Source organism: Lissotriton vulgaris, chromosome 10 (assembly GCF_964263255.1).
Source record: "Lissotriton vulgaris chromosome 10, aLisVul1.2, whole genome shotgun sequence".
Taxonomy (NCBI): domain Eukaryota; kingdom Metazoa; phylum Chordata; class Amphibia; order Caudata; family Salamandridae; genus Lissotriton; species Lissotriton vulgaris.
Window position 1 is genome coordinate 251,692,319 of NC_141698.1, and position 1,103,103 is coordinate 252,795,421.

Sequence of the window (1,103,103 nt, forward strand, 5' to 3'; positions counted from 1 at the left end):
ATTTATGGGCGCAAGGCCCAACTGATGTATGCACATTACACCGTATCGAGTCACACTCAAGCCAGGTGTCGTTTTACCACGAATTCGACAATACAAGTTACCCCCCGATGCTGTAGTGGCTTTACTGAAAATCATTGAAGAGCTCATTGCACAAGGAGTGGTTGTAGAAACCAACTCGAATTTATGTAATTCTCCTATCATTCCAATTCTTAAACATACAGATCCCAATGCACCACCAGTTTACCGATTGGTTATTGATTTGCGCGAATTGAATAAATGCATTGTACCACAGTACCCTGTGGTCCCAGATATCTCATCTCTATTGACAGCCATTGATTCTGAGGCAGCGTTCTTTACTGTTATTGATCTTAAGAACGCTTTCTTTAGCGTCCCCATTGATCCGGAAAGCCAATACCTTTTCGGATTCTGTCTAAATGGACGAAGCTTCAAATTTGCACGCGCACCTCAAGGATTCACAGAAAGCCCCAGCATCTATAGTCAAGCACTGAAAAGACAACTAGATAGTATACACATGCCTGACAACACTGCTCTGTTACAGTATGTCGATGATCTACTGATCACCGCCCGCAGCGGACCCGAATGTGAGCAAGCGTCACTGACGGTTTTGCATTTCCTGGCTGACAAGGGACACAAGGTGTCCCCTTCGAAGCTACAATTCTGTGTTCAGCAAGTTGTTTACCTTGGGCACTTGCTGACCAAAGAGGGGAGACAGCTAACACCTGACCACATTCAGTTAATTGTAAACATGTCACAACCCAAGACACAAAAGGAGGTACGGGCCTTTATAGGCCTCACTTCGTACTGTAGACAATGGATCCCTCAGTATGCATTTTTAGCGAAACCTCTCATACAGTTGACAACCCAGGAGGCAGCGACATCGACTGTCCTCCCTTGGACTCAGGAACATACCCAAGCTTTTGAGGACTTAAAGAAAGCCTTATGTCAAGCACCAGTTTTAGCGACACCATGTTACAGTAAGCCTTTTACACTTTTTGTCACAGAACGTGAAGGTACTGCATTATCGGTACTCACGCAGGATCAAGCAGGTTCATACAAACCGTGTGCTTATTTTTCTAGTACATTGGATCCAGTAGCCCAGGCTCTGCCTGCGTGCTTGAAATCAGTTGCAGCAACAGCTCTAGCAATCAGACAAAGTGATTCAATAGTGTTAGGACATCCATTGACAGTACAAGTTCCACACTCCGTGGAAGTTCTTTTAAATCGAACACAGACTCAACACTTGACTATAGCGAGATTGACAGGTTATGAATTGACATTATTTCAGCCACACATAGAAATTAGACGTTGCAACACATTGAACCCTGCTACGCTTTTGCCATTAAGTGAGACAGACCCATTGGCACATGATTGTATTGAGGTCATTACCATTACGACGAAACCCAGACAAGACTTGACAGACACCGCATTACCAGATCCAGACCTGACACTTTATGTGGATGGTTCATGCATGAGAACAAGTGCAGGGGACTTAGTGGCAGCCTACGCAGTCACAACAGAAACTGAAGTCATAGAAACAAATCGTATTGACATCCTGTCAGCACAAGCAGCAGAGCTCATTGCTCTGACCCAAGCCTGTATTCTAGCCAAGAATAAGAAAGTTAACATATACACAGATTCCCGTTATGCATTCGGAGTTGTACACGACTTTGGTGTCCTGTGGCGAGAGAGAGGTTTTTTGACTTCTCACGGTGCCAAAATTCAACACGGTCCCCTCATTCAAACTCTGTTAGATGCAATACATCTGCCTACAGCAATATCCATCATGAAGTGTAAGGCATATACAAAGGTTACAGATACTGTTTCCCAGGGTAACGACCTGGCAGACCGAACCGCAAAACATACAGCTCAGAATCAGATTCATGCCACTGACCTGACAAAGACAATAGTCTCGACACCGACACATTGCATGACAGTTAAGGATCCCGCCCTAGATGTAATTGACATACAGACACATGCTACACCAGATGAAATCAAGAAATGGATTGAACTAGGAGGGACCCAGACAGAACAAGGATGGATGACGAAGGGAAAGTCAATATGGTTTCTCCCCGACTCTATGGTTCAAGTCATTATTAATACAGTACACAGTCCAGCACATTTAGGAGAAAAAGCCATGTTAGACAGTATTCAACATCTCTGGTTCAATAAACACTTACGAGCAGCAGCCAAACAGAAAGTGCGTACTTGCATGATTTGTTGTCAGTTCAACCCAGGTAAAAGCATTCCCGTAGAGCAAGGTGGATTTCATCCTCCCGATCACCCTTTTGAAGTCCTCCAGATGGATTATATTCAGATGGAACGATGTCGAGGTTTCAAATATGTCCTCGTAGTTGTATGTGCACTTTCCCGTTGGACAGAAGCATATCCAGTCCCAGATTACACTGCTCCGACCACTGCCAAGCAGCTGGTTCGTGAATTCTTCCCTCGATATGGTTTGCCCCGTGTCGTATACTCAGACAACGGTCAGCCATTCTCCGCCGAGCTTATGAAGCAGGTATCACTCCTGCTAGGCTACCAATGGAAGTTCCACTGTGTCCGACATCCTGAAGCAGCAGGTCTCGTAGAGAGACACAATCAAACCCTGAAAACTCGTCTAGCAAAAATCTGTAAGGAGAAGGGTGTCGACTGGATCGTAGCTTTGCCAGTCGCCCTTTTTTACATGAGGATGGTAGCCCATTCCAGAACAGGGCTATCCCCGTATGAGGTGGTCTTCGGTAGGCCACCGAATATGTGGGGGACGCCTTTGCCCAGAAAAATTACCGATGTCGTTTGTAATATGTTGACAGATTACCTTGCCTCCTTGATGTCTGCACTACAATCATGTCGTTCACAGGTCGCTGCAGCCTTTCCCGATACCACCGAGGTGAAACCGCACAACGTCGTTCCAGGAGATACTGTGCTTATAAGAAATTTCGACAGGAAAAGTCCGCTGGAGCCCAGGTGGCTGGCGCCGGAGTTGGTACTTCTCACCACGAGGGCTGCAATCAAGGTCGAGGGCCGCAAAGGGTGGCTGCACTCCAGTCACGTGAAGGAATTTCGTGCATTGCCAGAGACTGACTCCCCCTCCCCCTCTAAGGACTGTCCAGATTCTAGTGACTCTAAACTTCCCCTGATAGAGAAAACTCCACAACAGGAATATAAAATGAAATTGAGGTCTAGCAAGTCAGACAGTTTAATTGTTTAAGTCCTCCCCTAGGTGAATCGGTTGAACGTGTTTTCTGATATGTATCCCCAAGACCCCGACAGAGAGAGAGATAGACAGAAACAGCTCAAGAAACATGAATATTGCAAATCTCTTCGCAGCCATTGCATTGTGACTTTATTGGTTATGTTTTTTCTGAGCCTTCTAATTATTGCTGCAAGTGTGCTCCTACACATATACTATCCTATATTCAAACGTGCAAATTCTTCCTTCAACGTCACTGCTGAGCATTCTTTTAGCGAACTGCCCCCTCATGAACTCTCTTACCGACTCGCGCTGCGCAACAATACATTCATTAGCATGTTACATCATTCTCATCAGACCAGCAATGCTACTAATTGTTGGATATGTGGCCGACTCCCTCCCTATCAGAAATACAAAGGAGTTCTGCCTCTTTTTCCGTACCCGTTCACACATAATGGGTCCTGTGGTGCATGGTTTAGTTTGATTAATTCCTTGGATTTAGACTCCGTAGTCTACCAGGGTAACTGGGTATGGGGAAACCTGAACACTGTTTTGCATAAAGTATGTTTCCCTGACAAGGAGGGTCTCCCCAAAAGGACAGGAACTGATCTAGAAAATGAAGTATATGGATTAGGTAACTTTACACTTAACCTCATGATTCTCAGTGTTGAATCCGAAGTAGAACCAGTCTTGCCCGCCATGTCCGTACTACCAGTTAAAGGTGAATTATGTGTCAGAAAGAATGGTTCAGTACACCTGGGTCATAGTAAATGTACTACTGTGATCAAATTCAGTGATAAGGGCAAGTCCACATTTAAAGCTTCACGTCATTCCTACTTCGTTTGTGGTCATACCGCATATATACGTTTACGTCTAGATTGGGATGGCACCTGCTACATTGCATTCCTTCTGCCACCCGTTTTCCTAGCCCCTCCTGATTATCATAGAGACATCCATCTAGTACATAATAGACCACAGAGAGATCTCCTGATTGTCGACTATACTGAAACGGCATGGGAGCAGTATACAGATTTCAATAAAGGTTTCTTTCCCTACTTAGGTACTGTCTTTAATAGTAAACTGATACGAAAATTAACTAGAACCCTTGAAGCAGTAGTGAATGAAACTACATCCGCCCTAGGTAACTTAACAGAGGAGCAGTCTGCTATGCGGATTGTTGTTCTTCAAAATCGTCTCGTCCTTGACGTCATCCTGGCCGATAGGGGCGGAGCCTGTAGAGTCATCGGATCGAGCTGCTGTGTTTTCATTCCACAAAACGCACCTTCAGTATATAAAGCTATTACCCGTCTACATAAAATTGCAAGTCTGATACATCAGAATCCAGGCACCTGGACTTGGTCCGGTTGGTTCTGGACAACGTTGTCAACCTGGGGATGGAAAGTCCTATCCTTCCTAGGTCTTGGCCTTCTCATAGTATTCAGTTGTTGCCTATGTTTGCAATGTGGGCCAGCGATTTGCGGCTTGTGCGCCACATCATGTATTCCTCATTCGAGTCCTCATTCGAAACGCCATAAGAAGAAAGAAGAGCAAATGATGTTACACAAACAGATTGATAGATTAATGAGGATTGATATATCATGAAGGGTCCGTAGGGGACAAGGAGGGAATGAGGTAATATAAATGTTATGGTCAATTGTGTCCCCTATCGTAGACCCCAACGGCTCCATGTACATGCTTCTAGTACATGTAAGTTCCCTCCACAACCAGTTATGAAGACGCAAATACATTTGCGTCCAACGTTAACATGTCCTCTTTCAGATGCATCATGAATGGGTTCGATATTCAGTTCCTAAGTGTGCCTTGCCAACGTCTTTATGTGGTACACTTTCATGATTTCTAGCTCTGGCGAGTTAGGCCCTGATTTCTGCCATCGAGCCTTTTTTCTCCCTTCTGCCTCTGAGAGCCGCAGCCTGCTGCTTCCTGACCCTTGACTTACTCCCTGTGTGACGAGCGGTGCCTAGCTCGGCCTGCCTTGCCTGCCAAGACTGTATTCAACCTTCAAGTTATCTGCTCCGCTCCTCGAAAATACATTCCTGTCTAGCAGTTTAGGAAAACATCCTTCCCAGCTGCAGAGCAAAGGGCCCGGCCTCACTGTCTCCATGCAAGTAATTCATAGCTCCCGTTACCATGGTAGGCCCATGCCCCTTGCCTTTCACGTAGACAGGTAGTTGCATATGCACGCGCTAGCAGTCAGTATAGAATAGCCTCTGCCCAAGAGACCTTTCCTTCTAGATAATACAGTTCCTTAAACACATCCAGGCCATCTTCAAGGCGGTGAAAGATCTTATGTCTAAGCGGTCTATCTCTACGGCTGAGAGCTCTGTTACACACTGTGAGTCACTCGCTTCCTATTTCTTGGGTAAAGTCCAGTCTATATATCGGACCTTCCCGAGTACGGGTACAGCGTTGGGTAGCCCTAAGGAGACACCCCACCAGCCCGCTCTCCTCACTCTTCCCCCTCTCACCCTGGAAGGGTTTGACAAACTTGCTACGCAAGTTAAATCTGGGTCTCCATCCGATCCAGTGAGGCCTGCGCTCTTTCGAGATCAGACCTTTGTGGGGCGTGTGGCTATACGCTCTCTTGTCAATCTCTCTCTAGAGACTGGGGTAGTTCCCATCAGCTGGAAGCAGGCGGTGGTGTCTCCGATTATTAAAAAGCCATCTCTTGACCCGTCTAAGCCGGAAAGCTACCGTCCCATTTCGCTGCTGCCCTGGCCAGCTAAGTTGACAGAGGCCCATGTCAATCTGGCCCTGTCTGAACACTTAGCCCGATCCAATGCCCTCGATCCCACACAGAATGGATTCCGTGCTGGTCACAGCACGGAGACTGCCCTTCTGGTGATGGTGGAACATCTCCGTGCAAGGCTGGATGCTGGACAGACGTCGGCGCTGATCTTGTTAGATCTCAGCGCCGCATTCGATACTGTGTCGCACAGCATCCTCCTTGGGCGGCTCGAGGAGATTGGTATCGGCGGCCAGGCGCTACAGTGGTTCCGCTCCTTCCTAGACAACCGCTCCTTCTGTGTTGCCATCCCTCCCTTCAAGTCCGGGTTCCAGCCTCTGGCCATGGGGGTTCCGCAGGGTTCCTCGCTGAGTCCCACGTTGTTCAATCTCTACGTGAGACCGCTGGCTGATGTCGCTAGGCAGTGGGGCCTAACCATGGTCTCATATGCCGACGACACACAGCTGGCGGTTACTCTCAGCGGGGATGCGGAACAGGATGCCCCCAGGTTTCAGTCCGGCTTGAAGGCGGTGGCCAGCTGGTTGACAGGTAACTGTCTCCAGCTTAATGCCACTAAAACAGAGGTGATGGTTGTCGGGAAGGGAGTGGAGCTTTGGGGCGATCAGTGGTGGCCCTCGGAGCTTGGCCCCACTCCGACCCCAGTGTCGGAGGTGAAGAATCTCGGGGTCTGGCTAGACGCTGGCCTCACGTTCATAGGGCACACCAAAAAGGTCGCAGCCTGTTGCTTCGGTCTCTTAAGAGGGCTTAGGCCGGTGCTTAAGTATTTCGACGCCCCAACCAGACAGCTTGTGGTCCAGGCAACTATCATCTCACGCCTGGACTACGCCAGCTCTTTGCTGGCGGGGGCTAACCAGGCCGAGCTAACTCGTCTGCAGCGGCTGCAGAACGCCACGGCGAGAGCGATTGTTGGACTTCCTAAGTTCTCCCCGGTGTCTCATGTCATCCGCTCCCTGCACTGGCTCCCGGTCAGGAAGCGTATTCTCTTCAAGGTCCTGTGTCTGACCTTTAAAATCCTTAGAGGCATAGGCCCTGAGATCCTGGCCGACTCTATCTCCTTCTATGTTCCTACCCGCAACCTTCGATCGCAAGGTCAGGCCCTTGCTGTTGTCCCCAGATTTAGACTCAGCAGGATGGGTGGCCGTTCCTTCAGGGTGAGAGCTGCGTTAATCTGGAACACCCTCCCTGTTGAAATTCGGCAGATAGAGGACTTGCTGCCGTTTCGCAGAGCCATAAAAACCTTTCTATTTTAGCTCCCCTGGTTCAGCACTTTGCTGCTTTCACCTTGTTGTGTTATGTTTGCTCCGTGTCTCTGCGCCAGGATGCTCCTTCGCTGGAGTCGCTGTGCGCATAATAAATTGTTATAACATAACATAACATAACAAGATATAGATATGATTTGGGTTTAGGTTGTTCTGACACTCCAGACTTCTGTCTCCTTATGAAGGGCAAAATGTCAAGTCCCCTTCACCCTCCAGTTTCACGTCAATCATACGTCATGCTGCTGCGCGCGCATCCCTGCCACATGTTTTGCTGACTCTGCAGGATCCCTCTAGGGATCCACCCACTTGTGACACCTTTATGTGACGTTTCCAGCACACACCTCCGTGTACGCCCTAGTGCACGCCTTCTGTTACGTATTTCTGTTCTTATCTCGTTTCTCTCAGCTGTTACGCCTTCTGCATTCAATGCTACTGTATGAAATGACTATATATATGATTCCATGTTAATAAATCATTGTACATGTCCATTGCAATTCCCACCCTGAACCCTCGTGGCGATGGGTCATGCTACCATTGGCTCGAGCCAATTCCTTTGTTAAGGAATAAAACCCCATTTTAAACCTCAAATACCACGGATTCTGCCTTCTTACTTTGGCTGAGTTATTCTTATTGAACTTTACCGCATAAATTAAGTATAGGTAATTAAAATTTACCACAGTGTGCGCCAGGGTTGGCGTCCTTGCCCCCACCCTGTTCTCATTATTCATCGACAGGGTGGCATAGTATTATTCCACATGCCCTACCGATGCTCCAGCTTTGGGGGGCCTTAAAACACCCCTGCTCATGTTCGTAGATGACACCTTGATTTTATCCAAGACCCAATCTGGTCTACAGTCTGCGCTGTCCAGATTCGAGGAGTTCTGCCGCAATTAGTGAAGCGGAGTAGTGGTGGGCCTTCCAACTCACCGGTAAATTTTGTCCCGCCGGATCAGTGGGCTGAATATTTTAAGGTACAATTCTTGGGTTGGCCGTCAACGTGGACAAAACAAAGTTTATGGTGCTCCACTCTCAAAAGGCTAAATGGGGCAAGGTCCATATGAATAATGTCCTTTTAGAGCAGACTGAGATATTTACCTACCTGGGGGTTACTTTAAGTAGTAATTTGCACTGGAAGTCTCAAATCGATGTGCTTGCTCTGAAACATGCGCAGCTGGCAGGCGCCCTTCTAAAAGATCACAGGCTTTCATTCACTAAACCCCTAGCTCCCGCACTAAAAATATATAACAAGGTAGTGGCGCAGAATTGTGGGCCCATGAAGATATTACACCCATAAACACAGCCCAAAATAAATGTATGCGGGCACTGACAGGTCTGTCCCAATCCACTCCTTTGCTGACCCTGTTTATAGACTTAAGATGTATTAGTATTGAGGATCTGGCCCGATTCAGGCCAATAGCACTGTGGAGAAGGCAGTGGGCCACACCTGAGCTGTCCTTGTATGTTAAATGCCTATTGGATTTTAGGGGAGTTGGATGCCTAACTAAGATCAAGTGGCTTCACCATCAAAAAATACTCTGATAGATATGGGGATGGGTACACTGTGGGAGAATCCATAAATGTCCCCCTTCCCATCAAAAAAAGAACTTAAAGCAGCTTATATGGACATGGTGAAGTCCAAAAGGTTTTCCTCTAATACCAGGCCTACCTTGACAAGGGATTTCCTATCATTGAAACAAGAGGCTGGGTTTGAACCGTATTGGGACATCATCCTAAAACCTCTGGACAGGAAGCTTTACCAAAAGTTCCGGATAGGTTCCCTTCCTACCAGAGCTTTTTCTGGGAAATGGCTTAAACTAATGTCCAATTTATGCCCGCTGTGTTTATGTTATGTTATGTTATGTTATGGAATATTTGTATAGCGCCTATCACCGCCTGTCTCTAAGCGCTTAACAGAAGAACATAACACACTGATGCCCAAAGAAACCTACAGCTGTTTTACCGCCTAAACCATCCTAAAAGCCTTTCTGAAAAGATGAGTTTTTAGTTTCTTTCTGAAGGGTAGAAGCTGTGATTCTTCCTTCAAGGTGGGCGGAAGCTCATTCCACAATTGTGGGAGAAGCACAGACAGGGCCCTGCCTCCTTTAGTCTTTAGTTTGAACCTAGGTTGAATCAGATTAGAGGTTGTTCCTGATCCCAAGGATCTTCCGGGAACATACCTCTTCAAACGTTGTTTGATGTACTCTGGGGCATTCCCAAAGAGTGCCTTATGAGCCATGCAGAGACACTTAAACTGGACTCTGAATTTCATTGGGAGCCAATGTAGCTTCTGAAGCAGGGGAGTTGCGTGCGAGTTTCTGGGCAGAGAGTGGATCAGCCTGGCTGCATCGTTCTGTATTACCTGCAGCTTCCTGAAAAACTTCTGTGGCAGGCCAAGATATAGGGCTTTGACATAGTCAAGTCTCGAAATAACTGTGTCGGATACGATCGATTGCAGGGTGGAGTCAGATAAGATGGGGACTAGCTTACGTAGCTGCCTCAACACACCAATGCAAGATGCGACGACAGCAGAGACTTGAGGGCCCATCGAGAGATCTACGTCGATCTTTAGCCCTAGGCTTTTTACTACAGCACCAGGAGACGGGGTAGTTCCCAACTCAGGGGGCCAGCACAGATCACTCCAGGGATCCTCTTTGTTGCTGATCACCAGCACCTCTGTTTTATCAGCATTCACTTTCAGCAGATTGTTAGTCATCCAGTTGACAGTGAAGCTGAGCAGATTACTCACTGATTCCTGGGCCTCTTTGGTGTCATCCAGCCAGACTAGTAGCTGGGTGTCGTCTACGTAGTTAAAAATTTCGCAGTTCATCCGCATAAGCTCCTCCACTAGTGGTTGTAGATAGATATTGAAAAGCAGGGGGGATAAAGCCGAGCCCTGGGGCACCCCCCAGGTCACCTCGGTGATCCCAGACAGTTGATCTCCTAGTTGCACTCTCTGGGTTCGACCAGCTAGAATCGATTGTCCATATCCTATTTGTATAAGCAGCCTATAGGCCACCGGGGCTGAAATGGCTTCCAACCTAGGAACAAGAGATTATGTAGTTTCTATAAGTATCGTACAGACTTGCACACATGAACCCATCGTGATTGCTGAGGCAAAATTATGGAGTTGGGTGTGGGTGATTCGGGCAAGCAAAATTATGGACTTACCATCCTAATTTGTCCACTTGGTTTTATTCTTCCTGTATTCTTAATGAAGTTGCAACGGGTCGAGATTTTATTCAATAATATTAATTTACGTTTATAACAGTCATCAGTGCTGCGATTTAATGGTTTAATACTTTTTTTAGGTAATTTATTGTGTTGACTTGGTTTTGTGTGATTTTATTATTGGTAATATTTATGTAACTATGGATTGTATTTGCTTATCCATTTTGATAGTATGTCTTTTCTGGTTTTATAATCGAAATAAATACTGATGAAACTGAATGGGTAGGATCAAAGTCCCTTTTAAGATTTTATTTTTAATTCACGAGATTTTGCAAGCACTGTGCAGGCAAAACTGAAAAAGGAGAAGACAGCATGAAAGATGAATGATTGTAGCCTGGCCTCTCATTACAAGTCTAATTGAGAATGGTTAAAGGTTGAAGGCTATCAGGGCTGATCCTGAGATCAGCCTTATGAGCGGTCCTTGAGATATCTACTCTGTCTTCCACTACCCATTCTGCTGTTGCTCTCCATTAAGTATTTTTTTAATTATTAGGTTCATGTTTCTGTCAGATTTATATCACTTTACCCCGAGGCATCTTTTTAGTATCACCCTGTTGTCTCATTGTATGCACTGCTGTATTTAGGTTTGCTTGATATGGGGGGGAAACAGCCCTTACCACAAAGTTTTTTTAACGAACTACAGTTACAACTCATTATTTACACTGTCCATCCCGTTTCTATGTAGGTCATTGCGACACAAGTTTTTACCATGCAAATCCACATCTACTGTAGGCCTTTAAAGCTTGTTGCAATATCATGGTATTGCATGCATGGTAAGCAAGCATTTGGAATGCAATAGGTCTTGCATTCACACGAGTTTAAGCTATTGGCATTGTAAATGAAAATGCCTATTTTTTTTTATCATAAATAAATGGCATTGTCCTTTAACTTGCATGTAAGAAAAGGGAAGGTTAGAACCTGGCAAGTTGGGCATCATTTAAATATCACTTTGCCAGGTGCCTTTGGGGCAACACACAGCCAACCTTTGCAATGGTGTACTGTACAGCAGAACAGACAGTAAACATTGGTCAGTGCTACGTGTAATTTCAACCCCGCATTACAGAAGGTGCTTGGGGATTGTTCAACAAGGAATATTATGGTAAATGCTGCATTTTACGAGTGAATGTTGTACAATCACAGAAAAGAATGTATTTTATACTATTCACAAGTCTCTAATTTGCTGTATGAGGAACCCTGTGTTACATCAAACAAATGGTGGACGGAATGCTGACAATTCAAACATTCTCCCCCAGTCATAAGATCTGGGTTAAATCCATTGTTCTTTTGCCCACTACACCACCCCAGTTTGGACCCAGACATATGCAAATCAGTCTTGATCCAGTGCCCCATGGGAACAGTCCAGACCGAACTGCAGGCCAGGTCCTCCCTGGACCGGAAACAAGCATCCTGGGACCGGTTTCAGGGTATGTCACCCTTCTTCAGCCAGGCAAGCTTGAATCCAGTGGCACAGTGAGCAAGGGACCCACGTCTGGGCATACCCATCACACTTAGGGTGAAAAGTGTTACAGCAAACAAACGATGGATGGAATTCTGACAATGCAAACATTCTCCCCCAGTCCTAAGATCTGGGTTAAATCCATTGTTCTTTTGCCCACTACACCACCCCATTTTGGACCCAGCCATATGCAAATCAGTCTTGACCCTGTGCCCCATGGAAACAGTCCAGACCAAACTGCAGGCCAGGTCCTACCTGGACTGGAAACAAGCATCCTGGGACCGGTTTCAGGGTATGTCACCATTCTGGAGCCAGGCTAGCTTGAATCCAGTGGCACAGTGGGCAAGAAACCCACGTCTGGGCATACCCAACCCACTTTGGGCGAAAAGTGTTGCAGCCAACAAATGATGGACGGAATGCTAACAATGCAAACATTCTCCTTCAGTCATAAGATCTGGGTTAAACCCATCGTTCTTTTGCCCACTACTGTGAGGAACCCCAGCATGCTGCATTTGGTGTTGAAAATACAAGCACCTACCGGGCCAACAAACCTTAAAAGGCCCAGAGACTAAAGTTTTCTGCATCCGATCTGTCGGCAGCACAGACTCCAGGATGGGTATTGTGATCAGCCATCAAATAGTTCATGGCCAATAATTGACGTATTACACGGATCACTGAAATAATATCGAGGGACAAAATATCGACTTGCCAAAATATCGTGGACAAAATATCGACAGTCAAAATATCGAGTTTGTATCTACAAACAGGTAAGTACAAAAATATCGAGTACAAAATATCGTTAACAATAATATAGATGTAAAAAATATCGACTTTATTAAAAACAGTGTTAAATTAAATTAATATTAAATTTTAATTACTAAAATATACTTAAAAATACTTAAATTAAATTATAATAATTAAATAATAAATGAAAATAATAAAAATATTTTTTACAATCTTATTTGTTGACCCTGAACCCTAAAATATACCCCTTTACCCAAAAACCCAAAACTGACCCTGAACCCTAAAAATACCCCTTTACCCAAAAACTAAAAACTGACCCTGAACCCTAAAAATGCCCCTTTACCCAAAAACTGAAAACTGACCCTGAACCCTAAAAATGCCCCTTTACCCAAAAACTGAAAACTGACCCTGAACCCTAAAAATACCCCTTTACCCAAAAACTGAAAACTGACCCTGAACCCTAAAAATGCCCCTTTACCCAAAAACTTAAAACTGACCCTGAACCCTAAAAATGCTCCTTTACCCAAAAACTGAAAACTGACCCTGAACCCTAAAAATACCCCTAAAAATACCCCTTTACCCAAAAACAGAAAACTGACCCTGAACCCTAAAAATGCCCCTTTACCCAAAAAAATAAAAACTGACCCTGAACCCTAAAAATATCCCTTTACCCTAAAACTGAAAACTGACCCAAAACCCTAAAAATGCCCCTTTACCCAAAAACTGAAAACTGACCCTGAACCCTAAAAATACCCCTTTACCCAAAATTTATCAATATTATTTAATTACCAAATAATTATTAATTAACAATAACAATAAAGTAAATATATTAGCACATTAGCTGTAATTATTTTAATAATTAATATTATTTTTTCCCAATTAATTACTTAACAATAACACAAAATTATATATATTAAAATGTACTCTAATTAATGTAATTAACTAATTACAATTAATTAATTACCAATTAATTACTAATACAAAATATGTACACAATTATATTAATGAATTAACTAATTATTAATAATTAATTATCAATCAATTATTAATTATAAATATTTACAAACATATATTAATTAATTAATTATTATTAAATTACTTCCCACCCTATTCCCCTATAAACCCACAAACCGCTACAGAATTACATTACGCAATTATTATAAAAACAAAATTCATTTAATAAAATATTTTATGACATTAATACACACTTTTCACACATATTATTACATAAAAATACACTATAAAATATTATATATTATTAAAAATTCGATATTTTTGCTATCTATATTTTATACAGTCGATATTACTTCACTTACCTGAAAAACGATATTTTTGTAGTCGATATTATGTCCAGTCGATATTTTGTCCAGTCTATATTTCAAACTCGATATTATGTCCAGTCGATATTTTGGAGTCGATATTTTGTCTGTGCACCGTATTACACACATTTTTAGGCATACTGTGGGGCTGGAAACGAGACACCAGACTTTCATTTCAAACACACCGCACAATGCAGGAACGAGACAAAAACATGCATGCAAATCCATCAACGAGATGACCAGGCGTTCCTAGATTGCAAAAAGAGAAGCGCATTTTAATAGCACATAAACAATGTATGTATATTTATTTTGCATGCGCTTCTTCCTTGGCAATCATGCTAAGGGTCTGTAATAACACGCCCACCTTCATGTTTGCCTAATGATATTTTATCTCACTGTATGAAGTTACCCCTTGTTATTTCCTAAAGCTAGAGGCCATCCAACACCACAGCATGTGTTTTAAATGCGTATAAGACTTTAAAATGCAGGCATTTTTCATCTTTTTTGTGTATATCTCAGGAACTGTAATGGGCTGACTGTCGCCATGAACATTAACACCCTGGACAGCGTACAGGAACCCAGGAATGAGCAAGAGACTGAGCTATGTGGCCCATGGAAACACAAATAAAAAATATTACACAAACAGGAACCTGACGAGAACACAATAAGGAGAAACTTTCTTGTGCATCTTGATCCTCTCACTTCTTGTTTCCTGATCGTGGGCGCTGACAATAACTGAAGGGGAATCAGAGGGAGACTCTCGGAGAGTGGTGGAGTGCCTGGGAGACACTCAATAGTTTCCAAGGCACTGAAGTTGCCAGAAGTACAATTGACAGCAGGGGCCTCCAGAGCTTACCCCACTCATGATCCAGACACTCCAGCTATACCGTTGGGAGACTAGAGGCAGGAGATTAACATCACAATACACAACGCAGAGGAGCTTAGCGCGCATCCAAGATGGTCGCGTGAGCTGTGAGCTCCCGAAACCCTCGCCGCCTCCACCGTCTATCCTGGCATAAATCCTGTTTCTGACGACGGGTTCTAATAGCTACGACTCTCCTGATCTGAAAGGCCTTTTTCAGATTTTGAATCGGATGCCGGACGCCCGAATGACTCTTTCCTGAAGCCTGGAGGCCTACACCGTGGCTCATTCCGGGACTTGGGCATCTGGAGCACCCCAAAAGTAATTGAGCAACAATGGCCTGTGGTAGGGGACGGCTGCTGGGGGTCTACTTTCGGTTTCATTTTCTTTGGCTACGAAGATTGGAGGTGGCTGCCTAGTGACCAAGCTGGCCTATGAGCGCCATCGCTTGACGGATCTTCGCCGACGCCCTGCATTTCAGTCTCTCGTGGTTCTTCCTTGTGGGTAGCCATTTACCACAGGTCCCAAAAGCCCCTGAGGGGCGTGCAACCCACCATGGCGGCCAAGTCAAATAGTGAAAAGCGGTCCCTCAAGAATGCGACTCGCGGTGGTGGGACTCAGACCTCCATTATGGACATATTTGCGCGCAATAAAGGCTCGCCCAGCGGGACTGGTAAAACCTCGGAGGACCTTGGCGGTGGCCCCCCTGAGTCAGAGGACCCAACTCTTCGAGACGTGATGGGCGCCATCGCTAGCATACAATCGTCGATGGGCCAACAGTACGAAACCTTGGCGGCCAAGATCGACACAGTGGCGGTGGATGTGGGCCTGATCAGGGCGGACTTGGCCAAGACCAACGAAAGAGTCAAATCTTTGGATGTCAAGACAGCCAGTCTCACCACAGATGTCTCTGAACTCCAGACTGAGCTCCGGACTCTTCGGACCTCGAGTGACCAGTTTGCTCGCCGGCTTGAGGACTTTTAAAGTCGCGCTAGGTGCAATAATGTTCGCAGAGTCGGTGTTCCGGAGTCCTCAGCCGATCAATCGACAGACTTACTTGTTGAAGATTTGATCGTCAACCACCTCGCCCCTAAGGGCCTGAGTAATCTATTTTCGGTGGAGCGTGCTCACAGAATTCCGGGCATAAGACGCAAGCAGGGGACTGCCCGGCGACCCATCATTGCGCGGATCTTTAACTTCAGGGACAGGGACGCCATTTTGCAGGCTTCGAGGACTAGAGGCCCAATTAAGTTCGAAAATGCGTCCATTAACTTTTATCCGGATTTCACCCCTTCGGTGCAGAAGCAGAGATTGGGATTTTCTGGGCATGAAGTATGCTATGCTTTTCCCCGCCCGATTGCGCATCGAACATAATGAGCGGGTGCTCTTCTTTGATATGCCAGAGGGGGTCAGTGACTGGTTGGAAACACTACCTATGCCACGAGACAATGCGGAACAATCTAGAGGTGCTGAGGGTGGCCAACTGGACCAGGAGGAGTAAGGGCACCGGTGTGTGCTACCTTCGTATTGTACTGCGGTGGATTGTAATCCTTTCTTGGGTCGATGACTTTTGTACAGACATGCCTTGGGGCGGCGGGGAATTCGGGACTTTTCCTCCTCCAGGGGTGTTTCCTTTTCTACTTGTAGTTTAGTTTTCTGGGGAAGGGTGACAGGTACACTGCTCAATGGGGTGTTTTTTGGTTTCATTACAGGGGTGCAGTGTGGGGGGTTGTTGTTTTGGTATCTTGGGGGGGCTTCTTTTTTCTTGTTTGTACTGTTCTTGAGGCTACGTATTGTTGCATGGCTTATTGCGTGTTTCCTTCATGGGGTTTGGGGGACCCAACTACTCATTTTCGGGGTAGGGGGTTGAGAGTCTTGAGATGGAATGTCAACGGCTTGCGGGACAAAATTAAACGGGGAATTGTACTCCAATATGTGAAGCGCCACTCTCCCGACATTGTCCTACTGCAAGAAATGCATCTGGTGGGGAATTCGTTCCATGCAATGAACCGGCGGGGCTACCGGCTGGTGGCTCACTCGGGATTCACTTCGGGCTCTAGAGGGGCTGGTGTTATGATCCGTAGTTCCCTTCCCTTGGAGATTGATGAAACAATTTTAGACGACAGGGGAAGGTATGCAGCGATTGTTAGTAGGTGGGAGGGGAGAACGGTTGCCATCCTCTCGATATATGTCCCCCCGGGTTTGGAGGCCACTACTTTTGTCGACTTGGGGAAATTGGTACTGAGGCTTCCGGAGGGGCTCCTGGTGGTTGGAGGGGACTTCAACTTAGTGGTTGATGGTCTGGAAGATCGACATCCTCCCAGGACTCTTACACGGTCGCAGTCCTGCCTAAGTGGTTTCTTGGAAACGTTTGGCATGGTGGATTGTTGGCGGATGCTTCACCCAGGTCAGGCCCAATATACTTTCCACTCCGTGGCCCATGGGAGCTTAGCCAGACTTGGCTATATTCTAGTGCCCGCTGCTCAGGCCACGACGGTGCGAGAGGCCCGACATATGCCCAGAGGCATCTCGGACCACTCCCCGCTATGGATCCATATAGATCTCCATTTAGATGCAGGAGGACGGGTCGCCCCAATTAATCCTTGGTTTCTCCGTGTTCCAGAGACGAGGGCTGGGATACTTAAAGCTATAGACCAATACTTCGCTGAGAATGTGGGTTCGGTGTCCTTGTCTGTGTACCTATGGGAGGCCTTTAAAACTGTGATACGGGGTCAGACTTTGTCGCTGGTTGCCAGCTCTAAGAAACGTCATAATGAGGAGGTTGAACAACTGGAGTCCGATATAGCGGCTTTGGAGGAGGATCTTGAGTGTGGGGTAACGCGTGAAAAAGTGCATGTTTTGCAACTGAAGCAGTCTGATTATAGAGCCTTGGTTACGAATGCTGCGAAAGCTATGAGTCGCGAACAACAGGGTTGTTTGTATGATGTGGGCGATAAGGCCAGGAAGTTGATAGCTTGATTGGACAAGAGGGAGAGATTGAATCGTGTTGTTCCTGTGGTTGAGCGAGTGGATGGTGTACGTGTGACTGATCCGTTGGAGATTGTGGAGGAGTTTGCTTCCCACTTTCGTAAGGTGTACGCACCGGTCTCGGATCGGCCGGAGGAGGACTCCCATCTTCTGCTTAGGGATATCGCTTTGCCTTGCCTGTCCAACTCTGGTAGAGAGCTAATGGAAGCGGACTTCTCCATTGATGAAGTAGCGCTCGCTATTCACTCCATCCGCTCTGGAAAAGCCACGGGCCCAAACGGCATTCCCATCGAGCTGTACAAGTTGTGTCCGAACAAAATGGCGTCATATCTTCGCTCGATGTTCTTGGAGTCCAGGGAAATGGGTTTGCTTCCCTATGACCAGCGCTTAGCTTCTATCGTGGTGATGCCTAAGGAAGGAAAACCCAGTGAATTCTGTACCTCCTATAGGCCTATTTCACTCCTGAATGCGGAACCTAAAGTTTTGGCGAAAATATTAGCTAACCGTCTGATTAAAGTGATTGGAGATTTGGTGCATCCAGATCAGTCTGGCTTTATTCCTGCTCGTAATACCGCGCTGAATTTACGGCGTCTTCATGGCGTGCTGGCGAGGGCGGAAACGCTGTGTGAACCGGCCATTTTTGTTTCTTTAGATGCCACTATGGCGTTTGATACAGTGGAGTGGCCATATCTATGGGCGGCTCTGGCGAAGTTCGGCTTCGGACCGGTGTTCATCGGGTGGGCCCGCTTACTTTATGAGGGGCCTCTGGCCCAGGTTGTCGTTAATGGTCGAGTTTCAGTTCCCTTTGTTCTGGGGAGGGGTACGCGGCAAGGAGGCCCTCTCTCTCCGTTGCTTTTTGCCTTGGCTCTGGAGCCCTTGGTCGCTTGGTTGCGATGGGAGCCTCCCTCAAGGGTATCAGGTGGGCCCCCGGTTTTGAAGATCGCATCTCACTTCATGCAGACGATGTTCTCCTTTACCTCACCTCCCCTCGGAAATCACTGGGGGTATTGTTCGACGTCCTTAATTCCTTTGGGAGGAACTCTGGGCTGGTTATCAATTGGGGCAAGTCTTATGTGTATTCGCTCATGGACGATACTCCACTCATACCACGCAACTGTCCAATACAAATTTCGTCCTCCGGGTTTAAATATCTAGGTATTTACGTTTCACGTGATTCGGCTGTCAGATATCAGCACAACCTACTCCCCCCGCTTATTCGCTTAAAAGCAGATGTGAAAGCCTGGTGCAGGCTGCCGCTATCCCTGGTGGGCAGGGCAGCCCTATTCAAAATGATGTCCCTTCCCAGATTTCTGTATGCGCTTCAGAATACATTGGATCTAGTGCCTTCCAGCTATTTCCATGAGATCGAGTGCCTACAAAGGAAACTGCTGTGGGCCGGACGTCCCCGGATTGCCTTGGCCAAGCATACGCTGCCTTGGTATGATGGAGGTATTGCGTTGCCGGATATACAACAATATTACTGGGCCTCACAACTGAGCTCAATTAATCATGTGATGTATGGTCCAGCTCCTAACCCGGCTTTTGCTATGGACAAATGGCTGCTGCCGGGCGGAGACTATAACAGGGCGCTTTATTCCAAACGGTCAGATGTGGCTTTGACCGGGCCTACCAGAGTTGCGGTACGAGTCTGGTACAACGCTAATGCCGCTATGGGCTGGTCGGATACTCTTACTCGAGCGACTCCACTTTACGCGGCTGAGAGGTTGGGCAATCTGAGGACTACCAAGGGTTTTGATAAATGGGACCTTATTGGAATTATTAAGGTGGGGGACCTTTGGCGGAAAGATAAGATAAAGTCTTTTGAAGAGTTGCAATTAGAATTCAAACTCAGTCATCGAGAATACTTTCGGTACCTACAGGTCCGGCACGCCCTTTCCTCTGTTTTTCCGGCTGGCACGCCTGTTCCAGAATCCTCACCCCTGGAGGATAGAGTACTCGATGGACACGTCCCGGACAGTACAATCTCCCTTATATACAAAAAGCTGATAAACGATCGAGCGGACCTTCTTCTACAGCTCTGTACGACTTGGACCAGCGATGGACTGGAACTTGATGATGAGGACTGGCAGGCGGCGATATCCTCCCCGAAGGAGGTAGCAATCTCGGCCCGTCTGGGATTGGTGCAGTTAAAAATCCTACACTGAGTGTATATGACGGGTCCTTGCTTGTTGCGTATGGGACATGTCTCGGATGATTTGTGTAAGAGTGGGTGTGGCATGATGGGTACATTCCTTCATATTTTGTGGGAATGTCCTGCGGTAGCGTCCTTTAGGAATTGTGTGCATGGTGTTATGACTGAGGTGACTGGTGTTTCGCTTTTGCCCGAGGCCCGAAGGTGTCTATTGAATGTGAGGGAGCCTAATGATTATAATGTGGCACAGACGCAGAGGGACTCCTGGGGAAATATGATCGCTAAGCGCGATATTGCGCAACTGTGGGGATCATCTAGGGCTCCCAGCCTGTCGGCCTGGTCTAGAAACATGAACTGGTGCATGTTTTGTGAAAAACAGTTTATATCGCCCGAGGCAGGCCCAAGAAATGGGGGAGGGTATGGAATCAGTGGAACCAATACCGCAGCGAAATTTGTACCCCTCCATTTGAGCCTCCACCGGAAGTGCTGCTCTCCCCCTAGCGTGATGTTCCTTCTCGTTTGGATTTGTCTATCTATCGCAGGCTATTTCTCTTTCCCCTCCCCCCCTCCCATCTGCTCTTCCTATAGACTATGAAACAGTTGTGGATGTGGTACTCCCTCCCCAGAAGGATCACTTTTGTCTCTGTCTTCAGTTTAGCCTCTGCAGTTATTTTCTTATTTTTTGGTTGGTGTGTTTTTTTTCTAAAAAACAAAAAAACAAAAACCTGATTCCTCCTGTGATGTAATGTATGACACGACATGATTGTTTGAGTGCCGCCGGGCCCTATGGTTATCGGCTGAAGGGCTGTGTATTTATTCATCCTGGTATGTTTTTTGGAACTGTTGCCAACCGACCCGACATGGCTGTAAGAAGATTGCTATTGTATCTTCATGTTCCTCAATAAAGGTTTTAAAAAAAAAAAAACAATACACAACGCAGGCGATAAGAGCATAGAGCAGACAGCCCGAAGGAACAGGAGGAGTTGAGCAGATACGGTTAGTGGTTACTGGAACCCAACCAATGAAACAAAGTTTCACTCCTGACGACTGCACCTGCAAAATACCACCACACAAGAGACCATCCTGCGAAGAGGACACCACCTAGAGCAGCATGCTCACCACATAGCATTGAGCACAAGGTACTGATAACGGCCCCAAGCTGTCAGATATGATCAAGCACTCTTACCTGAGCCGAGCTCCAGCCTTACCTGTAAGGTGCTTGGTCGGTTTTGCAGAGACGCTATGAACCAATCCCCCAAAACCCTACCTTTTCAGCCAGTGACTCTTATCAATACACTAGGATGTTGGGTAGCAGTCAGGGAGAGAGGCCGGATCTGACGCTACTTGTTGATTAGTAGTCGACCTGAAAATATACCAAAAGGTTGTCTTTAACAGATGTTCTATTTCTTCTAACCTCTTATCCCACTTCTCTAACTCATTTTCTAGGCTTTTCGTGAGCAGTCTCCTACCTGCGAACTACTCGATAGGTCTTCGCGTCCAGGAAGTCGTCGTCGTGATGTGTGTTCAAGGGTTGGATGTTTTGCGCAGTTGAAGGTGGTTGACTTGTCCGCCCCCAGACTGGTTTTCAAGATTCTAAGGAGGAAACAACACTCTTATTTGCACTTTTCTTTAAAAACTCTTTCCCTGTAAAATAACCTTGAATTAATCCTACTCACTTCTTTTCCAGCTTGTAGATTAAATCACGACTTCTCCTGTAAGATTTAGCAGTTTCAGTTCACTACTAAAGCTTTGCTTTCCCGGCTGAAACCTTAGAAAATTCTGTGAAGACTTAAACACTTTCTATACATCAAAGTAAAATATTTCTATACAATTCAAAACATTAAAAATCACTCATGTCTGAATTAGTCTTTGAATTGGTTCTACAAGGGTACACAAGGGTTAACCAGAAATTCCCATCGAGTGTCTTTTAACCAAATGTCCAAGAAAAAGTCCTGAAGATGCTAGCGATGGGCGCCTTGACGAGAAATGAGAAATGTACTTAGCTTTGAGTTGTCCGATGCAATCCGATGACAGATAACAGATGGCTGACTCAGTCCGTGGGCCTTGGCGAAGTACGCGAGCTCTTCAATGAAGGTGCTGCTTCCAGGATGCTCCGAAGACCAAGCGCCTTCTGGAAATCTGGGCGCGGCTTTTATAACCTAGCCACACCCTAGGACGTCGGATGTCAGTTGCGTGCCACACCCAAATCCGGCGAGCGCTCCGAGAACGGAGCATGCATAATCATTACTGCGCACCAAAAAGATGCGTGCTGATTTCAAAGCGCGTCTTTTTTCCTTTGCACCAAAAGGATGCGTGCAGATTTAAAAGCGCGTCTTTTCGCCTACACAGAATACCATTTAGACAGTTCTAACCGATCACCAAACATAAGAAGCACACAACAGTTTCAGAACCGATTATACACATGAGATCCTTAGTTAGATTAAACAACCATTGTTAAATTCACAGTTTCTTTGACTTTACTAATCCCTTCTTTCCTTTCTAGGTACAGGAGTGCTGGATGCACGGGACAGGGGTGGGTTTCCTGAAAGGGTGTTCTGAGCTTATCATGGACTTGGGAATCACAGTGTCATGACAGTACCCTCCCCGTAGAATCCCCCCTAAAACCATTGGAATTGGCTTTGGTTTGTTTGGGAATCGATTATGAAATGTTTTCAAGATTTTGGGAGAGTTTTTTAAGTTTTCTAAGGGCTCCCAAGAGCGCTCTTCAGGACCGTAGCCCTTCCAGTCCACCAAGTAATACAATTTGCCTTTTTTCCTTTTGGAGTCTAAAACTGCTTTTACCTCGTACTCCAAATCACCCTCTACCTCAATTGCAGGAGGATGGACAAGATTTCGAGTGTCAGGATCACAAGGTTTCAGTAAAGAAACATGAAAGACTGGATGGATACGATATGAACTAGGTAGTTTCAGCTTCATACTAACTGGATTGACAATTCTTTCTATTTGGAAAGGACCAATGAATCGAGGACGGAATGTCTTATGATCTTTTAGTCTTAGGTTCTTTGTGGCTAACCAAACACTGTCACCCACTGAATATTCAGGCTGTTTGGTCCTATGCTTATCAGCAAATTTCTTTTGAACTTCTTTTGCATGCACTAAATGCTGTTGAGCTTCTTGTTGGATAGAAACCAGATTATCTACAAAATCTATGACTGCTGGTGTATCAGAGATCTTTCTATCTATGCCTAGCATATCTTTTGGGTGGAAACCATGAGCGCAGAAAAAGGGTGACATACCGGTTGAAGAATGGTTTGCATTGTTATAAGCGAATTCGGCGGCCCAAATGATATCTGACCATTCCTGATCATGAGTGGTTAGTAAACACCGCAGGAACTGTTCCACTGTCTGATTTGTGCGTTCAGTTAGACCATCAGTTTGCGGATGGTAACTGGATGACATGCGTATTTCCATTTTCAGAGATTTCCCCAGGCCTTGCCAAAAATGTGACACAAACTGTGAACCTCTATCAGATAACACCACAGATGGAATTCCATGTAACCTTACAATATGTGTAACAAAAATGTGTGCTAATTCCCAAGCAGTAGGAAGTTTCTTTAATGGGATAAAATGAGCATATCTAGAGAAGTGATCTACTACTGTGAGAATGGTGGTAAACCCAGAAGTGGTGCGAGGCAATTCTACAATGAAATCTAACGACACAGTATGCCAAGGCTGGGGAGGAACTGGCAAAGGCATAAGCAATCCAGATGGGGATTTATGAACCGCTTTGTTCCTGCTACAAACTGCGCATGTTTGCACATATCTCTGAATGTCCACTAACATGTTCTGCCACCAAAAGTATCTTTTTATGAGCTGATACATCTTAGTAACCCCTGGGTGAATCGTTAACATTGAATCATGATAATTCTGCATTACTTTTTCCTGTAATATTTCATTGGGAACAAACACTTGGTCATTCATAAATAGCATATTATTTTTCCATTGCAACAAAGGGTAAAGCTTATTCCAATCTTCTTTAGTGTGACTTTGTAAAGCTTTCTCAATGTCAGGCAGAACATCAGAGTTGACAAGACCAATCAGAAATTTATCCTCAGAAATTATTGGATGTAGCTTTTCTTTTTGTATGTTTAGATCATCACTTACACCTATTCTAGACAAGGCATCAGCCTTGTTATTCTCTTTACCTGGTCGATAAGTTATGATGAAATCATAATCATTAAAAAACAATGTCCAACGTAGCTGGCGAGGAGTCAAGGCTTTAGCGGATCTAAGTGTCTGTAGGTTCCTGTGATCTGTGTATATGGTTACCGGATGTCGAGCCCCTAGCAAGTAGTGTCGCCATTCTTTGAATACAGCTTTTATGGCCAATAGTTCTCGGTCTGCAATTGCATAGTTCTGTTCAGGAGGGGTTAGTTTTCTGGAATAGTAAGCAATGGGGTGTAACTGCCCAGTCTTTGTACTTCTCTGAGACAGGATCCCTCCAATTGCAAATTGTGAAGCATCAGCTTCTACTATAAATGGCTGAGAAGGGTCAGGATGTTTTAGAACTGGGGCTGTCACAAACTGTTCTTTCAAATCCTGAAAAGCTTGTTCACTTTCTGAAGTCCATTCAAATTTCGTATTCTTGCGTAGCAATTTTGTGATAGGCGTAACCTTTAGGGAAAAGTCCTTAATAAAACGCCTATAAAAATTCGCAAAACCTAGAAAACTCTGTATTTGCTTTACAGAAGAGGGGCTAGGCCATTCGATTATTGCCGTAACCTTTTTTGGGTCCATTTCTATTCCAGCCGGACTAAGAATGTAACCCAAGAAGTCTACTGTGGTCACATGGAACAAACTTTTTTCAAGTTTGACAAACAAGGAATTTTGTAAAAGCTGTTGAAGAATGGCTCGTACTTGCTTTACATGCTCAGAATGATTTTTTGAGTAAATTAGGATGTCATCAATGTATACAATACAACAAATATCCAAGAAATCTCTCAAGACTTCATTTATAAAAAACTGGAATGCTGCTGGAGCATTGCAGAGTCCGAAGGGCATCACCTGGTATTCATATAAACCGAATTTAGTTCTAAAGGCCGTTTTCCATTCGTCGCCCTCTCGAACTCGCACCAAATGGTATGCTCCTCGTAGATCCAGTTTAGTATAAATGGTGGCATCTTTGATTTGATCGAGTAAAGTCGGAATCAAGGGTAAAGGATATCGATTCTTAACTGTAACATTGTTAATGGCACGATAGTCGATGCAGGTTCGCAATTCTCCTCCCTTCTTCGGGATAAAGAAGAGAGGAGAAGAGACTGGAGACTTAGAATGTCGGATAAACCCATTTGCCAAGTATTCATCCAGATAATTGCGTAGATGTTCATTTTCTTTTTCTGTTAAAGCGTAAATCCGACTACAGGGCAAGGAAGCCCCGGGGACTAAATCTATCTGACAATCAAAGTCCCTGTGCGGAGGTAAGGTTTCTGCCTTTTTTTTGTCAAAAACATCCACTAAATCCTGATATTGTTCTGGGACCCCCGCAAGTACTAGAACACTTTTGGATTTTTTAGGAAAGTCATATCCTTGGATTAACAACTCTGAACCTGGGAATTGTTTGAAACACTTAGCATGACAGTAATCAGATTTAAATAAAATGCTCCGGTTTGTCCAATCTATATATGGGTTGTGTAAAACTAACCAGGGTATCCCCAAAATCAACCCAAATTGAGGAGCATCAATTATGTCGAAAGTTATTTCTTCTATGTGTTTCTCTGCACAAGTCATTTTTAAAATCTCGGTATGGTACTGTATGAGCCCTGAAGTGAGTTCCTTTCCGTCCACTGCCCTGACTATTTCTGGTGAGTCCTTGACTATTTGTTCTAGGCCTAACTTCTGAAACAATTTTGTGTCAATAAAATTTCCAGTCGCCCCGGAATCAATTAAGGCGTCTATGGACCAGGATCGTTCTTTATTCAGTTGGGACTGCAGAAGAATACGCATACTGAGATGGCAATGAGAAGCAGTTGGAGTTAAGGAGGCCAAGGTGATGGGTGAACTCGATAGATCGATACAGAGAGAGCTAGTTTTCCGACTGTTGTATGGTAGCAACCTCAGAATTTTTGGTTTTAGGCCTTACCGGACGTGTTGGACAATCTTTTATAAAATGCCCGGTTTTTCCACAGTACATACATTGGTTCAGTTTTCGGCGCTTCTCTCTCTCATCTTTAGTGAGAGGTCCTCTAATCGTGCCTATCTGCATTGGCTCTACTGGATCGAGTTTAGAGGGAGAAGATTCGGTTCTTACATTCCCTTTTTCTTTGAAGACCATCATCCTGAAATCTGATTTCCCCCTCTCACCCTTTCTTTCTGAAATTCTGTGATTTAATTTTACAACCAGATCTATGAACTCCTCACAATCTGTAGGTGGATCTAAAATTTGTGTTACCATATCTTTTAAATCATCGCGCAAACCACGATAAAATAGTGATACTCTTTTCTCCTCTGGCCACTCTGCTTCTATAACCAGCCGGTTAAAGATTGAGATATAATGCAGTAAGTCTGAAGACCCTTGCCTCAAGTTTAGCAACTCATGATCCGCGGATTGCACAAAAACATGTTTGGCAAACAATTTCTTCATTGCCCTTTTGAATCTCCTAAAATCGGTTAACATTGGATCATTCCTTTCTACATAGGGTACAGACCATAAGGCTGCATCTCCACCCAGATATGACAAGACAAATGCCACTTTAGAAGAGTCATCGGGAAATGCTGTGGGTTTAGCTACAAAATGCAATTGACACTGATTTAAAAAGATAGTGAATTTGTTGCTATCCCCATAAAACCTCTCGGGTGGAGCTAAAGGTACTGACACAGGGGTAACCACCTGAATTTGAGAACCACCTGACGTGGCAGAAGTAGTATCTCCACTATACAGCGTATGCATAGTGGGCTGAAAGGTTGGTGGTTTTAAAAAAGATTTTTTGTCTGAAGTAAAAGTCCAGGTCTGAGGACTCGGTGCCTGTAACCTATTCTGAACTGCTGTTAAATCTTTCCTTAATTCTGCGTTTTCTGTCCTCATTTCTAATAGAACAGCAGCTAAATCCTGCAACGTGAATTGGTGGGATTCATCCATAGCGTCTGGGCAAAACTTCTCCGTGGGCTTGGTCTTCTGTCAGATATGATCAAGCACTCTTACCTGAGCCGAGCTCCAGCCTTACCTGTAAGGTGCTTGGTCGGTTTTGCAGAGACGCTATGAACCAATCCCCCAAAACCCTACCTTTTCAGCCAGTGACTCTTATCAATACACTAGGATGTTGGGTAGCAGTCAGGGAGAGAGGCCGGATCTGACGCTACTTGTTGATTAGTAGTCGACCTGAAAATATACCAAAAGGTTGTCTTTAACAGATGTTCTATTTCTTCTAACCTCTTATCCCACTTCTCTAACTCATTTTCTAGGCTTTTCGTGAGCAGTCTCCTACCTGCGAACTACTCGATAGGTCTTCGCGTCCAGGAAGTCGTCGTCGTGATGTGTGTTCAAGGGTTGGATGTTTTGCGCAGTTGAAGGTGGTTGACTTGTCCGCCCCCAGACTGGTTTTCAAGATTCTAAGGAGGAAACAACACTCTTATTTGCACTTTTCTTTAAAAACTCTTTCCCTGTAAAATAACCTTGAATTAATCCTACTCACTTCTTTTCCAGCTTGTAGATTAAATCACGACTTCTCCTGTAAGATTTAGCAGTTTCAGTTCACTACTAAAGCTTTGCTTTCCCGGCTGAAACCTTAGAAAATTCTGTGAAGACTTAAACACTTTCTATACATCAAAGTAAAATATTTCTATACAATTCAAAACATTAAAAATCACTCATGTCTGAATTAGTCTTTGAATTGGTTCTACAAGGGTACACAAGGGTTAACCAGAAATTCCCATCGAGTGTCTTTTAACCAAATGTCCAAGAAAAAGTCCTGAAGATGCTAGCGATGGGCGCCTTGACGAGAAATGAGAAATGTACTTAGCTTTGAGTTGTCCGATGCAATCCGATGACAGATAACAGATGGCTGACTCAGTCCGTGGGCCTTGGCGAAGTACGCGAGCTCTTCAATGAAGGTGCTGCTTCCAGGATGCTCCGAAGACCAAGCGCCTTCTGGAAATCTGGGCGCGGCTTTTATAACCTAGCCACACCCTAGGACGTCGGATGTCAGTTGCGTGCCACACCCAAATCCGGCGAGCGCTCCGAGAACGGAGCATGCATAATCATTACTGCGCACCAAAAAGATGCGTGCTGATTTCAAAGCGCGTCTTTTTTCCTTTGCACCAAAAGGATGCGTGCAGATTTAAAAGCGCGTCTTTTCGCCTACACAGAATACCATTTAGACAGTTCTAACCGATCACCAAACATAAGAAGCACACAACAGTTTCAGAACCGATTATACACATGAGATCCTTAGTTAGATTAAACAACCATTGTTAAATTCACAGTTTCTTTGACTTTACTAATCCCTTCTTTCCTTTCTAGGTACAGGAGTGCTGGATGCACGGGACAGGGGTGGGTTTCCTGAAAGGGTGTTCTGAGCTTATCATGGACTTGGGAATCACAGTGTCATGACACAAGCCAACAGGACTACTAGTTGCTTGTGACCTGACCCTTTCCCGTCTCTCCTCTTACTGCACCACAATGGTTGGAGAAGTGCCCTGGCAGCGGCAGCTTTAGATAAGCAATACATGATGGTGAAACCAAAGCCAGACAATGTCTCTGCACCACAGGAAGACCAACAACTCACCCCAATGATGTCAATATTGCAGATAAAACCCTGGCGGGCACACTAATAGGGAACTCAGGCATATTTGAGGTCCTTCTCACAGCCGTAATGGACATTAAGTTGACACTGGAACCAAAACTTGATGCGATTTGCATTGAAATGGGTATTCTCTGAAAAAACCATCAGAAGGTAAAAGAATGGATGGAGGAGTCGGAATCTACTCTAGCAGCTCTACGCCCGACGGTGAAGGAATCTGAACAACGTATCCGAACACTACATGTAGAGGTGGCCCACCTGCGGGACTACGTTGAAGATTATGAAGGGTGATCCCGGCACAACAATGTACGCATAGTTGGCCTTCCTGAACGGACGGAAGGCTACATCATGGAGCTCATTTTAGAAGCCTGGTTTGTTGGAACAATACTGCAGGGTAAGCAATCTATATCCTTCTTGGTAGACAGAGCACATAGGTTCCCAGATGGACCACCCTGTCCAGGTGCTACACCATGGACTGTGATGGCACACCTGTTTAACTATAAAGACAGAGACCATATCCTTCAAGTGTCGAGGTCAAGAGGCCCGTGGACTGTTGAAAATGCTAAAGTACAAATTTACCTTGACAACACTCTTGATGTCTAGAAAAGCAGATCTTCCTTTATAGCATTGAAAAAGTTACTGCGTGAGCACAAAATAAAATACGCACTGCAGTTCCCAGCCACTCCTCGAATCCAACATGATGACATAACACAATTCTGGAAGACTCCAGAGGCAGCTTGGGATTAGTTAGAACAGAAGGGTCTAGCACCAGCACGAAGAGGGTGAGTCAAACCCTAAGCAACCATGGCAAACACAACAGAACCGGAAGAAACATACAAAGCATCAATCGAAAGGCCCCACTGAACAACAGGCAGCAAAAGAGAGGGCTAAAGTGGTACAGGGTGTGGAGAAACATTGGCTTAAAGATCTGCGAAGAGCCTTAATGGCTGAGTTAGTCATCATACATGGATAACAACTAGAACCACCAAGAACAACTAGTCACCCTGATTGGAGGGCATAACTTAAAGTAATTGAAGCTCAGATAGCATGCAAAGAATCGGAAGCCACATGAGATGTGGGTATGCGCCACACAGATACTACTGTGACAGGAACCCACCACATACAGACTGGGATCAGTAGCAGGACTGCTCCCCGTGATACAAATTGCATACCTTAGCCCCCAATACTGGACATCATATACTCTCTTGAAAGCTAATGTGACTATACATGGTACATATGGTCCCTTACTATGCAAACACCATCAATAATCTGACAAGGATCTGTGATCTAAATACTTGACAACCAGTGCATGTAAAATGAAACTGTAGACACTCCACGCATACTGTTGTTTCTTATTGTATACTATAGTTAAAGTAATATTAATATTGTTTTTTTTTAAATGATTTTTATCTATATGCTATAAATTGGGTATTTCCTCATGAAAAGGGCATGGGGCAACTCCTGCCCCCTATTTAAAAACTGTTAATCAAAAGCTACATGGGCAGCGATACTTGTGATATAGGTATAGCAAAATTTGTATTGCATTCATTTATGTCAACAAATCGAATGAAAACAGGTTATTGCAAAAAAATGTTGCAGGCAAGTATATTGAACTTACTGTGGAATATAACATGTTAATAAAGAAATATCTTTTAAAGTCTCAGTTCTTTCTCTCCTCTGCCCCATTTCCCTTCTGATGATAGGGGAAGGAGTACTGCACAGTAACACAACATTTTCCAATGGTGTCTCAGTAAGCCTTGGAAAAGAAAGCCAGACTCTGGACTGAATGAAATGTGGCATATGTTCTGATGAAGACTTGTGGGTATTTTATAACAGTTCAGTGCCAGCCCCATAGAACTCGAGAGCAGGATTCCACTGCTACCATGATGTATTTATAAGACCGACCTAAATGTAAGGATCTGCATTAGTCCAAATAAATACAAGTCAGAGGATTTTGTTTGGGTGGGAGGGTTTGTCTTCATTCACCTCAGAAGGGTCCAATGGCCAAATTTTCAGCCCTTTACATGAGAGAGATGCTGACCACTGTCGGGCTTACTACAATGGGCATATTCCTTCTTGCAGCTATATCTCTCACTCGGTGTGAAACATACACCGGCACTGCTTTAGGACTCAGAATGTAGGGAGGAAACTCTTTAGCAGTCCACAGTAAAAAATGCCGGTGTAATCATTGGACATAGTTACGTTCTTATATCTCCAATACCCTTCGGACTTTTCCCCAACCTTTCTGGGTTCTCCATCCATGCCAACAACAGATTCCAGAAATCTTTCTTCTTAGACTTTTTTCCTAATAAATCCATTCTGGACATATAGACAAGGGATTCCAGCGATTCAGAGTGCTGCGGCGGTGTATTGCTCACCCATTTATGACAAATCTCCCTTCTTGCGAGTAACATTGCAGAAAACAGCAAGTTTCTTGTGTAGCCTGTAAAATCATCCCCCACTTCAAAGATGACCAAAGACAGGCTTACCTTTATTTGCTGACTCAAGATACCTGTCATTGATGATTCCACTTTATCCCAAAAACCTCTGATCGCGGGACACAGATAAAACATGTGCACATCCGACGCCTTTTCTAAACCACATTTACCGCCGATGGTTCAACTCCTGTTCCCCATCTTTGATAGCTTTTCGGGTGATATATAAGCCCTGTGGAGTGCAAAAAGGTGGTTCCTTCTTAAAAAAAGGAGGTTTGACAGTGAGGTAAAGTGTGCACATAGATACTTACCAAATACTCTGCAGTTACTACCTCGGCAAGTACATTCCCCACAGTTCCTCGGCCAGCATAAACTCTCCGTCCATAGTCTCCATAAGGTGCCAGTACCAGATTGCTACTTCCTTGTTTCCAGTGGGTTTTGTTACCAGTTGCTCCTTTAATATGTTGCCAACACCAAGTGTCCCAGCTTTTTAATTGTATATATTTAAACTTTTACAGTGCACCTTTCGTCAGCCCATTAAGATCTTGCCAGGGTAGCATATTTCCATCCCTGGTCAGATCCCCCCATATTTTTACGTTACAGTTTATAATTGGCACCGCCAGTTTATCGTCTAGGCACTCTGGAGTCCCTGGTGAGTCCCAAACTGGAGTAAAGTAAGAGTAATAATCCAATTTTGAGAGGCGTCTAATGTGATACCACATTTTCTCATCGATTGTAGCACCTTTAGTTTGCTCTTTTTAAAGAATTTGGGGTCAACACATTTCAAAAGTAAGCTGTCTGTATTTACTCTGAATGATTTTTACATTGCTAAAAACATTGAACCTATTATAGAGCCATCTGGTGTCTTTGTGAGCATTCTAGAATTTTATTAATTGGAAGGCTCATGCATAGTATTGTATATCAGGCAATGTTAAGCTTCCCTTCTACCTCTTCCTCCACAACTTCTTCCAGGAACTCCTTATCCCTTTGTTAACCCAAATAAATGAATTTATAGCCTGCTGAATCTTGTGTATAGTAATGTTGTCAAAGTGCAATGGTATGAAATTGAATATAAACGTAATCCAAGGCAATATAGTCATCTTAACCAAACTAACTCTTCCTAAGATCGTTAACGGAAGGTGAACCCAGCTCTTCATTAGTTGAATGATCTCCTTAAAGACCCTCCTCAGATTGAGCTCTGCAATTTCATTTATATATTGAACTATCCTTAACCCAAGATATCGCATTTCCCTTTTAATCTGGGGGTTGGCGCTTACTTGAGTCCATATCATGATTTCTGTTTTATGCTCATTCACTGAGTACCCGGACACCTCTCCAAATTCTGAGGCTATTCTTAAGATGGTAGGTAAGGCAATGCTCAGATCAGATAAGTACACAATTACATTGTCGGCATATAGTGCAACCTTTCTAACCCAGTCTCCCTGTTGAAAGGGGGGATATCACTTGCACTTCTAAGTCTAAATGCAAAAGGCTCCATATAAAAATTAAAGATGAGCAGGGAGAGAGGGCAGCCCTGTCTAGTGCCCCTAAGTATCCTAAAAGGAGAGGATAATTTCCTATTCACTAAAACCCTTGCTATGAGTTCCTGATATATAAGCTGTATAGCTCTACAGAATTTGTTGCCAAAGTTGTGTCTTTTTAATACAGCGAATAAATAAAATCATCTCATCTTATCGAAAGCTTTTGAAGCATCCACTGTTGTTATTGCTAAAGTAATATTGAAGGATGTCGCTAGATCAATAGCCCCAATTAATTCATAAGTGAGTTTATGCAAATACCTCCCCTTCACAAACTCTCTCTGATCTTCATGTATTGAGTGGCCCGCAACTTTGGCTAGTCTACTAGCCAAGAATTTTGGGAAGATTTTATAGTCTGAATTTAAAAGTGATATCGGTCTATACGACTCTCAAACAGCCGGATCTTCCACCTGAGTAATCGCTTGATTTAAAAAATATTGTTGGTTAAGATCTATGGGTTGGACTGATTCCATTAGCCAGCCCTCTATCTCTGTATCTTTCTCTTCTGTATATAGGATACGAAAAAACTCTTCAAAGGCTTCTTTAATCTCAGCTTTCCTATTTAAAATAATATTGGAGTGATCTTCCATGATCTCCTTAATCCTGTTCTTATTCAAATCTGTCTTGACCTTCAAGGCTAGGAGTTTACTTGCTCCCTCTCCAGATTCAAAGTGGGCTAGTTTATTAGAATCCCACCTATTTGTAACCCTTACTTGGAGAATCTCTGATAGTTGTTTTTTCAGTAACAGCTGCATCTTTTGTAGTTCTACTTTTCGCTCCTCTGAGACTGGTCCTTTAAACTCAATATTCAATTGCTCCATTTATTCCTCTAACCCTGTAATTTTCCTTTTATACTGCTTATTTCTATGGTAGGTTGCACTGGTGATCTTTCCTCTTAATAAAGATTTTAGGGTATCCCAAACTATTGCGTTTGCAGCTGAGCCACTATTAATTACAATAAACTCCTGAACCTCCTCTTTCAAATTACCCATTATCTCGCTATCAGCCAGTACTATACGATCAACGTTGCATCTCCTGGTGATATTTTTTAATGTTAATAAGACTGACGAGTGATCTGAAAGGTGGGCTGGCTTATAATCGATATTTTAAATATCTTCCCTAAGGCTCCAATCTACTAAGAAGAAATCTATTCTAGACATACTTTGATATTTTTTCTTATAAAAAGATACACCCGGTTGATTACCTACTCTTTCCCTCCAAAAATCACAGACGGTGTACTGCGTCATCATGGTTTTTAGGAGTGTTCGCTCGTGAGTTAGATGTCGGTGTTGCCCTTGCCCTACTTGACTTATCTAGTTTTAAGTCTAAAACCACATTAAAATCTCCTCCCAATATAATTGGGGCAAGGAATTCCAACAGGTTGGTAAAGAGATTTTTTAATGGTTCACAATCATCCTGGTTCGGACCATAATAGCCTACTAGTGTTAGTGGCTTATCATCGACTTTTACATCTGCAATAATCCACCTTCCTGTTTTATCCACCCTCGATTTAGACACCCATATTTTCGCTTGTTTTTTCACAATTAGGGCAACTCCTCTAATGTTCTCACTCTGATCTGTTCATAGCACTTGATGTACCCATCTTTGTTTTTTAAAAAGATAAACACATCTTTTTTTATTAAATGTGTCTCCTGTAGGATGAGGATTTGTGCAGGGGAGTCTCTAAGAAATTTTAATATCCTATCCTTGCGACCCTATACATGAAGCCCATTGACATTCCAGGTCAAAATTTGAATGGACTTATCCTTACTATATCAGTACCATTTACTCTTTCCAAGGTGTTTCACTTCTGATGATAGAGGGAGGAGTACTGGACAGTTACACCAAATTTTCCCATGTTGTCTCAGTAAGCCTTGGAGGAGAAAGCCAGACTCTGGTCTGAATGGAATGTGGCATATGTCCTGATGAAGACTTCCAGGTATTTTATAACAGTTCAGCGCCAGCCCCATAGGAATCAAGAGCAGGATTCCACTGCTACCATGATGTATTTATAAGACCCATCTAAATGTGAGGATCTGCATTGGCCCAAATAAATACAAGCCAGAGGCTTGCCTGAGATCAATAGAGGTGTCTGCAGTGGTCGAGCTATAGTGGATACTTCAATCTGCTGGCAGGTGTCACATTTAAGGACAAAGTCCTTGGTCTGATTATATAGACCTAGCTACCAATAGTGTTGCTGTAATAATGAAATTATAGCCGCCACCCCTGCATAAGCAGAAGCTAGACCCTCATTTGCTTTCATAAGATTTGACCTAGGCCAGATTGTCATGAAGCCAACCGACAAAAGCAATCAGACTCTCAATTGTAGTTTCACTAATAATCCCTGGACCTCTTTCAAGAGAGTTCTACCCCTGATATGTACAGATCATAGTACAATGTTCTTTGAGTTAAACACCCCAGGTGAGACCTCTAAAGCACAGCCTAGGGAGAATGTGGTCACAGTATGCCCTTGGCGAACGATGAATACACCCGATCTTGGCACAGCCATAAACTCTCATATGTCATACCACAACACGAATACTGACTTGGCAGCCCTCAATTTTGCCAGTTTGATCAATTCGGTGATTGCCAAGCTTGCTCCTAAAAAACATATATATTATCGTAGGATTCAACCATCAGCTCTGTGGTTCACAGCTGAGCTGAAGGATCTCAAAAAAAGTGTAGGGCGCGAGAATGAAAATACAGGAAAGATTACTCCTCAGAAGAAAAAAATACTTACAAGAGAATTATCGAAGAATACAAACAGGCAATCATTCTAGCAAAATCACACTTTTTTACCAAACAAATTAGTTCAGCAAAAAACTCAGCTAGAGAACTTTACAAAACAGTTAGCGCATTACCAAACTTAGACGAAAGCAAACAGTTTACCCCTGACTTAGCTTTCCGTAATAAACTGGCAGATTTCCTTTACAACAAAGTAAACACTGTATATATGAAATTCTCAAACCATCATAATGATTCTGGCTAAGATGAGCAAGCATGCCTGGAGTACAATTCTAAAACCACACAGGTTTGTTTAGAAAAGTTAAATTAGTTGAAACTTGAAAGAATAGAGAGGCTCATACTATCAAGGAAATCTGGACCCCCATCGAACCCTTGTCCTGCATCGGTACTTCACTTGGTGCCTACCACCATTGCAAGCCAACTCGCACCACTCCTAAATAATATCCTTGTCTCAGGGTTTTTCCCTGACAGCTGGAAAAAAACACTAGTGCGCTCTATTCTAACAAAACATCTTGCACTTGCAGGACCTTATGGAGGCCAAAAACTACTGGAAAATCTCCTGTCTCCTGTTTCCACCCAGAGTCTTAGAAAACCCCCTAAACTGAGACCTGGTATATTTTCTAGAGTCAAATCATAAACAGGACTCCTCACAATACGGCTTTCAGCCTTGACATTGTACAGTCAGCATTAATTGCAGCCACTGAGGAGATACACATTTTAGCAGTCAGTGGCAGGAAAGCAATACGTATTTTGCTAGACCGCTCAGCCGCATTTGACACGGTGAACCATCAAGTACTCATGCAGCAATTAATTGAAATGAGGATTACAGGTGGGGCTTAGAACATTTTCAGCTCCTTCCTAGAAAACAGAGAGCAAACTCTAATGCTTGGAGGACATAAATCACATTCCTTCAGGTGCAATTTTGGGTGCCCCAGGGATGCTCACTATCCCCCAACCTTCTTCAACATTTACATAGCCCCACTGGCTAAACTCATCCTTTCATATGGATTCATTTTGATCTGTTATGCGGATGATGGACAATAAGTGGTGTCACTAACATCAGAGCCAGACAACAGGGCAAAGAGTTTTAATAGCTGCATGGCCCTCATCATTAGATGGATGTGAGACAACTGCTTAAAACTAAATACAGAAAAAACTGAGGTACTAGTATTTGGTAAAAATACCACATTCTGGAATGATGCTTGGTGGCCAGATGTTGCTGGACAATGTCCATCTCCAGTGAGAAAGGTAGAGAGTCTGGAAGTCATGTTAAATGATCAACTAACTTTCACAGATCGGGCCAATCTCGCCACATCATCTTGCTTCCATACTGTGCAGATTATAAAAAAGGTCTTCCCGTTCATCATGATGGAACTACAGAAAAAAAATATTGTAGCCTTAACACCATCAAGGATAGACTACTGTAATGCCCTCTACCTGGGAGCAAAAAAGGCATTTTACTGAAGCTACAGTCATTTCAAAATGCAGCAGCACGCTTACTGCTTAAAATTCCTAAGTTCAGTCCAGTGTCAAAAGCTATTCAAGATTTGCATCGGCTGCCTGTTCAGGAGAGGGTTCAATTCAAGTCTTTGTGCATTGTCCACAAGACAATCCACCGGGTCGGCCCTGCTCACTTTAACATATTTATCAGAAGGTACACCCCACAACATAGCCTTAGATCATATTCTGCTTCCCTTCTGGACTTCCCCAGGGTACAAACTGTAAAATGCAGGGGGCAGAAGTTTCTTTAATCTTGCCTGTAAATTATGGAACACGTTACCTCTTACTTTGAGATCCCAAACCAATAGACAGACGTTCAGAAAATCCCTAAAAAAAAGGCCATCCTCCCCAGGTTTTACACCAGTGCCTACTCTCACTGTACGATCATATTGGCAATTTCAACACTAAGGGAGTGATTACAGTCCACCCGCCACCGTAGCGGTGATTGGGACCACCCGCCAGACATGCAGCGGTCCCACCGCTGGATTAGGATGCACCCACCATACTGGCGGGCGCATCATGGCCCTTAAACATTGCGGGCGGTGCTTCTGGCTGCTTTTCCATCTGCAATATTAAAGGTACTTGCACCGCATTTCCCTGCACCACATGGGTAGCACCACACAGTGCCTGCCACTTGGTGCATGGAATTGCAGGGGAAACATGGTACTCCCCCAGTGCACCCCACACATGCAGAGGGGGCCCGTACAGGGCACCCAATGCCAGTCTCTGCTTGTCTTTTTATGGCAGGATATCCATCGCAAAAAGACAGGCAGAAAGGGATAAGGTAATCCCTACGGTGGTGCCTGCACGGCACCACCACAATGATGCCCTGGTTCCGGGTTCCACAAGGGGGGGGGACGGACTTTCTGTCTGCCGCAAAAACACTGGGATTCCCACCACCATCCTAATTTGGCAGTGGAATTTTCTGTATGATGGCGGAAGGACCACCTTCTCTGTCCCGGCAGTGGCGGTCCTTCTGCCATCAAAATAAGCCCCTAAGACTCTCAAGCATTCATTATATAAAACTATTCATTCATTCATTCATTCATTCATGTGTTGCTAGGATGAACCCTAACCAGCGATCTAAATTAGGAATGACTCTAGTCCCCACTCCGTGAATTTGAGACAACTGAGTCTTTTGTGAAGTTAACTGGTACGAGTATTTAGTTGGAAAGCCTTTTGGCAAGAGGGTACCATCACATACAACTTTGACAGCCATCATGATGTCTCTACCTATGATCGTACTAGAATGAGTAATTGTAGCAACAGCAGCAGTTTGCACTACTGCCTTTGCGGCTTTGTCCGCCATTCCCCACAACAGGTATTCGTACAAGCTGATGACTCAGTGTGTGAATCACATAAGTCAGTGGCAAACATGCTTTTAGTTTGGCCACTTATCCTCAAAGCATCTTATGCTTTGTTTTACACTTTGGAATCTCTAAATCCATTCTGGCTCATAGTGTAAGTATTAATTGTAAGACCGGACACAATATTGCAAATCACACACTATTAGTGTGAGGAATCTGGGGTCCATATTCTCAAGTGCCAGAATTAGAGCTTTCAGTTCAGTCAAGTGCACTGTGTAATTACCAAGTGAATGCATATGGGTTTTATGAGGGTGGAATTCTTGATCCTTCGTTCTACCCTTTCCAGTTGCACATGTGGAAGAGTATTGGTGCTTTTTCCCTATGGCAGGCTGAGCACAACCGTCGGTAAACACTGTGCAATGATACTGATCTAAAGGCATGACTTCATTAGGCAGCTGATATTCATGTTCATATTGGAGATTTGTTTGTGTTTGTAGTGTAGAGTCAAATATTTTGTCTACATCTATCGCTGTTGGCGAGTTGGTTCATTGTATCCAGCCTAGATATAAAGCCTTCGCATTTGACATACTGGCCTTTTGTCAAAGCCTCCTAGATTGGGACGGGAGTCACAATAATTATTTGTTTTCTTTGAGCCGAAGATCTTTGTTTAACTACAACAGTCTATACTGCCAACAGGATGTTTTCTGTTGGTGCAAAACGCATTTCTACATGTGTATATAAATGCAATTTTTATGCAATAGGTAGTGTCTCCTTCATTGAATGTGACATATGTGTTCCTGGATATACCCACAATGATACGGATCACCAGGTTTATGGTGTTAACCAATGTGTGTAAATGTTTTGAAGCTAGCATTTCAGTTTGTATTGAATATAGAATATGTGTGTGTTCCGGGTTTCCAATGTGAACTTGAAAGGTCTGGACAAATCAACTCATAGAATGGTCTTACCCATTCTGCAAAGTCTAGTATGCAAATTCTGCCAAAATTCACGAAACTCAATATTGATTGGAGTTTCTTCAATGTATTTTGGTGGTTGTAGAAGTGCATACTTCTCTAACAAATATGTTGCAAGGCTTCTGCCTACACTTGACAGCTCATCTTCCCAAAACAGGACACTGACTTCTTCAAATTAAATTTGCAGCCCTTGTGAGCAAATCCCAAAACTATGCGATCTACTCTAGCCAAAATGAGTTCTTAGGTTTTCATCTATCAAGAATATGTCATCGACATAGGACAAAGCCTGGTCGTCAAAATCTTGAAAAAGTTCTGTTGCATGGGCTGTAAACAGCCCAGGGCTATTCTTATTCTCCTAGGAAAATCAACAAAATTGTTTCTGAGAACTTAGGGCACTGAATACAGTCAAGTACATGCTTTCAGGTGCTATAGTTTGGCAGACTAATCCATTTAAAGGTGTAATGTATTTTTTTATTTTTTACATACTATATTATTCAGTAGTGCTGCACGATGCAAGTTTTGTACAACAAATGTGCGTGTAGCGGTGTTCAAGTGTCTGTAATCTAACACTAAATGATATAAATGGTCTGGTTTCACTACTGAAAACAAAGGATAATTCATGGGGGAAGATCAGTTTTCTATTACACCTTGGATTTCAAGTTGAGTGAGTATTTCTCTAACTTGTTTTTTAGCCTCATGTTTAAAGGGGTATTGTGTTTGTGGGGTGGACCTCACAGTTATGAAGTTTTAAGGGGATCCATCATTTGAATTGATTTGATTCAATATACTTTATTCAGTTTGTTGAAACAACCATAAAAGCATTTACAGAATTAAAAGTATACTTTAAAAAAACATTAACACAGTATAAGGACATGTTCAATGATCATGAAGAACAATGATGATAAAGTGTTTTTTTCAAAAACAATAACGCAACATAGCATATCCCAAAACCATTTAAGAACTAGCGCAGATCATACCGATATTGTACATTCTCGCATTATATCTATTCCTTAATTAATTAACAGGGACAATACCTTTCCTCACATTAATTGCTTTTTAAATAAATGATGCTACATAAAAGCATATTCCCGGATTATTCAGTGCAAGGAGTAAGTTCATAGCAGCAGGATATGATTTCACATTATTTTTTATAAAAAGCGGTTTCTGATAAAAACTTCTAAAATGCAAGTAAAAATTACAGAACAGCACAAAGTGCACTGTGCTATGTTTGGAAAGCTTGTTGGAAGGGCAAAATGTAGAATCCAAGGGCATGTTTTCATAACTGGAAAAGCGACTAGATGATGCACTATTCCTAATCTCAAACTTTAGACTTCACCCTCGTGTTTTATTGATAGGGAGGAGCTACTTACCTGCTGAGCCGCCGAGCTGCCGACTGCCGACTTGCCGAGCTGTTGCCGAGCTGCTGCCTGCTACCTTCTGCGGCTGCTGCCGTTTGGATTGCTGGACTGTCGGGCCGATTCGAACTTCAGATCCGGTCTTCATTGCTGACGCTGACGCTGTCTGCCTCCAGACAGCTGCTGGTTTTTGGTCCTGCTACCTGGCCTTGCTGTCAGGTACACCACGCCACGCCACGCCACGATGCCCTACTACTCTACTCTGGTGCTGGCATTCTCAGCGCTTCTGGCGTTTCTGGCGTCCGGTTGCATGCTGTTTTGCAGGACCTGAGACGGACTGGCTGGGAGCAGGACGGCGCTGCTGCCCCCGGGGTTTGTGTGCCTGTGCCTGTGTGGGCAGCAGTTGATTTTCCAAAGGGGCGGTGCGGCGAAGGCAGAGGTGGAGAAGAGCCCACGACCCAGCAGTGAGAAGTAAGTCAGTGGAGATCAGTGCAAATGGTGTGGATTTTTCGGGGCATTCCGGGTCATTGATTAAACACGGCCTGAACCCAAAATAAGCCAAACAAAAACTAAATTGAAAAGCTTAAGTGAAACCGAAATAAACTGAAATAGACTCAGCTACTCAGATACTCGTAGTATTAGCAGTACTAGCAGTATTAGCAAAGCAAGCAAGCAAGCAAGGGAAACAAAGCACATATAAGCAAATATACTCTCGTACTCTCGTACTCTATGAAAAATCTGGCACATTTACGGCTGCTTGTGACAAAGCTCAGAGTGAGCAGTTTCCATTCCAATTCAATTCTGTTCGCCAAGACGCCAAGAGAGACGCCAAGAGAGATACTCAGCTCTTCAAGACCCGGAGCGGAGCGGTGCGGAGCCGAGCAGGAGCCATTAACCCCTACATACCAGCCACCAGCTACCATGAGATCGGGCAAAGAAAGACGGAGCCTTTCTACAGTATTGAACAACCGGAAGAAGAAAAACAAGATACTCAAGGTGCCCTCCGACAGCCAGGAGAAATTAACAAGGTTAACAAGACCTGGCATAATTCCTGAGGAAGACACTCTAGTTACTCTGGCCAGGGACACCGAAGCAGAGGGTTCAGTGCTGGATCAAACCGTCCCACAAACTCATAACCCTCAAAAACTAAAAAAAACTTTCGTCCAACCGAAAATTTACTCCAAATTTGCCTTCGTAAAAGATGCTGGAGCAGTTCTAAATTACATGAGCATAACGCAGAAGAGCCTTCCCTCCCCTCTGCTCCCGGAAATAATCGTCTTAACAAAACATGATGGTGCAGATCCGGCATGAGCCTCATCACCGGTATCACCTGTATCACCGGTATCGGCATTGGCGAGTCATCTGGACAATGAAAGCCCACCAAAGCCTCACTGGGACTCTACGCCCAACCTTTCTACAGCAGCAAACAGCCCTCAAGGCACCGAAAAAGATGGAAACAATCCCAGGCGGCAAATCAAAAGCTCAGAGGCCAACAAGGATGTGAGTGTAAAAAGAGGTCCAGGAGCAGGCGAGTACGACAAGCAAGGCAAAGAGATATCCCTCTACGAGCACCTAGAACATCTATCACCTCAAAATCATTCACTCCACTCTACTTCAGTCAAAAAAACAGTGTTGGTGTCTCTTGATCCGGCTCCAGAGCTAAACACTTTACCTCAATCCAGCCATCTTGCCACAATCATGACCCAGCACGCTTCACTAACAACCGCAAACAGTGCTGCTTTGGAGTCAAACATCTTAACTCAAGCCAGACCTTCAGACTTAATCACAATCCAGCACTCGGGTCCGACAGCTGTAAATAGCACAGCTTCAATCTGCCACCTCCCTACATGAAGACAGGACGGCCACAACACAATCAACAAACAGGAAAAAGGAGTGGGTTGGACCCAACATCTATCCACAGATCAAACCTCAATAACTAACACAAACGTTAACTGGGCACAAACCAAAATTACTTCTTCAGAAAATAATTTCACTAACAAATTGCAGGCTCGGTCCCCGGAGACAGTTGGAGCCAACTCATTCTCCCTGACAACTGAAGAATGGGAGAAAATGGTGGATACATATTCCCAGGGAAAAGGTGCTATGTCGCTTCAAGACATAGAAAGTAAAATTGAAGATTCCCCAAAGGCTCAAAACACAGTAGAGAGTGGTCTTTGGGCATCACTTTTAAACACCATGAACCTCGTGTCAAAAGCAATGGAATACCATTCCGATAAGATGGACATCCAACTAAACCTGCTAACTCGCTTAACCACTCATGTCATTAACATCGACACTAAGTTACTAGATTTGAATGAGCTGATCAAAAGAGTTCAATCAAAAACTACAATCAATCCGCCAAGCTGCACATGTTACTCAATCATCGATAAATTAACCACCTTACCAGACGTAATGAGTGAGCTCTTAACAGACATACAGTCTGTAAATAACTCCCAAAGAGAAGCATGGGCAGCCGCAAGCTACAAGAGAAAAAACCCAGACTATGAAGCGAAGGAAAAAACCGAGGTCGTGACTACTCGCAACGTTATCACGATTTAAATAATTTAAATGACCACCCTAAGGAATTGAACAAACCGAGATTACAACAAACGGGCTGCCCTGCCGCGCTCCGGCAAGAAGAGCAGCAGCAGGGCAAGACCAGAAAGCCGCCAGTTATTGTCGATAGCGAGGAACAATCGTGTAACAGACCACAGACAGCAAAACAAAGAAGGAAAATGAAGAGAAAAGGGAGAAATAAGATAGGCTCTATCAAAACCTACTTCCTACAAGCAAATAAATCGGTGACAGAACCAGAGAAGGATCAAGGAAGCACAAAGGACAAAACAAGCGCTAGGGAGAGCATCTCACCCGCCCTTGCTTTTAAGGGTCCAGAGACAACTTCTTCCAAGAATAAACATACAGAAGCCCAAATCATAAAGGGATCAGAAGAATAAGGTCAAAAACGAGACGATTTGGGGGCGATAAACAAAAGTGTAAAAAAACCCTTATGTCCCCAGACAGCGAGGCCACAAGCAACGTATAACTTGTTCGATCAACCAACTGGAGGCACTAACCCTTGGGATCCTGCCATCTGTATGTCTTCAACAGCAAAGAAAAAAGAAACCAATGTAATGTTTGCCACGGAATCATTGATCCGGAGAGAGCAAGCCCCTGGATCATCCCAAAGTATAGTTCTCGAATAAAATCCTAGACAAACCCAGGAGAACAACAAGCATGAACCCCGTGAGCCAACAGCCAACTCAGGTCCACCGACCCATAGAGATCAAGGTCCACAAGCCTACAGCATATGCCAAAGTATGGAACGGGTCGTAGTCGTCCTGTGGATCTTTTGCCTCCCGCTTTGAAAATCACCATCCTTTGGAGAACTTGCCTGCGACCTGGGAGCCCGTGTGCTCGGTCTTCACCTGCACTGCGGAAACAGAGCCCTGATACCGGGAGCGGGACTGCGAGGACCAGGAGCGCTTGCGTAAGATCATCCCGCGCACCTGGTGCCTCTTCCCGCCCCCTCCTCCCTCTGAGTACAAAACGACTCGCGGCCCCCGCTTCGCGGGAGCCGCTCGTAGTCGTCCTGTGGACCTTTTGCCTCCCGCTTTGAAAATCACCATCCTTTGGAGAACTTGCCTGTGACCTGGGAGCCCGTGTGCTTGGTCGTCACCTGCACTGCGGAAACAGAGCCCTGATACTGGGAGCGGGACTGCGAGGACCAGGAGCGCTTGCGTAAGATCATTCCTCGCACCTGGTGCCTCTTCCCGCCCCCTCCTCCCTCTGAGTACAAAACGACTCGCGGCCCCCGCTTCGCGGGAGCCGCTCGTAATCGTCCTGTGGACCTTTTGCCTCCCGCTTTGAAAATCACCATCCTTTGGAGAACTTGCCTGGGACCTGGGAGCCCGTGTGCTCGGTCGTCACCTGCACTGCGGAAACAGAGCCCTGATACCGGGAGTAAGACTGCGAGGACCAGGAGCGCTTGCGTAAGATCATCCCGCGCACCTGGTGCCTCTTCCCGCCCCCTCCTCCCTCTGAGTACAAAACGACTCGCGGCCCCCGCTTCGCGGGAGCCGCTTGTAGTCGTCCAGTGGACCTTTTGTCTCCCGCTTTGAAAATCACCATCCTTTGGAGAACTTGCCTGTGACCTGGGAGCCTGTGTGCTCGGTCGTCACCTGCACTGCGGAAACAGAGCCCTGATACCGGGAGCGGGACTGCGAGGACCAGGAGCGCTTGCGTAAGATCATCCCGCGCACCTGGTGCCTCTTCCCACCCCCTCCTCCCTCTGAGTACAAAACGACTCGCGCCCCCCGCTTCGCGGGAGCCGCTCGTAGTCGTCCAGTGGACCTTTTGCCTCCCGCTTTGAAAATCACCATCCTTTGGAGAACTTGCCTGCGACCTGGGAGCCCGTGTGCTCGGTCGTCACCTGCACTGCGGAAACAGAGCCCTGATACCGGGAGCGGGACTGCGAGGACCAGGAGCGCTTGCGTAAGATCATCCCGCGCACCTGGTGCCTCTTCCCGCCCCCCTCCTCCTATTTAGCTTAGTCTCCCGACGCGAACGCGGGACGCGCGCGGACAGAAGAGCAGGCGAAGACCGGGCAAAGAGCGGGCCGTTTGAGGCCGTTAGAGGCTGGGAGAGACTGGACTGGGCCATTCTCTTTGGCCTTAACCCTCTGTAATATTCGCATTGTAAGTTGAACACCCTGACCAAACACTATGTCAACCAGTGAGTACAGAAACAGGGCAGCTAAGACCAAGCTGAAAAATGGTACACTAGATGACTTTATCACCAGGACCCACACAGCCATTGACACGGAGATTGCCAAAATGCAACATAGAGTATCCATTGAACTGGATGCAGCGAGGAGGCTATCACAGGAGCTTGCTGCGGCCAAAAAATCCTCCCTAGGGCCTAGTGCTTTTGCTAAAACACCTGATCGCCCAACTGGTCCTGCTCCTACCTTGATTGTAACACAGGCAGACATCCACCAGCCACTAGCACTCAGGCTATCTTCACCTAAGGGGGGTCTCCACTTGCATCCACTAATTCCTTAAGATTTCCACTGGGAGGGGCAGCCGGGCCGGAGATGGAGGGCGAGGGGGCCCCTCCAGAAACTGCGCCAATCCCTAAATCCATGGAACCGGGCGGGGGGAATTCTCATACCCCACAAAAAGGGCTATATAACAAAAGGAAGCGTAACAACACATCGGCATACTCAAGAAAAAAAGCCAAGATAGCGAAGGCTCAGTTACCCACTAAGGCACCATTCCAGGCACCCCCAGATCCCTTTCCAGAGAGTAGTACATACCCACCTGAACCTAGATTAGAATCCAGCTCTGTACAATCGGCAGGTACACATGAAAATGATAATCTGGTAATAGAAAGTGAAACTAGTGGGGTTCCACTATGTACTATAAAAGGGAAGGATGTGGAATTTTTAACAATTATGTGGGAAACACTAAAAAAACTGCTAACCCCCCTCGAAGTGAGACTTTCACGCATAGAAACTCAGCTGCTGGAGACGGAAAAAAGTATTTTGAACCTAGCAACCGCTAGCATGTATGATAATAAACCAACTTGTTTACAGGGAACCATTAACACCACATCATTACCTGTTATTAAAACATCAGTTGCTGCTATCTCCTCTGTTGCCCCGAAGGTTAAACCTCCGGGAACTACTAACACCACATCATTACCTGTTGCTAAAACACCGGCTGCTGCTACCCCTACTATTGCCCCAAATGTTAAACCAATCCCAAAACCTCGGCATAAGGCTACTACACATACTCCTGCCAACAGGGCAACGGTGGCTACAAATCAGCCGGCGGTTGATAATTTACCACCCCCGCCAGCCACGGCAGGCCGACCGGTATCACCTCTGATAGAATCGGCTACCCCGAGGGCTACTGGTAATAACAACAACTATCCTACCACCCAGAGAGTAAACACTAACAAAAATCGCCACAGGGGTTATGTCGATCTTCCCCCTGAGGTAAGACCCTATGTAGTTGTGCTGACAGGGGTGCCGGAACTGACTTACCACCAGCAGGAAGACTTTGGTTCACTAAAGAACAAAGTAATCCACTGGCTTAATGTCAACAGGCCAATACCGAACCACCTGAGGAGTAAAATCCTCATGGTGCGCAGGGTCCCATGGGTAGGCACCTCACATAAGTCCATTAGTGGCGATTGCATAATTGTCTCATTTGAGAACCCAAACACTGCGCATTTCATATATTCCTGGAATTACATTAGTGCAAATTCACCTATAGCATCTAGACCCCTTACCTATTTCTACCCACCTCATTCATATCCGAATTTAGTAGGGAATTGGAGCTGGATCCCGGAGAGAAAAGGTGGCCGGGGAGGGTTACCTAATTATTGCTCAGACACACATGGTGGGTGGACCGGGGCACCGACTTTTAACAGATATGGGTGCCTCGAGGAAGTGGATTGACTTCCACATAGGCCCACTACCACTCCACCAGTACCCGACCTATCCAGTCGTCCCATCTGTCACTTGGGCCGACCAGCCTTTATTACACTAAAATCCCAATTGGGCCGATTTGTTTCTCCTCCACTGCAACATCAGCTGGGAAACTATAACCAAACTGCAGGGGAAGGCAGGCATAAGGGTAGGGCATCCATAGCATTCAAGCCAACCAAGGATAAAACCAACAACTCGGATAAGTTTAAACTAGATCCGAGTGATAAGGACATCCTCTCCTCTGAGGTTATGCCGGAAACAAAGTTAGTGCCACCAGTCATACCCCCCCCCACCCAGCAAGGCGAATCCGGCTTAAGTAAGTGCTCTCTGACGCTAGCTACCACTGACACGTCGGAGGTTCCTGGAGTAATATCCATACTCTCCTGGAATGTCGCCGGGTTGGCTAACAAACTAGATTCTCCTGAGTGGGGGGAACCTATTGAAGGGCATGACATATGACTATTTCAAGAAACGTGGGCCAGGGAAAAATACCCCCGTGCAGGATATGCTTCCTTTGAGATTCAGGCAAAATGGGGTGGAAAGGGTCGACCATCAGGGGGCCTTTTGATTTGGGTGGGTTCCCATCTCGGTTGTAGGGCTACATACCTGGAATCTAATTCACCAGATTTCCAGTGTGTATCTTTGGAATGGCCGTGTGGTGCAAAAGTAACACTGATCAATGTATATTCAAGAGCGGTTGGAATAGCAGCCACCTCGGGAACAATCGAGGATCTAGCGTTGTTCCTAGACTCCACTACTCTCTGCTCTTCTGTAATTGTTGCCGGAGACTTCAATACCCAGTACAAACCTCTCCCGGACCATCTGGCAGGCATAACAAGTGAAGAGGATGAACTTTGGGACATCCCCACTTTGGTGGGCCCCCCCATAAAGACTTGGACACCACTCACCACCCAAATAACATCTCTCACGTTCTGCCACTCGTTGAGGGCTTGGAATGGGCGAATCAAAGGGGACATCCCACCAAAATACACCTTCAACAGACCTGGATATGAGTCACGTATTGACTACATCCTGGTCTCAGTGAGGGATTGGGATAAAGTGAGGGACTTTGGAATAATTCCCAGGTCCGACAGTGATCATAATCTACTTTCATTGAGATTTGAGATCCAGGGGTCACACACGGCCCTGGCAGAAGAAAATTTAGCACATCAGGCAGATTTAGCACTATCCAGCAATAGACGTAGAATTAAATGGGCAAAACTGCTGGAAAACCTGTCTAACGTTCAAAGGCTGTATGCGCTAGTCGCCCCTACCCTAGAAAAGGTTGAGGTTTGCATGCACCACCCTGTCGATGACACGGAGTCCTCCGCTTTAGAAAAAGCCGAGATATCTACTCCTTTGCTTCCTAATTCCGCACAATTCAATGTGCTTGGTGCTATTCACTCAGACCTATGCACCAACCTGGCAGAAGTACTGAACCCTGTGGCTAGGCCGAAGAAGCCTAAGCAGAAAAGAGTCACATGGTTCAACGCTTCCTGCAGGAGAGCAAAAGCCACATTACTAGAGTCCCTTAAAATACGAGACACCCCAAGTAAGATCAGGGAAAAGCGATTGGCTTATAAGTCAACCCTTCGCAGTGCCAAAATAGAATGGGATGAGGGAAACTGGTCCGAAATGACTGCCGCCCTTGCATCACGAGATGCCCAAACTTTCTGGCAAATCGTTAAGCACGACTCAGCTGAACCTTTAGCGGCAGTAGAAGCAAACATAACACCCTCTGTATGGGAGGAACATTTTAAAAATGTATATAAAACACATAACAGGGACCAACTGGTGTCCCCATCAGAAGACATAATGCACCAACCCATCGAAAGCGTAGCTCCCATGGATGGATTCACTGTGGTGGAAGTTAGTATGGCAATTACGGCCTTGGCTGCTGGAAAGGCTCCAGGTCTTGATAGACTGCCTGGGGACCTATACAAACACGAAGTCAAAATTTGGGCCCCGTACCTTAGGGTGCTGTTTAATTCAATCGTGAATGGCATGCCAATCCCTTCAACTTGGTTGGGGGCAGAGATAGTCCCAATCTTTAAGAAGGGATCACCTCCCAGCCAACTATAGGCCAATAAGCCTGATAGACGTTTCACAAAAACTGTATGCCAGGCTGTTGCTGAACCGCCTGCTGGATTGGATGAGGGAATGTGATATCCTGAGTCCCTTCCAAGCTGGCTTTAGGGAGAAGGTCTCAACCATAGATCAGGTCTTCCGGCTTGTCCTCATTTTTTGGAAAACGGTGCAGCTGGAGGGTGGCAGCCTCTACACTGTATTCGAGGACCTGAGGGTGGCCTTCGACCTGGTCCCCCGAAAAAAGCTTTGGGAGGTGCTGGCCAAATTGGGTGTCCCTGGGGGTTTGTTGGAGATGATTTTTGGTCTCCACAGTGCCAACTTTGCACAGGTGAGGTGTGGCAAGATGGGGGCACTGTCTAATAGGTTCACCATTGACAGAGGGGTAAGACAGGGTTGTGTGCTTGCACCAACCCTGTTTTGCCTCTACGTCAACGGGGTTATTTCCCACCTCAATGGGGTCGTTAATTCTGACGCTCCCAAACTAGCTGGTGTCAGGGTGCCGGCTGTCATGTTTGCCGTTGACACCCCGCTGCTTTCAAAGTCTGCAACGGGCATCCAGCGTGTCCTTGATGGCTTTGCGGACTTCTGTGAGGACCATGGTCTAGAAATTAACACCTTAAAGACCAAATTCATGGTCTTCAACCCCCCACCGAAATTCCGCTCCAGCCGCAAAATCGGACAGAGCAGACTTGAGAGGGTGAAAACTTTTGAGTACCTTGGTGTCATGTTAAATGATAGATTGTCGTGGAACACGCATCAGGAGAAAGCACTCCTTAAATTGATCCAATACTCGGGGGGCATCATGAATCTTCTGGAGAATAACAAATCATCGATCAGGCCCATAGGCCCACCGATACAGATCTACAAGATACATGCAAGGGGGGCTGCCATGTACGGGTGTGAACTTTGGGGTCATGTAGGAACATTAGATCTGGTGAAAGAGGAGAACAAATTTATTCGAAGGCTTGTAGGACTCCCCTCTAGCGCGCCCTTTGTCCCTCTGAGGTTGGACCTGGGGCTGCGACCACTAGACGAAGAACTGGCCTTTCGCCCTCTGGCTTACTGGCGTAGGCTGTGGGCAACCCCAGAATTGACCAGCTACAGACAGGGACTACAGGAGGTGCTCGCTATGCCCAATGCTGGGAAAATTAAGTGGCTTAAATGTATTAAATCAGAACTGGAGGGTCTGGGACTTTCGAAGATGTGGTCTGATCCTTTAGCTACTTGCCCACTTATTCCCAAAAAGAAATTAGCTAAGGCATATCATGACAGTAAATTAATGGAACTTTTAAACCACCAAAATCCTGGTTCACTGACTGATACCTTTATACGCTCTAAGGATACCTACAATTTTTGAACCAACTTTAGACAAACTGTATCCTCCTTCGCTCAGGAAACTATATTTGCACTGGAGGCATGGGTCTCTCCCTATTCGAGCATTCACAAGCAAATGGAGCGAACAATCAGCCAGTATCTGCCCAGCATGTAGAACGTCCGACGAATCTGAACTCCACATACTCTTCTTTTGCCCGGCTTACCGAGAGATTCGTAAGAAATGGATAGTTCCCCAATGCAGAAATCTGGGATTTGTGGAGTGTTTGGCTGCCTTCAGAGTTCTGAAATCTAACCTGACGGACTGTATTGTTTTTGCAGTGGCCAAATACCTGGGTCCTATCTGGTGTCTGAGAAGAAAATGTCTCAGGGCTGGCAACTGACCTTAATGCACCAAGGACATGATATTGTAACAAGGAACTCTGTTTTTTAACGATAATGTTGATTTTATACTGTATAAATTCCCATTTTTAAAAAACTTTTTTTTTTTAATTAATGTTCTAAACGTCTTTTTTTTTAAATGAACGGTGATTTTATTCTCAGCACAACTTTCACGTAAATTATATAGGATAGTCACACTTTCTGAAGCGGCTGGTTCTCCAGTTATTTTCTTGGCGTGCCAAGCAAAACTTTACATGACTCTTCACATGGGTGTTGCGTGTTTAATCACCTCACCCACCCTCCAAGAACTTTGAAAATCTGAAGAACATCACATTTTAAGCACGATCTCCTTTAAAATTGGCAAATACTATCTAGGTTTTACAATCAGTTCTAAAAATCTGGGCATTCAAGTTCACAGCACCTATTGTTTTTGGAAAGTCGCAATAGATTTTTCCTCCGATCTAGTTTCCACTTCTTTTCTTTTTTCTGTCAATCCCCTTTTTAAGTCAATTTCCAGTTATGCCATATGATATGACTGGGAACCAAAAATAACCCTGGTAAAAATGTTCAGTCTGGTTCCACTCCCTTGTCGCAGCCCCCCCCCCTCACCCTCCTACTCTCTTCCCCTGACACACTTTCTCTTTGCCTCCATCCATTTTTTTTTTTTTTTTTTTTTAGCGTTAGGCATTTCTTTTACTTCCATATAACCTACAAAACATAACAAAAAATTTGTTAAACCAGTTATGGCTTTCATTTAGCCTTTCTTTCCATCGATGAACTGGTTCCCATATTTGCCTTCCCAGCCTCCTTGCCCTTTTACCTTTCCTAGCATAAATGCCCTTTTCAAGATTGAACGTCCCCAATAACAAAGCAATCCATTGTTGTGTTACTGGAGGTAGTATATCCAGCCAGGCTCTGGCAATCAGCAATCGATACACCGCCATTGCTACAAATAAAAATTCACAATATTCACCATCAAATCCCCTAACACCTAACATAATTACAGTTGGTGTTAAAATCACATTCAATCCAAGTGTACAATCCATAAATTCTTCGATACCTTTCAACAGTTTTATTAATTGAGGACATAACGCAAAAATGTGAATACTATCCGCTGCCGGAGTATTGCAGCGAGGACAAGTAGTCCCTGTAATACCACCCCACTGTGCAATACGATCCGGTGTATGGTAGAGTTGGTATAAAGTTTTGTAATGTTGGGATTGGAGCGAGGCAGAACAGAAAACAGAGCATCCTAGTTCCAATGAGTCCAAGAAAAATTGGCTCTGTATCCCTAATTTCCCAGCCCATTTATTTCCATATTTTTCAATATCGTCCTGCTTCAATTCTACCAAATTAGCATAAAAATGACGAATAGAACACATCCCTCCTTGTTCTATGGCTTCCATAATATTATTTTTTACAAATCCTGCCTCGCCTCCTTTTTTCCTATTGAGGAAGCTCCTGATCTGCAGATACTTAAAGAAGCTCTGTCTAGCAATATTGAATTTTGCCATCAAATCGGAGAATTGCAGTATCTTTTCATCTGGGCCTAGCAAATCTCCTATTTTTGTAATTCCATTTCTAGACCATTCTGCCATAGTAGCATCAGCAAAAATTAAGGGTGGGAGAGTCTTGTTCCTGTATAGTCTGGTGTATCTGTTGTATCTTCCCAACCCACATTTTTTTGCTACAACTGACCAGATGCTATGCGCTGCTAGAACTGTCTTAAAACGAGTGCGCTTATAGTAAGAAAAGTCGGCGCAGTTTAGAAAAGCATTTGCAGTATCAAAGCCCAGTAAAATAGAGTATATCATAGTCGAAAAGGCATTAACATTCAGATCCGCTCCACTAGCTCCAATCAGACCCTGAGTGTATTGAAGAGCCGAAGCCCAATAATATAATCTAAAATCTGGAACCCCCCATCCTCCCCTAGCCCTTGGTAGAGTCATAAATTTGTAAGCCCACCTGGTCTTCCCATAAGACCAGATACATTTATTCAAAATTGACTCAAGCTTATTAAACCAAGAGGACTCAAACAATAGGGGTATTGTTCGGAAAAAATAAAGAAACTTGGGGAGAATAAGCATTTTGATGACATTGGTTCGGCCCGCCAGTGTGAGTCTAAGGTTGTTTATCCTGACCAATTCTAAGCTTACTTTCCTCATTAAGGGGGAAATGTTCCGTTCTACCACTGTCTCTAAGTTAGGCAAAATTTCAACACCTAAATAGACTGCTGCAGAAACCACGTGTGAATCGTTACAGCATACCATTGCATTCTTGATAATCTGCGTTTTTGCACTATTAAGCCTATAGCCAGAGATTATGTCAAATTTAAGGGCCTCTTGCTCGATTTCCCCAATTGCCATAGATGGATCCGGGGTAATTATAGCGACGTCATCTGCATACGCCAGCACATTGACTTCTATCCCGTTCGAGCAAAGGGGGGGAATACTAGGATTAAGATTGAGATAACGTAAATAAGGATCCATATAAAGTGCAAAGAGGAGTGGGGAACTCGGACAACCTTGCCTTGTCCCTCTTTTTATCTGTACCGCAGCCGTTAGTTCCCGATTAATTTTAATTCTAGCCGTTGGTTCCTTATATAAAACCTGAATTGCACGAATATATCTTTCACCAAAACCATAATGTCTCATTAACTCCCACAAATACTCCCATGCGACCCTGTCAAAAGCCTTCTCGGCATCAAGAAATAAAGCTGCGACAGGGCCGCCTGCAACCTCCATAGCATCGAAGCAGGTAATCACCGTCCGAACATGTTCCGTAGTACCCTTCCCTGGGATAAAACCATGTTGGGCTGGGGAAACTAATTTCTCTATAACAGTAGTCAGCCTTGTTGCCAAAATTTTCGAATACAACTTCACATCCGCATTCATTAGAGCAATAGGTCTATACGACCCAGGGGCTGTGGGAGGTTTACCTTTTTTCAAGATGACTATGATTTCAGTGCCACCCCATGAGTTTGGAATTGAAGCTTCACTCTGAGCTTGAATGAGCGTATCCAGTAACTCCGACCTGAGGGCCGCAAGAAATGTTTTATAGAATTCCACCGGAATCATATCTGGTCCTGCAGACTTGGATGACGGAAGATCTGATAGGGCTAATGTCAATTCTTCTATAGTTATAGCAGAGTCTAGTTTTTCCTTTTCCTCTACCTCTAACTCGTTAAGTTGGATGTTTCCTAAATAGTCTTTGATTTTATCCCTACACACCTCAGCTTCCACATCGTATAATTCTGAATAATATCTCCAAAACTCGTTTCTTATATCTGCAGGGTCAGAAATCAAATTGCCTGAGCCATCTATCATATTCTTAATATCATCTGCCGTAATGTTCTGTCTCGTTCTCACGGCTAGAATATGCCCCACTCTCTCACTAAACTCGCAAGCTTGTTCTTTCTTTGCCAAGTAGTTTGCTGATGTTTTATTAGCAATACTTTCAGCTATTTAAGCCTTTAACACCATAATTTCCAACATTTGTTGATCCAAGGGGCTTCCACTCGCAATTAACCTACCCAGCTCCGCCTCTGCAGTCAGGAGAGAATTAACTTGTTGTTCTACCCTTTCTCTTTCCGTTTTCTGTCTAAAGGTTGTAAAGCTAATCGTCTCCCCCCTTATTCCTGCTTTAAAAGCATCCCAAGTATTGCCACTACTAGTACTCCCCTTATTAATATGCCAAAAATCTCTAACCCATCATTCCATATGTTTACAGTATCCCTCATCCTTTAACAAAGCTCTCTCGAATGTCCACTTGTATATCTTTCTTACTATCCCATTTAAACTAACTGTCAAGATTAGGGGATTATGGTCTGAAACCAAGCGGGGTAACTTCCTAATCTGTGTATTAGAGAGCAAAGAGTTGGAGATTAGAAAATAATCCAACCTTACCATTATTCTATGAGGGGCAGAGAAAAAGGTATCACCATCTGTCTGTGGATGAAGATAAGCCCAGACATCCGATAGAGCGTTGTGTGCGGCCATGTCTACTATTGCCCTATGCACTCTCTTCTTACGCCCAACATATCGATGCCCCAATTGCAGCTCGACACTAGAAGGACGGTTGATGTTAAAATCCCCACAGCAGATAATGGGTTCCAACCAGGTTGATAGCTCTTGATCCAGAAAGCGAAATATATCAGGATCATCACCCGTTGAGCCATAAACAGAAACCAATGTAAACCTAGCTCCTCTAAAGCCTACTTCTACAATAACCCACCTCCCCCATATGTCTTCTTTACTCCTAAAAACTATACATTCCGTACCTCTCCCTAATATAGCTACCCCGCGTGTTTTTGAGCCTTGTTTTGTAAGTGCTAATACTTTAAAACCCAGTTGTTCTAACAAATATCCCTTACCTCCCTCCACGTGAGTTTCCTGCAGGCAGATCAAATCTGGATACATTGACTTACAAAACGCTGAAACTCGTAATTTTTTCTGAAGATCGTTAAGGCCACAGACATTTATTGACATAATACGGCAAGCCATTAAAAAAATCCAGAATTGGTACCAACTCCCTATTCCATTTCTCAATCTCTCCCCTTACTTCCCCCTTCCACCATATGTGTAAGATCTGTAACTGTCTCAACATGTATCTCTGTGTGTGCAATGTGTGCCATTTTCTTCCCCCCTTCTCCCGCCCTCCCCCTCCCCAAACCCCCCACACACTACCCCACCCCCACCCTCCCCTACAGGCAAATAGGTCAGTCATGACCTATGTGTGGACGTCAGGGAAGCAGCAGTCGCCACTCCTCCCCACTGCCGTTCCAACTTCCAAGAGACCCTTTAATTTATTTCTCCTTGTACCCCAAAACTTCCATCATATATGCCTTCGCTTTAATTTCAGAAAAAAAAAATTTGAACTGGCCTTTGGTCACTATTTTCAATTTAGCGGGGTACAACAAATAAGCCTCTGAACCCAAGGCCTGAATATGCAGTATCAACTGCCTCAGCCTCTATCTGCGCTCAACTGTAGCGTGGCAGAATTCCGGCCTTGCAAAGAAAGTGACATTATTAAATGTACGTCTAGACTCTGGCTTAGCCTTATCCAATATCAACTGTCGCAGAAGAAAATTCCCCACATAAATTAACAGTGCCCTCGGGCGCCCTTCCTGAGCTCCCGCTTGACCCCTTTTGAGTGAGAATGGGAAACAGTGGGCTCTTTGGATTTCAGTTTCCCACTGCCAAGTTGTTAATTCGGGAAAAGCCCCCTTTAGAAGGTTCACAACAAACATTCTGGGATCCTCCCCTTCGAGACCTTCTTCCACGCCTAACAGTCTGATATTATTGCGGCGCTGTCTATTCTCATAGTCCTCCAATTTCCAATTGACGTCTTCTGCCACCTTTTGATGCTCTTGTTTATACATTTTTAAATCTCTCAGCTCATCCTCTACTTTGCCAGTTCTTTCCTCCACGTGGGTGACTCTCTCCACCATCTCGTCCTGCCTTTTGCTTATATTTCTAAGTTTGTTCTGAATCTTCCTTGACTCTTGTCTTGCCCTCCTACTTTCACCCCTAGCCTCGGATTGCATTAGTTTCAGTGTATTAAATAGTAGATCGAGTCTAACCGGAGGTTGAGGCGGCTGTGCGGAACCTTGATCGCCAATCAACGTAGCAGGACTGTCTTGTTCGAAAAAGGAAAAGGTGGTAGTAGAGTAGTCCCAAGCTAGCTTTTTAGTAGGGTCGGTGGTGCTACTTGCTGTAGAGGGCTTTCTTTTAGAAAGACGTTTCTTCTGCGTGTTTCTCTGAGCTGGAGAACTGCTGCCAGTATCTATACCAGTAGACTCATCTGTACTAATTTCATCTGAAGGCAAGGACTGCGATTGAGATTGAGAGTCTTCATCGACGGAATAAATTTATCTGTTGAGGCAGTTCCATTACCAATACCCATTTCAGCAGAGGCAGAGGCAGAGGACTCGCCTCCTAATTTAATAAATCCGCTTTCCATATCTAAGTCCATGACTTCTGCCCAATCTGAGGTACTAGGTTCAGCACTTAACAAACCAACACCTTCATTATCAGTCAATTGTAAATGAGGTTGATGCACGTCTTTTATGGTAAAATTTTTACCGAAATAAAGATTTTTGAAATGAAATGGAACGGGTAACAAACCCCGAACAACGGCAGGAGGCTGCCATCGACGACGAGTACAAAACAATACTCTTTATCCCTGACTATAGATCTAAAGGCGGTGAGGACATTTTAAATCAAAGCAACATCCTATGAGTCTTGAACTCGATTACATCCCTAAGTATGCTAACTACCCAAAACTTGGAGGCTGTTGAATTTATCACGATCAAACATCTAGGAACAGGAAATAACAAAAACAATTTGGAACTCAGGAGAATCGGCAAAAAAAATCTTAAGTGAAGAAAATCAACTAAAAGCATGGGGGATTTGAATCAAACCGTACCAATCCCGGCTATCCTGTACCATTACTCCGCAATCTCCAAGAAAACGTTAACTCGACCCTGAGCAAACGCCACCCTGACATTCTCAAAAAACCTATACTGAGAGGAGCACGCGGAAGTTCAGCCGAACGAAAGGCTGGAGCATCACCCCTGCAAAAAAACAATGGTCTCCTGACCCCAAACCATGAATGGGACTGGATCGCAAAAACAATTAATATCAGACAGTCCGGCCAATGACAATCTGAAGAGCGAATCAGTAGCTACCCAAATACAAAGCTGCCGCTAAAACTGTGTTCCTGGAACATAAATGGACTAGGAGCTAAAACCACCAATAAAGATCTATTGTTATACTTTCAGCAGTATGACTTAATCTTGTTACAAGAAACCTGGTTAGCAGAACCGTTCCATCTTCAGGGCTTCAAAACATTCCACCTCCCAGCAAAGAGAACCTCTAAATTTGGAAACGAGAAAGGTGGTTTAACCACATACACCTCGATACAAACAATAAATTATGCAAAAGAACTGTTAAATAAAAACACTTCGGGAACGGAAAACGGGATCATTGCAGTTCAGCTGGAAATATCAACATCTGGAACCATCAGGCAAGAACTAATCCTGGTCAACACCTATCTGCACCCAAAAGGTAAAAAAAACAGCGCTAAATCCCTGGTGTCAGAACTGACCAAACTAATAACAGAAGCGGAAACTTCGAACCTTGTTGTCTCAGGAGACTTTAACATGTTCCTTTCGAAGTCGCCAAGAAAGAATCATCCTATGGAAGACCATTTGCATGCTAGGGGGATCCCCCCACTGGAAGTGTGTCCATGGGGTAAACTAACAAACCTATCAAAAAGCTTAATAGAAGACTTACCAAACCTGGGCCTGATTTCAATAAATGGCCGATCGCCGGGGGAACGACCCCAAGCAGCAACTTTCCACAACTCTATCCCCAGCTCGGCGACCGACTACACCTTCCTATCTTTTTCACTGTTCACATTAGTACAAGTCTTTAAAATTGGCACATCCGACTGCAGTGACCACCTCCATCAAGAATTGACACTGAGGGCACAAGGGACAGCTCTAACATATCCAACTAATGGCCCAAAGCTATCGACCTCAGCAAAATGCAAAAGAATCAAGAGCAACATTAGTGACCCTGAACAATTAGCGAAAGAAGCGAAGACGTGCTGGGAAAGGATTGCAGCGCTGAACGATAATATTATAATTGCCTGGGAGTCCTTTCTGAAAACCTTCGGCCTATTGAATACCAAGTCCAACTTTGCTCAAGAAACCGATGCACGGACAAGCCAAAAAATATCCACACGGGCTATTAGTAACTCAAAAAACATCCTCAGACTCCTCTAACTTCTAATTTAAGGGCAATAAAAACGGCCATTAACAGAACACTTCGCGAGCTGCAGAAAGATGTGAGTAACAACAACTCAGTGACCAATCCTAGATCCCTAAAGTGCAAAAAGAATAAAATCCTGTGGCGAATCAAGCAGGAATCCGACGAAAAAACTTGGGCGAAACTGCTCTACGACTCAAAAAGTATTAACAGTGCAAGATTCTGGAAAACTGTTAATAAAATAGAGAATCCAAACGCCCAGGGAGTGTACTCCCACATCACTGAGGTCACCTGGACAAACCATCTAGTCAAACACTTTAATGACGAAGTGCCAGGCAAAGACCACCGAAGACCAGAGTTTTGCCAGGCGAACCCGACGGCCCTAAAGCCTCTGGTCGAGGAGTCCAACTTGCCAGGCTCGATTGTGTAGTTGAAGGGACGAATTGCAAAAGGTCGGAAGGAGGGAGCACCAGGCCTAAATGGAATCCCTCCTATCCTCTACAAGCAAGATCCAACTTACTGGGCCGAACAACTGCTCCCGCTCTTTGTAGAAACCTGGAAGGCCAAACAATTTCCGTCCTCCTGGAAGGGTTCAATAATTGCACCAATCTACAAAAAAGGTAACAAGAACAAGGCAAAGAACTACAGGCTCATAGCCCTTATAGACATAGACGCCAAATATTATTCGGGGCTTCTCTTAGAAGAACTCACTGCCTGGGCGTTAAACAAAAAATGAATCCCTATTAATCAGACTGGATTTCAAAAAAATCTAGGGACCACGACAAATATCTTAGCCCTCTCCCTGATGATAGATGCTACAATCAAACATAAAAAACCATTATATGTGTGCTACATCGACTTCTCAGCCGCATTTGACAGCATTGACAAAGAAAAATTGTGGGCAAAGCTTTCAAGGTGGGAGGTTGATCCTAAATTGCTGAATCTATTGATTTTATTGCATACAGATACCTTGATCCAAATAAAACTGGGGGCCGGCAACTGTCTGTCAAAAGAAATACCGACTACAAAAGGGTTGAAACAGGGGTGCGTCCTCGCACCGACCCTGTTCAACCTTTTTATGTCTGACCTCTCCAAAGATCTGGTTAACTGCAATCACCATGCCCCAAAGTTAGGGGGTTTTACGCTGTCAAACTTACTATATGCGGACGATTTGATACTAATCAGTCAAACCCCAGTAGGCCTGCAACACCTCATCAACACTACAAGCAAATTTTCCGAAAAGAATGGGCTAAGTGTAAATACAGAAAAATCAAAGGTGATGGTATTAAATCAAAAATCAAAAAAGCAAGTATTTCAATGGTCCCTTCATGCCATAAAATGGAAACAGTCCAAGAATATAACACCTGGGGATAATTTTTGACTCAAAAGGCTCCTTCCAGCGACAAGAAACATCAATAAGGAACAGAGGGATTTCACTGGCCATCACATTAAAAAGCATTAAAAACAAAATAGCGGGCCCAAACCTAATCCCCTTGCTAGACATACTTCGTGCAAAACTGCTGCCGTCGATAACATACGGCAGTGAATGCATGAGAGGGAGAGATGAGGTCACCTTAGACAATGTGGTAAGCAAAGCATTGCGAATACGTTTCATGCTTCCACCGTATACCTCTCCAGCACAATTAAGGCTTGAGTTCGGCCTACAGAAGCAGCAAATTGCACGTAAGGGTGCATATGCAAAAAGTTGGCATAAAGTAAAGAAAGCTGAAATAGACCTCTCTGAATGTCCATCTTTGGAAAGAGCTGGAAACAAACAAGGTCTCCTCTGCAATGGGCTACCTCCAACCAGCTATAAACTCCCTTGTGCTAAAAGACCTTTGGGACTCGAGTTGTTCACACAATTCCTTTAAGCGCCTTGTCAACAAATCTGTGAAAATAATTTCCTTGGAATAAGACAAAGCAGCACTAACCAGGAGGTCCCATGGGTGGTTCGTGATCCAAGGCTACACCAGCCCCTCACCACAGACATACCTCGGCACCGGCTTCTCAAGGAAGGCGAAGGAAGACTTTCTGCGGTTGAGGATGGGGGTAATTTCATCAAAAATACATCTCCCCCCGTGGAAACGCCTGGAGTGCAACCCTAAATGTAGGCTCTGTGATAACCCAAAGGAGGACGTTCTGCACTTGTTATGTAGCTGTAAAGCTCTAGATAGAGTCCGAAGGAGCCAATTAACACAGCTTTGTAACCAAAGTTGTGTGCAAACTCGCAGACAAGCCCTGCTGATTAGCTTCAAGGGAGAAGACATCCAACTAGCCTGTAGACTAGTGCGCTTCATGAAAATAGTTAACACGGCCCTAAATCCAGCGGCTAGTGATTGAACTTGACTTATCGAGATCTACTTTCGCACTTTAGGACAATTCTCTTTTGATAACTAAAGACACAGCAAATCATGAATGGCCTTTTTATATAAAGGCACAGTATTATACTAGTCTGCACGTTTTTTTGTTTTTTTTTCTCTTTTTCTTTTTTTAACTTTTTTACCGCTTTTATCTGCTTTGTAAAACGCTTTGATTATGTATCTTATTCTTTTTTATAGAGTAATTGCAAAGATTTTAATTAATCGAGCAATAAAGATTATTATTATTATTATTAATATTATTATTAATAATCTCAAACTAGTGAGTACATAACGATACAAAGATTTGGTCACTGTGATCAGGTGGCCTTGGACTCCTCTTCTAGATTCAATTGATTGATAACATTGAAGACTTGATTGTTTCTCTATGGCAGTCCTGTGGGTTTTTCTTTTGCATGGCAAGTAAAAATCCTTGATTTATCTTTTGTTTAAAGAGGCCACCTGTCCCGGGTTATCAAAATTCTTTATATCAAATAACTTATTATAAATATCCCTAAAATATTTTAACCATCGGATGTGTGATTTTTTCATGAGGATTAAGCAATCTTTGATGATAGATTTAGTAAAGGCTGTCTCTTCTTTAACCAATATTGATCTCAATACCAGCAGTGGCCTTGCAGAGGCCAAGTCTGCTAGGTATGTCAGATCCACCTCCTGATGTATTAGCTCAGTAGATGCTGAAGGTGGCATGCTTAAAAGTTGTTTCAAAAAAGCATTTCTTCTTGTTGCAGGACCTGGCAACAGTGATGGCCCCATGCCCCTGCACCATATAAGGCTGTAGTGACACATTTCGCCTTACATATTGTTAACACTTCTATTACAGGGTGGATACCTAATTTAGCTGCAAATCTAAAAACCCTGTGTGCATTCCTAGTCTTCTTAGTATGATCATTGGAGGATTTCCGATTCCATTTCCCATTGCCCGAATAAGTTACCCCTAGACAGCAAAACAAATTGACAGTTTGGACTGGGGTACTATCAAGAAAAAAGGTTTTACATTTCCTCGGTTTAGTGCCACATACCATTGTAAACATTTTTGTTTTGTTAATTATCAGTTTTCGTTCAGTATAAGCTTGCAAAATGTATCCATGAGTCTTTGTAGGCCAACAGGGATCCTAGAGAGTAGACCCTATCATCTGCTTGTAATAAAATAGGTATGGGATAGCCCGACATTAACGGGGCTTCTACCTTCTCCAACTGCAACACTTTATCGATCTCATTAATGAATAGCGAAAAAGTAATGGGGAAGGTCAGAACCTTGGTTAATGCCACGTTTTACATCTAAAATAGGAGTGCACTCGCCCCCTTGTCCATATGTCACTTTGCAGGATAACATTTCATAAAGCCTCGCAAGAAAAAAAATAATACCTTTGGGTGCATCAAGATTAAGTAAGTAAGTAAATTCTTTATTGTTCGGTTAATTAAAACCATTACAATGTATAGCATTCTGTAACATTTAAAACAAACTTTTAGGGCTGTGATAAGGAAATAAATAAGAAAAGGGGAAGGGAAAAAAATATAAAAGGAAAAGTGTAAGGACTATGTAGCAAAGAGTCTATCACCAGTTTCAGTAAACTTTTCCAGAGCACAGATTTGTCTTTCAAACAATGTTATTAAGTCTCAGTGAGGATCCGGCATGTGGCAGCGTGCCTCGTTTTTTTCACGAAACTGTCCAGGAATTTTACTGATCTGCAGATGAGTTGGGCATCCGCTGAACATAAAATCTGGACTATTGCGGATCCACAGGTGCGGACTCCTAGCTTGTTGAGTTTATTCTTAAGCCAGTGCCGCCGACCTTGATACATAGCTGGACAGATGCAAACTATTTGTATAAAGTCTTGTTAACCTGCACCGCAAAGGTCACATTCCCTTGTTTCTTGTGGTCTCCATCTGGGTTGATCTAGTCTTGTGGGCAAAGTGCCCAGCCTTAAATGGAGAAATTTGCGTTTGAGGGTCAACGAGAATGCCGTGTCTAAATAAAGTGCTGGGGCCGGCCTTGTATACGATTCAATAGTCATCCAAGCGTGGGTACGGGTACTAAACATTATTTTGTCATTGAGGAACGAGTTTTTCTTAGCAATCCTTTTGAGCACCTGGTTAAATGAAGGAACTAGCAGTTTTGTTTCCCACAATGGTCCCAGCTCAGTTGCCTCTAGTGAGAACTTTAGGTATTTTGAATACTCAGAGTTCGGGCTTGTCTGGATCGCTTCCCAGAGTGCACTGTTCATTTTATTCTCCTTGTTCCTCCAGATATTGTACCAGAATTTGATGGCCTCTTATTTTTTCAGTAAAAATTGAGATTGTAATCCGAACTCAAGTCTAACTTGCGCTGGAGAAGAATTGTTCGGTAACAAGAAGACCCGTTTGCAGACTTTAGTTTGTATTTTATCCAGGAGGGTGGCGCTTTTCCCGTGGTGCAAAACACTCCCGTATGCTATTGTAGGCAATAATTTTGCTTTCATTGCGGTTAGCAGAGGGGAGACAAGAGGGCCCTTTAGCTCGACTGCCAGGCTGTCGAAGGCATGCAGTAAGGTGGCCCCCTTTCTTTCTATGTCTTTGAAGTACACTAGGAAGTTTAAGCGCTTGTCTAGGTGTACCCCCAAATATTTATAGTTGTTTACGAATTCCAGCTGATCGTTATTTATTCGGAGGGTTGGCGGGTTTTTGCGTCGTCGTGATATGAGCATTGTCTTTGTTTTCCTGATGTTTATTGTTAACAGGTTCCTTTTTGTGTAGCTGGACAGGTCGTCTAGCAGGTGTTGAAGGCTGATTCTTGTCTGGCTCAACAGTACCACATCGTCGGCATACGATAAGTGCGTTAGACGAAGGGTACCTAACCTGGGCGGATGTGCGTTGACCTTGTCTGGGCTTTCTGCCAGGTCACTCATAAATAAATTAAATAGATGTGGAGCCAGGACACATCCTTGCTTTAGTCCGTCAACTGTGTAGATCTTCCTGGTCAGGCGACGCCCATTGTCGATTTTTACCTGCATCCAGGTTTTGGTGTAGAGGTTAATGATGGGCAAGAGAATTGAGTCTGGTAGGCCCTGGTGTTTTAATTTTGCCCGTAACATGTGCCTGTTGACACGGTCAAATGCCGCCTTGAAGTCTACAAAACAGGTGTGAAGCTCCTGGGAATTCTGTAGACTTTTCTCGGCAATAAGGCATAGGGCCATGGCATTTGTCATTGTTCCCATGCTGTGGCAAAATCCAGTGGTATTTTACTGTTCGTTTCTGATCATTCAGCCAGGTCTGCTAATATCAATGAAGCGTAGTATTTTGATTCGGCGTCAATAAGGGCGATCAGGCGGTAGTTGTTCGGATCTTTGCGCTCTCCACCTTTGTAGATTGGGGTTATGAACACACCCCTCCAGCTCTCGGGAATGCCGCCTGTGTTGGTTACCGTTCGAAACAGTAAGTTACATTTACTAGCCCAATACTGTGGGTCCTCCTTGTAGATGGCTGGTGGAACGCCGTTTGGACCTGGGGCGCTGTCTTGCCTGCTTTTTCCAATTATTTTTAAGATGCTTTGTTCGCCGTCTTGCCTGGGGCGTAATGCCATTGTTCCATGAACTTTTGCGCTGTTCCCTTGGTGAACTGGGGCGATGACTTCCCGCTCTGGGTTATCTGTTGCTTCGAAAGCCAATGTTGTAGCTGTGCTCAAATTATTGATTGAGAATATGTCCATTAAGTGTTGAGACCATTCCGACTCAGTTATACAGGCCATGCTTATTGGTTGGGCTGTCCAGTTTACGGAGTTAACTTGTAGCCAGAAAGCCCGCAAGTCCGTTCTCTTAATGTTGTGCAGTAATTTGGACCAGAACTCATTTTGGAGATTTTGTTTTTCGGTCCATATTAGTTTCTTGTATTGAGTCCTGACCTTGCGTACTGCTGCCCAGACACTGGCGTTTTTGGTATGTCCACATGCTTGATGTGTACGTTTTTTCAAGTGCCTCTTTAATGGTAATACTGATCTATTAAATACGATGTTACATTTAAAAGAGGTTCTTGTTTTGTTACTTGAATTGGTCCTAGGAAGCTGCTTCAAGTAATTATTCCAAGTGTCTGGGCTCAGGGCGTTCTCTGTCAGGAACTCTTCTAATACATTTTTGGCGTCGTTGGCTATCTGTGGGAGGGATTCACTTGTCCACTTGAGCCGCTTCAGGTAAATGGTCGTGACATTGCCTGGTAACATGGGGGCTGGTGCGAGTTTAGGTATATCCGTTGTGATCTCAAAGTGTTGTTTAGAGTGGTCACTGTCCAGGGAACAAATGATGTGGAAGTCTTGTATTTGACTAAGCAGCGGTAGTGTGACGAATGTGTAGTCCAGTATGGAACAGGAGTTATGGCATATATAGGTCATTGAAGGAGGGTTGTCTTGATTAGTTCTTCCGTTTAATGCTCTAAGACCGAGGTTTTCAAGGTCCCACATGAGTTGTTTGCCCTCCTTGTTGTTCTTCCTTGCCTGAGGGACCACCTGCGGCAAGACGTTCCAGATTTCATTTGCAGCATTAATGTTGGCTTCGTCCTCCGGTTCTTGTAGAACGTTTAAATTGAAATCGCCCGTGAGACTTATCTCCCAGTCTGAGTTTTCCAAAAGCATATTAGTGACCACCGAGGTGATACGTTGGAATAATGTTTTTTTGAGAGATTTTTTGGGGTTTGCGTATATGTTTATTAAGATTAAGGTTCTGGTTGTGGCCATTGTTGTACTCTCTAGTTTTAAGATTTGCATGTCCGCAGTTGAGTCAGGCAATTGTGTTGTTCTGATCTTTAAAGATATTAATATATAGACGGAAAGGCCCCCACAGGCTCGCCCAAAGCGCTGTTCGCGAGTCGCACTTACGTGGTAACCCAAACATCCAGGTATGTCAATTGGATCGGTTTGCCACGTTTCCTGTAAGGCTATTATTGCGTATGGGTCCCAAGTGGCGGCTTTGCCGTTTTTATTCATGTCTTTAGCACCCGGAAAGTTCCAGGAGAGAACTTTTATGGCGTGGCTTACAGTGTTAGTTGGCTTACCGGGCGTTCAATTTGGGAATGACAATTGCGGCTGTAGATGCTCATGGTCTGCTACTTTGGCTCCCCTTGCTCCTTGGAGGACCGAGCGTGTTGGTCGATTCCTCGGTGCTAGATTTGCACTCTTGGTCTTCCTTCTTAGGAGCGGGGATGGATACGCTGCCTTGACCATTTCCTTCAAAAGAATTTCCCACTCCTTAAATTTGGCCGTTTCAGAGAGAATGTGGGTCACTATTCCAACTTCCTTCCATGTCGTGACTGTACACTCTTTTTTTGACTCGTCGTTTGATGTTATAAACTCAAACGACAGGAGGTCTGCTGAAGTAAGGTGACCAAGACTGGGGATAGCTGATATTAAGCGAAGTATGTTCCCACGGTTTAAGTGATCTTGCAAGCCTTGCTGCTCGAATTCGGGAATGAAAAGAAGCTTCCCTGCGTTGGGAGCTTCCTCCTTTGACGTTAGTGGGTTGTCACAGGTTTTGACAATTTGGCGATGGTGCATTTGGTTGTGGCTCCCAGAGACTTTCACGTTATCGGAGTGGCAGTTTTCAAGAAGGAAATGAACACTGTTCAGGGGTCGCTTCTGTGAAATGCTTAATGTCTTCTCTTCATATGCTGTACTTGTTACGTGCCTCATTGCTGTTGAGCACTCATTTGCGTCAACCAAGTTCTCCGAGCGGCGTCTGCCCCCTGCTTTCCTACTGATTTCAGAGTTAACACTCTTTCTGTCAGTTGGGAAGGTTACTTTGATGAGGTCAAGATTTTCCCTGGTCACATTTGTTGCCAAGCGTCTGTCAGATTCTGTGACCACACTGAAAATAGTGATTAGAAATGGAGATACTATGTCATTGATAGCTGTCTTTTCAGCAACCTGACTGTTGAGCCTGTCTTTTCCAGACTTATCATTGGTTGGTTCTATCTCAGTTGTTATGAGCTGCTTGTTCCTGTTCTGCGAGCTTGGGATCTGTTTAAGGGGAGGTTTTGGATTTTCCCGATGTGAATTGATTATTTGCTAATGGCTTATTTGACTGACCATCGATGGTGTCTTCTTGATCAGTAGAAGCATTTGATCCCGTTAGGTCGCAGAGCTCTGTGCCCGTAGAGTTCCCTATGCCCAAAGCTTTTGTAGGGGTAGCCTCTGCTGGGTACGGTGTTTTGTTTGGTGAAATTTTCTGTTGTCGCTTATTGGAGGGATCTGTTCTCACGACTTGTGCCTCAGTTGTTACTGGCCTCCTCTTACCCTTGGTTTTTTTGTCTTTTGGTGCCGTCGTCTGAGATGTGTTGTTAGTTGTAACGCTCTTGCTTTTTGCTTTGGCTTGTTCAAAAATAGGGAAGATTGATGTTGTCTGCTTGTACTCAGGTTCGCTTCTAGGACGTTGATTTCTATTTTTTCTAGCCCTTTTTTCCTGACGTTTGGTGAGTTGTGTTCCACTGTCAGCTTCTGGTGGTTGGTTCATAATGACAGGTTTAGTGCTACTCTGTTGGTTGATCGAGGCGATGTCAGATTTGAAGTTTAACTTTTCTGGTCTGTTGGTTACGGTAATGCTCGGGTTGTTATATTTGTCGTTTCCTTCTTTAGGCCACAAATTTGTATGATTAACTAGATATAACTACTAAGATCTGCAAAGCATAGGAAGAGCCCAAGCATGGGTGGAAAATATGTTCCGCTCGCGGATTTTGCGGATTTTTGGTAAATTCGCAATTCGTGAACTCTTGCGAATTTACCGAAAATCCGCAAATTCGCACGCAGCGGATTTTTTTCTTGGTGATACAATGTTGCGGTTTGGCGACGCATCCCAACAGTTCGCAATTGCGAACATGTAGGTGCGGCGGGCAGCAACAATCTCGCACTCGCGAAATTACAAAATTTGCAATTCTGCACAAGAAATCCACTAGCAAGCAGCATAGACCTTCTGAAAATGATGATTTTTATCAGAATAACTCCTCAGGTTGACATTTGCCTGCACTTTTTTGGATTTGAGGCCTTTTGGATTTCTTTGGATCACTTTTGGATTTGAAATCAACTTTCACAAGTAAGTTTGTTTGGGGCATTACAGTTGCTGTTCTGCAGAAAAATGAGTTTTGCAGAACTGAAAGCACTCAGCAGGTGCAAAAGTTCACTCATCATTAGTAACCATTCCCTGTAGTACTTCCTGAGGGGCCCCTCCAGAGTTCAGTTGCCTATGTTTGTTTGGGGCATTACAGTTGCTGTTCTGCAGAAAAACGAGTTTTGCAAAACTGAAAGCACTCAGCAGGTGCAAAAGGTCAAACTCATTATTAGTAACCATTCCCTGTAGTGCTTCCTGACTGGGGCCCCTCCAGAGTTCAGTTGCTAGTTGCAACAATTCTATGACCCTGCTCTGACCCTCACAGCAGGCTCATAGAATAGCTACAAGTAGGCCACAAAGGTCCTGGAAAAAAAATTTGCACTGCAACAGAAAGCAAATTACAGATAAGGAAGCAGGTGCCAGACTGGAATTTTAAAAAGAGTGACACATTAATAAATCAACCCCAAATTAATTCATGTCAGTTGAAGCAGGGCAGGTGTGCTTGCTTTTCCCCCCCATAATCTACAGTGATGAACCAGAGGGTGGCATTGATGTACCAGAGGGTGGCATGGGTGAAACAGGGTGGCAGTGGTGAAACAGAGGGTGCTGTGAACCTGTGATGATGAACCAGACGTAGAAACAACATAGTCGCGACCGTTGCGAACCGACAAGTAAGTTCGCAATTGCGAACTGGTACAAAACCCTTGCGAACTGGCAGAAACCCTTGCGAACACAAAAAAAATAAATCCGCAAATTTGCGAGAATTCGCGGATTTTGCGGATTGCGAGTTCGCAAATACGAAATTCGCGAACGCCAGATTCGCAAAATTCGCCCATGCTTAGTAGAGCCTCCCTTCTTTAGCACATGTATGTTTACCTATTAGCAGCTCTAAGTTAACACTTAGTTCTGTAGTCCCCAATCCTCTCATAAAACCATATTGCACTGGGGAAAGTATATCATTATCATTTCCCCATTTCCCCAGCTGCATTATTAAAACTTTACTCATTACTTTTACGGACGAGTCTAAAAGTGATATGGGGCGATAATTTTTGGCTTCTGACTTATCTCCTTTTTTATGAATAGGGATAATAACTGACTGACCCCACGAGGGCGAATGCACTCTGTCACTGCCGGATTAAAAACTCTTGTAAGGATTGGCCCCCATAGATCAAGCTCAGCTTTATACATCTACTGGAACTACGTCCGGGCCCGGGGCTTTACCTCCCCTGCTTCCCTTCAATCCTTCCTGTAATTCCAGTGTGAGATTTAATGGTAGGACATGCCACTTCCTCTGTATGACATTTTGTGCCACGCATACCTCAGGTCCTGTCGGATTAAAAATAGCCATACAATGGGATACCCAGGCTACGCATGTGACATGGAATAACACTTCTGGGAATTAATAATGCTTTAAAAGTGGCATATTTACAGTATTCCAGAATAGCTTGTTATTGTCCCTATTTGCTACCAAGGAAAGTTGATCCCATGCTCACTGTGTTGTCACAGTCAAGACATCCATGACCTAATTATGGATCATGACCTTGACTTTCTCTTTATAACAGAGACGTGGCTTAACGACTCTTCCAATCCTGATTTGGTCACTGCGCTCCCACCTGATTTCACCATTTTCAGGCAGAACAGACCAATCGGACGCGGAGGGGGAGTTGCACTTATCATAAAAGAGTCCTTCCCATGCCACACGTTTGACCTGGGCATACATAAGGGAGGCGAGAGCATCGGATTCTCGATCAAGCTTAATGCCTCTACCTCTTTCTCGGGGGGCTTAATATACCGCCCACCAGGCAACGCCACCCCCTTCCTAGACTCCCTGGGTGACATCCTAGGGCCACTCATGTTACGTTATCCCCACTTTACTTTGATGGGTGACATGAACCTGCAATTGGAGTCGCCCGATGACCCACATGCCATCTGCTTTCAGCACACCCTGAACATCTTCGGCCTGAAACAATTGGTGACTGCCCCTACCCATCAAGCCGGCCACACGCTTGATGGCATTTGCTCCAATTTAGGCACTATGACCACGTCTGCACCCATTCCCCAAATTTGGACAGATCATAGTTTTATCCCCTTTGAAATCCACCAACGAGAGCAAACACCTCCAACAAAAAAGCGATCTTCACCAACTTTCGCGGTAAATTGGAAAAAGGTAACTGATTGCATTAAATTGGACTCTCAGCTATTGGCGCAGGCACCAAAGCCGGTGGGGAATGAGTCTGAAGACTCACGCAATTTCCATGACTGGATGGATCAAATCATCCTAGAAAACTCAAATCCTAAAAGTAGCCATGCTCAGTCCTCCAGAAGGAAACTGAGTGCTCCGTGGTATACACAGGCTTTAACAGAGAGCCACCTGCTTTGCAGAATAAAAGAAAGGAAATGGAGGAAAACATATGATGAGGCATCTAAAATCATCTATATCCACCAGAGAAAATTATATCTCTCAAGTATAAAAGCAGCCAAGAAAGACTACTATATCAAAGTCATTAATGACGCACATCCGAAGCAAAGTACGTTTTTCTCTATCGTAAAATCATTCACCCACCCCAAGGCCCTCCAACCCGAAATTCCTCCGTCCGAAACTCTATGCAACCAAATTGCAGATTTTTTCGAGGAAAAGATCACAATCATCCAAAAGGATTTCCTTCCACCCTCAACAACTTTGATCTTAGAACCACTCAATCAGGACGTTAATACTCAACACACACTGGGCTGTTTCCAACCTGTCTCTCTCCAACAGACCCGTAAAGCCATCCTGGCTTGTAAATCCGGGGCACCTACGGACTCATGTCCTCCCCGTATACTGCATCATTTAATTGGCGCAGTCAACCCCAACATCAATGCGATCATAAACGCGTCTCTAAACACAGGGGAAGTTCCAAATGAATGGAAAAAAGCCATTGTGAAGCCCCTGATGAAGAAACCCAACAAAGCAACAACGGACTTGTCGAGCATGCGCCCAATATCACTCCTGCCAGTGTTGGGAAAGATCACGGAACAGATCGTGTATCATGAGTTAAAAGCCTTTGTGGACGAACACAACATCCTCCACCCACAACAGTCAGGTTTTCGTCCCAGACATTCCACCGAAACTGCCCTGATTGAACTCACTGACTCCATCAAGTTCCTACAGGATGAGGGCAGGAAAGCTGTCCTCATCCTGCTTGATCTAACAGCAGCGTTCGACACCATCTCTCATGTCATCCTGATTGATAGGATGAGAGAGATCGGCGTGACAGATACAGCGTTGGCTTGGATAATATCCTTCCTGACTAATAGGTCCCAATCTGTATCTTTGGGTCCCCATCTATCCAGCGAGAAAACCATCTCATCCGGCGTGCCGCAGGGGTCCATTTTAAGCCCATTGCTTTTTAACATCTATATGGCACCCCTCCTAGCTGTGATAGAGTCGCATGGGAACTTAGTCACGTCATACGCGGACGACACCCAACTTGTCGTCTCGATCGACAAAAATTGTACGGACGTAGAACAGAGGTTCCAGAATTGCCTCAAGGAGGTGTTTCAATGGTTAAGGAAGAACCATCTGAAATGCAATAGTGGAAAAACGGAAATCCTCCCACTAGGCAAAGACCATCTCTTCTGCCCTAAGGACTGGTGGCCAAAGGATTCAGCGGCCCCACCTAGCTCAGTGGTCTCTGCGCGAAACATGGGAGTCCAATTTGATATGGCCCTCTCTTTTGATGAGCATGTTAGAACCACAGCTGGTCGTTGCTTCAGCCTCATCAAATCCCTTAAGAAATTCTTCAATTGTGATCACCCAGTGATAGTTAGATGACCAGCGGGGTGTCACACATGTGGGTAGCACTAGACGAAACTAGGACATGGTCAATGATCAATGTAGCATTCCTACCAATGAAAGGTACCATCAGTATCACAAGCACACTGCAGCAATTCAAGATCATATTTGACAATCATTGTGTGGAAAATGTATACAATTGTCCCCTTTGTCATTCTTAATCCCACAAACTTGGGTAACAGCCAGAGGACATTTGGGTGTTAAAGAAGATTTTGATATCTGAGTACTCATATCATTTGATGTCTGTACCTAGATGGGTTACAACAAGGTTTGCTATAAGGGGCGGATTGATAAGTTAAAAAAGTTCTTGGGTAGCTTTCTAGAGCCCATATTATCATGTCCAAGAATATCATATTGGAAAGAGACTGAACATCCACTAAGATAACATGGTGTTCATCAGGGCTTACAGTCTTGAATAAGGACATACTAGTGAATAAGGATAGGACATCTAAATATTGTCAATCCAAAATTTGAAAATCCTGTGTCAACATCTATCTCTGAAAGAGATCTCATTGGTAGTTAGGTTATACCCATTCCTATGGGTACAGCGGATATCTATACATAACAACAATCTACCTATTAATGATGAAGTATATAAGGAGAACTTACATTCAATTCTCTGGTAGTTGATAGTTCTAAAAAGGACCTGAAGATGGAGGTCTAATGATAAAAGAATGGTGGGTAGTCTGTTCCTAAAATAAGGGGACAAAAACATAATTATAGACTATATATATGGTCTTCTCAACTTGTGTCTAGTCTCTTAATCTCTAATGTGTTCATAACTACTTTAGTGTCCTCTTATCTTTATAATATATTAGTTAAATAACCATACAAGAAGGTACCTCAAAAAGAACCCGAGCATAGCAAACCTTGTTTTAACCCATCTAGGTACAGCCATCAAATGATATGAGTACTCAGATATCAGAATCTTCTGTAAAGGAAACTTGATTTAGTACTAAAAGAATAGCATGGAATAAAGACTATGATTTCTTTAACAAATAGATGTGATATGTAACCAATGTAGTACTGCTTTATGCAAGAATAATAATTAAGAAAAAGATGATTAGATGTAAAAATATATACGTCACAAAAATGTAGTAATATTTACTACATTTTTGTCACGTATATATATATTTTTTTTTTGTAAAATTTTTATTTTGCAAGTTATATCATAGAAGAAGAAAAGAGAGGAAAAACAGAGGAAGAGTGAGCAAGAGAAATAGGAAGGAACAGGCGACATTCCGCCATGTATCCCCACACAGGGGGTGCTTTAGAACATGTTCTCAAGAACCTCGAGCGACGGCTTAAGCAACGCCAAAGTCTTATGTTGTAACCTCCAGCGGTGGCGAGGCACGCTCACTGTGCCGTAGTGAGTCCCAAATCTCAAAGAGGAGGAGCGACTCAGTCTCGGTCACAGACCAAAGATAGGCCAAATCGTATGCCCATGTAAGCAAAACCTGTCGCAATAAAGAGATAAACATTCCCAACATAACAACCCACCCCCCCCCCCCACCCCCCACCCTCAACCCTGGTGGTGGCGACCAACATTCATTCAAATCATCACAACATACTCAGGTGGCTAAAATTGGAAGAGGTGGAGCGCACGAAGCGCCGAGGGACACACTGCTGATGGCAATCCACGGGACAGAAAACGGACCAGAGGCCCCCTGGTGAACATGAAGTTTTTAAAGTTCCCTCGAAAGATATCTGAAAGCCTCTCCATGCTCAAGAGTCGCCACAGTCGGGCATGCCACAAGGAGATAGCCGGAGTCGCCGGACTCTTCCAGGCAGCCGCCAGGGTCAGTTTAGCCGCTCCAAGGCACAGCCATAGAATGCGTTTATCCGCCCTTGTCTGATATTGGAGCAATGGATCCCTCAGCCCCAGCAGGACAAAGTCCAATGAGTCCGGGATCGGATAGCCCACTACCTCCCTGATGTGCGAGAGAATCTCAGACCAGAACGGTCGGATAGATGGGCAATCCCACCAAATGTGGCGAAAGTCCCCCAGCTCCCCACATCCCCGCCAACATCTATCAGAGGAAGCTGGGAAAATCCTATGTAGTTTAGATGGATATAAATACCAATCGAAGATGAGCTTCATGTGTGCCTCCCTAAGATCAGTGGAATGGTTATGTGTCGTCACATCCCTCCATAGAGTCCTCCACTCAACGTCAGTTATGTCCCGTCCTAGCGTAGTCTCCCAATGTTCCATATACCGAGGCCGGGGGGACACCGTGGTATCAAGGAGCATCTTGTACAAAAAAGAGATCGTCCCCTTCATGGTGGAGGTGTGGAGGATAACGTTTTCAAACTTCGTCAACGGTCTCGTGGCCGCACCCACCACCCCAGGCGAAGTCGCCCAGTGGAGAAGTTGAAGATGACGAAAGCGTTCAGTAGGTAAGACACCGTAATCCCTCATGCAGTTATGGAACGTAAGAGGCGTCACACCATGGAATAGGTGGGTGAGAGACCTGCATCCACCCTCTCTCCAAGGCCCAAAGGGTCCATCCGTCAGAGCTGGTGGGAAGGCTGGATTGAAGTGGATAGGAGTGAATGGGGACGGGAACGTTGTCCACCGGTCATCGCCACTAATAGCGTCCCAGACTTTCAGCACCGTGCTAGTGGGGGTGCAGATGTATGCATTCCTGGGTCGGTCCGCCCTGGGCTTCCAGGCCAGGTCCCAAATGGACCGTCCCACTACACTCCGCTCCATGTGGAGCCAATGCTTTTCGGACAGCTGCTGGGACCACTCCACCAGGACCCTCAATTGGGCTGCCTTATAATATAAGTGCATATCTGGAAATCCCACCCCTCCCTCCGCCCGTGTACGCCGTAGTACCGCATAGGAAAGCCGTGCCCGACCACCTTGCCAGACAAATTTCAGCATGAGGGTTTTGAGTCGACGGAAGTAATCCACCCCTATCGGGATGGGCAGTGCCTGAAAGAGATATAGGAGTTTGGGGAGATGCACCATCTTAAGGGCATGAACCCTACCCAGCCATGAGATAAATTTGGGTTTCCACCTCTCCAGCTCCGCCCGGATCACAGCCAGCATTGGCGGGAAGTTCGCCTGGAACAGCGCGCCCAAGGTAGAGGTCAGTCGCACCCCCAGATACAACAGGGAGGAGGTCGCCCACGGGAGTGGGGTAAGCAAGCTAACCCGTTGAACCTCCGGGGGCGGAAGGGTCAGGTTCAGAATGGACGATTTGTTGAGGTTCACTCTGAAACCAGCCACGGCTTCGAAGTCCGAGAGTTCCGTGTGGACGTGTGGGAGCGACAGCGCCGGGTCTCGGATAGAGAGCAACACGTCGTCTGCGAAGAGCGAAATCTTGTGCTGTTCCCCCGTGAAGGGGAGTCCCAGGATCCGTTCATTCTCCCGAATCGCCAAGGCCAGCGGCTCAATGCTGAGGGCGAAAAGAAGCGGCGACAGCGGGCAACCCTGGCGTGTGCCGCGGGAGTGTGAGAACGGCCCAGATCTACAGCCATTGACCAGCACCCGTGAGGTAGGGCTATGGTAATTGGCTTCAAGCATTCTAATAAAGAGAGGAGCAAATATGAAAAGACATCTTTATTATCATTAATTGTGAGGCTCCGTCGCCCAGCCACTCTTAAAGCAACTGGATGAGAGAGTCTGCTGCATGGCCTTCGCACAGGCCTTTTATACAGAAAATTGTGCTCTAGGCACACACATTCCTTATTATTATTAGTCACTCCCAGGACGTGCACACAAAGCACCACTTTCAGGATAAGTCCAGGCTAAGAAAAGAATTGCACACATGCTTGGTTTCCTGTTCCATCAGGCCGGACAAACCCACCATAAAACCTTCAACCAGATCGATGAACATGTCTTTAAAGGAAAGGCAGCAACAGATGGGACGGAGATATAAGTGGTGGGAATGGTGCCATAAAAGATCGGACATGTCCTGCTCTTTGAACTTTATTGCGCCAGCTGCTGAACAAGGAACTGGCTTGGGAGGTTAGCCTCAAGCAACAGGGTCAGCTGTCGTCAGGTCATGCAGAAGTCAGCACAAACCCATGCTAAGGTTATGTCCTTTAAATGCTTACTCTGCCATGGGGAGAGCCTACTGTAAGGGCAACGAATAACATGGCTGCTATTTACAAGATGAAACCCAAGTGTTCAATGCAAAACCTTCAAATGCACAGTGAATCCATTGGTGTAACATGACGAAAATACTCATGAATAACGCATTCATTATTTGCGGTTCACTGATACCAAATTCATAACAGAATCATGACATTTAAAACACAGGTTCAGAACGCCAAGAACCACAGAGCATCCTTTTGCCCTTACATAGGCAATAACCTATACATGGCTATATTCATCACTAGCTGGTGTTGATGTAAATACTGTACCAAAAGGAATTATCAGTAAACTCTGACCTAACCAGTTCATGTTCAGGTAAAATATGAAACTCATGTGAAGAAAAAGAAAGAGTATGTTGGGAAGTTGGTGCAGACGTCAATAGTGTAGGGGGAAACATACCAAAATATAGTAGCCAATAAAATACATTAAAGTATTAAAATAGATAGAGCTATACTGCACTTAAAGAACAATATTCTGTAATGTCTGTTTTTCATCTCCTGCTTTTTATCGTAATACAATTCAGCAAGGGAAAAAGAACAACAAAAGGTCAAATGCGTAATACTTGCACAGTCCTAAGCAGACAGCAAATCCTAGAATTATCTAATAACGTTTTATATAGCTTCCTATGCATTTCAGTAATTCATTATATGTTTAAGTGAAACAATGGTGTTCCTGATCAATGCTCTCAGATGAAAAAGGGATACTCTTCCACAGAGAGTGGACTTTATTCTGCTCTTACTAAACAGAAATACTTTAAAACAATGCCAGCAAAGCAGCAAAAATTATTTTCCAAACTTCAAGTCTATATAAGCTCACAAAAAATACCCAAAGTCCATCAGATCCGCTTCCAGTGTTTTCTTCGCGTTGGGCCTCTTCAAGTCAGGCCTTTCATGAGGAGACAATACTGTTTAGTTGGAGTGCCGTGCGGGGAAAACACTCACAGCTCACTCGAAAGTTTCAATGTTTCAAAACAATGCACCAGTGTCTCTTCTTGGTGGCAGACACTACAAATGATGTGCTGTTTATTGATCAAGGGCACAAAGCATCTCGTGCAGATCCAAGCACTGTCAAGAAAACTCCTTCAGCAAAGCAGCAGCACTTTCAAACTCCAACACTCATCATTTAGTGTCAGAGGACGCTCAAGCTGCTCTCTCCTGGGCACCAGAATGTAGTGCCTTTTTCCAAACGTGGATCCTTGGGTGCACTGCCTTTCCACTGGTGCAAAGCAAAAGTGTGAAGGTGGCCAAAACTCGGGCCAATGGCTCAAGGGAATGTACACTGACAGAGGTTTACCAGCACATAACAGGTACAGAGCCCAAACAACAAATAAACAAATCAGCTCCTCCTTTCTTCTGCAACGCCTTTCGCAAATCAACTGCCTTGCTTTGGAGGTACCACTGATGTCGCGCTGATGATCGTTGTCCCGCTTCGCGACTTCCTTGTTTGCAAGAAGTGTAGAGCCAGGACATCTGTTCATCTTAGAGCGGTCACTGATGGGGTGTGAGCTTAGTGTTGATCACAGGTCTGCAGGGAATCACTCTTCCTTTAACTCTGAAAGATCTTAGCAGGACCCTAGTGATGCAGGATATGTAACACAATTGTTAGTTTCCTTCAAATCAAGCACGAAAAGCAGTTCATGTGTTTTAACAAAAGGACTGGCAAGCAGGTGACCTACAATCTGCATGGGAGTGACAATGTGCCATGAGCATAAAATACAAGAGCAAAGGCAAAAGGGCAAAACAGTATCTTTAGAATCTTCAGGTATGTTCTTTTCATTATTCTCTGTCATCTATAGCTACACAGGAATTCTATCAAAATGAATTTCCTCACATAGTGGCATTGTCTAATGGGGTAAATACATGTGTTCCCTCAATGACTAAGCCTAGGTGTTCCTAAATTCCTTATCTAGAACATCTCGAATAGAAAGATAACATCATTCACATTATCAAAGACATGAAGAAAAGTCCCTTTAAAAATGTGCATTAAATGCACTATGCAATATAAAAGGCTAATGATCAAATGTGAAGACAAAGAACAAACACTAGAAAGTCCTGGTATTTGCATGTTTAGAACACATCTAATCCCACCAAAAATTAAAGCAGCAGGAACACAAGAAAGCTGAAAAATTAAAAATAGACATTGGAACCAGCCTATCACTACCTTGACAGTCAGTCTGAAAAAAACATTTTACATAACATGGGGGGAAAAAAACATTTTACATAACATGGGGGTCCCTAATACATAACTACGGTCTAGAAGTGTACACATAAACAATACACCCATAATGATAAATGGGCTGACTGGTGAAAGGAATATGGGAAAAGGGGAAATGGAATTAGGACACAACTAAAATGCCTAATAACTAAGCATAATGCGACATTGGTCAGGGGCATTGGTCAGGGGCGGAACAACAAAAGAAAAATCTATAGGAAGAACAAGAGTGTGCTTGGGTGCCTCAGGCATGTAACACAGCACCAAGAGAACGGGGAATACACAAAAGACCAAAGTTACACAAATTCTAATTCTATGTTCCTGTTCTCTCTTCAGGGAGAGGAAAAAAAAATTAAACCTGGCTTCCTTTCAAGGGGACAAAGCCATATGCTATTTGGGAAACAAAACATAATCAAATAACGCAATATAAAAATTAGATCACCGTGAGTCACAGATCTATAATTCTATCCTTAGGTCCAATCAAGGATACATAACAATTTAGGGCTGCCTATTCCTTTAAGGGAATGTGCAGTACGTAACATCAGGTGATACACTTTGAACCTGTTATATTTGTTTAGTTATTTATTTTCAATACAGCCAAATGTATAGCCAAAGGTAGGCATGCACTGGTAAAAGTGCTGCCATCCTTCCTCACAGTATGCAAACCATATCTGTGAAATTTATCATTATACCAAATTCATCCAATACAGGAGAACTTGTGATGGTAACAACATGAACAAACATACAAAAATGCAGCACCATGGCATGTGTATTTTATGCACTTTAAACCTGCAGTCAAAAACCCAATATTTGGGCCTGTCTAAATTGTCAGGTCCAAACTCCATACAAACTCTACACCCTCATTTTGACATTGAGCACAACGCAGTTGTCGGTCTATTGTCAAATATAATATGTCATGACAGCTGTAAATACCTCAAACAGAAACATGTAAATTTTTTTTTCTGTTAAAGAAATGACGCAAAAACACATCTTTTGTCAATTAGCCAAACTCACGTGTCTTCCCTTCTTAAGAACAATCCATGAAAAATCTGTTGGCAAAAACAGAAAAATACACAACACAAAAACATTGTACCATACACAAAAAATAACTGTTTATTACTTAACTGTTAATGAGCAAATCTGTATTGAACGTAAGCCTGTAACCTATAACCTTCAAAATTGTGTGAAAAAGGCTGCATGTTATTTTTATCTAACACTGGATGCATCATTTCGTTTTCTGTAAAATAAAACACAGCTAGCAAACATTGTAGCAGTCCTGCCAAGCATTTAACACGATGTTTAAAGAAACCCCTTTTCATCTCCCCGTTTAAATCAAGGTCTTTCATGTTACCACGGTGAAACCAGAAACCAGAAACCTCACCCTTAGCAGCCCGTGCAGAGAGGTCATTCTGCATTCCTCGGAAACAAAGGCCTAATTAAAAAGGCTGTAAATGGCAACACTTGAGGGGCCTTCTCCATAATTTATGGGGAAACACTTAAAAGAGAACATCTCAGCGAGCGCGCTGAGCCAGCTGTTGCAGATTCTCCCAGCCCCCAGCTTCTGCCACAGTGGAGCTGACAAAGCCAGTAGGCTGGATCTAATCAACAATAATTCAAGCTATTTTAAAAAAAAAAAATTCTCTTTTTAGGCGCTAAAATGATCACTATTCCCATATTATTAGACTACATTCACTGTCAATTTGTCTCAAAAGCTAAAGACACACAGACCAGTTTTTTTAGAGTAATTTACTTGTTGCAATCCTATGGCACACACTTCATCAGTGTTAAATAAGCAAACTTTCCATAAGCCTAGCTTGAAAGTAGAACCTCCAATCCTGATATTAAAACAAGCCTGTGTACTGGCACATTAACCCACTGAATCACAAGAAAGCACAACCTTATGTCAAAACCTAAATGCATGCATTTGCTTAAGACTGAGACACTTTTAGGAAAGCAAAAATGCAGTTTAAACAGTGAATTTACTCAAAATCGACTTTCTTATTTTGGGCATTACAAAATAAATATTTTACAATTTTCTTGCAGAATATGGATTACTAGAAAGTCTATTACATAATCCAAGAGTCAGGTATCTGAAAATAATAATTTATATGTTATAAAAATGAGCTTGCCTGCGCCTATGGCAAGCGAATTTATACAAATGAATTCTTGTCATTTGAGTGATGCAACATAACGCAAATCACATTTTAATGCTAAGAGGTCATAGCATGAGTGTTACGCTTTATGAATATTAAAAAACGATTTTGGTAGCACTAATTTTTATGAATTAGTTTTTCATAATTAATAATTTTTGTCTCCTAATAAAACCCAATTATTTCTGTTTGTGATTGTTTTTACATATAAGAGCCCGCTACATCCCTTGCCTCTTATTGAGATGCATTAACTCACAAACCTGAGCGCATATGCCTAATTTAAAAAAGCGTCAAATTCTGCGTCACTTTCTGCGTCACTTTCTAGGGCCTCTTTAATGTAAAAGGGCCATCATGCAAAATTCCACCCGTGTTTAACTACAAAAAATGCTGGCTGAAAAAACATTCCTATCAAATATATTGCAGCTAAAAACGTTTTGCCTGTGAACATTTAATACAGTGCATTTAAGTGAAAACGCTGTAAATGCATTTATTTCTGCAAAAACATGTAACTTCGTTTTTGGCTGGGGCCTTATCTAAATCCATTAAATGTGAACCACACACATTGAGCACATTTCAGACATAAACAGAAAGTGCTGAAAACATTTAGGACACACAATGCAGCGCTCTCCAACCATTTCTTGTAAATCGCGTCGTCGCAATGTACAACAAAACTCACAAACAAAATAGACATGTAAACACACATTTTAACCACGCATTCAAACATACATTTAAACCCACAAATCAACACTCAGGACAAAAACAGGACAGTCCGGACTATACGTAGCTGTAAGTCATATTTACAAGAAACACTGCTCAACAGTGTAAAAACCAAAAATACACTCAATTCACTAGCTGCAGCTGGCAGAACACCAAAAATCGTTCTGCATATCCATTCATAAAATTATACAGAGTAAAGCATCCTTATTATGTATTATTACATATTTTAATTCCCTGCGAATACAAAATCACCAAGGAAGAAATATGTTTGTAAATCTAACCTATTTAGATAAACCGGCTAATTCAAGCGCATACAAAGTTGGCCAATACAAAGCTTCAAATTCGCTAAGATCAGGCATCTTATAGCTCACTTAATCCAGCATCAAACTTCAAGGGTTACGGGATTTACCAAGTCCCTGCAAAGAACAAATACCCTCGGTTTTTGGCGTCTGCAGGCGTCAAATAACACAACAAAGAATCAAGTACTAAGAACCACAAATGCAATGGAACCATGCAACAACAAAAACGCTAGCAAAGTGTCACCGACAAAAACACTAGCAAAGCGTCAACAACAAAAACACTCGCAAAGGTGCATACGACAAAAGCACCAGCAAAGTGTCAACTACTAAGGACTATGGGAGCGACCCACATATACTTATCACAGCTGTACCAAAGAAATAGATGTCCAAATTCTAACTGCCAATTTCTAACTGCACTAACAGTCTCTTTAAAAAAACTTGCGCCAAAAAGGGTTGCTCAGTCAGGAGTGACATCTTTTGGAGAGTCTTAAGTCAGAAAAATCAAAAATATGCCAGGCCGCAAAGACAGAGAATCCCCCAGAACCTCCGTGCACAGAGTACCTCTTTTAGTAGATTCCTGTCTTGCCTTCCCCAGCACAGTTCTTTTCTCTGAAAAACTCTCCTCCAGGTATTCACTTCCATGATGATGCCCCACGTTGGGCGCCAACTGAAGAACCAAATATTTACAATACTCCTTCTCAGGGGTCTTACCAATAAGTAGTCCATTCAAGAGTGGCAAAGAAATCAACACAGAATCTGAAATATGAAAAGACATCTTTATTATCATTAATTGTGAGGCTCCGTCGCCCAGCCACTCTTAAAGCAACTGGATGAGAGAGTCTGCTGCATGGCCTTCGCACAGGCCTTTTATACAGAAAATTGTGCTCTAGGCACACACATTCCTTATTATTATTAGTCACTCCCAGGACGTGCACACAAAGCACCACTTTCAGGATAAGTCCAGGCTAAGAAAAGAATTGCACACATGCTTGGTTTCCTGTTCCATCAGGCCGGACAAACCCACCATAAAACCTTCAACCAGATCGATGAACATGTCTTTAAAGGAAAGGCAGCAACAGATGGGACGGAGATATAAGTGGTGGGAATGGTGCCATAAAAGATCGGACATGTCCTGCTCTTTGAACTTTATTGCGCCAGCTGCTGAACAAGGAACTGGCTTGGGAGGTTAGCCTCAAGCAACAGGGTCAGCTGTCGTCAGGTCATGCAGAAGTCAGCACAAACCCATGCTAAGGTTATGTCCTTTAAATGCTTACTCTGCCATGGGGAGAGCCTACTGTAAGGGCAACGAATAACATGGCTGCTATTTACAAGATGAAACCCAAGTGTTCAATGCAAAACCTTCAAATGCACAGTGAATCCATTGGTGTAACATGACGAAAATACTCATGAATAACGCATTCATTATTTGCGGTTCACTGATACCAAATTCATAACAGAATCATGACATTTAAAACACAGGTTCAGAACGCCAAGAACCACAGCCTCCAATGTACGGTGTAGAAAGCCCCAGTCCACGCGGTCAAACGCTTTTTCGGCGTCGAGTCCTATCAGCACAGCGGGGATGTGAAAACGCTCCGCCTTTTCAATCAGATGAAGCACACGGCGTAGATTGTCATGGGTCTGGCGTCCCTTGATAAACCCAGACTGGTCCGGGTGGATCAGGGCCGGCATCAAATCCTTCAGTCGACCAGCAAGGATAGCCGAATACAGCTTAGCATCCAGATTAAGGAGCGCTATCGGCCGATAGGAGGCACATTCGGAGAGGTCCTTCCCCGATTTAGGGAGAATGGTAATCAGAGCCTCCGCCATAGACTCCGAGGTTCGCCCTTCGGATGCCATCGCGTTGAAGAGGGAGACCAAGAAATCGCATATGTCCGAGGCAAAAGTTTTATAGAACTGGGCTGTGTAACCGTCGGGGCCGGGTGCCTTGTGGAGCTTCAGGCCCTTGATGGCGTCTAACACTTCCTCCCTGGAGATGGGGGAAGTGAGCAAGTCGTTCCATTCCTTGGAGACCTGTGGAATAGGAAGACCCCCCAGGTATGCCTCTTGGGTTGCGGGGTCCAAGGCATCCGCCGAATAGAGGTTCGCGTAGAAGCGGCCAAAAACGGCCGCCTTGTCCGCGTCCCTATGCCGAATAGCTCCCGTGTGGTCACGTATGCCCCCAATGTAATCCTTCTCACGCTTATCCCGGAGTTGCCGGGCCAGGTGACGCCCCACCTTGTTCCCCTGGGAGTAAGAAATCCGTCTGAGACGCAAGAGGGTATATTCAGCCCGGTTGTTATAGTGCGCCCTCAGTTTCCCCCGCACCGCCGTGAGGGGTCGGAGGGTCAATCTAGAGGGGTTCGACTTATGCGCCTGTTCCAATGTAGCCAACTCCGCCTCCAGGGCCTCCCTTTCAGCGCGCCTGAGCTTATTAAGATTCGCGTTAAGAGCGAGACACGTACCTCATATAGAGGCCTTGCACGCGTCCCACGTGGTGTATACCGACGTGTCGGAGGGTGGGTTGAGAGTAAAGAAGTCTGCGAGTGCCCGTCGTAACGCGGTGCAAGAGACCTCATCCCGCACCAACGCCGCAGGGAAGTACCACTTCCGCCAGCCGTCCCCCCCCATCGCCCAGTGTAGCCCAAGTACCACTAAACTATGGTCAGATAACGACAGTGGGAAAATACCAGCTAGAGTGATGTCCCCCCTGAGAGCCTGATTGACGAAGATGTAATCTATGCGGGAATATGTATGATGTACATGAGAGAAGAACGTGTAATCCCGCGTGTGAGGGTGCATGAAACGCCAGCTATCCACTAAACCCAGGTCGCTTACTTGCTGTTGTGTAACCCCTGAGAAGACCCCAGTGTCTGCCCTGCGTGCACCCGAGCCATCCAAATCCCTGTCCCATAACATGTTGAAATCCCCCAATAGTATCAAGTGCCCTTCCACAAAGTCTCCCATTTTGTCCATCAGTCCTTGTAAAAACCCATTCTGACCAGAATTCGGAGCATACACAGCCACAAACGTACACAGGCGATCATACAACAAGCCTTTCACCATGAGCCAGCGGCCCTCCCTATCACTGCTCACTCCCAGTGGCTGGAACTGGAGAGAAGCCCTAAACATAAGGGCCACCCCCCTATGTTTAGTGGACGCCGAAGCCCTGTAGAGAAGGGGAAACTGTCTATGTCGAAGCCTCAGCTCATCTTTCCTGGCCAGATGAGTCTCCTGTAGAGCAACTATATCTAGATGGTGGTCCAGCAAGTACTTCCAGAGTTTCTGGCGTTTCTGCGGGGAGTTAAGGCCCTTCACGTTCCAGCTACCTATACTAACAGGCATAAGGACAGTAGAGGAATCCGCTCAGCACCTGCAGGAGGGACAGTCAGGGCGTGGAACCGGAACTTCACCCCATACTCACCCACTACACCCCTCAGCAATTCAACAGCCAGACAGCCCCCTTCACCCCCTAGGTCATTCCGCCGGGCCAGCCAGACCCCGCCTCCAGACTGCCAAGAGCCCCGTGGGCAAGAAGACATAGGAAGATCAGCAATCCCAGGACATTTAGACAATGGACTCGGGCTCAGTATCCCGGACAACCCCCTCCCGCTTGGAATCCCACTCCCCTCCCCCCGAGGGATCAACCAGCATGACCTGACAAGGTAAACAGAGAGTGGACAAGTCCCAACCCAGCTCCTGATATAGGAAGCGGCATAGACCATTACAAGCATCAACCACACCCAGCAGTGACTTACCAGGGTCGCCACCACACCCCCCCCACACCCCAACCCCAGCACCAACCATCCCCCCTCAACCCAAACCCCCATAACTCCCCAGAACCAGAGCCCCCCCCGCTCCCCCCCCCTGCAAAAAAAGACAACAGCAAAAGATTTAAGACATAGGACCTGAGTCTAACAGCCATCAGGTCCAGTAGATCACGATCCGAGGAACGCCTTCCGGATCGATCAGGGGAAGAGGGCACCAGGTCAGTAGCCCCCTGGACCACGGCCCGGTGTGTCTTCTCCAAAGTACAATAGTACTCCCGGGCCTCGGGGTCAGAGCCCCTCCGACGCCATCAGCGGAAGAGGGGGTCACGCAGCTCCAGAGCTCGTTTGAGAATCAGCCAAAGTGGCGGAGGCCACCGACGCAACCGCAGCATCCCTTTCTTGCACGCTAGTCGTGCGATCCGGCCGTCTCCGCTCCGGAGAGGGACCGACTCTATGCCAGGAAGAAGAGCGCCGTCGTCTCCTGGACGGCGAAGAGCGGCTCCCCTGAGAAGGCGCCACGTCCTCCAGGCCCAGCAAATCAATCGCCACCTGCAACGTGTTTATCTGCACCAGCCGGTTCTGCCAGCGGAAGATGATCCGGAAGGGATGCCCCCACGAGTAAGAGATGTTCTGCTCCCTCAGGAAGGTGGTCACCGGACGGAACTCCCTCCGCTTCCGAAGGGTCGAGGCAGCCAGGTCCTGGTACAGCTGTGGATGGTGGTCTCGAAACTGCAGAGAGGAGATGGTCCTAGCTTGGCGCAGGATACGTTCCTTCAGTTGAAAATCGTGCACACAGACGAGGATATCGGGAGGAGGGCCCCCTCCCCGTCTGGGCAGCCCCACTCTGTGCACCCTGTCCATCCGTATGTCCTGCACGCTCTCATCGCCCAAGATTTGCAAGAATAGGGCCTGAACATATTCACGGAGGTCCCCGGCTTCTCCTTGCCACAGCACAGCCTTGATGCGAATGTTATTCCGCCTGGAGCGGTTCTCCAAATCCTCCGTGTGGGTTTGCAAATCTAAATTTTGTTCCGTGAGACGGATAATGTCCTGCTGTAGCTGATGTACATCATTCGCCAAGCTGAGGTCGTGATCCTCCAGCGTCGCCACACGCTCGCCGATCCCATCCACATCTCTCCTCACCTCCCGCAGGTCCGATGCCAACTGCGATCTGAGTTCCGAGATGTCCTCCCTGATGGAGGAAAAGAGCTCTGTCATGAAGGCTTTAGTGGCAGGCGCCTCATCGTCAGATTGCCTCGAGGAGCCACTAGCTCCCGGTGATGCCGGCTGCTGAGAATTCTTGGGGGCACCATCCTTCCCCGGCCTCCCCTTGCGCAGTGAGGTGGTCATCCTGAGGGTCCGCCCCAGCTCTCAGCGTGGTGGGCCTCCCGCTCCCGGAAGTCCCTGCAGCGGTGGGAGGTTGGGCCCGCAAGCGGTGAAGAGCACTCCCTCAGGCAATCCGTGCAAGGGCACGGCCCTCCTCCGCCAGCAACTGGTACCACCCCGGTAATGCAACAGTCAGTAAGCGCGGTCCACAGGGCAGGGTGGGCTGCCGCACCGGGGAATGATGCTATGGGCACCAGGCAAAGGCAGTGTCACCACACGAGGCCCCCAGTACTATGATACCCCAGCGCCCTCCACGGAGTCTTCAGAATGGCGCCGCTGTTTCCACCGCCGAAACGGCCCCTCCGTGGCCAGGTGGCAAGTGTCCCGATCTCCTGGGCCGTTCTATGCGCTCCCGCGCTGAAGTTCCAGCGCCACTCACGGGGAACCAACCCCGGTCGCAGAATGCGAAGAGGCCGAGAGAGCTCCCCGACGACGCCGGCCAGGCCACTGCTCAACCAGGCCAAGATGCCGCTCCCCCACAAAGTCAGTGGCCAGCTCGCAGGATGTGCTCAAGGGCCTCAGGCCAGGGCCACCCCCAGCAGCTTACTCCAGGGCTAATTAGGGTCGGACCGCAGAGCTCCACGAAGAAGTCTCCCCCAAAATGGCGCCACAGATGTAGCTGGCGGTCGCGCCTCTCTCTCCAGCAGCTGCCACGTCCACCCCAGGTATCCAAGCCTCCGAGTCTCCCTTGTGCCAATCCGCCTCCACACAGATGCCAATGTCCGGGTCCAGAGAGGCAGGGCAACCCACAAAGTCCCCCGGGAGGCGCAGGCCAGCCCTGCAGCAAACTCTAGGGCAGGTCCGCCCCTAGGACAGGCCAGCACAGGCAGCGGCCCACATTACCGCCACTGCAGGGTTCACTCTCTCCCCCACCGTTCTGGCACACTCTGCGTTCGGCAGCTCGGAAACTGTGGAACTGTGCCCCCACGGGCTCCCAGTCACTGTGGCCCTGCTAGGTCCGGGCCTCTGGGCCTCCCCGCCGTCTCCTCCTCGCAGGCCAGCTGCTCCAGTCGTCACCCCTCGATGGCCGATCGTCCTGGAAACCGGACCCGGCTCCAAACAGTCAGGGTTCCCGCCATCTAGGCCCTGCCCAGCTCTGCTCCGATCGACTCTGGGGGCCCCCAATTCCCCCTGACCTGCGTTGCCGATGTCTCCTCCTGAGCGCTCCGATGAGGCCCGCCCCCTGCCTTCGCGGGGCGCAGTGCATGGACCCAGGCACTATCGATCTCCACCGGGACCGGAGGCCGCCCCGTCTCGGACGGGCTCCGCAGGTACGCAACTCCGCGGCTGCACAGGCCGCGACTCGGCTCCACTGTACCGGCCTCCCCAGACGTCGGAGCACTCCGCTAATGGCACCGGAGCAGTCCGCCTGACATCTGCGGTTTCCGCCGTCGGTGAAACTCCGGGCAGCACCCCCGGGACCCCCGCTATCCGTTGCTTTGTTGGTCAGGCGTCGGAGAGGCTCGAAGAAGCGTCCTACTCCGACGCCATCTTGGCCACGCCCCCCGTATATATTTTTTTAGATCAATACTGGCAAGATGGCGGTCTTGCTGTAGACCCTGCTGCAACACTACGCCTGAGCTCCGCTTCGCTACTAACAGAGGGGGGTAATGGCCCAACACGCTTGCTCCTCGCTCCTTGTATGTTGATCGAAAGGAAGGAAACTACTTTTATATACAACAGCGAGAACGGGCGAGAACATTAAACTACTGAAATGTTATTGCAAATACTGAAATACTGAGAATGCTACGGAACTCGAGTGACTAGCCCTCTCCAGAAGTGCTTCCTCTGACCGCGCTCTACACGCTGCTTGGCTGGGCAGCGTTCAGAATCGCATCCGTTCCTTCAAGGTGCTCCTGGTGTTCCCGCCAAACGCTCCAGCCGCGGATACAGTGCAGCGGCTCCAGCACGGCTCCTGAAGCGGTATCCGAATCGGCACATTAAAAAACCTCTCTCGCCGTAACTGCTGTCCCCTTAGAGCCCTCTGTCATGCCTCCTAAGACAGCATCTGCAGCGGCTCGTTTCGAGGTTAGCGAAAGCCGCTAGATCCCTCCACTAGGTAGCGGAGCGACAGCAGCGGATTGAATCGCGGAATGGAGGCGGGCCAGGCAGCGTCTCCTCTCCCTCGGGAAAGACCAAAGAAAAGAAGCAGCAAACATCAGCAATGGAGTGTTCCAGGCAGGAGGTGCTGGCCTCTAGAAGAAAACTGAATAAAGACAATGCACAACTAATGGCCACCCCTGGTAGCACTGTGATGGACATGCTTCTGAAAAAGCAAGGGGTTCAGAGTAAAACACAATCATCATCCTTGAACTCGCAGCCCCAGCCCCAGAATGCAGAAAATACGGAGAGCGCTGCAAGTGTAATTAATTCAGGTAGCGGAGCCGAGTTGTCAGAGCAACACTTGATTAGCCCCGGAGCCCTGCGGAAGGGCTTGTAATGGAAATATCGGACTCCAGATCTGTCCAGCCTGCTCTCCCTATGAGAACTGTAAGTACTCTCATTCTTGGGGAGACTAATGAGACTAATGAGCCCAATGTATCTGAGGAAACTGCAGTTCCTGCAGTTACGGCTGTTAACGACGAGCAAGACTTAGCAGGGCACTGTATGCCCTTTTCTGGGGCGGGCGGAAATATTCTGGGGGTGCAAGAGGAACTAATCAACGAGGTTAATGCCCTTAGTCAGGAGCTAACCCAAATTGCACCCACTGTTCTATGTGTTCCACTATTATGTGCTCCTCCATTATTAACTGTTCCTGATCTGGCAATGAGCGTGTTCCCGACCCTGGTCTTCCCTGAGATGATTAACAGCTCTATGGTATTGAATAAAGCTACGCACGACCTAAGACCCACGACTTCAATTCGTGATTTACTACCTGAGGGGGATAAGGAACTAAGCAAATTCTACTCCTTCTCAGATGATACCGGTGCAGAGGCAGAGGCAGATGCTCAGTGGTCAGAAGAGTCTGATGAGGATTCTGAATTTATGTCTAGTACCTCTGAGGGGGGTAGTGCTGAAGAGAACTTGAAAACTAATACTATAAGATCTAAACCAAATCCAGCATCCAGATATAAACAGCGAGGGCTAGCTGAGGGCCACCCCACATCCAGCCATTCCTTGAATAGTCGAGGACCCGACAATTCAAATACATTTGAGCTACCCCCCACTGCTGTTGAGACTATCCTCCAGGCTATTGCTGCTCATAGGGAAGAGACAGCCCTTGACAGTAAGAGATCGCGAGCAGCTCTTCGCAAAGTGCAAGGGGTGGTCAGGAAACTTTCTAAGACTTGTAACTTATTTGGGGAAAGTGTCAGGAACTGCCAAGGCGCCTGCCTAAAATGTAAAAACGACATCTCCCAGAAGTCCTGGAGGGGGGGCGTGGTCCTATAAAGGCTGGGTGGGCCCATTCCACTTTGTTCGTGATTTTGTTACTAACAGTGCTTTTGGTTTCCAGTCGCTGGTTTCTGTCATTCGTCTTCTCCCTGGTTCCAGCAGAGAGAAGCCTTTACTTCGATCATTTTGTTACCACCGGCATGTGTAAGAGGAGACGCGCTTTTGTGTACTGCCTGTTGACTCGGGTTTTTCCGAGTAGCGCGTGTGTTTTGGATTCTAGCTGCAATGTCATAGCGTTCCTGTTAGAGGCTTCATACCGGCGTGAGGAGGAGCTGAGATCTAGCAGAGGAAGAGCGGACCCTTGCAGCTCTTTCAAGTACTGTGAGTTTAAGAAGCAGCGCGTGGCGTTCAACGCGTTACTTGTGTTCAATTGATTTGCTTTTGTCTGTGAGCAAGAGAAAGGCTCCGGATTGAGAGACAGGCACGGCAGTGCCCTGCATTGGTGTTTATTTTTGATAAAGAGAGAGCGGAGTGTATTGGAGATATATTTTCTGCTCACTACCGCTACGAAGAAAGGCACTAGTGTCTAGAGGGTCAAGTGCCAAAGCGGAAGGTTGTGGGGTTCTACACCTTGCCGTGTTTGGAGCAGTCTTCATTGAGGATACGGTGGATTATCATATTGGAGAGCGGAAGACAGTAGTAGGATGCTACGTCTTGCCGTGTCTACTTAGGATCCTAATTGTACATATTCTAAGGAATACTTTTGTCTTTCAAGTAACAGACCTCTTGATTGGATTCACTTGGGATTGTGGTCTGATACACATTTATCTTAGGACATCAAACTAACACAAGGCGGGGTACGTTACAAACAGAAAATGAGAAATTCTTACATGTGTTCTCTGTGGTATATGAGTTTAACTGATATTTGTGTTCCTTAGGGACTAGAGGTTCTGTTATTCGACACTTGATACAACAGGGAGGAGGTGGAGTACACTTTCTTCAAAAAAGTGAATCGTTTGATATACTTGGCGAGAATGAAATGAGTGTAGGGTTTACCTGTGAACATTTGTAACCTGTGTACTTGCTTTCTTGTCTTTCAGCCATCCCTTCCCTGCAGTCCCCTTCCGTCCCCTCCTTGTTCTGTTTCTTTTTTCCCTCGCCCTATCCCTCGAACACACTGTGTTTTATGTAACAGTGTGTTGGTGAGGTCGGGAGGTGGAGTTTTTTGTGGAACAACCGGATCCTGCAGCGTGGAGTCTGACAGAAAGAGTTACTGAGATTGAGGCAAGGGTGCTCTCTAATGAAAATTAGGCTACGGCAAATACTGAAAAGATCAAGCTGCAAAAAGCAGAACAAACTGATATCAAATGGAAACTCGAAGACTTCGAGAATCGGCAATGGCGCAACAATTTACGTATACTAGGAATTCCCGAGAAAGTGGAGGGGGAAAATGTACGTGCTTTTGTGGTGAAACTATTTAAGGAGTCAATGTCTGAAATGACTAATTGGAACTGGGATGCTGAAGTTCAATGTGCCCATCGGATGCCGTTTAATCCACCGCCCAAACCTGGAGTCTATCCGCGAGCAATCTTAGTTTATTTCGGAAATTTTTTGCTAAGGTAGACAGTTGCAGAGAAAGCTGGGCCTGATCACAAATTGATGTTTAACGACCTTTCGTACTTTACAAGACCAGACTTTTGCCATGCAACGGTCGAGAGACGTTGGCGACTACATTCATTAGTCAAGCCTTTTCAGGACAAGGGAGCCCAGGCTTATTTGAATAATCCTGCAAGGCTTAAAGTGGTTCGAGGTGGTTAGACAAAATTATTTTTGTCTGAGATTAAAGCGAAAGCCTTTTTGGACGAGATACATTAAAAGGGGGTGGAGTAGATCATTTGCTAAGCTAGCAACCTGTTTGAATTTAAAATCCACAAAGTATTCTTTTTGCACTATAAGGAGAGTGAAATCATGGCCATCGGTTAATATTTAGTAGCGTTCTGGTTGGTCCCCTCTGTTCTGTTCCGTTTGGTTTTTTCTTTATCTACACATTCTAAGGTGGTAGCTCAGGTGTCGCACTGCATTTCATCACCCAGACTCTGATGGAGTCTGAATGCCTATGTTTGGGGGAGGGAGGTCACTGGGGTATTCTGGGGTGGGTGAGCTAGTTGGGGGGTGGGGAGGGGAGGGGAAAACAAAAATCTTAGAAAAGAACCAGGTCTACTAGCAAAAGTCATATTGTTCACTATTTTCTGTTCTGATTGTTGTATTCTTTCAACTAAAACAAAGGTAAAGAGAAACAAGTCAATGCACTGTATTAAACAGCATATTGGGAAGATTAATCGGTTAATTGGTCTTATAAAGCAATGGCTAGGTTGAATATCCAAACCTTGAATGTAGGGGGCCTACTGACTGTTGATAAACGACGTCGACTGGATGAACTAATTTGCCTAAAACCTGTTGATATACTATGTCTCCAAGAGACACACGTGCCTAGGGTTAAAAGATCATTATTGAGACTAAAAGGTTATAATCTATTAGTAACATCGACACAAACATTGAACATAAGACGGGTGGCGATCCTAGCTAAAACATATCTCGGAGAGGCATTACGCCACCTCTCAGATCCCCATGGTAGATGGGCGATTGTGAAACTTGCTGTGGGTATCACTATTAGTACTATCTATGGGTCCAATCAAGATGATCCCGCAGTCCTCAAGTATTTTGAATTTGAGCTTGCTACATGGCAGGCCCCACTTATTATCTGCGGCGATTTTAATATTTCACTTAAATTACAGTCAACTAAATACCTTTCGCAACAGAAATATGTTGGCCGCAAGCCGCGGGTTTACAAAGCTGTTAATAGACTGGTAGACAGCTTTGGTTTAATTGATCTATGGGATCACACGAACCATCTAGATCCGGGGTACACCTATTTTTCGCATCCACATCAGAAGCATGTTCGGATAGATTATATGTTTGTCTCTAACGATCTAGCCCCACAATCCTCAATAAGTAAATGTCCTAAAATCATTTCAGATCATAATGCACTTATTCTTACGACTACAGTTGGAGCCTCATTTAAACAACATAGGCCATGGACATTCAACCGTAAACTTCTGTCGAATAATGACTACATTAATTTTATTAAAAAACTGACAGAAGAATTTTTTAACATCAATCGGTTTAGTGCCCCAAGAAATCTGGTCTGGGACTGCTTTAAATCGGCGCTTAGGGGGAAAACCATTAGTTTTCAAAGTCGGGCAAGAAAGCAATCAAGCAATGAATATAATGTAAAGATATTAGCCTTTGCAAAAGCTGAAGAAGAACACACTATACAAATCTCACAGTGGCTATGTATCAAGTAGCAGTGTTGAAATCAGAACTCAACTCTAGCCTTAGTCATAAAGTGGCTCAAACGTATAGGGCCCACAGGAAGGATGTACATGAGAGCGGTGAAAGGGTTGGTAGACAGCTGGCACTGTGCAGACGGCAGAAGAATGTATTTAAGAACATTAGTTCTATACAGGACAGGGGGCATACCTACACACAAACCTCAGATATTATTTATTTGTTTCAACAATACTATCAGAAACTTTATCCTGAGGATGTGGCCACGACTGAAAGCGAATCATATGTATATCTTAATAATCTTCTTAATAACCCAGAGGCTGTGATACTTTTAGACGACTTCTCCCCGGAAGATTTAGAAAAAGAAATTACATTGGCCGAGGTGCTGGCTGCCCTGTCGTCACTCTCATCGGGCAAAGCCGCCAGTCCTTATAAATTACCGATTGACCTTTACAAAATATTAAGTCACCAACTTGGACCTCTCCTTCATGATTTATTCTTAGGGATACAATGGAATGGGGTTCCCCCCGAGTCATGGAACGAGGCTAATATAATTGTCTCCCTAAAAAAGGTAAACCCCCCAAGCTACTAACTTCTTATCGCCCCCTTTCGTTAATTAATTCGGACTCCAAATTATATGCTTAAGTGATGGCCGCCAGGCTCAGTGGGGTCATTGAACACCTGGGCTCCCCGTGGCAGCATGGTTTTGTCCCGGGCAGGGGGACTACTGATCATACGTGCAGGCCTATTGCCCTATTTGATGCCATGTCTGTTACGGGGTGTGTCGGTTGTCAATGATCCTACTGGACGCCGAAAAGGCCTTCGATCGCGTCTCATGGAACTTCCTTTGGGCGGTCATGTCGCAAAACAATTTCAGCCCCAATTTGTGAAATCTATTAAATCCATATATCTATCCCCCAAGGCAAAGCTGCAGATCTTCGGTTTGGAATCTGGTCACATCAACATTTCCAGGGGCACCAGGCAGGGGTGCCCATGTTCGCCCCTATTATTTGCACTTTATATCAATCCCTTAATTTTGAAATTTCTTGAGAATCAGGCAATTAAACCTGTTGTTTGTGGCCAATTTGAGATGAAAGTATTGGCATATGCCGATGACATCGCTGTAATTACACCTGACCCGATGGAGGCTATGAAGGAAATTGAGTATGTGACTATTGAATATGGCAATCAATCAGGATATTTGCTTAATAAGGGGAAGACAGTTATATTCTGCACTGACAACATTGTCTGCCCTGATCTAAGGAGAGCCAATAAAGCCACTTACTTGGGAATTATCAGCTCTAATATTAAACATATACCAAATCTTAACTTTGATCCTCTCTTTAATAAGATAAAAAAAGATCTGGATCGGGTAAACAGTCTCCACTTATCAGTTATAGGTAGCTACCCAGATGCTTATACCTTTTTCGAGCAATCCCCCTTGCCATCGAAGATAAGACACTAAAAACACTTAATTCTCTTATGTCTAAATTCGTATGGCAGCAAGGCAAGATTAGGAGTTCCCACAAACTTCTTTCACTACCATTTGATAGAGGTGGGCTCCCTATACCAAATATCATCTTATATTATTGGGCGACATTTCTTCAACAAATCGCCCCGTTGGTCAGCCTCTCTACCGTTGAAACTAATATGGATGCTAGCTTAATACCGTCAATATACGAGCTTGTACTTGGGCACAAAGCAAAGGGTCTTTTTACACAGCAAACCGACTGAATTTTTTATAAAAAGAACTATACATTTGTAATTATAACTAGCGCCTAGAGGGTATGGGACAAAGTTACTAGGCATATGCACATCGGGAAAATCAATAGGTATTCACCTCTGTGGCACTCAAATGTTACAACAGGTCTGGAATTTGATGCTATAGCTAGGAAATGGAAAAGGATCGGAATAAGAACAGTCAACGATTTTTTGTTAAGAGATTTTGAAACTACCTTCTTAGATTTAAAATTGAAGTATCGTTTGTCCAATGGAGATTATCTAAAATTTGCACAGGTGTTTGCCAAGCTTAAAGCAAAAGAATCAACCATCTGTTTGTTAAGAATCGAAATTATTGATGCAATGAATAGATCAAATACTAGAATTGGAACATTCTATGATATTCTTCTGACTAGAATTCAAGACGATCTTGAAAAAACTGTAGTAAAGTGGGCGGCTAAATTAAGTAACCCTGATGTCGATATCGACAGAGTGTTGGAATTGACCCGTCACCTTCTTATGTCCAGTAATCTTAAAGCACAGCTCTTTAAAACTATATACAGTCTCTATTACACTCCGGCCAAGTTACGTGCTTGGGGTAAAAGGGAGAATGATTTGTGTCCTAGATGCTCACAAGGACCAGTGACCTTAATTCATATGTTTAGTAATTGTTGTGAGCTTGCTGTAATTAAAAGTATGATATCAGACTTCTGGGAAGAACTGTTTGGGCATAAACTCCCTGATTCTGATACATTGTATGTACTAGGATATGATACCTCACTAAGTCTATCAAGAAGCGAAGAAAGACTGCTATTTATAGGTACTGCGTTATTAAGAATTATCTTGTCCGCATGATGGAAAGAGGCTGACCCACCCAGTTTCCAGATGTGGTTAGCCCGCTTTCTCGCGGTTTTTAGTTATGAAACTGCCATATATGCCACAAGGGGTTGCAAGGCAAAGAAACTGGGGGAGGCAATATGGCTCCCTGTCACTAACTGGAAAGCTGGTATAAGGCCGACTCTTAGTGATACCAATCACTGCTGAAGCAATATACTGTTGACAACATAAGGGCTGGATGAAACCATGAATGTATTGTCTAATTAATTTTAAGCCGGGTGCTTTCTTTGTAATAGTTTCCTTTTTTTCAGCTTTTCAGCTTGCCTGCCTCTTTATTATCATCCATATGCAGCATCTACTTATTATGTTTTGAATTATTGTTAATGTATGTTTTTGTTTTTGACTCTTGTTTTTCCCTGGTTCAATAAAAAAAATACAAAAATGTAGTAATATTTAAATGTAACATTTGAATGTATATTTATGATTATTTTCAGGTAAATGTGTGGCTTCTGAGGAAGGAGTTGTATACGCCGAAACGTGCGTCGAATTTTGTGCCACTAATTGTATTGATTTTCTTCCCATTTTTTTAATGCGCATTTTATACGTGATTTATTTTTAAATGTATAACTGTATGTATTGTGTCACAAAACTCATTAATATTAAATAATTTTTAATTGATGTCATTAAAATGAATGTTTTTTTTATATACTCTGCTTCCTGCTTGTTCTCTTATTGACTTGTTTCCTTTGATCAATTGCCTAGGAAGCTTTTTACTTGAAAGGGCTCTTCTATCCTCAATTGAGTCGACCTTAAATGCTTATAGAAGAAGCCAAGGGGTAAGAGGGATATATTCTGGTTTTATTGCCTAGATGAGTCTACTCTGTCTAAAGTATTTCTTGTAAAAACAATGGTTTAAAAAGGACAGAACAAACATGGTTTAAAAAACGGTGTGCAACCCGTTTTTCTTATGTGATATTATCGAATGTAGCCCCCACGGGGTTAGCACCCAGCGAACAATTGTACTTTCTAGATAAGAAGCAAGAGGAAACATTGAGCACTTTAAGTGAGGCGGAACATCTCGGTTCACCTAGCAAGTCTGTTCTGAATACGAGTCAGTGGAAGATGAGAAACATTTAACCATGGACACTTGATCAACTAATTGCGAACATTTTTAGCTTTCACTGTTTCAAACGAGACATTTTGAGCTGCAGAGGTGCGGTTATGTTACAGCAGTGCGAATTTCATATTGATGTCATATGTCATCACAGGGGATTATGGGAAATGTAGTTGCGCTTAAGAGTGTTTGTTTATTTAGGTGTACATTGTGGGTTGAAACAAAAGGGGCGGGTCCTAGCTACGAAGGCGGGAGCTTGGTGTTTAAAATGACGGAGAGTAACGTAGCAGCGAGAGCTTTTATTCCTTCAGAGGAGAGGGAGATCATGTCAGCCAAGCAGGTATGGTGAAAGTGAAGTACGGAGAGATTATGACGACGGTGGCTAACGAGAAGGAGTGAACTAGAAACGTGACGGTAGATGGTGGGAAATGGAAGGTCTTGCTGATAGGTGAAATAAAAACTGTGGGAGGACGAGAGTGCTGGAGAACAATCACGGAAGCAGTGTAGAGAGGACACTGCGCAGACCCGAAGGGAGAGTGAAGGAGTTTATTTTTTTGTAAACACCTAAAGGGAGAGATGTTAAATAGAGGAATTAGACAACAAGAGGGTATTTGAAAAAAGCGTAACATAAGGGTTACATTTAAATAATACTTATGGTTTACACATAGTATAATATGATAATGTATTAGAAGGATTGAAGTCCATGGTTTAAAAAGTGGGTTGTTAACATATGTTTCATTGCTATTTTCAGTATGTTCCCTGACGAAGGACCCTAAGGGTCCGAAATGCATTGGATTAATAAACAAACTGCTTGAATGGACCTATGCATCAGTACGTGTTTTTGGTAGAGAGGTTCGGATGGCCCGCCATTACATGAGAAACTTGGGAAATCTGCATTTGCCTTGCATAAAGAGGAGTTCAAGAAAAATGACCAAAAGCAATATGATCGCGCAGCGTATATACATAAGGATTAAGAAATGAAGAGAGAAAAAGTTTAATACGAAATAATGGTAGCATTTGCATCTTTAAAAATAAGGCTGTCGCCGCTGCAGTGGGGTCAAAGAAAGACCTCACGATGTTTGTGGTAAAGTATTTCTTGCCCATCTTGGGTTTTTAAAATGAATATTAATACAATCCCCTTTATGAGTCTTACGTAGGGGGTCTATCCAGTTCACTCATTGTGTTAGGAGTCTTTGGTCAGCTCCTGCCACTGGGTATCCACCGCTCTTATTTAGCCAGTGCACTACTCTGTTCTTTAGACTATCATGAGTCTTCTTTAGTCCTGGCTGCAGTGGAGAAACATTAACCATAACTGGCACATAGGGGCAGCATTCCAGTGGTGGTCACATGGATACATCTACTCCACCCCCAGCGGTCCTCATCCATCTCAATGTTTATAGTAAGGGGCTGTTCCAGGTCGGGCCTATACATTTGGGCTTGCTCTACACAGGCTTTCTCTACTCAGTTATCCGTTGCCAGCTGTCTTTGGCTGGGGTTATGTATTAGTATCAGTCTCCTGTTGATTCCACTTGAGCTTGATGGAATGTTTGGGCCTCTTGGTACTTCTCTTTCCATGCCATCACTAGGTACCTTGTTTGAGGAGCTAGTTGTTTGTAGTAATGATCCAGTTACCCCTCCCCTTGTTTTACCCTTCTCCTTCTCTTTGTTAGTACTTATGTTCTTGAGTGTCAGGCTGATCTTAGAGACTTTGATAGTTTATTTATTACGTTTATCACTAATCGGGATTAGCACTTCATCTATTTTACTTAGAATGATTGCTGTCATTTGTACATATGCAAACTTATCTTGTTCAGTTGTACTCTTTCAAGCTGGGGCAGGGGGCCTTGGGCCATTTCACTAGGTGGAACCCTTCATACTTTTGTTACCACCCACCATTACTTTATTCCCCCCTTTCTTTCTCTTTGGGTTAGATGTACCATTTGGTATGTGGACACAATGGGGGTCAGGTTGTGCTTCTTGCTCTGGTTCTAATACTCTTGCGCCTCAATGGTTCCTTGGCTCCCCATAGGGGTCAGTTCCACCGGGATGACCCCACTTTCTATGAGTGACCCACTACCATATCCTGGTTGCCCTCCTCCACCATACCAAACCCAATAGAAAGTCAATGCTCAGTCCTATCTATTTCATCAGATATTGCACTAACCGCACATACCAGGAATGAGTCAATAGTTGCACAAGGGGTATTAGTTTCAGTGTTTTAGCTGTTGTCTTCTTCTTTCCCATCTTGAGACCTCATAATAAATCTATTCAAGGATGATTAGTAGAGTGCAAGTGCGAGTGCAGAAGAGGAAGTCTATTCTATTAAAAATTACATAATACACAATAAAACGATCCAATTAAAGTGGCTCGCGTAATTACTGTAAAAGAATTATAATATTAAAACAGGTAAAAAACTGGTCAGATTATTGCAGGATAAAAGTAGAGATTTCCTTTGCATTATTGTCCCAATGTCTTGTTCCCATCTAAGTGGAACTCAAGTATCTAAACAACAAGGGTTGACAATTCTACTCAGCCCAAGTGCTTGGGTTGTAGCCAGTCTTTGTGGCGCTGATAGTTTGACAGTGTTAGGCAACTGCAACAGGCAAATCACACATCAGCAGGATATATATTGCCACCACATAGCAAATTGTCATTAGAAAGCAATACCTTGTATCCGGCAGAAGTGCCCCAGTAATATAACAATGAGCCCGGGTGCCTTGGACTTGTGCAACAAATGTATCCGAGGCGAAAAAACCAAGGGGTCGGCCCAGTCCAGCCTCGGTCGGCTGTGGACAGGCGGGTGCCCAAATCTGCTTTTATGGACCACCTGGTGCAGGAAAGTGCGTCGGCACCTCCTGGCGCAAAGAAGCCTGGGGATGAAGTCCCTGGTGATGGCAGGCAAGGGTGGCGAAACTGTGGCAGGCTCCCAGGCTGCGGGATCCCGGATCCGGTTTTACACGCCTCATGCCACAAGAAAGTGCATCAGCACCTCCTGGTGCGAAAAAAAATCTTGGGGGATAGAGTCCCTGGTGAAGACAGGCAAGGGTGGCGAAACAGTGGTGAGCTCCCGCACCACAGGTGCCCGGATCTGGATTTACGCACCTCTTGGAACGGGAAAGTGCATTGGCGCCTCCTGGCGCGAAGAAGCCTGGGTGATGGAGTCCCTTGTAATGGCAGGCAAGGGCGGCGAAACAGTGCGTGTCTCCCGTGCTGCGGGTTCCCGGATTCGGTTCTACAAAACTCCTGGCAAAGGAAAATGCGTCGGAGACTCCTGGCACGAAGAAGCCAGGGGGATGGAGTCCCCGGTGAGGGCAGGCAAGGGTGGCAAAACAGTGGAGGACTCCCATTTTTTTTTATAAATCTGTTTATTGTTTTCCATGCACAAACAATATACATAATGACCAATCGTTCGACATCTGGTTATAGCCTTGCGTAATAAGTGTCAAAAACATTCGACATGTGGATATACAGTCAGGGCAAAATATCTGAATAAATGAGATCAGTTGTTAACTAATGACTAAATAGCCAATAATTGCATAATAATACTACAGCATCTTGCTTCAAACACAGTATACATATGCTGCAAAGCCATTATAAATAGATCAAACAGTCCCGTTATCCCTCAGCCCTCCCACATCCCACCCACTCTCTCCGGCGTATAATTTACAACGGGGGAACCTAATACAATAATAAATCAAAACAAACTGAAATATATGTGGTACCATACATATAGCAATATCTAGAAGCATGACTACAGGAGGACGGGGGTGGAAACACACTCGCACGTTTCCATATCTTGCATTAGTATAGTCGCATTACGAGCCTTTATTTCCAGTATTTTCACTTGATTCCGAGCCAGAGTCCTCATCTACGGTCTTCAGTTCTGTGACAAGGGCCTCCCATGCCCGGGCCGCCTCCAGTGCATTATCATAGTGGGATCTCTGGGCCTGCTGCAGGCAAATTATGTTCTCACTCCCCGCCCAAGTAAGTAGCGCAGCCTTCCATCTGGCATAACTGGGCCCTCCCGCAGCCTTCCAGTGGATCGTAATCTCCCTTTTGGCAAGCACCAGCCCCAAATCCAGGAATTTACTTGTTATCTTATTCTTGCTAGTGTGGGGAAACCAATGCAGTAGACAGGTTCCCTTGTCTGGAGTGATCTGTTGCTCCGTTATACAGCGTGGTAATGCTATTATGTCCTCCCAGTATGTACACAGTTGCGGGCAATCCCATAACATATGCAGAAGGCCCACATTTACTAGCTTACAGCGTGGACACCGGACTGTGTCCACGTGGAAGTATTGGTTTATCTTCGCCGGGGTAAGGTATGCCCTGTGCAGTATAAAATAATTAACCAACTGGAATCTGGCATTTCTAGTGCTCTTCCATGCCCTCTTAATTATTTGCGACCAGGCTAAGTCTGATATGTCTTCACCAATATCCATCACGCAACTTCTGCAGAGGTGATAAGCCCTCCTCAAGCATACGTTTATATAAGCAGGTGACAGCCTTATAAGTGCCCGCCGCCATCACCACATACTGGCACGCTGCACTCACCGGTGGTTCCGATAGTCCCTTACCCCAGTACTTTTGGATGGCAGCTATTAAGGCTGTATGGATTAAATAGTGCCTCTGTGGGAGCCCAAAGCTCTCCTGCAGTTCACTAAAGGGTAATAAAACGCCATCTCCATACAGGTCTCCCACAACCTGCAGTCCTGGCGACTCCCAGTCTGCAAGGGCCGACCAATCCCCACCATGCGGAAGGTCTGTACACATACCCAAAAGTATCTCTGGGGCATAAGGGCGCTGCATCCGAACTCTGTTGTGGTATCTTTTCCAACAAAGCCTCAGAGTGCGTTCCTCAATGGATAACAAGGCTTCATGTAATTTTTGCTGGAATATAACGGGCGACAGCACATACCGAGGTATATCCCGTTCAAATTCTCGCTCGGGCCACATAAACTCCAGCGCCATCGCTTGGGTGAGTCCCTGGAACTGTGCAGCCAGGTAGTACAGCTCAAAATCCGGAACTGCAAGCCCCCACCTCCGCTCTCGGATGCATCAATGTGTCCAGCCCTACCCTTCGCCTCCCGTTTTCCCATATGAAGCTGCCAACCACTGATCGGAGCTGCGGAAAAAAGGTGCTAGGTATCCATATCGGCAATGCACTGAAATAATAAAGCAGCCGGGGAAATGCCACCATTTTCAGCAGGACCACGCGACCCGCTACCGACAAAGGCAAAGTTCCCCAAAATTGCATGCTACTCTTAAGATTATTCATTCCCCTGCCGATGTTACCATCAAACAAATCCTCTTGGGCATGGTAAACATGCGTACCCAAATTCGAAAGGCAATGGGGTTCCCACTTGATGTCCTGAATGGGCGCAGGCGGATCGCATGCCAGAACAACTGGGAAATTCACAAGTCTTCCCCCAGTTTACTCTCAAACCTGAGATTTCTCTGAACCTGTGAAGAAGCACCCGCGCTCCCTCCAATGCATCCCAGGTGTCATTCAAGAACATCAATAAATCGTCTGCATATAATGAGATAAAATGCATCGGACCACGGAGTCGTAGGCCCTGAAATGCCCTCCCCAATCTGGCATTAGCTGCTAGTGGTTCTATGGCTAGGGCAAATAATAATGGAGAAAGCGGGCATCCCTGTTGAGTACCACGCCCCACTGGATACGAGGTGGAGATGACTGCTCCTACTCTCACTCTGGTGCTCGCCGATGAGTACAATTTTTCAGTCCAGTGGACATATCCCTCCCCGAGTCCAAAGGCTCTCATAATAAAAAACAAATAGGGCCATTCTAAGTTATCAAATGCTTTGGCAAAGTCCACTGAGAGGACTACCGCTCGGTCAGCGTAGTCCCCACCTAGTACGCGTATCAATCGGCGTATGCTGCCGGCGGTGTTGCGAGTAGGAATGAAGCCGTCTTGATCAGGGTGAACCAAATGCACCATATGTGGGAGGAGTCGAATGGCCAGAATACGACTCAGAGTTTTATAGTCAGTGGTGAGCATGGATAATGGTCGATACTCAGAAGGGTCAATAGGGGCCTTCCCCGGTTTAAGTAGAGGGATGATGACAGCTTCCCTAGTTGAGGAGGGCAACACACCCAACTGTTTGGCTGCTCCGAAAACCGACAGTTATCTAGGGGCAAGAACATCTACGTAGGCCGAGTAAAACTCGATGGGCAGGCCATCAATTCCCGATGGTTTGTTACGCGCCAGCTGTTTGATAGCGCATCGGATTTCAGAGAGCGTAATATCTTGGCCGAGGGAGTCCGCCTGCTCCTCATCTATAGAGGGCAGTTCTAGATCTTCCAGAAAAACATGCATGTCAGCTTCACTGGCCTGCAACTGACTATGATACAAGTCTGCGTAATAGTTACGGATTCTAATATTAATCTGAAGCTGAGTGTACTTCATCTGTCCCACCGGGGAGGCCAGCACCAAAATAGGAGCGCATCTCAGGAGGGGGTTGGCCACCCATGCCAATAAGGTGCCCACCTTGTCCCTTTCAGCGTGCGCCCGGGCCAAATAAGCCTTATGATCTAAGCACATGAGGTGCTCTACGACTACCGCCACAGCCTCCTTAGCACTCAGAACCAGTTCCCGCGCCCCAGGGTTCACTGAGTGGGCTCGCTCGGCTTCCCTAAGGTTCCCCTCTGCAGTGTCTATTTCTCGTAATAGCAGCTCCCGCACTCCCACCCATTTAGTTATACAGAAACCGCAGATCACCACTTTGAAGGCGTCCAACTCTAGTGCGGTCGTTGTAGCTGTACCTTCGTTCTCGCTAAAGTACTGTTCTATCCCCGTCTCCAGCTCAGCGCGGCAGACCGAGTCTTCCAGTAGCTCTGGCCGCAATCGCCAGGACGGTTCAGATGGGCGCTCCAGGGTACAGCAGAAACTCACCAGCAATGGATTATGATCTGAGATGGTGTGTGATAAGTATTCACTACAAGCTACCATAGAAGCAAGACCAGCACTACACAGAACCACATCAAGCCTCACATGTAAGTCATGCAAGGCCGAAAAATAGGAGTAATCGCGTTCTACAGGGTGTTGCGCGCGCCATACATCTACAAGTCCCCAGCCATCTTGCCACTGGGTTCTAATCTTCGATAACTTATGAATAGGGGCATCAGGTAACGGGGATGGGATCTATCCATGGTGATATCAGCTATGGAATTAAAGTCCCCCCCCCTAATAGAACCGGGTTCGTGAAATAACCAGACAGGGTGTCAGACATACGAGCAAAGAAAGTCGCCTGTTCCACGTTAGGGGCATAAATACTGCAGAGCGTCACATCCCACCCGTGAAGGCGTCCCATAACCGCTACATAGTGGCCCTCAAGGTCAATCAGCTGGTTCGTCATCTGGAAAGGGACCACGGTCCTGACCCAAATCAACACCCCTCTCGCAAAAGCTGAATAGGTAGTATAATAAAGCTGCCCCCGCCATCTGCGCTGCAAAGCCATCCCTTCAGCCATGGTTAGGTGTGTTTCCTGTAGGAAAACTATCTGTGCGCCCCTGCATACTAGATATGAATGGACTTTGTATCATCGTTGCCCCCGCACGTTCCAAGTCATACATTTTACATCAGGTAATGGACCCATATTCCAATTGTAAGAAACACAAAAAATATCCGCTCCCTCTTATACACGTCGGTGAGTACCATTCCCCAATCCAAATTCCCCACATCCCCAAAAAACCCATCCCGTCCTCAACATTGCCCTCCCTCCCCAGAACAGGCACTAACATAGTGAATCCCATCCAAACTAACCTTGACAAATGCCCCAAAAGGCATAAAAGACATACTAACTGTGAACCATCCGGTGGGGGGGTGGGATAGGACCTAGCAATCCAGAAACCACTAGCCAATGCATCCAGCAACAACCCCCCAGTAGTGACTGAGCGCTCATTAATGAAGAGGATAGCACCCCCATCCAATAAGATAGAGTCGTTCCAGCAAATAGGTGCCCCCACCAGCCACCCAGGCATCCCTGCCTTCCCAGACCTAATCAGCCCCCCACATTGAAACCCATAGAGTGCGGGTCTGCATCACTTACAAGAGTCACAGTATCCACCTTGCCTATCATGGAGTGTCCACCATGTCATCCGCTGTGCCCAGAGTCACCTTGGGCAGAATCTGGCTGCCAGATTCGGAGATCTCGGCCTCAGTATCCTCAGCTTCTTTTTCTGAGCCCGTGGACGCACCCTGCAAGGACGCCTCAGACCCAGCAATCTGTGCAACAGCCTGCAGCGCCATCAAGCATTCCGCCTCCGTCTGGGATATCATTGGGCCCCCAGGTATCGACCGCCGGCTCCTACTGCGGCGGGGCCGACAAAGTCTCTGTTCCATCGCAGGTCGTTGCGGGGCCAGGCCAGCCGCCCCCTTGCTGGCTTGGTATTCCTCCAACCACGGCCAGGCCTCGTCAGGGCTATTGAAAAAATGCGTCTTGCCGTCCAGTGCAATCCGTAAGTGTGCTGGAAACATCAAAGAATATTGTAAGCCTTCATCGCGAAGCGCACGTTTGACCGCCAGAAAGGATGCCCTTGCTCGTTGTACTTCCAGCGTATAATCTGGGAACAGCGTGACATTGCTATTGTCCACAGTGTAGGGGGCCGGGGTCCTGGTGTTACGAAGAAGCAGGTCTCTGTCCCTATAGTGTAATACACGCGCTACCACTGGTCGTGGCGGGCGTCCCGGATCCGGTGGGCGCGCAGGCACTCTATGGGCTCTTTCCAGTGTATAGAACTGCGACAGGCCTTCCGGTGCAATCACATCCCAAAATCAGCTTTCTAGATAGGCCACCATGTTAGATCCCCTGATTCATTCCGGCAGGCCCACCACGCAGACATTATTTCTTCTATTGCGGCCTTCCGCATCGTCAGCACGCTTCTCCAGGGCCTGCAGCCGCTCCCATTTGAGCTACCAACTTACGCTGTCCAGGCCCTATTTCTTCCAATGTAGTTTCAGTCTGTCGCACCCTGTCAGATAATTTAGCATGATCAGCCCTCAAGAGGCCCAACCCAGTTGCTACTTGCGCAATATCTTGTTGAAAGGCCGTTGTAAAGTCCACAATGGCCTGTAGGATTTGTTCCACTTGATGTTGCGGGAGTAGTCCAGGAGCATTAGGCGCCGGGTCTTGCGGTCCCAACTCCGCTTCGGATTCCACGCTGTCCAAGGCTGGACCCGTTTGTTTTCCCCGGAGTTTCCCCATGATCAAACTCTGCAGGCACTGATCTGATCCACGTCGGAGGGGCACCTCCCCCCAGCCACCTCCAAACCAGCTGTCGATAGAGCGCCTCGCCATTTGGGACTGGTATTGAGCGAGCACGGCAGCAACTCCCCAGCACCACCAGGCAGGAAGAGCAAAGTTCGGGCAGGGCCCACCGGATATATTAATGAAGGCAAGGTTCTCCGAGCCTAAAGACTCCCGGGGCCACCAACATAAGCAATGGTTCCGCGAACCAGTACAGCAGGGTCAGCAGTTACACAGGGAAGCACTCATAGCAATGGGGGCTCTTTATTTTCTAGCTTCACCCCTCCCACGCAGCAGCGACGGAGTGTGTATGTGGCACCAGCCGCTACATCCGCGCCACAGGCGAGCGAGTGCCCACCCGGGAAATCTTATAGTCAGATCAGGTATAATCGCCAAGCTGCGCCCTCCATCGCCGATGCCGCCGCCGCAGCCCACTCAGCGACACTCCAAGGGGGGCACCAGGAAATCCCATCTGTTGAGCTTCACTGATAATCACGCCAGTGGCCTGCTAGCTTCCTCCACAGGCCCTTGCAGTAAGCCCCACAGCGTGGACCAGAGCAGGGGGGAGGGGGGGCAGCTGGCACGGCCAGCAGTGCCGCACTCATGAGCCCCCCATCGCAGCTCACCTCAAGGGAAGAGTCCAGGCTGCTTCACACAGGTCGTCCGAGGTCCCTCGTTGGCTCTATGTAAATCAGCCCCTGGGGGCAGCAGTCAGATCCACCCCCACCTGCTCCTCGCCGCTGTCCAAGCCTGCAGGTCCTGGAGTAGTCCGCCCGTCAGCCTCTGCAGCTCCCGTGGCCTATCTCACCTCACCGCTAGGCGGAGGGGGGGAGAAACCAAGAGCCAAGTCACTCGGCCGACAGCTCCGTCCACCCACAGCCCCCTCACCAAGGTCCGTCGCGGTCCGCCATTTCACTGCTCGCAGCAGCAGTTCGCAGCGCCCAGATCCTCGTCTCTCCCCCAGCGAGGGGCACTTCACAGCCAGCAGTCCAAAGCTCCCTGCCCCAGCCTCCAGCCAGGTCCAGCCTCGGCGCTCCACCGCAGCTTGCTCCACCCAAGTCAGTTCACGGGGGGTCTCCGTACAGTCTTCGGCACCGACAGGTCAAGCGCAACGCTGCCCAGACCACCAGGCAGGCCGTTCAATGCTTTGCAAGGGTCTGCCGATCAGGCAGTAACATTAACATTGACGCAACCATTTTGTCGGGTCCGGGACCGGGCACTTTAACCTTTAAAAGGACACCATTCATTTCAGGGTGTAGGTGCTCTGCTGTCGCTGTGTTGCCACCCGGATAGGAGAAACACGGGGCCCAAAGCAGCCCCCAGGACAGGATAAAGTGCAGGGTTGGTGCAGAGCTACAGGCTCACGCTCCCTCTGCCATCAGCTCCTAAGCCACGCCCCCAACAGTGGAGGGCTCCCATGCTGTGGGTGCCCGGATCCAGTTTTACGAGCCTACTGGTGCAGGAAAGTGCATCAGTGCCTCCTGGCGTGAAGAATTCAGGGGGATGGAGTCCCCAGTGATGGCAGGCAAGGGCAGCGAAACAGTGGGATCCATTATTCAAACCCACATGGTTGTGGTATAATTCTGGAGCTTGCCCTAAGGCCCACTCCTTGACGTATGGATGTTTAACTAATTTTGGAACAAGGCTGGGAAAGGCAGTTACAAGTTCCTTTTCCCATTTGGGTAATCCATAACAAACTTCAATGACCAATCCTTTATGGCCAAGAGAATGTCATAGCCAAAAGAAAAGTTATCCCAAAAGAGAACATGTATTTGATGTGGGATATACCCCTCCTTCTAGAATTGCAATTCATATAATTGACTAGGGACAATCAGGGCCTGATTATGATGTCGGTCGGAGTTGCCTCAGACCCACGTCTATCCGATTTCACAGCTGACCAACCTAGGGTCGGTGGTCTGACAATCTCAGATCTCCCTATAGGAGCTTGTGAGGCAGTCGGAAACCAGACGCAGCATAAGCTCCCATGGAGAAATGGGAGTTACTGTAAATACCTACACCCTGTGGCAGGCATCCCATGGTGCCTGCCACACGGTGCAGAGATTTACAGGGGATCACCTTATCCCTCAACCGCAGGCTGTGAAGAGAAGGGGGCCCTGCTAGGGACCCCTACAGTTGCTTTCCCACAGGCTTTTCAAGTCTGAAAGCCCGACATGGAAAGCCTGTCGGAAACTGGCATCATAATCATGATCATGGAAACGCAGTCCATAAGTGATTATGATCGGTTTCCGACTGGCTGATGGGCTACTTTAGCCCATCAGAAGCGAGTCTGACCGGCTGGTTTAAACTCCAACCACCTTCTTTGAAATAAGGCAGTCAGATTTTAAACCATGGATTTCAGTGGAAAGCCTACATCAGAGGCTTTCTGACCGAAATCCAAATGAGGCCCTGAGTCTCCTGTCAGTGTTTCCACCTGGATGTAGTCACCCGTTGCTACTGCCGCCAGACACTCCATAAGATTCCAGCAAACTATTGAGACTTCTGCCGCGCTGTCCAGCATGGTCAGTGCCCACTCTCCATTCAGAAGCAGTGTACTCAATATCTTGTGACATGCTTGAGTTTATGGCTAGCTACCTTCTTTTTGAATTGAAGCTCGGACTGTTTAGGTTTGTCTTCCTTTTTTTATTATGATGTCCGTAAAGTGTTGTGAGTCCTTTGGTTTCACGTGCTCCTCTGATCTGCGCTCTGATCATCCTCCTCTCTCCAAGCGTTTGTAGGATGACTCCTGTAAGAAATGAGAGGAATGTGTATCAGTATCTTGAAATCTATCAGGCATTTTAATGGTATCATGGTTAAAGAGCTTATAGCATTTTTCAGTAGACTCCTGTCGAGGAGATCCACACCGTGTTTAAGTCTTTTCTTTTTAGGTCGAGCATCAGCATGCATGCGCTGACTGCATGACCTGTTGTAGTCAGTATACTGTGTGAAGTCCTAGCTGCTGCTTACCGTAGGCTAACTCCTGCTTTAGTCTTATTTGCTGGCTTCTTATTGGTCGGCGCTCCTGATACATCAGTTCTGTTGTATGCAGGGAGCACCAACCAACTACTGTTTTGTTTTGCTGTAGGCTTTTATTTGTTCTGTTTAGGGACTACTTTTATTTTGCATTGTGGCACCATGGTGTCCAGTTTCACCATGGAGGTGCATCACCATGCACATACATTAAATATGCACGGGCGCGTGGCGCCTGCTTATTTAATTTTCATTGTTTCCTCCCTGGTGCTGTGCTTTAAATGTAGCACGACACGTGCTTTGATTGTTTACTGCCTCGTGCCCAGTTTCTCCATGGCAGTGCATCACCATGTACATACGTTAAATATGCATGGGTGGCTGCCTATTTAATTTTAATTGTTTCCTCCCTGGCGCTGCGCTTTAAATTTAGCTCAGCGCATGCTTTGATTTTTTCCTGTCTCGCGCCCAGTTTCACCAAGGTTGTGCATCACTATGCACATAAGTTAAACATCCATGGGTGCGCCCCGTCCGCTTATTTTATTTTACATGTTTCCTCACTCTAGGTTTTTTCTTTGTTTTATATTAGCATGGCACAAGCGCTGCGCTTTAAATTTACCCTGGCACCTGCTTCGATTGTTTCCTGCCTCGCCCTCGGCTCCTGTGTTCATGGCGACTGCATCCTCAACCTTTTCCCGTAGACGACTCTCCAACAGATCTCGCAACTCAGGAAATGCGAGACCTAGTGCATCACAAATGCTTATTTCTTCAGCTGTGGCAGCATGAGCACCTTGATATTGCTTCACTAACAATTCCTGAAACACATGTTTCTTGAGACGCGCCTGGTGCCACGCCAGGCTGGAGTGTGCCCTCCATACGGTATCTTCAATTAAGGGGCCTCTGGGAATCAGCAGTCCCAACTGTTCGGAGGCTGGAATACATCACTTTAATGGGGGAGGTGGCCAAGCAGCAAGGCTTAATGTTTCTCACTTTCTCGCTCCGGGTCACGGTCGGATTGGTAACACGGGCACTAGGGAAATGCCATGGGGCTGATGGCCGGTTCCGTCTGTGGGCTGCTTTCTTGAGCAGTCTGGGGACCGATTCGGGTGGTTTCTGCATTGTTCAGATGCCACCAGCGGCCCAGTGGGTGACTGAGTGGCTTTTCTGGAGGCAGATGGGCGTCCATTACCTCCCTTTTATCAACGGGCAGAGGTGTAACTCCTTATCTCTTGCTGGGCCAGCCCATTAATGTATGCATATTTAGCAGGGACAGTGGCCTCTCTTGTTTTCAGGTGTGTTTCACCAGTGTAAACTAACCCATGACCGCCCCCTTTTTTTAATAAGATTTTGCCGAAGCAGTGTTTTGCGGAAAGACAATATGCAAATCTGGGCCACTTTTTTTAGCGTGCCCGGGTCGATTTTTAATCCTAATCCAACCCTGCTCCAGGTCAAAGTCTGATGAGGTCCACAAAAATGAGTCCTCGTGGCCCCAAGTGAAACTACTAGCTTAAAGTAAGTAATGCTCAAACTCAACTCAAACTCAAACACATGGGTGGAAAATATAAAACAATGAGGGCCCGATGTAGGTAAATCAGATTTACCGCTTCATAAATACCGAATTTTACCGATTCGGTATTCATGAATCGGTAAATCTGATGTAGGTATTCATTCAGTAAAAAATACCGAATCGGTATGATTTGGTATTTACCGATTTTGTAATTACAGAATCTGTATTTGCCATTGATTCCTATGGGCCTTGAAGCCCATAGGAATCAATGGCAAATACCGATTCGGTAATTACAGAATCGGTAAAAATACCGAATTGCCAAGGGGGACAGGGTGTCACTTTGGCACCATGTAGCACACCATTTTTTGGCTTGTGTGCAATGTGACACACATACATGCACTTAGGGCATGTATGTGTGCCACAGTGCATGTACACATAAATTCGTAATTTACCATGCAACAGTATTACATGGTAAATAACGAATTTCTAAGGGCCTGTGGCACTGTAAACTGTGCCACCTACATTTGGAATTACAGAATCAGTATATTTACCGATTCGGTAATTTTACTGATTGGTGAATATACCGATTCTGTAATTTTCAGCCCCCTACATAACAAAACCCAAATACCGATCGGGCTCCTACATCTGGCCCTAAATTACATTATTTATTTATTTTTGAGTTTTATAAAGCGCATGGCATTACGCACACCGGCGTGTCCCCGCGCTAAGAGAGAGAGTGAAGAGACACGACGGGGAGGCTACATCAAAACTGAGCGAAAAAGATGTGTTTTTAGAGCTCTACGGAATTTTGCTTCAGAAGGTTCGAGACGTAGCTCCCTCAGAAGCGTGTTCCAGCTCTTCGCCGTCAGTAGCCTAAAGGATCTGCCACCCATTCGGGTTTTATGAATTTCTTACGTAGTTGTTTTCAAAGGATTGGACATGTTTTGACTTTTTCCAAAATTATGTATTCTTTTTTTTATCATTTTGTATGCAGTGCTATCAAGTGCTTCATTCAGCTGCATTTGTTTATATTGTATAGCAAATACAGGTCCCACCCAATACCAATTTGCCTGCGACTGGGTATGAGGAATTCCCGCCACCGTCAGGCTCTGTGAGGCGAACACGATCAAATACATTAGCCGTTTCATAAAATGCCTGTGGTCCTTGCATTGTGTGAAGACGGCAATTATGATAAGAACACTATTAAAATTATCACATGCTACTTTATTGCTATAAGAAAACTAAACTCCAATCCTAAATTATGAAAAGTTATTTCATCCTGCTCTCTGCCAATCACAATTCTGACAATTAAGGATAATACGTCCAAGGCCCTATTTCTTCCTTCTCCAAAAATGCGAGAACCTCTGTATTTATAAAGGCAAACCTAAAAAGAGTGAAAATTAACAGGAAAGATAAATTGTAAATTGAGAAAAAATGTAGGCCAACCTACTTCTTACAGTGAAAAAATTGGGTTTTTTCTCTTGCCATCAAACAATGGAAAACCAGGGAGCAACCGTTAAGCATTCAAAAGTAATATGGAAATTAATAATGCAGCAATGACACTTGCTAGGAGACACACTCTGCAAAGCTAATACTCTTTTCAAGTTTAAGTGACAAGTATTACTAGAAAAGCAACTCAACTATTATCGACCTCTCAATCATAAATGGGTGAGCTGACTCTCTGAGATACAACTTGGACCCTCCAATGACCCCGATATTTTGTTCCACTCCTCACCACAAGGGTCTTTTTTGTACAGAAAAATAGATTGTCCTTACCTCGCTTTGCCATCACACTGGGGCATACCCAACAAATTGCGCTTTCATGTACACTAAGGTGACCGCAATGCTATTGTGCACACTGTGCACTGCAAGCTGCTGCCTCAGGCTTTCTTGGAGAGAAAAATCTAAGGCAAGCACTGCAAAGCCGCAATAGGGGAAATGCACCCAGTTGAAATTTCGGCAATGCTGCAGAAATAAACACACAGACACTGAGAGAAGGCGTGCATGGACAGGTCCTCACCAGTACCGAGTTATTAAATACACAGACAGTTGGGCAATGTATACATCAATTGTAATTCACAAAAAGACTAAGGAAACACGTCAATGGCCCCTGCATCTCATGCTTTGGTCACACAGTTATTTTTTGTGTTTCTGGTGAGCAATCGAGTATCCAGAAAATTAAAATACCCCCCAATTTGAAACAAACCTCTAATGACAATGAGTACAAAGAAAGTACGCCTTCCTATGATAGTATCCTTCTCCCTTGCATCCACTCATTTGCCTGTCCACCCATCCATAATCCTTTAACATTCCCATCCATAGTTTCATTATTATAACCAGCTACTAAAAAGACATCCTTTCATCTGTTCACATATTGATCAATCATGGTACCCATCCATTCACCGACTTGTCTTTCCGTCTGTCCATCCATCGACCATTCACTTGACATTTAGATCTATCATCCTTTTGCTCTTCCAGCCATGGATGTTTTCACTCTTCTGTCCGTCTTTCTATTCACTTCTCTATTCCTCCATCAATAATAAATAAATAAAAGGCACTGTCATTTACAATGCCAATAGCTCAAACTCTTGCAAGTGCGAGACCTATTGCTGAGGTGGCAGAGTCTGACATCATTTGTTATTTGCAGTAGAGCACCCTCAAACCAATTTTGGTATTCTTGAAATGTTAATGTCAGTCATGTTATATCTAGTGCTTCCCAAGCTGTATAGTTCTTAGGAGCTGCACCTATAGTGTAAAAGTGAAAATGTCTTGATTGTGCATTCACGGCTGGGAATGTAACCCATGAATAGGATACCCTTGTCCTTCTTTCTTCATGGGCCTCAACCACAAAGGTGACTCCTCCTCCTGTAAGGGGGAGCCCATGTTGTTGTAATATCTTTATGACTATGGGGCTAATGCATCAAAGTAGCGTTTGTGAGTCCTTCATTGCGATTATTAAGGAATCGCAATTAGGGACTCTCAAAAGCCTATGCATGTGGAAATCGCTATTAAAAAAGCAATTTCTAAACATTCCTTAATTGTGACTTGCAAATTGTGAGTCACAATCAAGGATTGCCTTCCCATTTATTCCATTGGGCCTACAGGCCCATAGCAATGAATGGGAAATTGCATGCGCAATTTGTGAGTACCAATAGGTACTCACAAATTGCGCATACAGTTTCAAGGGTGCAAAGGTGTCAAAATGACACCCTGTTGCACCCCTGAAATTGTGATGTGCACCCATGTTGCGCACACACGTGTGTGTGTAACCTCAAACCTTGAAAAGTGCACTTTAGTGCATTTTTCAAGTCTTTTGCAAAATACAGACCAGAGTAATTTCTCTGTATTTTCGCGGCCCCCAAATAGCGAATTTGATATTTCGAAGGGGTACATGCATTTAAGGATTTGCAAATGGCTGATTTCTGCAAATCACACCGTTTGCGCCCGCAAAACATATTGATACATGTGCCTGTACATGTCTGTAGTTCACCGGTATGTGAACTGGTGCTGCATTAGACATTTGAATGTGTAGAATTCGCAGTGCCAGCGAAATGCTCCTCTATTTAAACAATGGAGTGATGTTGCTTACATGATAAACTTCACCCTTGTTGCCATGCCGAAGTCCCACTAAGGCTGCCATTATTGATTCTACCCTAGCAAAGCTGTCACCGAGCGAAAAATAAAAAATAAACATTATGTGCAGTGAACTTTATCTCTCATACAGAGCGTTCAAGGCTCTGATAATGTACGAAGAAGTGCAAATGTAAGCAAAGCTATTTCATGGAACTATTATGTGGGAATCTAGGACCCTAGTGAAATTATCCCGATTCATGCCCACATATAGATATATTTCACCCATTCCTTATATAGGCATAAGGAATCATTACCTTATTTAGTCATAGCCTGTGCAGCCCAAATATGGCATGGCTACTTCCACTAAACTCCGAGAATCCACAACGATTTCTTGGAAAAACCAGCCCTCAGCAGTCAGGGACTTCCCCCTGCTTAAATACTAATTTATCCAAGAACTCCTGGAGTTTTCAAGGAACTGAGGCACTCGTGACAATATTATGTCCAATCTTACGTCAAACTCGGCACCTTCAAAGTATAAATATGCCTACATTTGCCCAGGCAAACACACAGTGGTTTAGGAGCAGATCGACTAACTACTTGCCCGACGCCCTGCTGCTGCAAGTGCCGAAGGAAGCCGATCCTCCAACTGACGCACTGAGAAGACGCTGTCTTTTCTCTTGCCGAGAAATCCTGCTCCGGTGTTTCCAGGCTACCCTTGCGGGTTGCTGGGAGATCGAGTCCTGAGAGAGAGATACAAGACCTCTATCATTCCAAAACCAAGGTACTGAGCTGATTAGACCCTTAGGGAATTCTTGGAACAGATTCTTGGCAAAAATTACTAGACTTAAGCTACGCCACCCTTACTCCTCCCTCGTACTAGACTTAGGTTAGGTACACCGGGGTAGGCGAATTTTAGAAGCACCAGTTGAGTACTTTTAGCCACTATTTTTATCACTGTATTTATTTTATGTATTCTATGTTCATGGCTTAGAAACCATATCATGCTTTTACAGTACTATTTTATAATACTATTCGTATTATATGCCTCGTACTTCTTAACTAGCATTTCAATTGTCGCAGTGCATTCCTTATGCTTAAGAAATAAGACTGTTCAATAAATACTATTATTGAAAACACCGAGTCTCTATTTCTAAGCAACTCTGGTGAAACGAAGCATGCACGATTGACTGAGTAAAAAAGTTATCTATTGTTTCCGCAACTCTAGAGATACGTTTCATTCTGGGGAAACAAAGTTGTCATGTTATATGGTTGTCAGAGACTAATCCCTTCTTGTTTATTCGAGAAAGTTTCTAGTGACCTCTGAGCTAGCTGGGACTCACAATTAAGTCTAATATATACGATAGAGACCTAGTCGATTTCAGTCCTACGTCTAACCTACAGTATATGTTATTCCAATGCGCAGAGCCTATTTGGAATATAGGAACTACACTGCAGAACATTGTCCATACAAGCATGCAAGCTGAAAGTGTGTCATGTGTAAGTATGGGTGGAAAATTCGTCCTGCTCTCGGAATTGACAGATTATCCGCGATTTCGCGATCCGTGAATCGCGTAAAATCGCGGCAAAATCCGCTTATCCGCGAGCGGGGCAAATTTTGCTCAGGAAGCACTTACAGGGTTACAGCAGGTGCCCAAGTTGAAGCTAATTTCTTTGTAACCATTTACAAAATGGTCACAAAGAAATTAACTTTAACTTGGGCACCTGCTGTAACCCTGTAAGTGCTTCCTGAGCGGCGCCTCCTTGCCTACTTGCAACTATTCTCTGACCCTGCTCTGACCCTCGAAGCAGGGTCAGAGAATAGTTACAAGTAGACAACGAGGCTCCTGTCACAAAAATTAAACGTGAACAGGAAGCACTTACAGATATAGATAAAGCAGGTGCCCGAGTTGAAGGTCAAATTCAGTAACTCCTTAATCAGCCCCAAAAAATTGTGCGCTTTGTAGAGGCTGGGCAGGTGTGCTTTCTCCCCATATCTACAGTCGAAAATTAGCTATGATGCTTGATGGAGGCCTTTGCATCCTTGACTTTCAAGGGTGCAATCCCCGTGCAGTTCCTGTGACCAGGAGCTTCTTTCTCCCCATCTGCTGTTCTGATCGGTGCCTGACCTTTTAAGAACCCCCCCGTTTGTCCCCCCCACACACTACCGGTGTGCACCGTCTTCCAGCCCTTTACCCACTATGATGGGCAGCTCACTCGAGGGACCCCGGCGCCCTTCGGCGCAATGGCAAAGATAATCAGCCCAAAACAAATGTGCGTTTTGTCGAGGCTGGGCAGTTGTGCTTTCTCCCCATATCTACTGTCGAAAATTAGCTTTGATGCTTGATGGAGGCCTTTGCATCCTTGACTTTCACGAGTGCAATCCCCGTGCAGTTCCTGTGACCAGGAGCTTTCTTTCTCCCCATCTGCTCTGATTGATCGGTTCCTGACCTTTTATACACACAAGAGGCATGTGAACTCACAAAGAAGCCCCCCCCCGTTTGGCCCCCCCACACACACTAGCTGTGTGCACCGTCTTCCCGCCCTTTACCCACTATGATGGGCAGCTCACTTGAGGGACCCCGGCGCCCTTCAGCGAGATGCAAAAGTTAATCAGCCCAAAACAAATGTGCGTTTTGTCGAGGCTGGGCAGGTGTGCTTTCTCCCCATATTTGCAGTCGAAAATTATCTATGATGCTTGATGGAGGCCTTTGCATCCTTGACTTTCACGAGTGCAATCCCCGTGCAGTTCCTGTAACCAGTAGCTTCTTTCTCCTCATCTGATGCTCTGGTCTGTGCCTGACCTTTTATACATACAAGAGACATGTGAACTCGCAAAGAAGTCCCCCCCACACACTAGCGGTGTGCACCGTCTTCCTGCCCTTTACCCACTATGATGGACAACTCACTCGAGGGACCCCGGCGCCCTTCAGCGCAATGGCAAAGTTAATCAGCCCAAAACAAATGTGCTTTTTGTCGAGGCTGGGCAGGTGTGCTTTGCTTTCTCCCCATATCTACCGTCGAAAATTAGCTATGATGCTTGATGGAGGCCTTTGCATCCTTGACTTTCACGAGTGCAATCCCCGTGCAGTTCCTGTAACCAGTAGCTTCTTTCTCCTCATCTGCTGCTCTGATCTGTGCCTGACCTTTTATACACACAAGAGGCATGTGAACTCGCAAAGAAGCCCCCCCGTTTGCACCCACCCACACACTAGCGGTGTACACCATCTTCCCGCCCTTTACACACTATGATGGAAATCTCACTCGAGGGACCCCGGCGCCCTTCGGTGCGATGGCAAAGTTACACACACATGGTCACTGGAGGCAACTCTTCTGGCCCTACGCAGCTGTAGTGCAGAAAAAGCACTATACATTTACCCAACGAGGTAGCACTTACTGATTAGCCAGTAGAAAGTACTCCAGTTAAGTATGACTTTGCCGACTTTTTTGCAGTTTCGCGCAAATTCGCGGACCGCTGATTCAGAAAATTCGCCCATACTTAGTCACGTGTCAACATTCTAGAAAAGACATCAAGTTAAAAAGTGAGAATGTAAAATGGTGGTGTTTCTCTCCTGGCTTAAATGTGACCACATGATAGCTTGCTGCCTAGAACAATTGACTCATCATGTAACTGAGTAGATATGTTTACTAATATTGTTTCTGTTAATGTTTACATGCATGCCTCATAGAGGTGATTATGACATGAACCAGGCATGCAACTGATTATTCCTCATTCCTACTACCTTTCTAGAGGCTACGATCTGAAAGACAGATTCTATATCCAGCCCTATAGGCGTTTCATTTGACAGAGGTGCTGCCATGACAACTGATTGAATTGACACTTGATTAGAAAATCTCTTAGAGACATTAGCTTGTCATTTTATCTTTGAGACAGAACAGGAAAGGCCTTATTTCGCTGTCGGTCGGAAAGCCTACGACCAATGGTTGGACACTTTCCCGACCGACATCGTAGGTTTGAACTCTGACTACCATATTACAATGATACTGTAGAACAATAAAGGTTTTGGATCCAACAACTGTCCAACCCGGATCTCAACAATAGGGAAAACAGAAAAAGGTGGCTGGACAGGAAAATTATCAAAAATCAATTTAAGTCACGTAGTCAAGATATACCACGTGACCACCGGGTAGGAATCCCAAATTAAATTTATTTTCTTTAAACTCAAATTGTTAGGAATTCAAATGCACGGACACAGACAAAACAACTGTTACAACAGTGAGTTCTGTGATAACACTATATACAAATATACAAGTTTTACAAATTTACAACACTTGCAAAGATAAATCAAACAGGGCAAATGAGCAGGACACACCAAAACAATACAGAATTCAGTGAACAACATCAATTGTCATTATATACAGTGCAAAAACTTCCAAGTGTGAAACCAGTCCATAAGAGTGTGAGACCATGGGGAAGATGGAATACAGAGCCTGCCTGTCAACCAAACCAGTGGCTAGTTGTTTATAACGGATTTGCCCAGCTAGGATCCACAGTGATTAAGAGCACAGCCAAGCTCAGCCAAAAAGTTCAGTTCAAAGGCTCGTGGATTCGGTCATTTCATTCAGGCCAGAGTTAGATGTGTCAAATTTTAGGATGAGGTAGGCCTCTTTTTGTGATAGACGGGCGTCAGGGTCGCCACTGCCACCCTTGATGACCGCTAGCACTGTCCATCTCATATCATGACTGGAATGTTTCTGTTGTACGAAATGAGAGACCATGGGGGCCGTCAGGATCCTGACGGCCCCCATGGTCTCTCATTTCGTACAACAGAAACATTCCAGTCATGATATGAGATGGACAGTGCTCTTCTTTCTTCTTTCTTTCTCTACATTTTCCTAATTGTTAACTGTGTTTGTTTGCACTAATTCTCCGTCTTAGCGCGTCGAGGCAACTGGGTGTGGGTTACAAAGGTCTGCAATGAGTCCTATGGTTAGGTGCCTCAGACTCTTGTCTTTTGATCGAACTGTTAATCACGTCAGATGCATCACCAAGGTCAGTTGATCGTTTACAGGATATCCTGTTTTTTATGAGATCTGTTTCAAAGAACGTTCAAACCTTACTGTTGAGCTCCTTGGGGTCTATGTGCAGGTCGCTGACTGTTGATGATATTAGACATCGTTTGTGTTTACATTATTATCATCATTATGGCACTGTTGATGATATTAGACATCGTGTGTGTTTACATTATGATCATCACTATGGCACTGTTGCAATATGTATATGGATTCGCTGTCACACTGCTTTACTCGCTATGTTTCTCAATTTTGTGGGAATCCTCCGCATTCATGTAAAAAGTTACTGGGCCAATGTCAGTGTAAAAGAACGTTCAAACTTTACTGTTGAGCCCCTCGGGGTCTATGTGCAGACCGCTGACTGTCGATGATATCAGACATCCTCTATGTTCACATTATGATTGTCATTATAGCACTATTTGTAATATGTACATGGAATGGCGGTTACACTGTTTTACTTGCTATGTTTTTTAATATTGCGGGATTCTTCCGCATTCATGTAAAAATTGTCTGGGTCAATATCCCATCAACTTTGCCTGTATCCGTCCCGCCTGTTGCCACATGCCCCAACAAGCATTAGCTTGTGCAGAACCAGCACACTGACCACAGGCTAGTAGCCAGAACTACACGAACCAGCATTCTCCAGTAGTTCCGCCCTCCACGCCACACCCACTGGCCGCCCGACCGGGCGTCCTTTTCAGTATCGCGTTTGAGCGCGGCGTTTCTCCCATTGACAGCGTTGCTGCGTGGTACGGCGGAATCAACCCCCTGTTTTGAAGTAAGTGCCCCGCGCCCCTGGGACGCTTCTTACCGCTATTATAACTATGCGCCTCGCACTCGAGCCTGTCAATAACTGAAGCTCGCGCTTTTTTTGACAGACAGGAACCGAAAGCATTCATTGCTTGCTGGCGCTGAATAGGCTTCATTGCTTGGTGGGACTTCAGGTATGTGGTTCCCTTTTGAGGTTATTTGAGTAACGTTTGATAGCAGGCATCAGTGCCATTTTTACTTTGGACAATATATATGTTTTCTTATTATCCCGCAGTTCCTACATAGAAACGCCACATCATGTGAACTGTCTCCGACCTCATTCGTGCACCGCCCCACGGGCTCTCTACCTCCAGTCCCCTGTTGGTAGAAGCACAGGTAGGAACCTATGCAACTCAACAATCGGCCACCCTTGCATCCCCCCCGTTCTAGCCACCGCTCTAAGCCCCCCTTTTATTTGTTGTTTCAGAAACCTCCCCTGGTTGAGGCTTACCGACACTACGGCTATTGTGCCTCCGTGCAGGTAATTTTCCTTATTCACCCCGGAGTCAGAGCAATTTGTGATTCCACTACGACAGATTTACCTGACACCCACTCTATATTTTTCACAGAATCACAGCTCCCAGTCCCCGTCCTGAAGAGAACCTGTAATCACGCCGGTTCGAAACGCGTCGACATTCCCTCCCTGTGGCAAACCCGAAGGATGCCCCTAGGATAGAATTTTATTAATCACTGTGGATCCTAGCTGGGCAAATCCGTTATAAACAACTAGCCACTGGTTTGGTTGACAGGCAGGCTCTGTATTCCATCTTCCCCGCCTGTCCCATGGTCTCACACTCTTATGGACTGGTTTCACACTTGGAAGTTTTTGCACTGTATATAATGACAATTGATGTTGTTCACTGAATTCTGTATTGTTTTGGTGTGTCCTGCTCATTTGCCCTGTTTGATTTATCTTTGCAAGTGTTGTAAATTTGTAAAACTTGTATATTTGTATATAGTGTTATCACAGAACTCACTGTTGTAACAGTTGTTTTGTCTGTGTCCGTGCATTTGAATTCCTAACAATTTGAGTTTAAAGAAAATAAATTTAATTTGGGATTCCTACCAGGTGGTCACGTGGTATATCTTGACTACGTGACTTAAATTGATTTTTGATAATTTTCATGTCCAGCCACCTTTTTCTGTTTTCCATATTACAATGATGGCAGTCGGAGTCTAAACTGGTTGGTGAATCAGACTTGGTTCCAATGGGCTCAAGGGGCCAGTCGGAAGGGCCTCATAATCCCAAAAGAACGGTGTTTCCGCTGTAATAATGATGATGGTACTTCACAACAGCAGTTCAATGTAGGCCTTTCCAACATGGAACTGCTGGTGTAAAGTTTTTTTGGGGGCCCCTAGCAGGGCCCCATTCCCCCGGCTCTCCATTTGTGGCCCTGGGGCCACAAATGGATTCTCAGGTGGGCACCATTGAAAACCCCTGCACCGTGTGGCAGGCACTGTGAGGTGCCTGCCCCACAGTGCAGGGATTCACACAAACTCCCATTTCTCTATGGGAGCGTGTACTGCAGGTGGTTTTTGTCTGCTGCATAAGCTGCCATGGAGAAATTCGACTTTGTGACCCCACCATGTACAGTTACATCCTGATGAGGTGTGCAGAACCGCCGACCTATGGTGGTTTGGAGGCATCTCTGACCTCTTAAAAAGAAAGAGGGACCCTTTGACACCCAAAGGACTAGGGTTCAAACCAGAATTCTTAAGTGAGCGTCCTCTGGGAATTTCAGAAAATCCTAGCACAATCATAAATCCCAAATGCAACTACCATTCATCCAAAGGAATATCCTTCTCCATTCAATCTGAGTGATCACTCTGACTTACCATAGACCTGAGTGTTGGCACAGAAACTTGCAGTAAATGTATCGATATATTGATTTTATCAAAATAATGCTACAAGGTTAAAACCATTTCATCAAAAACACAAAACAAAATACCTAACACAAATAATAACACAATTAATACTTCAAAAATTAGTCCGAGAGATACAACCAGACATTACAATTTTTTGTCATTGGTTTCCACAACCGCTATCAAAAGACTATACACAAACCACCCAATCTATCAGAATTCATTAGTATTTGGGATAAGTTGGGGAGCGTTGGGTTTGTGGCACACTGCCGTTGATGTGTTTCAATGGTGCGGTATTGTTTAAACCTCCATTATCAAGACTACACTTGATTATGCCCTCGGGCATAAAACATCTTAAAAATAATAAATTTATATATAAGCAAAACAAATCCATATAAACTACCAACACATTACTACAGCTTTAACATTTCATTAAATAAAACAACAAACTCTATAATAAAGACTTCACAAAGGATTCTTAGCCTTAATAGATATATATAGCATATCATTATCAATACTTCTTTTGCAAAAATCAACATCATTCTTAATGAAAACAGCATGTCACATTTTATTGATGCCCTTTTGGAGAAAACACCTGAACAGTCTTTTCAGCTTGTAATACCAACACATAAGTCCCTTAGAAAAGCCAACCAGACCGTCCTCCCATTCATTACTTTATAAACATGCTGCTACTGTCACTCAGAACTGTCGGCTCTTACCTATCGTTCTCGATTCTTTATAGTTTGGGCACAGGTTGACCACTATTGTATTGGTTCAGCTGTTTCTTAGGCACGCCCTGAGATATATCACATGCCCTGAACCACATGAAAACCAACAATAAGATACATTTGAGTTTGGTACTACCTTAATTTTAATAAAGCATGGTTACGTGGCTACAGATCCTACTTACTAGAGTATTTTAATAAATGGAAGCTCTATTGTGTCTTTTGGCGGTATCTTCTCCTGCCAATTATTGGATTCCACTTGATCTAACTTTCAGTGCTTACAACATAAAGCTTTTGTTATTATCCGTCAAATGATTTCACTATATATTTCAAGCTCATTGTTCAATTTAGAGTACAAAATTCCAACTCCCTTCCTGCGTGGTGTTCTCCTGTCCAAAATAAAACAGTAAAATCTACCTGGTTTAAAAAGAGACAAATAACCATTCCTTATATTCAGCTCAATTTGTGACCTCATTCTTAAACCTAAATAACTAGTTACTTATATTTTTACTCTTTTTATCCTGGGGTCCTCACTTCACTTTGGGCCCTCCAGAAGCTATAAATAAAAAATGAAATCATAAATAAAGTGTGTTTACGCACCCTCCACACTGCCCCTTCATGATTCGAGGCTAAGTCTTGTGTGGCCACTACCTTTTCTTCCCCTCATTCCTTAAAACCCTATATCACACAGTGCTTATGCCCGACTATACTGATCCCTAACTTCTCTGTTGAGAAATAGTGTCAGTCTTGCCGGTTTATAATACTTGCAAACTCTCCCATATTGTTTGTTCCGGCCCGTGGTTTCAACGTTTGGCTTTTATAAACTGATGCCATACTGCGTCCTGCTTTTTTACATCCCCGTTTGCTGCTAGCAGTCCTGATGGTAACCCAAGCCCCATTCCTTAACCGACTCACCTCATGCAAAGAGTCGGCGTGCCTGGATTTCTTCCGTTGTGCGGCGTCTTGTTGAAAACACCGCTCGACTCGAGTAGGGTGTTTAAAAAGCCGCTCGCGTCTAAAGAAATTGACGTTGCGTGTGGGCTAACACGTGACCCACATATACACGTTCTCTTTCAACTCCGACCGGCATCTAAATAAGGCCCTAAATCTCTTTCGCAAGACATACGGCTGTTTCTGCCCCACCAATAACAGCCTTTCAGAGGCATACCTGCTAATTCTACACTTCAAAGCTAACTGAAATTCATCAACATATGCGGCTGAACGATGCCACCGCAGGACGCCACTAAAGAGGGCAGCCTTCTAGTGGCATCCGGCACCCCACCCCCCCCTCCTCCTGAGGGGGCAGGGGCTCTGGCCGAGTCCCCTTCCTGGGCACAGGCGTTGCCGCGTCATGTCCGGTGTGCGAGGCGGGTGAGGGGTTTATAGGTCTCCCTCACCATGCTGATGGCCTCTTTGTCGCACCGGACACGCCGCGGTTGCTGCCTCGCTGGACACGCCGTCCAAGGGGTTGTGTTGAGTTGCTGCGGTGGATCACTTCTCCGAGTTCCTTGTTCGGGCAGAGGGCAAGTTGAGGTGAGCGCCTATGCCCAACACCTCTATTCGTCACCCCCCCATCCGGGTCTCACCATGCTGCCTTGAGCAGTGTGTGACCCGACCCCGGTGGCACGTCCCGGGCCGTGGCCTGTTGGGGGCTGCTGTAGTCGGCATTTGGGACGGCGGGGGATCAATATCCCAGCCGCACACTGCGGCAGCATACCTGGTGCACAGATGCCTGTGGCCCGTATAGGGGGGCATTCTGTGGGCTGCATGGGCGCTGCAGCGGGGGGTGTGGCCACGGCTCCCATTGAGGGGCCCGAGGGGGAAGCCGTCGGAGCCCCAGCCATTTGTCAGAGTCCCGGGTCTTGTTCACTCTGGCCCAGAGGATGGAGTGGTGATCGCGACCCTCCAGCCTCCCTAGAGTGGCATATGAGAGCCCCCCAATCCGTGGTGCTAATAAGGGCCGGTGAGGTCACCGATGACTGTGCGCCTCTCTCGCCCTGCTCGCAGGCTCTGTGGTTGGGGGTGGGGTAGGCGAGGCACACAGGTGTCTCCCGGTGCTCTTCCCCCTCCCCTCGGTTATGGGTTGAAGTTGTAGGCAGCACGGTTGGGCCGGGAATGGTTCTTGCTAGAGGCTGTAGTTGCAGCACCTGGGGAGGGGGGGTGGTCCAACGCCGGCCCCATACCACGGCAACGTGCCCATTCCCACAGCAGGTAGTAGCGCATGGCGGCTACTTTCTAGTACCCCATATGTTTCTGACTGCTCTGTGGGAACGGCGGGCATGATTAACCATTCCTGTTGTTCATCATACTCATTTGATGTGTGGCCATCTGCGGCGAGCAGAAGCGGTGCCAAGATGCTGTGGTGCGGAGCGGACGATCATGCATGGCCATTCGTGTCCATGTACACAGGTAATGTGCCCGTGTCCTCATCCACAGAAAGGGGCACAATTCATTGGTAGCCCCCTCCCGCGTTGGAGGGTGGAGACTGCCACATCTGAGTGGCAGCAGTTGCGGGCCGGGAACTGCGTCCGCCGGAGTGTGTTGTGTCCCGGGCGTGGGGGCAAGAGAGCTGAATGTCAGGACCCGTGACCTAGTTACGCTCGGGCACAACGGGTTCTGAAATGTCTTGGGCGACTGCCGATACGGGTCGATTCGGGCTTGTGGTTGTGGATCGGGGCGCAGGAGGCCTGCACAGGCCCACATTGTTTCTGTTGGTATCTAAGAATATTGTACATGCGCACGCGAATCGATGTTATTAGGGGAGCTCATGCAATTCATGCTTGTGTGCTCCTAGCCTCTGCCCTGTACCCCTTGAGGTCCCCTTGTACATGGTCACAGGGGTGATTGGAGGTTTGTTGGGTCACTGGGGTTGGCCCTGTTTCCGGGGCATTATGCGCTGTGTCTGTCTTGTTGTGGATGGAGTTGGTACGCCAATCAGCACGCTGGGTGTTTAGATACCCACATACTTCAATTGGGCTTTTGCCTTAGTGGTGACCGGGTAGTGGGGTTTCCTAGTGTCTGGCTCAGAAAGAGTTGCAGGACCGCCCTGAACCCAGGCCCTAGAGTCACCACTGATGCTGGTGAGGATGCTAATGCCCACGTGGGCTCGGGGTGAGGGCAGGAGGTATTACCAAGCCTCGTGGTGCCCCCCATGAATCGCCGGGCGGTAGGTCAGAGCATATAAAATAAATAAAAATAAGAGCACGACCGAGGAACTGGTGCCCCTACCTCCTTGCTGTGACGCTCAGTGGGGCCCGCCTCGCGGTTCCGCATCGTGCAGGCCATGGATGCCCAGGGTGAGGGCACCGAGCGATGCGCTCCAGCCCCTTGTCCTACTCAGCTCGCCCGCTGGTATGCCCCAGACGAATGGAAGCTCCACCCACTGCTTGCGTCGGAGCATTATGGATGCAGGTGGGGTGCAAACTAGCCAGGGGTTCTCACGGGGGTAGAGCCAGGTGGCTTGAGGGTGCCCCTGGGGTCATGCATCACCATTATCTCTCTGTGTTTTCCCCAATATTTCCATCCCAGATGGCCACAACTATGATTCAGGCTGCCCGTGGTGTGGAGTTGCTTCCTTCACCTTCCTCTCCAACTTTAAGTTGGGCTGCATACTGAACATCAGTAGTGTGTAGTGTGCAGTCTGCTGAGAGGGCTGTGGAGCTGCCTCAGGAAATCGTTTTTTGTGATACGATGGCTGTTTTCAGGGTTGCGTAGGGCTTCTAAAAGCCTTCTCGGGGTGAGTGTGTACAGTGAGAGGTGGGCCCTCATTCCAAGATCAGGGCACAGCGAGGCATCAGATCATATATAAATTACCGTAAGGGGCCTCTATGACCTCAATACGCTGGAGCACCATCACCTTACAGGCAGTGTGTGGGCTCAGTGAACCTTGCACCATTTGTCTAAGTGCACCTTTCATGCTGGTAATTTCAAGGCCCATGGCAAGGATGCAACCTATTGAACGAAAGTTAGTTGGCAGGGACCGGAACTTTTGGGCGGGGTGTGCCAGTTTGTGTTGTGGGGGTGGCGCGGCCGAGCCTCAGCCATCCACGCACACAAGACTTTCTCTTGGGTGGGAACGAGCTGCACACTGAGGTGGGGTCAGACTAACACCAAGCCAAGGTCTGAGCAGGTAATGGTCCATTGGCTAAACTGCCGACTCTGGTTCAGGAAACCAAGGTTCGAGTCTCGAGGACGCATCCACATTCTGTGATTCTGGGCCAATCACTTAATCTCACTGTGCCTGAATGTGTAATGTAGATACGGTGTAGATGTGTAATGAAATCTGGATACGGTGCTCATGTGAAACGCTTCAAAATCTTCGGGTCGAGTTCGTGCTGTATATAAAAAAACAAATATATATATATATATATATATATATATATATATATATATATAAAATAAAAAATAAAAAATAAACAGTCACAGGCTGAAGATGTCTATATTGTTGATGCTCTCTTTTCTTGCAGCTCCGATGTAAAAAAAAAAAGTTGGCTCAGTGGTTTTGGGATGGCTCCTACGTTTCGGGTCCATCCCGATTTCGCGAGCGACTCTGGGACTCGGGTGTAAGAGGTGCCACATTTCAGGTAAAGTGAGTTGTGTTATCCCCTTCTTTGGCTTAAGTGTCAGGCCACTAGGTGGCACGGCTCTACTGTCTCTCAACCGGTCCGAATTAACCTGGTCTCCATGTCCAAATGCTGGGGGTATAACGCTCGCTGCACAGCTTTTCAGTGCAGCTGCTCCAAAGAGGAGGGGGATTGTAGCAACAGAAGGCTTGGTGGCTGTAGCTATGGGTGTCCACCGTGGCTCGTGTTTTGGGTGCGCGATCTGGAGTAACGCGGCGAATAAGGTAATTTGGTAGACCGTTTTGCTGGTGATAGTGACTTCAATGGTGTCTGAGCATGAGGTTGCACAGCCTTAGCATTTCAAAAGTGAAGCAGGGTCTACATCCAAAAGCCACTCAAATTGTTGGGGTCATGCTTTTGGTTGGGTCCCAGAGAGCTTTGTTGCCCTATGCTCCTACAGGTAATTAAGACCTGAGCCATGTTCTTGCTTTGGTTGGCTACGTGGTAATGCAGTGAAGTCAGCTTTACATTTACTCCTGTATCCACCTTCGGGAATAAACGTTCAATCCCCCTCCAACTACCAGCATGCACCCAATAAACTGTGTGGGACTGGAACCTGGCATAATGAAATATGGATTCCATGTCAGCCTGCTTTACGCGGGAGAGATGGCTTTGCGGTTACTGACACTGAGGGGATCTTGATGTTTAGTTGGATCACAGACATAATATAGACTACAAAAATTTTGGCATTTAAAATATTGACTCCAAAATATTGTCTACAAAAATATCAAAGTCCTATCTACAAACAGGTAAGTACAAAAATATTGAATCAAAAATATTGTTTAACCGCATGCGCGCTAGCGGGTTTTCCCGCTGCACGCTGAAATTTCAAAAAACCCACGTTACGTGACAAAGACAGCTCGTCATGCGCGCAGCGCAGGTAACGCCCATGACGAGCTGGCTTTGTCACCAGCATCGAAGGGGTTAAAAATATGTACTTTGTAAAAATATCGAATTTATTAAAATTCAAGTAAAATTAAAAAAATATTAAACATAAATAACTAAAATATACTTAAAAATACTTAAATAACCTTAAAATTATTAAATAATTAATTTAAGTTATAAAAAATAATACAATTTTATTTGTTAAAACATATATATATATTAACATAATATTATTAAAAAATATATAATATTATTACCGTAGCATAGCAAGAGTGTTTAAATTACTATTCCCACTCCAATGAGTACAACAGTAGGGAAAGCGTTGGATAGCGTAGCGGTAAAAATTACTATTCCGACTCCAAAGAGTTCAACAGTAGGGAAAGCGTTGGATAGCGTAGGGGTGAAAATTACTATTCCCACTCCAAAGAGTGCAACAGTAGGGAAAGCGTTAGATGGCGTAGGGGTAAAAATTACTATTCCCACTCCAGTGTGTGCAACAGTAGGGAAAGCGTTGGATAGCGTAGGGGTAAAAATTACTATTCCCACTCCAGTGAGTGCAACAGTAGGGAAAGCGTTGGATAGCGTAGGGGTAAAAATTACTATTCCCACTCCAGTGAGTGCAACAGTAGGGAAAGCGTTGGATAGCGTAGTGGTAAAAATTACTCTTCCCACTCCAAAGAGTGCAACAGTAGGGAAAGCGTTGGATAGCGTAGGGGTACAAATTACTATTCACACTCCAGTGAGTAAAACAGTAGGGAAAACGTTGGATAGCATAGGGGTAAAAATTACTATTCCCACTCCAGTGGGTGCAACAGTAGGGAAAGCGTTGGATAGCGTAGGGGTAAAAATTACTATTCCAACTCCAAAGAGTGCAACAGTAGGGAAAGCGTTGGATAGCGTAGGGGTAAAAATTACTATTCCCACTCCAAAGAGTACAACAGTAGGGAAAGCGTTGGATAGCGTAGGGATTAAAATTACTATTCCCACTCCAAAGAGTGCAACAGTAGGGAAAGCGTTGGATAGCATAGGGGTAAAAATTACTATTCCCACTCCAGTGGGTGCAACAGTAAGGAAAGCGTTGGTTAGCGTAGGGGTAAAAATTACTATTCCCACTCCAGTGGGTGCAACAGTAGGGAAAGCGTTGGATAGCGTAGGGGTAAAAATTACTATTCCCATTCCAGTGAGTGCAACAGTAGGGAAAGCGTTGGATAGCGTAGGGGTAAAAATTACTATTCCCACTCGAAAGAGTGCAACAGTAGGGAAAGCGTTGAATAGCGTAGGGGTTAAAATTACTATTCCCACTCCAAAGAGTGCAACAGTAGGGAAAGCATTGGATAGCGTAGGGGTTAAAATTACTATTCCCACTCCAAAGAGTGCAACAGTAGGAAAAGCGTTGGATGCGTAGGGGTAAAAATTACTATTCCCACTCCAGAGAGTGCTACAGTAGGGAAAGTAAATACTTCATATATTATTTAAAACAATAGAAATTAATATCTATCAAAAATTAATTAAGAGTAATTACCAATTTAATATAACATAATAATTAATCAATTAAAATGACAAATTAAAATTAATTATTACGATTAGTTACCTATTAAAACAAATTAATTACAAATTAACAATTAATTAATTAACACTTAAAAATTAATTAGCAATTAATTCAAATTAAATACAACAAAATAAATTGAATTATTTAATTAATTATAAATAAATTACTTCCCACCCTATTCCCCTATAAACCCACAATCCACTACAGAAAATAAATTAGTAAAATTAACATAATTAGCAATTAATCAATTAAATAAAATGAATTGGCAATTAAAATTTAATTAATTACCTATAAAAAATTAATTAACAATTAATTCTAAATAAATACCAATAAATAATTTTACATATTTAATTAATTATAAATAAATTACTTCCCACCCAATCCCCCTATAAACCCACAACCCGCTACAGAAAATAAATTAGTAAAATGAACATAATTAGCAATTAATCAATTACATAAAATTAATTGGCAATTAAAATGTAATTAATTCCCATAAAAAATTAATTAACAATTAATTCTAAATAAATGCCAATAAATAACTTTACATATTTAATTAATTATAAATAAATTACTTCCCACCCAATTCCCCTATAAACCCACAACCCGCTACAGAAAATACATTAGTAAAATTAACATAATTAGCAATTAATCAATTAATTAAAATTAATTGCCAATTAAATTTTAATTAATTACCAAATATAAATTAATTAACAATTAATTAAAAATGAATACCAATAAATACATTTACATATTTAATTAATTATAATTAAATTACTTCCCGCCCTATTCCCCTATAAACCCACAACCCGCTACAGAATTAAATTACGCAAAAAATAAAAAAACAAAATTCATTAATTAAAATAAATTATGACATAAATACACACTTTTCACAAATATAATAACATAAAAACACTATAAAAAATTCGATATCATTAAAAATTCGATAATTTTAATAACCTATATTATATACTTCAATATTTTAACGTCTCTCTGTGGGCAATGCACATCCTTCTGAAGGATGTGTGGGGGGGGGGCTCTGCCGCTTTGAACACAGCATTTGGAAGATTTGAGGTCAGGAGTGCATACTCGTGCATCAACAGTAAGTATGGGCGAATTTTGCGAATCTCGCGTTCGCGAATTTTGCGGATTTGCGAACTCGCAATCCGCAAAATCCGCGAATTTGAGGATTTTTTTTGTGTGTTCGCAAGCGTTTCTGCCAGTTCGCGAGGATTTGGTACTAGTTCGCAATTGCGAACTTACTTGTCGGCTCGCAACGGTCGCGACTATGTTGTTTCTACGTCTGGTTCATCATCACAGCCTCCCAGCACCCTCTGTTTTACCACTGCCACCCTCTCTTTGACCCATGCCACCCTCTGTTACATCAATGCCACCCTCTTGTTCATCATCACTGTAGAAGATGGGGGGGGAAAGCAAGCCCACCTGCCCTGCTTGAACTGACATGAATTAATTTGGGGTTAGTTTATTAACAACACCTGCCCTGCCCCAACTGACAATAATGAATTAGGGGCTAATTAATGTGTCACTGAATTTGAAGTTCCAGCCTGGCACCTGCTTGTCTGCTCCCTTAGCTGTAAATCAGGACCTTTGTGGCATACAGTTAAGGTCAGAGCAGGGTCACACAATAGTTGCAAGCAGGCAACCGAATTCTGGAGGGCCCCCTCAGGAAGCACTACAGGGAATCGTTACAAATCATGAGGTTGACCTTTTGCACCTGCTCATTGCTTTTGCTTTTGCAAAAATCGTTTTTCGGTTTTTTCGCGCTATTCGCGGGGCGCTGCGTCGTGCGAAACCGACCGCGGAAGCCGCCAATTATTGCGAATGAGCTTTATATTTTTTGGCGGCTTGTTGTTTCGCGAGTTTTTTTGCAGTATTCGCGAGCCGCTTGCAGCGCAACACGCGAATTTACCCCAAGGTTGAGTACGGGCGCGACCATTTTGTTTGCGTGACGTATTTCCGTTTCCGCCCGCTATGTATAATCTCGCGCAGTAAGCGCATTGCGAGTATAAGTTCGCACGAGATCGTGAGGAAAATCTCGTGCGAACTTACTTTCGCGCTCGTGAACGGGCGACCATCTTGTTTTTCATTCATTTCCTGTGTCTGGGCATGGTGTTTAATCCTCTTGCTATCTTTGCCATCCTTTTCTTGTTTTCAGTTTTTTTTTAACGATTTTGCTTCTTATCTATCCCTCTCTTTTCCTAGCTGTATATTTTTGTCTTTTCTGCTATTTTTCTTTACTTTTAAACTACTTTTTTAAACTCTTTTCTTTTCTTCTTCCCTATCCTATTCCTTCTTAATTTTCTACTTCCTACCTTACCTGCCCAGACCATGGTGAAGCCAGGCGCCGTGAAGCTGCCCAGGCACTTGAGGGCCGCAGAGGCGGCGGGGAGGAGGAGTCCTGGACCCCGTGCCAGGACAGCATGCGGTCGATTGAGGGGGGAGCAGGTGACGCGACGGGAGATCTTCAGCCCGGAGGAAGTGGGCGCGCTGGTCTACTTCGTCCAGCGCCGCCTGCCCAGGACCATCGCGGGAGGCAGCAGGATCGCGGCCGGCGGCTACAACATCCGGGAGCGCCGGAAGCGGTGGGAGAAGGTGTGCTGAGCCATGTCCCACCTCTACGGGGTCGAGCGCACCTACAGCCAGGTCACCCACCGCTGGACGGACCTCCTGGACCGGGAGCGCGACCTGCTGGACCAGCTCGGCTTGGAGATCCCCGGGCTTGGTGAGTAGTACTAGCTATTTCATCACTCACTACTATGATGTTTTCTCCTGCTCTGTGTTGTTGTATTGCAAATATTTGTTTTTTACATGGAGCAAGCCAATAATGCCGCTGATGACGATTACATTGTAGTTAAATTATATTTCAAAATCTTCTGTGCATTTCAGGTGCACTGCTCTCCTTCTCAGTGGCGTTGCTACTATGTTTATTTGTTTTCTATTTTGTGGTCTCATTGGCCTGAGTAACTATTATGTATGAGTGTACTTTACAGAACTGCGTAATGCTAGACACTAGGGGGCACATTACATTTACAAGCCCCTTGCGCCACGTTTACGTTGCCTTGCGTGACGCAACAGCGGCGTAAACGTGGCGCATCCCTGCAAGTCATTTACAGCATGACGCATCTAGGGAGATGCGTCACGTTATAAAGCCATGTGCCTGCACCACAATGGGTGCGTTCCTAGTACGCAGGGTGGGTGGTCCGGCGGCTGTGCGCCTCGCAAAAGTGCCTGCGTGAAATCTACAAGATTTAACGCAGGCACTTCTGCGACGCTGCTACGTCAATTCAATTCCTTATGCCTGCTTCAAGCAGGCGTAAGGACTGACACAGCATGTTAAGTATTGGGTGGCCCTTTGCATTACTGGAGTTGCATTGCGTTGGCGACGTGACTCCAGCGATGCGCCGCTCTTACGTGACGAGATGCGTCACGCAAGTGCCTACCCTTGCACCAGGGAGCGCCGCATTGTAAATGAGGCGCATCTGCCGTGTCGCAAGGGTAGCTTTCCGTGACGCATTTGATCTGGCGCATCTCTGGAGATGCACCAGAACGCGTAAGTAAGTATGCCCCTAAGAGGCAGATTTGCAATTACCGTCGCATCCCTGCAAAGTAGCAGGGATGCGCCATTAATTGTGCGGCCCGCTACCACCACCAAACATGGTGCATCGTATTTGCAATGCGGCGCACCATGGGCCCAAAACGTCACCGAAGCTTTACTGCTGGAGTTGCGTCGCAATGATGGTGCAGCTCCAGCAATGCTCTGGGGTACCCTATCTCCCCAATGCTGGGTCAAGCCGTACGTCTGCTTCAAGCAGGTGCAGGGTTTGTGTGACGCATCATTGTCCTAAAGGTGACTGATTGAAATTTTGTAGATTTCCCTCAGCCACTTTTAGGATGTGTTCCAGTGCAGGAATGCCCTCCCTTGCGCCGGAACGCCCCCTGATGGCGCAGGGCTTTATAACGGGATGCATCTCCCAAATGCGTCACGTTGTTATAATATTATACGCCGCACAATGGCGCCTCTTTTGTTTAGCTGCTGCGTCACAAAAGTCACGCAAGAACGGAGCAAAAGAGCCGCATGGGGCTTAAATCTGCCCCTTCCTTTGTACCCCTGACAATAAGAAAAATAGTGGCGGTGGATTGATAGTTTGACTATTTAAATGACTGGTAATGTAGCAGGCAACTGTTAGTGTTGTCACTGATCTGACTGAAATCACAATGGAGTTTGTCTGTCACTTTGCGTCTTGCCTGCGGACAGCTGCCTGCCAGTCCTAGGTGAACCTTTCAGTACTTTGTTTAGTGAGTTACGTGACTTTCGAAGTCACAGGTCCGCAAATCAATGAAAACTAACCCTAATCAATATAATTTCGTGGAAATATTTAGTTATTGTTGTTTTGAAATGTTTGATTTGGTTGACATTGACAAGCAACAATCATCCATGTTTTCTGTTCTTTCTTTCATGTTGTACGTCAGCTCCCCCCAGGGGCGAGGGGAGGACACAGGAGCAGCAGGCGGCGGATGCTGTTGAACAGGGCCAGGATCGGGCAGGCGAGGGCTCCTTTGCTGGCCCCAGTAAGTTTTCATTTTAGACTAGTACCTATTTTTCCTAGCGTTCCTCATTTGATTTTTTCAAAATCATCTTTGATCTTTTTGTAGACTGTATCTAAATTCTTATCCTGCCTCTACTATGACTCCCTGTGGTATTACTAGATTATTCTTATTAGTCTGTCTGTGTAGCTAACTAAGATTGCACGGTTGGCGAAACTCCCATTCTAGTCAGCAATAGCTCTATCAAATTAGTGCAGTCCCCTGGTATTGTCCATAATGTCTTTTGAAGTGTTCTATCTGCTTTGAAAATTCCCAACTATAAAATGTGAATGACCACCAAGAAAGAATAAGATACTACCTTTTGGTTTGGATAGGAGGACAATCCATACCACTACAGTGGCGCGGAAAATTCTTCTGCAGAAACAGAACTATGGACAATAAATAGTGCATTGCTTATCAATTATAATAGGCGCTGTTAGAGTTTCCACATACCTCTGTGATAACAGACTTTGAACCCCCAATGTCCTTACTGACTGACTAGACTACATAGTGTGGCACAGTCATTTACCTCCCGAATTCATCGCTGATTGATCCCCAATGATCCAACGTAGCTGAAGAGTACGGAGTCAGAGTCAAGAAGTGTCAGAGGCACGGACTCATGCTTGCAAAAATTGCAAAACCTTTCGCTCAGTCACTCAAGTCTGGACCAAAAAACACAGAGTCTCTCTAAGTTTAAAAGCTTTATTAAAAGTAAACACATTTATTAAAATGAAGTCATAATAAAAAAACGAAACGTTTAACTGAGAATGGAAAAGTGGTTAGTGCTGACGATTAATTGAAGACATTTCTTGTGGTCGAGCCGAGCTCTCACCTTGTTTCAACTTGATCTTGTTGTTAGAAGTCCATCTTCTGTCTGTGTGGAAAAAAATGGTGCGTGTTAAAAAGCCAGCCCTCATCAGTTGTGCCAAAAAGTGCTGCATTACATTGTTTTCACATGTCTTCATTCCTAGACCAAATACTAGTGAGTGGTTTATTCTAACATTCTTAAATGTACTTTGTAGGTGGAACATCTGGTGACGGGGCCAACGCGGAGGTGGTGGTGCTCGACACGGAGGCGGAGGGCAATTCCTCAGGGGAGGATGCGGCGGTTCCAGTGCCGGCTGTGAGAGTTCAGACGGTGGTGGTGGCGGGCAGAGGTAAGCTCTTATATATTCCTTACTTATTGAGATTGAAGACGTGGCTGGGAAGGAAAGAATATGAGATGCATGGCTGGGTGAATGATGAAGCAATGATTGGTGGAAGGACAGCAGCCTGGGTGGGTGACACAGAAACTGTATGTGTCCATATACCTGGATCATGCTACTATCTGACTCTTAGATAGCATATGTGTATCTAGAGCAGGGGTACTCATAGTACGGCCCGCGGGCCGGTGGCGGCCCGGCAAGCCCTCCTTGGCGGTGCGCAGACCTTGCAGACAATCACTGCTCCCCCGGCCCCCACAGAGCAGAGTGGAGATGCAGGGCCACAAAGAGGTGAAATAGAACAAAGCCTCTGCTCTGTGGGGCCGGGCAAGCAGTGATTGTCGGGGTGTAGATGCAGGGGCGCTACAACAAACAAAGCCTCAATAATATGTTAATGGTCTTTTAAAGACCTGTTAAGTACTTTGGTGTGGCTGTCTGTGTGTGCGCGTTGAGGAAGCTGTCTCAGCCGGGCTGAAGGCTGACACAGACAGACACACATACAGTGAGATGACAGAGGGGGAGGGAGAGGGAGGGCAGGAGGGAGAGAGAGATGGAGAGGGAGGGCAGGAGGTAGAGCATGAGGGAGAGAGATGTATGTAAATGCTGGGTCTGGTGGCTCAGTGGATGAAGGCATCTGCTGCAGGGACCTGTGTGCAACCTCATGGTCACAAGTTTTCGTTTTGCTTTAGCCCCGCCCCCTCTGACTCCGCCCCCACCAGTGCAGCCCTCGGCTACAAACTACACTGTAAATTTAGCCCCTGAGAGAAAGTTTGTGAGTACCCATGATCTAGAGAGAGTAGACGGTCAGTGGATGAACTAAGTGTAACTTTGAAGAGCATGTAACACTGCACCCGCACGTCCATTCCAGTGTAGGAAAGGCAAGGAAAAGAAGTTTTAATTTTGTCCAAATACTACCATCAATAGTAGCAGTAGTTTGTATTGCAAGCACAGCATAGATCCGGTTATTATGGTGGCCACTCCCTACCTCTCTTAATAAGTTTAGTAGTACTCAGTCATTCATGTGTGGATGTATCACTGGTCACTCAATAAAAAGCAAAGCACCTAAAGTCATCCCATATATAAGCAAAAACATCCCATGTGAAGTGATAGATAAACAGATTATTTATCTTCTTCAATTTTCCATTTCTAGTACTCATTTGCACTGTAGGGTGAAAGTTAAATTAATTAAGCAGTAGCCCTTGTAACAGAGTATTCTCAGTGCCACCCGTAATAGAAAAGTAAGAGCTTCACCACCTGCATGTACTGGACCGGTACAGTAACGCAAGTCTGTCTCACTCACCATGGTGTGCGTCTGTTTTTCTCGGGTGCAAGTTCACTGCGCTGGCATTATGCCGGCTTGCAGAAGATAACGTACCAATTTTCCTAAACAAGAGACAAGAAGAAGAATAAGACTGGTGTACTTTCATAGTCGACTCCAATGGAAGTCCATAGTGCTCGTAGAATTTGTTCCTTAAACTCCCACTAATGTTAGAGCAAGGATGAAGAAGTGGGAGGTTAGATAGCTACTGGCCTCAATAGTTATGTAATGTGCTTGCAAGTTGCTAGTTGTACTGCAACACAAATTTCTGCTGAATGATTGAGTTAATCTTAAAGAGCATTGGTTACAGACTATGTCTTTCTTTCTTCATATAGATGCTCCTTCCAAACCAACAAGGAGGAAGGAGCTGGCTAGAGCGGCCCGGCAACGGAGGATCGATGCTACTGTTGCGGAATATCGGCGGCTGGTGGCCCTGGAGGACGAAGAAAGTGTGCAGTCGACCACAACAACAACGTCGTCTGCATCGGCCTCCGTGCCCCCACGGGCTGCCACCCAGCACAGTGGTCCACACAGACTGAGCCGGGCTGCCAAAGCCAAACGCCACCGCCGAGCAGCAAGGACAACAGCTGCCTCTCACAGCCATTGCACCTGCAAGGCAGTCAAGGCACGCCTGCGCCGCAGTACCCTGATGGTGTCCCGCCTTCAGCAGTAGCTCCACCACTTCACAAACGTGTTGGAGGGGCTCCGCTTAGAGCACGCCTTGCTCCGCGAGGAGCATGATGCCCTGGCCCAAAAAGTAAACAGCATCCACCCATAGTGTCCCTTGCCCCTTTTTTAGAGACTTTTGGGGGGTGGGAATTGGGAGTTGGGTTTTTGGGGACTTTTGAAGGACAATCGTTGGGGTTAGGGAGGGTCTTGCGGGAGATTATTTTGTTAGGGATATAAATATACTTTTTCAAACTTTATCTGAGCATACCTGTTTTTTACTGCTTGCCTGGTGGGTGGGGGTTTAACAGTGACTTTGTTTTCCTGAAAGTTTAGTTCCATTTTCTTCCTTTAAGTGTAAATGCCCAAATGTTTTCAACACTAAGTGCCTCTCACAGAGTAAGTGAAGTGAATTCAAGAGTCCTAGGACTTTAGTAGTACTACCGTCAGTCTCTTGTCTCTCCTAATACTCCATTTTACCCCCAAACCACCAAACGCTTATCTTACCTGTAATTTGTGTTTGAAAGTAGGGCTAGACCCAGGGCTGGCTCCACGGGAAACAGCGAATAAGGTTGGCAATCCTGGGCGGATAAAATTTCCGCATAGCGGTGGTACTAGTGGTGTGACACAGTGGCAGTTGCATGCCTATGAAAAAAAAGAAAATTAAATCTGGTTTGTCCTCCTGAGCAATTCAACGGTACAATAGAGAATATAGCAGGTGACAGAAGTACACTAGAACAGTGCCACATTGTAGCCTGACAAATGGTAAAGTATAACTACTAATTCGGTTGAAGTTCTTTGACATTAGCCATGGGTCTTTGTCAAGCAGAGTAAGAATATATCCTCGGATTTCTTCACCAGCCTGTTGCTATCACCTTATCCTCCCCAGCAAGTGTGTGGATTTATTGCTGTAATTTAGTCACACATCAGTCAAAACCACACAGCCCGGGGGAAGAGGGTTAGTGTTTGAAAAATGGATGGGTACGGGGGGTTTTGGGAAAGGTTTTGAGAGACAAGAAAAAATAGCACAGCATGGACAAACAATTGTGAACATAAACAAATCTTTGGGTACAAACCTATCCATCAATCTTTGAAAGTGCATGCACTACTGCATGCACGTCAGTGAAAAGTAAGTAGTACTTTCGACAATGTGGAAGAAATAATGCGACAGTACAGGGCGTGTGTGGAATTATTGATAACTATATTCAACATAAGGTCTCTGTTGCCAGATACCTGAGAGCCTTGCTGGTCACTATAAATCCATTCACAACACTCAATGGGGTTGGTCTGGAAGGTATAGTAGATAGAAAAGGAGAAATTGCTCTTTTTCTAGGAGTCCCCTCACTCACCATGGTTGCCCCTTGGTGACATGCTTCATCATTGGGGCCATCCCAGTCCTCTACGGGCTGGGGCGTGCTGCGACTTGCGAATTACGTAGGAGCACTTACAAATGACTATGTGTGGTGCAGATGTGATAGTGGAGTGGACTAAGTGATGTGTTAAGGGATCAATTTAGAAGCAGAGAGAGATCCAAGAAATGCAGTCACAGTCAGAGAAAAAGACAAAGGATACTGTATCTGTATGTTGTTGTAGTTGTCCTGTTGAATTTGGTAAGTAAGTTGCCTTCAGAAAAAAAATCCTCTTATTAGTGGCACTCCTCAATTGCAGCCGACTCTTCGTCCATCGATGTTGGTCACCACCAGAAGACACCCTGTAAAAAAAGCACAGCATGGACAAACAATTGAACATAAACAAATCTTTGGGTACAAACCTATCCATCAATCTTTGAAAGTGCATGCACTACTGGATGCATGTCAGTGAAAAGTAAGTAGTACTTTCGACAACTGTGGAAGAAAGAATGCGACAGTACAGGGCGTGTGTGGAATTATTGATAACTATATTCAACATAAGGTCTCTGTTGCCAGATACCTGAGAGCCTTGCTGGTCACTATAAATCCATTCACAACACTCAATGGGGTTGGTATGGAAGGTATAGTAGATAGAAAAGGAGAAATTGCACTTTTTCTAGGTGTCCCCTCACTCACCAGGGTTGCCCCTTGGTGACATGCTTCATCATTGGGGCCATCCCAGTCCTATACGGGCTGGGGCGTGCTGCGACTTGCGAATTACGTAGGAGCACTTACAAATGACTATGTGTGGTGCAGATGTGATAGTGGAGTGGACTAAGTGATGTGTTAAGGGATCAAAAAAGTCAAAAAGTTTTATTTGTATTGGTCCTCGACAGAGGACCACAAATATACAGTTTACAGAAATAAAAGATAAGTTCACATTTAATCAATACAATGGTAAAAAAGATTTTAAAAATTTATAGAAATTGTAGCAAACAAATTCATTTGGTGGCTGTTTACACAACTCTAATAGTTCACTCACTCGTATAATTCTGCAAGTGCGATAAATAGGGGCAAGGTATCTTGTACGTGCTATAGTTACTTTTGAACTAGGACACACGAACAGCAAGTGCTCAATGTTTTGGTCACCCCCTTCACACGAGGGGCATAGCGACGATCCTCCTGGCAACCATCTTGCTGTATAGGTTAATACGGGTAAGATACCCAATCTTAACATAGTGATTGACCTCCTTGCGCCATGAGTCAAGGAAAACCCAATGTATGGGTGAGTATGATGGTATTCCAGAGAGTCTACGTAGGATTTATATGTTGACAATTTTTTACAATGTTCGTAGTCTAGTTCATAGCTTAACTTCGGGGTGAAGCATTTTAAAAAGAGTTTCATTTGGGCTGCTGACCAGCTGAGCAAGATTTCCGGGCTAATTTTTGCCATTTGAAATATAGCTGTCATATTGTTTATAAAAGTCTGATTTTTTGCTTCTTTATTTTTATTTTTATTTATTTATTTATAGAGTTTTGTATAGCGCGGACAAGACCCCTGGGTATCAGAGCGCTTAACAAGGAAAGAATAACATGTAGACATTATGGTAGCAGTAAATCACAAAAAAAAAAAACATAATTATGAGGTAGAAGGTAATGTACTGTATAGACATGTTAGATATATACTTCCTAATGTCTATGCAATTAGCAATTGGTGACGAACTAGGCTTAGCTTGTGTCATGGTAATGGTACAAGCATGGAGAGGTAGAGTTATAAGGTAATTCAGTGCATATAAGGATAATATGGTTAAATAAATATAGTGAGGTAGCAGTTATATAGATTATGACTATGAGATAGAGTATAAGTTCCCAGGTATGAGAGGAAAACAGTAACATGACAATCCTCGACTTGACCATGCAAAGCAGACAGTTGTCAGCCCTCAATTTTCCAAATTTTCCAAATTTTCGATGAGGGCCACCCTCTGGTAGCGTAAATGATCATCCCAGTAAACAGACGGATTCTCTATGTAGGGAATTTACTCATCAAGTGAGACTTAAGTTCCCGTTTGAATGTTACTGTGTTTTGAATTTTCCTGATGTTTGGAGGTAGTGAGTTCCAGATTCTGGGGGCAGCTCCGGAGAATGCTCTGTTGTAGGTCTTTATCTTGTGGAAAAAGGCTGGTCGCAATAGGAAGTCTTTTGTGCTTCTAGTTGGTCTGTTGCCTCCTGAAGGCATAAGTTTCTTGTCAAGGTATCTAGGCATGTTGTAGTGAACAGCTTTATGTGTAATACAGGCCATCTTCATTTGAATTCTGGCCTCGTAAGGCAGCCAGTTTAGAGCTTTCAGGTGAGGAGATATGTGATCGAATTTCTTCGTTCCAGAGATGAGTCTAGCCGCAGCGTTGAGGCAGGCTTTTAATGGAGCTGTGGAAGTTTTCGGTAGGCCAGCTAATGTGGTGCATCCGTATTCGATCCTCGAGATAACTAGAGATTGGATGGCCAGTTTTAGATCTGTTGCTGAGATAAAGGGTTTCATTTTTCTTAAGTAATTTAAGTGGAAGCAGGCGCTCTTGGCCATTGAGTTGATGTGTTCTTTCATGTTGAGGTTTTCATCTAGCGTGATTCCTAGTGATTTAGCTGAGTTAACTAGGGTCGGGTGCAATTTAGCGCCGTCACCAGTTTAGTCCATTCCTTAACTTCAGATTGGCTCTTAGTCGGAGAGATTAGCAGGAATTCTGTTTTCTGGGCGTTCAGTTTCAGATGGTTCGTTGTTAACCATCGCAAGGCTTCCATTAGAGTATGGTTTATTCTGTCGATGTCCTCCAGAGAGCTGATCTTCATGTAAATTTGCGTGTCATCTGCATACATATGATAGGATATCTGTGATTTTTGAAGGATCTCAGTGAGAGGTTCTACATACAAGTTGAATAGATCCGGGGATAACGTTGAGCCTTGTGGGACCCCGATTGTATTGGGGCTTGGGGAAGAGATTGCTTGATTAACCTGGAATCGCTGGGTCCTGTTCTTTAGAAAAGAGCTGAACCATTTCAGTACGTTTCCGGATACTCCCATCCTGTCTTGTAGCCTGGTCATTAGTACTTCGTGCTTTACCGTGTCAAATGCTGCTGACAGGTCGAGAAGAATCAGTAGGCATGTTTGATTTCGGTCTAGGGCCTGTAGGGCGTCATCGACAATATGCAGAATCGCAGTTTCAGTACTGTGCCCTGTTCTGAAACCTGATTGGCAGTCATCAAGTAGGGAGAACTTAGCGATGTGTTGGCTTAATTGGCCCTGTACACATTTCTCAATGAGTTTGGCCAGTAGAGGGATGTTAGTCACTGGTCGATAGTTATTTGGGTCTGTTGCATCGGCTGTTGGTTTTTTGATGATGGGCACTACCTGACCTGTTTTTAGACAGTCAGGGAGGATCCCTTGAGCCAGAGAGGCATTTACTATCTCAGTCCAGATTGGAATTAGAGTGTGGCTGATCTCTCTTACACACTTTTCCGGTAGAGGGTCTTGATAATGGTTGTTTGGGCTGAGTTCCAACAGCGTGTTGGTGATCTTTTCTTGGTCGTATAGTTCAAATGTGTCCCAGTTTGCCTTGTTTTTTGTTTGGAGACCTTCAGTTGACATATTGGCCTCTTTTTTCGGTGGGGGACGGGTCATAAGGTTTGCTGCTGCCTTTGTGAGTTCAACATCTAGCATTTTCGATTTTTCCGAGAAAAATGAGGAGAATTCTTCGCAACTTATGGGAGTATTTGTATTCTCTTGAACTGTTTTGGCTAGTTTATTTGACTGTTGTTTTAAGATCTGGAAGAGTTTTCGGGGTCTGTTTCTGGCATTGTCCAGTTCAGCTCTGAAAAATTCTTTTTTGGAGTCGATTATCTTTTTGTTATATTCTTTCCTTGTTTTTCTGAGGGCTTTCAGCTCAGGGGAAGAAGGATGTTGTCTCCATTTTCTTTCAGCCATTCTCAGTTTGCGCCTGTCCTCGTTGAGTGACTCGTTAAACCAAGGATTTTTTGGCTTCTCTGAGAATTTTTCATTTTTTGGGGCATGATGTCATTAACGATATTACCGATCGAGGTTATGTAGTGATCAGTCAGCTCATTGACATTTTGCTTATTGTTGGGAGGCTTCAGGACATTCTCACACCTTTCAACCAGAAGTTCCATATTGGCTTCTTTTGTGTCTCGTATCAATTTCTTGAGCTTGCGTGGTTGCACGGTCTTTCCCTTTTTCATTGTCGGTATCATGAATGTTATGATGTGATGGTCCGACCAATCACATGGGTCTATAGCGAGGATTGATGTCTCTGTATTTCTTGAGATAATCCAGTCTAGGGTCGCTCCTTGTGTGTGCCGTGGGTTGGTTGCATACTTGTGTAAGTTTTAGCTCATTAAGGAAGTCTTTAAGCGAGTTAACCAGTTTGTCATTGCCGTCATCCCAGTGGAGGTTTAAGTCGCCTAGAAAAATATGTTAATAGCGTCAGAATTAGAGTTAGTTGTTATGATCTCTGTCAGTTGCTCTGTGAATTTTGCGTTCTCTCCTGGTGGGTGGTAGAATGCATGCAAGTTGCAGCTTTGATTATTTGGTGTTCTCACATTAACACCAAGGTATTCACAGGATTCTAGGGGGTCAGATTGGAATTGGCAGACCTCAATCTCTGAGCGGTGAATGCAAGCTATGCCTCCACCCACATTCCTTGGTCTGTCTAACCTGACGATGTTATATTGCGGTGGTATTAAAAGATCCATGGTAAGCGACGATGATTCATTGAGCCATGTTTCGGTGAGGATGGCCAAGTCAATTTCCTTGTTAATGATGAGAGCGGCTATGTCTGATGCATGTTTAGTTGCAGACCGACAGTTAAGAAGTAGGCACTTCAAGGGATTCTGTGATTTAACGAGTTTTCCATTATCAGATTCGGCTGATGTTAGCTGAATGTGTTGTAGGTTTTGGTGAATTGCTTTCCTGTTATTCTTTCTGGTCGTTCTATTAGGGTCGATAGGTACTGTTTTGATATTCTCCTCCCTGCTAGGGGCAGTTTGTTCATAGGATCGGAGTAAGGCCAGAGTTTCTTTATTTGACAGGGGCTTGGTCCTATTAGGTCTGTTAGGTCTGAGTACCAGATTCTGGATGTGTGAAACCTTGGAGTGCGTACTTGTCGTCATCTCCCAGATTTTACCAATTGTCTGAGATATTTTCATCGAGTTTTGTGCCAGGTTTCCTACGAGTTTCTGAAGCTCCTTGACTTCTTTCTGTGCTCGGGGTGATTTCCTGTGTAAGATAGATCTGGCTGGAAGTGTATTGGAGTTTGCTCTACTCCGTGAAAAGCCTGTTTTCGTTCCCATAAATCTTTTCTTAGTATCCTTGATTTGGTTGAGCTTTCTGGCTCTATTTAAGGAATCCCTGTTACTTCCTATGTTATGGAATGTAGGGGGCGTTTTTGTGCGTAGGGCTCTATGGGATTCAAGTCTCGCCTCCGAGTGAGGATGAGGAGGGACGATATCATTTACCTTTTTTATACCGTTATCTTCCTGAAGGGACTCTATTAGAGCTGGGGTGCCCTCTTCAGGCACGGTGGAATTGTGCGTTAGCGTCCGCTGCATTTTCTTTGGTGCCTGGTTATTCTCTTTGATTCCAAGGATATTAGATATCTCTATCGTATCTATTTCATAATCTGGTGTTACAATCGTGTTTTCGGTTAAATCTCCAATGTTAGATGTTTCATTGCTGGGGCCGCCGGTTTGACTGGTGTCTCTAGTATTGGAGTCAATGTTTTCAAGCGTGACATCTAGTGGTGTCATGTTTTGTTGGGAGCTTGTTTCTTCTATGTGTTTCTTTAAGATTTGGAAAGTTGTCTCAAATTTCACGAGTTCGCTGTTAGTCGCTTGTATCAGTACTATTCCCGTTTTATACATGGTAATGCATAATTCAGTCTTACTTCTTTTAGTTAATGAAGTTGTTATTTTTGTGCCATATGGTATGTTTTTTATGGTTTTAGTAAACAGCATGTTTGACAGGGTGTTGCGCCATTTAGCTGTTTTGTCTGTGTAGAATATAAGGTCATTTATCATGATGCCTTTAAATGTATCAAAGTATGGGTCAGCGAACAGCGTGCCGGGTTTTTTCTCAGAGTATTGTGTTTAAATTTTTTGGCAGCATTCTTGGATAAAATTGAAGGATATTCTATGCTTTTTGCATTGAGCCCTGTCGATCCTAGGTTTCTTCCGTCCATTTCCGCTTCACGTTGAGGGTCAGTATTATGGTTTTGAGGTGGTAGGTATAGTTTCCTTTGTGATTATTTGGATTGCTCTTATTAATAATAGCAATGTAAACGCAGATGTAGACAGTGACTTCCAGACTACAGTTTCAAATAGAATCTTCTCATTAAATGTTCTATAATCTTATTCTCATCAGACCTAGTACTTATGTTGTCCTCAATAGTATTTAATTAAATTAATTGACTAACCCTAGATTGTGAGCTCGATTTATCTGTAGATAGTAACCAGTGTAATGTCAGTGCAGAACTGAACAGTTCAAAATGTCAGCCCGCTTTGTCCAAGGCGATCTCCTGAACAGCCTTTCTCTCATTCTCTTTCAGCATTAGCTGTTTGGTCCCTTTTCACTGTTCATCAATTAATCTTGCTTTCAAACCTGGACTTGTTAGTCCCTTTTCACTGTTCATCAATTAATCTTGACTTGCAAACCTGGACTTGTTAGTCCCTTTTCACTTGTAATCGTCGGTTGGGGGGGGGGGGAGGGTGTCTGGTGAGTCTTCCTTCCTTCTTCCGCCAGTCATTCCTTCGCTGACTATGCCCCCGTGTTATAGAGTGGCAACATCTAATGGCAGAGAATGTCTAGCGCGGCCGCCATATTAAGGTCAGGCGCGCCGCTTTACATTGCCTCCGTCTCTGCGGTTGCTCGTTTTTCTCCGTTTTTAGGCTGGTGGGGGCGCGTTGAGGGTAAGGATGGGCATACCTCTCTCGACGGTGGCCGAAGGTCCCTCAGCCCTGCCTCTCCAAGACGACCCGTCTGTGTCCGCAATTACCGATGTTCCCGCCACTAAGCCCTCCGAGTCTCCCGGTCCGTTGGCTCGTCTGCGGCAGATAGCGTCGGCTGTGGGACATTCACTGTTGCTCCGTAACCAGCTGCAAACATCACTGGGGTCCGCCGTCCGAGGTGTTCGCGGAGCGCAATCAGCCCTGATTACCGATCAGGTCCAGGTATAGATTCTCCTTCGGCGTCCTGTGTTTCCCGTGGTCTATAGGCTTTCTGCATCAGCCTAACTACCCAATGGCTACAGTTTGTTCCGAGTAGCCCTGGGTCGACCTTTGGGGCTTTTTAGGGATTTAATCCAATTTGGCGATCCCTAGCCCCGGAGCTCCTCACTAGGGCTCCCTCTTAGCGGTCATCGTCAAAGGTTTCTTTTTTCAGTAAGTATCTTAAGGTGCCCTCCTTTGCATGGAGAAGATTGTAGGTCCACCTAATTACATTGGCTACCGCTGTGGCGTAGGAACTTGTAATGGAGAATTCCAATCGCAGAGCTTGAACTGGTATGGAATCAGATACCTTCATTATTCTTTTTAAAATTTTCCCCTCTTTACGATCCATATAGGTCCACTGTTTTATTGGAATATACTCTGTTGCGTATGATAGCACAGGAGGAATTTTTACTTTATATATTTTTATCAGAGAAGAAAAGTGCCGGTTCCCAGTAGAACGATAAAGTCTTAAGAGGGCCTCAGCGTGTACTTCAGATTTCCTCATTAAGTTTTCAATCTGTTTTACATTTGATATGTTCTTGGATAGAATCCTGCCTAGATAAGGATATTAAGGGATCAATTTAGAAGCAGAGAGAGATCCAAGAAATGCAGTCACAGTCAGAGAAAAAGACAAAGGATACTGTATCTGTATGTTGTTGTAGTTGTCCTGTTGAATTTGGTAAGTAAGTTGCCTGCAAAAAAAAAATCCTCTTATTAGCGGCACTCCTCCATTGCAGCTGACGCTTCGTCCATCGATGTTGGTGACCAGAAGACACCCTGTCCACTGCCTGCCTGATGCTGAATTGTGGCTCGCTAATGTGAAGCCTGACTCCATCCTTTTTTCCCCATTGCACAGACTGAAACCCGGCCTGTAATTATTCAACGAAAAACAGGAAGTGATATAATATTACAACACCACTGATAAATAAATATAAGGTATGTAGGCTGTGGAGTGCAAAAAGTCACACTTTGATTTTCCTAGTAGACAGTACAATATTTTTGAAAGTGCGTACTCTGTCAGAGTCACCTTTTGAAGGATAAATAAGTATGGGCAAATTAATGTAGCGGATCTTTCCCCTCAAGCTAGGTGTCCTGTAAACTGTGTTTTAGAACAAAATTAGATCTTCCCAGCAGTGCTCCCACCCAGACCCTTACTAAAGCCAGTCGCAAAAATGTAGAAGACCCCCAATCAAATCTCAAAAAACTAGGCCTAGCAGAAAACTGGTGACAAAACGTACTTTGAAAGTAAAAGTAGGCCCAAGTACCCCCTTACCCACCGTGGATTGCATTCAAACCACTTGCAAGCAACCAAGCAAAAGTATCCATAGCCAGCATCGCTCCAAGACTCGAAAACCCCCCCACCCAAACACCTGCAATAGAAATACTGCTAACCCTAACGAACCCTAAGTCAAGAATAGTGGCAAAGGCTTTCTTTAACTATGCCAAATCCCCCCTTTCCCACCATGGATTTTCTTCAAATGACTTGCAACCAAAATTACACATTCTCACGAGTGCTCTAAGACCCCAGAACTCAGTTGCAAAAATCTAGAACACCCCGAAACACATGCAATCCTGCTGCTAGGGCTAACCCTAAGTTACAAAAAGTGCCAAAAGGCTTTTCCGCGAGGATTTTGTCCCAACCACTTCTACCCGGTATTAGACCTTCCCAGGAATGCCCCAAGACCCGCCAACCCACCCGCCAAGAAGCATAACACCCCCAAACAGGCCAAAAGCAAAATCTCATACTTGCAATATTTCTCGGCCTTCGGTCCAAACGCGCTGCGCAGCTAGGCCATAAGTCGGGGTTGCCACCACGGATTTCCTGAAAAGCAAATGCAATCAAGATTAGAGTGTCCCAGCAGTGCTCCCAGACCCCGAAACTCACCCACAAACACCAGGAAGCCCCACAAACAGGCCCCCGAAAACTCTACATTGAGCAAAATGTCAGAAATAGCACACAAAAAAATCAACGTGGATTTTGTCCCAACCACTTTTATCCGGTATTAGAGCTTCCCAGCAATGGCCCCAGAGCCGTCAACCCAGGAGAAAATGAGTAGAAGACCCCCAAACAGCCAAAGAGCAAAAGTACAAAAATGGGGACTTTGTCATTTTTTTCCAAATTTCCCAAATCACTCCGCGCGCGCTCTGCAGCTAGGCCCTAACTCCCCTCTGCCACCATGGATTTGCTTCAAACCTCTTGCAAAGTAAAGTATATATAGCCAGCAGTGCGCCCAGACCCCGAAACCCACCCACAAACCCCAGGAAGCCCCCCAAACAGGCCCCCGAAAACGCTACATTGAGCAAAATGTCAGAAATAGCAACAAAAAAAATCGGCCTGGATTTTGTCCCAACCACTTCTACCCGGTATTAGACCTTCCCAGGAATGCCCCAAGACCCGCCAACCCACCCGCCAAGAAGCATAACACCCCCAAACAGGCCAAAAGCAAAATCTCATACTTGCAATATTTCTCGGCCTTCGGTCCAAACGCGCTGCGTAGCTAGGCCATAAGTCGGGGTTGCCACCACGGATTTCCTGACAAGCAAATGCAATCAAGATTAGAGTGTCCCAGCAGTGCTCCCAGACCCCGAAACTCACCCACAAACACCAGGAAGCCCCCCAAACAGGCCCCCGAAAACGCTACATTGAGCAAAATGTCAGAAATAGCAACAAAAAAAATCGGCCTGGATTTTGTCCCAACCACTTCTACCCGGTATTAGACCTTCCCAGGAATGCCCCAAGACCCGCCAACCCACCCGCCAAGAAGCATAACACCCCCAAACAGGCCAAAAGCAAAATCTCATACTTGCAATATTTCTCGGCCTTCGGTCCAAACGCGCTGCATAGCTAGGCCATAAGTCGGGGTTGCCACCACGGATTTCCTGAAAAGCAAATGCAATCAAGATTAGAGTGTCCCAGCACTGCTCCCAGACCCCGAAACTCACCCACAAACACCAGGAAGCCCCCAAACAGGCCCCCGAAAACGCTACATTGAGCAAAATGTCAGAAATAGCAAAAAAAAAATCGGCCTGGATTTTGTCCCAACCACTTCTACCCGGTATTAGACCTTCCCAGGAATGCCCCAAGACCCGCCAACCCACCCGCCAAGAAGCATAACACCCCCAAACAGGCCAAAAGCAAAATCTCATACTTGCAATATTTCTCGGCCTTCGGTCCAAACGCGCTGCGTAGCTAGGCCATAAGTCGGGGTTGCCATCACGGATTTCCTGAAAAGCAAATGCAATCAAGATTAGAGTGTCCCAGCAGTGCTCCCAGACCCCAAAACTCACCCACAAACAGACGAGCACCTCAAAGGCAAGCAAGTCAGCAAAAACACTAAAAAATTTGCGCCTCCGATTTGGTCCAAACCACTTTTATACGGTATTAGAGCTTCCCAACAATGGTCCCAGAGCCGTCAACTCACCTGCAAAGAGGTAGAACAACACCCCCACAAGTGCTGAGTCTTTCTTCATTGGGCGTAAACCAGCCCTCTGGTTTGATGGAAATAGGAGTCTGGAGGAGGAGGATAGAGGAGCATGTTCTTCTGAACTTGTGAACCTGAGGAATGCAGACTGCGGCAACTTCAAATCAATTAGCAAACCAGTGAAGACAGTTCTGCTGATGGGCTTGTTTTTGTGATTATCTGATTAAAGTTTGAAATATATTAACTGTGCACAACAAAGAAAGACAGACACACAGGAATAAAAGTGAATAAGGACGAAAAAGAAAGTTATTGATTTGTTGTCTCATTTTCAGGGCTCGGTATCACGGTCCAGGAATGAGAATAAGGCTTCGTCATCATACTCTGCGAATTCAGGCAGGGTGAGCTCAGTGTCACCTGACAGAGTAGAAATTCCCTCATCTATGTTGCTGGCCACCTCGTCTTCATCCGGCGCGCTTTCTCGTACTCTGAAATCTGGTGGTATGAGGTGCTGATTCATCTTGATCATTGTTAACCTCTCCACATTTTTGGGCGAGAGGCGGCTCCGTTTGGGAGTTACAATGCCACCAGCAGCACTGAAAACACGTTCAGAAGACACGCTTGCGAATGGGCAAGACAAGTAGTTTAAAGCCAGGTTGGTGAGCTGTGGCCACAATTCTTTTTTCCCATGCCAATACGCCAATGGGTCAGAATTAACATAGACCTCTGTTGAGTCATTCAGATAGTCCTTCACCATCGACTTAAGGTCCTCATCCAAGGTTCCTCCACTTTGCTTAGCTCTTGCTGTGCCTCTGACCTTTTGAGAACCAAACCCACGCAGAGCAAGCCAATCCTCTTCAGCCTCCAATGTTTCTGTTGTGTCTGGTGCAGATGATCCGGTTGCCGGTGTCTTTAACGGCTGAGAGGTCACTTGTGCCACAGCCACAGGTGCAGAAGTGGATTGTTTTGACTGGGGATGGCCTGCTGATGTACTGCCATTTCCTTCAATTTTCAGCCGTTCTCTTTCAAACCTCTTGGCTGACAAGGCTAGCCAATGTTTGTACTTTGGAACATGTTCATCATCAAAAGGAAAGAATGCTTGGCCTGCCAGCGCCTTTTTGTAGCGTGGATCCAGAATAGTAGCACAAATGTAATGCTCTTCTGAGTGGATCATTTTAAGACGTTCATCACCTTGTAGGAGCTCTAATAATTTCTCAGCCAGAACAAAAGAGTCTTGGTTTTTTACATCTTTTTCAAACACAGAACACACCTCCTTCAGTTGGTCCTCCAGCATGTACAACAATGGGATAGCTTTTCCCAAATTACAGTCCTCCTTGCTGACTGCACGCGTGAAGAACTCAAAAGGACGAAGCATGCGTGTCAGGCTTTGAACTATGTTCCATTGCGCCGCACCCATCCTCAGGTTATCCTGAGCTGTACCCTCTGTTAAGAAATATTGATCGAGTACCGTATACTGCTCATACAGACGCTCAAGCATGTAGAAGGTTGAGTTCCAACGTGTTACCACCTCCTGGATGAGTGCTTTCACTGACATTTGACGTTGATATAGCAGGCTCCTCAGCTGCTTCCGGGCCTTAAAAGAATGGCTGAAATGGTTGCACATTTTTCGGCAGGTGTCCAATACTCTGTACGCTGCACTGCCTTTATTACCCAAGAATTTTTGGACAACCAGGTTTATACAGTGCGCCAAACACGGCACTCTGAAATAGTTACCCTGCCTCATGGCCTTAACTATATTGGCGCCATTGTCCGTGGAAACATAACCAACCTGGCGTTTTAGTGGGGACAGCCAGTTAAGGACCTTTGTGTTAAAGACATCCAAAATGTTTTCTGCTGTGTGACGTTTCTCCAAACCAAACATGGCTAGTGTTGCATGTTTCCGAGCAGCTTTAAAAACAATGTCCGTGTCAACACCTGTGTTTAGCTTTGCTTTAGCCCCTGAAAAAGAGACCCAGTGTGCAGTGATGCACATGTAATCAGCGCCTGCGCCACTGGTCCACAGGTCTGTTGACAGATGTATAGTGTGAACAGCACTCTTCTGCAAAGCTGCCCCAATCACCTTCAGAACATCTTCATGTAGTGCTGGAACCGCAACTCGGGCAAAATAGAACCGGCTAGGAACCTTCCATTTAGGGCAGAGCGCTGCCACTAATTCTAGAAAACCAACCCCTTCTACAAAAGAAAAAGGGAGAAGGTCCAGAGCTAGCATTTTAGCCAGCTTAGTGTTATACAGACGCGTCAGTGGGTGGTTGCGTTCATATTGCGCTTCTGTAAACAACATCTTTTTAATGTTGCCCTGGACCAAGGATTTACGGGATGATGATGATATCTTCGACCCAGTTACGCTCGCTGATGAACTTTTCCGCATTGATGTCTCACTTCTTCCCACACTCTTAGTGTGCCTCACATGGGGTGTGCTGCTGACAGGGGTACTGGGTGTAAGTGAAGTGTTTGAATCGTCTTCTTCCTCCTCGTCATCATCAGATGAAAAATCAACGTTTTCATTACGTGCAATTCGGGCTTCCTTGACCGCCTCTAGGTGCGCAAACCATTGGACAGGGTGCGCTCTCTTAAGATGACCTCTCTGGCCTCCGGTACCATAGTTGGTACCAAACTTACCACGACTAACTCGAAACTTACACATGCTACAAATGGCTACGTTTTCCATTCTTGGGCAAACACTAAAGAAGTCCCAAACTGGAGACTTGAAATGTCTTTGGGGGCCGGAGGAGGCGGCGATACTGGTGGTGGTGGTCCTGCTGCTAATGCCAGATGAAGTGGAGGATGTGGATTGCCGAACTTCAGTACGTTTTGCACTTTCACCACCACAAATTGAGGTCGAGGTGGATGGAGGTCCCTTCTTGCGAGGAAGAAATATGGAAGCGGTAGGTGTTGGTGTACTAGTTAACTCCAAATCTAATGATTGTTGTGTTTCCATTTCCATTGCCTCCTCGTCAACATCATCATCACGCTCAGCAGCTTCTCGGGATAGGGTCAAAATGTCTCTTTGCTGCATGCCCGCTGGGGCTGCAGTGACCTTTATGATGACTGGCTCGTCGTCATCATGAGAGGCTTCACCAGCAGCAGTATGCGTCACTTCTTGTTGTGCCTCATCACACTCCATAGCTATGAGTTTTTCGACGACCTTCCTTTTACGCTTAGGTATCTTTGTCAGATCATGGTGTGCCTCACTCTCAGGCTGCCGTGGTGGTACCCATTCGTCATCCAGATCATCAGAAGGCGGTGGGCTTGAAGAAGATGCAGACACCAACCTTGATCTTTTCCTTGCTAGGGATGGGGAAGACAATGAATAATCATCAGGAGGAGTGGCTTCCAATGATACCTCGGCTTGATTGTCGATTTCCTGATGTGCCCCTACTTCGGGAGCGACAACTATTGTGGGAACTTGTTGTGACCCTCCATGCACCTCTGCTTGCGCATCTCCTTGCGCTGCCTCTCCTTCCACATGTACCTGGGCTTGTACTACTTGCACATGTTGTTGTTGCGGCTGTGGTTGTTTAACACTTGTCAGATGAGTTACAACAACCTGTGTTGATTCAGGGACATTGCTGCTACTTTCTTGCGATGAGCCAACATCACTGGTCGATGGTGATTGGAGAAGTACACTGACTGCCTCTGAAGCACTCAAGGGCTTTGACTTAAGTTGGCGTGGTGGTGGAGGCACTGAACCCAATGGAGCGGGGGTGCTGCTCCCAGCTTGGTCCCCAGCAGATCCTGCTGCTGCAGGCGTACTTTTTTTTTTGCTCCCAAAAAACGTGGCGGTTGGCACACCAGCCTCCTTGGTAACTTGCTTCTTCTGCTCCTTACTAGCAACTTTCTTGCTAGAGGAGCTACGGAGACCTTTTTTGGGGGCCATCTTCTTCAGAGCAGGTCAGACAGCAGGCCGCAGTTGCACGAATTGTAGAGTTGTCTGAGGCCAGACGTGACGTCGCGTGACGTTATGCTACACACACACACCGCTGCAGGACTTCTTCCTGGCACTGGTGGTTCTCTTGAGTCTTGTGCACCTAAAAACAATGGAAGACAGAGGAACATCAGTTCAGTTATACACCTCAAAAAATCGAAAAAAACCCTGAAAAATAAGCACAATCCCATTCCATCCATGCCCTCCATGATGTTTAAGTTCAAGACACCCCACAGAAAGACTAGGCACATGCAAGACTCAATACCCCTGGTGAAAAGGCCACAAGTACAGCCCCAAAAAACGAAAATCACTGAAAAATCAGCACAATCCCATTTCATCCATGCCCCCCATGATGTTTAAGTTCAAGACACCCCACAGAAAGACTAGGCCTATGCAAGACTCAATACCCCTGGTGAAAAGGCCACAAGTACAGCCCCAAAAAACGAAAATCACTGAAAAATCAGCACAATCCCATTCCATCCATGCCCTCCATGATGTTTAAATTCAAGACAACCCACAGAAAGACTAGGCCCATGCAAGACTCACTACCCCTGGGCATAAAGGTTGAAAAGTAGGCAAAATGGTTGCAGGCCTAACAACAATGCCTACATTCAAAATGGCCACTTGCCTCCCAGCACATGGCCAGGGCCTGTAGCAGCACTCAAAATGGCCCCCAGCCACATAGCCTGTCCCTCCCCATGAACACCCCCAAAAATCGAAAAACACTGCAAAATCAGCACAATCCCATTCCATCCATGCCCTCCATGATGTTTAAGTTCAAGACACCCCACAGAAAGACTAGGCCCATGCAAGACTCAATACCCCTGGTGAAAAGGCCACAAGTACAGCCCCAAAAAACGAAAATCACTGAAAATCAGCACAATCCCATTCCATCCATGCCCTCCATGATGTTTAAATTCAAGACACCCCACAGAAAGACTAGGCCCATGCAAGACTCAAATACCCCTGGTGAAAAGGCCACAAGTACAGCCCCAAAAAACGAAAATCACTGAAAAATCAGCACAATCCCATTCCATCCATGCCCTCCATGATGTTTAAGTTCAAGACACCCCACAGAAAGACTAGGCCCATGCTAGACTCAAATACCCCTGGTGAAAAGGCCACAAGTACAGCCCCAAAAAACGAAAATCACTGAAAAATCAGCACAATCCCATTCCATCCATGCCCTCCATGATGTTTAAGTTCAAGACACCCCACAGAAAGACTAGGCCCATGCTAGACTCAGATACCCCTGGTGAAAAGGCCACAAGTACAGCCCCCAAAAACGAAAATCACTGAAAAATCAGCACAATCCCATTCCATCCATGCCCTCCATGATGTTTAAATTCAAGACAACCCACAGAAAGACTAGGCCCATGCAAGACTCACTACCCCTGGGCATAAAGGTTGAAAAGTAGGCAAAATGGTTGCAGGCCTAACAACAATGTCTGCATTCAAAATGGCCACTTGCCTCCCAGCACATGGCCAGGGCCTGTAGCAGCACACAAAATGGCCCCCAGCCACATGGCCTGTCCCTCCCCATTAACACCCCCAAAAATCGAAAAACACTGCAAAATCAGCACAATCCCATTCCATCCATGCCCTCCATGATGTTTAAGTTCAAGACACCCCACAGAAAGACTAGGCCCATGCAAGACTCAAATACCCCTGGTGAAAAGGCCACAAGTACAGCCCCAAAAAATGAAAATCACTGAAAAATCAGCACAATCCCATTTCATCCATGCCCTCCATGATGTTTAAGTTCAAGACATTCCACAGAAAGACTAGGCCCATGCTAGACTCAAATACCCCTGGTGAAAAGGCCACAAGTACAGCCCCAAAAAACGAAAATCACTGAAAAATCAGCACAATCCCATTCCATCCATGCCCTCCATGATGTTTAAATTCAAGACAACCCACAGAAAGACTAGGCCCATGCAAGACTCACTACCCCTGGGCATAAAGGTTGAAAAGTAGGCAAAATGGTTGCAGGCCTAACAACAATGCCTACATTCAAAATGGCCACTTGCCTCCCTGCACATGGCCAGGGCCTGTAGCAGCACTCAAAATGGCCCCCAGCCACATGGCCTGTCCCTCCCCATGAACACCCCCAAAAATCGAAAATCACTGAAAAATCAGCACAATCCCATTCCATCCATGCCCTCCATGATGTTTAAGTTCAAGACACCCCACAAAAACACTAGGCCCATGCTAGACTCAATACCCCTGGTAAAAAGGCCACAAGTACAGCCCCAAAAAACGAAAATCACTGAAAAATCAGCGCAATCCCATTCCATCCATGCCCTCCATGATGTTTAAGTTCAAGACACCCCACAGAAAGACTAGGCCCATGCTAGACTCACATACCCCTGGTGAAAAGGCCACAAGTACAGCCCCAAAAAACGAAAATCACTGAAAAATCAGCACAATCCCAATCTATCCATGCCCTCCATGATGTTTAAGTTCAAGACAACCCACAGAATGACTCAGTCAACCCACCACTGAGTACCCCTGGGCAAAAGGCCCCAAAACAGCCCAAAAATCGAAAATTCCAAAATTGTAGTTGCAGCAACTGTAATGCCCCAAACAAACTTACTTGTAAAATTTCTAATCCAACAGTGATCCAAAGAAAGTCAAAAAGGACTCAAATCCAAATATCCAGCAGCATCCACAAAATGTAATCCTTCCAGCTCCAGATCCAAATGAAAAGTGACCAGGAGATGGACAAAGCACTGGGAGGAGCCTGCTGGACAGGAACAGGAAGTTGAAGACTGTGGGGCACTTCCTTCCTAAAATCCCCTCCCTCCCTCCCCAAAATGGACTCCTCGCTAAAAAAGTGCAGGCAAATGTCAACCTAAGGAGTTATTCAGATATAAATCATCATTTCAAGAAGGTTTATGCTGCTTGCTGGTGAATTTCTTGTGCAGAATTGCAAATTTTATATTTTCGCTTGTGCGAGATTGTTGCTGCTCGCCGCATCTCAAATCTCGCAATTGCGAAGTACCGCGAGACGTGATCTCGCTGTACTCGCGTTGACAAACTCTCGCTGTGCAAGTTGGCAAGCCGCGATGACGTAATCGCGCTCGCCAAATTCCCGCTGGATCACACAGCAAGATCCAAAATGGCGCAGCACTCGCAAAATAACGAGAAAAACAACTCGGCAAACGATGATAAACGCCGCGCGCCGCACAAATTGTATCACCAACGCCGCGCGCCGTAAAAAAAAAAAATCCGCTTCGTGCGAATTTGCGGATTTTGCGGGAAATTCGCAAATCTCGCGGATTGCGAATTTACCAAAAATCCGCAAAATCCGCGAGCGTAACGGATTTTCCGCCCATACTTAATCAACAGCACATGCAGTAGTACTAGCAGCTGACCTTGGTAGAAACGTATTTGGAAGCCCCTGTTTGGAGCAGGTTTGAATTTGATCCAGTCCAGCTCTGTCATGCCCACTTTAGGGAAATTTGCTGTCAGTGCTTGGACACCCTCTTCCAATTTATGAATGTGTTCGCATACAATATTCGGAGATGGTGATGTGTTTTCAATATGGTAACACAGCAACAGCTCACTAATACTGAAAATAATAGTGACGAGGTTCTGTCTCTATCTAAAAGAAACCTTTGAGTTATGATGTAAATATGGAACACATGGGCAAGCAGCGCATGGTGAAGCTTTGCAGGGAGGCATACCGGGGTCAGTAGTGCGACTGTGGTGTTTTTAATTTTGCTCTCACAGTTTGAGACGAATAAAAAGAAACTTGTACTTGGTCAGCGCCAAGTTGACAGGGACTGTGTTCTTCGCAAACACATGGGTGGCGCTGTGAGTAATCTGTTTCGTATTACTGCATTGAGCATAGATTTCACGGCTTGGCCTACAAGGTCCTTGTGACACCAGGAATTATGCATGTGGCCCTTCTCAATGTCGTGGTGATGAATGTGCTACTGAAGACTAATGGTAAAATTGTTGTTGGTTCTGGCCGGGGCGCGGCGAGCATGCTTTAATTCTCTCACCTAATACTTGTGCATTATCGGCCATGAAGCCAAGAATACTTCACAGGCTCTGCTCACACCAAAGTGGGCCAGGATCACACAAAGCACAGGTTGAGAGTGCGGTGTCAGTCGTATGGGGCGATTTAGGAGAAATATGCCAGAGGTAGCAAATATGACATCACAGACTTGATCCGTGATAATATCATGGTTCATCTTTTGTCCCAATATAGACAAAAGTTCGGACAGGCTCTGTTTTGCAAAGAATAGTGAGTTGTCTCCGCATGTGTCTCTTTCGCAGTACAACAAGGTAAATGTGGTCTCCAACACAGGGATTGTCACCGCGATTCTGTTTCCAAAGGGCTCTCGCTTTCTGCTTTCGGCACCTACCTTACGTGCAGGTGACCTGTCTGGCTGTTGCTGAAGTGGATTAGTGTAATGGTCCCAATTGTGGTCGAGCTTGCTACTCCGGGAAGGGAGACACTTAATGCAATGTTCAAAACATGAAGGTTATAGTCCCACCAGTGATGAACGGATGCATTTTTATTATGTTACAGAGTGAAGCCAGAATGGTGGATTCAGTTAATTTATGCAATTAACAAGCATTGTTAAAGCCAATGGTGCTGGTGTGTTGTACTGTCACTATGGTATTGCAGTGCATATCCATAGGTATTGTCATAAGCCACAAATTAACAGTCTGCCAGTGACACCGGTTACCAGCCCAATGGTGGGAAAGTATAATCTCACACATATTCAGGTAGTTTCAACACAAAGAGAAGCACTGCGAAATACTGAGACCACATTGTGCAATTGGCTACGAGGGCCCACGTGGAAAACACCTGCGGGCACCATATAGTATCAGGTACCAGGTACACTGTGTTGACATTCTTCTGCAGCCAAGGGCAGGTATAAGGTCACTTCAATTAAGAAACATTCACCCGCACTTTAACCATGGCAGTAGGCGGGCTGTGGTAGTTGTCATCATACAAGTGTGCGATGGCGCAGAGAAGTTTGTAAACACTGCTTTAGAGCCTAATGGCGACAAGATATTATAGACCTTTTGGCGTCCCGATATTCAGGAAAAGGGCATGTTTTTGCATGTAATATTCCCCTGATTCCCACAGACTTGTCTGCTCCCTGGTTATCCCTCTAGGGGCTAAAACCCGAGACGGGAAGGGGCATCTTCTGCCACCAGTGTCCCTAATTCATTGATAGTCAATGCTGGGGTTCAGGTACCTTGAAGGGCATGATAACTCCTAGGCCTGTCCCAAATTTTGGGGCCAAACGAGGTTAGAGTATTAAGTCCACAGTCCTTAGGAATCACCCAGCATTCCTTCAATTCATACAAGGGCAGTTAGTGCTACATCTGCAAGTGGGTGCCCTAGACCAGTTATCAGCATCAGCATGCCCCAGGGACACGCATGCTCCACAAAATACAAAGCTGTAACCAGTAGGGTAATACATTTCTTTCTGGCCTTACAGCTGTTTGGAGCCGATCTCCTTGAAGGGTACGCCCAGGTGATAAGTGTGTGCTTCTTAGGTTCTCATGAACATTACGGTTTGTGATAGCCCACCAAGCTGATTGTTTAAGGTCATCCTGTGCTGCCGTCCCAGGAAATGGGGGAACACGGTGTCAAGGGCAAGAGTCTATGGAATAGAGCATTTGGCACGTCCAGTGTTCAACAAAAATTTAATTTAGCAGGGCAGGTTATTTTCCATCCCTGGGCCTGCTCAGTGTGGGCAGTGTGATGCCCCCACCCCCCATTCGTGAATATGCTAGGGTGGTGGAAATTAGGATGTAGTCAATCCTTAATTTTAGGCTCCATATGACCGGCAGTGGGCACTGTATAAAATCGGACATGCAGGTAGGCCTATGGGGGTTTCACCATGGAGGGAGCTGAGCTGGCGTTCTCCATCAGGACCAAGAGATGCCAGGCAAGGGCAGGAGGGCCTCCATTGCTTACTGTCACATACTCCTATTTATGGACACTCAGGTACGTCCGGATTTAGAAAGCAAAAGGATTGTGCAAAGGCTCAAGTATATCTTACTTGCCCTTTAGCCCAAAGTATTCAGGTGGGGCACAGGTGTGCAGGACACACAGTGCTAAACTCAGGGGGCTTTGGAGCCATAGTGTCTGAATCCGCCCCGCCCAGAGCTGGCACGGTGCAGAGTCATGTGGAGCAGTTGAACCTTCTCATATGAGGATTAGTTCTCAGCCCAAGCTCACAGGCCAGAAGGCCTTTTGGTTTCATTAAACAATAGTGGTCTAACGTCAAGGGATATTGGGATATAGATGGGTTCATCTATAACCAGTAAGGAGGGATCCACTCTCGTGGATTGGCAGGGGGCCTGTAAATGGGAAGTTGCAGGTGAGAAAGGAGCAGTTTTGGTGGGGGGCTCTGTCGGCGACGGTGCCCGCCGCCAGAGCTGTGGTGGAGTTACAGAGCGATCTGGAAGCGAATGGGTACTTCTGCACTGCACATAGATGTGCCGGAGCCCAGGAGCCTCGTGGGATGTTTCTGGAAACCGTGTTGGCGCCCCGTTACTCCTTCCGGCGGTTGTGGGCCTGAACAACCGGGAGCTTGACTTGCTACGCTCCGCCCTGAAAGGGGCATGAGTAATAAGGGACCAGGTGTCACGTGATCCGAGAGGAGGATCACCAGAAGGGGCAGCACAGATGGGGTTCGCCCCAGTGCTGCTCGGCTCGGGGAACATCCTTTACAACGCAACTTTTACAACGCACTACCATTACAACGCAACTTTTACAACGCAAGTGCTTTGACAACGCATGTATTTACAACGCATGCTATTACAACGCAGATGTCATTACAACGCATGCTATTACATCGTAAGTAGGTTTTTAGTATTGTTTATTTTTTTTAATATTAAATTATTTAAAAAAAAAAGTTAATTAATTTTAAGTATTAAATACATTTTTTATATATATTTAAAGTTTTAATATATTATTAAAAAAAATAATAATACTCAAGTATTAAATTGAAAATTAGTAATTTTTTTTAATTTGTCATATTTATTTGTTTTTAATTTGTAATATTAATTTGTTAATTAATTTTACTAATTGAATGTATTTATATATGTATTTAAAGTTTTTATATATTATTAACAAATGCAAATAATACTCAAGTATTTATTTGAAAATTAGTACTTTAATGTTAATTAGTAATATTTTTTAATTAATACTAGAGTATTAAATATGAAATGTTTAATTTTGTTTTAATGTAACTAAAATAGTTATTTTATAAAAAGATTATTACTCTAGTATTTATTCATAAAAGTTAAATTTCTTTTATAAGTTTAATTTAATTATTAATATTTGAAAATAAGTAATACTCATGTAAAAGTGTATGTTTTTTGAAATGTTTTTTATTACAAATTAATTCACTAGTTTTTAATTTTAAAAGAGTAATGTGAATAATGATTATAAATATGTAAGTATTAAAAATAAAAAATAAAAAGTATTTAAAGACTGTTAAATTATAAGATTTTAATATTAGAATTATTAATTTATTTGAATTTTTTTTAAACTATTGTTATTTTTAAAAATATGTATTGAATGATAAATTAATAAATACATATTTAAATATAATTTGAAATGATATTAGTAATATTAATTTATTTTAATTATTTTTTTCATAAAACTATTGTTATATTAAAAAATAGGTATGGAATGAAAAATTAATAAATATATATTTAAATATATTTAAAAATGATATTACTATTATTAATTAATTTATTTATGTATTTTCAAAAAACTATTGTTATTGAAAAAATAGGTTTGGAATGAAAAATTCATAAATATATAATAAAATATATATTTTTAATGTACTTAAAAATATGTTTTATTTAATAAATTAATAAATATTAAATTTAAAAAATGTTTATTTACATTTTTTTCTAAAAAAAGTTGCATTAATAAAATTAAAAAATTAAACATTTTAAAGATATTTATTATTGTTTACAAATATTTTTATTATTTATAACATTTTTAAAGTAAAAGAATTATATGCTTGAGTATTATTTTTAGAAAATTCCCCACGCTTTTACATTGTATTCAATGGAGACTCTTGTCCTTTATTTATTTCCATACTTGTAGATTAGAGTCCCGCGGAACTACTTTGCAAGCTGAAAAAACGGTACTTGGGACAAGTTTTTCCTGGATTTGGCATCAGTGTAGAGGTAAGTAACATTTTTAAATATTTACAAAGTTATTATATTTAATATAAATATACACTAGCAAGAAATACATTAATGAAAACAATTACTCAATATTATTATAATATTTTTTTATTGAAAAAATCGTGAAAAAATAAAATCATTTTTATTTGTAATTATCATATTTTGTATAAAAAATTATAATGTAAACAAAGATTATAAAAATAAAGTATATTATTAATACAAAAAATAAATACAAATAGTCCTTTCTTTATCTTTGTAGCTGGTGATGACATTGACGCGTAAACGTATATTCAAGCGGCCATTTTGAAGAGCGTCGAAGCTGGAAGCAGCAGGAAGCCGATCTGTGCTCAGGTAGGAAACTTTAAATACTTAGGGGCCCATTAGGATGTCGGGCGGATTGCCTCCGCCAGGCTGGCGGTGGCCACCGCCGGCCTGGTGAAGGCAATCCACCCGACATGCATGTCCTGATTCCCCCCCCGCCAGATTAGGATGGCGGAGGGGACAGCGGCGGACGGAAAGACCGTCCGCCGCTTTACCGCCACGGTCGCCCTGCGACCGCGGCAGTGATAGAACAATATGGTGGCGGTGTCCAATGGACACTGCCAGCCATATTATGATGGCTAAATTCAGGGGCCTTTCCCCGGCGGCAATGCCGCCACAGAAAGGCAGGCGGTGATTGCTGTGGGCCCCCCCCGCGGGGCCCCCAGATGATGCCAGTGTTGGGGGTGCACATGGGGGGTACCTAAGGTACCCCCCCACATTTGCATATGCAAAGCGGCAGGCACAGCGGGGTGCCTGCCGCTTTGCATATGCAAATGCGTGCGGAAATGTTTATCATTGTGGCGGGCGGTGCTGAGTGCACCGCCCGCCACAATGATAAACATGTAGGATGTGCCCACCACTGTGGCGGGCACATCCTAATTCCATCTACGGGACCCCTGCCCTTATGGCGGCCGGTCCCGTTCTCCGTTAGGTTTGCGGGCGGACAAAGTCCGCCCGCAATCCTAATGTGCCCATTAATATATTACAATTTAATGTAATTTAGGATATATATATTGTAAAGAAAGGATAAGGAGAGGTTGCAAATGTAATTGTTTTGTATATAATGTTATTTCAGCATGTCGCCGATCATGTTACTGTAGTATGTCTTTGTCGGGTTGCTTAAAATAATAGGGAAATGTAAATAAAGATGATATTAGTTCATGGGAGAATTTTTATTGCTACAAAAAAGTAATAATCTGAAATGCATTGAAATTTATAATCGCAAAGTGCCGGAAATTTATATAATGTGAAAACGTAAAGATCGATAAACGATTTTTGATGGTTTGGTTGTTTTGTGATTACTTTGGTCTGTTGCTACGTAAATACCGAATTGTTTACAGGATGCAGTGGGGAAAGTTATGGATTTATGATTAGATTGTGTGATTTTCACATGTTTATTTTTTGGTTGATGGATTTCTTTCAGCATGTTTACGTTCTTTGATAAACATATGCTGCATGGTGTTTGAATGTAAAGGTTTTTAGAGGATTTTCTATTACTATCAGGATGATTATGGACGAAAAAAAATCGTACATGTCTCATTTTGATAAAAAAAAGGATTTGGAGGAGTTCGGGTTTTTTTTCAAAAGGAAATGGATGAAAGAAACCTTTAATGAAGGTTTTGTATACAGTTTGGATTTTGGGGAGTTTGGATGGTATTCAACATGTACATGGTTGTTGTAATTCTTTAAAAAATGGTTTTGGAAACAACCTGCATTTCAAAGCATTTTGATTGTTAATAGAATGTACTAGAAATTTAAAAACCTTTTCAGACGGATTTAGGGGAAAAAAGAATTTCTGGGAGTATGGATGATTTTTAGGATGAATTTAGATTTTTTAGATCAGACCACATTGTTTACCATCAAACGTGCTTTTCGTTGATTTTCGATTACTTAGGATGGTGTTATTTAATTTTTTTTTCCGTGCACTTTGGATTTCTAAAGATAATGCATCTGTATTTTTAAAAATGCTCATATTTGATTATTGTCAAAATAGGTTTATTTGCTATGTGGATTTCTGCTTTTTTGGCATTGTATATTTGTTTCTTTCTCTCTAATGGATTAATATTGGAGAAAGAAGAGGAATTAAAAAAAAGAAAACAACTAAAGGTAAGCTGACCCGACTTTTAATTTTTAAAAATAATTTAGTAAAAAAAGATGGCAATTGAATTGATAGTTTTTTTAATTTAGGTAGGAGCAGGAAAGTAAGGTGTAGATTAAACTTAGAAATTTAGTATGTTAGCAACATTATCTAGGTAGTCTAAAGCCACACACAACGTAAACTGTTGTAATATTGCCAATAGTCTCTCAGACATTTCCTTTGATTTTTTTGAAATGCGTGGGTTTAGACTGCCAGTTAATGTTTGAGAGATTCTCATTTCCTGAAAACTTTGCTCCTTCTTCAAAGTTTCCAAAAATGAGTAGAAGTTAGGGTGTGGTTTGCCAATTGTATGGTTGAAGGAGTTATGCCATCCCTCTATGGCATTGTTTGTTTTGCCTTCTCCTTCTAAGCAGCTTGTGTAGCAGTTCCACCACTCCACATGGAAATGTGGCTTCCTCCTGTGACCCGATCTACTTAGATGTCCAATCCATGTGTCTTCAAAATAATTTAGTAAGGGTGCCACTTTGTCTTCATTTTCATTGAAATAATCAGATTCTGTAATAGCTGTGTAGTACTCGTCTACACTGTCAGGGGGGCCAAAACAAGTGTGGTAAGTTTTTTTAATTCAAATTGTAGTTTGCTATCAGATGAGTATTCAGCAACCAGGGATGTTTTTTGTAATTTACGCCAGAATGCCTGGGAAAAATGGAAAAAACATCCTTGAATTTGGGTATCCATGTACGTTTTAGTGATCACATTGATCATAGCCAATTCAAAATCAATTATTATCTTCCTAGGACTTTTGTTGGATGTTTTGCTTTTAATCACTGATAAAAACTCAGTGTAGGTTGCTGATTGCTTATCTGGTAGCAAGCGATATACTAATGGAATTACATTATGGTTAATCTTTGCGTGAATAGTGTAAATTTGGGTGAAAGGATGGGGTGTACTTTTAAACGTCCCATCCATCATCCAAATTTCACTATTTTCTAACTTAACAAGGTTGCGGGGTGTACTAAAGATAAGAATACGTTTTTGAGGGTTTTGGTTGTCGTGCAGGAGGAAAGGTTCGTTAGAAAAAGAAAGTGAGTTCATTTTGGATTTTAATGTCAGAAAAAGTGTGAGAAGTTGAAGTTTGAGTATTACTTGCCTGCTTTTGTCTTTGTATAATTCTTCTCAAATTGGGGATAATAGGCATACTACTAGCAACATGACTAGGAACATGCTGTGCAACCTCTCGTAATATTGAACCAGTAGTGTCATTGGAGGTGCTTGCAATGTCTTTCATTTCATTTAAGGTTTCCCTTACTTCAATCTCCATTGCAGAGGCAGAGTGGTTATGTTCTGTTGTTTTAATAATGATATCATCAAGGGTAACCGCTCTGCCGCTGCAATGGGATGAGTAGTATTACACGCACCTCCAATGTCTACGTGGTTCACTTATCCTTTTTTTACAATAGATATATCCAGAATGTTTCAATAAACGGTTTCCTTTTCTAGATTTTATGTATGTTGCTGTTTCCTGAGTTGACATTTTCTGTGAAAAAAAGGCTTATTTTAGAATGTATATTCTATACAGTTAATAAGTAAGTACACTATTCCATACTTTTCCTACTGCTGTAGATTTCTGGAGTTAGAATAGTAAATCCTGCTCCTACAGTATCCCACACTTTCCCTACTGCTTTAACTTTCTGGAATTTGAATAGTAAATCATGCCCCTACACTATCCCACACTTTCCCTACTACTGCACCTTCATGGAGTTAGAATAGTAAATCCTGCCCCTACACTATCCCACACTTTCCTATACTGCTGCACCTTCCTGGAGTTAGAATAGTAAATATTGCCCCTACACTATCCATCACTTTCACTACTACTGCACCTTCATGGAGTTAGAATAGTAAATCCTGCCCCTACACTATCCCACACTTTCCCTAGTGCTGCACCTTCATGGAGTTAGAATAGTACATGTTGCTCCTACAATAACCATCTATTTCCCTACTGCTGCAACTTTCTGGAGTTAGAATAGTAAATCTTGCTCCTACACTATCCCACATTTTCCCTACTACTGCACCTTCATGGAGTTAGAATAGTACATATTGCCCCTACAATTTCCATCTCTTTCCCTACTGTTGCAATTTGCTGGAGTTCGAATAATTATTCCTGCCCCTACACTATCTCACACTTTCACTACTACTGCACCTTCCTGAAGTTAGAATAGTAAATTTTGCTCAAACACTAACCATGATTTTCCCTACTGCTGCACCTTATTGGAGTTAGAATAGATAACCATGCCCCTTTACTATTCCACATTTTACCTACTTCTACAAATTCATGGAGTAAGATTAGTATATGTTGCTTTCACACTATCCTTCATTTTCAATACGGCAGCATCTTTTAAAAGTATTAATACTCAAGTACTGCCATTAATGTATGTCTCTTTGCTAGGAATGTTCATTTGAATTACCCTCTTTGACTTGTTTTTTTTTCCTTGTTCGGTTTGTTGATGTTTTGGGTTTTGACTTTGCTTCGGATTTTCTTAGAGTTGTTTCTGAATCTGAAAGTAGAAAAAAGTGTGTTATTATTTATTGTTTAAATGTTTTTAAAACAATGAAAAATGTCTGCAGTTCTGTGCTAATACTTAATTTTGCTTTGCAGTAAATATACATTTTCTCATACTTTACCTACTGCTACACCTTTCTGGAGTTAGAATAGTAAATCCTGCCCCTACAGTATCCCACACTTTCCCTACTGCTGCACCTTCATGGAGTTAGAATATAAATCCTGCCTCTACACTATCTCACACTTTTCCTAATGCTGCACCTTCCTGGAGTTAGAATAGTGAATCTTGCCTCTATACTATCCCACACTTTCCTATTCTGCTGCACCTTCCTGGAGTTAGAATAGTAAATCCAGACCTTTGACTATCCCACACTTTTCTTACTGCTGCACCTTCCTGGAGTTAGAATAGTACATTTTGCCCCTATACTATCCCACACTTTGCTATACTGCTGCACCTTCCTGGAGTTAGAATAGTAAATATTGCCCCTACACTTTCCCACACTTTCCCTACTACTGCACCTTCATGGAGTTAGAATAGTAAATCCTGCCCCTACACTATCCCACACGTTCCCTACTGCTGCAACTTTCTGGAGTTGGAATAGTAAATCCTGCCCCTACACTATCCCACACTTTCCCTACTACTGCACCTTATTGTAGTTAGGATTGGTAATCCTGCCCCATTTCTATCCCATATTTTACTTACTTTTTTTTTTTTTAAGTAGTTTTTATTTGCATCAAATGGGCACACAAGAAAAATCAAACATAAAACATTTCGATTTACAAGAGATATAAAACAATTTTCAATAACTACAGTAAGCAATTAGAAAACATTGCATAGACCATAGCAAATAAAAAGGTCATACAAACATAATTATTAAGAAGAAAATTATTAAGACATAAATAAACCCCAAATTCTATCAATTTTTCGTTTGGCCTGTAGACCCCTTGAATCCGCAATAGCAGTCTCCATATTATATGTTTCCTTAACTAGGCTCCACCATTCCAGAACTATTGGTGGGTTTTTTTGAATCAGGCTCTAGCAATAGTTAATCTTGCACATGTAATTAGAATATTCAACAGATCCCTGAACACACTATTACCCCCATTGATGCCCACCAAAACATCAGTATATGAAAATGAAATGGGTTGCTCAAGTCTATCAGCAATCACCTTAATTATTCCTTCCCAATATTCACTAAGACGTGGGCCAGAAAAAAACATGTGGGTAATATCCGCGCCACTCAGGTCACATTTAGGGCATTTCGTGCGATCAGAATAATTATTATTCGTTGCCCATTTAAGGATCCTCTCAGGAGTATGGTATAATTGACAAACAGTTTTAAACATTTGCAGTTTTAGACTAGAAGATTGAACAGATAAATTTAGACTTTTAAGAGATGTAGTAATTAGATCAGTTGGTACAGTCAAAGCCAATTTTCTATTCCATTTCTCTGTTAAATTAATGACATCGCTAATCCTGAGGTCAGAAAGAAGCTTGTATCCTAAGCTAATCATGGATTTATCTACATCTCTATAAATACAATCCCATAACTCAGAGTCTAATACCATAGTGAGTTCTAGTTTCTTCACCAAAAAGTCTTTAATCTGATAGCATTTAAACCTTGCCAGTTCGGATAAATTATAACAGTGTTTCATTTTATCAAATGCCATAAAACCCTGATGGTCATATAAGTCTCCCAAAAATCTAATACTAGAATTTAAAAACAATCGACAGGTTGGATCATGAAATATTAAAGGAAAACCAGGATTGCCCCATAGAGGTGTTTTACAGTGTAAAGGAGAAGTATTGCATTTAGCCATAATAGATCGTCAAATACTCACGGTATCACGTATAGTCTTAAATTTAACCCTTTTGAAGTAATTGGGGTCATTCAGCCTATAAAGAAACATATTAGCATCCGGTCCTAGTAGGAACCTATGAAAATACAAGCATTTATCAATGACTGTCAAGCTACGTAGCCGAATCAGAAACGCTGACCAATAATAGAATTTGAAGTCCGGGAGCGCCAGTCCCCCTTGACTAAAGGGGAGTTTAAGTGATGATACGGCGCGTCGGGCTTTTTTATATCCCCATACAAAACTGCCAATGATACCTTCTAATCTAAGGAAAAAATAATTATTAATCCGTAAGGGAATCGCTCGGAACAAATATAAAAACTTAGGCAAAATTTTCATTTTAATTAAATTTATTCGGCCAATCATGCTAATTGGCAATTTATGCCATTTCTTAAGTTGCATAGCGGTCTCTTTTAATAAAGGTTCGTAGTTTAATGCTATAATAGAGTCAATATCAGAAGAGATTTTAACGCCTAGATAGGTTGCAGCGCAACACGTTCCAGAAATAGGGGCAGCTGACTGATAATTCATAACAACTTGAGTTTTTGTAGTATTAAGTCTGTAACCAGAAACAGAGCCGTATATACCTGCTTCTATTATAATGCCTTTCATGGTTTTAGAAACATCTGGGGAAAAAACTGCAATGTCGTCAGCGTATACAGTAATATCTAATTTATTTGAGCCATTAATAAAAGGACAAATTAAAGCTTGGCGTTGAAGTGCGATTAAAAAAGGTTCTATCCCTAAAGCAAAAAGCAGGGGTGATAAAGGGCACCCCTGTCTTGTCCCCCTTTTAATAGGAAGCATAGTAGAGCATTTCCCCATATACGAGATCTTACCCATGGGGTTATCGTATATTGATTGAATCCATCGTAAAAGTTGACCATTGATACCAAATGCCTGTAAAGCTGCCCACAAGAAGCCCCACCCCACCCGGTCAAATGCTTTTTCTGCATCTAATAAGATCATACCGAGTGGGGCGGGTTTAGTCCGTGCGGCATCAAAGGCAGATATGGCCATATTGATATGCGCTGTAGTATCTCGCTTTGGAATAAAACCGTGTTGTTGGGGAGAAACAAGTTGGGACATGAATGGCGCTAACCTAGTAGCCAATATTTTGGCAAAGATTTTTGCATCACTATTGATAAGTGAGATTGGCCTGTATGATCCTCTCTCTTGGGGTACCTTACCTTTTTTTAAAAAGAAAATAATTTGTGTTAAATTCCAAGATCTGGGTGCTTGTTGCCCTTTACCTATAGCACAAATCACATCAGTAAATAATGGTATCAGTTCCTCAATACAGTGTTTATAAAGTTCCAAAGGAATAAGATCTTCCCCTACAGCTTTGCCCATCGCTAAAGATTTGATAGCATCCCTAATTTCAATTGCTGTAATGTCGGCCGCTAATTGAGCAGATTGTTCTGGCTTTAAGTTTTTGACTTTGTTTAGGTTTATATAATTGTTAATGCTATCATCTGAGATAGCAGCTTCTGGTGTATATAAAACTTGATAGAAGGAAGCAAATTGTTGTAATATCGATTTTGAGTCACAAAATAATTGATTATTATCCCCTTTAATTTCTTTAACCATATTTTGAGATCGATCTTCAGCCACTTTGTAAGCCAGTAGTTTACCACTCTTATCATCATTTTCATACTGATCTAGTTGATATTTTTTTAATTTGTTAATACTTTTACCCCTAAGAAGGTCTTTTAATGCAGCTTTAAGCTCAATTAGTTTGAAATTTAGTTCATCTAAGTTTAAAGCGCCATTACAGATAGCATCAGATATTTGAAGTTCAATATCACGGATTTCAGTAAGCCTTCCCTCATTTAAATTTCGAAGTTCTTTATTTTGTCGCCAGATGTATTGTTGGGTGAATCCACGTATGCTTGCTTTGCAAGAATCCCATACTATCCAGGGTAAGCTGGATTGTATGTTTATATCAATGAACTCTTTTATATGCTCTTTAAGTTGAGTTACAAACACCATGTCAGAAAACAAATATCGAGGAAATGAGAAGAAACGAGGGGCAAACTCTTCAGTTGCTAGTGCAAATGTTAAAGAAATCGGGTTATGGTCCGAGGTTACCCTTGGGTGTATAGCCATTGAACAATTACCAAGAATCAAGTCTGAAGCCCATATCATATCTATGCGTGAGCATACCTTATGCGCGGCAGAGTAAAATGTGTAGCCAGCTATTTCAGGATTTAGACATCTCCATACATCTTTTAGGAGGTGTATAGCTGCTAAATACAAAATTGCAACTCTGGTTTTCCTCATTCTCTGAAAAGAGTTTTTCCTAGTAATGTCCAAGTTGTAGTTCATTATACAATTAAAATCACCCAACACAATATATTCCCCCTCCCAACCAAGTAATTCCATATTGATCTGATCAAAAGTTATAGGCTCATCTTGATTTGATGCATAAACTCCGCATATTGTATATTTACGGTTTTCTAGCTTTATCTGTGCTATCGCCCATCTGCCAGCTTTATCAGTTAATGTCTTGATTATCTCACATTTTAATCCTTTATGTTTTAAAATTGCTACCCCCCGAATTGAAGCATTAAATTCAGTGCAAACTAAAGTATCATATCCTAGCTGTTTAAGCAAGTGTTTATCTTTATAAGCAATATGAGTTTCAGTAAGAACCACTATTTGAGGGTTATACATCCTAAGCTCCTCATATACAAGACGCCGCTTTATTTTATTATTTAAACCTGACACGTTCCAGGTTAAGCATTTTATTAGATGCATTTCAAATTATGTATATCGCTATCTATCTGACCTCTATAATAAATCATAGCAGCCTTATACTTCCTCTTAGTTTTTTTATCATTGTTGTGTCCTTTGATGCATTTTTTACCCCAAACCATTTCTCCCCCTTGCCCACCCCACACTCTGCTCCACCCTCCCCCCACCCCAGAATTACCTGCAGGTCCCCCCGTTCTGTTGACTGCCGTTCCCCTGGCAGTTGGTGAGCGGATAGAGCGCTAGTAGGGACCAGGTATTCAATACTAATCATTGCAACACAATAAAAAGAGAAAACCCGTGCTACACAATGCTCTTTATCTCGACTATAACCTAGCGATAGGAGCAATCACCTAAATACCGCACAAAATTTAAAGCTAACAAGAGTATAACCAGAAAAACCAGAAGAAACCACAAAGCCATATATGCTGAGCATTAGTCATTAACTTAATCATTTCCCCAGTCGCCAGGAGGCAATAGCATTTTCAACCTCATTTACTTCCAAAAAGAAATAGGATCGGCCGTTTTTAATCACTTTCAGTTTTGCAGGTTCCTGCAAATAAACTTGATATCCAAGTTCTTTAATCGGATCTATGAATTGCTTCAATCTCCATCGTCTTTCTAGCGAGAGTTTGCTTAGATCCGATCTCACGAAAAAAGTAATAGAATCAATGGTGACTGGAGTGTTAGGCCGTGCTTTTAAAGAGATAGCTTGTCGGAGCAAGTAGTTACCTATGTAAATCAAAATTGGTCGTGGGAATTTACCACTCTTATCCTTTTGGACTAGGGGTAATCGATGAGCTCGCTGAATCTGAGAGTCCCAATCCCAATCTGAGAGGTCGGGAAAGGCCTTTTTGAATAATTGAGTGATATATGCTCTCGGGTCTGCCCCCTCCGCTCCTTCAGCAATACCAAAAACGCGGAGATTCTGTCTCCTTTGTCTATTTTCTAAATCTTCCAGCTTAGCTTGCATCTGAAGTAGTTGAGAGGCATGTTTATTCACTGCTATTTCAGAGCGTTGTGATTTCTCCTCTGTTACCACCACTCTTTGCTGCAGTTCCTCTATGTCTTGAGACACCGCCCCCAGTTTGCACGCCATCTCTTGCAAAGAAGTTTGAGTTCTATTATTGTCTTCCCTCATTTGCTGGTAATGATTTTTAGCTTCTTGTTTCTGTTCATTTAGGAGATGTAAAATTGTCTGAAAAGAAGCAGACACATCCCCTTGCGGAATCCATTCTGTTGGCCCGTTAGATAAAGAAGAAACAATATTTTCCGGATGTATTTCTTGTATAGTCTCTTCTATCAGAGTCATTGCTACATCGCCTATAGACGCCATTGGAGTATTAGACAAATCCTGGGTTATACTGCCACTGCTGTTATTACTGCTACTGCTACTGCAGCAGCTAATTGACAAAGAAGCGGAGTTATCTACCATAAGTATCGGAGTAGGTACAGAAGGGTGTGGATGGCCCAATAAACTTTCCCCAAAAGACTTTGTAGGTTCCTTAATCAGGCCAGATTTATCAAGACTATCGGTCTTCGCCTTTGCCTTTGTCATATTAGAAATAGTAGACTGAGTGGGGCTGAGTGGTACATTGATCTGTTTTAAGTCTTTGGAAATAATGTTTTGATCATTGGGGCTATTACCAGACAGTCTCAGCGCCATTGATTTTACGCCACCCTTAGCCTGTACCCATTGTCTGATTGGACTGTTCTCAGCAATCGCCTTCAAAACACTTGTTTTAGATTTGCTTGTGATTTTAGCAACCTTGTTCTTATTTTTACCCTTCGATTTTTTGGTGTTGAAAGCTTTATTTTTGTCTTTGATCGCTTTTAAAGGCGTATTACTCCCTTGATCATTAAGATCCACATATTCTTCATCTGTCTCAGCAATGTCTGTGTTGTCAGTATTTTCACCTCCCTCACCTTCTTCCACGCCCTCAGCATTCCCCTTGTCTGAAGGCATGCTAGTCGTGCTAGTCAATTCAATGTGAGGGGCTTTCACGTTAGTATCGGTATTGATCACCTTTTACTTACTGATGTACTTTATTGGAGTTGGATTAATAAATATTGCCTATATATTATCCTACACTTTCTCTACTGCTGCGTCTTTTTTTAATTTTTTTTAAATTGACAATTAATTTTTGTTTCATTTATTTACCTCTTTAAGAAGTCGTCCTTCTTTCTTCCACAGAAAAATATTTCTGGTCATTTTCGTACTTTATTTTTTCCTGTCACAATGATAATAAATGTGTGTGTATTAGAAGTACTTCTCGTAGTGTTGGCAACTTTTGAACTGCCTTGAAAAATATTTATGGACAGTACCTTTTATTTTAGTTGGAAAGGAGTGTTGTACTTTTTGAAAATGCAATTTCGAATTATATTCTCCGTATATCTATCAGTGGTGCTGTTAAAAAAAAACATTATACTTATTAAATTACAAATAATATATTTCTATTGGTTTACTTTGCACTCTTTTCATTTAAATTTTATAATATCAGAAAAAAGTTGCAGGGTATTATATTTTGTGGCTTTTTAAAGGTTTACTTTATGTAACGTTTATTTTTCTAAAAGTATTATGTCGCACATTTTTTAAAGGTCTAAATAATTACTTACATATATATATATGTCCTTACATATTTTATGTGAGCTGCTTAGCACGTATAAAATCGATTGTTTATTCTTGACAGTTTGAAAATCCTCTAAATTATTTTATTAAAAATATTACTAATAATTCTCATTATTATTCTTTACAACTAAAAAATGTACTTATTATTTTTTACACTTACTTGAGTGTTTGATTATATTTGTTTTCAATCTATTCCTGTCGTACTTTGTTCTATAGGTAAGAGGGTCAGTGTAGTAATCCAGAGAAACTTGTAATTTGAAGAAGGTTTATTGAACAGCACAGCATCCAGTCCTGATACAGCAGCATCCAGGTTACAACTGACAAGCAGTACAGAATGGTGTATGAGCAAAGCTCTGTTGAGAATATAGAATATAAAAAGAAACACAACATGGCACATGCAATTAAAGAGGCAGTATTACAAGTTACCTAACAACTTAACTATGTAGAATGTAACACACCTCCCTCTTTAAATAAATGAACGAAACATTATATTATACAAAATCTTGTAAAGCAGTAGGTCTTCTTCTGACACGCATATCATCTTTGATTCTTGATGCTACTGAGTCAGAAAAAGAACCTGAATCAATTCCACAATTGGAACTGTAGCCTTGGCCGAAATTACCATGAGACTGGAACTGTACAACATCTTGTGTTGGACATTTAGCAACCTTGCTCAAATACCAGACTTTGCCATCTTGGGTAATGACCGAAATACTGAACACTCTTTTAATTTGTAATTGGTCTACAATACTTACTCATACCTTTGCTAACCATGAAAGGTTTCAGAATCCTGACCCAATCACCAACATGCAAATTATGCTCTTTTGTCTTCCACTTCTTGTTGTACCACACTGCTGACTTACTTTGTTTGCAACTAACTCTGTTTGCAACTTCTTTAATATCAACCACATCCTCTCCAAAACCTTTACATTTTTCCTTAAACCACCAAGGACATATGTCTGACGCAGGATCTCTTCCTTTAAGTAATTTGAACGGGCTAACCTCCGTGGTGGTATGAGGAGTTATGCGATAGGTCCAAAGTTTCTGTCTAAGTACATTCAACCAATTGCCTTTCTCCTTGATAGCATCAGCAAAAAAACCCTTCAAAACTCGGTTAAACCACTCAACTTGTCCGTTCTCATGTGGTTCATAAAGAGATGTACAGATATGTTTAATATTGCAAGACTGTAAAAACGATTGCATCTCAGAGGAAACCAACTGCACGCCATTATAAGACACTAACACAGAAGGGCAACCTTCTCTTGCAAAAACCTCCTTGAAAAAGGATATGACAACCTCAGAAGTGATTTTAGCTACAAATTTCACCTCTGGCCATTTAGAATGATAATTTATAATAACCAATGCAAAACGTGAAGCCTCCGGTAATACCTGGAAAGGGCCCGAAATATCAAAAGCTATTTCCTAAAAAGTTTGCATTTATGTGCCTTGAGGGTAAGACCATACTTCTCTAGTCTACTACATACATCACTTAAGTGTGACACATGTTCTACCTCGTTTTTTGAGAAAATCAAGATATCATCTTGGAAACACTTAACAAATTTATCAAGATCTCTAAAAATTTGGAACATAACCCGTTGGAAAACAGAGGCGGCTGATGCCCACCCAAAAGGCATCCTTCTGTATTGCAAAAGTCCCATAGGAGTAATGAAGGCTGTATATTTTTTGGAATCTTCAGTAAGCTCAATTTGATGGTACGCAGATCTAAGATCCAAAGTGGAGAAAATTTGCGCACCATCAAAAAGAGAAACAACCTCATTAATGTTGGGAAGGGGATGACAATCTATAATAATATTGGAGTTAAGTGCTCTCAAATCAATGCAGACCCTTAATTTCTGGTCAGGCTTACGCACCAAAACGATGGGCGAAACCCATCCTGACGACTCAATGGGCTCTATAATGTTGTCGTTCAGCAAATCATTCAACATTTCCTTTAATTCATCTCTAACATTTAGAGGAACTTCTCTTAGCTTTTGTTTAACCGGAAATGCTCCTTCCTTCAACACAATCTTATGTGCAAAGTTTTTCAATTTACCCAACTGGTCAGAGAAAGCTTTGTCAAACTTATTGCTCCAAAATGAGATGTCATTTTTCCCTTCATCACTATAACAAATAGAATTGATCATTTCTTGCTCACTACACAAAGAGATGGGATCCTTGGCACATGGATTTAATGTGAAACCAAGTTCCCATTGGTCATGCCAACCAAGTACGTTGACTCCTTTCACAGCAATGTATAATTTGATCTGAGCTGACCTTCCTCTAAAACATAAAGGAACACTAAAAAATCCTTCAATATCAATCTTATTTCCATTGAATCCTTCTGCTAATATATCCGAAGGTTGTAAGTTAGACATATTACACACACTTAGTAATTTTTCATTAAAGTATTCCTTGGTAATTATTGTCCATGGGGACCCAGAATCTACCATAAGCTCAACAGCAAAAGATAAAACATGAAAACCACATTTGGGAGATTTCTTACTGGTTAACCCCACACGCTCACTTTGAACAATAGAAACTACATATCCGCGATCAAATTCCTGTTTAACTTCATCAGCAATACCAATTGAAGATATTTTTGTAGGAGTAGAAGTGTTTGTGGGCATAAGTGATCGTCCTGACCGTAACTGAGAATTATAGCGTCTTTCTCTACAAACATTATTGAAATGTCCCAACTTACCACAAATATTACATGTTTTGTTCATAGCAGGACAACCCTGGAAAGAAGCAATGTGTGATCTACTAACACACCTATAACATGATACAGAAGTATTATTAAAATCTGTCCTTCTGCTATTGACACTAAAAGAATTTTTAGTTCTTGCTTGTGTAGGGATAAAAGTTTTTTCATCGGTCTTTGTCTTAACAATACATACTTCTTCTTCCGTATTGGTTTTACTAGAATTAGAAGTTTGTTTAACTACTATATCCATCCATTTTTCTGACGTTTCTGTGGATTTAGCGATGGCAATAATTTCTTCCAGATTAGGGTCACCTATACACCATAATTTATCTTGAACATTTTTGTTCTTAATATGAAAAATGATCTGATCACAGATCATTTCATCAGACATGGCACCAAAATTACAATGCAAGGTTAGGGCTCTTAAAGCAGTGAGAAAATCATCAAAGATTCCTCCTGTTTTTGTGCTCTAGTGTAAAATTTAAAACGATTTAAAGCAATATTAGCTGTAGGCTTGAATCTTTTCTCTAACCTACCAAGAGCCTCAGTATAAACATTCACAGTATCACCACTACCACAGGAACAGAAAAATGAGGTAAGGTTCTAAAAATCTCTTGACCCTCAGAGCCTAAACAATGTAAACAAATATGTTTTTTTTCTTTATGCCCCCATAGGCTCTCCATCAATAGCTTTCATATAGTTGAAAAATTCTTCCTTCCATCTTGACCAAGGCATGGGAGGATCACCCTTGATCTGTAAAAATTTAGCAGGAGGATCAAACTGCATTGCTATAATGTGCAATAAATTAAAGGAAGATTTAAAAATAAGTAAATAAATAAATAAATAAAAGCAAAATTATAATATGAAACAGAACAAGAGTTCTGAATTGTGCAATTTGAGGAGAAGGATCCGCGTTGTCTGTTGTGCCTCAGTCAGACTGTTATGAAGCAAATGCTTTTCCAGGCTTCTGTTATGAAGCAAATGCTATTCCAGGCTTCAGTCAGGCTGTAGTGAACAGAATGCTCCAACAGTTCCAAAAAGCATAGACAAACGATAAACATGATGAGAAATGCAAGCGCCAATGTCTGGAAACAAAATAATGAAATGCCGAAAATAACAAACGTTCGCGTTAAAGCGAAGTGACTTCCGTGTAGAGGTTGCTAAGCAACACAGGAAACAAAATGGAGGCACGTTGTGTGAGATACGTAACGTGCGTGATGACGTTTCAATGACGCTCTAGACACTGCGTGGTGACGTATACTGTTTTCCGACTTCGAAAGAAGAATGTTGTTGGTTGCTTAGTAACAAGTATCGGCGTCGTTTTGTACAAAGACGTAGTCCGTTTCCAAGGAGAAGACGCAGTCAGAATCCAGGCAGCTTGTGGTGCGCGGTGTTACCAAGGAGCGAGAATCGTTGACAGCTCGTTGCAGGTATCGCACTGCAGGTAACAACCAAGTTGAAAGATGCACACAAATGTAATAAAGTGAAATGAAATGAAAATACTTTTCTGAAGCCAGTAAAGCAGAAATTCTTCATGGAAATAAATTCTTGTAGGAAAAGGTGGATAAACGAATTCCTTTCAAAGTAAGCAGTCAATAAAATTCGAAGAAAAGTCTAAATAATTCCAAAATAGCAAAAATGGGTTCAAACTCCGCTCCTGTGCTGTAGATGGCTGGAGTAAAGTTGTCCTTGTCGCCAAATTTTGTAGTAATCCAGAGAAACTTGTAATTTGAAGAAGGTTTATTGAACAGCACAGCATCCAGTCCTGATACAGCAGCATCCAGGTTACAACTGACAAGCAGTACACAATGCTGTATGAGCAAAGCTCTGTTGAGAATATAGAATGTAAAAAGAAACATAACATGGTACATGCAATTAAAGAGGCAGTATTACAAGTTACCTAACAACTTAACTATGTAGAATGTAACAGTCAGGTTTCGGCGTCTGCTCACTCTGGGAGTTGATAATCAACTGGTTTCAAAATGGTGTCTTGCTCGTATTTATAACTTTTTAATAGTGTTATTATAATTAGTGAGACATACAGCGTTTTAATGTGCTTGTAAAATCGTTTCATTTTCTGTGGAAACTTACAATTTAAAATGATGTTTTATTAAAGTGTTGTTTTAAGTTTCACGTTCCGTTTGGCATCCATTTTGAAAATCCTGTTGTGGTTTTATTTTCATGAAAACAGTAGTAGGACAAAAAAAAGAATGTTGTCTTTCTAAAATGGCGAGTTTTCGAATGATAAATATTTGATATTTGCAATTTTAATTTTATTAATCTGATTTAAGCATTGTTTTTGTTTTTTAAGGATACATTAATAATTAGTATAGAAATTTCACTTTTTAGAAATTTAGCTAGTACTTTATTTAATGCTCGAGTATTAATTTTAATACTCGAGTATTAATTTTAAAAAAAAGGTTGGTATTTCGTAACATCTTCGTTCAGTTTTTCACCACATTTTAAAGGTATGCGTTGTAAGTGATTTCGTTGTAATGGTACTTTTACATTACTTTTACTATTTTGTGTTGTAAAAGTATGCATTGTAAAGTCATGTGTTGTAAAGGTACTTGCATTGTAAAAATGCGTTGTAAAAGCATGCGTTGTAATAGTATGCATTGTAACGTCATACATCCGCTTGGCTTATCAGGCGGGAAGGTGGCGACAATGCTGCTGCCCTTGGATCACCCGTAAGGTAACCCACCGTATTACATAACGTTGTCTGTAATAAACCTGCAGCATTTTTCCCAATACAAAATCTGTGTGGTGTGTACTTATTGGCATGCATGCTATGTGTTTGGGGGTGGGGAGTGTTGCCATGATGGTACTAATGATGGTACTATGCGGCTGCCCGAGACCACCGCAGGAGGCCACTTAAGAAGGCAACCCTCTAGTGACATCGGGCACCCCACACCCCCCTCCTCCTGAGAGGGCAGGGGCTCTGGCGGAGTCCCCTTCCTGGGCACGGCCATTGCTGCGTCATGTCCGGTGCGCTAGGCAGGGTGAGGGGTATATAGGTCCCCTTCACCACACTGATGACCTCTTTGTCGCACCGGACATGCCGCGATTGCTGCCTTGCTGAACACGCCGTCTCCCACCCTACCGCTTACCTGGCGTGGCTGGTGGTAGGAAGTATGGTGAGAATGTTGTTATCGTGTACTTTTTTCGCTGCAGGCAGAGTTATAGGGCGATCTGGAAGCAAATGGGTATGGAAGAGTACCTCTGCACGGCACATAGGGGTGCCAGAGCCCAGGAGCCTCATGGGAGGTTCCTGGAAACCGTGTCCGTGCCCTGTTAGTCCTTTGAGCGGTTGTGGGCCTGAACAACCGGGGGCCTGCCTTGCTACGCTCTGCCCTGAAAGGGGCGTGAGTAATAAGGGACCAGGTGTCACGTGATCAGGGAGGAGGATCACCAGAAGGGGAAGCACAGATGGGGTTCACCCCAGTGCTGCTCCGCTCATCAGGCAGGCAGGTGGCGAGAATGCTGCCTGCCCTTGGATCGCCCGTAAGATAACCCACCACATTACATAACGTTGTATGTAATAAACCTGCAGCATTTTTCCCAATACAAAATCTGTGTGGTGTGTACTTATTGGTATGCATGCTATGTGTTTGGGAGTGGGGAGTGTTGCCATGATGGTACTAGTAGTAGGGTGTGGGAAAACATATAGAGACTTGCCTGCAAAGCGTTCTGCCAGTTTCTTTCTAATCGTAGTTTGTTAGCCTAATTAAGAACTGTGACTGAAAAGAGAAAATAAAATCAGAATGACTCCCTTGTTTCTGGTTAAATGCAGTTGTTTATAGCTATTGTTATGCATGGCTGCATTGAGAGGCATTAGTGTAAACAACTGGACTCGAAATCCAAAAATCCACTTCTATAGCATAACAGCAGTGTTGTATTTGGACAAAATATTGAGTTGTGAAAATATGGAGACAGAAATATAGAAAAAGAATATTGGGATGCAAAATTATCATGATGTAGAAATATCCTTGGTCAAGAATATAATTTTTTAAGGTTAGCAATATTGTTAAGAATATCGTTGTTTATATTATTTTCAATAATATATTGTAAAGAATATCGTTTTTTAATTAATTTATCATGTTGTAATGTATATTTTCATTTTATGTGTTGCATGTTTTGTGCCATTGTTATCACTTTTTTTTAACATAGTTTGTAATTTTAAGTGATTTAGAGTTTATTTAATTATTAATAGTCATTTATAGTGTCCTAATGGGTTGTTGGGCTTGTAGGGGAATAGGGTGGGAAGTTAATTAAGTAATAATTGATTATTGAATATTTATAATTTATAATTAAGTATGTGATTAATATTCAATTAATATTCATTGTGTCTGTTACACAATATTGATTTATTATACTTATATTTTAGATGTGGGTTGCTGTATTTGTAGGGGTATAGGGTGGGAAATTAATTAGGTACTAATTATTAACAATATATTTATATTTTATTTGTAGTTATTTAATTGATTATTAATTATGTAAATTGTGTAATAATCATATATTTTATTTATGTTTTAGCATTGTGCTGCTCGGTTTGTAGGGGGTAGGGTGGAAAGTTAATTAATAATTAATTTACAATTCATAAATAAAGTATTATTAATTATCGAATGTATTATTAATGATGTATATTATGGTATATTGATTGATTTATTTTAATTATATTTTAGTTGCAGTTTACTATGTTTGTAGGAGTATATAGTGGGAAGTTAAATAATAATTGAAAAATATTAACTATTAATATACAATTAACATTCTAATGTATTAATAATTATGTACATCGTGTAATAATGATATATGCTAGTCATATTTTATTGTCAGCTGCTGGGTTACAAGGATTATAGGTTGGGAAGTTAAGTAATAATTGGTTTCCAATTAAGTATTAATTGTTAATTAGTTATGTAATTGTTTATAAATTATGTAAATTGTGTTAAATGTATTTATTTTCATAGTATTTTTGGTGTAGGTTGCTAGGTTTGTTGGGGTATAGGGTGGAAAGTTAATTAGGCGATAAATAAATAAGCATTATTTTTATTTGAAAATGAATTATTGGATTGTTTGTGAATTGAATAATTGGTGTTTCATTTTTTTAAATTCTTATATATATATTTTATATCATTAAAATAATGAATATATTTAGAGTTTTGCATTTTTTCAAAATTAATAGGGTTATTCAAGTATGTAATGTGTTTGAACTGAAGTAGTTGACCTACTGTTGCTTAGACTGAAGTAGGAATAGTAAATCTTATCCCTCCAAAGTCCAATGCTTTCCCAACTGTTCCCCATACTGGAGTGGGAATAGTAAATATTACTCTTCTGAAATCCAATGCTTTCCCTAGGTGTTGCTTAGACTGGAGTGGGAGTAGTAAATTGAACCCCTCCAAACTCCAACGCTTTCCCTAATATTGCACAAACTGGAGTGGGAATAGTATCTCTTGGGGTCAGAGCAAGATTGAGGCTGCTTGAGGATGGCTGTTTTTTGTCCTCCCATTTGCTTGACCTAGTAAGCCCAAATACTGTCCCCAGCCAGCAGAAACGAGGAATGCAATATGATAAGAAACCCCCTAGACTCTTGTTGGGGCGTTGGTACTCTGTTGTCAGACATGGGACAGTGGGGTACTGTATCTGGAGAGATCTCGACAGGCAGGTGATCAACTACGCTGCTGCTACAGCCGCTGTGGTCAGATCTGAGCAGTCAGGCGGGCTGATGATGACTCCACCGAAGATAGCAGGAGGATCGAATATCCGCAGTAATAACACCTTGCGAGGAGAGATGGACTCTGCTCGATCGTAAATTCCACCAACTATGAAGCTCACAAAAAAGAGGAGCTTGAACCACAGCGCGGCGGAAGTTGCCACAAGTGAGATGGCTGCCGGAGCAGAAGGACCCTGGGCAACTTTGTTTAAAAAGCTCCCTTGGGTAATGGTGACTAAAGGAGGCGGCTCAGACGCTGTATGTCCTGCAGTGGCAGGACTGATAGTATTGGATCCGGGTTATGTGTGCAGAGGTGAAAATGGAGAAATATCAAATAGCGCTCAGAGCAACAACCAGATCATCAACCTGAATACAACTGAGTCACCATCCTCCAGGACACAAGTAGTACTGTGAGCAATATGTAGGAAATAAAAAAGAGTTTAGCTGCTAAAAGCTTGTTATGTCGACTTGAGTCTGGGGGGCCTGGTGACTTGGCTGTGGAGGGGAGGACCCCGGGCCAATATATGGGGCAGGGCTGTCTCTAACTGAAATGCACAATCTGGTTCAGGCAACACAAAGGGAACGAGGCCCTGCGATTACTGCTGAGACTGTTACTAAATGGGAGCTAGATGTGGTTTCTGGAGATAATTTCTTCTCACTATCAGGTATATCCTATTGGTCGGAAGAAGAGAGTCAAAGTCTAGAAAGTGATCCAAGCACTGAAGAGGAGAAACAAGAAGAGGTCTCTAATGATGTTGCCACAGTCAGAAAGAAAAAAGCAACATCTTGGGCATGATCAAATACAATTGTAGCAAAGGCAAGGGGGATCCTTTGGGATTGTTATGTTTCTCCAGCATTGGAAGGCGACGGTTTAATAAACAGAAACTGCACAGGGGGCCCCCTCAACTGCTTGACTAGAATCAATCTATCAAAGCATTATGGCCCATAGGCAGGAGACATGCTCAGACAGCCACAGAATGCAGACAGCCTGTCAAAAATGCAGGGGACCATCCGCAAAGTTACCATAACATGTACTGAGTTTACAGAAAGAATGGAGGAAGCTGAGAAGAGGACTGAATCCCTTGAGTGTGAAGTAGCAACACACCGAAAAATGACAGAATCCTTGGAAAACCAAATGACTAATACCCAATGGGATGTAATATTCTTAGAATCTTGGGTATTTCTGTGGGTGTGGAGGGTGTTTCTACATGCAAATTTGTAGTGAAGCTTTTTAAGGGTGCCTTCCCCAAATTGGTGAATTGGGATTGGGATCAGATGACTAAACGGGCTCACAGATTCCTGATCAGGCAGAGAGCATCTACATCTCAGGAAGGGGGAAAACCTAGAGCAAATCTGATCCATGTTGGGAATTTTTTGTTGCACCAGGCAATTTCCAATCTGGCTTGACCAGACTGGCAGCGCTCTTTCAATGGCTGCACATTTTTTGTTAGGCTTGATTTTTGTCATTCTGCGGTAGAGCACCTCTGGTGCCTACGACTGTTGCTACAACTGTTTAAAGGCAAAGGAGCCCAATCATTTTTTATGAACTCCACTTAGCTGAAAGTAGTTGGTGTGATAAATAAAAAAAATTCTCATCAGACAATAAGGGTAAATAAATCCTGCAAACTCTTGATTAATGGTAATATAACTTAGTCATAGTAAATGCAGGCGTGATATAGCTCTGACATTTTCACAAGTATAGTGGTGGGGGTCTCTTTTGTTATCATTAATAGGGGATTAGATTAGAAAACATTTTTGACTAAGGTTTGGCATTCGGGGGGGAGACAACATTCCATCACTGGACCTGGTTGGTCCAATTGTTTTTGTGAGGGGGTTAGGGGGTTAAAGGGATGGTATGTGGGAGGACAGGGGGTGGAAGTAGAAAAAAATGCATTTTATGTGCTAAATGTTGCAGGAGTCAAGTTTTGGGCTGGAGTGTATAGGTCATTATGATATCATAGTGAGTATCAAGTCAATCTGCAGCAGTGGGAAAGGATGGTTATTTGACTTCGGAATTTATGGCAGGAAGTAACATTCAGATCTGTTCTATTAATATCTGTGGTCTTAAAGATAAAAATAAAAGGGATACAGGAGCTAGGAATTTACAATGTATGAAAGTATATTTGGTGTGTCTTCAAGAGACTCATACATCCTGAGATAAGCAGGGGTGGTTCAAAGACTGGGGTTATACCATACAGGCCTGATCTCGCCAAGGGACAACATCAAGTGGGGTGGCAATTTTAGAGAATAAGGTGATTTTTCCTGGTAAACGAGTTAAAGAAAATACATTTGGGCGATAGGTTATTATGGAGTGTAACGCAGGAGATGAGGGTGCTTGCTTCAAACTTTGCTCTATATACGGCTCTAATATAGATGGGGCTGAGGTGTTGGTTTTCCTGAATATTGAGCTAGCTATGTGGCTGCACTCTCTATTCCTTTGTGGGAATTTAAATATTTATATAGATATTCAGGATGATCTTAGTGGAAACCAATCTTATCTAGGACAGAGACCTGGGGCTCAATTCCGATCCGGAAAAAAAATCCACCGTACGATTCGTATTCGTAGCCCTTTCCGTACGAATCGTACCCGTCCATCCGAGTCACGTAGTACGATCCGCATTCTGTGAATCCGTCCGAATCGTCGCGATCCGTACGTATTGCAAGGCTGAGACTGTGAACCGTACGACCCGTACACAGGCCCTACGACCCTACGAGTACGATCCGGACCCGGGAATCAGGACGCGATTCGTACGGTCCACGTCAGGTAAGGGCGATTCGTACGGAAAAGCGGACGATTACATACATCCCGTACAGCGCGTACCCCCCCATGATTGCAGGGGTACAGCACGTACCCCAGCGATCATGGGGTGTACGAGCCGTACCCCCATTGTACGATTGGTGTACGAGCCGTACCCCATGTACGATCGGTGTACGAACCGTACCCCATGTAGGATCGTTGTACGAGCCGTACCCCCATTGTACGATCGGTGTACGAGCCGTACCCCATGTACGATCGGTGTACGAGCCCATTGTACGATCGGTGTACGAGCCGTACCCCCATCGTACATGGGGTACGGCTCATACACCAATCGTACATGGGGTACGGCTCGTACACCGATCGTACACCGATCGTACAATGGGGGTACGGCTCGTACACCGATCGTACAATGGGGGTACGGCTCGTACACCGATCGTACACCGATCGTACAATGGGGGTATGGCTTGTACACCGATTGTACATGGGGTACGGCTCGTACACCCCATGATCACAGGGGTACGGTGCATACCCCTGCGATCATGGGGGGTACGCACCGTACCCGGGGGGCTGTTCCATACCTGTTTCGGCACGAACTCTGCTTTTACGGCTGTTTTCAGCTCCCGTAGAAAAAGGCTCGTACGGTGCGTACCCGACACGTATCGTACTTGCTGGGTCGTAAAAACCAGCCGCGAACCGTACAGATGTCTCGTACAGCAGGTTCCGAGGGAGAATCGTACGGAGATTAGAGTCGTACGGTGTCTTGTACGATTCGTACGGAGTATGGCTCCTGGTTAGGCGTGGGCGGAAAATCCGTTCCGCTCGCGGATTTTGCGGATTTTCGGGAAATCCGCAATCCGCGAGATTTGCGAATTTCCCGCAAAATCCGCAAATCCGCGAGCAGCGGATTTTGCTCGCACTGCTCGCACTGTTCGCGTGAGTTCGCGCCCCGCGAATAAGTGCAAAATTGCAGAAATACGATCTTAGCAAAACTGAAAGTAACTACTTACCAGGTTCAAAAGTTCAGGCTCATCATTAGTAGCCATTTCCTGGAGTGCTTCCTGAGGGGCCCCTCCAGAGTTCAGTTGCCAGTTGAAACTATTATGTGACCCTGCTCTGAACCTCAGAATAGTTACACATATGCCACAAAGGTCCTGAATTACAGCTAAGGGAGACAAGCAGGAGCCAGGCTGGAAGTTAAAATCCATTAATCAGCCCCTAATTCATTATTGTCAGTTGGGGCAGGGCAGGTGTTGTAACTAATTTTGCAACAATGAAAGCACTTAGCAAGTGCAAAAGATCACTAATCAGGGCGCACTAAGGAAGCAGGTGCCAGCTAAAAAAATATTCTGTGACACATGAATCAGCCCCAAATTAATTCAGGTCACTTGAGGCAGGGAAGGTGTGCTTTGCTTTGCCGAAAATAATGTACACTGGACAACCAGAGGGTGTGGTGATGAAACAGAGGGTGGCATGGGTGGGCCAGAGGGTGGCATGAGTAGTCAGAGAGTGGCAGTGGTGACAGAGAGTGGCAGTGATGAAGAAGAGTGTCCCAAACAGGCTGGACACGTAGAAACAACAAGTTCGCGAAACTTGCGAACCGACAGGTAAGTTCGCAATTTGCGAAAGTGTACAAAACCCTCGCGAACTGGCAGAAACACGGGCGAACACAAAAAAAAAAAAAATCCGCAAATTCGCGGGAATTCGCGGATTTTGCGGATTGCGAATCCGCAAATCCGCAAAATTCGCGAACGCGAGATCCGCAAAATTCGCTCATGCTTACTCCTGGTTCGAATCGTACTTCGTCGTACGTACGGGGGACGTTGCAGGGTACGATTCATATGGGAAAAACGCTCCGAACGGCTATTCGGAGCGGTTTTTCCCGAATCGGAATCGACCCCCTGGTGTTCACAAGGCAATTCAGTGTCTGGTGATGGACCACGGATTGGTACATGTTTGGGCTAAGTACAAGGCACACAACCTAGGGTTTACGTTTCACTTTGCTCTGCATCATAAGCTGGTATGGCTTGACTATTTTTTTTATCACAACTACTCTGGTGGGACAGGTGAGGGTTGAGAGCCTCCCAAGGGTAATGTTGGACCATAATACCCTAGTGTTTGAATTTTTAGTCACAGGGTTGTTAGGAATCTATCATCCTGGACATTTGAGAGAAAGCTTTTACTTGATCAGTCAAATAGGGACCACGTGTCTAAGTGGATTCCCAAAACTTTTGAGTTCAATAGGGGGTCAGCGATGGTCAGCACAATTTGGGATGCCTTCAAGACTGTGCTTAGAGGAGAAACCTTGAGCTTCTCTCTCCATCTGCAAAAGGTGAAGGAGGCTGAGATTCGCAGTTGGTGTAAGCAGTTGAGGGTGGTTGAAATAGAACTCATGAGTAAGGTGTATAGGGGGTTGGATATCCAGGAGAATCAACAGGGAATAGCATTCTTGAAATATAAAATCAATCAGCACTTTAGCATTGATGTTGCAGTAAAATTCATGCACCAGAACACAGAATCTTATGAGCTAGGTGAAACTACAGGATGGCTGGTAGCTGAAGGCATTCGGCAGAAGGAAGTGAAAAATCTTGATGATTACAGATCAGGCAGGACAAGTACATGAAACTACATCAGATGTCCTTAGGGTATTTAAGGATTTTTAGAAGCAACTTTACACTGAAGAAACACCCTACCTGGTTGATGAATATAAGATTTTTTTCATGGATTTGGTTACGGCTAAGGTTACAAAGGAACACAATGTGAAGCTAGCTGCCCCATTAACTTTGGAAGAGGTAGAAACAGTGGTACATTCATTAGCCAGGGGCAAGGCCTCTGAACCTGTTGGCAGCCCATTGGAGTTTTTCAGTTGTTGCCACAGGATATGTTGCAAACCTTCCTACGAGCTCAAGTGGGAGATTCCTACTTCTTGGCAAATGAATATGATTGTTTTGTTGAAGAAAGGAAAGTTATAAATGTTGTCTGGTTCATACAGATCAACCGCTTATCAATTGTGACGGTAAAATCTATTCTAAAATACTTGCTAGTTGGTTGGGGGATGTTATTGTTCCCCTAGTGTCAACCCACCAACATGTCTTTACCCCAGGGAGAAGCTCAACAGATCATGTTTGTTGGGTTATTCCATTATTTTACTGGGCACAAGCTACAAGATTTTTATTTTTTTGTCCTCATATTGCGATTATATGTGTAAGGAGTTTGTCGGGAGCCCGTTCCTTTTAACTATTGCACCTTCACTGCCCCTTGTTAGCCGTCCTGAGGTGGGGAGTTTCCCTTTAGCGGATGTTATTAGTTGGGGGTCTCCTGTGTCCTTTATCATAATCAATAATTCAGTTTTTTGTGGGGTGAGCTAGCCATCCTGGCTACTCGACGGGAATCTTTCCAGTCTGAATTATTGTCACCGCTTTAATCATTGGACTTTGTTTCCCGGGGCCATATTAGTGCAGTTAGGTGTCTGATTCATAGTAATTTTCCCAGATTTCCCAAAATTTAAACTTTTTACTGGGTTTCCCTTTTCTATCGCTTCTGTTTATTTTTATTATAGAGTTTAGCCATTCCCCATGTAAAGGAGGTGTTGGCTTGACCCAGTTTATGCATATCTCTCTCCTAGCTAGTAATACCAATACAAACAGCAGGTTTTCTTGTTTTTTTGTTAACTTCCCCCAACCAATATTGGAGCCGATCCCAAAGATAATAAAAGTTATACTTACTTCCAACTGTTTTCCCAATACTAGACTCATCGTCTTACCGACTTCCTGCCAGAAGGAGTCAAGGAGGGGGCACTCTTTGAACATATGGAGATCATTCGCCCTTTGCAAACCACATTTAGGGCAGGTCTTTATGCTGGCCCCCTTGAATTTTGATAGTCTTTTCGGTGTCCAATAGGCCCTGTGTATGGTAAATAGGTGGTTTCTCTTCAAGTTGGCCGGTTTTATGGTCGTCCAACATTTTTCCAGTGATCTTTGCCAGATATTTTGTAAGTCTAGTTCTGGTATGTCTTCCCTCCAGACTGTTTCTAACTACAGCAGGAGAAGAAGATTATCTAATCACAAGCTACAAGATTGAAGTTGTTGGTAGTTTTATTAAGATGCAGAAAAAGTGTTTGACTGTGTTTTGTGGTAGTTTTTGTAGTAAGTTTTACAGTGGAAAGGTTTGTTAATAATTTTATCGGGGCAGTCAGGGTGCCTTATCATGCACCTAGGGCTGCTAATCGAATAATGGGATAAGACTTAGAGGAATTTGATATTACACGGGGCATTGGACAAGGGTACCCTTGCCCCCCCATTATTATTTGCCTCATATATTAACCCTTTTCTAGAAAAACTTGCAAAGAGCATCATTATTAAGCTTGTGGTAATTAACATGGTGGAGTCTAGGGCTCTGGCATTTGCTGACGATATAGCGGTGGTTACTAGAGATCCGGCCACTATACTCCCTGAGATTGAGGCCCTAGCCAGGCAGCTTGGGGCTTGGTCAGGATATAAATTGAATGAAAATAAGATGCAGATTTTCTTGCACAGAAAGATCGCAATGTAGAGGCCCACTGCTAGTTTCCGAGGTTGTCTATCTCAAGGTAAAAATCACAGCTGCCCTGGATTAAATTGTTGGTCTGAACATGGCTCCGATACTAGATAATACTAGAAGGGAGCTGGAAAGAATGGATCAATTGCATCTTTCACTGTTTGGGAGGAGCAAAGTGCTGAAAATTTCCATTTAACCCAAAGTGTATGTTTTTAGAAAAATTTCATTAGATATCAATTTGGACAGGATTTGTTTTAGATTTTTATGGGGGTTATCATAAACCTAGGGGGCATCAAATTGGATGATCCTGCCAAGACAGCATGGTCGATGAGAAATTCCCAGCTTCTCTCCCAATCATTGGGTATGTATGTTACAACACATGGGTATCCTCATCTCAGATAGCCCTGAGAAGGTAAATGAAGCAGAGAAGCCAATTATTTATGAGTTAGTATGGGAAAGTGAGGTTAGAGGCTGTCTGGTCAAGATGTTAAAGCCCAGCTACTATATGAAGACAAGATTCAAAATACTAAAAGAGGCATAGAGGGTCTGGATACAGGTGAGATGGCAACTTGGATTTCCCAAACAAAATATCTATACACCAATGATGGCACCAATAACTCTTCCTTTAATATTTCAGGATCAAGTAACATTCAGTTGAGGGATTGTTGACTAGAATCCCTTGGAGTTATGTGTAGAGATGGCCAGCTTTGCTTCTTTTTAGAATTACAGGAGTCATATGGATTAGCAAGGGAAGATTTTTTTTAACATCTACAGTTACAGTGTTTCCTCGCCAGAAATTTAAACTATACAGAATCAATGATGAAATTACCATTAGGCGAAGCAATGAAAAATATGGTATGGATAGGTAAGCTTTATGAAATATTGTTTCAAGGATTTCCCAGGTATGTTGAGGTACAAAACTCAAAATGGGAAACTAGATTAGGAATAAAGGGGTCTTATATTGAAGAGTTACTGGAATTGTCAAATAAGGCAGGCGGCTTGAAGAGTCAAAATGTCATGTCATTTTTTATTTTGTACCATTGTACATTTGCAAAGGTTTCAAAGTGGGGCAGCAGGTTTGGGTGTAAATGTGGTCGATGTGGCATACAATTTGCTGACAGCCTGCATATGTTTTTTTCTTGCCCCAGTTGGGATATTTTTCTCCAGGATATTAGCATAGTTCTGGGGATGACTATAGGTGTACCAGTTCTAATTACTCCCACACCAATGATTCTGGCGGTCATTGACAGCACCGAACAGATTGATGTGGTAATGGGAGAGTCATATTTTCTATTTCAAGCAATGGTAATAGCTTATGTATTACTTCGCAATGGATAAGTCCTGATCCTCCAACATTAGCAAGCTGGAGAGCAAGGCTGTTGTTTATTCATAATATGGGCACTCCTTTGTATAACCCTCAATAAAAGCGTACCTAAATCAAAAAAACATTTTTTTTAGAAGTGAACACGAAAATACAAAGAACAGCCCAAGAAAACTCTTCCATATACTAAAAGATCAATCGAACAGAATGATGTGGTAATGGGGGAGTAATATTTTATATTTCGAGCAATGGCAATAGCTTGATTATGTATTACTTTGCAATGGTTAAGTCCTGATCCTCCAACATTAGCAAGCTGGAGAGCAAGGCTGTTGTTTATTCAAAATATGGGTACTCCTTTGTATTACCTACAATAAATACATACTTAAATCAAAAAAATAATTTTTTAGAAGTGAACTCGAAATTACAAAGAACAGACGGAGGAAACTCTTCAATCTACTAAAAGATCAATCGAACAAACTAGCCAAATCTTCCCTACTAACATCTAAATCAGACTTGAACTGTGAAGATTTCTCATCATTCTTTACTGATAAAGCCAGCTCTTTCGAGAGAGAGCTCAAGAATTATGCTGAAAAAGCATCAAACATAAGGAGTGAACGAGGGAGGAACCAGGCCCTAACTACTCTAGTAATGCCCAAAAATAATGCCCATTGGTCAACCTTCAATTTATATGATCAACATGACATTACCAAAATATTACTTTACCTGAAACCAAATAATCATTACAATGACCCGCTGCCTTCTAAATGCTGGCCCCCCCTGCAACCACATGGTCATTGCCTACTGGACTAAGATAATTAATGAATCGCTTGCCCAAGGATCAATTCCAGACTGCCTAAAAGGCAGGTTGTCCCTCTCCTAAAGAAACCTACGGAGAACCCATCAGACCCTAACAACTTTCGTCCTCCGGTAACAACCATTCCCCTACTAGCCAAAGTACTCAAAAAATGTGCGCACAATCAGTTAAGTCAACACATTACTGAATTTGAGCTTCTTAATGACTGCCAATCAGGGTTCAGTCCAAACCACAGTACAGAAACAGAAATCCTACACATAGTAGATGACGCTTTGCTAGCTCTCGATCGTAATGAAACCTGTCTCTTGATCCTTCTAGACCTATCCTCTGCATTTGACAAGGTAACCATCCCAAATTATTAGAGCGCCAGGAAAATAGGATGAGAATATCAGGAACTGTACTGAAATGGTTACACTTCTTCCTAGAGAACAGATCACAAAGATTCCTGGTAGACAACAAACTATCCACACCATCTCCAATTCAAATTGCAGCCTCACAAGGATCAACTCTATCCCCTTCACTATTTAACCTATACATGTACCCATTAACTGGAGTACTGCATAATGCTATGTCCTCGTGTCCCTTCCCGGGTGTGGTCTGTTGCCCAACCCCCACCCCCTCTTCTTTTATTGATACGCAGGAGTCTGGGGGTCAGGATGGGGATGATCCTTTATTTTGGCTGTTCAGATTCGTGTGCCCAGGGCTTTCCAGGCTTCTTTTCATTAAGTCAATGGTTTGGTGGGGGGGGGGGAGAAGGGTGTAGGATGCAAAGATAAATAAATGAGGTGTGCTTCCTTATGTCCCTGGTCGGGAGGGTCCTCCTGATGGCTGGGGTGGTCCACGTCTGGTCAGCTTTATGAGGGTGCCCGTCTCCTTGAATGGGGAACCAGAAAACAAAAAAAAGAACAACGCAAATGGCAGGTCTCTCTTCCAAGGAGTTTAACAGATTGAGGGCTATTGTGCTGCTGCCACCTGTCCTTAACTGTGAGGTGCCTATGTGAGGGAAGGGTTTAGGTGTCCGAGCGTCTTGTGCCCTGTATTCCCGCCCACCAGACCCGTAATAAAAGAGACCCCGGCACTTACCTGAACCCACGACCCACCTGGGCCATGGGGAGGGGAGTCGCAGCCTACGCTTCCCCTGCTGGAGTACCGGACTCGAGGGTGCTGCTCCCAGAGCGGTTATCCTCATCTTTCGTCTCCTTGGGTTGGGGCTGGTCTTCTCGACGTGCTGCTGCCTCTGCCCTTGTACATTGGACCTCCGGGTTTTCCTCCTCGCGTTCTGGCTCCATCTTGTCCATCGTCTCTCCTGCCTCTGCTTTCATGTTGACGACCCCATTCAACAACAAGCTGGCATTTTTAGTCTCTCCCTCAGAACATGTCACTTCCGTTCCAGGAGTTGCAGATTGAGCATGTAGACCGCTCATCCCACTTCCTGCTTGGAGCTAAGTGGCCGCCATGTTGGAGGGATGCGTATCGCCTGGCAGGATGGGAAATCATCACATTGCCTTCCATCCAGGAATGGACGTGTGGGCCATTCTGTCACGGGGTATCTGGAGAGGAAGTCCACGTTTGCCTGTAGTTTCCTGGGGACATGTAAGGTACAAAAAGAAAAGGGTTGCAATGCAAGAAACCCCCAGAGTACTTTTGGGTTTGAGTCTTTATGCATGGAGAGCCATGTCAAGGGGGAAGAAATCGCCTACCAAGGAGATAGTATTGCAGAGCTTCAACCACTCACTTGATGGCCAAGTACTCCTTTTCTATGGTGGCATATCATGTTTCCCTAGGGAAGAGTTTCCTACTTAGGAAAAGAATAGGATGTAGTCCCCCCTGTTCATCAGGTTGGGATAGGACCGCCCCAAGCCCCCTACCCAAACTTCAGTCTGAAGGAAAAACGTCTTGGTGTGGTCAGGACACGTAAGGACCGGGGCTTGGCATAACATGGTCTTCAGAAGGGTGAAACTGCTTTCCTGAGGTTGGGACCATAGGAAGGGTTTCCCTGTTGTGGATTTAGTTAAGAGGTCAGTAAGGGGGGAGGCTATGTCTGAGAAGCAGGTAATAAACCTCTGGTAATAACCCAGTAGCCCCAGGAATGAACATTAATCCTTTCTATTGGTTGAACGAGGAATGAGAGTTATGGCTTCAAGTTTATTTAGCTGGGGTCTGATCTTTCCTGCCTGTATATTTTACCCAAGGTGTTGGCTATGATCAGTTCCAAATGTTTTTTTGGGGGGGTTAACAGTGAGGCCAGCTTCCCTCAGGGTGTCTAACACTGCCTGTAGATGTGTAAGGTGGGTTTCCAAATCAGGACTGTGGACAACAATATCGTCCAGATAGGCCACAGTGTAGGTATGGTGTTTTTTTAGAAGAACATCCATTAACCTTTGAAAGGTGGCAGGTGCACAATGAAGGCCAAAGGGAAGAACCTTGAAATGGTAAAGGCCTGGAGGTGTTGAGAAGGCCGTTTTTTCTCTGCCTTGTTTGGCGAGGGGTATTTGCCAATATCCCTTCGTGAGATCAATCGTAGACATAATCCTTGCTTTCCCCAGTCGTTCGATCAGCTAGTCGATCCGGGGCATAGGGTAAGCATCAAACTTGGACCTAGAGTTTAATCGGCTGAAATCAATGCAGAATTGAATGCTCCCGTCTGGTTTGGGCACAAGAACGACCGGCGTAGACCAAGGACTGTGCAAGGGTACAATGATGTCTGCCTGCAGCATATCCTTTATCTCTTGGTCCATGGCTTACCTTCGTTCAGCCATGGTATTATTGTCATATGCCGAAGAAAAGCCTGGGAAGCTAGCACTGGCTAAGTTGGCATTGAATCAACCAACTTGTGTTCAGTTAAGCTTTCCTGGACTGCCTCCCAACACAAGATCTACAAATTAGGTGACAAGGCCCAGTGTTGCTATACTGGTTATCAAATTATGATGTATAAGCTAGAACAGTCACTGCCATTAGTGACCTTCATCATAAATTATACAAAAGATAGGCAGTTCCCAAGCTGGAGTGAACACACTGTTCTCAGATACTTCATGATACAAATGTTATTCCAGTGCAGGCTTGAATTAAACACCCTAATTTTTATAGTGGGAGTTTGGGATACACTTACTGCCATGCCAGCTGGCAAAACACTTTGCCCTATCAGTTTTTTCATCACTTAAAAAAAAAACTTTGCTTGTATCTCTCATCCTTTGGGCACTGGAAATTCAAGGTGCCGTGAAAACAGTTATTCCAAAAAGCTGGTAAACACACAAGTGAATTCTCCTTGTATCACAAAATTGCATGAATTAATATTGAATATAAAATCATGGCAACATTTTCTTGCCAAAAGTATTAGTCAAGGTGGTATGGATGTGGTTCATGCATATCAAAATGCTTTCACGCTGTGCCAAATTTCTGTCCACTGTATACTTCCTCATCGTACAGCTATAGCTAAGGCTTGGACCAATGCCAACAAACTGGCTGAAACTTCTGCTTTGGTCATTTGTTGATTTTGAAAAGATGTTTGAATCTGTCACCGGACTTTTGTGATCTGAGCCTTCTCTAAAATGATTGTTGGCACAATGTTCCTAAACAACATCCACTTTTTTAGTAGGACCTGTGGCCGCAAGTCATGGCTATTGAGGTGCTGTTCCTCCCACTTTCCAATTGAGCGAGATGCCTGTTAGCAATGCCGGTGGCATTCGGATCAAGAGTGTTACTGTACACAGATGACATACTGTTACACGTACAGTGGCCTGAGTGCTTGACCCCTAGATTAATGGACATTTTGTGAATTTATGGCAGTGCATCTAGTCTGAATTGGTCAAAGTCCATAAATGTACTAATCAGCGGGAGGTATGTGGACTTCCTGGCACGAGCTATGCTGAGTCCTGGAAATTCAACTCTCTGACTGGTCATCCCAACCTCTCACTGTTAATGACTGCATTTTTTGTAGACCGAGGGGACCCAGCCTTCAGGTTGAAGATTGACCTCCTTCAAGACTTGAACCTGAGGTGTTGAAGTACGGCGTTTCAGTACCACGGAGTCTCGTAAAATTAACTATCAATCCATTTTGAAGCCAGTGCCAGGCCCTAAAACATTACATGGGAATAAGACTCACTAATAAAACCCTACTGCTGCATGGCACCTGGCTTTCACAGCGTGTCAGTCTCAACATATTTGTATGTGGATTTATTAAGCGCGACTGATGCCCGGGGGCGTCCAAGTGCTGAGGGACCGACAGATGTATAGGCAGAGGCGGGGGTAGTTAGCAGAATTATTGTGGAGAGTTGAAAAGGAGAGTCTTGAGCTGTTTCCGGAATGAGGTAAGATTGGAATTGGCTCTCAGCTGAAGGGGAAGGGCGTTCCATAGCTTGGAAGCGTTATGGGTGAAGGTCCTACCGCCTGCTCTGGCTCTTTTTATTCTGGGTTCGGTGGCCAAAAAAGTCTGGTTTGACCGTAGGTTTCTGCTTGGATGGTAGTGAGAGATTAGGTCCCGGGTGATGATTGGGCCTTTGTCCCAGAAAGCCAAGTGGGCAATACACAAGGCTTTGAAGTGGATTCTTTGGCAGACTGGCAGCCAGTGTAGACTGGACAGACTAGCTCTGACGGATTGTCGGCGTGGGAGCTGGAGCAGTGTCCGAGCTGCACAGTTCTGCACTGTTTGAAGTCTCCGCAATGTGTAGTCTGATGCAGCGAGGTATAGGACGTTATTGAAGTCCAGGCGGGACCGGATCAGACCCTGGATGGCCACTTGTTTTGCCTCCATAGGTAAAAGATGAAGAATTTTTTTGAGCATTTTAAGAAGGCCAAAACAGGTGGCAGACAGTTTGGTGGATTGTGTGTCGAATGACAGGGATTTATCGAGCCACACCCCAAGACTCTTGATGTTGTCCTTGGGTGTTGGGGGGGTGCCCAGACAGGGTGGCCACAGGGAATTGAAGGAGCTAGGATTCGCGGGACCTAGAAGCATCAGCTCCCTCTTGTCCCCGTTTAGCTTGACTGATGAGGAGGACATCCAGCTTTTTACTTCCTCAAGGCATTTACAGAGTCCCCCGCTAATGGGGATGTTGGCCTCATGTGCCAGTGAGACCACCAGCTGGGTGTTGTCAGCATAGGAGATGATCTTCACTCCATACGGACGAACAACTTCAGCCAGTGGCCTCATATAAATGTTAAATAGCGACGGGCTTAAAGCGGAGCCTTGTGGGACTCCGCACCTTAAAGGTCTGCTGGTAGATACTGATTCACCGTCGAAAACCTGAAAGGATCTGTCTTTCAGGAATGACTCGAACCATAGCCAAGCCTGGTGCTTGACGCCTACATTAGACAGACGGTTAAGCAGGATGTCGTGGCTGACCGTGTCAAAGGCCGCGCTGAGTTCAAGGAGGAGCACTGCCACTGATTCTCCTTGGTCCAAGATTTTTCTGGATTCTTCGGTGACCTTGAGGAGGGCGGTCTCGGTTCCGTGCTTGGGTCGGAAGCCTGTCTGGGTGGGGTCTAGCAGTTGGTTGGTTTCTAGGAAGGTGACCAGAAGGCTGTTGATGTATTTCTCCAACACCTTGCTCAGCCAGGGAAGCAGGGAGATTGGCCGATAGTTGCTGAAGTCTAGTGGGTCCAAACTGGGTTTCTTCAGCAGTGCTTTAACCATGGCCCTTTTCAATCCAGGCGGGACCGTGCCGGAGGAGATAGAGGCATTCAGGAGGTCCATTATGATGGGCACGGTGACCTGAGATGCCGACATTATAATGTCTGGTTGGGCTGGGTTGTTGGGGGAGCCAGATTTGACTTTCCAGGCTACAGTTTCCAGAGATGCCAGATCTAGAAGGGGGAGGGGAGCTAGAGTAGTGGGGGTCTGAGAGGTAGGGTTTGCCAAGACTGAGTTAGTCGAGGCTGGGGCGGAGGTGGCCAGGGGGAGAAAGGAGGCGTAGATTTTGTCAATTTTTTGATGGAAAAATGCTGCCACATTGTTGCAGTGCTCTATGGATGTGGTAACAGGTAAGCTGGGTGGTAGCTTGGTGAGATTTTTTACTATTAGGAAAATCTCCCTAGGTATTGATTTGGCTGATATGATTTTGTTAGAGAAATATGCCGCTTGAGTGGCTTTGATTTCTTCTTTGTACTCTTTAAGTAGCGTTCGATATTGGGTTTTTTCTATTGGAGAGAAGTTCAGACGCCATTTCCTTTCAGCTTTCCTGCATAGGCGTTTCTTTGCCCTAAGGGCCTCTGAGTACCATGGTGCCGATTTATGGGAACGTTTTAGAGTGGTTTTTCTTTTGGGGAGAGTGTTGTCAAGGGATTGGGTGATCCAGTCTTCATAGGTCTGGTTAGCTAGGCATGGATCCTTGTTATGGAGAGGAGGGTTGCTAGTGAGTTTGCTCATCCATTTGTCAACTGGAAGGCGGGACCAGGCTCTGGCTATTCGTACTGTGGGTTTAGTGGTTGGGGGTTTGAGTGTGGTCCAGGTGAAGGGGACTAGTAAATGGTCAGTCCATGGAAGGGGGATGGTTGGGATAGATGTAAGATCTGCACAATTGCTGAACACAGGGTCCAGCAAATGGCCTTTGATGTGAGTGGGGGACCTAACGATTTGAGTTAGCTGCAGCGCTGCTAGGTCATTTATCATCATGGTAGCTATGTGATCGGTTGTGGAGTCAAAGTGGCAGTTAAGATCCCCTAACAGGGTGAAGTTCGAGGAAGTGCTGACACGTTCCGCCACAATCGAGGCGAGAAGGTTGTGGAATTGTTTGGGAGGGCCTGGAGGGCGGTAAATTAGAGTACCTGTGAAGCAGGTGTTAGGGGAGAGTTCGAGGCAGAAGGCTAGGCTCTCGCAGTCAGGTATGGTCTCCGGAATAACTCAACAGAGGAATTGGTCTTTGTAAATAATAGCTAGACCTCCTCCTCTGCCCTCAGGGCGGTCCAGCCGAGTGATTTGGAAGCCGGGAGGGAGAGCTGTGATTACCGCGGGGTCCGAATCTGTGGCCAGCCATGTTTCTGTTAGGAAAACTATGTCTGGCATACGTTCTTCCAGCAATAATGCAAACTCTGCCCTGTGTTTGGGCAGGGATCTGCAGTTGAGCAAGAACATGCGGTACTCATGTGAATGGTCTTGCGCCGGCTTAGGTTTCAGGGTTGATTGGCAGGAGGGGCAGGTATGTGGGATGTTTTCTGCATGAAACTGGGACTGAAGACAGTCCTTGCCGGTGGGTCTTAATCCCATGAGAGTTTCCGAGCTGTAATGTCTGAGTTTTGTAGCCGGGGATGTAGGGGGGGTAGCCCTAGGCCCGGTCTCGGCACGGACGAGCACAGACGAGCTTGCCTTATGCGCGCCTTCGGCGCGCATTTGTCGCGCCCGCTGCGCTCGTCCGCTGCGCTTCCGGTACATGCACATGTTTTGAAGGGAGGGGATAGGTGGAGGCGTGGCCTCTATTGGGCGTGTCCCACTCAGGGCGAGGGGAGACAATTAGGCTGGAAATGCGGCGATTTAGCCCTTACCAGCGCTCGTTTTCAGCGTGGAAAGGTGCCTGCACACAGATGTGTCCCAGGAGGGGTGAGTGAGTTAAATTCAAGTGCCAAAAATTCAGTATTTAAGTTTTAAAACAGTGAATAATTCAATCTCTTTCTACTCCCGGCTGCGCCTCAGGAGGGTCCAAGTTATCTGACTCGCTTGTAGTTTCACAGCGTGTCAGATGTTTGCACAAGTAGTCCCATCAAATCCAATGATCAGACATCGGCGAGTATACCGTGCATAAGTACCAAGTGTATCTGCATACTTTGCAAAGATCAGCTTGCAGCAGTCTCAGAATGGATGATAAAGAGTAGGTTGAAGCAAAGATGGCCATGACATGCTTGATGATCTCCTCCCAAGTCCGATTGATGCAATTTGAGCACTGTCACAGAACATATTGTGTCGCTGTAAAATTGGTACCAAATCAGGACGAGGAATAATCCATCTTGCCCATGTTGCCAGGCGGATGAGGGACATTATCTTCATGGGAATGGGCAGCTGGGAGTCCTTATTGGCACTCATCACATGAAACATTACGGGAGATACTAGGTCAATAAATTGTGCGCCAGCCCAAGCAGTGGAGTGACGACCAGCTCACCTCCTCACTCGGCAACTCCACCCCAACCACCGCGGAAGATGACCCCAACACCGCAACCCAAACTCTGCACAGATGGATCTCCGACAGTGCCAACACCATATACCCCCTCAAGAAGAACAACAACATACACGCCAAGAAAGCCAGATGGTTTACTACCAAACTTCTAGAGTCCAGACACACATGCCGCCACCTCGAAAAGGCCTGGAGGAACTACAAATCCACAGAAGCCCACAACACTTTCAGAGCCTCCACCAAAGCCCACCACCAACTTATCAGAAATACGGGAAAAATAGAAATCGAAGACAGATTTACCACACACGCGCACAACAGCAAAGAACTCTTCAGCATCATCAAGGAGTTCGCCCAACCCACCAGCAAGGCTACTGGCATTCCTCCCTCACAATAACTCTGCAACAAACTCAGCACCATCTTCCAGCATAAAATCAAGAACATTTAAGACAATTTCGACGAAGACAGCCAACACTCTGAACCCTCACCTGCCACCTCGACACCCTGAAGCCAACAATTGACAAATGGACAGCCCTCACCACTGAAGGCACACTGAAGACGATGAAGACAATCCTCTCCGGGGCCCCCACGGACCCCTGCCCCCACCACATCTTCAACAGAGCCGCCGACACCATCGCACCAATACTTTGCCACACCGCCAACCGCTCCCTGGCAAACGCCTTCTTCCCCAATGGCTGGAAGCACACTGAGATCAACCTCCTCCTGAAGAAGTCCTCGGCAGACCCCACCAACTTCGAAAACTACAGACCCATCTCCCTGCTCCCATTCCCAGCAAAAGTCATAGAGAAAGCTGTCAACAGCCAACTCGCCACCTTCATCGAAGAGCACAACATCCTCAACTCCTCCCAATCTGGCTTTAAAAACAAAACACAGCACAGAAACCGCCCTCCTCACCACAACAGACCACATCCGCTCCCAGCTGGACAGAAGAGAAACAGTAGCCCTCATCCTCGTCGACCTCTCAGCGGCCTTCGAAACAGTCTCCTGGTGCACCCAACACGCAGACTCTACGACGCAGGGATCCGGGACAATGCCCTCGACTGGATCCACTCTTTCCTCTCTGGCAGAACGCAGCAGGTCATCCTCCTTCCTTTCCTCTCGGACCCTACACAAAACACATGCGGAGTCCCCCAGGGGTTCTCCCTCAGCCCCACGCTCTTCAATGTCTACATGGCCCGCTCGCCCCATCATCAGAACCCATAAACTCAACATTGTTTCAAACACATACGACACCCAACTCATCCTCTCCCAATCCAATGAATCCAACGCAGCTAAAGACAACTTTCAAGAAGGCTTTGAAGCTGTCCCCAGATGGATGAAAAACAGCTGCCTACAACTCAACACTGGGAAAACAGAAGTACTCATCATGGGCCCACACCCCCGATGCCTGGAACAACACCTGGTGGCCCCCGCCTTCGGACGCGCACCCACCCCCATGGACCACACACGCAACCTTGGAATCATTCTGGACTCCAAGCTCAAAATGGACTGCCAGATCAACTCCGTTTCATCCTCCTGCTTTCAAACCCTCCGCCTCCTACGTAAGACCTTCAAATGGATCCCCCTCGAGCACAGAAAGACTGTCACTCACGCCCTCGTCACCAGCAGACTCGACTACTGCAACGCACTCTACGCCAGAATAAACAAAAACCTCACCCGCAAGCTACAAAACATACAGAACACCGCTGCAAGGTTGGCCCTCAACCTGCCAAGACACTGCCATATCTCCTGGCACCTGCGCACACTCCACTGGCTCCCCATCGAGGCTAGAATCACCTTCAAGATTCTCACCCATGCACACAAAGCCCGGACCAGCATACCTAAACAGCAGACTCAAATTCCAAGTGCCCAAAAGGACCCTACAATCAGCCCAGCTCTCCTACGCTGGGGTCCCCCGCACCAGGAAGACCAGATCGGGAGGCGGCTCCTTCTTCCTCGTGGCCAGAGCCTAGAACACCCTACCACTCCACCTCAGACAGACAACATCACTCCCCATCTTCACTAGAAACCTCAAAACTTAGCTCTTCGACAGACCCCCTCCTTGATGGACAGAAACCAGCACCTCCCCTCCTCCCCAGCGCCTTTTGACCTTTACGGGTGAGTAGTCGTGCTTAACAAACACATGATTGATTGGGTGTTAAAGGGGAGTGCAAGGGTCCCCTGAGGCATGATCCTTAGCAATAGGACCGATTGTGAAGAAGCAGTACATTGCATGGTACTGGAATGGCACAGAGGTCCCTCTATTGGGAGAGTGGTCAAGAGTCAAGGACTTCTGTGCCGCAGCTGAAGAAACCGTGTACTGGACAAGAGGATCAGAGAAGGAAAACCAAACGTTATGGGGCCGACTTCCAATATGTACTGCTGAACATATGAGGGTTTTTTGGGTGATTAAATGTGCCAGTGCAAATATTGTACCTTGTAGGATGTAAGATGCAGACATAGCAGTTTATTTGTTGTTGCTGATATACTGTAAAACAATAAAAGATTCATGAAAAAGAAAATTGGAACCCTCAGCAAATGTAGTGTGGGTAAGTGACTGAAAAAGCTAAGCAAACAAGTTGCATCGGTTATGAAAACGAGTGACATTCCACAGGTTTTCAAGTATTATGCGCACATATATGGAAACAATGTAGCATGTTACTTTCTGATGGGAACGACTATATTGTATTGTTCTTTGTATGGCGTGCGTTTGGTGGATAAGGATCTTTCAGTAATTTAAAATTCAGTATTTATTACAGAATATTCTTTCCACTAACTGTTACAAAAATGTATAAATGGGAATTTATAAAAATAAACATATATGTGCTCTCTTGGCACATGGCATTCGCTTTCAGATCCTAATAAGCCTAGGTTGTGTAATGTTCTGGAGCATACGCTGTCCGCTTTCCTAACTTGGGTAAATTTGACTTTGTGGCAATGCCTGACATAAAAGATTAATTTGAAGGACACCTGTGTATATGGCAAGGGAACTCATAAATAGGTTCCTGGGGGGCCACAAACTACAGTCTGGGCCACATTGATGCTGGGCCATCCCCAGGAGACAGGGAGTGATGGGACATTATCAGGGCCGTTAAAACAAGCATTTGCAATGCAATAGTTCTCGCATTACTGAACATTTGAGCTATTGGCTTTGCTAATAAAATGCAATAGCTCAAACTTTCAGTAATGCAAATTATTACAAAGTACACTTGTAGATTAGGATAAATAATGTATTTATTTAGGTTACATGGAGCAACCCCATGGCATGTCTGCATCTGCATCAACTGCCTTCATTCAGTGTGCAGCTTCTCATAACATTCTAAGTTAGCATGGTAACCATCACTAGGCTACATCCACAACAAGGTTGCTGGGATACAATACAACTTAACAAATGATTTACAAGGAAAATTACACTTGTGTTTCAAAGATAACATTATGACTAATGAAGATACACATTTTTTAACAGTAAACATTGTAACATATTGAACATCTATCTATATATATATTCACTGAAAAAACCATAGGTTTTAGGCCATATATAGTTAGGGATTAGCATTTACAAAGCCTTAATTTACTCGCACAAAACCATAGAAATTTGCATATATAGTTAGATGCAATAACTATATATCGCGCATCCGCAATCCACTGCTGATGATGTCACATATTACATCATTCATGACATGGTCAGTGACATCACTGATGACATCACTGATGACATCTCAAATGACATCACTGATGACATCATCCAGTGACTGTGTGTTAAAATATGTCTTACATATTTTAGAATGAGTGGATGTATAAGTGTCTGGATGAAGGATTTAGTAGGTGCATGACTGACTGTATGAGTGAGTGATTAAATGTGTCTCACTGAGTGCATGGGTAAGTGACTAAACTGTCTTAATTTGTGCATCATTATGTCTGTTGTTCTGTAAACTGCTGCATGTGTTAATCAGTAGCTATATGAGTAACTAAAAGGGTTATTGATTGTTTGCCCAAGTATTTGTATGGGAGACTGAGTGTGTGTGTGGGTGGCGGCGAGGTGTATGACTCTGTGCATAGATGTGTGAGTAGTTGATTCACTAGATGTATGGGTTCAAAAGTGCATGTGGAAACAGCTGTATGGGCGGTTGACTGTCTGCATAAGTGTATTGGTGATTGAATGGATTTCTCAGTGCTACATGTCAAAGTAAGTACATATGTAAAACACAGTACATGTGAGAGTTGACATATATAAATAACTGTGCATAAGAGCCAGTGAATGTGTGAGTGGCTGTATGGATCATTGTGAACATGTATCAGGGATTGTATAAGAGAGCAAATATGTGTTAGTATATGTTTGATTAAGTAAGGTGTATATAACTGTATAGTTGAGAAAATGGAGGTGTGATTGATTCTTTGCATGACTGACTAGGTGTGTGAGTAACTCCATGGATAAGTGACAGTCTGTGAGTGTCTGTTTACACTGATTGTATCTAAGGTTATATTAGAGTCTGAAGATGTTCATAGTATTATCACATAAATGATATCATCAGTGATGTGATCAGTAATGTCAAATGAGATGTCATCAGTGATGTCATCAGTGATATCATTTGAGATGTCATCAGTGATGTCATCAGTGATGTCATTTGAGATGTCATCAGTGATGTCATCAGTGATGTCACTGACCATGTCATGAATGATGTAATATGTGACATCATCAGCAGTGGATTGCGGGTGCGCGATATATAGTTATTGCATCTAACTATATATGCGAATTTCTATGGTTTTGTGTGAGTAAATTAAGGTTTTGTAAATGCTAATCCCTAACTATATATGGCCTAAAACCTATGGTTTTTTCAGTGAATTTCAATGGTTTTTTAATAGCAAATACCAAAAGCTGTCAAATGTGAAGTACGTGATAGGTAAAAACATTTTCGTATTTATGCACGCTGATGTACTTTGAACGTTCCCCCCCCCCCATCCCCCCCCTCTCTTTTCTCTTAGCAGTACTCTCTCTTTGCAGATAGTGAAGGGTAGTTAACGCAGGCCTTTGCCCCCGTTCTAATCCGTCGTGTCTGCTTCTCTCTCCATTTGATTGATTGTTATCCAAGCATTTACTGTTTTAGAATTGGTTCTCTTTGGTTCATTCTCTATTTACAAACAAGCACAGAGTCACAATACTCTGTTTAGTCTTTGCAGATAGTGAAAAATCGTTTTAAAAAACAAAAGGAATCGAGCAAAATCAGTAGGCCACTAATGGGATCTCTTTTCGACCTAGCTAAAATAGAAACATTAAGAACAACCCCTCATGAGAAATACGAAACTAGTGAGATGAACTGAGCTCCACACGATGATGGCTGCAAGACAGCTCGGCTCCGCCACCCACCCCACCCAAAATAACGACAAACCCTATGCAAATATTATAAATATATACAACACACCAGCAAAGTAACAGGGTAAAACATTTTATTAAATAACTATTTACATAACTATTTTATACTTTTAGTTTCCCGATCCGGCTAGCTCAATCGATCGAGCATGAGACTCATGCACTCTGATCTCCTTGGCCTCAGTCAAGCATCAATAGTAAAATTTTAATACATGAGTGTTCGTTCATGGTTTTGGTCCCTGAGTTGCTTCGATGTCACTGCCTTGCACAAATGGCATAAGTCCTGGATGTTGGGTGCCATACTTCAGAGTTCTGAGCAGCGCTTGTAACACTGTCTAAACCTTATTTGCACCTGCTGCAGCTTCACTATTCTCAAAGTAAGTGGGGGCCGTTTGTGGACCTGACTGCATTTGAAAACAATGTGATACGGTACCTCCCTAAACCGCTTGACGGAGGCCCCCGAGGGGCGGTGTGATGGCACCGACTCGGAGAAGACGCTTGGCTCCGACCCCCTCCCCAAGTCTTATAGCCCTGGTGTAGCCTGAGATCGCACCCGACATAGGCGGCCGGCTCCCGGGGTCAAGCTGTCTTTGACGTTTTGTAGCCTTTCGAATTCTATCCTTAGACGGCATTGCCTAATTCCCAAATAATCTGCAGTTGAATCTGTGGTGAAATATAATAAAAAATGTTATTAACCACTTTTACCAAACAGTAAATCAATAACAGTAAGAACTAGATTCGACAATGCTATAAAAAAAAAAAAAAGTATGCCCAAGGGTGCAGGGGGTATCACTTTGACACCCTCTGACACCCTCAAAACAGGCACAGGTGCCATGTGGCAAGCAAACCAGCCCTAAGGGCAGGTCTGCCTTTCACATGACATAGGTGTGCGAGCACACATGTGCATGCACACCGGAATCGGTATTTTACCATGAAGTTTGATTTCATGCTAAAATACCGATTCGTTAAGGCCTTTGGGACTCAGAAGACTCCCCCCTACATAACAAATTAACAGAATCGGTAAAATTACCGATTCGGTATTTTACCGAACAAATAATTTTTCCGATTCTGTAAATGTAGATTTACCTACACGTGGCCTTGGATTTAAGCCCCTACATACCGATTTGCCATTTAACGATCGGAAACGGCCAAAAACGGCCGTAACCGGTCGGTAAACGGCCTGAAACGACCACCTACATCTGGCCCTAAGTGTGCATGCATTTGATTTCAAACAAAGTTTTAAAACATTTTATGTAAAACAATAATACACCTAGGGCCAGATGTAGGTAAATCACATTTACCGATTTTGAAATACCGAATATTACCGAATTTTACCGATTCGGTATTTCAAAATCGGTAAATAGGATGTAAGTACCAACATCTGATTTATTACCGATTCCTTAAAAATTCGGTATTTACCGATTCGGTAAATACCGAATCGGTATTTGCTATTGAATCCTATGGGCCTTGAAGCCCATAGGATTCAATTCAAATACCGATTCAGTATTTACCGAATCGGTAAATACCGAATTTGTCAAGGGTGCAGGGGGTATCACTTTGACACCATCTAGCACCCCCAAAACGGGCATGTGTGCAATGTGGCACACAGACATGCCCTAAGGACACGTCTGTCTGTCACATGGCATATGTGTACATGCACAGATGTGCATGTACACAGGAATCAGTATTTTACCATGGATTTGTATTCCATGGTAAAATACCGATTCTGTAAGCCATGTGCCAATGGAAAATTGGCTACCCACATTTCAATCTTGCATTTTCGGTAAAATTACTGAATCAGTAAAATTACCGATTAGGTAAAATTACCGAAAACGCAACATTTAAGGGCAAATTAATTAATTTTACACATGGGGGCGTATTTACAAGGGCCTTACACTACAAGGAAAATGACTTCAAATGACCAGACACACATGGGGACGTATTTACAAGGCCCTTGAACCCGGCGGAAGTGACTTGAAATTGCTAAGCACACATAGGAGAGTATCTACAATGCCCGTGCAACACTTATGCATCATTTTTTACATGTACACCGTAATATTAACAACACAATTACATCATATATCTGTTCCGCAAAAGCGACACATTGCAGGAGTCACATCATTTTACCATCAAAAACAATTTCACCAATACCTTAAGAAACATGGAAGTGGTGAAAAAAGCCAAGCTTGACGTTACGACAGCCACGAGGTAGCTAGGCTCCGCCACCCCCCCCACTGCTCCAAGCATGTCTGTCCCACCGCCCGCCACGCCCATTAACGGTAACATGAAATAGATACAAATCAGCAGATACCTACCCCCATTCCGGAAACTCCCGAAGTGCAACAGGACCACGGTTATGCCCATCCGGAAGATGAGGCCTCGACACGTGCAGGGCGGGGCCCAGCTAACCGCCATCAGCCGTGGGGTGGATGGCCCAAAATGTACTGGTCTCCCGATTCCCTTCTTCTGCTGCCTTGCAGGCCACGGGGGGGGATGTCTTGCCTCTGCCTCCGACCCCCCCCCTCTTATCGCCTGGTCCGGACATCACGGATATCAACGCCAGGTGTCGGCACGTTTGCTGAATACTGTAAAGGTTTTCCTACACTTGGCGACGTGCTCGCTGCCTTGAATTCCTGGCGTGAGTCCATGAAGTTTCAGTCAACAAGGCCGGAGGGTGTTCTTCTAGACTGGCTCGCTGACCCGCTTCCCACGTGGGCTTGATATGAGCTCCCCGTTCGGGCCTGAAGCGACGCCCTGCAGGCCACGGGGGGGAATGTCTTGCCTCTGCCTCCGACCCCCCCCCTCTTATCGCCTGGTCCGGACATCACGGATATCAACGCCAGGTGTCGGCGTGGGGTGCGCTGGGAGGGAGAGGCGGCGCGAACGAGCCTCTCCCACCCCCACAGGTGGGGGCCCCTCAGCTGCACCCCCAATGCTCCACTCACCCAACAAAAGGGTTCCTCCACTCTTGCGATGCAGCGGCGCTGCACTCACCCAACAAAAGGTCTCGTCCACTATTGCGAGGCAATGATGCTCCGCTCACCCAGCGGGGGTCTCGTTCACTGTTGCTGTGCTATATATATATATACATATATTCACTGAAAAAACCATAGGTTATAGACCATATATTACAAAGCCTTATTTTACTCACACAAAACCATTGAAATTCGCATATATAGTTAGTTGCACTAACTATATATCGCGCACCCGCAATCCACTGCTGATGATGTCACATAATACATCATTCATGACATGGTCAGTGACATCACTGATGACATCACTGATGGCATCTCAAATGACATCACTGATGACATCACTGATGACATCTCAAATGACATCACTGATGACAACATCCAGTGACTGTATGTTTCTGTAAAGTTAAAATATGTCTTACATATTGAAGAATGAGTGGATGTATAAGTGTCTGGATGAAGGATTTAGTAGGTGCATGACTGACTGTATGAGTGAGCGATTAAATGTGTCTCACTGAGTGCATGAGTTAGTGACTAAACTGTCTTAATTTGTGCATCATTATGTCTGTTGTTCTGTAAACTGCTGCATGTGTTGATCAGTAGCTATATGAGTAACTATATGGATTATTGATTGGTTGCCCAAGTATTTGTATGGGAGACTGAGTGTGTGTGTGGGTGGCTGGGAGGTGTATGACTCTGTGCATAGATGTGTGAGCAGTTGATTCACTAGATGTATGGGTTCAAAAGTGCATGTGGAAACAGCTGTATGGGCGGTTGACTGTGTGCACGAGTGTATTGGTGAGTGAATGGATATCTCAGTGCTGCATGTCAAAGTAAGTACATATGTAAAACACAGTACATGTGAGAGTTGACATATATAAATAACTGTGCATAAGAGCCAGTGAATGTGTGAGTGGCTGTATGGATCATTATGAACTTGTATCAGGGATTGTATAAGAGAGTAAATATGTGTTAGTATATGTTTGAATAAGTAAGGTGTGTATAACTGTATAGTTGAGGAAATGGAGGTGTGATTGATTCTTTGCATGACTGACTAGGTGTGTGAGCAACTCCATGGATGAGTGACAGTCTGTGAGTGTCTGTTTACACTGATTGTATCTAAGGTTATATTAGAGTCTGAAGAGGTTCATCGTATTATCACATGAATGATATAATCAGTGATGTGATCAGTAATGTCAAATGAGATGTCATCAGTGATGTCATTTGAGATGTCATCAGTGATGTCATCAGTGATGTCATTTGAGATGTCATCAGTGATGTCATCAGTGATGTCACTGACCATGTCATGAATGATGTAATATGTGACATCATCAGCAGTGGATTGCGGGTGCGCGATATATAGTTAGTGCAACTAACTATATATGCGAATTTCAATGGTTTTGTGTGAGTAAAATAAGGTTTTGTAAATGCTAATTCCTAACTATATATGCTCTATAACCTATGGTTTTTTCAGTGAATTTTCAAGGTTTTGTAAATGCTAATTCCTAACTATATATGGTCTATAACCTATGGTTTTTTCAGTGAATTTCAATGGTTTTTTAATTGCAAATATCAAAAGCTGTAAAATGCATTCTTCTTTTAAAGGAAAAATATATTTTTTATGTATTTAATATAATTTTTTTATGTATATAATTTTTTTTTTTTTGCTACCGTTCCGCGCACCGGGTAGCTTCCCGTTAGCTCAATTTGGTGCCGTGACCCGATCCGCGCACCGGGAAACGTTCCGTTAGCGCAACTGCCGCATTCGAGAACAACATCGTGACGCGTCACGTAAGCGCGACGTATCGCGTTGCCACGTAATGCGTCTTATGACGCGCTGCGTTAGCGCACTCGGAAGTGCTCCGGAGCGCGACCCGAGGCGCGAAGCGCAGCACCCCAGAAGCGCTCCGGGCGTGGAGTGGGACACGTAACATAAGCGTAACAGGTCATGTGACCTGAAAATAACACTTTTCATTGGTTTAGAAATTTTTTGTTCCCAAATGATGAAAGCCCCCACCTTTTTTCCTCACTCTGACTTCCATCTTTGTGAGAGGAAGACCTGTTTCTGCTTGTTCAGTCATGGCATCTGTAGTAGCTGCAGCTGGTAGACCCCCACCACCACCACAACCACCTAGGAAGGAAGGACCACCTGCAAAGTTCCTTCCAAACCCAGAGGAAGAGGAAGAAGAAGAGGAAGAGGAGGTAGAGCCGAGGCAGTTCTTGCGTGAAGAGACCCAGCAATCCCACCGCTTAGACCATTTTATATGGCAATTTTTTTCTTACCCTCGAGGGCAAAAAAAGGTCAATGCCCGGCTGGTGACATGCCTCATTGCGATGCAGTTCTGTCCCGAGGCACAGACAAAAGTATAGTTTTGGAAACTATACTATGCACCGCCACATGCAGAGGTGGCATCCAATCAATTATAGCGTTGCTGAGGTGCGTCACCTCCAGGATAACCCACCAATATTATTTTACTGTTTCCCTTGGTTTTCCCCTTGTTACGCTTTCCGGAACGCTACCCGGTGCGCGGACCGGGCGCTAACCATGCAAAAATGTGAAAAAAGGCAGTTTTTTTTACATATATGGGCCTCCTCAGCCACCCTCAGAAAACCTAGGGGGTAAGGATATGTCTCCCGTGCCCCCTTATACCCATTCCCAACATTTTTATCCTCCGTCTTCTGACTAAATTCGTCCGAAACACAAGATGGCGCACTCCCGTTACGCTACCGGTGAGCTACCCGGTTTGCGTACCGGGTAGCGCTTCCACCGTGAAAAATCGAAATTTTTTAATTTTTAATTTTTTTGCCCCGCGGGGCCCTTTAATAGCCCCCACATCAATCCTAGGGGGTCAGGAGGGGTCTACCTTGCCCCCTTTCATTCATTTCCCCCTTTGTTTATTTCCACCTCTTGTCTCTCGATCCTACTGAGAGACAAGATGGTGGCCGCTCCGGACTGTATAGAATGTTGACAGTCACCGGAGAGCCAATCCGCTTCTCCTCGCGAAGTTCCGTTACGCGTCTGGTACGCGAACCTGGGCGCTAACTAGGACGCTGTCACAGATATATATATTTTTTTGAACGTTAATTTCTCAAAATCTACTGGAGCACATATCTTGAGACCTAGCAAAGGCATATCGGGCAAACAGTCTCTACAATTTTGCCAAGTTTCATAGAAATCCATTCAGCCGTTCGAGCTAAAAGTGAGTCCAACCGCCCTATGGAAAACTCAATGTTAAAAACACGTTTTGGGACCCCCCTTTTTTCTCGGCCCCCGCTTGACGAAACCCCCCCCCCCAAACTGTGAGGGGACGCTCAGAAACAAAAGGTGCCATTTTCCTGAAAATTTCAGCCAATTCCGTCCATCAACGCCAAAGTTATTCAACATAGAATTTTCAGAAATCCCTATTAAAAAAAATCCTAACTATATATACCTACTGGTGACCGCCAGTAGGTAATATCTATATATATATATATAAATTCAGTAAGTTTCGCCAACTTTGGATGAGCTCACAACAGGTAAACATTGCTGATCCTATTTATTAAAGGTTGCCGTGTACAGGAATAGTGAAGTAACGCCTGCTATAATTGCACAAAAGTCAGTCCGACGCGTTTCATGCTCTGCGGCATTTCATCAGGGACTCTGGTTCTTGAACTGTCTGAAAACATTACGTTTTTAAGCACCTGCATTCAATCACAAGTCCCCGCCTCAGTGGGCGTATCCACACAGTGAATCATGGTACTTGCAGTGCTTTACTTCTACAGTGGGCTGTTTGCTTTCAATCGTTCCTTTCCACGATGTATTACCCCAGTGGGTTGAGGCATGTACTCTTCCCTGATACCGGCATCTTAGTACCTTTAATGCAGCTCCTGTTCCTCTCGCCGCTACACCATCTGGCGCTGCAGCAGGTCCGTTGTTCAAAACAGTGGGGCTCCTCCGCGACCCGGGCGTGGCCGCTAACATAAATTCAGTAAGTTTCGCCAACTTTGGATGAGCCCACAACAGGTAAACATTGCTGATCCTATTTATTAAAGGTTGCCGTGTACAGGAATAGTGAAGTAACGCCTGCTATAATTAACAAAAGTCAGTCCGACGCGTTTCATGCTCTGCGGCATTTCATCAGGGACCCTGGTTCTTGAACTGTCTGAAAGCATTACGTTTTTAAGCACCTGCATTCAATCACAAGTCCCCGCCTCAGTGACCCAGGCGTTTCTGCATAAGTACCGCCCCTAAACCATACGCACTTGCATCCACTACAACAATACTTGGATCCAATGGGTTAATTGTTTCAAATGCTTTCTGACACTCATCCGTCCATGCAAATGTATTACCCTTTTTCATTAACATTCTCAGGGCATGCACCTTATCAGCATCTTATCAGCAAAATAGCAAACAAATTTTGAATAAAATTCTGCCAACCCAAGAAATGACCGTAATTGTTCCTTGTCTTGGGAAGACGGTGCATCAGCAATGGCATTCAACAGTTTTTTCTTTGGTTTAACTTCTGTTTTTGAAAATGTGTGTCCCAGATATTCTATTTCTTCAACTCCAAACTGGCACTTGTCCATCCCTACAGTTAGGCCTGCACTCTGCAATTTGTTAAGAGTTTGATCTTAAATCATATCATGTTTCTCCTTGTTCTCGCCCCACACCAACACATCATCTTGAAATACTAAGACTTTATGTGAATTCTCCAATATTTTGGACATTACTCTCTGAAATACAGCGGAGGCAGATGCCAGTTCGAATTACATCCGCACAAATCTAAATGCCCCCTCTGGTGTTATGAATGATGTGAGGTGCTTCGATGCAGGGTGTAATCGCACTTGGTGATATGCACTTGAGAGATCAATTAAAAAAAATAAGCTGCATTGGTAACTGAGGACACCATCTCATTAATATGTGGCAATGGATAGCGATCAACTAAAATGTTGAGATTGAGGTCTCTTAAGTCGATGCACATGCGTAAATTCCCATTAGATTTGCGTGTTAAAACCGTAGGTCTAAGCCACTCTGATGACTCGATTGGTTCAATCACTTGTGCATCGCACAACCTTTGCAGTTTCTTCTTTAATTTTTCTCTTAGTGCAAACGGAACATTCCTCGCCTTGTGTACACATGGAATGTAATTCGGTTTAAGAACACTGCGATGCTCAAATTTGGTTAAGCACCCTAGTTAACTTCTAAATAACTTAGGATATTTTAGACTCCACTTGTTCTTCTCCGAATTCTCTGTTACTAGCACTTGGTCCGGATGGTTTGGATCCAATTTGATCCCTAACGTCTTTTGTTCACACCATCCTAACAAGGTTTTCCCTTTTTCTACTACATACACTTTGCTAGTTGTTTCCTTATCCTTGTGAGATAGTTTACAATTAAAACACCCTATCAAAGGTACCTTGACCCCACAATAACCCACAGGTTCAATGTCCAGGGAATTCAACTTGCATTTATCAATTCTTATCCATGCATACTTGTCTATGATCGTACAGGGAGAGCACGAATTTCCCCACACTAGGATTTTGGTACCATTGATGCCAAGCACACACTTAGGAGGGTTGTACCCTTCACGAATTTCATTAATTATGTCATCATAGATCACACACACTTCCACTGTTTCTCTTTCATCAGAGGACTCCTCTTCACTGTCCTCATGTATGGCATGTACTGTACGCCTCCACTTTTTGGAGGTACTGGTTTTGCACATTCAAGCAAAATGCCCAATTCCTTTACATTTGTAACACTTCTCCTTGATTGCTCTACACTTACCAGAATCAGCTGTATGTCAAGTGCTGCCACACCTATAACATGCAAGACTATATTTAAGTTGAGAATTCTTATTAATTTGAGGCGCACTTTGAACAAACTTGTCACTTGTTTGCTTGCTATCCTTTTTCTTTTCAATTGTATACACTTTCGTATGATCCCCTTGTCTTTACCTTGATTTGAATTCCCCCTCATCTTTAACTTGATTTGAATTGAGTTCCTTAATGTACTTAGATGTGTTTTCCAGGCGTCTTGCTACCTCTATGGATTTTTTTAAAGAGGGGTCTTTTAAGTCTAACAGTTTTTCTTGTATTTTGATATTATTTGTTCTATTAATAAATTTGCTTCTTACTATTTCTTCTGTTAGATCTTTAAATGTGCATGTTGATGCAAGTGTTCTAAGTACTGAAATACACTGCTCAATTGATTCTCCAGACTGTTGTGCTCTAGAGAAAAACTTGTGTCTTTCAACTACAATGTTGATTTTTTACCAAAATTCTCTTCTAGAGCTTTCACTATCTCTACATACTCATCAAAATTGCTAGTTTCTGTTTCCTCACCTTCGTTAGATTCTTCCTCTGCTTGGTTAGTAGAATCTACCCTAACGCGGACAGGTAGTGTTTTTAACACTTTTCTGCCTTCAATCCCCAAGTTGTGCTTTAACAATGCTACTTTGCGGGATGATACGAAATCTTAGCTGCCTATTGCCTCTAAATAGGTCTCAAAAGACTCAATCCAATCCTCCCAGGGCATTATGGGTTCCCCTGGATTTTGTAAAAATGTTGGTGGGGCTACCACAGATGATAAATCCATGCTGGCAGGCACACAAACTGTTAATGTTTGGTTAATAAGTTAGAGGTTCTAATTATTTTATAATACCTGCTTGATATATATATTATTATTTATATATCACTGTCAACACACATAAATATTGATTACAAGATTGTTCAAATAAACACAAGAAATTAAAACAATTAAAGTAGTCACCGTTGTCTTATTGAATAACAGTTCCTTCAAATAGTTGTTGAATATTGTTGGTTTCTGTTGTGTGGTGTACTGTTCCTTTAAACTGTTAAACCATGTTGTTTTAATAATCGCAGTTTCCTGTTGGCTCCGAGATCTCACTGACGCTACTCACATGCGAGATCTCATCAGTGCGTCATCCTCTCCCAATGCTCTTCCAGTCAAGCATTCACTGTGCAGTCGCATGTAGGATCGGTAAATACTCCCTTGCGCTTGATTTATTATGACTGTTCAAAGTGTTCACTATCAAAACAAGAAGAGAATGCACGGTTCCCCTGAATACAAAACCTTGGAAAAGACAGTTGACAACTAAAAAGTGAGTGAAGGCACACCGGAGGGGGATCCTCCTTTTCGGAATTAAAGGCCTCACACACCCAGCAAGCTAAGGTGTCAAGCTTCATCATATGGCCTTGCCCCTCGTTGGGTCGGCGGTGCAATACCCTATGGGCACCCATAAAGCGGCTCTTTGACGTTGATCTTTTATTCCTGCCATATGGTGTAGTGGGGGTGAGGCCCCTAGGAGGTGGAAGTGAGTGGTGTAGACGTACTAAAGTGATGTTAAAACAGGTTGGGTAGTTCACAAAAAACATTTAATGAAGTGGTAACCCGCCTATGTTAAAAACAAAGAAAGAGAGTGGCTGCTTAGTACGGCTCTAGGGTCCGTTGAAGCACTAACCTACTCTACTGAATGGTCGACATGTTTCATGCTCTTTGAGTTCAAATCGATACTCCGCAATTCCTCAGGACCAAAGATGGGGAAAACTATCTACACTACTAGAAGTCCAAAAGTTAATCTAGTACAGATATGCGCCTAGTTCCGCCATGTGGAAACCCGCCTAATCTTGGAGCGAGTCCTGTCACCATTGCCCTCGGCGATAAGACACCATGTTCCTGATGTCCTCTTTGCTACATGAGCCGCGCCAACCTCCTAGTTGTTCTCCCGCCGGGGATTCGGGTCAAAGTGTTCCCTCGCGCTTGATTATTTGTTTAGCTTTCAGTACTTGCTCTCAACACACGCTTTGTTTACTTCCAAAAAGCTTCTTCGAAGCTTCTTTCACACGCGCCTCACAGCAGGCGTCTAATCTTCCTTGCACTTAAGTGCAGATGCGCAGCAGGATGATTCAATTAGCCACAGCAGGTATTCGATCCTTGCTCGTGCTGGCTCATAGACTTTGTTTACAGATAAAATAAAACGTCCACAGCGCTCCTGTTCGCGCTCGCTCATTGACTTTGTTTTCATACAAATCAAAAGATCCACAGCACTTTTCACGCTAGTCCTCAGGTGCTCATTTGATTATTTTTAAACTGACCCTTTCCTAGAATTCGCGCTGAGTTAAGCAGAAATTTCTAGGGGTGGGCGTAGTTCGCGAAGTACCGCTACGCGAAGCTACGCGAAGCTACGCGAAGTGCACTTCGCACTACGCGAACTTCACGCCACACTACGCGAGCTGCATAGTAGCATGTTCGCACTGTGCAAGATGCGTTTTCAATGATTGCATAGTGCGGCCAAGAATCCAGCACTGTGCAATCATTGAAAACGGCATCTTGCACAGTGCGAGCTGTAGTTTTCTGCTGCTCGAGTAGATTATTACTCGAGCGGCAGCTTTCTCAACGCGAACTGGTAGTTTCTCATTGAGAGTGGTTGCGAGCATGCGCAACCACTCACAATGAGAAACCTGACCTCCCCGCGTTGGGAATCTCGCCGGAATGTCATTTTGCTTGCCCGCATTCGCGAACATGACGTTGAGGACCGCGAACAAGCAAAAAATGCCCGCTGCACTATGCTACGCTGCAATGCGCGTGTTCGCACTGTGCTACGTGCAGCTCGCATAGTGCGAAGTTGCGCAAACTTTGCAAACTCCGCGAGCGCAGCGAAGTGCTTCGCCCAGGGTTAGAAATTTCCTTCGCAGTTAAGTTTATTTTAACAACAATGCGATGCGACATTTCCTTTGCAGATAAGTTTGTTGAAGTACTGAAACATTCACAGCCAGCGTTTAATCTTCCTCTTGCTTTTGTGAGCACACAGCAGGAAAATCTCTTTTCAGCACGTATAATTCATTTACACAGTGGAAGTTTATCTTTATTAGTGCTCCACTGGCAATCGTGCAAGACACTTCACTTTATTTTAACACAGTAGATGTTCAATCTCTCCTTCGAGCGTTACTGGTAATCATGCAAGACGATCTAATTAAACATAATCCTTCTTCAATGGCAGATTCATATTTTCTTATATAAACACGATGGCAGCCACTGTGCCTTCACTTCACTTCCACTCAAGAAAACTGCCGCTGGTGCTATCAAGGCACACTCATCAAACACACTTGTCACTAACCTCAAATCTACTTCTTTATATCAGGTTTCCAGGTAATTTCCACAAACCAGCAACTTCAAGCACTATACACAAGTGCTTCTGGATTTGAATTCTTAATTCGCCAGGGGTTGTCTAACTTAATATACTAGTGGTTACAATTCTCTCCTCTTCTTCAGCATCCCATCCTTGTCGCCAATATTACAAAGTACACTTGTAGATTATGATAAATAATGTTTAAGTAACATGGAGCAACCCCTTTGCATGTCTGCATCTGCATCAACTGCCTTCCTCCAGTGTGCAGCTCCTCATAACATTCTATGTTAGCATGGTAACCATCACTAGCCTACATCCACAACAAGGTTGCTGGGATACAACTCAAAAGCTATTGCATTACAAGTGTTTTTCTTTTCAACTTATTTTTAAGCAATTGCCGCACCTGTGCTTATTGCTTAAAAAAGACTCGGGTGTGTTAAGAGAACTCTGGCAAAGAAGAGCAAACCAAACAAGGTAACAGTGCTGTGCAAAACAGAAGTTAGGATACCAATCATCCTAAACTTGGGGCTGGCTATTGGCTGTTATTACACTTAACGCCACTGTAAACATTGTACAACTTACTGCCTCACCCTTTCACTTTCATGACCTGTTGCCTGTTGTTTTAGGATGCAGCTGACACATTTATTTAAATTATTTTAGTGTTTTGTAAAGCACTAAATGTCTTTTTCCAAGTCCCTGGCCTCAACGTGTTAGATCATTGATGCTGGTTCTGCTGGTAGCAGTGAGAATGCTAGCCTTTTTGGTGCTCATGACGAGCTCAGCTCGTCATGAGGCACAGTGCTCAGGTGCTTATGACGAGCTCAGCTCGCCATGGTCAGTGGAATGCTCACACGCGGGGATAATTCCCCTGCTGTGCTGAGCGTTACATGGGAACGGGTGTGGCCGTGACGAGCTGAGCTTGTCATGAGCACCGTGCCTCATGACGAGCTGAGCTCGTCATGAGCATGGGGGCGCTGTGCGCACCCCCCTGTCCCCCAGCACAGCGTGGGGAATTACCCCCGCTGCGAAGGAGTTAAACGTGTTTAGCAGCTTACATCTGAATTTTGCGATTTTGTTTTTTTAGTACAATCTCAATATTCATGAGCCTATATTTTTCTAATGATTAGAAACAAACTTAAGCATAAGTCACCTGTGTTTAACCCCTTCCATGCTCATGACGAGCTCAGCTCGTCATGAGGCACAGTGGAGCTGTGCTGATGACGAGCTGAGCTCGTCATGAAACATGGAGTAAATGAAAAGTCAGCACAGTGGGGGAAAATGCACAGCAGCGATGTGGGTAATGACCACAGTTTGCACTGCTGATCTCATCCTTCACATGTGAACAACTCAGGACCCTCTAAGATGCACACTTCATAGTGGGGTGGACTCTGTGTGAGTGTCATGATTTATTGATTGCATCGTTTGCAAGTGGGTGATGCACATAGTTACAATGAACGAAATAAAATATGCACAACCCTGTGAACTGATGTAAAAGAGTAAACAGTCTGAAAAAAAGAGGGAGAAACAGATGGAGTGAGAGAGAGAGATAGTGATTGATTGTTTACTATATAAAGGAGAATAAGAGAGTTGGAGAGAAGGGGAAAATGAGCCCCTTGGTAGATCGCCGGATGTTGCCTAATGGCTAGAGATTACCAAGCACGCATACACGAAGGGAGTGGGAGAGAAGGGGAAAATGAGCCCCCAGGTAGATCGCTGGACGTTGCTTAACTGTTAGAGCGTTCGAGTCTCGGCAGAGACACTAGAGACTCAGCGCGCATGACGAACATCAGACGACGAGTGGGCGGGGCCTAAGTGAGAGAGTAATTGATTGCTTACACTATAAAGGAGAATAAGAGAAAGTATTTACCCACCTCTGTTTTGCCCAAATCTGCTTGTTCCAAACAAACTCTTGCCTCTGAGCCTCCCACTGGCTCGCTGTCTCACAAAAATCAAAGCGCCGAAGCTATGCACTTAAGAAGGACCACGAGTGTGGCATATTTGGAGGTGTTGGTATTTAAAACATAGTGATCGGATCCCTGGACAGCGGAGTCACTGTCCTGCGCACCCCTAGGTGAGTGATTGACCTGGCCCATGACAAGACTGGCAGCCGCATACGAAGGGAGTGGGAGAGAAGGGGAAAATCAGCCCCTAGGTAGATCGCCTGATGTTGGCTATCGGCTAGAGCGTTCAGGTCTTGGCTGGGATGCTAGAGACGCAGCGCGCATTGACGAGCAACAGATGACGGGTGGGCTGGACCTAAGGGAGACAGGGCGTGCACCAACCCGACTTCCAAAGAAGCCCGACAGAAAACCAACGACAACAGAGCTCGCATTGCTCGAGCAGTGCATGCGCTGCAATGCAGGCGAGACCTAAAAAACACCCTTTCAAAACTGAAAAATGGACGATTAAGAAAAAAACAACTGGGGAATGTATCTTCCTCATTGGCTTATGTTGAAACCGATTGCACTTTAGGTGGAAGACTCCTAATATAAAGCCGTTTCTAGCTTTAAAAATCTGAAGCCTTCCACCTGATTCGGATCTATAGAAAAAAAGCCTGGAGCTTCAAAACAAAGTTGCTAAAAATGACAGCAAAAAAAGGAGCGCGGGCAGATTTAATTTCTCTGCTGCTCTTTCCCGGAATGTCTGCGGGCCACAAGGAGAGGTCTTCCGGGCCGTACTGTGAGTATCACTGGTATATAGTGACCAGGAATGTACCATGGGTAATCTTTTTCAGGTCCTTCCACCTATGGCTATAACATATGATTTCATTAGCTTAACCCATTCGTTTATGGTAGGTTTGGCTCTCGTGCATTGTTCAAAAATGGTGCAGATTGTTCCATGCTTGCTGCTGCCAGGGTAATAGTAGGAGAGCATGCTGGTACTAATATTCAACTGATATAAAAGGTGACAAGAATAGACCAGAATTTCATCAGGGTTCTTTTGCTAAAAATAAAGGAAGGCAATGTGTGGCAATAAGAGTGTACTCTGCAAGTTGTCATAGTAAATGCTTCAATTGATTTCTGACACATAAGTCCTAGCAGTATTTTCACACTTCGTGAGGACATGTTCATCTTTCTTCTGTATTCACCTCTATGAATCAAGTATCCTGTAGGTTGTGATGGGGAGGGCCTACTGGTGACTGAGGGAACATGTCGGGGAGCACTTCAATCTGCTCGGCCAATGTCAAGACAAGAGTTGCTGCCTATCAAGGGCTGAGCAATACAGGTTCTGGAGGGAAAACATGACTAAATTGCATTACCATGCTCATGGAAAGTTCTGAGGCCTCCCATACAACACTCAGCTTGAACTATGCTCCACAGGGGCCCCAAGGCTTCCTCACAGGATGGTGAAGAGTGAAAGCACACCTAACAGCCAGTGTTGATCGATTTCACAATTAGAAGTTCAATTTTGGTATTGTATTGTAGTGTAATTGCATTTATATAACGCTTACTACCCCTGATGAGGCATAGAACAAACCACAGTCCCTTTTTGGAACACACAATCTCTTCACAGATGTGAGACAATAACACACTCCACAGTCAGCTTGAACTGCCGCTCTGAGATGCAATGAACATATATTCCAGTGGGGCTCACGGTTCGATCACTGGTGGCAGGTCAGCCCAGCACCACGTGACTCTGGGCAATAGCTCGTTTAATCTTCCCGATGGCCCCAGGCGCCTGGATGCCTCCGGGTAGCTGTGCGCTTTACAAATACTGGATTTACATGTTTTTACATTTACTATAGAGAATGATTTGACTTAGGCGCAACAGTTCATAGTTGAATGGGTACTGCACTCAGCGCGTAGCAAAATGTCATATGTGCTGTAGAAACTGTTAGAGGATAGCTTCTTGAGGTTCTGCCTCGCTTGCTGGTTAGCTGTTGATAAAAAAGGGGATGATTGAGAGCTGTGAACTTCACAACTCATCTGTGTTAGAGAAAACATAGGAAACATGACTAACAACTTATTTATTCCCTCATAACATCACCATCTCCAGGCACTAGATCAACTGCGTTGGATTCTCAGTATAGGCAATCAACATCCAACCATACATTATATGGAGTTCAGCTGAGAGTGATGGAACCATGTAGGACAGCTTTAGTGGGAGGAGAAGAAACCGAGAAGGGGGTTGTTCCAAGAGGCATTTTAAGAAGAGAATTAGCACCTAATAGCAGTCTGAACTGTTATAATGAAACCAGACTTTAGGACAATCCATGTTACCCCTTTACAAGCAGAAAAGAACTATTGGCCAGGTTAAATGAGTTAGTATATGAGGAATACAGTATATACAACAGTATAGTAAATTGATCACTCTAGAGCCATGGTCTTCAAAGTTTGTAATGCTGTGCTCCCTTGGAAAAAAAAAATCCTCGGGTCCCCCTTTAATGTTTTCACTAATATTGTGAAAATTTGGCAATGTCTAAATATGTATAAACGTATTCAAACATTGAGTTAAGATCTGTCACCCCTTTTTAGCTCTGCAGCATGCTGTTTTGGAGTATGGAATAGAAGTCCCGCCCACTATCCGCCCATATTTGTCATTGATTTGTGTCATTGCCCTTCGTAAATGCTGGCTTCTGATTCATTAATAGGTTTGTTAGTCCCTCCTTAGTACCGCCTTTTCTTCATTTGTAACCTCCCATGAGGACTGACTTTTACTTCTGTTGTTACATGGTATGTCTTATTTAGTCTAGAAGCACTTTTTTCTACAATGAGTTTCTCCTACTGCAGACACGACATGCTTTCCTGCAACATTCAGTGCACCATGCATGCTTTCACTTTCCGAGCAGCCTGGGACAATGGTGGTTGCTTCCTTGAATAGGTCTCGCATTTACAAGAATGGGAGCTATTGGCATTGTAAATGACAATGCCTATCATTTATGTAATAATAAGGAAAATAGATAAATAAAATGCCTTGCCATTTACAATGCCAATAGCTTAAACTCTCGCAAATGCTTGTTACACATACTCCTAGTCAGGCTATAGATGTCAAAAGTTGTTAGTGAAGGCCCATTACAAGGTGGCTTACTGCCGCTCATGTTTTTAACACCTAAAACAAAGCATGTTTCTTCTCTTGGCCATAGACTGGCACCCCCCAGTTTGAAGACCTCTGCTCTTGAGAGAGAACACCTTGTTGATACAACTTCCTTTCAATATGTGCAGCTACAGTCAATATTTCATTGTATAGCATATGGAATTAAGACACCAGGTTGTTGTATTGAGGATTTACTCACTTCAGGAGTGGCTCTGAGTAATTGTGTTTCACAGTACTATTGATTGTGTGGGACACAGACGAAACAAGGATCCTGATACTTGAAAGTCATGAACCTTTGGTTGAATCTGATAGTAATGACTATTCGAAAGCATTATTATATTTGCATGAGGATATTAAAGCACCCATTATTCAACACAATCGGCTTTACACTAGGTTTGGCTGTACACTATGAAAATGATGGTATATAGCTGAGCCCTTAAAGAGAACTGTACTGGATGTTTAATTGATCGAGATTGCTTTACTTGAATGTTGATTAACTGCTAGAAACTACAAGACCAGTGGGCAATTTTAGATTCAGTATTATTAACCATATCCTATCTCCCATAGAAATCCAGCTGTAGTCCAACATTAGTCTGTTTCAATGCTAAGAAACGCCAAAACTGAACTCAGTCGCAAAGAGAAATCTTTGGCCGACTTATTGCATCCAGACAAGAGACCGTAAACAACTGAACCTCCAACAACATATGAAGAGTTGAGAATTCCTCGCTGCAAATTACACTAAATTTCACAAAAAATTCTGGGCCAATTCCACTTGCGTCCACAAGGTGAGGCTAAATGAATATAATGAGGAAGGTTACTGGATACTATTAAAAGTAGCAAATCAGAGTGAACGATTGTGATTAAAACGCGTACAATTTTATGAGTAAATACTTAAAAAATTGTGTGTTGTTAACAGAAGCATCCCTACAACAGAAGCTGCTCAGTGATCTCATTAGAGACGTAGGATACTGTGTGACGTTTGGATGAGATTGTCTATATGGACTGCCACTGGCTGAGAGAAGACAATCTGAGAGATTTTGTCAGGAAATGAAAGAGAGAGGGTATCCTAAGAAACTACTGAAGCACTCTCTCAAAAGAGCGCGCTTCACCCCCGAGAAACCCTCTTACAAGTACGACCTAAACCTGTACTTGAAAGACTAGTCTGCGTTACCACTTTTGGACTGGACACTCATAAATTGAGGAAAGCTGTGTTGAGCAATTGGCATTTGTTAGACAACCTCGAATGCTCATTCCCACGTCCGTTGTTCGCATACAAGAAAAATCAAAATTTAGGGCAACAAATCATGAGGGCAGATGTATCCTTACCTAAAAATAAAAACGACTTATTGACTCAATGGAATCTTAAACCAATCACAGGGCACCACAAATGTGGCACCTGCGTCGTGTGTCCTAATACTATCGAAGGAGATGAGTTCCAACATGGGGGGACCAGATGGAAACACACTGAATTTTCCAACTGTAAGACCAAAAATGTGGTCTATCTGGTCCAATGTCCCTGCGATAAAATCTATATTGGTAAAACAAGACAACAAGTCAATACCCGCATTTGCCAGCATAGGTCACGGATAAAAAATAAAATCCTGAATGCCCCAATGGTTGAACATTTCTTGACGGCCAAATATGATGAAAATGATCTGAAGTGGACGGTGCTACATACACTTCGATCTTTACATCGCAACGCAGACATGGACAGAATGCTTCTTAAAAAGGAAGCATATCTTATCCTTAAGTTCGATAGTGCGCAGAAAAGTCTCAATAGCTTATCTGAGATTGCAAGATTATAATGCTATATTGCTTTGGCGCCATGTAATGGCCTTGGCTGCTCTGCCTGTCTCATTCCTCCTTCTGATATTTGATTAGTCTATTCCTTCAAAACCAAAATTCACGGGGCGCCACTCACATCACCGTCACGTATATTGTTCTTACAATTGTTGCGATCCATCTCGCTTCCATTGTAATCGAACTTCTGTTTTTGGGCACAGAACTACGTTTCCCACAAAGCACAGCTCTCTAGTTGAGGGCTATAACCAGGTACACACACCTAGCATCCATCTTGGATTTACTGCAGAACGCCGTAGACAAGGACAAGGGTGGACACAGGTACGCCACACTCGTGCGCTCTTCACTTTCTTAAAATATATTCTCGGCATCCAGAATATTTTAATTAATTTGTTCCGCTATTCCCACAGCGGATGCCTCCACGACCCTGGTTACACTCGGAGTCACAAGGCAAATAAAAGAATAGAAAAGAAAATACGAAGCTTCAAAGTACTGTAGTCGCCAATTGAAGGTATGTTTCCATGCCATACCTGCCGATAATAGACCGGTTTCATCTAAGATTATTATACTTATTTGTCCCCCTTTCCTCCTCAGCGCGAACGCCCACCTGCTTAACTGATACCCGTCGGGCACACAACGCCAATACAGCAGCAGCCGTCAGCTCCCTTTAATGCACCAGCTGACGGTATGTCGCTTTTCTTTTCATTTATTTCAACTATGTATAGATAAATGAAGGCAGTTTCACAACGGTCGATTCAGTTTTAAGTGGCTCCCTGCCCTTACCTTGATTGCACAACGAGAAGTTCAATTCTGCACTTTTAGACTCTGCGTGCTCTTTCCCATGAATTCGCATCTTCCTTAAACTGGTAGGTTCATTCCATTTTTCTGAGTGCCACACAATAGGGAATCGAGTCTACAGTTGTTTAGACTAAAATTCGCTACCCTTTCCTTCTCCCAACAGACAGAATCATTGCGCCCTGATGAGATTCCAGGAAATTACTACCTGGATTTGAAACGCGTCGGCCAGTTAGAAAGGATTAATTGTGATCCATTCCTCTATACCAGCAATTGCTGGTGGCAAAAAGATTTACAAATTGATTTTGTTCCTTTTCTACCTTTCCTTTCCTTTTTTCAAAATGCTTTGCACTTTATTCATTTTTCTCATTTGTAGAAAATGTATAGTCCTTTGTTGCACATGTATAAATTGTTCTGTTTGTTTCAGATTTACTTCCTTACAACCGTAGAGAGGAGATGGCGTTGCGGCAGATGATTTCTCCATTTTTAAAAAAAGGCTGCAAGGTCTACCTGATGAACCCTGCCAGGTTGAAAGTTATCCATCAGGGGAAAATCCGGGTCTTCACATCGGAAAATCAAGCGTCAAGCTATCTAAAGGAATTAACAGATAGTTAAATGGGCATCTGCTTGGCTTGAGATTTGCGCAGCTTGTCATATGTATTTGCCCAGGAATCCATATTTTATTCTATTCATTTATATTCATTATTTTTTTTTTGTTATTTCCTCTCTGTGTGGGCATATTTTGGGTCAGGAAATTGATTAAGGAGGCTGATGATTTAGTGAACTATACACAGGCTCTTAGGGGTAGAGCTACTTGGCTTTCCTTCTAGAGTCTAATCTTTGTGGTCTGGAAATTAGGTGAAGTCTCCTCCTCTCTCTATTCTCTCTCTGCTATTTTCTGATGGATTTGGCAGACCAGGGGGTGACCGGGTGGCACCCTAGCACGTGGGAGGCATCGCAAGGGTCTGAGGACCTTTTTTGCCTGGTTGATATGGGCAGGAGGGTGGGTAGGGTGGGGGGCAGGGGTGGGCGGTTCGTGTCTGGGAGGGGGGAGGATGTGGGCCAAAAGTAGTTGGATGCAGGGAAGAGGATTGTTTTTGTTAGATGATTATTGTCTTTTAGTGATGTTGGTGGCAAATCTGGTACAATTATTAATTTGGGATGGCTAATATTAGGATTGCTTCTATAAATATTTGCGGGCTTAATGACTCAGGCAAACGCCGCCGGTTTAGAGAAGACATCCGCTATCTGCGGCCAGATATCATCTGTCTTCAAGAGACACATATCGAAGCTACTCGTCATAAACTGTTAGAGATTGAGGGATTTCAATTGGTGGTATGGACCAAACTCGAAGCCAAAACTAAAGGGGTTGCAATACTGGCCCGCCGGGGATTGATAAATGTAACCTGCTCTTCGGCGGATATATTATCGGTGGGTCATTATTCAGGGTAATATTCAGGATAGATCTTTTACACTGTGTTCAGTTTATGGCCCAGTTTTAGATGATCCTGAACTATATAATTGGCTTAGTTTAGAGTTGGTTGGCTGGCCTGCCCCACTCATAATATGTGGGGACTTCAATATTATTATAGGCTGTGAGCTTGCTAGGAGCCCCGATGCAGAATACTGTGGACGGAAACCAAAAGACTATAGGTCCTTAATGCAAATGCTAGAGCTGCATGGTCTGATGGATACATAGGCTTTTTTTAGAAGGGACGATCCTGGCTTTACTTTATTTTTGGCGCCTCATAAAATTCATTCCAGATTAGATTATTTTTTATTTCTTCAAGCCTGATGCAAGGATCCAACATAATTAGATTTCCGAATGTGATGCCGGATCATAATTTGTTTGTCCTAGAGGTCAAAATTCACCACAGGGTTAAGAAATCAGACACCTGGACTTTTAATAGAGGTTTGTTATGGGATAGGGGGTATATTGATTGTATGGCCATAGGGATTACGAGGTTCATAACTGAGAATATAGGGAGTACTAATATACAAAATGTTTGGGATTCACTGAAAGCTGGCATAAGGGGTGAGACCACACGCTATGGATGGGAGAGCCAGAGAAGGGAAAAACAAAAGCTACAGGAGCTCTATGGGGAACTTGAAAGGGCTGAGATATCCCTTGCCAGGATTCTATCGGGTGGTGGGAATGGGGACATAGCACAAACACAAATTATCATTACTAAAGCAGAAATAATAGAAATCTCTCCGATGAAAGAGGCAGCTAAATTTGTGGCTTTGCGCTCGAAAATATATGACAATAATGAAAGAGTTGGACAACTGTTAGCAGTCAGAACTAGAGAAAAAGAAGTGCTCCACGTATTAAAGAGATTCTAGATCCGGACGTTGGGTTAGGTTCAGGTGAAGCGGCTATAGCTCTAGCTTTTCAGAAGTTTTATCAAAAACTATATGACGAGGAGATTAGGGATAACGGGGAGCTTCAGTCAGGAATTCAAAGTTATCTTAATGAAATTGAGGTGGGGTCCTTAACACCTGAAGAAGCAGCAATGCTAGATGCTGAAATTAAAATTAAAGAACTGGGGGTGGCTATAAATTCCATTCCCAGTGGTAAGGCTGTCGGACCAGATTTTTTACCTGGAGAATTCTATAGGATATTTCGGGCACAACTTGTGACTTTTTAATAAAAAAGGGAAGACACCTTCTGACACTGGCTCTTATCGACCTATTACTTTGATTAATAGTGACATCAAAATTTGTTCCAAAATGTTGGCTAACCGGCTTGCAAGTCTGATCAAAAAACTGGTCTCCCCTCAACAACACAGCTTTGTTCCAGGTCGAGAAAACGATCGAACATATACACCGTACAATTGCGTTGTTCGATTATCCCAAGGTTAGAGGAGACCCTATGGCTGTAATTCTGCTGGACGCGGAGAAAGCTATAAAAAAAAAAAAAAAAAGCAGACAGGGAATTCAATGTGAAGAATGGTGAAAGTTGAAAACTAAGCCTGGTGGGTTCATCTGTGACCCGAGCTTTCATTTGACCACCTACACAGTGGTCGAAGTGGACTTTTTAAATTTAATAGAATCCGTTCCCCTACCTTTTTTATTTAAAAAATGCTTCCCAGGATGGCAGAAATAGCCAAGGCCTGTAGATAAGGCGCAGTCGTTCGGAGACGGGTGGGCAGAGAATGAAAAGGATTTGGTCTTTTCCTTCTTGCCCAGAGAAGACATGGATGATGTCCGCTTCTCCTTCTCTGCCGCCGGCAGATGCCCCACTCTCTCTTTTTTCCTCTTATTCCCTCTCTTTCTGTCGGTCTTGTCCCTCCTCACTTGCTGAAATCAGTTACTTCAAGAAACGGTTCTTACCCCTCTTTCCTCTCCTTTCCTTCCCCTGTGAAATGGATCCAAAAAAGAACGAAATACTTTTGCTGGAAATGCCCTGTTCTGACATTTTTTATTCCAAATTGCAGCCTCAGGATGGAGAGAAAAAAGATTAAAAATATGAAAAATAAATGACTAAATAAAGCAAGACAGAGTAGTCGCAATGTGACCAGATTGGTTTTATTCACACCCAAACACATTAGCGCCACTTTACAGAGTTTGCCAGTAAAGCACTACTTTCCTTTTCTCTTTTCTTGTGATTGAATAGGATTTTTTTTTCTCTGGGAAAATCCTGGAGGTACAGCAATACCTGGTTGATGCATGGAGTGGAAAATGTGTAATGTGGCCTTAACAGCCGTTTTCCGTATTTTCATTTATAAAGTTTGTATATGTTCAGGGATGTAGTCTTTTTAAACCATTCTGCTTACATTTTGTAGGGATATACACAATGGACATTGAAATGGGTCCCTTCATGGCCCTGTAGTCATGTCCTTAATTTTTCAGGGAAAAACATTGATTTCGGAACAATGAATGTAAAAATATTAAGGACCATGTTGTACCTGCTTACATTTCACATGCTTTACTTAATCTTGCATTCCCTATGAATATTTGATCTTTCTAGGATGTTGTTACTTTTTTTTAGGCAGCTTATTGCTCTCGCCTAGTGCATAATTTGAATTGAGTCGCATCCAGGTGTCTACAGAGGGGCCCAATTGGGTTGTAGCTGAAGGCAGTGCAAGTTTCTCTCAGTGGGGTTGTATAATGTTTAGTGGGGAGAGGATTTGGCACTATGGACAGGGCTGATGAATTTGGAACTGGGGAACCAGGTTCAGCGTTCATGACTAGACCACTCTCCTGAGTGAGCACATTCCCATGCTAAACCGTAGATGGCCCTGCGGCTCTAAGAAGCCTTGGTGTCTTAGCACTAGCAGGTGAACACTAGCAGTGGCAAGTGTGGGTTGAGCTTGAAGTCCTTTCCACCACCACCCATACTGAATTCCACATCCAGTCTTGCAGGAAGGCCTACACAGCAACACATCCCAGAGTGACAGTAACTCTGTCACTGAGGTAATTGGACCCATTGGTACCTGGACTTGTTTTAGCAGCTCACAAGGGATCAGAAATGCAGGATTTGCGCTTAAACCAAACTAAGTTTGCAAACTTCATGGTCTCTATGATTCATGCATAAGCACTTTTAACATGTGCTGCCTGTTTTGGGGCCACTGGAAATATGCAGCACTGGAGGACAACATTATGTTGCAGTGTTGACCAAATTATGCAGCAAAAAAAGGCTGCAGCATAATGTGGTATATTTTCTACTACTTTATTATTTTGACATTTTTACACATACTAACATTGTCTCCAAAGATCTTTCCTCATTAGTCCCAGTGTAACATTCAAGTGCAGCAGTGAGAAAGGTGATCAATCTGTGCAAAGTGTCCTCCACTTCGCAGCAACACAAGTCACAATTTTTAGCAACTTTTGATCCATTTGAACCACAATTTTTTGTTAAAATAGTCAGATTATGCAGCAGATGATGTGTTATGCGGCTAATATGGCAGAGCCATAAATATATAGAAAACATTTGCAAGCTAGGATATTTTGCCATTCATGTTTGAGCTGCTCTTGTGGAAAAAGGGAGAAGTGCTGATGACAGAAACTATATGGCTCGGAGACAAATGGCTTGTACTTCCACTTTTAAGCTTATTTGGGACATTCTTTATTGGGAACGTATCCCACTTTGTGAATGTAATTTAATGTCAATAACTCATATTAAACCTTAAGTAAACATGTGTATCCATTGGTTGAATTAAATAACATTATAATCTGTACCTAGTAATAATGGATACCTTGCTAAATTTATTTGGATACTATGGTCCCAACCATAATGACCCATCTAGTCTAAAGTCTATTTTCTCACATCTACTTGACTTCCTGGAACCGATGGTCCTGGCGGGCGACTTTAATATCGTCTTGAACCCCGCATTGAATAAATCTCCAACCAACAGAGCTGTAGTATTCTCTAAATCTCTGGAGTATTTGCTTCGGGCATTGAGACCATTTACCCTATCCAATATCTGGAGGGATAGATCAGGGCAGCAGTTAGGGGTGTCATATTGAAATTATAAATATCAGCACCAGTCAAGAATCAACTTTGTTCTGGTCATCTACTCATTAAGGAGCCAGGTTAAGAACATCTCATACATGGCACCCTATCTCTCAGATCATTCTGGGGTTCTCCTGGTTCTGGAATGCCCAGTTTCTAATTCAATCAGGATTTGGTGCTTCAATCGAGCTATACTTTTGGAGGAGGAGGAAGTCTCCTTTCTCTCACATTAGGTGGAATGGTTCTTGGAGGTGAACTCTGGTACAGCTCCAAAAACTTCAGTTTGGACTCTTTAAAAGCCTTTCCTCGAGTCCAAATCACCAGTAGGTCTTGTTATAGAAATAAAAAGTATAAAGAAGAGATCACAGATATTCAAAACAGGCTGAAAGACGCAGAGGTAGATCTCTCAAGCCCAGTATCCCCTGAAATTTTGCAAGAGAAACAAGATAAGGTCAGTAGATTAAAAGCCCAGCTTGAAAATATTTTGAACACCAGGCTTACTCGAAGATGGGAACCCAGCAAGATCTCCCACTTCGAGTAAGGAGAAGGAGCGGGCAAACTCCTTGTATGGAAGAGTAATTTGGACAGAGCGAGGAACTATATTAAGGAAATAAAAAATGATAATGGCACTCTAGCTACTGACGAGGAAATCTGTGATGTCTTTCTGGCCTTTTTTCAATCTATCAGGAGGATGGTAGCATAGATAGCTATAGTGCACAGAGGTCGTTTGGAGACATGCCTCTCCACTCCCTCAATTTAGAACAGCAGCAAAATCTAGACAGGGCCTTTTCCTATGCTGAGGTAAAGGATGCTATCTGTGACAGCAAAAACGGAAAGGCTGCGGGTACGGATGGGCTTTCAGCCGAGATCTACACAGCAATAGGTGACCGGGTCGTTCCCATTATGATGAACCTTTTTAACCAGATTTTGCAAGAAGGACTAAATCCACCAGATTCATGGAACAATGTTACTATAGTCCTGATCCTGAAACCAGGGAAAGCAGTATCTAATTGTGGGTCTCCTGAATGCTGACTATAACATTTTCACCTCTATATTGGCAGCAAGATTGGGTATAGTGGCAGGAGACATTTTGCATTCAGACCAGAAGGGTTTTGTTAAGGGTCGCCATCTTTGGCACCTCACATACAGCTTAATTGGAGCGATTGATATTGCCTCTACATACTCTATCCCCTTAGCAGCTATGACCTTGGATACCATCAAGGTCTTCGACAGGGTGAATTGGATATACCTGTTGGCGGTCTTGGAAAAATGTAATCTTGGCGAGAAATTCCGCCGTACAATACAGTCTATCTACCGGAGACCAATGGCTAGACTTCTTGTAAACGGCAATATCACCAGTCCTTTTAACATATGGAGGAGAAGTAGACAGGGCTGCCCACTCTCCCCTCTCCTTTTTGATTTATATATCGCGCCATTCGCTCAGCGGCTCAGAGAGGACTCAAACATCCAGTCTTTCAAATATGGGGAGTGGGAAAGGAAAGTAGCCCTCTACGCTGACAATAAATTCATTTTTAAAGCCAATCTTGTCCCAGCATTTCCAGCAGTTATCAGCCAAGCTCAGGAGTTTGGACTAGTCTCAGGCTACAAAATCAATGCCGCAAAGACAGAGGTTAGAGCTGGAATCAGGAGTCAAATCACGATCAGCACCAGATAAGCCCTAGAATGAGACACTCGGGAGTAAATATCCTGCAAGACATAACTAAGATAGCTGAAACTAATCTGACCATGGTGGCAAAAGAGTGTGTGAAGTTAATGAAATCTTGGGCTTCGCTCCCTCTTTCTATTATTGGCAGAGTCAACTTAGTTAAAATGTCAATACTCCCGAAAATTACCTTTTTTTCAATAGTATTCCCCTCCATTTTGAGAAATCACAAATTGATAAAATTCAGAGGGATATCAACTCGTTTGCTTAGGGATACAAATTCCTCAGGATAGCTTGTAAAAAGTTAAGACGCAGGAGGGAGAAGGGAGGTCTTGCTTTGCCAGATATCCAGCTTTATGCTTGGGCCTTCCAACTCTCTCATGCATACATGCTTTTGAAAATGCAGGTTAATACCGGAGCAGGAGAGATGTTTTAAGCTATACTTCAGGGTGCACACTTATCGGTGGAGGGTTTTCTGTTAAAAGTTGGTGATTCAAAGTTTTAAAAAAAATTAGGCTTGAGGTTTTGCTGGGCCTTGGTAAAACCTGGGCAGAATTGAGGAGGTCAGTCACTCTCGGATAGTTCTCTAGCTTGGCTCCCCCATGGGATTCCCCCGGCAGTCCAGAATGTTTGAGGGACAGATTGGCAACCCCTTTGAGGGAAGCCGGTCTCGTAGTTTGGGGGGACCTGATCTCAGATGGCACCCTAGTTACATGGGAACAACTTAGGGATAGGATTGGTGTTGGCCTCTCCAAATTTAAATATCTCCAGCTGGCCAGTTGGGTCCAGTCACGCCTAAAAACAACTAATGGAAGCTTATCAGGTGGAGGCAATCACCTGGAACATCAGCTTGTGACTAGACCCCAAGGGAGGAAGGAAGTCTCCTTCTGGTACCAGGCAATCTTGGAGGAAGTGGGAGGTAACTTCAAACTTGCCGAGGAATTGTGTGGACGTTTTTTACCTGATCAAGACTGTGATACATTGTGGCAGAGTTCGTTTAAAATCTATTACGAAATTGTAAAACAAGCATGGTTAAAAAGGAACAATCTGTTCACTATTCACAGGGCTTACTTCACCCAATTGAGACTCTTGAAAATCAATAAAGAGTTGCCTGTATGTTGTAAGAAATATGGATTGGCTTTGGCCTCCGACATCCATATGTTTAAAGAGTGTCCAGTTCTGGTCTCTTTTTGGGACAGTATTGGAAATTTTTTGTCTGATACATTAGGAAGCATTGACTTACCTTTGATCATTTTTGGCTTGAAGGATAATGTCAGCGGTCCTGTAAGATCGCTACTTTTTTATGCCATGCTCCTTGCCAGGAAACAAATTTGTATAAAATGGACAGACCCTATCCCTCCATCCTTTTTAGACTGGCAGTCCTCAGTCTTGGCAATTTCCAAGTTAGATTTAACGAGATCTGGCAGCAAAAAGAAGAGAGCATTTTGGAACATATTGAAATCAAGATGGGACCCAGAGTTGACTGTATAGGGTTTTCCCCCACCACTTTTTTTGGGGGGTCCTAAGATTATGCTGCCTCAATACTCTATGGGCCATGTCGGACACTTTCAGTCTAGGACTGGAAGTTTTAAGACGAAGGCCATCTAGCTCCTGGAGCTTGTTAACAGTTATCTCAGTTGGTGTCTTCATTAGCACACAAGCAAGTCCATGTACCAGTAGGCAGGTCTCTCCATCCTTAGACGCTTACGCCTCTCAGCTTGGTGTGTGTGTGTTCGGACTACTTGAGTGTTTATTTGAAGCGAGATTGGTGGCGAATGGGGAAAAAAAAAATAAGCTGTAGCTAGTCGTTGAGATGGCAAACAAATACAAAAAAATGGGATGTTTTGCTCTTTCTGGACACACCTTTGACTCCGCCCACTGACCATATCCTTGGGTCATTCCTGAATGCTGATTCTCAGCCATCAGTTCCCCTACTTTTTTTTCCCCACTTCGACCACTGCACCCACATCCTTTAGGTGCCAGCTGGTCTACATGGCTTTCACAGCCTTGCAGCCCACCCGGTCTGTGTTGTTTGGAAACTCGCTCTCCCCACGTCACCCCAGGAAAGGCTCAAACAAAAGTAGCAGCCAAGGCTGATGTGCACAGTACCAAGGCTTCATCTGATTTACATCTGTGGCCTACATGGACCAGCCAAACGTAAACAAGTGGGGAGTCTGTAAACACATAGCAGAACAAGTACCCACAGTGCCATGAAAACAGTGCTTGCAACTCGCACATCTTTATATTGCTGAAATCCAGACATTAAAAGTGATTTGTTCTATGAGAGTTCCACTGACCGGATTTATGGTCTGTACTAATCTACTTCTACAATTGGTTCATTTACCAATTCTTTTAATTATTTTCTTTGTGTGAAGACCAGATGGTAGGGCTCTGGGAAACATTGGCACTTTCGGAGTGAAAGAAACTCCATTATTATGTTTACTACTGTTGTAATCCTGTGCAGTGTGAGGCATTCAGCAGATTGTATTTTTTTGTGTTGTCTTTATACATGCAGCCCATACATACCTCACTCTGGTGCAACAGAGCACTGCAGGTCAGTGGGGGTTCAGGAGACCATTCAAGATCAATTACATCAGTTGGAGACTTATTTATTTGCATTACACAATTACATCACACAGTTTCAGTTTTGTGACATGAGGTTACGTAATTTGCCTAGAATCACATAATGCTTTGGCAAATACAGAAGCAGGGATTAGATACTGGCTGTCCAAGTTCCAAAGACAGCATGCTGCCGCTACACTGCACCTCCTCCTGATGTGACACCACATTTTCCTTGTCACACTGTGTAAAATCCTTTGTCTTATTGTGCGACAAAAATATTGTATCCTAAATATTGTTCACAAAAATAGATCCCCAATGCAGTTAGTAGAAGAAATTCTCCACCCAGGGGACAATAGTGTTGTGAACAATATTTAGACATAATATTTATTTCAGGCGATATTTCTATGTACGATATTCAACCCTCCAGGTAAAAACTGATATGTCACTTAGTGTGTACAGGTGTAATACATACCGATATGTTTGGGTGTCTATATTGTGCTATTATGGCCTATATTGGCAGAATAAACAGCTATTGACTGACTGATATGTCAGTTTATTACATGAACAAATAGCAAAGTAATTCAGACCTTCCCCTCAGGGCCATTCTCGTGCTCAGTAACTGTGTGTCTTCAGCCCCTAAGAACACTTGTTGCTATCCCAGTGCTCTGTTTGCCTAGTCACCCATATTTTCTCGAATCTTCTCTCTTGAGAATTGCACACAGTGTAAACGTATACTTTGAAATAATTTCGAAAGATTACATTCCGAAAATACTTTAGCTACTGAAATGTGAAACAAATCTGAGAGATGTGCCTAGGTTCAGAACTTAGGTTTAGTATTGGATGGGCATATGTAGTACATTTTACAGTTAACATCGGGGTGAGGGCTAGGTATAGGGTTGCCGTTAGGCCTAGGCTTTGAAGATGATTAGACACACGGTTGGCTTTGTCATAGTTTCAGGCCTTAGAGTTATCATTCCTTAGAGGATCGCATTACAAGTTGGCCATCATTCAATTCATCTTTTCCCTCCACCAGAATTACAGAAGCCTTTGGTTTCAGTCATTCATAATAAAAGTACCTCTTATTACATAGTATTCACAAACAACGTGGGGAATCTGCGTTTCTAAACCAATGTTTCATTTTAGTACAGAGTTCGACCCAGGCACTTTGTTTGCTTTCATTGGGTGAAGTTTCTTGGTGAAAAACTATTTTGTAATGGCGTCCTCTGGGAGATCTTTAATCATTGACCTCAGTTTCTAATCACTCTTCCACTTTTAGTCCTCCTTTTGCATACTGATTCATACCAATATCATTTAAATCTTAAAATCCCCCAAATATTGGCACAGGTCAGAATTTTGGTTGTGTTCGATTGTGGCACCTAAAGACAAAGGATATTGTCTGTATATACTCTTGTGCAATAGATTTTTAGGTCTCGCTGAGCCAGCCCATGCGCGGCAAGGAGAGATATTTAGTAGGTGCGTTTTCAAAGTGCTACTGGCTGGCCTAGCGCTTGCGTTCACGCGATCGTGCACGCGCGCAGCCGCCATCTGTCTCCTCTGTCACAGGGCTTTAAGTTGCTTGTTTTTATTTCCTGTGCTTTCCCTTCTGCCTCCATCCCATCACTTTCAGTTTTGTTTGAATCCAAATGTAAATTTCCATGGCGTGCAAACTTTTTCGAGCTGCATCAAAATAGTCTTATTCTTATTAGTCAAATTTTGTAGTCTCTTCCGTGCACGACCACATATTTACTCTGCTCATCAATGCCTACCAACTATACAAATTGGTATTGGGCCTAATTTAATTGCTCCCAACACGAAACTTGCATGGATTACAGTACGCACAATCACACAACCACACACACACACAACCACACCCACAAACACAACCACGCACACACCCAGACACACACCCAGACACACACCCAGACACACAACCACCCACAACCACACACACACAGTCACACACACAACCACACACACACAACCACACACTCAACTACACACACACACACAACCACACACACAAACAACCACACACACAACCACACACAACAACACACACACAACCACACACACAAACACACATACACACAACCACAACCACACACACCCACACACACACAACCACACACTTCCACACACACACACAACCACACACACAACCACACACACGCACAATCACACACACACAACCACACACACACAACCACACACACAACTACACAAAACCACACACATCTGCAACCACACACACCCGCAACCACACACAACCATACACAATCACACACACAACTACACACACAACCACACCCACCCACAACCATACACAACCACACATACATACAACCACACACACAACCAAAACCACACACACAACCACACACACACATAACCACACACACAACCACACACAACCAACCACAACCACGCCCATCTACACCCAACCACACACACAACCACAACCACACCCAACCACACCACACAACCATGCCCAACCACACACACACACAACCACACACAACCACTCACACACACAACCACACACACACAACTGCAGACAACCACCCCCACCCTCACACACAACCACAACCACACACACCCACACATACAACCACAACCACACACACAACCACACACACACAACCACCACAAACACACACATCCACACACACACACACACATATCCACACACCCACACACACACACATGATACTTTTATAGTAGTTAATTTAAAGAATTAAAGAAAAAAAATTATATAATGTAAAATATATATTTTAAATTTTTTTTCAATATATATGCATATATACATATATATAAAAATACATATATATTATGTGTGTGTTTTTATACATATACATATTAGTGAGATTTATTTAATTTCCATTATATTAATGGTATATATTAAAATGAATGGTATATATTAAAATATTTAAGATTTGCTATGGTAAATTATAAATATATAGTTTAAGAAACAATATGTTTGTATGTTTTCAACACATTTTAGTGTGAAACAATATTTATTCCAATCATTTTTTACTTACCATGATTAGGATAGGAAATCAATATTTTTGCGAATGATATTTTTGCACATGATATTTCTGTTACACAATTTTTTTTTATTTCAATATTATGTCTGTTATCCCAGCAATCGGTAGCATAACTTATTAACCAATGGTATTAAATCATAAAGGAATTCCAGGCTGTTTTAATGGAATTCCTTACAACACCAGAGGCTAGAATTATGGATTAACTTCTTACAATGCCACTCTTACAACAGTTTCAAACAATTACACACCCTCACCATAATAACCAAACTAGAAATATAACACTAGCATTCACTATGAACTACCATGCCCGAGAATTCTCTCCCTATTTTAAATGTTGCTCCTGCTAGCTAGGTATTCTTTTCATCATTAAGGGTACTAGTATGCATCTGTAATTATTCTTATGGAAGTGTTTGGGCACTTCTAATTTATAGAAGCATTGTGTAATGTGGAGTGCCTTTTAGTCCATTTAATTTGTATTGAACATTTTTATTGTTATTTCGTTAGAAGAATTTTATTATTCTGAGGATTGTGTATATTGCTTTACTACTCATATTGAAGTGACACCATTTACCAAAGTTTGAGGATCTTGAGACTGGGATTTGGGCATTTTGTGATCAAATTCCTCGTCTACAGTTTATAGCTTCTTGTTCTGGGATTTGGCCCATTTCAGTGATTGAGCTCCTTGTTGATATGGTCCTTCCTTACTAGATTTGTAGCGTATCTTCGCACATGAAATTACGGGATTTGGTGGCCATTTTACTTTGGGCAGTTTTATATTATGAAAAGAGGAAAGTGTGTTAATGTGATCAGAATGAACATTAGGCTAGTGGTCTTTTCTTTGATGTTGTTTATGCATCGTTTGACATTTGGACGAGTATAATCTGTGCAGGGTGAATTTTGGATGTTTGGAATATATTACAATAGATCGTAAATGTTGAACTAGGAATATATTTACTGAGAAGAAATTAGAGCTACAGGTTGACAAGTGGGCCAAAAGATTTATTGGGGGAGATACCATAGGGATTTACTAAGCAGGAGATCTTAAGAAAATTAATACAAAATTAAATTAATATTACCATGAAGGAACGTTATCAATTAAATATTAAAGAAAAGAAGGAAACAAAAGATGTTGGGTCAGGTGATAAATGTTGCCCCTAATCAGTGGAGGAGAATATCAGAAAGGGAAAATGCCTCTGAAAGGCTAAATATTTGGAAATGAAGCCAAGGAGCAAGGCACATATAGTTCATTTTATGGTCAATAGAGAGTAACGTGTTCAAGGCAAGGCACAAGAGAAAGATGTCCATTGTGGCACAAAGAGAAATATTGATGAAAGAAGAGTACTTAAGGAGTTTGGCTGTTGTTATAGAATCGAAGATGAACAGGTTTTTGATAACTATGGCCCCCATTAGGATGGCCCGCCCGCCATCCTCGCGGAAAACGGGACCACCTGCAATCTGAGCGGGGGTCCCCATGCCCATTATGATGCGCCCGCCACACTGGCGGGCGCATCATGGATTCATAACACTGCGGCGGGTGGTGTTCACACCAGCACCTGCTGCAATGTTATGAATGCATTGAATGCATTTGCATACACAAAGAGGGAGGCACCGCGCGGTACCCGCCGCATTGTGTATGCAAATGCAGGGGGGGTACCACAGGTACCCCCTCTGTGCACCCCCACCTCGCCTTCACCATGGTGGCCCGCAGGGGGCCCCCAAAGTTAAGACCGCAATGCCGCCATGGAAAGGCATCTGATTTAGCCCATCATAATATGGCTGGCGGTGTCTGATTGACACCACCACAATATGAACCCATTTCCGCCCCGGTCGCAAGGTAGATTGGTTGTTATGGTGATGTTATGTAATTCTATGATGCTGCTGCAAGTGCGCCATTACAGAAAGTAAATGCATTATGCAAGTAGCTTTGTCTGATAAAAACCAGACTCTCTCTTCATATTAAATGGAGAATCGAAATTCGCTGAGAGCTTGTCTGAGCAGTGCTGGAAAGCATTAAGCACAGCTTCTGAAGCAGCGGGAAGGAAGTGAGAGAGTTGTGTGTATGTGACATGAGAAATGAAATGAAATGAAAAATTGCCTTTGTATAGCGCATAACCGCCCTGGGGCCTCGCAGCGCTTGAAGATAAAATGGTTTTAGCGCAGGCTCGGGGCAGATCAGAGAGATTTAGCAAACAAATGCGTTTTTAGGGCCTTTCTGAACGAGAGGAGGTTGCTGTTACCCCGGATGGCAAAGGGGAGGGCATTCCAGAGTCTGGTCGCCGAATGAGAAAAAGAGCGGCCACCCCAACGTGCTTTGTTAATTTTAGAGGAGGTGGCCAGCTGCAGGGTACCAGACCGAAGGGGGCGTGTTGGAACATAAGGCATAACCAGCGGGTGCAGATTCGCTGGGCCTACACGGTGGAAGGATTTGTGCATAATGCACAAAGCTTTGAACTGCACTCTGGCAGCCATTGGGAGCCAATGAAGGTCCTTCAGGGCATGAATATATTTTTAACGGGACTGGGAGATCCACAATTACCCCTCTGAATAGAAGTTGAAAGCTCTTGTTGTCTATTTGATATCACTCAGAACCTCACAGTGAAAAACAACCTTTTAATTCACTGTTACCCATCTATAATTCTATATATTATATATGGCGTCTGATAGAAAGCCTCGATGATGACTAACCAAGTTCTAAACCAGGTTATTCACATCTATGCTGCAGCAAAAGTGGTAGACAAAAGTTGTTTCCCACTGTGGCTTCATCATAATGGAATTACAGTCTGCTTGGACAGGAACCTTTGAGTTCCAGTCAACACCACTCTGCTCAGATGGACATGAGAGGGCACAGCTTCAGGTGGTAAGGAGGAGAGAATTCACATTTTTAACTTTGTAGAGACCATGTTATATATGACTTCTCCTTTATCGCTCTGCTCCACGTAGATGTTAAAAGCAGGGAAAGCAGGGGAAGATGATTTGGAGGACTTTACATAACATAGAAATATAGATGGGTAAAAAGTGAATAATGGTGATGTTGTTCACCTCATGGTTCTTAGACGCATCATAGACAACTCAAGCTTCGCTTTCATTGACTGTTTGATGTCATTCATAAACCATTTCTTCCTGCACACATCTGTCACCACAGGCAACTTCAGTGAGAACAGCCTGGAAAGACTCAGCGCACACAGCCTTTATATTATGTTTGTGTGTGAGAGAGAGCATGCAGTGTGGCAGTTTGTGCTGATTGTACTTGGTGTACATGAGGGAGGCTTGCACCGATGTTGCCTGTGCTACACCTGGAGTATGTGTGCATGGTTACCTTGTTCTGCCCATGCAGAACCTGTTACATTTGTGTAAGAAACATGGACTGCTGCTGGCCATGCATTAACGTTTCTGTGTGTGAGAAGGAAGCATGCACTGCTAATGCATTTGGTGCATTCATTTGTATATCTTTTCAACGACTGGGAACATATTTGTCCCCTCAAATCGTTAAATTGAGTTTTTGTCACAATACAAGAGAGCCTTTGTACAGCTTGTGTAATGTGAATAATATAAAACCAAATAACAACTCCCCCTCCACCCCCTTACCTGTTTAGAATTGCATGAAAGAAATCCCAACATGGGGAAATGTTGTTGCTGTGTCTTAGCAACTGGTTGCCATCTTCACTGGATTCTAGACTGTGGATTCCAGTGGAGGAGGTTACTGAAGAGTGAGGACATCACAGACGTTGTTGCTCTGTACTTAATAAACCTGTTAATCTATACCCCTTTGTCCTGGCGTCTTAAAAGTGGCAATGAGGGTGGGATGCTAATTCAGGACACTGCACTGGCAGAAAGGTTTGGAGTAAGTTTGTGGTTGAATTACAGTGAATGGAAACAACCCCTGGTACTCCATTTGACTGTGAGGAAGCTGAAAGGAACTGACAGGATCTAGTAACACTGTAGATCTGTCTTAGTGAGTTTGCCCATTTTTAATGGATTGTGGGCAAGTTTGTAAGGTTGCACCGGTACCGATTTGCACAAGAGCACATACATGAATTTGTGTAAGTGATATGCTTGTGTTGCTGTGTTGATTTTCTATGGCTGTTGCACTCACTCACCAGGAGGCAGGTATCAAACCTCTGTGGCGCAGGGAAGGAGTTTGAGCTGTTTTGTTTATTTTCAAATTGTTGCTCCTGCATCACGAACTGGAGACAGGCATCAAGCCTCGCTGGCAAAGGGAAGGAGAACTGTGATGTCAATGTGGCAACCAGTGGAACACGGCACCGAAGAGCACTGTAACTCTGCTGGCTGGAGAATAAGGTGATGTCAAGTGTACTGTCTTACGTGATCATGTTCCGCGTTGTGTGTCAGAGGCATCTCTGGGCATACCGCATTGTTATGGTGACCAGTGTGGCACGTACTGTTAATTGTGGAATTGGCTAAGCATGTTGCTTTGGTGTACAGCTCGTTGAGGTTTTCATAGTTTCCTGTGGAGCACGTCATGTACTGCTAGTGGTGAGACTGAGGATCAAGTTCTTGGGCAATCAGGAAGGCGATCACAAGTGATTTCCTGGAAATCGGATTTCAGATTACTTAGGGCCAGATGTAGGTAATTTCATTTTACCGATTCTAAAATACCGACTCATACCGAATTGGTATTTCAGAATCGGAAATTGTGATGTAGGTAAAAAATCAGTAAAAAATTACCGATTCGGAGTCACTCGGAATCTGAAATCTGTATTTACAGAATCAATAATTTCCGAATCGGTAAATTCCGAATCGGTAAAACCCATTCATTCCAATGGGCAATGGGCCTCCTGGCCCATAGGAATGAAGGGGTTTTTCCGATTCTGAATTTACTGATTCGGTAAATACCGAATCGGAAATTTGAAACTGACAAACATGTGAGCCTGTGAACCAATCAGTAACACCAACCACACCCAAAATCAAAGCTACAGTGGAATCAACCAATCAGAATCAAGCACCCCTCCCCAGTACCTGGGAGTGGCCACACCCATGCAGGTGCAGAAACCAACTGTCAGGAGAGCAGGAGGACAGACAGAGGAGCAGGCTTCCCTGAGCTTACCTGAACAGCACCATGGAGACCCAGGTTGGACAGAGGGACGCAGCAGAGCCCAGGAGAAAACTGAAATTCAGCCGTGAAGAACTGCAGTTGCTGGTTGCAGAGGTAGTGAAACACTACAGCAAAATCTTCGGAAAACAGTCTCTGCATGTTGCAGAGTCCATAAAGCACACTACCTGGATTGATATCCAAGCAAAGGTAAATGCCATTGGGGTCACCCACCGTGATATTGACGATTTTTAAAAAAAGATGGTATGACCTTCGCATTATTACCAAAAAAAACTAGCTGCCCACAGAAAAGAAGCTGCAGCAGCAGGAGGAGGCAGAAACAGAGCATCACGACTCACCGACATCGAGGAGCTTGTGGAATCCACCCTAGAGCCGGAATGCATCCATGGCATTGGAAACGCTGACAGCTCCGCCAGAGCTGCAAAGAAACAAGGTAAGATGCATGTACATCATCATTAACCTGTTCCCCTTCCCGACTCTGTGTGCCTACATCACACTCCAGAACAGGTTTTAATAATGCCCAGCAATGCAACATGGGAGACGTAGTCATAGGTAGATAAATCTCTGCAGTCAGCATACCATACAGCAAGGGATGCAACACACTACTAGCATAAGCAAATGAGGAGCAGGCAAATGTGTGATAGTAGTCTGATTTAATCAAGACACACAGGTGAACTACTCCACTGACACAATGTCCATGTCTGTCCACAGGAGAGTCATCGCACAGCACAGCAATGGATAGGGAGAAGAGGAGAGAATAAGCTGGTCCCAGCACAGTATCAGGAGGGAAGGACACAGAGTACACAGCCAAGACACCTGACGAGACAACCACAACACAGCCTCAGTCTCCTCTTTTGTTTGGGACACAGGAGTCAGGAGCAGCTGCACAGTCCCCAACACCAACAACTCCGTCACCTGTGCAGGAAAGGGCAAGGCGGCTTGATGTGCCCCCTTCCTCACATACTAGAAACATCTGAGGAGGAAGAGTAGGAGGGTGACATGGCAAGCAATCCACCAGAGTCAGCCAACGCTGAGCAGTAGCCTACTCCAAGAGCCGTGTGGGCCAGTGTCCGAGGACGAAGGTCACGGGAGAGAGCTGAAGGGCAGTACGGTCAGGGGGTCTTCTGCGGTCTGGAGGCCACCATGGTCAAGGTCCAGCGCCTGCAGGCAAAGGCAATGATGGGTGTTCAGAGGCAGGCGCGCAGCATTAAAAACAAGCTGGATAACATTGACAAGGGCATAGGAAACATTTCGGACAGCATGCAGTCGCTGGCAAATGGCATGACAGACATGACCCAGTGCATGACTGTCCTGTGCGACAAATTGGACAGGGACCACTTGGAGAGGCGCAAGGCTCGTGTGGATGTGCGCCAGCAGACAAAAGCATTAAACCGCTTTGCAACTGCAACCTCCCTGCTGTGCAGACGGTCAGTAGTGCTGCAGGATGCTATTGTGCAGTGCTGCACCAATTTATCTGTGAGGATGGGCAGAGTGACCTCTGCCATGGAGCTGATGCTCACACAACAGACAGCCACTCGAGGCGACACATGTGTGGCTGAAAGTGAGGAATCCACCAGCAGGAGTAGCGCAAGCACTCCTGTCCTCGAAATACGCAGGAGCGGCAGGCGTCCTTCCACAGAGACAGGCCCCACCGAAAGCCATGACACACAGACACATCAGTCCCACCCTGAAATCCGTGGACGGAAACATTGACTATGCCCTCCACCCAATGGACAGGTCACGGTGGTGTTAACTGTGACCACCCAGTCATGGACATTGATATTTTGTGTAACCACTGTGTGGTATCATTGCAATGGCGTAGTGAAAATTAAACTACGTACATCATAATCTTAGCCTGTCTTAGCCTGTCTCATTACTCACTCAGAAATATTGCTGTGTGATGTCTTCCCGTCTTAGTCTCCCATCTGTAGCTGGTGCTGCTACTGTAGCATAGGCCTCTGCCTGTTCTGTGTCATCATCAATGTCCTCATGATGTGTGATCTCCACCTCTGTGCCTTCTTTGGTGGCGAGATTGTGTAACATGGCACAGGTCGCAATGAATTTGCAGCACAGGATTGGAGTGTACTGGCGTGCACCTCCACTCTTGTGGAGGCAGCAAAACCTGCTCTCGAGGAGTCTAAATGTGCACTCCACAACTTTGCGTGTAGATCTGTGAGCCACATTGTAACGCCTTTAACTCCTGGTGGATGGGTTGAGGTAGGGTGTGAGCACAAAGAATCGCAGGGCATATGCACTGTCACCTAGTGGGGAGAAAGATTGCCATTAGTTGCATAACCATGATACATTCATCTACTGTGAGTGTCAGGGTGTGTCAATGTCATTTACCTAGCAGGTATCCATTCCCAAAATCTCCGGCAACTAGGCGTGTGTATATCCCACTATTCTGGAATATGTACGAATCATGGGTACTCCCAGGGAAGTTCGCTACGATGTCTGTGATGATGTTGCCTGCGTTGCATATGACCTGCACCTTGATTGAGTGTGTCGACTTCCGGTTCCTGCATATGTGTTCTGTGGCTGCAGGTGGACAGAGTGGTACGCGGGTGCCATCTATGCAGCTTATCACGTGAGGGAACTGTGCCAGTTGATAGAAATCAGTCTTGGTCTTTGTAAGTTCCGCAGGTGTGTCAGGGAATGAAATATAATGCTCCATCCTCTGCATCATGGCGTCAAGGAACCGCCGGAAGAAACGGGACAGGCAGCTCTGGGACACACCACCTACTGCAGCTATCACACTTAGATAACTCCCAGAGGCAAGCAGGTGTAGGCTGCACAGCACCTGCACATGGGGTGGGATGGCGTGCACCCTTGGTGTTGTGTGCTCCAGGAGTGGGTGTGGGTCCTTGATCAGGTTCAGGATGGTTTGGGGATGTAGCCTGTACCTTTGGAGTATTTCTGGCTCTGTCAGTTGGAAAAGTGTTATCCTCTGCCTGTACACTTGCTCCTCCCTTAGCCATTCCCTCTCTCCTGCTGCCTGTAGCCTTTGCCGCCTTGCAATGACGTAGAAAGCCGCCATTCTGGTTACACGGTTGCATTTTGGGACTCTTTTTATAGCTTTCACCTGGTTACCACCTGCATTCAATCCATGGTAAATACCGACTCCTAAATACCGAATTTCCGTAAATTTGGTATTTTTCGGCTTTCCTACATCTCCATGGCCATTATTTTACCATTTCTTATTTACCGATTCGGTAATTAGGAATTCGGTACATGTGATTCGGAAAATTTCACATCGTCAAAATACCGACTCATATTTACCAATTCGGAATTATACCGACTCATATTTACCGATTCGGAATTATACCGACTCATCTTTACCGATTCGGAATATTACTGACTCATATTTACTGATTCGGTAACAATTAGACTCCTACATCTCATTTCATGGATACCGGTCGGTAACGGCTGAAATTACCGAATTTTGGCCGTTACCGACCGGTATTAGGCGACCTACATCTGGCCCTTAGTGATTCAACATAAAGAGCACCTGGGGTACTACGGTGACTACTTTATTTGTATTCATTTCATTGTTTTAAATTGTGTGAAAGGTTTTGAAGCACTCCAGAGACAACAGTGACTACTTTACTTATTTTGGTTCATTGTTTTATATGCTGTAAAAGGTTTTGTTTCTAATGTTGCGCGTCTGATAGCATTTATCACACACATTTACATTAGACACATTAGTCATTGAAGTGGTTAACTGCAGGGTAACATACCTATCTGATACATATAATGGAGGAACATGGATGCTTCATCAATAGTTGCTCCTTTCAAATTGGGAGACTGGTGCGAGTCTTTCGAAAGGTACCTAGACACAGTTGGGGGGAAACGTTTGTGGCATCATGCAAAGCGGCATTGTTAAAACCCAATTTTTGGTGTTGAGGGTAAAAGCTTTTAAAGACCCTACCAACATGTGCTACTTCAACTGACGAAGAGGGTGAAGGTGAAGAAGGGCCAGAATTAGAGGAAGTAACCTCGACTGGATATGTTGAGGTCATAAAAACCTTGTAGGACAATTATGGGAAGAAAATTACAATAGTGGGGGAATGGCACATCTTTGTTTCCGGAGCTCAATTGCCAAAGAAGAGGGTGGAACAATATTGTATTGTATTGTATTGTAATTGCATTTATATAGCGCTTACTACCCCGGACAAGGCATCAAATCACTTTTTCCGCGGGTAGCACGTTACTCCGGGACCCATAGAGGATTAGTGTTCAATTAGTATAGTGAAACATGCAAGTACCTTTTAAGTGGTGGATAGGTTAGTCAGTTATTTGGATTTGGAATGATAGCAGTAGGATAGAGGAGGAAGAAAAGGTTTGTATTCATATAGAGCTTGTTACCCCTGATGGGGTGTTGAAACATGCTATTCAGGAAGCCCATAAAGGATTAGTGGTGAATTAATATGGTAAAATATGAAAGTAATTTCAGTGGTGGATATTAGTCAGTTATTTGGAGTGAGAAGGATAGCGGAGGGATGATAGGGGAAGAAAGGTTTGCATTCATAAAGCACTTGTTACCCCTGATGGATGTTGCACTTTTTACCCCTGATGGATGTTGAAGCGCTTTGCTGGCGAGTAGCAGGCCACTCTGAAACTCATAAAGGATTAGTGTTGAAAATTAGTATAGTAAAATATGAATTAATTTGAGTACTGGATATGTTATTCAGTTATTTGGGTAGAGAAGGGTAGTGAAGGGAAAGAGGTTTGTATTTATATAGCGCTTGCTACCCCTGATCAGACCCTCCAGGATTTTGCTGTTTGCTGCGAAATCAGCACTTTTGTAAAAATGCCGCGATTTTTACAAAAGTGCCTACGAAATCGGAAGGTGATGAAGCTAATTATGCTGGGGGGTGGGAGCCATTCTACAACTAAACGCAGGAATGAACTGGAATACATGTATTTAATTATCTTTGAATGTGCATAAGATAGGCTTTGAAATTTGTTCGAGTGGTACAGTTGGGGTGCTGAAGGATAGCCAGTGTTCTTCATGTACACAGAGGTGGGGGGTCCTTAGTCGCATGGAGAGATTTTCCTTCAATAAAACAAAAAGCGTTGCCGGAGGCATAGAGATGAGCATTCTGATTTGGGCTGCTAGGGCACAGGGGAAGATTTTCTTTTAGTTAAACACGCTGCTACGGAGAAAAAAAAAGTGAGCGGATATGTTGGACTTCGTGATTTTTGCTATCATGTTCCTTCTGATCTTGGTGGGAGTTGTGCTGTACCTCTACCCTGCCTCCAGGCCGTCTTCAGGTATTCCCAGCCTGACACCAACAGATGAGAAAGATGGAAACCTGCAGGACATAGTGAGCTGCGGCAGCCTGCATGAATTCCTTGTGAACCTGCATGAAAAGTTTGGGCCTGTGGCTGACCTGGCTCTTCGATCAGTAGCTGCACCCCCCTCCCCCCAGCGCCTTGAGACCCTCAAGGGTATGTAGTACACTTTATAAATGTCTTGATTGATTGATTGATTGATTGATATAGAACCTGAGGGGTAGTGCGGTATGAAGCTTCCGCTGATAGGATATTTCAATTGTAAATTATCTTGAAAGGATAGAAAAATGAATGGAAGAGTGTATGTGATGGAAAAGGGGAAAGCCCTTTTTTGGGGTGGAGAGAGCAAAAAGCATTGTTAGGCATTATCCTGGATCTCAGAGATTGAAGTGGAGTAATAAGTATTGCAAGTTATTTGCAAGCCAACTTGGATATTTGGATAAATTTGAACAACACATAGTTTTGAAGGGAGGGAACGTACCGACTCTCGACTGTCCTTCTACACCCCCTCCCGCCAACTCCGCTCTTCCAGCCAAGCCTTCGCCACTGTACCTCGCATCAACAAGACCACCATGGGAGGCAGATCCTTCTCATACCTGGCTGCCAAAACATGGAACTCACTCCCCGCTTACCTTCGCCTCACCCAGAATCACCTAGCGTTCAGAAAGCAGCTTAAAACGTGGATATTTGACAAATAATCCACCTCCCCTTCCTAAGCGCCTTGAAACCCTCTGGGTATGTAGTGCGCTATATAAATGTTTTGACTTGACTGACTTGACTTGACTATGAAAAGAGAAATGTACCTTTTGCCTTGAGAGCGTAACTTAAAGGAGGAAATAAATAGGTTGTTTGAGGCAAGAGTTGTAGAGCCAATAAAGTCTTCTGAATGGCTCAGTCGCATCATTTTTAGTATGCAAACGAAAAGGTAAACTGCGCATGTGCGTTGATTTGAGAGACCTCATCATCACAATATTTGGGCCAACCGTCACCCATTGCCTCATATAAATGATAGGACTTCCAGTATAAAGAATGGCAAATACTTTTCAGTAATAGATTCATCCAATGATTACCACCAGGTCCATTTACATCCTAAATCTAAACACCTCACGTAATTCATAACACCTGAAGGCATGTTTCAATTTCTACGTATGCCTTTTGGTTTGACATCTGCACATGTAGTTTATCAAATTCTTATAAGTAGCATTTTAAAGAAAATTTCAAATGCAGTGGTTTTCAGGATGATATTTTGGTTTGAGGTGCAGATATTGAAGGTCATGATTGAATTCTAAACGAGGTACTGAAGAAACTGCAAGAAGTGGGATTAACACTTAGCGTGGATAAATGAAAATTTGGGTTGATGCAAGTAGATTAACTGGGTCATACATTGTCTGGGGAGGGTGTGAAGACTAAAAAGAAACTACTTGAAGCTGTAGAGTGTGCACCATCACTAGCTTATAAGAGCCAATTGTGCGCTTTTCTTGGTCTTGACAAGTATCACTCTAAGTTTGTGTAGCATTTTTCCAATAAGGTACATGTTTTAAGAATATTGATGAAGAAAGGAGTGACATTTGAATGGACTGGGGAAGGTGCGCAAGCTTTTGAAGGGATAAAACTGGAGATTATGAATGCTGTAGCCCTGAAGCCATTTGATCCACGTGATAGAATAATGGTGGTAGTGGATGCAAGTTCCCATGGTTTTGGGCCTGTATTTATGCAGAGGTGGACAAGGGAGTGTGGTTGTGTTTGCCTCGTAAACTCTTAAGGAGGCCAGAACTGCATATTCAGTCATTGAGAGGGAGGCACTTGCAGGCTGGTTGGGTGTCAGGTATTTCAAAACATATGTACTGGGGGAAATTTTAGTTGAGAATCAATTATAACCTGTTGATTTACTTGTTCACTGTTAAAGGTGCAGTTAGGGCAATGCCAAGAATTGCAACTTGTTTAAACCGGTTGCAAAAGTATTATTTTATACTGAAGTATGTTCCAGGAAGTAGGAACATAAATGCTGACTGTTTATCCTGATTACCATTGCAGAAACAGGACGTGGATGATGAGGGTGGAGAAGAGTGGTTAGTGGCCAGTGTGGATAAATTTAAAGGTGGGGCCATAAGAGAGGAGGAATGGAAGCGAGCAATTTGGAGGATGAAATTCTGAAGCAATAATTGACATGCGTTTCAATTCTGCTATAGTCAGGTGGAGTGTTCAAGAAAAGTATATAGAGAGTATAGGATGGTCTGGTTTGATTTGTTGGTTGCAGATGGGATTGCAAATAGAGATGGTAGGTTGCTGGTGCCCTTGGTATTGCAAGCCAGGATACTGCATGAAGGACATAGCGGCATGTCAGGCATAAAGAGGAGAGCTCGTATTAACTTTTGGTAACCAGGCATAGATAAGGAGGTGCACTCGAAATTATGTCGCATGGTTGTAGCGACGAGTTCCATCAGTCCGAGGAGTCTCCCATCATGTCCACTTGGCTGCCAGAAAAACAATTGCAGAAGGTGGTGATGGGCATTTGTGGTTAATTTAGCACCAGAGTAATAGAACATTATTATGCCATAGTATTTGTGGATTACTTTTCCAAAGGGCCAGAAACAGCTTTTGTAAAGGAGATAAAGGAATCCAACATTATAGATTTTTCTGAACACGTGTTCAGTATGGAGGGATACCCTGAATGTGTACAAAGGTAATGGGCCTCAATTAACAGCAGAAGAACGTCAGATGTATGGGGGAGAGATTGGGGCATCACACCACATAATGGCCATTTATCATCCCAGAAAACATGGTCTAGGTGAGAGATGTAATCACGTTGAAAGAGTGTGTGCAACTGGGCGATGAGGGTAGAAAAGGATGTAAGAATGTGGATAAGGAAATGTGGAGTTATCGCAACACGCCTCATACAGCCACAATGGAAACCCCATTTAGCCTTCTTAAGGGTAAGCAAGCTAGCACCAAGGTGGCACCTGCATGGATAAACAGATCAAAAACACGAAATGTGTTTTAAAAGGGGATCTGGAACAGAAGGTAAAAGAGTATCAAGAAATGTATTTGAGTAGACACAATGACTGATGAGGAATAATACTCACAATTTTGTGTGCTGGGATTGGGTAAGAACATTTCTAACAGGTGTTCAAAGAGCTGGTTTGTCATAGTGGTCCAAGCCCAAGCTGGTCAAGAGAGTAGTTGGAACCATTGTGTGGTTGGACAATGGTAGGAGGTGGAATACTTAAAGGGAACTTGGTGTAATGATCTAGAATGCCGTGTTTGGTTAAAGGACATTGGTGGAATTGTTTCAGGAACTGATCTTGCACCAGAGGCAGTAAATTTGAATGGATCAAGTCAAAACCATTTTGGCAGAAGGACTATATTTGCTCATGAAAAATGTATTGTGCTTATTGAAGTATTGCAAATGCAAGTAAACTATGTTATTGTATTATGTTCTTTGGATAGGTATTTTGCATTCTGATGGTTAGCAACTTAGAGTTAAGGTGTGTTATATTGTTTTTTGAAGAGAGAGAAGCCAATAGCATTACGGTGCTTCTGAGAGGTGCAGGGAGTTTAAGGGGAGAGGAAGGGGGATGTTAAGTGCCTTATTTTCTGGTATTAGGACAATACTCTGGGAGGTTTCCAAAGTTGCAGGGCCCTGTAACTCTGTGGTGAGAGGTTTTTGTATTCACCCACAACATGTAATCTGTAAATGGTGTTTAAAGTCAGGTGAGCTTCTTGACCATATTAGCTAGACTGCTTTATATGCTCCATAGTGAGGACCTGCCACCTCTTATAGAACCATATAGAGCAAGGAGGGGGTTACTTTTCCTTACAGTAAAGGGCAATCGGCTGCTTGATCACTCCATGATGCAGAAGTACCCAATCAGATCCTGTCATGCCCGCTATCTTGGTCAGTCTCACCCCCAAAAAATGACTGCCAAGATTAGCTGGTATAGGTTAACCTTGAGTTTCCTGACATGTCCCAGGATCTCCTTCCAAAATATTTGGATGAGTGCCCAATCCCACCACATGTGCATAAATCTGCCCAGCTCTTGGTTGTACCAACAAGAGAGGGCAGAGGTGGTGTGATATATGCAGTGCAGCCTAATTTGGGCGAAGTACCATTGGAACATCACTTTGTATGCTGATTCCCTCTGGAGCATACTTTGGAGGGGTTTCGGTTAGGCTGAACTCGCTGAGTTTCACTCAGTGGAATTCTACAGAGTTACATAAAAACTCAGCATGACTATGCAAAGTTTCAGCCAATGGGCATAAAATATACACATCACGCTGCTTGCTCTGCAATTGAGTATGGGTAGCGCAATCAGAGCTGAAAAATCAGTGCAAACCACACCACGAGGAGCACAAAAGCGTGCGTCCATTCAAGTTGATTTTGCTGCTGCTCAAGTCGAAAATCTACTCAAGCAGCAGCAAATCTACTCAAGAAGCAGTTCTCTCAATGAAACTGCGTGCATAGAAAATCATGCTAGCATTTATGAAGCCTCAAAGGAAAAAAATCTGCCACACGGCAATTGGCAAAATTTGGCCAGGACTAGCCAAATTATGCAGGGGGAATGACACATTCCACTCACTCCCAGTTTTAGTATATCCCTCCACAGGAGATTCCAGTCCTATGGGGATATGTTGTTCCCTAAGTCTGCTGTCCATCTTGTTTCATATGCATGGGGAGTCCGGGGTTTGGAATCCTGAATAGTGTGGTACATTTAGGAGATCAGTCTCCTCGTTCCCGCGAATGTCTTCACCAATTCCTTAAAGTTGATAAGCAGTCTGATCGCTGTCCCGATATTGGTTGGATGTAGTGCCAAATGTCTGAACTTGGAGTACTGAAGTTGCGCTTTCCCTGAAATTTGAAAGTCTTCTTTGAAATGCTCAAATGACCTAATTTTGTCTCCCAGGAATAGGTCACACAGAGTTCTAAAGTCTCCCCTTTCCCATTCCCGGAATTCTGTGGGGCTTAGAATGTTAATGTAGATGTTAAGTCTGGATCCCTGACAATGGGTGAATTGGGGGATTTGAAGGTTGTGAGACCCTTTCTGTGAGCTATCTGATCCCATATATCTAGGATTGTCCTAGTTGGAGGTGATATAGGCATGTTTGGGTCATGCAAGCCTAGATAACCCCGATCCATGTGTAGTCAGTGTTTTTCTGTATCACGCACCACCCACTCTGATATGTAGCAGAGATGGGCTGGTCATTAGTACTCCAGGAGGCTGGGGCATACAGGACCTCCACTGTCCCTTAGGTGCCGGGTTTCATCCAAGCCCACATGAGTGCACATATGCTATTCTGCAATTGAGTTATTTACTTGGTGGGTAGGGAGCTAGAAGAGTTTGAAATAGATATAGATCTTTGGGGAGAATGTTCATTTTTATGACATAGATTCACTCCAGCCTCAACTTATACACACCGATGCAGGGTGTCATGTATATTTATGTGGAGTAATACACAGTTGGTCTTCGGCCATTCCTTAAGTTATCGGATAGAGGTTTTAGCCCAGTGGAAGAGAGTCACATTAAGGAGGTGAAGGGAGGTCGGCGGGTGGTACTGTAATGTTGTGTATTTGAAATTAGCCATCAATGACTTTAAAGCTTGATACTGTCTAAAATTATTCTAAGATTGGGAATAAGGAGGCAAGAGATTCTGCTGGGTTGGTTAGTGTAAAGCGGACGTTGTCAGAAAAGAGGTTAATTTTGGGAATTTGGCCTCCAAAAGGGATGCCTGCTACTGTATGTTCCCTGTCACATCTTTATGTCCATGAGTTTGAACGCAAGGGTGAAGAGAAGGGGTGACGGGGACCCCCTGTCTCGTTCACCATGCCAGGATGATAGGATCTGTGTGTTGCCGGTTCACCCTAATCACTGCCGTTGGGTTGGTATAAGCTCCACCATCACAGCTGAAGTCTATGGAGTACCGCTGATGGGAAGGCCCAGCTCGTGGGATCAAGAGCTTTATCCCCATTGAGCTAGAGGATTTAATGTCAGTATGTCACGTTTATGTGTTTTTTCAATCAGACGAACTAGATGGTGGATATTATCAGCTCCCTGTAGGTTGTGAACAAGTCCTACCTGATCCGGGTCTTGTTGACCCAGAATAAGTGGGGGTAAGTGCATAGCCTATATTTTCTTTTAAGCTTTTGTGTCTGCGTATAGGAGGGTGATAGGTCTGTATGATGCACATCCAGTTGGGTCTTTGTCTGGCTTTGGGATCAAGGTGATTTCCGATTCATGAATAGAAGATGTTAGGCCAGTGCTTAGGGAGAAGGAGTTATAAAGCAAGAGCAGGGTGACTTGTATGGGCGCTAGAAATGCTTTGCAGAACTCCAATAGAAGGCGATCTGGGCATAGAGTTTTGCAAGCTGGCATAGCTTTAATTGCTTGTAGCAGCTTTGCTGCCCCGATAGAGCTTCATGAGGATCCTTATGATTGTGTGGAATGGGCACCCAATTACAGTAATAAGGTCTTCTGTGTCTTGTGTGCAAAGGGTCTGGCAGAATGTTCTGAAGGGCTCCTGCTTGTCTTTCCCATTAAGTTTCCAAACATCTGTCACTGTTTTGAAACAGAGAATGTGACTTTTTGCTAATTATACTCTGAGTTTGTAAGAAAATAAAGTGCCCACTTTGTCCCACCTATCATAAAAGCTCTGGCCTATTGCTAGTAGGGTACGTTCTGCAGTGTTGGTTCTGTGAAGTTTTAACTGGCCTCTCACAACTGCTAGCTTTTCCTTAATGCACCTGGAAGGTTTTTGTTTATCTAGGGTATATGATTCTTTAGTCTCCGTTAATGGTCTGATAATATTTCTAGTCTGCTTCAAAATGTAGGAGTTCCATTCAGGGCAGGCTTTAGCACTGGTGGCACTCTGTGCTGGTGTAAGGTGTCAGAGCACTTTACATAACACACATTGCACAGAGACAATACTATGGCCTAGATGTAGGTAGAAAAGATTTACCGAATTTAAATTACCGAATTTTACCGATTCAGTAATTTAAATTCGGTAAATCTATGGGTCCGATATGTAGGTATTCCAGATGTGCTGGAATACCGAATCGGATGAATTCGGTATTTACCGATTCGGTAAATACCGAATCGGTAATGCCCATTCATTCCTATGGGCTTTGAAGCCCATAGGAATGAATGGGCATTACCGATTCGGTATTTACCGAATCGGTAAATACCGAATTCACAAGGGTGCAGGGGGTGTCACTTTGACACCCCCTGGCACCCCCAAAACAGGCTTGGGTGCCATGTGGCAGGCATACATGCCCTAAGGGCAGGTCTGCCTGTCACATGGCTAGGTGTGCATGCACACATGTGCATGCACACCTGAAATCGGTATTTTACCACACAATAGGATTGTGTGGTAAAATACCGATTTTGTAGGTCCTTTGGGACTCAGAAGAGTCCCACCTACATGTGAAATTTACCGAATCGGTAAAAATACCGACTCGGTACTTTACAGATTCGGTAACTTTACCGATTCGGTAAAGTTACCGAATCTGTAAAATACTGCCCCTACATGCCAATTCATGTATACCGGTCGGTAACGGCCGAAAATACCGATTTTCGGCCGTTACCGACCGACCTACATCTAGCCCTAGGTGTGTAAATCAGTGCATTGTATGGGAAATGTTACATCAGACAGGCCTACAAGTTATAGTCTTGGAGTAACATGTCATTGATACTAGTAGGCAATATAGTTTAAGGGTCCATATTCTGTAAAAGCACAAATTTAGAATGTAAAACGTAACACCATAGTTAGGGTTCTCTTTAATAATAAGAATAGTTTTCTACCCAAAGTCTCTGTGCAATGTGTGTGTGATGTAAAGTGCTCTGACACCTTACACTGGTATGAGTGGTGCTATAAAACTACATGAATCTGAGAGACAGTAGTTTTGGAGACATGGGGGCACTGTTAAAGGGTGCTAGTGAGGGAATTCATGGCAGAGGTAGTCCCTGGGGGGCGCCAACAAACATTGTCGCACAGGGCGCCACCAGTGCTAAAGCCGGTCCTGTTTCTATCTATGGATTGCATAGAAGCTCAGGGGACGAATTATAAGTCTGGTCTAAAAATCTGAAATGCTTTGGATTCCAAACACAGACCCGAAAAGGACCATCTCACTTTGTGAAAGAGCGAAGCACTGCGCTATTCCATATGACCGTCAAATAAATGTTGACACTAACAACAACTGGAATCATTTCTGCCACGTTTGATACTTGATGGTACTGTTTTATGACTTGTACTCTGACACCGAAATTGTATATATATTTCGTTGTTAAGTGCTGTGAACGCAGCATTAAATCTTATCGGCCTCTCCAGTCTGGAGAACCATGAGATATCTCTAGTGAGATACTGGTTCTGGGAATATGAACACATCCCAAACAACAACCTATTTTAGCCAAACACTTCCTTGATAGTTGCGTAGTGCAGGCAAACAAGGTAAACATATTGCAACAGTAAAGTCCTTGCCCATGTCATTTACGCTGAAGGACATATCATTTACCTGTAACTAACTAATTTTGAAGTCCTTTGCAAATGAAGTAGTTACGGTTCAGGGGTAGAAATACCTAAGTGGTTAGCCTAGTAAGCATGTATTCTAGAAAGTGAAACTGAAAAAACTCCTGCATTTGTAAATCTCCTAACACATACTAAAATATAAAAGAAATAAAATTGATATAAAAAGTTTATATTACTTTAGACATTTCAGACACCTCTATGAACCACACTGAGAACATATTTAGAAAATACACTATAATAAAATAAATATAGTAATGTTAAAAATAGCCTTACAACTGTAGCATACCTATTCAAATCACAATGTAAAATGTAAACATAGAAGATGCAAATGCTTACAAAATTAACAATATGTACATTATTAATTACATTTTTTTATTACTCATCTCACATGTAGCACAACTGTACCCAGACTTAATCACCCTTTATATCACATTTCATGTCTCATATCAAGCAGAATAAGGTGGAGAGAGCAGGCTCAGCTTCTTGGCTATGTTTATAGGTTACCATGTGTAATCAGCTTTAGGGTTTTGTCATTTTTCTGAGGTAATACCTGTTTACCTAGTCCTTTAAATCAGTAGTTCTACATAATGTAGGATGACATCTCCACCCACCATTATGGTTGTACTTTGTTTGGTACAAGCATGCACTCTAATATGTAAACGAGTGGGGTCACATTCTCCTACTACAATGTATTTCAACCCACAATTCGTGAATTGCATCCAGGCAGACATTTACACCCATGTGAAGGTGTAAATATAAATGAGCTGAGATCACTGCTCATAGATTGTGTTTGTGACTTGGGCCCCGAGTAAGGAGACCAACTGGAATAGGTGCAAATTCAGGACAGTGAGAGTAAAAATTCAAGACAAAGGGTCAAAATTCAGGACAAATATTCAGGACAGAAGGTGAAAATTTGTGACAAAAATTTGTGACAAAGGGTACCTTTTACAGACACTTCAGAGGAAGTCGCACAATGGTACATGAGTAGGTAAATAGACAACCAACATCAGGTAAACATCAAAAGAAGTTTATATTCGGTTGGGACGATGGTGCTCTTCTCTTTCTGGCGCTGCTTTTGGCTACTTTGGTACCAATTATCCCCCTACCCACAGCAGCATCGCAGTGATTATTCTGCTGTGTTTATTTGTAAATCTGTCTTATGCTGACCTGAGAGCCACAGATTAAAGTCAGAACGGACCAAGAAACACTTTTATCTGACCCTGTGACAATCCCACTTAAACAGATATAGTGGGTGCTTCACTACGTCTTTGGGCCATTGTCATTCTTTATGTGATAATCATCCACAGTCAGAATGACATGGCCTGTCCACCGACTGAGCGAGGTCAGGGAGGGGCTGCTACAGCCTCTAGAGTTTAAAAGAGAAGTGCAAGCAGGGGAACAGCTTGTTGCAGTCCCCAAAATTATGGACAAAAGACATACATGAGAGAAATCCTCACTGACAAGGGACAAGAGGCCCAAATAATGGGCAGTCTGTGAAATTTACGGACGGTTGGTCACCCTAGCCCCGAGTGTCTTGCCAAGTGAGACTATCCCTATCGAGGGTACCATTGCATAAAATGTGAAGCTTTGCTCACAGGTCATCACTAACTGCTCAGGGCTTGATTCTGAGCAAGGCAGTGGTCGTGTAACCACAAAAAAGAGATTAGGCTTAACCCCACCAGTATTGAACGAAATTCATCAATGATGACAAATGGTGGAAACCCCTGTAAAAGCAACGTCTCCATCTGTCCATCCATTCCATCAAGTTGACCAGGCACAAGACCCAGAGGTACTGTATTAATCACCATTCTAAAGTAACCAATATCTTACCATGCCCGGTGGTTTCACCTCTATGAAAGTCCGCTAAGAAAATGATGATATGCTTTCATTAAAAAAATATATATAAATAGTGTTTGTAAGATTACAGGAAAGCGTTCCCACCGCCATTTTGTTGGCAGACTAGGCATGTAGCTACTGGCAGTGTGCCGCACTATAGCTGGATATTTCTAGTGATCAAAAATACTAGCGGAGGGGGGGGCGTGGCTAGCAGCCGAAGATGGCGGCAGCATAGAAGGCGAGCTCCACGGTTGAAGCGGCCTCCTCGACGATCCGACCACTGATCCGTCACACAAATATCTCCTACGGGAAAGGATCGACGCCCAGGACCGGGCTGCACAAACCGAAACGATCGGAACGAAAATCTGACATCGGGAAGTACAGTTCCGAGAGACGCCCGTGCGGGCAGCAGAGCAGGCCTACAGCCGGGCCGCAGACTGAAGCGGCGAGCCAACAGGAAGTGCTACAATCAGGGCGAGATAACACCGGAAGCGCCCGCTCGTGGACGAGCTAGTGCCGAAGGAAGGAACAGCGGAACAGCACCATCGCCGAACTTGAGGGGCTGTGGTCCGGAGGACCAAACATCCTGTTCCGTGGTGGTTTAGAAGCTCCCAGCGAACATACGGAAGCAAAGAATCCCTGCGACCTCCGGGCCGAGGCCACCATCTTGGTCACGGAGCACGGGTGAGCCCGGGGTGCGAAACAGCGAAAAGACCGCGCTGACCTCCCCGAGAGCCGACAGTTTTGGTGGACAACAGAACTCATCCTACAGACCACTGGCTGCCCGGTGAAAAAGGGTGCAAAATCCATCGCATAGTGGCGCGACCGGAGGCGGAGGCAAGCAGGCGCATAGCCGGACTTAACCACCACGATATAGGTGCAGGCCCCAGGGCACGGACTCAACCTCTCGGGGCCCCATACCCCTCATGCAACGATATGCTCGAGATAATCGGTCCGTAGAGGACCTACATACGGAGATTGAGCGGCGACTTGTGTTTAGCAGGAAGTGCGGGCCGCTTCCGCGACAGATTTGGAGGCACGGAGGGGAGCAACCCCCATCAGTCAGTGGCCCTTGAGACCGATCGGCCCAATTCCGGTGAGCGAGAAGTGATCAGAAGGCCTCCGCAGGGGTTTCATCTTAACGGTCACAACATCATTCAGGAACTGATTTCATAACGAGCGACCACTGCGGACCGCGGCAGAAGGGACCACCAGGATGGCCCGTAAAGGGCCGAAAAGCGGAGCGGCGCAAGCCCGACTTGAAAGATATGCCTACGATAAGCCTACCTCCTCCCCGCCAGATGCGAAACAGCAGGCGGGCAAAACCGCGGACACAGCGGGGGGCAAGAAAGCGACCTTGGACGACGTGATGCGGGCCCTCACCCAGGTACAGGCAACAGTGGGATCGATCTCAGCAGAAATAACTCTCATACGTGCAGACTTCCATAAAATGACAGAAAAAGTGAACGCAATGGAAGTAGTGACCAAATCGTTGGTGGAAGATGTCTCCGAACTGCAGATAAGTGTGGAGCAGATCACAAAAGAAAACAAGGAGCTGCGGGACAAGCTGGATGACCAGGAAGGGCGCTCGAGACGGAACAACATTCGTATTATAGGGGTTCCGGAATCGGAGGACACAAGGGTGATGGACCTGTATGTGGAAGATCTGATCAAGCAAAGCCTTCAACCCAAGGGTCTCTCCGCTTTCTTTACAGTTGAAAGAGCACACCGAGTTCCCGGGGACGCCCGAAAACCGGGGCTAACCCAAGGCCGATCATTGCTCGGCTCTTCAATTTCAGAGACAGGGATGCGATCCTACAGGCAGCGAGAACTTCACCCCCCATCAGAATACAAAACTCCACTCTGGCATTCTTCCCTGACTATACGGCGGAAGTCGCACGTAGAAGAAGAACTTTTTTCGAAGTCAAAAAAGAACTTAGGGCGAGGGAGATTCCCTACTCGATGCTTTTTCCAGTCAGACTGAGGATAGTGGCGGACAATAAAACATGGTTTTTCGACACTCCAGAGGCAGCTCGGGATTGGCTGGAGGGATGGAGACCATCAGGCCTGCCTCGCCGCTCCAACAGATCGAACAAACATCGCAATAACGGACCCCGAACGGGATCCCAGTCATCTGGGGGAGAAGCAGACTCACACTCACCTCTGAACGACGTACCAGAAACAGAAGACAATGAGGACCAATGACTTCCCGATGCGGCCTACCTAGGCCAATGGTGTCGCTGACCGGGGGTGCTGCCATGGACACTGGGCAGAGATCCTCCTTGGTCCAGGAGGGGGGCCGCCGACTCCGGAGAGTCCTTCACCCCAGCGAGCAAGTACTGTGTTTTGGGTTGGGATCAGGCACTCTGCTGAGTTGGGGGGGTGGGCAGTTTTAGGTCCGTTTAGCAGGGGGGCAGGGTGGGGGGCTGTTGGGGGGCGGGAGGTTTTGCATTGTTTAAATTGTTCTACCGGTCAAGATTGGAACTATATGGTACACACCAACCTAAAGGCGACACATTGGAAATGCGCTCGCACACAATCACCACGACACACTAAGGTCGGCCACCATAGATATTATGGCACACACCACGCGGGTTGACGTAGAAAGGGAGGTAGCCAGGACGGGGCAGGTGACACCACTGTGCCTTATGACATGGAATGTTAGGGGTCTGGGGGATAAAGTTAAAAGAGGCTTGGTGTTACAGAGCATAAAACGACTAAACCCAGCCCTGGTCCTACTCCAGGAAACACACTTAACAGGCACAGCAACCAAAGCACTTGATAGGAAGGGCTACAGTATGATCGTACACTCAGAGTTCACTAGGGGGTCCCGTGGTACAGGGATTCTGATGCACCGCTCATCGAGATTCATACTCCAATCCACGAAATCAGACACACAGGGACGTTTTGCGGCGGCACACGGGCAGTGGGAAGGAAGACCGCTCAATGTGGTCTCGGTCTATATCCCGCCGGCACTGCATGCTGTCGCACTACCAGAATTGGGGAAATTCCTGCTAGACCTTCCAGAGGGAGATCTCACTGTGGGTGGGGACTTCAACGCAGTAGCACACAACACACAAGACAGATTCCCGGTGAGAACTCAGTCTCCCGGGCCCTCCCGACTAAATGATTTTATGGAAGCACAGGGCTTGGTGGACCTCTGGCGGCGATTCCACCCAGACGGCCAACAATACACATTCCATTCAGCGGTCCATGATAGTTTGTCACGGATCGACTATTTCCTCACACTGGGACACGGCACCCTCACTATAGAAGACGTACAAATCAAACCAAGGGGTGTTTTGGATCACTCTCCCCTGACACTGAGTCTCTCCAACCCTGGACAGACCCGGACACGCATTTACCCGATCTACCCGGTATACCTTAAAGTACCATTAGTAGCAGAAGCACTAAAGAAAGAGACAAGGACATACTTCGCTGAGAACGTAGGGTCCGTTAAGTCCCCCATTATCCTATGGGAAGCCTACAAAACGGTTCTCAGGGGACAGGCTATTTCCACTATCACGAGATACAAACGAACGCAAAAATAAGAGCTCCTAGACCTAGAAGAAGGGCTCGCCAGGGCCAACAGAGAGCATGAGACCGACCCGACGAGGGACACGCTGCACAGACTTCGACTGTGTCAGCAGCGTCATACCGACCACATACGCCGCAAGGTAGTGGACAATATAGCGACGACAGCACACAGAATCTACGATGTAGGTGACAAAGCTGGTAGGCTCATTGCCTGGTTAGAGAAAAAACAGGAGGGGCAGAGGGCTATCCTACACTTGAGAGATCCTGCAGGGGTACTACAAACCCGTCCCTCACTGATAGTAGAACTCCTGGCTGACCACTTCCAAACAGTATATTCCCCTGAATTCGATGTTACCCGAGAGATGGTGGAGGCATCTCTCGCAGGAGTACCCACTCGCACCTTGTCACAGGACAATAAAGACGAGTTGGAAATTGACCTGACTGCTGAGGAGTTACAGATAGCCATCACTGCATTACACTCAGGAAAAGCGTTAGGTCCCAATTGGATACCGATTGAATGGTTTAAAACCATGTCTGAAACGCTTGCGACCCCCCTACTAGATATGTTTAAGGCCAGTCTGGAACAGGGACAGTTGCCGCCCGATCAACGCGCAGCAACTATAATAGCAATACCAAAACCCGGCAAGCCACCTGAGGACTGCGGGTCATACCGCCCAATATCTCTACTTAATGCCGAGAGTAAGATCTTAGCGAAACTACTAGCCAACAGACTGTTACCTCATCTGGTGCATCTAATACATCCTGATCAATCCGGATTCATGCCGCATAGGAGTACGGCGATGAATCTCAGGCGCCTACACGACGTGATGGCACGGGTTCCAATACTGTCAGAACCAGCAGCTATGCTGTCACTTGACGCCAAAATGGCGTTTGACCTGGTGGAATGGCGCTACCTCTTTGCGGTTCTGGAGCATATGGGTTTTGACCCAAAATTTGTAGCGTGGATTAGACTTTTGTATAAAAGCCCAGTAGCCCGAGTGACAGCAAATGGCCATATCTCGAGAGAAATGCCACTAGCGAGGGGAACGAGACAGGGGTGCCCACTCTCGCCGCTCCTGTTCGCACTGGTCCTGGAACCCTTAGCCACCATCATCAGGACCACCCAGTTATTGAAGGGCATACGGTGGGGAGGCGACTGGGAAGACAGGGTGTCACTATATGCCGATGACATGTTGATCTACCTAACAGACTTAGCAACTGGTATTCTGGTACTGCTGGCCTTGTGTGAGAGGCACGGCACAGACTCGGGATACAAAATAAATTGGACGAAATCTGTGCTCTATATGCTTCACGGCACGCCGCCGACCCTAAGTGCGGACTGCCCATTATTATTAAAATCCACCTCCTTTAAATATCTAGGGATCCAAATCACACGAGAGCATGCGACCTTTCAGGACTTAAATCTCAGGCCACTGCTCGACAGTCTAAAATCAGACGTACGTCATTGGAAAACCCTCCCATTAACACTGTTGGGTAGAGCCGCACTTTTCAAGATGATGGCGCTACCCCGTTTCCTATACATCCTGGAAACTACGCCAGAGTTGGTCCCATCATCGTTCTTCCGACTAATATCGACGCAACTGTCCAGTTTATTGTGGGGAAACAGACCGGCCAGGGTGGCGCATGTGAAATTGATTCGAGACTGGTATAGTGGAGGGATAGCACTCCCAAATTTGGAACTATATTACTGGGCAGCCCACCTCAAAGTGCTTAACCAGTGGATACACAGGCCGCAGGACGATCCGGCATATATGGCGGATAGGAGGCAGCTAGGGACAAACACGCTTCTGGCCCCACTCTACAATAAAGGATTGATGGCAAAACTCAGCGGCCCAACTAAACACACTGTGACGCTATGGCATAAAGCCCAAACCCGACTAAAATGGGAGGGAGTAGTTACACGACTTACACCCCTGTGGGACTCCAGAATTTTGGGGAATCTGAGACACAGTAAAGGCATCGAACAGTGGGACAATATCGGGATTTCCACGGTGGGTGATATGTGGATGAAGGATGGAGTGGTTCCGTTTGAGACCCTGAGGGAACAGTACGAATTGGGCATTACTGAAACATACCGTTACATACAGATTCGTCACGCATTACTGTCAGCAATAGAACCAGGCACTAATGTCCCAGAATCGGCCCCGTTGGAGGACCGACTACTTACAGATTACATGGAGGCCAGTGCTACTTCCCTCACTTACCGTAAACTCATAAACAACTTACCTGACCCTTTGCAGAAATTGAAAGAAAAATGGGAGGGGGAAATAGGAGAACTAGATGAGACAGACTGGAATGCAGCGCTGGCATCGCCTAAAGAAGCTGGCATCTCGTCAAGATTTAGGTTGGTGCAATTCAAAATATTGCACCGAGTATACTATACACGCACCGCTCTGCACAAAATCCAAAGAGCGGATCACCCCCACTGCCTGAGGCATTGCGGAGAGGAGGGCACATTGTACCACACCCTATGGTCCTGTCCCAGCATGGTGGACTATTGGCGGAGAGTAACACGCACGATGGCCCAAACCTTACAAATCCCGATTACACCTGACCCCCGAGTTTGTCTGTTGAATGTGTGGGGCCCAAACAACTTAACATCATATGGAAGGCAATGGGTGGTCATTGGAACGATGTTAGCAAAGCGAGATATAGCGCAGAAATGGGGATCATCCGAGACGCCGACCCTGGCACAGTGGTGCCGGAATATGGACATGCTTATGGTGGTGGAACGGGCAGTGTACCAACAAAGAGCCAACCCACGTAAATGGAACAAAATATGGACACCTTGGAACACCTATAGGGGGGAGCTGTGTGAGCCACTGCCGGAAGAGGAAGACATGGATAGCTCAGGGGATGAGGAGGAAACTGAGTAGGGGAGAACGGAATGTGGTGAGGGGTTCAGACAGGGTAGCCCCAGAGTGTGCCGGGCTTGTAGGGTTGGCATAATAGATCTGCAAATTGTGGTATTAAAGGCTTTGCCCATTGTGATGGTTGATTTGAATGCTCTAATAATCTATCTGAAATGTACCAACTATCCAATCGATGACCTTAAAGTTAAGAGTTGTTTAATAAAAAAGAAAAAGTTGCGCTATTGGTTGACTGCAGCAGAATGTTGACGCTGCAACCAACGGAAAAATATGACTGTGATTATTGCTGTAGCGATCGCTACCATCGACAAGGTACAAGGTAAAGGATTTCGTATATCCAGTCCATGGCGGAAACACTACAAGTCCCAGAAGGCCATCCGGCGCTGGGGGTTGGCTCAGTGGGAGGACATTATATAAGCTCCACCTCCGGAACACAACGGGGCTTGTCAATCGTGTTCTGTACTCGCTCATTGTAGATGAGCCTTCCTTTTGCTTCAAGTAAAGATCCTGGAGAACAGCGCCGATCAAAAGCCTGCGTGGTCAGTTATCCTAGTCTGCACGACGCCGAGCAACAGCCAGCGTGGTCAGAGATCCTAGATTGCACGACGCCGAGCAACAGCCAGCGTGGTCAGATATCTTGGTGGAGAACCTTTGGTCCACAGCCATTTCCAGTCGTGCAAGTACCAAGAGGAGTGCGGGCTCGCCTCCTCTTTATTTTGTGTATTGTTACTATTTCAAACGGCGTCTCTGCCGCCGCCATTTCTTGTTTACATTCCGGGGAAAACCTTGGTGCTTGTTGTCAGTGGCTACTGACAATTTCTGATAATGTTATATTTGTAACCACAAGGAAACAGTGGGTTTATTGCGTGGTGGTTCCACGTTTCGATAGTGCGTGTTTCAAAGGTTTATTTGAGATTACGAACTGTGAGATAGTGGAGTGACGTTAACTCCTCTGTACTTCTGGTCACCTATTTTCTAGGGTTCTATGTTGAGGATTCCTTTAAGGATACATGGGGTGGAGAAACTGGTGAGTAGAGATAAGAGGGAAGGGATCCTGGGTTCCTGTAAGTCTTACTGCGGAAATAATCCTTTGTTCTCTGTCTCCCCTGCCTGCAGTGTCCCGGTACCAGTCACCTCATGGTAACAGACCAGACGATACCTGACGTGCCATTCACCGATGTCAATCTACCTCCCGGCCCCTATTCGTACAGACTCAAACAGTGGGTATATTCCATTGTAGGGGTTTGTGCGGAGCGGAGTTGGAAGGACTATCGTCTATCGTCTCTGCTGGCCATCAGAGTAAGGTTAGTGGCGCTTGCGTACTTTTGCGCTACTCTCAATCCTGACAGATTGACAAGCCCAAGAATACAGCCCAGCCTAGACGATGGATACGAATGCCACTCTCACCGCCCTGTTGGAGAGCTTTACAAGCCTTCAACAGGAAGTCCAGAATTCCCGGTTAGAGAACCAGGCCTTATATAAAGAGATCTCTGATCTACGTAAAGACGTATCAGATCTAGCCATGAGAGAGCCGGTGGCGAAACCATTGATTCGGCCGGCCACTCTGCAGCCTCCCCCTTCCTTCCAACCCGGGGGTTCACTAGCAGCCCCTTCCACTTCTGCGGAGGCCACACCGACTGTACATATCATCCAAAATCATGGTATACCCCTGGCTCCTCCCGAAAGGTTTTATGGGGACCCAAGAAAATTTGAAACCTTTTTGAACCAATGCCGTCTGCATTTTTTATGCAAACCTATGGTCTTCCAGGACGAAGCATCCAAAACGGCTTTTCTGATGTCCTATATGGGGGGGAACGCGTCCAGCTGGACTATCCCTTTATTGGAAAAAGACGATCCTGTTTTACATGATTTTGCTGCCTTTTGCGTAGAACTCAGGAAATTGTTTGACAGGAAGTCTCACATGTTGTCCTTGGATCATGAATTAATGACCTTGAGACAAGGGTCCCAAGATCTGTTGTCGTACATCACGACCTTTAACCGTCTCATCGTAGAGACGGACTGGCCGGCCCAGAAACGGATCTCCTTGTTCTACCAAGGACTCCGGGGTGAACTAAAAGATGTCTTAGCTCAGGTGGTACAATTACCTACTACCTGTGAGGAGTTAATAGACCTGACAGTCCAACTAGATCACCGGCTGTTGGAACGAAAGGGGGATAGAAGAGGGGGGGGGAGGAGCCTAGCCTGCAGCCGAGATGGCCGCCTAGCCCCTCGGCTCCGTCGGCCCTGGCGCCCTTCGCCGAGATCCTGCTCGAAATCCTGTGCCTCCTGGCATCACGCTTCCCGGCGCTGCACTCCTGACCACGTTGCAGTGTCCCCGGTCGGAAACGGAGCTGCCACGGCGGAGTTAAGCCCCGGTCACCATTCCGGCCTTCTGCAGAGGGAGCAGCCGGGCCATTGTTGGAGGGGACGGCCGGAGGCGACTACGACAGCGGCGGCCGCTGCGGAGAGGGAGGAGCCGGGGCACCGGACTTGGAGCTCGGCGCTGGTGGATCTCTCACAGCAGCCTTCTCCTTGACAGCAGCCCAACGCGACTCGATCGCAACATTGTTTCCGGCTCCTGCTTCATGTATCCCGGCCCGGCTGAAGGGGTCCGGGATTGTTTCTTTGTTGCAGTTTGTAGCAGCGGTCGCCATCTTCTGCAACGGACGCCCTGATCCTGCCGGTGGGTCTCCCTGCGCTACAGTTGCTCCTAGCCTTACAGCCTCTTCACGTTCGGCTGCCTTCACGTTTCCTGCACCATCGGGGCCTCACAGAGGTTTCATTGTTTGCCTGATGTCGATGGCTGGTGCCGGGGGCTTGATTCCTTGGGCGCTCAATGGCAGTTTACCTAAGATGGCGGACGCAGCAGCACCCTCCATCCTCGATCCACCGCTGAGGCTCTGCGACATCCTGGCGGCACTGGGGGACCTGCGTTTGGCCTTCCGCGATTTTGCTACCGAATTGGGGGCCCGGCTCGATGGGGCCCTGTTGGCTGGCCAGGATGACTCTCCAGTGCGGCGCGTTAAGCCATACCCTAAGCCGACTGTCGGTGGATTACCCGAATTGGGGTGCGGAACGGTGGCGGAGGGACGTGTCCCAGGACCCGCTGCGGTACTCCTCGGTCCTTTTCTGGAGGAGTCTGACGATATTGCCTCTTTGGTGCGGCCGGGGCTCGGGTCCCCGTCGCCGCCTCGCCCATCTCCTTTGTTCTTGGGTGCCATGTTGCCGAGCGCCCTCCTGGACTTGCTCTCTGTGCACCGGCCGGCTGCTATTTTGGAACCTATACACCGTTCTGCTCCCTGTAGCTCTAGCCGTGGATTAGCGATGGTACGTCCTCTGGCTCTTTACAGTCAAGCAACGATCCAGTTTGCCTTGTCTCCTGCACCCCAACTTTTACGGTGGTCTCCAAGGTGGTCCATTTCGTCCACACTGGCTGCGCTGCGACTGGTTTCGATTGGACTGCGGATTCGAAGGGGACAAGGCTGAGGATGGGGACTTTCTTGCTGCATACTGGAACATATAAGACTGGGACTGGGACTTGTGATTGTTGGAGGTACAAGTTGCCTGGGTGTTAGGTTGGAGCCTGGGGCTGGGTGACCGCGGGTATCGATTTTGTTTGCTTACATAAATCCTTGGCCCTCCCCCGATCAACCGTGACATTCTATTCTTTCTTTAGCTTTCTCTTTATCTTCATCTATATTTCGGGTACTCTTCTGGGGCGACAGACACTCTGCTAGGGGGGGGGTAGGCCGTAGCCTCTGCATGTGTGTAGGGTGGGGGGTATATTTTCTTGTCGGTTTTTTCTTTCTATGGGCCTCATTTTTCTTTCTTCTTTCTTCCTTCCTCTCTTTTCTCTTCCTACACTTATTCTTCTGGCTAGCTCTTTCATCACTTCTTTCTTGGGTCTGTGGGGAGAGTGGGTGCTTATGGGTAGCGTTTGGGGATCGCCATTTGATATGCTTTTTAACGATCCTGGTTACATTGAGTGCGATCGCTTGCCTCTCGGATAATGCTTGCTACTCCTCCTTGTGATCGCTGCCCAGTATAAGTCCTAACTGCATTGCTCTGATTCATCTCCTTCCGGACCTGTTGCTATGGACTCATTTTAGAACTTTATTTTAAAAATTAAACCTCATCATCCTGTCGCCTAGCGGCATGATTGTGTTTAACGTAACCTGGCATATATGTGGATCTATTGCTTTGTCGCTGAGAGGTGTCATTACTTGCTGATGTGACCATTATTGTCGAGGCCGGCCTGAGGGTTGTAGGCCCGTAATTGTCTGCACATACTGTTCAATAAAGGTTTTCCAAAAAAAAAAAAAAAAAAAAAAGAAGAGGGGGGGATTACCGCTACTCCTATCCTTTATTTAAATCCCGACAGGGGGTAGATGACAAGGCTAAAACACCAGAAGGACCGGAACCCATGCAAATAGGGGGAATACGTGGGCCCCTTTCCCGGGAGGAAAGAGACAGGAGAAGGAGGCTGAAACTCTGCCTCTACTGTGGTAAAGGGGGGCATTTCATCAATGACTGTAGGGCAAGGAATTATGTCCCTGGAAAAAATCCCCTTCCCCGAGGGCAGGCTGTTCTTAGTTCTGATGAACCGGCGGAAAACTGTCGGTCTTGAATCAGGTAGAGACCCCTGGTTTGAGACGACCTCATGATCCGGTCTCTCCTTTTGTAGCCAATACTTTACACCCTGCAGTCGCCCATATGAATGTGAATGTCGCTCTATGGGTTGCCAACCAGAAACCTATAAAGGTAGATGCCTTGTTGGATTCGGGGGCGACAGGAAATTATATCGACCAGACCTATGCCTTTCGTATGGGTATCCCCTGTGAGAAGAAGTCGATACCTGAAACCGTTAAGACAGTGGATGGTACCGTACTAACGTCAGGCCCAGTTACTTACCATACGTTGGCCCTCTTGATGAGATTCGGTGAAGATCACTGTGAATATATTCAGTTTGACTTGATCGATGCCCCTCAGTTCCGGCTCATTCTAGGCATGCCCTGGTTGACACTACATGATCCGGTGGTGAGTTGGGCTTCCCGTACAGTGAACATGACCTCCGAGTATTGTAAGGAACATTGTCAAGAAGGAATGCATCACGACTTTCCCCTTGTTCCTTCGATCGCGACCTTCTTGGCTCATGAATGTGTGGTAGATGCCTATTGTTGTGCCAGCACTCTTCCTGAAGAGTACATATCCTTTCAGGCCTTGTTCGATAAACAGACCGCTACCCAATTACCTCCACATCGTACATACGATTGTCGGATTGATCTTGTTCCAGGCGCAGATATCCCCTGTAGTAGGGTGTACGCCCTTACGGAAAAAGAAACATTGTACCTCAAAAAATATCTGGAGGACAATATTGCATCTGGGTTCATTAGACACTCTACCTCCCCGGCCTCGTCTCCCATGTTCTTCATACCAAAGAAGGATTGCGAGGAATTGAGACCATGTATAGACTACCGCGCCATTAACAGGGTGACCATCAAGAATCGCTATCCACTCCCCTTAATTCCGGTATTGATGGATCAGCTGAAAGGGGCGCGCTACTTTACAAAACTTGATCTCCGCGGGGCTTATCATCTGGTCCGCGTGATGAAAGGAGACGAGTGGAAGACTGCGTTTCGAACAAAGTTCGGTCTCTACGAATACCGCGTGATGCCCTTTGGCCTCTGCAACGCCCCCGCCGCCTTCCAGTTTTTTATGGATGAAGTGTTAAGGGGGTGTTTGGAAACATTTTGTGTGGTCTATATAGACGACATTTTGATCTATTTCGTGTCTCTAGTTGATCACATCACCCATGTGAAAATCGTACTGGAAAGGCTCCAACAGAACTCCTTGTACGCCAAACTGGAGAAATGCCTTTTTCATGTCCAACAAGTAGCCTTCTTGGGGTATGTTATTGACGCTTATGGATTTCGTATGGACATGAGTAAGGTGGATGCCATCATTACATGGAAAACGCCACGGAACGTTAAATCTGTGCAAAGCTTTCTCGGATTTGCCAATTACTATCGGCGTTTCATACAAGATTTCTCCAGAATCATCCATCCCATCACAGCCCTCTTGCGAAAGAATGTTCCTTTCAAATGGGGAGAGGAAGCCGATTCCTCCTTCCAACTCCTCAAAGAGAAGTTCACGCAAGCCCCCATCCTTCGACATCCAGACCCCACGATTCCGTTTGTCCTGGAAACTGATGCTTCTCAGTTTGCTCTAGGGGGAGTCCTTTCTCAACGCCATCCTACCTCTGGTCAACTCCACCCGGTGGCTTACTACTCCAAGAAACTCTCTCCGTGTGAAATAAACTACTCAATCACCGACAAAGAGCTTTTGGCCATCAAAAGAGCATGCGAAGAATGGAGACATTACCTTTTGGGAGCGTTACATACGGTGGAAATCATCACTGATCACCGTAATCTTCTGTTCCTAAAGACGGCTAAGGCCTTGACTCCTCGACAATTGAGGTGGACTCTCTTCTTTTCGGATTTTGATTTTGTGATCAAATATAGACCGGGAACTCGTAACGGGAAAGCAGATGCGCTATCCAGGTTGGGTGAGGAAGAAACAACTACCTATACGGACCCCCCTTTTATATTGAAAGGAGCCGACTCCTCGGAAAGAGCTATCGCCTTGATCACCTCCGAAGATTTCCTGGACGACGTTCGGGTTGCCCTAACGGACCAGGATATTACTGCTTGGGTACAGAAAGAGCCCGAAAATCGATGTGAAAAAGATCAATTGGCCTATCATTTCCATGCCTTATTTGTCCCCAACCCTGCATTACAACGCAAAGTCCTGGAATGGTCTCACGATTCTGTTCTAGGGGGACACATGGGCATCTTTAAGACTATCGCTAATGTGGAACGCTCCTTCTGGTGGCCTGGTGTCAGAATGGATACCAAGGAATACGTAAAGAACTGTGCAATCTGTGCCCAGGGGAAATCCAGTCACATCAAACCACCGGGACTGCTACAACCGTTGCCAATTCCACCCAAACCTTGGCACACGTTGTCCATGGACTTTATCGTAGAGATGCCCCCGTGTGAGAAACAAACGGTGATACTGGTAGTAGTGGACCACCTCACGAAAATGGGACACTTCATTCCCTTGCCTGGATTACCTTCCTCCAGTGAACTAGCCAAAGTCTTCCTCCAACACATCGTCCGTCCACATGGCTTACCGAGGGTTCTGATCACGGATAGAGGGACACAATTCACTTCCCGTTTCTGGAAGGCTCTATGTGCCATATTACAGATTGATGCGCGGCTCTCGACGAGCTTTCATCCGCAAACAGATGGCAAAACGGAACTCTGAATCAGACGTTGGAGCAATACCTTCGGTGTTTCTCGCTACAGAATGCCACAGATTGGACCATTCTCTTGTGGTTGGCAGAGTTCGCCTATAATAACGCGGTACATACCACCTTGGGATGTTCCCCATTCTTTTGCCTCTATGGATTCCATCCTAACATGTTCCCTTTTGAATGGCCTGCTGAATCCTTGGTCCCTGCCATTCATGAACACCATGCTCATCTTCGAGCTATACTGATTGAGGCACGAAACAATCTCGAACATGCCCAAGAATCCCAGAAAGCCTACGCAGATAGGAGGCGTACTCCTGAGCCTGAATATAAGGTGGGGGACAAGGTATGGCTTTCTACGCGTAATCTCCATATCAAGGGACTTACGAAACTGAAACCAAAGTATGTGGGTCCCTATGGCATTTGTGAGAGGATAAACGCTGTGGCCATGAAACTCTCATTGCCTGCATCCTGGACGATTCATCCTGTTTTTCATGTGTCACTCCTGCGTCCGTGCCTTCCGAGTGTGAGATTGCCCGATCGTCCCCTTCCAGTGGAAGTTGAGGGCCACGAAGAGTATGAAGTGAGTTCTGTTCTGGACTCTCGCTTGGTCCGAGGTCGCATACAGTACCTGGTGGATTGGAAAGGGTTTGGTCCCGAGGACAGAACCTGGGAACCCTTGGACCATCTGCATTGTCCCGAGTTGGTGGAACAATTCCATGAGCGATATCCAGGGAAGCCGGGACGTCCGCCGGGACGGCGGTCCACGAGAGGGGGTTCTGTAGCGATCGCTACCATCGACAAGGTACAAGGTAAAGGATTTCGTATATCCAGTCCATGGCGGAAACACTACAAGTCCCAGAAGGCCATCCGGCGCTGGGGGTTGGCTCAGTGGGAGGACATTATATAAGCTCCACCTCCGGAACACAACGGGGCTTGTCAATCGTGTTCTGTACTCGCTCATTGTAGATGAGCCTTCCTTTTGCTTCAAGTAAAGATCCTGGAGAACAGCGCCGATCAAAAGCCTGCGTGGTCAGTTATCCTAGTCTGCACGACGCCGAGCAACAGCCAGCGTGGTCAGAGATCCTAGATTGCACGACGCCGAGCAACAGCCAGCGTGGTCAGATATCTTGGTGGAGAACCTTTGGTCCACAGCCATTTCCAGTCGTGCAAGTACCAAGAGGAGTGCGGGCTCGCCTCCTCTTTATTTTGTGTATTGTTACTATTTCAAACGGCGTCTCTGCCGCCGCCATTTCTTGTTTACATTCCGGGGAAAACCTTGGTGCTTGTTGTCAGTGGCTACTGACAATTTCTGATAATGTTATATTTGTAACCACAAGGAAACAGTGGGTTTATTGCGTGGTGGTTCCACGTTTCGATAGTGCGTTTTTCAAAGGTTTATTTGAGATTACGAACTGTGAGATAGTGGAGTGACGTTAACTCCTCTGTACTTCTGGTCACCTATTTTCTAGGGTTCTATGTTGAGGATTCCTTTAAGGATACATGGGGTGGAGAAACTGGTGAGTAGAGATAAGAGGGAAGGGATCCTGGGTTCCTGTAAGTCTTACTGCGGAAATAATCCTTTGTTCTCTGTCTCCCCTGCCTGCAGTGTCCCGGTACCAGTCACCTCATGGTAACAGACCAGACGATACCTGACGTGCCATTCCCCGATGTCAATCTTCCTCCCGGCCCCTATTCGTACAGACTCAAACAGTGGGTATATTCCATTGTAGGGGTTTGTGCGGAGCGGAGTTGGAAGGACTATCGTCTATCGTCTCTGCTGGCCATCAGAGTAAGGTTAGTGGCGCTTGCGTACTCTTGCGCTACTCTCAATCCTGACAATTGCTATGTGATGCAACAATAAAAACAAATTTAAAAAAATAAAATAAAATACTAGTGGAAACCAGGATCACATTGGCTCTTGGATGCATGAAACTAGTGGATCACAAGTATATCATGTTTTTCTATGCCCGATATGAACAGCTTCTTGAAAACCAGCAGTGCTGAAAATGAAGTCCTGGAATGGTAAACTGTAGTTATCATTGCATAAACAAGACCAATGATTGGACAGTTAAAGGGAAAATCTAGCTTGATATTCATCAAAGTATTAAGGGACGGTTCCTTACCATTTTATGATATGGATAGACTGGGACCCAGAACACTAGGGGCCCCATGTAGGTAAATCTAATTTACCACTTCTAAAATACAGAATCATACCAATTCGGTATTTAAGAAGTGGTAAATTAGAGGGGGGGAAATGTAGGTAAATCAGAATCGGTAAATACCGAATCGGTAAGATTCGGTATTTATTGATTCTGTAAATACCGAATCGGTATCCCCCATTGATTCCTATGGGCCTTGAAGCCCATAGGAATCAATGTGGAATACCGAATCGGTATTTACCGATTCGGTAAATTCCGATTGTTGCAAGGGTGCAGTGGGGGTCACTTTGAAACCCTCTAGCACCCCAATTCCTGACTTGTGTGCCATGTGGCACACAGACATGCCCTAAGGGCATGTCTGTGTGTCACATTGCACAGATTGCACACCTGTATACAGTATTTTACCACCCAATTGGATTGGGTGGTAAAATACCGATGCTTCAAGCCCTGTGGCACTCTGACATGTGCCAGCTACATCTGCATTTACAGAATCGGTCTTTTACCGATTCGGTAATTTTACCGAATCGGTAAAATACAGAATCGGTAAAATACTGATTCTGTAAATGCATGCCCTACATCTGAAAACCGTAATACCGGTCGGAAACGGCCGAATTCGGCAGTTTCCGACCGGTATTAGGGCACCTACATCGGGCCCTAAACCCTGTAATTGGGATTAACGCCACTGCTAATTTTTATAGAATGAGCAAGTTTAGTGATAAGGCCTAATGCTCCTAAAGGGGAACTAGGGAATAGGATCTCTCCCTCTGGTAAATGGAGTAATGGGGCAAATGGTAATTTATGTTGTACAATTTTCTAAGTACTTTAAATGAAAAGTTTCATTTTATAAACTTTATTTCGATTTAAAAGTAATCAAAAAAAGTTATCACAATCCAAGGGTAAAAAACCGGGTTAACCATAGCAATACTCATGGGTCGAAAGACTTGATTGTACGGGGACATGACACTGTCAGTTTTAAGATAATAAATAATACAGTAAGAGACTCCAATTTCATTTAGAATTCATCAAGAGTAACACAACATGCAATGATGAAAAGAAATAAAACATACATGTACAGGGGATATCATTACCTAAACCTTCCCCCGGACCACCGAATCACCCACACCTGCCCTAGGAACTTGGCCGTTGCTATCATAATTGGGCCATCTAGTGCACTTTTTAGTATTCTATACACTTCTCTGTAGTCTCTAATTCCCAGAGCTAGACAGGTTGGTTTCAACCAGCGTCGCCTCGGTGCACTATACGCCAGGCTTGCAAAGAAAATGTGTGGTATAGATTCAACCCTGTCTGGGCAATATGGGCACCTGCTGGTTGTTGCCTCAGAATTTGACCGCCACCTCACAATAAAGGCCTTAGTTGGTAGGGAGCCTACACTGAACTGCTGGAACAATTTCCTATCACGCGGAGAAGTGATTATGTCCCAATACAGTTCAAAATTGGGCTCTTGCTTATTCTCAAGAAATGTGCTAGTCAGGGTCAGACCCGTGGAGACTGTAAACCGTCTAAGGTTTATCATATGCCAGTAAGCTGCTTTTAATTCAGCTTTACTGGGAAAGGGCCTTGCAAAAGGCGAGATCCACAAATGACTCCACCCTATCTCACAAAAAATGTTCCTTACACAGTTAAACCATGGAAGTTTCTTGTTGACATCTTACTTCCTGACTCCATCCAGAGCCAAAGCGTAATTGGCCAGCTCGGGTGTCACCCAGAGTCTCCTCCAATATACTACAAGCCTATATAATGCAACATCTTTGATGGAGCAGCACCCCAGAATTAAATATAAGGGAACCAGGGGGGTGGATTGCGGTAGCCCAACCACAGATCTTAAAAATGTGTTTTGGCTCACCGCTAGTGGTTCGAGGTTTACAATTCCCCACAGCTCAACACCATAAAAGATAGATGCGCTAATTTTGGCTTTGTAGATCTGCAGTACAGGAGCTACGGGCTTAGTGTAGGAGCATTTTTGTTCCTTGTGTTAAACCCCGGAAAGTTGGGCATGCCTCACAGTCAAGCTGGCTATTTGCGGTTTCCAGCTAAGTTTTTTATCAATCGTGACCCCCAAGTAGGAAAAAGTCTCAGCTTGTTCTAAGATACCCTCCTGCATTCTGACTTCATCAATAGATTTGCCACTGTTCTGTAGGACCATGAACTTGGTTTTGTCTACATTGACAACCAAGTTGTGGTCCCCACAGAATGCCTCAAATCTTGAAAGGGCGCGTTGGAGTCCCTGTCTAGTTTTTGATAGGATCAGGGTGTCGTCTGCAAACATCAGGAGGGGTACCCGTTTTCCTGCAAAACACGGGGCGTCAGTGGGATAGTTGTCAAGATAATCTAGAACCCCATTTATATAAATAGAGGATAAGATGGGTGATAATACGCACCCCTGCCTGACTCCCTTCTCCACCGGAAAATTGGCTGTGGTGTTACCTGCCATGTCCCATCTTACTTGGGCATAATTATCCGCATGTAGTTTGATTAAAAGGCCAGTATTTCCAAAGGCATGCCTAGTTTAGAGAGGGTTAACCACAACTTTGGATGAGGAACTAGGTCAAAAGCGGACCAGAGGTCCACAAAGGCAGCATATATTGAGCCTTTGCCCAAAGTGACGGTTCGCAAGTATTTAAGAACAAACCTTAGAACCTGGTCCACAGTACTGATACCCTGCCGGAACCCGGCTTGTAAATCAGAAAGAATATGAAAGTTCTCCAGCCAGGCCTGCATTCTACCTAAAATGACCCTGGCCACGACCTTCTGGATGCAGTCGATCAGGCTTATAGGCCTGTAGTTTCCCGGTTTGGAGCGGTCCCCCTTAAAAATGGGAAGGATCACTGCACCAACCCAGGTTTTAGGAATCTCAGCACCCTTATCGATAGCATTCATTAGAATTTGTATGTACGTAGCCCAGGAGTCCAGGTCCTGAAGAAACAAGTCTGCTGGGATACAGTCAAGTCCGGGGGCCCTACCCTTTGGGACCTGGTGGAGTGCAAGTTCCAACTCCCTCTTAGTAATACAGAGGGCGGGCGGGGAAGATGGCGTTGCAAAGATAACCTGGGGAATCAGGTCCCCTGCAAACTGACCACTAAAATGGTGGACCCACTGATCCGGTTCCACATTATTAGTTGGCACCCTGCACGAGTTGCCACTCCCCCACTTGACCAGGTGCCAAAATTCGGACATATCTTTCCCAGAACAGGCTCTAAACAAATCTGCCCAGTGCGCTTCGTCCCAATCTCTTTTGGCCCGGATTTGAGCAACCTTGTATTCCTTCCTTTTCTCCTTTATGGCATCCATATCTTGACTCCTGATGGCCCCTTCCAGGTATCTATAAGCTGAGCGGCAGTGTGAGTTATACCAGACCGCTGCCTTGTGGGCGGGTGATACATGTTCTTTTTTTGTTTATAGTTATAAAAAAACCTCTAAGTTGGTTAAAAAGGGTCTCGTGAAGGTGACCAACTCTAACTCCATCTACCGTATCTGTCAGTAGTACTGCTAAGGTATTTGCTACTAGGTCACTCATAGCTAGGAGGGTTTCCTGTTTTTGCACTACCTTTGCCCAATTAAGGCGTCTCGTATCATTGGACATGTGACCTTGAACAAAATCCTCCTGGGAACGCAACCCATCGGCAGGCTTGATCTCGGGAAGCCGCAAGCTAACCAAAAGTGGGTTATGATCGCTTTCGGGTCGAACTTCTACCACCATATCTACCAGATGAGACCAAAACTCCTTATTTATGATAAAATAGTCAATTTGACTAGAACGGAGCCCACTAGTATAGGTTGACGACCTAAGTCTATCTGATACCGTGCAACCATTTACTGCCCTCAGCCCGTGTTCCAAACAGAATACTTTCAATTGGAGTGCTGCACTGGTCCACTTTTTTATAGGCTGCAATTACAACCGCGGAATTAGCCACTGCTCATATTCCTCGTTACTAAAATTCATGTCCTCACAATCAAGAGGTTCGTAGGTACAGTTAAAATCCCTGGCTATAACTATGTTCGTGTGACCTCTATGATTCAGTAAAAAGCCATCCAAATTGGCAATAGTATCAGAGGCCTTCCCACCTGGAAGACCCCTAGAGTAAATATTAATTATCAGGATTTCCATGGAGTTACCCAATTTTAGCTTAACAATGAGGATGTCCTGCGAATCAATGACAATCTCCTCTATCTTAATGATCTGTGTTTGTCTAACCCACACTGTCAGGCCCCCCATCGGCCTGCCCCGTTGACCCTGAACGGCCGGTTTTGATATATTGATGTATCCCTCACAAAATACCCTATCCACTGCCCAGGTGTCTTGAAAACACATTATGTCATATTTCTCAATGAAGGCGGACCATTCAGTAGATACAACTTTTCTAGCTAGTCCCGCAATGTTCCAAGAGACAAACTTTGTGTCAGAGCTGGGTGCAGTAAATACTCGACTGGCTCTTGGGGTTCCTAGGACTGGGTGCAACATACTAGGTGCAAGGACCTTATCCTTAGTGTTTGACATAAGTGATATGCCCTTGGTCCGTACCCCACCCATCACCAGGGGAGCCAGGCTGGAAGTCTGGGGAAGACACTGGGGAACATTTAAAGGGTCTTCACTTCTGCAACTGTGGCCCACTTCATAAAAGTCCCCACAAGGTGCCCCCGATACAGGTGTAAGGCTTACATCGGGAGTTATATAATAGAGTCAATCAATAACCTCCAGATTCGCAAAACAATCAAACCTATTGAGGGTTGGAACAGAAAATGTGTATGTTCCCTGTGTGTGTGTCAGTAGATTGCCGCCAGCCCCACCCCTTTGTGACTGAGGGGAATTTTGATTAAAAAAACCCTAGAGGCATGATGCTGATGCCTTCCCTCTTGGTGAACCTTGATCCAGTTCTATCTAGGATAGTTTTAACAAGTGAAGGGGTCCCAAAATTTACCACCACGCAGTCTCCGTTACTAGATTTCCTAGATTTACCAATCCAAGAGACTCTGCCTGCCATTTTGAAACCCCTAAAAAGATGGACCCCCAACCCGGTTTTGGTATTTATGAGGTGGAGGGCCTTGTTCCTAAGCGAGACCCAATTCTCTACACCCGGTTCAAGGGGGGGGGGACATTTGTGAGTATCATGGTGTAGGGTGTAGCCTCTGGGTGTAGGTTAAGACTATCTGTACGGGTTTGCTTAGCCCATGAACCCTGCACCAACCTCACACGGGAAGCCCCTGTTCGATTTGGCCTAGACTGGGCTATCACTTCATTAGCTGGTACATTACTCGGTCTTAAAGGTGGAACAGAGGAGGAGCTTGAGGCAGCCACACAGGTCTCCATGGGGGGAGGGTATGACTGGTTAGGGGCTGGTACATCCTTGCCGTTGGATGCGGCTACGCCACTTGACATACCATTGGCTGCACTACATGTTAGCCGAGTTAGGTGGTGCTCGATATTGCTCAGTCTTAGGGTAATAGCTTTGTGTTGCAAGGCTATGGGTTCCAGTGCCACTAGTAATTTAGCCTCAAATTTTATAATAAGCCTGTCCTCAGAGTCAGTAGACAGCTGGTTAAAACTAACCTGTGGACAACTTGTTGCAGAGTTAGAAGTCTTGGCAATACTGCCCTCGATGGAACCCCCTTTCTTACCCCGTGCAGCCCCTCTCGTTTTGGCCACTTTACTAGCCTGATGTGCAGTGAGTGGAATACCCCCTGCCTTTCTTTTCTTGGTGGAAACTGTGGGCGCGACCCCCCCCCTTGCTTACCTGTATTTGACTCTGTTGGCAAGTAAGTACTTTCACAGGTGACTGGATGGTAACTACTGAATCTATAGCTGAGGGGGAAAGAGCCAAAACAGATGTCACAAGGGAGCCAGAAACAGATTGCGACAGCGGGTCGACAGAATTGGACAAGGTTAGTTGGAAGCAGGTTGCAGGGACTCCTATAGAGACTCTACGGGGCTCTAGGGACAGCCTCCTTTGGGTGAGCGTGATCTCATGCAATAAGACTGATTCCGCTCTAACTAAAAAAGCGTCAAGTGTGCCGGCTTTCCCGGATCCCCCAAACCCCTTGAAATTAGTCTTGCTCATTGTAAACTGTCGATCACAAGACTCTATCAATGGAATATGTTCAAGAATCCAGAGATGCACAACTTTACAAAGAATAACTAAATAAAACAGTCACTAGCCAAGTCCTTGATGAACAGAATGCAGAACAATGTCAGACATTCGGCCCAGTACAGAGATCTGGGCCTAAATCCATCATTTTTTTGCTTGCTATTCCAGTTTGGAAACATCCATATGCAAATCAGTCTTGTCCTTGCGCCCAATGGGAACATTCCAGCCTGAACTGCCTGGCCCGGTCCTCCCTGGACTGGAAACAAGCATCCTAGGTCCAGTGTCGTCGGGCTTTGAGCCCTCATCAGCCAGGATAGCTTGACTCCAGTGGCATGGAGAGCACGGAACCCACGCCTGGGCATACCCGTCCTACAGGGGTAACAAATGCAAAAAGAACAATGACAGACAGAATGCAGAACAGTGTCATACATTCACCACAGTACAGAGATCATGGGCCTAAATCTATCGTTTTTTTTACTCATTATGCCAATCTAGTTTGGACCCAGCCACATGCAAATCAGTCTTGATCTTCCGCTCAATGGGAACAGTCCTGCTCGAATGCCAGGCCAGTTCCTCCCTGGACAGGAAGCAAGCATCCTAGGAGCGGGTTTGGGCAAATGCAAATGAGTCTTGACCTTCTGGCCAAAGGGAAGAGTCCAGCCCAAACGGCCAGGCCAGGTCCTCCCTGGATTGGAAACAAGCTTACTAGGACCGATTTTGGACGTTCAGCCAGGATAGCTTGACTCCTGTTGCATGGAGGGCACATGACTGACAAATGCAAAAAGAAGAAATGATGGCCAGAATGCAGAACAATGGCATACATTCACCCCAGTACAGAGATTCTGGCCCAAATCCATCGTTATTTTTGCTCACCATGTCATTCCAGTTTGGACCTAGCCATATGAAAACCATTCTTTACCCTGCGCCCAATGGGAATGGTCTAGCCCAAACTCCCAGGCCAGGTCCTACCTGGACTGGAAACAAGCATCCTAGGACCGGTTTCAGCCTTTCATCCATCATCAGCCAGGATAGCTTGACTCCAGTGGCATGGAGAGCACGGGACCCACGTCTGGGCATACACGTACCACTCAGGGTGGCAAATGCAAAAAGCACACTTGATGGACAGAATGCAGAACACTGTTGTACATTTACCCCAGTACAGAGATCTGAGCCCAAATCCATTGGTTGTTTTGCTCACCATGCCATTCCATTTTTTACCCAGCCATATGCAAATCAGTTTTGACCTTGTGCCCAATGGGAACAGTCTAGCCCGAACTGCCAGGGGAGATCCTCCCTGGTCTGGAAACAAGTAACCTAGGAACGGTTTCAGGTTTTCAGCCCTCATCAGCCATGATTGCTTGTCTCCAGTGGCATGGAGAGCATGGGACCTACGTCTGGGCATACGCGTCCCACTCACCCGTCCCACTCGGTGTGGCAAATGCAAAAAGAGCAATTGATGGACAGAATGCAGAACAATGTCATACATTGACCCCAGTACTGAGATCTGGCCCTAAATCCATCGTTGTTTTGCTCACCATGCCTTTCCAGTTCGAACCCAGCCATATGCAAATCAGTCATGACCAGGCGCCCAAAAATTGAGTAGTATTAAAGTGGGTGAGCGTAGCAAATATTATTTGCAGCACAAACCAGTAGTGTAAATCACCCAACGTTATTATTATGCGAGACAGCTTAGGAGCATACACAATTATATAAGGTAAACAAGCATTAATTCTATATTTCTCAGCAGCTGCCCTTCAGCCTGTTCTTCAGTTGTACACCTTTTGTAAATGTAGGCCAGCTTATATATTTATGGCCATCGTACTATATAGCAACCCAGCTCCTTTAGAAAAGTATTGCAAATAGTTCGGTAATGCAAATCGAAAAACAATTCATTATCTGCTTACAGTGTAGGATTTATACGTTGAATTATGTCAGCTTTAGGTCGTTAACCTAATTATCAGTTGCACATTGGACTCATGCTTAGAATTATGCTGTATGAAGTTCCTTGAAGTGCAAAAATATTTCGGGGCGCTTTGATAAGGGATGATCCAAAGTTCTCCTGGTGAATTAGCTGACACAGCGACAGTAGGCAGGGAATCCCCTTCCTGCAGTGTCCTCACCTTTGTACATCTGACGCATCTCCTCTGTCAGGGCAGCGCTGCTTACTATTTGTCTGTGTGGCTATTTTATCACCAGGAGCGGAGTAGAGTGATTTACAACCCTACGAGGCGCAGCAGCAGACTCCAGCAAGCTGACTCGCCATTGCAGGTACCGACTGATACTCATGTTGGGGTTCGTTAATCTAGGGTGGGTTTTCTTTTAGCACCCATGCAGTGAGCGGAATGAACCCACGGCCGAGGCGGTCGCTAGCATGCGATGGACGTCTCCACCGGGACAAACAGCCAACCCCAAGCAAAGGAGCTCTTATTCGCGCAGAACTGCATGATTGATGCGGATTTTATTTAGACATGTTTAATTGGCAGCACCACCGGTGTTTTTTTGAGTTGTGTGTTTATTTTACTAATCTGTTGAACAGAATGTCCTGGGTAGGCTGTGTTGAATCACTGCTCTCCTCTTCAGGGTCCTGCCATGTCCTAAAGCCCGAAACCTCTGCCACACAGCCCTGAAGGCGACAGCATATTGTCTCTCTCGCTAATTCAACTTGCCGGTGCTTTGCATCACCCTCAACCTTGTGACCTGTCTGATTTTGGAGCGCAGCCATCTTGGACTGTTGCTTCAAAGGCCGAGGCAGTGCTTCACTGGGTGACAGTGCATGTTTCTTGTCTTCATATGTCACCCATTTGCTTCTCGGGTGACCTCCAACTCCTCACAAGTGTTGTCATATTTGTTCACACGTTTTTAGCATTAACTGTAATGAATTGATGCTTACCATGGCTATTGCATTGTGTTTTTGCATACTTTGGATTGTTCTCTTGCCTCTTCACCCTACATCTTGTTGACCAAGTCCATATCTCCTTGGTCTTTCCATGCCTCATCGCCCAGCTGAACAGCACTGAGAACTACAGCGAGTCCTTTCTCTTAGTAGCTCAGCTTCTGAGGCTGCTGGCCTGACTTTGTGACTCTCTCCCTTTGGAATCACTTACATGAGCTGCAAAGAGGCCACCCATGTGGGTGTGATGCTGTGATGTCTTAGGCGATGCTCCTGAGGGACGCTCGTGCATGTTTCCCATTCCACTATCCACCATTGCCCGCATGAGTGGCCTCCAACTCCTGCCAAGGGAGCTCCTATCAGTGAATTGCCGCCTTCTTTAATGCACCACCTGCATATTGATTTAGGCATGCATTGACTGTATTGTAAGCTGCTTAGCGGGATCTGGTGCCTTTCCCCTCCGTGACCACTGTCTCTCTTCCTTACCATATCTATACGTGCCTAGGTCCATCTCTCCTAGTCCCCGCTATGTGGCAGAGCCTAGCCACATAGACCCAAAAACCTCAGGGAATCCTATTTCTCAGTAGTTCCGATTCCAAAGTGAACTACCACCCTTAGGGTACAGTAGAAACCTCTCGACCTGCCTTACCCTCTTCACATGATGTACAGCCCAAAACCCAACTAAAAGGTGGAGAGGTTAAAGGGCACTTCATGTGGCGTCTTTCATGTTGGGAATCTCTCTACTATTGGTCACCTTCTCAAACCTACGTTCTCTCTAACCCCCCTTTGTCTAGCACGCCCACTCATCCAACCTAAGCTAACTACATGATTTTCAAAAAGTGTTGCTATTATTTAAAGACCGTTGACAGTTCTAAATGTTGTGCTTTCCTGCTTGGTGGCACACTGCAGCTGTGTTTGGACTCTTTGAACCGATTTTCTCTTGTATGAACTTCACTTCATTTGTCTTGCTAGTTTTGGGAGCTAAGCTTTGCTATACATTTACATGTTTCTTATTGTTGCACGATATAGACTCATTTAGTTTAGGTGGATATTATTGGCTGTGACTTCCTCTGAGTTGCACCATGCTACTTAAAAGTGTACTCCATAGACTCTTTCACTCTTGGCAGTGGTGTAACAAAACTTGAGGGGGCCCCCCCTGCAAAGTACATGGAGGGGCCAGCGATCCGCCATCCTGCAAGGGCTCACCCCGGCCATAAAAAATGAATCTGGTTTCTCCATTGGTCACACCCGCCCTTACATCAGGCAATTTACATATATCAGTAAATACTGCTGCTGCGCCCTCCAGCAAAGTTACATAACACTGCCTCCAGCCGGCCCACCAAACACATCCTCCAACTTGATGACCGACCTTCAAGCGAAGCCTGCTCAGTTAACCACCTCCAAACACAGACCACTGCCTTCATGCCTGCTACTAATGCATCCATTAACCCTACTCTCACCCCTACAGAACCCGCAGTCATGCTTTTCCCCACCTTTAAAACCACCCCTCGTATGTCACTGCAATCCCGTTATCACCGCCCTCTGCTCCCATGTCCACCACCGACAGAAAGACTGATGGCCGGTCCCCATCTAACCACTGCCTACTAGTAAAGACAGAACCTTTGAGCTGCTGCCCTCCCAATGTCTCTGTAGTAGTTTAAAACATGTTAAACAATCTCTTCAACTGACCACCCCAAAACAGTTCTTCCTGGTAGCCTCTACGGCATCAAAGCCGTTCCTGATACTTTTCATACTCTGCATGGTGCACACAATAATCTTAAATGTACAAAGGGGATGAGTTTTTGTTTCCTCACACCAACATTAATTTACACTATGCACCCCACTTAACCATAGCTCCTGTCAAAGGCAAACCTGATCCCATGTGTAGCACCAGTCAGCAAGTACCCCAAAGCCACCGCCAGAGAGAATGCGTAATTCATGTAATTAAACCTATAGTAACAACGTAGCATTTCCCCACCCACTGTCAGCCCAGCAAAGTCTGTAAGCGCACAGTAGCCATCAATACCTGCAACATCTAAAGCACATTTCCACTTCCTTTCAATGGCAGCTCCTGATACATATACCTATAACTTCTGGGCGGCATCTACCACAGACCACAGCATTCTTTTTCTCCATAAGGCTAACTGAATGCTGACAGTGAATGCTTCTCTTCCTCCTTCCTTTCTAATAACTAATGGAGGATAATGATAAAAATATAGCATTTTCCTATGCAAATAGTATATCAAGCACTTGCTGCCCACAGTCCTCACCAGATCAACACGTATCAATATTCTGCTATCACACCTTCCTGTCAACCCTATTATTAACTGGAGATGATTTTTATCCTTTCCGTGAACTGGGAAAAGCAAAAACTTGCACGAAAACAAGTCCCTTTAAAACCTTTGCTACTTATACAGGCTCACAAAGCACTTACTTGTTTTACTAACTGTCATTGTAAAGCAAACAGGTAACTCATTCTAGGATTGGAATTACTGCTTAGAAGTGTTGAAGTTAATACTGAGATGTAGGATGATTTTTTGCATTTATGCCAGACACTTGTTCTTCCCAGCATGCGCACAATGCAACAATACAATTTAGCTTAACAAATTGTCCAGAAATGTACTGGAAGGTAAAGAAACAGCCCATATTATTTTTACAAAGAAAAATAGACAAACGTCCACTTTATACCCCATGACATAAAAGCCTTAGCATGCACAGCTTGTCCATTTCCACACCACCTAATTCAGCCCTGGCAAGTACCACGCATTAGCCATTAGACTAACGCATTTAAGTGTGGTGATCCACATCACCGCACTGAAATGCAAAATCACGCATAACAGGCATCAAGCCTCCTCGGGTACCAGTGCTGCTAATTAATGCTAGTGTAGTATTATTTCCATGAGCCAATGTCTGTTTTCTGGTGCTTCCTGTAGGAAACTGGCTCAATATATATATACTACACCAAAATGAGGTATAGTGTGTATAGAGTCCAGGTGACCCCAGAGGTAGGCAGAGGTTAAAGTTAGATAGAACCTTACTCTCTATTTGTGGTAGAGTGGTCGAGCAGTAAGGCAGTATCAGAGGACAGTGTTAAGCATTTGATGTACACACTCAGTCAGCAAATTAATTCACACACTCATGAACTGAACTCTAGGCCAATTGTTTTTGTATAAAAATATATACTTATGGCTCACCGATTAGAGCGGCAGACCCTGAGGAAGAGGTTTGGCCCGGGACCAAGGTTCAATTCCTGACGCGGCAGGGTCTTGGGCTCAATGTCCACGGACTCGATAATTCTCGCCTAGGTGTCCACTCTAATCAAGGGTTTCACTCTGCAACTCTGGGCAATAGCTTGCTTAATCTCCACAACGGCCCCGAAAGCGCTAGGATGCCTGGCCTCACCTTGGAGGTGCCCAGTAAGGGGGCATCTCACAGGGAAAGCCAGGAAGGGTTCCACAGCGGTGTACAGCACCAAGATACCTTTCAGGTGATAGTGCGCTTTACAAGTATACACACATTTATATACTGTTGTTTTTTTTCAGAACCAAGCAAGTCTGGCACAGGTAAGCATTAAATACTTTAGAGTAATACGTTGCTGATTGTAGAACAGTTTGAAAATGCAATAGGAATTGTACTTTGTTTGATTTACAGGGGATGCAGTAGGTTCAACTACACATAATTCCACTTCAACCTACATAATTATAGTTCCCACAACATATTTACACTCACTCCAAAACACATGATTACCCTCCGCAAAATATAAATCTGCAACATGCTGCATAATTCCACTCCACACAATTATACACCATACCATGCCACATAATTCCACATGTCACACAATTCCACAATTCATTCCCAAACAATTCATCAAACAACATAATTACACTCCACATAATACCACTCAGCACCACATAATTTACCGCCACATAATTATGCTCTACTCCACATTGCATAAATACACTCCACATAAATCCAGTCTATGCCACGTAGCAACATTCAACATAACTACACTTCACACCATGCCTCATAATACCACTCAACATAATTTTCACTCAGCAGTGCACACTTCCACATCACACAAATTAAACTCTACACATTCCACACCACATAATTCAACAACAAACTACATAATTCAAACCAACAACACAATTGCACAACGCACCAGATACAACCAATCTACACCACATAATTCCGCACATGCTGCAATATTGGACAGCACACCACATAAGTAAACTCCACTACATACCACTCCACAACACAAAATACCATTCCAGATAATCTCTCTCGAAGACACACAATCCCACTCCATGACACACAATCCCACTCCATATAATTCCAGTACACTCAATACCACACAATTACTATCCACATAATTACACTGCACACCATGCTACATTATTTCAATACACAGATCCAATCCACACAACACAATTCCACAACTAACAATTGCAATCCAAACCATATATGACTTGCATATATGCAAATGCATATATTGCAAAGCCATATATTGCAAATGCTTGTTTACCTTCCAATGCGTCCCAGCAGATCCTTGTAGGAAGTTCTTTCCAAAATAAATCCAAGGAAATTCCAAATTTTTCAGGAAAGAAAAGAAGATTTATTTCCATACATAGGACCCATGACCAATCCAGTCAATTAGCAGGTAGCAATCTAAAAGATGCACATTTAACATTCCAGAATACAGAATGCACAGTAATAATACATTCTATTAAAGGTGTATTCACAAATAACCCACTCTCTACACACCCCCATCCTATAACACAATAAAAAAAAGAAAAACATTAAAACTATATACGTAGTTTCTAAATACAAGTAAGAAAACCATTTCAATAATAAACAAAATCAACAGAATGAAAAGGAGTCCTGATGCGAGAACTACACCTGATAGGTGCATTATCACCAGAACAACAGGCATTATCTTGGACATTTTCCATAGATCTTTGAACCATGGGAACAATATTCTCAGATTCACCATTGCCACCACTTTCACAAGAAAGTGAAGAAGAGTGATTATTAATGTCATTCTTTTGAACAAGTTCACCAAAGTCAAACCAACTTGCGTCTGTTTGAGTTTTGAATCTTTTACAAATTATTTTAGCTTGTTCCTCTGTAACTTTAGTCACTGCATTTCGATTCCACCATCCGCGATCTTGTAGTATTACAGCCATTTTTGATACCCTAATAACTTTTGCAGGTTCAGAGAACTTTGATTCTCCTTTGCTTACCTTAATAGGTTTCTTTATAAGCACCCAGTCACCAGGAGACAAAGAAATCACTTTGACATGTTTTCTCAAAGAACAATTTATTTTGTATGTTGTTTGTTTTTGTTTTACATGTTCTCTGACATTGCGTAAATCAATTTTTGAATCACTGTCCCCGAATTTACCTCTCAACCATGATGGATTAAGTAAAGAAATAGGTTTTCTACCCCTTAGGAAAACATAAGGAGAAACATCAGTGGTTGAATGGGGTGTTGTGTTGTAACTTCAGACCTTATCACACAGATACTTACAAACGTCAAGATTGTTAGCCACAGCTGTTTGCACACCTTCTTTCAATAAGCTGTTTGCCCTTTCTACAAGGCCATTAGAAGCTGGGCTATACCAAGGAACTAACACATGCTTACCCGATATTTCACTTAGAAAATTTTCAAACACATTAGAGACAAAATGAGTCCCGTTGCCGGTCACAATTTCAGCAGGAAGACCTTCTATCATAAATAAACATTGTAAAAATGTAACCACAGAATTTAAATCATCCCTTTTAACAAAAGAAAAGTATATCCACTTAGAAAAATAATCAATTATTACAATCAAAAATCTATTATCACATCCAAGGGAATTGAACGGACCCGAAAAATCCATTCCCAACCGTTGCCAAGGACCTTTAGACCACTCTACAGGGCATAAAGGAGAAGCGGATAAACGCCAATGCTTATCTGAACAAAGGCATTCAGGACACTTATCCACACATTTTTTAACTTGACCTTCGATACCTGGCCACCAATACATCTCCTTAATCTTCCTGACAGTGCTAGATGTACCTAAGTGTCCCTCATGGGCAAGATAAATGATTTTAGACCTTATGCCTTCATGTGGTAATACTTTGTCCTCTCTGACTAAAACATCATTCACAATGGATAATTCTGCCGCAGCCTGCAAGTAGCATTTGTCTTGCATAGATAAACTCCTATCACAAGGCCAACCTTGGACTAAACATTTTTTAACTCTGTCAAGACAGAGATCACCCTTCTCACAAGTGATCCACTCTTCCTCGAATAATTTACTACACTGTGTTAAATTGCTGATGGTGAAAACCACATCAGATTCATTCTCCTTGACAACTAAATCCAAATCAGCATTATCCAATGGAATGCGTGACAAACAATCAGCCCTGACATTCTTCGCTCCTGGTATGTATTTAATTTCGAAATTAAATTCCTGCAATCTAGCCAACAGTCTGACCAACCTAGAAGAAGCTCTGTTAGAGCAGCTATCCCCAAGCATGTATATCAAAGGTTTGTGGTCTGTAAGAAGTTGGAACCTAGAACCCCAAATATACATTCAGAACTTTTCAATGGCACAACAGCACGCCAAAGCCACCCTTTCAATTGTGATATAATAGGATTCTGCCCCACTTAGAACTCTGGAAGCAAAGGCTATTGTATACTCTTGACCATTGATCATTTGGCTCAACACAGCTCCTAAACCTTTTGAGCTAGCATCTACTGTCACAATAGTAGGTTGCCCATGAGAAAATGCTCTAAAAGCTGGTGCTTCCAAAATTAATTTCTTAACTGATTCAAGCACCGCTTGTGTTTCCTCAGACCATATATATTTTGCATTTTTCTTCAATACATTTCTGAGAGGTTGAACAATTATGGCATATCTTTGAACAAAACGAGCATAGTACTCGCTAAGACCTAAAAATGCTCTCAAAGCATCTTTATCTTGTGGTCTTGGAGCATCTTTTATAGCATTAATTAATGATAACTTTGGTTTTATTCCACTAGCAGAAATGTTGTGACCTAAATAATCTACGTCTTTGGTGATAAATTTGCACTTGTTTCTACTAATAGTCATACCTACACTTTCCAACTTTTGCAAAACAGTTTCAATCAGACTGTGATGTGATTCCAATGTCACTGAGTGAATTAAAATATTTTCTTGGAACGCTTGAATACCCTCAATATGTGACAATAACTGATCCATAAGACGTTGAAAACCCTAGCTGCGGACGCTAGTCCAAAAGGTAAACGTTTGTACATATAAACTCCAAAATGAGTTTAAAAAGTTGTCAAAGGCTGGGATTCTTTTGAGAGTGGAATCTGGTGGTAGGCAGATTTTAAATCTATTGTTGTAAAATGCCTACTACCACCCAGATTGTCTAACATTTTCTGATTTCTGGGTAAGGGATGACAGTCAATGAGAATATTGCGGTTCAGGGCTCTCAAATCCGCACATAGACGAACCTCGCCAGAGCTTTTGCGAGCGACGACACTGGCTGAAACCCACTCAGAAGATTCAACAGGTGTGATAATATCCTGAGTACATAAATCATGTAGCATTTATTTTTAAATCTTCCCTGGCCGATAATGGAATGGGTCTGCATTTTTGAACCACTGGAATTGCATTTTTTTTAAGTACGATGTTATGTTGGAAACATTTGACTAAGCCAACTTTTTCAGAGAATACATTGGCATATTTAGTAAGTAAATTCGTTAAGACTAGATCATCAGACATAAGGATAGTATCATCTGCTACTGATAAATTAGGTAAATCACCTAAACCAACAGGTTCAGGATGTCAGGGGTTTAAAACAATTCCTAACTTTGCTTGATCTTGCCAGCCTAAGATGTCATGACCATTCACAGCAACATAGATCTTAGTATAATTTTCTCTTCCTTTAAAATTGATGGAATCAGAAAAGTATCCACAGATAGTAATATCAAACTCCTCAAAAGCCTTGGGATTGACATCAGTAGGTTTCAGTAAAATTTTGGACCAAACTTTTTCAAAGGTTTTAACATCTAAAAAAGTGATTGGGGACCATGAATCAGTCATAACACTGATGTCAATAACTCCTATTAACATGTTGCACAAGGGGCCTTTACATTTTTTTATATTCCCATTCAAAGTGTTAATTTCAATAGTAGATAGAGTGTTACTCATAGTATGGCATAGTTCGTCCTCAACAACATCAAGAGCATTAACTTTCTTTTTAAGTTTAGCTGATCTACACACAGTAATAAAATTCCCAATTTTCTTACAAATGTTGCATCTTTTACGAAGTGCGGGACAACTTAAATTGTTGCCCATGTGGTTCTTCAAACCACATCTATAACAAGCATTTCCGTTATCAACATGAAGATTTGCATTTTTGGACTTAGTGGAAACCAGACTCACGACATGTTCATTACTCTTTATACTTGAAGAAGTTGATGCGTTGACACGTTTTCCACCAGAATCTTGAGTCAGAATTTTTGAAGAAATAACAGATTGTTCAATGCTTCTAGCAATGTCCATCACCTAATCAAGTGACAGATTTTTGCAAATTAAAATACGTTCTTATAGTTTTTTATTGAAACAATTGAAAACTAACTGATCTCGCAACGCTGTGTCCAAATATGAACCAAATTGACACTTCGCTTCAAAGACACGCAAAACAGCTAAGTAATCGTCAGTTGATTCATCCTGTATTTGTTTTCTTTTAAAAAAGCATGCCTTTCCACCATAACAGATGGTTCATCAACATAGTTTTTACCAAGTCTAGCTAGAGCCTCAGCATATACATTCCGTGCATCATCACCAGATGGTTCTGTAACCAAAGGTAAATTATCAAACACATCCTGACCAGCACTCCCTAAATGATTGAATAAAAGTGCTTTTTTTCTTGAAGCAGAATATTCTGTGGCATATATGGCTTCTAAATAGTTATCAAAAATTCTAAACCATTTGTGCCACGCAGTGGCGTAACGAACCTTGAGGGGGCCCCCCTGCAGGGTACTTGAAGGGGCCCCCTCCGGACTCAATCTAGAGCTCCCCGCGGGGGCTGCAGAGGCTGTGTTACACCCCTGCCGAACGACCTTTGAGTTGTACAGATTTCATTTTGGAACTCTCAAATTTGGAATACCACTTCCTCCCTATTTCAATATTACTGGTCTCTGTCAGCCAAAGGGAAGTGAAACTGCACTCTAAGGCAGTCTCCCCCATAGGTGTTTGATGGAGTGTCACTGCATACAAGACAGTAAACTACACTGACTTTCCCGATTAGTATACACTAACATTATGAGGCCTACTCCAGGTCAATATTCAATTCTGCAGCGTACCCTCTGCGCCAGGCTTTCTGTGCGCAGTTACCGAACTGCGCATTACAAGAATCTCACACATCCAGCCTTCACTTGTATGCAATCATGTGTGTACAAGTGTTCACATATAACTAGCCAAGTGCCCCCTTGCCTTGCTGCATTGCAGCAGCCTTATCTTAGAGGGCAGGCACTGGCTGTAAACACGTGCATTCCAATTACTGTGTGTTTAACATGGGTGGGTCACTAGTTATGAGGCTAACCCATAGTAAAAGTTAAAAAAACAGGTGATCAATAAGTAAAAAATCCAGGCTGATTTGATGGGCAGAACTTATCGCCTTAAAGTACTGACCAGGCTATTACAACTTAATCTATTCGGAACCTTTGAATGTAAATGAAAATATTGCAGAAACCAAATCAAACCTCAAAGGTGTTAATGCTCAAAGGTTAACAAACAAGACTATATAGAACCAGTCTTGAGGTGTGTCGATTGGCTGCTAAGGGCACACCAGATAAAGTTTAAAACATGATCAAACAAAGCAAACTAATGAGGGAACCAGGGAATATACTAAATCCAGAATGACTGTATCCTGACAACCTGCAGCAGTCAACGTAGGCAAGGTATATAAAAATGGCATGGGTGAAGATCATGATCAATACAAGGTCATCGACTTCACCATCAAGGTCATTACTTCGACTCACACAACTCTGATTACTGTTACCTTGACTCTTTCACTTTCACATGACCAGAAGATGGATCGACATGGCTCTTGCCCTGATGTCGCTGGAACTGGAGTTAGAATTACAAATCTATGGGGGCGCTAGGTGGTGCACTAGCGAATGGTGTCCTTCGTGTAAGGCTCCCGCCGCCCAGCGTACATTATCCTAAATAAAATCCTTTAATAGGCACTTTTGGGGGATTGTTCCTGCAGGCTTGTGTAACACAGATCCTCCGGTGCACCCTGGCCAAGTGAGGACTGGAAAGACGCGAGCTGGAGAACACGAGCTGCCAGTTAAGATTTCCCGAGCCGACCCTGTGGAGAGACTTTTAACGGAGGCCGGCGGCATCAACTAGGCGAGGCAGCGGCTGCCTGCGCAGCCCTGGGCCATCAACGACGAACATCCGACAGCAGCGAGAAGGGCCGGCGGCCGGGTCCGAGGATTGCCTATGAGGAGACCGCTGTGAGTCACATTCATCCCCCTCTCCACCCCCCTTGGAGGGAACGGCCGACCATCTTACAGCTGAACAGGGGGTCTGCTGGGAGGTCCGGAGAAGGGCCTGGCCAAGCGGTTCTCCTCCCGGGTGCGGTGTGCCCCCCTCCTCCCACCCCCCCAGCCACTCCACCGATATCGAGGGGGCATCGGCCCGATTACCTGTCCTAGAGGGTCCCGGGAACATACAGGACCAATTACGACATTGAGAGGGTGCATTTGGAGGCAGACTATTTTACGGATCGGAGGGAGGAAACTAACGTCGGGACAGACCCGTGTTGCGGAACTACGAAGCTTTAAGCTAGTGGAACCTCTGTCCTGTGTGACGAAGTGGACAGTGGAGAGAGGTGTCAGGGGGAACCTCAGGAGACGCACTGTGGTCTGGTGATAGCTGCAGTGGAGGGGCGGGCACGGGGCACTCGCCACTTAGCCATACCTGCTGGTGGAGGAGAGCGGCTGGAGGTGCTTGTGTGCCGCTGTCCTACTGACCCCAACTGAGGGGGGTGCCAGAACGAACTGCAGTGTGGACAAAGTTATTGAGCCCTGACCCACCCGAGTATTGAACAGCATCTCCCACTTCCCCCCACCTGTTTCTCTGCTGCCTACTGACTTGCTTCTACATATCTTGGAATTTGACACAGGCTGTGCCCATCAGAGTGGAACCAGAGACTGGGTGAGGACTGCGATAGAGCGATTGTCCATCCTTCTGTCCGTTGACTCTACCGGATTGGCTGGAGGTCACCTGGTGATGTTGGTGGTGTTCTGTCCTACGAAAGGGGCACGGGGACCCCCCCCCCCCGGGACACAGTCAGAGTCCTGGTGCGGACCTAGTTCATGCTCCCTCATTTCCCTGACGCCCCCCTCTACTTCTTCAGTTAATCTGCGACCTCAGCTGTGGAGCCTGATCTCTAGGTCTCTACGAAAATCGGCTGGCACACACAGATTGTTGCGACCATAGGCAAGCCGGACGCTAAACAGCCAAAACTCACGTTTGAGGCTGCAAAGAGGGGGACCCGCGCGAGTCAGGACCAGCAGAGTCTTGCAAGGACCAGCGGAGCCACTGGTGGGTCCACTGAACCTGCAACTGATCTACAAGATGTCCTTCGTGAAGTCCGCCAGGGGTTTGCCATGATTGCGGATAAGGTAGACAGGATATCCTCCTGTATGGAAGGAGTCGTTCAAAAGCTGGATGTTCATGAAGAGCGACTTAAAGAAGCACAACAACGCATATCGGATACAGATGATACCACGGCACAGCATACCTCAAAGCTCTCCAGGATGGACAACCTGCTGCATATAATTGCCGCTAAGAACGAGGACTTGGAAGCGAGGAGCAGACACAACAATGTCCGTATTTTAGGTATTCCGGAGTCAACAAACACGGGCAGGATGGAGGAATATGTTGAAAAACTTCTGCTAGCGGCGGTTGGCTCGGTAGCCTTCTCTCACCAGTTTATAGTGGAGAGGGCGCATCGCTCGCTGGGTCCCAGGCCTAAACCTGGCACTCCTCCCAGACCCATCACTGCCCGATTATTGAACTACAGGGACAGAGATGTGGCCTTGCGGGCAGCCCGCTGCTCGAAATCACTCATGTTTGATGGCAATTCTTTTACCATATATACTGACTTCACCCCTATGGTCCAGGAGGAGCGGAAGAAGTTCCTGGATGTTAAAGCTAAGCTCCGTAAACTGCAAGTTGACTATGCTCTCCTGTATCCGGTGCGCTTGCGGATCACTCACCAGGGGCGACAGACCTTCTTCACGAAACCGCAACAAGTTGAAGACTTCATTAAACACCTTAAGCGCTCCAACAGATCTTGTGAGGAGCGGGCGGGATCTCCGGACCCCCCGCGGGAGGACTTGGAAGAAGATGAACAATGAACTTTCCTACAGTGACCGATTGTCCTTGACCTGGCCACCTCCCATGTGAGTAAACAAGATGTGAGAGTATCGAGATCTAAATGCTGTTGTCACACTAACGAATGGCTTGATGTGTTGTGCAATCCCCAGGGTGCTTGTTATCGTATTGCTGGGCACCCCTCTATGCACCTACAGGGGGTAGGGCCGGCGCTGTGGCTGCGGTGCGTGTGAGGGGTTGTTGTGTTGCCACCTGGATATGGCCCGCAGCGGGAAATACCCTATGGCTCTTTGCCGTTTATCTACAGGAAGGGCGATACTTGGCCCTTGGTTTATGTTTGGTTTGGGGAGGGATGGGGGGATGTAATACTGGCTGGTTGGGGATGCCTCAGTGGGTGGAGGGAGGGATGTGGGGGAATGGGTGGGGGTTGAATGGTTTGACTTTGGTAGGACGACATGGCCTAACTCCCAAATTGCTTCTTTGGCTACTGAATGTGATGGACTTGGTAACACAGCAAAGGATAACAGTATAAAGTATAGCTTGTGAGGCGGCGGAATGGGTGAAGCCGCATGACATGGGGATATACAGCTGTCTGTATGGCGCAGGACACTAGGTTAACCCTGAATATACTTACCTGGAATGTGCGGGGCCTAGGGAACCCTAGGAAACGGCGACAAATCCTTGCATATTTAGACAGGCAAAATGTTCACATAGCTATGCTGCAGGAGACCCACTTTGCCCCCAGACAGTCCAAAATCTTTGCATCACGCTGGGCTGAACACAGGGATTTCTCCTCTTACTCTAGCTATTCGAGGGGGACGACAATTTTGATTAAGAAACGGGTGCCCTTTTCCCTGGTGGGACCCGGCTCTGATGACGAAGGTAGATATAACATATTATGGGGCAGGTTGGGCACCGAATCAGTTACGCTAGTGTGCTGCTATGGGCCGAACGTGGACGACCCTAATTTTTTCAGTTCTTTGTGGGAAGAAGTGCAAAAGATAGATTCGACTCAAGTCATCTGGGGCGGGGATTTTAATGTTACATATGCACCCACTGCGGACAGATCACACCCGAACCCACATCACCACACCAAAACATGTATACTGCTTAGAGACATCATTACAGAGTATGGCCTCATAGACGCATGGAGACACATATACCCGGCAAAGAGAGAAGGCACACACTTCACTGCACACGCCTCGTCCTGGGTGCGGCTCGACTATTGGCTTGTCACCTGGGGACTTGGGCCTGCAATAAGCAATGTTAAACATCTAGCCCGCACTTATTATGACCAAGCACTGGTCATACTTGAGCTGTCTTCAGAAGCCCTCAGTCCACCACGTGATGCATGGCGATTGAACCCCAAAATGCTCATGGACGCAGTCTTCCAGGAAGAACTGCGAGTCGAGATCTTAGATTTCTTTGAGCGCAGCAAAGGCACGGTGCAGGCTGTGGAAACCATCTGGGAGGCTTTTAAGGTTACACTTAGGGGATACTGCATTTCCAAGGGGGCGGGGGTGCTCTGAGATATTACTACTAGGCTCAGGACACTAGAGCGAGACCTAAAAATTATGGAGGAAAACTTACAGAGGGCCCCAGATGGCGCCACAATGGAGAAATTTAGAACGACACTCACAGAATACACGGAAGAGGCGCAAAGGGAAATCCATTTCAGGGGCAAGCACTGGCAGGCTCGTCAATACGGGGAGGGAGAACGCCTCCGGTAAAGCGCTCGCTGATTTTATCCGTAAGCCCCGATATTCTAATTATGTGCTGGAACTGGAGACATCCGATGGCACGCGATGCTGTGACACGGAAGGTATTCTGTCAGAATTTCTCACACACTACGAGGAATTATGCACTACCTCCGGCGCCCCATGCGTCAGTCTGGACGACTATTTGGGGGATGTAGCCCTTGGATGGCTCAGTGACGCAGATCGCAGGTTTCTGAGCGCACCTTTTGAGCTGGATGAAGTGCGAGATGCCATTATGGGTTTACAGTCAGGTAAAGCCTCTGGGATGGATGGCATCCCAGTTGAATTTTATAAAACATATGTGGATATTATGGCACCAGTTCTTCGCGAGGTCTATGTGGAATCGCTAGAAGTGGACTCTCTCCCTCCATCCATGAGGGAAGCCCTCATCTTATCCTTGCTGAAGCTGGACAAATCACCACATCTATGCGGCTCTTATCGACTGCTTTCTTTACTTAACTGTGATGCAAAGATTCAGTGAAGCTCGTTGCTAACCAACTGGCATTGCTCTTGGAAAACCTTGTTCTCCTGGACCAATCTGGGTTTGTTCCGGGGAGAGCGACCTCCCATAACCTTAGAACCCTTTTCACGATTATGAATAACGTTACCCCCGAATTGCCGCTGGCTGCGGTCTTCTTAGATGCGACCAAGGCCTTTGACTCTGTTGAATGGCACTATATATTCGCGATTATGGCTTGCATGGGTTTTCCCCCGCTTTTCTCTCCTGGATCCGACTTTTGTATCATCAGACGGGCGATAAGATACTTATCAATGGCCAGATATCACAAAGGTTTCCAGTCACTAGAGGGACACGACAAGGTTGCCCCCTGTCCCCATTACTGTTTGCCCTAGCCACAGAACCCTTGGCGGCCCGATTGCGGCAACACCATAATGCTATAGCTCTGCAATGCAACATGCAACAGATCCTTGTCTCCATGTACGCGGACGACATCACTCTTTATGTACGTGATCCGCAGACCAACTTGAACACTCTATTGTGGGAGTTTATAGTGTTTGGGCAACTATCTGGCGTTCATATTAATTGGGAGAAATCATGCCTCTTCCCCCTGACGGATGTAGTGACTCGGTTCCCACTGGACTTCCCGCTAGAGTGGTGTACGGATGACCTCCGCTATTTGGGGATTGGCATTACTAGGAACAAGGAAGATTTGATGAAACTTAATTATGGTGTGGCACTTACTCGCATCACTGACAGGGTTTCCAGGTGGATTTGACTCCCACTGTCAATGGCAGGGAGGGCGTCGCTGATCAAGATGGTAATCCTGCCCCAGCTGCTGTACTTATTTTTAAATATCCCTTTTTTTCCGGGTGTTATTTCTTTAAGGCCCTCAGGTCGGAAATGATCCGGCTGGTGTGGGGAGGCAAACAGGCTCGGCTGCAGTGGACAATGCTGATCAGACCCTACGCGGCCGGGGGATTCGATGTACCCGATTTTGTGAGTTATTATACTTGCGCTCAGGCCCATTACTTATACTTTTGGGTGAATCAGCGCAGATACATGCCGCAATTGGCAGCGGAGCATTGGCTGGCCCACCCCATACCTATTGAGGGTGCTGTGTATATGGACATAAATGCTAGGGAACGAGCACAAACGACAGTAAATGCCACGGTCCCGGCATGGCGAAGCATTGCAGAGCGCTTGGACATTCCAGTGCTATATGCTCCCCGTTTGCCTCTGGTGTACCACCCTGCGATGCCGCTCTTACAGGCAACTATCTTTCATAAGCTATTGCAACGCACGTCCGTTAGGACTTGGGGAGACTTGTATGAAGATGGGGTGTTCCGTACTTCTGATAGCATGTTCCAAGGAACCCAGAGCACGCCAATGGATGTTTTTTTGTACATCCATCTTAAGCAAAGGGTGCGCTCTCTACATCCAGATTTCCCAGCTGAACCTCCGCATATTACCCCCCTGCAGATACTACTGCAACAGGCATCGCCGAGACGATTAATATCTCTACTCTATAGCACAGTGCGCAACCAGTGTAATTTCGATGACGCGCCATCCCGCTCCAAGTGGGAAACTGAACTAGGCGCTCCTATGACAGACAAGCAATGGGAATATTGCTGCTTGCAGACCGAGAGGATCTCGGCCAGCAGCAGATTGAGGATCTTACATTTCAAATACCTTCATAGGCTATATCACACCCCGGTCAGTATGCATAGATTCCATCTCCGGAACAATGACAAGTGCGATCGTTGTCGCACCTCACAGGCTGATTTTTTGCATTTGGCCTGGACTTTCCCAGCCGTACAGGATTACTGGGACCAAGTTTTTGTGGCCCTGCGACGAATGACTGGTGTACATATAGAGTACTCGCCGTTGGTCGCTTTGCTGAGTAATGTAGCACATATACCGATTGCCAGTAGAAAATACACTGCCCTAACCTTGCTGATCGCAAAAAGACGTGTGACTTGTAGGTGGGGCAGGGAAAGGGCGCCGAAGTTCAAGGAATGGCTTGATGATTTAACATACTGCCAAGACCAATCTGCACTGCATGCAGAGCTATTTCCTGTCTCCTCCAGACCGCAAGACATTTGGGCGCAACTAGTTACTTATTTACAGTCCATAGCTCAGGAGACGGGCGAGTGATACATATGAGCGCACAGCTGTATGATCCCTAGATAGGATCGGTCTGCTGCATAGGTAAGACTGGTGTGCACGGATGAGACTGTCTGCTTTGAATCCTGGGACGTATCTGAAACTGCCTGCTATGATACAACGGAGATACCTTGATATGCATCACTCCTCTCCTTACATTGTATTCCCTGTATACAACTGTACTGAATCTGAAATAACGCGGCTGGCCCAAAATGGTTGTAGGCGACTTGCTGTGTTGTCATGTAACTGAGTCCATCACTGCTGTCATATAATATGTCTACTTATTGAAGCCGCTGGCCACAGATTGGTTGTAAGCAAATGGCTGTGTATAGGTCCAACAACCAATAAAGGTTTTTTTTTAAATTAAAAAAAAGAATTACAAATCCATCCTCTCAAAGTAATGAAGATTATTTTCATATTAAAGTTTTCACCTCATTATCATATTCATCTTTATTGATCTCAGTTTGTTCTTAAGCGGCATATTGTCTTTACGTAAAGAGATACAGATTCATTGGAATTCCAAAAGTGACCATACTGTCTGTCCACATCCTTGAATTGTTTGCAGGAAGGCCAGGTTCCTGGAGTGGTATCAAGCAGTAGCACTTCCACATTCTGATAAAGGATCAGTCGGGACTTCTCTTTTCTTTGATGACCCCCACTTTTTGGGCTCGAGAGAGGGGTTCTAATGAAGGATGTACCCTGCACCAGTAGTGCTCAGACAGGAAGAAACTAGGAGGAAGCATACTAAGGAATGGAGTGAGTTCAGTATTTGAGAAAAACACTGGGCGTCCTGCTGATCACCCATAAACTACTGTTGGCATGCTACAACCCAGAGAAGCGAGATCATGGGATACAGCCTAGTGACTGCAGCTCGTCCACGCAGGTCTTTAAGACATTCCCAACAGGAAGTCTGATTTTAGATAAAGAGCCTTTTTGATGTTACTACTTTCAGTATGTTCAACACAATAGGGTGACCCTATAACTCCCCGAAGCCTGGGTGTTTAGTAAATACAACAGAACCGTGTCCCAGTGGAGTCCGTGCAACGTGATATATATAATAAATAACAACTGAAGTTAGATGTTATGTATTATGTTGTATGACTTCGAACTGACTTTGCTAGGGCACACTTCTGTTTTATTAGTTTCAATTTGCCATTTCTTGGACAAACCATCATCATTATTTACTTTAAAAAAAAAAAGAAAAAACAAGCCAACTTTCAAGTTCTGAAACTGCAGAAGTAGGCTGTAAGCCCCTACAAACGACACCTACATGAGACTTCAACTAGGGCACCACAATTCAATGAGACAAGACGATCCCCATCACCGCCTGCCCAAGAGCACCATGAGGTCGGGCACAAGCTGCAGCAACGATCAAGCACAGACTCGCCATGCCTAAATCTCCTTTCACACACGGCCTGCCCTGGTTAGGGCTTGGGAGCAGATACGACGTTTTCCACTCAGATGGACGTTTGGAGTAGGACAAAGCAACAAACATGAAGTGAGTGTGCTGTGCAGCTTGACTCAAAACCACAAAATCAGTAATGCAAGGCGGTCTGGCACTACAGCTGCCCTACCTGCTGTCTTAAGCACGCTTACCCTGATGCACAAGAGTTACCTACGCTCTGATGCTCAGGGGTAGAAGGCAATCTACAAATGTAGTCGCGGCAAGCCTGTTATTACAGCGGGGTCTACCTTCCCTCGGGAACACAAGCCCATCCTCGGCAGACCCCACACAAGTCACTTCGGCCGTTATCCACCGCGTCCGCAGATAGCGCCTTACCTCCAGATGTTGCAGTTGCAGACGGACCCCCACGTGAGCTGCGCCTCATCCCACACACTACATGATGCTACTGCGGTACACGTAGGTTCCTCCCCCCCCCCATCATCTCATCGACATCCGATCCAGCCCTGCCAGTGCTAAAAGGAATATTTCCTTAACGGTTCCCGCCATCTCCCTTCTGCCATCTGCGCCCCTCTCTTTACCAATGCCGGCAGGCTTCATAATCATCAGATCCGAGTCCTGAGCAGGCACGACATAGCCATGCACGCTCGTCGCTCACCTTAGGCCTGGCTAGCCTGCAGCTTTGAAGGCGAGCGCCGGGGTGGGTAGCAGAAGACAGGGCGATTGACTGGGCAAGGCCAGACAGGAGCTAGTACTGTGTCAGTACCAGGGCGGCCGCACCCTTCTGGCTTCTTCTAAGTCAGTACTAACTAAAGAATCACGCGCTCTTTTACAATGCGCATGGCAAAAATGTCATGAGTCATGAGCCCCGCCCCCACCCTTAAGACCGCGGCACCGCGGCGGGCAGACGCATAGACAATTACTGCGCGCCGCCATGCCCATGGACCATTTTAAGCATAGAAAAAGTAAGAGCATGACCGAGCCGTACTGCGCACTAACTGTTTAATTGATTTAAAAAGGCACAGGCAGGCCCGGCCGGCAGGGCGTGTGTACGCACAGCACCATCATTAAAGTTTAAAAAAGTGAAGAGGCTGAGGCACGTCACCTGCGTGCGCACTATTTATAGGCTTGCACTGCCTTGTCTTGCTTACAGTAGCGTCTGCTGTCTTCCTTCCTCTGGTGAGAGTGAGGGGGCCCCTGGCTGGAGCATGGGACCCCCCTGCGGGGGCCTGTGTTAATACGCCCGTCGCCCCTATAATTAATGGTTACAAATGCAATACATTGAGGCTGTGACGGTCACCCTCCGTCCGTGGTGTGCGGCCCGCGCACTGTTTATAGGCTCGCTAGCAGCCGTTTTCCAGAGAGTCACAGTGAATGCGGGGGGCCCGCAGTGTGGGGGGACCCCGGGGGCTTGATGCCCCACGGGGCCCCCCCTGGGGCCCTGGGGGCATTGGGACCCTGGGGTCCCCCCGCACCGCGGGGGCTGGGGGGGCCTGTGTTACGCCCCTGGTGCCACGGCACTAAAGGCTTACCTGGGTTTTGCAAGAATGGTGGAGGTTGCATGACATTGTTTGACGAAGAAGACATAATTCAAAATATAGTATAGCAAATCTAGACTTGGCAAACTATCAGCACAGGTAATGCTACTGGAAGTGTATATAATAAGTCAAACTCACCAAATAATGAACCAAGTAATGGCCTAAAACATTAATTTAGCTGCAGTGAATGTAATACAAATAAATAAATATATAACAAGTAAATAAATGAATATATAATGCCACTCTAAATGAGAATCAAGAATCAAAGATCAGTGTTGTGTGCTCATCACGGAAGAAAAGCACAAAGAACGAAGGATGAAGCAGACTGAGACGTTTTAATGTGCAGAAATGCGTCCGATGAATGTGTTGAATCATTCCGATGACAGCAGATTCATCTGAAGAGATGTCCGGTGAAATCAAGATGACCGCCAAAGCGTGAATAGCGTCCTGACGCAGCATGAACAGTGTCCTGACGCTGCGTGAATAGCATCCTCAAAGTGAAGAAGCTGACGTTCCTCATGTAGTGACACTCAGAAAATATGCGTCACAAAGGTTCCTGTCGTCAAGAAGAAACGAACCTCGAGGAGCAAAGCGCGAAGACATAGATGACGTCTGGCTCCTGTGGCAGGGGAGCCAGACCCATCTGGTGGCGTTCCACGAATGGCTGAATAATAGGCATGAAGATATTAAATTCTCCATCGCACACAGCAATGAAAGGATGACATTCCTTGATGTTGAAATAACATGCATCAATGGTGAACTCAAATCATCCCTTTACAGAAAGGACACGGACAGAAATACTATTTTGCACCACAAGAGTGCTCATCCCCGGAACTTAAAATCGAACCTCCCTCATGGGCAGCTATTGTGCATTAGGAGAAACTGCTCGCACTTGGAAGACTTCTCGTCCCACGCTGAGAGATTTTGTCAAGAAATGAAAGAAAGAGGGTATCCCAAGAAACTATTGAAGCACTCTCTCAAAAGAGCGCGCCTCACCCCCCGAGAAACCCTCTTACAAGTGCGTCCAAAACCCGCACTTGACAGACTAGTCTGCGTTACCACTTTTGGACCAGACACTCATAAATTGAGGAAAACTGTGTTGAGTAATTGGCATCTGTTGGACAACCTAGAATGTTCATTCCCACGTCCGTTGTTCGCATACAGGAAGAATCAAAACCTGGGACAACAAATTATGAGGACAGATGTTTCATTACCCAAAAAGAAAAATGACTTATTGACCCAATGGAACCTTAAACCAATCACAGGGCACCACAAGTGTGGCACTTGCGTTGTGTGCCCCAATACCATTGAAGGCAACGAGTTCCAATATGGGGGACCAGATGGAAACATACTGAATTCTCCAACTGTAAGACCGACCAAGAATGTGGTCTATCTGGTCTTATGTCCCTGCGACAAAATTTATATAGGGAAAACAAGACAACAAGTCAACACTCGCATCTGCCAGCATAGGCCCGGATTAAAAATAAAATCCTGAATGCCCCGATGGTGGAACACTTCTTGGAAACCAAACATGAGGAAAATGATCTCAAATGGACGGTGTTACACACACTCCGATCCCTACATCGCAACGCAGACGTGGATAGAATGCTTCTCAAAAAGGAAGCATATCTTATCCTTAAATTCAACAGTGTGCAGAAGGGCCTTAACAGCCTATCTGAAATCGCAAGACTTTAATACCATAGTGCCTTGGCGCCATGTAGCAGCCTCAACTGTTCAGCTTGCCTCGTTCCTCCTCAGTAAATCTATCATTTTCATAACACTTTTAAATACGGGGCGCCACCCCTTCCATCTCGATGCAAATTAATTTTTTATAATTGCAGTGAATTGGTTCTAAATTAATCCTCTTTGTGCTCTTGTGCACAAAACTACGTGTCCCATAAGGCTTAGCTCTCTACCTAAGGGCTTGTATTAGGTAAACACACCCACCTTCCATCTTGAAATCACTGCAGAACGCCGTCTTCTAGGACTGGGGCAGACACAGGTATGCTACGCTCGTGCACTACCTAATTCTTTCACTTAGACTTTCGGCATTGTTCATTTTTTTTTTTTTTTTAATCAATTCATTCCGCTATTTTTGCAGCGGATGCCGTTAAAACCCCGATCTGATAAATAGAAGAATAAACAGGAAAATACAAAGCCATTCGGTACCGGGACTGTTAATCTCAGGTACGTTTTCAGGGGAGCTTTGCCGAGCACGATCGGGATACATCTAAGCATGTTCCTGATCCAATTGTCCTCTTGTCCTCACAACGCTCGACCCTCACGGCGTTTCTTAATTCCGTTATGGAAAACTATGTCAACACATCGCCAGCCGCCAGCTCTCCTTAAGTGCACCAGCTGACGGTAGGTCGTTTCACTTCTTTTTCATTCATCGACTGGCCACAGTAATTTGGAGCCAGTTTTCTAATGGTTCATTTGTTTTGTAGGTGGCCCCCGCCCTCACTTTGATCATACAACGACAAGTCTATTCCTGCACTACTAGACTCAACGTGCTCTTTTTCTTGAATTTGCTTCAACCCCTACACTGGTAGGTTCATGTCAATACTGGAGTGTCACATAAATAGGGTTTAGTGTTCACGATTACAAAAATTAAATTTCGTTACCCTCACCCTTTACCCCACAGACAGATTAATTGCGCCCTGATGAGATTCCAGGAAACCACTACCTGGATTCGAAACGCGTCGGCCAGTTAGCAAGGATTAATTGTGATCCATTCCCTCATACCAGCTCTTGCTGGTTGTAAAAAGAGTTATAAAGTGTATTTGCTTCTTTGCTTCTTTGCTATTTTCTTTCCCTTTTTCCGAATTTTTTTGGGTACTTAACTTATTCTCTATATTTGTGGGAAATTCACTGTTTTACGTTGCACATGCTTAAACTGTTCTGTTTGTTTGTTTTTGAATTATCTTGTCATTTATGCTTGAACGTCTTTTTCTCAGTTTGTAATACATTTGTATGGCGATCAGGCGATCTGCCCATCAATTTTGGTGTAAGTATGCATTGTTGATAACTGTCTTTGTGTGTCTTCTCATTCATGATTTTTGGCAAACTTTGTTTAACTGAAAAAATGTGTTGGTATAAATAAAAAATACCTAGGTGATTACGACATTCAGCGTGTTCAACTTTCCCCAAGTGTGGATTCAAATGTAGGTGGAGAGGCAATCTTTTGGTGTGTTTGTTTCATCACGGAAGAAAAGCACAAAGAACGAAGGATGAAGCAGACTTAATTAATTAATGTGCAGAAATGCGTTCGATGAATGTGCTGAATCATTCCGATGACAGCAGATTCATCTGAAGAGATGTCCGGTGAAATCAAGATGGCCGCCAAAGCGTGAATAGCGTCCTGACGCAGCATGAACAGTGTCCTGACGCTGCGTGAATAGCATCCTCAAAGTGAAGAAGCTGACGTTCCTCATGTAGTGACACTCAGAAAATACGCGTCACAAAGGTTCCTGTCGTCAAGAAGAAACAAACCTTGAGGAGCAAAGCGCGAAGATGCCAGATTTAAAAAAAATTCAGCAGCGCAACGGTGAGTACTTGAAAGTAAACAATTTAGATAAGACGGGGTATAGCCAATGTTTTAAGCCAATGTTTCACTCTAGCACACACAAATAGGAAGGATTTGTGCGAGCGTCAGAGTCTACGATGCAAGTAATTGCAGATCGGCTATAAAATAAAAGCACAGTACCTTTTCATTTGTTTCTCTTCCAATCCTTTGTGGTCAAAACAAAGTCGACAATAGCAAAAACAGCAAGTGATGGACCAAATGTGGATCAATGTCACACATTCCCCCAGTCAAAAGATCGCCATTGTCTAACCCAGGGTGGTGTGGAGTGCAAAAAAACGATGGATTTGGGCCCAGATCTTTTGACTGGGGGAATGTGTGACATTGATCCACATTCAGTCCATCACTTGTTGTTTTTGCAAAACAAAGTCGAGACAACAAACTTAACTTCCAATGCTACAAAGATCACCAATTGACCTCGAAGTGAAGATAATCAATAAGTGATGTATTTTTCACTGGCAATCCATGGAAGAGACAAATATTTCCGGAAATAATAATTAATTGTTGAGATTTAAGTCGGTGGGTCTTGAGTAAATCGTCACCATAAATTGTAGGAAGATCTTTCCAAAATAAATCCAAGGAAATTCCAAAGTTTTCAGGAAAGAAAAGAATATTTATTTCCATACATAGGACCCACAACCAATCCAGTCAATTAGCAGGTAGCAATCTAAAAGATGCACATTAAATATTCCAGAATACAGAATGCACATTAATAATACATTCTATTAAAGGTGTATTCACAAATAACCCACTCTCTACAATCCTGTTCCTTGAGGGAGCTGCAATCCTTTTCCTGCACCTGTCAGCTCTACTCTGTGCTGCTGCCTTCTGCTCTCTGGGGCCCCCACCCTTGTTCCGGGCCTGTCTCGTGGCTCTGACTGAAGAGAAACAATGGGCCTCATTTATGAAAAGTGACGCATCGCTGCGTGAAAACAGCGATGCGTCACTTTTCTCTGCGCACTCCTTGCGACACCAATGATGCGTCATATTTAATGTATGACGCATCATGTCGCAAGGACTTACAGATACGTCAGTATTTCTGACGCATCTGTAAGCGCAAAAGTGACGCATTGCTGGAGTGTGTCACAAAAGTGACGCATCTCCAGCAATGCGTCCTTTCTCATGGGGAAAGCCCCATGTGAAAGGGCTTGCGTCAGTCTTACGCCTGCTGTGAGGCAGGCGCAAGATTTTGACGCAACAGCATCCTAAAAGTGACGCAGTGAAATCTCATAGATTTCACTGCGTCACTATTACGAGGCTTTTTGCGGGGGAACGCCCCCTCTGCATACATTACACCTGACGCAGGTATAATGTGGCTCAGGGGTTTAAAAAGTGACGTATCTACCTAGATGCGTCACTTTTTAAATATGGCGCAACAAGGCGCATGTTTTACGCCGCCGATGCGTCACAAAAAGTGACGCATCCGCACCGCAAAACTGACGCAGGGCCTCATAAATGAGGCCCAATGTACCTTGTTACTTTGTTTCTCTTCAGCACTGGGTCACCGGGAGCAGCTCAGTGCAGACTGCTTTAGAGGCTGCTTTAGAGACAGAGAGGCTTGCTTCCGAGCAAGCCTCTCTATCACAGCTCTGACCACAGAGCTGAGGGGGCCCCCTTCATTTACTGAAGAGTGGGAACCCCTGCACATCGGGGGCTGCAGGGGAGTTTGTTACGCCCCTGACTCTTGGGTTCTCCCTACCTGAAGCCCGGTTAATAGTGACATGTGCTCTAACTGCGGATACTGCACATATCACAATTCTGAGTTGTATGCTAAATATTGACTGGTCAAACCTGCAGATATATGTCGAAGGAAATGTCTGTGTGTTACCAGGACATGGAGATTTTACTGCTGTAAGCAGTACAATATGCATTTGTTCCCCAAAACTCCTTATTGGGTGATGCAGGAAAGTGGATTAATATTCAGGGAGGAATTGTTCACCTCAAAGAGCAAGGTTACACAAATGAAATGAAATAAACCTGTACTCATTCCCTGCTAACATGACACAAAACATTCAGTGATAGATCAAACGCAGTATGCAAAGTATTAATGCGGAACATAAGCAATAGAAAAAATCACCTAAAATGCTATAAAAAAACCATAACAAATTTTAAAATAAAGAGGGAACTGTTATAAGTAAGACAAGACCAAAACAACAAAAAAACAAAAAGGGAAACCAGAGCTAGGATTAAAAAAAAAAATTTAAGTGAAAAAGCACAAAGAAAAATATAGGGGGCCATATGTATGAAGCTCAAATGGGTTCGCAACATTTCGGCATTTGAGAACTCATTTCCGCTAATGTATGTAGCAAAATTGAGTGCAAAATAAGGAATCGCAAAATTTGCGATTACTTATTTTGCAATTGCATTTAAGGAATCGCAAATTTTGCGATTCCTTAAATGCAATGTAAGAAGCATTAAAAAAATGCAAATTGGCCTTAAGGAATCGCAAATTAACTTCAAGTTGGTGGTAATTTGCTAATTCCTTGAAAAATGCACTTTTTTTTCATTTTTCAAAGTGCAATGTGCACCCATGCTAATTTCAGGGGTGCAACAGGGTGTCCTTTGAACTTCCCTGCACCCTTGGAATTATTCTCAATTTGTGATTCTCAAATTGTGAATCGCAAATCAAGAATACCTTCCCATTCATTCCTATGGGCCTCCTGGCCCATAGAAATGAATTGGAAATTATTCCTTAATTGCGATTCACAAATTGTGAATCGCAATTAAGGAATTTTAAGAAATCGCAAAAAAAAATGCGATAATCGCAAAAAAAATTCGATTTTCTACATACATACCAATTTGCAAATCTCAAATAGCGATTTCTAAAAAATCGCTATTTGAGATTCGCAAATCTGGATGTTGATACATATGGCCCATAGAGCCCAAAGTAGTTCAATAGTTATGTTTGACTAGTGAATTGGTCTCAGTGAAAGTTTGGAAGTCAAATATTTTGAAAAGTATCACTTCACAGAGGGACCCTTTTCTACCTCTTGAATCTACTCCCAATGTCTTCTATCTCCCAGTTCAGAATGGTACTTTATCACTTTTTGAGAGGGAAAATGCTCTCTGCACAGGGCGGCACTTATGATGTAATTGCCACAGTGGAACAGATACCTGAAGCAGCTTGGTCCTACTGGCACTTGGGAACTTTCGAGATTTCTGGCTGAAAATTCAGGACTCAGAATGGAACTTTTCAATATTATCTAAGGTGAGAAGTTGGCCTGGCATATGCTGTCCACTTGTTATAGTTGGCACCTTGCACCAGTCCAAAGAACCCTTATTGATAATTGGTTTAAGACAACCTTTATTGAAAGCTATCCTAGTGGTAACTATGGAGAGCGGCCTTCAGGCTAAGCCTTGAAAGAGTGTAAAGCAGATTGGTTTATCAGATTATAACCTCTTGAAAGACCAAATCAAAGGAGAACCGCACAAGTTATATACAAAATATATGTATTTATCACTAAACACTCTAGACTAACTTCTTTATGAGATTAGATACACAATATCAACATGATAGAACTTCAGTAAATAGCACAATATGCAATGGGCCCCAGGGGTAGACCAAACCATATATTAAAAAAGTGTTATAAGATCCACGACTTGACTAGACACAGTCCCTAGAGTACGTAGAATCGCTGGAACCCCAAGGAACCACCCAAGGTAGTGACACAGGAGACCCACGGGGGACGTGTGCAGTGTGAGAACACAAGCGCGATCTTCGTTAGCTTCTATGGGGAAAGTCACAGTTGGAATTTTAGGGGGCAGATACACAAGAAACTGACGCATCTATATAGATGCGTCAGTTTCCCTGCGCCTGCACCAAAAACCCTTGCGCCACCATAGATGCGCCGTATTTACAATACAGCGGACTATGGCGCAAGAATTGACAGATGCGTCAGAAATTCGGATGCATCTGTTGGTGGAAAAGTCACTAATTGCTGGAGTCGTGTCGCAAGCATGACGCAACTCCAGCAATGCGTGTTGCGTCCTGTATCCACTACACTGCGTCACTCCTTGTGCCTGCTTCAAGCAGGCGTTAGGTTTTGACGCAGTGGTGTCCTAAAAGTCACACCGGCAAATCTTTTGGATTGCACTGTGTCACTTTTACGAGGCTTTCCTGCGTGGTAACGCCTACCCTGCAGGCATTATTCCTGATGCAGGTATAATGTCAGGCAGGGCTTTACAACGTGAAGCCTCTCCCTAGAAGCGTCACATTGTAAATTGGATGCATTTCTTACGCCGCCGTAAAGTGACGCAATGACAGCGTAAAAGTGACACATGGGGCTTGTAAATCTGCCCCTTAAAGTTTAAGAACACTTAGGAGAGGACTTTGAGCAAACCCCTTCAGACTTAGGGGGGTCGTTTTCAATGGGGAACTGCTGCAAAGTGCTGCTGCCGGGAAGAAAGAAAGTGGAGGAGGGATCCAAGCCTGGATCGAAGATGTGAAGAACCTGAAAGCAGAGGGGATAGGGTCTGGGTCACTTGCCAGTGACCAGGGGCACGATAGACGAGTGCCCACCGATGTCGGGTGCTTCAGGTGCAAAGAGGTGAAGCTTGACTCTGTAGTCACAAGGTCCAGGAGGCGTCAATGACAACCAGGAGCTAGATTCGAGCTGTACCATAAAGGATATTGAGTGCTGTGGTGTCGGTGCTCGGATTGCACACAACAAGCCTTGGCAACAACAACCGATGTGGGAAGAGAAAAGATGCTTCGGTGCAGACCAGAAAGGTCCTGGTGACTCCCCAAGTGAAGGAGAGTCAGGGCCCATCTAGAGCAACCAGGTAATCTTCAGTGGAAACGCTGCTCGGGGATTGGACTACAAGTACCCTAAAGCACAGCTTCAAGGATTGCCAAGAAGCATATGCACTTGCAAATGTGCAGGGTGTCCAGGGGTTCCGGTTCCATTGTCCTCACAAGGGCTACGGGTCTCAGCTTTGCTTGGAGCTCGGATCGGCCTCTGGGAAGTCTGGGAACCCACCTCCTGTTTTGCAAATTCTTCCGGTTCCGGTGGGAGCTTTCAGAGATGCAAACGAGTCAGATGTGTCTTAGGTGCCTGTCAAGCAGGGGAGTAACTACTTTACTCCAAGGGGGATTCTTCAGTTATCTAGCGCCTTGTAGATTGTTGAAGTTCCAGGATTATGTATCCGAGTTTAATCCAGGTAAATTTTAAGTCCTGTAGTCAGGGGTTCCTACTTTATACCCAAGGAAGGGGTGGGATAAACTCTGGGGATCCACCAATGGGAGGGTCAGGATAGAGGAGTGGTTACACCCATATCCTTTGTCCAGTTTTGCGCCAGAGCAGGGGCTGGTAGCCCTTGCAACCGGTTTGAGCTGGACTATGCACAGGGACACCAAATGTGCCCTCAGTTCAGACACTAAAGCACTATTGGAGTTCACACAGCCAGCCCCAATATACTAAAGCCTGTCTGAGAGGTGGTTACACCTCCCTGTGACACGAAGCCTATTGTCCAGTCTCTCCTGCCGGAGTTTTATCCAGCAGCAGGAGGCCACACTCGTGTCTGTGGGTGCAGCATCTAATTTTGTGATGCCAGGTTTCTGTTAAGCTGGTACCGGGTGTACCGGTGTAGTCATGTTTCTCCCTCTAGGAGAATGGAATCATACCTCCACCGCAAGGACTGGTGGGGTGGTATGATTCCAAGGTGTTTGACACCAAACCTGACATGTTTCCTAGCAGCCATTCCCAAGTTAGCATTTACTGTAATGTTATAATGCACTTAAGAGTATTTGGTCTGGCTGCATCACAGAACAACCGCGGATAATAGATTCCGAAGGCTGCAGAGAGGCCCTGCTCATGCATGGGCACCCTCTCACACAAAACCCAGCATCCTGCTTTCAGGATTGATAAGGCCTTCCATAGGGGGGACTGATAGGTTTATATGTGTGGTGATATAAGGTAGATAAAGGGAACCTATATCTAAGTAAGGAGTGCATATACCACCTTACACAGGGTGCTGTAGTAGACCTCTGGTGTCCTTTTGAGTGGTTTCTCAGGGGTGGCCTACTACAGGCTGCAGCCCCTGAGAGGCCTCTGGGGTACCTATTCCCTGGGTACATAGGATACCATATACTAGGGATTTATAAGGGTAGCCCAGAATCCAATCTGTAGTGTACCTAAAGTAAATGGAAGCAGCAAGGCTGGGGTCCTGGATAGCAGGCCCTAGCCAGACTAAAGTAAATAAAACACAGTGAAACATCAGCAAAAAGTGGGGGTAACTATAAGAAGCAGTCCCTACTCTCCTACATAACCCCCACAAACATAAGGACATTAGAATAACCTTGACCATTTGAGTCTTCATGTTCTAAGTGGAAATATCTGGAGAGTCCATCTGCATTGGCATGGTTACTCCCAGGTCTATGTTCCGCTGTATAGTCCATCCCCTGTAGGGAAATGGACCACCTCAAAAGTTTAAAACCTTCATCTGTTTTAGCCATAAGAGGGACTTATGGTCTGTCTGAACAGTGAAGTGAGTGCCAAACAAGTATGGCCTCAGCTTCTTCAGAATCCAAACCACAGCAAAGGTCTCCCTCTCAATCGCTGACCAGCGTTTCTCTCTGGGGGTCAGCCCTCTGATAATGAAAGCTACTGGCTGATCCTGACCATCTTCATTCAATTGTGATAACACATCCCATACCCCCAGCTCAGATGCATTTGTTTGGACAATGAATTCTTTGGAGTAGTTAGGACTTTGCAGAATAGGGAGCAGTGAACGTGGCCTGCTTCAGGTCATCAAATGCCTTCTGACAGCTAACTGTTCACTGAACTTTCTTTGGCATTCTTTTAGAAGTTAAGTCAATCAAAGGGGTCACTATGGATCCATAAACTTTGACACATCTTTATAGTACCCAGTCAGGTCCAAGAAAGCTCCGACCTGAGTCTGGGTGGTTGGAGCAACCCAGTCCATGATGGTCTGGATTTTGCTCTCAATGGTTGAACCTGGCCTCCACCCACAAGGTGGTCCAGGTACACAACCTAACTCTGCCCTATCTGGCACTTGGTGGCCTTGATAGTTAGGCCTACTTTCTGCAGGGCCTCCAAAACATTTCCTCAGGTGGACCAGGTGATCCTCCCAGGTGGAGCTAAAGACAGCAATATCATCTAGATATGCTGCACTATAGTCTTACAGGCCTGTAAGGAATTTGTGCCCCAACCTTTGAAAAGTGGCAGGTGCATTCTTCAAACCAAAGAGCATCAACACAAACTGGTAATGCCCACTGGGGGTAGAAAATGCTCTTTTTGACTTCGCATTATCAGCTAATCTGATCTGCCAGTAGCCTGCTGTCAAGTCAAATGTACTCAGAAACTCGGCTGAGGCCAAAGTATCTATAAGCTCATCTGCCCTTGGAAATAGATAAACATTTAGATTAGATTAGGTTTATGAAGCGCCTGGTTACAACAGCTGGTGTGTCCCCGCGCTCTATCCATTCCAACTGAGTAACTTCAGGAGCCATTTATATGCTATTAATGTAGACTTCAGTCTAACTGTGTGAACAGCCATGTTTTGAATTTCTTGCGGAAAACTGTGTGTACTTGTTCTGCTCGCAGAGAAATGGGGAGCTCGTTCCAACTCTTTGCTGTCAGATATCTAAATGAGTGTACACCCATGCGGGCTCTTCTTATCTTTGGGACAGCTACTTGGTGTGTCCCTGTTGATCTTAACTGTCGTACCGTTTTATAAGGTAGGAGCAGATCATGTAGATAGGCAGGGCCTTTCCCTTGCAAAATGCGATGCCTAAAACAGAGTGCTTTAAATGTAATCAGTTTCTGCACAGGCAACCAATGCAATCTTCTCATTGCATTTTTAGAAGGTGCCTTTCTTGGTAGGTTCCGGGCTAAACGGGCGGCTGAATTCTGTATAAATTGCAACTTTTGAAGACCCTTTTTTGTTGCACCCAGAAGCAGCACATTCTTGTAGTCCATTCTTGATGTAACAAGGGCATGGATTAGGGTTTTTCTGGCAGTCATAGGGAGGATGCCCAGGGTTTTCCTGATAATCTTCATAATGCTGAAGCATTTACCTCTTGTTCTGTTAATTTGGGCATCAAAGGCCAGTTTTGAGTCCATCCATATTCCGAGGTTTTTCACCTCGGTCTTAGGGATGGGAGTAGGTCCTAGCATAGTTGGCCACCATAGCGGTGACCATATAGATGGGGAGCTTCCCACTACAAGCACCTCTGTCTTACTGACATTTAGGCTCAGACATTTATCTGCCATCCATCCTGCCAAATCCTTCAAACAGGCTGCAAAGTTATTTACTGACTGGGGTGAGTTAGGTGCTAGAGTTACAATTAACTGAGTATCGTCTGCGTACGACACAATTGAAACTCCATGTTTTTCTACTATGTCTGCTAGGGGTGCAATATATAAATTAAAAAGAGTTGGGCTCAATATAGAACCCTGTGGCACCCCCTGTACCAGATTGATGGGTTTAGATGTGTACGCAGATTGTATCACCTGAAAGCTGCGGTTCTGCAGAAAGGATAAAATCTAGTCCATCGCAGTCCCAGTCACACCCCCTCTTCTTAGGCGGTGGATGAGCAGCTTATGAGACACGATATCAAATGCCGCGCTCAGGTCTAATAAGACTAGCGCAGTTGTTAGCCCTTCATCTACTCTCTTCCGTATTGTTTCAGTCGCAAAAAGCAAGGCTGTCTCAGTTGAATAGGTTGGCCTAAAGCCAGATTGTGTGGGGTGTAGTAGATGATTCTCCTTTATATGCAGTTCGAGCTGTTTATTAACCACTTTCTCAGCTATTTTTGAGAAGTATGGTAGCAGTGAGACTGGTCCTAGATTTGTAGGTACATTCCCATCTGCTATGGGTTTTTTCTTAATTGGACAAACCATAGCACATTTCCATCTATCAGGTAGCTGTCCTTCTCGAAAGGAGGCGTCTAACAATTGTCGGATATAGGGGAGTATTACCTCTAGGCCTGTACCAATTACCTTGGGCGTAGCTGGATCAGTGGGAGAATCTGATCTTATACTACTAGCTATCTTTTTTAGGTCCTCTAGAGGGGGCATAGAAATAGTTGAATACTGTTCTTGCCCCAGTCTTGATTTGGCTCTTTGTGTTGTATATATCCATTCCGAGCATCGTCTGTAAAGGAATCATAGATCGTAGATACTTTTTCAGCAAAAAACTCCGCAATTGCATTGCATGCCTTTATTGCACCTAAGATTGGGGTTATTGTTCTCTCTAATAAGGATATCTCTTTAAAGATTTTAAACAGTTCCTTTGATGAATTGTCAGCTATCTTAATTCTTTCCGAATAGTAAGTCGCACATGTTTTCTTTATAAGTTTATGATATTGTCTAAGCTTGATTTTATATAACACTTTCTCTGAGTCTAAGAAGTTTTCTCTCCATTTTCGTTCTTGCTTTTTGCATGTCTTTCTGGTCAACCGTAAAGTCTCATTGAACCATGGCGCACTCTTTGTCTGTCTTTGTGGGGTATTGTTGGTCCTTGGCGCTGCCACATCTAACGCATCCGTAGTCCATTTATCTATCCCTAGGCTTGCTTCATTACTGTTGTTTCCCATAATAGGATGGTTCGCTAATAGGGCCTGTGTAAAATTGCTCTCACTAAATTTAGCCCATTTCCAACGCTTATTGTGGATCAGTAAACCTCCTTTTGTTGGTGGTCTTAGTATTGGGATGGAGAATGTTACCAAGGGATGTTCTGACCATGGCACCGCCAACAGATGTTCTACCAATAGCCCTTTACAATTTGAAAAAATGGGGTCTAGTAGATGTCCTAATTGATGAGTGGCAGGTGGAGACTTCAGTTCTAATTGGAGCCCCGCCGTCTCCTGGCTCAGCGATTGTGTTTCTTTACACATTTTGTCATCCAAATGCAAATTTAAGTCTCCCAGAACAATCAGATTATTATGGTACAGTGCTGGTTGGATTAGTTTTTCCAAAAGATTCATATTAAAAGCTGTCCATGGGGGTCTATAAATCAAATAACCATTTATAGTTTGTTTATCATTAGGTTTTATTGTAAATGTTGCCGCTTCACATTCTTCTATGATTGTCTCCACCAATGTACATCTGAGTTTCAATTTATGAATTATAGCTAAACCTCCTCTCGTCTTCTTGGTACGATCTACTCTAAAGATTCCATAATCAGAAGGGAGTGCTTGTAAGATGTCAGGCGCAGAAGATTCCTGTAGCCAAGTCTCCGTAAGAAACAAGACATCTGGATCTTTCTCCAAAATGCAATCTTGGATTTCAGTTAAGCATGGGCGAATTTTGCGAATTCACGATCCTCGAATTTGCGGATTTGCGAATTCGCAATCCGCAAAATTTGCGAATTCGCGCAAATTTGCGGATTTTTTATTGTTGCGTGTTCTCGGGTGTTCGCGGGGAACTTTACGTATTCGCTATGCGCTTTGCGTGTTCGCGTTTTTTTTTTTGCCTGGTTCATCACTGCCACCCTCTCGTTTTTTATGCCCATCTGGCCTCTGTACCACTTGTTTTTGTGCCTTTCTGCCCTCTGTCCCACTCTTGTTTGTGCCCTTTTGCCCTCTGCCCCACTGGTTTCTGTGCCCTTCTGCCCTCTGCCTAACTCATGCCCTCTGTCCCACTTTGTTCCCTTCTGCCCTCAGCCATAAGTCAGCTTCAACAGGAAGCACTAATAGATAAAGTATAGCAGGTGCTTTAGTTGAAGGTCAAATTAAGTTACACAGTCATTAATCACCCCAAGTTTGCAGTGATTAATGATTGTGTAACTGAATTTGAAATTCAACTCTAGCACCTGCTTTACTTTATCTATTAGTGCTTCCTGTTGAAGCTGACTTTTTGTAACTATTTTAGAGGCTCTGGCAGCTTGTCCGCGCCATTCTAAAATAGTTACAAAAAGTCAGCTTGAACTTTTGACCCAATCCTTTCCGCTCGCAGATTTTGCGGGAAATTCACGAATCTCGCGGATTGCGAATTTACCAAAAATCCGCAAAATCCACGAGCGGAATGAATTTTCCGCCCATGCTTAATTTCAGTTTTATGTTTACACAATGATCTACAGTTAGTGAGAAGGCATCTCAGAAAGTAAGTTGTTTGTCCTAGTGACTGCATTGTGAGCCCTGTAGTCAACACAAAACCTGATTTCTCTCTTGCCACCATGGGTGTGAGGTTGGGGGACTAAGACTACTGGACTAGCCCAAGGGCTATCTGAAGGTTCAATAACTCCCAATTCTAAAATCTTCTGGACTTCAGTCCTGATACAGTCCCTGGCATGATCAGGTTGCCTGTAAATCTTATTTTTAACAGGCAGACTGTCCCCAGTGTCCACTTCATGAGTGCACCAGGTCGTCTGACTTGGAGTCAGTGAGAACATATGTCTGAACTGTTGTAAAACTTTTCTACAATCAGTTTGCTGGTGTTCAGTGAGGCTGCCAAGGCTACACCATCTACTGAACCATCATCAAGGTTCTGTGAGAGCAGGTCAGTGAGTGGACCAGTCTCTTCCTCCTGTCCCTCATCAGTAGCCATGAGCAAACCCATGTCTGCCCTGTCAACATATGGTTTGAGCTTGTTGACATGGAGCACCCTATGGGGGCTCCTGGGAGTTCCTAGGTCCACCAGGTGGGTAACTTCTCCCTTTTGCTCAATTATAGTATGAGGGCCACTCCACTTGTCTTGGAGGGCTGCTGGGTCCACAGGCTCCAACACCCATACGTTCTGCCCTGGCAAGTAAACAGTAAGCACAGCCTTTTGGTCATGCCAGGCTTTCTGTAATTCTTTAATACCTGGCTAGCCTCAAGGTTTTTAGTTGCCTTCTTCGTGTACTCAGCCATCCTGTAGCAGAGACCAAGTACATAGTCCACAATATACTGTTTAGGGGTTTGAGAGATAACTCCCATCCCTTCTTCACTAGACACAATGGACCCCTAATTGGATGTCCAAACAGAAGTTCAAATGGGCTGTAACCAACCCCCTTTCTGTGGATCCTCTCTGTAGGCAAATAGAAGGCTGGGCAAAAGTGTGTCCCATCTTCGCCTAAGCTTTTCTGGGAGACCTTTAATCATGCCCTTGAGGGTTTTGTTGAATCTCTGAACTAAACCATTGCATTGTGGGTGATAAGGAGAGGTAAATTTATCATTTACACCACACTCCTTCCACATAGCAGTCTGGGGACTCTGGACTCCGGGCCACTATGGACCACGGATCAAACCCGTAATCTGTGAATTGAGATCCAAGACCCGACATGCATCCGAAGTTAACAATGACGCCCGAGGTTGACGGCTACCTCTGTCATGACGCCGGTGCCAGGCAGCCTGTGGTAAGGAGCGAGCAGGCCCCGTTAGGAGCCAGGCGGGGTGACAGAAGGGGCAGGAGAGCACCCTCCGCTATCAGAGGCTGTAGAGTGTTGTGCCCGAGTGCGCCGCGGAAGCAGCCCAAACAGGTTGGGTGTGGCTGTGGCGCCCCAGTGTGCTCTGCTTCTGATTCCTTTTTCGCCATCTCCTCGTCCCCCCTCCCCGTAATCAATGGGAAATACCTACCTGCTGCCTTACTTCCACATCTTCACCACCAGATACCGGGCCGCTGACAAAGGCCATTGGCGCCATCAGAGGGGATCAGATGTCCCAGCCAGCACTATCATCTGGCGCCGCTTCCACCGATAGCCACCAACATCACTGGAGACAACAAGTCCTTTCAAGTTCACCAAACCCTGTTAAAGAGAACTAAAGAGAACTAACTGCTTTGTGACTGGCCATTAGCGATTTTCACCCAAAATGCCAGGGCCCGCCGTCTTGTCTTGCCTGCACTATAAATTAGAGGATATATTGGTGAAAAGCCATCTCTGGTATAGCTACAAGCCAACTTGCTTATGGAAATGGTGGCAAATGACAAAAGGCAAAACCAACATCAGGATGGGCAAGCCAACCAGCACACTATCTGGCACAGGCACTAGAACTAAGCCACCGACAAGGAGCCAAGTGCTGCTGGAGTCCACCCCTACTTCGCAATCATCATTTTTAAAGTCAAACTTAAATCTTAAATTAACAGCAAGACAATCTGTAAATATTTCATGTCAATAATGCCTGGTCAAAAAACACTGGGAACAAGTGAGACCTACGGTAGTGTATTAATACACTCAACCCAACATGTCAACAAGGGACCGAGTCATATCCAAGGCCCGAGCGGGGAGATTGGAATACCAGAAAGAGGGTCACACCCGCCCCAAGGGAATGGCAGAGAAATGGTTAAAGAGGGGAAAGGGCAGGGAGACTTGGAAGCGGTTGAAATACCAAGACAGACCGAGCACCCAGCACTGCAGGAGGAAAGGCAGAAGAGGGGGCAGGAAACCCCTGGCCTCCTTCAATCCCTGGAAAAAAGGCAAGTTACACCATTGCAAGAACTCCCAGAAGTCTTGGAAATTTCATCAACATTAGAGTGCTCAGACTCCAAGGGCATAAGGATTGACGAAATGTGCCAGGGACTGGAAGCTCTGGAAATTTCATCAACACTGGAATTGCTAAGATAAAAGATTTAAGCAAACCATCCATACCTAAGGCCACACCTGATAGTAATTTAACTTCAGATGAGGAGGTAGAAGTAAATTATATTTTATAACAGAAGAGAACAAATCCTGAATTAAAAAAATTGTTAATCTGGCCCACAGACACGAATACCTGTCAAGATAGATTCCTGAACAAGACACAAGGGTTCACAGTAACTCGGCCAGATGCAAAATATATCCAAAGACAACATCCAGGGATAATAACAACTTATGGTGTAGGAGAACTATGCCTTCAGTGGCTACAGAGATCCCACACTTCCAGACATAAAACAACACTTATCTTTGCTTTAAGTTGCCGTTGATTTAGGAGAATTCTTACTTGGACCTGGTAATCCACGTCATAAACGTTTCATATACGCCGGTATATTCGCTGCTTACAATGAAGCTTGGAAAGTCACACAAATGGAAACAGCTGAAAGAATACGAGAAATTGATTGTATTAACCTAGAGAATTCACTCTCTGTAGTTGACAATGGGTTAACTACTCTGTCATCCAGAATTTATTCTTTGGACAGCATTGTATCATCTGCCATAGATATAATGGAACAGGACTTGCTAATACTACAACATGGCCAGTCTCAATTACCTTCTATAATGCTATTAGGCTGGACGTTGCAAAACCTTCGTTCAGACTATGTGCATGGGCGTCTAATCAACACTATGTCACTGTTTACTGTATTTAACCTTACAGATAAACAAATCTCGTTGGCACAGAGGGGAGCAGACTATACGGTGCTGAGCATTGAAAAACTGGAGAGATTTTTATGGGCCGTTTCTGACAAAACATCAGTTGAATGGATAATACATGGCATCATCACGATACCAGTGACGACTTTCCAGTTTCAGTATTGCTTAAAACACATACCAGCAGGCCTGTATGAAAGTTTGGGTAAAGAATACATTATTTCGACCTGGGATTTACCATACACACACAAATGTTGGAGTGGCGGAAAGGAAGTATTTCTTAGTGGTAAAAATTGTGAAAGCTCAGTAAGCGGTACACTATTGTGTCAAGGTATTAATTTACATGGAGCCTGCGAGTGTTCTTCCAATAACCTTTCATGCCACCTGCAGGGTTCGCCCACAGCGGTGATAGATCCAATTTTCAGGCAGCTTTCCAATGGTAGCTACATTATGTTAAATGATCACAGCTGTTGTGGAATGATGCCAGGAATAAGCTATCTCGTTACTGTGTCAGCCAGGGCCACTTGCTGTATGCAAGTATTGTTTCCTTAAACTAAGACAGATGGGGAGTCGCCACTATGGCCTTCACTGAACATCTCTTCTATACGAATTGATACTTTAAGCAGAATGAAAGCCATTCTTTTGCAAAAAATTGTGTCACTGACCTTGTCTAGAGAGACGTATGATCTGCAAGTTGCAAGGTCCTCTGCAGAAATACATGCATTATTATTAACAAACTGCCCAGTACATTTCGCAGAAATGTTATGTTGTATCTTTAACATGTCTGATACCAGCGGTATTGCACATGTATTTAAGACAAATTTTTCTGGACTGTTAGCACCCTTTGAAGCAGTCCTGGGCATTTTTCCTAACTTCGTCCACTCTGTGTTTGGCAGCCTGCCTCTCATTTTGGGACTCGTAGCAGGGATCTTATTTTTATTCCTACTGCTCCGTTATGGCAAATCCAGCCACAAGCAATACCCAAGTCAGCATTGAAAATGTGCTCCAGGCGATGAGGTACCGTGAGAGAATAACACAGATCCTTGGCTTGGCTCGTTTGAGAGATCTGAATACCACATGGTTCCTGTCATTCAGACCTATCTGGCAAGATTGCATCTTACCTGTTCTACGATGCCTGCTTTGTAGAGAGGAATGCTTGTTAGATGTTTGTCTAACACTACCATTGTTTATGCCAACGGATGCTGACGCATTACTGGATCCGGTAATGAATCATGTGTTGTGTTGCCCCCAACGGCTACCAATCCTGATGACGGCATTCATTGAGATCTCACCGGGAAATCCAACTGGAGGTGAGATACGCGGACCAACAGGCACAGAGGTACCATCTGATATGAACATTACTAATGCCGCAACCGACGCTGACGGCAATGCTTCACATATGTGCACAATTGACCTTCTTAATGAAGTAGTCGAACTTTCCTATACTGTGGTAGACGATTTCTTTGCCAGCCTTGATGACTTAATGTTTTCTCCTGACACCGAGAATAACTTTTGAAACTAGCACACAGCCTTCTTTCAAACTCTGAAATTCGACCTTCACGTTTTTCAAAACAAAAACTACCAAGTTTGAGACTCTATTTTTTCGACAGATTTATTTGACTTTTTCAAAAAACAAAATGAACATTTGCACAAAAAGTAATCTGCTTAAAGTAGAACTATTCTTAGAGAACAAGAATTCCTTGAACACTTCCTAGAAACAATATTAGAGCCATTTCATAAATGTAATTTTCCTGATTCATTTGGTTAGCATTGCTCATATCATATCATATGCTTTTCTTTAAATGGGTACTATACAAAATGCAACCATTTCAAAATGCATTTTATATGATTTTTTGGGGATTGTAAGCACATGCCCTAGATTATATGTTTTAATATTTACTCTTAGATGAACATAATAGCGTGTAGTGGGTTTTATGTATAATTTTAGGACCTTATTGTAAGTTTCCCGATGCATGCCCTTCTATAGGTATAAATCACCATATCCTTATATAGGCATAGAAATCCTAACCATATTAGGCATAACTCATGCAGTCCAAATACGTCAGGGCTACTTCCACTAGTTCCGAAAATCCACAACGATTTATTGGAAAAACCCGCCTTAAGCAGTCAGGGACTTCCCCTTACTTGAGTATTGATTTATACAAGAACTCATGGAGTTTTCAAAGAACTGAGACTCTTTGATGATGTTATTATGTCCAACTGTACGTCAAAGTCAGCACCTTCAAGGTATAAATATGCCCACACTCGCCCAAGTAAACACACGGTGGTTTGGAGCAGTTCGACTATCTACTTGCCCGACGCGCCCTGCTACAGCAAGTGCCGAAGGAAGCCAACCGTCCAGCAGATGCACTGAGAGAGATGCTGTCTTTTCTCCTGCCGAGAAATCAAGCTCCAGTGTTTGTTTCCAAGCTACCCTTGCGAGCCCCGATAACAGCTTTCTCCATTCTAAACTAAGGTACGGAGCTTATTAGTCCCTTAGAGAAATCTTGAGCAGATTCTTGGCAAAAGAATACCACATTTATGCTACACCTCACTTACTTCCTCTCTTGTACTAAGCTTAGGTTAGGTACACCAGGGTAGGTTTATTTTAGAAGCACCAGTTGAGTACATTTAGCCTCTGTTATTTATGTATGTATATATATATGGTTTAGGAACCATACAATGCTCTTACAGTATTATTTTATTCTACTATTTATACTGTACGAATTATATTTTACAAACAGTTTTACTATTGTAGCAGTTCATTTCTTATGCTTGAGAAAGAAGACGGTTCAATAAAACCTTTTATTGAAAGCGCCCATCTTTCTACTTTCTCTGCACCGCTAGTGAAACGAAGCATGCACGATTGACTGAGTGAAATATCTATCTATTGTTTCCATGACTCTGAAGATACGTTTTATCTTGGGGAAACAAAGTTTTCATGTTTTCATGTTTATGCCGTTGTCACAGACTAATCCCTTCTTGTGAATTCGAGAATGTTTCTAGTGACCTCTGAGCTAGCTGGCACACACAATTAAGTCTAGTATACTCAATAGAAACCTAGTCACCCTTAGTCCTACGTCTAATCTATAGGATATATTATTCCAATGCGCAGAGACTATTGGGAATATAGGAACTAGACTGCAATCCCACCAAAACAGTTTTTTACAGTTGGCCAGTGTTTGAAATATTCCTTGGTGCCCAGCTAAAGGAGAATCATGCACTCACCCTAATAGCTGTTCTCCTAACTCCTTGCTTGTCAAAAAGCGACAGGAGTTTTGATACAAAAGACCATTTTGTATAGTATTGTTACAGTCACAAAGCCATTCTTCAATATTTATGTCTTGACTTTGAGACAAAAGAATGGTGGAAAAATCATTATCGCCTTGGATACAGGCTATCACGTTCTCAGGCATAATAATGTTAGAGGGAATTCCTTTAGTTTTATCAGAAGAGTATCCAAATCATGATAACACATCCGATTGGACCTTTTTGGTTCCAGGATGATAGGTGGTTATAAAGTCAAAATCACTAAAGAAATTAAGCCATCTCATTTGTCGGGTGTCAAGGCTTTCACTATCCCAAAAACCTGTACATTTTTGTGGTCTTTGTAGATAGTTATTGGATGCTTAGCTCCTTTTAGATAATGTCTCCATTCTTCAAATGCTAATTTGATGGCAAGAAGTTCACTCTCTGCTATGGTGTAATCTGGTTTGGCTGGAAGCATCTTTTTGGACTGGAAGGCTAGGGGGTGCAATTGACCATATTTTAAGTGTTTTTGAAGCAAAACACCTCCAACTGCGACTTGTGAAGCATCTGCTTCAACAAAAAATGGTTGATCTGGGTCAGGATGTGTTAAAATTGGGGCTGAAGTAAACCATTTTTTTAAGTTTGAAAAGCTTATGAAGCGCCTTTGGACCATTTGTAATTATGTCCTTTTCGTAACAAACTTGTGATTGGGCGACAATTTCAGAAAAGTGTTGAATAAAACGCTTATAGAAATTTGTGAATCCTAGGACTCGTATGTCTTTTGCACGAGATGGTTCTGGCCAGTTCAAGACAGCTTCCACTTTGGCAGAATCCATAGAAATGCTAGTTGGACATTGATGATATCTTAGGGAAGTCTACAGTGTGTGTAAGAAATTTAAATTTTTCCAATTTGGCAAAAAAATATTTTTCTCGCAGTCGTTGTAAGGCCGCCCTTACTTGGTGTACATGCTCAGTGTCATACTTTGAATAAATCAGAATGTCGTAAATATAGACAACCACACAGATGTCCAAACCTTTTCTTACAGCACTTCATTATTGACATGGTGTAATGCTACTGGGGCATTGCACAAGCCAAAGGGCATAACGGTGTACTCAAAAAGACCAAATTGAATTCTAAATGCCATCTTCCACTAGTCACCCTCTGGGAATCAAGTAAGATGATATGCTTCCCGGGGGTCCAATTTTTTGAAGACTGTTGAATGTCTGCGTTGATCCAGTAAAACTGGGATCAATGGTAAGGGATATTTATTTTTAGCTGAGGCTATATTAAGAATGCAATAATCCATGCATGCTCTTAATTCTCCAACGCATTTTGGGACGAGGTAGAGCAGAGAGGATACTGGCGAAGTAGAGTGTCTTGTAAATCTGTTTTCTAGTAATTTGTCCAAATATTGTCGTAAATACTGAGTTTTTATTTCAATAAGAGCATAAATTCTGCTACAAGGCAGAGTGTCCCCAGTAATAAGGTCTAATTGACAACCATAGGTTCTGGTGGTGTTAAGTACGTGGCCTTTACTGGATCAAATACATCTTTAAAATCTGAATACTGTGAGGGAATATCCGATGCAGTGTTTGAAGTGCCTGCACAATGTAAGGGAGCAACACAGTTTTCGGAGTCATGATAACAGTAAATCCAACAGTGAACCCCATTAAGTGTCACAGTTCTAGTCTCCAAATCTATTTAAGGAGTATGTGTTGTTAACCAAGGCACTATTAATATTACTCTAAAAGTTAGGGTATCAATAGGATGAAAAGCTAGACTTTCAGTATGTTCATTGGAACATACTAGAGTGAGAGGAATTGTCTGAAATTTGATCAGGCCTGAAGATAATGCAAAGCCATCAACAGTTCATACCGGCTCAGGCTCATCGTTTAAAATGTTAGGAATTCCCAGTGTAATAGCTAAACTAATATAAAAAAAATTACCAGTAGCACCAGCATCGATTAGCATTGGCAACACATATCTTTGTTGTGTAGTTAATATAAGAGTCACTTGGATGGTAAAATGTCTTTGGATTCTAGAAACAGTGTTTGCTAAAAATTGGGAGATCTTGGCGGTGACCTCTCTCAACTCAACGACCTCCGTTCTAGCCATGAGTTCTAGTTTTCTGAAGAGGGCTCTACTCTGTTAGTGGCTGTCACTGTCTTTTTGGGTTTGAGCTTAGTTGGACATACTTTCCCAATTTGGTCTGATTTCCCACAATATAAGCATAACTGTAACTTTCATCTTTGCTCTTTTTCTTCAGCTGTTAGTGGCCCTTTTAGTTGCCTTTTATTCCACCTTTTTGCATAGGTTCCACTTCAGAGTACTTAGTATCTGAATCTCATCCATATGTTCTCAGTGAAAATGGCTTTTCTCCCTCCTGCTCACCTAAACTATGATCTAATCTTATTTCTAGATCTACAAACTCAGAATAATCCTCTGGTAAATCAACTATGTGTGATAGGGTATCCTTCAGAATGTCATGTAACCCCTGATAAAGGAAAAAAGTTATTTTGTCTTCGGGTCATTGTGTTTCAGTGAGGAGTCTATTAAAAGTAATAAAATATGGTAATAAATCTTTATTTCCCTGTTTGAGATTTAATAAATAGTTATCACTAGCTTGCCTCAAAACAGGCATAGCAAATAAACAGGCCATGGCAGTCTGAAGGCGTGCCAGTTATAAAGGATTGGGTCATTTTTGTCCATGAGGGGTATAGACCAATTTGCTGCAACCCCACCTAGGTAGGATAGTACAAACAAAACCTTTGCTGAATCTGTGGGAAAAGATTGTGGTTTGCACATAAACTGCAACTGCCACTGTCTAAGTAATATAGCAAACTTAGAGCTATCCCTCAGGAAACATTCAGGCACGGCTAGGGGTACTGAAGTGGGAATTGTTACAGTTACCTGTAATGGTTTGGAAGGGTCGCTACTGCCTGAGGGAGGAAACATGTTTGGACGAGTACTAAAGTCCAAGGATTCTTTCTCAGTTTTAGGAAGTGGAATATCCCATGGTTCACCTCTGGGTTTAAATCGTATGAATTCTCTACATAATTAGTCCTTTTCTGCTTGTAAATTGCACATTTCTAGTTGTAATGATTGTATTATGTGAGTTATATCTTATCTTGATTGTAAGCTAGATCTGCTGGTAGAGCTTGGGTCATATCCTGAATATTAATACACTCGGAATCGTGATCCATATCTCTGGAAGGAAAGAGCTTTTGGGGCTTGGACTTCTGTCAAGACCACATACCTGATGATCCAGTTCTTCCCTAAGGGAGATTCTAGAACCCAATACCTCCTAGAACCCTTCCCGGCTACAATGTTAAAAAAATAGACACTGAGCAGTGAAGTGGTACCATGGGGAAGGGAGTTTGAATGAGAAAAAAAAGCACTAACACTAGAGTGCAGGAAAGCCTTGTAGTGACTGGTTCTTGGGTATGGAACCGGGGCTGCATTCCACAACATGGATTTCCAGTGTAAAGCTAGGTGTGATGGGTTTTATAGGAAATACATGAAGTAGTCACCTAATGCTTAACTATGGTAGCATAAAACAATACTAACACATTTTTAGAATAATTAGTACATACCTAATATAATGTGTGATTTACTTTTTTTAAAGTGTTAAAAAGGTAAGTGGAGAACCATGTTTCCCTGTTGAATATTTTGTTGAGTAATTTCTGCTGCTGGAAAACAATAAGAGGTGTTATACAACTGAGCACCTCTAACAATAATAATACTGAGCAATAATACCTATTCTGTCACTTATACATATTGAAAGTATGATTTACATTACAATGAAATGAATCAACACTTTATTGTTTAAGTTAGTAAAAACCATAACAAAGTTATGATAGGATGCGGAGTTCAACAATTTACAAATGTAAAAATGATTTAAAATATAGAAAAATAGCATGTTACTCATTTTACACTAAAAGTTAAAGACAGTATCCTGATTCTGTATCATAGAATTGTTGACAGAATTGGTGTTTCATCAGATATTGACAATAAAAACATTTAGCATTTAAAACTTACAGTCAGGTTGCTAGACATTACTTAGTTGGATGTGTCTGATTCCTTCGGCCATTTGTTTTTTTTCATAAAGTAATACAAATTTCAAAATTTAACAGGTCAACTGAGGGTCTGTTGTACCAAGTCCTTTGATGATGGCCGATCTGCAAGTTTGAATGCCCCTATCATTAAAAGCTTTTTTTTAGAAACAATACTCATTTCGATTTTAATATGGGGCAGACACAGATGAGATGAATGAAATCTTACCATGCTGCACCACATAAGCTACATATTCTGACGCCATGCAGGTTGATCGACCAAGCCAGGGGAGATTGTAACACGTAGTGTTCAAACAATTAAGGCTTAGTTATTTCAAGAAAGTCACCAAAATCAAGAATAACACCTAAAGGGTTTTTATGTCCAGTTTTGTAGATACTTAAATAAAATCAGCAATGCAAATAAGGAGATCCGTCTCTCTTAAAGTTAGTTTTTTTTAGAGATCGTCCCACTAATAACACACAATGTTCTTTGTTAGTCGAGAGTCTTTTCAGAGAATCCATGAAAAATAAATCAAACTAAAAATGTACTTTTGTTTTTCCTGCTTCTTCATTTGGGAAGCAATAATACTCTTTGACTCACGGTTTGTTGTTCTTTCTTTAAATTCTAGGTCCAAAAATGGAAAGAGGGAAGTGGAAGGGAGCAGAGAGCCCAGCAGGGAGCAGCTCTGGAAGTCAGACAGCAGCAGGAGGAGAGTCATCACTGGATCCCAGGGAGCCAGAGCAGATACGTCACTGGATCTCAGGTAAGCGGTATACTGAAGAGGCCAAGCGCTGCTCTTAGGGAGGGACGTTTATTTATAGTTAGCTGCAACTGCTACTCCACATGTATGCAAAAAATACACGCAATGGTTGGTTCGTTGACAGTTTGCTCGTGTTTGTGCTGACTCATGACTAACACGAGTAATGGGAGGTCCCCTGAGATCCAACTTGCGCCTTGGGAACTGTTTACTCACTTGTTAAAACATGTGCTCAGTGTTTCTGCACACTACAGGATGTTAATATTAAATAAAAAAAGCAAGAAAATGAAAGTTAAAAAAAAACTAAAGGTTCCTTTCCCTCCTATAAGTCTCATGATATATTCCAATCCATTCTGAATGTAAATGACTGAGGGCTGGGAGTTCTGAATGTAAATCACTCAGGGCTGGGAGTACTGGAGATCATAACATTAGCTGACAATGGATATAAAGTGTCCTTGACCAAATTTTAGTTCTGTAAGAAAGAAGTCCTGTTTTTAGGACATCACATTGAGAACGGGGCAAGAAGATGCCTCAAGAGAAAATTTTGGTGATTCTGAAAGTGAATCTGCCAACAAAGCTAAATAAGTAAGAATGTTTTTTGTGAATGGTGGGCTGCTGCCCACAGTGGACTCCCAGCTTTTACCTAATGGCCAATCTTTTTCAGAGGCTGACACATAAAGACATGTCATATTCAGGACCATGGGATGACAACTGCATGCTTCCCTTCTCAGAGCTGAGAGAATATCTCTACCGTTCCCAGGCCCTGGGAATGCCTGATAATGATAAATGTTTTGCTTTGATTTGCAAAAAGAGAGAGGGCTGTACTCTCTCAGTGTTAACGCGGAGGCACATCAATGTCCACAGACCAGTGGCTTATTTTTCTGCCACACTTGATCCCCCTCAGTTGCTTCTTTGCCTGGATGTCGTAAAGCTGTTTCCTCCTCTAGTGTTAGCATTGAGCAGAATAAGAGCATTGTTATGGGAAACCTTATGATTGCTTTTGTACACCATTCAGTGGAGTTGTTGTAAACCTGTACTATAATGAAGCACCTTATCAATAGTCAGCTTACCGAGTATGAGCAGGTCATACTTGAAGTTGAAAATGTTACCCAGGATGTACTGCATTGAATTCTGCCACTCTGTTGCCTTTTCAGGAAATGAGGTAGTTGAAGGTGAAGTTGAGCATGGATGTCTGTACTGTCTCAAGTGTAGTGAATGCCTCCTGGCTTTAAGGAGTGGCTGAATTGATTGCTCTTTCTAGTGCATGCAGTGTTTTAGACCAGCTAAAAGTGACAATTTTTACTGATAATCAGTACAGCTTTGGTGTTGTGTGCGACTTTGAGCAGTTAGGGTCACAAGATGGCTTTATGACTTCCCCAGGTTTGCCCATAAGAAATGGTCAGAGGATGAGAAATTTGTTATAAGCTTTGCAATTACCTGTCCAAATTGCTGTGGTAAAGTGTACTGCCCATTGACAGGACATAGATTATGTGACAGTGGGTAATAAGTATACCGATGAGGCAGTAAAGTACTACTAATAATAATAATAATAATTTTATTGTATGATTAATTAAAATCTTACAATTCAAGAGTCACCAATACTCAATCACTAAAACATAGCTACACAAGAGAGTTCATAAAATACATTAAATACGCAAATTCATTTAATCAATATTATGATTCATTATTAATAATATTAAAATAGCAATTATTTACAGTTATAAGTTCTTTATTTTGTGCAATATCTCATATGCAAATGTTGCTCTAACTGTTAACAACTTCCAATCCTAATATGCTTGAATCATTAACTTCCAATTTTTTCTTACAAGGGTCATACATTTAGTAAAGTTTGCAATCATTAGTATATCCATTGGGTTAAAACAAGCTAACAGAGCAACGATAGCCAGCCCTTATCTAACTGGAGCTGGCTCTCAAGGATCATAAACGCAAAAGAGTCAAATCAATGACAAAACAATACAAAATTAACGAATTTCACCAGTACACTTAGCTTATGCTCATGGAACATCAACGGCCTAAGCGACAAGCTCTCAGACTCGGACTTAAAATCCTACTTGACAAAATTTACTATTATCTCTCTGCAAGAAACTTGGTCCGAGTCTCCACCAGCGCTATCAGGATACAATCTGATCTTTCAACCACCTACTCAGAGCTCAGCGTTCGGCCACAAGAAAGGTGGTCTCGCCATATACAGCGCGCTTTCAGTGATAACGAAGGCCGCCCCACTAGACTACAACATAGCCGCCCCAAATGCACTGCAAGCGATACGACTGTCACTCCGCGGGCAAGACACAAACGAGGACATCATCTTAGTAAACCTCTACTTGCACCCCAGGGAGAAAAAGAAGGGAGCACAACAACTGAAGGAAGAACTCGTAAAACTATTGAAAACCGAGAACACAAATAGCCTAATTATCACAGGGGACTTAAATCTAAATATGCTTAGCACCTTGGATCCTGAAACCAAAGACGACGAGGACCCGTTCGCCTGGGAGTACAACCACCAAGACTGCACCTCGGGAGGCAGAACTACAAAAACATCAAGGAGCCTGCTGGCCAAACTAGAAGAGCTGGGCCTTAGGGCACTCAATGGTAGATTTTCAGGCGATCGACCGCAGTCTGCAACATTCCACAGTACACTGGCAAGCTCTACAATTGACTTTACCTTCCTTTCTCGCAGCCTGTACTACAGGGTAAGAGATTTCCACATCAGCCCAATGGATTACAGTGACCACCTGCCCCAGGAAACAACGATAATCACACCAACAGTACCAAACCCGCCAGGCGCCAACAACCTGGGTACGGACTTTACAACAAACGAAAAACGGGTAAAATGTAAAGTTACCGACCCACAAAACCTTTTAGAGCAAGCGAAGCACGCTCTCCACGAAGCGCAGTTCGAATCATCAAACCTGATAATACGCTGGGAGGTATTCACAAAAAAAATGAAAGACATCGCTGAAAGAAAAGTGCACACAAAGCGAGTAGGCAAGACCAGCGATGCGATACACAAGAACCACTATAACTTCCGAAATGATACCAATCTAAAAAGACTGAAGACACAAATTAATCACACTCTGCGAAGAGCAAAAACAGATCCCTCCGCCTACCAGGCTTTAAGACAGTTAAAAGGCGACCGAAGGAAATTAATATGGCAACTAAAAAAGGACGCAGATGAGACATTCTGGGGAAAACTCCTATACGACGCCAAGACAAACAACAGCGCACAGTTCTGGCAAAAGATTAACAGCCTGATTAACCAGCAAAGCCAGGCGATGGAATCCCATGTGACGGAAGATGCCTGGACAACCCATATTAGCACACACTTCTGCGACACCAACGAAACACGGAAAGAAACTGGCAAAACCAACATCAGGAGCAAAGAATACTTGCCTCCACTAAAAGAATCCTTGACATCCAACGAAGCACTATCAATTACGGCTCTACAAATAACTAATAGGATTTCCAAAGGGAGAACAGAGGGAGCTCCAGGCCCCAACGGAATACCCCCAATAATATTCAAGCAGGCACCAGAATACTGGGTACCTACTCTAAAACCAATGTTTGAAAAAATATGGCAGACTGCGACAATTCCACGATCATGGAGGGGAGCAATAATCTCACCAATATATAAAAAAGGTGACAGGAAAGATCCAAGAAGCTATCGGTTAATTGCCTTATTAGACAACGAAGCAAAATACTACGCTGGCCTCTTACTTCAGGAACTGACATTATGGGCAGAAGAAACCACAGCAATTCCATTCAATCAAACAGGCTTCAGAAAAAACATGGGGACGACCACAAACATCCTTGCCTTGTCACTCCTGATCGACTCAGCTCTAGAAGGAAAACAACCCTTGTACCTGTGTTTTATTGACTACAGCTCTGCCTTCGACCGCGTAAACAGAAACCTGCTGTGGCAAAAACTGGAGAGAATGAAAATTCCAGCAACACTACTGAACCAACTAATCCTCCTGCACAGCGACACTTGGGTCCAGGTTAAACTAGGTACCGGCGACTTTTTAACTAAGAAAATTCCAACTAACACAGGAGTAAAGCAAGGATGTGTGCTAGCGCCAACTTTATTTAATCTCTTTATGGCCGACCTATCTACCACACTAAACGAAAACAACTCTCATGCGCCTAAACTGGGGGGTACTCAATTGTGTAACTTATTTTATGCTGATGACTTGGTGCTAATTAGCCGGACCCCGATCGGCCTACAGCGGCTTCTCGACATCACCGCACAACACTCCAAAACAAATAAACTCAGTATTAATTATTGTAAAACAAAAGTAATGCGCCTCAACTATTGCAAGAAGAAACCAACATTCAGTTGGAACCTGGATAAAAATAAACTGGAAGTCACAAATAAATATCGTTACTTGGGAGTGACTATTGATCATAGGGGGAGCTTCAAACCGCAAGGCGAGGAGATAAAAAAGAGAGGCTTAATGATAGCTGTATCTCTAAGGAACTTGAAAAATAAGATCATCGGCCCAAGCTTCACCCCACTCCTAAAACTGATACAAGCCAAACTGATACCATCCATTACATACGGTAGCGAAGCATTGAGAGGCAGAGATACCGGAACCTTAGAAGGAGTAATTACGAGAGCAATGCGGATGATGTTTGGCCTCCCAAGATACACTTCTCCGGCGCAGATCCGACTCGAATTTGGGCAAGTTAAGGAAGAGCTTGCTCGCAAGGGAGCATACCTTAAGACCTGGCACAAAATTAGCAGAGGGGAAGCAAACACCCTCAACGCACTCCTCTGGAAGGATCTACAAAGCAAAGACAACTGCCCAGCAAGACTCTTTCTAGAGGATGCAATTAAACAGCTGGGGGCAAGCCAACTATGGGATCTGCAAGGGAGCCTGGCAGGTTTTAAAAAAGCCGTAAACAATACAGTTAGGAAAGAATCCCTCCTACAAGACAAAGCATCACTAACGGAGAGAGCACATGGCTGGCTGACAGTACAAACCTACAATAAACTCACACCACAGGCATACCTTCTGACCAGCTTCACTAAAAAAAACAAAAGAAACATTCCTAAAATTACGATTAGGAGTATTACCCTCAGCTGACCACATGGCCCCTTGGCTGCGGCCCCCAAAACCGTCAAACTGTCGCCTGTGTGGAACTCATGAGGAAAATATAGTACATCTCATTACCATCTGCAAAGAGCTGCATCAAGATCGCAGGAACCTACTGAGACCACTATTCATAAAAAAAGGAATCAGGACGTGCAGACAAGCAACTCTGGCTTGCTTCAGAGGCGATGAAGTGCAAATGGCTTGCCGACTGGTAAAATACCTCGGAGCTGTAGAAAGCAGAATCAACACAAAGAAAGAACAAACGGATATAATGCCTTAGCCCTAAATTCTTCTTTTTTCTGCATTTTCTCAGTCCAGATTAGTTTTCTTACTACTGCATTTATTTTCTTTAATTTATCCCCATAGATTTGGTTCCCTGGGTGTTTCTTAACCAGTCTCAGGATTTTATTATGCTCTTTTTTTAATGGGTGACTTTCTGAAGACAATTTGACCAGCGCCATTGATTTTATGCCCTTCTGATCTATCTTATTAACTTTTTATTTCTGGCTTTAGAGTAATTTATTTGTGAAGAGGGACCATCTTTCAATAGCGTTCAGACCATCATCATCAAAAAATGTTTCAACCAATACTTTCGATGTTGCTGTGATCGATTCCTTGGTGCTTTCACTCCAATAAAGTTTCTTATAATTTAACGTGTTCATATCTCCCAGAAGCGTCACGTATTCTCTGTGCCTAACACAGTTCAGTTGTAACTCTATTATCTGTTTATTATTGTCACTTCCGTTTGCTTCAACGATCTGGTAGGTTGAATTCTTTTTAAATAAGTTTAATGACGCTATTGTGTAATCTATTGGCAATTTATTACCCATGGCTTGATAAGTCCAGGCGGGTGATATATCTTGCGGCAAACGTCCGTTTAACACCCTTAAACCAAAAGATTGTAGATCTTTTAGAAAATTCCTCCCAAATTTCCCTTTCCTCTCTTCCCTAGTATCCGATGTAAGGCAGGGAATTGCCCATAAATAGTTCTGTTCTTGTATTTCTTCATCTCTCACGTAAAACCATAACATGTTTATATTAAAGTCACCCGTGATGATGACCTCAGATTGCGTCTCCCTCTCCAGTTGCTGAAGTATTATAGTTGACAAACTGCTAACCATTGCTTTTCTTGAATTACCATCAGTATGTATATAAACATTTATTAGTAGGAGTGTTTTATTTTCCCATTTATCTTTATATTATAGTTTTACAATCAAACAGTCGGTCATATTTTGTATTTCCTCTTCACTTTTCATTTTTATTTCTGTTGAAATAAAAGTTGCCAGGCCCCCGCAAGATCTGCCGAATTTGCTCGTTTTAGTGGCGGACATATAGTATCCCTTAAAGTCTTCTAATACAAAAGGATAATTTGCCCAGGTCTCTTGTAGGCAGATAATTTGAAAAATTTCTGACCTTTGGGTCAGTTGTTCATTTTGTAATTTAGATTGAATTTCTTTTATATTCCAGGAGCATAGTCATATTGTGTCACTTACATTTGTTACTTCCTTCTTGAGAACATCATTTGTAAGTCTTCAATCCTCCCTTGTTCCGTGGAGTGCTGTTGTTAACCAACCCAGTTGCAACTCCTCCATTGGTTCTCTTTTGATCGCAGTAAAGAGTTTTGATGTTTTCCCCATGTTTTGTCCTATTGTATTTTTTAATATTGAGTATGCCTGGTTGTTCTCCGACCCCGCCCGATATTGAGTTGCTTACTTTCTAAGGCATTCAGTTTTTTATTATACACCGGGTCTTTGATGGTTTTATTCATTACGTCTGGCAATTTTTTATTGAACAAAGGATAGATGGATTTTGTTACTTCTATATCTTTGTCTACTTGTTTCAAAGTTACATGTGTTGGTCATTTTGAGTTCCATAGGCTGTTCCCTGCATTTATTAACTCAGTCTCAGGGGAAGAGATCATTTTTGAAGCTTTTGTAACTTTGTTCCTTGGTCCGCGGTCACCAATATTATCTCTAAGCTCAAACCCTCCTCTCACACTAAAGATCCTCTTCCCGCAAACCTGGTCCAAAAACTTAAACATGTAATTTCACCAGTCTGGACCAACATCATCAATTCCTCTCTTTCCAAGGGCTGTGTTCCCGCCTCCCTTCAGCTAGGCCAAATCTCCCCCATCGTCAAAAACACCTCCTCTGACCCTAACGACCTTAACAACCTACGTGTTCTGACCCAATTAGATAACCATATCACCTCATTCAATCTCCTAGACATATTCTAATCTGGTTTCAGAAAAGGATGCAGTACTGAAACGGCCATGCTCAATATTACAAATGACATCCATCGCTCCTTAGACAAAGGTGAATACTCTCTACTAATCCTCCTTGACCTCTCGACTGCCTTTGATACTGTCCATCATCTCACCCTTCTTAACACCCTCGAAGTTCGCTTCGGTCTTGAGGGCTCCGTTCTCAAATGGTTCTCCTCATTACTTCAAAACAGATCCCAACAAATTAAGCTCAGCCACTGCCTCTCCAAGCCCCAACCTGTCTCACTTGGTGTTCCGCAAGGCTCCTTCCTCTCCCCTACCTTATTTAACCTATTCTTGGAACCTCTCACTCTCATCCTTGAATAAGCTAAAATATGCTACCACCTCTATGCGGATGACACCCAGCTATACTACAGAATTAAATCTCACAATGACATCCTTCACCTCAATGAGACCCTGATTAAAATCCAAGCCTGGTTTCATCTTAAACATCTCGAACTAAACCCCCAAAAAACTGAAATCATCCTTTTCACTCCTAAAAAAAACTCCCTCCCCATTCACCTCTGGATCAAGGATATTACAGCTCTTAAATGCCCCCTCTCCCCATCGAATACTGTCAAATCCCTAGGCATCAGCATAGACCATAACATGAATCTCATACCACACATCAAAAATGCTGCCAAGGGTGCCCTCTTCACCCTCCACCACCTCAAAAAACTCAAACCTTTCATACCAGCAGACGACTTTAAAACCAATGTCCAATCGCTTGTCCTTTCCCGTATTGATTATGGTAACTCCACACTCGCTGGCACCCCCAAAGCCCACCTAGCACCGCTCAAATCTGTCCTCAACCTTGGCGCCAGACTTATCTCCGATGGTAAAAAAATTCGACCACGAATCACTGACAGATTATCGATTTCTAAAAAATCGACCTACTATAACATCGAGTCTCTAATATCGATAGCACTAATATCGACACCCTATGCTTAACATGTAAACTACAAAAATATCGAGCAAACTATATCGATGCACAAAAATATCGTCTACAGAAATATCGTTAGCATTATTTTCGAATACCATAATATCGACACTCAATACTACATATACCACACTACAATAATATCGAATACAAAAATTTCGATAGCACTATTTTCGTCAATATCAAAATATCGATAGCTAAATTATACTCCATTTTTTATATATAACACCAATAAATCTATTCTCTAAGTAATACACACATTTCTAATGACTTCACTAATGTATTTTCAAATTATTAAGTAACATTTAGTGTACAATATTGTGTTTTCGCAAACTGACGAAATTTGTATATAAACTCTTTGTAAACATACTTATTTAATACTTAGTACTCATTTTACATAAACTTTATTTATTACAAGACTTTTATTTTACATAAATATATCATTTCAATTCCTCAACATAAACTATATAAGAAGATATATCTTAAATGTTTTACTTAAAAAAAATTCAAACTAACCAATAGTAACTCGTCTTTCATATCTGACCAATCAGATGGCAAACTTAATTACACATAGACTATATAAACCAATCACAAACAGCCATACAAGTTGCAGGAAATATTCTTCGTGACCACATACTGCCAATTTTGGGAGCACCATCTATATTCTTCTCTTCAAGAAAATTCGTCCAGAAACTACAAGTAAGTAATCATATAGCTCTGTTAATAAATTCTATTTTTTTTGTCTATTAATTATAGACCAAGATTTGTAACCTAATTTTTTATTTCTTTATGTACTTTACCTTTAAACAGACTCTACAAACAAATCAAGTTATACTTCAACTTCAAGATACAGGACACTTTACATTTACAAAAGGTATCTACATATGTTTAACATTTACTTAACGTTCTTTGCCAATTATTGGCCTAATTTAAAACTCTATACTTTGTTTCTTAGCCTGTAAATCTTAATACATATTGTGCAGCCAGAATTTTTTTAGGAAAAAAAGTTACAATGCTGTGTAAAAAATATTTTCTTCCTGTTCTTAAATATGTTTTAATGTGCTTTTACTCATAATACATGTGTCATCCTCGGTTCTTTTTAGCAATTAAGTAACAATGCTTTATAACAAATGTGTATTATTTATATAACATATAAACGCATTAGTAATTTTCATCAACTTTCTCTCTAAACAGAACACAAAGGTACAGAAAACAGATAATTCACATCAAAGAACAAACATTCTGCTACTACTATAATTCTCTTGGTAAGATCATAAATAAAACATAACTAGTCTTTATAAACTCTATGGAATGTACTAGAAATAAAATGCCTCTTGTTATGCATCTGTTAGTATAATCTTCCTGTTCTTAAATATGTTTTTTTGTGCTTTTACTCATAATACATGTATCATCCCCGGTTCTTTTTAGCAATTAAGTAACAATGCTTTATAACAAATGTGTATTATTTATATAACATATAAACGCATTAGTAATTTTCATCAACTTTCTCTCTAAACAGAACTCAAAGGTACAGAAAACAGATAATTCACATCAAAGAACAAACATTCTGCTACTACTATAATTCTCTTGGTAAGTTCATAAATAAAACATAACTAGTCTTTATAAAGTCTATATAATGTACTAGAAATAAAAATGACTCTTTTTATGCATCTGTTAGTATAATCTTGGAAATTTCTCTTTTTACATTCAATAAACAAAACTATTTTTAGAGACGTTATAACGTAAAACAAAAGTTACCAAGAAAAAAATTGTAACTTTTCCTATAACATACTTAATTATTTCTCAACAGACCGTGGCAATACAAGAACAACATCTAACTGAACAAGCATCTACTTTCGATAAATAGAACATTACTGGTGGTAAGTAAATTACTAGAAGAATACTAGCTTTATTTAAAATCTTTTATACATTTCAGATTGTATTAATATTTGTATATTAACTTTTCTAGATACCAGAAGTAAAGAATGACTGATGATGCAAGATTTATTACATCTCAGAAAGGGAAATTTTTGTTATGCTATATGGGCTACATTTATACTCAAGAGAAACAAAAAGACCTTAAAGTGAATTGGAAGTGTACAAAATATTACTCCAATAAATGCTATGGCCGTGCTACAACAAGGGAAACTAGTGTTATAAATACCACTGAACATAATCACCCACCAAACATCTCGGAAATAGAAGTGAGATCCACTCTTGAAAATATACCAGATCAGAATTACCTACCAACGTAATTCTTAAAGAATTACTACCTAAAGTTCCCAAAGAAGCAAGAGGTCAGCTACCATCTATTGCTACCATTAAAAGAACAATAGCAAGAACAAAAAAAGCAAGTAGACCCAATATACCAACTCCTAAAACTTTTGAAGAAGTCATAATTCCGCCAGAGCTTGTAATTACTCATAATGACGAGCCATTTATATTTTATGATAATCATAGCAAGGACAAAAGAATAATCATGTTTGCAACTAATAACAATATAAAAAAATTAACTGAAAGTACTACTTGGATGATGGATGGTACTTTTTCTATATGCCCAAAACCTTTCTACCAGTTATACACAATTCATGGGCAATATCATAATACCTGTATCCCCTTCATATATTGTTTATTACCAAACAAACAAGCCACTACTTACTCAGAAATCTTACAAAAAATAAAGGAACAAAGTTCTGACTACTTCCCAATGAAAATCATCATAGACTTCGAGCAAGCTATGATTAATTCTATTTTGAAAACTTACCCACACACATCCATTCAAGGATGTTATTTTCATTTCAATCAATGTCTCTGGATACAATTACAAAAATCTGCCCTTAGTGTTGAGTATGCAACAAATATAAATTTTGCATACCAGATCAAACATCTCATTGCTCTGGCATATGTACCAGTAACTGATGTGGCCGAACATTACAATTTGTTAATTGAAAGTCCTTTCTACACCCAAAATGAGCAAAGACTCGCCCTACTTTTAGATTACTTTGAGGACAACTGGGTAGGAAGACTACATAGGTCAGGCCACAGACGCCAGCCAAAATTTGCAATTCCCTGGTGGAATGTCTATCTATCAACACTCAACCAAGAAGCAAAAACGAACAATGCTGTTGAAGGTTGGCACAATGCCTTCCTCTCTTCTACTGGACGTACAACACCCACAACTTGCCGGGAAGGGTTTGGCGCGCGGACCGTGGACACGCCAACTGGGGGAATAATACGACCCCTTAAGGCAACTACCTTCATTTGAATACATATTTGGAGCCAACTATGGACTGCAGGAATTGAAAAACTTGACGGTGCAAACAAAGTGCACGTCACACCACTTGAAGGCCAATACTTGGGCCCAGTGGAGCGCGTAATACGCTGAAAAATGTATATGATGCAAATCGAGCGTCCCCTTTTAGAATTACTTCCCTTGAATATATAAGGCAACCTTAGGTGAAGATTTTGTTTGAAATACTGTCGGAACTCAACACGGCCCATTAGATATCTACATTGAAGGATTTGGCTCCTTGTTTCAATACAGATACTTTGAATCGGAATATATCCCCGTCTTCTTGTACACCATTGCGCCCTGAAGAAGTTCTGCTTGACAGAACGAAACGCGTTGGCTGGTTTTTCTTGGCATATTAAAAGAACTCTTTTGCAACCACGGATTCAGCATTTTTCATCTGGAACTACTATCTGCTTATGAACCTTACCAATCAAGCCTAGTGGCAATTTACTTCATTTGGGTGGTGCATTTCAAAACTTGTTTGAAAACACCCACATTACACAAGCTAGTCTCAGCTATACAAAAAGAGCAAAGCTTTCAGGAACTACGTATGCAGCAATCAGTCATACAACTGAAACCAAAACTCTCTAGACAAACTGCTCAAATGTATTTATATCTTCAACAGCAAGTCCAACTATATCCTACAACAAGAGGACTGGAATATTTAAAAATGATAGCCAAAACATTGAACTAATTGCTATAACTAAATTAATTGATAGAGATCAAACAATATCCTTAATTTAAAAAAACACATATTTTAATATAATAAAAAAATATTTATTTAGTCTAATTTATTTTTTAACACTATTCTAAAAAGACTAAATAAAAATATTATTATATCACAATATTTGTTTTAAAAAACTGCTTCCATCCAAATAAAATAACATAATTTTCTAACTTACCTTTAAATAGAACATCATAAAGATAATCCTTTACCGACAATACAATGTGTAAATATCAAACACTTAATCCAACCAATCATTAATTATGTTTTCTTTAACTCTGCAAAAACTATCCATCATCCAAATTAAACGACTATTTAAATGCCATTTAAAATAACGACTGTTATCTTAAAGTGTGATAAATATATCACAGAACTCAAAATATAAAGGAAGAATGTAAATCATCTCCGTTCTAACAACTGAAACACACTTCCTTTCACTTAAAAAAAAATTATCGGAAACGGAAATAGCTGTTTCAAAATACGAGAAAAAAAAACAGCTAAACAATCCCACCGACATAACACTAACGAATATCCCAGAATATATAAACATAACATTCCTATTTATTTATAATTTCATTAAATTATACCACATACTCATTAACTCCAACTATTTTAAATGGCTCAAAAATTCGTGACCGAAAATACGTATTGATTCCACTCCATTATATGTAAATAGTCATACTTTAATTCTCAACCCCAAAATACCAAAATATAACCTTTAATTATAATTTACAATACTTTAACAATATAAAAGTAGATTCGTACCTACTCAAAAGTGAACCTGCTTCCAACCGCGACTTTCCCTTTACCAAAATAATGCAAAAAGACAAAGAGTGGTTACAAAAGAAACGATCCAAATTATATGTAACTGTGAAAAGAACTACTATAAATGTCGATTATTGTTATATATATGGCTCGAAATTATGTGTAATGTTAAAAAAATTGTATAGTATATTGTGAATAGAAAATGTTTTTGCCTGTATATTAATTATATATTACATACTTTTAATATTTATTACATTAAGTATAAAAATATAAAAATATTTAATGTAATATTTATTAAAATTATTATATAACTAAATGTGTAATATTGTTTTTGTTTATCAGATTTAATTGTTTACAATATGACTAATATGTGAAAATTGTTATTATTAAAACGTATTTATTAATAATAATAATCATACATAAGAATATTGTAATGTTAAAAGAATCATTGATGATGATGTACATGTTCTAATTAGGATATTTATATTATATTATACTTTTAAAAGTGTTCATATGTTAATATCATCATCAGTATATCACTATATGTATTACAAATGTGTGACTTATGTTTTTCATTACACATGTTGATGTTTTATTAAGAAACAATAATAGTATTATGTATGTATAATATCATACATTGCATTATGTGAACTAACCATTTTTTCTCTACAAATTAAAAGTACTTGTCAAGAAAATTACTGTAAAATGTGATTATTAAAAGGACATTGTCCTCCATTTTTGTTTATATGTATACCAAAGATAGCTTAATAAAATGTATATATGTTCGTATATTTCAAGTGTTGAATAAAAAAATTTACTGGAAAGAAAACTGGTGTCATTATTTTGTATTACCTATGACAAAATCATTTTTATGTATTTTTGCAAATGTATTATAACTGTAATGTTCTATCTATTTCTATATACCACATGTAAATAAATAACATACTATACACTGAAGTTATAAAAATTATTATTCATACACCCATATACATATACTATCAATATTTGAAATACACATAATTAAATTTTTAAATATTCCGACTCCAATAACCATTTACTTTAGGTAATTGCTTCTCAAAAACAGTAATTAATTTACAATTAGAAATGCAATCACCATTTAATTAGAGTAAGTGCAGGACACAGAACATATTAAATTTACTCTTCCAACTCCAATTAACAATTAATTTAAGTAACTTCAGTACATTAAATAATAATTAATTACTATAAAAAATGAAATGTAAAAAAATTAATAATGTAATAGCATTAAATTTAATTTAATATAATAATTTTAATTTAAATAGAATCTTAATTTATGTTTTCCCTGTACCCCTATAATAAAAAACTGACCCTGAAACCTAAAAATACCCCTTCACCCACAAACTAAAAACTGACCCTGAAACCTCACAAAACCCCTTTACCCACAAACTAAAAACTGACCCTGAAACCTAAAAATACCCCTTTACCCACAAACTAAAAACTGACCCTGAAACCTTACAAAACACCTTTACCCACAAACTAAAAACTGACCCTGAAACCTAAAAATACCCCTTTACCCACAAACTAAAAACTGACCCTGAAACCTGACAAAACCCCTTCACCAACAAACTAAAAACTGACCCTGAAACCTAAAAATACCCCTTTACCCACAAACTAAAAACTGACCCTGAAACCAGACAAAACCCCTTCACCAACAAACTAAAAACTGACCCAGAAACCAAAAAATACCCCTTTAACCACTAACTGAAAACTGACTCTGAAACCTCACAAAACTCCTTTACCCACAAACTAAAAACTGACCCAGAAACCTAAAAATACCCCTTTACCCACAAACTGAAAACTGACCCTGAAACCTTACAAAACACCTTTACCCACAAACTAAAAACTGACCCTGAAACCTAAAAATACCCCTTTACCCACAAACTAAAAACTGACCCTGAAACCTCACAAAACCCCTTTACCCACAAACTAAAAACTGACCCTGAAACCTTACAAAACACCTTTACCCACAAACTAAAAACTGACCCTGAAACCTAAAAATACCCCTTTACCCACAAACTAAAAACTGACCCTGAAACCTGACAAAACCCCTTCACCAACAAACTAAAAACTGACCCTGAAACCTAAAAATACCCCTTTATCCACAAAACTAAAAACTGACCCTGAAACCTGACATAACCCCTTCACCAACAAACTAAAAACTGACCCAGAAACCTAAAAATACCCCTTTACCCACAAACTGAAAACTGACTCTGAAACCTCACAAAACTCCTTTACCCACAAACTAAAAACTGACCCTGAAACCTAAAAATACCCCTTTACCCACAAACTGAAAACTGACTCTGAAACCTCACAAAACCCCTTTACCCACAAACTAAAAACTGACCCTGAAACCTGACAAAACACCTTTACCCACAAACTAAAAACTGAGCCTGAAACCTAAAAATACCCCTTTACACACAAACCAAAAACTGACCCTGAAACCTAAAAATACCCCTTTACCCACAAACTAAAAACTGACCCAAAAACATAAAAATACCCCTTTACCCACAAACCAAAAACTGACCCTGAACACTTAAAATACCCCTTCGCACATACACAAAAAACAGACCCTAAACGCACAAAATGTACCTTATATAAAACTACCCACCCTGATCTACTATAAACTCTACATCCCACTCCTCAAAAAATGATACATTTATTTATTTAATATCTACTACATTACATATTTTTGATTCTTTTTACTACATACACAAAATACCTCAACTTAGAACAACAACCTAATAGTGTTCATAATTTCGTATTTAAATAATATTTATATAAAATTTCGATTCGAAACTAAAATGAAATACAAGGCGAAATTTTTACTTCTATGATTAGAGTATACTTTGTTTATACACTACCCACCCTTATCCCCTTGAAAATATACATTCCACTCATAACATAATTAGACAAATATTTTTAGAAAATATATGAAAATAGTATAATTACAAATATATTTTAGTACATAGACAACAGCAAACTTAAAAAATAAATACTATATTCGAATAAAATCGATATCATTTCGCTAATATCGAAATATTAATTTCAATTTTAGAAATTTCGCAAATTTATATGAAATTGCGAAAATTTTATTTATATAATTACCCTATATATTTTTAAAACACTACCCACCCTTATCCCCTATAAACTCTACATCCCGCTCCTAAATTTATAGTAAAAATATTATAAATATTTAATGTAATATTTTAATATTTATAATTATTTTTTGTACATACACAAAAATTATTCATAATGTTTAATGTACTCCCTAAATTTCGATCAAATTTCGACTACTCCCAAACAATTTTGATAAATATCGAAATTTTGAAATTTAAAGGAAATGCGAAATTTAAAATTTTACAATTTCACTATACTTTTTTAAAACACTACCCACCCTTATCCCCTATAAACTCTACATCCCGCTCCTAACATTAATATACAATTATTTAGTAAATAATTAATATTTTGATATATTTACACAATTTAATAATATATATCCAAAATCAAAGAACAAATAATTTAACAATACTCAATAATTTTATATAAAATTTCGCATTTGTAAATATTTTGAATAAAATTTCGCAAATTTATAAATTTACTTCAAATGCGAAATTTATAATTCCATATTTACACTATACTTTTTTAATACACTACCCACCCTTATCCCCTATAAACTCTACATCCCGCTCCTAGACTTCTAACTAAAAATAATAAAATTAAATGTAAAAATTATCTTATATATAAACAACATTTAAATAAATCATTACTTAACATACTTTAAAACATCACTTTTACATATCGATATTTTTGACAATCGATATTTTCACCATCGATATTACTGATTTCGAAATTCATGTCTTCGATATTTTTGACACACACATAAATCGATATTTTCTACGACGATATTTTTGTTTTCGACATTTCGTACCATCGATATTTTGGACTCGATATTATGGTACATCGACATTAACAACTCGATATTTTGACTGTCTACCTCGACCACATCTCTCCGGTCCTAAAAAAACTCAATTGGCTCCCAATAGAAGGTAGATCCAGCTACAAGATTGCATGTATCACGCACAAAGCCCTTCACCTAAGCGCACTCTCCTACCTGGCTTAGAAACTGTCACGATTCGCTCCCTGTGTTCTCATGTCCACCACCAGGGGGCTGAACTGTGGGACTCTCCAGTGTTCTTATATGCTTCCTGACACTCCCCTGCATGCATAATTATTATTATTATTGCATTTATTGAGCGCACAGCTACCCGGAGGTTTCCCGGCGCTTGCCTTGGGAACCCGTCCTGGCTTTTCCCTGTGAGATAGCTCCTACAGGGCATCCCCAAGGTGAAAGCCAGGCATCCCGCCGCAGAGGGGCCGTTGTGGAGATTAAGCAAGCTTAATGCCCAGAGTTGCAGAGTGAGAACCCATGATTAGAGAAGGCACCGAAGGGAGAATTATCGAGTCCGTGGACATTTGAGCTCAAAACCCTGCCGCGTCGGGAATTGAACCCTGGTCCCGGGTCTGACCTCAGCTTCCGGGTCTGCCTGCTCTACACCGTGAGCCACACTTCTCCACATGCATATCTTGACTTCCAGCCATTTGGACACTATTTGGGTATTGCCATCCATTCCCAATCCATGCCGGGTTTTGTGAAAGCCAGCCTGCTTAGACTTAAAGCCAGCCTACTCATGCCTGAAACTCTATTACCCAGAATTCCCTGCTCACTGCTTTGTCTCCACCCCTGCAGGCCAAGGATGGGTGGAGGAATTCAGCTCACCTGTGGCTGGCTGCTGCTAGCCTGCTCACAACAGCTGCATGTGATTAGTGTGAGCTCTTTTAAGCTCCAGCTCCCTTCAGGCAAAGGTTGGTTATTGTAGCTGTTTACCGGTGAAACCAATCCTTGTTTCCAGAGTTCCCTGAGCTTTTACCATTCTTGTTTCCAGTGTTTCCTGAGCTTTAATTATGCCTTGTTCCTGACCTGCTGCTGTTTTCCCTGTTCCTGAATTAGCACTGCCTGCAGTGCTACCCTGACCCCATAGCCTTAGTATTCCTTGTTCCAAAACTGCAGCAGTTTCCCTTCTCCTGAATTAGCACTGCTTGCATTGCTACCTTGTTTCCTGAGTTCCTGGACTATAGTTATTCTTTGTTCCTGGGCTTAACTATTTCTTGTTCCTGATTTGCACTGCTTGCAGTGCTCTCTTGACTACTTGTTTCCTGAGCAGTAGCTATGTCCTGTTTCCTTGAACCAGTATTGCCTGCAGTGCTACCTTGACTCCTAAAGCTTTGGTAGTTCCCTGTTCCTGAACCAGCACTGTCTGCCGTGCTTCCATGACTCCTGAGCCTTAGCTCACTTCTTGTTCCTGCCCCAGCACTGCCTTCTATGCTACTTTGTTTTGTTGATTCCTTAACCTTCACTATTCTAGTATACCATTGTAGCCTCCCCTTCTGTATATCTGTTTCCAGTCCCTGCCTTGCTTCCCATTTTCTTGGTTCCAGTTCTAGTTTGCTGCCTTTCTATTCTGCTGTCTTACTTCTGTTACCTTGTATGTTTGTTACCTGCTTTCTGCCAAGTGTGCCCTGTCATTTCCTTCCTTTCCTGTTAAGCACTCCTCCTTGCTAGCTCCTTGTCTATTGTGCTTGTGTTTAGTTCTACCCCTTTGCTGTTACTGCCTTGCGCGTTCCTGTTTGATCGCCAGGATCCGTGGGCTCAGCTGAATTACCTAGGTGGTGTTTCTTGTTCACTGTGAGTTTTATCTTTGAGTTACATTTATAACATCACTATAGGTATAAGCTCCACAGACCCTGCCTATGCATGCATATCCTACATATCCTACATGTGGGACTGCGATTAGCCCTGCTGGCGCCGCAATTCATGAGTGCTTGATCGTTTTTAAACTCTGTTTATATTTTAACTAGTGCTGTTTTAATCATTATTGTGTGACATGGGGCACTTTGCATTGAATTTTGCTCAGATCACAGCTAAAAGGGAGATTAAGGAAACTTTACTCTTTGCGGGGCATTTTAAAATGTACCCATACTGTTCAGTGCCTTTCATCTGCAACTGACCCCGGTCCGCCACGGCTGCCGTGCCATTTGTGCGGAGGGCGGTTGACTTGACTTCATTATCCTTCGCAATTCCGACTTCCGGCAGGACGCAGTCTAGTCGTCCGCCAGAAGGAAAGGTATTTAGGTAAACGTGTAGCGGGCGCGCAGTGGACTGCGAGTAGCCCTTCTGGCGCCGCAATTCTTGTGTGCTTGATCATTTTTAAACTCTGTTTATATTTTAAATAGTGCTGTTTTAATCAATATTGTGGGGCATTTTGCATTGGATTTTGCTCAGATCACAGCTAAAAGGGAGATTAAGAAAACATTACTCTTTGCGGGGCATTTTAAAACTTACCCATACTGTTCAGTGCCTTTCATCTGCAACTGACCCCGGTCCGCCGCGGCTGCCGTGCCGTTTGTGCGGAGAACGGTTGACTTGACTTCATTTTCCGATACAATTCCGACTTCCGGCAGGACGCAGTCTAGTCGTCCACCGGAAGGAAAGGTATTTAGGTAAACGTGTAGCAGGCGCGCAGTGGACTGCGAATAGCCATGCTGGCACCGCAATTATTGTGTGCTTGATCGTTTTTAAACTCTGTTTATATTTTAACTAGTGCTGTTTTAATCATTATTGTGTGACATGTGGCATTTTGCATTGAATTTTGCTCAGATCACAGCTAAAAGGGAGATTAAGGAAACATTACTCTTTGCGGGGCTTTTTAAAATTTACCCATACTGTTCAGTGCTTTTTCATCTGCAACTGACCCCGGTCCGCCGCGGCTGCCGTGCCGTTTGTGCGGAGGGCGGTTGACTTGACTTCATTATCCGACACAATTTCGACTTCCGGAAGGACGCGGTCTAGTCGTCCGCCGGAAGGAAAGGTATTTAGCCACACATGTATCGGACGCGCAACGGATGTACGCCGCGGGCACGCCGCGGGCGCGCTGAAGGCAAGCCTGTCTGCGCCCATCCGCACACGGGCGCAGAACCCCTGCTCAAAGCATAGTCAATCCTGGGAACATCCTAACATATTCTAGATCAACTTTGATCAACCTAAATACACATATCCATCAAAATCATGCAGATTGTATCAAGGCTTCACCCGAATTTACAGAAGGGCCATTCACTTGTTTAAAATGCAAATGGAATAGCCTAACGACTACTGAACTTGCCCACTACATAGGGAACAAGGGCGCAAGAATTAAATGTCTATATTTCGATGCCAGATCAGTGCCGAAGCACTCACAGGAGATCTGGGACTCTATTAACGAACTGAACCCTGACTTAGTTTTCGTTACAGAAACCCATCCCACCATCCCCCAGGTTACAAAATGACATGCCAGGATAGACAAGGGAAGAGAGGAGGGGGACTCGCCATCATATTCAGGGATAATCTCACTTGTCTCCCTATAACAACTGCTTTGTATGATGAACATGAACTACTAGCTTTTCAGATATCTAAAGACAATCATATCCTACTAGGAGGAGCTGTAGTCTATAACCCTCTGGGACATTACACAGACTTCAGTGCAAGGCTACTCTCACAAATCTTTTCGCTTGTCTCAAATATAAAAACTTCATGATAATTGGGGATTTTAATATTCATTTTGAAAAAACTGACAGTCATGCCGCCACACACCTAAGCAATGACATGTCTATACTCCAACTTAAACAGTGGATTCAAGGACCTACACACAGCGCAGGCCACACATTGGACCTGCTGTTTGCTAACATAGATAGCACCCTGATCGAGGAGATCAAACCAGTAACATGGACAGATCATTTTTTTATTTCCTTTTCGTTTGATCATGCTATGTCAGCCGCTAGGCCATCTTTATCAATGCCTGAATTCTACAGACCTTGGAAACGTGTCACCCCTGAAGGTTTCGAATCTCACTGGCCTGCTAACATCATTCTGGACCCTCTTGGTACTCCATGCACGAATACTACTGCCCAGAACTTGGAAACTGGGATTAGCAACACGCTGGACCTATGTACCCCCAAAATTAAATCGAAAAAATCGAAAAGAGTTACTTCCCAGAAATGGTATAGTACAGAAATTAAAATGCTAAAAAGAAACTGCCAAAATAAGGAGCACATATGGCGAATGTCTTGCTTAGACATTGACAAACTTACCTATAAGAATGAGCTCAGAGCGTACTACTTAGCCATAAAAAGTGCAAAAAAACAACATTACACACAAAGAATAAATGAAAATGGTAATTCTGCCAAAGAATTATATAAAACCATAAATGAATTATGCAAACCCAACTGCCTGTCCCAAGCATTATATCCTTCAATCGGGAACTGTGAAATGATTAGTAATTATTTTACAGATAAAATAGAGGAAATATATGCTACATTCAATACTAGTGACAGCATGAAAGTATCCACTTGCTCTCCTGAAAATCCTATTAACTTAAACAGCTTCACACCAATAACAGAAGATGAAGTGGCTAGTACCATGTTAGAAATTAAATCTGGCTCGCCCCTTGATCCCTGCCATCACTTTATTTTTAGACAGCTTATATCGATTTTAAATACTGCCATCACAAAACTTTTTAACAAATCTTTGGAAACAGCTGTGTTTCCAGAGATATGGAAACAAGCTATAGTTATTCCACTGCTAAAAAAATCGGGTTCAAATGCAACAAACCCAGCTAACTATAGACCTATATCCCCTATCTCTCGAAAGTGCTGGAGAAACTAATAAATAGACAATTGTCTAAATACTTAGAGGATAAAAACCTACTAGACCCAACTCAGACAGGGTTCAGAGCTATTAACAGCACAGAAGCCACTCTACTGGCTGTTACGGACAGCATTGAAAATTCTCTAGACCAGGGCGAAGCTGTGGCCCTGATCTTGTTAGACCTGTCGGCGGCGTTCGACACGGTCTCCCATCATCTTCTACTAGAGAACTTGCTAGAGAAAGGAGTAAATGGGAAAGAGCTTGAACGGATTGGCTCCTTTTTGCAGAACAGAACGCAAATGGTACAATTAGAAGCCTTCCTATCCAAACCCAAGCAACTCAAATGCGGCGTTCCACAGGGAGCATCCCTCAGCCTCACATTGTTCAATGCCTATGTATCACCTTTGGCACAAATTGGAGCACAGTGGGGTCTGGGGGTATGCTCCTATGCGGATGATACGCAACTTATAATTAGGCTGGGGAAGGGGCAAGCAGACAGCAAACTGAGGCTCAATAATTGCCTAACGGAAATGGCCACATGGATGGCAGAGCATTGCCTCAAACTAAATGCGGACAAAACCGAGATTTTATTGTTCGGTGAGGCAAGACACATATGGGACAACTCTTGGTGGCCTGCCACACTGGGAGATGCCCGGTCACCTAAGCATTCAGCCAAAAATGTAGGCATCACAATTGAGGACACACTATCCATCCAGGCCCATATTCGAGCCCTGTGTGGGAAAGGTTTTGCCACTCTAAAACTCCTAAGAAGACTCGTAAGAAGTCAGTCACACAGGCCCTATTAGTCAGCAGGCTGGACTATGGGAACGCACTTTTTGTAGGCCTGCCAGACTACCTATTTCAACGACTTCAGGTAGTGCAGAAAGCTGCAGCTAAACTAGTATGCAGAAAAGGCAAATACAGCTCCGCCAAATAATGCTTGAAACAACTTCACTGGCTGCCCATGCGCCAAAGAGCCTGCTTCAAGCTTATGGGTCATGCCCATAAGACACTCAATAGTAAAGGACCCACTATCCTTCAGAATAAGTTACACTTCTACCTTTCTGCCAGACCTTTAAGATCACAACATCTTGCTCTTGCCATAACAAAGAAAATAAAAAAGAATAAAGCCGGAGGACGCACCTTCTCTTATCTGGCTGCACGACATTGGAATGAACTTCCAGTGGAACTTAGGTTAATTACCAATTATAACATCTTCAGGAAAAAACATAAAACACACCTTTTCCCTAAAGACTGACCCACGACAATTGGCTAATCCAGCTTTCATCTGTTACTAGAGTCCTCAGCGCCGTGACATCCTTTGGGATAAATGATGCGCTTTATAAATAAATAAATAAATAAATAAATAAAAATAAATAAATGTGGGTATTTGCAGTCAGTATCTGTAACAGCAATTGCGGGTAAGAAACTTACTGAGCTTCAGTCTTACCATGTGGAGCTCCCGAGTGCTTTACCCCACCCCCCCTTTATTGTTAATGTTGTATTATATATATGTCTTGCACGTCCGTCCTGGGTGTAGTTAGTCTGAATGCTAAATTGCCTTGCGGGTGCCCTTCCTTTCTGAGTCTTACCCCTCTTGGGCACTTGTACAGGCTTTCCCTTTGGATCCCTTTTTCTCCTCTGACTCCCTGTATGATCCTGGGCAGCACTGTACTCCTCCTTTCTGTGTACGTCTTCTACCCAGTTCCCAGTCCTTGTCCAAGTCCCTGACTATGTTCCCCACATAGTCCCGGACAGTCCCTGACAGAATGACCAACCCACATTCCCAGGGTCACTTCTGAGGTTTCTTTGCATTCAGTTAGCTACCTCATTTTATTTCTCAGAGCTCTCCCAGCCAGTTCTTGCCAAGATGCTTAGTGTCAGATCCAGAAAGTCTGCACATGTTGGCAGACCTCCATTACCAAATCACTGTTCTATACAACCTAGTAGAAAGTCCTTAGACTCAAGAGATCGATTCATTGAACAAAACAGACTCTTGCGTGCTGAATATTGTTCCCTGTGGTTGGCTGATCCTTCTATGTTAGATTTTCATTCCATCTGTAACCCTGATCCTCACCTGATATCAGCCTGTGACCTACAGGATGAAAACACATTTCTGCAAACCTTGTTAGCAGCAGAAAGACAAAATAGTAATTTAGAGACTGGTACTATTAGGGGACATTTTCCTGATGTTTGCAACTCAGAGACCCCCTGTCAAGACGATGTTTTCTTTGAAGATAATTTCCAGACACTGTATTTATCAGCATCTTACCAAACTGGTAGTTCAATGACCCCAGTTAAGGCATGTTTAACCACACAGCAGCCAAGGAAAGAGCAGATTCATTTCATAACCTCTGTTTTCCATTCAGATGATGTTACCCAGTCTGTTAGTCCAGTACAGATCACAACACCGAATACTAGAGGACCCTTGTTAAATACTACTTTCAAAGTAAACTGTGATCAGTTTGTCAAAAGAGAGAGAAGACCTATTAAAACACAGACTACTAGTAGCAAGTTTAAACAAAATCCAAGGTTTCGTACTGTTGATTGTTGTGAAGTTTCAAAGTCTACCTCTGTCCTTGTAGAAAAAGATCTTCAATCTTCACAGGATATATTTGAAGCGAAGATTTTGGAATTACAAATGGAGAATAAAATGTTTCAGACTCTGTTAAAGAATTATAACCCAGAGTTCAAGTGGGAATCTAAAACCCTGGTACAAGACTACTGTTCAGCTTCTATGTTAGCCTCCTTAGAAATGGAGAATGAAACCTTGCACGCTTTTTTGCGGTCTCCTCAGAGCTGGTCTAGTAATTGTGTAAATAATCCTGTGGGTAATCACTCAGATTCCACTCAGGACAGCAACAGTAACATGTCTCAAAGTGCAGTTAAGGAAAGTATTTGTTTGAATCCTGAATTTTCTAACTACTCTGTTTTGTCTTCTAGTGCTAAATTACATCTAGGTGCTACATCTGAGATGTGTCTCTCCAGTTTTGAGGAACCACAAATTTCAGGCAAGACCCAAAACATCCCCTTGCTTTATTTTTTCTAGTAAGGCCAGTTCAATCTCAGAGATAACCCATAGACAGGCCAGTAACATATAGACAAAGCATGAACCAGTGCCCCACATAATCCCTGATGTGACAATGTCCTGTGACTCAGACCATGCTCTTGATTTTACGGCTGTGATAGAAGTCAACCTCCTTGCTGAAAAGTAACAAAATCCTGACCCCTTCTTTGCTGTTTTGCCTTCAATCACACCACATATTGAAAAGTCAGGAAATGATAGTACTGTATGCTCCGATGCACCTGTAACACCTTCTAATGCAGAAGAAAATGAGAACATCTCCAAAGACCAAGTGATCTCTTACTTGTTTCCTTTGACTAAGACATGTGAACTGCCAAATGGTAAAGGGAGTCTGATCATCACAGACGCTAAGACAAGCACTATTCTGAGCCATCCCGAAGAAAGAAGTTCAGCGTGTTTTAATGTGCAAAGCAACTGTGAATATTTCACTACAGACAACAAGGAAGCTACTGTTCAAGGGCTACCGCCTTTTCCAGAATTTAAAGCCTATTATCCTTGTGCCCCTATGCCATCAGCTTGTCGTCTTTCAGAGTCTCCAGAATCCTCAGTTTGCTTGGCATCTGATCCCAAGCCTGCAGCCTACCTGCTATCTGAGCCAGAACCTGCAGCCTTCCTGCCATCAGTAACGGGGCCTCCAAACTACCTTCCTCCAGAGCCCGAGTCCTCATCCGGCCTGCTGCCTCCAGAGCCCGAGTCCTCAGCCGGCCTGCTGCCTCCAGCACCAGAACCTGCAGGCCTGCTACCTCCTGCACCAGAGCTTTCAGGCTCCCTGCCTCCTGCACCAGAGCTTCCAGGCTCCCTGCCTTCTGCAGCAGAGCTTCCAGGCTCCCTGCCTGCTGCACCAGAGCTTCCAGGCTCCCTGCCTGCTGCACCAGAGCTTCCAGGCTCCCTGCCTTCTGCATCAGAGCTTCCAGGCTCCCTGCCTTCTGCACCAGAGCTTCCTGGCTCACTGCCTTCTGCAGCAGAGCTTCCAGGCTCCCTGCCTTCTGGACTTGAGCCTCTACTGTGCCAACATTTTGACCCTGTGCTTCCAGATTCCAATCCTTCAGAGGTCTCAATACATATGCATTCAGAGACTGAACCTCCAGCACCAGAGACAAAACTCTCAACATGTAAGCCTCCAGGGCCTGGGTCTTCTGAATACCTGCCTCCTAAGTCTCCTGCATGTGTATCTTTAGTATGTTTTCTTCCGGGGCCAGAACTTCAGGTCTGCTTCCTATCACCTACTTCATTTTCAGCCAGTTTGTCTTTGACCTCTGTGCCTCCTGCCAATCCGTTATCTGCTTTTGACCCTACAGTCAATCGGCCTTTGTTTTCAGAGTGCTACTCTAGCCTGTCATCATCAGGACTTCAAACACATTTAATGCAGGCTTCTAAGCCCTTGTCACTGGATTTGGACTCTTCAAGTTCTACCTTCAATACTGCTGTTAATTTACAGAGTATTATCCAACTCTCCAGAACATCACAATTTACCTTCAGTCCTTTGATAGCGTGCACTGAATCTTTGATTGGAATTGACTTAATTTTTAGGAGCAAAGGCTTTAGATCCAGTTCCAGACTCCGGGAGACGGTCTTTGGAGGGGGAGTACTGTCATGATTCGCTCCCTGCATTCTCGTGTCCACCACCAGGGGGCTGAACTGTGGGACTCTCCAGTGTTCTAATATGCTTCCAGACACTCCCCTGCATGCATATACTGACTTCCAGCCATTTGGACATTATTTGGGAATTGCCATCCATTCCCAATCCATGCCGGGTTTTGTGAATGCCAGCCTGCCTAGACTTAAAGCCAGTCTACTCATGCCTGATGCTCCATTACCCAGAATTCCCTGCTCACTGCTTTGTCTCCACCCGTGCAGGCCAAGGATGGGTGGAGGGATTCAGCTCACCTGTGGCTGGCTGCTGCTAGCCTGCTCACACCAGCTGCATGTGATAACTGTGAGCTCTTTTAAGCCCCAGTCCCTTCAGGCAAAGGTTGGTCATTGTAGCTGTGAGACCAATCCTTGTTTCCAGTATTCTTGTATCCTTGTTACCTGAGCTTTTGCTATTATTGTTTCTAGTGTTTCCTGAGCTTTAATTATGCCTTCTACCTGACCTGCTGCTGTTTTCCCTGTTCCTGAATTTGCAGTGCCTGCATTGCTACCCTGACCCCATAGCCTTAGTATTCCTTGTTCCTAAACTGCAGCAGTTTCTCTTCTCCTGAATTAGCACTGCTTGCAGTGCTACCTTGTTTCCCGAGTTCCTGAGCTATAGCTATTCCCTGTACCTGAATTAGCACTGCCTGCAGTGCTACCTTGTTTCCTGAGTTCCTGAGCTATAGTTATTCTTTGTTCCTGGGTTTAACTATTTCTTGTTCCAAATTTGCACTGCTTGCAGTGCTCTCTTGAGTCCTTGTTTCCTGAGCAGTAGCTATGTCCTGTTTCCTTGAACCAGTATTGCTTGCAGTGCTACCTTGACTCCTGAAGCTTTGGTTGTTCCCTGTTCCTGAACCAGCACTGTCTGCAGTGCTGCCTTGACTCCTGAGCCTTAGCTCACTTCTTGTTCCTGCCCCCGCACTGCCTTCTATGCTACTTTGTTTTGTTGACTCCTTAACCTTCACTATTCTAGTATACCCTTGTAGCCTCCCCTTCTGTATATCCGTTTCCAGTCCCTGCCTTGCTTCCCATTTCCTTGGTTCCAGTTCTAGTTTGTTGCCTTTCTATTCTGCTGTCTTACTTCTGTTGCCTTGTATGTTTGTTACCTGCTTTCTGGCAAGTGTGCCCTGTCATTTCCTTCCTTTCCTGTTAAGCACTCCTCCTTGCTAATTCCTTGTCTATTGTGCTTGTGTTTAGTTCTACCCCTTTGCTGTTACTGCCTTGCGCGTTCCTGTTTGTTCGCCAGGATCTGTGGGCTCAGCTGACTACCTAGGTGGTGTTCCTTGTTCACTGTGAGTTTTGTCTTTGAGTTACATTTATAACATCACTATAGGTATAAGCTCCACAGACCCTGCCTTTGGATGCATATCCTACATGTGGGTATTTGCAGTCAGTATCTGTAACAGCAATTGCGGGTAAGAAACTTACTGAGCTTCAGTCTTACCATGTGGAGCTCCTGAGTGCTTTACCCCACACCCCCCTTAATTGTTAATGTTGTATTATATATATATGTCTTGCACGTCCGTCCTGGGTGTAGTTAGTCTGAATGCTAAATTGCCTTGTGAGTGCCCTTCCTTTCTGAGTCTTACCCCTCTTGTTCACTTGTACAGGCTTCCCCTTTGGATCCCTTTTTCTCCTCTGACTCCCTGTATGATCCTGGGCAGCACTGTACTCCTCCTTTCCGTGTACATCTTCTACCCAGTTCCCAGTCCTTGTCCAAGTCCCTGACTATGTTCCCCACATAGTCCCGGACAGTCCCTGACAGAAACTGCAAAAAGCTGGATGCTCCAGGTCCATAAGGAGCACCAACTCCCTTGTCCTAATCCCTCCCAGACTCAAGCACAAAAAAAACCAATCTTGTGCTTTTTCTGGGAATGCCCCACGACCTGGAACTCTCTCCTCAAAGATCTTCGATGCTACCCCTCCTACCCTCTCTTCAAAAAAAGACTGAAAATACTCCTTCAAAACAAATATTGGGGAACCTAACGGCACTGATGTCTGACTCTCTACACTTCTTGCTCCCTGATTCTCGCCTCCAACTCAACCCCTTCCCCGCCTCTCATTCTGCCTCTCCTCTTTTCTTCTCTCCCTTCTCCCTCTGAACTTCGACACCCCATCCCCTATTGATCTCCTTCGTCCCTAAACACCCAGCACATTCTATTACATAAAATAGGGTAGCTCATGTTTTAATGCACATTGTTTTACTTTATTGTAATTGTTTACCTATCTTGTAAAGCGCTCGGATACCTCCGGGTCCAGTAGCGCTATATAAAACCTTGGAAATAAATAAATAAATACATACATTTCCGTAGCTTTTTTCTCCGTCTTTTGGATAATTGGTCTTTCTGTAGTGTTTCCGATTCTATTATTTGGGAGGCAAATTAAATTCTTCCTGCTTGGGTTTCATTTTTTCCTCAATCAAATCCTTACTACCTTCATCTTTTTCCGCTTTGTTAATCACAATTTTTTCAGTTGCTCTCCCATTTTTGTATTCGGGGTAAGTAAGTTTCCTTTTAGGTCTTCAATTATTGTATTTAATACTTCCAGAATTGTGGCCATTCTGTGTATGAGGGTATTGGTTGTGACTGAGCTCTTATTACCAGGTTATTTAGCGTGTCTATCTTGTGATCAATTCCCTCTACTGATGTTGCCATGGTGCTAAGCAGGTCTACCTGCACCTCCATTTTATTTGACTGATAAGTCAGGGCTTCTAGTATTAATTGTGAGGTTCTAAAGAACAGATCCCATATTGATCCTGAGTCCCAGTTGACCAGACAATGTTTATCCTGAATTTGACTGTTTACAGAAGAGTATTTGTTATTCGATTCCTTGTCTTTATTTCCTACTTCGATAAATTCTAGCTTTTTATTACATTCATCTTTTTGATAAGGTGTGCTCCATCGCTGCAGATTATCCGACTTTGTAATGTAACTGTCCATATTATTTTGAAAGATATTAGTCTGCTTGATATTCTCCTGACCCGCATTTTGCTCTACATCCTTTGACGTTGACATAATGTCGGTTTGAAGGGGATTCGATAAATTCACATTGGCCTTTGTTGTTACTTTTCGGCTTCCATCCCCTTTTTTTAAATTGTCTTGTTGACATTGGTTAGGCTGCGCGTGATTCTTTGGGTCACCTGTTATAGTAGCTTTTTTTCATATTTATCTGCACTTCAATTGGTAATGGTGCCCTTGTTACTAAGAGATGTTCGAATTCTCTGTCCTGTGTTCTCATATCGATTGGGTCATTTTGCTGCATGTGACTTGTTAGAGGTATTGTTAACATCTCCATATCATTTATTTGGCCCCATTGAGTCAGATTCCTCATTTATTTTTATAGTTCGCTCCGAACTCAACTGATCAATCTCCAAAATATCTTGTTTTTGGGATATCCCAGTTGATTCATTCACTGGTTTGATTGGTGCTTGCAGTCCTCTTGAGTCCGTTTGTAATGTTAGCATTGCTCCCGTTGGATCCGTGATAAAATCAAATTTTCTCCGGAGCGTTGTTGTTTTCCCAAATATATGAACCATAGCTGGGGTTTCCCCTGTTTCTTTTATTTTTGTTTTGTTTAAAATTGCTGTTGATTGTAATTTTGTTTCCCTTCTAATGGGGGGAATGGTGGTCGCTCCTTTCCTGACCTCATACCTCCCACTTAGTTGTACAGATATAGAAACTACTTTGTATAACCAGGGCAAAGCAGAGCAACCACAGCTTGCAACAACAGCTTGCAAGATCACACACTTCTCAATGACCTCACCTCTCACCTCTCACAGTTGCAGTTTGCAGTTATAGCTGTTCCTCGATGACTGTAGATATATGTATTCACTGTGCTCACTGTGAATGACCCTGTAGTCACTATAAATTTCACGAGGGCCACAAAAACATCAAAATTGTATTGCAAGTTGTATCACACCACAGAGAGCTGGCTCCAGGAGCAGGGAAAACCAGGAGCAACCGAGAGACTCAACTCCGGCTCTGCTCCACTCTCCACGTCTGACTCCAAGGCTTGAGGACAGGACGTAGGCAGCGTTTGAGGGACTATTGATGGACTGTTGATGGGCACTTGCAGATCCCTTGGAGTGCCAAATTGTGAGCCAATAGGGGCCAATGAGGACCAAGCGGGGCCAGCGGGGGGAACAGGCTGATTAATTGCGGTCGCCTGCGTTACCTCGCCCGTGTTGCCTCACTGCTGCCGTCATACTTCACCACCTCACCGTGGTTCAAAAGACAGTGCTTCTGTGAGATGTCAATGCCTTTTGAGGCAATGGCACTCTCAGCGGTACTCACTGTGGTCACGGCACGCTTCGCCACCCCCCCTGGCCCGTGTTGGGATGGAAAAGCGTGGAAAAAATACAGGTGAAAATGCGGGGGTGAAGCGGATGCCTGCAATCGGCTGGAAGAAGCCTCCCGGCTTCCTCACTTGCTCACGTTCACCATCCCCCTAGCTGTTACCCAGGAAATCCGAAAGACTGCTGGAACCTGGTCTCAGCAGCACCCAGCCGCACTTGGCTCCACCGGCTCCGCTTCCCCCCACCAGGGTTTGCGGTCTGATTTAGTCAGGAATGGAACGTGGCGTTTCTTCGGCGTTTCCCTCAACGTTTCCCTCAGCGCTCTCGGCAGCGGGACCGCGACCGTAACAGCGCCTCTCCACCTCCCGCTCACCCGGCACTGCGGCGGAATGGCAAACGTGGGGCAGAATCCGTAATTCTGCATTCTGCACCTTTAATGGGGGGTACCCCAATGACAATCTGAATGAGACAAATTGCAATATGTTGTTAACTACAGTTGATACTTGGGTGGATGTCACAGAAAGAAGTGTCAGAGGCAAAACAGCAAGGTTGGTCAGAGCAGGTTGTGTCAAAAGAGCTGAGGATGACATTTGGATTTCAGGAGATGAAAGACTTATGTTGGCAGATAGCTTGGTACCTCCAATGGCGAGACATTATGGCCCTTCACATGAAGGGAGAGATGCCATGGTGCACCTGATTAGGCACACATGGTTTAACCCTAGATTCATATTGATGGCTAAACGTTCGTGTCACAGATGTGTTGTGTGCCAATAGCAGAATTTAAGCAGAAGAGCAGCAGTAACACTGAGTCACATAGGGAGATAAGGAGGTCCCTTCAACAGGATGTAACTAGACTTCATTGAGATGCCCATTTGCAATGGGTTGAGATATGTCTTAGTTATTGTGTGCCTCTTTTCATGGTTGGTTGAAGCTTACGTGATTGGGAGAAATGATAGTATCACAGTTGCCAAATTGTTGTTGAGAGAATTAATACTACGTTTCGGCTTCATGACTTCTTTGAAGTAAGACTGAGGAACTCATTTCACTAATGAGGTCCTGAAGATGGTATGTGAAACATTACAAGTCAAAAAGAGGCTCCACCGCAGTCACCGACCCGAGGCTTCTGGAATTGTGGCGCAAGTCGATGACACTTTGAAATTGAGATTGGCTAAAGTTTGTTTCACCATCTCTGAAATGTCATGGCACTTTGCCTCTTGTACTTATGAGTCTACGGGTACTCCAAGTAGGAGAACAGGATTGTTGCACTGTGTCTCACCAGGTTGGAGAGGCTATGGTTCTGCCTCAACAGGAGCCATGACCTAAGTCCCTGAAACTGGGTTGTGGTGAAAAAGCATTTGCTCAAGTTGTGCTTGGACGTGGCGTGGCCGCTACCAGGTAATTCTGGCCACCACAACAGTTGATAAGTGTGGAGGTCTCCTTGACTGGATACATGTTGCCCATATTCACAGAGTCCCGTGTCCCCTTGATTATATAACAGCACCTGTTCCTGATGTGCCGGTGGTTACAATGAGACAGAGGGAGCAGGTTAGTCAAGCTGTAAGGGATTAGAAGGAAGCTGGGAAAGCACTTGTTCAGGCTGAGGTGAGTTTGAGAGAGTCAACAGTTGAAGTAGGTACAGAAGGGTCCCATCATATAGTTTTGACTGCACCAGATTCAGACCCTGGTGAAGGGCCTTAGACAATAGTAAGGCAAGTTGTACCTGGAGACCTGTGGCCAAGAAGACAGGGGAAAGGAAGAAGCTGTCTGTCTGAAGAACATTTATTTATTTATTTCTAGAGTTTTTAATAGCGCGGGCTAGACCCGGAAGTATCAGAGCACTTTTCATGAGGATCAGCGGGTTACAGGTTACAAAAATTATATCAGTTACAGGAGCCAAATATAGGCATAGGAGGAAAACATGATATGACTCAATAATATAAGTTATTAGCGAGTAGCATAGCCAAGACACACATCTATATGGGGAATGGAAAGTAGAAGGAGAAAGGTAAACAGGGGAAAGGAATGCGGATAGAGGCAGGCAGACCGGGAGGGGAGAAAGAACTTCAAGGGAAACAAATCAGAAACGAAGAGGTCAAAGTGAAGGTCAAACAAAACCATGCAAACACGTGAAAAACAATGTCTGATGTCCGGATGGGTAGATAACGGCCGAGGGGGTGAACCAGAGCCAAACTCCTCTACAGATGCTGAGGACAGCTCCACCTGGCATCTGCCAAGGGTACTCGAGCTCCACAGTAAGCACAAACAGTTATAGTTTCAGCCAGTGGGCAAGATTTGTCATAGTTCCATCAAGGCATCGGTCCCGATGTTACTGAGAGGCTCCATCGGCCTTGTCCTCTAGCTCACCCCCAGGTCAGAGGACGTAGGGAGAGATCGCTGGTGACGTCAAAGGAAAAGATTTCCTAGCGGTGGATTTAGTGGAATCATCTCGGTCAGAGAGGGGTTTTGTGTGCAGAGGGTCGGTGAGCAGCTGCTGCCAATGACTACAATCTGGTGCAGCTACAGGCATTAAGGACACAGGCATTAGATGGGACGCTGGGTTAGTTGCATTGGATTCCGCTGACACAATGAATAAAATGCCGTTGGAAAGATTATCGAAGGTAAAGTAAGACCTCAACATGTGTTGTACGCCATCTTGTCCGCAGAGCACTCGACTGCCTCAACAAACGCAGACCAAAGAGAGCAATTGAGAAGTTGCAACAGATCAAGGGGCCACAAATGAAGAAGCACTGGCAATTAGAGCTCAGTATACATAGGAATCAAGATACTTTCAGCAAGATAAGTGCAGACGAGGTTCGAATGGGAAAATTGTGCCCACCATTTTAGAGTCAGGCAGGCACAGGCAGCATCTCGGGACCGATCGCCGTGAATTGCGAGTACAATGCAACAGTCCACAAACAAATGGTACCTTGAGCAGAGGAATACAGATGGCTTTCCTCACAAGAAGCAGCTGCTCGGTGAAGGAAACAGATACATTACTGGGCTGGAGGCGCTGCGATTGGATGCGTCAGTCATTTGGTGGTTGATGCGGTATTACACTATGATGAACTCCCCAGGGGGGTCAGCCGGCAAGCCGATGTTTCAAGATGTGGGCTGAGGGGTGGGGGCGCTGTTTGCTGTAAAAACAGAGGTTGGCAGCAACGCGGTACACTTCTTTCGTCACCGGGCGCGTTCTCACAGGTCCCCATCATGGCGTATTCATTGGTAGATACGCTGCGGCTCATTTCTCAGTAATGCAAGGTCTGAGAAGGGTGATATTGACCCTCAGGTGATCTGAATGCATTCCGTTTGAGGAATCATTGTATTAGTGGCAGAAAGTCGATTAGAAAGCTGGTAAGAGGGATCACCATGGACCATCAGCTACGAACGGCCATGTTGGGGATAGGCTCCTCCCTTTATCCATTCATATACCACACACTATCCCAGAACACGCTGACGGATCCCGCATGAGTGGCAGTGATGAAAAAAGGGCAACAGTAAAGAGATCAAAGAGATCTAGAGTGTCCTGTCTGAGGTACTACCCTCCTTAATAAACTTACCTAGAAGTCAATGACTGGGAGAGAGCGTTTTTCAACTTTCACTATAACAATTTGCATCCAGTTGAGCCTTCTTGAACTGAAGTATGTGACTGAACTGAGTATGTCATTACTTTGCCACTAAACAGACTGAGCCAAATTATCCTGGAAGTGATTATTATTGAGTTCAAATAGTGCCTTTATTAGAGAAAGAACTTAATAGATTTTTCCACACTGCAATAAAGAGTACCAAAGCCCGAGTTGGAGAAGGAGCATAAGGTTGTCCTGTAGAGGAACACAGAGTAGGGCTAAGGAAGTCTCACAAAGATCATTGTACATATACTTACAGGACAACACATTTGATCTTTGCTTTGCTATTTGCACAAATGGAAAGTGATTGAAAAAGACTAGTGCAATCTTCTAAATACATGGTCTGTCATTAAATAACTAATGGAGCCTAATGCACATACTAATAAATGTAGACATATATGTGTGGGAGTATTTGTTGTCACTTTAGTCCTAATTGCTTTACTTGTAATTCTGAGTGTACCCCATCTCTCACAAGTAGAGGAACTTAGGGGCATATTATCAAGCCTGTGCACTAAAATTATCGCCGCTTTATCGGCCGAAAGCGGCCGATAAAGCGGCGATAATGGGCTTGATAATATGCTCTATGGAATTCCAATCGAAGCACATGTTAGATGTGAAGACATCTAACATGGGCTTCGATTGGAATTCCACAGAGCATATTATCAAGCCCATTATCGCCGCTTTATCGGCCGTTTTCAGCCGATAAAGCAGCGATAATTTTAGCGCACAGGCTTGATAATATGCCCCTTAGATCTATACATGCCGCTGAAACACCACTTCCTACTGGCAATAGTTTACCTGCAATAGATGAGAAAGACTTACACTTAGATGCTTCTAAAGAAGATTATTCATTGAATGTTAGTCAAAATTGCTTCATGAATATGTTGCACTCTAGATGCTAGGGATTGCTATGTTTGTATGCAATTACCTGCATCAGTTGATGATGTAATTACCTGTCACCATCACCCCTTGACATATGGAGGTATCTGTAGCTTATTGCTGATTTGATTATATGGAAAGGGTATGTTTTTACTTATATTACTCAAATGTTGGCTTAGTTTTCTCCCAAAGTTCCTGTACTGAGGTACTTGAATTTAGAGCCTGATGCTAAAACACTGAGACAGTGGGTCATTTTGTTAGACCCACCATGACACTGGACACTGCTAATGCACATAGACCAAACATAACTTATTTACTAACACATAGAACAAAAATTCATAGATTCAGTAGAAGAGAGACATCTTAGCTGAAGCAACAAATCATTCAAAAGTAACAAAATGGGCTAGAGACGAAAGTGAACATAGATTAGTGGGAAACGTGGCAGCATTAACTTTAGATTGGCAACATAAAGGGCAATTCTGCATTTTCATTAGAAAATCCACAACTGATGCAAATTTCATAGGACTAATGAATGTGACATACCTTTGAAGGTATATGAAATTGGGGATTCCATTTAGATGGAGCAGGTCCAGTTTTTCCTGGAGTCTATTGCATTTGTGGGAATAATTAATTTTACAGGTAACTCAAGAGATGGTGTGGAACATGTTACATGGGGATAGTTATTCTAATGCTTTATCAGGTGGGACAAATTGATGATTCAACAAGGGAACAACATGTAAGAACAAAGAATGGTGCTAGTGAAATTGTAGAAGACTTCTTTGGCGCTTTGATACCATCTGGAGGAGTGATACTCAACTCATACAAGATTATAAAGCTCACTACTATGGTTGACAGGCTGTCTACAAATACAGCTTTAGGCCTTGTGGTGATAGATACAGAAATGGTTGTTATCAGATCCATGATTTTACAAAATCGACTTGCATTAGATGCCCTTCTTGCAAAAGAGGCCTGAGTCTGCTGGATGTTTATATTATTGACTTAAAAAAAGATATGAAAGAGTTAACAGCAACAGGTGCTTGGGAAGCAATAGGGAATGTATTTTCTGCTATAGGCAGATGGTTTGGAAACCTAGGTGGTGGAATTGTTGGAAGCATTTTGAAACCCTTAGTGATAATACTTCTTTGTCGATTATTTCTGTTTGTAACTTATAAGGTATACAAACATGCTTAAGTGAAAAAGGTAGTGAAGAGGTAGAGAGCAGACATGGAACTGGTGGTTAGACAGTGTGAATACTATGATGACATGACATTTCTGGAGTATTCCAGAAGAAATATGAGGAAAAGAACCAGTTTTAGATTTGTCCATCTGTTAAGGCATTGCTATGATGGCTTGATTAGCCATCAGAGTGCAGGTTGGTGCAGTGTAAAGTTGATCACTCTTTACAGCTCACAGAATACGTCACAAATATGTTAACAGATACATGATCAAGAGAAAATTTTGCATCCAATATTGCTTTTAGTGCATTCATTTTAGAGTTAGAGACGTTACTCAAAGTATGTGTGTTTTTACGCTAGCGTATGAAGTCCTACTCAATTAAACCGTTCCTCTTTTTGACTTTCATAAATGTGTGCTATAATAATGGAATAACATTTAATGACATGAAACCTAGATAAAACATCCTCATATTTGTAGAATGCGATTCTGTTTAAAACAATAATGTTTATGTAATATGTGCACTAATATTACACGTATATCCATTTAAATTTAGTTCATTCATTTGAAGATTTACTATATGCCACATGTAATACAAATTCAATACAAGGTACTAAAAACTTACATTCATTTGTGCTTAAAAGTGCACATGCATATTAAATGTGCACCATTGAGTTAATACTTTAGCTTGCCCTGAAAACGTAGGCCTATATTTCACCACGCTGGATTTTATAAACTACTGTTTTCCATTTTCTACAAACATGATATTTCTTGCAGGTATTCACATGCATTGTTGGTTTAGAATAGGTACAGTACTGTATTAGAGACAGAGGAGAGAGCCTGAGAAGAAAAACCCCTAAAAAAGTACAGAGGAAACTAGACCGCTACCTAAAAGGCCTATTCAGCAATATATGTCAAGACTGCCATGAACATAAGAAAGGGATGTTTTTACCATATTCAAAGTGTGATTTTCTCTGGATGTTGCTCTCTGCAACGTGAGAAATGGACAAGAACAATGAACTCCAGATGATGAGGCATACAAGGGGTGTTTCTTAAAGACTTTGTGTAATTTGGCATAATGTTCACCCCAGTTGAGGTTCAGACTTGTTTCATACTCTTTCTTGGAGCCTTTCAGTTCCCCTTCAGTTCTCTTTAGAACTCTACAGAGCCTTCCCTGACTTCAGAACTGCTCTGCTGAACCCTTCTGCAGGCTTTATGTAGATCTCTCACATGGATTCCTTGCAGACACCTTCCCTGATTCCCTTCTACCTGAATGGACTTTGAGAGGTTTAGACCTGAATGTTTTCCTTTGATTCTCTCCCAATTGTGACTTAAGCTAACACTTGTTGGTGATTCCTTGAAGACTCTTGACAGCACTTCTGAAATGGTAGCACCTTCCCACTTGATTTCCCTTGTCTTGTCATAATTTCCTACTTGGATATTCCCTGATTTTGATAATTTTAGGCTACCAAATTATCCCTTTCACCTGGACTGGATTTAGGAGATCTAGATCACTGATGTACAGGAGAGAGAGTCCTAGAACATTTCCTGAGAATCAAGTATTGGTGCTGCTCTTTTGTATTTGTCTGATACTAGTCCACCTCAATTTCTGTAGTAGGGTAGGCCTTCCCATTGCTATTCTGTACCTTTATAGCATGGTCTTAAGAGTTGTGTATTTGAACTTAATTATTAATTTGTAATACATCTTCTTAACCTTGGCTACTCGTTCCTGGTCCTCATTGTGTAGCCAAGTGGGTTGCACTGTTAATTGAAATTTGATTGAATGTAAATGCTTACTTCCATCACCTCTCAGTTGGGTTAAAACATTTCTTCAAAGGACCAATGGGAAGCAAGTGGGCCCAGAATATTCTGTATCATAAGTTACTTGATTCATGTGTACCAACCACCATTCAGATGCTGTAGCACATGTTTTTATAATGCATGACTCCCTCTGACCCTAATGATTTCATTCGGCAATGGGTACCAGGCATGCCTGGTGTTCATAACAGAGCTTTTGAAGCATTGAGAGACAGTACAGATATTTTATCTCCGAAGATTTCTGTGAAGTATATATGGTTGAGGCATGAAAGAGCAATAAATTGTGTTCCTTTATTTTTGTTTTGTTTTGTTTCCTCACAAAAGCAAGAAGCCACTGATCATAATCTTTACCATGCACTTCAAAATAAGTATGCAAGATTGACGCATTCAGCTGCTCTCTTCATTTAGAATTTAGCGCAAATATTTCAAGAGGGGGTACACTTGTTTGGCATAATGGTAAAGTATTGATTCTCATGTTCTGTCCCATAGAAAAGTTTGATCTCCTCCTAAGCAAAGAATGCTTACTGGAAATGCCCAAAACATGGCGTGCAGGATCTACTTTACTTAGAATGGAATCTTCATGCAGCTGTTTGTTAATCAGTTCAGTAATTTTGAAATAATTGTGTTACAAAAATGGGGAAGTCAAGGCTTTTACGGTTCATCTGTTGTAGGTTGGACGGTTACTTCACAAAGTGTCCACAAATCTGGGTATGATGGTAATCAGTTCAAAAATACTAAAATCTCATTGGAAGAGGCACCAGTTTTTGCTGTTAGCCATTTCATCTAGCTTTGGAGACCTGAGTTATGTGATTGGCTGAATGTATATGCATATGTTATTGCACTTACCAGTGTGCAAGGAGAGTGACTAGTGCCTAATCCTGGGTCCTGTGTCACAGAAGAAAAATTGGGAGGCCTAGAAAGACAGGACCCAAACTTAATGCGGATTTAGGGTGATTCACGCATCCAAAGAAAAAATTCATAGTTTGTTGTGAGTGCTATAGACCTAAAAATAATTGCAGATTTGGGAAGACTGAATAAAATTTGTGACGGCATGCCAGGGCCCTGAGTCATAAAAACTCAAAGCTGCAGAGCAGATACTCCTTCCTTACATATCATGTGCCCTGTGGGATGCTAGAGCAGAGCTGTAGAGTCAGTAAATATGTGTTGCTGCCAAGGAATCAAGGTGACCACTATCTTGGTTCACAGAGCTCGTATTAAAACTTAGGAGTTAAAAAAATTACATAGCTCACTCTGATAAAAAATGATACAGGCCATAGTGCTGAAAGAGGCTCTCAAGTCAGATGCTTAAAATTTTTGCTCATATTGAAACAAATGATAGTAAGAAGTTGAAGTGGCAGCTTGAACTGAACTGATTTGCTTGCACTAAGGTCAAAAGACATTTGAACACATTGTGTGACATAATACACTAAATTAATTTTTTTAAGCCATTGCATCTAAATACACTAGTGTTAAAGTGTTTGAAAAGTTCATATGCACACGTCAAGTTAAAGCGTTCTTCTGTAAGAACTGTACAATATCGCTCCGAATATACCATAAATGAGATACTAGAAATCCAACGAGATGTGCAAGAAGATTTATAGTTCGTATTGATCAGTACATAAAGAACAACTTGAGCCGACAAGTGTTTCGTCATATCGTGTGAAGATGAGACTCTTCAGGGCTGTGTTCTTAAACGGAGGGTCGGAAACGCAGTAGCGGCAGGGGAGAGGCCGTCTGCGACCGGTAGCAAAAGGGCGGGGCGGTTGGCCCTGTCCGGCGTGTAAGCCTAGACTGAAGCCTCAGGACGAGTTTATCCGGTGGCTGAAAGCTCAGGTGGAGATGTCGAGTCCAGCGATGTCGGGTCTCTCTGATCCAGGTAGCGTATCTTCACACGATGTGACGAAACACGTCAAGTTGTTCTTTATGTACAGATCGATACGAACTATAAATCTTCTTGCACATCTCGTTGGATTTCCAGTATCTCATTTATGGTATAATCTGAGCGATACTGCACAGGTCCCCTGGGGTGCAGATTTTTGTGTGCATGTGCGGAAATATATGTGAATGATATTGAGGAGCCCAGCAGTGCCAGTATTACAACGGGTGAGTATATTGATATTTGTAAATTGCGTGCAGCACACATGTGCATTACTGCTGAATACTGCATAACTTGTGCTTTGTTTAATTTCGGTTATTTTTTCTGCCTTTTAGACCAGCCTTTGTCTTTTAAAGAAACAATAGAAGAACTTCGGTCGCAGCTACATACATTTTGTAAGACATTTTTTTACCTTCATTTTAAGTAGGCATTAACTATTATTTGTGAAATACTCTTGACCCTTAGGAACTTGTTCACAAAGAATAATTGGTATATTTTTAATATAGCTATGCTAAGGAGTCATGGGCTGGATGTATCATTATACTAGTCGCAAAATCGGGTTGCAATTTACATCCAGTGTTTTCGTCACATGTTTTTAATTTTGTAACTGATCTGTAAACTAAAGGTCTGTAAAATGTCAAAGTGAAGTGGATGGCAATCCAACATTTGTGATTACTATTCATTAGTGAAGTCACAAATTGTGATTCACTGTGGATACAATCATAAGGATGATGCCCTGCATGGGTTAGCAGGCCACTATATCTGCAATTGTATTTAAATAAAGAATACTTTTTATTTTAAAGGAAACATGCTACTTGTAAAATAATCCTTTAAAAAAAAGTTTCTTTCAAAGTTGGCATTGGTCCCTTGGAGCACTACCCTTTCTCACCCAAACTTTTACCCACATTTTTTTTAATTGGAAGGAGTCCAAGGGGGACGCTTTCCCTTTTGCCAATTGGTTACCACTGGACTTGGGTGTAATAATTTTTCAATGCTTTCTGACCTTAATTTGCTTTGCAAACCATTGATACAGGTCCTTTCAATTCAGTATTTTGAAGGGATGTCCAATTTTGTCCATAACATTCCTGTTCCAAATGCTGAATCAGTATCAGCCAGCAATTCCATATTAGGAGTTAGTAAAAAAGTACTGACCTGAAAATGAATTTATACATATGAAAAGCTTTGACTGTGGTCACAAACTCTGATTCAGAGCGTTTGTAATTGTAAACACGGTTAGTACATCTGGCCCCTCGTTAGCTGCAATAGAGAGCGAGAGAGAGAGTCAAAAACTTTAATTTTCAGTAACTGCTTTCAAATACATAGGTGTCTCATAGGGATTGAAAATGTTATTTTCCAACTAAGAACGACTTATCAAATTTGACATGGTATATTGTTTGTACACAATTTGCATTTATCTGTATTCAAGAAAGAAAAATTCACAAGAAGCACTCTACAGAGGGAAAGGGAAGCTACCCCACATTATGCATGATTATTATTGGTGAATACTGTGACAATACAATGACAGCACACAACAATTGCTCCATTCGATTATGTACTGTCCCAGGCTTCTTAAAGCAAGCAAGGGTGATTTCAATATTGAAAAAGATAACCTCTCTGAATCATCTTAACTGCAGTAATCTTAGTACCATTGGAACGTTTGAAGTTTTTCCAGAGGTAAGAAACCTTACTGGAGCATGACAGCCATGTTCAGACTTATTAGTGAAACATATAAACATCCTTCTGCCGATGTTTCTGGATTTGGGGTTGGCTTCTGTCACTACTACCATGCCTCTTGCTATCTAGATCTAGAACCTTTTCCTTTCCTTTCTGTGGAGCTGAGGAACTGAGAGTATATGTGGATAAATTATAGATGCCTATCAGGGAATAACCAATCATAAATACAATTTGAGGGTCAGAGCACATGCACTGGAGTCCTGGTCAGCAGGGACAAGTGCACTTCAAAGCCAAAAAACCAGAAGAATCTGTCAACACATTGTGGGGCTGTTCATACCAAAAGAGGTACTTTCTTACACAGGTCAAAATGTATTCAACGTCGACAATGTTAAATGCAGGCAGGAAACACTGCCTTACATAACCAAAGTTACAATACTTGTATGCCAGTGGTATATACTTCAGGTTACATGCCAGTATTCTTTGTAACACTAAAGCTTTGTGAGTGATAAAGGAAAATATGTCCTTTAGGAAACGTGTGAACAGTTTCTTTTTTAAAAAAAACTCTTTTTATTAATAAACAATACAACAAAAGAAAATAACTCTCAGGCGAAGGCAGCCAGTTACATCACATAGGTCCATGTGGCACAATACAGGATAAAACAATCAAAGATTAACACTAGGGTCAAGGGGATTCCTGCGCTAATAAGTCTGGCCCGTGCGTAGGCTGTTCGCAGAGTTCCCGCGATGATTATTCCATGCTCACCATATTTTCCCCCACTTCCGCGGGCAACCCCTAGCCACATACACTGCCCGTTCTCTGAACATGCAACAATCAAGGTCCTCCACCTATTTATTGACTTTGGGTGGCTGACGAGCACCCCATAGTTGTGCAATATTGCATTTGGCCACCATACATGCTAACTAACCCACTGCTTCTAGTAGTCATTCAAGTCAGTCGGCTCCCACACGTTCAACAAACATCTCCGGGCCTCCAGTCGCATGTGAACAGTTTCTTGTTTCTCATTTCTCACTTATAAATTAGTCTTTGAGGGCTTAGGTGTCCAATGGTGATGTGCACTTTAAACAAGCATTGGCAATGTCAGTGAGTCTAGTGTTGCATGCCAATCTTTGGCTTTGTCAATGTCTGTTTCATTTTGGTTTGTCCTAGATTTTTCAAATGTAATTGTTTGGTAAGATGTGCATTTAAAAACAATGTCTAAAAGCAATATTATTTTTTGGTAGCAACATTGCCTCAGTTGTCCCTGGTACAAAAGGGGAACTATTTTGTGTGCGAGTGTGCTTATTGTGAAAGGGCAGAATACTGTCACTCACAAAGAAATGTATCAAAAACTGAAGTGGGCTGACTAATTTCCTCATGCTGTATGCTGTAGTGGTAGAAAGAACAATGTGACAGACAAAATAACAGACTAATGGACGAAAAGGTCTAGATGAAAGCCCCTATAACTACGTATATTAAACATATCATTTTAGTAAAATTTAAAAATCTTGGCTAGTGTAAGACCTAAAAAAATATAACTGTAAATGATGAGGGTCAATGGATGGGGTTATGGGTTGGAGATAAGATTTGGGGTACGGGATTAGAGTTAATGTTAGATGTAGGTTTTAGTAGTAGTGTTTGAGGTTGAGGTAAGGATTAGGCATTGAGGTTAGGCTTAGGACACAATGTCATGGCTAAAGCTAGGGGTGAAATTTAGGAATGAGGTTGAGTTAAGGTAAAAATTCACTTTTATTGTTGAGGAATTGTGTAGGGTTAGTATTAGTGTTGGAACTCGCTCTCGGGTTTGGTTTAGGGGAGTTTACCATGTACCAGTATTGATAGTCTGTAATGTACATTGTATAGTGATGAAGTTCTAAGTTTATCTGGCAGTGTAAACATTGACTGTATAGTGGTTGTAGACGTTGTGATATGGGTTATACCGGAGTGCCATCCCCATGAAAAGGAGAGCTTCAGGGATTCAGTGATGGGATTGATCTCACCAGTGCTGCAAATTGGCTTCTGGGAACAACTTAGAGCTACATAAAACATTTAAATAATAAATAATGAATAAAAAATCCAAATAGTAAAATTGCTCTCATTTATGGACTGCTTCTCATCTTGTATTAAAATTAATCTCCAGATGATATGATGTTTGATGTTGGCAACTACTATGACATAGGTACATGATCCATTAATTGATATATTAGTGCTGGTCTCATGTCCAGGGAGCAGTTAGGTGCTGCAGGAAGGTTTTTTTGCATTAGCTCCCACCCAGTGCTGGTGTGTGTAGGAGGTCTGCATGCACCATGAGTTGTCCATCTGCTGCAAGTGTTTTGCAGCTGTGTGGTGTGTTTCACACAGTAAATATAAACTGACTTAGCGCATGTAGGTGAGGCGGGTAAGCATGCCAGGAAACTGCATGTTTCCCTATAGACTCAGTTTTCCATTAATTTTTCGCACTGTCATTGACTGCTCCTGCAGAATACTTAACTATGCGGTCATTGAGCAAAAAAAGATTGTAATATGAGTATAAATGGGCATCTCCACTGGGGTAGTGCATGCTTCTTCCTTTGCATGGGTAATCTCATCATTAAATGATATTTCCTCTTGAGAATAATGCCATGAAAGATTCCTGTCAGGCATAATATTTTAATGTCTGCTCCGAGGTGGCAGTTTTAATGACAGATAAGAATACTGCCAGAGCACTGAGCCAAATGTCCAAATGTTCCCTGCGATAGACCTCTTAGATGCTTGGGAAATAAAGAGGAGCTAACAACTTCCAAAAGTTGAATTTACAGTGTATCCATTTGGCTACACAGGGAGGATCCAAATGTCAATAAATGGGATTAAATTGAGATTTTTTACAAATTCAAAGCCAGACTGATGTATATAAGTCTCAAGAATATATTGTTAAAATACAGAATCACTACTGGCAGACCAAATTGTCCGACAAAGTTTAACCTCAGTAACATGAAGCATACAAGGAATTGAGTAACAACAATACAGAAAATAAGGAACAGAATCTGATGATCAGTATGTGATTTCTGGTTCTCCTGCCTATACTTCAGAAAATCATTTTTTTCCAAACTAAGCCTAAACTAAATAGCACTAATTGGAGACACCCTAAGTAGATCCGGTAAGGCAGGATAGAGTCAGCATTGTAGAACTTCTGTAAAAGTTCTCCAAATTCAGAGTATTGTATGCATAAAGCCATACAACAGCAATATAGCAGAGGGGTCTGTATCCTTCAGGATCTCAGGGAATCTGCCTAAAGCTTAAATATGACCACTAATTAAAACTTCACAGAATATTTAAGAATTTCACATCAATTGTCTCAGTACTTTTCCACCTTCTCACAGTAAAACTTGGTTGTTTCATCTCAAAATCAGAAAGTCCTTGGATACATCCACTCTCCATAATCAGGGTCCTCATTTTGTTCATTTGTCAAAAGAATTCCTCCCAACCCTCACTATCTCTCATACTTAATGTGTCTTTCTCTAACTATTAGATCATGTGAACGCCCCTGCAGAGACGAGAAACATTGCAACCAAGCAAACTTTAACTTTGAAGGTTAAACTTTAAAGTCGATATGCTTAAGGCATTTGGGCAACTAAACATAGCAAGCATTTCAATGCATTTTTAATGCAGGGTTATGGATATGTATACAGTTAAAATAATGCTTGATACTATTCAAATAAATATGTGAATATATGTAATGTCAACAAAATTACTCAAACTACATCAACGCAGATATATGTGCAGACTGCAATTAGGTATTACTATAAGCAAAACATTGTATGCACACTGTGAAAAATGTCTATATTATGCAGTGACTGCACCTTCAGTATTTGAGACAGGTGCAACTCTTTACATTCATGTCAAATACACAAATCTATAATACTACATGCGTGTATATATGGCATATTCATGATGTGAAAGGTTAGAGCTAAAATTATGCTGGTGCAATCCCTTCTCTCATGGTGGATCACGCCATCACAACTCAAAATTGTAATCTTGTGAGATGAACGAACTAAAGCCTTGCAGTTTTTAACATCTTCTTTTTAGATTCTTCCAGATGTTTCATGTTGTCATAGTTTTTACTCTGACTCTCTTCTAGCTCCACATCTGTTCTCTTTCTCTTCACTTCCTGGTTTACTTCCAGGCAATTATATCCCTTAAAGATCACAATTAGGAATATTACACAGGGAATTTATTGACAGAGGTTTCAAAATAGCACCCAAAATTCCACTCCCTAGGTTTCCAAACCATTTCCCTACTGAAGAAAATCTACTTCCAATGGATTCACAAACATCTGCTGCATCCAACTCCTGCATCTCCCTACGTAGGTCAGAAATATTCTTGATACATTTCTTAAAAACCTTACTTTTGTCAGGAATGTAGGTGCAGCATTGCTGAACCTTTAACATTTGACAGACTTCACCCTCCTTTGTGAGCAGGATGTCTAATGCAAGCCGCGTTGCCAGACCATAGACCTAATAGCTACCATTTCCGTATCTATTACTAATAATGCGCCTGTTGTAATAGTAGCCAACTTATCCACTACCGTGGACTACTTTCTAATCTTGATGTAATTCAAAATCACACACCCAGATGGGATAATCACACCAAAAATTTCTCCTCCTACTTCTCCATCCCTTACTCTTCACTTAGACCTGGATTTTGTTTCTCATTCAGGGTCATTCAGATGTTCCACACAATAACACTTTTGAAAAACTACACATAGGTAGCATGTACCATACCAGCCTCTGAGCAACATAAAATGGCATGTCAGCCACAAATACAAGAAACTCCAGGAAAAACAGGATCATCACCCATCAAAAATAAATTCCAATTTCCCCTAACTTTGAATATATAGTTCCACTGACTCTTTCCCACAAAGTGATTGTCTTTTGATTATCTCTCCACATATATACACAATTTTCCTTTATGTTTCCAATCTACTTGATTTACTGCTACTAGATGCTCTATCTCTTCCTTAGTCCCCTTTCATTCATTCCTAATGTTCCTGTCTATTTTTCATCTAGATTCTATACATCTCCTGTCTTCAACTGAACATAGAAATTCATTTTCAACCTCTGTTAGAAGGCAAGACAAAATTGTGTCTGGATGCCTAGGCATTGTATATCGGCATGATGGGTTTAAAGATCCTTTTATTAATTCCAGGAAACTTAGCATTGGGGTCAATGCAATGACTAAGGTGCTCAAGTATGGAGACTTCTGAAAAGACTAAATCCTGATTTGAAAAATAATATTCAAAATGTTCCCTTTCATACATAAGGCTCATCGAAATACTACAGGTAACACCATAAATCAAAGGGATGTGGAGATAAGTGATGTCCTCTGCAGCTGATACAGGCAATTGTTTACAAATGTGGAAATCCCTGGCATCCATTATGTCAATATACTCATAAAAAAGTTTAAAATAGGCCTTTGCCTTTAATCAACTCTAGATGTATCAACATGCAATTCAGATTCATCTAATGGATACAAGCAATTACCTCTAGGGAGTGAGGGTTTGGGATTCTTGGACAACAAAGGGCCTCATACGATGTCAGGCAGAAAGCTCCGACCAGCGGTCCGTGGCTTTCTGTCTGACATGGTAAGTTTACAGTTTGATGGCTGTATTAGGATGATGGAGTTCATTGTTAAACCTGCGGAGGGATTCCAACGTAGTTCCGGTGGGTGCATCTGAAAGACAGCATAATCCCTTATTGACACCACTTCTGCCGTCAGGATTATGAAGTCAATTTCCGATATTCCATGTTGGCCTTTCCACAATGGGGCCTGGGGGGCACGATAGTTCCCCTCTAAACATACCTGCACCGTGTGGCAGGCATCGCAGGGTGCTGTCCGTCGGTACAGGGATGTTCACAAACATCCATTTGTCAATGGAAGTAAGTGTTGTGGGCCTTTCCTGCCGACCAACAGATAAGAATCTTTTCGAAAATTGATGTTTGCAACTGCCCTATGGACGGTCGTGTCACAATCCTGTGGTTGGAACCACTAACCTGAGATCAGGCAGTTCCAAACCGGATTGGTGTTGGCAGATGAAAATCCGCCTAAACTCATAATAAGGTCCATAGTCTCTACCGAACTGGATGTCGATGGATATAACCCTACAAGCAAAATGGTCAGTACTACAACTACAGCTAATAGTGTGCCTATTATTATGTACCTATGTCTACTAATATTAGGACTGACTTCCATTAGTTATCTAAAACCCAGACCGTTGTGTGGAACTGAGCAGGAGCAGAGTCTTCTCTGTCAATTTCCAACTGTGAAAATGTCAAAACCAAAGTCCAAGTAATATGCAAGAATATTATCTACAAAGATCTATGTGATTCTTCCTTAGCTCTTTTTGTGTACTTTTCAAGGACAATCTTACACCTCTTCAGCTGCCTCAGGCCTCAATCAATCAATCAGGATTTATAAAGTACATCTAATTACCCAATATGGTATTCAGGCGCTTGCCGCCCCTTGAGGCTTATTCGAACAGCCAGGTTAATGGGCCAAGTGGAATTCCCGGAAGTGAGGTGATAGTCAGAAGATGAATGGGGAGGCCATTCTAGGTTTTTGCTGTGATGTGGGAGAAAAAGCATCCTCCACTTCTGCTTCAGTAGATGCAGGGATTATGGGCAAGTGAAAGGGAGGTGGAGCGTAGCCTTGTTGATGGTTGGTGGAAGTTTAGGCAGTGGTTAATTGTGGGCTAGGGGTTTGGGCGGACCGGAATAACAGGCGTGGAGGCCGGATGTAGTGAGCTATGTCTTAGCTTTCTTTATTGTCAAACACAAAGTCAGGGTTGTGGAAGGTAGAGAAACAGAGGGAAGTGATGGAGGAAGATTTCTTGGATGCAGTCGTCGGATGAGGGAAGGTCCGGGAAGGGTTCTGGCTGTACGTCTCTGGAGGTCTCCTTCTTCTGTGTTGTTGGTCCGGTGGCCCTCGGAGTTAAAGGGAGAGAGAACAGGGCGATCAGTCCTCTACGCCGGACTCTTTGAATACTGTCACCAACACCCGGTTTGTGTTTGGGGAAAGTGAGAGTGAGGAAGGTAGGGATCCTGCAAGGCTTTTGGTCAGTTACAGCACTGGGTGCACTGCCTGTTTATATGCACAAATGTTACAAACTCAAGATTTCTAAGGTGCAAACCGGCGAGTGGAAGAGCCTTAGAACCACTCAGATTGAGTAGAAAAACTACCAATTAACTAACAGACTGGGTTGCCGATGCACTCAAAACAGTATACAGATTGTTATGTAACAATACAACATTTAGTACAGAAATCAAAATGACAAAAGTCTTTTCCAGAAACTCCAGTAGAAGGGTAGTTCATGGAGTCCTTTAATGAAGTATACAGCCAGCTGTATTGTTACATAACAATCTGTATACTGTTTTGAGTGCATCGGCAACCCAGTCCGAGAGTGAGGAAGGGATCGGAAGGGGTGGAGATGGGAAAGAGTACGAGCAGGAAGGAAGAGGGTGTACTTGGTGAGGGTTCCGGTGCAGGGTTCTCTACTTTAGGTGTCTCGGGTCGTGGTCTATGGTATTTACATATATACAGTGCTCTTAGGAGTGCTATACGATGAGGGGATGTTCTATATACACAAATATACAGGTCCACCTGGGAGCCAGGAGACGGGGTACTCACATGCCCCACCGCAACTCTCCTCAGAGTTGCGGCCGCTCTCCAGCCACCTCCTGGGGACTCCACCAGTCCTCGCTCCAGATCTCCTCGTCTTCGCCTCCGGTCTTCTCTTCTCCTGTGCCTCCGCTCTCTCCGTCCTCCATCTCTGGTTCTCTGTATGCTGTCTCCTGCCACGAGTCCGCCGTCAGGAACGCTCTTCCTTCGCCGCTGTCGCCATTTCCGGGTTCCAGGCCGGGATCGTGGGTGGGACTTCCGGGGTCAGCGTAAGGTCCTTCCGGTCTTCCGTCTATCGCGATTGGCTCCTGCACAGGAAGAGAAAGGGGAGGAGACTGTGTTGCCAGGGACGCTGTAGGATCGCAATCGGAGCCCAGAGAGTTTGTGCTGAGCCATCGCCCAAGGGAGGTAGGGGACGGTTCCGTTCCACATCCCCTTCCCCTAGCAATCTTTCTACTAGGGTTTGTTGGGGGAGGGTATCGGGATAGGTAGTCTGCGTTTCCCTGATCCACCCCTTTTCGATGCAGGGTTTTAAACCTATAGGGTTGTAGGGTAAGGAACCATCGTAGGACACGATCATTGTGTCCGTTGTTTCTGGCCATCCATTCTAATGGTGCATGGTCCGTATACAAGATGAATTCGCATCCATCCAGATAATATGGTAGGCTTTCCACTGCCCACTTAATAGCCAATGCCTCTTTTTCGATCACCGCATAGTTCATCTCCCTGGGAAAGAGTTTCCTGCTAAGGTAGAGGATTGGTTTTTCGTCCCCATTTATATCTTTCTGGGATAGTACTGCCCCTAGACCCTGATCCGAGGCATCAGTTTGGAGGATGAATGGTCGGGTGTAGTCGGGGCTAACAAGGATCCGTTCAGAAACAAGGGACTGCTTAAGTTTGGTGAAAGCTTGTAACAACACTGGTGTAGGATGTCCTAAGGCCTCTTCGGTCTTTGTGGCCTTTTTGAGGAGGTCAGTTAAGGGAGCGGCGGTCTGGGAGAAGTTGGGGATGAACCTCCTGTAGTAGCCCAGGAGGCCCAGAAAAGCCTGTAGTTCTTTGCGTGTCTGTGGAAAGGGGATGGACTGTATGGCAGTTATTTTTTTTTTCTGTGGCCTGATGACTCCCTCCCCTAGTAAGAATCCTACATATTTCACTGTCTGGGCGGCCAGGGTGGTCTTGGAAGGATTTATGGTGAACCCATGGGCCCCAAGAGAGGAAATGACCTTCTGTAAATGTTGCAGGTGTTGCTCCCAGTCGTCGCTGTAGATGATAATGTCATCTAGGTAGGCTCCTGTGTATTGGGAATGGGGTTGTAGGACCTGATTCATGGCCCTCTGGAAGGTGGCCGGAGCCCCGTGAAGCCCGAAGGGCATTACCTTAAACTGAAACAGGCCATCGGGTGTAGAAAAGGCGGTTTTCTTTTTATCCTCCGTTCTGAGGGGGATTTGCCAATAACCCTTGCATAGGTCAAGGGTACTGATGTACTTGGCCTTGCCTATGCGTTCCACCATTTCATCCACTCGGGGTAACGGGTAGGTGTCAAAACATGAGATTTTGTTGACCTCCCTGAAGTCTATACAAAATCTTACGGAGCCATCCGGCTTCGGCACCAAAACAATAGGGGAATTCCAACTGCTAATGGACATCTCTATGATGCCCATTCTCAGCATCAGGTCAGTTTCCTCCTTAATAACCGCCCTGCGAGCCTCCGGGACCCGATAGGGACGTGTCTCACGGTTTTTCAAGGGATCGGTTAGGATAGCATGCTCTATGACAGCGGTATGACCCGGTAGGGAGGAAAACACCTGTTGTAGGGAGGTCAAGGTCATTCGAAGGTCTTCTCTGTGTGGTTCCCGTAGATCGGTATCAAAACAGACCTCGTAAGGGAGAGGTTACTGAGTGGTGACACTGGACAGAACGGGTCGGGGTCCTTCCCATTTTTTTAAGAGATTTACATGGTAAATCTGGGTGACACCTCGTTTAGGGTCTAGTTCCACTTCGTAGGTCACTGGAGTTACCTGTCATAGGACGACAAATGGGCCCTGCCACTGACCCAGTAGTTTGTGGTCTGAAGAAGGTAGGAGGAGGAGCACGAGATCACCAGGGACGAAGGAACGGGGCTTAGTTCCTTTGTCATACTGACGTTTTTGGGAGGTTTGAGCCGTCAGTAGGTTTTGTCGCACGATTTCCCTTATCTGTCCTAAGTGTGTTTTTAGATTATCAACATATTCTGGGAGGGGTTTGGTGCGGTCGGGCTTGGCCTCCCAGGCTTCTCGTGCCATGTCCAACAGAGTTCGGGGAGCCCGCCCATATAACAGTTCGTAGGGGGAGAAACCAGTGCTGCTTTGGACCTTGCAGCGGATTGCAAACAGGGCTAGGGGTAACATCTCTTCCCATCTTTTGCTCTCTAAGGCTAACAATTTCTTTAGGGTGGTCTTTAGTGTGGCATTGTAGCGCTCGACTAGTCCGTCGGTCTGGGGGTGGTAAGCAGAGGTCCTTATTTGTTTGATGCCAAGGTGGGAACATACTTGTTTCATGAGGGAGGAGACAAAGGGTGTCCCTTGATCAGTTAGGATCTCTCTAGGGAAACCTACACGGGAAAAGATCGAGATAAGGGCTTTGGCAATGTTCTGGGTGGTGGGCTGGCGCATGGGGACTGCCTCAGGGAAACGGGTAGCATAATCGACCAAGACGAGTGCGTACCGACACCCACTTCTAGAGGGAAGCAGGGGGCCTATTAGGTCCATGCGACTCGGCTGAAGGGAACGTCGATGAGGGGCATGGGTTGGAGGGGTACTCGAGAAGGGCGATACCGGCTGTTCTTCTGGCAGACGGGACACTCTCTGCAGTATCGTTTTATCTACTGATACACCCCCGGCCAATAGAATCGTTCGAGGATGGATTGTCCTGTTTTTACATCGCCAAAGTGTCCCCCTAACAAGTGGCTGTGGGCCAGGAACAGCACCTTGTCCTGAAATGGGCCAGGGATTAACAACTGTGAGGCCTACTGAGGCCCGCCCTTTCTATATAATAGTCCATTCCGTTTAAAGAAATATGGACCTACTTGAAGAGGGTCTTCGTTATCCAGGGCCCGGCTCCATGCGTTCTGTAATGTTGGGTCTTCCTGTTGAGCCGCGCGGAATTCCCTATCGGTCTCCCAGGGATGTTCATTCAGCTGTATTGGATATGCGGTAGCGTGGCTTTGTTTTTCCTTCTTTTTCTGATTCTTGGTTTTGTGGGGCTTGGTAGGCATCTCCGGGCTTGTACTGGTCCGGGGAAATGGCGCTTCTGCCCACCATTTTTCCAGTGAGTCGGTCGTTTTCTGGAGGAGGTGAGGGAGTCCGCTGTAATCACTACCCAGGATTACTTGTTCCGGCAAAGTGGGTACCAGACCTACGGTCAGTAGGCTTCCTTGATCTGTAGGGTGTTGGACCCGTACTCTGGCAGTGGGATAGCTCTTGTTGTCGCCGTGTACACATTGGATGGCAACCGTACCGGTCACCGGTCCTATGCTGGTCGGAATCTCCTGTGGGCGTAATACACATTGTCGGCACCCTGAATCGGCAAGAGCTCTTAGTGGTTGTCCGTCAATCCTCACCGGACAGTGAAATCGAGGAGGATCCATCTCTGAAGTATCACAAACAAGGTTGCGAACCAGTCCCACCTCCATGGGTTCCGCTTTCTGCGGGCATACCCGGGCAATATGACCATAACCCCCACAATGATAGCACTGAGGTCCGGGGGGGCGGTTGTCTGGGTAGGACCGGATAGGGAAAAAGGGGGACGGGGTCTGGTTTTCTGGGTAGGGGCGGCCTTTGGGGTCGGATGTGGTTGGCATGATGACCTCGGGGTAGGTGTTCTTCTTTTATCTTCTGGTTATCCTGGGCACGACTGAAAGCACTGGCAATTTCCACGGCCGTTTCCAGTGTCAGGCGTGCGTGTTGGCGTACCCACTTCTGGGTGGATGGGTGTAAGGAAGCCAGAAATTGCTCTAAATAAATTTTCGCCAGGATTCTTCTTTGGAGGAGGTGGCGGGCTTCAGCCAACGATTAGCCAGATCCTGGATACGAAATGAGAGAGCCCTGGGATTCTCCTGTGGCCCTTCCTTTGCTTGTCAGAGATGAATCCTGTATGTTTTCTCGTCGATCCCCAGACGCTCCAGAATACAGGTCTTTATCTCATTATACGGGGTTTGTCCCTGTATGTTTGCTTGCTGGTAGGCCGCCTGTAGTTCACTGGTCAGCAGGGGACCTAGATAGTGGCCCCAACGGTCAAGTGGCCACGCAGCGGCTTGGGCCAGGCGCTCGAAATTTGTAAAGAAGAAGTCCGGGTCTTCCCCCGGGACATACTTCTGCAGGACCACCGACGGAAGGGAGGTGACCGGTCTCTGCTGTCCCAACACATCGGTCAGTTTTCCCCAGGCCTGGTCCTGTGCTGTGCCTTGGCCTTTCAGGACGTCATGTAACTGCCCCCGATCCTCCTCGGCAGTCTTAAGGAATTGTTCCATTAACTTCCCCATCTGCTCCTGGGATTCAGCCAGCTTTTTTACTGCCGCCTCCATGATTCCGATATATCCCACTTCTGACACCAACTGTGGGCTAGGGGTTTGGGCGGACCGGAATAACAGGCGTGGAGGCCGGATGTAGTGAGCTATGTCTTAGCTTTCTTTATTGTCAAACACAAAGTCAGGGTTGTGGAAGGTAGAGAAACAGAGGGTAGTGATGGAGGAAGAGTTCTTGGATGCAGTCGTCGAATGAGGGAAGGTCCGGGAAGGGTTCTGGCTGTACGTCTCTGGAGGTCTCCTTCTTCTGTGTTGTTGGTCCGGTGGCCCTCGGAGTTAAAGGGAGAGAGAACAGGGCGATTAGTGCTCTACGCCGGACTCTTTGAATACTGTCACCAACACCCGGTTTGTGTTTGGGGAAAGCGAGAGTGAGGAAGGGGTCGGAAGGGGTGGAGATGGGAAAGAGTACGAGCGGGAAGGAAGAGGGTGTACTTGGTGAGGGTTCCGGTGCAGGGTTCTCAACTTTAGGTGTCTCGGGGCGTGGTCTATGGTATTTACATATATACAGTGCTCTTAGGAGTGCTATACAGTGAGGGGATGTTCTATATACACAAATATACAGGACCACCTGGGAGCCAGGAGACAGGGTACTCACATGCCCCACCGCAACTCTCCTCAGAGTTGCGGCCGCTCTCCAGCCACCCCCTGGGGACTCCACCAGTCCTCGCTCCAGATCTCCTCATCTTCGCCTCCGGTCTTCTCTTCTCCTGTGCCTCCGCTCTCTCCGTCCTCCGCCTCCGGTTCTCTGTATGCTGTCTCCTGCCACAAGTCCGCCGTCAGGAACGCTCTTCCTTCGCCGCTGTCGCCTTTTCCGGGTTCCGGGCCGGGATCGTGGGTGGGACTTCCGGGGTCAGCGTAAGGTCCTTCCGGTCTTCCGTCTATCACGATTGGCTCCTGCACAGGAAGAGAAAGGGGAGGAGACCGTGTTGCCAGGGATGCTGTAGGATCGCTATCGGAGCCCAGAGAGTTCGTGCTGAGCCATCGCCCAAGGGAGGTAGGGGACGTTTCCGTTCCACATTAATGTAGGAGGGTCCTTGCTTGTATAGGTCCTTGTGTGTGTGGAACAGCCACTTGAATTGGCATCTCCACTGTACGGGGAGCGAGTGGAGTTCCCTGAGGTGGGGTTTTAATGTGGGTTCACCAGCGAAGGCGAGGTTGAGTCTCGCTGCAGCGTTCTGTATGGTCTGAAGTCTCTGTAGAAGGTGTGCAAAGATTCCTTTATAGAGGGTATTGCCGTCGTCCAGTCGACTTGTGATGAGGGCTTGTGTCATGGTGCGTCTCAACGTTTAGGGGTAGCTGCATAAAGAGCTTATGTAGCATGCACAGAGTAAGGAAGCAGGTGGAGGAGACTGAGTTGATCTGTGATTTCACGGTGAGCTTGTTGTCAATGATGATTCCAAGGTTTCTGGCTTGGTTGTAGGGAGTAGGTGCAAGTCCTAGATCTGATGGCCACCAGAAGTTGTTCCATGTGGTTCTGCTGTCGCTAAAGATCAGTACTTCCATCTTGTCTGTGTTCAGATACAGGTAATTGTTCTGCATCCAGTCAGTTAAGTTTGTAATGAATATGTGGAAGTTGGTTACGGTGGGGCTGGGGTCGTTGGTGAGTGAGAGGATGAAATGGGTTGAGACCTTGGGATCTGACGTTCTTGACCAGCAGGGTCATAAATGCATTGAAGAACTTTGGGCTGAGGGATGAGTCCTGGGGATCACTGCAGGTGATCTTATTGGTATGAGAGGTAAAAGGTGGGCGTGGATCCTCTTGGTTTCTCTGGTGAGGAAGGAGGTGATCAATCTGAGTGTGTCCCCTTGGATGCCGATGTGGTGGAGTCTTTGAATCAGTGTGTGGTAGGATACAGTGTTGAAGACTGCAGAGAAGTTGAGGAGGATTAAAGCTCCTGTTTCTCCTTGGTCGACGAGGGTTCAGATGTCATCAGTGGCTTCAATCAGGGTGGTTCAGTGCTGTTATTACTGCTGAAGCCGGATTTGGAGGAGTCTACTAGCTGGTTCTGCTCCAGGTTTGTAATGAGTTGATTGTTGATGATCCTTTCAAGTACCTTTGCTTGGAATGGGAGAAGGGAGATTGACTGGTAGTTTTTGCGTTGGCTGGGATTGGCAAAGGGTTTTTTGAGCAGGGGCCTGACTTTGGCATGTTTCCAGGCATTAGGAAATGTGCAGTGGTGATAGTGGTGTTGAGTAGGTTAGTGAGGCCCTGGCCGATCCTTTTGTTGAAGATGCGGTGTGGGCATGGGTCTGTGGAACCTCCTGAGTGGCTGTAGTTCATGGTGGCGGTGTTGTCCTCAGCAGAAAGGGTGTTCTAGGTGGTCAATGTCTGGTTTGTGTCAGTTGCAGTGGTGGTGTATCTGTCCAGGAAGTCCATAGGTGTGGGTTGGGGTTCAAAGTTTCTGTATATCGTTGTGATCTTGTTGTTGAAGAAGCGGGCAAGGTTGCAGGCAGCTCCTGTGAGGGTGTGATGTTGTTTTTGCTGGCAGCTGGTGTAGGAAGGTGGATATCCGACTATATGGCTACCCCCACTTTTTGCCTGGTGTTTTGCTGGTATTCAACTTAGTTGGGCTGGGACCCTGCTATTCAGGGGCCCACTCTTTCTGCTTTCTCTATACAATGGACTCCATGTACTTTAGGTACATACCAGATTGGTTACTGGGTCACCCTTGTGAGCCCCTGTATAGTGTACCGTAGGTACCCAGGGCATAGGTGCACCCTAGGTCTACCAGGGGCTGCAGCATGTATTGTGCCAACCCTGGTTAGCCTTCCAAACTGACACCACATGTCTGTCCTTACAGCCTGGGTAAGGTGGTGTAATCACCCCTTACTTAGATATAGTATACCTATATCTATATATACATATAGACACATATAAACCTATAAGTCACTCCTATGGCAGGCCTTGACAATCCTGGAGGCAGAGTGATTGATTTTATGTGAGAGGGTGCCCTAGCATGAGCTGAGCCCCTCTGCAGCTTTCGGAACCATCTCCTTATAGCTGTACTATGATATAGCCATACCATATACTCTTAAGTGCATTATAATCCTCACAGTTAATGCTAACTTTGGTTTGCCTTTATTGAAACATGTTGTGTAAGGTGTCAAACACTTTGGATTACTACCCCCCTGCCAGTCCTGGTGGCGGTGGTAGCATTCCTACGCTGCGCTGGGATGCCCAAGGGCAGCCATGCGCTCTATAAATCCTTCATTCATTCATTCATTCATTCATTCACTCATTCATTCATTCATTCATTCATTCATTCATTCATTCATTCATTCATTCCACCCTTCTAGAGGGAGGAGACATGTAGTTACTGATTTACTCAGTGAAAGTTAAACAGAGCCTCAGCATCACAAAATGGGTGCTGCTGCCACAGACACGAGTCTGCCCTCCTGCTGCTGGATGAAACTCCAGCAGGGGAGGCCTGGACAATAGGTTTCCTGTCCAGGGAGGTGCTGGCACCTCCCCAGACATGTTCTTAGTGTATTGGGGCAGGCAGGGCTGCATTCAGTGAATGCTTTCCAGACACTGCCTGGGGCACACAAGGTGCTCCATGCATTTCCCAGTTTAAACTGCTTGCTGGGGCACTCAGCCTAAGCTTTGGCGTGAAACTGGACAAAGGGGAAGTGGTGTAACCACCCTACCCCAGGTCCACCCTTTGGAGGGACCTTAGAGTTAGTCCAACCCCTAAACTTACTATAAGTATAGAACCTCAGTCCCTAGGACTTTAGATTACCCTGGACGAAACTCTGCAACATATATCCTGGACCTTCAAAATTCCATTTCAAAGATGGAAGAAATCTCCCTTGTGGTCAAGGAGTGACCACCCTGTTCAAACAGGCACCAACAGCATCTTTGTGGGTCTGCATTTTTGAGCCTCCCACCGGACCCTGAAGAATCTGTGACACAGGACATAGACTTTCAAACATCTCTGACCCCAACCTTCCCTCCCAGCAAAGCTGAGACCCGTGGCGGACACGAGAGAGAGGGACCGGAACTCCTGGACATCCTGCATTTTCTACCTGCATGAATTTCCTGAGGTATCCCAAAGTTGTGCATTGGGGTGCTTGAAGCCCCAGCCCGAGCTCCTTTTGCACTGAAGCTAAGAGGCCCACACTCGACGAGTTCCATGTGGGCCCGCTTTGTGCATTTCAGCTCAATGCGTCTTTGCAATGCCTAGTCCATTGGCTAGTGAGCCCTCAGGAAGACAAATCTTGAAACTACTTTGCTTTCCTGATTGCTCCAGGATTGCTCCAGCTTCCCTGCAAAGGAGAAGTGTCCCAGGCCTTTCTGGTTTGCACCGAAGCCAATCTTGACATCCTGCATGGACTACGTTTGCAAAGGCTTGTTGGCTCCAATCCGGATACCAACACCGCAGTCAACTAGATCCTTTGTGGGACAGCTAGAATCCAGCTCCTGGTTGTCGTCGACGCCTCCTGGTCCTCGTGGCGGAAGAGACAAACTTTACCTTTTCACCTGGTATCACCTGACATCTGGTGGCATCTTTCTACCGCCGCCCTGGTCGCTGGCTAGTGGCCCAGACTCTGTCTCCTCTGCTTTCAGGTTCTTCACATCTCTGATCCACCCTTGGATCCACCCGGACACTTTTCCTCTGGTCACCTGCAGCACTTTTTCGCAGCTCTCCATTGGAATCGATGACAAAACCTGACACAAAAAGACACCTATGCACCCGGCTTCCCTGGGTGAGGTAACACGAGTACTCCAGTGCTCCCATGAGTATTGACTCGCCAAGTGTCCTAGTCTAAAAGAGTTCCATTGCAGTTCACCTCCTCGTACCTTTAATCTTTAAAATTATAACTTGTTCGTTCTCCATGGAAAGTCAATGGTAACCCGTGACTGTGTTTAGACACTGCACGCATCTCCCTTGGGCCTCCTACATCCTAACCTTTGGTTGTTCTGAGTAGCCCCAGCGGCTCCACATGCCCTAGGCCTGCTTTCTATTCCTCACGTGGTTCTTATACCACTATTTTAGTATATGGTTTGTGAGACCCCTAGGGAAAAGCATATACTGTGCAACTTATGGTATGCTAATTAAGTTCCTTGTATTGTACTTTTACCTCTGACCTCATAAAGAGTCCAGAGCGGTTGTGTTTAGAATAAATACATATATATTTGATATATACCTTGTGTGGTGTGCTTTCATTTGGTACTCAAGAAATTATAAATGGTAAAACAACTTGCTTAACTCATTTCCAAGTCTTAGCCTGAAGGCTGCTCTCAACTGCTACCCATAGGATAGCTTTCTATAAGGTTGACTTTATAACCTACCATCAATAAGGGTCGATTGGACTGGTGTAAGGTTCCCACTAGAATAGTGGACATCATATACCAGGCCAACTTCTCACAGCTGGGTTGGAGAATTCCTTAGTGATGTTAAAAAGTTCCTTGTTGTTGTTGGCACTGCTTTGATGAATGTGGTAATGGTTGTCTCCTTTGTTGCCCGCAGCAGATGGTATTCTTCTTTCTTCTCCCATCAATCTATGTAAATGTCTCCAATAAAACCAGTTCAAAGTCACTGCTAGTCACACCCAGAATAAAATGTCTCAGCCTTTTGATGATACTGTAAATCCAAACAAAGTGTTCAGTTCAAAGTGGTTCAGATGAATCTGCACTGTTCTTCCATTATTCCCAGAGCTCTCTCTTGGCAAAGTAAGTCCATTCAGGGGACAAGTAACTCCTACAGGTAGCTAGTTTGTTTTGATCTTCTCAGAACAATCCCTTTCCCTCTTTTGTCACTAAGATCAGTATCTTCCGGAATAGTCTTGAGCCTACCTTTTCCTTGCGGATTCAGCCTTCATCTCTTTTGCATTCTCCGCCAACCTTCTCCAGCTACCACTTGTGGTTTTACAGCACTAGGCCCTTCATTAGGGTCTGAGTCTATCTCTTTCATCAGTATGGGACAAAACTCTAGCTCCTCCCTCCAAGCTATGTACTCCTCAGTATCCCCCCAGGTCAAAAAAGCTCTGCTTTAGGCTCTTGCTGGGCCCTCACCACTTGACTAACCTGCTCCTGTCATCTCTCAACCAACACGAGCACTTTTGGGCGAGGTGCTGTTACATCCTCAAGGGGACACAGAACTTGACTAGTGTGAGCAGCATATACCCAGTTATGGAGGCTTCCACACTTCACAGGAGTTGTTGTGACCAAAATCACCTGGAAAGGACCATGCCAGCTGGGCTCCAGACAACTCTTTCATACTTGCTTTTTTCCTAGCTCCCACTCAACATCAGACGCGCCCCCTCCCTGAACATGTTCAGGAAGATGCTCAAGGCCTGGCTCCCTGGCTACCTGGCTCCCTGGCTCTATGTCCACTGCTGAGGTAGGTTCTGGTTTGGATAAACCCAGAACTAGAATAAATTGATTCATTATCAGGGATTATTTGTCTTTGTATTTGGTTAATTCTATTGTGTGGCTAAATTACATTAAATCCACTGCAGTTAAGCTGGGTAGGCCATAGTTATTTAGTGTATCAGAGGAGATAAGAAAGGAGGATTTACGCTGGATCAAAAAACATTTTCTCTTTGTGGTGCAAGCTGAGGGAGAAGCATAAGAGTTCAGCAAACCTTTAGAATGCGCCTACATTTTATTAAAGACATGTCCCTCAACAGAACCCTACTTAACTTTGGTCACAAAGCCTCAGCATTGCTTTTGATAACAAGAATTTGAGTAAATCTAGTGCACTGCCTATTTTCTGAAATACAAGGGTGGAATAAAGTTAATAACATGGGCCTGCGTAGTTGTGACTGCTTTTCGGAGAAAGATTATATGCACTTTATAATGTTTTGTGATCAATATAGAGACCTACAAAATCGATTGTATCACTGCTGTTTACAAGGAAACAATTTGCACAAGTAAGATCAGCTTTTTATATTTGAAAATGTTGCATAGCATTCAAATCTATTTTAATGTGGCTCGCTTTTTAATAAGGGCTGTAGGAAGCACAATACTACAACATGAATTGGCATGGGGGTGGTGGGACACCAACACTAGTTATAATGATTTTACCATATTTCAAAGAGATTACGGTTGTGTTGCTTTAAGGTGTAATGTTTTAATGAATTTATGTATTTTTATTGTGTCTGTAGCTTTTATGGTCTTAATAACTGAATTAAGCTTTCTTGGATTGACTTGACTGATTTGTTCCTTGCTCAATTCTGAGCTTCCACTCTCATTCAAAGTAGCATTAACATCCTTCAACCATTCATCTAGTTTTTGATCACCAAAGCTAGACTGCAAATCCAGGACTCTAGGTACTGCCCTCTCTTTAAGCGTTCTACTATGTGCCTTTAGGGGTGGCTTCCAGTTAAGTGTAGCCAAGTCTGGAAAATCTTGGAATTACCTTAAATGTCAAAATCTTGTCAGGCTGATCATGGGGTTTGCACTCACACCACACAGAGAACTCACTTTCATTGGAATTAAAGGAATGAATCCTCCTGCGTTCAAACTTGTCGGAGCATTCTCCGTGTGCTTCCACTTGGCTGGTACAGAAAAATTCTGTTTTTCATTTCATGCGGAACCAGGGTTAGATATAGAAATCACACGACCAATGGTAACTGGGACTGTGGAAGCATCTGGTGCATTAAGAGCTGTGGAGGTACCAGGGGCACAAATCCCTGAATTCCTTCCCAGTGGATTTTAAATGATATTCACAGATTCGCTCCATTGGCATTGGGGTGCACATTTACTGTGCAGTTATCCCTCCAGAATTTCTAGTTGCATTAGAGGTTCCCCTTCCTATCAATTGGGTCTCATTGCATGAGGAGGGTGCTGTGACAACAACACATTTAGAAGACTACTGCTACAATCACTATCACTGTTTTTGCTTCTCTCATCCAGTTCCTTTGACTTGACATTTTTCCCTTTCCTTTTCCTCTCCATCCCTTTCCTAAATTCTTCACTTGTTAATGCGGGTACAATTTGGCTCCCTCTATAATATCAGTTATCCACTTCCTCTGTTCTGCATCCCACCTTACCTTAGGGTAAGTGAGCACTGCCTTTATAGCTCTTCCCTGATACCTTTCATTCTCTCTGGCACAAATGCATTCTCAGCAGTATGCATGCAAGAAAATGCAAAGCAATTGCAGCAAATATCTTTAATTGCTCTTCTAAAGAAATCAACAGTATGCAATCATACAAGAAATGGTTCAGAACAATACTTTCTCACCTACTCAGACACACTCAAGTGAGACCTTAACCTGCAGGGACTAATCCTGAATAGTTCAGCTTCTCCTTGCGCACCGGGTCCACCAAACCAATCGCACCTAGGTTTCACACACAAAATGAAAAGTCCCTTTCTCAATGTTGCTGTTGGAGACATCTCGTGACAAGCACCATAAACCTTTAGCAGACAATTACAATACCGTGTCTTCTCCACTTTTTAAAATCATCCCAGGACCTTAGGCCACATAGGACCTGATTACAACTTCAAATTCTCAATGTTAAGTGCCACATTCACATTTCCCCCAAACATCACACAATCTCCAGTAATACATCAAGCTAAATGTAAGCCATTGGAATGCACAACCCTATTAATACTTACACCTCCACTGTTACAATTATTTCTCAAACTGCCTAGACTCTGCCAATTCTCCGAACCGCAAACATGAGCACTAATGCTTAGATTGCATCTGGACTGCTCTAACAAAGTATCCTAACTCCCCTATTCTAGGACCTAACCATCCTTGCTTCGCTACCATCAGGCAGAGCACTGAGAAAAATATCCAAATTTACCTGCAATAGACCTTTTTAGATGTCCGGGAAATAAAGCAGATTTATCGATATCCAAAAGTTTAATTACAGTGTAACACATGTGGGAATGCAGTGAGGACCCAAAAGTCGATAAGTGGAATTAAATGTAGATTTATTACAAATTCCAAGCAAGACTGATGAATACAAGTCTCAAGAATACATTGTACAATTCCGGAATCACTACTGGCAGATCAAATCGTCAGACAAAGTTTAACTTAAATGTCAAGAACCTGGCCATCATACTTAACTCTTCACTCACCATGAACCGACAGGTCAACGCCGTCACATCCAGCTGCTTCAACATCCTCTGCATACTTCAAATGGATCCCCCCTGTGTCAAGGAGACAGTCACCTATGCACTCATCACCAATAGACTGGATTATGGAACACACTGTACGCTGGCATCAAGAAGTCCCTACTCCGCAAACTCCAGACCATACAGAACACCCCCGCCAGACTCATCCTCTGCATCCCCTGGCAAGTACACATCAGTCAACACCTACAAATGTAATGTAATGTAAAAATTACTTATAAAGCGCGGCATTCACCGGACGGTTTCTTGGCGCTACAAAAACTCCACTGACTTCCTGTAGAGAAAAGAGTCACCTTCAAAATCCCCACCCACACTTAGAAATGCCTGCACAACAACTGACCCAAATACCTCAACTGCAGAATCAACTTCCACATACCCAAAAGAAACCTCCAATCTTCCAACCTCGTACTGGCCGAAACCCTGTGCATCCACAGAGCCAGAGCAGGCGGAAGATCCTTCTCTCACAATGCAGCCAAGACCTGGAATGAGTTACTGGCAGACATCAAACGCGCCCCCTCCCTGAACACCTTCAGGAAGACTCTCAAGACCTGGCTCTTCAGCTAAATAGACCTGCGCCCCCCTTCCTCAGCACCTTAAGACCCTCACCGGTGATTAGCACGCTTACAATTTCCCTGGTTGATGGATTGATTGTCATGAAGCATATAAGGAATTAATTAATAGTAATACCTAAAATAAGGAACAGAATCTGATGATCATTATACGATGACCGGTCCTCTTGTTGATACCATGAGTGAATCTAAATTTCCCAAACTAAGCTTGGGTAAACCCTGATTAGATCTGGTAAAGCAGGAAGGTGTCAGCATTGTAGAACTTCTGGAAAAGTTCTCCAAATTGGGAATATTGTACAGCATAAAGCCATAGAACAGAAATATAACTAAAAGGTCTTTACTACTCTAAGGGGCAGAATTCGATGCCGGATGGACCTGAGTCCGTCTGACATTGATCTGGAACTGGGACTGACCGAACTCCTGTCGGCGGTCTCAAACCAGCATTTAGGATTTGACCGAACACTGTTCGGTCGCAGTCCTATTCTTCTACAATTGGAGCATGCATTCCGGTTGGAATGCATGCTCTCATTGTAAAGCGCTGAGGTGCAATTCATCCCTGTACCCCGTGGTAGGCCCCTCAAGGTGCCTGTCACTAGGTGCAGAGATCAACAAAGTGCCCCTTTGGCAGCCATCCGGAGGCTTTGCATCCATTGGGCCATGCTGGGGGCCCCCAAAGTCGATTTCCCACATCCTTTCTGTGTATGAAAGGCCGGCACAGAAAGACTGTCGGAATCCGACACTGTAATCTCTTAGGCAGAAAGAGACGTACTTGAGATTACGGGAGGCTTTCTGAATGGCAGATGGGCTCTCTGAGCCCATTGTAAGCCATTCAGAAATCCTGTTTAGATTTATTTCCGACCGACTCCATCAAAATGGGTTGGTCGGAAATGAATCCAAACAACAGATTACAATGCCGTAGAAATGGCTCCGACCGATGGTCGCAGCCATTTCCTACGGCATTGTAATTAGCTTCTAAGTCTCAAGGGGATTTGCCTAGAGCTAAAATTGGACCACTAAATAAAACTTCACAGAACTTTTGAGAATCCCACAACATGTGCCTCACTAGTTTTCCACCTTCTCACAATAAAGCTTGGCTGTTTCATCCAATACTTCCTTCTCTTAGGCTGATCATTAGAACGTCCTTGGATTCCTCCCATCTCCATAAAGCAGGGTCCTCCCATTGTTCATTTGCTAAATAATGTCCTCGTAAGCCTCAGAATCTCTCATACACAATGGGCCTTTTTTCCAAGCATGAGATCATGTGAACGCACCGAGAAAAAGAGAAAAATACCAACCAAGCAAACTTCCCCATTGAAGGCAAAACATTAAAGTCAAAATGGTTAAGGCCTTTGGTTAACTTAATATAACAAACATTTCTATGCATGTTTAAATGCAGTGTTAAAACAATACATGATACTATTCAAATGAGTACGTGATTGTTGGACTTGGCCCTTCTGGCAGGTTCACCCCTGAACTTTTTGCTTTTTAATTGTGACCTGGTGTTAGAGATTTTTGGTTTCTGCTCACTATACCACTGTGTCCCAGGGTAAAGTGCGTGCGTGTAGTGAGGTTGGCCTGCCCTCCCATGGGGAATGTATGTGTGCATGTTAGTTACTGATGCGTGGGGAGTGCAAGCTCGAGTTTGGTATGTGCGGACTCGTGTGATTAAATGCTGGGCGATGATGTGTGTGGCGTGAATGTGTCTAGTGTGGAAGTGCCACATCTAGAAGTTGGTGTGCCTGTGCAGTGAATGTGCTGGCTTGTGATTGGCTGGAGCTGGTTGGTGAGCCTGGCTCCAGGAGTCAGGATGGGTCTGCCCCAGGGGTGAATGGGAGATCTGCATGTTAATGGCCGGGGAGGAGTGCACCTGAGACCTGAATAGGGCTGGGCTTTCCCCACACAATGCTGGCTCCGCCCCCTGTGGTGCGTCTAATGTCCCGAGCCTGGCCAGTGAATGAAAAGATGGGCTGAGCACATCAGAGTGCTCCAAAACCAGCTGTTACTGGTTTTTACCCCACCCTGCACCTAACGACAAAGAGATTTGGTGTATAAAAAGGGGCTGTGACCCCTTGAAAAAAGGTTCTCTTGCCTGATCCTAAATTGGAGGGGGCCTGCTGCTGCTGGGCAACAGGAGAGACCGCCACTGGGACTGCCTCCCTGCCTGCAGGGCCCTGTGAGCTGGCCCCTGGGCCCAGCCCTTTGCCCCCCCCCACACCTCCTGAAGGACTTTTTGCTGTGCTTGTCCCTGGACTTTGGTGACATTAGCGCTTGGGGGCGCTTTTGTGGTGCTGGGGAGCGCCAAGTTTTCCTGTGCAGTACTCCTCATCTTGACCAGCAGCCCGGAGCTGTGATTTCGGCCCTGAGGGATTCCCCCGGCTTGGGAATCCCCTTACGCTTCGCTCCTCGGCACGGGTGCCCACCCCGCATTTTGCGTGAGGAAGAGCAGGCGCCCACCCTGCATTTGACCCACGACTTTACCCCTGACGGGTGCCCACCCCGCCAGGGACCGTGTCTCCAAGCCGGGAGCCTACCCCGGATTGCCCCAAAAGAGTCACTGCCGCCGCCCGGCTAACACGGAAGTCAGGCAGCCTCTGGTGAGGGGGGCGGGGCTTAGGAGCAATCCGGAAGCTGCGCGGGCCACCCAATCCCAGCGCGGCCGGCGGAGGAGACGAGGAAGTAGGGCTCCCGCACCAGCGGTGTGAGCCCTGCGTGCGTCCCCCAGAGGAGAGCCCCGTGCACGGCTTCCCCAGCCGCTGCCAGATCAGAAGCTCCCCGGCGTGGAGAAGCGCTCCGCAGTGACCGCTGCCCGACGGAGGAGGGAGAGTGGGAACGTGTCTGGAGAGCCGGTGAGTGGGGCCCGCGTTCATTGTTGTAGAGGGGGGCCTCGGGGCACATTGTCGGTGCTCCCCCAGGGTGCTCTCTCCATCCAGGGGCATTTCTTCAAGAGTCCACAAGAAACTCCAACTTTGGGGGACATTGTTATTGAAAGCCCATGAGGGCTCTAGGGGGCACAATGGGGCATTGTGTGTATTTCGAGCCTGTCGAGGCTCAACGACCCTGGGGGCAGTTTTGTACTACGAGTACCCAGGAGGGGGACTCCAACTTTGGGGCAGCATTCTTGTTCAGAGCCCACACAAGGCTCAAGGGGCATTTGGCGACCTAGAGTCCCCCGAGCAGGACTCCAACGACCAAGGGGACACTCCAGAGGGTGGAGCGGCCCCGGTTGGCAGCGGGCCGCTCCCCCAGTTCAGAGGGCACATTTTTGTATTCGAGCCCGAGAGGCTCCAACGAAGGGGCCATTGTTTCAGAGCCTAGAGGAGTTCTACAGCTGCCCAGCACTTAGTAGGAAGCTGCTTCATTGAGGCTTCCCCCCTTGCGCAATCTTCCTTGGCTGCCTACGCAGCCTACCCTGACTCTGCTGGACACAGGGCGTTTCAGCCCCTGAGAGGCAAGTTGGGAAGGGGACAATTAATGTGTTTATGCCCTATGTAATCTTTTGCGCAATTGTGAGTACCTGCCTAATGTCATTTCTGCATCATGTGTAATGTCTTTGTGCCTATACCTCTGAATGTATGTGATGCTTAGAGGGTTGTCTTTCCTAGTATAGTTATGCTAGTGAGCTCATGATTCCCTGCATGATATTTTCCTAAGGTGGTTAGGGTTGCGTAGGTGGTACTTACCTATTACCAGTGATTACTGGTTGTGCGCTACATTTTCTATTTTGTGCTACAGTTATTAATATTCTAGGTTCTAAGCGCTATTCCTACAATTATTATTATTCCTACAAAGTGCTAATTCTCCTAAGTGCTAATTCTAAAAGTGCTTATTCCTGATGGTGGTCCATGTGGCCCTGTCCCATGTATGTAATCCTCTGTAAATTCTGCCCGTGCCTCTGGCACATTGTAAAGTGTGTTTATTATCTAATATGTTTGGTATAATACAAAGGCTATTTTTATATATAACCTTGTGTGGAGTTTCCTTTGTGGTGGGCCTTGAGTGTTGTTGCTGGGAGCATGCGCAAACACTTAACCTACATTGCCCCCGAGATTAGCCTTGCTGCTCGCGTCACGTTACCTAGAGGGTGAGCAGGGGTTATCTTTGGCGTGTAACTCCCTTGCCCTGACTAGAGTGATGGTTTCTGCCTGGCTTTGGCGCAAGCCTTAGCCAACCGGAAATCCCATTTCTAACAGTGATGATATGTAATGTCAACAAAATCATTTACATTACATACATGCAAATATAAATGCAAACTGCATTTGGGTTTTGCTATAAGAAAAACATTTGTACGCACACTCATGTAATTGTTTGTACAGCGAATGCACCTTCCATTTTTCGGTCAGGTGTACCACTCATGTTGCAGTAAATAATAGTAGAGTTTCAGCCCCCAAGTGCTTCCACTGTTTTCTCCATTGTCACCCAGGCTTTTGATCCACCCAAAGCCGCCCTGGTATGAAGAAGGGAATCCTCGCTGATACACCTCTAAAGAGGGGCAAAGCTGTAAAAAGGTTTAAAAATATAAAATGTCGTAGAGTTTCAGTGAGGTAATTTTAGCCCATGTGGGCCTTTCAGATCTGAGGGTACAGGTGCAATGCAGTGAGTAGCAGTTCAAGGCTGTAGGGGCCATTACATCACGGAGGAGTTAAAACATCTGTTTTTCATTTCATTACTTTTACTTTCAACTTTTTGACTATCAATCAATAAATCAATCAATGACATTTATATAGCGCGCTACTCACCCGGAGGGTCTCAAGGTGCTTGGGGAGGGGGGGGGGGGGGTCCGCCACTGCTCGAACAGCCAGGTCTTGTGCTGCTTCCTGAAGGCGAGGTGGTCTTGGGTCAGGCGGAGGTGGGTCGGAAGGGAGTTCCAGGTCTTGGGGGCCAGGTAGGAGAAGGACCTTCCTCCCGTGGTGGCTCTTCGGATGCGGGGGATGGCGGCGAGGGCGTGGCTGGTCGATCGAAGCTGGCGAGTGGGAGTGTAGAAGTTGAGGCGGCTGTTGAGGTATCTTGGGCCTTGGTTGTGTAGGGCTTTGTGTGCGTGGGTGAGGAGATAGAAGGTGATTCTCTTGTTGACCGGGAGCCAGTGCAGGTCTCTCAGGTGTCTGGAGATGTGGCTGCGTCGGGGGATGTCGAGGATGAATCTTGCTGAGGCGTTCTGGATTCGCTGGAGTCTCTTCTGGAGCTTGGCGGTGGTTCTGGCATAGAGGGCGTTGCCGTAGTCCAGACGGCTGGTGACAAGGGCCTGGGTGACCGTCTTCCTGGTCTCGGTGGGGATCCACCGGAAGATCTTGCGTAGCATGCGCAGGATGTTGAAGCAGGACGAGGAGACGGCGTTGACTTGTCTGGTCATGGAGAGGGAGGAGTCCAGGATGAAGCCCAGGTTGCGTGCGTGGTCTGTTGGTTTGGGAGCACTGCCCAGGGCGGGGGGCCACCAGGAGTCGTCCAAGGCGGATGGGGAGGAGCCCAAGATGAGAACTTCCGTCTTGTCTGAGTTCAGTTTCAGGCAGCTGGTCATCATCCACTCGGCTACGTCTTTCATCCCTTCGTGTAGGTTGGCTCTGGCGGTGGCGGGGTTGTTGGTGAGGGAGAGGATCAGCTGGGTGTCGTCGGCGTAGGAGATGATGTTGAGGTTGTGTTGACGTGCGATGGCCACGAGGGGGCTCATGTAGACATTGAAGAGGGTGGGGCTGAGCGAGGAGCCTTGAGGGACACCGCAGATGACTTCGGAGGCTTCTGATCTGAACGGGGGTAGACGGACTCTCTGAGTCCTTCCGGCGAGGAAGGAGATGATCCATTCTAGTGCCTTCTCCTGGATTCTGACATTGCTGAGGCGCTGCGCTAGGGTGCGGTGGCAGACAGTGTCGAATGCCGCGGAGAGGTCTAGGAGGATGAGGGCCGCTGTTTCTCCGTTGTCGAGCAGGGCTCGGGTGTCATCGGTGGCTGCGATGAGGGCGGTCTCGGTGCTGTGTTTGGCCCGGAAGCCAGACTGCGAGATGTCGAGGGATCCGTTTGCCTCGAGAAAGGCGTCCAGCTGTTTGTTGGCGGTCTTCTCGATGACTTTGGCCAGAAACGGGAGGAGCGAGATGGGGCGGTAGTTTTTGAGTTCGGTGGGGTCCACTGATGGTTTCTTCAGTAGAGCGCTGAGTTCGGCGTGCTTCCAGCTCTCCGGGAAGGAAGCGGTGTCGAAGGAGGTGTTGATGATGTCCCGCAGGTGGGGTGCGATGACAGCGTCGGCCTTGTTGAAGACGTGGTGAGGGCAGGGGTCGGTTGGAGATCCGGATTGAATAGAGTTCATCGTGCAGATGGTGTCTTCGGTGTTGATCGGGGTCCAGGTGCGGAGGGTGGTGGTGGGGGGTGTCGGTGCGGTCGTAGGGTGCGTTGGTTGTGTGGTGAAGCTGTTATGTATGTCTGCGATCTTGTTGTGGAAGTAGGAAGCGAGGGAGTTGCAGAGGTCTTGAGATGCGGTGATGTCGTTGTTTCCGGCGTTGGAGTTGGAGAGCTCTTTGACGATGTTGAAGAGTTCCTTGCTGTTGAGTGCGTTGTTGTCCAGTCGTGTCTTGAATGCAGTTTTCTTGGTGGCGTGGATCAGTTGATGGTGTTTTCGAGTTGCGAGCTTGAGGGTGGTCATGTTGTCTGTAGTTGGATCTCTGCGCCAGGCTTTCTCGAGGGCCCGGCAGTTCTTCTTGGAGCTCTTGAGTTCGTCGGTGAACTAGGATGCTTTCTTGCTGCTGGGTCTGCTAGGTGGGGTCCTTAGTGGGGCGAGGTCGTCTGCACAGTTGCTGATCCACTTCGTGAGGTTGTTGGCGGCCTGGCTGGGGTTTGCTGGGCTCATTGGTGGGTGTTGGTTCAGGGATGCGGCGAGCTGGTCGGCTGTGATCTTGTTGCAGATTCTGCGTGCAACCTGTTGCTGGTGGTGGTGGATCGTGGTTCTTCTGAAGCTGAAGTGGACGCAGCTGTGGTCCGTCCAGTGGAGTTCGGTGGCGTGGCTGAAGACGATGTCCTTGCTGGATGAGAAGACGGGGTCGAGTGTGTGTCCGGCGTAATGGGTGGGGGCAGTCACCAGCTGCTTGAGACCGAGGTGGGCGAGGTTGTCCAGCAGGGTGGTGGTGTTGCGGTCGTTGTTGTTCTCCAGGTGGAAGTTGAGGTCCCCGAGGAGGATGTAGTCCGTGGAGGGGAGGGCGTGCGGGCTGATGAAGTCGGCGATGTCTTCGCTGAATTGTGTGCGTGGTCCCGGGGGTCTGTAGATGAGGGTGCCTCTGAGGGTGGTCTTGGGGTGGGTGTGGATCTGGAAATGCATGTGTTCGGTGGTTGTCAGGGCGTCGTCGGTGTTGGTTGTGATGCGGATGGTGTTCCTGTGGACGATGGCGATGCCTCCTCCCGTCTGGTTGCCTCGGTCCCTCCAGGTGATCTTGTATCTGTCCGGGATGGCGATGGCGATGGCGATGTCGGGCACTGAGGAGGCGTTCATCCAGGTTTCCGTGAGGAAGGCGACGTCTGGAGACGTGGTGTCGAGGAGGTTCCAGAGTTCGATGGCGTGTCTGTGGACGGAGCGGGTGTTGAGCAGGATGCACTTCAGGTGGTTGCTGCTGGTGCTCGGCTTGGTGGGTGCTGGTGTAGTGCAGGGCCGGATGCAGGTGAACTTGCAGGAGTGGCAGCTGAAGGGTCCGTGGGTGCGTCTCGGGGTGGCTCGGTAGCAGCCGGGGGATCGGCCGGCGTTGAGTGCGATGAGTGTGGCGGCGTCGTAGGTCTGTCGGGTCGTCTTGCCTCGGTGGGGGCCAGGGGTCCTGGCGCTGGGCACGGTCCAGGCACGGACGGGCACAGACGGGCTTGCCTTTGGCGCGCCTTCAGCACACAATCGGCGCGCCCGATGCGCATCAACGCTGCGCGTATGCCCGGTCGCCATTTATGGCGAAGTGGGAGGGAGGGAGGAGCAGCTGGGAGGCGGGAGCGGGGAGGGTACAGAAGAAAAAGGGGGCGTGGCCGCGATCACGGCGGCAGGAAGTGGGGAGCGAGGGGCACAAGGGGCACAAGGTAAAACTATACAACACGGATGGGACAAAGGACAAAATCGCAGTTGGCACGAGGGGAGACAAAAACAGTTAAAGACAAGGGTGGAGACAAAATGAGGAAAAATAAGAGTTAGCACGAGGGGAGAGACAAAGCAAAACAGTCAATGTACAAAAACAGTTAAATACAAGGGTGGAGACAAAATGAGGAAAAATAAGAGTTAGCACGAGGGGAGAGACAAAGCAATACAGTCAATGCACGAGAGCCCGCTAGAGCAGCGGGGGGCGGGGTCGTGGCGGCAGGCTCAGCGAGGCTGAGTGCAGCAGCGAGGCGGAGGGGCACACGCTACAGCTGGTGGCCGTGCGGTGCGGGGGTGTCCTGAGAACAGGACACCCCCGCCACTGGGGCGTTGGTTTGGATGGAGGCTGGAGTTCGAGGTGAAGAGTAGGACTTGCTGGGTAGCATGATACCACCCATGCCAATCTGGTATTTCAGACATTTGCCTGAACCTGTGTAATTTGAGGAGTATGACCAGGTATGGGGGTAGTGGGTAAGGGCACTGGAAGTGACAGTGTAAGGTCTGATCTTGAAACCGTTTCCTAGCCAAGGGGTTACACACTGTGAGAGAGATCTGATGGAAACTACAAGACTCATGTGCAGGCTCTACAAATGCACCTCAACTGCTCCCTACCAGAGTTCTCCACACTTCTAAAGGAGGTACAACTCTTCCTGCTGTAAGTACTGAGACCCATGCTACTCTGTCAAAGCGTCTAATTGGGATCGGTTGACACTCTTCTGTCACTGTATTGAAAATCATGTCAGATCTGCCAATGTACCTTACTCCTAACTAGCAACACTTAATGCTATTCCAATACGAGCTCTACCAGCACTTTGATTTGTCATCTCACATAAGCCTGTTCTACAGTTTCTGAATCCCTGCACCACTCTTCCAAAGTCCGTCGCTGTGCCTCTGAAATCCACTCACAGCTCTGCCAAACAACTCAATGTAAATTTTGAGGGCCAGATGTAGGTGGCCCAATTCCGGTCGGTAACTGCCGAAATTACAGAATTTCGAATGTTACCGACCGGTATTGGGCATTTTGAGATGTAAGGGCCTCATATCAGTATTCGGTAATTTACTGAATCAGTAATTTAAGGAATCGGTATATTACAGAATTCTTAGAATACCGATTCGGTAAATTACCGAATCTGTAATGTAGGGAGCACTCAAGTGAGTGCTTTTTACATTTAAGGATTCGTTATTTACCATCAACTATAAGTTGGTGGTAAATTCCTAAAAAATTTTAATAAGCAATTTTTTGCCTTTTTTTCATTGCCATGTGGCAGACATACATGCCCTTAGGGCATGTATGTGTGCCACATGTGCACCCATGCACTATTCAGGGGTGCAACAGGGTGTTAATGTGACACCCTGCCACCCCGTGAATGTGTTCGCCATTTTACCGAATCAGTATTTACCGATTCGGTTATTCCCATTCATTCCTATGGGCCTTTAAGCCCATAGGAATGAATAGGAATTACCAAATCGGTAAATACCTATTCAGTAAATACCGAATCGTACCGATTCGGTAATACTTACCACATTTTTTTCTACAAAGCATTTACCGATTCTAAAATACTGAATCGGTAAAAATCGGTATTTTAGAATCTGTAAATTTGGATTACCTACATCTGGCCCTGAGTGAGGTTGCTGCAATAAAATGAAAACGCATTTGTAATGCAACAGGTCTCGCATGTGCCCGACTGTGAGATTTTGGCATTGTAAATGACAATTCCTTTTATTTATATTTTTAAAACATAAGTAAAATACATTTCAATTTTCAATACTAGCAGCTTAAACTCTCAAAATGCCAGACCTATTGCATTGCAAATGCTTGTTTACATTTATAACCCCGCACTCCATTACAGTCAACACTGTCTTCTAGGAGATGGCTTGACAGATCAAACCATATTGTCGTCAGGGTACTATTTTCCAAGGCCTGGACTTTCATGTAACTATTTTACCTAGGGGGGGGGGGAAGAGGAATGATGCCTGGCTGTACCCTCCTTGCGATGCATTTCAACATTTTAATGTCCAGTTGGTAGTTTTATGCCTTATCAGTTTTATTACTTTCTGATGCCCCCATATCTGCAGTATGGCCCTCCATTCACGGTAACTGTTTGCCCTTCAAGTCTTGGTTTCTTTCACAATGCAGCATCTTCTCCACAAGCTGTACTTCTTCTTGACACGGTGCATGTCACAGAGGGCTAGCAGCTACTGCACTAAACTGCACCGCGAAGCAAAGCCTCTACACGGCCGCAGTAGTAGTGGACAATGGATATGGAAGAAAAGTAGAAACAGGGAAAGGAGGAGGAAGAAAAAAGAGATATAGCCAAAGAACAGAGTTAAGGGAAATAATTTTTTTTTGATTTCAAGAAGATTTTATTAAGAGAGATAATGATAGCAATAATAAAACCAAATACAATATAAGTGATACATTTTGACACAAGAGAAAAATACAAACATGTACTCGACCATTAGCATTCGCTAAACAAATGTATCACCTTCTGATTTAAGGATGGGGACAAGGGAGGTAGCAGAAGAAAAGAAAGAAAGGAGGAAAGAAGAGAAAGAAGCAAAAGAAAGACGAAAGGGAAGAGAGGACAGGAAAGAGGAAATAAGAAGAAGAAGAAGGATTCCCACAGGACTGGCCCAGTGTAGAACAAGAAAAAATAGACAACAATTAGACAGACAAATCAAAAGGGAACTGAGGGACCAACCCTTTCGAGGACAACTCCATATAATCGTCCAAGGCTGTCCAGACCCCTTTAGAAATGGAAGGCGAAAGGTGTGCTTGATCAACCGAGGTGTGAGCACTGCGTAAAAAGGAAACCCACGCCCACCACGTATGATAAGAGACAGACGCAAAGGATTTCCATTCCATAAGAATGATTTTTACCGCTACAGTCAAGAGAAGATCTAGTAACTGTAATTCCAACGGGTCTAAAGGGAGAGGAATAGGAGCAGCCAAGGGACCTAGTAAAATTAAAGGAAAGGAAAGTTGGAGGTCAATGTTAAAAATAAGAGATAAGTGTTTCTGAATGAGGTCCCAAAAAGATTTAAGTAAGGAGCAATGATAAAACATATGAGGAAAATCACCCGCCACCAAACCGCAGCTCCAACAGAGATCATCATCTTTAAGGTTGAGCGAATGAAGACGCACAGGCGTCCAATGGAGGAGATTGATCGAGAAAAACTTAGATTGCATTAAGGAAGGAGCTATTTTATTACGGAGAGCTAATTTACCAATAGATTGCCAAGCTTCGGACGAAATTTGGTCCGTGATGTTGTGATCAAAATGGCGTGACCATTTTTGTTGCGCAACCGTCTGTGCGGGAAGCGAGGCAGATGACAGAAATTTATATATTTTGGAGGCAACATGACCAGATTTGAGCCAAATGTGGAAAAGAGAGATGGTGGAGGAGGAGGGGTGAAGACGGACTTTAGAAACAGCTACTTTGATTTTAAGAAAGGTATAAAAGTCAAGATTTGTTAAAGAGTGTTTGAGAGCCAAGGAAGAGAAAGGTAATGGATCACCGGAGTCACTGTACAGATGCTGAACAAGAGAGATTCCCTTTTCCGCCCAGTATGACATGAGATTGGGAGAAATATTAAGCTTAATTTTGGAGTTTCTCCAAATAGATGACCACCTAGTTTTATGTAGGGGAATAGCCACCTTCCTATCTAATTTCTTGATCGCAGTAATGGTATCAATAATGATAGAACGGGAAAACAGAATATGTAACGTAGATGTAGTACAGAAAGAGGCAATAGGTAGAGGAGAAGCCAATTCCTGTTCAATGAGTAGCCAAGAGGGAACATGACGAGTTGGAGGAGAAAACCAAAAAGCTCCCTGAGAGGCCAAGAAGGCAATTTGGTATTTCTCCCAATCAGGAAAGTTACACCCTCCCATATCAGGAGGTCGACGCAAGAATTTATACGCTAATCGAGCTCGTTTGTTATTCCACAGGAATTTAGAAGTCAGACCATCAATTTCTCGAAAAAAGGAATCAGATAATTTAAGCGGAAGCATGGAGGAAACAAAGTTAATAATCGGCGTGATCATCATTTTTAGAGTTTGTAAGCGACCCCACCAAGAAATATGTTTTGGAGACCACGAATCCAAAAGACGACGCACTTTGAGGAGAGTCTGAGATTCATTATAAGTGACGGTGGCATGAAGAGTAGAACAGAAATAAATTCCAAGGTACTTCAGATGATTAGACTGCCACTTAAAGCCAGCCGAGCCCATATGAGCAGGAAAACAATAGGCATTCAGAGGAAACATCTCCGTCTTATCTTTATTTAGGGTATAGCCCGAGACCGTTGAAAACAAGGAAATGGTGTCGGAAATAGCAGGGATGGCCAAGGCGATATCATCCGAGAAAATAAGAACATCGTCCGCGTATGCGGCAGTTTTGAGACAGTGAGAACCAAAAGAAAAACCTTTAATATTAGTGTGTAGGTCAATCAAACGAAGAAGAGGATCAATAGATAATAGAAATAAGAGTGGGGATAAGGGACAGCCCTGTCTCGTGCCTTGGCGAAGATCAAAAAACGAAGACGTAGCACCATTGACTCTAATGTTAGCTTTAGGTTGGGAATATAAAGACATAACCATATTAATGAAAGAGTCTCCGAGGTTATGCGCGTATAAGACAGCGCGAAGGAAAGGCCAAGAGACCTTGTCGAAGGCCTTTTCCGCATCAAGGGCCAAGGCCGCTGCAGGAAGCTGAGACCTTTTGGCAGCACCAATAATATGGCAGAATGTGCGTATATTGTCCCTTGCAAGACGTCCTTTTACAAAACCTGTTTGGGAGGGATGTACAAGATGGGGAATAAAGGATTCTAATCTTTTAGCCAGGATTTTAGCAAAAATCTTTGCTTCCATGTTAAGGAGAGAAATAGGTCGGAAGTTTTTAGGGTCCGAATGATCTTTTCCCTCTTTCGGGAGTACAACTATGGTGGCTTCAGCAGCCGTGCCAGAGACAGATCCATCTTTAACAAAAGAATCAAAGACCGATTGTAACTTAGGGACTAGCGAAGGGAGAAAAGTTTTATAGAATAATATTGGATAGCCATCAGGGCCCGGAGCCTTCCCAGAACGAGTAGCCTTAATCGCAGACACTATTTCTTCGGGGAAAATAGGTTTATTTAGAAAGGAACGATCCTCCTCAGAGACCGATTGAAGCGGAATCGATTTTAAAAAATCACGACAGTGGTCAAAAGAGGATTGGTTAGAAGGGGTATATAATTTATTATAAAAGTCACGAAACACTTCAAGTATTTCCCCTGTTTGGAATCGTTTAGAGCCGGTGTGGTCCGTAATAGAAGAGATCTGCGAAGACTTAAACGAGAAATCTTGAAATTTTAATGTAGCCGCTAGAAGTTTGCCAGCCCGATTCTTTAATAGCAACTTCTTGGACTTTTGTGCTTGGATACCAATATGAGCCCTCTTGGTGACAATGGTATTGTATTTGTATTTTAGTAGTTTAATTTGTTGTAAGCAGATCGGATCCTTAGAATGCCTGAAGGAAGCTTCCAGAGTTTTGATTTCAGTTGACAGATCTGTGAGCTCCTTCTTAATAGCTGAATTACGTCTAGACATACATTTAATGACCTGACCCCGGAAAGTACATTTAAAGGAGTCCCACAAGACGATTGGGGAAGAGACAGATCCCTCGTTTTCACGGAAAAAAGTATCTATAGCCTTAGAAAATTCAGCAACCTGAGGAGGGTCATACAAGACTTCAGTGTTCAACCTCCATGAACGCGCGCGTGATTTAGGGGCAAAGGATGAAAGCGTAAAAGTGACCGCAGCATGATCAGAGACCAAAATAGGGTGAATAAGCGGAGAGGTAGACGATGAAACAAGAGAAGAATGAACGAGGAGATAATCAATACGAGAAAAGGAGGAGTGAGGCGAAGAGAAGAAAGAAAAATCACAGCCAGTGGGATTATGGAGACGCCAGATATCGTGAAGATGAGAGATGGAACACATGTTAAGCATTTGTTTGTGGGATTTAGGAGGGCGAAACTGAAACGAGGAATTTCTGTCTAAGAGAGGGTCCATTGGTAAATTAAAATCGCCACCAACAATAAGATTACCAGCGTGTGGAGTGTCATGTAATTTTTTGGTAACGGATTTCCAAAAAGCCGGATCATCTACATTCGGGGCATAGATATTCATAACATATAAATCGTGCTGACCATCCGATAATTTAGATAACAACCACCGACCATCAGAATCATGATCGGAAGAGAGTATTGATAAGCCAGATTTTCTCGAAACTAAAGTGACAACCCCATTCCGTTTGCCAGAGGCATCAGAACAGGAAACATCCGAAACCCAATCTTTCTTCAAAAACAACGCTTCTCTATTAGCGACCTTGGACTCTTGAAAAAGAACCAAATCTGCAGAGAGAGACTTACAGTAATCCAAAATCTTCGACCTCTTCACCGGGTGATTCAAGCCCTTAACATTAAGGGATAACACATTTAAACCCGACATGTATAAGAAGAGGGATAAAGAGAAGACGAGACTGATAGTAGAAAAAGAACCAACGTCAGAAATACAAGGGAACAACCATTAAGGAAAAGAAACACTGGGGGAGCATCCATGTGGGAGGACCAAGAGAAAGGAAGAGAAAGAAGAGATGAAAAGAGAGGAGAAAGAGGAGAGAAAGAGAGCAGGAGGGGAGGCCTAAAAAAGACCAACATCATGCAAGGGAGAACGTGGAAGAGGCGAGCAAAGGACCCGTACTAGGAGCATAAGTGGGTAAAAACAGTAGCCCAACACTAAAATACCTTGGCCGATAGCAGGAATATCGGAACAGTTAACAAGGAACAGATAATATCGCAGAACATCATTATACTGGAAATAATAAAAACTGATAATGAAAAGAATACTACACTGTAGCATAGAATAAAACAATCTAGCGAGAGAAATATCTAAAATAAGCAACATTAGTAGAAAAAATAAGAAACCGCGTGAGTATGAGAGATAAAGTCTAAACAGTAGATAACTGCGAAGCGAATACAATACAGATTTAAAAAGCTAACAACATAATAAGGAACAAGCAATAACTGTAAATGACTATACTCTGAGGATGAATGACAGAAGCAAGAAAAGAAAAAAAAAAAAAGTGATGTATGAGAAAAGAACTGATAGAAAATAGCAAGTTATATAGATAGAGAAAAAGAAAAGTAGAAAAGATATCATATATATCAAATATGAAAAGCAATAATGACGAGATTAGTGCACCCAAATGAACATATCAAAACCTTAGCGAGAGATATATGTATAATAAACACTATTAAGAAAATATTACTAATACACTAATTATATGAGGTAAATCCGAAACAGGAGATAAATGTAAGGTAGAAATGCATATCTAAAAAAGAATGACATACTTAAGGAACAAGCTATAACTGTATATGGCTAAAGTATGAAGCTGAGACACAAAAGAAAGAAAGTAGAGAAGGAAGGGAGAAGAATTATAGTAAAACAGGAGAGTAGGAATATAAAGAAAGAGAGAAAATGACTAGTAATATAAAGAGGAGTACAAATGTTGAAGAAATACATAGATGAACAAAGAAGGACAATAGATAAGAAAATAGATTAACGAGAATGCGGGTAAGAAACTTCAGAGAAGATGAGAGACAGGGACCCAAACAAAAAGGCATGATAAATAAAAGAAGAGAGCAAAACAAGGAAAAAACCAGGGACCGGAATAAAAAAGGAGAGTGAGAAGAAACTATGAAAAGAGAAAAGAAAAACAAATGTGTTTGGAAATACCTGTAGGCGGAGAACTATAGAAAGAACGAACAAGTAAAAATAGAAATGCAAGAAAGACGACTAGAACAGAGATGAATATGAAGAATAGAAAAATACCATTAACAGACTTGAAAGAGAAGAACAACCGATAAGCAGAACAAGAGAGAACAAAGCACCAGGCATACGGAAAAATATATCAATAAAGGAAAGGAGACAGTTCAAGTGCCCGAAGCACCGGTGGGCTGCGAGGTCGCTTTCTGAATCTCCATCTCTATCTCCAGTTGGTTGTCCAGGAACGTAGATAGGTCAGCCGGCTCATCGAAAATTCTGGAACGTCCTTTATAAGTAATGCGGAACTTCGATGGACCAGAAAATGAAAAAGGAATACCCATCTCAGAAAGACGTTTCCGAAGATTTAAGAAGCCTTTCCTCCTTATAACCGTGTCTCTGGCAAAGTCCTGAGAAATTGAGATCCGGTGTCCATCCCAGATGACTTGTTTAATTTTCCGCATATGAGAGAGAATCAGTTCAGTATGTTGATGCCGCAATGGCTTAAAAATGATTGCTCTTGGCTGGGTTGCCGTCTTGGATCGAAACGTTGGAACACGGTGTGCTCTTTCTATCTCAAAGTCTCTGGTGAATGAGATTTGTAAGGTATCTGGAATCCAATGGGAAAGGAACTCTATCATAGAGGAAGATGATTTCTCTGAATCTTCCGGCAGGCCAAAAATACGTAGGTTAGATCTACGATTACGGTCCTCCTGCTCAGTGAGGTCTCTGCGCAAAGCCGCCACTGAACGCTCTAAGTGGTTGAGGGATCTGGATTGTTTTTGTATACCATCTTCAGCACCACTGATTCGTGATTCAGTAGCAGAAACACGCAGAGAGAGGGCTTTAAAGTCACTCCTGATAGCAGACATCTCCACTTGTAATAAATCCGTGTTAGTTTTCGTTGACTGCGCAATATCATGCACTTCATTGAGGCGCGCCAGAATTGTGTCCAATGTGGAAGTGGTGTCTGACTGAGAAGACTCAGGTGTAGGAGACCCTGACTTAGGTCTTTTTAGCGACGTTCCAGTATCTTTGGAGTCTTTGTTGGTCAAGGTGCGACCCATATTTGCAGCCATGAAGGAACAGTCTCCAAAAGAAAGTATATAACCACTTAAGAGGAGGGAAAGCTGCGCAGCCTGTATCAAAAAAGATATAGTAGACTGAGCTCAATGGGCGCTACTTTATTAATATCGGCGGACTAATATGCAGGGCAGGCATGTAGCAAAATATCAAATAGCTACAATAGAGCAGGGGAGCACTGTAATGAGATCGTAGAAAAAAAAGACCTACACCTACATGAGAGAACTGCACTGAAAGAAACAGCGCGTGGACAGCTTAATTCCAGCCAAGCAGCAAGAAAATAACAAAAAAAAAAAGTAATAACTGTTACCACTTGCAGGCATCATAGACGAAACGACCTGGAAATCCACTTCAAACTGTAAGAATGTAGCCACAGCTGCGCTTCTGAAGAGAAACTGTGACAGCGTCAAGAGCGGTAAAATGGCGGCCGTCCGTGAGGAGAGAAGGTCGTCTCAGGAGGTCGAAATATAAATGAAGCAGCCGGTGCCCAAAATAGCAGGAAACCTCCGTCAAGCAGTTCCCTGCATGTTCCGCCGCTGTGGTCTGCCTTTTCCGCCACTAGGGGCAGCTAGGAAACGGAGAAAATAGCTCACCGGGCTAAACTCGCCTCGGAGCTCAAGCGCGACCCGCCATACTGAAGCGGCGCGCAAGCCACGCCCGAGTTAAGGGAAATAATGGTTAGAAGGAGAAGCAAGGTGAAAGAGTAGAGAAAGGTGGGCGGAGGAAGACAAGAGGGAGGGGAGGAGAATGCAGAGACAGTATAAGAGAGAGGAAGAGAAAAAGCAAGAGAGGGAAATGGAAAAACGAGTGAAAATGGGAAGCAGAAAGAGGAGAGCAGAAGTAGGGAGACATTGGAAGACATTGAAAGAAAGTGGCATCCACGAAAAAAGAGAGAGAAGTATAATGGAAATTAAAAATAGAGGTTAGAGGAAAAAAGGAAGGAAACAAGAAGACAGGACGACAGGTGGAAGAAAATTGAAAAAAGAAATGATGTAGAAACAGGCTAGCCTTCCCGAGAGTATTTGAGGTCAGACCCCTCCTGCATCAACCTGCTGCACTACACAGGATGGATGGATTGGCCCTGCTCTCACCAGCTGTCCAACATACATGGCAGTTCCCTGAATGGTTTCTAGTCATGGACTCTAGGCAATGCCTGCATTTAGGCAAACCCGTTGAAAGCTGAAAGAAGATGAAGCCCAAAGTTTCGATTATGACCTCCCCACAGTATCTGCCTTACTCCTGCGTTACTACCCCAGGAATGGAGAAGTCGCCACTGGTCGCCTCGGTGCTAAAGAAAATCATAATGCCACCTCCACTGCATTAATGTGCGTAACAACCACAAGGGCCGGTGAGGATGTCCATGAAGCTGAAGATTTGTGTGTTCCCCGAATGAGTGAGATGTGTGTGTTAATGGACTTTCTGCAGTGGCGTAACAATACATGCAGGGGCCCCCCTACAAATCACAAAGATGGCCCCCCCCCAGGGACCCAGCCCAGCCCTTACCATTTTGCCCCACCGACGAAAATTAGCAGTCACCTAAAGCCGTATTTTCAACCCCTATCTGTGCATACTTCAAACAGCAAATATATATAGAATGCATTTTAATTGTGTTCTAGGGCTGCCTGAATGAAGAGATCCATGCCTGATACTTAAAGGGAACAAAGACAGAAAAGTCACATTACAAATGAGTTCATACATTTTTATTTATAACCCTATTTCTTGCCAAGACGAGGTCTTTCCAGGCTCTTTAAACACATGGCTGGCATTTTTCTTTTGGCAACCCTACTATATATTCCTTTTCATGAAATGCATTCTCACACAACAGCAGTAATTGTAAATTTCAAATGCAAGGAATAGACAGAGTGGGGGGCCAGGGGGCACTGGAACCAGAAAAAAACTAAGCCTTGGTAACCAGTTTACAAAGGTATGTTGACTGTGCACCTCAGAAAGAGCGTACAGCTGACTGTTGTGGTTCACTGTAGTACCCAACACTTTTCAATAATGTAGATCACACGCATACATGTAATAGCGCACAATGGGTAGAGCTCACATAGCTCAGAAATATCATATAGCTGGATGGCACGCAGCTCCCAAGAGCATTGTAAGTAGTTTGAAACACACACAAGCATCGAACAGAATGCACTGGACAGACCTTGCATACACCCCACATAGCGCAGATATACTATACAGCTAGCTGCAATGTGGCCCCAAAGAGCACTTTCCAATAGCATGGACCACACACAAACCTCCAACACAACACATTAAATAGAATATTTAGCTTACATCTAACTAAGTACAGACATGGCATTTGGGCCGTGGCCATATTTTCCATAGAATGCATTATATAAACATAAATAATGTACATACCATGTAATTGCTGCCCGCTTAGTTGTGTAGCTCTATTTATAACTTGGTCATCAGAATGTGCTACAACAAAGACGATAATGCTGGGCTGGTAAACAGGAGAGAGTGCCAACCCATCTTCACTATTGAGAGGCTCAGAAGCGTATCATTTAGTTATGAGGCAGGCCGCCTGGCCGCAGTACTGATATGAGGCAACTGGTGCACCGATGCTGCAGCTGCACGCTATAACTACTGCGCTGCTGCCCCAAATTCTAAGCCACTCTACTCTATGCCATTGCATTTTTGGGTAGAGGTGCATCAGTGAGTGAAGTGCCCCAGTACTGGACTAGAAGTTCCAGCTGCAGATCAGAATTGATTGGGCACATATGCAACTCTGAGTGAATCTCTGTACTGGAATTGCAGAAGGGGGCTGTCCGACAGGCCAGACACATGCTGGGATAGTGGCCAACTAGACACTGAGCACAGGACTCATCCCCAGAGTGTAAGTGTCATGGTACAGGCACATGCACAATGTTTTGACTTTGGTCCTCACAGTGCTGGATTGTGTGCTTGACTTGACAATATATCAGTAGGCTTTAAGGACAGGTCATCATACCAGTATAAAACTGTTTTTAGTGTTTAAAAATGCTATTTATTGTCCAAATGTTTTAGTCCACCAATATTCACTTTGGTCCTATGTATGGCATTCGAGACTTCCCAAGCAGACTAGCAGCCTAAACAGAAAATACACTATTGATAGAAGCCATAGCATGAAAGAGAGGAGTTAGAGGAAAAGGAACTGAGAGTGGTGAAGGGAACCCCTGGGTGCAGAGGGAGTGAAGTGTGGAATAACTTGGATGCTGCAAAGCCGTGGGATCCCAAGGTTGTCAAAAAATATTGTGGGACCTGGGTAAAAAAAACGAGATATTGGGCCCTCTTTCCTTCATTTATGCCAGGTGGCACAGGAATCAGATTCAAATAATTGAAAAAAAGGTGCTCGACCGAAATAGACCAGCTATTGCTGGTTATTATACATGATCTGATGCCATCTATTGCCAATTCGATGTTAGCTGCCTCATCATTAATATTAAAAGAAATATCAGGCTTGCTTTATGAATCTATGAATCGATTTAGAAACAGGTGAGTGTGGCCCTGCAAAAATGCAGGACCTGGGGCATGATAGGGCAGTGAAATACATGGCCCTCAAGAATATGGAGGTGTGGGGTCCCTGTGGCGAGGTAGGGCGTGAATGTAGTGATAGCTGCATGATGGGGCAGAAGAGCGTGAAATCATAGAAACATGGAGGTGCTGTGGAGTCTGGGCTCACTGAAGGGGGCAGTGCATTTAAGGAGCCTGGTGGGATAGATAGTACAGTTGAGCACTGGGTACCGTTGGGGTGAAATTCCTGCGGCCAGTGGTGCATAGAACGCTAGATCTCCAGGCATAGGGCTACGAAGCACATAGGATTCAATATGACTGAATATTCATGGATAACTTGTCTCCAGTCCTAAGCATTCATTGACTCCATTAGTGGATTCTGGGGATTGCAGTCATGAAGACAGTGAGTTTTTAAGGGAAAGCTCACGCTGGAAAAGAGGTATTTTCGTGACATTGGGCCACATAACAGAACCTGGATGATGAGCAGTGGCGTTTGGGATCCCTGGGGTAGAGGAGCGATCAGTAGAGTAGAGGCCACTGGAGTCGGGGAAGGAACTGGTGAGTACAGTACAAAGTGAGTGTATGATCCCTGCTGGGCGAATCTAGGGGGGCGGAAATTATTTCCATGGGTGTCGGGTGTAGAGAGGGCGGGTGGAGAGTGTGGGATACCACAGGTGGGATGACTGTGAAGAGCAGATCATTGTGGGGTGCTACGTTCCCTCTAAGGCGCGCGCGCGCACGCGCGCACCGCTCCTGACCTCACCGCGCACCACCTAGCGTGGAGCGCGCACACAGTCAGGAAGTCGCGCCGACGGCCGCTTTGAAAGAAGCGAGCGGCGCGAATGCGGCGGAGCGGTCGTTAGGCGTGCAGGTAAGGAGGTGGGGGAGATCTTGTGGCGCTTGATGCTAATGGGGAGGGCGGGGTAGACTCTGGCCTTTTGTTTAAGTAATGCTGTTAATCAGAGCCCCTTCACGGGCTCCGATTAACAGTAATACTTAAGCAAAAGGCCAGAGTCTTCCCCGCGCTTTCCTAACAAAAGAGTAGACAGTTTTCAAACACACGCTGTGTTTGGAAACTGCCTACGCTTTTGTTAGGAAAGCGCGGGGAAGACTCTGGCATTTTGCTTAAGTATTACTGTTAATCGGAGCCCGTGAAGGGGCTCTGATTAACAGCAATACTTAAACAAATGGCCAGAGTCTACCCCGCCCTCCCTCATAGCCTCAAGACATGGCCTTTCTGACGTCTTACCAGAAGACAAGATGATGTCTAAAAATTATGAAACCTGGAAGAAGAAGTGGAGTGGCCCTCATCCACCACTCTAGTTTCACCTGCCACAGAATAAAGAACAAACAGTATGAGTCCTTCAACGCATGCTTGTCAAACAATTTACTGGCACTATATTGTCCCTCTTTTGTGAAATAATCTAGCACACACCTAAAAAATTACCTACATTTATCCAACATAGCTACGTATGTTGTCTATCTTAAAATGTGCCTTAATTCTCAGACACTATAGAAATAGGCGGCAGATAATCCTAAAACATTTACGCACATGGTGTTGTGGGCAATATGCATAACTTGGGATTCGAGCAACTCAGTTCATCTACACATGACACACGCTACTGTCATAAATTCCATTTTCTAATATCCCAAATTTAACAGTCACAGCTATCACTCATTATAATGGTCAGGTCATGTCCTCATCTGTTTTTCAGTGACTGCAGAGCTCTCACATAACAATAGCCCCAAAACATGCCTACCTACCTCACTCTTGATCAAAAATGTTAAAAAGTCAATGATAGGGACAAGCTGTTTATGCTCTTTGACTAGGAAAGCTCTCCTTCTAAAGATCCTTCAGTCATCCTGAACAACCTTCGTATCACCACTGCTGCTTTGACCAAGATGGATTTGCTTACCAAATTGGAACCTGAATCGTTCAAAGCCACACCTAACAAATGGTTTGCCAATGTGTTTCTCCTCCTAAATGAAAAAAGCAGAATGATGAAAAGATGATGTAAGTAACTCACATTTATAGTCACACACCACAGCTTATCATATAAATGACGAAGGCTGCGAAGATACCATCAGAGAAAAAAAGTATTTTCTCAAATCTGGTATTGCTGAAGCTGAAATCTACCTTATCACCCACAATGATGTTACTGCAGAATGGATCGGACAAGCTAGCTTTAATTTGATTAACTTTATGATGCCAAAGAGTTCATCAAAACGGCATAAAATGTTGATAAAATATTTACTTCAAAGCACAAATCTTATATGCACTTGAAAATAGGCATTAAAGAAGCTTTAATAGTGCTTTGTCTGCTTTATGGTACCTTGCATTAAGTGGGTCTCCCACAGGTGGCACATGGTGTTCCCAAGCTAACACCCATGGTTTTTGATGAAAAAATACAAATATTGTTAGATAAGGCTTGGTACAAAAAAAAAGTCTCCTTGAGGCAGGTGCTAAGTAGAAGTAATCATTACATTTCTCTTAACTTTTCACACATTGTATGTGGGTTGAACTTTACATCACACATGCAATGTGTGAAAACTCTAAACGTTTGTCTGCGCATAGTATTTTCTAAAGGCAAGGAACCATTCCAGGACAAATTCTGTGCTAGACATCACACATTAATAAATTAAGTATTTCTAAAGCTCATACACATTCCATAAGGCGTCTGAGCACTGATGCAGTTGTAGCTAACTGGTGGGCAGATTATGAAAGTTAGATAGATTTCCAAGGCAAAAAGCCAGGTCTTCAAAGTTTTACGGAAAGGAAGATGTAGCTCTAAACCGGATATGGATAAAGGAAGAGTTTTCCAGATCTTAGCTACTGTGACCAAGAAGGGTTTCCTCCCCTCTTGCTCTTCTGTATGTCGAAACTACCATCATGTTTTTATTGGTTGATTGTAATTGTCAATTAGGGATATAGAGGAGGAAGATGTTTCTGATTCCTGCTGGTCCTATATTGAGTAGTGCCTTATGAACAATGCACAAAAGTTTAAATAGAATTCTTGCTGACAGCCAATGCAAATATATAAATCGCTCCAAGTTTGCTGACCTAGTAAAGATGGAAGGCTGAGCCTGCCTGCCTGGTGTGTCTGTTCCTGCGTGTGCATAGGCAGTGCCACTTTTCCTCGTGTTTATGTGTGTTGCTGCCACTGGCCTCTTAATCTTTATTTGGGAGTGTGTAGTTTCTTTCCACTGACGCACAGCAGGAGAAAAGCCTCTGTGGAGCAGTTATCAGAACCCCTTCCCAGTGTGAGGAGCTGGGTGGGGTAGGTGGGTGGGGGGTAGGTGGGTGGGAGGTAGGTGGGCAGTGGTGGGTAAGGCGGATAGAGGGGCCAGTTCCTAATAGCCGTTTGAAATGCTCTAGGGCACGGTGGGTTCGCTGATTCTCAGTGATTTCTGGAAGTTTATCTCGCTGTTTGTCTTTTTCCAATTTCGCGGGAGGGAGCCTTGGGAGGGGGTCGAATCGCGGGCTTCCAACTCTGCCTGACATCCTTCAGAGTTTGTTCAAGTCAACTAACTGAACACGAGTCCATTGAGTAGTAATATTAAATGTTCTGCTGGTCTGTCGCCTGAGTTATCCGGTTGAAATGCGCTAACCAAAAGCAAGTGGGGCAGAGGGCAGGAGGGCACCAAAAGCGAGTGGGGCAGAGGACAGGAGAGCACCAAAAGCGAGTGGGGCAGAGGGCAGGAGGGCACCAAAAGCGAGTGGGGCAGAGGGCAGAAAGGCACCAAAAGCGAGTGGGGCAGAGGGCAGGAGGGCACCAAAAGCAAGTGGGGCAGAGGGCAGGAGGGCACCAAAAGCAAGTGGGGCAGAGGGCAGGAGGGCACCAAAAGCGAGTGGGGCAGAGGGCAGGAGGGCACCAAAAGCGAGTGGGACAGAGGGCTGGAGGGCACCAAAAGCGAGTGGGGCAGAGGGCAGAAAGGCACCAAAAGCGAGTGGGGCAGAGGGCAGGAGGGCACCAAAAGCGACTGGGGCAGAGGGCAGGAGGGCACCAAAAGCGAGTGGGGCAGAGGGCATGAGGGCACCAAAAGCGAGTGGGACAGAGGGCAGGAGGGCACCTAAAGCGAGTGGGGCAGAGGGCAGGAGGGCACCAAAAACGAGTGGCATTTGGCGCCGCAGACACGCAAGGTTCGGTTCCTGGCGCACATAGCCATGGTTGCAGCGCACAGAGACCCTCCACTGCCGCACACAGAGGAAAATAATTAGAGGGAACATTGGTGGGGTGCCCTGAGTGCGGGACACATGGAGTCTGAGAATCTGTGGGGGTGGTGGCCTTGGAGTAATTGATGCTCTCTGTGAGGGCAGTGAATTTTTGGGACTGCCCTGGGGTGCTGTGGGATAGAAAGTGTATACAAGGCAACACCCTCACTCGCCATGAATTATTTGATTGGATCCCTTCCCACACTTAATTAACCTGGGTCCAGCCCCCTCTCCTGAGACAAGTAGAATGTGCAGAGAGTCCATCACTCAGCGTCATTCATCCATCCTAATGTATTTAAATAGCACCTGTGCGGCAGAGGAACCACGTTACATGTCTGGCAGGTCGAGCGCTCTGCAGGGTTCAGTGGAAGGAGGTGGAAGGGTGAATGAACGCAAAGGAGATGAAATGTGCTTGGCATGCACACTGTAAATCACTTAGCTCACAGCACAAAACAGGCGCCCTGCGTCAAAAACTCCTTCACTTCCCTCTTACAACATTAACACTTCCTTCTCTCCCTGTCATGCTGTCTTTCAATCCATCTTTCTCCCTCCCTTCCATCCATCCCTCCCTAGAACCGCTCTTTCTGCAACTCCTGCCTCTACTCCTTGACTTGCTGTCTTCTCGAACATTTACCCTCTCTGCCATCTATTTCCTCATCTTTCCCTCCCCTCGTCCCTCCTTTCAATTCTTCTACCTCCCTTCCTTCCCCATTACTCCCGTCCCTCTACTGTCCTTTCTAGCAGCTGCGTGCTTTACCACCCTTGCTTGTCTTAATATTTGGGGCCCGTCTTTTGTCCTTGCTTCCTTCACAACTGAGTTCCCCTTCCTAATCATCACTTTACCCCTCCTCTCCTCCTCTCCACCCGTCTCATCACTACCCCCTTCTTTCCGCATCTCTTCCCACCTTTAGTTCCAAAGGCGACCACCTTTACATTTCACTCTCTCCTTTTACCTTCGCCTCAAGTGAGGGTTTCTTCTTTTCTCACCAATTATTTCTCCTTCCTCATACCCTAGCCATCCCGCCAAACCCCCTCCCTCCTACGATCTTTACAACCCTCCTTATTGTCCATGTCCACGTGCTGCATTGCTTGCCTTTTCTTTTGCTTCCTCTTGTACTTTCTCCAAGAGTGTTACCACTATTGCATTCACAGTTGAGATGGCTATGTGTGTAGGCGCATGGACCCTCAACCCCACACTCACTCCCAAACAGAGATAATGGGTTTTGGGAGGACTGGTAACCCCCACTGCTCTAAAATCTGATGCTGTACAATAAGCATCGGTTATTCAGCGCCAAGATACCCTTGGGCGAACCTGCGCTATTTGCCAGATTCGTTACTACACAAAAAGCGCAAGTGGGGCAAATGGATTTGCCATGTTGACTTTGCACTGATGTAAAGTTGGCACAATACAATCCTCGTTAACCTCAAAAAGAACCCTCCCGTCAGTTAAATGCCAACCTATGTGTATTAGTGACATTATTCATAGTTCCTGTAGGAGAGTAGGGTTTGCTTTCCTATGGTCACCCCACTTTTTGCTTTTTGCTTCTTTGGTTTTTGACTTAATGTGGCTGTGGGCCTGCTAATCAGACCCACAGCCCTGCTGTTCTCTCTCTAAATTCACAACCATGTACTTTAGGTACATCACCAATTGGGATTGGGTCACCTTGTGAGCCCCTGTACAGAGTGCTATAGGTACCCAGGGCATAGGTGCATCCAAGGCCTACCAGGGGCTGCAGCATATCTTTTGCCACCCCTGGCTGGCCATCCAAACTGACACAACTGGCTGATCACTCAGCTGGGGAAAAGTTGTGTAAACACCCCTTGCTTAGATATAGTATACCCATGTCTAAACCTATATCTGGACACATATGCACCTATAAGTCACTCCTATGGCAGGCCTTAACAATCCTGGAGGCAGAGTGCTTGGTTTTATGTGAGATGGTACGCTAGCATGAGCTGAGCCTGTCTACAGCTTTCGGAACCATTTCCTTATAGCTGTTCTAGGATATTGACATACCATATACTCTTAAGTGCATTATGAACCTAGCGGTTCAATGCTATCTTTGGTTTGGCTTTATCAAAACATGTCGTGTAAGGTGTCATACGCTTTGGAATACAACCCCCTCGCCAGTCCTGGCAACGGGAGTAGCATTCCACCCTTCTAGAGGGAGAATGCATGTTACTTTCCTTAAACGCGGTTAAAATCAACCAGAGCCTCAGCATCACAAAATGGATGCTGCTGCCACAGACACAAGTCTGGCCTCTGGCTGCTGACCGAAACTCTGGCAGGGGAGCCCTGGACAAAAGGTTTCCTGTCACAGGGAGGTGCTAGCACCACTCCAGACAGGAGATAATGGATTGGGGCAGGGAGAGCTGAATGAAACTAGACACTGCCTGGGGCACACAAGGTGTCCCATGCATAGCCCAGTTCAAACCGGTGCTGGAGCACTCCAGCCCCAGCTCTGGTGCAAAACTGGACAAAGGGAAAGGGGTGTAACCACCCCCTTCCTGGGTCCCACCCATAGGACGGACCTAGCAGGTGATCAGCCCCTTGATTTGGAATAAAGGTAGGAGCTGTGTCCTTAGACTTTAGAGCATCCTGACTGAAACTTTTAAACGGAACTCTGGACCCTTCGACATCCTACTCTAAGTAGAAGACTGAAGAATCTCCCTTGTGGTCAAGGAGTGACCACCCTGCACAAGCAGGCACCATCAGCACTCAAAGGTTTTCTTTGTTGTTGCTCCCGCCGGAGCTCAAACAACAGAGCCCGACAAGAACCAGACTTCCAGACATCCAACAGCCTGATCCACAGCCCCGGCAAAGCTGAGACCTGTGGAGGCGACGTGAGACGTGGGACCGACCAACTTGGAAAGCCAGCGAAGTGCTTTCTGTGCAGCTCCCGAGGCACCCTCGAAGCTGTGCATTTGGGATTGAGAAGCACCAGCCCCCAGCAGCTTTTGCACCAAAGATCTCCTCTCCACACTCACCTAGTGCTGCGTGGGGCCCTTTTGCATTTTCCTGCTCGACGCATCTGTCCGGTCACTTTCCCATTGGCTAGTGGCCTCTGTGACAATGAACCTACAAATTTTCCCTGATGGTCTGGTTGCTCCAGACTGGCCCTTGCTCCTCTGAAAAGGAGCAGCCCATCAGACCTCGCTGGTCTGATCCAGAAGCCATCCCAGATTCCTGCGTGGGTTGCATTTGCCAAGGCCTGTTGACTCCGAATCGAGAACCGACACCGCCGACAGCGAGAGACTTTGTGGGACAGTCTGTGTCCACCTACTGGTTGTCGTCGATACTTCCTGGTCCACGAGGCAGCAGAGACAAACTTCACAACATTACCTGATCGCAACCCAACATCGCCTGGTTCCTTCCTTGTCACTGGCTAGTGACCCAGATTCTGTCCCCTCTGCTTTCAGGTACTCTACATGTTCGATCCACCCTTGGATCCAAACAGACTCTTCTCTCCTGGTCACCTGCAGCATCTTTTCAACAAGGCTCCATAGAACTGCACGACGAAACCCGACGCACTTTGGCACCTATGCACCCGCTTCCTGTGGGTGAGGTAACCAGCGTACTCTGGTGCTCCTGTAGAGATTTACATCCCTAGTGTCCTAGTTTTAAGTGGTTAAGTTCTAGTCCAGTCAGAAGACTCCCAAATCTGTAACTTTCTAACTTTTACGCACCATTGACTTCTATTGGTGCACGTTTGTGCCTATAGACACTGCACCCGCATCCTGTGGGCCTCCCACCTCCTAACTTCTGTTAGTCCAGTGTAGCCCCAGCGATTCTCAAGGCCCTAGGCCTTACCATTGTTTGTGACGCGGTTCTTATACCACTATTTTAGTATATGGTTTTGGGGCCACCCGGGCCTATCAATATTTGTGCAACTTTTGTGTGTTATATGAAGGTCTTTGTTTAACGCTTGTGCTTCTGCCCTCATAAAGAGTACAGAGGATTATTCTAGTAATAAATACATATATTTTATAATATATAATTTGTGTGGTGTCCTTTCATTTGGTATTAAAGGGATTGCATATGGTAAAACAGCTGGCTTCACATGCCCTCTTGAGTTCAGCCTAAGACTGCTTTTATCCATACTACCAATAGGATAGCTGGTCTATAAGGTTGACTTACAACCAATCACCATAAGGGTCGTTTGGACTGGTGCAAGGTGCTCACTAGAATAGTGAACATCACATACCAGGCCAACTTCTCACAGTTCCTTCAGCCAAGCGTTTGTTGGGGGTAAATGAAATCATATTCACTGTAGGAACTAAGGAATGCTTGCCTTGTTCTCATCTTTACACTCTCGCGCCTCACCTCCCCTCAACTGATACTTGAGTTTGTCAAATAACCCTTTTCCATAATTTATTGTTATTTATTAGAGCTGTGGGGAATGGCTGGAGAGATTCCTTTTATGTAAAGGTATTTGTGGATTTCAGTGTGAGAGCAGCCAGTCTGGAGCACATGATACGTGTGGACCGGAAAAAACTGCTGTCAGCATGCAAATGCAATATTAAGTTAAACAAACATGAAATTTAAAAGGAACTGTCCCCGACATTGATTACCTCAAGGAGTTGGCTGCACTGGCCCACAGCCTTCACTACATAATTAGATGTTGCGTGGGCTCGGCCGCCACTGTGTCACTGCTCTTAATCACATTAGTCTTCCGACCTCGAGTAAAGAGGACTGAGCATATAAAAGTAAGCACCTCGAACTCCAGCCAGTGTGCTGCCAGCCCGCCAGGCCAGCTTGTGCTGCATGTGGCCCGCCTTTCCATGTCCTGTCTCGGCTGCCCAGTCATTGGGCAAATCCTTACAGTCACTCTGCTGACGTTAGGTCACGTGAATCAGAGTGCTACTCGACGGACCGGGTAAAATGTATCTAGAGTGGAGCACAGCTGAGTCAGCCTCCAAGGCACGAGCAGCGCTGCTTGCTTTGCTCACACTGATACTGAAAAATAACTATATCTCAGTGCTCTGGAAGCGCTGGAATGCGTGTTAATTATTTTTATCACTGTGATGCGTGGCACTGGAAAGGACTTGGGGGGCCTCTGGAGCACGGAGCCCCCCCGCGTACCGGGAGCTGCGGGGGCCTGTGTTACGCCCCTGACTTTCTGAATATGTGTTCTTCTAATTCCTGCTTGATTTTGCTCTGCTGTGGCAGGCACTGCCACCTAGAAATTCGCCTTGTTCCAGAATGAGGGTTAGCTGGGCCACAAGTGTAGTCGATGATGTTTTATGTCACCCCCCACGGTACACTACGCGGTCCCAATGTGAAGGTCAGGGCCAGTCCAGACTTGTCCTCCCCCCAAGGGGCTGACTTTCACATGTTCGGGAACCAGGGTGTAGGTTGTATAGTGGTCCACAAAGGCAGCACGTGGAAACTTAGAGGAGATGCAAGTGCAACACCTGAGTCACCCATATATGGCACACGTCAGTCCCTCTTGGCCCTCAAATCTAACAACCATATCCACACATTGATCAACTAAATGAGTCTCCCTTGTAATACTGCTATTATATTTTGTTGTTCTTTTTATTATTATTATTATTATTATTAAATGGGTTTTATTAAGCGCAGACTACCCGGAGGCCTCGTAGCGCTGATTGTGACTGAGGGGCAAGTAAGGGTAGTGTAATTTACGTGAAAAGAATGGTTTTTAATTCCTTCCGGAATTTTAGGAGATTAGGCTCACCACGCAGGGAAACTGGCAGAGAATTCCATGCCTTGGCCGCATTCCAGGAAAAGGAGTGGCCCCCCCATCTGGCACGTTTGACTTTGTTCTCAGTGGCCAGAAAGGCTGTACTGGAGCGCAGCGACCTGCGGGGGAGGTATGGAGTAGCCAGCGAGCAGATCATTGCTGGCGCTTCCTTCCACATGGCCCTATGCATAAAGCACATTGATTTAAACAGTATTCTAGCCTTAATGGGTAGCCAGTGGAGTCTTTTCAGAGCAGCAGTCCCTGAGTCCCGCCTGTTGAGGCCCAGCAGGAGGCGGGCTGCTGCGTTTTGCGTGGCCTGGAGCTTCTTTGTTGTAGTGGCCGGAGCCCCTAGGTACAACGCATTCCCGTAGTCTAAACGGGACAGAATAATGGCTTGCACCATGATCCTGCGGGCTTGTGGGGGGAGAAATGGTAGTACTTTTTTAAGCATACGCATCAAGCCGAAGCAGGTGGCAGAAACGATCGTTGCTTGGTGATTGAAATTGAGATTAGCATCAAGCCAGATGCCCAGGCTCTTTATTTGAGGTTTGGACTGAGGCTGGGTGCCCATGCATGGGGGCCAGTTCGATAGCGGGCAGGGGATGTTTGGGTTTCCAAGAATCATGAGCTCCGTTTTATCACCATTGAGTTTTAGGTGGGAGCTGGCCATCCATCTATTAACTGCCACTAAACAGTTCCTAAGATTAGGCGAGGAGGTGGTAGTTTGGTTCAAGGAGACGATCAATTGAGTATCGTCAGCATATGTGACTAACTCCAGGCCAAATGAGTGGACAATGTCTGCCAAGGGGAGTATATATATGTTAAAAAGGGTGGGGCTCAGGGACGAGCCCCGAGGCACACCCTGATCAAGAGGCCAAGTCCTGGATTGCGTAGTGCCCTCAACTACTCTGAAAGAGCGATTTTCTAGGAAGGATTGTAGCCATCGAATGGCTGTTCCTGATACTCCTATTTGCTTAAGACGGTGGATGAGGATGGTGGTATTTACAGTGTCGAAAGCGGCACTAAGGTCAAGCAAAATAATTGCTGTAGTGCCGCCTAAGTCCATCTGTTTCCTGGCTAACTCGGTAACTGTCAGAAGGGCCGCTTCCGTTCCCAACCTGGGGCGGAAACCTGCTTGGGAATCGTGAAGTATACTGTATGATTCCAGGTACTGAGTGAGAGATGTATTGATGTGTCTTTCAAGCAGTTTGCTAACCCAGGGGAGCAGGGATATTGGGCGATAATTGGCCATGTTACCTGGATCTAAGGTGGGTTTTTTCAAAAGAGCTCGTACTTGAGCTTTCTTCCAGGCTGTAGGGACTATGCCAGTAGTGATAGAATTGTTAAGGAGGTTAAGAATAACTGGCAGTATTGTGTCTGTGATCTTTTTTAGGTGGCATGGAGGTGCGGGATCGCTTGGGGATCCAGATTTGACTTTATTCATAATGTGCTCCAGAGCGTCAGCTCCTACTGACGGGAACTCTACTACTCTGTGGGGTGTGGTGCCGGGTGGCGTGGTTCCTTCCAGGTCAGCTAGATTTGGTGCGACAAAGGCCGATGAGATTGTTTGTATTTTTTTGTAAAAATATTCCGCCTGATTATTGCATCTGGCTTGTGCTTTGCTGGGGTCCGGAGGAGTGGACGGGGTATCAATTAGAGTTTTAGCAATTTGGAATATTTCTCTGGGACAGTTATGAGCGTTGTTGATTTTGTCTTCAAAGAAACGGGCCTTGGTTGAATTAATCTCGGCTTTGTATTCTTTTATGGCATCATGATGGTTTACTTTGGCTGAGCTGCTGCGAGATGCCCTCCAGGTTCTTTCTAGCTTCCTACAATGTCTTTTCATTTCTTTAAGTTTGGGAGTGTACCATGGTGATTTCTTGGATTTAGTCTTTTCTTTTAGGGTTGTTTGCGGTAACACAGAGTCAAGGGCCTTGGAAATCCATTGGGAGTAGTTATCATATAATAGTGTTGGGTCGTCCTTAGCTTGTGGGATGGTGGCGAGCAAAGCCTCTGTCCACCTGTCAACAGAGAGTTTAGTCCATTCTCTCCCCTGGAGCGATGTACGCGGGGGTAGTGGGACAGAGGCGGTGTGTTGCCACCGTAGGGGGACCAAGTAGTGGTCGGACCATGTGAGGGCTATAGGGGTCCCAGCTACCAGTCTGTGGTCATTGCTAAACACTCCGTCCAGAAGATGGCCTTTCTCATGTGTGGGTTCGAAGCCCTTCTGAGTGAGTTGGATAGCTTCCAGATTCTCTAGCAAGGCTTTAGTTGAGGGGTCCTCTGGATTATCCAGGTGGATATTAACGTCCCCTAGTATGGTGAGGTGTGGGCTAGTAACAGCTAAGTCAGCGACTTTAAGTTGTAAGGAGTCGAGGAAATCTCCCATTTGGTTTGGGGGGCGATAGATAAGTATACCTGAAAAACAATCTGAGTTTTATGTCTGGATAATACAGCTGTGTCCTTTACTTTGCCAAAGTGACGGTTCCCTTCACATTTGTTGATGAGTTATTTCTGCTGAATGTCTTTTATGTGTTTAATAAAAACAGAAATTTCAGTTTCTGTCATTTTTCACAAACTACGCCACAAAAAGAAGGCGTGAGGCGATGGAGCAGGCCTCAGCCCTCGTATATTAGATATACTTGCTAATAGGTTCATTTATCACTTATGTAATGTTTAAAGTGGGCACTCAAAATTGTCCAATTGATTATATATTTGTGTCCCCCTGGAGTTTCCAACTAATAACAGGGTTTAGGATCCTGAACAGAGAAGGAAGTGACCATAATATTGTAGTCCTGGAGCTCCCAAATGTACAATTAGAACCTTGTACCCAAGTTATGGAACAAAGGATGGATTACCCTAAGCGACGTACAACCAGGTTAACGGAAGAATATATGGCCAAATTAGTGCAACTACAACAGAATTTAGATCTGGATGCAGTAAACGGCCAGGGCCTGGATTGGTACGTAGGGAAAATTGAGGAGATAGTCCAAATCCTCAGTGAGGATTGAGATCCGGCCAAAAAAATCCTAAAGGAAACAGTTTAAAGGTGGAGAAACAAGGAGGTTGGTTTACAAGGGAAATGTCGAGAAAAGAAAAGAGAATTGAGGAGAATGGTACGCCGTAAACTGTTAAAAGGTGGGCAGGGAAGTGGAAATACATTATTATCCCTAAAAAGAGAATATAACATGTTAATCAGGAAGACAAAAAGGGAATTTAAAGAAAGTTGTTGGCGAAAGTTATTAGAGGCCATCGAGGCAAAGAATTTACGCCAGTTCTGGAAACTAGTTCATTCAGCAGCAGATCATCAGCCGGCTGGAATGAACTGCGTTGTGGAGGAAGCAGCCTGGGAAAAATACCTGCAGGATTTATATAAACCTGGGAGTTACCGGGAAGAGCATCGGCACACAGATTGGAGCGGTCTGGTAGCCGATATAAAACTTGACTTCACGGTCTCTATAGTTAAAAAAACTATAAAGGGCCTGAAATTAACAAGGGCAGCAGGCCCCGACAACCTCCCGGCACTGATAATTAAAACCCAAACAGACTGGTGGCGGAATTTTTTTGCTAATATGTTCCGAGTAATTTTAGACACTGGAAGGTTCCCTGATAATTGGAAAGGGGCAATAATAAGGCCCATACATAAAAAAGATGATAAGCACACCCCAAAAAACTACAGGTTAATTAACCTGTTAGATATTGGGGAGAAGATATTTACTAAGATAGTGCTGGCCAAACTAAAGACTTGGGTAGAAGGGAACTTAATTGTCCCGGTAGAACAGGGGGTATTCAAAGAAGGGCACTCCACGGTGGACCACTGTTATGCCCTGTGGGCACTTGCCCGTAAGTCGACGGAACAAACGGGGAACATGTTCTGTTGTTTCGTCGACTTCCGGGCAGCCTTTGACTTGGTGGACCGCGGGAAGCTATGGGAGTGCCTGACTAAATATGAAATCCCAGTGGGACTACTAGCAATCCTAAAAGAATTGCACAGAGAGAACTGGGCTCAAGTAATTAAAGACACTCAAGGGGCACTGACAAAGAAAATAGATATAGCAAACGGGCTAAGACAGGGTGGTGTCCTGGCCCCACTCCTCTTTTCGATTTTTTTAGCAGATCTGCCAGCAGCACTGGAAGTCGAAAGAAGTGCTAGTCCAAGAATAAGTGGCAGGAAGGTGGCAAGCCTGCTATACGCGGACGACCTAGTAATTATTGACCAAACAGAGCTAGGGCTACAGAGAAAATTAAATGTATTTAGTGACTACTGTAAGGCTAAACTTTTAGTAGTAAATATGGATAAAACAAAGATTCTATGTTTTGGTAAAAGGTCTAAAAGTTTTAGCTGGTACCTAGGTAAAACAAAATTGGAAACTGTAAAGGAATATAAATACCTAGGCCTATGGTTTGAAAGCTCCTTAAAATGGGACATACATATTGAAGCCCAAATGGCAAAAGCATCATCCTCTATTTGTGGGTTGAAAAAAATTTAATAGAGATTATGGGAACCGGTCGCATAAACCCATGTTAAAGGCTTATGAAGCAATGATCCCTTCCCAAGTATTGTCTGGGGTGGAAGTTCTCCACTTCAGCGGCAAAGTGGGCTGGGATCGAGAGGAAGGTAAGGTGTTGAAAATGCTTCTGTCCTTGCCGAAGTCAGCGATGATTCAGGCAATTAGATTAGAGACCGGAACAATAGCATGGAGCATTCAGGCTAAAATGGCAGTGGCAAGGTTCTGGAAACGACAATTACTAGAGGAAACCCAGAAGGTGTCCCTTTGGTGCAGTAATGAAATCCGGCATAGCAACCTAAAATGGGCAGCGGAGGCAAAATGGAAAATAAAGGAGGTATCCGGTAGTTTAAAGGTGAGAGTCAACCAGAATCCTGTGGAAATTGCATTCACCAAGGGCCTACTTAGAGTACAAGGAAGGGAGCTATCAAGAAACCAGGACATAAAATACTTGAGAAAGAAAATGTCGGTCCAATGTATGTTAGAAGCATGGGAAAATGATGCATGGTATCCATACTTAGAAACCCTGCCGAACTACGGATTGAGGTGGGAAATTTTAAAAATCCGAATTGGAATTAACCCTTGGCTATTGGAGGGGAGATTAAAGGGAGAAATGCTATATCCTGACGGTCGATGTAAGTGTGGACTGGAGATGAAGTGTGATATCATGCACACACTGTTAGATTGCCTTACAAGTTTAGGAGTGAGAAAGCAGTTTTTACGGCCATTATTTATAAAATATGGCATAAATTCACGAGGGCAAGCTGCTATTCTACTGATAAAAATGGAAAAATTGGATACTGCAATTGCACTAGGGAACTATCTGAGAGGTGTAAATCGTTTGGCCAGGGAAAAACTCAAAAAAGTATTGTGATTCATTCTTTACCTACTTTTGCAGGAGATAATGTGAAAGACCGATGTACGTTTAGTTAAATGGTTTTAACTTTTGTAAAATAATAATGATGTATGGAAAGGGCTTTTTAAAGATTGTAATGCTTATTTTACTAAGTTCAGATGTTTTTAACATTTTTTTTACTGATTCTTTTTTAAATTGGAAATACTGAAAAATATGTGCCAATGGTATCTTATGGCTTGCTATAAATGTATAAGTAGAGCAGCTCAGAAAAGTAACTGTGGGATTTTAGAGATCATTACGCATCAATTGTCATTGATGGGATTGTAATGTTTTATAATTTTTATGAACTCGAAGTTTAGAGACCACGGTCTAAATAAATAGATTTCTCTCTCTCTCACTTATGTAATGGATTACATGAGAGGACACTCTTCTGGTGTGTTAGCTCCCTCGGATTGTCTGCAGCATTGAATATTTACTCTTTGACCAAAGGTATTGTTTACGAATCTGCTGAGACTGACACCGGTCTGCCGTAAAACTTGTATTCTTTTGTTTTCAGTACCCCGGTAGCCCCGGACAGAGCTACCGGCTTTAAGGTACTGCATTTTAAAGTCATTCTTGCAAAGTGCATATTTTTGGATTACTGTATGTTGGACTATTGTTTTTTTTTAACAGATATATGTTGGTTATTTTTCTAAAACAGGTGTGTTGCTCTTTTGTAGTTTTTTCACTGTGTTACTGTATTTTATGTGAAAATGCTTCACACTCTGCATCTGAGATAAGCCTGACTGCTTGTGCCAAGCTTCTAAGTGGGTGAGAAGGGGTTATTTCAGTAGTGTTTCTCCCTTATCCTGATTAGAAAGAAGGGTCCCTAATTGGACAAAGGTGCAAACCATTGCCTACTAGAGACCCCCGTTTCTAAAAAAGTGTGAGAGGTAGTTCCAAAGGGATGGTAGTATAAAAAGTGGACTGTCTAGAAAAAATGCACAAATGACGGTGTCCACTTTTGTTGTATCAGTGTTATAGTCAGTTCTTTTTCTTGAGCCAAACAACAGTGATCACCTTGATTATTTTCGTTTTTTATTTTGAATAAGTTGCCTTATAGTTTGGATCTGATTTTTTTCTTTGTGTAAGAGAATTGGTATCAACTTATTATATCAGAATTAGTTGCTGTACAATTGTGACTTTAATTGTCAGACAATATCTCAAATTAGTCATGGATGCCTCTTTTATTGTAGTTCCTTCCAAATTGTTACAGCGTCCTGGTTCTCGAGACATGGTATGGGAAGAGTGTTCAAAATCCTTTGAAACATATCTTGAGGTTATAGGTAGGGAAGCATTTGCAACCACTCATAACTTGGTATTATTGGAGCATAGCTTTGGCACTGAGAGGGGAAAAATGTTGAAAACATGTCCTAAACCTATACATGCTGCATTGACGAAGCATGATAGGGATGGGAGGAGGCGTCAGAGTCAGTGGAGCTGGTTAATGATGAGAATGTAGATGGTATAAAAACCTTAGGGGAAAATTATGGCAAAAAAGTAAGCTTAGTAGTGGAAAGACTTGGGGCCAGATATACTAGGAAAGTGACTCAGTGTGTCCCGCAAGCCATTTTGCTGCACTGCACTGAGTCACTTTCAAAGCACAGGGATGCAACATATTTACAATATGTTGCATTTCTGTGCTTCCCCCTGCACTGGTGCACATTCTACTGCCATGCTCCGGCACAGGCATCCTTGCACCATGGTGTAAGGATGCCTGTGTCGTGGGGAGATTGTTTATGTGCAGGAAGGGTTCTCTTCCTGCACATAAACAATCAGAAATTAGCACACATAGAACTTGTAAAGCGTCATTATTTATTTCTGTACATAAACAGTAATTAGAGGGAATTTCCTCCTCTATATGTGCTGCAGAATGGAGGGCGATCCCCAAGCAGGGATCCATCCACTAGCCACCAGGAAGGGGGAAGTGTCCCTTGGGCAAGGCTCTTTGCTCCCCCATTACATTTTGCCAGCAGTCTTTCTGCCCCCACCGTTGGGCAGATGGGGGCAGTGGCCCCCAATCTGCCCCCTCAGGTGGGCAAAAAGCACCCTTGAGGCCAGAGATTTGTTTTATAGACCAGGGGTGGGTGCTGCCCAGAATGGGCATGCTAATGCCTCCACGCTACCCCCAATCAATCAATCAATCAATCAGTGACACTTATAAAGCGCGCTACATACCCGTGGGGTCTCAAGGCGCTGGGGGGGGGGGGGGGGGGGAGCCGCTACTGCTCGAACAGCCAGGTCTTCAGCTTCTTCCTGAAGGAGAGGTGGTCTTGGGTCAGGCGCAGGTCGGTCGGGAGGGAGTTCCAGGTCTTGGCGGCCAGGTGGGAGAAGGACCTTCCTCCTGTAGTCGCTCTTCGGATGCGGGGGACGGCGGCGAGGGCGTGGTTGGCTGATCGGAGGTGGCGTTTGGGAGCGTAGAAGTTGACTCGGCTGTTGAGGTAGCTCGGGCCTTGGTCGTGTAGGGCTTTGTGTGCGTGGGTGAGGAGGCGGAAGGTGATTCTTTTGTTGACGGGGAGCCAGTGAAGGTCTCGCAGATGTCCGGAGATGTGGCTGGTTCGTGGGATGTCGAGGATGAGTCTGGCTGAGGCGTTCTGGATCCGCTGGAGTCTCTTCTGGAGCTTGGCGGTGGTCCCGGCGTAGAGGGCGTTGCCGTAGTCCAGTCGGCTGGTGACGAGGGCCTGGGTGACGGTCTTCCTGGTCTCGGTGGGGATCCACCAGAAGATCTTCCGTAGCATGCGTAGGATGTTGAAGCATGCCGAGGAGACGTTGTTGACTTGCCTGGTCATGGAAAGGGAGGAGTCCAGGATGAAGCCCAGGTTGCGTGCATGGTCTGTCGGTTTGGGTGCGGTGCCCAGGGCGGGAGGCCACCAGGAGTCGTCCCAGGCGGAGGGAGAGGAGCCCAGGATGAGGACCTCCGTCTTGTCCGAGTTCAGTTTCAGGCGGCTGGTCGTCATCCACTCGGCTACCTCTTTCATCCCTTCGTGCAGGTTGGCTCTGGCGGCGGCGGGGTCGTTGGTCAGGGAGAGGATCAGCTGGGTGTCGTCGGCGTAGGAGATTATGCTGAGGTTGTGTTTGCGTACGATGGCCGCGAGGGGGCTCATGTAGACGTTGAAGAGGGTGGGGCTCAGAGATGATCCTTGGGGGACGCCGCAGATGACTTCGGTGGCCTCTGACTTGTACGGTGGTAGGCGGACTCTCTGTGTTCTCCCGTCGAGGAAGGAGGTGATCCACTCCAGCGCCTTGTCCTGGATTCCGACGTTGCTGAGGCGCCGTACTAGGGTGCGGTGGCAGACCGTGTCGAATGCCGCGGAGAGGTCTAGGAGGATGAGGGCCGCTGTTTCTCCATTGTCCATCAGGGCTCGGATGTCGTCGGTGGCGGCGATGAGGGCGGTCTCGGTGCTGTGGTTGGCTCGGAAGCCGGACTGTGAGGGGTCGAGGGATCCGTTCGTCTCGAGGAAAGCGGCCAACTGCTTGTTGACGGTCTTCTCGATGACTTTGGCTGGAAACGGGAGGAGCGAGATGGGGCGGTAATTCTTGAGGTCGGTGGGGTCCGCTGTTGGTTTCTTGAGTAGGGCGCTGAGTTCGGCGTGTTTCCAGCTCTCGGGGAAGATGGTGGTGTCGAGGGATGTGTTGATGATGTCTCGCAGGTGGGGTGCGATGACAGCGTCGGCTTTGTTGAAGACGTGGTGGGGGCAGGGGTCGGTCGGTGATCCGGAGTGGATGGAGTTCATCGTGCGGATGGTGTCTTCGGTGCTGATCGGGGTCCAGGCGTGGAGGGTGGTGGTGGGGGGTGGTTGTTCGGTCATGGTGTGCGTTGGTTGGTTGTTGAAGCTGTTGTGTATGTCCGCGATCTTGTTGTGGAAGTATGAAGCCAGGGAGTTGCAGAGGTCTTGCGATGGGGTGATGTCGTTGTTTCCTGCGCTGGGGTTGGAAAGCTCTTTGACGATGTTGAAGAGTTCCTTGCAGTTGTGTGCGTTGTTGTCCAACCGGTCCTTGAATGCTGTTTTCTTGGCGGCGCGGATCAGCTGGTGGTGTTTCCGGGTGGCAAGTTTGAAGGAGGTCCTGTTGTCCGGTGTCGGTTCCCTTCTCCAGACTTTCTCGAGGGCTCGGCAGTTCTTCCCCCCAAAGAAGGCCTATGATTTTCTGCCCCCCAGGAGGGAGATGGTGCAATGGCCCCACCCCTCATCTGGCCCCGTGGCGGCTGAAAGCTCACTAGGCCCCAGGTTTTAAAAATAATACATATAAATACGTAGGGGTGGGGGCTGCCCAGAATGAGCATGACAATGCCCCCTAAAAAATCCACAGTCTCTCTGCCCCCCCCCAGAAAGAGATTTGGGCAGTAGCCCCTGGTCTTCCCCCTGGGGAGCAGAAAGCCCACAAGGCACCAGTTTTTTTTATATACATAAGGGTGGGGGCTGCCCTAAATTAGCATGCAAATGCCCCACCCCATAAAAAAAGCTACAGTCTTTCTGACCCACCCCAGAAGGGATATGGGGCAATAGCCCCTTATCGATCCCCCGGGGGAGCAGAAAGCCCCCTAGGCACCAGGGATTTTCCCCCACCACACAAATGCCACATTGTTTCTGCCCCTCGAGGAGGCAGATGGGGCAGAAGCCCCTGTTCTGCCCCCGGGAGCAGAAAGCTTACTAGGCACCAGGGATTACTTTTTTAATCATAGGGGCGGGGGCTGCCCAGGGCCTCCAACCCCCAACAAATTACCATAGTCTTTCCGCCCCCCCCCCCCCCAGGCAGATGGGGGCAATAGTCTATTATCTATCCCCTAGGGAGTCAGAAAGCCCACTAGGCACCAGGGGTATATTTTCTTCATAATTCAGGGGTGGGGGCTGCCCAGAAAGGGTATGCCAATGCCCTTACCCCTTCAAAAAAGATTCTGCAGTCTTTCTGTCCCCCCAGGAGGCAGATGGGGTTGGAGTTCTGGACTTTTTGGTTCCGTCCAGAGGTGTCAGGGTACAACACCCGAAGACCCCGGAGTTCCACCTGCCTTGGTGCACAAATGAACAGAAACACGGGCTTCTCGATGGTGGCGTCAAAGACCAAAGGTTTATTACTGCAGGGACACAGAAGTCACAGAATCTACACACGGGCAGAGACTAGGAGCCTGTTCGATTTGTACAAAGTGGGTTGCTCCTTATATACGTTTTTTTATGCTAGGGGCAAATTCTTTACATGTAATACATTCCCAAAACCTTTGTGTCTAAAACAATAAATATTTGGTGTTACACAGGAACCGTCGATAATATCTGAGGCCAAACATTGCGAAAAGAGGGGTTCCCACTAGTTTGTCACAATTCCCTGTCAATATTGCATTCAGGACCCGGACCGCCTCATCGTAAAGTTCGTTACCTCCCCCTAATAAAGATTCAGAAAGAAAGAAACAGAGCCAGGTGTGGAAGATAGAAAAGCGGGATAAGGGATGTTTGTGGGTTGTAAATGGGCAAGGCTACCGGCTTCGGCCGCCTAATCATGATCAGGTACAATGGACACGAAGACCAGTTTGGCAGGACTGGCCTCGGGCAGAGGAGGCAGCCTTTGTCGAGTCATGCAGCTACAGCGTGATCTGGTTTAAGGTGCACGTGCCATGTAAGAGGTGAATCTCCGGCTACGGCTACGTGTCCTTAATCAAAGTGGAGTGAATGAAGTGATCAGAGGCTATTGCATATGTGAGGGCAAGGAAACACAAAATGGCGGCCTTGATCTAAGATGGATGCCATGGGTATATCAGAAATATGTCAATGGAAGGAGTGCTCTTGCTCGTAGCGTAGCGAAAACACTAGGATATACTAAATGGATCATTTGCGGTTCACTGATACCAATATTAGGTATTTCCGACAAACTTGAAAACACGGGTTCAAGTCGTCACGGAACCGTCACGGAACCTCAGACCCTCCTTTTGCCCTTACATAGGCAATTACTCAGTCTATGTCAGAATCTAGTTCTATACTCATCAGGTCAGTGACATGTTGTTGTATCATCATCCTTTCTCGTGTCTTTTCTCCAAACGCAGGTGGTTTTCTGAGACAAGTCGCAGCACAAAGACTACACAAAGCAGGACCACACTGGATAATCAGACAACATGAGAATAGGAATACTAGGATGACACCAATGACCATTAGAACCTTCCATCCCCACGCTGAGATCAGAGTCCAAAACCACTCCATGAAGGACCAGTTTCCCTTGTCTACATGTATGGAGTCTGAAATCTTGTGCAACTTAGAGATCGCCTCATAGACTGTTGGAGCATTATTAGGAATAAAGACACAGCAGCTCGATTGGATCATTCTGCATACCCCACCTCGATCTGCAAGTATAACGTCTAGAACCATACGATTCTGCAACGTCATGAGCCTATCCGCCTGAAGCTCAGCTGTCAGATTGCTAAGGGCACCAGCAGTTTCAGTAATAGTAGATTCAACTACCCGTGTTAGCTGACGTATGTTTCTACTATTGGCCATAGGCCCCCAGAACGGAAGGAAGCCTTTGAAGAAGTCTCCGGCTTCCTGACCAGCGGTATCCTCCTTGCTGAAGACACCTCTCGCTACTCTTGTTCTGTGGTAATCAGGTGAAGCAGTGTATGTCGGAGGCAATAATCGAGCAATATAACATGATCCTGAGAAGTCGGCAGGCAACCATGTATAAGCTCTGTCTCGACAAATGAAATAGGTACCCCTAGCAGTAAGAAAGGCAGGGGAAGAGTTAGCCGGAAACACATAAGTCTCTACGCACTCACTCCTCCCTAGCTGAGCTCTCGGATTTCTCCCATTACCTTGCAAACAGACCTGACCTCGGTGAGGTACGACCCAGATTGGAGTTGAGCTTTTACGCTTGCTTTCTCCTAAACTAAGGCGATACTCTGAAGTATTCCAACTTAAATATACTCGCAATTCGTCTCTAGGGTATGATGGAGTATTATTGACGTCCTTGACCATGTCAATAATTCCCTGGACTAAAGCTTTGTTAGCAGAGTTATATTTAGTGGAACGTGGCGGACGTGGAGGATAAGTTTCAAGGGCATAAGCAAAGATGGTTTGGAAGGCCTGAAATGATCCATTATAGCTGTAAGGCAAAACCAAATAGGGAATACCTTTATCCATAGTGTGAGGTATCAAGCCACACACCCAGCAGTCTGTAGTGTTAACTACCAGTTGGTGTTGGTGCAAGAGCTGTACAAAAGTGTTGTTGGTGAATTCTGAGCGTCTGGCTTGCTCATGTTCCGGAAACGAGTGAAAAGAGTGTATAGAAGAAACAGTAGAAATAGCAGGATCAAGGGGAGGTACTGTAGAAACTGGCACAAAAATCAAATTAATGCTAAAGACGATTCCACCCACCAATGTTGCTAAAACAATCAAAAATGTAACGGCACATTGCATCAAGAAACATTTGCTGTGAAGAATTCTATTAAGTCTGTTTCTGCGAACGTAAATCACATTCTTTCGTTGCAGCGCAGGAAGCTCCATCTTCTACAATCCGCTCGCGACCACTGATGATGTGTACGTAGATGAAAATGCCTCTATCAGCCCTGGGAGTTCCCAGAACCAACAGAAAGATCGACCTTGTGTCAGACCCCTGCAAATTCAAACTAGGCACACAGCCACGACCCTACGGCTACCCAGACGGCAAGGCAATTTTAAAAACAATAAACAATAGCAAACTTCCTGGCTGAAGGCAAAAGTTCAATATATCAAAATCACAATATGCAGTTGCCTGCTTTATTTGTCCTTTTTATGGCTTCTAAGGTTGTATTTCTTCTTCGCTGGTACTGTCTGATCGGAAAATAGTGTATTACTAGCAGCTGTTGCAGAGTTTAAGTTCGCAGATGGCAAAGTTTCTTCTGATGCTGGAGACAAATGTTCAGTGTTCAAAGGAGTCTTTTCAGGAGGAGAGTCAAGTTTCAAAGTGTCAGTAATCAAATTGGCATCGCTGAAAGGGATAAACTTCGGAGTGATTTCAGATTCGGAGGCACCAATTCCCTTCTTCACCCAGTCGTCGTAAGGCAGTGGCAAAGGAACACGCTTTACGTGAGAAGCGTGAATCCAGTGCTTACGGCCAGCGACACGTACGGCTGTCCTCGTTGCCAGCAGGACCTGGAAGGGGCCGATGTAGCGAGGCTGAAGATTCTTTGTCCTCGCGAAGTTTCTGACCACCACGTGGTCGCCGGGTTTCAGCTGATGCCCTGGACTCTCCGGAGGTTTTGGCAAAGCATCGAAGACCTGTTGATGAATAAGACTCAATTTAGCAGTCAAGTCGTAAAGGTAGTCTATCAACATAGGATATTCAATGGAGCAGAATTGTTTAGGCCTTGGCACACCCCAGATATTTGCCGGACGGCCAAACACAATCTCGTATGGAGAAAGCCCTATTCTAGAATGCACTGTTGCTCTCGTTGATAACAAGGCCAAAGGAAGTGCGTCTGGCCAAGCTAAACCTGTGGATGCTTGTATTTTGGCTATCTTAAGTTTCAGAGTGCCATTATAACCCTCGACTAAACCAGCAGACTGGGGATGGTTTGCACTATGGAATTTTTGTTTTAATCCTAGACCGGCACACACACTCTGCATAACTTTCCCTATAAACTCACTTCCGTTATCTGACCATACAATCCGTGGCATTCCATACCTAGGGAAAAATTCCTTGAGAAGAATTTTGGCAGTAGATAGAGCAGTGTTGTCTTTTAGTGGGTATGCTTCTATCCACCTGGAAAAAGCACAAACTACCACCAGGACGTACTTTAAATTGTTGCAGCGTTCCATGTGAATGAAGTCTAATTGAATCACTTCAAAGGGACAGGAAGGAGGAGCGAAATGACCAGCTGGAGTTGGAGTTCCCTTGCCAGGATTATGCATCAAGCACACCATACAATTTTTCACCACTCTCTCTGCACACTTACTGATTCCCTCATTCTTCCAGACCGGAGCCAACATCTTACATATCCCTTTAGAACTTATATGCGCCACTCCATGCGCCATCGTCACTACTGCAAGCACATACGCATCAGGCAACATCCAACGCTGCTGTTCTGTCAAATCAATCCAACATCCATTCGAGTCCAACTTGCCCGTACTTTCTCTCCATACACGTTTCTCTTCCTCAGTCGCTTCTTTCTGAATCTCTTTCACACTTTCCATAGTGTCCTCACACATTCCAGACTCAGCAATCCATCTTGCAGACGTAGCAACATACATTCTACTCATCGTGTCTCTAGCTGTCTGTTTAGCAGTTTCATCAGCAAAGGCATTCCCACGACCAACATCATCCGTGATTGCTTTATGAGCACTGCACTTCACAATCGCAACTTCAGTCGGCAAGGTTAGAGATTCCAACAAGTCGTTAACTAGCTGACCATGTTGGATCTTAGTCCCATGGGACGTAATGAAACCTCTTTCTCTCCACAACCGGCCAAAACTATGGGCCACGCCAAATGCGTACTGACTATCTGTAAACACATTCACTCTCTTTCCCTTAGCTAAAACACACGCTCTCGTTAGAGCTATTAATTCTGCAGCTTGGGCAGAATTCTGACTCACTCTTGCAGTCTCCACAATCGTCTTCAAAGTCGTTACCGCGTAAGCAGCAGTCACATCACCATTCTCCAATTTAAAACATGACCCGTCCACATATAGCGTACCATCTGGGTCGGATAGGGGAGTATTTCTCAAATCGATACGTCCTTTTGTCTCTTCCTCCGTTTTGAAATAACAGTCATGTGGCTCAGAATCACTCGACTCTTGATCAGTCGGCAACAATGTTGCTGGATTCAATACATTGCATCTTTTGATCTGAATATGACTCGCTAATAATGTCAGCTCGTAACCAGATAATCTCGCACTAGTAAGGTGTTGTGTCTTCGTTCGGTTCATGAGTGTATCCACTGCATGAGGAACCATGACCACTAGCATATTGTTCATCACCAAACCAGCAGATTGTCGAATGGAAGCTGCAGCTGCCGCTGTAGCCCTCAAACAACTAGGTAACGCTCTGGCTACCGGATCTAATGTTGATGAAAAATACGCACAAGGGCGTTGTTTATCACCAAATTTCTGTGTCAGAACACTCAACGCGCAACCTTCTCTTTCGTGAACGTAGAGCGTGAATGGCTTGCTGTAATCAGGTGTACCTAATACAGGAGCTGAACACAATGCTTTTCGTAATTCAGTAAAACTCTCTTGACATTCATCAGACCATGGCACCGGACTCGGAACATTTTTCCCAGTCAAAGCTACCAATGGTTTTGCTAAAAGAGAAAAATTTGGGATCCACTGCCTACAGTAAGAGGTAATACCTAGGAAGGCACGTACTTCTCTCTGTGTGCGTGGAACACTCATCTGCGTAATGGCTTTTATTCTTTCTGGGGTCAACTTCCTTCCCTCCTTTGACAAGAGATGACCTAGGTAGGTCACTTCTTGGCAGCAGTATTGCATCTTGGAAGGAGACACCTTATGATTCAAATTAGACAAATGATGCAATAGGGAAATTGTAGCTGCTTTGCAAGTTTCCTTGTCATCGGCAGCCACTAAAAGATCGTCTACGTACTGTACTAGGGCAGAACCTGGAGGAAGGACAAAGGAATCTAGCTGACTTTTTAAAGCTTGACTATAAATGGATGGACTTTCACAATAGCCTTGTGGAGCGCGTTTAAATCTGAAACTTCGACCTCCTAAACAGAAGCCGAAAATATCCCTACTTTCTTCGGCTATCGGAATGCTAAAGAAGGCATTCTTTAGGTCAATAACTGAGAACCATGTAGCTGTAGCAGGAATCAATGTTAACAAGGCAGTAATGTCTGGCACTACAGGAAACTGCGGAATTACAATCTTATTAACTTCTCTAAGGTCTATGACAAACCTATAAACTGGAGGTTTTGTAGGGTCAGTTCGCTTCAGAATCGGTAATACAGGACTGTTACAGACATTTCCTCTAGTTTCTTCAACTACACCCTTCTTAATCAAGTCTTGCACAATCAATAAAAGTGCACGCTCACCTTCACTCGATATTTTATACTGGGGAATTCTTGGAAATTTCACATTTGCTTTCAAAGTTACTACATACGGTGGAATTTCTAGGAGACCTACATCATTAGGACCAGTCGCCCAAAGAGAATCAGGGAGTGAACGTAGCTCCGGCGGGAGTGCGTCCATAGACAAGTACATCGGAGAGGTGATATTTTTACCCAGTGTAAGCTGTACTCCTTCCGGAGAACAGTACAATGTCGCATATAGTCGTTTTAACAAATCTAAACCAAGCAGATTTTCATTACAACCTGTCGTCAAAATCAGGGGTGCTTTCAATTGGCACGGTCCAACAGAAATAGACAAAGGACCAGATATCGGGTTGTACACAGGGGCGCCTGAAAAACCTACTGAAACATTTGTTGAGCCAGACAAAGGCGCGCCAGGGAGTTTCGCATGCATGATAGAACTTTTTGCGGCACCAGTATCCAACAGAAACGGTTCGACTACACCTGATGTTGCTACTGCGACATAAGGCCCACTCTGATCCACTGGAACTGATACTACTCCCTCTCTCTGTCCATGGCTGTCCTAGTACCCATTTTGTTGAAAACCCTCTTCTACTTCACAATAATCTTCAACAAGATATTGCTGAGATCTATTTTGCTGAACAGATTGTCCATTTCTCTGATCAAAGTGATTGGAGGGACGATCATTCGTTTGTGGAGGCATAGCACCTCGTCCTCGTCCTCTAGAATTCTGCACAAAACCACCACGACCTCTTTGAGCTGCTGCTGCATTATTTTGCGCTAAGATCGGACATTCATTTTTATAGTGACCCTCTTTCTTGCAGTACGCGCACTGATTCCATTGATATTGAGGTCTTGACGTACTATAATCTGTTCTTTGGTATGAGTTTTGCTGCGTATTAGTCTGATTCGCGCGAGGCGGATACGCCTGCTGCAAAAGAACTTTAGTTTTTAAATCTTTCGTTTTCTTTTCTGATTTTTCCTTTTCCTCTTTATCTCTATTTTCGTAGTACTGCGCAGTCGCAAGTATTTGCGCTGTCGTAGATACAGCCCACGCACTTTCTGAGTCTTTTAATTTATTGCATAATTCAGGTAACAAATTATGCACAAATTTATCTACAAACAGTCTTTGCCCTCCTTCTGTACTCATGTCCTGACCACTATGATCTACAAAAGTCTCTTCGAACCTCGTGAAGAAGTCCGAGACACTTTCGTCTTTCTTTTGCCTACATGCTGACAACTTGTCCCAATTAACACGCAATGCTGGCATCAGAGTCTTCATTAGATCAATTATTCTACCTGGCAGATTAGCGATCAAAGGTTCAGGTTTCGCACCACCTATTTGTTGATTATCTGCTGCAGTGATAGCTGCCCAATCACCACCTAAAGCAGCCTGATGATCCTCTCTACGAATTTTAGCCCACACTGGTTGCGGAACTACATTACCAAACAACATATCAATGTCGGCTAAGTTCATTATACAAGCCTCAACTGTCTGTGTTAATTCCTTGTAATATCCGGCTGGATTCTTACGCGGATCTGGCAAGGCCTGTTTCACTGCTAACACTTCTGCTCGCTTCCATGGAATGTGTATCCACACTCGTTGGAACTGTGCTGGAGCAGCTGCAATTCCTGCATTATCATCACGTTGTATTGCTTCGCGCCAAATTGGAGGAACCTCCCTCATAGGATATTGGCGACTTAGCTTCATTTTACCTTTCTCTAAATCTCTCGGTGAACGAAGAGATGGATCATTCCTAAAACTTAAAATGAGTTCCATCGCTTGCTTTATATTCTCACCCACTATCATTCCAGCAGCAAATTCCTTTTGAACCCTAATTAAATCTTCCAAATCTGATTCGACATCGTCTTCTTCTATCTCTTCACGTAACAACGAGCACATCTCATCAAAGACGTATCGTTGCGTTGGTTCTCCCCACTGCATAAATGTGTCTAGCACATCTCTCGTACTATATCTTCTACCCTTCGAAATCCATCTGAGAGCCGTGGAATCTAAAACTCCCCGTTCTTCAGTACTCGGAAGCTGACTCCGTCTCTGTACAGAGTCAGGAGTAGGAGTCTTAATCAAAGTTTTATATATAGGAGACAGCATATTAGTAACCGAATCAGTGATTCTTCGACGAACAGAAAGTGGAGTTAGTACACTCGCAGACATAGAGAATGCAGTGGAGGTAGGAATAGATGAGGAAGCAGTAGGAGTATCGAGAAAAATAGTTTCTGGAGCAGTAGGTACAGAGGTAGGTATAGGGGTTGGCAGTGTAGGAAGAGGAGGAGCTGTAGGAACATTTACATTCACCACAGGAAGTACAGGAACTTGATTCTGAGGGATAGGAGCAGGAGCACCAGGTTGTCCAGCAACCGGCAATTGAACAATCGGGACAGGCGGAGCCGTAGCACCTTGTGCATACGGTGGAGGTGACCGTAACAGATAAGATAGCAGAGGATCGTTTTCGGAGTCCTCCAGTATCTTAGCCATTTTCGATGGCAAGGCAGGATAGCACTTGTCAATCGCTAAGTTATGCTCTCTAATGGCTACATCTATGGCCTTCTCACACTCGTTAGCCTGCAACTGTTTAGTCGCTTGTTCTAGAGTTAACTCTTCTTGTTCTTTCTGCTCTTTCTTCAACCTTCTCATTTCTCTCTGTTTGGATTCTTTCCGCCAATAACGGAAGGAATCAAACATTGCCGGCCGGGCTTTCTTCTTGAACAATTTCGCTTCTAAATTGTCGAGAATCTCTTGTTCAAAACTACCATGCAGTGGCCAACTAAGGACACCATCCTTCTTACAATAGCGGACCCATATCTCATTATAAGTTATAGGACCCACGCCATACTTACAATATAAATCATATAGGGGAGTCCCAATCGGAGGAACCAGACAAGAGTCCTCCAATCGTGAGTCATTGTTGCAACCAAAACAAGACAACATTTTCCGACTTACCATTTTCAGTCCGAAACACAAAACAAACAAAACACGGAACAAATATGTGCACTCGAACCAAGAACTTAGGCCTACCAAAACGAACTGATGTATCGATACCCAAAACTAAACCAAATAGATTATCGTAACTAGAACAACCAGTGATAATCTAACCAAACCAAACCAAACCAAGAACCGATCAAGGATTTTTAACAATCCTCACAAAAGTAACCAGCTAGCTATCACTAAATACTTAACTGAGTCACTGAAGACGTCACCAAGGAGAAACCCGTCACGTTTCGCCGTACTAAGGACTGCACCACTTCGGGTCCAAGACAGGGCGACGGTCAAGGCAACGGCCCACTGCAGCCGTCCTGAACGGGAAACCCTCGTGGAAGAGAACTTCGGGCCACTTTTGCGATATGCCGGGATCGATGAAGTGGGGCGCCTCCCTCAGGAATCTTCACACGAAGCTTCTCGAACTCTTCAGGCTTTTGGACCGGTACCGAATGACGTCGCCCCACGTTGGGCGCCAATTGGAGTTCTGGACTTTTTGGTTCCGTCCAGAGGTGTCAGGGTACAACACCCGAAGACCCCGGAGTTCCACCTGCCTTGGTGCACAAATGAACAGAAACACGGGCTTCTCGATGGTGGCGTCAAAGACCAAAGGTTTATTACTGCAGGGACACAGAAGTCACAGAATCTACACACGGGCAGAGACTAGGAGCCTGTTCGATTTGTACAAAGTGGGTTGCTCCTTATATACGGTTTTTTATGCTAGGGGCAAATTCTTTACATGTAATACATTCCCAAAACCTTTGTGTCTAAAACAATAAATATTTGGTGTTACACAGGAACCGTCGATAATATCTGAGGCCAAACATTGCGAAAAGAGGGGTTCCCACTAGTTTGTCACAATTCCCTGTCAATATTGCATTCAGGACCCGGACCGCCTCATCGTAAAGTTCGTTACCTCCCCCTAATAAAGATTCAGAAAGAAAGAAACAGAGCCAGGTGTGGAAGATAGAAAAGCGGGATAAGGGATGTTTGTGGGTTGTAAATGGGCAAGGCTACCGGTTTCGGCCGCCTAATCATGATCAGGTACAATGGACACGAAGACCAGTTTGGCAGGACTGGCCTCGGGCAGAGGAGGCAGCCTTTGTCGAGTCATGCAGCTACAGCGTGATCTGGTTTAAGGTGCACGTGCCATGTAAGAGGTGAATCTCCGGCTACGGCTACGTGTCCTTAATCAAAGTGGAGTGAATGAAGTGATCAGAGGCTATTGCATATGTGAGGGCAAGGAAACACAAAATGGCGGCCTTGATCTAAGATGGATGCCATGGGTATATCAGAAATATGTCAATGGAAGGAGTGCTCTTGCTCGTAGCGTAGCGAAAACACTAGGATATACTAAATGGATCATTTGCGGTTCACTGATACCAATATTAGGTATTTCCGACAAACTTGAAAACACGGGTTCAAGTCGTCACGGAACCGTCACGGAACCTCAGGGTAGTAACCCCTGATTATGCTGGTTTCTTTATGCTTAGGGTTGGGGGCTGCCCAGAATGGGCATCCCAATGTCCCCATCCACCAAAAACATAGCCACTGTCTTTCTTCCCCCCTTGGGGTACAACATGACAATGGCTACCAATTTACCCCCTTTCCAGGGCGGCAGAAAGCCCACTAGGCACTAACTTTTTTTCAGAAGGTGCCTACCTGTGGATTTGGGGTCCTAACGCAGCTGGCACCCAAGAAAACCCAGCAAATATATACATTTTTAAAAACTAGTCTTCCAGGGGAATCCAGGATCCCTTACTTGTGTGGCACTCACTACGGTCTGTTACCCAGAATCCCTTGAAAATCTCAAATTTTGTAAAAAAAAAAAAATTTTCCTCAAATTTCTGTGATGGAAAGTTCTAGAATGTGCGCAGATCCTCAAACTTCCACCCACCCAGCTTTTCCAAAAGTCTACCGATAAAAATGATACCTCACTTATTTTCGCAGACCTGCTACCTGCGGCAAGAAAATGTCAAAAACGCTACTTGGACACACCAGATTTTTACAGTGAAAACTGACCCTATTTTTGCAAAGTGCCTAGCTGTAGATTTTGAACCCTAACTCTGCTGGCACCGAGGGAAACCTACCAAACCAATACATTTATGAAAACTAGACATGCAGTGGAATCCAGGATGGGGTGACTTGTGTGGCTCTCATAAGGTTCTGTTACCCGGAATCCCTTGCAAACCTCAAACTTTGTAAAAAAAATATTTTCCCCACATTTCAGAGATGGTAAGTTCTTGAATCTGCATGGGGAAACAAACTTCCACCCACCCCGCATTCCCCAAAGTCTTCCAATAAAAATGGGATTTCACTCGTATGGGTGGGTCAAGTACCTGTGAGAGAGAAGGGCCCAAAACGGATTGCAGAGACATCAAAATTACCTATCACTAAACAACATGGTTTTGCAAGGGGGAGGCCTGGGTTTTTGGCCCCACGCTCAGCTGCCATCAAGGGAAACATACCAAATCCACACATTTCTGAAAACTAGACACCATGGGAAGTCCAGTGAGGAATGGCTTGCATGGATCCCCCAACATTTCATTACCCAGAATTCTCTGCAAATCTCAAATATTGCTGAAATAATCACTTTTTTTCCATACATTTTAGTGTGGGATCACGTCCCCACATAAATTTCTACTACCCATTGTTCCCCCTGTTGGCTGAGTGAAATGATACCTCACTTCTGTGGGTGGGCCAAAGGCCTGTGACTGGGAAGAGCCAAAAGCTAAGGAATTAAAGATATAGCGCAGTGAATTCTAATTGCTAAATTTTTTAAACAAATATGTTTTTAGTGGATTCTGCATTGCACAGCCACCCAAGTGAGATAATATTTTATTTGGGAGACCAAAGGGAACGCTAGGTGGTAGGACATTTGTGCCAACACAGTGATCCCACACAAAAATGTGTGGAAAACAAGATTTTTATAGCTCAATTTGAGGTTTCCCGGGGATTCTGGGTAAGAAAACTTTGGGAATCCATGCAAGCCATACCTAACTGGAATCCCCAGGGTGTCTAATTTACAGAAATGTGTGGGTTTGGTATGTTTCCCCAGATGGCTGCCGACCCCGGGACCAAAAACGCAAATGCCCCTATGTATCCAAAAACAACCTGGTTTTGCAAGTGGGGTTATATGTGTGTTTGGTACCAGGCTTGGCGGCCACCTCGGGAACCCTACCAAACGCACACATTTCTGAAAACTAGAGACCCGTGGAGAAGTGTGGCTCAATGATTAGATCGGCAGACCCTGACGCAGAGGTCTAGCCTGGGACCAGGGTTCAATTCCCCGCCTCAGCGGTTCTTGGGCTCAAAAATTCCACGGACCTGATAATTCTCGCCTCAGTGCCTATTCCAATCATGGAGTCCCACTCTGCAACTCTGGGCAATAGCTTGCTTAATCTCCACAACGGCCCCCACAACACTAAGGATGCCTGGCCTCCACCTTGGGGGTACCCAGGAGTGGACGCCTCACAGGGAAAGCCAGGTGGGTTCCACAGCGGTATTTGTACAAGCGCCTTGAGACCCCTGGGGGTGAGTAGTGCGCTATACAAGTATCAATTTACAATTTACAGGGAGATATGACTTGCATGGATCCCCAAACGTTTCCTACCTAGAATCCCCTGCAAACGTAAAATTTTGCTGCCAAAAGCAAATTTTCTCAAATTTCTATGTGGGAAAGTTGCAGGATCACTGGGCTGACACAAATTTCCCCACCCAGGCTTCCCCCAGGTCTCCCAATAAAAATTGTACCTCACTCATGTGGGTAGGTCAAGTTCCCGCGACAGGTGAGGGTCCAAAACTTATTGTGAGACTTCAAAATGACCTATCATAAAACAACCTGGATTTGCAGGGGGAGACCTGGGTTTTTGGCCTCGGGCTCGGGCCATATCTCATTGGACTCCTCAGGGTGTCTAGTTTTCAGAAATGTGTGGGTTAGTTAGGTTTCGCTAGATGGCCAAGTCCGGGGTCAAAAAAACAGGTGCCCCCGCTGCAAAACCAGGTAGTTTTATGATATTGAATTTTAAAGTCTCCACTGTACGATTTCGGCAATTCCCTGTTGCAGCCACTATGCCTACCCACACAAGTGAGGTACCATTTTTATCGGAGGACATGGGGGAATGCTATAATAGCAGGAGGTTTGTGTCAGCCTGGTGATCCCACAACATTTCCACACAAAAAAGTGAGGACAATTGTATTTCTTTAGCTAAATTTGAGGTTTGCAGGGGATTATGGGTGGAAAGAATTGGAGATCCACACAAGCCATACCTCCCTGGACTCACTGGGATGTCTACTTTCAGAAATGTGTGGGTTTGGTAAGTTTCCCTAGGACCAAAAACTTATGTGATCCCCCTTGCAAAAGCAGATCGTTTTGTGATCGGTAATTTTGATGTCTCCACAACACGTTTTGGGCCCTTGCTTGTCAACAGTACTTGTACCACCCATACAAGTGAAGTATCAATTTTATTGGAAGGCTTTGGGGAATATGGGGTGGGTAGAACTTTGTGGATCCACTCAGATACCAGACATTTCCATCACAGAAATGTGAGGATTTTTTTTTTGTACAAAGTGTGAGGTTTGAAAGGGATTCTGGGTAAGAGAACCTGGAGATAACCACACAAGTCACCCCATCCCCTGGGTGTCTAGTTTAAAAAAATGTATAAGTTTCCTAGATTTCCCTTGGTGCCGGCAGAGCTAGGGTTAAAAAACTACAGCTAGGCATTTTGCCAAGAAAGGAACAGTTTTGACTGTAGAAATGTGGTGTGTCCATGTTGCGTTTCAGGCCGTTTTCTGTCACGGGCACTAGGCCTACCCCACACAAGTGAGGTTTATTTTTATCAGAAGACTTTGGGGAATGCGGGCTGGGTGGAATTTTGGGTGGAATTTTGTGGATTCACGCAGATTCCAGAACTTTCCATCACAGAAATGTGAGGAAATTGTGTTTTTTCTTTTACAAGTTTGAAGTTAGAAAGGGATTTTTGGTAGGAGCACCTAGTAAAAGCCACATAAGTCACCACATCCTGAATTACCAAGGGTGTCTATTTTGAAAAAAATGTATAGGTTTGCTAGGTTTCGCTAGGTGCCAGCAGAGCTAAGGTTCCTTATCTACAGAACTTTCCATCTCAGAACTGTGAGGAAAGTGTGTGTTTTTTTTTACAAGGTTTGAGGTTTGCAAGGGATTCTGGGTAACAGAACCTAATGAGAGCCACACAAGTCACCCTATCATGGATTGCCCGGGTGTCCAGTTTAAAAAAATTTATGGGTTTGCTAGGTTTCACTAAGTGCCAGCAGAGCTAGGGTTCAAAATCTACAGCTAGGCACTTTGCAAAAAAAGGGTCAGTTTTCACTGTTAAAATGTGGTGTGCCCATGTTGCGTTTTGCACAGTTTCCTGCTGCGGGCACTAGGCCTACCCACACATGTGTAGTATAATTTTTATCAGAAAACTTTGGGGATTGCAGGGTGGGTGGAATATTGTGGATCCACACAGATTCCAGAATTTTCCATTAAAGAAATATGAGGAAAATGTGTTTTGTTTTGGACAAAGTTTGAGGTTTGCAATGGTTTATGGTTAAGAGAACCTAGTGAGACCCACACAGGTCAACCCATTCTGGATTCCTCTGGGTGTCTAGTTTTCAAAAATGTGTAGGTTTGCTAGGTTTCCCTAGGCGTTGGCAGAGCTTGGCTTCAAAATCTACAGGAAGGCACTTTGCAAAAAAAGGGTCAGTTTTCACATTAAAAATGTGATGAAAAATGTGGTGTGTCCATGTTGTATTTTGCTCCATTTCCTGTAACGGGCACTAGGCGTACCCACACTAGTGAGGTGTAATTTTTATTAGAAGACTTTAGAGAATGCAGGATGGGTGTAGTTTTCTGAATCCACACAGACAACAGAACTTTCCATCACAGAAATTCTGAGGAAAATGTATTTCCTTTTTACAAAGTTTTAGGTTTGCAAGGGATTCTGGGTAAGAGAACCTGGTGAAAGCCACACAAGTCACCCCAGCATGGATTTCTGTGGGTGTCTAGTTTTCAAAAATATATAGGTTTGCTAGGTTTCCCTAGGTACTGTCAGAGCTAGGGTTCAAAATCTGCAGCTAGGCTTTCTGCAAAAAAGGGTCCGTTTCCACAGAGAAAATCTGGTGCGTCCACGTTGCGATTTGGGCTGTTTCCTGTCACAGGCACTAGGCCTACCCACACAGGTGAGGTATCATTTGTCTCTGAAGACTTTGGGGAATGCAGGGTGAGTGGACTTTTGTGGATCCACGCAGATTCCAGAACTTTCCATCACAGACATTTGAGAAACGTTTGAGGTTTGCATGGGATCCTGGGTAACGGAACCTGGTGAAAGCCAGACAAGTCACCCCATCCTGGATTCCCCTGGGTGACTAGTTTTTAAAAAATGTATAGTTTTTGCAGGTTTCCAGAGGTGCCAGCAGAGCTAGGGTTCAAAATCTACAGCTAGGCACTTTGCAAAAAAGGGTCAGTTTTCACAGTAAAAATGTGGAGTGTCCACGTTGTGTTTTGGTCTGTTTCCTGTCACGGACCCTAAGCCTACCCTCACAAGTGAGGAACCATTTTTATTGAGAGACTTAGGGGAATACAAAATTGTAGAGTAACTGTTATTATCTATTGACTTTAATGCATTTCTGCCTTCCAAATGTAAGACATGTTTAAAAAAGAAATCACTTTGAAAAATGACCTATAATTCACATACTAGTATGGGTATACACAATTCTGGAGATGTGCAATTACCTACTGTTTCTAAACTCTATATTTTGTTTCTATTTCAGAAATACATAGGTGTCTTTCATACAGATTTTTCACTGTTTATAATTTTTCAAATGAGTTGCTATATACCCGGTCGACAATAAAAAACTATTGCAAGACGCTGCTCAGTTTTTGGCTTTGGGTTCGTTGGGCTCTTAGTGAACCTACAAGTCCTATATATCCCCACAACCAGAAGGGTCCAGCACATATAACAGTATATTGCTTTAGAAATTCTGTCATACTTAGTTAAAGGTGAAAATGTTGCCACAAATAGCTGTTTTTTTTTTATTTTTCCTATTTTCGACAGTTAGTTTCTATAACAAATATGTTGAACGATCTACACAAATGACCCCTGGCTGAATACTGAATTTTGTCTACTTTTTTGAAATGCATGAAATGCATAGGTTTCCAGGAACCATTACTGCTTTCATACCCATTTCTACCATTAACTGGAAGGAGCTTGAAAGCACAAAAATAGCAAAAATAGGCTATGTTCCAGTAAAATGCCAAAACTGTGTAAAAAAGTTTGGTTTCCTGACAAACTTAAGTCCGTCCCTGAAAGCTGGGAAGATGTTGATTCCAGCACCACAACCCCTTTGCTGATACCATTTACAGGGGGAAAACCAGATGCTTTTATCTGTAGCACTTTTTCTATTTGTTTGTCCCCAAAAATAAAATGTGGCTGTATTTTGCTAATTTATGGGTCCCCTCCAAGGGAGTCAACAAACCCTGAGTACCTTAAAAATCTCCATAGTGTTGGTAGAAAAGGACACACATTTGGCATGGATACCTCATGTGATCAAAAAATTACAGGGGCCTAACAATGAACTACCCCAAATAGCTCAAAAAAGGCTTGACAGAGGAGGGAAAAGGCCTAGCAGCAACGGGGTTAAAGATCTCAATTCTGCCATTCTCCCTCTGTGATCCTGGATCATTCATGAATCTCTCTTACAGGGGAGGATCCCTGATTGCCTCAAGATTGGTCAAGTCATTCCCATCCCTAAGAAGACTAACACCGATTTAGCTGATGCTAACAACTTCCGGCCTATCACCAGCATCATGACTCTAGCTAAATTGCTCAAGAAATGCATCCACATGCAGCTCTGCAACCACATAGAGAAATTTCAACTCCTTGACCTCTACCAGTTGAAATTCAGAGCAGGGCACAGTACTGAAACAGAGCTAACTCACATAGTTGATGACGCCCCGAGATCCATTGATCAAAATGTCCCTTGTTTTCTGATACTTCTTGACTTGTCCTCATAATATGACACGATCAAGCATGAAAACCTGATTGCTCTTCTTCAAAATAGGATGGGTCTTTTGAGCCCTGTCTTAAATTGGTTTGCCTCTTTCTTACAGAACAGCACACAAAGAATCAAAAACTAGCTATTCCCTTGCAGGCAGTACCCCTTTCACTGTTGGAATTTATCAAGGCTCCACACTTTTGCCCACTCTTTTTAACCGTTTTATGGAACCACTCTCTGAAATTCTGAACTTCTCTAACATTCCTTACCACATGTATGCTGATGACACGCAACTGTACTTGAATATCTCCTCTCCAGATGACATACAAATGTTAAATGATGCACTATTTCCAATTCAACAATAGCTGACCCAGATACTCTCAAAACCTTAATTACTCTCAAAACAGAATTCCTTGGGATTGCCTCCTGCAATCACTCTGCACCTCCCCTGTACTGGCTTAAACAACTTACTGCTCTTAACTGCACCCCTCATGTTGTTGACTCTGCTAAATCGTAAGGTATCACGGTGGACAAACACCATAATATGCAAGATCCCAAAAGTGCAACTATCAGGGGTGCCAATCTTCAGGTCAACACCCTTAAGAAAATCAAGCCTTTTTTTCTGCCGAGGACATTCAGCCTGGAGTACAATCCCTGGTTATCTCACGACTGGAATATGGTTTAGTGACCCTTGCTGGGGCCTACCTAAAGGTAGTTTGGCTCTGCTCAGAGCCACTCTAAATGTTTCAGCCAGGTTCATCACAGGCTGCAGAAAGCATGACCACATCACGCCAGACCTAATTCAACTAAATTGGTTGTCTATGGAACCTAGGATGTGTTTCAAAATAGCTTGTCTGATGCACAAAGCTATTCATTACAACACTCCTGTTTACTTGGCTAAAAAGCTTGAACTATCTGGTTCTAGCCGGAACTTAAGAAGCTCGACCACGCTACTTTTGAAACCTCCCAAATTCAAAAAGAAAAGAACTTTTGCTTTCACTGGTATTGCTCCAAGATTTCGGAACGCTCTTCCTCCCAAGAGCAGATCCACCCATCCATTACATGTTTCAAGAATCATAGTCAAATGGCTAATCTTGAGTGAACAGAAACAGAATTAATCTTGTAAACTTCTCAGGCCTCCTCTCTCTCTGGTTTTCAAACTTCTCTTAAACCGCTTAGCCCTGGGCGGAGTTGGCGGAGTGGGGCTTCGCGGAGCTACGCGAAGTGGGCGAGAAACTACGCCCACCTCCGCACTCCGCGAAGCCCCACTCCGCAAAACCACTGGCCGCCAGCCCCGCCACCCGCCTCCCTCCCGCCCTCCCTAAATACTTTCAAATAAAGGAATGAAATAATTTAAAAAGCACTTACCTTGCCGCCGCTGCCCGCCGCGTCCCCGGGGCTCGCTATCTTCCGTCTTCTTTAGTAATGCGCATGTGCGGGCGGCCGCGCATGCGCATTTTCTCGTGAAAATGCGCATGCGCGGCCGCCCGCGCATGCGCATTACTGAAGAAGACGGAAGACGGAAGATAACGAGCCCCGGGGACGCGGCGGGCAGCGGTGGCAAGGTAAGTGCTTTTTAAATTATTGCATTCCTTTATTTGAAAGTATTTAGGGAGGGCGGGAGGGAGGCGGGTGGCGGCCAGCTACGCTCCGTCTGCGGAGCGTGCGTAGTGCCGCCTGGCTCCGCCAGCTCCGCAAAATGCGGAGTAGGCGGCACTACGCACACTCCGTGCACGGAGCGTAGCTGGCCGCCCACCCCTACAAATTATATTATCCTTTTCTGTTCACATGTTATCTCATTCTATTGACCTTCTGAAACTGTGCTGGGCCCTCCAGACTGGCTGACTCTCCTGCCCCTTGACCTTGATTGTTCCCCTGTTTGTTTGACCGTGTGGTTATTTAATTACCTAATTTGTTCCATTGTGTTGTTTTACTCTTGCTTTTGCCACTTTGTACAGCGCTTTGATACCTGTAAGGGTCATGTTCGCGCTTCATAAAACATTTTGAATAAATAAAAAAGTAATGAGAACATTAGCTTTGACATGCAAATTTAGGGATCTACACGAAGGAATCATAAGAGACCAGTTTGTAAATAGAACAATGTCAAGATCCAGGAACTGAAGGATCCTTCCTTGCAAAAAGTCATCAATGTAGCAAGACATATGCAGAAAACGTCTAGATATGTAAGAGAACTTAACGAGGATCAAAACAAAGAAAAGAGTGAATGTAACAAGCTGAATGTGGTACAAAAGGCATAGAAAGGCACTGGAGGTTTGGGTAAGGTATCTGGAACTAGAGAAAAATTAGTGTGTTACAGATCTGAGGGCATAAAAATCACTGCAGATACATATCAGTGTCAAGCTACAAACATGAAATCTTTAAAGTGAGAGCAATTAGGACATTTCTCTTGAATGTGCAATTCTGAAGGTCGAAGCGGGGTAAATGGTTTGTAAATGTGGAATGTGACAGTTGCGATGAATTCTCAGATGAAGATGAAGATGATGACAAGGTGGAAGTGTTGTTGGTGTGGAAGGGTGTTGTGGGGGAAATACAAGAGGGATATCTTTCCCAAATGTGTTCTGAAAGTCAATGAGTGGAGCATCAGTGTGTGGACGGATTCGTTTTCACTATACATGATGAATGACAAAGTGACATGGGAGGGACTGGGTGGTTGCAAATTGTGTCCACTTGACATTGATCCAGAGGGTATTGAAGTTGAAGTTGAAAGTGCTTGTAGAGCGCACTGTGACCAAGCGGTTTCCTGGCGCTGGGTGATTACGGGTGGGGGGGGGGGGGGAAGCTGCAGTGATCAGTGAGTGGAAAATGCTTGGGCAAAGAGATGGGTCTTGAGCGCTTTGTGGAAGTGCAGATAGACAATGATAGATCTAATGGTAGGTAGGAGACTGTTCCAAAAGCAAGGGGCAAGAGTGGAGAACCTAGTACCACCCGCTCTAAACTTGCAGAAGCGGGGAACCATAAGAAGAGCCTGGCTAGAGGAGCGCACATTACGAACGGGGAGGTAATGGGTGACCATCAAGTTAATGAAAATAGGGGCAGTGCGGGCGCGGGCCATGAAGACTATGCATCCCATTTTGAAAAGGGTTCGGTACAGGATGGGAAGCCAGTGGAGGGATTTAAGCAGAGAAGAGGTGTGGTGTGATTTAGGGAGCCGGAGATAAGGCGAGCAGCCTGATTCTGAATAGTCTGGAGACGCATCCTGATTCCAATATGGACCGAAATATTAAATGCTTCACTTTCACAAGGGATCCTCCCCGACTGCCTAAAAACAGGTCAAGTTGTTCCCATAATCAAAAAACCCACAGCGGATGCATCAGATCCAAACAATTTTCGCCCAGTGACCAACATCCCTTTACTGGCCAAGCTGACTGAGAAATGTGTGCAGAACCAACTGAGCCAACATAACACCAAGTTCTCCTTGCTAGATGAATGCCAATCAGGATTCAGAGCAGGGCACAGCACGGAAACAGCGATCCTCCATATTATTGATGATGCGCTACAGGCTCTTGACCAAAATCAAGCATGTTTACTGATTCTCCTTGACCTGTCAGCGGCATTCGACACGGTAAATCATGAAGCATTACTGACCAGGCTACGGGACAGGATGGGATTGTCGGGCACTGTGCTGAAATGGTTTGAATCCTTTCTACAGAACAGAACGCAGCGCTTCCTGGTTAACCAATCAATCTCACTTCCATGCCCTATCTCATTAGGAGTCCCTCAAGGATCGACTCTATCCCCTGATCTTTTTAACCTATACGTCGAACCACTCACAGAAATTCTCCAAAAGTCTCAATTATCCTATCACATGTATGCTGATGACACGCAAATATACTTAAAGATCGCATCCCTAAAAGACTTGGAGCTAATGAATGAGACACTAAAAATGGCACTTCAATGGTTAACTACAAACCATCTGAAGCTGAACGCATATAAAACAGAGTTCCTACTAATCTCACCACCAAGGAACAATACAGAAATAAAGGAATGGACGAAAGTCGTGACTGCGCTAAACTGCACCCCAACCCTGGTCAACTCAGCTAAATCACTAGGAATCACCTTAGACGAGAATCTTGACATGAAAGCCCACATTAACTCAATGGCGAAAAGTGCCCGCTTTCACTTGAACTACTTAAGAAAATTGAAACCATTCATCTCAGAGGCGGACCTCAAACTGGCAATCCAATCCTTAGTTATCTCGAGGATTGAATATGGCTGCACCACCTTAGCTGGCTTACCAAAAATGTCTACGGCACCTCTAAAAGCCTGCCTTAACACGGCGGCAAGACTTATCACCGGAACCAGGAAATATGATCATATATCCCCGCACCTGAAAGCTTTAAACTGGCTACCTTATGAAGCCAGAATCCAAATGAAGATAGCATGTATCACACACAGAGCGCTACACGACAACACACCAAGGTATCTAGCCAAGAAAGTTCAACTGTCCGGAGGCAACCGACCAGCTAGGAGTGCTAAGGAGTTGCTGCTACGGCCAGCCATCTTCCGAAAGAAAAAAACCTATGACAGAGCGTTCTCAGGAGCTGCCCCCAGAATATGGAACTCACTCCCTCCAAATATCAGGAAGATCCAGAATCTGGTAACATTCAAGCGGGAAGTGAAGAGCCTACTGATGAATAGATACATTACCTAGTGAAGATCACTGTTCACGATTCTGATATACTAATGCCTTAGTACTGAGCTTGTATGGCACGAGTAAGGGAAGCATAGTCAATACTAAAAGGAACACGTATTCTTTGATATGAGAACAACCTAAAGGCCACCACTAATGGATATTGTGACAGATCACGAGAACAGCACCCCATACGAACATATACCGAGCTACCTCATATTGGTTATTTGTTATATATACCTGTTTTAGTTACAAGTTTAGCCATAGCATATTTTAACGCAAACGCCTCACGTGTTACGAATATATAGTTGTTGTACTTTAACTGTTTTATATATGTTAACTGTTTTTATATATGTTAACCCTCTACCTCTCCTATGTTAAGCGCTCTGATACCCAAGGGTCTTGTTCGCGCTATACAAAACTCTATAATAAATAAATAAATAAATAAATAGGCGGGAATGCCCACATACAAGCAATTCGCGTAGTCCAGACGGGAGAGGACCATGGCTAAAATAATAATTTTGAGGGCGTCGAGTGAAAAAGAAACGGGAGATCTTACGAATAATCCGGAGAGACAGAAAGCAAGATGAAACAACAGAGCTGATCTCAGGGTGCATGGAGAGGTCCTGGCTGATTTTAATGCCGAGGGTTTTAACCGAGGCTGAGGGGACCGGGGGGAGGCCAAAGCTGGAAGGCCAAAAGGCAGAAGAAGTCCATGGACTGGATGAGCCACCAGTCAGGACCAGCTCCGTTTTGTCCGGATTAAGCTTGAGGGGATTTAGGCTCATCCAATCAGAAATGAAAACGAGAGTGGTTTGGAATTTAAGAAGGGAATCAGTAGAGGAAGAGAGGTCAAAAATAAGCTGGATGTCGTCAGCGTAGTTGTACACGGAGACCTCCATGCTGAGCAGAGAAACAATAAGAGGATAGATGTAGAGGTTGAAAAGAAGAGGGGAAAGAGAAGAACCCTGGGGGGCCCCACAGGACACCAGGCGAGACGGGGCAGAGAAGCCGGAGAGCTGGACAGCCTGCGACTGGCCTTGGAGGAATGACACGAGCCAGGAGAAGGCGGTGCCCTGGAAGCCCGCTGCCCTGACACAGTCGAGAAGGATGGAATGATCGACCGTGTCAAAGGCAGCGGACAAATCAAGAAGCTCCAAGGCTTGGGGGGAGTTGGAATCCGCCTTGCTCTTTAGCTCATCCAGAACAGAGAGGACCACCGTTTCCTGCTTGATGGAAAGCCAAAAGGTGGTTGTCCTCAATGTAGGTCGATAAGCAGGAAGTGATATGGCTCTCTAGGATCTTGCCTAAGTAAAGAAGTAAGGAAATGGGCCTGAAATTGACAGGGAGGGTTGGATCGGAACCAGGTTTTTTTAAATGGGGATGACAGTGGCCGACTTAAATTGGGATGGGACTGTTCCCTGAGAGATAGATGAGTTAAGAAGGAACAAGGGAGGATTGGGGCAGCCACCAAATAGCTCCTTTAAGATGCGGGCTGGTCCGCAGTCGACAGGGGAGCCAGACTTGAACTTCCCAAGCAAAGCCAGAAAGGATTCTTTCGAAATAGGGGGGAAGTGAGTAAGAGATGAGCGCAGAGGGGGGAGAGAAGGAGAGGGGAGGGGGGAAGATGGTGGGGGAATGTTCCGTTTAATATTGACTATCTTCTCAAAGAAGTAGTCGTTAAGGGAAAGGCAGAGGGCTTGGGAAGGGACAGGGTTGGGATTGACTCTATTGGAAGCGGCGAGATTATGGACGATGGAGAAGATCTCCTTAGATTTGTTGGCCGCTGATAAGATTTTGCCAGAAAAGTATTCTAATTTGGCCGAGAGAATAGCTCTCTTGTAGTTGTTTAGGAGAGACCTATATTGATCCGTCAGAAGTGGGCAGTAGTTGCGCCTCCATTGATGCTCTGACTGTCGAAGAGCCAATTTGAGGGCTTTGGGATCGCCAGAAAACCATTTGTTGGCTTCATAGAGGTGACAAGCTTTAACCGTCCTAAGAGGGACAACTAGATCGCAGGAAGTAGATAGTCAGGTGTTAATGGCATCCACTTGAAGGTCGAGGGGAAAGGATGAAAGATGCGGGAGGGAAGTCGCCAAAGAAGAATGAAGAGTATTGAAATCCACCCGATTCCAGTTCCGTGCAAGGACGTTCGTGGGCAGGGGGAGCTTGTCTAGAGCTGCCAAGTCAATGGAGAAGGAGATAAGCGAATGGTCAGACCAAGTACAGGGAAAAATTATGGTAGGAGAGATAACCCGATTGGCTGACCAAATCTGGTCAAGAGTGTGACCGTGGACATGGGTGGGGGAGTGGATGTGAGGAGTAAAGTTGAAGCAACGAAGGGTGTCAGAAAAGTCTTTAGAGTCCTGATCTTCCCTGGGATCGCCGGGCCAATAGTTGAGATTGCCCAGCAAGAGAACTGACAAGTTATTGATTGTGACATGACAATGCCTCACTGGGGGGCATGGCCAACTTCCAACCAAGATGGCCACAACACTGAGCCTCTAAAGATTCCAGTGATTTAATGACTAGAAATCCATCATCAGCCATACAGTGCCAGTAGTAAGAAGGTCAGCAATGATCACAAATGCCTCAGGGGAAGAATTGGTGATGGTCCTGCTGCTTGGAGGCTCCTGTGGAGAAACAAGGGCCACCTCTGACTCAAAGGCCTTGTGGTAAAAGAAGCAAGCACGGAGTTGAAGTGGAGCCTGACAGCGACAAGTGCATTTGGAACAGCCTGCCCACAGTGGTGACCTACCTGGAGTTACTCTTGAAGTGCTTATAGGGAGAGATTGGTTTACATGAAGATGCTGCACCCGGCTGACAGTGTGCAGTGAGCCGGTGAAAAATTGGATGACCAAAACCAGGAGAGGCCTGGAGATGGACACCTGCAAAGCCCAATCTAGAGAGCAGCCCCATTGGCGTCATTTGTCAGGGTCCCTTTGGAGGAGAGAGACTCCCCCACAGCCTATTGAGGGATCTCTGGGGGCCATGCGACCACGTTAGTTGCTTTTGCTTGATTGTGGCTTAGCGGGGGCCACAGCCTGAGATGGGGGGGCCGACAAGCTTGCATCGGCTGACCATGTCAGCTTGTTTGGGATCAGCGAAGATCTGCAGAGGACTGATACCGGGTGCAAGCCCTACCCTAACGGACAAATGGGCAGTGACTTTTGTGCAGGCTACTGATATACTGTTGTAAGGATGTTTGCAAAAGACTCATTGACTATATATAAGCTGGGCACTGACAAGGCCTCACAGCTAGTCGTGAGCCTCACTACGGGAGTGAGCTGCCTCCATTGTAGCAGCACCTAAGCCGTGTGGAGGAGCAAAGATGCCCTGGTGTATTGCAGGGCTCATGAAGGGCAGTGTGCAAAGGGATAGGCTGTCAGGAATATACTGTATGGTCAATTTCTCTTTTTATGGAATAGCAATCAGAAAATGTGACCTGTATTACATGCTTCACAGTGGTTACTGAAGCACAGTACCTATGATTATTCAAGCTAGTCGGGGCCTAAGTGAGTGGGGGGGCATGCAGTAGGGCCCACAGTTGTTGCAAACTGCTCCGGCAATACAGTGATTCAGTGACTGCTTCCATAGTAGGGCCAACAAATGTAGAGGAACCCCGAGGGGTGGACAAACGATCCGCAAGAGATCTAGGGCCCGATGTAGGTCATTCTAATTTACCACTTCTAAAATACCGAATCATAATGATTCGGTATTTAAGAAATGGTAAATTAGAAGGGGGGAAATGTAGGTATTTCAGATTCGGTAAATACCGAATCGTTAAGATTCGGTATTTACCGATTCTGTAAATACCGAATCGGTAAAGCCCATTGATTCCTATGGGCATTGCAGCCCATAGGAATCAATGGTCATTACCGAATCGGTATTTACCGATTCGGTAAATACCGATTTTTGCAAGGGTGCAGGGGGTGTCACTTTGACACCCTCTTGCACTCCAATTCCAGACATGTGTGCCATGTGGCACACAGACATGCCCTAAGGGCATGTCTGTGTGTCACATTGCACAGGTGTGCATGCACAGATGTGCATGCACACCTGTATTCGGTATTTTACCACCCAATTGGATTGGGTGGTAAAATACCGATTCTTAAAGGCCAGTGGCAATTTTACCGAATCGGTAAATACAGATTCAGTAAAATACCGATTCTGTAAATGCATGCCCTACATCTGCAAACGGTAATACCGGTCGGAAACGGCCAAATTCGGCCGTTTCCGACCGGCATTAGGGCACCTACATCGGGCCCTTAGTCTGTTAAGGCCCTGGTCAGAAAACATAGGTCCAAACCCACACAATCCAATAAGCTTGATAAATACGCTTTTATTATGGCAACCCCAGGAGGAACCCCATGGAAGAACCAAGTCAAGTCAAGTCAAGTCAAAGATTCTTTATTTTAATTTAAAATCATAAAAGGGCATAGAATTACATACATCCTAAAACAGATAAAAACTGTTAAAAACATACAATATACATTTCATTATCACAGTTCCAGGTCACACTATTTACAAGACAAAAAGGAATTCATCACCTACAGGGACAAGTACAGTTACTGGCCAGCCCTATTTTCCCTGTGCAACCCTCCGGTTAATTACATAGGGCTCTCCTTCTGTTCTGAATCTGATTGGCGGCCACTAAAAAACACGCTACACTATACGTGACCTGCATAGTACTGAGCATTTGTAAATAGAGCAACGCCGGCCTCACTTGTACGAAGCCGACCTTCCGCAATAATGGATTTAGAAATGTCTTCCTTGGCTCTAAGTAATACTCACAAAACATCACACAATGTAGAGTGTCCTGTGTGGAAAGCATGTCACAAGAACAGAGAGGTGAGTTTTCAGGTTTGCCCCAGCCTGGGAAAGTACCCAGGGTGAAGTGTATTAAATTGAACCTAAATCTAACCAATAAGAACCAATTCTGTGACAAATAATGGCAGCAATAAGGGACTTGAGGGGTACCCTAGAGCCAAAACTAGACACAGTCACAACAGATGGCAATCTGTTATGGGCAGTCAATAAAGTGAAGACTGTGGAATTCCAAATCAATGGCCTCCAGTCTAAGACTAAATGATTGGAGGAACAAGTCCAAACCTTCACACAAAACAATGCAATCCTCACTGCCAAGATTTCTGACCAGGAAGGCAGATACAAACAGAATTATATCAGGGTGGTAGTGGCCGTGAAGGAACCAACAGACCAAGTGTAGACCTGTTCCTGGAAGATTTCATTCTTTATACACTCCGCCAGAAAAGACTATCTACATTTTTCTCAATTGAATGGGCACCAGAGCACTGGGCCTATGGCCAAAGCCTGGTGCCCCCCATGCACGATAAATCACCAGGATATTCAATTATAGAGATCAGGATGCAATTCTTCAGGCTGCGTCAGTCCATAGGGGCCTAGGCTTTGACAGGCTGACTATCAGACTCATTCCAGATTTCACTTTACAGGTACAAAGACAGAGGCATAGCTTTGAGGCAGTAAAGAGAGCCCTACGTGACAAAGACATCAAGTATATGATAATTTATCCAGCCAAGTTTGTGTTATTGATGGTGGCAAGACTTGGCACTTCGACTCCCCATAAGAGGCCTTGAACTAGGTAGAAGGTTGGCGTCCAGTGAATCTGAAGGGAACTAAGGCTGGAGTAATTTGTGATGCGAGGCAGAAGCAACACTACAATGACAAGACTCCCCTGAAGGACGTCACTTTCTAGATCACTTTGTGGACATGTGACCAGAAACCGGTCCTAGGATGCTTGATTCCGGTCCAGGAAAAACATGGCATGGCTTCGCAGTTCGGGCTGGACTGTTCCCATGAGGCACAGGGTCAAGGCTGATTTTCATATGGCCATGTCTGAACTGGGGTGGTGTGGAGTGCAAATAAACAATGGATTTAGGCCTAGATCTCTGTACTGGGGTGAATGTATGACGTTGTTCTGCATTCTGTCCATCAACTGTTATTTTTGCAGAAACTTTATGGCCCTGTGATTGTTGATTCGTGTACTGTGGTAGTATATTGTCTAGAGTCAAATTGGTGACTGTCCCGCACTCGGTTCCTTTGATGATTAGACAAAAGGAATATATTTTACCCTTGATAGGCTAACATAAAATAGCTGGCAATGTTATCAGCTCTCCTAGAGGAACCCATTACGGAAGGATTACTTAGTACTATTGTTCATTCAATTATGTATTGAAGTGGAGTGAGCTTCCCTCCCACTTTTAAATATGTTATGTTAAAGGCGACAGTCATTCAGCAAGTAGGGGTGGGCATGTTTCGCCTCACAAGGTAGCAGGGGGGGGGGGGTTATGTTGAGAAATGTTTTATGCAATTGTTTCCTGTTTGTTCTATGGATGCATCAGCACAGCAGTTACCTGCTTGAGGAACAAAAGTGGAGAGATGGCTCTCTGGGTCTCTAAGTGATTGAAACTGCTCAGGGGTGCTCCTAGTTAGAAATTATCTCCCCTACACTCTACCCATATCACAATGACCCAACACGCAGAAACAGATCTGAGTATGTGAAATGTGAATGACTTGGGCCACAAGATTAAATGTACAAAGGTCCTCCAATTCTTGCAACAGCAGGCCCCTGATGTGGTTTTACACCAAGAAACACATCTTAAAGGAACACACTATAATTCCCTTGACAGATTTGGTTACACATAAATAACGTTTTGATTGCTCAAAAATCAGTACCCTTTACTGTACACTGTACATGGAACGGCCCACAAGGTAGATATGCAGCAGTTACTGGTTTGTGGGAGGGTACGACGGTCAGTCTTTGCTTCCTCTACGCCTTCACATCGGGACCCTTATGGACATAGGCACTCTTCTCCTAGTCTTACCTACTGGAAGTCTGGTTCTGGTCAGGGATGTGAATGATGTTATGGAGCCAGAGATTGATAAACTTAGTGGTGTTGTGACTGGGTGTGGCGGAGAGTCCACTATCATCCTTTGGGTAAGCAATAGGGCTAATAGGCATATATGGTAAACATAACCCCACTTCACTCCAATAGACACACCTTTCCTCCCCACATACTGTCTTTTACCGACTTGATCTTTTTTTACTCATGCCCTGACAGCTGGATTATTGCAAAACTCAACAACTCACTTGAGAGGCATTTCAGACTTTTCCCCTGTTGGATATCTACTAAAGTGTCCTCTGGAGTATCCCTGCTGATCCTGGTACCTCCAGGACAGGGGTGTGAAGGATACAATTTGAAATTGGGCCACTATACTTTTAAGAAAACCAGAGTTTAGTGAGCTCCCCCTGTGTCCTCTGGGAGGCATTCAAAACAGTACAGCGGGCAAAGTTCTGGGCCTCATAGGGGGAAAAAACAAAGAGCAAAAGCTTAAATATGAAGCCATCAAGAAGGTGGTGTTGACCCTTTATGAAATGGTGGTGGCGGATAGGACAGAGAGTTTGGGTCATCAATTGAGGCTTAAGATTGACACTCTTTGCGCACTTGCTGAGAACAGAGCGAGAAGCTATGCCCTGGCAGCATAGCATTTACTACTTAGGTGATAAGGCTGGCACATTGGTGACCTGGCTTGATCGAAGGGATCACGACAGGTTGTGGTTACTTGAGGTACTTGATGGTGCGGGTGTGATGCATAGCACCAACATAACTATAGCAGATGTGGTCTCTGCCTACAACAAGGATATATACTCCTCAGCTGTGCCTGGTACTGACAGGGACTGTACCAGTTCTCTGCAAAACACCATCCTGTGGACACTTATGCAGGACGAAAGAGATGCATTGGATGCCAGTCTGACAGAGGACAGGGCTTCCATTCAGCCCTAATGGCTTACCTGCTGAGCTGCATAAGGTATGTGTGGCTGGGATGGCTGAATCTATGTTGGACACAAATCAGACAGCTCATGAGGAGGTCTGCCTGCCAAGAGACCTGAGCCTTGCCACAATTGTTGTTCACCACAACATAGTATAGGTCCTATAGACCAATATCTCTACTCAGCGTGGAAGTGAAGGTGCTTGCCAAGGGTCTGCTGACTAGATTGCAAGAGTTAATCACCTGACTGATACACCTGGATCAGATGGGCTATATGCCACATCGTAGTACATGTCTCATCCTCAGGTGCCTCTATGGGGTATTGCACCTGACAGAGCCACTCTACAGGTTGTGGCCTGCTTTGTTGGCACTGGACCCTAGGATGGATTTTGATAGCATGCTCTGGAATTGCATCTTTGCTGTATTGGCTAGGATGGGATTTGGCCCAAACTTTTGCAAATGGGTCAGGCTCCTATATCGGGACCCTCTGGCGAGCGTCAGAGTCAATGGAGTGAAATCCCATGTGTTTCCCCTGCATAGGGGGAGGGGACAAGGATGTCCCCTGTTGCCAATGATTTTGGCATTGGCCCTTGAGCCACTGGCAGTGTGGGTATGTCAGGATCCACTGATCAAGGGACTGAGGAGAATGCAAATCTCTTAATGTAGATGACATTCTCTTGTATGTGACACAACCATACCAATCTATAAGCCGACCAATGAAATTATTTGATGAATTCAGTGGGCATTCTGGCTACTGGATACATTTGTCCCAATCAGTGGTTTTCGCTCTGGCAGGAGGGTTGCAAAAATTTGCATCAGACTGTGTGGTGCATTAGTGCCACACAGGTTTAGGCACTTAGGTATCTATATTACCCGAGATACACAGGAATTCCCCACCTCAATGTGCTTCCCCAACTGGAGAGGTTATGGGGAGATGTGGCCCATTGGTAAAGATTACTACTCTTGTTGGTCACTTTATAGGATGATCACCCTCCTGCGATTAATATGTATATTTAAAAAAACACTGTTACATATTCCAATGGCGACTTTCCGGAGAATAGACCAGGAGTTATGTACACTACTCTGGAAGGGCTCTACCCCATAGTATTGCATTGCCTAAAGTGCAGAGGGGAGTATAGGAGAGCGGTTCGGGTGTCAATGATATCCGTCTGTACTACTGAGTGACACAATTAATAGTGATTAAAGATTGGGTCTTCTCAGACCAGCAGGAATACACCTATTGCATCGACAGGTATGTGATGGGCCAAGGGAGATACAAATCTATCCTCTACCAGCCAGGAAGAGAACAGAACCTGTCACCCCCACACACCGGTGGTCATTAGGGACTAGAGAGAGGCAACACATTTTCTAGGGTGGTGCAGTAAACTAACGGACAAAGCCTCATTGTAGCACAGTGACCTGCTGAAAGAGGTAGGAGGCCTTAAAGGGCTTCTCTAGGTGGGAACTAATTCAGTTAGAACATCTAGGTGATGCATGGATGGTACAGGCTTTAATATCCTTTACTGACCGATGTCAGGATTACAGCATATCTGAAATAGAGAGTTTAAGGGACCTGCAATTAAGCCATGCTATGAGATTTCACCTGCAGGAAGGGGATGAATTACCAGAAACATCTCCCCTAGAAGGCCAACTCTAAGTGGATCCTGTGCCTAACAATGGTATCTCATTGGTCTATAGAAGCTACTTAATATCAAGGGAGACACTCTTCTCCCTGCTGAAACGTAGACAGTCACGCACCAAAGTCACACCTGCATGGATTATTTGAATGCACTGGAACTTGAACAGAGAGTAGCTACAGAGAGTAGCTAGATATAGAAGACACAATGACAAGTTGAAGAACAAGGCATGCCAGTTTATGGTGGGTGATTGAGTAATAGTAACTCCAAAAGGCAGCTAAAGGACAGGGAATTCAAAGTGATCCATGTGAGAAGTTGGCCTGGTATATAACGCTCACTAATTCTAGTGATCACTTTGTACCATGCCAAGCAACCCTTATGATGATTGTTTGTAAGTCAACCTTATAGACCAGTTATCCTAGTGGTAACGTGGACAAAGCAGTCTTAGGCTAAACTCTGAAAGGCATGTGAAGCCAGCTGAATTACCATACACAACCCCCTTGAATACCAAATGAAAGGACACCACACAGATATATATTGAAAATATATATAGATTTATTAACTAAAAGTATCCCCTGGACTCTTTATGAGCACAGAAGCACAAGCGTTAAACACAAGACAGTTTAAAATACACAAAAGTTGCACAATATGGATGAGCCCTAGGGGTCACCTAAACCATATACTAAGAAAGTGGTATAAGAGATACCAATCTGAAAGGAAACAGGCCTAGGGCCTTGGGAATTGCTGGAGCTGTTCGGGACTAGGAGTGACTAAGTCGGGAAAGGCCCGCGGGACTCGGGTGCAGTGTTTAAAGTGCACGCACTCACCAATGCAAAGTCTATGGTGCGTAACAAGTACAAAGTTGGTTAGTTCGGAACATTCCGAGTGACCTAGAAAGCTGAAACTTGAGACAAAGGCCCTAGAGATGTGTACCAGTGTAGGAACACCGGCGGAGCTGAGTTACCTCACCCACAGGAAGCGGGTGCACAGGGTCGAAGTAGTGTCGGGTTTCGTCACGCTGGTCGATGGTGCTTGGAGCTGAAGATGCTGCAGGCGGCTCGATGTGAAGAGTTCCGGTGGATCCAAGGGTGGATCTGAAGTTGTGAAGACCTGAAAGCAGAGGGGACAATGTTCAAAGTCACTAGCCAGTGACTACCGTGGAACCAGATTGGAACCAGGCGATGTTGGGTGCAAACAGGCTTTGAGGTGTAGCTTCTCTCTGCAGACACGTGGACACCGGGGGTCAAGGACGTCCAGGAGTCAGTCACGAGCTGTCCCACGCAGGCTTCTGGCTGTTGGCGGTGTCGGCAACTTGATCGGAGCAAACAGGCCTTGGCTAATGCAAGCCACGCAGGAGTCAAAAAAGGCTTAACACTCGGACCAGCAAGGTCAGAGCGGGTGCTCCTTTTCACAGGAGCTAGGACAAGTCTGGAGCAACCAGATCCGCTGTGTAGTTCTTTGGTTTCATCGCCAAGATGGCCGCTGACCACGTGGCTAGTGCCCGGGATGGCGCGTCGAGTGGCACAATGCAAAAGGGCCCCACGCAGATCGTGGAGATGCTAGGGGGATGATCTTCGGTGCAAGGGCTGCTCGGTGGTGGGGGTTCTCAGTTCCCAAAGCACAACGTCGAGGTGCTGCGCTGTCAGCTCTTCAGGTGTCTTCCAAGAAGTCCGGTCCCACATCTCTCCGTGCCTCCACGGGTCCCTTCTTTGCAGGGACTCTGGATCAGGCTGTGAGAAGTCTGGGAGTCTGGGTCTTGTCTGGCTCTGAGCTCGGGCTCCGGCGGGAGGCGGTGGCAAAGGAGACATTGATTCGCTGGTTGGTACCTGTGTTCACAGGGTGGCCACTCCTAGGCCACAAGGGAGATTCTCTTCAGTCTTCTGTGCAGCAGAATGTCGAAGTCCAGTCGTCTTCTTCGTGTAAAGTTAATTCAGGATGATATGCTGTGCAATGGCACTGCTCCCACTCTTATTCCCAGTCTGAAGGGTGGATAACCTACTAGGTCCCTCCTCTGGGTAGGACCAGGAAGGGGGGCGGTTACACCCCCTTTCCCTTGTCCAGCTCCTCGCCAGGCATGGGTCTGGAAAGTCCCAGGACCGGTTTGGACTGGCTTATGCACGGGGACACCTTGTGTGCCCCGGGCATGTCTCAATCTATTCAGCCCTGTCCTACCCAATACACAAAACCCTGTCTGGGGTGGTGCTCGCACCTCCCAAGGCAGGAAACCCTTTGTCCAAGCCTCCCTCGCTGGAAGGACTCCCTGCAGCAGGAGGTCAGACTTGTGTCTGTGGTGGCAGCATCCATTTTGTGATGCTGAGGCTCTGGTTAACTTTAACCGGGGTTAAGGCTACACACATGTTGTGTCCCTCTAGAAGGGTGGAATGCTATCCCCGTCGACAGAACTGTTGAGGGGATAGTATTCCAATTTGTATGACACCTTACTCGACATGTTTTGATAAAGCCAAACCAAAGATAGCAAATAACCGCGAGGATTATAATGCACTTAAGAGTATATGGTATGGCAATATCCCAGAACAGCTAAGGGAGTGGTTCCCGACAGCTGCAGACAGGCTCAGCTCATGCTAGAGCACCATCTCACATATTTCCAAGCACTCTGCCTCCAGAATTGATGAGGCCTTCCATAGGAGTGGCTGATAGGAACATATGTGTCCAGTTTAAGGTCAGGCATAGGGATACTATACCTAAGTAAGAGGTGATTACACCAACTTACCCCAGCTGAGTGATCAGCCAGTTGTGTCAAAAATGGAGGCCAGGCCAGGGGTGGCACAATACATGCTGCAGCCCCTGGTAGGCCTTGGATGCACCTATGCCCTGGGTACCTATGGTACACTGTTACAGGGGCCTATACGGTGAACCAGTATCCAATTCGTAATGCACCTAGAGTGCATTGGTAGTAATTTAGAGAGAGAACAGCAGGCTGTGGGTCTGATTAGCAGGCCCACAGCCACATTAAGTCATAAACCAGTGAAGCAAAAAGCTAAAATTTGGAGTGACCATAGGATAGCAGACCCTACTCTCCTACACAACCCCCCCAAACGCAGGGACATTAGACTAACCTTGACCAGTTGTGTCTTCATGTTCTAAGTGGAAGTACCTGGAGAGACCATCTGCGTTGCCAAGGTCAGTCCCTGGGCGGTGCTCCACTGTAAAGTCCATCCCCTGTAGGGAAATGGACCACCTGAGTAGTTTGGGGTTTTCACCCTTCATCTGATTAAGCCATAAGAGGGGCTTATGGTCGGTCTGAATCTTGAAGTGAGTGCCAAATAAGTATGGTCTCAACTTCTTCAGGGCACACACCACAGCAAAGGCCTCAATAGCTGACCAACGTTTCTCTCTGGGGGTCAGCCTTCTGCTAATAAAAGCAATGGGCTGGTCCTGGCCATCTACATTAAGCTGTGAAAGCACTGCTCCCACTCCCAACTCAGAATCATCTGTTTGGACAATGAACTCTCTTGAGTAGTCAGGACTCTTCAGGATAGGTGCAGAGCACATGGCCTTCTTCAGGTCATCAAATGCCTTTTGACAGATTTCTGTCCACTGAACCTTTTTGGGCATCTTCTTAGATGTCAGATCATTAAGAGGAGTCACAATGGACCCATAGTTCTTAACAAACTTCCTGTAGTACCCAGTCAGGCCCAAGAAAGCTCTGACCTGAGTCTGGGTGGTTGGAGGGGACCAGTCCTTCATGGTCTGGATCTTACTCTCCAGTGGTTGAACTTGGCCTCAACCTACAAGGTGGCCCAGGTATACAACCTTGCTGCCCTATCTGGCACTTTGTTGCCTTGATAGTGAGGCCTGCCTTCTGCAGTGCCTCAAGGACTTCCTTCAGGTGGACCAGGTGGAGCTAAAGACAGCAATATCATCCAGATATGCTGCGCAAAAGTCATCCAACCCAGTAAGGACTTGATTCACCAACCTTGGAAGGCGGCAGGTGCATTTTTCAAACCAAAGGGTATCACCACAAATTGATAATGCCCACTAGGGGTAGAAAATGCTGTCTTGGCTTTAGACTCCTCAGCTAACCTGATTTGCCAGTAGCCAGCTGTCAAGTCAAATGTGCTTAATTATTTGGCAGAAGCCAACTTGTCAATGAGCTCATCTGCCCTTGGAATAGGGTGTGCATCTGTCCTGGTGACAATTACAAAAAACAATTTGATGGACAGAATGTAGATCAATGTCTTACATTCACCCCAGTACAAGGATCTGGGCCTAAATCCATCGTTTTTTGCACTCCACACCACCCTGGGTTAGATATTGGCTTTATGCAAATCAGCTCTGACCCTGTGCCCCATGGGAACAGTCCAGTCCGAACTACACAGCCATATCTTTCCCAGACCGGAATCAAGCATCCGAGGACCGGACCGGTTTCGAGGTAACACCTCTCATCAGCCCGGCTAGCTTGACTTGCATCTGTCCTGGTGACAGCATTGAGTCCTCTGTAATCCACACAGAACCTCATCTCTCTCTTGCCATCTTTGGTGTGAGGTTTGGGGACCAGAACCACTGGGCTAGCCCAGGGGCTCTCTGAAGGCTCAATGACACCTAATTCCAGCATCTTTTGCACCTCAGTCTTTATACAGCCCCTGACATGATCAGGTTGCCTGTAAATCTTGCTCTTTACAGGAAGACTGTCACCAGTGTCCACCACATGGGTAAACCAGCTAGTCTGACTGGGGGTCAATGAGAACATATGCCTGTATGCCTGCAGAACTTGTCTACAGTCATTTTGCTGATGTTCAGTGAGGCTGCCATCTAAGGCCACACCATCAACTGAGCCATCCTCAGGGTTCTGAGTGAGCAGGTCTGGGAGAGGGTCACTCTCTTCCTCCTGTCCCTCATCTGTAGCCATGAGCAAGCCCATGTCTGCCCTGCTGACATATGCCTTTAGTCTGTTGACATGGAGCACCCTGTGGGGGGCTCCTGGGAGTTCCTAGGTCCAACAAGTAGGTAACCTCTCCCTTCTTCTCCAGAATTGTATGGGGTCCAGACCATTTGTCCTGGAGTGCTGCTGGGGCCACTGGCTCCAACACCCATACCTTCTGTCCAGGCTGAAACTCAACCAGGACAGCCTTTTGGTCATGCCAAGCTTTCTGTAATTCTTGGCTAGCCTCAAGGTTTTGGGATGCCTTTTCCATGTACTCTGCCATCCTGGAGCGGAGGCCAAGTACATAGTCCACTATGTCTTGCTTAGGCTTTTTGAGAGGTAACTCCCATCCATCCTTCACCAGACACAGGGGTCCTCCTACAGGGTGCCCAAACAACAATTCAAAGGGGCTGAAGCCAACCCCCTTTTGAGGGACCTCTCTGTAAGCAAACAAAAGGCAGGGTAGAAGGATGTCCCATCTCCGCCTGAGCTTTTCTGGTAATCCTTTGATCATACCCTTTAGGGTCTTGTTAAACCTTTCAACAAGCCCATTACATTGTGGATGATAAGGAGTGGTGAACTTGTAGTTGACACCACATTCCTTCCACATAGCTGTCAAATATCCTGACATGAAGTTGGCACCTCTGTCAGATATTACCTCCTTAGGAAACCCCACTCTGGAGAAAACTCCAAGTAAGGCCCTGGCCACAACAGGAGCTGTTGTGGTCCTAAGTGGAATTGCCTCTGGGTACCTGGTGGCAGGGTCCACCACCACCAGAATGAATCTGTGCCCAGATGCTGTAGGGGGATCCATTGGACCTACAATATCAATCCCCACTCTTTCAAAGGGAACCCCCACCACAGGTAGTGGTATCAGGGGGGCCTTTGTGGTGCCACCTGCTTTACCACTGGCTTGGCAGGTTTCACAGGAGCGACAAAACTCTTTGGTGTCTTCAGACATATGTGGCCAGTGAAAGTGAGGGACACGCCTGTCCCAGGTCTTATTCTGGCCTAAGTGTCCTGCTAAAGGAATATCATGGGCCAAGGTGAGAAGGAAACCCCTAAATTGCAGAGGTATACCCAACCTCCTGGTTGCACCAGGCTTGGGGTCTTTACCCTCTGTGTAAAGGAGTCCTTCATCCCAATAAACTTTATGGGCACCTTGAGCATTCCCAGCAGCCTCAGCAGCAGCCTGCTGTCTGAGGGGTTCAAGAGAAGGACAGGTTAACTGAGCCTGCCCCAAGTCTGCCCTAAAAGGTCCCCCTGTCCCCAGAAACTCAACCTGATCAGGTTCAAATTCTTCAGAGACAGTTCCTTCAGGGGTCTCAAGACCAGCTTCCTGTGAAGCTTGATCCTCGCTTGTAGGCAGTTGGGAAGGCACAGCCTTAACCCTCCTGTTCTTCTTCTTGGAAGGTACTTGGTCCACTGTTCCAGGATCCAAGACCTGAGGTGCAGAGAGGCACTTTTTGGCCTGTGACCTGGTCACAGCAAGGACATGTGATGATATCCCTAACATCTCTGCATGAGTCCTGTACTCAACTTCTGACCATAGAGAGTTCTCCAGGTCATTGCCCAACAAACATTCAACTGGGAGATCAGCACTAACCACAACTCTCTTTAGGCCAGTTACCCCTCCCCAGGAAAAGTTAACAAGTGTCACACTATGTGTAGTAGTGACATTGCTGGCATTGGTCACCAGGTAATTATCACCTGGCATGTACTGTCCAGGGTCCACAAAGTTAGGTGTCACCATAGTGACACTGGCACATGTGTCCCTGTAAGCTTTAGCCACTTTCTTATTAATCAAAGGTGTCTGTCTGTATTTGCCCAGGTTACTGGGACTTATGTCAGGGGTCAAATCTATGTCCTCTTCACAAATCAGAACAGCCTGTGTAAGGGTTCTGACTAGGTCAGAATCTCCTTCAGTTCCCAAGGTGATACCCACTAACCCCTTGGTTTGTGGACCAGCACTGCTAGCTGTACTAGTGGGTGCAGGTGCCTTAGGGGCTGCAGTGCTGGGGGCTCCACCCTTTTTACACTCACTTGTCCAGTGAGAGGTGTTTTTACAAGTTTTACACCAGGGTTTCTTCTGACCTTCTTTCTTCTTTTTCTTGGAAGTTTGGGACCCACCCTCTGTATCATTTTGGGGCCCTGTTGAAGACTTCTGGTCTTTAGCTTTCTGCTCCCAACCCTTCGGGTCTGTTTCCTTCTGGTCACCACCCTGGTTCTGGTTCTTTTGCTTAACTCTGGTTCTAACCCATTTATCTGCCCTCTTTCCCAATTCTTGGGGAGAGGTCAAATCTGAGTCAACCAAATGTTGATGCAACTGCTGGTTCTGACAATTATTTAAAATTTGTTCTCTCATCAGCAAATTATACAATCTTTCGTAGTCTGTAACCTTGCTTCCCAGCAACCATCCCTCCAGAGCCTTAGTGGCACACTCAACAAATTCAGACCAGTCCTGAGTCTGTGTCTTCTGGGTATCTCTGAACATTAACCTGTACTGTTCAGTGGTTAAGCCTAACCCATCAATCAGAGCACTCTTCAGGACCAGGTAGTTTCTAGAATCCCCATCACTAACTGTGAGGAGTCTGTCTCGGCCTCTACCTTCAAAGGAGAGCCACAAGATTGCTGCCCACTGCTCCTGATGGATCTGCTGTACTCTGCAGGCTCTCTCCATTGCAGTTATCCATTTGTGGATATCATCCCCAGCTTTGTAGGGGGGCACAATCTTACTCAGGTTTCTGTTATCAAAAGACCTGTCTTTATCCTTGTGGATATTGCTGCCACCAGTGGGTTCTATTACCCCACTCTCTCTAGGCTGTCTTGCTCTAGCAAGTTTCTCTTGGGCCAGGGCAACCTCTAACTCTTGTCTCTGGATCCTCAATTCAGCCTCTCTCATTTTGGCCTCATGTTCCCTTCTCTGAGGGCTAGTCATCTCCCTTCTGGAGTGACCATGAGAACCTCCAGAAGCATGGGAGTTGTTAGAGTCACCTGATTGAGTCCTTCTCCTCCTAGGCTTCTGGTTAAGTCCACCTGGGGGTCTGAATGGATTGTTTCCAGATTCAGTCCCAAATAGGCTTAAGTTAGTCTGGTTCAGTCTACTGACCAGTACCTGACTATTTCTGTCATCATCTGACTCACTGCTCCCCCCTTCTGTCTCTTCTTCCTCTTCCTCCTCCTCATCTGTCTGAGGAGCTCCAGTGATGGGGGCTTCCTCATCTACCAGGACTATAGGGACAGGGGCTTCTGCAGTGTCATCCTCAGAAGGATGGCCTCCTTCAGCATTCCCTGTGGGGTCTGCCTTAGAGGTCTTTAGAGTCTCAGACTGGTCTAAGAGCTCTCTAAGGTGGTCTGTAGTAGGGGAAGGCCCTGTCTTCGGACCCCTTAAGACACAAAGCTGTCTTAATTCCTTAAAGGAAAAAATAGCAAATTTGGATGGTGCCCTTGGAGGGTCACTCTCAACAGGGACATTCCCAGTGGAACCCTCTGCTCCAGACGTTGCTCTAGTGTGGGTGGATATGTTGCAATCTACCTACACTGGTGTTAACCTACTAAACCTATCTAGTAGTTGTAGTCAGGGTGTGCTACTCCCTTTTCTCTACAACAACTAAGTTTAGTAGAACTTAAGTATACTAGTCTTGTTTTATATGTACCTAGCAGGTACCTGTATGATCTTTCAAATGATAATCTCAAAGATTGTAATGGTAAAACAACAGCAAGCTCAGATCCCAATCCGCTGCTCACCAATGTGAGAAGTTGGCCTGGTATATAATGCTCACTAATTCTAGTGATCACTTTGTACCATGCCAAGCAACCCTTATGATGATTGGTTGTAAGTCAACCTTATAGACCAGTTATCCTAGTGGTAACGTGGACAAAGCAGTCTTAGGCTAAACTCTGAAAGGCATGTGAAGCCAGCTGTATTACCATACACAACCCCCTTGAATACCAAATGAAAGGACACCACACAGATATATATTGAAAATATATATAGATTGATCACAACCTCCTCTCGCTTACCCTGTCCCATAGGTGGTTAACTGGTACAGGGAGCAGAACCGCTTGTACCCCCGCCCCGGATATGTCATCGGTCTCCAACTGCGGACGACGGCTAAAGTGGGCTAAGCTGTCGCTCTCAGTGGAGAAAACTTCCACCATAACGCAGCTTCTAGCTGCAGCTTTAGAAAATCTCGACTCTCCTGAGGATGGGTTGATGGAGGTGCCTGCAAGGTTCTGTAGCCTAACCCAGGCCATTAGTGACCTTTTTGTTGTCCCAGTCAGTGCCAATAGGAGGAAACTCTGTCCACGGGCTAGGCAAGGCTGGTTTAATCGTAACTGCAGGGAGGCAAAGACACTGCTCGTTGAAGCAGTTAAATCCAAATCACAAACTAGGACCAGGGAGGCAAGAAGGCTATACTCTCACTGTCAAAAAAATGCCAAGAAGGAGTGGGAGGACAATTACTGGCAGGACCTCTTAGCTGCTAGTCGAGGGAGAGATGCCAAAGGGTTTTGGGACCTGGTGGGCAGTAGGAATCGTCCTGATGACACACTGAGGACCTGCACCATTACTGCCCAGACGTGGTTTAACCATTTTAAGACACTCTATTCCGCCGTTGAAGGTTCACTTAATGATCCTTTTATCCTTCCCCCATATACCGTGGATAGAGATATGGATCTTTTTTCCGCACGGGAGGTCACAAACCTGATTAAAACTCTGACGCCATTAAAAGCTGCTGGCCTGGATGGGTTGCCAGGGGACCTTCTTCGAGCCTATCCAAGCGAATGGGGGGTACTGATCTCGGCCCTTCTTAATGCCATTATTGAGGGAGGATCTGTGCCTGATTCCTGGAAAGGGGCAGAGGTAGTCCCAATTTTTAAAAACGGTTGCCGGGATCTACCAGGGAACTACAGGGCAATAAGCCTTATAGACTCAACCCAGAAGGTGGCGGGGAAAGCAATTTTGGGGAGGATCCTCCAATGGGTGGATGATAACCATATACTGTCTGATATGCAAGCTGGGTTTCTCTCAGGCACAGGAACCATTGAACAAGTGTTTAGGCTCCTGTTACTTTACTGGAAGGTGGTGGAGCTGGGTAAAGGTAGTCTTTATTTGGCCTTTATAGATCTGAACACTGCCTTTGACCTGGTTCCTAGGGAGGAACTCTGGAGGGTGTAGTATGGTCTCGGGATGCCCCCTTACATCTTAAACCTCCTTATCAAATTGCATAATGCCAACTTTGCCCAGGTTAGATGGGGGCTGAATGGGGAAAAGACCGATAACATCCGGGTCGTGAGGGGTGTCCGGCAGGGCTGTGTTCTAGCTCCCACCCTATTCTCCCTCTATGTGAATGGGGTGGTAGAGCACCTGCTTGGTGAGCCAGCAGACGCCCCCACATTGGGTGGCGTAAAAATCCCAACATTGTAGTTTGCCGACGACACCCTTCTCATTTCGAAAACCCCCCAAGGCCTCCAGAAGCTCCTGAACCGCTTCCAGGATTTTTGCACTACCAGAGGACTTGTCATCAATGTGGACAAAACAAAGTATTTAATCATGCACCCCCCTTTGTAAACTTGGCCGCCCCCCGATTTTGAACTCTATCCCCCTTGAAAGAGTGGCAGAATTTGACTATCTGGGAATCCGTTTGAGCGATGCTATGAGTTGGACTGCCCATATCAACAAAATGACAGTTGGACATAAAAGGGTGGGGGGGGGCCTCCTCAAGGAGTACAGCAATTCATCAAAACACTGTGTAGCCCCGATAATAGACATCTATAAAGCCCGAGCTGTATCCGCATCACTCTACGGAGCCGAACTATGGGGCCTAGGCAACATGGAGTCTCTGACCAAGGCAGAGAATAAATTCATTAAGGACCTCCTTGCCATCCCGACGAGCACCCCGACTGTCCCGGTGCTAATGGACGCGGGTTGCAAATCAATCAAGGACCAGGCCCGCCTCCGACCTCTCCTGCTTTGGGCTCGCTTGTGGAGGGTCCCGGAGTTAAAATCCTATGCAGACGGGCTGGCAGAGGTGATGTGTTCGGACGGTTGGCAGAAGATCAAATGGCTCAGGGACATCAAACACCTGCTAGGGGACCTAGGATTGGGGTCATGCTGGTCCAACCATTCAGCTCCCCTAAAGGAGTCCCTAAAAAAACTATATTGGGAATGGGTTTCTGCCAAGCTCATCAGCAATCAGCGTCACTGCAACGCCACCGCAGCTTATTTGAAAATAAAAGACGTTGTTCCCTTTGAGCCCTATCTGGACATTATTACCAATGCCATGGACCGGGCTCTCTATATTAAATTCAGACTAGGGACTTTACCCTTTGCCGACCTCCTTTCTAGGTGGAATATGTCTAGGCAGGCATCACGCCATTGTGCCTTATGTACTGATAGACCCGAAACTGTGGCACACTTTCTTTTTGAATGTCCGGATTACGCGCGCCCTAGATCATATTGGCTTAAACCACTCTGCAGAGAATTGGGCACTCGTCAGTACTTGGTGGCCCTTCGGATTTTACTAACTGATACAGCCCCTCCCATTGTTCGTGCCGTATCTAAATTTTTTAAATGGGCCTGGCTGATCCGACTAAAAAGACTGTCTATATCAATTTAATTCTTTTTTAATTAATTTATTCTGATTAACTGCTGCTTTTATCTCTCTATTTTAAATGTACAGTCTTTTTTACGATGTGCTGTTTTTATATTTTTTGTAATGCTTTTATGATATATGCATATCGAAATAAAGCAATGAACCAGCTAATATATAGATTTATTAACTAAAAGTATCCCCTGGACTCTTTATGAGCACAGAAGCACAAGCGTTAAACACAAGACAGTTTAAAATACACTAAAGTTGCACAATATGGATGAGCCCTAGGGGCCACCTAAACCATATACTAAGAAAGTGGTATAAGAGATACCAATCTGAAAGGAAACAGGCCTAGGGCCTTGGGAATCGCTGGAGCTGTTCGGGACTAGCAGTGACTAAGTCGGGAAAGGCCCGTGGGACTCGGGTGCAGTGTTTAAAGTGCACGCACTCACCAATGCAAAGTCTATGGTGCGTAAAAAGTACAAAGTTAGTTAGTTCGGAACCTTCCGAGTGACCTAGAAAGCTGAAACTTGAGACACAGGCCCTAGAGATGTGTACCAGTGTAGGAACACCGGCGGAGCTGAGTTACCTCACCCACAGGAAGCGGGTGCACAGGGTCGAAGTAGTGTCGGGTTTCGTCACGCTGGTCGATGGTGCTTGGAGCTGAAGATGCTGCAGGCGGCTCGATGTGAAGAGTTCCGGTGGATCCAAGGGTGGATCTGAAGTTGTGAAGACCTGAAAGCAGAGGGGACAATGTTCAAAGTCACTAGCCAGTGACTACCGTGGAACCAGATTGGAACCAGGCGATGTCGGGTGCAAACAGGCGTTGAGGTGTAGCTTCTCTCTGCAGCCACGTGGACACCGGGGGTTGAGGACGCCCAGGAGTCGAACACAAGCTGTCCCACGCAGGCTTCTCGCTGTTGGCGGTGTTGGCAACTTGATCGGAGCAAACAGGCCTTGGCTAATGCAAGCCATGCAGGAGTCAAAAAAGGCTTAACACTCGGACCAGCAAGGTCAGAGCGGGTGCTCCTTTTCACAGGAGCTAGGGCAAGTCTGGAGCAACCAGACCCGCAGTGTAGTTCTTCGGTTTTGTCGCCAAGATGGCCGCTGACCACGTGGCTATTGGCCGGGATGGCGCTTCAAGTGGCACAATGCAAAAGGACCCCACGCAGATTGTGGAGATGCTGGGGGGCTGATCTTCGGTGCAACCGCTGCTCGGTGGTGGGGGTTCTCAGTCCCCAAACCACAACGTCGAGGATGCCTCTGGTGCTGCGCTGTCAGCTCATCGGGTGTCTTCCAAGAAGTCCGGTCCCACGTCTCTTGGTGCCTCCACGGATCCCTTCTTTGCAGGGACTGTGGATCGGGCTGTGAGAAGTCTGGGAGTCTGGGTCTTGTCAGGCTTTGGGCTCGGGCTCCGGCGGGAGGCGGCGGCAAAGCAGACCTCGATTCGCTGGTTGGTACCTGTGTTCACAGGGTGGCCACTCCTAGGCCACAAGGGAGATTCTCTTCAGTCTTCTGTGCAGCAGAATGTCGAAGTCCAGTCGTCTTCTTCGTGTAAATTTGATTCAGGATGATCTGCTGTGCAATGGCACTGCTCCCACTCTTATTCCCAATCTGAGAGGTGGATCACCTACTAGGTCCCTCCCCTGGGTGGGACCAGGAAGGGGGGCGGTTACACCCCCTTTCCTTTGTCCAGCTCCTCGCCAGGCCTGGGTCTGGAAAGTCCCAGGACTGGTTTGGACTGGATTATGCGCGGGGACACCTTGTGTGCCCCGGGCATGTCTCAATCTATTCAGCCCTGTCCTACCCAATACACAAAACCCTGTCTGGGGTGGTGCTCGCACCTCCCAAGGCAGGAAACCCTTTGTCCAAGCCTTTCTCGCTGGAAGGACTCCCAGCAGCAGGAAGTCAGACTTGTGTCTGTGGTGGCAGCATCCATTTTGTGATGCTGAGGCTCTGGTTAACTTTAACCGGGGTTAAGGCTACACACATGTCGTGTCCCTCTAGAAGGGTGGAATGCTATCCACGTCGACAGAACTTTCGAGAGGATAGTATTCCAATTTGTATGACACCTTACTCGACATGTTTTGATAAAGCCAAGCCAAAGATAGCATAAAACCGCGAGGATTATAATGCACTTAAGAGTATATGGTATGGCAATATCCCGGAACAGCTAAGGGAGTGGTTCCCGACAGCTGCAGACAGGCTCAGCTCATGCTAGAGCACCATCTCACATATTTACAAGCACTCTGCCTCCAGAATTGATGAGGCCTTCCATAGGAGTGGCTGATAGGAACATATGTGTCCAGTTTAAGGTCAGGCATAGGGATACTATACCTAAGTAAGAGGTGATTACACCAACTTACCCCAGCTGAGTGATCAGCCAGTTGTGTCAAATATGGAGGCCAGGCCAGGGGTGGCACAATACATGCTGCAGCCCCTGGTAGGCCTTGGATGCACCTATGCCCTGGGTACCTATGGTACACTGTTACAGGGGCCTATAAGGTGAACCAGTATCCAATTCGTAATGCACCTAGAGTGCATTGGCAGTAATTTAGAGAGAGAACAGCAGGCTGTGGGTCTGATTAGCAGGCCCCCAGCCACATTAAGTCATAAACCAGTGAAACAAAAAGCAAAAATTTGGGGTGACCATAGGATAGCAGACCCTACTCTCCTACAATCCAATCCCAAAGAAAGGGAAAAGGTTGTGGGCAACAATAGATGGTTGGATGAGTGTAAAAGGTGGAATACTAGGAAAGCTACACTGTGCAATGCGTTAACGTGCAGTTTTTGGTTGGTAAAGAAAGGTTGAAGATATATGCCAGGGATCGATCCTGGCATGGAAACGATGGACAATAAGAAGGAGCGATCAGATTTTTATTTTGAAAGTTTTATATAGCGCGAACAAGATCTTCGCAGATATCAGAGCGCTTTACAGAGGAGGGGAGCATATATACACAGATACATCAATAGTGTTAAAAGTACAGTGTAGTGATATCATACACAATCAAGTAATTCAATGTCAAAGTCATACAAAAATGCAAAGGGTTCGAACAAGTAGTACAGATCAGTATCGAGTCTTTGAAGTTGATCCCCAGTAGTGGTTCAGGTGTATTTAGCCATGAGGATCGCTTTTACTTCTCTCTTGAAAAGTGTGGTAGAGGGGATGAGCCTGGTTTCAGGGGGGAGTGAGTTCCAAATCCTGGGGGCCATTCCTGAGAAAGAGCGTTTATAGGTTTTTTCCTTGTGGAATCTTTTAGGCTTTAGCAAAAGATTGTTTGTGCCTCTAGTGTTTCTGGAGCCTCCAGAAATCGTCAGCTTCTGAGCGAGGTATCTAGGTGAGCTCAGGTGGACAGCCTTGTGCGTCAAACAAGCGATTTTCAGGTGTATTCTGGCTTCAAAAGGCAGCCAGTTCAGGGATTTGAAGTCAGGGGAAATGTGTGAGTGTTTTTTTGATCCAGTGATGAGTCTCGCTGCGGCGTTTAAAGAGGCTCTTATGGGTGCCGTAGTAGCTAGGGGGAGACCGCAGAGGGCGGTGCTGCCGTATTCTTTTCGAGGTATGACTAGTGATTGTACCGCAGTTTGGAAGTCTTTGGCTGGAAGGAAGGGTTTAAGTTTCCTAAGGGTGTTGATTTGGTAGTTCGCTCCCTTAGTTGCTTTGTTGATGTGTTCCTGCATGCTGAGATTGGTGTCAAGTGTTATGCCCAAAGATTTTGCTGAGTCCACGATGGTGGGTTGAACATTGAGTGCCATTAGGTGTTTAAGCCACATTTGTGCGGTAGTGATCTTCGTGGGAGGTGAGATCAGAAGGAACTCTGTTTTAAGGGCATTGAGTTTGAGATGATTAGCGGCCAGCCAGGATTGGGTGCTTCTGATCGTTGAGTTCAAGAGCGTGATGTCTTTGGGTGATTGTAGTTTGAGATAAAGTTGGGTGTCATCAGCATACATGTGGAAGTGTACATTGGATTCTTGTAGCAAGGTGGTGAGAGGTTCCATAACTAGGTTGAACAAAGTTGGGGATAGGTAGGATCCTTGTGGTACACCTAGCGATACAGGTCTTGGCGCGGACATCAAGTTGTTGCTCTTGAATTTCTGCGATCTGTTATGCAGAAAGGACGTGAACCATTTGAGCACAGTTCCAGATAGGCCCATTCTTGTGTTTAATAGCTCGAGTAAATTCTCATGTTTGACGGTGTCAAATGCGGAGGAGAGATCAAGGAGGATGAGGAGGCAGGTATCGTTATGATCTAGGATTTGAAGGGCGTCGTCAATTATGTGAGTCATAGCAGTTTCAGTACTGTGATTTGCTCGGAAGCCTGATTGATGAGAGTTGGGGAGATCAAACTGAGTAATGTGTTTAGTCAATTGTATTTGTGCGCATTTTTCCAGCAGTTTGTCAAGAGTCGGAATGTTGGTAATGGGACGGTAGTTGTTTAGGTCAGAGGGGTCGGCTGTAGGTTTCTTTAGCAAAGGTGTGACTTGTCCAACTTTGAGGGAGTCGGGAATGGTCCCTTGTTGAAGTGAGCTGTTAATGATTTTAGTCCAGAGTGGAAGGAGCGACGGGGTAAGGGCTTTGACAGCGTTAGCAGGAAGGGGGTCCGTGAGGTGATTGGATGGTTTCAGAGTGCTGAGCAGTCTGCCAATTTCTTCTTCCGTGTAGGTGACAAAGGTTGACCAAGTGGCATTGTTTTTTGGTTTAGTGGGTGCTATGCAGTGGGGTTTGGGATAGAGGCTTGCGTCCATGAGGAGATCATTCTTTATGTTGTCAGTTTTTTGGTTAAAGAAAGAGGCGAAGTCTTCGCAGGAGGGAGCTTCGCACATAGTGTTGAGAGGTTGGGGTTGTTCTTTGGATTGTGTTCGGATAAGCTCAAACAGCTTTCTCGGACGATGGAAAGCAGTTTGGCACAAAACTATGTTTAAGCATGAATTGATCATCCAACCATTTGGCACTTCATGTTTCTTTTTTACATGTGTTAATGTTATCTTATTTTGAAGAGTGCTTTCATTTTTTTAATTTATTTTTAATTTTCCAAATCTTTTTTATTCACAAATGATTCAGGCGTAACATGCGTTATGTAGCGAAGAACAGCCAAAGAGCTTCATCCAGTACAATGGACTTTTTCAGGGCTGTAAAGTGACCTATTTATATATATATTTTTAAAGTCCTCATCGAGCAAATTCCCTTAAGGTAAGGTGGAGTCAAAAGCCTCAGTGTCCATTCAGAGCTTTGGAGTGGGGGGCCCGGATTTGTCCTGAAAGACACATTTTCTAGCCTTGTCCTTTTGGGGCCTTCTTTTGTCCGAACCGAAAGGCACACGATTTTCGGCAATGGGGGGAGCTAGTCATTTTGACTACTCTGGTCAAGTTATTAGCTTGAAATCGTTGTTTCCTTTGCCTTAATCATTGGACCCTGTAATATATCGTAAATTATACCTTTCCCACAGATTCCAGAATCTGTTTTTCTTCTTGTGTTTCTTTTGAGTCTCAAGCTTATATACCCTTAGTACTGAATTTAGCCAATCTGTGTAATTTGGGGGAGATGGTTTAACCCAATTTATACAAATCTCTCTTCTAGCCAGGAGAATCAAGAATAAAAGAATATTTTCTTGTTCTTTAGTTAGAGGCAGGAGTTTTTCATTCAATTGTATCCCAAAAATAACAATTTCTGAGCTTAGCTTTAAATGTTGATCTACTAAGTCAGAGAGGATCTTACCAATCTGGTCCCAGTAGTTGTTAAGCGCTGTGCAGACCTGAAACATATGTAGATTGTCAGCTCTTTCTTCTCCACATTTTTTGTTCATTACTGGTCATTTTAGAAAGCCTTTTTGGATACCAGTATGATCTGTGGATCGTGAATAGATGGTTTTTCTTCATGGCGGCGCATTTTACTACCCAGCCCATGATAGCATTTGAGGAAAGCCAAAGGTTTAAGTGGTCCATGCCGGGCATGTCTTTTTCCCAGATATCTTGTGGCGTTTTGTACTCTTCCTCCCCTGCTCATTATAAGGGCCCAGTACTAGTAAGAAACCTCCTTTTTGAAGGTAGCTGGTTCAAGAGCTTTTGTTCAATGATCTTGTCACCTTGCAGTTTTTCTTTTAGAGTATTCACCCAACTATTTAGCTGGAAGAATTTAAATCTTGATATGGACCCCTGAGTTTCTTCGTATAGGGTTTCCCATTTCACAATCTGGTTGTTTTCTAAGAGCTGTCCCCAGTGGTCTATGTTGTGCTTTCTTAATGGGATCGATAGTGCATCTTTTAAACATTAAGGAGTGCCTGGTGATTCCCAGATTGGCGCATGTTTGCTGAAATATGGTATTTTTAGTGTTCTTCTTGTCTCCAGCCAGGATCTAGCTGCGGCCTTTATTGTCTTAAGTTTTATTTTTTTACAACATTTCAGATGGCCAAATTTGTATAAGTAGTGGCCTACCCTGGAGCCTCTGAGTACTTGAAGATTAGTGGGCCAGTTACCCCATTCGGTCAGTAGAATCCTAATATTCTTGAACTGAAAAGATATACAGTATTCCAGTATGTCAGGGCTGGCGATTCCCCCTTGTGCTTTGTTTCTTCTAAGTTTTTTCCAGCTGATTCTGACACCATTAGCCTCCCAGATGAAACTAGATAGCTCTCCCTGAAGTTTTTTGATTTGTTCCGTACTAAAGCTCAGAGGGATAGAGTTAAATAAGTATGTGCATTTCAGTAAAATGGTCATTTTAATTAAATTGGATTTTCCTAGGAATGATAATTGTAGGCCTGACCAGGCCTTTAGTAGTTGTCTTATTTCTTTGTGTATCCTAGAGAAGTTCAGGTTGGTTATTTCATCTAGGTCTTTTGTGTACTCAATTCCTAGATATTTAATTTTATCTTTGAGAAGGCTGTGTTCCACTCAAGAATTTCTGTTTTGGTTTCATTGATCTGGTAGCCTGATACTGCTCCAAACTGGGCTATGGTGTCTTCTATTATGGGGAGTGAATACGCTAGATTCCCAGTAAATATCATCAGGTCGTCGGCATATAATGCTACCTTTTTCTCCCATCCATGATATTTGAGGGTTTAGATCTCTTCCTCCCCTCTTATTAAGATAGCCAAAGGCTCAATGTAAAAATTAAATAGGAGGGGAGACAAGGGTCATCCTTGGCTGGTGCCTCTTTTAATAAGTATGTTGTCAGTTAGCGCATCATTTACTAGAATTCTCGCACATTTTGACTTGAGTCGATGTTGGATATAGCACTTTCGATTTTATACCTAGGTTAAATTTAGTTAGGGTAGCGTTCAGAAAAGGCCAACTGACTCGATCGAAAGCTTTCGCTGCGTCAAAAGTTATTACAGATAGAGGAGCAGTATATTGGATTGCCATGTCGATGGCAGCAATAAGCTCGTGGGATAATTCATGTATTTGCCTCCCTTTAATGAAACCCTTTTGGTCTGAGTGGATTAGGGACCCTGCCACTGCCCCTATTCTTTTAGCCAGGATCTGTGTGTATATTTTGTAGTCCGTGTTTAAAAGGGAGATGGACCTGTATGATTCGCATTTTGTTGGGTCTTTCCCTGGATTTAGGATATTGTTAATGATTGCATCATTCCAGGAGTTTGGGAGTTTTTAGTTATCTTGAAATATATAGTTTAAGAGTTCCGTAAGTGGTGTTAGTAGTGATTCTTGGAGATGTAAATATAGTTCATTTGGTAGGGAGTCTGGACCAGCGGCTTTCCCTCTTTTAAGGGACTTAATTGCAGCTCTGACTTCCTCTTTCGAGATCTCTTGTAGGGCCTGATACTTAATAGGTTTCACCACTGGCCTTGCAGTGGGTGCCAACTCAATTTGGAATTGCACATTGCAATAGAGGGACTTTTTTCCTGAAAGTTCTTCCGTAGACAGGGTAGGAGCATGTTTGTTGAAGCTGCAAAATCTCAGCTGGTCCGCCATGTTATGGTAACCTAAAGACACACATATGATGGACGGAATTCGGAACAAATGAAGCATTCTTTCCCAGTCAAGAGATATGGGTTAAATCCATTGATATTTTGCTCACCATGCCACCCCATTTTAGACTCAGCCATATGCAAATCACTCTTGAATCTCCACCTCATGGGAACAGTCCAGCCTGTACTGCCAAGCCAGGTCCTCCTTGGAAAGTAAACAAGCACCCTAGGACTGCTTTCGGGGTATCACCCTTCATCAGCCAGGCTAGTTTGAATCCAGTGGCGCAGTGACCCCGGAACCCATGTCTGAGCATACCCAGCGCACTTCAGGTGAGAAAGCAAAAGATGCACAAATGAGGGATGGAATTCCGAACAAATAAAACATTAACTCCAAGTCAAGAAATCTGAGTTAAATGCTTCCTTCTTTTGCTCACCATGCCACCTCAATTTAGACATAGCCATAGGCAAATCAGTCTTGACCTTGAGCCACATGGGAACAGTCCAGCCCAAACTGCCAATCCAAGTCCTCCCTGACCTTTAAATGAGTATCATTGGACTGGTTATGGGGTATCCCCCTCATCATCTAGGCTAGCTTGAATAAAATGGCACAGTGAGCCCAATACCAACTTCAGGGCATACACAGCGCACTTAGGGTGAGAGAGCGAAAGACACACAAATGATGGATGGAATGCAGAACAAGTACAAAATGCAGTACCAGTCAAGCGATATAGATTAAATCCATCGTTATTTTGCTCACCTTGCCACCCCAGTTGAGACACACTAAGTTGTAAGCGTATGCCCATACCTTGGTCCCACGCTCCCTAAGCCACCAGATTCAAGCTAGCATGGCTGATGAGGAGAGATACCCTGAAACCGGTCCCAGGATGCCTGTTTCTGGTCCAGGGAGGACCTGGTATTGCATTTCGTCCTGGACTGTTCCGATGGGGAAGTGTCAAGACTGATTTGCATATGGCTAGGTCTAAGCTGGAATGGCGTGCAAGAAAACCAATGGATTTAACCTGGATCTGCTAATGGGGGTAAATGTTTGATTTGTTCAGCATTACATCCATCATCTGCTCTTTTTGCACATGTTATGGTAACCTGACAGACTGTCTCACATTTTTTGCATTTTTTCCAAAGACAAACTTTTAAGGCAAGTGTGAGAAGTTGGCCTGACAAATGCTGTCCACTATTCTAGTGGGCACCTTGTACCAGTCCAAACGACCCTTATTGATGGTAGGTTTAAGACAACCTTTATAGGAAGCTATCCTAGTGGTTGCTGTGGAGAGCAGCCTTCAGGCTTAGTCTTGAAGGAATGTAAAGCACCTCGTTTTACCAGTTTATAATCTCATGAATGACCAAATGAAAGGAGAACCACACCACGTATATATAAAATATATATGTATTTATTCTAAGCACATCCCTCTAGTCTCTTTAAGAGGCTAGAGGCCAAAGTACACAAGGTAAACTTATTTAGCACGCAGTAAATTAGCACAGTATATGTTTTGCCCTAGGTACCTCACACACCATATGCTAAAAGTGTAAGAGTAAGAATTTTTATTATGCTTGATTAATTAAAACCGTTGCATACATTAAAAGGTAAAAAAGAAACCTTCATGTTTGTGTATAATTTTACAAATACAGTTAATTAGTGCACATCTTTACCATCAGTTACTTGTTAAAAAAATAAAAGAAAGAAAAAAGAGAAGAGAAAGAAAATAAAAAGAGGGAGGAGGAGGATGTCTGCTACCATTATTAGACCTCTTCCAATGTACCATTTAGCCTTTTTCCAATAAATCGCAGTGTAGTTTTAAGGAGGGCCGTGTCCAACATAGGGAGATTTCTCAGTATCGTTGCCTTAAAACGTATTTTCCATCGACAACTTGCAACACTTCGTCAGGAAAAACCCTTAAAGAGTAATTGTAGTAAAATTCACTGAGGCAAGCCTTTCTTACCACTTGTTAATATTTTAAATTTGAAAAAAAGAGAAAGAGTGTTTAGGGCATTGGCTCCTTTAATGAGTCTTCTCCCACTTGATCTGTTTGCTGGATTAGTCCATTTGGTGGTGCTTCTGTTGTTAAATGTTCCAAGGGCAACATGCTTGATTTTTTCAATCTCTTAGCTGTTATATCAAAAAACTTTGTGAGTCGACAATTTAGCTGCACTCTCTCTGGGTTGAAACACAACAGTGCCGCTTATCTGCAAGTCCTAACTCCGTACTGTCTGAGCACAGGTTTTAGAAGGCTTGTTCTTATGTCCCTTAGGTTGTTGCAGATGCAGATAACGTGTAATAGGTCCTCCACTCCGCTGCCACAGAGGTGACAAGGATGATTGCCGCCTTTTCTCTCCCAAGGGGGAAGAAACTGATTAATTACACCAATCCCCAAGCGGAGTTTTAAGAATTTTTCTTTAGTGGTTGATTTTATACCGATTTTCAAGTATGATTGCGGTTTTAAAGCTTTATACGTATTCAATACTAACCAACCGTGGGATCGTTTGGATAGCGTGTTTTTGTCTTCTGTGACTGACAGTTTTCAGTATATTTTTGTTATAGGTTTTTTTTTAAATACAGAGTGTGACACTGTGATGCTCCAGAGGTCTGTCAGTCCTAACAGTTTGATAGAGTCCTGCAGGTACTCTCTAGCTGGCGATTTTTTTGGGTGGAGTGGTATAAGAAACCACAAGGGACAATGAAACAAGGCCTAGGGCCTGTAAAACCGATGGGGCAACCAGGAACCACCCAAGGTAGGGACGCAGGAGACCCACGGGGGACGCTTGCAGTCTCTAAACACAACCGCAAATTACCATTGACTTCAATAGAGAAAGTTGTGATTAGATTTTTAAAGATTAAGGACACTTAGGGGTGGACTAGGAATAAACCCCTTCAGTACTGGACAGTTTGAGAGTCAAGACCCACAGGAGCACCAAAGTAGTTGTGTTACCTCACCCAGGGAAGCTGGGTGCATAGGATTCTTTTCGTCTCAGGTTTGGTTGTCCTTTCCTATGGAGAGCTGCAGAGAAGTGCTGCAGGTGACCAGATGAGTGTCCGGATGGATCCAAGGGTGGATCAAAGATATGAAGAACCTGACAACAGAGGGGACAGAGTCTGGGTCACTTGCCAATGATCAGGGAGGCAACAAGAAGATGCCCACCGATGTCGGGTGATTTCAGGTGCAAGAGGTGAAGCTTGACTCTTCAGCAACGAGGACCAGGAGGTGTCGACAACAACCAGGAGCTGGATTTGAGCTGTCCCAAATTGGATGTCGAGTGCTGCAGTGTCGGTATCCGGATTGGACTCAACAAGCCTTGGCAATAGAAACCCATGCAGAATGTGAAGATTGGCTTGGGAGCAGACTAGCAAGATCTGAAGGACTCACCCTTTGGAGGGGAGTCAGGGCACGCCTGGGGCAACCAGGAAAGCCCAAGAAACAAAAGAGTAGTCTTGGTCGACGGACCAGGGATCGTGAAGGGGCCTTGAGCAGAAATGCTAGAAGCGGGCCTACGGACCACTCGTGGTGTGTAGGCCCACAATCTTCGGTGCAGCTGGTGTGCAGGGCTTGGACTACAAGTAGCCCAAAGCACAACTTCAGGAAAGCTCAGGAAGTAGGTGCACTTGTAAATATGCACAGTGTCCGGGAGTTCCGGTCCCACATCTCTTGTGATGGCTGTGGGTCTCAGCTTTGCTGTGATCTTGTGTCGGCCTCAGAGATGTCTGGAAGTCCATGTCCTGTGTCGCAGATTCTTTAGGATCCGGTGGGAGCCTCGAAAATGCAGACCGGCATGATGCTTCTTTGGTGCCTGTTTGAACAAGGGAGTCACTCCTTGACCCCAAGGGAGATCCTTCCGTCTTCTAGTCAAAATAGAATGCAAAATTCCAGAATATATGTTGCAGAGTTTCGTCTAGGGTAATCTAAAGTCCTAGGGACTGGATTCCTATACTTATTCTAAGTTTAGGGGATGGACTAACTCTAAGGTCCCACCTCTATGTGGACCTGGGGAGGGGGTGTGTACACCACTTCCCCTTTGTCCAGTTTCACGACAGAACTGGGGCTCAGTGCCCCAGCAACTGATTTGAACTACAAAATGCACAGGGACACCTTGTGTGCCCCACGCAATGTCAGAAAAGCATTCACTGAATGCACCCACCCTGCCCCAATACACTAGAGCCTGTCTGGGGAGGTGGTTATACCCCCTGTGACATGAAACCTATTGTCCAGGCCTCCCCTGCCAGAGTTTTGTTTTGTCCAGTGCAGGAGGTCAGACTAGTGTCTGTGGCAGCAGCATCCATTTTGTGATGATGGGGCTCTTTTAAACTATTACCGGGTAAGTAAAGCTGTACGCCCCCTCTCTCTAGAAGGGTGGCATTCTACCCCCACTGCCAGGACTGGTGGGGGGGGGGGTAGGATTCCAAAGTGTTTGATACCAAACACAACATGCTTTGATGCAGCCATCCCAAAGTTAGCATAACCGTGAGGTTATAATGCACTCAAGAGTATATGTTATGGCTATATCACAGAACAAGTAGTTTGAAGACTGAACCTTGTCGCACTCGTGGTCACTTACGATGGTAAAACAGTACTGGAAGTGGTTGGGTGCTACCTGAGGTCCTCCTTCTGAGTCTTGGAGGCTGAAGTAATACTTATGGTAGCGTCATTCCAGTCGGGAATGACGTCCTCAGATGCACACAGCGTTGAAAAATTTCCTTTATAGCTTTATACTTTCAAAATAAAGTTTTATTGAAACATTCAATTTCATTGGTTGTAATCCTTAATTTTTCACAGATTTCAAAAATGAAAATTATACTTGGCCCAATGCATTTCGGGCATGATGCCCTTCGTCAGGGGCATTGATTTTCTGTTAAGGAAAATGAAACACAACTGTCATCTATTCGTGATCATATACATAGAGATTTTCATAGATTCATAACTCTATTCACACTTATCAATTCTGTGCATTGTTTAGTACAAGAACGTATACATGAAGATACAAAACGTTTCCTGGTATTTGCTATATTTTCAGTGAATTCATCAAATTCATGAAATTAATAAAATTAAATTAATAAAATTGAACAACCTGTACACTTTTACTGTTGGTATTGTTTGACTACTGTTATTTAGAAAACCACCTTAGGTCCTGCATGAAGTAAACAAAAAATGGACGGGCCTGAAGTGAACAAAAAACGTACCTTCTAAACTGTCGTAGGTTAGAGAAATGTATTTGAATAGGTCAATTCAGTATATGTGTACCCACGGAAAATAACCTGAAATAAATAAAAGTTTATTGTGCTCTTAATTTATGGCGTCTAGGTAAAGTGTTGTATAAAGGATGGTCAATATCTTGTTTGCTACCGTACCTGAAAATGTAATGTGCCTGCATCAGGTCAGAAACGTAGACAGTGTCGTCCGGGTTCACAGACCGCTTTCTGAAAGGAGAACCCAATCGGTTCAGTGCCTGTGTTAAATCACGTGAACATTCAAAGTAAACTGACGGCGTTGTGGTGACATCGTGTTGGTAGTAACACTCACCTAGTTCATAGTATTACATCGGGCGGTTAAGTGATCCTGCCGCGGGTTCGAAAAAGTGATTGGCAGTGTTTTCACCAGTGCCGGATGTTATCACATCACATCGGAAGTGATACGCGTGGGTTGCAAAAAAATAAATAAAAATAGAAAGCGGAACGATGTGTGGTTTCTTAACTGGGAAATTAAAAAGATGCAATCTACCTAATTGTCATTGAAAATGACAGAGTATACTTGAAAACGTTCGAAAAATGAAACAAATCAGGTTGTGAAACTAAATGTACGAACAGACAAATCTGAGTACTGTGAATGGTGCCAGAAGTTTGTGCGTTGTGCATGCCTATATGTATTATACATGTCAAATACTCATAATCAATTCGTACACAATACGTGTTATACTGTACAAATAATTAAAGTTAAAATCATGATCAAATACGTAACCAGTTCATGATGCATATTTCATGCCATGCGGTTTAAAATTGAATCCATAAAAATTACAAGATTATAGGAAAAACCTAACATGTATGTTGCGCTCACAGTTGTCCATGTTATCAATGAGTCCGTGAGTTATTCAATTCACAAAAAACAGTTCAGATCAACACGGTCATTGAGGCCTTTAGGTTGTGCCGTGTTCAAATGGGAGATCCAAAAGACTTCTCTGCGTAAGAGGTATTGGGTATTATCTCTTCCTGGTAACACAGGTACAGTTTCCAAAACAAGAAATCGCACTTGACTCGGAGAGTGGTTGTAATTGTTAAAGTGCGATGCCAGAGGAGATTTCGCATTCTTGGTTCGAATGTTACTTTTATGTTCAATAATGCGTGTCTTTATTTTACGCTCCGTTTTCACAACGTAAGCTAAGCCACATGGGCATTTAATCAAGTAGATCAAGTTCCGACTGTCGCACGTTGCAGTGACTCTTAGTTTGATAGAAAATCCTTGGCTCGGGTGTTTGATTTCATTGCCTTTTATGATTGCATTACAATTTCTCAATAAGCAACCCTCATTGAGGGCTGTCCCCCTGCGCACCGCTTTAATGGTACCAATCTGGTATTTCAATCAGTAATCAAATAAATCCAAGAAAGTTGGTTGAAGTTTTTCTTTATGAGTTTAAACATTTGCTGTGTTTCTTCATAGAATTGTAAATTTCATTCCAATGAACATTATGCTTAGTTCCAATCAAAACGTTTATCATTCCACATGATCAATCCCAATGCATTTTGGACTGGAACAGTCCTTCATCAGGGGAATAATCTAAACCACAAAAGAAAATATATGGTCTGAGTTATGGGGGCACGTCATGGTATCATCCAAAATACATAAACAACTGTGATTCTACACTGTTGGGTATAACTAAGTTAAATCACTCAGAAAGTACGGTTCTCAAGGATAAACCCAGATAAGAAAATCCATAAATTACATGTCAGACAGCAAGCATAGTTAAGTATGTGTTCATTTCAGACGTGCAGAAACAGAAACAAAAGAAAAGTGATCTATGAAGGAAGCTAAGAGCCCAGGTGTAACGCTGCGCGTTATATTTTGGAGTGTGGTCTTAATAGTGCACATAAAGAAACGCTGTGTCGAATTCTAATATCAAACGGGAATAATAAATCTAACTATCTCCGAACATGCAGAGTATAGCATTAGAAAGTGGCCCTCAATAACTGTGAAAAGGTTAGCTCGCTGTATGCGCATAAAGCTATGGTGATCGATCAGAAGTCGTCATTCAAGTGAAAATACACCCGCGTGCACTAAGTCAAAAATTATCGGATCGACTTACATTCAAACGTTGCTCCCACCACGCATACCTCGTGTGTGCTCAAACGCCGGTCACCGAGCCGATCGGTAGAAAGTTAGTAAAGCTGTCGATGGTAGGTATAGAAAGAGGGCTGTGTGTTGTTAAGGAAAGGTGGGGGCCATCTTGGAAGTAGTCCAAAAAGCGAAGATTGGCGTGGGTGGATAGAGCATGTATAGGGAGTGTAGAGTAATCTCAGTGATAATATAAATGCAGATAGATGGTGCACAAAGATGAAGAACAATTAAGTAATAAAAATAAAACTGAAAAAGAAACTGAACAGTGAGAAATAAGAAATCATGGTATCAAAACCAAAATAATGTGCAACATTATGAATGATATGAAAGACTTAACAAAAAACTCGAAGCTTATGCAGTAAATGACATTAAAGATAGCATACAAATTCCATCCGGTCATTTAATCCTGTGGGTTGCATGGAGCACAAATAACAAATCCAAAAATTCTCTCTCTGGAGAAGTTTGTTCTTATGGTTGACTCCTTGGGTATGTGCCACATTTTCCAATACAGTGAACTTAAGTTGAGCTACATTATGTCTATGCTCCAGAAAGTGAATGGCAACTGTGGATTTGCTGTTGTGTGTCTGAATGTTACTCTTATGTTCAAGAATCCTCGTGCGAATTTTTCTGTCCGTGTGTCCCACATAAGTGAGACCACAAGGGCATTTGAGTAAATAAATGACACTTTCAGTGTTACAGGTGGCATTGACTTTAAGGCGAATCCTGTTTCCTTTCATAGGGTGATACAAAATGTTACCTTTCATTACATTGTTACAATTGCTACAGTTGTAGCAGGGTTGTAAGCCTTTGAATGTTTTAGTTTTGGTTTTTCCTGTAGAGCGAGTCAAAAGTTCTTTGATGTTGGATCCTCGTGTATATGCAAACATGGGTGGTTGTTCAAATAATCCTCTGAAATCAGGTTCTTTACTTAGGAGGTGCCAATGTCTCATGATCATTTGTCGGTATTTATTGCTTAAAGTGGAATACTTGGAGATCACTATGGCTCGTTTATTCAGTTCTTTTGGTTTAGAGACTAACATGTCTTCTCTTTTCATAGATTCACATTTGTCATGAGCTATCTTAACGACCTCCAAGGGATAACCACGATCTTGGAATCTTTGACATTCTGTAACCATTTGTTTTTTACATTCTTCTGGTTCAGAGACAATGCGTTTGATCCTCATAAGTTGAGATAGAGGAAGGTTGTTTTTTAAGTTAGATCTGTGAAAGCTGGTGTATTGGAGGATGCTGTTTCGATCAGTTTCTTTCCGGTGCAAAGTTGTCATAATTTTGTTGTTCTCCAGTTTCACCTGTACGTCCAGAAACGTCACCATTTTGTCATTCACATTCCACCAAAATCAAGAAAATCATATTGAGAAATTGGTCATTACTGACATTGGAGGAAGATTTCAATAACATTTTTCAGCACAATCCAAGATTTGCATTCCAGAGATCCTTAAACATCAAAGAAATACTAAACAAAAAACCGCAAATTCACACGGACAAACACAAAGGCACGTTACCCTGCCACAACTGTGGAAATTGTAATGCAATCATAAAACACAATGCAATCAAACACCGAGCCAAGGATTTTCTATCAAACTAAGAGTCACTGCAACGTGAGACAGTCGGAACTTGATCTACTTGATTAAATGCCCATGTGGCTTAGCTTACGTTGAGAAAACGGAACGTAAAATAAAGACACGCATTATTGAACATAAAAGTAACATTCAAACCAAAAATGTGAAATCTCCTCTGGCATCGCACTTTAACAATTACAACCACCATCTGAGTCAAGTGCGATTTCTTGTTTTGGAAACTGTACCTGTGTTACCAGGAAGAGATAATACCCAATACCTCTTACACAGATAAGTCTTTTAGATCTCCCATTTGTCACTGCACAACCTAAAGGCCTCAATGACCGTGTTGATCTGAACTGTTTTTTGTAAATTGAATAACTCATGGACTTATTGATAACATGGACAACTGTGAGCGTAACATGCATGTTAGGTTTTTCCTATAATCTTGTCATTTTTATGGATTCAGTTTTAAACCGCATGGCATGAAATATGCATCATGAACTGGTTACGTATTTGATCATGATTATAACTTTAATTATGTGTGCAGTATAGCACGTATTGTGTACAAATTGATTATGAGTATTTGACATATATAATACATATAGGCATGCACAACGCACAAACTTCTGGCACCATTCACAGTACTCAGATTTGTCTGTTCGTACATTTAGTTTCATGACCTGATTTGTTTCGTTTTTTGAACGTTTTCAAGTATTCTCTGTCATTTTCAATGACAATTCGGTAGATTGCATCTTTTTCATTTCCCCGTTAAGAAACCACACATCGTTCCGCTTTCTATTTTAATTTATTTTTTTGCAACCCACGCGTATCACTTCCGGGCCGGGAGTGATAACATCCGGCACTGGCGAAAACACCCCAAATCACTTTTTCGGACCCGCGGCAGGATCACTTAACCACCCGATGAAATACTATGAACTAGGTGAGTGTTACTACCGACACAATGTCACCACAACGCCGTCAGTTTACTTTGAATGTTTACGTGATTTAACACAGGCACTGAACCAATTGGGTTCTCATTTGAGAAAGTGGTCTGTGAACCCGGACGACACCGTCTACGTTTCTGACCTGATGCAGGCACATTAGATTTTCAGGTACGGTCCAAAACAAGATATTGACCATCCTTTATACAACACGTTACCTAGACCCAATAAATTAGGAGCACGATAAACTTTTATTTATTTCAGGTTATTTTCCGTGGGTTAACATATACTGAATTAACCCATTCAAATACATTTCTCTTACCTTCGACAGTTTAGAAGGTACATTTTTTGTTCACTTTAGGCCCGTCCATTTTTTGTTTACTTCATGCAGGACCTAAGGTGGTTTTCTAAATAACAGTAGTCAAACAATACCGACAGTAAAAGTGTACAGGTTGTTCAATTTCATTAATTTAATTTTATTAATTTTGTGAATTTGATGAATTCACTGTAAAATATAGCAAATGCCAGGAAACGTTTGGTATCTTCATGTATACGTTCTTGTATTAAACAATGCACAGAATTGATAAGTGTGAATAGAGTTATGAACCTATGAAAATCTCTATGTATATGATCACGAATAGATGACAGTTGTGTTTCATTTTCCTTAAAAGAAAATCAATGCCCCTGACGAAGGGCATAATGCCCGAAGTGCATTGGGCCAAGTATAATTTTCATTTTTGAAATCTGTGAAAAATTAAGGATTACAACCAACGAAATTGAATGTTTCAATAATACTTTATTTTGAAAGTATAAAGCTATAAAGTAAATTTTTCAACGCTGTGTGCATCTGAGGACGTCATTCCCGACTGGAATGACGCTACCATAAGTATATCACAGAACAGCCATAAGGAAGGGATTCCGTAAGCTGCAGAGGGGCTCAGCTCATGCTTGGACACCCTCTCACACAAAACCAAGCACTCTGACTTCAGGATTGTCAAGGCCTGCCATAGGAGTGACGTATAGGTTTATATGTGTCTGTATATATAGGTAGATATAGGTATACTATGTCTAAGTAAGGGGTGCTTACACCACCTTACCCAGACTGCAGGAGCAGACCTGTGGTGCCATTTTGGAAGGCTTCCCAGGGGTGGCATAATACATGCTTCAGCCCCTGGTAGGCCTCTGGGGTACCTATGCCATTGGTACCTACGGTACCATATACTAGGGACTCACAAGGGTATTAAAGTTCTGCTCCCTCATGATCAGATTATAAAATCCTGAATAATCACACACTTTACTGCCAATACGAGCCCTCCAGAGCCTTAGTAGCACACTCTACAAAGTCAACCCAGTCCTGAGTCTGTGTCTTCTGGGTATCTCTGAACTGTATTCTATACTGCTCAGTGGTTAAGCCAAACCCATCTATTAGAGAACTCCTCAGGACCTTGTAATCATCAGCATCCTCTTCTCTGACAGTGAGGAGCTCGTCTCTACCTTTGTCTGCAAAGGAGACCCACAAGATTGCTGTCCACTGCTCCTGGGGTACCTTCTGTACTTTGCAGGCCCCCTCCAGTGTAGTTATCCACTTGTGGATGCCATCCCCATTCCGATAGGGAGGGACAATCTTGCTAAGGTTTCTATGGTCACAAGACCTTTCCCTACCACTAGGGAAGTTGCTGCCACCATGGGGCTCGATTCCCATCTTTTTTCTTGCTCTTTCTAGCCCTAGGGTCTGCTTTTCTAAGGCTATCGTTTGTCTCCTTATTCTCAGTTGAGCTTCTTCAATTCTCAACTGGTGCTCTCTCTTCTCCTGGGAGGTACCCCTCCTATGAGAAGAGACAGAGGACCCTATAGATGTGCCAGAATGATTAGATTCCACTGAAGGCGATCTTGGTCTTCTGGGCACACCACCAACTCTTCCTTGGGGGACAAAGAGAGGGCCACTTTGGCATTCCTCATCTCCAGTAGGAACTGGGTTCTCCAGGTCTAGGTCATTGTCACCTGTCTGGCCAGCATCATAGTCTGAGTCCTGGTGGGGTTCCCCACTGGGCCCTTCCTCTTCTGCTGTACCCACCCCACTGTCTACCCTTCCTGGCTCTGTAGTCTGTCTAAAGTCATCAAGCAGCAATGCCTCTATGAGAAGTTAGGTATTGGGAATCTGTCCTGTCTTTAATTTCCTCATGGCACACAGAGGCCTTAACTCTTGAAAAGGGAATGTGTCATATTTAGGTGTCTGTACTTGACTGACATCTGGCAGAGACCCACTAGGTCTTGGCCTTAAAGACATGACTAATGAGGTGTGGTCTATGCACTACCTACACTATTTGTTTACCTGCTAAACCTCCCTTGAGTTGTGGAAAGGGTGTGCTAAGCCCTTGACACATTATTCTAAGTCCAGTAGAACTTACTGTATTTTAAGCTTGTATTATATGTACCTCTGGTAACTTTGGTGGTTTTTCAAATGATCAACACATGAGATTATCTGGTATATCAATGCAAGCTGCAATCCCACACGCTGCACACCAATGTGAGAAGTTGGCCTGGCATATGCTCTCCACTATTCTACCTTGCATCAATCCAAACAACCCTTATTGATGATAGGTTTAAGACAACATTTATAGAAAGCTCTCCTAGTGGTAGCTGTGGAGAGCAGCCTTTAGGCTAAGTCTTGAAGGAATGTAAAGCAGCTTGTTTTACCAGTCTATAATCTCATGAATGCCGAATGAAAGGAGAACCACACAAGGTATATATAAAATATATATGTATTTATTCTAAACACATCCCTCTAGTTTGCTTATGAGGCTAGATGCCAAAGTACACAAAGTAAACTTATTTAGCACTCAGTAAATTCGCACAGTATATGTTTTGCCCTTGGGGCCTCACAAACCATATACTAAGAAAGTGGTATTAGAACCATGAGGGACAATGAAACAAGGCCTAGGGCCTGTAAAACCGCTGGGGCAACCAGGAATCACCCAAGGTAGGGACACAGGAGACCCACGGGGGACGCTTGCAGTCTCTAAACACAACCGCAAATCACCATTGACTTCTATGGAGAAAGTTGCAATTTGAATTTTAAAGATTAAAACCACTTAGGAGTGGACTAGGAACAAACCCCTTCAATACTAACAGTTCGAGAGTCAAGACCCATGGGAGCACCTGAGTGCTCGTGTTACCTCACCCAGGGAAGCCGGGTGCATAGGTCTTTTCGTGTCGGGTTTCGTCGTCTTCGTTTCCTATGGAGAGCTGCAAAGAAGTGCTGCAGGTGACCAGATAAAAAGTGTCCAGATGGATCCAAGGGTGGATCAAAGATCTGAAGAACCTGAAAGCAGAGAGGACAGAGACTGGGTCACTTGCCAGTGACCAGGGAGGCTACAAGAAGATGCCTACTGATGTCGGGTGATTTCAGGTGCAAGAAGTGAAGCTTAACTCTTCTGCCATGAGGCCTGGAGGTGTTGACAAAAACCAGGAGCTGGATACGAGATGTCCCACGTCAAATGTCGAGTGCTGCAGCGTTGGTATCCGGATTGGACCCAACAAGCCTTGGCAACAGCAACCCACGCAGAATGCAAAGATTGGCTTCGGAGCAGACCAGCTTCAGAGTCAGGGCATGTCTGGAGGAACCAGGGAAACCCAAGAAACAAAAGAGTTGCCATTGTGGGGACCTACCAGTGGACGGACCAGGAATGGCGAAGGGGCCACGAGCAGAAATGCTAGAAGCGGGCCCACGGAACACTCGTGGTGTGTAGGCCCACAATCTTCAGGGCAGATGGTGCCCAGGGCTTAGACTACAAGTAGCCCAATGCAAAAGTTTGGGAAAGCTCTGGAAGTAGGTTCAGGAGTTCCGGTCCCACATCTCTCGTGATGGCTGCGGGTCTCAGCTTTGCTGTGATCTTGTGTCGGCCTCAGGGATGTCCCGAAGTCTGTGTCCTGTGTCGCAGATTGTTCGGGATCTGGCGGGAGCCTTGAAAATGCAGACTGGCAAGATGCTTCTTTGGTGCCTGTTTGAACAGGGGAGTCACTCCTTGACCCCAAGGGAGATCCTTCCGTCTGCTAGTTGAAATCGAATGTCGAAGTTCCAGGATATATGTTGCAGAGTTTCGTCCAGGGTAATCTAAAGTCCTAGGGACTGGGTTCCTATACGTATACTAAGTTTAGGGGATGGACTAACTCTAAGTTCCCACCTATTCGAGGACCTGGAGAAGGGGTTCTTATACCCCTTCCCCTTTGTCCAGTTTCGTGCCAGAGCTGGGGCTAAGTGCCCCAGCAACTGGTTTGAACTGGGAAATGCACATGGACACCTTGTGTGCCACAATCACTGTCTGAAAAGCATTCCATGAATGCACCCACCCTGCTCCACTACACTAGAGCCTGTCTAGAGAGGTGGTTACACCTCCCTGTGATAGGAAACCTATTGTCCAGGCTTCCCCTGCAGGAGTTTCGTTCAGCAGCAGGAGGTTAGACTCTTGTCTTTGGCATTAGCATCCGCTTTGTGATGCTGGGGCTCTTTTAAACTATTACCGGGTAAGTAAAGGTGTACATGTCTTCTCCCTCTAGAAGGGTGGAACTCTACCCCCGCCGCCATGACTGGCAGGGGGGTAGGATTCCAAAGAGCTTGACACCAAACACGTCATATTTTGATGCAGCCATTCCAAAGTTAGCATTTACCGCAAGGTTGTAATGCACTTAAGAGTATATGTTATGGCTGTATCACATAACAGCTATAAGGAAGGGATTCTGAAAGCTGCCGAGGGGCTCAGCTCATGCTTGGGCACCCTCTCAAACAAAACCAAGCACTCTGCCTTCAGGATTGTCAAGGCCTGTCATAGGAGTGACTTATAGGTTTATATGTGTCTGTATATATAGGTAGATATAGGTATACTATATCTTAGTAAGGGGTGCTTACACCACCTAACCAGGCTGCAGGAGCAGACCTGTGGTGCTTTTTTGTAGGCTTCCCAGGCAGGGGTGGCATAATACATGCTTTAGCCCCTTTAGTCCTCTGGGGTACCTATGCCCTTGGTACCTAAGGTACCATATACTAGGGACTCACATCACAAGGGTAACTCAGTAACCAATCTGGAGTGTACCTAAAGTACATGCAATCAGTTTAGAGAGGAAACAGCTAGGCTGGGGTCCTGGTTAGCAGGGTCCCAGCCAGACTATAGTCGATAAATCAGGGAAACTCAGCAAAAAGTGGCATTAACCATAGTAAGCAGATCCTACTCTCCTACAGCGGGAGATTCGTTCTAAAAAAAAAAAATGAATGTCCCGGATGCTTATTGTCTACCACACCCATGACAGTCATTAAACTCTTTGCTATGGCAGGACATACAAGGCAGGGATGCATCTCAGGCAAGAACTTACTTGCAGGCAGCGCTGAGAGTGACTAAACTCTCTGCGTTTTGGGACATGCAACTTGGGCATAACACTTTTAAAAAACTAGTTTGGAAAAATGTCAAATCACTTTCCTTACTAGAGGACAAGGCTGTTTTTTTCAAAAGATCTCATGCATGGATGACCCTCAACTCGTACAAATCTTTGACACCACAAACATACTTTAGTCATGGTTACCCAAAAGCCACAAAAATGAGGTTCCTGAAATACAGATTAGGTATTCTGCCAAGTATAGAGTACCTCCCACCATGGCTCAGGACAGAGGGCAACGAGGCCTGCCCTCTCTGCAACTCAAAGAAGGGTGACATTCTCCATGTCACCTGTCTTTGTGAAGAACTACAACAAGCCCACCAACTGCTCCTTAAGGATCAGTTTCAGCAAAAAGGGATTAGCACCAGAAGGCAAGCGGTGCTCGCCTGCCTGAATCCTGCAAATACTAAATTGAACTGCAGATATGTCAAATTTCTCACGATGGTCGAGCAAAGAATTCCAAGACCACCAAAACCGGGGATACACAACACAGATACCGGCTAACAAGCAGACGGACAGAAGGAAGCAAGGGAGCCCACTGTTCCATCTTTGTAAAAAGGCGCATGGTCAGCCACACTGTACCTTTTAATTGTATGTTTATTTTTAAACGGTTTAAAAGTGTGATATTTTAAGATCCTTTGTAACATGCTTTGCACTGGTTTTAATTAACTATGCATAATAAACTTTACCTTACCATGACAGTCCCAACCGGTGGGCATGGAATTAGGAGGTGCCCTGAGAAAGCAGACAGAGGAGGGACCATGAGTAGGTCAGGCCTGCTGGTCCCAAGCATGCAACATAATGCCATCTGTTTGGTGGCAAAGTAGCTAACCACAAGGGCGACCCTAGAACAAGGATCAGGGATAACAAACAATATACTCCAAACAATGGTTCTTGAGCTATATTATCAGACTTAACTAAAAGAAGGTGAACGAGCCCACCAAAGAAGTAAAGGGAGAAAAGCCTGAGTGCAACAATGTCACAAAAAACCAATACTTAAGTAAATACTCAAATTAATTTAATAAAGTAAAATGAAAACACAGTGCGCTCAAACAATTACACTCACAATTAATACATTAAAAAAACATAAACATAGGGGAAATAAAAAAACAATGGCAGAGACTAATAAACAAATCACAATAGACACAATACACAGTAGGAGAATAATGTGATCTCTGGTTTTTGTAATGTACAATGCGTCAATGGCGTTTCAACCCAAAATTCCTTTAAGGCTTATTATCAGGACAAATTAACTTCAAGAGCGAAAGCGACCACTTGATAGACTTTCTGAACGGTCTTTCTAAACGTAGATAGGTTCTTCACCTATTGTACCAAATAGTTTCCAACAGGGGGACCTGGCAATTTCCAGAAGTGCCGCAAAATGGCGAACCTCCAAATTAGAATTTGCAGTTAATGTGGAACACGATCATCAAAAATTTGTATGGACACACCCCAGGATGCAAAAAATGTCAGATAATTTCATAAATTCAAGGGCATATATCCCACGATTGAGTATTCCACCAAAGACGCCACCAGGACGCGCTTGAAAGACTTTGCTGCTTACCTTGACTCCGCCGTGAGGGGAACGGCTTGCATCCCCCGCCCACTTGCCTGGTAACATTGCCGTGAGGGGAACGGCTGGCAGGAGGAACCACATTGCCCACAATCCTTTGCCTGGTGTGGCCCGATGACACCAGAACAGCGACACCTCCACCCTGTCATAAACGCTCCCGCCCCATGCAACTTGGGACGCGCACGGGACGCGCCTGGGCAAAGCCCGGGCCAAGGACAGACCCGTCCTTGCCCATCATAGACTGACTGAGGCCGGGCTGGGCCATATTATTTACTATTGGATTGTTAAAGGTACTGTAAAAAGGACCATATCTATGAACAGTGTTGGGACAGGGTACAGGTTGCCTTGGACAACCCCGCATGGAGTTGAAATGGGGGAATTTGTGGTTCTATCACTCGCTTGACTAGCAGCAGGGTGGTTTTAGTGTTTCTCTCCTTGTTTTCTCTATGTGGTAGCCCTTCTGGATTATACCATTCTCCTGCTTGGGCTAACACTGAACAGTTAACAGTAGGGGGAAGAATCTGCGCTGTTGTTATTTATAGGTTGTATTGCAGTACAGTTATTAATATATCTGTATCTAATATACAACACTAGGATGGAGGGCTAAGACAGGTACTGCAAAATCGATCCAAAGTGCCGCTGCTCCTGTGGCCACCATGGTAGCGTTTTTAACAAGAGCAGCTGCGCTTATTGATAAAGAAATAGAATGAATCCATAGGCATCTATCCTGATCGCCTTTATCCCGTTTGCTGAAACAGCATAGCCTTAATCAGGGGGACGCTGAGGTGGGTGCTCAGGACGATTTATCTTCATCCTGCTATATTCAACCAGATGGTACAAAAGGGGTTGGTGATGGATGGAGCATCTGAACCAATCAAACACTCACAAACAGTCAACAGATCTGGGTTTAATCCATCACCGTTCTTTAGCCCACTCTGCCACCCCAGCTCAGACATGGCCATATGCAAATCAGTCTGACCCTGTGCCTCATGGGAACAGTCCAGCCCGAACTGCCAAGCCATTCCTTCCCTGGACCGGAAACAAGCTTCCTAGGACAGGTTTCTGGCATTACCGCCGTCTTCAGCCAGGCTTGCTTGAATCCAGTAGCAAAGTGAGCAAAGGACTCACGTCTGAGCATACCCTGCCAACTTATGGTGAACAAAGCGGTACACAAGGGGTTGGTGATGAACGGAGCATCTGAACCAATCAAACACTCACACCCAGTCAACAGATCTGGGTTTAATCCATCAGCGTTATTCAGCCCACTCTGCCAACCCAGTTCAGACATGGCCATATGGACATCAGTCTGACCTGTGCCTCATGGGAACAGTCCAGCCCGAACTGCCAAGCCATGCCTTCCCTGGACCGGATACAAGCTTCCTAGGACCGGTTTCTGGCATTACAGCCGTATTCAGCCAGGCTTGCTTGAATCCATTGGCAAAGTGTGCAAGGGACTCATGTCTGAGCATACCCTGCCAACTTATTGCAAACAAAGCTGTACAAAAGGGGTTGGTGATGGACGGAGCATCTGAACCAATCAAACACTCACACCCAGTCAACAGATATGGGTTTAATCCATCACTGTTCTTTAGCCCACTCTGCCACCCCAGTTCAGACATGGCCATATGCAAATCAGTCTGACCCTTTGCCTCATGGGAACAGTTCAGCCCGAATTGCCAAGCCATGCCTTCCCTGGACCAGAAACAAGCTTCCTAGGACCGGGTCTGGCATTTCAGCCGTCTTCAGCCAGGCTTTCTTGAATCCAGTGGCAAAGTGAACAAGAGACTCACGTCTGAGCATACCCTGCAAACTTATGGCAAACAAAGCGGTACAAAAGGGGTTGGTGATGGACGGAGCATCTGAACCAATCAAACACTCACACCCAGTCAACAGATCTGGGTTTAATCCATCACCGTTCTTTAGCCCACTCTGCCACCCCAGTTCAGACATGGCCATATGCAAATCAGTCTGAACCTGTGCCTCTTGGGAACAGTCCAGCCCGAACTGCCACGCCAAGCCTTCCCTGGCCCAGAAACAAGCTTCCAACCAGATAGCAGCCCAGGAGCATCACAGGGGATATAATTTCCTTCTCTACCACCGCCTCCTCTAATTCCATTATCCCCGGCCATCCATATTGTTAATTATGTAGATCATCTTGGGTCCTCCTTACAGGGGGAAAAGGCGATACCATCAATAGCAGCAGCATCAAGACGCAAGATACTCGTCAAATGTCTGAACAAAAGAAGGTGGCTCATGTGGGTGAAGCCAGAATAGATAAGGGGGTGTTGCGTGCAGAAATCAAGAGAAAGTCCCAAGCAACTGGGGGAAATGCAAAGAAAGCAATACCAAGCATGGGGAGTATGACTTCCAACTGCCCTGTTTCTCTGCAGTGTTTAGATATGAATGGAATTATGGATGCTTTTCAGTTAGTACTGATTTAATTGTTGGACTCTAAACTGGAACCCATAGTTAATTGTTTAACGCAGATTGAATCTAGCATCACTGCTATTGCATCCAAGGCTCCCATAGATCCCTTAGCTCTGACAGCTCCCCTAATTGTACCATCAGGAGTCCCTTCAGTGCGTTTAGTACCTTCAGCCTTAGCCCCAGTAGCAGTTCCAATAGCACCAGATGTACTGATTAATGCTGAGAAGGGAAAGCCCACTTTGGCCCCAGTTGGACTTGATAATGGAGACTCTGGAAGCAGGATTGATCGTCTGTTATCCAAGAGTAGAGAGGGAAATCGGGCCCAGAATCCTAGCAAGAGCCTCAATCCTGTAGTTCAGGAGACTAATAAGGCTCTAAATAAGGCTCAGAGGGAGTGTTTCCCTAGGATTGACCTGCCACCAGAATCCTTACCTTATGTGACAGTTTTGGCCAATGTGCCTCAACTGCCACACGGGAACACAGAGGATTTTACTCAATTTAAGAACATAGCGCCTCACTGGATGAGTTATAATACCATAATGGGCTCAAGGGTAGGAAAGTATATCAATATGGTGCAAAGAGTGGATTGGATTTGCAGCAGCAAGAAGGCGGGTGGAGGGGATTGTGTAATTGTGAACTGTAATAGGCCCCATATAGCTGAGAGGCTACTTGCATCAAATGATACTGGCTGAGGCAGGGGTCCTACTTCAGTAATCTTGACACTATCATTAGAATATTTTTATTCCCCTGGTCAATATAGATGCCAGCCTTTTTGTCACAGCTATCCATCCCCTGTAATACATCCTGCTCATTTTCCAACAGCACTAGCATATTACACTGGGGCCAGGGGAGTTTGTGGCTAGAACAGTGTAAATGCTCGTACAAATTCACTGAACCTGTTTACCCCGCCCGTTGATCTAATGAACAGGTTTTCACCTCTCTCAGATATGGAGCTTTGTGATGGGCTGCTGGAGAGTTCTTTAGGGCTTGGGGGTGACCAAGAACCCAAAATTGACATCATCTGCCCAAGAGGCTCTGTAGACGAGGGTTGTACATTAACAGTACTTCAGATGCAACAAACTTCAAATATTATATCCTGGAATATTGCTGGTCTGGCAAGTAAGTTCTCAGACCCCTCATGGTTATCTTTTAGTAGGCAATTTGAAATCATTTGTCTACAAGAAACATGGCTTGTGGATCAGAGCTTACTATTGGAAGGTTATAAGGCCTTTTTTTCTCCCGCAACTCCCTCAGTAATAGGGAGATCAAAGGGAGGATTGCTTACTTATATTTCGCTGGCCTTAGAATGCTGTATCCAATCATTATCCACTACTGTAGTTTCACAGACGCTGGTTCTAAGAAGGGCCCATGTGTTAAGTCTAGTTAATTTCTATAACTCAGCTATTAGCAAACAAGGGTGTGCTATATCGGTTGGTAGACAAGTGCGCAGCTATGGATTAATTGTGTGGCAATATCCAACAGGTGGGACCTTTACTACACTTGCTGAGTAGCAATGTTGGGAGTATCATTTTAATTTTGGGAGACTTCAATACCCACCCCTGTGGAGATCCTAGGGTATCTTGCCTGATAGAGTTGGGATGCTCACGGGCGGAAGGGATCCACTTCGAACATAGTACCCAAGGGGACAGTTTGAATACCACCAAGCAGGAATTTAATTTGTTATCTGGCTGGTCCCTAGTAGATGAGTGCTGTTTCTTGGAAGTGCCAACATTTAAGGGGAAGGACGGGGAACGATTATTGATTACATTATAGTGATGGAGAATGCTCATAGTGATCACAACCCCTTCAGTATTTCATGCTCTAGCCCTGTCCTATTTGCCAAAAATGTAGTTGCACCAAGTGGTGTTGCTTGACCCACAAGTGGAAACAGGCGACTAAAATGGTCAACGATAGCTCCAGAGGGTTTCTATGAAACTATCAAGCAGGTCTGTGAAGAGAACATAGCGTCTTGTAACTCTGCTGGGGCTACCCCGGCTATTATTATGAGTGCTTTTGGTAATATTTCCCATATAATAGGGGATCTACTAACTTCCCTACAATTAAAATGGTTAGCCTTAAACCAAGATGGTTCGATGATGCATGTACACAGGCCTTTAACAACTTACATAAGGCCCTTAAAGGAATACCTAGGAACCGTATCCTGATAAAGGACATGCGCTCTGCCTATAAAAAAACATTGGCAAATAGGAAATCCAGTTTGAAAAAGATGGCCTGGATGGAGTTGATCGAGGCATCTACAATTAAAGATAGTGCTAGGTTCTGGAGCATAATTATTAAAGAAATAGTAGATAATGGGGAGGTAAGCGCTCTGGGATCACATATTACTGAGGAGGAATGGGTCTCTTACTTCCCAGCGATGTTTGAAGACCCGAAACCCGTTATTTGCTCCCAAAACAACACTGCTGGTGACCCTATTTTAGTTTTCACACAGGGAGAGGTTGAAAAGAGTATTGTTGGCCTAACTTGTAAAAAGGCACCAGGGCCCGATGGAATACCTCCTGATTTCTTTAAGTCGGACTCTGTTTTTTGGGCACCAATCTTAACCTCTGTACGTAATGCTGCGGCTATGGTGGGATGTCCTGGGTCCTGGGCCACCTCCACCATAGTTCCCATATTTAAGAAAGGAAGCCGGGATAGTCCCCAGCGGTCACGCGCAGCGGGAGCGCCGATTGTGCGCCGAAGGCACGCCAAAGGTAAGCCGGTCTGCGCCCGTCTGCGCCTGGACCGCGCCCAGTGCCAGGATCCCTGGTCCCCACCGAAGCAAGACGACCCAACAAACCTACGACGCCGCCGCCCCCAACGCACTCAATACCGGCCGGCTGCCCACCTGCTGCACGGCCGCCCCGAAACGTTTCCACGGACCCTTCACCTTCACAACCTGCAAGCTCTCCTGCCTCCGAACCTGCATCACGCCCGCCAAGCCAAACTCCAGCAGCGACCTCAAGTGCATCCTGCTCAACACCCGCTCCGTCCACAGACACGCCGTCGAACTCTGGAACTTGCTCGACACAACCTCACCAGACATCGCCTTCCTCACTGAAACATGGATGAACGCCTCCTCTGCCCCCGACATCGCCATCGCCATCCCGGATGGATACAAGATCATCAGGAGGGACCGCGTCAACCAGACCGGAGGAGGAATCGCCATCGTCCACAAGAACACCATCTGCATCACGACCGACGCCGACGACACCTTCTCCGCCGCCAAACACCTCCACTTCTAGATTCACACCAACCCCAAGACGACCCTCAGAGGCACCCGCATATACAGCTCACCACCTCCCTCAGCCAAAACCCGCCAGCCAGCACAACAGACCCCAACGAAGCGGCCCGCAACTTCACGCAGTGGCTGACCGCCTGCGCCGACGACCTCGCACCACTGAAGAACCCTCCCAGCAGACCCAGAAGCAAGAAGGCCCCTGGTTCACAGACAAACTCAAGGACTCCAAGAAGACCTGCCGCACCCTCGAGAAAGCCTGGCTCCTGGACCGGACCACTGACAACATGACCGCCCTCAAACACGTGACCCGCAAGCACCACCAGCTCATCCGCACCACCAAGAAGAAATCCCTTAAGGACCGACTGGACAACAACGCCTACGACAGAAAGGAACTCTTCAGCATCGTCAAGGAGTTCTCCAACCCCAGCACCGGCAACATCGACATCACCCCCTCACAAGACCTCTGCGACTCCCTCGCTTCATTCTTCCACCGCAAGATTGCCGACATCCACAACAGCTTTGGTGCACCACCCACGCTCCCGACCGTCGAACCAACGCACCCCACCGCCACCCTCCGCACCTGGACCACGGTGACCACCGAAGACACAGCCCGCGCGATGAACACCATCCACTCCGGATCCCCGACGGACCCCTGCCCCCATCACGTCTTCAACAAGGCCGACTCCACCATCGCACCCCAACTCTGAGACGTCATCAACACCTCCTTCGACACCGCCACCTTACCGGAGAGCTGGAAGCACGCCGAGATCAGCGCCCTACTGAAGAAACTAACAGCGGACCCCACCGACCTCAAAAACTTCCGCCCCATCTCGCTCCTCCCTTTCCCCGCCAAAGTCACAGAGAAGATCACCAACAGACAACTTGCCGCCTTCCTCGAGATGAATGGATTCCTCGACCCCTCGCAGTCCAGGTTCAGAGCCACCCACAGCACCGAGACCGCCCTCATCGCTGCCACCGATGACATCCGAACCCTGCTCGACAACAGGGAAACAGCTGCACTCATCCTCCTGGACCTCTCCGCAGCGTTCGACACGGTCTGCCACCGCACCCTAGTCCAGCGCCTCAGCAATACCGGCATCCAAGGGAAGGCACTGAAGTGGATCATCTCATTCCTCGCCGGGAGAACACAGAGAGTCCGCCTCCCCCCGTTTCGCTCAGAGGCCATTGAAGTCATCTGCGGCGTCCCGCAAGGATCATCACTCAGCCCCACCCTCTTCAACGTCTACATGAGACTTCTCGCCACCATCGCACGCCAACACAACCTCAATATCATCTCCTACGCCGACGACACCCAGCTGATCCTCTCCCTCACCAGAGACCCCGACACCGCCAGAACCAGCCTCCACGAAGGAATGAAAGACGTCGCCGAGTGGATGAAGAACAGCCACCTGAAACTGAACTCAGACAAGACGGAAGTCCTCATCCTGGGACCATCACCCTCTGCCTGGGACGACTCCTGGTGGCCCCCAGCCTTGGTCACCGCCCCCAAGCCTACAGACCACGCACGCAACCTGGGCTTCAGCCTGGACTCCTCCCACTCAATGACCAGACAAGTCAACGCCGTCTCCTCTTCATGCTTTCACACCCTCCGCATGCTTCGCAAGATCTTCCGATGGAACCCGACTGAAACCAGGAAGACAGTCACCCAGGCCCTCGTCACCAGCTGTCTGGACTATGGAAACACCCTCTACCCCGGAACCACAGCCTAGCTACAGAAAAGACTCCAACTCATTCAGAACCCCTCCGCCCGACTCATCCTGGACCTCCCCCGACGCAACCACATCTCCGGCCACCTGAGGGACCTGCACTGGCTCCCCGTCAGCAAGAGGATCACGTTCAGGCTCCTCACCCACGCACACAAGTCTCTCCATGACCAGGGCCCCAAGTATCTCAACAACCGCCTGACCTTCTACACTCCCACCCGCCAGCTACGATCGACCAACCCCACCCTCGCCGCCGTTCCACGCGTACGAAGAGCCACCGCCGGAGGCAGATCCTTCTCCTACCTGGCAGCCAAGACATGGAACTCCCTACCCATCCACCTTCGACTGACCCAGGACCACCTCTCCTTCAAAAAGCAACTCAAGACCTGGCTGTTCGAGCAGTAGCGGACCCCCCCCCCCCCCCCCAAGCGCCTTGAGACCCTTCCGGGTGAGTAGCGTGCTATATAAATGGCATGATTGATTGATTGATTAATTGCTACCGACCAATCTCATCCCTCGATTCAGTGGTTAAGGTGGTGGGGCGGATGCTCTTGGAGAGACTTACTACCTGGGCGGAGGATAATGATATTTTAGCAGACATACTATATGGGTTCCGCCCGGAAGGTCCACAGTAGCCCACTGACAATGGTTATTAGCAAATATACAATTGCATGGTCGGGAACCATCTACCTGGCCTTGATGGACTTGTACTCGGCATTCGATTGTGTAAATCGGGAGAAGCTGTGGCAGTCCATCAGGGCCATGGGAGCTGACTGTAGCATTGTGAATTTCCTACAGGATTTACACCATAAACCATTGCTCAGGTGCTGTACTCTGAGAATATGGAGGTTTCTAGGCCGTTTGCTCTACGGAGGGGATGCGACAAGGATGTATTTTAGCACCCTTCCTGTTTAACCTCTATATCAATGATCTCGACAAGGTTTTATCAGCTGCAGCTGTTGACTATCCATATATAGGGAGACGTCCACTTCCAATTCTTTTATACGCGGACAACGCAGTTCTTATATCAAGAACTGCCAGGGGTCTGCAGTCAATTTTGGAACTTTTCTCCACTTTTATGGGAGATCGGGATTCGACAGTCAATAACTCGAAATCATTTGAATTGCAGTTTGGGCCTAGAAAAAAAAATCCTGCTTTCAGTTTAGAGCAGGCACAGCTAGGATTCCACGCACGGATGTTTTTTCTTAGCTGGGCGTGGTTTTAGATGATAAACTTACCTGAGGCCCGTTACAACAGAGAAAAGAGGAAGACCTGATGAGACTGAATGGTGCTACATTTGATTTTGCCTCGAAATTAGGCAACAGAACAATTGCAGGACTAATGAAAATATATCACGCCAGTAGTGTTGCAACTGCTGCTTACCGGAGTGAAATTTGGGGCTATGGTAGTCTGGACCGATTGCAGGAGACGGAAAAATTAATTTTTTAAACGTGTGGTAGGAGTGCCTGGAGGTACAGCAAATTTGATAGTGCACGAAGAACTAGGCATGCCCTTTCTGTGTGAAACTTTGGCCCTGCGTCCTATTATTTTTTGGTTAAAGATTTGGACAAGCGAGCACTTGTTGATGACGCAAGACATTTTAAAAGACTGCATGAAACTTGACAATATGCTGAGAATCCAGAACAAATGTTGTGAAAACTTAATCGCCCAAATCGTTTTAGCAATCCGATACAATTTGTAAAAAAGATGTAGGATTAATGAAGGAAGCTTTCCTTACTCTGAAACCACAGGAACGGGAGGAGACTGAATTGTTTAAACCTAGTGTGTGTAAATTTGTTATGTTGAAAACCACAACCGGGGCTGAGCCATATTTACTGGGGGCCTTTACGAATTATGATTGCTATCTGTTGACCAGATTTCGTTTAGATCTATTTCATCTGCTGCTTGCTGTACCAAGGGGCAGCAGGAAAGGCCAACACTTAGCACCCTGTGGTTGCGACGGGATGTCCCCACAGGATATTTTACACTTTATGTTTTTTGTAAGTTGTATGATGTCTCCGGAAATATTTTTTAATTCCTGTTTTAAAAAAGATTAATTTTTTACATGCTCAGCCAGCTCTCCTGTTTCTGCAGTTATTGAGGGAAGATTGTGTCCCCTTTATTGTTGGTTTTTTAAAGTCTGCAATCAAGTCTAGGGTCAGTTATGATTAATTATTTTTACATTTATGTCTTGATTTAAAATTTATAAATTAGAAATGTGAGTACAATCATTATTTATTTAGTCTGCTAACGAATATATGTTCTCTGTTTTTTTATACAATGTATTAATGACTACATCTGTACTGTAGGGCTGTGCTTTAGTATACTTTGATGTTTTTTAATTGTGAAAAACCGAATAAAGTTTATATTGAATTGAATTGAATGTATTAATTGTGAGTGTCATTGTTTGAGCGCCCTTGTGTTTTCATGGATGTATGACATTACAACGCATACTTTTACAACGCCTACCTTTACAACGCAATTTTTACACCGCAACATCCATTACAACGCATACCATTACAACGCATGCCATTACAACTAATTATTTTAAACTACCTTTATAATGCATTGCACTATAACGCATACTACATTTACAATGCATACCATTACAACACATAACATTACATTGCATGTAAGGTAAGTATTGGATAGTGTAGGGGTAAAAATTACTATTCTAACTCCAAGGGGTGCAACAGTAGGGTAAGTGTTAGATAGTGTAGGGGTTAAAATTACTATTCTAACTCAAGGGGGTGCAACTGTAGGATAAGTGTTGGATAGAGTAGGGGTAAAAATTACTATTCTAACTCCAGGGGGGTGCAACAGTAGGGTAAGTGTTGGATAGTGTAAGGGTACTATGTGTTGTAATGCTATGCGTTGTTATGGTATGTGTTGTAATGACTGCATTGTAATGGCATGCGTTGTAGTGGTGTGCGTTGTAGTGTCATGCGTTGTAATGGTTGCATTGCAAATGCATGCGTTGTAATGGATGTTGCGTTGTAAAAGTTTCGTTGTAATGGCAGTGCGGTGTAAAAGTTGCGTTGTAAAGGTTGTTTCCCATTTTCATTTTACTTTATTAAATTCATTTGAGTATTTACTTATGTATTGTTTTTTGTGACATTGTGGCACTCATTGGCTTTTCTCCCTTAACTTCTTTGGTGGGCTTGTTCACCTTCTTTTAGTTAAGTCTGATAATATAGCTCAAGAACCATTGTTTGGAGTATATTATCAGTTTGGTGGCAGACAAAGTATTTCTGGGAGTGGAGCTAGAGGTTAATTTTTGGCAAATGTCCTGGTATTATCCACTGCTAAGCCCCTAGGAGTTTGAAGTGGGGGTGCTGAGGGTGCTGTAGTGCCACTCAAATAACCATGTTGAATTTCAAGAAGGTAAATGAGCAATAAACATTCTTTCACATTTTAATTTTATCTTGCCACAGAGGTTAAATGTTACAATCTGTCTTCTGACAAATTGCTATGTATTCTTTTAACATGAAGATTTATATTCACTGTTCTTTGACTGCAAAGTGAGAAGATTTTGTAATGTGAACTGTGTGACAATCTTGCACAGTGTGAAAGGTGTGAAATGAAAGGCTGTAGGATATATAAAAAATTCTAGCATACAACAAAAACAGAATTGTAAAAATATTTCAAAATATATCAGGACTTAGAAAACCACAAATGGAGCACTTTCTTTTGTAATTCTGAAGTGTAATGGAAACAAATATTGTAATAAAAACATAACAAATCAAGACACTTTACTTGGTGAGGAACAAATGCTAAATATGTTCTGAAACCTAATTCCACACATTACCATTTGTGCGCTCTACAATTTCATGTAAAACTACATGTCTTTGTACATTTCGTGGCTATGTCCATGGAAAATGTCTTGTCTGTAAATGACAGAGTGCTTCCACATGATGCTTTAGTAATAAACCAGCAATGGGGGTCTCCAATATGCACTGCCCACTACAAACCCTACCCTTACTACTCTCTCACTAAATGGGTGTGACTCATCCCTATGACTTAAGTAATTTGACTCTGATGGGAGCGACCACACTCAAAATTGACCCAGTACCACTGGCTAAATAAGGCCCTTCACCTGCATGCATTAAAAGGCAAAAGAAAGAACAGTTGGTGCAGACATTCATTTGATCATAAAGCAGAAACTTTGTACATGGAATCCTCCTGATGTACTTACATTCTGCTTTATGTGCTACTTGCGAGCAGACAAGAACTGACTAGTAACGCAACTAAATGCCAATGATTCAGTCTCTCTGATTCTATTCAAGATATTTTGTAAATGCTTTGTGTTTTTTCTCTTTTTTTCAGATACAGAAACTCCCCTGATAGATAAAATGTCTTCCTCTCAAGATTTGGGAGCAGTGGTAAAGATGGAAGCACCCACACAACCGGCACCATCTCCTGAGCATGAAAAGCCATGTATGTTATCTTATAGTTAATTTCTTTGTTTTTTTCAATGCAAAATAATATTGTATAATGATATGTTTAAGCACAATCCCTTGCTGTGCATGGTGAATGGGGCAGGCCACAGGGCCTGACCTGTAGCCAGGTCCTGCACCCATCCTCCATGAGTGGCAAACTCCCAACCATGTATTTAACAACAAGGGGTTGGGAGTAGGCCACTATAGGTGTGGCAGGGTATACTCAGACATGAGTCCCTTCCTCACTGCACCATCAGGATTCAAGCAAGCCGGGCCGAAGACGGCTGAAATGCCAGAAACCGGTCCCCGGTAGCTTGTCTCCTTTCTGGCGAAGAATTGGCTTGGTAGTTTAGTCTGCCCTGTTCCCATGATGCACTGGGCCAGGGACAGACTGATTTGCATATAGCCAGGTTCTGAGCTGGGATGGTGCAGTGAGATAAATAACAGTGATGGATCAAGCCCTGATCTTTGGACTGGGTAAGAGTGGTCTGCTTAATTCAGACACTCTGTTCATCACCACCCCCTTTTCTGAATCGTTTTAGGCCACTATAGGTGTGGCAGGGTATACTCAGACATGAGTCCCTTTCTCACTGCACCATCAGGATTCAAGCAAGCCGGGCCGAAGACGGCTAAAATGCCAGAAACCGGTCCCCGGTAGCTTGTCTCCTTTCTGGTGAAGAATTGGCTTGGTAGTTTAGTCTGCCCTGTTCCCATGATGCACTGGGCCAGGGACAGACTGATTTGCATATAGCCAGGTTCTGAGCTGGGATGGTGCAGTGAGATAAATAACGGTGATGGATCAAGCCCTGATCTTTGGACTGGGTAAGAGTGGTCTGCTTAATTCAGACACTCTGTTCATCACCACCCCCTTTTCTGAAACTCCCAACCATGCGCAGATTTCAGCCAACTGGCCACAGAGTCCACCGTATTTTTGGATTGGTTCTTGGTTCTGTAGGACTCTCACTAGACTCCTGCAGCAGTTCTCTGGGACCACAGAGTGAGGGGCTAGCACAAAAATGGATCCAGCTGATGAAGAAAACAGCACTTGTGAACAAACAGGTTGCTCTATTGTTTTAATTTGCGTCCTGTGGGAGTCTTGTGGGATCAGCTGTCAATATTGCCAGTCAGGTGGCAACATGTCCCAAACGTGCTCTTTAGGGTCAGAGAAAGGGAGCTCACCATGCACCCTTATACAGATTTGTCAAATGATGCCAAAGTTATACATATGTCAAATAATGCTTTGCCTTTGGAAACTAGGTCCTAACTGTAAGTACATACTGGTAACCACCAGTAGATGATATATGTATATATTATAAATATATATTCACAGAGAAAAACATAGGTTTCAGGGGTGTTATAGTTAGCTGGCCATTTCACTCGTACAAAACCATAGAAATTCCTCTGTTATATTTAGTTCTGCTAACTATAACTCGCGCGCCCGCAATGCACTGCTGATGATGTCACATATTGCATGGTCAGTGACATCACTGATGACATCACTGATGACATCTCAAATGACATCACTGATGACATCAATGATGACATCATCCAGTGAATGTGGTTTAGTTTGAAATTTAAATATGTATTATATATATATATATATTCACTGAAAAAACCATAGGTTTCACACCAGTTATAGTTAGGAATTAGCATTTAAAAAACCTATTAAATTCACTGAAAAAACCATAGGTTTCACACCAGTTATAGTTAGCTGGAAATTTTACTGATATAAAACCATTGAAATTCCCACGTTATAGTTAGTCGGACTCACTATAACTTGCGCGTGCAATGCACTGCTGATGACATCACATATTACATCACTCATGACATGGTCAGTGACATCACTCATGACACCATCCTTGTGACATAGTGACAGACCTCCTTTCACTATAATGTAACCCTTGAGACACATATTCAAAAATAGAAACTGAAATTTTTTAAAAAATGGAGATACCTATATCAGTTACAACAAGCAATTCAGTAATTCCACTATCTATATACACATCCACTCATTCACCAATAGTTCTATATAGTCACTCATACATATACTCACTCATCATATGAAGTGATACACCTATACATCCTGTTACACACCGACATTCATCCAAAAGTTACTCACACACATATTCACACGTGCAAATAAACTATTGGACATCCATTTATTTGAATATAGAGTTATAAACACACTTCCACCTTACTTCTATTTAAAATTACACATATTTATTCTCTTAAACAATCACTTATAGAAACACATACTTATTTAAACAGGAACTCTTACAATCTCTTACTCTCACATATACTCACTTATATACATCAATATTCATATATACTAGATTAAAACATATGTAGTTACTGATAAAGACACTAGTGAGACAGTCATTCACTCACTAACAAACACATATAGACACTCATCCACCCATACAGTCCTGTACATATGTTGTCTTCAAAACACATACAAACAAAGAGTCAGTCACTCATGCATCTATGTGCTAAGTAATACCCCCACCAAACCATATAGACACTCATACTGATACTAATAAAAATATCTAATAACCCATATACATACACATGAGTGGATGTGTATTAGATGGTGGTATTACTGAATTGGTTGTTGTAACTGGTATGGGTATATCCACTTTTTTGAAAATATTAGTTTCTATTTTTGAATATGTGTTTCATGGGTTACATTACACTGAAAGGAGGTCTGTCACTGTGTCACAAGGATGGTGTCATCAGTGATGTCATGAGTGATGTCACTGACCATGTCATGAGTGATGTAATATGTGATGTCATCAGCAGTGCATTGCACGCGCAAGTTATAGTGAGTCCGACTAACTATAACGTGGGAATTTCAATGGTTTTATATCAGTAAAATTTCCAGCTAACTATAACTGGTGTGAAACCTATGGTTTTTTCAGTGAATTTAATAGGTTTTTTAAATGCTAATTCCTAACTATAACTGGTGTGAAACCTATGGTTTTTTCAGTGAATTTCATAGGTTTTTTAAATGCTAATTCCTTACTATAAGTTTCACTTTATAAATAAGACTGTTAGCACTCTAGTTGTTCTTTTTAACACTCTGGTACATTCTGTCATTGGGCTACAGTTGTGCTACATCTAGTTGAATTTTGGGCTACATTTACAATTTTTGATCTCTGGTGGCCATCTTTGGGCTTCATTGGGCTACTTTGGGCTACATTTGGGCTACATTTTGGCTCTAACATATATTAAGCCCAATGTAGCACAATACATATTTTTATAAAGTTAATTTTTTTACAAACCACTTCAGAATAGGGCTACCTGTCTCTACAATTATCCCATTTTTTTTTTTTTAATTTTTGGGGGGAGCGCTCCCAGAGCGCGCCCCGGAGTGCGCCCCGAAAAGCGTATTTCTGAAAAGCGCCCCCGGGCGCGCTCCGGGGAGCGTCTCGTGAGCGCCAATATCGCAAACGAAAACATGATCGTGACGTATCGCGTAGCCGCGACCGCGTGATACGCACGGCGTAAGCGCACCCGGAAGTACTCGAACGAATACGATCGCAAAACGTAAACTTCCGACGCGCTTACGCTGCGCGCCCCCGTGCGCGTAGCGTAAGCGCGTCGGGTCATGTGAGCAGAAAATAACACTTTTCATTGGTTCATAACAGTTTTAGTTTCATAATGATGAAGCCCCTGGTCTTGTGACCTGAAAATAACACTTCTCATTGGTTCAGGACAGTTTTGTTTTCCAAATGATGAAAGCCCCCACCTTTTTTCCTTATTCTGACTTTGTCCTTTGACTGAGGAAGATCTGTTTGGAACTCTCTGTACCTTTTTGTACTTTAAAATGGCTTCAGTAGCAGCAGCAGCAGGTGCATCTCAGCCACCACCACCACCACCACCACCAAGAGGACCAGCTCCAAATTATATTGGTGGTCAAGAACAGGAGGAGGAGGAAGAGGAAGAGGAGGAGGGGAGAAGAAGATGGCTGCCTGAAGAAAACACACCTTATAAACCCAAACCACACTTCATTTGGCAGTTTTTTTCATTCCCAGAGGGGCAAAAAAAGGTGAATGCGCCCAAAGTCACTTGCCTCATCTGCGATGATGAACTTTCACGGGGCAACCCAAATAAGAAATATTCTTTTGGTAACTATACCATGATTCGGCACATGACAAGAAAACATCCAAACAACTACTCTCGCGCAGAGTTCCGGGAACTGGCCAGTAACCTCCCCCAGTCATCAAGGACCCCCTCCCAAAGAAAACAACCCTCTTCCTCGCAACCAGAAACATCTGAGGTGATGCCTAGCATTCAGCCAAGATTTGCTGATTTTAAAATTACTTGTAAGGCTTGTGGCAAGCTTATCTCCTATGGGGAACAAAGTGTTAAGCTCATCGTCCTTGCAGGTGATAATCACAAGTGCCCCAAAAAGAAATAATTTTTTGGGTTTTTTGTTTTTTTGCTCCAGTTGAGCCAGTTTCAATTCCCTTTTTTTGTTTCTCCCCCTAAAAAATACAAAAAAAATATAAAACTGTTTTGAAAAGCCAAAAAAAGTTTAAAAAGTTCCAAAAACACAAAAAAAATATAAAACAACAAAAAGAAGAAAAAAAAAAGTTCTTTTAAGAACTACCTCCAATTTCTAAATAAAAACTTCATTTTTTTAAAACTCTGTCATCTTTTTCCCTCATTTTACGCTCCCCGGTGCGCTACCTGGTGCGCGCACCGAGCGCTTCCCCCGCGCAAAACGAAAAAAAAAAAAATATTTTAAATGCCCCGCGGGGCCCTTTTATAGCCCCCACATCAAACCTAGGGGGTCAAAGGGGTCTATCCCTGACGCCTTATGGTCAGTTCCCACTTTGTTTTAGCCACCTCTTATGTCTCGATTTTACCGAGACACAAGATGGCGACCGCTCTGGACTGTTTGGAATGTTTACAGACACCCGAGAGCCAATCAGCTTTCCATGCGCACCTCGCGTGTCGCGCCTGGAGCGCACTCCGGTGCGCGCACCTGTGCGCTGCTATAGATATATATATTTTTTTGAACCTAAATTACTCAAAATCCACTGGAGCACATATCTTGAGACATAGCAAAGGCACATCGGGCTACCAGTCCCTACAATTTTGCCAAGTTTGGTGGAAATCCATTCAGCCGTTCGGGCTAAAAGTGAAATCGACCGCCCTATGGAAATTAACATGGGGAAAACGCGTTTTGGGACCCCCCTTTTATCTCGGCCCCCGCTTGACGAATCCCCCCCAAACTTTCAGGGAAGGACCGGACCGCCATGAGACCATTTTCCTGAAAATTTCAGGCAGATTCGTCAACCGGCGCCAAAGTTATTCAAAATAGAATGTTGAGATTTAACATTGAAAATTATCCTAACTATAACTACCTACTGGCGACCGCCAGTAGGTAATATATATATTACCTACTGGCGGTCGCCAGTAGGTATATATAGTTAGGATTTTTTCTCTATGGAACTTTTGAAAATTCTATGTCCAATAACTTTGGCGTTTGTGGACGGAATCGGCTGAAATTTCCGGGAAAATGGCACATTTTATTTCTGAGCAGCCCCATAAAATTTGGGGGGGGGTTTGTCAAGGGGGGGCCGAGAAAAAAGGGGGGTCCCAAAACGCGTTTTTCCCATTCATTTTTCCATAGGGCGTTTGGCCTCACTTTTAGCTCGAACGGCTGAATGGATTTACACAAAACTTGGCAAAATTGTAGGAACTGTTAGCCCGATGTGCCTTTGCTGGGTCTCAATATATGTGCTCCAGTGGATTTCAAGACATTAACGTTTAAAAAAACAGATATATCTGTGACAGCGTCCCGGATAGCGCTCCAGATCGCGTACTTTACGCGTAACGGAGCTTTGCGAAGCGAAGCTGATTGGCTCTCCGGTGTCTGTCAACATTCTAAACAGTCCGGTGCGGCCGCCATGTTATCTCTCGGTAGGATCGAGAGACAAGAGGAGGAGAAAAACGAAGGGGGAATTTAATGAAAGGGGGCAAGGTAGACCCCTCTTGACCCCCTAGGAATGATGTTGGGGTTATTAAAGGGTCCCTTGGGGCAAATAAAAAAAATTTAATTTTTCGCGGTAGAAGTGCTTCCCGGTTCGTGAACCGGGTCGCAAACTGGTAGTGAAACGAGAATCCGCTGTGTTTCGATTTCATTGAATTACAAGTGGAGGATAAACAATGTGAGAAATGGGTATAAGGGGGCACGAGAGACGTATCCTGACCCCCTATGTTTGAGGGTGGTTGAGGAGGCTCATATATGTTGATACTTGTCTTCCAGCGGCTGCGCGTGAGCGTTTTCTTTTTTTTTTTTTTTTGCTGCGTGACGTCTGTTGACGTTCGATTCGAAGGAAATCAGGAAGTGTTGACCGCCATTTTGACACTGCGAGTAAATATATTGTTAAAAATAATTGTTATAAATTAATCTGTATTGATAAACATTGTGTGCGCCATCTTGCTTTTTTTCCAATGCCACATCCTGTATTGTGATTGGGGAGGGGATTCTCACTGTGAGGGTGTGTGGGACCGAGCCTGAAGCGGAAGATTCCAGGGATGCCTTTTTGTACATCAAAGTCTTCACAATTATGTGTCACATTAAAAATATATAGCACTCCAACAAAGTAGTAGGATTATAACACTTTAATAACTTATAAATATATACATCGCAACAAAAACAGTAAACACCTTAAAACATTTTTTATTAAAACAGAAGGAAGTCGCCATTTCTTTACAATAATCAATAATGAAAAATCGATATCAATAGGGTTGTCCGTATTCCCGATGCAGCACTATAGTGCAACATACACAGCACCTGGGGTGTCAAGAGTGAACAGGTCCTAGCTGCTTTACCAATGACTGACAAATGCTATATTAAACACTTACTATGTATAATACTTGCGTTCACAATAGTTTTACTTTACAAAACAGAACAAAAGATGTCCCCTGTAAGTAAACCCATATTAGCTGTTTCAGTTATTGAACATCCTAAGGTTTTATGACATGGGGAACAGTAGTGATATCCTGGGCGGGTGATGGAACTGGGTTTGTTAATGGAAAAACATCTACAGAGAAAACTATTGGTAAATTATACTTCTCTGGAAATTTATAACTCACAAATGTTTCATTTGTGTAATCGTTTCAAAAACATGTACATTAAAAAACTAAATACGCTCCACTGTTTTAGAAAATCTTTACAGTTTGCTACATCACCCTTTAAAGTTACAACTACGAAAACCTACTTACTTAAGCTGTTGAATTCGGCTTCAAATGTAAAGCATAAGTTCAAGCTAGCATATCATATTTTTAAAAGGTTAAACATAATTGATATGCAAATTTAAATACTACCCTTTCTTAATGGTGACACCTTATCTGTCCTATATCCCACAATTTCCATGAGCAAAGCAAAAGAAATTCTGAGGCCCTGAAGAAATAAGGCTTACTGTGGGGTTCAACTCAATCTGGTGTTTGGGCGCTTTCATGTTTTGGGGTCATATTCTGTGACAGGGTGCAGGCACCAGAAGAATTTTAGCATAGTTCATCACATTGGAGAATGAGGGTCTGGGTAAATATCTAATCTGGTGAAGAACCATCCCTTTTTTAAACCCCATGGTGACCGACTATAGTTTATTCTCTATTTCGTTTCCTTGCCATAACAAAATAAAAGTCTTGGGTTATTTATGGAAGGGAAGACTTTTTTTTCTTCCAATTTTTAAAAAAAACAAAGGTTTAAGGAAAGGCAACCCTTAATGTGCATGTTTTCCACAGAAATTTGCCTTTGAAAACTAGAGGCAATAAATAAGGCCGAAATCTGTATTTTGTTTTTGGATACACATGTTATTTGTGTCTGTGTATTCATTTTTATGCATCACTTTATATGGAATGGTTAAAATAACTTATGATGCAACTTAACAGGAAAGATCACAAACATTCCAATGAGTGCTATGTCCCATGTTTTACATAAAGTAGTGTTTACCTAGAGTGGTGCTGTGTAGGACACTTTGAATGGAAATTAACCAGAACTATAACCATCTACTTCCAATAATATAACTTTTATGCCCAAATTACGCAATTACTCAATTTTCGATGATTAATCAAATGGCCTTTTTTCTGCTTCACTAGACATCCTTCATAGCCAATGACTGCATATTTTCCATTATTGAAAAAACTAAAGTGACAACTTCCTCATCCTTAATTTGTCTTTCTTTGTTCCTTAAGATGTCATCTGTGTCAACCTCTTCCAAGAATGCAGATGTGTTAGGGATTTCCTTGTGTTTCTTAATAGCATTGGTGTCTGCACACTTCTTTGTCAATTCTGTGAACATGACAGCTGCTTCATAGACAGATGATATCTTTGTTAAGTCATTAGTGTTAAGTATGTCTGAAACTACAGTGACCTTCTCTGTTTTACTTTCCTCAGACACTACAGAGTTTTGTGTGTTGTTCTTCTGAGCGACAATTATTCCAGATGTTATTCTAGCCTTGTCCTAGCGTTTCACTTGCCATTCAGCGGTTTTCCGCCCGCTTTTGCTGCACTGTGTCTCGTCAGTAGCGGTCTGTTGTGTGAATAGTCCCAAGGCAGCAGAACGCGCTGAGATCTGGACGGCACCCAGGTCATGTCCAGTAAGTTGCCACACTGGTTTTGGTATCCTACAATGCTGTTCCAAAAAACGGCGTGGGGCGCCCCGGGGGGGGGGGGGGGGCGGGGGGGGGGAAGGCGGCGTGAATGTTCCTCCCCAGGTGGAGGCTCATCTGCTGTAGTGGGGTGCCCCTTTACCATTTCAGTTGCCATTCCGCCCACTTTTGCTACACTGTGCCTCTTCCGCCATTCAGCTGTTTACCGCCCGCTCTTGCAGCTACAGCGTCTCGCTCATCATGTAGTTGAGTTGCTTCCACTCTTGCGGTGAAGCGATAGGCGGCTGCCACAGGACTCTTAAAATGGCGGCCGGCTCTTCGGATTTGGGCGTGGTCCACTAAAATGACCCTGGGACACCTTGGAACTCGGACGCTTGTCTGCTAGGGCATGGGCCCCATTCCCGAAAGCGTACCCTCATCCTTGAAGATTCTATAAAAGTCTTGGGGTCCCCCGACTCCCGCAGGCTTCCGGTGGGGAGCGGCTGCCATGATTGCTTGCGGAATGGCCACGACGGAGCTACGAGATGGTGGTGCTCCCATGCTGACGCCAGCTTCAGTCTGAAACATCCAGAAACACTGTAGACTATCAATTAGATGAGTTCCGGTGGAGCCCCAACGTGACCCGGTAGGGAAGAACTTGCCCTCCCCTTTTTTGAGTGATGGTTCTTGTTGCCTGTCCCCTCTGTTGTCATCTAACGGAACCTTTTTTGATTGCCGAGTGAGAAAAAAAAAGGTGGGTCTTTCATCGTTTGGGAAAAAAAATGTTTTAATCCAAAGAAAAGTGTTATTTTTTGGTCATATGATCAAGCCATCCATCATTAGGAAACCAAAAGTAAAATGAACCAATGAAAAGTTTTATAAACAAGTCACATGACCTGTTATGCGGCTTTGGGTTATAAAAAGCATACAAAACTCGTTGGCCCATGAGGCGGCGTCAGTAGCGGACCGATGTGCGAATAGGCCGAAGGCAGCACAACGCGCCGAGATCCGGATGGCACCGAGGTGGTGTCCAGCAAGTTGCCGCACTGGTGTGGCCATCCTACAATGCTGCGCCGAAAGACGGTGTGTCTCCCACTCAAAATACATAAAATGGCGAAAGACGGCGTGTCTCCCACTCAAAACATATAAAATGGCGAAAGACGGCGTGTCTCCCACTCAAAACACATAAAATGGCGAAAGACGGCGTTTCTCCCACTCAAAACACATAAAATGAAGTCTAGACTAAAAGGCAATGATCATATTTTCTACTCTTGCTATAGTTGTTCATGCACTGAGGGTGCTGTAGAAAAAAATAGAAAAATCTACCCGATTCAGCACTATAGTGCAACATACACAGCACCTGGGGTGTCAAGAGTGAACAGGTCCTAGCTGCTTAACCAATGACTGACAAATGTATAATACTTGCGTTCACAATAGGTTTACTTTACAAAACAGAACAAAAGATTGTTTATTAGCATAGTGATTGGAGCAGTTATATACATATTCGGGCATAGCAATAATCAGAATGTCACATTCACATGTCTGCTCAGTGTTTACAGGTACTTAGTATCATTGATTTTTCATTTTCGTCCGGACCATGGTGACCAACTATAGTTTATTCTCTATTTCGTTACCTTGCCATAACAAAAAAAAAGTCTTGGGTTATTTATGGAAGGGAAGATTTTTTGTTTCTTCCAATTTTTTTTAAAAACCAAGGTTTAAGGAAAGGCAACCCTTAATGTGCATATTTTCCACAGAAATTTGCCTTTGAAAACTAGAGGCAATAAATAAGGCCGAAATCAGCATACACAGCACCTGGGGTGTCAAGAGTGAACAGGTCCTAACTGCTTAACCAATGACTGACAAATGCTATATTAAACACTTACTATGTATAATACTTGCGTTCACAATAGTTTTACTTTACAAAACAGAACAAAAGATTGTTTATTAGCATAGTGATTGGAGCAGTTATATACATATTCGGGCATAGCAATAATCAGAATGTCACATTCACATGTCTGCTCAGTGTTTACAGGTACTTAGTATCATTGATTTTTCATTTTCGTCCGGACCATGGTGACCAACTATAGTTTATTCTCTATTTCGTTACCTTGCCATAACAAAAAAAAAAGTCTTGGGTTATTTATGGAAGGGAAGATTTTTTGTTTCTTCCAATTTTTTTAAAAAACAAAGGTTTAAGGAAAGGCAACCCTTAATGTGCATGTTTTCCACAGAAATTTGCCTTTGAAAACTAGAGGCAATAAATAAGGCCGAAATCTGTATTTTGTTTTTGGATACACATGTTATTTGTGTCTGTGTATTCATTTTTATGCATGACTTTATATGGAATGGTTAAAATAACTTATGATGCAACTTAACAGGAAAGATCACAAACATTCCAATGAGTGCTATGTCCCAGGTTTTACATAAAGTAGTGTTTACCTAGAGTGGTGCTGTGTAGGACACTCTGAATGGAAATTAACCAGAACTATAACCATCTACTTCCAATAATATAACTTTTATGCCCAAATTACGCAAAGATTTAGCTAATCTACTAAAGGGGGGAGTCGCCATTTCTTTTCAAAATGTATTCACCCATCCGTAGCCTCTCTAATCTCCATTACAATGTGTTTGTTGCTATCGCTAGCTGATGAAAAAACTAAAGTGACAACTTCCTCATCCTTAACACCTTAGCTGCGTGTAAACATCCCTCCCCAGTGCTACGCTGTCCATTGGAACCAGTGCTGAATGGACGTCCAATGGTCGTACGCAGCACTGGGGAGGTAGCGCTGCTGACGACCGTTGGCCGTCAGCAGCACTTAAGGGGTTAATTTGTCTTTCTTTGTTCCTTAAGATGTCATCTGTGTCAACCTCTTCCAAGAATCATCAGCGTGCATAAATACGAAAATGTTTTTACTTACCACGTACTTGACATTTTACAGCTTTTCATATTTGCTATTAAAAAACCATTGGAATTCACTGAAAAAACCATAGGTTATAGACCATATATAGTTAGGGATTAGCATTTACAAAACCTTAATTTACTCGCACAAAACCATAGAAATTCGCATATATAGTTAGTTGCAATAACTATATATCGCGCACCCGCAATCCACTGCTGATGATGTCACATATTACATCATTCATGACATGGTCAGTGACATCTCAAATGACATCACTAATGACATCACTGATGACATCTCAAATGACATCACTGATTACATCACTGATTACATCACTGATGGCATCACTGATGACATCTCATTTGACATTCCTGATCCCATCACTGATAATATCATTCATGTGATAATACGATGAACCTCTTCAGACTCTAATATAACCTTAGATACACTCAGTGTAAACAGACACTCACAGATTGTCACTCATCCATGGAGTTACTCATACATCTAGTCAGTCATGAAAAGAATCCATCACTCCTCCATTTCCTCAACTATACAGTTATACACACCTTACTAATTCAAACATATTCTAACACATATTTACTCTCTTATACAATCCCTGATACAAGTTCACAATGATTCATACAGCCACTCTCACATTCACTGGCTCTTATGCACAGTTATTTATGTATGTCAACTCTCACATGTACTGTGTTTTACATATGTACTTACTTTGACATGTAGCACTGAGATATTCATTCACTCACCAATACACTCATGCACACAGTCAACTACCCATACAGCTGTTTCCACATGTACGTTTGAACCCATACATCTAGTGAATCAACTGCTCACACATCTATGCACAGAGTCATACACCTCCCAGCCACCCACACACATACTCAGTCTCCCATACAAATACTTGGGCAACCAATCAATAACCCATATAGTTACTCATATAGCTACTGATTAACACATGCAGCAGTTTACAGAACAACAGACATAATGATGCACAAATTAAGACAGTTTAGTCACTAACCCATGCACTCAGTGAGACACATTTAATCACTCTCTCATACAGTCAGTCATGCACCTACTAAATCCTTCATCCAGACATTTATACATCCACTCATTCTTCAATATGTAAGACATATTTTAACTTTACAGAAACATACAATCACTGGATGATGTCATCAGTGATGTCATCAGTGATGTCACTGACCATGTCATGAATGATGTAATATGTGACATCATCAGCAGTGGATTGCGGGTGCGCGATATATAGTTATTGCAACTAACTATATATGCAAATTACTATGGTTTTGTGCGAGTAAATTAAGGTTTTGTAAATGCTAATCCCTAACTATATATGGTCTATAACCTATGGTTTTTTCAGTGAATATATATATATATATATATATATATATATATATATATATATATATATATATATATATATATATATATATATATATATATATATATATATATATATATATATATACATATGTATATGTATATTTATATTTATATATATATACCAATCTGTATTGAAGATTGAGTGTATTTATAACTGTCTGGATGGAGGATTTAGTAACTGTCTGACTGTCCGTTTAAGTGAGTAATTAAAAGTGTCTTACTTAACACATGGATTAGTAACTAAACTATGTGAACCTGTGCATCACTGTCTCTGCTGTTGTATAACCTGCTGCATCAGTTAGTCACTAACTACATGAGTGTGTATATTAGTTATAGATTAGTTGGGTGAGTATTTGTATGGGACACTGCTTTTTGTAGTTGGATGGGGTGTGTGTAACTCGATGCATAGATGTGTGAATGGTTGATTGACTAGGTGTATAGGTTTAGGAGTGCATGTGGAAACAGTTGTTTGGGTGACTAAGTGTATTTATCTGTGTGTTGGTGAGCAAATATATGTTTTAGTTGTACATCTTCAACAAAGTAAAAAAATAAAAGCCATTGTATGTGAGGGTTGGTGTATATAAATAAGTATATGTAAGAGTCAGTGATTGTGAGAGCAATTATATGAATGAGTGTATAATTGTAATGGTCATTTTTTACCATATTAACTATGAGTTACTATGTGTTTGAATAAATGAGTTGTTGTTGGATAATTGTGTAAGTGAGTAAATGTAAGTGTGATTAATTTGGTGCATAACCAACTAATATGACTACTGATGTGTCAATGCCTATATATGTGTATAAGTGTATTTTGATAGTGTTCTTTTAATTAGTGACTGCATGTATAAATGATTCTGTTATTAAATGGGTAGTTGTGTGTGTAGACTTAGGAATTTGTGAGTGGGTAGGTAGTAACTGGTATAGGTGTGTCAATGGTTTCAAATATGGTGCTCTGTATTTGACAGTGAGCAGTGAAATGTTATACTAGTGTATGATGGGGTGTATCAGATTGTCACATGGATGATGTCATCAATGATGTAATTTGAGATGTCATCAGTGATGTCACTGACCATGTCATGAATGATGCAATATGTGACATCATCAGCAGTGCATTGTGGGCGCGCGAGTTATAGTTAGCAGAACGAACTATAACAGAGGAATTTCTATGGTTTTGCATGAGTGAAATTGCCAGCTAACTATAACACCCCTAAACCTATGGTTTTTTCTGTGAATTTCTAAGGTTTTTTAAATGCTAATTTCTGACTATAACGTCTCTGAAACCTATGTTTTTTTCAGTGAATTTCAAAGATTTTTTAAATGCTAATTTCTAACTATAACGTCTCTGAAACGTATGGTTTTTTCAGTGAATTTCAAAGGTTTTTTGAATGCAAATTTTTAAGTGGGATAGCAGTTATACCTATTTTTTACTGATTTTCTACAATTTTTTTAACTGTTTATTTATAAATATTTTATTCATTAAATAACTATGTATTTTTCTGAAAATTGCAAAAAAAATGCAACTGAAATATTTATACATTTTTTCATTTTCATTTTTTATTTTAATATATTTATATTATTTTCTTTAAAAAAAAATCCCCAATTTTTTTCGGAGTCGCGCACTCAAAGAGTAAAACATCACGGTGGGTGCACGGATTCTAGCCACCACTTTAGAAAAGTCGTGAAGGATCTGCATACAGTGTGTGATGGCTGTCTGTTTTTCAGTTACATAACATACATTTAATATTACGTGTTGTGCGTGATTGGTATGGCACTAGTCCGCATCTCCTGCTCCCGCAGATTTGCGACACATGCGCATCACGGTATGAGAAAGTGGCGGGTCCCACATGACGTCATATACGTGCTCAGGCGCGCTGGGTGTGCGACTCCCACAAAAAAAATGTATGTTCCAAAATGATACGTATGTGTCTTTAATATACATATTAGGGCAATAGATTATCTAAGATATTCATAAAAATAATATATTTGTACTTATAATAAAAGTATATTATTTTTAAATATATTTTCGTGAAGTCGGGTGCATGCATCGTGAGTGCAGAGAACCAGGTCAACAGAGCTGCTGTAAAACCAGAGAAACTAGGTTAGCAGCGCCATTGTAGAGCCAGAGAACCAGGTGAGCAGAGCTGCTCTAGAACCAGAGACCCAGGTCAGCAGAGCTGCTCTAGAGCCAGAGACCCAGGTCAGCAGGGCTGCTCTTGAGGCCAAGAACCAGGTCCTCATAGCTGTTGGAAAGCCAGAGAAACCAGGTCAGCAGAGCTTCTTTAGAGGGACAGAACCAGGTCAGCAGAACTGCTTTAGAGCCAGAGAACCAGGTCAGCAAAGCTGCTCTAGAGCCAGAGAACCAGGTCAGCAGAGCTGCTTTAGAGCCATAGAACCAGGTCAGCAGATCTGCTCTAGAGGCAGAGAACCAGGTCAGCAGAACTGACTTAGAGGGAGAGAACCAGGTCAGCAGAGCTGCTTTAGAGCCAGAGAACTAGGTCAGCAGAGCTGCTCTAGAACCAGAGAGCCAGGTCAGCAGAGCTGCTTTAGAGCCAGAGAACCAGGTCAGCAGAGCTGCTCTAGAGCCTAAAAACCAGGTCCGCAGAGCTGATCTAGAGCCAGAGAACCAGGTCATCAGAGCTGCTGTAGAGCCAGAAACCAGGTCAGTAGAGCTGCTTTAGAGCGAGAGAACCAGGTCCACAGAGCTGCTTTAGAGGGAGAGAACCAGGTCAGAAGAACTGCTTTAGAGCCAAGGGAATAGGTCAGCAGAGCTGCTCTAGAGCCAAAGAACCAGGTCAGCACAACTGCTTTAGAGCCATTGAACCGGGTCAGCAGAGCTGCTTTAGAGCCAGGGAACCAAGTCAGCAGAGCTCTTGTAGAGCCATAGAACAAGGTCAGCAGGGCTGCTCTAGAGCCAGAGAAACCAGGTCAGCAGATCTGCTATAGAGCCAGAGAAACCAGGTCAGCAGAGCTGCTTTCGAGGGAGAGTACCAGGTCAGCAGAGCTGCTTTAGAGCCAGAGAACCAGGTCAGCAGAGCTGCTCTAGAGCCAGAGAGCCAGGTCAGCAGAGCTGCTTTAGAGTCATAGAACCAGGTCAGCAGAGCTGCTTTAGAGCTAGACAACCAGGTCATCAGAGCTGCTCTAGAGCCTAAGAACCAGGTCAGCAGTGCTAATCTAGAGCCAGAGAACCAGGTCAGCAGAGCTGCTGTAGAGCCAGAAACCTGGTCAGTGAAGCTGCTTTAGAGCGAGAGAACCAGGTCAGCAGAGCTGCTTTAGAGGGAGAGAACCAGGTCAGCAGAGCTGCTTTAGAGTCAAGGGAACAGGTCAGCAGCGCTGCTCTAGTGCCAGAGAACCAGGTCAGCAGAACTGCTTTAGAGCCATTGAACCGGTTCAGCAGAGCTGCTTTAGGGCCAAAGAACCAGGTCAGCAGAGCTCTTGTAGAGCCATAGAACCAGGTCAGCAGAGCTGCTCTAGAGCCTAAGAACTAGGTCAGCAGAGCTGCTCTAGAGCCAGAGAAACCAGGTCAGCAGAGCTGCTATAGAGCCAGAGAAACTAGGTCAGCAGAGCTGCTTTCGAGGGAGAGTACCAGGTCAGCAGAGCTGCTTTAGAGCCAGAGAAACAGGCCAGCAGAGCTGCTCTAGAGCCAGAGAACCAAGTCAGCAGAGCTGCTTTAGAGCTGCTTTACTCTCTCTCTACTACTCACTCTCTACTACTCTCTACTACTCATTCTCTACTACTCTCTCTCTACTACTCACTCTCTACTACTCCCTCTCTACTACTCTCTACTACTCATTCTCTACTACTCTCTCTCTACTACTCACTCTCTACTACTCACTCTCTACTATTCACTCTCTACTTCTCTCTACTACTCACTCTCTACTACTCGCTCTCTACTACTCACTCTCTACTACTCTCTACTACTCACTCTCTGCTATTCTCTGATACTCACTCACTACTACTTCACTACTCTCTACTACTCTCTACTACTCAATCTCTACTACTCTCTACTACCCACTTTCTACTACTCACTCTCTACTACTCACTTTCTACTACTGTCTACTATCTACTACTCACGCTCTACTGCAAACTCTACTTCTCATTCTTTACTACTCACTCTCTACTACTCACTCTCTACTACTCTCTAATACTTACTACTACTCACTCTCTACTACCTCTCTCTACACACACACACATGCACATATATATATGCATATGCATTTATATATATATATGTATGTGTATATATATACATACATATATATATTCTGTATATCTATATGAATACAAATGTAAATGTATGCATACATATACATATATGCATACATATGCATGTTATGTACATGAAAGTTTGAAAAACACTAATAAAAGTAAAGCTAAAAAGCCACCTAATTACAAACAGAATTGATTTAACTTACACAAGGGCAAGACCTATTGCATTGTCAATGCTTATTTACTTTGGTTCCATCAAAAAGGCATTCAGATGTGTCACACATTTGCCATAAATTCCGAATGTTAGCACTCTAATTGCTCATTAGATCACTGTAGTAAAGCTACTGCTCACCAGGGAAGTCTGCTGCTGGTATTCAAAGTGCATGTTTCAGTCTGCATGTCAGAATTTTTTAATGAAATAGAAGAGGATTTGAGAAGACAAAGTGTGCCCTAATTTTTCTTTCTGCAGCACAAATCATACCTTCTATGGCAAAATGAACCCCCTCATTTTGTTCCTTTGCAAATTAAATGTTTTAAGTGTTACCACTTTATTCCAATCAAGATGGTTTCAGGTCTGCCATACTTTTGTCATACGTTAGCACTCTAGTTGTTCTTTAGAACACTCTGGAACTTTCTGTCATTGGGCTATACTTGGGCTACATCGGGGTGATATTTGTGATACATTTGGGCTCTTTATTCTCTGGTGGCCATCTTGGGAGACTTATTTGTTATGTCAAGTCAAATTATCTTTATTCGGTTTCCATAATTTGTAGAAAAACCATAAAAGTACATATAAAAAGACAATATCTGACAATAAATAAAATCAATACAAAACTTTCAATACATTTGCGAATTCATCAATTATTTGGGCATTAGGTAAATAAAAAACTTGTACAATCAAGTTAAAATACCTATGTGCCGATGATTAACCAAGTTTAGGACGGTGATTGACACAAAATTTCAGAAAACAAGCTATAGATTTAGCATATGGTTCATTTTCCAGGAACTGAAGCGCTAAAAAAGCTGGACGGCAACCTCGTAGACCCATAGCTCTCAATAAGGGAACAATCCATCGTCTGCGTGGTGTAATATAAAATCACCAAAAAACAGCATATGGATTGAAGATTGTAAAGAAATAGTATCAAACGGGCAAGCAGATAGATTCATAGACCAATCATTTTGTTGGGTGAAAGAAATTAAACGGTGAAAAACATGAATCTAAAGTGAGTCAGCAGGAATTTTTCATGCGGGTTCAGATTGTATGTTAAATACGGTTGTACAGTAGAGATAGTCTAAATTACAAAAGATGCTGGACTGAACTTTTTCCTATCTCATTTACAAGGCGCAACTGTCCTAAGTGGCTAAGCAAACCTTTTTTAATTCTTTTCTTGGCATCTCAGATATAGTTAATGGATCAGTGAAATATCTCTCAAGACCAAGATTGACAAAGAATGTTTTTGCGTAGGCTAGCCATCTGATATTATCCATGTTGTCTAGTGTCAGACAGTCCTGACCAAGGCATCGTGTTAACTCACACTGGTCTGTAGACCAGATCCGATGCCATAACATGATCGGTTGAGTTCTCACAATATCCGATATATAGTCCAACCCTAGCTCTAGGTGACACCCATATGTCGAAGTGCTCTTGGGAACTGCAAGTAGGTACCTCAAGAAGGTATTCTCGACATTCTGTAGTTCATCAACATTAACGTACCCACACGCCCCTGAGCCATAGGTTACAACTCTAATACATTTGGCCTGATAGATCTTTAAAATTTCTGGCGGAGATCTCTTCCCTAATTTCTGGGCAAATGCCACTAGGGCAGTGGTAGCCCTCAGGAATAACAGTTTCCTTGAATTAATGGCCTGTGTCCATTTAGACTTATTGTCTATTAGAATCTCTAAATAAGGGTAGGATGTAGTACATTCTAATACAGTGTTATTGACAAATATGTCTTTAATTTTCTTTGGTCTAAGACCTGCGTGCATACCGTAAGTCTTCTTTATGTTTACTTTAAGATTCAGACTATTCATAAAACTACAATATTTATTTAGAACCTGCTGAAGCTGGAGGGGGATTCTTGCGAGAATCACTGCGTCGTCGGAATATAATAATTCTGGAATTGGCCGACGATGAATTGTTGGCAGATCTTGGCTCCCTTCCAACATCGCTACTTCAAGCCCATTGGTAGAAAGTTTGAATAGGAAGGGGGCCCAAACACATTCTTGTCTGACCCCCCTCTCTATCCGAAAAGATTCGGTAAGTTTTCCCCCAAAACCATGTCTGACTCTTGCTGTTGCTCCCGAATAGAGCTTGCGTAAAAAATTCATCAATGGTGGATCCACTCCCATTTCTAGAATAATTGACCATAATTTTGTATGACTGACGCAGTCAAAAGCTGCAGTCAAGTCAACATATACCATATGAAGGTACCCCCCTTTAGCTTGAACTATAAGAAGTGTTAAATTCAAAGCCTGGTCCACTGTGTCCAGTCCCTCACGAAACCCATATTGCAGATCTGAAATTATTTTATGGTCAGCGGTCCAATCCTGGAGTCGTTCTAAAAGGATGCGACCAACGGCCTTTCCGAGAGAATCTAAAAGTGAAATAGGTCAATAACATGTTGGACTGTGTCGGTCGCCCTCTTTAAAAATTGGCACTAAAATTGAAGTGGACCAAGATTCAATTAATACAAATTTTTTAGCAGCTTCAAGTGCTATCCACGGGGACCCCATTGGGCCCTGGTGCTTTCCCTGATCTTGATGCTTTTAAGGCATTTATTACCTCCGTGTGAGTAAAATTTAACTGTATTGGGTATTCTATTTGTCCAGGAAAAAGTTCCTTCCCATCCTCCATAAAGTGCTCTATGTTCGCGTCTAGATCCTGACTAAACATTTTTGAGAAATGGTTAACCCATGTTTTAGCGTCTATTGCAACATCTATCTTTGGGGTATCGTTTCTTTCAAGAAGGAAGGGAGATTTAACTACTCTCCAGAAAGTAGAACTATCCTTCATGGAGCAACTCTTGTGTAGCAGATTCCATAAACCGTTTCTTATCTCTATTTTGTGGTTTTTTAGAGCCTCAGCATATGCCTTTCTAAGTCTGATAATCTCTTCCTTATCCCGATTGCTTTTACTTAGTGCGATTTTTAATGTTGAATAGGCTTTTGTGCACTCTGGATTAAACCAACCCTTTTTGATATTTCTATTTTTCGATTGTTTTCGGAATAACTCTTCTTCTATAATTTTAGTGATAACATTGTAGCTAGACAATATTTGTTCAGATGTATAGATAGGATACAGACAGATTTCAATGGAAGGCAAGGCATGTTTGACTACTTTAGCCGTTGTCAATTCTTGATCTTTTTTTCCCATTTTAATGCGAAACCATTGAGTCTATCTAGTTTCAAAGTCTGCTGATCCAGAAGACTCAGATAATCAGGCTCCTCCATGAGGGCAGGTACACATAGTGTTAAACTAATAGGGAAATGATCGCTTACTGCGTTAATAATTTTGGCAAACTTTTGCATGATCGGTGCCGTGCTATAAAAAGCAAGTATGAAATCAATAGTGCTTTTTAGCTCCCTCCCATTAAATGTAGGAGAGAAAGCTACAGAAGGGGTGACCAATTCATTTGCAAACCCTAGCTCCATACCAAATAGAATCTCATTCATACGGATACCAGCGTTCGTGTGAATAAAGTGCGTTAAATTGTTCCCACCCTTGTCCTGAATACCACAGTTATTAGTACAGTTCTTTTTGCACAGAAATAAGTTAAAATCACTGCCCCAAATCAATGCAAATGATTTATTTATATACTTTGTTCGCAATTCTTGTAATAACAAGGAAACCTTGTTTAAAACATCAATTAAATCAGTTGAGTTCAAGTTGTTATAAAAATTTACTAAAAAGTAAATAGACGTCTTATTTATGTTTAACATAAGAATCTGGTAATTGCTTTCCAGCCTCAATGGGACTATTTCCTTGAGAACCAAAGTATTTGTTATATACGTTGCTAAGCCCCCGTTCCGTCTTCCCGAGGTATATGGTATAGCCTCAGAGAATTAGGTCTTATCTCCCTCTAAATGAATTGGGGAGCTAAGCCAAGTCTCTTGAAGACAGACTAAGTTGTGTTTCCTCACTAATTCCACCCACATATCGTTGGCACTTTTTGAGAGTAGGCCTGCTATATTCCAGAAAACAATATAAAGTTTCAGACCTTTTAATTCGGGCTTGGGTATCATAGACTGGAGAGGTGGATCTAAATTTGATGGATGTTCTAGCCGATCTCCTTCCGACACCCCCTCATTTGGATAAAGGTCCACAATATCAGTTATTAATATGGGATCCAAAATAAGTGGGCTGTGAGTAGGGAAGTTGGATGAATCATGAGAATTCTCTGATACTTGTGTTTCAGATTGGGTACAAACCACACTGCTACTCTCTAATATTGGTTCTCCTGTTGTAGTATCCTCTAGTTCCAGTCATTCATTGTCGTCTAACCCTGAAAGAGCATTATTGTATGTGGATATGGACTGTGATAGCCATTGAACAGTAAGAGGATTTCTCCATTTTACAGGGGGATAGTTATTTCTTCTATGTGGATGAAAGAATCCCAGTGGTAGTATATTTATCCCTATAGCATATACAGTGTGATTCTCACCTACCCTCAGAATTTCATTTACCAGCAAAGGTGAACCAAATGTCATGACTATACAGTCCCCTGACAAAACCCTCTCCTGCTATCCCATCCACTGTTCTCGTCTAACCATCTTGAAGTCCTGAAATAGTTGTCTGGTAAACCTACCCTGCTGCTCAACCAGTGTAGTGATTTATTCTTGAGGGATATCCACGATTCCTCATTGGGAGCTTGATAGTTAGGTATGTTACCCAAAACAATAATGTAGGGATTGGCTTCTGGTGGAAGATCTAGATGGGTGTCCGGAGCCGATGGGTCAACGTGTGAAGGAGTTGCAGGGTAAGTTTGTTTATGCTGATGCAAACAGGGAGGCGATTGCATCTGCAATGTACTGACCTGTAGACTTATTGGAATTTTATTCTTCGTGTTAGTCTGTGTTTTCAATAAAGGCTGCACCCTTTTATCTGCTTTATATTTTTAGTTATTCTGTGGGATAATGCCTACAGCAGGGACTGTCCTCTTGAATAAACTGCCCGTAGTTAAAAGATCTGATTTTCCTGCGTGGATGTTTGGAGACATATTAGGGTTATCATTGCTGTTGAAAGTTGAACCCATTACTTTGAGCTTATTAGTTAAGAGATTTTCTATGTTGGCCATTCTGGTTGACAACTACTCCAACCTGACCCTAACATACAAGTCTAGTCTCTCCACTAAAGATGTCAAATTCTGTATCTCGGGCTGAAGCTCAGATTGAGTTGTAGAGCTAGTTGTTAATCTAGCCTTTTGTTTTAATTGGCTTTTATACGGGTCTACGCTTTTTTCCCCCTAAGGGTACATTTAGCTTGTTTTTTCGATTTAGGCGAAGAGTGTACTATCCCTGATGTAATGTCTTTCTGGGCATCTTGTTAACCACTAGATCTCGGTTTTTTCAGCTTTTTTTGAGGGGGCTGTGTGGGTGAATCATTAGTAATCGATTGGAGCTCATCAGAGCCAGGTTGAATACAACCGTTTGATGGATTTAAATTTTTTCCCCCGAATTTTGTTGGATATTTTCTTCATGATAAGCCGACTCCTGGCTGAGTCCAGAGAAAGTCTCTTCAACTGATTTCTCCACTGATAGGATCTGCTTATCTAGGCACCTACTGCACCTGATAAATGATTCAATAGAGTTTGCTGGGTATCAGAATTCGGCTTTATGCCTCTAGGGCTCACTAATTTCCTTTTGCCCATAATTTAGACCAGTTTAACCTAACTTTCAAAAGGAATTCACGAAACACTCAATATCAATAAATAATAAGGTTTTACCCAAACAGGGAAACCAAGCAACCGGGCCCAGCCCGGCCTCTTCCGGTCTAAGACAGGCGTGGATGGGCCCGCCCTTGGCCTGGGATTTGCCCAGGCAGCACCCGGGCACGCCCACGCGCGTCCCGCGCCACGGGAGGCGCCCAGTTCTTTTAAGCCCCTCCGGGCACTCAAGTGTGACGCGTTGCCAGGGCGCCACACAGGAATGTCGGGAAATTGAGTCCTCTGGCCACGCAAAGCTGCCCCAGCTGCGACGCAATTCGCTGGAAGCCGCGCCTCTCCGTTGTTCGAGCAGTATCCTTGGGGCAGAGAGGTGAGTCCTTCTGGTTGCTGGCAAGTATCATAAAACCCTGCTTGTACTGGAAAAACAGTTCCGCGCCGCGGGAGGCGCCCAGTTCTTTTAAGCGCCTCCGGGCGCTCAAGTGTGATGAGTTGACAGGGCGCCACAGCGGAATGACGCAAAATGGAGTCCTCTGGCCACGCAAAGCTGCCCCAGCCTTGGTGCAATTTGATGGAAGTCGCGCCACTCCGGTGTTCGAGCAGTATCCTTGGGGCAGAGAGGTGAGTCATTTTGGTTGCTGGCAAGTATCTGAAAATCCTGCTAGTACTAGAAAAACAGTCCCGCGCCGCGGGAGGCGCCCGGTTCTCTAAAAACCTCAGGGCGCTCAAGTGTGACGCGTTGGCAGGGCGCCACACAGGAATGCCAGGAAATGGAGTCCCCTGGCCACGCAAAGCTGCCCCAGCTGCGGCGCAATTTGCTGGAAGCCGTGCCGCTCCGTTGTTCGAGCAGTATCCTTGGGGCAGAGAGGTGAGTCCTTTTGGTTGCTGGCAAGTATCATAAAACCCTGCTTGTACTGGAAAAACAGCCCCGCGCCGCCGGAGGCGCCCAGTTCTTTTAAGCGCCTCCGGGCGCTCAAGTGTGACGCGTTGGCAGGGCGCCACAGAGGAATGATGGGAAATGGAGTCCTCTGGCCATGCAAAGCTGCCCCAGCTGCGGCGCAATTCGCTGGAAGCCGCGCCGCTCCGTTGTTCGAGCAGTATCCTTGGGTCATAGAGGTGAGTCCTTTTGGTTGCTGGCAAGTATCAGAAAACCCTGCTAGTACTGGAAAAACAGTCCCGCGCCGCAGGAGGTGCCCAGTTCTTTTAAGCCGCTAGTGAGTCTAGATTCCCCGTCCTACGATCAGTTGGTTCAAAAATCGTGTGCGGGAGGGAGAGAGGGCTAGCAAACAGGGTTTCCATTTTAACATACTGGAAAAAACAGTTATGATGTTTCCTAATTTCCTCATTTACTACAGTCTCCTCAGTAGGAAATATTTTCAGTTTTTTACTTTGATTCCATCAAGAAGGCATTCAGATGTGTCACACATTTGCCATGAATTCAGAATGTTAGAACTCTAGTTGCTTATTATATCACTGTAGAAAAGGTACTGCTCACAAGGGATGTCTGCTGCTGGAATTGAAAGTGCATGTTTAAGTCAGCATATCAGAATATTTTAATGAAATAAAAGAGGATTTGAGAATTCACTCAAAATGTGCCCTAATTTTTATATAGCACTAATCATACTGTTCATGGCAAAATGAACCCCCACATTTTATTCCTTTTTAAATTAAATGTTTTAGGAGTTACCACTTTATTCCAATCAAGATGGCTTCAGTTGTGCCATACGTTTGTCATAAGTAGGACTGTTAGCGCTCTAATTGTTCTTTAGAACACTCTGGGAAGCTGCAGCAGTACAAAAAGGAATCAACTGCGCTTGTTGGGTGTTCATGTTTTACTGAGAATGTCAGACTTCATTCTCACATGACTGAGATAGATAATGTGAATTTACAGAAAATATGCTCTCAGTTTAGCATATAGATCACCTTCAAAACCTCTGTGGGAAAAGCATGAGAAAATAGTTTTCTCTCAGACATGATTCATGATATCCCAGCAGAAGGCTTTTTCACATGGTAAAATCACCTTAGAACACTCCACAATCCCTAAAATGAGTATGGTACCATCAAAAAATTATTTATAATGTAAGTAAAGTCTTAAAACCTTTTATTAACTGCAATGCTTTTTAATGAGGTGCTATAATGTATATTCGTCCCAAGTTAGCTGCCAACACTTCTTGGATGAAGTGTTGACAGTCAATCAGATCTCACGATGAGATGTGTGGTTAGGCTCCTCCCAGAAATATATGTATCTTTTTACTTTAATATCTAAAAAAATACTGAACAGATTTACACCATTTAACAAGAAGGCATGACTCTGAACTAAGGTCTACCTTTCTGCCAACTTTGGTGTAATTCGGTTCAGCAGTTCGGGTTGTAGCTGTGATTAAAGATTCCTATGGAAAATTACATGGGGAAACACGTTTTGGGACCCCCCTTTTCTCTCGGCCCCCACTGGGTTTGCCAGGCAACACCACAACCCACAACCGGACTGAACGCCCTGCCACTTGTCTCCCTCCTGAGATGTATTCTTACAGGACCGATCACTCCCGGATCGATACACGTGACCCCGCAGCGGATTCGCTCGCTTTACCGGACCCTAGCCAGATCCACCGTGAACCCCCCATTGCGCCCTCACTTCGCAATTCCTGATTGCTTCTTACAGGACCGACCACTCCTGGATCGGCTCACGGGACCCCACAGTAGATTTACTCACATAACCGGACCCATACCGGTTCTACCGTGAACCCCCATGCGCCTTCTCCCCGCACTTCTTGGTTCATTGGAGCCCTCACCGACACCCTTGGTTTTGCCACCCCGGACTCCCCTGAACAAATAGCTACTCCCGCACTGCGACCAACCCAGTCCTGAAGAAGATCTCGATTCAAGTGGATCGAAACGCGTCGACCGTTCAGCGCGATCATAGGTATTTCAGACAAAGGAATATACAAATGGAAATGTACTCGTCAAGTCACCTGAAATCATTTATCGTCATTTAATCACTGTATATATCTTTGCACTAGTCAGTTCGCGCCAGCTTTGCTGATCACATTGTCACTTGCGCCGCTACCGTGGTCTTCACCCATGCACACCTAGCATCAAGTACAATTTGGGTTGTCATCCATTGTTTTAATTCTGAAGTGCAGTGCTGTCACAACTGCCAATTACCTTGTTTTCTTTCCTTTTCGTTATATTCCTATATAAAATGATGCCATGAGCACATGTGATAACCAAGAAAGAGACTCCTCACTTCCTTCTGATAATGTTGTTTACATATCATTTATAATTGTCTTTAAATAACACCACTTGGGATATCATATGTGTATACCATACTACCTACCCCAATCCCAACACGGTTGACGGGTTTATGCTCCTGTTGTACATACAAGATTGCCTGGGGTGGCAGTCCCCAGGGCAGTTTGGGGAGGATTGGGCTCCCCAATTTTTTTTTGATCATGCCCCTGGTACTTGGCCGCCTCGGGGCTAATTACGGGCTTCATTTAAAAAAAAAAACTTCAGCAGAAATTCACGCTGAGTGCACGAATCTCGCCGATATGTTTTGAAAATAAATGCTTTATTTGGCCCTGGAGGTCCTTGTGGGACCCCCTGAGCAGGCCTAGGGGGTCAGGGGGTTTCTTCCCTGCCCCCTTTTTAGGTCTTACCTGCGCAGCGCGCATGTGCTGGTTAGGCAAAAAGACCTTTTGCCATCGCAATGGCTTTTCAGCCAAGCATGTGCACGCGTTCCATTGCCTTTAATGACAACGCGTGCACGTGAGGCGATTGACTCTCTGGAGCGAGCGGCCACCACCATATGCTATCAATTATCGCAGCGCCAGCCGCTGGCTCCCGCAAGTCAATTGCACAGGCCCCCTCCTCCTATCTCTGCCCTCCCCCGCCCCCCTGCTGATGCGCGTGCGCATTTTTTAAGCTGGACGTGCGCTTCACGCTACATAGTAATATCCCTCACCAATCAGACAGGATGCTCCTGAATGCGGGTCGCACCTTGCCAGAGATGTAATGGGATGGTAAAAATCTAGTTTCTCCTACTTTGTTTCCATCTTGAAACAGCACGACCATACAAATTGCTCAACTCCTCCCATAAGGGACAGCTCGAATCGGAGCGCTGATTTATACTGCCTGAAAGGCTCAGAGACTGGCGTTTGGAGGCAGAAAGGTCCTAAAAATTGTTTGATTGGTTGGGAAAATGACACGTTGGTAAAACAAGGCCCTTCCTAACCCGGAAGAAACCTCCCGATTGGCCCGGGAAAGACAGCCCCACAAACGATTGGTTAGTCGGACGTGAGCCGCTTCCTGTTCTCCATTTGTTGTTTTGAATACTCATGTTTCCATGTGCGATTTCCGTTATGATGACATTTGTATCAGTGAGATTTACCTTTCTTAATATTGGCGTTAACATTGCACCTCATAATTTAGCACAGAGACCCATATGTGTTCCAAACAAACCGAATTGAAGCCACAGAAAATCTATGCCGAGGCTGCACATTATTTAAAACATACTCCTATGGGATTTTCTTTAACAGAGGCAATTAGTAAATGCAGAAATGTTGCTGCTTTTTGTGTAGGTCTGCAGCTTTTATCCATTTTATATTATCTCCCTATAGCTGTTGACAGAACCTTTTCTGCTAGGGCACTCACAAATCCTAAACATTAAAATATACACTTTGGTTTGAAACAGTGCACAAGTCCTAAAAAAAGATGTGGGGGGGACGCTGATGTCATGACAGGAAGTGGCGTGACGAAAGGTGGCTTGCACTCAGTTGCAGTTTATTTTTTTCTAGGCACATCAGGTTTAAGTGATTTGCCCAGAATCGGAGGATGTTAAACTGATGCTGTGACTAGAACCCGGTTCCCCAGTTCCAAAATCGGCCATTACATTACACACATCCTCCCCCAAATCTACTGTTGGTCCTGCTCGGGTGAGCATACATCTCTCCATATTAGCTAACCCTGGGCGAAGCACTACGCTACGCTCGCGTAGTTTTCTAAGTTTGCGCAACTTCGCACTACGCAAGCTGCACGTAGCACAGTGCGAACATGCGAAGCGCAGCGTAGCATAGTGCCGCGGTAATTTTTTGCTTGTTCGCGGTCCTCAACGTCATGTCCGCGACCGCGAGCAAGCAAAATGACATCCCGGCGAGACTCTCAATGCGGGGAAGTCAGGTTTCTCATTGCGAGTGGTCGTGCATGCTGGCAACCGCTCGTGATGAGAAACTACCAGTTTGCGTTGAGAAAGCTGCCGCTCGAGTACAAATCTACTCAAGTGGCAGAAAACTACAGCTCGCACTGTGCAAGATGCCGTTTTCAATGATTGCACAGTGCCGGATGCTTGTTCGCACTGTGCAATCATTGAAAATGCATCTTGCACAGTGCGAACATGCTACTACGCAGCTCGCGTAGTGCTACATGAAGTTCGTTTTAGTGCGAAGTGCACTGCGCGTAGCTTCGCGTAGCGCTACTTCGCGAACTACGCCCACCTTTAATATTAGCCCCCCGGAACTGGTACTCAGCACTTAGTTGCGGTGTACTGTCTCATAGTGTTTGCAAGAAGACGGAGCTAGGAAGATGGAGATGAAGTCATTTGCCCAGGATCACACGTTTTTACAAAGTGTAGAAAGTCAGGATTAGAACTCTGGCTCACTGTCTGCCTGTACTATTAGGAAGGCGTTTTGAGGGCATACAAGGTCTTGCTCATCGTCTCATTTGAATGAGACAATCACAGTTAATATGCGGAGATTGCTCACATTAACTATTTAAACATACGGAGCTTAAGTGATTTGCCACAAATACATCGCGTAATTTTAGCCTAAGTGTGGAGCTGAGATTGGAGCAGTCCTAAAGCGGGTAGCTTCAGCCCTTAAACCAGATCACCTCCCCTGTCACTCTCTGCATCCACGTTAGTCTATAGCTGTGGAGCCCCTGATCCATGCTGACGTGTTCTTGGGCATAAACATGCTGACCCAGTCTGACCTCCACTTGAGTACACCCGAAGGTCGCAACGGAAACTTTAGCACTTATGAGCTGGGGACATCCATGTTTTGGCCCTCCAAATGAGAGACTGTTGAGCTGTTGCAGATTTGTGGATGAAGAGGATGTGTTGAGCCTGCAAGTCAACGGGAGAGCAGGCTCCCTGTGCATATCCTTGTGAGAAAACGATTGATTTAGGCGCAATTGGAATGCTGCTATTGTAATGGAATATATAGTAAGGTCCCCTATGGAGCCCTGAAGGGATACTTGCATGGTGACACGCAGAATATGCCCTACATAAACTGTAAGCAAGCTATATTTTCTTACTTGTGACCAATTAGTGTCTGTGTGGAGCCATTTATGAAATACTTCCTGTTCTCCATTTGTTGTTCTGAATATTCGTGTTTTGATGTGCGATTTCCGTTATGATGACATTTGTTTCAGTGAGATTTACCTTTCTTAATATTGGCATTAACATTGCACCTCATAATTTAGCACAGAGACCCACATGTGCTCCAAACAAGCCTAATTGAAGCCACAGAAAATCTATGCTGAGGCTGCACATTATTGAAACTGACTCCTACAGGATTTTCTTTAACAGAGACATTTAGTAAATGGAGAAATGTTGCTTCTTTTTGTGCAAGGCTGCGGCTTTTATCCATTTTATATTGTCACCCTACAGCTGTTGACAGAACCTTTTATGCGAGGGCACTCACAAATCCTAATCATTAAAATATATACTTTGGTCTAAATCCATCAAATTGTTCAGAAGATTAGCAACTGTAAATACATTTTGACCAGAAGTTAGCAATGTCTCTGAACTGGGTCTATGTTTGACCTTAAAGAATTTCCTTAACTTTAACTTTCTAGTGAACATGTGCAGATCAATACGGCTTTGCACATTTCAAAAGCGCATGCAAACTATACAAAAGTCCTAATTCCAATATCTGTTTGTCTTCAACAGTTAGAGTCTCATTGGATAGATCAATTACTGTATTAGAGTCCACTATTACTTGGTGTGGCTCCTCGTCAGTACTCTCAAGGCGCTGCTGTTGTCTTTTACCTTGGCCTCCCCGCCCCTGCCTCCTCTTCCTTTTCCTCTTTTTCCTACCCTTTGGGTTTGCGGTTTGTGATTTGTCAGTCTGCCCAGTCTTAATCACACTTGACACTTTGGCACAAAATTTATACTGTAGCAATAATATCCACAACAAGTATATTGCCTGTTATCTCCAACAAAGTTTTGAATTAAGAATTATACAACATAATTGCTTTTCGCAAACTTATCACACAGATGAATTTAAGTTTGATAAATAGCATTGATATAGGTCAACTAGAAATGTTATTTAAATCAATATTCCAAGTACTAAATCAATAGGATACAACCCACTAGAGGGTATTTATTTGGAAATCTCCTAAAAATAAATAATATTATAGACAAAACAAAACATAGTTGACCTTGGTGAATAAATTAGGACAACTCAATTAATTGGATGACGTATTATTAAAATCGAGGTATGGTTCGCGAGGAAAGTTAAAAAGAAATTAAAAAAGGAATATACATATATATACTAGCAGCCCGTCCTGACCTTGTCCGGGAGCAATCAGGCTTAAGGGCCCCCGCCCGCCCCGTTGTCCGTGGGTCCGCCGGATCCTTCCTTCATATATTGCAGTATTATACCTCTGTTTCCTTTGTACGCTTTTGTAACCTGCACACGTCACTTTTTCCTCATGTAATGCACCGTTTGCTAGCTCTTGTATTTTGTTGGCTCACGATTCTCACTTTTGTAATGCACTCACTTTTGTAATCTCCGTGGGTCCCCCGGAGCCTTCCTTCATATATTGCAGTATTATACCTCTTTTTCCTTTGTACGCTTTTGTAACCTGCACACGTCACTTTTTCCTCATGTAATACACCGTTTGCTACCTCTTGTATTTTGTTGGCTCACGATTCTCACTTTTGTAATGCACTCACTTTTGTAATGCACGGTTTGCTACCTCTTTTGCTTCATTTAATGCTCACCGCTCCTCCCCGCCTGTATTCCACCTACGCTCACCGCTCCTCCCCGCCACTTTTTCCTCATGTAATGCACCGTTTGTTAGGTCTTGTATGTTGTTGGCTCACGATTCTTACTTTTGTAATGCACTCACTTTTGCCGTTTGCTACCTCTTTTGCTTCATTTAATGCTCACCGCTCCTCCCCGCTTGTATTTCACCTATGCTCACCGCTCCTCCCCGCCTGTATTTAACCTACGCTCACCGCTCTTCCCCGCCTGTAGCTTTTGTATTTCACCTAGCTCACTCGCCGCTTACCGCTCCACCCCGCCTGTCCGTCGCTCCTCGCCGCGCTCCTCCCCGCCACTTTTCCCTCATGTAATGCACCATTTGTTAGCTCTTGTATGTTGTTGGCTCACGATTCTCACTTTAGTAATGCACTCACTTTTGCCGTTTGCTACCTCTTTTGCTTCATTTAATGCTCACCGCTCCTCCCCGCCTGTATTTGACCTCCGCTCACCGCTCCTCCCGGCCTGCATTTAACCTACTCTCACCGCTCCTCCCCGCCTGTATTTAACCTACGCTCACCGCTCCTTCCCGCCTGTAGCTTTTGTATTTCACCTACCTCATCCGCCGCTTACCGCTCCTCCCCGCCTGTCCGCCGCTCCTCGCCCTCCTCCCCGCCTGTCCGCCGCTCCTCCCCGCCTGTCCGCTGCTCCTCCCCGCGCTCATGTCTGCCGCTCCTCCTCGTGTACGCCGCTCCTCCCTGGCTCCTGATGTCAGCACGCACGTCGCGGCCGGCCGGCGCTACTTCCAAGGGACTACTTTTTTTTGTTAGGTAAATATTTTAAATAACGTATATTTTTTAATTTTATATAGCCTATGTCCATCCACAGACCCTGCCAATTACAACGATGTATCGGGTGTTTAGATTGGCGCTGTGGTCCCCGAGTTTACCCGCCTTAAAGGTTCAAAGTTCTTCCTTTATAATAGTAGTATAGATATAAATATATATATATTCACTGAAAAAACCATAGGTTTCACACCAGTTATAGTTAGCTGGAAATTTTACTGACATAAAACCATTGAAATTCCACATTATAGTTAGTTGGACTCACTATATCTTGCGCACCTGCAATGCACTGCTGATGACGTCACATATTACGTCACTCATGACATGGTCAGTGACATCACTCATGACATCACTGATGACACCATCCAGTGAATGTGTGTCTTTCTGTAAAATAAATATGTTTTATATATGTATTTGTAAAGGTCGATGGAAGAATACATTTTTAAATAAGTGTCTAAATGGATGTTTTTTTAAAAAAAAGATTGATTGGTTTACTGGCTTATTAAGTGTATCTTAGTGAATACATATATTAGCGAGTAATGTTTAAATATTTAAATATATGTATCAGTGTTTCACTTTGTGTATAAGTGGCTGCATGGGTTGGTGAGTAGCTACATATGTGTGTGTATGGGTTATTAGATGGGTTTTTTAGTATCAGTATGAGTGTCCGTATGGTTTGGTGGGGGTATTACTTAGCACATAGATGCATCAATGACTGACTCACTGTTTGTATGTGTTTTGAAGACAGCATATGTGCAGGACTGTATGGGTGCATGAGTGTGTATATGTGTGTGTTAGTGAGTGAATGACTGTCTGACTAGTGTTTTTATCAGTAACTACATATGTTTTAATCTAGTATATGTGAGTATTGATGTACATAAGTGAGTATATGTGAGAGTGAGAGATTGTAAGAGTTCCTGTTTAAATAAGTATGTGTTTCTATAAGTGTTTGTTTAAGAGAGTAAGTATGTGTAAGTTTCCTTAGACGTAAGGTGGTAGTGTGTGTATAGTTGTATATGCAAATAAATGGATATTCTATAGTTTATTTGCATGTGTGAGTATGTGTGTGAGTAACTTTTGGATGACTGTCGGCGTGTAACAGGATGTATAGGTATATCACTACATATGATGAGTGAGTATATGTATGAGTGACTATATAGAACTGTTGGTGAATGAGTGGATGTGTATATAGATGGTGGAATTACTGAATTGGTTCTTGTACCTGGTATGGGTATGTCCATTTTTTGAAAATGTTAGTTTCTATTTATGAATATGTGTTTCAAGGGTTACATTACACTGAAAGGAGTTCTGTCACTCTGTCACAAGGATGGTGTCATCAGTGATGTCATGAGTGATGTCACTGACCATGTCATGAGTGATGTAATTTGTGACGTCACCAGCAGTGCATTGCAGGCGCGCAAGTTATAGTGAGCCCAACTAACTATAATGTGGAATTTCAATGGTTTTATGTCAGTAACATTTCCAGCTAACTATAACTGGTGTGAAACCTATGTTTTTTTCAGTGAATTTAATAGGTTTTTTAAAATGCTAATTCCTAACTATAACTGGTGTGAAACCTATGTTTTTTTCAGTGAATTTCAAAGGTTTTTAATAGCAAATTTCCATAGCTATGAAATGTAATATTTTATAAAAATTAATCCTATATTCTATATTTATGGAATACTATTTTTTTATGTTTATTCTTCTTTTTTTTTTTTTGCCTTGGAGCGCTCCCGGTGTGCGTACCGGTGAGCGCACCAGTCAGCGCAGTATTCTGGCGCGCCCCGGTGCGCGTACCGGGGCGCGTCCCGGTAGCGCACCCAAAAAAGAAATATGAAGGAGTGAGCATGAAGAAAAGGGATAGAGAGAGTGGTGTTAAGAGAAAGAGAGCTTGAGGGAGGAACACAGAGGGACTGTGTAATAGATAGTAAGACAGAGAAAAGGTGTTAGAGGAAGTAACTGAGAAAAGGAAAGACATGGTGAGTAACAGAGAGAAAGGACAGAGAGAGTAAAGGAAGGAGTGACAGAAAGGGACTGAGTGAACCAGAAAAAAAGGTAGGTGAGGGAGTGTAGGTGAGCACTAACACTAATAATTCCTTCTCAAAAATATAAAAGCCATCCATTTACCCCAAAATCATTTTTTAAATAACATTTTAGAAACACAGCACAGGTCCTATGTACCTGCATTCAATTTCATTACTGAAACCTCACTATTTCACAAAAGACAATTCCTCTATGCAGCAAAATATTTTAACCAAGCATTATCAAAAAACATGACACAAAGCAACATTAAAAAAACACAATCTGCTTCCAAATCTTCTCCATAGAGCAAACAAGTCTATATCTAAATTAAATGAATTATTACTTACCTTTACAAATGCTTTGGGAGATTGAGAACAGTGTCAGACACACACACCAATTTTTCTTTAGCAGACCAAAAGGTATGCACTCAAGACACTGCAACCATGACTGGCACAGAAAACATCTAATTCTACACACACATGCCTCATTTCAACCAATCAAAACTCTTCCCTCACTATTTTCAAACCAACACCCTTCCCCCCCTCAGACCTTTCTACCTGTTACCATAGCAACTCCCTCCTTACTGAACTCTCAGGTTCAAAAGTGTATTCTACAATGTTGCAAATGAAGTCAGCAAGGATGTTTGACCTCTCAATACACCAGCCTATCCGGTGCAATATTTCTTTAATTGACTTTTTCTTAACTATTCGAATTGCTTCTTTCACAAAACACAACCATGCACCCTAACTTTTAGTTTTCAACTATCTAAATCCACCAATCATTACTTGTGATTCAAGAGCAGGGAAACTCCACAATTATTTTTTTGTAAACTCCTACTGTTCCAACTGCCATTTCATTCCCACACTTCATCTGACTGCACCAGAACCTTCTCTCACCATGTATTCTGTCTGGATTATTGGACATAGCTACATCCACTGGGCTTAAAGGTATGCAGCTAGCAGACATTTTCACAACCTTGATTTATCAAGTGTGGAAATCAAGTGGATTGGCCAGAGAGGATTGAGATGTCACCAATTGATACCATTGGTGAAAAGCTTTTTACATCTGCCAAACCCTGACTCTTAATAGTGCACTGTGGTTGAAATGACTTGGGCACTTTAACTGGGGTAGGTCTGGAAATGCTTTTAAAGGACACCTTTGGTCAATTGATGACACTTTTTCCAAGTATACAACGTTTAGCACGCATTTTTTACCATGCACTACCATTACAACGCAGGCATTACCACGCATACCATTACAACGCATTGCGCTGAGGGGCGCTCTAGGATAGGGAATAAGTTTAATTTTATATCCAACACCTTCCCTAGTGTCCACGGGGACTGGAGTTGGAATATAAAATTATACTTACCACTATCCAGCACCTCAAAGCGCTATGCGTTGTAACGGTATTCGTTGTAAATACCGCGTTGTAAAGGTATGCGTGGTAATAGTATGCGTGCTAACATCATACATCCCTTTTTCCACAAACTGCCTTGGTATATTCCAATATATGTCAAAGACAGAAATGGAACTGGTCCAACCAATTGTGTCCACAATTTGAGAAAGCACGGAAACATGTGAATAAATCTGTTTCTGCTTACATGAGAGACTATGGAATGGGTTCAATATACAACAATAACTTGCGTTACAACATGCAAGATATCTACAGAGGAGATGGTGTGCACTTCTCAGATGAGGGGAATAGAATATTCCTCCTGAATTTAAGACTGTGCATTGGAACCTACTTGTAGGTACCTAAATCAGACACAGAACCCAAAAGCTCTTTTCAGGGCTACCCTACCTCAGATCACTTAAAATGATTATTTTACTCTAACTTTTTTCACTATTTTTCACCAAAGTACGCTTCCCGGTGCGCTTCCCGGTGCGCTCCCCGGTGCGCGTACCGGGTGCTCCCCCTGCGAATTTTTTTTTTTAAATTCATTTTTTTGGGGCCTATATAGGCCTCCTAAGCCCCCCTCAGAAAACCTAGGGGGTCAGGGGCTGTCTACCGAGTCCCCTTCTACCCATTGCCAACGTTGTTTGTCCTCCATCTTGTGTCTCAATTGTACAGAAACACTCGATGACGGACTCCCGTAGCGCTCCCGGTGCGCGTACCGGAGCGTGCACCGGTAAGCGCTCCCTAAAAAAATGTGGGAAGTTAATTTACATAAAAACCACAGGAGACACTTTCACTAAATATAAAATAGGCCCAACTACATAGCAGTCCCTACCATTTTCCCAAATTTGGTGGTATTCCATTGAGACATTTAGGCTGTAGCCCTGTCTAAATATCCTGAGGTAAATTACATGACAAAAACACATATGAAAGTTTGGGAATTTACAACCAATTAAAATGTTACTTACATTTTGTACTTTTATGTGCTGACATTTGATTGGTTAAGTACATGAATATATATGAAAAATGAAAGGGAAACACAGCCATTTTGACTAATACTACCTGAGGTACATTTTGAAAGAAATTTGACAGAAAACTTCAACTACTTTGAAAAAGGTAAGTTGTTAATTTGGAAGGGGAACTATGTTGTGCACTTCAAGTTAATTTGGGAAAACGTTTTCTGATAGTTACATACTGTCCCTCTGTAAGAGTTAGAGATTGAGATAGAGTTCTCTGTTATAATTATGAATTGAGTTAGGCTTCTCTGGTACAGTTATGAATTTACTTAGGCTTCATCACATGCACTTTTTAATAGTTCTACTTCCTGCCTGAAACCATACACTGCCCAAAAATTACTTCACTGTTAAAAACTCAGAAGTACCTGTCTGAACTTAAACCCAACAGTGCCCTAACTCTACTGATATAGTTATTTTTCATGCAATTTTCAGAAAGAAAATGGAAGGAGAAAAACAATTAAATGTTATTTCTTTCGAAGTAAAGGTGGAAAATCCAGAAGAACAAAAAGATGAATTTGATTTCATGGATGACTCTTTGGACCAACAGTTAATAGAATGTTTGGAACAAATTGAATCATGTACTAATAATTCTGAGGAAATTCCAGACAATATTATGTTGGAAGTTTTATTAAATTTTGAAAAAGAATCAGAAGAATAAATTTATATTTAATAATTTTAAATTGTTTGAGACAATATTCATTTTTATATGTAATTCATGAAGTAGTACCAAAATGATTATATTATAAAGTGAGACTTATAGTATACTGTGCAACTTTTTTGTGTTACATAGTAAGTTTACTCATAGTTACTACCTTTCTCCCACTATATTATCTCCAATGTGTATTTTACATCTCTTTTTCATCATAAGGGAGCAGGATAGACTACCCATTATCCCCTAGGACTTCTCAGGGAGTGCTTAAAGGATCTGTTTCTGCTTTCCTGACAGACTATGGTATGGATTCCATATACCACAATAACTTCTGTAACAACATGCAAGATATCTACAGAGGAGACGGTGTACATTGAATTTAAGTCTCTGCATTGGTACCTACATGTAGGTACTTAAATAAAAAAAATTAAAAAACAACAAAAAGATTTTTTTTCTAAAACAGCTACTTTTTTTTAAAACTGTCATTCTTTTTCCCAATGGTACGCTCCCCGGTACGCTCCCCGGAGCGCATATCGGGCGCTCCCCCCATGAAAATCGAAAAGAAAAAAAAAATGTTTTGCCCCGCGGGGCTCTTTTATGGCCCCCACATTAAACCTAGGGGGTCAGGGGGGGTCTACCCTGCCCCCTTTTGGTCATTTCCCCCATTGTTTTTGCCACTTCTTGTATCTCGATCCTACTGAGACACAAGATGGCGGCCGCTCCGGACTGTTTGGAATGTTTACAGACACCCGAGAGCCAATCAGCTTTCCGCGCGCGAACTCGCGTAGCACGCTGGTACGCGCCTCGGTGCGCGTACCGGAGCGCGCTTATAGATATATATATTTTTTTTAACCTAAATTACTCAAAATCCACTGGAGCACATATCTTGAGACATAGCAAAGGCACATCGGGCTACCAGTCCCTACAATTTTGCCAAGTTTGGTGGAAATCCATTCAGCCGTTCGGGCTAAAAGTGAGACCGACCGCCCTATGGAAATTAACATGGGGAAAACACGTTTTGGGACCCCCCTTTTACCTCGGACCCCGCTTGACGAATCCCCCCAAACTTTCAGGGAAGGAGTGGAGCGCAGCGAGGCAAATTTGAGGAAAATTACAGGCAGATTCCTCAACCGGCGCCAAAGTTATTCCCAATAGAATGTTGCGGATTTCCTATGGAAAACAATCCTAACTATAACTACCTACTGGCGACCGCCAGTAGGTAATATATACACATATATATCCAACCCAATCCAGTTTTACGAAAAAGAATTCACACTGGTGCTGCGGTATCAGTTCTTCAAACGCTTTTATTTATTCATGCAACAGGGCCCAAGGCGTTTGGGGTACTGAATCTAACACACAGAATTTGAGGAGGTTTTGGTTTTGATTGTGAGCTTCATAGAAATGGCGAGCAACCGGGTACTACCTATCATTATTGGAGATTGCTCTTAAATGTTCAAGAACTCGTAATGTAGCTTTCTTGATGGTACTTCCAATATAATAGAGGTCACAAGGACATCTCAACGCATACACTGCGAACTCAGTGTCACAGGAGAAATGTCTACTGATTTTAAACGCTGGCTTGTCTTTCCTCAATTTGACACTTTTGCAGTTCTGACTGTACTTGCATGCCTTGCACTTCATAAAAAGTAAAAAAACCTACAACTGGATTCTTCCTCTTAGTCTCTTTTATAGAACTTGTCATCAAAGTGTCTTTGAGGGACTTACATCGTCAGAAAGTGATAGATGGGTATAGGCCCACATACTCATTGAGATCATCATCGGTTCTTAACAATTCCCAAAATGTATTTAAACTTTTCCGTACTTCCCAAGCCTGGTTGTTGTACGTAGTTATAAACCTTAGCTTGTTTTCTGATTCTTTACTCTCTTTGGATTTATTCAAAAGGTCGTCCCTACTGAAATTATTCACCTTCTCAACTGATGCTAGAATAGTGTCCTCTTTATAACCCCTTTCTCTAAAACTATTGCACATGATAGTCTCTTCTTTTATGTAGTCCTCAGTAGAGCTACAATTGCGTTTGGCTCGCAATAGTTCTCCAAAAGGAATACTTGCAACTAGATTTCTGGGGTAACAACTCTGAGAAAGTAACAGACTGTTGCCAGCAGTCTTTTTCCTGTGAAATGTGCTCTGTATTGCGGTGTCTCAGTGAATGTATGGGTGTATGACTAGGTCATGCAAATGTCTGTAACAGTCTGTCAGTTGGTGTTAAAGTTGATGTGTGGGTTGATGAGTGGGTATGTAAGTGGCTGTTTGGGCGATTGGTTGTCTGAGTAGCTGTTTGAGTGTCTGTGTCAGTGGCTTGGCCAGTGTGTTACTGTCGGTATGGATGAGTGAGTGGGTGTGTCAGTGGCTGTATGGGTTAGTGTGTGCATGCGAGAGGGGCATTATGGGCAAATGAGTGTGTGTATGGATGTGTTGGTGAGAGAATTGATGTGTCAGTGATATATGAGTAACTGAATATGCTAAAGGCAGTTTAGGTCAGTGTTTGGAGTATATGAGTGACTGTATGTGTGACTGAGTGATTGCGAAAGTGGCATATGGGTGAGTGTATGCTTGTGTCAGTGACTATAGGTGAGTGAGTATATATTAGTATCTGTATGAATAAGTGACTGCGTCTGTGTATAACAGTAGAGGTGAATAAATGGTTGTGTAATTGACTTCACAAGAGAGTGATTAGATGTATGAGTAGCTCTATGGATGACTGACAGGGTATGAGGAGATGTATGGTGTATGAGTGGATACACTAGTGGCTGTGTGGGTCAGTGAGTTGGTTCTGAGTGGCTGTATAGGTGAGTGTGTGCTTGTGTCAGTGACTGTATATGTGAGTATGTGTTAGTATCTGTATGAGCAAGTGAGTGAGTCTATGTACAACTGTATTGGTGAGTAAGTGGCTGTGCAATTGACTTCATGGGTGAGGGAGTAGATGTTCAAGTAGCTTTGTGGGTGAAGGTAAAAAAGCTTTAGATATTTACTGAAAAAAGCAAAGGTTATGTGGACGTTATAGTTAGGCTGAGATTTCACTCATATAAAACCATAAAAATTCAGCAATTAACTATAACTCATGCCCCTGCAATTCACTGCTTATGACCTAACATATTAGATAACTCATGACATGATTAGTGACACCACTGATGACATCACTGATTGTGTTTTAAACTTCACCTTGAAATGATATGTAAGAAATGTCTTAATATATCAATGGGTTGGTGTCTAATACTACAAGCACTACTACAATTCCATTTGTATACAGTACCCTGACTATGCCTTCCTTGGCCCTCTTCTGCAATAACTTCTTCTATATTGCTAGGTACCATCACCTTTGCTATAGGACTACCATTCTTTATTTTATAACATCGTTCTCCTATCAAAAGCATGAACTAATTTGTTATCCGGAAGGTAACTTTCTTCATTAAGGAAAGCCTCTAAACAAGAAGTATGTACCCATTGTTCACTAAAAACTGTACAACAGTTACTTCTTTTCAGTAATCTTTTCTTGTGGCTTTGTCTCCTCATGCAAAACACTATTTTGTACAAATCACTTTCCATGTTGCAAATTTTTTAGTAGCAGGAGTCCGTATTAACAAAACACGTAGTAAAGGTAACAAAGGATTAATTATAAACAAAACATCTTAATGCATTTACAATAGATATTCTGATGCTTTAAAATGTTTTAATATTTCTTTTTAAAAAAATGGAATGTATCCTTCAACATACTGTTTGTGTACATGTTATCTTAAAATATTCTCTGATGATTTGATGTATGATTTATCATGTAGGTATAACATGTAGATATTTTTATACTGTCTTTTTATATCCTGTGTATTTCTTGAACTGTATCCTGTGTCTTTTTATGATTCTCAAAAATCGAATAAAAGTGATTGACTGACTGACACTATTTTGTCAGGAGTCCTCATTCTATTTAGAATCAAAATGAAAAGCTTTCTCTTCAAAGCAAAGGACTCATCAACTACTCTTTCAACTCGTTCTCTCTGTTTCACTGCATCTCTTGTTCTACACTTTTTTAAATGTAACACTAAATTTACAAGGCTGTAACTATGCAATCATTATAACATTTGCGCAGAACCTGTGCAGCCATGTAAACACCCACTTAAAAGCCATGCAGTCTTGAAATACTGAGGCACATGCGTACACTAATGAAACACTCAAGCTCTACTTTTGCACTTATGCAGTCACGTGGAGTACCATTGTAGTAAAACGATCCCCCATATAGTCTAATGAATGCATATTCCTCATTAAAACTTGTAAATACATGGGTTTGTGGTTGAATATATCAATACTCCCCAGATGATTGGATGAGTGCATAGGTAGTGCCTATGTGATTCCCTGACGATACAAGTACTTCTTAGATGATTCTCTGACTATGTCATAACTCCATGGGTCATTTCATATCTGCATACTTACTGCCTGTGTGTTTGCATGAGTAAACCACTAGTAACTGGGAGACTGGATGAGTGCATAAATAGAGTCTAAATGATTCAACAAGTTTATGACGAATGCTTCAATAATTCATTACATGCTTAGATACTGGTAGGATGACTAAATGAGTGTAACTCTAGTACCAGAATTATTTAAGATAGCATACATATTATATAGGTGATTTATGCACTGCATGGATAGTGCATACATGATTTATTAAGCTCATGCATAGCACCTAGCCTATTGGATGAGTGGATAAATAGTGTTTCAGCGATTGGATGCAGCCCATGTCTTTTTGGTTGATTGAACGGGTAGTGCCTGGAAGCTTATATAACTAAATGGGTAGTGCCCCGAGAATTGAATAAGTGCATCAGTAGTGCCTACCTAAATAGATGAGTGCATGACTAGTGTCTGAGTAATTGCATGACTCCAATCCTTTCTGGTAAACAGACAACACACTTTGACGATTTGCAAGTTTACATCTAGGCCCTTCTCCCTGCCCTGGGGAGTTCCCCAGAGATCAGCAGTGAGTCCAACACTATTCAATCTTAAGGTTACACCTCTTCGGTCAATCATCAAAAGTGTGGGTTTTCTTGTGGCGTCTTATGCCCATGACACCCACATTTCGGTGTCACTGGACCTAAATTGAATTCCACTAAAACTGAGGTTATCCTCTTTGGAAAAAAACCCTCACTCTGGATGCCGGACTGGAAGCCACCTGAACTTGACTCACTTCCTGAACCCTCAAAGTAAAAAATCTAGGCATCATGGTAGATAAAGAACTGAAGTTCAAGGACCACGTATTTAAAATTACATCAGCTGCATTTTTCTTGTTAAGGCTTATAAAGATTGAAAAATTCTTGCCTCCTGAACTTATGAGAATGGCTATCAGTGCATTGGTTCTCATAAAGATTGACTATTGCAACAGCCTATATCTTGCTCTAGCAATGGGTCTAGAAAAGAGGCTCTAGACTTTGCAAAATGCTGCTGCCCACTTCCTTTTTCGTTCGTTCAACATCTTTATTCGGTTAAACAAACCATAAAAGAGTCATACAAAATAAAACAAGACAATTTCTTAAAACAACCACCAAGATCAGACAATATCAATATCTGGATACAGACAAGTCATAAAAGAACCATGGCATCAGTACAATATGATCTCTGAGGGGAAGCAATTGGGTCAGGCGTATATAATTACAAGCGCACTATTACATTCAGTCCATCTTGGTTTGTGCAGTGCAAGCAAAAGTGGAGGGAAGAAAAACAGTATTAAGAATTTAAGACAATAAATAGGATGAATAATGATAAAAGTACCAGGAACTGTTATTAATTGATGCTACTCGCATTTTTAAAAACGTTAAAATTGTGTACAGTTAAAAGGGTGTTACATCCATTGCATATTGCAAGATAAAAGTATAAATGAATGATTCTTCGGTAATGGACCCGCCACTCTATACATAATCTCATTCCATCAATTTAGTTTGAGTGGTTCGTATCGTGTCCTTACGGGACCAGCCATTGCAATTACAATTTCAATCCTCGTCTTTTTCGGACTATTGCCACTGCAAGGAAAAAATGGCTTAAGCTAAATACGATAGTCCATGATGTGTCACCTTTAAATACTCTTTCAGTTTCTTATGAAGCCTAAAAGGCGACAAATAGGCTTTAGCCACTTTTTCTTGATAAAATGATATGCCGGGCATGAGAATAAAATGTGAGCCTCATCCTCCCTTGTGCCAATATCACACAGTTCACAAGTTTCTAACAGGGCATTCCCTATAGAACCCTTATTACAAGCCCATTTAGCTGTGTTAAATTTAATTTGTAGAATGCCTTAGCGAAACTTTAAATACAGAGATTTTGCCATAGTTGGCAAAATTTCATCCATGAAGCATTCAAATTTACTTTAAGCTTTTACATCAAAGAACTTGAGAGTAAGTGCTCTCATATTTGGTTTTTGTAGTGTAAAGTTTAGGACTTATACCCAGAATCTTTCCCGCAACAATTTTTTACAGGATAGGGTCAGTGAACTAGGATCTGTCCAATAATTATATAGTCCCAGCTTTAGGAACCAATTCTCAATATGAATCAGCCATACCAACCGAGTCGTGTTCTTTATTTCCATTAGTTCTTTTAGCGCTTCTCTATAGTCCACTAATTCGTCCGTTGACCAGAGGCGAATCCAATATAACAGTGGACGTAGAGTAGCATGGTCATCGGAGCGGTGTATAGTCAAGTCCCGGAACAAAGGGTTTAAGGAAGTGGATCGTGGAACTGCAAGTAATTGCCTGAAGAAGCTGTTTTCATATACTGAAAAAGCATCATTGGCTGCATGACCCCACAGTTCCACCCCGTATAGTGTAACGGATTGAGCTTTGTATTTAAACAGCTCATTTGTGGGCGATACGGCTCTAGTATAGCTATTCCTGTCCCTTCTGGTATAAGTGCCAGATTTTGTGTTAAAATTATTTAGATTTTTCAATTTGTGGCTTCCAATTCATTTTTGTATCAAGTGTAATACCCAGATATTTGAAACTATGCACATGCTCGATCTTTTCATTGTTAACCGTAATTACTTTGTTAAAACTCTTGTGGGGACTGATTGTCCTAAACTTTGTTTTGGACAAATTGATTTCAAGCTTCTTGTCCATACAATAAGATTGGAAACTATTAAGCAAGTTCTGTAATCCTCTTGGGGTCTGGGAGATTAAAATGGTGTAGTCTGCAAATAGTAGAGCCGGTACAGTTTGGCCACTCAACTTGGGAGAGTCATGCTCGCAGCCCAAGAGGGTGTCCGGTATATCATTTACGTACAGAGAAAAAAGAGTCGGCGCCAGCACGCATCCTTGCCTGACGCCTCTCTTTATATCTATGCACTCCGTTAATTCTACATTGGGACCCCACCTCACCCTTGCGTAATTATCCTCGTGCAGCCTGATAATTTGTTCAAGAATTTCTCCGAGGACACCCTGATTCCTTAATGATATCCACAACTTTCCCCTGCGGACGAGATCAAAGGCTGCTTTGAGGTCCACAAAAGCCATGTATAGGTGAGAGTTACTAATATTAATATATTTCTATGTTAAACATAAAATTCTAAAAACTTGACCGACCGTGCTAATTTTCTCTCTAAAACCAGCCTGGTATTTAGTTAAAATAGAGTTTTCTCCAATCCAAGCATTTAACTTGCTTAGCACTTGACAAGCAAAAACCTTTTGAAGGACGTCTATCAGACTGATGGGTCTATATTACGCTGGGTTAAGCCTGTCTCACTTTTTAAAAATAGTCACAATTTCAGCGCCCCGCCAGGTCTCAGGAATTGGGGAACCTCTTGCAATTTCATTGCTGAGAAGGTTGATGTACGGGGCCCACGGCATGTTCTCATGTTTCCGAAGGTCCCCAGGTATTTTATCAGGACCTGGTGCTTTCCATGGTTTAATTGCATTAATGGCTATTATAGTGTCTGCCAGACTAAATGATAAGGGTGTCGTACTTAAATTTGGTCCTATATCATCTTCAATACACCTTTGCTCACTTCCACCACATGAATTTATTGCGGAAAAATGTTTGACCCAAATATTTGCCCCTAGGAACAAGTCCCTGGACGGTGTCCCTTCTTTCTTTCCTCTAGCTAAAAGACCCCAAAACGTGGACTGGTCTTTTAGTTTGCATGCTTCCAATAATTCAGACCAGACTTTTTCGTCCCAGCCCTTTTTTGCAATATCATTGCTTTTTTATATTGCTTCCTTTTTTCTCTAACAGTTGCTATATGTTTCCCTTTCACAGCTTTTATAAGTTCCGCTTTGGCCTGACGGCATGCTTTGTCATACCATATTCCACCCTTTGGGGGATACTTTGCCCAGAGCATACCCGTTTAGTTGGTTTAGTAAGTATCTCACTAAGCTCTGAAATCAATTTTCCGTGCACCTCTATTAAAGAGGTGCTCTTGGTGTTACCATCAGCTAGCGGGGACATAAGCTTTACATAAAGCTCATAGATTTTCTTGGAAATATGATCATTTCCCATAACTGCAGGCCATTTCAATGACCTACGGTTATTAGACTCTAAAGGGTCAGAACTCATATTGTAGGTTTGAGATATCACTTCTTAATGTAGGATAAATAGTTGTCTTGAAAGGATCAAAGAGAGCGGATAATGATCACTCTCTATACGATCTTCCACCACCAAATCAAGTGTCATCGGCCACAGACTTATTGAGACCATTTTATAGTCCAGATTGCTAGCACAACAACCCCTTCTAAAAGTAGGTTTGCTCAGGCAATCTGACGGCAAGCGGCCGTTACAAGAACGCAGGCCGTGTTCCACTGTCAGTCTTAGTAATTGCAAAGCCCCTCTTGTACAAGCTACTGTTGGGCTGGCCTCGACACCTGGTATATTATTTGCATTATCTTCCAACTCAAAGGCGTTTTCTAGGCCTATTATCGGTTCAAACTTCCTGTTGAAATTGCCTCCTATAATCATCATAGTTTTATGATCGAGACTAGGGATAATTTTATCTAGTTGGGCTATGGTCTCTGATTCCTTATTTGATGATAAGGGTCTGTTATAGATGTTAAAGATACAGAACTCCCTACCCTTAGTGTTATTAAACTTAATGGCCACAATGTCAGGACTGTTGCAATCAATTTGCTTGTAGTCGATTCCCAATGTGATCTTTGCCCAAATAATTAGACCACCAGAGGGTCTTCCTTTGTTTGGATTAATTGCAGGTATATGAAAAGATCTATAGGCTATTTTAAAATAGTTATTTACCCCCCATGTTTCTTGGAACAAAATAATATCCCCATTATCAATGTAATGATGGCAGGTTTTTCCTCAAACCTGCGATGTTCAAAGACATTAGTTTGACCTCAACTTGAGCCCTGCTACTCAATATGTTGGGGTCCGAGTTTGTAGCACCTTCGATCGTCACTATTATGGGATCGGCGTTTCCTATTTCTTCAAGCTCAATCGGATTTGGGCCTTCAGGTATAGTTCGAGGACTGTTGGGCTTATTTTCCATCCCCTTTGATGCAACAACCCTTGTATCAGCTAAAATCCTTCCTTCTTTTTCTCCCAGTCAATCAACCTCCTCTAACCCATATAGTCCAGCAAAACGGTTTTTAGTGGCAAGTAGGAAGTTAGTATTTAAATCACCCATCATCTCTTCTTGCGCCATGGGATGGCGGGCCAATGGTAGCATATTCTCCAGATTGTAAAAGTAGGTGAGGTCTTGTGTACCAATTCCACTACTATCCAGGTGATGTTGTTCATTACAGATGAGTCTCACTACATGCCTATCCCTGAAATTTACAAAAATTGCATCCCCAGGTATATCCTTTGGTCTTCTGCCTACCCAATTGACCCTTCTGACAAGCAGTACTTCTCCATTCATGTATCTAGGAAGCGGCCTATTCCTGTTTAGCCAGAATGTCACTTTGTTTTTCAATTCCTGATGGGATTCAAGTTTTTCAGTCTTTAATTCGCGAACACCAGTAAGAACTACTACATATGGTAGTGACTCTGGCGGTAAATCAACAGTAGCCAGTGGGGTTTTCGAGCTGTTATCATTGCTAACTTTCATTTTGGCTGCATTTTTTAAACTAGTACCCTTCCCCGTCACAGGTTTACTTGCACTAATGGTGGGGCCTTGTGCACTTTTACCTGGAGCTGTGTTTGTTTGTTTGTTATTTTTTGGGCCATTTTGTGTCATGATCTCAGGTTTTTGCACAACGACTTTATTGGTTGCAGCCCCTGGTGCCACTACAGATTTCCCAGGAGGGATCATACCATTTTCCAATCTCCCTCTGGCTTCAGATTTTATCAGTTTATTTAGAGAGAAAAAGTTATCTAAAGTAGTCTGTTCGAATCTCTCCAACGTTTTATTTACCGCTTTTATCCTCTCAAGGAGGGGGAGAATCAAAGATTTTACATGCTCTATATGGGCAATTGGTCCTCCAATTTCCTGAGAGGTGAAGATAGAATTTATTTCCCCACTGTCATTTTAAGTTGTTCGGCTATCACCCAGTGGTTTGACATCTAGCAGTAATGAGGTCCTGCTTACAGATGGCCCTTGCTTCAAAGTCGTAGGATTGGTAATTTTGGGTGTTTTGGGATTTCTCCCTTTCTGTGTGGACTCCATCCTTTTTCTCTTTATATTTCCTCCATTATTAGCCCATTTCTGTGGATAGGATTTTAGAGTTTTGCGGGGAACGTCTTTTGCAGGAACCCGCTCCACTAAAGCAATTTCATCAGAACTTAATCGGCTCGCTTCCTCATTAATTATTAAGGTGGGAGGCCTGTCTAACACATTAGGGGGGGTGACTTGCAATAGGGGCCCCAGGGACGAGTGTCTAATATACATAGGCTCGTGTGAGAGACGCCGTTCGGTAACAGCAATTTCATACTCGAGGACTGATGCCGCCTGGGTAATGAACTGATCCAGCGTACCACTCACTGACCCTCCCACCCCTGTTTTCTTCCCCTTTGGCATTTGGCTAGACCCTCAGCAATGCTCACTATCCACAGCAATTGTTAGCAGCTTACAGTAAAAATAGAATTGAGATAAATTGGCTTACAGTTCTCCAAATGTACGAGGGGGGGCCCAGCCCAGCCTTGTCCTGCCTTGGACGGCCTTAGACGGCCCGCCCTTCGCCCAGGCTTAGCCCGGCTGTGCCCACGTGCATTCCCGCGATGCGGCGGCTGGCCGCCGGGATTTAAAGCGCCTCTGGGCACACAGGTGACGTGTCGGCTTCCGCCGATGTTGACCCGCTAGGGAGCCTGGGTACTGTGGTCCTCCCCTCGGCGGCCACTGAAGCTGGTGGAGTGCGGTGGCGGGAGGACACAAAGATAAGGGCAGCAGAGTCCAGGAGCCAGGAAAGTTCAATAAAGGATTCCCCTTCAAGGTTTTAGTGGAGACACCCGCTCCGCCGGGGCTGGCCGGGATTTAAAGCGCCTCCGGGCGCACAGGTGACGTGTCAGCTTCCGCCGATGTTGACCCGCTAGGGAGCCTGGGTACTGTGGTCCTCCCCTCGGTGGCCGCTGAAGCTGGTGGAGTGTGGCGGCAGGAGGACACACAGATAAAGGCAGAAGAGTCCGGTAGCCAGGAAAGTTCAATAAAGGATTCCTCTGCAAGGTTTTAGCAGAGACTTCCTTTTTAAAATCCCTAAACATGAATCGGCCAGAAGAGCAATCAGGAAACTACACAGGTTACCACTTAAACAACAATGTAGATTTAAGGCGCTCTATCTGGCTTATAAATCATTGCATGGATTGGGACCAGCCCACTTCAGGGACAAACTCACTTGGTATGTCCCAGCAAGTAACCACATTTAAGAGAACCAGCTGGGATAGAAAGAGCTTTTTTAGGGCCACTTGAGTCCTCTGGGACAGCCTCCCACTGACAATGAAAGCTGCTCCTTCTCTACGTACTTTCAGAAAAGTCTTAAAGACCTGGCTGTTCCCACAGGAGTAGAAGCCATCGCTTAGACTCACTTCTGACATCTGATGTAGCTATTTCTCTTTACCTATTTTGCCAAGATGCTCAAGGGCCTTAGATGTGCTTTATAAATCATTCATTCATTCGTTCATTCATTCATTCATTCATTCATTCATTCATTCCATTGCTAAAGCTTGAGAGATTGGATGAAAGTAAGTATACTGCTGGTATGATTGCAATAGTGCAAGACTTTTAGCTCTGTAATTAAATAAGTGCATAGGTACAGGATGGGTGATAGGTTTACTGCAATGGTAATCTGTACGTAATTACAGGAGTGGAGCCTGAGTGTTTCTTCAGTGCTCACATGTGCCCCAGTATTTCCCTGACTGAATGAGTTGTAAGTGGGTGTTTAGGTGGCTGCATAGGTTCTGCACAAATGTTATAATGATTGCATAGTTACAGCCTTGTTAATTGCATAAGTCAATAGATAGTACCTTGGTGAATTGATGAATGTATATGTTGTGCCTGCATACTTCAATGAGTACATCATTTCTGCCTGCCTGATTGCAAGAGTACATGTATAAGTTCTGGATAATTGAATAACTCCACGGATAGTGAATCACTGTGTTGATGACTGCCTAGTAGAGGCTGGGTGATTCCATGAGTACCTGAATACTGCCTGACTGACTGAGAAAGGACCTTAATTTCTGTTAGATACATAAAAGCTGTCACTACATCTCTGGATCATTGGTTATCTCCTTCTGTGAATATTAAACTACCTGGTATACTCTATGCATGCTTTTCTTCTGAGCTATGTGTGAGTGAAATCTAGGTATCACACTTGATATATAATTGCATGCTTGGCCCTCTAGAAACATACATTGCTTTGTTACTGAGCCTGCACATGCATCAATACGTTTCTAAAATGGAAAACAACATTTTGAAATGTTTCAAAGCCCAAAATGTTTTGTGAATGGGATACCAACATCATTTCTCAAATACTTCTAAAACATATATTCAGCATATCTCAAACAAAAGTTACACTTGAAATGATACTAGCACAAGAACTCTTGCAGCATTCTGCACTATTAATACTTCTCAATTTTGATCAAACCATGTTTAAATAAAAACAATACCCTCACCTCATACAAGATTTTTTCATCAGCCTTACTGAACATAGATCACCATGTAATCATATATACGATTTCTTAATAGATGTACACCGTCAAGCCATCTTTCTCAAAATATATACCTCTGCATCTTTAAAAAAAACTCCAAAGTCCCACCATGTATATGGCTATACGCAAGCATAAAAACTATATCTCACCATCTAATCATATGCAAACTGGTCATATAAGTTAAAACCACATTAACAAAAACTTCCCAATACATACCAACCAAGTATTACTTCTTTATAGTTCATATACAGGCAGACAGCATGTTCTCATCTTTTATTTCTCACTACACTCTTCCTGTTTAAAAATGATACTAAAAGTACTACAACTCCCAAAATGATGTATCTATTCTGGACATAATGTTTAGACATTTAAAACAATCTTAGTTCCTCATTGAAACTTTCCAAAACAGTATACTGTTATTTTTCAATAAAATACATGATGTAATAAACAGGAACTAATTCATTTTTCTCCCAAAACATTCACCACTAACCTTGCATCTCATATATTTTTCTTCATCACTGTGATACTCCTTTTAATCTAACTGGCATATACATCTTCATTTCTAATGTACATTTTTAAAATTTTACAAAGTTGTGTATTTACTACTGAATACCGTTTATAGATTATATTGCTGGTTTTAGCTCTTTCTGCATTGTTTGGACACTGGTAAGATTTGTAAAAACTAAGCATAAGAATGGTACACCACTCTCAAACAAAGCAAGTCTAAAATGGCAACCTCTTCAACTTTCCACCCTATCATCATGAGAAAGGCTGCAAATGAAATAATGTCTTTCATTTTAGACTATTGCAGCTCCACTTGTGAATGGTTAGTATCTGTTACCCCTTTCCCTCTCTTTCAAAACGAGGTTCCTGTCACCAAGTTTTTGTGATCATCGAAGAGAAATCGTGAAAAAAGGGATATCTAGTTTTTTTTTTCTGAAAACATAAATACTACACAACAGTTTATTACATAGCCTTGAGTTAGAAATTAAAACATGCAATTACTTATATTGTGGCATCACTCCTCAACTTTTCAAAAATAAATTCTGTCCATTAACACTCCCCAATTCAGTCTTAGCTCAGTATATCTAGAAACCCAGTGGAAACACTAGTTCAAACGTTCGCAGCACATTCTAGAAAAACATGCTTTTTCCAAATAAGGTACAAAAGGTGTGATGTACGCCACATCTTCAAAAGCAATTCCACATCTGTATTACATTTCTGTTTTTTAAACAACAGGCAATAATAAGAATCTTTCTGAGCCATCCAACACACTATAAAACTACTGCATTCAGCTCCAGCCTTCTCCTGACTACTATTGCTCCTTCAATTTAAAATGCTTACAGTATGGATTGTTGACCACAGCTAAAGAAGCTGCAAAATGGGAGGCAATAACAGGGTCTAGGTTTGCCTAATGTGCAGATTATATGGTTTGCCCAGAGAGGGTTAAAGTTTCATCAGTGCTGGCTTTGGTTAAATCCATTGTGGATACCCACGCTCCTCACCTCATGATTGTGCAGTGTGGTGGCAATGAACTAGGCGAGTGATTAATAAAAATAATTACAAGTAGAAAGAAAAAGAAAAAAATATTCCTTCATGTTACAGCAAAAACTTAATTATACCACTTTGTTCCGGCTAATATTTACATTTCATAACATATATAATGCATTAGATAAAAAATAATTTCAGGATACATCATATTTTGATTCAATATATCACGTCATTTACATAAAGCACCACTTCAAATTTGTACTAGAAAAAAATCTCTATAAAACAACCTACACTTCCCCCCAATTTGTTTGTAATTTATACATGATGAAAGTGCAATAGTTGGCTCGTATAATATCTTACTAGTATCTAGCAGCAAAAGTTACAATCCACTTCATTATATCAGTCCAATCAATGTAGTAACCCATCTTTAGATGACAGATACCCACCTACACTAACCCCTACTTTAAAATCCAAATGTACAATACCATAATTACAATACAATAGTAAACACGTACCTGTACAATGTGTTATATCTAACAACAATTATTAAAGTGTCTGTGCAATGTTTTACATCTAGCAGCAATTCAATTGCAAAAGTGCACCTATGCATTGGCTTACATCTAGCCGCAATAATTAAAGTGCACCTGTGCAATTTCTTAGGTCTGGCAGCAAAAAAAGAAGAGGAATGTTTCAACGCCGGTCATAAAACTTCAAGAACAATGTATGAGATTACATTTTCCGTTTCAGATTTTTGTGATACCCAATAAAATATTTCTTTATAATTTTTTTAATTGTCTAGGCAAGCATCTAAAACAAGTGTCGCACTCTGAGACTAACTTTTTTTCTGCAACAGGGATAAACTTTACAAATTATGCGGTCATGCAACACAAGTTCGCAGAGAGGCAAGTTATGATAGCTTGACAACATTTTCTCACCCCTAATTTATGTGATGAGGGACTTTAGTAAAGATTTACCCTCTTCTAACAGTTGCGGACAAGTGGTTGCAATATGCTTAAGTGATTCATTATAAAAACCTCATAACTGACAACTGTTTGTGGGCCAATTTGATTCCCATTTGGGGATTCCATCCTTACAGGGGTATCTCCCAAATTGTAACAGCATAAATCTATCTCTTAATGATGATTTTAAATGTGTTGTGAGATACGATTGTGGTTTTAATTTAATGAAGGAGTTAATGACTGACCAGGATTGTCTCTTTTTAGCAAACTCGTCCTTATCCAGAAGAATCGATGAAAAATTAGCTGAGCAGTTTATTGTCAGTTTAAACACCACTTTTTTCTTGGTTTCATCTTTACAGGGCAGAGACTTAAAATTATTTAAACTCTCAGTTAAATGAGCTTTCCAGCTCTTAGCAAACCCATACCGCATTATCTCCTGCCAACATTGGTTCGCAAGAGAGCTCTTGTCTGAACAGAAAAGGGTGTATAATGACTTTAAAAAAGCAGATAGTCAGAACGGACCGGCTGCACAAACTTTAATCAGAGCGTGTCACATCTACTTGCGAAAACCTGCGAGCTTCGCCACAATATTTTTAAACATCCTGTGTGGTGCATTTAATTTAACTTAATTTACCTTTTCCCCTGTTTTTAACTTTTCGCCCCACCTGCTTGCACGATAATTGTTATAATCACCGCTTCTTTGGCGGGTCCCTTCACGACTATTCCCACTGTTGGAGGACATCTTGGGGGAGAGAAGGACGCCTGGCGGCGCCATCTTTGGTGACGGTCTAGTTGTCATAAGGACGCTAGACCTCTACTTAAGGCTGTAATGCTGACGTGCAGCGGGCACGCGCAGCGGGCTCACCGGATTTCCGCCTGAGTTCAGCCCGTCTGCGCCGGTCCGCGCCGGGACAGGCCCAGGGTCATGACTCCTACATCAAGCTCGGCAGCCTGCTACGTGTCTTCCGGGATCTCTACTTATACCAGTGAGGTTTTAAAACTCTTACGGCCTCCCATATACGCTGACTACACTTCCTGCATCCTACCGACTCATAATTTTAAATGCCCAGGCTGTAATTTCTCTACTGGTAAAATGTCCAGATGTAAAGTAATGAGTCATACTCGAACACGAGGTAGACGGAGGGACGAAAAAACTCCTCTTACCTGCCCTCCACTCCAGTTTTGGAGCATTAATTGCAGGTCCCTCCCGAAACATAAACAAAACATTTACGACTTTATCGTTGATGAGCAGCCTGACGCCATATTTCTTACTGGAACTTGGCTTCATGAAAGCTCTGGTCCTGACATTGCCATTGCAGTTCCTAATAATTACGTTATAGTGAGGCAGGACAGAGACTCCGGAAAAGGGGGGGGCATTGCTATAATTTTCAAATCTACTTTCAGCTGTAAGCTTGAAGCCTTTCCCTTGTCCGGATGCGAAGCTGCCTTTTTTAAACTAGCAATTAATCCCCAACTTACTTTGTCGGGCCTTCTGGTTTATCGCCCTCCCGGCAATGCTAACACCTGGACGTCCTCATTCGCTGAGACTATAGCTCCCCTACTTCTCAGGGCGGCAAATTTCACCATTTTAGGTGATCTTAATTTGCACCTTGAAGATCCTTTATGCACTACTAGCAAGCACTTCTTATCTGATCTTGAAGTTCTTAATCTTTTGTTGCGTAACCTTGGGTCTACTCATTCTGCTGGACATCAATTGGATCCTATTCTCTCCAACCTTCATTTTGATTGTTCACAGAGTGCCCGCTGGAGTGGTCTGACCACTTCGCAGTCCACATTTCCTTATCTCATGCCAAGACCCCGTGGAAGGGTGGCTGCGGTAAGGGCGAATTAAGAAAAATAAGAATTTGCACCGGTTTATGTGCAAGGATTTAAATCACACAGTTAAGACGCTGAAAGAAGATTCAGATACTAATGAATTTTTGTATGATCTATTTTTTGTTTAATTTTATTCATTGTATCAAAAAGTTTGTTTACATTTTTATATCTATATATTTTTTTTAACTTGACATATTTTGTGACTGTACAAATAGTATCCTGTTACAAGTGACCATATGCAAAAATTAATGAGTTACAAACACAGGTTAATCACAATAAGTTGATAAGTCTTTTGTTGAAATACAGAACCAATTCCTCTTCAACGCGTTTCGGCGGTTAGCCTTCCTCAGGAATTCTGTATGTACTATATGTGACAGATTGATACTATAATGGAAAAAAACTTGATTTTAGTTTATCAATCTTACAAATTTGATTGATAACCTAAAATCAAGTTTTTTTTCCGTTGGAGATGAATTGGTTCTGTATTTCAACAAAAGACTTATCAACTTATTGTGATTAACCTGTGTTTGTAACTCATTAATTTTTGCACATGGTCACTTGTAACAGGATACTATTTGTACAGTCACAAAATATGTCAAGTTTAAAAAAAAAATATAGATATAAAAATGTAAACAAACGTTTTAATACAATTAATAAAATTAAACAAAAAATAGATCATACAAAAATTAATTAGTATCTGAATCTTCTTTCAGCGTCTTAACTGTGTGATTTAAATCCTTGCACATAACCCAGTGCAACTTCCTATTTTTCCTAAAAGTATAGTTTCCCTGCTAGGGTTCATCCTGTAAGGTAGGGGCCCCCAATTTTCAAACTAAGTAAGGGCGAATTAATCCATCGGTGGGGTAAACTTGACATCACAAAGTTAAACCAGCACCTTTCGAATACTCGCCCTGACATTGATGTTCCTGTTCTGGAACTGAACACCGCAGTATTACACTGGCTCACTAATGCTGTAACTACTCTTCTCCCTTTAACACTGAAACACCCTAGGTCTCACCGTCCCCCTGCACCTTGGTTCTCTGATGATTCGAAGATCTTACAAGCCAAGTGCAAGGCCCTTGAAAGGAAATGGAGGCATTCCTACTCTGTTTCTCTGAAAGCTGCTTATAAAGAAGCTTTGAAGGGGTATCACTCACAATGTAAAATTGCGAGAGCTGCATACACTGTGAGTACAGTGACGCAAGCACAGAACTGTCCACACGCTCTTTTCTCTGTTGTCAAGAAGTTAACAGGAGCGGATACTGTCCCAATCCCTCCAGCTTTGGAGGAAGCCCAATGCAACTCTATTGCTGAGTTCTTTATTGCCAAGGTTGAACGCAGATACGATTTTATGAGCACTCCCTTGACAGTAACTGAACCCTGATTAGGACAGACTGCGGTGACTGAACGACCGCTTCCAATGGCGAAAGTCACAAACTGGCAACTGTTTGATGATACCTCGTTCCTTTCCTGTTTGAACAGTGTTAGATCTGGATCACCCCGTGATCCAGTACCTGCGAAAGTCCTAAAGTTACTGGACCTTGAACCCCGGCGGGTTCTTATGAGACTTCTTAATGCATCTTTAATTGAGTCTCATGTGTTACAGGAATGGAAGCATACGATGGTTGTCCCTCTCCTAAAGAAGGCAGGAGCGGACGTGTCCAATCTTGCTAACTTTAGACCCATATCCTTGTTGCCTGTTTTCTCAAAAGTGTTGGAAAGGCATGTTAACACTCAGCTAAATCATCTTGTGGAAAGCTCGGGATTCTTACATCCTTCCCAGTCCGGCTTTCGAGCGCACCACTCCACCGAGACCGCGCTCCTTGGGGTGACAGAGAGTCTGCGGCACGGTATCGACCGCGGGGAGACATCTGCACTCATCCTTTTGGATTTGAGTGCTGCGTTCGATACCGTGTCCCATTCCATCCTCTTGAAGTCTCTCCGGTCCCTGGAAGTAGATAGTCCCGCGCTAGCCTGGATTGCCTCCTTTTTAAGTGAGCGCACTTTCCAGGTTTTTTCAATGAAAGCTGTATCTGTTACCTGTTCATCGGCGAATGGCGTTCCCCAGGGGTCTATACTCAGCCTCCTACTATTTAACATCTATGTTAGACCCTGGCTACCATCGTGGAGGACGCTGGGCTGACAATATTTTCATACACCGTTGACACTCAGATTGTTTTCTCCCTTTCCAGCAGTGAGTGCAACAGTATATCGGTCCTGAAGGTCGGACTGTCGCGTGTCGCTGAGTGGATATAGAGGCATTTCCTCAAGTTAAACGGTGACAAGACCGAGATCGTCATCTTGGGGAAGAACAAAGATCTCTGGGGCCCTCAGCACTGGCCTAGTGACATGGGACCACTCCCCAAGCCGGTCTCTGTGGTTCGCAACCTCGGATTTCTTATAGATGACAAGCTCTCTATGAGGCAGCAGGCCACTAAGGTGGCTTCGGTTTGTTTTGCCACCTTGTGATGGCTCCAGAAAATCCTATGGATGCTGTCCCGTACCACCCAGAGAACCGTTGTCCAGGCGCTAGTAATCTCCCGCCTGGACTATGGAAATGTCTTCTATCTTGGTGCCGACAATTCAACCATCAACAAACTTCAGGTGGTGAAAAATTCGTCGGCCCGACTTCTTTGTAATGTACCGAGGAGATCTTCGGCCTCACAGGCTCTTCGTGACCTACATTGGCTTAGGGTCCCGAGCCATATCAAATTCAAAGCCCTGTGTTATCTTTTTAAAATTAAGCCGGGCTCGGCCCCAAAATATCTACAGAGTCTTGTCCAAACCTACAAACCCAGTCGCACACTAAGATCTTCTGCAAATGGCGATTTTGTTGTTCCAAGATTTAAACTTGTAAAGATGGGGGGTCGGTCCTTTTCCCATCTTGGCCCCAAATCCTGGAATGCACTACCTATCACCTTGAAATCAGAGACTGATTTATTTTGCTTTTGGAAAAAACTTAAGACCCTGCTCTTTCAGTAGATCTGTTCTTTCGCTCTAGCTGGCTCATTGCACGGTGTTGTGTCTTCTTCTTTTCTTCTTTTGTCTATCCCTGGCCCCGGGAAACCCACTGCGGGTAGCTGTTGCGCATTATAAGTTCAAATAAATAAATAAAATAAATTATTCAATCCACTTTATTCGATTTTTGTAAAAATCATAAAGTACAAAAAGACAAATACAAAGACAGCAACACATCCTTTAAAAACCATTTGGTCATCTCAAAATAAAATAACTCTACAATAATTTTAAAAAGGTGAGTACCCAGTTAAAAAACATTACCGTTGCAATTCATATACAGTCTAGACCAGAACATCTTTTTTCTTCAAACAAACAGCAACAACAAGAAAACAAGCAACATTAAAAATATCCCAGGGGTTACTCAGCATTTGAAGATAGAGTAAGGCCGGTCCTACTTGTACAAAACCTCTACCCCTCAGTAATGGCATTATGAAGCTCCTCCTAATGACATTGTAATAATCACAGAACATCATGAAATGTAGGGCATTATGTACAGAAAAATTAACACAATGACAGGGTTCAACCTCCTCTGGCTTACACCACCCCTGGAAATCACCCAACACCAAGTGGATCAAGTTGAAAAGGAAAGCAGATTGTCTTATCAGAGTTTGTCTTTTAAGACCAAATTCCAGTTGGATGTTGGCATACTTGATATACATAGGGATCCTAAAAACGGATTTAGAAACGTTGATTTGTAGGTTATCAAGGGATTTTGAGTGTTTACCTCGAAAAATCACTGAACCTCAAGCCAAAGAGGGAATCAGCTTTGCTTTCATAATCTTAAATTAATGCTCATGGTTTGGACATGCTAATAGAAAGCTATACATGAAGCATCAACGTCCTACTATGATGTTGTATAATTCCCAACTGCAGGCCACGCTGGCAGATATTCAGTCCTTTCTCACAGATTTCATGTAACCACAACCCACTCCAGAGCAGCTAGAGGATCTTAATGCTCCTATCCTAGAGGAGGAATTCAGAGACAATATATTTTCACTGTCAAAAGGTAAATCACCAGGCCCAGATGGTTTACGTGTAGAATTTTACAAGGCGTACTGTGATACGCTGACACCACGGCTATTGAATTTATATGAAGTAGCCATTTAGGATTCTGCCCTTACACCCACACAAAATGAAATGACGCTAGTCTCCTTACTCAAACCGGGCAGAGATGCTGAGCTTCTTGGCTATTATCGCCCACTAGCACTCTTCAACGCGGATTATAAAATATTTGTATCCATATTGGCCGAATGCATAGCTCCATTAGTAAAAACACTCATTCACCCTGATCAAAATGGATTTGTCCCCACCAGGAGCACATCCCTCAACATACGCAGATTATTCAGAATACAAACGCACGCCCCAGAGAATTGGCCACAGTCCAGTTGTTTGGTTCTTGATTTAGAAAAGGCCTTCGACCCTTTGGAATGGCCATACCTTGCCGCAGTTCTCCGAAATGATGACTTTGGGGAATGTTACATACAATTGGTGTGACTGCTCTATCAACGCCCCACGGTACGGATCAAGACAGGCAGGCTACTCTCAGATGCACTACAAATAAAAAGATGTACACAGCTGGGTTGTCCGCTTTCCCCTTTGCTTTTCTCCCTTGCAATGGAACATTTAGCGTTGCTTCCCCGAAATAGTGGAGAGCATTGGGGCATACCATTGGGTGATGGCCTACATGCAGTCTCCTTGTATGCAGACGATGTGCTACTGTGTATACAAGACCTGCAAAATATTTCTCCAAGCATTGCAGAGACTTTCTGTAACTTTGAGAGAATGTCTAGGATTCGTGTAAACTGGATGAAGTCAGGAGTATAATCCTTTAGTGCTGACGAGGCTGAAACTAACATATTTATTAATGGAACTGCCTTGACCTGGTACCCAACAACATTTCAGTATCTAGGAATATATATTTTTAGATCCCCTAGTGATATCCTCGATGGCAATCTAGTGAGACCCATAACTGCAATTAAAACACAAGCTCAATTTGGGAAAACTCTTCCAATGAGTGTCATGGGTCGCATCACCTTAAGGAAGATGAGAATATTGTCAAGACTCTTATATTATTTCTCAAATCTTCCCATATATGTCCCGGTAAAACTATTGATGGGTCTAGAGAGTATAATTTGGGACTTAATTTGGAACAAAGGAATGCCATGCATATCATTATGGAAGCTATATGTGCCTACGAGTAATGCTGACCTAGCAGTCCCGAATATGGAACTTTATTACCTGGCATCCCAACTGCAGTGGGTGACAAAATTAATGAGTGGGGTGACCTTGTTGTTTTTGGGGCTCACCTGGACAGATGCTGCTTGTTTATCTCCCTCCCGCCGCCGCAGCTAACACCCTTGAGCGGCCGCAGAGCGGAGGAAGACTCCTGCACCACAATCCCCAGACTTCCCCGCACCGGAAGCGGAACCCATTGACACCGGCACCTCTCGCGCCAGGAGGCGCATAAGAAGCAACACAACCCCTAATTTCCTTTACAAACTTTTCGGAATGTTTAATTGACTTGGCAATGTTAATGGCAGCATTCAAGCATAAGTCAGGAGTAGACCAGAGTTTCTCTTGAACCTTTTTACTATTCGTACGCATCAAAATCTGGTCCCTTAACACCTGGTCATAAGAAATGTGTTCAAAAGCGCAAGTAGCTGCGAGTGATCTTAAGGCAGAAACATAATCCTCAAAGGATTCCTCCTCACGCTGTTTACGAGAATAAAAAATAAACATGTCCATCACAACGTTTTTCTTTTTCCCAAAACGAATATTAAGTTGAGTAGACGCATACTGGTACACATTAATTCTACCAGGGTTAATTAAAGCAGGAAGAGTTTTGAATTCTTTAAGTCCAAAACCCTCCAAGCAATGTTTCAAAAGAGAGCGCTTCCTCTCTGCCTCACAGTCCTCACCTTCCATGACCTCCACATAGGCTAAGAACATAGGTTCCCAGACTTCCCAGGACATGGGAGCTTCACCAGATGCCGTTAAGAAAGAGGGAGAAGGGTAAAATGCCAGACATTTTATCCAGGAAAAATTCCAAACAAATAAACACCAGGAAATATTACTTTTCTCCTGCTGCTCAATCCTTTCAAATGCCCTCAAATAATAACCCAAAATTGAGCTTGTGTAGCGTGACGGATTACATAGAATATTAACACAAACTACCCAGAATGTTCATGCAGCCACTTGTAACAGACAAGAAAAACAAAATAATATTGCAAGAAACATGAATTAGCGTGTGTATCGCTGTTGTAAATGCAGCGATACACTATGCCAATATTCTCTGGAACGTATACAATAGCGTGTACATCGCTGTAGCTTAAATCATGAAACGATGAAAAGTTACTAATGAAATTCTTAATCCAAAATGGTCGCTGATGTGAAAAAAAACGTGATGAGGTATGACCCAGAATGCACTGCGCTCCCACAATCCTCAGCGTGACAATCCAAGCTGAAGAAATGAGAAGCAGCTAGGCAACAACATGAGTGTTCACGAAGAATGTTCCCAGGTATGCCGTTAGTCCGTGTCCACAATACCCCAACAAATGTGAGTTCAAACACAAACAAAGTAATGTATTAAGCAATGTTGGGCGAAAATCAAATAGTGAGCACACAGGAACTGCCGCAGGTGCTATCAAGTGCACGACTGTACGCTGCCGCAGAAGCGATCAAGGCTTAACATTTTTTTTCAAATGTAGCCAAAACTCCGCAAAGAAGTACAACACAGTTGAATACAAACGCAGTTGATTAACAATAGCAGAGCCACACACCACCGGTTGATTTACGTGGTCGAGCAACTCCCAAATAATACCGCATGACACCACCGCTCGATAGCTGCGGTCGAGCAAACGAGATAAAGTAAAATAATCTCAGTTGATTATTCTTATTGTGCAGGATCCTTGCCCCTGGTCGCCAGTGTAGGGAAGTCAAATCCATCAAATAAAAACACGAAGAGAGACGCGTTGCAAGAGAAGACGTTTAATGCATCTTCTCAAGTCAAAAGTTAGCAGTTTAATGACACTAACATTCCCCAGAATCCAGCTCCCCTACAAACCATAACAATTCTAAAAGAGAACACTATCCTCCACGAGCACAGTGGACTCGTGGAAGATAGATGGCAATGACAGAATGTATGCAACAAAAATCACCTTAGAACACACCACAATTCCTAAAATGAGTATGGTATCATCAACACATGATTTATATTGTAATTAAAGTCTTAAAACGTTCTATTAACTGCAATGCTTTTTAATGAGGTGCTTTCATGTATATTCGTCCCAAGATGGCTGCCAACACTTCTTGGCTGAAGTGCTGACAGCCAATCAGATCTCACAATGAGATGTGTTGTTAGGCTCCACCCAGATATATATATACTTTTTTCCTTTAATATCTAAACAGCAGCTCTGCTGACCCGGTTCTCTGGCTTTAGAGCAGCTCTGCTGACCTGGTTCTCTCCCTCTAAAGAGCTCTTCTGACCTGGTTCTCTAGCTCTAAAGCAGTTCTGCTGACCTGGTTCTCTCCCTCTAAAGCAGCTCTGTTAACCTGGTTTCTCTGGCTTTACAGCAGCTCTGCTGACCTGGTTCTCGGCCTATAGAACAGCTCTGCTAACCCGGGTCTCTGGCTCTAGAGCAGCTCAGCTGATCTGGGTCTCTAGTTCTAGAGCAGCTCTGCTGACCTGCTACTTAGGCTCCAGAGCAGCTCTGCTGACCTGGTTCTCTGGCTCTACAATGGCTCTGCAGACCTGGTTCTCTGGTTTTAAAGCAGCTCTGCTGACCTAGTTTCTCTGGCTTTACAGCAGGTCTTCTGACCTTGTTCTATTGCTCTAAAGCAGCTCTGCTGACCTGGTTCTCTGGCTTTTCAGCAGCTCTGCTGACCTGGGTCTCTGGCTCTACAACGGCTCTGCTGACCTGATTCACTGGCTCTAAAGCAGCTCTTCTGACCTGTTCCATGGCTCTAAAGCAGCTCTGTCCACTCCTACAATCATCTCGGCAGAAGTGTGTCCTTATCTAGTCACTCTGCTGAAATATAAGTGCTTATAATTGTATTCTGCTGTCAACTACTAGCACTCTAGGAACCCAGTCACTGTCTATGCACTTGCAGAATGACTCAGGTATTGAGACAAGTAGTGGTACAGTCAAATATGCACTATAAATGCGGTCACTTAACACCTAGAAGACTACTGTGTCAGTCCTGCAAACGTCCAGGTAATAGTCATGCTTGCCTGGAATACCACTGTGAGTATGTGTCTACTCCTGCAATCATCCTGACAGAAGCATGTCCTTATCTAATCTCTCTGCTGAAATATCAGTGCTTATAAACTTATCTTGCTTTCAACTACTAGCACACTAGGAACCCAGTCACTGTCTATGCACTTGCATAATGACTCAGGCATTGAGACAAGCAGTGTTACAGTCAAATGTGCACAATGTATGCAGTCCCTTAACCCCTTGCAGACTACTGAATCAGTCCTGCAAAAGTCCAGGTAATAGTCATGCTTGTCTGGAATCACACTGTGAGTCTGTGTCATCTACCAGAAATCATCCCGAAAGAAGCATGTTCTTATCTAATCTCTCTGCTGAAATATCAGTGCTTATAAACTTATCTTGCTTTCAACTACTAGCACACTAGGAACCCAGTCACTGTCTATGCACTTGCATAATGACTCAGGCATTGAGACAAGCAGTGTTACAGTCAAATGTGCACAATGTATGCGGTCCCTTAACCCCTTGCAGACTACTGAGTCAGTCCTGCAAAAGTCCAGGTAATAGTCATGCTTGTCTGGAATCACACTGTGAGTCTGTGTCCACTCCTACAATCATCCAGACAGAAGCATGTCCTTATCTAATCTCTCTGCTGAAACATAAGTGCTTATAAACTTATCTTGCTGTCAACTACTAGCACTCTAGGAAACCAGTCACTGCCTATGCAGTTGCAAAATTACTAAGGCATTGAGACAAGCAGTGGTACAGTCAAATGTGTGCAATGTATGCGGTCCCTTAAGCCCTTGCAGACTACTGAGTCAGTCCTGCAAAAGTCCAGGTAATAATCAAACTTGTCTGGAATCACACTGTGTCTTTGTCCACTCATACAATCATCCTGACAGAAACATGTCTTTATCTAATCACTCTGCTGAAACATAAGCGCTTATAAATGTATCCTGCTGTCAACCACGAGCACTGTAGGAACTCTGTCAGTGTTTATGCACTTGCAGAATGTCTCAGGCATTGAGCCAAGCAGTGGTACAGTCAAATGTGCACAATGTATGCGGTCCCTTAACCCCTTGCAGACTACTTAGTCAGTCCTGCAAAAGTCCAGGTAATAGTCATGCTTGTCTGGAACCACACTGTGAGTCTGTGTCCACTCCTACAATCATCCTGACAGAAGCATATCCTTATCTAATCACTCTGCTGAAACATAAGCGCTTATAAACTTATCCTGCTGTCAACTACTAGCACTCTAGGAACCCAGTCACTGTCTATGCACCTGCAGAATGACTCAGGCATTGAGACAAGCAGTCGTAAGTCAAATGTGCACAATTTATGCAGTCCCTTAACCCCTTGTAGACTACTGAGTCAGTCCTGCAAAAGTCCAGGTAATAGTCATGCTTGCCTGGAATAATACTGTGAGTCTGTGTCCACTCCTACAATCATCCTGACAGAAGCATTCATTATCCAATCACTCTGCTGAAACATAAGCGCTTATAAACCTATCCTGCTGTCAACTTCTAGCACTCTAGGAACCCAGTCACTGCTATGCACTTGCAGAATGACTCCGGCATTGAGACAATACCTAAGCACTTATAAATTAACTGAGCACTCTGTTTGCAGCACTGTCACCATTCTAGTTCCTAGTGATGTTCTTATAGAATGACCTAGGCACCAACACAAGTACACGTACAAAATTCTGTGCATCATCCCTGCAAACCTCCAAGCAGATACATACTATTGGTACACTCCACTAAATACTGAAGTAGTACTCATGCAGCCTAGGATACCTCGTGTCACTCTCATGCAGTTCGTCAACCACACATCCAGCACTATGTTCTTATTGTATCACTCTGCCAATAGCTAAGCACTTATGGGGCAGATTTACAAGCCCCCTGCGCCACCAGTACGTCGCTTTTTGTAACGTAGTGATGGCGCTGGGGACTCCTCCATATTTACAAGGAGAGGAAAAGCAACCCTGCGTGGGTTTTCCTCTCCTTGAAAATACGACCCATTCAAACGCAGCACTTTGCATTGAAGGGGTGTTCCATGGGTGTTGCTGTGTCTGCTCCCACACAACACTTATGGAATAACACATCTCAAGATTTACGAGAAAGTGTAAATCTGTAGATACGTGTGAATGGTGTGCCACCCTAGTGGTGTAACGAGGCACAACAAGGAGAAATGTTTTCATTTCTCCTCATTTTTTCCTCTTTCGATGCATGTTGCATTCCACAGTAAGCATTGAAGGAGGAAAATGCATTTAGTGATTGTTTTTGAGTAGGAAGTAGTCCCTTTCTGCACAAAAACAATCTCCCCACGACACAGATATCCTTGCACCATGGTGCAAGGGTGCCTGCGTCCCTCCATGGCTGCAGTTTGTGTGATAGCGCAGAGGGAGCACAGAATTATCACATATTCATGTAAATATGTCACATCCCTGTACCTCAGAAGTGCCGCAGCACGGTGAAGCTAAAGGGCTTGCAGGGTCATGCTGCAGCGCTTCCTCATAGATATGCCCCTATAAATTCACCATATAGCACTAATGCATTCTTTCAGTCAATCGTGCTCTACAAATACATTCAACCAAACTTTCAGACATCTCCATACAATATTAGTTATTTATTTTAAACCAGATAAGGTAGTTCTGAACTTTTTTTTCTTCTGTTTTTTTGTTTTCTATTTTTTTGTAGTTTCTTAACAATTTTGTACTTTTTTGATGTTTTTTAAAAGTTGAACAAAAAAGGAATTAAGTAAACAGCTTTTGGAACTCAACATTATTCCAAAAATATTTTAAAAAATTGCATTTGTGGTTCCGTAGAGCTGCACAAATAGTGTCCACTGACTGTTTAAAATAATATATGATGGTTTTGCACTTCGTGGAGTGCTGCAGCAGAAAAGCAAATTCTGGGCGAATGTCTACTGGTGGTGCTGAAGTGGACGCTCAGGAGGTGCTAGCAATGCCTGGTGGTGGATTTTTTGCTGCATGCCTCATTTCTTCTCTTAGGAGATGCTTTGGGTGAATGGTCCGCAGATGTTTATACATACTCGCTGTTCCAAAGAAGTATTTCTTGTCACTGCCTCGCAAGAGGACCCTGTCACACAGCAAGCATGTGACTTGTCTTGCGTTGACCTTTTTTTCTCTAGCAGGAAAGGTGAAAAATTTCCATACCACTGATTCAGGCCTCTGCTTAGGTGGATCTTCCTCCAATATATCTTCATCTGAAGAATGATGAGGAGCTTGCAAACCAGATGCCATTTCTCCAATGCAATTTTTTATAAACACCAAAAAAATTCAAACGCCAGCTCTGAAAGAAGAAGAGATGTCTCTCATCAACTGCTCCAAACAGAATAGTTAACATGGGTGGGTTCCTTCAATAGTAATAGTGGGAAATGTTATGAACCAATCAAATCTTTTTTTTTAGGTCACATGGGATCCGCGCACCGCTTGCGCGCATGATGATGCGATTTCGTGAAAATATATTTAAAAATAATATAAGTTTATTACAAGTAGAAATATATATTATTTTTATGAATACCTTAGATAATCTTTTGCGCTAATATGCACATTAAAGACACGCACATATCATTTTAGAACACAAAACATTTTGTGGGAGTCGCGCACCTCAGTGATGCCATTTGATATGTCATCAGTGATGTCATCAGTGATGTTACTGACCACGTCATGAATGATGTAATATGTGATATCACCAGCAGTGCATTGCGGGCGCGCGAGTTATAGTTAGCACAACTAACTATAACAGACGAATTTCTATGGTTTTGTACGAGTGAAATGTCCAACTAACTATAACACTCATTAAACCTATGGTTTTTTCAGTGAAAAAGAACAAAAAAAATATATATATATAAATATATATATGTATATGTATATTTCCTTGTCAACGGGCTGAAAAAAAACACGATGGCGAGACTGTGTGCCAGACAAATAAGTTTATTTGTCAACCCTCGGACGCGTTTCGCCTGTCCCGCAGGCTTGCTCACCAAAGTTACAATGAAAACAATCACCATTTAAAGTGCAAAGTCATGGGTCACATGATCAGGACCATCAAACAACAGTGACAATAGAAGAAAGACTAATGGTTTCTCTATTACAAAACTTGATATAAACACTGTTTGTAGTTCGTCTTGTTGTCATTACACCCAACAATTTTAAACGCTTTAGCTTGTAGTCACATTGCATCACAACCTACATTGTAAAGTGGTATTAACTGTTGGACGCGCATTCAATAGTATAGCGCATGCGCCGCCTGCTCGTGTGTTTTTATACTTTTTTGCTTTTACCGACTGGCTGTGCTTTATTTACATACAAACACAAGAAAATGAACACTCGTGTTCGCTACTCACATGATCTTTTAGGGACTTGATGCGCTTGTCCTAATGCCAATAGTGCCCAAGTGGGCTATCATGCAAACGTGCAGAGCAACCACTATAATCTGGTTACATTGTGACTATTTGTTGTTTTTTTACATCAATACTTTAGCTGTTATTTCTGTTAGTAATGTTGACAATGTAGCCCAAGTGGGCATATACATTTGATGGTTCCCGATCCTTCCCCATAATAAATGTGCCTCGCCTAAACAAATACCATAGAAAATTAAATTAAAAACAACTTCATAGTAGGAGCGGGATTCATCAACCTGCCTCCCCCCACACTGTGATGGCCTACGCGTTTCGAACATAACGTTCCTTCTCACGGCAGTGTCATACAATGGTCCCTTTTCACTTTCCATATATATACATTTTGGACATTAGTGATGCATGCTTGGATATGAAGTTTATACAGTTATTTGTATGTAACTTTATTCAATTACATTTTTTAACTTACGTCAGTTGTTTGTATATGATGTCTAGCAACTACGGTTGATGTTTTCATACCGTTTACACTATTTGTGTTATGCTGGTGTTCGCTTCCAAAGAATTAATGAGAAGCTGAGCGCAATCGTGGGCTTAGTGCCCTGCTACGCGCTGTATTTTGCACATGTGTGTTTCCAAATTAACTGTTCGGTCCCTCTATGCATCGTATCTTGACGCTTGCATCTGTCAATACGCGGCTAAGCAGTGTGTTACTATGCACGTGTGGTTGTTGTATAAACCTGGTTAAATTGCTGAGTATAAGCAGCGTCATGAGTGTTTTTCTATGTCTAGGGCTGAGTGCCCTTTCCACTGCTCTGATCTAGTCACAGTTAATGTCCAAATAAATTCAAAAAGTTAATTGTCTGCAGCTTAACTGCACAGTAGTTCATAATTACATTCCCACAATTTTACAAAACCTTATGTTCAAGGTTGGTTTCTCTGGTCCTATTACTCGTGGATGAGAGAATTTATTGTTCGTGACATGCAACAATTTAAAGATGAAAATAAAGTTCTTCGTCCCCATTCAATCCTGTAGGCTGTTTGGTTCTGAATCTCATGATTAATTTGGATTCCAATCTTCGTAGTTTTAATTCCCTGTTTCCTCCTCGTTCATGCTGCGGTATCATGGCTAGGCCAAAATATTGAATGTCCTTCCAAGTTTTATTAGTGTGGCTAGTGATGTGTTTCGCCATAGCATAGGAATGATCACCATTTTGGATGGCCCGTGTATGTTCCAAAATTCTCTTCTTTAGAGTACAGGTCGTGCTGCCAATGTAACTTTTTCCACAGCAGCATTGGAGCATGTACACCACGAATGTGGTTTCACAGGTGATGTGATCCTTAATTGTGAAGATTTTTCCAGTTGGGTCTTTCAGATTTTTCAGATTCTTTCCTATCTTGCAAGCCTTGCAGGTGTGGCATTTGGTAAATCCTTTGTTTTTGTCTGTAAGCCAATTGTCAGTTTTCTTTATTTCAAAGTGGCTATGCACCAGATGATCCGAAAGGTTGGGTGCTCGCCTGAAAGTCATCAATGGCCGGTCTCCTATGTTTTTTCCTATGTCTGGATCCTTTTGGATTATATGCCAGTATTTTGTCAGGATTTTTTGGATCTTATAGCTTTCTTTATTGTAAGTAATGATCATACGTGGTGATTCCTCTTTATTTTTTGTGTCTTAGTATCAGATTTTTTCTCTTCTTTTGTTAGCAAGGTTTCTGCTCCAGTTTTTCTTTGGGCCGCCAATTCTCCTCTTTGGATGTCAGAGTGTTTATAGCCCCGTTGTGCAAATCGCTTTTTGGTTTCCTCGAATTTCTTCTCCATTTCGCTTTCCTCAGAACAGTTTCTCTTCATTCTGAGGAGTTCTCCAAACGGAATGCTTTTTTTTAGTTTCTCCAGATGAAAGCTATGACCATGTAGTAGGCTATTGGTGGCAGTTTTATTTCTGTGTACTGTTGTTTGTATTTTGTTGTCACCCACATAAACTTTGGTGTCCAGAAATTCCACCTCCTTGTTGCTTATTGAGTATGTGGATTTTAAGCCCACATCATTGTCATTGAGTATATTGAAGAAAGTCTGAAATTCTGACTCGGTCCCCTTCCATAGCAGGAAGAGGTCATCAATGAAGCGTAACCATAGCGCTACGTTTGCCATGTGATGGTCATTTTCTTCTCTCCAAGCTATGCTCCTCTCCCACCACCCCATCATGAGGTTAGCATAGCTTGGAGAGAAGGAAACTCCCATCGCAGTTCCACATTTTTGCACATATACTTTTTTGTTGAATGTTCGAATTCCTTGATGGGACGTTTCTTGCAACAACGTCCCATCAAGGATTTCGAACATTCAAAAATGCTAATAGAAATGATTAAACTATGTCTCTTCAACAATGTATTTCTGTTCAACAAAAAAGTATATGTGCAAAAATGAATCGGGGGCCATGCGGTCTTGACTACGGGCCGAGAACATGGGACAGCAGCGTATGGATTTTGCACGCATTCCACACAGCGAGGCCCATCTGTGGGCTTGAAAAGTTACCAACTGAACATTAGCGCGACGTGAGGCACTACAAGTCCCATAAGTCCCATCTAGGGCGTGCATCTAAGCAAGAAGGGGTGTGGTGCCTCAAGCGCTCCTTCATAACTGCCAAAGCCTCTGAAGAGAAGTGGGGACACTTCGAAACGCGTCAGGCATCCAGGGCAGTTTGAAAAGTCAAAGGATATTGTTGTGCTGGAGGCGTGCTTACCATTCGAGGCTCCTTGTGTGCAGCTGAGGTCCGGGTGCTCCTTTGTAGGTTGGGTACTTCGGAGCTTGAATATATATATATATATATATATATATATATATATATATATATATATATATATATATATATATATATATATATATATATATATATATATATATATATATATATATATATATATATATATATATATATATATATATATATATATATATATATATATATAAATATATATATATATATTCACTGAAAAAACCATAGGTTATAGACCATATATAGTTAGGAATTAGCATTTACAAAACCTTGAAAATTCACTGAAAAAACCATAGGTTATAGACCATATTTGTTAGGAATTCGCATTTACAAAACCTTATTTTACTCACACAAAACCATTGAAATTCCATATATAGTTAGTTGCACTAACTATATATCGCGCACCCGCAATCCACTGCTGATGATGTCACATATTACATCATTCATGACATGGTCAGTGACATCACTGATGACATCACTGATGACATCTCAAATGACATCACTGATGACATCTCATTTGACATTACTGATCACATCACTGATGATATCATTCATGTGATAATACGATGAACCTCTTCAGACTCTAATATAACCTTAGATACAATCAGTGTAAACAGACACTCACAGACTGTCACTCATCCATGGAGTTACTCACACACCTAGTCAGTCATGCAAAGAATCAATCACACCTCCATTTCCTCAACTATACAGTTATACAAACTTTACTTATTCAAACATATACTAACACATATTTACTCTCTTATACAATCCCTGATACAGGTTCACAATGATCCATACAGCCACTCACACATTCACTGGCTCTAATGCACAGTTATTTATATATGTCAACTCTCACATGTACTGTGTTTTACATATGTACTTACTTTGACATGTAGCACTGAGATATCCATTCACTCACCAATACACTCATGCACACAGTCAACCGCCCATACAGCTGTTTCCACATGCACTTTTGAAACCATACATCTAGTGAATCAACTGCTCACACATCTATGCACAGAGTCATACACCTCCCAGCCACCCACACACACACTCAGTCTCCCATACAAATACTTGGGCAACCAATCAATAACCCATATAGTTACTCATATAGCTACTTATCAACACATGCAACAGTTTACAGAACAACAGACATAATGATGCACAAATTAAGACAGTTTAGTCACTAACCAATGCACTCAGTGAGACACATTTAATCACTCACTCATACAGTCAGTCATGCACCTACTAAATCCTTCATCCAGACACTTATACATCCACTCATTCTTCAATATGTAAGACATATTTTAACTTTACAGAAACATACAGTCACTGGATGTTGTCATCAGTGATGTCATCAGTGATGTCATTTGAGATGCCATCAGTGATGTCATCAGTGATGTCACTGACCATGTCATGAATGATGTAATATGTGACATCATCAGCAGTGGATTGCGGGTGCGCGATATATAGTTAGTGCAACTAACTATATATGGAATTTCAATGGTTTTGTGTGAGTAAAATAAGGTTTTGTAAATGCGAATTCCTAACTAAATATGGTCTATAACCTATGGTTTTTTCAGTGAATTTTCAAGGTTTTGTAAATGCTAATTCCTAACTATATATGGTCTATAACCTATGGTTTTTTCAGTGAATTTTCAAGGTTTTGTAAATGCTAATTCCTAACTATATATGGTCTATAGCCTATGGTTTTTTCAGTGAATATATATATATATACATACATATATAAACATATATCATCTGTATATCTATATAAATACAAACATAAATGCATGCATACATATACTTATATGCATACAGATGCATGTTATTTACATGAAAGTTGAAAAAACACTAATAAAAGCAAAGCTAAAAAGCCACCTCATTACAAACAGAATGGCTTTAACTTAAACGAGGGCGAGATCTATTGCATTTTCAATGCTTGTTTACTTTGGTTCCATCAAGAAGGCATTCAGATGTGTCACACATTTGCCATAAATTCTGAATGTTAGCACTCTAATTGCACATTAGATCACTGTAGTAAAGCTACTGCTCACCAGGGACGTCTGCTGCTGGTATTCAAAGTGCATGTTTCAGTCTGCATGTCAGAATTATTTTAATGAAATAGAAGAAGATTTGAGAAGTCACTCAAAATGATCCCTAATTTTTCTTTCTGAAGCACTAATCATACTTTCTATGGCAAAAATAACCCCCTCATGTTGTTCCTTTTTAAATTGAGTGTTTTCAGACTTACCACTTCATTCCAATCAAGATGGCTTCTGGTGTGCCATACTTTTGTCATAAGTAAGACTGTTACCGCTCTAGTTGTTCTTTAGAACACTCTGGGACATTCTGTCATTGGGCTATACTTGGGGTACATCTGGGTGATATTTGGGCTACATTTAGGCTCTTTTGTCTCTGGTGGCCATCTTGGGAGACTGTATGTCAGAATTTTTTAATGAAATTGAAGAGGGTTTGAGAAGTCACTCAAAATGTGCCCTAATTTTTCTTTCTGCAGCACTAATCATAATTCTTATGGCAAAATATACCCCCTCATTTTGTTCCTTTTTAAATTAAATGTTTTAAGAGTTACCACTTTATTCCAATCAAGATGGCTTCAGGTGTGCCATACCTTTGTAATAAGTAGGACTGTTAGCGCTCTAGTTGTTCTTTAGAACACTCTGGGACATTCTGTCAATGGGATATACTTGGGCTACATCTGGGTGATATTTGGGCTACATTTGGGCTCTTTTGTCTCTGGTGGCCATTTTGGGAGACTGCATGTCAGAATTTTTTAATGAAATAGAAGAGGATTTGAAAAGTCACTCAAAATGTGCCCTAATTTTTCTTTCTGCAGCACTAATCATACTTTCTATGGCAAAATATACCCCCTCATTTTGTTTCTTTTTAAATTAAATGTTTTAAGAGTTACCACTTTATTCCAATCAAGATGGCTTCAGGTGTGCCATACCTTTGTAATAAGTAGGACTGTTAGCGCTCTAGTTGTTCTTTAGAACACTCTAGGAGGCTGCAGTAGAACACAAAGGAATCAACTGACAGTCTCTGTCCTTGTTGGATGTACATGTTTTACTGAGAATGTCAGACTTCATTTTCACATGACTGAGAAAGATAATGTGAATTTACAGAAAATATGCTTTCAGTTTAGCTTATAGATCCCCTTCCAAACCACTGTGGGAAAATCATGAGATATTAGTTTTCTTTCAAACAATATTCATGATATCACAGCAGAAGGTTTTTTCACATGGTAAAATCACCTTAGAACCCACCACAATTCCTAAAACGAGTATGGTACCATCAACAAATGATTTATAATGTAACTAAAGTCCTAAAACCCTCTATTAACTACAATGCTTTTTAATGAGGTGCTATCATGTATATTGGTCCCAAGATGGCTGCCAACACTTCTTGGATGAAGTGCTGACAGCCAATCAGATCAGATGTGTGGTTAGGCTCCGCCCAGATATATATCTTTTTTTGAACCTAAATTACTCAAAATCCACTGGAGCACATATATTGAGACCTAGCAAAGGCACATCGGGCTAACAGTCCCTACAATTTTGCCAAGTTTCGTGCAAATCCATTCAGCCGTTCGAGCTAAAAGTGAGGCCAACCGCCCTACGGAAATTAACATGGGAAAAACACGTTTTGGGACCCCCCTTTTTTCTCAGCCCCCCCTTGATGAAACCCCCCCAAATTGTCAGGGGCTGCTCAGAAACAAAATGTTCCATTTTCCTGAAAATTTCAGCCAATTCCGTCCACAAACGCCAAAGTTATTAGACATAGAATTTTCAAAAATTCCATAGAGAAAAAATCCTAACTATATATACCTACTGGCGACCGCCAGTAGGTAATATATATATATATATATATATATATATATATATATATATATATATATATATATATATATATATATATATATATATATATATATATATATATATAATATATATATATATATATATATATATATATATATGTATATATGAAAAGCAATGCGCTCCTGCGCTTCTGAAAGGCACACTGGACCCTCCTGCCTTCCGCCTCTTATTTGCCCCTCGTAGATCTGAGCGTAAGTATTCCTTGAGTAGGTTGCCTGATTTCTCGTGGTTTCTGTCCGTTTTGTTTAACCCTTAAGTAGGGGGGATAATCTGAAACGGACAGAAACCACGAGAAATCAGGCAACCTACTCAAGGAATACTTACGCTCACCCTATGAACTTCAAATACCATCATGCTGATGGAAGAGGACAAACCACGCCCACTTAGGGCGTCCACCATTCAAATCAAATAAAAGCTGCTTTGAAAATAGGGTGAACGCGATGCCTAATTTCTACTCACAGACCCCATGATGAAGAGGCGGAGCTGCCTCGAAACGCGTCGGGTGCATGGTACAAGTATTGAGGAGAACTGATGTTGCAGATCTACGAGGGGCAAAAAGAGCCGGAAGGCAGGAGGGTCCAGTGTGCCTTTCGGAAGCCCAGGAGCGCATTGCTTTTCATGTTTATACACACGGCGCTCTTGGCCGTGCGGAAGAGGACCATCTCCGGGTGTGGGAAACACAAAGCATCGCGGAGAGGCCTCGGCAACACACTAGGTCTTGCTGGGAGGTTGGACTTTCCAGAACTATGACAGATCCGCCATTCAGATTATCCCCCCTACTTAAGGGTTAAACAAAACGGACAGAAACCACGAGAAATCAGGCAACCTACTCAAGGAATACTTACGCTCACCCTATGAACTTCAAATACCATCATGCTGATGGAAGAGGACAAACCACGCCCACTTAGGGCGTCCACCATTCAAATCAAATAAAAGCTGCTTTGAAAATAGTTTCAAGCAGTTGTCGCTCTTCTTCAGTGGCTAAAATATCCCAGGAGCAGAGGGGGCCTAGCTGCAAGGAATTATTGGCAGCAGCACAGCGTTTTCTCCATGTGCCATCACCCACTTGGGGAGAGACATTGTTTTGATCATTCCACTTGGTGATATTTTCCACGAGAGGCAGCTGCACCCACTGGGGTTTTTTATGGAAGCTACGGTCTTGGCAACAATTTGAAGGACTACATTATTCAGGATGCCTTGCTCCCACAAGGGCGGGACTGTGTATTGCAATAAATATGCTTCCACAACACGCAGCTGTATCTGTGTTCATTTAGCCACTGAAGAAGAGCGACAGCTGCTTGAAACACGTCTGGCTATTGGTGACAGCTAGGAGAGAAGCTGCAACTGTTGCTACCTGCTGCTGTGTGCGTTGACTCCTCCGGGTGTGACGTCCTCACTGGGGCACCCCTTTGCTTTTGTTTGTGTAGCTGCTAGTCCGGCCGCGAGGAGGTCCCGCTGCCTGAAAGGGCGGTTCCTTGATGCTCTCAAACGCGGGCTCTACCAGGAGCGGAGGGGGCCTAGCTGCAAAGAATTATTGGCAGCAGCACAGCGTTTTCTCCATGTGCCATCACCCACTTGGGGAGAGACATTGTTTTGATCATTCCACTTGGTGATATTTTCCACGAGAGGCAGCTGCACCCATTGGGGTTTTTTATGGAAGCTACGGTCTTGGCAATAATTTGAAGGACTAGATTATCCAGGATGCCTTGCTCCCACAAGGGCAGGACTGTGTATTGCAATAAATATGCTTCCACAACACGCAGCTGTATCTGTGTTCATTTAGCCACTGAAGAAGAGCGACAACTGCTTGAAACGCGTCTGGCTATTGGTGACAGCTAGGAGAGAAGCTGCAACTGTTGGTGTATAGGAATCGGAAGCACTTCCATTCCCTCAATGTGCAGGTGGTGTGCCAGGCCGACAACATAATATCACATGTGTGTGCAAGATTTCCAGGCTCTGCACATGACGCCCACATCATGCGGAGCAGCATTGTCTCCCAACTGATGGCAAATCTGCGTCCGGCACAAGCGTGGCTTTTTGGTGAGTATGCTGTGGTGACAGGAGTGATATCTGTGTGGCATGGTGTGCTCACCAATTCTGGTTGTGATGTTTCTGTCTCTCTCTCTTCCACCAACATAGGCGACTCAGCTTACCCAAACAGGCCTTAGCTGCTGAGTCCCATACGCAATCCAACTACAGCGGGAGAATTGCGATACAATGATGCCCATGGAAGGACACGTCGAGTGGTAGAACGTACATTTGGCCTGCTTAAGTCTAGGTTTCGGTGCCTGGATACGACTGGAGGGGCCCTGCCTTACTCACCAGGCAAAGTATGCAGGATCGTGATTGCCTGCTGCTTGCTCCACAACCTGGCTGTGCGCAATAACATTGAACTGCTCTTGGACCCTGATGAACAGCAAGTTCCTCGCCCTCCCGACCCACCCATGTCGACTGATGAGGATAGTGGTGAGGAGGAAGGTGTGGACCAGAGGCGCCAGCTCATTGATCGCTACTTCCCTTGAATGTGAGTGTGCTCCTCTTGTGCTGGTTGTGTATGCCCTGTGTATGTTTGCTGGTGTTGTGTCATTGTGGTGTGCATCATCTGTGTGTTCTGCAATGTGATGTATGCATGTGTGTGTGTTTATTTATTTGGACATGCAAGTCTCCATGATGTGTGTACTCTCATCCAATCATGTTGTGATGAGTGTGGTTTGTGGAATGTTGCACTGCAGTGTGTTGTGATGAGTGTGAATCTGTTTCCTGACGTGTCTTTGCGGTTTCTATTTTTCCCTAGGTCACTCCCGCTGCGGCATGATTCTGTACGACTTGGATCCCTGAACCTGGTAACGTCTGTTTCTGATGCAATCATGTGAATAAACATGGAGGCAACACATCATTGAGTGAGTAAGTGGTATTTATTTACAGATTGTGCATTGGTGTTGGTGCATATTTACAAATGAGTGAAGGGGTGGGGGAGTGTGAGTTAAAGGTAATGGCAGATGAAATGTCCGTGCTGACACCACATAGGGTGGTGTCTGCCTAGTGCAGCAGGCCTGTGCCAATGATTGGCTAGGTGGGACAGGATAGTTGGCAGGGTGAATGGCTGGCTCAGGTAGTGTGACAGTCATTGTCGGTTCCTCTTGGAGCGTGTGGAAGGAGCATCCACACTGCTCTCGCCCACTTCCAGCCTCGGACGGCCCCTCCGTCTTTGAGTCAGGACGGAGTCAGCTGGGGACGCAGGCTGATCTGGTACCACATCCGTCGCCAGGGGCGCAGGTGGCGGTGGCTGTGGCGGTGGTGTTGCTGCCCGTGGTGTTGTTTGAGGGGGTGTGAGGAGGGTGGTGTTGGCGGCTATCCATCCCATCCACATGGTAGTGTTCTGGGACATGATGTCCACTATTTGGCCAAGCCGCCTCTCAATGGCCCCCAACATTTCGGTGTTCTCAACAGAGTCCTGGTGGGCACGATCTGCCTGTGCCTGGCCACGTTCATAGGTTTCCTGGACCCTGACTGTGCCACGGCATTGGGTGGGTGTCCTTCCTCAGAACGTCTTTGCACTGTGCTCCTGCCTGCCAGATGTGGCCTTGCCTCTCTGGTTTGCCGCACACTCTCCCTGCGTGGCTGGGATGGCACAGGCCCGGCGTTGTGCGGTGGGTTAGGCAGGGTGGCAGGGGCAGGAGTGGTGGTACTGGTGGTGGTGGAGGTGGTGGTGGTGGTGGTGCTGGTGGTGGCTGTGCAGGTCACAGTGGCCGGTGTGGTGGGAATAGCAGAGGCCGTAGTAGTCGGTGCTGGTATCACCTGGGAGCTAGATGGCCCTGGCTGCCTGCTTGTGCCCGCACCATCCTCCGCACAGGAGCTGGCTGTGCAATTGTCCCCAGAGAGTCCTGAGTGAGGCGAGTCTGGAGGCCAGGTGGTGGTTCCACCTGTGAGATTACGATCACCTGCAAAACAAAATTGTGAAGATGAGTACTGTGGGCATTACGTGTTATTTTCATTTTGTTGACTATTCAGTCGCCACTCGCACTCACCCCACCCTACCACCACCGCCATCCCTATGGACATGGGGGCCTGTTGGGAGTTGGACTAGTGACCTCTCACACACCCCACCCTACCACCACCACCATCCCCATGGACATGGGGGCCTGTTGGGAGTTGTAGTGCCGTCCTTTCACAAACCCCACCCACCACCACCGCCATCCCTATGGACATGGGGGCCTGTTGGGAGTTGGACTAGTGACCTCTCACACACCCCACCCACCACCACCGCCATCCCCATGGACATGGGAACCTGTTGGGAGTTGGACAAGTGACCTCTCACACACCCCACCCACCACCATCGCCATCCCCATGGACATGGGGGCCTATTGGGAGTTGGACTAGTGACCTCTCACACACCCCACCCACCACCACCGCCATCCCCATGGACATGGGGGCCTGTTGGGAGTTGTAGTGCCGTCCTCTCACAAAGCCCACCCACCACCACCGCCATCCCCATGGACATGGGGGCCTGTTGGGAGTTGTAGTGCCGTCCTCTCACACACCCCACCCACCACCACCGCCATCCCCATGGACATGGGGGCCTGTTGGGAGTTGGACTAGTGACCTCTCACAAACCCCACCCACCACCACTGCCATCCCCATGGACATGGGGGCCTGTTGGGAGTTGGACTAGTGACCTCTCACACACCCCACCCACCACCACCGCCATCCCTATGGACATGAGGGCCTGTTGGGAGCTGTAGTGCCGTCCTCTCACACACCCCACCCACCACCACCGCCATCCCTATGGACATGGGGGCCTGTTGGGAGTTGTAGTGCCGTCCTCTCACACACCCCACCCACCACCACCGCCATCCCCATGGACATGGGGGCCTGTTGGGAGTTGGACTAGTGACCTCTCACACACCCCACCCACCACCACCGCCATCCCTTGGGACATGAGGGCCTGTTGGGAGTTGTAGTGCCGTCCTCTCACAAACCCCACCCACCATCCCCATGGACATGGGGGCCTGTTGGGATTTGGACTAGTGACCTCTCACACACCCCACCCACCACCACCACCATCCCTATGGACATGAGGGCCTGTTGGGAGTTGTAGTGCCGTCCTCTCACAAACCCCACCCACCACCACCACCATCCCCATGGACATGGGGGCCTGTTGGGAGTTGGACTAGTGACCTCTCACACACCCCACCCACAACCACCGCCATCCCTATGGACATGAGGGCCTGTTGGGAGTTGTAGTGCCGTCCTCTCACAAACCCCACCCACCACCACCACCATCCCAATGGACATGGGGGCCTGTTGGGAGTTGGACTAGTGACCTCTAACACACCCCACCCACCACCACCGCCATCCCTATGGACATGGGGGCCTGTTGGGAGTTGGACTAGTGACCTCTCACACACCCCACCCACCACCACCGCCATCCCCATGGACATGGGGGCCTGTTGGGAGTTGTAGTGTCGTCCTCTCACAAACCCCACCTACCACCACCGCCATCCCCATGGACATGGGGGCCTGTTGGGAGTTGCAGTGCCGTCCTTTCACACACCCCACCCACCACCACCGCCATCCCATGGACATAGGGCCTGTTGGGAGTTGGACTAGTGACCTCTCACAAACCCCACCCACCACCACCACCAGCCCCATGGACATGGGGGCCTGTTGGGAGTTGGACTAGTGACCTCTCACACACCCCAACCACCACCACGCCATCCCTATGGACATGAGGGCCTGTTGGGAGTTGTAGTGCCGTCCTCTCACACACCCCACCCACCACCACCGCCATCCCTATGGAAATGGGGGCCTGTTGGGAGTTGTAGTGCCATCCTCTCACACACCCCTTCCACCACCACCGCCATCCCTATGGACATGGGGGCCTGTTGGGAGTTGTAGTGCCGTCCTCTCACACACCCCACCCACCACCACCGCCATCCCTATGGACATGGGGGCCTGTTGGGAGTTGGACTAGTGACCTCTCACACACCCCACCCACCACCACCGCCATCCCTATGGACATGGGGGCCTGTTGGGAGTTGGACTAGTGACCTCTCACACACCTCACCCACCACCACCGCCATCCCTAGGGACATGGGGGCCTGTTGGGAGTTGGACTAGTGACCTCTCACACACCCCACCCACCACCACCGCCATCCCTATGGACATGGGGGCCTGTTGGAGTGGTTTAGACGTTGGTGAGTATGTGGACTGCATGCATGGGTTGGGGTCTGGGAGATGTGTCTTCTGAGTTGTGTGAGGCACACCATGTTGCTGTGCTCGTGGTGCTTGGTTTGTACTTACCAGCCTCTTCTCCATCCTCAATTCCTTCAAGGGTCTCTGGGTGCAGGATGCTCAACACCTTGTCCTCCCAGTCGGTGTAGGGTAAGGGCTCCGGGGGGGTTCCACCGCCTGTGTGATTTGCCCGGAGATGGTTTTTTGCACGGATGGATTTGACTCGGGTTTTGAGGTCATGCCACCGCCTCTGAATCTCCTACTTGGTCCTAGGCACGGTCCCAGACGCATTCACCCTGGTGACTATCCGGTCCCACATGTTGTTTTTCCTGGCTACGCTGGTCTGCTGCACTAGGGCCCCGAATAAGTGGGGTTCTACACGTATTATTTCATCTACCATGACCTTTAACTCAGTGTCTGTGAATTTGGGGTTCTTTTTTGGTGCCATGGTGTGTGGTGCTCGGGGTGTGCGTTTGAGTGAATTAGGAGGTGCAGGTGTGTGGTGTGTAGGAATGGTGTGGTGGGTCTTTGTGTAGTGGGTGTGTTTGGGTGTTGGTTATGTGTAATATATCGGTGTTTGCTGTATGTTCTGTGGTGTCTCTTGCTAGCAGCTATGCTGTGATGCAGAGGATTTCGGGAGTGGGTGGGAGTTATTTTATAGTCTGTGTCTTGGTCCTGTCTGAATGGTTATTGGCAGTCAGGTGCTAGGTGGGTGTGTTGCCTGGTGTGCATTATGTGGTACTTGGGGGTGGGTCATTGTGTCTTGTGATTGGTTTTGATGTTTCAGGTGGGTGGTCGTTCATTTTCCTGTGTTTGGTATTAACTTCCGTCGCACTGTATGGCATTGGCTTGACGGTAGGGATGTTGTTCGTGTTGGCCTTCCGCTGTGGCACGGTTTCTCGTTGCATTGGTACCGCAGCGGACGTGGATCGCGGTGGCTACCGGGGTACCTGCGGAGTTATCCTAATTGCGGACACGGACACTACGCAGGTATAGCGGGAGAAATGGATGTTCTCGCGGTCATGTGCGTACGCGGCGGTCGGTGTTCTTTCGGTTCCGTCCGCTTGCGGCGGTCTCAGGTGTACTCCGACCGCCGCGGACGGGGTTTGGTGTGCTCCGTCCGCCGCGATCGATGTTTCATTCATATATTATTCTAATCGCTATTGCGGTTTATCCGCGGACCGGTCCGGAGTATCTTGCCACCTTCCTCGGCGGACGGAACACATTTACGTCCGCGATCCTAATCGACCCCTATGTCTGTAAGCTTACTTTGTTCCAACTAACGAATAAAATGGTGTTTGATTTCCTAGTAATAGGTTCCTGGTTCAAAGTAGCAGAAATCTGAGTACCAGTTGGAAGTGAATAATCCAGTCAGTCCGGGTCTTCCAGCTCACTCAAAGGGAAAAAAACTATTAGTTGGTTGCAGGGTGGAAGTAACAATGGGGGCCCAGGACATAGTAGGGTCACGACATGACCTTAACTAGATTGACTGCCAATCTATCTGGACAAACACGTCAGGATTTGTGGTTGGGTAAAAAGGAAACAGGGGAAGAACAGATATCTGCTCTGTTGCGATAACTTTATTCCCCAAAGCTTGCAGGGTCAGCCCAGCTCGTGCAAATTTGTTAAAATTAACTAAAATGCAATCACTCACAAAAGATTTATGAGATCGCCCTAGCCAACCCACCCTTCTGACCATTATAATTTCATCAGCCAACATCTGGGTGGGGGGCTGGTAAGCTTTCACCCCGTTTGCCAGTCAATTGATTACTTTTAGTCTATAGTCTATTTGTAGGCTTCTTTACAGCTTTTGATAAGGTGCATAGGCTTGCCTGGGGAGAAGATCTGTGAATATGGGAGTTCCAGTAAACCTTGCTTAGGCTAATAGTAGCCCTACACACATCAACATGGTGTAGTGTCCAGATGAGAGGGGAAAAGTGACTCACACAGGAGATTCCTACTTGGAATGGTCTTAAGCAAGGATGCCTCCTTGCTCCTCTTCTGTTCTCATTATTCCTTAATGACTTGTCTGATTGCGTTCTTGAGGTAAATAATTTCCCACCAAAAATAGCATCTAAAAAATTCCATGTATTAATGTACACTGATGACATGGTCATTTTTTACCTCAAAAGGTCTTCAGGACAACATGTATGCTCTTTTTATTTATTAAGAAACCAATATTTTTTTTAAGTAAATATATCAAAAACTAACATATTTCATTTTAGGGGAAGGAGAAATGCCAGACACTCCATTTGGAAGTTTGGAGGAAACCCAGTAGAGGTAGTATCAACATATATCTACCTGGGGAGAGTATTTTCTCAGTCAGTTGGAACTGCTCCTCACTTCCAACATATCACATTAAAAGCTATATCTCATCTTAGTGAAATAAAAAGATTCTACCTATCTTTGGAGAGTCAATACTTTACTACCGTCCTTGAAATTTATCGCACTAAGAATATGCCATCTTAATTTATGCATTAGAGCACATTCCCGTAAAATGGTGGAGTAATTTAAATCTGAGTGATGAGAAATTACTGCACAAGATTACTTCCACAGGACGAGCTATTCCTGTTCAAGTACTACAACTACAATTAGCAATAGTCAGTGCATATTCAAAAGCCTTGGCAAACCTTCTTGGATGGGCTTATAACCTGCTCCACGTTCCTGAAGGCTCACTGAGAAAGCTTTTATGTCAGGAATTTTTTCAGGCTGGTTTAGGGAAAACTCTTTTAAAAAAAATATAGAGACACTTCTTTGGAGTTTTTTCAATGCACCATTACACTCCTACAGTCTTGGTCACCAGTACTTTTGAAGTTTTTTCCTGAAAAATAATATAAAGCGAGTCAAAAATATTTGAGATTTACCTTAGATCCTAAAGTCAGGAATTGCATTATGATGATGCGATTAGGGACTCTACCATTAAACACCTTAACCAAAAAATGGGGAGGCACATTTGATAAATCAGGCTCTTGTGATCTGTGTAGAGGATGTGATCAAGATATGGCGCATGTTTTATACGTGTGTCCAAATAAACTCCTGTTTGACGCCTGTAGCAGTTTTATAAACACCTATATGTAGTACATTTAATATTTTTTCAACTAATGATCTGATCGACCTAATAAGATTCCCACCAGAAGAATTTGTATGCTATTGTTTGTTTACATTTTAAAATAAATTTTTACCACTGTTTTAAGATGTCTAATAAATTAATAATGTTATCATCTGTACTTATTATAATTTTATATTGTGCATCTCTGATGAGGTCTAAAACAATAAAGAATTTTATTTTATTTGAGGTAGCCCCTCCTTTGTGCTGAGGTGTGGGAACTGGTGGTTGTGTGGGTTTGCGGGTGGAGGTGCTGGGTACCGGTCTCTTGGTGTTACATTGGCCTGCCTGAACATCTTTTGCCTTGCTTTGCTTGTCCAAGGTCGGTGGTCCATGAGGGAATAAATACCATTTCCCAAGAGCCTTCTCCTCCTCGTTATGCTTCCTCATTGCCTTGTGACTTTTTGCGACTCACCGTATGTGGAGGTATTGGTCCTTTCTCATGTTGTGCTGTCTCAACTGCTCTGGGGTCATATTTTCTGTTTAAGGAAAAAAAAATTCTGTCAGTCAAGGGGTGGATACGAATAGGTCCAAAAAAATATTTTCACAACACCTATTATATGTCAGGCTCCACCTCTATCTCTTCGGAGCTGTGCTGAAAGACCTTTACCTTCCCTTGAAGAACCACCCCAACGTCTGAAGTATACACAGACCATAAAGGCAATTCCCCCAGGGAAGGAAAGGAAGGGAACAGCGGGGAGGGAGATCTGAAATGACAAATGAACAGACAATTAGAAGAAGTCCCCCCCGTGCCCACTGACTGCTAACGCTCCTCTTCTTTAAATACAAAGCAGTTACATAACCTTTCCTTCCTACCTGTGGGGAGAATATAATAGGGATTAAATGCGAGGAGAAGAGACTTGAGGTGATACCAGGGATTCTGTTTCACTGTAGAAAAGACAAAGGAAACCAGCATGAAACCCTGATGCTATCAAAGACCACAATGCTCATTCATACGAATCCACGCATACCGTCTCTGAACTGCTCACCTAACAGCACAGGACCCCTTACTTAAGGTACCCCTCTCTCGGTTCTCCTGCATATGAAAATAAAACAAAACAGGGTTGTGGAAACAAACAAAAGACAGCAATCAATGTTAGCATATAATGATCAAAGGGGAATGGATCACTTGTCCTGCTCAACCTTAGGTATGCAGGAAGGAATGAGGATGTCCCAGTGAAAAAAGACCCTCATGCACGTGATGGGTATGGTGGTATCTGAAGCAGTATATCTTGGTTCTCCGCTTATGGATCACGTGTGTGCATAATCATTAGGTCTATTTTAGGTTATGCAGCCTCCACCAGGAGGTTCTTACCCAAGGTTGATGCAGTAGTGAGCCAGTGATAAGGGTTTTGTTAAAAAGACACAAAAGCCAGGGATTCCGATTCTTTATTATGCCTGGTTTTGGGTCTGGTAAACTCTATGGTAGTGCATCTTATGGACAGAGTTACGAGTATTAGATGCACTGAGAGTATGGGGTATTGGGGGGGTATTTCTAAAAAAAGGTCGACATGTTTCTGCCTCAATTTGCCTGGGTTTAGGACTTACGGGCATTCATCAGGACCGTTGGTGAAAAATCATGAGAAAATATAACTAAAGTGCTCAAAGGTGAAAGAAAAAGGTTGTTGACCTGTTTCTCTGAACTGGAGGTCTTAAGGTACCTGTAATGAGTAAACACAAGGTTTGCCACATGCATACAGGGAGGGGGTCAGGAGGGACATACACACCAAGCAGAATACTGCTGCATATATCTATCCATTGATAGATTCATAAACAACTACAAAATGGCAATACTTTAAAAACCGTTTAACAATCATGGCAATGTCAACTCTCTCTCTTTCTCTCCAAACTCATGCAACGGATATTTAGCGTGCTAATCGACAGTGAGTTCATCTTATTCTGTGTCGACTAAAAACGCTGATCCTGTCTATGGCTGTAATTAATAGGTGACTAGGGTGAGCCATGTGGAGGTGCTGGTGTTCAGCGGTCGCGGTGGTAGCTCAAACTGGGTGAGTGATTACAAGTGCTCAGGAAATATTACCTCGCGCATTTGGTTAACACGCTCCTGTCGGATCGTAGAGCTCTTGGAAGGGGCTACGGGGTAGAGATACGGGATGGTTAGGATGGCCGCTTTTGAATACTTGCGGTTTTTGGAGGAGCGTACTTTGGTCTCGCTACCTATTGCGCCCGATCCTTGGCTTTCTTCGTGAGTGCGCTGCTCTGCTCTTACTGATCCGAAAACAGTTTGTGTTGTTTCTGGGTCGTTTTTAACAGGCGGAGATTCCGCTGTCGGCAACTCTCTATTGGTCTGTACCAGTTGTCATGGGGACCAAGAGGAATGTTCATCATGTATCGCCGCGCTAAGTGTGTAATTCAGGGGTTTGTTTATCATTGCGCTCAGTATCCTGTCTATGGCTGTAATTAATAGGTGACCAGGGTGAGCCGGAACAACCACGACTCCCTCATTGTGAACCTAACAGAGAGAATCCTGACTAAAGACGAAGAGAGTGTATTGAACAAAGGCTTGGGATACCTGCCCACGCCCAAACTGGATGTATTCAAGACCAAATGTGAAATGGCCGAGTTCTGCCGTAAACTGAAATTGAAAGCTTTCTTCCAAGGAGATCAACCTCCAAGCAGAGAAGGAGATACTTCACTAAAGAAGAAGTCATCCTTCTGCCCACTGAACTCCCAGGTCCCAATGGAGATCCTGACATTCGAACAGGCGATCTTCAAAGGCATTGATGAACTAGCTCGTGACACTCAAAAACCATTCCAGAACATCACTAGATCTGAACAACTAGCACTGAATTCACTAAAAAGTGACAGTGGCATAGTTATAAAACTGGCCGATAAAGGCGGAGGAGTGGTTCTCCTAACGACTGCAGGATATGATCAACAATGCATGGATCTACTGGCAGATGACAAATTTTACAAAATCCTAACACTAGACCCCACGCCAAGACTTCAAAGGACGATCGCAATGATGATAGAAGAAGGAGAGACCAATACCTGGATATCTAAAAAGGAGGGAGACTACCTCAGGACCAACAGACCACGAACCCCTTACTTCTATTCATTACTGAAACACACAAAGGGCGTATACCACCACCCGGACGACCAATTGTGTCGGGAATCGGGTCCATCCTCGAACCCCTTTCCCAATTCGCCGATCAATACCTAAGACCCCTTGTCCAAAAAACTCCCACATACCTTAAGGATACAAGGGACCTCCTGAACCAACTTCAAGACATCGAATACTCACCCAACACCATGCTCTTGGTAGGATTCAATGTTGAAAGCCTATACACGAGTCTACCACTGGAGAAAACTATGGAAACTCTCGAAAGCATTCTGTTCAACTCCACAAGGTCCTACAAGACACCCAGACACTTCGTTCTGGAGTGCTGTCGTATGGCACTCATGGAGAACTTTTTTCAGTATAAAGACAAGCTATACCTACAATGCCACGGTACCTCGATGGGCAGTACTTTTGCCCCGAGCGTGGCCGGTCTGTACGTGAGCACTTTCGAGGATACAAACATCCTGAATGAAACCAACAACCCCTATCATCAATGTATCTTGTTCTGGAAACGCTACATTGATGATATTTTTGTTATCTGGAAGGGAGATCAGGAGAAGTTATCAGAATTCCATACCTGGCTCAACCAGAAAGACGACTGCCTTAAGTTCACTTACTGTGCAGACAACAAGAGCATCGACTTCTTGGATGTAACAATCTACGCTGAAGCTAACACTCTCCAAACACGTACCTTCTTCAAAACCACAGCAAAAAACAGTCTTCTGTCCTTTAACAGTTTCCACCCCGACCTCTACGAGAGAACTTACCATACAGCCAGTTCCTCGGGTTACGGCAAATCTGTAGCGACACTATGAGTACAAATCACAAGCCGAAGACCTATGTTAGAAACTAGAGGCCCGAGACTACCCGAAAAAGGTCTTTGCCAAATGCAAAAAATGTGCCAGGAATCAGAACAAAGACGCACTCCTCGAAAGCACAGCTAAAACTCCACCCGAAGAGGTCCTTACATGTGTGACCACATACAGTCCCATGACCAATAACATCAAAAAAATTGTTAATAAAACTGGCGCATATTGACATCAGGCAACCTCAACTGGCAACAACCAAGATTTGCAAACAAAAGAAGCAGAAATCTGAAGGACATCCTAGTCCACACGAGACCGCCTCCAAAAACACCGAGAGAGCATACCAACCTGTGGGGAAACCCACAAGTGCAGGGACATTACCCGTGTGGCTCGTGTTCCGTATGTAGTCTCACAAAACCGACAAAAGAACTACAACTCCTACCAAACTTTAAATGGACTTTGAATAGCCACACAAACTGTAACACCACACATGTGGTTTACATGATCACATGTCCAAGCAACCTCAAATACATCGGAATAACGTGCAGGAGAGCTAAACAAAGACTCTACGAACATAGGAGCAATGTGAAATGCAAAAAGAGCACGATGAAGATGGCCACCCACGAACTAGAGAAGGGTCACACTGTACTAGATCTACAATGGGTCATCCTTGAAACCTTGCCAAAGACCATAATGCCGAAAAAATTATTTTTGAAAAAGAACAAAGGTGGGTACACAGGCTCAAAACTGACAGCGAAGGGCTGAACGATAATATACCCTGGCTCACCCTGGCTAGAAAATAAATAAAAAACCTTAATCAACCACGCCCCCCATACTGAGCGCAATGATAAACAAACCCCTGAATTACACACTCAGCGCGGCGATACATGATGAACATTCCTCTTGGTCCCCATGACAACTGGAACAGACCAATAGAGAGTTGCCGACAGCGGAACCTCCGCCTGTTAAAAACGACCCGGAAACAACACAAACTGTTTCCGGATCAGTAAGAGCAGAGCAGCGCACTCACGAAGAAAGCCAAGGATCGGGTGCAATAGGTAGCGAGACCAAAGTACGCTCCTCCAAAAACCGCAAGTATTCAAAAGCGCCCATCCTAACCATCCCGTATCTCTACCCCGTAGCCCCTTCCAAGAGCTCTACGATCCGACAGGAGCGTGTTAACCAAATGCGCGAGGTAATATTTCCTGAGCACTTGTAATCACTCACCCAGTTTGAGCTACCACCGCGACCGCAGAACACCAGCACCTCCACATGGCTCACCCTAGTCACCTATTAATTACAGCCATAGACAGGATCAGCGTTTTTAGTCGACACAGAATAAGATGAACTCACTGTCGATTAGCACGCTAAATATCCGTTGCATGAGTTTGGAGAGAAAGAGAGAGAGTTGACATTGCCATGATTGTTAACCGGTTTTTAAAGTATTGCCATTTTGTGGTTGTTTATGAATCTATCAATGGATAGATATATGCAGCAGTATTCTGCTTGGTGTGTGTGTCCCTCCTGACCCCCTCCCTGTATGCATGTCGCAAACCTTGTGTTTACTCATTACAGGTACCTTAAGACCTCCAGTTCAGAGAAACAGGTCAACAACCTTTTTCTTTCACCTTTGAGCACTTTAGTTATATTTTCTCACGATTTTTCACCAACGGTCCTGATGAATGCCTGTAAGTCCCAATCCCAGGCAAATTGAGGCAGAAACATGTCGACCTTTTTTTTGGAAATACCCCCCACAACCCCCAAACCTTTTAATACTCTCAGTGCATCTAATACTCGTAACTCTGTCCATAAGATGCACTACCATAGAGTTTACCAGACCCAAAACCAGGCATAATAAAGAATCGGAATCCCTGGCTTTTGTGTCTTTTTAACAAAACCCTTATCACTGGCTCACTACTGCGTCAACCTTGGGTAAGAACCTCCTGGTGGAGGCTGCATAACCTAAAATAGACCTAATGATTATGCACACACGTGATCCATAAGCGGAGAACCAAGATATACCGCTTCAGATACCACCATACCCATCACATGCATGAGGGTCTTTTTTCACTGGGACATCCTCATTCCTTCCTGCATACCTAAGGTTGAGCAGGACAAGTGATCCATTCCCCTTTGATCATTATATGCTAACTTGGAAAGTGAATGGATCCACATTCCATCTACCCCACCCTTGATTAGAAGAGCAATCAATGTTAATCACTCCTTAACGCTGTTTGCTTTGTAAAATGTCACAGTGTCTCTTATGCACGTGTTGCACTTCCCGTAACTCTGACCATGAATAATGCAGCAATCCGTCTTGCAACACTTCGCCGCTACTTCTGCGAAAACAACGTCCTCACTGAGCCTTGTATCCCCTCCCTCAGCCGAGAGAGAGTGTGAAGCTCATAAACACACTCTACCTGCGTGTCCAATACTGAGGCATTACCGAAAGTTACCAGAAGTCTTTTCCAACACGCTACCTGCGTGTTCACAATGTTTAACAATGATCTCCCCCAAAGCAATGAGGGACGAGAAGCAAACGGACCGGCTTACTGCTACCAAGGCTTACCGCACCGACGTCTCCGGGATTCAGCTGAAATAATCGACGCCGCCGCTGGTCTCAGATGCCTTCCTATTTCCGGGTGAGCACCTGACACTGCGTCTCCTGTGTGCCGCGATTCTAGGCATGCCGGGAATTGTAGTTCTACCGCCGGCCGCTTCAGGACTTCATGCTTCGTGTGATTCTGCGCCTCTCCACATAAAAATGGAGCTTGTTATGTTCCTCTTATCGGGGGGGGGGGTCGAGCTCTGACAGTACATCCCCCCTCACAAAGGCCCTTGACCTACACAGGTTTGTCCGGGTAAGCTTTGTGGAACCTTGCCACCACCCGGGGGGCATGCACAGCCCCAGCAGGCTCCCACAAGTTCTCCTCCGGACCGTATCCCTTCCAGGATAACAAGTAGTGCAAACGCCTCCTCACCCTCTTGGAGTCCAGAACCCTCTGTACCTCATACTCCCTGTCCTTCTGCACCCAAATGGGCACGGGCAACCGACGACGAGGGCATAGTGATGGCTTCAAAAGGGAGACATGAAACACTGGATGAATCCGGAAATGTGACGGTAGGCGCAATTGCACCGCCACCGGATTGACGTGTTTCACAACCCTGTAGGGTCCAATGAACTTAGGATTGAACACGCTATGCCTTCTAAACCTGATGTGTTTCGTGTACAACCATACCAAATCACCGCACTTATACACTGGGCTCGGCCTACGATGTTTATCGGCCTGCTTTTTGTATTTAGCCTTGGCCTGAACCGGGTTACTGCGAGCGGCAAGGAGTACTTTGCGTAAGTGAAACAACCTTTCTTTCACATCCGGTAGTTTACTGCACGTGCTGGGCAGCAACAAGGGAGTGAATCTGGGATGATGCCCATATGTGCAAAAGAAAGGTGTATGCTGTGTGGACGAATGTAGGGTGTTATTATAGGCGATCTCCGCCACCCACAACCAATCCACCCAAGCATCCGAGTTGTCACGTACATAACAACGCAAATACTGCTTTAGCGTTTGGTTTAGCCTCCCTGTCTGCCCATCAGTTTGCGGATGGAAACTGGTGGACAGAGAGGACGTTATTTGTAATTCTGCACACCAGGTCTTCCAGAAGCGGGCCGTAAACTGGGCCCCTCTGTCAGACACTATATCTCGAGGGAGACCGTGTAGCCTTACAATGTGAACCAAAAGAAGATGAGCCAACTGACCAGCTGTAGGGACCTGCTAACACGCCACGAAGTGACCCATCTTAGTAAGGTAGTCCACGACAACGATGATGGCGGTGTTTCCCTGATCTTTGGGGAGGCCGACTATGAAGTCCACTGAAAACCTCTCCCAAGGTTGTTCTGGCGTGGGCAGAGGCTGTAGCAATCCTTGAGACTGTTGTCTATTGGATTTCATTTGAGCACATGTCATACACTCACTCACCCACTTTCGTACATCAGGCCGCACCGAAGGCCACCAAAACTGTCTCATCACCTTCTCCAACGTCTTTACGTATCCCATGTGTGCCGCACAAAGGGTGTCATGACACCAAGAGTACTTTAGTTTTCTCAAAGGATTCGTTGGAACCAGTACTTGATTTCCTCTCATGGGCACTCCATGTTTCATTCTCCATTCAGGGTGATGGCGAATCCATATCCTCCATACACATGTTTGTACTCCTTTACTCACTCCTGTGAGAAAGGCCTGGGTCTGAGTCGTACCAACCACTCGAGAAGGAGTGATGATCGCTCGATCAGGGGTCAAGGAATGCATAGTCAGATGTTCTTGGCGGGTCAATGCATCCGCTTTCTTGTTGCCTGAACCAGGTCGGAATGTAACAATAAACCTGAACTCCTCAAAAAACAACATCCAACGCAGTTGACGTGGTGTAAGATGTCTTGCGTCCCGCATAAACTGTAAATTCTGATGGTCTGTATATACAGTATCGATCAACAAAGGGAGAGACAGGGTTCAGAGGCACTCTTAGTCCCCAATCAATAGATATACAAACAAAGGAAGAGTGTCCGTCAGTGAGGCGTGGGTGTGATCAAGATAGCACGTATTAATATGAGGCCAGCTGTAGTTGGTCAATACACTGGGCTAACTTTCTAGAAAAAACAAATTATTTCTTCAAGAAACCCTCACTCACCCTAGTGGTGACATGCTTCATCATCGGGTCCACTCGGGAGATCGAGTACCTCCCGAGTGTGCTACGACGCCAGGAGACTGCGGAGCGGGTTGTTGTGAGAGTGAATGTGAAAAAGAAGGTGTAGTTAAAAATGTCAGAGGTTGTCCCAAAAAATCATTTATTCGCTGGTCAACTTGACATATTAAAATTAATGCTATGTGCAGGGAAACTATCCACAAGAAATACAGGTGTTTCCCTGTTAGGGGAAGGTCAACATGTTTCTGCCCTTTAAGTGTGTGAGTTTACAGGGCTTTCGTCAGGACCAGTAAGTGGGTGTTACCTCAACAGGTATAGGCGCGCTAAGGCCTACCCTGCTGTAGGTGTGAAAGTTAAAAACAGTGGCACTATGTGTAAAAAAGTGCGTGAAAATACAAACCAAAGGCTGGGGATTTGCCTCAGTTGCGAGGAGCCCAAAAGTCTGCAGGTAGGTAAAAGACAGACAGACAGACAAGACACGAAACATACAAATGAGCAAATGGTCATTGATGATCACGGTTTTGCCATGCAACTTTAGGTGTGGCGTGGTACGTGCTATCAGACCTATCAATGGCCGTGGTCAGTAGGAGGAGATCACGTTGTAGAATGAAAGTTGTGCCCAAGAACGGTGGTGATGGGCCTCAACTAGGGCCAAGGTAGTGTGACCTGGCGCTTTTAAAATGGAGTGGTAAATGCCACGTGGGCTTGCAGTGCTAAGTTCGGCCGTGTGGGCAGCCCTGTAGGCTGTCCATAGTAGTAACATTACCTATGGAAAAAGTATCGGGAATATTACCCGAAGGGTGAATGTAATATACCAAGGCTGCGTAATAGTAATGCGCAGCCCTGCTGGCCGTGAATTAGAGAGCTTAAGGTGGCACACTAATTGAAAAAACGGTGGCAGAGTCCTCACTTGTATTCAGTATGAACCACGCCCCATAGATTCAGAGGGGGGGTGGGAGCGACAATGGCACACCCTGTCAGGGTAAAAATAGACACACACACAAAGGAGAGTTTAAGAATGGTAGGCAGGAGCTCATTCCCGATACTTTTTCCATAGGTAATGTTACTACTATGGACAGCCTACAGGGCTGCCCACACGGCCGAACTTAGCACTGCAAGCCCACGTGGCATTTACCACTCCATTTTAAAAGCGCCAGGTCACACTACCTTGGCCCTAGTTGAGGCCCATCACCACCGTTCTTGGGCACAACTTTCATTCTACAACGTGATCTCCTCCTACTGACCACGGCCATTGATAGGTCTGATAGCACGTACCACGCCACACCTAAAGTTGCATGGCAAAACCGTGATCATCAATGACCATTTGCTCATTTGTATGTTTCGTGTCTTGTCTGTCTGTCTGTCTTTTACCTACCTGCAGACTTTTGGGCTCCTCGCAACTGAGGCAAATCCCCAGCCTTTGGTTTGTATTTTCACGCACTTTTTTACACATAGTGCCACTGTTTTTAACTTTCACACCTACAGCAGGGTAGGCCTTAGCGCGCCTATACCTGTTGAGGTAACACCCACTTACTGGTCCTGACGAAAGCCCTGTAAACTCACACACTTAAAGGGCAGAAACATGTTGACCTTCCCCTAACAGGGAAACACCTGTATTTCTTGTGGATAGTTTCCCTGCACATAGCATTAATTTTAATATGTCAAGTTGACCAGCGAATAAATGATTTTTTGGGACAACCTCTGACATTTTTAACTACACCTTCTTTTTCACATTCACTCTCACAACAACCCGCTCCGCAGTCTCCTGGCGTCGTAGCACACTCGGGAGGTACTCGATCTCCCGAGTGGACCCGATGATGAAGCATGTCACCACTAGGGTGAGTGAGGGTTTCTTGAAGAAATAATTTGTTTTTTCTAGAAAGTTAGCCCAGTGTATTGACCAACTACAGCTGGCCTCATATTAATACGTGCTATCTTGATCACACCCACGCCTCACTGACGGACACTCTTCCTTTGTTTGTATAACTGTATATACAGTAACCAGCTGCCTTGCACCCAACAACCAATGTCTCCATTCAAAGAAGGCATCCCTAATGGCCAACAGTTCTTTTTCGGCGATTGTATAATTACATTCGGCCGCACTCAATTTCCGAGACATGAAAGCGATGGGGTGCAATCCTCCAGTGGTTTCTTTCCTTTGGGATAGTACGGCTCCAATAGCATATTCCGAGGCGTCCGCCTCGACCACAAACGGTAAATCAGGGTTGGCATGAATCAAAATCGGGGCAGAGGAGAAGGAGATCTTTAACTGCTCGAATGACCGCTGCGCCTCCTGGTCCCAAACAAAGGGAACGGCCTTCCTTGTAAGGCGGGTTAACGGGGTCACTAGTCCAGAAAAGTCTCGAATGAATCTCCTATAGAAGTTAGCGAACCCCAATAGGCACTGTATATCCTTGATGTTACATGGACGTGGCCAGTCCGTGATAGCCTTGACTTTTCTCTCTGCCATCACTTGTCCCGATGGGGTGAGCATCACACCGAGAAATTCCACGGTGGACACATGGAACTCACATTTCATGATTTTACAGTATAGATGGTGAGACAGCAGAGCTCGCAACACCTGCTTTACGTGTTCTTCCATGGAATCTGAGTAAATCAGGATGTCATATATGTATACGACAACATGACGGTCCAGATAGTCTCGTAACACTACGTTTAAGAAGAACTGGAATGCCGCCGGGGCATTACATAATCCAAAGGGCATTACGAGATACTCATAAAGCCCATACCGCGTTTTGAATGCTGTTTTCCACTCGTCACCATGTCGTATTCGGATGAGGTGATATGCCCCTCTCAGATCTAGCTTGGTGTACACTGTGGCTGATCACACTTGTTCCAACAGGACCGGTATCAAGGGTAATGGGTATTGATTTTTTACTGTGATGGCATTCAAGGCTCTATAGTCGATACAGCATCTTTTCTCGCCATTAGCTTTCAGAATAAAAAACAGTGGCGAAGCCGCTGGGGACCTAGAAGGCCTGATGAATCCAAGGGCCAAGTATTTATCCAGGTAGGCTCGTAAAATCTAATTTTCTGGTAGGGTGAGGGCGTATATCCTGCCATTGGGCACCACAGATCCGGGAATAAGGTCAATCCGGCACTCATATGAACGATGGAGAGGGAGCTTTTCGGCCTTCACGTCGCTGAACACCTCCTCATATGCCTTATAACAAGAAGGAAGAGAAACTTCCTTTTCTGCTGCAGTGGCGACATGTAGCACCGAAACCAATGCCCCTGAGGGGTTTATCCTTTCTTGACTACAGTGTTCTTTACAGAATACGGATTTGGGGTTCATGTTTCTTCAACCACGGAAGTCCCAAGATGATGCCATATTGTGGCGCCTCTATGATCTATGATAACTCCTCATGGTGCATTCCTTGATAAGACAAAACATATTGCGGAGTGTGATACAGTATGGGTCCCGCATTCAACTCTTTGCCATCTACGGCGTAAACCGTTTCCGGATGTTCTTTTGTAATTAACAGTACCCCTAGGCGCTCTGCTTCCGAAAAATCCATGAAACAACCAGTAGCACCTGAGTCGACAATGGCTCTGATGCTTCTTTTCTTAGATGCAATTACGATAGACATGTGTAGAAACAGATGCGTTTGTTCTGAGTCTTTTTCTGGGGTAATAGAAGGGATGGTTATTCTGCTTGACGGGTCCCCTCCGCTCACCTTCAAGCTTTGTAGTTTTCCTGTTCCGTGGTAGTAGTTCCTGCTGCTACTGGTCCGCCTCTACCCCTGCCAGGTTTGGGTTTCACTGGACATTCTCTCAGGAAATGACCTTTTTTCCCACAGTATAGGCAAAGACCCTGTTTCCGACGATAGTTCTTCTCGCTAAGCGTCAATGAGGCGCGAACCGCTCCAATATCCATCGCTTCCGGTGTTGAGGCAGTCTTGTCTCCGTGCCCGAATGTTCGTAAGGCAACACCGTCTTTTCTTTAGCTTTATGATCCCCTTTTCGTTCTTTCATCCTGTGATCCAGGTGTAACGTGAGCTCAAAGAGCCCGGAGCAGGTTCTAGGCTGAGGATCGATTTGAGCCAAAACATCTTTAAGATCGTTGTTCAGGCCTTGATAAAAAAGGGCAGATTGTTTGTCTTCAGGCCACTCCGTTTCGGCCACCAGATGGCGGAAGTTATTCAGATATGTCACCAGATCCGAACCGCCTTGTCTTAACTTAAGCAGGTCCCTATCAGCCAAAAAAGTTTCAGCCCTCCTATCAAAGGTTTTCTCAAAAGCAGCACGAAAGTCATCCCATGCATATAGTAAAGGGTCATCCCTCCGTACAATAGGAACTGCCGATCGGGCGGCCTCACCCCCTAAATGCGAAATCAGATACGCTACTCTCGGTTGGTTTGTGGCAAACATCTTTGTTTTGCACATAAAGTGTAACAACACCTGTGTTATGAACACTTGGACTTTACTGTTGTCACCGTAAAAGCGTTCCGGTGGGGCTAAGAGAATTTGAGCTGGCATTTCCACTGTTACTGTGGTTGAAGGAACTTGACTCTCCCTTCCCATAGCCTGGGGTGACGGGGTTCTGTCCATTTTGGATTTTAATTGGGCGTTCTCGGCTCTGGCAGCCGCCACCTCTCTATTGGAGGCTGCAAGTTCGGCTTGAACCTGCGCCAGCGCAGCCATGACGTCGTCTAACGTGGTCATGGCGTCTTCCAGCTCAGCCGAGAAGAGAGAATCTACTTGGGCCGATTATTCTGTCAGGCTCCACCTCTATCTCTTCAGAGCTGTGCTGAAAGACCTCTACCTTCCCTTGAAGAACCACCCCAACGTCTGAAGTATACACAGATCATAAAGGCAATTCCCCCAGGGAAGGAAAGGAAGGGAACAGCGGGGAGGGAGATCTGAAATGACAAATGAACAGACAATTAGAAGAAGTCCCCCCGTGCCCACTGACTGCTAACGCTCCTCTTCTTTAAATACAAAGCAGTTACATAACCTTTCCTTCCTACCTGTGGGGAGTATATAATAGGGATTAAATGTGAGGAGAAGAGACTTGAGGTGATACCAGGGATTCTGTTTCACTGTAGAAAAGACAAAGGGAACCAGCATGAAACCCTGATGCTATTAAAGACCACAATGCTCATTCATACGAATCCACGCATACTGTCTCTGAACTGCTCACCTAACAGCACAGGACCCCTTACTTAAGGTACCCCTCTCTCGGTTCTCCTGCATATGAAAATAAAACAAAACAGGGTTGTGGAAACAAACAAAAGACAGCAATCAATGTTAATCACTCCTTAACGCTGTTTGCTTTGTAAAATGTCACAGTGTCTCTTATGCACGTGTTGCACTTCCCGTAACTCTGACCATGAATAATGCAGCAATCCGTCTTGCAACACTTCGCCGCTACTTCTGCGAAAACAACGTCCTCACCGAGCCTTGTATCCCCTCCCTCAGCCGAGAGAGAGTGTGAAGCTCATAAACACACGCTACCTGCGTGTCCAATACTGAGGCATTACCGAAAGTTACCAGAAGTCCTTTCCAACATGCTACCCACGTGTTCACAATGTTTAACAATGATCTCTCCCAAAGCAATGAGGGTCGAGAAGCAAACGGACCGGCTTACCGCTACCAAGGCTTACCGCACCAACGTCTCCGGGATTCAGCTGAAATAATCGGCACCGCCGCTGGTCTCAGATGCCTTCTTATTTCTGGGTGAGCACCTGACCCTGCGTCTCCTGTGCGCCGCGATTCTCGGCATGCCGGGAATTGTAGTTCTACCGCCGGCCGCTTCAGGACTTCGTGCTTCGTGTGATTCTGCGCCTCTCCACATAAAAACGGAGCTTGTTATGTTACTCTTGTCGGGGGGGGGGTGGTCGAGCTCTGACATTATAACAGCCTAAATGTATCTTGCAGCTTAGAATGAGCATACACGTTATCCCTGGGTGGTGCTCCACATTATGCCTGGGTCATGCTCCATGGAGTTCCCAAATACAGCGCTTTGCGGAGCAGGGCAGATATTCCTCACTTGCGCTCGTCAATGTCAAGTTGACGAGCGAATCCACCTCCTGGCAAGATATGTCCTCACTCGCCCAACGCTAGTTGGTGGGTGTGAGCGAGGAAAATAAAACAAGTGTGACATTTCTCAATACGGGCCATCGGATTTCTCAATGAGAGTTGTTGCGGATGGTCACGATGCTCGCATTGATAAACCTTCCGTTCTCGTTGAAAAAGCTGACGCTTGAGTGGAAAATATACTTGAGCTGCAGAAAGAAAGTAGCACCTGCATGAGTTGCGCATAGTGCAGTTTGCAATGATTTTACAGCACTGATCCAACCTTTGGAACTGAAAATAACAGCGAACGGCATGACCCTAACGCACTCAGATGTTTGTGGATCTCCGCGTAGTGCAGCAGATGTTTTTTGACACTTAGCTGAGCTACATGTAGCGGACCTCCACAAACTGTGCCTAGGCTTACACATGCCTATTATCTATCATCTCAGAATTACTAAGACCAAAATACAAAGACAAGGAAAATTTAGCACAATGCAATTTCACTACCTTGGCACATCTTGATATGGCCATGTCAGTACAAAGTATGCTCAGGCACAATGCTGTTTTGTACCCATGGTATGGTTCACATGTCATCTTTACTTAACATTAGTGTGCCATCAGCAACCTGCAATGATCTTTTTGCCATTTGCATTCACCTCAGTAAGATGTGAAATGTCTGCAAAGTACATGCATTGTCTCAGTACGGTAACTGATATGGCAAGGACCCATATCAGGCTACATTGCTAACTATACTGAACTCTTGGCAGGTATTATAATTAACAATGGATGCTGGATAAGTAACTCACATCACACAGAGACATATGAAACCTCTCTTATCTGATCTGTTGAAAGTCCATGGTGGAGCATGCCACCGGTCGTCACATGCTCCAAATGTCATAGCATGTGCAAATAACATGCATTTTGAATTTTTCATATCCATGGACATGTTCAGATTTGTATCCACTACCTAGGAGCTGCTCCTCCGTTAAAGTGAAGGAGCCCCGCCCACTAAAAAATTGCCCCCAGAGATAGAGAAAAAAATGGTAATAGAGTTTACTGATTCCCATTTTATTTTTTAAAACCGCGTCATGAGTGTCAGGATGGGGGGGCGGGGTTTTTTGATTCCTGCTGCTGCTAGTCAGACAGCAGCAGAAAGCAGTGATGGGCAGAGCACTTCAAGTTTAAAGTGTGCATGTCTTTTAGGCCGGCCATCTTATGACGGCCAGCCAGACATGCTGATTGAAAACCTCTCTAACACAGCTGTCTTAGAAAAATGGGTGAGAGACAGCATAGGGCTTCAGTGCCCGTGGGAGCTGCAAGAGAGACCGCTCCCTTCAATTCTGGCACTGCTCTCATTCAGCATGAGAGCACCGCAAGGATTGGTTACTGCACTTTCTTGGAGCCTGCCTTTCTGCCTACCTGGAGAAGACCTGAGCGAGGAAGAGTACATTGCACCAGAAAGGTAAGTGGGATTTTATTTGTTTGCTTGTATTTTTACTTCTAATATTGCCCCTCGTGCTACTACACTCCTTACATGCAAGCCACCACTGCCACATATTTTCACATAGTATGCCAGTATGATCCTTACTCCCCTGCCGAACCTCTATCATGTGGTCCATCTGAGATTGGCAATGTATTCTCATTGACATTAGTCAGCGGCTGTTGCATATGCTTCAGTTAACATCCACTTCTCCTGACCTATTATTCATAATACAAAAGTGTCTTTGTGATAGGGATGTACATTTAATTTGCCAATTCACATAGCATCTGATATCACACTCAATCCTTGCACTATGCAATTAGCATTGACAAAGGCAATCACTGGTAATCTTGGGGGTCCTTGAAACCCTCCACCTCACCAACTGTGTATGATGTAGGTCCAACTACAAGAAAAACATGTTACCCTTGGCAAAGCACTATGCTACGCCCATGTAGTTTGCGAAGTTTGCGCAATTTCTCACTACGCGAACTGCACGTAGCACAGTGCAAACACGCGTGGCGTAGTGCAGCGGTCATTTTTTCCTTGCTCGCAGTCCTCAACGTTAAGTTGGCGACCACGAGCATGCAAAATGACATCCTGGCGAGACTTTTTCCTTGTTCGCGATCAGCAACATGAAGTTGCCAACCGCGAGCGTGGAAAATAAACCTCCTGGCGAGATTCTCAACACGGGGAGGTCAGGTTTCTCATTGCGACCGCTCGTGATGAGAAACTACCAGTCCGCGCTGAGAAAGCTGCAGTTCGAGTAAAAATCTCCTCGAGCTGCAGAAAACTACAGCTCACACTGTGCAAGATGCCGTTTTCAATGATTGCACAGTGCCGGATGCTTGTCCGCACTGTGCAATCATTGAAAACGGCATCTTGCACAGTACGAACAGGGTACTACGCAGTTTGCGTAGTGCTACACGTAGCTCACGTAGTGCGAAGTGCACTTCGTGTAGCTACGCATAGCGCTACTTCGCAAACTACGCCCAGGGTTAATAACATGTGAAACAAATCATTTAAATTAGAACACATATATTGTATGCAACAGAAGCACAGTTCATATGCGTAGCTATTGGCTATGTAACCCTTCATGTTGTAATTAATCTGAAGGCACAGTTGACATGCCTGACTGATACACATCGGTAAGGCAGGCTGTAGTGTACATACATATGATGAGCCAAAAGAGCACCTGTTGGCCAATTTGCTAAACTAGTTCTTGGACCTCATAACTACTATATTTCACTATGATAGCTGACTTTGATAAGCCTCTGCACCTACATAACTCACATACTATACTCAGTAAATGTACTGCAATACCATGCCCTCCTACTCTTTACACCAGGAAATTAATACACTAGATACAACACATATTTTGCTCATACAGCACATATTCATTGCTCAGCAGCTGGTTCAGCTATCTCTTTAAAGTCTCTTGCTGAAGCACTAGGCTAACTCTTTCCATTACACGCAAATAGTATGGTACTAGGTGATTTAAATTTCCATGTAGATGATTCGAACAACAGACTGGCACAGCAATTCCTGTGCACTCTAGAAGGTCTTAACTTGACACAACTTGTTAAGGTACCCACCCACGATACAGGTCATACCCTGGTTCTTATCCTGGGCAATCCCTCTTTGGTTAAAGTACTCGTGGTCATTGTTCTTATGTGGTCAGTACATATTTTAATTAGGGGTGGGCGTGCACTTCACACTACGCGAACTTCACGTCGCACTGTGCAAGATGCGTTTTCAATGATTGTACAGTGCGAAGAAGCACCCGGCACTGTGCAATCATTGAAAACGGCATCTTGCACAGTGCGAGCTGTAGTTTTCTGCTGCTCGAGTAGATTATTACTCGAGCTGCATCTTTCTCAACGCGAACTGGTAGTTTCTCATTGAGAGCGGTCGCGAGCATGCGCAGCCACTCACAATGAGAAACCTTACCTCCCTGCGTTGAGAATCTCGCTGGAATGTAATTTTGCTTGCTCGCGGTCGCGAACATGTCGTTCAGGACCGCGAACAAGCAAAAAATTAGCGCTGCACTACTCTACGCTGCACTACGCGTGTTCGCACTGTGCTACGTGCAGCTCGCGTAGTGCAAAGTTGCGCAAACTTCGCAAACTCCGCGAGCGTAGCGTAGTGCTTCGTCCAGGGTTAATTTTAATTCCCTTTGAGTTATTAAGTCCTATGCCCTGCGTTCCACCGGGCACAATTAGGAAATAGTACAGACTATGGTAAAGTCATTGAATTACTGTTGACTGAGGCTCTACAATCTGTCTGTGTTGATCAGACTGGAGTTTTTGAGCAAAACGCCGCTCTTTTCAATGGTTGGGGGAAGAGACTATAGACGCTATTGCCCCCAAGAGAATGTTCTCCTCCAGGAGACTTAAGCCTTCAGACCCTTGGTTCTCCGTCTCTCTACAACTTCTGAAATCCAGTTGAAAGAGGCTGGAGAGACTCTCAAGAACTAAGGCCCACATGCATCAATATGGGCTTTTGCGATTTCTAATTTGCGAAAATTAGGGAATCGCAAATTAGAAATCACAAAAGCCTATGCATGATTTTTCTCGCATTTTTTTTGCAATTCGGTAAAAATCGCTATTTTTACCGAATCACATAAAAAATGCGATTTTTCAATTGCGATTTCGCAATCCCCATTCATTCCTATGGGCTAAAATGCCCATAGGAATGAATGGGAATTGCGAATTCGCAATTTGAAATCGCAATTCATCAAAGCATTTCAAGGGTGGAGAGGGGAGTCCAAGTGACCCCCCCTGCACCCATGAAATGTACTTTTAAGTATAATTTACATACACACACGTCCTAAGGACATGTGTGTATGTAAATTAACAGTTTAAAAAATGCATTTTTGTGCATATTTAAACAATTTCGCAAATTACCACGAGGTTCAACTTCGTGGTAATTTGCACTTGCAATTTCAAATTTCGCAATTTGAAATCAGATGATGCATAGCATTTCAGAAATCGCAAAATTGCGATTTCTGAAATGCTATCGCAATTTTAGAAATCGCAAAAAAGACGCAATTTCTAAAATAGCATGGTGCATCTCAAAAAGCATTTTTGGAATCGCAAACGGCCGATTTTAAGGAATCGCACCGTTTGCGACTCCAAAAATGCTTGATGCATGTGGGCCTATATCCAATATTCAATCAATCAATCAAGACATTTGTAGAGCGCACTACTTACCCGGGGGGTCTCAAGGCGCTTGGGGGGGGGGCGTGCTGCTACTGCTCGAACAGCCAGGTCTTGAGCTTCTTCCTGAAGGAGAGGTGGTCTTGGGTCAGGCGCAGGTCGGGAGGGAGGGAGTTCCAGGTCTTGGCGGCCAGGTAGGAGAAGGACCTTCCTCCTGTTGTCGTTCTTCGGATGCGGGGGACGGCGGCAAGGGCGTGACTGGCTGATCGGAGATGGCGTTTGGGAGCGTAGAAGTTGATGCGGTTGTTGAGGTAGCTCGGGCCTTGATCGTGTAGGGCTTTGTGTGCGTGGGTGAGGAGACGGAAGGTGATTCTTTTGTTGACGGGGAGCCAATGCAGGTTTCTCAGATGTCCGGAGATGTGGCTGTGTCGTGGGATGTCGAGGATGAGTCTGGCTGAGGTGTTCTGGATCCGCTGGAGTCTCTTCTGGAGCTTGGCGGTAGTTCCGGCGTAGAGGGCGTTGCCGTAGTCCAGTCGGCTGGTGACGAGGGCCTGGGTGACCGTCTTCCTGGTCTCGGTGGGGATCCACCGTAAGATCTTCCGTAGCATGCGCAGGATGTTGAAGCAGGACGAGGAGACGGCGTTGACTTGTCTGGTCATGGAGAGGGAGGAGTCCAGGATGAAGCCCAGGTTGCGTGCGTGGTCTGTCGGTTTGGGTGCGGTGCCCAGGGCGGGGGGCCACCAGGAGTCATCCCAGGCGGAGGGCGAGGAGCCCAGGATGAGGACTTCCGTCTTGTCTGAGTTCAGTTTCAGGCGGCTGGTCGTCATCCACTCGGCTACGTTTTTCATCCCTTCGTGAAGGTCGGCTCTGGCGGCGGCGGAGTCGTTGGTCAGGGAGAGGATCAGCTGGGTGTCGTCAGCGTAGGAGATGATGTTGAGGTTGTGTTGGCGTGCGATGGCCGCGAGGGGGCTCATGTAGACGTTGAAGAGGGTGAAGCTAAGACTTTATACCAGGAGGATCTTAAGAAATATCACTGAGCCAAATAATTGACTTGAAAGGAGTACATTGCCTTGTCCAGCTCCGAAGCAGACAACTTCCCCTAAGACTTGTTCAAGGTTGTTAACACATTTCTTTCACATTCAGTGACCAAAAGCTTGCTTATTCCATTGATGGAACTATGTGCTGAGTTTGCAGTTTTTTTCATAACAAAATTCAGGGCATCTATGACTTCTTCTCACACCCTTTGACATACTCTGCTTCCACTACTGCTTTTTCTTCTGCTCTCTCTTCTGCAGCACATCTCTCCTGTTTCTCCCCCATCTCCCTTGAAACATCTGCCATGGACCTTGCCAAATGTACATTTGGTTACCCACTTGACCCTAATCCCCCAGCCATTTTCAAGTTATTGAGCAACTTTAGGACTAACTCTCTCCTACCTACAATGGCAAAATTGGTAGAGGAAAATGTCAATAGACTCACCTCCTTCCTGGACGAAAATGTTTTACTGCTCAACCCTCAATCAGGTTTTAGGCACAGTTATAGTACCAACACTTCCCTGCTTCTGGTCAATGAACATATTAAATGTAACCTTGACCAGAACTTTCCACTTATGCTGATGTTGCTTGATCTTTATGCAACTTTTGACACAATCACTCATGCACTTTAGTGGGAGAGACTAGAAGGCATAAGCATTACTGACTGTGCCTTCAATTGGTTCTAATCATTTATTAACACCCATACTCAGTCAGTTTTTCTTCTACCTTTCATGTCAGCTAAAGCTTTGATATGCGGTGCACCTCAGGGATCTGCACTTAACCTCACCCTTTTTAACATTTCATATGTCACCCTCGGCCAATATCATGGAGTTGTTTGACATCAGAGGGGTTTCTTATGCTAACGACACCCAGCTGTTCCTGGTGTTGCAGGAAAAGTCCCCTACTGCATTGAACACTTTTACACTTTGTCTAAAGGCAGTACATCACTGAATGAATTTCAACTGCCTGAAACTAAACTCTGATAAGACAGAAATGCTTTTTTTTGAGTTAAAAATGAACACCAAGTAGCGGCTCGTAGTGGGAGTGCTGTGGGGTGTAAGGTAATTTGTTTTATTTATTTATTTATGTACTTACCTCCGGTCGGCCGTATGCCGGAGTTTACTACCCCCACCCTGCGCCTTCCCGCCTCACCCCACAACCCTGCAGCACTCCCACTATGAGCCGCTACTGTGCATACCCGACTCCAAGCTCTGGTGGCCTTCTGATCTAGGCAATCTCCCTTCCCCATCCACAGTGGACAGAAGCCTGGGAGTAAAATACAATGCTGCTCTCAGTTTTGAAGCCTACATACTCCTCGACTACATCATGCTCGGCACCACCCTTCGGCTTTAACCTATCTCGCCGGCAGGGGGGGTGTCAGAGGCGGGCCCGGCAATAAATGCATGCCACAGCGCAGGAGCGCAGCAGGCCCGCCAGCGGCACACCAAAGGCAAGCCCGTCTGCGCCCATCCGCGCCCTGACAGGCCCAGGGGCCACAATCTATGTGTGGTAAATATAATTTACCGTACAAGTTTTTCCATATAACTACTGACAAGTAAAAGAATAGCTCAAATCAAATGAGAGTCAGAGTCCGTGGTGTTTGAGTCATACGGGCTTTAATCGGGATGGCTCGAGCCATGGAAATCAATTCCATCAATACAAGGGGTCGGGGAATACGCAATGATGGCAAAAAGATGTCAACGATTTATTAACAGTACATGACATATATAGTAAAACTGTACAATGGCGATGGATACAGTAGGCGTGACAAGTGAAAAGAATATGATAAGAACACATGTGCGTAGCAAAAAGGCGTGTACAAAGGTGTGCACTGGAAACGTCACAGAAAAGTGTCATAAGTGGGTGGGTGCATAGAGGATTCTGCAGAGTCAGCTGGAAGTGCGGATGCGCGCGCAGCTAGCATGACGTGACATAGACGTGTAACTGGGGAGAACTTTAACACTAGTAAAGGAGACAGAAGTCTGGGATGTCAGAACGACCTGGATCTATAACATATCTGGTATCTTATGTTTGGAGGATGTATTATCTGGAGTAAAAGGTCTCTCGGACAGAGGCTATACTATACTGAATGCTAGTGCGTGCATATGTGTCTACGTGTCTACGTGCGGGGCTATGGGCCTACTACGGCAACGGGGACTGTAAATTACTTGCATGGAGACAGGAAGACTCGCTCTTTGCTCTGCAGCCGGGGATATGTTTACCTAAATCACTAGACAGGAATGTATTTTCGAGGAGGCTGAACAGATAACTTGAAGGCAAAATACTGTCTTGGCAGGCAGGCCAGGTTGAGCCAGGCACCGCTTCGCTTAGCAGGAAGTAAGGCAGAGGTCAGGGATGCATCTCCACGCTGCAGCTTTCAGAGGCAGAGACAGAAGTGGTTCGAGGGCAGAAATCAGGGCCTAGCTCGGCAGAGCCGGGAAAACGTGAAAGTGCACCATGTAAAGACGTTGGCATGGCATGGTTAGGAACTGAATTATCAATCCATTCATGGTGGATCTGATAAAGGACATGTTGACGTTGGACGCAAATGTATTTGCGTCTTCAGATTCGGTTGCGGAGGGAAGTTACATGCACTTAAAACTCGTACAAGGAGTCGTTGGGGTACACGTTAGGGGACATATCTGACCATAAAAATTTCAATTACCTCATTCCCTCCTTGTCCCCTACGGACCCTTCAAGATATATCTATTTTCATGAGACCATCTATTTGTTCGTATAACATCATCTGTTCTTCTTTCTTTATTCGGGAATGGGAACGTGAACTTGGGCGGGGAATACAAGCTGTGGCGCACAAGCCGCAAATCGCTGGCCCACATTGAAGACACAGACAACAACTGAATACTATGGCCAATATAATCCCTAGGAATGACAGTAGCTTCCATCCCCAGGCTGTTATTACACTCCAGAGCCAACCGGACCAAGTCCAGGAGCCTGGGTTCTGATGTATCTGATGGGCAATTTCGTGAAGTCTGGTGATGGCCTTATAGACTGAAGGCGCGTTATTAGGAATAAACACGCAACAACTGGATCCGATGACTCTACAAGCTCCGCCCCTATCGGCCAGGATGACGTCAAGGACAAGGCGGTTCTGAAGAACAACAAGTCTCATAGCAGACTGCTCCTCTGTTAAGTTGCCCAAAGCGGACGTAGTCTCATTCACTACTGCTTCGAGGATCCTGGTTAATTTGCATATCAGTTTACTATTTGAGACAGTGCCTAGATAAGGAAAGAATCCTTTATTGAAATCTGTATATTGTTCCCATGTAGTTTCAGTCTGATCAACGATTGGGAGACCTCTCCTTTGTCTAACGTGAGTGAGGCGGGAATTCCTGTGATAATCAGATGGGGCTAGAAAAACTGGTGGCAATAGGAATGCAATGAAACAAGTACCATCCCAATCTAGAGGTAATCGTACATAGGCCGTCTGGCCACAAATGAAATAGGAATGTCGGGAAGCTTTGAATGTAGACTTGCCTTCATCACTGAATTCGACCACAGTAATACAGTCACTGTGGCCTAGATGTACTGAACCATTCTTTCTGACGCATAATACACCTTTTGCTGGTAAAACTGATATAGATGGCAAGTCTGGACTAGTTTCTGACTGAACATTTAGAATCATGAGGTTAAGTGTAAAATTACCTAATCCATACACTTCATTTTCTAGATCGGTCCCTGTCATTTGTGGAAGACCGTCTTCGTCTGGGAAACATGCTTTGTTCAAGACTGTGTTCAGGTTTCCCCATATCCATTTGCCTTGGGAAACACGGGATTCAGTGTCTAAAGAGGATATTAAACTAAACCATGCACCACAGGAACCATTATGTGTAAACGGGTAAGGAAAGAGGGGCAGAGCTCCCTTGTAGTCCTGATAGGGAGGGAGTCGGCCACATATCCAACAATTGGTAGCATTGTTGATCTGGTGAGAATGGTGTAACATACGGATGAATGTATTGTTGCGCAGTGCAAGGCGATAAGACAATTCATGTGGGGGTAGTTCACTAAACGTGTGCTCTGCAGTGACATTAGAAAAAGAATGTGCAATGGGAAAGTACATATATAACATCCAACTGACACAGATTAACGTAAGACTCAGAAAAAACATAATAAGTAACGTGCAGATACAACGGCTTCGGAGATTTTTACAATAACGTTGTTTCTTGATCTCCTGTCTATCTCTCTCTCTATTGGGGTCTATCTTATACATGTCAAGAAACTGTCTAACCGCTTCACCCAGGAGGGGAATTAAACAATTAAACTGTCTGACTTACTAGACCTCAATTTCAATCGGTACTCCTGCTGAGGAGTTTTCTCTACCAGGGGGAGTTTAGTATCAGTGTCTGGAATGCGATAGTCCTGGGAATCAGTCTTTGGCGGAAGTCCATAACATTTTTTGACGTGGCTCGAGTGGAGCCAGCCTTTTCTTCCCTCGATCTTGACTGCAGTCCTTGTAGTCAACAAAACGATCTTCGGCTCTTTCCAGCGGGGCTCCAGAGGGCTTGACCGATCAAAATTGCAGACCACGACGACATCTCCTGGGACCAGCTCATGCGGCTTCACCTTGGTGTTGTCTGGAAAGGCTGCCGCGACCTGCGAACAACATGATAGTAGTGCAGACATCAAGGAAGCAAGGTAATCTGTCAGCATAGTACTGTCAACATCGGTTATTTTACGTGGCATAGGCGTCCCCCACATATTAGGAGGCCTACCAAAGACCACCTCATACGGGGATAGCCCTGTCCTAGAATGAGCTACCATTCGCATATAAAAGAGAGCAACTGGTAAAGCTACTATCCAATCTACTCCTTTCTCTTTACACACTTTGGCAAGACGGGTTTTCAGAGTCTGATTGTGTCTCTCCACGAGACCAGCTGCCTCGGGATGTCGAACACAGTGGAACTTCCATTGATAACCTAACAGAAGTGAAACCTGCTTCATGAGTTCAGACGAGAATGGCTGACCGTTATCTGAATACACGACACGGGGCAAACCGTACCGTGGGAAGAATTCACGAACCAACTGCTTGGCAGTGGTCGGGGCAGTGTAATCTGGGACGGGATATGCTTCTGTCCATCGGGATAGGGCACATACAACTACGAGGACATACTTGAATCCTCGGCATCTGTCCATCTGAATATAATCCATCTGGAGGACTTCAAAAGGATGGTCGGGAGGATGAAATCCACCTCGTTCCACAGAAATACCTTTTCCTGGATTGAACTGACAACAGATCATGCAGGTACGCACTTTCTGTTTTGCTGCTGTTCGTAAATGTTTGTTAAACCAGAGGTTCTGTAAACTGTCTAACATGGCTTTCTCTCCCAAATGTGCTGGACTGTGTGCAGTGTTGATAATGACTTGAACCATAGAGTCGGGGAGAAACCATGTGGTCCTTCCCTTCGTCATCCATCCCTGTTCAGTCTGAACCCCTCCTTGTTCAGTCCATTTCTTTATTTCATCTGGAGTAGCATGTGTCTGTATGTCAATGACATCTTGTGTGGGATCCCTAACTGTCATGCAATGTGTCAGTGAAGATACGTCAGTCTTTGTCATATCAGTCGTATGAGTATGAGTCTGGGCTGTATGTTTCGCTGTTCGATCTGCCAGGTCGTTACCCTGGGAAATAGTGTCTGTGACTTTTGTATGTGCTTTGCACTTCATGATGGCTATTGCTGTAGGCAAATGAATTGCTTCCAACAGAGTTTGGATGAGGGGACCATGCTGGATTTTGGCTCTGTGAGAGGTCAGGAAACCCCTCTCTTGCCAGAGAACACCGAAGTTGTGTACGACTCCAAATGCATAGCGTGAATCTGTGTATATGTTTACTTTAAGGTTCTTGGCTCGTATACAGGCTTGGGTCAGAGCAATGAGCTCTGCTGCTTGAGCTGACAGGGTGTCAATGCGATGTGTTTCTAAGACTTTAGTTTCAGTGGTCACTGCATATGCGGCCACTAGCTCTCCTGTACTTGTTCTCATACATGAACCATCTACATAAAGTGTCAGGTCTGGATCGGGTAGTGCAACATCTGTCAAGTCTTGTCTGGGCTTCGTGATTGTGTTAATGACATCCACGCAGTCATGTGGAGTAGGATCTGTTGTGCTCGATGGTAAAAGTGTAGCAGGATTTAATGTATTGCAGCGTCTGATTTCTATGTGTGGTTGGAATAATGTCAATTCATAACCTGTCAGTCGTGCTATGGTCAAGTGCTGGGTCTGTGTTCTGTTTAGTTGAACTTCCACAGAGTGTGGAACCTGTACTGTCAATTGATGTCCCAATACAATGGAATCACTTTGTCTGATCGCTAGAGCTGTTGCTGCAACTGATTTTAAGCACGCAGGCAAGGCCTGGGCTACTGGATCCAATGTACTCGAAAAATAAGCACACGGTCTGTGTTTGTCTGCTTGAACCTGAGTGAGAACCGATAACGCTGTGCCATCGCGTTCTGTGACAAAAAGTGTAAAAGGTTTGCTGTAACATGGTGTCGCTAAAACAGGTGCTTGACATAAGGCTTTCTTTAATTCGTCAAAAGATTGTGTATGTTCCTGAGTCCAAGGGAGAACAGACGAAGACGCTGCCTCCTGTGTTGTCAACTGTATAAGTGGTTTAGCTAGAAATGCATATTGGGGAATCCATTGTCTGCAATAAGAAGTGAGTCCAATAAAGGCTCGTACTTCCTTCTGTGTCTTGGGTTGTGGAAGATGTGCAATTAACTGGATGCGATTAGGTGTCAGCTGCCTACCCCACTTGGACAGCAAGTGCCCAAGGTACACCACTTGCTGGGCACAGAATTGTAACTTCGAAGGAGACACCTTGTGTCCCTTGTCCGCCAGGAAATACAAAACTGTCAGTGATGCATGTTCACATTCTTGTTCACTTCGGGCGGTGATCAACAGATCATCGACGTACTGGAGTAGGGCAGTGTTAGCAGGCATGTGGATACTGTCAAGTTGTCTTTTCAATGCTTGGCTGTAGATGCTGAGGCTTTCTGTGAATCCTTGAGGGGCGCGTGCAAATTTGAAGCTACGGCCATTTAAACAGAATCCGAAAAGGTATCGGCTTTCCGGATCAATGGGGACACTAAAGAAGGCGTTCTTGAGATCGATTACAGTAAAGAACGTCGCCTCTGAATCAATAGCTGTCAATAATGAAGATATGTCTGGGACCACTGGATACTGTGGTACAATACATTTATTCAATTCACGTAAATCGATCACCAAACGATAAACTGGAGGTGCATTCGGATCAGTGGGTTTAAGAATCGGAATGATAGGGGAATTACAAACATTGGAGTCGGTTTCTACAACCACTCCTTGTGCAATGAGCTTGTCAATGATTTTCAGTAAAGCCACTACAGCATCAGGTGGTAACTTGTATTGTCGAATTCGGGGCAGTACAACTCCTGGCTTGAGTGTAACACGGTATGGTGTAATGTGCATACAACCTACATCAGTGGGGCCTTGTGCCCATAAATGTGCAGGAACATTCTGTAACCTGGGATCAAAATCTCTCAACACATAATGACCCTTAAAATCACGAAGGAACAGCCTTACTCCTTCCGGAGAACAACAAATTGCCGCTCCTAGAGCTTTCAGCGTTTTAATACCAAGCAAGTTTTCTGGACATGATTTCGTGAGCAATAAATCTGTAGTACGGGATAATGGACCAACTGCAAGAGGAACTGGTTTCGATACTTCATTAACAATAGGCTTTCCTGAAAATCCAAGGAAACATTCTGTGAGCCTGAGAGGGGTGACCCTGGAACCTCGTCGTGACTAATGGTAGTTCTGCTTGCCCCTGTGTCAATCAAACATTTTCTATCCTTTCCTAATACCTGACTATGGACATAAGGACCCTCTTGATCTACAGGAACCTCAATAAGAGGCAAGCCAACCTCCTTCTTCTAGTAGTTCCCTTTCTCTAGCTTTTTCGGAATCCTCTCTGCTTTTTTCTGCTTTTCTGAGTTCTTTCTCTGTCCGTCTATGCGATTCTTTGCGCCACAATTCTATGGCATCCTTCTGCGATTGTCTGGCTTTCTTTTTCCACAACGCTTCTTCTACTCTCATGATGCACTCGGCATCCCATGTCCCTGTAACGGGCCATCTCTGATTCTCTTCCAAGTCCTTCGTATAGTCCACCCATAAGTCTAAGTACAGTATGGCATCTAAGCCATGCTTGTGGTACATAAAATGACCTGGAGTGTCCCTAGATGGGACGGGAACTGCTTCTTCGAGTATCCCTTTCCTAGTTCCTATCTGTCGTAATTTAGAAAACAGAGGCATTTTTACCTCTTACCTGGACGCAAATCACGGTGACCACAATAAAAATACAAACAGTCATTCATACCACAACATCAATCACATTGAAACATTTCGACCAAAACAAAGAATACTGAAACACTGAATCACTGTATTACTAGATGTACTGCTAAACAGTACCGATGCACTGCTAAAACAGTACAGACCGGATCTGTGTACCCAAACCCGTCTTGACCGGATACAAAATTAATGCACCCGTCTTGATGCGTCCCCAGCAACGGTACTCACCGGGAAGCACGGAACGGAAGGCCTCGGAAACTCGACTGGACTGGACTGCTACGACGTCACTGCTGCTGCGCACTACGCATGCGCCTCGATGCTTCGGACAGGTGGGCCTCTGGACACCTCGGACACTGCTCTCTCGGCTGGGCTCTGGTCGGGATCCTCCGCACTCCTCACCGCCTCGTCTGGATGCTGTCCCGCAGTCTCCGTCTCCACCGTAGGCCTGAGGGAGATACAGGAAAGCCTGCAGATGCGCATAGGAGTCCGTCACGGCTGTGGTAGGGGGCAAAGCCTGCAACGCATCGCCGGCGCGTGGGGTGGGGGAGGGGTCCCTATTCGGGCGCCAAATTATGTGGTAAATATAATTTACCGTACAAGTTTTTCCATATAACTACTGACAAGTAAAAGAATAGCTCAAATCAAATGAGAGTCAGAGTCCGTGGTGTCTGAGTCATACGGGCTTTAATCGGGATGGCTCGAGCCATGGAAATCAATTCCACCAATACAAGGGGTCGGGGAATACGCAATGATGGCAAAAAGATGTCAACGATTTATTAACAGTACATGACATATATAGTAAAACTGTACAATGGCGATGGATACAGTAGGCGTGACAAGTGAAAAGAATATGATAAGAACACATGTGCGTAGCAAAAAGGCGTGTACAAAGGTGTGCACTGGAAACGTCACAGAAACGTGTCATAAGTGGGTGGGTGCATAGAGGATTCTGCAGAGTCAGCTGGAAGTGCGGATGCGCGCGCAGCTAGCATGACGTGACATAGACGTGTAACTGGGGAGAACTTTAACACTAGTAAAGGAGACAGAAGTCTGGGATGTCAGAACGACCTGGACCTATAACATATCTGGTATCTTATGTTTGGAGGATGTATTATCTGGAGTAAAAGGTCTCTCGGACAGAGGCTATACTATACTGAATGCTAGTGCGTGCATATGTGTCTACGTGTCTACGTGCGGGGCTATGGGCCTACTATGGCAACGGGGACTGTAAATTACTTGCATGGAGACAGGAAGACTCGCTCTTTGCTCTGCAGCCGGGGATATGTTTACCTAAATCACTAGACAGGAATGTATTTTCGAGGAGGCTGAAGAGATAACTTGAAGGCAAAATACTGTCTTGGCAGGCAGGCCAGGTTGAGCCAGGCACTGCTTCGCTTAGCAGGAAGTAAGGCAGAGGTCAGGGATGCATCTCCACGCTGCAGCTTTCAGAGGCAGAGACAGAAGTGGTTCGAGGGCAGAAATCAGGGCCTAGCTCGGCAGAGCCGGGAAAACGTGAAAGTGCACCATGTAAAGACGTTGGCATGGCATGGTTAGGAACTGAATTATCAATCCATTCATGGTGGATCTGATAAAGGACATGTTGACGTTGGACGCAAATGTATTTGCGTCTTCAGATTCGGTTGCGGAGGGAAGTTACATGCACTTAAAACTCGTACAAGGAGTCGTTGGGGTACACGTTAGGGGACATATCTGACCATAAAAATTTCAATTACCTCATATGGCCAAATCATAAAATACTCATCTGAGGAACTCAGATTGCTGGCCCAGCCAGCTGTGCCCCTTGGTCCATCTACTCACAAACGCATCAGAGTGAACCAGATCGATCGATCACAGACTTCCTTTGCTACTCCACCTACCCCCACTCCTCACCGCCCCAAGCCTCCATCCCTTCCAAGTTAAAACACACTACCTTTCGTATTTTCTATCTTAACACCCACTCACCAATTAAACACGTTCGACAACTTCCTGCTGCTCATGTCCGAAAAACCAGATGTCTTTCTGGTTACGGAGACCTGGCTCAAACTCGACTCCACCCCGGACATACTAGCCGCATTACCCCAGGACTATTACATACTTCAGGCTAACTGGCCCCCAGGTAAAACAGGGGGTGGAGTAGCCGCTATCATTCACAAGGATCTTAAATTCACCACCATTCCCCCGCTTAGTCTCCCGTTGACAGAGAATCTGGCCATTAAACTGGACTCTAATGCTTTACCCCTCATCTGCGTTATTGTGTACATGCCCCCACAGAACATCCCCACATTTCCTTTTTCCTTGAGTGAACAAATGGCTAATCTGGCCACGAGTTACTCAAACATATTAGTCATAGGTGATATGAACTATTGATTCAACGATGCCCTCGGAGGTTCGCATGCCACCAAACTATCTGACTTACTCTCCAACTTTAATTTCACACAGCACATACCCTCGCCCACCCACATCAAAGGGCACACATTTGATCACCTCTGGTCGACCAATCTTACCTTGTGGGTATCCACAATCTTACCATGCATCTGGTCAGGCCACCATTTCATAGTATTTATGGCAACAATTCCCTTCAATACCAAGACCCCTATGGCTGAGGGTGGCATGATAAGGAAGTGGAGGGCACTGATTAAACAGGATTTCATTGACACCTTGGCTAGCTCAGTACCCGCCCGACCCCAATATCAACTCCACGTAAGAGAATATATCTACCTGGCTACTCACAGCATGTAATATAAATGCCTCAGCTGTGCACGCCAAGCTGATGCTCAGAAATGGTTTTCTGTGGAGCTAAAAAAGCAAAAACTAGGTCTCCGCCAAAAAGAAAGGAGATGGAGAGTCAGCTAATCCCTCATAGAAAAAACTCAGTACGCTAAGGCTCGTAAAGAGTATAAAAATGTTAGAACATCAGCCAAGGCCGCCACTTCTCTGCCAGAACCCTGAGATCCCAAAACAGGTCGAAGGAAATCTTCATGATAGTTAATGATCTTTGCAATGCTAAAATCTCTAGCATTAAAGCCAGCATTTCCTCTTTCAGACACATGGAGCCTTCCGACAGTATAATAGTCAATACAGTTACCATGGACCACTTTCCCGCTATCTGTCCACAGACCTTCTCAGACCGACTGGCCCTAGTCAAATCAGGCTCCCCTAGAGACTGCTGCCTCCTTCCATTCTAAAGGACATCTTCTCTGCTCTATCACACACCGTACTTCCCTTTTTAAATGAGTCCCTCAAGCAGGGCAGGGTCCCGAACGCATTCAAGAATGCAACTGTTGTCCCTCTCCTAAAGAAACCAGGAGCCGACCCCTTGAATCTCTCAAACTATCGCACCATCTCCTTGCTCCCCTTCCTGGCCAAGATATTAGAGGCCCATGTTGCCAGGTGTCTATCCAATTTCATTGAACATTCCGAACACCTGCATCCTCACCAAGCAGGCTTCTGACCTGCCCACTCTACTGAGACTGTTATCCTCACAGTTCTAGATGCCTTACGAGCCAATGCAGACAAGGGCATTCCTCAGGCCTTGGTGCTCCTAGATTTGTTGGCCGCTTTCGACACAGTCGACCCTAAAATTCTGTTGGACCGTGTCGGACAGGCAGGCATACAAGGCTCAGCTCTCAATTGGATTAGGTCCTTTCTTGAGGGTCGCACACAAGCAGTACGCCTTGCCCCTTTTACTGCTCCCAAGATCGCCGTCACGTGTGGGGTCCCACAAGGATCTTCATTGTCCTCCCATCTGTTTAATATCTACCTCCTGCCCTTGATTCACTCTCTAAGGAACAGGAAGGTAACCACTTTCAACTACGCTGATGACCTTCAGCTTGACTTCACCATTGACAACTCCCCTGATTCCATCCAGGATTTTCAAGATACTATGCTCTATATCCAGAGATGGATGGACCTTAACCATCTCAAACTTAACCCGGGTAAGACCAAACTAGTCCTGCCTAGGAAAGGCCAGATATTCTGGGGCCCACAATATTGGTCGACTGAACTACGACCTCCCCCCATCCCGTTCCCTTCTGTAAAAAGCCTAGGAATTACCATAAATGCTGATCTCTCACTCAGAGGCCAAGTAGGAGCGGTGGTTTCCTCATGCTTCTTCCAGTTACGCAAAATTAGGAAGATTTCCCACCTGCTTACCCACACCGCTCTCATACAGGTAGTGATCGCCTTGGTACTTTCTCATCTCGATGTTTCCAACTCTATCTGCCTCGGCCTTCCACTGTTCCTACTCAAACGTCTCCAGCTGGCACAAAACCAAGCTGAGAGATTAATCAGCAAACAGCCAAAATGGCAATCTGCCAGACCCTTACTATGAAAACTTCACTGGCTCCCAAGTGCCCAACGAGTAGCTTTTAAGACAGGGAGCCTAATTTTTAAGGCCCTCCATTGCAGGAGCCCTAAATTCATTCGATGCATGATATCAAGGCATGCCTACCCCGCAATCTGCGCTCAGCACACCTCCAGCTCCTAACTTCCTCTACCTTTAAGCTCAAACGCCAGGGAAGGTGTAGGTTTTCCCATTTGGTCCCCAAATTCTGGAACTCCATTCCCCTAGCGATTAGATTTATTTTATTTTATTGTTAAAGTTTTATATAGCGCTAGCTTGACCCTTAGGTATCAGAGCGCTTTACATACAATCAAACAATCAATCAGGAGTTTGTTAAAGCACGACTACTCATCCGTAAGGGTCTCAAGGAGCTAGGGGTGGGGGGGGGGGTTTGGGGGGTGCAGGTTCCATTCCATCAAGGAGGGGGTCTGTCGAAGAGCCAGGTTTTGAGGTTTCTTGCGAAGATGGAGAGCAATGTTGTCTTTCTGAGGTGCAGCGGAAGGGCGTTCCATGCTTTGGCCGCGAGGAAGGAGAAGGAGCGGATGGCCGATCTGGTCTTTCTGGTGCGGGGGACCACGGCGTAGGAAAGCTGGGCTGATCGTAGGGTCCTTTGGGGTGCGTGGAATTTGAGTCAGCTGTTCAGGTATGCTGATCCAGTGCCGTGGAGGGCCTTGTGTGCGTGGGTGAGCATCTTAAAGGTGATTCTCGCCTCGACGGGGAGCCAGTGGAGTGTGCGCAGGTGCTGGGAGATGTGGTAGTGTTTTGGCAGGTTGAGGACCAGTCTTGCGGAGGCGTTCTGGATGTTCTGTAGCTTGCGGATGAGGTTTTTGTTTATTCCGGCGTTGGGTGCGTTGCCGTAGCCGAGTCTGCTGGTGACCAGGGCATGAGTGACTGTCTTTCGGTGTTCGAGGGGGATCCATTTGAAGGCCTTACGAAGGAGGCAGAGGGTGTGGAAGCAGGAAGAATAGACAGAGTTGATCTGGCGGTCCATTTTGAGCTCGGAGTCCAGGATGATTCCCAGGTTGCGTGCGTGGTCTGTGGGGGTTGGCGGGTTTCCGAGGGCGGTGGGCCAACAGGTGTCTCTCCAGGCATCGGGGTTTGGGCCCATGATGAGTACTTCTGTTTTGTTGGTGTTTAGTTGTAGGCAGCTGTTTTTCATCCATTTGGCGACGGCTTCAATGCCTTCTCGAAAGTTGCGTCTGGCGGTGTTGGGCTCGTTGGATAGGGAGAGGATGAGCTGGGTGTCGTCTGCATATGACACGATGTTGAGTCCGTGGATTCTGACGATGGGGGCAAGTGGAGCCATGTAGACGTTGAAGAGTGTTGGGCTGAGGAAGGAGCCCTGGGGGACTCCGCAGGTGGTAGGTGTGGGGTCCGAGAGGAAAGGGGGGAGTCTGACCCACTGCGTCCTGCCAGAGAGGAAGGAGCAGATCCAGTCGAGGGACTTGTCCTGGATTCCTGCATCGTAGAGTCTGCGTATTAGGGTGCGGTGGGAGACTGTGTCGAACGCCGCTGATAGGTCGAGTAGGATGACGGCTACTGTTTCTCCTTTGTCCAGTAAGGTGCGGATGTCGTCTGTTGCGGCGAGGAGGGCGGTTTCCGTACTGTGGTTTCTTCTGAAGCCCGATTGGGAGGAGTCGAGGATGTTGTGTTCCTCAATGAATGTCACGAGTTGGCTTAGTGAATACATATATTAGCGAGTAACTTTTAAATATTGTATTATATGTATCAGTGTTTCACTTTGTGTATAAGCGGCTGCATGGGTTGGTGACTGACTCACTGTTTGTATGTGTTTTGAAGACAGCATATGTGCAGGACTGTATGGGTGGATGAGTGTGTATATGTGTGTGTTAGTGAGTGAATGACTGTCTCACTGGTGTCTTTATCAGTAACTACATATGTTTTAATCTAGTATATGTGAGTATTGATGTATATTAGTGAGTATATATGAGAGTAAGAGATTGTAAGAGTTCCTGTTTAAATAAGTATGTGTTTCTATAAGTGATTGTTTAAGTGAGTAAGTATGTGTAAGTTTCCTTAGAAGTAGGGTGGTAGTGGTTGTATAGTTGTATATGCAAATCAATGGATGTTCAATAGTTTATTTGCATGTGCGATTAACTTTTGGATGACTGTCGGTGTGTAACAGGATGTATAGGTGTATCACTACATATGATGAGTGAGTATATGTATGAGTGACTATATAGAACTGTTGGTGAATGAGTGGATGTGTATATAGATGGTGGAATTACTGAATTGGTTGTTGTAACTGGTATGGGTATCTCCATTTTTTTGAAAATGTTAGTTTCTATTTTTGAATATGTGTTTCAAGGGTTACATTACACTGAAAGGATGTCTATCACTTTCTCACAAGGATGGTGTCATCAGTGATGTCATGAGTGATGTCACTAACCATGTCATGAGTGATGTAATATGTGACGTCATCAGCAGTGCATTGCAAGCGCGCAAGTTATAGTGAGTCCAGCTATCTATAACGTGGGAATTTCAATGGTTTTATGTCAGTAAAATTTCCAGCTAACTATAACTGGTGTGAAACCTACATTTATTTCAGTGACTTTAATAGGTTTTTTAAATGCTAATTCCTAACTATAACTGGTCTGAAACCCATGGTTTTTTCAGTGAATTTCATAGGTTTTTTAAACGCTAATTCCTAACTATAACTGGTGTGTAACCTATGGTTTTTTCTGTGAATTTCAAAGGTTTTTTAATAGCAAATTTCTATAGCTATGTAATGTAATATTTTTTAAAATGAATCCTATATTGTATATTTATGTATTTATGTAATACTATTTTTTCATGTATATTGCTTTATTTTTTATTTTTTATTTTTTGTCTTGGAGCGATCCCGGTGCGCGGACCGCTAAGCGGACCGGTAAGCGCAGTATTTCGGCGCGCCCCGATGCGCGTACCGGGGCATGTCCCGTCAGCGCACCCCCCCCCCCAAAAATAAAAAAAAATAATGAAGGAGTGAGCATAAAGAAAGGGGACAGAAAGAGTGGTGTAAAGAGAAAGAGAGCTAAAGGGAGGAACACAGAGAGACTGTGTAATAGATAGTAAGACAAAAAAAAGGTGTTAGAGGAAGTAACTGAGAAAAGGAAAGTCATGGGGAGTGACAGAGAGAAAGGACAGAGAGAGAAAAGGAAGGAGTGACAGGAAGGGACTGAGTGAACCAGAAAAGAAAGGAAAGTGAGGGAGTGTGGGTGAGCAGGAAGACTGAAAGAAGTTGAATGTGGTAGGAAAGTAAGGAAAAGGGAAATAAACAAGGAGGATAAGAATAAGTGAGGGAAGCAGAGTAAGGAAACAGGGGTAACGTAAGGTGCGGATGTCGTCTGTTGCGGCGAGGAGGGCGGTTTCCGTACTGTGGTTTCTTCTGAAGCCGGATTGGGAGGAGTCGAGGATGTTGTGTTCCTCAATGAATGTCGCGAGTTGGCTGTTGATGGCTTTCTCGATGACTTTCGCTGGGAACGGGAGCAGGGAGATGGGTCTGTCGTTTTTGAGGTCGGTGGGGTCCACTGAGGGTTTCTTTAGGAGGGGGTTGACCTCGGTGTGTTTCCAGTCGTCGGGGAACGAGGCGGTCGCCAGGGAGCGGTTGATGGTTTGGCAGAGCATGGGTGCGATGGTGTTGGCGGCTCTGTTGAAGATGTGGTGGGGGCAGGGGTCCGTGGGGGCCCATGAGTGGATTGACTTCATTGTCTTCAGTGTGTCTTTGGTGGTGAGGGCTGTCCAGTCATCAAACGCTGGTTTCTGGGTGTCAGGGGTGGTTGGTGAGGGTTCAGTGTGTTGGTTGTCTTCGTCGAAGTTGTCGTAGATGCTCTTGATTTTGTGGTGGAAAAAGATGCTGAGTTTGTCGCAGAGGTCTTGTGAGGGAGGGATGTCGGTAGACTCGCTGGTGGGTTGGGCAAACTCCTTGATGATGCTGAAGAGTACCTTGCTGTTGTGTGCGTGGGTGGAGATTCTGTCTTCAATCGCTTTTTTCCTCGTTTCTCTGATGAGTTGATGCTGGGCGTTGGTGGCGGCTCTAAAGTTGTTGTGGGCTTCTGTGGATTTGGTGTTTCTCCAGGCCTTTTCGAGGCGGCGGCATGTGCGCCTGGATTCTCGAAGTTCGGTGGTAAACCATTTGGCTTTCTTGGCACAGGTATTGTTGTTTTTCTTGAGGGGGGCTATGGTGTTGGTGCTGTCCGAGATCCATCTATGCAGGGTTCGGGCTGCGGTGTTGGGGTCGTCGTTTTCCGCAATGGTTGGGGTGGAGTTGTTGAGTGAGGAGGTGAGCTGGTCATCGGTGATCTTGGTCCAGTTTCTTTGTGGAAGCAGGTGCTGGTGTCTGTGGATGGTGGGTGTTCTGAAGGTGAAGTTGACGCACCGATGGTCGGTCCATGGGAGTTCGGTGGTGTGGCTGAAGGTGATGGAGTTTCCTGTAGTGAAGAGGGGGTCGAGGGTGTGTCCTGCTGAGTGCGTGGGCTCGGTCACGATCTGGCGGAGTCCAATGTTGTGGAGGTTGTCCAGGAGGCATGTGGTGTTGGGGTCCAGTTGATTGTCGAGGTGGAAGTTGAGGGCTCCCAGCAGGGTGTAGTTGGTGGATGCGATGGCCTGCGGGGAGATAATGCCTGTGATGGAGTTGGCGAAGGGTCTGCGGGGTCCAGGGGGTCGGTAGATGAGGGTTACTCGTAGGGCAGCGGTGGGGCTGGCCATTATCTTGAAGTGAAGGTGTTCCGTCAGTTCTGTGGACTCGTCATGGAGTGTGCTCAGGCGGAGGCTGGATTTGTGGACGATGGCGATTCCTCCTCCTGGGTGGGTGGGGCGGTCCTTCCTGGAGATCTTGTATCCTTGGGGGATGGTGATGGCGATGTCCGGTCCCGAGGTGGTGTTGGTCCAGGTTTTGGTGAAGAATGCTACATCTGGGGTGGTGCTGTCGAGGAGGTCCCAGATTTCTGTGGCGTGTTTGTGGAGGGATCGGACGTTGAGGAGGATGCATTGCTGGGTCTTCGGTTCGGTTGTGTTCTTGTGGGCGGGTTGTGCTGGATCCGTGTTCTTGGCGGTGCTGCAGGTGTCCCGGCAGCAGTGACAGCTGAAGGGTCCATGGGTGTCGGCTGGTGATGCTAGCTTGCAGTTGTTGTTGCAGCCTGGGTTGAGTGCGTGGAGTGCTGCTGGGTCGTGGCGTTGGCGGGGCGGAAGTCCAGGGTTCCTGGTGCAGGTCGCGGACAGGTCGCAGACGGGCGCAGACGTGCTTGCCTTTGACGCGCCTTCGGTGCACCAGCGGCGCGCCCGCAGCCCGCGGTGACCAGTGGCCGCCATTAAGTAGGGGTCAGGGAGGGCTGGACAGCTGGGAGGCGGGAGCGGGGAGGGGAGCTGGATTGGGCTGGTCGCGCTGGGGGGAGGGGCCGCGGGGCAGCAGCGGCGGGGAAGGGTAAAGGGAGGAAAGAAGGGATAAAGAAAAAAGGGAAAATAAGCAGAAATAAGGCACAAAAGAGTAGAGATGCAGAAAAGAGCAGAAAGGTGAAAGATAGAAAGGGTAGAAAAACGAGTGAAAACGAGTGAAGGAGCAGAGGGAGAGAAAGGGAAAATGGGCAAAAATAAGGCACATAAGAGCAGAGGTGCAGAAAGGTGAAAGATAGAAAGGGGAAAAAAACGAGTGAAAAGGAGTGAAGGAGCAGAGGGAGAGAAAGGGAAAATGGGCAGAAATAAGGCGCAAAAGAGCAGAGGTGCAGAAAGGTGAAAGATAGAATGGGGAGAAAAACGAGTAAAGGAGCAGAAAGAAAGAAAGGAGACAGAGGTCCACTGGACCACCAGGGATGAGGCGCAGGGAAACCTGCGGGTGGAGAAGGGCCTCGATCACCAACACTCAAGAGTGCAGGGGCAGGGGCACCTCACTTAATGGTGGAGCTGCGAGGGTGGGAGAGCAATTTCACTGACAATGAGTCAGTGGTCTTGCTCGCCTGTCCCCGCAGTGGCCGCCATTAAGTAGGGGTCAGGGAGGGCTGGACAGCTGGGAGGCGGGAGTGGGGAGGGGAGCTGGATTGGGCCGGTCGCGCTGGGAGGGGGGTGGGGCCGCGGGGGCAGAAGCGGCGGGGAAGGGTAAAGGGAGGAAAGAAGGGATAAAGAAAAAAGGGAAAATAAACAGAAATAAGGCACAAAAGAGCAGAGATGCAGAAAAGAGCAGAAAGGTGAACGATAGAAAGGGTAGAAAAACGAGTGAAAACGAGTGAAGGAGCAGAGGGAGAGAAACTGAAAATGGGCAGAAATAAGGCACAAAAGAGCAGAGGTGCAGAAAGGTGAAAGATAGAAAGGGGAAAAAACAAGTGAAAACGAGTGAAGGAGCAGAGGGAGAGCAGAAGGACATTACATTACATAGTAGGCCGGCAGTAACGAAGCTAACCACAGAAAATAAATAAATATGCAGTGCAGCTGAGGGGGAGAGAGCAATAAAAGAAAAGGCGAGAGTGACATAGTCTGGTCATCCACTATCCTTGAATGTCCAGAGAGAGCGGAAACAACTCAGATAAAGAAGACTTAGATCCGATTGTGGAGACCCTCTGACGTGAGACGGGAGGCTTTGGGACTACCTCCTCTACTATATTGATGAACCTTCCCCAACCCAATTCACAAAACTTTGTTGGAGAGGTCAAACTGCTTTAGGCAATGTTGACGGAGGACTGGTTTTGATTGCATTAAGGAGTGCCGAAGTTAAGGGGTGCCGGTCACTGTGCTTGCCTTTGTTCCCTGACATCATCTGCTGTGCCTGATTGAAGAGGATTACGGAGGGACTTGTTGGTGTCTTTTAACGGCCCCGCTCCCCGGGCGCCGGTCACGGGGCAGAGTACTTTTGAAATACCAACACCGAGGGACTGCGAGGACCAGCAGGCTTTCCCACACACAGCTGCTGCCTCTTCCCTCGGTATCCATACCCTCTGCCTAAAGGGTTATATTCACCTCACTTCCTCCGCGACGCGGGACGCGCGAGAGGGAAGCCCGGGCAAAGGGCGGGCCGTCTGAGGCCGTACGAGGACAGTCGAGGCTTGGCCCCCCCCTTTCATCCATCATCCCCCGAGATTTCTGGAAAGCCCACAATGACCCCGAAGCCCGAAAACGGTGGAAAAATGCACTTGGGGGGAGGTAAGAGGCACCTTGGATGCATTTTTATCACAGGCGGTCTCGAACTTGAACCAAGAAATTTCTGTTGTTGAGTCGCGCTTGTCCTTTGAACTACAACAAAATAAGCGCTCGTCATTAGGCCCTTTAAGACAGATACCCTTTCCTCCTGTACACAGCTCCCAGAGCAAAGGGATTCTTTCATCTATGGACACTAGTATTCCCCTGCTCTTTCAGGACAATTCTCCACCGTTATCCCAAGTCCCAGTAATAAGTCCAAATCATGGCTCATCTAATTTGGACTTTGGATTTCTCCTCAGCAGAGCCCTCCTTGCTGCAGCTTCCTAACGCGACCCCTGTGAACAAAAAGACTATAGCCCCACAAAAACAACCTAGACAATTAACACTAACGAAAAGGAAGAGAGGGGGAAACTTTCATTGGGGCAGACAAACTAAAGCACCCAAACTAGGCTCAAGCCCCCCATCCGATCCTCTTAAAGAAATACGACAGAAACACTTGCCACCACCAAAGTTAAAGCCCCAGTAAACCCAAAACTTGTCTAAAAACCAACCTTCTGAATCTCACCCAACTGTGAATGATATCGAACATCTAGTCAGATCCCTACTTCTCCCAGTCTTAGAGAGGGTAAAAAGATTGGGTGACCAATTGAATACCCTAGTGGTAGAAACCACCTTAAACTCACAACTTCTAAAGGGATTGGTAGCCATTAACGTGAATACCAAAACCAGTGGACACCAACTAACAAATAAGTCCACCACAAAAGTTACTCCATCTGGTCTCAACACGACTAATGGGAACAAAAGGTTTTGTAAAGATACTCAACCTGGTTTGAATAACCCTAGTAGGAAATCCGAGAAAGCAGGTACACACACTACCCTGACGGGGTCTAGAGAATCAGCCACCCTCCCACTTAACACTCATCCATCAAGAACCATTCATCCAGACACTAAGGCTGCTGATACAGATATGCCCCAACCTCTAGTTAAATCCACAAAAACCAAAGGATGTCATATTGATCTGCGACCAGAGGCGGTTCCATATTTCATAGTTCTAACAGGCGTCCCAGAACTTACAGAAGGAAAAAAGGAAGTCTACCCTGAGCTAAAAAATAAAGCTATTTATAGGCTCAGACAAAATAGGCCATTGCCCTCTGTGGCGGTTCAGAAGGAGGGACTCGTACAACAGAACTAGGTAAGTGGGGTTTTATTTTGATAAATGTTTTTTTCTTTCTTTGAGTCTGTCTTTCGCGTACTAATGTGGCAGGGTCCAATGTATCAGCAAGAGCGCGAAATCTGTGAGGACTTGTCTGCCTTTTCTCTTCTTCTGGGTTTTCCAGGCTTCTATCTCGGGCCGGGTCCCAGCGCCACATGCGGGAGAGAAAGAAAGGCTTTAAGACTCTACTCTGTGGTCTTTAGACAACCCCGAGGACACCGGTGACTTAGGTGCTCAATATTTTAGATGGTGTAGGGTAGGTGAAGGAACAAACGTTGTGAGGGTCGGAGGGTACAGGAGGGATTTTGGGAGTAACAGGGAAGGAAAGAAGGTCGGGCTTTTTACAACATTTACACGGCATTTCCACGCCGTCCCAGCCAACCCGCTACCCGGTCACGCACCTGTGTGAGCCACACTCCTCCCTGGGTGTGGCTGGGCGGTGCTTGGGAATGGTGGCCTCCAGGCACAGCTACTCTCGCTCTCCGCTCATCCGTGACGTCCTCCCTTGAACCTTCTCCATCCTCGGCAGTCTCCCTTCGCTCTCCTCTCTTCCTCCAGGTGTCGAGACACACCTCCGTCTTGGCTTTCTCCTTTTTCTTCGCTCCTCCGGACGACATGTCCGTTTGGGCCGTGTACGGCTCCTCCAATGGGCTCGCTTGGCAGATCAGCGCGTCATAAGGGGGTGTACTTTCACTGTCCTCTTCGGCGCCCTTAAAGGTACAGTTCTCCTCAGGTTCTTGAACTTGCCTCCACCACGCTCCGGACTCCGTGTCCCATGGGTCCTGAGGCGATGAAAGAGAGGAGTGATCATCGGTAACGGACCACCAGTTAGTGTCGGTCCCTGCCACCCCGCGACACCCTCCCATTTAGATGGAGGGATAGTGTTTGTTAGAAGATTAGCGTGGGTAGGATCTAGACCTAAAGACATCGCTGGGAATATAATTATTTTTAACTTCAGAGACCGAAGGGTGGTCCCGCACATCGCTGATTGGTACCAGAATCAGGGATGCAGTAGTATAGTGCCCCGAACCCTAACTTACTTTTATCCTGAGGCACTGATCGTCTCCCGCAGTCAGCGTGGAGTTCCTATGTACCATAAACACAACTCCTACCCCTCTTATCCACCGAAGGGGACTCAACGGTTTTCCACTTACCCGGTTATCGGCAATGTAGGAGCGCCATTAATACATCGGAGTGTGACCACTCACCAATGTTTTAACTCACCATATTGGTCACTTCCCCTAGCAAACCGATATGATGCTCTCTGGGATTTAAATGACCTGGATTGACAACAGGGAAGTACTATGGTATATAATTCAGAAACATCAAGCCAGCCAACGATAATAAACATTAATCAGTGTGGGAGGCTTAGATCTGATCTAGCGGTAGGGGAGATCACGGTTCCAACTGTCCTTGCTGGGAAACTGGCAAAATATGACGATCAACTGGTTAGTCCGACCGTTCTAGATGACCCATCCTTGCGTCAGCATAACGCGCCTGAATCTCATCGATCATATATATCAAAGGAAATGCAAGGAAAACAAGCTCCATTAATTGAAACCCCTAAACAAACAGATCTTACCGTTAGCTTCCTTACTTGGAACGTGGCTGGTTTAGCTGACAAAGTGTCTCACCAACATTGGCTAGACGTTGTCACCGGGCATAATGTTATCTGCCTTCAGGAAACGTGGCCCCTGGAGGCACACCGCATTAGTGGATATCAAACTTTTCATACCCCAGCTGTACAAAGCGCACAAGGCCGCAACAAGGAGGTCTGTGTACATTTGTATCCATTACCGGGGGCATGGAAGTTAACAAGTTCATGGCCACCGAGTATTATCAGATTCTGAGGCTAAGATTGGGCCCTTCGCATAATGCAATTATACTAAATTTTTATAATAACATGCCACCTGACATGAGAGAGGCCATACTAAATAAGCTTCGCTCAACCTTAATCTCCCTATATGACCACCTGGTAGGAGATAATGTTATGTTTTGGGTAGGAGACTTCAATTGCACGATCTGTCCACATGTCTCGATGGGTTTGTGCGGCCTATCGGATTACGGGGAAGACTGCCCTACCCATTTTAACCACACAAATCTCTGTACTACCTTTAATAACATACTCTTTTATTTTAACTTATCTTTTATAAATGAGACTTGTAGACCGAGTATACCATTTCAACCTACCTTCAATGGGAGGGGGTGTAACACTATAATTGATTTTACACTAATTTCTGCATCCCAGGCTGGGCTAGTGGCTACTTGGGAAATGGGCCAGGCCCCCCATTCTGATCATTACTCCATAGTCTTTAGCATTAAAGTAAAAAAATTGACATGTAGGGCTGTGGTCAACACACTATTCACTCCAGAGATAAGATTAGCCTAAAAAAAATGGCTATAGAATTAAATGGGAAAAAGTGGACCCATCGGGCTTTTTAGAAAAATTAGTCGCTTCTAACATCGAAGACATAATGATCTGTCTAACACAAGAAGAGGCACCAGAAAGAGTAATGAATTCCTTTTCTAAGATACTAGCCACAGTAAAATCTCTCCTGACAAGAAAACTTCGGAAGGGGGCCTCAAAACCCCACAGGTGGTTTGATAGTAAGTGCACTAAAGCACTAACACTTCTTAAAAAGGCATTGCAGACAACTCAAAAAAATCCCGATTTAATTCGTACTGCCAGAAAATCTTATAAAAATACAATAAAAACGAGAAAAGCCACTCTAAAGAATAAGGTATGGGCAGCTTTGAAAGAAGCATCAATTAAAAGAGACAACACGGCCTTCTGGAAGGTGGTAAATGACCCCTTTCTGCAAACTAAAGAGTCTGATCTAATTGATATGACAATTACAGGTGATCTATGGGTAGCCCATTTTAAACACCTATATGGCAGATTGACTTCCCTCGACAATGGTATCGTTTCCATCGACGAGGATAATACCTCTTTGGAAGGCAAACATCTTACCCCCTTCCCATTAGCCATAACCTTTAGCTGTCAGGAAGTTATTAAAGGTATAAAAGATAGTTTGTTGGGCAAGGCACCGGGCCCGGATGGTGTGCCAATAGATACCTATAAGGCTGAGATAGACTTATGGGCCCCAATGATAACTAAAGCGAACCAACAAGGTTTCATACCCACATGGCCTGACGCAATAGTTATACCCATTTACAAAAAGGGAAACAGGAATGATCCGACTTGCTATCGGCCAATCTCACTGTTGGATGCATTGGCAAAGGTGGCAGGCCGAATCATTTTAAATAGAATACAAACTTGGGGGGAGGAAAAACAAATTATTTCCAATTTGCAGTATGGGTTTAGCCCAGGAAAGGGGACAACGGAACAATGTTTAAACCTGGCCCTTCTTATTTCAAAATACACTCAGGCAAAGAGCGGAAACCTTTTTATTTCTTTTATAGATTTAAGTTCTGCTTTTGACTGTGTAGATCACAAGTTCCTATGGTTAACACTTAGCGACATGGGGATCGACAGTCAAATTTTACTATTTATTAAGGAACTTTACAGAGATGCAGGTGCAAGGGTTAGGTATGGTCCTAGGGGGGAGTGTTCAGACAAATTCCCCGTAGAAAGGGGTGTTAGGCAGGGGTGCATTCTGGCACCCCTGTTATTCACCTTATATATTAACTCAATTGGACAATACCTTAGGGACTTTCTGCACGATTACCCCACTATTAAAGGGACTCCTATCCCACTACTATTATATGCCGACGACTCTGCATTAATGTCACGGACTAGACTTGGGTTACAGAGGACTGTAGACAAATTTAACACCTAATTGAAGCTCCGTGGCTTAAGAATAAATATATCTAAAACTTTTGCAATGGTCTGTGGGAATGGTAGAAAAAGGGCCCCCTGCCCAATTTTCCACGAAGATAAGAGAATTTAAATCACAGACACATTCTCTTACTTAGGGGTGAATTTCGACAGGCAGAGCTCTTGGAAAACAGCGGTTAACACCAGGAAACTAGCGTTTCTGTGCTCTATAGGCGCCCTGAGAAACTTTTCTACCAAACTGGGGGGGGGGGGGGGGAAGCCAGCTAAAGACTTAATTTACATTTACAAAGATAAGTGTGTCTCAACTGCTACCTATGGTGCTGGTCTATGGGGCACCAAATACGCACAGGTGATACAAAGCTGCCAAAACCAGTTTCTTGCCTACTTACTGGGGGTACCCAAAACTACATCCTCGTACATGTTGCATATAGAAGCAGGCCTTTCCCACATAATAGATTCCATAAGGATTTCTCCGATACTTCTTTGGCATAAGGTCTGGGTTACCCCAGAAACTTCACTAAACAGGAACTTAATAACTGATTGCCTTCTGCTAGACGGGGCTCCTAAAATCAAATGGTTACATTATGTGAGAAACATGTTCAAGGAGATAGGCCAACCGGAATTTTTCGTAAAGCCAAGCACCATGGAGAAGGTATCAAGAAGTTTGCTCAAAAAGATGGCCCTGGACCACCTTGTGTTATCTAGGTGGAATGTAGAAAAAGACAAATATACCACCATTAGGTATCAGCAAATTACCTCCCATGAAGGGTTACAAAAATATCTAACATTATGGAGTAGCCCCTATGCCTATATGTTGCTTACTCGCTTTAGGTTAGGTATTTTCTTTCGACTGGTCACATTTCCCCACTGTAACAACTGGTCCATGTCAAAACTCGTATGCCATTGCGACGATAATCCGTATCAATTAAACATCCATTGTGTGCTATTTTGCAAATTTTATCAGGCACCACACAGGGCGTACTTACTACCTATCCTTAGGACATGGGGGATCCGAACCTGTAAGCTAGCCTTTCTCAAACTGCAAAGGCTGGAAGAGGACCATGTTATCCATGCACTGAACTGTTTTTAAAAACCTGTAGTAAAGTTTCGTAACACAATGAGTTGATCATAAATTCCTTGATGAGAAATACAGAACATTTTAATGGTAAAATTAATCTCCTCGGCCTGGAAATGTTTTATTATATGTATCAATCTTGTAATAACTGTTTTTAATATGTGTGCTTTTATGATTTTGAATTACTAAATCGAATAAAGCCGTTTTTGAATTTGAAATTTAATTTGACTAGGTTAGTTGACGTTGGTCATGAAATTATTTGTTTAGGAGATGGAGTTTCAGGTCCCTTTTAACCTTTCCTTTTCTTCTAAATATTTTTGAGAGCATACTGACCGCCAACAGCTACACAGCAACTCTACACGCACATCCTAGATTTCCCAAACTGAAGCAAACCAAACCATGATGCAGCATGTCGATTGCCTGGTAACAGTACTCAATGAACCACTGGCTGCTTTCAACACTTGGGTCACACTATAGTTATTCTCATATAAGCCACAGGCAGGGTATGCAATGCTGTCTTCCGATAGATACAAAAAAAAAATAACTCCCTCATGGACTGGTTCTTCAGGGTTCCAATACAATACAACACAAGAGTGATGTGCACCTCAAGGCTGCACACACTCACAGACTTGCTTTCATCCATGTCTGCTGCTGCACCTCCAAGGATGAAACTCAATTGTACCTGCAAAAACCTCTTTGGGTTCATAAAAATGCTGAAGACGTGGCTGTTTGAGCAGGCTCATGCATAAACCGTCTCTGCCTTGATACTGTTCAAAGTTCAGTGCCAAGAAACCTCTTGGTGTACGTGCCCTATAGAAATTTTTATTAACATAACATAACATACAATCTCTGTCTAGTTCTTGCTTACTAAATCTCAGATCGCTGAGGCATATGAAGCATTTAATTCCAGTTGATCAGCAGAAAACTATTGTGCTAGCTTTGATCACCTCTAAGCTGGACTGTGCAAATAGTCTATACCTTAACTTCTTATTCACACTGCAGATCATTCAAAATGCTACAGCACGTCTGATCCTTAAAATTACCTCTTAATGCCCTATCTGAGATCATCTGCACAAACTGCAATGACTGCCAGTTAACAAAAATATTCAATTCAAGGCCCTCATGTTTGCCTTCAAGATTTTCAATACCAGGGCCCCATTTTACGTAAGACGCTGGTTCAAACTCTCTTCCCGGTTGTGTTCTCTTGACTCGAACAATCCCAAGCTGCTTCAAACCGTGCATATTGACAAGTCCAGAAGAGGTGGTCCTTCTTTTGCCTATCTTACTGCCAGACTATGGAATGCCCTTCTGGTGTCTTTGAGATGCTGTCCATCTGAATTGGTTTTTAGGAAACAGATTAAAATCCTGTTATTCGATCCCAGTATAACCCATGCCTAATATGGCCTTGCCCTGATCTAAGGGGGATCCTTCTACCGATAGCACCCACCAGGACAACCTTTTGGGTAGTTGTGCACTTTACAAATGCATTGTATTGTGTTTTATTGTATTGCACTTTTTGCTTAATTTAAGTGAGTTCTGTACCTGTCAGCGCTGCAGAGTACAGATATTGTTCAGACATACCCCATGCACACCAACATGTATGGGATATGTTAAGATGTGTCAGATTCAGGCCGCACTTGGATATAGTACACACTCGACACCGTCTTCTCATCCAGCAAAGACATCGCCTTCAGCCACGCCACCGGACTCCACTGGACGGACCACAGCTGCGTCCACTTCACCTTCAAAAGAACGACGATCCACCACCACCAGCAACAGGTTGCTCGAAGAAGCTGGAACAAGATCACAGCCGACCAGCTCGCCGCATCCCTGAGCCAGCACCCTCCCGCCAGCTCAGCGAACCCCAGCCAGGCCGCCGACAACCTCACGAAGTGGATCAGCAACTGCGCGGACGAACTCGCCCCACTGAGGACCCCGCCCAGCAGACCCGGCAGCAAGGTTCACCGACGAACTCAAGAGCTCCAAGAAGAACTGCCGAGCCCTCGAGAAAGCCTGGAGAAGGGAACCAACACCGGACAACATGACCACCCTCAAGCTTGCCACCCGGAAGCACCACCAACTGATCCGCGCCACCAAGAAAACTGCATTCAAGGACCGGCTGGACAACAACGCACACAACTGCAAGGAACTCTTCAACATCGTGAAAGAGCTCTCCAACCCCAACGCCGGAAACAACGACATCACCCCATCGCAAGACCTCTGCAACTCCCTTGCCTCCTACTTCCACAACAAGATTGCGGACATACACAACAGCTTCAGCACTCAACCGACGCACGCCATGACCGAATCACCGCCCCCCACCACCACCCTCCGCGCCTGGACTCCAATCAGCACCGAAGACACCGTCCGCATGATGAACTCCATCCACTCCGCATCTCCAACCGACCCCTGCCCTCACCACGTCTTCAACAAGGCCGACGCTGTCATCGCACCCCACCTGCGGGACATCATCAACACCTCCTTCGACACCGCCACCTTCCCGGAGAGCTGGAAGCACACCGAACTCAGCGCCCTACTCAAGAAACCTACAGCGGACCCCACCGAACTCAAGAATTACCGCCCCATCTCGCTCCTCCCGTTTCCAGCCAAAGTCATCGAGAAGACCGTCAACAAACAGCTGGCCGCCTTTCTCGAGACGAATGGATCCCTCGACCGCTCACAGTCTGGCTTCCGAGCCAACCACAGTACCGAGACCGCCCTCATCGCTGCCACCGATGACATCCGAGCCCTGATGGACAACAGGGAAACAGCGGCCCTCATCCTCCTAGACCTCTCCGTGGCATTCGACACTGTCTGCCACCGCACCCTAGTGCAGCGCCTCAGCAACGTCGGAATCCAGGAGAAGGCACTGGAATGGATCATCTCCTTCCTCGACGGAAGAACACAGAGAGTCCGTCTACCACCGTACAAGTCAGAGGCCACCGAAGTCATCTGCGGCGTCCCTCAAGGATCCTCGCTGAGCCCCACCCTCTTCAACGTCTACATGAGCCCCCTCGCGGCCATCGCACGCCAACACAACCTCAACATCATCTCCTACGCTGACGACACCCAGCTGATCCTCTCCCTGACCAACGACCCCGCCGCCGCCAGAGCCGACCTTCACGAAGGGATGAAAAACGTAGCCGAGTGGATGACGACCAGCCGCCTGAAACTGAACTCAGACAAGACGGAAGTCCTCATCCTGGGCTCCTCGCCCTCCGCCTGGGATGACTCCTGGTGGCCCCCCGCCCTGGGCACCGCACCCAAACCGACAGACCACGCACGCAACCTGGGCTTCATCCTGGACTCCTCCCTCTCCATGACCAGACAAGTCAACGCCGTCTCCTCGTCGTGCTTCAACATCCTGCGCATGCTACGGAAGATCTTCCGGTGGATCCCCACCGAGACCAGGAAGACGGTCACCCAGGCCCTCGTCACCAGCCGACTGGACTACGGCAACGCCCTCTACGCCGGAACCACCGCCAAGCTCCAGAAGAGACTCCAACGGATCCAGAACACCTCAGCCAGACTCATCCTCGACATCCCACGACACAGCCACATCTCCGGACATCTGAGAAACCTGCATTGGCTCCCCGTCAACAAAAGAATCACCTTCCGTCTCCTCACCCACGCACACAAAGCCCTACACGATCAAGGCCCGAGCTACCTCAACAACCGCATCAACTTCTACGCTCCCAAGCGCCATCTCCGATCAGCCAGTCACGCCCTCGCCGCCGTCCCCCGCATCCGAAGAACGACAACAGGAGGAAGGTCCTTCTCCTACCTGGCCGCCAAGACCTGGAACTCTCTCCCGACCGACCTGCGCCTGACCCAAGACCACCTCTCCTTCAGGAAGAAGCTCAAGACCTGGCTGTTCGAGCAGTAGCAGCACCCCCCCCCCTCCCCAAGCGCCTTGAGACCCTCCGGGTAAGTAGTGCGCTCTACAAATGTCTTGATTGATTGAATGTGAGTGTGCTCCCCTTTGACATACATTGGGCTTCTTTCACAAGAGTCATGTACAACTGGAGTCTAATATATAGGGACATGTCCAGTGGCTCTGGCCTCAAAATCACCTCAATGAGGCCAGGCAACGTCAGCATGCAGGATGTGCTATTTATTCAGAGGTATGGAGTTAGGCAAGCCATTGCAAAGCACATGGTAGCCATAGTGAACATCAAGGTGCCATATAGTTTATATTGAAAATCCTGTTCAAAACCAGAGATATGTGTTTTGCCAGGTTAGCTAAGCTGTGTACGCCATGTCAGGCCTCATTGATGCATGACTACCCAGGGGAGGTATGCTAAGGAGGATCATTGACACATCACTTTTGTCATTCAGTATTGTATGTGTGCTGCATTCTAATGCACACATGCAAAAGTACTATACTCTGCCTTTGCATTTCTTTGTGCTGAGAGTTGTCCCTTCCAGTACAATACCAATGTTGTCAACAATGCACACATATGTGCACCATAAGTCAATGGTGCATGTGTATGCTAAAAACATCAAGGGACTAATTTGAAAGTCCCATACGCTGCTGAGGCCTCTTTTTTTAACATATGAAAAGTGGCACATCAGCGCCACTAGGGGCTTCAAAATAAGCACCGTTGTTGGCAAGGTGGTCCGCTATTACTCAAAGGACTGCTCCTTCATCAATGACTTCTGCTCAAATCAGCTTTTTCCTTCTATTGATGGCCAGCACAGGGCAAATCCTAGTTAAGCTGCGTAGCAGCATTAGTTGTGATTTGCACTCCCACAGAGTTTTGCAGACAACTTAATGTGTAACATATGTCCTGTAATGGTCCATCACAACTGGACCTGACAAATGTTTGTGGTGAAAGAAGCACCTTTGGTGCTGATCTGCGCTATGTAGTTTGTCATCATATGAGTTGTCTGGATGGGTTATTGGCATGTGCACCCTCTCTATGCTTCCTAGGACTCAATTGTATCACCTAAAGGGACACTAACACTTGTGTGGCCCATTCAGTGCCATAGACAGCACTGCAGCACAGATTCAGCCAGCGTTATTGGCACAGCATTTTCCTCATTGGCATGGGGGCATAGCTATTTTGAGCAAAATGTTATGTGACCGATTCTTAATGTTGCCCCTCTTCATCAATGGGTAAATGAGACACATAGGAAATCACACAAATCATGTGTAGTTACCAACTTCTACCTCAACTTGGATATTAATGTAGTCTAGCAGGTCTTACTCTCTGCCAACCACATCTGTACAGTGATGTTTCAGCTGATGGACCATCCGGTCGATTTCAACCAACCTTTGAATCTGTGCCCATACCTTCTGTCATCATTGCCTCTGCACCGCCTTGTGGTAGCCCAGGAGTGCAAGACCACCACTGGCTGCCATTTATGGCAGGTAGAGGTTTACCAGCTACAGGAACCTCCTAAACTCTGATCATTCATGGGGTGTGCCCTACCCTTCCCAGGCTTAATCCAACCCAAACACAACCAAGCCCCCCAAAAAATATCAAAACTCACAACTAGCCCCATAACAATAATACCCCAAAACACAAACACCTTACTGAACACAGGCCAATCCACAACAATGCACAACAAGACAGCACAGAATGGACTTGAGGGACAAGATAGGACAGCCACACAGCTAAACAGCTTCAGACACACCAAAACACTCTCCAGCACAGTCAACACACAACCACTCAGAAGCACAGACCAGTAAACTGTGACTTAAAGTTGAAATTAAAGTAACTTCACATTTCCTTGTTTGCAGCATACATGATCCATGACATCACTTACCAATCCATAACATCACTTCCTGGGCAGATGCATTACATTTGCATCAGATGCATAATTTTCTTTATGCTTCCAGCCAAAGAGTCGATTTCAGACAAGGCCTAAAAAGGCACTAGGTTCAGATGCATCTGCTGGGAAGCATCATTTTCAGCTGACACAGTGGCTACAAAATTCACACTTTCGGCTCATGTGTCATGTTTTTCTACGCAAAGGGCAAAGTTTTGTTTTTTGGTATATTTTGATGTGCAATGCATGTACTCAAGGGCCCAATCCCTCTGGTTACGCAGGGGTACACCTTACAAGAGGTGGCCCATGTGCTAAATTAGTATTAGCACATTACATTACATTGCTTTAGCTTCCCCCAGGTATGTCACAGACTAACAGTAATCACGCCATTACTACACTCTGCATCAAGGTAGAGTTGCTTGTGCATAACAGTGGGTGTTCACATGCAGCACTCATAGTTTGACACTGAGACAGGTGATGAGACTCACATGGACCTGGCTTTGTCCAAAACTTGGCAGCCATTTACAGTAGAGCCAGAACAAGGATGTATCAATTGATGTAACCTTGGTTCATCTATTTACATGTGTCATGCAGGCTGTTGCTCACATTGGCTATGTAGAACTGTTCCATGAATGGTTTATGTGCAGAGAAGTCTTGAGAGAACCCACTATATCATGTTGTGGTACATAAGCATTGGCTGAATGGCCTTGTGTCTGGAAGGATATGTGTGGGCCATGCACATTGCAACTGCACATCCTTTTTACCACCAAGGATAGTCAATGATTTGTGGATCACGAGGCCAGCTTGTCTAGCCGCAACTAGTCAGGTGTGGTACAATCATAAATATGTTTGACATTGGGAACCATCACAATATGATTCTATGTTGTGTTGTAATTTGAAGTTTAAAGATGACTATGCATTTGGACATGAAGTTCACCTACGATCTCGATTGTTACATATTCTGAATCTGGGTGTTGTGTCTACACATTTTCAGTATGACTGTACTGATAGGAGTGAAGCCATTGTTTGAATCTGAGTCCAATACACCAACATGATAGGTCACATCCCAATTTGTCCCATTGGCATCGTAGCGTAGTGGGGCAAGTGTGGCTACATTTGCACTAGGTAGACACTGTTGTACTCGAAAAGTATAGTATGTAGCATTGATATGTGTAATATGAAATCTCCTAAACGACTTCATATCTGGATACAGTTTTTGACATAGCGTATATATACTGTAGGTTTGGCTTAGTGTCCCCATGCTGAAACTATGTGGATCACTTCACACTCATCATACTATGAGTGGCTCTAGTATCATCCAGAAGTATGAAGCTGTACAAATGGCTAGCTATAGGAGAGACACACACACAGTTAAAGCACACTATCTACTTTGCCACACCGTGTTATTTGTGGCTGGCTATGAAGGACTATTTGCCACTGGTAGTTGGCATGCACACTATTTTGCTTGTACAGATGTTGTCAAAGTTGTTTGTTATCTAACACACAAAGGTTTGCACAATATGTCTGAAATATGTCTGTGGCCAGAAGCCTTCATCTCCACACTTGAGCTGGGTGGTTGGATGGGTGTATATACCTAATGCACCAGCCACGGACAGATGTGGTATAATACCTGACTTTTGCAGGTCTTACCGGTGAATCTGCTGAACTGCCCAGATCACTGGTTTAGTATCACTCATATACACACCGATGCTCTCTAATATTTTTTTCACTTAATTATTTTTTCACTCACATGTAGCAGTACCTATATTAAGAGATCCTGATGAAAGCCATGACACTTGTGTAGGTCAATAGGCTGAAGCATGTTGATAACTTTCTAGTGCAACCGCCTCTAATGTTGGCACATACACTACCCACGTCTTGTTTCTAATCCTAGCACCAGGAAGCAACAATAAATTGTGTCTGGTTAACCTTGTACCTAGTTTTAATCACTGTTTAGTTAGCACTGTACTCCCTCCAACCCACACTACGCTCACATTGGGTTTTATGAATACAACTCTTCTCTGAAAATATCCCTGAGCTCCTCCCTCACAGCAAAGGCGTTGTAGCCCGTGTCACAACTCGTTTTGTGACATGAGTAGGTACCACTATGATGAAGCATGATACCACTGGTGTGTGAGCAAAAAAGTCCATAAAAGGGGCTCACCCCCCACCTCCTAGCATAGTTGTTCCCATCCACACACTCGCCCTGTGCGACTCCGGACCCAAAGGGTGCTTTGTGTGTTAGATAGTTTAGGATTGGGGAGTTTGCCCTTGCTGGTCCATTAAACCTCCTCAGGACCCCCTGTTGTGTTTTTGTTAATGCTGTTTGTTACACATAGTTACATTCATTTTATGTGTGGAAATTAGTAGGTAGCAGATGTGATGTTAGTGTTTTTATGTTTACTGTGACTATGCAATTAAAATGCATACACAGTGGTAGTGCCGATAAATTTATTTGCATATATATGTACAGTGTTACATATATCCATCATTTTGTGACATCATTTAAGTCACTCATGCATCAATGAAAAAAATGTGTTTGGAAGGGGCAAGATGGCGGCTGCATGAGCGTTGTGGAAAGCTGCCTTTCCCTATCACTGTAATATTGTAACTGTCTGAGAAGAGGAAGAAGAGGAAGAATGCTGTAATGTATGGATTGTGGGTCACACATCACGGATCTCAAACTCACCCAACTAAAATCTGCAGCTTGGGGCGCGAGGCTGATGAGGCTGCTTACGGAGATCGTTACCCTGACAATACGGGCTTTGAGAGTGTTTCTCTCAGTGGCAATCTCAGCCAGATGCGGGGAGCTTCAGGAGCCCAGAGAGCCTCACCTATATATTTTGTCCAAAGGACAGCTTGTACTCATGGTGGGGAAGTGCTAAACTGTTCCTGCAGCTGCTGACATGCCGCCGAAAGCGAAACCGCTGGGGAAAGACACCAGCATGACCGGAGGAGCCAAAGGTTCATCCCTGAATCTGCGTGCTGCAACAGAGGGGAAAAGCCTGAATCCCAGCTTGGTCACTCAACAGGCCGGCCTGAGCAAGGACGGTTTACCCAGGGAGAAACCAGGGGAGAATGAAGCCGGAGAACAGAGTACAGAGAGGGTTACCAGACCCAATAGTACCTGGGATGTTTGCCGGGAGAGGGTTCCCAACCTCTTCGGGGGAGAAGAATACAACCAAAGGTAAAAGCAACGATACTCTAAAAATGAATAAGGACTGTTCTAAAACTAAGACTGTGATGGGCCGGGTGTCCAGTAACATCCCTGCTAGTACAGTTGAGATTCACCCAGAGGCTGTAGATTTAGACAGATCAGCTGCCGGACTTGCCATCATTTCTAGCAAGGAGTCCAAAATTATTCAACAGGTTTCTGATGAAGAGGCGCCATGTGATGAGAGCATTTCACAGCGACGGGATAGCAATAACATTTTGTTAGCTTCAACTGAATTTCTTTTTACACCTGCGTCAAAAGGGAGACACAGATTTTCCACTCAGGCAGATGGTAAATCTGTAGTGACATCAGACTGTGAAAATTTTTATTTATTGACAAACAAATCGGATTTATATGACAACAGCGGCAAGGATAGAACATAAGAAGACCTCACTGAGGAGGACAGTGGCAGCCCTCCCACGAAGCCTGACACTCAGAAACTCATCCCAATTCGTACAAAGAAGAAGAGTACAGGGGGAACAGATAAGGATAAGGGCTTTACTTCAGACTGCAGCCTGTCAAGCCAGCTTAAATGGGACTACCCTGCCTCTCAGTTTGAGGGAAGAATGGGGAACGAGCTTAGAGCCCAAACCGAAACTCCAGAAGCTGTAGTTGAAATGTGCAACACCATATTAGTTCTATCGATTATGTCCATTGCTGGCTTTAACACTTGGTCGTCCAAAGTGAATCGGGTCTTTAAGATCAATAGAACTAATATATGCAACACTGAAACAAATGCAGACCGAGGCTCGTCAAGAACACAATAGGCCCATCTGGCAACTAAAAAATTACAGGGCAGAAAGTTAACAAGGCCTGCACAGAAATCGCAGAACGCACTACGGCTCTGGAAGAGCGTATTGTGCAATTAGAGGCCAGTGTGGAAACTTTGGACAAGCAGTCCACCTCTAACGAGAGCAGAATGACTGAAGTCCTTTAGAAGCTGGAGGACTTTGAAAATAGGCAGCGACGGAACAATCTTCGCCTACTTGGGATTGCAGAAAAGGCAGAAGGTGATGACATTCATGGCTTTGTACTGAGGCTTCTAAAGGAGGCTTTCCCTGAACTGGCTCATTGGAACTGGGAAGCTGAGGTACAAAGGGTACATCGATATCTCTTGATGCTAAAAAAAAGGCCAGGACAAGTTCAAAAACCAAGAGTTATCCTGATATTTTTTGTTAACTTTCTCCTTCGATAATCCATATTCGAAAAGGCCAGGCCCGATGCAAGGAGGGTCGCAGCGGGGCATTCTTCCTTCACTTGGCCCGACTTTTGTCATGCCACAGTGGGGAGGAGATGGAGACTTCACTTGTTAATCACACCATTTCAGAAGTTGAGCTTTAAAGTTTTATTAATGAACCCTGCTAGACTCAAAGTTATATGTAAGGACACAACTAGAGTATTCTCATCTGAGAATCAAGCCCAGGAGTACTTACAGGAACTCTCTAAGTTATAAGCCAGGATTTGAGATCTAAAAATGCAAACAAATCAGTAGCTGACTGTGTTTTCTCCTTTTTTATTCTTCTCGTATGGGTTTGTTTGTCTTCTCTTTTTCTCTTTATACTTCTGGCCTTTGCTAGGAGGCCGCTAGGGGCACAACCACCTGGAGGAGGCATCACAAGGGTCCATGGACCTTTTTTGTCTTTTGAAGGGGCTAGAGAGGGCGGTGGGGCGCTGGCCAAAACCATAGGGAGGTAGGGAAGAATTCTTGCACGGGGATGAACACCTGGTATTTCAGTTTGGTATATTTTGGTCTGTGTTGTTACATGTTTTGGAACCATTGCTTTCCTTTTTTTCTTGCAATGAGGAAATTTAGAATTACATCCATTAATATATGTGGGATGAATGATCCCCAAAGATGAAGGAGGATTAGCCTAGATGTTCAATTTTTGAAGGCAGATATCTTATGCTTCCAAAAGACTCATATTGAAGGTGGTAGGAAAGGACTTTTAGAGATTGTTTGGTACCAACTTATTGCTAAAATGACACAAGAAACTCAGACAAGAGGGGTGTTGATATTTGCCCGAGAGGGAATGGGTAGTTTTCCTTGCTCGCTTTTAGATAAAATGGGAAGATGGGTTATTTTGCAACATACGTTGTATCCAGAGCAAAAGTTGAATCACAAATATGTACACAAAAGTATTTTTTTAGTCCAACAAAGGGTTCCAATCCACACGTATACTTTTTCTTCTTCTTTTATTATTTTCACAGCAGCATCCTTGTGGATCCTAGCCAACACGTGTTTCGTCTTAAAAGCGGTATACGCAAAAAGACTTCCTCAGGGCTAGAATGTACAACAAAAGCAATAATTACTAAACCCCCCAAAAAAAACATCTTATAACAAAAAAGAGGGACAGAAAAAACACAACCCAGTGAAAAAAAGTGATTGAAAAAGAAATAATCAACGAATAAAAAACACACTTAAGTGTGAATCACAAAATCCAATTTCCTGATACCTAGAACACCAAAAGAGACCAAATAAACCCAAGTGAATCATGAAGAAAAAACCCAGGCGTCCAACAGGAAAAGAATTTTGTTAAAAGTAAAAGAAATACACAAGAAGTAATAAAGGGACTAAACAAGCATTCAATAATAACCCCAACACAAAAGCTAATATAGTCCACAAGAAAACCCCCCTAAAGAACACCCTATAGTGATGTAATATTAAACACAAGCTCACCAGATCCGGTTAGATGTATTCTCATGCTGCAAGCAAAATATAATATAATAATAAACAATGGTGTTAAGCTAAAATGTAAAACCAAATCCATCTTGAGCATCATAGATTCAAAGTATGATATAGTTGCCTCAAAAATGCAAAGTATAAATTCACGCTAAAAACAAAAGTGTGCCATACTCACTCAAAAAATGTTATCCAAGAAAATAAATCCACGTAAGGTAAAGCGCTCCAGTATAAAAAATTGTAAAACCCCCACGTAAGGGGCAAGTCAAGTCTTGAGATCTAAAGAAAGGGTTTCTGTATAATATATTGTACTTATAAGCAAGTCGGAAAAATGAGCTGTTAAATACCAAACAAAGCATAGTGCATGTCATATTCCCAATTTGCGGTGAAAAACAAATCAAACATTTCAATAGTCAAAGGATCATTTATCTCATAACGTGAACAAATAAGTAAAATCTTTGATGTCACAAAGTCATTTACATTTCTCGCAGAGTAATAAAAGTCGAACTTGCATTAAAGAACGTTTATTCCTTAATAAAAACATAGTAACAATCTCAGAAAGAGAGAACATTCAAATAATGTATTCCACAACAGCAGTTGCTAATCTAATGCTCAAAAGAATATACAAATATCGGTAGCAACCAACTCACCATGTACGTAGCAGGCAAGCATCAGCAAGAGAATCTGGTGTCTAGCACACACGCCATCTTGCGATAGCGATAAATAGAAAACGAGTAAAACAAAGGAAGAACTATAATAATACCGGTACGAGACCACTACAAATGCCCACCATCAAATTTCATGTGCTTCAAAGTTAATAGGCAAAAAACGTTATTATACTAATTTATCCAAAGAGACAAAACGTCCATGATACCCCATGACTACATATCCTAATAAAGAAGCATCAAGCGAACTGTAGAAACGGGTCAAACTAGTTTGTGGAAATTTAAAATACTTCAAATTACCAGGAATTTGCTTATACCTATTATGAGATTACCACCATTAGTCAACATACTAAAACACCCGAATAAAGACCTGCGGGTGTAAGAACAGACTGCTATAAATCCAAAGTAAAATCTAATGCCAAAACCAATAACAACAAAATTACTAATACATCAAAAACGTTCCCAGTAGACTAGAGAATTATAATGTTAGTAAAAGATTCTTTCTAAAAGTGCAGTTGTCAAAAATAATTTAGTGCAAACAAAATAATAAGAGAAAACAAAATAAAAACTGTGAAACAGACGAAATAATAATAAACACAGGCCGATACACCAGAATAGTGATTAAAAGAACACAAAAATAAGCAGTCCATATCAAGTCTGTACATTCAAAGCTCAATAATACAGGGTTGCACACACAAATAAATCCAATTTCAGTCTACAGTAGAACATGGCATAGGGAGTAAGCAAAGTGAGACAATGTAAGCAAAAAAGAATTCACCATTGATGTTAACATTACAGAATCAATATTGCTTAAATGGAATGATATATATAAAGACAGTTAGCATCCTAAGAAATATTGAAGTTCATTAAGGAAATTCAAACCACTTTCAACAGCACGCAAGTGTAGTATCCAACGAGCTTCTCTGTGACGAAGGTAAAGCTCATGATTGCCGCCCCTCACATCTGGCAAGACATTTTCTATACAATGAAAGGTGAATGAAAGATGAGGACCTTGTGCACTACATTCAACTGCATGAGCCGCAATCGGGTATCTGATATCTCGATTCTTCAGAGCCCTGAAGTGTTCCGATATGCGGTCTCTGAGTCTTCTGATGGTACTTCCAATGTAAATTTGTTTACATTTACATATAACAGCATACACCACATAAGTAGTGTTACAATCAATATGTGTCAAAATATGGAACGTCTGTGAGCCATTGTAACTAAAGCAGCGTATGCCCTGTATCATCATTCTGCACATATTGCAGTTTCCACATCTAAATGATCCAATGCTTCTCCTAAGTAATCAGTTCTGATTCTGCGGGCACTGTCTGGGATAGCTAGGGCTTAAGATGTTCTTAATGGATTTTCCTTTGCGGTACGTGAGAGATGGATGATCCAAAATAAAAGGTCGTAACCCAGAATAAGCAGTCAGAAGAAACCAATACCTCTTAAGGATCCCATTTACTTTGGACGACCAAGTGTTAAAGTCAGTAATGGACAAAAAAAAACGTTTGTGTAACTGTTTGTGATTCGACTTTTGCTCGGGATACAACGTATGTAACTTTATGGATGTGGATATTTTTTACATCTAATGGTGGCGGTTTAATGGGCGTCATCTTTATCCCTGGGAGCAGCCTGATATGTTTTGAAACAACTAATCACAACTGAGCGCAAACCTATAACCAACTATCATCCTCTTGTTTTGTTTTGGTTTATTTTGCAAGTATGTCTTAATAATAAAATGTTTACTCTCTGCTCAGTGTATGGCTCAGTGTTGGATGACCCTGTGCTTTTTGATTGGTTAAAAGTTGAGCTTGTGGGGTGGCCTCTTCCTTTGATTTTTTTGCAGGATCTGAATATTAATATGAGCTTCAAGTTGCCACCCACAAGGATTCGTACCAAGGTCGTAAACCTAAAGTTTTTAAATCACTGTCACAACTTAAGTCACTGCACGGGTTAGAGGATAAAACGAAGGCACAAAAGGAGTATGATCCTGGTTTTACGTATTTTCTGCACCGCTTCAAGTTCACGCAACTATGGACTATTTCCTTGTTTCGCATGAACTTTTGCAAATTCCCCAAGGTTATGTCGGATCAAAACCCTTTGGTGATCGAGTTTGATATTCGGTGTCCATCCTTTCAGACACGGTGGTTATTTAACAGGGCCCTATTAAGCAAAGAATGGTATATACAGCAACTGGAGGAATGGATCCCTAGGTTTATCGAAGAAAATCTAAGGAGTATTAATTTAGGTATTGTGTGGGACACATTAAAAAGCAGGGATTAGAGGAGAAATTACCAGGTATGGTTGGGAGGCGCAAAGGCAGGATAAAACCCTGTTACAGTCCTTGTATGAGGATCTGGGTAAGGCTGAAGTCAAACTGATAGAGGTATTGTCTGCAGGGCCAGATTCTGAGGAAGCCCAGTTAAAGATTACTATTTCCAGATCTGCCATTACAGAAATCTCACTCAAGAATGGGGCTGGTAAATATCTGGCCTGGAGGATCAGGGTATACGAGAGTAGTGAGAGAGTGGGGCACCTTCTAGCTGTTCGTACCAGGGAGAAAACTGTACAAACACGGATTAGGGAAATTGGGGATCCTACCGTTGGTATGGTAAGCGAGACAGAGGCTATCCTCATTGCATTTCAAAAATGTTATCAAAGCTTATATACGGAAGATGTACAGGCTGGGAACCACGAAATTGAGGACTATTTAATGGGGGTAACTTTGGTTCAGTTATCTAATGAGGAGAGAGATAGCTTAGATAAACCAATTACTTTAGGCAAATTAACGGGAGCTATAGAATCCCTTCCACCTGTCAAAGCTGTGGGCACCGATCTAATTCCAGGGGAACTCTATAAAAAAGTTCAAGACTCAGCTTTTCATACATATGTTGGAAGTATTCCGAAGAGCACAACTAGATCTGTCAGCCCGGACTCCTGGAAAAGTGCCAACATTAGAGTGTTTCCTAAAAATGGCACATCTGTTCAGGAATTTGGATCGTACCGGCCAATCACGTTTGTTAACAGCAAGATTAAAATATACTCTAAAATTCTGGCTAACAGGTTAACTGCAGTCATCAAGAAGCTAGTTTCCCCTTGTCAACATGGGTTTGTACCTTGAAGGGGTACGATTGAGCATATCCGGCGTATAATCAGGCTATTGACTACACAAATGTTTCAGGAGACTCTATGACTGCAATATTTCTTGACGCTGAAAAAGCGTTTGATAGGGTCTCCTGGCCCTTTTAAGGGCGATTATGGAAAGGCGAGGTTTGGGTAAGGGGATTATGAGTGCTATTAGATGTATGTACCAGGAACCTGTGCCTAGGATTGCATTAATGGTTGCTACATCTGATGTCATTAAAGTTACTCGTAGTACACGGCAAGGGTGCCCCTGCTTCCCCCTATTATGAAAAGCAGGCCAAATTTTTTGGCAAAAATGCAGGATACTTTCTCAATGAGAATAAGACAATGATTGTTAAAAACTCCAGGGCAGGCCTGAACGACACACAGGTTGTTGGAATTGCGAGATATCTAGGGGTCGAGATTCCTACCAATATGGATGAAACTGTGCAAATTAACCTGGAGCCTCAGTTACATAAGACAAAGGCAGATTTTAATAGAATGAACTGTTTACATCTCACACTCTGTAACCTTTTCTGGGCTCGCGGGGCTAGCAGAGAAGGGCAACAAGCGTGTTTTTGTTATAACGGGTTTTAATGACCTGAGCAAGTGATCTGAACAAGCCTTTCTCAGTACGGGGGTTCTCCGGGGAGATCGGCTTCGGGACCTTCTCCGTCTACGGTGTTCTAAATATTGAGTCCTCCGATAGCCGGTCTGGCTCCGTCGGGTTGCGTTGTCGTCGGAGTCCGTCTTGCCACCACCTCGTCCCCAGAACCGGAGGGAAAACCAAACAAAAGGCACTCGTGAGAGGGTTGCCCTACTCGGACAGCGGTCTTCAGGAAAGGGAGTGAGGAAGCAAACCCACACGTGCTCCTGCCCTCCTATATCAGTAAAGGGGTCGTGAGGGGGGGTGCTCGGAATAGGGATAACGTGGAACTAGGGTTTCCGCTAAGGTACTACCGGACCGCCCTTTCGTCCCACCCAGCCCCTGAGACGATTACGCACCTGTGCAAGCCATGCACCTCCCCCAGGTGAGTGGCTGGGCGGCTCGTTGTACCGTTGGCCTCCAGGCGTATATTCTGCAGTCGGGGCTCCTCGTCCTCCACGGTATGACTCCTCCGTCTCGCTCTTCTCACTCCTTCGCCGTTCCTTCTCCTCCTCTCCACTCCAGGTGTACAAGCACACCTCGTCGTCCCGGACTTCAGCTTTTGTCGGCGTTCCGTCACTCCGTAGCTCCTACCACTCGTCCTCTCCTTGGCAGTTAAAGGGCCAGTCTCTGTCTTTCACATAGGTCGCTGCCATCTCGTCTCCTGACCCTCGATAGTCCGTCTGCTGAGGGACATAAGAGGGATTAATGGCAGTACTCGGCGTAGTCTTTGGTATGTGTACAGGATCAGATCCCTTAACGGGGAGCCCGGTCGGGGACACCCCGTTACAGACCTCCCCCCTAGGACGCTCACGTTCGGGGAGCGGATGACGGGACAGAAAATCGGCACCCACATTGTCAACCCCTGTTCTGTGCCGCACAGTGAAGGAGTACGGCTGGTGAGACAGAAACCAGCGCATCACACGCGCATTGTTGGACTTGTTTCTGGCCATCCAGAGGAGGGGGGCATGGTCAGTGAACAGGGTAAACGGATTCCCCTCTAAGTAGTAAGACAGCTTCTCCACAGCCCACTTAACCGCCAAACACTCCTTTTTAATGGTGGCATAGCGTAACTCCCGTGGAAATAGTTTCCGGCTTACAAAGAGGATGGGATGATCTCTACCGTCCTGTCCTATCTGAGATAGCACAGCTCCTATACCATACTCTGAGGCGTCAGTGTGCAGGATGAAAGGTTTAGAGAAATCAGGGGAAGTCAGAACCGGGGTGGAGGTGATGATATGCTTGAGGTGGGTAAACGCAGATAGCATGGCCTCTGTGGGATGTAGGGACGTAGAGGATTTACCTGGATGTCGCAATGCATCGGAAAGGGGCGCGGCTATGTGAGAGAACTGAGGAATGAAACATCGGTAATACCCAACCAATCCTAGGAATGCTCTTAACTGTTTTCTGTTGGATGGAAAAGGGGTTTCCGCTATTGCCCTGATCTTCTCAACCTGGGGCTCAATGAGCCAGTGACCCAGGACATACCCCAGATATTTCACCTTTTGATATGCGACCTTCGATTTTTTTGCATTTATCTTTAGACCAGCTCGTTCCAGGGCTAGGAAGACCTCATGCACATGTTGCAAATGAGTGGACCAGGAAGGACTATGTATAACTATGTTGTCGAGATAAGCTGAGGCGAACTGGGATACGTCTTTCAGTACGGAGTTCATGAGCCGCTGAAAGGTGGCAGGGGCTCCATGCAGGCCGAAGGGAAGGACAGTGAATTCGTAATGTCCTTCATGGGTACTGAAGGCGGTTTTCCGCCGGTCTTCTTCCTTTAACGGCACCTGCCAGTATCCTTTGGTGAGGTCGAGTGTTGTGATATACTGGGCATCCCCTAACCGCTCTATTAATTCGTCCACTCTCGGGAGGGGATATGCATCGAAGCAGGAGATCTCATTTAGTGCCCTGAAGTCCATACAAAATCTACGTGAGCCTTCTGGTTTGGGGATCATGACAATGGGACTGGACCAATTGCTTTTTGAGGGTCTGATGACTCCCAGTTTTAACATGTCCTCCACTTCCTTCTGTATTGCCCTTCTCCTGGATTCCGGTACTCGGTATGGTTTGATTTTTACCGTCTTCCCTGGTGCCGTCTCGATGCAATGTTCGGCCATGGATGTTTTGCCTGGTAGGTTAGAGAAGAGGATGTCATGCCGTAGTAAGAGTTTGGTTAGTTCTTCTTTCTGGCTCAATGTAAGCTCATCATTGATCTGCAGCTCATCTCGGGTAGACGGCGTAGACTCTGGGGCGGCTGAATGTGCTTCGGAGGGTGCGGGACCCAACCACTTCTTCAGAAGATTTATATGGCACACTTGGGTTTTGTGGGGCCCAGTCTGGTGTCTGTAACTGGTGTTGCCGATAGTTTCGACTACTTTGTGGGGGCCCACCCATTCCGCACGAAACTTCTGGTTGGATGAAGGAAGGAGAATCAGAGCCCAGTCGTTTATTTTCAGCCGTCTCCATCTCTTCCCTTTGTCATAGGGGGTCTTTTGCCGTCTCTGTTGCGTTTCCAGGTGGGTATATGCTAGGTCTCGCAGTTTTCCCAATCTGGATTTTAGGCTTTGGGCATATTCTAGGGTGGAGGCGGTCTCTTCGGGTAACTCGTTCTCCCAGGCATCCTTCGTCATCTCCATCAGGGACCGGGGTTGTCTTCCATATAAAAGTTCAAAGGAAGACACGCCTAAGCTGCTCTGCCGTTGTCCTCGGATCACGTAAAGAGCCAGGGGCAAGATGTGATCCCATTCAGCCCCGCTGACCTCCAACATTTTACGAAGCGTTGTTTTGAGGGTCCTATTATACCTCTCCACAAGGCCATCCGTTTGCGGATGGTACACAGAAGTACGGATCTGATGTATGTCGAGGTTTTTACATACTTCCCTCATTAGTTTGGATACGAACGGGGTACCTTGGTCCGTAAGGATTTCTTTTGGGAACCCCACTCGGCTGAATACTTCGATCATCCGTTCAGCCACTTGTTTAGTGGTGGCCGCTGTCAGTGGAAAGGCCTCCGGAAATCGGGTCGCATAATCAACCATTACCAACACATGTTGGAACCCCTTTCGAGTCTTCGGGGGGGGGGGGGGGCGATAAGGTCCATGCCGACTCTTTCGAACGGCTTCCCTATCATGGGAAGGGGTTGTAGAGGGATTTGAGGGGGCTTTGTCATGTTCTTTTTCTGACAAATGCAACACTCCTTGCAGTACACCGCTGTGTCTTTATATATGCCCGGCCAGTAAAAGTGTCTGAGAATGTTTTGGGTAGTCTTTTCTCCCCCCGTGTGACCTGCTAATAAGTGACTATGGGCAAAGAAGAGTACCTGCCTCCAGAAAGATACTGGTACTAGTAGCTGTGCTTCCTCATTGGGGCTCCCTTCCCGGTATAACAGGTTGTTTTTATTGAGAAATCTTGGAAACCGGTCCGGATTATGCCCCTGACCCTGATGAGCCTGCTCCCAGGCATTAAAAAGAGTGGGGTCGTTTGACTGTGCATAACGGAAGCTCCTGTCTAATAGCCAAGGTTCAGGGGTGAGCATTGCGGGACAGGGGGCACAGGAACCCTTCTCCGGTGTGGTGTTCTATCTGGGCTTTCGGTACTGGACTTAAACATGGACAAAAACCGAGGGTTGTCGGTACCTATTATAAGGTCCTCAAGCAAAGAGGCTAACACTCCCACCCTCACTGTCTGGGTATCCCCCTTCCTGAGTTGAATGGGAATGTTGGTATGGGGTAGGGTCGTACATCCCCATTTACACACCGAATGCTCACCATTTGTCTGGGAATATATTGGGACAGGGTAACATGTTTAGTCTGAATTACGGACTGTCTGCACCCCGAGTCTAGTAAGGCAGGAATGGAGGTAACGTTTACCCTGACACTTACTCTGTACGTGCCTCCCATCTCTGCCGAGAAGAGTACGGATTTTGGAAGGTATCCTACTTCCATCGGTTCATCCGGGGGTCTTCTCTTTGGGCAGTGCCTGGCAATGTGCCCCCAATTCCCGCAGTCAAAGCATTGTGGACCGGCTGCCCCGGGCTCATGGGTTGCCAAGACCGTGGTTTAGGTGGTTCGCCTGGACGTTGTGTCTTCTTCTCTGGTTTGAGGGCTGGGCGGGGTGTCTTCTCGTGTTCCCATCCCGGATTCTGGGGCTGTGCCCTTGCAAACGAGGAGGCCATTTCAATGGCCTGAGCGGCAGTAAGGTTGTGATGCTGCCTTAGCCACCTTTGAGTGGGGTAGGGGAGAGATTCCAAGTACTGCTCTAGATAGATGCGGTCCATTATTTCCTCCTTCGTGCTCACTGAGGGGGTTAACCATTTGTCTGCCGCCATTCGCAGTCGTACGAACAGTGTTTTGGGATTCTCCCCAGGGGCCCCCCTTTCTTTTCGGAAATGTAGCCGATACGCCTCCGCATCCAGCCCCAGATGATCTAAAATGACTTTCTTCACTTCCTGATAAGGGGTATCCCCAGTGGGGTTTGCCACCTGATAGGCGGCCTGTGCTTCACCCACCAAGAGGGGGGCCAGGAAAAATGGCCCTTTCACCACCGGCCATCCACAAGCCCGTGCGGCGCGTTCAAAATTCAGGAGGAACGCGTCTGGATCCTCCCCAGGCTGGTATTTCTGTAGGGCTATGGCGGCCGAGCCATGGGGGATCATTCTCTCTGTGCTGCTGCCGGGTTGGAGAGGATCCACCCACGGGGCTGGGACCCGTGTGGCCAGGGCCTCCTTCAGTAAATACTATTGGCTTGTGCCGCGTTGAGCTGCTGCTCTGCAACCCATTCGAGACGTTCTTGTCCTTTGGCTAGTTGTTCGATAACTGTTTCCATCTTCTGCGTGCAGATGGTGTCTATGCCCGCATTCTCCACCACTGTAACCTTTTCTGGGCTCGCGGGGCTAGCAGAGAAGGGCAAGAAGCGTGTTTTTGTTATAACGGGTTTTAATGACCTGAGCAAGTGATCTGAACAAGTCTTTCTCAGTACGGGGGTTCTCCGGCGAGATCGGCTTCGGGACCTTCTCCGTCGACGGTGTTCTAAATTCTGAGTCCTCCGATAGCCGGTCTGGCTCCGTCGGGTTGTGTTGTCGTCGGGGTCCATCTTGCCACCACCTCGTCCCCAGGACCGGAGTGAAAACAAAACAAAAGGCACTCGTGAGAGGGTTGCCCTACTCGGACAGCGGTCTTCAGGAAAGGGAGTGAGGAAGCAAATCCACACGTGCTCCTGCCCTCCTATATCAGTGAAGGGGTCGTGAGGGGGGGGTGCTCGGGATAGGAATAACGTGGAACTAGGGTTTCCGCTAAGGTACTACCGGACCCCCCTTTCGTCCCACCCATCCCCTGAGACGATTACGCACCTGTGCAAGCCACGCTCCTCCCCCGGGTGAGTGGCTGGGCGGCTTGTGGAACCGTTGGCCTCCAGGCGTATCCTCTGCAGTCGGGGCTCCTCGTCCTCCACGGTATGACTCCTCCGTCTCGCTCTTCTCACTCCTTCGCCGTTCCTTCTCCTCCTCTCCACTCCAGGTGTACAAGCACACCTCGTCGTCCCGAACTTCCGCTTTTGTCGGCGTTCCGTTTCTCCGTAGCTCCTCCCACTCGTCCTCTCCTTGGCAGTTAAAGGGCCAGTCTCTGTCTTTCACATAGGTCGCTGCCATCTCGTCTCCTGACCCTCGATAGTCCGTCTGCTGAGGGACATAAGAGGGATTAATGGCAGTACTCGGCGTAGTCTTTGGCATGTGTACAGGATCAGATCCCTTAACGGGGAGCCCGGTTGGGGACACCCCGTTACACACTCCTATGAAGGTGGACTGTTATTAAAATGTTATTTTTGCCCAGAATTTTATACTTTTTTAGAGCTATCCCAATGGAAATAAACAAGGCCTGTTTTTTTGCGTTTAATCAATTAATCTCAAAATTCCTGTGGGCCTGGAAACGTCCCCGTAGAGCACTAAGATATGTGACCCTACCTAAAGACCGGGAAGGGTGGTCTGTTCCTAATCTCCAGATTTATTACTGGGCAGCAGTCCTACAACAGATGACTGTTTTGTTGCAAAAAGAGATGGCAGTTACTGAGGAAGCAGCTATATCTCAATATATAGGTTAGTACTAGGCGCAGAGGCACATGGCTGTCTCATGCGACGTATTGATTTTGCTTATTTTGAAAGAGTAAAGTTTAAGATCATGTAGGGAGCATTTAAGACTTGGATGGCCGTTAGGAAGAAACTCAAAATAAATAGGCTACATAGATATACCCCTCTGAAAGATAATGATTTATTGATGGAAATTTTCAGAGATGGTTATATGAACATTTGGATAGTCAGGGGTATAAGGCATATTGGCGATCTTATTGTGGCGAACATAATACACTTGTTTGATACAATTAAGAAGAAATTTGGGATTGAAAATAATCATTTCTTTAAATTTTTACAACTGAGGGATTATCTATCTATGAAAGTAATTCAGGGTCACAGAGTCCCCTTACTGGAGTTAGCACTATGGGCTCAATCACCATTTTACAAATGTTGCATATTACTTAGTAACACAATGGATGACGATCTTATTAGGCATACTGATCGTTGGCAGGAACTGGTGCAAGCAGGGGTGGGAAAATGCGAGGATTCTCTACTACTAAGCCAGACTGCTTTTTTCTTTGCAAACTTACAAGTCCAATGTTTTAAAACCTGGTTGAATTTCTATATTACTCCAGCACGGATCTCTAAATGGGGAGGCTTCACAAGCATACACTGCTCTTGCTGCGGCTATTTTGCAACAAATAGCATACATATGTTTGCAACCTGCCCCCAATTATCAGTTTCAGTGGGTGAGGTGGGTAATTATATCAAGCATGTGTTGGGATTTGAGGTGGATCTTACGCCGGAGGTTATTATGTGGGGAGTAAGAAATCAAGTAATGACAGATCCAAATTGGGCCTTGCTTTTCACTAGTATGGCAGTATATAGGCTATATTTGGCTACTGTCAGGTAAGATAAAGAACCTCGCTCAGTACCCTGCTGGTTGGGGAAACTGTTAGCTACCTATCGCTGGGAGAAAGCGATATACGCACGAAGAGGTTTGAGAGCCAAGAAAAGGGGATTTGAAATATGGTCTCCAAAAACTAACTGGACCAATGAGGCTACGATCTGACTTAACTTAACTTATGTAAGCTAAGTTATAGCTGAGACATGTAAGTCACTTTCTAAAGTGAGTTTTGTTATATATCAAAATTCAAGGTTAGAGCATATATAGGTTTTATTTAAAATGGTCTCCTTTGGTTTTGTGGCGAGGGTGGGAGGGTTAGGCCAGGGTGTTGGGGGGTGTAGGCTAGAAGGAAGGCAAGGTTCTTAGATAAATAATTGACACCCTGTACATATGCCTTGAAATGTATACCGAGTAACTGTATTATTATAAGTATATGTATGTGCTGGATTTCTAAATAAAGATTTAAAAGAAATGTGTAGGATATGGTCCCTCCGCCGTGTTGCTGCTATTGATATAACAATTTGATGTGGCTCCTCATCTTCCTCTTCCTCATTGTCTGGCAGTTCCTGCTCCTCATTGCCATCATTCCATGGATACATTTGTCTGCACAAAATATTGTGCATTATTCAGCAAACAAGTATAATGTGGCACACCATTGGTTGGCGAGTACAGCGATTGGCCCCCAGACATATCCAGACTCCTGAAGTGGGATTTCAATGTGCCGAATGTTCGCTCATCTATGAACTGGGTCCTGCTCCGGCATAATTGTACCTCCGCTGGGGTTCTGTCTGCGGGTTTTAAAGAAGAGTCATCACCCAAGGCTTTAGAGCACGGGTACTCATAGTACGGCCCGCGGGCCAGGGGCGGCCCGGCAAGCCTTCCCTGGCGGCCCGCGGACCTTGCAGACATGTACCAGTGTTTAAATGTTTTTTTTTTTACAGTGTCAGCAAAAACCCCTGCGGCAGCGCGACTCAGACTGCTGCTCTGTGGGGGCCGGCCGATTCCCTTCGCAGTCAGAGTGGGGCTGCAGGGGGGGCTAAGAGGTGACAAAGCCTCATTAACATATGAAGTGTCTTTTGAAGACGTGTGAAGTGCTCCGGTGAGGCTGTGTTTGTGGGTGTGCCTGCCCAGAAGCTGTCTCAGCCCGGGCACACACGGGCAAGGTGGAGGGAGGGAGACAGGGAGGGAAAGGGAGGGCGAGAGACAGAGTGGGAGAGGGAGGGAAGGAGAGTGAGGGAGAGTGATGGCAGGAGAGTGATGGCAGGAGAGTGATGGCAGGAGAATGAGGGCGAGGGAGAGGTAGGGCGAGGGAGAGATAGAGCGAGGGAAGGAGAGAGTGAGGACGAGGGAGAGGGAGGACGAGGGAGAGGGAGGGAGAGCAAGGGAAGGAGAGAGTGAGGGAAGGAGAGAGTGAGGGAGGGAGAGTGAGGGAGGGAGAGGGAAGGAGAATGAGGGAAGGAGAGAGCGAGGGAAGGAGAGAGTGAGGGAGAGGGAGGTCGAGGGAGAGGGAGGACGAGGGGGAGGGAGAGCGAGGGAAGGAGAGAGCGAGGGAAGAAGAGAGCGAGGGAGGGAGAGAGCGAGGGAGGGAGAGCGCGAGGGAGGGAGAGAGCGAGGGAAGGAGAGAGTGAGGGAGAGGGAGGTCGAGGGAGAAGGAGGACGAGGGAGAGGGAGGGAGAGCAAGGGAAGGAGAGAGCGAGGGAAGGAGAGAGCAAGGGAGGGAGAGAGCGAGGGAGGGAGAGAGCGAGGGAAGGAGAGAGTGAGGGAAGGAGAGAGTGAGGGAGAGGGAGGTCGAGGGAGAGGGGGGACGAGGGAGAGGGAGGACGAGGGAGAGGGAGGGAGAGCAAGGGAAGGAGAATGAGGGAAGGAGAGAGCGAGGGAAGGAGAGAGTGAGGGAGAGGGAGGTCGAGGGAGAGGGAAGACGAGGGAGAGGGAAGACGAGGGAGAGCGAGGGAGAGCGAGGGAAGGAGAGAGCGAGGGAAGGAGAGAGCGAGGAAGGGAGAGAGCGAGGGAGGGAGAGAGCGAGGGAAGGAGAGAGTGAGGGAGAGGGAGGTCGAGGGAGAGGGAGGACGAGGGAGAGGGAGGGAAAGCAAGGGAAGGAGAGAGCGAGGGAAGGAGAGAGCGAGGGAGAGCGAGAGCGAGGGAGGGAGAGAGCGAAGGAAGGAGAGAGTGAGGGAGAGGGAGGTCGAGGGAGAGGGAGGACGAGGGAGAGGGAGGGAGAGCAAGGGAAGGAGAGAGCGAGGGAAGGAGAGAGCGAGGGAGAGAGCGAGGGAGGGAGAGAGCGAGGGAGGGAGAGAGAGAGAGAGAGAGTGAGGGAGAGTGAGGGAGGGAGGGAGAGGGAAGGAGAGAGGGAGACAGAGGGAAGGAGGGAGAGGGAAACAGAGTGAGGGAGAGGGAAACTGAGGGAGTGGGAAACAGAGTGAGGGAGAGGGAAACTGAGGGAGAGGGAAACAGAGTGAGAGAGAGGGAAACTGAGGGAGAGGGAAACAGAGTGAAACTGAGGGAGAGGGAAACAGAGTGTGAGAGAGGGAAACTGAGGGAAACAGAGTGTGAGAGAGGGAAACTGAGGGAGAGGTAAACAGAGTGAGGGGGAGGAAAACTGAGGGAGAGGGAAACAGAGTGAGGGAGAGGAAGACAGAGATGGAGAGGTAGACAGAGATGGAGAGGTAGACAGAGATGGAGAGGGAGATATAGAGAGTGAGACATTCAGAGTGAGTGAGACAGAGGGAGAGAGGGAGTGAGCAAGACAGAGGGAGAGAAAGAGCGAGACAGAGGGAGAGAGGGAGTGAGACAGAGGGAGAGAGGGAGTGAGACAGAGGGAGTGAGGGAGCGATACAGTCAGAGTGAGGGAGACAGATGGAGACAGAGAGACAGAGGGAGAGAGAGGGAGAGAGAGAGAGTGAGTGAGTGAAAGAACGAGAGAGAGAGAGAGAGAGAGAGAGAGAGATGTGTGTATGTCGGGTCTGGTGGCTCAGTGGACGAAGGCGTCCGCTGCGGGGACCTGTGATCAACCTCATGGTCACAGTTTTTTTCTTGTTGCTCTAGCCCCGCCCCTTCCCCCACTGACCCCGCCCCCACCAGTGCGGCCCTCTGACATAAACCACACTGAAAATTTGGCCCCCTAGAGAAAGTTTGTGAGTACCCATGCTTTAGAGCATATCTCTGGCCAGCTGCAAAGACCTTATGGGTAAAATTAATTAAGAGTCATGTCAGGGGATGGCCCCACATTCATGTCCATTCTGTTATGTGTTCTGAGTGAATCATACATCTTACCTACTGTAGGAGAAGTGCAATGACATTGTGTGGCATACACACAAGTAGGCATCAGATATGACTGACACTGTGCTATAGATACAGGTGTGCTGTCCTCTGTGATTCACTTACTATGTGTTATACTTGTGAGTGCCAATGCCATGAAGGTGACAAACGTTCACCACTTAGGAGAATCAATTAGCCATTGAGTAGACACATGTCTCACACTCAATAATTGTATCTATTATTGTCTACTATTGCCATTCCTGAACTGATACACGTCTGATTTGACAACTTTTAGCTAGAGCAGGTGATGGTGTATACTTCAGTCACACATATTTGGCGGTTAGAGTTGTAGTCAATGTTGTTCAATGTGTACTGCCATGGGGAGGGTAGTGAGTGGATATCAATGTGGGACATGATAGTGTGCACATGGCAGTGCAGTGTCCACTATGTTGAAAGTACACAATGGGTTAGAGTTATGTGGGAGTCTTGTGCTGTACAGTGCAACTTGTAGACTCACCAAACTACACTGCCCCACTGTTTTGGGACAGTGTAGGACATATTTTCCACATGATTCTGTTTCCTAGAGTTCAGTGCCTGCTCTCACAGAAAATATGGAACATTGCTCCAAGACAGGCACATTATTCCCAAGATGACTGTGTTGTTGACCGCCATGAGAGATGTAGTTTGTGCATAAGGCTATACCTTGCTGCACAGTCTGGAACCTTGGAGGGCGGGACTGGAATGTGTGTAGCAAAACAGATTGCAGATAGGAAGGGATGTGTGTTTTTGATGAGTAATGTAATGTAGCCTGGTAGACATGATTTTGCGAGGTTACAATATGACTCCATTTCTCAGTTTCACAGGTCTGGGATACATCACATGTCTCATGACCATGGGATTTACCTGTGGACACACAGAGTAAAGAAATGGAATGTTTTACTTCAACACAGTGTTTAGACAGCATTTCACATAGTGATGTATTAGTGAGATACTTTCAAACAATTGAATTCACATACAGTGCCTCATTTAGCAGTTGCTGCCACTGGGCAGCACTGTGCTGACCTGCATCCAGAGTGAAGGGCTGGAATATGCCATATTCTGAGCATACAGCACATCGTGGTTTATCTGCATACGCACCATCACATAATGCTGACGAGCACCAACACCCCCCCCATTGCACAATGGTGCACGTGTGTCAGCTTTGTATCCTCAAATGATTTAATGCTATAAGGGACACACTTCTGTACCAAAAGCAAACAATCTATGCAATTTCCTAATTACATGTATCCTCCACAATGCAGTACACATGGTAATTGAACATGACTAACATATATGTAATTATTAATCTTCATTTCACCTCCCCTGAGGAGGCAAACTATCTGCAAAAAAGTCCCAGAGTTACTGATCCTTGGATGTGTGGAAATGTGTGAGTTACTCATTAGTGTTACACAGGAAAAGCCACAGGAAAAAACCATGGAACACACCCTTAACGCAGAGTGAAACAATATGGCACTTTGCTCCGGCTTGCCTTACTGCATATCTATGAGGCCATGCAAGGGTAGGCAGACTGACTTTGCATTGCCTCATTTGTGTGTCTGAAATTCTTTAGCCAATCTTTGGGTGAGCCAGCTAATAATCTTAGTTTTTAAAGAAATAATCTTCAGCTGGGTTTGTGCCACTCCCTTGCCCCTGCCCAATCCGTTCCACATGTTCTTCCTCACTCAACTCACATTGTAGCTGTTCATTCTCAGCCAAGCAGTGTCTCCTTGCGTAGGCAACAAAGCTAATGGTTTTCCCCCCTCAGGACACCCTTGAGGGCATCCCAAACCATAACCCTTGAGGTGCTATCTCTGTTAGTATTAAGAAACTCCTGAGTCTGTTTCTTCATATGGGCAATCTAGGAGTCATTCACCAAAAGTTTCCTATTGAATGTCCACTTATGATGGCGTTTGTTAGCCGCCTTGGCCTCTACCTCCAGAATCAATGAGTTATGGTCTGAGACCAACCTCTGGAGCTTCCTGATGTCAGCCTTAGCAATAAAACCAGTTATTATTAAAAAATAGTCAAGTCTCACATGTTTTTATGAGGATGTGAAAAATAGGTATAACCTGGATTATTCGGGTGCTTGATATTCCATTTATCACTCAACCCATGACTGTCCATAAGGAAGTGCAATGCCCAATATACTATAGGCTTTTTCCCCTGGTACTGCTGGGATCTCTGGGTGGCGACTGTTTGATGAATATTAAAGTCCCTACAGATAACCAAGGGTTGTGGCCAGGTTGCTAAGTCCACCTCAAGATCCTCAAATATGTTTGGGTCATCCTGATTCAACCCATATATTGAGAACAATGAGTCCTGACTCGAGCTCAACCAATGCCTACCTTCCCTGAGCATCTTCTAACAAATGTCCAGCCAGCCATATATGGGGTTTCGCTAAGATTGCCACCCCCCCTGATATTAGATCTCTGAGAGGTATAGGTCAACAGATTATACTCTCTGATAGCAATCATTCCCTTTTGTCCCAAGGAATATGTGTTTTTTGTTGTCACACAATGTCAGGGTTATTCCCCCTCACAAACTTAGCCAACCTTAATCGCGTGGATCCATCATTCAGCCCACCCATATTTATTGAACAGATACTTATTTTACCCATTTGGCCCATGTCTATACGATCTTGGGGTTCCTGACCCCAACGTTATTAAGTAGAAAATAGGACAATTCTGTTCTAATCCCATTCTATTTAATCCATGAAGTCCATCTCTGGGTAACATTTTTGTTTTATTACCACACCTATTACTACCCATGCCCCCTTCCCCAAAGACACCATTCCCCCCCCCACCCCACCCATTCCCTTCAACCCTGAGAAGCAATCAGACTGTAATACAGTTGGTGTGAGATGGGTGAAGCATGCATGACCTGTGAATAGTGCAGTTAAGCTATCATCTCTATCTGACGTGAGTGGAAAAAGAGAGTAAGAGAAAAGCTGGTTCACAAAAACAAAAAGAAGTGGAAATCTTAGCTTTTTACACGGTTTTAGACCATCTAGGAACTCTTTCGCCTTAATCTCTGACACAAAAAAAAAAGTTAGCCCCCCCCAAGACCACTTGTAAACGAGCTGGGTTAACTAAGTAAGCCAATGCCTTTTTGTCTTGAAAAAGTTTTATCATGTGCCGCTGCCACCAGCATCTCCCAACAGTAGTATTGCAGAAATCTAGTGACACAAAAAATGAGACACCCCCGCTAGATCTCTTTGCTTGGGCCCAGCTTTCTCAAAAATGGCCTGTCTTAAAAGAAAGTTTCCGAAATACACAAGAATGGCCTGTGACTTGGCATGGTCTTTAAGTGTCTTCTCAAAGTGAAGGGTACCCTGTGTGCCTTAGAGATTGGTTGTACCTCGGCACTCTACAATGTAATTTCAGCAATGTGCCATTTAGATTTAACTCAATGGCCAATACTACGAATTCTGCAACAATAATTGCTTCATCAATAGGAGGACCTTGTACATATATCAAACAAACAGGGCAGAGAACATCAAAGAATCAAGTATTTATCTTATCCAATTTAATGTTGTCAGCATATGTCACGTTCACATTATGTACATGTATCACAAATTATTTGAGCACTACAAGCCAAATCAACAGTAGTGGTCCTAGGGCCTTCTTGATCGTGGTAGTTGACAAACAGCCGATGGCAGCCGACACGTGCTTTGTTACATGAATGTAACTTTTTCAAGGCTTACTCTCTGTGTATTGGAAAAATGGTATGGTATTGGGCTGTTTGAGCAATTTTCTGGATGTGATACTTGATGTAATAGATAAAATTTGAAAGTGGTATGGCATGTGGCTTCCTTCTAGTATATAAGGGATTGGCGTGGAAGGTCAAAGTAACTGGAGAAGCTCCGTCATCAAGACCTTACAAGGTAGATTCAAAGGTGTTTGCCCCGTTAGAATCCCCAACCTGTCCGTGGGTGATTCCTAAATAGTATGATGTGAACCCTCTTGCAAAGTAGATTAAGAGGAGCTCGACCCGTTGGAATCCCCAACCAGTCAGTGGGTGATTCCCGATTAGTATAATATGGACCTTATGAGAAGTAAGTGTATGCACCACAAACCAGGGCTTTGGTATGTCCATATTAGAGAGTCACTGCAATCCAGTGTTCGGGTGATCCTGTAGAAAAAACAGAGATGGCACCTTGTGTGCCTGCTGGACTTCTTGCGTCCAGTTCCAGCCTGTTAGTTCTGGGAGAGCAGCACGCAATAGTTCCACAACATAGGTCCAACCCGTCAACACCTTCGGGGACCCCAAGCACGCGTAGATTGTTGTGCCTCTTTCGATTCTCATGGTCCTCAAGATTCCACTGTATGTCAATTAACTGAGACTTGTGTGTCTCTGTTTGAGCCTGAGTAGCCACCAGTTCTTGTCTATTCTAAGCCAAGACAAGGTAACTCACTCAGCATAGCTGGTGTTAATCATTCTATTCTCACTACCACACTATTTTAAGCTTGTGTTTTTAATAATTGTGGTTTTAAAACGTGCATTCTGAACTGTGCTTTTTAACCTTTGCCTGCTTTGCACTTTTTACAACTCTATAACGCTCACCGTGCCTTAGGCATTCTCCTGCCTCTCTTTCTCCCTGGTCCACCGCGGCAACTAGGCTGCCAATTGAGTGGAAGAAGGATCTTTCTGGGAAGAGTGTTCTTCACTCTCTTCCATTGGACCATTTTAGGGCAACCATCTTGAAGGTGAGACGCTCTAGTCTCCCCCAACATCAATTAGGGCTTCTGGCTATAACCGAGGCGATGGCGTCAAAGCGCAGTGGAGGTGCCCAGTGGGTGCACCAAAGGCAAGCCCATCTGTGCCCGTCCACACCCAACCGGGGCCAGCCCCTGCCTGTTTCAACTCAAGTCAACATTCTTACTCTTCAGGGCAACTCTGGAGATTAAGGGGCTCTCCTAACCAAAAATGTCTACACTTCATCTGTCCAGCTATGGACATTCCCAGCTGCCCACACTGTTCTTATACACCGCTCTCTAACCCCAAACTCCGCCCGGTTCCAGCACCCTCCTCAGTATATAAAGTGCTGTATTTAAACTGCAGATCCTTACCCGAACACGACACTCAAATCTGTATTCTGCTTCAAGTGGAGTTTCCAGATGTGTTGTTTCTTACCGAAACGTAACTCAACAACGAGTCAGAATTGGACCTGGTGCAATGTCTCACGCCGGGATACTATATCCTGAGGAGAGCTGGGAGCAGGGGAAGGGAGTAGACATTGTCATTATTTTAAAAGAGTGTTTTAAATGCCGTATTGTCCCTAATATTGTACGTGATTGTGGAAATGTTTCCTTCTTCATCACACTTTCTCCTACCCATGCCTTTTCAGGTATTCTTATACACTGCCCCCTGGAGCCCATTGATAGCTTTTTTAAGTCCTACCAGAAATTGTCACCAACTTGGCAAGCTCCTCCTCCAATTTCACTGTAATAGGTGATCTCAACTTGCATTTTAATGATCCCACAGACCCAGTAGTGTCTGACCTGGTCCAGAATCTCCTAGCTATTCAGATGAAGCAAAATGTCACTGGACCCATCCATAAGAAAGGGCACCTACTAGATCCTATCTTTTCTAATAGTGGGGAACTCTCAGTAGAAGCCCTGATCCCAGTGCAACGGTCAGACCACTGTCTGATGTCCTTTTCCTGGGATATCCCACCCCCCCCCCCGCCACCTTGTCAGCGGCAGAACCAGTAGCTGAAAATGCTCTTTATCCAATTTTCTATTGGACTCTTAGAAATCAGATCTGCAAAATTCTATGCCTTCTTTAGATTCCAATCCCACTGCTGCGAATGACAAATATCACCATTGGATTGATTTCTCCCGGGACCTAGTCATACCTAGAAAATGTATTCATAAAAAAGTAGGAATAACCCCTCTCTATGGTACTCCCCTAAGCTGCAAGAGTACAAACAAACCTGCAAGAGACTTGAGAGGAAATAGAGAAGAGACTATTATGTGGTAAAGAGGCAGAAATACAGGGTCTCCATAATGGTACACAGACAAAATATCGAGTTTTAAATTTCGATATACAATTATATCGAAGTTTAAATATCGATGGGACATAATATAGAAGGTAAGTAATATCGACAGTCTTAATATCGATATTAGTATGATATTAGTAATATCGAAGTTTTAAATATCGATGTCAATAATATCGAAATAAATAATTTCGATGTTACTAATATCAATTTTTAAATAAATTTTGTGTATATTATATTGTATTTATTATGTTTTATTATTTATTTTTAATGTAATTTAATTAAATATTGTCTTTTAGTACTGTAGCGGGTTGTGGGTTTATAGGGGAATAGGGTGGGAAGTAATTTAATTATGTTAAATTAATTATTAATTAGTAGGAATTATTAATTAATTAATTGAGAATTAATTTTTAATTAATTTTAATTAATTGATTAATTGATAAATATGTTCTGTAGCGGGTTATGGGTTTATAGGGGAATAGGGTGGGAAGTAATTTAATAATAATTAATTAATTAATATATGTTTGTAAATATTTTTAATTAATAATTAATTGGTAATTAATTAATATTAATTAGTTAATTAAATAATATAATTTTGAACATATTTTTAATTATTAGTTAGTTTGTAATTAATTAATATTAATTAGTTAATTACATTAATTAGAGTAATTTTTTTATATATATAAATGTTTGTTTTTCTTAATTAATTAATTGGGAAAAAATAATATTAATTATTAAATTTAATTAATTACAGCTAATGTGCTAATATATTTACTTTATTGTTATTGTTAATTAATAATTAATTGGTAATTAAATAATAATAATTAATTTTGGGTAAAGGAGTTTTTTTAGGGTTCAGGGTCAGTTTTCAGTTTTTGGGTAAAGGGGTATTTTTAGGGTTCAGGGTCAGTTTTCAGTTTTTGGGTAAAGGGGTATTTTTAGGGTTCAGGGTCAGTTTTGGGTTTTTGGGTAAAGGGGTATTTTTAGGGTTCAGGGTCAGTTTTGGGGTTTTGGGGTACAGTCGTACAGGGTAAAAATAAAATAAATTTAAATTAAATCAATTAAATGAAATTAAAAAATATAAAATTACATTAAATTATTACGTTTTTTATTTATTTTAAATGTATATGTATTAGTTTTAATTTTTTAATAATGTTTTAATATTTTTATTTAATATTTGTAACATTATATGTATTTTATCATTATTTTTACATTATTATTAATACATTTAAAAAAACGATATTTTTAATTTCGATATTTTTGTACTACAATATTAATTTTTCGATATTTTTGTACTTACCTTGTTAGGGATAGGATTCCTATATTTTTGACTTCGATATTTTTGTTCCGATATTTGTGTATTTCGATATTTTTGATTTCGATATTTTGTGAGACATTCCTCCATAATAATGTATCAATCCAAAGTGAAAGATTCACAAGCATCCTACTATGAGGAAAGAATTAATTCAGTCTCAAACTCCCCCGCGAAATGTTCAAGATTGCAAAGCATCTTTTAAAACTACCAGTCATGGATACCCCACCACGAGGGGTCTCATGCACGGTGCGATAAACTGGCAGAGTTCTTTTTTAATAAAATTCAGGATAGCTACAATTCTTCCCCCGATGCCTCCTCTTTTATTCTGCTGTTTATGGAGGACTCCATTCCCGGTGAAAATTCTCTCAAGGAAATTCCTTTGAAGAACACTCTGGTGTTACTGAATCTGATTAACTCCTCTATCTCGACCGGACTAATACCGCCACTGTGGAAACATGCCATGGTGAAGGCGCTATTGAAGAAGCCCAGCCTTAATCCCGACCTTCTTTGAAACTACCACCCTATCTCCCTTCTCCCTGCGATCAGTGAAATGCTAGAAATGCATGTAAATTCAGTTATTTATACCTTCCTTGAATCTTAAAATATAGTTCACCCCTCGCAAAGTAGATTCTGCCCCCAACATGGGACCGAAACTGCTTTAGTGGCAGTGGTAGAAAAGTCCAAAAAGAATATTGGCCAAGGTGCATCGACAGCTGTCATCCTTTTGGACCTCAGTGCTGGCTTTAGCACTGTCAACTATGACACCCTGATCCACAGGCTGAGGAATGTTGGATTATAGGGTGGTGTTATCACCTGGCTGCAGTCCTTCCTTGATGATAGGATCTTCCAAGTCTTGGAAGGAGACAGCATTTCAAAACGTATTCCACTTAGCTGCGGCGTCTCTCAAAGCTTGTCCTTGAACCAGACACTGGTTCATTTTTATATGAGTCCCCAGGCACAGATTGTCCGCCCTCTCGGGATTGAAATTATCACCTACGCCGATGACACCCAATTAGTGGTGGCCTTAAATCACCCAGAAGACACCTCGCGCTGTCTAGGCCCCTGCCTGGAAAGAGTAGCTAAATGGAAGGAATCCTCCTTTCTCAAATTGAATGGTGATAAGACGAAGCTTATGCCGCTGGGTAATTTACCCATTTTTTACATTGGCTCAGCTTGGCCAAGCTGTTTTGGCTTTCCACCCATGTTCAAATCCAGATAAAAAGTCTGGGCATGTTATTAGATCGGTCACTCACATTTGATCATCAGGTGCCAAACAGGCCACTTCCTGCCATGGCATTTTATGAATGCTCCGCAAATCCCCCACCTCCTCCCCTTTTAAGCAAGGAGACTCATGGTCCAGGCCTTGATCATCTCCAGTCTCAACTAAGGAAATGCTCTGCATCGAGGAACCAAAGGAGCTATCACTAACAAATTGCAAGTTATTCAGAACTGTGCAGCATATTTGCTTCTTACGATTCCCAATAGCCTCTCTGCTAAACCTGCACTGAAGACCTTGGACTGGCTCCAGATTACAGAAAGAATACAATCCCAATCCTTATGTATTGCTCATAAGTCCTTCTGGAAGGAAGGCCCTCCCATCATCTGCTCCATCATCTCCCCCTATCATTCTAACAGATGCCTCCGATCAACCAACCTTTACTTAGCCTCGGTCCCCAAAATCAAAAGGATAAGAAGTGGTGGCTGGTCCTTCCATTACACTGCTGCCAAGCTGTGGAACACCCTCCCCGTCTATTTACATTCAGGACCTAACCTCCTGCCCTTCAGTAAACTATTGAAAACATGTTTTTTTCAAAACCATCCTACTAAGCTGCTGTAATCTGTCTGGTACCTCTGCTAGCACTGGGACGCCTACGGTTAGCTATGCGCTCTACAAATGCTCCTAACAATACCAATAACAATTCTGTTTCTGTCAAGACGATTCTTGCTTCGAGTTCTGTCATACATTCCCCAAAGGAGTTACATGCCTTGGTAAGCTTCCTGACCACCCATTGTACCTTCCATATTGCAGACTGGGCTTTGCAACTGTCTTGACCTGTCTCTTCCTGGGGCAAAAAAAATGCCTGATAGATGGCCTCCAGTGTGGAGAATCAGGGCTCTGGAGGGCAGCCGGTGAGGTGCTCAGTAGATGTATAATCCCAAGTGGAATCCCTGGCCCTGAGATGCTCTGGCTGAGTTTCTTACTCAACGTATGTGCTGTCAGGGCCCCGTCCCCGTCCCATTTACTCTCCTCAGGATCGCTATAATTGTCGGGTTTGGGAAACTCCGAGGAGGTAGCAGAACCATCAACAGACCATTTAACCCCGTCTGAGAGTGAGAAAAAACAATCACTTAGTCCCTAATCAGGGTCACTTCTATCTGTCTCATCCCCTCCAGGGTGTACCCATAACTGTGTACGACCTGGTGGTTGATTGCTTCCTCCCTGGATTACTGACTCTTGATTGTTAATAGTGGAAAAAACTATTGGGGGCAGACTTAATATCAGGCACTGGGGGGCCAGCAGCTTTACTAAGGTTCTCGCTGATTACAGTTATTGAAGATGTAGAGCCCCCCTTGTCCTTGTCCTTGTCCCCCCCTACTGAGGCCCGGCAATAGAGGAGAGTGTAAAGTTGCCTGCATACCTTCTCCTTGTTGGTGCCAAAAGACTCAGCTATCTACTCCCTTCAGGGGGATCTGTCCTTAAGGGTTTTCTTTTCCATCTGCTCTTTGGCAGAGCTATTATTCCACTCCCTGGAGTCTGTGGCTCCTTGCCGCTGCGGCTGAGGGTCTTGCATGGCAGCTGATCCTCAAAGAAGATCAGCAACCGTGGGATTGGCCATCTGGGAGTTCCCAGTGGCCCGCCCCTTCCTTTCTCCTCCTGCAGGAGATCCTGCTTCTGCAGGCCGTGGCATCCGCGTCTCGTGGTCAGCCCTGTGCTCTCTCTCAGTGACTCAGCCGAGCCCTGAGCGGCTTGTACGGTAGAACGAGCACTCTTTGCCATCTCGGCTCCAGCAGCAGTTTTTGGACTCATCAATGAAGCCATCGATATCGCTGTGCAGGCCACGGCGCAGGCAGCACAGCCGGAGTGATCTAGGGCTGGCGCAGTGGGCCACTGCAACACCGTCGAGCCTCTGAGAATAAATACTGGCTGTGGACACCCTCCTGGAATGCCCGCATCTCTGCAGTCAGCATGGATGATCATCTATCGCTGTCAGGTCAGTCCGTGTTTTACTGGTCATAGGTCAGCATTCTGCAATCAGCCACCTCAGAGTCCACCATCTTGCTTCTTCTCCTCATTCTCACCACAAAGGATCAATAAGACGAGTTTCCAAAGCACTTTTTTCCTTCTTTGTTAGAAACTCCTACTCTAATATCCTACGGCATAATTTCATATTCCACATCAGATGCTTAACATATATTTTTCATTAGTACCTTGTATTCAAAGTTGTACCCAATATTCATAATACTGATACTCCCAAGATAAGTTCTTGTTTCATTATTTGCAAGTGTATTGAAAACAGGTTGTCCTTTTATGGTGTGTCAGTTGCAGTAGGTCTCTGTAAGTATGTGCAGTACCTATTACGTGTGACACATTATCTATTCTTTTTATTTTATGGTTTATTTGGGAAAAAGAAGAGTCTTCTAATAACGCTGCTCTTCTTCTTAGGTGTTACGGAACCTGAACCTCCCAGCAAGCAATCGCCTTCAAAAAAGTATAAGTTCAGAGGTAAGTGTGATGTCTTACTTTACTCATAAGCTAAGTGTCTGACATAGAGTGTCTATCAGTATCTTGACTGAAAACGGGGGAAGAGGGAGGGTTGACAGTACAGGTACACCGGGTTAAAGTCAGCTTTATAGTCCCCAAAACCTCATGCAATTCTGGAGTCATTGAGTAAGCAACATTAATCACAAAAAATCTGGCACCATCACTTGTTGTTTCCTGCATGTTTTGTCTTCACAACAGGACTAGGTATTCTGTTAAAATATCCAGCGAGTGTTCTAAGCTTGAAAGGTCAGTGGCCTAAGGAAGGAAAACCCTCTCTCCATGAGGCGTTCTGGTCATTTAACAGAACGCTGGTCCCCCTTCCTTCCCCTCCTGCTTTATGAACCACCCTCTCCCAGGTGCTGAGTAAATGCCCCGGTTACTTACCGGTAATCTTCATTACTCCGAGTATAGTCTTCCTTGCCACATGACTTACATAGTGAGCATCAGCTCCACGACAGAACCCTCCAAAGCAAAAAAAAGCCTCCCACCCCCTCCCAACATGGCCGACCAGTCACACCTGACCTCTATAAGAGGCGGACCGGCCCAACCAACAGCCTGATCTACCAAGCAAACAATGAAGCCGATAGCCAGACAGGGAGGGGGGAGGGAGCTCATGTGGCGAGGAAGACTTTACTCGGAGTAATGAAGATTACCGGTAAGTAATCGGGGCATTACCTCCTCGTTAGTCTTCCTCGCCACATGACTTACATAGTGAGCAAATACCCAAGCCAACAAGGCTTCATTGACCACCATAAGATGTGATACAATTTTCGCCACTGTTTTATTATGTATAAATTGGTGTAAATTAGTTGAATATAAATTATTTGAGTATGACTGTTGATTTTTTAGAATTAATTAGTGCATATGATTTTGCACTGAGTCTTTTTTAATATGAATATGTACATTTAAAAATAAACTCAACCTTGTACTTTTTATTTAGTTGTTGTACTCTTTAATTATTGGTTGTGCTTTACATACTGTTTCTTTTCCCTAGTTGTAATATCAATTGTTTAATTTGTCACACATCACCATAAGAACAACACCACACGGTGATGCAGAGAAACCAACACAAGGTTGAATCAGAATAATGAAAAGAAAACAGGGATCACAAGAAACCCGAATAAAGACATAAAGAAAAAATAGGCCATCAGGGAGCCGCAGCCCCTGCACCCAGAACGGCCCCAGCGAAGTCCCCAGGGACAGCACCCCCCAAGACAAAGCGATAGTGTTCCATGAACAAGTGGGGGGACGACCACGTCGACGCCCGACAAAACTCCACAGCGGAGACACCCTAGAAGGGGGCCCAGGACACAGAGACACGCCCCGTGGACCGACCCTGGACCCCCGCCGGAACCACCGAACCCAGCGAAGCATAGGAAAGGATGATAGCCTGTGTAAGCCAGCGACTCAAGGTGAAAAGAGAGGGCACGTGGCCCGATTGAACCGGACCGAAAGCCACAAACAGGCAATCCCACCGGGAAAGGGAAGACGTGCGCCCAAGAGAAGCCAAAACAGCACGCCGGACAACCAGCAAGGACACGGAAGGATCCGTGACGGGAGGAAAAGAAGGTAATGACACCTCCCGAGACCCGAACACCAGGGAAGGAACTCTGGGAAGCAAACGGGGTACATGCCGGAGAAACAACCGGTCCGGTAAAACCCGCAAGAAGGGAGGGGAGCGGAGGAACGACCCCCGCACGCCCAATCGCCCAGCAGACACCACAGCCACCCGGAAAAAAACACCATAAGGTGAGGAACCGCAGGCCAGGGGCACACCGGGCGGACCCTGGAGAGCTCGCAGAACGAGAGGGAGATCCCCAGGGGGGAGACAGGCAGAGCGTCCGAGGGCGACGGAGAAAACAACTCCGGAGCCAAGCGAGCCCCAGGGAATCCAGCCCGTCGAAAACCGGACTGCGGAAGGCCCGCAAGGCAGCCCACCGGGCCCCAGGGAAGAAGGGGCCAAGTCCAAGGCAAACCCCTCAGCCAGGAGAACCAAGACCCGCAAGGGGCCCACGGCGGCGGGGACAGCACCAAGCCGACCGCACCAACGCGAGAAAGAAGCCCAGCGTCGGGCACAGGAAGAGAATGTGGAAGACCTGCGGGAGCCCAGCAGCAAAACCACAACCTCCAGAAGAACAACCCCGAGCAAGCAGCGTCATCCGCTCAAGAACCAGGCCTGCAGATGGAGCCAGGCCAGCAGATAGAGCCGGCCCAACACCGACTCCGGGAGCGGGGGTCCCAACAACGGAACGGGAAGATCCGGGATCGGCCAGTAGGCCTGAACCACCAGCTCGCAAAGGAGAGGGTACCAGGGGTGGCGGACCCAGCCGGGAACCACCAGAAGCACCCCGGCCCAGCCCAAGCGAATCCAGCAGAGGACCCGTGGTATCAGTGGGAACGGGGGAAACGCGTACAGCAGACCGAAAAGGTCAATCGAATGACAGGGCATCCACCCGGCCCCGGGAGGAGAGAGTAGAACCTGGGCAGGAGGGCCGAGTCCCCGTCTGCGAACAGATCCACCGGAGGCGAACCGAGTCGAGGCACCAGGCGCCGAAACACCACTGGGGTCAGGGCGAGACAAGGCAACGAAGGAAAGATCCGACTCAGTCGAACCGCCTCCACCTAGTCGGACCCCGGGGAAAAGACAGCCCGAAGGGCCAGGACCGGCGACTCCGCCCAAGAAAACAACCCCCGAGTATGTAAACAACAGGAGCGAACCTAGCACCCCCACCGAAGGCTGACACTGTTCCACACCACCAGGTCGACTGACCCGACCAAGACATGGGGACCTTGAAGCACAGGTGCAAAAGATGGCAGGCCAGGAGGACTGCCAGCAACTCCCGAAGCACGAGGAGCTGCGCGACTGCAGGAGATCCCAACGACCCCCAAACAACCCGGCGCCAAAGGACGCCCCCCCCTGAACGAACCAGAGGGGAGGACCGGGTCCAGGCACATGACCCCCGAAGGAGGACAAGCCCGAGACGGGAACCGAAGGGACCACCGCACATAGAGCAGGGAGCCGACGGAGGGGAGACACCGCCTGACGTGAAGCCTCACCCATGAAAAAGACGAGGCCGAGATGTATGACACGTCCGGACAGGGAACACCAAGACCCCCTCCCGGCGAAGAAGAACCACCAGGCGGGCCAGGAGCACAGGTCCCACCCACGGGCCAGAAGGCAAGCCCAACGGAAGTACCCGCAACCGAGAGTGGGAACCCCCACTCGCAGGCCGGCCTCACAGGCCAACCCAAGGTCCCAGAAAACCCTTCAGTCGAGACAAGGGAAGGAGTAGGTACCTTAACCCGTCGAGAAGGTGGGACCCCGCGGAAAGTCCGCAAGGCCAGCAAGACCGGACACCGGCCAGCAAGCCCGAAGAGCCCCAGAACCGTGACAGCCACGGAGGCGACAGCCCCCCCCCCCTCCCGCCCCCCCCAGGGAACCCCCTGGAGCGAGATGGCCGAAAGCCAGGATCTAGGGGCGAAAAAGGGAGCGGCAGCACCAGTACGAGACCGGAAATAGCCGAAACTCGGACCCGGAAGTCAAACCTGAACGCACCTCGTGAAGACCGACACCCTGAAATCCGGGTGGAATGGCCGAAGGACCCCACCCATGCAAGGGCGGGACGCCCCCACCCACAGGCGGACGAGGAGACCGCAGGAAGGCCGCGCCCAGGGGAGCGGGCCCCAAATGAAAAGACCGGAGACAGCCAGAGTAGGCCATTCGCCGAAAACGCCGTCACCGCCGACAAGGACGCAGTCAGACCAGACGGCCGAGCCAGCCTCGCGGCCACCAGAGCGGTAAAGGTGACAAAGCCCACCCCCACAACGCCCATCACAACGGACGCAGGCAGAGGGAGGGAGTTCAGAGACATGCGTAGAGAACGCACCCAGAGAAACCCCGGGAACAACCACCGCCGCCGGAGGAGGGAAAAGCAAGCCCTACTATGGAACGAAACATGAAAAATGCGTGTCAACCCAGCGCAGGGGCCATGCCCAACTTCACCGTAGCGTAACTAGATACAAGAATAGCGCACTACACACCCGCAAGGGCACAAGGCGCTTGTACGAAAAGCCGCTGTGGAACCCCTCCCGGCTAACCCCCTGAGGCGTCCACCCCCGGACACCCCCAAGGTGGAGGCCAGGCATCCTAAGCATCGAGGGGGCCGTTGTGGAGAAAAAGCAAGCCATTGCCCAGGGAAGCAGAGTGGGACTCCATGAATGGAATAGGCACCGAGGCGAGAACAACCAGGTCCGTGGACTAATTCGAACCCAAGACCCGCCGAGGCAGGGAACCGAACCCAGGTCCCGGGCCAGACCACTGCCCCAGGGTCCGCAGCCCCAAACAGTGGGCCACCGAGAGGGAGACGAGGCGAGGAGGGAGCAGGGCACTCCGCCACGCAAGGACCCCCAGAAGGGATAGCGCCGTAAAACAGGGAGACCCCGCAGACGGCGACAGAAGGGGGGACATAACCCCCGCCTCCCTGAGGAGACCAGAAGGCACAGCAACCCAGCAGCGCAAACTCACTTGAGTCCGGCGCATCCTGACGGCCCAGGGCCGACTACACAGCCCACCTCCACACAGGAGGAAAACACGGGCCCCCAGGGTGCCAGAAAAAGGACTACAGAAAGAAGTGAACAGTCCCCAATAGATCGCGCCAATTACCTCTGAGTCAAAAACAACATAGGCGAACAGGTAAATGAAAACCCACAGTCCCCATGCGATCACAAAAAGAAAACGCCCTTACCGAGGATCGAACACCGGACCCTCCGAGTAAGAGACAGATGCGCAGCCAACTGCTCAAGCATGCCGCGACCAATCGCAGCGCCAGCAGGAGAATGCCGCACAAGACCGATGAAGGTAATCATCGGCCGCACCTGGCGGCAACCAAACCCCGCCCCCGAGAGGCGGGAGGCGCCCGGAGCCAACTCCAGCACGGCAAACCGCCGCGGCCCGTAGGGGAGCCAGAAATACACGAAGGGAGGTGGCAGCGACCAGCGCCGCGTAACCGAGCCCCAGGCCAGCCGGAGAGGAGCACCCGGACCCGGCCAGCGTATGCAGAAAAAAGAGGTAGGACCGAGCCCGCCTCCAGACCGGTACGCGCTGCACGGCGAGGCTCACCACCCCGGCCAGGCTCAGTGCAAGTACCGCCTGTAGGAGCTTCGCGTTATAGAACACGCCACACATTGAATGGAGTACAGGAGACTGTAAAAAAACATACACCAAGAAGCACTCAGTAAGTTAGGCTGTAGGGATTTAAGGAACACAACCTAGCACGCCTGTTTCCTATCCGTAGTGCTCACTGAAGCGCCCCATGGTCAAAGGCATGTGAATGAACCCCTACCCGTAAACGGGTGTTGCACAACACACATAAGTCTACAAGCAAACCATTCGGGACCCAATATGCACGGCAATCACCATTACCCAGGAGACGCCTGTACAGCAAGTGAAAAACCGGGAATAACCCGGGACCAGCACACATGCGTCCAGCGCATTGAAAGCAACCGGAGCCCCAGCACACACACCGGATAACCTCCAGCGCCGGACCCGAAGCCCACAACGGGCAAGGGCCCTTCAGTCACGACCGGGGGAGGCACGGGAATGCACCAACACCCCCCCCCCCCCCGGCTCCCCCCCCCCCCCTGTAAACCCCTGGCACGCTACAGCAGCACCTAACCGGCCCCACAGGACCGGGGGAAGGAAGGGGGGGGGATTTTTAAGTCATAAGGCACCAGGGACCGCTAAAGCCGGATCCACAACCCTAAAACCTGTACAGCGCCTCTGGAGAGAATCGCGCAGAACAAAAAAAACAGGCTGTTGGTTGGGCCGGTCCGCCTCTTATAGAGGTCAGGTGTGACTGGTCGGCCATGTTGGGAGGGGGTGGGAGGCTTTTTTTTGCTTTGGAGGGTTCTGTCGTGGAGCTGATGCTCACTATGTAAGTCATGTGGCGAGGAAGACTAACGAGGAGGTAATGTGCCGGAACATGGCTGAGCCACATTCCCCGTGGAACGTAGCTGGGTGATGTATGATGCCAAGGGTCTCTCTGCTCCTTCACATCTTCCTGGGAGTTGTAGGGCATCGGGTCCCTTGAGCCTTCAATCACTTGTACTAGAACTATGTTGCGACATCTGCAGCTTGGTCCAGCATTCACAAATGCCTCTGGGGTTTCCTGATTCATGGCTCCACCACCGCACCATACCATCAGTTTTCTGAGATTCCTGCTCGGCTCCCACTTGCTCAGTATATCGTGTAGTCACTTTTAAATGTTTCCCACTCTTAGTTGCGTCTTCTGTCGTAAAAAAGGGACCGCATCACTTTCCTGTTGTCTGTTCCACCTCCCACTTCCTGTGAGGAAGTCAATATTGTCACAACTAGTTTTTAATGATTTTGGTCTAAGGGTTGTAGAGAAAGAGAGGAGTGAGGAGATAAGGGCTCGATGAGCACTACTTGCCCTGCAATCATGTTGCTACCCATTGTTTTTACTGGTGTCCAACTGACACACCCCCTTCCCCTAAGATTTTCCCACTCGGTCAAAAGAGGCAACGTAGAGAGGAAATCAGCATTACAGTTCTCATCGCTATGAGTGCCAGACCTCCAACCTGAACGTTTGCAATTTTATAAACCTCCTCGGCACCCTAGGATTTTAACCCATAGTGTGACTCATCCAGGTTAATGGGCATGGTCAGTGTACAGGATAAAGGCCTTGCCTTCCCAAAAATATCTCAGTTTCTCTATTGCCCTCGTAATCACTATGCACTCCTTTTTGATCACTGGGTACTTCTGTTCTCTGGGAAACAATTTACAGCTTGTGAAAAGAATTGGCATTTCAAGTCCCTCCTCGTTAACCCGCGACAAGATGGCTCCTATTTTGACCTCAGAGGTGGTTTGGAGTATACATTGTTTGTAAAAAAAATTGGGAGAGGTGAGTATTGGACTAGAAATGATGGCCTGTTTCAGCATCTGGAAGACCTCCCTGGCTCTTAGGGAAAGGGTTACACAGTTCCGATTGGTCACTCCTTTCTTTAGTAGATCTGTTAGGAGGCCTGTTATGTCAAAATACTGAGGAAAGAATCATTGACGATATCCCAGTAGGACAGTTAAAAAAGGACCTCCTTTCTATTTCTGGGTAATAGAGTGATTTTCTCTTCCTGGGGCTCTATTAACCCATTGTCTAGAACAGGGGTACTCATAGTACGGCCCGCGGGCCGGTGGCGGCCCGGCAAGCCTGCCCTGGCGGCCCGCGGGCCTCGCAGACATCGTACCCGTGTTTTAAGAACACATTTTTATTAAAAAAATTCTGCAAACACTAACGGGTGCAGCAGCGACACTCAGAGAGACTCTGCTGCTCTGTGGGGGCCGGGTGATTCAATCCAGCGATAGGCACAGCAGCAGAGTCTCTCACACACACACAGCCGCACCCGAGCACTTCACACGTCTATAGAAAGACCATTTGCATGTTAGTAAAGCTTTGTGAATTTCACCTCTTCTTAGGCCCCTGCAGCTCCGCTCTGTGGGCGCCAGGTGATTAATTCCAGTGATAGGCAGAGCGGAGCTGCAGGGGCCTAAGAAGAGGTGAAATTCACAAAGCTCCACTAACATGCAAATGGTCTTTCTAAAGACGTGTGAAGTGCTCGGGTGCGGCTGGAAGCGGGAAGCTGTCTCAGCCCTGGCAGACACAGTCTGTTAGCAGTCTACAAAAGGTGTCATTTTACCACAGAGCTGCACTGCTCTAAATGTAATGCAGCTAATTCCTTCAGTATCGAGTCAAGGGCAGTTTCCGATATGGTGGTGGGGGTCATGCGCTTCTTCATCCTGCTTGGGAGTGCCCAAGAAGAGCATTTGTCTATGCTGCTTTTGGAGAGACATTCAATGATTTTAGCATTAGAATATAATGCATCATAGTGTGGCAAGGGTCTCGGAACACCTCAGGGTTCACAAGGTTGGTGGCACTCTGTTTGGAGTGAGGGCACATAAGAGATGCTACTTACAGAGAGTGAAATGAATCAAGATTAGCCACTGCTGAGAATTAGTCCTATTGAATAGGAGTTCATGGGGCAAGAGCATTCTGAAGTTAGTGAAACTCTTTACGTCAAGGGAGGTGGAGGGAGGGAGACAGAGACAGAGGGAGAGGGAGACCGAGAAATGGAGACAGAGAAAGGGAGACAGACAGCGGGCGGAGGTCGACAGAGGGAGGGAGGTGGGGGAGGGAAGCAGAAGTGAGGGAGTGAGGGAGGCGTGGGAGGGAAGCAGAAGTGAGGGAAGCAGAAGTGAGGGAGTGGGGGAAGGGGAGTGAGGAAGTAAGGGAAGGGGAGTGAGTGAGGGAGTAAGGAAAGGGGAGTGAGGGAGGGAGTGAGGGAGGCAGAGAGAGGGAGGCAGAGGGAGGGAAGGGGAGCGAGGGAAAGAGAGAGGGAAGGGGATTGAGGGAGGTAGGGTAGGGGAGAGAGGGAGAGTGGGAAGGGGAGTGACGGAGGGAGTGAGGGAAGGGGAGTGAGGGAGGGAGAGAGGGAAGGGGAGTGAGGGAGGGAGAGAGGGAAGGGGAGAGAGGGAGGGAGAGAGGGAAGGGGATTGAGGGAGGGAGAGGAGGAAAGGTAGTTAGGGAGAGGGGAGGAGAGAGGGAAGGAGAGAGAGGGAGACAGAGAGAGAGGGAGAGAGACAGTCAGAGTGAGGGAGAGAGAGTCAGAGTGGGTGAGATAGGGAGACGGGGAGAGAGAGGGATGGAGGGAGGGAGACAGAGAGAGAGCGAGAGAGAGAGATATATAGAGGGAGTGTGACAGAGATAGAGGGATGGAGGGAGGAAGAGAGAGAGAGAGAGAGAGAAACAGATAGAGAGAAAGAGAGGTGTGTATACCGGGTCTGGTGGCTCAGTGGACGAAGGCGTCCGCTGCAGGGACCTGTGTTCAACCTCATGGCCACAGTTGTTTTGTTGTTGCTCTAGCCCCGCCCCCTCCCCCTCAGACCCCGCCCTCACCGGTGCGGCCCTCGGACCCAAACCACGATGTAAATTTGGCCCCAGAGAGAGAGGGAAGGAGAGAGAGGGAGACAGAGAGAGAGGGAGAGAGACAGTCAGAGTGAGGGAGAGAGACAGTCAGAGTGGGTGAGACAGGGAGACGGGGAGAGGGATGGAGGGAGGGAGACAGAGAGAGAGAGAGAGATAGATATAGAGGGAGTGTGACGGAGATAGAGGGATGGAGGGAGGAAGAGAGAGAGAGAGAGAGAGAAACAGATAGAGAGAAAGAGAGATGTGTGTATGCCGGGTCTGGTGGCTCAGTGGACGAAGGCGTCCGCTGCAGGGACCTGTGTTCAACCTCATGGCCACAGTTTTTTTGTTGTTGCTCTAGCCCTGCCCCCTCCCCCTCAGACCCCGCCCTCACCGGTGCGGCCCTCGGACCCAAACCACGATGTAAATTTGGCCCCAGAGAGAAAGTTTGTGAGTACCCATGGTCTAGAACGTACCCCAGGTATTTTACTTTTGTGAAAGCCACCCATTATTTCTTTGCATTCATATGTAAATAAGCATTTACTAATTATTTAAGTATGTTGTGAACATGACAGAGGTGCTGTTTCCATGTTGTACTGAATATAACCTTGCCATAAAGGTAGGATGATAAATAGGTCTGGTGTAGCATTTTATTCATTAATCTTTGAAAGGTAGTCAGCGCTCCATGAAGCCCAGAAGGTAGGGTTGTGAATTTGAACAACCCATTGGGGGGTAGGAAAAGCATTTTTCCTGATCCTCTCATCGAAGTAGCACGTGCCAATAACCTTTTGTTAAGTCTAACGCCATGAGAGGTGCTTGCAGGGTCTGCCTTGAGGGGACCTGGCTTCTTCCCAACATGCTGAAAAGCACCAGTGCGAACCCACAGCGCCGGGCTTACCAAGTTGCATCAGTGGGGTAATTGGCCGCCCTGGACCCACAGCACATAGGGGGAGTTCTTCCCCCACCCTGAAAAGAACCAGGGGCCTTATTTATGAAGGCCTTGCGCCACTGGTGCGTCACTTTTTCCCATTTTAAAAGTGCCGCACCGGCGGCGCAAGACCTTCATAAATAAGGCCCCAGGAGAGGTGCTTGCAGAGTCTGCCTCAAGGGGGCGTGGCTTCTTCCAGATGCGCTGAAAAGTGCCATTGCAAACCGGCAGCGTGAGGCTTACCAAGTTGCAAAGGTGGGGTAGTTGCCCTCCCTGGACCCACAGCACATAAGTGGAGTCCTTCCCCCAATGTGAAAAGCACCAGGAGTGGTGCTTTCAGAGTCTGACTCAAGGGCGCGTGGCTTCTTCTTGACGTGTTGAAAAGCACTACTGCACACATGCGGCACAGAACGGGCTTTGGCCACACCTGGGCTAAGGGCGGTCCCGTCCTGCGCCCATCAACGACAGGAGGAGACAGGGCAGGGACACCCTCAGATGCATAATGCTGCACATATTTGTCCCAAATAGGTTTGCCCCAAGTATAATTATTCAAGGCAAGTTGCTCTCAACGAAAAATGCACTTCCAAAACACCACTGCGCAAATCAGCAGGCCTTGAGTGGCTTTGATGTACAGCCACTAATGTACTCTTGATTAACCTACTGGGGTTTTACACTTTCTGTTTTATTTAATGTGGAACGCAGGGCAAACCTATTTGGGACAGGTATGTGAAACAGAACTACCAGCACCATAATGCATCTGATAAACTCACCTTGAGGCCACTGGGGGTGGAATGTATTTAATTGCAAACAGGTGTCAGTTCTGTTTTCCATTGCCTCACTCCGAACTGGCCTGTGAACAAGAGCTGTGTAAGCTTGAAATGCGTAAGGCCTGACCTATTGAATCTGGTATTCTTTGCTGTGGAAAAAGGAGAAAATAAACCTGTTTTGGGTGTGCATTTTCGCCGAGGGCAACTTCTTTTGAATAATTTATACAGCCTGTCCAGCCTTGAAAGTGCACTGTGAGAAGTTGGCCTGGTATATGCTGTCCACTATTTAAAGTGGGCACCTTGCACCAGTCCAAACAACCCTGTGATGTATGAGGTCAAAGATAACCTTTAGAAAGCTATCCTGGTGGTAGCTGTGGAGAGCAGCCTTCAGGCTTAATCTTGAAGGAATGTAAAGCAGCTTCTTTTACCAGAATATCAACTCCTATATTGACTAAATGAAAAGATAACCACACAGTAGTTATAAAAAAAATTGTATTTATTAATATAGCACTCTCTAGTATCCTCTACACGAGGATAGAACACAAAGAACACAATATGAGATCAATAGAACAGTTGTAAGTAGCAAAATTCACAGTGGGCTCTGGGGTAGACCAAACCATATACTAAAATAGTGTGGTATAACAATCATGACTTGGGTCAAGACAAAGTCTAGAGCACGTAGAATCGCTGGGACCCCAAGGAACCACCAAAGGTGAGTAGATAGGGACAAAGAACACAAGAAGGTAGGAGGAGGGCCTGAGGGATTTTAAAGACCAAGACACATTCCCTAACTGAATGTAGAAAAACAAAAGAGTGTCAGAGGGTCTATCCAGTGTATGTGTGGTTCATTAAACTAACAGAACAGTGTCAACTCATCTAACCATGATAGAGTAAATTGCTGGATACCAGTGATCACTTACAGGATATCCATCAGTCACCACACGGAACCGCTCTTCATCATTTGGCATTCCTGTTAGCCACAAAGATTGGTACACCACTGGCTCAAAAAGGGGGGGGGGGGTCAGTTGGTATAACCACCAACTGACCCCCCCCCCCTTTTGAGGAATGCCAAATGATGAAGGGCGGTTCCGTGTGGTGACTGATGGATATCCTGTAAGTGATCACTGGTATCCAGCAATTTACTCTATCATGGTTAGATGAGTTGACACTGTTCTGTTAGTTTAATGAACCACACATAGACTGGATAGACCCTCTGACACTCTTTTGTTTTTCTACGAGTAGATAGGGACCCCACGGAGGACGAGTACAGTGTGCTAACAAAACCGTAGGCTCAGAACAATGCTTTTGTGAAGTCACAGTTACAGTTATAAAGTTTAAGGACCCTTCTAGGAGGACTTTGAAATTTAAGAGGTTAGAGAGTCACCCCACCCGTGGATATCATAGTACCTGAGTTACGTATCCTAGAGGAGCCAGGTGCATAGGTCTGGAGTGGTGTTAGAAACCGCTGTCGTTCTCAATGGAGGGCTGTGAAAAAGTACTGCTGCCATAAAGGTGAAAAGGGTCCGGAAAAATCCTAGTCTGGATTCTGGAAGCAAGGAACCTGAAAGCAGAGGGGACAGAGTCTGGGTCACTTCAGAGTGACCAGGGGTTCAGTAGACGAATGCCCACCGATCGGTGTTTCAGGTGCGAAGAAAGGATGCTTGACTCTGCATCCACGAGGACAAGGAGATGTCGAGTATGACCTGGAGCCGGAGGTGAAATGTCCCACGAAGGATAATGAGTGCTGAGGGGTCGGTATCTGGCTGGCTCACCAACAAGCCTTGGCAAAAGCAACACATGCAGAAAGGTCAAGCAGGTTACGATGTGGACCAGCTAGGTTCGGGAGACTCATCAAGCAATGAGGAGTCAGGGGACATCTGGAGCAACCAGGAAAGCCCAACAAAATTCAAAATGACATTTTGGGAGACCCACAGGTTAAAGGACCAGGAGTCGCAAGGGGACTTTGAGCAAGATTGCAAAGTACCAGCCCACGTGGCACTCTGTGCAAGGAGGCTGGAATTATTTGGTGCAAATACTGCCCCGGTCAGGACTACTCGGAGTCCAATGCACAAGCTTGGGAATTATGCATATGAAATTGCAAATGGATGCATGCACAGGGGTTCGGGTTATGCAGTACCCACAAGGGATACTGGCCTCAGACTTGCTGAGAGGGCAGATTGACCTCAGGGACCTTCGAAAACCCATCTCCCAAGTTGCTGAAATCTCTGGAGTCCACAGGAGCTCAGGAGTAGCAGACTGGTCAGTTGTGTTACAGTGCCTGTAGTTGCAGGGTAGTGACTCCATCACTGTAAGGGAGACTCTTCAGTTGTTCTTAATGCACCACAGGTCCTGCACAGAGCCTATATGGAGCAAGGGCACAGACAAAGCTTTGGACGGACAGGGAGACAAAGTTGGGCCCAGTCGAAGTCCAGCAAAGTGCAAACAGTCGAAGGTCAGTGGTTTCTTCTTGTAGAATCTTGTCCACATAAAATCTAAAGTCTTACAGCCAGGTAAGCCCTTTTGTACCCATGGGAGAGTGTTGGACAGATTCGGGGGACCCTCCTAGGGGAGGGTCAGGACAGAGGGGTGGTTACACCCATGTCTTTTGTCCAGTGTGGCACCAGAGAAGGAGCCAATGGCTCCCAGAAGTGGTTTGATCTGGACTATGCACAGGGACACCAAATATGCCCCCAGTGCAGTCGTTCAAGCACTCTCAGAGTGGACCCACCCAGCCCCAATACACTAACCTCTGGGTGGAGGGTGGTCACATCTCCCTTTGACAGGATGCCTATTGTGCTGCCTTCCTCTGCTCAAGCTTGGCTCACCAGCAGGAGGGCGGAAATGTGTCTCTGGTCAGCAGCATCCATTTTGTGCTGTCCGGGTCAAGAAGGCTGGCACCAGATAGACCAGTGACCCCACGAAGCTCACTTCTGAAGGGTGGAATCATACCTTCCACAACAATTACTGGTGTGGAGGTATGATTCCAAGGTGTTTGATGCTAAACACAATAGGTTTCTTTGCAGCTGTTTTCGAGATAACATTTACAGCGAGGTTATAATGATCCTCTACCTATATGTCTGGCTGAGTCACAGACATCCTGGGAGAATGATCTCTGAAGGCTGCAGAGGGGCTCTGCTCATGCAGGGGTACCCTCTCACTAAAAACTCAGCATTCTGCCTTCAAGATTGATAAGGCCTGCTACGGGGTGACTTATAAGTTTTAAGTGTAGTGACCTATAGATATACAGAAACAATATCTAATGTAAGTGGTGCAAGCACCATCTTACAGAGGTTGCAAAAGCAGACGTGTAGTTACATTTTGCATGGCCTCTCATGGGTGGCATAATACATGCCTCAGCCCATGGGAGGCCTCTGGGGTACCTATTGCCTGGGTACATGGGCATCATACACTAGGGACTTATAAGGGTACCCCAGTATCCAATCTGGAGTATACCAAAGTACATGTGTAACAATTTAAAGGAGAAAGCAGATAGTCTGATGTCCTGATTAGATCCCAGTCAGACTTGTCAAAAACAGTGAAACATCAAGCAAAAAGTGGGGTAACCATAAGAAGCAGATCCTACTTTCCTACACAACCCCCCATAATGAAAGGACATGAGACTAACCTTGACCAGTTGAGTCTTCATCTTCTAAGTGAAAATATCTGAAGAGTCCATCTGCAGTGGCACGTTTCTTTTGTTTCATTTATTTATTTATTTGATGAGTTTTATATAGCACTGGCTGGACCCAAAGGTATCAGAGCCCTTTACATGAGGTTACATTATTACAAAGTTACAGCAGTTATAAGTTACACACTGTTCCATTTATAGCTGGAGGTTATACAATAATATGAGTTATTAGCGTGTACGATAGCCTGGAGAACACGTCTTAAGAGTAAAGGAGGGTAGATGGGGGATGGTAAACAGGAGGAAGATTCATCATGCAGATTGAGTCTGGCAGAAAGCCAAAGAATCAAGGAAGGGCGAGGTGGGGGAGGGAAGGAGACGCAACAGGGAGATGGGGAAAACAATGTCAGATGCATGGCTGGGTAGGTGACGGCCAAGGGGGTGAACCTGAGCCAGACTCCTCTATAGCTGCATAGGACAGCTCAATCGGGCATTGGCCAAGGTTGCTCAGTCTCCGTGTTAAGAACAATGGTTTTTTTTTATGTCTCCACCTGGGGTGCATCATCATAGGCCTTCGGTAGAAGGCCCACCATGTCCTGGGGCAGGCCCGGTGGGTGGGGGTTTGGGGTATTGCTGCCTGCTCAATGTATCCTTAGATCCCCCTGGAAAGGCTGACAATCCTTTCAGGCAATTGCCAGAGGAGAGTCGGTCCTGGGGCACCACACCGTCCTATCACGGCTGGGCCTTCTGTTGCTGTCTCTGATGGGAGCGAGGGAGGACACTGTCAATGGGCAACGGGGGCTAGAGGGTAAAAAACTGTGTGTCTTTACGGTGGGGAAGGGGAGGAGGGTATCCCTGCTCTCTTACTGCAAGCTGGCTGGTAGGCTCTTTTGAGGTCGTATCGAGCGCTGTGGACCCATCGAGAGGTCAGCCTGACCCCCACAGGGAAAGGCCTTGGCCATCGCCGAGAAGGCCTTGCTTTTGGCCGGGATCACCACCCTGGTATTGCTGGTGCATGGTCTGAGGCCAGTGGAGCAACCCTGGGCCCCTACCCAGTGACCGCAGGTCAGTCCGCCGAGGGGGGGAGTGGAGAGTCAAGAGAGTGGCCGCTCCCGGCCGGAGCTAGACGGGTTACTCCCAGGTCTAGGTTCAACTATATAGTCCATCCCCTGCAGGGAAATGGACCACCTCAAAAGTTTGGGGTTTTCACCTTTCATCTATTATAGCCATAGAGGGGCTCTGGTCTCCGATTTACAAAAGTGTTTATTGCGGACCCCCTACCCGTCCAGCAAACGCGTTTAACCTCACGGCTTCGTCAGTGTTGGCACATGTAACAAACAAAGAGCATTTTATTTCTTTCGTTCCCACAGACCATCAGTAAACAGTAAAAGTGGACTTATTTGCATATATCCCACTAATGTGGCCATCTTTTAACATGTCTACACTGGAACATGTCTTTCGATAAAAGTGGTCACCAAAAGAGTGCAAGTGTAAAGATAAAAACAATTATTTTTTTCATCATTCGAAAAGAATATTCATTGTGTGGAGAGGGGAAGAAAGAAGGGCGGAAAATAGATCGATCAATTCCTCTTTTCAATGCATCTTATATAATACATTGTGTTGATCCTAATTATCTTAACACCTTAGCTGCGTGTAAACATCCCTCCCCAGTGCTGCGCTGTCCATTGGAACCAGTGCTGAATGGACGTCCAATGGTCGTGCGCAGCACTGGGGAGGTAGCGCTGCTGACGACCGTTGGCCGTCAGCAGCACTTAAGGGGTTAAGGATACATTTCATTGTAATATATTATGCATAATATAGCTCATGGGTAAGAATATAAATGCAATTACTACCATACCTTACAATACCAAAAGTAATCACAAATCCCTTCTCCACCACTAATAACGTCCTGTATGGGCTCGTTCAACTGTGATCCTGCCCTGTATGGGCTGTCCCATGTTTTTATGTTGTGTATAAGAGAGAGAGCTGTATCAAAACATTGTTTTTCCATAAAGCAGCATTTACAGTAGAGGGGAGGAATCCAATGTGCATGTTAAATTGCTATTCGTGTGATCCCACTCGAAATGAAAAATATCTCCACCTCTATTTGGTTATGTCTCCAACAACTAGTTTCTTCTTGTTAATAAGCTCATTTACAGGTGTACCCACAACTCTTCATCGTTGTTGAGCCCTGTAGGCCATTTGCTCTGCAAATCGATGATATATTTTGACTCTAAAACCCGTAGAGCTTTCACACGGTCACCCCCTCTTTCTTTTCTATCTACTTGATCCAGGCAAAAGAAGGTGAGGAGATCCCTGTCACTATTGTGGTGTGTCTCGAAATGGCATGCCACGGGATACGTCTTGTCCCGATTTGTTATGGCACACATGTGCTCTAATGCACGTTTTTTCGGGGTGTGAATCGTACTTCCGATATATCTTTTGGAGCAAGGACATTCCAAACAATATACCATGAAGTCTGAGTTGCAGTTGAGAAATTTTGTAATTTCTCTTACACAGCGTGGGTCATTTGGTCTTCCCTCATACTTAAATTTCTTCTTGCTATGTTTGCAGGCCTTGCAACGTAGGCATGGATAAAAGCCTTTGATAGTTTTCATCACTGTTGCTTTAGGTGGACCTTCAAAGTGGCTGTGTACAAGGTGGTCACCAAGTGATTGGCAACGTCTGTATGTTATGGACGGATGTGGTGGTATGATTCTTTTCAGGATTCTTTGCAGAGTGGCATCAGTTTGTAAAATGTGCCAAATCTTATTGAACACCTGTACTAATTCCCCTGATCTCATGTTGAAATTAGCGATCATACGTGTTATTCCTTCCATTTCCTGTTTTGTTCTATCCACCAATAGGTCTTTCCTGTCAATCTATTCCACTCTATTGGCAGCATCCACCAATATTGTTTTAGAATAGCCCCTTTCTTTAAATCTCATAGTGGCTTCATCCTTAGCTTTGTTGACTTCTCCTCCGTCCGAGCAATTATGCTTCAGACGGAGTAGTTCTCCAAACGGTATGTTTCTTATTAGACTCTTATGATGGTGGCTTGCTGCATGTAATACAGTGTTACCCGCTGTGGGTTTTTTGTATAGTTTTGTTTGAAAGGTGTCCGTCGGTAGGTAGTTATAGTTAGGAACTTTTTTCCGTAGGAAATTCGCAACATTCTTTTTGCATTAAGTTTGGCGCCGGTTGACAAATCTTCGCGAAATATTGGGGTGATTCGTCAAGCGGGGGCTGAGAAAAAAGGGGGTCCCAAAACGTGTTTTCCTCATGCAATTTTCAATAGGAAACTTTGGACACGGCTACAGCACGAACTGCTGAATGGAACTACCCCAAATTTGGCAAAAAGGTAGTTCTTGGTTCAGAAAGAACCCTTTTAATTAAATGGTGTAAATCCGTTCATTAGTTGCTGAGAAAATCAAAAGTAAAAACACATATATATCTATGGCCGCGGAGGATCCGCGCACCCTCCCGATCACGAGCTTAATGCTAATTGGCTGTCAACACTTCAAACCAGGAAGTGTTGGCAGGCATCATGTGCCTCGGTAGAACCGAGGCACAAGAAATCAGTAAAACTAAGGCGCAATACGCAAGCCCCCCCAGCCCTGCGGGTGCCACCACCACCGGGGCTTAGAAAAAAATGGGTGGGGGGGCTCAAAGGCCCCTCCAAGCCCCGGGGACCGCCACCCCCTGGGGCTTTAAGAAAATGTTTGCAGGGGAATCACGGCCCCCCGCAGCGCCGGGGACCACCACCTCCTCAGGGCTCTAAATACTAAAATTGAGTGGTCCGTGACGGACCCCCCAGCCCCGGGGACCACCACCTACCTGGGGCTATTGTTCTCTGGGGAGGGGGGGCACATGGCCCCCCTCCTGGATCCTGTAATGGCCCTGGGGACCGCCACCCCCCAGGGCCGTCTCCTGCAGTGTCCTCAGGTGCCCACCCCCTGGACATTGTAGTTTGCTATAGCAGGGCGGGAGCCTCGCGGCTCCCGCCCTGCCATAGCAAACTGCTTTGGTATTTGGAAAAGAGAGCCGTGGTAACCTGGCAGGACATAGATAGTTCAGAGTCAATTTTCAACCCTAGGCTTTTTACAACCGGGACTGCACCTAATTCCAGGGGCCAAAAGAGATCATAACAGGGACTATTACTTGTTGGAATGACAAGAAGTTCAGTCTTATCTGGATTTATTTTCAATGAATTGGCCGTCATCCAGTTCATAGGGAATCTGAGCAGCTCCTTTGGCCGACTCCTGGACCTGGCGTGAGTTACTAAGCCGGATAAGAAAATGAGTATCATCGGCGTAGTTAAATACCTGACAGTCCATGTGAGTTAGAGTCTCCACAAGAGGTTGCAGGTAGATATTAAAGAGGAGTGGAGATAATGCTGAACCCTGTGTTACACCACAGGCCAGGGGGCCCAGATCCGATATCTGCTCACCCAGCTGAACACTCTGAGTACGGTCAGACAGAAATGACTTTAGCCATTGGTATGCTTGCCCGCTGATACCCAGATTGGTGAGGCGGTTCAACAGTATGTTATGGCTGATCATATCGAATGCCGCTGATAGATCTAATAAAATCAGGGCACTCGGCTCGTTATTGTCAGCCATAACTCTGAGCTCGTCCAGAACGGACAGCATCACTAGCTCTATGCTATGATGAGTTCTAAAGCCCGCCTGTCTGGCTTGGAATAGCTGGTGGTCCCCCAAGTAATATATATCCCAACAGTAACCATGTAAAGCAAGGTTTTACTTAAGTGACTTGCGGGACCTTACCTTTTGCCTGCTGCCTTCCCTGCAAAGCGCTTGGACCTGTTGGGGGGCATTGTCGCGAGCCTGCTTTCTTTCCCGCCGAGCCCGTGACCTACATTGTTACACCCGGTCTCCCCCTGCCACCGCAGCTCTTTACCAGCAGAGCCTGGCCGCCGTGGGGGGAGGTCGTGGAGAAAGATACTAAAACTACCGGGTGCTTTTGCGGCCGGAAGCCGCCATCGCTGAATCCGCGCCAGGAGGCACAATAATTAGCGCGTCACCCTCAGTGGAGCGGGAGATCTTACCTTTTGCCTGCTGCCTTCCCTGCAAAGCGTTCGGACCTGTTGGGAGGAATTGTCGCGAGCCTGCTTTCTTTCCCGCCGAGCCCGTGACCTACATTGTTACACCCGGTCTCTCCCTGCAGCTGCAGCTCTTTACCAGCAGAGCTCGGCCGCCATGGGGCCGTGAAGAAAGGGACTACAACTACCGGGTGCCTTTGCGGCCGCAAGCCGCCAACGCTGAATCCATGCCAGGAGGCACATTAATTAGCGCGTCACCCTCAGTGGAGCGGGAGATCTTACCTTTTGCCTGCTGCCTTCCCTGCAAAGCGCTTGGACCTGTTGGGAGGCATTGTCGCGAGCCTGCTTTCTTTCCCGCAGAGCCCGTGACCTACATTGTTACACCCGGTCTCTCCCTGCAGACGCAGCTTTTTACCAGCAGAGCGCGGCCGCCGTGGGGGGGTACCGTGGAGAAAGGGACTACAACTACCGGGTGCCTTTGCGGCCGGAAGCCGCCAACTCTGTATCCATGCCAGGAGGCGCATTAATTAGCGCGTCACTCTTGGTGGAGCGGGGGACCTTACCTTTTGCCTGCTTCCTTCCCTGCAAAGCGCTTGGACCTGTTGGGGGGCATTGTCGCGAGCCTGCTTTCTTTTCCGCCGAGCCTGTGACCTACATTGTTACACCCGGTCTCCCCCTGCCGCCGCAGCTCTTTACCAGTAGAGCGTGGCCGCCGTGGGGGGGGGGCCGTGGAGAAAGATACTACAACTACCGGGTGCTTTTGCGTCCGGAAGCCGCCAACGCTGAATCCGCGCAAGGAGGCACATTAATTAGCGCGTCATCCTCAGTGGAGCGGGAGACCTTACCTTTTGCCTGCGGCCTTCCCTGCAAAGCTCTTGGACCTGTTGGGGGGCATTGTCGCGAGCCTGCTTTCTTTCCCGCCGAGCCCGTGACCTACATTGTTACACCCGGTCTCTCCCTGCAGCTGCAGCTCTTTACCAGCAGAGCTCGGCATCCATGGGGCAGTGAAGAAAGGGACTACAACTACCGGGTGCCTTTGCGGCCGGAAGCCGCCAACGCTGAATCCATGCCAGGAGGCACATTAATTAGCGCGTCACCCTCTGTGGAGCGGGGGACCTTACCTTTTGCCTGCTGCCTTCCCTGCAAAACGCTTGGACCTGTTGAGGGCATTGTCGCGAGCCTGCTTTCTTTCCCGCCGAGCCCGTGACCTACATTGTTACACCCGGTCTCCCCCTGCCGCCGCAACTCTTTACCAGCAGAGAGTGGCTGCCATGGGGGGGGGACCGTGGAGAAAGAGACTACAACTACTGGGTGCCTTTGCGGACGGAAGCCGCCAACGCTGAATCCGCGCCCGGAGGCGCAATAATTAGCGCGTCACCCTCCGCGTCGAGGGAGCGTCCCAGGAGAAGCCCAGGATAAGGGCGGGACCGTCTGTGGCCGTCCGGGGCCGGCAGAGGTCAGGCTGGGCCACCCCCCGTCATTTTTATGTTATTATGTTATGTTATTAAAATATTTCTAGAGCGCGCTATCACCGATTGGTTGCTTGGCGCTGTGATCAGCAGTAACATGAACATAGAGGAGGGATGCATTTATTGAAATGCTTGTCTAAAGAGCCAGGTCTTTAAGGCTTTCCGGAAAGAGAGGAGATCTTGACAGTTCCAGATCTCCAGGGGGAGAGAATTCCACAAGCTGGAAGCAAGGGTAGCGAACCTACGGCCTCCTGCGCGCTTAAGTTTGAAGGAAGGCGTCTGCAGGAGGCTCAGGTGGCGTGAGCGTAGGTTGCGAGAAGGGGTGTATCTGGAAACCAGTTGGTTAATGAATGAGGGGCTTTTACAGTAGAGGGACTTGAAAATTATGCAACCAGTCTTAAAGGCACAGCGCTGGGCTACTGGGAGCCAGTGTAGTTTCCTTAGGAGGGGGGTAGCTGCCTGACGCCTTGGTTGGTTCAGGATCAGCCTTGAGGCATGGTTCTGTACCATCTGGAGTCGCTTAACTAGGTAGTTGGGAAGACCAGGTAGATAGCATTCGCGTAGTCCAGATGGGACAGTACAGTTGAAATCACAACCTGGGTGATTGCCTCGGGTGTAAGCAGACGACGTACCTTCCGGATTTTTTTTAGTTGGAAGAAGCACTTGGAGACCACCTGACCTACTTGCGCTTTCAGAGATAGTTCGCAGTCCACAGAGACTCCAAGTGTTTTAGCTGACAAGGAGGGTGTTGGAACTTGGCCCAGTTCAGAAGGCCAGTAGTGTGGGTCCCAGTACTTGGCGCTATCGCCGGTCAGGACTAACTCGTTTTTACTCGGGTTTAGTTTGAGCTGATTCTGGTCCATCCAGATTTTGATAAAGCTCATGGTAGACTGGAAGTGCAGTATGGAGTCTTCAGTGTTGTCGATGGTGAAAAGCAGTTGTAAATCATCTGCGTAGTTGAAGACTCTAACCTGTTTGTCTCTTAAGGTCTGAATCAGGGGAAGTATGTAAAGATTAAATAGATGGGGTGACAGGGAGGAGCCTTGTGGCACTCCGCAGGTGATGGCCTGTTTAGCACCCATTAGGTCACCAAGGCGTAAAGTTTGGTTACGGTCTGTCAGGAAGGATCTCAACCAACAGGCTGCTAGGTCCCGGACACCGGCCTGTTCGACACGGTCGACCAAGATGTTGTGGTCGACCGTGTCAAAAGCGGCCGAAAGGTCCAGGAGCACCAGGGCCTGTGGGGAGCTTCTGTCGGCACAGTCGCGCAGGGTGTCCAGAACTGTCGTGACTACTGCTTCAGTAGAGTGTGCAGGCCGAAAGCCTGCCTGGTGGGGGTCGAAACAGGAGGATTCCTCAAGAAAGTTAGAGAGGCATTTGGCCACGTGTGCCTCCAGAACATTTGCCAGATAGGGCAACAGCGAGATGGGTCGGAAGTTGTCTTTACAGGCTGGGTCTGCCCCAGGTTTTTTTAGCAGCGGGATGACTATGGCTTCTTTAAACGCTGCGGGGACTAAGCCAAGAGTCAAGGAGTTGTTCAGGAGAGTAAGGGCAGGGGCTGGGTGTGTCAAGAAGCACTCTTTTAGGATGTGGGGCGGGCAACTATCTGAGGGTGCACCAGATTTTACTCTTGACAGTAATTCCCGAAATTGATCCTGGGTAATGGGTGGGAAGCTACTCAGGATATTGTGGTCAGGCTTGATTGTCATACCAGACGTGAGGGGGGACACCGGTTGAGGAATACTGGCTTTGATGTCCAGTATTTTGTCAATAAAGTAGACGTTGAGTGAATCACAAAGAGGCTGGGTGGGAATGATCTTAGGTCGAACAGTGTCTAAATTTGTAAGTTCGTTAAGGATAGAAAAGATGTCCTTGGATTTGTTTGTAGATTCCAGAATTTTGGAGGAAAAGTAGGACGCTTTCGCAGCCGAGATGGCAGTCATGTATTCTTTCCTTGCTTTTATGAAGATCCTTTTTAAATCAGTGTCATAATTACGACGCCAGTGACGTTCTGATTGCCGTAGGGCCAGTTTCCTCGCTTTTAGATCAGTGGAAACTACCGGTTGGCGTCGGCACGTCGTGCCAGTCTGATTTTTTTAAAAGGGGCATGAAGATCACTGGCCGTGTTTAGCCAGTTGGTGAGCACGGATACTGAGGAATTAATCTCATGTTGAAGGGGAGGGATGGTATTGGCTAATGACTCTAGGAAGGCTTTTTTGTTCATTGTATTCCAGTTCCTAACTAACCCGCCTCCGCCTGGAGCGGTAATAGTCGCAGGAGTGATACTTAGTTTAAATTGGAGGAGTGTGTGGTCAGACCAGATGCAAGGTAGTATGGTTGGGGCAGTTGTACAGGTGGTATTAGACCACACCTGGTCTAGGATGTGACCCTTGCAGTGGGTGGCGGAGGAAACTAATTGATAAAAATTTAGGTTGGATAGGAGGTCTGTCAATTCGGCCTATTGAGGGCCTTCCAGCGGGTTTTTGTACCAGTAGTTTAAGTCTCCTATTAGAAAGATCTTAGGATTTTCAAGTGCTAGGTTTGCAAGTTGGTCAGCCAGATTCATAGGAAATGATGGCATCAGGGTCGGGGGTCTGTACAATAGAACACACGCAATTTATAACTTTTATAACTTGTCATGCTCATTAATTGCTTCAACACGAGGGATTGTTTACCCGGTTTGTGTTATCCCCTAGAGGCCTCTGGACGTTTAACTCAAGGTCAGAACTAAGATTATTTTACTGCTAGGAGTCATTTGAATCTTTTGCTACTTCGTGCCATTGTGAACTCCGAGCTATCGGTACACCTTAGAGCTATGGGGAAACGGAAGGCAATGGAAGGGGGGGAGCGATCTTTGTTAATCCTGCAAAACATATGAAGGGTAGGAAAGCTAAAAAAGTGGCAAGTCATGCTGCTGCTAATTGTGTAACTGACCAAATTGACCGAATTGGCATTCTTGTTGATGATTGTGAGGAGATTCTTGCGGCCAGCCAAGATTCTGCTAAGGGGGGGGGGGGACCTTAGAGAGCAGAGTAGAGTTGCATCAGGGCCTGCAATTGAGGCTAAAGATTTGCCTGTAATTCCAGCTATGTTTTGGGCTAAACAAAGAGTGATGGAGGAAATTAACAAAGTTGGTAGTGGCCTGGCAATTTTAATGGGCGAGGCTCTTGTTCATGAGGGTCTTGACAAGTCTCCTATTGCTACTGCAGAGAATAGTTTACCTGACTCCACCCCTCTAATATCCTGCTCTAATAGATTTGCGGTTTTGGCCGCTGTACACGATGAACTCCCTGTCATACAAGCGCCACAAACTTCTGGGTTTTGTGTTACTCCCGTGACAAATTCTTTATCCAGTTCGGCGATGGACCTTGATATTATTAGGGGTAAATTAGTATCAGAAGAAGTTAGTACTTTAACAAACTCGGTCACCCTTTTACGAGACGAAATTGAGACGATGAAATTGTTGATTGTAAACCTAACTGCTATGGTTGGCAGTGTGCTTGTGGGGGGGTCACGTACTTTATCTAATAATACTACAACCAACACTAACTCTTTCCCCTTGAGAACGTGCATAGTAAATAAGGCGCACCAAGTACAAGTAGGGGCTAATGGCAGAGGTTTAATTACGGCACTTGCCATAACCGATAGGGAAAGCTGCCACTCAGTCCCCAAAGTATCTAATGACAGGTCAATAACTGCAGTAAGTAGCACCAACCTAAAACAAGGTCAGAAGCTCGGGACCATTAATGCAGGGGAAGTAATACTACAACTAGGGCATCTGCCAGAATGGTAGTACCAGATAATAATGCTCCCAGTAGGAGGGGGAACGTGTACCCGAAAAATGATTATTGCCCAAATAAAATTTACATGACCAATGTCCCTAAAATAGGTACAGGGACTAGCGGTAATAGGGAGAACGCTTATTCCCTAACTAACAAGGCAATTCACTGGCTGCGTCACGTTAGAGGATGTCGCTCGGCGATTAGGGAAGATATTTTAAAGGCAACAAGGTTAAGTTCCCCACACGATGAAAATGACTCAATCGAGCTAACTATAAATTCAGTATCCCTTGCGGAAAATTTGTGTGCCCTGGAGTTTAGAACCAGCCCGCCAGCGCATTCACAGATCCAGCTAAGGAAGTCGTGCTCTTCAACTCATGTCCGTCCTGTTTACGCACAGAGCCACTGGGGAGGGAGTCATGGCTCCGGGCTTGATAACAATGATTGACTTACATCAGACCCAAACTCAGGACCAGTTGGTAATATGGGGGTAGTCCAAGTGAGGGAGCGACTGGGGAAGTAGCGATGGCTAGAAGTATAAATATTGGTGTAGACCGTCCTGTGGATGGTAACCTAAAGTTAAGTGAGGCGCATCCTGCCACCCATCTGATTCAAAGACCTATTGCTGGAATAGAGAGGGATTTATGTAAATCTCTGCCTCAGCTGCATCCTCATACCCGATTAGTAGCAATAGTCCCGGAGGGGGTAAGTTAATTTCGTGGAACATTGCTGGCTTGCGATCCAGACTCCAGTCTCCGGAATGGTTAACGTTCATCAATGAATTTGACGTATGTATCTTCCAGGAGACTTGGTTGTGTGAACCTCACTTCGCCCAGGGCTACTTAAATTATTTTGTCCCGGCAATTAAAGGGCCAAAGGGGCGTCCGATGGGAGGTCTGGTAATTTGGATCCGGCAGAGTATATTACTTCCTATCAAAGAGGTAGTCACTAAAAGTAATGACATCCAGCTCATTAGAGTCGATCTGGGTCCTCTGGGTTGGTTAGATATTTACAATGTTTACGCTAGGGGTAATAAGAAAGGGAGGTCCCAAGTTATAGCGGCTTTGGATTCCCTTCTAGAAATTAACTCTGTCAACAATAATATAGTTGTAGCTGGTGACTTAAACCTAACCTTCGAGCCCCTGATTACCCCCAATCAGTATCCTGGGAATGAGGAAGACAGGTAATGGGGTGTTCCCAAATTGGACTTGAACGCTGTAATTCGTTGGTCTGAGGATGTCATATGCATAAATGCGATCTGCTGTGAAAGGGGATTAAAGGCCCTAAACTGGAGAACTACGAATGACAAGATAGGGGCCAACACTTTTGATAATGGGCGCTACAGCAGCAGGATTGACTATGTCCTTTGCAGTATGAAATTGTGGAAATTGGTGGGTGATATGGAGGTTAAGGGGCAAACAGAAAGTGACCATAATCCGCTGTGCATGGTGCACAAATGGTGGAAATTAGAACAAACAAAAAGGGACATGGTTGTGGATTGTTTACCTTCAATTGTCCCCTCAAATGATCTGCGTAGGCTTGAATTGGTGCATGTTATGGCCAACCAAAAGGTCTTGGATAATATTGGTGAAGAGGCTGATAAAGCCATACTGGCCCTCGAGAAAATGAATAAATCTGATGCTAGTTTGAATTAAGTAACCAAACTTCATGACAGTCTCTTTTTGGGCATCAGGGATCATTTTCTAAAACCGGTTAAGAGGAACATTGGTGTAACCCCATAACCGCTTAAGTGGTACAACACCGAATGTAGGAACGCTAGACTTGCCTTGGGCACTGCTATCAAGGGGAGGCATATGGAGACTATTCGTATTGCAAGAAAGGACTACACGAGTTGTATACTAAAAGCCAAGAAATTGTGGGATGATATTCTTTGGCAAGACCTAAAGGAAGCCAGTGACAGAAAAGATTCTAGAAATGTTTGGAATATTGTTAAGTGGGGTAGGGGGGGCAACTGATCCTCCGGAAAATAATGTCTCACAGGAGGATTGGGTGAATTATTTTAAATCACAATATGCTCGAAACCAGTTGGATGACACAATGGGTGATTTTATGCCTGTTTTTTATAAGGGTAACTTTTTCAACATTGATGAAGTCTTAATGACCCCAAGTACAGTGGCCAGCGGTAGAGCACCGGGGCTAGATGGGGTCCCTGCGGATGTTTTTCTTAATGACAAAGAACGCTGGGGCAAGTATATCTTGCTTCTTGCTAATGCTGTAGTCCAGGGAGCTCCAGTCCCGGTATCATGGCAAGGCGCTGTGATAATCTGAGTATTCAAGGAAGGTGACAAATCGCAACCTTGAAATTATAGACCCATAAGCCTTATCGATACTATCCAAAAGTTTGTAAACAGGGTACTTGATTGGGCCAAGGAGAATAGTGCTCTGTCGTCCTTTCAAGCGGGGTTTCGAAAGTTTACCAGTACGGTAGAGCAGGTCTATCGGTTTACTTTATTGAAATGGAAGACTGTATTACTGGGCAAAGGCAGTCTGTATGTGGCATTTGTCGATGCACGCGCTGCCTTTGACCTAGTCCCCAGGTCTCAGCTATGGGTAGTTTTAAAAAACCTGGGCCTACCCGTAGATCTGTTAGCACTCTTGATGAAGTTGCATGAAGCAAACTTCGCCAAGATACAATGGGGAGGGCAGGGAATGGTTACTTCTGACTTCCCAGTGCAGCGTGGTGTTCGCCAAGGTTGTTCGAAGGCCCCCACGCTCTTTACGTTGCATATCAATAGTGTTGTTGCTCGAATGCTATCTGCAAACACGGGTGCTCCCTCTTTGGCTGGCATTAAGACACCAATTTTAATGTTCGCAGATGATACGCTGATTTTATCAAATACCCCAAGAGGCCTGCAGCATGACCTATCTATTTTTGAAATATTTTGTGTGGACCATGGCTTGGAAGTTAAGGCGGCTAAAACCAAGCCCATGGTTTTTAATCCTCATCGTAGTTTTTAAAGTAAACTTATCATGAATGGCCATTTATTAGAGGTGGTCAATGCCTTTTCGTATCTAGGGATTCACTGGGTATGAACAATAGATGGGTGCAACACATAGATATAGCGGGACTAAGACATAGGCAACTTACAGGAGCCCTAAATTTAGTGCATAAAGATCTTTAACTAAGCCAATAAAGCCAGTACTCCAGGTTTATGAGTCTAAGGCTCTCAGCTCAGCGCTTTATGACGCTGAGCTGTGGGGGTTTGAGAAATTGAATCCACTGATAATCTCGGAAAACAAGTTTCTCAGAAGTATTACTGGACTTCCTGTGAGCACTCCCTTGCTGCCACTTAGGTATGATCTTGGCAGGAAGGCTATTTCGGATTTAGCAAGGCTGAGTGAGCCCTATGGGTTTTCACCTTTGTCCATAGAGGTGGACATAAGCACTTGACTATTTTTCAATTCCAGACAATGCGTGTAGAAGAGACACGTGTTTCTCTAACATGCGCGGCCGCTCATAGCTCACCTCGAACTAGGCGTGGGCGGAAAATCCGTTCCGCTCGCGGATTTTGCGGATTTTCGGGAAATCCGCAATCCGCGAGATTTGCGAATTTCCCGCAAAATCCGCAAATCCGCGAGCAGCGGATTTTGCTCGCACTGCTCGCACTGTTCGCGTGAGTTCGCGCCCCGCGAATAAGTGCGAAATTGCAGAAATACGATCTTAGCAAAACTGAAAGTAACTACTTACCAGGTTCAAAAGTTCAGGCTCATCATTAGTAGCCATTTCCTGGAGTGCTTCCTGAGGGGCCCCTCCAGAGTTCAGTTGCCAGTTGAAACTATTATGTGACCCTGCTCTGAACCTCAGAATAGTTACACATATGCCACAAAGGTCCTGAATTACAGCTAAGGGAGACAAGCAGGAGCCAGGCTGGAAGTTAAAATCCATTAATCAGCCCCTAATTCATTATTGTCAGTTGGGGCAGGGCAGGTGTTGTAACTAATTTTGCAACAATGAAAGCACTTAGCAAGTGCAAAAGATCACTAATCAGGGCGCACTAAGGAAGCAGGTGCCAGCTAAAAAAATATTCTGTGACACATGAATCAGCCCCAAATTAATTCAGGTCACTTGAGGCAGGGAAGGTGTGCTTTGCTTTGCCGAAAATAATGTACACTGGACAACCAGAGGGTGTGGTGATGAAACAGAGGGTGGCATGGGTGGGCCAGAGGGTGGCATGAGTAGTCAGAGAGTGGCAGTGGTGACAGAGAGTGGCAGTGATGAAGAAGAGTGTCCCAAACAGGCTGGACACGTAGAAACAACAAGTTCGCGAAACTTGCGACCCGACAGGTAAGTTCGCAATTTGCGAAAGTGTACAAAACCCTCGCGAACTGGCAGAAACACGGGCGAACACAAAAAAAAAAAAATCCGCAAATTCGCGGGAATTCGCGGATTTTGCGGATTGCGAATCCGCAAATCCGCAAAATTCGCGAACGCGAGATCCGCAAAATTCGCTCATGCTTACCTCGAACATTAGGTTTGGCACAATCACTTAATCACGGACGGCACGCGCGTAGGAGAGACACGTGTGTCTCTAACACGCACATGCGCGGGCACTCTCAGCTTTCAAATTCACGGAACTAGACTCACGCGAGATAGACGAGTGTCCCTCACCCGCACATGCACGGCAGCTCCAAGTCCCAAGACACATGCGATTTGGATTAAACGGATCCACGGACTACTAACACAATGGACGCGAGTGGAACACCCATATTTGGGTTCATCTACCATCTTTCCGCCCGGTATAATTTGCCTAATTGGGACCAATTAGAGGTCTTGACCACTATAAATACTGCTCCTCAAAAGCACTACCGCATTCCCAGCTGAGCCACGTTAGGGGGAGCTAGGACATTCCTACCACCGTGACTCGTGCGTTTACATCCTGGAGACAGCGGTTAATGAATCACCTTCCTGTAAGTACTCACAATACTGATACTATGCATTACCTACAGGAGTGGATTGGCACAAGTAACCCCCAACGTTAGAAGGCTCATGTGGCATTGGAAATAGAATAACAAGTATGCTTTTCTTATCCCCCTGTTTTACCCACCACAAAAGAAGTTATGTCCTAGAGGCACAGCTGGTTAAATCATTAGAGAGTGTGTTTTATGTTAAACGTGTGTTTGTCGTGTCTTTGTCCCTGTTTTTTACAGGGTCACCATCACAAATAGAATGAAAGCATTTGTCTAGTGATTGCAAACCCCACACTATATATATTTTTTACAGGTAAACTGTGCCATGTATAATATGAGGATCTGAGTACTACATCTGTGGTCTTTTTCCTTCTTGTTTTCTTTAGGTTTGCATAATAGCAGAGAACATTATATATCTTTGTTGTAGGCACATTGTAGCACTACCCTTTCATTCGTTTGTAAATACATCTTTTTTACATAGAGAAACGTGAGTAAGGTGGGGTGGGGTGTGGTGCACCCTGTCCTGAAGAAGGAGTTGATCTCTGAAACATGTCGACACACCCAAGAGATGATGTGCTTAAAATCACATAATCACCTCTACCTGCACCCCTTTTAATAGTACTAGCTAGGGGGCTCATTAAAATGTATTCTGACCTACCCCACGAGCCAGGCACTTTTTAATTATTCACTCACTTATAACTCCACCACTCACTCACACATAACCCTCACACGCACCACGCATAGTCATTGGATTAGTGCTCCCGTGTAGTCGTAGGTAGTAGCACGCCGCATCCCATAGAGGGTTGCAAAGACCCCAATGATGAAGCATGACACCAAGGGCCTTTTTGGTGTGTGAGGGGTATTTTAAAAACACTATGTGCTCCTCACCACAGTAGAGAACACATGACCTTTACAGGTGGATTCCTGTTGTTTATACATAATATTTATAATTATCAAGGCAGTGATCTTTAAAATATTTTACTGCCCTGGATATTTAATTTCTTGTCCCCAACTTGAGGACAAAGCCCCTCCCGCCTTGTCCTTGTAGAAAGGTGAAAACATGTGTTATTCAAGAGGTGTGCATCTCCAAAAGGCTAGCCAAACCTTAAGAGTGGGTTAGGAGGTCTGCCAAGGAAGGTTTCTGACATGTTGGAAGACCTTGAAATGGAGGACTCTGGGTAGAAAAATTAATTACACCCACAGGATGTTATCACTTCAGGGGCGGGTTTACCGCAGGGACCAGTAGCCAATTGGCCCTTAACGCCCCCAAAACCCGGAGTTAAGGGGCTTCCCTGACTCCAGAACCTCCGTTGTTACTATGAATCTGAGAAGAGGCACAAAGAGGATGCTGTTACCAACAGCAGAACTTTGGACTCTGCCACAGTGCAAAGAGAAGACACTTAAATGTCCTGAAGAGGTCATATACTAGAACCATGTGTATGATGTGTGTCCTTGGAAAAAGCTCATTGCCTCCAGCACGAGGAACTCCAGTGGATGCTAGCAACAAAAGCAAACTTCTCTGGGTTGGTGGGAACAGCCCCCTTCAATCTGCAAGAAATTCAACGATTTGCGTGACAAGAATTGTGACGCCCCGGACCTGATGATAGCGAGCCCAAAGAGAAGTGGAAGCCTGGAGTAGTAGCGAAGCTTTCACCAAGTTTCAAACTACTATTCCACTCCTGTTGTCCTCTAGCCACTGAACTAGCCGTGGCCTACATTTTCCGTAGCCAAGCTTGATGATCTCCCTTCTGGTGATCGACCCCTTCATTGACATCTCAGGACCAAGTGCACCTCACAGTGACCAACGTCGTCAATGACCCCGCTGCTGTGTCCATACATCCTGAAGATGGTGTCATTGTGTATCTGGCAAAGGAACTTTGGCGCGACCTGCCCCAGTAATTGACAGCTGCCAGCTACCTCTGTAGCCGGAGTCGCCAAGTAAGTAAGTAAGGTAGAAGAAGTCCAGCTGCTAAACATGGGTCCTAGGACCCCAAAGGGCTCCCCTCTCTGAGAATAGAGTGTAACTTTATCTCCAAGTGTGGATTTGTCAAGGGCTGCCAGTGTGACACTTCCCATGGATCCCAGTCAGTACCAAGACCAGCGAGAGCATCTCTGCACTTGGACTCCCTGGGTACGGTAACAAAGTACTTACTGTTGAGACTTGGTCTAGTGACCCACACGGCATTATCCACAAGAGGATTTCTTTGAACTCGCCCTGCAAGTTACTGAATGTCACCTGTGTTTTCCCCAATTCATTTTGTTAGTATGTATGAATACAATGTCAATGTGTACCATGATGTGTACAGGCCTGACAACAGCAATACAAATAAAAGCAATGTCAACATAGCCCATAACCTGTGCCCTCACAACAATGACCATACCCATAAATGTAATGTCTAGGAATGCTGTGAGCTATGTCCATACAATGACATTGAATCTGATAGAAACAATGTCAATGTTTCTCAAGTTCCATGTCGCCATAACAATACTATTACTAGTGGAGATTAGGTCAATGTACACCCTGATCAAAATACACAGAACAATATTACAATCCATAAATGCAATATCAATGTATGCTATGACAACTATATGTATAATATTGAGGGTGCCAGTAAAAGTGATATCAATGGCTGCCACATTATTTGCGACAGCACTAACAAACTCACATCAACGATGTCGGATTTACTGAAGGTGACCTCCTCAACAACCCTGAGTCAAAGATACGTGGTAAGACAGGCCCTGAGACCCCAAACAATGGTTATGGAGTGACAAGTCACAGGGGTATAACAACATTTCAGCTTTATAAAATATAATTTTTCTTACTCCACTAAATACTTACCTCAGGGCAGTTGCTGGAATTCTTTTTAGAACAGATACCAATAAACTTAAAGAACGAAAAATCAACCCAAAGAACACACATTTCAAAAGAAACACATACTACCAATAACATCCCAAACAAAGAACTCACCTGTTTTAATGTAAACAAATAAAAATATTCCCAGGTGGAAAAATTATTAACTAACATTTACAGCCTTATTACCATGTCAACACCGGCACGGAAACGAAACCGACTGACCAGCAGTCGGCGGTCCCGACCGCCTAATTACAATTCGAGTGAACAGGGTGAGGTCACATTCTCCAATTTCTCAATGGGAGCTTGTGTTAGTCCTGTAAACCGGTTGTACCAGGAACCACAAGATGCCTGCCACAAGGTGCAGAGATGCACAAGGCTCCCAACCAGAGGCCGAATACAGAAGGAGGCAGATGGAAACCCTGCCGGAAACCAGAAGGTGGAAACGCCTTCCATTTGGATTACGGGACGGTCTGCCACTGGCAGATGGGCTCCTTAAGCCTGTCTGTAGCCAGCTGGACTGACCGATGAAGGTCGGAGGCCTTACAACCGACGTCGTAATCAGGCCCTAAAACTTTCCTTTTCAACAGAGTATCCAAACTTTCTTTTTCTCTCCACAGAAAAACTCAAAAAATTAACAAAACATTTTTTCCATTTTGTAACTGGTGAATGAAAAAAAAAAATGAAATAGCAAAACATAAACTTACACTTTTTTCTATTTACATATAGACTGCTAAAATAGGCTGGCTACCTTTATTGCAGGGACAGGTTGAGTGAGCCCAGGTGTCATTGGAGGTGGACGGAGTACTTTTCCTCCCATTACGCAGGTTGAGCGGTTATTGTGGAAGACACCGTAGTTAGGACAACTGAGCATAACCACTCTGGCTCTGCAATGGAGATTATGGTACATAAAAACAGTAAAAAAATGAAAGAATTTGCATCCACATCCAATGATCCCTGTCACTCAATTTTGAGCAGCCATCTGAAACTATTACCTTGCACATAGCCAGTAGTATGTTCACAATTCCTAATATGAGGCGAATGGTACAAAGACAAAAACAGACAAGTAATTCACAATTGTAGGAAGGGGGATGCTCTAGTTGGCGCAGTGTAGCACTAGCGACAAGCAGGGACTCTCTCTTCCTCATCAGGGCTGAGGGTTACCTTCCAGACAACCTCTGCTTACCCTCTAGGTAGTGTGGCTTAAGCAGTCTTAGGCTAATCTTTGGGGCACATAGGGTTAAACATTTGCAATATCACACCATCACAACCAACCCACCACACAATGACACCAAACTGTATTTGTAAAAATATATATCTTTATATAGATTTCAAGCAGGCTTGTAAATACAGTTGTCAAACTTTCAATAGCGGTTCCAGTTTACTCAAGTTCAGGTTGCCACAGTTCTTTCTTAGCAATAAGCAATCTTTTGGGCCTTCTGCCCAGGTTCAGCAAGGTTCAGTGTCTTGTAGCGCCTCAATGCGCTTTCTGCTGTCTCCGCTCGCTTCAGAGAGGAGATCGGGCCTCGAGGACCAGGAGCTGTGCGAGCCTCGGTTTCAGAGGCGGCTCGCGTTGGGAGCAGATAGCGCGGTGCGAGCTCGAGTTGCAGGACGCTCGCACCGTGAGGATACAACACAGTACCTTTCAAATTCTTGTGGAGCGGGCGGCTTCCAGGGGAGCTGTCCCACGTCGCGTTGATTTTCCGGGGTTGCTGTTCGCTGCGGCTCTCAGCCGGGCAGGTCGCGGGTCATCCGGGGCCGCGGTGTTCAGTGGCGGCAGGGTCCTTCCTTCGTCGTTCGCTCCGACCCTGGAGGCGGCGGCTGTGTGGTGGCGGCAAGTGGCAGTACGGTCCCCAAGTGCAGGACGTACCCAGCCAAAGTACCGGTTGCAGCTGTGCGCTCACAGCTGAGCTGTCGGGCAGGCTACCGACCAGAGGGGGGTTATCACAGGGCGGCTGTCCGTCTTCGCAGGTGGATTGACGGCTCGAAGCGCAGTCAATTCGGGAGCTTGGACCGGACGGGTCCTCCTTCACTTGGCTCTCGGGCTCCCGGTGCAGATGCGGTCACGGTGTTCGGGCCAGCGGCGGCTGGACCTCACGTTGCTCTCGCTGTTGCTTTGGGCCCCGGTCACGGTGCTTCGGGGGATGTCGATGCCTTGGTTACGGGGAGCGTGGCAGGCATGCCCAGCGCTCCCAGACCCCTCTGTCAGTACTGCAACGATAAGCAGCACACACAGTCGCTTTCTTCAGGATGTAGCGCCCACTGGTCCTGGGGCGCTGGTCAGGGGGCAAGTTCAGCAGCAAGCCCTTGGAGATCTTTCAGCAGAGTTTGGCACAAAGTTTCACAAAGCAAAAGTCTTCTTGTAGTCTTTCCTTTTCCTCTCCTTCTGCAGCAAGGCACCAGACACAGGCAAGAGACAGCACTCTTCCTTGTCCTTCCCGGTCCTTCTAGTCGGGTAGAGTTCCTTCTGTAGCCCAAACAGGATCTAATGTACAAGGAGCAAGGCTCCTTCTTTTATACTGCATTTCTTTTGTTCTCGCAGGCCAGGGGGGCCTTTGCATAGCTACTTTCAGTCCTTGAGCACTCTGGTGGGTGTACTCCGGCTTCTGCTTTCAGTGCGAGGGGCAGGCGCATCAGACGCCCCACAGGAGGTGGAGCCAGCATTGTGCGGACAGGGGCAGCCAGAGTACCTTGTTGATGGGGCTTCGCCCTTCCTGGGCCAGGTGTCGGCTGAGTCATCAGTAGCTCCCCAGGAGGGTGGAGCCAGCATTGTGGTGGCAGAGCACAGCAAGATTCAGAGTCAAGAGCCACTCCTACCTCCCACTAAGGTGTAATCTGCGCATTCACCACCTGTCATCCCCCAGCCCTGTCACTCACACATCCCAGACAGTCAGATACACATACCAGCAGAGGCGGGCTGAAATGGTTAGGCAAGCAAATGCTAACTTTCTAAAAGTAGCATTTGCAAACACAGGCTATTAAAATAAACTTTACTAAAATAAATATTTTATTATTCTGAGTTCAGGCATGCTAAACACGACTCTCTACCATGCTCCCTGAGCCTGCTGGGATTATAGAGTGTAATAATTCCAGCAGCCCATTCTGGCCTAACGGAAGCAGGTAGCCTTACAATAGTGAAATACGAATTTTAGTTGTAAGTCACTACTAGGACATGCCACACACATCAGGGCTTGTCCTACCTTACACTTACAATGCACCCTGCCCTCAGGCCTACCATAGGGGTGACTAATATGAAGTCAAGGGAAGGTTCAGGGGCTGGCAAGTGGGTGCACTTGCCCAGCCAGCGTGACAGTACGAGACTGCATGCGGGGTCTGCAATGGCGGACCCCAGACACATCTTACGGCTGCTTTTGTGGGTGGCGCAACCAGCGCTGCAGGCCCACTAGCAGTATTGGCATCTACAAGCCCTGGCACTCCGGGTGCGCTTTACTAGGGACTAACAGTAAATCCAATGCACCAATCATGGACATCAATCGCATGTACAATTTACAGTAGGGAGCACTTGCACTGCGGCACGGGTCGGCCGTGGCGCAGTGCCCTGAGTATCGGAAAACCAGCAAAACATCGGAGGCACACCAGCAAAAAGTGGAAGGGAAACTCACGCCAAGGTGCCAGGTCTAACATGTGTCCCCTCCAGCTGAAATGTGGGGGGAACTACCCTTCCCCAGGGAGTTCCACATCACTAAGGCGGAAAAATCTGGACAGACCGTCAGCGTTGGCGTGATCGGTGCCAGGGCGGTGTTCCACCGTAAAGTCCATACTCTGTAGAGAAATGGACCACCTCAACAGTTTCGGGTTCTCACCCCTCATTTGCATCAACCATCTGAGGGGCCTGTGATCCGTCTGAACTCGGAAGTGAGACCCAAACAAGTAGGGTCTTAGCTTCTTCAGCGCCCAGACCACAGCGAATGCTTCTCGCTCTATTGCACTCCACCTACTTTCCCGTGGAAGTAACCTCCTACTGATGAAGGCTACCGGTTGGTCAAAGCCCTCCTCAGTCATCTGTGAAAGAACAGCCCCTATACCATGCTCTGAAGCGTCTGTTTGCACTATGAATTCCTTGGAGAAATCAGGAGCCAGGAGCACGGGCGCCGTGCACATGGCAGTCTTCAGGGTGTCAAAAGCCTTCTGACAGGTGTCAGTCCAAATCACATTCCTGGGCTGCTTCTTCGAAGTCAGCTCTGTCAAGGGGGTCACAATCGTGCCATAGCCCTTGACAAACCTCCTGTAATACCCAGTGAGCCCCAGGAAGGCTCTCACTGCAGTCTGGGTCTTGGGGGGTTCCCAAGCCAGGATGGTCTCGATTTTGGGTTGCAAGGGTGCCACCTTGCCACTCCCCACTTGGTGTCCCAAGTACACCACGGAACCCTGCCCAATCTGGCACTTGCTTGCCTTGATTGTGAGGCCTGCTCTGCGCAGGGCCATCAACACTTCCCAGAGGTGTCGCAGGTGTTCTGGCCAGGTGCCACTGAACACCGCGATGTCATCCAGGTAGGCGGCACTGAACTCATCCAGCCCAGCCAACACCTGGTTGACCAACCTCTGAAAGGTGGCAGGGGCATTCTTCATTCCAAATGGCATCACCCGGAACTGGAAATGCCCATCTGGTGTAGAGAATGCTGACCTCTCCTTTGCCCCATCGGTCAAGGCGATCTGCCAGTACCCAGACGTTAAATCAAACGTGCTGAGGAACCGGGCAGCCCCTAGCCGATCAATGAGCTCATCAGCTCTGGGGATGGGGTGCGTGTCAGTCTTCGTGACTGAATTGAGTCCTCTGTAGTCCACACAGAACCGGAGTTCGGGTGTGGCTCCCGGCGCAGCAGCCTTTGGGACCAAGACCACGGGGCTGGACCAAGGACTGCTGGAAGACTCAACCACCCCAAGGGCAAGCATCTTGGAGACCTCCTCCTTGATGCAGGCCCGGACCCTGTCAGTCACTCTGTAAGCCTTATGCTTCACAGGTAAGCTGTCTCCAGTGTCCACATCATGGACGCACCAATCTGTGACACTCGGAACCAGGGAGAACAGATCTGGAAACTGCCCCAGCAACTGGCGGCAGTCTTCCTGTTGTTCTGGGGTCAGGGTGGGTAAGAGGTTAACTCCATCCACTGACCCGTCTTTCTCACAGGCCACCAAGAGGTCAGGAAGAGACTCAGATTCCTCCTCCATTCCATCATCAGTTGCCAACAACATGCCCACTTCGGACCTTCTTAAGTGGGTCTTGAGGCGGTTGACATGTAGGACCCTCAAAGGGTTCCTGGGCGTCTTCATGTCCACCAAGTATGTCACTGGGCTCTTGCGCTCCACAACCTCAAATGGACCTGTCCACTTATCCTAAAGGGCACAGGGTTCCACTGGGGCCAGGACATACACCTCTTGTCCAGGCTGAAGCTCGACCAGAGTGGCATTCTGGTCGTACCACTGCTTCATCTCCTCCTGGCTTGCTTCCAGATTTGCCTCGGCAAGTTGTCTGAAGCGCCTGGTTTGGTTTCTGAAGGCCAGCATGTAGCTATATACATTCTGGGGAGGTTTCCTGGGAGATTGCTCCCAGCCTTCCTTTACCAAACTCAGTGGTCCTCTCACGGGGTGACCGTACAGCAGTTCAAAGGGGCTGAACCCTAGGGACTTCTGTGGTACCTCGCGATATGCAAAGAGCAGGCATGGTAAGAGGACCTCCCACTTACGCCTCATTGGACCTTCAAGGCCCATGATCATGCCTTTCAGGGTTCGGTTGAACCTTTCAACCAACCCGTTTCCTTGGGGATGGTAAGGCGTGGTGAACTTGTACGTTACACCACACTCTTGCCAAAGGGACTTCATATACTTGGATATGAAGTTGGTCCCCCTGTCGCTCACCACCTCTAGAGGGAATCCTACTCGTGAGAAAATTCCCATCAGTGCACGTCCCACCACGGGGGCCGTCACTGTCCTCAGAGGGATGGCTTCAGGGTACCGGGTGGCATGGTCCACCAAGACCAGGATGAACCTGTTGCCCATGGCTGTCTTGGGGTCCAGAGGCCCAACAATGTCAATACCCACTCGTTGGAATGGCGTACCGACCACAGGGAAGGGTTGGAGGGGAGCCTTGTTCTTCCCTCCGCTCTTCCCACTTGCCTGGCAAGTCGGACAGGTTCTACAATGAGCGTCTGAGCTCTGGTGCATTTGGGGCCAGTAAAAGTGGGTGACAAGCCTGTCATAGGTCTTGTCCATCCCCAAATGTCCTGCTAAAGGCACATCGTGAGCCAGACCCAGTAGGAAGGCTCTGAACTTCTGGGGTACCACCAGCACACGGGCTGACCCAGGTTCAGCAGCCTTAGGCTCTGAATACAGGAGGTCGTTCTCCCAGTACACATAATGTGTTTTGGCCTGAACACCATTGGCCTGGTCTGCAGCCTGCTGCCGCATACCCACGAGAGAAGGGCATTCCTTCTGCTCCTTGCAGAATTCCTCCCTGGAGGGTCCTCCTTCTTGCTGCCAATGGGTCAGCTCAGGCAGGTCCCCCAGTTCGGCAATCTGTTCCCCTGTAGGCTCCAGGGCATCCCCCTCAAGGTCTGCTTCCTCCTGGACCGTGGGAACTTCAGGGGCCGGGTTCCCGCGCCCCCTGCGCCTTCTCCCTAAGGCCGGTTCCTGGGCCTCTCCTTCAGGCCCCAGGACCTCTTGATCACCCCTACTGGCTGCCATCGACCGGGTGGTCACGCACGCCCAGTCAGGCAGACCCACCATCCGTAGGTGAGTCGTCTTCTCCACCTTTTCCCAAGGGGAGTGCTCCAAGTCATTCCCTAGCAAACAGTCAACAGGCATGGTTTTCCTCACACAGACCTGCAGAGTACCAGAGACCCCCCCCCCCCCACTCGAAGGGAACTTGAGCCATCGGACACTGACTCTCTGAATTATCAGCATTGATAACCCTACAGTAGGCATGGGGTACAACCTGCTCTTGAGACACCAGGTGCTGCCTCACTGCAGTCACACTGGCTCCTGTATATCTAAGAGCCTCAGCTTCCTTACCATTGATGATCACCACCTGCCCATATCTCTTAGTGTTAGAGGGCAGGTAGTTTGTAGGGATCATCTCACTGTCTCCTAGTGAGACTAGGGTCATGTGAACGGGATCTCCACCCCCCGGGACCATCACTTCTTCTCCTAAGTGAACACTAGTCACTTGACGGGGCGGAGCACCAGTGGGTGCTGGTTTTCCAAACAGGCGACACTTGGGGTCACTGGATATGTGCCCCGGCTCACCACATTTGAAACAATTGAAGGGCCCCTTTGGAACAGGTCTACCTGTCGGGGCCCCATTCTGCTTTGGGGGTGGGGGAGGCTGAGAACCTTTCTGCTGGTCCCCTTGGGAATTACTTTGGGGGCCTTTTTGGAACCCTTTCTGTTTTCCCTTGTCCCCCCCACTCTTCTGCTGGGGACCCTGCCCACTCTTGGCGGAGTCTCCCACTGGACCCTTGTGGACCCTGGTGCTGAGCCAGCGGTCCGCCTCCTCAGCAAGCTTCCTCGGGTTGGACAGCTTGCTATCGATCAGGTGTTGGCGTAACTCAGGAAAACAGTGATCAGACAAGTGCTCCCATGCAATTAAATCAAAGAGACCTTGAAAATCATTCACTTTGCTACCCTTCACCCAACCATCCAGTGCTCTGCAAAAATAAGTCACATACTCCACATACGTATTCCCTGGCCGCTTAGTACATCCCCTAAACTTCTGTCTATACATTTCAGGGGTAAGCCCATACCTGTTCATTAAAGCTTCTTTCATGTGGGAATAGGACCTCTGGTTTTCAACGGGCAAATCTAGCAGGGTATCTCGCCCTTCGCTAAGGAACCTTCCCTACAACCCCGCTCCCCAATCCTTGTCAGGGACCCGGTGGGAGGACATGGCTACCTCGTATGCCCTGAACCACTGTCCTATATCATCCCCCTTAAAGAACTCTTTAACTACATCTTTGGGGATGTGCACTCTTGACTCTACCTGCACCGGCGTTGTGCTGCCACCAGAGGGAGGATGATCCAAGTTTCTCTCCTTTAGACTCATCTCCCTCATTTTCAATTCGTAATCCATTTGGTGCTTTCGCTCTTCCAGCGCCATTCTTTTGGTTTCAAGCTCCAGTTGGATTTTTAATTCTGCCAGCTTCCTTTCATGATCCCTCGTTTCCTTCCTGTCTGCCAGCTCCTCTGGCGACAGGTCTTTACCAAAGCTGTTCACGCTGTCTTGCCTTTCGAGATCCACCAGATCCACAGGTGCCCACTGCTCCTCAGTGGCATCCTGATCCTCAAGGGCATCTTGATCCTCCGGGGGCTTTCTGAACTCTATCCAGGCTTTCAGGGCCTTGTAGAGCTCTGGCTTGTTCTTGCAACCGGCGTGCGGAACATTGAGTTTTTTGCAAAAAAACTTCAGCTCACTCTTTGAGTATTTGTCCAGCTTTGCTGCATCCCATTCCACCTCCAACATCTCAGAGGTCGCGGACTCCGCTCCATCCAGGCTCTTCACACCCGGCATGGTTTCTTCGCTAGGGATCTTTTCTCGGCAAAATTACGACAAAACCTGTGGCCAAGTAACTGGACTGAAATCACTGTGCAATGGTCGGAAGTTAAGGTATAGACACTGCAAATGTAAATTCGAAAAATCCTCACCGCTGCGTCCAATGTAGGAAGGGGGAGGCTCTAGTTGGCGCAGTGTAGCACTAGCGACAAGCAGGGACTCTCTCTTCCTCGTCAGGGCTGAGGATTACCTTCCAGACAACCTCTGCTTACCCTCTAGGTAGTGTGGCTTAAGCAGTCTTAGGCTAATCTTTGGGGCACATAGGGTTAAACATTTGCAATATCACACCATCACAACCAACCCACCACACAATGACACCAAACTGTATTTGTAAACATATATATCTTTATATAGATTTCAAGCAGGCTTGTAAATACAGTTGTCAAACTTTCAATAGCGGTTCCAGTTTACTCAAGTTCAGGTTGCCACAGTTCTTTCTTAGCAATAAGCAATCTTTTGGGCCTTCTGCCCAGGTTCAGCAAGGTTCAGTGTCTTGTAGCGCCTCAATGCGCTTTCTGCTGTCTCCGCTCGCTTCAGAGAGGAGATCGGGCCTCGAGGACCAGGAGCTGTGCGAGCCTCGGTTTCAGAGGCGGCTCGCGTTGGGAGCAGATAGCGCGGTGCGAGCTCGAGTTGCAGGACGCTCGCACCGTGAGGATGCAACACAGTACCTTTCAAATTCTTGTGGAGCGGGCGGCTTCCAGGGGAGCTGTCCCATGTCGCGTTGCTTTTCCGGGGTCGCTGTTCGCTGCGGCTCTCAGCCGGGCAGGTCGCGGGTCATCCGGGGCGGCGGTGTTCAGTGGCGGCAGGGTCCTTCCTTCGTCGTTCGCTCCGACCCTGGAGGCGGCGGCTGTGTGGTGGCGGCAAGTGGCAGTACGGTCCCCAACTGCAGGACGTACCCAGCCAAAGTACCGGTTGCAGCTGTGCGCTCACAGCTGAGCTGTCGGGTAGGCTACCGACCAGAGGGGGGTTATCACAGGGCGGCTGTCCGTCTTCGCAGGTGGATTGACGGCTCGAAGCGCAGTCAATTCGGGAGCTTGGACCGGACGGGTCCTCCTTCACTTGGCTCTCGGGCTCCCGGTGCAGATGCGGTCACGGTGTTCGGGCCAGCGGCGGCTGGACCTCACGTTGCTCTCGCTGTTGCTTTGGGCCCCGGTCACGGTGCTTGGGGGGATGTCGATGCCTTGGTTACGGGGAGCGTGGCAGGCTTGCCCAGCGCTCCCAGACCCCTCTGTCAGTACTGCAACGATAAGCAGCACACACAGTCGCTTTCTTCAGGATGTAGCGCCCACTGGTCCTGGGGAGCTGGTCAGGGGGCAAGTTCAGCAGCAAGCCCTTGGAGATCTTTCAGCAGAGTTTGGCACAAAGTTTCACAAAGCAAAAGTCTTCTTGTAGTCTTTCCTTTTCCTCTCCTTCTGCAGCAAGGCACCAGACACAGGCAAGAGACAGCACTCTTCCTTGTCCTTCCCGGTCCCTCTCGTCGGGTAGAGTTCCTTCTGTAGCCCAAACAGGATCTAATGTACAAGGAGCAAGGCTCCTTCTTTTATACTGCATTTCTTTTGTTCTCGCAGGCCAGGGGGGCCTTTGCATAGCTACTTTCAGTCCTTGAGCACTCTGGTGGGTGTACTCCGGCTTCTGCTTTCAGTGCGAGGGGCAGGCGCATCAGACGCCCCACAGGAGGTGGAGCCAGCATTGTGCGGACAGGGGCAGCCAGAGTACCTTGTTGATGGGGCTTCACCCTTCCTGGGCCAGGTGTCGGCTGAGTCATCAGTCGCTCCCCAGGAGGGTGGAGCCAGCATTGTGGTGGCAGAGCACAGCAAGATTCAGAGTCAAGAGCCACTCCTACCTCCCACTAAGGTGTAATCTGCGCATTCACCACCTGTCATCCCCCAGCCCTGTCACTCACACATCCCAGACAGTCAGATACACATACCAGCAGAGGCGGGCTGAAATGGTTAGGCAAGCAAATGCTAACTTTCTAAAAGTAGCATTTGCAAACACAGGATATTAAAATAAACTTTACTAAAAGAAATATTTTATTATTCTGAGTTCAGGCATGCTAAACACGACTCTCTACCATGCTCCCTGAGCCTGCTGGGATTATAGAGTGTAATAATTCCAGCAGCCCATTCTGGCCTAACGGAAGCAGGTAGCCTTACAATAGTGAAATACGAATTTTAGTTGTAAGTCACTACTAGGACATGCCACACACATCAGGGCTTGTCCTACCTTACACTTACAATGCACCCTGCCCTCAGGCCTACCATAGGGGTGACTAATATGAAGTCAAGGGAAGGTTCAGGGGCTGGCAAGTGGGTGCACTTGCCCAGCCAGCGTGACAGTACGAGACTGCACGCGGGGTCTGCAATGGCGGACCCCAGACACATCTTACGGCTGCTTTTGTGGGTGGCGCAACCAGCGCTGCAGGCCCACTAGCAGTATTGGCATCTACAAGCCCTGGCACTCCGGGTGCGCTTTACTAGGGACTAACAGTAAATCCAATGCACCAATCATGGACATCAATCGCATGTACAATTTACAGTAGGGAGCACTTGCACTGCGGCACGGGTCGGCCGTGGCGCAGTGCCCTGAGTATCGGAAAACCAGCAAAACATCGGAGGCACACCAGCAAAAAGTGGAAGGGAAACTCACGCCAAGGTGCCAGGTCTAACAACAATGAACAACAACACAGACTTATTCTGACATTAACATCCCCCTGAATTAACAATCACTTTCTCTGAAGAACCTTTCTTATGCAGGACAAAAGAACCCAAAAAAAGAATACTAATATTTAGCACAAACCATAACCTTTTAACACTTGAAAATAATGAAGTTTGGATGATGGATGATAAATTAAAGCCAACACCACAACCATTTCCCCAAATTAGCACTATTCACACTAACATAAATAACACAACTATCCCATTAGTATATATCAGTCCTCAATGTACACTGAATCACTAACATTTCCAAAATCCAAACCAATTAATAAAAGTGCTAGAAAAGTAAAATTGATTTTGATTAATCAATAAGTATTAAAATTACAAAAATATACCATACCACCCAAATTCAGGCATATTTGCGCAATATTTAAAGAAATCATCCTTAGTTGAAGATTACATTCTGAATTTAAATAACTACCTGCGTTATGTTTTGTCCCTCCTGACAGTGTGGACAAGTACTGCACAGAAATATCTGACACACAATATTTCACACAAAATAAAGAGAAATTCGCACCACTACTAAATTATTTTGAAGATGCATGGATTGGCCATCTGAATAGTTTGGGCCACAGAAGGAGGCCAAGATTTCCCATTGAATGATGGAACTGTAACATGACCTGCATAGAGGGAGGTGCAAATACTAACAATGCTATTGAGGAATTTCACAATTCCTTTAGCAAATAAATTGGCGAACTTACCCCAACCTATATCATTTTTGGGAAAAGTTTAAAAAAGGAACAAAGGACCTCACTATGATGTTGGGTGTACCACCACAAACAGGCCAGTGCTGGTAGTCTGAATGCCAGATTAATACCCGGCACCAGAACTCAGAAGGTGGGGTGAAAGACAACTACTTTTGACAGGCTCAAGGAGCCAATCCGGGCGGCAGTCGAACAGCAATCCCTACAAAGAAGAGGGTCCCTGCACAGGCACCGCTGTATGGAATGGGATGTTCATTTCCTACAGTCTTTTCATGTTGGTCCCACTGCCATGGCAAGCCTGTTGGAACGGGATTTTGGTTGGCCCCTAGCAGGGCCCCTGTCGCTCGTGGTCCACTGCTATGTGGCCAGGGGGACACATATGGTGCCCCAGAAACATCCATGCACTGTGTGCCAGGCAGTACACAGTGCCTTGCATATGGTGCATGGATGTTTGAAAACATGGCTTTTTCTACTGTGGTTTGTGCTGCTGCCCTTTCCTGGACTGTAGCACAAGCTGCAACAGAAAAATACATGTTTCCGACCACTTATATTATGGTGGGTAGAACCATCCCGCTGTGATGGTGGTCAGAAAGTGATCTGACTGCAATCGTAATGAGGTCCAAGTTTTCCAAAAAATTAGACTTGCACAATCACTGTCAGGTAGCATGAGCCCATATCCATCCAAAACAAGTAAAGAAAGTTCTGAGAGACTATTAAGTCAAATGAAACAATTTTCATTTATGGTGGATTTAGACTACATGGACTGTATTGCATACATAATACACTACTAATAATAATTAATAATTCCCTTAATTACTTACCTGTTTAAACAATTTTATACATTTAATTGGCATTTTTGATTTTTTTTAACCAAATTTTAAAAACCGTTGAATTCCTACCTGTAGCTGTCTTTGTTCTTCAACTCTTGGGGCCTCATTATGATGTCAGTTGGACAAACGCCGAGGGTATGTTGATGTCGGTCCTACCGACATCTGTGGCCGAAGTCACACTGCAGCATTACAAAGAGGTCGGTCGGACAGAACTGGTGGGGGGACCTACTAACAGCTTCCGATGGGCTCAAGGAGGTGGTTGGGCAGTCGGCGGGATCACATAACTGACAATGGAGACGGTGCCTTCTCAGGCACATCTGTGGGGATTACGTTTCACCCTTCCACCAGCCTTTTCATGTTGGTTCTTCTGACATTAAAAGGCTGGTGTAAAGGCTTTTTTGGGACCCTTAGCAGGGCCCCTGTCCCCCGTTGCCCTCCGTTATGGGCCCTGGGGCAACATCCATGCACCGTGTGACAGGCACTGTGCGGTGCCTGCCACACTATGCTGTGCATTTTTCCCACATGTATATTTACTGTTGCGGCTTGTGCTGCAGCTCACAGCACAAGCCGCTAAGAAAAGTATACACTTTCCGACCGCAATGAAAGAGGTTGCATTCAAATAATGTAAGCAGGACTGACGACTCCTTGTCTGGTGGTCCGGCTTCCGCTACGATGCCGGTCAGATGCTCGTCCGACCGACATCATAACAGTGCCCTTGGTGGCTTATGAAACAATGTCCCACCAAGAGTCAAGCACAAAGGCATTATAAGTGCCCCCCAAGGTGTGTGTAGGTTGGTTGTGTGTACTGTCACTGGCACACATGTAATGGGCTCCCATACCAATGTTTTGGATAAGAGCTATTTCCAACAGTACTACTGAGACAACAACATACTGCCTGCTGGCTGGTATCATGTCAAGGGTATGTCCAGCAGTCAGCAATCTGGCCAACATTGCATACTTGCTTGTGGCGGCAAATACCACAGTAAGACCGCCATCCCCTCAGGAAAGTCAAAATGCAGAAGGCGGGGATACAGCCTGCTGGGGAGGGTACTTGGACTGCCACCTCAGGGGGATGGCAGCACCACTATCTAATTCGTAATCAGGCTTGTACCCGTAAAAAAAAAAAACTTTCCAAATTCATATATTCCAAAAATAAGGCTGTAGTACTGGATTCAATACATCTATATTCATGCTGCAGCCATGTTATCTTCGTTCAGAGAAGACTACATATAGTATAAATAAGACATAGGCCAAAAAGTTAAAAATCTACTTTCATTTCAAATAAGTTTTAAAAAGTTTAAAAAGTTATCTTATAACTTTTCTAAACTTACTTCGAAAACAAAAACAACCATCCTGACATGAGCAGGACCAGCTCATGTCCATAATGCATGACCAACACACCTCTACGACTGACCCCAACTCTACCGACCATCCAAACACCTAGGTTCACTTCTTTTTGTCTTGCACGAATGCCCTGCAGCCACAGAAGAAAGACAGGAGATTGCAATATTTCCTTCTTCACAACCAAAAGCGGGAACAAACTCCCTCCACATATCATGACCCCCACTTCACTCCTCAACTTCTGCAAAAATCTAAAAACCTGAATGTTCAACTTAGAGCATCTCCGGACCTATGCTCCTGCTACAGCACCTGGCTAACTTCACAGGTGATAGCTGCCCCTGTCAAATCTCCATAACATAACATTACATAACAACAGTGTTGCGGTGTCAATCCAAGATCATGTAAGCTACTAAAGCAAAGAGGACAGTAGATGTGATTTTACATGTTTATGGCAGATCAAGACTCCTCAACGAGGGTACAGCCACCGAGGAGTACTGGTATCGACCATGAAAAACTGACTCATAGCCTCTGAGGCCAGGAAGAGGAAAGGGAGGTGAGAAAAGAGTGCACTTGCAGAAAGATGTGAGGGTTGCTAGTTGGCGCTGAAAATAAAGAAGGACAATCAGATGAATGTGGCTGCAGGCAGTATGGATACAAATGCAAAAAGAACAGTTAACGGACAGAATGTTGAATAATGTCAAGCATTCACCACAGTGGAGAGCTCTGGGCCTAAATCCATAGTTTTTTTGCTCCCCATGCCAATCCAGTTTAAACCCATCTAAATGCAAGTCAGCCTTGACCCTGCTCCCTATGGGAACAGTTAAGCCTGAACTGCCAGGCCAGGTTCTCCCTGGACCAGAAACAAACATCCTAGAACCAATTATGGGGTTTCACCCCTCACCAGCCAGGATAGCTTGACCCCAGTGGCATGGAGAGTACGGGACCCATGTCTGGGCATACCCGTCCCAGTCGAGGTGACAAATGCAAGAAGAACAATTGATGGACAGAATGTTGAACAATGTCAAACATTCACTGCAGTACAGAGATCTGGGCCTAAATCCATCATTTGTTAGGTCTCTGCCTAGCGTACACTGCGCAGCAGTGTCGTGCAGTTGAGATTGTATGTTTACAGTATGGGGGCTTGAACCCGCCCCTCTTCTCCATTGGCTGGCTTCCTAAACGGAGGCCAGCCATTGGAGGAGAGGGGCATCACTCAGTTCAAGACGGGATTCGGGGGCTGTGTTTTTTACTTTCTTTCTGTTTTCTTTCTCTCCTCTTCCAATTGGCTGGAATTTTACTTTCCAGCCAATGGGAAGAGGAGAGAAAGAAAACCACGCCCCCGAATCCGAAAATGACGAGGCTTTCTCCGAGGTATTTCTTCTTGATGTCGGAGAAAGATGGTTGGTGTTGTGGCGTAGTCCGCTTTCCTGCGGTATAAACACTAAAGTAAAAGTAGAGAACATTTTTTAACTACTTCCCTGTAAAAAGGAGAAAGAACTAATTGCAGACGCTAAGGAAACAGCCCTGAGCGAGAGCTGCTTACATGTCCAGTCCGTGAACCAAATAATGGTTATTTAGGTGCACTTAAAACTATTGTCATAATGTATTAATGGAGCTAACAGGATGCTTTAAATGCCAATTCAAAAAACAACCTCACACTGATTTAAACAGAAACTGTCAACCGAACCCGCATTAAGCTGCGATCTTCGATTAATTTACTATGCAGCTGCTGCACGTGGAGTTCGTGTGTTTTTATTTTGTAAACGAATGCATTGTGTAGCCCTTCGTTTTGTTTTGTGGGCTGGGTTTGTTTCGGTCTGCGTTCTACTCGCTCTGGAGTTTGCTTCCCCAGCCAGCCCTGGTCACACCGCCTGCCTGCAGTGTGCACCGTGGTAGTTGGTGCGTGAGGTGGGTGGGAGCTGGGATCGCTTCATTCACAGCCCAGACGAGGAACTGGCACGCACCGAGACTGGATGCCCGCTGCAGCCCGGGACTTATGCATCTTTTTTCGGGCGCCCTGCCACTGACTCTCTGAAGTGACATCCACAGAAGAACCCCTGGGGATGGACATGGTCTTTGGAGCGTGGTTTAAAGGCAGTAGTGCATGTTTTTCTTCGGATCCTGGGAAACAGGAGCTTTGTGATTGCAACAGTTGCTGCTGGAGCTTGAAACAAAGTGAAGATCCGCAAAATTCATGGAGCCAGCGGGTGAGTGATCTGTGCTGGTGGGGTCGGGTCGGATGCTTTGCACCCCTCCAGCGATCAGGGGCCAGGGGACTGTTCCCCTCTCCACCGGAAAGTGTCATGTTGGTATGTTGGACTGGGCATCCGAGTCAGGGGTGCTTAGCATGCATGCCAGCCCCCCATGAGCAGGGGGGGAGGGGAGGGTGGCTCTGTCGCTCCTAAGTGTGCTGCACTTCTTTTGTAATTTACTTTCCCTGTCTTAAACAAACTCTCGATTATCCAACAAGTAGACGGGTACATTAAACACCCTCATACTTTTATTGCAAGCTCTCCCCTTCGGGTATTCCCAAGTTGGCATGTGTGTGCATGCCTGAGGGAGCCTGGCCCGCTGGCACCGGCACTGTCACTCCACATCACAGAGGGGAATGTGCTCCCCCCGCGGGGGAGTGCTGGCCCAGAGGAATATGCAAACTATGCGGAGGCGACACGGCCACAGCGTGCGGCTTCGCGAGCAGGGCACGGCCACGCCGGGCAGTTGTCACTGAAAAGGAATGTGCCCCTACTCGCCTCTCAGGGCTATTTAAGAATCCGTAGGCAGTGAAATAGCCCGCTCTCTCCGGCCACCCCCTTCCTTAGCTGAGGAGTGCTACAGCCCCATATACCTTTCGATTTCATTTGAATATCTTTTTTCTGGAGCAGGATGTGACTGTAACCGCCTAGCAGAGCCTCAGTGTAGCATATTTACCGCCCTTCTGCTCCTGCAGGGCGGTGCGTGAATGTGGGACCTGGGCCTGTCGCTTGTTTATGTGTATTTTTGTTACTTTTGATTAAAAGAAAACAATCTTTGTCTGCATTTTAATTGGGGTGAGAGTATTTCCATCTCCCTGGCCAACACACTTCTCGTTTAACTTTTCAGCTTAAGAGGTAAAAGAAGGGGAGGAGATTTATCAGCATAGATCTGTAGTTGCTGTGGCAAGGTTCCAGTTGCAAATGGTTTGCATTGAACCTTGCAGAATAGGGGTGTTTCGATTTTGGCTACTTAAGGTCACCCGAAAATCAACTGCTTTTCTACTGTGTTAAAAATACACGTAACTAATTGACAACAAAAACTCCAAGGTATAGAGTCCAGTAGATGTTTCTTCATATCAGATTATTAGTTGTAAAAACGTGTATAGGTGAAATTTTGGATCGATTCACACTTTCTTATGTAATTGAATAGCAGTGTTGTATTTGTTGTGGAAACATACACATATACAGAAGACACAATTTCTGACTGGTCTGTTCGGATTTTCTCCTGAGGCCACATTACCCAGCTGTGTTCATCCATCAACAATTGTGCTTATTTGATGGGTATTTTTCCTCTTCTTATTGGCACTTAACGATTATAGCGGCACGAGGCTGCGGGACTGACTGCGAGTGCTGTGTAAAACGCACTGTAAATGTGATTGATCTGTTCATGAGGCCATGGGTCGCTCAGCAGCACTCACACTGTTGTTTTGCCAGCCCCCTCATTACTAATCAGGGCAACAGCTAACCAGAGTGCAGCAGGTGCAGTGGCACCGGGGACCAGGGGTTTTAGGGACCCACTGAAACCCAATTTTGGCTATTTTACTAGCCACCCAGAAGAGGGGCCCATTTCCATTACGTGCACAAGGTCCATAATTTTTTTACGTCACTTTACTACTGTGTTATTTATCTGCTTGTCCACGTGCTGACGGAGACTGTCAACGCCGTGGTCTGGAAGTTAACGCGTTGCACCCTGTATAGTTGGGCTACCCCCACCCTACCCCCCTTACTTCCTGATACTGAGGTTGGCTGGGATGGGGGCTCGGTCTGCAGGCCGTAGGCTCTGACAGGCGGGCCAGGTGAGGCCGGCTTGTCATGTACTGATGTACTGATTCTGAATGCTGCTGCGACTGTAGCGCCCGGAGGAGGGGGACTGGAACAGGACGCCCTGCGAGCTGAGGGGGAGCCCGGCTTCTCCGCGGTCCAGTGAGAGCGATGCCCCAGGAAGGCGAGAGGACACTCCCAGTATCTGGGCTGAGGAGTGTTATAGGCCCTGTGTGTGGCCCATGGCACAGAGGCCTGCCCTGCGTGTCTTCTTGAAGGGTTTGAGTAGTAATGGACTGACCTGTGCCCCAGACAGGCAGATAGCCGAAGAGACACATCTGGAAACCTGGCAGGCCTCTGCCCTCTGAAAGGCAAGCGTTCCAGCAGAGTATCCAGAGACAGCATAAGGGCTTCACCTCTAAGGACCGGTGGTCTAAAAGGGAAATATGGAGCCACGTGACTGGCTTTTCAAGGCACCTCGAGCGTGACACCAACCTTGGTACTGCCCAAGAGTCAAGTTCTTTTTCATCATTTGGGCTTTGCCTTCTCCTTAAAAGCCTGATTGCTGTCCGTATTCCTATGCACGCTGCACATTAGTTACATCTTTGACGTGGCAGTTGACCAGAGCCTGTCGGGAACATAATCTAATAAACCTGCCTGAGCCTCTGAGAGGCGCAGCCCCGCCGCTGCGCAGAGTACCCCCGGGTCATTAGTGCAAATTGCTGTCAGCCAGGAGCTCCGCCGGAGCTGGTGCAGCATAAATGTAGCACTCTCGCAGCGTCTAATTGAGTGGATCCACATGCTGCAAACGCAATTCGGGGCACTTCCCGGTGATTGGACTGGTGCGGTGTCTTTGGTAAACCGCTTCTGTACGAGCGATTGAGTTTGCCAATGCTTATTCTTCATTGCTGTCATTTCCATGAAGTTTTCGGCCCTGCTCTCTCTTTCAGTCGCATTGTGCCGCATCAAAACATTGTGTGGGCTGCGCAGTTTATTTCAACGCCTTAACCAAAGTACTTTTGCGTGAGAAAGCATGTTTTTCCAACCCCGAGCCCCCAGATGATGTAATCTTTCAAGGATTTTAAGAGGAGCAGTCGCCTTCATAAAGAAGCTAGAGGGCTATTTTGTTTCATAACATTGCATACTGAGCGTTGTTTGTACAACATCAGTTCACAGTGTCCCTATGGGAGCTGTCCATGTACTTTATGAAGTATACATTGTACCCAAATAATACTGTGTTTCTATTTATCTTAGATTATCTTGAATGTTCGTACTTTTTCACCTGTATATCCTTTCAGAGGATACCACAGGTGGTGTTCCTCGTGTAACTCATAAGAAGGAGTCCTCAAACGCCCTCTACATAATTCGGAGACAAAGAATAGCTTAAATGCTAAATATACAAGTACTAAAGGGAGAAAATCAGTGTTTGCAGGGACTGGAAACCACATTCATCCCTGGCAAAAATGTTCAAGCCAGCACCGCTCTCCGCGAGAGCACGGTTAGATTTGGCTCTGTGTGTGGGGGGAGGCTGTGTGTGTGTGTGTGGGGCTCTCTGTGTGTGTGTGGGGGGCTCTGTGTGTGTGGGGGGTCTGTGTGTGTGGGGGCTCTGTGTGTGTGTGTGGGGCTCTGTGTGTGTGGGGCTCTCTGTGTGTGTGTGGGGGGCTCTGTGTGAGTGTGTGTGGGGCTCTCTGTGTGGGTTTGGGGGGCTCTCGGTGTGGGGGGCTCTCTCTGTGTGTATGTGGGGCTCTGTGTGTGTGTGTGGGGGGCTCTGTGTGTGTTTGGGGGGGCTCTTTGTGTGTGTGTGTGTGTTTGTGTGGCTGTGTGTGTGTGTGTGTGTGGCTCTCTGTGTATGTGAGTGGCTCTCTGTTTTTGTGTGTGGGGCTCTGTGTGTGGGGCTCTGTGTGTGTGTGTGTGTGTGGGGGTGGGTGCAAATGCAATAGGTTTAGCATTTGCGAGAGATTAAGCTATTGACATAGTAAATGACAATGCCATTTATTTATCCGTTTTCAAAACCAACACATAAATCAAAATGTTGTCATTTACAATGCCAAAAGCTCTAAATTTGGCAAAGGCGAGACCATTGAATTGTAAATGCTTGTTTGCTTTTGTCACCCTAAGTGCAAAGGGCATGCCCAGACTTGGTTCAATGCTCACTAAACCACTGGATTCAAACTAGCCTGGCTGATGAGGGGTTATGCCCCGAAACTGGTCCCAGTATGCTCGTTGCCGGTCCAGCAAGGACATGGCTTGGCAGTTTGGGCTGAACTGTTCCCTTAAGGAACAGGGTCAAGACTGATTTGCATATGGCTGGGTCCAAACTGGGGTGGCGTGAAGAGCAAAAGAACATGGATTAACACCATCGCTGCTGATGGTATTCCCCTCCTGTGCTGAGCCTCATCGATTCCCATTGTTCATGATGAGCTCAGCTCGTCATCAGCACAGCTCAACCGTGCCTCATGACGAGCTGAGCTCGTCATGAGCATGGAAGGAGTTATACCCAGATCTTTGTGACTGGGTTGAATGTTTGCACCGTTCAGCATTCCATCCATCATCTATTCCTTTTGCTTTTGTTGCCCTAAGTGGGAAGGATATGCCCAGACGTGAGTCCTGTGCTCACTGCGCCACTGGATTCAAGCTAGCCTGGCTGATGAGGAGTGATGCCCTGAAACCGATCCCTGGATGCTTGTTTCCGATCGAGGGAGGACCTGGCTTGGCAGTTCGGGCTGGACTGTTCCCATAAGGAACAGGGACAAGACCTTTTTGCATATGACTGGGTACAAACTGGGGTGGTGTGGTGAGCAAAAGCATGATGGATTAAACCCAGATCTTTCTGACTGGGGTGAATATTGCATTGTTCTGAAATCTGTTCCTCATCTGTTCCTTTTGCTTTTGTCGCCCTAAGAATGGATGCAGGCATGCATTCATCTCTATCACCAAGCCAAACATGAGATTGTGCAGAGAAAAGAGGTGATGAGTAGTGAAGGGGGTAAATGATCTGTGGGGGAAGGGGGAGGTGGAGGAGTGTCGATATCTAAAGGCCAGGCTTGGGAGAAGGTCCATCGCCAAAACTTTATGGTTAGAAAAAAAGGGACTGGAGGGTAAAGGAAAAATGGCAGGCAAATGGTGCAACTGTAGAGTCAGTGGGGGGGATCTCGGTTGTGGCCGTGGGGAGGGGAGACACGGTGCAGCAGAGAAGCTGGGAGGAGGGTGGGTAGCTCCAGGAGAGGGGGTGGAAGTATACTCTGTGAACTTCAAATGGAGTATATGTGGGGGAGGAGATTGGACTAGGAGGGGCTGACGAAGAGGATCAGGGTGGGCACTAAAGCTGCCAGGTGCTATTGTATAGAGTTAACATATTTTAAACATAATTACTATTTTAAACATTACAAACATTATAAAGGGAGAGAACAGTAGAAGTCGTCACAGTATATTTATTTATTTATTTATTTATGACATCAGCAGTCACATGGTCAGTAAGCAATAGAGAGCTTATCACCAGTCTAGGATGTCATCCACCCCTGACTGGTTTCACCCCTATATATGAGAGAGAGATAGTAGGTGAGAGGAATAAATATAGAGCAGAAAACAGGGGGTGGGACAGGTGGGCTGGGTTAGGAAGGGAAGACAATGATGCAGGAGGGGAGCAGGAAGATGATGAGAGGTAAGGGGAGGTGGGAACAAGAGGTGCATAGTAGTAAGGTGGGGAGCCAAGATAAATACAAAAGAGTATTAAACAGTACAAAACAAAACATATCCCCTCCGATCAATATTGTAATACTCATCTCCGAGAGAGTCTGGAGGCTCTAGTATCCAATGTCCAAGGGTCAGTTCAAGGGGGTAGGGTGGTGCCCTTAGTTTGAAGGGGTGCAGGTTTCAGAGGTGATCTAGATTTGTCTCTGTAGTCAGCATGGGTCATTTCTTTCACTGTCTTTATCTCCCTCTCTGAGTGTTTCCGAAGTGGTCAGTCATGTTGGGGTCTGAGTCATGAATGATCTAGAGTGGTTGCAGCAGTTGTATCCAGATGTATGTCAGTACAACACGATCTTTTAGATCGTGGTACTTTACAACGCTGCCATTACAATGCAAGTCGTTACAACGACTTGCGTTGGAGGGCGCAGATTGTGGAATATTATAATTTTATATTCTAACACCAGTCCACGTAACAGTAGGGAAGATGTTGGAATATAAAATTACAATATTCCTTAACCAACAGCGTGTAGCAGGGATTCCGTTCTCTTACAGAACTGTGCATAGAGATCAGGAACCTCAGTGAATTAGGGTGACCCAAAACTCACCTCAGTATCCAAAATCCCCTTACCGAGCTAGCTACAGTGTCTCATTGGTCATAACAAACTCCCAATGACTTAGACAAACCAGAACATGAACTTAGGTTACCTCAGGTATCGTGAAACACATGAACACTCTTTCGCTCTATAATCATTTCAAACCAGAACGTGGAGTAACAGAGGACACGTGCACTTTTGAAATATTTATTATTCAATGCAAGGTTCTCAAACGCAGTATCTTATATAATACAAAAAGACATATTATAAGAATCAGAGCTATCAGCATAGTTACTAGTCCATAATAAGCAAACGGTGATAGCGTATTATAATGCTAAAATCAATAGAAATTAATAAAACCTATTTCTCGCTCTCCCTAATTAGCATACTATATTATATCTAAGAAGGTCTCATTTGGGTTTTAGCAGGGCGGGCCCATACCTCTAAATGTCAGGAGGAGAGGATCACATCATCTGCTGCCTGCTCTCTGCATGCGAAGCATCATCAAGTGTGTTTTTGCATTCTCAGTAACTCTATCTTAAACCCGCTTAGAGCCCAATGTTGGCAGCAACTGTATTTGTGTTATGTCTAATGTGGTGCGAGGATCAGGCCTCCCAGCAACGTTGTGTTAGGTTATTCTTAGAGGGTTCAGCACTCAGTGTGCAGACAGTGTACCAAGTGTACCAAGCACGACTGATATCAGAGCAATAACATATTATTCTCAAATAAATCACATCTTTCGTCTAGGTTGAAAGCTACAATAACAATTATGTGTTGTGTGCAAACTGAAGCCGAAGGAAAATATGTTGTTTAAACATTTAATAAACTCATGCTAACTTAACACAGTATATAGAAAAGCAGTAACTATATGACACCACCCCAATGATCCAAGGACGATCAAAAAACATGCCAATACTAGAATAAAGGCATAACATGAAAGCAGAGTTCAACAATATTGAGCAAAGCTAAATGTATGTAATTGTATATAAAAAAACGATATAAAAATATGTATGAATGCCTATAGTGGCCAAACAAAATGCAATTAAAAGTCTTCAACTCGAGGCCATGTATAAAATTATAGGCCTAGATCATATAAAGTCAAATGTTCGTAAGAAAAAGGGCACTTTTCAAAAATACCAAAAAGTCATGTGCCATAATAATGAAAGTCTCCAAGGCATCTCATGATTGGACCGAATATGCAAAATAGGCAGCAACAGCCTCCAACATGAAATCACTGTTATCATCCGAAAACAGTGCAGCCATCCAATTAAGCAATGGGAAAGAACATACGTGCTCCTCCAGCACCGGATCCTCTAGCAACATCAGAGGACAACTCGGTGGGTTCTCAAGAGTGCTGTGTGCCAGAAACTCATGCGCCGCTGCAGGTATGTCCCACTGACCCATTAGTCCATGCATCGCAGCCAAGGCCATAATCCTTTCGCCAGAACAAACCAACTCGTGAGCAACTACGGGGCCCATCAGGTGATTAAAATCGACGTTAGGAGATATCGGCAAGCAGAGACACAAATCAATGGCCCAGTCGAAATCGCAGCTCAGGCAATGAAACACAGGCTGGACACATGTGAAATAGGAAAATCGAAACGATAATCCAAATGCCGTGCTTAAAGTCGCAAGCGGCAGGGTGCCATAGTAATGAAGCATCCGGTTACAAAACAGTGTCAGAAGGAGCTGAGCGGCTTCTTGTGCAGGACGGGCATCCATTTTTTAGGAAGCAAAATAATATCAAAATGCCTGCAGCCAAAGCCAGCAAAACAGGGAATCCGCTAAACAAACTTGAAAAAATAGAATGGAAGAAGGCAGGGATGACACCAAAAACTTTTTCAAAGGTAGTCACGAGACCACTGCTAACTAATTTAAAAAAATGAGCTAAGACAGACGTGGAGGAGGCATTAAAGATTTGATGAACTAATTCGCAGAAATGAAATGGCAAGTCAGTATTTAAAAGTGCCTGCACCTCTGTGCGTGTGTTAGCTATGTGAAGGACATAAGTTTCACGGGCCGCGCTCAGGGCCACTTCCTTTTGAGACAAAAGGGCTCTTATTCTACTCATACCATTGAACTCCTCTTTCAAGGTTGGGATGCGCGGCCAGATGGAAACATCTGAATTCCCATGTGTGGGAGGATATAGTACATTTTTGCAACACACCACATGTTCTGATACAGTAACCACATAAGCGATACCGACCATTAACCCACAACACTCTTCGTTATTTAAAAGCAAATAACTACCATTTGTCAATAATGTAAATGTTGGAACAATCGCTGGTACTGGTGTGCCTTTCAAAACACAGGCTAAATTTGGCCTGTCCTGATTACAAGAACCATGTAACTGGATGTGTCTGCATATTAATGAGTGGTCAGGCGACTGCGTGCATTCTTCACCATTAGGATTCACTTCCTTTCCATCTTTCAGACATCTGTAAGTGTATGGTAGAGACCATGCCTCATGGAGGAATGCGCTGCCTAGTGATTCATATCGCCCTATTTCAATATACCGCATACAAGTAGTGAATTTGTACAAGGCAAATGGTAATGCAATTAATTCATGGATAAGCCATGTTGCAGCAGCGGCTTCAGCTACAGAAAAGGGTAAAGATTCTAACTTTTCAATATGTAACATAGAAAATGATGCATCCCGCATTGAAAGCATGCGCTGCTTGTCAGTCAAATTAAATGGGGCAAAGAGGGTGGAATACGTTCATGTAACTCCAGGGCACGCGGCCCGCCTTAAGAGTCTGTAATTTCCATGCAAACTGCATTACAGAATGCAATTGATTTTGACCATGGTATAATACAGACACCTCATCATTCACAATGTCAACTACAGAAGAAACAATATTATTCAACGTGTAAATTCGGGAAGAAAGCATGTTAATACTGTTATCGACAACTGCAAGAACTTTTTCCAAATTTGCTTGGTCAATAGCCCTTAGGCGCTTAGCAGCCTCAATTTGTGAAAATTTCCAAATTTCATTGTAAACCGCATAAATCCACCGTTTAGATCTACCATTAGCCGGGCCTTTTATAAAATCATTTAAATCCACATTATCATTTAACTGGGATAGATGTAGTTTAACAGCAGCTAACGTGGAATGTTGTAACCAATTCTGACACAGTTTGCCCACAGAGTAAGTCGTGACAGTATGGTCAGTTTCAAAACGGGGATCAGGCCTGACTTGTGTAAACCCTTCAGTCAAACCCAGAAAACGACGTTGGCAAGAATCAGAGCTTCTATGCCACATCAGCCAACCCTTTGGATCCAAACTGGACACATTAAAGGATGAATTTTGCAATAGAGTTTGTAACTCACGAATAGATAATTCAGTATGATTACCCCAACCTGAATATTCTTCCAATTCGAGGATAGTTGGTGTATTTAATTTTTTAGAAGTAGCCAATCCAAAGCATGTTGTTTGGGAAACAGTAGAATTTAGAAACAACATTTGATTCGGGATGAGCCATGCACGATGCAAAGCCTCAGTGCCTTGTACCTGCCAATCTTTGGTACCCCAAACCGATTTAAGGTCAATTGTTTCCTTCCATAGCTCGTAGCCATCTACAGCTAACTTGTCTAGAAAGGACTTCGAATACAGCAATTTTGTATCGGTAAGTCTAACTTTGGACATGGACTTTTGTGTCATTTTGAAATAAAATGCCTCAGGATTTGATTGATTAAAGTCAGTAAAATAAGTGTATTTTTTCAGAAATGTACTGGAGCTGCCTCTTAATGGAGCTGGGCAATGTTCCCACTGTGTGTAATTTACAGCACCCCTTCTGGAACTTGTTTTATGCAAAAAATTATTACCATAATGTTGAAAGCAAAATAAATCACCATAATTAACAGAATCTAAGTATAAATCCTCAGCATGAAAAGCAGCATAATATTTTAAATCACAGAATAATGCTTCCACGGCCTGAATATCCCAATCATCAGAACGTATATTTTGTTTTACCACATCCCCCATGTTTACTCTAAGCACATTCGGAACAATAATCACTTCAGTGGGGCCATGTATTTGAAACCTAACCGCATCCCACACAATCCCATCAAGGACAGGCCAAGCAGTGATGTTAACTGTATTCAAGTCTCTTTTCAGTCTGTGTGCTGAATGTGAAGAGGTAAGAGGGGCCAATGTTCCATTAAGGTACCGAATTCCTGTTCTTTCTTTGACATAGTGGCCATCGATTAGACGGAAAAAATAAAACACAAAACCAATTGACATAAAAAGATAAACTGAAAATAGAATCATCCAAATGTAAGTCCAAGGGGGAACCAAAAAATGTTTTTTAAATAAAGTGGCATAAATTGCAATATTTTAGGGTTTCTTCGAATCTACTGAAACAGAGTCAAAAGAGAATCTGGATTGTGTGGCCAAACGGGTCTGCAAATCCGGCATTGATAAATCAGTTGGATAGGTATAGTTCAGCTCACCAGTGTCATTAACAGGAAAAGTATTTAATAAAGGACTGGAAATAACAGGCATCTCGAGGGACACCTCTGGCTCAGCACCAGAAGTAATGGCCAACACAGAATGCCTCACCATGGAAGGACAGGATACCGCCGGTGTCATGCTATGAAGAATCGGCCACCCTGTGTGTCTTGACATTGTCAATTCAGATAAATCTGTTTTCCTTACGACCTGGAAGTGGTGGTAATATGACTGATCTTGTGCCCTTCACTCCAAGAACTAGAACCGGTGCACGATATGAAGGACCAAATTCTTTCTTGTTATCGATCTTCTCTCTAACCAGTTCTCCAACTTGGGGTAGCCAGCCAACTACCGGGATCTGCAACGCATCATCCGAGGTGGAGGGCAAATGTTCCTTTGCTAGACTTTCTCTGGTCTTTTGTAGATCCTGTAAAACATTGCAATGTTCATCTACGTCAAAGGCCGCGGCCTGGGCCTTGCAGTCTAGACCATCGAGGTGAGGGACATACATCTTGATACCAAAGAGCATTTCGTATGGGGTCCGCCCACCCAGAGACCTTCTAGGGAGATTATTAAGCGCACGCTGCACGCCATTGAGATGGGCCAACCAGTTTCTGCCAGTGCCTATAACTCGCGCTGTCAAAGATTGCTTTAAGTCACAGTTCATTCGTTCCACTACACTGTTACCCTCAGGTCTATACGGAGACGAAAACTTGACTTGGACCCCCAATGAAACCATAGCATCCTTATACGCCTTAGAGGCGAAAGCCGGACCCTGATCCGAATGGAAGGTACCACAGGCAAAAATCCCTACAAAGACACGCAAATCCTTAATGACAGTCCGTGAAACAGCGCTGCGTTGGGGCCATACCCACACAAAGCGTGTGCATGAATCAACTGCTTCTAAGATGTACTTATACGCAGTATCAGAAGAAAAAGGACCGCAGTGATCTAAATAAACACAACATAGCGGTTTATTAGATATGTACAACTGTGTCTGAGGCGGACGCGCAGCAGTTGAAGGTTTAATCTGCTGGCAAATGACACATTGAAGGACATATTCGCGCGTCTGTTTGTACAGTCCCCGCCACCAGAACCTCTGTTGTAGCTGAGTTACAGTGGCTGAGACGCCCGCATGCGCAGACGCCACACCTTCATGCGCCGCTGTAATCAAAGTAGCTCTGCGATCCGAGTTGGGAATTAAACGTTCACCAACTTTAGGAATTTTCACATAAGGAACCTTATCGGGACTTGAGTGGTATGTGTACTTCGAAGGGAACCCCGCAGGATATTTACCTCCCTTCTCAGTGGCAGCAACAGCCGCCAAGATGTCATCATCTATTTTACTTTTGGACCGTGTAACTGCTGCAACTAAGTATTTTGATACTGCTGACTTCGCTGCCTCATTAGCAAGCGAATTACCGACAGCGTGGACTCCCACGCGCTGATGGCCAAGAGTATGAATCACAAACACGAGTGGTAACCTTTCTTTAAGTTCAGCCACTCGGACCCAGATCATTTTATGTTTTATTGTGCTACCTTTGGAATCACGAAATTCATTCTGAATCCAAAAGAACAAGTTTTCATTGTAAGACTGGACACAGTAGTAAGAGTCACTTACGATCAAAGTCGTCACACAAGGATCTGCCTACTCCAATGCAAGCATCAGAGCACGAAGCTCTGCTAATTGTGCAGTGCAGTCACCAAGTGTCTGCGTGTGCACGACACTGGACTTGAACTCATCGTTCACCATGGCACCGACCACAATGGCGCATGTGGAAACGTAGGCATGTTTAGAGCCATGCGCAACCTGCGCCGAACCATCAGTGTAAATGATGCAATGGAAATCCTCCAACGGCCGCATTGCTAAAGGAGCCGGATGAACAAATTCATACTGTATGTACTCCTGCGACCGCAAAGTGGCGTCAAAAATAAACGTGACATCTTGGGATGTCAAGGAAGCAGCCCATTGTATCCACCGAGGGTGCAAAGCTTTGGAATTTGGTACACTGGCTTTCATAACTACCTCCAGGGCAGGACACGGGGTAACAACCAACATGCGTTTTCCCTGTGACAGGGCACGTTCCTTGAGAATTGCCATCTGCACAGCCGTTAAAACTTTCTCCACAGTGGAAAAACGCATTTCAGCCGAAGTGTACAAGTGTGACTTGTAAGCTATAGGTACTGTATCACCTTCATTAAAAGTTAGGTATGTGAAACCTACCGTCCCAGGGACAGTTCTTATCACAAGGTTGGTCTGGTTATCACGAGTCTGTAAATATTCAGAAGCGAGCAAATCAGCTTGCAAAGACTGCAGAATAGCTGAATGCTCAGGCAGCCAGCATGATTTGGAAAAAGATGATTGCATCAAAGCATACAAAGACCTGATACGCTGGGCATATTCCGGAATGTATGTTCTCCCGAAATTTAAAAAGCCCAAGTAAAGACTGTAATTTTTTCAGTGTTGTCAGAGCGCGCAACTGTGCGCATTTCTCCAGGAAGTGAGGAGCCAATCCTTTTCCTTCATTGTTTAGTTCATAGCCTAGAAACAACACTGTATACTCTGCAATGTGCGATTTTGCAAAGTTAAACTTGTAACCCATGTCTGCAAAGCTACAAATAATACTGTTCACTCGACACAAATGCTCCCAAAGCTCGTCGTCTGTGAGATAAATGTCATCCACATACGAACAAGCATCTGGGTCGATTCTCTCCAACAGATAGACAATGCGGGCGGAAAAAACCCCAGGACTATTCTTATAGCCCATTGGGAGATGCCGAAACATTTTTTTGACACCGCCGCTTGTGAATGAAGTCCATTGGGAACTTAGACTGTCCAATGTATGGGCATAAAAACCATTGGAAATGTCAAGCATGGTTTTGAACCGCTTACGCACAAGACTATTTACAAGGGCAGAGCCGTGAGTATTCTGTACTGCACAGTTACGGCAATGCGAGTTTACATGCCGGTAATCCAAAACCAAACGATATGAGCCGTCCGGCTTGTTCACAGTAAAGAGGGGGTTATTCATCGGTGACACACATGTTTCAATTACACCTTGATATTCCAATTGTTCAAGGATAGCCGCCACTGAAGCTTTTGCTTCACGTCGGATGGGATATTGAGGTTGAGGCTGCAGCTGAGATCGTAAAGGAATCTCGTGGCTTGGGGACAATTTATCCCAGCCACATTGATTGCGGTACACAGCCGGTGCAAGCGCCAGAGCCCACTCTTCTGCAAAGTGCAGCGCTTCCACTCTCGAAACAGTGTTCGCGAAACTGGGGAGGATCACCTCCTCCCCTCGCGCAGCTGCAAGAACAAAAGGTAGGGGCCAGTCAGCCTCCGAAAGCAAAATGTCATACGTAGACAAAAGATTTTCCCAAAATACTCCTTTTATGGTACGTTGTATGTCACCTTCAATTAACAGGACAATTTCAAAAAGTCTATCAGGGGGAACAACTCTTGTATCAGCTGTTTCAATCACAACATAAGTGTCAGTCGCTGTCACCTTCAGTAGTGGACGGAGGGCCTTTCTCACTATGGTAATCTCCGCTGCGCTGTCCAGCAAGGTCAGAGCCCACGTCAGATTCCGAAGCCTCGTTCTCACAATCTGGGGCATATCGATGCGCCGTTAAGGCTGCGACTTTCTTCTTGGCAAACTGCGGTCTCTGAGGCGTAGAGCCCTTCTGCTTGTCTGCACCGTTGCGCGGGCGGGGCTGATCACGTCATTGCTGGCCACCCCGGCCCCTGCCGCCCCCTCCACCACCGGTTGACGGAGCCTATGAGTCCTGAAATGAACGAGCAGAGCGTTGGTCAGAAGCCTGAAACCGATCAGGAGATGTAATCATCGCACGGTCACGCAAATCATAAACACGTTCCGACTGCGAAGACAAGGGAGAAGCAGGGCGAGATGTCTGAGCCTGTTGTTGCTGTTGCTTACCCTGTTTCTGTTTTTTAGGCCAATTTTGTTTTTTATTGGAATTTGGTTGAACCGCCGCTGCCAAAGTCTGTCCCTGGGGCTGCTTTATCTCTTTATCAGAAAAAGGCTTAATACCCTTGGCATTGCGGCCAACCGTTTTATAAGCTGCCACAATTATCTTCGCTAACTGTCGGGGTTTCTCGGGATCGGGAATCGCCTTTAACGCGTTAGCCACCTGAAAGTTCACTGCATCTCCCTTGACATTTGCAAGGATCAGATCGCAAACCACATCAAAGTTGCCACACAGCCGCATACCCAATTCAATCGCAGACTCCGGTCCGTGATCATCTTGAACACGTTTAAGGACCGTAGACAGATTGGACATAGACGGGGTGCCATAGTACCTCGAATAGACCGCTGCAAAAGTCTTACCCCAGGACTCACAGTCACAAAGCTCAGGGGCTAAATCCTTCAGCAAGCTAAGCGTTAGAATCCGGTGTTTTTCACCAGGAGTCGTATTCGGAAATACCGCTTCCAGCTGGTCAAATTTCTCGGCAAGCCAGAAAGGAAAATCATCCTTATCCTGGGGCTTCTTGCCCATTACGGAATTCACCATGTCAGGACTGATTTTCAAACCAGCCTGCCCTGCCGGAAGGGCTGCACCTCTAGGGGCTGCCCCTTGAACATTATGACTTGTGTAATGTACAAGGGCTCTAATCACGGCAATAGCGACTACATGAAGTCGCCTAAGTTCACCTAAGTTACAATTGCCGTGATTAGGGTGAGGAGGAAATCCAGCCAAAGCGGGCCAATTTTCGCCCGGAATGGACAAAGGACCTAATCTCGGAGCGGTTAAAGAGTGGGGAAGGGCGCCACCAAACCAAACTCCATGCTGCCAAACATCAATAGGTACTTCCTGTGCTCTTTACGGAGCATATTCAGCAGGTACAGGTGACGCAGTGTACAAGTGGAACACACCAGAATTTGTGTCCACCGCCAGAAATGTCACCCACGAATAAAACAGTTCGTATGGGTAAGCATGTTTCGCACTCACCACCAGAACCACAGCCAAGCCATCCAAAGGAACATCATAAGCCCGCAAATGATCACGCACCGCAATGCGACTATGCTGCGGGATGTCCACGGCTTGTGCCATGACTGCACAGGAACGTGAAAAAAAAAGATTACTTTGTAGCACAACTGGGTAGTAATTCAAGGAAACCGTTTTAGAATGATTCAAGCTTGAAAAGACCTATTTCAGAAATAGGTAGGCTTTTCCGACACCACCGTTTTCCAGAAACGGGAATGAAGGGGTTAAGGAATGAATGATATACTACTCGAGTGTCATGATATAAGACCGACAACGTATGGGCGCCATGTAGCAGGGATTCCGTTCTCTTACAGAACTGTGCATAGAGATCAGGAACCTCAGTGAATTAGGGTGACCCAAAACTCCCCTCAGTATCCAAAATCCCCTTACCGAGCTAGCTACAGTGTCTCATTGGTCATAACAAACTCCCAATGACTTAGACAAACCAGAACATGAACTTAGGTTACCTCAGGTATCGGGGAACACATGAACACTCTTTCGCTCTATAATCATTTCAAACCAGAACGTGGAGTAACAGAGGACACGTGCACTTTTGAAATATTTATTATTCAATGCAAGGTTCTCAAACGCAGTATCTTATATAATACAAAAATACATATTATAAGAATCAGAGCTATCAGCATAGTTACTAGTCCATAATAAGCAAACGGTGATAGCATATTATAATGCTAAAATCAATAGAAATTAATAACACCTATTTCTCGCACTCCCTAATTAGCATACTATATTATATCTAAGAAGGTCTCATTTGGGTTTTAGCAGGGCGGGCCCATACCTCTAAATGTCAGGAGGAGAGGATCACACCATCTGCTGCCTGCTCTCTGCATGCGAAGCATCATCAAGTGTGTTTTTGCATTCTCAGTAACTCTATCTTAAACCCGCTTAGAGCCCAATGTTGGCAGCAACTGTATTTGTGTTATGTCTAATGTGGTGCGAGGATCAGGCCTCCCAGCAACCTTGTGTTAGGTTATTCTTAGAGGGTTCAGCACTCAGTGTGCAGACAGTGTACCAAGTGTACCAAGCACAACTGATATCAGAGCAATAACATATTATTCTCAAATAAATCACATCTTTCGTCTAGGTTGAAAGCTACAATAACAATTATGTGTCGTGTGCAAACTGAAGCCGAAGGAAAATATGCCGTTTAAACATTTAATAAACTCATGCTAACTTAACACAGTATATAGAAAAGCAGTAACTATATGACAAGCGCCATCCAGAGCAAGTCGTAGTAACGACTTGCGTTGTAATGGTAGCGTTGTTAAGGTAGTGCGGTGTAAACACCGCGTTGTAAACGATGTTCCCCGTTGTATTTAGCTCCTTGGTTTGAAGGAGTGCAATGTCAATGCTATCAGTGCAAAGGGAGTACAGAAATCAGGCCTAAGTCCTTAAAATTGCCATCCATTGTGATCCATAAACAGCAGGTTACAGTAGACTGTATTTAAAGTCCCATTTTTTTTTTCAGTTGGGTTCAAAGAGCAAGAAAGACGCATCATTAGGCTTCAGTGTCTGGAGAAAATCCACCGCTATTTGGATTCAATTCAATTCAATCTTTATTTGATCTCAGCACAAAGATCATTAAAAATACACACATTATGAGTAATCTCATAGTTTAAAAAAGAAGAAACATATACAAAAAAGTATACATACTAAGGCACATATAATATCAAAAACATAAAAAGCGTACAATAAAATTCATCACCATTAGGAATTACAATATTTTGTTTGGAAGCAGGAAGCAGAGACAGAGAAAATTAGTTTTAAAAAAGGGGCATATAGCGCAAATACCTAACAACGTTACCATGAATGCAATGGTATGATCTTTCTCAATACTGAAGTGCATTTCAAAGAAACCAACCAGATAAATAAAATACATCATAATCGTTTTACAACCAGCATGATAGCTTGTTAAAGCTTCTGTTGTATCAACCTAAAATGTAAGGTTGGTACATTCCAACCCCCCTCTGTTCTGCCCCAGTTGGGCTGACCCCTTATGTGTTGTCAAAGTTCTAAGATGCACTCCTGTCAGTACATGACTGGCAGGGTTAAGGATATCGTGATTTACGTTCTTGCTTAATAAAGGACTTCAAGTTACAAGGCGTTGTTCTTATTTACAATACTAGCGACGATTGTTGGGAGGAGGTCAACGTACGACATTCCCTCCATTTGTTACCCAGGACCAGTGGAAAGAAGAGAGGAAGGAAACGTAAACGAAACGTGAAGTAGGTGTACTTAGCTGACCAAAGTGAGCCTGCAAGTAAACTGAAGTGAAATATTCAAAGGAAAAGCGATAGCAAGCAGACGGATGTAAAGAGAAGTGCGTGGAAATCGGCAGGCTGGAAGGTGAGAACAGCTGCTAGGAAACTTATCTGCTGGTGAAAATGGGCAGTGACTGAGAGGAAAAAAAGAATATAAGTACCCACAGCGTAACGGCGCCAGCTGAGGCGAATGTGAGACTGATCTGCCGGTGTTAATGGGCAGTGAATGAGAGGAAAAGTGAAGAAAAAGAAGTGGTGATCACGACGTGAGGTGCCAGCTGAGGCGGCTGCTAAACTGATCTGCGGGCGTAAATGGGCAGTGAATCAGTGGAAAAGAAGTGAAAAAAGAAGAGGTACTCACAGTGTGGTGGTGCCAGCTGAGGTGACTGTGTGACGGAATGCCTACGTACAGAGCGGAGCCATGGTGGTGACCGTGGCATCCGAGTGAAGGAGACAAGGCGTTGGCAATCCACGGTGAGAGGAATCAGGCAGCCAGAGGAGAGAGGAATCATCGTGGTGTCAGGAGCAGGTGGCGGCGTGTCGGTGAAAAGAGAGTGAGAGGGAAATCCTGTGAGGAACTGAGCCTTCATGAATCAGAGCAAGTTGTGGCTGGTAGGAGGACGGCGAGGCGGCACTTCATGCGACGGCGGAGGTCAGCGCAAAGAAAAAGTGAGGAGGAAATCCTGTGAGAAAGGGAGCCTTCGTGAGAAAAGAAGAAGCTGTGGCTGGGTGGAGGTGACGGACTGAGGCATCCAGGGCATGTAAGAAGTAAGACATTTAGTGCGTGTGAAGAGACTTCATGAGGAAGGAACGTTCTCTGAAGAGTGGAGGTAAATGGGTGCAACTGCGTGAGACGAGAGAGAGACGCGTTGGAGGGTAAACAGTCAAAATATCGAGTTCTTAATTTCGACCTACACTTATATCGAGTTGCTAATATCGATGGGACAGAATATCGATGTCCAGAATATCGATGGCCAGAATATCGACCCTAAGGTAAGTAATATCGAAATTACTAATATCGATAGCATATATATCGATGTAAGTAATTTCGATTTACTAATATGTGTTAGAAATATTAGTTAAGTATTTAAATTAATTGTTATAATATGTGTTTAATATGTTTTTATAATTTAAAAATATATAAAAGTAAATAATATGTTTTACTACCACAGCGGGTTGTGGGTTTATAGGGGAATAGGGTGGGAAGTAATTTATTTGTAATTAAATAATTATTTTTCAATGATTAATTTATTTTGCAATTAAATATTAATTGGCAATGATTTATTTAAATTGATTAATTGATTAATTAATTGATAATTTATGTATATTTTTAACTTAATTATATGTTTTACTACCACAGCGGGTTGTGGGTTTATAGGGGAATAGGGTGGGAAGTAATTTATTTGTAATTAAATACTTATTTTTCAATGATTAATTTATTTTGCAATTAAATATTAATTGGCAATGATTTATTTTAATTGATTAATTGATTAATTAATTGATAATTTATGTATATTTTTAACTAAATTATATGTTTTACTACTGGAGCGGGTTGTGGGTTTATAGGGGAATAGGGTGGGAAGTAATTTATTTGTAATATTAATTAATTTTGGGTAAAGGGGTATTTTTAAGGTTCAGGGTCAGTTTTCAGTTTTTGGGTAAAGGGGTATTTTTAGGGTTCAGGGTCAGTTTTCAGTTTTTGGGTAAAGGGGTATTTTTAGGGTTCAGGGTCAGTTTTCAGTTTTTGGGTAAAGGGGTATTTTTAGGGTTCAGGGTCAGTTTTCAGTTTTTGGGTAAAGGGGTATTTTTAGGGTTCAGGGTCAGTTTTCAGTTTTTGGGTAAAGGGGTATTTTTAGGGTTCAGGGTCAGTTTTCAGTTTTTGGGTAAAGGGGTATTTTTTGGGTTCAGGGTCAGTTTTCAGTTCTTTGGTAAAGGGGTATTTTTTGGGGTCAGGGTCAGTTTTCAGTTCTTTGGTAAAGGGGTATTTTTAGGGTTCAGGGTCAGTTTTCAGTTTTTGGGTAAAGGGGTATTTTTTGGGTTCAGGGTCAGTTTTCAGTTCTTTGGTAAAGGGGTATTTTTAGGGTTCAGGGTCAGTTTTCAGTTCTTTGGTAAAGGGGTATTTTTAGGGTTCAGGGTCAGTTTTCAGTTTATGGGTAAAGGGGTATTTTTAGGGTTCAGGGTCAGTTTAAGGTTTTTGGGTAAAGGGGTATTTTTAGTGTTCAGGGTCAGTTTTCCCTACTGTTGCACCAACTGGAGTGGGAATAGTAATTATTGTTAAGTAATTATATATTATATATGATTTATCATTTTATTTTTTTATTAAATATGTATTATTTTTTTAACAATTATTACATATATTTAAATATGTTTAAGTAATTAATAAGTATTATTTACAGTTTTTTTTATGTTATTTTAAATTTTAAAAAATCGATATATTTAACAACGATATTTTTAACATCGATATTATTTTTTCGATATTTTGGTACTTACCATGTTGTACATAGGGCGTCGATATTTTTGCTATCGATATAATTACGCCGATATTTGTGTAGGTCGAAATTCTGTCTGTCGAAATTCTGTCATAGATCCGCGTTGGAGAGTGAAGATTCTGTCAGTGACAGATTCGTCAAAAGACCCTGTGAACCACATCAGCAGATTCCTCATAATAACTGATTAAACAAACAAGTTGTGGAGGAATTTATTAACTGAGCCTTTCACCAGGTCATTTTGAAGGTGTGAGGGCACAGTAGTTTAGGTTTTGGGGTCATAGGTTTAACATTTGGTGAAGTAAGAGGACTCCCTGGAAAACTGCTGGTGAAACTGATTAGCAGATTCAAGGAAGAAGTAGAAGAAATACGGGAAAGAAGAAAGGAACTGTATATGGTGGGGGGACACACAAGCTTGGGGAGCACCATTATAAGGTGACAGGAAATAATTTAGTACAAGAGTAGATGTGGTTTAAATGTATGGTAAAAGGAAGTGAATTGAATAGATAATTGTAGCATCCAGAGGCTAAAGGAAGTGATGTGTGATAGTAGGTAGAGCACTAGTGTGTGTACAATAGGGAGTTAGAACTTCCATCTCTGTAGTCATCCTGGAAAAGGCGGCAGCAAGCATGAATCAACCCCCACCTTTCTTAACAGAGTAAGGGGAGCCAGTGCTGCCATGGAAGGATTGGAGGAAGTGTTTTGAATCATATGTGGTCGCAATAGGAGCAAGTGGGTTTTCAGCTATTAGAAAGCAGAATATACTCCTGATAAATTTAGGAACTGAGGGAAGGAAAGTTTTTGACAGCCTACCAGACTTGGAAGGAGGGGTAGTTGGAGAAGAGGACATGGATATCTATGATAAAAGCTTAAAGAAACTAGAAATGCAATATGCGGACAAGATAAATGTGGTGTTAGAAAGACACAAATTTTATGGATGAGTACAAGGGAAAAATGAGAGGGTAGGGAACTATATAGCATGCCTGAGAGGATTAGCGAACACATGTGAATTTAATGATTTAACAGAATCACTTATAAGAGATCAGCTGGTGAAGTGTACCAACAATAAGAAAATCCAGGAGAAGTTGTTGGTAGGTAATCCAGATTTGAGAAATGCCATAGACCTAGACAAGAGTGTAGAACACACCGCAGAATGCGTGAAAGAAATGAATATAGTCGAGGGAAATAAGGTAAATGAAATTTGCGTGCGGCGGTAGGGAAGACAACCGAGAAGTGTATGCTCTAAAGAACATAAAGTGGAAAGAGTCCTATAGAGAACAAAACGAAGAGAGGTACAAGGAGGAAGACAGATTGAAATGTTTTAGATGCGGCAGTGCAAGACATTTAGCGAATAGTACCAGATGTATGGCAAGAACAGCTACGTGCAGGAATTGCAACAGGAAAGGGCATTTTGAAAGAGCATGCAAAGATAATTCAAAAAGAAAATCTGTGAATCTTGGAAGCAATAATGATGAGTGTGAAGAAGGGTATGTGTTATGCATTGGGAACAAAGACGTAGACTCCGTCAAGAGGGTAGATTTACCAAAATGTGTTATTGATATTAATGGTGATATGATAGAAGTATTTACAGATTCTTGTTCTCAATTTACATTCATCAATTTTAAGACGTAAAAGGAAAAATATGAGAAAAGAGGTATAAAGTTGATGAAACCAGATATTTTCCCGATTGGCTACAACGGTGAGAGAATACCATTAGAAGGGATGTTCACAGGAAAAATATCCTTTAAGGGAAGAAGCACGTTAGGAAAGGTCCTTGTGGTGACAGATGGTCTAAACTTACTGGGATGGGCCCAATAAAAAGACTTAAGGATTATACTAGACTCTACAAGTGAAGAACCGGTTGTGATATCAGGAAAAAGGGTGTGTGGTGAAGAGGTGATAGAAGGGTAAAAAGGAATATGCAATGAGAATTCATTTGTGGAAATGGAAATCTCTAAAGGAGTTCAAAAAAAGTATTTAAGGCAGGAAGAGATAGAACCTGCAGGAAGCTCAGAAGGAGTTGTGCCCATAGTAACAAGAACTGATGGGGGCACTAACAAAAAGGGACTAGTTTGTGAGGAAGGGAAGCATAAATTAATGAGTGTTCTTCCTCTGGGCCAGTTGGACACTGAAGGGGACATGGTCATGACTATGGATATAATCACTAGGAGAAAAGGGATCACCCCTAGTCAAGAGGAAGATGAGGAAGACGAGGAAATGGCTTTTGATTCAAGGTCTTTTTTCGAACTAGGAGAGCAGGAGGAAGAGTTTAGGGAGGGAAGAAACAAACTAATCTTCCATGGAAGGAACTTGGATAGAGAGCGTGAAACAGTACCACAGGAGATCAGGAGAGGAAGTATAGTGACTAAAACCCATGGTGGTCAATCAGGTCGCAATTTAATGATAAACAAAGTTAGAATACTTTACAGGTGGCCAATGGAGGAAACCATGGTAGGGAAGTATTCCAGACAGTCAAGGTGTTGTACTGAGAGTGATACAACTACAATAAGCAAGGAAGTCTACATATTGGCAGTCGAGGTACCTACCATTCTTGGGGAGAAATCAGTAAAGGGCATTGTAGGTCCCCGGGAGGCAAAAGAAGGGGAAGCTAGATGCAACGAGTCCCTGGAGGGCTATCACTCCAGTGGAGGGGAAAAAAGGATTGTAAAAAAGGAGACAGACCATTAACTTAGTGACAGTGTGTTGTCAAGAAAAGTTAAGGAATGAAGGAGCTTCTCTAACATTGGTGTTGGACAACGGGATCCAGATTGTTCTACCACAGATGAGGGAGGGACGAAATAGCTGGGTTGCATCTCAACAAAGTCCTACGTTATACTGTACCAGAGTGAATGGAATATTTGAGAAAGTAAATCAGATGATTGAAGAGACTTTACAAATGGTTTGTAACTCGAAGGTCAATGTGAGAAAAGTACTTGAGGGAACAATTTGGTTGTACCTAATCATGCCATCCGGCGTGGTGAGGTCATCTACAGGGGAATCAGGAAAGACAAATAGACCAGGTACTAACATGGGAACATTAAGACTTAAGGGGAAAGAGGAGGAGAAGGAGGACAACGGGAAGAAGCAGGAAGAATAAGGAATGTCAGGTTTGGTATTCTAGATGTACACTCTGACCAGTGTCTGGGAAGGGACATGGAAGCATGCATACAAGGTAAAGTGTGGTAACTCAGATCTTTGTCACTGGAGATGTTCTAATGTTGCCTGGAAGACTAAAATTGTACATCTCGTGCAGTACCCTGGTGAGCAGGCCCGGACTAATAATGTCGGGCACCGGGCAATCCCCCGGTAGGCTGGAGGGGGTGGGGGCCGGTTTTGGGACAGGGGTCCGTTTTTTGTGCTGGGGGCCGATTTGGACCCTGAGAGTGACTGACAGGCCGTCCGTCCGACCGTACTAGTCTGACTGTGTTGAAATACAGTCAGACTAGTGCTCTGCCGTGTCTCGCTTTGCTCCGCCTGCAGCTGCACATTATACATGCTTCTCGCAACGCTCAGATGTCTCCTGCCCCCGCAGAATCTGCGCGCCGCTGTTTACAGTTCACCCTTAGCTGGGGTGGGTCTGGTGATGATGATCATGCGCACTGGGGCTCGCGCAGCCCCAATGCGCATGATCATCTTTTCAAAAAGTGCGTGTGACTTGCAGAGGGGACTTAGGAGCAGGCAGGCATCTCATGAACTAAGAGGCCAGACATACGAGTCGACGCTGAGGAGATGCACTCCGTAATGTATTACATCTAAACCCCCAGTCTGTCACCCGCAGGTGAGTCCAGTCCTTTGCATGAAAATATGCAATCCCTGATTACAGCACTCAGGGGCCGGCCGGGCTGGAATTAAGAGCAAAAGGCTAGGCCCCCAAATAAACAGCATTTCCGGCATGAAACGCACTGGTAGCTTACATTAACAAGCAGGGCAGTCCGGCGCGTGGCACAGGCTGGAACACAATGATTAATCGAACAACAGCGCCAACAGATTGCCTCTTTTCACTGCTTTCGAGGCAATGATGTATTTTTTTGCTCAGGAAAATGGGCCTTCGCAGCGCTGCAGGTGCGATTGGGTGCGAAATTAGAAGGTACGTTCGATGAGAGGGCAGCTGCCGCCCTCCCTGGCTTTCAAGGGAAGAGGTAAAGGACTGCGTGGAGGGAGGGGAGGGCAGGCATGAGCTAAGTGACGGAAGTAAAGCGTGAAGAATGGAAGGAGGGAAGGAGGTAGAAAGGAAAGAAGGAAAGACAAACAAAAGCAAAGGAGTTAAAAAGGAAGGAAAGGGGAAGAAAGGTGAGGGAGGTGCGCTAAGGGAAGAAAGGAAAGAGTGTAGAATGAAAGGAGGGAAAAAAGGAAGAATGGGAAAAAAAAGGAAGAAAGGGAGCGGGAAGGGAGAAAAGCAGAACACTAACCATGAAAGGAAGGAAGGGAAAGTGCATAGGAAGGGGAGTGCAGATGAGCAAGGGAGGGAGGGGGAGTGAAGAAAGGAATAAGGAAAGGAACAAAAGGAGGGTTAGTGGAGCATGAAGAATGAAAGCGAGGATGGTATAGAGGGGGGGAGATTAAATAAGTGTGAGGAATGGCGATGGCCGATGGGGCAATAAACTCAAATTAGAAGACAGGACAGTAGAAACGAAGGAAGTGAATGAAGGTACAAGATATATATAAAAGAGAAAATAAGGGGAAGAAGGAAGTATGGCTGAAAGGAATGAGAGCAGATGGAAGGAGTAGAAAGATGGAGATGGAATGGTTAAGGAAAATAGAAACGAAGCAAAAGATCAACTAAGGAAGAGAGGAAGTAGGAAGAGAATGATGAAATGTTGACAAAAATGAATGAGGAAGAGCTGAAAGTATGGCAAAATGGTATAAACGTACAAATGAAAAGAGTGAAGAACAACAAAAGTGAGAAAGAAAGGAAAGAAAGAAGAAGGAAGGTAGAAAGTGGACAGGTATAAAGTAAGGTGGAGAAAGGAGAGAAAGTTAAGTAAAATACGAAGGAAGTAAATAAAGGGAGGAAGAGAAGATAAAAGAAATACAGGTAAGGAGAGGAAGGAATGAGGAGAAAAGACATGAAAGGAAGGAAGACGAAGGAATGAGGGATATTTGGATAATGTACAATAAAATGGAAGGAACAAACAAATGAAAAGAAGTGAAGAAAAAAATGAAAAAGAAACTTAGTGTGGAGGGTAAAATGGAGGCCTATCTCTGATAGTTGTCTCTAGTGCTGCCCAAAGCTGCTCGAATTCCCCACGGGTAAGCCTCCCCTCCCTCCGGTCTGGAAGGGCTCAGTGAGCAGTGGTGTCAGATGAAGAAACTAACCCTCTCCTAATGTAGTGACGTGGATTTAGGAATTAGATACTGGTCGACGTTTATGTTTTTGTTTAATGCAAGGGCGAGAGTTTGGCAGCCGTTATTTTGGAGTTTAGGTTTTTGTGAGACATGGACATGTTTTATGCTTCCACGTGGCCCGTCTGTTCCCGGTTCGCCCTGGTGACACGGGCATTAGAAGAGGGGCCTCACTCTTACCACCAGAACAGTCAAGGGCTTCTGAGAGCGAGGCTGCAGGACCCTGTCGGTCTGTGGTGAGATGGGTGGTCTGTGGCAGCTAACAAAGATGCTGATGGCCGATGACACATATCGCCTAGTGCCGCCGCGGAAGAATGCAGGGAGCGCCTCTCTCTCTTGTGTGAACCACACCTGGAAGCTTCCTCCGTGCTGCAAAGGGTGTGAGTGTATTTGGTGAAATGTTTTTTTTTTGCCAGGGCTCGTAAACGCTGTGTCTGAGTCTCTCTGCCTTTGGGTGTACCCTCCTCCCTGCGCACTCCTGCTGTACAGAGAGTTTCATTTCTGGGAGTGTTCTATAGTGCTTTCCAGAATACTGTGTTTTTCACGGCACTAGTGTAGCTTACATGTGTTTACCGCTCATGAGAACGGTGTCACTTTGGTCTTCTGCTTTCTTAAGCATCCACATGTGCAGAATTTTGTTTTGACATTAAGATTCCATTCCATCAAATGATGTATTTGTATTTTGTATAGTGCTCGGTGCTGAGAAGCTGCTTCCAAGCACTGCAGCACAAACAGTGTCTGTGAGGCATGGGGTTGAGAATGAAGGAGGAATGACAGAGAAAAACAAGAATTGCCACAGCTCCCGATTTCATGACCATGTTAAATTAACATGGGCGTGACTTTTAAAAGACCCTATGTTGCAGGCTGCTCCCACTGGTTATCCATGTGATTTTTACCAAGAAACTATGCATTCGTGCTGGTGGAGTTGTCTGTCCATTAATAGTCGACATTGGAGTTTTTCTGTAATGCTTAAGTCTGGTGTGCACTTTTCAATGTTTAAAAACAGCCTTCTACTACCTTGCTTAAACAAGCTGTCGCCGTTGCGCCCCACACAGCACTGGAGGGGAGGAACTGCAGAGAGAGTGGGGTGGGGGGTAGAGTAGCGAGCAGGGCCAGACTGGCTACCGGGCGTTTTGTCATGCTGCCAAGCTGGGGGCTGATTTCGTTGATGGGGACCTGCATGAGCAAAACGAAATTCGTTTTGCATTGTTGATTTCGAAGCACACGCAGATCTCCATCTACGAAATTAGCCCCCACCGCAGTGACATCAGCCCCAGCTCTGCAGAATGCCTAAATCCCGGTAGCCAGTCCGGCCCTGGTAGCGAGGGCAGGAAACAGAAGACATGAGTAATGGCCCATCAAATAAGAGAAAAGGAAAGTGCTCGGAACAGGCACCCTTGGAATGCCTGTGCGGCGCAGCTCGTCTGCTTCATGAACACATTTCTTATCTGCTTGCAGAGAGGAGACACCATGCGCGTGCACATCACCTGTCTGTGCGCGCACATGGTTTGTCTCCCTTCGCTAGCAAAAGCCACAACCTAAAAAGTGCACAGCGAGGACATGCTGAAGGTGGTACGGTACACTTGACAGGTCTAAATAGCATATATTAGCACTCGGACATCCGATTATCAAATTAGAAGAATAAATATCCTCTGTGCCCTTCTTGCAGAATTGTATCTGCTACCTAATGACTTCAACTGTATTTTACCTATTGTCACCCAAGCAAAGCAGGCATTTGTAATAGCATTTGTGGTGCATTCTGTGCGTAAAAGATTACTGCTGAATGCCGTGAGTAGCACAGATGTATCACATTCAATGTGCACAGCGCAGAAGTTAAAGCTGTAACTTGCATATCTTTCCTTTTCGGTAAAGCAGAAATAATAATTGTTTCAAAAGATGCAGTTCCATTCAACAGCAAACAATGCAACAAGTAATTACAAAAACGCCAATTTAGATTGACAACTTTTTGGCTGCAGCAAAGCTTGCTTGAATAAATGCAAATTAAAAGCAGGCTTCCGTCGTCCACTGCTGTCTGCAATAACAAATTCTGAGGTTGAGATACGGCGGAGTATTATTAGCAATATTTTGAAATACATCTAGGGTGAGAGTTCATTAACTTTTATCTGTTTTTGACACAGGGAGGTTATATTAAGGTATCTGATATCCGTTTGGTCTTCACTTTTACCACTTTTGCACTGTTATCATCACAGTAATCCATGCCCATCTTTGCTCCAAACATGGCTCCCAGGCTGTATCTGCTTTTCACCTCAGTTTCCCAGGAGATCACGGTGCCACAGGACACCTTGAAATGCTTCATGCACTGAGAGCTGGTGTTGCTTGGTTATGGATGATAGGGGACAGTGTGAGTGACCCATTCGCCACAAGCACTGTTAGTGCTTCCACCTTTGGGAGTGTGCAACCCAATGTGTATTATGTGATCCTTGGGTTGGTAGAAGATATAATTGATATACTCTTTTGAGGTTAATATCCCCTCAGATACCTTGGGAGTGAGTTCAGCGTACATTTACACCGTTTTCATGAGCATAACTGCCAAGCTTTCATATTGTTTATATGTCTTCCATAGTGTAGTACCTGACAGCTTGTTCACCCCTTGTGTCCCATACAAGCCAGGCCTTATATTGTCATGCAGCTCAGGCTCTAGTGGCACGTGAAGTATCAGTAGGTGTTGTAGCACCCAGGATAATGTGCTGCATGGCTAAATGCATACAAGTTCCCAAAGGCGAGACCTACTGGCTATGCCAAATGCTTGTCTAATAAGCTGTTGAAAAGCAAAATGTTTTAAAAACTGTTTTGAAAAGAGAAATAATAAAATATCCCAATAGTTCTACATTTAGCAGACCACCGAGTAGCAAAATCCCTTCTAAGCGAACACGGATATGCCCATAAAGAAATTGTGTTGCAGAAAAAAATGGATGGAAATCAGAATATTGTGGTTGCTACAGGCGATGCAGTGCCTATCTCAGGCAATGTCCCCTCCAAATAAAAGGGCAATAAAAATCACAAGCTCCAAGAACAAAAGTGTATGTCAGAATATACTGTCCATCACTGTTCCTCTGCCACTAAACACACCATCCAAAATTCTTTTAGGCTGCTAGGGTTATTATTCCTCCATGACAGAGTACTTCTCATACTCTCAGCTTGTGAAGGTGATCACTGATCCTCAAAGCGGCAAGTGCTGCTAATTGTGAAGTGAGAAAGCTCACAGAGTCAGTGGCAGATTAAGCTACTAGAGCTCCTGTTCAGGGTGGTGCAACTGGCAAGGTTTAATCATTAGTATATCTCAGGGCTCACTTGCTCATCAGATTGCATATACATCCAAGTGACAGTGCCCACTTTACCATAGTATGACAAGGACATACTATCATAACATTTTAAAACTGTAAATCACCATTGTCATGACATAAAACAAAATGTGCAGATATAGAAATCATATCAGAAACCAGATTCCTCTGGTGTGTGAAGCATTGTTGAACCAGAATTGATCATTCTCAGCCATTGGACAATCCTTCCTGGCTCCCTCTTGCCCAGGTATTTTTTTTAGATAGATACATTTATTTCAGTTAATAAAAAAACATGGAATATTACACAGATAAAAACGTTAAAAGATCTTAATTATACTGAAATTAAAATCTGATTTTAAAAGTTTCCTTTAGCATCACTAAAGTTCCAATTGTGCCCTGGTTAAAAAAAAGTCACTGTGGAGCCATCCTTAGGTTACATTTGTTTGACTGTTTGCGGTCAATAATCGTTCAGCTTTAAGATACAATTTTATGAAAGCAGCCATTATTTGTGGAGATTCCTTTCATACAAAATATCAAAATAGTAGTGCATGCTGACATGATCTAATGCTAAACATATTGCCCAGGTATGTCCAGCACCACTGTCAGGCCAAAATACACATCATCTCGGTATGTACAAATATAGAGCCATACCAGAAACCCTGGTATGTAAAGTCTCCTTTCAATGCAAAACATTTCCTAACATGCTGCCATACACTCTCTAAATCCCATCTCCTCTTCACCCTCTTCTATCTTCACCCTCCTCAAATGGGTATCTGAGGATACATAGACTTGGAGCTGCAAGTGAGGTCCACCTGCGACTGACCCAAGTGCCAGCTCCATAGGGTGTTACTACGCAGTATAGACTGAAACCTGTGGAAAGTAGATTGAAACCTACACATTAAGTGAACACGCTAACTCGATATAAGTCTGTCTCACTCATCTGTCCTATGCCTCCTAGGTTTGCCCCATAAATCGCTGATCCCAACCAGCAGATTGAAAACTAAGTTTTTGCACAATTTTGGTGACTACAAAGTTTGGTCTTTTGGAATTTCAAAGCATTTAAGACCTCTGAGAGTTTAAAAGGTCCAGAACAGGCTTGGTCAAATATTAGATTACCCTATGAAAACTTTTGTCTTGCCTATAATTCAGACCGACACCGCTTTAACAAGTAATGCTGTGTCTGAAATTATCTAATGTCTTTCCTGGTCATTTTGCCAGTTTGGCATGGAAAATCTAGTCATATATTGAGCTGTTTATGATAAAAGTGCAAGCAGTGTATTCTAGTTTGAACAGGTTATGATACACCCTTTATGAATTGACTGTAGTACCAGTTTACAATATTAAGGAGTCCCCTGTCAACTTTTTATAAGGATACTTGACTATTAGCTGGCCTGGCTCTAGGCTATCATATGAGAACCGGAGCAGCAGCCGTGATGTGTACACTAGCATGACATCTGGGTGACTCAGAATTGATGCTAGTGTACACAGCAATCCATAGAAAATTATATCAGTCGTGAAGTCTGGTACCATCCCATGCAGGCGTATGAAATCCTTGTGGACATATCCCCGATCCATGGTAAAAAAATTGTGGTCTGACTGAGGCATTTATCTGGGAGCAGTTTGTACTTTCTTTGGTGCATGCAGCGCACATCAGGGACTTTCATTGCTGTTAGTGATGGAGTGCTATGTCAATTATTAACTCCTCGAAGTAAATGGACATGCGTATCTGCTAAACTGTGTCACATAACACTCAGAATAGTTTAAAAGAACTTTAAAGAATATACACTCGTAAACTCTCTCCTGTAGTAAACATTCAATGAAAAATGTGTTGAAAAATGCTTTGTTTTGGCCTTTCTGTCTCCAAAATTTTCTGGGGGGGGGGACAAGCCCCCAAACTCCCCCTAGTAGTGGGAGTTGGTCTCACTTTTACGTTATTCTCTCTGATTCATTACTTGTGTCTATTTTTGTGCTCTCTGAAAGACTGTCTATGGGTACATATGACTGGGTGGGTAACCTGGTTCTCTTTAAGGTCATCATCTACTATTTACTGTGATTTGAAAGTTGATACAATTGAATATGCAATGAAAAATGTGCTGTAAAATACACCATTTTGGTCTGTCTTTTTCTGAAATTTTCTTGTGGGGAGAATCCCCCCAAACCCCCCTTTTAGTGGTCGTGCTCGCTCGCTGCGCTCTCTCGCTAAGCGCGCCGGGCGGGGGCTGGTCTGCCAAAATTTGTCAGGGCTGCTTTCAGTTCCCAGTCCAGCCCTGCTGGTGAGCTGTTCTGTTATGGGGTAGGAGATGTGTTGTATCTACCTAAAATGTAAGGTTGGTACATTCCAACCCCCCTCTGTTCTGCCCCAGTTGGGCTGACCCCTGATGTGTTGTCAAAGTTCTAAGATGCACTCCTGTCAGTACATGACTGGCAGGGTTAAGGATGTCATGATTTACGTTCTTGCTTAATAAAGGACTTCAAGTTACAAGGCGTTGTTCTTACTTACAATAGCTTCATACTCTTTCTCTGCGCTAGAACGCATTTAAAAAAGTAGCCAATCTGATAATGTGTCATAATCATTTAGTCGCTGGAGATAGAGCAAGGCAGCTTTGCATTTAAAAAACGTATACCTATGTAATAGTGACAATAACAGTTTTCTAGTATAAGGTAGGTAATAACTATAGAAAAAGACAAAGTGAAATTAAGACATATTTGGATCCAGTTAGCCTTGAAGTCTGTGTATGCGGGTCTCTAGTAGTAAGTAACGAGTGTGAATGTGGCACAGAAAGCAGGTGATGACAGGACGGGATCTATGCTCTTCGAATATGGGCATGTTTCTGGCTTAGATTCTGTGCGCTCTATGGACCTTCAGGAGAGGAAGAAAGGAGTGGGGGGGTATTTTAGGTATGATATTCAGCAAGAATGGATGTGTATAGGAGCGTTTCAGCTTCTCTGAGATTTGATAGTAGCGAATGTTTTCCCAGCATGAGCGATTCTCTATGCCGATTTATTTGTGCTTGATGAGCCAGGTATAACTGCAGACTATCTACAGGTCTGTTCGTTTCTCATCCATCATGATAAGGCTTTGGTCAATGGTGTACACTTGTGCAAGTACCAATCCAATATCGTTTTTGGTGGTTTTCACGTCTTGGATGTGGTCAGGGATTTTAGTGTCCATTGCAGTAAGATGTGTTCCAATGGAGTTGATTTCCTTGAGAATAGTCTTAAGGGGTGTTTCCAATGGAGTGCATGGCACCAGCGGAGTGAATGCGGGGTAGGTTTCCAGCCGCTGACTATCTTTGTGAAAAAGAGCTGCCTGGAGGGGTCGCCATAGTGGGTTGGTGGCTAGCGGACTGTAGGAAGTCGGTCAGAGAACAAGTTACTGAGAATACTGTAGGTGCCAATGGAATAATTGGTTGTAGGCTGCAGTATCACTACAGACAAGTCACTAGAGGAGGTGTAACCAAAGGAGGAGTAAGGGCTCAATCAAAGGCCAGGGTCCAATAGACATGGGGAGGGCTGGTGTATCTGGCCAGCCGGCACAGTAGGATGACCGAATGGCTGTGTAACATGATAGGAGGAGAAAAGAGGGGGGTAGATTCTGAGTGATCCCAGAGCACTAAAAAAGCATAGAAAAAGCCCTGCTGCATCAGCTTTTGGGGAGAGCTAGTCCAAAGTGAGCCGCTGGCAGGGGCTGCCCGGCAGAGGCCTCACAATGGTCTTGGGCTGTCCAAAGGCTCAGATCAAAGGAAAAAGCATCCAAACATGTTGGTCCCTACTTGTGTAATAGCAGTTCAGAATCATGGGAAAGAGGGTTATTGTCTGCAGTCCAATTGAGAACGGAGTTTATGTCATGGAACCCTGGTTGATGCAGAGCTCAGGCAGAGGTGAACGTGGTTAAGGAGTGGTGGGAGCACAGTGACAACATGCTGAGAACAATACTTTTAAACTGTGTCTCTTTAGGGAGATTAACCATGGGCTGTGCAGATCCCAGATGGTGGTCACTTGCCTTCATAACATATAGAAGCATTTGAGCCCCGGTCCATGCTGCACAAGTTGGTGACCCTCCAGCAGTAGGCAGTCAGTCCCTGGTGAATTTGCTAGTGTGCACACACTGCTTTGTAGGTCCATCTCCTTGAAAACAGTTCTAGTTAACCAAAGAGAAAAGAGTCAACATGATCCATTTGGGGCATTAAGTTACCTCCTTCTCTATTATATGAAAAGGACTGTTTGTCCCGGAATCAACAAAAGTGAAATTTCACCAGCCAATACTGATTTAACTTCCATAAATCTTTAAAGACCTAGCTCTTTGACCCTTAATTTTCTTAGAGGGTTGACACTTCAATCCCTCTGACCCTGGTACCGTTTCAGCACCTTGACGCCTTTGGGAATATGAACGCGCTTTTCAAGCTGGTTATTTATTAATTCACCTTGTGATTCTTCACTTCAGAATCCAGGAAAGTTAGACCGCAAAAGAAAAGACTGGCTCAGGATGGTACTACTTTGTATTTCAAGATTTTTATAGCGCTTCCTAACTCTGATAAGGCACTAAAGACATTCTGGGTCATCAGCTGAACAGTAACTCGGTTTGTTGTGCATTGTTGATGTTGCATGGACTAGGATGGAAACATTTGGTATTGCGTTGAGATTGGAAATATACTCCAATCACGTTATAGCAAACGTGTGGTTGTTCTTTAACATGAATAAAGCAGAGATCTTTAGGAGAGAGAAATTCGCTTTTTTCAGACATGTCTCCTCTTTGTGGTTGAACTTGGTTGTTAGGTTAGTGAAGTAGTGTGGCTCACTGGTTAGAGGCGGCAGACCCGAGAGCAGAGGACGGCCCGGGACCAGGGTTCGATTCCCGGCGCGGCAGGTTTCTGGACCAGGGTCAGCGGACTCGATAATTCTCTCGCCTCGGTGCCCACTCTGATCAGCGTTCTCACTTGGCAACTCTGGGCATTAGCTTGCCTCATCTTCACTAACGGCCCCACCAGACCGCCGGGGATGCCTGGTCTCACTCTGGAGATACCCATTAAGGGACCATCTCTCAGGGAAGCCAGGAAGGGTTTCGCAGCGGTCGAAGCGCCTTGGGACCCTATGGGTAAGTAGTGCGCTATATAAATGCCTATACAGTAGGTTGCGAGTTTGTACTTTTAGCTATTATATTCAACTGAGTGAAAACAAGCTATAAGGAATACTCATGCATGGAGTGTCAATAGCAAAATCAATAAACAAACGATGGACGGAATGCTGAACAAATCAAATTTTAGCCTCCAGTCACAGATCTGGGTTTAATTCATCACATGTTTGCTCACCATGCCATTCCAGTTTGGAACCAGAATATGCAAATCACTCTTGACCATGTTCCCCATGGGTACAATCCAGCCCAAACCGCCATGCCAGGTTCTGCCTGGACCAGAAACAAGCATCCTGGGGCTTGGTTTGGGGTATCACTCCTCAGCCAGGTTAGCTTTTTGAGATGCTATAGTCACCTTAAGTGTGAAGGGTATGCCCAGACATGGGCCTGTTATTACTATGCATTAGATTCAAACTAGCCTAGCTGATATTGGGTCATACCCCGAAAATGGACCATCATTTGTTTTTTTTTTTGCCCTTGCATGGACAGAAAAGTGCAAAATAGATGGAGTCTAACTTGCGGATACGTATTATCATCCTTTAAGCTTTCCTATGTATGATCAACTTTATGGGAACACCAAGAGTAATCCTTCCAATAATAACAAGAGCTATAGCATACAATAATTCAGACAGCTTTCCACAGCAGAAAGTAGTACTCTCTGACCAGCAATACCCTGGCCATGACCCAGGTTCAACATAGAAATACAAAGAATGCGATGTGTGGCAAAATAACCTAGTCCTACACAAATTACATCACTTGCAAATCTCACAGTGATTGACTCAGCTTCTCCCCCAGGTCCCTGTATATTTTCCCTTATTCTGGCAGTCAGTAAGATGTAATGAAATATGAAAACTGCTTTCTGAAAAACGTTGATACTATAATTACTATTTTCTAAGTATTAGCCTATGTTTTTAGCGTCAAGGTATACACTTCAAAGACACAGAGCAAAGGAAACTGACAGAAATATTTTAATCATTGACTATTACAAATGTTATAGGAAATAAAACCCTGTGAATAAACAGAAAAATTCTGTCAACTCCATTCTTGTGATCAGTAATTTCACAGTTCCAATTGTATTCTATTTTTCAAGTGCAGTATGTGGATCCACTATCTACGTGTTCTCAACTGATATGGGTTTATTCTCTTGCAAATATAATTTTCTGACTATAGCTCTGTAATGGCTGGATTTTCTGTTTAGATGGGATCAGCCCCCAGGGGCCCCTGTGACCCAGCCAAAACGTACTCACCTTCCGTCCTCAGGACTCCTCTATATCCAGGCACCTGGTACCTACCTGAGGATAGGGAACTCGCAATATACAAGCTCATATTATTAAGAACACCACTAAATCTATAGGGATACTAAGAATACTCACTGATTACTAGGGATATCCATACCCTACACCACACTTATTCACATCAGTTGGTCTCGCGGCCACCCTGACCCAGACCGTTCTACCCTAGGGCAGATCTGACACACAATCTGGTGCGTCTACACACGGGCCTGCAGAACCCAATGCTCCCTTTTCCAAACCGTTCGCGATCCTGCGAAACTTACACACTAGTTCCACTACCTAGTGCTCTCATTTACTCAAGCCACAATCCAGTGGGTATCCACACTGGTTCGACCCCCCAGTGCTCTCATTAACGCCGCATATCAACGACGACCACATTCCTATGAACACCTATACATATATATATATATATTGGGATATTATCTCAGCTGTCTACTCGGGATGAAACTACAATAATAACTTTGAATGTGGTTCCAGATTATTGTGTATTACCTGCTCTTGGCATCAAAGGTCCACTCACTCCCTATTTATGTGATCACCACTTACCTGATTGGGATTACTCATCCATTCACGCATCTAGTGCTCACCTAGGAGCTTCATTTACCTTCAGTGAACAAGAATAGGGGCTACACACCAGTTTGTTATAAACTGGGGGTCATTTATTACAGTAATATAAACATTAATACATATCTGACAAAGGCTATAGGTAGAACACACCACTTAAAAGAGAAGGATTACACATAACAGGAACACTCCGCTGAAAGGGAAAAGATTAAGTGTAGCTAATGTGATGAAAACAATATCACCTGATTAGTGTGAAGTCTTGTTCTAGCTGTCATCTGGGTTCCTCTCTCGTCTGTGCCTTGGCTCATCTCATGCTCTCTCTCTCTCCTGCACTCTTGGGTACACCTCTGCGCTGATCGCTCTGTCTCTGGACTCCTCTCCCCCACACGAACTGTCTCTCCACCTTGCGTCTTCACTCTTAATGGTTCCTGCCGCTCTGATCACCGTTCATTCCACTATCTTATTCGCTCTGTCTCTGCGCCAATGTCCAATTCCATCTGCTCCCATAGGTTAATCCACGAGCTCTCCTCTATCTCTTCTAAAAGGCATTACTTCAGACTCCAGCTATTCACACCTCCTCCTGATAAGCAACTGCTTCTGACTGCTTCCTTCAGTTCCAGCTCACTATTCAACTCAGCTCTTCTCCAGATTGAACCCTCTCTCTCTCTCTCTCTGCCAACTCCACTCCACTGCTCTCCTCTCTGCTGGACTCTCTCCTCGACTGCCCTCTGACTGACTGCTTGACTCCGCCTCTGCACTTCACAAATATAGAATGCTGTTTCCTCATGGAAAGTTCCAGCCAGCAGCTTCTTCCCACCAATCCCATGCACCAGGCTCCTTGCGCTAGACGCTCCCACAGTGACCAGTCTGCTTGTTTCGTCTAGAGACTGAGCCCGGGAACAATTCCTGATTAGATTCAGCTCTGGCCGGTTCTCTCCGGTCCGCTTAGGGCGAACAACAGTTATAACTATAAACATTGCTTTTGCCCTAAAAAGCCTCTCTGCTTCCATCAAGATGGAGTCTCTCTAGCTTTAGGCCTGAAAGGGGTGAAATGCTCCTTAGCTCTGTCAGAATACCTACATAAACCATACCAATATGTCTAATATGTCAAAGCCAATAGGCAATAGACAGGTTAAAGTCAAGAATAAAGGCATATTAAGCAGCTATCCTCTTCTAGGTCTGGAAAAAGGGCTTAAAAGGGCCAACACAGGCTAAGAATACCTATACTAGATGCGAGCAAGAATAAGGATCTATATCACTGCTAAATAAAGCCAAAAACACTGCCATTACACTGCACCCTAGATCCTTATCTTGCGAGCATCTTATAAACAACAACAACCATCTAAACAAACATCAACATAATCTATCCAACATAGGCTAAAAATACCTATCCTAGATGTGAGCAAGATTAAGATCTATATCACTGCTAAATATCTCTGCCATCCACCCTTAGATCCTTATCTTGCGAACATCTGACAAACAATAACATCTAGATAAACAAACATCAACACAATCTATCAACAAATCAAAACCTAAAAAACTCCCTAAAAACAATGACAACTCAAAAAAAAAATTCCACCTGAAACTCAATTGTAGGGAATAAAAACCTAAAAACAAATCAAAGCACCCTTGACTTGAATGCTGAAAATATCTGAGATTGGATCTGATAACAAAAGAAACTAACCAAAGCATCCTCAAACTAAATGTGCCTCAACTTCTAATGATAACTGGTGAAATCTAGTGATGTAGGGGCTTATGTGTTGAATGAAAACAGCAAGGGGCCTACATGGGCCTACTTCGGACAACTTAAGGCTAAATAAGGCCTACCTACAGTTGTGAACTTAAAAACTAAATGTGTTTCAACTTCTAATGAGAGAACAAGAAAGGGCCTAAATGAGCCTTACGTACTATAGGCAACTTAAGCTAATGATGACTCATGAAACTATTGGTGTAGGTGCTAGTATGTGAGATGAAAATAACAATAGGCCTAAATGAGGCCTACCTGCTGACATTTGTCAATTTAAAGTGAAATCTGAGAAATACAATTGCAAGGTCTGGGCAAACATTAATACATAATCATACTAAAAGACACTCTACCCAGAACAATCCAAATTTTAAGGTAACCACCCATTAATCAATCAAGGTGAAAATATAAGAACAATAAAAACACCCCATGTTTATAAGATAGCTAATGTAACATCAAGCTTAAAACAACAAAAAACATTTTAAATCGCACGGTGAAACACATGTGTGCACCATCATTGAAAAAAGTCCTTCATTTGGAAAAACTATAATAGGTGACATATTTTTTTTTTTTTAAAGTGGGGCCTGCTTGTAGTGATGTCAAAATTGCAGGCCAGGGAATTAAATAACTTAGTCATAATAGGTGACACGTTTTTTTTTTTTTTTGCTTCAAAAGTGGGGCTTGATTGTCCAAGGGATTATTTAATGTCCAAATTCTTCAGTGTAGGCCACCACCCTGCATCCTGGACACTTCCTCCAATGCGGCCATCCATCACCCGGTCTGGTCTGGTCTGGTCTGGTTCCATCATCCAAAACAATAAACTAAAATAATAACATGAAAATAAAAAGCTAAAACAAATAAAGGGAGTGGGCAGACGCACGCACGCACCCCAACTGCAGCAATCCTAGAAACAAGAGAAGAAGTATCATTATTCTTGTAAAATAAAATTTTCCATTTAAAAAGCACCCCGGGTGCCTTTCATTATTGAAAAGAAAATATCCTAATTAATTAAAAACATTCAAAATTTAACTTTTAATAACTTTGAGTGGGGCCTAACATACCCTAATCCTAACTAAGCCAGTACCACCCTTCAGGGCAGGAGCTAAGCTACAGTGTGAAAAAAAATTTTGGAGTACCGCCCAAATGGTGACAGCATCAGCAGGGCACTGCAAGCCTCCCATTTTCCCTGGTCAGAGTCCGCCCAGGCCCATCCAACTAACTAACTCCAAGGGAAGAGCCAGGCCACCCCGCCCTTAAATAAACAAGCCGTGCGCGGAAGAAAATTGAACTGTAGCCAATCATAAACTAACTAACTCCAAGGGAAGAGCCAGGCCACCCCGCCCTTAAATAAACAAGCCGTGCGCGGAAGAAAATTGGATTGTAGCCCATCATAACACACTGGGACGTGATCGAAACTTGCAGAATGAGAAAAAAAACTCGTCTGCGCAGACCAGCTGGTCTGCCAAGGTCAAAAAACAAATTTCTCCTGCCTTATTTTGTAACTAACAGAAGCTCGAATTTAACAAAAACAATTCTGTTACAGTGCATTGCCAATTAAAAAAGCTCCAGTTTTTTTTTTTAAAAAGACGTTTGTCCAACTAATTAAACTAAAAGCAAGACATTTAAAGGGGAAACTACCTTTGGCATACAATATTATATATGCTGCATTTGAGAAACGAATTAACATGGTCCATTTGTCAAAGAGAAATAATTTGTAAAACAACATAAAATGCAGATACATTTCAACATTGTATTTAAGTTCACATTTATAAAAACATACATTTTCATTTTAACATTTTTCATTTCAAAGGCAAATAATTGCCTTTCACTAATTAAAAGCACATGTTACCATGCACAGTCGGGCAAGATTTATAATTATTAAACCAGCACATTCCTGTCTAGATGGAAACCCCTCACAGAAATTATTAATGAAAACAGCTCGTAGCGTGCACTCTAACGGGCTATCTTTTTAACATTTCACTCATTTTAAAAGAACACAGCTTTCTCCGTAATTCACTGGTTGATTTATAAGCACATCAGTTCCAAGGTGAACCCACACAAATTCGTAGACGCATTTCAAAAGGAATGTGAAATGAACAGAACCCTTCTCAAAACACAAGATGTTACCTTTCCGTCAAGAAACTGACAAAGCACGTAGGCTGACCAAGGAACCAAAAAAAAAGTCAAAATCAAACCATCAAAAATCCTTAAAATAATTCACTGACTTTTATAGTCAGGTCAGATAACCATGCATGTTGACAGCATGTAAAAAATAAAGGCTGCCATCTCAACTCAAGATATTAACCCTTTGGCAGCTCAAATAGAAACATTTCCCAACGTTCATTTATACATGGGAAAATCATTAGCACATTTCTTCACGTTTACAAATGACACGTACATATTTTCAAAAACGTTATCCCCAAGCACCCGAGAAAGATCCAGCTCTCTCCTGCCAAACGTAATGATAACATGCCCTGTCCAAGCCATGACCACATGGCGCTATTCACAAGCCATATTTACAAGACAAGCCTTTCACAAACAACATTTCCAAGGCGCAATGCACAAGGAACACAGCAGATCAACATGAGAACATGCACCTCACAAATCACAATAATATGGCGCTATTCACAAGTCATATTTACAAGACAATCTTTTCACAAACAATGTATCCAAGGCGCAATGCACAAGGAACACAGCAGATCAACATGAGAACCTGCACCTCACAAGTCACATTAATATGGCGCTATTCACAAGTCATATTTACAAGGAGCTATATTCAAAGAACTCCACAGATCATAGAACAATGAACACATTTCACATTGCACAGCATAAGCAGATGCAGCAAGCAATTGAATGGGCAATTTAAAAGCATTTTTACACACATTTATACAATTGGACCATCACAAAGATGTAACTGGCTTCCTCATGTAATGTCATCCTTCAACTCTGACAGTTTAAACACCAAGATGAAAACCATTCCTTCCACCCTGAATAAACCAAATGTCATGATGTAATACAATCTCCTCACGCTGCAACTGTTCAAGCCAATAGGTCTAACAGGCTACATAAACTGCAACATTACGCCAGATGGAACTAGCGTTCAGGGCACTCCCTCAGAACACATGGGCAACTCTCTAAGCACATGGCCAGGCACACAGAGTTCGTAAACTGTCCGACTACGCCAAAATGTAATGGCGTTCATGGCACTCACTCACAACACATGGGAAACAATCCAAGCACATGGCCAGGCACACAGGCTTCGTAAACTGTCCGACTACGCCAAAATGTAATGGCTGGATTTTCTGTTTAGATGGGATCAGCCCCCAGGGGCCCCTGTGACCCAGCCAAAACGTACTCACCTTCCGTCCTCAGGACTCCTCTATATCCAGGCACCTGGTACCTACCTGAGGATAGGGAACTCGCAATATACAAGCTCATATTATTAAGAACACCACTAAATCTATAGGGATACTAAGAATACTCACTGATTACTAGGGATATCCATACCCTACACCACACTTATTCACATCAGTTGGTCTCGCGGCCACCCTGACCCAGACCGTTCTACCCTAGGGCAGATCTGACACACAATCTGGTGCGTCTACACACGGGCCTGCAGAACCCAATGCTCCCTTTTCCAAACCGTTCGCGATCCTGCGAAACTTACACACTAGTTCCACTACCTAGTGCTCTCATTTACTCAAGCCACAATCCAGTGGGTATCCACACTGGTTCGACCCCCCAGTGCTCTCATTAACGCCGCATATCAACGACGACCACATTCCTATGAACACCTATACATATATATATATATATTGGGATATTATCTCAGCTGTCTACTCGGGATGAAACTACAATAATAACTTTGAATGTGGTTCCAGATTATTGTGTATTACCTGCTCTTGGCATCAAAGGTCCACTCACTCCCTATTTATGTGATCACCACTTACCTGATTGGGATTACTCATCCATTCACGCATCTAGTGCTCACCTAGGAGCTTCATTTACCTTCAGTGAACAAGAATAGGGGCTACACACCAGTTTGTTATAAACTGGGGGTCATTTATTACAGTAATATAAACATTAATACATATCTGACAAAGGCTATAGGTAGAACACACCACTTAAAAGAGAAGGATTACACATAACAGGAACACTCCGCTGAAAGGGAAAAGATTAAGTGTAGCTAATGTGATGAAAACAATATCACCTGATTAGTGTGAAGTCTTGTTCTAGCTGTCATCTGGGTTCCTCTCTCGTCTGTGCCTTGGCTCATCTCATGCTCTCTCTCTCTCCTGCACTCTTGGGTACACCTCTGCGCTGATCGCTCTGTCTCTGGACTCCTCTCCCCCACACGAACTGTCTCTCCACCTTGCGTCTTCACTCTTAATGGTTCCTGCCGCTCTGATCACCGTTCATTCCACTATCTTATTCGCTCTGTCTCTGCGCCAATGTCCAATTCCATCTGCTCCCATAGGTTAATCCACGAGCTCTCCTCTATCTCTTCTAAAAGGCATTACTTCAGACTCCAGCTATTCACACCTCCTCCTGATAAGCAACTGCTTCTGACTGCTTCCTTCAGTTCCAGCTCACTATTCAACTCAGCTCTTCTCCAGATTGAACCCTCTCTCTCTCTCTCTCTGCCAACTCCACTCCACTGCTCTCCTCTCTGCTGGACTCTCTCCTCGACTGCCCTCTGACTGACTGCTTGACTCCGCCTCTGCACTTCACAAATATAGAATGCTGTTTCCTCATGGAAAGTTCCAGCCAGCAGCTTCTTCCCACCAATCCCATGCACCAGGCTCCTTGCGCTAGACGCTCCCACAGTGACCAGTCTGCTTGTTTCGTCTAGAGACTGAGCCCGGGAACAATTCCTGATTAGATTCAGCTCTGGCCGGTTCTCTCCGGTCCGCTTAGGGCGAACAACAGTTATAACTATAAACATTGCTTTTGCCCTAAAAAGCCTCTCTGCTTCCATCAAGATGGAGTCTCTCTAGCTTTAGGCCTGAAAGGGGTGAAATGCTCCTTAGCTCTGTCAGAATACCTACATAAACCATACCAATATGTCTAATATGTCAAAGCCAATAGGCAATAGACAGTTTAAAGTCAAGAATAAAGGCATATTAAGCAGCTATCCTCTTCTAGGTCTGGAAAAAGGGCTTAAAAGGGCCAACACAGGCTAAGAATACCTATACTAGATGCGAGCAAGAATAATGATCTATATCACTGCTAAATAAAGCCAAAAACACTGCCATTACAAGCTCAGAATCAGTCTTTGTGGTAGGTGATGGCTCTCACAGCTTTAGCAGTGGTGCTTTCTCCAGTAAAGAATATATATTAAAAAAAAGAACATAATGAAGCATGAGATATTGGCACGTGGTTGTCATCAATGATCCTAAAGCAGTTATCAGCCACAGGCAAACTTTGTTGGCTTGAATACGAGAAACTGCTGACCTATCTCTCTCTCTAACCATCTACCCTATGTTTTCACTCAAAAACAACTAATTAGCAGCCCTTTACTAATAAGAAACACACTGAATTTCTCTCGGTAGCATTTTATCCATCGTGTCTAACATCAGTGTCTTGTTCACCAGTCTTCACCCTCCAACTACAGGGATGCTTTTAGTACATGTCCACTGCCTGAGAAAATAGTTTCTACTCTTCTTTAAATGCAGTGCGTATTAAGGGCCATGAAAAAAGCATCCCACTGGTTCCAGTATTCAGAATTTCACGACACAGGAGTCTTACTGCTGTACACTTGCTACACATCCACTAAAGATGCAAGCAAATGGAATATCAGAGAAAAGGTCTTAGAGTCACATAGACTACTTTATCGATCTTGTTTACATTCCACACTTCTTTGCCGGCTTTCCAAATACTTCCGCCACATATATATCTCCATCATCTATCTCACAGAGTTTTGAAGACCACTTGTCTGGTCTATCATTGGTTGCCTTGGTTCCCAGTGTTACCAGAACTGGAAATCAAAGCTGTTAGGCACTCAAAAACCCTCTATGGGCATTTGGTGGGCCTCCAGATCCTGACTATTGATTCTCCCCACCCTAACCTTTTTGGTTGTCTGAGTCTCTCTCCACCTGATCCTGGTGTCCTGGGATCCTAGGCCTGGCACTCCTAGTCCTTCTGTTTTGGATCATCCCAAACCTCCTCATCCTGGACCCATTCCTCTTTGCCCACCTGGTACTGCATCCTCTGGTACTGGTCCTCTTTCTAAGATCCTCTTGGGCTGGGCCTGGTAATTTTGGTCCTGGTCTAATACCACTGGGACTTGTGGCTCTGGCTGTCCTGGTCCCCCTGATCCTCACCATACTGGTCCTTTTATGTATTCCCTGGTTCCCCTGCGCCATGCGTTACTTCAGGTCCTGGCCCCCACGGTTCTACATCCCAACCCTGGCCCAACTATCTCTGTTACTGCTTATCTTGATCCTTCTAGTCCACCGAATTATCCTACAGTTGGTTCCTGGTCCTAAGGAACTTAGCCATCTGACATGCCAGGTATTGGTTTTTCTGGGCCTCTGTGACTTGCTCTTCCTGGTCTCCTTGGTTGTGGACCCACTGCCCTCCATGCTCTGGTCCTCCTGGCTGTTATCCTGAAAGCACAGGTTGCCTGAGTGTCTGATCATGATTCTCTAGCTTCTGTTCTCCAAGTCTTGCTCAGTTTTGGTCTGGTTTGCCTTGCACAGATCTTCCTATTCCTGTTCTTCACAGTCCTGTTCTTTATAGGCCTATTCTCTTCCTATATTTTTGTTCATTATACTTGATCCTCTTGCTTCTGGTCCGTCTTGTTTGGGTCTTTGTACGTCTAGTCTTCCTAGTCCTGGGTGTATTGTCAATCCAATTTCTTTCAAGCCCTCTTCTGGCTCTTTCTAGCCCTTCCTGGTCTTCTTAACCCTGGTCCCCTTGATTTGGTCCTTCTGAGCCCCCTCATCCTGTTCTTTAGATTTCTGGTACAGAAGCTCCTGACAAAGATAACCCCCTTGGTCCACCTCGTCTCTTGTATCCAGGCCTCCTCGTCCACCCCGTGTCCACCTTGCTTGGATCATACAGCTTTCATGTTCCTAATGTCCCTTGGGCATTGAATTCACTAGTCTGCGCCTTCTTGGTCTTCGTTTTCTATGTTTGGGTCCTTCAAAACCTGGCCATTTTGGTCCTAGTGGCCATTCATGCCAGTTCCCTTGGCGTTTCCAGCTCTGGCTCTTATGCTTCTCCTGATCTTAATCCCTCTTTCACTGCTAGTAACAGGTCATAGTATTTCTGCTCCATTTGGTATGCTGGGCCCTGTTCCTAAGGTCATCATCCCCATAGCACTCCTAGGGCTGTTTCCGGTCTTCTTGGTCTTGATCCTTCTAATCCTTCCTCTGGTCGTTGTCCTCTTAGCTCTGGTTTGGTACACTTGGTACTGCACCCTAACCTTCTTTGCTTATTCCGGACCTCTGGTCCTAATAGCTATAATCATCATGCTCCGAGTCGTCCCAATCTCTTGGATCTGGCTATTATCCTGTTGCCCCTGGTCCTCCTACTCCTTGCACTTGCTGAGCTACACAAACTGGCCATGGTCCTCCAGTTACTCATTCTCCAGGCCATCCTGTTTCTAGCATAGTGGCCTTGGTCTCATAACAGTGGCCATCCTGGTCCTGATTCATCTGTTTCTCCTCACACTAGTCCTGGTGCTCAATGACCTGATCTTCCTTGTCACATTGGGTCTTTATTGTCTAGTTCTCTTAGAGCATATCCTTCTGTCTTTGATTTTGTGTTTCCCAGCTCTTACCTCTCCGATTCTTCTGGTCATTGTCATCCTTTTCTGTTTTGCCATAGCACTTCTCTTTCTCATGATTCTGTGCCCGTTTGGCCCTGATCCTCCAGACCTGTTCTGTATAGTTTGCTTGGGCCTACTTCTCATGGTCACCATAAACGTTATCTTTTAAACATCCTGGCCATTCTTGGATCCCCTTGTCTTGGCCCATCCTGGCCCTGTTCTTATCTGGTCCTCTTGAGCGTGGTCACTTTGTCCTGGAACTTCTAGTCATGCACCTCCTAGCCCTAGTACACAGGTCCCTGTGCTGCTGGTCCCCTTAGTCCATCAGGCCATTTGTGTCCTGGCCCTCTTAGTCTTAGTCTTCCTGGTTTGAATTATCTGGGCCCTCCTTTTCCTATTGATCCTGTACTGAACCCACTGGTCCTGGCTCTCTTGATGCAAGTTCTTCGAGTGCAGCTCATTCTGAGCCTGGTCATTTTGTCCTGATTTTCATGGCCATCACTGCCCCATACCCATGGTCTTCATGACTCTGATAGCCTTCTTACATTACCCCTCACCCTGGTCCTGCAACACCAGATGATTGCTTCTCCCCATTTGGCAATCCCCACCCTGGTTACCTAGGTCCTGTTCTTCATGGGCCTTATAGCATTCTTTCTGGTGCTCATGGTCATTATCCTTTTAGATTACAAAGTGTTTCTTGCTCTGTTCCTCTGGGAATTTGTGTTCCTGGCCCATGCATTCCTGGTCTCTGCCCTAATTACCCTTGTCTCCTGGTCGTAATGGTCATTGTCCATATGATCCTGATCCTCCTAGACCTAGTTGCCCTGCTCCTTGTCCTCATGGTTCTTCAATAACTTGACCTGGCTGACCACAGACCATCCTAGCCTTTCCTAGTTTTGATGGGCCGGTAGCTATGGTTTGTGCTAGCCATAGAACCTTCCGGCCCTTAACATCCTAGTTTGCCTGGTCACCATGCCAATGTACTACTGCCCCTGATTCTCTGGATTCTGGGTCTCCTGGCTCAAAGGCTCCTGAACCTGGACCTTTTCATCTACCTCTCCTTAATGCACGTTCCTAATCCTTCCTCTCATGGTTCCTCTACTCCATTTACTTCTGAGACTCCTTTGTTTGGACCTTATGTATTTCATTTTCTTGTGCTGCTCCTACTGCACTGGCCTTGGCTAACCCTCCTGTTCCTCCCCTCCCATTCTAGCCAATTAATCCTCCTGGTCTCCTAGTTTTCTTCCTTCGCCTTGTTCCTGTTCATATGATCTTAGTCCCCTCTGGCATGGTTCTCTTTGGTCTGTCAATCTGAGTGTGAAATCCTGGCCCTGGTTGGATTTGTTCCTCTAGTCCTGGTTGATCTGCTTGGAACCTCATAGCCTTCCTCATTGTGCTGGTCCAGTGCCAATGAATGCTTGTGGCAATGGTCTCTCCATTTCTTTGGGCCCTCATCCATTGAGTTCTAATCCCCCTGTTCTGCATCATTTAGCAATCCTGATTTTCCCACCGATGTCCAGATGCTCCTAGTCTTGTTTTTTCCTTTCCTTTTCCTCCTTGTCTGGTTTTTCCTGGTCTACTCTGGTCTAAGCAACAGTGGACCTTGTGGATTAGGTCTCCCTAGTCTTCGTGGCTCTGATTTCCCTAGTCTTCTTGGTAGTCCACCTCTTGGTCTTTATCATCCTACTGGCCATCATCCTCCTCCTGCTGGTCCTACTCCTTCCTTCATCAGGCCCCTCCACAGTGACTTTAGTCTGGGACAGCCTCCAAGCCTGTCACTCTTTTTTTGGCCTATAGATTTCATTTACTGGAACAACACGGTCAAGGGATGTTGGAAGGTATTTTAGTAGCAGGTTCAGGTAGGTACCTACAGCTAGCAATAAACACCACGGATGTATGTCGTTACAATGCATACTTTTACAACGCATACCTTTACAAAGCATTTTTTACACCGCAACATCCATTACAACGCATTCCATTACAACGCATGCCATTACAACGAATTCTTTGAAACTACCTTTACAACGCATTCCACTACAACGCATACTACATTTACAACGCATACCATTACAACGCATACATTACATTGCATGTATGGTAAGTATTGGATAGTGTAGGGGTAAAAATTACTATTCTAACTCCAGGGGGTGCAGCAGTAGGGTAAGTGTTGGATAGTGTAGGGGTAAAAATTACTATTCTAACTCCAGGAGGTGCAAAAGTAGGGTAAGTATTGGATAGTGTAGGGGTAAAAATTACTATTCTAACTCCAGGGGGTGCAACAGTAGGGTAAGTTTTGGATAGTGTAGGTATGCATTGTAATGGTATGCATTGTAATGACTGCGCTGTAATGACATGCGTTGTAAGTGACATGCGTTGTAACGGTATGCGTTGTAATGGATGTTGCGTTGTAAAAGTTTTGTTGTAAAGGTAGTGCATTGTAAAAGTTGTGTTGTAAGTGTTGTTTCCCAACACCACACTCACAAATCAGTTCGAGTCAGTTCTCAATCAATTGTTGTTCAACCCTTGGCAGCTTAGCTGGCGAGCAATAATGCTTAATTTAGGAGACGTGTGTAAAGCATTTAATTTCACCAAAACAGTAAATAAGTAAAAGGCACAACACAATAAAAATCCAACACATATTTATAATATTAGAGAATTTTGTTATCTTTGAACTGACACCAAAATGAAAAAATCCGATGTAGAAAACCTGAGATATGAACTTGTAAATTTTAAATAAAAACATTTTCTTTCTAGTGTCTAAAAGTGTGAAGCACCAATCTCGCCTATCTGGTTGCCCTGGACTGGGATGAAGTCAAAGGTACACACCAACCATGATGGAGTTCGGGTAGGATACAATAAGTGGCCGGTCCCGGTTGAGTTTTTACTTTCTGACTTAGTTATTTTTTTGGAGCTTTTTCCTTTGACGTCGAGATATCGGTTTTCGTATCTGGATTTTGAATCAATGATGATGGCCTACTGCAGTATGATGCCTCGATCAGTCCTGGAGGACTTTGTCTTTCAGAGTCTTTGGAGCTTTCATAGAGGCAAACATGCGCACTCAGGCCAAGTTGCGGTTTCCATCGCCAGCTTAACTCTCATCAGTGATGCAGGTCTCCCTATGGGGCTTTTTCACAAAAGTTGGCAAACATTTCCAACAGTTTCAGATCTTATTCTGAAAGGTTCCCTGGGGATCAGAAAGGGTCCACAGCAACAGCCCATGGTTCAGAAGCTCTAGATTTTCTCTTGTGGACTGTGACTACCATTTCCAAACTGCACCTGGTCAATCCAAGTAAAATCCAGGTAAAACTGGTCCACTTGAGTTGTCCTTGAAGTGGATGTTTCAGGTGGCTTCTTCCAGCACATTTCTACCTGTTACTGCTAAGAGAGTCCACTGCATATCTTTCAAAACAGGCAAAGTCCTTCTGTTGTGGAGCCTTGAGAGTGCAACAGGTGCAGTTCTTCTGAGTGCAGTCTTCTTGTGTGCAGTCCAGTGGTCCTGCAGGTCAGGCCTTCTTCTCCAGATGTCTTCAGGCTGGGATCTGGGGTGCTCTTGGAGCTCCCTGACAATTATTCCCCATTCTGGGCTGGCAAGAGGGGGGACACCCTAACCAATATGGCTCAAGTTGCCACCCGCTGCCATAACAACTTCCTGTGGCATATTTGTGTCTCAGAATGCATACCTCAGCAAAAATAAAAATGTAGAAAGCACATCTCTCCTTGTAGTTCAGGTCTGACTAACCCAGCCCAAAGTGGTGTCTAACTGTACTCTACTCTCTCCTTCCAGCCCCTCTCCTTATCAGATTTGAGGGGATTCCATCTGCCTGAAGATCAAAGAAGCAGAGGGTGTCATGGGTCCTGTGACATCTGGACTTCTCCCTTTGAAGATCCGTTTATCTCTCCAGCCCCTGTCTTGGCCCTGGCTTTTCCAGGAACCAAATCTCCTCCCACCAAATGGCTTATTGTTGCAGCCCTAGGTCTCTTCACACCTAATTAAGGGGCAGCTTGACTCAGGCTGTCAAAGGCTGGACAACCAAAAGAAGCTGCCACTGGGCTGTTTTATGTAACTTCAAGAAAGTATGTTTGAAAACTCATTTTTTGCAATAGTTATAATAAATACAACCTTGGCACATTGTTTGATTTACGGTAACTAATATTGTGATACTTTGAATTTAGTTGCTACCTCCTCCATTGTTGTTTTTTGCCCTGGTGGGGCTCGCTGTCCCAGGGCTCACCTGTGCTCCTGTTTGGCCACACCTGCTGACGGGGAGAGGCACCCGGTCATTATGCTACAAAGCTCTGCCATCTTCCCCTCAGCACGGGATGCGCCCGGGCATGTACTCGGGCCAAGAGTGGTCCTGTCTGCATCCGTCTGCTGCTGAACATGGCTGGGCTAGGCCACCCCTCTTTTGTTTCATTCTTGGGACCAGAGCAAAGGGTAAGCAGTTTTCCCAATATTTTATATCCTGCAAGAGGTGATTTTACCGCAAATAACTAAATTCCAAAACCATTGGGAAACGGAAATTGGTGCCAAACCCAACAGGAAAGGGGAAATCAATCACTGTTATAGACACACCAATAACCAATTATTTAACTAATGCGATGTGCCTAATTAACAATGAAATAGCCAATGCTGAAGAATGCATTGCTATTACTAAAACAGCCTTAAATTTTAGAAAGCGGAACTAATAACTCATCATGTTCAGGGGGATATACACCTATTGTATCTAATGCAAATAAAGCACCCCGAGTATTAACAACTTCACTACAGATATCCATTTTGTCAAGTTGCACCAAAATGATTTACTCGACTGCAAAAAAATAAGTTAACAACCAAATGAAGCCATGTCAACTAGGCCCAATAAACTGACCAAAGGCATAAAGATGTGTAAAGCACATAGAACAGAACAGCATCCCAAAAAGTCTAGAAAGCTCATTTAAGAAGTTACATTCTAAAATAGACACCATAGAAAGAAGGCTAATGGCCGAGATAACAACTATTAAGCATGAGGTCGAATCTATTGGAAAATGATTAAGGATATAACATCACCAGAAAAAATATCTAACCTAACCAATCATTTTGGGATGGCAAACATGGAAGTACAGAGCCATTCATCGTAAAATGTAATCTACGATGTTCCTCTCGCCCCCCTGAATCCGACCAAGTAGAGGATAACACAAACATATGCTTAGGAAAATCAGTCCCCACCCACATGTGCTTAACAACCAATACCATTTATTACTACAAGGGCATCATAGACAATAGAACTTCTAGTCTTTCAAGGCAGCCCCAAGATACACTGCATTTACCACCTGAAGCAACACCATATACTATCATATTGAAAGACACCCCAAAGTTGGCAGAGGGGCCAATGAAACATGGATGGAGTTAAAGAATAAGGTTGTGCATTGGTCCACCAAAAGTAGTCATTGTAGTGCAAGTTTTCTTTCACAATGAATTATCATGTCACGAAGAGTTAACTGGGTTGGCCCCTTAAGGAAAATTGGTCAAGGGGATTCTGTTGCTGTAAACTTTCACTGATCAGATCTGGCCTGACAACTTCTTAGAGACAGTCAAAGGATGATGGAGAAACAGCCAGGAGGCATCATAGCAGTACCTCTTGGGTTTTTCTACAAACCAGAAGGAGAATAATTCCCATTTATTAATAACAGCCTTATATCTATAGATAGGCATATGCCATGGCTAGTAACAAACAGATTCACCTCATTAAGAAGATGTAGCGACCTCGCCTGACCATCTAAGAAGTCAGTGCAAGAACTGAATACAACTGGTAAACCCTACAAATACCCAATAAGTAAACCTATTGCTGAGATGGTATCAAAAGAGCCACAATCACATATAAGCGTGGCCCTCATAACTTGAAACATTGCAGGGATTAGAAATAGATTAGAGGATGAAGCATGGATAGAAATAATTAAAAGCTGTCAATCAATCATTTTACAAGAAACATGGGATACTGCAGCCTTTCATATTGAAGGATGCCTTCGGTAATCACAGCAGCAACTCTCTCTCATATTGGCAGGGCAAAAGGAGGCCTACCTACTTTGATTACAGTCAGATCTTCATTATCTTTGAAAAAATCCTTAACCATCTCGCAATTGTTTCAATGATTATGGTTCGAGTCTAACAAAGACCAGTGCATAGTGCTAATCAACTTTTACAATAACAGCTTTGATAATACTGGAAATCAAGTTGTTTTGACCCTTGAAAAGAAACTAGATAACTTTACAAAATGTTTTTAAATGACTGTTTGCATATGGGCTGGTGATTTTAACTGTCAAAGATGTGATGTTTTATCGGAAGAAATTTGCAGGTTCAGGAATGAACACGGCCAAGTTTATTCTCACTTTCCTCATAACTCTTATGGATAGTCAATTAATGGAGTAATGCACAAGTATAATCTGGAGCTTCTAGAACAACTAGTCACTGAAGGGAACACGGAGGTGCCAACATAAGAAAATCATAACTACTTCTCAATCAGTGATCATATTTTGATTTTAGAAATCGGCTGGGGTCTGATTAAAAAATGTGAGGTTACTGAAAGGATATTCAGTGACCACCATCAGCTTTTTCTGACCTTGGGTTTGTCATTCATATAGCAGAAAATGGGATCACTTAGTAACAGACATCGAAACCCAAGGAGAAAACGGTAAAAGTATTAAATAGTCAAGTCTTAATCCATCCTCCTTTCTCGAAAAAATTGTGCACGACAATAATCTTGATATGAACATTTGTATAGAGGGAAAACATCCTGTTCCACAGATTATCTTGGCCTTTTGTAATATAGCATCTATGATAGCAAGAGATCTGAAAACTAAAAGTAATAAAAATATCAAGCCATGTATCGGATGGTTTGATCATTCATGCTCAAAAGCAGATCAGGATCTTCAATGGGCCTTGAAGGAGATCACAGTTCCTCTAGAGAGATGTGCCAATGGGAAGGCACCGGGTTCCAATGGGGTACCCATATATTTGTTTAAATCAGACATTCATTTTTGGACCCCAATCCTATTAAGAGTATGTAAGGCCTCAGCAGGAGGATTTTTGCCCGCAACTTGGACACAAAGTATCATTGTACCGATATTCAAGAAGGGAGACAGGGGAGACGTAAAATTGCCCTATATCTCTCCTTGATTCAACTTCAAAATTAATGGGCAGGGTACTTTTGGAAAGACTAGAAAGCTGGGTGAATGAAAACTCAGTACTTATAGAATCAGAATTTGGGTTTCGAAGAGCGATAGGGACAATAGAGCAATGTGTCAATCTACACTTAATTATTACCAAATACACACTCTCTAAAAAAGGTCATCTGCATTTATGTTTTGTAGACTTAACAAGTGCCTTTGGCCTGGTTAATCATGGAAGATTGTGGCAGGCATTGGCTAAAATGGGTGCCCCTAAGGAAATGTGTTTTACTTATCTCAACTGTATGATTATTTATCCTCCAGAGTACGATAAGGTTCTAATGGCGAGTGTACTTCTCGCTTCAAGGTAACACGTGGGATTAGACAATGTTGCGTCCTTGCCCCTTTATTGTTCTCTCTTCACATTAATGGCGTTGACCAATGTTTACAAAAACTGAATGTTCGATGCCAATGAAGTAGGCGAACGTATAACCCTCGCTTTACTGTATGAAGATGACACAGTTTTGCTATCTAGAACTGCAAACGGGCTGCAATCTCTGATTGAGCATTTTGCCGAATACATGGAAGAACAGGACCTAAAACTTGTCCTTAAACAGACCTTCACAATGGTATGTGAGAAGGGGAAGTCTAAAATCAGAACACATCATTTAAAAGGGGTACCAATAGCCGAAACTCGCACTTTCCTGTATCTTGCTATGGTACTTACATCTAATTACCACAGGGGGACACAGATTGAATTAAAATCGAAATTGTTACGGTCAACAGAGGCTGTTTTTAGATTCTCCTCCAAGATAGGGAACAAGCCAGTAAGAGTGATATTGACCCTTTATAAGAGTACATGTATTATGGGGGTTGCTATGGCGCTGGCCTATGGGGAATGGGGTAATTGTGCCCCACTCCAAACCCAGGAAAATATATATTTAAGGAGAATATTGGCAGTCCCAAATTCCACTCTCTCCTACATAGTACACAAGGAGCTTGCAGATCCCTATATTGATGATCATATTAGCATACCCATTAACTGCCTGGCATGTGGAGGAAAACTGGAACCAGGTTGACCCAGGATATCATAATTGATTGCCTGGGTCTTGAATACAGTTACAAAATCGTGTGGCTGGCACATATTAACAAACTCCTAAAAGAGGTTGCCAAGGATTTTGATATCAATGACCCTGTACAAAACTTATAATATAGCAAAATGGAACTGAAAATGGGGCTTGTCGGGAGTAGGGAACTTGCGAGGGAAACTAGGGAAAACCTAAAATCGACAATAAAGGAATTTGGTGAGGGACAAGATAGGTATACAACAATATCTGTATTGGATATCTAACTTGCGTCATCAATTCTATCTTACAAGACTAAGACTGTGCACTCTCCACATTTTACTAGCTTTCCCTGAGATGGGCAAATGGAAACCAAAACTACCACTTTGCCCGTGTGACGGAAAGTCAAAACAGTCAACGCTGCATTTATTCTCTTTTGCAATTTTTATAAGTATACTAGCTTACCCGTCGCGCGTTGCTGCAATCTCAGAAGAAAGGAAATTCAAGGAAACTCGTTATGATAACATTCAATTTACATTGTGTCATTGTTATTGAAACTTATTCATTTTAATATGGAAAACATTTCTAAGTGTGGCTTGAGCAGTGCGTCCTCGATTGGCTTCCAATCTTGATTCTGGTTGCTCTCCTGTTTCATTCGAGCGGGCTTGAGCAGTGCGTAATTGATCGTTTTCCAATCTTGATTCTCGCTGCTCTCCTATTTCATTCGAGCGGGCTTGAGCAGTGCGTAATCGATCTGTTTCCAATCTTGATTCTCGTTGCTTCTTCGTTTGAGAAGAACTGGCTTGAGCAGTGCGTACTCGATCGGCTTCCAATCTTGATTCTCGTTGCTCGTTTGTTTGAGAATTACGGGCTTGAGCAGTTTGTATTCAAACAGCTTCTAATCTTGCTTCCTGTTGTTCGTCTGTTTCTGAAGCTCGTAATGCCTTTTTCTTTCGTGCTTCTGATGTAGATTGACTAATCGATTTCCGTTTGGGGGTTATAACTGTCGACAATGCTTGCAAATTTGCTGTCTATTTCAGTATTCAAAAGATTAATCAGAAGGTTTTCCGACGCGTGAGCTGGCCACATACAGTTGTCCATGTGAGAAGCACGGATTCTCCAAATCTAGCCCACACACTTGCAGCGATTGTCCTTGTGCTTTGTTGATGGTCATTGCAAAAGCGAGTCGCACCGGAAACTGTAAACGTTCAGTATTGGAAAGATTATGAGGGCCCTGGAGGGCCGGGGGGCAGATATTTAACAATTTTTTTTTGTGCCAGAAACTTTTCCGGGAGTGTACTCAACAACTTTTAACTGATTTTTTTTTTGTTTGCCAGAAACCTTCGCAGGAGTGTACTCAACAACTTCCCAAAGTTTCATGGCGATCGAATGAATGGTGTAGTAATGCATAAAGGACAAAAAGGCATACTTTCGTATATATATATATATATATATATATATATATATAGATTAGAAAAAGTGTCCCTTCTTTTATAGTGAAAAAATATATTTTTTTAAAGCAGGCTATAATTTTATTCGTAGCTTGGAAAATGAGGGTATATGCTTTGCTGTGTCCTTATATGTACAATTATTGATCAAAAGAAGAAAAGAAAATGTGCACCTTGAGAACCTACAATATGAAATTACATAGGTTATACACATTTGAAGGCCGATCGTAATCCTGTATGTTTATTACTATTTGCGGATCTATTTTACCAAATACTGCTATTCATATGCACTATACCGTTTACTCTATTATGGAAACTATATTACCGTTAGGCTGCTATTCTTTATTCACTTTACTGTCTAGTCAGTGCTAGAGTACTATATTTGTATAAAGTTGCCCTTAATACTATGAGGTCTGGGAATTGAGATATAAATTAAGCTGTGGTTCTATCTGTATAATCAAGTGATAAAATAAGGAAGATAAATTATATCCCGTGGATTAATTAGATGAAACTAAAATATGGTATATACTTACATGAGGATTTACACTTTGCTGCACTTTAGTCTATTCCTGGATTAACTTTCAAATACTGTATGCCGCTAATATATGTATTGTTATTTCTCGCTTTACCAATTAAAAGAAAGCAGTGTAGAAAGGCACAGGAAGGAACATAAGTCATGGGTGTGAGGAAAGATCACAGAGTAGATACAGCATGTCTCAAAAGAGACAGTACATGCACTCCCTAGGCAAGACCTAAACAGGGGGTGATCTGGGCAAGAAGGATGAATTTTACTACAAGGACGTAAATGAGAACTCAGTGGAGACAAGACCTTGTCCACTGAAAACATGGCTTAGCATGTTAACAAGGAAACTAGTATTCTAAAGATACACAATTAAGGCATCTCCTATTGGGAGCCTAATGTCATTCTTCATTATGAAATGTTGTCCTTGTAAAGTAAGAAATTACCTTTGTATTATCAGGAGACAGATACTACATTATATGAATCTTTTGGATTATGTTGAGAATGTTTGCACAGAAACTGTATTGTTCTCCCTTTAGCGTGATTGGTCCAAACTGTATGACTCTTGCACAGTTGTCTTTAATGCATGACTCCCATTGCATAATGTATTATAAGCCCATTCTTGGGAATGGTGGGCTCATTCTTACCCTTTCTTTGACTTTAGCAAGTAGCACCACACTGGTCTGACCTCTCATTTATGATTCGTTCACTAGACTTGAACTATGTATCCTCTGTTTAACTAATCTTTCCGTTTTATTCTGAGCTTCATGCAATTTATTGATATCAATTACTAACAGACTTATTTCTAATCCTTAAGTGTATTTCCTGTAATGATTTTAACCCTTATTAGGCCTTCACGGTTTTATCATACTATTTGTCCCATTTTCATTGTACAGGCTAATGTGCTTTATAGCTTGCATTATAAGTTTATTGACCAGATTCTGCTCTATTTGGGTGGCAGGCAGACAGACAAACAGACATTTTCATACATATAACACATTGTGAGAGAGATATGCTCTTGGAAGGGACAGAGAAGACAGCCCCTGATATAAAAGAAGGGAACTCATTGATAAGAGATCCGCCAAATCATGAGCAAGGGTGTGACTTTGGAGTATGGTATACAATTCTGTCAGTGTAGTAAAATCACAAAAAGTAACCCCAAGAGGAATATTGTGAAAGCTATTCAAAAGATACGAATTTTCGCACTGTAATTTTAGTACATGTGTCTTTTTTCATCCGAATAACGGAGTAAAAAACGAAAATTAAATCGGAGGATTTATTTGGGGCATGTGATTCCAGATTTACATAATTATTCTAACTGCATTTTACAGCGCAGCAAATTCTATTTTTTATGTAATGTCTCATCTGCTTTGTCTTTTGCAGAATCGAGGTATGAAGACCCATACAGAATGAAACAGGAACTCAGGGTTGTTCTTGTGGGCAAGACTGGAGTCGGTAAAAGCGCCTCGGGTAATACCATCATCGGTGAAAAAGCATTTTCGTCCACAGTGTCATCCTCATCTGTAACGACGACCTGCAGCCGAAAAGAAGCTTCCTGGGAGGGGAGAACGGTGGTGGTCGTGGACACCCCGGGTCTGTTTGATACCAAGCTCTCTCATGAGGTAACGGCCCTTGAGCTGGGTCGCTGCGTCGCCACCTCGGCCCCAGGCCCTCATGCCTTTGTGCTGGTTTTACAGATTGGCCGCTATACAGAGGAGGAAAAGGTCGCGGTTCAGAAGATACAGGATATATTTGGAACTCAGGTGATGAAACATATGATTATTTTATTCACCCGGAGAGATGACTTGGAGAACGACAACAGAAACATTACATGGTATTTGGGCAATTCAGCTGACAGAGAGCTGACGAAGCTTGTCAGATCGTGCGGAGACAGATACTGCGCCTTCGACAACAGGCTAAAAGGACAAGAACGCAAAGAGCAAGTTTCAGACCTGATTCAGCTGATTGACAAGGTGGTGGGTGACAACAATGGCACGTGCTACACTAATGACATGTTTGTGCAAGCCGAGGAGATGGTGCAGGAGAAAATAGCGGAGATGAAATCACGCACGGAAAGTCTCGAAAGAGAGATAGAGAAGCTCAAATTCGAATACGAAGAGAAACTGAAGATATTACGGGATGAAATTGAAGCCAGAGACAAAGCAGCTAGAGAGCAGCGGGAGAGTCAGCATATCCTGTGGGAAGAGTCTTACGTACACATCAAGGAACTACGGGACAAAGAAAAAAAGAAAAAGAAGCTGAAAGATCTTCACATAAAGAATGAGAAAACAGCCAAGAATGTGGAAGCCCTTGCCAGGGAAGACACGGCGAAAGAGTTGGGAAGTAAACAGGGAGATATATTCAAAATAATTCGACGTTGGTTTTAAAAGAAGGTATCCATAACAGCAAAAGCATATCACTCAAGTGACTATAATGATACATGTCATGTGCGGTAGGAAACATATAAATAAATAGTGGCAAGGCCAATAAAGTCTGGCTGAAGTCGGAAATTGATTTAGGCACTCAGTACGTCATCATTTATTCTTACACTCATGCATACATTCACCCACCTTCTGACTCATTCTTGCATTCACCCTATACCACCTCAATAAAATCCTCACACAAACCCAACAACTCCTGCATCGCTGATAAATGCTTGAAACAGAATATAAAATTGAGCGTAGCAGCTGGAGACTTTCCTGCAATGGTAATGTACATAGGGCATCATCTCCCTAAAGTTGGAGCTTGGCCCCAGTTTTAAAACCAACGTGCTGGTAATCTTGGAAGGCAAAACTATGGTACACTATGGGCAAGACCATTAACTAATGGTCACCGCGTTTAGAGGAAGTGACCTCGCTGAATGTGGTGTGCTGCAATTGAAACGGGCGGCAATTGCAAAAACAACAAGTGATGGACTGAATGTGGATCAATGTCACACACTCCCCCAGTCAAAAGATCTGGGCCCAAATCCATCGTTTTTTGCACTCCACACCACCCTGGGTTAGACAATGGCGATATGCAAATCAGCTCTGACCCTGTTGCCCCATGGGAACAGTCCAGTCCGAACTACAAAAGCCATGTCCTTCCCAGAACGGAATCAAGCATCCGAGGACCGGACCGGTTTCGAGGTAACACCTCTCATCAGCCCGGCTAGCTTGACTCCAAGTGGTGTGGAGTGCCTGGGACCCACGTCTGGGCATCCCCAGCGCACTTAGGGCGGCAATTGCAAAAACAACAAGTGATGGACTGAATGTGGATCAATGTCACACACTCCCCCAGTCAAAAGATCTGGGCCCAAATCCATCGTTTTTTGCACTCCACACCACCCTGGGTTAGACAATGGCGATATGCAAATCAGCTCTGACCCTGTTGCCCCATGGGAACAGTCCAGTCCGAACTACAAAAGCCATGTCCTTCCCAGAACGGAATCAAGCATCCGAGGACCGGACCGGTTTCGAGGTAACACCTCTCATCAGCCCGGCTAGCTTGACTCCAAGTGGTGTGGAGTGCCTGGGACCCACGTCTGGGCATCCCCAGCGCACTTAGGGCGGCAATTGCAAAAACAACAAGTGATGGACTGAATGTGGATCAATGTCACACACTCCCCCAGTCAAAAGATCTGGGCCCAAATCCATCGTTTTTTGCACTCCACACCACCCTGGGTTAGACAATGGCGATATGCAAATCAGCTCTGACCCTGTTGCCCCATGGGAACAGTCCAGTCCGAACTACAAAAGCCATGTCCTTCCCAGAACGGAATCAAGCATCCGAGGACCGGACCGGTTTCGAGGTAACACCTCTCATCAGCCCGGCTAGCTTGACTCCAAGTGGTGTGGAGTGCCTGGGACCCACGTCTGGGCATCCCCAGCGCACTTAGGGCGGCAATTGCAAAAACAACAAGTGATGGACTGAATGTGGATCAATGTCACACACTCCCCCAGTCAAAAGATCTGGGCCCAAATCCATCGTTTTTTGCACTCCACACCACCCTGGGTTAGACAATGGCGATATGCAAATCAGCTCTGACCCTGTTGCCCCATGGGAACAGTCCAGTCCGAACTACAAAAGCCATGTCCTTCCCAGAACGGAATCAAGCATCCGAGGACCGGACCGGTTTCGAGGTAACACCTCTCATCAGCCCGGCTAGCTTGACTCCAAGTGGTGTGGAGTGCCTGGGACCCACGTCTGGGCATCCCCAGCGCACTTAGGGCGGCAATTGCAAAAACAACAAGTGATGGACTGAATGTGGATCAATGTCACACACTCCCCCAGTCAAAAGATCTGGGCCCAAATCCATCGTTTTTTGCACTCCACACCACCCTGGGTTAGACAATGGCGATATGCAAATCAGCTCTGACCCTGTTGCCCCATGGGAACAGTCCAGTCCGAACTACAAAAGCCATGTCCTTCCCAGAACGGAATCAAGCATCCGAGGACCGGACCGGTTTCGAGGTAACACCTCTCATCAGCCCGGCTAGCTTGACTCCAAGTGGTGTGGAGTGCCTGGGACCCACGTCTGGGCATCCCCAGCGCACTTAGGGCGGCAATTGCAAAAACAACAAGTGATGGACTGAATGTGGATCAATGTCACACACTCCCCCAGTCAAAAGATCTGGGCCCAAATCCATCGTTTTTTGCACTCCACACCACCCTGGGTTAGACAATGGCGATATGCAAATCAGCTCTGACCCTGTTGCCCCATGGGAACAGTCCAGTCCGAACTACAAAAGCCATGTCCTTCCCAGAACGGAATCAAGCATCCGAGGACCGGACCGGTTTCGAGGTAACACCTCTCATCAGCCCGGCTAGCTTGACTCCAAGTGGTGTGGAGTGCCTGGGACCCACGTCTGGGCATCCCCAGCGCACTTAGGGCGGCAATTGCAAAAACAACAAGTGATGGACTGAATGTGGGTCAATGTCACACACTCCCCCAGTCAAAAGATCTGGGCCCAAATCCATCGTTTTTTGCACTCCACACCACCCTGGGTTAGACAATGGCGATATGCAAATCAGCTCTGACCCTGTTGCCCCATGGGAACAGTCCAGTCCGAACTACAAAAGCCATGTCCTTCCCAGAACGGAATCAAGCATCCGAGGACCGGACCGGTTTCGAGGTAACACCTCTCATCAGCCCGGCTAGCTTGACTCCAAGTGGTGTGGAGTGCCTGGGACCCACGTCTGGGCATCCCCAGCGCACTTAGGGCGGCAATTGCAAAAACAACAAGTGATGGACTGAATGTGGATCAATGTCACACACTCCCCCAGTCAAAAGATCTGGGCCCAAATCCATCGTTTTTTGCACTCCACACCACCCTGGGTTAGACAATGGCGATATGCAAATCAGCTCTGACCCTGTTGCCCCATGGGAACAGTCCAGTCCGAACTACAAAAGCCATGTCCTTCCCAGAACGGAATCAAGCATCCGAGGACCGGACCGGTTTCGAGGTAACACCTCTCATCAGCCCGGCTAGCTTGACTCCAAGTGGTGTGGAGTGCCTGGGACCCACGTCTGGGCATCCCCAGCGCACTTAGGGCGGCAATTGCAAAAACAACAAGTGATGGACTGAATGTGGGTCAATGTCACACACTCCCCCAGTCAAAAGATCTGGGCCCAAATCCATCGTTTTTTGCACTCCACACCACCCTGGGTTAGACAATGGCGATATGCAAATCAGCTCTGACCCTGTTGCCCCATGGGAACAGTCCAGTCCGAACTACAAAAGCCATGTCCTTCCCAGAACGGAATCAAGCATCCGAGGACCGGACCGGTTTCGAGGTAACACCTCTCATCAGCCCGGCTAGCTTGACTCCAAATCCATCGTTTTTTGCACTCCACACCACCCTGGGTTAGACAATGGCGATATGCAATTGAAACGGGCAGCAATCTTGAGGTCCACTAGCACTGTTTAGAAACCACTGACCACAATGCAGTGCATGGCCCTCAGCACCACTATATGCTCAGTGGGTACTGCCGAGTATGTAAGGGCAGGAGGGTTATGCACAGCAGGGCATACCCCTTCTGAGCCCTTACATACCCAGCAGTAATGACTGCAGGCTGTGCAATGTGGCAAGGGGTATGCAGTACAGTGCATACCCTTTGGCACCTTTACATACTCTGACTACTGCAGAGTATGTAAGGGTGCAGTGGGACATGCACAACTGTGCATCCCTTCAGCACCCTTGCATACTCTGTAGCGATAACTGTAGAGTATGTAAGGACGCCGAGGGGTATGCAAAGCAGTGCATTTGGTATTTGGCAGCGCTGGTTCTTAGCACAAAATACATCCTTGCATCCATTTTTAGACGTGAGGGTGCATTTTGCACTAGTAAAATAGCACAAAATGCCCACTTCACCTTGATGCGCAAATACACAGAAACCTGTGTAATTTAAATCAAATACTGGCAAATTTAGCCACCTCTAGAAGGTATTGTTACACTACAAATCTTCTTCTCCTCTGGCTTGTCAGAAGGAATAATCACCATGAAAATCCAGGCTTACGAATGTGATCTTTGATATCTCATGTTATAAAATACATATCTGCAGGCTTTAGCAATGTGAAATATCAATCCACCGTTTCAGGCGTATTGGCTTTAGCATATGTGTTTTATAATGAATGTCAGGCCTGCTTGTCTTTGTCATTTGTTTTCATAATAAATATATATCAGACATATGGCATCTGAAATAACTTTTCCCAAAGAACCCATCAGTTCTATAGCCTTCATCATTGGCTTGTCTCCATACCCAACCCAAACCTTCTTTATTGAGCAGACGCTTTCCCTAAATGATATTGCTGGTGGTGATAGCAGTAAAAAAAACATGCGACTGTCCACTCTAAATGGGGAAGATCGTCAGATGGATCACCTCCAACTAGCAATGCCTCCTCTGGAAGTAAGGGCAAAGTTACACTGATGGATTAAATGTTACGCTCTCTGTGTTAACCTGGCAGTATGCCTGAGTCAGGATTGGGCAGGAAAATCAAGGGCTAGACAGACAGGGTACTCTGTCATGACAGAGTACCCTGTCCACTTAACTCTCATTTGGACCCTATATCTCCTTAGAAGCGCTAAGAAGGGTTGTCACACCAAAAGTACTGTACCAGCATGCATAGTCAGATGGTGTAACCAACAGCAAAGCCTTGGCCTACTTGAGTAATCTGTGGGATTTCATGTAACAAAATACCTCTCTGCAGGTTTTTATGCAGAGTGATAATAATGCACCCTTAATTGCTTATTTACTTTAACACCTGCTTTTGACAATAACTCCATTAGACCTACTCTCTTTATCTCAACTTTTAATAATAAACTGATCAGATCTATAGCCTTGTTCATTGGCTTTCCACAATAACTAACCCATCCGTCTTCTGCTGTGCATAAGCATTCCCACAGGCAAAAATGCAATCCAAGTTCTCATTTTCAGTAGAAGCACACAACTTCTGCCCACTCAAAAGCTATACTCATCATAACAAATATGTGGGCAGATCCTATGAGGCTCTCTCAGTAATACTTCTAAAAGCTATTTTTTTGTTGATTATGTAGGGTGTGGTAATATTTGCGCTTTCAAACTAGATCTAAAAAGAGAAATCATTATAGTTGCTGTTTGTCGATTGATTCCACATTGCTGGTTTGTAGAAATATGCAAAGATTCTGAGCTACTGTTTTTATATCACCTTATTTCATTACATGAATAAATGCAAGTTATTTTTGTTTAGGAGGGATTTAACTGGAACTGGGACGTCTTGCTGTGGAATGGTTGGTAATGTTGCCCAGAAAAGAGGCATGTTGTAGGGCTTTTTCCTGCTTGTTAGTTGATAGACACATATTGAGATGTTCAAAATAGGTTTGTATGCACTAAGTAGTCATTCTTATTCAACAGCTATTGTGTTTACTTGGAAAATATCTGCGTGTTATGTGTGGACAGATTTTGTCCAAATGAATAGGGAGTGAGTTAATGGTGAGAAGACCAGAAAAAGATGGAATTCCTTCAATGGGTGTCCCATTATGCACATTTCTTTAACATATCACATCATGTCAGACATAAGAATTGAATTTTAAATTATTCTAGAAAGCTATAGTATCAATAGGTGAAATGGGTGGTAAACCAAAACTACTGCTAGAAATGTTGTTGCTACAGGTCGGTTGTTTAACATTGTGCTCAATGTTTATGCGTGTGGTTTGGATGACTCTGCTTCACCCCGTAATTTCTGATCTAGCTAGTTGTACCTCCCATGTACTACCAGAGAGTACTGCATCGTCATCTAATGTTTGGTTGTGAGGAGAGTTGGATTCTCATGTGGCATTAAGGGACACAGGGCTCAAAGAGGGCAATGTTCATCTTTGTCTTCTTTAGCAGAGGGGCCTATTGGTCCAAATATCTTGAAAACTTGTGGTAGCCTTTTCTGGAATATTGCAGGTTTGTCGCTTTAATTAGCAATCAAGAATTGGGTCGCTTTTATCGTGAACTACAGCATGGTATGCTTTCAGGAGTCATAGTTGCGAGATATTGTCCACATAAATGGGTTTTATTCGATTTATACCCCAGCCATGGTTTCCTTGGGTGACATGGTAAAGGAGGCTTATTAACACTGGTCTCAACAACAATGAATGGCAGGTCAGTCAACGTTAAGTGTGATTCATCACATTTTCAGATTATTAATATTTCCCTTAGGTGAATCTTGACATTGATACTTTTAAATTTCTATCATAATAATGTCAATGTTAGAAGAAATACAAGTATTGCTTTAGAGTTGGAATATGCTTGGTCAAGTCATATTGTGGAGTTAAAAACGGATTTCATAGTGTTGTGGGGAGGTGATTTTAATTGTAAATTATGCCATCTTTCAAAACAGGAGGCTAGCCACTTGTACCTGGGGACACAGAGGGTAGTTGTCAATTTAATCATAATCAACGTGGGGATATTTTTAAATCAATATTATCAAGATTTTCCCTTTTTTTTACCGTGGAATTTATGGATTCTTTAGAAACTGATTTCGTAACATACAATGGGAGAGGCCAAGGCACTTTAATTGATTTTATTGCTTTTTCTGAGTATTTTAAATCTCCCTCCCTGGTTTTTATAATCCATAAAATTCATTATAGTGATCTCTATCCCATCTCTTTTGAGATGGTGATTGAAACTGACATGCAAACTGCCCCTAATAGATCAGGCCCATTAATCTATAATAACAATAAAGGGCTACTTAGGAAGGGGTCCACTACAAATCCTGATCAGGTTTTACAGCAAATTGTAACAACTAACTTGACTCATGTTTTAGATTGCCTGGAAGATAGTATAAATCCATCAGTCATGGTAACATCGTTCATGGCAATAATTGAGACTGTAAATGCCCCATTAAGTAAAAATTCTAGGTTTAGGCCACGAATGCACCCTTTGTCATAATAAATTAATTAAGACATTGAAAATATAACCCCGAAACTTAATAGAGGTAAAACAGTTACGGCTTGACTATAAGCAGGCACTAAATAAACACAAGCTAGAAATTAGGCATGAAGCCTGGGAACAACTGTACATAGCTTGCCAGAGGAGAGATTTCAAAGTTTTCTGGCAAACTGTAAAGCAGGATTATTTTATGGTGAATAACAGTGGCAAAGTTGATGTGGCAAACATGCCCAAGATTTGGGTTGAGCATTTTTCAAATCTGTATAAAACTGCTAGTGATCCTGTTTTTAGTATTAATATTAACTTTGGTGCATTAAATATGGCACCTCCAATATTAGGCGAGGTGGATAGGACCTTAAGTCAGACTGTGAGGAATAAGGCCTCCGGCCCTGCTGGTATCCCCGCAGATTTGTTTCTGGACAACACATCCCTGTGGCTTCCGCTGCTAACAAATATTTTAAGCTCCTACGTAGCTCAAGGACCTCCTGACTCCTGGAGAACCGTGATAATAGTCCCCATTTTTAAAAAGGGCAATAGGGCAGATCCTAAATGTTACTGGCCTATGTCTTTGATTGATTGCACCTGTAAGATCATGGGCAGAGTAATCCTAGAAAGACTGGAGGTCTGGGCAACAGAGAACGGCAAGTTCTCTGATATCCAATATGGCTTTAGGAGAGGCCTGGGCATGGTAGAACAGTGCCTCAGTCTGCATCTGGTCATAGGCAAATACACTTTAGCTAAGCCGGGTTCCCTTTATTTAGGGTTTATGGACCTGACGTCTGCCTTTGACTGGGTGCAGAGAGGAAAGCTCTGGAAGAAGATGTTGGAGACGGGCATAGAACCAGCAATTGTGCATTTCATAGCAACCATGCATCAGGAGGTCACCAGGAGGGTTCGCTACGGAACAGATAGGGAACTCACTGCCCCAATTAAAATGAGCTCTGGGGTCCACCAGGGCTGTGTGATTGCCCCATTTTTATTTTGTCTGTATATAAATGATTTAGAAACTTCTATTATAAATGGGCATGTGGATGCTCCTCAGATAGGCCGAAGTCTGTTACCGGCTTTATTATATGCAGATGACTGTGTTTTAATGTCTCGAATCAGGGTGGGGTTGCAAAAGCTTTTAATTGGTTTTAATAATTTTAGGAGTGACCTAGGCCTCAAGACCAATGTTGCTAAATCTCAGATTATGGTGCTGGGTAAACATCCTACAACTTTAAAGACATTTTTTATAGGCAATGAGAGATTGCTTCATGTGCATACTTTTTCTTATTTAGGAGTTCTTTTTAATTCAAAAAGCACATAGCTTAAGTTATGGGAGGCAAGGATTAGGGGTTTCAATCAAAATCTGGAGGCCATTTTTAGATTTGCAAAAAAATTAGGCTCACACCCATTAAAAGTAATAATTGAGATCTACAAGGCTCGCACGTGCGCTGCCACTCTGTACGATGCTGGAGTCTGGGGCTCATGCAATACTTTAGGCCTTCAGAGAGCTGAAAATATGTTTTTGAAACGCCTGTTGACTCTTCCATCTAGCACTTCTGCCACTATGTGTCATAGTGAGCTTGGCGTGATTCCCCTATACTTTCGAATACAAAAAGCGCCTCTTTTATTGTGGTGTAATATCTGGGCAAAAGAAGAAACAGCTCAGATTGTTTAAAACTAGAGTGGACAAGCAAAATCTCTTGGCTTTCCTATGTGAAAGCCCAACTGAGGAAGATTGTCAGATTGCTTTGACAACCCAGCAAATACTGCTAAAATACCAAGGGCTAATTTAACAAAAGAATATATGGCGTACTCTTATCTGAAAAGAGACACGCAGGAGATGGGAAAAAAAGGGTTTTTGAGCACTCACTTTTGGTTTGTTTATTAGGGACCAAGCCTTATCTTTCTTTTTATTTTAGCCATGCTAAATTGTGATACCGTATAAGGTTTAGGTTTGGAACCTCACATCTACTGGAAAAAAAATCCAAGAAATGTATATTCAGATGCTAGATGGAGCCGATCCACCCAGAACATCGAGGGCTTCCAAGCCTTTAATACCCTAGCGATACCTTCACAAGTGGGTAGGGCAAAAGGTGGCCTAATGACAGCAACCTCCTTAAAACTATGTAAACTTGTAACTTCTATGATAGTTGACTCCCCATGGTTTCAAGTGTTGATGTTGGTTAATTTGTTTCCTGAACCATTGTTGCTGATTAACTGGTATTATAACATCTTTGACAACAATGAGACATTCGTAATGTCGAAATTGGAGGAGGCCATAGCCAGGGCACGCCAAGAGCAACCCCTATTATTTGTCATCTGGGTGGGAGATTTCAACTGTTCATTATGCACCTATGGGGACTCGAAGGTGTGTGGCTTGAGAGACTCCCATGATCAACCCCTGTTACACTTCAAACATACACCCCAGGGGGACGCCTTTAACAACATCATTATTCTAAATGATTTATGCATAGCAGAGCCCTGGGTTGGCCTAAATTCTACTCCAATACCGACGTTTCAGGGTACCAGAGGTACGATGAGTTTTATTGACTTTGTAATTGTCTCCAGTGGGCACTTTTACTATGTTGATAAGCTGGAAGTAATTGCTAATGCTGCCAGTGACCACAACCCTCTAATCCTATCCCTGCTTTGTCCTATTAAACCCACACACCCTGTTTGGGAGCAACCTGTAAAGTATAGCAGGAACCAAGGCATTACTCTTAAATGGGGTAAAATAGATGCGGTGGGTCTTGAGGCAGAGATCCTAAATGGATATAGCTCTGAATACGAGGCATGTCTAACACCTACAACTAACCCAGAAAAGGTCATAGGAAACTTTGAATCTTTATGTAGGCATGCAGCCGAACGCCTCACAAAACCAATTGGTAAAAACAAAAGGCTAGGCCCAAGATGGTTTGATGCTGCATGTTCGGCAACAAACAGATCTCTGAAAGCGGCATTAAAACAAAAACCTAGGGATATAGAACTGGTTAGAGCATCCAGATTGGCCTATAAAGAAGCCATAAAAACAAGAAAGTCGGATTTAAAAAAATCAAGCCTGGGAAGATCTAGAAAAGGCCTCGGAACTGAAGGATAGCAGGCTTTTCTGGGAAGTCATCAATCGCCCCCTTTTTACAAATAATGGCAAGGACAATATTGTGATGCAGATTGCATGTGAAACATGGGAATCACATTTCGGGAACATTTTTAATCCCCATGGAACTTTACCCAACGAACTATCACCAGGAGATGCAAAGGAAACGGTGGTCTCTCAATCCTCCCTGTCCTTGAGCTCATCGCTCACCCTGCAAGAAGTGGAAGATGCTCTGTCGAAAGGCATACCATTAAAAGCACCTGGCCCTGATCTAGTGCCTTTGGACTTTTTTAAGCACAATGTTAAGGCTTGGGCCCCCGTGCTGTTAAACGTTTTTAGAGCAGTTGTCATTAGCCGTATTCCGGCATCATGGAAGGAGGCAGTAGTGGTGCCAATTTTTAAGAAGGGCGATAGATCAGACCCCCGATGCTATCGCCCAATCTCATTAATTGATGCATCATGTAAGATTCTGGGTAGGGTCATTTTAGCCAGACTAGAATCATGGGCAGACTCTGTGGGCCTTCTTGTGAATTCCCAATATGGATTCAGAAAAGGCAAAGGTACTGTCGAACAGTGCCTGAACCTGGCCCTGATCATAGGGAAATACATGAAGGCAAGGAAATCTTCAATTCATCTTGCCTTCATGGACCTCTCAAGTGTATTCGACACTGTGTGTCGGAGCAAGCTGTGGCAAATGATGGAGGTCATGGGTTTCGAGGAACCCTTGGTCACTTTGCTCCGTAGACTCCATGAATCTACTACTGTAGCCATAAGGTTTGGGCCAGGGGGAGAGAAAACTAAGTCTATCCTCTCAACTGAGGGCGTCCGACAAGGATGCATATTAGCTCCTTTTTTGTTTCTTGTATACACCAATGGTCTAGAAAAATATCTGTTGGACCACTGTCATGATTTCCCAAAGGTCAACGGCAGGAGCATTCCAATGCTTTCTTACGCCGACGACACGGTACTCATGACACTCACAGCAAATAGTATGCAGCATTGTCTTGATGCCTTCCACAAATTTATGTTGGACCTAGACCTCAAGGTAAACTTTACCAAATCCTTTGTTATGGTCTGTGGCCCAAAGGGCACCAAAAGTAGAAAGTTTGTAGTAAGTAACTCCATTATTGAAAAGGTTGAAAATTTTAATTATCTGGGAAACCTTTTTAACAACAAACTAAGCTGGGCCCCGTTAATGAAGACACGAGTTCAGAGTGCTAGTCGCTCAATAGAGGGTCTGTTTCGTTTCTGTGGCAAATTAGGCCAAAACCTGTCATACATCTAAAAACCTTGTACAAAGCTAAATGTTTGTCGGTTGCTACCTATGGGGCAGGGGTTTGGGGGACCGATAGCCCTGACACGATACAGATTATGGAGAATACATTTTTAAAACGTGTATTGGCTATTCCATCAGGCTCTTCAAACAGATTTGCCCATAACGAAATAGGTCTAACCTATGTGAGTGACATCATTCGCCTTTCCCCTTTATTGTTATGGGGCAAAATATGGCTATCAGAGGACTTACAGCTTACCAGAGATATCCTCCGGGACTGCTTAGAACTCGCAAATATGAATCAGATCCCCTGGCTATCTTATGTAAAAGAAATGCTCCATAGAATAGGCTTGGGAGATATATTTGACAATCCCGAAAATATACAGGGAGATATCAAAACTGTAATTAAAACAAATTATTGGAAATCACCGCTTGCGAACTCCCTGGTTAGCCCTTATGTTCCTAAGGCCACTTTGCAGCACCAGTTTTATCTTACCTTCACAAATCATGTGCAATGGCGATTTTATTTGACAAGGTTTAGGTTACACACCCTGCACTTCCTTTATGCGTTTCCTAAACAGGGGGGCTGGTGCGAGAAACTGCCCCCCTGTCCTTGTAATAACAAAGACAGCCAAAGCACGATGCATATTGTTCTTTTCTGTTCTCTATACAAGGACCCGAGAATCAGGTTTATTAAGCCGATCCTCAAGGAAAAACAACCATGCCATTACAAAGAGGGTTATGATTATTTATTATCTTTGTCATCATCTGGTGTTTGTTGTGCAATGTTAAACTTTATACAAGTGTCACTCTTGATTAGAAAACGGTATGGCTAAATATGGCCCCAAGAAGCTGACCCTTTGATTATGTATATCGTATACTGTTGCATTGTGATTTTCTATTACTTATCTTACCTGCCCTCTAATATATATCCCGGTACGAAGAATTCATGAACCATCTGAATTAATTGAAAGTAAAACTATGGGCTTTATTTGTGATTATATTAACTAATGAATTTTATAGTGTTATAACTGTAAGACTCTCTTTAAAAATGAATTTTAAATTATGTTTGTAAATGTAATTGTTCAACTTTTATGATTCTTTTGTTTTGAATCGAATAAAGTTTTTGAAACGGATTGGATGTATGTCCATGTGATTCACAATCGAAGCAGAGCACGTTGCATTTCATGTTCTTTTGCAAACTTTATATTAACCCAGGGAGTGCTTTTTTAATATCACTTTTAACATTCCTAAAAATAAGAAAGTGTCAGGCAGCTTTACATTATCTCCAACTTTTAAAGGATGAATATATTTGTCTGATGGTTTATAGATATATCTCCTCTGCAGTTCGACTCCAGAATATATTTGGGAAATGAGCTTGTATTTCAATATTGCATTGTATACTTATTGAGGTTTCAAATTAATTCAATTAAGCAGTATGAATGTAGAATTTTTTATTTAATTATTGTTGTGTCTAGGGCAGTGATATTCATTTCATGTACCCACTACCTGGACATTTGTAAATTGCTCTCTTTTTAAGGAATATCACTTGGTACTTTAAATCAGAAATTCTTTTTTTATTATGTACTCTTTTATGGCTTGCAATACAGCCAAATAAAGAATTCTGACTGACTGACTGACATTGTGTAATAAAAAAGGTCTTATTGATTCTTGTAACCAAAGAATCCTCACAATCTGAATCTCACCACATACTAGACTGAATCTGAAAACTTTTCCACAATAGCTCCTGCACAGCAGTAGGTGGCGCCACTGAACTATGTGTCATCTCCAACCTACCACTTGTGTGATAACTGTAACAAACATTGGGGCATATTACCAACAACTAGCGATAATTTTTGTCTCTAACTTGTTTAGAGACAAAAATTATCGCCGCACATCGGCGATTTTTATCGCAGATAAACCTTGCTATTAACAAGGTTTATCGCAAATGCGATAAAAAACGGCCGAAATGCATGAATATCGCTGAAAAGTCAGCGATATTCATGCATTATCGAGCAAATGCTCTTAGCCATGTTATCCACCTCCCATTGGATAACATGGCTAAGAACTGCTCAGGGCAGGTGTTAGCTTTTGGAGATATTCCCGCTTAGCGCGAATATCTCCAAAAGTTGGTAATAGGAGATAGCGATGTTAGCGACTGTTTTCAGTCTCTAACATCTTGGCACGCCCACTTTGCATCTCATTAGTGATAAATATCACTGACATGCAAAGTGGGGCCCAAGATGGTCGCTATCTCCTACTAGCAGTCGCTAACTGGTGTTAGTGACATCTAGGTAATAGGGAGATAAATTATCTCCGCTTTCTTGGCTTTTAAAGCCAAAAAAGCGGAGATAAACCCCCTTGATAATATGCCCCATTGTGTCACGTTCCTTGTGCTCTTTTCTCCGTCACATATGTCTTGAGATGGCGAGGCTAGACCCTTTTGATCATATGCTGGCCAAATCATTATACATCAGGCACAGTGGGTGGATAATACATTAATTGTTGGACTCACTGATGCAAAGAAAGGAAAGCCAGTCCAGAAATGAAGAATTCTTCGGTGGATTGCAGTTTGCATTCGGCTGTGCCATGTTCAGACCAAAATCAAGCTCTCGTAGGGCATTTTAGGGGAGGGCATGTACTGCAGACGTAGCTAGAAGTATTATAGCGTGGACCTCTGCAAAGTTGCTACATGAGCACGTGTCCATACCTTCACCAGGGACTAATGTATCGAATCCCAGGTCTGCAGGAAGGGTCCTTGTGCCTATAGGATTTCTGGGTGTGAAGCTTGCTCCTCAGATTCAAAATTCTTGGGGGAAACCGCTTAGGTATGAATTAAAAAAGTGAGGAATCTGTTTTTATTTTTTTTTTTAAATGTTTTTATTGATTTTTACATATTTATCCCCCCCACCCGGACAGGCAGACTTTCTGTTCATTAACATCATGAACTTTTCGTCTTTTCGTTGTGTTTGACATAAATAAATATACATTATAGAGAATTTACAAAATAAAATATATTCCCAGCATCACGAAAAAACCAATTAAGACAGTAGCATGAATACATTACAGTATCGATAATAAATCAGTTTTGTAGAGCTCGCCAGTGTGTGAGAGGAGTCCAGATTTTCATACCCCTTTCACGTCGCCGTCTGCCTTTACGCTTATAAATAGCTGTCTCGATATTATGCACAGCTAAGAGCCTAGCTAGCCACTGTTGGAAAGTAGGTGGTATCGGGTCTAGCCAAGCCGAGGCTAGGCATAGCCGCCAAACAGCCATAGCAACAAATATAAAATCGTGGCCGCTCTCAAGATTATCTGGATCCTCCACCCCAAGTACCATTACCTCTGGTGACAAGGCAACCTTTCTGTGAAGAACTGAAGTTAGAAACCTCTCTATACTTTGTATCAAAGGTATTAACACCGGGCAAGAGGCAAAGATATGGATGGAATCTGCCTTAAATAGATTGCATCTCGGGCAGCAAGTCCCATTACTGGTTCCCCATTTTGCAATTTTATCGGGTGTATAGTAAAGAAAAAAACAGGTTTTATAAAATTGTGCCTGGAGTCTAGTCGAAATAAGAATAGTTTGAGCTAGCTGATAGGAGTACAAAAATCCTTCTTTAGAAATCTCGAGTTTGCCTTGCCACCTCATTGCCGTTTTATCTAGATCATCCGGGAACCTGTCCAGCAATGACACATACACTCCACCTATTGACTGTTTCCTTGAATGTATAATTGTCTCCACTACAGTAGATTGTTCCCAGAGTGTCCTTGCTCCAGATTTGTGAGTTAGGAAGTCCCTAATTTGGAGATATTTAAAAAAATCCCGCCAGTCTAAACCAAATTCTCCCTTCAGAACTTCAAACGATTTAATCCCCTGATTGGTATAAAAATCCCCAAGTTGTGTAATTCCTAAATTATACCATTTATTAATGCAATTATCTTTAAAGATTATTGGTGGAAGAGTTGGGTTGTTTAGTACCAGAGTGTAATATGAGAATCGTCCTATGCCTAGTACTTTTTTTACCGCCTTCCATACCTTAAAACAGCTATAGAGAGTCTTGAATTTGACCTTTTTGTGGTAATTGTCATGTATGTGTCTCCAAAAGTAGCCATAGCAGGAATTCCCCACCAATAGCTGAAAGATTGAAGCGGTATGTAGCTCTGTGTTGTTCCCCCCTTGCAATAATTCCTTACTGTAAAGTAATACACATGACCAGTAATATCTCCTTAAATTGGGAAGTGCTAACCCACCTCTGTCCTTAGGAAGGGTAAGATATTTATATGCTCGACGGGGTTGAGCGTATGACCATATAAATCTAGAAAAGGTACGTTCCATTGTTGTAAACCACTGATTAGAGAACTCTAGGCAAATTGCCCTGAATACGTATAATATTTTAGGAAAGTACACCATTTTAATTGCATTTGCTCTTCCAATGATGGACAGGTGAAGATTGTCTAACCGTCGTAGATCCTTTTGTATCGTGTTCAGCATTGGCTTAAGATTTATGTCCACTACTTCCTCTAGCTTTGAAGAGATTGTGACACCCAGGTATGTCGCTCCCTTCACCACCCTAGGGTCATCCATCCCAATTTTTTGATTTAAAACAATTTGTGTCTTTCCTTGATTTAGCGCGTAGCCAGAGACAAGACCAAATTTCCTAGCCTCGGCTTCAATGATCAACATTGCTACTATGGGGTCAGCGGTAACTATAGCAATATCATCGGCGTATGCTAATGTTTTTGTTGTATACCCCTGTGATATAATGGGGGTTATATGATTATTTTTCTCCAAATAACGAATAAAGGAATCTATATATATTGCAAAGAGCAATGGCGAGCAAGGGCACCCCTGACGTGTTCCCCTGGAGATGGCGATTTCCTTAGTAAGACTTCCATTGATAGATACGACAGCCCTAGGATTATTATACATTTTTTGTATCGCCTGAATAAACTTGTTTCGAAATCCCATCATCGCCATTGCTTTCCAGAGAAACTGCCAGGAGACCCTATCAAAGGCCTTCTCTGCATCCAAAAGGATCAGGGCCATAGGGTCTCCTGTAGTTTCTGTTCCATCAAAAAGTGTTATTACCCTCTGGATATGATTGATCGTTGACCTTCCAGGGACAAAACCGTGCTGGCTTTTGACGATTACATTGTGTATTATAGGGGCAATTCGATTTGCCAAGATTTTTGAATATATTTTAGAATCAGCATTTATAAGGGTTATGGGGCGATATGATCCTAAATGTTCTGGGGGTTTCCCCTTTTTAGCGAAAATCACAATTTTGGCATTGGACCAGGAGCTGGGAGGTTCCCCCCCGGAGAAAATATGGATAATCAAGTCTCTAAATATGTGTTTGATTTCGTCTATAAATGTGCTATAGAACTCCGAGGGGATACTGTCCAGACCTGTTGCCTTTCCTTTAGGGAGGCTATTAACTGCGGTCAATACCTCTTCCATATTCAGAGTTTCCTCTAGAGCCAGCTGAGTATTTACCTCAAGCTTTACGATATCACAATTCTCTAAGTACCTTTCTATTTCTGTAATATCTTCATTGCCCTTATCCGTATATAGTTCTTTATAAAACCTCCAAAATGCTTGCTTAATCAGCTCTGAGTCTTTTAACTGGCCTTCCACTGGGTCTATAATTTCCCTTATTAGATTAGCATTGACCTGTTGTCGCAATCGCACTGCCAATTGATGACCCACTTGCTCATTGACTTCATATATTAATTCTTTTCGTGCCGTGGCTTTCCGGATTGCCTTATCTGAAAAGATATTGGTAATTGCTGCCTTGGCAACTGCTACTTGGGCTAAGGTGCTAGAGATGTCCCCAGTTGAGTCTCTATTGCTGGTGACACTGATGAGCCCTACTTCAGCTAGCATAAGCTCATCCTGCAGCCTCTGCATCTCCTCTTTCTCTCGCCTGTTTGCTCTGAGGGAATATGACATAGTCTCACCCCGGACCCCTGCTTTCAATGTGTCCCAAACAACCTCTATTGACGTACTAATAATGTTTTCTGCTAGGAACTTGGGTATCCAGTCTTTCATGTGAATACAATACTGAAGGTCGTTCAGTAGTGCTTTTTCAAATGACCACAGAGTAGGCTCTGATTTAGCTAGCCTAATAGTCAGTGTACAGAGAAGGGGGTTATGGTCAGATAGTACCCGGGGCAATTTAACAATTTGGGAATTCCTGAGTAGTGAATTTGAGAGTAAAATATAGTCAATTCTGGTGTGCGTGTGGTGTGGATTTGAATAAAAGGTATATCCAAGGTCCCCGGTGTTAGTATTTGACGTCTGCCAGCTATCTACAAGTCCATGCACAAGACACAAATCCTTAAGGGAGCGAAATACTTTAGGTTTGTGTCCTTTATAGACCCATTCATCGTTTAAAGACCAGTTAGCCGGGAGGTTAATATTAAAATCCCCACAGACCAACACTGGAAGAGGCCAGTGTGAAAGTTCATTAGAGACCTCATCGAAAACCCTGGGGTCATCTGTATTGCTCCCATAAATAGCACAAATTGTGATTTTTTGCCCTGTTTGATAGCTGCATTCAGTAATAGCCCAGCGGCCAAACTTATCAGCTTTAGATTTGTTAAACACCAATCCACTCCCTTTAGCCAGAATGGCAACCCCCCGAATTTTAGCACCTTGTGAGGTAGCACACACCAGTTTATACCCTAGTGTATTTAACAACTGGCTCTGGGACCCTTCAATATGCGTCTCCTGCATACATACAACGTTGGCTCCCCAATTTTGTAGACCAATTGCCACCATTTGCCTTTTCTTAAGATCGTTCAGACCACAAATATTCAGAGATAATATTTTTATCCCAGCCATGTTCCTAATAAAAGAGTGCCATATTTTATATCACAGACAATCTGGTTTCCTGTGATCCCTATAGGTATTTCCATAGTTCTTATTGACATAGATTTACTTCCCTGTATGTCTAACCTGTCCGGCCTCCCCCCCTCCCCTTTCCCCCCCCCACCCACCACCACCTTTGAAGGTTACCTGGGCCTGTCTGGACCAGGGGTGCGACATCCGCGCAAGCAGGCTCTGCGAACTAGGCTAGTTTGTTAGTATAAGTTTTATGCTTATTTTTTAAAGTTGACCCTAAGCCTGAATTTTTAAATAATTTTTCAGACTTAATTTCCCCAAATCGTTCAGCCATTCCACTAACAGTCCACGCTTTCCCAATATATACCTTCTACTTGATATACATTGCAATAGTTCCTTCATCTTATATATTCCTTTTACAACAAGTCTTTAAGTCTACAAGTCTATAAATCTGATTTAGATTATTTCCCTGGATTTCGAGAGGTTATCTCTGAAATTTCTCGAAGATAGTCCTCCGCCTGTATTTCGCTGTTGAAGCTTCTTGTTGTACCTTTAAATATAATTTTCAGGCGTGCCGGATTTTGCAAGAATACTTTTGCTCCAACTTTTTCAAAGGGTCCAAATAGCTGACGCATTTTCCATCTTCGCTCCACGGTGGCGTGAGCGAAGTCCGGTCTAACAAAAAATTTGAACCCCTTATGCTCTCTTTGGGTGGTAGGTCTTGCAAGGTCGTAGATTTTTTCACGGAGGAGAAAATTCCCAAAGCAGACCAGCATTGCCCTGGGATATTGATTTTGCTTGTTAGAGTTTTTTGATAGCATTAGAGGAAAACGATGGGCCCGCTGGACTTCCCTTTCCATATCCCAGGCTTCCAATTCCGGAAACGATGTTTTGAGTATGTTAACCATTGCCCCTCTAGCATCGCTTCCCTCAAAATTCTCCGGAATTCCGAGAAACCTTAGATTATTCCTTCTGGATCAGTTTTCATGATCTTCCACTTTGGCCATAAGATCCCTTATTGTTCCATCTTGTTCTGTTTCCCTTTTTTGAAGCGTTGCAACATCGGTTTCAAGATTCTCAGTACGGGTTTCCATCATGACCATTCTTTCAGAGATCTCGGAGCAAATACTGCCCACTTTCCTCACTGCTCCTTGTAATTTTTCAATGGCCATGCGGTTCTTTTGACTGTCTTTTTTCACATCCTCATGGAAGTTTTTTATTGAGCTGAGCACCTGGCTCAACGAGGGCTCCGTAGTTTTTTGGTGTCTATCTTTTTTTTCATGTACCCTCAGGGTTTGGCATGGTGTTTCCCCTGTTGATTTAGTTTCTGGGCTTCTTCGGGGGGGATTAGGTCTACTTTTGACATAGTCCGTGTTATTACCAGGGTCTGTGGTTTCCTCATTCAACACGTTTCGTTCTCTTTTGTGTTTTGACCTTTTTTTCCCCCCACTCCTTTTTTTCCTGGTGTTGATTTCGATAGATAATCTTGAATCATTGGAGCCAGAGAGCTCCAGAGATACGGCGCCCCTTCGAGCGCTTGGACTTGATTCTCTTGAATTGCTCAGTTGGCTTAGGTCACTAGAGATAGACAATCCTGTTTCGTATACCTCGGATTCTGAATCTTCATCCGAGAGAGAGTAGTTAGCTGAATGTACTTCCTTCCCCACTGGAAGATTTTGCAAATTAGGAGCGTTGACAAAAGGGTTCAGATCCTTCGTTTCCTTGTTCCCTTTTTTTTATCAAGTTGCTCCATTTGTTCTCTCTGATTTGATGTTACTACGTCTAACTCTATAGGTGCCCTTATCTCTTGCTGAGTCACTTTTGAATCTGCATTCCAAGTTCCTTCGCCAGTGCCTATAGCTCCACTTCTTTCCAAATTGGTTGGAGGTATACATTGAACATCCTTACAGCTTTCATTCCACTCCTCAGTGTTCTTATTCTGCATTTGGATCTGTATTTTTTCCCCATTATTTGGTACATCGCTCTGGTAATCCTTATGTAGAGGGCTGAATATATTGGATATTCTTGGCTGGGATGACTCAATTATACCGGTATTTTTTGCAGTTGCCTTTAAATTTTTTATAGTCTGTAATCTCTGTGCTTTTTTGGCCATTAACTCCAGTTTGGCATCTTCCTCCGTTTCAACCCCTTTCTCCTTCTTTTTGCCAGCCTCTTTCTCCTTTTCTTTCTCTTTCTCTTCCTTTCGTTTGGTTTTTTCTCTTTCTTTTTCCAGGAATCTGTGTATAGAAGTATTCATCGGAAAAACAAGTTCTCTGCCTTTTTGCCTCACTTTATTTTGTGAATATTCCATCTCACTGCAGATTTCTCACTGCCCACCTACATCTTGTTCTCCGGAGTATACTTCTAGGTTGCATGGTTTCACCTTTTCACACTGTCAACATCTTATTTTTTTTCCTGACCACATTTGAGGGAACAGAATTGATAAACCGACGTGGGTGTGCAGGGTTGCCCCCATATGTGGCTCCATGTTATCACATCCCCTTGCGGGATAGAATTTCCGTGAAGTCAGATGGCACCACCTACCAATGTACAGGAGCTATTGCAGATAGGTATTTAGAGCCATTGTGGTTTCTGAGGCAATTCAAAAGTAGTTACAGTACCTATCTAAACACTGATACCCGAGGTTTGTAACGTGTTCGTTGATGTGATACTCAACAAATATGATAGCACATAATGAGGATCATGAGGATCTATATGACTATATTTTTGAATTGCAAAGATGGTTTGGAGAAGGGTATAAATTCCGCCAACAGAGATCTGGAAGAGCTTACAGTATGTGTAAAATCAAGTCATGCGCTTCCAACAACAGGCCAGGAAGTGGACAGCACTGGTGGAAGAAAGCAACAGGGGTGTTACTCTAATGAAATACATATCAAAGCCGATGAGATAATGAGGAAAACGTGATTAAGTGATGAAAAAATGCAAAAAAGCCTCTGTCAGAAGAATAAACTCAAATCTCACCACAGAACTCATGTAAAATGACTACTGATTGAAGTTAGAGCCAGAGAAGATTTCACATAAACGAAATAGAACAAGCTGAATGAAACAGCAATGGTTGGTCCATGATCCAAAGGAAAAACGGTACTACTGAAGAGATTGTTCAACAGTTAGTAAAATTGGAAAATCACAAATAAAAATGCTATAGCAGGAACAGAGACTAAAACAACTTAAAGAAATATCTATCAAGAAAGTGCAGAACAAAAGAAACGAAGGAATGCACAAGAACAAATTATGAAAGTAACCAAAGATTCTGAAAATGTCTTCATGAATTACAAACGAAGAGGTAACATTGTTAGTTGTATGATCAAAAACTGCACCCAAAGCGTACACATACAAAAAATTTAGCGCAAATAAAACGAATGCAACGGAAAAAAATATTCCCAGTCGAAAATGTTGGTTGATTCATCAGTAGAAACTCATAATGAAAATGTACAGCGATGTTTAAGCTCTATTTGTGTTCAAGTAAAGTATGTACACCATAAAGCCTCCTGAAAGGGTCCTGGGATTCTGAGCCCACACTACAACCTCAGCAGAATTTTCAATACTGGATATACTAGTGAAAGGGTTGGGCTCATTCGTTCTGGAACCTTTCTAAAGACACACTCTGGTGGTTTTTTTGAGCAGTATGAAAGTGTAAAGGAAAGAAAATCATCAACCAACAGTCGATTTAGAAATCGGCTATCTTCCAGATACATATTACCCAAAGGACGAAGAGGTATGGTTAGTTGAATTTATAGCAAAACCAGGAATAGATAAAAATAGGTACACCTCAAAATGAGAGTATAGAGATACAAAGCAAACAGCATAAAGCCAAACCATCGCACCCAGTTCAGGGGGTGCAACATGAACAGAACTATTATCTTGAGAAGAAGGATACAGAAAATAAAAAAACAATCGTCCAAATGTCCTTGCATTGAGTATTGATGAGTAAAGAGCATTTAAATTGATCCCTGCACCATGTCTAAGGTGACATCCCTATGTTAATGAATAAGCATTTTGAAAAGTGATGAAAAGCGTTCAGTAGTGGAGACTTCCTAAGAAGTCTCTCCACCGTCCAAATAGGTCAGGCAGCATGAAGCTACCATCACAAGAGAAATAACTTGTTCTGGGATGCTCCTTTTCATGGGCAAGGAAGATGTGGGCACTCTCCGTAATTCCAACAATCAGTTATCCACAGGTAGAAATCCCAGGAGGCACTTCTCGCACGATTGTATGACAGAATATCGAGAGACAGAAAATCGACATACAGAAATATTGACGCATGGTAAGTACAAAAATATTGAATAAATAATATTGATGTCAAAAATATTGTTGTTAAAAATATCGCTTTTTTTTAAGTTACAAAAATAATGTAAAAAAAGTAAATACATATAATTAAAATAAACATAGTTACAAATATTTAAAAATGTTTAAAAATTATAACTAATATATTTAATGTAAAAATACATTAAACATATACATATAACATAATATATATATATTTACCTAATAATAATTTTTTATAATTATTTTATTAACTTATACATTTAAAAAGAAATCTTATAAATTACAAATACATCTCTACACATAAAAAATAATATAAATACAAATTCAATAAATCTATATACAAACTAAAATAAAATTACAATTATTTTCAACATTTTTAAAAATAATTATATACTATATTAACTAAAATAATACAAAAAAAATTAGATAGCAGGGGGAATACTATTCCAACTCTAAACAGTGCAACAGTAGTTAAAATGTTGGATAGCGAATGGGTAAAAATTACTATTCCCACTCCAGTGAGTGCAACAGTAGGGAAAGTGTTGGATAGCATAGGAGTTAAAATTACTATCCCCACTCCAGTGAGTGCAACAGTAGGGAAAGTTTTAGATAACTTGGGGGTAGAAATTACTATTCCTACTCCAGTGAGTGCACCAGTAGGGAAAGTGTTGCATAGCACAGGGGTTAAAATTACTATTCCCACATTAGTGAGTGCAACAGTAGGGAAAGTGTTGGGTAGCATAGCAGTAAAAATTACTATTCCCACTCCAGTGAGTGCAACAGTAGGGAAAGCGTTGGAAGCGTAGAGGTTAAAATTACTATTCCCACTCCGGTGAGTGCAACAGTATGGAAAGTTTTGGATAGCGTAGGGGTTAACATTTATATCCCCACTCCAGTGAGTGCAACTGTAGGGAAAGGGTTGGATAGCGTAGGGGTAACATTTACTATTCCAATTCCAGTGTGTGTAACAGTGTGGAAAATGTAGGATAGCACAGGGTTTAAATAAACATAATTTAAAATTAAATAATTGTAATTAAAAACTAACATATTAATAATTAATTTACAACAATATTAATAATACATACACTACAATTAAAAAGATAACATTAAATTACTTCCCACCCTATTTCCCTATAAACTCACAACCCACTCCACATAAAAAATAAAAAATGTAATTAAATAATCAATTAATCAATTAATAAAATTAATTACCAATTAATAATTATTTAACTATAAATTAATTAACAATAAATACAAAATATTAATACATTCATTACAATTATTATAATGATCAATTAACCAATTAATAATTATCCATTAAGAATTAGTTAACTATAAATTATTCACAATAACAAAAACTACAAAATAATAATACATTAATTATAATTAATATCATTATAAAAGTATCAATTAATAAAAAGTAATTACCAATGAATAATTAATTAACAATTAATTAATAATCATTAAAAAATAAGTAACAAATATGAATTAATTAATTACAATTAAATTACTTCCCACCCTATTTCCCTATAAACCCACAACCCGCTCTGATACTAAAACATAAAATGTACTGTAAACTATTTTACTAATTTGTTAATATATAATGCATATATTTAAAAATAATTAAAAAATACACAAAAATGTAACCACATACATATAAAATACATACTAACATACATAACACTAATATAAATATCAATATTATTTTTTTTGTTTAAGAAATTTTTATTAGCATTTTTTAAGTTATACAAAAAATAAGTCATGAATAATTAGTAAAAAGTACAATGGTAAATAGCATTTAAATGACATAAAAAGTCATTAAAAAAAAGAGTTAGAGGCGAAGTAGAAAAAGACGAAAGAAAGAGAAGATGAGGAAAGGAGAAAAGAAAAGAGAGAAAGAAAGAGAAGAGCAAAAAGAGGAGCAAGAATTACTATGTGGGGTTAATAGCACACAATAAGGATGGGGGATTGGAGGAAAGGTAGGAGGTGAAAGGAAGCCAGAGTAGATCAGATTTATTTTTAAAGGGACAGAGGTGGAGGATGCAATAGAGATTCTGTGTTCATCACAAATAAAGTTCCACAAGTGTGGACAGAAAGCTTAGAATTATCCTTCCAACACGATAAAATAACTTTAAATGCAAGAGCAATAAACAGGTCAAATAACTTAGCAGGAGAAGATACAATTTCAATATCATCAGATAAGGAACCTAAAAACGCATTCAGTAGAGATAACAGGGAGGAAAAGAAAACATTTGCATGCAGATGTTCCATACTTCAGCCCAAAAAGATAAAACATGGGAACAGTTGTATAGTTGGTGTTGAAGAGTACCATGTTCCTTGGAACATGACCAACATAAAGGTGAGGAAACTAGAGAGAACTTATGGATACTAACCGGGGTCAGTCTCCCAAGCAATTTCTACATTTGATTTAGAACGTTCTAAAACATTAGATAACAAAATGGAATATACAAGTGCAGCTTTAGGTAGTTGAGTAGCAAATAAAGGGTACAGTGGAGTGGTGAGGGTGAAGGAAGGAAAAGAAAGAGAAGGGGAGAGGGAATACAAGTGAGATAGGATAGAAGATGTTATAATGGCATATTCATTATTAAATGATGAAGGCAAATGAAATGTATTTTGCAAAGATGGGAAGGGAATAAGGGATGAATCAGTAAAAAACTGATGTACAAATAGGATACCCTTTACTTTCCAGTCTTTAAAGTAAAATGATTTACCTTTGTATCTAATGAATTTGTTATAACAGACCACCGAGGCTAGGAAACATTGAAGAGTGGATAAAGTAGAAGAAAATACAGTTTGTAGTAGAGTTTGGGAATATTTCAAAATGGGACATTTGGACAGAAAAGTGCAATTGGACATGAAAACAATATGATGAAAAGAGAAATCTTTGAGAAGGGAGCGTTCTAGGAGAACCCACTTAGGTACAGGGATATCAACAAAGTCATAAGCCAAGGAAAAGGACTGTTTGATCAAGAAGGCAGAGTGGTATGATTTAAAATCAGGAAAGCGAACACCACCTTCTTGTTTAGGTCGAATTAACTTATGCAGTGCAATGCGTGGATGTTTGATATTCCACAAAAACTTTACACAAAGAGAATTGATTCGTATAAAATAGGAGTTAGGAATTTTAAAAGGGAGCATGGAAACATTATATAGAACATGTGGGGTAATCATCATTTTAATAGTATCTAATCTACCCCACCAGGAAAGGAATAGGGGGGACCAAATTTGAAGAAGGGATTGAATTTTGTTAAATAATTAATCAAAGGTTAATTTAAGGGTGTCTTTCAGTGAGGAAGAAAACCATATACCCAGGTATTTAATTTTGGAGGGACACCATGCAAAATCCGTATCATTAAACATGTATTGGAAGCAGAGTGGATTAAGGAGTAGAACTTCCGTTTTGGATAAGTTAAGCTTATATCCTGATATGAAGGAGTACAAACTAACTTCATTCAAAAAATGTGGAAGGGAGGATTCCGGGTTGGACATATATATCAGAACATCATCTGCATAAGCAGACAGCTTAGTTTCTGTAGAGGAGAACGTAAGGCCAGTAATATTAGAGTTGGAACGAATACGCTCCAAAAAAGGTTCGAGACATAAAATAAATAACAAGGGGGAAAGGAGACAACCTTGTCTCGTGCCTCTGTTCAATGAAAAAAATCTGGAGAATTGGTTATTGACAAATATACTGGCACGAGGGGAAGAATAAAGTAGTTTAACCATGGAGATGAAAGAGGGACCAAAACCAAACCATTTAAGAGTACGAAACATGAATTGCCAATTAATACGATCAAAAGCTTTTTCAGCGTCTAGGGAGAGGGCCGCCAATGGGACTTTAACATGTTTGGCTTGCGCAATTCCTTCTGCTGCCAAATTATGTATCTCATGATGTATATCTGATCTTTACAGTTATCAGGGATATAAGCACAGCACTGTTGGTTGGACCTTCAAGCCATCAATAAGTAGAAATGAATTAGCAGTGCTAACAGACAGCGTATCCACTATAGTAGACAACCTTCTAATCAGGAGTTTATTCAGCACTACTCCCAGACTAGGTATCATCGCTCCAAAATGATCTCCCACAACTTCTCCAGCACTAATACCTCACTTTTGTCTGCCTTTCGCCACTCCGTCAGAGCTCTCCAATTCATCCACATGATATATCGTCAGAAACACAACTGCCAAATTACTTGTATCATACCATTTGCTGGCAAACATACATATGCATCATTCTCACACACAAAATATGCTCCTGGTACCATGGAAACTGACTCTAGCAAAAACATCTTCAAAGAGCCATTGAGCAAAAATAAATGTTCAGATACACTCTGTCCTACACATGAGAGTTTTAACAGCTTTCAAGCTTGTCGTATGCAGAGTTTTCCTTGCTGTTGCCAATCTAAAGCTATTGGACCTGAACTTCCCTTAGCTTTGTGAGCAAACTTCTCCTTAGTCCAATAAGTATCAATCAATCAATCAATCGATAACTTTATTTCGGTCACATCAGACCATAAAAGCAAATTTATAACATACATACATACAACGTACAAGTAAAAAAATAGCATTAAACAATATAAAACAATCATATTTACAATCATTTACCACATTAAAATAACGCTTCTACCATCCCAGTTGTAACACAGAAGGATTCATTAAAAGTTATAGAGAAAACTAAATAAGTATCCTTGTCTTCCCTGTATACAGCATTAACTAATACCCTATGTCTATCTTCTACTTGATCAATACATTTCTTTTGTATATCTGTTAGTATGCAAGCCAAATTATGTAAATGTGCATAAGCAGTGTCTAAAGATATGATGGGTGCAAAGTAGTTCTCCATTCTTTCTATTCTCTTCTAAGTGTTGTACTTCTTCAGGTGCTTGTATACCGGAATTTCTGAAAGTACCACTTCATAACTAGAGAAGTAGAACTCATAATGGCCTTTTTCATAGAACATACTAAGAAGCAGGCTACAGCTAATACCATCCGGTAAAGGCAAATGATGGTAAGTAATCCCCTCCTATACTGAGGCAGGAAGTTACATTCCCACATAACCTTCTCTCACTTCCATGGTATCCACATATTCATACAGCAATCTAGCATAAGCATGTAATGTATAATTTTTCTTGGACATGTCTACATAAAGATGGTGACTAATTTGCTCCACTAAACTATTCCCAGATCCTATTGTACCTCATTATGGGCCAACAGGAGTTGGTGTGGACATCTCATGTACCTCACCCCATGCTCCTCGCTTTCAGATGAACTCAGAACTGACTCTACAATGACTACAGCTATAACTACAATCACAACAACAAGTGCACCTACAATACGTTTATGTCTATGATTCAAATTTCCAGACTCCATTTAAGGGTATCTCAGATCACTGGTCAAGAAGATGAATGAAACAAAGAATTTCTATTCTCCACGTTTAAAGTTCTTTGAGCAGCTCTTGAGGCTTTGGAAAGTTATTTGCAATAGTCTTTTCCCTACAGTGTTTACATAGCTCGGAAGACCTCCCTAGCCCTCTTTGTTTTCTTCTTCCTCTAGATGGAAACCCTAAATATATTCTTCTTTCACTCAGCCCCAGGTTATCTTCTTCTTGGGTAAATTCACAGTATAAAGTTCAATTCACATCCCTTATCAGATCAGAACCAATTTCTCCAATAACGTGTTGCAACAGTTCGGATCTAAGTGCTGCATTCTCTTCAGAAGACTGTGGTGCTCTGAAACTTGGAAAGTTCCCGTCTTCCAGAATAAAGGTGTGTAAGCCACTTAGCCTTGGTGGAAACAAACAGTCAAGAACAGAAGTGCATTAGCTTCAATCCCAGGAACGCTCAGCAACATCTTGATGATCTGCACCAATATCACGGACCTCACTCTCCCCTGCATTTGTAACCAGATATATCCACCCAGGATAGGAATACCTTTGACAAGGAACTCAAGCTCTTCTGGACCCTCGTGCATCTTCCGTGTCCTGCTTGGGTTCCCTCAGATCCAACTCAGAAGTCTCATGTATTGGTTCAAGTTCTCTTTCAGCTGTGAGTCTTAGGTTCTTCCTCCTCTGCCTCACAGGTCAGGCCTCATCTGTAGCTTCTTTCTTTCTTGACTGTATTTGACTTCTTGCCACACTAGTCTCTTCCACTGAGTCAGACGCTGTGTCACTCTCAACGATACCATCCCCCGTAGAGTGTATACCAGGGTCTTGTGTAGCGTGATTCCTCTCAGAATGACTTAGTGCGGGTCCAGTCTCTTTAGGTACGTCTACAGCTGGGCTTGTCCCCTCCCGTGACTTTTGAGTCACAGCTAGTAATTCCTCTGGAAGAGGACCTGTTTCTTCTGAGGGCTTTAAAACACGATGTGTGCGTTAGGCATGGACCCAGTTTGGCACCCTGCCTCACTTTACAGCAGTTGTGTTCACCAATATCACTTGGTATGTATCATGTCTGTAAGGATCAAAACAGTTCTTCCTCTCGTGTATTTTGATGGGAACCCATTTCCCATGGTTCTGGTCATGGCAGAGATCCCTTGATGTGGGTACAGTCGCTGCTTTAACCTGACGAGAAACAGAACAAATCATGTCAGCCAATCCTTTAAAGTAGTCAAGGATCAAATTATCTGAAATGTTCACAAGTGCATTGGCAGGCATTGCAGGCAAACTCATCGCTCTCCACATCAGTATTTCATGGGGTGACAACTCAGTTCCCCTGACAGGGATGCTGCGAAGACTCATTAGCACTAAGGGTAGAGCATTGAAGCAATTCAAGGACGTCAATGCACACACTTTAGCTAACCTTGACTTCAGCATACCATTGATCTGCTCCTCCATTCCAGATACTTCCGGCCTGTAACTACAATGCTGTTTCTGATCCACATGCAGAGCAGCACACAGTAACTTCATCACTTCATTATGGAAATGCGTTTCTCTATCCGACTCAAATGTAGCTGGAAATCCGAACCTAGGAATTAGCTCACTTAGCAATAAGTTAGGTACTGTGAGTCTGTCACATCTCCTAGTCAGGTAAGCCTCAACCCATCGGGAAAAGATCTACATGACAACCAGAATGTACCTCAAACCATTACACACAGGCATTTCGCCAAACTTTATCTGAATCCGATTGAAGGGACCCCCTGACCTACCAATGTGGCTCAAGGCAACAACAGTCTTTTTCCCATCATACATTTGTTGGCACATTACACACCGGTGACATACAGCTTCTGCAACCACTCGAAATTTGTGATTAAACCAAGTCTGCTTGAACAGTCTCACCATGACATCCCTTCCTCTGTGAGCGGCACCATGAATTTGTCTCGCCATTGGGTGCAACAGACAAATCAGTAATATCACCCTACCATCAGCTGACACACAAATGTCATCCTCCTCCTTCTCACAGCCTGCTCTGACCCAACCCGCTCTTCTTCCCTTTGTAAACAACTCACTTAGTCCCATGTATCAGGAGCTGCTAGCATCATATTGAGCTCGGTCTCTACACTCTCACCAATATATTCTCCATTAAAGCCACATGCATTAAAGGCACAATAGCATGTGACTTCATCAGCATAATGGTTTCCAGTAGTTACAAAAATATTCCCCTTTGTATGGGCTGTGGACTAGATGGCAGCCACTTCCCTTGGCAATTGTAACACATCCAACAGTTATCTTACATACTCCCTGTTTCTTATAGTAGAACCAGATGATGTTAGGAATCCCCTCTGCGACCATAGCTGTCCAAAATCATGAACCACACCAAAACTATATTGGCTCTAGGTAAAGGTCATGACTCAAACTTATTCAGAGACGGGACATGCATGCATCATGGCAATGATTTCGGCCACTAGTGCAGAATATACTTCCTATAAGCAAATGGCTTCCACCACTCCAGAAAGGGTACATAAAGCAATAGCTGCTCTCACATTCCTATATTGTCCCCTAAGCATGAGCCATCAACCAAAAGGACCTGATCAGGATCAGACAATGGTTTCATGACAATGTCAGGTCTCGGTTTTGTACATAGTTCATTGACATCTAGACAGTCATACTATTCACATTCTTCCCCATCAGCACTTAGAACAGGCAACAAGGTAGCAGGGTTTACCACAGAACACTGCTTCAGGGGCAAGAAGCACCTGGTCATACCATGTCAAACTATTATTTGTCAAGAGCTGCATCTCAGTTCTCATCATCAGCAGCTCAACTGAGTGTTGTACGTACACTGTAAAAGGATGACCATCACAATGTTCTCACATCGTTTGATAAAAACACCTGTTGCGGCAATGGATTAGAGACATGCGGGCAACGCAGCAGCTATGTGGTGTAAGGTAGCTGAGAAATAGGCCACGGGTCTATGGGCACCTACATTTGTCTGGGTGAGTACAGATGGAGCACAACCCTGCTTTTCATGGCAGAACAGAGAAAGCTTGTTGTTATAATCAGGCATTCCTAAAGCCGGAGCAAGACTTAGACACTCTCAACTCCAGGAAGGCAAGCAGTCATTGTCCCAAGGCACTGGATTGCACACATCTTTGTGAGTCAGCATCTGTAAAAGTTTTGCCATCAGGGAAAGGTTGTGAATCCACTGTCAACAGTAGCCAACTATTCTCAATAAACATTCTGACCTCCTTTTGGGTGCTAGGCAGATTCATTCTCATGATAGCCTCTACTCTTTCAGGAGACACCTTACTCTTGCCCTATTTAATTCCATGGCTCAAGTACTGCACTTCGTTTAGACAGTACTGAAGCTTACTCCGAGACACCTTATGCCCATTCTCAGCCAGATGGTTCAGTAAGGCAATGGTATTGTCCCTGCTAGCATCATGCATCTCAGGCGCAATGAGAAGGCTGTTGATGTATTGGACAAGTACTGAGTTTCGGGCGGAATAAGACCTTCAAGATTCTTTTTCAAGATCTGGATAAAGATGGACAGGCTTTCAGTATACCCTTGGGGGATAGAACGCCATGTTAAGACACAGTCTTAATGATGGAAAGCTAATACAAATTGGCTCTCCTCGAGCAATGGAATGGAGAAAAAGACCTGGAAAAGGTCAATCACCATGAACCTTTAAGCTTTGCAAGGAATGTGGACTACGATCACGGATGGATTCGGTACCACGGGACAACATGAAATCCCTATGCTGTTGACCTTTAGTAGGTCCTGAACAATTCAGCATATTCTGTTAAGTTTCTGAAAACCCATAATAGCAGCATTGCAGAGACTTCCTATATTCTCTTTCAGAATGACCTGCATACTCATGGACTCAATTACAGGTGTAATCCCTGCCACAGTTTCAGGAGTCAGGTTTTAGGAGGTGTTCTTGGAAATTCTGCGTTTGGTTTGACCTGTATGCAACTGGCACAACTTCTCGAATCAGCCCAATCTGTCCTCCTGAATAATACTACACCACTGCTGAGATGGTGTCCCTGAGATCTAGTAGCATGTCTTCCACTGTCTGTAAAGGGAACATGGCAGCACAAAGGTTTGGGTGCGCCAATGTGAAAGCAATTTCCTCATCATTAGTTTGCAACTCATTCCCTGTGGTGTGCAATAGATGGTACAATTCAGTTTACACAACAGATCACACCCTAATAGACACACTGGACTAGAATTGCACACTATAAACTAATGGTGATCCTGGAAGGTCCCGATTTTCACAGGCATCTCTTCTGTCAAGGGATTTTTCATATTCTTATTAGCAACTCCTACAACTTGGATCGATTTCCCAAAGAGGGGCTGGTTTGGGGCTACTGCAGATCTCACAGTAGAATGGGTAGCACCAGTATCAATTAAGAATGTAATGGGATGATGATCCCCATCTGCCTCTACGTAGAGTCCACTCTGGTCTACCTACAAGACTGCCTCAAGTGTACAGTCTTCCTCACCCCTTAGGGACCGTCATAAGGATGGGTAAAGATCCAATCATCCAGAGGTTCAATCAAGGGCATCAGGCGGTATGTCCGATTGCCTTGAAGATTTCTTGGAGGCTGAGACACTTGCACTAATTGGTTCTGATTACCGCCCGCATTAAAAAATCTTAGACTATTCACGGTCTGTAACTGGTTCACTAGTACGCAAAGGGAATCACTGTTCCTTGTAGAGGAAGAAACATTTGTCATGTGCTACTCTATCTGTGGGGGACAGTTTGTCCTCATCATAATGCCCTCACACCGCCTGACGGATGTCATGCTTCATCATTTGGGCTTTGTTCCTCGTTGGGCTGGTGCTGCAACGCCCTATGGGTTCCCCAATGTGTCTCTTTATCAGAGATCTTTTGATGAGAAGCCGTCTGGGTGCTTGGGTGTAAGTAGCAGTGAAGTCTAAAGTAGTGTGTTAAAAAATGACTAGAAAGAACAGTGACTCCCTGTGAGAAGTTGGCCTGATATATGATGTCTCCAATTCTGGGGGCACCTTGTATCAGTCCAAACAATCCCTTATGGTGGTGGTTGTAAGTCAACCTTATAGACAAGCTATCCTAGGGGTAGCATGGACTAAGCAGCCTTCAGGCTAAACTCAAGAGGGCATGTGAAGCCAGCTGTTTTACCAAATACAATTCTGTAATATCAAATGAAAGGACACCACACAAGTTATATATTATAAAAATATATGTATTTATTCTCAGAATAATCCTCTGTACTCTTTATGAGTATAGAAGCACAAGCGTTTAAACAAAAGCACAGTAAAACATATGAAAGTTGCACAATTTGGAAAAGGCCAGCGCCAATCAAACCATATACTAAATAAGTAGTATATGTATCACTAATCGAACAGTGGTCAGGCCTAGGGCCTGGGGAATCGCTGGGACTAATCGGGACTAGCAGTGAGGAAGTCGGGAAAAGCCCGCGGGATTCGGGTGCAGCGCTAAAAGCACACACATGCACCAATGCAAAGTCAATGGTGCGTAAAACTTAGACACTAGAGGTGTATACCACTACAGGAGCACCGGCGTTCAAGAGTTACCTCACCCACAGGAAGCGGGTGCACAGGTGCAAAGTCGTGTCGGCTTTCGTCGTGTAGATCTATGGAGCCTGGAGATGAAGATGCTGCAGGCGGCCAGAAGAGAAGTGTCCGGTGCGATCCAAGGGCGGATCGAAGACGAAGAGTACCTGAAAGCAGAGGGGACAGAGTCTTGGTCACTCAGCAGTGACCAGGGTGGAACCAGGAAGGAACCAGGCAATGTCGGGCGCAATCAGGTGGTTGTCGAGAAGCTTGTCTCCGCTGCCACGTGGACTCTGGGGCACCGAGGATGTCCAGGAGTGGATCACGAGCTGTCCCACGAAGGCTCTAGCTGTCGCCAGTGTCGACTTCCGGATTGGAGAAAACAAACCTTGGCAAGCGCAACCCACGCAGGATTCGAAGATCGCTTCTTACTGGGACCAGCAAGGTCAGAGCGGGTGCTCCTTTTCAGGGGAGCGAGGGCCAGTCCGGAGCAACCAGACTGGCAGAGCAAATTCAAAGGTTCGTCGGTACTGGGGCCGCTAGCCAACGGGCAAGCGACCGGACCAACGCGTCGAGCAGAAAGATGCAGAAGGGCCCCACGCAGCACTCGTGAGTGTGGAGGGGGGAGCTTTGGTGCAAAAGCTGTTCGGGCTGGGGCTTCTCAAACCCCAATGCACAGCGTCGAGGGAGCCTCGGGAGCTGCACGGTCAGCACTTCGTAGTTTTTCCAAGATGGCCGGCCCCACACTTCAAGTCGCCTCCACGGGTCTCAGACTTGCTGGGACTGTGGATGGGGCTGTTGGAAGGCAGGAACGCTGGGTCTTGCCGATCTCTGTCGCTTGAGTTCTGGCGGCAACTGCAACAAAGCAAACGGTGAGGCGCTGGATGGTGCCTGTTTGCACAGGGTGGTCACTCCTTGACCACAAGGGAGATTCTTCAGTCTTCTACGTTGAGTAGGATGTCGAAGGGTCCAGAGTTTTGTTTCATAAGTTTCAGTCAGGATAATCTGATGTTCGTTGGCACAGCTCCTACCTTTATTCCAAATCAAGGGGCTGGATTACCTGCTAGGTCCCTCCTATGGGTGAGACCCAGGAAGGGGGTGGTTACACCCCTTTTCCTTTGTCCACTTTCACGCCAGAGCTGGGACTGGAGGGTCCCAGCACCGGTTTGAACTGGACTATGCATGGGAAGCCTTGTGCTCCCCAGGCAGTGCCTAGTTTCATTCAACCCTCCCTGCTACAATTCACTATCTCCTGTCTGGGGTGGTGTGACACCTCCCTATGACAGGATATCTATTGTCCAGGCCTCCCCTGCCGGAGTTTCGGTCAGCAGCAGGAGGCCAGACTCGAGTCTGTGGCAGCAGCATCCATTTTGTGATGTTGGGGCTTTGGTTAGATCTAACCGCATTTAAGCAAAGTAACATGTTTTCTCCCTCTAAAGGGGTGGAATGCTACTGCCGTCGCAAGGACTGGCGAGGGGGTAGTATTCCAAAGCGCATGACACCTTACACGACATGTTTTGATAAAGCCAAACCAAAGTTAGCAAGTAACCGCGAGGATTATAATGCACTTAAGAGTATATGGTATGGCAATATCCCGGAACAGCTAAGGGAATTGGTCCTGACAGCTGCAGACAGGCTCAGCTCATGCTAGAGAACCATCTCACATAAAACCAAGCACTCTGCCTCCAGTATTGTTAAGGCCTGCCATAGGAGTGACTTATAGGTATATATGTGTCCAGATATAGGTTTAGATGCACAAGTTACTACTTGTGTAACGATATATCTGTAAGAGACATTAGTTAGTGATAGATTCCTTACCTTAGAATATCCCCAGGCGTCAGACTGGATCCGGAAACTTTTGCGTAGCAGTATCCTTGCGCGTCGGTAGGCGTCGTCTGCGGCTCCGCGTCCGTCGTCGGCGTCGTGGGTGCCGTGATGACATCGTCGGAGTACTTAGACGCCGCCTCGGCGTGCTGACGTCAGTTCTTAGCCACAGCTCTTCCGCGCCAGAAGCGCAGAGCCATGACAAAAACCAACACTCGTGCCATGAAACTAGAGCCCTGAAGGGGGATGACCTTAACCCTAGATATTGGTTCGCAGAACGGGGAGGATGGGTGGGTCGGTAAGGAATCTATCACTAACAAATGTCTCTTACAGATATATTGTTACACAAGTAGTAACTTGTGCATCTGAAAGAGACACGTTAGTGATAGATTCCTTACCTTAGAATAGATACCCCAGCAATACCATCCCCGTGGTGGTGGGTCTGCGAACCAATAATCACACCAGAAAGTCCTGGAGGACGGAACGGCCAAAGTAGCCGTCCCTCCGGACTTGACTGTCCAGGCAATGGTGTCTTGCAAACGCGTGCAGCAAGGCCCACGTAGCTGCCTGGCAAATGCCCTGCAAGGGCACACCTCGGCCCAAGGCAGTTGTAGTGGCCGTGGCTCGAGTGGAGTGAGCCCTCAACCCAACAGGGGGTTCCTTCTTAGCCAAGGAGTAACACGCTTGGATGCACAAAATAATCCACCGGGAGATGGTCCGCTTGTGCACCGCTTTCCCTTTCTTAGCGCCCGCGTATCCCACAAAGAGTTGATCATCCACCCGGAACTGTTGTGTGCGATTCAGATAGAATCAGAGCGCACGTTTTGGGTCCAGACGGTGGAGCCTCTCCTCCTCTCTCAAGGGGTGCGGAGGCGGAAAGAAGGTGGGCAACGTGATGGATTGCCCAATGTGGAAGGCCGTGACTACCTTGGGAAGGAAGGAGGGCCTTGTCCGTAACACAACCTTGTCCGGATGGACTGAAAGGAAAGGAGGCTTACAAGATAGAGCCTGGAGCTCACTCACTCTCCTGGCAGAGGTGATGGCTACCAGGTAGGCAGTCTTCAAGGAAAGAAGGCGAAGAGGACAGTTGTGAAGTGGCTCAAAGGGAGCGCACATCAAGAATGTAAGAACCATGTTCAAATCCCACTGAGGCATCACGGAGGGAACAGGAGGATAGGTATGAGTGATGCCCTTCAGGAATCGATTAACAATAGGGGATTTGAACAAAGAAGGTTGGTCAGGCAGCCTCAGAAAGGCTGAAAGAGCTAAAAGATAGCCCTTGACAGTGCCCAGAGCAGAGCCCTGCTGGGCAAGAGAGAGAAGTAAGAGGAGAACCTCAGAAAGAGGGGCATTGAGGGGATCCACAGCCTTTGCTGTGCAGCATGCCACAAATCTGTTCCAACTGCAGGCATATACCGACTTAGTGGAGGGACGCCTGGCTGCCAGACTGATGTTACAGACTTCAGGAGGCAAGTCAAATTGCCTCAACTGGCGCCGCTCAATCTCCAAGCATGGAGGTGGAGACTGGACAGGTTCGGGTGGAGGACCGTCCCCTGCTGCTGCGACAGAAGGTCCTCCTGAAGAGGCAGACGAACCGGGGGATCGACTGACATACTGAGTAGCTCGGGATACCAGTACCTTCGCGCCCAGTCCGGAGCCACAAGGATGACTTGTGCCCGGTCGCGCTTGATCTTCTTCAGCACTCTGGGCAGAAGTGGTATAGGCGGAAAGGCAAACAACAGACCGGAGCTCCACTCGCGACGAAAAGCGTCTCCGAGCGAGTGCCGCCTTGGAAATTCCATTCAAAAAGGGGTGGTGATGGACAGAGTATCTGAATTAAGCAAGACACTCCTACCCAGTCAAAAGATCAGGGCTTGATCCATCACCGTTTTTTAGCTCACTGCACCATCCCAGCTCAGAACATGGCTACATGCAAATTAGTCTGTCCCTGGCCCAGTGCATCATGGGAACAGGGCAGACCAAACTACCAAGCCAATTCTTTACCAGGAAGGAAACAAGCTTCCGGGGACCGGTTTCTGGCATTACAGCCGTCTTCGGCCCGGCTTGCTTGAATCCAGATGGTGCAGTGAGCAAGGGACTCACATCTGAGCATACCCTTCCACACTTGTGGTGGCCAAATCGATTCAAAAAGGGGTGGTGATGGACAGAGTATCTGAATTAAGCAAGACACTCCTACCCAGTCAAAAGATCAGGGCTTGATCCATCACCGTTTTTTAGCTCACTGCACCATCCCAGCTCAGAACCTGGCTACATGCAAATTAGTCTGTCCCTGGCCCAGTGCATCATGGGAACAGGGCAGACCAAACTACCAAGCCAATTCTTTACCAGGAAGGAAACAAGCTTCCGGGGACCGGTTTCTGGCATTACAGCCGTCTTCGGCCCGGCTTGCTTGAATCCAGATGATGCAGTGAGCAAGGGACTCACATCTGAGCATACCCTTCCACACTTGTGGTGGCCAAATCGATTCAAAAAGGGGTGGTGATGGACAGAGTATCTGAATTAAGCAAGACACTCCTACCCAGTCAAAAGATCAGGGTTTGATCCATCACCGTTTTTTAGCTCACTGCACCATCCCAGCTCAGAACCTGGCTACATGCAAATTAGTCTGTCCCTGGCCCAGTGCATCATGGGAACAGGGCAGACCAAACTACCAAGCCAATTCTTTACCAGGAAGGAAACAAGCTTCCGGGGACCGGTTTCTGGCATTACAGCCGTCTTCGGCCCGGCTTGCTTGAATCCAGATGGTGCAGTGAGCAAGGGACTCACATCTGAGCATACCCTTCCACACTTGTGGTGGCCAAATCGATTCAAAAAGGGGTGGTGATGGACAGAGTATCTGAATTAAGCAAGACACTCCTACCCAGTCAAAAGATCAGGGCTTGATCCATCACCGTTTTTTAGCTCACTGCACGATCCCAGCTCAGAACCTGGCTACATGCAAATTAGTCTGTCCCTGGCCCAGTGCATCATGGGAACAGGGCGGACCAAACTACCAAGCCAATTCTTTACCAGGAAGGAAACAAGCTTCCGGGGACCGGTTTCTGGCATTACAGCCGTCTTCGGCCCGGCTTGCTTGAATCCAGATGGTGCAGTGAGCAAGGGACTCACATCTGAGCATACCCTTCCACACTTGTGGTGGCCAAATCGATTCAAAAAGGGGTGGTGATGGACAGAGTATCTGAATTAAGCAAGCCACTCCTACCCAGTCAAAAGATCAGGGCTTGATCCATCACCGTTTTTTAGCTCACTGCACCATCCCAGCTCAGAACCTGGCTACATGCAAATTAGTCTGTCCCTGGCCCAGTGCATCATGGGAACAGGGCAGACCAAACTACCAAGCCAATTCTTTACCAGGAAGGAAACAAGCTTCCGGGGACCGGTTTCTGGCATTACAGCCGTCTTCGGCCCGGCTTGCTTGAATCCAGATGGTGCAATGAGCAAGGGACTCACATCTGAGCATACCCTTCCACACTTGTGGTGGCCAAATCGATTCAAGCAAGCCGGGCCGAAGAAGGCTGAAATGCCAGAAACCGGTCCCCGGTAGCTTGTATCCTTTCTGGTGAAGAATTGGCTTGGTAGTTTAGTCTGCCCTGTTCCCATGATGCACTGGGCCAGGGACAGACTGATTTGCATATAGCCAGGTTCTGAGCTGGGATGGGGCAGTGAGATAAATAACGGTGATGGATCAAGCCCTGATCTTTGGACTGGGTAAGAGTGGTCTGTTTAACTCAGATACTCTGTTCATCACCACCCCTTTTCTAAATCGTTTTTGGCCACTATAGGTGTGGCAGGGTATACTCAGACATGAGTCCCTTACTCACTGCTCCATCAGGATTCAAGCAAGCCGGGCCGAAGAAGGCTGAAATGCCAGAAACCGGTCCCCGGTAGCTTGTCTCCTTTCTGGTGAAGAATTGGCTTGGTAGTTTAGTCTGCCCTGTTCCCATGATGCACTGGGCCAGGGACAGACTGATTTGCATATAGCCAGGTTCTGAGCTGGGATGGGGCAGTAAGATAAATAACGGTGATGGATCAAGCCCTGATCTTTGGACTGGGTAAGAGTGGTCTGTTTAACTCAGACACTCTGTTCATCACCACCCCTTTTCTAAATCGCCTTGGAAATTCCAACGCGCAGAACTGATGACATTGCGCGTTCTCTTCGGTGGCGAATAGATTTAACCAAGGCTCTCCCCATCACAGAAAGAGGCCTTGCACCACGTCCGAGTTCAGACGCCATTCGTGATCCATCGAGCACCGACGGCTGAGTTTGTCTGCCCTGGCGCTCAGAGTACCTGCCAGGTGTTGAACCATCAGGGTCACGCCCTGATGTTCCAGCCATTGCCAGAGGCACAGAGCCTCCTGGCAGAGAGTCCACGACCCCACTCCGCCCTGTTTGTTGCAGTACCACATGGCGGTGGTGTTGTCCGTGAACACTTGCACTACACTCCCTCAGACAGACGGGAGGAATGACTTCAGTGCCACATGAATCGCCCGCAGCTCCAAGAGATTGATATGGAGCCGGGACTCCGTCGGAGACCAGAGCCCTCTGATCTCCGCCTCTCCCAAGTGGCCTCCCCAGCCCTGGAGGGACGCGTCAGTCACAACTACGTGCTCCGGTTGGGGAAGGGAGAGGGATCTGCCGTTGACCCAATCGCGGTCCGAGAGCCACCACTGCAGCGGTCTCGCAGTGCCCTCCGAGATCAGGAGATGGTCGGACAGGTTGCCCTGATGCTGGGCCCACTGAAACTTCAGGTCCCACTGCAGAGCCCGCATCCGCCACCGTGCATGATGCACCTGAAGGATGCAGGAGGCCGGGCGGTGGCATCTGGCCACGTTCCTATCTACGGGCGAACCCGTAGCGGGCCTGGACCAAGTGCCCAAAAGAACGTTGATCAAGGCCTCATTAAACGGCAGCAGAGGCTCCATGGAGCATGACTGCGGCTTAAGGACCTCTGTGAGGAGGTTAGTCCTCACGGCCGCGACGGGGAGCTCAAGGCCCAAGGCCTTGGCCGCCCTCGTCAACACCACACCATAGGTAGCCCCCTCCTCCGAAGCCACGGTAGGAGGAGAGACAAATCCAGTGTCTGGAGAGGTGTCCAGCCCACTGGCCTCCCCAAGGTCTCCTGCCCAGTCCATATCAGACTGACACTCTTTGGTCAGAGGGTCCTCAGACCCCTCCCAATCCTCCTCATCACCCATCTCCTGAGACTCAGGGTTGTAATTGCATGAGGTCGGTTCATAGAAGTAAAAATCTCCAAACGGCGTTGGGTGCGGCGCCGAAGATAGGCGCCGTCCCGACGTCGGAACCGAAACAAAGGAGGTATCGGGGACGGCGCCGCTCGAGGACGGCAGCGGAGGTGACACCACACGGACCGACGCCGGGGGGTCGTAAGGTCCACCAGTGACGGTCCAGAGCCCGAGGAAGACCCATCGGCATCCCGCGGCACCGGGCCTGAAGGCGCTCGCGGCGCCGGAGCGCTGTGCCCTGCGGCGCCGGGCCCAAGGGCACCGGCGGTGTCGGGATCGTGGGGCCCTGCGGCGCCGGGCCCGAAGGCGCCGGCGGCGTCGGTCCAAAGCACCCAACGGCATCGGGGTCGGAGCCCCCGACCCACTAAAGCCCCCAGATGGGTTCGCTGGGCCCGTAGGAGCCACGGAACCCGTCGGAGGAGAAAGGGACCTCATGGCCATGAGGAAACGCTCAATCTCCTCCGGCGTCGCGTTCAGCCCAGGGACCGGAGGGTACGGGGCCGGACGCGACGCCCGCGACTCCCGGAAAACCGCATGGGCGGTGTCACCCGAACCCCCGGCCGCGTCGTGGGACCGGGACCGGGATCTCACGCGGCGTGGGGCCGACTGCCGGAGTTCGAGCCGCCTGCGGGACCGCTCCCGCCTGGCCTTCCTCGAAAGGGCCCGACAGTCGGGGCAGGCCTCGTCGTCGTGGTCGACGCCCAAACACGTCAGGCACTGGCGGTGAGGATCCGTAACCGACATGGTGCGGTCGCAATCCACACAATGCTTGAAGGCCGGCATCCCTACGCAACGTCAGAGTCAATTAAGACTTCGAGAAGGATCAAAAGATCACCAAAAGGTAGTCAAAAATTGACTGGGTTACTGCTTTTTCCAGATCTGCACTGGCTGGCACGGAAAAAAGAAGAACTTACGTCAGCACGCGGAGGCGGCGTCTAAGTACTCCGACGACGTCATCACGGTGCCCACGACGGACGCGGAGCCGCAGACAGAGCCGCAGACGACGCCTACTGACGCGCAAGGGTACTGCTACGCAAACGTTTCCGGATCCAGTCTGACGCCTGGGGATATTCTAAGGTAAGGAATCTATCACTAACGTGTCTCTTTCAGATATAGGTATACTATATCTAAGCAAGGGGTGATTACACGACCTTGCCCCAGCTGAGTGATCAGCCAGTTGTGTCAGCGCAGCGTGTAGTTGGACCTTTTATGATTGTTTATTAAGGCGACCTGGGGGCGGGGCTACCAGGGGGCGCAGACCAGATGACCCAGGTCAGGCAGGGACTCCTGGGAAATGGAGTCCCTGCAGCGCACCACCCCTGGTACGATGTATCCTCCTCTGCCCCAGGCACAGTCAGCAAGATCCCAAAGCGGCAAACAGCAAGCCACGCAGCGGCACCCGCGAAGCGGGTGCTGCAAGTCGTAGAGGCGAAGGCAGAAAGGAAAACAGCAGCAACGTCCCAGGTAGGGGCTTCTCGGGTAGGGTCTCCTCGGCGTTTTTGAATTTAAGATTCCCGCCTGCTTCAGGAAGTGCTGGGAGATTTGTAGGTTGAGCCGTCCAGGGGGCGGGGCTACCAGGGGGCGCAAACCAGATGACCCAGGTCAGGCAGGGACTCCTGGGAAATTGCGTCCCTGCAGCGCACCACCCCTGGTACGATGTATCCTCCTGTGCCCCAGGCACAGTCAGCAAGATCCCAAAGTGGCAAGCAGCAAGTCGTAGAGGCGAAGGCAGAAAGGAAAACAGCAGCAACGTCCCAGGTAGGGTCTCCTCGGGTAGGGTCTCCTCGGCGTTTTTGAATTTAAGATTCCCGCCTGCTTCAGGAAGTGCTGGGAGATTTGTAGGTTGTGCCGTCCAGGGGGCGGGGCTACCAGGGGGTGCAGACCAGATGACCCAGGTCAGGCAGGGACTCCTGGGAAATGGAGTCCCTGCAGCGCACCACCCCTGGTACGATGTATCCTCCTCTGCCCCAGGCACAGTCAGCAAGATCCCAAAGCGGCAAACAGCAAGTCGTAGAGGCAAAGGCAGAAAGGAAAACAGCAGCAACGTCCCAGGTAGGGTCTCCTCGGGTAGGGTCTCCTCGGCGTTTTTGAATTTAAGATTCCCGCCTGCTTCAGGAAGTGCTGGGAGATTTGTAGGTTGTGCCGTCCAGGGGGCGGGGCTACCAGGGGACGCAGACCAGATGACCCAGGTCAGGCAGGGACTCCTGGGAAATGGAGTCCCTGCATCTCACCACCCCTGGTACGCTGTATCCTCCTCTGCCCCAGGCACAGTCTATAAGATCCCAAAGCGGCAAACAGCAAGTCGTAGAGGCGAAGGCAGAAAGGAAAACAGCAGCAACGTCCCAGGTAGGGTCTCCTCGGGTAGGGTCTCCTCAGCATTTTTGAATTTCAGATTCCCGCCTGCTTCAGGAAGTGCAGGGAGATTTGTAGGTTGTGCCGTCCAGGGGGCGGGGCTACCAGGGGGCGCAGACCAGATGACGCAGGTCAGGCAGGGACTCCTGGGAAATGGAGTCCCTGCAGCGCACCACCCCTGGTACGATGTATCCTCCTCTGCCCCAGGCACAGTCAGCAAGATCCTAAAGCGGCAAACAGCAAGCCGCGCAGCGGCACCCGCGAAGCGGGTGCTGCAAGTCGTAGAGGCGAAGGTAGAAAGGAAAACAGCAGCAACGTCCCAGGTAGGGTCTCCTCGGGTAGGGTCTCCTCTGCGTTTTTGAATTTAAGATTGTGATCTTTCAATTTGATAAAAAAGATTGCAATGGTAAAACAACAGCAAGCTCAAATCCCAAACGCTGCACACCAATGTGAGAAGTTGGCCTGAAATATGATGTCTCCAATTCTGGGGGCACCTTGTATCAGTCCAAACAATCCCTTATGGTGGTGGTTGTAAGTCAACCTTATAGACAAGCTATCCTAGGGGTAGCATGGACTAAGCAGCCTTCAGGATAAACTCAAGAGGGCATGTGAAGCCAGCTGTTTTACCAAATACAATCCTGTAATATCAAACGAAAGAACACCACACAAGTTATATATTATAAAAATATATGTATTTATTCTCAGAATAATCGTCTGTACTCTTTATGAGTACAGAAGCACAACCGTTTAAACAAAAGCACAGTAAAACGTATGAAAGTTGCACAATTTGGATGAGGCCAGGGGCCACTCAAACCATATACTAAATAAGTGGTATAAGTATCACTAATCGAACAGTGGTCAGGCGTAGGGCCTGGGGAATTGCTGGGACTAATCGGGACTAGCAGTGATGAAGTCGGGAAAAGCCCGCGGGATTCGGGTGCAGCGCTAAAAGCACACACATGCACCAATGCAAAGTCAATGGTGCGTAAAAGTTATTGAGTTACAGTTTTAGGAGTCTTCCGACTGGACTAGAAGTACAATACTTTAGACTTAGACACAAGAGGTGTATACCACTACAGGAGCACTGGCGTTCAAGAGTTACCTCACCCACAGGAAGCGGGTGCACAGGTGCAAAGTCGTGTCGGCTTTCGTCGTGTAGATCTATGGAGCCTGGAGATGAAGGTAGAAAGGAAAACAGCAGCAACGTCCCAGGTAGGGTCTCCTCGGGTAGGGTCTCCTCTGCGTTTTTGAATTTAAGATTGTGATCTTTCAATTTGATAAAAAAGATTGCAATGGTAAAACAACAGCAAGCTCAAATCCCAAACGCTGCACACCAATGTGAGAAGTTGGCCTGAAATATGATGTCTCCAATTCTGGGGGCACCTTGTATCAGTCCAAACAATCCCTTATGGTGGTGGTTGTAAGTCAACCTTATAGACAAGCTATCCTAGGGGTAGCATGGACTAAGCAGCCTTCAGGATAAACTCAAGAGGGCATGTGAAGCCAGCTGTTTTACCAAATACAATCCTGTAATATCAAACGAAAGAACACCACACAAGTTATATATTATAAAAATATATGTATTTATTCTCAGAATAATCGTCTGTACTCTTTATGAGTACAGAAGCACAACCGTTTAAACAAAAGCACAGTAAAACGTATGAAAGTTGCACAATTTGGATGAGGCCAGGGGCCACTCAAACCATATACTAAATAAGTGGTATAAGTATCACTAATCGAACAGTGGTCAGGCGTAGGGCCTGGGGAATTGCTGGGACTAATCGGGACTAGCAGTGATGAAGTCGGGAAAAGCCCGCGGGATTCGGGTGCAGCGCTAAAAGCACACACATGCACCAATGCAAAGTCAATGGTGCGTAAAAGTTATTGAGTTACAGTTTTAGGAGTCTTCCGACTGGACTAGAAGTACAATACTTTAGACTTAGACACAAGAGGTGTATACCACTACAGGAGCACTGGCGTTCAAGAGTTACCTCACCCACAGGAAGCGGGTGCACAGGTGCAAAGTCGTGTCGGCTTTCGTCGTGTAGATCTATGGAGCCTGGAGATGAAGATGCTGCAGGCGGCCAGAAGAGAAGTGTCCGGTGTGATCCAAGGGCGGATCGAAGATGAAGAGTACCTGAAAGCAGAGGGGACAGAGTCTGGGTCACTCAGCAGTGACCAGGGTGGAACCAGGAAGGAACCAGGCAATGTCGGGCGCAATCAGGTGGTTGTCAAAAAGCTTGTCTCCGCTGCCACGTGGACTCTGGGGCACCGAGGATGTCCAGGAGTGGATCACGAGCTGTCCCACGAAGGCTCTAGCTGTCGGCGGTGTCGGCTTCCGGATTGGAGCAAACAAACCTTGGCAAGCGCAACCCACGCAGGATTCGAAGATCGCTTCCTACTCGGACCAGCAAGGTCAGAGCGGGTGCTCCCTTTCAGGGGAGTGAGGGCCAGTCCGGAGCAACCAGACTGGCAGAGCAAATTCAAAGGTTCGTCGGTACCGGGGCTGGTAGCCAACGGGCAAGCGACCAGACTAATGCGTCGAGCAGAAAGATACAGAAGGGCCCCACGCAGCACTCGGTGAGTGTGGAGGGGGGAGCTTTGGTGCAAAAGCTGCTCGGGCTGGGGCTTCTCAAACCCCAATGAACAGCGTCGAGGGAACCTCAGGAGCTGCACGGTCAGCACTTCGTAGTTTTTCCAAGATGGCCGGCCCTCCACGGGTCTCAGACTTGCTGGGACTGTGGATCGGGCTGTTGGAAGGCAGGAACGCTGGGTCTTGTCGATCTCTGTCACTCAAGTTCTGGCGGGAACTGCAACAAAGCAAACAGTGAGGCGCTGGATGGTGCCTGTTTGCACAGGGTGGTCACTCCTTGACCACAAGGGAGATTCTTCAGTCTTCTACGTCGAGTAGGATGTCGAAGGGTCCAGAGTTTCGTTTCATAAATTTCAGTCAGGATAATCTGCTGTGCGTTGGCACAGCTCCTACCTTTATTCCAAATCAAGGGGCTGGATTACCTGCTAGGTCCCTCCTATGGGTGGGACCCAGGACGGGGGTGGTTACACCCCTTTCCCTCTGTCCACTTTCGCGCCCGAGCTGGGACTGGAGGGTCCCAGCACCGGTTTGAACTGGGCTATGCATGGGAAGCCTTGTGCTCCCCAGGCAGTGTTTCGTTTCATTCAACCCTCCCAGCTAAAATCCACTATCTCCTGTCTGGGGTGGTGTGACACCTCCCTGTGACAGGATATCTATTGTCCAGGCCTCCCCTGCCGGAGTTTCGGTCAGCAGCAGGAGGCCAGGCTCGTGTTGTGGCAGCAGCATCCATTTTGTGATGCTGGGGGCGTTGGTTAGATTTTACCGCGTTTAAGCAAAGTAACATGTCTTCTCCCTCTAGAAGGGTGGAATGCTACCCCCGTCGCCAGGACTGGCGAGGGGGTAGTATTCCAAAGCGTCTGACACCTTACACAACATGTTTTGATAAAGCCAAACCAAAGTTAGCAAGTAACCGCGAGGATTATAATGCACTTAAGAGTATATGGTATGGCAATATCCCGGAACAGCTAAGGGAATTGGTCCCGACAGCTGCAGACAGGCTCAGCTCATGCTAGAGTACCATCTCAAATAAAACTAAGCACTCTGCCTCCAGGATTGTTAAGGCCTGCCATAGGAGTGACTTATAGGTATATATGTGTCCAGATATAGGTTTAGATATAGGTATACTATATCTAAGCAAGGGTTGATTACACAACCTTGCCCCAGCTGAGTGATCAGCCAGTTGTGTCCGTTTGGATAGCCAGCCAGGGGTGGCAAAAGATATGCTGCAGCCCCTGGTAGGCCTTGGATGCACCTATGCCCTGGGCACCTATAGTGCACTGTAAAGGGGCTGATAAGGTGAACCCATGTCCAATTGGGTATGTACCTAAAGTACATGGATATGAATTTAGAGAGAGAACAGCAGGCTGTGGGTCTGATTAGCAGACCCACAGCCACATTATGTCGAAAACCAGTGAAGCAATAGCAAAAATCTGGGGTGACTATAGAAAGCAGACCCTACTCTCCTACACTCCCTTTGTGTACTAGTTACTTTTCGGGAGCAAGGGTCACTGGACCTAATATTCAGCTCCTAGTGTCCCCCCTCTCTATAAATAGGTGTAACTGTTTCACACCATTTGCCATTGAGACAAGTTTTCCTCGCTTTTCTTGGTTAGTGGGATTGAGGTGACATTCGCGCTTTTAGTGCCTGATCTGGTAACAAATATTACATGCAGTTGACTTCTTCAGGGTGGCGACATCTGTCCCTGTCTTTAGATTTATAGGAATACCGATTCCTCTTCCCTGACCCGACAAACCTACATGTTGTTGCACTTGTACACCTCATGGACCATTCCATTGACTGCAAGTTACAGCTCCATCACTCTTTATCCCTGCTCTCCTTTCTGGGCATTACACATTTGGACTAAAATAAACTTCTCCTTTATCATCCTGTGTTTGGAATCTACCTCATCACTATAGTACCTGGCATAGATTTGTTTTAGCAGCAGATTAGATGCTGTTGGCTCATGAGGTTGATCTCCGGCCTCAGTCTGGTCACAAATTTGGAGTCAATTGTGAATAACCCATCAAACTGCCTGAAGGCTTGTAACAGCCGTTCGTAATAGGCATGTACTGACTCTGTGGGCTCCTGGGTCATTCGATCTATCTTAACCCAGTCGATGTCCTGTGGGGCTGTTTTGGACTGCAGCCATGCGATCACCTCATTGTATTTTTTCATGACCAATTGTGAAGGACACTGTGTTACTGAATCCCTCTCCGGCTCAGCACCAGGCCACTCAACAGCTATCTTACAAGCAGGCCACAGATTACTAGGAACCATAGTTTCAAACAAGGCATTTAAATCAATCCACAACATTTTTGAGATCTTAACAAAGCAATCAACTTGCTTATACCACTCAGCAGGCTTCTTGCTTAACCTTGGGAAATCATACATGAATGCAGCAAGATCACCCTGTCTCCGGGAACATGCTCATACCCCCCACTAGGCACTTCTTGCAACGTATATGCCTGTATTCCCTTTGTTCCCCCTCCTGGAGGAGCCATCTCTCTTGTCGTTTTCCTGGTGCTCTTCATCTTTGACCACCTCTCTTCCCACTCATCCAACATACTCTAAGCCCTTATTCCAATTACCAGCTCGCAGATACGCATTTTCAATCCAGGCACTCTCTTTTCCTCTATCTCCTGATCGCTGTAAGTGAGGTTGTAGTGCCGCGACTTTGGGAAAGGACATCGGATTTGGCAGCTGTGCCCTACAGACCCTGGCAAAAGGAAGGGGAAGTTAATCCTCGTATTCACCACCGCACGCAGACAGGGGCCGGGACTGCGAGACCCAGGGATCACCGCGCACCACCAACACAGCGCACCTGGTCTCTCTTCCCGCCCCCTGCTCCTACCGGCTATTTACGGCTCACGGGCCCCACTCCGCGGGTGCTGCTCGCAGCCACGACTTTGGGAAAGGACCTCGGATTTGGCAGCTGTGCCCTACGGACCCTGGCAAAAGGAAGGGGAAGTTAATCCTCGGATTCACCGCCGCACGCAGACTGGGGCCGGGACTGCGAGACCCAGGGATCACCGCGCACCACCAACGCAGCGCACCTGGTGTCTCTTCCAGCCCCCTGCTCCTACCGACTATTTACGGCTCGCTGCCCCTGCTCCGCGGGAAAGAAGAACGAAAGGAAGGGGTCCCGAGACCAGAGGAAAGAAATTACAAATTTACACCATTTGTATTCAACAATTCAAAAAAAGAAACTTATAGAAGCAAAAAAGAATTTAATTCAAGATTGCATACATCCTATTCAATGGATATATTACTCATTTATACATTCGTTTGATACCTCAGTTTATATACAATGTACGTGCCCACATTCACAACAGGAAGGGGGTGACGTGAGGGAAAGTGTAGGGGGTAGGATATATGTGATCTGATTCATTCGGTGACAAGTCTTATTCAAGCTTCTAAGACAATGTACATGCGGTCCCTGAAAACAGGGCCACAGTTTGCGGCTCCTATAGAGTCCAAATTTATGAATGGTAAAGACCGGCCTAACTCCGTTGTAGCCGTAAGTGTCTGAATGGGGACCGGAGTTGGTCGTGGGTTGTGTAGTCGTCTACGTTTCAACCCAATATAAGTAGGATTCTTTTCCTTACGAAAGGGTCTTCATCAGGACAAACAGAGTTGTGGGTGGGCAACCTCCTGGGGAGCAATTAGAAAAGCGAATTAGAAACACACCGGGAGCCGCACGCTGCCGCGACTTTGGGACAGGACCTCGGATTTGGCAGCTGTGCCCTACGGACCCTGGCAAAAGGAAGGGGAAGTTAATCCTCGGATTCACCGCCGCACGCAGACAGGGGCCGGGACTGCAAGACCCAGCGATCACCGCGCACCACCAACGCAGCGCACCTGGTGTCTCTTCCTGCCCCCTGCTCCTACCGTCTATTTACGGCTCGCGGGCCCCGCTCCGCGGGAGCCGCTCGCAACCGCGACTTTGGGAAACAACCTTGGATTTGGCAGCTGTGCCCTACGGACCCTGGCAAAAGAAAGGGGAAGTTAATCCTCGGATTCACCGCCGCACGCAGACAGGGGCCGGGACTGCGAGACCCAGGGATCACCGCGCACCACCAACGCAGCGCACCTGGTGTCTCTTCCCACCCACTGCTCCTCCTATTTGACCACGCCCTTTACCGCACACGCGGGATGCGCGCGGGACTCAGCCCGGGCAAAGGGCGGGCCGTTTGAGGCCGTTCGAGAACGGACGACACCGGGACTGGGCCACCCCCCTTGATTTGGCTCTATTGTGCACTTGGCTCCCCTTCCTGCAAAGATTGGAGCTAACTCTGCATCAAGATGACCACGAGAGAAACACGGAGCAAAAGCAGCTTGGCAGCAGCGGGAGCTGCTAAAGGTACGCTGGAAAACTATTTTGCTAAGGCTGGTTCACAAATGACTGATGAAATCACGGTCTTAGAGAGGCGCATTTCACAAGAATTAGATTGGGCGAGGAGATCTTCTATGGGCCCTCAGGCACATGCCAAGTTCCCTGCCAACAGGGACGATCATATATTGAACACTGAAATTATTGAATCTAATAATGAGACATCTGGTGTTGTCAATTCTCCCGTGAACCCTGATACATTAAATTCGACCTCATTCAGTATTGCAAAGGACCTCAGCGAATAGGTTGACCTGAGCATGTTAAACTTGCTACCTATTCAACCACACCCAATCCAAACCACAGCAGCCCCCGTTTCAGATGTCATTATTGACAAAGGTATAGCTAATAACCTATTGCAGGGGGCAAGGGACGGAGCTATTCCTAAAAGGAAAGCAGAAGTCCAAAACAAAGGAAAAAGGAAGACAAAAACTCCCAAGCTAAATCCCATCCCGAGGTTAATAGACCTGGCTCAATCAGTACAAAGAACAGGCCCACTGACGCAACCGAGATAACATATTCTGAGGTATTGCTTGTAGGGACAATAGAACATAACAACACAAACCCCCTCGATACCTCTAGTGAGGATATTACGCTAGCAGACATAGGTGCTCTTGTGAGGTCCCTACGAAGCCCTCTAGAAGCACGGTTAATTAAGATGGAAGCTAGATTAGTGCCTATAGAAAAATCGACGGTCCAGCTAGCCGATAGCCTAAAAGCAGACAGTGGGGGTGGCAGAGGGGGCACAGAGACAAAGAATAAAAGGGATCTCCTAGCTACCTCAAAAAAGGACAATAGGGCAGTCCCTGTGGTGCAAAAGGCAAAACCAATCCCCCCCCAAGCACGACCAATCAACCTAAGGCCAAGGCAGACAATCCCAATCCACCCACAAACCAACAAGTACCGCATCCCCCCCCCCCAGACCAACCCCAACCACACTAAGGATAATACCCATGCTCCAAACGAGTCCAACAAATCAACACTATCAATCAATCAATCAATCAATGGCATTTATAGAGCGCACTACTTACCCGTAGGGTCTCAAGGCGCTGGGGGGAGGGGGGTGCCGCTACTGCTCGAACAGCCAGGTCTTCAGCTTCTTCCTGAAGGAGAGGTGGTCTTGGGTCAGGCGCAGGTCGGTCGGGAGGGCGTTCTAGGTCTTGGCGGCCAGGTAGGAGAAGGACCTTCCTCCCGAGGTTGCTCTTCGGATGCGGGGGACGGCGGCGAGGGCGTGGTTGGCTGATCGGAGGTGGCGTTTGGGAGCGTAGAAGTTGATTCGGTTGTTGAGGTAGCTCGGGCCTTGGTCGTGTAGGGCCTTGTGTGCGTGGGTGAGGAGGCGGAAGGTGATTCTTTTGTTGACGGGGAGCCAATGCAGGTCTCTCAGATGTCCGGAGATGTGGCTGGTTCGTGGGATGTCGAGGATGAGTCTGGCTGAGGCATTCTGGATCCGCTGGAGTCTCTTCTGGAGCTTGGCGGTGGTGCCGGCGTAGAGGGCGTTGCCGTAGTCCAGTCGACTAGTGACGAGGGCCTGGGTGACGGTCTTCCTGGTCTCGGTGGGGATCCACCAGAAGATCTTCCGAAGCATGCGCAGGATATTAAAGCACGATGAGGAGACGGCGTTGACCTGCCTGGTCATGGAGAGGGATGAGTCCAGGATGAAGCCCAGGTTTCGTGCGTGGCCTGTCGGTTTGGGTGCGGTGCCCAGGGCGGGGGGCCACCAGGAGTCGTCCCAGGCGGAGGGTGAAGGGCCCAGGATGAGGACCTCTGTCTTGTCTGAGTTCAGTTTCAGGCGGCTGGTCGTCATCCATTCGGCTACCTCTTTCATCCCTTCGTGTAGGTCGGCTCTGGCGGCGGCTGGGTCGTTGGTCAGGGAGAGGATCAGCTGGGTGTCGTCGGCGTAGGAGATTATGCTGAGGTTGTGTTGGCGTGCGATGGCCGCGAGGGGGCTCATGTAGACGTTGAAGAGGGTGGGGCTCAGCGAGGATCCTTGAGGGACGCCGCAGATGACTTCGGTGGCCTCTGACTTGTACGGTGGTAGGCGGACTCTCTGTGTTCTTCCGTCGAGGAAGGAGATGATCCATTCCAGAGCCTTCTCTTGGATACCGACGTTGCTGAGGCGCTGTACTAGGGTGCGGTGGCAGACGGTATCGAATGCCGCGGAGAGGTCTAGGAGGATGAGGGCCGCTGTTTCTCCGTTGTCCATCAGGGCTCGGATGTCATCGGTGGCGGCGATGAGGGCGGTCTCGGTGCTGTGGTTGGCTCGGAAGCCAGACTGTGAGGGGTCGAGGGATCCATTCGTCTCCAGGAAGGCGGCCAGCTGCTTGTTGACGGTCTTCTCGATGACTTTAGCTGGGAACGGGAGGAGCGAGATGGGGCGGTAATTCTTGAGTTCGGTGGGGTCCGCTGTGGGTTTCTTGAGTAGAGCGCTGAGTTCGGCGTGCTTCCAGCTCTCAGGGAAGGTGGCGGTGTCGAAGGATGTGTTGATGATGTCTCGCAGGTGGGGTGCGATGACAGCGTCGGCCTTGTTGTAGACGTGGTGAGGGCAGGGGTCGGTCGGAGATCCGGAGTGGATGGAGTTCATCGTGCGGATGGTGTCTTCGGTGCTGATATGAGTCCAGGCGTGGAGGGTGGTGGTGGGGGGTGATTGTTCGGTCGTGGTGTGCGTTGGTTGGTTGTTGAAGCTGTTGTGTATGTCCGCGATCTTGTTGTGGAAGTATGAGGTGAGGGAGTTGCAGAGGTCTTGCGATGGGGTGATGTCGTTGTTACCTGCACTGGGGTTGGAGAGCTCTTTAACGATGTTGAAGAGTTCCTTGCAGTTGTGTGCGTTGTTGTCCAGCCGGTCCTTGAATGCAGTTTTCTTGGCAGCGCGGATCAGCTGGTGGTGCTTCCGGGTGGCAAGCTTGAAGGTGGTCATGTTGTCCGGTGTTTGTTCCCTTCTCCAGACTTTCTCGAGGGCTCGGCAGTTCTTCTTGGAGCTCTTGAGTTCGTCGGTGAACCATGGGGCTTTCTTGCTGCCGGGTCTGCTGGGCGGGGTCCTCAGCGGGGCGAGCTCGTCCGCGCAGTTGTTGATCCACTTCGTGAGGTTTTCGGCGGCTTGGCTGGGGTTTGCTGAGATGGCCGGAGGGTGCTGGTTCAGGGAGGTGGCGAGTTGTTCGGTAGTGATCTTGTTCCAGCTTCTGCGGGCGGCCTGTTGTTGGTGGTGGTGGGTCGTTGTTCTTTTGAAGGTGAAGTGGACGCAGCTGTGGTCCGTCCATTGAAGCTCTGTGGTGTGGCTGAAGTCGATGTCTGTGCTGGATGAGAAGACTGCGTCGAGTGTGTGTCCGGCGAGGTGGGTGGGGGTGGACACCAGCTGCTTGAGTCCAAGATTGGCGAGGTTGTCGAGCAGGGTGCTGGTGTTGCGGTCGTTGTTGTTCTCCAGGTGGAAGTTGAGGTCCCCCAGGGGGATGTAGTCGGCGGAGGGGAGGGCATGCGGGCTGACGAAGTCGGCGATGTCATCACTGAATTGGGTGCGTGGTCCCGGAGGTCGGTAGATCAGGGTGCCTCTGAGGGTGGTGTTCGGGTTGGTGTGGATCTGGAAATGCAGGTGTTCGGCGGTGGTCAGGGAGTTGTCGGTGCTGGTCGTGAGACGGATGGTGTTCCTGTGGATGATGGCGATGCCTCCTCCCATCTGGTTGGCGGTGCGATCCCTCCGGGTGATCTTGTAGCCCTCTGGGATGGCGATGGCGATGTCGGGAGCTGAAGAGGCGTTCATCCAGGTCTCCGTGAGGAAGGCAACGTCTGGAGCTGTGGTGTCGAGGAGGTTCCAGAGTTCGATGGCGTGTCTGTGGACGGAGCGGGTGTTGAGCAGGATGCACTTGAGGTGGGTGCTGCTGGTGTTCGTCTTGGTGGGTGCTGGTGCGAGGCAGGTCCGGATGCAGGTGAACTTGCAGGCATGGCAGCTGAAGGGTCCGTGGGTGCGTCGTGGTGTGGCTTGGTAGCACACTGGGGGTCGACCGGCGTTGAGTGCGCTGAGGTTGGCGGTGGTGTACGTCAGGCGGGTCGGTCGGGGTCCTCGTGGGCCAGGGGTCCTGGCGCTGGGCGCGGTCCGGTCGCGGACGGGCGCAGACGGGCTTACCTTTGGCGCGCCTTCGGCGCACAATTGGCGCGCCCGCTGCGCGTGACCGCTGCGCGTTCGCACGGTCGCCATATATGGCGAAGTGCGCGGGGGGGCGGAGCAGCTGGGAGGCGGGAGCGGGGAGGGTACAGAAGAAAAAGGGGCGGGGTTGTCCGCGGTGGCGGGAAGCGGGGAGGGAGGACGGGGGTCACAGCAAAAGGCTACACAGGGAGGAAAATACAATCAGGAACAAATACAGGCAATACAGAGGGACAAAAGATGCTAATGTACACAGAAACGGCAAAACAACAGGCAGGACTAGCGAGCGAGCACGGACCACGCCGCTCTAAGGCAGGGGGCGTGGTCACGATACGGCAGCGAGGCAGTGGGGCACACGGGCAAGGGAAGCACACGCAGCAGCTGGTGGCCGTGCGGCGCGGGGGTGTCCTAGCAACTAGATCACACTCACCTGCGTCGCACGGTCGCCATATATGGCCAAGTGCGCGGGGGCGGAGCAGCTGGGAGGTGGGAGCGGGGAGGGTACAGAAGAAAAAGGGGCGGGGTTGTCGGCGGTGGCGGGAAGCGAGGACGGGGGTCACAGCAAAAGGCTACACAGGGAGGAAAATACAATCAGGAACAAATACAGGCAATACAGAGGGACAAAAGATGCTAATGTACACAGAAACGGCAAAACAACAGGCAGGACTAGCGAGCGAGCACGGACCACGCCGCTCTAAGGCAGGGGGCGTGGTCACGATACGGCAGCGAGGCAGTGGGGCACACGGGCAAGGGAAGCGCACGCAGCAGCTGGTGGCCGTGCGGCGCGGGGGTGTCCTAGCAACTAGGTCACACTCACCTGCGTCGCACGGTCGCCATATATGTCCAAGTGCACGGGGGGGCGGAGCAGCTGGGAGGCGGGAGCGGGGAGGGTACAGAAGAAAATGGGGCGGGGTTGTCGGCGGTGGCGGGAAGCGGGAAGCGGGGAGGGAGGACGGGGGTCACAGCAAAAGGCTACACAGGGAGGAAAATACAATCAGGAACAAATACAGGCAATACAGAGGGACAAAAGATGCTAATGTACACAGAAACGGCAAAACAACAGGCAGGACTAGCGAGCGAGCACGGACCACGCCGCTCTAAGGCAGGGGGCGTGGTCACGATACGGCAGGGAGGCAGTGGGGCACACGGGCAAGGGAAGCTCACGCAGCAGCTGGTGGCCGTGCGGCGTGGGGGTGTCCTAGCAACCTAGTAGGGTGAACACTACCAACAGTTGAGGCACCTGGGAATCCCAAGAAGTTCAGAGCTGTGTACTTACCTCCGGAGGCGAGCCCCTATACAGTAATCTTAGCAGGGGTTCCTGAGTTGAAATCCACCTTCAAGGAATCAACAGCTTCCCTAAAGAATAAGGTGGTTAGTTGGCTATCCATGTATAGACCTCTACCGCAAGGTATAACCAGTGAAGTTCTGATGGTCAGAAGGGTTCCATGGGTAGGCAGCTCAAAGAAAACCATCCATGGAGATTGTGTCCTGATTAATTTTAGAGACCCCGGGACCACCTCCTATATCTGTGGATGGCTCCCGGATGACCAAGGGAGCAACATCAAGTCACTACCCCTTTCTTTCTTCTATCCCCCGTCGAACTACGAAAGGGTCGCGGAGAGATGGGGTAGTTTCCAAGAGAGGGGGGGGTGGGTGGGACCACAGTGGGAGAGGAAATCTCAACTACCCCAGAATCCAACAACAAGCGATCTTCACACCAATTTAGGAGGAGGAGGGTTGGGAAACTTATCATGGCAGGGGAGGCGGTTGGGGTGGAAGAAATAGAGGAGAATACCGTCCTAGAGCCCACCACCCGATATACTTTCCCACATTCAATAGATACAGCGAATTAGAAATGGTGGATTGACAGCTCAGGCCCCATGCTTCGAGGTAACCACCACACCCTGTAGTTCTATAAATGAAGTAGTGACAGAGACAGGGCAGAATAAAGAAATGAGCCAAAGCAGGGAGGCAAACAAAACCATCATTAAGCACCCCATTAGTAACAGGGAACCTGGAGAAGCACGAGGAGTTTTGACCACAGCAATAACGCTCAAAGGTAATTTAAAGGACCACCCTCCCTCTTCCACTCTATCCGCAAACCCGAGGCCGCCCTTCCTGAAAATAATATTATGGAATGTGGCAGGCCTGGGAAATAAGTGGGATCAGCAGGACTGGATATCCTTTATTGACTCTAAAGACATATGTCTTTTTCAGGAAATCTGGGCGAGGGAAGAGCACTCTCCCCTTGGTTTTGCGACATTTTTCATTCCTGCGAAATGGGGGGGGGGGGGGGGGGTAGGGGACGCCCATCTGGTGGCCTTGCAGTATGGGTGGCAACTCACTTGGGATGCCAAGCCACACGACTCCCGCTGATTTCGGAAGACATATTAGTTGTGCAGCTCGAATGGACAAACTCCCGTAGACTCGTCTTGATAAATGTTTACTCTAGACCAGTAAATATAGCACGAGAATCGACTACTATTGAGGAACTCTCAGCTTTCCTTAATGAATTACCCAAGGAGATCCCAATCGTGGTGGGAGGGGATCTGAACTCACACTTTGAGCCCCTTGCAGGCCTCCTGGATGGGTCCTCACTAGAAGAGGATGCTAGATGGCTAGTTCCCCCAACTGTAGCTCCTCCCCCCAGAGCATGGACCCCACTTGCTTTACAGATCACCGCCCTGACCCTCAAACACGGACTCAGGGCGTGTAATGGCCGCACTAAATCTGACAACCCCAGCAAATATACTTTTAACAGAGTGGGCAGGGAATCAAGAATAGACTACGTCCTAGTCCAACTGTCCTCGTGGCAGCATATTATTGATTTTAGGGTGCTAGACAGAACAGACAGTGATCACAACACCCTAGAATTGGAATACGCCGTCCCTGGCAAGGAAAGTAGGGACCATGCTATGGTGGCGGCAAATTCAAATTTAGGCCTCCTACTTGAAAACAATAGAAAGAGAGTAAGGTGGGAACAATTTGCTACCAGTAGAGAAAAATTATACAGCCTTTACACGAGACTTATTCCAATACTAGAAAAAGTCAGTTTCCTTAGTGTGGAACCAAGCTCCCGGGAAACCCACAAATTATTGTGGCTGGCACATGAGGAACTTGTTAGGACCTTGGCGATAGATCTCTTTTCCAAGGCTCATAGCAAAGGTGTTGGCTCCCACCGCTCCACATGGTACAATGCCACATGTCGCAAGGCAAAGGGGGATCTCCTCTCTTCTATTAAAGAGGGCAAAAGTAGATTAGAGATACAGACTAGAAGACGGGCATACAAGAAATTGGTCAATAGTGCTAAGATGGAATGGGATCAGAATAAATGGGAGGAACTTTCTAGTTCTTAAGCCGCTAGGGACTCCCGTAAGTTCTGGCGTATCGTCAACACGGGGTCCGAAGACCTAGCACCTGCAATAGAACCCAATATCGCACCAAGCGTATGGCAGGAACACTTTCAGTCCCTCTATACAGAGGAAAATGGGGCCAAATGGTATTCATCGCCATCTATCACTAATCATTTAGAGGGGGACCTCTTTACAGAAAAGGAGGTCAGAGCAGCGATTGCGGGCCTGCCACTGGGCAAAGCGCCGGGGTTAGGTGGTCTTCCAGGTGACCTGTTTAAACAGGAGCCTGATGTATGGGCCCCCTACCTATTGGTACTGTTTAATGCGGTTCTGAGGGGCATGGACGTGCCTTGCACTTGGCTGGGAGCAGAGGTTGTTCCTATATTTAAGAAGGGCTTGCCTTTGCTCCCAGCCAATTACAGGCCCATCAGCCTCATAGACGTGTCCCAGAAGCTTTTTGGGAGGCTTAAATTAGATTGGCTCCAGAATTGGCTGGAGGAAAGTGCTATTCTGAGCCCATATCAGGCGGGTTTTAGAAGGGGGGTATCTACAACCGACCAGATATTCAGTCTAAACCTCATTTATTGGAGGACTGCACTAATCGAGGGGGGCAGCTTGTACACTGTGTTGTGGACTTGTGAGCCGCCTTCGATTTGGTGCCAAGATCAAAATTATGGAGTGTCTTGGCAGATATAGGTGTCCCGGCAGATATCCTATCCATCCTAATCAAATTGCAGCAGAATAACTTTGCACGTGCCAGGTGTGGCAGGAACGGGGACCTCACAGATAGATTCCCCGTTGACAGAGGGGTGAGACAGGGCTGTGTGCTTGCACCGACCCTGTTCTGCCTCTTTGTGAACGGGGTAATCGCCCACCTGTCCAGGATTGGTGACATCGACGCCCCCAAATTGGTTGACAGCAGGGTGCCCGCCATTATGTTTGCGGACGACACCCTGCTGCTGCAGAAATCCCCTATGGGAATTCAAAGGGTATTGGACGGTTTTCTGGAATTCTGCACAGATACGGGACTTGAGATCAACACCTCAAAAACAAAATATATGATCCTAAACCCCAATCCCTCAACACGCCCTAACCCCATGCTTGGCTCAGTCCGTTTAGAGAGGGTCTCCACGTTCGAGTACTTGGGGGTAACTGTGAACGAGAAAATGACCTGAGCAACACACAAGACTAAAGCCAACATGAAACTCGTGCAGCTAGTGGGTGGTATCTCAAGGATGGTGAAGAACTCTACATACCGCTCAGTGGGTCCAATCATTCAAATTTATAAATCACAGGCCCGGGGGCAGTTATATACGGGAGCGAACTGTGGGGTCACACCTCTGCCCAAAAACGGACCTGTACAGAAAATAAATTTATCAGGCAGATGGTAGCTCTCCCCTCAAGTACGCTGCTGCTTCCTTTGAGACTCGACTTGGATATCAGGCCAATCACAGATGAACTGGGACTCAAGCCATTAACCTTTTGGCGACGACTCTGGAGCAGTAATGATCTCATTAAATACAGGACTGAGCTTCAGGAGTTTTTAAATGTACCAAATGCTACTTTTATCCCATGGTTAAGCTATATAAAAAGGTCACTTGAGACCCTAGGTTTAGCAGAACTCTGGACTGATCCGGTAAATGCAAGTATCAGGATCTCACGTAAAGAACTATCAAAAGCTTACTACGACCTAAAGCTTACTGCTGCCTTGGATGAGACGCGGGTGGGCTCTCTAACAAACTCATTCCTCCAAAACAAAGACTATTATTCTTTCGAATGTGTTTTGGATGGCATGACTCCCGCGCTAACCAGGAAGCTCTTTCTACAGTGGCGGTATGGTACTCTACCTCTAAGGTCTTTTACAAGTTCCTGGTCTTCGCCCCGACCACTGAGCGCTGCCCGGTATGCGTGCACCCCCAAGAAAATGACTCACATGTGGTATTTTTTGGCAAACCCTACCAAAAAATCAGGAAATACTGGCTCATTCCCCTTCTTAAAAACATGGGCTTCAGAAATGTTTTACCTGCGTACAGAATCCTGAAGACTGATCTCTCCACCCAGATAGTGTTTGCAATGGCGAAGTATTTAACGGCAAAGTGGCACGCGCGTTCACGCTTCCTAAAGCTGGACGCGGATTTTTAATTCTGTTTTAACAACTTTAGTGGGTAATTGGTTTTAGCTGTCATTGAGGATAATCTGATTTATATTGTAAAGACCAATTTTTATAATCTTTTATGATCTTATTGGTCGAAATATAGATTTCAGAAGAAGGTTGTAGTTTCTCTACAATGCCTTCGTTCGCGATATATCCACATCATACCTTTGTGTCAAATATGTTAACTTCCCAATTGCCTCTCTTACCATACAAGTGATGTCCGTAGCCATGAACAATAGATCGTCAGGCTCATAGGTTTCTTTTCTGTCTAGGTTCCCACAGATGATCTTGTCCAGTTCTGCCTTCGTCCTTACCACATCCACTAACTTCACCTTCATTGCAGCCTTGATGGTATCCTGACTTCGCATAGTATTCTGGCTCTCTTTGCTGTAATTATGGCCCCTCTACCAATACTCTAATTCCATGATGTCTAAAACATGCTGATTTTCAGATGTTCTCTGACTTGTACCTGGCTCTTGAGATGTACCACTCGGTCCTCTCACAGGAGTTTCCCATATTCGCATATCCGCACTAGCACCTACCATAGGTATAGGTCTTAATATACTAGACCCAACCTGTATTCTGGAATGGTCGGCAGTAGCTGATAGAGGAGTACTGGATTCCATGGGTACTAAAGGATTGAAACCCCCTGCTCGTTCTAGAAGGATCCTTTCAGCATGCATAGATTTTCTCAGGCTAAGGCTTCCATTTGGGCCTGGGTCATAAACAGGATCAACAGGACCGATGGTAACCCATCTTGTAAGAGCTTCTGGCACCATGACGTAAAGTTGGTACCATTCTGTTCCATACCTCCCAGGACGGACACTCCAGTCCCCCTTGATCCTGCTGATATAATTCCTATTACCTCTGAATCAAGAGCCTTATTGGTGCCATCAGGACTTCTCCCGGTTGTAAACTGTAAGCTGACAGACACTCAACCAACAACCCATCTAACAAGCTGTCTTCAGTGTCACTACTGTCACTCCCATTTTCCCTTCTCTCTTTGTCCTTTTCCCGAGATCCTTCATCCCCAACCAGTACTGGTATAATCTCTCTCCCTTATTCATATCCTTTCTCCACCTCTTAAGTTTAGCATGCCACTGTGCATCCTGAAATGCCTTCACAGTCTTCTTCAACTTCTGTTGATATTTCTCCTTCTGCTGAGCATGAGCTGCACACCTCCATGCATCTAGAACCTCAAACTGTGTAGGTTTAGGCAAAGGTCATATTGCAAACATCGCTCCTTTAAGTTGATTCAATTACTCCAACCTGAAAGAGCCAAAGCGGGGTAATGACAATTACCCTTCCTTTTCAGTAAGTTTGTGCCAATTTTGAAGCCTAAATATAGTGTGAAGCCCAACCTTTGTCACCATATATTGTGCTGGAGTATCCTCGTTGGCACCTACTCACCCACTCAAGCAAAGACCCCTTCTTTACCTCTAAACAGATCATGTTTTTGAAACTTTCAAAGCTCTCTCCAACAACAAAATGAAATGTTTAGTCAAATAATATAGCAAAAAGATCTTTGTCAATCACAGAGTAATCCTGATGACTACCAACCAATCTAAGCACAGCATTACACCAACAGGTCTATCACAGCGCAGCTCAATCTAACATCACTCTCACTCATCGCAACAGTTCACCCTCCTTCACAATTTCTCCATACGCATTTATTCACACACTCATCTTAAGTCTGTAATTGTCGGCAATTCTAAAAGATTGATAGATTTCAACCACTCAAGAGCAATTGCACGCAGTAAACCTCATCCAGCGTGAGTCACCTGAATCAGGATAGTTAACCCCTGTGCACAAGGTCTACCAAATGATTCACTTATGTCCTGTTCACACAAAGTTTCCTGTCTTAGATGAAGCTTCCGATGACGTCTTGCGACACTCATCAATTCTTTGGTCAGACAATCACAATCACAATGTCTTCTACATCTTTCAATATCCCGGGATCTTAGGCCACTTTGGGACCCACAACTCAAATGTAAATCCTTGGTCACGTCAGACCTGAAACCATGTTCACTCTACTCTCATAGAAACTCTGCAAGACATCATACAATCAAACCATCCCACAATCTAACAATCTGCACACATAATCTGTTAATACTCACTCCTCCATCCACTGCTGTCGCCTTCCGTTCTTGATCATTAGTGGAAGAGGTGTGACGCAGCGGCCAGGATGCCTGACTCCAGACTAGGGGGGGCCAAGGTTTGATCCCCGGGGCTGGCGGCAGGTTAGCCCAGCACCATGTGACTCTGGGCAATAACTTGCTTAATCTTCCCGACAGCCCCCAGCGCCAGGAAACCACTTCGAAGGCTTTACAAATACTGGTATTGATATTTCATTAGGGCTTTTGGGTATTAGGTTCTGACATTGCTTAACCAGTTCTAGATACTCCCCTTAATTCATGTGCCAGCCACCCTGTTCTGCTACTAACTGGAAAGGCAGGGCCTATTTGTTCTGGAACTTTTCTAGAGAAACACTCCGATGGTTCTTTTAAGCAGCATGAACGTGTAAAGGGGAGAAAATCGTTACCTCGCATTCAACTTAGAAATCACTCTCCTCCTGATACATATTAACCAAAGGGCAAAGGAGTAAGGTTAATTGAATTTATTACAAAGCCAGAAATAGCTGAACATAGACGTACCTGAACAGGAGGGTAAAGACATAGAAATAAAACAGCATAAACCCAAACTGTTGCAACCTGTTTAGGCAGTGCAACATGAAAAAAACCATTATCTCAAGGTGAAAGACACAGGAAATAAAAAAGCAAGAGTCCAAATATTCCTGCATCAAAGATTGATGAGTAAAGAGCATTTAAATCTATCCATACACTATCTCTACTATACACTATCCCTAAGGTGGCATCCCTAGATTAATGAATAAGCCTTTTGAAAAGAGATGAAAATGTGTCAATAGTTAAGTCTTCCTAAGAAGCCTCTCCGCCATCCAAATGGGTCAGCAGCATTAAGCCACTAGCTCAAGAGAAAGTGTTTGTTCTGGGATCCTCCCTCTCCAGAGGCAAGGAAGATGGTGTCACTGTCCATAATTCCAACAATCAGTTATCCACATGTAGAAATCCCAAGATGCACTTTTCGCAAATACTCCACAATGGAAACAGTCAAGAGCATACTTTTCCAAGGTGTTCTCCATGTACATCCTTTGCAACACTTCGTCCTTGGTTGCCATACCGTCTCCCATGTGAAACCAACATCTTTCCTTATCACCTCCAAGCCATGTAGTTGTAACTTTTTCTCCTCTTGTCTAGCTGTTTAAAAAATACATTACTTTGCCTAAAAGAATGCTTTTCCACCTGCAATGCAAAAGATGAGAAAGAACAGCTTCCACAGTGCACATGAAATTCAGAACATAAATTCTAAAATGAGAATTTGTCAGCAGTTTGCATTTCTGGCCTACAACTTCAGCTAACATAGGAGCACGTTGCCCAAGCATTAAGATTTTGCAGAGCTATATTGCATTCTAACTGATACGTTTATTTGGTTTCGGTAAGTAACATTATTAATCCACATCTAGGACATGAGTTGTGTCAAATCTTCCCAACATGGACTCTTCATGCAAATGTTTCTGCTAGTTACATTTAAATCCTACATTAACTTCTCAAGCTACTTGTTGTTATGCTAAATATGCCATACATATGCTTTAACAAAATTCACATTTCTTACACTCATGTTTACACGAGGCAGGATTATATGCAGGTGTGCTCTACATGTGATTATGATGCACCCCTACTGATGAGTAAATGCATGTGTGAAGTTTCCACTCCATCACTAGTATCTCTGACTGGCAGATTACACAGGGATTACAATCGAATTCTAGGGGTTCCTGTTTGAAATGACATATTACCAGGTAGGATGGCTTTTGTATAGCATTGCTTGATTGTAGTAGGAGTGCGTGAAGTTGCAAAGTCTGAAGCAACACAACTTTGGAATGTTTTATCTATATTTCACCTGCATTATGATGTTTGAAGTCGCCAAAAGTTAAATAAGCATCAACAAAGCCAATGGGTCCGGCCAATGTGAGATCTATTGGATATATTGGAGTGGAGTGTAGTGGAGTGGCATTGTGTGGTGCTAAGCAGAATGCCATTGTGTGGCACTGAGTAGAGTGGTGTTGTGTGGAGTCACACTGTGCAATAAGTAGTGCCATTTTGTGTGAAGGAGTGGCATTGTATGGAGTGGAGTTGAGTGTAATTGTTTGGAGTGGAGTAGAGTGACATTGTATGGTGTGGATTATAATTGTGTGTTAAGGAGTGGAGTGGCTTTGTGTGGAGTGGCATTGTGTGGGAGTGGAGTAACATGGCATGGAGTGACATGGTGTAGGGTGGAGTGGAGTGGCATTGCCTGACATGAAGTGCTTTGGAGAAGCACAGAGTGGAGTGCAATGCCACAAATCACTTCAACACCTCATTAGGTGTAGTAGGTGCTATATAAATTAAATTAAAGTGCAGTGTCATTGTGTGGAGTGGTGTTGCATTGTGTGACATGGAGAAGAATAGCATTGACTGGAGTGGCATTCTGTGTTGTGAAGTGCAGTGGCTTTCTGTGGTGTGGAACTGCACTGTATGACGTGGAGTGGAATTAAATGAAGTGAAGTGGAGTGGCAATGAGTTTAATAGTATTGAGATGTGTGGAATGGCTCTGAGTGGAGTGTCATTGTGTGCTGTGGAGTTGCATTGTTTGTGGTGGCATTGCATTGTGTGGCACAAAGTGACATTTTGTGGCGTGGAGTGGCATTGTGTGGTGTTGAGTGACATTGACTGGAGTAGCATTGAGTGGTATGGAGTTTAGTGGCATTTTGTGGAGTAGAGTGATATGGCTTTGTGTGACGTGACATTATGTGGCATGGGGTGGCATTGTTTGGAATGGATCATCAATAACATTAATGATGTCATTTGAGATGTCATCAGCGTTGTCAGAAATCATGTCATAGATCATGTCATAAGTGATGTTATATGTGAGGTCATAAGCAGTGTATGGACCGCAAGTTATAGTTAAGCTGCTAACTATAACTGGGAATTTCTGCATGTTTTTTAGTTCAAAACATTAATGTTGTCATAGACGAATTCGCCTAGCTATAACATTACTTTAACATTTGTTTTTTTCATTGAATTTTTAAGTAATTCTTTTATTGAAAACAGACATTTGTATTACACATTACAATAACATTACTTTAACCTTTGTTTTTTTCAGTGAATTTCTATATTTTTTAAGTTAACTAATAATGTTTGTGAGAGTATGTTTGATAGAATTACTTTATAATATATGTTGTGTTCAGCTAGTATTTAGGTAAAATTTTGTTTTCTTATTGTAACAAATCCGGATATGATTCACATTTTGCAAAATCTTTGTAAAGTTTATGTGAATATTAAATAGATAACTATTTAATTGAAATTGTTTAGTTGCTCAGTTATTGTACCTCTGATATTGAGAAATGCCACCATCAATCTTTTTTGAGGTTTTATTACTCTTGCGAGAGAATTGCAACACTCGCAGGACACTCACGAGGTCGTAAAGTTCTACATTTCATTGTTGTCAATTGTATATGGTTCTTGATTATGCTTTCAGGTATTATTTATTGTTAATCTATAATAGAGTAATGAATAATACATGACTACATGCACAATAATTCCCTTTAATTATCTTTCTAAAGCTTTTATTTTAGCTTAATTGTTTACATTCACAACCTCTACTTTATCTGTGTTGCCTTATGGTTGTTTCAACCAGTTAATAGCACTTGTTCTGTAGTAATACCCACCCTTTTCTCTCACTTTACTATCAAGCGCCCAAGACTCTTGTGTGATCGAGCAAAGACCGCATGGCTGGGACACTTGGTAAAGTTCAATATCACTCTCGCAAGCGTCTTGTGGGATCATTCCAGGCCCCCACATCAAGCTTCTCCTGCAGAAGCTTGTCAGTGCCGTGAGTGAAATGCTAGTGTGAATGGACTAGCCTCATGCAGCAAGCTTCACTCCCTGAAGTTTCATTCAACTCTTGTGAGACTCTTGCAAGATCCCAACAGTATTATAGGGATATAGTAGTATATGGAAGGGACAACATCTCCAATGACAACCCTCTCCTGCGTAATCATTGAGCATACTACGGTGTAAGGAGGGAATTCCCTCTTCTTTCATACCTCTCTCTTTCTGATGACAGGTATGCACAGTAGGGGACTTATAAGGAGGACTGTCTTCTCATGGAAGGTATGCATAATAGGGGGTAGGGAGGGACTGGCCGCTCTGCTCAGACCTCTCTCTCAGGTGAAGGGTGTTTGTAGGAGGGTGTATGGATGGATTGGCCTTTCCTTTCAGAACTCTCTCTCAAGTGACTGGTGTGTGTTGTAGGGAGTGAAAGGGTATGGGCCTCCCCTTTCAGACCTCTCTCTCAGGTGACAGGTGAGCGTAGAAGGGGGTGGAGAGTGAATGGCCTGTCTGATCAGACCTCTCTCTTAAAAGACAAGTGGGTTTAGTATGGTGTGTAGAGGGACTGGGTTCTCCTTTTGGACTTCGCTCAAATGACCATTGGGCAAAGTTGGGTGTGTAGAGAGACTGTCCTCTATGCTGACACTACTCTCTGCAATGATGGGTGTGCATATTAGGGTGTGGGGATAGACTTATCTATCCTTTCAGACATCTCTCTCAGATGAAGGGTGTGTATAGTAGGGTGTGGGGAGAGACTACATATCTAACAAGCTGTCTTCAGTATCACTACTGTCACTCCCATTTGCCCTTCTCCCCTTGTCCTTCTCCCAAGATCCTCCATCCCCAACTGTTGTGTATCGATTTAGATTCCATTTGAATTTTCCAATTCATGCCCTTATGTAGGTACAATTCGCATTGCCCTTATATAGGCATAGAAATCCAGTCCTTATTTAGGCATAGTCCATGCTACCCAAATACAGGCATGGCTACTTACATCCGTTCATCTACGTCACAAGTTCTTGGAAAACCAGACTCTTAAGCCTTTAGGACTTCTCCTTGCTTGGATTTTGATTTCTCCAAGAACTCATTTAGTATGCATGAACATCTATTCCTTAGGGGTTCATTTATGACGTTCTTATGCCCGAATTTTACGTCAATACTGGCATTCCTAAACACCTTCAAGGTATAAATATTAGGGGTGGGGAAATTTACATAGTCGCACTACGCAAAATTCTGCGAAACTGTAAGAAATCTACGCGAACACGCAGAAATACCCCGAACACGCGGAATTGCTTGTTCACAATGCTTTTTTCCTGTTTGCGATCGCTGTTTGCGTGCTCGGGGGGGGGGGGGAAATATCTCACGAACACGCATTTTGAGAATGCGAACAATCAAAAAATTCTGCAAAGCCGTGGAACCTGGAATTTTGGGCAATTTCACGTTCTCCGCGGAACGCAAAATTACCCAAATTCCACGAGCGGAACAGAATTTACCGCCCAGGCCTAATAAATATACCTTCACTTGCTATGGCAATGCACGGTTCAGTGCGGTTCGGCTACCTACTTGCACGACGCGGCTCGCCACAGCAAGTCCCGAAGAAAGTCAACTCCCCAACTGACGCACCAACCAGACGGTGCCATCCTCCTCGCAGAGAATGCAGTTCCAGTGTTTCTGACTCCCCTTGCAGGGTGTTAGAGATCGAGTTCCGGGAAAGAGATACCAACCTCTCTCATTCTAAGGTATGGAGCGGATTAGAACCTAGAGAAACCTTTGGCAATTCTTGGCACAACTAAACTAAACTATAGCTAAAACAGCATATACTGGGGGCGTGGCTAGCAGCCGATGATGGCGGCAGCATAAGGGACAGGCTCCGTGGTTGAGGCGACCTCTCCAAAGATCCGACGAGTGATCCGATACATTTTTTCATCCCTGCAGGAGGGAACCAGAGCCCAGGACCGGGCGGTGCAAGCGGCGGCCAGCGGTGTGCGAACCCGACGTCTGGGGGCCGAATGCCGACGGAGCTGCGGAGTGGCCCACTTGGAACGATCAAGCCGGGGACTGTCCAGATAGCTTTGCCCAGCAGGAAGTGAAGCCTCTCCGGGGGACCCACACCGGAAGCTCCCGCCAAGTAACCCTGCATCGCGAAGGTGTGCTGGACTCCGGAGTGTGCACCGGTCGGCCGGACTTTGACCTCAATCGGAGGTACGGAGGCAGCGCCTGCTCAACTTTCCCCTCTCCTCGGTGACCAAATTGTGCACTGCAGACTGCCAAGGACAGTTGAAGAAAAGAGGTGAGCTGCCATTTTATGGGGAGCGGAGGACACTGTACACTAGGCGCTGACTGCTCACTGGCTACGTGCTCCGCGCCCGGATTTGTGAGACACGGCGATTGCGGGTGGCAGACACCTATGAAACTGACCAACTGACTGTGTGCACCTCAGGCGGGTAAGGAGTGCACCTGGCCTAACCGGCTGGGGGAAACGTCGGACGATTGTGGTAACCGCCCGCACCTTACTCTGAATTCCACCGGTGGGGCCATCATCACAGAGCGCATGGCGCTGGGGGGACAGGCGAACCCCTGCATGTGCAACTAGACTGTGGGGATCTACACCGACTCCACGGAGCTGTTGTCGGCTGTAACTAAAGGGGCCTGTGACACACCTCTGGCGCTGGCCACACATGGTGACAACGGGGTGCTGTTGACGCCGCAAAGCGCCTGGCTGACTCGCCCAGAAGATATGCAACCGAGGGGCATTGCGTCCTGACTTTAGGGACGCTGAGAAGAGGCGACACACACAGCATGGTCATACCCTGCAGGTGGGTCTGACCACTTGTTTCCGGTGCACGTCCTCGGTGATACAGGCAGCGGGGGGACGTCTAGCACCCCTGCACGGTGCCGTGCGTGGGCGCCCACTGACAACCGGCACTTTGCTTTGGAACTGAACGGCGGCACGCCTCATAGGCCCGAAGAGCAGGGAACAACCGACATTACAGAGCGGGTCTCATCCTGTAGACCTCGCCCGGCATAAAGGGGCGGTGTGGCTCTGCAATACTCTGCCCGCGGGCATCCCAGGGCAGATACGAAGCCTCCTGCCCGACCACTAACACAGGCAAAGACGTCAGCGAACAACAGCAAACGCAGGAGAGGTGGGTGCGGTCCTCTGGCTCAGGAGTGCCAGACGACCGCGATGAACACAGGCATGGCGGGGAAGGGACCAAAGAGTGGCACCACGCAGACCCGAATAGACCGATAAGCCTGCGACAAGCCAGCCACCTCCCCGACGACCAGGAGAGAGACAGCCGGAAAATCTGTGGATGCACCAGGGGGTAAGAAGGCAACACTGGATGACGTGATGCAGGCCTTGGCACAACTACAAACAACCGTGGGCTCGATTTCGACCGACATTACATTGATCAGAGCCGACTTCCATAAAATGACGGAGAAGGTCAACACCATGGAAGTGGTAACAAAATCCCTAGTGGAGGATGTGTCTGAACTTCAGTTGGCGATGGAGAAGTTGGCGACAGACAACAAGGTACTGCGTGGGAAGCTCTACGAGCAGGAAGGGCGCTCTAGACGGAATAACATCCGCATAATTGGCGTACCAGAGTCGGAAGGCACGAGAGCGATGGACTTATATGTTGAAAGCCTGATCACAAATGAACTCAAACCGAAAGGACTATCCACTTTCTTTTCCCTGGAGAGGGCGCACCGCGTGCCAGGTGGCCAACCAAAACCGGGGGCGACCCCACGGCCCATTGTTGCCCGATTGTTCAATTTCCGGGATAGGGATGCCATCTTGCAAGCTGCCCGAGCATCCCCCCCTGTTAGACTCCAGAACTCCACTGTGGCTTTCTTCCCAGACTATACGGCGGATGTCGCACGCAGGAGAAGAACATTTTTTGAGGTGAAGAAAGAACTTAGAGCGAGAGAGATCCCATATTCAATGCTCTTCCCGGCCAGGTTGCGGGTTGTAGCGGAAAACAAAACTTGGTTCTTCGACACCCAAGAATCCGCGCAAGACTGGCTGGAGGGGTGGAGGACAAACGCCCACCCTCGGCGACCTAACCGGCAACAGAAGGGTCGTAACACCGGACGTCACCCAGAGTCCCAAGCATCAGGAGGGGGAATGGAAAGCGGCTCACCCTTGGGAGAAGATGTGGGTGAAGAGGACAACAAAGAACAATGACTTCCAGGTTTTTAATTTCTATCGGATTTATTGTGCTGCACGCCTAAGACCCGCCATTGGACACTGGGCGATGGGCCTCCGGGGAGGAGACTGAGGGGCCGCTGACTTCGGAGTCCTTCACCCCGGCGCGCAAGTACCCTGTTTGGGGGATGGGGCATGCACTCTGCTAAGTTGGGGGGGTGGGCAGTTTTGAGTCCGTCTAGCAGGGGGGCGATTAAGGAAAGGGGGAAGGTTATTGTTCGGGATCAGTTGGTCCTATAAGTTACAGGTTTGACACACAACCACACTGTGCAGTATGACACTACCACTGCAAAGCGTCACTAGACACACGTAAGGGCACACGACAGTAAGCCTACTGGCGATACACCTGTCTCGCTACTGGTCGGACACACTGCCCCACGTACCAGGGTGAGGTTTTTCCACGGAGTAAGGTATAGAATAAATCCAGAGACACTAGGTAGGCCCCGCTACAAGCCGCTGCCATGGCCAGAGTAGATCGAGTCACTCCGACAGCCCCGCTACAAATCATGTCATGGAACGTTAGGGGACTGGGCGATAAGATTAAAAGAGGCTTGGTTTTTCAGGGAATTAAGAGATTGGGTCCCGCCCTGGTCCTTTTGCAGGAGACACATCTAGTGGGCGCTGCTACACAGGCAATGGATAGACGGCGCTACCGCATGATTGCGCACGCGGAATTCACCTCAGGGTCCCGCGGTACAGGCATACTGATACGAAAATCCTCCCAATACATAGTACAGTCCACCAAGACAGACGACCAGGGCCGCTTCGCGGTGGTTCATGGCCAGTGGGAAGGCAGGCCATTGAGTGTGGTCTCGGTTTGCATCCCACCGGCGCTGCATGCCATGGCACTGCCAGACCTCGGCAAGTTCCTCTTAGAACTCCCAGAAGGGAATTTATTCACAGGAGGAGATTTTAACACAGTACTACATAACACTCGTGATAGGTTCCCTGTACGAGCACACGTAGGCGGTCCCAACAAGCTTAATGGATTCCTGGAAGCGCAAGGGTTGGTGGATGTATGGCGCCTACTGCACCCAGAACAACTGCAATACACCTATTACTCAGCAACACACAATAGCCTCTCCAGGATAGATTACTTTCTCACATTAGGGAACGGTCTCCTTACCATAGACGAAGCACAGATAAAACCAAGGGGTATTTCGGATCATTCACCGATTACTTTAACCATGTCTAGTTTAGAAAAGACTCGCAAGAGGATTTACCCGATCTTTCCGCGGTATCTTAAAATTCCCCCGATAGTAAAGACCTGAAGAAAGCAACCCGACATTATTTTGAAGAAAATCAGTCCTCGGTAGAATCACCTTCAGTACTGTGGGAAGCGTACAAAACAGTGTTCAGGGGACAAGCCATTGCAGTGATAACACACCACAAAAGAACGCAAGGGAGGGAAGCTTTAGAGCTGGAATTGGACCTCGAAAGAGCCAACACTGCCCATATGGCGGATCCACCGGACGACACACTACATTCCCTACAACTACATCAACGCCTCCTTGATGACCATCTGAGGCGACTAACCGTGGCAGATATTGCAGCCACCAAACACAGGGTCTATGACATTGGGGACAAAGCTAGTAAGCTCTTGGCGTGGCTCGATAGGAAGCAGGGGGGCAGCAGGAGTATACTACAAATTACAGACACACATGGGACAGTGCATACACGGCCGGAAGAAATCGTGGACTCACTGGCCGATCACTTTAGCGAGGTATACACCCCGGCGGTAGTTGTGACAGAGGAAGAGGCTCGGGCTGCCCTCGGTCATGTGTCCCTGCCGACGCTGGCGGAGGAAGCGACGAAAGACCTTGATTCTACCTTGACAACTGATGAAATTCAGTTGGCTATCAATGCCATCCATTCAGGCAAGGCTTTGGGCCCAAACGGGGTGCCCATTGAATGGTTTAAAACAATGTCAGAATCCCTGAGTGAACCCCTTCTCCAGATGTATGTGGAAAGTAGGGAGAAAGGTACGCTGCCCCCAGACCAACGGATGGCGACCATAGTGGCCATTCCGAAGCCGGGCAAACCGCCTAACGAATGTAAGTCCTATAGGCCTATCTCACTCCTGAACCCTGAAGCGAAAATACTAGCGAAACTATTGGCAAACAGGCTCATGCCGTACTTGGGCCAATTGATCCACCCAGACCAGTCTGGCTTTATGCCACACAGAAGTATGGCATTGAATCTTCGTAGAGTGCAGGGAGTATTGGCGAGAACCCCACTGTTGACGGAACAGGCAGCGATACTGTCATTGGATGCCAAAATGGCATTCGACATGGTGGAGTGGAATTACCTATTCGCAGTACTTACCCGCATGGGGTTTGGGCCCAATTTTATCTCCTGGATCCGGTTAATATACAAAGACCCAGTGGCACGAGAAGTAGCAAATGGTCACGTATCACGTGACATACATTTGGCGCCGGGGACTAGGCAGGGATGTCCACTCTCGCCCATCCTCTTTGCGTTGGTTTTAGAACCACTGGCAGTCACTATTCAGAAGACGCCGCTATTGAAGGGGATTAGATGGGATCATAACTGGGAAGATAGAGTGTCCTTATACGCAGACGATATGTTGATTTACCTCACGGACCTGGGCAGCAGTATCCCGAACCTCCTCACAATATGCAACTCACATGGGCGGGTGTCCGGCTACACTATTAATTGGTCAAAATCGACAATTTATGAGCTTAAAGGTCCACTCCCAACCCTTCCGGAGTCCTGCCCTCTGGAAGTGGCTACCACTTCCTTCAAATACCTAGGAATATATGTCACCCGAGACGCCACAGAATTCACTACTCGTAATCTGCAACCCCCTCTCATTCGGCTACGTAATGACGTACAGCACTGGAAGGAACTTCCATTAACGCTGTTGGGCAGAGCAGCATTGTTTAAAATGATGGCACTGCCGCGCTTTCTGTACATACTTGAAAACACTCCAACATTAATACCTACCAGCTACTTTCAGAGGGTGACTGCACTGATATCGAGTTTATTATGGGGGAATCGGCCGGCCCGAATAGCCCACGTGAAGCTTAACAGGAGCTGGTACGATGGCGGGATCGCATTACCTAATATGCAGTTGTACTACTGGGCGGCTCAACTCAAGATTCTCAACCAATGGGTCCACGCCCCACAGGATGACCCGGCGTTTAAGGCGGACAGGGCCCAACTGGGCACCAACAGCTTACTAGCACCTATGTATCATAAGGGTACTGCGGCGAAACTGATGGGACCCACCAAGCATACAGTACAGCTGTGGTATAAGGCGCAATCGAAACTACAATGGGAAGGGATCATCACGAAACTCACACCACTGTGGGACACCAAGGCACTGGGACATTTGAGGCGTACCAAGGGTTTCACCCAGTGGGACAACATTGGGATATCAACAGTGGGAGACTTGAGGTCTAGAGAGGGGGTGGTCCCATTCGCATCCCTTCAGGAACAGTACGAATTGGGAGACACAGAACTGTTTAGATACATACAAATTAGACATGCCCTTCAGGCAGTGATCCCGCCGAATACCACACCCCCGGAGTCTTCCCCGCTTGAAGACCGTCTTCTCACAGACTTTATGCAGGAGGGTGCGACATCCTTAACGTACCGTAAACTGCTTAATAACCTACCTGACCCGCTGGGGAAACTAAAAGATAAATGGGTGGAGGACGTCGGGGAATTTGACGAATCTGACTGGAACGCAGCTATTGCGTCCCCACGTGAGGCAGGCATAACAGCTAGGTTCCGCCTGGTACAATTGAAAATCCTACATAGGATATACTACACAAGAACTACTCTACATAAATTACAGAGGGCGGATCACCCATATTGTCTTAGGGGTTGCAGTGAAGAAGGCACTTTCATACATACACTTTGGAGCTGCACGGGCCTCGTGAGATATTGGCAGCGGGTACTCCGTACCATCGCACAAACACTAGACACCTCACTAACACTAGACCCACGTGTGTGCCTGCTGAACGTGTGGGGGCCTACTGACTTAACATATTATGGTAGGCTGTGGACCACGATAGGCCTCATGACAGCCAAACAGGACATTGCACAAAAATGGGGGACGGCGGAGCTCCCCACCTTGGCACAATGGAGTAGGAATATGGATACGCTCATGTTAACAGAGAGGGCGGTGTACAAAGTGAGAGCCAACCCGCGCAAGTGGAATGGGATTTGGCAGCCCTGGAACACTTACAGAGGGGACATCTGCGAACCACTGCCGGAGGATGATATTGATAGCTCTGAGGATGAGGAAGAAGTTGTTTGATGGGCAAGGGGTACAGAGTGAGGCACGCACAATGGAAACGGGCCTTATTTGATACAGGAAGAGCTGGTGGGGGGGCGGTTGGAAGGGGAGGTGGAGTCATGTGAGGCTTGCAGGTACGACATCTAGCAGGGTAGCGCTGATACCGATAAGCAGAGAATATATTGTGTGTGTTAGTACTGAGTCACGTATTGAGTTTTTGTTTCACATAAAATACAAAATGCAAGTTATTACTATGTCCGTATACAAATTGTCCCTAGAGATCTAACAAAATATCAGATTCATAGCATACCAACGACCGGAGAAGGCCCGAACGCCTGCATGTATACCATTCGTATGACACCCTTTATGCCGGCCTCAGGGTTGTAGGCACAAATATGTACTGTTGTTGGAAATGTCTATAAAATCTTGCAATAAAAAATAAATAAAAAAATACAGCATCTACTTCTTCCCTCGTACTAGACTTAGGTTAAGTACACTGGGGTAGGATTATTTTAGAAGCACCAGTTGAGTATTTTAGCCTGTGTTATTTATGTATGTATTTGTATATCTGTCATAAATACAGATCATGCTATTACAGTATTATTTTATATCACTGTTTACGCTGTACGCATTACACTTCACATTCTGTCTTACGATTGGAGCAGTTCATATCTCTTGCATGAGAAAAAACTGTTCAAAAACCCTCTTTATTGAAACGCCCCATCTATCCATTTCTATGCAACTCTGTAGAAACGAAGCATGCACGATTGACTGAGTGAAATGGTTATCTATTAATTCCACAACTCTGAAGATATTGTTCCGACTCTAAGGGAAACAAAGTTATCATGTTTATGTGGTCATCAGAAGCGAATCCCTTCTTGTTCATTCGAGAAAGTTTCTAGTGACCTCTGAGTTAGCTGGCACACACAAGTAATTAAGTTTAATGTACTCGATAGAGACATACTGACCTCAGTCCTATGTCAAAACTATAGTGTATATTATTCCATTGCGCAGAGCCTATTAGGGATGTAGGCGCTACACTACTCACCAGTACTGGGTTTAACCTCTTTCCTCAATCATATCCGTTCTCCAACTCTTACATTTAGCATCCCACTGTGCATCCTGAAACACCATCACAGTCTTCTTCATCTTTCACTGAACATCCCTCTCAGGTGATAGGGAGAAGGGCTGGCCTGTCCCAGTGGCGTCACTAGGGTTGGTGTCACCCGGTGCTGGTAACTCATGGTGTCACCCCCTCACGACTTACCGCATTGACCTCCTCCGCTCCGAGTCCGCCAAGAAGGTAGGCCAACACAGTCATGCATCAGATCTTCCAAATACACAGTGCTACCTTGGGCCCACCATCTTTTTTTCATTCTATATCTGATTTATCCAAGGGGATTCCCTAAGCAGAACAAACCCTGGAGCACATACGATAATAGATTAGATACAAAGCTAGGTGCTGCTCCCGACACAGATGCTTCATATAGCGATAGCGAACACCAGGCAGCTCTGAAAATAAATCGCTCCCTGACACGTCTTTAAAGATTCCTTCCTTTTTTATAGCTGTGACTGTCTTGGGCTGGCCTTGGGGACTGGGAGTCTAATGCAATTGCGATGCGATCTGATTGTGTTTGTGTGCCACATACTGTCCTGCCAAGTGTCACACATCACGCGTCACACTAACGCATTTTAAGTCCCAATACCGCATAACCGCATGTAAAAATATTGTCACGCAAATCAGCGAACTAAAATACGGAGTATATTACCGGAATTCTTGCTTTTTTGAGTAGAATATTTTGTGAGGTTCCAGGTGGCAAACAGCAGCCAATGCGAGTTCTGTTATTTTTGGTGGGACCGGGCTTTTTCACCCGGATTGGACTGTTTTGTTTGCGTAACGTAGCGCACGCTGAGCTGGCTACCTCCCCCGGCACTAATTGGTGAGTAGCAGTGCGCACGGGCGTTCAGCTCTAGGCCTGCCCACACAACGACGTTTACTACTGACAGGCAGTGTTAATGCTGCTAAAGGAAGAAGTTCAGCTGTGCCTCCTGCAAAGCTGCCAAGGTTTCAGGTTGCCCATGTGTGACATTTTCATGATTTCAGTGAAATTAAGAGTGACATTCAATGACTAGGAGTGACACTTTCTCGCGAGCAAAATCAAGAAATGAAGACGAGGGAAAAACATAAGAAATCATATTAGCAGTAGATTATGGATTTGTAACTAGCTATGAAGGAAAAGCATGCTTTTTTTCAAAGCAGGGACAGAGGATTTTCTACATTTGTTTCAATGTCTAGTGCATTCACGCTGGTTAAGCATTACTCTGCTTCTTTGGACCTGAAGGATTAGGGAGAATGGTACACTGCCTGCCCCATTTATGCTGTTTCTTTACTGTTGAACATTTTTTTTTACATCTGCCTAACGGTACAACTTCCGATCTCACTCAGTCGGACTGATCTCATTTTCATTATTTTCATTATAGTTAGCGGATTACAGCTCCTTTAGGCCTCTGTAATAGGAAACGATTGTGTTAACTGGGAATGTGTTCTGATCATTTAGAATCTTTGTTATCGATTGCTTTTTTAAACCAGAACCCCATTTTATAAGAGACTGTGATAAATCAATGCAGGATCGATAATTTTAACTTCGAATGCCTCTTCATTTAGGCAATTTTACACAAGTGATGTGAAGCACTGCATTATAGCGCTACATTTTAGCACTTCATCTCCAAATAGCGATGATAAATCAAACGTGAAATACTCACCACCTTTGAAAGGGGCATGGCGCGCAGTCTTCAAAGCCTTTAGGCCCTCGGCACCTCCTAACACAGCCCCCAGGGAACACCGCCCCCACACACAAGCTTGGGAAGGCAGCAGGTGCCGAGGCAGACACTCTTTTCCCTTTAATTTACGGCGGGCCGCTTGCACTATAATAAAGCAAAGGAGCAGAGATGAGACTACACTGTCTGTTTGCACTACAGTGCAGAGCTGTAGCTGTCTTTGTGTTACACAGCGAGCCAGCGCTGCGTAACCAGAGTGGTGTCACCCCATAATGGGGGTGACACCCGGTGCGGTCCGCACCCCCCACACCCTCCTAGTGACGCCACTGGCCTGTCCTCTAATATTACTCTCTTGGATGATGGGTGTGATTAGTATTGTGTGGCAAGGAACTAGTCTGCCTTTCAGACCCCTCTTTCAGGTGACCGGTGTGTGTCGTAAGGTATGGAAAGAACAAGCCTCTCCCTTCAAACCTCTCTCTCTGACGACAGGTGTGTGTAGTAAGGTGTGGAGACGGACTGGCCTGTCCTCTCAGACCTCTCTCTTGGATGACGGGTGTGCATAGTAGCGTGTGGGAAGGGACTAGCTGCTCCTTTCAAACCCCTCTCTCAGATGAAAGGTGTGCATAGTATGGTATACGGAGGGACTGGTCTCTCTGCTGAGACCTTTCTCTATAATGTTGGATGTGCATGTGTGTAGTAGAGTGTACAGAGGGACTTGCCTCTCCTTTTTAACCCTTCTCTATCAGATGACAGTTGTGCAAAGTAGCGTGTGTAGAGGGACTGGTCTCTCTGTTCATACCTCTCTCTGTAATGAAGGGTGTGCATAGCAGGATGTTGGGTAAGACTATGCTCTCCTTTCAGATCTCTCGCTCAGATGGCAGGTGTGCATAGTAGGATGTGTAGAGGGATTGGCCTCTCTGCTGAGAACTCTATCTGTAATAAAGGGACCGCATTGTACGGTGTGGGGAGAGACTAGCCTCTCCTTTGATACTTTTCTTTCAGATGATAGGTGAGTGGTAGGGTGTGTGGATGAGCCTTAACCCTACTCACAACTCTTTCCAAGACAATTAATATAACTAATAGTCTTTGATAAACACCATCTCCAGTAAGACTCCTTCCTACAGTAACAAGTGTGCATTGCAGATTGTATTTAAGCATCACCAACTCCTTCCTACTTTTCTGATCCCACATCATAACATTTTATGAAAATAAGAATTAACTATTTACTCATCACATCACTTATCTCTTACACACTTTCTCTCAAAAACAAGGACCACAATATGCATTACTGCTGATAGAGTGTATTAAAAACTCATCTACTACTTTTTAATATTCACAACCCTGCAAGAGTGTCATGAGATATTAACATTTGATTAAAAACAATATATATTTATTATCTTCACAGTAGCTATCACCTAAAACAACTTGTCTCTAAAAGTATGGGGACAACATGCCTTTCTGCTGCCCCTTATATAGTGTTTTTTTTAATTTCACACTCAAACTTTTCACAGTAAACACTAATATGACTATTTCATTTAAAACATTACAAAATCCAGTCAATGAGAGCTCTCAGGGACTCGTGGCAGCCTCTCTCTCCTGGAGGTGTATGAAGGCTCATGGCAAAAACAGGCCTCTTGAGGAAGCACAGGATTTATGCAGGTGTGCTCTACATGTGATTCTGATGCACCCCTACAGGTGAGTAAATGCAAATGTGAAGTTTCAATTTTGTGCTCCAGCGGGATGCTGTCAGGGACTGTCCGGGACTACAGTCAGGAACTTGAGCAAGGACTGGGGACAAGGTAGAAAACTTACTGTGCACAGAAAGGGTAGTGCAGCACTGCCCTGGAACATACAAGGAGCCAGAGGAGAAAAAGGGATAAAAAAGGAAGCCTGTACAAGATAGCTAAGACTCAGAAAGGAAGGGCATCCACAAGGCAATTTAGCATTCAGACTAACTACACCCAGGAAGGTCGTGCAAGACATATATATAATACAACATTAACATTAAAACCTATGGTGATGTTATACTGTAACTCAAAGACAATACTCACAGTGAACAAGAAACACCACCTAGTTAGTCAGCTGTGCCCACATATCCTGGCGATCAAACAGGAACATGCAAGGCAGTAACAGCAAAGGGGTAGAACTAAACACACGCACAATAGACAAGGAGCTAGCAAGGAGGAGTGCTTAACAGGAAAGGAAGGAAGTCACAGGACACACTTGGCAGAAAGCAAGTAACAAACATACAAGGTAACACAAGCAAGACAGCAGAATAGAAAGACAGCAAACTAGGAACTGGAACTAAGGAAATGGGAAGAAAGGCAGGGAATGGAAATGGATATACAGAAGGGGAGGCTACAGGGGTATACCAGAATGGTGCAGGTTAAGGAATCAAGAAAACAAATTAGTATAGAAGGCAGTTCTGGGATAGGAACAAGAATTGACCTAAGGCTCAGGGGTCAAGATGGAACTGCAGGCAGTGCTGGTTCAGGAACTGGGAATTAATAAAGCTGCAGGAGTCAAGATAGCACTTCAGCTAGTGATAGTTCAGGAAAAGGGAATTACTGAAGCTTCAGGAGTCAAGGTAGCACTGCAGACAGTCCTAGTTCAGGACAGGGAATTACTAATGCTTCAGGAGTCAAGGTAGCAATGCAGGCAGTGCTAGTCAAGGAAACAGGGACATTGCTACAGCTCAGGAAACAAGGAGTCAAGAGAGCACTGCAAGCAGTGCAAATCAGGAACAAGAAAATAGATGAAGCCCAGGAACAAAGAATAACTATAGCTCAGGAACTCATGAAAAAAGATAGCACTGCAGGCAGTGCTAATTCAGGTACAAGGAATAGCTATAGCTTAGGAACTCAGGAATCACTGGAAACAAGGATCGGTCTCACCGGAAAACAGCTCCAATGACCAACCATGGGCTGAGGGGAGCTGGGGCTTAAAAGAGCTCACAGTAATTACATGCATCAGGTGTGAGCATGCTAGCAGAAGCCAGCCACAGGTGAGCTGAATTCCTCCACCCATCCTTGGCCTGCAGGGGTGGAGACAAAGCAGTGATCAGGGGATTATGGGTAATGGAGTTTCCAGCAGGAGCAGGCTGGCTTCCACAAAACCTGGCATGGATTGGGAATGGATGTCAATTCCTAAATGGTGTCCAAATGCTTGAAAGTCAGGATATGCATGCAGGGGTGTGTCTGGAAGCGTATTAGAGCACTGGAAAGCCCCACAATTCAGCCCCTGGTGGTGGTCACGAGAGCATAGGGAGTGAATTGTGACAGATGCTTGTGGGGACTCCCACGAGTCAAACAGCAAAAATATACAATCATTTTTCACTATTAACAGATTTACACCAAATCACAAAAAGCACAATTTCTACCAATATCTACCATCCTGCCGAATTTGGTGTAATTCCATTCAGCAGTTTTTGCTGTAGCCCTGCCTAAAAAGTCTATGCAAAAAGCATGAAGATTTTATGTTTTGGGCCCTCCCCCTTTCTCTCCGTTCCCAATATAGATCACCCCCAAACTGTCCAGGAAGGAGCTGAGGTTGAATGACTTTTATTTTGTAATTTTTTGTGAAGATTCATCAAACGGGGCCAAAGTTGTGTATATATGTTTATTTTTTTTACCTTTTCATTGTGTTTGGTTGAGTAAATTTTTCATTACTTACCAATTATAGCAGAAAGAACTATTCAACCATGTGAGTCCCCTTTCATAGGTATATATCCGGTGACCTGCACCTAAGCAGTTCATGCGCAATAGAAAGCTTACATCTAGGCTATGAAGAAATTCAGATGACCCTCCAGTAAAACTTTTTAAAATTTTTTTTCGATAGACAACAAAAAGATTAGTGCTGCATTTTATGTATTTAGATGAATTATTGAAATTGGTAATAATTTTAAAAATTTGCAGATGTGCTTACAATCAGCACAGAGTTTGAAACTGTTTGGGAGGAATTCTAGCATTTGCAGTGATGCTGGGTAGAAGTTTTGCAGTATCACAGCTTTGATTTTCACATAAAGCTGTCAATGTCAATCAGTATACCAGGTGCGCAAGTCCATTTTGGAGACTTGTCAGATCCTAATCGCAGTGCAGCCCTGTGTGCAAATTAATAAAAGTTTCCTTTTGGACAGTTGGCAACCACAGCAGGTCCATTTTCTATCTTCACGCCTAAGGCCAGATAAGCAGCCTTGTGTGTCCACTGCTCTCCATTCTGGGCATCCTTTCTGTATGGCTCCACTCCCCATCTATAGTGCCAGAGCCTGCCCTCCTCACTATAGCGGAGTTTCACATGTTCAGCTCAGTGAGGTAGGGAACGGGGTCCCTGAGGAGGACCCTGCTGCAGTTTTACTCACCCAGCAGTAGAGCGAGATAGCAGGTATCCAGAACAAGGCGGAATTTAGTATCCAGAAGAGGTGCCTCACTCCCTGACTGCCGGTGCTGAAGGTATGCCAATAAAGCACAACTCATTTCTCATGTATTCCACACTTAATTTGCTCACCCTTCCAATCAAAGACATAAGCACTTATAGACGTAAGCACCATATTGCTCACATATGCTAACACTTCTACACCTGGAGCAGCAGCAACATATGCAATTATAACAGCAAAACTCTGATCAGCGCTCATAACACTAAAGCATCTCCCACATTGGTCACTTCAAGTGATTATATTAACAACCAAACGGGTCCCAGAGTCCTACTTGTGCCATCTGTCCACAAAGCAAAAAACAACTCATCAGTGATATAAAGCACTACATAGAGCTCTGTTACCCTTCTCTCTGTTTTTAACTTTTTCTGTTATGTTTCTCAGTCTTTTTTTTCTGGGTCTGGAGCACAAAGCGCCAGGACACTCCTTTGGAGTAGCCGTTGCGCTATATAAGACCCATAAATAACATAACATAACATATCATAAATACAAAAACACCTCAAGAACTGTGGCAAGTTAGGCAGGACTCAATGTAATGAAGTTTATGTCACGATTAAGCCATAGAGCAGTGAGAAAGTAGACAACTACATCTCCCAGAATGCCTGAAGCCTTGTCCTACTTTCCTTTCCCTTTCCTCTTGCCTATCTAAACCTGCTCCTCCCTTTCTCCGGTGCTTGTCACCTGAGGACTTCCTGGATTTCCCCAAGCCGAGTTCTCTTGTTTGTTCTTCCCCAGGTTGCTGGGGTTGTTGTACGAGACTATTTTCGAACGTCGTTGGAGCGCGTTCGTGTTTGTTTACACTCTGCATTGTTTCTCGACATTGGAATCAGCGCTGGAGCGCATTCGCGGCAATAGCCAGACCTAGTGGTATTCCTTGTGCCTCGTGATAAAGAACACGGAGTAACGAAGGATTTACTTTTTTCTGCCTTGAAGAATATTTAAACGGAAAAGATTTGATTTTGATAGATATGCGGTATTGACTGAGACTGAATTCGCCATAATTTTGCCCGCTGTTTCTGAAATCGCATGTTCTGCGTGATCGTTCTTATGGGCAGCTAAGTACAATTCTTTTGACCTTTACTTATTGGATAAACATCGGAAAGGTCATGCTGTTAATACCTGGATGATTCATTGACATTGAAAAGCCTAGAGACCCTTCTGATTTCTTTTCTTTATTTTTCCATTTTTGAACTGTTTTTGTTTGGAGCTTGTGGGGCAGTATATTCTGTAAGTGTGTAGTTGGATGTTTCTTACTTCATTGATACCTCCTTCACAAGGATAGGGAGGGGTTCACTTACTGTTTGTTTGTTTGTGTCACATGCAGGTACTCAGGGGCGCCTAGAGAAGCGAAGACTGCTACCTCCCCTTCACGTCGAGTCTTTTGATTTATTGCACCGTTTTTGTTTTCTTTGTCCCTTTTTACCCTTTCCCCGGCTATGGTATATATCTGTAGAGTTCTATTAACAGACTCACAGGTGTTGCCAGAGTAGGGGGATTGGTATCCTAGCATCGCTCCTGTTGTATCCGGCAGTTGAGGTTAGTGAACCTCCACTCTGTGACAGTTTATTAGGAAGCAATCAAGTAATTCAACATCAAATTAACAGTGGTGTGGGATGACAACCATGCTGTGCAGAATGATGAGTATTTCACCATTCTACGTGTTTCATTACTGGAGAAGTGTGGCTCAATGGTTAGAGCGGCAGACCCTGGTGCAGAGGTCTGGCCCGGGACCAGGGTTCAATTCCCTACCACGGCGGGTCTTGGGCTCAAAATTCCACGGACCTGATAATTCTCGCCTCGTACCTATTCCAATCATTGAGTCCCACTCTGCAACTCTGGGCAATAGCTTGCTTAATCTCCACAACAACCCCCACAATGCTAAGGATGCCTGGCCTCCACCTTGGGGGTGCCCAGGAGTGGATGCCTCACAGGGAAAGCCAGGATGGGTTCCACAGCGGTATTCGTACAAGCGCCTTGAGACCCTTGCGGGTGAGTAGTGCGCTATACAAGTATCAATTTATAATTTACTGCACGTCTCATTTACATTTAACTTGTTGTGCAGGGCGAGTGAGAACCAGGTCAAATAGAAAAACATTTTTTCTTTTAAATGTTTCATTTCAGATGAACCTGCTTAGTACCTTCAGAATAGCTTTCTATCCTCTTTCCTGTTTGTCTCTGTGCCTGTAATGTGAAGAGCACTCAGAGCTTCCACGAGTCCCCAAGTCTTATATTTATCTTCTCCTCATGCTGCCGTCTCGTGGCTCATATTGCTTTTCTTCTCACACTGGTTCTTGTGACATATGGTGTTCTACTCTTCTGACTATACTTCTGTTGGAGGTTGGCTTAGTATATGATGCTCACATATGAAAGTGTAGCACCCTCCACTAATCCAGTCGACCCTTATGGTGTTTTTTGAGGTATAGACTACCTTAGAAAGGCTCTCTAAGTGGTCGCTGTGGAGAGAAGCCTTCATGCTTAGTCTAGGTGGAATGTAAAGCAGCTCGGTTTATCAGTATCCAATCTTTAGTATTGGCTAAGTAAAAAAGAATCACACAGTTTACTTATAAAAATAGATATTTATTACAGTCACTCACTAACACTATACAATATCTCCTACCCAGAGATATACTGACAATGCACACAATAGTTCAAAATAGACCAATAAGAAGCACTTTTACACAGTGGTCCCCAGGGGGAGGCTAAACAATATACAAAAATAGTGGAACGCAAACCACAACAGAAGATGAGACTGAACCCAGAAGGTGTAGAGAGTTGGGGGCCCAAGATACCAGCCCAGCTGAGAGTCTAGGTACCCCATGATGAAAAGAGGATATACAACTGTGTACCCAATACTACTCAGGGTATGTTGAGGTTAGTCTTGAAGAGGAAATACCCTTCCCCGTGGACCCCAATGATACCCCGTGGAAGACAGAAGGTTGAGGAGCCACCCCACCCATGGATACCCTTGGAATCAGAATACTTACAACCACGTCAAGCATAATCAAGGACTTCAGGACGAACCTGCTGTTGCAGAAGAATGAAAGAGTCTGTTGAAAGCTGTGCGCGGATTCGTGTAGAAGAGTGCCTGAAAACAGAGGGGACAGAGTCTATGCTACTACAGGGCATCCGGGAGGCATAGAAGACGAAGGACACATGAGTTCAAGGAAACAGGTCAGTTGATGAAGAGACTTTAAGTATGGATACACTGAGTCGGTATCTCGACCCAAGCCACCGGGATGCTGAAGATAACAGAATCCGATCGTCTAACCAACCGCGTTGGCATGGGTCAGTTATAGCTGAGACAGACTTGCCGACAAAACCTTTCAATGTGTCCAATTCTGTTGACATGAGTAGGTCATGGTAACTGAAGGAGTCACTGTGTGATGAAGTGATGCAGCTACGCAGTGTACATGGGTTTGGTTGCAAGGCATTCTGCGAGGAATGCTGGCCTCATCTCGACAAGAGGGCAGCTCAGGCCTTGAGGAAATGCAGAACCACCACCTGTGTTGCTGAGACTTTTGGAGTCCATTGGAGCCCAGGTTTGGCAGACCGGTCGATCGTGTAGAGGTGCCTGTGGATGCAGGAGCATGACTCCTTTACTCCAAGGGAGATTCCTTTGGATATCCCTGTGTCTGTAAATTAAATACTACTAGTTGTCCTGCAGCACTGATTGTGCCACCCACTTAAGTAGCTCTTTAAACGTGTCTCAGCCAAACCATTGCAGAGCCTGTGTCCACAGTTTACACTGCCATTTCGACCTGACAAGTTAACTCACTTAACAGGCCCAACCCTTCCTTTTTAATACATTTAAATCACCCTTAAGGAGGGTCGTCCTAGACAGCCCCAAGGGCAGGGTGCATTGTATTTGAAAATGTTGGCATTTACTTTTGAGTTCTACATGTCCAGGTAGTGAAAAACTCTTACATTTCTTTTTCAATCCTGCAAGGCCTATCTTGCCCATAAGGTAGCATTGGGATAGCCTTATTACATCTTAGAAGTGTAATTTCCAAATGGAACAAGATAGAAATTTCAAGTTTGGTGTGTTTGGACTCCCAATTTAAAATCACAACTTATGGTGAAGTATGAAAATGCCACTTTTAGAAAGTTGGCATTTTCTTACTTTAACCTTTCTGTGAATCAGTCAGTCTCTGAATACGCATCTGGGATTGCAGGGCTTTGTGCCTTCCCTCTAGACAGCCACACACAAAGGGAGCTTAGGTGTGCCTGATGGGCCATTCACATCCTAATGGGCCAGTAACATCCTAATGGGTCTTCCTGAGCTGGATGGGAGGGAGGAGCTGATACTTGAGTGTAATGATTCTGGAGCCACAGCAGGAAGGGCACTGTAGTGATTCTGGAGCCACAGCAGGAAGGGCAGGGGCCTTGTTATTCAAAGGCCTCTATTTGAAGTAGCATCCACTTCAAAGGCACACCTGAGTATAAGTACTGGACCCCTGACACCACCACCTCAGTAACTCTGAACCTGAGGACCCTGCCAGGAAGAAGGACTGCTGTGCTTATGAAGGAACTGACACTCTGCTGGACTCTACTGGAGTTGATGATATCCTGCTCTGCTGTGCCTGCCCTGCTGCCTGCTGCCTGCTGCCCCCTGCCTGGTGGTGAGAAGGACAGGATCTGAACATCTACATCCCTCGAGTCCGGTGACTTCAAGGGCTTGCTGGCTTGCTTCCTGTTCTGAAGCTTCAGGGACATCAAATACTTCCTTTAGCTCTGCTCCAGCTGCTGGACTCTGCCAACTATGAGTCCCGCCCTGCCAAGACATGCCATTCCAGGCCTGGGCCTTGAAAGGGCGGATGGCTACAAGATCACCTTAAGGGACCGCAGCAACAGACCAGGAGGAGGAATCGCCATCGTCCACAGGAACACCCTCAGTATCTCAACCAGCACCGAAGACACCTCCAGCGCTGCCGAACACCTGCACTTCCAGATCCACACTGACCCCAACACCACTCTCAGAGGAACTCTGGTTTACAGACCTCCTGGACCCCAACAGCAGTTTTGCGACTCCATCTCTGACATCATCAGCAGGCATGCCCTTGCTTCCACTGACTACATCCTCCTCGGAGACCTGAACTTTCACCATGAGAATGCCATTGACAGCAACTCCATCACCCTGCTCGTAAACCTCGCCAACCTCGGACTCAAACAGCTTGTCACGACTCCCACCCACTTCGCTGGACACACGCTCGACCCCATCTTTTCCGCCAGCAAACACGTCTACTTCAGCCACACCACTGAACTACAATGGACCAACCACCATTGCATCCACTTTACCTTCAAGAAACCCACCAAGCACCACCACCCAAAACAGATCCACACTGCAGCAGGAACACGGTCACCAAAGACCAGCTGATCACCACCCTCGCCCGAGACCCAAAAACCGACAGCACCGATGTCGACACAGCCGACAGCAACCTCAGGCAATGGATCAAGGACTGCGCCAACATTCTCGCCCCAGTCTAGAAACCCTCAAACAGATGTGTCAACTGAAAGGCCAGCTGGTTCACCACCGACCTCCTGGAATCCACGCAGACTTGCCGAAGCCTCGAGAAAAAGTGACGCCACAAACAGACATAGGACAACCACGAAGCCTACAAAAACGCCAGCCGCAAGCACCATCAACTCATTTGAGCCACCAAAAAGACCTCCTTCAAAGAAGGCATCGACAACAACGCACACAACAGCAAAGAGCTCTTCCATATTGTGAAGGAACTCTCCAGCTCCAAGGACATCTCGCCGTCGCAAGACCCATGCGACTCCCTGGCCACCTTATTTTACCGCAAGATCACAGACATTCACAACAGCTTCATCACCCAGGCCCTCACAACAACCACCAACACCACTGGCTCACCGAACCACAGCCACACCAACCTCCTGCTCTCCTGGTCCCATGTCAACCATGACAACATCGTCAAAATCATTAATACCATCCACTCCAGCTCACCTTCCGACCCCTGCCCGTATCTCATCTTCAAGAAAGCGAGCCCCGTCATCGTACCCCAACTCCGGAAGACCATCAACAGCTCCGTCGAGACCGACACCTTCCCGAAAAACTGGAAGCATGATGAGATCAATGCCCTAATCAAGGAATCCAAGGCAGACCTAAGGACCTCAAGAAGTTCCGGACTATCTCCCCGCTTGTTCTCGGTGAAGGTCATCAAGAGGATCACCAACAGACAACTGACCCACTTCCTCGAGGAGAACAACACCCTGGACCCGTCCCAATCCGGTTTCAGCAGCAACCACAGCACCAAAAATGCCTTCATCACTGCCACTGACGACATTAGGACCATGCTAGACAATGTTAAAACTGCGGCCCTTATCTTCCTGGACCTTTCGGCCTCCTTCGACACCGTCTGCCACCACACCCTACATCCATGCCTCCACGAGGCAGGAATCTGCGACAAAGCCCTGGAGTGGATCACCTCCTTCCTCACCGACAGAACCCAGAGGGTCCACCTCTGTCCATTCTGATCTGAAGCCACCAAGATCACCCGCGGCGTACCCTTAGACCAACCCTTTTCAACCACTACATGGCACCGCTCACCAACATCGTCCGTTCACACAACTTCAACAATGCCTCTTACGCCGATGACACCCAGCTGATCCTCTCCCTCACCAAAGACCCCGCCACCGCCAAAACCAACCTTCACGATGAACTCGGACAAGACAGAGGTCCTCATCCTCAGCTCCACCCCCTTCGCCTGGGACAACTCCTGTTGGTCGACCGCACTGGGAGCCTCACCGACACCCACCAACTAAGCACGCAACCTGGGGTTCATCCTGGACTCATCGCTCTCATTGACCCAACAAGTCAACGCAGTCTACTCCTCCTGCTTCAACACCCTCCGCATGCTTTGCAAGATCTACAGATGGATCTCCACTACAATCAGAAGGATGGTCACCCAGACCCTCGTCAGCAGCAGACTGGACAACGGCAACGCCCTATATGCAGGAACCATGGCCAAACTCCAGAAAAGAGTTCAACGCAAACAGAACGTCCCCGCACGCCTCATCCTCGACATCCCCGCCGCACCCACATCTCAGCCCACCTGAGAGACCTGCACTGGCTCCCAATCATCAAGAGGATCACCTTCAAGCTCCTCACCCACGCTCACAAAGCACTCCACAACACCAGACCAGCATACCTCAATAAACGACTCACCTTCTACACCCTGAACCGCCAGCTCCGCTCCATTGACCTCACACTCGTCAACGTTCCACGCATCCACGGGACGACCACCGATGGCAGATCATTCTCCAACTTCATCCCCAAGACATGGAACACCCTCCACACCCACCATCAACAAACTCAGGACATGCTCACCTTCAGGAGGCGCCTCAAGGCCTGGCTGTTTGAGCAGTAGCACCCCCTCTTCCATCAGTGCCTTGAGACCCTCACGGGTGACTAGTGCGCTTTACAAATGCTTGATTGATTGATTGATGTATATTAAGGCCTTATGTATTATTGAGATGCAATGCAACCCAGCAGAAAAAGGTGCACCCACAGCTATATACGAAGTGAACGTGCTATGCAATCACAACATTTTATATGATAAAAACACAAATATTAGCAGTGTGGGTCATCGAAAGTCATACTTGTATAAATTTCCAGTCAATATATCATTTGCTTATTACTCTACTCTTCATGACCCCACTGCTTAGAAGTCACAGAGAATCACAACTCTATTAGACAAAGGTGAAAAGAAGCATATTGTTTCCACATATATATAACTTAATTCCAAGTTCATTGAGAGGCAGCAAACAATCACATCCAATGATATTCATAGGGGAGTCTCTCCATCTATTTAATATCCGCTTTATTGAAGTTTGTTACATATGAACATCAGCCCAACCAACACAATAGTTGCTATGTAATTTATACTATTATCTGTAAGTGTAAGAAACTATAAGTAGGCAGCACAAAAAGGGCATTCAAATTCAGAATGCCAGCGCATCTGAAAGTCATAGTAACAAGGATGTGAGGTCTCCCCTAGCGCAACACATGTACACCCTTCATCCTGCTAAAATGGATTTTAAATTCCATGGTATTGAGAAAATGTGCGAAAACTCTTTTTCCACTTTAAAGATAGATGATTATGCTTTCCTCTCATTCGTCTATAGATTGTGAGGACCAGAGAGAGAACTGCACAAAAAGGATAAGATTTGAGGAAATAGACCTTTGGCATGTTTTTGGTGAACACAAGTTGTGAATGGTTACTGGAGAATCGGACCTAAGAGGAATTTGTAGAAGCGTCTCCCACCCCGTGAAAGAAGATGCAGGAGACCGGCGGGAGGCTGAAATTACTTTATTTCACTGAGGGAGAGTGCGGGGCCGGTTGCTTGCACCAGCGCTGTAATCCCAGCTAATGGCCGCTGCACTTCCCGTCATGCCATGCCTGTGACGTGGTAGTTAGCAACTAGACTGCTATACCACATATCTCCCCCCTTCAACAACACCAACAAAAATAGCCACAATATATGTTCACATTTCAAACTCTGACTGTTCCCCATGGGGCATAAGATAACGTGCCATGTTACATCATCATGTATAAGGGTAAGGGTAGGAAGGAAGGGCGGGGGGAACAAGGAGAGTTAAGCATTGCAAGTGGAACCAGGTTTACATATCGAAATCTCTGTATCTCGTAGTTTACACTATCGCTCTGCCTATGCGTGTGCGTGTGAGAGGTGCTTGTGTCTTCTGTGTCTCACTTGTGTGTGTTCTGGGTTCCCCAGTACTTTCCTCCCGGGCCCTGTTGTGCCTGCTGGGAGTGCCTTGTGTGGTATCTAAGTCACAGGTATCATGGCTCTCGTGGGACGTGCTGCCTCGTGTGGCTTCTGAATTACTCTGCCCGTTTATGTGGTCCACCGCACTGTTGCTGTCCCTTGTCATGTCATTGCTAGGCGTGCTTGTACTTGGTCCATCTTCATCGCTCAGGTGCCACTCTGCTTGTCCGGTGCACGTCAATGGTTTTGCTTTGTTCCAGCTGCTCACTTTGTTGAATTATGCCATCCTAATGTGTGACCATATGTAATGGCCGGATTCTCGGACCAGATAGGATCAGCTCCTCAGAGCACCACCAACCCAGCCGGAACGTAATCACCTCCCTCCTCAGGACGTATTTACAATAGGTATATATATGTCTTGTACCTAAGGATGGGGAATTAGCAATATACATGCATAGGTTTTCTACAATATCACACTCACACCAATTAGTCTCGCGGCCACTTAGGCCCAGACTACTTTACCCTAGGGCAGTTCTGATTAGCTACCATTACACACTGATCACAGTCAGTGCCCACCCGACAAGCCCCAATCCTGCGTGTCTAGACACCAGTCTTCTCCCTGGTGTTCTCTCACTTACATTCCGAGCCGCAATCCTGCGGATCTAAGCACCAGTATCCTCCCTGGTGTTCTCATTACTTACATCCCCAAGCTGCAATCCTGCGGGTATCGGCACCAGTTTCCCGCCTGGTGTTCTCATTAACACCGCTTACCAACGACGATCACTTTCCTATGAATACCCTTGGAAGGAATCTCTCATTGGCTACTAGGGATACGATACTACAATATTATAGCACACAACAGTTTACCAAATTAGATGATGTACAATCTATTCTCCTCCTCAAGGGGCCCCTCTCTCCCTCATTGCTCAGTCACTACTTACCTGACCGGGAATTACATCCGTTCATAAAAACAATGCCTGACTAGAAGAACAGGTTACCCTGATTGAAGAAGAATACGAGGCACATGCTGGTTCACTAAGAACTGGGGTACTTTATTACAATAATCATAAAAACACAATACTATACTATAACATTTATCCTGCAAAGGAAAGTGAAAGATTAGAATGTGCACACTATAGAATATAGGCGGATGTCACCTTATTAATGTGAAGTCGGGGTTCAGCAGTCATCTAGGTTCCCTTCTCGTCTGTGTCTTGGCTCGTCTTAAAGTCACCCTTCAGCAGTCACGGGTACACGTCTGCACCGCTATTCTCGGTTTTCTCTGCTTCCCTCCAAGTCACTGGAACCTTCCTTTTATTGGCTGCTTTCTCTCTGGCTGTTCTGCGCTACTCCTCTCTCCTCTCAATCACGGACCATCTTCACTTCTCTGCTTCGATCTTATAACTCAGTTTCAGCCACTCTGGTATTCGTTCTCTTCACTAACTGCTTCATTCAGAATGCTATGATCTTATGGGTCAAAGCTCGCCAGCTGCTCCAACTAAAATAACTTCAATCTTTCTCAGAGAGTATCAGCCTCTCGGTCTTTCTCGGACTTCAAAATGGCGACTGTCTGCCTGGAAATAATTAATGGCATTGATGCTAACGGCTAGCTGCCGCCTACGGACTGACTGACTCACTGCCTCATGCTTTCGCTAATATGGAAGCTTGTTCCTTCATGGAAAGTTACGGCCAGAAACCTGCCGCCCACCAAATTCTTGTACCTCCCCGTACCAAGGACATGTTCCCAGCCGGCCGGCCTGATGTTGTGTCCTCGGAATGGAGAAAAATACAGTCTTTCGATAAGGGCCAGCCTGAGCCGGTTCTCTCCAAGCGAACAACACTTCGAAACTAAAACATTACACTTGACCTAGAAGCATCTCCAGCTGCCGGGGCAGAAAGCAAGATGGAGTCTCTCCCGTTTGAGGCCTACAAGGCCCGAAATAAGCATAACTCCATAGAAGGTATACTAACACTCTTGCAAAAGGACGGATTATCACTAGTACTAATGAATCTATCCCCTAACATAAGTTTATAAGCCCTGATCTAAGGAAAAGGGTACGAAAGTGCATTACTGTGCCCTATGTGCCCTAACCCTTGCACTAGAATGATAATAGACTGGAGTCACCTCCAATCATCCTCCCTCAAAGGAGGGCCGAAAAAGTCGGTCAGAACACCATATCTTGCCATCGCTTAGCAGGGCGGAGCGCCCATATGTTTTTCTGACCTGTAAAGGCTCACTGAACTTGCTGTCCCCTTTCCTGCGTAATTGGCTACGCTTCACTCTGACCGATTCCCCTTTTTCTAAAGAGACAGGGTCTACTCCATGCTTCCTGTTGTAGTTGTCCGTGTAGATTGCCTGAGCCTTCTCCAAGTTGCTCCTGACCATTGCTGGGGACCATTTGCTTTGCAATGTTAGGTTCATCCACACCGAGTTATCCCGCATGAACGGTTCCTGGCCTTGGAGGTTCTTGAATGGGCTGTAGCCAGTCATGGTGGGTGTAATGCGGTAGGCCCAAACGGTATGCTTGATTTCTGTCTCCCAATTTTTTCTCACACTGATGGCTGCTTGCATGGACCCCATGATTACATGGTTAAATCGTTCGGCTAGGCCGTTTCCTGCGGGGTGGTAGACTAGGGTTTGTCTGGTTGTAATACTGTTTCGATTTGGGAAAGCCTTCCACTTGTCGGACGTGAATTGCGGCCCATTGTCGCATGTGATGCTTTTCAGGACCCCTTCTCGTAAGAATGTGGTGGTGAGGAATGCGATGATGTCTGTATCCACTTTTTCGCATATCACTCCTTCTGGCCACTTGGAGTATCCGTCAATCCGTCAATGAGAACAATGGCATACTTAGCCACTCCCCAAGTATCCAAAATGGGGCCCAGAATTTTGACGGACAGCTCCTCCCAGGGGTTGTGGGGAGTGGAGAACTTTTCCAGAGGTGGTCGGAGTAAGGTCTTTGATTTGTCTGCATTCCCGCTCTGCTCACATGCCCTCACGTACCTCTCCACTTGGGTATCAATTGCGGGCCATCAGTATGATTGTTTGACTCGTCTCTTCAATTTTACAATTCCTAAGTGGCCTTCATGCAGGATATTAAGGAGGCGATCTAGTAACTGTTGGGGAGGGATTACTTTGGTCCCTTGTAGTAAGAAGGTGGCATCATCACTAAGGGAGAGCTCATCTCTCACTTCCCAGTACTTTCTGAGATCGCTGCTGATGTGTCTTTTCTCTGGCCACTCCTGTATAGCATACGTCTTTGCGCTCACCATTTGGGGATCTGCGTCATATGCCGCCTTCCATTCTTGTGCACTGATGACCTCCTCCTGGTCCATCGTGAATGCTATGGTATAGCCGTCCCATTCTGTGTGGGTAAGCACCTCCGCTTTTTCAGCTGATCGGCTGAGGTAATCCGCCACTTTGTTTTGCGTCCCTGGTAAGTAGGTGACATTGTATACAAAGTTCAACAATCTGAGAGTCATCTTGGGGATCGTGGCGTGGCACTGACATGCCCGCTAGGTGTGAGGTTTGTGGTCTGTTCTGAGGGTGAACCGGGAGACCCATAGATATTGGCGAAACTATTCCATGGCCCAAACAGCAGCCAGCATCTCCTTCTCTATGACCCTTAATTTTTCCTTGTTGGGGCGAGGGAACGCGAGGCAAAGCTAATGGTGGTTTCCATGCCATCCGTGGAAATCTGCTACAGGACCCACCCCAAGCCTTTGTCGCTGGCATCCGTGGTAAAGATGGAGGCGGCAGAACTGTCAAATCCGTGTAGTGGAATGGCGTCGCAGATGTCTGTCTTGATTCTTTCAGATTCAGCATTGGCATCGTCTGACCAGCTGAAGGCATTCTTCTCTTTCCAGAGTTGACGTAGGTGGTGCATTTTGGTGGCGATGTTTTGTACAAACTTGCTATAGAGTTCGGCAGCCCTAGAAATGAGAAAACTACCTCTATGTTTCATGGAGTGGGTGCGGACATAATTGCATTGACATTTGCCTTCTTTGGGGTAATGCAGATGTTGCTTCCTTCGTGCCCCAAGTATGTGACGGAGCATAGGCCAAACTTGCATTTCTCCCATTCCCCGGTGAGGCCGTTGGTGGACAGGGACTATAGCACAGCCTTCAGTTTGGTGTCATGATTATGCTTGGTTTTCCCCATGATCAGTATGTCATCCTGAAAGTAGAGGACCCCGCTGATGTCTTTGAGTAGTTTGTGCATAAGTTTCTGAAAAAATGCCACCGAGGATGCCAGGCCAAAGGCATGCACCAATGATGCACTGGGCCAGGGACAGACTGATTTGCATATAGCCAGGTTCTGAGCTGGGATGGGGCAGTGAGATAAATAACGGTGATGGATAAAGCCCTGATCTTTGGACTGGGTAAGAGTGGTCTGTTTAACTCAGACACTCTGTTCATCACCAGCCCCTTTTGTAAATCGTTTTTGGCCACTATAGGTGTGGCAGGGTATACTCAGACATGAGTCCCTTTCTCACTGCTCCATCAGGATTCAAGCAAGCCGGGCCGAAGAAGGCTGAAATGCCAGAAACCGGTCCCCGGTAGCTTGTCTCCTTTCTGGTGAAGAATTGGCTTGGTAGTTTAGTCTGCCCTGTTCCCATGATGCACTGGGCCAGGGACAGACTGATTTGCATATAGCCAGGTTCTGAGCTGGGATGGGGCAGTGAGATAAATAACGGTGATGGATAAAGCCCTGATCTTTGGACTGGGTAAGAGTGGTCTGTTTAACTCAGACACTCTGTTCATCACCACCCCCTTTTGTAAATCACCATTTGGGGATCTGCGTCATATGCCGCCTTCCATTCTTGTGCACTGATGACCTCCTCCTGGTCCATCGTGAATGCTATGGTATAGCCGTCCCATTCTGTGTGGGTAAGCACCTCCGCTTTTTCAGCTGATCGGCTGAGGTAATCCGCCACTTTGTTTTGCGTCCCTGGTAAGTAGGTGACATTGTATACAAAGTTCAACAATCTGAGAGTCATCTTGGGGATCGTGGCGTGGCACTGACATGCCCGCTAGGTGTGAGGTTTGTGGTCTGTTCTGAGGGTGAACCGGGAGACCCATAGATATTGGCGAAACTATTCCATGGCCCAAACAGCAGCCAGCATCTCCTTCTCTATGACCCTTAATTTTTCCTTGTTGGGGCGAGGGAACGCGAGGCAAAGCTAATGGTGGTTTCCATGCCATCCGTGGAAATCTGCTACAGGACCCACCCCAAGCCTTTGTCGCTGGCATCCGTGGTAAAGATGGAGGCGGCAGAACTGTCGAATCCGTGTAGTGGAATGGCGTCGCAGATGTCTGTCTTGATTCTTTCAGATTCAGCATTGGCATCGTCTGACCAGCTGAAGGCATTCTTCTCTTTCCAGAGTTGACGTAGGTGGTGCATTTTGGTGGCGATGTTTTGTACAAACTTGCTATAGAATTCAGCAGCCCTAGAAATGAGAAAACTACCTCTATGTTTCATGGAGTGGGTGCGGACATAATTGCATTGACATTTGCCTTCTTTGGGGTAATGCAGATGTTGCTTCCTTCGTGCCCCAAGTATGTGACGGAGCATAGGCCAAACTTGCATTTCTCCCATTCCCCGGTGAGGCCGTTGGTGGACAGGGACTATAGCACAGCCTTCAGTTTGGTGTCATGATTATGCTTGGTTTTCCCCATGATCAGTATGTCATCCTGAAAGTAGAGGACCCCGCTGATGTCTTTGAGTAGTTTGTGCATAAGTTTCTGAAAAAACGCCACCGAGGATGCCAGGCCAAAGGCATGCACCAAAATCTGTGACATCCGAAAGGCGTGATAAAGGACGTCAATTTTCTGCAGGAGGGGGGAAGTACTATTTGATGATACGGTGCTGTAAGGTCGATGGTAGAGAACCACTTGATCCCTTTGGTCTGGGCTAACATTTTGCAGATTTTTGGGAGCGGAAACTTATCAACTATGATGTTCTTGTTTAGTTCCCTAAGATTAATGCAAAGGCGCACCTTCCCATTAGGTTTTCGTGCCACCACCAAGGGCGCCAACCATTCAGCGCTTTCAATTGGTTCAATCACGCCGTTGTCTTCCAGGCGCTTTAATTCCGTCTGCACTGCATCTCTGCAATTGAACAGGATGTTCCTTACTTTGTGGCAGACCAGTGTGGCTCCTTCCTTTAGGCAAATTCTGTGTGTGAATTTTGAGAGTTTGCTTATGGTGCCACCGAAGACTAAGGGAAAGTTGTCTTTGAGTTTCATACTCCCTGGTGCTGGTGGATTGTCTGTCATGAGCGCTTGTGCTTCCCCACTAGGGTTGAGTTGAATCCCAAAGGCCCCTTGGTCTGCCCACCCTAACACAGAGGGCCCTTTATCTGGCACATACAGTTTACCCATGGTAGTTCTCCCTTTGAATTCAAAGTGAAGTGGGCGAAACCCTACCATGGAAATTTTTTCATCAGTAAAGGTGGGTGGGTGGATGTCAGTGGGGTGAAGGTACCTAACATGTGACAAAGTCACTTTCCCAAATGTAATTTTGAATGCTGGTGTATGGGGACCCTGAATCAGCTACTATGGAAACTTGGACTTCCCCAATGGTTAACAAACATGATGACTTCCTGCTGCGGTTACAATCAATACCTAGGATTTGGTCATTAATGCATAAGACACTGTCCCCTCTGCGTCTGAATCATACAAGACACATTTAACAACTGCGTGGCTAGGCTTCCTTCTACATACTTTGACAAAATGACCCATAACCCCACAAAAGGAGCATTTAACTCAGAAGGCTGGACAGCGTCTATCATTAGCCATGTGCGAATGGCTCCCGCACCTGTAGCAACTTCCTTTGTGGTCGCTAGGTGACTTGTTGGGAACTGTAGATTTCTGTGCTGGTTTCCTGTTGATTTGTGTCCCTGCTGTGGATGGAGGTCGTCGATAGATGCTTTAGGATCACTCACTCTGCATACGGTGGGTTTTGTCTCACTGTCTCTTTTGGCTGTGGCCACGCACGTTTTGGATAGTTCTGACTTTTTCACAATGGCAATTATCTTGTGGAGGGGAGCATCCCCCCTAGCCCACAACTTCTCTTGGATGCTAGTATGTACTGTGTGCATTATAATATGATCCCTCACTAGCTCATCATGAAGGATACTGAATTTGCAAGTCACTGCTAGTCTCTTCAGCTCAGCTACATAGTCCTCCACTGACTCAGTGTCAGTTTGTTTCCTTTGTAAGAAATTATAACGGTCTATGGCAGTACACACGACTGGCAGGTAGTGGCTGTCCAAGTCTTCCAACGCATGCTGAAAGACATTGTCGTCTTTGGGAGCCCTAGTCTTTTTGACCATGTTGTCATACACTCTCTAAACCCCTCTGGCCCCAGGTGTGCAACTGGATTTTCTTCCTACGTTTACTGGAAAACTCTTATTCTCCCTCATCTTCTAGGGCTGATAGATAATACACAAAGTACCCCTTACAATCCGTACATTTCTTAGCCAGTTCGCCTGGTTTTGGCAGGAATGGAACAGGGTTGGTGAGAGAGAAGGTTTGTGCACATATTGTGGAGATGGGCTGGCCTGGGGGGCAGTAGGGAGTGCTGCAGAAATACGCAGGTGCTGTAGGCAGGCGGTAGTGGTGTGCAGAAGTGGCACTGCGCAGCCGGGAGGGGCTTGTAGGCACCTTATGCTGCGCCTTTTAGGGTCAGGACTTGGTCGGCTTGAGAACGTCACCAGGGTGCTCTGGATTCTCCACTAGGAAGCTGTGGTGTTGGGGAACTTGTGCACTCCTGTGGTGACATACAGATGCTTCACCGTGGTGGTAGGAGAAGAGGACTGAAGGTGCTGCAGGTTTACCGGCTGTGAAAGGAGGCTCTGGAGACTGTCTGGTGTATAAAGCATGCACAAGACCCCTTGCAGGAACTTACTGTTGGGATTCTGTAGGCAGCACTTTCCAGCGTGGGCTACCCGGATAAAACTGCCCCTTCAGCTTTTCCTGCACCGAGCACTCTGCACTTGCCCTCCAAGTATGGAATGCCGCGTGGACATGCGACTGCTGCTGAAAACGCCGATACCGGCGGGGATGAAGCACCGTGTAGGATCGAGGTGCGCACCACCACGTCGCCAATTTGTAGAAGCGCCTCCCTCTCAGTGAAAGAAGAAGCAGGAGACGGGCGGGAGACTGAAGTTACTTTATTTTACAGAGGGAGAGTGGGGGGCCGGTTGATTGCACCAGTGCTGTAATCCCGGCTAATGGCCGCCACACTTTCCGTCATGCTCTGCCTGTGATGTGGTGGTTAGCAACTAGACTGCTACACCACAGAAACCTCGGTAAAAGCCCACCATGAAGTAATGGTGAGAATACTACGAATGTGATACGATATTACAATATGCATGGGTCTGACTAGCTAGCTATGTATTACCGTATACTATGAGTTACATTTGGTATGGTTAGAATGAAAACTCATCAGATGTAAAAAATGTGAACACAATAGGAAAATACATGCAAGCTTTGGGAGGACATGTGATAGAAGACATAGGGCAATGAACGTAGTTGATTGGTCCGAGTAACAAACGGACCTAGGGGAGAGTCGCTTCCCAATATCTGCATTTATTTCATGTGCATGTACTTGGTACGAATAATAGCACTGGCAGGTTTTCTAGCTGGAAGGGGACATTTAGACTTGGTTTATTAACTGAAATGGGATTGGTTAATGAAGGATTTAAATTCTAATAACTGCGGAGGGTGAAAGAACACAGATCTTTTCCCAGCGCTTTACAGCTTTGATTCGGATGAGGCAGCTGAATTGATAGTAGCGCTCTTGTTATTATGGGGAACAATAACTATAGGCTTGAATCAGAATATAGTTGGACTAAAATTTATGCAGTGGTATGTGTTACTAATTTAAAAAAGGAGTTTGATTATTGAATGGATAATCTAGCAGATGTTCCAGCTAGAAATGATGGATATTAAGACAAAGAAGCCTTCTCAGAATTTTGTAAGGGAACCCTAGAATAGGTGTGGACCTTTTTGAACACAGGATTGATAGTTCATAATAACTCTGGCTTTTTTCAATGATGGTGGTAAACAATCCGAGCCTAATGAATTTTCAGCAAAGTTTTTAATTATTGGTGGAGTGACGAGTGTGCGGTCATGGGATTGGTACTATATGAAATTTCAACAATTTAGTGGGGTATTAGCTTGTGAATGTAAAACCTTGATTGTGTCACTCTCATGCCACCAGTGAAATACATTGGGTATTTTCAGATCAGTAATTTCGGGTGTTCCATATTGTAGATTACACCAGATGGTATTACCCCATTCTACACATAGGAACTGGAACATTTATGATACACTAATCATCTCATATATGTCCTGCATGAAGACATTATGCGTTTTTGAAAAATAAATCTAAGTGAGTGACCTGCTTTTTTAAAATTATTTAAACAGGAATGTGAGAAGTTGGCCTGGCATATGCTGTCCACTATTCTAGTGGGCACCTTGTACCAGTCCAAACGACCCTTATTGATGGTAGGGTTAAATACAACCTATATAAAAAGCTATCCTAGTGGTAGCTGTAGAGAGCAGCCTTCAGGCTAAGTCTTGAAGGAATGTAAAGCACTATCCCCCACACTATTAACTCCCTCCAAAGAACCCCCAATCTCTCCCGCCACGTCGGTGTCCAAAATTGGTCAGGAAAAGGTACCATTAGTGAAACCTTCAGAAATAACTAGCACCAGGACCACTACGGATACCAAATCTTTTACAGCTCTTTATTTGAACACCAGATCAATCCCTAAGCACGCTCTAGAGCTATGGAGCCTTCTGGAGAATGACAAACCTGACATCTGTTTCTTCACAGAAACATGGCTTCATAGCCAAGCCTCACCTGACATCACCATCACATTTCCCCAGGAATATAATTTAATCAAGCAGGACAGAGAAGGAAAGCGAGGAGGTGGCATTGCAGTGGCAGCCAAGGCCCCCATTGATATCACCTTGCTAGAGTCCTTCTCGAACCCAATGCTTGAAATTTTGGTAATTAATATGAAGCTCAATAAGACTTCTTTTGGGAAAGCAGCCCTGGTATGTAGACCCCCAGGAGAAAAAGCTAAATTTGCCAACTATCTTCTAGAAACGATACCTTTGCATGTGTTAGCAACAGAAAACTTCATCTTGCTAGATTTTAATCACCATGCGGAACTAACTCTAGATCCCGATTCCAGCCACTTGATTACCACCATGGAAACTCTGGGCCTAAAGCAAAGGGTACTAGGTTGAACTCACCAGGCAAGGCACACACTAGACTTAATTTTCACCAGCTTGCCAAATCTAACATGCGAACCCCCTATGCCCATGATTTTGACTGATCATTATCTTGTAAAATTCAGCATTCCTAAACCAACAGGGGCAGGTCCAGGAATCCACAAAAAAACAGCATTAATACGACCCTGGCGCAAATGCACTTCTGGACCCCTCTCAGTCGGGGTTCCGCACTGCCCATGGAACCGAAACAGCAGTAATTGAGATAGTGGACAATATCCCACTTACCCTAGATAAAGGCGAATCCGCCGTTCTGATCCTATTGGACTTATCGGCGGCCTTTGACACCATATCCCACAGCATTCTCAAACATCGGCTGTGGGAGATTGATGTCAGAGGCAAGGCCCTATCCTGGTTTGAGAACTATCTCGCGGACCGCCTTACTTACATCAAGGTCAACACCCTTGTATCCAGTAGAACACCTCTCACCGTGGTAGTCCCGCAGGGGTCAATTCTCAGCCCCATGCTGTTTAACCTCATCATAAAATCATATGGCTTCACTACAGTGTCATATGTCGATGACACTCAGGTGTTTATCACCTGCAGCTCTGATTTCCCTGAAACCAGTACTAGATTCAAACAGTGAATGATCAACATCAGCAAATGGATGTGTGAAAATAAACTCCAACTTAATTATAGCAAAACAGAAATCATACTTTTTGGCAAGGCCAAGAAAGTCAGGTTACAGGATTGGTGGCCCCAAGAACTAGGACCTTGCCCCGAAACTAAAGAGGTGGTACGCGACCTAGGAATCATGATTGACTGCGCTCTTTCTATGAAAACACACATCAATCAAGTATCAGGTGTCTGTTACAGGATTTTGCATAAATTGCGTAACATTTTTAAATGGCTACCTCTAGAAACCAGAAAGCCTCTGGTTCAAGGCCTAATTATATGCCTTTTAGACTACGGAAAGGCTCTGTTTGTCGCCTTCAATGAGTATTTACTTACAAAATTACAAACTCTTCAGAACGTTGCCACGAGACTGGTGCTAGGACTGCCCCCTAGGTGAGCCACTATACCCAGCCTCAAACAACTGCACTGGCTGCCTAACCGCCAGAGAAGCCAATTCAAAATTTTAAGTCTGACTCATAAACTCCTTCATAGCACTGGGTCCACATATCTAGCGAAAAAACTGGTCTGGTATCGCCCATCCAGAGCTTTAAGATCCAGTTCCAACGCCTTCTAGTTCAGCCACAGGCTCGGACATCGCAAAATGGATGTCAGTCCTTTTCCTACATAGCTCCATTACTCTGGAACAAACAGCCCCATCATCTTTTGTCCCTTTCCAATCACCTGGCATTTCGTAAAAATCTAAAAACCTGGCTCTTCCCTAACTAACATCTCCTCTTCAGTCCCTTTACTTCGCCAAGGATGCTGTTTTTCACTGCAAAGCGCCCTGAGACCTTTTGGTGAAATGTGCGCTATACAAAAGCATTTGACTTATGACTTATGACTTAAAACAGCTTGTTTTACAAGTCTATAATCTTGTGAATGACCAAATGAAACGAGAACCACACCAGGTATATATCTAAAATATATGTATTTAATCTAAACACATCCCTCTAGTCTCTTCATGAGGCTAGAGGCAAAAGTACATACAGTAAACATATTTAGCACACAGTAAATTAGCACAATATATGATTAGCCATAGGGGCGTCAAAAACCATATACTAAGAAAGTGGTATAAGAACCACGATGGACATAGAGATGAGGCCTAGGGCCTGTAGAATCGCTGGGGCAACCAGGAACCACCCAAGGTAGTGAAGCAGGAGACCCCCGGGGACTAGTGCAGTGTCTAAACACATCCGCGAATCACCATTGACTTCTACGAAGAAAGTTGCGATTAGAATTGTAAAGATTAGGGACAAGTAGGAGTGGACTTGGAGCAAACCCCTTTAGAACTAGACAGTTCGAGACTCAACACCCATGGGAGCACCAGAGTACACAAGTTACCTCACCCAGGGCAGCCAGGTGCATAGGTGTCTTTTCGTGTCGGATTTCGTCGTCGTTTTCTATGGCGAGCTGCGGATCAGTGCTGCAGGCGTCCAAGTGGAAAGTGTCCGGATGGATCCATGGGTGGATCGGAGATCTAAATATCCTAAAAGCAGGGGGGACAGAGTCTGGCTCACTAGCCAGTGACCAGGAAGGCGATGAGCAGATGCCCACCCATGTCGGGTGATTTCATGTGCAGAATGTGAAGCTTGACTCTTCAGCCACGAGGACCTGGAGGCGTCGACAGTAAGCAGGAGCTGGATTCAAGCTGTCCCACAAAGGATGTGGAGTGCTGCGGTATCAGTATCCGAATTGGACCAACAAGCCTTGGCAACAGCAATCCATGCAGAAAGCAAAGATTAGCTTCGGAGCAGACCAGCAAGGTCTGAGGGACTCACCCTTTGGAGGGGAGACAGGGAACATCAGGAGAAAACAGGGAATTTCAAGAAACAGAAGAGTTTCCTTCAGGGGACCCATCAGTTGACGGACCAGGGATCACAAAGGGGCTTCAAGCAGAAATGCCAGAAGCAGGCTCACAGAACACTCGTGGAGTGTAGGCCCACACTCTTCGGTGCAGATAGTGCTCAGGGCTTGGCCTACAAGAAGCCCAATGCACAACTTCAGGAAAGCTCTGGAAGTAGGTGCACTAGCAAATGTGCACAGTGTCCAGGATTTCTGGTTCCATATCACTCGTGAGGGCTGTGGGTCTTAGCGGGGAGAGCTCTGCGTGCGGCTGGACCGGGAAATTTGTTAGAGACACCAGACCAGCCAAGCATACCTGCACCTGGAGCGAGAGGAGAGAGGACCGAGGCACAAGAGTTTCGAGGCATAAGGGGCTCGGCAGCCTGAAGGTCCGCTGCAACACACCACAGCAAACGCCGCCACCAGTCGCGCCGCCGCTCCAGGACTTCAGATCCCGGCAGCCTTCGCGGCGGCGCGCTCCCTGACGTGCTAGACGCGCCGGGAGAGGCTACTAAACAAGCAAGCCCTCGGTGGAGCGGGGGAGACCAGCCAAGCATACCTGCACCTGGAGCGAGTGCATAGAGGACCGAGGCACAAGAGTTTCAAGGCATAAGGGGCTCGGCAGCCTGAAGGTCCGCTGCAACACACCACAGCAAACGCCGCCACCAGTCGCGCCGCCGCTCCGGGACTTCAGATCCCGGCAGCCTTCGCGGCGGCGCGTTCCCTGACGCGCTAGACGCGCTGGGAGGGGCTACTAAACAAGCGAGCCCTCGGTGGAGCGGGGGAGACCAGCCAAGCATACCTGCACCTGGAGCGAGAGGAGAGAGGACCGAGGCACAAGAGTTTCGAGGCATAAGGGGCTCGGCAGCCTGAAGGTCCGCTGCAACACACCACAGCAAACGCCGCCACCAGTCGCGCCGCCGCTCCGGGACTTCAGATCCCGGCAGCCTTCGCGGCAGCGCGTTCCCTGACGCGCTAGACGCGCCGGGAGGGGCTACTAAACAAGCGAGCCCTCGGTGTAGTGGGGGAGACCAGCCAAGCATACCTGCACCTGGAGCGAGAGGAGAGAGGACCGAGGCACAAGAGTTTTGAGGCATAAGGGGCTCGACAGCCTGAAGGTCCGCTGCAACACACCACAGCAAACGCCGCCACCAGTCGCGCCGCCGCTCCGGGACTTCAGATCCCGGCAGCCTTCGCGGCGGCGTGTTCCCTGATGCGCTAGACGTGCCGGGAGGGGCTACTAAACAAGCGAGCCCTCGGTGGAGCGGGGGAGACCAGCCAAGCATACCTGCACCTGGAGCGAGAGGAGAGAGGACCGAGGCACAAGAGTTTCGAGGCATAAGGGGCTCGGCAGCCTGAAGGTCCGCTGCAACACACCACAGCAAACGCCGCCACCAGTCGCGCCGCCGCTCCGGGACTTCAGATCCCGGCAGCCTTCGCGGCGGCGCGTTCCCTGACGCGCTAGATGCGCCGGGAGGGCCTACTAAACAAGCGAGCCCTCGGTGGAGTGGGGGAGACCAGCCAAGCATACCTGCACTTGGAGCGAGAGGAGAGAGGACCGAGGCACAAGAGTTTCGAGGCATAAGGGGCTCAGCAGCCTGAAGGTCCGCTGCAACACACCACAGCAAACGCCGCCACCAGTCGCGCCGCCGCTCCGGGACTTCAGATCCCGGCAGCCTTCGCGGCGGCGCGTTCCCTGACGCGCTAGACGCGCCGGGAGGGGCTACTAAACAAGCGAGCCCTCGATGGAGCGGGGGAGACCAGCCAAGCATACCTGCACCTGGAGCGAGAGGAGAGAGGACCGAGGCACAAGAGTTTCGAGGCATAAGGGGCTCGACAGCCTGAAGGTCCGCTGCAACACACCACAGCAAACGCCGCCACCAGTCGCGCCGCCGCTCCGGGACTTCAGATCCCGGCAGCCTTCGCGGCGGCGTGTTCCCTGATGCGCTAGACGTGCCGGGAGGGGCTACTAAACAAGCGAGCCCTCGGTGGAGCGGGGGAGACCAGCCAAGCATACCTGCACCTGGAGCGAGAGGAGAGAGGACCGAGGCACAAGAGTTTCGAGGCATAAGGGGCTCGGCAGCCTGAAGGTCCGCTGCAACACACCACAGCAAACGCCGCCACCAGTCGCGCCGCCGCTCCGGGACTTCAGATCCCGGCAGCCTTCGCGGCGGCGCGTTCCCTGACGCGCTAGATGCGCCGGGAGGGCCTACTAAACAAGCGAGCCCTCGGTGGAGTGGGGGAGACCAGCCAAGCATACCTGCACTTGGAGCGAGAGAAGAGAGGACCGAGGCACAAGAGTTTCGAGGCATAAGGGGCTCGGCAGCCTGAAGGTCCGCTGCAACACACCACAGCAAACGCCGCCACCAGTCGCGCCGCCGCTTCGGGACTTCAGATCCCGGCAGCCTTCGCGGCGGCGCGTTCCCTGACGCGCTAGACGCGCAGGGAGGGGCTACTAAACAAGCGAGCCCTCGGTGGAGCGGGGGAGACCAGCCAAGCATACCTGCACCTGGAGCGAGAGGAGAGAGGACCGAGGCACAAGAGTTTCGAGGCATAAGGGGCTCGGCAGCCTGAAGGTCCGCTGCAACACACCACAGCAAACGCCGCCACCAGTCGCGCCGCCGCTACAGGACTTCAGATCCCGGCAGCTTTCGCGGCTGCGCGTTCCCTGACGCGCTAGACGCGCCGGGAGGGGCTACTAAACAAGCGAGCCCTCAGCGTCGCGGGACGCCCGGGGCGAAGCCCGGGCAAAGGGCGGGCCCTCTACGGCCCTCTGCGGCCAGAAGAGGCTGGGCTGGGCCTCCCCCCTAAAGTCACCTAAGGCATCGCGCTAACAAGGTACCTACCTGTGCATTATATCACTTGGCTAATTTAAGCTATTGACACTGCATTCTCTTCCGACATATTATGAGGAAGCCAGTTAAAAAGCCAAAGATGCCTACACTAAGATCAAGTACAAAATCGAAAACGGATCCACCACAACCACTACCAACACTAACCGCCATTGATAAGATGTTGAAACAAACAATAGGGGCGGTATCTAATGCTATTGCAAACACGGAGAGAAGGATGTCTCTACCACCTGTGACTATTGTCCAAGACACACAGGAAGCACTTATCAACCTATCTGTAGTCACCCTAGACCCCGCAGAAAACCCTGATACTAGTTTGGCTATTACTCCCTCCTCTTTTGTTGATCTCCCGTGCGCCCAGGCTCCCACCGAAATTAGGAGGGAGCGAACGGACTCAGACAAAAAAAAGAGGAAATTAAACACCATGGAAAACAAATGGCCCAGGGAAGGATCGAAATGCGGAGGAAAAAAAGGCCAAAGCAAAACCACAAACCATAACTTGGTGACACCTATAAATCCGCCCACACCAGGAATACCCTGCTGGATTACCAACATGGTGGCTGACTTTAAAACGGACCTAGAACATACCATCACCGCACTGATTAAACCCCTCATGGCCAAAATTGATAGGCTAACATCTCTGTTAAACAACAAGGGTGTTGGCCCTAAAGGTCAATCAGCACAAGACGGTGCCTCAACAAGAACAGCAAAACAGGATGGGGGCCCAACTAAAAAACTAACAAAAGACAAGGCTATCCCAACAACGGAACTGGCATCAAATAACCCCCCTAGAGCATCACAAATGAATATAAAAGATGCACAAAATGACATCACATCACCGAATACTGGTAAGTCCAATAGACAAACAACTTCCCAAACAAACAAACCATGTCAAGGAACTGCTCAAACAACACATGGAAATAATGATCAAACTCCAAAAGTTAACCCTAAGACAAACCCGACTCCACCAGCAAAGGCTACAGAAAACAAAACATCAACCCGTTTTAGGACAATTAATCTCCCTCCTGAAGCTTTGCCCTTCGTAGTCATGTTGACAGGAGTCCCACCCCTAAGAGAGGGCAAAAGGGAAACACAAGTGGAGCTAAAAAACAAATGTGCACAGTGGTTACAAATACACAGACCACTTCCCCCCAATATTCATGGAGAAATTCTCTCAGTAAGAAGGGGGGAGTGGATCGGTAGAGGAACAAAAACAATAGCAGGGGATATAATAACAGTGAATTTTAGAGACATTGCAGCTGTTAACTTTATTTGCAATGCACCCCCTAGCAGTGCCCACTCACAAAACCACCCTGTACATTTATCTTACGTCTACCCCTATGCACCTCAAAGACCTGTGCAGAGAAATAGATTCCCGATGAATAGGATCTACCAAATGGAACCCCAATATAGACCGGCCCAGTGGCAAATGCCATATCATGCGACCCCAAATTACGATCCCTTTCTAATGCAGCACGCACACTGGAACAGGTTTAGCGCCCTTGAAGAGGTCGATTGACATGTATGGGGATATCCACTTTTTACACCCATAAGGCCAAGGGAGGAAGGACTGTCGACAACAGGAATAGGAATAGGCCTTGTGAATAGGACAGGACCCGCAGATAGCAAGGGAGATGGTAAAAAGACTCCAAAATCCAGTAGGGGAAGATGCAACTTGACAAAACTTCCAGATCATAGGATAACCACTGAACAAAGTAGATTAGCTACCAATAGCAGCCCACAACTCCGCACTGATACACCAACCACAGAAGCAGATCAGGCAGTGTACCCATTAAGAGGACTAACAGAACTACCCAGGGTGGATACTCACAAAAACCTACAAATTGTATCCTGGAACATAGCAGGACTAGCGGCCAAATTTGAATCCCAAGAATGGCTTAACTACATAAATACATTTCAAATCATATGCCTGCAAGAAACATGGGTTGCTGAACCAAATGATTATAGCCTAGAGGGATACAAATGCTTTTCTGTCCCGGCTAAAAAGGTATCATCAGGGAGAGCTAGTGGTGGACTAGTAATATATGTTAACTTACACATCCAGGGAACATGGTCAAATCTTAATTGGGACTCACACAACTTACAAGTAGTAAGGTTTCGATTCAAAAGACTAAACCTTTTTTTACTTAACTGGTACAATGCTGTTGCTACGATGGCAAAGGGAGCGCTGTCAATGAACTGGACTCCTGTTTAGAAAAACTGATTACCTTAAACAAGACACCAAACGCCCCAAGTTTAATACTTTTGGGGGATTTTAACTGTCACCTTTGTGACAAATTAAAACCATTTAATAAAGATTGGTCAAGATGCACCATTGTGAAAGGGCCGCATTTTGCTCATGTAAAAGAGGGATGGGACCTTGAGAGACTAATGAAAAGGCACTATTTGGTACAAACTTTGGATCTTGTTGAGCTGGGCGAAAATGGAGACCTCAACCCAACATTCAGAGGCAGAGGTTGCCAGTCTTATATTGATTATATCTTAGTCTCGCCCGTACTAAAAAGAAACATCAGTAAAATGGCAATAGACGCAAGCATCTTTAGCGACCATAACCCGGTGAAACTCACCATAAAAGGGTTTGATTTTAAAACAGGCCCAAAGAGAACTGACGTGATAGAAAAGGCAGTGGATCAAGGAAGGAGAATCAAGTGGGCCAGGACTGAGGGGGACAGATTTTATAAAAAACTGATAACAGAGGGTCTAAATGCAATAAATACATGCCTCGATCCCAGGGCGGAAGGAGCCTTAGTGGTCAGGGCATTTGAAGAAATCGCATGCCACGTAAATAATCTCCTGAAGACCTCCAAAACTGGCAAAGTGCCCTCCACCCCCCGCTGGTTCGATTCCCTTTGTACTAAGGCGCATAAAAAACTGAAACTTAGCCTCCATGCTAAACCAAGGGACAAGTTTATAATAGCACAGAATAGATCTGAATATAAAAAAGCTTTGAACACTCGCAAAAAGAGCCTACAAATTCAAGCTTGGGAGGACTTAAGGGACGCTGCAGAAAGGCAGAACATTTAGGGCTTCTGGAAGGTTATCAATACCCCATGCTTCCAGGACCAAAAAGCACCAAAAATAATTAATACCATTTTACCAGAACAATGGCAGAATCACTTCCAGAGCCTCTATAACCACACAGGACATCAACTCAGGGCGACGAACCAAGGTTAACACAGCCCGTAAAATTGGATTTTTCCCTGGAAGAAGTTGAAATGGGAATAGCAGGGCTTAGTAAAAACAAAGCACCCGGCCCGGATGGAATGCCTCCTGACCTCTTCCTAAGTAAAACCGATCTGTGGGCTCCGTTGCTAACGAGGGTTTTGAATGAGGCAGTGGTGGCAGGATTGCCTTGTTCTTGGTCAACAGCAACCATAGTTCCGATCTACAAAAAGGGGAACCGTGACGACCCTCAATGCTATCGCCCCATTTCTCTCATTGACGTGACTGCGAAAGTACTGGGGCGAGTCATCTTACATCGTCTGCAAGAATGGGCAGTGGAGCACCAGGTTTTCTCAGACATCCAATATGGCTTCAGGGAGGGCAGATCCACCACTGACCAATGTTTGAATTTATATCTTCTGGCAGCAAAATATACCATCGCTGGCAAGGGGTCCATTTTCATGGGGTTCATGGACCTTTCCGCGGCTTTTGACCGTGTAAACAGAAGAAAGCTATGGTCATTACTGATAGAATTAGGAGTGGATCAACCCCTTGTGGATACCCTACAATCTCTACACTGGAATACATCTGCAAGCGTGAGGTACAACCAAGAGGGAAACAAGACCGACCCCTTTGCTTGCACCAGTGGAGTGAGGCAGGGTTGCATCCTAGCGCCCTTCCTTTTCTCCATATATATTAACTCCCTGGAAAAAGAACTCCTCAAACTAAAGGTGGATTCGCCCCAAATTGGTCATCGTGTAGTGTCGGTACTACTTTATGCCGACGACGCGGTACTGCTAGCCAGAACCCCCCTAGGATTACAAAAGCTGATTGAAGGTTTTGCCGAGTTCATGGACAAACTGGATTTATCGACAAACCTGGAAAAATCCTATATCATGTCAACAGGGCTAATAAAAAAGGGGAACTTTACTTATCACATTGGATCATATAAGATTGACCAGGTCAAGACTTTTTCATATTTGGGGGTACTGTTCGACAACCATCTTAATTTCAAACCTTTGGTGGAGAAACACGCAATGAAACTGGCGGCGTCAGCAGGAGCCATCATGGGGTACGGCCAAAGACTGGGAAGGTGGTCCCCAGAGCAAATACTAAATTTGTACAGATCAATTTGCTGTGCGAAGGTAACCTATGGTGCGGAAGTATGGGGTTTCATAGACAACAAAGTACAGCAAATACAGGTAGAAGAAAATACATTCCTGAGAAGAATCCTGAAAGCGCCCCAGCCTACATTATCCATGAGGAAGTCGGAGAGCCATTTATAGAAGACCGGATTAAAGTCAAACCTCTCCTGGCTTGGGTAAAAAATATGGACTAACTGTAAAAAGAATGAAAGAAGGCACCCTGCCTGGGGTTATAAGGGCCCTAGCTAGAGGATCCAAACATTATAAAAGGGGGGGTGATTAGCCCAGAAGCTGAAACTGCACAGAACAAACACAAAGTCAATCCAAATAAACTCAACAAGATATATTAGAAAAATATATATATATTTTATTTCTTTCTTTTAAATATATTTTTTGATTTTCAAAAGATAAACATGTAGAGATTAAATAGTGCTTTCGATTTCAGGGTGATACTTTAGGAACAGGAGGAACAACATATACAATTGAGAAAGAAATATATTATACTACGGGGGCACAAAACATTTTTTTGAACTGAGTTAAGACCTACCCAGTACTGACCACACTTCAACCATACTAGCACACTTACTCACAAGAAAGTTTACTCTATCTATCAACTTTCATTCGTCCATTCATTCTTCTAGTCCTGGCGTGGGCAACAATAGATGGTCAATATGTTGCCTAAATCGGGAGGTTATTCCAGGCAGTTGATATTAATACGGGTCCTGATGTAGTTAGGACAAAGTGCCGTATTCCTGGAAACACGTGCCGACGCGCGTTTCGGTGAAAGGCCAATGGGGCCACACCTTCGTCAGGGCTGGGGCAGTATACTGGGTGGGGAACAGGAATAAAATCTGTTTGCTTTATTTAACTGACTTCAGGCAACGATAGAAATAAATGACTTCACATCGCCAGAGGGTAATGGATACCAGTCACTACCAAGGTATTCGTTCTCAGATAGGCTTCCTCTGGTGAAGTTTGATTTAAAGGCAAAATGTTCAAGAATGTATCTCACAAGAGCCGTATGTCCGACGATTTAAAGCGGCTGGTGATTGTCCGTTGTAATCTCAAAACGATTGTACTTTACGGGGTGTGTCGCTGTTGTAGATTCTACCACCAGTTAAATGAAGTCCTATTGGCTATCAATCAAGAAGGGAGTCCATCGCGTTACTGTATTTTAAAACGTCAGTTAATGGGAGTCCTTCAAACACTAATCAGATGCCTTAGGTGTCGCAGATGAAGACGGAGCGGTCGGGTCAAGTAAAGGCAAATGGGGTCCTTCAAGGGAAAATGCGGGTATCTTTAGATGGGATTCCGTCGGCTACACTCGTCAGCCTAAGGTGACTACGGAAAAACGGGTCACTTGGGTTCCATAGTAAAATCGTTCGTTGTTTTCAAATGGGGTTCCGCCGACTGCTCCGGTCGACCAACTGCGGAATACAGGACACTCCAAGACTGGGAAGGTGGTCCCCAGAGCAAATACTAAATTTGTACAGATCAATTTGCTGTGCGAAGGTAACCTATGGTGCGGAAGTATGGGGTTTCATAGACAACAAAGTACAGCAAATACAGGTAGAAGAAAATAAATTCCTGAGAAGAATCCTGAAAGCGCCCCAGAGCCTCCCGGCCTACATTATCCATGAGGAAGTCGGAGAGCCATTTATAGAAGACCGGATTAAAGTCAAACCTCTCCTGGCTTGGGTTAAAATATGGACTAACCCTGAGGCGGTTTTAACAAGACAAATTATAATGGATTGCCTCAAACGTGATAAAGGACACAATATCCCCTGGCTGAAGTACGTTAAGGACTCGCTAGAAGAGATTGACTGTACAAACCACTTCACATCCCCAGAATCCCTAACTGTTGAGAGCAAAACAATGGTAAAAAAACTTTTTTCAGAACGGTTACGGACAATTAGGGCAGAGAGTGAAAGTCACAAACCCACTGTTTTATCTTACTGTAAACTTACAGCGAAGCAAGGAATGGAACCATATCTGAGGGTCATGTATAATGCTCAGGATCGTTATTATATGACTCGTTTCAGACTTAACATGCTCCATCACCTATTTGCGGTTCCGGCTGGGTTCACTCACACAGTGGAGGAGAAGGGTACCTGCGGCTGCGACAATAGGTCTCCGCAGGATACCCTTCACTTTGTTTTATTGTGTTCCTTTTATTCAGTCCCAAGACGCAAGTTCCTAGTGGGGATTCTGAAAGAATCAAAGTTAAGACAAGCAAAATTGGCCTTGAAGTTCCTACAGGAAGCTGAAGACGCTTACACACTATTCTGTACTATAAACTTTATCCGGGTAGCACTGCGGCTAAGGAACACTAGAGAAATTGGACTTTAACATTACCTGACCCCTTAAAAATGAACTCCCTTCCCCACTAGTCTAATGAAATATGGTTTTAGCCAAACTTAACTTTTATCTCTTTTTAACAGAAATTCATTTTTATAACATTTGTGTGTATATTGTATATGTGCTTTTATGGTGTCTTTTTAAGTACCGAATAAAGATTATAAATTGAAACTGTTGGTCTTAGCTTTGCTGTGATCTTGTATCGGCCTCAGTGTAGTCTGGAAGTATGGGTCCTGCGTCACAAATCCTTTGGGATCCAGCGGGAGCCTTGGAAATTCAGACCGGCAAGATGCTTCTTTGGTGCCTGTTTGAACAGGGGCGTCACTCCTTGACCCCAAGGGAGATTCTTCCGTCTTCTAGTCGAAATAGAATGTCGAAGTTCCAGGATATATGTTGCAGAGTTTCGTCCAGGTATAATCTAAAGTCTTAAGGACTGGGTTTCTATACTTATACTAAGTTTAGGGGTTGGACTTACTCTAGGGTTCCACCTATGGGAGGACCCGGGGAGGGGGTAGTTACACCCCTTCCCCTTTGTCCAGTTTTGCGCCAGAGCAGGGGCTGAGTGCCCCTGCAACCGGTTTGAACTGGGGTATGCACAGGGACACCAAGTGTGCCTCCAGCACTGTCTGAAAAGCATTCACTGAATGCACCCACCCAGCCCCAATACACTAAAGCCTGTCTGGGTAGGTGGTTACACCTCCCTGTGACAGTAAGCCTATTGTCCAGGCCTACCCTGCTGGAGTTTCATCCAGCAGCAGGAGGTCAGACTTGTGTTTGTGGCTGCAGCATACATTTTGTGATGCTGGGGCTCTTTTAAACTATTTCCGTTCAGGTAAGTGTGTACATGTCTTCTCCCTCCAGAAGGGTGGAATTCTACCCCCGCCACCAGGACTGGCAGGGGGGTAGGATTCCAAAGTGTTTGACACCAAACACGACATGTTTCCATGCAGCCATTCCAAAGTTAGCATTTACCACGAGGTCATAATGCACTTAAGAGTATATGGTCTGGCTGAATCACAGAACAGCCTCAGGGAATAGATTCCGAAAGCTGCAGAGGGTCTCAGCTCATGCTTGGGCACCCTCTCACAAAAAAACCAAGTACTCTGGCTTTAGGATTGATAAAGTCTGCCATAGAGTGACTTATAGGTTTATATGTGTCAGTGATTAAAGGTAGATATAGGTAACCTATTTCTTAGTAAGAGGTGCAAGCACCACCTTACCCAGGCTGCAGTAGCAGACTTGTGGTGCCATTTTGGAAGGGTTCCCAGGGTTGGCATAATACATGCGTCAGCCCCTGGTAGGCCTCTGGGGTACCTATGCCCTTGATACCTAAGGTACCATATACAAGGGACTCACAAGGGTAACCAATCTGGAATGTACCTAAAGTGATGGAATCCATTTTGAGAGGAAGCAGCTAGGCTGGGGTCCTGAATAGCAGGATCCTAGCCAAACTAAGTCAAACACCATCAAAACACCAGAAAAAAGTGGGGGCAACCATGTAGTCAGATTCCACCTTCCTACATGATCTGTGTCAAAATCGGTAAATTTTGAGTTTTGATAAGTTACGTGAAATGTGTCATATAAGGTTTTGGAAAGTAATTATATGGCTAAAGATATGAACATATTTAAAATAAAAACAAACCAAATCGTTCTTTTATAATTAGATTGTACATAGGTAGGAAGTCTTGTGTTGGGTGTTGAATAAGTATTATGAGGCACTATCAACTAAGTGTAGTATAAATGTTGTAATATGTATACATGTAAGATATAGGGCTTATTTTGTGTCTTTTAATTTTTGGGGCCCAGATGAAGTCCTTTTTTAGGTGAAACGCGTTGGCTGGGCTGATTTACATGAGTAACAAACTTCAATAAAGCGGATATGAAATAGATGAACAAGACTCCCTGATGAATATTATTGGATGTGATTGCTTTCTGTGTCTCAGTGTATTTGGAATTAAGTTATATATATGTGGAAACAATATGCTCCTTTTCACCTTTGTCTAACAACATTTTATATATGTGTTTAATAATGCTTTTACTTATCAATTACGAGTTCCAGATTATATGTATTCATATGAAAATGTTTTGTTTTGATATGTAATGGGACATGTATTTGCGAAAAGTTGCCTTTATAGTATAATATGACTGCTCCTGTGTTAGCACTTATTAAACTATAATCTAAATTGAAATCCTGATTTTCTTAGCTTGCCTAGAGGCCTTAAGCACTGGATTTCGCAATGCTTAACCCTGAAGGTGACTGTTTTCTTGGAGATAGTGTTCCTCTACCCTCTCCGGGTGCCTGGTATGATGATCTTATGGATGAGAAGAGCTCTTTGTAAATGAACAGATAAGAATCGTTAAGGGAGTCAAGGGCAAATAATGTAATGGCCAAAGGGGAGATCTGCTGTCCCTGTGGAAAGAAAGACCGAGATTCAAGGTTGTTGTCAAGAATGCAGATCAAAGAAGAGCGTTATGATGGTGTTTTCCGAAGAAAGAAGAATTATGGGTCCACTTGCCAGAGAGAATGTTGTTCGAAGAAGAGTCTTAATTGGGACTTTCATCCTGATTTAGAAGGGTATCTGAAGGTAAAACTAGTTGTTGTTCTATAGCTCAGAGCAGATTCAGCATCAGATCTCAGAGTAGACTCAGGAGCAAACTCTAACACAGATGCAGAATCCTTTTGAGGCATTTTGGGCAAGCAGAGGTTTAGACCTTTGTGTTCTTTGCGTTATCTCTTTGTGTGGCCACATGCTAAGTGACACTTTACTTTAGAAAGCTTCTACTGAAGTTTTCATGCTGACATCTTACTTTACCTAATGAATCTCTTTGGGATTTAGGTTAGTATTCTTTAGTGTAGGAATTAGAGACCCAAATGCACCATCAAAGGAAATTCGGAACTTTCAATCTCCCCATCAGGCCGTATTCTTGTTGATCTGTACCATCGCAATTGGAATTCTCATTGGTTACTTCTTATTGAAAATTACCTTTACTTGTAGAGTTGGAAGTCCTTTGATTATTTAGTATTGTTATTTAATGTTACTGAGACTGATTTATATTACACTGGCTTAGAATTTGTAATAAATTTATACTTAACCTGACTTTCGACTTAGAGCTTTACTGTGTAAACCAATGTTTTGCACTCTAATTGTGAATTTGAACTGATACCTAACTCCTAGTTCCCCGGGAAGAGCTTTGGAGGGTCCTTCGTGAGTTGGGACTACCACCTTACATCTTGTCCCTTCTCATAAGCCTTCATGACCACACCTTTGCACAGGTCCGCTGGGGGAAAAACGGAGAGCTCACTGAAAAGATACCAGTGTCTAGGGGCGTAAGACAGGGCTGCGTCTTGGCACCCACCCTATTCTCGTTATATCTGAATGGGGTGGTAAAACATCTTCAACAAGAACCAGCCGACGCACCCTGTCTTGGAGGTGTCCGCATTCCAACCCTGCTTTTTGCGGACGACACGCTCCTGATTTCGAAGACCCCACAAGGCCTACAGAAACTTTTAACACGATTCCAGGAGTTCTGTGATGCAAAAGGGCTAATAATAAATGTGGACAAAACGAAATACTTAGTTGTTAACCCACCTAAAAAATTGGGCCGCCCACCTACACTCAACTCTATTCCCCTAGAGAAGGTAGCCGAATTCGACTACCTTGGTATCCGGATTACGGACAGGATGACTTGGGCAAACCACATCGAAAAAATGGTGCTTAACCACAGGAGAGTAGGAGGAGCTCTTATGAGGGAATACAGGGCCTCAACTAGAAGATCAACTACCCCAGTACTCGACATCTACAAGGCCAAAGTAGCGACTTCAGCCTTGTATGGGGCAGAACTGTGGGGCCACTGTCGACTGGACGCCCTAGTCACAGCAGAGAGCAAGCTTTTAGAATCCTTCATCTCTGTTCCACTGAGCACACCGTCAGTACCAGTGTGGATGGACACGGGATGCAAAAACATCAAAGAACAGGCCCAGCTTCGCCCACTCCTGTTGTGGACACGGATCTGGAGGTGCGAAGAATTAAAATCCTATGCTGATGCCCTGGGAGATATAATGAGCCAGGGGGGTTGGGCCAAGATAAGATGGTTAAATGACACCAAAAAGCTTTTGGAGAATATCGGACTAGGAGATTGCTGGTCATCCCGTTCAGCCCCCCCAAAAGAAGTTGTCAAGGCGCTTTATTGGAAATGGACTGCGGAGCGTCTAATCACTAGCTCCAACCACTGCAGGTCCACTGCCGCCTTTTTACAAATCAAAGACACTGTGGCTACTGAACCCTATCTGGACTTGATCACTCTCCCCTTTGACCGAGCTCTTTATTTTAAATTCAGAGTTGGTTCCCTCCCGCTAGGTGCTCTGGTATCAAAATGGGCAATAGCGGACCGTACTTCTCCCAACTGTGCATGTTGCCCGAGTAAGGTTGAGTCCATTGCGCATGTTTTATTTGAATGCCCGGATTATGCAAGGCCTAGGAGCTTCTGGCTGAAACCACTCTGCCGTAATATGGGCACACGCAGTCATTTAGTAGCCTTGCGTATCCTAAGCACGGACACCTCTCCCCCCATTGTGTGTGGATTAGCTAAATTTTTAAAGCAGTTTTGGCTTATTCGATGTAAGAGATTGTCAGTAGCTGTTTAATTCTCTTTTTAGCTAACTTATTAACGGACTTTTATATCCTTTTATCTCTTTTAATATTTCATACTGACTTCTTGTGGCAATGATTTTTTGTACACTGTATTGATCGTATTTTGAAATGTGCTTATAAGATATCTCTGAATATCGAATAAAAGCTTATGACTGACTGACTGACTGACTAACTCCTTTATCCCTCAAGCTCCCTAAAAAGCACAGACCGAAAGGAACGAGAAAGGAGCCCAAATCTACTCCGCAAGAGCATACCTCAACATTATTTACCACAGCTCTTGACGTATCATAGGTGCATTTCATGTTTTTATACAACATTTTACCGTTAAAACATGACAGTGCTTTTAGAGAGCCCACAGGCCACCATGCCCACTAAAAGAGTAGCATTCACAGTCTGTTTACTGCTTTTATGCCAGGCATGTACGACTGGCATTGTCTACTTTCAGTTTGTTTTGTAAACCGGGTTTGCAAGGATTGAATTACTGCCCTGACATAAATTAAGGAGTAATTGTCAAACTACCTGTACATACAAATCAATCCACATGCCAACACCAGTACCCTTTTTTGCAAATGACCCTTTCAGGTAATGGCATCCAACTGGGTCTGAGCAATTGAGGTTCTCGTTTCAGAGCCCTTGGACTTACCCCTGCGCTTCTTCTTTAAATGTATTACTGTTTGCTTTGCACAAATCGTTTCCATTTTCCTACAAGCGAAAATGTGCATACACCCTTTAAGAAAAAAAAGCACCATTGAACATATGCTAACTTCTGCCTCCCCTGGGTGCAAGCAGAAAGCCATTAGACTCTCTTTGGCTAATTGGAGATTGGCCAGGCCATCAATTCATTTTTTGCTGCCATGTTAAACGGAACCACGGCCACAAGGAATAAGATGGCTGCTCACTAGCAACCTCACATCTGTGCACTATGATTAGCCAAGCAGAATCTGTGCCATCTTACAGTGGAGGCAAGAGAAGCCCTGTCAGCTGTATTGCAGCCCAGTGCCTCAGGCAAGTTACCTTTTGTTTCTTGTATGAGGCCTAACAAGCATCCATTTCACTGTCTCGTGGATGCCATGATATCAGACCACTCAATATTGTTCTGCTATTTATACACACACATTCTCACTGCTTTTCTCTCAAATTTTATTTTTCATTCTCCATTTCCATTCTTTTTCTCTTCCCATTATCCGCTCCTCCTCTCACACTATGTTTATATCTGTTTTCTTCTCTCCAAATCATTCTTGTACCCCTCCTTTGTACACTCGCTCACTCCCTATCTGTTTCATTTACCCTCTTCTTTTTTCTCTCTGTCCTAATGGCTTTCTCACTTTTCCTCTCTACTGTTCTCTTTTTTCTCTATTTTATCTCTGTTTTTCTCTCCTTCTCTTTGTCACTTCCTTTCTTTCACGAGACGGGATAATGCTCTTTGGGGAGGCCACCCTGCTATGGACCCCGGACTGGTGGCCATTAGACCTCGGCCTCGTCCCCAGCCCTAAGCAGGTAGTGAAGAACCTGGGTGTCCGGCTGGATCAAGGCCTGTCCCTAAAAGAACACGTAAATCAAACAGCCGGGTCTTGCTTCCACGTAATTGGACTACTCAGAAGAGTGTTTCCGTTATTACCAGACCCCTCTAGAAAAACCCTCGTTCAGGCCCTGGTGCTCAGTGGCCTGGACTATTGCAATGGGTTACTTATATCAGCTAACGACAGTTTACTCAGTAGGCTCCAGGTGGTTCAAAATACCGCCGCGAGGTTGGTTTTGAATGCCCCCCCCCAGATCTCCTTCACGCCCCCTTCTGGACCAGCTTCATTAGTTACCGATTCGAGACCTGATGTATCATCCACAAGGGTATACACAACTTGGGGTCCACATATTTGGCAGAGAAGTTTGTTCCCTACAACCCAACACGTGCTCTCCGCTCCAGTAATCAGCCCCTACTACAAATCCCCTCAATCAGGAGGGCGAGACTGGGCGGAAAGGCTCTTTCCTATCAGGGCCCATGTCTCTGGAACAAACTACCTGCTACCCTTAGGCTTTGCACTAACCATCTGGCATTTAGGAAATTGCTGAAAAATGTCCTGTTTCAAATGTAGCTTCCCTTTAAAATCTTTAGAGCATTTCCTTCTACCTGCTAGGTGAATTGAGCGCAGAGATACTCCTCCGGGAGTCGATTCCAGCGCTATATAAACCTATAAATAAATAGCATACAACACCATGCTGATTCCTCTAGTGTATTTAAAAGTGTGAGTTGGCTTTTCACACTGTAGGCATGCTAAGCCTTAAAGGTGTTTTTGTGTTGATGAATAGGAATCCTTTTCCCGGTAGGCGTTGTTGAGCAGATCAGCATATAGTATCATTGATGAATTCTCTTTTACCAGGTGAACATTTCACTCATTTGCTGGGCCTGGCTCTCAATAGCTCCATTGTAGCTTATGTAAAAAAAAAAAAGCCATACCGGTCCTTTTTAGATTTCACCTGCAATGTGCTTGCACTTTGCTTTTTAAATCTATTGTATTTAATATAAATCTTAAAAGTGGCTTACATCCCACCCTGACTTTTCATTTGTTTATGAGCTTACCCTTTGCTTTTTCTCTATTTCTATTGGTTGTAGCTTATTGTTCTTCATGTGTTTTTCTTGTCAGTAGCTCAAGGCACATGTACTGCTTTTTATCCATGTGGAACTTCTTTTTTGGCTTTTCAAATGCAGTCAGCTGACGGCTATAAGTCATGTCCTTATCTTCTTTGTATTTCCTCTATCTCTCTCCCTTCCCCTCCTTTTCACAAGATGCTCTCAATCACACAGGAATCATAGGAGCTGTTTGTCTTCTAATACATCAGTTGAGCTGTCTCATCGGAATTCTTATCAGATTTTGAGTCGGTGACAAGAGAGTTACAAGGCCTGAGCATCCTCGGCCATGCAGCTGGTTTAGAAACTGAGGGCATGCATTTTTGAGAAAGGAAAAAAAATAATCAATTTTACCAGTGCTATGGTCTGTGCTCTTGTTTACATGGGCTAAATGGAAAACGTGTCCCCTTTGTACTTTCAATTTTGTTTCTTACTTATTTGATACTACATTTTACAAAATTTATAAAACATAGGAACACAACATTGAAAAAATGGATTCATTACCACAGCAAGAGAGAGGGACCGACCCCAGGCCCCAAATTTCCTTGCGGCAGCTGCCGCTGACACTGTCTGGTGCGCACCCGGAGATGTCCACATATTTTACCTTGGCCTCCCGCTGCGTGGAACACCTACTGCAGCGAGAGAGCAGGCGGACCACAGGTCCTAACAGTCTTTACGTAAGGAGCCACCAACACTCTCTGGTTTATGCCCGGAGGTGCCTACATATTCTACCATGGCCTCCCGCTGCACGAGACGTGTGTGGGACATGCCCGATCCAAGGCAAACACCCGTCCAAGAGCAGGACTGTCTGCACCGTCCACAGCCGGGCGAGGCTAGGCTCGGCCGCCACCCCTTTCATATGCAATTACCAAGCCTAGCAGCTTAGGGTGTATGATACATCTTTACATTACTCTCTGTTCAGCTTTCATCTCAATGGGAAAGAGGAAAGATATGAGTATGGCTACGGTACCGCATACACCTACCAGTATTCATACCATGCTAGAGAGGTCATTGAGGTTGATAAGTTCTTGCTTGGCCAAGCAAGTGTTTTACGCAAAATCATATACACTGCCTCTAATTCTGAAACTGAACCTGGGCACAATTCAGGGGAAGCACAAGAAAGAACATTGAATGGTACATCGAAGACTCATATGGACTCCCCCACCTCTAGTGGAAATTCCAACGCCAAGGCAGTCAGTAGTCCCTTTCTAACCTCAGAACCAGTAGTTAAGAGAAAGAGAATACCTAACTACAAGACGCGTTCAAAGGCAAACCCGATTGAAAGCACAAATGGAAGGGAGGTGGAGGCATTGTCAACAGACTTACTGTCGAGATCAGTTTTGGAATCCTTGGAAAAAAATGTAACCCACCTTAAAAGAGTGCCTATCCAATTTTGAAAAGTGTTTGGCATCATTGATGAAGCCCCCAGCAATATCACCCCCTCAAAATGCTCAATATGTTCAGTACTGAACCATCTCTGGTAGAGGCAAGGCAATTGGCAAGCCCAGGGAATTAACAGAATCCTCACAGCAGGAGTTAGCACAAGATACACAACAGACACAACAGTCACAAGAATGTGTAAGAGTAATTAAGGGGGGCATGGAAGCTACGAGTTAGCCTGCTATGAGCAAGGAGGGGACGGTGGTCTTGTGAGAAGTTGGCCTGGTGTATGATGCTCACTAGTTCTAGTGATCACCTTGTACCATGCCAAGCAACCCTTATAATGATTGTTTGTAAGTCAACCTTATAGACCAGCTATCCTAGTAGCGTGGACAAAGCAGTCTTAGGGTAAACTCTGTAAAGGCATGTGAAGCAAGCTGTTTTACCATACACAAACCCCTTGAATACCAAATGACACCACATAGATATATATTGAAAATATATATATATTTATTTATTACAAAATCCCCTATACTCTTTATGAGCACAGAAGTAAATGTGTTAAAACAAAACACAGTTTAAATATACAAAAGTTGCACAATATGGATGAGCCCTAGGGGCCACCTAAACCATATACTAAAACATTGGTATAAGAACCACCTAGCTGAAAGGAAGTAGGCCTAGGGCCTGGGGAATCCCTGGAGCTGTTCGGGACTAACAGTGAAGAAGTCTGGAAAGGCCCGCGGGACTCGGGTGCAGTGCGGAAAGTGCACGCATATACCAATGTTAAGTCAATGGTGCGTAAAAGTTACAAAGTTAGTTATTAAGGAACCTTCCGAGTGACCTAGAAGAATGAAACTTTAGACACAGACACTAGAGGTGTGTACCAGTGTAGGAACACCGGCGTTGCTGAGTTACCTCACCCACAGGAAGCGGGTGCACAGGTGCAAAGTAGTGCCGGGTTTCGTCACGCAGGTCGATGGTGCTTGGAGATGAAGATGCTGCAGGCGGCTCGATGTGAAGTGTTCCGGTGGATCCAAGGGTGGATCTGAAGTGGTGAAGATCTGAAAGTAGAGGGGACAATGTTCAAAGTCACTAGCCAGTGACTACCGTGGAACCAGGATGGAACCAGGTGATGTCGGGTGCAAACAGGCAATGAGGTGTAGCTTCTCTCTGCAGCCATGTGGACACAAAGAGGTCGAGGACGTCCAGGAGTCGATCATGAGCTGTCCCATGAAGGCTCTAGCTGTTGGCGGTGTTGGCAACTTGATCAGAGCAAACAGGCCTTGGCTAATGCAAGCCACGCAGGAAGTGAAAAAGGCTTATCTCTCGGACCAGCAAGGTCAGAGCGGGTGCTCCTTTTTACAGGAGCGAGGGCAAGTCTGGAGCAACCAGACCCGCAGTGTAGATTGTAGGTTTCATTGCCAAGATGGCCGCTGACCACGTGGCAAATGGCCGGGATGGCGCGTCAAGTGGCACGATGCAAAAGGGCCCCACGCAGATCGTGGAGATTCTGGGGGGCTGATCTCCGGTGCAAGGGCTGCTCGGTTGTGGGGCTTCTCAATCCCCAGAGCACAGCATTGAAGGTACCTTTGGTGCTGCGCAGTCAGCTTCTCAGGGGTCTTTCGAGATGTCCGGTCCCACGTCTCTCGGTGCCTCCACGGGTCCCTTCTTTCCAAGGACTGTGGATCGGGCTGTGAGAAGTCTGGGAGTCTAGGTCTCGTCATGCTCTGGGCTCGGGCTCCTGCAGGAGGCGGCGGCAAAGCAGACGTCGAGTTGCTGGATTGTGCCTGTGTTCACAGGGTGGCCACTCCTAGGCCACAAGGGAGATGCTCTTCAGTCTTCTGTGCAGCAGAATGTCGAAGTCCAGTAGTCTTCTTAGTTTCAAGTTGATTCAGGATGATCTGAGGTGCTATGGCATTGCTCTCACTCTTATTCCCAATCTGAGGGGTGGATCACCTGCTAGGTTCCTCCTCTGGGTGGGACCAGGAAGGGGGTGGTTACACCCCCTTTCCTTTGTCCAGTTCCTCGCCTGGCCTGGGTCTGGAAAGTCCCAGGACCGGTTTGGACTGGCTTATGCACGAGGACACCTTGTGTGCCCCGGGCATGTCTGATTCTATTCAGCCCTGTCCTACCCAATACACAAAATCCTGTCTGGGGTGGTGCTCGCACCTCCTAAGGCAGGAAACCCTTTGTCCAAGCCTCCCTCGCTGGAAGGACTCCCAGCAGCAGGAGGTCAGACTTGTGTCTGTGGTGGCAGCATCCATTTTGTGATGCTGAGGCTCTGGTTAACTTTAACCGGGGTTAAGGTTATGTACATGTTGTGTCCCTCTAGAAGGGTGGAATGCTATCCCCGTCGACAGAACTGTCGAGGAGATAGTATTCCAAATCATATGACACCTTACTCGACATGTTTTGATAAAGCCAAACCAAAGTTAGCATATAACCGCGAGGATTATAATGCACTTAAGAGTATATGGTATGGCAATATCCCGGAACAGCTAAGGGAGTTGTTCCCGACAGCTGCAGACAGGCTCAGCTCATGCTAGAGCACCATCTCACATGAAACCACGCACTCTGCCCCCAGGATTGCAGGGGCCTTCCATAGGAATGGCTTATAGGTTAACATGTGTCCAGTTAAGGTGAGATATAGGGATACTATATCTAAGTAAGAGGTGATTACACCAACTTACCCCATCTGAGTGATCAACCAGTTGTGTCAAATATGGAGGCCAGGGGTGGCACAATACATGCTGCCGCCCCTGGTAGGCCTTGGATACACCTATGCCCTGGGTACCTATGGTACACTGTTACAGGGGCCTATAAGGTGAACCAGTTCCAATTCGTAATGCACCTAGAGTGCATTGGCAATAATTTAGAGAGAGAACAGCAGGCTGTGGGTCTAATTAGCAGGCCCACATCCACATTAAGTCTTAAACCAGTGAAGCAAAAAGCAAAAATTTGGGGTGACCATAGGATAGCAGACCCTACTCTCCTACAGGTCTTACCGGAAATAATTGTGCAATTTCATACCGCCAGTGATCCAGCACACTTTCAAACAATTTAATAATGCAGGATGGAAAATCAATCACTACTACGTTGCACCTTCCTCCAGAGGTTTCATCTTATGTTTTGGTTATAGCTTGCATGCCCATGCTGAAGAATGGACAAACAGAGTCATGGGAACGAGTTCAAAACAAGTTGATACATTGGCTTGGGTCTAACAAGAATTTTAGGCGGCTAGATGAAAAATATATGTTAATGGTCAGTTGAATAGGCTGGGTTGGGATCATCCCCAAAAATATATCTGGTGTCTGCCTCCTAGTGTACTTCCGACAGTCCAGTATCGTGGAGAACTTGTTGTACCACAAACCTCGAAGTCCCTTTTCAAAATCAGCCACTGTCTCACTTCTATTGGGCTACTTTGACAGACCCCCCAAAATGATACCTCATATCCTCCCTCATGCTTATTATTCAGATCATCTCTTGGGCTTAGCAAGCAGCAAAAGGGATTCACCATTGGCTGAGGGCAACAAGGTTGATTTACAGAGTGTGCCCAGGCAAGTTAAATCAGTTGCCTTGACTCTAAGGCCTGGGATTGTGAACTCTCAGGCTCCTGCAGTTTCGTCACCACAGGCAGAGCTGACCCGCAATGTTTTAATACTGTTACCCAATTTACCATGCCATGAGGAGGCCAATTTTGTTCATGCTTCTAGTACCTCATGCCCATTATCTACTTTAAGTTGGAATATTGCTGTTTCATCACCACAGGCAGAGACGGTCCACAATGTTTTAACACTGTCACAGATTTTCCATGCCTTGAGGAAGCTAATATTGTTTCATACCCACTATTTATTATAAGTTGGAATATTGCTAGTATGCACTCAAAGATCTGACTCCAAGATTGGAAATCATTTATAAAAATGTACAATATTTTGTTATTCCAGGAAACGTGGGATACTACCCCTACTATTTTCAAGGGTTTTGCACCCGCAGTACCATCAATGTCCCGGAGAAAATCTGGGGGGCATGTGGTATTCCTTGCAAAACATTGTGGATAACTAGAAGAATTATTACTACTACCACATCAGTAGCACTTCATTCTTGAAAAGTCTGTGGAAGTTCTGGGTCTTGGTCCACGAAGCACTTTGGAAACATTATCAACAGTTTCTTGAGTTTGGCGTGGAAGTTTGCTTTTTGGGATTAGTTCATGAATGCTGCTGGGTGTAGGAACTTCAGCCGAGTCATTTTTATGAGCTTTAATTTCTTTATAACCCACCCTGAGGTGCTTTCTATTCCCTCAACAATGGCCACAGCTTCCTTGAGAGATGGATTTTTTTGACAAAAATTTCTCTTGCACTCTAAAACTATTTGTGCATCTGACTAGTTGATCTCATATCAATGAGTCAGTGAGATCACCAAATTCGCAAGTGCGTGCAAATGTTTTCAAAGAAGCTATGTAATTACCAACTTTTTCGTTAGCTTCTTGAGCTCTCATAAAGAATTTATGTTTTTCTAAAACTACGTTGATATGAAGTCCAAAATATTTCTCTAGCATTTTCATGAACATGTCAAAAACATCAGAAGGTTTGCCACTACAGTCACCAACTGGAATAAAGTCAAAACTTTCGTAAATATTGCTTCCTTCTATTCTCAAATTGTGAAGAGGAATGGCTTGTTTTCTATGCGCAGAAAATTATTCTCCACCAATTGTAACCAAATAAGAGTCAAATAGTGATTTCCACCTTTTCTAGGGTAAAAGGAGTTCACCTTTCTCTTAAAGGAAGGGAGGTGGTTGACTCATCGAGGTAACAGACATAGTAAGGTGTTAATATAGCTAAAACTAATTATTTGAGGCAAAGTTTTGATATAAAGAAATAAAAATAAAAAGCAGGCTTCAAAAAAATGTAATAGTTATTGAGGGACTAAACATGATATGTAGTAGGTAAATCCTTTGTTTTGAAGGTTAAGTCAAAGCAGTAAGGCTTGAAAGATAGACTGTGATTCTAACTTCACCAGGTTAAATATACATAGTGGCCGCTTTTTGATTTGTTGGGTTAATCGAAAACAGTACCTGTGAAAAGTGTCCAGCACCTGTAATCAAAGGTAGAAGGGAGCCGGTGAAATGCTCCGTGAATGATTGTTACAGGCAAAGAGTACCTGTGAAAAGTGTCCAGCACCGGTAATCAAAGGTAGAAGAGAGCCGGTGAAATGCTCCGTGAATGATTGTTACAGGCAAAGAGTACCTGTGAAAAGTGTCCAGCACCGGTAATCAAAGGTAGAAGGGAGCCGGTGAAATGGTCCGTGAATGATTGTTACAGGCAAAGAGACGTTCCATACTTGGTTGTCATGTTAACGTTAAATAAAATGGCGGTAACCACGCACGCGTGATGACGCGCTAAACAGGTGATGACGAGCGTGAATAGCAGCGCGTCATCAGGTCGTGAGGAGTGCAACTGTTAAGAAAATCAGCAAAGTTGTTACAATCCCATAACTTCACTTTGGAGCCATTTAGAAACTCGGAAAAGACATCAGCGTACATCGGAGGTCACAGGGAGAAGGATCTTGATGGATATTTCAGCCGCGCTTGGAGTAAGGACGGAGGTCGTGGGTTCAGCAGGACTCTTGGGGAGAGTTAGTGGCAGACTTGTCCCCAGCAAGTTACTAGTCATGGCCATTGTTACGAAGCGTCAGTCAGGTAGGTTTAATGCTTCTTTATTGCTTGTAGTTACAGCCACTAACTACTGCTACCAGCTTGTTCAACTCTCCTGGTAGTAACTATCGCAGACAGATGCTACCATGGAGATAGAACCACACAAGCGCATGGACACATCTTGAAATATTACTACAGATTTCCAAAATATTCCTAACATACATTTTCTGCCTGTATTTGACTACATCTCCTTATTGGAAAGAAAGATCAACGTGGGGCTAAAATTATATGTTTGCTTAGTGGACGATTTCAACACCAAACTCTCAATTAAATGTAGTGGTAATATCACAATGGTTTATGTGGGAGGGGACATATGGGGCAAAGAGCTGGTGGCGTTACTCAATTCAGCAGATGTGCATAATGCCTCAGAGATAGCTGGTAGGGACTGTATAGGGATACAAACGTTTAGAGGAAGAAACTTCAATGGTCATAGATTACTTATTTGTTTCATGCAACCTGGGAAATTGTTTAATCTATGGCTCCATCATACTTACATAATTTGGTGACCATAATCCTGTTGTAGCAGCATTTGATATCTCAGCCATAAAGAGTTCTATATTTGCACCAGGTTCTAGCCAAATATGATCATCTCCCAATAATCTGAGAGTTTGTTGGAAACTGACTGACCCCAATAATGTTTTTTAAAGGTCTTTGCAAAGAACACCACCTTAACGTTGATCTGCTTAGATAAGCATGAGGAACAGGGAAAGGTAGTTAGTGCCTTTGTAGGCTTGCAAGCCCCATAGGCCTATGCTACAATGTCCTAGGTGGTTTGGTAATGCTTGCTCACTTGTCAATCAATCATTAAGTAGAGCCTTGTGTTAGAATACAAGAGATCATTTTGAGGTGGCTGGCATGATGAAAGAATATAAAACTGTGGTCTCTCACAGAAGAAATAAGGTTATCGCTCAGCAGTGGAAGGTTTTATCATATAAGGCCCACAAAAATGACAGCAATTCATTTTGGAAAGCGGTGAAAAGCATGCACGCTCTGGATCGGTCTTCAACTACTATTTGCTGCCATATAGGGAGCATCACGTGGGTAGACCATTTCTCTAAAATATACTCAGGTAGCAATACGAAATCTTTGCTTCAATTAGATCAGGTTCCAATATCTTTTAAAGCTTTACATTTTACCATTATTGAAGTCACAGCAGTGATTGTACAGCAGGCCTGATGGAGTTTTCATTGACCTAATTAAATGCAATTTGGCCATATAGGCTCCCTTGCGGACAAATGCTTTTAAAAGCATTACATCTCCTACGATACCAAGTTCCTGGGTGTACTTCATCATAGTTCCCATTTTTAAAAAAGACGATCATGCTGAGCTTAACTGCTACTGCCCAATCTCTTAAATTGATATACAGGGTATATTTTTTAGTTGTGTTATTTATAACAGGCTTAAGGATTGAGGATGCAACAAGAACATCCTGGATCCCTACCAATACGGCTTTCAAACTGGTATAGGCAAGGTGGAGCAGTGTGTAAACTCAATTTGGTAATTGTCAGGTACACAGTAGCCAAACAGTCAACTTGGGATCTGGGGTTTATAGACTTATCCTTGCCTTCGATTGTGTAAATCCAAATACGGTCTGGCAGCATCTCCAAGACATTGGACTTGATGAGACCCTCATTCATAAACTGGCTGCGTTTTACTCCAATACGCCTGCAAGGCTACGATATGGACAAAAAGGGGAACTGTCAGATATTATCGATCCTCTACGTGGAGTGCGGCACAGATGGGTCCTTCCTCCTTTATTGTTTATTCTTTACATTAACAATCTGCACACTCAGTTGGTAGCCAACACTCTAGATCTCCCAAAAGCAAATGGCATCCCACTCCCAGCACTTCAGTATGCAGATGATGCAGTCTTAATGGCCCGCACACCAAAAGCTCTAAGAACATTATTCCACACTTTTGTGGCGTTCATGTCAAACTTGGATCTTTTAGATTATTTTGGTAAATCTTATATAATGACATATGGGACCAAAAGATCTATGGATCTCAGAATTACAATTGGTCAAAAAAGTACAAAAACATTTTCGTATTTGGGGGTAACTTTTAGCACAACGGGGGGCGGAGCTTGCCAGAGGGCAAGATGGCCGTGGTAATAGAAGTGCTCCACGAGCCATCAGCACCACACGCCATTTATCCTATCAATCTGCATTGCTGCCTGAACATTTTACACGGATCCAGACGGCGCTTACCACAACCTCTCTACCGACACCTTTCTTGAGGCGGAGATAGCTCCAGAGCTGACGCAACGTGCTGCCGCCCTTTGCTGTGGAGGCAAGGGGCGGCCACGCTCCCGGAGTTCCCTGGCCTGGACTCATCGCTCAGGCCGCCGTTGTCTACTTGCACCCACTGACCCCTCCCCTTTGCAGGGCAGGGTCACTACTACCGCCGACAACTGCTGTGATCCTGTTTGGTGGCTGCTGTTTCTTAGTGCCACTGCATTGGCTCCAGGGCAGAGCGGACTCGGCAGGGGTGGACTGGTGGGACGGCCTGGTGCGTGTCCCTGCAGTGGAGTACTATCACAATGGATTTGCGAGCTGGACCGGGGATCTCAACCGGACACACAATCACAGTGAGCTGCTGCAGGCGGGCCCTACAGAGTTTGGCGGACTTCTGCGCTGGGCCACCCGGAAGACTGGGAACCCTGCCACTCCATCACCACCCACTCCTTGCCTGTCCCACTTGCGCTCTGCAGCTGAAGTGCCTAGAACCCCCGGCCTGAGGGAGACTCCTTTGCTTACCTGCCGCAGTGGCCTGCGGGGCCCTGGGCTCCCCGTAGCCAGGAATTGGACCTGCGCCCTGGCTAAAGCAAACAGGGAAGACACCACTGACCCATTGGGAGAAGTCTGCTCTGGCTGGGGCCTACCACCCTGTTGGGGAAGGTCCGACTGGGAAGTGTAGGGCCAGATGCGATCTGAAGTACTGGGGCAGTATACGCGCCAATTGTTAGGAGGGGAACTGGTGGCCCATGTTTGGGATGCGAATGAGCTTGTTGGTATAGTGCCTTGTGCAACTGGGCCCTCTGCACCGTGTGTCTGTAGTTGAGGCCTAAGTGGGGATACACACTCTCCCAGGACCCAGCGACTGAGAACACTGTGCCTTGAAGGACTCTACCCCACCGTTTACTCTCCTGCAACGGGGTTTCCACTCTCCTCATCTCTATACTATCACAGAGGAGGCCCATCTTTTGCTACTGAGTCAGATTCCTGCCGACTAATGTCCTCCGGAGGTACTTCTGCCGGGAGAGTACTTGGCTTAGCGCACCACGCCAGGCTCCTAGCCCCCACAAGGAGACCATACCCACCTTGGCCCAACTGCCATTTTCTCACCTGCCCCACAAAGATGCCTACAGCACAATGCACCTCAAAAAAAGATCTATGCTAGCGTTGATTAATGCAACTTGACCGCTGAGGTCAGTCGCAACGTGTACACTTCACCTGGGTGCTGTGGGCTGCTACTGCACCGGTCCGCTATACCCCGCTACTACCATTCCAACAACAACGCTACTCCCCTGCCCCTCAAGCGGGCTGCACAATAAGTAAGTTCAACAAAATGCAGGCAAAGCTCCTGTTTGACTCAAAACGCTCTAGAACTAGAGAGAAGGGGGCTATTTCAAGCAGAGAACTCGGAGGACGAACCAGGTGAGGTCAAACAAATGTTTGCGGGGTTACAGAAAAGCCTGTCAGTGATTGATGAGAAAATTGACTCTCTGGTCTTTCGTATGGACAGGATGACGGAACGACTAGATAAACAGGAGGAACAGATAGATATGTCAGAATCACGGAGGTTGGGGAGGCTCAGACGGAAACAGACTCGATACAAAAACAAATGGCCAAGGCACTCCCGTCGCTCGAGGACAAGACAGAAGACTTGGAAACCCTCTCCTGATGGAGCAACATTCATATCATGGGCCTTCCGGAGTATACCTCAATGGGCAACGCGGAAAAATTCATGGAAAAACTCCTCATCACCTTACTGGGCCAAGATACCTTCTTGGAAATTTTTGTGGTCGAGAGAGCCCACCAAACGCTGGGAACGTGCCCGCCCCCGGCTGCACCTCCACACCAGATGATAGCAAAAATGCTGAATTACCCAGATAGGGACTCAGCCCTGCGACATGCCAGAGAATTGGGTGAGCTACAATACGAGGGCTCAGAGATCTCGTTCTATCCAGTTTTTACGATGAAAGTACAGGAAGCGAGATGTCAATTTAATACCCACAAACAACAACTTACTGGATCAAAATATCACCTAAGCCATGCTATACCCGGACAGATTAAGAGTCACCCTAGGCGGCTCATCCCAAATTTTCTCAGACCCGAAAGCACTGCAGAATGCACTCAAGGAATTCTCCAAATTGGTGAAACGAGATTTAGTGGAGAAGAGGTCACCCAATGTGGCAGATGGTCCGCCAGAGGGCCATCTAGATGACAATGACTAAGACATCAGACCAGAGGGGGCCCTCTCCTGGGGCCCAACAAGTTAACACTTGCTCTATGCCTTTTTGGTTTCACTGGAACCCGTGTTTGTGATAGCCTTGCGGCACTGGCACCCTCCGGATCCTGCAGGTCACCTGCAGTCTGATGCAGCTGCCCAGAACCCACATAAGTATTTGTGGACTCTATACAATTGGAGAGGTGTTCGCTTCTTGTATGTATACTCAGCATAGACTTTAGTGTATATGTGAGTTCTGTTCTGTGCAGACATCTTTCCTAATTAGTTATGGTTAGCTGCATTTCTACGTTAATTGTGTGCCAGAGCTGTTATTTCCTTAAATAACGCCGATTGTTATAACACGTTCATTACAGTGTGGATTCGTAGTGCTTAGGTAATATCTGCCCCCGCATGTTACACACTACCTGGCTGTTTGCCATTTTTTTTCTATGGGAGGGAGAGAGGGGGGACACTGACTGCTAAAATTAGGTTAGCATGGCATGAGAGGGGGGATTTTTTGGATTTTGTGTTTGATTTTAAATGTTTGGATTTCTTGGATCACTATGTTATTTCTGTGCACTCTAAACCTAATGAGCAGTGAAAGTCGCAGACAACTGGCCGTAAGCATTATAATTAGGGAACAAATGGACATCATAGATGTGATCTTCTCTTCCTTCTCCTATGAATCATGGAAGATAGGATGAGGCTTTTCTCCTGGAATATCAGGGTTCTCAATGACCATCGTAAAATACAAAACGTTATGTCGTACCTCACTAGACATAACATTGATGTAGCGCTACTACAAGAAATGGACCTCTCAGTAGCGAACCTTCCACTGACCTTATTTAGGAGGTGTGGTACTTTCCATGCTGTGTGCTTCACCACACATGCTAGGGGAGTCCTGTCCTGGATTAACCCCAAGGCCCAACTTGCTCTAACGGAATTGCATACTGATGTTGACGGTAGAATGGGAGAGGTATGGAATGTATACTGATTAATGTATATCGCCCTAATCATGATTGCCCGCTGTTTGTCCAAGATTTTCTGGTACTAGTTCGCCTATTGCCCTATCCACCACAGATATAGGGGGTGACTATAACTGTGTTCTAATGTCAAGTTACTACATCGTCTCCTATCCTATCTTGCTTGCAACGACGTAGTTACATTTTGCAGGGATGCAAGGGACCAACTTTCCAAATTACTAATTTAAACTTGTGATTTATAACTTATTACAAGTTTCGAAATTAGGAATAAGGGAGGAGGGCCGGATACTGGACGTGGGATTCTTGCTGTCGACCTGCTAAACAACAAGTGAGGGTAAGGTGAGACTTCTAAGGATTCCTTTATTCAGAAGCTATTAGTATTCTTTTACATTTCTGAAAGCCCTTTTTAAATCAACTGTCTAATAGCCTACTTGCGATCAGTAGTTGTCGGGCCTATGTCTCAGTATTTCTTTTGTTGATAGGTGAGTCGGAATTTCAGGCAAACCTTATGTTGTGCACTATTATTCATGCATAAAAGATTGCTGAAAGATAAAACAGATTAATTACTCCTCTCTTCCTAAAAGCTTGTATTCTCTCTTATCACTTCTTAACCTATAAAACGTACTTAATTATGACGCAGCTTGTCTTGTAATTTTGTGATGTTGCCTGATGGTTGAAAAGAGAAATAAACAAATCCTTCTACAAAATTCTAAACATACATTGCACTGATAAAATGCTTGATTTCCTTCTGATAAATATTCAAAAAGTTCCATTCAAAAACCTTTATTTTTACAAAGTCTATCCAAAGTCCATTAGTTTTGCTTTACTGTGATTTTCCATAAATGAGCAATAAAACTTGTCCTTCTTAAATTATGGAAGTTCCAAAAATTGTTTTACATGTCTTGACCTTTCTTGCGAAGGGCGCCTGAAATGATGAAAATTACTTATCTTCTTTCTTTGCTTCTTTTTTAGGTCTCGGTAATATCCGGTCTGTCCGAGATTTAATGTTGTTTAGTAGGGCTTCAGAACCCGCCTCCATGCCCTGTCTCTCCACCATTGGCTGGCTTCCTAAACGGAGGCCAGCCATTGGAGGAGAGAGCCGTCCCTCCAAAGAAGCCCCGTCTTTTTTTTGGATTAGGGGGCGTGATTTTTTGCGTTGTTTAGCCCTGTGACGTCGTCCGTCACTCAGGACAGCGAAACCACGCCCACAAATCCTCAAAATCCGGAAGCTTGTGTCCGCCATTTTCTATCCTTCGCAGTGAAGGTAAGCCCGTGTTTGTTTCCCTCTGTGCCTTCTTCCCCCTGTCTGTTTCCCGCCCCCCTCCCGCTCTCCGTGTATTTTCGCTGTCCGTGTCTGTTTGTGCCTTCTTCCCCCTGTCTGTTTCCGGCCCTCCTCCCGCTCTCCGTGTATTTGAGCGCCTCGGCTGCTCCTCCTTGGCTTCTCCATTCGCCGCCTCAGCTCCCTCCTCAGCTTTGGAGACATTTCAAACTTCATCAATCAAGGACTCGACATTAATTCCTCCTCCTTTTGAGCAGAGCATCCCCAGCCGCTGCTACGGCAACCTCAGCAGCGGCGGTGGCAGCGGCAGCCAGCCCAGGGCCCGCGGCCAGAAGCGGCTCTTGAATGGAGGGGCCCAGCAGCCCCCGCACCCGGCCCTGGCCCAGCCCGGGGGGCTGCCCCTGGCAGCAGAGTTCCCCTGGATGAAGGAGAAGAAGTCAGCCAAGAAGAGCGCCCGACGCCGGCCTGTTCTGCCTCGCCATCCCCGTCCTCCTCGGCGCCAGCCTCGGCTGCAGGATCTCCTGAAGGTCGGTATCCTGGGAGTGGGTGAGCTCGGGGAGAATCTGGAGCCGGGCCTTTGTCTGACTAGGGATCCCGGTAGAACTGATTGATTCTTATTCATTGTGGAGGGCTGAACTCCTCCGTCCAAAGGGAAGGAAGTCCACCTGACCCCCCCATACGCAGCCTGGGTCCGGGGTGCTCCCCAGGGGCGGCCTGCAGCTGGCTGGCATGCTGACTGCAGTACTGGGGGCAGCATATTTTTCCACCGTGCCAGAAGGGCATCCCCTGGGCACGGCCTGGTTCTCTATTTAGGGGGTGCGAATCCATTCCAAACCATTCACTAGTGGGTGGGGTATAAGCTGCACGAGGTGTGCAACGCTTTTGGGGTTATAGGTCACTGCTTTCCACTACTGCCGGTTGTTTACTGAGTGGCATTTACAGCTAATGTGAAAAACACAATTAAATCAAATATTAGAGGCGCACCTACTACTCTGAAGACTGGTTATGTAGTCTGGATGTCTGAAGGCTAATAGATGGCACCTTATGTGCAGAGAATCCAGCTGAGCAGTACCAGTGAGAATGGGGGTGTGGGATCATCACAGTTGATTACATGTGCATGAGGGAGCGCATGAGAGATGGTGAGCAGGTTAGTTGATATTCATGAACAGGTGTTTAAATGTGTCGCTTTCTTAAATAATTCTGAGTGAACTTTTGGTTACAGAGTGCATTTTGGGCGAAATGTCGCTGAATGCATCTTCTGCAACAGTAAAGCATTTTCAACCTTTGCACTGTGGTATTAAAAGAAACAAACGCCATTTGTAGTCCTTTTTAGAGTGTTTCTGAAAATGTTCACCGCCCTGACCTCCGCAGGTACGCTTCAGGGCGGAGGGGTTAAGGGCATTGTGATGAAGCAGACACACCCTCTTACGGAAATGTACACCCTGTGAACTCCGCCACTAACTTGCCACTTATGTAAAATGCTCATTCTCACCTACATTGCTACTTAATTTATATTCTACATAATTTTTTGAGCTAGCACTGGCACGGGACAGAAGAGAATACCTGTGCGGCTAAGAGACAGAAAAGAAGCATCTTGGCGCTCTACATAGCACCTAAGAAAAGAGATCATTGAAAAAAAAGAGTTATACGGAGTTAGTAGAAAGTGTGCAGCATCACTAATTTTGAGAACAGAAAAAAGGGCATCGGACTACCGCCAAATCATAATTGTTTAATCTAATATTGATCTTTTTTACAGAATCATTTTCCCGCACAATTTTAAAGGGGGAGAACTGACTGACACTTTATTATGTATGTTTTAATGGCTGTGTTTTTGTAGCGCTACCTTATCACAAAATGGCCTGTTCGGCGCATTTAGTGCACAATAACAAAGAAAATAACATATATCTGATTTAAGTTCCCAAACTGGTCTGCCCCATACTGCTGCTGCTGGAGCTCCGGAGGCTGTGGTATCCCTCGCACCGGCGACCCACAGGGCCCGCCCCGCTGCCCTTACTGGGAAACGTGCTCCAGCTGAACCTGAGTGACGCCACGACATCCGGCAGTAATCGCCCGCTCCTCGGCATTTAAAGATCTTTCAGGGTCGCGCATTGTCCCGAGCCAAGTCCCGGCGTAACCTAGACTTCCAGGATGTGCTGGAAAAGCTTGCAGACATGGGGATTGCTATCCGTGTGGCTTCTCCGAAGCTGGTGATGGAGGAGGTAAGTGGGGGGCTACTCTCAGCTGTTTGGTCTCTCTTTTCTAGGTTCAACATGGCCTGTGGCGATTCCCTTCAGCGATGTGCACCGCTGTGCACGGAGTTGTTCAGGCAGGTATGTATGTTGATTTTAGTTTATGTTAGAGGTAAGGCATATTTTTATTTTTACACCGCACTGTCCTTTTACTGCTGCACTCTCTCCTCAGCCTCTCCCTGTGCCATCGCTTCACTGCTGCACTCTCTGCTCAGCCCCCCCCACATCCAGGCTGCAGCCCACACTCCTCCACTGCACCATCACTCACTGCGGCACTCTCTCCTCAGCCTCTCACGGTACCATCGCTTCACTGATGCACTCTCCTCAGCCTCTTACTGCACCATCCCTTCACTCTCTCCTCAGCTCCACTATACCGTCTCTTCACTGTTGCACTCTCCTCAGTCTCTCACTGCACCATCCTTTTACTGTTGCACTCTCTCCTCAGCCTCTCCCTGCACCATCCTTTCACTGATGCACTCTCTCCTCAGCCTCTCCCTGCACAGTCCCTTCACTGCTGCACTCTCTGCTCAGCCTCTCCCTGCACCGTCCCTTCACTGATGCACTCTCTGCTCACCCTCTCCCTGCACTGTCCCTTCACTGATGCACTCTCTCCTCAGCCTCTCCCTGCACTGTCCCTTCACTTATGCACTCTCCTCAGCCTCTCCTTGCACCGTCCCTTCACTGATGCACTCTCTCCTCAGCCTCTCCCTGCACTGTCCCTTCACTGATGCACTCTCCTCAGCCTCTCCCTGCACCGTCCCTTCACTGCTGCACTCTCTGCTCAGCCTCTCTCTGCACTGTCCCTTCACTGATGCACTCTCTCCTCAGCCTCTCCCTGCACTGTCCCTTCACTGATGCACTCTACTCAGCCTCTCCTTGCACCGTCCCTTCACTGATACACTCTCTGCTCAGCCCCCCATTGCATCGTCCCTTCACTGCTGCACTCTCCTCAGCCTCTCCCTGCACCATCCTTCACTGACGCACTCTCTGCTCAGCCTCTCACTGCACCATCCCTTCACTGCTGCACTCTCCTCAACCTCTCACTGCACCATCCCTTCACTGCTGCACTCTCCTCAGCCTCTCCCTGCATTATCCCTTCACTGCTACACTCTCTCCTCAGTCCCACTGCACTGTCCCTTCACTGCTGCACTCTCTGCTCAGCGCCCCATTGCATCGTCCCTTCACTGCTGCACTCTCCTCAGCCTCTCCCTGCACCATCCCTTCACTGAAGCACTCTCTGCTCAGCCCCCCATTGTATCGTCCCTTCATTGCTGCACTCTCTGCTCAGCCCCGCCCCCTTCCAGGCTGCAGCCCTCACTCCTCCACTGCACCATCACTCACTGCTGCACTCTCTCCTCAGCCTCTTACGCTACCGCCCCTTCACTGATGCACTCTCCTCAGCCTCTCACTGCACCATCCCTTCACTCTCTCCTTAGCTCCACTATACCGTCCCTTCGAACTCTCTCTCTCACTACCTCACTCTCTCTCTCACTACCTCACACACTACTACACTATCTCTCATTCACTCTCTGTCTACCTCAATCTGTACCTCACTACTCAACTCTCTCTTTCTCACAGCATCACAATATCACTACCACAGTAACTATCTTCTAACACACTACTTCACAACTTCACTATCTCTATCTCACTACCTCACTCTCTCTACATCACTACCTCACTCTATCTATTACTATCTCACTATCTCACTCTCACTGCCTCACTATATCACGACACGCTCTCTCAAAAATTCACTACAACATTCTCTCACTACCTCACAACTTCACTCTCTCTCTCTAACTCACTGTTTCACTCTCTATCTCACTACCTCACACTCTCTCTATATACTACCTCACTCTATTTCTATCTCACTGTCTCTCTCTCACTATATCACGACACACTGGGCCCGATGTAGGTAGGCCGTTACCGATCGGTAACGGCCGAAAATACCGATTTTGGGCCCTTACCGATCGGTATACTGCCATCGAGATGTAGGTCAAAGAAAAACGTCCAAATCGGTACAAATACCGATTCGGAATGACTACCGAATCGAAAATAATCCGATACGTACATACCCCGATTCGGAAATGTAACGAATCGGTAACACACCGATTCGGATAAAAAGACCGAATCGGTCCATGTACCGAATCGGTAGTGACACCGAATCGGAAAATATCCGATTCGGTCCATGTACCGAATCGGTAGTGACACCGAATCGGAAAATATCCGAATCGGACCATGTACCGAATCGGTAGTGACACCGAATCGGAATTATTCCGAATCGGTCCATGTATCGATTCGGTAGAGACAGCGAATCGGAAATAAGCCGATTCGGATAACCTACCGAATCGGTAGAATCACCGAATGGGAAAATCCCCGATTCGGACAGATAGGGAGATGTAGGGAAGCACAGGAATACTGATTTTGGCTCTAAATCGGTATTTTTCACTCTGTATTTACCATGGATTACAATCAGGTGGTAACCAACTCCAACCCATAAAAATAGACCAAAATGCATTGCAACTTGCAGGATGGCAGCTTTTTATGTCATTGCAAGGCGGCTACGGGTACAGCAGGAAGGACAGAGGGAATGGCAAAGAGAGGAACAGGTCTACAGACAGAGGATCACCCTGTTCATGCTCACAGAGGCAGAGATCCTACAGAGGTACAGGCTGGACTCAGACACCATTCTGGAGCTCATCAGGGACCTCAAACCACTGTTGGACCACCCCACCCCAAGGGCACACGCCATCCCAGCGCACGTCCAGGTGCTATGCAGCTTACACCTGCTTGCGTCTGGCAGCTATCAAAGTGGAGTTGCAGCGGTAGGAGGGGTGACCCAGAGCAGCCTGTCAAGGTTCTTCCACACATTCCTTGACGCCATGATACACAGGATGGACCGATACATCTCGTTCCCTGCAACCCACGCAGAACTGGTACAAACTAAAGCTGACTTCTACCAGATGGCACAATTTCCCCAAATCATTGGCTGCATAGATGGCACGCACATTCCGATTTGCCCCCCAGCTGACACAGAATACATATACCGCAATCGGAAGTCTACGCACACCATCAACGTTCAGGTGATCTGCAATGCGAAGTGCACCATCACAGACCTGGTAGCAAAATTCCCAGGGAGTACCCACGACTCCTACATTTTTCAACAGAGCGGCATCTATGCACGGCTGATGGCTGGCGAATTTGGTGAAGGATACCTCCTAGGTGAGACACATCATCAGACCCCCATAACACAAAGTAGCTAAGTGAAATACATGTATGCATGTGAGAAATGTTACCCCTTTTCCTTCTAGTCGACAGTGCATACGCCCTCCGCTCATTCATACTCACCCCCTACCTCAACGCCTCCACACCCAGCCAAAGGAGGTATAACCGGGCCCACAAAAGCACAAGGAATGTAGTTGAACGGACCTTTGGCATCTGGAAAAGTAGATTCAGATGCCTGCACAAGAGTGGAGGTGCAAGGCAGTATACCCCCATCACCTGCTGCAAGATCATAGCTGTCTGTGCAATGTTGCACAACCTTGCGGTGAAGAAGGGCACTGAGGTCGAGTTGTCTGACTACAAGGACCACGACGACGACGATGCTGTGCCACAAACACAACCTGCTGGGGTGTCTACGCCAAGTGATGGCAGATACAGACGTGAGGAGATTACAGAAAACTATTTCTGAGTGAGTACAGATGCACAGACAGGTAAATGGTTGTGAGGAAAAGCAAATTTTAATAATGTTGCAACACCGTTACTGCACTGATGTGCAACAAAAGAAAATGTCAATGTAAAGAAAACAAATGTCAAAGGTCCGGGTTGCCTCACCCGCCCTGGCAAGCCTACTTTTTGGTGCGCTTAGCAGCCCCACTGGGGTGTGCCTCACCCCCTTCCGCATGTCCAGCGGCTTCTGCAGAGCGCCTGGTGCTCCGGCGCGGCTCCGACACAGCGCTGGCCGGGCTGCTGCGGCTGCTGCTGTCCCCAGCCTCCCCCAGGTCCAGGGCTGGATTGGCCGCAGTGTTGGAGATGATCATTGCCTCCATGGCTGTTGTTATGCGGGCCATTCCCCTGGTGACCTCAGCGGTGTTCTGTGTCAAGCTTGCCTCCATATTAGCCCCACGTTGGCACAGTTGCGCGGTAGCAGCAGCAAGGCGGCTAATAGATCGGTTGTGCATGCCGGCATCCCGCCTGCGCGAGTGCTCGTGCTCGTCAAGTCTGCCGCATAGCTGTGTGATGGCTGTGGTCAGCCTGCCAAGACCTGCAGCAACTTCCTTATTTGTGTCAACAAAAGCCTTAAACCCTTGCACCATCTCGCCCATCTGCAGGTTGTGCTGGTGGAGCTGGCGCTGGCAGGCCATGATGGACTTTGCCTGCATGCGCTGGATTTTGACCATGCTGCCTTCAAGCCCCTGGAAGACGCTGCCCTCCCGTGCCGGAGGTGCAGTGCTGGAAATGGCACGCCTCCGGGAACTGCTGCTGCCGCCCTGCTGTGTGGGCTGGGGTGCCACTGGTGTTGTTGTGGTGGTGGCTGGGGCCTGACCCGCTGCTCCCTGGATAGGGTTGAGTAGAGGCACAACCATACTCCTGGCTGGAGATGTGGTAGGTGCAGGGTGGGCCGTTGTTGGAGAGTTCTCAGGGGAGAACAGCAATGGGGGTGTGCCAGACATTTGTGGGGAGTGAAGGAATGCATAGTCAAGTACCAGGTCTCCCTCATTTCCCTGGCCAATGGTGTTGTCCTCCTCCTCCTCCTCCTCCAGGGCAGCCTGACTTGTGCTAGGCCCTGCCACCGCACTGGAAGTTGGTGCTGGTGCCTCAGTAGCTTGTGCTCCTCCGCCTGATGGTGCCCCTAGGTATAAAGAAGCATTTGTGAATTGAGTGCCGATGTATTACAGTCACTACAATTAAAGCATTGCACATGTCCTTGCATATCCTTTGAATGTGTTCCACTGTTTTCTATATTGTGGTTCTGCACTGCCATATTTTGCCAACTTCTGCTGACAACATTTACCATGATGCTTTTCTCTTGTATGTTGGTTACAGTACTGGGCTGGGGTTTGGCTGTGCATTGTGTCTAAAGGGGAGGTGTCTGGTAGGGTGTGTCATGATGCGCATGCTTCTTACCTGTAGCTGTAGCTCTGGCTGAGCTATCCAGGGTCCCGATTCCTGTCACACTCTCCCTCTCGATGGTGCTGGACACCAGTTCCTCCAGCTCAGTGAGGGGTGGTGCCGGGTTCCTGCCTCCACCAGTCAGTGCAGCTTGCCTCTGCAGCTCAGCCATTTTGCGTTTCGTCAGGCTGCGGATGTCATAAAATCGTTTCTTTAGGTCATCAAGGGTCCTGGGGGTGACACCAACTGAGTTGACCTTCTCAGCAATCTCGCTCCAGAGCCTCCTCTTCGTGCTGTCCGGCACAGTGAGGGACAGCCTCCCAAAGAGCTGCCTGTGCACCCTCACCACCTCCTCCACCAACACCTGCAGCTCCATGGTACTAAACTTGGGCTTTCTCTTGTGGCCAGCCTTCTGGCTCTCACTGCTGCTTGCCATCTTGCTATCACAGTGCTCTGGCTCCTGCTCCCACTGCTGCTCACTGTGAGTGTTTAGCTCAGGCTGCCTCTCCAGAAAGTTCTTAATGAGCTGCACCTGCCTGGGTAGCCACTCCCTGCTTGGGTGGGGGAGGGTGGATCCACCTCATTGGCTGTTTCGGATTTTACCAAATCGGATTTTACCGATTCGGATTCTAACGAATCGGGGTTTGCCGATTCGGATTGTTCAATGCATTCCTATGGGCATTTTGGCCATGGGTGTGTATTTCGACCTCCGAATCGGTAATTGCCGAATCGGTATTTGCCGATTCGGCAATTTCCGAATCGGTGGTAGCCGATTCGGTACATTCCGATTTGGTCCGTGCCGATTCGGTACGTATCGAATCACAATACCGATGACGAACGAATCGGTATTTTTTCGGGTTTTTTTTCCTACATCTCGTTTTCCGATTTCAGTATACCGATTCGGTGCGCCTCGGTATTTTGAAATCGGAAAAAACGATTTACCTACATCGGGCCCACTCTCTCTAAAGTTCACTACATCACTCTCTCACTACCCCACAACTTCACTCTCTCTCTAACTCACTACTTCACTCTCTCTCTATCTCACTACCGCACTCTCTCTCTCTCTCTCAAATACACTAACTCACTTTCACTCTCTCATACAGATATTGTAAATTCGGTAATTACCGATTCTGTAATTACAGAATCAGTATTTGCCATTGATTCCTATGGGCCTTGAAGCCCATAGGATTCAATAGCAAATACCGAATCGGTAATTACAGAATCGGTAAAATTACCGAATTTACAAGGGGGACAGGGTGTCACTTTGACACCCTGTTGCACCCCTGTTTCTGGTTTGTGTGCCATGTGACACACATACATGCCCTTAGGGCATGTCTGTGTGCCACATGGCACAGGTGTACATGCACAGATGTGCATGTACACTAGAATTCGTTATTTACCATGGAATAGTATTCCAGAGTAAATAACGATTCGGTAAGGGCCTGTGACACTGATTACAGTGCCACCTACATATGGATTTACAGAATCGGTATATTTATCGATTCGGTATTTTACCGATTCTGTAAATCGGCCGTTACGGACCGGTAATTGGCGACCTACATCTGGGCCTATGTCACTTTCACTCTCTTTCACTACCTCACTCTCTCTCTATCTCACTACCTCACAAACTCACTCACTGTTTCTATCTCACTACCTCAGAACATCCCTCTACCTCACTCTTTCACTACCTCACTTTCTCTGCCTCTCACTACCTCACTCTCTATCTACCTATCTCTCACTACATAACTCTCTACCTCACTACTCCACTCTATCTCACTACCTCACTATCTCACAACTTCTCTTTCTCAAAACATCACTACCTCACTCTCTCACTACCCCACTCTCTAGCTCACAACCTCACAACATCACTCTCTTTCTCTAACTCACTACCTCAATCACTCTCTATCTCACTACCTCACTCTTTCTATCTCACTAACTCACTTGCACTCTCTTTCACTACCTCTTTCTCTATCTCACTACATCACAACATCACTCTATGCTTATATCTCACTACCTCACAACATCCCTCTCCCTCACTACCTCACTCTTTACTACCTCACTCTCTATCTCACTACCTCACTCTCTAGCTACCTCACTCTATCTCACTACCTCACTCTCTCTCTATTTCAATACCTCACTCGCTCTCTCTATCTCACTACCTGACTCTCTCTCTGCTAATGCAATAGGTATCACATATGCAAAAAACAAAGCTAATGCCAATACAAATGACAATGCCATTTATTTAGGGATACAAAAAAGATAAAAAAATAATGAGCAATTCCAATAGCTCTACCTATATTATTGCCGAGACCATTGCATTGTAAATGCTTGTTCAGGTCCTGTCGTCGTTAGATGAGAAACACCACAAAGGCCGAAGGACCGGAGTAACTCGAGATCACTCGAGTTTTCAATCAGGTAAGTTTTGAGATTTTCTACTCGATTTCAGCTCAGGATAAAAACGGACGGCAAAGCGCCTTCCAGAAGAATGGGTGCAGTTTTTATAGCAGGCTGCACCCTAATGAGCTCACACGCACCGTCATGTTTACGGGCGGTACGTGCATTAGGCATCTTTCCAAAGGATTTTATAAATCAGTACGAGCCTTTCCATGTATAAGCGCTTTTAATGGGCAGATCTTCAAGAAAGTGTTTCTATCTCTAAGAATGCCACACAGTTATTTAAAATCGCACCAGAAGATTTAAATGATAAAAAGATGTCCAAGAAATCACACAGTTCAAATCCTTAAATCACAAACCTTTGTGAATACATGCAAATGTTGCAAACCTTTGTGAATACATGCACATGTTTACCAGGTACAAATAGTATTCACCAAACACCCTGACTAAACGGAGTGCTGGTGCACGGGAAAGGGGTGGGTTTTTTCCTTAACATCTTCGCTGCTGATGACGAGATCAGCTCGTCATCAGCTACGGCGGTCGCGTGCTGATGACGAGCTGAACTCGTCATGTAACGCGGCTTTTTTAAAATTGCCGCACACAGCGGGAAAAGCTGCCGCAGCGATGCGGTTAACAAATAACGCTGGTTCTTGCGCCCATGTGTGCTTGCACTGTGTGCATCATGTGTGTTTGCGCCATGTGTGCATCATCATGACATCTAAATACAGATCTAGATCATTCAGGGGGTCCACCACGCCGCTGTTCAGTGACTGCTGAGGGTATTATGGATGCAACGAGAGAACTAGGACAGGTGGACTTCTGGCGCTCTCGCTCTTCTGAGAGGGGAGGCTTCACGCACTATTCTGGCCTGCACAATCTACATACCAGAATTGATTATTGGTTTTCAGCAGGATCACTTAGACCTGGTATCCGGAGTTGTGAGGTCTTCCCACGCACTTATTCAGACCACTCCCTTGTATTACTCACACTGGCATCCCCTGTCAAGCGACCCCCCCATTCACCTGGCGCTTCCCCCATATGCATTACTCAACGAGGTATTTCAAGCAGAAATGCTAGAGGTGATAGAGACCTTTTTCGCCACCAACATGGGTTCAGTTTCACAATTTGCCACAATCTGGGAAGCTTTTAAGGTCTATATAAGGGGCATCGCTATTTCCAAACACTCAGGAACACTGAAATCGATCAGGGGTAGGCTGGCCCTACTAGACCTGGTGAGACTAGAGAGAGAAATATCGGAGACAAGCGATGCTCACCTGTCTAAATCTCTCAAGTCAACTTTGAAGGAATACCATCTAGAGGCAGATAGAGAGGGCAATATGCAGTTGCAAGAACATATGGTGAGGGTGAGCGTCCTGGCGCTGCCCTGGCAAACCTTATGAAGGGGCGCCAAACTGCTACCCAGCCTATAGAAATTGCCTCATACACTGATGAGCGGATTGTTGACCCTGATAATGTCGCTGAATGTTTTAGGGCTTTTTATGCAGACTTGTGCAAGTCATGGTCACATGACACTGATTCTAATATGTTGGCATACCTAGAATATATAATACTCTCCTGGCATTTAGACAAGCAGAGAGCATATTTGATGAGACCACTAGAGATGTAGGAGATTCCTGACGCCCTGATTACAATGCACTCCGGTGGAGCTCCAGTGCAGGATGGGCTAACGGTGGGGTTTTATGAAGAATTCAAAGATTTACTCACCCGTTACTTATTAAGATTGTTTGGAGAGATGGCTGAAGGTGGCTCAATGCCCCCCACGATGCGAGAGGCTCTCCTGGTTCTCATCCTAAAACCTGGGAATCCCCCCCATGATTGCTCCTCCTATTGACCACTCTCTCTACTGAACTTGGACACAACATCTTTTGCTAAAATAGTGGCGAATCATCTGGCTCCTCTTATGCCATCTCTTGTTGGGCCTGAACAGGCAGGATTCATCCTGGGATGCACACTTACACACAACCTTTGGACTGTATTCAGAGCAATTCAACAGACAAAGCAGGACACTAAAGTCGCTGCGATCTCTGTGGATGCTGAGAAAGCATTCTATTCAGTGGAGTGGAAGTACATGTTCCTAATTCTAGAGCGCATGGCATTGGGACCCCTCTTTAAACGCCTGGTCATCACCCTTTACACGGCCCCTGCAGCCAGAGTGCAGGTGGGCAATACAGTCACTGCACCTTTGTTGATTTCTAGGGGTACTCACCAGGGATGCCCGCTTTCTCCGCTCCTTTACACACTTGTTGCAGAGCTGTTGGCCTGGGCGCTACGAGAATACCATAGCCATAGACTGATTCACTTTCCTGGGTATAACCTTATAGTTTCATCTTATGTGAATGATACTCTTCTATACATTTGGGACCCAGCTCAGAACTTGTCCCCAGTACTACTGGAAGTGGTGAAATTTGGAGAATTTTCAGGACTGAAAATTAATTGGGCAAAATCCAATATGTTTCCTCTCTCCCCTGCGGCGCTTCCTGAAGATCTAGATTTTCCTTTAATGTGGTCCACAGACCCAGTACAATACTTGGTAATCCAGATACACACAAACTCCAAATTAGTGTTCAAGGAAAATTATGGCTGAGCCATTGCTAAATTAGAAGATGACGTTACTATGTGGATATGTCTTCGCTTTTCACTTCTAGGTAGAATATCCATCATGAAAATGGTGGGCTTACCCAGATTCCTTTTCCTGTTTGTCAATATTCCAATTTGTTCTTCCTGCACACTTTTTCATACACCTTAAAATGTTGCAAATAAAACTGTCCTGGGCTGATAAACAGCCATGCGCCAGCTGGTAACTCCTCACTCTCCCATATTCAATGGGAGGTTTGGGCGCCCCGGACCTAAACCTCTACTATCCGGCTACCCAGGCCCCTCATGCCTACTATTGGCTGCATCCAGAGAAAACCCCCCTCATCTACACAGAGAACAAATTGCGCTGTCTTCTGCCCATTTGGCAACTGCATTGTTCCATGTTGCACATCGCTGCACTGGAATTCTTCTTTTGATCAATGCTACTATGCATGCTTTGCAACACCTCCTTAATCACCAATCACTTTCCATACTATACTCACCCCGACTGCATGGTGCACGTGGCTCCCAGTCCTCACCACACCTGAAATGGTGGAAGCCCTGCATACACTTGGCATAGACACTATTGGCTCCTTCTTCCATGATGGGCAGGGGAAAGATTGGAATGAAATGCTGCCGAATGAACCACCGCCTACCCCCCTAATGCTACTCCATTATTTCAGAGCTAGAAGTTCATTGCACGCTCTGCTTGGGGATGAGCTGCTAGAACCTCCAGAGGTACTCCCTTTCTCTACCATGCTTCGCACTGACTCCCCAAACAGATTGGTCTCACATATATATAAGAAGTCTCAGGAATTACGGTGCAACCACTCCTTCAAAGCTAATTATATTGGCAGGCTGACCTGGCACTTACTATAGATGATGACATGTGGCGATATTGCTGCAAGTCAACTAAGCACGTTTCCTTCAATGAGAGGCATCGCCTCATACAATTCAAATTTCTCAACCGAATTTACCACACACCTGTTGGGTTACACAGATTTGGACTGTGTGAAACAAATAAGTGCGAGAGATGTTGAGCGAGTGAAGCAGATTTTATACGTTTAGCACAGCTTTGTCCCCCTCTTGCTAGCTTCTGGTCAAAAGTCCTTGTTAAATAAGTGATATCACGAAAGAAACGATATGCCCTGACCTGCTACTAGCCATTTTGGGATACTTAAAAATGTTTAGAAAAAACCTCAGCCGCTTGGTTGACATGGGGCTTTGGTCACAAAAATAGTAGTAGCTATGCATTGGTCATGTGGTCCCCCACCCTCTCTTTCCCAATGGTCTAGATATATGGTATTTTGTAACACACAAACAGAAGCGTATAGCGAACTGCTCCCCCTCAAGCAGCCCAAAAAACGGCTGGAGTTTGTATAATGACTACACCGAAGCCCAGACCTAAGGGCCTATTGCACCAACTAATTACACACATAGGACAAAGCAGAAATGTCAGATCTCGCCAGTCTCTGATTGTAATTGCTTGCTGCAGCCTCACATATGTGATACTGTATAAGAATCTCTCACAATTACGGTGATCGTAAATCCTCCTTTCTTTCTTTTTTTTGTGGTTAATTTGAAATTAATATTTCTGTTCCTTTTTTTGATTTATGGCAACTGGATAATGTCCTGAAGGAATTCTGCTTTGTGATGTATAATTTATATCATATGGACTTCGTTTTTTTTGTTGTCATTTTATTTGTATATTTTCATTTCAATGAGAATTGTTTTTTTCTTTCTAAAAATAACTTTTAGCACAACGGCAACTTGGGCACCACAGGTCCAGCAAAATAGGGTAAAATTGACTAGATCTTGGGTTTACTTTTTAGCCTCCTGTGCCCCTCTAGGGGTTAGCCTATGGCCAGTTGTTACAAATCTACACATCACAATGCTTCTCTATGGCTTCTTATGGGGCAGGTGTGTGGGGTTTTGCTGACTGTACATCATTACAGAGGGATGCAAATAACTTTTACGGGAGAGTATTGGCCGTCCTAGCATCCTCACCAATTTTTATTTGTCATAGTAAACTGGGGCTTACTTATTTAAGTGACTTTATATGTATTTAACCACCTATGCTGTGGCTTTCTACTTGAGGATACCTACTATCAAGGGCCTTAATTACTGACTGCCTGAATTCCAACAAGGGCATGTCAATCTCATGGTTCTCCTACATGAAAACTATACTTGACGATGTTGGTTTATTACATGTTTTTTCCGATACCCCCTCATGTGTATTTATCATCAAAAGATGGTTATGCTCTTTATTATTGGCTCAATCGTACGATAAGAGGGTTGAGGAGGAATTATGGAAAACAATGATTGGGAAGTATCTGTCCCTGAATATGGAGTCTAAATCATACAGTTATATAGAAAACCCAGGAAGACCTTGGAGCGCTCTCTGTTGTTTAGGTTTAGAGACGACGCAGTAAAGTATCTACTTTGCTTTCCATTAGGGTATCAGACCAACTTAGACGTGATTATATGTAATTGTATCACTCAGTCCATGACTTACTTCCTCTTCTTCTGCAAATTCTATTTATTATATACCAAATGTTTCTTGGTCCCACTAATGAGATCTATAAACTTGAGACACTGTGCCCAAGCTCATCTTTTCCTCCATTGTCTCCCATATAAAGAAACATGTGCTGCTGTAACTCGCTTTCTTTGTACTGCTGTTGGATCAGGTAGAACTTTGCACTGCACTTAAAATATGTCATGCTGCAAGTTTGTTTATGGGCTGCTATTCCAAAGCGAATTATGTATTTTACTTGTTTTCTGTATTTAGGGCCATATGTAGGTGGCCAAATACCGATCGGTAACACCGAAAATGGGTTATTTTCGGTGTTACCGACAAATATTTAGCCATGTGAGATGTACGTAATACCGAATAGATTCGATAATAACGAATCGGTAAAAAACATAAGTTACCGACTTGAAATTACCGAAACAATGAATACCGAATCGGTATAAACGATTCAGTAAAAACCCCAAAAATGCTATGTAGCAAACCTTGGTAATACCGATTTTGCCCAAAATCGGTAATAACGAATCGGTAATTAGCACGTTTCAGGAGCATGTGGTAATCAGGAGCAGTCTATATAAACAGACCCAAAATGCATCAGTGTGAACACAATGGCAGGCCTCTATCTCATTGCAAGGCGGCTACGCCTGAGAGCAGCAGGAATGAGGATCTGGAGACGTGAGGAGCGGGTGTACAGATTACGCATCACTTTGTTCCAATTGACAGACCCAGAAATACATGAGAGATACAGATTGCACCCAGACACCATCCTGGAGCTAATACGGACCTAAGAACCTATCTGGAGCATCAGACGCCAAGGGCCCACGCAATCCCCACCCATGTCCAGGTACTCTGCTGCCTGCACCTCCTTGCATCAGGAAGTTTCCATGGTGTGATAGCAGCAGTGGGTGGAGTGTCACAGAGCTGTCTATCCCGTTTCTTCAACACCTTCCTGGACGCCATGATGGACAGAATGGAACATTACATTTCCTTCCCCAGTACACAGGCGGAGCTGCAGAGAACCAAGCTGGAGTTCTATCAAATTGCCCATTTCCCCCACGTGATCGGCTGCATCGATGGGACCCATATTCCTATCTGCCCACCTGCAGCAACTGAATACATTTACAGAAACCGCAAATCCACCCACTCAATCAATGTGCAGGTGATCTGCAATGCCAAACACATTATAACAGACATCGTGGCAAAATACCCCGGGAGTAGCCACGATGCTTACATCTTCAGGAACAGTGGCATACATACACGTCTGCTTGCTGGTGAATTTGCCGACGGATACATACTAGGTAAGTAAATGTCACACACCCTGATGTACACCCTGGCACAAGCTGTTGGTCACACCAATCAATGCCACTTACTTCTGTTCATAGGTGACAGCGCATATGCCCTCCGGCCGTATCTACTCACACCATATCTGAACCCAACCACCCGAAGGGAGAGGAGATACAATGTGGCACATAGGAGCACACGCAACGTGGTGGAGCGCACTTTTGGTTTGCTCAAAAGCAGATTCCGTTGCCTCGACAAAACAGGAGGTGCGCGTCTGTACAGCCCCATCAAATGTTGCAAGATAATTGCTACGTGTGCAATGCTACACAATCTGGCCACTAAAAAAGGAACAGCAGTGGAACTAACTGAGTCAGAGGACGAGGACGAGGATGAGGACAACCCTCAGCCAGAGCCCAGCGCGGCTGGTGCTGCTATTGAACATGATGGGAGACAGAGACGGGCAGAGATTACATCTAACTATTTCTGAGTGAGTAACGACACTGAGGCATTTCAAATTACATGTAGAGGTGTTTATTTGGCACACCTCCAGCATTGTGAGCATTGTCCAATTGGACATGGGTTACATCACCCATCACATGCATGTGGACAGCCATTGTCCTTCACTTCTTGCGTCCCCGTGCTGCACGTGCACGTTCCCCATCGACACTGTCTTGTGAGTTGGACCGTTCCTGTGCTGGGACGTTTCGTCCACTACGCCTCCTGCACTCAGTGGGTGAGGGTGTAATGCTACCACGGCTGGTAGCCTCCTCACTGTCCCCCCCCCTTCCATATTGGAGGCCTTGGCATTCTGCATGAGCTCTAGCACTGAGGTCATGGACACCATCCCCCTGGCCACATCCCTGCTGCAATGCGCCATCTCCTCCTGCATGGCGATGCACCGGCGACACATCAGTGATGTCGTAGTGGCCAGCCGGTTCACCGACTTGGTATAGTCCTGGAGTCTCAGTCTCTCCCGGCGCATGCCAACACGGTCCTGCTCCAGCTGGCTGCAGAGGTTGTCCACCGAGGTAGCTACCCTCTCCATCCCTGCAGACAAGTTCTCCCCCATGGCACTGATGCCCTTCTCCATCTTGTGCATATGTCTGTTAATAATTGCCACCTCCCTGTGTAATGACTTCATCTCCCTCCATTGCAGGCGCTGGACCTTCAGCATGTTGCCTTCCAGTCCAGCAAACACACTGTCACCCTGCTCAGATGCCACTGGACTGTCCGGCCTTGCCCTGCGTCGTCGTGATGAGATGTGGGCGCCCTCGGATGCAGAACCAGCCCGCTCCCTGTTGGATCTATCTACGATAGGACTTTGTTTGCGCTGTCTGCCCTCCTCCTCCGACTCCTCCATCTGCTGGAGGGTGATCACGGCATGCCTCCTGCCTGACTGTGGTGGTGGTGGTGGTGGTGTTGGTGAACGTCGCAGTGGTGACTGAGTGAGAGGGGATTGCGGCCCTCCCTGGCGCTGTGGTGAGGGCTGTGGTGGAGGATTGGCTGGCTGTGATGGCGCAGAGCTGGTGTTCCCTGCAGGCATGCTGTCTTCATCCTGTGCACTCCCCTCTGGCCTGGCTGACCTGCCTCTGCTGCCCTCAGCTGCACTGCGAGATGACTCGCCTGAAATGACACAAATGTAAATATACTCAATGCTCTGTCTGCAATGCCATTGCATTAAAGTACATGCCAACAGTGCCTAGTGGTTGTCCTGACCTATCCAATTCTTTTACCATGCTATTGTGTTAGCTGCCCTGACAGTCCTGATCATGAGTTCACACTGACTACATCACCCAGAATGCATTGCAGGTAACCAGTAGGACAAGTTGTGGAGTGGGAGCACTTTTACCACTATGGGGGTTGAGGTTGGGGAGGGGGTAGGGCAGCATGCTGGGCATGCTTCTTACCTTGTTTTCTAGCTGCTCTGGCAGAGCTGTCTGCGTCTCCCACGCCACTCACACTCTCCCGCTGGATGGTGGACTCCACCATCTGTTCCAGTGGTGTTGGTACTGGGGCTCGAGTTTTCCCTGCCAGCCTATGTCTCTCTGCCATCCTCAGTTTTGCAGTTTTTCTGAGGTCGTACCACCTCTTTCTGATGTCCTCTATGGTGCGCAGGGTCACACCTATGGCATTGATCTTGTCCCGAATGCCACTCCATATTTGCCTCTTCTGTGCCTCTGGCACTTGGTGGGACTGGGCTCCAAACAGCTTGTGGTACTCTTGGGTGACATCCTGGATCAGGATCTCAAGCTCCTTGTCGCTGAACTTGAGTTTTCTTTTTCTTTCACCTCCCTCCTTCTCCCTGTCCTGGCTTGCCATTTCAATGCTTGTTCAGTGCTTTTTCTTCCTTTATTGTGGCTGTGTTGCTGCTGGTTCCTCAGCTCTCCTGCCTGCCTGCCCGCCTCACAGTGAGCTCCAGGCCCTGTGCACCTGGCTGGGTGTGGCAACTTCCTGTTTGGGAAGTAATTGGGTGTATCAGGATTGGCTGATTCACCAAAACGCTATTTTTTAAATTACTGATTCGGCATTTCCGATTTCAGGTATGGATTCGGTAACACCGATTCGGTAATAGCCTTTCGGTATGTATTTTTATTACCGATCTGTTCACAATCGGTATTTAATACCGATTTGCAACGAATCGGTAATGTTTAACGAATTTTTACCTACATCACGTTTACCTCATTCTTAATACCGATTCGGTATAATTCGGTATTAAGGATTCGGTATTCACAATTTACCTATATATGGCCCTTAGAGTTTTAACATTTGGTTCTGTGCAAGGCACTATTTTAATGTTTAATAATTATCACTGCATTTTCTAAAGCTTTTCTGTGTTTTATGTCTCTTTGTCACTTTTATGGATGTATTATCAAGCTGTCCTGAAATTAATTGACTTGAATATGCGAGGGTAGAGCCAGGTTATCATAAACATTAACATGGCGGACCATTAAGTAGGTTTTTGTTTTTAGATTTAAAAAGCTTGGCCTGCTACATTTACATTTGTATGTCTAGCCACTGAGAGTGGGTACCAAGACATGAGACTCTGGGGCATATCTACAAGCCCCTAATGCCACCACAGTATCACTTTCAATGACGTTGTGGTGGTGATATGGGCTTTGCCTTATTTACAAGGCAGTGTTAAGCCACTTAACATGGCTTAACGCTGCCTTGTAAATAAGGTACCCTTTCATGTTATACTAAGCATGAAAGGGGAGTGCAATGGGTGTTGCTGTGGGCGTTTCACCCCAACGCCCATTGATTTTGACGCTGCCCCATATTTACAAAATTAAGACCAGGGGAAACCTGGTCTAAATAGGGCACAGCGAGGCAACGCTTTTAATTGCTCCTCGTTTTTGCGTGCTGCATTGTGCAGCACTCATAGAAACAGCAAAAGGCCATTGATTGTTTATGTGGTGGAAGGGGTCCCTTCCTCCACATAAACAATCATTTTAAAAACACCATTTAAAGATTGTTTATGTGTAGGAAGGCAGAAAGGGACACCTTCCTGCACGTAAACAATCACTCCCCTCAACGTAGGAACCCTTGCACTATGGTGCAAGGGGGCCTGAGTTGGCGCTAGGAATCTAAATTTAGCGTCATGCCAGGGGGAATTGCAGGGCTGCACCATATTCTTGTATATATATAATCTTTATTGCTTGATTAATTAAAATCATTGCAATCACATCTTACAACTCCAAGAAAAACACATTTACATTACAAACAAAACATATATTTTGTGTTTCCAAAGTGACGGAGCGTGCCGCTAACCTTTTTGGCTTAACGACACGCCTCGCAACTTACCTATGAATATTCCCCTCTATTTTTTATTTGAACGGTAGTGTTTTACTCTGTACTTTTATGGTTTTCCATGCGCAAACTGAATAAATGTAATGAATGAATGGATGAATGAAATTAACTCATTTTTGACAAAATAGTTTGCTAGAAACATTTTCAGATTACGGTTTTATAGATTTGCTTTCTGGCATACTCCATGGTTTGCTTTCTATTATAAACCTAGGTTTGAAATATTTTCATCGTAACATTCTCTTCTGGTTAAATGAATTTGAACAATTTGCGTGTATTTATATTTTATACTTATGAAGAATAAGTGAACATTTCTGTAATGCAGAAAATATATATTTTGTCTAACTGAGGTAGAACGTTGTGCTACCTCTTCTGAGCCTATAAATCTGTGATTCTGAGGTTTTGCCAGCAGAGTTGTCTGTCTCGCGTGCACCATACCTTTAACCTGCTAACATGGAAACATTGAAATGTGCATTAGAACGTAACTTGCAGTGAAAGCATTCTTCAGAGTACATTTCTGGCCCTCGGTTTCAACGTAAAACATAATTTGGCATGTTGCAGAAGACATTCGAAGTGGGGTACAGATAGTCAGAATCGTTCCAGAAGCTTCCATTCTTCCTACAATACAATTTTACAATCAGTACAATGCCGTCCTCCATTATTCTGTTAAAGCTTTGTCTAAACTGACAGTAGGAAGGGCAAGATGAGCTTTCTAATTTTATGTAAAGCGGGTTTAAAAATAGAGCGCGTCCGCCGTCCTTTCAGGAAACACAGTTATCACAACGGTCAGTACACTAAAAGGAACCTTAAACATTATGTCTGGGTGCAAGTTTCCCGCCTGGCATTTTTTTTTTTGGAGCAGCAGCAGATTTATATAGCGCGAACTCGACCCGAAGGTATTAGAGCGCTTTTCATGAACACCGGTTACCTTACACAAGGGTATATTCATTGTTTGTTTTGGTAGGCACGGGGAGAGTAAGTGATTTGCCCAGAGTCACACCAAGTGGAGTCGACCCCCTTGGCTCGAACCTTGGTTTCGCAGCTCCAGGCGGCAGTCTAGCCATCAGACCACATCCTCTCCCCTGATGTCCAGAAAGGTAATAACAGCCTGCTTCAACGTGCAACCAACAAAATTAGGACTCTGCAGTATGCCACTGCCCAACAAAAACGGGCTGGCTGTAAAGTGGGACTCTTTTGTAGCCCTCCTCCCAGTTCCTCCTACCCGGTTTGTCTTCATTTGCACGACGCGTGCCCTTTCTATATGAAATGTAGTCTTTTAGCTGCAGCGTGGTACAGGGTGGGGGTGGTGGGGGATTGGTCCAGCACAACAACTCCCAACAGGCCCCCATGTTCACAGGGAAGGTGGGGGTGGGGGGGATTGGTCCAGTACAACAACTCCCAACAGGCCCCCATTTGCACAGGGAGGGTGGGTGTGGGGGGGGAATTGGTCCAGCACTACAAAACCCACAGGCACCCATGTCCCGTCCCAGAGCAAGATGTAGTCCGCCTACCATGTGCTGAGCACTGCATCTCCCTCTTCAAAGTCATATGTAGGTAGCAATCTTCACAGGGGCACTATCCAATAGCAGGACAGGCCCACACATATCCAAGTATTGTCTCCCCACCTCCACACCACCATAATGCCCAGTACTGTCTAACACACCAATTTGAAAACACCAACAACCATGTCCTCATTCCATACAAAATAGAAATGTAACAACAACAAACCTGTTATGTCCACAGCATTGATTTATAAATTCTTGTCCCTCAGGTGACTGACACTTGACAGGAGAAACCAGCAGCGGCCAGCACCAGTCGCCCCCTCACAGCCTGGACTCTCAGGTGATGATCCGGTGGACACCTCAGGTGCGGAGGACGATGCCGGACCAACTACCCTCCCAGGGCCATCAGGCCCACAGGACATCCCTGCCTCCACCACCATCAACACTGGACTAGCAGCAACTACTGCCGCTGTGACCTGTGCAGCTACCACCACCACCACCACTCCTGCCACTGCCATCCAGCCTGACCAATCGTACGATGATGGACCATCAACATCACAGGCTAGCAGGGAGAGTGGACGGGTGAGGACACAGGTGACGGCCCAGGTCACAAACAGGAGTGCAGCTGCAAGGCGAGGCCGTGAACAACACCCAGCCCATCCTGGGACAGAGACACTGGATGCCATCACCAGAGTGGAAGCCTCCTACAAGCGGTCGCAGGCACAGGCCAATCGTGCACATCAAGACTCCATAGACACCTGCCAGCTGTTGCGGTCCGTGGATACCCGATTGGGACAAATGGTTGATATCATGGGGCAGCAAACAGCTCTTTGGAGGGAATGGTTATCCCGCACATCACCACCCCCCCCTCCCTCCGCCAAGTGGCCAGCGGGACAGGGCAATAATACCACCTCCTCCTCCCCCAAGTGGCCAGCGGGACAGGGCATCAACACCACCTCCCCCTCCCCCAAGTGGCCAGCGGGACAGGCCACCAACACCACCGCCACCAGCACCTGAGGCCACTGACATGGAGGTTGCCTCAGACCAACCTGCCCCCACAGCTGGCACCGCTCCGGCTCCAAGACGGAGGGGCCGTCCAAGGCTGGATCCAGGTCACAGCAGTGGCAATGCACCCTCCACCCGCTCAAAGAGGGGCCACCACTGACTTCACCCTTCCTTGAGCCTGGCATTCACTCTGGGAACTATCTTGCACCACAATGCCAAGCATTGGCACACGTCTGTTGGACTAGGTGGACATCCGACAATGTGGTGTCGCCAAGGTGTTTTCATATGACATGACCTTCAACTCTCACTTCCCCAACAACACCTATTTGTAAATATGCACAAACATTAATCCACACCCTGTAAATGAACACCATGTAAACACTTAATGCTGTGTGACCTCCATATTTTAATCAAATGTTTGTCTTAGTAGTTGTCATTTCCAGGTGCAGGTATCAATGTACTTGACAATCATGTCTCTGTGGGAGTGACCTAGGGATAATGAGAGAACAACAAGCACAGGTCAGGACACTGAATCACAACCATCACACTACACCATACAGCAACATCCCACAAACCACTCTCATCACAAATTAAGCGGATCACAGGACACTCATCAGGGAGCATTGGATGTATACCCTCTCCCACACCCATTTGCAAACTGAACATACCAGAACAGGCACCATCCACACACCACATCCACACATCACCATCGAACATACATCACGATTTGAGCACCAGCACAAGAGGTAGATACTCACATTCAAGTAAAGTAGCGAGCAATGAGCTGACGCCTCTGGTCCACACCTTCTTCCTCCCCACTATTCTCATCACTGGACATGAGTGGCATGGGAGGCGGAGCAACCTGTTGGTCTGCAGGGTCCATGATCAGTGCAATGTTATTGCGTAAAGCCAGGTTGTGAAGCATGCAGCAGGCAACCACGATTTTGCATACTTTGCCTGGTGAGTATGGCAGGGCCCCTCCGGTTCTATCAAGGCAGCGAAACCTAGACTTCAGCAATCCAAATGTACATTCCACCACCCGATGTGTCCTCCCATGGGCCTCATTGTAGCGCATTTCTCTTGGGGTAGTTGGATTCCGTAGGGGGCTCAGCAGCCACGGTCGGTTTGGGTACGCAGACTCGCCTAGGTGGGGGGATGACAGACACAAACATCATTACCAGGCTTGGTGGGAACAGCATGGCACACATACAACACAGTAGTCATCACAGCACACTCACCTAAAAGCCACGCACGTTCTTGACGTATATTAGCCATCAGTTGGGGGACAATGCTGCTGCGCATGATGTGGGAGTCATGTGCGGACCCTGGAAACCTTGCACACACATGGGAGATGATGTTGTCAGCCAGGCACACCACTTGCACATTTATAGAGGGTAGTGCTTCCTATTACGATAGACAGCTTCACGTGCCTGGGGTGGAATCAGACCAATATGTGTCCCATCAATGGCACCCACTACGTGTGGGATCTGGGTCAGGGCATAAAAGTCACCCTTCACTGCAGCCAGCTCTGCCGGACGTGGGAAATGGATGTAATCATCCTTGTAAGACATCATGGCATCCAACACATCCCGCAGTACCATGCGGAACATGGATTGTGACATTCCCCCGGCATGTCCAACTGTATACTGGAAAGTGCCAGTTGGAAAGAAGTGAAGTGCGCCATCACCTTTGCTGTGGGTGTAATTCCTCCTGGATATGGCCTGCGTGGCTGCAGATGAGGTGACAATTGGCCGACAAAGTCCTGCAACCTCCATCTGTCCAGCCGGAATTTGCGGATTACCTCCTCTTCAACCATGTCCTCCAGCACAGTGTATGGTCGATGCACATTTGGAGCCCTCCTGTGTGGGAGTACATGGAAGCAGATGTCAATTGACCAACAATGCACATCTGGCCCACACCATCACATCTTGACCAATACAATACAAATCATACATGTTGCAGACACTGATGGTATGTGTAACGTCACCAAAATATAAGGCACTACAGCTGACTACACAAACAATGTACATCCACAAACAACATCAGGTGTGCACAAATGTCTAATGTAATGTGCAGACATGTTTAAAGGCCTGGCAACATAACATGACTGATTGTCCAAGTGTGGAGAAGCGTCCCCACAGACTTACCTTGACGTGCACAGACAACACAAACATGGACCACACCCTCATTGTCATCATGCACCCATGACCCCACCTACAATGCTCTGCATCCTCACATGACAGGCATGGTCTTACAACAAGCGACACACAGATACATACCCAGTATGCATGTATACCACCATCAATGCGACTTGCACACACAAACCACACACTCACGACAGCTTCTGGATGTGGGTACACAGCTGTGATGTACTGTGTAGATGTGCACCAATAGAAACCTGTGACCTCAAAACCAACACGTAAACACATAGCCATGCACATCTGACGCAACTTGGGCTCACATCACTGGCCTATGTTCAACACTGGCAAGGTCAATAGTATGGCCACACATGTCAAGAATGGACATAACTGTACACGGGCCATTGACATGCCCTAATGATTACTGACGCATTCCGGACATGTCCTGACCCACATGTACAACTATGAACATTACATGTGTGCGGAGACATGCATTGTGTGTACACACAACATCTGGGTACGCCTTCCCCCAACACATAAGAAGATCCTTGACACTGCAATAGTGCATTACATTTGCTGAGTTGACAAGGACCATCACGGTCACACACTGGCAACCGCATGTGCGCGCTACCGCGATGGTGCATCATTTGAAATTCAACACTCACTGGCGTCGCAATGGCAGAGAAAGCATTCCGCGGGGGTGGGGCAGGCTAACACATACATTTGGATGTGCAAGTGGGAATGGCAGTTGATACCCCCCTTACAGTAACATTCCAGCACCCACCGCAGGCCGCTGGGCCTGGCCGCTCACCCACCGCCAGGTGCAGGCGGTGGATGACCGGCAGGTGCGGGCGGTGGCTGACCGCCGGGTGCAGGCGATGGCTGACCGCCAGGTACAGGCAGTGGCTGACCGCTGGGTGCAGGGGGTGGCTGACCGGCGGGTGCGGGCGGTGGCTGACCGGCGGGTGCAGGCGATGGCTGACCACCGGGTGTGGGCGGTGGATGACCGGCGGGTGCGGGCGGTGGCTGACTGCCAGGTGCAGGCGATGGCTGACTGCTGGGTGCAGGCAGTGGCTGACCGACGGGTGCAGGCGGTGGATGACCGGCAGGTGTGGGCGGTGGCTGACTGCCGGCTGCAGGCAGTGGCTGACCGCCAGGTGCAGGTGGTGGCTGACCGCCGGGTGCAGGCTGTGGATGACCGGTGGGTGCGGGCGGTGGCTGACCACCGGGTGCAGGCGGTGGCTGACTGCCGGGTGTGGGTGGTGGCCTACCACCAGGTGCAGGGGTTGGCTGACCACCGGGTGCAGGCAGTAGCTGACCAGCGGGTGCAGGCGGTGGCTGACCGGCGGGTGCAGGCGGTGGATGACCGGCGGGTGCAGGCAGTGGCTGACTGGCAGGTGCAGGCGGTGGCTGACTGTCGGGTGCAGGCAGTGGCTGACCACCGGGTGCAGGCGGTGGCTGACCGCCGGGTGCAGACGGTGGCTGACGGGCAGGTGCAGGCGGTGGATGACCACCGGGTGCAGGCGGTGGCTGATGGGCGGATGCAGGCGGTGGATGACCGGTGGGTGCAGTCGGTGGATGACCGGTGGGTGCGGAAGGGTGTGTGAGTGGCCAGGGTCAACCATACCAGGCTGATGTCACTACACAGGCTGGTCAGCCACCGCCTGCACCCGGCAGTCATCCACCACCTGCACCCGGCGGTCAGCTACCGCCTGCACCCGGCATTGGTTGAGCGGCAGGGTCAACCATGCCAGGCTGATGTCACTACACAGGCCGGTCAGCCACCGCCTGCACCCGGCGTTGGTTGAGCGGCAGGGGCAACCATGCCAGGCTGATGTCACTACACAGGGCGGTCAGCCACCGCCTGCACCTGGTGGTCAGCCACCGCCTGCACCCGGTGTTGGTTGAGCAGCAGGGTCAACCATGCCAGGCTGATGTCACTACACAGGGCGGTCAGCCACCGCCTGCACCCGGCGTTGGTTGAGCGGCAGGGGCAACCATGCCAGGCTGATGTGACTACACAGGGCGGTCAGCCACTGCCTGCACCCAGCGGTCAGCCACTGCCTGCACCCGGCGGTCAGCCACCGCCTACACCCAGCGTTGGTTGAGCGGCAGGGTCAACCATGCCAGGATGATGTGACTACACAGGGCGGTCAGCCACTGCCTGCACCTGGCGGTCAGCCACGCCTTCACCCGGTGTTGGTTGAGAGGCTGGGTAAACCATGCCAGGCTGATGTCACTACACAGGGTGGTCAGCCACTGCCTGCACCCGGCGGTCAGCCACTGCCTGCACCCGGCGGTCAGCACCCGCCGGTCATCCACTGCCTGCACCTGGCAGTGAGTGAGCGGCCAGGCCCGGCGGCCTGCGGTGGGTGCTGGAATGTGACTGTAAGGGGGGTATCAACTGCCCTTCCCACTTGCACATTCAAATGTATGTGTTAGCCTGCCCCGCCCCCGCCGAATGCTTTCTCCGCCATTGCGACGCCAGTGAGTGTTGAATTTCAAATGATGCACCATCGTGGTAGCGCGCACATGCGGTTGCCGGTGTGTGACCGTGACGGTCCTTGCACATGTAGCCAATGGAAACAGGTAATGCGTGGCGCGTAAGCGGATTCGAATTATAGCGGAAGCCGTGCACCGCCACAGCAGGGCCAGTCATTGGCTCTTTTTGAAAGAGGCAGCCCGGGAAAACCAATTGCAGCAGACGTGAGCCACTGATATCAGCTCAGGAACCTATATATGTGTGAATCTCTGCAGCACACATCCACTGCTTCCAGCCACTGCTGCCTGCACCCATCTCCTCTACCAGCTGCTGCTGACCAATCCACCAACTGCTGCCTGTACCCATCTCCTCTACCAGCTGCTACTGACCAATCCACCAACTGCTGCCTGCACCCATCTCCTCTACCAGCTGCTGCTGACCAATCCTCCAACTGCTGCTGTTGTGCCACAGTCCGGGACCCTGCCATGTCGAGAGTGCGAGAGATACGGTCTTGTCCCTTAACCGCAGCGGAGCTGGATGTCCTTGTGGACGGTGTGCTCCGCCACTATGACCGGCTCTACGGTGCCCCCGGACAGGTGGTAAGTGCAGTGGGGGACATGTTGGTGTGCATGAGGTGGTCACTGACTCCTGGTTTCTGCAACCTTGGTGGTGTGCTGTGGGACCTTTGCATGTGCTGTATTGTGCATGGCTGCTGAAGGATACGTGTTGTTCCTAGCTGTGTGAATGTCCAAATGTCCACTGACTTACCCCTTTTGTATCCCATCCCGGTAGGTCAAGCTGCACCTTCGCAAGGCCGTGTGAAGGACCATAGCGCGTGATGTATGGGCAGTGGGGGTGTGTAATAGGCGACACACACACTGCCACAAGCGCTGGGACGACATCTCCAGGCTCAGCAAGAATATGGCGGAGATGACACTGGTGCAGATTCCACCTTCATCCCGGCTTGCACGACACACCATGACCCCTCCTATGCTCCGTATCATTCATTGCAGTGACGCATCCTGACCTGTCCACCCGGTTGAGAGGGGATCAGCAGCAAACTACTGGTAAGCACACTGAATGTGTTTGTGACTTGTGAGTGCATGCATGTATTGATGCCACACGCAGTAGTGACATCCATGGTGTGTGTTGTGCTGCAATAGCATGTTGGTGCCATTATTGGAGTGTGCGTTGGCATCCATGTCAGCCAGGTCGACATACCAGTTGCATTGTAGTACGTATACCTCTTTTCTGTCTTTCAGCTTTGGCCGAGGGCATTGACCTACAAACAACAGAGCTAAGTGGTGGCCATGCATCAGAATACGAAACCACACACACGCACACTGAGACTGAAGAGAGCAGCCCCGGAGACAGGGACAGGACTGTCCCTGAGGACTCACATGTGGAGACACCATCGTCCTCATCTTCAGACGGTGTTGGTGAGTCAGCACTGTTGGAAGACACAGGGAGTCGGCAATCTACACCTTCAGTCGGTACACAGCACACAGGGCCAACACTGTCAGCAACTGCAAAAAGTACTGCTCGTGCTTGCCAGAGTAAGGGGAGCAGAGTGGCCTTCGGTGCAGGCACCGCTGCCCCTGCCCCTGTGACACAAAGTGCCCTTTGTGCTGAGGTGGTTGATCTGCTGCAACAGCTGTGTGTAGGGCAGACCAACATGATCAATGCATTCCTAGACCACGATAGGAAGTTGGGGCAGGTCTGCAGCCATTCAAAAGTCGCAGGCACAAGGTTCTACTTCAGTTCCCCCATCGACACCACTTGATGTCTCAGCGGAGAGTGACATTTTTGAGCAGGGTTCATTTTCGGGATATTGCACTAGAAGCAGCCCCAGGCAGCAAGGCAGGGCACAGAGGGCACAGACACCATCCCCTAGAACAGGGACATCTTTCACAGACCACAACATCAGCTACCCTGGAGTTGACACACAGGATAATCAAGGGGTGTTGGGTGACAGGGATTCACATGTAACACAGGCATCCCTCTACAAAGGTACTCCCAAGGCAAGGGCACCTCACAAGGCCAAGGACACTGCAAAGGACAAGGACACAGCAAAGGAAAGGGCACCTCCCAAGGCCAGGGACACTTCCAAGGACAAGGACACAGCAAAGGAAAGGACACCTCCCAAGGTCAGGGACAGTCCCAAGGACAAGGACACTGCAAAGGAAAGGGCACCTCCCAAGGCCAGGGACACTCCCAAGGACAAGGACACTGCAAAGGAAAGGGCACCTCCCAAGGCCAGGGACACTCCCAAGGACAAGGACACTGAAAAGGAAAGGGCACCTCCCAAGGCCACGGACACTCCCAAGGACAAGGACACTGCAAAGGACAAGGACACAGCAAAGGAAAGGGCACCTCCCAAGGCCAGGGACACTTCCAAGGACAAGGACACAGCAAAGGAAAGGACACCTCCCAAGGTCAGGGACAGTCCCAAGGACAAGGACACTGCAAAGGAAAGGGCACCTCCCAAGGCCAGGGACACTCCCAAGGACAAGGACACTGCAAAGGAAAGGGCACCTCCCAAGGCCAGGGACACTCCCAAGGACAAGGACACTGAAAAGGAAAGGGCACCTCCCAAGGCCACGGACACTCCCAAGGACAAGGACACTGCAAGGGAAAGGGCACCTCCCAAGGCCAAGGACACTGCAATGGACCGGGATACTACAAAGGACAAGCCATCTCCCAGGGACAGGGCACCGCCCACGGATCAGGCACATTCCAGAGACAGGACACATCCTACAGGCAAGGCACCTCCCAGGGCCAAGGGTTCTCCCATGGACACGAGTTCCATCAAGGACAGGCATACATCACCCCTGCATGTCCTGAGGCTGATGTTGGAGAAGGAACATAAAACACATGGGTCAGCGGTGGAGCCCCCCATACCTCTACTCCCATCCACACCCCGCAAAGCAGAGGAAGGAGTACACTGTTGTTGCATCACCCATTACACATGAAGCAGAGGGCAGAAGGCAAGCACTGGCAGGCAGAATCCCTGTCACCCAAGCAGGGTCCAGCACGTCCCCAGAGAGCAAAACCACACCAGCACATGATCCACCTTTGATGGGTGATGTTCATGATGAGGCAACACCACTCACCAGTCCAAGCATGTACAGGGTGCCCTTCCATATCCCAAAGAAACGGAGACACACACCTGTGACACCTGCCAACCCCAATGTCGCTCATGTGCAGCTGTCCCCAGCTCCCAGAGCCAACCTGCCTCCTGACCCATACAGCCCTGTGGCTCATCATTTCAGTGGTCCTAGTGGGTCAGCTGCAGTTCACTCTCATGTGTCAGATAGTGGCACTGTGTCTGTTGTTCGCTGTCATGCCTCATGTAGTAGCACTGTGTCAGTTGTGCCCTCTCCTGTTTCAGGTACTACCAATGTGTGTGTCCGCCACTCTCAAGTCTCAGATGCTGGCATGGTATTTGTTGGTCAATGTGCACGGTCATGTCCTGGCAATGTGTCTGGGGCTATGGCTCATGTGTCAGTCACTAGAGCTGTGGCTGTGTCCAACACTCCTGTTTCTGGTGCTGCCAGTGTGTTTGGGTCTATGGCTCATGTGTCAGTCACTCGAGCTGTGGCTGTATCCCACACTCCTGTTTCTGGTGCTGGCAGTGTGTCTGGGTCTGTGGTTCATGTGTCAGTCACAAGAGCTGTGGCTGTGTCCCACGCTCCTGTTTCTGGTGCTGGCAGCGTGTCTGGGTCTATGGCTCATGTGTCAGTCACTAGAGCTGTGGCTGTGTCCCACACTCCTGTTTCTGGTACTGGCAGTGTGTCTAGGTCTATGGCTCATGTGTCAGTCACTAGAGCTGTGGCTGTGTCCCGCACTCCTATTTCTCGTGCTGGCAGTGTGTCTGGGTCTATGGCTCATGTGTCAGTCACTAGAGCTGTGGCTGTGTCTCCCAATCCAGTATCAGATCCTGCCACTATGTCCGAGGCTACTAGGTCGCGCAGTCCACCAGATTCAGTGCTGTGAGGTGTGGTTCACATGACTCACATGTCATTTTACTTGGTGTGTAGATGGTCCATTGTATTCTCCCTTGCATTATTTATGTCCATGGGACGGGCCGCTTGACACACGTCCTTGTGCTGCATCTGCTGTAGCTGCTCTGTTGGGAACACTGCTCTGTTGTTGTTATGATACTGCAGTGTGCCCTCACATGTGCTGCCTCTGATGTACCTGCTCTGTGCCTTGCCATGGACTGTAGATGCTCTGTGCCCCTCTCATGTGCTGCATCAGATGTACCTGTGCCTTACCATGGACTGTTGATGCTCTGTGCCCCTCTCATGTGCTGCCTCTGTTGTACCTGCTCAGTGCAATGGACTGTTGATGCTCTGTGCCCCTCTCATGTGCTGCCTATGACGTAGCTGTTCTTTGCCATGGACTGTTGATGCTCTGTGCCCCTCTCATGTGCTGCCTCAGTTGTACCTGCTCAGTGCCATGGACTGTTGATGCTCTGTGCCCCTCTCATGTGCAAGGACACTGAAAAGGAAAGGGCACCTCCCAAGGCCACGGACACTCCCAAGGACAAGGACACTGCAAGGGAAAGGGCACCTCCCAAGGCCAAGGACACTGCAATGGACCGGGACACTACAAAGGACAAGCCATCTCCCAGGGACAGGGCACCGCCCACGGATCAGGCACATTCCAGAGACAGGACACATCCTACAGGCAAGGCACCTCCCAGGGCCAAGGGTTCTCCCATGGACACGAGTTCCATCAAGGACAGGCATACATCACCCCTGCATGCCCTGAGGCTGATGTTGGAGAAGGAACATAAAACACATGGGTCAGCGGTGGAGTCCCCCATACCTCTACTCCCATCCACACCCCGCAAAGCAGAGGAAGGAGTACACTGTTGTTGCATCACCCATTACACATGAAGCAGAGGACAGAAGGCAGGCACTGGCAGGCAGAATCCCTGTCACCCAAGCAGGGACCAGCACGTCCCCAGAGAGCAAAACCACACCAGCACATGATCCACCTTTGATGGGTGATGTTCATGATGAGGCAACACCACTCACCAGTCCAAGCATGTACAGGGTGCCCTTCCATATCCCAAAGAAACGGAGACACACACCTGTGACACCTGCCAACCCCAATGTCGCTCATGTGCAGCTGTCCCCAGCTCCCAGAGCCAACCTGCCTCCTGGCCCATACAGCCCTGTGGCTCATCATTTCAGTGGTCCTAGTGGGTCAGCTGCAGTTCACTCTCATGTGTCAGATAGTGGCACTGTGTCTGTTGTTCGCTGTCATGCCTCATGTAGTAGCACTGTGTCAGTTGTGCCCTCTCCTGTTTCAGGTACTACCAATGTGTGTGTCCGCCACTCTCAAGTCTCAGATGCTGGCATGGTATTTGTTGGTCAATGTGCACGGTCATGTCCTGGCAATGTGTCTGGGTCTATGGCTCATGTGTCAGTTACTAGAGCTGTGGCTGTGTCCCACACTCCTGTTTCTGGTGCTGGCAGTGTGTCTGGGTCTATGGTTCATGTGTCAGTCACAAGAGCTGTGGCTGTGTCCCACGCTCCTGTTTCTGGTGCTGGCAGCGTGTCTGGATCTATGGCTCATGTGTCAGTCACTAGAGCTGTGGCTGTGTCCCACACTCCTGTTTCTGGTACTGGCAGTGTGTCTAGGTCTATGGCTCATGTGTCAGTCACTAGAGCTGTGGCTGTGTCCCGCACTCCTATTTCTGGTGCTGGCAGTGTGTCTGGGTATATGGCTCATGTGTCAGTCACTAGAGCTGTGGCTGTGTCTCCCAATCCGTATCAGATCCTGCCACTATGTCCGAGGCTACTAGGTCGCGCAGTCCACCAGATTCAGTGCTGTGAGGTGTGGTTCACATGACTCACATGTCATTTTACTTGGTGTGTAGATGGTCCATTGTATTCTCCCTTGCATTATTTATGTCCATGGGACGGGCCGCTTGACACACGTCCTTGTGCTGCATCTGCTGTAGCTGCTCTGTTGGGAACACTGCTCTGTTGTTGTTATGATACTGTAGTGTGCCCTCACATGTGCTGCCTCTGATGTACCTGCTCTGTGCCTTGCCATGGACTGTTGATGCTCTGTGCCCCTCTCATGTGCTGCATCAGATGTACCTGTGCCTTACCATGGACTGTTGATGCTCTGTGCCCCTCTCATGTGCTGCCTCAGTTGTACCTGCTCAGTGCAATGGACTGTTGATGCTCTGTGCCCCTCTCATGTGCTGCCTCAGTTGTACCTGCTCAGTGCAATGGACTGTTGATGCTCTGTGCCCCTCTCATGTGCTGTCTATTACGTATCTGTCCTTTGCCATGGACTGTTGATGCTCTATGCCCCTCTCATGTGCTGTCTCTGATGTACCTGTGCCTTACCATGGACTGTTGATGCTCTGTGCGCCTCTCATGTGCTGCCTCAGTTGTACCTGCTCAGTGCAATGGACTGTTGATGCTCTGTGCCCCTCTCATGTGCTGCCTATGACGTAGCTGTTCTTTGCCATGGACTGTTGATGCTCTGTGCCCCTCTCATGTGCTGCCTCAGTTGTACCTGCTCAGTGCCATGGACTATTGATGCTCTGTGCCCCTCTCATGTGCTACATAAGATGTACCTGTTCTTTGCCATGGACTGTTGATGCTCTGTGCCCCTCGCATGTGCTGCCTCTGATGTACCTGCTCTGTGCAATGGACTGTTGATGCTCTGTGCCCCTCTCATGTGCTGCATCAGATGTACCTGTTCTTTGCCATGGACTGTTGATGCTCTGTGCCCCCCTCATGTGTTGCCTCTGATGTACCTGCTCTGTGCAATGGACTGTTGATGCACTTATCCCCTCTCATGTGCTGCCTCAGTTGTACCTGCTCAGTGCAATGGACTGTTGATGCTCTGTGCCCCTCTCATGTGCTGCCTATGACGTATCTGTTCTTTGCCATTGACTGTTGATGCTCTGTGCCCCTCTCATGTGCTGCCTCAGTTGTACCTGCTCAGTGCCATGGACCGTTGATGCTCTGAACTCCTCTCATATGCTGCCTCAGTTGTACCTGCTCAGTGCAATGGACTGTTGATGCTCTGTGCCCCTCCCATATGCTGCCTCTGATGTACCTGTTCTTTGCCATGGACTGTTGATGCTCTGTGCCCCTCTCATGTGCTGCCTCTGATGTACCTGTGCCTTGCCATGGACTGTTAATGCTCTGTGCCCCTATCATGTGCTGCTTCAGTTGTACCTGCTCAGTGCAATGGACTGTAGATGCTCAGTGCCCCTCTCATGTGCTGCATCAGATGTACCTGTTCTTTGCCATGGACTGTTGATGCTCTGTGCCCCTCTCATGTGCTGCCTCTGATGTACCTGCTCTGTGCAATGGACTGTTGATGCTCTGTGCCCCTCTCATGTGCTGCATCAGATGTACCTGTTCTTTGCCATGGACTATTGATGCTCTGTGCCCCTCTCATGTGCTGCCTCTGCTGTAGCTGCTCTGTCACGAACACTGCCCTTTTGCTGTTATGATACTGCATTGTGCCCTCTCATGTGCTGCCTCTGATGTAGCTGCTCTGTTGGGAACACTGTTCTGTTGCTGTTATAATACTGCATTGTGCCCTCTCATGTGCTGCCTCTGATGTACCTGTTCTTTGCCATGGATTGTTGATGCTCTGTGCCCCTCTCATGTGCTGCCTCAGTTGTACCTGCTCTGTGCCTTGCCATGGACTGTTGATGCTCGGTGCCCCTCTCATGTGCTGCATCAGATGTACCTGTTCTTTGCCATGGATTGTTGATGCTCTGTGCCCCTCTCATGTGCTGCCTCAGTTGTACCTGCTCAGTGCCATGGACTGTTGATGCTCTGTGCCCCTCTCATTTGCTGCATCAGATGTACCTGTTCTTTGCCATGGACTGTTGATGCTCTGTGCCCCTCTCATGTGCTGCCTCTGATGTACCTGCTCTGTGCAATGGACTGTTGATGCACTTATCCCCTCTCATGTGCTGCCTCAGTTGTACCTGCTCAGTGCAATTGACTGTTGATGCACTTATCCCCTCTCATGTGCTGCCTCAGTTGTACCTGCTCAGTGCAATGGACTGTTGATGCACTTATCCCCTCGCATGTGCTGCCTCTGCTGTAGCTGCTCTGTTACGAACACTGCCCTGTTGCTGTTAGGATGCTGCATTGTGCCCCTCTCATGTGCTGCCTCTGCTGTAGCTGCTCTGTTATGTATACTGCCCTGTTGCTATGTATGATACTGCATTGTGCCCTCTCATGTGCTACCCCAGTTGTACCTTTTCTGTTGTATCCAGTGCCCATGCTCCTGCCTACTCTAGGAGTTATTTAGTAATATGTGCAATAAAACAATTTATTCGTGTGTAGTGGTTTCTGTATGTCATTCCTGGTTGTCTACTTGCATTGTTGATATATTGGCGGTATCGTAAATGCTGTTCCCACAACATGCACCTCCCCACTCCCTATGTCACAGCCCCGGCAGGTACTCCCCTTCCGGCAGCGATTGTTGTGTTTGCGTACGTGCGTCGTCGTCGGTGACGGTCCATGACTTGGTGGTGGTGGAGCACGAAGAGGATTGGAAATGCGTTCAGAGCTGGGTCCATGACGGCGATCTGCCTGTGGTGGGTATCTATCTGCAATGTTTTCACTCTCCGCTGTGGTGAATCCGCCGTATTCAGGCTGGTGGTTTTTCCGCTGCGATTTGATGTGTCTTTTCCGCCATCGTGATTACGTGGATGGTCAGAGACGTCATTCCGTACGGCGGAGTCTCTGGTTGGTTACGTCCGCCGCGGGGTCGGGTGTATTTCCGCGGTGGTGCTTGTTATTCCGCAGCGTACGTAAATTTGACAGTGATTCCCATCCTAATGTGGCGGACGGACTGACCGCGGATGGCGGACTGAAAAAGGCATTTTCCGCCTACTTCATGCCGGCAGTCGTCCTTCCGTCCGCCATCATAATGACCCCCTAAATTGCTTAAAAATGCATAATTTTAGACAAGATTTAAAAACTTTTTTGAGGAAGAACCCCAGTAAATCTAATTAGGAAAGCAGACAATTAATCTCATGTACTAACCTCGCTTTGCACTATGTCTAGGCAGGCAGCAGCTGGTGTCATTTGTGGAACTGGCGAGGGCCCGTCGAGGAAATGGGTGGGGACATCCTAGGAAAAGGCTTGTCCTCCTGCACTTAGCTTTTTAGTAATTAGTTTCTGCATGAGGTGTTCTCCTGATATTGTATATAATTAGTAAATACGATTAGTTGCCTCTTGTAGCGCTAATCATACTAAGCCTATGGTGTCAGTGAGATTTCCATGACATATGTTATACAGTCTCAATTAAACTTACATGTGTAAATCAGTCTACAGTAAATGTTACAAAAAGCACTGAGGATTACCGTTCTGTGATGTGCATGTAGACATTCTATGCAACAGGCATATAACCCTCTGCGCTACATTACCCACCTGCATTATCTTGACACTTGTATTGTTGCCTGAAAACTTCTATATGCTAGGAAACAGCAGGTGGATCTAAAAAGCAAAAGTTATTTCAGAGCACAGCGCCTCTCCCGAGATCAGAATCAGTTGAGGCTGCACCAGTCACACCGCCCTAAAACTGGCCCTGATCCTGAAATTACTTTTTGATTTCAAACATCCACTTCCAGCAGGTAAACACAACAATGTGCTTGTAAGCAGTGTTGGCTGGCATGTAAGGAAGGTGGTGTGGTGGTGGGTGGGATAAAAATAAAAGTGAAATGTAAGTAAACAAGCAAAATAATTCCACGTACCTTCCTGGCACGACATTCTCTTTGCTCCTGTCTTCTCCAGGCAGGACCCAGGAAGCTGCAGTAGCCAATCCAGGCACTGCTCCAATGCAGCATGAAAGTAGTGCCAGGTTGGCAATGAGTGGCCTCCTTTGGCTCTTCCGAGGACACTGGAGCCCTGTGCTATCTCTAACCCAGCTAAGACAGCTGGGCTAGAGTGGTTTAAAATGTGCATGTCTAGCTGGCTGTCGCAATACGGCCAGCCAAAACGACATGCCCACTTTAAAGTGCTCTTATCCATCACTGCCTTCTGCTGCTGCCTAACTGGCAGAAACCAGAATGCACTATTACCGCCCCCCCCCCCCCCTTGTTGCTAGGCTCGGGATGGGGTTTTGAAATACAAAATGGTAAAAAATTAGCTTTATTATTTTATTTTTCCATCTCTGGGGGTAATTTGTTTTGTGGGGTGACGCTCCCTAGTCTTAACTAAGGGGCCACCCCTGCATGTAAGCGCAAGGTTCTGCTTATAAGAAGAGGGTCTTGCACCTGGCAGAGCAGTTCTAGATGGAATGCTGTCATTAGTGGTTCTTTCTACGGTGCAAACATTCCACTGTCTTTTTTTAACACACACTTACGACACTCACACACAAATAGAGGCACATCATTAATGCCACAGCACACATCAATACACAGTGCAGACTCAAACACACACCACAGACAGATCCAAATGCAACAGACACACATACATTAAATTTTTCAATTCAATAAGACTTTATTTCGGATATATTTCAATCCATAAAAGCACAAAAATTAATTAACCAGTTCATTGTTAAAATCACAATTTCTAAAAAACATACAAATAACATTAATGAGTAAGTAGGCAAGATCATGACTAAAGTGCGAGTAGTACAGAATTTACAACACGATGGATAAATACATCATCCTACAGGAATATATAATCACTCGTCTAGGCACTTTCTTATTTTCACAGTCAGTTTTAAAAATTCTATTACCTGAAGAACACTATCACTGTACAAAAGCTGTAAGTACATAAGAGCAGGTCTTATTTGATTAAAATTTAGTTTCTTAAGAAGGGTAACAAGATAACGTTTTCGGGGGTATTCATAGAGTTTACATAAAAATATAAAATGCAGCATGTCCTGTGGAGACTTCCCGTCGCAGCCACAGTGCGCTGCAGTTTTATTAAAAATGTCCGACTTAGGTCTAATTAAAAGATGATGAAATATATTAAACCTGAACCTTGTCAGCAAAAATCTTTCATGAGAAGTAAAGGAGCATGTTAGGTAAGGTTCGATAGTATCACCAGATTTTAGCATGACATATTTCCTAACATTAGGTTTCATGAGCTCAACCTCTTCTCTATTGGCCATTCTATCCATATAGTAAGCCCGCTTAATTGCTGCGACATCACCCTTTAATATCTCACTCGGATTTTCAAATGAATTCAAAACACCAAGCTTCAGAAAATGAGACCTCAGATATTTTAACCAGGGCACACGCATTGAGTTTTCCTGAGATACAAGGTCTTTCACTATCAAATGGGTTAACGGGATATCTTCATTTAGCCATAATTTTACCCAACATGTCAGTGGTCTTAACCCAACAATATCAGATAGGTACTGACTGCCCAGCTCTTCATGTACCGCCGGGTTTGATGTACTGGCTGGGACACAGAGCAAACGTTTTAAAAAGTTATTTTCAGTAACCTGTAGCTGTTCACCACTTACATAGCCCCATATCTCACTGCCATAAACTGCGGTGGCTATCGATTTAGCATTATAAAGTTTCATCATGGCAGAATTTGGCTTTTTGCCTAGTTTAGTAGCAAAATTAAAGATAGAGGCATTTACCCTTGTCATTTCCCCTTTCTTTTTTGCCACATGTGGGGCCCAGCTAAGCTTTGAGTCAAATAGAACACCAAGGTATGAGAATGTATGAGTGATGGGAATCAGGACATCATCAAGTTTAAAAATGAAATTCTTTTTTGACTGATGGCCAACATGCATTATATAGGATTTAGAATTGTTGACCAAAAGATCCCTATTAGACATAAAATTGTTAAAAGCATTCAAAAGTGCCTGGAGACCCTTTTCCGTTCTCGAAATTAAAACCGCATCATCTGCGTATAAAAGGACAGGAATACCCTGCCTGCCTACTCTAGGACAGTCTGATTTTACCTCCTGTAGTGCGGCATCTAAGTCATTAATATAAAAATTAAAAAGAAATGGGGCCAGGATACAACCCTGCCGCACACCCTTTTTAATATTAAAATTACCCGTTGTTTCCCCACTGGTTGAAAACCTAACGTTAGCTCTGGTGTCACTGTGCAGGTCCACCAAGAAATCCACAACCCCTCTGTCTACACCTTTCTCCCTCATGGTCTGCCACAGCCTTCCCCTGTTAACACAGTCGAAGGCCGATGACAGATCCATGAAGGCAAGGAGGACGGTTCCCTTCTGTACAACAGTATATTTGCTCAATATGAGAAACAGGTTGAGACACTGTGATATAGTGGAACGGCCTTCACAGAAGCCATATTGGGAATTTGACAAAATGTTATTATCAGCTGCCCATGCTGTTAAGCGCTGCAGTAAGATTCTCCCTATAATCTTGACCATAGAGTCTATTAATGATATTGGGCGATAGCAATGATGGCTGCCCCTGTCTCCTTTCTTGAAGACAGGGACAATTGTTGACACTCCCCAGGACACGGGACAGCCCAGTATAACGGCGACATTAAATACAGCTACCAGGATGGGTGCCCAGAAGCCGGGATCTGATTTAAAGATATCTGGCGGTATTCCGTCAGGTCCCGGGGCTTTCTTTGCTGTAAGACCTTCTATGGCATCCAGTACCTCGCGTTTATCAAATTTAATATTACCGCCCCTGACATAGGGAATGGCATCAGCTATAACCGGATCAGCTGAATAATACAATTTCTTAAAATGAGATTCCCACTCCTCCTTAGTTATACAGCAGTCTAGTCCATCACCTGGTTCACCTGCCAGGAACGTTTTTTTAACTAGAGCCCAAACTTTAGTGCTACAGTTTAAGGTGGAGGGATCAAGTATTTCTTCCCAGGCCTCTCTTCTCAAAGACTCCTTGCGCAATGCAATGACAGCCTTATATTCCTTTCTGCACAGTTTTACCTCCTCCTGAATCCTCAGGGAGGCTACCAGAGCAGACCTAAGTTTATGTGCAGCTCTAGTACATTCATGGCTAAACCATCTGGGACCCACTTTCTCCACATTCTTGTTTGGGACTGACAGTAAATTTGACACCTTCTCCGATATGTTTTGATAAGCGACTAGGACCAGCCTTGGGTCTCCCCCCTCAAAAGTAGTTTTTGATATCCTCTGCACAACATTTAGTGATATTTTTATAGAGAATATCCAGGGAAACCATTGACCATTTGAGTCGCCTCCTCCCATCTGTTGTGCCCAGCCTACCTACGCTGATGCTCTGGGGTACCTTTTTCACCCCGAATCCTTTTAGACAGATTGTTAGAGGATTGTGGTCACTAAACTCACTTAAAACAATGCAGAACGACTCTAAAAAAGTCTGCATCGTTAAGGAAACTAACATATGGTCTATGAAGGTGCCCCTACCGTGCCCTTTAAAGGTAGGGATATCAAAACATTTTGACGGGTCCCTAAGTGACATAGCCAATGAGAGGTCAAAGTTATTCAACAGGTCATTGCATAATTCACCCTCCACAGTGTGTTCCATGTGTAGACCTCCCATACGTTCACAGTGCAACTCTGTTAGGCATTTATTCAATGGATCACTACAAGGGTGCACATTAAAGTCCCCCATGATCATGAAATTATGTCCAAAATCTTCTGAGAAAGTTGAAATAAAAGAATTTAAAACAGAGATTTGATTAGTGCCTGCACTCTCATAAATGGCATTATAAAAATTCACTAAGCCAGCCCGACAGTTTTCTCCATATAGGACTAAGCCCATCACTCCTGTGTGCTGTGAATCAATTCTGCGCATTTTACATGGTGATAGAATGGAAACAAAAATTACTAATCCCCCCTTTGGCCTGCCCCTTATTGATGGTATGGCTGGCACATAAAAAGCCTTATACCCTTCCAAGTGAAGATCACACCCCACCAGCCAGGTTTCTTGTAAGCAAATGATTTTAAATTGCTTTATATAAAGAACCCAATTTTCATCAGTCATTTTGGCAGCCAGGCCTGCGATATTCCATGAAACAATATTACATCCAGATGCTATAGGCAATGGGTTCTCTGTGTCTATAGGTTCACCTGAAGTCCCAGCACCCTGAGCCGCAGGTACCTCCTGTCAATCACACATCTCCAATCCAGACAGGACTTCATACCTGTTCTGTGTATTAACATTAAACCCATGCTGATAGCGTCCAACACTATTAATCCTGTTGTAGGTTTCATTCATACTGCCAGAAACACAGGGATTAGTGATGTTATATATAAATTGTGCATCCATAACTGGCGTCTGTGGTTCAAACTCCCACCTGGTTAACCTTTGTCGGGGTGTGGGTTTACATAGATGAGCATAAAAGTAGCCTAATGGGCGCACACAAATGCTGTTCTCGTTATATACTAGTGAAGAGGCTCTCAAAAGAACAGTTGCCACATGCTGAGGATGCTTAAAATTTACGGCAATACAATCCCCACTTCCCATCTTTTTGGAAGGTCCTACCCAGTTCACCCTCCTTACTGCCATTATCTGATCTAAATAAGAGGTAGGAAATCCACAATTTTTATTAAGCCATGCCACTGTCTTATTTTTCAGTGATGCATGAGATTCATCATATGGTGAGGCGGGATGGGTCCCACAAGCTGGAACATTGGTTAATACTGCCACAAACGGAGCGCAGTCAGGTGGTAAATTCAGATAACGATTATGCCTGGGTGGTCTAAGGGGCGGACTACTTTGTGGGGCTGTACTGGGTTAAGTCAGCAGAGCAGTCACAACTGGGGCGGCTAATATACTTGATGCCTCCTTCCCAGTGGTGGCTGTTGCAGCAATACTCCCGGTAATCTGGTGGTCTGTTACTTTCACCACATCCCGCCCTTTTCCACCCTCCTTAACGCTACCATTAGTTGGTGCAGTCAAATGTGTAGATAACAAACCGCCCAGCCAAGCCACTTCTGTGACCAGGATCTCAATCTGGCTGGTTAGTGGTTTAATTAGCTCCTCTATCTTCGATGTGAATTTTGCTTCTAGGTTTTTAATAAGAGAAGCAAACTGATCAGAAATCGAATTAGGGCCATTATCATTATTTCCTGTAAACACGAAGGGGTTTATGGCAGGGCTATGTACTTCTTTCCCATTCATTTTTTTAGTATTTGCATTATATTCCCCCCCCCCTTTTCTGATGTGCTATCCTACAAGTTCGCACCGGCCTGGTATCAGGCGGTACTTCACTAGTATCACCTATTTCCTCACTTAGCAGGCCATGTTGGTCAGGGTGAGCCTCTGGATGAACCTCCACACTCACTATAATAGGCGTTGCTGGTTCTATTATGGTAATACCACTTGTATTAGCCCCTGCATCTATAGTCATCCTGGTAGGAGACAATTCAGGCAACTCCACTACCACAGTGCCCTTTCCTAGAGAAGCTCGTCTTTCACTATTTAACTGGTTCACTTTCTTAACCAAATAATTATCCATAGTGCCGGGACCTTGTACTGGTTTATCGCCTTTAGGTTTAGACATCCTAGTTAACTATGATGTAGGATATTGAAAACAGATAGAACCACTACTTACTCATAAAACAAAAAAGAGAAAACAACAATATGAAATAAAGTCTCACGTGAATCAAACACAATATGGATCCAGATTAAAAAATATAGGGTTGGGCGTGGCCAAGATGGCGGAGTGAGGAGACGCTTTCTCCCGGAGCTCCCGACCCAGCCCGGGCCCTGAGCCTTTTGTATAGCTTGTTCTCCCCCCCATCGGCGTGAAACCGAGTGGGGACGGTGCGGGAACGGTTCGGGCTGTATCAGAGCCGTAATCTGACCTCGGAGGGACTGTAATCCGGCCCGGGGCACTGAGCAACACAGAGACCAGGCGCGTAGAGAAATGGCGTCCTAGCTGCGGCTGTCCTGAGCTCTTTCCCCGAAGCACATAGAAGTCGGCGGTGGTACGGCGGAGGGCAGCGGGTGCCACGCCTGGGTGCCGTGACAGGACCTGCGACCTGGAGAGGGGACGGGCTGCTCGCGGAGACGACGCGCCCATGGCTGTCGATCCCTATCGAAATTGAGACCGCGGCTGCGGCCTAGCCGATCGGAGGCCTGTGAGCCGGAAGGGCGGGGTCACTGGACGCATAAGCGGCGAAGGAGTTGCAGTGACGAGACGGGAACCAAGACCCTCAAGCTGCTGTGGAGGAGTCCGCTTCTGGCCGGCTGGTAACTGACCCTGAGCCGGGCGGGGAGACGCCCATAGCCGGAACCCTCACCGGAGGGGGAACGAGGGCTTACAGGGGCACTCGGAGGCGCCATTTTGGCCTTCGGTGATGGTGAAGAGTTGGACGGCGAAGTGTTGAGCTCTCCTACCTGGCAGCTAAAACCTGGAACTCACTTCCCACTCACCTTCTCCTCACTCAGAACCACCTAACATTCAGAAAGCAACTTAAAACATGGATATTCGACAAGTAATTCCCCACCCTTCTTCAAGCGCCTTGAGACCCTCTGGGTATGTAGCGCGCTATATAAATCACTTGACTTGACTTGAGAACTCCGTCGTGGATACTCGGCTCACCGCAGCTAACTCTGGCAGTAGCCGAAGAACGAGCCAGGCCAGAAGACCCGATTTGCGCGGGCTGCAGTCGACTCTCTGCCCCTGGTTGTGGCGGGGCCGGGAGCGACGGCGTCCAGCCATTGCAGTCGCCCCCTGGACACGGAGGGTCCCAGAGAAGCATCCTGCGACACGAGGCGGAGTCCTTCTAGCCAGACGAGGCGAGTGGAGTCGCTGCCCCGGTACCCCGGTGCTCGGCTGACGAGGTGCCAGTTCTTGGCAGGGCGGCCTCGAGGACAAGATGGCGAGTCAGAAAGGCAATAAACGAAATGATCGTACGCTCCCCGAGATGCTTGGCAGGTCTCAGACCAGGGGTGAAAGGAGCCAACCGTCCCCGAACGCAGCGAGTGGCTCCAATGCAACAGGCGGCAGCGAACGCCCAGTCACTCGGTCCTTTCTGGAGTCGCTTTTTGGGACGCTGAGAGACGACTTTCAGGCGCTGAAGCAGGAGGTGGCCGGGGAAGTCCGCGAGATCCGTAGAGAAGTCGACGGGCTTGGCGAGAGAGTGGTCACGGTGGAAAGTTCCGCTCAGAGGCAGGACGAGGAGATCACGCAGCTACAACAGGAGGTGCTGCGTTTGAGGGACCAATAGATGGACCTCCAGGCCCACAACGAAGACTTGGAGAACCGCTCTAGGCGGAATAACATCAGGGTCCGGGGAGTGCCATCCAGGGAGGAGGGGACAGATGTGGCGGAATATCTGAGGGAGCTCTTCAGGGACATCTTGGGCGAAGCAGCAGATTTTCCGGTACAAATTGACAGAGCTCATCGAGTGGGGCCTCGTAGACGTGCTTCAGGCCCACCACCAGACATCCTCGCGTTTCTCCCTGACTTTCCACTGAAAGAAAGAATCATGGCGGAGGCCAGGAAAAAACCCTTGCTGACGTTTAGAGGATACCCTGTGGCCTTGTATCAAGATCTGTCAATTATCACCCTCCAGAAAAGGAAGGCGTTTAAAATCGCAGCGGACTTCTTGAAACAGCATGAAACGCCGTACTCATGGGGTCACCCTTTCAGACTTATTTTCCGTTGGAACGGTGTGCCACATCAATTGAGGTCCCTACAGGACACGTGCGAGGTGTTGGGGATCACTGCGGAGGAAGAGGCCTCCACCACACCTCGCAGGAGACGCACCTCCGGGGACGGCTGGCACAGAGTCTCGAGACGCAGAACATCAGCGGCATCCCAACGTCCGAGTTCGCCCACCATCAGGGCTGAAATGGCGATTGCCATCCAGGAAGCCTCCAGAGACATAGTGGTGCACGACGGAGTCTCACTAACAGCGTAAGACTGCTCCGGGGGGAGAACGACTTTGCATTTCTGTCTTTGCCGGCTTAGAGCCATGAGGGGCTGGGGGGGGGCAGAGGGGGGAAGGGTGTGGCTGGACGTCCACTACGATAAGTTACCACGGACTTGTCCAGATAGGACATGGCTGGGACAATTCTTTGGAAGAAGTTGGGGGTTCTGGGGGTTTGGGGGAGGGAAGGGAGGGGGGGGGAGTTGGGGGACCGAACGGGGCATGGGAGGAGGGGGAGTTGGGGAGTTGGGGGAAGAGGGGGTCAGGAGTTGGGTAGAGGAGGGGAGAGTACAGTCCGTTCAGTGTTCTTGAGCTTTTCACGATGGCCCGATGGGGAGTCACAGGCAGTTGAGGCCCATAGACCCCCCCGATACACAGGATTCAGTGCATGTTACATTCTGTCTTGATTCCGGATGGCAACTCTTAGGGTAGTGACCCTTAATGTTAAGGGACTTAATAACCCTGTCAAAAGAAGAGCGATTCTGTCCCTGCTAAAGAACACACAAGCTGACATTTGTCTTTTACAGGAGACTCATTTGCTTGCACGAGACTGCCATAGGTTAAGATCCCGCAAATTTCCCACACAGATTTTTTCTTCGTCCAGCACTAAGACGGCGGGGGTGGCGATCTAAGTGTCGAGCTCCTTTAGAGGGGAGGTCCTCCACAAGTTTGTGGAACAAAAAGGGAGACTATTAGCACACAGATTCAAATTGGAGGCTTTGACATTTACCATCGGTTCGATTTACTGCCCGAATGAACGTCAGGATAGCTTCTTTCAGTCAGCATTGGTGGACATAACAGCATCCCCGGACAGGCACATTATTTTGGGTGGGGATTTAAATATGGTGGCAGACTCAACTATAGATAGGTCGGCACAGCGCTCACCACAGACAGGGGAAATGTCACAAGCGGTTAAATCCAAACTAGTGGACCTGGATCTTCATGACCTTTGGCGCCACCTGCATCCCACAGACCGAGATTACTCCTTTTACTCTCACGCACACAAAACCTACGCGAGGCTGGATCACCTCATAGTTACTGGCCCGGTACGTGACTTAGCTACGACATCGGAGGTGGGGGTCTTATCTCTATCGGATCACGCGCCGGTCTCAGGGAGCTTCTCTCTGCCGGTCGACAGGGCCCCCCGGGGGGTCTGGCGCCTCAGGGTCGCTCTGTTACACAAGAAATCTGTTGTGCAAAGGGTTACGGAGGTGATCAGGGACTTCCAGACGCATAATGATAACGCAGATACCTCGGCGGCGACGCAATGGGCCGCTCTTAAAGCAGTGGTCAGAGGGGAATTTATTGCGATCTCCTCGGCGGAAAACAGGGACCGGAGGCAGAAGCGGGACGAGCTCACCCCAAAAGTAAGGGAATTGGAAGAAGTGCACCGCTGTACGGGGGCCCCCAGGATTTGGAAACAGCTGAAGGCAGCGAGAAAGCTCCTGTCATCCCTGGACATGGATAGGGCAGAATACGCTGCACTTCGACTGAAACACGCTTACTACACGGGGGGACAGTTGTGGTCGCCTACTGGCGAATAAACTCAGGGTGGCCAATGAACGTCATCGGGTGAAGGAAATTGCGATTGAGAATGGCGGACTAGTCACGGGGGACGACCAGATAGCCGAGGCCTTCCGCCGATTCTATGCGGACTTATACACCGGGGAGGATCTGCGGGATCAGGAGTCGGAGGACTACCTGGACTCAGTCACACTCCCGTCCCTAGAACCATCACAAACGGAGTATCTCGAAAGGGAGATACGGGTCGAGGAAGTGAGTGCTGCCATCTCCAGGCTTAAACATGGGAAGGCCCCAGGCCCGGACGGCTACACAGCGCTCTTCTATAGGACGTTCAGTGACACGTTGGCCCCCATACTAGCCAAATTGTTTAATTCCTTCTCCGAGCCGGGGGCAATCCCTCCGGACCTCCTACAGGCCTCAATCTCGGTTATCCCTAAACCAGGGAAAGACCAGACCCAATGCAGCTGGTACCGCCCGATTTCCCTTTTGAATGTGGACTTGAAACTGTACACGGGTATTCTGGCGGCGCTATTAGCGCCTCACTTGCCGGGCCTGGTGAAGCCGGACCAGGCTGGCTTTGTCCCCGAACGACAGACGGTGGACAACACCAAGAGAGTGGTGCACGTTCTGGAGAAGGCCTCCCGGATTCCTGGAGAGAGAATGCTCCTTTCGGTGGACGCCGAAAAGGCGTTTGATCGCGTGCATTTGATCGCGTGCACTGGCCTCATCTAGAACGGGTTATGACGAGGATGGGCATAGGTGAGAAATATCGAACCCTGGTTTTTAATTGTTACAGGTTCCCGTCGGCGGTGGTGCGGGTGAATGGCTGTGGCTCTCGGAGGTTTGGCATTGAGCGCAGTACCAGACAGGGCTGCCCCCTGTCCCCGCTCCTTTTCGCTTTATATATGGAGCCACTCGCTCAGAGGCTCCGACAGAATCCGGACGCTACCGGAGTGAAGATGGGGGATATGTCCACAAGGTCAGCCTCTATGCGGACGATGTGATCTTGACCTTGGAGGAACCGAGACGCGCACTACCCGCATGTATCGGTGAATTGGAGGCTTTCTCACGGGTAGCTGGATTCAAAATGAACGGGGGCAAATCGACAGCACTGGATATCTCCCTGACTCCTGCAACACGGCGAGAGTTGCAGGGCCTCTTCCTCATGCATTGGTTGGCTCACCAAGTCCAGTATTTGGGCATCCTGTTGGCACCTACGCTGCAGGCTATGGTGACAGCCAACTATACGGCTTTGACTGGAAAGATTAAAGAGGAACTGGGGAGATGGAGCAAAGGGTTGATATCGTGGCTAGGGAGAGTGGCAGTGGTTAAAATGACTGTCCTCCCTCAGATACTATACCTATTCCTGGCCCTGCCGCTACACCCGCCTAAGGGCTGGTTTCAGCAGACATAATCAATCCTGTCCCGTTTTATTTGGCAAGGCCGCAAGCCACGGATGAGGAGAGTACTCTCCATGCTGGCACCGGAGTCTGGGGGGCTGGGAATCCCAGACCTACGCAAGTATTTTCAGGCGGCGCAGCTCCGATATCTGGTTGAATGGAGCCGATGGGAGTCGGACAAGCATTGGTTATTTCAAGATCAGGCTGTAGGGGGTCGCCCTTTTCAAGAGGTGCCCTTTTTTCGCAGGGCTCACCGCCCTCCGAATCTTTACGCGTCTTTTGTAACACGGGTCCCGCTGAGGGTGTGGGACACTACTAGCACAGCACACGAGCTTACCACATTCCCCTCCCCGTTTACTCCTATTGCAGACAACCCGGACTTCACACCAGGGGTTACCCAGGGGGCTTTCGCACACTGGCGGGCTGCTGGTTGTAGGTCACTTTTCCATGTGTACGGGCCGGACGGAGTTCTCCCTTTCCAAGCGCTTAAGGAGGAGTACGGTTTGGCTGAGACGGATAGGATGCGCTACTGGCAGGTGCGAGACTGGGCTTTGCAACCACAGGCAGATAGGAAACTATTGCCGTACAAGAGGTGGCTAGTGACGCGTTCTTCGGACGCTAAACTCATCACAGATCTTTATAAATTATTGCAGCCTTCCCCCTCACACTTTCATAATCCAGGTAGGGAACGCTCGAACAGAGAGCTGGGAAGAACGTTGAGCCATAAAGAGTGGGACCAGATCTCATACCGCGCTTGACACTCTGCATATCATGTAGGGCTTACTGAAACTTTCACTAAGGTGTCTACGTATTGGTACTACACCCCGGAGCGGTTACACAAGATGGACAGGCATATCGATAATACTTGCTGGCGAGAATGTGGGCACCCGGGCACATTGACACACGTCCTGTGGGAGTGCCCAGTATTGAACCTTTATTGGAAGGAGGTGCTAGATGAGGTTGATACTCGATTTGAAATAGAGTTGCCCTGCTTTCCGGCATATGTCCTGTTGGGCTTGTCCAACGGGCTGATGTATCCATTGAAATCCTGTAGGGGCAGACAAATTGCAATAGCACTGGGCTGCGCCGTTCAGAATATCCTAATCCATTGGCTGACCACCACTGTTCCATCTATCACGGGCTGGTTGCATAGGCTGTGGCATGTTCTGGGTATGGAAAAACTATCACTGATGATGGCTGGGGAGGTAGAGCAATTAGGGGAGTTGTGGCAGCCCTTCCACGCATTGCTGGCTACCGAATTTAGGGAACTGACCTGTCCGAGGTACTTGAGGCTCTTGAGATTGACACCACCGCTAGATTTCAACGCACAATAATCATGGGTTGGATAGTGTTTGGGAGTAGTCGGGGGGGGGGCTGAGCACAGTAGGTTTGGCTAAGACAGGACAGTGGACGGGGGTGTTGGGAGGGGGTTGGGGAACAAGAGCGGGGTGGGGGGAGTTGGGGGGGAACTGTTTCTTTTCAAAGGGGAGGGCACATACACTTTCTTCTACCTCAGGGTGTTATCGAATGTAATGTTGATGGACGAGGAGCCCACGCAGCCTCTATTGCTCTTGCGGGACACGTAGCATTTACTTGAAGATGGGCTCCCGGGACTGCAGCACAATGCCATTGCTTGAATATTTTTCCTTCTGTTCTGTGTACCCTTTCAATAAAATACTTTAAACATAAAAATATAGGGTTCCTTGCCCAGTCCAGTCTCTTCAGGCCTCTGAGGGCCAAAGAGGGCCCGCCCTTTGCCCGGGCTTCGCCCCGGGCGCTCCCGCGTGCGAATCGCGGGGCGAGAGGCGTTCCTCTCTTTTATGGCACCTCCGGGCGCAGAGGTGGCGTCAGGGACGCGACTCAGCCGCCGGGGCACCTGGGAGGTGTAGTCTCAAGTCCCCCCGGTGGCCTTGGACGAAGTTGCGGCGTGGGAGCGACAGCCGTTCCCCTCACGGCGTCTCCCTCATGCTGGTAAGGCCAAAGGATGCAGCAGCCGTTCCCCTCATGGCAGGTTTAGAAAGATTCGCGTCAGTTGTTCATGAAATTAGTATGTACGTAGGATGGGATTACTGTGCGGTCAGCCCCTGCTCCTCGTCCTCGTGGCCGCTCAACACCCGGCGGAGCTTGTCCTGGCTGCCATCCCTCCTCCTTCACCTCTATTTCTGATTATCACACCGAGGGGATTAGAAAACCGGCCAGCTCCCGCTCCAGCTCTGTAGTGCATGTTCGACCACGCCCACCTCTCCGAAAACAGGAAGTCACGAGCCGCCTTCTCAATAAAAGTGAAACGTAAGTAAACAAACAACCACGTACCTTCCTGGCACGACGTTCTCTTTGCTCCGGTCTTCTCCAGGCAGGACCCAGGAAGCTGCAGTAGCCAATCCTGGCACTGCTCCAATGCAGCATGAAAGAAGTGCCAGGATTGCAGGGAGTGGCCTCCTTTGGCTCTTCCGAGGACACTGGAGCCCTATGCTATCTCTAACCCAGCTAAGACAGCTGGGCTAGAGTGGTTTAAAATGTGCATGTCTAGCTGGCTGTCGCAATACGGCCAGCCAAAACGACATGCCCACTTTAAAGTGCTCTTATCCATCACTGCCTTCTGCTGCTGCCTAACTGGCAGAAACCAGAATGCACTATTACCGCCCCCCCACCCCCTCCCCTTGTTGCTAGGCTCGGGATGGGGTTTTGAAAATACAAATGGTAAAAAATTAGCTTTAATATTTTATTTTCCCATCTCTGGGGGTAATTTGTTTTGTGGGGTGACGCTCCTCAGTCTTAACTAAGGGGCCACCCCTGCATGTAAGGGCAAGGTTCTGCTTATAAGAAGAGGGTCTTGCACCTGGTAGAGCAGTTCTAGATGGAATGCTGTTATTAGTGGTTCTTTCTATGGTGCAAACATTCCACTGTCTTTTTTCGACACACACTTAGACACTCACACACACATATAGAGGCACATCATTCATGCCACAGCACACATCAATACACAGTGCAGACTCAAACACACACCACAGACAGATCCAAATGCAACAGACACACATACATTAATTCACACACCACAAGCACACAACAATCATACCTTTGTAAACACCCATAATATTTACATGGCATAAATGTGCACTCACCCATCAGACAGATACACATAAACACATAAGCTCCCATCACACAAACCACACCAACATATATTCACATGCACCACAACTGAAAATACACATGACAATGTAAAGCTCCCAATGTCTTTTTCGAATTCATTATCTTATTTTCTTTCTTTTCAAAAGAGGTTACAATCTTTAAATAGCCGTAAACCTTGGATAGATTTTGCCCTATTCATCTCCCATCTCATACTTTTTTTTGCTAGTAACAAACTTTTTGTAATTCTGTTTCCATTGCAATTCTGTTTCTTTGTTGTTCACCTTATTCAGCAGTGATTATATAGTGGCTCCTAAAGTCAACATACACAGTAGCCTTTCTTTCCTCTAACATACAGCCATAAACATAAAGCACACAGGACCATATGTACAAATGTTTTGCAACTCGGTAATCAGCGACAAACTGTTTACCAGTCATAAAATGATTTGCTGGTGTATATGTAGCACAAAATGAATTACAATTTAGCACTTTACCGACACAACATATGATTCGCTATTAGGAACTGTATAATAGTGAATCACTATTCATATGTTCATCATATTTGCAAACAGTGAAGAGTCGCAAAACTGCCATTATACACATGCAAACTACTTAAACTATAAAAGCTGCCCCAGAATGCATCAGTGGTTCTAAAATGGCTGCTCTGTATGTGATGGCAAGTAGTACTGCGTATTTTGGATGGCTTGCAGAGAAGGAAGAGAAGATGGGAGAGGATTTTCAGGCTGAGTATTACACTATTTGATCAAAATGAGAAGGAGATATATGCAAAGTACAGGCTAAGTAGCACTGATATCCTGGACCTCATAGCTGAATTAAAGTCTCAGCTTGAGAGAAAAACCTTGTACAGTAATTCCATCCCTACCCATGTGCAGGTATTATGTAGTTTGCGGGAAACATCATTAACAACGAAGGCAGTACTACGCGTAACGTTTACAACGAGGCAGTTACCACGTAAACGTCTTTCCAACGCGTATGCCTTCAACGATCGTATTTACCACGAAAAAAAAAAACGAAGGATTAAAAAGGGGGGTTGGGGGGGTCTCCCCCCCATAAAAAAACGATCCCGCCGTGCCGAAAAAAACAGTGTCATAAGAGAGGAAGCGGAAAAAACTTCCGCTTCCTCTTTATGACGTAAGAACGACGTGGCAAAGAAGATGAGGGGAAAACGAATTCCGTGGTAACGCATGCGTGGAAAAGGCATGCGTTGCAACGGAATTTGTGGTAACAACATATAACCCAGGTATTATGTAGTTTGCATCTCTTAGCCTCTGGTAGCTACCAAGGTGTGATTGCTGCAGCTGGTTATGTGTCATAGAGTACCCTTTTCTATGCATTTCTAGATGCTCTGTTAATGTGCATGCAGATATATATTTTCCAAGAAATGCAAAAACATTGCACAGCAGCAAAAAGGACTTTTATTGGATTGCCAATTTTCCTCATGTTATAGATAAGCCTGGGCGGAGTTCACATAGGAGCGCAATGTGGACGCCCGCAAATTTGCAAAAAAACTCCACAGCGCTACTTGTAGTGTCGCGAGTGCGCGGAGTTGCTTGTCCAGCCCTTTCGCATGCTGTTTTTCATTGTATCATAAACAAAAGGAATCCACTAGGTGGACGGCGGTTGTTACCACAATGGTGGGGAGCAACCAGTGTTGTTAAAATACCCCTCACACACCAACAGGCCCCTTGGTGTCATGCTTCATCATCGGGGTCTTCGCAAACCTCTACGGAATGCGGCGTGCTACGACTTCACGACTACGCAGGAGCACTTTATGAGTGAACTATGTGTTTGGTGTGTGAAGGTACCAATAATGTGAGTGGTGAGGTGAAAAGTGAGGAATTAAAAAATACCTGGCACGTGAGTGCTGAAAAAAATTTTTATTTAGTCTCCGGCTGGTATTATTAAAAAAAAATCCACGGGTACCATATTTCTATACGATACCCAAGGTTCACAAAAACCTCGCGAACCCTCCAGGTCGCCCCATTGTGTCGGGCATCGCCTCTATTTTGGAACCTCTTTCCAAGTTCGCGGATGCCTTCCTAAGACCTTTGGTACAGGCCACCGATACGTATCTTAAGGATACAAAAGCGGTCCTTCAGTTACTGAAAGACCACCCTTTCAACCCAACCTCACAAATCTTACTGAGCCTCGATGTGGAGAGCTTGTACACCAGTCTCCCACACGATGAAACCTTGAACATTATTGAGGAAGTCTTGTATAGTAAGCAGTGGCGTTACCACACTCCACGAGGTGTGGTAATGGAATGCATCTCAATGGCCCTCACCAAAAACTTTTTCGAGTATGAAGGTACCCTCTACTTACAACGCCATGGGACTAGCATGGGGAGCACCTTTGCTCCAAGCCTGGCAGGTCTCTATGTCCACCACCTGGAGACTACCAAGATCCTTCACCAGAACAATCCGTTCAGGAGCAAAATCCTGTCATGGAAACGTTATATAGACGACGTCTTGGTCATCTGGGAAGGCAACAACCAATCTGTCATGGATTTCATGCAATGGATCAACAGCCAGAACGAATTCCTAAAATTCACTCACCAAATGTCCAATGAGTCCATGGTCTTTTTAGACCTTAACATTTATCACGAGGCTGGTTATTTAAAGACAGAGACACATTTTAAACCGACCGCAAGGAACTGCCTCCTCAGGTTCGACAGTTTCCATCCACGTCACCTGAGGGAGAACCTACCATATGGACAGTTCCTCCGCCTACGTCGGAACTGCAGCGATGTGGGCAAGTACAAAATCCAAGCACTGGATCTGAGCAAAAAATTACAACAGAGAAAATACCCTGACAAGATCATTAACCAGGCAATGAAAAGAGCACGGAACAATAACCGGGAAGCTCTTTTAGATGACAACCCACGGAAAGAGGAATCTGTCAGACCAGTCTGTGTCACAACCTTCAGCCCCGTGTCAAACCAAGTGACCAAGCTGGTAAACAAACACTGGCGCATCCTTACAAGTGTGAGTCTAGATCTGGAAAAACCAATCTTTGCACATAGGAGAGGGAGAAACTTGAAGGATATTCTGGTCCATACAAGACCCCAAACCAATGTAACACAGCAGACGAGGCTAAAAGGACTGCATGGGCATCACCCATGTGGGAATTGTAATAGTTGCCACCTGACAAAGAAAAGCCTGTCCCTTGAATTCAGTAATGGCGAGAAATGGGAACAACGCGCTGTCACGAATTGCAACAGCCGCAATGTGGTGTATCTTATCACATGCCCTTGCGGTAAGGAGTATGTAGGAATGACCACGCGTGCGGTAAAAACCAGAATTAATGAACACAAGAGCAATGTGAGATGCAAAAAACAGACAACGAAAATGGCATCTCACTTCCTAGAGGCACAGCACTGTGTGAATGACATACATTGGACTGTTATTGAGCAATTAAAATCTGAAAGAGGTTTGTTTGAGAAGGAACAAAGATGGGTGTTCCGTCTGGGCTCAGATGTGACCGGGTTGAATGACTCCATTCCATGGAGCCAATTACGCTAAATAATAACCCCCTTTTTCTGCTCAAAAAAATCAGAGACCTTTCAACCATCAACTCCATTGCATGAAGCAAACTGCGTTTAATAAAACCAGCACCCTTAAACCATCTTGCCCTTCAATCAGTTCCCCATACCATTTATTCATTCCACTGGAGGACATCCAGGTAAAACCATGATGTTCCTATTTGGCTGATAGGGGTTCAGGTTTTTGCCTTTTAATCTTGCCTACCTCATGGCTTGCAGGCTTTTCTTAATATTTCTTAAATATTTGCTGTTTTACCCCAAATGCATGTGGTCATAATTTTATCAGGACCCCCGGGTATAGGCGGCTTATACTTTTCGCTGTCACCATAGGGATCACAACTCGCCCCTTGGTAATACATGAGGTTTCTCAGCAAAATCGAGTCGATTACAGGCCACAACACCGTCACTGCGCATGCGCGCGGTGGCAGACACTGGATCTAGATTTCGCGCATGCGCGAAGCGACTCAGTGCTGCCACTAACTGAAAGAGCATGGGCGCATGCGCAACACTGCTCCTCCGCACATGCGCATTCACACGGGAACACCCTTCCCGGTGCACGCAAATGCGGATAGCAAACCAGGGGACCGGACCAAGTATGGGCTTTTTCCGTTTTCCATTAGGGGCTAATTGAGGTCTTTTGAGACTATTTAAACTCGCTCCCTAGTTCACCACCTCACTCGTCGGAGCCGCGTGGAGGGGGAACAAGCCAGACAGCCCTGTGCAGAACCGTGAGTGTGTATGGATGTATGAACAAACCTGAAGGTGTGTGATCTATTTTTACCGAGGTATTACTACCTTTTGATCCATTCCCTTAAATACCTCACAGGTTGCCATATCGGGTAGAACGGACCACGCCCCAACACGCTGTGGCTCATGAGGCCATTGGACCTCTATTAATAAGTAAGCTACGCATTTGGGTCACAAACCATACCCTCTAAGACCTATCTGATATTTTGAATGTGTGTGTGTGTCTCAATCTATATGTAGTTCGTTTTTTTCTTTTTAGGGTTCCTGGACCTTCACTTTTGTTCCTTGTTACCCTTCTGTGTATTTACACAGTAGTAACATAAAAATATGTATTATCTTGCTTAGTAGTAAAAATTTTTTTAGGGTTCCTGGACCTTCACTTTTGTTCCTTATGACCCTTCTGTGTTTTTTAGCACAGTATGGACACAACAATATGTGCCATCTTGTTTTACATAACCTTTCTGTTTACAGGTATCCTGAACCGCCAACTGGGCGCAACGGACCGTACATCCAACATAGATAGGTACATTATTCACCATATCTATTTTTGTAGAGCACAATTTTTAATATCTACACACATGTGAGTAAGGTGGGGATAAGTAGTGCATATTCCCGTCCTGAAGAAGGAGTTCCAGTACTCCGAAACATGTCGACGCACTAATTTGGTTGGGTTACCCTAATTAGTAAACCACAACCACTCTAGCACTTTTTTTAATAATACCAGCCGGAGACTAAATAAAAATTTTTTTCAGCACTCACGTGCCAGGTATTTTTTAATTCCTCACTTTTCACCTCACCACTCACATTATTGGTACCTTCACACACCAAACACATAGTTCACTCATAAAGTGCTCCTGCGTAGTCGTGAAGTCGTAGCACGCCGCATTCCGTAGAGGTTTGCGAAGACCCCGATGATGAAGCATGACACCAAGGGGCCTGTTGGTGTGTGAGGGGTATTTTAACAACACTGGTTGCTCCCCACCATTGTGGTAACAACCGCCGTCCACCTAGTGGATTCCTTTTGTTTATGATAGTTGCCAGGGGAGACAGAATCCACTTTTCCCTCTCCATCCCTCCTTTGTTAAAAATTGTTTTTCATTGTATGTCATCACGGATTGTGTGTTCGGTTGAAAATATTGTACAAACTGCACAACGCGGTTGTACATGGGCGTGGCCATCTGGTTTCTTACTCTGTGGTGCTGGGGCCTACTTTTTCATCCTTCCCTAATCTCTGCAATCCTTGGCTTTTAAAACTTTTTTCTCATCTTTTTTATTTATTATCTCACCCTTTGTCTTACTAAGTGCGCATTTGTGTTTTTTTCTACTTTACTGTGTGTTTTTGGTGAGTTTTGTACTTTATTTTTTAGCTTTCCTGCTTCCTTATTACTACCCAATCCTTCCTTCTTTTTCCCCCATTTCTTTTATTTCTTTCTCCCCCCATCCCTATGGCAGATAAAGGTGCACCAAGGAAGGTGGCACCAGGCAGAGGTGCAGCCCCGTGCCCTGTTTACCGAGGTGGAAGTGGCAGTGCTGGTTTATTATATCCAGCGCCACCTCCCCTCCAACCTGGCAGCAGGTGGCAGGCCTGGGTCTGGGTACGGGATAAGGGAGCACCAGCAGCGCAGGGTGAGGGTGCCCTGAGCAGCATCCCACTGCCCTGTGGTCTGGCGCACCCATCAGCAGGTGGCGCACCGCTGGTCTGACATCCTGGACCAATAGTAAGACCTGCTGGACCTACTTGGAGTTGAGGTTGCGGAGCTAGGTGAGTAATTATTAAAATTATTAATTTTTATTATTACCCGTGTTCTATGCTATAGCTAATATTGTATTCCCAAATAATGGCAAGCATGCTGCTTACATGCAGGGAAGTTAAGTTTTTAAATATTGTGTAATAATCTGTTATTCTAGACAGACGCTTAGCTTACTTGGCACTATCCACCTAAACTAGTTATTAAATCGCACTGATTGCCACTCGCTTGGGTTGTTGTGATTAGTGATGATTATGTGAGACATTCTGTAATTAGTTATTTGTAATGTATTAACTGCATGGTGTATGCCAATGACACACGGACAGTGCAGGATTGTTTGTGAATAACAAAAAAACATTTTGCAATTCAATCCAATGCCATCCATGCCCTAACTTATGTTTACATTCAACAGAACCCACAGAAACAGTTGTTTCTTTCACCCATGAGTAGCTCTGGGCCTACTGGCATAAAGGCCTAAAGGTAGACTACTGGCCGGCTAGTGAAATAAATATATAATGCAAATTGATTTCGAAAGTTGGAGAAAATGTAGTGAACTGTGCAACATTTTTCCTTTATAAAAGAAGAACAATTACTTGTAAACAAACAACTTGGCCCCTAGTGAAACTATAGGTTACCCACCACAATACATTTTTAAAAAATTATGAAAAGTACAAAAATGTAGGTGCAATGCCCCAATCAAACTAACAACACCAATTTTAAAACTTACTTGTGAAATCTCAAATTTAAAAGTCCTGAAATCCAATGATATATGATGCAGCAGACACGAAGAGGGATCCTTCCACCTCCAAATCCAAATAAAAAGTGAACAGGAGAAGCACAAAGCACTGAGAGGAGCCTGCTGGACAGGAACAGAAATTTGGAGACTCTGTGGCACTTCCTTCCTCTTAAAAAAAAAAGTTAAAGAAAAATGAATCCTTGCACAAAAGAGTACAGGCACATGTTATTCTGAGGAGTTTTTTTTACTCCAAATCATCGTTTTGAGAAGGTGTTGATGCTGCTCGAGAGAGGTTCTTCTCGAGATTGCAAATCCTGCTCGTTCAGGATCGCAATCTTCACAAAATTTCCACCTGAAGTCCGATGGCATGCCCGAATGACGTGTTCTGGAAGATACATGCTCGGGGGACCGTGCAGCTGCCTACCAAATCTTGTGGTGCTTGCGAACGGATGGAAAATATTGTCAGAGATCCCAGGCACCCAGTAAGTCACTCCTGCATGTATGAAACCACATTTTGGGTGAACGGACACCCAAAAAATTACACTCCTTTGCAGAGCGCAGAGTTTTCGGCAACTCCGCGTTCTATGCAGAAAACGGAGTTGCCAGAATTCCGCAAACTATGTGACTATATGCCCAACATCTGCCATTGAGTATTTATTCAGGATTTACCAAAAATTCCTATTTCCTTAACATGTAAGTGGTATGTGCTGCCAAAACTGTAATTCCTGTTATATTGAGACATTTTGATGATGGCTATTTATTGGGTAAGTACACCTAGACATTTTCAGAAATAGCTTAAATATGACTTTGATCCCATAGGTAAATATGTTTAGCTTGTTTGTAGTTGATAGTGGTATTTCTTATTGCCATGGATAATGTCAATATATCTGTCGACCACTACAGCAAATGAACAGCATTACAATTATGCCTGGGTGGAGGTCACAGAGTTTTACTTCACAGAATTCTGCAATGTGACAGAAAATCTCCACCATGCTCCACGAAGTTCCGCCAGTGGTGGATTTTGTTAAGTTGCGCTGCTCAAACTGATTTTAAATGCCGGGAGTTTGTCCCATGCTGTAAAATCAGTGCAATCAGCATTCCACATCCAAGAGTTGGAAATATTGTGACACAGAAATATTGACGATTCAGAAAAGGGGGTGGTGATGAACAGAGTGTCTGAATTAAGCAGACAACTCTTACCCAGTCCAAAGATCAGGGCTTTATCCATCACCATTTTTTAGCTCACTGCACCATCCCAGCTCAGAACTTGGCTATATGCAAATTAGTCTGACCCTGGCCCAGTGCATCATGGGAACAGGGCAGACCAAACTACCAAGCCAATTCTTATACTGGAAAGGAAACAAGCTACCGGGGACCGGTTTCTGGCATTTCAGCCGTCTTCGGCCCAGCTTGCTTGAATCCTGATGGTGCAATGAGCTAGGGACTCACATCTGAGTATACCCTTCCACGCTTATGGTGGACAAAAATGATTCAGAAAAGGGGGTGGTGATGAACAGAGTGTCTGAATTAAGCAGACCACTCTTACCCAGTCCAAAGATCAGGGCTTTATCCATCACCGTTTTTTAGCTCACTGCACCATCCCAGCTCAGAACTTGGCTATATGCAAATTAGTCTGACCCTGGCCCAGTGCATCATGGGAACAGGGCAGACCAAACTACCAAGCCAATTCTTATACTGGAAAGGAAACAAGCTACCGGGGACCGGTTTCTGGCATTTCAGCCGTCTTCGGCCCGGCTTGCTTGAATCCTGATGGTGCAATGAGCTAGGGACTCACATCTGAGTATACCCTTCCACGCTTATGGTGGACAAAAATGATTCAGAAAAGGGGGTGGTGATGAACAGAGTGTCTGAATTAAGCAGACCACACTTACCCAGTCCAAAGATCAGGGCTTTATCCATCACCGTTTTTTAGCTCACTGCACCATCCCAGCTCAGAACTTGGCTATATGCAAATTAGTCTGACCCTGGCCCAGTGCATCATGGGAACAGGGCAGACCAAACTACCAAGCCAATTCTTATACTGGAAACAGGAACAGACTAATTTGCATACAGCCAGGTTCTGAAACTGGGATGGTGCAGTGAGCTAAAAAACGGTGTTGGATCTAGCCCTGATCTCTTGACTGGGTGAGAGTTTTCTGCTTAATTCAGAGACTCTGCCCCTCACCATCCCTTGTTGTAAATATTTTTGTCCACCCTAAGCGTGGAAGGGTATACTCAGACACGAGTCCCTTGCTCATTGCACCATCAGGATTCAAGCAAACCGGGCCGAAGACGGCTGTAATGCCAGAAACCGGTCCCCCGGAGCTTGTTTCCTTCCCAGTGTAAGAATTGGCTTTTGTAGTTTGGTTTGCCCTGTTCCCATCATGCACTGGGACAGGAACAGACTAATTTGCATACAGCCAGGTTCTGAAACTGGGATGGTGCAGTGAGCTAAAAAACGGTGTTGGATCTAGCCCTGATCTCTTGACTGAGTGAGAGTTTTCTGCTTAATTCAGAGACTCTGTCCCTCACCACCCCTTGTTGTAAATATTTTTGTCCACCCTAAGCGTGGAAGGGTATACCCAGACATGAGTCCCTTGCTCATTGCACCATCAGGATTCAAGCAAACCGGGCCGAAGACGGCTGTAATGCCAGAAACCGGTCCCCGGGAGCTTGTTTCCTTCCCAGTGTAAGAATTGGCTTTTGTAGTTTGGTTTGCCCTGTTCCCATCATGCACTGGGACAGGAACAGACTAATTTGCATACAGCCAGGTTCTGAAACTGGGATGGTGCAGTGAGCTAAAAAACGGTGTTGGATCTAGCCCTGATCTCTTGACTGGGTGAGAGTTTTCTGCTTAATTCAGAGACTCTGTCCCTCACCACCCCTTGTTGTAAATATTTTTGTCCACCCTAAGCGTGGAAGGGTATACTCAGACATGAGTCCCTTGCTCATTGCACCATCAGGATTCAAGCAAACCGGGCCGAAGACGGCTGTAATGCCAGAAACCGGTCCCCGGGAGCTTGTTTCCTTCCCAGTGTAAGAATTGGCTTTTGTAGTTTGGTTTGCCCTGTTCCCATCATGCACTGGGACAGGAACAGACTAATTTGCATACAGCCAGGTTCTGAAACTGGGATGGTGCAGTGAGCTAAAAAACGGTGTTGGATCTAGCCCTGATCTCTTGACTGGGTGAGAGTTTTCTGCTTAATTCAGAGACTCTGTCCCTCACCACCCCTTGTTGTAAATACAGAAATATTGACAGCAAGAATATTGTGGTCAAGAATATCAAATTTGAGGTAAGAAATATTGTTTTAAAAATATGTCATTATTATCGTTTGCAAAAATATAGTTGTTTAAAATATCAATTATTTATTTCTGTTATGTATTTTCGGTTTTATTCTAAATGTATGTAATGTATGTATGCATTGTATCTATGTATGTATTGTTTATGTTTTTAATATATGTGTTTAATTTTTAGTAGTTATCAATTTTATTTTAAGTAAAGGTTGCAATTTTTAGTTCCGTAGCCTCTTGTGGGTTTAAAGGGAAATATGGTGGGAAGTAATTTAATTATAATAAATTAATGATGATGTTGTATTTATTAATATTCATATATTTGAGTCTGATTTGATACTTATTTGTGGGAAGTAATGTATTTGTAATTAATTATTAATTGGTTGTTAATTAAAATAAATATTTTATTGGTAATTAATTATGGTAATTCTGTAAATTGGTTTTGGTGTGGGTTGTGGGGTTTATAGGGGTAAAGGGTGGCAAGTATTTTATTTGTAATTAATTATTAATTAGTTGTTAATTAATGTTCAATTAATTTATTGGTAATTCATTATGGTAATTTTGCAATTTGTTTTAGATGCAGGTTTGGGGGTTTATCAGGGTAAAGGGAGGGAAGTCATTTTTGTTTAATTAATTAATAATTAGTTGTTAATTTATATTAATTAATTTATTGTAAATTAATTATGGAAATTAAGCAATTAATTTTATGTGTGTGTTGTGGGGTTTATAGCTGTGAAGGGTAGGAAGTAATGTATGTTTAATTAACAATTAGTTGTTAATTGATATTAAGCAACGTCTCAGCAGGGCTATCAAAACTAAAGAAATAGTCGAGATTACAAGTGAAAAAAAGAATATAAGAAAACACTGAAAGTAGCCCTTAGGAACTGGGAGGGCGCTAGCTGGGACGATCTTACAAAAGCTTCAAAGGCGGGTGCCAAAGCATGTTTTGGAGGATAATAGCCCATGGCAGCAAAGTAAGCCACCCGACTCAAGATCACTACTTAGATCCTTGTACATGGCAAAGACATTTTGCTAATCTGTATGTGAACCATAATGAGCTGGATATGAATCCTATGAGTAGCACTGAAGGGCCCTTGATGCTAATACTGTGCCCCTACACTTTATTATTGAAGACACCACATGGGCTATAGCTGCCATCAAGTTATCTAAAGCGCCCGGACCTGATAAGATACGGGGGCACCTTTTAAAACATGCTCCAGAAGTGTGGGCACCATATATAAATCTTTTATGCAATGCAATTGCTAGGGGTCAACCCATCCCAGAATCCTGGAAGGGCGCGGAGATAGTCCTGATTCAAAAAAAGGGTAGTAGGGACGAAGATCCCGCAAATTACAGGCCTATAAGCCTGATAAATATAATGCAAAAAGTCTATGCCAAACAAGTCTTGAATACAATAAATGAATGGATAAAAGAAAAATATATACTTTCACCATGTCAAGCTGGGTTTAGAAAGAAAACAAGCACAATGGATCAAGTCATTAGAATCGTAATCCCAGCCTGGAAATACACAACGTTGAGAGCCGGCCACTTATATGTTGCTTTTATTGACCTAAAAGCGGCTTTTGGCTCAATTCCTAGAGATCGATTGTGGGACAACTTGTTGCAACAGGGTGTACCGGAAGAGATCCTACTCCAACTTAAAAGGTTACATTAGAGCAATTTTGCAAAGGTGCGTTGGGGCATAGGAGGGAGCTTACGGATGAGATTCCAGTTAAGAGAGGTGTGCGCCAGGGGTACGTTCTGGCCCCAACCTTGTTCCTTTTATATGTTAAGGATGTGGTCCAGTTCCTCCAAAAATCCCAACATGACTCCTCAAAGGTTGGAGGGACCCATATTTCTGCGCTAACATTTGCGGACTACACGATTTTGATGTCCCAAACCCCAAGGGGTCTACAAAATCTTTTAAATAGGCTCAATTATATTGCAAATCGAAAGGATTAGAAATAAACCCCATTAAAACAAAATATATGTCCATGAGACCTCCTAAGGGTTTTAAAAACAACACATTATTGAACGGAATGACCCCAGGAGCGTGTCTCCAATTTTGTATATCTGGGGGGTTACCATTGATTCTAAACTTTCTTGGACTGCACAAATAAAGAAACCTAAACCTATTTTAATGCAAAATTCTTCTCCTATTGTAAAGAAGCAATATGCGACTATGTGAAAGGCTATCACCCCTGCCCTGGAAGTTTATAAGTTCAGAGCACAAACTGCTGTCTTGTATGGCTCAGAATTGTGAGGAGGAGAAACCCTTTACCCTTTAATTGTTGGGGAAAATAAGGTTTTAAGAATGTTTACGCCTCTTCCCCAAAATACCCTAGTGACCCCTCTTATGTATTAGTTGGGCATAAAATGATTGGAAAACCAGGCTATTTAGAGAACACTGTCATACTGGGTTAGAATCTGGACCACAGCAGAATTAGAAATATACAGACAAACACTCAGTGAGTTATTGTTACTTGATGCCCATGTCCTTTTCCCTAGTTGGCCCATATTCGTAAGTGAGCCTAGGACTTAGGTTTGAGTAGATTTTGGATAAACCCGGGACAGCTGACGCCTGATTCAAAACGCGAGATTAAGAACATTTATTGGAATTTTATTTGGCACAAGATCACTTTAAATAGTACATCAGGAAGGCTCACAACACAGTTCTTAATGTTCAAAATGACTCCTTGTTATGAGTCATTCTTGGATGAAATTGAACCCCAACTCGCATAAACTTTATATCTGAAATTTAGATATGAAACACTTCAGATAAATGGTTTTACATCAAAATGGTCAACCCCACAGGTTGGGGACGAAGACTATAAATGTAAATTATGCCAACTAGGAGCTAAGGAGGATATCTCACACATTTTAGTTTTCTGCCCAGCATACGAAAATGCCAGAAGAAAATGGATAAAGCCATTAGGCAGAAGCCTGACTATTAGGAAATACAATGAGATGCTACGAATACTAAAAAGCGATAGCTCTAAACTTATTGTATTTGGCGTCAGCAGATTTTTATTAGCCATCAGCTTTTTAAGGAAAAAGGAAAGGTTAAAATGTAAAAAAAATATAATTTCACTATTATATCTTAATCCAGGGGCTGTCCTTGAACTATCGTAACCTGTATCCTGGTTTATTGTTGTGCAATATAAAATGTGAACGATATGAGTGAATTGACTGTACTTTTATTCAAGAATGTTTCATCGATATCATTGAATTGTTTCTAACATTTAAAATTGTATATTTCCTAAAGAAGTCTATGTCAGTGTGCACTATGCACTTTATTTGTACAATTTACAAATAATGTAAACAGAAAAATATTACTCAGTGATCAGATGAATTGAAGACCCTAAACTCTTGTAATCATAGTGAATTTTCATGAAATGAGGACTGTGCTGAATGTAAATAATATAGGAATAATGTACTGTATATGATTTTAGAAATGTTTTATAATATTTAAATATTTATTTGATGATTCTTTGAATCAAATAAAGATCATTTATTACTGAATGGATCGTAACAAGTATAACCGTACATAATATAAAATTAGTAATAAGCGAAGCTAATGTATAGAATGTTTTAATAATTTGTACTATTTTAATATGATGTTACATTTTTTATTATAGATCAATTTTATCACAAGAAATCTTCTATCCTTTTTATGCAACGGTTTTAATTAATCAAGCATAATAAATAAACTAAAACTAAACAAACATTTATTAATGGTAAAAAAATATATATTCATTCATTGATTGATATTTAATTAGGGTATTTGTTCATAGTTTTTTGTGTGTGTTTTAGTGTTATAGGGGTACAGTGTGGGGAGTAAATACATTTTACATACTTTATTATTAGTTGTTAAATACTCCTATTTATTTAAATGAAAAAAAGTTTAAATTGTATAATATATTTTTTACAGTTTACTTTTAGCTGTGGGTTGTGGGGATTATAGGGGTAAAGTGTGGAAAATCAATAAATTGTTAATAGTTTAAATTTGTAATTTAATTAATTATAATAGTTCTTTAATTGATAATCAATTATGTCAATTAAGGAAGTACATTTATTTTAAATTTAGATGTGTATATTTTAATTTGTAACATATTTATATATTTGTTAATTTATTTTGTTTTTTAAATATTTTGTTGTTAATATTTTGTTTGTTTTTAATTTTAAACTGACTGGACTGAGAATATTAATTGTTACCCCTCCCCAATCCAACATTTTCAGTACTCTTGCACTCACTAGTGGGGGAACAGTAATTTTTACCCATCCGCTGTCCAACACTTTCCCTACTTTACTATTAGTACTCACAGCCAAGACCTGGAACAAACTCCATGTGAAATCAGTTGCTCCCCGACCCAGTGCACTTTCAGAAAGGACCTCAAGAATTGGCTCTTCGACCGATCCAAAGCTGCAACTGAGCCGGAGCTCCCCCTTTAGCGCCTTGAGACCCTCATGGATGAAGAGTGAGCTTTATATACCCTTGATTGATTGATTGATTATTGGAGTGGGAATAGTAATTTTTACCCCTCTGTTATCCAACAATTTCCTACTGTTGTAATGACTGGTGGGGGAATAGTAATTGGTATCCCTCTGCAAACCAAAACGTTTCCTACTGGTGCTCTAATTGGAGTGGGAATAATCAATTTTATCCTGCAACTATCCAACACTTTTCCTACTGTTGCACTCACTGGAATGGAAATACTAATTTTTACCCCTCCTATATCCAACACTTTCCCTACTATTGCACTGACTGGTGTGGGAATAGTAATTTTTACCCCTTTGCTATCCAACACTTTCCCTACTGTTGCAATCACTGGAGTGGGGATAGTCATTTTTACCCCTCCGCTATCCAACACTTTCCCTACTGTTCCACTGATTTGAGTGGGAATAGTTTATTTTATCCTGCCACTGTCCAACACTTTCCCTACTGTTGCATTCACTATCCAGTACGTTTCCTAATGTTACACTCACTGGAGTGGGAATAGTAATTTTTACCCCTACGCTATCCAATGCTTTCCCTACTGTTGCACTCACTGAAGTGGATAAAGTAATTTGTATCCCTCTGCTATCCCACACTTTCCCTACTGTGACACTTACCGGAGTGGGAATAGTAATTTTCACCCCTCCGCTTTCCAACACTTTCCCTACTATTGCACTGGAGGGGGAAATTTAAGTTTGAAGATTTTTAAATAGTTTAATGTTTTATTTTATAATAGAATTTTTTTTAAACAATTTTTTGTTATTGGTACCTGTATACATACATACATATTTGTAAATGTTTATATAATTTTGAAATTATAAAATAAATTAAAATTATTAGTTTATTTGCTTTGAAGTACATTTATATATTAATTTTTATCTATGTGTATTTAACAGTTTTTATTTATATTAAATCTACCTTCATTATTTAATATACTTAATATTTATTATTTTATTATATAAAAATTTTGATTTTCTACAACTATATTTTTCACATCAATATTTTTTTAGCGATATTTTTGTACTTACCTGCCTAAGTATAGGGAGTCGATATTCTTGCCTTCTATATTTTTTCATCAATATTTTTTTTATCTACATTTTTGTAGTCTATATTTTGGCAGTGAACCTTTAAAAACAGCCAACGGAAAAATAAGAGAAATTTTTAAAAGAGTCAACTCTTGTGTCAAATTATTTATATGGGATTTTTACACAAATTACTGTATGGCACTCCATAAACACAATTACTGGATCCCACTGCTGATCACAATGGTAAGAAATTGGGTTGTTGGTTGAGTGGGTCCCTGCTCGAGCAACAGCCACAATCCCTGTTAGGGGGAGCCACAAAATTCACTATATTAATTTGTGCTTAGCCCTTTGATACAGTGGCACAAAAGCAGTCAGTCTTAACTTAGAAGCCATGTGTAATGTATTTATGCAGTTTACAAACAGTAATAAAGTGAAAACACTGCACCAGAAAAAAACCCACACCCATTTAGAAATAAAGAGTATCATTTAATTAATGATGTGTCAGCAAATTAACAAAAATTAAATCAGCAGAACTGGAGTTTTTAATTTTTTAAGATTAAGATTAAGGTCTAAACTAGCACCTAAATGATCACAGAGCCAATTGAGGACAACTAGTCATGCAAGAACGGGTTGAAGTTGAAGAAATGCCCAACTGCAATGAAGCGCCAGTTGGATACAAGAAGTGGATTGGGCCTAGTTGGCTGTTACCATAGTCAAAAACTATCTGAGAAGGTAAAGTTCAGCGGGTCAAGGCTGCAAGCAGTATCCGTGAATGAGTAGTCATCTTTGGGGAGCCACTCAATGAAGTTGTGGTGAAGACTTCTATGTCCTAACTTAGGGGGACATTACGATGGTGAAAGGACATCCACCGCCAGCCATGTAGTGGTGGTCCTTCTGCCATCGGACTGTGATTTCTCACCCCAACATTAAGATGGCAGGGGATCCAGACTGTGACCGTGGTGGACGGAAAGACCGTCCACCACGGAACTGCGACAGGCAATCTGACCGATTGCCTGGCAGAGCGGTCTGCATGCATAAAATGGTGGCGGTGCCTACCAGGCACCGTCCATCATATTATGACACCGTCATGATAAGGCTGGTGGAGATCCTGTTTGGGGGCCCGTTGCAGGCCCCTAAGTGGGAGGGTGTATGTGCGCTGGGGGGTACCCATGGTACCCACTACATTTCAGTGCACTAAGTGGCAGGCACAATGTGGTGCCTGCCACGTAGTGCATTGTAAAGCACAACATGCATTTTCAACATTGCGGTGGGTGCTGCAGTCAGCAGCACCCGGCACAGTGTTAAAGATGCATGATGCGACTGTCATGGTGGCGGTCGCATCCTAATGTGGTGTGCGGAACTGCCGCATGTATTGCGGACGGTCCCGGCCACCACCACAATGGCGGATGTACTCCATTCCGTCCACCATCGTAATCAGCCCCTTAGTCTCTTAGCAGGCTGGAGACTGTAGCTGACAAGGGCTCCACTTGGCTTGAAACCCCTTCTGCGAAGGACCGCTGAACAGGATTTGACTCATTCAGGCAGGGTTCAGGTGTGGGTTCAAGATGGTTGGAGTCTTTTCTGTCTTTGAGGTAACTATGATTGGGAACCCAGCCAACCAGGCCTTCAAATCACTCTGGTAGTCGTGGGTTCAAAAAGTTACCCAGAACTAACACAGCAGGGCAGGGCTCTGAGGGTTTACAACATGCTTCACACAGCTGAACAATCCTTTCAAGTGCAGCAAACCAGTCTTCTGAAGTACACAGCAGGCCACATCCACAGGTAGTCACCCAAGAGTCTTACCCCCAGGTGCCGAAAGGGAACTGAAAAGTGGGTCTGAGGGTACAATTTTTATATCTGGTGCAATCTTTGAAGTAGGAGAAGTTTCTAGAGATTTCCCTTTGAAGTGCTTTGAGTTTCCTGCTGTCGCTTCAACGTGACTGCATGACCAATGAGGTAGTGAGAAGTCCTCTATGGGAAGGCATGGCACAGCCTATTGACTTGTAAGTGGGGCTCTGCTCAGCTCCTCTCCCACATTCTGCTAGTGATGGCCATCCAGGAACATCTAGTTACTCTATTGTGTGGCTGTCTGTGATAAATTAACGAAGTCCAACTGCCAACTACATCAAGTCATGTGACCCAGGAACAGGCTAAAGGCACAAAGTAGCTAGGGCAGGAATATGCCATCTTTGCAAAAGTGGCATTTTCAAAATTATAACTCTAAATCCGACTTCATCATTAAGAGGATTTCAAATTGCAATTTCTTAGACATGAATCATGAATTTCCTATCTGCTCCTAATCAAAAGCTTTTTTTTTCAGAAACAATGTTCCCTCACAACACAAAATAAACACTGTAATCCACAGATGTCTATGTTCATATGTCCAAGTGGACGTAATCATTTATTGTGAAGAATACAAGAACGACAAACAAGTGGGACAGTTTACAACAATAATTTTTTGGGGAAAAAAAGAAGAACTCAGGCATTGAGGTAGAGTGGCCTGGAATGCAAATCAATAATTAGGCCAAAGAATATACAAGGTAGCACTATAGCACATATTGATAGAAAAAGTATACAATCGTGTCAAGGTGCCAGCAGTCAACAACATTTCAATCCCTTAAAAAAATAGTGAGATCATCAGGACATGCCGATTGATGCCTGCGAGTGATCCCAAAGTAGGGTAAAAACCCCTACCAGGCATGGAAGAGTGGAGGCGATTGTCCGGCACAAGAATTTCGCATGACTCTGAGCAAAGGCAATATGCAATCAAAGCAATGTTGATGCCGAGGTCAAGTGTTGAGCCGCGGCATGTCCAAATGGATGTAATAAACCACATGGACAATGGGCTGGTTAATCCTCAGAAAGGAGAGAAGAACATTGAAATGACATCGTTAGAACACCGTTAGAATTCACAGCACAGCGACTCGTGGGAAAAGCTAGCACTTATTACAGTAATAAGGCAACTCAATGTTATCCCATGACAGAGGAAGACCTCACATTAGTGAAAAACAAATGTAAGTGTTTTTCAGTATTAGGATAGGTGAAACTTAAACGTACATGCCCAACCTCTTAATTATAGTACACCCTGCCCTATTGGCTGTGTAGAGCCTACCTTAGGAGTGACATATATGTAAAAAAAGGGAGTGTAAGGCTTGGCAAGTGGGTTATTTTACCAAGTGGAATTGTCATTTTAAAACGGCATTCAGGTTGTTATACCAGACTTGGGACTTATTTAAAGGGGCTACTCAAGTAGGTGACACAGTTCGTGCTGAAGGACCCACTAGTAGCATTTAATCTATAGGGCATGGGTATATGATATACCACTTTACTAGGGATTTATAAGTAAATTAGATATGCCAATCAGTTGGAAGCCAATTTTACTATGTTTTTGGGAGTGACAACAAGCTCTATATCATTGGTTAGCAGGGGTAAAATGCACAGAGTCCTAAGGCCAGCAAAAACGATTTCAGTAATAATAGGAGGGTTGAAGGCAAAAGGTGTGGAAATGACCCTGTAGAGAAAGACAAGTCCTACAGTGGATAAGTTAAGTCATAGTCATAAAGGGATTTAAGTGTGTGTCAGGTATGAGCCAATCTTAAAGTGTATGTTGAACATTTTCTGCCTTACTGGGCTTGCCTTTTCCCAGCTTCCTTCACAGAAGGGACAGGTGACTAAATGTAAGTAGGGCCCACATCTTAGCCTATTTCATGATATCCGTATTGATCTACATAGTTCGTATTCGTTTGGCTTGAAGGGTTTCCCTTCCGCTTGTAGTCTGTCTACCTTCTCTCCTTTGGCTTCAGGATCCATGTTTCTTTCTCTTTTGATCCATGACCCTTCAAGTTAGCGAATTCCTTAATACAGTACCAGTAAAAAAAGAGTGTTCTTTGGCTCTGGTCGAGGTTACTGCTTTCCCTTAGCCCAAAACTGTTGTCCTCCGTGAAGATTTTTTCCCGCTTGCCATGACATATGGTAAGGTGTCGTCACTGCTTCATCAAATCAATATTTAGCAAGGATTTTGACAAGGAAGTAAGAGTAGATGGCAATGCACATACTACTTGCTGGTAATCTTCCTTCCTCTACATCCTGGTCTTCTAGGTCCAAGTCCTGCCATTTTCTCCCTCACAAGTCCATAGAGCCCTAGCCACAAATGGGGCTCAGGAATGACTCAAGGTGTGGGTTGCGTTGGAGTTCTTTTTATAATTGCAGGATTGGGAAGAGCTTTCGAAAGAAACAGGATAAGGGGGAGTTATGTAAATTATTTGGATTAAGTTAGGAAATTCTGTTGCATGTACATGGCTGATCCTAACTTGTTAAGGACTGTGATGAGAAAGACTACAACTTTAAGTAATCAAGATTAAAACTAAGTGATGAGAGCACTATTCACAATTTATTCACAATGACATGACAATTTATTTTTCTCTTACAGCAGCACATTCTCAAATGTTCAGATCTATAATACATCAAAGCTAAATTGATAAGAAATTAAAGCATGGACATAAGTTTTATATTCCTTCTTTCAGCTCTTTCAATTCATAGGCCTCTCCTGCCTTTGTGGAGGACCACATACAGTTGTAAGTGGGGGTAAAATGTTGTAAATACCTTCCCTATACCTATAGAGGTCCTGAGAAGCACTTTTACTTGGTGTACAAACTTGCTCCAATATGTTTTTCTGATTATATTTACTGTGCATCACATCACTATATAGATCTACAAAACATGGGTTACATTAATTTAAGAACTGTACACTTGATTTGAAGTTACTTTCTAAGTTTTTTTGCAATTTACAAACCCTTTGAGGAGATTTGGAAAAAGTTTTGCTGGCACATTCCTGGAAACAGCATGTGATTTTTTTAGGGTATTAGCATGGCACTAGTCCTAAAAGGTACTAATTTGGGTAGTATGCAAGTGACATCATGCCACGTGACATCGCACATGGAATCACAGAAAGTGGCATTACAACCCATACCCTCACAGGAATTGACATCACAAGTAGTGACGTCACATCTTAAGATCTCACAAATATTGTAAGCAGGCTCATCATGAGTAGATTTTAGCGTGTTACAAAATTTAGCAAAGAAGATTTTGTGTCAGGGTTGTGCCAAAAGAGTGACTCAAACTTGTCACAAAATCTGGGTCTTAACTTATACATTTATTTTTTTAAACCCTGCCACAAAGAAATTGGCAACAAGGAGAAACATGGCAATACGTCTGCTCTGCTTGATTGGTAGCAAAGTCTGCATTTTAAAATTCTTATGGGTTAAAGTAACTACTGCAGAAGTCTTCGAGTGTCCAGTAAATCTCAGGGAATAATAATGGTAAGATGGCTTTGTAGGTTAACACATTTGCTGGAGAGATTTGTGTTTAGTCTAGCTACAGCTTTAAATCAAAGTAGCATAGATCTTAATGTGGCTCCTGCAAAGCACATCATGTAACATGTAAATGACAGATTTGTATTAAGGAAATGGGTAAGTGGGTTACTAATTTCACTGAGACCCTTTTGTGACTTGCAGTTCATAAATTGTAATCCTTCTGGTATAGCACTGTGAGCTATGAAGGGCATGTGACTCCTGCGCCATGTAACCCTCACTGTCCTCTGTATGACATCTTGATTTATACACACATGATTTATTGTCAATTAATAATGTGTACATATGATGTAAAGGGCTCTGACACCCTGTATGGGGATGAGTAGTGCTATAGCTCTATAAAAGAGATACATCAAAATAGTGGTATTTAATCTGTTATTTGTGTACATACTGGAACAGACCAACACATCTCAAAATCTTACAGTGCATCCACATGTCTTATAAGCAGGTACTAAAAAAGGTGAAAACTATGCCTCTCTTAAGTACTTGTGAAATGATAGCACGCTCTATGCCTATGTTTTCCCCTCCATTGCATTTGTATCTAGGAAGGCGGAGCAGGAGAAACTAGTGACTGAGAAAGCCACAAGCAGGAGAGCAGGCAGCAGCAGGAACAAGTCACGATCAGGAGATGCTGTTGTCTGCCATCGTTTGCCAAAGGGCATTACGAGGCATCTCGAGGTAGTTGAGCTGTCTGGGGGCAAACAGAGTGGACTGTCTTTGCCTACAACAGGCCACCACATGCCGCACCAAAAAGGACTAGCGGCTGGCGGCTTTGAGCCTAACCCAGGCACCTAATCTGCCCAACTATCCTATTCTGAGCTGACATTGCTCCACACCTGCTGACTGTGTGTGTGGTGGCTGTTTGGGCATGTCAGGTTCCTCTGAAGAGGTGGGTATAGCCTGTGGCATGAAGGAGCAGTCACAGGGGCCTTATTTGGAGTCAGGTCCTCAGCAGCAGCAGGGAAGATAATAGCTACTGTTGCACCCCTAGCTGGACCTTCAAGTCAGCTGGATTGTCCCTAAAGTTACCATCAAGAGGCAGTGGTAAGGGAGATGATGCAATAGAGTGGTTGACTTGGGCACCACATAAGGTAAGCCCAGTCTCATGGAAGTGTCCCGCTAGGTTGGGGAGCAGCTTGTGTGGCCGGTGCCCATACTCCCATACCACTCTCCCCACCTCAGCATTTCCAGCTATGTCCTCTCTTTAAATTGTTTTCTGCAACTCTCTAAAATTTTAAACAAATCTCACAAAGGGATTTCTCAATTTAGGAATAAGGTGCAGGAGCACTTGTAATAACCTCTTGGCCTCTTCAGCTTGTACTCATATGCTAATCACTGCATTCAGCCACAGGCTTGAGAAGCCTTAATTGTCATAGTCCATCAGCAGTATTTTCAGCCTCATTGCTATTAACAGCGATATTAGGTGCACCAGGACACCTGGATATAGGAGTACAAAGCCACCTGCATCTTCAGCTATGTTATCAGCTTAATGTCAGTTCACTTAAAGCCTGCCTTAAGTGTGGCAGGGAAATTTCTATTCTAGGCATCCTCTTGACATCCTTTGGAATATTTGGAACATCTGTAGCTGTTTGAGTGATTGAAGGGAATTTAAACAGGGGAGTGTGGTTTAGTTACTACTGCTTTGTGGTTGAGCCTGTCATGTGGTTCAGGAGACCATTGTCATTTTCTTTACGTTAGCAGAGTATTTCCTTTGTGCCTTACAGCAACTTTCCCACTTAATATGCTGTTGTTTTTGAGTACTGTTCTTTCCAGGGATTTAGTCTGAACACTGCAGACAAGCTCGAACAACAATGTCCCTTGTTATTCAGTTCTGGTCAGGCCCTAGCACCTAGATAAAACATGGAGATGCAGCTATTGTTTGGAAGCATGCACTTTGGTCACATAGGTATACACGGGTGAGTAACACACTTAGAGAAGGATCTTTCCAGAGAAGGGAGCGTGATAGCACCTGTGATGTAGATCTTCCATCTATAGACTGTGGTACAGGATCAGCTGCAACACCTAGAGATCTGTTAATATATAATCATTTTGTTTCTATACAAGGGGAGGGAGGTTAGGGTATACTGCTGTCTATAATGACAATACCTTTTATTATTTAAAGGCTACTTGCTATGTTAACCGTATTTGTATTAGGCATTTTTCTACTTGTTTTGGCATGCATACTGAATACTAGAGCATGTTAGTTGAAATAAATATTTTAAGCTTTTCTCATGTCTCTGTCATATTGTATTGTGGACTGGTAGGAGAGTGAGAGCAAAAAGGTGTGTCCTGCATCTGCGATTCCTGAGAGGGCCGGGGGTTGTGTTCTGAGGTGTCTAATCATGTGTTCCTCTGTGAGTGTGTAGGAGGGCAAGTCAGACACTACAGTTAGTCAGTCCCCAGGCTTATGGATACTCAGGTGGTAGGATGACTGAATAAGGAAATATCTTGGTATGTTACCAAGTAGACAGCTCATTCTTTCTAGCCAGAATCTGTATTCTAATCTATCGAAACTTTGCGAATATGATTCATAGTCTGGTCCCCCCCCCTTTTTTCTTTCCTCTTTCCTCGTTGTGAAGTGTTTATGTTTGGAGTGCCCGATCTAACTTGCAGCTCTTCTGTATATCTACTATTATATATATGGATTTAAAATAAATATCGCAATTTGGATATGCAGTGAATCTGCTAATTCTGGCACTTAGAGAAAAAAAATTCTTCGTATTATTTTTTTCTTTCGTGTGCATTTTGGATCACTGGGATTTCTAATAAATTGGCTCCCAGTCTAAACTCTGAGAATTTCCTTTTTTCTTGTAGACTAGTTCAGAATATCTTACTTCCTTCGCTATGGTGATTAGAGTCTGCTATCTCCTTATAGTTCCTTCTTACGCGAGTAAAGTTTGTCAGGCAAATGGGCATTGTACTGTAGTCCTCTTTTTGTGTCTAGTTCTGTATGACACTTTAGATGGCTTAAGGAGCGCAGGTGATATCGCGTTACTTTGGACTCCGTCAGAGGGGTCATAAGCCAGATATTGAATGGAGAACGCTGTCTACCGCGAAATTTTAAGAGAGAGGAGAGTGAACTCTTTAAACAAAAGACGCTCTGGTAAGTAGTACTCGTGTGGGATGTAAGATTGCGGAGAGTTAGAACGCGACCGTAGTGCCGGCTGTCCCTAAGATCAGTGTGTTATTATTGTTCACTGATTTCATGTTCCCTCTGCCTCCCTGTGCATTATGTGCAAATGGCTAATCTAACGTGTATCCGTACGAGGAGGGTGTCTTCTTGTGTGACTTCGTACTTACGCTCTTGTACTCTTCCGTGATATGTATTCCATCTCTGTGTTTCAGATGGTCGGGCGGAGTTAGCAGTCTTTAAACTTACCCAATTTACTCTCCATGGAGACACACACCGGAATGGATAAATGTAAGATGTTTTTGATCATGGGACATGTCCAGTGAAAGATGGCATTGCTTACTCAGTCATACAATTTCTATCTTGACTGAGATACATTCATATACGAATGTTGTATTTCAGGCAATCTATGTGACTGACTTTGTGTCTTTTTTACGCCCTAGATCGTATATAAGCAGAGCTAGTCCTCTTGTTGTAAGAAAATGCCTCACTAATTCACTCAGATTAAAGAAGTGCGGAAGCTATTACCTAACTAGAAGGTGTGTTTCCATCTATATGCCCCTTAGTTAGGCAGAACAGTATTGTATTCTGTGATAGTTTTCATATACCATAATATCGGCGTATTCTCGTTTTTAGTCAGCCTGATTCAAGGAAGATCTCACATGTGCTACCGTGGAGAATTGATCTATCGTTAATACCGAACCACGTGTTATGCCAAGAACTGGTAAGACTTTTTTTAGAGGATAGGTTGTTTTCAGTCAAACCATTTGCAGCATTTAGAGTAAGGGTATCTATGCTTGTCATTTAGGTGCCTTTTATATATATCCTGTCTCTTCAAATCGGTCATCTTACATGAAAATAGGACCCAAGAAATAGGAAATATCTGTTTTCACCGTAAGTAGATTAATTTCTCTCTTAAATGTATAATGTTCTAATGTGCATTATTGAATTGGAAAGGACATTTTTGTAAGAATAGGTTCTCTGTCTATTTCTCTTTGCTTATTTAAAAATTATTTTTGTGATTAATAAACTATTATGTTCTTTAAGATATGACACTACACTGTTCAGATGTAAGGTATAATCATAATCTATGTACCTTCCCTTGCAACTTGTGGTCATGTGAGGAGCCGCCGGGCTAATCTAAACAATTAATGTTTTATTAAATTAAACTGGTCTTTTCTCAACACATTGAGAATTTTTTGGTGACAGATGTATTTTCTTTTTCATACACCTCTTGTAGGTCCCCTGATATCTTTGGAATAAATTGTAAGAAAAAGGTCCTGAGGAAGGTGCCTAGAGCCGCCGAAACGCGCGTTGACCTGGTGCAGGGGTCTCAAATTGGATCTTGAGACCCCAGAATTGGCACTTAGATCTTACCAATCTAGACTCAGTCCTCCCTTTTTCCTTTGATGGTGTGGTTTGAATGACGTATGGGTGTGAGAGTGTCAGTATTTTTGTGTGTTTGATATCAGGTGGTGTTTTCTTAAATATCTTGTGTTATATTATTTTGTACATATTTATAACTTTATTGTGATAATTGTTTGTACTTGTTAAGAATTATGCACTTTGGAAAGATTTTCATAAAAAATGTATTTGTGATTAAATGTTTTTTACAAATCTAAAAATAAGAAACTATATAAAATGAAAATAAAATAAGTGATAAAATCAAAACTTGTCCAGAAACAACTCTGTCGCCAAGTTTAAATTAATAGGATGTACACCAATAATTGAAAATTAGGGCAATTGAAGGAACAACCCTTTCACATTGGTAGGATGACTCACTCCATGCCTACTAACAGTCCATGATCCCAAGCATAGTTCTGTAACTCAGCAGAGCCACAGCAACATGGCACCACCAATATTTGGTCCGGTACTAATTTACGGGATCCCTGAGTAGCACTTCTGCTGGTCCATAATACCCGCACACCGGTTCCCGGAGACGTCTGTGGTGGGAGGGCTTTGCCTCCTCATTTGGTAGGGTACTCCTATTGCTGTAGGTTATTCAAGCTTGAAGTATGTAAAACACTTTTGAAAAATTTTGCACTACAAAATGATTGCGTTTCCAACACATTGCTAAGGGGCGGTTACACAACATTGTTACAGAATGGAGGCCCTAATGCTGGGTCCCCTGTGGTTTTTGTAAGTGAGGCGGATCCAGCGTAATGCTTCGAGGTTTTTTTTTCCTGGGTTACATTTCCCACAGTGGATGCAAATGACAATTCCATTAATTCTTATATGGTTTCTGCAGTTCAGGCAGCATATCGTCCTTATGCGATGGTTGAAGTTCCTCTTACAGCCTGTGAGCACCAGATTTGGTTTAGTGGTGACCTTCCCCATACTCTTTATTTCATTTGAACGGGCCTGTTAAGTATTGATGGGACCACATGGCCTGCATTGGCCAGGTTTCCTCCGAATCCCAATTATGTTAATGTTAATTTGGTGGAGGTTTATTTGCTATATGGACAGGTATGGCTTCTATATAAACACAGGGATTCCGGTTATTTCATGTGCCTTTTTGGTGGCTCAGCCTGGGGTGGCGCCTCCGGTGCAGGCGCATGGTGGGCCTTTATAATTTGCCCTGTACTTATTAATTCAGTTATGGGCAAAGATCCTCAGGCTAGTGAGGACCTTCAATTTTGTATTCCTCAGAAGATTGAACAGCTTAATACCATATTCCTCTCACACAGGTCCTGTGGAGAAACATAGCATCCCTACTATGGGTGTTATTAGAATGGCGGGCAGACTTTAGTCCGCCCGCCACCCTAACAGTGCTGGGACCAGCCCCCTCCAGTGTTTCTGACTCCCATTGCAGGGTGTTGGGAAATCGAGTCCCAAGACAGAGATGCCAGACCTCCTTCATTCTAAGGTATGGAGCTGATTAGAACCTAGAGAGAACTTGGTGAAACTAAACCTATGCTAAAAACCATACTTACTTCTTCCCTCATACTAGACTTAGGTTAGGTACATTGGGGTAGGCGTATTTTAGAAGCACCAGTTCAGTATTTTAGCCTGTGTTATTTATGTATGTATTTTTATATGGCTTAGAAACATTACAATGCTCTTACAGTATTATTTCATACCACTGTTCACGCTGTACGCAATTATACTTTACATTCTGCCTAACTATTGTAGCAGTTCACCTCTCTTGCATGAGAAAGAAGACTGTTCAATAAACCTTTTATTGAAATGCCCATCTCTCTATTTCTGTGCACCCTCTGTAGAAACGAACCTTGCACGATTGACTGAGTGAAATAATTATCTGTTGTTTCCACGACTATGAAGATAGTTATTCCAGTCCTAGGGAAACAAAGTTGTCATGTTTATGTGGTTGTCAGAAACGAATCCCTTCTTGTGTATCTGAGAAAGTTTCTAGTGACCTCTGAGATAGCTGGCACTCACAATTAAGTTAAGTATATTCGATCGAGACCTACTGACCTAAGTCCTATGTCATATCTATAGGATATATTATTCCAATACGCAGAGCCTATTGGGAATATAGGAAATATACTACAGCGGAAAAGCAGCAGACGCACTTTGCGTCTGTCGCAATACACCCTCCATTATAATATGGTTGGGGTAAATCAGGTTGCCATGGCGAGCAGATCACCACCGCTGGCCCGGCGGTGGCGATCTGCCCGCCATCCTAATCACCCCCTACGTGTTTACCAAGTGGTCTGATTCCTCCTTTGGCAGAACGGTGTTTGCCTCAGTGTATACACTTGCTTTGGCACCCCCTCCATCAGCATTCTTCCGAGCATTCTAAAACAAGTACAGAATGGATTTGGATATGTAACTTGTGGGTATTTTTCCTGTTTTCTCCTAAATTATTATTTCTAATATTAAAGGTAAAGCAGTTTGCCTATTGGTTCGCTAGGGCCTTAACGGCGGTAGCTGATGTTGGTCGGTAACGTCAGTCTATACATCCTTGGGTCACAATATTTTAAGAGTCAGACCTTCTACCCAGCCCCAGGGTAAGCCGCCTCCTGAGAAGGAAGGTCTTTCCTAAAGAGACATAGGACAAGAATAAGCAGCAACAGAAGCCTAGGTCTCATGCTGGTTCAACTCCACCTGAAGCATCTGAGCGTTGATATGATTTACGTGATCACTCTAAAATTTAAACTCCCGAGAGGTTTCAGGTTCCTGATCCTCATTCTCCATGTTCCTTTCAGGAATCATCAGTTCAACAATTTGGTGGCGGGGGACAACCGGATAGCAGACAAGGCGAGTCCATGCAACAAAGATGGGACCCGCATAGCCAGTATGACATGAAAGTCAAATGGGAGGAACCACCACCGTATCGAGCCCCTTTCAGAAGAAAAAAGCTGACACTTTGACAGCAAATTATGGCCCAGATGGTGAGAACCATCTTCCTGGACAGGAGTTGGGCGGTGACTCTCCCGAACAGCTGGGTTGAAGTTACCGTAGTGTGGCAGACACTCTGCCAGTTTCCGGAGGTGAAAGCAACAGACACATTTGTATCTGTCAAAACCACGGACACCAGCATAGCTCCACCTGATAGACTTTATCATGTAGACCTTCAGATTGAAGGTGATATTAAGAGCACCATAAATGCTATTTTTTTGGACAACTTGACGTCTTCTTTTACTAACGGAGGGAGATTGGCCTCCCATGTTTGTTCTTGCTTGTCCTCGAGGCGAGCATGTGATTATTCCTTCCTTTAAGCAATATGTCCCTGATGAAACTAAGCATGCTTATGCTTTGGAGTGGGCTCTTGCCTTAGATACTGTCTTATCCTGCAACCAGGCTAGATGGGATAGGATTCATCCTTTCATGTTGTGCCTGTTCGCTCTACTCCACAGTCGCAACCTCAATATCCATTTAAGCATGACACAACTACATACATTGAAGAAATACTCACTCAATTGGAATATCAGGGTGTTATTGAACCCTGTGCTTCTGCAACAAATAATCCTCATTTTCCGATTTTAAAACCAGATGGTTCATATTGCTTTGTTTTGGATTATCGACGTTTGAATAGCCATATCCGTATCTTTGCTGTACAGAATGCACATGATACAGGACTAATCAATAATATCGTGCATAAAAGTTTAAAACTACTTTAGATATATACAATGTATTATCAGTCACAATTTGGCATTTTCTCTTGATCAGTACAAATGCTTCATTTACACTGCACTGCAGCATGTGCTATTGTTATAGGTGCAGTAGTGGATGGAGTTTTTAATTCTAGTTCACACGCAGTCCCTTGGGGACAGCATGGCCCAGTTGACTGAGTTACGAGCCCTACTCTTATTACTTGAGTTTGCAGATTCAGAGTTGCCTACACTAGTTGTGAGTGACTCTTTTTATTGCGTACAATCCTTCAATGACAGTTTACTTTTCTGGAAGCAGAATGATTTTAGGTAATCTAAAGGTAGCACTATCAAGCATAAAACGCTTTGAGCCTGAGTGGTGGCTCTGAAAGATCGTTTGCCACTTACACATGTTGTACATAGATTGGAACATCAACGTTCAGGAGTGCACACTGTTGGTAATTCTATGGCTGATGAAGCAGCCAAATATGTAGTAGCCACAGTTAAAGTAGCATCTGTTACTAGATCCATGACCAAATTTGATAATGATATTTTATCCCCAATAGTAGAGTCTAGGGATGTTACTCTTTTCCCCCAGGATATTCCCTCATGTAATACTTATCAAATGACTACTGACAAAGTGCCTTTTGTAACTATTCTTTGGTGGGTGATCAATTGATTCCCAATGATGACCGCAAACTGTCACTCATTATGGCCACCCACAAAAGTGTAACTTCTGCTCATGCAGGAGTGGTTGCTACACTTTCTTTCTCACAACAATGCTATTGGTGACGCAGTTTGTTCCAAAAGCCTCGAAAATATGTTCTTTGGTGTGATATTTGTCAACAAATTAGTTCTACTGTGTAGCGTCCACCTCAGACTCATCTTTTCTTTTCTAGCTATTCGTTTAGGTGTGTTTATCTTGATCATTGTGGATCATTATTATTAGATAATGCTTTCAAATATATGTTGGTTGCAGTGGATTCATGCACTGGTTCCTCTGGGTTTGGCCACAGCACTCTGCTGACACTCATACTGTTATAAATGATTTGCATGTCTTTGTCGGGACTTATGGCTATGGCACCTTTCATTCAGACCAAAGTCAGGTTTTTGGCGCTAAGGGTTACCATGATTCGATGAAGTGCATGGTTGTGCAGGTGTATTCCCCTTCAACTTGTAGGCCTGAGGCAGTTCTGTTGTGGAGCACGTGAACCGTGACTTAAAGCAGTCTTTAACAGCAAGGGTATTAGGTACTGGCCATGGCTGTTTAAACAAATTCTATGGGGTTCAAAGTGCTCTTAATATTCTTCCACAAAGATCTCTGAGTGGACAGACCCGGTACAAAACACTCTTCGGTATTCAAATGTTTGTTCCAGACCTTGACGGTCAAGACATTGTGGCGGCGGACACAACATTTAATGTAGATAATCAATGTGCTGTATTACAGGATATGCTCTGGCAAAAACACATTTGCCCTCAACTTCACCAGCAGATGCAGTAGTTCTGATTCCTGTTTCTGGCTGACTCCCCAAAGTTGGTGATCTGGTTCATGAAAAAGTAGCAGTCAAAAAGAAGTTTTGGTCCCTCCTCCCGTGCTCCAGCGCCAGTGCTTGGTCTTTGGGGGCATCCGAACTGTGATTTTACCTCCCCCACCAGGATACAAAGAGGATCTCTTTGTCTCAATTGAACATGTCAAGTTATACCATATGGCCAATTCTGAATAGTATGCCTAGGAGTGTTCCACATCGGGATATTTCTTTACAGCTTGTGACGCTTTTTTGTTCTGATTCTCCACGGAGGTTGGAGGTGGATGTCGAGCCTTCAGTTGACCATTTATCAGTTTTACCTTCAACACATGCCTAAATGGAAACCGTTTATTCTGTTCCACCAGTCAAGAGCCCTGCAAGTCTCTGTTCTGAGTACAAACTCACAGCCTCCGATGTGCCACCTGAGTTCTTCTGGCTACTATCTTGATCAAGATACTTTTTCTTCAAACCGTTCTTCTCTGTCTGCAATTGTCTCCGCAACAACAACAAGGATTTGTGTTTTGATCTCTTGGCTAAAGTGCACTTATCTGGTTCCCCTTGGAAATATGTCTGGATCATGTTTTCCATGGTGTTCCTGTTCATGTGGATTGGATTTGTGTCTGTTCTTCTTTCTGATTAATGCCGACTACCTTCCCGAGTGCTCTATAGTGGGATCGGTAGATGGTGTGTTGGCCCCACATTATTCCTCACATAAAATGAAGAGAGCTGTCCCTTGTTAACATTTCGGTGGTCACAGTCAGTGATGGAATTGTATGTCATAAAGTACAATTCGATGTATATGGTCCTATAGAGACCTTACAAATACCATGTGTTTTCCGTGTTACTATGGGTGATATGATTTCACCTGGGTTACAATCTGATGATTGGGATGTCAATGATGTAATTCTCCGTTTCCTGAGTTGCAATATTATACTGCCTTTCATACTGAGGATCTGTATTTGAATTCTGCTAACTATGCCAAGTTATTTTGTTATCTACATTATGAACATCATTTTCTGCACAGAACTAGTAGTCAGTCCTCCCTTTTTCATTATATTTAGACTATCCTGTTTTAGGTTTAAACCTATAAAAACGAATTAAACCCCACCAAAAGTAGTTGATGAATCCACTTTGGTGCATTGTTTTGTTATGTACTGGAACTAAAATGCAAAATGTTCTCATTTTATACTTTGTAATGCACCAAAGAAAGAGTAATAAAAACTGTGTTATTTGACAGGCGATTCTCAGTCCTAGAGGCAGTGAATGCTATATTATCCATGTTTACAGAATAGTTGTTTAGTGATAATGCCAAAGGCAAAAAATGTGAGGGTCTTTAGTCGCATATTGATAGTTATGTGAATATATTTGCACTTTACTGCATTCTTAGATTTTTACAATAACACATGACTGCTGTAGTAGACATGATAAAAAACTAGAGTCTGAAAACACCCTTGTCTACCAAGTTTTCAGCGTAATTGATGTAGATGTGATACTTGTCCTTTAGAGTAGGCTGGGCAACACTTTTAGTGAGTTTGACACTGCAACATGTTCCATGTTAGACTGCCTGCTACTTGGTAAGCAAAAAAATGAGGAGCAATTCATGGCATTGTATTTTACAATGCATGAGAAATGGCCTGCAATGATCCACAGATATGTCCCTTCACCAACAATGACATCAGAAGTCAATAAAGCCTCACTGTTGTACTCTGCACAAGTTACAAATCCTTTCCATACAGGGGAATTTTCTCCAGACTTTGAAAAGATTTAGCAAGATCACCTAAAGCTGTGTTTCGAGGCCATCTCACCGCTCCCTGCAGAGGCAATGAATTTCTCTTTTAAACTCAATGACTGCTCTTTGTTTCAAGGCCTACCCGGGCCAAGAGTGGCTTTTTCTCAAGCCCTCTTGAATCTTTTAGAATCATGTTTGGACTTTAACTCAGCATTTTGGGTGATTTTAACTATCACCTTGAGTTAAGTAGCAACCAAGATACAGCTAGACTCTTGGACAACTTAGCAGTATATGGTCTCACACAACTAGTGTCCGAACCCACTCATTCAGTGGGTCACACATTAGATGGGAATTTTACTAATGACCCAGATATAATTCTGCCAAGTCGCTACCTCTACCCTGGACTGACCATAGGGCGATTTATTTTGAGTTAAGGAAAATCAAGCCCAGTCACTCGATTCCGAAAAGAGCCTCCAGGGTATGGATTTGGCATTGGAATAAGATACAAGGGAGCAAACTGGAATGTCCCCTGAACTCATGCCCGCCTATTCTCGCCAGAGATAATGATGTATCAGCTGACCAGTTTGATAATAGGATCCGTGCAGCTGTAAACTGCGTCACTCCCGAAGTAACTATCTCAGTTAAAAGAGTCTCAGCAACAGCACCATGGTATGGACCTGATCTTAAATGCAAAAAGATAAACTGTAGGAGAAGTGAATAGATATGGAGATCCGATTACAGTAAGGAGCACAAAGTGGCCTACAACCTAAACCTAGAAAAATCCAAGAAGGCAATTATTGAAGCAAAGCGGGCCTATTTCACCTCCAAAATTGAGGCTGCCAGAAACTCCTCCAAGGATCTCTTTAAATCTGTTCATACATTAGCTAAACCACAGCAGGGCAATCAGTTCTAAGAGGTCCAAGCTTTTTTGCAACAAATTGGCTACTTTTTTCAAATTAAAGTGCAAATGATCTATAATGATCTTCTTAACACGTCCACTACTATCACCGGCAGTAATAGCACATTATCGGCTCTCATGTTTCAGGTTACTTTCTCAGGAGGAGGTTAACAAGCTCCTATTATAGACAAAGTCTGGCTCACCGAACGACCCTTGGCCCCCGGTCACACTTCAACTAGTATTTAGGATTACCTGTGTACACCTTACCCCCGTCTTAAATCAGGTTATGAAAACCAGCACGTACCCCAGTGCCAGTAAAAAAGCGTGCTTCAGGACAATCCTCCAAAAAAACAGCTCTCGATCCTACGGAGACAAAAAAATACCATCCAATATCTTGGCTGCCAATGGCAGCTAAATCCTTGAAAAAGCAATGAACAAGGAGTTAACACAATACCTCGAAGAAAATAATTTGCTGGATCTGACACAGCATGGTTTCAAGCCCTGTCATTCTACAGAGACGGCCCTGATATTGGCCACTAAGGAGATTCGGAAGGTAGTTGATGGGGGGGGGGCAGAGCGGTCCTCATTCTCTTAGACCTATCGGCGGAATTTGATACCATGAACCACGCGGTATTAGTGCAGCGGCTGAGGGACGTGACAATAGAGGATACTGCTCTGGCCCTTCTCACCTCCTTCCTAGTAGAAAAGGAGCAGAAGTCTACAGTCTGAGACATTCCACCTCCTGTGTGGAGTACCGCAGGAATATGCCTTGTCCCCTACGCTTTTTAACGTATATGTCTCCCTGCTGGCTAATCTCATCAGAAAACACGGTTTGACTCTGATTTCTCATAATATTGGTATAAAACAACCAGAGATCATTGCCAGCAGTGTTTATGCTTGTCTGAGGGATATTATGAGCTGGATGAGCCAAAATCTTCTGAAGATAAATACTGACAAGACAGAAGTCTTGGAGTTTGGCAAGGGACCTTCTCTTTGGAATAATACCTGGTGGCCGACAGAGGCGGGTGACTGCCACTGCCCAGCCACAAAAGTCAGGAACATCGGTGTGATCTTCGATGATCAGTTCAACTTTTCGGTCCAGGTCAATTATTTGACCTCTTCCTGTTTCTTCCTCCTGAAAAATCTAAGGACGACTTTTCAATTCATCCCACAAGAATTTCAAAAGACCATTGTAGTGGCACTCTTTCTTTCGAAATTAGACTACTGCAACGCGCTCTTCGTGGGTATTGATAAGGCTCAGTGGAGGAAACTACAGTCTTTGCAAACTGCCCTGACCCGACTACTTGTGAACATCCCTAAGGGCCATTCCACAGCAGCTGCCATTAGGGAGCTACATTGGCTCCCTATTAAGCAACAAGCTGATTTTAAGTCCCTCTGTCTTGTGCACAAGGCCCTATATGGAGTAGTCTCTGTGGCGATCCAAAAGTTATTCTCTTGGTATTCTCCCATTAGAATACTCAGATCAACAATGATGGGCCTCATCTGCATTCTGGAAACCCGCAAAGTAAGGTAAGGAAGTTGTACCCTGTAATTTTCCGCGGCTAAGTTATGGAACCAAATGCCATCCACATTGCGACTTCAACCGAACCGCCTGATCTTCAGAAAAGCGCTGAAAACGTGGCTTTTTTTCCTGGATCTAAATCATCAGTTTTAGAGCTCACCCTTCCCATGTACTTACTCAGCACCAAGACGCCGCGGCATTCGAGTGCTTTACAAATAACAAATCACATGAAAAGTACTGCTTAATTTTTTACCACATCAATAACTCTGAGGACATATGCGCCCAGTTCAATGCATATGTTACATGGTAGACAGTCAAAATATCGAGTTGTTAATGTCGATGTACCATAATATCGAGTCCAAAATATCGATGGTACGAAATGTCGAAAACAAAAATATCGTCGTAGAAAATATCGATTTATGTGTGTGTTAAAAATATCGAAGACATAAATGTCGAAATCAATAATATCGATGGTGAAAATATCGATTGTCAAAAATATCGATATGTTAAAGTGATGTTTTAAAGTATGTTAAGTAATGATTTATTTATATGTAGTTTATATATAAGATCATTTTTATATATAATTTTATTATTTTTAGTAAGAAGTCTAGGAGCGGGATGTAGAGTTTATAGGGGATAAGGGTGGGTAGTGTATTAAAAAAGTATAGTGTAAATATGGAATAATAAATTTCGCATTTGAAGTAAATATATAATTTCGCGAAATTTTAATCAAAATATTTATAAATGCAAAATTTTATATAAAATTATTGAGTATTGTTAAATTATTTGTTCTTTGATTTTGGATATATATTAATAAATTGTGTACATATATCTAAATATTTATTTTTTTACTAAATAATTGTATATTAATGTTAGGAGCGGGATGTAGAGTTTATAGGGGATAAGGGTGGGTAGTGTTTTTAAAAAGTATAGTGAAATTGTAAAATATTAAATTTCGCATTTCCTTTAGATTTCTAAATTTCGATATTTATAAAAATTGTTTTGGAGTAGTCGAAATTTGTTCGAAATTTAGGGAGTTAATTAAACATTATGATTAATTTTTGTGTATGTAAATAAAATTTTTTTAAATAATAAAATATTACATTACATATTTGTATTATTTTTACTATAAATTTAGGAGCGGATGTAGAGTTTATAGGGGATAAGGGTGGGTAGTGTTTTAAAAATATAGAGGGTAATTATATAAATTTCATTTTCGCAATTTCAAAAAAATTTGCGAAATTTCAAAAATTGACATTAATATTTCGATATTTGCGAAATGATATCGATTTTATTCGAATATATTATTTATTTTTTAAGTTTGCTGTTGTTTATGTACTAAAATATATTTGTAATTATACTATTTTCATATATTTTCTGAAAATATTTGACTAATTATGTTATGAGTGGGATGTATATTTTCAAGGGGATAAGGGTGGGTAGTGTATAAACAAAGTATACTCTAATCATAGAAGTAAAAATTTCGCGTTGTATTTCATTTTAGTTTTGATTCGAAATTTTATATAAATATTATTCAAATACGAAATTATGAACACTATTAGGTTGTTGTTCTAATTTGAGGTATTTTGTGTATGTAGTAAAAAGAATCAAAATATATAATGTAGTAGATATTAAATAAATAAATGTATCATATTTTTAGGAGTGGGATGTAGAGTTTATAGTAGGTCAGGGTGGCTAGTTTTATCAAAGGTAAATTTTGTGCGTTTAGGGTCTGGTTTTTGTGTATGTGCGAAGGGGTATTTTAACTGTTCAGGGTCAGTTTTTTGTTTGTGTGTAAAGGGGTATTTTTAGGTTTCAGGCTCAGTTTTTAGTTTGTGGGTAAAGGTGTTTTGTTAGGTTTCAGGGTCAGTTTTTAGTTTGTGGGTAAAGGGGTTTTGTGAGGTTTCAGAGTCAGTTTTCAGTTTGTGGGTAAAGGGGTATTTTTAGGTTTCTGGGTCAGTTTTTAGTTTGTTGTTGAAGGGGTTATGTCAGGTTTCAGGGTCAGTTTTTAGTTTGTGGGTAAAGGGGTATTTTTAGGTTTCAGGGTCAGTTTTTAGTTTGTTGGTTAAGGTGTTTTGTCAGGTTTCAGGGTCAGTTTTTAGTTTGTGGGTAAAGGTGTTTTGTAAGGTTTCAGGGTCAGTTTTTAGTTTGTGGGTAAAGGGGTTTTGTGAGGTTTCAGGGTCAGTTTTTAGTTTGTGGGTAAAGGGGTATTTTTAGGTTTCAGGGTCAGTTTTTAGTTTGTGGGTAAAGGTGTTTTGTAACGTTTCAGGGTCAGTTTTTAGTTTGTTGGTAAAGGAGTTTTGTGAGGTTTCAGAGTCAGTTTTCAGTTTGTGGGTAAAGGGGTATTTTTAGGTTTCTGGGTCAGTTTTTAGTTTGTGGGTAAAGGAGTTTTGTGAGGTTTCAGAGTCAGTTTTCAGTTTGTGGGTAAAGGGGTATTTTTAGGTTTCAGGGTCAGTTTTTAGTTTGTTGGTGAAGGGGTTTTGTCTGGTTTCAGGGTCAGTTTTTAGTTTGTGGGTAAAGGGGTATTTTTAGGTTTCAGGGTCAGTTTTTAGTTTGTTGGTGAAGGGGTTTTGTCAGGTTTCAGGGTCAGTTTTTAGTTTGTGGGTAAAGGGGTATTTTTAGGTTTCAGGGTCAGTTTTTAGTTTGTGGGTAAAGGTGTTTTGTAAGGTTTCAGCGTCAGTTTTTAGTTTGTGGGTAAAGGGGTTTTGTGAGGTTTCAGAGTCAGTTTTCAGTTTGTGGGTAAAGGGGTATTTTTAGGTTTCAGGGTAAGTTTTTAGTTTGTGGGTAAAGGGGTTTTGTGAGGTTTTAGGGTCAGTTTTTAGTTTGTGGGTGAAGGGGTATTTTTAGGTTTCAGGGTCAGTTTTTTATTATAGGGGTACAGGGAAAACATAAATTAGGATTATTTCTAAATTAAAATTATTATATTAAATTAATTTTAATGCAATAAATTATTAATTTTTTAACATTTCTTTTTTTATAGTAATTAATTCATATTTAATGTCCTGCAGTTACTTAAATTAATTGTTAATTGGTGTTGGAAGAGTAAATTTTATATGTTCTGTGTTCTGCACTTACTCTAATTAAATGGTGATTGCATTTCTAATTGTAAATTAATTACTGTTTTTGAGAAGCAATTACCGAAAGTTATTGGTTATTGGAGTCGGAATATTTAAACATTTAATTATGTGTTTTTCAAAAATTGATATTATATGTATATGGGTGTATGAATAATAATTTTTATAACTTCAGTGTATAGTATGTTCTTTATTTACATGTGGTATATAGAAATAGATATAACATTACAGTTATAATACTTTTGCAAAAATTCATAAAAATGATTTTGTCATAGGTAATACAAAATAATGACACCAGTTTTCTTTCCAGTAAATTTTTTTATTCAACACTTGAAATATACGAACATATATACATTTTATTAAGCTATCTTTGGTATACATATAAAAAAAAATGGAGGACAATGTCTTTTTAATAATCACATTTTATAGTAATTTTCTTGACAAGTACTTTAAATTTGTAGAGAAAAAATGGTTAGTTCACATAATGTAATGTATGATATTATACATACATAATACTATTATTGTTTCTTAATAAAACATCAACATGTGTAATGAAAAACATAAGTCACTAATTTTTAATATATATAGTGATATACTGATGATGATATTAACATATGAACACTTTTAAAATTATAATATAATATAAATATCCTAATTAGAACATGGACATCATCATCAATCATTCTTTTAACATTACAATATTCCTATGTATGATTATTATTATTAATAAATACGTTTTAATAATAACAATTTTCACATATTAGTCATATTGTAAATATCTAAATCTGATAAACAAAAACAATATTACACATTTAGTTATATAATAATTTTAATAAATATTACATTAAATATTTTTATTTTTTTATACTTAATGTAATAAATATTAAAAGTATGTAATATATAATTAATATACAGGCAAAAACATTTTCTATTCACAATATACTATACAATTTTTTTAACATTACACATAATTTCGAGCCATATATATATAACAATAATCGACATTTATAGTAGTTCTTTTCACAGTTACATATTATTTGGATCGTTTCTTTTGTAACCACTCTTTGTCTTTTTGCGTTATTTTGGTAAATGGAAAGTCGCGGTTGGAAGCAGGTTCACTTTTGAGTAGGTACGAATCTACTTTTATATTGTTAAAGTATTGTAAATTATAATAAAAGGTTATATTTTGGTATTTTGGGGTTGAGAATTAAAGTATGACTATTTACATATAATGGAGTGGAATCAATACGTATTTTCGGTCACGAATTTTTGAGCCATTTAAAATAGTTGGAGTTAATGAGTATGTGGTATAATTTAATGAAATTATAAATAAATAGGAATATTATGTTTAAATATTATGGGATATTTGTTAGTGTTATGTCGGTGGGATTGTTTAGCTGTTTTTTTTTCTCGTATTTTGAAACAGCTATTTCCGTTTCCGATAATTTTTTTTTAAGGGAAAGGAAGTGTGTTTCAGTTGTTAGAACGGAGATGATTTACATTCTGCCTTTATATTTTGAGTTCTGTGATATATTTATCACACTTTAAGATAACAGTCGTTATTGTAAATGGCATTTAAATAGTCGTTTAATTTGGATGATGGATAGTTTTTGCAGAGTTAAAGAAAACATAATTAATGAATCGTTGGATTAAGTGTTTGATATTTACACATTGTATTGTCGGATAAAGGATTATCTTTATGATGTTCTATTTAAAGGTAAGTTATAAATTTATGTTCTTTTATTTGGATGGAAGCAGTTTTTAAAAACAAATATTGTGATATAATAATATATTTATTTAGTCTTTTTAGAATAGTGTTAAAAAATAAATTAGACTAAATAAATATTTTTTTATTATATTAAAATATGTGTTTTTTAAATTAAGGATATTTTTTGATCTCTATCAATTAATTTAGTTATAGCAATTAGTTCAATGTTTTGGCTATCATTTTTAAATATTCCAGTCCTCTTGTTGTAGGATATAGTTGGACTTGCTGTTGTAGATATAAATACATTTGAGCAGTTTGTCTAGAGAGTTTTGGTTTCAGTTGTATGACTGATTGCTGCATACGTAGTTCCTGAAAGCTTTGCTCTTTTTGTATAGCTGAGACTAGCTTGTGTAATGTGGGTGTTGTACGTCCAGTAGAAGAGAGGAAGGCATTGTGCCAACCTTCAACAGCATTGTTCGTTTTTGCTTCTTGGTTGAGTGTTGGTAGATAGACATTCCACCAGGGAATTGCAAATTTTGGCTGGCGTCTGTGGCCTGACCTATGTAGTCTTCCTACCCAGTTGTCCTCAAAGTAATCTAAAAGTGGGGCGAGTCTTTGCTCATTTTGGGTGTAGAAAGGACTTTCAATTAACAAATTGTAATGTTCGGCCACATCAGTTACTGGTACATATGCCAGAGCAATGAGATGTTTGATCTGGTATGCAAAATTTATATTTGTTGCATACTCAACACTAAGGGCAGATTTTTGTAAATGTCTCCAGAGACATTGATTGAAATGAAAATAACATCCTTGAATGGATGTGTGTGGGTACGTTTTCAAAATAGAATTAATCATAGCTTGCTCGAAGTCTATGATGATTTTCATTGGGAAGTAGTCAGAACTTTGTTCCTTTATTTTTTGTAAGATTTCAGAGTAAGTAGTGGCTTGTTTGTTTGGTAATAAACAATATATGAAGGGGATACAGGTATTATGATATTGCCCATGAATTGTGTATAACTGGTAGAAAGGTTTTGGGCATATAGAAAAAGTACCATCCATCATCCAAGTAGTACTTTCTGTTAATTTTTTTATATTGTTATTAGTTGCAAACATGATTATTCTTTTGTCCTTGCTATGATTATCATAAAATATAAATGGCTCCTCATTATGAGTAATTACAAGCTCTGGCGGAATTATGACTTCTTCAAATGTTTTTGGAGTTGGTATATTGGGTCTACTTGCTTTTTTGGTTCTTGCTATTGTTCTTTTAATGGTAGCAATAGATGGTAGCTGACCTCTTGCTTCTTTGGGAACTTTAGGTAGTAATTCTTTCAGAATTACGTTGGTAGGTAATTCTGATCTGGTACTTAATTCCTTGATATTTTCAAGAGTGGATCTCACTTCTATTTCGGAGATGTTTGGTGGGTGATTATGTTCAGTGGTATTTATAACACTAGTTTCCCTTGTTGTAGCACGGCCATAGCATTTATTGGAGTAATATTTTGTACACTTCCAATTCACTTTAAGGTCTTTTTGTTTCTCTTGAGTATAAATGTAGCCCATATAGCATAACAAAAATTTCCCTTTCTGAGATGTAATAAATCTTGCATCATCAGTCATTCTTTACTTCTGGTATCTAGAAAAGTTAATATACAAATATTAATACAATATGAAATGTATAAAAGATTTTAAATAAAGCTAGTATTCTTCTAGTAATTTACTTACCAACAGTAATGTTCTATTTATCGAAAGTAGATGCTTGTTCAGTTAGATGTTGTTCTTGTATTGCTACGGTCTGTTGAGAAATAATTAATTATGTTATAGGAAAAGTTACAATTTTTGGCTTGGTAACTTATTTTTTACCTTATAATGTCTCTAAAAATAGTTTTGTTAATTGAATGTAAAAAGAGAAATTTCCAAGATTATACTAACAGATGCATAAAAAGAGTCATTTTTATTTCTAGTACATTCTATAGAGTTTATAAAGACTAGTTATGTTTTATTTATGAACTTACCAAGAGAATTATAGTAGTAGCAGAATGTTTGTTCTTTGATGTGAATTATCTGTTTTCTGTACCTTTGAGTTCTGTTTAGAGAGAAAGATGAAGAAAATTACTAATGCGTTTATATGTAATATAAATAATACACATTTGTTATAAAGCATTGTTACTTATTTGCTAAAATGAACCGGGGATGATACATGTATTATGAGTAAAAGCACAAAAAAACATATTTAAGAACAGGAAGATTATACTAACAGATGCATAACAAGAGGCATTTTATTTCTAGTGCATTCCATAGAGTTTATAAAGACTAGTTATGTTTTATTTATGGTCTTACCAAGAGAATTATAGTAGTAGCAGAATGTTTGTTCTTTGATGTGAATTATCTGTTTTCTGTACCTTTGTGTTCTGTTTAGAGAGAAAGTTGATGAAAATTACTAATGCGTTTATATGTTATATAAATAATACACATTTGTTATAAAGCATTGTTACTTAATTGCTAAAAAGAACCGATGATGACACATGTATTATGAGTAAAAGCACATCAAAACATATTTAAGAACAGGAAGAAAATATTTTTTGCACAGCATTGTAATTTTTTTTCCTCAAAAAATTCTGCCTGCACAATATGTATTAAGATTTACAGGCTAAGAAACTATGGGGCCGATCAGGATTGCGGTTTTTCCGCATCCTCGGGGCCGGCGGAAGCCACCGCCGGCCCCGAGGATGCGGAAAAACCGCAGCGGACTGACCAAGGACCCACCGCCACATTAGGATGGCTGGTGGGTCCTGGTTTCCGTCCGCAGCTTTTCCGCCGCGGTTGGCTTACAACCGCGGCGGAAAAGCTCTAATATGGTGACGGTGTCTCTCAGACACCGTCCACCATATTAGGATGGGCAGTGAATTATGCTTTTCCGCGGCGCGTTTCCCGCCGTGGAAAAGCATACGGAACTTCACTGCGGGGGCCCGTTGCGGGCCCCCTAGGTGAAGGGGGGGTGGGGGGTGCACATGGGGGGTACCTATGGTACCCCCCTGCATTTGCATGCAGAAAGCGGCAGGCACCGCACGGTGCCTGCCTCTTTCTGCATGCAAAAGCAATGCGTGCATTTTTAACATTGCCGCGGGTGCAGCTTGAAGCTGCACCCGCCGCAATGTTAAAAATAGAGGATGTGACCGCCAGGGTGGCGGTCACATCCTAATTGCACAGGAGGGAACTCCGCATGCCATGCGGAGGTTCCCTCCTGCTCTGGGGTCGCGGACGGACGCAAGTCCGTCCGCGATCCTGATCGGCCCCAAAGTATAGAGTTTTAAATTAGGCCAATAATTGGCTAACAACGCTAAGTAAATGTTAAACATATGTAGATACCTTTTTTAAATGTAAAGTGTCCTGTATCTTGAAGTTGAAGTATAACTTGATTTGTTTGTAGTGTCTGTTTAAAGGTAAAGTACATAAAGAAATAACAAATTAGGTTACAAATCTTGGTCTATAATTAATAGACAAAAAAATTAGAATTTATTAACAGAGTTATATGATTACTTACTTGTAGTTTTAGGACGATTTTTCTTGAAGAGAAGAATATAGATGGTGCTCCCAAAATTGGCAGTATGTGGTCACGAAGAATATTTCCTGCAACTTGTATGGCTGTTTGTGATTGGTTTATATAGTCTATGTGTAATTAAGTTTGCCATCTGATTGGTCAGATATGTAAAGACGAGTTACTATTGGTTAGTTTGAATTTTTTTTAAGTAAAACATTTAAGATATATCTTCTTATATAGTTTATGTTAAGGAATTAAAATGATATATTTATGTAAAATAAAACTCTTGTTATAAATAAAGATTATGTAAAATGAGTACTAAGTATTAAATAAGTATGTTTACAAAGAGTTTATATACAAATTGCGTCAGTTAGCGAAAAACTAATATTGTGCACTAAATGTTACTTAATTATTTGAAAATACATTAGTGAAGTCATTAGAAATGTGTGTATTACTTAGAGAATAGATTTATTGGTGTTATATATAAAAAAGGAGTATAATTTAGCTATCGATATTTTGATATTGACGAAAATAGTGCTATCGAAATTTTTGTATTCGATATTATTGTAGTGTGGTATATGTAGTATTGAGTGTCGATATTATGGTAATCGAAAATAATGCTAACGATATTTCTGTAGACGATATTTTTGTGCATCGATATAGTTTGCTCGATATTTTTGTAGTTTACATGTTAAGTATAGGGTGTCGATATTAGTGCTATCGATATTAGAGACTCGATGTTATAGTAGGTCGATTTTTTGGAAATCGATAATCTGTCAGTGATTCATGTTACATAACCTGTTCCAGGGAATCACAATCTTCTGGTGCACTAGCATTGCCATGAAAAGCTACATTAGTGGCAAGAGTTAGCAAATAATGTACTGGCTGTTTTGGTGTTGCCCGTCTCAAGTGCCAGTGTTGAGAGAGCCTTTTCACAGAATAAACTTTTCAAAGGGAAGGAAAGAGCGAGGACGCATGACCAAAGACTCACTGAAGAAGTATTGTGTGGTGTACTACAATAAGTTAGATTTGTGAAAATGTATTTGGACCTCATATACACTGTACGTACAGTCTCTATATATGATGCACTGTCAGTGCTGAAAGCAAGCAATAATAAAAGCAAAATGTCCCATAAACATCCTGTTCTATGTAATGGCGCAAAAATGTGTAACCACTAATAATAACCATTAATATGCAAAAGCAGAAATACACTTATCTTACCGGTTATAGCATTTCAGACCCAGAATCATATTATTTTAAATTGGTTCCCACTTCTTCAAAAAACGGATGCTTACGCAAACTAAATTAATCTATTCCTCTTCCTTTCTTCAGAACCTGGCACTAAAGGAATATGAATATTGGAGAGATAACATTGATTTAAAATAAGTATGGGGCACTAAATCTTGACCTGTGCAAGGCACAGAATCCTTGTCCCTTGTTATGTTGTGTTATGGTATGTTATTTTATGTTATGTTATATTTCATTTGTACAGCGCACAGCTACTAAAAGTGTCCCGGCGCTAACTCACGAAAGTCCAATTAGTCACACTCCGAATCAATCTTAAAAGAGCAGCGTTTTTAGTTGTTTTTTAAAAAGCAGTGGGTCTGAGACACTCCTCAGAGACAGCGGTAACTGATTCCCGGCCAGACCAGCGTTGCGGGCGAAATAATTTCCGCCTAGCCTCTTGCGATTGAACCGGGGGTTCTGCATAAGCAACTGATCCGAAGACCGCAGGTGCCGCGATGGTTTATAAAAGGCACATCTCTTCTGTAAATAACTAGGACAGAGCCCATACAGTGCACGCTGAACAATGGATAGCATTTTAAATTTAAAACGCGACTCCACAGGCAGCGTAAGTGGGTACGAAAACTCTGATTAGAAGGCAGTCCCAATAGCAGTCTAGCGGCCGCGTTTTGGACCACTTGCAACTTCCTAGTCAGATAAGCAGGAGTACCAACCACGAGAACGTTGGCGTAGTCCAGGCGGGATAAGATCAATGCCCGAACCACGGTCTCCTTAGAACTGACTGGCAGAAGAGGAAGAAATTTCTTCAAGGTTTTCAGGGTCCTGAAGCATGCCCCTGTCAGTTTTTTTATCTGGGATGAGAACTTCAGATCTTCATCAAACCACACCCCAAGGTTTTTTGTGAAACCCTTGCTCGCCATTGGCTGAGGGAAATCTGCAGGCCACATTCTATTCCTGAAATCCACAGGGAATGCGCCGTGAAGGAGAACCTACGATTTTTCTTCATTGCACTTCAACTGAGCGCCTGCCAGCCAATGAAACACCTCGGCAAGACAATGCTGCACGGCCTCAACCGAGTCCTTTACCCTTCTCCAGGAAAACAGGAGTTGTGTGTCATCAGCGTAGGCCATCACCTTAGCCCCCAAGGACTCCGCAAGGTAAACCAGCGGAGTCATGTAGATGTTAAACAGAAGAGGGCTAAGGGATGACCCCTGCGGAACGCCAGTGGACAAATGCAACGGCGCAGATGCACAAGGAGGCAGCCACACCTGCTGAGATCTGCCCTCCAAGAAAGATCGAATCCAACTCAAAGTCGAGCCCGAGATGCCGATTGCCATTAGGCGATCCAGAAGAAGCGAATGGGGCACCACATCGAATGCCGCTGAGAGATTGAGCATGACCAAAGCGACTCTCCGGCCGGCATCCAGGCACTCACGGATGGCCTCTGCGACCTCCAACAGCGCCGACTCTGTGCTATGAGCCGCACAGAACCCAGATTGCGCCGGATGTAGCAGTCCAGCCGCCTCAACAAAGTTGGTGAGCTGAGATGTCACGACCTTCTCGCAGACTTTGGCTAAACTTGGCAGAAGCGAGATAGGCCGATAATTGGCCGGTGACAGAGGGTCAAGGGACGGCTTCTTAAGGAGGGACAGAATTAGTGCTTGCTTCCATGGCAACTGGACCCTAGCCTCGAGGAGCGACTGATTAATCACTAGATTAACCTCAAAGTTAATAGTGTCAGCCACCTCCGCAAGGAGCCTCGCGGCTCACCGATCTTTCGGTGAGCCGGATTTAAGCGCTTTCAGAATTCTGAGTGAAGTAGTTAGCTTCACCGGACTAAAACCCAAAAAGGTGCTACCCCGCATCCTGTAGCTCAGCAAAGAAGAAGGAAGAATTAGCTTGGGCCCATCCAAAAAAGATTGTTGTATACAGGCTATTTTTTCCTGAAGAAAATTAGCCAAGGTATTACACCAGGCAACAGAGGATGGTGTCACCGCCGCCTGGGCTTTGGGAGCCACAAAACTCTCTACGATGGCAAATAATTCTTTGGAGTTATTATTAGCCTCTTGTATGTCTGATACCAAGCCTAATCACCTTTCTCAATAACACAGTCCAACAGACTACTTGTCATGGACCCTATGTCAGGAGGCTCTGCGTCTCTGGACATGGCTGGAACATCAGGGCATTTTCCTGTTGGTTCAACACCTGGCAGGTTCTCTGAACGCCAGGGCGGACAAACTCAGTCGCAGGTGTATGATGGATCATGAATGGCGTCTACACTTGGAGGTGGTGCAAGGTCTCTTTCAGCAGTGGGGAGAGCCTTAGTTAGATCTATTTGCCACCGAAGAGAACGCACAATGTCATCAGTTCTGCGCATTGGAATTTCCAAGGTGGCACTCACTCGGCGACGCTTTTCATCGCGAGTGGAGTTGCGGTCTGTTGTATGCCTTTCCGCCTATACCACTTCTGCCCAGAGTGCTGAAGAAGATCAGGTGTGACTGGGCACAAGTATCCTTGTGGCCCCAGACTAGGCTAGAAGAGTTTGGAATCCTGAGCTACTCAGTATGAGCATCGATCATCCGATCAGACTGCCTCTTCGGGAGGATTCTGTTGCAGCAGCAGGGGAGGGTCCTCCATCAGAACCTGTCCATGCTCCACCTCTTTGCGTGGAGATTGAGCGGCGGCGGTTGATTCCTTTCAACTTGCCTCCTGAAGTGTATGATCTCATTCTGGCAGCTAGGTGTCCCTCCACTACAGTGGTATATGACTGCAGATGGAAAAAATTTGTGGCATGGTGCACAGTAAAGGCTGTGGACCCCCTTTCTGCCCTCTTTCACAAGTTCTTTTGTTCCTTCTTTCTCTGGCCCAGCAGGGCTCCGCTCTGGGCACTATCAAGGGCTATCTTTCTGCTATGTCAGCCTTACCCAGACTCCCTGATCAGCACTCTATTTTCAAGTACTCTGTTGTAAATATATTTCTCAAAGGCTTTACGCACATTTTTCCTCCTATTCCTTTCTTGATGCCTCAGTGGGACTTGAACCTGGTTCTTACATTCTTGATGTATGCTTCCTTTGAGCCTCTTCACAACTGTCCTCTTCATCTCTTGACCTTGAAAACTGCCTTCCTAGTGACTCTCACCTCCGCTAGGTGAGTGAGCTCCAGGCTCTTTCTTGTAAGTCTCCTTTCCTATTAGTTCATCCGGACAAGGTTGTGCTCAGGCTCCATCCTTCCTTTTTGCCTTGCACATTGGGCAGACTATTACCCTGCCCACCTTCTTTCCAGCTCCACATCCTTCCAGGGAGGAAGAGAGGCTCCACTGTCAGGACCCAAAGCTTTCACTCTCATTTTATTTCAACTGCATCAACAGTTCCGGGTGTATGACCAACTCTTTGTTGGCTACGTTGGCACAAAGAAAGGTCGGACGGTACACAAGAGGACTATCTCCCACTGGGTCGTCTTGTGCATCAAAGCCTGTTGCTTGTTGGCCAAAAAGGAACCTCTGGCGGGACTGCATGCTCATTCGACCAGAGCTACTGCAGCCACTACCGCATTGTGACGTGGTTTCCCCCTGAAAGACATCTGTCATGCAGCCACGTGGGCCTCGCTGCACACATTTACGAAGCATTACTGCCTGGACAGCCAAGTCTGTAGAGACAGCTTCTTTGGCCGTTCTGTTCTCCGTGTCTTTTTGGTGTGATCTTGGTTCACAGACCCACCACCGGGGTTAGTATTGTTGGGGTATCTAGTCAGAAGAACAAGTTACTTACCTTCGGTAATAATATATCTGTAAGAAACATAAGTAGTGATAGATTCCTCACTGCCCTACCCATCCTACCCGTTCTGCAAACTGATTTCTAGGGTAAAGGTCATCCCTTTCAGGGCCCTAGTTTCAATGCACCAGTGGTCAGTTTCTTGCAATGTTCTGTATTACTGGCGTGGTAGGTCGTATACAGAACTGATGTTAGCGTGCGTGGGTGGCGTCTAAGTAGCACCCTCGGCGTCATCTCAGCGAACTCGACGCCGACGAGAGACGCGGAGCCGCACAATGTCACTTACAGATGCACAGGGGTACTGCTGATAAAAACTTTCCGGATCCAGTCTGACACCTGGGGGTAATTCTATGATAAGGAATCTATCACTACTAATCTTTCTTACAGATATATTGTGACCGAAGGTAAGTAACTTGTTCAATTCACATATTTGTGACAGATAAATAATAATGTCAATTGGGGCGCCCATGCCGGTCAGAGTCTGCCATAATTTTGCATGATTAATAGAGCAAAAGCACTTGTTGAGCCTAAAAGGGCCATCTACACCTATGCTTTGTAGAGAGTGTATATTTTCCTATCAACGATTGGAGTTTAACACACTGCTCAATGGTCCCTTTATCTCTTCTGAATCCATAATCAGTTTTGGTAAGAACTTCGTTGTCACTTGCCCAGATTTCTAATCCCTCTAGGAGAATTCTTCCCATCAGTTATGTTGAATTGAGTAGGGATGTTGGGTCATAGCATTTTGCATCGTCTCGATCGCCCTATTGAAAATTGGAACAATAACACTCTCCACCCAAGTTGCTGTCAGTAAGCCTCCAATAGCCCCATTGCAAACTCTTAGTAAAAATGGGGACCAAAAATCTATAAGTGTCTTAAAAATGTCAATCGGTGCCCCATTGGGACTGGCGCATTCCCATTTAGACCTCTATCTGGGGCAACTTAAATTTCATCTAAAGTACGTGGGACCAGATTTGGGGGATCTATAGTAATGCATTTCCTATTTTCTGGGGAGGAAAGGTCCTCATAATTAGGATTGAAAAAAATCAAAAATACATTAGCCAGTTTGAGGGCTGTACTAAAGTCTCAATCTTAGCAGTGGACTGATCTTTAAAAAAGAGATGATTTATTGTCTTCCAAAATATTGCATACTGTGTATCTGCAGCTTGTACTAGTCTTCCCCACACTAGTTCCTGTATATTTGCTTTTCTTTTATTTAAAATCTGTTTAGGGCATGGTTTAACTTAGAACAATGTTAATCGAACCATCTGGGTTTTTGGTGCGAGATCTTATTTTTTATTTTTAAACCTCGTGATATTGCGGATGCAATATTACAAAATGCCATAATATGTACATTTGTAGGAACTCTCTCCATACAAATATCAATATCTTCTTGTCTGCCATCTACTATTTTATCTAAGAATAAAGAGGGATTAACACCTGACCATTTAATGAAAATGCCATTCTCTTCCTGTGTTTCTATGTCAGTAGCTAGGCACACCTTCTCCTGGTGCGTTGTCATAAAAAGTGGATGTTGATCATTAAAATGGATTACTTTCACTTCTAGTTTTTCAATTACAAGATTCCATATTTCTTGCAAATTAAATCACCAGCCCAAAATGGTAGGTAGTCTCACCTTATATCTTTTAGAAATGTATTTAATTCCTCCTCTAAGGTCACAACTACCCTATGTCTAGAGTAATCAAGTGCATTATTATAAATGTTTATTATTAATATACACTGATTTCCTGTAGCTTGAAAACACATTTTTTAAAAAGCCTATACCAATTCACAATTTTTTTCTATCAGTGGTGAAGTAGCTGAAACCAACGTGGCTAATCCTCCTTTAGACTTTCAAATATGGGAGGGGACTGCTTAAGTAGAGACCATTTCAAAACCATCAATATGGAAAATTCAAGTATGCCAAGTTTCTTGTAGAAGAATTATGGAACAATTTTTAATAGATTTAAGCCACTCTTCTTCTTTCAACTTGCTTTTTGTCCCGGCTATATTCCATGTAATAACAATCATAATTTCATATGACAAATGCCTACCCACATATCATTTGTGAATAATAGGTGTACTAATACATAGGGTGCCTTGATTGGTAACAGTTGTTTGATCTACATCTTCTTGTAGACAATCAATTTCGGTACAGCTTCTAAGAGGTAAACATCTATTTGTCAGTGGTAGGGGAATGATGCTGGTCTGTAGGAGAAGATCCTGGCATAAGAGAAGTTATCAACAGGCTTATCAAAGTGCCCCAGTAGGACTGCAATAATAGTGTCATTCTGAGTTCGATGTGGTTACATTCTTACAAGAAAATTCGCGAATTAATGTTATTCATCTTAGTGCAACGAAAGGTTACACAATACAGTCTCCTTGGCAATGCTTTATTGTATTACCTACCCAGTTTACTCTTCTTATCATAATGATAATTTTGAAAGTGAAAATGAGTACTACAATTAGTATGCTTAGCAAACCAATGTGCAACCTTATTCTTCAGGTTCCCCCCAGGTCTCTGCAGCTTTGTCTGCCAAATTCAGAATAAACTAGTTTAAGACAATTATATAAAGTGTAGCATGAGATGGTAAATGTAAAGAGTCCTGATAGTTAGGGGGCTAAATATGTTACAACACGCAGGCCAACGGGGAACTATTACTGTTGGTTGTCGTTCCAGCTACATCCATATTAGGCAAATTGGAAGCCTGGTTTGCATGGTTGGATGTGCACTCTTCCTTGTGATTTCTTTTTTGTCTCCTTGTAGCTTCATAGGGAGAGTGTTTGCTTTTTACAGCCTTGCGAGGTACAGAACATATGGGGTGTGCATTTGAAAGCATGAGACTGAAAGAAAGGTGTGTAATGTAATTCTCTGTCTGATAGTGTAGTGTTCTATACAGTGGTGCTGGAATGTACATTATGTTGTACATTGGGAAATGAAGTGAGTGATGCTATGGGCATTGGTGCACAAATATGCATTGAGGTGTACATTGGGAACTTTTATGAAGTTTTTACTATTGGCTTCAACTTGCCTTCATGCCATCTTGTATTCTGACTCTGTCTAGTTTGAGCTTTGCACGCACAAGCAGGCCCCAAGATCACTCAAGTTGTTTAGGCTATCCACATTCAACATTGTTTTGCATACTTTTAGAGACAGTTGTAAGATTCACTAAGATAAGGGGCTGGAACAATTCTTGCAGAGAGTTTGGCCAACTCCAGTAAGTTTCCTTGGCAAAGAGGAGGTCCTCCCGGAAACTTCTAGTACTTTGAGATTATAAAACTGGGGTTTGTTAACTGGTAAAGCGGGATTTTAGAACCTGAATGAATGACAGACATGTCTTATTCAGTGTAGCAGTTCCTGGCTTACTGAGTCTCTTGACACCGGCTGTGATTTCCCCAGTCAGAAGTGGGCTAAGATGCAGTTATTGCAGCTGGTGATGTATTTCCTTTGATTATTTGCATTGTGATGTGTGAGTGTGTCTAAGTGCACATTCAAGTCTCCAGTGGGTATACTCTTGAGATATATACACAAAATAAATCAAATATCTTTCCTTTGATTCTTTGTGTCCGATTATTTGCATTTAACAGTGCCTATTTCTTGCGGTGGACATCCAGTTTTATCATCCTCATTATCTGCTTGTATTTTATTCCATGTATTTTATTCCATGCATGCAACAGTTGCACTTGCATATACATATAATATATATATATATATCTATATATATATATATATATATATATATATTCACTAAAAAAACCATAGGTTTGACACATGTTATAGTTAGCTGGAAATTTTACTGACATAAAACCAATGAAATTCCACGTTATAGTTAGTTGGACTCACTATAACTTGCGCGTGCAATGCACTGCTGATGACGTCACATATTACATCACTCATGACATGGTCAGTGACATCACTCATGACATCACTGATGACACCATCCTTGTGACATAGTGGCAGACCTCCTTTCACTGTAATGTAATCCTTGAAACACATATTCAAAAATAGAAACTGAAATTTAAAAAAAAAATGCAGATACCCATATCAGTTACAACAAGTAATTCCACCATCTATATACACATCCACTCATACATATACTCACTCATCATATGAAATGATACACCTATACATCCTGTTACACACCGACAATCATCGAAAAGTTACTCACAGACATACTCACACGTGCAAATAAACTATTGAACATCCATTTATTTGAATATAGACTTATACACACACTTCCACCTTACTTCTATTGAAAATTACACATATTTATTCTCTTAAACAATCACTTATAGAAACACATACTTATTTAAACAGGAACTCTTTCAATCTCTTACTCTCACATATACTCACTTATATACATCAATATTCACATATACTAGATTAAAACATATGTCGTTACTGATAAAGACACTAGTGAGACAGTCATTCACTCACTAACAAACACATATACACACTCATCCACCCATACAGTCCTGCACATATGCTGTCTTCAAAACACATACAAACAGAGAGTCAGTCACTCATGCATCTATGTGCTAAGTAATACCCCCACCAAACCATATAGACACTCATACTGATACTAAGAGAAACATCTAATAACCCATATACATACGCATGTAGCTACTTACCAACACATGTAGCCACTTATACACAAAGTGAAACACTAATATATATATTTAAATATTTAAACATTACTCACTAATATTTATTTTTCAGAAAGACACATATTCACTGGATGGTGTCATCAGTGATGTCATGAGTGATGTCACTGACCATGTCATGAGTGATGTAATATGTGACGTCATCAGCAGTGCATTGCACGCGCAAGTCATAGTGAGTCCAACTAACTATAACGTGGAATTTCATTGGTTTTATGTCAGTAAAATTTCCAGCTAACTATAACATGTGTCAAACCTATGTTTTTTTTAGTGAATTTCATAGGTTTTTTAAATGCTACTTCCTAACTATAACGTGTGTAAAACCTATGGTTTTTTCTGTGAATTTCATTGGTTTTTAAAATGCTAATTCAGAAAAATGTCGTGTATGCAACCTATACTTTTGGCAATAAAGTTCTGGCAATATTTTTTTCGAAAACAAGCCGTTTTCTTCACTGTTCAAGTTCCATAGAGACTCCTTGTAAAGCAATACAGAATTCGAAAGTCTGTACCTTGCCTTTTTTTAAACACATTAAAATTTGTCTGTAAATAAAAATAGCCTTACTAAACTTTCGTGCGCGACCCGGTGTGCGCACTCTCGGCAACAGTTGTCAATAAAATGAATATCGCATTTCCAGGCTTTCGTGCGCGACCGAGTGCGCGCACAGGCCTATATATTTCGTAAAAACGTTGCGATTTGAACTTATTGAAATTCTTCATACACCCCTCAAAGAACTTATAGTACGTCAAAGAGACTGTACCTAGACTTCTTTTTTATTCTTATGAAACTTTTCAGTAAATGGAGCTGAATGTCTTTTTAAACTTTCATGCGTTACCGGATGTACACACCTTGGTATTTTTTTTAGAAATATAAAACGTTTCATACTTTAACAATTGTGCGCTTAAATCCAGCTCAGAAGATATACAAAATCATGATGGTAGTTGGTTCAACCCGGACCGTTTATTAGAGGTAGATCGTCCGACTCCACCGGAAGACACCCCTAATAAAAAGGACATATATATAAAATGCGGACTAGCCGCTGTATCGTGCTAGCAAACTATAACATATAAATCGTTAGAAAAAACAAAAGGAATCGAGTAAAATCAGTAGGCCACTGATGAGATCTTTTTTTGACCTCGCTAAAATGTAAAAATTAGGAACAACCCCTCATGAGAAATATGAAACTAGTGAGAGAAACCGAGCTCGACGCCATGATGGCTGCAAGACAGCTCGGCTCCGCCGTCCACCCCACCCAAAATAACAACAAATATTATAAAGATACACAACACACCAGCAAAGTAACAGGGTAAAACGTTTTATTAAATAACTATTTACATGGCAGCCTACTGCAACATGAAAACAACACTTTCAATTGGTTCTTAATAGTTTCAATTCTGGAATTTACACGCAGCACTCCACCCACTTCCCTCACTATCTTTTCTACTCTCAAGAGACAACAACGTCCTACATCTTTTGGAAGACTTTGGTGAAATGGCTACCATATCTCATTCATCTTCCGAATCTGACCAAAATGATCGACTACCTTTAATAAGAAAAAATAAATCTTTCATCTGGCAATTTTTCACTTATCCTGAAGATCAAAAGAAAGTGAATCCACCAAAAGTAACCTGCACGATATGTGACTTGGTTCTCTTAAGAAGAAATCCAGCAAAAAAATATTTCTTCTCCATACATACCATGGTGCGGCATGTTAAACAAGTGCACCCTCTGCAATTTGCAGAGGCAACGACAAGAGCCCTGGCCACGCTATTACCATTAGAGGTGGCCAGCACATCTTCTGATCGACGACCTGTATCTCCATGCAGTGCAGAGATGGACTCCAGATATTTAACTATATATGGTCTATAACCTATGGTTTTTTCAGTGTTTTTCTTTGTTTTTTAGCTGCAACATGAAAACAACACTTCTAATTGCTTCTTAGTAGTTTCAATTCTGAAATTGAACACCCAGTACATCCAGAGGTCATGTCCGACAAGTTGTGTGGGGGGATACCTTGCTAATGCCGCCACCCCCACCACCTTCTGTAGGAAGGACTCTGGATATCCCTGCCTTGCACAAATGTCATAAGTTCTGGATGTTGAGAGCCATACTTCAGGGTCCGACAAGTTGTGTGGGGGGATGCCTTGCTAATGCCGCCACCCCCACCACCTTCTGTAGGAAGGACTCTGGATATACTTGGTCCCTGAGAGGCTTCGATGTCCCTGCCTTGCACAAATGTCATAAGTTCTGAATGTTGAGTGCCATACTTCAGGGTCCAAGAAACGCGGACTCGGAGGGGGCGCTTGGCTCCTGCCCCCTCCCCAAGTCTTGTTCCCCTGGTATGGCCTGAGATCGCCCACGACATAGGCGGCCGGCTCCCGGGGTCAGGCGGAACTTCTTGCCTTTTAATGCCTCTTCCATTCTGGACCTTGTCCCACAATCCGTTTGACCTGAAGACACGTCCTGCGGTGCCCTGGTCCAACCATCACATTTACACCGTCTCACCCGCCATCCGGCTGAATTGCACCCACTCTTCCGATACAGCGACAGGCGGCTGCCACGGAGCTCAGGAAATGGCGGTCGGCTCCACAGACTTGGGCCTGGCCTGCAAGGATGGCTCTGGGCAACCCTGGAACTTGGACGCTTGACTGCTAGGGCATGAGCCCCATTCCCAAAAGCGTCCCGTCAGCCTTGAAGATTCTACAAGAGTCACCGAGGCCCCCGACTCCTGCAGACTTCCGGTGGGGAGCGACTGCCATGATTGCTCGCGGAATGGCCACGACGTAGCCACGAGGTGCTCTCATGCTGACGCCAGCTTCAGTCTGAAACATCCAGAAACACTGTAGACTACCAATTCGATCAGTTCCGGTGGAGCCCCAACGACGTATCGCGTTCTTGCGTAATCCGTCATATGACGCGCCGCGTTAGCGCACCCGGAAGTGCTCCGGTGCGCGAGGCGCGAAGCGCAGCTTCCCGGAAGCAATGCGGAGCGCGTAACGTAAGCAATTACATTTCAGTTGGTTCTCCCTCACAATATTTTCAATGTCACATAAAACTCACCCATCACCCACTGCCATCTCTGGCTGTTTCCATGGTAACACCTCATTCTGCACCTGGCTGAAGGCACAGGTCAAAAGTTCATATCTCAACGTTCTACAGCAAAGTAACAACACTGTTTTCCCTCCAGAAACACCTGCCAATCCACAGCTCTGTTACATGTCTTTTTTTTTCACACCCAATAGTACTTTTCGTTTAACATAAACATTAACATGCAACGTACTGTTCAATCTCCACTTCTTACAATCAACCAATCATTTTTATTTTTTAAACCACACCCAGCCTCTTCCTTTTTCTTTATTTAGAATTTCAACTTCTAACTACCATTCCACTTCCAGAACCGATCGGAGGACGACTACAAATCCCTTGAAAATGAAGGTCTGGCTAATAGGACACAGTTATATTCACTGGAGTGAAAAATATGCAGTAAGCAGACGAATTTGCAACCTCAGCTTACCAAATGTACACATAACATGGATTTTCAAAAGAGGATTGAAATGTCACCAATTGATTCCATTGGTGAAAACTTTTATGCATCTCCCAGAACCAGACCTTATAATTGTGCACTGTGGTGGGAACGATCTAGGCACAATCACTGGGGTAGGTCTGGAAATGCTTCTAAAAGACACCTTTCGACAATTGATGACACTTTTCCTCGATCTGCCTTGGTATATTCCAATATATGCCAAAGACAGAAATGGAATTGGTCCAATCACCATTGTGCACAATTTGAGAAAGCAAGGAGACATGTAAATAAATCTGTTTCTGCGTTCCTCAGAGATTATAGCATGGGTTCTATTTACCACAACAACTTGCGATACCACATGCAAGACGTCTATAGGAGAGACGGAGTTCATTTCACGAATGAGGGAAACAGAATCTTCCTCTGCAACATCAGGCTCTGCATCGGTACTTACTTATAAATGCAGAAAACACTCAATTAACACAATGTCTCTTTTCAGAGCCACCTTATATCTAAGCACTCAAACTTCTGATTTATCTCCATTTTCACACTCTTGTAAAAAGGTGTGCGCGACCGAGTGCGCGCACCACGCAACATTTTTAAAAAAAATATATATATATTTTCGCGTTTAAGGGCCTTACTGCACACCCTGAGAAAACCTACGCAGCAAAACAATCTCTACCTTCTCCCCTTTCCATATTCCAACGCTTTGAAATCAACAATATATTTACTCGCAATGACAAAATGGCGGTCAACACTTCCTGATTTCCTTCGAATCGAACGTTAACAGACGTCACGCAACAAAATTCCGCTCGCGCGCGCAGCCGTTTGGGTGCGCGCACGTGTGCGAGCGTATAGATATATAATTGACTTTAACTTTAATTTCCTCAGCAACTACTGAACGGATTTACACCATTCCAAAAAAAGCGTAATCTGCGAGCCGGACTGTACAGTTTTGCCAAATTTCTTATAAATCCATTCACCCGTTCGACCTGTAGCCGAGTCTAAAGGTCCTATGGAAAATAACATGGAGAAAACACGTTTTGGGACCCCCCTTTTATCTCAGCCCCCACTTGACCAATCCCCCCCAAACTTTTAGGGAAGGAGCGCAGCGGACCGAGCCATCTTCTTTGAGAAATTCGCTAAGATTCTTCAACCAGGGCCAAAGTTATTCCAAATAGAATGTTGAGGATTTCCTATGGAAACTAGGTCCTAACTATAACTACCTACTGGCGACCGCAGTAGGTAATATATATATATATATATATATATATATATATATATATATATATATATATATATATATATATATATATATATATATATATATATTACCTACTGGCGGTCGCCAGTAGGTAGTTATAGTTAGGATAATTTTCAATGTTAAATCTCAACATTCTATTTTGAATAACTTTGGCGCCGGTTGACGAATCTGCCTGAAATTTTCAGGAAAATGGTCTCATGGCGGTCCGGTCCTTCCCTGAAAGTTTGGGGGGGATTCGTCAAGCGGGGGCCGAGATAAAAGGGGGGTCCCAAAACGCGTTTTCCCCATGTTAATTTCCATAGGGCGGTCGATTTCACTTTTAGCCCGAACGGCTGAATGGATTTCCACCAAACTTGGCAAAATTGTAGGGACTGGTAGCCCGATGTGCCTTTGCTATGTCTCAAGATATGTGCTCCAGTGGATTTTGAGTAATTAAGGTTCAAAAAAATATATATATCTATAGCAGCGCTCCGGTAAGCGCACCGGTACGCGCACCGGGCGCGTCACGCGACTTGCGCGGAGAAAGCTGATTGGCTCTGGGGTGTCTGTAAACATTCTAAACAGTCCGGAGCGGCCGCCATCTTGTGTCTCGGTAGGATCGAGACACAAGAGGTGGCCAAAACAAAGGGGGAAATGACCATAAGGGGGCAGAGTAGACCCCCCTTGACCCCCTAGGTTTGATGTGGGGGCCATAAAAGGGCCCCACGGGGCAAAAAAAAAATAAAAAAAAATTTTGATTTTCGCGGGGTGAGCGCCCGGTACGCGCACCGGGCGCGTCACGCGACTTGCGCGGAGAAAGCTGATTGGCTCTGGGGGGTCTGTAAACATTCTAAACAGTCCGGAGCGGCCGCCATCTTGTGTCTCGGTAGGATCGAGACACAAGAGGTGGCCAAAACAAAGGGGGAAATGACCATAAGGGGGCAGAGTAGACCCCCCTTGACCCCCTAGGTTTGATGTGGGGGCCATAAAAGGGCCCCACGGGGCAAAAAAAAAATAAAAATTTTTTTTGATTTTCGCGGGGTGAGCGCCCGGTACGCGCACCGGTAAGCGTACCGGGGAGTGTACCATGGGGAAAAAGAATGACAGTTTTAAAAGTAGCTGATTAGAAAAAAAAATGTTTAGTTGTTTTTTTTATATATACACATACATATATATAAATGCATATGCACATATATATATGCATATATGTCTATATGTGTGCGTGTAGAGAGAGGTAGAGAGGTAGAGGTGTAGAGGTAGAGAGGTAGAGAGGTAGAGAGTAGAGAGTGAGTAATAGAGAGTAGAGAGTGAGTAGTAGAGAGTAGTAGAGAGCAGTAGAGAGAGTAGCAGAGTGAGTAGTAGAGAGTAGTAGAGTGAATAGTAGAGTGAGTAGTAGAGAGTAGTAGAGAGTGAGTAGTAGAGACTGAGTAGTAGAGAGTAGTAGAGAGTAAGTAGTAGAGTGAGTAGTAGAGAGCAGTAGAGAGTGAGTAGTAGAGAGTGGGAGAGAGTAAGTAGTAGAGAGTAGTGGAGAATATTCCAAAGTTTGGCACAGCACCACTTTCACAATGAGTCCAATCAAATCATATCACTTAGAGTACTTATTGAAGCGCTGAATCTTGGTGTATATTCAAATGCTTTTATTTTCCTTAAGTTTATGTACCACAGCCAGCCGAAACGTTTCGTTCTGTACAACAGAACTTCTTCAGGGCGTTCTTATTTCCTTCAAGTTATGTCGGTATCCCGTTGTCATATAACTAGATATTTCTTCCAAATGTTAGACGAGACATAAGTATATTCTTATTAAAAGTGACTAGGTATCAATTTTACCCACACAATTCGGGCAGACTTGAGTAATTTATAGCATCCTCAAAGTCAGTCTTTCAAAAATTCCAAAGTATAGGACATGATAATCCAAATCCAAATGTTTCTCAAGAAAAGTCATTTACAATCGTTCGGAATATCGGTGTTTGGGCAGATATGATCCAGGGACCCCCAGTATGCAAGGGGAATTAGTCCCCCCTCTGCAAAGGCGCCAGTGGCCTGCATTGCAGAGAGGTGTAACAAGGGTGTGGCCTCATTACATTTCTCTGCAATGCAGCTCCCTCGTGCATACTGGAGGCTCCTGGTGGACTAGTTGACCCCAGGGACCCCCAGAATGCAAGGGGAATTAGTTCCCCCTCTGCAAACGCGGCAGTGGGCTGCGTTGCAGAGAGGTGTAACAAGGGGCATAGTCTCATTACACCTCTGCAATGCAGCCCCAGGCGCATACTGGAGGTTCCAGGTGGGCTAATAGGCCCCCAGGGGCCCCCAGTATGCAAGGGGAATTAGTTTCCCCTCTTCAAACATGCACGGGGGCTGCGTTGCAGAGAGGTGTAAAAAGGGTTGTGGCTTCATTACACCTCTCTGCAATGCAGTCCCCTGGCGCATACTGGAGATTCCTGGTGGGCTTTCAGGTCTTATATAGTTAGGAGTTAGCATTAAAAAAACCTTTGAAATTCACTGAAAAAACCACAGGTTTCACACCAGTTATAGTTAGGAATTAGCATTTAAAAAACCTTTGAAATTCACTGAAAAAACCACAGGTTTCACACCAGTTATAGTTAGGAATTAGCATTTAAAAAACCTTTGAAATTCACTGAAAAAACCATAGGTTTCACACCAGTTATAGTTAGGAATTAGCATTTAAAAAACCTATTAAATTCACTGACAAAACCAGTTATAGTTAGCTGGAAATTTTACTGATATAAAACCAATGAAATTCCACGTTATAGTTAGTTGGACTCACTATAACTTGCGCGTGCAATGCACTGCTGATGACGTCACATATTACATCACTCATGACATGGTCAGTGACATCACTCATGACATCACTGATGACACCATCCTTGTGACATAGTGACAGACCTCCTTTCACTGTAATGTAACCCTTGAAACACATATTCAAAAATAGAAACTGAAATTTAAAAAAAAATGGAGATACCCATATCAGTTACAACAAGCAATTCAGTAATTCCACCATCTATATGCACATCCAGTCATTCACCAACAGTTCTATATAGTCACTCATACATATACTCACTTATCATATGAAGTGATACACCTATACATCCTGTTACACACCGACAGTCATCCAAAAGTTACTCACACACATACTCACACGTGCAAATAAACTATTGAACATCCATTTATTTGAATATAGAGTTATACACACACTTCCACCTTACTTGTATTGAAAAATACACATATTTATTCTCTTAAACAATCACTTATAGAAACACATACTTATTTAAACAGGAACTCTTACAATCTCTTACTCTCACATATACTCACTTATATACATCAATATTCACATATACTAGATTAAAACATATGTAGTTACTGATAAAGACACTAGTGAGACAGTCATTCACTCACTAACATACACATATACACACTCATCCATCTATACAGTCCTGCACATATGCTGTCTTCAAAACACATACAAACAGCGAGTCAGTCACTCATGCATCTATGTGCTAAGTAATACCCCCACCAAACCATATAGACACTCATACTGATACTAAGAGAAACATCTAATAACCCATATACATACGCATGTAGCTACTTACCAACACATGTAGCCACTTATAAACAAAGTGAAACAATAATATATATATTTAAATATTTAAACATTACTCACTAATATTTATTTTTCAGAAAGACACATATTCACTGGATGGTGTCATCAGTGATGTCATGAGTGATGTCACTGACCATGTCATGAGTGATGTAATATGTGACGTCATCAGCAGTGCATTGCACGCGCAAGTTATAGTGAGTCCAACTAACTATAACGTGGAATTTCATTGGTTTTATATCAGTAAAATTTCCAGCTAACTATAACTGGTTTTGTCAGTGAATTTAATAGGTTTTTTAAATGCTAATTCCTAACTATAACTGGTGTGAAACCTATGGTTTTTTCAGTGAATTTCAAAGGTTTTTTAAATGCTAATTCCTAACTATAACTGGTGTGAAACCTGTGGTTTTTTCAGTGAATATATATATATATATATATATATATATATATTAAACACACAAGCAGGTTCAGCCCCAACGAAGTTCCACCACAAGGAAATGCGTAGTTTGCCACATTTATTTGAAGACTTGCAAGCAGGCAGCGCTACGAACAAAAGGCAACAGTTCAATTTAAAGCACCAGTTCAGTCAAAACGCCAAACATGTTTCGGGATTCCAATCCTCCCTTCTTCGCTGGCGAGCGGTGATACATGTAAGAAATGAGCAGAGTTTCTCGAGCACTTAAATAATTATCATCACCTGCCTTCGTGGGCGTGGCCCTCTCCAGAGCCTTCTGGTAAATGTAGTGCTGCAAGGTATTTCCAAGTGGGTGCGCTCAATTTCTTCATGACATAAAAAACAGTGTTACCCTTGTGGGCTCGTGCCAAGTCCGTAGGTTTGCCTGCCCTGCTTTTTAGAAATCAAACTGCAAACATCAGCTGGAACCCGTCCTGCACAGGCTCCAACTAAGTCCTTTCCGCAATGTTAAACCCCTTTGCGTGTTAGGCGCTTACACGGATCTGCTCTCAAGCAGCAGGCAGAACTCCACGGCTGGGCAACAGCCGTTATTTCAATTAAACACACAAGCAGGTTCAGCCCCAACGAAGTTCCACCACAAGGAAATGCGTAGTTTGCCACATTTATTTGAAGACTTGCAAGCAGGCAGCGCTACGAACAAAAGGCAACAGTTCAATTTAAAGCACCAGTTCAGTCAAAACGCCAAACATGTTTCGGGATTCCAATCCTCCCTTCTTCGGTGGCGAGCGGTGATACATGTAAGAAATGAGCAGAGTTTCCCGAGCACTTAAATAATTATCATCACCTGCCTTCGTGGGCGTGGCCCTCTCCCGAGCCTTCTGGTAAATGTAGTGCTGCGAGGTATTTCCAAGTGGGTGCGCTCCATTTCTTCATGACATAAAAAACAGTGTTACCCTTGTGGGCTCGTGCCAAGTCCGTAGGTTTGCCTGCCCTGCTTTTTAGAAATCAAACTGCAAACATCAGCTGGAACCCGTCCTGCACAGGCTCCAACTAAGTCCTTTCCGCAATGTTAAACCCCTTTGCGTGTTAGGCGCTTACACGGATCTGCTCTCAAGCAGCAGGCAGAACTCCACGGCTGGGCAACAGCCGTTATTTCAATTAAACACACAAGCAGGTTCAGCCCCAACGAAGTTCCACCACAAGGAAATGCGTTATTTGCCACATTTATTTGAAGACTTGCAAGCAGGCAGCGCTACGAACAAAAGGCAACAGTTCAATTTAAAGCATCAGTTCAGTCAAAACGCCAAACATGTTTCGGGATTCCAATCCTCCCTTCTTCGGTGGCGAGCGGTGATACATGTAAGAAATTAGCAGAGTTTCTCGAGCACTTAAATAATTATCATCACCTGCCTTCGTGGGCGTGGCCCTCTCCAGAGCCTTCTGGTAAATGTAGTGCTGCGAGGTATTTCCAAGTGTATATATATTCACTGAAAAAAACCATACGTTTTACACACGTTAAAGTTAGTAAGTTACCTTTACAAAACCTTTGATATTCACTGAAAAAACCATAGGTTTGACACATGTTATAGTTAGCTGGACATTTCACTCATATAAAACCATTGAAATTCCCCTGTTATAGTTACTTTAGCTAACTATAACTCGCACGCCTGCAATGCACTGCTGATGATGTCACATATTACATCACTCATGACATGGTCAGTGATATCACTCCCTGAGAAGCTGTAGGGCAGAGGTCTTCAAACTTTTGTAGGTTGAGCCCCCCAGCTGAATTTATTTAGACGTTGGGGCCCCCCCCACCACCTGACAGAAATTTCTGGACTCGACCGCCACGTGCACATTCCGGACATATTCAGCGAATAACATTCAATACAATAAGTGTTTAGTAAACTGCAGGTTTGTGAGTGGGTGTGGTCAAATGACTTGTGTACAGGGGTGAGTAAGGCGACCATATGAATTTGGGTGCGCATGTTAGTGCAGAGTGGAACGAATGAATGTATGGCTAGTGGTGGGCTTATTGGAGTGAGATTGAACAGTGAGGGGGACAGGTGATTGAAGTGTCACAAGTGCAGGTTGAGTAGTGTGCTAGTGTGACTGCAGGGTTAGGTACCGGGTGAACAGCGCAAGTGCATTGTAAGTGCAGAGTGATAACTGTGAGTGGAGGGTAAGTAGGTGAAAGGTGTGAGAATATGGTGATCAGTGTGAGTGCAGGGTGAGCGGGTGAATGGTGTGAGTGCATGGTGATCAGTGTGAGCGCATTGTGATCACTGTGAGTGCCAATTGCTGGATTACAGACTTACAGAGAACATTACAATTAAGGATATTAACTCGTAACTCTCCATTCTTCGGTTTTGACAAGCTGGTAGATATTTCCATGATCTGATATTCAAAGAGGTGTTCACCTCTAAGGCTAAGAAAGAGGAACAAAGCAGGAATGGCTGGAATGACTTGGTAATGTCTCACTGACAGAAGCTGTTTAGATAGTTGGGAATCTCCTGAGAGTGGTCACTGATGGCCTTCAACGTGGAAAGGAAGAAGGATGAACTCAAGGTCAGGCCCCAACGGCTGATTATCAATATTTTGATCCAAAACTTCCTGCTGCATCTCAGACAGGAGGGTAAACATTTCTATTAGATTCTAGGACAGATTTATAATTGAACTATGTTTAGTGGTGAAAAGGAAGTTATAAAACTAAATGAGTCTGAATTTCAAAGTCAGCTAGTTTTTAAGCATGCAGCAGCGTGTTACACTCCCTTGGTATCACATGTCAACATCGGGACATGATATATAATTTGTATTTATATCGATTGGCAGAATATACATAGACTAAAACATGATAATTCAGGCTGACATGAGTTCATCTGCTTCATTATTACATTGTTCCTCTTCACAAGATAAGAATCTGTATTTCAGGGACTTTTAAAGCTTTAGGAATGTTTCTTCAGACTATTACTAAGCTAGGGTGTGATTGCATCAGAGGTTTCAATAATGGTCTCAAAGCTTCTCGGCAGGTGTGCACTGTAAATCATAACTGTAGACTTGGGTCGCTGGTAGGTGAAATAATTCACAGTAATCCTGAGAAGCACATCCTGCCATGCTGTATTGCAGCTTCACTGGGTATGGAGCCTGATCCAGAGAAGCTGACGCAGGTGGTATGCTCCCCAGTGTACTGGACTTCTCCAGGTGATGTGCAGGCATCCAAGGACTGGTCAGTGAAACAATCTTTACATTTTTATCCATTGGGGTCTCGTCTACAGCAGGCACTTCCATATCTTCTGTGTTGCAGAATTCGGAGTCACTGCATATTCTACTGACCCAGTACAACATCGAGTTTCGAAGGCAGAACTCTCTTCCACAGACGGCTTGTTCAAGAGCATCCAGACAGTCCTTGAATGCAGAGTTAGAACAACATTACTCTCAACTGTGATGTTCTCTAGCCCTTAGATGCAGTGAGTGACATGATCAGGAGAGCATTGTTTGAAGATACCTGAGCATTAAGCTGGTGCTGGTAGTAAAACACAGCTTGCACAATCGGGCGCCGAGCAGCAGCACACAGACTCTTCCCGGAGGGGGTTAATTCACAGAGCTGACAGCTTCACCTGCAGTGGGAGGCAAGGAGTCTCCTCTGCTAAAACCGAAAGTGTGTCTGTTTGTTTGCTTTCGGTTTTGGCAGAGGAGACTCCTTGCCTCCCACTGCTGTGACAGCAGTCAGCTCTGTGAATTAACCCCCTCCTGGGAGAGTTAACAATACAAAAGAACGGGCACCTCGTGCCTCATCGATCTCCCCTCCCCCAAGAAGACTTGCATTGACAGAGGGAACACAGGTCAGATTCGAGTGGAGTGTGCACACCCCTGGAATGGTGTCACACCCCCCCAGGGGGGGCGCGCCCCACAGATTGAAGAACACTGCTGTAGGGGGTCAAGCAGTGTCTGCCTTGCCTCCTTTTCACATTTTGTAACTTTTATGTAAATGGAGCAAAACGCCATTTTAAACCGACGTGCGCGACCGGGTGCACGCACCCCGCTATTTTTACAACAAAAAGAAAGGGTTTTTTGGTCCGTCGAGATTCTTCTAAGACCCCCAGAGAAACTCTAGGGGGTCAGGGACTGTCTACCTTGCCTCCTTTTCACGTTTTGAAACTTTTATGTAAATGGAGCAAAACGCCATTTTAAACCGGCGTGCGCGACCGGGTGCACGCACCCCGGTATTTTTTCAACAAAAAAAAGGGTTTTTTGGCCCGTCGAGATTCTTCTGGGACCCCCTGAGAAACTCTAGGGGGTCAGGGACTGTCTACCTTGCCTCCTTTTCAAGTTTTGAAACTTTTATGTAAATCGGGGAAAACGCCATTTTCAAGCTACGTGCGTGACCGTGTGCTCGCACCACGTACACGTACCAGTGCGCGCAACGTCAAGTCATTTGACTCGAAAACAACACTTTTTATTGGTTCATCGTAGTTTCTGTTCTAGAATTTTCAAAAACCCCACCCACTTCCCTCACTCTCTCTTTTACTCTCACGGAAGAAGGAGCCTTTACAACTTTCCGGAGAATTTTCTGAAATGACTGCAAGACAGGATTCATCTTCTAATTCTGAGGAAGATTATCGGCTGCCTGAAAGAAAAAGGAAAGAATCTTTCATATGGAAATTTTTTACTTATCCTGAAGAACTAAAAAAAGTGAATGCCCCGAAAGTCACTTGCAAATATGTGGCACTGTTCTATCAAGAGGAAATCCTTCAAAAAAGTACTCCTTTTCAATACATACAATGACAAGGCTTGTCAGACAAGTGCACCCTGTGAAATTTGCACAGGCATCTACAAGAGCTCTGGCCACACAAATACCACCAGCTGTGGCCAGCACATCTTCTGAAGGATGACCTGCATCACCCTCCACTGCATAGTTGGACTTAAGACCAATCCTTGTCAGAAGTGCATATGAGATGCAACAAATGTTTTCAAATTATTGTATAGGGGGAGCAGAGTCTCACTCTGATTGAGCGAAGAATTAATGAACATCAATGCTCCCAGAGAAGATGAATTTTTTCAAAGTTTGGATTCTTTTTGTTCCTGTTGAACAGTTTTGCAGTTGAAGATTTCTGTCCCTGTTTGAAAAATCTAAAAAAATATAAAACTTTTAGAAAAAAAAAAAAAAAAAATAGAAAACAAAAAAAAAAGTTCTTTTCAGAACTAACTTGTTTTTCCAAAAAGAGCTCTGGGGCATATTAACAAGCTGAAGTATCGCTGCTTTCTCGGCACAATTCGCCAAGAAAGCGGCGATACTTACAGCGCCCTATTAAAAAGGGCATTTCAGCGCCTGGCACAAACCCACTTTGCATGTCAACTAGAAACATCGCTAATGACATGCAAATTGAGCGTTCCCACGTCCAACCACATGCAAAATGTGGTTGGAGGTGGGAACACCCTATCACCAAGACAGGCGTTGAGAGGAAAAGACCTGGGATAAACTTGTTTATCGCAGGTCTCCCAACGCCTGCTCTGACCAGGCGTTAGGCATTGTTAACATGGGGGTGTGGATCATAAAGGTGAATCCACCCCCCCATATTAACAAGGCACACATTAGCGTGTGAAAACAACGCTTCTTTCCACGCGCAAATGTTCACTATCGCCGGCTATCACAGAATTTACTATCACCTATGTGATGCGCGTTGATAACGCCCTAACGCAGCGAAAAAATCCGGCGACAGCTGGCGATAGTCAAATGTGCGATGTGCATTTTTTAACGCACATCTTGTTAATATGCCCCTGTATTACCTTTCTTTTGAATGAATGTGTAGTGTATAAATGAGTAAATGAAATTGATGACAAAAATGTAGTAAAGAACTGAGGAAATGAGTGAGGTAAAGGAAGTATAGTGACTGAAGAAAGTGAAGTGAAAGAGTGACTAAAACAAGGGGGCTAATGTACATTACATGGCATATCTCTGCAAATCATCAAGAATACGGCAAGTAAACTACGACTAGAAAAACCACCAGTGCGCCACCATTGATGTGTCACATTTACAATGTGGCGCACCATGGGGCAAAAACAGCACACATGCGTGATGCATCTGTGCCGTAAAGGTATCGCATTGTTGGAGTTGCATCGCATGAGCGATGTAGCTCCAGCAGTGCTCCTAGCGGGCCCATTCAACTAATGCTGCTTCAAGCCTTACGCCTGCTTGAAACAGGTGCAGGGTTTTGACATAGCATTCGCCTACAAGTGATTGAGTGAAATCTTGTAGATATCAGTCACCCACTTTTAGCAGACGTTCCTGCACAGGAACGTCCCCCCCCCCTGCACCAGAACGCGTCCTTAAGGTGCAGGGCTTTACAACCAGACACATCTCACAGATGCGTCACGTTGTAAATAGTCCACACCATGGCGCATCTTTTGCAGCGCTGCTGCATCACAAAAATGAGGCAATGACGGCGCAAAAGAGGCGTAAAGGGCTCATAAATCTGCCCCAAGATGTCTAAAGATAGGGTAGTGAATTAAGGGAAATTAAAAATTATGAGAAGAGCAGTATGGAAAAGAAAGTAAAAGCGAAGGAGTCACAAAAGGGGACTGAGGATGGACATATGGAAGGAGAATAAGGTAGAAAGAGAAATATATAGAGTATAGTTAGGGGAGTGAAATTAAATGGAAAGAAGGAAGGGGATTTGAGGATGATAAAAAGGAGGTAAGTGAAAGTGAAAAGTAGGAAATAAGTGATTTAAAAATTGAGTAAGGGAATGAAGGGTCTTAGGAAAGCGTAGAGAGGGAATGCAACAGAGACACAGATTTTGATTACCCAACACATCTTTGCAAAATAGCAGAGATGCGCCAGGAAAGATGCGACACACAAGTTAATCCTTGCACCAGTCATGATGCACCGCATTTGCAAAGCGGTGCACCATGGCGCAGGAATAAACAGATGCGTGTCACATCTAGGGCTGAACGTTGGCACAATGTTAAAATTGTGTTCCATGCACGATGCAATTCCAGCACTTTTCAAACTTGCTCTATCTGTAACGTGGAATGTCAACCTTTACAGTTGCTTCAATAGGTGCAATGTTTTGACACATCAGCGTTAGTGAAGTGACTCAGTAAAATCTTGTAGATTTCACAGAATCACTTTTCAAGGGAGTTCTTGTGACATAACGGCCACTCCTGAGTGGAAATGCCCACATGAAACCTGACACTGGTTTCATGTGCTGCACGGTTTTAAAACGTGATGTATTTCCCTGCACTATGTCACTTCTTTTGCGCTGCCACTGCGTAGGAAAACTGACACACAGGCAGTATAAAAGAGGTGCAATGCGCTTCTAAATCTGCCCCTGAGGAATTAAAGTAAGTAAGGGACTAAGAGGAAAAAAGGTAGTTAAACAAGCTGAGTGACCCTGAAAAAACAGTATTAATAATGATTAAAAGACTGTAAACAAAATAGATGGGAAATAATGGGAATAAGTAAAGGAAACTAAAGGAAAGTAAAAAGAGTTAAGGAAGGTGAATAAGAGATAGATTTAACAATGACCAAGAGAGAAAGAGAAGTAAGAGAGTGATGAAAAAGTATTTTTGTTTGTAATACTTACCTTACAAATAGTAACAATGTAATAATACATTTCTTTTAAAAACATACTATCTGTTGAAGAAAAGAAAACATAGAGTTATAATCTACATTTCATAAAACAAAAGAAAGTAGGAGTGCAGGAAACAGAAACTGAAAGAAAGGAAGAGTAAGGGAGAGAGACAAAGAGACAGAATGTGTAGTGTATAAATCAATGACTACGATAATTGAGTGAAAGAGAGAATGGCACTAAAGGAATGACTGTGTTAAAAAAGTATGGTGAGGGAGGAAAGGAGAGTATGATGAGTGATGGAAGGCAAAAGAAACAGTGTCTAAAACAAAGACACCAAAGGTAGGGGAATGAGTTAAGGAGATGATAAAATAAGGAAAGGACACTAAGAGAAACAGAGTGAGGAAGGGTAAGTGACAGAAGGTGAACGGGGCAGAAACAGGGAAGGACTGTAACGGATGGATAAACAGAAATAAAGTAGGGTAAGGGGAGTGAAGTATGCATTAAAGTATGGGAAATGAGGATAAGTGATGGAAGTAAGGGAACAAGGATTAAGGTAGGGTAAGAGAATGGCATTAAGGTTGAGGAAACAGAGGTGACAGAGGGTAGATAAACGTGAGTGAGCATGAGACAACGGGAGTAAGAAAGTGAAGAGATAGAGGGAGTGAAGGAAATAGTGACAGAAAAGGACTCAGGGAAGGAGCAAAGAAAAGTAAATGACGAAATGGGGATGAGTTAAAGGGAGTGAGCATAAGAGAAGGGCAATGACAAAGAAAGGGGATGAAAGGAGTAAGGGTAAGAGAGAGATAGAGAGGGAAGTATAGGGAGAAAGAGAAATAAAAAACTAATGAAAAAGTTTTTTTATTAGTCGTACTTACCTTATAAATGTAATATCTGTGGAAGAGAATAAACAAATCAGTTATAGTAAATATTTCTAAATACAATCTAACAAAATAACTTGTACAATATGTTATGTGGTTTATTTTTGCTGTTCTCAGATTATATTGATTTTCACTATAAGCAGTGAGTTCAATACTACTCATCATATGACAGCGGGCAAAAAAAACACAATCAAAATGATTGTGTTTAAAAAACCCATACAAAATTTGAATACATAATGTAAATATTTGAAAAAAACATGTCTTAAATGTTTTTCTCTAATTCGCAATTTCTTGTGTATGGACACTACATCTTCAACAATCACAAAGTAATAAAACAATATCACTTTCTTTTAAATACCTCTCAATAAACTTCCGTACAAGCATGTTCTAACAACATTTTTTTCAAGTACTCATTTTGTTCTCTCATACTTTTCCGCGTGGCCAAATAGTATGAGTAAAGTCCTTATTTCCCAAATTACTTCATTGTACTCTTAGCCATTCTTTTCCGAGCTTTAGAATCAAAAGTTCCAACGTGTTCTGTACCATCAAACATTACTTAAACCTGTACCTAATACTATCACTATGCCAAATACAAGTTTCATTTTTAAATTTCGTCACCCTGACTCACACGATACTTCTGAAGAACAGAGTATCTTTTCTTAACAGCAGTAATCTTCCTACACCAAGTAATTTTACTGAAATTTGGGTTGCAAAAACACCAGATAAGAATTTGGTAAGTCAAAAGGCAAACGTTTCTTAAAAGTCAATTGACTATCATTGCACTGTGTCTAGCCTGTTGGAGATTTCAAAAAAGCTGTGTAATGTCCTGATGTTGTTGAAGGACCATCATGAAAGATAATTGCTACAGTTACAAATGTTCTTCTAGGCAATAGGAGGCAAGATGGCGGCGACTTGCTAGGTCGCTATTCGTAGCTCCCTGACCGAGCTCCGATGACCGTGCAGACGGGAAGATAGGAGGAGAAGAGAACCCCTCACTCGTACTGTAGCTCCGCGAGTATGTTTTGTGCAGTTTAACCATCTTCTCTACGCCCTTCGACCCTCTGAATGGCGCCGTGTTAACGCGGAGAGGAAAAGTCTAAAGGAGGATTAACTATGTCGGCGGTGGCGGCGTGGACAGAGGATCGAGCACGGGATGCAGCCAGCATAGGAAAAAACCCTGCTTTGAAAACGCAGCTCTCACTCCTCACCTCACTGATTGGTATTGTGGTGCTAGGGCTCCTGAACGGTATCCGCTCACCTGTAGTTGCTCAGCTCAGCCGGCACCAGGAGGAAAACACCCCGGACGGCGTCTCCGCTACCGTAATGGCCCCCAAGAATGCAGCAGTCATTGCAGCGGCGGCCAAAACTAGAGCCGCAAAACAGGCCCTCCGTGATCAGGAGGTTATGACCAAACGAAGAGCAGCTGGTCACGGCAATACGGAAAGCAATTCGGCGGGGGGGTCCGAAGATCTGACTCCTACCCCGAAGACAGCGGGGAAGTCTACCACTCCTACGCCCTCCGTAATTGATATGCTACGACGTGTCCCAGGTCTGAAAGCTCCAACAATACAGCAAAGAATCATATTGAATACTTTGCCTGCTCCACCAGGATCATTAAACTCACTAAACACGGACCAATAGACTGGAGCACTCGCACTGGAATGTTTGGAGAGACCTGTGCCTGATAATTCTCCCGGGGCTGCAATGGAATGTCCTGACTCATCTGGTTTATCGGCAAGGACGGGGCTGGAGGCTTTGAATTGTATTGCAACAACAGGGGATCTCCCGGAGGTGCAAGTCGACAAAGGTACGTCCCTCTGGGTTGGTGGCAGTGCAGAGCCCAATACGACTTTAAAATTAACCCCAAACGCACCAGAGACACCTGCAATATTTACTTTGCCTCACTCAAATAACATACAGGAACTGAATATTCCCTTTACTAGGGATACTGGGACCAGAGTCAATGGGCTAGATATGGATACACCTATTTCCACTTTAATGGTGGAAGACGCCAGAGGGGAGAGTTGCAGTGCAAATGTCCAGAACTCTGAGGATATAATGCGCCAGGTGTCTACAGAAGAGAGTACAACTGACACAGTGATTAATCACACAAAAAAGGATACTCTCAGGAATACACTGCAGAGTAATGCAACTGAAGCCATAGAAGTAGAAACGATCGAGACAGATAGGGAACTTACAGACCCTACAGACTTCTACTCATTCTCAGAGGATTTTAGTTGGTCCGGGGACACAGAGGGGAAGCCTGAAGAACTGGATGACGACGACGCAGAGTCAGTTATTAGCACGGAAAGTGATCAAGACCTACGTGCTAAGGCACCTCGTGAGAGGCGGAAGACAGTTTTGAAGAAGAAAAGGGGAGGACATCATGGTGCAAACGATCTGGTGTGGGACTATACACCAACGAACCATGGGCTGAACCAAAGCCAGTTGTACCCACCCCAGCCATCCCTAATATCTCACTCTCCCCAATCAGAATCAGTGGACCAACTAGAACAACCTGGGGCCACACTAACTCAAGTTATGGATACAGTACTTCAGGCCATTGCATCACATCGAGAAGAAACATCTAAAGATGGACGCAAAGCACGGGCTGCATTGCAAAAAGTACAAGGTGTTCTTCGTAAGCTCACTAAAACTGTAGGCACATTCAATGACCGTATAAACGAGATGGAAGAGCGTATAGTCTCAAATGAAAATACGGTAGCTACCACTCACAATTGTGTGGTTGCTCACAAAGCTGAACTCCAGGACGTTAGATGGAAACTCGAGGACTGTGAAAATCGGCTACGCCGAAACAACCTACGCGTCCTTGGTATCCCCGAGAAAAGCGAAGGGGAGGACTGCCGCTCGTATATTATACAGCTTTTTCGCGACACCCTTCCTGAACTCTCCAGCTGGGATTGGAGCTACGAAATACAACGGGCCCATAGAGTTCCATTAACAATAAAACCCACAGCAAAAACAGGGGGATACCCACGAGCAGTCCTAGTCTACTTCGGGAACTTTTCACTCCGGCAAGCCATCTCTGATAAAGTTACACCTGATAAACGCCGCAGCAGAGAATTGATCTCATACTTCGTGCGCCCAGATTTCTGCCACATTGCAGTGGAAAGAAGATGGCGCCTTAGGCAGCTAATTAAGCCCTTTCTAGACAAAAAAGCGACGGCGTACCTTAACAATCCTGCTAAACTGAAAGTTATATTCGGGGGCAAACAAAGTATTTTACTTCAGAGATTAAGGCAAAGGAGTACCTAGAGAGCCTAAAATAGTTACAATTATACTACTATTCAGATGAACCCAGATAAGGAATGGAGTAAATACATCTGCCAGCATGGGTGGATAGTTTAGTTTAGACTGAAGTAAACATCAAGGTTTTGAGGGGGGTCGATAACAATGTCTAAATAATGTTCAACTGATGACTTCATTTTGACCCTATCGACCCCTTCGACTCTTCTTCTATACTACTCACTACTGCATTACGGTATCAATTTTGTATTTTCTAGTATTTAACCTTTTTTTCAGTTCTTTCTTTCTCTTTTCCTATATCTATTCATAAAATCTTTGGTATTGTGTGGTCATCATGCAATGGTCAGGTAGCGCTAGACCATCACCACAGACTCTTACAGAGTCTAATTGCCTTTTTTCTGGGTGTAAGGGGGAGGGTTCTGTCGAGGGGTGGGTGGGGGTGGGGAAGTGGGGGGGGGAAAAAGAATATAAAATGAGCAAGTCAAAGGGTACAATTAATTTAGTAGTGAACACAATAGCTGAGGCAGTAAATGAGGTTCAATATATGGCATGACGTTGTATAGAAATTAGCATCTATATACAAGCAACAAAACAAATGTTCTGGCTTAACTTAAGGTATGGTCTGACTACTCGAAAAAAATTATGGGGAAGTTAAAACTAGGTTGCTGGAATGTAGCAGGCCTCAATGACAGGGGGAAGCGGGCACAGTTATGTCAAGCAATACATCAAGGCTCATGGGATATTATATGTTTACAGGAGACCCACATTCCAGTAGGTGAAATAGATCTGTTAAAAATCCCTGGTTTTAACATTCTTGAGTCAACTACTCAGACGTCTAGGACCCGGGGTGTGGTCATATTAGCAAGGACTTCCCTGGGTAAACCAACACTGAATTTGGCAGATCCCCACGGCAGATGGACTATAGTACAGCTTAATATAGGCATTATCGTCTGCTCGATCTATGGGTCAAACCAAGACGAGCCTGCCCTATTTTATGATCTAGAACTTGAGCTGGCATCCTGGACTGGTTCTCTTATAATATGTGGCGATTTCAATATAAGGATGGGCCATTTACAGAGTAGACTAACACAGCGAACATACTTAGGACGTAAGCCCAAAGTATTTAGGGCAGTGCAGCAATTGACGGTCACTCATAACTTAAGAGATATCTGGAGCCTGAAAAATAAAGGTGATCCAGGATATACGTACTTTTCTTACCCCCACAACAAGTACGTACGTATCGACTATATAACGTCAACTACTGACATTGCCCTAAATGCTGTCAAAACTAAAGCCCCCAAGACGATATCAGATCATAACGCTCTTTCTGTTGTATTTGATGCTGCTAGCTACAAGAGACCACATTCCCAATGGTCATTCGATCGTAAGCTTCTTTTCAATCAAGAATATATAACATACATTAAGCTATGGACCAAGGAGTTTTTTTAATGTAATCAATATAGTGCACCCAGGGTGGTTGTCTGGGATAGCTATAAAGCAGCCCTAAGGGGGGAAACTGTGTCTTTTGTAGCCAAGCGTAAAAAAGATCATGAAAGGTTGACTGAACAGTTAAACACAGAATTTACAACCTTAGAGCACCTACACGCCACCCAGATCCACCTCGGGGAGCAAACTGAAGATACTCTCTGTAAGATTTTAGTTTTAAAAGCCGAGATTAATAGCGACCTATCTCAAAAAGCAGCAGAAATTCTCCAGGTAAATCGCAATAAAATATATGAAACCGGAGAAAATGTTGGGACACATTTTGCCCTTAAAACCCGCCATTCTTCTGAGGAGAGTTTAGTTACTGACAAAGAGACATCTATACAAAGAGGACCTGTCCGAGCGACACAAGAAGGAGTCATATTATCAACTGAAAGTAGTCAACATGCTACAACAAGTAGACAAACGGCTTTTTTGTCACAGGACCAAGGGCAACCGCCAACGATGCAAACTACATCAGTAACAACAAGCGCAAAACAAGGCGAGGAAGTGGCAGGCAAAGCTCTACGAAGTGGACGGACAGTGGTCTAATAATAAACATTTCATCCACAACATTGTCAAAACAACAATTAATAACACTAAATAAAGGTCTAACATTTGTGCCTACTACTCCAGCGAATGAATTGGAAACAGAAGGAGCTTTTTTCAGGTTCATGAGATCATTGAAATTAAAACATTATTTCGGGAACATTGTTGAATCAGGTGATGTCCAGATGGAATATACAGGTAAACAATTTAAGCCGAAAAGTACATTTCAAGCACCAATATCGCACAAAATGCTTGACACCTTTGAGATCATGGTGAAAAGTGATTTAAAAACACTGGACTACAGGAGGAAAAGATATAACAATTTGACAAAAGACGAACAACATATAATCAACAACTTGGCTAACGACGCAAAATTAACCATACAACCTGCTGACAAGGGCGGAGCATTGGTACTAATGGACACCCAGTATTACGATTACAAAGTCAATGAACATGTCTTAAACCAAGATACATATTTACAGTTGACCTCAGATCCAACACGAGTACTCCAAAGGATGTTACAAGGCATACTGCAGACAGCCAGAACTAACGATACAATGGATGAAGACACAGCAGCATTTCTAACAGCCAATAATCCGAGAAGACCACGGATATATATGATCCCTAAGATTCACAAACATCCGACTAACCCACCGTTCAGACCGATAGTATCGGGGTGTGGTTCTATATTTGATCCCATAGGACAATATATTGACCATCATCTACAGAAATTTGTTCAACAATGGGGCTCATACATCAGAGACACAACAGACTTTTTGAATAAATTAGCCTGGATACAGGAAGGCTACCAAAAACACTGGATACTGTGCACAATAGATGTGGTCGCACTCTATACATCAATACCACATGCAGCAGGTCTAGAAGCAGTGGAGTGGGCATTACTTAAACTGGATGACATACCAACCGACAAAAAGATCCTTTTGATGCAATTACTGAAATTCTGCCTTCACAACAGTTATTTTGTTTGGAAAGATACATTTTTTGCCCAACTGACTGGAACTTCCATGGGCTTTGTTGGGGCCCCAGCATATGCTAACACCTTTATGGCTCAATTCGAGTCACAAACCATGATGAGTTGGAGTGAATGGTCACATGTAAAGTTCTACTGTCGTTTCATAGACGACATTTTTTTAATCAGGGACGACACACAGGCAAGACTAGAACAAGTAATAAGAGCACTCAACCAGGTGGAAACAAGAATACAATTTACTCACAAAATAAGTAATGAGACTATTGATTTCCTTGATGTCAGAATCACCAAAAGAGATAATGGATTTTACACTGAATTATATACAAAACCCACGGATCGGAATAGTGCTCTCAATTACACGAGCTTTCATCCTAGAAGTTTGATTAAAAATCTACCACTATCTCAATTTATCCGAATTAAGCGTATATGTTCAAATACGCAGACATGTGAGAAGACTTTGGAAAGACAAGTACGGAAATATGAGGAAAGAGGATATCCAAACAACATACTACAAGAACAGATAGTAAAAGTATCTACAATGGACAGAATGGCATTATTGCAACCGCGACCAAAAAAAACAACAGGACAGGATGGTATTTGTTACAAAATACACCACCCAATCACACAAAATTAAAAACATCATTAACAAAAGATGGGAACTGCTGTCCCTGGAACCGGATTTCAAAGGTTTGTTCAAAGAATTGCCACTACATGCGTATACTCGAGGATTGAATCTTAAGGAAAAATTGAAACTTAAACATCTACCAGAAGAAATTGTCACCAACAGAGGAACAATTCGATGTCACAATTGCATCAATTGCAACAATGTAATCATAGGGGATACATGTATTCACCCTACAACAGGCAAACAGATATGTTTAAGACACACAAGTGATTGTAATACGCAAAACGTGGTGTACGGAATCAAATGTCCATGTGGAAGGATGTACATCGGTAAGACTGAGAGAAAAATAAAAGTGCGAATATCCGAACATAAAAGTCGAATTCGGAACAACACCCTGACCTCACCACTGGTACAACATTGGATCTCAGAGAAACACAGCATATCCCAATTGAGATTCCAAATCCTAGAACAAGTACCATTGAAACAAGTCATAAACAATCACCAGAAATTATTACAACGTGAACTTTTCTGGATAAAATATCTAAACACCATGACACCAACTGGCCTCAATGACAAGTACGATTTAGCGTGTTTCCTGTAGGATTAAGCATTAACGGAAGCACAAAAAAGAGACATTCATAACAATACACTTGTGAAGCTTCAGTTTTCATCAAGAATAACAATGTTTAAATGCCAGGGAGAAGCAACTTATTGTTTTATGATATAAATATGATACCACTGTAGAGAAACCAGTCAGTAACCGGATAGTGCGTCTTGCAACATGTTTTTAAATATTGTATAATCTGATGACATGTCACTTAACATACTAAACCTCAGCACAGTCTTTAAATGACACCTCACTTAATATAACAAGCACGCCCCACAAGTAAGAATGTATCTGAGACATAAACAACTCATCCAAGGGTCAGTGCACATATATAATGAGCCAGGTGTTAACAAACATAGAATCACTTGAACTAGTCACCATATACTCAACCTAGTAAAACATACCGTTTGAGACAGTAATTCAGTCAACTCTATGGGTTCGAAATAATTATATAGTAACAACAATGGCATAGACTAGTACTCTACACAGGTTTCATGAAGGGTATAGGATTCCATTAAAAAGCAACAATAACAGCCACAAGGGAGCCGTTGCTTTGCACTAATATACTTGAGCACCTTTTCAAAGATGGCCACTATGAAGACCTAGAATCCCTGAGACACTGCTGATCAGTCCGTCGTCAGTTGTTAACTCCGCGAAGCTGACGCGGAAGTAAGCGGAATCATTATCAGGCAGGAACCGGAGCTGACGGAAGGTCAAGCAGATTGCGGGAATAGTTCAGAGCGGTAGTCACTTTGAATACAGGTATGACAGCAGCGTTTACATTAGATCTATTGGTATAGACTCGGCAGTACCGACGAGGGTGTTTACTATGTTATATCTCGGTTTTTTAGATCGGGAATACAAAGAACAAGACAAGGTAAACACGGCAAGCTACCGCGAGCCGTTTTTCATCAGCTTTTTGACCGCCAATTAAAACTAAGGTTTAGATTTGATTCATGTTTTTCAGAATCCTGAGGCACATGCTAATAAGGTATGTTGACAGCGGTATATGTAATAAGATAATCAGAGTGCACATATACAAATAGTTAAAACCTTGTTGCCTATCATTTTTTCAGACAACCGAGATATTGTCTCTTAAGGTACGTAGGATAACCAATGGCAAGCAGCCAGTTACTACACATATGTACATGGATTTATTATAGAGTGGCTTGTATTTATGTTTTGAACAGAGAGATAAGGGCCAAACTGAGGTACAGGATTCAGGTCATTTACCATCACAACGATCAGGTATGCACGCATCACGGTTATACTTTTATAGAACCCCCTACCATAAACTCATACTTACACCATGTTTTTTCAATTTCCTTTTGTAGATACTGCCCCTGATGAAGGCACACATGAGTGCCGAAATGCATTGGGCTCTTCCAAAAAATGTTGATTAAATGCATTATATATTATGTGTGCTAAATATATGCTGATAAACATGGAGTGAAAATTTCCTGTGGATATATGTCAGTGATGAAATAGTAATGTGTATGCAAAATAATGTAACCACGACTTATATGAAAAATAATATGAGTTAGAGAAAAAATAAAATGAATGGAATAAAACACAAAAGTGGTTAAAACGCAGTTTCAAGAAATAATATCTCATAAAGCGCCGTGGCGCCACGTGAACAGTGAGCGATTGGGTGGCAACTCAACACCACCATAACGATCTTTCTTAAAACCCGCCAGACACGGGGCGTGGCTTGGACGGCAGGAGGAATGGCCGCCTGAACCGAGTGCTCCGCGGAAAGGGAGAGCGAGTCCGCAGCCACCCCTGCTTCCAGAACCGTAACTCGTCCCAGAACTAAGGAGCCGGCACTGAGAACCTTGCTGCATCCTCCGATGGGCTGAAATCTGCCTGGAACCGTCATTTGCGGTCTTTTCTGGGCTTTGTCGACCGTGCACTCTGCGACTCGGGCTTTACTTAAAATGGCGGTGCCCGGTCGCGGCTGCAACGCCTGACCGCGCGAGCGCACACAGCGCTCCTACTGCCAGCAGACTACCACCACTGGCAGGGGAAGCACCACAAACAACGGGAATCACCCCTCAAGTGTCGCTGTTGATGGAGGTTGGCAGCTAGACGTCCCGACAGACACCGACCGGCTCGACGTGCCTGACCCCAAAATGGCGGCGGCGATCCCCGCGAAAACTCACTGCCTCGACACACGGTGAGCTTTTATGCCCTTCTTAAGCCCATCCATTGCCCATCTATTGCCAACTCCACCATCCTAGTGAATCTCTTATGGATCTGTGCAGCCCCACCCTGCCATACCATCCTTGGAAGTGACTACTAGTGCCCTGTGCCGGTGCTGCCTACCAAGTGGTCATCAAGGCCTGCCGCATTGCCTCATTGCCGAATGTCTCACCTTAATCGGAGAAACTCACCCCTAACCTAACTGAGCAGCGTAGGCCATCTGCTAAGTAGCGCTCAGTCACAGCGCTTACGTACTTCTCTGTGCGCTCTCTACTCTACCATAAGACTGTAGCCAGTGTCCTTCCACCCTTAGAGCCTGGTCCTGAAACACTTAGGAGACCCCAGGCGCAACAGTAGTTCTGCAGCCAATTCAACTGCGTGGGTGTCCAGTATCGCCAGCCAGCAGTGTCTTCCTACAGGGTTTCAAGGTCTACCCAGTTCCCAGCAAAAGCGAACACACATCAGGCAGCAACGGCGAACAGGGAGGACAGAAACAATACTAAAAAGGTGAAATCGGACTCACTTTTGGACTCACCCATTAAAAGTAAATCAGATATGGCAGCCACTATGGAAATGATTCTCAGGAAACTGGCAGACCTACACGATCTCTCAAAATCCACCAAATCCAATACCGACTCTATGCAACTAGAACTCACTGCGATCAGAGCTGATATAAGTGTAATAAACACGGGTTTGGGTGCGGTCGAGCAACGTATAAGCGACATGGAGGACCTGACAAAACAATCAGCTTCCAAGATCCAACGTCTAGAAAAAACCACAGACGAACTTAAACGCCATAACGTGGAGTTGGAAGATAGGAACAGAAGAGGTAACATCAGGATCTTTGGCGTTCCGGAGAAATCCGAAAAAGATGCTGATTCCTGCGTGGCCTTTCTTGAATCGTGGATTCCCATGACCACCAAATTAGACTTTCCACACGGCCTTGAATTGGATAGGGCACACAGGATCCCCACTTTCGCTACCAGGAGCTCCAATGGCCCCAGACCATTGATCTGCAAACTGCTCAGATTTCAGCACGTTGAGATGATCCTTCAATTCGCAAGGAGAAACCACTCCATCTCATGGGAAGGTCATAGAATCATCTTCACGCAAGACTTCTCAAAAGACACGGTGGCAATCCGCAAACGTTTCCTGGAGCTCAGGGACAAACTCAGATCCAAAAACATTACATTCTCCTTTGCTGGTCCGGCGAAATTCAGGATTGTAGTCAATGGCCACCCAAAATACTTCACGGACCCCAGAGCCCTTGCTGATGTACTTGAAGATCGTTGTGAACATGAAATGGACCTAGCGTCCGGCCTCTCGAACAAAAGGAAAACGTGAACTCATCCTCCGCTTAGCTCATCACACCGTTTGCTGATATGATCCTAGCATCATGCCCTGTAGTCCGTCTACGGCCGCTTTAATATTGAAGCCCTTCATCTCAATGTTCACTTTCCTGTATAGTGAGTCTATTGTTCTTAACAGTGTGCCATTGTTTCCTTTACAGCTTGCTTTTCTGCGGATGCAGGTACCCACAACTTTACTGCAAGTAGGCCTCGAGCCTCAATATATTGTCGTACTATTGTTGCTCTCTATTGCTCGTTGTTACTGGTATTTTCTAAGGCCATTGATTCCTTTACAGTTTGCTTCTCTGCGGTTGTAGGTGCTGCAACTTTAATGCAAGCAGGCCTTGTGCCTCAATATAGTGTCGTACTATTGTTGGTCTTTATTGCTCGTTCTGGTATTTTCTAAATGCTATCGTTAAAATCATTTCGCCTTAACGCGAAATACCTACGTTCTCAAGCCTCGCCCAATGTTTACCGTTATAATTAATAGGTCTTTTTTTAGCCGCATTGCAGTCTGAAGTGTAAAACGAGTTTCGAGTTCATTACTACCATAATATTCTCAATGTCTAGGGAAGTTACTAGCTATCATCTGTGTATCCCTGACTCCGCCTTGCACGGGACTGCCGTCGCACTCCCGATGTACGTATTTGGGGGGAGGGGAGGGAGGGAGAGGGGGAGGGGGATGGGGGAGGGTGGGGACAGGGGAGGGAGAAAATGGAGCTAAAAGAGTTCAAAGATTCTTAGTCTTTTTTTCTGTTTTGTACTGTATTTTGCTTATGTTTATCTATTTCACATATGACATGTGTATTTCGTTGCAGTCCAATGTATCTCCACACAATGGCCCGCAGGCTGACCAGCTCGCGGCATTACTCACTGATATCCTTAGATTACAACGCAATTTCCCAGCGATGATACCCATCTCCAATGGCTAATGCAAAATCACTAGCCGATGATCTCACAATAGTCTCTCTTAATGTTAAGGGCCTCAACCATCCGGTAAAAAGGAGGAAAGTTTTTGAGTATCTCACCAAATCTAAGGGGGACATTATATTACTTCAAGAAACCAAATTGTCTGAGGATGACCTACGCTTTCTGAACATCCATTGGTCGTCACACATTCTGACCTCACCAGCAATTCATAAAAAAGGGGGGGGTAATCACCTTATTAGGGAAAAAAGCTAACCTAACACTAGTCTCGCACTCTCACGACGAAGTAGGTAGACTTTCCATTACACACCTTCTAAGGGAGGACGACCCCATTCATGTAGTAAATATCTACTACCCAAATGCTGACGACCCGGAATTCTGGGACTCAGTCTCCCGCTCATTAGAACCCATCCCTTCAGAAGACCTGATGATAGTGGGAGGAGACTTTAATCTCCCCCTTGACCCGATTCTGGATAGGCAATCTAAATGTTCCTTCCACCACTCCCGCTCGCATGACACCCTCCTTTGCCTCTGTGATAGATACAATCTGAAGGATTCCTGGCGCCTCCAAAACCCGGACAGTAGGGATTATACTTTTTACTCCGCACCACACAAATCTTATTCACGTATCGACTTCATCTTGATCTCAAGCCCTTTCACGCATCTTATAGAGGAAACAGAAATAGCCCCTAAATTGGTCTCTGACCACGCCTGTATTCGCACCAAGCTGGCTGGCTCCAAATCGATTCTCCCACCCAAGAGATGGCGTTTTAATGATGAGACACTTTCAGATCCCACAAACAAATTACTAATAGCTAATGCCATTGAGGAATACCTAACCATAAATGACACCCCCGACACTACACCCAACACCCTGTGGGATGCTCTGAAAGCCACAATTTGTGGGGTCATCATCAACATCAGGGCCAAGGCAAACAAGGCGCTAAATAAAGAACTAGAATCTTTGGAACATCAGATTGGTGCACTAGAAGCCCAACACAAGTCCAACTCATTAGATAATATAGTGCTAGATACACTAACCAAAAAAAAGTACGAATACAACACCATCACCAGCAAGCGTGCAGGAGTATGGATCAATCGCTTCAAGGCCCTAAAACTATGCGAGGGCAACAAAGCAGGGAAGCTCCTAGCCTCCTATCTCAAACATAAACAGAAACTGTCCACCATATCATCCATTAAAGATCCCAGAAACATCACACACACTAAACAATCTAATATCCTTGACACTTTCAAAACATTCTACGAAGACCTATACAAAAACGACAAACCACTAGACGAATCAGCCTGCTCTGACTACCTCAATTCACTCCACCTTCCCAAACTTTCTGAAACAGATAAGACTCACCTAGGCTCCCCAATCTCTAGCACAGGAATCAGAGCAGCAATCAACACTCTGAAGAATAATAAGGCCCCCGGTCCGGACGGCTTCACTGCGTCCTTCTATAAGGCTTTTACAGATCAACTTAGCCCTCCGCTCCTTAACCTTTATAACTCTACTGCGTCCAGTGGCGGTGTTTCCCCATCGATGAGTGAGGCCACGATCATAGTAATACCCAAAGAATGGAAGGACCCCCTCCTCACTAAAAATTACCGCCCCATTTCTTTGATAAATCTTGATTGCAAAATGTATGCAAAAATTTTGGCGACCAGACTAAATTCCATCCTCCACAAATTACTTAGCCCCTCGCAGGTTGGCTTCCTAAAACACCGGATGTCAAATGACAACACAGGACTATTATGTCACCTTCTAGAAAAAGCAAAGACCTCTTCCTCCCCAATGGTAGCGATATCCTTGGACGCGGAAAAGGCCTTTGACAAGGTCTCGTGGTCCTTCCTACGGCAGTGCATGCACTCTTTCAACCTTGGCGGCTCCTTTACCAAGATGGTGATGGCCCTCTACTCTGCCCCATCTGCCAGGATAGCTATAAACGGCACCCTATCCGACCCGTTCCGTCTTCACCAAGGTACCAGACAAGGCTGCCCTCTCTCCCCAGCTCTTTTTCTCCTAGCCCTTGAACCCCTCCTTACAGACATCAAAAATATTAGAGTCATTGCGGGTATCTCCTTCGGCGACACACGAGTCAAATTAGCAGCGTATGCTGACGACATCCTAATCACTACGGAAGACCCTACGAACTCCATCGCTGGGCTTATGACCTCAATAGACAAATACTCCTTCCTATCCGGCTGCAAATTAAATAGAGATAAATCCGAAGTAAAACCTCTAAATGTCCACACCCCTAGAGAACTACTGGGCGACTCCGGCCTAATCTGGCAAACTGACGTGATTAAATATTTGGGGATAGAATTTACCGATGACATTCTAAGTACCCTTAAACACAATAAAAACAAAACCCTGGCCAAAATCAAAAGACTGCTTGACGGTTGGTCACCCTGTTTCATCACCTAGTGGGGCTGTATTGAAACCATAAAAATGATGATATCCCCCCTGGTCAACTACCTCATCACAATGCCTCCACTCATGCTCTCCAAAGAGTTTCATAGTAAATTGGATAAACTGATCTCGTCCTTTCTATGGCAGGGCAAGAAAGCCAGAATTAGTTTAAAGAATTCACGTTTAGACAAAAAATTAGGAGGAGTCAACCTGGCGGACTTCAAAATTTACCAAATTGCCTTTTTAACAAAACAGGGTTCGTACTGGCTAACCTCACAGACTGATTATACCCCTGTGTGGCTCTCTGTGGAAAGGTCAATATTGAATGGTCTCAACCCCTGTGCCCTACTCACCATTAAACTCCGTCCCACCTTAGGCTCGGGCCCTATCTTCAAGAATACCAAAATGGCTCTTCTCCAAGTTAGTAAACACCTACCACAACAATTCCGACACTCAAACTGGGAGTCGCTATGGCACAATGCCGCCGTAACATACAAAGGGAAAACTCTAAATTACTCCACTTGGATAGAAAGAGGTATACTATTCCCCCAGCAACTCACCGAACATTTGTTGCCACTTACCTTTAGTGAACTACAGAATAGATTCCTTCTACACCATGTTGAATTTTATAAATTCTTACACATTAAAGCCCAGCCCCACCAGACATCATTATGTCAGCCTCGGCTATCACCCTGCCTGTCATAATGGACCTCCTCAACGCTTCCATCTCTACCGGCATAGTCCCGTTACAATGGAAACAAGCCATGGTGCGTGCACTATTAAAAAAAGCCAAAACTGGACCCTTCGAACCTCAGCAACTACCGGCCAATCTCTCTCCTTCCCTGGATTAGCAAAATCCTAGAGAGACATATTAATAGCCAGCTGATCAAATTTCTTGAAAACCACCAGCTCCTTGACCCTACCCAAACGGGCTTCAGACCACGACATGGTACCGAAACCGCGCTCCTCATGGTCCCCGAGGAATCCAGAACCATCCTGGACAAGGGAGGATCAGTGGCAGTGATCCTCCTTGACCTAAGCGCGGCCTTCGACACGGTCAGCCATGACATACTGCTGGACCGCATGGCAAACATTGGTATAAAAGACAAAGCTTTGTCCTGGTTTGAATCCTTTTTACAGGACAGATCCTTTCGGGTATTCGACGGAACATCCTCCTCTACCAGCAGACCTCTAAAATGCGGAGTCCCGCAGGGCTCTTCACTGAGCCCTGCGCTCTTCAACATATATATGAGGCCACTGGCTGAAGTTGTTCGTCAGTATGGAATTAAGATCATTTCATACGCTGACGACACTCAGCTAGTGGTCTCTCTGGCACAGGAGGCCAGCCAGACCTCGGAAGGAGGGCTCAAGAAATGCCTCGAGGAAGTTAAGGACTGGATGTCCTCCTCCTCATTAAAAATGAACGGGGACAAGACAGAGCTTATGCTTCTTGGCCCTGCAAAACCCAACTCCCTTGGCACTTTATGGCCACCCTGTCTGGGTACCCCCCCTGCCCCAAAAGACAGTATTAAGAGCCTTGGGGTGTGGCTCGATGGATCTCTGTCCTTTGGCACTCAATCCACCAAACTAGCAGCCACCTGCTTTGGCCTGCTCAGAGTGCTAAGGAAGGTACTCCATCTTCTACCGATGGAGGCAAAACAAGTAGCCATCCAAGGCCTTATCCAGTCACGACTGGACTATAACAACGCCTTGTACCTCGCTGCCCCAGAGTACACAATACGGAGGCTACAAACAGTACAGAACTGCGCCGCGCGCACCTTGCTTCAGATCCCCCGACGTCAATCAGTCAAAAATGGACTGAAAAAACTGCACTGGCTACCCATTCCCCAAAGAATCCAATTTAAAGCCTTATGCATTGCGCACCAGGCGTTCTGGAAAACGGGTCCCCTCATCACCCGTAACCTTGTGTCACATTATCAACCCACCAGGAATCTGCGTTCCAACCAGACCTTCACGGCAACTATCCCCAAAATAAAAAAATCCAGAACTGGCGGCAGGACTTTCACCTACAATGCCTCCAAGCTATGGAACACCCTACCCCTCCACCTAAGGAAGAACCCCAATCTTACCTCATTTAGGAAACAGCTAAAAACCTTCCTTTTCACTGCCGTCTGATAACGCCTTGGCTACCCCCTCCTGTTCTGTTGGTTTTAGCGCTTGGACGCCCCCGGGCAGCAATCGTGCTCTATAAATCGACATACAAATACAAATACAAATACAAATTAAAGTAGCACTAGCAAAAGCTAACCTGAAGGATGTCACCCCCTCCCTCCCCGGCTTGCTCACCTCCCTTAACAAACTGGGCCACCAAGTCTCTAGAATGTATAAACTTATGCGCCCACAATCGTCCTCCATAACTGAACCTCTCCAGCGCTACTGGGATACGTTCTCATCCACACCTACCTCAGACATAGACTGGGCCAGAACTTGGGAGTCCACCACTTGCCACAAAATAAGCCCTACACTCTCACAAACCAAGTTCTGGCTACTTCATAAGGCCTTCTGGACACCTAGGAGTCTGTTTCTCCACAAAATCAAGACCGACGACACGTGCTGGAACTGTAAGGGTGAGGGAGGAGACCTTGAACACCTAATTTTCAGATGCCCCTGCGTAACCTCCTATTGGGACAGAATCTTTGATTTTATATCAAAAGTCCTCCATATCACCCTCCCAAGGGAATTCTCAACGCTCGTTCTAGGTTTTGCAAAAGCCGTCTGACTCAATGATGATGAGAAAGCCCTACTCGACGTATTGCAGACGGCTGCGGTTAAAACATTATTAATAACTGGAAAAGCATGAACAAAGCTTCTTTCCCCCATTGGTTGAACTGGGTCACCAACTTAAGAGGAGCTGACAATATAGCCTTAGCCACAACCCCATGGCGTCCGTCACTTAGGAATATCTGGTCCTCGTTAGACGATCACTTTGACCTACACAAGCCTCCTTGAAGCTTGGTCACCTCGCGACCATTTCGTATTTTCACCTCCCTATATTGCCAGTTGGGGGGTAGTGTTACCATTCTATGACTCTGTAGAGCTACCATTCTATGATTCTGTACGCTCATCGTCAAAGTTTATCAATTCCAACTCTCCTATATACAAATATATGTTTCACGTAACGGTTTAACTTACGTTGTATCTGTTTTAATGAGCAGGTGACATTATCATTCCAGGTCTTTGTATGCATTCCGTCATGTAACATTGGATGCAACTCTCCTTTGAATATTTGCTTGGTTAACCCTTTTGATGCTCATGACGGAACGGTTCCGTCATGAGCATCGGTTGAGCTGTGCTCATGACGGAACCGATCCGTCATGACCACGCCCGTTTCCGTTAGGGCTCAGCACCCGGCGGTAAATCGTACCGCACGCAAGTTGTTAATGTATGTATAAATTTTGTTTGTTTTATTTAATTCCACTGTAAGATCTCTGACACGACTCATGTGCGTGCCTTTCTACCCCAATTCTTGTTACTCCCTTATTTGCTGTTATGTTTGTACTCTTTATTCTATTCTGTTAATTATTTTTGTCCAGCTGTATATCTCTGAAGCTCCCAATAAAAACTTTTGAACACGAAAACCCGCCAGAAACAATCGCATAATTCCATTCAACTCATTGAATATGGAGGACAGAAACATACCTCCTCGGCTGGCATAGTAGCGGCATTCCAAGAATACTATCAGAAGTTATACCAAAATGAAGACCAACAGTTAATAACTAACACTAAAGAGTTTTTAAATGATTGGCTCAATGAAACAGACCTTGGGAAAACAATCGATGAAACAACAAGGGAAGACCTTGAAAAAGAAATATCTAGCACTGAGTTTGAATTAGCTTTAATAGAACTTGCTACCGGAAAAGCAGCCAGACCAGACAGAATACCTCTAGATTTATATAAGCTGCTTGGTAACCTTATTGTGTCATTCCTCTATGATTTATTTCTTGGAGTGCAATGGCATGGGAACCCTCCTGAGTCATTGAAACATACAAATATTGCCATCTTCCCCCAAAAAAATAAACCACCAGAACAAACCTCTTCATATCGTCCAATCTCACTTATCAATTCAGACTCAAAGATTTATGCCAAGGTCTTTGCCAACCGTCTCAGTAGGATTGTCGAACATCTGGTCTCCCCCTGACAACACGGCTTTATTCCCGGCAAAAGTACGATAGATCACACCCGGAGAGTCATCTCCCTATTTGACATCATGGGAGTAGAGGGAGGCCAGATGTCGATGATCCTATTGGATGCAGAGAAGGCATTTGACCGGGTCTCATGGCAGTTCCTATGGGAGGTGTTAGAGATAAACAATCTTGGCCCGGCCTTTATAAAATCTATCAAGGCCCTCTATGTTGACCCTAAGGCAAAAATGTTGGTGGGGGGTAGCGAATCAGAGTCTATTAACATCCAGAGGGGCGCGCGGCAAGGCTGCCCGTGCTCCCCGATTCTATTCGCCCTCTATATCAACCCACTCATCCTTAAACTTCTTACCTCTCCAGTAATCGAACCAGTCAAAGCGGGTCCCTATAATACTAAAGTACTTGCTTATGCCGATGACGTGGCGGTATTAACACCAAACCCCACAGAGGCAATTGACGAGATCGAAGTAATTACACGGTACTTCGGCTCATATTCAGGGTATTCCCTGAACAGGGATAAGACGATGGTTATTTGCACCGAGAATACATCATTTGTTAGCCAGTATAGAGTTGACAATGCGGTCTATTTGGGCGTAAATATCTCGCCTAACATAAACAAGATTAATCAACTAAATTATGAACCGCTTATCAAGAAAGTTAAAAAAGACCTTCTCAGAGTTAATACTCTTCATCTATCTATAATTGGCAGGGGGAACTACCTTAAAATGAGTGTGTTCCCAAAAATATTATACTTATTCCGGGCAATTCCATTTCTGGTCGACGATAGTATAATTAAAAACCTTGACTCTGCCATGTCTAGATTGATCTGGAATTATGGCAAAGTTAGGAGGGCCCTCCCTAAACTAACCTTACCATATCTAAGAGGAGGATTAGCAATACCAAATTTAACACTATATCTGTGGGCGACCCTCCTACAACAAATGACCATCCTCTTTGATAATATACCTTCAGTAGGCATTAACCCTGAACGAGATATACCCTCAATATACGAACTATCGTTAGAAGATAAGGCTAGAAAACTGTTGCTGAAACAAGTCGAACCATCCTATTTTAAAAAGATAAAATTCAAGATCATTACAGATGCATGGAAAATCTGGAAGCGTGCTAGTAAATATCTGAAAATACCAAAATATACTAAATACACACCCCTGTGGCAGAGTTCAATTATTCCGCTCCAACTTAATACAGCACCTCTAGGAGATGGGAGAGCCTAGGGGTTGTAAAATTAGGAGACTTCCTGGGTAAGGATTCTATGGCATCTTTCGAAGAGCTATGTGAAAATATTAAATCCCCCGCACTGATTATTTGAAATTTATACAAATTTACACTACTCTCAGACAGGTGATACCGCGCATAGATTCAAAAACAGTTCCAATACTAAAACTAATAGGTAAACAGACAACCCGGATAGGTAACATCTATGAACTATTCATAAAGAATCACCCTGATGATCTCGAACAAACGGAAAGAAACTGGGCCACTAAGCTAAATAATCCAAATATCGATATAGATATGTCTCTGATATTATCATCGAAGTTATTCTTAGCGTCAAACTTAAAGGCTCAAACCTACAAAACAATATACGATCTTTATTTTACCCCCGTAAAATTATTTACCTGGGTTAAAAGAATAAATGACCAATGCCCAAGATGTTCTTTAGGTCCAGCTAACCTTATTCACATGCTAGCTGAATGTCCAAAACTAGACGAGATTAAAAAATGTATGACTAAATACTGGGCCGAAATCTTTGGGCACGAACTAAAAACTTCAAGGACACTCTTTGTTATAGGTTATGATGACTCCCTAGGGCATAGTAATAAAGAAGTAATGTCTATTTTTATCGGTACGGCTGTATATAGAATCATCTTGACAGCACGGTGGAAAGATGAAGATGCTCCTACTTTTCAGGGTTGGCTGAGCAGATTATTAGGTATTTACAAGCAGGAGACTGCAATATATAGAATGAGAGGGAAAAAATCAAGAATACTCGGGGAACAGATATGGGCCCCTGTTGCCACTTGGTTTGATAACCAAAGAAATTTATAGGTTCTGCAGAGGACACTGTTCATACTTGATTATGTCTGTGAAATAACCCTGAAATTAATTATTTCTTATCGTCTTGTTTATTTACCATGATCGCTTGGAATGAACGAAGTAATTACCTTTTTTTCATATTGTATTATGTTCAGTATATTCTACATATTTTTATTGTGTATGTCTTTTTTAAACTGTACCATTTTGAACCTGCTCAAATAAATACATTTAAAAAAAAACAAATGTTTTTCTAGAAATTGATATTTGAGAAGCCACAAAATCTTTAATTGAAGTTGTCAATTTTGTACCATCAGCTCTGCATCGTTGGAGCATTAAAATTACATACTGTCCATGTCTTTGGATAAATAATGTTGATAACATTTCTGAGTTACATTGAGAACAGACCATATTTTGATGCGTATCTCTAACTAGACTATTGAAAGACACTGCTTTACAGTCTGGTAAAGTTAAATATATAAATCTTTCAGTGTGTATGTCAGTACTACTTGAAAATGAACAATTGTCGCAGTTATGTTGCCATTTATACGAAAGGCCAAAAAGACTATCAATATCTACACCTTCATCTTCCAAAACTGTAAACATATACATAATAAATTCCTGACAATCTTGCTGAATATTCTGAGAAAATTGATTTATTCCAGCACATATGTCTAAAACATTTCGAAGTTCTGAAACACTTCCTATTTCACTATTATCACTGCTACATTTTTCAAACACAGAATTTAATGAAGAACAAAATGTTTGGTCCCGATTTTCTCCAATCTGTTGCTGTAAAGTTTTAAGAAAAAAACAACATTAACTACTACATTTGCATAGCCGTTGACACCAGAACTGTTTTCAAATTTAAATCCAACAATCTCTTCAGTAGTAACCTTTTTCTTTTTGCTACCAATCACAGGTTCCTCTTTTTTTTTCGTTTCTCCACTACTTCACTACATTTTTCCTCACATCTCCTTTTTCGACCTACCACACACTTTTCAATTAAAGGATATTGAGGTAAATTTGGAGCATATTCTCTTCTTAACCTGTTATACTACTTCACACAATTTAGATCTGCACTAATCTTTGTCTCATCAAAATCAATTAGATACAGTCCAGATAAAGTACTAACTCGAGATAACGCAACATAGGCCATACCCTCTTTGAACACAGTACTTTCAATATTTACCAAAGCACTATCTACACTTAAACCTTGAGATTTATGAATAGTCACTGCATATGCCTAACAAATAGGAAATTGTTTTCGACGGACATATAAGTCTTTCACAATCAAAAATCGAGTTGAACAACGACTGAATTGTTGAACTTCCGCAATTCCATCAAATTTGATTCTTAAAAATTCAATCTCATCTCTATTTGGGTAATTCACAAAACCAACAACATTACCCATTGCTCCATTCACCAAACCTCTTTCCACATGTAAATTTCTTCGTAAAATAATCCAACAATTTAAACATACATACAGATTCTTTTCTAAGCCTGCAGTTTTAGAAATAGATTTCTGTAGAGAATCCAATTTTAACTTCAACCTTTCTGACAAAATAATAGTACTTCCTTCATGCTCTATTCTATCTTTAGCTTCCAGTTTCTTAATTTCTTGATTTTCTAACTTCAACATTTTTTCATTGAACATTGAACATTCTTGTAAAGTTGGCATCAAGCATATAACTGACTTATCTTCTGCCTCTTTAGTATATATTTTCTCTGCCACATTATTTTCATTTGGAAACAAATTGGAAAGTAATCGTGTTTGTAAAGTTTCTTTCGCATGTTCACTTAGTTTTCCAATTCTTATATATTGCAGAATATTTCCATATTTAGCATCCTTTGCCTGTCGCATATTTTGAATGAGTTCAGTATATTTGAAATGCGACCATATATTAACATTTCCAATACTTCCGAGGCACTTTCTGGTGTCTTCATGTGTAACAGTTTTAAATACAGGTTGTCCTTTTACAGGAGTTAGCTGCAGTAGATCTCCAAAAACTATGACATGTTTGCCTCCAAATAACACATCATACTCTGTTTTTTTAATCTGTTGCATTCTTAAATGCACAAAAGCCAGCATTAAATTTGATACCATGCTTACCTCATCAATAATGAGAAGTTTCATTTTTTTAAGGACTCTAGAAACTTCACAACAAGCTTCTCCAGATAGCTTGTGGTATTGTAATTTATTTTCATGTTCAACTGGCAGCATCAATAAAAGATGTAAAGTAATCCCTTTAATGTTGTGTGCTGCCAACCCAGTTGGAGCAGTGACAACACAAGAGAGTGATGACTCAGTTCTTTGCTGTAGATATGTGGCAATTCCTTTAATTAGAAAACGTTGGCCAGTTCCAGCTTCTCCACTCACATATAGTCGTACAGGTTGAAATGACATACATGAGCATTCTTTTTTCTCATGACGAAAACCATGCTCAATCTGCTCTGTCACTTCATCATATATTTGTTTTTGCTCAAGATTAAGTTGTTTTTCCAATTCTTCTAAGTTTATTGCATCCTCTTGAGCTTGTTCCATTGCTCTTTCCAACTCATCCATGGCATTGGCTGGTTCATTTTAGATAATTGGTTGTCCTAGTGGATCTTGACTTAACGAAGCAGAACTTTGACTATCTTGAGAACTGTCTCTAGCAATCTCTGCTGCAATTGTTGCTTCTTGCTCTATTTCGTCGTTCAACATTTGCAGATAATTACTAAAAACAGAACATTCTATACTATTTTTAGATGCGTTGAATGAATCTTCATAACTGTCAAAGTCACCAAGTAGTTCCTCTTCTGTACGCCATGGTTTAAACAGTTGCAAAAGAGCTAAATAGTAAAATTCTCTTTTGTCAGGAGTTTCACAACTCGTTTTCGGTGATTAATCAAATGTCCTTTTCTTTGTTTCACCAGACATCCTTCATATCCAATCACAGCATATCCACCTTTATGGATATTCTCTGTAATATTCCTTTCTGATAGATACATCTGCCGTGTGGATTCCTCACCTTGTGAATATCCCCCTTGTGTCAGCAACATTCGGAAATTCTTTTCGTAGCCTCGCGCCGACGTGGATAGGACGTCACAGAGACACGGCTCCGCTCGCGACTCCGCTGACGTCACCAACGCCTATAATAGGCCCACGCCGGCGTGATGACATCAGTTCCCTTTTTTCCGCGTCATTGACGCTAACGGTTATCGGGAATCTCTGTAGCCAACTTGAACTTTGTTGCCATTTTGGTGCATATTTCTGCTTCTTTGTATCCTGTCTCTTCGACGATGTCTTCCAAGAAGACCGGCTTCAAGCCCTGCAGGGAGTGCAGTAAAATGATGTCTATTACCGACCCCCATGATGACTGCATCTGGTGTTTGAGTTCCGACCATGATGTGGAAGATTGTTCTTCATGTCGGAAGATGAACCCGAAGGCCCTGAGGGAGAGAGAAGCCAAACTCCTGGTTGCGAAGGTGAAGGCTGGGAAGGAGAAATCGTTGAGGTTTCGTTCTCGAAGGGCGAGGTCGAAGTTGAGGGCGAGGTCGAGATCTGGTTCTCGAGAGAGGTCGTCTTCGAAGTCGGCATCGGATCATGTTTCAAAGTCGAAGAAGAAACATAAGAAGAGGAGACATGAGTCCCGACGTCGGTCTGGTAAGGAGTCGGGCTCGAGGTCGAGGTCACCGAAGAAGGTACGTTCGAAGGTGGTTACTCTGGAAGTCTCTGAGCCTGAAGGTGAGGCCTCACCTTCGGAGTCGCATGGGCGGTCTCCCACTCCGGCTCCGAATCCTTCTCCGGCTCCGAATCCGTCTCCGGCGCCTTCCCCAGCCCGTGAAGAGGAAGAGGCTCGGGAGGATGTGGATTCTGCGCCTGTTGAAGGGCCGAATCCGATCCCTCCTCAGGACCGGCCTGATGGTTTTCAACCGCCCTTTCCTGCCCCAGGCCAGGACCCTTCGGCGTTTCTTAAAGCTATGTATGGCGTCTTCTCAAGGGCGTGGTACCCCTCTGGTGCACCTTCGGGTCCCATGGGTCCTTTGGCTTTCAGCCTGGGAGTTCCTCACTCCTATCCTCCGGCTCCATTCATGCCTTACATGCCGGCTCCGACGCCGCATTGGCAATTTCCGGCTCCGCCGAAGTCGTCGACGCCGATTCCGGCGTCGCCTGCTCCAGATCGTCATCGAGGGCATTTCTCTGTGCCATCGGATTCGATACCGGCGTCGGCCCCGAATCCGACGGAGCCGCAGGTGGATCCGGCTGAGAGGCGTAAGAAGGAGAGGTCCAGAAGGGAAGCTCAACGCCTTTTGGAAGAGCAAAGGTACCTGGATTCACATTCTGATGTTGAGGAAGGTGAATTGGAGGAGAGCTGGCAGATTCAGGAAGTCTTGATTTCTCTCCAGAGTGGGAGTTGCCCTCAGGCTCTGGTGCTCCTTCTAAGGATATCCAACCTTACCATCTAGTTATGAGGAAGGCTGCTGAACTTCTTCAATTGACTTTGCCAACAGTGGAGTTTAAATCCAATATCCTCACTGAGGTCTTGCATTCTCAGAATTCTGTAGTTGAGCCTTTGCTTCCATTTAATGATGCCTTGACGGATCCTATTATGGAGGTGTGGAAGAAACCATTGTCGGCTCCTGCGGTTTCTAAGAGTGTTGGGAGAAGGTACAGGGCTGCTCCTGAGGACCCGGCTTTTCTGTCTTCTCATCCTTCGCCAGAGAGCCTGGTCATTCAGGCTGCCTGTTCTAAAAAGAGTCTTAGTACCTTTCCTCAGGTTCCATGTGAAAAGGAGGCAAAGAAACAGGACCAGGTTGCAAAAAAGATCTTTTCATCGGCGAGCATGGCTTTGAAGTCAACTAATGCCACTTGTCTAATGGGAAGATATGTGCATGCCCTGATGGATTCATTGCGTGTCCTGGTTCCAAAAATTCCTGATGCCAACCGGAAGGATTTTGAGGAAGTGATTTCTGATACTCAGGCGGCGGCTCGCCAGGTTATTCAAAGTGGTCTGGGTACTGCCGACTCTGTGGCTCATATCATGGGCACTGCTGTCGCCACTAGGAGGTCAGCCTGGTTGAAGTCCTCGGACTTTTCGGCTGATGTTCAGGTGACTTTGCTGGATCTTCCTTTTGATGGTTCTGGTCTCTTTGGGAAGAAGGCGGATGCGGCTCTTGAGAGATTCAAGGATTGCAGAGCGACAGCTAAGTCTTTAGGTCTCCAGATCAGAGGCACTTCTTCCAACAGGAGGTTCAGGGGCTTTGGTCGCTCCTTTCGGAATTTACGGCAAGGCCAACAGCAGCAGCAGCAACAGCAGCAGCAGCAAAATTCTATGTACAGATCGTACAGGGGAAAGCAAAGAGCGCGTCCTCGTGGACGTCAGCCCTCTTCCTCCTCCACCTCTTCCAACCCCCCTGCCACAGAAAAGCAGCCCTAGATCCGCTATTCAGGATCATGTGGGTCCGGTTGGGGGTCGGCTTACCCATTTTCTACAGGATTGGAAATCGGTTACATCAGATCTTTGGGTTCTCAATCTTGTAGAAAATGGGTATGCCCTTCCCTTTCGGGAATTCCCTCCTGTTTACCCTCCTTGTCAAGGCTTTTGCACCGAGGAACATCTGTCTCTTCTGCAGGAGGAGGTGCTAACTCTGTTATGAAAGGGTGCGATAAAGGTGGTCCCAGAGCAGGAAAGAGGTCAGGGATGCTACTCCCGGTATTTCATGATCCCCAAAAAGGATGGCAGACTTCGTCCAATCCTGGATCTCAGGATCTTGAATCTCTATCTGAAGCAGGAGAAATTCAAGATGCTCACCCTTGTTCAGGTTCTTCAAGCGCTGATGGAAGGAGACTGGATGGTGTCGCTCGACTTACAGGATGTGTATTTCCACATCCCTATCCTGAAGTCGCACAGGAAGTATCTCGGTTTTACGGTGGGATCGCAACACTACCAGTTTGCGGTCCTTCCGTTTGGTCTTACTACTGCACCTCGAGTCTTCACCAAGGTGATGGCCGTGGTGGCAGCTCATCTCAGGAGGTCGGGGATACCTGTGTTCCCTTATTTGGACGACTGGCTGATCAAAGCGGAGTCGTCAGAGAAGGTGCTCCATCATCTGCAAGTGACAACTCAGTTGTTGTTCAGGTTGGGTTTTTCGATAAATGTACCCAAGTCTCACCTGGTGCCCTCCCAGCGCAACCTGTTCATAGGTGCCGTACTGGACACTACTGTTTGTCGTGCATTCCCCCCTCCTCAAAGGATTCGCGACATTCAGGAAATGATTCCTTTATTTTTCAATGGAGCGGTCGTTCCAGTCCTGAAGGTCCTTCGCCTGCTCGGTCTGATGGCTTCTTGCATTCTGTTGGTCAACCATGCACGCTGGCACATGAGGGCACTCCAGTGGTGTCTCCGCAGGCAGTGGTATCAGCACAACGGGGATCTCGGGGAGTCAGTGAAGATCTCCAGAGAAACTGCAGCGAATCGGTGGAGCGTGGAAGGCAACCTGTTGCAAGGAAAGCCTTTCCAGCTACCTCCATCGGTGGCCACGGTGATAGCGGATGCATCCACTCTAGGGTGGGGTGCTCATCTGGGGGATCTGGAGGTCAAGTGTCTTTGGTCTCCAGAGGAAAGGTTGCTTCACATCAACCTTCTAGAGTTGCGGGCGATACGTTTGGCGCTCAAGGCCTTCCTCCCTTCCCTTCGCGGTCGGTCGATTCAAGTCCTGACGGACAACACGACCGCGATGTGGTACATCAACAAGCAGGGAGGTGTGGGGTCGCAGTGTCTCTGCAGAGAGGCTCTGCGTCTCTGGTCCTGGGCTCAGGACCACCAGATTTGTCTGATGGCAAATCATCTGGCCGGAGTTCTGAACGTTCGTGCAGACAGTCGCAGTCGGCAATTCTCTGCCGACCACGAGTGGAGGCTTCACCCGGAGGTGGTTCGTCACGTCTTTCGGACTTGGGGGACTCCTCGGGTGGACCTGTTTGCCACTCGCGAGAATGCTCACTGCCCGTCATTCTGCAGCCTCCAGTATCCAATGCAAGGAGCCTTGGGGGACGCGTTTCAGTTGAGTTGGGGAAATCAACTCCTTTACGAGTTTCCTCCCATACCTTTGATTCCTCGTGTTCTGTGGAAGATTCGCCAAGACCGGGCCCAAGTCATATTGGTCGCCCCGGATTGCCAAGAAGGGTGTGGTATACAGATCTACTCCACCTCCCCTTTTTTACCCGCCGCTCCATCTCCCTCTCAGGGCAGACCTCCTCTCTCAGATGGAGGGGCAGGTTCTACACCCCCACCTCCAGACATTGCACCTTCATGCCTGGAGATTGAGCAGGGCAACCTGATTTCCTATTCTCTCATGCCTGACGTGGTGGATGTCATCTTGTCAGCCAGGTGTGATTCCACTAAGACTGTCTATTCATGTAGATGGTCAAGATTTGTCGCTTGGTGTGGTGAGAATAAAATTGACCCTTTAAGAGCACGTTTGTCTGATGTTCTCCGGTTTGCTCTTTCTTTGGCGCAGCAAGGGCTTGCTGTTGCTACGGTTAAGGGCTATCTTTCGGCTCTGTCCGCTTTTATTTGTTTGCCTGACCAGCCCTCTCTTTTTAAGTCTCCTGTAGTTTTAAGGTTTTTGAAGGGTCTTGTAAACAAGTTCCCTCCTACTCCTTTTATTGTGCCTCAGTGGGACTTGAATCTTGTCTTGACCTTTCTGATGGGCGCTCCCTTTGAGCCTCTTCATAAATGTCCTATGAGGCTTTTAACCTTTAAGGCAGTTTTCCTCGTTGCAATAACCTCGGCAAGTAGGGTGAGTGAGCTTCAAGCTCTTAGTTCCAAGCCCCTGTTCCTGACCATTCATGCTGATCGGATGGTTCTAAGGACCAGGGCTGCTTTTCTTCCTAAGGTGGTGACTCCTTTCCACCTTGGTCAATCCATTAACCTCCCTACCTTTTATCCTCCCCCGCACCCTTCCAAGGAGGAGGAGAGGTTGCACCGTCTGGACCCCAAAAGGGCGGTGTCTTTTTATTTGGACAGAACTAAAGACTGTCGCTTGGATGACCAGCTCTTCGTTGGATTTGCTGGCTGCAAGAAGGGGTGAGCGGTCCATAAGAGAACCTTGTCAAGGTGGATCGTCCTGTGTATAAAGATCTGCTACTCGTTGGCCGGTAAGGATCCTCCAGAGGGTATTAGGGCTCATTCCACTAGAGCTAAGTCGTCAACCTCAGCTTTGGCTAGAGGTGTTCCTGTGGAGGACATTTGTAGGGGGGCAACTTGGTCTTCCCTCCACACTTTCGCGAAGCATTACTGCTTGGATACCGAAGTGAGGAGGGACGGTCACTTTGCGCACTCTGTCCTTCAGGATTTCCTGGTTTAGAACAGTGGACACCCTCCTCCGGGAGTGGGGACTGCTGTGGGACTCTATTCACAAGGTGAGGAATCCACACGGCAGATGTATCTATCAGAAGAACAAGTTACTTACCTTCGGTAACGTTTTTTCTGGTAGATACTATATCTGCCTATGGATTCCTCACTGACCCACCCGCCTCCCCGTTGTCCACTCTTCTTTACCAGAGTTACTGTATTATATTGTTAATATATTGAATTGTTAAGGAGTTGTTTTATTTGCTTTCTTGCATTTGCTCCACACTATGTGTGTTTTTCTCCTTGGCAATTGTTTATTGTGTATACTGTGTATATTGCTACTGTCATTGGTCCGTCCGTGTGCCTCGATGGTACTTCCCAGGCACTTTCTGGTGTCTTCATGTGTAACAGTTTTAAATACAGGTTGTCCTTTTACAGGAGTTAGCTGCAGTAGATCTCCAAAAACTATGACATGTTTGCCTCCAAATACCACATCATACTCTGTTTTTTTAATCTGTTGCATTCTTAAATGCACAAAAGCCAGCATTAAATTTGATACCATGCTTACCTCATCAATAATGAGAAGTTTCATTTTTTTAAGGACTCTAGAAACTTCACAACAAGCTTCTCCAGATAGCTTGTGGTATTGTAATTTATTTTCATGTTCAACTGGCAGCATCAATAAACGATGTAAAGTAATCCCTTTAATTTTGTGTGCTGCCAACCCAGTTGGAGCAGTGACAACACAAGAGAGTGATGACTCAGTTCTTTGCTGTAGATATGTGGCAATTCCTTTAATTAGAAAACGTTTGCCAGTTCCAGCTTCTCCACTTACATATAGTCGAATAGGTTCAAATGACATACATGAGCATTCTTTTTTCTCATGACGAAAACCATGCTCAATCTGCTCTGTCACTTCATCATATATTTGTTTTTGCTCAAGATTAAGTTGTTTTTCCAATTCTTCTAAGTTTATTGCATCCTCTTGAGCTTGTTCCCTTGCTCTTTCCAACTCATCCATGGCATTGGCTGGTTCATTTTAGATAATTGGTTGTCCTAGTGGATCTTGACTTAACGAAGCAGAACTTTGACTATCTTGAGAACTGTCTCTAGCAATCTCCGCTGCAATTGTTGCTTCTTGCTCTATTTCGTCGTTCAACATTTGCAGATAATTACTAAAAACAGAACATTCTATACTATTTTTAGATGCGTTGAATGAATCTTCATAACTGTCAAAGTCACCAAGTAGTTCCTCTTCTGTACGCCATGGTTTAAACAGTTGCAAAAGAGCTAAATAGTAAAATTCTCTTTTGTCAGGAGTTTCACAACTCAGTTTTTGGTGATTAATCAAATGTCCTTTTCTTTGTTTCACCAGACATTCTTCATATCCAATCACAGCATATGCACCTTTATCGATATTCTCTGTAATATTCCTTTTAAAAGTGTAGTTTTGTAGTATTTCATACAGACAAATGTTTTCAAGCAGATTACTTCTATTTGGATAGTATGTATCCAACATGTTTGTCTTCAGAATGTATGTACTGTTTGGTTCTTTCTCTGCTAAATATTCAATTTCTTGAACAGGTTTCAAAACTTGGTTTCGTGCTCCTGCAAGACCTAAACTCACCCACTGGATTGTTCTAGATTTCGCATAAAGACTTGCTGATGATAATCGATCACAACATTCATATGCTCCAATTTCTCGATGAGATAACATCTTCAAACTGTAGGTGTACAATTTCTTACTTAGTCTCTTTTCATGAGAAATGTCTTCCCACATATCTTTCAGTTTCGTCTTTTCAGATTTGGTGATGTAAGACGTTACATATCCAGCCACAGCAATAGAGTTGTCTGCAACATATTGGATATCCATGTTAGCATTCCACATGGACAAAATGACTGGGTTATAGTCATTTATGTATTTGGACTCTTCACTTCTTCTTAAATTGTAAGTATTTTTGGGTGATCTTCTTGTGATAGTATGTCGCAAAGATGACATAAAATTGTTCACTCCTTCTTTTGAAAGTACTGGCTGTGGAAATCCAAAACGACATTTGGTATAGAATTTATCCTTTGATTTGAATTTTCGCCGACAATATTTGCCACAACGATGGCTTTGAAATCGTAACACTTTTCCTCTTAAGTCCTTATCAGTTGTACTTTTAGGTATATCCCATGTTGCATATTCTTCAATGAAAGACAGTACAGTGTCATCTGAGTCTGTTCCAAATTTGGGAGCATCTTTGATCCATAATAGCATATGAATATGAGGAGCACCTCTCGCTTGATACTCTTTTCTCCAAAAGAAATCCAGAACTTCACCAAGAGGAGATTTCTTTTTGTTTGTAATAAAATACATCATAGCTTCAAATCTATGATTAAAATACCTGCAAACATTAACTGGATCCAAAGAGCACAGTTCTCCACGTGCCTTGTACTCTATATTTTCTATGTTTGCATTTGCCTCCCGAAGAAATTTAAGTAAATCTTCCCAAGCATACTCAGCACAGCTTAAAGTTAAAAACCATGTAGGTGCTCCTAAGATTCTTAGCATGCATTTCAAATCTCCATGACGACGGTACCAATACTCATTAGTACCACGCTGACATGCCATTAGATTAATTTGGTGAGAATCCAAAACAGTGTCTTTCTGTTGCACTTTATCCATAAATTCCTTTGCTGAAACATTTTGCAGATGTACTCCACTTTTTAGGATATGGTTCACAGCATAAGAAAGTCCAGATAAGTCACTCTCAAATAGAAGATGAAACAAATATGGAATACACTGATGAAATCTCGGATCTTCTGCATATAATCTTGTTGTCCGGTATTCAGATGCAGGAATCTGCATAGGTCGGTCTTCATATCGTGCACCTTGACCTGTTGGAAATAACTGAGGAAAACAATGAGCTTCCAAGCTTTCTTCCCATACACTAATGGGACTTCCTTTTGCTTTTTTCATCTGAAATAATTCAATAGCATTCCCCATTGCTTCTTTGGAATGCAGTGGATGAACACTGTAATGTTCATGAATTTGTTCACTTCTGGACACATCCACTTTTTCAATTTGTCCAACAGACAAATCATTATCCTCTTCTTCATTTATTTCCTCTTGTCCTACGTATACATTTTTATAGTATTTATTGTTTTTGACCAAATACAACGTTGCCTTTTTTACTTTTCTAACATCCACTAAATCTTGCCAGATTTTCTTACTCTTTGTAGACACACCATTAACTAGAATAACTAGAGGTTCCTCTTCTACATTTTCAACACCAATTGTCTCAATGTTTTTCTTTAAATCAAGAGGCAAATATACAACTCTACCCTTTAATCCTCTTTGTAAATCTGAAGGATTTAATTTCCCTGTCTTAGGCTCCATACGAACAATAGCCTGAAATGGATGCACACATTGAATCAGAATAGTCTTATAGGTATTTAAATCCTTTAGTTCAGATGGAATATTTATCAACTCAAGATTATTATGTACAGCTCTACCAATCATTCTATTTTCATTTAATTTATTATAACAATATTTACAAATACGTTGATCAAAACCCAAATCAAAACAGTTTTCTACCAACAAATAAGTTGCAAAATCTTTCCACTCACTATTATTTTCCTCTTCACTTTTTAAATATAAATCAACTAACCTAGTTTGATTTTTGTAATGAGTGCGTCGAAAACACACACAAGGAAAATTTGGTCTTTTACCTGCAATGACCTTAAACTTTGTTATTTCCTGTTCAAAATTTTCAGTATTAAAATTTCGGACATTTTCTACAACATTTCCTTCTATTACTGTATCAGTTTCTGCATTGTCTTCTTCTGGACCAAAGTAACTAACATCAATTTCTTAACAAATCTTCTTAACATCTAATTCAGATCCATGCAAAAGAGCAGTATTTAACTGTTTAAGTTTGAGTGCTGGACTTTTTGCATAATACAACTTTCTCAATAATTTCCTCATATTGGTATGATGCACTGCTAACATCCTGAAATGATGAAAAACACTCTGGCATATTTTTTTAGAAAGACAAGCCAGAGAATGCCCTTGCAGATCTGTTTTTTCTCTCACTCTGCAACGGTCTAGCTCTTGCAACATTACGATCTTTTTTTTTGGACTTTCCTGAGAAAACTCACTTAAGAAATTGCGAAAGAAATCAATTGAATCCTGTTGTACACTGCAAATACTACTACAATTCCAACTGTACACAGGAACCTTATGACGTCTCTCTAAAACGTCATCAGTTATCATCTCTTCTGCATTTCTAAGCACAATTTTCTCTTTTTCAATAGGACAACCGTCCTTCACCTCATATGCTCGACCACTGGTGTCAACTGCATGCAACAAATCATACTTTGAAAGTAACTCTCTTCATTAAAAAAATGCCTCAGAACTTGAAGTATGCATCCATTTTCCAGAAAAAACTTTACAAATATTACTTCTATTTATTTGTCTTTTCCATTTACTCTTAGCTTTTAAAACTTTGATTGCCTTATTCAGTGTATTTATTCTATTAATTACTAAAATAAATAACTTCTTTGTATGTCTCAAACGCGCGTTCAACAACATCCTCAATATATATTTTTTTCTTATAAAAAGCTGATTTCCTTTTAGAAATGTTTTCCTTTTTTAATAAATTCGAAACTACTCTATTATAAAACATGTGCTTCCTGATTTCGGCAAACTGATTAGTACGTCTTTTACTATACACACTTTCTTCCCCGCAGAGTTGAGAAACATTTTTCTTGTTTCTCTGATTTCTCCTTGTAGATACTGACAACTGATTTTCCTTTTCAACATTATCCAAAAATGTTTTCCTTTGAGATAACTTCTTTATAAAATCCTTGCTTGTCTTACCAGGAGCACTCTTGTTTTTATCCGTCCTTTGTTGATTACGTAATTCTTCTAATTCTTTTCTCTTGGAATGGTATGTCCGTTTATAGTGCTTTCTTTTTTCATTTTTGGTCAGCATTTTGATTTTTTTTTGTATTCAAAATTACAATCTGTTGTGAAAAGAGAAACAAAATGTTGTAGACCTCTACTAACACATAACATAGAAATGATAACCACTGGTTGACTTTATAAGTAAAATAAAGACAAAGCAACAGTCTCTGAACAGAGTAGGAAATCATGTAGTGAGTACTGTTTCTGACTTTATGACAGTGCATAGCTGTGTCAACATTATAGATGTATTTCCTGACAATAATTTTTCAGGCTTAAGAACAGTACACTGATAATCAGGCGCTGAGGGTGATCATAGTGCAATTAATATTTCTGACCATATTCTCTAACACACTTCATCAAAACATTTATTCTCATTTTCATTAAGCAGATCAACGATCAATACTACAAGAAGACTGACTCGAAAAATGTTGTATTATAAATGATAAATTTATTCTTTTAACAATTAATATTCTAATAACACTTGCAACATAACTTCATCAGGTATTTCATTTCCATCATATTCAAAATTCTCATCTTCCCCTTCCAAATCTTCAACCATTTCTAAAAAAGCACTGTCCAAAGTCTCATCCATGAAATCGTCATTTCCACTTTCAGTTTCCTCTTCAATAACTCCATCAATCAGTTCCTCTATTAAATCACTTGCAATTTCAAAATGTAAATCAACGTTTTCTTGATGGCTTTCCATTATATCAAATAGATTTTGTTGCTGGTCCTTCCAAAAAAATATAAAGAATAAATTATATCTTTTTCAGGAATAGATAACTAAAAACTACCTTTACCAATTTTATAAGTACATACATTACCATACTTTTAGAATACATTAACGACACAAATTAATATACAACCTTCCTCTTCTTTGAAAACAGGCTCACACTGTGATCCTAGACACATAAAACTATCGCTTGCAATTTATTAAAAAAATTACTGCACTCAAAGAGGATCTTACTGTGAGTTTTGTTGATCGGTTTTCTGGACTATAGAACTGTTGAAAGACTTTATAATTTATTTCTAGGGAAAGATTTTCTGAGTTTAGCACAATAAACTGGTATTCAAACTGTATACAGACTGAAGGTGGGACTCTCGATGTACAAATTAAAATTCACTAAACAGATTACTACTTGCCACAGAGACAGTTGCTTTTGCCTTTCAACAGCACACTCAGCATCTAAATTGCACAGCATGTACAAAATGTCATGCTACGCATGAGCAACCATATCATAATAGACCTCTGCAAATGCATATAAAAGGGTGCAGACAGATGGTACAGGCACAGATATAGAGAGATGGTGCCCATTAAAAAATAAAATAACACAGGTAGATAGTAAACTGTTACAGTCAGAGAATAGATAATGTACTGCTGCAAGTTAAAGAACAGATGGAGCAGTTATAAGAAGAGAAGATGTAGAGACACAGTGACATAATATGACCAGAGAGACACATAGTACAGGCAGACACACACATGGTAGATTGCATGTAACATACTGATCATGTGTCTAACATCACACTGAAAGTTAAGTTTGATTTTAAATTAATGTGGATGAATAATTTGCTTAGTTCATATGTTTTGAAATCATGTTTGGAAGACAATTACTCTTCAGGATATGTACTGTTGGAGAATCTTAAGCAGCATGTTTGTTAGGCCTCTTTGTTGCCAAAAAGTGTCTATGCTGTGCAATCAAGATCCAGGGTGTGCTGTTGAAATGAAAAAGGAATGTTTTTTCTTGCTTACATGTATATGGTCTGTTTTTTGCCAGTAGAGACGGTGAGATGGTATGAGCACAGACACAGATAGTGCAAGCAGACTCACACATAGCACACACAGATAATAAAATGGTACAACAGAGAAAAATGCTAGAAACAGACACTGAAATGTTACATCCAGAAGCTATATTAAACACACAAAGACGCAGATAGAGAAGACAGAGAGAAAACAGTACATCCAGAGACTGCGAAACTACAGACAGACAGGGAAAAGATTTATCATGGTAGGACTGTATAACACACACCAACAGCCATATCATAATACTCCTCTACAAATACACAAGAACGAGTGCAGACAGATGGTACAGCATGAGTTAGAGAGATAATGCAGATTTACCAAGAAATAATGCAGCAGACAGTAAACTGTCACATTCAGAGGATGGATGAAACAGGACTGCAAAGAAAAGAACACATGGACCAGTCCCATAAAAAGATGGTGCCGAGAAACAGTAAAATAGTATGACAACATACATAAATAGTGCAAGCAGATGCAGACATGCTACACATAAAAGATAAAATGGTAGAACACACGAGAATTAGTGCAAACATTTAGAGAAATTTTGCTTATTATTTTAATCTGCACAAAAATAGATCCCCTTTACAAATTTGCAACTCACCTATAAAAATGGTTTTGAAGGTTCAAAACTCTATCAATTACACTCCAAATTCTTGGATTTGAGCACGAAACACTAAAAAAAGAAAAAAAAAACTCACATTTTATTACCATATTACACACATCTTTATTAGACAGCGTAGAGCCTTTGTGGCAAGTAAAAAGACTAACAGACATGCTGCCTAAGATTCTCTAGCAGTACATACCCTAAAGCCTAACTAACTTCAAGAAATGTTTTTTAAACACATCAAAAAAGCAAATTATTCACCCAGATTCAATTAAAATCAAGCTTGACTTACAGTGTGATCTTACAGACATGACTAGGATGCTACATGCAATCTTTATGATATGTAGTGCTAGAGAATCTTACACAGCATGTCTGTTAGGCGTCTTACTTACCAAAAGGAATCACCATGGATCACCAAGATCACACTGTGAGTTAAGCTTGTTTTTAAATGAATTTCGGTGAATAATTTACTTACTACATTTATATTTAGATTCTGCTAATTAGGGTGATTTGTTTTATTTCCAACAGTTTGACAAACACTACTTGCACAAAACTAATGACAGAGAGGGAGGGAGAGGGAGGGCAGGAGGGAGAGAGAGGGCAAGAGGGAGAGGGACATGCAGAGGGAGGGCAGGAGTGAGAAAGACAGATGGAGAGTGAGAAGGAGGACAGGAGGGAGACAGAGGGCAGGAGAGAGAGAGAGAGATGCAGAGGGAGGGCAGGAGTGAGAGAGATGGAGAGGGAGAAAGAGGACTGGAGGGAGAGAGAGGGCAGGAGAGAGAGGGAGGACAGGAGGAAGAGAAAGATGGACATGGAGAGGGAGGGAGAGGGTAGGAACGATAAAGAGCGCAGGGGGGAGAGGGAGGGCAGTAGGGAGAGGGAGGGCAGAATGGAGAGAGAGGACAATAGGGAGAGAGAAGCAGGAGTTAGAGAGAGATACAAAGCGAGGGCAGGAGTGAGAGACACAGATGAAGAGGGAGAAAGAGTACAGGAGGGAGAGAGAGCAAGAGACAAAGGGAGGGCAGAAAGAAGAGAGAAATTAAGATGGAAAGGGAGGGAAGGGTAGAAAGGACAGAGAGGGCAGGAGGGAGAGGGAGGGCAGGAGGGAGAGGGAGAGTGAGGGCAGCAGGGAAACAGAGCAAGAGGAAGAGAGAGAGGAGGAGGGAGAGAGATGTGGAAAGGCAGGGCAGGAGGAAGAGAGAGATGGAGAGGGGGAGGAAGTGCAGGAGGGAGAGAGACAGAGGGCAGGAGGGAGAGAGGGCAGGAGGGAGAGAGGGCAGGAGGGAGAGGCAGGGCAGGAGAGAGAGGGAAAGCAGGAGGGAGAGGAAGGGTAGGAGGAAGAGGGTGGGCAGGATGGAGAGGGAGGGCAGGATAGAGAGAAATGGAGAGGGAGGACAGGAGAGAGAGAGATATTGAGAGGGAGGGCAGGAGGAAGAGAGAGATGGAGAGGGATGGAAGCAGGGAGACAGATGTATGTATGCTGGGTCTGGTAGCTCAGTGGATGAAGGCATCTGCTGCAGGGATCTGTGTGCAACCTCATGGTCACAAGTTTTCATTTTGCTTTAGCCCCGCCCCCTTCCTCTCTGACCCTGCCCCCACCAGTGCGGCCCTCGGCCACAAACCACACTGTAAATTTGGCCCCCGAGAGAAAGTTTGTGAGTACCCATGAAAACTAACCGACGAGGTTGACTTAAATGATTTCTTAAAGGGCCCGACTAATGGTAAATCTAAAAGGCAGTTGTGGACAACAGCATTAATACCCTTTCCTCCCATATTTACGCATTAGATAATATTGTTTCATCTGTTGTTGAAATAGTACATGATAAAGTATCTGTTTTATACTATGGTCAAAATCAATTGCGTTCTGTTATGCAGTTTGCGTGGACCTTGCAGACGCTGAAGCATGGAAAAGTGCCTTAGACCTATGTTAATGTCTCCTCTCTCTTTGCACCCTTTAATTTGACTAAGAAACAATGTTTGCTTTCCATGAGACATGCTTCTTTTTCGATGTTGCACATTGAACGCCTAGAGTCTTTGACCTTTTTAGTGGCAGAAGCCCCAGCTGCAACGTGGCTAATCCACGAATTAATTACTCTACCTTTCGCGCTTTTTCAGTTTTAAAATTACTTTAACTATTTTGACATAGGCAGATATGACCGGCACAGTACCTCCTACTTGCATGAAGCCTGGTCGCTCCCTTTCACTTATAGATGCCTTAGGGACGGGAAAGAGGTATATCTGAATGGAAATGAGTGTACAGAAACACCAGATCATTCGTTGATGTGTAGGCACATCCAATTGCATGGTTCATGTAACCAGGACCGCCCTAATGTAGCATATGTTTCGAAAGGTACAGCGGTGCCTGCTATAGTCCAGACTTTTACCTTATTGGTTAACGGGAGTCATTTACTTTTAAACAATGAGCATTTTTATGGGTTATTGAACGGCATAGCTTACGTTGTAACAGTCACTGAGCATGTCCTTGCCTGTAAGAATCTGCTTTATCCACCCCCGTATGGGAACCTTGATGTTTTCATCTGGCCGAGAATTCCGGCCTTGAATTCAGAGTACAATGAAATGAGATGAACAAGAGCCTTATTGTCACAAAAACAAGTTACCCTGACATCTGCACGCAAACATTTGTTCTTCACTTAGCTAAAACTTGCACAGAAGTGCATGCCTTATTAAATACTGACCTTGCTTTACATTTTGGTGAGCTGATTCACACAATCTTTAACTCATCCTCCACTTCGGGGCTGGCTCATTTTTTTTAAAGTAGTGAGCATTGGTTGAGTGACTTCTTTACCAAAAATATTTGGAGTCATTCCTGCTTCCCTTCACTCGATTTTCTCCAGTCTATTTCGTGGACTTCCTGTTTTGCTGCAACTGGCTGCTGTTTTTTTTTTTACTACTTTGTTTATTGCAAAATGGATGTACGTCCTGTCTTCTCAAACGAGCTGGAGCAGTTAGGACTATTTCGCCATAGGATGCTTGAGTACTAAGGAGTCCTGCCACTAGCCACCTTAAGTGCATCATATGGATTGTCGTTTTGATTTTCCTATTTCACCTGTGTCCAGCCTGTATTACATTGCCTGAGCTGTGATTTCATGTGGGCCCTGGATTTGTGTCTCTACACGTTGGTGTCTCCTGAAGTCGATTTTAATCATCTCATGAGTCCCTTACTTGCTTTGTTCTGACGGAGGGATTATGGCCTGTGCAGCGATGCATGGAGTTCTGGGTCGTTGGAATATATTCGCAGCGGCGCAAGATTTCTTGGCACACAGCTTCATTGAAAACCCACGGAGTTGTCCTCTGATGGTACTAGAGGCTCCGGTAATGGAAGAGCATGTATGTTCTTTTCATCTATTGAATTGGATGTCTGAGTTGTTTTCGGATGATAACAGTGACTTCCTTTTAGAAGCGGTTGCTGCTTATTTTGCCTACTCAGTTTTAAGCTGACTCTTATTGAAGCCATTGATGTCAAAAAAAAATTCTTCTCTCACTATTATTCCGATATATAAGCATACCTATTGGCTTTACTAACAGTGGACATTACAATTTCATGCTGGTGAGATTTTAGATTTTTATGTGGACAAAATTACTGTGTTAAGTTACGATGAGTTTAAACGCCTTTTTTCCTTTCTGCTGCTTTTTGCGCACGACACACATCTGCTGCTTTACTTTTCAGCCTAGTGAAATGTTTTCGGTTCATACCAGAATATTATGTTGTTACACTGATATCAGCCTTGCTTGGCAAGCTGTATCTGTACAGCGAGTGCTGACACCTTCAAAGATATCTCAATACAATAGCTGTTATGAGCACTGATCTTCTCACGTCCCTACAGATAACATACATGCAGCTGCAGCCAACTTCTGGCTTTAGACGCGTTTTATATTGCCTTGCACAAGAGTATACAAACACACTTGATAGTGCTTCGCATGCAGAGAGCTGGTTGCTAATGATGTGATCCGTAAACTCTAGGATTTTCAGTTATGGGGCCACTCTACTAAAACTCAAAAGAGACCTTCTTAGATATAATATAATATACTAGCTAGGGAGGGTGAGAATTAGGTTTTGTTAAACCTTATTCATTTAGCATCATACTATGCTTGCACCGTTTGTGTTCTATGGACTAGTAACTATGCTGATTACCTTGTTTCTTATAATATGTTTGCTTGTATTAGCCAAGATACTGCGCTTGAGAGCACTGCATTAGTGAATAAACATTTCAAATATGCACGTTTCCTCTTTTACTCCTTATTCTTGACTGAAATTATTGTATAACGAAAAAATATTGAAGTGTTCCACGTAACCTGAGGTGTACTAAGTTCATGTTCTGGTTTGTCTAAGCCTGGGATACTCATAGTAGAGCCCGCGGGCCGCCGACAGCCCGGCAAGCCTTCCTTGGCGGCCCACGGACCTTACAGACAACCGTACCTCTGCTAAAAAAATAATGTATTAGTGTTAGCAAACACCGCCGCAGCAGCGCTTGACTCAGACTGATAATCACTGCTCCCCTGGCCCCCACAGGGCAGAGGCTTTATTGTATTTCACCTCTTACCGCCCCTGCATCTCCACTCTGACAATCACTTCTCCCCCGGCCACCACAGAGCAGAGTGGAGATGCAGGGGCACTAAGAGGTGAAATACGACAAACCCTCTGCTCTGTGGGGCCGAGCGAGCGGTAATTGTCAGAGTGGAGATTCAGTGGCGCTTCAGCAAAGCCCAAAAATTATAGAAATGGTCTTTTAAAGACCTGCCAAGTACTTTGGTGCGGCTGTCTGTGTGTGCGCGCTGAGGAAGCTGTCTCAGCCCGGACTGAACGCAGACACAGACAGACACACACACAGTGAGATAACAGAGGGGGACGGAGACGGAGGGCAGGAGGGAGAGAGAGGTGCAGACAGACGGCAGGAGGGAGAATGACGGCAGGAGGGAGAGAGAGGGCAGGATGGAGAGAGAGGGCAGGATGGAGAGAGAGGGCAGGAGGGAGAGAAAGATGCAGAAGGAGGACAGGAGGGAAAGAGATCTATGTATACTGGGTCTGGTAGCTCAGTGGATGAAGGCATCTGCTACAGGGACCTGTGTACAACCTCATGGTCACAAGTTTTTGTTTTGCTGTACCCCGCCCTCTCCCCCTCTCACCCCGCCCCCACCACTGCGGCCCTCGGCCACAAACCACACTGTAAATTTGGCTCCCGAGAGAAAGTTTGTGAGTACCCTAAGCATTGGGAGTTTATGATGACCAATAAGTCACTGATTGCTAGTCTGGTGGAGGATTTTTGGGTACTAAGGTGAGTTTTGGGACATCGTAATTCACTGAGGTTCCATGCCTCTATGCACAGTTCTGCCTGAGCACGGAATTCCTGCGACAGTCTGTTAGACCTCTTAGTTGCCAAAAGGAATCACCATGTATCTTTTGACAACTAAGAGAGCCAACAGACATGCTGCCTAAGATTCTCTAGCAGTACAGATCACGAAGCCTAACTACCTTCAAGAAATAACTTTTTAACACATCAACTAAGCAAATTATTCACCCAGATTCATTTAAAAACAACCTTGACTCACAGTGTGATCTTAGACACATTACCACAATGTCACATGTAATCTACCATGCCTGTCTCTGCCTGCACTATGTGTGTGTCTGCTCATACCATCTCTCATCTCTGCACCATCTTTACAGATTACAGAAAAACACTTACAAATCAGTCAAATAATTACTGTCTGCTTTAAACACATTTTATATACCATTTATTCAGTATACCAAAAATGGTTGCAAAACTAGAAAGTAACAGTTGAAGGAAAGAAAGTGAGGAAGGAGAATAAGGAAAAAGAACTGACAGCAGGCGCGCAACGCCCATTGAACTCACAGGGCTTCACCCCCCCATCGTGTGTGGCAGCCCCGGATGAGACAGATCCTGGGCACACACAGAGCCGCGCCCGAACGTTTCACATGTCTTTAAAGGACCATTTGAATGTTAATTAGGCCTTGCAGTTGTTTCACCCCTTCTAAGAACCCCTGCAGCTTCACTCTGCCTACTGATTAAAGGTCCAACCCCCCCGAAATCTTTTGTTAGCCCCCCCGAAATTTGGCTCCAGTTGCGCTTCTGACTGACAGTGAATAAAAAGAACTAACAGTCAGGGATTACTTAACAGGATGACTGAAGAGCACTGAGGATAATAAAACATATTAAGAGAAATTTAAAACTAGTAAGTGAGAGCAGCAAACAATTTATATAAAGAGTGAGGAAACGAAAAGGAAGAGTATTAGAAAGAAAAGGAAACAGTGCCAGAGAGAAAAATGAGGTCAGTCAGAGACTGTGAAGGAGTGAAGCAGTTATACTGACTAAAGCATAATTTAAGATGAAACACAGTGATAAAGAATTAGACACTCACCTTTAACAATGCTTTATTAGATGTAGAACAGTAGCAGTCACAAACCAGATTTTCGTATGCAGAAACTCTGAATAATGCTTCTGACACTGCAACCAAGGAATAATGGCACAGATTTCCACTCAATACAGACTCATATTTGTCTATATATCCAATCATATTTGTTCCCACACAAATTCAAAATCAAACTAACATTTCTGTTGTTTTTCCCTTTCAATATTTTCAAAGTCACATAAAGTTCACCCTTCACCCTCTGCCTTCTCTGGCTGTTACCATGGTAACACCTCATTCTGCACCTGGCTGAAGACACAGGTCAAAACTTCATATCTCATTGTTCCAAATCAAAACAAGCAAGGCTGATTGACCTCCAAACTTACCTGCGTATCCACTGCTTTGTTAGTTTTCATTATTTTTTCACAACCAATAGCATTTTTCATTTTGAAAAAACATTAACATGCAACCTAGTCTTCAATCTTGAATTGTAAGAAACAACCAATCATTTTTAGTTTTTCAAGTGCACCAAACCTCATCCACTTTTTAATCAAAACTCTCAGCTTCTAACTGCCATTTCACTTCCAGAACCCATCTGAGTACTACTGGATCTGCCTTGAAAATGATGAAAGTTTGGCTTTTAGGGCACAGCTATATTTACTGGAGTGAAAGATACACAGCAAACAGAGAAATTTCCAACCTTGATTTACCAAATGTGGACATTATGTGGATTGGCCAGAGAGAATTGAGATGTCACCAATTGATACCATTGGTGAAAACCTTTATGCATCTCCCACAACCTAACCGTATAATTGTGCACTGTGGTGGAAATGATCTATGCACATTGACTGGGGTAGGTCTGGAAATGCTTTTAAAGGACACCTTTGAGCAATTGATGTCACTTTTTCCTCAAACTGCCTTTGTGTATTCCAATATATGCCAAAGACAGAAATGGAATTGGTCCAATCAATATTGTCCACAGATTGAGAAAGCAAGGAAACATGTAAATAAATCTGTTTCTGCTTTCCTCAGGGACTATAGCATGGGTTCTATATACCACAACAACTTGCGTTACAACATGCAAGGCATCTATAGGAGAGATGGTGTTCATTTCACGGATGAGGGGAATAGAATCTTCCTCTGTAACATAAGACTCTGCATCGGTACTTACTTGTAGGTACAAAAAACTCCCAATTAACACAACGGCTCTTTTTAGAGCCACCTTACATCTAAACACTCAAACTTGCAATTTAACTCCATTTTTTTCTTCTTTTTTGGTCACCGCGCCTGACCGGGTGCGCGCACCCCGCAACTTTTTTGCTAAAAAAAATGTTTCTTTTTGGCTTTGGGGTTCCTTAATGAACACCCTGAGAAAACCTAGGAGGTCAGGAAGGCACCACCCTGCCCCCTTACCAGCACTCTCCGCTATAGTTTTTCACACTCTTGTGAATAGCAGTGCGCGACCCAGTGTGCGCACCCCGCATCTTTTTTGCAAAACAAAATTGTTGTTTTTTTTAACTTTGGGGGTCCTTACTGCACCCCCTTAGAAAACCTACGGGCCAGGGAGTCTCTACCTTGTCCCCTTTCCATGTTCTGCCCCTTTGTTCTCTACAATATATTCACTCGCACTGACAAAATGGCGGTCAACACTTCCTGATTTCCTCCAAATCGAATGTTGACAGACGTCAAACAGCAAATCAGAATTCCGCTCGCGCACAGCTGCACTAGTGCGCGCACCCGTGCGCGCTTATAGATATATAATTGATTTCAACTTAAATTTTCTCAGCAACTACTGAACGGATTTACACCATTTAAAGAAAAGCGTAATCTGCAAGCCGGATTCTACCTTTTTTGCCAAATTTCGTAATTCCATTCACCCGTTCGGGCTGCAGCCGTATCTAAACGTCCTATGGAAAATAACATGGGGAAAACACGTTTTAAACCCCCCCTTTTATCTCAGCCCCCACTTGACGAATCCCCCCAAAACTTTCAGGGAAGCAGCGGAGCGGAGCGAGCCATCTTCTTTGAGAAATTCGCAAACATTCGTCCACCGGCGCCAAAGTTCATCCAAATAGAATGTTGCGGATTTCCTATGGAAACTAGGTCCTAACTATAACTACCTACTGGCACCCGCCAGTAGGTAATATATATATATATATTCACAGAAAAAACCATAGTGATGTAATATGTGACGTCATCAGCAGTGCATTGCACGCGCAAGTTATAGTGAGTCCAACTAACTATAACGTGGAATTTCATTGGTTTTATGTCAGTAAAATTTCCAGCTAACTATAACTGGTGTCAAACCTATGGTTTTTTCAGTGAATTTCATAGGTTTTTTAAATGCTACTTCCTAACTATAACGTGTGTAAAACCTTCGGTTTTTTCTGTGAATTTCATTGGTTTTTAAAATGCTAATTCAGAAAAATGTCGTGTATGCAACCTATACTTTTGGCAATAAAGTTCTGGCAATATTTTTTTTGAAAACAAGCCGTTTTCTTCACTGTTCAAGTTGCATAGAGACTCCTTGTAAAGCGATACAGAATTCGAAAGTCTGTACCTTGCCTTTTTTTAAACACATTAAAATTTGCCTGTAAATAAAAATAGCCTTACTAAACTTTCGTGCGCGACCCGGTGTGCGCACTCTCGGCAACAGTTGTCAATAAAATGGATATCGCATTTCCAGGCTTTCGTGCGCGACCGAGTGCGCGCACCTGCCTATATATTTCGTGAAAACTTTGCAATTTGAACTTTCCAAAAACAGCTCCAGGAGCATATTATAAAGGGCGTTTATCGGCTTTCGATCGTGCGCGACCGTGTGCGCGCAACCGCCTATAAATATGTTTCGGGAAAAGTTCGCGATTGCAACTTATTAAATTTCTTCATACACCCACCATAGAACTTATACTACTCAGAAGATATATTAAATCTGGATATGTTTCGATTTACTCCTTTTCACGTTTTGAAATTGGACCGCTACTTCCAACCAGATACTATCACCGCGTACACGTCCTGAGACGCGCATGTGAAGTCATGTGACTTGAAAACAACACTTCCAATTGGTTCCTAGTAGTTTCTATGCTGCGTCAATACCTACGCCTGCTTCAAACACATGCACAGTTTTGAAACAGCATGGGCCTGAAAGTCACTGAGTGAAATATCATACATTACAGTCAGCCACTTTCAAGACGCATTCCTTCAGAGGAACACTTACCGTTTATTAGAGGTAGATCGTCCGACTCCACCGGAAAACACCCCTAATAAAAAAGACATATATATAAAATGCGGACTAGCCGCTGTATCGTACTAGCAAACTTTAACTTAAAACTCGTTAGAGAAAACAAAAGGAATCGAACAAAATCAATAGGCCACTGATAGGATCTCTTTTTGACCTTGCTAAAATAGAAACATTAGGAACAACCCCTCATGAGAAATATGAAACTAGTGAAACTAGTGAGACAAACCAAGCTCGACGCCATCTTGCCCCCTTTTAGGCCCCATCACGAACATAGATAGCCCTACATAGCAAAACGTGATCTTATCGCCTGCCCAACTTCAGATCTGACCCCCCCCTTTTGCACTCATGTCCTGTCGGAATGTCCGGCTGTAGATTACAATCACATGTTCCATTTGGGAGGGGAAACAACATCAGAGCGACAAATATTAGAAATATACCACACGACAGCAAAATAACAGATTAAAACGTTTTTATTCTTGAACAAAAATATATTATAACAACTATGGAGAACCATTACACGAATAGTCCGGAGGCGACACCATGCGCCAAGGCCTGTCCCCAGGATGAACCAAGGAATCCGTTCCTGGGACCGTGGCAAAGAGCAGCCGGTCGCCATCGGCCAGAGAAGGCATGGGCCCGACCCAAGATGTAGTTGTCTTCCCATTCTCTTCCTCTTTCGGCGCCTTGCAGGCCACGAGGGGGGGATGTCTTGCATATGCCTCCGACCCCCCCCCCCTCTTCATCGCTTGGTCCGGCCATAACAAATGTCAGCAAAACGCCGTGGGGTACACTGGGAGGGAGAGACGGCGCGGACGATAATCTTTCGGCGCCTTGCAGGCCACGAGGGGGGATGTCTTGCATATGCCTCCGACCCCCCCCTCTCTTCATTGCCTGGTCCGGCCATAACAAATGTCAGCAAGACGCCGTGGGGTGCACTGGGAGGGACAGGCGGCGCGGACGAACCTCTCCCGCCTCCCCACGTGCAGGCCCCTCACCTGCACCCCCAACGCTCCACGCACCCGTCAAAGGACTCGTCCACTCTTGCGGTGCAGCAACGCTCCATGCACCTGGCAAAGGACTCGTCCACTGTGCCGGTGCAACGATGCTTCGCCCGACAGGCTTGAGTCCATCAGCTCCTGCAACCCAGTGACTGCCGGTGGTTGCAGATCTTTCCTTTCAAAATGCTGCCAACAATATTTTCTGAATGGCGTAGCCACGAGACGTTGGCGCTCTCATGCTGACGCCAGCCTCAGTTTGAATGACCAACAATCCGGGGCGCGGCGCGGAGCGCGTAACGTAAGCATAACAGGTCATGCGACTTGTTAAGGCTTTTCATTGGTTTAGAAATATTTTTATGAGCATATTTGACTATTTTATTAAAGACACTACACATAACCTGTTTTTCAAGTTATGTTTAATTTTAAATGAAACGGTTTACATTTTCACTTTTTATTTCCAGTAAATTTGAAAAATAAATGTTTATAGTTCCATATGCTAAAGCACGTCAGCTTCCCACCCTATGTCATACAATTCTGACAAATCGGCATCCTCATCATGTTCTTCATCATCCTCACGATTTAAATCATCTAAGGGTTCCACTTCCACTGACGTTTCAATGACATGTTCAACAATAAGATCGAGACCAACGGATTGCTCATTATCACTCATGGTTAATGTCCTTATCTTTAAAGAAAGAGAACAACAATGAGATGTTGCAGAGTAAGAGACAAATCTCAGACACTATAATAGTAAAATTGTTTAACAACAGTTACATTTTGCAGCTATTATTTAGCCATGTCCAACGATGCTGAGGAGGTGAGTCCTATGTCCAAGTTTTCAGTGAACAGGACTCATCTCTTTTTAACCTTCGATAAGCTTCACCAACTCTGTGTCCCCTGCTCATACTTAAATGTAAAGGAGCAGATTTATGTTAACTGGCGCATCCCCAGAGATGCACCAGTTAATGTGCACCGCTGCTCTGCCACCCATGGTGTGCCGCATTTACAATGTGGAGCACCATTTACTCGCAGTGACAAAATGGCGGTCAACACTTCCTGATTTCCTTCAAATCGAACGTTAACAGACGTCACGCAGCAAAAAAAAATTCCGCTCGCGCGCAGCCCCTCCTTCCCCAAAGTAGCAATGTTGGGCTACTTTTGGGCTGCTTTCTAGTAGGGTTTTTGAGCGTCAGAAAGTCTACAAAAGCCGTCGGCAACGGCCTGGGGTGGAGAACCATTACGCGAATAGTCCAGAGGAGACACCACACGTCAAGGCCTGTCCCCAGGATGAACCAAGGGATCCGTTCCTGGGGCCGTGGCAAAGAGCGGCCGGCCGCCATCGGCCAGAGAAGGCATGGGCCCGACCCGAGATGTAGTTGTCTTCCCATTCTCTTCTTTTTTCGGTGCCTTGCAGGCCACAAGGGGGATGTGACATACCTAATAGTATAACTCATATATATCCGACCTCCCCCTCTCTTCATCGCCTGGTCCGGCCATAACAAATGTCAGCAAGACGCCGTGGGATCCACTGGGAGGGAGAGGCGGCGCGGACGAGCCTCCCCAGATGGAGGCCCCTCAGCTGCACCCCCAACGATCCATGCATCCAGCAAAGGGTTCGTACTCAGTGGCGATATAGGGACACTCCACGAGCCCAGCAAACCGTTCGCATACTGTGGCGGTATAGGGACGCTCCATGAGCCCAGCAAAGGACTCGCCCACTGTTGCGGTACAGCGACGCTCCACTCACCCAGCAGGGTCTCGTCCACTGTGGCGGTGCAACGATACTTCGCCCGACAGGCTTGAGTCCATCTGCTCCTGCAACCCAGTGACTGCCGGTGGTTGCAGATCTCCTAAAAATGGCGGTCGACTTTGCAGGAATGGGCCTGGCGTGAAAAGTTGGCCTGGTCACCTGTTAACCAGAAAATGGGCCCCTGTCTTTCCTTTCAAAATGCTGCCAACAATATTATATCAAACTCTGCATCGGTACTGCAGAAACAACTCAATTAAACAAGGGCTCTTTTCAGAGCCACCTTATATCAAAGCACTCAAACTTCTGATTTATCTCCATTTTCACACTTTTGTAAATAGGTGTGCGCGCACCCCGCAACTTTTTCGAGAAAAAAATATATATATTTTCGCTTTTAAGGACCTTACTGCACACCCTGAGAAAACCTACGCAGCAAAACAATCTCTACCTTCTCCCCTTTCCATGTTCCAACGCTTTGAAATGACAATATCTTTACTCGCAGTGACAAAATGGCGGTCAACACTTCCTGATTTCCTTCTAATCGAACGTTAACAGACGTCACGCAGCAAAAAAAAATTCCGCTCACGCGCAGCCACTTGGGTGCGCGCACGCATGCGCGCCTATAGATATATAATTGACTTTAACTTTAATTTTCTCAACAACTACTAAACGGATTTACACCATTCCAAAAAAAGCGTAATCTGCGAGCCGGACTGTACAGTTTTGCCAAATTTCTTATAAATCCATTCACCCGTTCGACCTGTAGCCGAGTCTAAAGGTCCTATGGAAAATAACATGGAGAAAACACGTTTTGGGACCCCTGTTTTATCTCAGCCCCCACTTGACCAATCCCCCCAAACTTTTAGGGAAGGAGCGCAGCGGACTGAGCCATCTTCTTTGAGAAATTCGCTAAGATTCTTCAACCAGGGCCAAAGTTATTCCAAATAGAATGTTGAGGATTTCCTATGGAAACTAGGTCCTAACTATAACTACCTACTGGCGACCGCCAGTAGGTAATATATAATATATATATATATATATATATATATATATATATATATATATATATATATATATATATATTCATCATTCGTGCAGCAGCCACCACACCTCGCTATGACCACTCCTCTTGATAACAGCGGTCCGTACAGGGCAGCGAGCCCAAATAATTCCTGAACAGTCACACTTTCGTCCTATTGTTAAAAGGACAGTATGAAGTACGGACTCCAGCCAGCGTATTTAGTAAAGTTTCGTTTATTCCGCGTAAATGGCAGCAAAACATAGTCACTCCGACGCGTTTCGGGGCTCCTCCCCTTGGTCACGAGTCAGTGAAAGGTGATTGATACAAACGTAATATAGTGAAGATCACATGGTTTCAGACTTAAATAAACATAAACAAAATACTATCGCGCTCACTAACGCGAAAAAAAATTCAAGAGGGTACGGCATAATTGCATTTCAACAATTGACTCATGGGAGTAACATATATTCTTTACATAAATGACATCTCAGCAGTGTAAACCGTAAATTACATAATTAAGCAATACATATCGGTTCCACATAGAAGCCGAGTTCAGCCACAAAAATAAATGACGTACTCGAGGTTTCTTGCAAATCGGTACCATAGGAAATTCTGGGTACCTATTTTGGCTCTCACATGTGAGCTAATGCCCAAGTGGGCAATAAATTGCATTCCATGGATTCTTAGAGCAAAAATTAAAATTAATAAAACTGATCATATCCATGTGGACAAATTCCATATTCAGCAACTAGTTCATATAAACAAAGTCTCTCTTCATGTTCAATAGGGCAATTCGATTTACAATGCCCTACAGTGCAGATATGTGTAGCAACTTCATTCATGCCCCTGTGGGCAAACGCTCTGGTTAATACCGTTGTTTCAGCTGAAAACAAAAAAACTCAATGAATCACATAAGTAACAAGTACCACCCAAGTGGGCTAATCAGCGCAGTCACATGTGCAATTTTAGTTTTAGAACCACGTTCTTCCAAGATGTTCCGTTCATCCTCTAGTTAAATATGTATTCTGGTATTCTCATTCTCACTTTGTAAGTTATGTGTTTTCGGCTGCAAGAGTGACTCCCTTGAGCGTTTCTCCACAGCTTTCTGGGCATCAGAAATTATCTTACTTGAGTAGCCTCTCTCAGAAAATCTTTTAATCATGTTTTGTTCCTCAAGAGCAAAGGCTTCTTTGGTACTACAATTGCGCTTTGCTCTTAAAAGTTCACTGCGATGAAGAGATGGAGGTACACCTAGGATGCCGCAAGTGCAATTGTATATTTTCAAGTTTTATTGAGCTATCCACAGTTGTAGTCTAGTGAGAATCATATTTGGAGAATGAAATACAATTATTGCCCTAATTGTTTTTAACTTCTTATGTCTTTCTGTTTGCAAATCTTTTCCTTCAGGGACGGCTTGAATGAATTCTTTTCTGATTGAATGGGAATACTTGGGCGATACTTGTTACTCATGTGATTCATTGAGTTTTTTTGTTTTCAGCTGAAACAACGGTATTAACCAGAGCGTTTGCCCACAGGGGCATTAATGAAGTTGCTACACATATCTGCACTGTAGGGCATTGTAAATCGAATTGCCCTATTGAACATGAACAGAGACTTTGTTTATATGAACTAGTTGCTGAATATGGAATTTGCCCACATGGATATGATCAGTTTTATTAATTTTAATTTTCGCTCTAAGAATCCATGGAATGCAATTTATTGCCCACTAGGGCATTAGATCACATGTGAGAGTCAAAATAGGTACCCAGAATTTCCTATGGTACCGATTTGCAAGAAACCTCGAGTCTGTCATTTATTTTTGTGGCTGAACTCGGCTTCTATGTGGAACCGATATGTATTGCTTAATTATGTAATTTACGGTTTACACTGCTGAGATGTAATTTATGTAAAGAATATATGTTACTCCCATGAGTTAATTGTTGAAATGCAATTATGCCGTATCCTCTTGAAATTTCTTTCGCGTTAGTGAGCGCGATAGTATTTTGTTTATGTTTATTTAAGTCTGAAACCATGTGATCTTCACTATATTACGTTTGTATCAATCACCTTTCACTGACTCGTGACCAAGGGGAGGAGCCCCGAAACGCGTCGGTGTGACTATGTTTTGCTGCCATTTACGCTGAATAAATGAAACTTTACTAAATACGCTGGCAGGAGTCCGTACTTCATACTGTCCTTTTAACAAGAGGACGAAAGTGTGACTGTTCAGGAATATATATATATATATATATATATACATATATATATATATATATATATATGTGTGTGTTATTATTGTTTGCACATGTAAAGTATCTATGTACATTTATTTGTTGTGTCTAACGGAAAGAATTTCCCAGATGTGAATGGAGTGTTGCGCAAAATGTTATTCTGAAAAAATATCTTTTATATGCCTCATGTTATAAGAGTGAAATCCTTTTCCAGGTGTTGTCATTGTGTGGACGTGTGTGTGCCTCCATGTGGGGGAACTATATTTTCTATAATTTGGGAGGCCGGAGCAATACAGCTTTCTGCTTTGGCATTGTACCAGATCATCTTCATCACAATAAGGAATAGTACTGCTAAGGAATACTTGAGAGATACACCAAATTCCAACCGTACTACGCAGCAGATAATTTGGACTCCGTAATATGAATCCCAAGGCAGATATGATATCTTAAACAGAAGTAACATACTGAGACTCATGGCGGAAACTCCAGATCCGACGTGGATAAGCACAGCAGACTTGTTGGCAGTCCAGTTCCTTACCCCAGGCCAAAAAGATGCTAAAGAACAAATACTAACCACAAGGCCGGGCTGTCTTCGCCCGTCATCGACAGGAAGAGGCAGGGCAGGGCCCACCTCTTACATCAGGAACACGGCATAGAAGGACTAAGGGTACTGTTTGTCCATTAAACGGGGATTTGGCCTTTTTGAGAATAAAGGTGGAGGAACTAACCAGTAGAGTTGACCTGCCCTGGGGCGTACGTGTTTCGTCTTTAACACTTATTCAAGCAAGTATAGCAACTAGGGCATTGCCACCTATCAAATCGATGGAGGGTGTGGGGTCATTAATAGTGCTAGGCAATACAGCTCAGGGGCACATCCATTTTACCTGACACCACTAGATCCTACGCAGAAATTGAGGAGATAGAGGTAAGCCCTCGGGTCTACACCTTAGCAAAGCAGGCTATCGAGGCTCCCCTTCAGTCAAAAAAAGTCAGAGTGGGCGGGATTGCCCAGGTATGCTAAGGAATAGTATCCCCACAGGGAATTCCCCGCTAATAGTCTACATGACCAAGGTCCCTAAATACATCAATAATTATGGTTATGTAAGCAGCAAGTCTATCCACAATAAAGCGATCCACTGGTTACATCATGTAAGGGGATGTAGGTCAATTATAAGGGAAGACATGGTAATGGTAAAGAGGATCTCCTCGGTTAACTCTCTGACGGACTGTATTGAGTTCCAGTTAACCAATGTAGCAATTGCTGTGAATCTACTGGCCCTTGAGTATCACACCTCCCCCCCTAAGCATTCTGCCGTCCAGATCAGATGCTTACCATTTTGGTCTCCGGTCAGGGAGGGGGGGTGGATCTGGTCTTAACAGAGTGGATTGACTAGGTGAGGCCCACCAACTTCACCCCCCAATAGATTCACCAAACAGGGAAAAGGGAGGGTATATCCCATGCATAAATAATCCAGTGATAGAAAGACCTAGCGGGGAAAGGATGGGGTTGGCTAACAATGGCATTAATGTGACTGCGATCACAAACCCAAGGGTGATCCAGCGCCTCTCCTGGAACATAGCAGGCCTCCAGAAAAAACTGTCCATCCCGGAGTGGAATGAATTTATTGATAAGTTTGACGTCTGCTTGTTTCAGGAGACTTGGAGCATGGTCCCCATATACAAGACAGGGTATACTACCTTCTTTATCCCCGCTATAAGCTCAGGAAAGGGCCCTCCATCTGGGGGTCTCCACATATGGGTCAACATCACATTGAACTGGGGTGTCAGTATGCATAATTCATCTACAGAGGACATTCTACATCTGACAATCAAAGGATCCCCTAATGGTAATAATGTGGAGTTATTTATTGTGTACATGAGGGGGTCCCCAGGGGCACAAGTATCAGCCACCCTAAAAGCATTGGAGTCTGAACTATCTTGTATTTCTTCCCTTGCTAATATCATCATGGCAGGAGACCTCAACTGCACATATGAACCCCTGAGTGGGGAAGATTTCTTGGGAACTAACGAGGAGGATATGAAATGGGCCATACCCACTCTGACTTTAGAGCCAATTAGGAAGTGGTCACAAAGGGTGATCCAAATCAATGCTCTAACCTTAAAATATAATTTGAGAGCATTGAATGGCAGGACATGTTCCGATCTGAGTGGGGCTAACACTTATAACATGATCAGTTGCCCGTCATGGATAGATTATATATTGTTGGATACCCGTCTTTGGGGTGACCTACTGGATATGGAGGTGAAGCTGACCCAGGACAGTGATCATAATCCTTTATGTATGAAAATTAGGTAGGCATTGTCTTGCGGAAAGGCAATTAAGGCCCCGATAATGCAAACAAGGGAGGTAGTGCCATCAAATTGCAATCAGTGCTTGAAATGGCACAAGGTTGCATGTCAGGAGGATAAACTACTCAGTATAAGGGAGCATATAGATCAGAAGATTGCAGAGCTGGAACTGATTAATGCAGCCCATGAAAAAACCCATGACTTCCCCTTTACTAAATTTTACAATAACACAATAGAGAGGCTGGGCTCGTTTTTTATTATCAAGGAACCTAGAACGTTTAGAAGGGACCCTGTAAAATCGAGCAACCTCTGGTATATGGCCACATGCAGAGAAAAGAGGAAGGCTTTAACTACGGCTCTGTGTAATAAGGACCTGCCATCAGTAAGAGTGGCTAGAAAGGAGGCTTGTATGATGTTACAAAGCATGCTTTTACCACGCATGCCTTTACAACGCAGGTATTACAACATAAGTCGTTACAACGACTTGCGTTGGGGGGTGCTGGATAGTGGAATAGTTTAATTTTCTATTCCAACTCCAGTCCCCGTGGATAGTAGGGAAGGTGTTGGATAGAAAATTAAACTATTCCCTATCCAACAGCGCCCTCCAGCGAAAGTCGTTGTAACGACTTTTGTTGTAATTCCTGCGTTCTAATGGTAGTGCGATGTTCCCCGAAAGGAGTATTCAAGATCCATAGATTTAGCGAAGCGTGATTGGGAGGAACAGCATTGGCAGGAGCACCAATCTGCCTCTCAATTGAAAGATCCAACTTTATTTTGGGAGTTAATCAATAAAGCTAATAGAAGGGGAGCTGACCCTATCCCATACCACATTACAGAGCAACAATGACATGCCCACTTTCTTGACCTGTACTGTGGCGAAGAAGATTCTCAGTTCCCACAAAGTGCTCCCTTAGCATCTGGATCTGAGAACTTAGCACCAGCAGAACCTTTTTTGATTAATGAGGTATATTTGGCCTTCAAGAGTTTAGCCCCGGGAAAGGCAGTGGGCCCCGATGGACTTCCTGGAGATATACTCTTGTATGATCCAATGCCTTGGGCTAATTTTATCTGTCTCCTAATGAATTTCATTGTGAGGGGTCATGCTATTCCCGACTCATGGAAGGGAGCTAAGGTGGTCACAATATATAAAAAAGGTGCTAGAGAGGACCCTGCCAACTACAGGCCGATTAACCTAATCGACGTAATACAGAAGGTAGTTGGCAGGGTCATCGTCACTAGGATAGGGTCTTGGATGGAAGATGGGAATATTTTTTCACACTTCCAGGCTGGTTTTAGACAGAAGGTGGGCACGATGGACCAGGTGTTTAGATTTTTTATGGTTCACTGGAAAATCGTGACCATCGGGAAAGGCAGTTTATATCTGGCCTTTATAGACCTAAAGACCGCTTTTGATTTGGTTCCCGGGACAAACTCTGGCGGGTGCAGCATGACCTTAGTCTTCCCACTTCACTTCTCGATTTTTTTAAGCGACTCCATGAGGGGAATTATGCTAGAGTCAGATGGGGGAACGAGGGGCAGTTGACGGAGAGGGTGGCGGTGAATAGGGGGGTACGCCAGGGCTGTGTGCTGGCCCCGACTTTGTTCTCTCTCTTTGTCAATGGGGTGGTAGACCATTTGAGAGAGGACCCAGCCGATGCCCCAGTCCTGGCGGGAGAGAAAACACCTACCCTACTCTCTGCCGATGACACCCTTTGATGTCTAAAAGCCCAGCAGGTTTACAAAAACTGCTGGATAGGTTTCGCTTGTTTTGCAATGCAAGGGGGCTAACTATCAATACCACCAAGACCAAGTTAATGACCCGGTCGCCGTCAAAAAGATTTAGGGATAGCATTACCCTCAATGGTATTCCATTAGATGTGGTTGAGTCGTTTGACTACTTGGGAGTTCGGGTTAATAACCTGATGAATTGGAACTCCCATATGGCCAAAATGCTTCTTAACCACAAGCGAATGTCAGGAGCAATTTTAAGAGACCAGCAATCCTCTGTTAGTAAACCAATAGCCCCGGCCCTCATGGTGTATAAAGGGAAAGCATTACCCTCGGCAGTATATTGGTCTGAATTATGGGGGTTTGAGAATACCACTGACCTGGTTAGATCTGAGAATAAGTTCTTTAGATGTCTGGTTTCTCTCCCAGCTTCCACCCCATTAAAGCCCCTCTGCCAGGATTTGGGGAAACGCTTGATTAAAGATATAGTACGGCTCTGCACTTTATTATTTTGGGTACGTTTAAGGAGGACACCTGAACTGGCGAATTACGCAGTAGCCCTAGACAAACTGATTAAATTGAACACCTGTAATAAGATTAAGTGGATAAGCAAGCTTAGACAGCTTGTTTCAAACATAGGGCTGGGGGAAACATGGGCTAGAGAGTGTCAGCCACCCAAACAAATAATTAAGAAAGCATATTTGGAATGGGTGCAGTCAGAGGAGCGGCATAGTGCCAAATGGGGGACCCTCACCGAGCAGTTTCTGGAGCACAAACCTGTCAGGAAGCTCGAACCTTTCCTCGACTTCATCCAAAACCCAAGAGACAGGACACTCTATTTGAAGCTGAGGTTTGGAACCCTCCCGAACAATGAAATCACAGCAGGCTGGAAACAGTGCAATTCTGTATCTGTTTCCTGCCAAGGTTGCACAGCCCCTATGGAGTCACTAGCCCACTTTCTTTTTGCATGTAAAGCATATAGAGCGGCGAGAAGAACATAGCTTAAACCCATCTGCAAAGAGCTGGGCTTCAGGACCACAGGATGGCACAACGTATCTTAACATCTGATACTACGTCCCTTGTTATTGTTTGTGGGGTAGTGATGTATTTGGGCAGGGCTTGGCTGACCCGTACAAAGTTGTTAAAGAAAGCTAAGAGTTAGGCGTCAGTGGGCCCATCTTGAATATTGTTTTTTAGGCTGTATCATAGTAGCTTTCTCTGTTTTTATTGTATTTTTTTTTTATTTGAATGTTTTGTATAATGCTTGTATGTGTAAATGGATTGCTGTTTACGATTTGAGGATGTACATACTTTTATGATAAAAAATGTTATTGAATAAAGTACATACAACAACAAAATATCAAGGACTGCGGGTGATAAAAGGAAGATCCGAAGAAGACAACCCCGTTGTCACAATCCACGTATGTGTGCTGATCCGGGAAGGCGCTGCCTGCTCGGCGCACCACGGAACCTACTGTGCAGCTAATGAAAAACTACAGTTTCCGGCATGCTGGGGTGGCGTGTGACGTCATCACGTGCCGCGCTCACGCAGTACCCAGAAACAAATGCCGGCCGGGGAAAGCTAACGCTGACGATTATTCCAGAGACTGCGTAGTGTTGTTGGAGCGCAGAGGAAACCGGTAAGACCTTTCTATGTTGTAAGGTCCTTTGGAATCGTGTCCCGCTTTGGATGGACACAGGATTTGTACTTGTTTCCCGCTCTAATTCCGGAAGGTATACCAGTTCAGAACTCTGTGCTTAGAGAGTCCTGGTATATTCTCAGATATCCTGAGGCGTTGTAGCCTATTCTGGTTTTGTTCTTCTCTCCCCAGTTGGCCGGGTCAAGCAGTCCGCCGTTCCGATGCGGGGGGACCACAAAACACCAAAACCTAGTCCACATATGACTCTTCCATGAGAGGGAGGGGACGTGTTTTGGGACATTACTTTCAAGAAGTCATTGGCACATGTGAAACACCCTGAGTATTTCCAAGGGGTGATTGGTAATAACTTTACAGTTCCCACGAATCTGAGTGGGAGAATAACTTGGTGTTTCAAAACCTGTTTAAGCCAGACGCAGTTAAGGAGCATTAACCGTCTGCTGTGACTCCGTGGTTACAAATACTCTTTTGTTTATTCTGTTTGCTTAGGAGAGGGATGCAAGGGGTTACTGTCAGTGGGTTTGGTGACGCTTGACGAAGATTTGGTAGAGGTATGTGTGTGTGCTCTGAGAAAACACGATAGCATTTAGGGGTATTGTATATGATGCTCAAACACGCTCTTCTTGTTTCTCTATCCTAGTCAGCCAAAGCCCTGGTTCCACCCTTGCTCTCTCCACATGGGAACAACCGTATTTTTCTTTACAGGTAGGGGAGAGAGATTCTAGAAGATCCAAGAAAGGAGGGAGAGGGAAAACAGAATGTATAGAACACTGTATGTTATGTCATTGTCTTGAATATTACTTGTTGTTCATACGTCTCCCTCCCTGCTGTCCCCATCCTTTCCTTCCCTCTCTGGACTATCCGGGCAGCCTCTGTATATCACTTCAGGCTCCTGGGCCGTCGAGAGGTGGAACCCCTTATAGCATTGGTAAAATCCTGGGGAAAACGGAAGACGGAGCCTGACACCCGTAAATACCCATATCACGACCCACAATCTTTATTGACACTTGACTATATGATCATAATGTTCCCTTTCATGCCACACCTTGTTCATTTTCATTTAGAGTACACCACATTAAAAACAATATGTTGTATTGAATGATCGCTAAATCTGATGCTGCCAAGATTACAAACGTCAATAGTACAGGAAGGCAATTTGAACACAATACAAATAAAAAATGCCTAAACTGGTCAAATGGAACGTCTCAGCAGCAATTTGAAAGAGCATCTTGGGGTGTCGGTATTAGCGAACACCGTCTGGGTAAAACATGGTCTTATTTTCTTGCAGGTCTTCCAACCATAAAGACAAAACCACGGCACAAGGTATTATGTGCTAACCCGCACATCGGACTTTCAAGGGAGGTACAAAAACTAAGGGATATAAAAAGATCTGCTAGGAAATTACACAAAAGCAACAGCACCAATGACTCATGGGAAACATTCCGGCAACTGCGAAAACTTTTCAAAAAGAAGCTATGGGAGAATAAAAGATCAAGTGTGGACACTTTCTGGGTTAAATTAATATACAACGCGAGTCCGCATAATTCTAATAAATTCTGGCTAACAATAAACCAGTTGAACTGGCCAAGGAACATCTTATCATCCAACTTACAGGAACAGGACTGGGGGAACTACATCCCCCTGAAATATAAAACACGGCATCAAACTCCTGAACAGGCACAGACCTGGCAGGACTTTTCTAGCCATTCTCAAAAACAAGGTGATAGTAAATTGAGGTTATCAGTCGTGACTGTAGAATGGTTGATTTGGTTGCTAAGAGATCCCTGCTCAAAAATCTCTTGTTACCTACAAGATGCTATAAAATATTTAATAAATAAAAGTAAAAGACATGGTGCTCCTGGACCCAACTGTGTCCCTCAAGCCGTTTTTAAACATGATCCAGCTTTGTGAAGCTCCCAGCTAGAGAAACTTTTTGCAGAAGTTGAGCTTTAAATCAAATTCTTGACAGCTGGCAAGGCTCAATCATGACACCAATTTACAAAGGGGGTGATAGTCTGTAATTTGATGGATTCGATCTAATTGCCTTGCTGGACGTGGAATTAAAATATTTAACCTCCTTGATCTTGGAAGACTTGGTCGAATGGTCCAAAGACCTAAATCCGATCCCTATAAATCAGGTAGGCTTTAGAAAAGGGACAGGTACAATCTCCCACCATATTATATTTTTCCCTAATAGCAGAGAAATGCAAAATAAAAAAGCAGAGCTTGCACCTCTGTTTTATCGATTTAAAAGCCACTTTTGACAGAGAGGATCGGAAATTATTGTGGGCCAAACTAAGATCATGGAACATTCTGGATTTTTTTTTAAAAAAGGCTTACTGCTATTTTACACTAATACATGGGTTAGAGTGAAACTTGGAGACGGAGCAAGAGTCTTGTAGAATTCTTAACCGTGAACAAGTTAGAAATTAATATAGTAAAAACAAAAACAATACTTATCAGCAACTGGTCAACTTGTCCGTATAGCATCTGGCTCAAATGAAATGCCCTGGGGAATGTGTCTAGCTATGAATATCTGGGCTTCTACCTCGATAATAAAATAAATCATTGAGAACAGAAAAACTACATGGCTCAAAAGGCAAGTGCATTAACTGTTGCCTACAAGACATTGGCATCAAAATTGAAAGGCCTTTCACTTAAACCACAGATTACAGTAATAACGGTCAAAACTCTTCCAACTTTAACGTATGACAGCGCAGCCTTGCAAGGAAAAGACACAACTTTACTTAATAACTTAATGGCCAGCATGTTCAAAATGGTCTTTCAGCTCCCTCAGACGGCGTCCCCCACACAATTGCATCTGGAGCTTGACATAATGAATGAAACAGTGGGCAGGTTATCGTCATCAATTTAAGTTTGGTACCGCATAAAGCAAAATTCGGTTAACTCAATTTCCGTCCTTTCTCTAGCTCTTGCCATAGAGCCCCATTCAGACTGATCATATATACGCTATTTGCACAATGCACTTAAATCCACTTGCACCTTAAATGTTGCAAAGGTCAAACTTTTTATTCCAGAGATCTAAGTCAACACTAAATAAAGCTGCAAAGCTTCCCTCTCTTTAGCTAGACAAAAATATTTTCAGCCAGAGATCCTGTTCCTGGACAGTGCTCAACAATTACAGAGTACTTAACCAGCAGCTTACTTAGATTTAACATTTTTGGCCCACTTAAAAAACACAGCTATTAGCTCTGCACTCTGGAAAATATCCTTCTTTGGCAGATGCTCCAAGGTGGAAAAACATTGAATTAAGAACGTCGCCTATTTGGAAGCCCAAAATAAGATCTTTTCCACTGGATGTGCTAGGTAAATTTTCTTGCAGATGCATAAGTCACTTTACTAAGGAAAGCTTTGCTGGACAGATGAATACGAACATGCTGAGTGGCTATTATTAAAGGGCTTGATCTATCAGGTCCTCAGATGAACTGCAAATGTGTTAAGTTTCTCCGTACACACGATCAGGCGTTTAAATCAACGCTTCAGCGAGAGAGTATACCCACAGAAGGATTAACGCCAGCAAAAAACTTACGAACAGCAATTTTGAGGACGATATCCTGAGCTGGTAGCAATTAGACATTATCGGCCCCAGTCTTAGAGACATCTACGATTAATTAGCATGAACTTTAGCTAGAAACGCAGCACATACTGGTGCCACATGTTAATTCATGATGGGCAAGAGTGAACTGGCAATTAAGCAGTAGAGTTTAGGTACCATTATACTGGATTTTAGATAGCATTTATAGAAGATGATAATTTGTGATATATTTATTGATGATACATTGGATGAATGAACTGATTTTAAAACCTTTTTTTTTACTCGCCGTCGTCATAAACAGTAAACAATTGTTATGGTTTTAATTATCTAAACAACAAAAAATTTTACCTAATTTCTTTACCTACTTACTCTTAGTCATAATATTGTTTGGCATAAAAATCTTGTTCTAAATATAATTTACAAAATTATTAACGGTTGGAGTTAGTAATAGTAAATCCACACCCAATCTGACAATAAGCTTGTAAATGACATATCAATTGGCACAAATATCCAGTTCCAAATATTATTTTATATTCAGGAACATAGCTGACTGATCATATGTCAACAACATAAACCAGAAGGTTGTCACTTCTGCATTCAGGGGTTTAGATTTGTGCATCACTGAGGTTTGAATTCATTATTTTTATCAGCAGCTTAAAATTGATCAGCACAAATTAAATAACAGTGCTCATCAAAAGTCTGTACTTTTATTTTTATTATATTGACGCATTCTTCACGTTGCACCACACATATGGACAAAGGGAGCCTTGGATGACTTTTTCTTGCTCTCCATAAACATTTGATGGAACTGGTCCATTATCTGACAAAATTGTCTAAATGTCAAACAGAAATCTTTGGAGACAAAAGCGGCATTAATCACACCCCATGCCATAACCACATCTGTACCACTGATAGGCAAATGGCTTACTGCTCCGTCTCCTTTCCCTTCCTGTGTACATAATTAAATTCAATTGCGAGGTCTTAAAAAGCAGATGCATGTGAGATTTTCAGGGACTTTCTCTTTAAGGACTCTAGATTGAGTGCTTAAGCCATGGTTTTCTCCTCCTTCCTTTCCATGTCTATATGCAGTTACTCTAGATTTGTTTTTCTCCTCATCCCACAGATTTTATTTTGTTTTTCATTTAAATTGTACTAATAGATAAATCTAATTTAACCACATGTTGCCCCGACCCACCCCCCTACACAATCAATCTATACTACTATAATAAAGTAAGAACTTTCAGGCTTTGAGGCGGGTAAACTCGGGAACCACAGTGCCAATCTACACACCTGATACACCGTTGAAATCATCAGGGTGTGTAGATGGTTATAGGCTATATAAATGAGAAAATAAAACATTATTTACAATATTTATATATTTTTTAAAAGTAGTCCCCCCCAAAGTAGCGCCGGCTGCGACGTGCGTTCTCATGTCAGCACGGGGAGGAGAGGCGTCCGAGGAGCGGCGGACATGGCGTGGGAGAGGAGCGGTGACGTGAGGCCAGCGGTGGTGGGAGCAGCGGAGAGGCGGACATGGCGCGGGGAGGAGCGGCGGCGGACAGGCGATGAAGAGCAGAGCGGTGGAGCGGAGAAATGAGGACCGGTGGCTGAGGCGCGAGGAGCGGTGAAATAAGTACCTGCGGCTCAGGTAAGGCTCCGGGAACAATGTCGGGGCAGGCGGGTGTTGGGCCAGGCAGGGGACGGGAAATTGGAGCGGTGAAATGAGGACCTGCGGCTCAGGTAATGCTCCGGGGACAATGTCGGGGCAGGCGGGTGTCGGGCCAGGCAGGGGACGGGAAATTATTAAAACAATGATCGGGGTCGGGGCAGGCGGGGGGCGGGCGGGGGCACGGGCTGCTGGTGGGGCGGGCGGGGGCACGGGCTGCTGGGCAATGTGGGGGTAGGTGG

At 44.8% G+C, this 1,103,103-nt stretch overlaps 1 protein-coding gene across 1 annotated transcript; it reads left to right on the forward strand.

Moving 5' to 3' along the window:
• The first annotated feature begins 282,209 nt into the window (after positions 1–282,209).
• LOC147685058 (GTPase IMAP family member 7-like) lies at positions 282,210–792,664 on the forward strand. Its single transcript, XM_086940944.1, has 7 exons — positions 282,210–282,368; positions 328,443–328,577; positions 369,161–369,220; positions 512,239–512,349; positions 678,794–678,853; positions 784,666–786,189; positions 788,958–792,664. The coding sequence occupies exons 2-6, from the start codon at positions 328,451–328,453 to the stop codon at positions 785,667–785,669; spliced, it is 1,362 nt and encodes a 453-aa protein (XP_086797070.1). The 5' UTR covers positions 282,210–282,368; positions 328,443–328,450; the 3' UTR covers positions 785,670–786,189; positions 788,958–792,664.
• Positions 792,665–1,103,103: the final 310,439 nt, after the last annotated feature.

Excerpts from the sequence above, each read along its gene's own strand:
- LOC147685058 (XM_086940944.1), top strand. The coding sequence starts at position 328,451 with ATGGAAAGAGGGAAGTGGAAGGGAGCAGAGAGCCCAGCAGGGAGCAGC. Across the intron at positions 369,221-512,238 it reads GTCGCAGCTACATACATTTT|ATACAGAAACTCCCCTGATA; the intron begins GTAAGACATTTT and ends TCTTTTTTTCAG. Across the intron at positions 512,350-678,793 it reads TCCTGAGCATGAAAAGCCAT|GTGTTACGGAACCTGAACCT; the intron begins GTATGTTATCTT and ends TCTTCTTCTTAG.